We start from the raw sequence: 1,115,000 nt of genomic DNA on the forward strand, positions 1-1,115,000 counted from the left end.
TTTTTTGTAGGCACAGTCCTTAAAGATCCTGGTTGTGTGGTCCACCAGTCAGTCTGCCCTTTGGGACCTTCTGAAGAAGGTTGGCGCTGTCATGATTACTGATGCGAGGCACCTGAGTCTGCTCCTTTGGCGCCAACTGCCTCGGACGCTGATTGGCTGCTTATCTCTTTTTAAACCCCCGTCTTCCTGTCAGCCATGGTCAGTCCATTTGCGAACCTCAGCTCACGCTAGGCAAGCCCTTTCGACCCTGACTCTATTCTGTCCCGATTTCTGTTCGATTTCCGTCTCCGACCCCTTTTCTGAACTCGATTACGTTTTTGCTCCCCCGTCCCGGCCATCAATCTGCTTTCCCCCGCTTTCAACACTGTTTTCGCTCGCCACGGAAGTGCCACTTCCCCGTTCCGAGCGATCTGCTACCCGTGACCGACGATCATCGGATCAAGCCTTTGCAAGCCTTTTCCTCCTTCTCAATAAAACTCGAACGCAAGTGGGTCCTGTCTCCATTTTTGGTCCTTGTCACGGTTGCCATGGCGCCCAATTGGTCCAAGTTTTGTGGCACCAGGTTCTGTCACGGTTGCCACAGCACCCAATTGGCCCCGCCCATCAACACCGGCTGAGAAGCGTTGACAGATTGATCCTTGGGAGTACTTAAACGCGATCCTTTGAGCCGTTAGTTGTCAGTGCGTCTGCAAGACTCCTGTTAAACCCTGTGTAAAATGCCTAATTCTGTGAATTTGCCTGTGGTTGATCCTGTTTTATTTTCGGCCTGATCTGTTCGATTTTGACAACTCTTTTGTTCGGATTTCAATCCACGTCCGCGACCATCGATCTAAAGGAAAATCAAAATACAAGCATTACAGGAAATCAAAATATAAGCATAGAGTGTTTGGTTAGATGATGCTGCTTATTGCATGAAAGTGTGAAGATATCTGCATGAGCGCGTGACAGGGGGAACAGGATGTGAGGTGTGAAAAAGTGCAAGAATGGAATGTTCTAGAACAGACGTTAACTACCACTAACAGGGTGATGACTCAGAGGCAGTTGATAAAAAACTGCCAGGAAAACCACTACCAGGAGGGGCCAACACGTTATCCTGCAAGGGAGGAAAGACCAATCAGAGCGAGCTAAGGATAACTGCAATATACACATAGCCAATACAATTATGCTAGGATGTTTTTTTTTTGGTGTTCCATTTGCATATGGTATAGTATAAATTTATGCTGGGCTACTCGGATGAGATTCGCTGCTGGTGGGAACAGAGACGCACAAAATTGTATTGAGAGGGACCCGAGACCCAGTTGCTTGTATTACATTTGTGTGTTAGGAATAAATCCACTCGTATGTGAAATGCCGTCTTTCTGATACCTTTCTATTGCAGAACGAGCGCGCGTATTGTTGGATGAGTGGCGTTTGGGGAAGTTCAGAAATTGGAGTCAGATTACTAAGTGTGTATTGATAAAGTAATAATTCCAACAGATCCCCGGATCGAGTGTGCGCGCATTCCTCCTCTCCCTAATGAACTGTGGGTACGTTACGCGATTGGGTTCTCCATTCCTGTTTCCTGTCCTGGTTCGTGACAGTCCTGACAGGCGCGCTGATTCATTTTTGGCTCCAACCCATTTTTCTCTTTTTCGGGTGAGTTGTTAAAATCATGAAGTTATGTTGATTGTCCAGCTCGGTGGCCTTGGGGGTATGGCGCCCGCCCCGAGACTGGGAGGTTGTGGTTCAAGCCTCGGCCGAGTCATACCTAAGACTTAAACATTGGTACCCGTTGCCTCCCTGCTTGGCGTTCAGCATTAGGGGTTGGAATTGGGGGTTTGGTCACCTAATGACTCCCAACACCTCAGTTGGGTTGAGCGAGGGGGCTGGGAATCCCCTCCTCTAAATCAATCTCCCAAAAAGAGTCAGAAATGACTCTAGCCACCTCCCACTAGGGGGATATGGCTGTAGTATATATATATATATATATATATATATATATATATATATATATATGTTGATTGCAACCTGCCTGAAAAGGAAAGAATAAATGTGATAAAAAAAGAAAAAATCTGTAGGTTTTCATATTTTCTAGAGCCGATTCTATTGTCAGATCCCTGTATTTCATTTCCAGTACGATGTACACGATGGACGCTCGCCTGGGCGTGAACAGACTCCCGAAACCCGGGAGCTCTTAGCGTCCTCGGATTTTCCCACAGCTTGGCGTTTAGAAAGAGCCTGTAAAGCTCCGCTGATCAAGCTTGCCAATAGATGGTAATCAATCCGTGACAAGCAGCCCTATTACTCGTTCAAGCCCCGTCGCCGGGAGGATTTTTTTATACTGTTCTGTCAGACGGGGATTGTGTTCGTAGGGGGAGGCTTGCAGCTTGTCAGCCGCTTTCCCTTTCTCAGAAGTGTAACCAGAAATGCATTGAGCTCACTCGCTTTCTCAAAATTATGATTCATAAAACTGTATGCACAGCAGCAGATAGGAAAACGCTCCAGAGGGTCATCAAAACAGCCCAGAAAATCGTCGGTTGCTCTCTGCCCAGTCTGGAGGACATAGCCTGCTCTCGCTAGCTCAGCAGAGCAGAAAACATCATCAAGGACTTTTCTCACCTCTTCGACCTGCTGCCTTCCGGCAAGCGCTACAGGTCACACAAAACAAAAACAAACAGACTCAGAGACAGTTTCTTCCCCAGAGCCATTACCGCCCTAAACACACACCGCACAAACAACTGAAAACTCTCGCAAACACACTACCTCATACGAACGTAAAATGGTACTCATGTCTATGTTTCTTGCACAATGTTGACTGCTCACTTTGCACAATGTTGACTATTTTTGCACCAAAGGCATATTGCACTAACCCTTACGATACTAACTGTATGTAACATCCTACATGCCGTCATTTCTTTGTGTAAATATTGTGTAAATTATAACTATAACCTTATCCCCCTGGTTTTATAACCTTATCTTCTCTGTTCCTTATCTTCTTGGTTTCTTTATCTCACTGTTAATGTGTGAAACTGGAGTGTCATGCCCAATTTCGTTGTCACAATATGTTAATCCATTTTGTAACAATGACAACAAAGGTATATTCTATTCTGTTCTTTTCTATTCTAAGACTCTTTTTTTGTTGTTGAAAAACCTTGAGGTACATCATCCAAAATAAAAACTAATTTACCTGAATATCCTGCTAACATCTTGCCCCATCTCTTACTCCTAGACTCCCTCCTTGCTGAAGACCAAGTGTCTCCATCCCCACACTCGCCCCACCTTTACCAACTCCTTCATCAGATCCCAGAAGACTTCTCTCGGACGCTGGTTTCCCCATCCACGCTTACACCTGGTATCATCCATCCATTCGTCCATTATCTGCACCCATCCCTGGTGTCCTCAGGCAGTGGGCAGGGGACACCCTGAACTGGGTGCACACAGGGACAGACATCTCACCCGCTCATTCACACCTAGGGACAATTCGGACCAGCCAATTTGCCTGACATGTATGTATTTGAAATATGGGAGGAAACCGGAGTGCCCGGAGGAAACCCACGCAAGCACGAGGAGACCATGCAAACTCCGCACAGGAAGGCTAGTAGCTGGATTTGATCCCAGGACCTCCTGTCCTGTGACGTACTGGTCTGAGTGCGTTTCTTGGCTACTTCTACTATTCTAAACATAACATGTGGCACGGCATTGCCGGGCATTCTACTTGGATGTGTACGTTACAATAGGCCATTGCACTGAGCCGGTGCCTAAATAGGCGTTTCACATTGGTATAGCTGGTGACGCTGGGTGTCTTTTTTTCATAGTGTCACGGACCAGAAACAGACACAGGACCCAATCGCGCTCGTTTACTCAGTTTCATTAATAAAGAGGGAGAGTAGGGCTTGCTTCCACGATCCGATGGTTGACGGACAAGGGTAGCAGGTGGCTGGAGACGTGGCACTTCCGTGTCGAGCAAGGATGGTCGTAGATTTGCAGGAATTCTAGTCGTTAGCCGGGACGGGAGAGCAAGGGCGCTATAGAGTTCGAAAACAAAGGTCGGCAACAGGTGTCAGGCAGGTAGCGGGGCAAAACAGGTCGGATGTCCGGATGGCAAAACAGGGCAGAATCAGGTCCGGAAACAGGTCGGCAACGGGTATCAGGCAGAGAAAAACAGGGCAGGAAAAGTGTCTGAAAGTGAGAGCTTGCCGAGCTGGGAGCATCGGTTCGCAACAATCTGACAGGGTTCTCTTGAAAGCCTGGGGTTTAAAAAGAGTCTATTAGCCAATCAGCTCTCAGGGCTGTTGGCACCAATTGGGCAGTCACAGGTGCCCTGAATCAGCAATCATGACACATAGCCATTTGCTACGGGCAGCTCTTCTTTTGAACAGCGGAATAGAAAGCTGTATTTCTGCTATAGAGGTAAGATCGGGCCCAAAACATTCCAGCCCAACCCGGCCCGCGGGTATAAAAGCCTGAACCAGCCAGAGCCCGACTGATCTGCATGATTTGAGAGACAGTGCCTTAAATAACACCAAATTTTTACATTTTATTTGTGAGGAGGAAGAATGATTTTGTCCGTCTCTGAAAAAAACTCCCCCACCCTATCATCGCCACGCATCTGCCTTCTGTGTTCGACATTGTCGCCAAACAGCTTATGCGCCAAATTTTGCCCGGAATTTCCACAAATAAAAAGAAACATAGAACAAACGAAGAGTGGATGATTAAAAAAAAAATTGCAAAATAGAGGCCCAGACTGGCCTGACTTAATGATTTACATTTCATGCCAAAACCCAAGATCCTCTACTACCGCTACTCTGCAAGCTGTTCCTGGGCGGCAGAGGGATATGAGTGTCAGGCTGGAGGGATTCTTTGGGTAGTTGCACCGGGTTCTTTTCGAACGAGCCATAAGTAATGGGAATTCCAGCTCTTTTTCAAGAAGCGACACTTTTGGCTCAGCTCACCAACAACCCCAACAACCTCGCCCAAGGAGAATACCCAGCAACGCTGCTGATCAGGGAAAAGAGTTGTTTGCTGTGATCTTCTTTTTCCCCTCACGCATTCAGGAATACCCGTTTATACCCTGTTACCTCAAGCTATGTATATACATTTTTTTAGTCATGAGAATATCCATCCATCTATTATCTGCACCGCTTATCCTCAGCAGGGTCGCGGGGGTGCTGGAGCCCATCCCAGCTGTCTTCAGGCAGTGGCTAGGGGACATAGAGACGGACAACTCACTCGCTCAATCACACATAGGGACATGAAATGCATATTTTTGGAGGGAGTTCCCAGAGGAAACCCCACAAGCACAGGGATAACATGCAAACTCCGCACAGGGAAGGCTGGTAACTGGATTTTATCCCATATGCAGGGTTGGGTAGGGTTACTTTAACTGGATTACTTTCAATTACTTTTTGATGACTCCAATACCAAATATGCTAATAAAAGACAAAAGAAACTAAATATGAATAAAAAGATGACTCACAACACGTGGTAAGCTTTCTCTCCTGACTTTGATCTCTTTGATCTCCGGCAAAACGAACATAAAATGCGACAGAAACAAAATGAAAATAAATCCAAAAAGCTTGCCAACATCATTTTTGCCGTTCCATGTATTCCGTTACTCCCCAAGCCCGCACAAAATGTTGTCATTTTATTCATATTTAGTTTCTTTTGTATTTTATTAGCATATTTGGTATTGGAGTAATCCAAAAGTAATTGAAAGTAATCCAGTTAAAGTAACCCTACCCAAGCCTACCCATATGTATTATAAAAAGTAAAATGATTTTTACCCTGGGGCAGCACGGCGGCGCAGTGGTCAGCGCATGTGCGGCACAGTTCATGTCTTGGGAACCTCCTGCGTGGGTTCAAATCCAGCTACAGACTTCCTGTGCGGAGTTTGTATGTTCTCCCCGTGCTTGCGTGGGTTTCTTCTGGGAACTCCGGTTTCCTCCCACGTTCCAAAAACATGCATTTCAGGTGAATTGGCCGGTCCAAATTGTCCCTAGGTGTGAATGAGCGAGTGAGTTGTCTGTCCCCGTGTGCCCTGCGATTGACTGGCAACCAGTTCAGGGTGTCCCCCGCCCAATGCCCGATGATTGCTGGGATGGGCTCCAGCACCCCCGCGACCCTACTGAGGATAAGCGGTGTGGCTAATAAGATGAGATTTTTATCCTAGTATAAGGAGAAGAATGTGTTCAAATTGGACCAATTCCTGCAGCACTAAATCTTGAGGCACACTGGATACTAGTTGAGAACGAAGTACTTTTTCTAAAAATATCAGTACTTTGTATACATTTTCATATTTTCCATTCAGCAAAGGGACATTGCTGTTTTGGATTCTTGCCTCCCGCGTTTGATTGGAAACGTCGTGACAGCTCGCTTTATAGCGAGCGGTAAACAGGAACGTTTGATTCACACTAACGAGCCGAAGCTCATCGGATTCGCAACGTTTTCTGTCTCTGCGTTTCAGGTAATTAGCCCTCTCTTCCCCGTATAACCAGGAGTTGCCAACGGCTCTGAGGGACCGTACGATGTTATATTGCCGTGAGGGGGGGTGCGGAGTTTGAAGTGTTTTCATAGCCGAAGTTAAGCATGTAATTGGTCTATCGAGGCAAAAATCTAAACATAGAAAACATAGTTGGGTACATTTATTAAAGGCGGATTTAGGCATATTGTAATCCTTCGCTACTCTGTGCTTTGTACTTCGCAGCTTCAGTGCACCGCGTGTTGAATTATACTCGGCGATCCATTATCTCCGATCGCATATTGCACGAATGCGGGCTGGCAGAGCGCATTTTTGTCAAGCCTTTATGTTCTCATCTCATCTCATCTCATTAGCTGCACCGTTTATCCTCGGTAGGGTCGCGGGGTGCTGGAGCCCATCCCAGCAATCATCGGGCAGTGGGCAGGGGACACCCTGAACTGGTTGCCAGACAATCGCAGGGCACACAGGGACAGACAACTCGCTCGCTCGTTCACACCTAGGGAGAATTTGGACCGGCCAATCCACCTGAAATGCATGTCTTTGGAATGTGGGAGGAAACCGGAGTGCCCGGAGGAAACCCACGCAAGCACGGGGAGAACATACAAACTCCGCACAGTTAGGCCGGGAGCTGGATTTGAACCCACGCAGGAGGTTCCCACGACCTCAGAACTGTGCCGCACACGCGCTAACCACTGCGCCGCCGTGCTGCCCGCCTTTACGTTCCGCCCGGTAAAAATTGATTTGCACTCATGCGGCTGAGATCTGTTATCCCTTAATTGTCACGGTTGCCATGGCGCCCAATTGGCCCCCGCCCATGGGCGCCAGCTGGAGCTTGTTGACGGACTGGCTCCCTGTCAGTATTTAAATTCTGTCCAGTCAGCCCCCTTTTGTCGGTCCGTCTGCGAATCTCCGTTTTTACACAGGAAGCCCTTTTTTTCGCCTGTCCTGTGTTTTTGCTCTTGTTTTTCTCCCGCTACGATCCGTTTAATCTCGACCACGGCTACTCTCCTCTCCTGGTTTTCAACTTTTTTCCGTTCCCGACACCGCCATCGCTCGCCTGAGCAACCTACTCCCCGCGACCAACGATCTCCGGATCGAGTGTGCTCTCCTTTCCTTTCTCCGCAATAAAACTGTGAGTAACGTTACGCGAGTGGGTCCTGTTTCCTGTTCTGGTGCTGACACTAACGTATATTGCTGCGAGCGGGTAAAGACAGAGCGTAATTTGTTAGGCCAGGCTTTTCTTCTTTGCCAGTACTGGATTACCAGCAGAAAAATAACTGCGCAAGTGCAGGCGAGATCCATTATCCCGAGTTATTTATTGCTGCGAGCGGGATCTTGCAGACTATATCTTTGTCTGGCCTAGTGGCTCATCTTTGCTGTGAGTGAATTCCTGATGAAAATGAACCACACACGTGCAGCCGAGATCTGTTATCCTCGATCGTATCTTTTGGCGAGTGGGAAACGGCAGAGTGCACTTTTGTCAGGCCCAGTGGCTCATTTTTGGCTGTTACTGTGTTTCCACCTAAAATGAACTGCACTCGTGCAGTCGGCATCCATTATCCCTTATTGCCTATTACTGTGAGTGGGAACCAGTAGGAGGCAAGTTGTTCTGGCCTGCCTGAAATAAAAATGCATAGTGGTGGCTGTGATCCGTTATCCCTGGTCAACTATCGCTGAAACCAGGGGGATGCAGAGTGCATTTATTTTCAGTTTGGGACACTGAGGCCCGCTTAAGTTCAACTGCGCTGTTTGGTGGCCATAATCTTTTCTCCACTTTTATGCGAATGTACACTGCGGCTGCGATCCATTATCTCTGGTCAGGGGCCAGTAGAGGGCATGCTCAAAAACATTTGTTTATTGTCTTTTACAAAGGAAAAAATGCCAAGCACCCCCAAAAATTATAGGGTTTTAAAAGCCTCATTTAAAAAAATAAAGGAGAGGATAAGCTTAAATATGATGAAAAACGCTAGATTAAGAATAAACACAGGAAAACAAAACAAAAATCTGAACAATGCAGCGTTGGAAATACTCCACTGCCTTGAAAGGTTTCAGTCCATTTGATTCCTAGCACCCTCTTTCGCTCGGCTAGTGTCACTTGCGGCACAGTGGCAGAGTCTGTGGAGGCTTTGCTGTACTACGGTGAGAGTATGTTATATCATTTTAAATGAAATGAACAAAATAAATACCGCAAATTCCGGACTATAAGCCGCTACTTTTTTCCCAAATGTTCAGCCCTGCGGCTTATTCAGTGAAGCGGCCAATTTATGGAATTTTTCTAACGGCCACCAGCGGCGCTGGAGTATAAAAGGTAAGATTAAGACTCAGTGTACCGTCTTTCTTCGTAAATATGTGTAACAATGTATAATATGTATTTGCAACTGTATATTTTTGTAATCTATTTATTTTAGAGATTTATTCTGTTATGTGTTCTACGGACGAATCAAAAAGAAGGGGCGGAGCAAACGCGGGCTGATGGGAAGTGGGGTAAAGCTGAGTTACCGGTAGATCTGTCTGTTGTCGCAGCGGACAATAGTGGATATATATTTTTCCCACCCTTAACTTTGGAAATATACATTTTGTTTCCTTGGATTACTTTCAACGGGACCCGGACTTTACAAGTCTGCATCATACGTTTATTACGGGTATCATTTTCCATTTATGATGCCAACTGTGGTTCTAGGATTGTGTACTATCTATGTAGTTACGGTCGTGGAACTTACAACCTGGTCTGGGTCAAATTTGAAGATAGTGTCAAAAGTTTTAATGCGGGCGCACGCGGCTTATACATGGGTGCGGCTTGTGTAAGTACAAAAGTGGCAAATCACCTAAAAAGTGGTGGGTGCGGCTTATTATCAGGTGCGCTCTATAGTTCGGAATTTACGGTAACCAGCCAGACACCTTGGGTGCTCCGAACCTAAAATCTCTCCTGATCCCAAATGACTATTTATGACTTTTACTGTGGCAAAAAAAAATCTGAGAAGACGTTTCGGGTCTGTCGAGAACAGATTCAGACCCATCCTCCAAGAGGCGAATCGCATCACGAACGAGTATCGATCCAAGATCCTAAGTGTTTGCAGAGAAAAGATAGAGTAGAGAAGTAATGAGTTTTTAAAAGGACGGACCACCGCGTGGAAACGATGAACAAAGACCATCCGACGGAATTTCCGAAACGAACCCCTCTAGAAAAAATGGATTCCTTCCCCAACGATCCGCCGTTACATGAAGCGATTCATAACTCCGACACATTAAACAACAGCGATCATTTTTACCGTCCTATATAATTTTCCCGGCTCGTAGGCCAATGGCGCTCGAGTTAATTTCTCCCAGGGATCAACCGCGATTACAAGTCCAGCGGTGCGAGGCGCCGCCGCGAGATGGCCGAGCGAAAGATCGATTTCTCTTTTAAGCAACTTCATTTAATGCCGCCTATTTAAACTGGCAGGGCAGGGAGAAATTAGATTGTATTTGCTGCCTATAGATTTTCACCCTGGCGGAGTGAAAGCGAGGGGGGGAGGCGAACGGGGCGGGAAACCAGGCCTTTTTCACCCTTTTGGATCCGCGACACACGTACCTGAGTTGTAACAAAAGAGCCGGTGGCCCGAGTCTCCCTACCATCCCTCGATTAATCGTTCGATACATTTCGGATAAGGAATTCTCTAGAGATCGCTCGCAAATTCCGGACTGTAGAGGCACTTGACATTTTAAGAGGAAAACCGATTTTGTACATACACAAGCCGCACCTGTATATAAGCCGCATGCGCCTACATTTAAACATGTAACACAAACACAAAATTAACCCAAAACCGACTTCAAGTCCCGCGATTGAAACTAAATGTCCTTCATTAAAGTCCAGAGTCCAAAAATCACAGCCGGCAAAATGAACGGAAAATGATACCGGTACTTAAGGTTTGATGCAGACCTGCAGAGTCCAGGTCCCGTTGAAAGTAATCCAAGGAAAAAAGTGTATATTTCCAAAGGTAAGGGTGGGAAAAATACATCAGATGAACACATTTACTCATGAAACTCCTTTTTCTTTAACCAACTTTTTACCCCCTATTCTTTCCTTGTCTGTCCCTCACCTTTAAGGGTCCCCACTTAAACTCGACACCCCGCGTTTGTTCCGCCCCTCATTTTTCGTTCACACGTGCAAAACATATCAGAATAAGTGTCTAAAATAAATACAAATAAATACATTACAAAAACATACAGTTGCAAATACATATTATACATGGTTACACATATTTACAAAGAAAGACGGTACACCGAGAGAGTTTTCAAAGCTTTAATAATAGTATAACAGCTTTGACAGGGCAGTTAATGGTAGCAACACTCGAGCGCCGCTAGCGGCCGTTAGAAAAAAAACATAAATGGGCCGCATCACTGAATAAGCCGCAGGGTTGAAAGTTAGGGAATATCACAAATTTCTATTATCTGTAAATTAAAAAGAAACGATGATCTTCGAGTTGAATAAACATATCACATGTTGGTAAAAATTTACAAGATATTGGTCCCTCAAGTTGCATTTTAGATTTCCTCTAGAGCAGAGGTGTCAAACTCATTTTAACTCGGGGGCCACACGATAGAAACAAAGAAAGTGAAAGAGAGGGAGTGGGAGAAAAGGGGTGCAAAAGGAAGAGCGAGAGAGAGAGAGAGAGAGAGAGAGAGAGAGAGAGAGAGAGAGAAAGAAATACAAGTACAGTGTCTTTGTAAGAGGCACCTGGCTTTTGCAACATCAAGTTTACATATTTCAACCTGCAGCTTGTTTTTCTCTTGCGCTTCTCTGAGTTGTCTCACGGGCCGGATTCAATCCCTTAGCGGGCCTGATCCGGCCTGCGGGCCGCCTGTTTGGCACCTGTGCTCTAGAGTAACATTGAACCAAAGAAATCATTGGCATTTTTGTTAATGACAATAAAGACAATCTTGAATCCCAAATATTGAATCTGTGAAGTAAACCTGGCGTTGAGGAGAAGGTTCCTCAGCCGCTTCTGGTCACTTTCCTGGTGCAGAGAAGAATGTCCCTTTCTAGGCAAAGAGTAGAAGGTCCCTTGGCCACTTCTGTCCCCTGTTCTGGTGGGGAAGTATGAGGACCCTCAGCCACCCCTGTCCCGTTTCACCGGCAAGTGACAGTCTGTTGGGAAGGATACTATCCCTCAGCTGCTTATGTTTTGTTTGAAACGGCGAGGAGAAGGTCCCTCGGCCACATATGGTCACATATGGTCTCTTTCCTGGTGGCTTGGAGAATGTCCCTTTCTAGACAAAGAAGAGAGGGTCCCTTGGCCACTTCAGTCCCCGGTTCCGGCAGGGAATGACAAGGACCCTCGCCCACCTCCGTCCCCTGTTTTGCCATCAAGTGACAGTCTGTTGCGTCTGTTACCTGTTGCGATACAAAGGAGACTAACCCTCAACTGCTTATGGTCTGTTTCAAGCGGCGAGGAGAAGGTCCCTCGGCCAATTATGGTCTTTTTCCTAGTGCAGAGGAGAATGTCCCTTTTTAGGCAAATAAGAGAAGGTCCCCCGGCCACCTCTGTCCCCTGTTTCACCGGCAAGTGACAGTCTGTCGCGTCTATTACCTGTTGCGATAGGAAGGAGACGGTGCCTCAGCCGCTTATGGTCCATATCCAGGGGCGTGGTTCAGGTCCCTCGGCCACCTCTGGCCACTTTCCTGGTGCCGATGAGAATGTCCCTTTCTACACAAAGAGAAGAAGGTCCCTTGGCCACTTTTGTCCCCTGTTCCGGCAGGGAAGGACGAAGACCCTCGGCCATTCCTTGTCCCCTGTTTTGCCAGCAAATGACGCTTCTGCTACCTGTTGCGATGGGAAGGAGACGATCCCTCAGCCGCTTATGGTCTGTTTCCGGCGTTGAAAAGAAGGTCCCTCGGCCACTTCTGGACACTGTTCTGGCGAGGAAGGACAAGGACCCTTAGCTGGTCTTTCTTTCTATTCTAGTGGAGAAGATTTCCTACCACAAACCTCTTTTTTTTTGTTTTTGGGCTGTCTGGCATCCTTGAAGAATGGGGGGATAATGTCAAGATCTGGCACTCCAACATCCTCAAATATTGCACATGCCCCTATCAAGAGGATCATTGTATTAATATTTATTTAATTTAATTGTTCTTTTCCGGCCCACGTACTTGTTTCTTATTACCGCACCTAGCTGTAATCACAATACTAGTATCTAAGGACTGTGCCTACAGCAGAGGGATTTGTATTCCATTGTTTCCATTGTTTTGTGACCCTTTGTTTCTTTGTTTCAGATTCTTTTTAATTCAATACAGTACCTTTGGGAGCACACCTGCCTCTGTTCCTATCTCCCTGCACTTGGATCCACCCGCAAAACGTAACATCAATTTACTTTTATAACTGCATTCTGTAGCCAATACCTTCAAAAATACATTTTTTTAACAATTCATAGACACATAGTGGAGACATTGTTATGCAAAAGAATCTACTTACACTACTTAGTACTGAAAACAAACCTAAATAAATTTGTCCTATAAACCTTTGGATGGAACGTGAATATACAGAGTTTTTTTTTTCTTTGACATTTTTTTTTTTTTTAATAATTTTTGTTGCGGAGTACCACTGCTAATCTTCAGGCAGTAGGCAGGGGACACAGGGACAGACAACTCACTCGATCATTCACACATAGGGACATGAAATGCATATTTTTGGAGGGAGGAAACTGGAGTGCCCAGAGGAAACCCACACAAGCACAGGGAGAACATGCAAACTCCGCACAGGGAAAACTGGTAACTGGATTTAATCCCATATGCAGGGTTGGGTAGGGTTACTTTAACTGGATTACTTTCAATTGCTTTTGGATTCCTCCAATGCCAAATATGCTAATAAAAGACAAAATAAACTAAATATGAATAAAATGATGACTCACAACACGTGATAAGCTTTCTCTCCTGGCTTTGATCTCTTTGATCTCCGGCAAAACGAACATCAAACGCGACAGAAACAAAATGAAAATAAATCCAAACTGCTTGCCAACATCATTTTTGCCGTTCCATGTATTACGTTATTCCCCAAGCCTGCAAAAAATGTAGTCATTTTATTCATATTTAGTTTCTTTTGTCTTTTATTAGCATCTTTGGTATTGGAGTAATCCAAAAGTAATCCAGTTAAAGTAACCCTACCCAACCCTGCTCGTAACTAACCTTCACGACGTAGTTATCAATGACAATAAAGACAATTCTAATTCTAATAAAATGTAGTGGGTTTCCAATTAACACCAGGAAGAAAATAGCAAAAGGGTTAAGGCTCAAGGGGAAGTAATGAGATTGCGACTCAGTTTACCATCTTATATTTTTCCACCTTTTTCCGGCGAATGAAAAACGGTGAGTTATTGTCAATTAAAAAGGATCTAATGGCGAAGAGCCCGACAGAATATTCGCTTAGAGACTATTACCCCCCAAAACAAACCGAGGCTGCTATTATAAACACTCACTTTCATTTAGCGGCTGGCACCTCTCCAATTTTTAAATTTGCTCTCTTCTTCGAAGAAATTTGCCTTTATTTGATAAGCTCACACTACGTTTTTATCGAGGAACTATCGACGGCGTGTCAGTTTTCAGGAAGGTAGCGTTTAGAAGACTGAAACAAAAACAAAACATAACCCCAAGGGGATCGAGAATGTAATTTAGTTGTTCTCCCATTTCCTCTCCTGGTTACGAGCTGGGAGAGATGACAAGCTTATTAGCAGTTAGCAGTGATTACCGTATTTTCCGCACTATAGGGCGCACCGGGTTATAGGGCGCACCCCCAAAGAATAGTTTTTGGTCCTATATCTTCCATACATAAGGCGCACCGGATTATAAGGCGCTACAATAGGAACGTTGACAAAACAGTCAGATTGTTCAGTCCAACTTATTACCCCCTTAACATTCCCAAAGCTTGCAAAGAAGCAAATACGTGTCGTAGACACGTGCGGATGCGGTGTCCGTACGATGTCACTCAAATGCATCATTTCAAATATCATTCGGAAGGTAAAGTCTTGGGATTCAAGAAATGCCAACCATTCCTTAGTTTCTATTTTCTTTTTCGCTCGCTACTTTACTGTGCATATGACAATAAACACTTGGAATTGAGTTAAATTAACTCAACTCATCACAGCAACATTAAAATCGTTCTAAAACAAGATACCGGAAAAATATAAAGCCTCACCTAAGTTCTCACGTTCAATAATGATACGCAATCATGGTCTTCTTACAACCGTGAGTGTAGTAAATCCAGGAGAGTAAAATATTTACAAATACAGGCTATTGAAACATGTTTCTTTATGGCGTACTTTAGCAAGCTTGCTATTCAGTCATCTTTTTCGGCCAATTGCAGGGTTTGTTTTGGCCCTCTAGCCTATCCGAGGCTCCGAATAACTTCAGCCAATAGCGATCGATTTAACGGATGATTGACACATCTTTTTCTGCCAATTGTAGGGTTTGTTTCGGCCCTCTAGCCTATCCGAGGCTCCGAATAACTTCAGCCAATAGCGATCGATTCAAATGATGATTGACACATTGGTTAGCCAATGAAACGCCGGTATATAAATCCCAGCATACACCGCGGACTACTCCACGTTCGGGGGAAAATCGAGTCGGCGGCTGTTGTGTAAGTTAGAGACCTTGCGATTTAATATTGATCCATATATAAGGCGCACTGTATTATAAGGCGCATGGTCAGCTTTTGAAAAAAAATAAGACTTTTAGGTGCGCCTTATAGTGCGGAAAATATGGTAGTTAAAATATGGATTGTTGAAAGGTTATCTGTTTAAAGATGGGTTGTCGTTTTCTGCCACTGGACGGCATTAGCCTGTCATGATGGACATAGGCGCAGCTTAATACAAGTTGGTTGATTATGAACTGAAATAATTCAAATGTGGATCATGGGAAGGTTGTGAAATCGCCCCGCTTGGAATCCTCCATCTGAATTTTGAAGTACCGTATTTTCCGCACTATAAGGCGCACCTAAAAGTCTTAATTTTTTAACAAAGCCTGCGATTGGCTGAAAAAGATGAAAGAATAGCAAGTTTGGTTGTCTACGGCATAGAGGAAACATGTTTTACCATTATGTATTTGTAAATATTTTACTCTCCTGGATTTACTACACTCATGGATATAAGAGGACAATGGTTGCACATTATTATTGAACGCAACGACTTCGGTGAGCTACTCCGGCTATATATTTTCCCAGTATCTTGTTTCAGAGTTATCTAGATGTTTCTGTAATGGGTCTTTTTTTTAAATTAAACTCAATTCCAAGTGTTTATTGTCATATGCACAGTAAAGTTGCGAGCGAAAAAGAAAACACAAACTAAGGAATGGTTGGCATTTCTTGAATCTCAAGACTTGAACCTTCCGAATAATATTTGGAACGATGCATTTGAGTGACATCGTACGGACACCGCATCCGCACGTATCTACGACACGTATTTGCTTCTTTGCAAGCTTTCGGAATGTTAAGGGGGTAATAACTGAACTTTCTGACTGTTTTGTCGACGTTCCCATTGTAGCGCCTCATAATCCGGTGCGCCTTATGTATGGAAGATATAGGACCAAAAACTATTTTTTGGGGGTGCGCCCTATAACCCGGTGCGCCCTATAGTGCGGAAAATACGGTAAATATAAAATTGGAAAAAAAGTTGTGTGGTGCTACATTTGATTGGTTAAACATGGTAGAGCCTGCCGGGGATCTGCATCCAAATAAATGCGCCTTAGCGGAGACAGACAGACGCGTACTGACACGGAGGGGATTTTTTTTTAACGAGTTCAATGTAGCCTAATGTAGCAGACTGAAAATACTGTTTCTTTCTACACACATTTACTCAAGTAAAAGTATAAGGTTTAAAAATACTTCATAGAGTACAACATTTCCCAAAATGTACTCAAATCAATTCAAATGATAGTGGCGACGCCCACAATTTAAATTTTCGCGGCGAATCCCACGCTGCTGTCCTCTGTCACGCCCGTGTGATAGGGCGCAGCTCACATTTTGAATGAGAGCGGAGACTTTTCTGTCTGATACCTTGCTACAACCTCCGGTATTGGGTATCGTTCCCGTCTATCTCGTCCTGTTTGATATCGGACTCCAGTCTCCTGTATCTGATATCGATCCTGTCTGTGCCTTCATGTCCGGTATCGATCCCGTCTGTCCGGTACCTGCTCGTGTATCTGGTATCGATCCTGTTGGTTCCGTCCTGTCCGGTATCGACCCTGTCTGTCCGGTACCTGCTCGTGTATCTGGTATCGATCCTGTTGGTTCCGTCCTGTCCGGTATCGACCCTGTCTGTCCGGTATCTGCTCGTGTATCTGGTATCGATCACATCGGCCTCCGGCTTCCTGTTGTTCCACGCCGGACTTCTGCCTTACTTCTTTCGCCCAGCGATCGCCGTGTTATCCCATAAAATAAAGCTTGTGTGAGAACCGTTACGCATCTGGGTCCTCCTCCTGTTCTGGTTCTGACAGTTTTAGGTTTTTTTTTCTGGAGTTCGCAACCACAGACTTGTTATTTGGCTCTGGAAGGGTTTGGATAATCTCTGTGCAGGACAATGAGAGCTTGTAGCTTGGCACTACCAATCCCGTTTCTGTGCATCATAGCCCAGACACCTCCTCCATTCAGTTTATCAGTCTGTCCATTTTCATCATTATCTTCATTTTCTGTTTTAATATACAGTCACTGTAGCAGTTTATAGAAGATGACAGATGACCGACTGGACTTTTTTTGTTTTTTTTTGTTTTTACCGGCTTTGATTGAATAGCAGCGTCTTGTTTCCAGTAGAACAAATGAGTTTCAGTAGCCACCACCATCGGGTTCGCCCTGAAATGAGCTTCTTTTATTAGCTGTCTCTCCGGGGAGTAAATACAACTTTGGCGAGCGAGAAACTGCGCGTGGAAGAATTGTAGCCATCTCTCGGATGGAGGGATGCTTTTTCGAGGTTGAGCGAAGGAAGGAAGAAAATAAGAGGCGGTGTTGATAAAAATATTCTTAGTAGATGGTATCGATGCATTGTTGCTGTCATGTGAAAGAAGAAAGGTTCCTTTAAAGACTTTTCAGGTCTTTACTTGGTAGCTAGCTAGCGACATGCATTATTTCTACCCACTATTTAGGATGAAGAACTTTAATAAAATTATATCTTGGGGTACTGTTGGCACACTATCAAAAAGAGCCATTTCTAAATGGTTATGTGTTATCAGTCCGTTCCTTAAAGTGACAGTGTGTAAGAATTCACTAATGGAGGTTGTATTCGCTTTGAACGGAACTTAAGCGTGTGTATTCGAAAAATAGACACTACGGAAGCCAAAAGGATATCCTTTATCTGCACCGCTTATCCTCAGTAGGGTCACGGGGGTGCAGGAGCCCATTCCAGATATCTTCAGGCAGTGGGCAGGGGACCCCCTGAACTGGTTGCCGGCCAGTTGCAGGGCACACAGGGACAGACATCACACTAGCTCATTCTCACCTAGGGACAATTCTGGACTGGAAATGTGGAAGGAAACCAGTGTGCCCGGAGGAAACCCACACAGGCACGGGGAAAACATGCAAACTCCACACAGGGAGGCTCAATAGCTGGAATTGAACCCTGAACCTCTGCACCCCAGCCGCCTTGCCGCCTCGCCCAAAGGATATGCCCCAGCAAAAATCTGAAACCCACTTTCATATTTTCTTGCATAAGCAAGGACAAATTTCAGCTAGCAACAGAACAAGAAAGCTAATGCTAATCACAGCGAACAAAACCAAAAGGCAGAGCGAGCTGGATGCACCCGTACCGGCTGAAAAGAGTGAATGGATGGAGTTGGTCGGAGCTGGTGTAAGCGGATATCTTAAGCGGCTAGCCGGAGAAGCCAATAACAAAGCAAGCTTAATTCACACCGAGCATCTAAAAATAAAATATAGCAGTCATGATCCATAGCTTGCAGCCAAGTGGCTAAAACACGTGTTATTTCGCTGTTTTTGTGATTTATTGTTTTTATTGTCTGCTTCTACCTTCGGTGTTTTTCGTCCAGTTTGACAACTAAACTTTGGATTACTCTCTATCCTATCGTTATGGGTTTTAACGCACAAAAATGCGTTTACTCGAGGAATAGACTCCTTGCCCTGAAGAATTCTCGTCCCGGCAGTATGAAGGGCCCCTATCGTGGCTGCAGAGCCGGAGCTAAGATGAAGGCTAAGCGGCTAGCGGCGATGTAAGCCTTCGGTATCGTCCGTAATCATTGTAAATGTGAACTCTCTACCAAATAAGACCGACAAACTGGCTATGCTGGTGAAAAACATCAAAGCGTACAGGGAGTGCAGTTTGCTGTGTTTTACGGAAACGTGGCTCACGTCTAGCATCCCTGACGCTAACGTGGAGCTACCCGGCTTCAGCGCTGTTGGGGCAGACAGAGACACAAAAGCCTGCGGGAAGCAGAGAGGAGACGAACTCGCTATCTACGTGAACACGAGGTGGTGTAACCCTGGGCACAAAGATTTCCATGCTGCAGGGTTGTCGAACTTTTGGCCTAGCGTGTGATGTCATCCACTCCGCTGTTGCTAAACTACAACACAGCACCCCGAGGCCATCCTGTTAATCTGTTAATAATCAACACAAGGATACTGCTGGAAGTGTGAATTTCCCTACGGCGATGAATAAAGTATCTATCTATCTATCTATCTATCTATCTATCTATCTATCTATCTATCTATCTATCTATCTATCTATCTATCTATCTATCTATCTATCTATCTATCTATCTATCTATCTACGGTTTTATCTATCTATCTATCTATCTATCTATCTATCTATCTATCTATCTATCTATCTATCTATCTATCTATCTATCTATCTATCTATCTATCTATCTATCTATCTATCTATCTACGGTTTTATCTATCTATCTATCTATCTATCTATCTATCTATCTATCTATCTATCTATCTATCTATCTATCTATCTATCTATCTATCTATCTATCTATCTATCTATCTATCTATCTATCTATCTATCTATCTATCTATCTATCTATCTATCTATCCATCTATGTATCTAGCTATCTAGCTCTATGGTTTTATCTCTCTATCCATCTATTTCTATGGTTTTATCTCTCTCTCTCTCTCTCTCTCTCTCTCTCTCTCTCTCTCTCTCTCTCTCTCTCTCTCTCTCTCTCTCTCTCTCTATCTATCTATCTATTTATCTATCTATCAATCTATCTATCTATCTACATGCAGGTGTATGTGAAGAGTAAGTTGTGGAACTCTAAAAGTACCACTGGGACAAGTTACCTTCACATAATGATCATCCGGGCTTCCGTAGAAGTAAGATGGCCGCCAAACATGTCAGCTTCTTCAAGTCGTGTGATATAATACCACATCTCTAAACTTACAACCTCGATGTGTTTTCTATTTGTGCTTCATTTAAACGAATGCAGCGTGTTTACACCACTAGGGGTCGCTATATAATACACAATGGGGCTTTATATAACCAAATATCTACTTTGAGATTCAGGTTAAGATATTTTAATCATTACTGTTTCACAGAAGAGACCGAAAATATGTCTCAGATGCACATTTATTTATAGAACGTGCCCGGCTTCCATAAGAATCGACTAAAGAAAAGAAAAATGGAGGAGAAGCAATAAATAAAGCCCAGGGAATTAAAAAGAAGAGTGCGACAGAAAGAGGGATGAAGGTATCAGCAAAGCACTTTAAACAGCTCTCAGCTATTTCCCATTTTCACTAATAATAAATGGGGGCTTCATTATTTACTTGCAACCTTCTTACCTACTTATCAAAATTCTGTTTTTTTTCAATTACTAATCCCGAAACGAGAAGAGAGACCATTTGATGATATTCCGAGTTAAAAAAATATATAGTACGCTGGCTTTGCCAAGGGAGATGATTATCTATTTACAGATGCCACCCACGAAATCCCGAGACCCTTGAGTGTGGGGGCTGGACACGCTGGATCAGCCAGCCAAAAAGAAAAATACGTCAGTATTATTTTATTTTGAAGGGTCGATTTGATCTTTTCTTTTTTTGTTGATGTTTGCGTTTTGAAAATGAAGTTTTTAGCATCACCTGGCGCTAAAAATCCGGGCCGTCGTGCGAAAAACGAAACAAAAACCCATTATCAACAAAAACAAAAATAGTTTTTTTATAGCATGAAAAAAATAAAATAAATATGAAATAATTATTTTTTTATTCAATCTGAAAAACAACAAAAGACATTGGCCCAAAAACTTTTATCAGCATGAAAACAAAATGTAATTAATTCTAAAAATATGACACAATTTCGCATGGAAACAACACAAACATTTAATTCCTTTGGTAATGAAAAAATAAATAAATGTTTAGATTTTTACAGATTTTTTTCATGTGAAAAAAACAAAACAAAAGTAAATGAATGAAAAAACGTATTTTCTCAGCGTGAATAAAAATTGAGAATTAGATATTGTCAAGAACCAAAACAGGATCAGGACCCAATCGCGTGACGTTCTCAAGCAAAGCCTTTTATTTTACGGGAAATGGGGAGTCATGGACGTTAGGCAGCCGGTCTGCCGTGGAAAGAGAGGAAGCCAGAGATCGACGAGATGGATTCCAATTGCCCGAGTTGATATTGGACGGATGGGGTCAATACAGGACAGGACGGGACAGACAGGATATATAACGAATCGGGATATTGAAAATAAACAGGAGAAACTAGACGGGAACAAAAACTGGAGAAAATAATAAACGGGACAAAAATAGACGGAAACAAAATTGGAAACCGAAATTAAACAGGAACAATACCGGGCAAGAAAATACCAAAATTTTATCAGCAGAAGTATGGTTTCACTGCACTTCTGCTTATAAAATCCAATGTCCCAAACACATCCTGCTATCTTCAATGATTAATTTTCTCGTTAAGTTTCCTGAAGATAGCAAAACAGCATCCGGCCATCTGCGCTTTAGTTTAAATGAGCTGAGTTGTTCTCAAACAGATAAATCCTGATGAAATTGTCTGAGAGAAGCTGGTTTCCTTTCAAGTCATATACTGTTTCGCATGCTGTGTAAATGTTACAATTGTTCATTGTGTTTAAACTCAATATCCATCTGTCTTGAATGATTGATTTTCTAGTCATATACTGCTCCGCACTCTCACGACTGGAACTGCATAAAAAGGCGGAACAAACGGTGACTAACACACATTCGGCCGGTGTCCTTCTTGCAAGAAGCAAAATAAGTTTCACTCCGATCCCAACTCAGACTTCTGTCTTTTTATTTCCCATGTGGAAGGACTGAACCAAAGTAATAGAGGTTTAGATCCCACAGGATTGTTGTCCAAGAGCACTTGAGATTGAGGGCACAAACTAAAGTCATTTTCAGGATTTTCTGGCAAACACCAGAATTCATTATTCTTTGAACCACAGCAGGTTGTCTTGGCCCCGAGGCAGCAAAGCATCCCAAGACCATCACACTGCCCAAAAAGGCAAATGCCACCCAATTATAATTCTATGTCTCAATAGGGTGGTGCTCTAGTGGTGCAAAACCATTCTAGTATATCTTAGTTTTTATTATTTAAATACTTTTTGCAGCCCTGTGTCTGGCTGTGTCTGTCCCCTGCTCACTACCTGAAGATAGCTGGGATGTGCTCCAGCACCCCTGGGGCCCTACTGAGGGTAAGCGGTGCAGATAATGGATGGATGGATGAATAAATACTTTTTGCATGGGTCGGAGTAGTTTGCTCAGTCAGCCCACACTGAAACCATCCTACCTCCTGTATTGCTCAGCAGCCTTCTCCTCCCCCAACCTCCTCTACTGTACGCCCCTCTACCATCCTCCCTCCTTCTCTCGCTCTACCTCGTTTAGAGCGGAGGTTCTGCAGAACGGCGGTGCACGGCGTGCGGTAAGCCGCGATCCTCCTCAACCCCAACGGGAAAAGGAACCACGACATCGTCCAAAACCGGAACAGAAACCGGAGCGGACTGGGAGGAAGACAGACTACTAACGCTGTGAGTACTTGATACTTCATCTTCAGTGGTGCTGTTTTCCAAGTACCTTGCATTGTACTTGGGATTAAGTTTCTTCTTGTCAAGAAGTATTTTTTTTTTCTAGTTTTATTTGAAAACAGTTCTTGCATGGGTCAGACTATTGACACCAATAAATACTGTGTAACTTTACTCAGGTACAGTAAAATGAAAATTTCACGTTCGTAGTCATGGAAGTAGTGTATCAGTTCGATTTTGACATCCGTAGATGGGAATGGCACTGAGTGAAGAATTTTCTTTTCTTTTATCATTTGTTTAAGTATTTAAGACGTTTCTATGGATCAGAAAATCTAAAATAACTCTGTAGTGAAAAACTATCGAATAATATAGATTCCACTTTTATAGTATAGTAGTATATCAGTGAGATTTTGACGTCTGTAGCCATCAATGGCACAGAATGAAGTATTCCTTAGATTTGATTATTTTCTTTTTTTTTCAACACTTCTGGCTTGACAACAGATTCAATACTGATAAAAATGAACTTAGTTACAGTAAATCTTGAAGAGAAGTAGTGTATTAGTGGGATTGGGACGTCCGTAGCTGTCAATGGCACTGAATGACATTTTCCTTCGACTTTTTTTTCCCTTTTTTTTCAATTCTTGCATGGACCAGAAATTCCAAAATGATTCTATAATGAATATTATATAATCAGTCTGAGTAAAATGAAATTTTGACGTTAATAGGAGTGATTGGACTAATGGATTAGTGAGATTTTGACATCCATAGCCATCAATGGCACTGAATGAAGTCTGTTTTCTATTTGTAATTGTTTATTTATTTTTTATTTTTTGGGACAATTATTGCATGGGTCAAACAATCAAAACTGATTCAATAATGGATAACTGTCAGTTATACTTAAATGAAAATTTGACGTTTATAGTTGTGAATGGCAGGAATGCATGAGTGGGAATTTGACGTTTGTATCAGTTAATGGCACTGAACGTGATGCATGTATATATTTTCTTAATGATTTTTCCATTTTTTTCAACATTTTCCCGTGGGTTAGAGAAATCAAAAATATACTGAATAATTTATCTCAGTTAAAGTTACTATCACCGTTGCCATGGCGCCCAAATGGCCCCGCCCGTGTGGCGCCAGCTGCGGCTTATTGACAGATTGGCTTTCTGTCTATTTGAACTCAGTGCTCTCATTTTGCTTTTGTCAGTCCGTCAACAAACCTGACAAGACTTGGGTTTTGACTCGGTCCCATTCCTGTTGGTATTGTCCTGCCCAGTATTGTTCCCGTTTATTTTATCCTGTTTAATTTCAGTTTCCAGTTTTGTTTCTGTCAAGTTTTGTCCTGTTTATTATTTTCTCTAGTTTTCGTTCCCGTCTAGTTTTTCCTCTTTATTTTTGTTATCCTGGGTCATTATCTATCCTGTCTGTCCTGTCCTGTCCTGTCCTGTCTGGTATTGAGTTCTTCTGTCCGATATCAACTCGGGCAAATTTCCACGCCAGACCGCTGCCTAACGTGCATGACTTCCCATTTCCCGTAAAATAAAAGGCTTGTGTGAGAACTTCACGCGTTTGTGTCCTGATCCGGTTCTGGTTCTTGACAGTTACAAAATTAAAATGTAAAATTTGACGTTTACAACTGTCAACGGCAGTAAAGTATTAATGGGATTTTGACGCCCGTAGTCGTCAATGGCTCTGAGGTGTATTTTTTTATTATTTTCGCATGAGTCAGACAATTAAAACTACCGGTAATTCAATATAAATAACTCAATTGACCGTAAAATTAAAGTTTGACGTTTATTGTCTTGAAAGGGAGCCGGATATTTAAAAGAGCCATTTTTGAAATTATTTTCGGGTTTTATCAACGAAGTGGCAGGTAGAAATCCATATTTTTGTTGTTGCCTTAAGCAATGGTTCTCAACTGGTCTGACTTCAGCACCCCCTATGACATGTTGCGACCCAAACCAAGAAAAAAAATGTTCACAATCGAAAGGATTAAGCAATTTGGAGAGATCGCAGAATATATTCACATTTTCTCCAAAAAACGAGCAAAAGTAAACAGCAAAACTAAAAACTCTTGAAATACCATTGATACTCACATATAAGCCTACATGGCATATAAGTTGTAAGGGAAATTATGGTTTGAATGTGCCTTTTATACGCCTGTGTTTTTATATACTCTTATACTTTTATATCTTTATTTTTATAAGATACTCAATAAGTGTGTAGTTACATTTTCAAGTAGTTTTCAGCGCCTTCAGGGTCAGAAGAATGGGTTCTCAGGCCAAAAACGTGCCTCTTATAAACTTGAAGGCCACTGGCAAGCTTCTTAGGAGACTCCTATCTATTATCAAACAATGAACTACGATGGTGTCCAGAACTTTTTTGATTCGATCGTTGTTGTGAGTGTTTTCCTCTTTTTCCTACTCTTACCACTTTTTTGGGACCCGTTACTAGGGGCAGAAAAAGGGAATAAAACCAACAAAATCGCAATAAAATGAGATGCAGTCCCTCTTAAACCCAGCAATTGACTGAACGGGCAGAATAGATCAAGTAGGGCATTATTGCTAAATACTGTTAAGGGGTGTAATTGACACTCTGTTTTTTTCTTCTTCTTAGCATTATTTTATATCTTTGAAATGAAATGAAATGATCTTGAAATGATTTGCATTTATATGACTTCCCAAAGCGCTTTACAATGTGCTCCACATTTCCCAATAGCGGCCTTGTATTGCAGCCATGTAAGACGCTAACCTGCTTATTGGGGGTGTTAGGGGTTCAGTGTCTTACCCAAGGACACTTCGACGAGCCGGGATTCGAACTGGGATCCCTTGATCCCAAGACGAGCGCTCTACCTCCTGAGCTACTGGGTTATGAGGAGGATTACTTGTAATCTATTTGGTTCAGTCGGTTTTTCGTGAATGCCAGGACATTTAGAACCTTTTTTTTTATAGAATTACAATTGATTGATTTAACTCACTCAGTGCCCTAGACATGTTTTTACGTGATATACATTTTCTTTCTGCCAATACTCAAATATTTGTTTTAATACCAGAATGGAAATATTTGCCTACTTTAAAGTAAAATGTAGTTAAAAATACAAGTAAAATATTTAAAATGAGAAATGCATACTTGAAACGATGAGAAATCTTACTGTTTTTTTCTTTATGTCCCAAATGTATTTCTATTCTTGAAGGTTTATTAAATTTGTGTAGCTCTTTGATTCATCCTATCAAAACTTTTGCTTTATTTTTATAAGATACTCAATAAGTGTGTAGTTACATTTTCAAGCTGTTTTTTTTAGGGGCGAGCGCCTTCAGGGTCAGAAGAATTGGTTCTCGGGCCAAAAATGTGCCTCTTTATCATAAAGGTACAACTTAAAAGGTCACTGGCAAGCTTCTCAGGCGACTCCTATCTGTTATCAAACAATGAACTACTATGGTGTCCAAACCTCCTGTGATTCGATCGTTGTTTTCTCACCCTTATCACTAAGATTTTTGGGAGCCGTTCCTATGGACGGAAAAAGGGAATAAAACCAACAAAATCGCAATAAAATGAGATGCCGTCCCTCTCAAACCCAGCAATTGACTGAACGGGCACAGGAGATCAAGCAGGGCATTATCGCCATCTTCTGTTAAGGGGTGTAATTAACACTCCGTTTTTTTCTTCTTCTTAGCATTATTTTGCGAGGTAAAGGGACAGATCCATTACCAAACCTTTGAGAAACAGTGGCTATAAGGACTAATTGGCATTTTTTGTTTTGGTTTTCGTGAGAGAATACAATAGATGGAATCGTTTTATGACTTGGACAGAAGTTCAGCTCGCGATTCATCAACATGCACCTGACGCAAGCGCTTATGAAATATTTCATTCTCCAGAGAAAAAACAAATTGAGGCGTTTAGGCGGACGGCGCCGATCCAAAAATCCAGCGCTCCAAAATGTCATCTAAATGCAGATGTTTTTTGGATATTAATCCGGGGGCCACCAGAGACAATACAGCCCCTTGAAATCGGAGCGCTCCAGTTCTACAAATGTATGTTTGCCCAAAATAAGGGGTGGGGGGTTTCTCTTGGGTTGGGGGTTTCCCCCCAAGGAATGGTCGAAATGATGTTTTCCTGGCACGTGTGCTTTTGTCGGTACATCAAAAGAGAATTTCTCAGCGCCGCGAGTGACATTTTTTTTTTCCGGGGCAACGTGCAAGAAAAGTTGTTTTTTTCCAGGGTCAAGGAAAAGTCTGCTTCGGTTTTGCCTCCGATCGCTAACACATGAAAAAAGATTGAAACTGTGATAAAGGAGACGTTTTTTTGCTAATTATTTGGAGCTAATTTTGGATGATTTTATTCTAAACTTATAAATAAGAAAGAAAGAATCAATGTATTTAGCTTTATTTATCTGAGCTAGATAGAAATAGGTCGATAAATAAGAAAGAAATACATCGTATTAAATTGTCTTCTGATCCTAAATGAGAAAAAATGGATTTATCAATTTTTATTTACTTTTTGTTTTATCATAAATAAATAAATCCATCCATATATACTGGTACATAAATAAAGTTCATACAGTACACACATACAGTACATACAGCACACACATACCTACATACATATATACATACATACATACAGTACATCCATCGATCCATACAGTACATACATACATACATACAGTACATACAGTACATATATACATATAGTAGATACATACAGTACATACAGTACGTACATACATACATTCACACATTCATACATACAGTACATACATTCATACATACAGTACATACAGTACATATATACATACAGTACATTCATGCAGTCATACATTCATACATGCATTTATACATTCATACATACAGTACATACATTCTTACATACAGTACATACCTACATTCATACAGTACATAAATACATGCATACATACAGTACATACAGTACATATATACATAAAGTAGATACACACAGTACATACAGTACATATATACATACAGTACATTCATGCAGTCATACATTCATACATGCATTTATACATTCATACATACAGTACATACATTCTTACATACAGTACATACCTACATTCATACAGTACATAAATACATGCATACATACAGTACATACAGTACATATATACATAAAGTAGATACACACAGTACATACAGTACATACATTCATACATACAGTACATACATTACATACAGTACATACAGTACATACAGTACATATATATATACATACACTACATACATACATACATACATACATACAGTACATACATACATACATACAGTACATACATTCATACATACAGTACATACATTACATATATACATACAGTACATACATGCAGTCATACATTCATACATGCATTTATACATTCATACATACAGTACATACATTCATACATACAGTACATACATTCTTACATACAGTACATACCTACATACATACAGTACATACATACATTCATACAGGACATACATACATTCATACATACAGTTCATATTTAAATACAGTACATACATACATTCCTACATACAGTACATACATTCTTATATACATGCATACACAGAGTCATACATACATAAAGAAATGAATGCATAGGAAAAAAAAATATATATATATATATTTTTCAACCCTTGAACTGGTTGCCAGCCGTTCTGCGATTGGCTGGCAACCAGTTCAGGGTGTCCCCTGCCCACTGCCCGATGATTGCTGGGATGGGCTCCAGCACCCCTGCGACCCTACTGAGGATAAGCGGTGAAGCTAATGAGATGAGATATTTTTACATTTACAGTATCTACTAGTTTATTCAACAAAAAAATCATAAATATATAGACACATAAGAAAAACAAGTTTTTAATTTTATTTTATGTATTTATTTATTTATCATTAATAAATATACAAGAAAGAACATTATTTTATTAATTTAATTGTTCCATTATTCATTTATCATAAATAAACAATTATTTAGATAAAATATAAAAACAAAATGAATTTAAATATTTCATTTATTTTTATGTGTTTATGTACCAAAATCAATTAATATATGAATAAACTAGAAAAAGCAGACATTCATTTGTTTGTTGATTTTTTTTTTAATCTACTTGTTTATTTATCTTAAATAGACAATTATATACATACATAAATAAGGACACCTTTTTATGGGATCTCAATTTGGCCCCAAAAAAGTGAATTTTGCCATTATATTTTTAGTGTGACAATATATTCTCATTATACTTTTGCCAGTTTTGTTTGGCAGGCTGTAATCAAAAATAATTAAAGATTGATTCTGAACGTCTCAAACCGATCCATTCTACATTTGATGATATTTTGTTGCCATTATGTGGACATTTTTGGCAAAACAAAAATAATAGCGTGAAAATACTTTTACCTTCCTGTATTGTATTGAGAGGTCCATGTTTGTTGGCTATAGAAAGTATCTTTTTATTCCTTTTAGTGCTTTTGTGGGTCCAGAGCGTTTCGTTGACATTATGGCTTTTAGAAAAACTCGACATGAAAAACCATTTTGAACTTAGCGGTTATTCGTCCGTGTACAACTTTTTGACGCACAGGCAGACACAGGCAGAAAGGGTGCTGCGCGACTGTTTAGCCAGATTGCTAAACAACGCGCAATGAACATTTTCAAACAGTATCGAAACCGCAAAAAGTAAACTGCGATACAGCCAGGGATCACTAACACCAATGTTCCCTGTAATTTTCCACGGGTCTGAATGTTCACTCAAAGTCGGTGAGCAACGCTTGAAACAACGGTGAGCAACAGCAATCCCTAGTGTGGCAACTAAGTCATTATCAAACATGCCCAAAACTTGACTTGAATGAATTGACTAATGTATTATTGCATAGGTTATACGGCCTACAAACGTCATTTGTTTTTACAACAATTCTTTCATAAGATTCCTTTTTTTTCCTGGTATCTTTTGTCGCAAAATACTAACATTTTTGGGGGCTTATTTAGTCAGTTGCACGATACACAACTGTATTTAATCACATTTTTTAGTGGAAGTAGAATGTTGGCAACAAGATTGACTCGATATAATTGGAAATTATTTAAATGCAACACAAACTTTTTCTTCTTTTTTCCGTGTTTTTTTCTACTTTTTTTTAAATTGTGTTTATTTTTTCCGAGCTGTTACTTTTTTCTTTTTGTTCTCTATTTAATTTTTTTCCTTTGTTTCTTTCTTTTCATTTTTTTTTCTGGCTTTTTTCTGAAATTTTCCTTCTTTTTTTCTCTTCTATTGTTTCTTTTTTTTCCTCAGCTTTTCACTACTTTTTCATTTTGGTATTTTTTTTCTTTTTTGTTCTATTCCCCCTTCCTTTAAGTCATTTTGTGCACAATTTTACATAATATTTGGTCGTGTAGGGATTAGAGAAGAAAAAACAACCTGAAGATCCGTTTGGGACCCGAAAGAGCCGGTTCTTTTTAGTGAGCCGAGCCGAAGAAGCCAATTCTCGAAAAACTCCACTGACTTTACTCAACTTCGTTCTACTTCGACAATGACTTCCAAATACAGCATTTAGAACACAATGTCGTGTATTTTTACCTTCATGCACTGTAACTTTGACTTAATTCGCTTCTTAATCAGCAATTTCGAGCCCTGATTTTTGTGAGCTGGCTAGATTTTCTTGTGCACAGAAAAGCTCTGGGTAGTGCGTGATTGCGCATACACGCAGCTTAGAGGGAACATTGAAATGAAATGAAATGAAATGATCTGCATTTATATAGCGCTTTTCAAGTCAATGACTTCCCAAAAGCGCTTTACAATGTGCTCCACATTTCCCAATCGCGGCCTTGCAGCCATGTAAGGCGCCAACCTGCTTATTGTGGGTATTAGGGGTTCAGTGTCTCACCCAAGGACACTTCGACATGTAACACGGACGAGCCGGGATTCGAACTGGGATCCCTTGATCCCAAGACGAGCGCTCTACCTCCTGAGCTACTGCCGCCACATTGACTAACACTAACCCTTGTATCATTTTTGGATTTTTTCCAACACCTGTAACTTATTGTTTTCAACATCCTAACTCGACTTTTAGCAAAAATGACCAAATTGACCAACTCCTTCCCATACTTTCCCACCTACCCGCCGCCCGTTTAGAGGGCAGATTTACTCACAATCCCCGACACAAAAAAAGAAGTCATTTGCCGGAGCCAAGGGAAATTCATGGAGTCTCTTCAGACCCCAGCCGACTCTTAACCCCTCCCAAACTCTCGGCGTGTATCGACAAAGAGGCCTAAATGATGCGGGTGTCCGGTGGCAGGCTTTTTTTTCTCCTCTCAGCTTTATTTATTTGGGCAGACGGCAGCCGAGACACACCGTTATAAATCCGGTTCTGCTGCAGAAACACCCCCCTGCTGCCCCCACGTGGCCCCACGCGCCCCCACCCAAATCCGTTTAAAGTTATCTCCCTTTTTATTGACTGTTCCAAAGCTCCCTATAGGGCGACAAAAAGTACTTTGGGGTCGCCACTTGTACATATACGCTCACTTACGCTAGCTTAAATATTTATGTTCGTACTTGGCGAACAGTTCTTCCCGAAAAAGAAGGTGTGTGAAAAACGGCAGCTTAGGGAAATCAATCTGAAAGTAGTAGACGGGAAAAACAACTTTTTTTCCTTTTTTTTTTTTTGCATTTCGAAACTGCTGCCAAGTTGTAACTTGCCGACATATAAAGTTTGGACCATCTGTCAATTCGAAAGGTTTAAAGGTATAATATTATGGAAATGTTCCCGTTTTAATTACGTGGATGGGGATACTGTCTGCTAGCTTACTGCGCTCATATACTTATTTCGGTTTTTAAGTGAAATACATGAAGAAGAGTTTGCCTTTTTTTATTTCTTATTCATTTTGAGACTCATTTTTATTTATCCGGCACTTAAAGCCTAAAAAATGTGTTTGAATACACATGTGGTGTTCCTCAGGGTTCAATGTCAGGACCCCAACAGTTTCGATTTATTTCCATGTTCCTTATTCCTAAAGGTAACCTGTATTTCAATTTGTAATTTGCCGACACATAATATGGAATGTTTAAAGGTGTGATATTCTGGAAATGTTCCCGTTTTAATTACATGGATGGGGATACTATCTGCTAGCTTACTGCGCTCACATACTTATTTCCATTTTTAAGTGAAATACACAAAGAAGAGTTTGCCTTTTTTATTTCTTATTCATTTTGAGAATCATTTTTATTTATACGGCACTTAAAGCCTACAAAATGCTTTAAAACACATGTGGTGTTCCACAGGGTTCAATGTCGGGACCCCCACAGTTTAGATTTTTTCCATGTTCCTCATTCTTAAAGGTAACCTGTATTTCAATTTGTAATTTGCCGACACATAATATGGAATGTTTAAAGGTGTGATATTATGAACATGTTCCCTTTTTAATTACGTGGATGGGGGTACTATCTGCTAGCTTACTGCGCTCACATACTTATTTTGGTTTTTAGGTGAAATACATGAAGAAAAGTTTTTTTTCATTTCTTATTCATTTTGAGACTCATTTTTATTCATACGGCACTTAAAGCCTACAAAATGCTTTAAAACACATGTGGTGTTCCACAGGGTTCAATGTCGGGACCCCCACAGTTTTGATTTTTTTACATGTTCTTTATTCTTAAAGGTAACCTGTATTTCAAGTTGCAATTTGCTGACACATACGATGGAATGTTTGAAAGGTGTAATATAATGGAAATGTTCTCATTTCAACTGCATGCATAGGGATACTACCTGCTAGCTTACCGCGCTCACATACGTATTTCCATTTTTAAGTGAAATACACGAAGAAGAGTTTGCCTTATTTGTTTATTTCGTATTTGTTTTGAGGTCCATTTTTATTTATACGGCACTTAAAGCCTAGAAAAATGTGTTTGAATACATATGTGGTGTTCCACTGGGTTCAATGTCGGGACCCCCACGAGTTTTGATTTTTTCCATGTTCCTCATTCTTAATGGTAACCTGTATTTCAAGTTGCAACACATAATATGGAATGTTTAAAGGTGTAATATTATGGAAGTTTTCTGTTTTTAATTACATGCATAGGGATCTGCTAGCTTACTGCTCTCGTGTTCTTATTTCGAATTTTAAGTGAAATATAAATGAAGTAGAGTTTTTTGTCCATTTTTTGTTTATTTGAACAGCTCTTGAATTGTATTGAAATATACATGTAGTGTTCCACAGGGTTCATAGTCGAGACCCCCGTAGTTTTAATTATTTTTCGGTTTTGTATGTCCCTTATTCTTATGGGTAATCTGCATCGCCAACACATAAAATCGAAGTTTTTAAAAGTTTAATATTATGGAAATGTTTTAATTGCCTGCATTGGGATACTATCGGCTAGCTTACTGCCCTTGTCTTTTTAATTTCAACTTTTAAGTGAAATATATGAAGGAGAGTTTATTTTTTTTGTTTATTTGTATTCATTTTGAGGTTCGGTTTTATTCAATAAGCCCTTGAAGACTAAACCTTTTTTTGAAAAACGCATGTGGTGTTCCACAGGGTTCAATTTTGGGGCCCCCTGCAGTCTTTTGTCATTTTTTTAAGCTGCATTTAATTTTGCCGACTCATAAATTTGGAGTGTGTAGAGATGTAATATTATGATGCTATGATGAATGGTCCTGGATTAGATACATATATATATAATTAGATACATTATATAACACATTTTTTAACGTCCTTCTACTTCTTGGCCCGTTTTAGCATAACTCCTCTTTCATGTCGTATCCTATAATTCCTCCCACTCCATCCATTTCGTCCCCCCGTCCCGGTTCTGGACCGATTTGCCTCGCTCGATGACGGGACATTTGACAAGCCTGCTTCCGGAAGATAGCGGCGAGTCCTTGGGGTGGGAGGATGAGGGTTAAAAAAAGAGAAAAAGAAAAAAAAATGTGTGACTAGTGAGGAGGGGATGGCACTGAAAATCCCTAAAATGCCATTGGGATATTCTGGTTAATGATTGGCCTCTATGCCTGTCAATCATCTTAGCGACAAAAAGTCTTCCCCTTAAATGGTTTCAGTTAAAGCAGACACTGTTTTATTAGCCACAACACATTACATTTGATGGTTCCGTTACTTGTTCCTCCCCTTTCTGTCATGTTTTGCATGCTATCCTCATGAAAAACATTGAAACTTAGTATAAACACGTAGGTGGTGTCAGTTAAAGCAGACACTGTTTTAGAGTTCAAAAAATATTATATTTAATGGTCCTGTTACTTATTCCTCCCCTTTATGTCATGTTTTGGATGCTTTCCTCATGAAAAACATTGACACCTAGTATAAACGTTTAGGGTGGTTTCAGTTAAAGCAGAACCTGTTTTAGGGTTCAAAAAAATTACATTTGATGGTCCCGTTACCTATTCCTCCCCTTTCTGTCATGTTTTGATTTCTATCCTCATGAAAAACATTGATACCTAGTATAAACATTTAGGGTGGTTTTAGTTAAAACAGACACTGTTTTAGGGGCCACCAAATAGTACAGTTGATGGTTCTATTACTTATTCCTCCCCTTTCTATCATGTTTTACATGCTATCCTCATGAAAAACATCCAAACCTAGTATAAACATTTAGGTGGTGTCAGTTAAATCAGACACTGTTTTAGGGTTCAAAAAATATCATATTTGACGGTCTGTTACTTATTCCTCCCCCTTAGGTCATGTTTTGCATGCTTTCCTCATGAAAAACATTGACACCTAGTATAAACGATTAGGATGGTTTCAGTTAGAGCAGACAGTGTTTTAGGGTTCAAAAAATTATATTCGATGGTCACGTTAGTCATTCCTCCCCTTTCTGTCATGTTTTGATTGCTATCCTCATGAAAAATATTGAAACTTTGTATAAACGTTTAGGGTGGTTTTAATTAATACAGACACAAAATAGTCCACTTGATGGTTCTGTTACTTATTCATCGCCTTTCTGTCATGTTTCAATTACTATCCTCATGAAAAAAATCGAAACCTAGTATAAACATTTGGGTGGTTTCGGTTGAAGCAGAAACTGTGTTAGGGTTGAAAAATAATATATTTGATGGTCCCGTAACTTATACCTCCACTTTCTGTCATGTTTTCTATGCTATTCTTATGAAAATCATCAAAACCTAGGATAACATTCTAGTTGGTTTCAGTTAAAACAGACACTGTTTTAGCTGCAACAAAGTATTACATTTGATGGTTCCGTTACTTATTCCTCCCCCATCTGTCATGTTTTGCATGCTATCCTCCTTAAATCATGGAAACTTATTAACATTTGGGCAGACCCCATTTCTCATCCATGTGATTTTATTCCTCCCCTATTCGGTCATTGTTTGCATGCTAATCTTATTTGAATATGTCAAGTCATATCAAGTCATGTTTATTTTTCTAGCTCTTAATCACAAAAAGTCTCAAAGTGCTTCACAGACCACCATTACACCATTCCCTGATCGGAAACCTACATGAGGGCTTATGTTTGGGTGGTTTTAGACATAGTTTTTCATCTGTTGGATTTTGGATTGCCCCATTACTTATTCATCTCCTTCTGTCATTGTTTGCACACTATCCTCATCAAAATACAAAAACCGAGTTTGGGTGCTTTTAGTTAAAGGAGACACTCTTTTTTATCCGTGTGATTTGGAACAGTACAGTTACTTATTACTTGCCCTCTTATCATTAAAAAAACGATAAAAGCTTGGGCGGTTTTACTCCAAGCGGACGCACTTTTTCATTTGTGTGATTTTTGAGGGTTACATTGCTTATTTCCTCCCTTCTGTCATTATTGATGCCTTCCTCATTAAAATATTGAAACCTATGGATGTTTGGGTGGTTTTAGCTGAAGGAGACAGTTCAGTTACTTTTTCCTCGACTTACTATAAATGTTAGAGTGATATCCTCATTAAAATATGGAAAACTGGTTTTGATTAAAGCAGATGGTCTTTTTTAATCCGTGCGATAATGTTGACCGTTCAGTTATTTATTCCTCTCCCTTCTGTCATAGTTTGAATGTTATCCTCATTTAAATAGGGAAACGCATACACTTCGGGTGTTTTTTTCATTTGGTTACTTATTCCTCGCCCCACTATCAATATTCGAACGTTATCCTCATTAAAATATGGAAAACTGCTTTTGGTTAAAGCAGTTGCTCATCTTTATCGGTGCAATAATGTTGACCGTTCAGTTAGTTATTTCTCTCCCTTCTGTCATTGTTTGCATGCTATCCTAATTTAAATAGGGAAACACATACACTTCGGGTGTTTTTTTCATTTGGTTACTTATTCCTCGCCCCACTATAAATGTTTGAATGATATCCTCATTAAAATATGGAAAACTGTTTTTGATTAAAGCAGTTGCTCATTTTTATCTGTGAGATAATGTTGACCTTTAAGTTACTTATTCCTCTCCTTTCTGTCATTGTTTGCATGCTATCCTAATTTAAATACGGAAACCGATAAATGTTTGGGTATTGTTAGGAAAAGTAGAATTTTTTTTTCATTCAGTTACTTGTCCATCACCTTACTGTCAATGTTTGAAGGCTATCCTCATTAAAATATGGAAAACTGGTTTTGATTAAAACAAATGCTTTTTTAAATCCGTGCGATAATGTTGACTGTTTAGTTACTTATTCCTCTCCCTTTTGTTCTTGTTTGCATGCTATCTTCATTTAAATACAGAAACCTATAAACATTTGGGTGGTTTTAGTTGAGGCAGACACTCTTTTTCATTTAGTTACTTATTCCTCGCCCCACTATCAATATTCGAATGCTATCCTCATTGAAATATGGAAAACTGTTTTTGATTAAAGCGGATGCTTTTTTTATCTGTGAGATAATGTTGACCTTACAGTTACTTATTCCTCTCCTTTCTGTCATTGTTTGCATGCTATCCTAATTTAAATACGGAAACCGATAAATATTTGGGTATTGTTAGGAAAAGTAGAAATTCTTTTTCATTCAGTTACTTGTCCATCACCCCACTGTCAATGTTTGAATGCTATCCTCATTAAAATATGGAAAACTGTTTTTGATTAAAGCAAATGCTCTTTTATATCTGTGCAATAATGTCGACAGTTTAGTTACTTATTCCTCTCTCGTCTGTCATTGTCTGCTTGCTATCCTCATTTAAATACGGAAACCTATAAACGTGTGGGTGTTTTTTGCCGAGGCAGACACTTTTTAATTCGGTTACTTATTCCTCGCCCCACTATCAATGTTCGAATGTTATCCTCATTAAAATATGGAAAACTGTTTTTGATTAAAGCAGATGCTCTTTTTTATCTGTGCGATAATGTCGACTGTTCAGTTATTTATTCCTCTCCCTTCTGTCATTGTTTGCATGCTATCCTCATTTAAATAGGGAAACGCATACACTTAGCGTGTTTTTTTCATTCGGTTACTTATTCCCCGCCCCACTATCAATATTCGAATGCTATCCTCATTAAAATATGGAAAACTGGTTTTGATCAAAGCAGATGCTCTCTTTTATCTGTGCGATAATGTCGACTGTTTAGTTACTTATTCCTCTCCCTTTTGTTGTTGTTTGCATGCTATCTTCATTTAAATACAGACACCTATAAACATTTGGGTGGTTTTAGTTGAGGCAGACACTCTTTTTCATTTAGTTACTTATTCCTCGCCCCACTATCAATATTCAAATGCTATCCTCATTGAAATATGGAAAACTGTTTTTGATTAAAGCAGATGCTCTTTTTTATCTGTGCGAGTTTGTCGACTGTTTAGTTACTTATTCCTCTCCCTTTTGTTGTTGTTTGCATGCTATCTTTATTCAAATATAGAAACCTATAAACATTTGGGTGGATTTAGCTGAGGCAGACACTCTTTTTCATTCAGTTACTTATTCCTCGCCCTACTTTCAATGTCCGAATGCTATCCCTATTAAAATATGGAAAACTGTTTTTGATTAAAGCAGTTGCTCTTTTTTATATGTGCGATACTGTTGACCGTTCAGTTACTTATTCCTCTCCCTTCTGTCATTGTTTGCATGCTATCCTCATTTAAATAGGGAAACGCATACACTTCGGGTTGTTTTTGCCGAGGCAGACACTCTCTTTCATTTGGTTACTTATTCCTCACCCCACTATCAATATTCGAATGCTATCCTCATTAAAATATGGAAAACTGTTTGATTGAAGCAGATGCTCTTTTCTATCCGTGCGATTTTGTCAACCGTTCAGTTACTTATTCCTCTCCCTTCAGTCATTGTTTGTTTGCTATCCTCATTTGAATATGGAAACCTATAAACGGGTGTTTTTAGTAAAAGCAGACACCGTTTTATTCTCTGCTGTATTTTGACAAAGATTTGATCACATGTGATGGGGTTTTTATGCAAAAATGTAAAAAAATGCTGATACACTTTATACCATTATTGATGAGAAGTGTTTCTCTCTCTCATCCACTACGCCCCTTTACTATATTCTCCTTTGACTTTTTTGCCCCCCGCCCACCCCATCCATCAGTTCACCTCCGATCATCCCTGATGCACCTGACAGCCAAGCAGGAGGGAGGAAGTGAGTGTAAAGGAGAGGGGTCTTCATACTCTTGTAAAGGGTCTGGACGTTGACAGCTATGGGAAAAGACAGCTGACCCTTTTGATGGCAAGACAGAGGGAAGGCGAAGGCCTTGACGGAGCTGGAGGGAAGAAAGACAAAGAGGAGGAAATGTGGTGGGGTTAGCATGATGAACGAATTGATTTAATCCAATCATTTTACAATCGAGTATTTAGAGAATAGATAAAGGTTGCTTTGCCGTGTTTGCTTTGAGCTCTGAGCTATAAAATGATACAGTATGATGAAATCAGTAAAACCTAAGGTGGGTAAAAACAATGAAAATATGTACTCTCAGCCCCTGCTTTCAACAATAGTAGACTGGGAATAGTGGATCACGGCCAAAACAGTGGTGTTCATTTTAGTCGGGCCACGGTGGCACATTTCAGAGGCCCGAACTGAAAAAAACAAGCATTCTGCTCGGGACAAGGCATAATGGATCGCGGCTACAAAAGTGAAATTTAGTGTAGATGGGGTAAAACAACACATCTCTAAACTGGAGTGCCTTCTGATGGTTACATCTCGCTGCAGAATGGGATTGGGGATAATGGATATCGCCTGCACAAGTGCAATCCACTTTTTTTGTGGACAGATTACCAAAAAAGAGATACGAGGCTCAGCAGGAATGTGCTCTGCCAGACCAGCTTACATCAATAAGGGGGTTGGGGATAATGGATCACAGCTGCATGAGTGAAGCTCATTATTGACAGAAACTGCTGCAAGACAAAGATCTGCTAGGCTCATCAAAGGTGTGTGTTGCCGGTCCTCGCTCACAGTAAAATGCGATCAGGGATAATGGATCACTGCTGCATAAGAGGCAGTTCTCTTTTGGGTGGGCAGAATGGCAAAAGCAAGTTGCTAGGCCTGGCAAATATGTGCTCTGCCAGACCCGCTTGCATCAATAAGGGGGTTGGGGATAATGGATCACAGCTGCATGAGTGAAGCTCATTAGTCACAGAAACTGCAAAAAACAAAGATCTGCTAGGCTTATCAAAGGTGTGTGTTGCCGGTCCTCGCTCACAGTAAAATGCGATCAATGATAATGGATCACTGCTGCATGCAGGCAGTTCTCTTTTGGGTGGTCAGAATGGCAAAAACAAGCTGCCAGGCCTGACAAAAATGTTCTGCCAACCCCTGCTTGCAGCAATACGTGATCTGGGATAATGGATTGTGCCTGCACAAATTCAAGTTCACTTTTTGTTGGACAGAATACAAATAAAAAGGCTGCCGGTTCCGACAAGAATGTGACCTGCCAATCCCCACTTGCAGCAATATGGTATTGGGGATAATGGATTACAGCTTTATGGGTGAAGTTCATTGCTGAAAGAAACTGCAAAAACAAAGATTTGCCAGGCCTATCAAAGATGTGTGTTGCTGGTCCCCGCTCACAGTAATATGCAATAAGTGATAATGGATCGCTGCTGCATGAAGGCAGTTCTCCTTTTGGTGGGCAGAATTGCAAAAACGAGCTGTCAGGCCTGACAAAAATGTGCTGTGCCGATCCCTGCTTGCAATCCGGGACAAGTGCTGTTCACTTTTTGGTGGATAGAATTCAAAAAAAGAGCTGGGCCTGACAAGACTGTGCTCTGCCAGCCCCCGCTTGCAGCAATATAGTATTGCGGATAACGGATAGCTGCCTCACAAGTGCAGTTCACTTTTTAGTGGACAAAATGGTGAAAAAGAGGATTGGGCATAACAGGTTGCGACAGTATGAGTGCAGGACATCCTTCCATCCATTATCTGCACCGCTTATCCTCAGTAGGGTCGCGGGGATGCTGGAGCCCATCCCCGCCATCTTCAGGCAGTGGGTAGGGGACACTCTGAACTGATTGCCAGCCAGTTGCAGGGCACACAGAGACAGCTGACTCACTCGCTCATTCCCACCCAAGGACAATTTGGACCGGCCAATTAACCTGACATGGCTGGAGGAAACCCATGCAGGCACGGGGAGAACATGCAAACTCCATGGGGAGGCTGCGATAGCTGGACTCCGAGTGTAGGTCATTTGAGACAGAAATACATAAACGGTTATAAAAGAGCTATTAGGCCCGACAATAGTGCACCCAGCTAGTCCCCACTTGCAGGAATGTAGGATCGGGGATAATAGATCGCTATCTCACAAGTGCAGTTTTTCCACTTTTTAACGGCCAAAATTGCAAAAAAGAGCAGTTCAACTCAAGAATAATGTTCTCTGACGGCCCACGCTCACAGTAATTCGTAATCAGGGATAATGAACCAAGGATCAGGCCAAGCAGCTAGTGATTATAGTATTCGGAAGTAGCGCCATCTAGTGGAGCGGAGTCAGATTACACAAACTCAGCGTAACGCGTCAGAAATGTTTCTTTTAGTGACTGCTTTTTGCTTTAACTTTTAACCTAACAGTGAATAGTCGACATTTTGTGTAAAAAGTCCAAAAAATAAAAGTAAAAAAAGAAAAGTTTTCCTGTTGAAGGAGTTTGACCCTGTCGGGGCAAGGTTGTTTTTAACAATTCTTTCCACAAACAAGGAAGATAGAGTAGATGCGAGACAAGCTCTGTCAGCCCGGAGAAAAAAATAGAAAGAAATTCTACGTATGATTTTGTTCTCGGAAAACGCTCACGCAAGATTATTCGAGCTGTGGTAGGTTCATTTGAAGGTTATGGCCGCGTTGCCTAGCAACCTTCGGGACGGAGAACGTCGGAATGAGGTGAGGAGCTCTACCGTCCGATGGTGAAACTTTATGACGGTTTTGAACCCCCTTTTTGATTTCCTGTTTAGAACAAAGTTTTACTTTGAAGGGAGGCAGAAAAAGGAAGAGTGAATTAATAAACAGTCGCTAGCGGTTGGTAATCTTCGTAAATGACCAATCGGCAACCGGCGTGAAAAAGGGGGCGGGGCATTGTTGAAAACTTTGCTCTAGTTATGCCAATTCTATGAGTAAACAGGCGAGAGAGAATCAGTTATTGATCACAGTTAGCAGTTTGGGGTTCATAATTGATTCAGTTCGAAATAACTACCGTAAATTCCGGACTATAGAGCGCACCTGATTATAAGCCGCACCCACCACATTTTAAGAGGAAAATTTGTATATACACAAGCCGCACCTGTATATAAGCCGCATGCGCTCACATTAAAAAAAATGTAACACAAAATCAACCCAAACCTGACTTCAAGTCCCGCGATTGAAACTAAATGTCCTTCATTAAAGTCCACAGTCCAAAAATCACAGTCGGCAAAATGAACGGAAAATGATACCGGTACTTAAGGTTTGATGCAGACCTGCAGAGTCCAGGTGCCGTTGAAAGTAATCCAAGGAAAAAAGTGTATATTTCCAAAGGTAAGGGTGGGGAAAAATATATATCAGATGAAGACATTTACTCACGCAATTCCTTTTTCTTTAACCAACTTTTTACCCCCTCTTCTCTCCTTGTCTGTCCCTCACCTTTAGCGGTCCCCACTTAAACTCGGCACTCCGCGTTTGTTCCGCCCCTCATTTTTCATTCATCCGTGCAAAACATATCAGAATAAGTGTCTAAAATAAATTCAAATAAATACATTACAAAAAAATACAGTTGCAAATACATATTATACATGGTTACACATATTTACAAAGAAAGACGGTACACCGAGAGAGTTTTCAAAGCTTTAATAATAATAATATAGCTTTGACAGGGCAGTTAATGGTAACAACACTCGAGCGCCGCTGGCGGCCGTTAGAAAAATGACATAAATTGGCCGCATCACTGAATAAGCCGCAGGGTTGAAAGTTTGGGAAAAAAGTAGTGGCTTATAGTCCGGAATTCACGGTAGTTCAGATTGCTAATGATTAGGAAAATGATTCAGGGCATGAACGTGCTTGTCTTTCCCATCTGATGATGATTTGGTTAGATTTGGTCAGTCATCATGTTTAAGTTCATAATTGATCGGTATTGGTCGCTTCCCAGAGTGACGGAAATGGTTAAGACCAGATCGCTAACAATTCGTATGATGATCGGGAGCACCTGGACTGGGGAGTGTCATGATTACTGATTTTGGGCACCTGCGGCTGCCTCGTTGGCGCCAACAGCCCTGGTCGCTGATTGGCTCCCTGACACTTTTTAAACCCCCCAGCTCCCTGTTACCAGCATCAGACCGTTTGCGAACCTATGCTCCCAGCTAGGCAAGCTCCATACCTTCTGACATTATCCTGCCCTGTTTTCTCCTGCCTGATACCTGTTGCCAACCTGTTTCTGGACCCGTTTCTGCCCTGCTCTTCTATCCCGACCATCGACCTGTTTTGCCCTGTTTCCTGCCTGATACCTGTTGCCGACCTCTTTTCTGGACTCGATACTGCCCTTGCTCTCCTGTTTTGGCTACCGACTAGCTTTCCTGCTACCCACGACCATCTCCGCTCGACACGGAAGTGCCACTTCCTGCCTTCAGCTACCCGTGTCTGACGATCATCGGATCGTGGAAGCAAGCACTGCTCTCTTTTTCAATAAAATTTAGTCAAACGAATGCTTTTGGGTACTGTCTCCATTTCTGTGGCCCGCCTAAAATGAACACCACTGTTTTGGCCGTGATCCATTATTCCCAGTCAACTATTGCTGAAAGCAGGGGCTGAGAGTGCATATTTTCATTGTTTTTACCCGCCTTGGTTTTTACTGATTTCATCATACTGTATCTTTTTATAGCGCAGAGCTCAAACCATTTCTGGCTTGTGACAGGCAGTGTGACAGGGAGTGGAGAGGGAGACTAGGGCAATGCTTCCATCTCTGGGAGAATAAGAGGGATTGCAGGCACCGAACCATGACACGATCAAGTAAAAAAATAAAAATTCAGGGAGTAAACGTAGTCAACCAAGTACAGATCACAAATGATTACCTAAGTAAACAATTCAGGGAGTAAAAATAATTGCCCTTTTAGGTTCACAATTGAATCACAGAGTGAAGAAAGTGACTTGTCCAGATTACGGTTCAGTAAAAAATATTCAGGGAGTGAACGTACTTTCAGGTTCTCAATTTATTTAGTTAGTGAACGGTTCAGGGATAAAATGTCCTCGCATTTTCTGGTTTAGATTAATTCAGTGTGTGAAAGAAAATAATGAGTCCAGATTGCTAACAGACCAGTACAAACATGAGAAGGTTCTCGATTAGTTTGATTAGTAAACAATTCATGGTGTGAATGTGCTCACCGTTTCCAGTTTGGACTGATTCAGTTCGTGAACGATTCACAGCGTGAAGAAAATCACTTGTCCAGATTGAAAGAAAATAATTCAGGGAGAGAATGTGCTTTGAGGTTCTCATTTGATTCAGTTCGAATACAATTTAGGGAGTGAATCCTCTTGTAGTTTCTGGTTTGGATTGATTCAAGGAGTGAACGATTCAGGGAGTGAATGTTCTTGCAGTTCCTGGTTCAGATTGACTCAGTGAGTGATCAATTCAGGAAGTGAATTTTCTTGCAGTTTCATATTTGGATTGATTCAGTAAAGTGAACAATTAAGGGAATGATGTTCTTGCAGTTTCTGGTTTGGATTGATTCATTTAGTGAACGATTCAGGGAGTGAACGTTCTTGCAGTTTCTGGTTTGGATTGATTCATTCAGCGAACGATTCAGGGAGTGAACGTTATTGCAGTTTCTGGTTTGGATTGATTCATTTAGTGAACGATTCAGAGAGTGAATATTCTTACAGTTCCTGGTTCGGATTGATTCAGTGAGTGAAAGATTCAGGAAGTTAATGTTCTTGCAGTTTCTGCTTTGGATAGATTCAGTAAGTGAACGATTCAGGAAGTGAATGTTCTTTCAGTTCCTGGTTTGGATTGATTCAGTAAGTGAATGATTCACGGGGGCAATGTTCTTGCAGTTTCTGGTTTGGATTGATTCATTCAGTGAACGATTCAGGGAGTGAACGTTATTGCAGTTTCTGGTTTGGATTGATTCATTTAGTGAACGATTCAGAGAGTGAATATTCTTACAGTTAATGGTTCGGATTGATTCAGTGAGTGAAAGATTCAGGAAGTTAATGTTCTTGCAGTTTCTGCTTTGGATAGATTCAGTAAGTGAACGATTCAGGAAGTGAATGTTCTTTCAGTTCCTGGTTCGGATTGATTCAGTAAGTGAATGATTCACGGGGTGAATGTTCTTGCAGTTTCTGGTATGGATTGATTCAGTAAGAGAATGATTCAGGAAGTGAATGTTCTTTCAGTTTCTGGTTTGGATTGATTCAGTGAGTGGACGATTCAGGGAATGGATGTTCTTACAGTTCCTGGTTCGGATTGATTCAGGAAGTGAATGATTCAGGGAATGATGTTCTTGCAGTTTCTGGTTTGGATTGATTCAGTGAGTGAACGATTTAGGGAGTGAACATTCCGGCAGTTTCTAGTTTGGATTGATTCATTTAGTGAACGATTCAGAGAGTGAATATTCTTGCAGTTCCTGGTTCGGATTGATTCAGGAAGTGAATGATTCAGGGAGTGAATGTTCTTGCAGTTTCTGGTTTGGATTGATTCAGTAAGTGAACAGTTGAGGGAGTGAATGTTCTTGCAGTTTCTAGTTTGGATTGATTCATTTAATGAACGATTCAGAGAGTGAATATTCTTGCAGTTTCTGGTTTGGATTCATTCATTTCGCGGACAATTCAGAGAGTGAATATTCCTACAGTTCCTGGTTCGGATCGATTCAGTAAGTGAATGATTCAGGCGGTGGATATTCTTGCAGTTTCTGGTTTGGATTGATTCAGTGTGTGAACGATTCAGGGAGTGAATGTTCTTGGAGTTTCTGGTTTGGATTGATTCAGTAAGTGAACAATCCACAGGGCGAGCAAGGCGTCATTTCCAGTTCATGTATGAGTCAAAGAGTGCTGATGTTTCCATTTTTCCAATCCATCCATCAATTCTAATATTTTTCTTACCTCCAGGAAGAACTCCTGACACATTTTGATGAGGTTTTGAATCCCCCCCCACACGATAATCAATCTTTCCTTGTCTTCCTCTCTCATCCTCGTCTAATGCGCCATTAGCCACCGTGGCGCAAGAGATCCATCAAAGCAGCGACGAGAATTCCACTAATCTATCGTTTATTAAATCAATGAAATTCCGGCAACATTTTCTTTCCTCACACAGAGAAAAAAATGTAACAGCAACTTTGAAATCTTAGGCATCCTTTCGGGCCGTTCGGCGTTTCAGGGTTTAGCTGCGAGCGACTGTGACGATGATTTGATACAAAAGGATGCGCGCATTTGTTTTGCATGTTGTAAATCCCGGCAGATTAGTTCAGGGGATTAAGAAACTAAAAAGATGCCTTCAAGCAATCTGGTCCGCCTTCTTTACCACGTTCTTGCGCACACAACGTGTGTGCGTCTGTTATTTATTATTTTATATTATCTTTCGTCTTTTTTTTTACATTATAATTTATTATTTTTCCTTCTTTTTTCATTTTTAATCTGGATTCCGGATTTTGGTTTTAGTTTTCTTAGTATTATTGTACCCTTTTTATTTTTGGATGTGTATTTTTCAAGATTTTTTTGTAGTTTTTTAAAAAAATATTTTTATTTTGAAATGTATCTTAATTTGTTGATTTTTTTCATTTGTTATTTTTTGTTGAGTTTTTTGTTTTACAGTTTTTGTATATTCTTATCTTTATTTTCAGTTGTTTTACTATAGAAAAATAATAAAATTTAGATTTAAAAATTCTTCGCCTGTAATTAATATCAGACATCTAAATTTCTGATCACAAAATTATTTATTAAATATCTAAATTCTTTTTAATAATATAATTTTTTCAATTTAATTTGATTTTATTTGAGTTTACTTTACTTTATTCAGTTACATTTTCATTTCATCTTTGTTTTATTTATTTATTTATTCAGATTTTAATATCAGTATTTATTTTAACTATTTTTCCATTTTGTTATTGTAGTAGTAGTAGTAGTAGTAGTAGTAGTAGTAGTAGTAGTGGTTATAGAAAAAATGAAAATAAAAATGCATTTCCTATAATTCAATGATAGGCTGTAATTATGAAATTATATATTATTTCAAGTACCGGAGTGAATGCCTTTAAATCAGAAATCTTATTTAAAACTATTATTTAGATATGTATTGTTTTATTTATTTTAATAAATCTATATCCATTTATTTTGTATTTATTTGTCCATTCATCAATTCATATATTTATTTATATGAATAAATAAACATCTATTTTAGTTAATTACTGTTTTTTTAATTTATATTCATTTTTTTGTATGGGTTTTTTTGGTCTAAACAAATACCCATCTATTCTTTTAACAATTTTTATATAGAGATATGCGTATATCAAAACATCTAAAATAGAAGAAAATTGTGCAAAATTTACGTAAGAACATAAAAAACTGTGTAAAAAAGTCAAAACTATCAGATGATGAAATATTTTTCAAATGTATCATTCAAAATCATGAAATTAGCATGTAAAAACGAGGCCGAGGCCGAGGTCAAGGTGCCACTGGGGGCCACCTGGGGGACAGGCAGGAAGGGGGGGGTCTTTGAAGGTCAAGCGTTCCCAGATGGGTCCTTTTGCATTATGCAAACGGCTGCATATTTTATGCATATTTGATATGCTGCCGAATCATGTTTTTGTTTTGGGATTGTTGTTCGCGCTCTGTCACTTTTTCTGGTTCAATAACCATGGGCCCGGTACCCTGCACACCTAAGGCCGTTTTTAATTTGTCTAGTTCACATGTTTTCGGATCACGTGACCGCTCAAGATGGCGACTACCACAAAGTCGACGAGCACGTATTTACTACTGCGCCGAAGACGAATGAGGGCTATGTCTTGGTAAAATTTGGCCCCTATTTTTTGCATTCTTTAGTCATCATTTCTTGAAGATAAAATGGAACTCCAGAGCCTGGACAATGGCTCCGATGATACAGAAAGGGACTGTAATGTGTTGGATAGAAAAGGAAATGTATTGAAAATATTGGAAATACTGAATAAAGTACCGTCAATAATTTTAGTTTCAAATATGTACTTATTTTTCTGCCCAGAAGTGTGGTAAAAATGATCAGCTTTTCTTTATATATTTACAGTGAACAATTCTCTAAGCACTACATAATGAACATATATAATTTTTTCTGCCTTTTATCCTGAAAGTCTTTTATATTTTATTCTCTTTAAAGTCTTCATTGCATATTTACCTTGGTGTGCCATTTCTCATCTTGTTGCGTACAATGTTTTAATTCTTCAGGGGTATCCAACATGGTGCCTACGGGCACCAGGGTGCCCCCTGAAGACCTGTTCTGAAAATAGCTCATGGGTTATTGTGATTTTCTAGTAGATTATTTGTTGTTATTGTTGACTGGTTCTATTTAACCCTATTTCCACTAATTAATATGGTAATAACATGGTAACAATGTAGTAATAACTTAAAGAGTTGTTATATTAGAAATGTATATCAAACTGGGTGCCAAATGCTAACAAAAAGTAGCCTAGAACTACATTTTGTACCACATTGTTATGAATGACAATAAAGACAATTCAATTCAATTCTGTAGCTCTTTATACTCAAAGTTTTATTACAGAATATTCCAGGCACAAACGGGCTACATGACAACGGCTGTAAGATTCAATCCAGTGCGTTGTAGAAATGGCTGATCATTACTTCTATATTGGAAGTATGGTGCATTAATAAAAACGAAACTAAGAGATTGAAAATTACCGTCAATTTTCATGATTCGCTCCTATTGTGTTTTTGAATAACGTTGGCAAAAGATACCCTAATTATTTATCCACTCAGAGAGTCTGAATCAGGAATGTCTCTTCCTCTTCCACATTTTTGTTTTGTATCCGAGTTGTGAGACAGACAAGAAAAAACCTGAACAGAGCAGTTTTGTCAAACTTTTATTACAGAATATTCCGGGCACAAATGACCTACAAGAATATGGCCGTAGGTCAAAATAGCTGACCCTTACTTTTATACTAGAAGGGCGCTTCCTGAGTAAAGACTAAACTAAAAGTGGAAAATGGTTCAAACCTATTCTTACAGTCAGTAATATGACAAACCCAAGCCTTCGATTGCTATTGAATAAACTAAGCCAAATAATAATAACTGAATTAATAAAGACTGATAAAGAGGTTATAAATGAAGAAATCATACATACAAGAAAATGTTAATGTCACGGTTGCCCATTGCCCTCACTTGGGCCCGCTCGTTTGGCGCCAGCTGCTGCTCGTTGCCTGATTGGCTTCCCTCCTATTTACTGCTCTCATTCACTCCTTGTCAGTCCGTCAACGAAGCTCTGCACTTGCAAAACTTTTACTCTGTCTGGATTCCTGCTTGTGTATCCAGTATCCGGTATCGATCCCATTTGTTCCATCCCGTCTGGTATCTTGCTCCAGTATCCAGTATTCGGTATTGATCCCGTCTGTCCTGTCCGTTATCTTGCTCCAGTATCCGGTATCCAGTATTGATCACGTCCTGTCCGGTATCTTGTTCCAGTATCCAGTATCCGGTATCGATCTTGTCTTGTCCGGTATCTTGCTCCAGTGACCAGTATCCAGTATTGATCACGTCTGTCCCGTCCTGTCCGGTATGCTGCTCCTGTATCCACTAACCAGTATTCGGTCTCAATCGCATCTGTTCCGTCCTCTCTGGTATCTTGCTCCTGTATCCAGTATCCAGTATCCGGTATCGATCCCGTCTGTCCCGTCCTGTCCGGTATCTTACTCCAGTATTCAGAATCAATCCAGTCTGTCCCGTCCTGTCCGGTATCTTGCTCCAGTATCCAGTATCCGGTATTGGCCCCATCCTGTCCTGTATCTTGCTCCATTATCCAGTATCCGTTATCAATCCTGTCTGTCCTGTCCGGTATCCTGATCCTGTATCCAGTATCCAGTATCCAGCATCTGGTATAGATCCCGTATCTCCCGTCTTATCTGGTATCTTGCTCCAGTATCCAGTATCCGGTAACGATCCCGTCTTGTCCGGTATCTTGCTCCAGTATCCAGTATCCGCTATCGATCCCGTCTGTCCCGTCCTGTCCGGTATGCTGCTCCTGTATCCAGAAACCAGTATTCGGTATCAATCCCATCTGCTCCGTCCTCTCTGGTTATGTTGCTCCTGTATCCAGTATCCAGTATCCGGTATCGATCCCGTCTGTCCCGTTCTGTCTGGTATCTTGCTCCAGTATCCAGTATTCAGTATCAATCCCATCTGTCCCGTCCTGTCTGGTATCTTGCTCCAGTATCCAGTATCCGGTATTGACCCCATCCTGTCCGGTATCTTGCTCCAGTATCCAGTATCCTGTATCAATCCTGTCTGTCCTGTCCGGTATCTTGCTCCTGTTTCCTGTATCCAGTATCCAGCATCTGGTATAGATCCCGTCTCTCCCGTCCTATCTGGTATCTTGCTCCAGTATCCAGTATCCGGTAACGATCCCGTCTTGTCTGCTATCTTGCTCCAGTATCCAGTATCCGCTATCAATTCCGTCTGTCCCGTCCTGTCTGGTATGCTGCTCCTGTATCCAGAAACCAGTATTCGGTATCAATCCCATCTGCTCCGTCCTCTCTGGTATCTTGCTCCTGTATCCAGTATCCAGTATCCGGTATCGATCCCGTCTGTCCCGGTCTGTCTAGTATCTTGTTCCAGTATCCAGTATTCAGTATCAATCCCATCTGTCCCGTCCTGTCCGGTATCTTGCTCCAGTATCCAGTATCCGGTATTGACCCCATCCTGTCCGGTATCTTGCTCCAGTATCTAGTATCCTGTATCAATCCTGTCTGTCCGGTCCGGTATCTTGCTCCTGTATCCTGTATCCTGTATCCAGTATCCAGTATCCGGTATCGATCCCGTCTCTCCTGTCCTGTCTGGTATCTTGCTCCTGTATCCAGTAATCAGTATCCGGTATCGATCACGTCTGTCCCGTCCTGTCCGGTATCTTGCTCACCGGAGCATCCGGTATCCGGTATCAATCCCGTCTGTCCTGTCCTGTCCGGTATCTGCTCGTGTATCCCGTTTCTGGTATCGATCCCTTCTGTCCTATCCGGTTTCAATCTTGTCTGCCTCTGACTTCCTGTTCATTACTGCCATCTTGCTGCATCACTACAATGCACCCCCTTAGAACTACCCTCAAACATATCGTAATCATAGTGTATTTGTACCACGTTTCCTTTTAATACTACCCCCAGCTAAAAAAGAGCCACAAAAACAAGTAAAAATCAATATCCTTATTGTCTTTGTTTCCTGTATTCCCGCTCGATGAGTGAAACATCAGAAATTATTATTATTATTAGCAAACCTCCGCTGTCTTATCTTGGATCCGTACACCGATTCCTTGCAAGGAGATGACAAGGAGGAATGAAAGTATAAGCAAGAGACCTGGTTTTATGCCCCCCCCCTCCTTTTTTTTAAAGTCCCAACTTTGTCCCCCTATCACCTTTCTGGAGGGCGCCTCATGTCTGACTTTCCCTTCTCTGCTTTTTAAGTACAAAGCTTCAAATTTGGAACGCACCGAGAGAAAACAACCAAACCAATTTTTTTTTTGTCCTCCTTCTCAGACGGACCCTTTTGCATCATTACCGCCATGCAAATGTGCAGACCTAAGGCATTGTTTTACGCGTTATCCCTCTTGCAATTTATTGCACGTTGAATATTAAATATGAGTGCCTCTAAAAAACGAGTGGGGGGGACTATGAAGAAATACTCGTGCAACGGTTCTTTCTCACCTGCGGGAACATGAAAATTGGGAATACTGTCCAACCCCCAGTAAATGACAATGATCCTTTATGTGTTGGGTATCAAAAAGTGCTGTGTAGCGGCGGGGGGATGGAAAGTTGCGGTAATGTGCTACTGGGTTCCGAAGCCCTGGTATGCCGGATAAAAATATGGAAAGAACAAAATGTTACATAGTACTACTTACGTGTAATATATGTGCATATAAGCAATTATTCTTAATGACTATTCATGTCAAGGAAAAATTCAATTTTGTCTATCTTTGGTGTGACATGCCTTGGGCTGGTACGTAGGTGTAGCGGTTGGATGCAGAGCGGGGGAAGGAGAAGGTTTTCAATCTGACTATTTTGGTTTATCTGCTTAATTGTGTTACCGAATTAAAGATAATGTGATTTGATTAGTAACACAGAGACAATACTTTCCCTTGGGTTGTTCAGTGTGTTATTCATTTATCATAACTTTAATGGGTCCATCGCATAACCTGATTTGATTTGTGCCAATTGAATTGGCTATAATTGTAACCCACACAATGAGCCAGTTTCTTGTTTCTTTTGTGGGTTTTTCATTCAACCGTATTTTCTTTTTTCAAAAACATGAGCTCATTGCATTTGGTCAAAATGTTTTGATGCCCGGAATCAACCCAATACATTGGGTTGTTTTGTCGGTTGTTGATTTGACCATAACTTCAAGGCTGATTGCAGTAGCTGATTAATTTGGTGTGTGAACAAGCTAATAATCCCAGAGCATCCCTTTTTTTTTTAAATCGTTTTGTGGGTTACTCATTTGACCTGTTGGGTTAATGGAATTGGGTCACACTACAATGATAACCCACACCATGAACCAGTTTCTTAATTCTTTTTGTGATTTTTTTTTTCATTAAAGCTTTACTTTTGTTGTTTAATTGCATAATGTGATTGCATTTGGTCAAATTATTTGATTGCCCCCAACTAACCCAAATCATTGGGTTGTTTTGTTGGTTTGCATGAACCAATTTAATTGGTGTGAGAACTAACTAATAATCCAATTTTCTGGGATTGTTTTGTGGGTTGTTCATTTGACCTATAGGGTAAATTGCATAACCAAATTAAATTGGATTCGATTAAATCAGGGATAGTAACTTTATTTTTTGAGTTTGTTTCTGGAGCCAATTTTTTGGGGAAAATTGCACAACCAAATTGAGTCAAAAACAAAAAAAAAATTCTCCAGTCGTTCATATGGTTTCTTATTTAAACCAACTATTTGGGTTAAGTCAATAACCCAAGTGAAGTACATTTTGAGTTATGCCACCCAAAACGTTGGGTTACAACCCCACACTTTTTTTGGGTTGTGTCAGGATCTGGTATGCCACTTTTCACCAGGGGGCACCAACCGGGTTGGGAACTTGGCACAGGTGTGTCCAATGGCCACATCACTGTCCCTTATTATCCGGACCCTTTATCATGACATTTGCATAGTTCGGTCATTTCATTTCCACTGCCACACCATGTTTATTCTCTTGTGTTTTTGGTTTCTTGTTTGGACATTTTGTTCGCAGTTTAATTCCCAATTGTTAGTTTGATACTTTGTTTTTTGCAATTTCCATTATTGGTTTTGGTCTTTGTATCTGGTTTGGACTTTGTCAGGTTTGATTTCGTACGTTTGTATGCATGTATAGACGTTCCTTATGTTTTGTGCCCCCTTGGTCGTTTATTACTTTGTTCCTGATTTTGTTTAATGCCCAATTGTTAGTTTGATACTTTGTTTTTTTTGCAATTTCCATTACCGGTTTTGGTCTTTGTATCTTGTTTGGACTTAGTCAGGTTTGATTTCGTTCGTTTGTATGTATATATATATAGACGTTCTGTATGTTTTGTGCCCCCTTGGTCGTTTATTACTTTGTTCCTGATTTTTTTTAATGCCCAATTGTTAGTTTGATACTTTGTTTTTTTGCAATTTCCATTACCGGTTTTGGTCTTTGTATCTTGTTTGGACTTAGTCAGGTTTGATTTCGTTCGTTTGTATGTATATATATAGACGTTCTGTATGTTTTGTGCCCCCTTGGTCGTTTATTACTTTGTTCCTGATTTTGTTTAATGCCCAATTGTTAGTTTGATACTTTGTTTTTGGTAATTTCCATTACCGGTTTTGGTCTTTGCATCTGGTTTGGACTTTGTCAGGTTTGATTTTGTACGTTTGTATGTATGTATAGACGTTCTGTATGTTTTGTGCCCCCTTGTTCATTTATTACTTTGTTCCTGATTTTGTTTAATGCCCAATTGTTAGTTTGATACTTTGTTTTTTGCAATTTCCATTACCGGTTTTTGTCTTTGTATCTGGTTTGGACTTTGTCAGGTTTGATTTTGTACGTTTGTATGTATGTATAGACGTTCTGTATGTTTTGTGCCCCCGTGTTCATTTATTACTTTGTTCCTGATTTTGTTTAATGCCCAATTGTTAGTTTGATACTTTGTTTTTTGCAATTTCCATTACCGGTTTTTGTCTTTGTATCTGGTTTGGACTTTGTCAGGTTTGATTTTGTACATTTGTATGTATGTATAGACGTTCTATATGTTTTGTGCCCCCTTGGCCGTTTATTACTTTGTTCCTGATTTTGTTTAATGCCCAATTGTTAGTTTGATACTTTGTTTTTTGCAATTTCCATTACCAATTTTGGTCTTAGTATCTGGTTTGGACTTTGTCAGGTTTGATTTCGTATGTTTGTATGTATGGATAGACGTTCTATGTTTTGTGCCCCTTGGTCGTTTATGACTTTGTTCCTCAATTTGTTAATAAATGTCATCCTTATTTTGAGCACCCCTGCTTCAGTTCCTGCTTCACTCTGCTCCACTTGCAAAATTAACAGATATAACTTTTTGGAATGATTGAAAAATATAAAAGTCTGTACGCCATTTGGGTTGCGGCTAACCCAACTTTATTTTGTTTTGGCCATAATCCCAATCACGACCGCGTGTCCTTTGATGTCCGACATTTGTCTCGAGCTCCCGGCGAGCCCAAAGTGTGTCCACCAGGCAGATCAAGTAACGGTGTCCACCAATCAGCAGGAGGCTGCGGGCGGGTCCCGAGATAATTGAAGTTATTAGCTTGCTACCTCCTAGCCGCCATTGAGCTCAAGGGTGCACGGTGAGCTTTCAACCTTGCCGCTAACAACCGCGCAAGGTTAGCTCGTCTTCTGGCGGGCTCGTATGCACCAAAAAAAAAAAGAAAAACAATTATAGGTGCGATAAATATTTCAAGGGCTTTATCATGCTGCTCCGTGATGGCTCCAGAAACATCACTCATCGGGCGCTATGTGATTAACTGAAACAGCCGGTTAGATGGTGCTAAAAAACGCTGAGAGATTTCACATTCTTTTGTTTTCGTATTTCTATTATTTAGCGATAAATGTCTGCTGATCCGTTGTAAAGCGCATGGGGACGTGCTTAATGAGTTCAAAATGACAACGCGAGGGTTTCGACGGCGACGCAGCTCCTACTAAAAGATACTGTGCAAAACTTGCTTGGAGGAACCAGGCCAAATAAAAGCTTTGCAAAGATTTGTCAGTACTGAATTTTTCCATTTCTAATTTTTTTAATTCATGTATAAATATAATATTATAAGAGAAGCAACAAAGCGGCCCATGATTACATTGGATGACCTGCAGGCATGCACAGCTCAGGTGGGACAACCTGTGTTTAGGACAACTATTCATTCTTTGCAACTCTGCATAAATCTGCCCTTTATGGAAGAGTGGCCCCTTTGGAATTTGCAAGAAACCACATGGTAATCACAAATTGCATGTGGAACAAAGTGCTGTGGTCAGATGAGACCAAAATTGAACGTTAACGTTGTCAAACATGGCTGTGGAAGCATCATGCTCTGGGGTTACTTTTCTTCAGCAGGGACTGGCGAGATTGTTACAGATAACATGTGAAACTAGGTGCTGTGCTCAGATGAGACCAAAATAGATTTTTTGGGGGCAGAAACAAAGTGTTGTACTTGGCGTAAGAGTAACATTGCGCATCACCCTGAAAACACCATCCTCACTGTCGAACATGGTGGTGGCAGCATCATGCTCTGGGGTTGATTTTCTTTCGCAGTACTTGGACAATCGTTACAATTGATGGGAAGATGGATGGAGACAAAACAAGGGGCACGTTCCCCTTCCAACAAGACAACGTCCGCTAAACATAAAGCAAAATCTACAATAGAATAGATCAAAATTAATTAAATTAAGGTGTTAGAAGGGCCGAGCCAAAGTCTAGACCACAATCCTGTAGAGCATTTGTGAAAGATCTGAAAAATGCTTTGCACAAAAAAGCACCATCAAACCTTAAGGAACTTGAGCTATTTTGTAAGGAAACATGGGAAAATATTCCTATTTCAAGATATACAAAACATATCGAGATATACCCAAAAATACTTGTGGCTGTGATCGCAGCGAAAGATTTTACAAAGTATAAATTCAGAGGGCCAATATTTTTGCCATTTACTATTTGTTAGCACATTATAAAATGCGGAATAAATTTGGTTTCTTTGCATGATTGACTCTCATGTTGTGTATTCTTAGATTATATTATGATTTTTTTTTTTAATATATATTTTTGAGGCTGCACGGCGGCGCAGTGGTTAACGCATGTGCGGCACAGTTCATGTCTTGGGAACCTCCTGCGTGGGTTCAAATCCAGCTCCAGACTTCCTGTGCGGAGTTTGTATGTTCTCCCCGTGCTTGCGTGGGTTTCCTCCCACATTCCAAAAACATGCATTTCAGGTGAATTGGCCGGTCCAAATTGTCCCTAGGTGCGAATGAGCGAGTGAGTTGTCTGTCCCCGTGTGCCCTGCGATTGGCTGGCAACCAGTTCAGGATGTCTCTTGCCCACTGCCTGATGATTGCTGGGATGGGCTCCAGCACCCCCGCGACCCTACTGAGGATAAGCGGTTGCAGCTAATGAGATATATTTTTGAAGCCTGAAGTATGTGTGTGGGGGGGGATACTATTGCAAGGTACTATCCATACACACACAGTAGACCCCAATATACAACATTTATCTATTCTGAGGTAGTAATCGCAAAATGATCGCAGAGATTAGTGAGGGAACCAATGGTAATTAGCAAATACCTTCCAGATAAAATCATTAAAATAACAAAATAGTATAAACAAAGTACTGTAATACCTTTGTGTCTTATATATGCATAGTATTAAAAACATTTTATACAAATATACATGCCAGGCCCCCACAATGTCATTTTCTAAGACACTAGGTGCGGTGTATTGTGCTTAATTTTGATCTTGCTCTCTTGCCGTAGCCGAAATAGGCTGTTTTTCATACAGGAGGAAACATGTCAAACAACTTCCACAGCAAGCTTAATTTCAACTTTGAAGACTTGGAAGATCAAAATCTGTAAGTTTATTTCCATAAAACAGACCTAAGAATACTTGTTTATGGTTTAAGACCGCTTTAGTAAGATACTTGTGCTTATTGTTTGAAGCTAATTAGTGATGGTGCTTTAATTGTGATGCTAAACAGGTCACATGGTAGACTTCGAGATTTATTTATATAGCTAAGTACAAATTTGTGTTGTATGTAGATTTATGTGTTTGTCGAGGTATTTATGTTCAGTTTTACAAAGTAAGATTGAGCTTTCTTTACAAAGAAAACCCAAATGATAATCCGGGTTTTTTTTAAAGGGACAGTGTGTAATATTTGGTGCCTCCTAGTGGTGCAAAACACAGTAAAAAATACCCCTTTATTTAAATACTTGACGAAATACATGAACTATCATACCAAGTTTGAGTAATTCTTATTTCTTTTAAAAAGTGGAATCCCTACCTTGAAGATTGCCGCCATATTTGTCTGGTATCATGCAGCTACGCTGTGCTCTTGGCACTGTTTTTTGTTTGCATTGCACAATACATTGCAACTGTAGTGGAAATGTTTAAATCTAGGCTTAAATCAAATTGATATTCTATAGCTAATGTATGACCCAAGTTTGGCCCCTTCTCAAGGTTTCTTCTTCTTCTTCTTTCTTCTTTTCCTCATGCAGAGGAATTTGAGTTTTTCCTTGCCCTCATGTAGGTTTTAGATCAGGGGATGGTGTCATAATAGTTTGTAGTGGTCTGTGCAGCCATTTGAGACTCATTTTGATTAAATAAACAAATAAACATGATTTAACATTGCCATCTAGTGGTCAAATATTACACACTGGTGCCCTAAATGTTCTTATTTTATGGATTATATCATGTTAGTTATCACCTAAGGTAAGAAGAAGAAAGCAAGCAGAACAATACATGTAAAGGAGAAATTAAACTGTATATATCTTAATTGGTCTCTTGAGCTGGTTGAGGGGAGTATCGGGTGGATACAGAGGCCCTCAGAAGATTTTTTTACTTTAATTGTCCTTCGTCTTTCTTGATAATCGCAGACTCTTTCCACGCTTATAATGCTTTTGCTTTTGCCTTTAGCATCATTGCAAGCCTCAGACACATAGTGAGTCAATACAGTTTCTGTCAATTGGTTACAGTTATTCTACTTGAAGAGGGTAGCCGTTCATGTGCCTTCTTCATATACCTTGATAATTGCAAGCTTTGTTTCCATGGTTATCATGTTTGTGATTCAACCGTTAGCATCACTGCAGGTCTTGGGGACACATAGCAAATGAATACTCTACGAAAAATACAGTTTTGTATCGCTAACTTGTTAAGTCTTGATGAAGACGGTTTACCCATGCACACGAGATTCTAAATTTAATCTAGGAAGATAAATGCATTGTGGGAGGGACGCCTACAGCAACTTCAACTTTGAAGACTTGGAAGGTCAAAATTTGTAAGTTTATTTGCATGAAACAGACCTAAGAATACCCTGTTTATGTGCATCATGCACCTGTTCTCTTGGGCGATGATTTTTCGTAGGACAATGCCATACAAACTAACACCAGCTGCCGTAAATCATGAGGGAAAAATAAATGAATGTGCCTTCATGATATAACTTAATAATTGCAAGCTTTGTTTCCATGGCAATCATATTTGTGATTCTACCATTAGCATTACAGTAGGCCCTGGGACAAATACCGTAAATTCCGGACTATAGAGCGCACCTGATTATAAGCCGCACCCATCACATTTTAAGGGGAAACCCGATTTTGTCCATACACAAGCCGCACCTGTATATACAGGGATCAGAATTTTCCGCGGATCCGCGGATTTCCGCTGTTTTTGAACCCCAAAGGCATTCCGACTTTTTCACTTTTTCTCTTGCGTAGCAAACAAATTCAAAATCTGACCGTCTCACTCTTTCCTTTATTGCTCTGGCGCACCCTGGCAGCCGTTAGAAAAATTGGCCGCATTGTCGCACAAGCTGCAGGGACTGAACTGCATTTGAACTTATCTTGCAGTATTTACAAAAAAATCAGTTATGTGGGCAAATTATTTTAATCTTCTAAAAATGTTACTTAAATGATAAATATAAGCATGGTTTTGGACAAGTAAATTGCCTAAAACCCAGGTTTGGGGGGGGGTGGGGGGTGGGGGGGGGTGTTCCGCCCTGGTTTATTCCTGGACGCTGGCTATTTTAGCTGAAAATGAAAATCTCCATTCTGATCCCTGTATATAAGCCGCATGCACCCACATCAAATAATCACGAAATTAATCCAAGCCAAACTTCAAGTCCTGCGATTGAAACTAAATGTCCTTCATTGAAGCACACAGTCCAAAAATCACAGCCGCCAAAATGAACGTAGAATGATATAGGTACTTAAAATTTGTTGCAGACCTGCAGATTTTGGGTGCCCGTTGATAGTAATCCAAGGAAAAAAAGTGTATATTTCCAAAGGTAAGGGTGGGAAAAATATATATCCATTATTGTCCGCCGTGTCCACAAAAACTCACCTTTACCGGTCCCCACTTTCCCATCAGCCCGCGTTTCTCTGCCCTTTTTTTTTATTTGCTCGTGCAGAATAAGTGTCTCAAATGAATACATTACAAAAATATACAGTTGCAAATACATATTACACATATTAACAAAGAAAGACGGTACATCGAGAGAGTTTTCAAAGCTTTAATAATAATAATAATATAACTTTTATCCTAAACTGTGCCTTTGGGAGGTAGCCTCACGCTACTAACAAGACGCTCGCGTACCTGCAAATTATTCTGTCAAGGAAATTAATGCCGTAATCGTTACAATCACGGCAGACCATCCGCTTCTTCTTCCTTAGTAATGACATCTAAGTTGTTTTCTCAATGTCGGATAGAAACCTTATCATGACGACGTCGTCGTTTCACGCTCCCTTTCTTCAATACTCTCCAGCAATACGCCCGTTGGCATTTGTCATGGAAGCTACGTCACGAGCCTTATTTTGTGCAATTTGCACGATGAGGGTATGTTTACGCTCATAAGATGTGATCTTCCTCGGCGCATGTATTCCACCGGTCTAAATCTTACCGCTCATACTCGAGCGCCGCTGGTGGCCGTTAAAAAAATTACATACATTGGCCGCATCTCTGAATAAGCCGCAGGGTTGAAAATTTGGGAAAAAAGTAGCGGCTTATAGTCCGGAATTTACGGTAGATACTCTGCAAAAAATAAAATTCCGGATCGCTGACTTGCTAAGTCTTGATGAAGCACACAAAATTCAAAATTTAATCCAGGAAGAGAAATGCATTAGGGGACGGAATGGTGAAATGTCGTAAGGCAGGGTCGCCATATCCGAGGGGTTTACTGTATTTTAATGTACAGTGAAGAAAATAAATGTTTGAACACCCTGCTATTTTGCCATTTCTCCCACTTAGAAATCATGGAAGGGTCTTAAATTTTCATCGTAGTTGCATGTCCACTGTGAGAGAGATAAACTAAAAAAAAAAAATCCAGAAATCACATTGCGTGATTTTCTAACAATTTATTTGTGTGATACAGCTGCAAATAAGTATTTGAAGACCTGTGTATCATCTAGAATTCCGACCCAGAAAGACCTGTTAGTCCACCCATTAGAAATCCACCTTCACTCCATGTATCATCCTGACTCAGATGCACCTATTTGAGGTGGTTAGCTGCATCAAAACGCCTGTCCACCCCATACAATCAGTGAGACTTGTAACATGGCGAAGACCAAAGAGCTGTCCAAAGACACCAGAGACAAAATTGTACCCCTCCACAAGGCTGGAAAGGGCTACGGAGCAATTGCCAGGCAGCTTGGTGAAAAAAGGTCCACTCTTGGAGCAATCATTAGTAAATGGACAGTCAATCTCAATCGGAGTGGAGCTCCGTGCAAGATATCACCTTGTGGGGTCTCGATGAATCTAAGGCAGGTGAGGAATCAGCCCGGAACTACACGACTACAATGACCTGAAAAGAGCTGGGACCACCATTTCCAAGGTAGGTAATACACTAAGACGTCATGATTTGAAATCATGCATGGCACGAAAGGTTCCCCTGCCTAAACCAGCACATGTCAAGTCCGATCTTAAGTTTGCATATGACCATTTGGATGATCCAGAGGAGTCATGGGAGAAAGTTTTGTGGTCAGACGAAACCAAAATAAGACTGTGAGTTCTGGATTTTTCTTTTTAGTTTATCTCTCACAGTGGACATGCACCTCCGATGGAAATTTCAGACCCCTGCATGATTTCTAAGTGGGAGAAATAGCAACATTTTACAGGGTTATATGTATATATATATATATAATATATATATTTGTTGGACTGCAAATACTTCACAGAGCTTAATTTTCTCATTCAAACGAGTTTCAGTCCTTGGACAAATTAATAATAAACCGGGCCGGGCGGGAATATATATAACAGAGGACGTGTCACAACGCCACCAATAAACAGAAAATGTTTATTAAACAAGTAAACTCGCTGCCGGTGATATTAAACCAATTACGTCTCCGATGAGAATTGAAAAATCAACACAATACAACAAAGAGAGTTTTGCATACACGTGGGGGCGACACGCTTTCGTTTCATGTGGCTTTTGCTATCTTTGTAAATAGAGAGGAGGGGGGGGGGCGTGGGGGGGTTTCAAGGGGGGGCGTTCCGCAAACTCTTTTGCAAAATGCGTGTTTTGTAAAAGACTTAATGTAGTGTGAAATGAAAGCGGCCCTTAAAAGGCGCCGACTGCCGCGGCCCAACGGCACGCGAACCTCTCGAAAAGCCCAAAACCAAAGCGTCCGTTTAGTGATTGATAACATTTGCATTTTGAAGAGAAAAACGCTTCTATTCTCCCTCGGCGTGGAGCGCGGATTCGTCACAAATACGTTTCTGTTTGATGATGCGAGGTTAGCGCTGAGGGGAGAAAGGCCTGACTTTTGCTTCTGTGTCGGAAAAAGTTGCCATCTCAAACGCGTTAGATTTTTTTTTCAGGGAAAAATATTCGACGTCCATAGCCGCTGATAACAGCGAACAGAATTTTGTTTTCTCTGCCCTCATCTCCAAATAATCATTCCTAAGAAAACCTTTTTGTTCCATCCATCCATCCATTATCTGCACCGCTTATCCTCTGTAGGGTCGCGGGGGTGCTGAAGCCCATCCCAGCTATCTTCGGGCAGTGAGCAGGGGACACCCTGAACTGGTTGCAAGCCAGTCAGAGACGGACAACTCACTCACTCATTCACAGCTAGGGACAATTTGGACCGGCCGATTAACATGCATGTTTTTGGGAATGTGGGAGGAAACCGGAGTGCCCGGAGGAAACCCATGCAAGCACGGGGAGAACATGCAAACTCCACACAGGAAGTTTCGATCTCATGACCTAAGAACTGTGCCGCACACGCGCTAACCACTGCGCCGCCATGCTGCCCACCTTTTTGTTCCCTAAATTTTAAATTATTTTACATTTTTCTATTATGAAATAATAAATATGTTGCTAACTTGAGCTGCCCGCCGACTTGAGGGCATTGTGGTTCAGCGCATGGTGGACACCAGGCAGGAAGAACCCCACAGTACAGGAGACCTCTCTCCATCTGCCGCACCCGTCAACCACATAGTCCCCTGTCACACAACCCTGGATTAGGAGGAAGAATTTAGCTGGGGACCAGGAGAAGAAGGGTAGTGACTGACCATCACTGCCGGCCAACTTGAGGGCATTGTGGTTCAGGGTTGAAACGCAGAGTGACAGTTGGACACCACCTGATGACATCTTCTCCTGGTTGAAAGCTACAGTCACTTTTTGAGTGACTGGGAAAGGTAGCGCTAATTTGTGCATGTTATAACTTGGACAAGTCTGTGTCAACAGTGACTTCCAAGATAGGCTGGATGTCAACCAAGGAAGATTGGTGACTCTGGAAAAACAGATGACCTCCAGGAAAGTGGCATGGGTGTGTGAGGCTAGCAACCCCACCCACAGCACTCGCAAGAGGGCACCAACCATTGCTACAGAACAGAACAACAAGCAATACCCCCAGAGTCTCCCGAGAGGGGGGAGGATGAGAGACTCAGGAGGACGGATTCAATGGCAAAGGCTATGCCATGAATACAGATGATGAGACGGCTTACCCAAACCACACTACCGGGGGATGTGTTAGAAGGAAAGTGCCACTGTGGGAAAATCTGCAAAAACGTAAGGGGTCTCAAGATACATGGATCCAGGACCATCAGTGGGAAAGGGGGAAACAGATGCAGCGCATGGTGGAAACACTCATTGAGACGAAGGAGGACACCAGTCAGGAAGCACCCCACAATACAGGAGACCTCTCCGGATCTGCCGCACCCCTCGACCACAGAGTCCCCTTTCACACAACCCGGGTGGGGGGAGCCGGCTCTGGATTAGGAGGGAGAAGTTTAGCTGAGGACCAGGAGAAGATGGGCAGTGACTGGCCATTTGTATATGTTATGACTTACGCTTTCAGTTGCAGGAAGTTCTTTCCGTTACAATTTATCCCTGAAAAGCCCAGCTTTAATCTTTGGCATTGTCCGTCATAAATGTCCATAATTAATACTTAATCATGGCACCAATACACTAGTACCCTGTTTAGGTTTAGCATACACCTGTCGTCTGGGGCACCACCTGTAGGGGGCGATGATGCTTCTGTAGCTTACGCTTTCAGTTGCAGGAAGTTCTTCCCATTACAATTTATCACTGTAAAGCCCTGCTTTAATATTTTGCATGGTTTATAATAAATGTCCATAATTAATACTTAATCATGGTACTAATACACTAGTACCCTGTTTAGGTGTAGCATACACCTGTCCTCTTGGGCACCACCTGTTGGGGGTGATAATGCGTCATAGGACAATGCCATACAAACTAACACCGGCAATGCAACTTAGCAAAGGTAGCTATTTATATACCTTGCTTGTATTTCTTGGTGATTGAAAACTTTGTTTTCATGGTTATCATGTATTTGCTTCTCCCTTTACCATAACTACAAGCCTTAGACCAGTAAAAAAATAAATAAAATACATAACATTTAGTATTTTATCACCGATTTGCAATCTGTATATAGTACACGAGATCGTAAACGGAATAAGAAGACAGAGAGGCATTGTGGGAGGTAGTTGTGCCAATAGCATACAAGCATTTTTATGATGCTGTGACGCAAACTAATAGAGACCAGCATGTTATATGATGTTAAGTGATAGCAAACAGGCATCTTTCATTCGCACTAACGCATCAAAGTTTGAAATACAGAGGTTTTTGTGCATGCAAAATAAGTTGTTGTTGATATCGTATGGTCGGGAAAGTGCTGTAACGAGGGCTAAAAAAACATTATATTCTACATCATATTCTACATCATATTCTACATCGTAACGTAAAAGCATCAAGTTCTACATGTTTTTGAGCATGCAAAATATTTGTTGTTGATGTCGTTAAGTGGAGAAACCCTCACTCCTTTCGGGTTTGTCCAAGCGTACCTCAGGGTTCAGACAGGTGCTTGAAATCCTCGAAAATGCTTGGATTTCAATGTCCGGTTTTATTAAGGAATGAGAACTGCTTGAATTTTGGGTGAAGCGCTTGTAAAAGATAGAAATTGTTAACAAGTTTCCCATTATGCCTGCTTAAAAATGATGCCGACACTGCTCTCTGGGGGCTCTGCTTTGCCATTGCATTTCTTCTTACCTCGTGATTAACGGCTGGGGGTATTAGTTTGGATGGCATGTCCAATTAAGCGTCATCGCCCCCTACGGGTCGTTCCCAAGAGGACAAGGCACTATGAAATCTGTATTAGTACAAATAATACGTATCAATTATGGACATTTATTTAGGGCCATGCAAAAAAAAAGGTAGTTTCCTAGTGGTGGATTGTAATGGGAGGAACTTCCTGCAACTGAAAATGTAATATTACCCAACACCTTCATGGGGAGAAATTTGTCCCAAAAACAATAATATGCACAGGCAAGATTAAGAATAGCCATGTAAATTGCTGAATAATTTTTGGTCCTGCAAAATACTTAATTGACACCAGAATTTTTTTTTATGGTACTGGGAAATTGGAAAATTGGCTTAAAAAAATGTGAAAAAGTGAAATATGAAATGAAATATGAAATGATCTGCATTTATATAGCGCTTTTCAAGTCAAGACTTCCCAAAGCGCTTTACAGTGTGCTTCACATTTCCCAATAGCGGCCGTGCAGCCATGTAAAGCGCTAACCTGCATATTGGGGGTATTAGGGGTTCAGTGTCTTACCCAAGGATACTTCGGCATGTAACACGGAGGAGATTCGAACTGCGATCTCTGATCCCAAGACAAGCGCTCTACCTCCTGAGCCACTGTGTACAAACCCTTGGTGCCTTCTTGTTTTTGGTTCCTGCAGGTTGCAAAATTGCACAACCCCCTCTTGCGGGGTCAAAAAGACGACTGTCGAGATGTATTGTAACCTCTTGGCTCATCAGCCTCTCCTCCGCTCAATCTTTAGAGTGCCCCGTCGCTCTCATGCGGTGCAATCCCTCTCTCAATCGGAGCCTGGAAATCCCCCTCGCTGTTTCTGACAGCGAACGCGTCGTGAGGGTTCATGTTATGCTGTCAAGTGTGGTTCTGTGTGTGCGTGTTCACACTCGGTTGGGTCAATATATCATTTGGCTAGTTGTAGTGAACCACTCCTTCTGTCACTCACCAGTGGAGATAAATAAGTGGGGTCCGATTGGGCCCCGTGTGTGGAGGTCGGGGCCCGGGAAGAGCTCAGCTCGGCCTTGCGTTCACGCGACTTAAGTGCGGCAGTGCGGAAATGTCTGACAGATCCACTGCGCTGTCTGTTTGCTGACAATGGACACAATTTATCAAAGGTTGTTTGTTTTTTATTGTTACTATACTGTCAGGGTTGGGTAGGGTTACTTTAACTGGATTACTTTCAATTACTTTTGGATGACTCCAATACCAAATATGCTAATAAAAGACCAAATAAACTAAATATGAATAAAATGATGACTCACAACACGTGGTAAGCTTTCTCTCCTGGCTTTGATCTCTTTGATCTCCGGCAAAACTAACATAAAATACGACAGAAACAAAATGAAAATAAATCCAAACAGCTTGCCAACATCATTTTTGCCGTTCCATGTATTCCGTTACTCCCCAAGCCCGCACAAAATTTAGTCATTTTATTCATATTTAGTTTCTTTTGTCTTTTATTAGCATATTTGGTATTGGAGTAATCCAAAAGTCATTGAAAGTAATCCAGTTAAAGTAACCCTACGCAACCCTGTGTACTATGCTATACTGTACTCTGCTATGCTATGCTAAATAGCGGTACCTCTACCTTTTTTTTCATCCATGATTATTTTAATTTTAAAAATTTTGGACTATTCGGTCTATATTATTTTTCCTTTCATTTCCTTTATAGTTTTTGTATGCTATTGTTTTTATTTTTGAATATACTTAAGATAAGATAATCCTTTATTCGTCCCACAATGGGGAAATTCTTTTTGTCACAGCAGTAAGACAATGAATAATGAATAACAGCTAAGACTATGAATAGTATAAACAAGTATTTAGAAATATTAAAAATGAAAAATAAAAAAAACTGAAAAAAAACATTTTTGTTATTTTTAATTTGTTAATGTATTTCTTTTTCTTTTCAAAATAATTGTATATGTTTTTATTTAACCTATTAATTTTGTGTGATGTCGTTTCTATGTCAGAATTTGGTCACATTTTTGTTTTTATTTACTTTTTATATATTTATACATGTTTTTCTTTGTTCTTATATTTAAAATTTTCATGTTTTTTTTTACTTTTCATTTGAGTTTTTATGAGGCCTTTACATTTTTTTTAGTTTGTATACATTTTAAAGATTATTTATGGAATCATAGTATATCCATCTTTATTTTACTTTTTTCTGTTCGTGTTTTTAGAGTTTGTTGTTTTTTATTGTTAATTTCAGATTTTTTTCCATTTAATTTTCCTAAAAATTTTAAAATTTCTAGCCCATTATTTAATATCTTTGTTTTTAGAGGATTTTATTTATACATTCTTACATTTGTTTTTTTTCTATTATTAATTCATGTTTTTTATTTTTCAATTTATTTTTATTTCTAATATTTTTAAAGCTATTTACTTTCCGTTTTGATTTGACCTTTTGTGTTAGTTTTCTTGAAGTTGTTTTTTTTCATAAGAGTAATTTTTTTTCCTTATTATTTTTAATATTTGTTCATACCATTTAGGCTATATCTTATTTAGTTTTTATTTTGGAAATTATTTTACATTTTGATTCTCTTCGACATCATTTTACTTCCATTTTATTTGACCTTATCTGTTCTTTTTTGATAGATTGTTAGATATAAATGTAGAATGATTTACAATTATTCATTAAACATTAAAATTTGAAAATAATCAAAAAACAAAATTTAATAAAATGTTTGAAAAAAATTTGAAATTGTAAGATTTTGAATAAAAGGGGTCAATAAATAAAAATATAAATATAGATTTAAAAAAAAAATACAACGATGAATAAAACACTGAAAATAAAAAATAATAATTGGAAAATAAATTTCTGTTTTAAATTGGCTTTTTGTGTTTTATGTGTTTAGATTGTTCGATGTAAATTGAAAATTAAGAATCAGGGATTAAAAATCAAAAATAGAGAATTGAAAAACAAACAAAAACGTAAAAAAAAACCCAACTCTTTTTTTTAACAAGGTTCGACTTAACATCTAGCCCCTTTAAAAATTATGTGGTGGGCCAATTCAGGCCCCCCTGCCTTGACTTTGACACCAATGATTGAAGCCATCAATCCATTCATGCATTATGTGTACCGCTTATCCTCAGTAGGGTCGCGGGGGTGCTGGAGCCCATCCCAGCCATCTCTGGGCAGTGGGCAGGGGACACCCTGAACTGCTTGCCAGCTAGTCGCAGGGCACACAGGGACAGACAATTCGCTCGCTCATTCACACCTAGGGACAATTTGGACATGCATGTTTTTGGAATGTGGGAGGAAACCGGAGTGCCCGGAGGAAACCCACGCAAGCACGGGGAGAACATGCAAACTCCGCACAGGAAGGTTGGTAGCTGGATTTGAACCCATTACCTCAGAACTGTGCCTCACACGCGCTAACCACCGCGCCGCCGTGGTGCCCTTGATTTCAGCCATTCACTTCTTATTCTTACATGTCAACTTTACTTCCAATCACTGAAACTTTATAGTCGAGTCGAGTTTCAGCATATTCACCCCAAAATATTTGCATGTAAAAAATAACATAACTGAATAAAATGGAAAAACATTGGCACCATTTAGCTAATTACGTTTTGAACATATGCCATCCCAACCGCTAATAGCCGCCGTCTGTTTGAAATTTTCTCCCCACAACTCGTGCTTTTAATTTCACACGGCTAGAAATATATTCGCGTCCAAATCCAGACAGTTTGGGAATGGCCCTCATTTCCTCGCAAGAAAATAAAAGCTTCTGGTCCAAATATTTTGTTTCCCGGCTGGCTGCAGGAAGCTCCGTCTTTTTGAAATCGCGAGCGTCGTGACGATAGCCCCAAAAAAATCGGGCGCTTTCTATTTATCCCCTTGCTAATTACCTGCCGAGCTGCCGTATGCTCGATTTAAAAAAAAAAAAAAAAAAACAATTCTTAGAAGTGTATCGAAAAGCCACTAAAAATAAACCCCTGCAAAAATAAGCTTCTTTTGAATCTATCTATCTATTGGATAAAGGACTAAGTCAATTTGGATTTTAGTATAAATTTCATTAAATGATTACCGTATTTTCCCGACTAAAAGGGGCACCTAAAAGCCTTCCGTTTTTTCAAAAGTTCACTGTGCGCCTTATATAAGGATCAAAATTGAATCGCACTCATCTCACAACTACGGTAAGGAGCCGCCGACTTGATTTCCACTCCGTAGAAGTAGTGCCCGATGCATGCTGGGATAAATATACCGGCGTTTTATGTCCTAACCAACGTGTCAATCAGCATCTGAATTGGTCACTTTTGGCTAAAGTTATTGGAGGTGGGTCCTTTTTAGTATTTACAGGCTCTTATAGGCTTAAGCGGGGTAAAAAAACAACAACCTTGAAATCGTCCGAAAAAGATGTAAATCACAAGTTGGGTTGGTCTAAGGCCGAGAGAAAATAATTTTCCTAGTTTGTTAATTTGTAACCGGGTATTATGGGGCTAAACAGACAGTTAGCAATGAGCAACCTCCATTGATGCAGGGATGCTTTTGGGCAGATTTTCTTTTTTAATTTGTCGGCATTCTCGTGTGTTTTGGAGTATGTCAATATTATCCACGGTTGGATTCGCTACACTCACGGATGTAAGAAAAACATGGTTGTTTATTATCATTGAATGTGATGGCGGCATGACAACCTCTTAGTTTAGCTATCCAGGCTTTAGAGTTTTCAGGTATCTTGTTTCAGACTGATGGTGATGTTTCTGTGATGAGTATATTTTGAAATGGTCAGCATATCTTGAATCCCAAGAGTTTTCCAATGATATGTAGCAGAACGGATTTCCGTGACTGGTGACATCGTACGTGTCTGAGACACGTATTTGCTTCTCAGCAGTTGTTAAGGGGTTAATAACGTTTGACTGACCTATCTGACTGTTTTGTTGACGTTCCCACAGTAGCGCCTTATAGTCTGGTGCGCCTTATGTATGGAAAATATATGACAAAAGACTATTGTTGGGGTTGCACCTTATATTCCGGTGCGCCATATAGTGCAGAGAAAAACGGTAAGTTAAAATTGTATTTTTAATTTTTTCGAGTATGTTTTATTTATTTTAATTGATTATTAATTTAAGTCAAGTCAAGTCATGTTTATTTGTTTAGCCCTTATCACAAAGAGTCTCAAAGGGCTGCACAGATCACAGATTATTTTAAACCACAGACTATCATTATACCATCGCCTGATCTAAAACCTACATGAGGGCAAGGGAAAACTCTTATTCTTGTTACTTAAAACATTATTAGTATAATTAGTATGTAACATATTACTGGGCTGAGCAGATGCAAAGTGAGGCACGCAAATGTCTTGCCTCACGACAGAGGGCGATAGCGAGACCAATGATTCAGATTTTCAGCCTCAAACAACAAAATTACGCACTAGAATAGAATATTTCTTTTTTCATCTTTTTGGGGGTTTGGCGTTTTGGACTAGAAGCAGGCCTTTTTTGCTTTCAAATATTTTACAGGACAATAATTGTGCTGACGTTAATTTACCACAATCAGCCTGGTCATCCTGGAGGGGGATCACCTTCATTTTCCTCATGTTGAGGTTTTTGAGTTTTTCCTTGCCCTCCTGTAGGTTTTAGGTCAGGGCATGGTGTCATAATAGTCTGTAGTTTGTAAATAATCTGTAATAGTCCTTGCAGCCCTCTGAGAATCCTTGTGATGAAGGGCGTCACAAATAAACATGACTTGACGTGACTTTTTTAATTTCTGAACAAAGATAGAGTTCTGATTACCAATCATTGATAATTATGGAATAATTAAATAGAAAACAACATGAAAACAAAAATGAAAACATTAAATAATATATCGATAAATTAAGAATTTGAAATTAAGAAGAATAAACATTAAAAATCAAAAACTAACATTGAATTTAAAAAAACACCTACTTCGGGGCTCGTAATAATATGGGTTAAAAAAACAACAACAATTAAAGTTCCAAAATCAGCAAAATGTTTGATGTGCATTTTAAACCCAAATAATCATCTAACACGATTTAAAGAAGGCAAATATTTTCTGTTAAGAAAATCAATCATGTACAAAAATCGCTGCCGAGTTTAGTAAAATCAAATCCCTGACAATTTTTTGTGGTATTGAAGGAAAACCAGGCATGTATTTATTCACAATTCCTCCCTAGAATCATTTGTTCTTCACAGGACGGATAAAAAGGTCAAAAGACTTTTAACAGGAATCCCCGTCATTCTCCGTGAAGGCCGCGCATTAAACCCCGTGACAAGATTTATTTATCCGAATGAAAAAACGTCTCCCCGGACAAACCTCCGACCTCACACTCACTGGTAGTATTGTCAAAATGACGTCTATACCCGTCCGTGGCACTCACCGACATCGCGTTACGGATTTCTGAATGTTTTCCTCGATTTATTTGTTCCCGTATTGGAGTACGGAGCAGAACCAGCTCGTCTATTTGCCGCTAAGGATGAGAGACGTTGCCCGCCCCCTGTACCATCATCCCCCCGCCTGGGGAATTAATTACGCTAGATTGCCTTATCTTATCTTCTCCTAATTGTCTCTTCGGAGTTTCGGGCTTCGCGGGGACCGATCGATGCGATTGGAGCCGCAGATGAGAAGAAAAACTGGTTGAGGGACTTATACAGAAATTATAAAACTGGGACAGGTCCAAAGTACATGTCTGAAGTATTTTATTATGTGTTTTCTTGTAGCTATTCTTGCCAATTCTTTACCGTATAATAGCTTACCATAGTATACCATAGCATACCATAAATGTAAATGGTCTGCATTTATAAAGCGTTTTTCAAGTCAATGAAGACCTCCCAAAGCGCTTTGGGGCGGCAGTAGCTCAGGAGGTAGAGCGCTCGAATTCGAATCCCGGCTCGTCTGTGTTACATGTCGAAGTGTCCTTGGGTAAGACACTGAACCCCTAATACCCTTAATAAGCAGGTAAGCGTCTTACTTGGCTGCAATACAAGGCCGCTATTGGGAAAGTACATTGGAGTACATTGTAAAGCTCTTTGGGAAGTCATTGACTTGAAAAGCGCTATATAAATGCAGATCATTTCATTTCATTTCATTTACAATGTGCTTCACACTAACCCATTCACACACAAATCGATAGCAGCATCAGACATGCAGGTAACCACTTGTTTATCGGGGGCATTAGGGATTCAGTGTCTTGCCCAAGGACACTTCGACATAGAAGCCGGGAATTGAACCTGCGACCTCTTGATCCCATGACAATTGCTTTACCCCCTAAGCTACTGTTGCCTATTTAGCAAAATAGCATAGCATAGCATAGCATAGCATAGCATAGCTTAGCATACCATAAAACAGTGCCGTGAAAAATGATTTGCTCCTTTGCTGATTTCTGTGTTTTTTGCATATTTATCACTCACAAAAGTTTCAGATTATAAAACACACTCAGAGGTGACGCAAAGAAACACAAAATGCAGTTTTGAAACGTTGATTCCATTTATTAAGGCACAAAAAACAAATCAAAACCTAACAGGCCCTATTTGAAATAGTAATTGCCCCCAGAACCCAATAGCGAGTTGGGCCACCTTTGGCAGCGATTACAGGAATCAAACAAACACCTCAAAAAAGTTCAATTTTTGACTCATGAGTCCACTGAATGTTTTTCCGAATGTTTTTGAGGATAATCAAGATGCTTTTGAGACTTATTTGTGTTCTTTTGTGATGGCAGTAGTTTTCGCCTGCGAACTCCACCATGGACGCCATTTTTGGCCAGTCTCTTTCTTATAGTGGAGTCATGAATAACATTTTATACTATACAATACAATACAGTGCTATACTATAGTATACTATGTTGTACTATGCTATGCGATGTTATACTATATTAATCTTTACTATAGTATACACAAGTATACTATCTTACACTATTTTATCCTTACCTATAATACTCCATTGTACTTTAGTATATCTATATGCTATACCATACTATGCAATACTATGCTTACCTATACAGTACTATATTCAGCTTGAGTCACATTTATTTGTTTAGCCCTTAATCACAAAATGTATCAAAGGACTGCACAAGTTACAATTACACCATCCCCCGATCTTACACCAACATGCGGGCAAGGAAAAACTCAAAACCCCAGCACTACTATAGTATACAATAGATGCAAAGTAGCGAGGGGTCTCCGTATGTCCCATTTTTATATTTTGATCTTTTTTGCATCACGGACAGGACTGAGAACCTCCCTCAGGGAATCTTGGCATCCATTGACAGTCGACAGTACCAAGCGTTCACCGGCACAACCCAAAAAATAGACGCAGATAAAAATAGCGCAATTAGCTCCTTTTTTTTTGGTGACCAAACACAAAGGGATTGTGTTTCATCATTTGCTTTTCTTCTCCTTCCCGGCTGGTTTTTAGATTCGGGGTTGCCTCTCCTACCATCCCCCCCCATTCCCCTGTTTATCTATTTTTGTTTTTGCCGCCAGTTCCAAAATTCGCTCCCGTAATTGCCGCTTTTCAGGCTGTCCTCTTTCAAATAAAAGAGGCTTAAGACAACAAAGGAAAAACACCAAAGCCAGGAAAACTCGGCTGCCAAAACGGACTCGGACAAACTCGCTGAGATGGATAGGAAAACTTTTGCAACATGAAATCACCTGCATTTATTTTTATTTGGATATTGTAGTATTCGGTTTTCATTAGGACAAATCGTATAACTAGCTTGGCTAATTTGGGCGCAAAATAATACAATGGAGTAAAGCCGGCATTGGTTTTCGTGCTCCGCTGCACTGGGGATCGGTGGGGAGCTGCACTGGCACTCTGCAACACACCTCCGTGACCGAGATTATTTACTACAAACTACGTACAGATTACACAGTTTGGACGACTAAAATTTATTTGGAGCCATCCGATGTTTTGTGGCAAAATAAAGGAAGCCATGTTTTATGAACAGCAGTAAAGTACAGTGGAACCTCGGTTTTCGAACGCCTCTCAGTTTGAACAAATCGGTGTTCGACCAAAAATTTCGAGAAATTCTTGCTTCGCTGTTCGGTCAAAAAAATCGGAGTTCGAACGCCGGTACGCTAGGGTGCGATGCTGAGCGGCGTACGGGTGTTTTAGCCCCTAATTATGCCTCCGAAGAAGGTCGGTGCACGCAGGACAGGTGAAAAAAAAACCAAGTTGTTCGTCCAACTATTGCCTTTAAGAAAGACATAATAGCTAAATATGAACGAATTTCCGATCTTGCTAGTGAATACAGCATGGCTAAATCTACGATCAGTACGATAGTAAAGAATAAGGAGGCTGTGAAAATCGAGTGATGCGGCTAAGGAAGTTAGCGCTATAAGCAAGCAACTGCCGCAAGTTTTGGAAGAGGTTGAAAAACTTTTGATGATTTTTCTCTCCCCACCGTCCACCACAAAGGGAAGAAATCCTATTCATAATCTTTTTTTTATTTTTACACGTTTATGTTAGCGTAATCTTTCGTATGGAAGATTACGATAACGCAGATGCACGATTAGCCTGGGTTAGCTTTGTTTACGTAAAACATTCAGGGTGTTGGAATGTTCCAATGAAGCGCTAGCCACTTGTTGTGGAGACCCGGGTGCTAAATGACGTGTAAACGACCTGATTTTTTTATTTTTACACGTTCATGTTAGCGTAATATTTCGTAAGGAAGATTACGCTGACGCGAATGTACGATTAGCCTGGGTTAGCTTCATGTTTACGGTCATGGTAAACATTCAAGGGTGTTGGAACGGATTAAAACAATTTTACATTACTTTTAATGGGAAAAACGATTTTCGGTGATCGACCAAATCGGTTTTCGAACAGGGTTCTGGAACGGATTATGGTCGAGAACCGAAGTTCCACTGTACTTGACAATGCACTCATGTCAAAGTCAAAACCGGGCGGCCAAGTCTGCCGAGAAGGTTTTCTTTCGCCCAAAGTAGCACAATTGCGCCATTTTTCTGCCTAGCTTTTCAACATTTTTTTTTTTTTTGGGGGGTACTATTCTCAACAAGATGGCAGACAATATGTTAGGCTTCCTCATGTTACAAATATTTTGAGAAAAAAACACATTTATATGTTTAGTATATGTATTCATCATGTGATTTTGCTTGTTGTTAAAATCATGTATTTTTTTCTTACTATTAAAATCAATTTCATCATGTTGAGATTTTTGAGTTCTTCCTTGCCCTCATGTAGGTTTTAGATCGGGGGACGGTGTATTTGTAGTCTGTAGCTTGTACAACCGTTTGAGACTTCTTGTGATCAAAAGCTATACAAATACATAATTTTGACTTGACTTGACTTAAGAACATCTGTCGGCCATTCAGGAAACTCCCAAGATTACTAATGGCCACCCTTGATTATGGTCAGCAGTTTTTGTCCTCTATCAACATTATTAGTTATTAGTTAATTATTCCTGGTTCACAGTTCCCTTAACCGCCACGGTCATCAGGGCACCGCTTCCTGCGGTGTGTCTTGGGCAAGTACAGCCTAGTGGTACCAGTCCCTCTCCAGGCTAGTTTTTTGGTGTAGGGGTTAGCTCTCCCACATAAAACAGATAGTACAGGTTTCTGTGGTCAGCAGTAACAGTGCCCTGATCTGAGCTAGAAACGGCACCTTCATCATCTGGCTGCCGTTGTTTTTCGGTGTAAAGCGTCATCCCGCTCTGCAGAGATGAGCTGGACCTCAGCTTTGACAGGCAGACAGACGTGTGGCAATACTGATACTAGATCCTAAATCACTGGGGAAAAACGATTTTGTTCCGAAATTTTGAGTATCACATCGTACAATTCACATCACTTGTGAGGACCATATTTTGGTTGGAAAACAAAATTTGTGGTGAGGACGTCACGTCTTTTAGTGAGACTCCAAGGATCTTTGTCTGATAATGGACTTTGTGTTTCTTATATTTTTTGTATCTCTATTTGAATTATGTATGTATTCAAATAAAAAAAAAAAACTACATGGATAAAAAATGGTTAAATTAAAAATACATGAATAAATATCTAAATAAATCGATTTAAAATAGACTACATCACTAATGTATTTTTTAATAAGTTAACGCGTGTGATACGCTTCAACTCCAAATCCTTGCTGGAAATAAATGCTGTCTGGTCAAATAAATAAATTAAGAAAATAAAGAAAAAACACGAAAAGAAACAGTACGAAAATAAAAAGACGATCTTAGCCTGATGGTTGGTTGGTTAGTTGATCCCTTAACCACTAGGGTTGTAGGGGCACCATTTCCTGTGGTGTGTCTTAGGCAATTCCAGCCTGGTGGCGCCAATTACTCTCCATACCGACAAATGTTTCCACCCAATCTCGAACCCGGGACCTTTCGCGCGTTAGGCGAATGTGCTAATACTAGATCCTAAACCACTAGGGAAACCGATTTTGTTCTTAAATTTGGAGCTTCAACTAATGACTCTGTTATCAGGGATGCTCACTCAGGCCACGCCCCCTACATAATTCAAAATGATTTCCGATACAAATTGTTGGGAATTAAATATCAAAATGTACCGTTTACCAAATTTTTCGAATGAGTTATATGACTCCATTAACCTAACACAACCTACATTCACCCAACAATTTATGCACGCTCGTTTCTTGAGGGAAAATATAATTAAGAAAGCCGACATTTTCAAACGGGGGCAGATTTAATATCATAATTTAACTAAGTGTACTCCATCGAAAACGGCCGAATTTGCGACGTTGGAGTCTCTGGGAAGCCTTTTTCTCAAGTCCTTTAGCTTGCTCCTATTGGCCATCTTCTCCCCGCATAATGGAACGCCGACTCCTCCCATGGGCGTGCCAAGGAAGCCCCCCCTGGGCTTCACCATCTCGTCGAAGAGTGTCGCAATGTCTGGAATGTTCAAAACAACGTCCCGTTAGCGCCGCTCCTGTAAACAACATTTTCCACCAGGGTGCCCTGACATCGCACCACAGCGCAGCCAGTGAATATCTTTTGCATTAAATGTAATTTGTATTCGATCATATAAAATCCTTTATGGTCAAATGTATAAAATCCTTCAATATATATAATGATAAATGTTGTCATTTTTCAGCAAGAATGGCCTTGAAGTACAAGTGTGGAGTAATATTAGAATTTAAGCCAATCACATAAATATGTTATCTGACTGATATTGCTAGAATGTGAGGTTGGGAAGGGGTGGCGTTAGCTGCATTTGCGCATCAAAGGTTGCCGTAACAACTCCACCACAGGGGGTCTGCCCCTCCGCCCCTATTTTGCTGTATTAAACTTGTTTTTCAGTAAAATATGAAAAGTAAAATGTTAATAATATTGGCTGACATGGCAGATAAATATTTTCGATATTAGTAAAAAAAAAAAAAAAGGCTTTTATAGTTTATTCTTTTTAAAACTCGTCTCGCCTTTTTGGAGCACCACATACGTTTTTAGATCATGGAAAACAGATAAAAAAAACCTTATTTAGTTAGTTTGAAGGGTGGCTACACACACTTAAACTGAATTCTTTTTGCCGTTCAATATAATTTAATCTACTCTTGGATTTATGGACTTTTCTTTTACTAATAATCTATTAAATGAGCTTGAATAGAACACAAAACAATCATAAGAAAACAAAACAAAACTAGAAGTTTAGAACTTAAACTGGCACCATTTGGATAGACAAAAACCTCCGCTTCATTATTACGTTATTGTATTTTGATCGAGTTCCCCCTTTTACATCACATCAATACCAATACCTAGCAACAACGAGATGTTCTGCAATGTTCTACATTAGTAAAGATGACGGCCCAGTCTTTAGGTCATCGGCTGTAGAGCGATGAGAAATCCTGGTAGGCTCAAGAGACGGTTGGGATGAGGACCACAGGATGCAGGGTTTTGAAGCAAAGGTTGACTGCTGGTGGCTTGAGGTGTCCCTGAGGTTCTGGCTTTGTCCCACTGGTTTGGCCGCTAGCTTGATCAATCTTGGCTGCTGACTTGGCAAGGCTCTCTGAGACGTGTACCAGGTCTGGGTTCCGGTCTCCTGGGAGGGGCGGACCCCCTGTGGTGGAGTTGTTACAGCAACCTTTGATGCGCAAATGCAGCTAACGCCACCCCTTCCCAACCCCACATTCCAGCAATATCAGTCAGATAACATATTTATGTGATTGGCTTAAAACACTGTATTTACTTCACATGATTTGACATTGTTTGATCATTTTCTGACATCGCAAAACAGAATTCTGACTCTTTACAGTTAAAAGGAAAAACATGATTTTTTTCGGGGGTTAATAACAACTTGAAGACCTCGGATCATTTTGCTTGTTAGTCATTGATGAGTTTAATCCTTTATTTGTTTATTGATTTATTTATCCATATATTTCTTTACCCATTAAACTAAAATGCATGTTTAAAGGATTCATTAATTCCTTTGAAGAGTTATCTTAATAGTTAAAAAAAATTTCAACATAAGAAATATATTTAAAATAAGCAATTAAAATAATTAAGACTCATTTTGTATAAGTAAAAAAAATACAAAAACTTAGACAAATTATCTGAAAATATCTACTAATATTTATATAAAATATGATGTATCATTTTTTTCACCCCCCCCCACCCAAATAAATACATATTTGAATGAATATAAAATATCATACCTTTTTCCCTTTCTTTTGTCTATTTTCCCCTTTTTGTAAATAATCAAAAAGTAAGCAAAAATATCTGAAATGGTCTGAGATTTTTTATATAAAATTCGATTTAAGTGACCACAATTACTTTATGTAACTGTCATAGTTTGTTTAAGAAGTAAAACATGAATACGCGCAGTGAATTTATTTATTTATATACTGTAGACATATTTTTATTCAGATTATTGTCATAAAAGGAAACTCTGAGACCAAAGCAATGGATGCTAACCGCCGTTAAAACCTGAAGAAGAAGAGTTTAGATGACGGTGACCTTACCCGAAGCAAAAAAAAAGTCAAGAGATAAGGTTGATGGGGTCATATTTTGCACCCATCCTTTTTTTTTTTCCTTCTCCTTCCTCGTTCACCGGGAAAATCAAAGCGTGGACAGCTTTATTTGTTTGGGGTAGATTTATGACACCGCGCGCTTGTTTTTTAAAAGGACAGGCGCACAATCACTCTCTTAGATCGTCGCATTGTTGTTCATAGCTCACCCTTTCTTTATTCACTAATCCCGCCCTCCCATTCTTTATTTTTGACGATATTTCTTGAAAAGGTGCATAGGATGCATGAATCGTTTTTGTTTTAATAGACTTGTGAAGTTGAGCACGCACTTTGTCAAAATTTAAGGGCGTAATTGCAAACTATAATCAACAGCGATGGTTTTGATATTTTATATTTAAGGGCCTAATGTAGTGTTCGGCCAACAAGACGAACAAGCTTTTAGTCTCATCTCATCTCATTAGCTACACCGCTTATCCTCAGTAGGGTCGCGGGGGTGCTGGAGCCCATCCCAGCAATCATCGGGCAGTGGGCAGGGGACACCCTGAACTGGTTGCCAGCCAATCGCAGGGCACACGGGGACAGACAACTCACTGGCTCATTCACACCTAGGGACAATTTGGACCGGCCAATTCACCTGAAATGCATGTCTTTGGAATGTGGGAGGAAACCGGAGTGCCCGGAGGAAACCCACGCAAGCACGGCGAGAACATACAAACTCCGCACAGGAAGTCTGGAGCTGGATTTGAACCCACGCAGGAGGTTCCCAAGACATGAACTGTGCCGCACATGCGCTAACCACTGCCCCGCCGTGCTGCCAGCTTTTAGTCTATTGTGTTAAAATAAATTTGTAGTTTTATATTCACATTTAGGCAGCACGGCGGCGCAGTGGTTAGCGCTGGTGCGGCACAGTTCATGTCATGGGAACCTGTCGTGGGTTCAAATCCAGCTCCAGACTTCCTGTGCGGAGTTTGTATGTTCTCCCCATGCTTGCGTGGGTTTCCTCCGGGCACTCCGGTTTCCTCCCACGTTCCAAAAACATGCATTTCAGGTGAATTGGCCGGTCCAAATTGTCCCTAGGTATGAATGAGCGAATGAGTTGTCTGTCCCTGTGTGCCCTGCGATTGGCTGGCAACCAGTTCAGGGTGTCCCCTGCCCACTGCCCGGAGATGGCTGGGATGGGCTCCAGCCCCCCCGCGACCCTATTGAGGATAAGCGGTACGGCTAATGAGATGAGATGAGATATTCATATTTAACAAAAGGTATTATTTAAAATCGGTGTTCTCGTTTTGATTTTGAGTATACAGTTGTGGTCAAAAGTTGACATACACTTGTTAGCAGGGTTGGGTAGGGTTACTTTAACTGGATTACTTTCAATGACTTTTGGATTACTCCAATACCAAATATGCTAATAAAAGACAAAAGAAACTAAATATGACTACAATTATGACTCACAACACGTGGTAAGCTTTCTCTCCTGGTTTTGATCTCTTTGATCTCCGGCAAAACGAACATAAAATGCGACAGAAACAAAATGAAAATAAATCCAAACAGCTTGCCAACATCATTTTTGCCGTTCCATGTATTCCGTTACTCCCCAAGCCTGCACAAAATGTAGTCATTTTATTCATATTTGGTTTCTTTTGTCTTTTATTAGCATACTTGGTATTGGAGTAATCCAAAAGTCATTGAAAGGAATCAAGTTAAAGTAACCCTACCCAAGCCTGCTTGTTAAGAACATAATGTCATGGCTCTCATGAGTTTCCAGGTATTTCTACAACTCTGTTTTTTCTCTGATAGGGTGATTGGAACAGAGTTCTTTGTCACCAAAAACATTCATGAGGTTTGGTTCTTTTATGACTTCATTATGGGTTAACAGTAAAAGTGATCAAATCTGCTGGGTCAAAAATATACATACAGCAACACGAATTAGCAGTTTTGGTGATTTAGAAAGTTGTGTCTGTGAAATGAGCTTCATAGCATGGCCTCTTGTGAGTGATTATGAGTGACTACGGCTGGTGACTCCTCTAAATTGGGCTCATTGGATGCAAATGCCCACAAACGAAACAATGGGAAAGTCAAAGGAGCTCAGCATGGATCTGAAAAAGCAAATCATTGACTTGAACAAGTTAGGAAAGTCACTTACAGCCAGAAAAAGTGATCAAATATGCTGGGTCAAAAATATACATACAGCAGCGCTAATATTTGGTAACATGTCCCTTGGCCATTTTCTCTTCAATTAGAATAGAATAGAAGAATAGAATATACCTTTATTGTCATTGTTACAAATGGGCTAACATATTGTGACAACGAAATTGGGCATGACACTCCAGTTTTACACATTCATAGTGAGGTATGAGCAAGAAGATAAAGGAACAGAGAAGATAATGTTATAAGACAAGGGGGATAAGGCTATAGTTATAATTTACATGGTATTTACACAAGAAATGTCGGCATGTGGGATGTTACATACAGGGTTGTCGTGATAACGTTGGTATCGTAACGGTTGTGCAATATTGCATTTGGTGCAAAGTCATCATAGTGCAAAAATAGTCAGCATATGCATTGGTGCAAACATAGACATCATAGTGCAAGAAACAGGAAATGGTCAGACATTGTGCAATTTGAGCATTAAACGTAGTGCAGTCGGCATGTGCAAGAACAAGACATGAGTAACATTATATTCGTATGAGGTAGTGTTGGCACGAGTTTTCAGTTTTTTTTTTGTGCGGTGTCTGTTTGAGCAGTGAACAAACATAGTGCAGACAGCATGTACGTGAGTACCATTTTACATACGTGTGAGGTAGTTTTTTTGCAACAGTTTTCAATTTTTTGTGCGGTGTCTGTTTAGGGTGGTAATGGCTGTGGGGAAGAAACTGTCTCTGAGTCTGTTCGTTTTTGCTTTGTGTGACCTGTAGCGCTTGCCGGAAGGCAGCAGGTCGAAGAGATGGTGGCCGGGGTGAGAAAAGTCCTTGATGATGTTTTCTGCTCTGCTGAGGTAGCGAGAGCAGGCAATGTCCTCCAGACTGGGCAGAGAGCAGCCGACGATTCTCTGGGCTGTTTTGATAATCCTCTGGAGCTTTTTCCTGTCTGCTGCTGTGCACCCAGCATACCACACCGTGATGCAGTATGTTAGGATGCTCTCCACTGTGGCTTTGTAGAAGGACACCTGCAGCTGCTGTTTTAGGTTATTTTTCCTGAGCAATCTCAGGAAGTGCAGTCGCTGCTGGGCCTTCCCTACCACCGCTCTGGTGTTTGCAGACCAGGAGAGGTCGTCGGAGATGTGCACACCCAGGAATTTGAACGAGTGGACTCTCTCTACACAGTCTCCCTTTATGATGAGTGGTGCTGGATTCCTGCCATTCCTTCTGAAATCCAGAATCAGTTCTTTTGTTTTTGTGGTGTTCAATATGAGGTGGTTTTCCGAACACCACGTTGAAAGTGACTCAACCTCATCCCTGTATGCCGCCTCGTCCCCTTCAGAGATGAGGCCGATCAAGGTGGTATCGTCAGCGAACTTAATGATAGTGTTTGTGGGGTGGGTCGGTGAGCAGTCGGAGCTGTAGAGGGTGAAAAGCAGGGGGCTCAGTGCACAACCTTGGGGGGAGCCAGTGTTCAGTGTTAGGGTGGGAGAGACGTGGGTACCGAGTTTCACCGACTGTGGGCGGTTGGAGAGGAAGTCCATTATCCAGTGGCAGATGGAGGGAGAGAGTCCTAGGTGTGCAAGTTTCTCCACCAGGATCTCCGGGATAATGGTGTTGAAGGCTGAGCTGAAGTCCAGGAAGAGCATTCTGGCGTAGCTCCCCCGGTGCTAGGCGCTTTTGGAAGACATCCACAAGCTTCTGGTTGAATCTTTGACCACTCCTCTTGACAGAATTGGTACAGTTCAGTTAAATTTGATAGCTTTCTGACATGGACTTGTTTCTTCAGCATTGTCCACAAGTTCTCAATGGGGTTTAAGTCAGGACCTTGGGAAGGGCATTCTAAAACCTTAATTCTAGCCTGGTTTAGCTATTTCATTACCGCTTTTGATTGTTTGGGATCATTGTCCTGTTGCAACACCCAACTGCGCCCAAGACCCTATCATTGGGCGTAGTTGGGTATCTATTCCAATCACTCTATGAGAGAAAAATCAGGGATGTAGAAATAACTGGAAACTTAAGAGAGCCATGACACTGTGTTCTTCACAAGTGTATGTAAACTTTTGACTACAACTGTATCTTCCCTACAATGAAAATGAACAAAATGCTCGGCAGTTTCCCCCCAAGAACTTTTTGACATATTGCCACATATCAGGCTTCAAACTTAAAGCTAAATTATCAACAACATGTGACACACAATAGTGAAGTGGAACCAAAAATATTTCAACATTTTACAAAAAAACGAAACCCAAAAACAGGTAATTTAATAATGAATGCCCCCCTGTTTTCTCAACTTAACCAACTGACTCCAGATGTTCCCTGATGACTTCTGAATGATCCGATGTCGACCTAAATGACTAACAATGACATTGTGAACATGTGTGTAATTTAGTCTCTGTTAAATGCACCTGAACAAACATTATTATGAAGCATTATGAAGACCAAAGAACACACCAGGCAGGTCCAGGATAAAGTTGTGGAAACGTTCAAAGCAGGATGGGATGCAAGAACATTTCGCAACATTTATACATCACCTAGAGCACTGTTACATTACATCAAAATAGAGAGAACAGAAACAACTGTCCCTCTAAACCTTCGGCCCAAACAAGGAAAAAACTAATCAGAGCAGCAACCAAGAGGTCCTTGATCACATTGGATGCAATGACAATAAAGGTATATTCTATTCTATTCTATTCTATGACCTGCAGGCATACATGGCTGAGGTCGGACAATTTGTGCAAGAGACAAATATTAGGAATACTGTAAATAATTCTTACTTTTATGGGAGAGTGGCAAGAGGAAAGCCCTTTCTGAAAGATTACCAAAAAAAACATGTTTGGCATTTGCAAGAAGCCACATGAGAGACACAAATAATAAGCGAAAAAGGTGCTGTGGTCAGATGAGAACCAAACTTGATTATTTTGGGGCTGAATGCAAAGTTTTATGTTTGGCATAAGAGTAACATTCCACATCACCTGGAAAACCCCATCCCCACTGTCAAACATGGTGGTGGAAGCATCACGCACCGGGGTTGATTTTCTTAAGCAGTACTTGGACAATTGCTAGAATTGATTGGAAGATGGATGGAGCCAAATACAGGGCAACTCTTTTCCAAGGCACTGTAAAAAAAGTTTTAGCTTCAGGCTACTCCCTTTAGGCACATGTCTATGTATTATATTTTCAACACCTGTTTTTTCCCCTGCGCAAATATTTTATTTTGTTATTTCATTTAATTAGTAGTTGGTTATGTTTTTTATTGTGTGCTGTGTCTAAATAAAAAGCCACAAATAAACAAGATCATTTATATTTAATAATTCATTCAATTCAATTAGAAATATCATTTTGAAACTATATTAAAACAAATACAATGAAATAAATGGATATAATAAAAATAACATTAAATGAAAGAAAATTATAAAAATGAGACCATAACTCAATAGAAAATAATTAAGACATCTGATGATTCTAAACCAGGAAATAAATATGATGAAAATGAAAAAAAAAAAATATATTTTTAATACACAAAATACACAAATAATATTCGGAATAATTAATGAAAAATAATTGTGATAAATAATAAGAACAAAAAATATTATTTCATATATCTTGGTATTACATTTATATTCATTTATTTCTATTTTCAATTTTTATTATTTTTGTTTTGATTTAATGTATATAAAATATACTTTCAGGCTTGATTTTTTAAAATCTTAAATAATTAAATAATACACAATTTACCAGGTTACAAATAATAATTTTAGAATACAAATAGATTTAGAAATAAAACTCAAAAAATGTATGTCGTTTCAGTGCTATGACGATCCATATGTGGCGTTCAAAGACGTGTTAACGCGAGGCGTTCAAAGACCCTTTGTAGTATATTGACAAAGACGTGACATTGCGTGAATGTTTCATGATTTTGCGATCGCTCGTGCTGTCAAAGGTTCACCTGACAGGACATGGATGAAAGGAGGAGGTAGAACACTGCTCAAAGACATGTTGCTCAAAGGCGGAAAGCTCAAAGGCGCTCGGCAGAGGGCGGGGCGCGGTGACGAATTTCAAGATGGAGAAACTAAGACTACTCGAATACAGGAAACTGAGCTCTAGAATAAAAATGACAATTCACAGTTTGTGTCATGCGGAGTCTAACTTTCATGTTTTGTTCAGTCAGAGCCAGTTAGATTTCAACACTGGTGAAGTCACGTTGGCTTTCCCGTTATTGTTCTATCCATTTGTGATTGCATATACCGTTGTCCTCTTTTCATGTTTTGTTAAGTTCGATCAATTGTTCCAACATATCATGTATTGTCTTTCTTTCTTGTTTTAGTTCCGTTAGAATTCATTAGTGTGCATGTAGCGTATTTCTTGGTCTCGCCGGCACCCTGGTCGGTCTTTTCATTTGTGTGTATGTTACTTGATAAACCTTCCTATTCATGTTTTGTTCTGTTAGAGCTAGTCGGTGTTGGAACAATATGCAGTTGTTTTATCTTTGTGTGATTATGTTTCTTGTGTCCTCCCACTTTTTTGTTTTGTTTAGTTAGAACTAATTGGTATTCACAATATACTACGGCTTCTTAATTTTATGTTTGGTTCTGTTAGAACTGGTTTATCCATTGTTTATCATGCTCCCTGTGCCTCTTTGTGTTTTGTTCAGTTAGAAATAGTGTTCCCTCGTATTCAGCATTGTTTAGGTTTCATGTTTCTGTTACTGCATTTAATTTATTAGTCTTGTCGTCAACGCACTCTGGTTGGTTTCGGTCTATATGTGATTAAAGCTGATAGGTTTGGAAAATTATGTACTTGTGGTCAGTGTTCCTTCTAAGCTGTGCGTGTGCGCAATCGCGCACTGCCTGCACATTCTCAGCGCACAAGAAAATCTAGCCAGCGCAATGTTCCCTCTAAAATGCGTGTGTGAGTTTTTCGAGAACCGGCTTCTTCGGCTCGGCTCGCTAAAAGGAACCGGCTCTTTCGGGTCTTAAACAGCTCTTCAGGTTGTTTTTGCTTCTTTCATCCCTATAAGACCAAATATTATGTAAAATTATGCACAAAATGACTTAAAGGAAAAGGAATAGAACAAAAAAGAAAAAAATACCAAAATGTAGTGAAAGTAGTGAAAAGCTGAGAAAAAAAGAAACAAAAGAAAGAGAAAAAAGAAGGAAAATTTCAGAAAAAAGAAAAGAAAGAAACAAAGGAAAAAAAGTAAATAGAGAACAAAAAGAAAAAAGTAACAGCTAGGAAAAAATAAACACAATGAGATTTGTTTTAAAGGAATTAAAAAAAAACAGGGAAAAAGAAGAAAAAGTTTGTGTTGCATTCAAATAATTTCCAATTATACCAAGTCAATTTTGTTACCAACATTGTACTTCCACTAAAAAAATGTGATTAAATACAGTTCTGTATCGTGCAACCGACTAAATAAGCCCCCCAAAAATGTTAGTATTATGCGACAAAATATACCAGGAAAAAAAATAAATGAAAAGAATTGTTGTAAAAACAAATGACGTTTGTAGGCCGTACAACCTTTGCAATAGTATTTTAGTCAATTCATTCAAAAGTGAAAAATAATTTTGCATTGCCGGAAACTCAGCAAAATGTAACGTGATGTCAAGTTTTGGACATGTTTGATAATGACTTAGTTGCCACACTTGGGATTGCCGTTGCTCACTGTTGTTTCAAGCGTTTCTCACCGGCTTTGTGTGAACGCTCAGACCCGTGGAAAATTACAGGGAACATTGCTTGTGATTAAGCTCCCTGCGTCCGTTCTTTTGTGTTTTGTTCAGTTAAAACTAGTTGGTTATCCTCCACATCCAATTTTTCTAGGTTCCTTGTTTTGTTCAGTTAGATCTAGTTATAATTTCCTATGTAGCAGGGACTGTATTGGTCGGTTCAATGCCTTTGAATTCTGAATTTTCTTGTAAACTAACATCATGCATAGTCCACCTTTGATGTTTTGTTCTGTAAGAGTGTGTGTACCTTCCCTAACTCCTCATTCTTTCATGCTTTGTTTCATGAGAAGTACTTGGTATTTCACCATGAATGTGTCTCGTTTCACGTTTTGTCCATTTCGACTTCGTGTTCCACTGCATCCTGCATCGTCCTACTTTCATGTTTTGTTCTGTTAGAACTTGCTGGTCTCGGTATAATCTTGAGTTATTGTATCCACGTGTGATTATGTTCCCTGTGTCCTCTCTTCATCTTTTTTTTCATGTTTTGTTGATTTTAGGTTAGTGATCCACCATACATTGTGTCGTTGAGACATCCCTTAGTTTTGTTGGGACATCCTTTAGTGGGATGTTTTTCCTCCTCTTTCATATTTTATTCAGTTAGAACTACATCCGCTTCTCAGGCCAAGTCGGATCGTGACCTATATTCACAGGACAAAATTCACTTTTGGAAAATTTTAACCATTTTATGACAGTCGATACGCACACACAAGGAGAAGTTAGTACATCTCACGCATAATGGAAGCCCAACAGTGCCAAAATGAAACAATAAAATACTCGTTCTGTTTTGCGTTGCCCCCCAAAAAAACAATACTGGTAATAAATAGTTCACATTATAGAGAACCCACCGACCTATTTTTTAGAAACTCATTTTCATCACGAAATTCAAAGTCATCATCAGGCCAAGCAACGTACTTCGTTTTTTCCTTCAGGAAGCGAGCGAACGGCAGGCTAATTAGCTGTCGAGAGTTTTTTTCCTTAGGCTCCGCCTCTTGTTTTCGTCTCCAGCTAACGAGACAGATGAACCCTATGTATTTTATGAGGCAGGGATGTTTATTCCATTTAAAAATGCCGTCGCTTGATTTTTTTTTTTCCAAATGTCGCTCGATCGATAGCCTTATCCGGCATTTCTAAACTGGTGGGTCTGGACCCAAAAGTGGCTCACGGGCCTAGGTTCAGTGGGTCGCAGCAAAAAATTTGCGAAGAAAACAATAACAACTGAAGGTCAATTACACTCCTTAACTATAGATTGTGATCCAATACACTCATTTTTACAGTATAGTAAATACAGTATAATAAAATAATATGATCTGCCTTTGGAACTTTATTAATATATTTTTTTCCAGTGTTGTATGTTCCTTAAGTGTATATTTCAAAATGAAATTGTTGAAAAATGTGGATTGGAAATCATCATGATAAAGAAAAAAACGATTGATATTGATACTATTGATATATCGAAATCCAAATAGTGTAATCTGCAGTCAATGGGGACCAAAACTCCCTGTGATGTCTAAGAAAGTAGCCAGGCCTAGATCCCCCAACACACAATGGTTAAAATACAATAAAATCAAAATAAGAAGTGATTGAGATAGAATATCATATGATTATGGCAAGGCACAGACTAACCATGTGAGGAAAGGGACCTGAGGGAGGCTTATCCACGCTGATCGGAATGGCAGCCAATGGCCTCTGGATTTACAGCCATTGTGCTACCCCCAGTTGAGAAAACACTGAAACATAAAATTACAAATGAAAAATAAAATCAACTGCAGAACAAGACATAAAAGTATGGAATAAAAGAAAAGTATTATAAACTAAAAGATTAGAAGTTTATCAGATAAAAGGGAGAAATAAAAATGTTTGATTAAAAGCCATATTAAAAAAGTGGGTCTTGAGCAGTGTTCCCTCTAAGCTAAAATCTAGCCAGCGCACAAAAATGAGGGCTCAAAATTACTAGTTAAGAAGCGATTTAAGTCAAAGTTACAGTGCATGAAGGTAAAAATACACGGGTTCCCCTGACGTTGTGTCCTAAATGCGGTATTTTGAAGTCGAGTCGAAGGAGAACGAAGTTGAGTAAAGTTAGTAGAGTTTGTCGGGGAACCGACTTCTTCGGCTCGGCTCACTAAAAGGGAACCGGCTTTTTCGGGTCCTAAACGGCTCTTCGGGTTGTTTTTGCTTCTTTAATCCCTACATAACCAAATATTATGTAAAATTATGCACGAAATGACTTAAAAGAAGGGGGGAATAGAACAAAAAAGAACAAAATGTCAAAATGAAAAAGTAGTGAAAAGCTGAGGAGAAAAAGAAACAATAGGAAGAGAAAAAGAAGAACAATTTAGAAAAAAGCCAGAAAAAAAGAAAAGAAAGAAATGTAGGAAAAAAGTAAATAGAGAACAAAACGAAAAAAGTAACAGCTCGGAAAAAATAAACACAATGAGATTTTTTTTAAAAGAATAAAAAAAAAAAGTAGAAAAAAAAACACGGAAAAAAGAAGAAAAAGTTTGTGTTGCGTTAAAATAATTTCCAATTATATCAAGTGAATCTTGTTGCCAACATTGTACTTCCACTAAAAAATGTGATTAAGTACAGTCCTGTATCTTACAACCGACTAAATAAGCCCCCCAAAATGTTAGTATTATGCGACAAAACTATATCAGGAAATAAAAAGAAATGGATATCTTGTGAAAGAATTGTAAAAAGAAACGAGGTTTGTAGGCCGTACAACCTTTGCAATAGTACATGAGTCAATTCATTCAAAAGAGAAAAATAATTTTCCATTGCGGGAAACTCAGCAAAATGTAACATGATGTCAAGTTTTGGACATGTTTGATAATGATTTAGTTGCCACACTTGGAGTTGCTGTTGCTCACTGTTGTTTCAAGCGTTGCCCACCGACTTTGTGTGAACGCTCAGGCCCGTGGAAAATTAGAGGGAACATTGGTCTTGAGCCTCCTCTTAAAAATATAAAGGGTCCCTGCAGACCTAATGTCCTTCAGCAGACTGTTCCATGGATGAGGACCAAAGTGGCTGAATGCTGCCTGACCGTAGGTTATGCTCCTCACCTTGGGAACTGTATTCGACTGGTGATGAATCACGGCGGCATGGGTGCTGGTCATTTTAGGCGAAAGAACGAAAAAAAATAGCTGCCACGCATGACACAAATTTGCTCTCAGCAATATGCGATCGTGGAAAATGGATCGCGGCCGCACAAGTCCAGCTCACTTCTTCGGTAGTCAGCAGAACAGCCACTAGGCCCCCCGTAATTGCACTTTTTAAACGAGCATTGACGGGAGTATATATACTTTAAGTTGTTTTGGTTGCTGGTCATTTCGTATTTTAAAAATGCTAAAAAATTGTACTATATCTGGTTCAAACTGCCTTTCCTTCAATACATTTCAGAAGATGAGATTTTTTCTTATTTTGGTTTACAGCCAGGGATAGTCCGATTTAAGTCAATACAGCTTAGTATCAATCAATTAATCAATACACATCCAATACAGATAACATTTCTCAGAAATGTATTGATCAGTAAATAACAGAACCCTTCTAACTTGAACCAGTTTATAATTATGATAAAAACAGCACAAATATTTTAGGCACTAAAATGTTCTTTTTTTAAATTAAATAACTACAATGAAAACATAAACACAATTAACAAACAACTATTAACGTTTTCAGTACATAGGTCAATTGAGTCAAACCAAAATTAAACAGCAATGCGATGTAGGGATTTTTCTAGCTTTAATTTTGACAATTGTTTTAATTATTCTTTACTGCTATCAGTTAACAAATTTGCCTTTATGTATTGCTTGTGCGCCACCATAAATATTTTTTTCTCTGAAGGATGCTAGAATTTCCTACACTGATAAGGATTAAATTGTTATTACTTGAGTTCTGATATGAATTCAAATCCCAAGGAAATGGAATCAATGAACCAGGCCGATGGAAAAACACACACAATTTATTAACAAAGAGAATTAATGATAGGGAAGAAGAAAGGGACGCCGGGGGCGCCGTAGATTATGGGAGTTTTCGACCGTTTAAAGTTACTAACACGCATGCTTGCCGATTTGGGGAGATTCCATTGTACAGAAAAAAAACGCTCATTCCCAAGAACCAGCAAACATCGGGTTGATTCTGAAACCGTCCTCTTACTTGATGTTGCGGAAAGATTTAGTTTCGTGCTCCGGGTGGTCGCAACATATAGCCCACGTGCTAAACTCAAGGCCGCAGTGCAGGCATGCACGGCCACATCAAGCAGTGGACAAGAGAGCGAACTATCGGTCAGTTCCTCTTTTTATATGGACCAGGGAAGCTTGACCAGATCATGCCTCTATGGGCTTGGTCTTAGATATGTGATACACATAGTATCGGGTCATTAAAGTTGCTTTTTAGAAAGCGAAAGAAGCGAGACATTTGTGTAATGTTCTGTGCTTGAGAATGTCCTTCCAATCGACAAAAGTACGTACGGTAAGAACATTATTCAATCAATATATAGCCTGGGATGTTTTAATAATATTCAAAACTTCATGTTATAGGATTTCATTATGGTAAATGGTGAATGGGTACGTTCAGGAACTGTCCAAAGGGGGACGCCGTCGTTCCATCCATTCCAAAGTTCTGAGTTAACTTGAAAGTCAATTTTGAGCTGGGCTTATTTGCTATACAGTAAAAAAATACAAATATAAAAATAAGCACAATAATTTGAAAATGAAGTCAAAGTGCAATTAGTGTGAACAATACTATATAAAAACCTTTAACATCATAAACATAAAATACTACAACTTTTTCAGAACAAAAAGACAAACAAATAATGAGCAGTAATGTAACAAAATTATTCACCGCTCCTATCTATTAAAGGCGACATCTCTGTAAACAATAATCCCTTCCAATAACGATTTTCCATCCCGGCCTACAAACGTCAAACGAGTGTAAAGCCGCGACCCGATTGGTCTCCGTCTCCCGGGCAGGACATCCGTCCCGACCGGTACCGCTCGAAGCCGTCACTTTTGTCATCTTTGGTATTTATTTGCATCTCCTTCGGACTTTCCGTGTCAACTTGAGCTCCGGGATATAAATCATTTTTCTGCAGGGATGACATCGTGTCAACTTTATCTTTGAACTGGATAATGTCTCTAATGGATAAAGTGTCCACCAAAATAGAAACCTGCTGTCACATGAGGATGTCTGTTATTTTTTGTGGAAGCAAAAAATAAATCTCAAAAGTATATTTGTTCGAATGAACGAATGAATGGCTTTTACTGCCTTTGTACAAATACAGACGCTGCTCTACTTACGAACGAGATCGTTCATAAGGTAAATTTGTTGGTAAGTTGCTTCAGTGCTATATTTTGTATGTTTAAGGTTTATATAAGTAGGTTTGAGGCTTGTATAAGTAACCTGTATTGTTTTGTACTAAAATAAATATGCTCTATCAAGATAAATAAAGTGAAGTTTAACTTACTTTTGGAAGATGAGCTTCAAGATTTAGGCGACTTCCTCCTCCTTGGTAGAAAGCTTTCTTATTCCACTTTCATTTCAAAAGAAACAGCTCGCCTCTTCTTTACACTTTACACCAACTATATTGAATGGATGCACAAGATATTAAACAGTAAAAATGTCAAAGTTCTTAGCGCACTGGAGGTACAATATAGAATGTTGACACACAAACTCGGAAGAGGAAGCTGATTTCTTCTTCGGGGTGGATGTTGGCTGACCTCTCACAGCGCCATACGGCAGAAAGAAGCACTACAGCACGGTCCTTTCCTCGGATAAAGGTGCACACAATACAAAATCTAACTTACAGCTATGTCCAGATATTTTACGAAATCCAGAAAAAATGCTGGTATCGACTGTTTTTCGTAAGTTGAATGGTCCCTAGTAGGGGAGCGTCTGTATATGTATATATATATATATATATATATATATATAATATGTGTATAAGAAAAAAATAGATCAATTTATCGAAAATATTCTTTCGATTCATTACCAATCCGACCATTGTTCGACTATTGACCATTGGGCTGAAAAAGTAAGAGCAAGGTCAGCGCTCCGTTTTCAAAGAGCAGACTCAAAGAGATCAACAAAGCTTTGCTAGCTACAAAGAATTTTGACGTATCCGCTCATCGGACTCTCCGTGCAGTCTCATTAGCGCTGAAACACGACTGGCATGGGAAATGGATTCACATCATAATGCTCAGTTAGGAATGACATTGTGGGGCACCGTCCTTTTAAATTGCTTATCGTTTGGCCCTCGCTCATAAATCGTCAGGTATCAAATCCAAAGATCTTTTTATGAAGGAGGACAAACTTCAACGGTTGGAGTTACCAAGGACGTTAGCATCAGCACACGTTTTGGGAGGTGAGGCCTTTGGTTCTCAACTGGTCTGACTTGAGGACCCACTAACCCCCCCTCTGTTGCCACAAAGGATGGGTGAATCAATCCTAATATTAATATGATGGATATTGAGCTAGTACTTGGATACGATGGATACTTTTGCCTTGATTCCCGATACATCTATCAGTATGATAACTTTGTGTTTTAGTGTTTTGTACTGTTATGCATACCTTATAACTTTGAAATTTGACCCTATTTTGTTTATCTTCAAACTATTGTGCAATGGAAAGTATTCTAATTCTCTTGTTCCTTGCACAGTAGTGTGTTTGTTTGTCTTTTTGTTCTAAAATGATTTATATCCCGGAGCTCAAGTTGACACGGAAAGTCCGAAGGAGATGCAAATAAATACCAAAGATGACAAAAGTGACGGCTTCGAGCGGTACCGGTCGGGAGGGATGTCCGGCCCGGGAGACGGAGACCAATCGGGTCGCGGCTTTACACTCGTTTGACGTTTGTATGCCGGGATTGAAAATCGATATTGGACGGGATTATTGTTTACAGAGATGTCGCCTTTAATAGATAGGGGCGGTGTCCTTCATCTAGACCAGTGTTTCTCAACTGTTGGGAAAAAATGATCGTATCTACAGTTTTTCATGAGTCGAATGGTCGTAAGTAGGGGAGCGTCTGTATAATGAAATTGTAGGGCATCAGTAAAAACAAATGAAGAAGGTAATCATGTGCAAAAGGATAAAAAACGGAAAAAACACATGATAATGATACTGTTAAGTCCCTTGTATGTTTCTTTGATTTTGTGCCGCCGCTAAGTTCAAATTAAAGTAAAATTCTAATAATGCAATGAAAAAGAATAAAGTGCTACCTCTACTTACAACTTTAATCTGTTCTGAGTGTTGTTTTATAACCTGAGAAATTTGTAAGTAGAGACACCTTTTGAATGTGAATGTGCTGATCCGTTCCAAGCAAAAGTACAGTATAATATATTTTTAATAACTCATAAACGAGCATCAGAACATGAGACAAATGTATGTTAAAATTAGATTACTGCACAATAAACATAAAATGAGGGGCACATAATGTAAAGATAAAAAGAATAAAGGGAATAATCAAAATATTCACCTTTTTGCCTTGCGTTTTCTTGAAAAACTGATCCAATGACGTCTGTTTTCGCCAGCTTTTGCAATACATCGGAAATGAGGGAGGACGACATAGTGGGCGACAGCTCGACTTGACAACACTTTTTCCAGGTGATTCCTTCCCACAAATTCTGAGACCGAATGGAATTTAAGCAATAGCGTTTTTTTTTTTACGATCGGCAAACTGGGAGCGGCGAATAGCAGCGTGTACTGCTCTGCTTTTTTGACTTTGTATCCTGAAAAGCCTTAGTTACTAGAGTCAATATTTTCCTGTTTCCGGACAATCGTAAGTAGTGTATTGTTCTTCCTTATTCTGTTGGTTATTATGTAAACAGTCCCACGATAGTTTATTAGTTTTTTTTTCTGTTATTGTATTTTTATTACAATTTTTTTTCTTTTTTTTAATTTATTTCTACTGTGTCATTTTAAATTTTTCATCATTTTTCTTTTTATATATTTATTTAGTTTTATTAATGTATTTATTGATACATTACATTTATTATTCGAGTAATTGAATTTAATTTCCTTAACTTTATTTCAGTATTTTTTTAGTATAATTGTATTTAATTCAATTATTTTATTTTATTTTCTAAAGATAATATAATATTTAAAAACATTTTTTGAAATTGTAAATATTTAAATAAAAATGAATAAATATATTTTTTAAATATTTTAAAAATGCATTCCAAAAAATCATTTCATTCGAAAGAAACAAATATAATAAACTAAAAAATAAATTCGAATTCTAAACTATTTGTTAACTGTTATTATAAAGCTAGAAGTAATGAACTAAAAATAAATTAAATAAAAATAAGTAATTCATGTTTTGATAATGGATACACAAGTAATAAAATTGAAGCAAAACTTATAATAAACTAAACAAAATCATTCAAAAACGAACATATTTGTATTTGTTTTAAAAAAAAATACAGATAATGGAAATATATAAAAATTAATGGAATAGATTTAGAACAGACAAAGTATCATATATACATTTATGAAAAAATAATTACGACCCCCAAATTAAACAAATATATATAATAAAAATAACACCCATCCATAAAAAACATTAACAATTATGCAAATAAATGAATAAATACATAAATACAATAACTTAACAATCAAGGAATAAATAATATAGATAATAATTAAAAACAGATGCAGCACGGCGGCGCAGTGGTTAGCGCTTGTGCGGCACAGTTCATGTCATGGGAACCTGTCGTGGGTTCAAATCCAGCTCCAGACTTTCTGTGCGGAGTTTGTATGTTCTCCCCGTGCTTGCGTGGGTTTCTTCCGGGCACTCCGGTTTCCTCCCACATTCCAAAGACATGCATTTCAGGTGAAATGGCCGGTCCAAATTGTCCCTAGGTGTGAATGAGCGAATGAGTTGTCTGTCCCTGTGTGCCCTGCGATTGGCTGGCAACCAGTTCAGGGTGTCCCCTGCCCACTGCCCGATGATTGCTGGGATGGGCTCCAGCCCCCCCGTGACCCTACTGAGGATAAGCGGTACGGCTAATGAGATGAGATGAGATGAGATTTTTAATGTCTATGTCTATCTGAAAGTTAAAATGCGTAACTGTCCATCTAACTCAAGAACAATGGAGCATTATTAGTAGTATTATTAGTATTCTGTAAATACAGCACAGTATGAAAAAACACTTTTTAATCTAAAACAGAAGGTTCATATTTATTTTACAATAAAATCTATATTTTTCATTTCATTTCAAACAAAATCCCCAAGTATATTATTCTGATTGGAATAGTAGAAATATTTTTCATTTAAATGTGCAATTTTTGAGAGAAAAATGCTCCACAGTTCGACAAAACACGTTTCTTTCGGAAGAAAGTATTTCGTCAGTCAAGAGAAATCTCTTAATTCGGCTCCTGAAGGCATCACCCCTCCCTCAAAAGAACATCCCCCCTCTCAAAAATCTCTTTATTCCCTTTGAGCAGCACCGGAGCTGAAGGTAAAGATAAGGAAGCTTCATCCGTGAGTACGGTAGTTTTATTTTTTTTATTTTTTCCTGTCGTCCTCGCCCTGTTTTTGTGGCCCCCCGGGACCACGCCCAGGGCCGTCCGAGTCTAATTAATGGCGTCTGCAGTTATGTTTTACGATAGAACATAATCAGGCTCTAATTAGTTTGAGATTAGGCCCACAGGTCTGATTGATGACCGTTTGGGGTGACTCATTCCGTCGCCTGCTTTTTCATTTTCAAAAACGGATGAAGGATATCCTCCAGGTCCAGTATTGTACTTACTTCTTGATATAACCCGTACTTTTGGTAGTATTACTGTAGTGTTTTGGTGTAATTTTGTAGAGTTTTTGCCGGACTATTTTATTATATTTCCATAGGATTTGTGTCATCTTTTTGGAGTATTTCCATAGCAGAGTTTTTGGAGTATATCCGTAGTATCTCATCAGCTGCACCGCTTATCCTCATTAGGGTCGCGGGGGGGCTGGAGCCCATCCCAGCAATCATCGGGCAGTGGGCAGGGGACACCCTGGACTGGTTGCCAGCCAATCGCAGGGCACACGGGGACAGACAACTCACTTGCTCAGTCACACCTAGGGACAATTTGGACCAATTCACCTGAAATGTATGTTTTTGGAATGTGGGAGGGAACCGGAGTGCCCGGAGGAAACCCACACAAGCACGGGGAGAACATACAAACTCCGCACAGTAAGGCCGGGAGCTGGATTTGAACCCACTCGGGAGGTTCCCACGACCTCAGAACTATGCCGCACACGCGCTAACCACTGCGCCGCCGTGCTGCCCCTTTTTGTAGTATTTGAAACAAAATAAAAAAAAAACATTAAAATATCTTCACATTTTTATTTATTTATGTATTAGTTCATTTCTATTTCTTTATGATGATTATTATTTCAATTCTTCATTTTATTCTTTTTTGTATTTAAATAGTATTTGCCTCTTCAACCTAATAGCAAAATGGCCCACTTTTGGCAGGAAATCAAACATTTACGATAATTGGTAATGAGTCTTTGGAGGAATTTTGACCCACTCTTCTTTGCAAAATTGTTTCAAATCTGCCATGAAGGGGTTTCTAGCATGTACAGGCCATTTAAGGTTAAAATTTGATTTAAATCCAAATTTGACTTGGCCACCCCAGAACCTTCTTTTTTTTTTTTTTTTTAGCCATTCAGAGTTGGACTTGCTAGTGTGTTTCGGATAGTTGTCCTGCTGCATGATCCAAGAGCACTTAAGTTCAAGGGTACAAACTGATAGTTGGACGTTCTCCTTCAGGGTCTTCTGGTAAACAACATTATTTTTTTCAACCGCAGTGAGTTGCCCTGGTCCTGAGGCAGCAAAGCAACCCCCGACCATTTCCTGTTCACTGGCCAAAAATGGCTTCCATTGGATAGTTCCTAGGCAATGTTCCCTCTAAGCTGCACGCATGCGCAATCGCGCACTGCCTGCACATTCTCAGCGCACAAGAAAATCTAGCCAGCGCACAATAATCAGGGCTCGAAATTGCTAATTAAGAAGCGAATTAACTCAAAGTTGCAGTGCATGAAGGTAAAAATACACGGGTTTCTCTGACGCTGTTTTCTAAATGCGGTATTTTGAAGTCAATGTCGAATGAAGTTGAAAAGTAAAGTCAGTAGAGTTTTTTGAGAACCGGCTTCTTTGGCTCGGCTCACTAAAGAGAACCGGCTCTTTTGGGTCCCAAACGGCTCTTCAGGTTGTTTTTGCTTCTTTAATCCCTACACGACCAAATATTATGTAAAATTGTGCACAAAATGACTTAAAGGAAGGGGGGAAATAGAACAAAAAAGAAAAAAATACCAAAATGAAAAAGTAGTGAAAAGCTGAGAAAAAAGAAACAAAAGGAAGAGAAAAAAGAAGGAAAAACTCAGAAAAGAGCCAGAAAAAAAGAAAAGAAAGAAACAAAAGAAAAAAAGTAAATAGAGAACAAAAAGAAACAAGTAACAGCTAGGAAAAAATATACACAATGAGATTTTTTTAAAGGAATTTAAAAAAAAAAATCGAAAAAAAACAGGGAAAAAGAAGAAAAAGTTTGTGTTGCATTCAAATCATTTCCAAGTATACCAAGTCAATCTTCTTGCCAACATTGTATTTCCAATAAAAAAATGTGATTAAATACAGTTCTGTATCATGCAACCGATTAAATAAGCCCCCAAAAATGTTAGTATTACGCGTCAAAAGATACCAGGGAAAAAAAAATGAAAATCTTGTGAAAGAATTGTTGTAAAAACAAATGACGTTTGTAGGCCGTAAAACCTTTGCAATAATACATGAGTCAATTCATTCAAAAGTGAATTTTTTTTTTGCATTGCTGGAAACTCAGCAAAATGTAACTTGATGTCAAGTTTTGGACATGTTTGATAATGACTTAGTTGCCACACTTGGGATTGCCGTTGCTCACTGTTGTTTCAAGCGTTGCTCACCGACTTTGTGCGAACGCTCAGACCCGTGGAAAATTACAGGGAACATTGCTCCTAGGCAAAAAAGAACACACATTTGCTAAGAAGCATCTTGATTATCCTCAGGACTTTCCCGGAAACCTTATGTGTTCTGATGAGTTAAAATTTGAACTTTTTATAAACGATGAAAACTGAAACGATAATAACCAAGAATACCCCCAATATATCTATAAAATAAAACGAAACCCCTCCCCAAAAAGGGAAGCGAAACATAAAACAAATCATAACACTCCAGATAATAAATTCTAATGCTTCATGTTATGCAACAAGAAGTTTTATTTAAGCCTCCCGTCTCCTTTTTAATTGGCTGGGGAGATCACGGAGAGAGTTCTCGGTGTTCCAATAACGTAATTGAATGGAGATCTGTCACGGGAAGCCCCCGGCCCGCCGTTTACGATTAATTAACAAACGTCTCGCTTTCTCTAATTGCGTGTTCCCCGATAACCAGATTGGAGTTGAGACAATTATCTCTTTGCTCTTGAAATCCCGTTCCTCAGCAAAGGGGATTTTTAACAGCCGTCGCTGCTCTTGGAGGTCATCTTTGATTGGACGCTTTTCCTCAGCGACACGCTGGAAATGAAAAGTGGGCTTTTATTTTCCCGGGCGATCCGACATCCCTTTGCATTTGAGTCGGCCATATTTTTAATTGTGATGTTGCTTTCCTCGTTATCCTTGTTGCTCTTCGCTCCAGTTGATGAAATCTTTGTTTGTTTTCTTCCATAATTGGCCTGCGGTGGATTATTCTGTTGATTTGTGCTTCATGAAAATAAGTTGGTTTGTTTTCCCACTGAATGGTTGATTCACATCTCTATTATAGTTTTATAAAGCACCCAAATTGGTTTGGATTACTGTGAAGGCTTGCTATATTCACTCGTTTGCTACCAGATCAATTGAGAGATCATTTTTGTTGTTGTTGTTGGATTTATTCTTTTATTTTTGCATTTTTATTTACGTTTTTATGGAAATAAGTAAAATAGAAAGTATGAATACGTACAATAACAATAACTCAAAAATAACAAAAAGAGAATAACTGCCCAAAAAAGAGACAAAATACCTAAAAAATAAATAAATGGAAACAACAAAAAAGTAATGATAAAATGTATAAAAAAAAATAATTAAAACATAAATGAAAAAGTTATAACAAAATCAATTTAAAAAATAAAGAATTAAAATAGAAAACAGAGATCTTTATAATTTACATCCAAATATATTTTTGGATGGCAATGTCACGGATTGACGTGTTGGCGTGGAAGGTGACCGGACCAGAACGGAGGCAGGAGGCATGAAGGGAGAACTCAAATGCGTTGACGATCCATAGGTTTTATTTAATAAAATAAAAGTCGCCCAATACTCCGGGGCAAAACAGAACAATACAGAGTTCCTCCGGCACGAACTCAAAAGGACAAGGCATAACAGACTAAAACAGGACAAGGCATAACAGACCGGGATTGTGAATAATGAGTAATGAACCAGCACCCGCCAAACCCAAAATCCAGCCTTAAATTGCAGAACAGCAATCAGCTGATCTGCTTCAGCTTGAGTTCGGGGGCGTGGCATACTGGTCGTCATGGCGACCGTGACACGCACTCAGGTCAGGCCGATGCAGAAGAGTCGCACTCAGGGGGGGAACAGATTCAGAAGAGTCGCACTCAGGGGGGGGAACAGATTCAGAAGAGTCGCACTCAGGGGGGGGAACAGATTCAGAAGAGTCAGACTCAGGGGGGGGAACAGATTCAGAAGAGTCAGACTCAGGGGGGGGAACAGATTCAGAAGAGTCAGACTCAGGGGGGGGAACAGATTCAGAAGAGTCAGACTCAGGGGGGGGAACAGATTCAGAAGAGTCAGACTCAGGGGGGGGAACAGATTCAGAAGAGTCAGACTCTGGGGGGGAACAGATTCAGAAGAGTCAGACTCTGGGGGGGAACAGATTCAGAACAGACAAGACAGGACAGGAAAGACTGAACAAAATCAGTACAGGGAGACTCAAGGCAGGCATGGGAGTCGAACAGGCAGGCATGGGAGTCGAACAGGCAGGCATGGGAGTCGAACAGGCAGGCATGGGAGTCGAACAGGCAGGCATGGGAGTCGAACAGGCAGGCATGGGAGTCGAACAGGCAGGCATGGGAGTCGAACAGGCAGGCATGGGAGTCGAACAGGCAGGCATGAGAGTCGAACAGGCAGGCGTCAATTCCTCCCGTGAGTCGATTCGAGGCACAGCAAGGGCCACGACGGGCGGGGCCGTGGTTCGAACGAGCAGGGAAGGCCAACTCAGTAGGCGCCTGCCGAACTGCGCTCTCCAGCTCTCCCCAAGTCGCGCTGGGATCGTTCGCTGAGTTCTCTTTGTTGGCGGGTTCATTCTGTCACGAGTGCGTGGTGGCGTGGAAGGAGACCGGACCAGAACGTAGGCAGGAGGCATGAATGGAGAACTCAAATGCGTTGACGATCCATAAGTTTTATTTTTACAAAATAAAAGTCGCCCAATACTCCGGGGCAAAACAGAACAACACAGAGTTCCTCCGGCACGAACTCAACAGGACAAGGCATAACAGACTAAAACAGGACAAGCATAACAGACCGGGATTGTGTATAAGAGTAGTAAGTAGTAATGAACCCGCAACCGCAGAGCCCACCATGCAGCCTTAAATACAGACCCACCATTAGTGGAAATGCTTTCAGCTGTTGCCCAGGGGGCGGGGCAGACTGGTCACCAAGGCGACCGTGACAGGCAATATCTTTGTTTTTATTTTTTGCATTCATAACTATGTCGTAAAAATAAATAAAAGAATAAGAATGTAGATAATCAAATCATAAAAAATAAAACAAAAAGTGGGAAAAAATTAAAATACATACAAATAAAAAAAATATTCCAAAAATTAAAGAAATGAGAAAAAACATTTAAAAACAATGAAATGATTCAAAAACGAATTAAAAAAGATAAAAATACAAATGGAATGACAATCACAATAACCAAAGAAATAGAATGAGAAACTGAATAAAACAACAAAAAATAAGTCCCCAAAATAACCCTAAATAACCTAAAAATATATAATTATGAAAAACTAATAATTTAATAAAATCAACACAATAAAAAGTAAAAGAGATATTCGACCTGTGTGTCCGCCAAGGACAAGTAATGAATGATTAAATTTGACTGTCAAAATGCTTAATCAATGCAATCTAAAAAAAAATACTAAAAGTATATTAATAAGGATGTATAAAATACAAATAAAAATATCAATATCTATATGGAAATAAATGAATAAACATTACCCAAAAATTTACAAATATTTTCCTATGTAAGAAAATCATATTAACATAAGAATCAAAAAATAGAATGACAAATACATAATTTAAAAAAAAAAAAAGTAAAGAAGATCCATGATGTCTCTATCTATCAATGCCAGGGAATTATTTCATGCATTGTTAAATTGCGTCATTTCAATTCTTACTCAAGAACGTTTTTGATTTTTTTGCCCTACATAAATCGATGAATCCAATCTTATATTTCATAAAAATATCAATAGAATAAACCATATTAAGAAAGATAGAAAGAAATCAAATAGAATTAAATAAAAAACCAAAATATATAAAAAAAAATAAAAAAAATAAAAATCAAAATAAACCCATCATGAAAAATTAAAACAATAAAAAATAAATTTTAAAACTATTTACCAAAGAAAGAAATCATTGAAATCGATGTCTGTAAACAGCAGGAAACGGATTCATAGTGCTAAAATACGTCTATCTTAACTTAACTCAAATCCCCAAACAAACAATAAAGAGGCTTTATTGCATAACTAACAATTTGTCAATTTATTTTTCAACTTTAAAAAAATATATGTCATAAAAATCTAGGTGAACAACAATAGAGCAAACCCACTGAGTGAAAAACATATTTGGTTTGACATAACACTAAAAGAAAATTATATTTTCCCATGTGAGACAGGAGACAAGACATTTAAAGGGCTTGTTAGATCTTGAAAGCGGGGGATGCTGGGGAGCAGCCCCGGAGTTAACGAGAAGAAAAAAAAAAAACGAGAGAAAGCAACTCGAATGAAATAGAAGCAATTCCCGGGCTAATAGAAACCAAGTTCAAATCCATTAAACAGGTTAGATGTGTATTTTTGATTCTTTCTTTTTCACTGCAATGTCACCGAAGTCTTCAAATGGGCTTGTGGCATCCTCGTGTATACGTGGCCCGAGGCTGATGAAGCCATTAAGGTTGGATTTCCCGGCCAATCAATCACCGGGACAACTCAATAGCGCAGTTTGGATGGCTTTTCTTCAAAAAGTAGTCAGCTCACCAAAACTACCGAATAATCTGCCCCATCATTTAGTGAGCGGACCTGAACTTCCAATTTCCTGTTCATAAAATTCAACTCCGGGCGTAATGTTTGCTCTGCGGTGTGGTATTAATCTTTCCCGTGTGGCGCAAGAAACAGATTCCATAAATGTAAACACAAAATCAGATTTTTTTCTGAAAAAAGGATTTTATTTTCGGAATAGAAATCGGCAGTGTTCTCGTTTGCCCACGTCCCTACGTCCTAGACGCATCATTTTTGCTGGGGACGCATCAGGTCAAATCAACGTGCGTCCCCAGGACACAACGATTTTGACGCCAAATTGTCATTATTACCCGATTACCTTTTTTTTCTTTCTTAACAAAGATTTACCGCACTCCAAACTTTCCGTCAGGCATATCCGCCATTGTTGTTTTGGTCTCGCGCCGATCTCGGCAAATGAGATCTTGTTGCTTCGAGATAACGTCATTGTTGTGGCGGTTTTTGAGTGAAAGAGAAGTATGCCTCCGAAAAAATAATTGGTCTCATCTCATTAGCTACACCGCTTATCCTCAGTAGGGTCGCGGGGGTGCTGGAGCCCATCCCAGCAATCATCGGGCAGCGGGCAGGGTACACCCTGAACTGGTTGCCAGCCAATCGCAGGGCACACGGGGACAGACAAGTCACTCGCTCATTCGCACCTAGGGACAATTTGGACCGGCCAATCCACCTGAAATGCATGTTTTTGGAATGTGGGAGGAAACCGGAGTTCCCGGAGGAAACCCACGCAAGCACGGGGAGAACATACAAACTCCGCACAGGAAGTCAGGAGCTGGATTTGAACACACGCAGGAGGTTCCCAAGACATGAACTGTGCCGCACATGTGCTAACCACTGCCCCGCCGTGCTGCCAAAAATGAGATGAGAAAATAATTGGTATTAGGTGCAAATCAACAAAAAATTGGTAATTTCTTCAGTGTCGGTAATAAGTCGAAAAATAACACAGAAAGTGGTAACAACGGCAATAATTCCGACACGAAAAAACGGCGGAGAAATTCTTCGGAAGACCGCGAAGGCAAGGAAAACACGTGTTTTGAAGCGAACGATTCGGCGAAAGAAAATAAACACAAGAATACTAGCAAGAAAATGACTTTTCTGCAAAAATGGACAAAATTATATTCCTGGTTACGCTATGAGGAGGATGATAATGGATTGGACTTTGAGAAGGCATTACAAGGTTGCCGTCTTGGCTCCATTGCGAGCAAGACTTCATATCTTAGAGTTTTTACCCTTCCGCTATCCGTATGTTCAACAGGAATTGATTTAGGTTATTATGTATAATATTATTATGCCAACGGCGTTCCTCCGACCTATTCTACTCTAGTCTTGTTATTTACATATTATTTCTTTTTAAACTATTCTATATAATTACCTTGTATTATAGACTACAATATCTTTTTTTACTCTATTCTTTTAAATCTATTATTTTATCATTATTGAGTGTTCGTGTGTCAAATTATTTCTTGTATATATCATGTTTATGGTTTATACTGGCTGAATAAATAAATACAATACAAACTAAGGCGGGACAGCAAACCACGAAGAATATATGAACTGAAAAAATTGAAGAGATAACTGCTTTGTATTACCAATTAACTGTGATGATTAAAACTACATGAATATATAAATATTTCAGCAATATTATTTTGTATAGTGTACAATATTGTGAACTGAAAAGTCTGCAGTGATAACTGCTTTGTATTACCAACTAACTGTGATGATTAAAGCTGAATGGAAATATAGATTAATTTAATTATGTCAGCAATAATATTTTGTATAACGTACAATACTGTATTGTTGTGAACTGAAAAATCTTGAAGTGATAACTGATTTGTATTACCAATAAACTGTGATGATTAAAACTATATAGATTTATATTATATATTTGTCGCCGATTTACAATTTCAACCACGATAACACTCAATTTTGGGGACCCATAGATCTATCTTGGGACCCATAGATTTTTGAGCATGCGAGTCCCCGGGACCCATCACTTTTCACAGGTAAAATGAACACTGAATCAGTGTTAGATCGTGTAGAGAACCAGAACCATTAGTTTACCAGGATCTTCAGAAATCAAAGACAACAAAGGTACCAGTACGCTAGCACAGGCTCAGCTACACAGTCCTTGAAACGCTAATAGGATCTAAATGTACAAAACATGAAAGTAAGGAGATGTTGGGCCGGGGGTATCTCAGGAGTTAGGGCAAGACACTGAATCTCTAATGCCCCTGATGAGCAGGCAGGCGCCTTGCATGGCTGACGCTGCTATCGGTGTGTGAGTGTGTTTGTGAGTGGGTGAGTGTGAAGCACGTTGTAAAGTGCTTCAGGAGGTCTTCAGCGCTGTATAAATGCAGACCATTTAGTATTTAGGTCGGGTGTGTTGGAACTGCGTACAATGTTTTCACAATGTTTATCGATGACAATCAAGATAATTCAGTTCGACATAAACTCGAAAAGAAGATCCAGCGGGGTATGTTGGAACACCAACTACTAACTAAACATAACACGGAAGAAAGAGGGTGCAGGGAAACATACACACAACATTTGCATAACGTTCTCGCAACAACGAGCTCTAAGAGAACAAAACATGAAAGTGAGAGGATTCAGGACATGTTTCGGAACACTTCGGCCCAAAGAGGGATGGACGCCACCAGGCTGTACTCACCCAAGACACACCACAGGAATTGGTGCCCCTAGTGGTTAAGGGATGCAACCGAAATCAAATCAATTTCGCGATATGACGTGATTCAATAGTGTAACCACAAAACACTGTTTTTTTAAATGATTTATAGTTACAGTTTATTTTAGTGATGAAGTGTTTGGCCGACAAGAATTCTTACATTTCAGGGTTTAACAGCACCGGCCAATCAGAAGCAGGTTTTAATGGTACCAGCCAATTAAGGCGAGGAAAAGTTTGCAAGACGTGGGTGCTCATTTTTGATAGGCTAGTGTAAGATGCCAGTCAAGCAGCCAGGCGCACAACTGCCCACCAAAACAAACCCGGCAGCTAGTAACTTTAGCCTGCACAGGCCAATGACACCATCCCCTGATCTTAAACCAACATGCAGGCAAGGAAAAACTCAAAACATCAACGTGAAGAAAATAAGACACCATGAAAAGGGGCCTCACAAGGGGTAATATCCCTTCCAGGAGGACCAGAGTGCATTAGATTTAGCATTGGGTTACAATACATAAAACATAGTATACATCAATAAGAAAAACATAGGTAATATCAGTGTCTGAAACTCGTGACAAAAAGTTACAGGAAACCAGGGCAGACAACGTTGCAAAGTTGCCTGCCCAGCCATAAAGTTGCCTGCCCCATTTTTCACAACTTAAAACACAACAAGACAACTAATCGCAAAAAAAAAAACAAAAAAACATTGTGTCACGAAGCGGGTCGGGAAGAAGGAAGTTGGAAATCATTTGCGTAGACGCTCTGTCACTTTCATTGAGAAAGAAAAGTTGTCCAACACACAAACGGACCAAAAACAAAGCAGGCTCAAATGCAGGCAAAACTACAGACTAGGCATTTAACGGGATTAAACAGAACTTGCAGGAATCTCTCAGAATGTTACACCGAAGTGCAACAAAGTCCAACAAGCAAAACAAGAATAAACCGGTATCAAACAGGCATGAACAGCTTTTCAACAGGGGTAATCAACGATCTGGCAAAGGGCAGTTCCAAAATATGCGTTTAAGTACCCATAGGAAATGCAGGTCAGCCGGTGTCAAGGGGCGGGGCCAGCTGGGCGCCATGACAACCGTGCAGGACATGACACATTGTTGCAAAATATTAAGGATTGATAATCAGAATATATAACAGAACAACACTTTAAATTTAAGTTTATTATAAATCTACTTATAACACTCATTGCTTGTATATGACATCTCTGTTTTCCATCTGCCATCAGTATGTACCTGTGTTCACTCATCTTCATTCATGCAATGTTTGCGTTGCGTCGTCTGATACAAGCTACGTGAACTCCTCTTTCCTTGATGCTTTTAATGTACCGTATTTTCCGCACTATAAGGCACACCTAGAAGCCTTTATTTTTTTCAAAAGCTGACCATGCGCCTTATAATACAGTGCGCCTTATTTATGGATCAATATTAAGTTGCAAAGTCTTGCAACTAACTTGCAGCCGCCGACTAGATTTTCTCCCGAACGCCAAGTAGTCTGCGGTGTATGCTGGGATTTATTTACCGGCGTTTCATTGGCTAACCAATGTGTCAATCATCATTTGAATCGATCACTATTGGCTAAAGTTATTCGGAGGTAAAGGGGCGGATCCTTTTTATCATTTACAGGCTGGCATCGGCTTAAGTGGCAAAACAAAGCCTGCAATTGGCCGAAAAAGATGTGTCAATCATCAGTCGAATCGATCACTATTGGCTAAAGTTATTCGGAGGTAAAACGGCGGATCCTTTTTATCATTTACAGGCTGGCATAGGCTTAAGCGGCAAAACAAACCCTGCAATTGGCCGAAAAAGATGAACGTGAATAGCACTGTGGGTTGACGGCATAGAGAAAGCATTTTTTACTATTCTGTATTTGTAAATATTTTATTCTCCTGGATTTACTACACTCACGGATATAAGAGGACCATGGCTGCACATCATTATTGAACACAACGACTTCGGAGAGCTACTCCGGCTATATAATTTCCCTGTATCTTGTTTCAGACTGAACTCGATGTTTCTGTGATAAGCGATGCAGATTATGGATGAAATGGAGTGTCTATTTTTAAATTAAACTCAATTCCAAGTGTTTATTGTCATATGCACAGTAAAGTTGCGAGCGAAAAAGAAAATAGAAACTAAGGAATGGTTGGCATTTCTTGAATCCCAAGACTTTAGCCTTCCGAATGATGGAACGATGCATTTGAGTGACATCGTATGGACACCGCATCCGCACGTGTTCTCGACACGTATTTGCGTCTTTGCAAGCTTTCGGAATGTTAAGGGGTAATAAGTTTGACTGAACTATCTGACTGTTTTGTCGACGTTCCCATTGTAGTGCCTTATAATCCGGTGCGTCTTATGTATGTCAAATATAGGACTAAAAACTATTTTTTCGGGGTGCGCCCTATAACCCGATGCGCCTTATAGTGCGGAAAATACGATACCTATACGTTTTGTAGCGTCATCAATTTTGTTAGCTTCTTTTGAATACTTCTTCTGGGGCTAAGGTTTAGGCTTGATTCCTAACCACTTATCCTTCTTTCTTGTGTTCTCTGTGCGTCTACTTTGGAAACGGATATGCAAATGCACGACCTTATAACGCTCGGGAGAGCCCGGAAGCATTAAATTATTCGATGCAGGATTCTGATTGGCAGTTGCATACAACCGAACGAAGATTTCGAAATCGGAATAAAGCGAAGGAAATTTTGTTTTTTTCTGGAATACGTTGTCGGTCACCCAGGCGGAGGCGTTTTGTAAGTTGTACGCCCGACGTAAAAGATGCACAGGGCAGATGTTATTTCAGACACTGGTAATATGTAAAAAATATGTTAAAAAATTAAAACATGTAAAATAAGCTATTTTCTAGATGTATTTCAAAAGGGTAGCCCTTTGCAGCTATCAGTAACTAAATCAAGCTCTTTAAAAAGGTTAGTGACCCCAGTCTTTTAAATTTTTTTTTGCATGTGGGAACCTTCCCATATACATTCAGTTTCCTGACCAGTATATAATGCCACCTACACGCCCCGCTACTGATTAGTTTCATCTACTGAAAAAACAGGATAATAATCCCTTTTCTTCTTGTTGATTCGAGGATTAGCGAACACGGTGAGGGAAGCGTGTCGTTTGTCTCGTGTTAGCATGAAGTAGGCGTGTGCCGTGGAGGAGGCCGGCACTTGTGGGCAGCCACGAGTGCGGCGATATAAAAAATATTTAGTGGGAGGGATTCTATTGTTTGCACCGTCAAAACCGACAGTCGGAGGAGCAAACCGGCAGTTTGGTTGCTTTGGGAAGCTTCGTTTTCCACAGTGATACATAAATGAAGCCTCATGAACCACGTGCATTGTTTTTGAAGCCTCTAGATCAGGGGGTCTCCAAAGTGGTGCTCGCAGGTTCCAGGGTACCCCCGCCCCCCCAAGGACAGTTGAGTTGCCCGCAGACCTGTTCTGAAAATAGTTGATTGGTCCTGAGTCATTGTGATTTTCTAGGAAAATTATGAGGGCAAGGATAAACTCAAAAACCTCAGCATGAGGAAAATGAAGAAACCTTGAGTGTCATGATTACTGATGTGAGTCACCTGTGCCCGCTCTCTTGGCGCCAACTGCCTCGGACTCTGATTGGCTCCCTGTCCCTATTTAAACCCACTCCTTTCTGTCACCTGTGGTCAGACCGTCTGCAAACCTCAGTTTACTCGAGGCAAGCTTCTCAACCCTGACTCACTCCTATTTTTGCTCCCGTCTGTTTCCCGTTTTTGATCTTGACCTCGTTTACTCTCCTCTCCTGGCTTTTGACTCGTTGCTGATCCCAACAATGATTTTTTTGCTTTCCTGTCCCGGATACTGACCCGTTTTTTTCGTTCCCGACACCGCCATCGCTCGCCACGGAAGTGCCACTTCCGCGTTCAGAGCGACCTGCTTTCCGCGACCTGCGATTGTCGGTTCGTGTGTGCAATCCTTTCCTCCCAATAAAACTGAGAGAAACGTAACGCAAGTGGGTCCTGTCTCCGTTCTAGTCCTGACATTGAGGAGGGACCGCACATCAGGTAACCCCCCCCTTTCAGGATGACCAGTTTGCAATGGATATAGCATTAACAAACTATACACAGATATTGTCAACATTAAATATAAGCCATTCTCAAGCTATAGAATATAAGTGTTTTTTAATCCTAGGTTTGAACTGAGGTTGCAAGTTTTTGAGTTTTCCCTTTCCCTCATGTAGGTCTTGAATCAGGGGATGGTGTAATAAGTAATAGTGGTCTGTGCAGCCCTTTGAGACCCCTTGTGATTAAGGGCTATACCAATATACCTGACTTGACTAGTTGTTGGCTGAGTGCATTTAACGCTATTTTAGTAATGAACTTGGTAATAACATAGCAACAACATAGTTATTACACAATCAGTTATTTTCGAAATTCAAATAAATAGAGTCCAATTGATCGGCTTCATGGACAGAGAAAATGTAATCAAGTGTTGCTAATTATTTTTAAGCAATTCATTAAAAGAGGAGAATGGAAATTTGTGTATTATTCATATTTTTCTGGTTTCTTTTACAGGAAATTGAACGAACTAAATTCTAATTCATGGGTTTTATAAAGCAAATGAGCAACAAAATGCGCATTTTTTTGTTTAGCTAGCTATCTTGCTACCCTTTGTAGCTATTTAGCAAGGTATATAGCTAGCCTTTTACATTTTCTACATGCTATTTAGCTAACATTTGACCTTTTTTGCCAGTTTTTAAGCTCAATTTTGGCCTATTTTTTCGATAACTAGCTTTGTTTTTAGCTTTCTACATGGCTATTAAGATGTCTTTTTACTCCTTTAGCTAGCTATCTAGTTCCTGTTTTTTTTTTACCTGTTTACCTTTCTAGCTAACTATCAAGTTACTCTTTAGCTTCTTAGCAAGCCATCTAACTAAGTTGCTATTTTAGGAATGTGTATCAAACTCCGAGCTCTTTGTGCTAATTAGGAAGAAAATGTAGTTCTCGGTTTGAAAAAGGTTGGAGACCCCTGCTCTAGGGGGCGCTCTTGGTGTGAAGATGACAAGGAAATCCATTTAAAGGACTTGAAATATTGTGAATGCCTCGTGAAGCTTCATTTTTTTCTCATGAGGTTTTAGTGAAGGGGTGTCAAATACTGTCCATCCTGCCCGCGAGCCATAGTTTGCCCACCGACACCCCACGACTTCAGTTTTCTCTATGTATCGTGCTGTTTTTGCTGCCCCACTGAGAAACATTTTCCCCTTTGGGGACACGCGAACTGAAGTTGAAAGGATTGCAAATTTTTGGCCAGGGTTTGCTGGCAACGTATCATAGGTGGAAAGAATGATTTGAACTCCTGCTGGATTCAAACAATGACGCTTGCGGATTTATTGTGTTATGGTACTACATTATTTAATGTTTTAGTTCACTTTTGGAGGATTTCTGTAGAACTGGAATAAGAGCCATGTGTGATTGTGTTCCCTGTGTTCTTTATTCTCCAAGTTTTGTACAGTTCCAGCTAGTTGGTATTCCGATCAATCCTGCATTGTCTTGAATATTATCTCATCTCTCATCTCATTAGCTACACCGCTTATCCTCAGTAGGGTCACGGGGGTGCTGGAGCCCATCCCGGCAATCTTCGGGCAGTGGGCAGGGGACACCCTGAACTGGTTGCCAGCCAATCGCAGGGCACACGGGGACAGACAAGTCACACGCTCATTTACACCTAGGGACAATTTGGACCGGCCAATTCACCTGAAATGCATGTTTTTTAAATGAAGGAGGAAACCCACGCAAGCACGGGGAGAACATACAAACTCCGCACAGGAAGTCTAGAGCTGGATTTGAACCCACGACAGGTTCCCATGACATGAACTGTGCTGCACAAGCGCTAACCACTGCGCCGCCATGCTGCCCTTGTATATTCTATTTCCTAGTATTATCATCAGGGCACTCTTGTTGTTGATATGCCTATGTGGTGGGTGTGTTTGGTGTGCCGTATGACTTTCATGTTTTGTTCTGTTGGAGCCGGTTATTTTTGGAACTTTATGTGGTTCTTGTATTGTGTTACGATGGTCCCTGCGTCGTTTTAACTTTGTGTTTTGTTCGGTTACAGGTAGTTGGTAGTCCTAGATATTTTGCGTTGTTTCGGTTTCATGTTTTGTTCCGTTAGATCTGGTTTGTCTTGTAACATTATGTAGTTGTAACACGGTGTGATTGTGTTCTTTGCGTATTTTTAGTTTTGTGTTTTGTTCAATTAAAGCTAGTTGGTATTCCTACATACCGTGCGTGTGTTGTCTTAGTTTCATGTTTTGTTCATTTAGAGCTATTTTTTGATTGAATATATTCTGCATTTTCTTTAAGTTTTTTATTCTGTATGAGCTATTTTGTGTTTCAATATATTCTGCATTTCCTTTCATGTTTTGTTCTGTGAGGGCTTGTTGGTATTGGAACATGTAGTTGTTCTATCCACATGTGAATTAATTCACTAACTCTTTCATGTTTGTCCAGTTATATTTCTTATCCTGTGTTAACAAGGGTCATGTTTTGTTGAACTAGATATAAGTTGTTGTTCTAATATATCCTGCATTTGATTCCTTTCACGTTTTGTTCTGTTAGAGCTTGTTGGCAGTAGAACATGATCATGTTGTTCAATGCACGTGTGAATGTTTTCCCTGCGTCCGCTTACCTTTTGTTTTGTTAAGATAGAGATCTTTTTTTGTTCCAATATAACCTGCATTTTTCTCCTTTCATGTTTTGTTCTGTGAGGCCCGGTTGGTATTGGAACATGTCGTTGTTCTATCCACATATGAATAAATTTACTATCTCCTCCGTGTTTTGTCCAGTTTGATTTAGTTAGTATTCCTTCTTACCCTGTGTTGTCTAGGTTCATGTTTCGTTCAGTTAGATCCAGCATTTTCTCTTTTCATGTTTTGTTCTGTTAGAGCTTGTTGGCAGTAGAACATGATCCTTTTGTTCAATTCATGTGTGAATGTGTTCCCTCCGTCCACTTACCTTTGTGTTTTGATTTCGATAGAGCTATTTTCTGTTCCAATACAGCCTACATTTCTATCCTTTCATATTTTGTTCCGTGAGGGCTGGTTGGTATTGGTACATGTAGTTGTTTTATCCACATATGAATGCATTAACTACCCTTTCAAGTTTTGTCCAGTTAGATTTAGTTACTAATCCTTTGTACCCTGTTTTGTCTAGGTTTATGTTTTGTCCATTTATATATAATTTGTAATTTGTAGTTCTAATGTATCCTGCTTTTGATTCCTTTCATGTTTTGTTCTGTTGGAGCTGGTTGGCAGTAGAACATCATTCTCTAGTTCTACGCACGTGTGAATGTGTTTCCTGCATCCTTTTACCTTTGTGTTTCGTAAACATAGAGCTATTTTCGCCTCCAATAAAGCCTGCATTTTTTTCTTTTCAAGTTTTGTTCTGTTAGAGCTGGTTGGTTCTATCCACGTGTGATTAAATTCTCGGCCCCCTCTCTCATGGTTTGCGGAGTTGGATTTAGTCGGTATATCCTATCCTGTCTTGTCTAAGTTTAAAAAAAAAAATAGATCATTTGTGTTGTAAAAAATCCTGCATTTACTTATTTTCATGTTTTGTACATATACTGTATGTATACATATATTTTTCACCAGTTGTTCTTCTTCCTGGCCGTGCTTTATCTCTGCAATGTTAAAGCATAACCCCGTTTTCACATGTTACCGTCTCCCACTTTACAGCTGGGGAGAGGGGAAAAAAAGTACAATCTCCTTTTCTGTCTGGCTGTAATTTATGACAAACGTGTATTTTTACACCGCTCTCCCGCACAATCTTATCCCGGGACGCACTCCGTATCTCCTCTCGCCCATGCGGTGGAACTCCAAGAGGCTTCCCCTCTGTCTTGTTTATCGCTTTTCCATTTTTAACTTGCGGGAACGGCGGTGCGGTAAATCAGAGCGGGCCTCACCTTGTCATTCTGTGATTACCTGCGGAGGCAACTCGAATAAGGGCGGGAAAAGCCGTTCTGCAGAAAAGGTGAATGATGGCGGACGCCGTCGAGCCAAGAAGCGATTGTGTAAGTGCGCGCGGGGCCGAATTGATTTCTCTACGCACCTTGTAAGCAAATCTGTCCCACCTGCACAGATACTCCGATACTAATCGCGGCTAAACTCGGCTTCAGCAGCGTCGGTATCGGATGAACCTCTGTGTGTAATCCTTCAGACCCGAACTAGAGAAGTGATGTTTTGTTGCCGAGGCGACTGACTCACCCAGAGTAATCGGTTTCAATCTCAAAGTCTGATTTTGTTATATATTCAACATCTTCCTGGAGAGGATCATGTCTGAAGCTCTGGAGCCACATGAAGGTACATACACTATCCTGCATTTTACTGGCGATGTTGCCGGATTGGTAGGAGACAAACACATACCTGTCAAGCTCCAGGGCTCCATGCCCTGACAAAATGTTGTATTTTCCCTTACAAAATACAAAATCTTACACCATACTTTTTTTTCAAACGTGTTTATTTATGTACCGTAAATTCCGGACTATAAGCCGCAACTTTTTTCCCTAACTTTCAACCCTGCGGCTTATTCAGTGATGCGGCCAGTTTATGTAATTTTTCTAACGGCTGCTAGCGGCGCTCGAGTGTTGCTACCATTAACTGCCCTGTCAAAGCTATATTATTATCATTAAAGCTTTGAAAACTCTCTCGGTGTACCGTCTTTCTTTGTAAATATGTGTAACCCATGTATAATTTGTATTTGCAACTGTATATTTTTGTAATGTATTTATTTGTATTTATTTTAGACACTTATTCTGATATGTTTTGCACGGGTGAACGAAAAATGAGGGGCGGAACAAACGCGGGTGCCGAGTTTAAGTGGGGACCGCTAAAGGTGAGGAAAGAACAGGGGGTAAAAAGTTGGTTAAAGAAAAAGGAGTTGCGTGAGTAAATGTGTTCATCTTTATATTTTTCCCACCCTTACTTTTGGAAATATACACGTTTTTCCTTGGATTACTGTCAACTGGACCTGGACTCTGCAGGTCTGCATCAAACCTTAAGTAACGGTATCATTTTTTTGTTCATTTTGCCGGCTGTGAATATTGGACTGTGGACTTTAATGAAGGACATTTAGTTTCAATTGCCAGACTCGAAGTTTGGTTTGGGTTAATTTTGTGTTTGTGTTACATGCTTAAATGTGGGCGCATACGGCTCATATACAGGTGCGGCTTGTGTATGTACAAAATCGATTTTCCTCTTAAAATGTGGTGGGTGCGGCTTATAATCAGGTGCGCTCTATAGTCCGGAATTTACGGTAGTTCAGCATGTTATATTGTACATGTGTTTCGTTATAGCATATATATTGTTAATTAACATTTTGTTGTGAGATACTGAGTTGCTCGACATGAATGAGGTTTATTATAAAAAAGGTTCAAAAATGAAGTCGCTTGAACGTTCACTGTAGAAGGAAAAATACATGCAAATATAATTAAGTAGAATAATACATTTTCTTATTCAAATTATGAATTCATTTTCTGCATTAAATTATTGTTGGTAATATACTGATCAAAGGGATAACCACAAACCTGTCTTTTTTCATTTTCTCCTTTTTATACTTCCCTTCTTAACTTCTTTATACAACAATAATGATTTGTAATATAATGCATCAAAGCAAGTGAGCAGTTTGTGAGCCAGCTCTCTTTAATTGGTTGAGCCGAAAAAGTCGGTTCTCTAAAAAGAGACTGACTTCCTTTCACTACACAACTACCACATGAAATCCGATGTTTTTTAAGACCACATGTATTTCAAATTGACTAAATCAACCCCGCTTGTGGTTTTCAGATCCGAATGACTTACGGCGTTTTACTTCAGGTTCGGTCATTGCGAGAGAATACCGAAGCAGCTCATTTGTCTTGATTGATTTGCCATTTCGTGATAGTTTGTGTGTACCGGATGGTACTCATAATTGGCAAATTTGCGTTTTTCTGTGCAGATTTTCTTGTTCCTTGTACACGTCTTAAAATGCATAGTAAACGTACTTTGTACGGGAAAAACGTACAGTTTGACAGGTATGCGAACAGGAATGGTCAATCGCCTGGACCAAGCATCAATTGAAATGGAAATCAACACAGAAAAAACTAAAGTAATGACCAACAATCCCCATGGTATCACCACAAACATCACCATCAACCACAGAGAGCTAGAACCTGCCACCAAATGTACAAATCTTGGAGCTATCGTGTCAGAAGAGGGGTCAGAACCAGAAATTATGGCCGGGAAAGCTCAAACCACAGCCACACTTGCCAGATTTCAACCCATCTTGAGGGAGAAGAACATTGCAGTGAAATCAAAGATCAGACTCATGCAAGCGCTGGTTACTTCCATCTTCCTCGATGCTTGCGAGACATGGACTCTCACAGCAAAACTGGAAAAGAAAATCCAGGCCATAAAGATGCGATGCTACAGGTAACCTAGCCCATGTGACAAAGGAAACAGTGAGCAACACCATCAGAGGGCACATTGGACCCATGAAGAACTGTTGTCAATTGTGCACAGACGCAATCTTCAGTGGTATGGTCATGTTAGAAGATCATCAGGACTGACCAAGATAGTTTTCCAGAGCACAGTCCAAGGGGGCAGGAGAAGAGGAAGACCCAAAAAGAACTGGTCTAACAACATCTAGCAATGGACTGGTGCTAACTTTGCCATGACCCAAAAACAGTCCAGGAACCGTCAACAGTGGAGATGGCTGTCCACAGTTGCGTCCTCATTGGTGCCCTGACGACTCATGGGGTTAAGGGATCTGTGAACCATGAACCATGATGTGTATATGTATATATATTTTAATCCATTATTGCCACACACATAGTGCTGAGATTATGGACAGGCAGTGCACACTTCTGTCAGGCCTGGTGGCTCCAGTTTACCGTACTGTATTTCTGCCTACAACTAATTGCACTGGTGCGGCCGCGATCCATCATCACTGTTTGCGTATTGTTCCAAGCAGGGACTGGCAGTGTGGATTTTTATCCGGCCTGGCATCTCTTTTTTGCCATTCTGTCTAACAAAAAGTGATTTGCCACAATTTATTATCTCTGATCACGTAATGCTGCAAGCAGCGACTTGAAGTCCACACTTTTGCCAGGCCTGGTGGCTTCTTTTTGCCGTCACTGTTTTTCTGTTTAAAACATGCTTCAGAGGTGTGGCTGCGATACGTTATCCAGATTAACATATTGCTGTGAGCAGGGACTGTCAGTGCAGACTTTTGTCGTGACTCGCGGCTCCTTCTTGCCATCACAGTATTTTTGCCTAAAATGAACTGCACTGGTGCAGCCACGATCAACCATCCCCAATTCCGTACTGCTTCAATGCACTTTAGTCAGGAGGCGTGCAATCTGGCCTGAATACAATTTAATGTACGTGGCGGCTGCTATCCATTATCTTCGTTTGACTATTGCTGAAATCAGGGGCCAGCGGAGCACACTTTTTTACCCTTCTGTCTGCAGATGTGTGCCATAGTTTCCCGTAAAAAATGAACTGTACTTTTTTTTGCCGTAATCCATTATCCACAGTCTACTATTGTTGAGAGCAGGGGCTGTTGATGCAAATTTTTGCTGTGACCTGTGGCTCCTTTTTGCCCTCATTGTATTTCTGCCTAAAATAAACTACACTGGTGCAGCTACAATCAACATTTTCTAATTCCATATTCCTGCAAGGCACGTTAGTCGGAAGGCGTAGAATTTGGCTCGCATGCAATTTAATGTACCTGGTAGCTGCTATCCAATACCTTCGGTTAACCATTGCTGAAATCGGGATGAGCGGAGCGCATATTTTTACCCTTCTGGCCGCAGATGCGTGCCATTGTGGCCTACCCCAAATGAACTGTACTGTTTTTGCCGCAGTCCATTATCCACAGTCATCTATTGTTGAGAGTGAGGACTGAGAGAGCACATTTTGGTGATGCACGGCTGCTCTTTTTTACCCGTTCTTTCTGCTTGAGTATGAACGCGGCAATGATCCATTATTCCCGGTCGACTAGTGCTGCGACTGGGGATAATGGTTTTAAAAACTTGGGCATTTATGATGATTTTATCTGTTTATTAATATATCTTTTATTTTTACATGCTTGATAAAAGAGATTACAGTACTTCTAAAACTTCTACTGAAACTTAAATGACAATTCCAAATCGTGGTTTTGCACGCCATTACATGGTGCACTCTTTTCGTGTCGCGCTGCAACCGTTGCACTCGTTGCCCAAATGCGTTTCATGTCGAGGGAAATTGGAAACAAACGCAATGGCGTTTTGCCCCAGCTCTTTTTGAAATATTTATCACAAGAGAGTTCTCGGCGAGACGATTTTAATTAGGGCTTGCAGCTCATTGGTGGTGAAATCTCCATGACCTAAGAGCAGTGTTGTCATCTGCAAGGTCTATTATCTAAAAATCCTCTCAATTCAGTCCCAATTTTTTCCAACCCTACACCACTGCTGTTTATATAATCCGAAATAAATATATATTTGAAAATAAAAACAAAAATTAATAAAGTTAATAAATTAAAAGAATATTACAGTAGATCTATCTATGTCTCCCTAACCAATGGGGTCAAACTGGAACCACTTCCTGTGGTGTGTCCTGGGCAAGTACAGCCTGGTGGCGCCCATCCCTCTCCAGGTCAACAAATGCTCCCACCCTGGCTCAAACAATTCTTAACCTATTGAAAGAATATTTGGCTCATATGAAGGTAATTTCAAATTTGTTATTTAAAAAATAAATAACAATAAAAAAATCCTTAACAAAAGAAAAAATGTTTTATCCACAGTAGGGGGAATTTAATAATTTAGCCAATTTTTAGTTTCAAACTAATAATAAAAAATATATATAACAAAATATATATATATATATATATATAGAATGAGCAGACCACTCTACCAATCAGCTTGATAGGACAGTTTTACTTTATAATTACAAGTATATATTTTCCTATTTTCCCAGTAAAAATAACTACAAAAAATACACCATATTTTCTACTAAACGGGTCTAATTTTAGTTTTTCTGGTTTTGAGATTTTTATTTTATTTATTAAATAAAATACAAATACAATCTCTAAAACAAGCAAAAGTATTTATATACCAGACAGTAGATCATTCTATTTTTTTAAAGTAATATATTTAGATCATAATAAAATAAAAAGTCTTATTTAAGAATACAATTGCCTTTTTTCTAACGAGTTGAAAAGACTTAAAATGAGAGAATTTATAGACTAAGATTTCAATTTATTTTTGGTGGGTGTATAAATGGTTCGCCCCGCGACCCTAATGAGGATAAGCGGTACGGCTAATGAGATGAGAGATGAGATAAATGGTTCTATTTTTAAGAACAAAAAAAACCAAAGAAAAATACACCATAGGGGTAAGATTTTAGTTTTTCTTGTTTTGAGATTTTTATTTTATTTCTTAAATAAAATTAGACGGATAATCTCTAAAATAAGCCAAAGTATTTATCGACCAGACAGTAGATTATACAAATGTTTCATAGTAATATATCTGGATTAAAGTAAATACTTATAAAATGTTGCCAAATTATTTAAAGATTAAAATGGCCTTTTTTCAACTTGTAAAAAACAATAAAAAAATACTTTATGAAGTAAGATGTCATTTTATTTTTGGTGGGTGTAATAATGGTTTGATTTTTTTCTTGCTACGTACAATTGAAAGCAATTAAAATTTATTTACAGATAAGAAACTATGTTGATTCTTTCTAAAACTAGCATTGTTGATTTATATAAAATAAATGTAACTGACTTAAAGTAAATATACATATATAGATACTTTTAATACACGCCCCCGTTGTTAAAAGTGGACATTGAAAGAAAGCCTTTGGAAACCAACAGTTTGCCCCTTGCCTGCATGTGGCAATCCAATTTTCTCCAATCAATGAAATTGCCATTGAGCAGGGTAAATAAGGATGGATTGTTTGTCCGATACCAGGGCCGAAGCGCCTAAATGTAAAGTGACAGATACGCACACCCAACACACAAATGCACAAAAACAAACCTCAGCAACCTCTTCAAGTCAGCTTTTGTCCATGACCTCTTTCCCTTGAACTGTTTTTTGTTTTGGTTAAAAGGAGCGATTATGTTTGGATGCGACTCAGTCCTGGGTCAATACTGTATGGCGCCGTACAATGTTCCCTGTAATTTTTTACGGGTCTGAGCGTTCACACAAAGTCGGTGAGCAACGCTTGAAACAACAGGGAGCAACGGCAATCCCAAGTGTGGCAAGATAATTCATGATCAAACATGTCCAAAACTTGACATCACGTTACATTTTGCTGAGTTTCCGGCAATGCAAAATGATTTTTCTCTTTCGTGTACTATTGCAAAGGTTGTACGGTCTACAAACGTCGTTTGTTTTTACAATTCTTTCACAAGATTTCCATTTCTTTTTTTCCCTGGTATCTTTTGTCGCGTAATACTAACATTTTTGGGGGCTTATTTAGTCAGTTGCACGATACACAACTGTATTTATTTACTTTTTTTTTAGTGGAAGTACAATGTTGGCAACAAGATTCACTTGATATCATTGGAAATTATTTGAATGCAACACAAACTTTTTCTTCTTTTTTCTGTGTTTTTTTTCTATTTTTTCCTACATTTCTTTCTTTTCTTTTTTTTTGGCTTTTTTTTTTAATTTTTCCTAAAAAAAATTTCTCTTCCTTTTGTTTCCTTTTTTCTCAGCTTTTCACTACTTTTTCATTTTGTTATTTTTTCCTTTTTTGTTCTATTCCCCCCTTCCTTTAAGTCATTTTGTGCATAATTTTACATAATATTTGGTCATGATGGGATTAAAAAAGCAAAAACAACCCGAAGAGCCGTTTAGGACCCGAAAGAGCCGGTTCCTTTTAATGAGCCGAGCTGAAGAAGCCGGTTCCCGACAAACTCTACTAACTTTACTCAACTGCGTTCTACTTCGACTCGACTTCAAAATACCGCATTTAGGACACAACGTCAGGGGAACCCATGTAGTTTTACCTTCATGTACTGTAACTTTGACTTAAGTCGCTTCTTAATTAGTAATTTTGAGCCCTGATTTTTGTGCGCTGGCTAGATTTTCTTGTGCGCTGAGAAAGTGCGAGCAGTGCGCAATTGCGTACGCGCACAGCTTAGAGGGGACACTGGCGTGTTAAGTATGACGTGGTTTTCTTGCTATTTTACATATCCGGATGAAATTGTAAAAACTAATTCCTTCTTAATGCGGACTAGAACGCCTGCTGTATGTGAAAATCCGCAAAGTAGCCCTCACAATTTCGGAATGCACTCTGCTAGTCCCCACTCGCAGGAATACTTGGCAGGGGATAATGGATCACGGCTTCTGGGTGCTGTTTATTTTAAGCGAAAAAGAGACTTAATTCCCTACAAAACTGAGCATCGCCGGTCCCCGCTTGTAGTTGTATATGAGCGGGGATAATGGATCGCTGCCGCACCAGAGCAATTCGCTTTTTGGTGGAATTGCAAACAAGAGCTGCAAGGCCTGATAAAATCACGCTCTGATTGTCCCTGCTCGTACCGAACTACAATCAGAGGTAATGGACTGCAGCTGCTCGAGTAAAGTTTACTTTTTGGTGGACAGAACGGCAACAAAAAGCCGCCAGGTCGGACAAAAGTGCACTCTTCCAATCCCTGGTCATAGTTATATGAAATCTGACGAGCGCAGTACATAACGGATAGGAAAAGCCACCGGGCCCGACAAAATTGTGAACTGCTGGTGCCCCATTTGTAGTCCCAGTAGTGCGGTTTGATTTTTGGTGGACAGAACAGCAAAAAGTGACGCCAGGCCCTACAAAAGTACACTCTGACTGTTTCTGGATGTACTTATATGAGATCAAGGTAATGGATCGGGGCTCCACGAGTGCACTTCAATTTTTGGTAGACAGAACAGCAAAAACAAAGCAGCCAGTCCTGACAAAAGTGTGTACTGTTGATCCCCCATTTGTAGCTATATACGATCAGGGACAGGGACAATCTGAGGTAATGGATTGTGGCTGCACAAGTGCAGTTTGATTTTTTGTGGACAGAACAGCAATAGGTGCAGCCAGGCCCTACAAAAGTACACTCTGACTGTTCCTCGTTGTACTTATATAGGATCAGGGTAGTGGATCGGGGCTGCACATGTGCACTTCACTTTTTGGTAGACAGAACGGCAAAAACGAAGCAGCCAGTCCTGACAAAAGTGTGCACTGCTGGTCCTCTATTTGTAGCTATATACGATCAGGGACAGGGACCATCTGAGGTAATGGATTGCAGCCCCAGTAGTGCAGTTTGATTTTTGGTGGACAGAACAGCAAAATGTGACGCCAGGCCCTACAAAAGTACACTCTGACTGTTTCTGGATGTACTTATATAAGATCAAGGTAATGGATCGGGGCCCCACGTGTGCACTAAACTTTTTGGTAGACAGAATGGCAAAAACAAAGCAGCCAGTCTTGACAAAAGCGTGCACTATTGATCCCCCATCTGTAGCTATAAACGATCATGGACAGGCACAATCTGAGGAAATGGATCGCAGCCGCACAAGTGCAGTTTGATTTTTTTGTGGACATAACAGCAATAGGTGCAGCCAGGCCCTACAAAAGTACACTCTGACTGTTTCTGGATGTACTTATATAAGATCAAGGTAATGGATCGGGGCTGCACATGTGCACTTCACTTTTTGGTCGATAGAACAACAAAATATAGCCTGACGGTGAGCTCTGACGGTCCCCACTTGAATTGGTACTATCTAGGATAAATGGAGTGCTGAACAGTTTTACAAAGTAGCGAGGGATTACAATATTCTGTTATATTAGGGTTGTGCAATAGTCAAAAGCACAAGGGAGAATTGCGATTCTGGGTTTAAGGGACATTTTAAGATGTATACGGTTAAAAGTTCTGCATCGGTCAAAGCCCCAATGTGTACATTTTATTTTAAGGTATCGATAGCTGTCTTCGGCAGTGAATGAGTCAATGGAGAAAATATAAAGATTTCTCATAGGTCATCCTTTTCTCATCCAAGAAGAATTCTGAGTGATTATGACAGTTAATTTCGGACTTTGGAATTTCAACATAAAGGAGAGCGTTCCTCGGAAGAAGCCAGTCAGCCGTTGCCGTTTTCTGGTTCCGGTTCTTCGGATCCGATATCCCTTGGCAGTGGGAAGCGAGTCAGCAGATGGCGTGATTCTGACGATATCGTGTTCTGACGATTATCCTCGTGGAAGCGCGCACTCCTACTCGTTTTGCTTATTTACTAGTTTCAATACTGGCGTATTTCTCCTGATTATAAAATAACGTGTCGTTTGCCCTGCCAATCGAGTTTATGTGACCACAACAGATGCCGCGTTAGTTCATTTTTATAATTTTTTGTTTAAGAGGTGGTATGCAGGGCCGTAGCCCCGCGAACACACATAAGGGCAGGGGTGTCAAGCTCATTTTAACTCGGGGGCCACACGATAGAACAAACATTCTGTCTGGAGAAAACTCCTAGCAAGAAAAGGACTTTTCTGCCAAAATGGACTAAATTATCTTCCTGGTTACGCTATGAAGGGGATGATAATGGATTGGACCTTGAAAAGGCATTACAACTGTGGCAGGACAGCAACCCACGAAGAATATATGAACTGAAAAATCTGAAGTCATAACTGCTTTGTATTACCAATTAACTGTGATGATTAAAGCTGCATGACTATATAGACCAGGGGTGTTAAACTCATTTCAACTCGGGGGCCACACGATAGAACAAACATTCTGTCGGGGGCCGGACTAGTAGATTAAAGAGAAAAAAAAAGAGAGATAAAGAAATAAAAGGAGGAGGGAGGGTAAAGGATAGGGCGGGCCAAAGAAAGAAAAAGAGAGAGAGGGAGAGAGCGTGAGGAACAAAAGATAAAAAGTCGTGAGAGAGGGGGAAAAGAAAGGAAGAGGAAGAAAGAAATCCAAAGAGAAATAGAAAGACAGAAGGAGAGAAAAGAGAAAAGAAAGTGTGAAGGGTATGAAGAGAGAAACAGAAAAGAGATCAAAGGAAAAAAGGAAGGTTAAAAGACACAGAGAGAGAACGAGACAAAGAGCAACAAAAAGGAGAAAAAGAGAGACACAGAGAGTGAAAGAGACAGGGACAGAGTGGGAGAAAAGGGGTGGAAAAGAAAGAGAGAGAGAGAGAGAAAGAGAGGGAAAGAGAGAGACAGGGAGAGGGAGAGAGAGAAAGAGAGAAATAAATACAAGTACTGTGTCTTTGTGAGAGGCAACTGGCTTTGTCAACATCAAGTTGATATATTTCAACCTGCAGCTTGTTTTTCTCTTGCGCTTCTCTGAGGTGTCCGCCTGATTGACACCTGTGGCGTAGGGCATCAAGTGCCCAGGGAGGCACCAAAAGAAATCAGGGTTGTGAAAAAAAGTGTTAAGTGTTAATAATATTCGCTAATATGGTTAAACAATACAAAAGCAGCATAAACTAAATTTCCCCAGAAAGCGAGATGAATCTCAAGCGTTGCTTGCCGGGAGTCAATGTTAAAATAAAAAAAGCTTATTACTGTACCGTATTTCCACACCCATTTGGCGCACTGTTTTAAAGGGCGCACTCTCCTTGGTTCGAATTATTATTCGCTAATAAAAGACAAAAGAAACTAAATATGAATAAAATTACTAAATTTTGTGCAGGCTTGGGGAGTAACGGAATACATGGAAGGGCAAAAATGATGTTGGCAAGCTGTTTGGATTTCTTTTCATTTTGTTTCTGTCGCATTTTATGTTCGTTTTGCCGGAGATCATAGAGATCAACGCCAGGAGAGAAAGCTTACCACGTGTTGTGAGTCATCATGTTATTCATATTTAGTTTTTTTGTGTGTCTTTTATTAGCATATTTGGTATTGGAGTAATCCAAAAGTAATTGAAAGTAATCAAGTTAAAGTAACCCTACCCAACCCTGCTCATAGGGTGCACTGGCCTATTGGATGCTAGTCTCATGCGACTGCCTTTAACACCAAAACAAGTAAAAAAAAAAAAGTACTGAAACAAACCTGAGTTTGATTGTGGTTTGATCAAGTATTTGTGACAAAGTAAAACACCAGTATACAAAAACATTGTACAAAAAAAAAGAATAAAGACCAAACAGTTTGTGTTTAGGGCACCCAAATGGCTAGCGACGGCTCTGGTGGTATGGGTAGATGGTTTTGGTCACGGCTTAAAGTCCATGGGTCGATAATTTCCCTAATTTTAAGTATCTTTTCTCTTGTGCTCGTACATTTATTCGATGGATTTCACATATATATATACGTGGCATTCTTGCCATAACGACAGAAAATGAAACGAAATTGACTGATTAACCTACCGTAAATTCCGGACTATAGAGCGCACCTGATTATAAGCCGCACCCACCACATTTCGGGAGGAAAACCTAATTTGCACAGACACAAGCCGCACCTGTATATTAGCCGCAAGCGCCCACATCGAAAAAATGCAATACAAACACAAAATTAACCCATACCCGATACAGTTCAAAATACACAGCCGGCAAAATGAACGGAAAATGATACCGGTACTTAAGATTCAATGCAGACCTGCAGAGTCCGGGTGCCCGTTGAAAGTAATCCAAGGAAAAAAGTGTATATTTCCAAAGGTAAGGGTGGGAAAAGTATATATCCACTATTGTCGGCCGCGTCCACAAACACGTCTCACCTTTACTCCACTTCCCGTCAGCCCGCATTTGCCCCGCCCCTTCTTTGTCATTTGCCCGTACAAAACATAACAGAATAAGTTTCTAAAATAAATACATTACAAAAATATACAGTTGCAAATACATGGTTACACATATTTACAAAGAAAGATGGTACACCGAGAGAGTTTTCAAAGTTTTACTAATAATATTATAAATTTCATCCCAGACCGTGCCTGTGAAGGGTAGCAAAACGCTACTAGCAACACGCTTGCAACACAGTAAAGAGCTCTGTTAAGAAAACTCACCGTACTTCTAATAAGCAGTCCTCATCTTCTTTCTTATAACTGATGTCACCAAAGTCGTCTTCCTTCAATATGGGTAAGAGACTTTGCCATATAGACGTTGTCCCACGCTCCCTTATTCAAAAACACGCTAGCATTACGCTCGCCAATCAAGGTTTACGTGCAGTAGCTCTGTTTCCTTCTATATAGGACTGCTCAATTGCGTTTAGCTTGAAAGTTGCGTCATGTGCCTTTATCTTTTCCATTTGCATGATGAGGACATGTCTACGCTAATTTAATTTGTGCACAAGCTGAGAAGTTGCAGTCTAAATCTTACCTTTTGTACTCTAGCGCCACTGGCGGCCGTTAGAAAAATTATATAAATTTGCCGCATCACTGAACAAGCCGCAGGGTTGAAAGTTTGGGAAAAAAATAGCGGCTTATACTACGGAATTTACGGTATGTTAAACCTTTGTTTATCGAGATAGCCAAAGTTTGCCTCTATAATCCATAGTTGAGCTGTAGCACAAATTCATGGAGAGAGAAATAGGATTCACGGTTTTGGCCGAGATCCATTATCTCCGGCAAACTATTACTGCGAGCATTGGCCATTTGAACACATTTTTGGCAGCTCTATTTTATTATCCTGTTCTGTCCTCAGTAGAGTGAGCCACAATCACGTGGCTGCGTCCCATTATCCCTAAAAGAACAGCAATGAAAGAAAAAATAACCAAACAAGAAATCGAGTTTTGTGCGACAACACAAAATGAAAGCATGGACATGTAATAAACCTGTAAAAATCGTAACTCAAAATTCTTAATCCAGTCAATAAGAGGATATTTGGATTTACCTTACAAAACCTGAATATCTGCTATAATCCCATTTTAATCCGACTATTCCCTTCATATAAATGTACATGGAAGGAATGTTCCGATCTTCGTGCAACTACTCCCTCTATAAACATATTATGCAAAGAGTATTCCATTCTTAATTCCACTTCTCCCTCAATATAAATGTATAAACAAGGTATATTCCGATCTTAATCTGACTATTCCCTGCTATAAAAATATATGCAAGTAATATTTTTATCTTAATCTGACTCATCCTTTCACATATGCAAGGAAAATTCTGACATTATCCAAGTACCCCCTACATATGAACGTATATGCAAGTAATATTCCAATCCTAATCCAACAACTCCCTCCATTATTCCGATTTTAATGACTTTTCCTTTCATACAATCGCTTATGCAAGGAATATATATGCGAGGAATTTTCAGATTTGAATACATACTACATCAATAAAAACACATTTACAAGGAATATTCTGATTTTAATCCAACTACTCAGAGCATATGAACGTATATGCGAGAATTATTCCGATTTTAATCCGATTTCTGCGTCCATCTAAATGTATAGTAAAGGAACATTCTGCTCATAATCCGACTATTCCTTGCACATAGAAGTACATGCAAGAAATATTCAGATTTTACTCAGACTACTCCCTTCATATAAACGTATAAAATAGGAATATCCTGACCTTAATCTGACAACTCCTTTCATAAACACGTATATGCAAGTAATGTTCTGTTCTTGATCCGTAAACTCCCTCCATTTAAACGTGTACTCAAGGAATATGCCGGTCTTAATCTACTATTCCCTGCTTTAAACGATAATGCAAGGACTATTTCAATCTTAATCCAACCACTTGTTCCATAAAAACATATATACAAGGAATATTCTGATCTTAATCCAACAATTCATTCCATAATCACATATATGCAAGTAATATTCTGTTCTTAATCCGACAAATCCCTAACCTAGGAATATTCTGATCTTAATCCGACTATTGCCTGCTGTAAACGATTATGCAAGGAATATTTCAATCTTAATCCGACAACTCCTTCCATAAGAACATATATGCAGGGAATATTTTGATTTTAATCCGACAACTCCTTCCAAAAGAACATATATGCAAGTAATATTCTGTTCTCTCTCCATTTAAACGTGTACGCAAGAAATATTCAGATTTTAGTCCGGTTATTTCTTACATATAATCATATATGTGAGGATTATTCAAATCTTAACATGACTATTCCCTGCTGTAAATGATTATGCAAGGACTATTTCAATCTTAATCTGACTACTCCTTCCATAAAAACATATAGGCAAGGAATATTCTGATCTTAATCCGACAGTTCCTTCCATAATCACCTATATACAAGCGATATTCTGTTCTTAATCCGACAAATCCATTCATATAAACGTATAACCTAGGAATACTCTGTTCTTAATCCGACTATTTCCTGCTGTAAACGATTATGCAAGGAATATTTCAATCTTAATCCGACCACTCCTTCCATAAAAACATATATGCAGGGAATATTCTGATCTTAATCTGACAACTCTTTCCATAAAAACGTAAAAGCAAGTAATATTCTGTTCTTGATCCGGACACTTCCTCCAATTAAATGTGCGCACAAGGAATGTCCCTATCTTAATCCGACTATTCCCTGCTGTAAACGATTATGCAAGGACTATTTCAATCTTAATCTGACTACTCCTTCCATAAAAACATATATGCAAGGCATATTTTGATCTTAATCAGACAATTCCTTCCATAAAAAAACGTCTACGCAAGTAATTTTCTGTTCCCTCTCCATTTAAACATGTACGCAAGGAATATTCCGATCTTAATCCGATTATTTCCTGCATATAACCGCATATGTGAGGATTATTCGGATCTTAATCCGACTACTGCCTCCATATAAATGCATATGCGAGGACTATTCGGATCTTAATAGAATAGTTTATCCGTATAGCACACAGCAATTACTACAAATTAGTTCCTACGATATTCTCCACAATCTGTGAAAAAAACGTCGGATGACAGTTTATTGAATCTGTTTGTGATATCTGCCGCAAGCGAAAGGACGGGCATCACCCCCGCGGCGCCACCCGACCACCGCGGCGCCGTCGCCAGATCATAAACCTTTGAAGCGCCCTGCCCAGATTAGAAGACGGCCGCCGGGCGCCTAACTCCATTATTCATCGACCTGGTCGCGTTTTGTTTTGGTGCGAGGCGCACGCTGACTTCAAAGGTAGCACGGAACAAGGGGGACGCCAAAGGGAGGCGGGTTTAGCGGGGTGCGTGGCCCACTGCCTCCAAAAGGAAAGCCGTGTTGCATTTATGTATTTCATTATGTGGCCCGGTCGGCAGGGGGAAGCGTGAGAGTGATGGAGGGGAAGATGGCCAAGACTGGGCCTGATTGTGTTATCACAATGTTTACATTATAACCCCGACGGTGGCGGATTACAAGCACCTGGGGGGTGGCGAGGGGGGAGGGTCCGGGGAAGTGGTGGGGGGATATCCTTAGAACGTGGCGGGCGCATACATCTCAAGTTTAACCGCAATCTTGTTTATTATTCAAGCGCGAAAAGTACTCAAATAAAGAGCAGTAAGGAGCGATACCCCTCCGAACCATCGGGGGCATCGCTCGCTATTTCTCGTAATTCTTTTCTCTCTCTTGGTTTCCCTCCCTTTCTCTCCATTTGTTCCTATTTATTCCCACTCACACTCCCATTCTCTCTCCTATCCCCCATCTTGCTTCCGACCCTTCTCTCTTTTGCTCACTCTCGCTCTTTTCAATCCAAGCTCCATCTCTCGCGCTTTCTTTCTCTTTTCACCCTCCTACTTTTGCCTTCTTTTACTCTCACTCTTTCTATCCTCTCCCGCTCTCTCCCTGTCTTCTCTTCCTTTCTCTCTCTGACTTTCTCTGTCTCTGTCTCTCTCACTTACTATTTCTTCTTCTCTTGTTATTTCTCGCTATCTTTCTCTCTGTTTTTTTTCTCTCTTTCTCTCTCTATCTCTCTCTACTCTTTCTCTCTTGCCAATGCTCTCTTTGTCTTTCGCTCTCTACCTCTCTCTCTCTTTCTCTCTTCCACTATTGTTTTCTCTCTGTCTTTTTCTTTCTCTTCTCTCTCTTCCTCTTGCTTTGTTCTATACTTTTTTCATACTTTTTCTCACTGTTTCTCATTCTCTCTCTTTACCTCTCTTTCTCCATTTATTTCTCTTTCTTGCTTTGTCTATTTTGTTCTAATGCTCTCTCTCTTTTGTTTTCTCTCTCTTATTCTTTGTTATTCTCTTTATCCTTTTTCTTTGCTCTGCCTCTTTTGTTCCTTCTCTCTATTCCCTTTCTTTTTCTCTTTCTTTCTCTTTGTCCATTTCTTTATCTTTTTTTATTTTCATCTCTCTTGCCTTGTCTTTTTCTCTATCACTTTATTTCTTGCTTTCTTTCTTTTGCTCCCTTTGTCCCTCTCGTCTTTTTTTCCCTTTCTTTCTTTCTTTTTTTCTTTCCCCCTTTCTTTATCTTTTTTTATTTTCATCTCTCTTGCCTTGTCTTTTTCTCTATCACTTTATTTCTTGCTTTCTTTCTTTTGCTCCCTTTGTCCCTCTCGTCTTTTTTTCCCTTTCTTTCTTTCTTTTTTTCTTTCCCCATCTTTTATTTTTTTCTCTTTTATCACCCTCACTCTTTATTTGTCTCTATTTCTCTCCCCACTTCCTTTTTGTCTCTTTCTCCTTCCCTCCCCTTCTCTCTGTCTCACTCTCTCTATTTTTTTAATTCGCTAATTCTTCTTCTCTCTCTCTCTTTCTCTCTCCCTCTCTCTCTCGCTCTCTCTCTCACTTGTTTTTTTCTTTCTTTCTCTATTGTTTTTTTCTCTCTCTTTTATTCTTTTTCACCCTCTCTTAGAATTATGAAAGACTGTTCCCACCCCAGTCACCACCACTTTGACCTGATGCCCTCTGGTAGGCGCTATAGGTCCCTCAAACCTATATATATATATATATATATATATATATATATATATATATATATATATATTCTATTCTATTCTATTCTATGTTCTTTCTCTAATTGTCTTAAACCCACTATTTATTTCTGTCTCTCTCCCTACTTTTTCTTTCCTTCAATCTCTCCGTCACTCTCCTCTTTTTTTCTTACTGTCTTTTCACTTTTGTTCTCCCTAACCCTTTTGTTTCTCTCTCTCTCTCTCTCTCTCTCTCTCTTGCTCTCGCTCATTTTTCTGTCTATGTATTACTGTTTTATTTCCCTTTTTACTCTATTTCTTTCATTTTTCTCTTCTTCTTCTCTATATTCAGTTTATTATGTAATCATCACAACATTACTCCAATAATAACATTACTCATCTAGTTGTAATAAATGCACTTATGTTCATCCACCGGAGGTATTTACTTGCTGTATCCTTTCGTATCAGTACTTTCCCAGCAATGATTTTCCGATGAGTCGGACCTTATCTTATCATACAACCTTCAAAATACAGCTGCGACCAGTTTTAACAAAGGACTCTAGAATAAGATGTGAATTCCTTTCTTTGCCTGTTGAGGTTTTCTGTTCCATTTTGCAAATCCACACCCCTTTCCTTTAGACTGTGGTCAACAATTTTCGATGCCCTTTTGACTGTGAGAATAGTTTCCTGATCAGACCGTCCCTGAGTACTCCGTTTTATCTTTTTTTTTAAATTATATGATAAATGTCCGACTGCATAGCTTCTCTCCGGCTTTATATCTTCAAAGTCTGAATACTCTGGTCTGGTCCTAAACATCGCCTTCAGTATGAAGAGCAGTGTTTGCCCACGTCCCTGCGTCCTAGACGCATCATTTTTGCTGGGGACGCATAGTCTCAAATCAACGTGCGTCCCCGGGATGCAACTTTTTTGACACAAAATTGTCATAATTACCCGATTACTTTTTTTTTTTTTTACAAAGATTTACCGCACTCCAAACTTTTCGTCAGGCAGATCCGCCATTGTTGTTTTGGTCTCGCGGTTCGAGTTTTCGCCTGCACGCCGATCTCTGCAAACGAGATCTCGTTGCTTCGAGATTACATAATTGTTGTGATGGTTGTCGTCAATTTAAGGTGCAAATCAACAAAAAATTGGTCATTTCTTCAGTGTCGGTAATACGTCGAAACATAATACAGAAAGTGGTAACAACGGCAATAATTCCGGCAGGAAAAAACAGCAGAGAAATTCTTCGGAAGATCGCGGAGGCAAGGAAAACACGTGTGTTGAAGCAAACAATTCGACGAAAGATAAACAAAAGAATAGTCCTAGCAAGAAAAGGACTTTTCTGCCAAAATTGACTAAATTATATTCCTGGTTACGTTATGAGGGGGATGATAATGGATTGGACCTTGAGAAGGCATTACAATTGTGGCGGGACAGCAAACCACGAAGAATATATGAACTGAAAAATCTGAAGTGATAACTGCTTTGTATTACCAATTAACTGTGATGATTAAAACTGCATGACTATATAGACCAGGGGTGTCAAACTCATTTGAACTCGGGGGCCACACGATAGAACAAACATTCTGTCGGGGGCCGTACTAGTAGATTAAAGAGAAAGAAAAAGAGGGATAAAGAAATAAGAAAAATAGGGAGGGAAGGGGAGAGAGGGTGAGACAAAGAAAGAAAAAGAGAGAGCGTGAGAAACAAGAGATAAAAAGTTGTGAGAGAGGAGGGAAAAGAAATAGAAAGACAGAAGGAGAGAAAAGAAAAACGTTTTTTTTTTAGTTTTTCTTAAATTCCTTTAAAAAAAATCTCATTCTGTTTATTTTTTCCGAGCTGTTACTGTTTTCTTTTTGCTCTCTATTTACTTTTTTCCTACATTTCTTTCTTTTCTTTTTTTCTGTCTTTTTTTCTAAATTTTTCGTTCTTTTTTTCGTTTCTTTTTTTCTCAGCTTTTCACTACTTTTTCATTTTGGTATTTTTTTTTCTTTTTTGTTGTCTTCCCCCCTTCCTTTAAGTCATTTTGTGCATAATTTTACATAATATTTGGTCATGTTGGGATTAAAGAAGCAAAAACAACCCGAAGAGCCGTTTAGGACCCGAAAGAGCCGGTTCCTTTTAATGAGCCGAGCCGAAGAAGCCGGTTCTCTACTAACTTTACTCAACTTCGTTCTACTTCGACTCGACTTCAAAATACCGCATTTAGGACACAACGTCAGGGGAACCCGTGTATTTTTACCTTCATGCACTGTAACTTTGACTTAAGTCGCTTAAGGCGCCCGCTTTGAGACTGGGAGGTCGGTGGTTCGCGCCCCGGCCGAGTCATTCCTAAGACTTAAAAAGTGGTCGGCGGCGCCCTCTGTTGGCTGCGGCTGCATCGGCTCGCTACAACGGGTCAGGTGCAATCGACATTTCGTTCTGTGTACATTGTTACACAGAATGACAATACAAGGAAATTATTATTATTATTATTATTATTATTCTTAATTAGTAATTTTGAGCCCTCGTTTTTGTGCGCTGGCTAGTTTTTCTTGTGCGCTGAGATTGAGCAATTGAGGGAACGCTGGTTGGGACCCATAGATTTTTGAGCAGGCGAGTCCCCGGGACCCATCACTTTTCACAGGTAAAACGAACACTGTGAAGAGCAGCAAAGGTCTCCAGCAACGCCGAAGGGGAATGTCCGACACGGTGAAAACCCGCTCCCCTGCCGTTTACCGGTCAGGCCCGATTTTTTTTCTTTTTTTTCTCAGTGGGAAGGGTCCCAATAAAAGCAACATTATGCTTTCTATTGACATTCACGGAGAGACACCTTGAGGGACGAGACGACCTTGGAGAGGCCCCCCCGCCCCGCTTCATGAATACAGCAACGGGGACGCAATTGGGCTCTTATTTGCTTGTCCACAGTGGCTTTACCTGCGCTATCTCCTCGCCCACGGGAGGGATTTAAAACCCGGCGTGAGCTGAAGGCTGAAAATGCATTTTCAAATATAAATCAAATAGAAAGCGGCGCCGGGCTTTTTTTGTGTGTATAAACACGTTTTTGTTTTTTTTTAATCTTCCCTCTTGTGTCGTGAGAGGCAGACTACAATTTGGAATGGAAAGGGCCGCGGGAAACCTGTTACACGCTGTCGGTTCTGAAATTCCATTCCTCCTTCGCTGCCGCGGACGGGTAAAGCCGTCAGAAGAAAACAGAAACTATCGGAGTGTTTAGAATAGAATAGAATAGAACACAGGTGTCAAACAGGCGGCCCGCGGGCCAGATCAGGCCCACTAAGGCATTGAATCCGGCCCGCGAGACAACACTCAGAGAAGCGCAAGAGAAAAACAAGCTGCAGGTTGAAATATGTCCACTTGATGTTGCCAAAGCCAGGTGCCTCTCACAAAGACACTGTACTTGTATTTCTCTCTCTCTCTCTCTCTCTCTCTCTCTCTCTCTCTCTCTCTCTCTCTCTCTCTCTCTCTCTCTCTTCCACCCCTTTTCTCCCACTCTGTCTCTTTCACTCTCTGTGTCTTTTTTTCTCTTCCTTTATTGCTCTTTGTCTCTTTCTCTGTGTCTTTTTAACTTCTTTTGCTCAAACGTCGTTCCTTTTTTCCTTTTCTCTCGTTTCTCTTTCTCTCTTCCTACCCTTTGCGCTTTCTTTTCTCCCTTTTCTCTCCTTCTGTCTTTCTATTTCTCTTTGGATATCTTTCTTCCTCTCCCTTTCTTTTCCCCCTCTCTCACGACTTTTTATCTTTTGTTTCTCACGCTCTCTCCCTCTCTCTCTTTTTCTTTCTTTGTCCTGCCCTCTCTCCTTTTCCCTCCCTCTTTCTCTTATTTCTTTTCTTTTTCTTTCTCTTTAAATTACTAGTACGGCCCCCGACGGAATGTTTGTTTTATCGTGTGGCCCCCCAGTTAAAATGAGTTTGACACCCCTGGAATAGAATATACCTTTATTGTCATTGTTACAAAATGGGTTGAACATATTGTGACAATGAATTTGGACGTAGCATACAGTAAGGATAAAAGAAAACAAAGAAGATGTCTGTATTGTCCTTGTTGCTGGCTTTGTTTTTCTCCGGAGGAGGGTGTATGAGGGGGGTGAGGGACTGACAGAGATGGCCGGATCCTGTACGCATGTTTTGATGTCACTATAATATTTATTTATTATTATTCAGCCAGTATCAACCATCAACATGATATCTACCGGAAATCATTTTGTCACGCGAAGCTATCGACGTGACTCGTCGCATTCGATCGGCGCCGGGTTTTTAGACCCAACTGCTGTGTTGGGAGTCATTAGGTGACCAAACCCCCCAATTCCAACCCTTAATGCCGAGCGCCAAGCAGGGAGGCAATGGGTACCAATGTTGTAAGTCTTAGGTATGACTCGGCCGAGGCTTGAACCAGCGACCTCCCAGTCTCGGAGCGGGCGCCCTACCATCTAGGCTACCGAGCTGTACACACAGTCCAGTGTTTTTTCCCCCTGGTTGCTCAGTCAAATCAAGTCAAGTCACATTTATTTATGTAGCCCTTAATCACAAAAATGTCTCGAAGGACTGCACAGGATTACAATTACACAATTGCACAATTACCTGATCTTAAACCAGCATGCAGGCAAGGAACAACTCAAAAACCTCAGTGTGAGGAAAAAAGAAAAACTTTACGTATTGAATGAATTTGGGAAGTACAGTCCTTATGCATGCCTGATTAAAGCGGCGACAATAAAAGCTCCGTCGGGGTGTGCAAGCTGCTGTTTATTGATAGCAGCGGGCAGGAGATTTAGCGCTATGCTAACGTTAGCATCCGGTTGAACGTAAACAGCAATCACAATGACCAAAGTTAGCTCTCTCGGTAGATAGAACGGTCTACACGATACTGCTAGAAACTCTATATCGAGTGAGCAGTGTGTGTCAGTGATTCGTCTGTTATTGCAGCGCATAGTCCCCCACCCTTGTTTTTACCAGAGTCTCCGTCTTTGTCGTGCCAGTGTAGCGTGCGTCCTGCTCGTTGGACTGCGGCGTCGGGGAAGCCAAGACTCCGTGATGACAAAAATACCGCAATTTCGGACGAAGCTGTTGGTGGCGATCCGCAGCTCAAATTCACTCATTTTGTGGACGATGGATCTGGCATTGGTTAGGAACATGCTCGGAAGCGCTGGTCTGTTGTGGTAGCCTTCTTGGCCTGCTCCCTCCGCCGTCTCCGTCGTTGTCGGCAGGGAGATCCCGGTGGTCACTGTATATCCCTCGGGATGTTATTGTAGTTGTGAAAGGAGTCGAAGGGAAAATATGAGAGATAAAAGAACACTAAAAAGACGAACTGGAGAGCCTGAAGCCGCTGCACTTGCGCGCGCCGCCATCTTACTAAGCAACCTGGTATGGTTTTCCTCCCGTAATCATTTTGGGAACGCAAATGTCACCGTTTATTTAGAATGGGCGCTTTAGTCGTGATAATAACCCGCGCTAATATTATTTCCCAAGTTGTACATTTCAGCCACATTACTCTTCTCATTTTTCATATGGCTTCCTGTCCTGATTATTTTCTCAATAGACATATAAAGTGCCTTCTGGATGACTTTTGAGGATCACATGCAGTCAAAGAAGAAGTATATACAGTATATATGTATACTTATATGTATATAAGGTTAAAAAACTGATTCCATAGTGCTGCAAGGAAGACCGGGCAGAGCATTAGCTGATTTCAAACCTAAAAGGAAATGCACTTGTGCGGCCGCGATCCATTATGCCCAATATTATATTGTTACAAGTGGGGAACCGGCTGGCACTTGGGTCTTGAATCATGCCGTCCTGGGCTGCCTTAAATATATACAGTATATATTTATATATATATATGTTTATAAGGTGAAAAAACGTTCCACAATCCATTATCCCTTCTTCCATATTGCTGCATGGAAGACCGGGCAGAGCCCAATTATTTCAAGCCCGGTGGCTCTATTTTTCAAACCTAAAAGGAAATGCACTTGTGCGGCCGCGATCCATTATGCCCAATATTATATTGTTACAAGTGGGGAACGGGCTGGCATTTTGGTATTGAAACATGCCGTCCTGGGCTGCCTTAAGTATATACAGTATATATTTATACATATATGTATATAAGGTTAAAAAATGTTCACGATCCATTATCCCTGATTCTATATTCCTGCGAGGAAGACCGGGCAGAGCCCAATCATTTCAGGCCCGGTGGCTCTATTTTTGCCATTACCGGATTTCAAACCTAAAAGGAAATCCACTTGTGCAGCCACGATCCATTATGCCCAATACTATATTGTTGCAAGTGAGGAAGCAGCTGGCACTTTGGTCTTGAAGCATGCCGTCCTGGGCTGCCTAAGGTAAAATGCATGATTGTGGCCAAGTTCCATTATATCCGGTTACAATCCATTATCCCTGATTTCATATTTCTGCGAGGAAGACTGGGCAATTACCGGATTTCAAACCTAAAAGGAATTGCACTTGTGCGGCCGCCATCAATTATGCCCAATACTATATTGTTACCAGTGGGGAACCAGCTGAGACTTCGGTCTTAAAGCATGCCGTCCTGGGCTGCCTAGAATAAAAAGCACGATTGTGGCCAGGATTCATTATCTCCGGCTATCTATTACTGCAAGATATGGTCAGCAGAACGGATTTTCTGTCAGGCTTGGCAGCTCTTTTTCTTCCTGTTCTGTCCTCTGTAAAATAAACCGCACTGGTGTAGTTGCGTCCCATTATCCCCAATCCCATATTGCTGCGAGCAAGGACTGGCAGAAGGCTCTTTTGTCAGGAGGCGTGGCCTTCTAAAAGGAAATGCACTTGTGCAGCCGCAATCCATTATGCCCAATACTATATGGCTGCGAGCGGGGAACCAGCTGACGCCACTTTGGTTTTGAAGCACGCCATCCTGGCATGCCTAGAATAAAATGCATGATTGTGGCCTAGATCCATTATCTCCAGACAACTATTCCTGGGGCTAATGGGACGCGGCCACATGAGACTGCATTTTTGGCGGTTTTGGCAGCTCTTTTTTTTTCTGTTCTATCCTCAGTAGAGTGAACCACACTTGTGTAGCCGCGTCCCATTAGCCCCAATCCCATATTGCTGTGAGTGAGGACCGGTAGAAGGCTTTATTGTCACTCCTTGATTTCCCTGGCTTCGAGCTCCGGGTCGTTGTAGTGTTGGAAGACCCAGCCAGGACCCATCTTCAATGCTCTGACTAAAGGAGGTTGTTTCCCAAAAACTCACAATACACGGCCCCAGTCATCCTCTCTTTAATGCACTGCACTTGTCCTGTCCCATGTGTAGAAAAACACCCCCAAAGCATGACGCTATCACCCCCATGCTTCAGGGTTGGGATGGTGGATTGTATTTTTCATTCTTCTTACTTCAAATACGCTTAGCGGAATTATGACCTAAAAGTTCTATTTTGGTCTCATCTGACCACAAAACTTTCTCCCATGACTTCTCTGTATCAACCAAATGGACTTGCTGGTTTAAGCAGGGGAACCTATCGTGCCATGCATGATTTCAAATCATGACGTCTTAGTGTCTTACCTACAGTAGCCTTGGATAAGGTGGTCCCAGCTCTTTTCAGGTCATTTACCAACTCCTGTCATGTAGTTCCGGGCTGATTCATCACCTTTCGTAGAATCATCGAGACCCCACGAGGTGATATCTTGCATGGGGCTCCACTCCGATTGAGATTGACCGTCATGTTTAGCTTCTTCCATTTTCTAATGATTGCTGATCCAACAGTGGACCTTTTTTCACCAAGCTGCTTGGCCATTGCTCTATAGCCCTTTCCAGCCTTGTGGAGGTGTACAATTGTGTATCTGGTGTCTTTGGACAGCTCTTTGATCTTCGCCATGTTACAAGCTAAGGTCTCGGTGATTATATGGGGTGGACAGGGGTGTCTTTGTGAAGCTAATGTCCTTAAACAAGTGCATCTGATTCAGGACGATACATGGAGTGCAGGTGGACTTCTAATGGGTGGACTAACAGGTCTTTCAGTGTCAGAATTCTCCATGATACACTTATTTGCAGCTGTATCACACCGATAAATTGTTAAAAAAATCATGCATTGGGATTTCTGGATTTTTCTTTTTAGTTTATCTCTCTCACTGTGGACATGCACCTACGATGACAATTTCAGACCCCTCCATGATTTCTAAGTGGGAGAAATAGCGAAATAGCTTATTTTCTTCACTGTACACACTTAGAATCTCTACCTGGTATAGCGTGGCTTCACTTGACTCATTATTGGGTCTTTTTTTTAAATATTTGGCTGCTAAATGCGACGTCGCATTCGGCCATTTTTAGTTCTATTTTAGTATCAGCCCGATAATTATCGCGCCTCCGAGTTTAAAATGCAAAAGAGGCCGCGGAGAGATCCTTCTGATGTGTTTGGAAAAGGAAAGAAGAAAGCCGGCTTGTCTTGAGGCGGCAGACAGAAAGAGGACGGACGTAAATAACCGTCTTTTCGCGCTTTCTCTTCACGTCGGACGGCCCGGAAAAGAAAGTGCTTGCTCATCACTAAGCGGCTTGATTGTTTTTGCTTAGCACGAAAGCCTTCTCACGTCCTTCAATGTCCGCCTACCTTTCCTTCCTTCTCATTATTTTCCTTTTTTTCCCGTTTTTCATTTTAGTACCTGTCCGCCTCTGTCATGTCAGCCATGCAATTACTAGGGCCGGGTGGGCGGATCGATCCAAATATCGATATTATCGATACCGGGCAAGTACTGGAATCGATACTTCGCTGCTCCGAAAATGACTTCGGTCTTTAAGCGCTACCTTGAAACCGGACCTTATTTTCCTCTTCATCTTTGTTATGTGATTCTCCTGGAGTGCCACATCTAATCTCATCGTGAACAATCCTCCGTACGTTGGTCTCAATGACAATTCGGACATTACTTTTAAAATATTATAAAATGGGAGTGTCTACAACAAAAATAATACAACAGAATTAGTACAAAAATATCACAAAAATACTACAAGATTAAATATCAAATTGAGTGCTTAAAGCCCCAATGTTTGATGTTTGACCACTAGATGGCACTGTGTCACCCGGCAGCAGGTGAAAAAGAAATTTCCTAAAATATTTATTTTTTTCTAAAAATTAACATTTTAGGATAGTTCATGTACTTTTGCCTTGTATTCAACTTGTTTTTTTTTTTTTAACTTGATAAAAGTTTTTTGTACCACTAGGAGGCACCAAATATGACACACTGCCCCTTTAAAAGCAGGGACCTAGTTTATTATTTGCTTTCATTCTGAAAATACAAAACAGTATAGAAATACTACTTCACTAATCCTATAATACCAAATACAGAGATATAATAACAGAAAAACTACAAAAATACAACTACACTAATATTACAAAATACTAAAGTAATAAAAAAAAAGAATACTATGGAAACAACACAAAAATACTACTATAGAAATACTACAAAAATACGACCACAGTGATACTATGATAAAAATGCTAGTACAGCGATACGATAACAGAAAAACTACAAAAATAGAACGACAGTAATATTAAAAAATACTCAAGTAATAATAATAATAATAAAATACCATGGAAACACTACAAAAATACTACTATAGAAATACTACAAAAATACGACCACAGTGATACTATGATAAAAATGCTAGTACAAAGATACAATTGCAGAAAAACTACAAACATACAACTGCAGTAATATTACAAAATACTAAAGTAATAATAAAAAAAGAATACTATGGAAACACTACAAAAATACTACTATAGAAATACTACAAAAATACGACCACAGTGATACTATGATAAAAATGCTAGTACAAAGATACAATAGAAAAACTACATAAATGCGACTACAGTGATATTACAAAATACTAAAGAAATACAATAACAATACTACTATGGAAATAATACAAAAGTAATATAGAAATACTACAAAAATACGACCCACAGTGATACTATGATAAAAATGCTAGTACAAAGATACAATTGCAGAAAAACTACAAACATACAACTGCAGTAATATTACTAAATACTAAAGTAATAATAAAAAAAGAATACTATGGAAACAATACAAAAATACTACTATAGAAATACTACAAAAAGTGATACGATAATGAAAATGCTAGTACAGCGATACGATAACAGAAAAACTACAAAAATACAACGACAGTAATATTAAAAAATACTCAAGTAATGATAATAATAAAATACCATGGAAACACTACAAAAATACTACTATAGAAATACTACAAAAAGTGATACGATAATGAAAATGCTAGTACAGCGATACGATAACAGAAAAACTACAAAAATACAACGACAGTAATATTAAAAAATACTCAAGTAATGATAATAATAAAATACCATGGAAACACTACGAAAATACTACTATAGAAATACTACAAAAATACGACCACAGTGATACTATGATAAAAATGCTAGTACAAAGATACAATAGAAAAACTACATAAATGCGACTACAGTAATATTACAAAATACTCAAGAAATACAAAAACAATACTAGTATGGAAATAATACAAAAATACTAGAGAAATACTACAAAAATACGACCCACAGTGATACTATGATAAAAATGCTAGTACAAAGATACAATTATAGAAAAACTACAAACATACAACTGCAGTAATATTATCAAATTCTAAAGTAATAATAAAAAAAGAATACTATGGAAACAATACAAAAATACTACTATAGAAATACTACAAAAATAGGACCACAGTGATACGATAATGAAAATGCTAGTACAGCGATACGATAACAGAAAAACTACAAAAATACAACGACAGTAATATTAAAAAAATACTCACGTAATAATAATAATAAAATACCATGGAAACACTACAAAAATACTACTATAGAAATACTACAAAAATATGACCACAGTGATACTATGATAAAAATGCTGGTACAAAGATATAGCAATAGAAAAACTACAAGAATACAACGACAGTAATATTAAAAAAATACTCACATAATAATAATAATAAAATACCATGGAAACACTACAAATATACTACTATAGAAATACTACAAAAATACGACCACAGTGATACTATGATAAAAATGCTAGTACAAAGATACAATAGAAAAACTACATAAATGCGACTACAGTGATATTACAAAATACTAAAGAAATACAAAAACAATACTATTATGGAAATAATACAAAAATACAATAGAAATACTACAAAAATACTGTACACGACCAAAGTGATACCATAATAAAAATGCTAGTACAAAGATATAATAACATAAAAACTACAAACATACACCTGCAGTAATATTACAAAATACTAAAGAAATACAAAAGCAATACTACTATGGAAATAATACAAAAATACTATAGAAATACTACAAAAATACGACCAAAGTGATACTATGATAAAAATGCTAGCACAAAGATACAATTACAGAAAAACTACAAAAATACAACTGCAGTAATATTACAAAATACTAAAGTAATAATAAAAAAAAGAATACTATGGAACCAATACAAAAATACTACTAAAGAAATACTACAAAAATAGGACCACAGTGATACGATAATGAAAATGCTAGTACAGCGATATGATAACAGAAAAACTACAAAAATACAACGACAGTAATATTAATAAATACTCAATAATAAAAAAAGAATACTATGGAAACAACACAAAAATACTACTATAGAAATACTACAAAAATACGACCACAGTGATACTATGATAAAAATGCTAGTACAAAGATACAATAGAAAAACTACATAAATGCGACTACAGTAATATTACAAAATATTCAAGAAATACAAAAACAATACTAGTATGGAAATAATACAAAAATACTAGAGAAATACTACAAAAATACGACTAAAGTGATACCATAATAAAAATGCTAGTACAAAGATATAATAACAGAAAAACTACAAACATACAACTGCAGTGATATTACAAAATACTCAAGAAAGACAAAAACAATACTACTATGGAAATAATACAGAAATACTATAGAAATACTACAAAAATACGACCAAAATGATACCATAATAAAAATGCTAGTACAAAGATACAATAACATAAAAACTACAAACATACACCTGCAGTAATATTACAAAATACTAAAGAAATACTAAAGCAATACTACTATGGAAATAATACAAAAATACTATAGAAATACTACAAAAATACGACCAAAGTGATACTATGATAAAAATGCTAGTACAAAGCTACAATTACAGAAAAACTACAAAAATACAACTGCAGTAATATTACAAAATACTAAAGTAATAATAAAAAAAAGAATACTATGGAACCAATACAAAAATACTACTAAAGAAATACTACAAAAATAGGACCACAGTGATACGATAATGAAAATGCTAGTACAGCGATATGATAACAGAAAAACTACAAAAATACAACGACAGTAATATTAAAAAATACTCAATAATAAAAAAAGAATACTATGGAAACAACACAAAAATACTACTATAGAAATACTACAAAAATACGACCACAGTGATACTATGATAAAAATGCTAGTACAAAGATACAATAGAAAAACTACATAAATGCGACTACAGTAATATTACAAAATACTCAAGAAATACAAAAACAATACTAGTATGGAAATAATACAAAAATACTAGAGAAATACTACAAAAATACGACTAAAGTTATACCATAATAAAAATGCTAGTACAAAGATATAATAACAGAAAAACTACAAACATACAACTGCAGTGATATTACAAAATACTCAAGAAAGACAAAAACAATACTACTATGGAAATAATACAGAAATACTATAGAAATACTACAAAAATACGACCAAAGTGATACCATAATAAAAATGCTAGTACCAAGATACAAAAACAGAAAAACTACAAACATACAACTGCAGTAATATTACAAAATACTAAAGTAATAATAAAAAAAAGAATACTATGGAAACAATACAAAAATACTACTATAGAAATACTACAAAAATATGACCACAGTGATACTATGATGAAACACTTTTACAGAGATGTTACAACAGAAAAACTATAAAAATACAATTACAGTCGTATTACAAAATACTACATAGAAATTACAAAACTACTACTATGTAAATAATAGAAAAATAGCACTACAGTAATACTATTATAAAAATTACTACAAGAAAAATATCAAGACATAAATACTACAAAAAGACTGCTATAAAATATTACGACAGAAATACAAATCATACTACAAAAAATATTACAAAAATACTACAATAACAAAGAAAATTTCCAGAAATACTACAGAAAAGTAACAAAAAACTACCATGGAAATACCACAAAAATCATACTGTGCAAATACCACGAAAATACCACAAAACTACAGTAATACTAAAAAAAAATACAACAGAAATACTGCAAAAATCCCACTGCAGAATAACTACTAAAATACAACTACAGTAGTATCACAAAATACTACATAAAAATGACAAAACTAGTACTATGAAAATAATAGAAAACTGATAGTAATACTATCATAAACATTACTACTAGAGAAATATTATGACATAAAGACTACCAGTAACTATTATGACAGAAATACTTGTTATACTACAAAACAATACTACAATAACCAAACTATACATATATATATATATATATATATATATATATATATATATATATATATATAAAATTAGTTTGAAACGGCAGATTATTAAGAATGGTTTTAATCTCATTAATGTTGAGACCCTGCCATCTGCTGGTCACTTGTGCACACTGCATTTAGATCTAAAGTGCCTCGTCTCCCACTATAATAATAAAACTCATACTGAAAAATCAATCATGATATTAATAAATGCACTAATAATCTATATTATTATAAAAATATAGTTATTAAAATGATTCAAATGATAGATACAAATAATGAAAGAAAGAAATGAATCCATAGGACAGATACTTATATAAATATAGTCATTTTAAAAATCCAATAAATAAATTAAAGTCATGATAATAATATAACATTATCTTAAAAGAGCATACTGTAATTTGATTTGTGTCGAATTTATTTCAATACAAAATTATTTTATTCATACTCTACTTTTGGTCATTCATTTAGGAATTTTAATTATTACTATTAATAGTTTTTTATTCATTTTTTCATTTATTTATATTATTCTTTTTTTTACAAATAAAATTTTAACGCGTTTTAAGTCACATTCTCATTTCTTATTTATTTCTTTAAAGCGTTATTTATTTAAACTTTAATGCATCGAGTGATACATATTTTTAGGAATATTTTAACGTTTTTTCATCATGGTAATAAAACATTATAAAATAAAACAATATTATATGAACTCATGATAGCAATTTAAATAATTCATTTATTAGATATAAATGAATACAGATATTTCAATAAATAAGTAAAATATCTGTGTTCTTGACTCCCATTAGGGCAATATGGATCCGGTACATACATTTATACATATTCGAAAATAAATCAAATTTAATGTCTTCAATTCCAGTGATTACAATAATTTATATATAAAAAATATTCCTAGCTATTGAATTTCTTTTTAATTCATATTCAATTTATTTTTTACAATTGTTATATTTATTATTGTTCAGATTAAAATACTTGTATTTCAACTTTCTAACCAGTAAACCAAAACGTATTTCATTATTGTGAATAGTTTTAATTATTTTAATTGTTATATAGTTATTTTTGTCTTTATTGCTGTTATTAATAGTCGTATTATTTTTAGTACTACCAGTAGAAGTATAGTTTTATTTATCATTGCTTTATTAATTATTTCTATAAATATTATTTTAATAAAAATGTATATCAATACGATTAAAAGGCGTTTGCACGATAAAAGCTTGTCTCTTAGCAATTATGAAATTATTTTTTATTGTAAATTGACGATTTAACTCATATAAGGTGTCATGTTTCAACTCTGCCGACAGGTGGCAGTGTCAACCTTCAGTTGACTACGGTACATATACTGGCGGCTCACGAGGGCTTTGATTTATATTGTAATGCCAATTATTCTAATTTTTAATGTTTTTTTACATCAAAAAGGAAAATAATGAGTTATTAATAATAGTTTTGACCAGTGACGACTCAAAGAACTAGTGTTTTTTATTTATTTATAAATAAATGTTTGATTTTCGTTACTTATTTGTCCATGTGTTGAAACAGTGTGTAATATTTGATCGCTAGATGTCTCTGTATAGTTTTGCGCTACCGAAAACGAGTAATAGAAAGCATGAAGAAGAATACAATCTGATGAGATTTAACTGCATGAAATTACATCACTTTTTGGGGGAAGAATAAAGGAAAGGAAAGAAAAGGAAGAAGAAAAAAGGAAAAAAGAAAGGAAACTGTGGAAAGAATAAAAGACAAAAGGAAAAAAAGTAAATGAAAAAGGGTTAAGAAGAAAGGAAAACAAACAGGGAAGGAGAAAAAATAGAAACATGGGGGAAAGAAAGAAAGAAGGGGAAAGGAAATAAAATAAAGAAATATAAGGAAAAAATCAAAGGAAATGAGAAAAAAGACAGAAAAAAGGCAAAAAGAGAATTGAGAAATAGAGGAATAATTCTGAGGATAATACTTGAAAGAAGGAAAAAAGGGAAAAGAGAAAAATATGAAATGAATAAAAGACCAAAGGAAAAAGAAAGAAAGAAGGGGAAAGGAAATAAAATAAAGAAACATGAGTAAAAAGGAAAAGGAAAGGAGAAAAAAGCCAGAAAATATGAAAAAAAGGAGAAATCGGGGAATAATTTTGAGGACAATACTTGAAAAAAAAGCAAACAGAGGAAAAATATGAAAAGACAAAAGGATAAGAGAAAAAAGTAAATGCAAAAAAAGTTGAAGAAAAGAAAACATGAGAAAATAAACAGGAAAGGAGAAAAATAACAAAATGGGGAAAAAGAAAAGAGGAAAAAGAAAGAAAAACAGGGAAAGGAAATAGAAAAAGAAATATAAGTGAAAGGAAAAGAAAATGAGAAAAAAGCCAGAAAAAAGGATAAAAGAATTAAGAAATACAGTAAAAATTACGAGGATAATACTTGAAAGAAGAAAAAAAGAGAAACATATGAAAAGAATAACAGAAAAAAGAAAAAAGTAAAAGAAAAAAAACAAAAGGTGAAAAAATGGGGAAATAAACAGGAAAGGAGAAAAAACTGCAAAATGGGGGGAAAAAACACCAGAGGAAAAAGAAAGAAAAAGGGGGATAGGAAATAAAATAAAGACAAAAAAAAGGAAAGGAGAAAAAAACCCAGAAAAAGGGGAACAAAAGTGAAATAAAAGAAACATTTTTATTATGTTCTATTTTCCTCTCTCTTTTTGTTACAAAATAATTTATTGAATTGTGTGCAAAAATGAAAAAAAGAGGGTAGCCTTGGCAGCAAGATGGCAGCCAATTATGTCAACCGTTGATAGTTCATACATTTTTTATTTATCACTGTATTCCAATCTGTTTTTGTTTTTATACCACACTGTCCCTTTAATCAAATAATAAAACAAATTTTAGCCGCTAAAATGTTTGCGGTACGTTTATCGTAAATACAAACTAATTCAAATTCGAGGGTTTAATTTATCCAATGATCATTGCATTTCCGAGTAAAACGTATCCGTATCGATCGGTATCGATACTACCTTGTATTGACTTGGCCCGATACCGAAATTCCCAGTATCTCCCACCTTTCGCATCATGCTACATTTTCTATAACCCGGACGTCATTTTTTGACTCATATCAGAAAAAATAACCAGCGGGGGAGATTTTTGTTACTCCCCTAAACCTCTCAGGCCTAGCTTCCATTTGACACTTAATTAAAGCCTTCATGAGCTCCCTGGGAAGCGCAGATTGGCCCTCCATTGCTTATTAAACCTGCTCTCATTATGGGATATCGCCAAGGAGTCAAAAATCAGCCCTTTCTGTGTGTTGCTAGCTTGTTGCTAGCCACCATAGCGATAGCATAATCGGATTGCGCGATAGCTAGCCGTAAAGCTAGCTCTATAGCTCTCCGGCGCACTATATTGTCGACGGGCTAGCTTACGAGCTATGTGGACAGCTAGCACATTAGCTTCAGGATAGCTAGCTTGATAGCTCCCGGCTTGCTCGATGGATAGCTCGATCATCTAACCCGAGGACGTCAAAGTCATTTTAGCTCAGGGGCCGGAGGAGGAAATTAAAAAGAAAGAAAGAAAGAAAAAGAAGAGTAATGACGGATATAGAGAAAGGAGAAAGAGAAGAGGGAGAGAGAGGGAGAGGAAAAAAGAGGTACATTAAGAGAAAGAAATATAATAAGAGAGAGCAAGGGGGAGAGAGAGGAAGAGAGAAAAAAAGAGCAAAAAGAGAAGGGGAAAGGAGAGGGAGATGGATAAATAAAGACACAAAAAAGAAAAAAAGAAAAACAGAAACAAAACGGAGAGAAAGAGAATGAGTAAAGGAGAAAACAAGAGAAGGAAAGGGAGAGGAAAATAGATCAATAATGTTACAAAAAATAAAGAAAAAGAAAGAAACGGAAAAAGAAAGTTCAAAAATAGAGAGTGAGAAAAAGAGAGCAGAAAGAGGGATAAGGATAGAGAAAGAGAGAGGCAGGCAGGCAGAAATGGAAAGAAGAGAGTATAAAAGAGAGAAAGAATGCAAGAAGAAAGAGACTGAGGAAGAAAAAAGGGGAGAGAATTAAAAGGGAAAGAAAGAAATGGGAGAGAGAGAGAAGGAGAGCGAGAGGGGCAGAGAGACTAAGACAGAGGAACAGATAAATAGAGATAGAGAACAAAACAGTGAGAGAGAAAAAGAGAGAAAAACGGAAAACAAAAAAGAGAGGAAGAAATAGAGAGAGAAAGAAAGACAGCGAGACAAAAGAGAGACAGAGAAGTAATGAGAGAGGGAGAGAGAGAGAGAGAGAATGACAGACAGAAAGCAGAGAGGGGGTTAAGGAAAAAGAGAGAGAGCGAGAGACAGCCAGAAATGGAAAGAGTAAGAGAAAAGGACATATAGAGAGAAATGAGAGAAAGAGAGAGTAACAGAGAGAAAGAATAGGAGAAGAAAGAGAGAGAGAGAGAGAGAGAGAGAGAGAGAGAGAGAGAGAGAGAGAGAGAGAGAGAGAGAGAGAGAGAGAGAGAGAGAGAGAGAGAGAGAGAGAGAGAGAGAGAGAGAGAGAGAGAGAGAGAGAGAGAGAGAGAGAGAGAGAGAGAGAGAGAGAGAGAATATAGTATATATATGTAGAGAATATCAAGCTTAAGTTGCGTTGGGGGTGGCACCTGGCTTTGGTGACATTGAGTGGACATTTTAAACTGCAGTTTGTTTTCCTCTTGTGCTTCTCTCACTGTTGTCTCGCGGGCCAGATTCAATCTGTTGGCCGGCCTGATTCGGCCCGCGGAACACACGTTTAACACCCTTTTCTCATCATTATTACTTGCTTGATGGATTGCTTGATAATTCTCTGGCTAGCTCGATGGCTAGCTTGATTCTCTAATCATTATGGATTACTTAATAGCTAGCTTCAGAGCTAACTTGATAGCTCATTAGCTAGCAAGCTCACTATATCATTGGATGGCGAGCCTGCTTGCCTTATCTTTGTATCTAGTACACTGGCTTTATGGAGTGCTAGCTCATCAGCTAGCTAGCTGGCTTGACGCTAACTCAATTGCATGATAACTCGCATGATGGATAACTCGATAGCTTAACGGGTAGCTAGCTAGTTGTTCACTGCATCACTCAATGGATAGCACGATCGTATATTTACTGTTGATCACCAGCTAGCTCGACAGCTAACTCTATCGATCTTGCTCAATGGATCATTAGATGGCTAGCTTGCTAGTTCTGTGAATTGCTAACGCACTGGTTTGATGCTCGCTTGTTAGCCTGTTGGCTAACTCGATTGCTCACTAGCTCACTAGCTTGATGGCTTGTTGAGTAGCGCAATAGTGTATTCATTATGCATGAAACAATAGCTAGCTTGAAAGCTAATTCGATAGCTCTCTAACTCACTATATCATTCGATGGCTAGTTTGCTAGCTCTATTGACTTTAGCACATCTACTTGATGGATAAATATCTCAATATGTAGTTTGCTGGCTCACTCTATTACTCGGTAGGAGGCTTGATTGTTTAACTATTATGTATTGCTTGATAGCTGGCTTGATCGCTAGCACAGTAGCTCTCTAGTTATATGGCTCACTGTAGAATTGGATAGCTAGCTCGCTCATTTAATAGCCACAGATCTTGATGGACTGAATCCTCGATACCTCGATAGCTAACTCGATAGCTCAACCGCTAGCTATTTCATTACTTTATAGGCTGGCTAATTTTCTAACTCGATTCACAGCTCACACAACGGCATGATTGAGAGCTAGAATTTTAATACCTAGCTTGCTAGCTAACTCGATTGCTCATAGCTTAATAGCTATCGCAATCGATAGCGCAATCATTTAGTGGAATACTTGATAGATGAAAGTGTAACCAATATATATGGCTAGCTTGACAGCTAACACAACAGCATCCAATTTAGATAGCACACGGTAGCATCGAACGGCTAACTTGCTAACTTGATATCTCACTAGCTTACTCCTTGAGTAGCTTGATAGCTTTGTTATCTGCTAGCTTAATAGATTGCTAGCAAAATTGGCTTGATGGTTAGCTTGCTCAAAATCGGTCCAGCTAACTTAATGGCTAACTCGATTCACTGGTTAGCTAGCCCGCTATAATCATTGGGTAGAAACCGGATTTGTTTGGACAGTAGCAGTGAGGCACAGAGGAACGACGTAAGGAAAACCAGGCAAGGCTTTGCTGATGACACAAACAACACTTCTAAACAGCCCTTACATCATCATTAAGCCATTAAATATGCACGACTAGCCGAGTTAACATGATTATATCTGAAGTTGCGCGTGAATTATTCATCCGGTTGTGCTACGCTAGTTTTCCGGCAAATCGGGCTAAATTTATAGATTATTTATTACGCACAGCAGCTCAACGGCAACATCAGATGTTAGCTTTCTTCGTAGTTCTTTTGGTGCTAATCTTGGACGTCGTTTTTTAAAAAAGGAAACAAATTATGGATTCGTATTCGGTATTCTTTTTTAATAAATTAGCCGTCGATCGGCACCAGCTTGGAAGCTAGCTAACTGGCTTGATAGCTTGTTAGCTTGGTCACTGGCTCGATTGGTAGCTTGCTCCCTGGCGATAGCTCACCCGATGGCTTGCTAGCTTGCTATGTGCTAGCTTAGTCATTAGCTCGATTGGTAGATAGCTCCCTGGCTTGGATTGCTCGACAGCTAGCTTGTGTGCTATATCGATGGTTCTGGGTAAATTGCCATAATGCAGGATAGTGACTTTGCTAGCTCTATGGCTTGATTGATAGCTAAGTCCCTGGCTTGTTAGCTCACCCGATGCTTGCTAGCTTGCTAGCTTGGCTCAAAAGTCTGATCAATAAGATTGCTTGACAGCTAGCTTGAGTGATAACTCAATAGTTCTAGGTCACTCACTATAACGTATGATAGTGACTTTGCTAGCTCACTGGCTCAATTGGGAGCTAGCTTGCTGGCATGATAGCTCACCTGATAGCTTGCTCAGTGCTAGCTTGGTCACTGGCCCGATTGGTTGCTAGCTCCCTGGCTTAATGACTCACCTGATGACTTGCTAGCTTTCTTGGTGGATAGCTCAACAGTCTAATCAATAGGATTGCTTGACAGCTAGCTTGAGTGCTATCTAGTTAGTTCTAGGTAACTCACTATAACGAACAATAGCGATTTTGCTATCTCATTGGCTCGATTGGGAGCTAGCTCGCTGGCATGATAGCTCACCCGATAGCTTGTAGCTTGCTCAGTGCTAGCTTGGCGACTGGCTCGATTTGTAGCTAGCTCCCTAGCTTAATGACTCACCTGATGACTTGCTAGCTTACTTGGTAGATAGCTCAACAGTCTAATCAATAGGATTGCTCGACAGCTAGCTTGAGTGCTATCTCGTTAGTTCTAGGTAACTCACTATAACGCATAATAGTGATTTTGCTATCTCATTGGCTCGATTGGGAGCTAGCTCGCTGGCATGATAGCTCACCCGATAGCTTGCTAGCTTGCTCAGTGCTAGCTTGGCCACTGGCTCGATTTGTAGCTAGCTCCCTAGCTTAATGACTCACCTGATGACTTGCTAGCTTACTTGGTAGATAGCTCAACAGTTTAATCAATCGGATTGCTCGACAGCTAGCTTGAGTTCTAACGCGATAGTTCTAGATAACTCGCTGCAACATAGGATGGTGACTATGCTAGCTCACTGGCTCGATTGATTGCTAGCTCGCTGGGTTGATAGCTCACCTGGTGGCTTGCTAGCCCACTAGCTTTCTCAGTGCTAGCTTGGTCACTGGCTTGATTGGTAGCTAGCTCCCTGGCTTAATGACTCAACCGATGATAGCTCTACAGTCTAATCAATAGGATTGCTCGACAGCTAGCTTGAGTGCTAACTCGATAGTTTTAGATAAATCGCCATAACGCAGGATATTGACTTTGATTCGCTCTATGGCTTGATTGGTAGCTAAATCCCTGGCTTGTTAGCTCACCTGATGGCTTTCTAGCTTGCTCGGTGCTAGCTCGGTCACTGGCTTTATTGGTAGCTAGCTCCCTGACTCCTACCCAATGACTTGCTAGCTTACTTGGTGAATAGCTCAAAAGTCCAATCAATAGGATTGCTTGACAGCTAGCTTGAGTGCTAACTTGATAGTTTTAGATAACTCGCTACAACATTGGACAGTGGCTCATTGGCTTGATTGCTAGCTAGTTCGCTGGGTTGATAGCTCACCTGATTTCTTGCTAGTTTGCCTGGTGGATAGGCCAAAAGTCTAATTATTAGGATTGCTCGACAGCTAGCTGGAGTGCTAACTGAATAGTTCTAGCTAAGTCGCTCTAAAGTAGTGACTTTGCTAGCTCACTGGCTTGATTTGTAGCTAGCTCCCTGGATTAATGAGTCACCCAATGACTTGCTAGCTTATTGGTGGATAGCTCAACAGTCTAATCAATAAGCTAGCTTGACAGCTAGTTTGAGTGCTAACTTGATAGTTTTAGATAACTCACTACAACATAGTGACTATGCTACCTCATTGGCTTGATCGATAGCTAGCTCGCTGGCCTAATTGATAGCTAGCTCGCTGGGTTGTTAGCTCACCTGATGGTTTGCTAGCTTGCTCGGTGGATAGCTTAAAAGTCTAATCAATAGGATTGCTTGAAAGCTAGCTTGAGTGCTAAAATGATGGTCTAGCTAAGCGCTCTAACGTAGCATAGTGACTTTGCTAGCTCACTGGCTCCACTGGTAGCTAGCTCCCTGGCTCTATAGCTAACTTATTAGCTCTGTGGATAGCTTGATAGCTTGATGGGTGCAAATGTTTCGCTTTACCAAGATATTTTCTCTTTTCTCTGTTTTTAACATTATTATAAACTTCGTTTTTATATTTTATATTTATATTTTGTATACATATATTTGCATTTGGTCAATATTTAAAATGGAAACAAATGTTTAAAAAGGCTAAAGAGGACTTCTGCTCTGTGCTCTTATTTTGAAAATAAAAAAAATGTTGGGACATTAAATAGCAAGCCAAAACACTATACACCACAAAATAAAATCCCATCAACGTAATTTCTCAAATAACCGTATGACAAACAGCAGTGGCGGGCCGTGCAGTTGGCACCTAGGCCTTCAGCTTCAGTCTGAATTATTAATGTTTAATAAGCTAACGCACCGTCTCTATGAGCCAGCTCCTGTAAGTGAAATTCCCCGTTTTATTTTGTGAAGACTCCAGTGGTGTAGATATGATTTTTTTCGCGCCTGTCTCCCTGGGTCTTATGGTGCCAGACTCCACTGCCAAGTGATGGGGAGCTGGCAGTGCGGGGGGCGTGAAGAGATCACATGAAATGCACAATGTAAAGTCAGTCTATTGTAGTTAAATCTATGCTAAAGAAGACTGTATAAACATACTAAGAAGAACAATGAGAGGTGGACAATAATCCAAAAAAGTCAGATAGAGAACCTCGGCCTGACCTGAACGTAATGTTTGTCATTTTAGGCCTGACTGACCCAAAATTTGGAACAGCTCGGGCTCGGGCTTAAGATCTTACCTCTTTGCTGAAAGTGGTGTACAAAACTTTTTCCCGCTTGCAAAATGTTTGCTCGCTTCGGAGTTGTCTAACCTCTTGTTATCAAAACAATTCACCCATTTATTTCCTCGTGCGTCTCCTTTACTTCAAGTTTCTGAAACTGGCGCTGTTTCCCAACGCCTGCTAGCAGGTGCTCAGACTCCAACTCAGAATCCAATTGGCTATCTAAAAGCTTTCTCAAAGACTGATGTTCGGGTAGACAGCCTTCAGGATTTTTTGTGAAGGCCTCCTGCTCGATTTCTGACCCTAGCAACAATTGGCTGAAAGACGATTGGCTAAATCAGAGATGTCCAAACTTTTCAAAAAGCGGGCCGGATTTGGTAAGCTGAAGATGTGTGAGGGTCCGACTATTCCACTTGGCATTTTTTGAGCAGTCTTTAATAAATTCACCCTCTGTGAAAGGTTAGCGGTAATTAGTTTTCAGTGTCACGACTTTGTAGCTCACCTTTGCAGCATTTTCATTTGACAAGGTCTCGTGAAAAAGCGACGCTGTGCCGTTAAAACAGCTTCCAGTAGCTTCACCTTTTCAGAGCGTTCGTTTCCAGTTAACTTTTTGTAGTCAGCATGTTTTGTCTGGCAGTGCCATTTTATATTATAATCAAACAAACATGACTTGTCTTGAAAACAACCTAAGTCTCATGGAAAGTTAGGCAGATGCAGTTGTTTCGGATTTGGGGAAAAAATACTTCAGTTTCCACTTGTCCTGGAAGCGGCTGCCCTCACAGGCAACTTTCCTTTTTTTATTCACAGTTGCCAAGTCAGAAATGGGGTGGGCTAGAATTTTCACAGAAAGCCAAAGGCAAGATGGCCAAGAAGCTACTGTCAATACTTCAGTTTCCACTTGTCCTGGAAGCGGCGGCCCTCACAGTCAACTTTCCTTTTTTTATTTACAGTTGCCAAGTCAGAAATGGGGTGGGCTAGAATTTTCACAGAAAGCCAAGGGCAAGATGGCCAAGAAGCTACTGTCAATACTTCAGTTTCCACTTGTCCTGGAAGCGGCGACCCTCACAGTCAACTTTCCTTTTTTTATTTACAGTTGCCAATTCATAAATGGGGTGGGCTAGAATTTTCACAGAAAGCCAAGGGCAAGATGGCCAAGGAGCTACTGTCAATACTTAAGTTTCCACTTGTCCTGGAAGCGGCAACCCTCACAGTCAACTTTCCTTTTTTTATTTACAGTTGCCAAGTTAGAAATGGGGTGGGCTAGAATTTTTACAGAAAGCCAAGGGCAAGATGGCCAAGAAGCTACTGTCAACACTTCAGTTTCCACTTGTCCTGGAAGCGGCGGCCCTCACAGTCAACTTTCCTTTTTTTAATTTACAGTTGCCAAGTCAGAAAAGGGGTGGGCTAGAATTTTCACAGAAAGCCAAGGGCAAGATGGCCAAGAAGCTACTGTCAATACTTCAGTTTCCACTTGTCCTGGAAGCGGCGGCCCTCACAGTCAACTTTCCTTTTTTTATTTACAATTGCCAAGTCAGAAATGAGGTGGGCTAGAATTTTCACAGAAAGCCAAGGGCAAGATGGCCAAGGAGCTACTGTCAATACTTAAGTTTCCACTTGTCCTGGAAGCGGCAACCCTCACAGTCAACTTCCCTTTTTTATTTACAGTTTCCAAGTCAGAAATGGGGTGGGCTAGAATTTTCACAGAAAGCCAAGGGCAAGATGGCCAAGAAGCTACTGTCATCATCGAATCCAATGATTTTTTTTTTTATAGAGGCTGCGGGCCAATACAAATTTGATCACGGGCCGCAACAGGCCCCCGGGCCGGACTTTGGACACCCCTGGGCTAAATGCTTACATATGAAAGCACATATTCGGAAGAAGAGCAACAGTGGAGAGACAATAAAAGCGAACAAAGAGAAAATTTAATTTTTTAAAAAAAGTATTAATGGACAAAATACAATAAACCTCACATGAGGATGCAGAGAAGGCCTTGCAGGCCCTGATGACAAAACACATTGAATAACAAATGTTTAATGGAGGCTATTACGAGCAGAAAAGCAACATTTATCTTTCTCTAAGTGTACGAACTATAAATAAAAGATGTCTTCCCCCAGTTATCCGACAAAGGTGATCATCATCTTGTTAGAAAACAGAGAAACACGAGTGGGAAGCCATTTTCTCGTACGCATCCAACCCATCCCCGGAAAATTCCCCATTATTCCTGCACTTTTCCCTCCCCTCCTCCAGGGGGAACAATGGAGCGAGCTTCACCGACGCAAACTCTTAAATTAAAGCAAAGATGTATTTACGAGCGCCCGGCGCGACATTAACGTTTTGGGAGGGAAAATAATGGCGCCTTCGGCTTTGGGCTAAAGGGCCCGTAAATCTGCCGTCTTACACTTAGCGTGCTTTATTATGCCGCTTGTCGAGGCCCTCATCGCCGTCATTTTCCGCAAAGTGCACGAGAGCTCTTTCTCTTTTCGGGAAATCAATCAGAGTTAGCTATCGAGCTAGCCAAATCGAAGTTTATTATTGAGCTAGCCATAAGAGGCGTAAGATTTAAACGATATTCTTAGCCGGGTTTTCGATATTATAGGTAGCTATTGAGTTAGCTATCGAGCTAGCCGAATCTAAGTTTGCTATTGAGCTAGCCATAAAAGGCATATGGTTTAAAAGCTAACCCTTTCGATATTATAAGTAGCTATTGAGTTAGCTATCGAGCTAGCCAAATCGAAGTTTGCTATTGAGCTAGCCATAAAAGGCATATGGTTTAAAAGCTAATCCTTTCGATATTATAGTTAGCTATTGAGTTAGCTATCGAGCTAGCCAAATCGAAGTTTGCTATTGAGCTAGCCATAAAAGGCATATGGTTTAAAAGCTAATCCCTTCGATATTATAGTTAGTTATTGAGTTAGCTATCGAGTGAACCAACTTGGAGTTAGCTATTGAGCTAACAATAATAGGCGTGTGATTTAAACGATAATCTTAGCCAGCTTTTTGATATTATAGGTAGCTATCGAGTTAGCTATCAAGCTAGCCAACTCGGAGTTAGCTTTTGAGCTAGCCATAATAGGCGTATTATTTAAACGATAATCTAAGCTGGCTTTTTGATATTTTAGGTAGCTATTAAGATAGCTAACGAGCGAGCCAACTCTGAGTTTGCTAATGAGCTAGCCAGAATAGGCTTATGATTTAAACGAAAATCTTATCCGGCTTTTTGATATCATAGGTAGCTATTGATTTAGCTATTGAGCGAGCCAACTTGGAGTTAGCTATTGAGCTAACCATAATAGGCGTATGATTTAAAAGATAATCTTAGCCAGCTTTTTGATATTATAGGTAGCTATTGAGTTAGCTATCGAGTTAGCCAAATCAAAGTTTGCTATTGAGCTAGCCATCAGAGGCATATAATTTAAAAGATAATCTTAGCCAGCTTTTTGATATTATAGGTAGCTATTGAGTTAGCTATCAAGCTAGCCAACTCGGAGTTAGCTTTTGAGCTAGCCATAATAGGCGTATTATTTAAACGATAATCTAAGCTGGCTTTTTGATATTTTAGGTAGCTATTAAGATAGCTAACGAGCGAGCCAACTCTGAGTTTGCTAATGAGCTAGCCAGAATAGGCTTATGATTTAAACGAAAATCTTATCCGGCTTTTTGATATCATAGGTAGCTATTGATTTAGCTATTGAGCGAGCCAACTTGGAGTTAGCTATTGAGCTAACCATAATAGGCGTATGATTTAAAAGATAATCTTAGCCAGCTTTTTGATATTATAGGTAGCTATTGAGTTAGCTATCGAGTTAGCCAAATCAAAGTTTGCTATTGAGCTAGCCATCAGAGGCATATAATTTAAAAGATAATCTTAGCCGGCTTTTTGATATTATAGGTAGCTATTAAGGTAGCTATCGAGCTAGCCAACTCGGAGTTTGCTAATGAGCTAGCCAGAAGAGGCGTATGATTTAAACGCCTATTTTAGGCGGCCTTTTGATATTAGAGGTAGCTATTGAGTTAGCCATCGAGTTAGCCAAATCAAAGTTTGCTGTTGAGCTAGCCATAAGAGGCATATGATTTAAACGATAATCTTCGCCGGCTTTTTGATTTCATAGGTAGCTATTAAGATAGCTATCGAGCCAGCCAAATCAGAGTTTGCTATTGAGCTAGCCACAATAGGCGTATGATTTAGGCGATAATCTTAGGCGGCCTTTCCATATTATAGGTAGCTATTGAGTTAGCTATCAAGCTAGCCAACTCGGAGTTTGCTATTGAACTAGCCATAATAGGTGTATGATTTAAAAGATAATTTAAGGTGGCTTTTCGATATTATAGGTATCTATTAAGCTAGCTATCGAGCTAGCCAAATCAGAGTTAGCTATCGAGCTAGCCATAATAGGCGTATGATATAGACGATGATCTTAGGCAGCTTTTAAATATTATAGGTATCTACTGAGTTAGTTATGGAGCCAGCCAAAATAGGCGTACGACTTAATCAACAATATTTTGTGGCATCTCGATATCATAAATAGCTATTGAGCTAGCTAGTGAGTGATCCGCAATGCTATCACTAGCTATTGAGCAAGTTAGCCAGCCTTTGAGCCAGTGTTCTAGCTTTTTCGCAAACCAACTGGCTCTACGAAGTATCTCTTTAAAAAGAAATGTCGTATTTTATTTGTGAGGACTCGGTGGAGAAAAGGTGATTTTGGCCGACCCCATTCCTTGCCAGATTCTGGCGCGTAAAATTTGCAATGAAATATAAGTTTAAACAAGACTGTAAAAACAGACTGATAAGGACAATGACAGGTGGATAATAATTTTATAAAAGTCAGATAGAGAAGTTCAACCTGACCTTGACAATTTAGGCCTGATTGACCCAAAAGTGGGATCAGCTCGGGCTTGGACACTGACTTACTTAAAATCTTACCTCTAGGCTGAAAGTGGCGGACAAAACATTTTCCAACTTATGAAAGGTTCGCTTGCTATGGAGTTGTCCAAACTTTCACTATCAAATCGACACAAGAATATAGTTCCTCATGGATCTTGGTCCTTTCACATTTAACGGCGCGATTGCTTTTTTGGATTACCGCCCCCCAGCCAATCATAGTTTGTAAAGCTGGTGATGTTTCCCAATGCCTGCTAGCAGGCGCTTGAACGTCAACTCAGAATGGGATTGGCTACCATTCTCAATGATTGATGTTGGAGTAGACGGCTTTCAGTCCTACGGGTAGATTTCTTAGCCTAGCAACCACTAATGGCTGAAACGTGATTGGTTAATTTCTTAAAGGGACAGTATGTAATATTTAGTGCCTCCTTCAGGTACAAAAAATGTTCAGTAAAAATAAGTGTTTTTATTACTAGGCAAGAATACATGCATTTTAATGTAAGAATTTTTCACTACTTTAATATAGTAGTATGGCTGTTTAGAAGTTGCCGCCATGTTTGTCTGGCATCTTGCTGCTACGCTGTTTTCTTGGCACTGGTTTTTGTTAGAGAATACAGTGCCACCTCGTGGTCAAGTATGACGCACCCGGGGCTTGAAACTTTAGACAAGATTCAGGTCGGATATGGAAACAGATCCACAAAGCGCAACCCGGGGAGATGAGCACGCCATGTTTGTCTGGCATCTTGCTGCTACGCTGTTCTCTTGGCACTGGTTTTTCTTAGAGAATACAGTGCCACCCCGTGTTCCATTATGACACACCCGGGGCTTGAAACTTTAGACAAGATTCAGGTCGGATATGGAAACGGATCCACGAAGCGCAATCTGGGAGGTGAGCACGCCATGTTTGTCTGGCATCTTGCTGCTACGCTGTTCTCTTAGCACTGTTTTTTGTTAGAGAATACAGTGCCACCCCGTGGTCCAATATGACACACCCGGGGCTTGAAACTTTAGACAAGATTCGGGTCGGATACGGAAACGGATCCACGAAGCGCAATCTGGGAGGTGAGCACGCCATGTTTGTCTGGCATCTTGCTGCTACGCTGTGCTCTTGGCACTGGTTTTGTTAGAGAATACAGTGCCACCCTGTGGTCAAATATGACACACCCAGGGCTTGAAACTTTAGACAAGATTCAGGTCGGATATGGAAACGGATCCACAAAGCGCAACCCGGGGAGATGAGCACGCCATGTTTGTCTGGCATCTTGCTGCTACGCTGTTCTCTTGGCACTGGTTTTGTTAGAGAATACAGTGCCACCCTGTGGTCAAATATGACACACCCAGGGCTTGAAACTTTAGACAAGATTCAGGTCGGATATGGAAACGGATCCACAAAGCGCAACCCGGGGAGATGAGCACGCCATGTTTGTCTGGCATCTTGCTGCTACGCTGTTCTCTTGGCACTGGTTTTTGTTAGAGAATACAGTGCCACCCGTGGTCCAATATGACACACCCAGGCTTGAAACTTTAGACAAGATTCGGGTCGGATACGGAAACGGATCCACAAAGCGCAACCCGGGGAGGTGAGCACGCCATATTTGTCTGGCATCTTGCTGCTACGCTGTTCTCTTGGCACTGGTTTTTCTTAGAGAATACAGTGCCACCCCGTGTTCCATTATGACACACCCGGGGCTTGAAACTTTAGACAAGATTCAGGTCGGATACGGAAAGGGATCCACAAAGCGCAACCCGGGGAGGTGAGCACGCGCAAAATACCGGCGCTCAACACGGCAGGAGATTCATGGCTTTTATTAGCCGCTGACAATAACTGTCAGCCCGCATTTCATATTCAAAGTAATGTGTATAATTACACTTTTATGAGCGGCCTCGGAATACATTTAGACAGCGATTTTATTCCGATGCTTTTCCAAAGATTATCAATAGTTAATGTGCCGAGAATGATGGAGGGAGAAAACAGCCGCAGCCTAGCCGCCGATTCGCTATCTACTCTCGCCCGTTAGCTGGGAAAAAAAGGACCCAAGGAGGACTAGGACTGTTTATTTATACTGGTAATACTGGTTTGATAGCCCTTCCTTTGGCGTTGATTTGAGGCTTTCATGTCGATATCACCACCGGCCATTTTGTGTCGAAATATGTCACCGGAAAAATACGAGAGATGGTTAAATATTGAATGAATTGCCAGTTGGATGACTAGCTAGGTGGCTCGCTAACCAACTTGATCGCCTGCTAACCTGATGGATGGTTTGATAGTCTACTCATCGGGATTGTTTACTACTTTCATTAGATTGATAGTTAATTCATTAGCTCTGTTGCCAGATAGCTCACTGTATCGTTGGGTGGGTTGGTTGCTAGCTTACTGGATCGCTAGCAAATTGGTGCTATGGATAGATAACTCGCTGATTGGATTTCCTGAAAGCTCGATGGATACCGCCATATTGTAATCATTATGGATTGCTCTCTATCTCCGTCTCTCTCTCTGTCTCTCTCTGTTTCTCTCTGTCTCTATGTGTCTCTCAATTACTTTCTGACTCTCTCTCTATTTCTCTCTGTCTCTTTCTCTCTCTCCCTATTTCTCCCTGCCTCTGTCTCTCTCTCTGTCTCTATCTGTATCTCTCTGTCTATCTCTGTCTCTCTTTGTCTCTCTCTCTTACTCTCTCTCTCTCTCTATCTGTCTCTGTCTCTCTCTCCCTATTTCTCTATCTGTCTCTGTCTCTCTCTCCCTATTTCTCTCTGTCTCTCTCTCTCTCTTTTTGACTCTCTATCCCTCTATTTCTCTCTGTCTCTCTGTCTTTCTCTGTCTCTTTCTCTTTCTGACTATCTCTCTCTGTTTCTGTCTTTCCCTATTTCTCTCTGTCTCTGCCTATGTCTCCATCTCGCTCTCTCTGTCGCTGTCTCTTTTTCTGTCCCTCTCTGTCTCTGTCTCTCTCTGTTTCTCTCTCTTCATCTCTTTCTGTCTCTCTCTCTCTGCCTCGCTCTCTGCCTCGCTCTCTTTGTCTGTCTCTCTCGTCTCTCCGTCTCTCTCTCTCTCTCTCTCTCTCTCTCTCTCTCTCTCTCTCTCTCTCTCTCTCTCTCTCTATCTACAGTGGGACCTCGCTACTTCGCGGTTCCACGTTTGCGGGTTCAGAGCTTCGCGGGTCAAAAAAAAAATAAAATAAAATTAAAGATTTTTTTTAAGCATTTTTTTTTTTTAGTGTCGCTACTTCGCGGATTTTCACTTTTCGCTGGTGGTTTTGGTCCCCATTAACTGCGATAACCGAGGGATTACTGTACTTCCCTACCAACCTACCTACCCACCTACCCACCCATTTATCTTATCTATCAATCTTCATTTGTTGTAAACATGCTAACTGCTTCACAAAATGATATCTGGTATGGTTTTCCATGTGTGGGGTGTCAGAATACATATATATATTTCCTATTTCAGATGGCTTATAGTAACCAAAACCCACCAATAATAACAACACCAGTCACACTGGAGCAAATTGAAGGAGGACCTGCTGGTGTTTTTTTGGCTCGGTTTTCTCGACTCGAGCAACAATGCACATTACCGTGCACGCTGCCGTTTTAAGCGTAGTTTGGATAACGGGGAAAAAATCCTCCAGTTTCCACCAGTCCTGGAAGCGGCGGCCCTCACAGTCAACTTTCCTTTTTTTATTAACAGTCACCTGGTCCGAAATGGGGACAGTGGCCAAAGGGCTACTGCCACCATCTGGTAAAATGTGATATAGTTTTTTACGAATGTATTTTATGCTGCGGTCAACACTACTGGGGGGCCACATATGAAATTTATGACTGTAAAAATGAAATCACGGGCTGTATCTGTCCAGCGGGCCAGACTTTGGACAATGTCGAGCACATCTGGCGAACGGCTTCCCTTTCTACAGTTTCACGTTCGTTTCTCGTTCAAGCGCACGAGCCGTTCTTAAATTTGTATGTACAGTATCGTTCGTCTGGTGGCTGGCGGCCAGCGCGGGGAATAAAAGCCAGCTCGTCGGAGACGCGAAGAGCAGATAATTGAAAATCAAAAGAGGACTTTGTTAATTTGATTAGGCGCCCGCAAGATCGTTCCCATTCAAATGAGATTTCATTATGACACCCAATTAAATTGAACTCGCGCCGAACAAGGCTGAGGTTAAAGGCGCACGGCGGAGGAATATGAGGTGACCGGGAAATAGGGATGAATAGTAGTCGTGACATCCAAGAGATGGCGAGATAGTGGCTCGCTTTGGGATAATAATAACCGTGAAGGAGGTTATTACCATGAATTAAAACTAGAAATAATATAAGTATTTTATATTATTTAAATGTGTAAAATGTATATTTCAGATGTACATATATATATATATATATATATATATATATATATACATATAACCAACTCGTAATTTGCTTTTGAGTTAGCTAAAATAGGCGTATAATTTAAACGATAATCTTAGATGGCTTTACGATATTATAGGTATCTATTGAGTTAGCTATAGAGCTAGCCAACTCGGAGTTTGCTATTGAGCTAGCCATAAGAGAAGTATGATTTAAATGCTGATTTTAAGCGGCTTTTCTATATTATAGGTAGCTATTGAGTTAGCTATCGAGCTAGCCAAAATAGGCGCATGACTTAAACGACAATATTTGGCGGCATCTTGATATCATAGATAGCTATCGACCTAGCTATCTCTGTCTCTCTATCTGTCTATCTCTCTCCCTATTTCTCTCTGTCTCTCTCTCTCTCTCTCTCTCTGTCTCTCTTTCTCTCTCTCTCTCTCTTTTTGACTCTCTCCCTCTCTATTTCTCTATCCCTCTGTCTCTGTCTCTCTCTCCCTATTTCTCTCTGTCTCTTTTTCTCTGTCTCTCTGTCTCTCTCTCAGTCTCTCTCCCAGTCTCTCTTCCAGTCTCTCTTTCAGTCTTTCTCTGTCTCTCTCTCTCAGTCTCTCTCTCTCTGCCTCTGTCTCTCTCCCTCTCTGTTTCTCTCTCTATCTTTCTCTCTCTCTCTCTCTCTCTCTTCCTATGTCTCCATCTATATCTCTTTTGTCTCTCTGTCCCTGTCTCTCTCTCTGTCTCTCTGTCTTTCTCTATGGCGCTCTCTCTCTCTCTGTATCTCTCTCTCTCTCTCTCCCTCTGTTTATGTCTCTCTAATTCTCTCTCTCCATCTCTCGCTCTCTGTCTCTCGCGCTCTCTGTCTCTTTGTTTCTCTCTCTCTTTCTCTCTCTCTATCTCTGTCTCTCTCTGTCTCCCTTTGTCTCTCTCTCTTTCTCTCTCTCTCTTTCTGACTCTCTCTCTCTCTTTATTTCTCTATCTATCTATTTCTCTCTCTCTCTGTCTCTCTCTCCCTATTTCTCTCTGTCTCTCTCCGTCTCTCTCTCAGTCTCTCTTTCAGTCTCTCTCTCTGCCTCTGTCTCTCTCCCTCTCTGTTTCTCTGTCTCTCTTTCTGTCTCTCTCTCTCTCTCTCTCTCTCTCTCTCTTCTTATGTCTCCATCTATATCGCTTTGTCTCTCTCTCTCTCTCTCTCTTTCTCTCTGGCTCTGTCTCTCTCTGTATCTCTCTCTGTATCTCTCTCTGTATCTCTCTCTGTCTCTCTCTTTCCCTGTCTCTCTCTCTTTGTCTCTCTCGCTCTCCGTCTCTCGGTCTCTGTCTCTCGCTCTCTCTGTCTCTTTGTCTCTCTATCCATCTACTTACCTACCTACCTACCTACCTACCTACCTACCTACCTACCTACCTACCTACCTACCTACCTACCTACCTACCTACCTACCTACCTACCTACCTACTTACCCACATAATAGTCTTTTTGAATATTTTATTTAAAAAAAAAGTGTCCAAAAATAATTATTATTTTTGGGCTACAACAAATAATCGATAACATCAATTACAATGGATTAAAATGAGCAAATGTCATCATCAAGTTGTTTGATCCATCGATATGCACGATTCATGTGCCACTCAGCACAATAATTCAAGTGCATTGAATTACGTTGTGATTTTGGGAGGGTATACTTGTAGTAGAGCTTCGATCCAGCAGAGGGCGACATGAGACACTCAGATTCTTTGGTGTATTGTATTATATAATAGTCTGTCTGTATTTTTCTATTCAACCAAAACTTCAATATTTGAATAAAGAGGAGGAAAATCATAATGGGTTTTTAAAATCGACCGATTCATCGTTTATTCAATTAATTGATAGTTGATAGTCTAAGAAATGGTAGGATTTCTTATGCAATTATTTAACAAATGATTAAAACATAATGTCAGAACCAGAACAGATACAGGACCCAATCGCGTGACGTTCTCACACAAGCCTTTTATTTTATGGGAAATGGGGAGTCATGCACGTTAGGAAGCCGGTCTGGCGAGAAGGGACAAGAAGCCTGAGACCGACGCGACCGATTCCAATTGCCCGAGTTGATATCGGAAAGATGGGGTCGATACCGGACAGGAAGTGACAGACAGGATAGATAACGGATCAGGATATCGAAAATTAACAGGAGAAACTAGACGGGAAGGAAAACTGGAGAAAATAATAAACAGGACAAAAACAGACGGAAACTAAACTGGAACCCAAAATTAAACAGGACAAAAATAAACGGGAACAATACCGGACTGGGGATATCACAGGAAAACAGGACCGAGTCAGAACCCACGTTTTGTGGGGCAGAAGTTCGTTTGACGGGCTGACCAAACAGCAAGAGAGCGCTGAGCTTAATATAGAAAGAAATCCAATCTCTCAACGAGCCGCAGCTAGTGTCCCATGGGTGGGGTCAATTGGGCACCATGGAAACCATGACACACACGGGCGGGGCCAATTGGGCACCATGGCAACCATGACACACGCGGGCACGGCCAATTGGGCACCATGGCAACCATGACACACGCGGGCGTGGCCAATTGGGCACCATGGCAACCATGACACACGCGGGCGTGGCCAATTGGGCACCATGGCAACCATGACACACACGGGCACGGCCAATTGGGCGCCATGGCAACCATGACACATACTGTATTTTTAAAAGTTATTTGCCTCCAAAATATATCATAGAAAACCATTGATTTTTTTTTGATATTTTAAGAAAGATTAATTACAAAATCATAGGTAATCAAATTGAATCATGTGTCAGGACCAGAACAGGAGGAGGACCCAGATGCGTAACATTTACTCACAAGTTTATTGAGAAATAGAGGAAAACAAATGCCAGCGATCCGAGGGAAGCAAGACGCTCACGAGATCGGAGCGTGAACGGAATGCCGAAGTGGATCTCCCCGAGTGGGAGATCGTAGCGTGGTCAAACGGGCAAAACGTGTCGATAGCCGGAGCAAGGGAGCAGAAATAGTCAGTGGTCAAAAACTGGTCATTAGCCGGAGCAGGAGATCGGAGCATGATCGGTGGTCAAAAACTAGTCATTGCTGGAGCGGGAGATCAGAGCGTGGGCGGTGGTCAAAAACTGGTCGTTGCCGGAGCGGGAGATCAGAGCGTGGTCGGTGGTCAGAAACTTATCGTAGCCTGAGCGGGAAATCAGAGCGTGGTCGGTGGTCAAAAACTGGTCGTAGCCTGAGTGGGAGATCAGAGCGTGGTCAGTGGTCAAAAACTGGTCGTTGCTTGAGCGGGAGATCAGAGCGCGGTCTGTGGTCAGAAACTTATCGTAGCCTGAGCGGGAGATCAGAGCGTAGTCGGTGGTCAAAAACTGGTCGTAGCCTGAGCGGGAGATCAAAGAGTGGTCGGTGGTCAAAAACTGGTGGTAGCCGGAGCGGGAGATCAGAGCGTGGTCGGTGGTCAAAAACTGGTGGTAGCCGGAGCGGGAGATCAGAGTGTGGTCGGTGGTCAAAAACTGGTCGTAGCCTGAGTAGGAGATCAGAGCGTGGTCGGTGGTCAAAAACTGGTGGTAGCCGGAGCGGGAGATCAGAGCGTGGTCGGTGGTCAAAAACTGGTCGTAGCCTGAGCAGGAGATCAGAGCGTGGTCGGTGGTCAAAAACTGGTGGTAGCCTGAGCGGGAGATCAGAGCGTGGTCGGTGGTCAAAAACTGGTCGTAGCCTGAGTAGGAGATCAGAGCGTGGTCGGTGGTCAAAAACTGGTGGTAGCCTGAGCGGGAGATCAGAGCGTGGTCGGTGGTCAAAAACTGGTCGTAACCTAAGCGGGAGATCAGAGCGTGGTCGGTGGTCAAAAACTGGTCGTCGCCGGAGCGGGCGATCAGAGCGTGGTCAAAAGGACAGAACGGGTTGATGGCCGGAGACAAATGGGGAATCAGGAACAGACGAGTGGTATACGGATGAAAAACGGGACGGACGGGATCCAGAGTCAAAGTGCTTGCCTTGCGTATGCAGAGGTTTGCTGACGGACTGACAAGGAGTGACTAAGGTACTGGGTTTAAACAGGAGGGGAATCCATCAGGCAACTACGAGCGGGCACATAAGTAATCATGACATCACGGACATCTCTCATGCCAAAGAGGGAAAATGAATCAAGAAAAAATGAATTAATAAAATTCTCTGTGATGGTATGGAACATTTCAAAAAATTATCTTCTGTTTTTACCAACTTCGACAACGTGTCTTCAACTCCACAATTCGAAACGCCATTCGTAAAATATCCCGTTTCCCCCAAAGTGTGCGAAGACTGAGAAGAAAAGCAATTCTTTTGTTGCTCTCGCGTTCCTCATAATGGAAACAAATGAACAACAATTAAACTTTAAACCCGCAATCCTTTTAAATCTTCCCAAAGAACAAACGTGTTTTTAAGAGTGTTGGGCAGAAACATTAGGCAAATCATGACACAGTGTCGCCGCAGTTTGAGTAAGGCTGCCATTAATATTGCAGGGATTCCAGTCATGAATGTTAAAGTGACACTAACGCACTTTTTAAACCTGCTTGCTGACATGTTATTGCTCTTTTGATCGGGAGTTAACTCCCATTGATGTGAGTTACAGGGAAGATTATAAGTATTTGCTATTTCTCCCACTTAGAAATCATGGAGGGGTCTGAAATGGTCATTGTAGGTGCAGGTCCACTTTGAGAGAGATAAACTAAAAAGAAAAATTCAGAAATCACAATGCATGATTTTTTAATGATTTTTTTTGTGTGATATAGCTGCAAATAAGTATTTGAACACCCTGCTATTTTGCTATTTCTCCCACTTAGAAATCATGGAGGGCTCTGAAATGGTCATTGTAGGTGCAGGTCCACTTTGAGAGAGATAAACTATAAAAAAAAATTCAGAAATCAAGATGCATGATTTTTGAACGATTTTTTTGTGTGATATAGCTGCAAATAAGTATTTGAACACCCTGCTATTTTGCTATTTCTCCCACTGAGCAATCATGGAGGGCTCTGACATGGTCATTGTAGGTGCAGGTCCACTTTGAGAGAGATAAACTAAAAAGAAAAATTCAGAAATCACAATGCATGATTTTTTTTAACAATTTTTTTTGTGTGATATAGCTGCAAACAAGTATTTGAACACCCTGCTATTTTGCTATTTCTCCCACTTAGAAATCATGGAGGGGTCTGAAATTTTCATTGTAGGTGCAGGTCCACTTTGAGATAGATAAACTAAAAAGAAAAAATCAGAAATCACAATGCATGATTTTTTAATGATTTTTTTGTGTGATATAGCTGCAAATAAGTATTTGAACACCCTGCTATTTTGCTATTTCTCCCACTTAGAAATCATGGAGGGCTCTGAAATGGTCATTGTAGGTGCAGGTCCACTTTGAGAGAGATAAACTAAAAAGAAAAATTCAGAAATCACAATGCATGATTTTTTAATGATTTTTTTTGTGTGATATAGCTGCAAATAAGTATTTGAACACCCTGCTATTTTGCTATTTCTCCCACTTAGAAATCATGGAGGGCTCTGAAATGGTCATTGTAGGTGCAGGTCCACTTTGAGAGAGATAAACTATAAAAAAAAATTCAGAAATCAAGATGCATGATTTTTGAACGATTTTTTTGTGTGATATAGCTGCAAATAAGTATTTGAACACCCTGCTATTTTGCTATTTCTCCCACTGAGCAATCATGGAGGGCTCTGACATGGTCATTGTAGGTGCAGGTCCACTTTGAGAGAGATAAACTAAAAAGAAAAATTCAGAAATCACAATGCATGATTTTTTTTAACAATTTTTTTTGTGTGATATAGCTGCAAACAAGTATTTGAACACCCTGCTATTTTGCTATTTCTCCCACTTAGAAATCATGGAGGGGTCTGAAATTTTCATTGTAGGTGCAGGTCCACTTTGAGATAGATAAACTAAAAAGAAAAAAACAGAAATCACAATGCATGATTTTTTAATGATTTTTTTGTGTGATATAGCTGCAAATAAGTATTTGAACACCCTGCTACTTTGCTATTTCTCCCACTTAGAAATCATGGAGGGCTCTGAAATGGTCATTGTAGGTGCAGGTCCACTTTGAGAGAGATAAACTAAAAAGAAAAATTCAGAAATCACAATGCATGATTTTTTTTAACAATTTTTTTTGTGTGATATAGCTGCAAACAAGTATTTGAACACCCTGCTATTTTGCTATTTCTCCCACTTAGAAATCATGGAGGGGTCTGAAATTTTCATTGTAGGTGCAGGTCCACTTTGAGATAGATAAACTAAAAAGAAAAAAACAGAAATCACAATGCATGATTTTTTAATGATTTTTTTGTGTGATATAGCTGCAAATAAGTATTTGAACACCCTGCTACTTTGCTATTTCTCCCACTTAGAAATCATGGAGGGCTCTGAAATGGTCATTGTAGGTGCAGGTCCACTTTGAGAGAGATAAACTATAAAGAAAAATTCAGAAATCACGATGCATGATTTTTGAACGATTATTTTGTGTGATATAGCTGTAAATAAGTATTTGAACACCCTGCTATTTAGCTATTTCTCCCTTTTAGAAATCATGGAGGGGTCTGAAATTGTCATCATAGGTGCATGTCCACTGTGAGAGAGATAAACTAAAAAGAAAAATTCAGAAATCACAATGCATGATTTTTTTAACAATGTTTTGTGTGTGATATAGCTGCAAATAAGTATTTGAACACCCTGCTATTTTGCTATTCCCCCCACTTAGAAATCATGGAGGGGTCTGAAATTTTCATCATAGGTGCATGTCCACTGTGAGAGAGATAAACTAAAAAGAAAAATTCAGAAATCCCAATGCATGATTTTTTAACGATTTTTTTTTGAGTGATATAGCTGCAAATGAGTATTTGAACACCTGAGAAAATGAATAATATTTGGTAGAGTAGCATTTGTTTGCTATTACAGAGTTCAAACATTTCATGTAGTCTTTCACCAGGTCTGCACACACAGCAGGAGGGATCTTGGCCCACTCCTCCACACAGATATTCTCTAGATCAGTCAGGTTTCTGGGTTGTCGCTGAGAAACACGGAGTTTGAGCTCCATCCAAAGATTTTCGATTGGGAAGGAGGTTGTTCCCAAAAACTATCCCAATCCCAGTCATCCTCTCTTTTATGCACTGCACTCATCCTGTCCCATGTGCAGAAAAACGCCTCCAAAGCATGATGCTACCACCCCCTTGCCTCACAGTAGGGATGGTATTCTTCGGATTATACTCTTCATTCTTCTTACTCCGAACACACTTAGTGGCATTATGACCAAAAAGTTTTATTTGGATCACATCTGACCAAAAAACAGACATTGTGATATTCTGGATTTTTTTTTTTGTCTCATAATTCACTCAATTTTCGTGATTAGTTCAATCCATAACCATCAGTATTAACTGGAATACTTTGTTTATCTCTTTTAATAGGGAACAAATCCCTCCGCCATATGCAAAAATACACAAAGTAGCCCTAATTTTAACATGTGGTCTGCTTGCGCCGGCTCGCAGCAACCATCGACTGACTGGGGATAATAGATTGTGACAGAACAGGTGCTGTTCATTACAGGCTGAAAGAACTGAAAAGAAAGGTCCTCGAGCATCTCACTGATTTGCTCTCTTGGCCATTGCTCTCAGCAATAGTCAACCAGAGATAACTGATTGTTGCCTTATTGGTGCTTTTCATTTTAGGCGGAAAGAACAGCAAAAAAGAGGCCCCAAAATATCACACAAATGGACTTTCCCACACCCCGCTCTCAGCAATAGTCGACTAGGAAAAATGGATTGTGGCCAATATCGCGCAGTTCGTTTTAGGCGGGCCACATCGGTATGCACTGATAAAAATATGCGCTCTGTCAGCCTCTTAATAGTTAACCGGGGATCATGGATTGTGGAGCCACAACCTTTCATTTTGTCAAATGGGGATAATGGATTGCGTCTAATAAAGTGCAGTTCACAATGGCCCTGCCGGCAACTGCTCTCAACAGTAGTCGACTAGGGTTCAGGGATAGTGGCCTCATTTGAATGACAAATTGCCATCTGCCACTCCCTGATCACAGCAATATTGGATTGAGGATAATGGATAGCTTCTGCATGAGTGCATTTAATTTTGGGGGGAAATACAGTAATAGAAATCACTGCAGGCCTGCCAAGAGTGTTCTCTACTGGCCCCACTCGCATCACTATGTGGTCAGAAATAATCCATCATATCGGATGGAGCCAAATGCGGGGAAATTCAAATACAATGATAAAACTATTCAAAGAAGCAACCAAGAGACCCATAATCCCAATGGATGACCTGCAGGCTTACAGGCCTGAGCTGCTTTACACACTGAAGTGATATGTTTGCCGTGAAAGTAACACTGCACATCACCCTGAAAAACAACATCCCCACTGTCAAGCATGGTGGTGGCAGCATCATGCTCTGGGGTTGCTTTTCCAGCATGGACTTGGAGGGAGGATCTTTTGCAAGGCTAAATTCATCATTTTGGTTAAATAGGGGCAGAGACATCATTTTAGATAATAACTTCAGGAATGCGACACCATGCGTTTTTATTTGCGGATATTGATCGGAAAAAAAGGACCCACGAGTCGAGGGATTAGCGTATACATTTACGGCACAAAACCGGCCCAAAAAAAAAAAAAAAAAAAAAAGTTTAGCGATGTGACAGCGTTTTGTATGGATGCCCCGAGACCCAACTCATTATCCATTATCCCCGACGGCTCGCGTCTCCCACCAGCGCTCTGCCAGCTCTTCAATTGGGCCTCGGGAACCCGCCGCTAATTAATATAGCATGACATTAAAAGTTTCCAAACAATGAAAAGCGACTCCGAGGGGGACTCGGAGTGAGATAATTGGGGAAAAAAAGAAAAAGAAAGAAAACGCGTCTTTATATCGAAAAGTTGTTTAGCTTTATTTATTACGTATGAGACGAAAACAGGACTGGAAGGTAACAAATATGGGGAAAAAAAAACAATGTGGTCACCGCACGTTTTGTTATTGTGTAAAGCGCTAAGATTTATCACTATGCCGTGTCGGGCGAGCGAGGTTATATTTCATCAAGGCGTTCGCTAAAACAATGCTATTGTTCCGCCAGTGCGCTTTCTCCATAGAAACCTGATAATGCCGCCTTGTATTCCCTACAGGTTTTAGTTCGATGGGTTAGTACGGGTGCTTGAAATCCGGGAAAATGCTTGGATTTTGATCATGAGAAAGGAAGAAAGAAAGGGACAGGACAGACAAAAAGAGAAAGGGAGAAAGACTGGGAGAAAGAAGAAGATTTTGATCACGAGGTTAGGAAAACGCTTGAATTTCGGGGCGCTTGAAAATGCTTGAATTTGTTGCCGTGTTTCTCAGCAGTGTGATTCGACGGAAGTGTATTATAAGAAGAAGAAAAAAATTACGATTGAATGAAATGGGGTTTTCCAGTAAAATGACTTTTTGGATTAGTTGACTGAGTCAAATTAACCCCTCTGCCTACTTATATCTTTTCTTCTCTTTATTTCAGTTTCTCTCTCTCATTCTTTCTTTCTTCCTGTCATTGTCTTTTTCCTTGTCTTTCTTTCTCTCTATTTCTGTCTTTCTCCCTTTATATCTTTCTTTATCTTTTTCTCTTTCTTTCTCTGTCTCTCTTTTGTTTTGTTTCTTTCTTTATCTTACTTTTTAATCTTCCTGACTTTCCCTCTCTTTCCGACTCCTCCATTTCTATCTATTCCTCTCCTTTTTCCTCCCTTTCTCTTTAGCTTTATCTCCCTCTTCTCTCTCTCTTTCTCCCAGTCTTCCTCCCTTTCTCCTATTGTCTGTCTTGTCCCTTTTTTTCTTTTTTTCTTTCTTTCTTTCTTTCTTTCTTTCTTTCTTTCTTTCTTTCTTTCTTTTATTTTCCTCCCCTTTGCTCTCTTTCATCCCCTCTCTCTCTCTCTCTCCATCCATTCCATTCCCTCCTTTCCTCCTTTCTCCCTTTCTTTTTAGCTTTTCTCTCTCTCTCCTGCATTCGCTCCCTTTCTCTCGCTTTCTTTCTCTCTGTTTTTCTCCCTTTCTTTCTCTCTTTCCTTGCCCCTTTTACTTTCCTTTTCACCCTCTTTCTGTCTGAATATCTGTCTGTCTGATGTCTGGTTTTTCTTTCTTTTTATGTTCCTCTCTTTCCCCCTCTTTCTCTATTTCTTTTTTTCTCACACTTTCTGTCTCTCTTATTTTCTTTCTATCTCATTTTTATCCTCATCTCTTTCCCTCACTCTTTGTTCTCTCCTTCTCTTTCCCTTTTTCTTTCTTTCTCCCTTTTGTTTTTCTGCCTATCTCCCTCTTTCTGTCTCTCTTTTACTCTGACTTTCTCTCTCTCTCTCTCTTTGTTTTTCTCCCTTTCTTTCTTTCTTTCTTTCTTTCTTTCTTTCTTTCTTTCTTTCTTTCTTTCTTTCTTTCTTTCTTTCTTTCTTTCCTTGCCCCTTTTACTTTCCCTTTCACACTCTTTCTGTCTGAATATCTGTCTGTCTGCCTGATGTCTGTTTTTTTCTTTCTTTTTATCTTCCTCTCTTTCCCCCTCTTTCTCTATTTCTTTTTATCTCACACTTTCTGTCTCTCTTATTTTCTTACTATCTCATTTTTATCATCATCTCTTTCCCTCACTCTTTGTCCTATCCTTCTCTTTCTCTTTTTCTTTCTTTCTCCCTTTTGTTTTTCTGCCTATCTCCCTCATTCTTTCTCTCTTTTACTCTGACTTTCTTTCTCTCTCTCTCTCTCTCTCTCTCTCTCGCTCTGGTTTTCTCCCTTTCTTTCTCTCTTTCCTTGCCCCTTTTACTTTCCTTTTCGCCCTCTTTCTGTCTGAATATCTGTCTGTCTGCCTGATGTCTGTTTTTTTCTTTCTTTTTATGTTCCTCTCTTTCCCCCCTCTTTCTCTATTTCTTTTTCTCTCACACTTTCTGTCTCTCTTATTTTCTTTCTATCTCATTTTTATCCTCATCTCTTTCCCTCACTCTTTGTTCTCTCCTTCTCTTTCCCTTTTTCTTTCTTTCTCCCTTTTGTATTTCTGCCTATCTCCCTCTTTCTTTCTCTCTTTTACTCTTACTTTCTCTCTCTCTCTTTGCCATTCGCTCTTATTCTCTTTTTGATTCTCACTCTTGCAATAATGAACCCGGTAACAACATAGTAACTACATAGTACAAGATAAGTTCTTATTTTAGAAAGGTACATCAAAGTGGGTGCCCTTCGCACTAATAAGTAGCTCTCGGCCTAAAAACGGTCGGAGACCCCTGGTTTAAAACCACTGTTTTACCTGGTCAGGGTTTTTCTGTTCCTCATCGAGACCCTCACCACAGTCTCTCTTCTCACTCCTTCTTCTCCCTCTCCATCCGTTTAGCATTTGATTGCTCGCTCGGCCGGCGGAGAAGGCACTTATCTCTTATCCGCGGACCCGGTTTGTTTCCCCAAAGGGCCCGTTGTCAGACGGCCCCCGGGGGGGTCAATGGCCCCCGTCGACCGGCAGAAACAATCAGTGAGCGTTCGATACCTGACCCATTAAGATGTGGAGTGGCAATAACGGGGGGGCTGAATCCCATACTCGAGTACTCATCGAGGAGTAAGAAGTGGAGGACCTGTTAAAATAAAGAGATCAATGACCCTATTTGGTGTCTTGGAGTGTATAAGTGAGAAAACAGATACAATGGTGGTTCACTTCATGGAAATGTTCCCTATCGCCAGATTTGGAGACGAGCGGCACGGCGGATGAGTGGTTAGCCCGTCCGCGGTACAGTTCTGAGGTCATGGGATCGAATCCTCCTGTGCGGAGTTTGCATGTTCTCCCCGTGCTTGCGTGGGTTTGCTCCGGAAAGGTCAGGTTAATTGGCCGGTCCAAATTGTCCCTAGGTGTGAATGAGCGAGCGAGTTGTCTGTCTCTGTCCCTGTGAATGGTCCTGTTGGAGGATGGCTGGGGTGGGCTCCAGCACCCCCGCGACCCTACTGAGGATAAGCGGTGCAGATAATGGATGGATGGATGAATGGTTCTGCTTATAAATGATCAAACCAGGCAAATTTCTTTTGATCCTTATTTTCAAAAGTAAAAGCTGAAAAAATAATCTCAAATGATCGCTAAAGATCACATAATTGTTGAAAAATGACACTTTAGAATATATTTTTAAAATAAATGACATAAAATCGATTGTGACTTAATTGTTAGGGTCCAGCATGTCCTCCAGAGGGTGCCAACAGGCAGAAAACTGGAGGACCTCACACGTGATCCAGTATTTAAGGACTGTGCTGTCGGCAAAAGCTGTCGACCTCTGTTTTCCTTTGATGCACTTGACCTAGTGCTTCAACGTTCCATTTTTAAGGACTGTGCCTTCAGCATAAACTGCGAGATTGTGTTTACCTTTGATATACATCATCTCCTGCAAGAGTATACTCGTTATTGAACTATCCTGGACTTTCTGGACTGTGATGTGTGTGTTTTCCAGACAGTGTGTTTTTTAAGCCCCTATTCCACCCTCCTACCCCCTCTTATATGCGAAATGCTTTTTGTTATGTCCCCCCCCCCACTGTTGTCATTTAGCTCACGTGTTTGCGTTTGGGTCCGCTCCACCAAGATATAACAGGAACCCAGTATTTAAGGACTGTGCCGGTAGAAAAAGCTGATACTTGCTTTCTCCCTACCTCAGAGCGCCTTTTGAGAATTCAATTTGCCCCCAAACAATCTTTTGTGAGTCAACTCGCATGTTTGCGTTTGGATCCGGCCCAAGACATTATAACACAAACCCAGTATTTAAGGACTGTGCCGGTAGAAAAAGCTGTCAGATTGTTGTTTACCTTTAATGTATCTTACCACCTCCCTGAGTATACCTGTTGTCAATCTATTTTGGACTTTTCCGAATTGTTTTTTGTTACTCGTTTTCGCCCTACCTCAGAGCGCCTTTTCTTAATTCAATTTGCCCCCAAACAATCTCTTGTGAGTCAGCTCACGTGTTTGTATTTGGGTTCACGTCCAGAATATTTAACACAAACCCAGTATGTAAGGACTGTGCGGGTAGAAAAAGCTGCTACCTGCTTTCTTCCTACACCTGAGCGCCTTTTGTAACTCAATTTTCCTGCAAACAATCTCTTGTGAGTCAGCTCGCGTGTTTGCATTTGGGTCCGGCCCAACAAGCTATAACACAAACCCAGTATTTAAGGACTGTGTCTGTAGAAAAGGCTGTCGGATTGTTATTTACCTTTAATGTTTCTTACCACCTGCCTGAGTATACCTGTTGTTGACATATTTTGGACTTCCTGCTGTTTTCCAGAGTCTGTCTTTTGTTACTCGTTTTCTCCCGATCTCAGAGCGCCTTTTCTTGAATGAATGAATGAATGAATGAATGAATGAATGAAACTTTTATTTTGAATATAACATAACAAAGCAAAAACAAAACAACAAATAAGAAAAAGAAAATAAAGCACACAATGTTTGTTAATTCAATTTGCCTCCAAACGAGCTCTTTTCAGTCAACTTGTGTGTCTGCGCTTGGGTCCGCCTCACCAAAATATAATCATCAGCCTTTATTCATACCATTAGTATGTAAAATATTACTTTAATATTATTAATACACTTATCGGGTAATTACTAGTGAGGCATGCAATAGGCTTGCCTCATGGCAGAGGGCGATAGTGAGACCAATAATTCTGATTTGGCGTGATCCCCCTTTTTTCATACTCTATATGGGACACGAATTAGGAGTTAGGAGTGTTAGATTTTAATATTTTAAAAATTTACCGTTCACCAAATTGTTCGAATTAGTTATCTGACTCCATTAACCAAACACCACCTGTCAAGGTCGCCATGACGACCAGTATGCCACGCCCCCGAACTCAAGCTGAAGCTGATTGCTGGTCTGCTACTTAAGGCTGGGTTGTGGGTTTGGCGGGGGCTGGCTCATTATATATATCTACACATTCCTCGGTCTGTTATGCCTTGTCCTGTTTTAGTTTTAAACATTGTCCGTTCTGTTATGCCTTGTCCTGTTTAATTGAGTTGGAAGAAACAACTGTTTGTTTTGTCATGTCCCAGAGTTATGGACAACTTTTATTTTGTTAAAGAAAACTTATGGATCGTCACGCAATTGAGTTCTCCCTTCCTGCCTCCTGCCTCCGTTCTGGACCGGTCACCCCACTCCACTCCACCACGCCTCGTGACAGCCCCCTTCCCTTCGATTCCGTGACACACCTAACAATGCGCGCTCGTTTCTTGATGGGAAAAGATGGACAAGAATAGCCGACATTTTCACACAGGGGCAGATTTAATTTCTTAAAATATTTAACTAAGTGAACTCCATCGAATTAGCCGAATTAGTGTCGCTTGAATCTCCGTCAAGCTTCCTCTCTCGATCTCCCTCTCGATCTTCTTAAGTTCTTCTCTCGACCCACGTCTCCCCGCCAGCTGGTGTGCCGGCTCCTCCCATGGGCGTGCCACGAAAGCCCCCCACGTGGGGTCCACCCCCTCGCCTCGACGTCTGAAAAACTCAAAACAACACCGAGCGTTTATTAAAACAATACCTGACGTCCTTCGTCAGAGCTCTGCTATCAAAATTCCCCAGCCAAAATACTCCGCACTTGGATCAGCGTAACCTCTCATTGAACTTCAGCCTACCTGGTGAAAATTTCCATTGCACTCGACAAATGTAACTTGTATTTAATCATATAAAATCCTTTATAGTAAAATGTACAAAAGGCTTTTTGAACTCATTGTTAACTCATATTGCGCAAACCCTTACGATACCAAACTGTATGTAACATCCGACATGCCGACATTTTTTGTGCAAATTTTGTGTAAATTATAACTATAACCTTATCCTCCTTGTTTCATAGATAGATAGAGATACTTTATTCATCCCCGTAGGGAAATTCACACTTCCAGCAGTCTACCCCGTTGTTTATTAACAGATTAACATGATGCCCTTGGGGTGCTTGTAGCGGAGTGGATGACGTCACGCTAGTCCAAAAGTTCGACATCCCTGCGGCAGATGGAAATCTTTTCTTTGTGTCCAGGGATACACCACCTCGTGTTAGCGAGTCCGTCTCCTCTCCGATTCCCGTAGGCTTTCGTGTCTCTGTATAGCGACGCTGAAGCCGGATTGCTCCGGGTAACTCCGGGTGGCTACACGTTAGCGTCCGGAATGCTAAACGTGAGCCAAACACAGCAACTGCGCTCCCTGTGCGCTTCGATATTTTCCACCAGCACTCGTTGATCTCATTTGGAAGTAAGTTCGCATTTACCAAGATTGCGGATGGTACCGAAGACTTATAACGTCGCTAGCCGCTTAGCTAGCTCCGGTTCTTCCTCCACGATAGGCCCCTTCATCACGCCGGCACGAGAATTCTTCAGGGCAAGGAGTAGATTCCTTGAATAAACGCATTTTTGTGCGCTAAAACCCATGTCCATAGGATAGAAGTAATCCATAGTGTAGTTGTCAAAACGGGAAGAAAAACACAGAAGATAGAGGGAGACAATAAAACAAAATATCACAAAAAGTGAGTGATAACAGGGGAGCTGCTAGAAAAGGCAGCCGCTCATGGCAGCGCCGCTTTGATGCCACGAAAGCCCCCCACGTAGGGTCCACCCCCTCGTCTCGACGTCTGAAAAACTCAAAACAACACCGAGGGTTTATCCAAACAATACCTGACGTCCTTCGTCAGAGCCCTGCTATCGAAATTCCCCGGCCAAAATACTCCGCACCCTTATCTTCTCTGTCCCTTTATCTTCTTGTTTTTTTTACCTCACTGTGAAAGTGTGAACCTGGAGTGTCATGCCCAATTTCGTTGTCACAATATGTTAACCCATTTTGTAACAATGACAATAAAGGTATATTCTATTCTATTCGATTCTATACTTGATAGTGAAAATATTTCATTTTAAACGTTTTAAGGACACCTCAAACTACGCATCCTACCCTTAAAGTAAGACAACAATATGTTCTTTTTTCCTAAGCTACAGTTAATAATCAAATGAAGATGTAGGTTCATTTTTCCGTAAATCGGACTGTGCCTCAGCAGAGACCGACCTCCCCGGAAACAAAGCCAAACCTCGGCTTATTCAGCTGAGGGCGCCGCGGGCCTTGTTTTCCTCCGCCTCGGTAACCCAAAGGAGCCATTGGAGACCGCTCCTATAGGGCCCCTCCAGAACTCTTCAGCCGGGACCCCCCCCAGGCATTTAATACTGTCGCCTTTGCAGTGAGTAGCGGCTCAGAACGGCCGCGCTGGCAGAAAGCAATTCCCGTTGCAGCAATCTCATTCTTTCAGTCCTTCCCCACAGCGCCTGGCAAAAGGTGAGGAGCAAAGTTAGGAAACAGACCCCTCCTCCCCCAACCCACACTTCTTTTTCTTTCACAATAGTGATCACCGAAACCCTTTTGCCATTGTTTAGCATTTCTGTATGTGTAGCGTTTAAAATAATATAAAAAGTATATACTTAGAATACCTCATATATATTGTAGGATTAGATATAACAATAAAAATACATGTAAATTAAAAATAAAACGTAATTTGGTGTAACGTGACCTGAGCTGGTTGAATGGAGTAGCGGGTGGATGCCGTAGGGGGACTCTCTTAGAAGGCTTCGATACTTTAATCACCTGTTTAAGTTTAATAATAGTCCCGACGGTTGATTGGTTATGGCCATGCAACTGAGAGAGAGTAACGATTTCTGTGCCTTATTCATATTTCTTGATCATCTTAATCTTTGTTTCCACTCTTATCATAATTTTGCTTCTCCATTTACGTGTGTGCAATCCTTTACCTTCTTCCCAATAAAACTATGAGAAACATTACGCGAGTGGGTCCTTTCTCCATTCTGGTCCTGACACAATATATAACATCTACTGAATAGGAATACTTTTCTTGTTTTAGATAAAGATAATAGACACTTCCCTTTAAGACAGGGGTGTCAAACTCGTTTTAGCTGGGGGCCACAAATGCTATAAAAAAATCTCACGGGGGCCAGACTAGTAAGTTTAAGGGAAAGAGAGAGGGAGAAAAAAACAGAAAGAGAGGGAGGGAAAGAGAGAGTGATAAACAGATAGGGAGAACAAGGGAAACAGAGTAACAGTGAGAGAAAAAGAGGGAGCAGAATAGAGATATGAATGGAGAAGAAGGGGGGAATGAATGTAGAGAGAAAAAGAAAGTGAAAAAAGAGAAAGATAAAAAGAATAAGACAAGTGAAAAGACAGAAAAATAGACGGCAGGACAAAAAGAGATAGTGAGGTGAGAGAGAGAGAGGTCACAAAAGGGTGAGAAAGAAAGAGAATCAAAATGTAAATTAGAGAGAGAAAATAGAAAGAGAGCAAGACAGAGAAAAAGAAAGAGTCAGAGAGTGAGAGAGAAATAGAGAAATGAGAAAAAGAGAGAGTGAACAGGAGAAAGAAAAAGAGGGATGAATAAATAAAAAAGAAGTGAGTCAGAGAGAAATTGAGAATAACTACCACTATTGTTTTGCAAGTGTTAACTGGCTTTGGTGACATCCGGTACAGCTCATTTTCCTCTTGCACTTCTCTCACTGTTGTCTTGCGGGCCGGATTCAAACCATCGGTGGGCCTGATCTGGCCCGCGGGCCGCCTGTTTGACACCTGTGCTTTAAGAGAATTTGTCGGACCACTTAATCTCACTGTAAAACAAGTGCTAAAAGAAGAATACAAACTACGGAGACTCAAAGTGACCAAACTGTCTTCTATTGTTAAGTAAAATTAATGCAAATACATTAAAAATTTATGTTTATACTCCGTGTATTTTTGCTTATTGATGAAATATTGTTTTTTACCACTAGGAGGCGCTAGATTAAAAAAAAAACTGTCCTTCGAAACTGGGGCCGAAAGTACTATTTGCTCCTGGTAAATAAAACATAAAGCCCGGGTTCCCCCAGGAGAACTTCACATTACGATTTCTGCACAGGACAGCAACGTTTCACCGCCACCGTGGAGATATCTCTATCGCCACGCCGCCCCCTACTGGGATTCCGTCAAATTGCGGCCGAACGGAGCGCTAAAGTGACTCTTTCGTTAAAATAAACAAAGGAGTCGCCACTTGAAGGCAACCCCGGTTAATAAAGTCGAGTTATACTCGATGTGAAGAGGCGTTGCTCTTTGATCGTCTTATTTCTGGATGGTCTTTGTGAAGTTAGACCGGGGGGTTGTCAGACTCGTTTTATCTCCTGGGCCACACGGTAGAAAAAAACCTTCTCTCGGGGGCTGGACTAGTAGATGAGAGAAGAGAGGGAGGGGAGGGAGGTGAAAGAGAGTCGGGGGAAGAGAGAAAGAGAAAGAGAGTGAGAGAGAAAGAACAGAAACAAAAATGAGAAAGGAATAGAAAGAGTGAAAGAGGTAGAAAGTGAAACAGGGGAGCAAGATAGAGAAGAGAAGAGAAACTTTAAAAGAGGAGAGAGAAACAGAGATAGATTAAAGGAGAAAGAGAAAGGGGAGAGGGAGATAGATAGAAGGAAACGGTAGAAAAGAGAGAAAAAGGAGAGCGGTGAGAGAGAGTGAGGCAGAGAGGAGGAGAGAGAGAAACAATATAGAGGAAGAGAAAAGAGAGAAAAAAATAGAGCAAAATAAAGGAGAGCAAGAGGAGAGTTAATAGAGGGAGATAGAAAAGAGAGGAAGAGAGACATAAAGTAAAGAGAAAAAGAAAGTGAGAGAGATAGAAAGAAAGAGAGGGAAAGAGAGAGAGAGAAAGAAAAAAGGAAGAAAGACAAAGGGAAGGAGAAAGTGTGAGAGAGGTGAGTGCAAGAGAAAGAGAGAGAGAGATGTGGGAGAGGGAGAAAAGAGAGGGAGAGGGATACAAGAGAGGAAGAGGGAGAAGAGTAAGAGTCAGGGAGAGGGAGTAATGAGATAGAGAGAGTGAGAGAAAGAGAGGGGAAATCTACATAGAGGATTAAGCAAGAAAGCAAGGAATGAGTGGGAGAGAGAGAAATGAGCGTGGGAAGAAAAATAAAAAAGAGAGGGACAAAGAGACACAGACAAAGAGTAAAAAAGTGAGAAAGACAGTCAGAGAAGAAAAAATACAGAGAGAAAGAAAGAAATAAAGAAGAAAGAGTGTTAGAGAAAAACAAAGGGAAGGAGAAAGTGTGAGAGAGATGAGTGCGAGAGAAAGAGAGATGTGAAAGAGGGAGATTTCAGGAGGGGGTGTTACAGAGACAGAGAGGGAGAAAAGAGAGGGAGACAAGAGAGGAAGAGGGAGAAGAGTAAGAGTCAGGGAGAGTGCGTAATGAGAGAGAGAGCGGTAAAGCTACATAGAGGAATAAGCAAGAGAGCGATCAATGAGTGGGAGAGAGAGAAATGAGCACGGGAAGAACAATAAAAAAGAGAGAGACAAAGAGGAAAAGAAGTGAAAAAGACAGAGAGAGAGAGAGAGAGAGAGAGAGAGAGAGAGAGAGAGAGAGAGAAATAAAGAAGAAAGAGTGTTAGAGAAAAACAAAAGGAAGGAGAAAGTGTGCGAGAGTTTAGTGCGAGAGTAAGAGAGATGTGAAAGAGGGAGACGAGTAAGAGTAAGGGAGAGGGAGTAATTAGAGAGATAATGAGAGAGAGAGAGGTAAAGCTACATAGAGGAATAAGCAAGAGAGCGAGGAATAAGTGAGAGAGAGAGAAATGAGCGCGGGAAGAACAATAAAAAAAGAGAGGGACAAAGAGGAATAAAAGTGAAAAAGACAGAGAAGAAAAAATAAAGAAAAGGAGAAGAGGGAAGAAAAAAGACAGACAGAAAGAAACAAAGAGAGAAAAACAAAAAAGAGACCGAGAGAAACCTGCTGCTTATTTTTCTCTTGCGCTTCTCAGCATCAGCCGGATTCAATCTCTTGGCAGGCCTCACCCGGCCTGCGGGCCGCGTGTTTGACACCCTCGAGATATACGATCTCGACGGTGAAAATATGAGGCAAAGGCGGCCATTAGGACATTTGTGAGTTTCCCTATATTCAGATATTGAGGACGGAAAACAAAAGTGACTGAAGTCAAGCGAATAAAAAAAGGAAGGGGGAGATTGGGGGAGGGGACGCTTCTTAAACTAATGAGATATTGATTCAGGAGATACACACCTCCTCGGGGCTTCCGGCTGACACGCAGATAAATGGGCGGCCATTTATTACCATGAGAGAGAAAGGAATAACACGTATGTAAAGAGGTGTGAGTATGTCTGTGTGATCGCTTATTTCATATTTTTAAACGCGTACACTTTAAGATACCTGTCGGATTGAAAATTCTTCATAGATTCGGACATTCTGCTTATCTTCTGTGATAAAAGTGGATTATCTTGAAAGATGTCGCTGCTATTCTGTAAAACTGGTATAGTGTGGTTAGCGGGTGGATGCACAGGAGGAAGAGATGGTCAATAGGAGTAAGTGGGTGGATGCACATGGGATAGGATATTAAAATGAAAACGGAAAGGAATAACACGTATGTAAAGAGGTGTGAGTATGTCTGCGTGATCGCTTATTTCATATTTTTAAACGCGTACACTTTAAGATACCTGTCGGATTGAAAATTCTTCATAGATTCGGACATTCTGCTTATCTTCTGTGATAAAAGTGGATTAGCTTGAAAGATGTCGCTGCTATTCTGTAAAACTGGTATAGTGTGGTTAGCGGGTGGATGCACAGGAGGAAAAGATGGTCAATAGGAGTAAGTGGGTGGATGCATATGGATAGGATATTAAAATGAAAACAGATTTGAAAACTTCCATTTGTGAAGATTATCTTCTTTTACAACATTTTGTTTCCTTCTTATTCTTTGTAATTGTCCCTAGTCGATTGGTCACAGCTTTATTCCCTGTACGTTCTTTGTATTTTTGGTAATCGCAAGCTTCATTTCCATGGTTATCATGTTTGACTTCTCACTTTAGCATCACTGCAAGTCTCAGGACCCATAGCAAAGAAACACACCACAAAAACACAGTGTTGTATGGCAAACTCACAAACTCTTTATGAAGCGGACAAGATCTCGACTGAATGAAGAAAGAGGAAAGCATCGTGGGAGGGAATTCAGCCAGGCATTTTCATAAATGCCGTGACGGAAACCAATAGCAAACCAGCATCTTTGTATGACGTAGACCATTAAAAGACAGACATCTTCGAAACTTCCCTCGCACAGCCATACATACTAACATGGTTATCATGTTTTTCTTTAACCCTCAGCATCACTGCAAGTCCCAGGACCCATAGCAAAGACAGAGGAAGTCATTATGGGAGGGATTTCAGCCAGGCATGTAACTAAACATACAGTTCAGTGTCATTTTATAACATTTTTGGTTAGTGGTGTGCCGCAAAAATTTTCCATTGGAAAAAAACAAGCCCCGGCTCAAAAACGGTTGAAAAACACTGACGTAGACCATCAAAAGACAGAAATCTTAGAAACTTCCCTCCCACAATCCTACATACGAACACTGTTATCATGTTTTTCTTCTAACTTTAGCCTTGCAGCAATTCTTGGATCCATGGTTTATAATATTACTTTTCAACGCAAGATGAACTGAACAAAGGAGAGAAATGAAGCATCATGGGAAGGAGTTTAGCCAATAAAATATTTAGCATTTTTGCATATGCTGTGACGTAAACCCGGGGGTCTACGGTATGTGATATTGGTTATTGGCATTTGTGTGGAAAATCTGGACTTTATCAGTCAAAGCGGATCACAACGGTTTCATTTTATCAACAAAGGGGGGAAATGAGGCATCATGGGCAGGAGTTTAGCCAATTAAAAAAAATCAGCATTTTTGCATATGCTGTGACGTAAACCGCAAATAAACCAGCATTTTTTCTACATTGAACAATAGCAGACATGCATCTTGGAGACAAAATTTGTCATAGGGATGAACACGAAAAGGTATGACATTTTTTTGACCATGTGACGTCATACAGGTGGGTAAATGCTGTAACGAGGGGGCAAAAACTATCGTAGGTACGCCATAACCCGGGGGTCTACGGTATGTGATGTTGGTTATTGGCATTGGTGTGGAAAATCAGGACTTTATCAGTTAAAGCGCATCTCTAACGGTTTCATTTCATCAACAAAGGGAGGAAATGAGGCATCATGGGAAGGAGTTTGGTCAATAAAAAAAAAATCTGCATTTTTACATATGCTGTGATGTAAACCACTAATAAACCAGCATTTTTTCTACATTGACCAATAGCAGACATGCATCTTAGAGTTAAAAACGAAAAGGATTGACATTTTTTTGACCATGTGACGTCATACAGGTGGGTAAATGCTGTAACGAGGGGGCAAAAACTATCGTAGGTACGCCATAACCCGGGGATCTACGGTATGTGATGTTGGTTATTGGCATTGGTGTGGAAAATCAGGACTTTATCAGTCAAAGCGGATCACAACGGTTTCATTTTATCAACAAAGGGGGGAAATGAGGCATCATGGGCAGGAGTTTAGCCAATTAAAAAAAATCAGCATTTTTGCATATGCTGTGATGTAAACCACTAGTAAACCAGCATTTTTTCTACATTGAACAATAGCAGACATGCATCTTAGAGTTAAAAACGAAAAGGATTGACATTTTTTTTGACCATGTGACGTCATACAGGTGGGTAAATGCTGTAACGAGGGGGCAAAAACTATCGTAGGTACGCCATAACCCGGGGGTCTACGGTATGTGATGTTGGTTATTGGCATTGGTGTGGAAAATCAGGACTTTATCAGTTAAAGCGCATCTCTAACGGTTTCATTTCATCAACAAAGGGAGGAAATGAGGCATCATGGGAAGGAGTTTGGTCAATAAAAAAAAAATCTGCATTTTTACATATGCTGTGATGTAAACCACTAATAAACCAGCATTTTTTCTACATTGACCAATAGCAGACATGCATCTTAGAGTTAAAAACGAAAAGGATTGACATTTTTTTGACCATGTGACGTCATACAGGTGGGTAAATGCTGTAACGAGGGGGCAAAAACTATCGTAGGTACGCCATAACCCGGGGATCTACGGTATGTGATGTTGGTTATTGGCATTGGTGTGGAAAATCAGGACTTTATCAGTCAAAGCGGATCACAACGGTTTCATTTTATCAACAAAGGGGGGAAATGAGGCATCATGGGCAGGAGTTTAGCCAATTAAAAAAAATCAGCATTTTTGCATATGCTGTGACGTAAACCGCTAATAAACCAGCATTTTTTCTACATTGAACAATAGCAGACATGCATCTTAGAGTTAAAAACGAAAAGGATTGACATTTTTTTGACCATGTGACGTCATACAGGTGGGTAAATGCTGTAACGAGGGGGCAAAAACTATCGTAGGTACGCCATAACCCGGGGGTCTACGGTATGTGATGTTGGTTATTGGCATTGGTGTGGAAAATCAGGACTTTATCAGTTGAAGCGCATCTCTAACGGTTTCATTTCATCAACAAAGGGAGGAAATGAGGCATCATGGGAAGGAGTTTGGTCAATAAAAAAAAAATCTGCATTTTTACATATGCTGTGATGTAAACCACTAATAAACCAGCATTTTTTCTACATTGACCAATAGCAGACATGCATCTTAGAGTTAAAAACGAAAAGGATTGACATTTTTTTGACCATGTGACGTCATACAGGTGGGTAAATGCTGTAACGAGGGGGCAAAAACTATCGTAGGTACGCCATAACCCGGGGATCTACGGTATGTGATGTTGGTTATTGGCATTGGTGTGGAAAATCAGGACTTTATCAGTCAAAGCGGATCACAACGGTTTCATTTTATCAATAAAGGGGGAAATGAGGCATCATTGGAAGGAGTTTGGCCAAAAAAAAATCTCCATTCTTGCATATGCTGTGATGTAAACCACTAATAAACCAGCATTTTTTCTACATTGACCAATAGCAGACATGCATCTTAGAGTTAAAAATGAAAATGATTTAAATTTTTTTGACCATGTGACGTCATACAGGGGGGTAAATGCTGTAACGAGGGGGCAAAACTATCACAGGTATGCCATAACCCGGGGTCTACGGTATATGATATTGGTTATTGGCATTGGTGTGAAAAATCTGGACTTTATCAGTTAAAGCGGATCACAACGGTTTCATTTTATTAACAAAGGGGGGAAATGAGGCATCATGGGAAGGAGTTTGGCCAATAAAAAAATCTGCATTTTTGCATATGCTGTGATGTAAACCACTAGTAAACCAGCATTTTTTCTACATTGAACAATAGCAGACATGCATCTTAGAGTTAAAAACGAAAAGGATTGACATTTTTTTTGACCATGTGACGTCATACAGGTGGGTAAATGCTGTAACGAGGGGGCAAAAACTATCGTAGGTACGCCAAAACCTGGGGGTCTACGGTATGTGATATTGGTTATTGGCATTGGTGTGGAAAATCAGGACTTTATCAGTCAAAGCGGATCACAACGGTTTCATTTCATCAACAAAGGGGGGAAATGAGGCATCATGGGAAGGAGTTTGGCCGACAAAAAAAATCTGCATTTTTGCATATGCTGTGATGTAAACCACTAATAAACCAGCATTTTTTCTACATTGACCAATAGCAGACATGAATCTTAGGGTTAAAAACGAAAAGGGTTGACATTTAACCTGGGGTCTTTGGTATGTGATACTGGTTATTGGCATTGGTATGGAAAATCTGGACTTTATCCGTTAAAGCGGATTACGGTTTCATTTCATCACATCACTTGCTGGAACCAATGGTATTTGTAATTAAAGGTACCATTGTCATTTTTTAGGGTTATTTGGGAACAAAAAACCTGAAAGTCGGAACCGGTAGTGCTGTTGGGCAGGCGATTTAATGGAAGCGACAGGCCAGCCTAGTGGTCTGGGCAGATCCATGTCAGGGACTCTGGTGTCATTTAAGAATCGATAAAGGGGGGCGGGGAGGTCTAGGTGGAGTGTGTGTGAGGCCCATTTGCTTTCTCTTTTGCTATTGTCAGCAGGAGCGAGTGTTTCGTGTGAAAGCGCTCTCCGACACACTCTCAAGAACATCGATGTACTAAAACTTCACAAACACACGCAGGCGGGGACACACTAGGAGTCCTCCACGGGCCGTCTAATGGGTTATTTGTTCCCTCTCGTTTCGTGTCCATCTCGCTTGACGCCTTACAAACCCCGGACGCTCGCATTCTGCGCGGACGCAGCGATTTCAGAGTCTGACTTTTGAGCTTGAATCACACGTTTCACCACGGGAGGTTCGGGTAAGAAGATGTAAGGGTGCGCAGATTCTCATACTGATGATGATAACCGCTAACTTCAGCAGGGCACGGCTTCCTGTGGTGTTTCTTGGGCATGTAGAGTCAAGTCTTGTTTATTTGTGACACCCTTAATCACAAGGAGTCTTAAAGGGCTGCACAGACTATTGCAAACTACAGACTATTATGACACCATCCCCTGATCTAAAACCTACATGAGGGCAAGGAAACACTCAAAAACCCCAGGATGAGTCAAATTATGTTTATTTGTGACACCCTTAATCACAAAAAGTCTCAAAGAGCTGCACAGACCACAGATTATTGCAAATTTCAGACTTATGACATCATCCCCTGATCTAAAACCGACATGAGGGTAAGGAAAAACTCAAAAACTTCAGGATGAGTCAAGTCAATTCATGTATATTTGTGACACCCTTAATCACAAGGAGTCTCAAATGGCTGCACAGACCACAGACTATTGCAAACTACAGGCTATTATAACGCCATCCCCTGATCTAAAACCTACATGAGGGCAAGGAAAAACTCAAAAACCTGCGGATGAATCAAATCAAGTCATGTTTAATTGTATAACCCTTAATCACAAGGAGTCTCAAAGGGCTGCACAGACCACAGATTACTGCAAACTACAGACTATTATTACGTAACGTTTGGCCAATTAATAGCATCACAACAGAAGCAAATTTAAGGCGGAAATTATTTGCTAAAGGAGTTTATTGTTCATGGTTCCTGTGGTGTGTCTTGGGCGCCCATCCCGCTCCAGGACCTTATTTTGGTTTGGTTTTGCTTCCCCGCATGAAACCGATAATACTGGTTTTCATGAATACCAGGAGCAGGAGATGCTTCCTGATCTGACTCTGTTACAGCACCTTCGTCATTTGGTCACTGTGATTTTTGCGTCTACGGCGTCCATATTGGAGAAAAAAAACAGGGTTTGTACTTCACAAATTTCGCTGGATAATTTTTTAAATGTAACCCACCCGGGTTATTGTATCGTCCCTCGGTTCAACAATCAGAAAATAAAAAATAAACTAATATTATATTATCTATTCTTAAATACATTTTGAATTCATAGTATTTTGTTAGGACAGTAAAAGGAACAAGGAACAGTCAAGAGGGAACACAACCAAGTTGTTGTATTCCTCTTACAGAAAGAAATAAAATCACAATGGCCTGAACACATCCTGATCTATGCGATTAGTAATGGCCAGGCTCTACAGTGCCTTGCACACTTTATGAAAAAGTCAAGAGGGGACACAACCAAGTAATGGTACTACTCGTACAGAAATAAATACAATCACAATGGCCTGAACACATTACAGAGAGGTCTACAGGATAGCTGACCAAGTTGTGCTAATACTTGTATTGTATGAGGAATCATAATAGCCTGTACACATGCCTAACTGAATATAACTGAGCTCTCCAGTGCCTCGCGTACATTATAAAGAGGTCAAGAAGGGGACACAACTAAGCTGCGCTACTACTCGTCCAGAAAGAAACAAAATCACGATGGCCTGTACACATTATAGAGAGGTCAACAAGAAATCATAACAGCCTGTACACATGCCGCGCTATGCGAGTGATTATAGCCAAGCTCTCCAGTGCCTCAAACACATTATGGATAGGTCAAGAGGAGAAATGACCCAAGTTTTGCAGCTTTTTCTATGGAAAAAATGAATAAAACCACAACCGTCTTTACTCACTTTAAGCCATACAACTGATTATGACAGAGCTCTCAAGTGCCGTACACACATCTTGGAGATGTTGAGAGGAGACACAACCAAGCCTTTTCACATCCCTGACATTCAACCGGATACACCCGAGCTCTCCAGTGCCTTGAGTACATTGCGGAGATGTTGAGAGCCGACACGTCCAAGTTTATATTACTTAGATATGCAACCGAGCTCTCCAGTGCTGCACGCATGCTACAGAGAGTTCAAGAGGAGAAACAACCAAATTGTGATACTATTTTAATACAAAAAATCTGAATACATTTAATGAGAAACCCTAAATACCTGAAATCTTTCTAACAAGCAGTGTCGACTGATTGAATATTATAGCATGGCGTCAAGTGACTAATTCTTTGGTCGTTTCTTCGAAAAATCTGACGTTATTTTTTTTAACGTTATCACTACCGTCCGAATAATTATCATACAGAAAATCTGAATACATTTAATGAGAAACCCTAAATAACTGAAATCTTTCTAACAAGCAGTGTCGACTGATTGAACATTATAGCATGGCGTCAAGTGACTAATCCTTTGGTCGTTTCTTCGAAAAACCTGACGTTATTTTTTTACCGTTATCACTACCGTCCGAATAATTATCATACAGAAAATCCAAATACATTTTAATCAGAAACTATAAATGCCTGGAATCTTTCTAACAAGCAGCATCGACTGATTAAATATCATAGCATGGCGTCAAGTAACTAATCATTTGGTCGTTTCTTCGAAAAACCTGACGTTATTTTTTTACCGTTATCACTACCGTCCCAATAATTATCATACAAAAAATCTGAATACATTTTAATCAGAAACTATAAATGCCTGAAATCTTTCTAACAAGCAGCATCGACCGATTAAATATTATAGCATGGCGTCAAGTGACTAATCCTTTGGTCGTTTCTTCGAAAAACCTGACGTTATTTGTTTACCGTTATCACTACCGTCCGAATAATTATCATACAGAAAATCCGAATGCATTTTAGTCAGAAACTATAAATGCCTGGAATCTTTCTAACAAGCAGCATCGACTGATTAAATATTATAGCATGGCGTCAAGTCACTAATCCTTTGGTCGTTTCTTCGAAAAACCTGACGTTATTTTTTTACCGTTATCACTACCGTCTGAATAATTATCATACAGAAAATCCGAATACATTTTAATCAGAAACTATAAATACCTAAAATCTTTCTAACAAGCAGCATCGACTGATTACATTTTATAATATGGCGTCAAGTATCTAATCATTTGGTTGTTTCTTCGAAAAACCTGACGTTATTTTTTTACCGTTATCACTACCGTCCGAATAATTATCATACAGAAAATCCGAATACATTTTAATCAGAAACTATAAATACCTAAAATCTTTCTAACAAGCAGCATCGACTGATTACATTTTATAATATGGCGTCAAGTATCTAATCATTTGGTCGTTTCTTCAAAAAACCTGACGTTATTTTTTTACCGTTATCGATACCGTCCGAATAATTATCATACAGAAAATCCGAATACATTTTAATCAGAAACTATAAATGCCTGGAATCTTTCTAACAAGCAGCATCGACTGATTAAATATCATAGCATGGCGTCAAGTAACTAATCATTTGGTCGTTTCTTCGAAAAACCCGACGTTATTTTTTTACCGTTATCACTACCGTCCGAATAATTATCATACAGAAAATCTGAATACATTTTAATCAGAAACTATAAATGCCTGAAATCTTTCTAACAAGCAGCATCGACCGATTAAATATTATAGCATGGCGTCAAGTGACTAATCCTTTGGTCGTTTCTTCGAAAAACCTGACGTTATTTGTTTACCGTTATCACTACCGTCCGAATAATTATCATACAGAAAATCCGAATGCATTTTAGTCAGAAACTATAAATGCCTGGAATCTTTCTAACAAGCAGCATCGACTGATTAAATATTATAGCATGGCGTCAAGTCACTAATCCTTTGGTCGTTTCTTCGAAAAACCTGACGTTATTTTTTTACCGTTATCACTACCGTCTGAATAATTATCATACAGAAAATCCGAATACATTTTAATCAGAAACTATAAATACCTAAAATCTTTCTAACAAGCAGCATCGACTGATTACATTTTATAATATGGCGTCAAGTATCTAATCATTTGGTTGTTTCTTCGAAAAACCTGACGTTATTTTTTTACCGTTATCACTACCGTCCGAATAATTATCATACAGAAAATCCGAATACATTTTAATCAGAAACTATAAATACCTAAAATCTTTCTAACAAGCAGCATCGACTGATTACATTTTATAATATGGCGTCAAGTATCTAATCATTTGGTCGTTTCTTCAAAAAACCTGACGTTATTTTTTTACCGTTATCGATACCGTCCGAATAATTATCATACAGAAAATCCGAATACATTTTAATCAGAAACTATAAATGCCTGGAATCTTTCTAACAAGCAGCATCGACTGATTAAATATCATAGCATGGCGTCAAGTAACTAATCATTTGGTCGTTTCTTCGAAAAACCCGACGTTATTTTTTTACCGTTATCACTACCGTCCGAATAATTATCATACAGAAAATCTGAATACATTTTAATCAGAAACTATAAATGCCTGAAATCTTTCTAACAAGCAGCATCGACCGATTAAATATTATAGCATGGCGTCAAGTGACTAATCCTTTGGTCGTTTCTTCGAAAAACCTGACGTTATTTTTTTACCGTTATCACTACCGTCTGAATAATTATCATACAGAAAATCTGAATACATTTTAATCAGAAACTATAAATACCTAAAATCTTTCTAACAAGCAGCATCGACTGATTACATTTTATAATATGGCGTCAAGTATCTAATCATTTGGTCGTTTCTTCAAAAAACCTGACGTTATTTTTTTACCGTTATCGATACCGTCTGAATAATTATCATACAGAAAATCCGAATACATTTTAATCAGAAACTATAAATGCCTGGAATCTTTCTAACAAGCAGCATCGACTGATTAAATATCATAGCATGGCGTCAAGTAACTAATCATTTGGTCGTTTCTTCGAAAAACCTGACGTTATTTTTTACCGTTATCACTACCGTCCGAATAATTATCATACAGAAAATCCGAATACATTTTAATCAGAAACTATAAATACCTAAAATCTTTCTAACAAGCAGCATCGACTGATTACATTTTATAATACGGCGTCAAGTATCTAATCCTTTGGTCGTTTCTTCGAAAAACCTGACGTTATTTTTTTACCGTTATCACTACCGTCCGAATAATTATCATACAGAAAATCCGAATACATTTTAATCAGAAACTATAAATGCCTGGAACCATTCTAACAAGCAACATCGACTGATTAAATATTATAGCATGGCGTCAAGTCACTAATCCTTTGGTCGTTTCTTCGAAAAACCTGACGTTATTTTTTTACCGTTATCACTACCGTCCGAATAATTATCATACATCTGCGCTAAAAAGTAAAAAGCTGTGGTTTGAGGTTGACAACAAATGATGTTTAAAGCCTGCCGCATGCATCGTGTTAGCGATTTAGCCGAAGTTAGCATAAATGCATTATCCCAAAAAGATGAGAGCATTTTTCAAAAGCACATGCACGCACGCACACTTTTGGTAATCCACACACACAATAATACGCGCGCACGACCATTAATTCCCGCGTTTCGCCCATTAGTCTTGCATTGTTCCCCTCCAACACTGACGCAAGCTGATAATGCTAGCTTAGATTATTCCCAGATCAGCATTTTTGACATCGGCCGAGCTTCTATGGGTTGTTTGCTTAGAAGAATAGCCGTGTTCAATGCTAACTTTTGGGAGAGCGGGGAGACGGTCATTTTTCAACCCGTTGTTGAAGAAGGAACGCAACGGAGGCAAAAAAAGGAATGTACAACCTACATTAATTTGGACGAAAACAAATGCAAGATGCAAATGAAGTGAACCAAAAAATAAAAGTCAGGAAAAAAGTACTGGTACTCACACTTAAAATCGAAGCTGAGTTATGAGATAATGCTTTATACAGTGAAGAAAATACGTATTTGAACCCTATTTCTCCCACTTAGAAATCATAGAGTGGTCATAAATGTTCCTCGTAGGTGCATGTCGACTGTGAGAGAGCTAAACTAAAAAGAAAAATCCAGAAATCACATTTTTTAACAATTTATTTGTGTGATACAGCTGCAAATAAGTATTTGAACACCTGTGTATCATCTAGAATTCTGACCCTGAAAGACCTGTTAGTCCACCCATTAGATGTCCACCTGCATTCCATGTATCGTCCTGAATCAGATGCACCTGTTTGAGGTCCTTAGCTGCATGAAGACACCTGTCCACCCCATACCATCAGTAAGACGTTAATTTGTAACATGGCGAAGACCAAAGAGCGGTCCAAAGACACCAGAGACAAAATTGTACACATCCACAAGGCTGGAAAGGGCTACAGAGCATTTGCCAAGCAGCTTGGTGACAAAAGGTCCACTGTTGGAGCAATTATTAGAAAATGGAAGAAGCTAAATGTGACGATCCATCTCAATCTTAGTGGTGCCGCATGCAAGATATCACCTCGTGGGGTCTCAATGATACTAAGAAAGGTGATGAATCAGCCCGGAACTACACGACAGGAGTTGGTCAATGACATGAAAAGAGCTGGGACCACCGTTTCCAAGGTTACTGTAGGAAATACACTAAGACGTCATTGTTTGAAATCATGCATAGCACGAAAGGTTCCCCAGCACATGTCTTAAGTTTGCATAAGACCATTTGGATGATACAGAGGAGTCATGGGAGAAGGTTTTGTGGTCTGATGAGACCAAAATAGAACTTTTTGGTCTTAATACCACTCAGTGTGTTTGGAAGTATGAAGAGTACAATCCAAAGAACACCATCCCCACAGTGAAGCATGGGGGTGGTAGCATTATGCTTTGGGGTTTTTTTTCTGCACACGGGACAGGACGAGTGCACTGCATAGAAGAGAGGATGACTGTGGCTGTGTATTGTGAGATTTTGAGGAACAACCTCCTTCCCTCAGTCAGAAAATTGAAGATGGGTCGTGGCTGGGCCTTCCAACAAGACAACGACCCAAAGCACACAATCATTTTCTCAGGTGTTCAAATACTTATTTGAAGCCCTATCACACAAATAAATTGTTAAAAAAAAGCATGCATTGCGATTTCTGGATTTTTCTTTTTAGTTTATCTCTCTCACAGTGGACATGCACCCACGATGAAAATTTCAGACCCCTCCATGATTTCTAAAAGGGAGAAAAAGCAAAACAGCAGTATTCAATATTATAAAGTTACAGTAAACTACCTGTCTTGACAAGTAAAATGTGAAAAATACATTTTGTATAAAATATATATATATATATATTAAAAAACGTAAAAATGTACGAGTTTAAGAGTGTTTAATGTCAAAAAAGCAAAACTATAAAAATATGGAACCCACAATTCACGCAATGATATACTACTCTAAATCACAGGTGTCAAACACGCGGCCCGCGGACAACACTCAGAGAAGCGCAAGAGAAAAACAAGCTGCACGTTGAAATATGTCAACTTGATGTTGCCAAAGCCAGGTGCCTCTCAAAAAGACACTGTACTTGTATTTCTCTCTCTCTCTTTCTCTCTCTCTCTCTCTCTCTCTCTCTCTGTATCTCTCTCTCTCTCTCTCTCTACCTATCGCTATCTCTCTCTCTCTCTTTCTCATGTCCTTTCTTTCTCTCTCTCTGTCTCTCTCTCTCTTTCACATCTCCTTTCTCTTTCTCTTTCTCTCTCTCTCTCTCTCTCTACCTATCGCTCTCTCTCTCTCTCTCTCTCTTTCTCATCTCCTCTCTTTCTCTCTCTCTGTCTCTCTCTCTCTTTCACATCTCCTCTCTCTTTTTCTGTCTCTCTCTCTCTCTCTTTCATGTCTCCTATCTTTCTCTTTCTCTGTCTCTCTCTCCCTCTCTCTAGCTATCGCTATCTCTCTCTTTCTCGTCTCCTCTCTCTCTCTCCCTCTCTCTCTCTCTCTCTGTCTCTATCTATCTCTTTCACGTCTCCTCTCTCTCTTTCTTTTTCTCTGTCTCTCTCGTCTCCTCTCCCTCTCTCGCTCTCTCTCTCTCTTTCTCTCTCTCTCTCTCTATCTCTCTCTCGCTTTCACGTCTCCTCTCTCTCTTTCTCTTTCTCTGCCTCTCTCGTCTCCTCTCCCTCTCTTGCTCTCACTCTCTCTCTCTCTCTCCATCCTCTCTCTCTCTCTCTCTCTCTCTCTCTCTCTCTCTCTCTCTCTCTCTCTCTCTCTCTCTCTCTCTCTCTCTCTCTCTCTCTCTCTCTTAGTCCGGCCCCCGACAGAGTGTTTGTTCTATCGTGTGGCCCCCAAGTTAAAATGAGTTTGACACCCCTGCTCTAAATGATCTAGTTTCAGTATTGACATACTCATGCCAGCTATCATTTTATGACACAACTTGACAAGCTTACATATATGGGCGCCGGATTGCTGCTACTTGTCACAGGTTCGATTCCCCAGCCTCTCTGTTGGCGTATGATTGTTTGTGTGAACGGGCGAATGTGAAGCACATTGTAAAGCTCTTTGGGATTTCTTGACTATCGAAAGGAAAACGTGGCGTTAGCGTCGTAGATGTGTGACCTCCCCGTCTGCATTTTTAAAAAGCGGAAAACGTTCCGCGCTCGATCTTTACGACGCCGAGGGTCTCGGCACTCTTATTGTTGTCTGCGGCGCTAACCCGTGAAATGGAGTTCAGCCCTTAGCCGAGATGGCGGCTTTACCGCTAACCCGCTCTACCTTCGGGCATGCCGATGTTTACTAAGAGGAAAATCACTCAAGCTTTTCTTCTCTTCTATTTTTTTTCTCTCCACTGTTCCTGGTTTCTGACAAGTGGCCAGGTGGAGCACCTTTTTGCCTTTTTTTCTATTTCCTTTATTTAACACCTTATTTTTTAAAGGCATGCCGACCACCATACTGGCCTATATGGCCGCCATCAACGCCCCCCTGTTCAGGAGGTCCGGGGGCACCAAGCCCAGTCGAACACAAAATTAGATTTGTGTGGAAAACGACTTTAAGGCGCAACTAAAATCCCCAAATTAGTCCGAAATTTGAAAATACTATAATACAAAAATACTACCGTATAAATATTATGACAGAAATACTCTACAAAACACTACTGCAGAAACACTGCAAAAATAAAACTACAATAACACTAAAAAATACGACAATAATCCAAATGCAGAAATACTACAAAGTCACTCCAGAAAACAAGGATAATACTACAGAAATACTACAAAATAGTACTTTGGAAATACGAAATACTACTGCATAAGTATTATGACAGAGATACTACTAAGTCAATGCTACAAAATTATAACTGCAGAAACACTGCAAAAATAAAACAACGATAATACTAAAATACTACAATGCAACTGCAGAAATACTACAAAATCAGTACAGAAAACTGGGATAATACTACAAAATAGTACTTTGGGAATACAAAAATACCACAAAAGTAATACTATAATACGAAATACTACTGCATAAGTATTATGACAGAGATACTACTAAGGCAATGCTACAAAATTATAACTGCAGAAACACTGCAAAAATAAAATAACAATAATACTAAAATACTACAATGCATCTGCAGAAATACTACAAAATCACTACAGAAAACTAGATTAATACTACAGAAATACTACAAAATACTGCTTTGGAAATGTTTCAAAAATACATCAAGAGAAATACCACAAGAGTAATACTTTAATTGAAAATACTACTGCATAAATATTACGACAGACATACTGCGAAAAAATACTACAAGGGAAATACTACAAAATATTACTGCAGAAACACTGCAAAAATAAAACTACAATGATAATAAAAAATACAAGAATTTGACTGCAGAAATACTACAAAAACCCTACAGAAAACTACGATAATAAGACAGAAATACTACAAAATAGTAATTTGGATGTACAAAAATACCACAAACGTAATACTATAATACAAAAATACTACTGCATAAGTATTATTACAGATATACTACAAAGGGAAATGCTACAACATCACAACAGCAGAAACACTTAAAAAATAAAACTACAAAAATACTAAAATACTACAAGAATCTGACTGCAGAAAGACTACAAAAACAAGACTATGCTAATACTAAAGAACTACTACACAGTACTACTTTGAAAATATTTTAAAAATATGTCAAATGAAATACCACAAAAATACCATAAGAGTAATACTATAATACAAATATACTACTGTATAAATATAATGACAGACATACTGCAAACAATACTACTATGGAAATACTACAACCATACTTCTGCAGAAACACTGCAAAAATAAAACTACAATGATACGAAAAAATACTACAAGACTTCAAAAACACTACAGAAAACTACAATAATACTACAGAAATACTACAAAATACTACTTTGAAAATATTTTAAAAATATGTCAAATTAAATACCATTCAAATACCACAAGAGTAATAATATAATACAAAAATACTACTGTATAAATATTATGACAGATATACTGCAAAAACACTACTGCAGAAACACTGCAAAAATAAAACTACAATTATACTAAAAAAATACTACAATATCCAACTGCAGAAATACTACAAAAACACTACAGAAAACTAGGATAATACCATAGAAATACTACAAAATACTACTTGGGAAATGGTTCAAAAATACATGATGAAAAATATCACTTTAATACCACAAGAGTAATACTATAATAAATAAATACTACTGAATAAATATTATGACAGACATACTGCAAAAAATACTACAAAGAAATTACTACAAAAATACTACTGCCGAAACACTGCAAAACTAAAATAATACTAAAAAAAATACAACAATAATCTGACTATTGAAAAACTACAAAGTACATCGTAAAAAAACATAAATACTACAAAAAAATACTATGGAACTACTATCTAAAAAAATATATCAAAAGAAATATAACAAAAGTACCGCAAGATTAATAGTATAATACAAAAATCCTACTGTAAAAAATATGATGACAGACATACTGCAAAAATACTACTATGGAAATACTACTACTGCAAAAACAAACTACAATAATACTAAACAAATACTACAATAAACCAACTGCAGAAATACCACAAAAACACTGCAGAAAACTATGATAATACTACGGAACTACTCCTCAAAACTACTTCATAAATACTTTAAAAATCCGTCAAGAGAAATACCACAAAATGACCACAAGATAATTACTATAACACACAAAAAAGACTGCATACATTTAATGGCAGTGATATTTCAAAAATACCACAATGGAAATTCTACAAAAACACTACTGCAGAAACCCTGAAAAAATAAAACTACAGTAATACTATAAAATACTAACTACTGAAATACTACAAAATACATCAGGAATCAGGCAAACATACAAAAATCATACTAATGTTCTTTTTTATTGAAAAAAAAAAAGATTGAGAAGAGAGTATTTATGTATCTCTACCTAGTAGTTGCCACCATGTTTGTTTGGCATCTTGCTGCTATGCTGTACTCATTTGCATTCTACAATAACTTCCCATCTAGTGTTAAAATATGACACACCGGGGATTTAAATACATAATACATCATAAGCAAATAATTGTACATACTTAATTCTTGCGTCAACAATATTTGGTGTTCTCCAATTTGCTACTGCTGCCAAGCACCATTGATGTTTATGCTGAAATGTTGTATCTGACAGCAAGATTGCAATGTGTCCCAATGCACTCAATACTTTCCTGTGATCTACCAGTACTACCGTATTTTCCGCACTATAGGGCGCACCGGGTTATAGGGCGCACCCCCAAAAAATAGTTTTTGGTCCTATATTTGACATACATAAGGCGCACCGGATTATAAGGCGCTACAATAGGAACGTTGACAAAACAGTCAGATTGTTCAGTCCAACTTATTACCCCCTTAACATTCCCAAAGCTTGCAAAGAAGCAAATACGTGTCGTAGACACGTGCGGATGCGGTGTCCGTACGATGTCAATCAAATGCATCGTTCCAAATATCATTCGGAAGTTCAAGTCTTAGGATTCAAGACATGCCAACCATGCCTTAGTTTCTATTTTCTTTTTCGCTCGCAACTTTACTGTGCATATGACAAAAAACACTTGGAATTGAGTTGAATTTAAAAAAAGACCCGTCACAGAAACGTCGATATCACTCCGAAACAAGATACTGGGAAAATATATAGCCGGAGTAGCTCACTGAAGTCGTTGCGTTCAATAATAATGTGCAACCATGGTCCTCTTATATCCATGAGTGTAGTAAATCCAGGAGAGTAAAATATTTACAAATACATAATGGTAAAACATGTTTCCTCTATGCCGTAGACAACCAAACTTGCTATTCACATTCATCTTTTTCAGCCAATCGCAGGCTTTGTTTTGCCCCTTTAGCCTATGCTAGCCTGTAAATGATAAAAATGATCCGCCCTCTTTACCTCCGAATAACTTTAGCCAAAAGTGATCGATTCAATTGATGATTGACACACAGGTTAGCCAATGAAACGCCGGTATATAAATCCCGGCATACACCGCGGACTACTTGGCGTTCGGGGGAAAATCGAGTCGGCGGCTGCTTGCCTTAGTTGCAAGACTTTGCGACTTAATATTGATCCATATATAAGGCGCACTGTATTATAAGGCGCATGGCCAGCTTTTGGAAAAAAAAAAAAGACTTTTAGGTGCGCCTTATAGTGCGGAAAGTACGGTACCTGAGTGATCCACCAGTAGATCGCGATCTACCGGGGACTAAATAATAGGGGGTGGGGGGGGGGAGACCTAGCCAGGGAACCTCATCAGTGGCCGGCATTAGCCATCAACACGCAGATATGGGAAAAATAAAAAGGGCCATTAGTTGAAGTGAAGGAGTTTCCAATTAAATGAGACGAAATCTATGAGATTACTGCTGCTGGGGAAGCTGTGATCCCGGCATTAAACGCTGACATCCTCTGAGCTCCGCTCTCATCATTACCAGGGAAGAAAAAAAGAGAAAAAAAAAGAAAAAAAAAAAACCCGCTGCCTTGCTCCACTTTGTCAAGATAAAAGCCTTAAGGAACTGGCGCTATTCTTTATCTTCCTAATCACTAATCGAAAAGGAGTGCCGTGGCTCCGCCCCCTCGGCACATCTGGGCGGAGTCACTCAACTTCGCTCTATCTTAGTTCATTTTTTTCTATTTTTTTTTTTTAAAGATGGTTTTTATCTCTCTTTTTTTCTGTACATCATTCATTTTTGAGTGTTTTTTTTGGGGGGGGGTTATCTCTTAGATGTGTCAAAGCTCCACTATTACAGAAAGAGGAGCTGTCCGTATGGGAAAACCAAAACGATCCCTTAAAGGGACAGTGTGTATTGCTCAGTGCCTCCTTTTGGTAAAGAATATTCATTTAAAGTATTACAATATTGATTGGATTACACGCGAATTATTATATAATGTTGCATTCAATTTCTTTTTTTCCTCTCTTACTGTGTCTTTCCTTTCTTTCTCTCTCTCTTTCTCTCTCTGGTTGTCTTTCTTTCTCTATGGTTTTCTTCCTTTCTCTCTGGTTTTCTTCCTTCTCTTTGGTTTTCTTTCTTTGTTTCTTTGTTTTTTCTTTCTTTCTCTCGCTCTCTCTCTTTTTCTCTCTGGTTGTCTTTCTTTCTCTATGGTTTTCTTCCTTTCTCTCTGGTTTTCTTCCTTCTCTTTGGTTTTCTTTCTTTGTTTCTTTGTTTTTTCTTTCTTTCTCTCGCTCTCTCTCTTTTTCTCTCTGGTTGTCTTTCTTTCTCTATGGTTTTCTTCCTTTCTCTCTGGTTTTCTTCCTTCTCTTTGGTTTTCTTTCTTTGTTTCTTTGTTTTTTCTTTCTTTCTCTCGCTCTCTCTCTTTTTCTCTCTGGTTGTCTTTCTTTCTCTATGGTTTTCTTCCTTTCTCTCTGGTTCTCTTCCTTCTCTTTGGTTTTCTTTCTTTGTTTCTTTGTTTTTTCTTTCTTTGTTTTTTCTTTCTTTCTTTCTCTTTCTCTGGTTTTCTTTGTTTCTTTTTTCTCTTTTTTTCTTTCTTCCTCTCCATCCCTCTGTCTTTCGATATCTCTATACCTCTATTCCTCTGTCTCTCTAACTCTCTGTCTGTCTCTCTATCTGTCTTTCTATCCGTCTTACTTTCTCTCTACCTCTCCATCTCCCTATCTCTCTCTTTCTCTCTTTTTCTCTTGATCTCTTTCTCTTGATCTCTTGTTTTTTCTCTCCCTATTTTTTCATTCTTTTACCTTTTGTTCTTTATTTACCCTTTGTTGTTCCCTCTTTTCTTTTGTTCCTCCCCCTTTTTTCTTCCCACTTCCTTTTATTTATTGTTTTCTTCACGAAAGACTGGGCAAGAAAAATAAACAGGCAGAAAAATGGTGCAGTTCGACCAATTTGAATCCCCGTGGTTTATAATATTCCATGTGCTTTTGAGCCCCTGTTTTCAATGACATAACACAATACAGCGACATCTAGCGGTCAGATTTGACTATGTTTTTCCCTTTGAGTATATTTTTCACGCTAAAACTTTTTCTAAAGCTATGTTTTCCTTTTTTTTTTTTCAATTCAGCTTTTTTAACCTCACTGCTTCCCTTACTTGGACCGCGTCTCTCGTTTTCTCTATTGGACACGGGAGGCTCCCGGTCTGCATGTGGATTCGATCAAAACGGGTCAAATTAGCGTCCGCGTAATGGAATCGAGCCCCGGTCCCCTTTCGGGTGGCCCCCTAGACGAGTTCCACACAGACGTACCGATAACGCGACGCCAACTGGCAGCGGTTGCGATGAGGAATCGCGGTGACGTCATCTTACGCTAACTGCCCCCCACTGCCCATTTTTAATTCGATTTCCGAACTCGTTTTTGCCCCTCCTAATATTCATCGGGGAGGATTTTGAAGGCTGCTCGTGAACATTCGCCATTTATATAGCGGGTTACAGATGAGAGAGAGAAAGAGAGAGAGAAAGATAAAGAGAAAGAGAAAGGGAGGGAAAGAGAAAGAGAGGGAGAGAGAGAAAGACAGAAAGATAAATACAGAAATAGAAAGACAGAAAGAGAAAGAGAAAGACAGAAAGAGAAAGACAGAAAGGGAAAGAAAGAGAAATAGAGAGAGAGAAGACAGAAAGAGAGAGGGAGAGAGAGAGAGAGAGAGAGAGAGAGAAGCAATGGAAGAGAGAGAGGGACAGAGAGAAGCAATGGAAGAGAAAGAGGGACAGAGAGAAGCAATGGAAGCGAGAGAGGGACAGAGAGAAGCAATGGAAGAGAAAGAGGAACAGAGAAAAGCAATGAAAGAGAGAGAGGGACAGAGAAAAGCAATGAAAGAGAGAGAGGGACAGAGAGAAACAATGAAAGAAAGAGGGGGAGACAGAGAGAAACAATGAAAGACAGAGAGGGAGACAGGGAGAAACAATGAAAGAGAGAGAGGGACAGAGAGAAACAATGAAAGAGAGAAGAAGACAAAGAGAAACAATGAAAAAGAGAGAGTGAGAAAAGCAATTCAAGAGAGAGATAGAGAGAGAGAGAGAAGCAGCGAAAGAAAGAGAGAAGCAATGAAAAAGAGAGAGAAAAGCAATGACAAAGAGAGAGAAAAGCAATGACAAAGAAAGAGCGCGATAGAGAGAGAGATAAAAAGAGAGGGAGAGGGAGAGATAAAAACAATGAAATCAAGATAGAGAAAGAAGAAAAAAAAGAAAGTAAGATAAGAATGAAAGTAAGAAGAGAGAGAGCAAATCATAAACGAATAAAATGAGGGGAGAGAAAAAAGAAAGATAAAAAGAAAGAGGAAGAGATAGAAGATACCTGTAAAGCAGGCACGCCAACAACTGCACTTTAACTGGAAAAACATGATCATGAACAAAACAAGAAAGTTAGATGCATGATCCGTTGGATTTCCAACAGGTTCTAACGGAACAAAACATGAAATAAATAGGACCAAGGGAAACTCACACACGTGGATTGGATTTTGTCCCGTCAATTAGCGGCAGCAGAACAAAACATGAAATCTAACACCCTCTCTTTCTTTCCTTTGTCCCTTATTTCCTTCTTTCATTTTCTTTCTATCTTTCTTTTTTCTTTCATCCTTTCTTTCCATCTTCTCCCTTTATTTCTTTCCTCATATTTCCTTCTCCCTCTATATCTTTCTTCTTTTCTTCTCTCTCCCTCCCTCCCTTTCTTTCTTTCAGTCAGTAGGTTGGTCGGTCTCTCTGTCTCTCTCCCTCTTCCCCTCTCTCGCTTTCCTTCTCCCTCTATCTCTTTCTTCATTTCCTTCCCCCTCTATCTCTTTGTTATTTCCATCTTTCTCTTTCTTTCTTCCTGTCTCTCTTTCTTTATTTCTCTTTCTTTCATTCTCTCTTTCTTTCCCACCTTCCTACCTTACAGAAAAAAAAACATTGATTAAACGACAAGGTAAACCTTCCCGCACACGAGCAAAACTTTACTGTAACTGGGGAAAAAAAGGAACAAAACATGGAAGATCAGATGCACGATAGGGGCGGAAGACCAACTGGTTCTAACTGAACAAAACACGAAAGGAAGAAATTCACACACGCGGATAGAACAACTACACACCGCCGACATTAACAGAACAAAACATGAAAGTTTATGACCTCATTTTCTTAATTTGTCCTTTTTTTCCTTTTTTTTGCAGCTCTCTCGACCCGACAGGCAGTCCCGTACATGGAGACCCCCGGTTGGGCAGGTTAGTGTGCATTTTTTGTAAACGTCGTGTGTCTTTGTGTGTGTGTCTTTGAGTGGCGGCGGTGTGTGTGTGTGTGTACGGTCGGGGCCAGAATGTGCTGAGTGCGGCGTTGCGGGCACGCCCACTCCGGGCGGTCATAAATCGTAAGCGCCGCACTCTCACTGTGTCAGCAGTCCGGCCAATGAATGGATATTAAACGCCGTCGCAAAAAAGAAAAAAAAAAAATCTCTTTAATTCTGCCGGCGCCTGAGTCGCCCGGGCTCTCTTTCCTCGCTCGCTCTGTGAATTTCGACTTTCCGTCGTAAAAGAAAGGATGGCGTTTATGAATTTGTCTTTAGACGTTTGGCGGAGGGACGGAAATCCCATGCGGCGTACTGCTACGTTAGCTAAATCGAGCTAGCGTTAGCATAGGTGCTCTCCATTTTTCTTCTTCTATGTTTTCTTAAAGGATGACAGGAGTTGCATTCCACTCCGGGATGCTAAATTGCTAAAACGAAAAATTGAATTTTCTATGTTTTTTTTTTTGATGAAATATAATAATGTAAGGCTAATAAGCTGAGCCATTTTTCCTTATTTTTGTCCTTCTATCTTTCTTTCCTGCTTCTTTCTTTCTTTTTCTTTCTTTTTTTGTTTTTTCTTTTATCTTTCTCTCATTCTTTCTATTTTTTCTTCCTTTTTTCTCTTTTCTTCCCTGTCTCTCTTTCTTTCCTTCCATCTCTCTTTGTCTCGATCTCTATCTTTCCTTCATCTATTCCTTCCTTCTTCCCTCTCTTTCCCCCCTCTAGCTCCCTCTACATCCCCTTGTTCTATTTCTCTCTCTCTCTTTGTTTCCTGCTTTCTTTCCTTCCTTCTCTCCTCTTTTTCTCTCTTTTGTCCTTTGTTTCTTTTTTCTTTTCTTCCCCGTCTCTTTCTTTTCTTCACTCTATTCCTCTTCCTCTCTCTTTCTTTCCTTCATCCCTTCTTCTCCTCCCTCCCTCTCACTCCATCTCTCTCTCTTCTCCTCTTTATCTCGCTCTCCCTTCTTTGTTCTATCCCTTGCTCTCTCTGTCTCTCTTTGTGTCTCTCACTCCCTCTCTCTCTTTCTCCCTTTGTTTCTTTCTTTTTTTCGACGGTCGGTCGGTCTCTTTTTGTCTCTCTCTCTTACCCTCTCTTTCTTTCCTTTGTCCCTTCTTTCCTTCTCTTTCCATCTTTTTTTTCTTTTGTCCATTCTTTCCGTCTTCTTCCTTTATCTCTTACCTATTACCTCATTTCCTTCTCCCTCTATCTCTTTCTTCTTTTATTCTCTCTCTCTCTCCCCCTCTTTCTTTCTTTCTTTCCTTTGTAGGTTAGTCAGTCTCTCTTTCTTTCTTTCTCCTCCACTCTCTCTTTTTCTTTAATTTATCTGTTCTTTTCTTCTCCCTCTTTCACTTTATTCTTCCCTCCCCCTCTCGCTCTCTTTTGTCCTCTCTTTCTTTCATTCTCTGTCTTTTTTCCCACCTTCCAACTTTCCGTCCCTCATTCCCTCATCCTTTCTTGCTACCTTTGTTTCTGGCTCTCTCTTTTCCTCTCTCTTTCACTCTGTCGCTCTCATGCTCTCTTTCTCTATTTCTCTCTGTATTCCTCTTTCTCTTTTCCTTACTCTTACTAGAGCTGCATGTGTCTCTAGTTTCACTTAGTGATGCTAACTTGCTAATGCTAGGTAGCTCAGTAAACATTTGTTAGCTACTTTGTCAATGTTTACACATTCTGGATCGAGTCAAAGAGAGTAAACGATAAATAGTTCAACTTCAAAAGTCGGCAAATCGAACTTGAAGACGCCGAGTGACGGGAATTCATAGACAAACTTTGGCACGCACGCACGTGCTAGCGTCCCTCTCCATAATAGCAATTAGCCGCGGCTCTTTGAGGCGCCGTCCCCGTTAATCAAGGAGCCTCCGGGCCCATCAAAGCCCCGGCGCCCGATCACGCTGACACAAAACTAATTGAAAACTAGCGCTCGACTCCGAGGACCCGTCTCGGTTTTGAGGATCGCGAGCGCCTTTGAAGATCCCGGCTGAGATACGTTTCGCCATGGCGTGTCGCTAACGCCGGAGCGAGGTTTTCGCTCGATGATCTCAAAGAGTGACTCCTCGGGACGTCTTTGATTCACGTTTCTTTGTCTTTAGACAAAAAAGGGGACATTACTTAGTGCGGTGGTCTGACTGAGAGAGAGAGAAAAGAATGAAAGAAATGAAGATAAAGTATGAAAGAAAGGGAGAGAGAGAGAGAGAGAAAAAAAGAGAGACAAAGAAAAAAGAAAGCAAGAGAAAAAAGCTACAAAAGAAAGAAATAAAGAAAAAAGATGAAATGAAGAGAGAGAGAGAGAGAGAGAGAGAGAGAGAAGAAAAAAAGAGAGAAAAAAAGCTATGAAAGAAAGGGAGACAGAAAAAATAAAGAAAACAAGACAGAGGAAAAAGACAGACATAAAAAAGAGGAAGAGAGAGAGAGAGAAAGAAAGAAAGAAGAAAGAAAGAAAGAAAGAGCGTATAACAGCCTATCACAGTCTCGCACACGGACAATCACGCCCACCCAACACCTAACCTGCCCTCACTATAGCATTTGCTGTGAGAGCGAGAGCGAGAGAGAGAGAGAGAGAGAGAGAGAGAGAGAGAGAGAGAGAGAGAGAGAGAGAGAGAGAGAGAGAGAGAGAGAGAGAGAGAGAGAGAGAGATAGAGAATAATTAAATATAGAAAGAATAAAAGAAAGAAAGAGAGAAATGAATAAATAAATAAAGAAAAAAGAAAGAATAAGTGAGAAAAAAGAAAAAAAAAACGCTATGAAAGAAAGAAAGAAAGATGAAAAAGAGAGAAAGCAGAGAAAAAAGAAAGCAAGGAATGTAAAAGGAAAAGTTATAAAAGAAAGGGAGAAAAAAATGAAGAAATAAAAAAGTGAGAGAAAAAAGGAAGACAGAAAGAACGAGGAAGAGATAAAGATAGAAAAAAAAGAAAGAAAGCAAACATCAGTCTATCGCAGTTGCGCACACACAATCACGCCCACCCAAAACATAAAGCGATCCCTAATCTGCTTCCGCGATACCATTTGCTGTGTGTGTGTGAAAGAGAGAGGGAGAGAGAGAGAGAATAATAAAAGAGAAGCAATAAAAGAGTGAAAAATGAAAGGGTTCGATAAAAAGAATGAAAGAGGGAGAGAAAAAGAAAGAAATAAACTGAAAAATAAAGAAATGACAGAAAGAAAGAGAAGACAGAAAGAGATACAGAGAAATTAGTGAGAAAAAAAGACAAAAACACTATGACAAAAAGAAAGAATGATGAGAAAAACGAGGGACTGAGAAAATAGAAAGCAAGAGAAAGAGAAAGGTAAAAAAGCTATGAAATAACAAGAAAGAAAGAAAGGAAGAAAGGAAGAGAGAGAGAGAAAAAAAGAAAGGATAAGAGAGAAAAAAGAAAGACTGAATGCAAAAGAGAGAAAGAAAAATGAAAGAAAGATAGAAAGCATAAATCAAGCCTATGACAGCCACGCCCACCCAACACACAAAACCCTCCCTCACCTGCCCTCGCGATAGCGTCTGCTGCTCGCCGTCTGCTCAGAACACACTGCATCATCTGTTGATATCAATGACAATAAAGACGATAACCGAAGCACAACGGTGGGAGAGATTCCTGCACAATACCTTTAACTTTCCTATACCTCCCCTTAAAACATTACCCTGATAGTTTGTGACCTGAGAGGACGCCTTCAAGCAATCTCCGTCACTCAGGAGATTGCTCCTGCAGCATTTTTCCGATCTTTCGGGGTTACCGTTAGCATAACTCCCCACTTTGTCAATAACGCTAACATTTTTAGACAAAACTCAATACGGATGGTGTTAGCGCCCGCGGCAAAACCGGAAAACCTCAATTAGGGTTTGTGGCTCTTAAAAATGGATTTCTAAGTCTTTGTGATCGCCAGTAATATATAAATAAGCATAGTTTATACCACTGACTTCAGGACCCTCACCTCATATGATGGCAGTAGCCTATTGGCCACCTTGCCCTTGGCTTTCCGTGAGAATTTTACCAACAAAAAGGAAAGTTGACTGTGAGGGCTGCCGCTTCACCAGACCAAAACAACTGCATCTTCCTAATTTACCAAAACAGTGTGGCTGTTTATCTAAGCCAGGGGTGTCAAACTCATTTGAACTCGGGGGCCACACAACAGAACAAACATTCTTTCAGGGGCCGGACTAGTAGATTAAACCGAAAGAAAAAGAGATAAAGAAATAAGAGAAAGAGAGAGAAGGAAAAAAAAGAGAGGGAGACAGCGTGATAAATAAAAGCTAAAAAGTCGTGAGGGAGGGGGAAAAGAAAGGGAGAGGAAGAAAGAAATCCAAAGAGGAATAGAAAGACAGAAGGAGAGAAAAGAGAAAAGAAAGCGCGAAGGGTATGAAGAGAGAAAGAGAAAAGAGAGAAAAGGAAAAGAGGAAGTTAGAGCAAAAAAGGTTAAAAGACACAGAAAGAGAAAAAGACAAAGAGCAACAAAGGAAGAGAAAAAGAGAGACACAGAGAGTGAAAAAAACAGAGACAGAGTGGAAGAAAATTGGGGAGAAAGAGAGAGAGAGAGAGAGAGAGAGAGAGAGAGAGAGAGAGAGAGAGAGAGAGAGAGAGAGAGAGAGAGAGAGAGAGAGAGAGAGAGAGAGAGAGAGAGAGAGAGAGAGAGAGAGAGAGAGAGAGAGAGAAATAAATAAATACAAGTACAGTGTCTTTGTGAGAGGCACCTGGCTTTGACAACATCAAGTGGACATATTTCAACCTGCAGCTTGTCTTTCTCTTGCGCTTCTCTGAGTGTTGTCTCGCGGGCCGGATTCAATCCCTTAGCGGGCCGTCTGTTTGACACCTGTGATCTATGCTATCTAGAGCCACTGCCAGACGAAACATGCTCACTACAAAAATGTAACTGGAAAGAAACGCTGTGAAGAGGCGAAGCAACTGGAAGCTGTGTCAAATGAAAATGCTACAAAGGCTAGCTACGAGGTTGCGACGCCGATCGGCAAGCACTGCTAACCTTTCACGGAGGGTAAATTGATTAATAAATGCCAAGCTGAATATTTGGCCCTCAGACATCTTTAGCTTACTGAATCTGGTCGTTAATAGAGATTAATATACTGTACCTGTCACAGACCAGGACAGGAAACAGGGAGCAGAACCCACTCGCGTAACGTTACTCACAGTTTATTGGGAAGGAGAGGAACGAGCGCACACTCGATCCGGGGATCGTTGGTCGCGGAAGTAGATTGATCGGAACAAGGAATTGGTCAAAATCAAACAGATCGGGGCGAAAACAAAACAGGAACAAAACACAGGCAAAAACGAGGATTCAGAGGGCTTGACGTATCGAAACAGAGTTTAACAGGAGTTTCGCAGACTCTCCGACCCCAGGCGACTCACAAGACAGCGTTTAAGTCGTTAGGGAGCAATCTGTCAACCCGTACAGCTCGTGTCCATGGGCGGGGCCAGTTGGGCGCCGTGGCAACCATGACAGAACCTTCCTGCAGTGCTATAATGGCAAACACTCGTCCAACATTTTCATTTCCTTCTATTGACTCCATCGTTGTTGACACTGTTTTCCCACTTTTCTTTCCCTTTATCACCAACTTCATCGGGGTCCATTATTATGGGGTGAAAAAAGGAAATAAAACCAACAAAATCACAATAAAATGAGTTGTGGTCCCCTTTAAAAGCCCCGGTTGAGGGCATTATTGCTATTTCTACTGTTAAGGAGTGTAATAGAACCTCGATTATTTCTTCTTCTTAGTACAGACGCCCCCCCTAGTTCGTGTTGTTGGGAATTATTAAAATGTACCGTTTACCAAATTGTTCGAATTAGTTATCTTACTCCATTAACCAAACACATGGAAAAGATGGACAAGAGACCGGCATTTTCACACGGGGGCAGATTTAATTTCTTAAACAATTTAATTAAGTGAACTTCATCAAATATGGCCAAATTAGCCGAATTAGTGTCGCTCGAGTCTCTGTCCTCTCTCGTTTTCCACGCTTCTCTCGTCGGCCCACATTTTTCCGCAAGCTGGTGTGCCGGCTCCTCCCATGGGCGTGCCAGGGAAGCCCCCACGTGGGCTCCATCATCTCGGAGACGAGCGCCGCGATGTCTGGAATTAACCCAGGGATGTGATTTTTCCGACTATAGTCGGAATTCCGACTTTTTCACTTGCGTAGCAAACAAATCAGACCGTCTCACTCTTTCCTTTATTGCTCTGGCGCACCCTGGTGGCCGTTAGAAAAATTGCATAAATTGGCCACATCGTTGCACAAGCTGCAGGGTCTGAACTGCATTTGAACTGACCTTGCAGTATTTACAAAAAAAATCAGGTATGTGGGCAAATTATTTTGTTATTTAAATCTTCGAAAGATGTTAAATTATTAATTTAAGCATGGTTTTGGACAAGTAAATTGCTTAAAACCCAGGAGCTTTGGGGGGGGGCACCGCCCCCCCACTGGGCTCTGCCCTGGGCCCCCAAACCCCCGGCTAGGTTTCAGACTTTTTCTCCTCACCTCAATCACATCCCTGTTAACCTAAACAACTTCTCCAAACAATGCCTGCCGTCCTGCGTCAGAGTCCTGTTATCAACAGAACGAGACAAAACATTCCGCATTTGGATCAGCGTGACCTGTCATTGAACTTAAGCCCACTCGGTGAAAATCTTCATTGCACTCAATAAATGTAACTTGTATTCAATCGTATAAAATATTTTATAGTCAAATGTATAAAATCCTTCAACGTGTAAACATTCTATACTGTATCTCCAGTGCGCTAAGAAATTTGATATTTGTATTGTTTAATATATCTTGCATCCATTCAATATGGTTGGGGTAAAGGAGAGGTGAGCTGTTTCTTTTGAAATGAAAGTGGAATAAGAAAGGCTGATGCGATAGAGAAAATGGTTGGATCGCTTTTTCTCTGCAACTATTCACCAAGGAGCAGTACCTCTTGAAGCACATCTTCCAAAAGTAAGTTAAACTCAACTTTATTTATCTTTATAGTGCATATTATTTTATGAAATGTGTATTTTATAGTACAAAACAATACAGGTTACTTATATAAGCCTTAAACATACACAAAAATAGCACTGAAGCAACCTACAAACAAATTCAACTTACGAACAATCGTCCGGAACTGTTTGTAAGTAGGGCAGCGTCTGTATTAATTTGCCAAAGAATAGGCCTGCAACCCATTGAATACGGATCCTGATCTACTTTTGGGTCCGCACCCATCCGCTTGAGAAACATTAGTCCATGTAGACCAGGGGTTTACACTTTTTCTCAACCAGATAACTTTATAGGCTTCCAGTTTTCACGTATTTCTAAAATAACAATTTATCATGTTATTACTATGTCGTTACTATGTTATTACAGTTGGTGGTTGGCCAGCCATTGAATCACTCATTTTACTCGAAGATCACAAAATAGGTCCGCTGGCACTGATGTAGACTTACATATTTTGAACATGTTAGCACGTATATTCCGACAAATACAAATATTTTTATTCTTCCCTCCTGAAGAATTTCCTTTACCTCAGAAAGTCTTTTTAGCACTCGATTCGATATCAACGACTCGATCGGACGTCTATAAAAAGAGAAAGCCGCGGTTTTGGGCCGACCAACACTAAAACAAAACGAGCCGGAGAGCTTCATAAAGTTGGTCGCGCCAAAAAAACTTGAACCATAAAGTATTCGCTCGCCCAAAGGTTAATTGAGACCGACGTTGTTCCTCCGGCCAGAGAACTCATTTATCTTCTGCATCGATTTGTCTTTTTTTGTTTTTGTTTCATGTTTTCAGTCCGGAACAGTTTTTACGAATATACCGGGGATAATAGTTGAGTTTGCTGGTACGTTTTTCGCAGTGAATAGAAAAATCGGAAAGATTGTTATAGTCTCTACTCTGTCGGACTATGTTAAGAACAGAGTTGTTGGTTTTGGACTCATTTTGAATACCATAAATTCCGGACTCTAGAGGGCACCTGATTATAAGCCGCACCCACCACACCTAGGGAGGAAAACCGATTTTGTACATACACAAGCCGCACCTGTATATTAGCCGCATGGGCCCACATTGAAAAAATGCGACACAAACACAACATTTTTGGGGGTTTGAACAATTTTATTGACACTAGTAACAGCAAATAAACAATGTGAGGTTTGAACAGTTTTTCTCGACAATCTTAACAGCAATTAAGCATGTTCACAATTTCGTTATTCACAACTAATACCCGGCACAGTCCAAAAATCACAGCCGGGAAAATGAATGGAAAATGATACCGGTACTTAAGGTTTGATGCAGACCTGCAGAGTCCGGGTGCCCGTTGAAAGTAATCCAAGGAAAAAAGTGTATATTTCCAAAGGTAAGGGTGGGAAAAATTTATATCCACTATTGTCGGCCGCGTCTCACCTTTACTCCACTTTCCGTCAGCCCGGGTTTGCCCCGCCCCTTCTTTCTCATTTGCTCGTGCAAAACATATCAGAATAAGTTTCTAATATAAATACATTACAAAAATATACAGTTGCAAATACATATTATACATGGTTACACATATTTACAAAGAAAGACGGTACACAGAGAGAGTTTTCGAAGCTTTAATGGTGATATTATAACTTTCATCCCAAACCGTGCCTGTGAAGGGTAGCAAAACGCTACTAGCAACACGCTCGCAACACAGTAAACGAGTCTGTTAAAAAAAGATATCGTACATATAGAAATCACGGTAAACCGTCCTCGTTATCCGCCTTATAACTGACGTCATCAAAGTTGTCTTCCTTCAATATGGGAAAGAGACTTTGTCATATAGACGTCGTCCCACGCTCCCTTATTTAAAGACACGCTAGCAACACGCTCGCAAAGTAAAGTTTACGTGCAGTAGCGCTGTTTCCTTCTTTATTTTTCTTCAAGATAAAAGTATCTTAACCCTCTTAATCGAACTATTAGCCGAGTAAGATAATTTTACATGGCCGGTACATACGCGACAATCTGACTACTCGACAAGAAAAAACCCAAAGAACAACATATTCGGTGAAGCTTCTATAAGATGTTAGCCAGAGTTAATGTTTCGAAATTGTTTCTATTAAGAATAACTAAATACAAAATTGGATAACTGGAATGTTCTCTCCCAGTGTAAGAATGTTTTTGTGTTGTCTTACTTTCATGTTTTGTTCTGTTAGAGCTACTTTATGTTCCAGCATATCCTGCATTTTCTCTGTTCATGTTTTTTCAAGTTTTAGTTAAAGGTAGTATTTAGTTTTAACATATCCTGTGTATTCTAAATTGTGTTTATTGTGTTCCAGCAATATACTTGATTGTCTCAACATCAAAACTCTCATGTTTTGTTCGGTTATATTGCTCTGTCAACTTGTGGGAACATCTTTTGTGACTTCTACTTACATGTTTGGTCCAGTTAAAACTAGTTAGTGTTACACCGTTATTTGTTCTATACAAGTGCAATTGTATATCCTGCGTTTTATTACTTTCATATTTTGTTCATTCAGAGCGAGCTAGTGTTCTAGCATATCCTGTAGTGACTTACTTTCATGTTTTCTTATTCCACTTTCTTTTCAAAAGATACAGCTCGCCTCTTCTTTACACTTTACACCGGCCATATTGAATGGATGCATCATAAATTAAACAGTAAAAATGCCAAAGTTCTTAGCGTGCTGGAGATACAGTATAAAATATGTTTTGCAAAAAATAAACAGCAACCAGGCGGCCGCAATCCAGTATAATCCATCGGGTTTGTGCGGGTTCGGGTTTATATACTTGGGACTCGGGTCGGGTTGGGCTGAATTTTTGAGGCCTGATCTTACCTCTACCTGTCGCTCTGATACTCTGATTGCGCTCCAAACGCTGAAGTCGATCTTCCGTGGCGAGTGATGAGGGAAACAGGGACGGAAATAACGGGTCAGTCGCCGGGACAGGAGAGCAAAAACGTGGTCGGGGTCAGAAGCGAGTCGTAAGCCAGAATAGGAGAGAAGACGTAGTCAGGGACAAAAAGAGGTCAAAAGCCAGGATGGGAGAGTAGACGTGGTCAGGATAAAAAAATGGGTCAAAGCCGGGGAACAGATGGGAGCAAAAAAATGGACAGGTAGGAGTCAGGGTTGAAAAAAGACTTGCCTAATGTTAAAAACTTGACTTACTTTCATGTTTTGTTCAGCTACAGATATTTCGTCACAGAATTTTCCTTGTTGTTCTTTATGTGCCCGGGAAGTTTTCTTGTGTTGTCAAATTTCATGTTTTGTTCTGTTAGTACTAACGAGCGGGCCTGCATAGTCGGTGCCATTTTTGTTTTGTGATGGCTGACACTGCTATCGGTGTGAGTGTGTGTGTGAATGGTAAGTGTGAAGCACATTGTAAAGCGCTTTGGGAAGTCTTCATGGACTTGAAAAGCGCTATATACAGACGCTGCCCAACCTACGAAGGAGGTAACGGACGATTGTTCGTAAGTTGAAGTTGTTCGTAAGTTACTTTAGTGCTATATTTTGTATGTTTAAGGTTTGTATAAGGTTTTGTATTGATTTGTACTAGAAAAAAAAGATTTCATGAAATAGTATTCTTTATAAAGATAAATAAAGTTGAGTTTAACTTACTTTTGGAAGATGAGCTTCAAGAGTTAGGCAAATTCCTCCTGCGTGGTAAAAAGTGGCCGAAAAAAAGCGTTCCGACCATTTTCTCAACCGCCTTAAGCTTTCTTATTCCACTTTCTTTTCAAAAGATACAGCTCGCCTCTTTTTTACACTTTACACCAGCCATATTGAATGGATGCACAATATATTAAACAGTAAAAATGTCAAAGTTCTTAGCGCGCTGGAGATACAGTATAAAATATTTACACACGAACTAGGAAGTAAAAGCCAGATTTCTTCTTTGCGGTGGATGCTCACAGCGACACTCGTTGGTAGTGGCGAATAGAAGTACTACAGTACTGTCTTGTACTCGGAAAAGGTGCACACAATACAAAATCTAACTTACAGCAATGTCCGGATATTTTTCAACATCCCGAAGAAAATTTTTCAACCTACCGTGTTTCGTTAGTCAAATGGTCTTAAGTAGGGCGCGTCTTTACTAAGAGGAAGAGTAAACTGAGGTTCTATTACATTCCTTAACAGTAGAAAGCAATAATGCCCTCAACCGGCACTTTTAAGGGGGACCACAACTCATTTTATTGTGATTTTGTTGGTTTTATTTCCTTTTCACGCCCCATAATAATGGGCCCCAATGAAGTTGGCGATAAAGGGAAAGAAAAGTGGGAAAACAGTGACGATAGAGTCAAAAGAAGAAAAGGGAAATGGTAGACGAGTGTCCGCCATTGAAGCGCTGCTGGAGATACAGTATGTTTATGCACGAACTAAGAAGTGGAAGGGGATCTCTTCTTCTGTGGGTGACCTCTCACAGCGCCACATGCCAAGTGGCGGAAAGAAGCGCTACAGCACCGTCCTCTACTCGGAAAAAGGCGCACACAATACAAAATCTAACTTACAGCAATGTCCGGATATTTTTCGTCATCCCGAAATTTGTTTTCTTATCTACCGTCCTCAAAAAAAGAACAACAACCCTTTTACTGTGCAACTTCGGCGAGTAAATAATACCCGGTCGGCTTTAACAAAGATCGGACGAGGAATTTCCACTCTCAACACCGATAAATTATTCCGGGTCGGTTATTATCCAGCCGACACGTTCTGCGTGTTACTGCAGACACACAAATTCCCACTTCCGAACTTTCCGGTTGCCGTCGGCGCCGAGCCCTAATGGCAAAAGAGGGGGAATGTGGATTTTATTGCTTTTCGCAGCGAGCGCACAAGCGGCGAGTGTAAATGGCCTCCGCTCGTCTTTATATTTGCTCAAGTGATGCCCGGCGCCTGGGCGCCGCTTTCATCGTTTTCCGGAAAGGCCGTTACAATTAAAGGCGGCCCGAAGAGAGGGGGAAGAAGAGAGATGTCAGCACAAGCACTACGGGGATGCGTTTAGGTGTTTTTGTTGTGGGTTTTTTGCCATTTGACGCTAGCGTAAAACCTTAGCTTAAAGGCTTCTTGTCGGCCGCCGTGGATCACAATCAGCGGAGGGGTCCGGCCGGCGAAGATTCGTTTTCATTTGCCGCTGGCGAGGGAATGGCTTTTAAACACTCGCTGGAATTGTTTGTAGGACTGTTTGTTACCATTTTTCGTGATTTTCTAGCGTTATCCTCGAGTCTGGCCGGCGGGGGGTCAACTTTATGTCCTCTTGTTTCCAAGACTCGCTTCCCCTATAGAAGTGGTCAGCAACAGCAAATGAGATCTTCTGGCATTTCAGTACCATTTTCTAAGAGAAGGATAAAACAATGAAGTTCGTTTGTGGTTTTATTCAATGGACAAATCCATAACAATTATGAAATATCTACTCCATCGTAGTTTGTAATGGTTAATGGAGACCAGAACCCCCTGTGATATGCCAAAATCCGCAAAGTAGCTCCCCCATTTTGAACATGCGCTCTGCAGGCTCCTACTCGCAGCAATAGTCAGCCACCAATAATGGATCGCGGCGGCACGGGTGATGTTCAATTTAGGCAAAACAACTAAAAAAAAAACCACCATGCATGACACAAAGTGGCTCTCTCGACTGGTCTCTCTGCAGTAGTCAACTGGAGATAACGGATCACAGACAAAACAGTGGAGTTCATTTCAAGCGGGCCAGAATGGCATGCCTCCTATCAAAAGTGCCTTCTACCTGTTCCACCAAAAAAACGGGTCAGTAGCCGGGACAGGAGAGCAAAAACGTGGTTTGGGTCGTAAGCGAGTCGTGAGCCGGAATAGGAGAGAATAGGTGGTCGGGGACAAAAAGAGGTCGAAAGCCGGGACAGGAGAGTAGACATGGTCAGGATCAAAAAATGGGTCGAAGCCGGGAAACAGACGGGAGCTAAAAAACGGACAGGTAAGAGTCAGGGTCGAAAAAAGGCTTCGCAGACGGACTGACAAAAGGGGACAGACAGGAGTTGGTACACGTACTGATCGGGAGCCAATCAGAGTCCGAGGCAGTTGGCGCTAAAGGAGCGGGCACAGCTTAGTCACATCAGTAATCATGACACTACCATCAATACATAGTTACTATTTCAGCACTTTTATTTTGAAGGACTACACGCAACAAACTCTTGTCTTGTTCCAGGTCTTTTTCAAGGTTACATTATTCATTAATCTTAAACTTAATATATATATCCATCTACAGTGGAACCTCGGTTTTCGAACGCCTCTCAGTTCGAACAAATCGGAGTACGACCAAAAATTTCGAGAAATTCTTGCTTCGCTGTTCGGTCTAAAAAATCGGAGTTCGAACGCCGGTAATGCGTGAGTGCGTACGCTATAGGGTGCGATGCTCAGCGGCGTACGGGTGTAGATCGTGTAGATCGCCCCCACCCTTCGTGACCAACTGTTATCAAGTGCGCACTTGCTTCTTTTTGCTTTCGCTTTTAATATCGGTGAACGGAGTGTTTTAGCACCTAATTATGCCTCCGAAGAAGGTCGCGGTGCAAGCAGGACAGGTGAAAAAAGAAAAGTTGTTCGTACAACTATTGCCTTTGAGAAAGACATAATAGCTAAATATGAAAGAGGTGTGCGAGTTTCCGATCTTGCTAGGGAATACAGCATGGCTTCTGCTGACCACCACAAAGGTGAGAAATCCTATTCATAATTCTTTTCTTCATCCTTTTTTTTCTATTTTTACACGATCATGTTAGCGTAATCTTTCGTACGGAAGATTCATGGTAAACATTCCCTGAGCGTTGGAACGGATTAAAACGATTTACATTATTTTTAATGGGAAAAATTATTTCGGTGATTGAACAAATCGGTGTTGGAACAGGGTTCTGGAACGGATTATGGTCGAGAACCGAGGTTCCACTGTATCTATTTACCGTGGTCATATCCCTCAAGAGGGGTGACCGACAGCAAGACAAACACATACAATAACAAATAAAATAAAAGGGAAAAAAAAATAGCAACAAAACACACACAAAATCTTTTGGACCATGGCCAACCCAATTGCCCAAACACCCAAACAAGTTCACCACGGCACCTCAGTTGGTCATGCTTTCGTCCCTCCCGATGTAACGGGACACCAGAAAGCGGCCATGTCACTCGGGTCAGGGTGACACAACACACTCTTTTGTTCAACAGCAGGGCCCGACAGCTTTCACTGGTTTACCCCTGCTGCATCATACGGTTGCCCAGCCCATCCACAATCCTACTATCCTTTCAAATATATCCATACTGTGTTTATTTTGTCTCTTATTAGTATATATGTGATTGGAGTAATCCAAAAGTACATTACTATAATACCTAACTGATTACATTTTTCAACAGGTAACTTTAATGGATTACATTTTCAGAGAAACCTTCCGACACTGTGAACGATGAAAATGAGCAAATTAGCGAATATGCTAAAAAAAATACTGCAATACAGCGGGGGATTACTGTACTTGACCCATGTTAAATTCTGCACCCCCTCTCCCTGCCTCTCCCCCATTTAGATTTGCATAAATGAAGGCTTTTTCTTCGATTTCTAGCGTCCTGCCGAGAGTAGTTCTCATAGCAAGGTGTCATAACACCTGTACAAGCGCTAATGCTACAAAACGGGCTGTTTGCAACCCTAAGCGATGACACAAACACACAATTTCACCTTGTAAAACTATATGCAGGTGGAAATGCTCAACAGCTGCTGTCACATCCCCAGGTCAGAGAAGTCCACCGGTACCCCCTCCCCCCAAAAACCCATCCTCCGCAGCATCCTCCCCCATCCGCTCCCCTCTTCCTTTTTTTCCCCCTCTTTCGCTCGCTCTCCGCTTTCTTTTTATGTCTCTCTCTCACTTTTTATGCTCCCATTCATCATGTTGACAGCGGCACGGCTACTTTTGTGAAATGGAGAAAAATGTTTAAGTCAGCTTTTCTCGACTCCCCCCCCCCCCCCCAACCTCAACCAGCCCGTCCCCCATCTTGTCCAGATATATTCGTGCGCAGGCAGGAGACGGGAGTAATTCCTACTCAACGGAAAGCACTAGCCGTATGGTGCCAGGGTAGGGGATGTGCTGCAGATGCAGGCTTGAAATTTGCGAGTGCAATGATGCCAACCCCACCGCCCACCCCCCATTTGCGATTATAAACTTTGCTTGCTCGACTTTCACGTCGCGCAAACTGGAAGAAACTCAGATACACTGTGTAGAACTTGAAAAAATGACGGTGACGATGAGGAGGAGATGAGATAACTACCGTATTTTCCGCACTATAAGGCGCACCTAAAAGCCTTTATTTTTTTCAAAAGCTGACCATGCGCCTTATAATACAGTGCGCCTTATATATGGATCAATATTAAGTGGCAAAGTCTTGCAACTAAGGCAAGCAGCCGCCGACTCGATTTTCCCCCGAAGGCGAAGTAGTGCGCGGTGTATGTTGGGATATATATACACCAGCGTTTCATTTCCTAACCAATGTGTCAATCATCATTTGAATCAGTCACTATTGGCTAAAGTCATTCGGGTTTAAAGGAGGCTAAACCTTTTTATCATTTGCAGGCTCGCATAGGCTAAAGGGGCGAAACAAAGCCTGCAATTGGCTGAAAAAGATGAATGTGAATCACACGTTGGGTTGCACTACGGCATAGAGAAAACATTTTTTACTAGTCTGTATTTATTAATATTTTACACGGTTGGATTTACTACACTCACGGTTGTAAGAAGACCATGGTTGCGTATCATTATTGAACGTGATGGCTGCAAGAGAACTTAGGTGAGCTACGCGGCTTTATATTTTCCCGGTATCTTGTTTTAGAACCATCTTGATGTTTCTGTGATGAGTCTATTTTTAAACTAAATTCAATTCAAAGTGTTTATCGTCATATGCACAGTAAAGGACCCCGTTTCCCTGCACAATAAAATTCTTACTTTGCTGTGCACACAGTTACCAGCGCAAAATAAAATAGAAACTAAGAAACGGTTGGCATTTCATAAATCCCAAGACTTTAACCTTCCGAATGATATTTGGAACGATGCGTTTGAGTGATTGGTGACATCGTGCAGACACTGTTTCCACACATGTCTGAGACACGTATTTGCTTCTTTGCAAGCTTTGGGAATGTTAAGGGGGTAATAAGTTTGACTGAACTATCTGACTGTTTTGTCGACGTTCCCATTGTAGCGCCTTATAATCCGGTGCGCCTTATGTATGGAAAATATAGGACCAAAAACTATTTTTGGGGGGTGCACCCTATAACCCGGTGTGCCTTATAGTGCAGGAAATACGGTACTATGTTCCTTCTCATTCTCATCTCCCCATTGGTACTGCTGAATGATATAATGAGAAACGGGTCTCTCTAGATTCATTCTATACTTTGCACATTTTTCATCCAAAACCTATATATTTTATTATTTTATATGCATACCTTTTGTTTCTATTTCTTCTTCCTGCTACTTTTTCTTATTATTGTGCCTTATTTATTGCACGCCGGGAAGAGGGAGTCATATCATCTGTATTGAATAGTGTGCATATAGCATATTTTAAATTCTGTTGAAGGTGAAGTAAGAACTTTATATGTCAGGACCGGAATGGAGACAGGACCCACTTGCGTGGGTTTCTCTTAGTTTTATTGGGAAGAAGGGAAAGGAGAAAGAGAGAGAGAGAAGAAGAGAGAGAGAGAGAGAGATACAGAGAGAGATCAATGCAAGTACAGTGTCTTTGTTCGAGGCACCTGGCTTTGGCAACATCAAGTTGTCTTATTTCAACCTGCAGCTTGTTTTTCTCTTGCGCTTCTCTGAGTGTTGTCTCGTGGGCCGGATTCAATCCCTTAGCGGGCCTGATCTGGCCCGCGGGCCGCCTGTTTGACACCTGTGCTCTAAGGAGTCTTTCTTCATCCAGGGTTCCCACCAATGCTTGAAATCTTCCCAATATTTTTAAGTCTCTGTTTCTTTTAAAACCGTGATGTCGATTTGCTACCGTGAGTTGAGTGACTGGCACATCTCATTGGTCGAACTCCCTCCAGCGCCTCGGTCGTACTTCCTCTTGTTTTTTTTGCGCCACCACGAAAAAGTGCCGCCAGGGCGACCAGACGTTGAACCGGTGTCCGATATGACCTTTTTTCCAATCCCGTCTTCCAATAAATACTCATTTCCTGTTGATCTAATTATTGCCTACAGGAATTTGTCTTCATCTATTATTGAGTCCAAACAGGAGAAACAATACGGCTCGCCGATTTATTATGGTTGCCGGGGTGGGCGGGAAAAATGGCTGCTTATTATTTATTAAGCGGTTCTTTAATTGCGTGTAATCCCCCCGCCGACGTGTGCACGTTGTCACGGGCCGCGAAAACAACCTAGCAAAAGTATCAACCCCCCAAGAACCTTTTGCCAATCTTTAACTTAAAACCCAAAAAACTAAAACTATTTTTTCAGCGTAACCAATAACCAATAATTCATGTTATATTCAACAACAAAAAAACTGAAAAGTAAGTTTTATACCTCCCTGTTCTCTCTGCTCAGCCAACTAATGACTTCTGGACGATCCAATGTCAACCTAAATGACCAACAATGACAAAATGAGTGTGCCTGTGTTTGATTAGGTCTCTATTTTAATGCACTTGCTCTGTGATGGGCTCAGAGGTCTTGGAAAAGAGGCGTTGGAGAACTTTCGGCATTATTAAGACCACAGCGCACACCAGGCCGGTCCGGGATAAAGTTGTGATAAAATAATGCAGGAATGGGATACGAGAAGATTTTGCAGCATTTACAAATATCCAGGGACACTGTGCAAAAAAAAATATCAAAATGGAGAGGGCATAAATCTACTGCAAGACCTGGCTGTACCTCTAAACTTTTGGCCCGAACAAGGAGAAAACTAATCAGCGAAGCAACCAAAAGGTACATGTTCACATCAAATGACCTGCAGGCATACACTCAGGAGGTGGGGGAATCTCTGCATGACACGATTCTCAGTCATACTCTGCATACATCAGTATTTTATAGTAAAGTGGCGAGAAAAATAAAACATTTTCTGAAACAATACCATAACAAGTCCAGAAGCCACATGGGATACACAAACAACCTTTGGAAGAAAGCACTCCTGTCAGATTTGACCAAAATTGAACATTTGAATCCAAAGCGGTACCTGTAACACGACACATCACCCTGAAAACACAATCCCCACTGTCAAACATGGTGGTGGCAGCATCATGCTCTGGGGTTGTTTTTCTCAAGACTCTAACTGGGAAGTTTGTTAGAGTTGATGTGAAGATGGATGAAGCCCAACGGAAGAAAATTCCGGCAGAAAATCTGTTGGGGTCCGCAAGAGACCTGAGAATGAGGCGCAGGTTCACCTCCCAACAGGACAACAACCCTAATTATCATTTTTCAATGGAATGTAAGGTGTTAGAATGGCCATGCCAAAATCCAGACCTTAATCCTATCGAAGCATTTGTGGAAAGATCTAAAATAGGCTGTGCACAAACGATCACCATTACAACTTAAGGACTTTGAGCTGTTTTGTAAGGAAGAATGGGCAAATTTTCTGTTTCAAGATGTGCAAAACTTAAAGAGACATACCCCAAAAGACATATGGCTATGATCACTGCAAACGGAGGTTGTACAAAGTATTATTTCAACATTCTTACATATTATTGTTTTCTAGAAAATATGTTGACTTGTACCTCCAAGTTTGAAGCCTGGAATATAGCAATATATCTAAAGTTCCTGAGGGGGGGGCAATACTTTTGCAAGGCACAGTATTTTTGTTTCGATCACGCTAAAAAAAAAGTTTACGGGCCCTGACGACGCCGATCAATCGATATCTGCAATCAGCTAGAGTAAAAAATGTGGCCTCGCTAGGCACTTTGCTAGCGCCGGAGGAAAGGTGGGCGTCGCAGATAGGCGCTATCTCCCGTTTTTCCCGCCGCTAAGATTTTCCCCCTCTTTAATTTTTAATGGATATAAAGTCCAAACAGAGCTTTATCAAGGGGGACTCCAGAAAAGTGGCCCCTTTCTATCAAAGTTGGGTCTGAACCAGACGTGAGGGGGGAGGGAAGATTACAAGTACATCAACGTGTTATTCATACATGAAGCTTCATGAAGCACTTAAAGATACAGTGTGTAATATTTCACCACTAGATGTCTCTCAATGGTATTGTCATACCAAAAGTCAATGCTAGTTAGCACAAGGAAGAATACAAGCTACAGAGACTCAACCAAATTAATTTCCCTCACTTTTTTATCCCAAGCTCGTGAAGAAAGACAAAAGTAGAATAAGTAAATCAATAAATGAAAGAAAAGGAGGACAAGGTGAAAAAAGACAGAAATATATGAAAAAGGAAAATGGAGAAGAAACAGCAAAAAGGGTAAAGGAGAAAAAGAAAAAAAAGAGGGAGATCGAAATGCAAAAAATAAAAAAAGAGAAGAAGGCCCGAAAATGAGGAAAAAGCAAAAATTACAAACAACATACTCAAAATGTGCCCAAAATATCTTCTATTCATTTCTCTCTTCTTGTAAAATAAAATAAAAGAAAAAATATGTAATATAAATGTTTAAATACTTATTTGCAGAAAAGTCTCTGGATTTTTCTTTTTAGTTTATCTCTCTCACAGTGGACAGGCACCTACGATGAAAGTTCAGACCCCTCCATGATTTCTAAGTGCGAAAAACGGCAACATAGCAGGATGGTCAAATACAAAAAAATACTACAGAACTAGAAAAAAAAATCCGACTGCAGAAATACAACAAATACTTCTGCAGAAATACTACAAACATAAAACTACAGTAATGCTACAAAAATACCACAGAACTAGAACAAAAATCCGACTGCAGAAATACGACAAAAATACTACACAAATACTACTGCAGAAATACTACAAAATAAAACTACAGTAATGCTACAAAAAATACTACAGAACTACAAAAAAAATCCAACTGCAGAAATACAACAAAATTACAACACAAATACTACTGGAGAAATACTACAAAATTAAAACTACAGTAATGCTACAAAATACTGCAGAACTAGAACAAAAGTCCAACTGCAGAAATATAAAAAATACTACACCAATACTACTGCAGAAATACTACAAAAATAAAACTACAGTAATGCTACAAAAATACTGCAGAACTAGAACAAAAATCCAACAGCAGAAATACAGCAAAAATACTCCACAAATACTACTGCAGAAATACTACAAAATTAAAACTACTTAATGCTAGAAAATACTACAGAACTACAACAAAAATCCAACTGCAGACATATAACAAAAATACTACACAAATACTACTGCAGAAATACTACAAAATTAAAAGTACTTAATGCTACAAAATACTACAGAACTACAACAAATATCCAACTGCAGACATATAACAAAAATACTACACAAATACTACTGCAGAAATACTACTACAGTAATGCTAGAAAAATACTACAGAACTAGAACAAAAATCCAACTGTAGAAATACAGCACATACCACGCAAATACTACTGCAGAAATCCTACAAAAATACAACTACAGTAATGCTACAAAAATACTACAGAACTAGAACAAAAATCCGACTGCAGAAATACAACAAAATACCACACCAATACTACTGCAGAAATACTACAAGAATACAACTACAGTAATGCATCAAACCAGTTTAATGGCACTCATCTTTTTCAAAAGAAATATAACAATCCGATGTCTGCATGTACCCTAAATTCCGGACTATAGAGCACACCTAATTATAAGCCGCACCCACCACATTTTAAGAGGATAACCGCTTTTGTACTTACATAAGCCGCACCTGTACATAAGCCGCATGCGCCCACATTATAACCAGTAACACAATCACAAAATTAACCCAAACCCGACCCGCGATTGTAACTGAATATAAAGTACACGGTCCAACAACCACAGTCGACAAATTAAACGGAAATTGATACTGGTACTTAACGTTTGATGCAGACCTGCAGAGTCCAGGTCCCGTTGAAAATAATCAAAGGGAAAAAAAAAAAGTATATTTCCAAAGGTAAGGGTGGGAAAAATATATATCCACTGTTGTCCGCTGCGTCCACAAACACGTCTCACCTTTACTCCACTTCCCATCAGCCCCCGTTTTTGATTCGCCCGTGGAAAACATATCAGAGTAAGTCTCTAAAATAAATACATTACAAAAATATACAGTTGCAAATACATATTATACATGGTTACACATATTTACAAAGACGGTACACCGAGAGAGTTTTCAAAGCTTTAATAATAATATTATAACTTTCATCCCAAACCGTGCCTGTGAAGGGTAGCAAAACGCTACTAGCAACACGCTCGCAACACAGTAAACGGCTCTGTTTCCTTCTTTATCGGACTGCTCGATTGCGTTTAGCTTGAAAGCTGCGTCATGTGCCTTTCTTTTTGCAATTAACATGGTGAGGATATGTCTACGCTAATTTAAATTGTGCACAAGCCAAGAAGTTGCAGTCTTCCTCGGCGCATATATTCCAGCGGTCTAAATCTTACCTTTTGTACTCGAGCGCCGCTGGCGGCTGTTAGAAAAATGACATAAATTAGCCAGATCACTGAATACGCCGCAGGGTTGAACGTTTGGGGAAAAAAGTAGCGGCTTATAGTCCAGAATTTACGGTATATTTACTCACGAATTGGCCATATTTTTACCCCCATGTGGCCCTCATCTCCAAATAGTTGCCCCACCCCTCGAGCAAATGATGTAAAATCAAATTAAAGAAGAAAACATTCGAAACTATGACACCGGGGTTCGAAGGCGTTGTCACGGCAACCGTTTCCGGGTACGCCGAAGGGTTTCCTTCCATAAAGAATCTCGCCCGAGTGATGGAGCGAACATAAAAGGTGATGGAGCTCCGTGATAGGACGACAGAGGCCGATGACTGAAAAAGCCTTTGATGAGCTTATTATCCTATCTTTGATTTATGGTAATTGACCTCAAAGTGGAGACGCTCATAGATAATGCCGGGGAATCCATTCTCAGTTTTTGACCCATCCGTGGAGTTCTCGTTTGTTTTTTAAATGTCACTCCGTTTTTATCTACTATTTGAAGTAGTTATCGTTAGGGTTTTGAATAAAATGCGGTTATAATACTTAAGCTGAGTTTCTTTTACGTTCAGAAACAGTCAACGCATTTTTCAGACCCATTTATTTTGCCTTTTACTTAAACATTTGGCTTATCGATTGCTATTAAGCGATAATAAACCTTACAAACAGTGTTTCCTTTAAGCTGCGCACGTGCGCAATTGCGCACTGCTCATTCATTCTTAGCGCACAAGAAAATCTAGCCAGCGCACAAAAATCAGGGCTCAAAATTACTAATTAAGAAGCGACTTAAGTTAAAGTTACAGTGCATGAAGGTAAAAATGCACGGGTTCCCCTGACGTCGTGTCCTAAATGCGGTATTTTGAAGTCGAGTCGAAGTAGAACGAAGTTGAGTAAAGTTGGTAGAGTTTGTCGAGAACCGGCTTCTTCGGCTCGGCTCACTAAAAGGAACCGGCTCTTTCGGGTCCTCAACGGCTCTTTGGGTTGTTTTTGCTTCTTTAATCCCAACATGACCAAAGATTAGGTAAAAATTATGCACAACATGACTTAAAGGAAGGGGGGAATAGAACAAAAAAGAAAAAAAGAAAAAAACACCAAAATGAAAATGTAGTGAAAATCTGAGAAAAAAAGAAACAAAAGGAAGAGAAAAAAGAAGGAAAAATTTAGAAAAAAAGCCAGAAAAAAAGAAAAGAAAGAAATGTAGGAAAAAAGTAAATAGAGAACAAAAAGAAAAAAGGAACAGCTCGGAAAAAATAAACAGAATGAGATTTTTTTTAAAGGAATTTAAAGAAAAGTAGAAAAAAAAACACGGAAAAAAGAAGAAAAAGTTTGTGTTGCATTCAAATAATTTCCAATGACATCGAGTGAATCTTGTTGCCAACATTGTACTTCCACAAAAAAAATGGGATTAAGTACAGTTCTGTATCCTGCAACCGACTAAATAAGCCCCCAAAAATGTTAATATTATGCGACAAAATATATCAGGAAATAAAAAGAAATGGATATCTTGTGAAAGAATTGTAAGAACAAACGACGTTTGTAGACCGTACAACCTTTGCAATAGTACATGAAAGAGAAAAATCATTTTGCATTGCCGCAAACTCAGCAAAATGTAACTTGATGTCAAGTTTTGGACGTGTTTGATAATGAATTATCTTGCCACACTTGGGATTATGGTGGCTCACTATTGTTTCAAGCGTTGCTCACCGACTTTGTGTGAACGCTCAGACCCGTGGAAAATTACAGGGAACATTGCTTACAAACACAACAAAACACCTGTTTACTCGCTGCAAAACAGATTATGTATAACAGGGGTCGCAAACTTTATATTCTTGAGGGCAGCTGGACCTTGGGTCTAGGTGTTTTTGCCCCGCATCAGTTTTAGAAATATACCACTCTCGAGTACATTTCTGGGAAAAAAAATCCAACTCAAAAAGAAAAGAAACTGAAGTAGCAGTATAAAGCATTTAACAAGAAAATTAGAAAAAGCTTAAGGAGAAGCACAGGAGAAAGGGATCAAAGACCAATGCTCGGAGTTAGAAGAGTGCCTCAACAAGAACAATTCAAATAAAGCCTTCCAGATTGTTAGTGTCGCTCGAGTCTCCGTCCAGCCCCCTCTCTCGATCTTCTGCCTTTCTTCTCTCCGCCCACGTTTTTTTCCGCAACCTGGTCTGCCGGCTCCTCCCATGGGTGTGCCAGGAAAACCCCCACGTGGGGTCCACGGCTCCACCACCTCGCCTCGATGTCTGAAAAACTCACAGAGCGTTTCTACGTCATCAGGGCCTTGTTCTCCAAACATTGCCTGCCGTCCCCCGTCAGAGTCCCGTTATCAAAATTCCCCGGCCAAAACATTCCGCATTCGGATCCGCGTGACCTGTCATTGAACTTCAGCCTACCCGGTGAAAATCTTCATTGCACTCGATGAATGTAACGTGCATTTAATCGTATAAAATCCTTTATAGTAAAACGTATAAAATCCTTCTAAACCAAACAGGCAAAGGTCAGCCGTATTCAAGATGAGGCAGGGAATAAGCTAACTGAAGAATAGGAGATAATGGGGAATTAGTTTCCACCTGACAGAGGGAGACCCCTAGGTCCTTAAGAATTCCTATCCAGGGGAAAATGACGTGTGTCCTATTCTCTGTGAAGAAGCATTTAACTCACTGAAGGATGGAAAATCTCCGGGAATTGATAACATCCTGTCAAAACTCCTTCAAAATAATGGTTAACTAACTATGGAAGTCTTGTCCAATATTTTTACATAAGAAAACTTCGGACTATGCTCCAACTACAGAACCCCCAGTCTCATCAGCCATGTAAGTAAAGTTATGCTAAAGGTCGTATTGAACAGACTGAAACCACAGGCCAGCCAAAGAACGGGTCTCAGAGAGGTTAGCGTACTAGCCTGCTGGTTAAGACTGACGTAGCATTATCGACATTTGGGCTGCATTAGCTCAGATGCTAGCTGATAGAGATGTCACACCAACTGCTATTCTACCAGCCATGTGATGCTAGCAGTATAGCAATGCTTGACCTGCTGTTACATCCTGGTGCTTGTAGCTAGTTGTTACCAACAAGGCGCTAACTATGTTAAGTGTGCTGAAGCTATTGATATATGCTAGTGCTTGCCCCTATAGGGGAACACCTCAGCTTAACTTTTGAAAACTTTTTGCTAGCTGTTGGCATGATAGTCACAAAAGTAACACTATTAGCGATACTTGGGGTGCGTTAGCTTAAGCTGATGTCATATGGTGAGGCTACAATAGCAGCGTTGATAATCCTTGAGCTTTTTCACACTGATGTTAGCCACTAGTGACATCACGCTAACTGCTTTCGGATAAGCCGTGTGATGCTAGTAGTTTAGCGATGTTTCAGCTGCTCTGAAATTCTGGTGCTTACCGATTGCTAGGAGCCACACGGCGATACCTGAGTTAGCTTACTTAATCTATTGTTTAGTGGTGATGGTAGCTACTTGTGATGTGACTATTAACTTTAGCATTAGCTTGAGCTCTTTAACGCCTGCAACATGACGTGTAAAATTTAATTGCAAGACAATTCCTGTTCTTACAACGATATTATTTTTTTGTTGTTGTTTTTTTATTTTCGATATAAATGAAGGATATACACACCTGATACCTTTGTTTTCTTTTTGAATAATTTTGTTTTCTAATTTTCTTTGCTTGTTGCTAGCTCTGAAAAACTCAGTGCTAACGGACATGTCGTTATTTTGCTAGCTGTGTGATGCTAGCAGTATAAGAATGCTTCAGATGCTGTTGAATGAACCGTTAGCTGTTAGCGACACTGCGGTAACTGTACAAGATGTGGTTAAGCTATTGTTATATACTATGGCTTGTTGTTAGCTGTGAAAGACTCAGCGCTGATTGCTAAAGACATGTTACTAGCTGTTGTCTTGCTAGTCGTGACAGTTGCAGTTAGCAACAATCGAGGTGCATTAGCTTAAGCCGTTGTTATGTGGTGAAGCTGCAATAGCAGCGTTAATATAGCTTAAGCTTTTCAACACTGATGCTAGCTGCTAGATTGGTCAAGTTGACTGCTATGCTAATAGCCGTGAGATGCTAGCAGTATGGCCAATGCTGGGGATTGACGCTAGCTGTGAGACACACGGCGGTAACTGCGTTAGCTTACTTAATCGAATGGTTTGTGGTGATGCTAGCTACTAGCGATCTGACTCTTAACTTAAGCATTAGCTTTTTTAACCTCTGTAATTAAGGATTGGTGGTTTTCTTGAACTTCTAATCTAAATGACATACATACACCTGATACGTTGTTTTTTTTTCTGTTTTATGAGGTTTGTTTTTTTCCGGAGTCCCCTGCTGTTGCAAATACATTTCATCCATTATGTCCGCGGAATTTCCACGGCGCTCTTACCGACCCACGGCTTCTCGGCTGCAGACGTGGTCTTGTTCATCTTGCTCTTCTCGTCGTCCCCGAGAGGTGACAGCGTGACAGCTGGGCGCCTCTCCGTCCACACCTGAGCCTTTGATCACCCTCCTGGTGCACCATTCTGGCTAATGAGAGCAGGAGGGCTCCGGGCTCGTCTTTCTCCGGCGTTCCTCGCCTGTTCCCTCGCTCCGTTCTCTCCCTCGCCGGCTTCCTTTTATCCCGCTTGCCTGTCCTCTGCTTCTTCTCGGATGCTCGTCACCATAATTTGCCTAGTTGGGTTTAATTGGAAGGAATTCTTAAATTGAAATGGATTTGTGTTCCTAGCGTTCAAGAAGGACGAGGAGTAGCACGACATTGCCGTGTCCCCTATCCATATATATAAATATATGTATATACAGTGAAAAGAATCGTTAAAAAATCATGCATTGTGACTTCTGGATTTTTGTTTTTAGTTTATCTCTCTCACAGCGGACATGCATCTACAATGAAAATGTCAGACCCTCCATGATGTTTTTAAGTAGGAGAAATAGCAAAATAGCAGTGTGTTTAAAGACTTGTTTTGTCCACTGTATATATACAGAGAGAGAGAAACTGAAAAAAAAATCCAGAAATCACAATGCAACAATTTATTTGTGTGATATGGCTACAAATAAGTATTTATAAACCTGAGAAAATGAATGTTAATATTTGGTACAGTAGCCTGGGTGTGCTATTAAAGAGGTCAAATGTTTCCTGTAGTCTTTCACCAGGTTTGCAAACACTGCAGGAGAGATCTTGGCCCATTCCGCCACACAGATCTTCTCTAGATCAGTCATGTTTCTGGGCTGTCGCTAAGAAACACGGAGTTTGAGCTCCCTGTAAAGATTTTCGATTGGGTTCAGGTTTGGAGACTGGCTGGGCCATGCTAAAACCTTGATATGCTTCTTACGGAGCCACTCCTTGGTTTTCCTGGCTATGCGCTTCGGGTCGTCGTGTTGGAAGATCCAGCCACGACCCATTTTCAATGCTCTGACTGAGGGAAGAAGGTTGTTCCTCAAAATCTCACAATACACGGCCCCTGTCATCCTCTCTTTAATGCAGTGAACTTATCCTGTCCCATTTGCAGAAAAACACCCCCAAAGCATGATGCTACCACCCCCATGCTTCACTGTAGGGATGGTGTTCTTCGGATTGTACTCTTCTTCCTCTAAACACGGTTGGTGGAATTATGACCAAACGGTTCTATTCTGGTCTCACCAGACCACAAAACTTTCTCCCATGACCCTTCTGTATCATCCAAATGGTCATATGCAAACTTAAGACGGGCCTTGACATGTGCTGGTTTAAGCAGGGGAACCTTTCGTGCCGTACGTGATTCGAAACCATAACGTCTTAGTGTCTTACCCACAGTAACCTTGGAAACGGTGGTCCCAGCTCTTTTCAGGTCATTGACCAACTCCTGTCGTGTAGTTCCAGGCTGATTCCTTACCTTTCTTAGAATAATTATTTTCTGGATTTTTCTTTTTAGTTTATCACTCTCACAGTGGACACGCACCTGAGATGAAAATATATATATGAAGATACTTTGTCGATATAAAAAGTAATATAAACTTCAAAGCAACAATCATAAAGAATGTATTTCTCTCACCTGATATGAATTGTGTGCTGCAAACCCGAACCTTTTTGATGAGTGCCTCGGTCCAATCTTTAAGCCTTAATGCATTTAACCGAAACTCTTTTGTATTTCTTCGATCAGGAGTGTCCATAGGGATCCCGTAAAACTTCAATTTACAATCACTAACATTTTCCACCGATTCTGGCACCCAAACACACAACAAGACGACATTTTAACAAAAACGAAAGCTAGGTTTCTTCAGTGTGTTGATCGACGCAGTGTTGTTCTGCCTCCAGTTTCGACTGTGATGTCGCGTAAAATATGAAAGGGTCTGGTTAGGTTTTACATATTAGAATGTATCGTTTACCAAATTGTTCGAATTAGTTATCTGACTCCATTAACTAAATTCAACCTACATTCACCTAACAATGCGCGCTCCTTTCTTGGTGGAAAGTCGAACAAGAGACTGGTATTTCCACACGGGGGCGGATTTAATTTCTTAAAACAAATTGACTAAGTGGGCAGCTCGGCGGTGCAGTGGTTAGCGCGTGTGCGGCACAGTTCTGAGGTCGTGGGACCCTCCTGCGTGGGTTCAAATCCAGCTTACTGTGCAGAGTTTGTATGTTCTCCCCGGGCTTGTGTGCGTTTCCTCCGGGCACTCCGGTTTCCTCCCACATTCCAAAGACATGCATTTCAGGTGAATTGGCCGGTCCAAATTGTCCCTAGGTGTGAGTGAGTGACTTGTCTGTCCACGTGTGCCCTGCGTTTGGCTGGCAACCAGTTCAGGGTGTCCCCTGACCACTGCCCGTAGATGGCTGGGATGGGCTCCAGCCCCCCCGCGACCCTAATGAGGATAAGCGGTACAGCTAATGAGATGAGATGAAATTAACTAAGTGAACTCTATCGAATATGGCCGAATTAGTGTTGCTCGAGTCTCTGTCAAGCCTCCTCTACTTGCTTCTCTCCTGGGCCCACGTTTTTCCGCAAGTTTGTGTGCCGGCTCCTCCCATTGGCGTACCAGGGAAGCCTCCATGTGTAGAGCGTTTATCAAAACAATGCCTGCCGTCCTTCGTCAAAGTCTTCGTCAAAATTCCCCAGCCAAAACATTCCGCATTTGGAACAGCGTGACAGTGAAAATCTTCATTGCACTCAATAAATGTAACTTGTATTCAATCGTATAACATCTTTTATAGTCAAATGTATACAATCCTTCAGTCTATAGGTTGAGCTTGATACTCCTTGATACTGATGCTAACTGCTAGAGACATTTCGCTCACTGCTAACCTGCTTGAGCTGCATTAGCATCATCCTCACGGCTTCTTTTCCGGTCTCCGAACCGGAACGGCGATAGCACGGCACTCGCGCGACTTAACCTATAAACGGCATCAATCCGTTGATTCAGTTAGCGACGTTAGCTTCCGCATACGGAAACGATGGAAAGCGACATTTACCGACGGAGAGACTTTACGCTTTTCATATCCTATTATCCTTTCTTCCCATTCCGTTTCCTTGTGTGATTTTAGCTCATTCTTCTTTGTTTTTCATCCTGCCGGCGCCCATTAAAAAAAAAACGCTTCTCGTCCCTCCCGATATTTTTCTTTATTTTATTCCACGCTGTCGTCACAGGACCGTGGAAACGATTTCTGCAGCTGTTCAAATGCACGTATGGAAAACGGCGAGAATAGAGAAGGGAGAGCGAAAGAAAGACGGCGCTAATATTGATCTTGGTTAATTAGATTCCCATTGAAGTCCCAAGAGGGGATGGGGGGGGAAGGGTTTCCGTCACTGTGTTTGAGGAAAATCGATTCAGTTTCAAACGACCACTTGTTCGGACAAAACACAAAGAAATCGGGGTTCATTTTTAACTCCGATTTGACGTATTTTTTCCCACCGTCGTATCGCGGTCACGCTAGAACAGGGGTGTCAAACTCATTTTAACCCGGGGCTCACATGATAGAACAAACATTCTCTCGGTGGCCGGACTAGTATATTAGAGAGGAAGAAAAAGGGAAAAAAAAATAAGACAAAGCGAAGGAGAGAAAAAGAGAGAGGGTGGGACAAAGAGGGAGAGAGAGAGGGAGAGAGAGAGAGAGAGAGAGAGAGAGAGAGAGAGAGAGAGAGAGAGAGAGAGAGAGAGAGAGAGAGAGAGAGAGAGAGAGAGAGAGAGAGAGAGAGAGAGAGAGAGAGAGAGAGAGAGAGAGAGAGAGAGAGAGAGAGAGAGAGAGAGACAGACAGAGGCAGAACGTGAAATGTGAGAAACAAGAGCTAAAGACAATTAATGAGACAGGGAAAGAAAGAGAGAGAAAGAAAGATATCCAAAGAGAAATAGAGAGAAGGAGAGAAAACAAAAGAGAGAAAAAGAGAATGGGAGAAGGAGAGAATGGGAAATCTCGAGAGAGAGATAATGAGAGAAAAGAGAGAAAAGGAAGAGAGAGCAAAAGAAAGTAAAAAGACAAAGAGAGAGAAAGAGACAAAGAAAGAGAAAAAGAGAGACAGACATAGAAAGTGAAAGAGAGAGAGGCAGAGAGACAGAGAGAGAGAGAAGAGGGAGAACGTGAAATGTGAGAAACAAGAGCTAAAGACAATTAATGAGAGAGGGAAAGAAAGAGAAAGCAAGCAAGATATCCAAATAGAAATGGAGTGGAGAGAAAAAAAAAGGGAGAAACAGAGAATGGGAGAAGGAGAGAATGGGAAACCTAGAGAGAGAGATTATGAGAGAAAAGAGAGAAAAGGAAGAGAGAGCAAAAGAAAGTAAAAAGACAAAGAGAGAGAAAGAGACAAAGAGAAACAAAGAAAGAGAAAAAGAGAGACATACACAGAAAGTGAAAGAGAGAGAGGCAGAGAGAGAGAGAGAGAGAGATAGAGATAGAGAGAAAAAAGGGAGAACGTGAAATGTGAGAAACAAGGGCTAAAGACAATTAATGAGACAGGGAAAGAAAGAGAGAGAAAGAAAGATATCCAAATAGAAATAGAGAGAAGGAGAGAAACAGAGAATGGGAGAAGGAGAGAATGGGAAACCTAGAGAGAGAGAGATAAAGAGAGAAAAGGAAGAGAGAGCAAAAGAAAGTAAAAAGACAAAGAGAGAGAAAGAGACAAAGAGAAACAAAGAAAGAGAAAAAGAAAGACAGACACAGAAAGTGAAAGAGAGAGAGGCATTGAGAGAGAGAGAGGGAAAGAGAGAGAAAGAAATACAAGTACAGTGTCTTTGTGAGAGGCACCTGGCTTTGGCAACATCAAGTGGACCTATTTCCACCTGCAGCTCGTTTTTTCTCTTGCGCTTCTCTGAGCGTCGTCTCGCGGGCCGGATTCAATCCCTTAGCGGGCTTGATCCGGCCCCGGGCCGCAATTTTGACAACCCTGCGCTAGAACACGCCCGCCAACGTGTCCGATCATCCCGTAACACATGTAAGCCACGGGATGTGGATTTTTTTTTCGCCGACTCGGCGTTTGGAGCTTGATTTGCAGCCGGTGGCAGCCTAGCATCGCTCGGGTAGAATTAACTTCCTAATTAGAAATATGGCCGTCTGGCTGCCGGTCTGGGGATTTTGAAAGGGAAATTTATTCATTTATTTACTGCCATTGACGTCCACAGCTGTCTTTTCAAGGGACCAGGTAAATGCCAAACACGTCTATGGGTGTCCTTGGCAGTAAACGGGTTAGTGTCATTACCTTAGGATCGTGGATTCTGATCTTGTTCTTTGCTTGTCCGGGTGAAGAGAATGTTGGTAAATTAAGAGGCTTGAGATGAACTACTTCAAGACGTTTTTATTGGCGGATTATATTAAAAAGTGGTCGGCGGCGCCCTCTGTTGGCTGCGGCTGCATCGGCTCGCTACAACGGGTCAGGTGCAATCGACATTTCGTTCTGTGTACATTGTTACACAGAATGACAATACAAGGAAATTATTATTATTATTATTATTATATTCTGGAGACCACCGCTATACAAGTTTTCAATCAGACAATCTTAGCAATAGTCTCTCTGTGACATTTTGAAGCAAGATTTTTCTACCTTTTTTGTGGCGTTTTTTGGGGTCAACGGGAAACTGCAACTTCAGTTTTCTGCTTGCCATCATTCGCACATTTTTATCCTATCAGCCATACTCAAAGTTTCAGGTTTTTTTCTTTTTTGAGGCCTAGTGTAGGTCAACAGGAAACCACAACTTCAGTTTTCTGCCTGCCACCATTTGCATGTTTTTATGTTATCAGCCATACTCAAAGTTTCAGTTTTTTTTTTCTTTTTTGAGGCTTTGTATAGGTCAACAGGAAACCACAACTTCAGATTTCTGCCTGCCACCATTTGCATGTTTTTAAGTTATCAGCCATACTCAAAGTTTCAGTTTTTTTTTCTTTTTTGAGGCTTTGTATAGGTCAACAGGAAACCACAACTTCAGTTTTCTGCTTGCCATCATTCGCAGATGTTTATGTTACCGGCCAACCCTCAATTAATTTTTTTGAGGCACCGTATAGGTCAACAGGAAACCATGACTTCAGTTTTCTGCTTGTCATGGTTTGGACCTATATGTGTCATTAGCCAATTCTCAAAGTTTCAGTGTTTTTTTTTTTTTTTTTTGCACCCTGGTCCTGTAGCTTCTTGACATCAGACTGAATGTTTTTATGTTATCAGCCATACTCAAAGTTTCCTATTTTTTTCTTTTTTCAGGCTTTGTATAGGTCAACAGGAAACCGCAACTTCAGTTTTCTGCTTGCAATCATTTTTTTTTATTTTTTTTTTTGCACCTTGGCCTTGTGGTTTCTTGACAGCAGACTGAACATTGTTCCTTTGTTTAAAGTTCCTGACATTAGTTTTAACCTGTAGCCTGCATTTGAAATCTCCATTTACAATTAAAGCTGATATACTTCATGTACACTAGGTCGACAATCTGTATCTATTTATCTTATTATTTATGTATTCATCTTTTTGTCCCTTTCTTTTTTCCTCTTTTTTTTCTTTCTCCCTTCATCCCTTCCTCACTCCGTCACTTCCCCTCTTTCTCTCTTTGTCCTATTGTCCCTTCATCCTTTTCCACTCTTTGTCCCTTCCACCCTCCACGCTTCGTCTCTTCCTCCCATCTCTTTTTGTCTCTTCATCTTTTCTTCTCTTCCTCTCTTCATCTCTTCATCCCTTTGTTCCTTCCTCTCTTCCTTTCCTCGTCCCTTTGTCTCTTTGTCTTTTTGTCTATCTATTTATTTCTTTATCCATTTCCAAATTTACATTTTTATCAAAAGGTGGTGTCCGTTACTTCAAAATATTCTTACCTTCTGGCGCCATTTTCTGGCTAAAATCGTTTCTGCAGCTCTTTTTGTTGCGCCTGCAAGTGTGTGAAATTCTTAAACGTGTTTGTATCTTTTTTAGGGGTTTACGTTGGCATTTGGATTGTATTAGAAACAGTCCCTTTCTTACTTTCACCATTTTCATCCTGGAATAAAATACATCACTCTCCTCCCTTCTATCCCCATTGCCTCTTTCCCTTCAGCGTAATGTGCTTTGCGGCCGGAACACCGTTAATAAAAGTAAGATAAAAGCAGACTCTTTGAACTCAGTACAGTATGTTGAACACATACTTAAGAGAGAAATATGTACCGTATTTTCCGCACCATAAGGCGCACCTAAAAGCCTTTATTTTTTTCAAAAGCTGACCATGCGCCTTATAATACAGTGCGCCTTATATATGGATCAATATTAAGTCGCAAAGTCTTGCAACTAAGGCAAGCAGCCGCCGACTCGATTTTCCCCCGAAGGCGAAGTAGTCCGCGGTGTATGCTGGGATTTATATACCGGCGTTTCATTTCCTAACCAATGTGTCAATCATCTTTTGAATCAGTCACTATTGGCTAAAGTTATTCGGAGGTAAAGGGGTGGATCCTTTTTATCATTTACAGGCTCGCATAGGCTAAAGGGGCGAAACAAAGCCTGCAATTGGCCGAAAAAGATGAATGTGAATCACACGTTGGGTTGCACTACGGCATAGAGAAAACATTTTTTACTAGTCTGTATTTGTAAATATTTTACACGGTTGGATTTACTACACTCACGGTTGTAAGAAGACCATGGTTACGTATCATTATTGAACGTGATGGCTGCAAGAGAACTTAGGTGAGCTATGCGGATTTATATTTTCCCGGTATCTCGTTTTAGAACGATCTTGATGTTTCTGTGATGAGTCTATTTTTAAACTCAATTCAATTCAAAGTATTTATTGTCATATGCACAGTAAAGAACCCCGTTTCCCTGCACAATAAAATTCTTACTTTGCTGTCCACACAGTTGCCAGCAAAAAATAAAATGGAAACTAAGAAATGGTTGGCATTTCTTGAATCCCAAGACTTTAACCTTCCGAATGATATTTGGAACGATGCATTTCAGTGATTGGTGACATCGTACGGATACTGTTTCCGTACATGTCTGAGACACGTATTTGCTTCTTTGACTGAACAATCTGACTGTTTTGTCGACGTTCCCATTGTAGCGCCTTATAATCCGGTGCGCCTTGTGTATGGAAAATATAAGACCAAAAACAATTTTTGGGGGTGCGCCCTATAACCCGGTGCGCCTTATAGTGCGGAAAATTTGTAGTCGTGTAGTTGTGTAGTGTTGGCATTATTAGCTAGCAAAGATGATAATAGCGTCATAAAATTGTCATTAAAAACAAGTTGACCTCTACGGAAACGGTAAAACTTCATCAATGGGGCCGCTATTGATCTGCAAAGCTTCAACTTGAAGCATCTTTGATTCAGCACTTGAATGACGGCTCTTCCTTTCGTCCCGCTGTCCTGTCATTGTCCATTTCTTCCCTTTCGCTCCCCGAGACGGCGTCCGGATTTCCGCGCTTACTTGAAAGTTGCCCGTCCTTTCATTCGCCGTTCGCCGAGACCCCCCTCGGTTAATTGAATCCTTTAAATGTATTCCTCGGGGCATGTGGGAGAGTGTCAGCGTTTTCTGATTTCCAAACTTTGCACTTTTTTGTGTGTTGTACTCACCGTTCATATTTGATATTGAAATGTAAATGAAGCTTCATGAAGCTTCATGGGGATTTATGAAGTACTGTGCCATGATTCTGGACTCTGGCCTTCTGGGAAGTCGATCAATTAGCACTGAATCATCAAATGAAGAGCGTTATTTAGAAGAATTATGAAACACTGCGAGTGATTCACGAAGCTTCCATAACTGTCAGATTTGTAATCCATTTTTTTAAGGAATTTTATAAAATTGGTAAAAAAAGACACGAAGGCGAGTGCCTGGTTTGTTTTGTGAATACCGAAGAAACGGACTGATGCTCATTTTTGCGGATTTTCCTTTTTAGCGGGTGGTTTTGGTCCCCATTAACCGTGATAACCGAGGGATTACTGTATCTTTTTATGTATCATTACGTAATTTGATATCTCATCTCATCTCATCTCATCAGCTGTACCGCTTATCCTCATTAGGGTCACGGGGGTGCTGGAGCCCATCCTAGCCAGCTCCGGGCAGTGGGCAGGGGACACCCTGAACTGGTTGCCAGCCAATCGCAGGGCACACGGGGACAGACAACTCACTCGCTCATTCACACTTAGGGACAATTTGGACCGGCCACCTGAAATGCATGTCTTTGGAACGTGGGAGGAAACCGGAGTGCCCGGAGGAAACCCACGCAAGCACGGGGAGAACATACAAACTCCGCACAGGAAGTCTGGAGCTGGATTTGAACCCACGCAGGAGGTTCTTATTACATGAACTGTGCCGCACATGCATGATTTTATATATTATAACGTATATATTGTTTGTATTTCAGTCTTTTCCATTCTTTTTTTTTGTTAATTTTCTCTTTTGTCACCTCCAAAATTTGACCCCCCCACCCTTGATTACAATGGGGTTGATCCCCAAAAGTACCCGGAGTCACGTGCATGCGAAAAAACGTATTAAATCAGGTGGAACGCGTCTACCAGGAGCCCTCGTTTCCGTCTGAATTATGGAATATCGCTAGCGATTCGCGCTAAACGATGTTTTGATTTATGAGGCAAACTTTTGAGTTTATGAGTTTTCGTCTTTGAAGCACTTTGAGTTCAAAGTCGTCGCCTTTCTCTTCACGCTTTATTATGCAAGGCCGACAAATGCCTCTCATCGTTTCGTTCCGTTTCTTTTTTCTGCAATTTGTGTTACTGCCGGTACTGAACTGAACTTCCTCGTTTGAGTGAGCGCCCGAACAGACGGTGGACCCAGGCGCGTAACGTTTTCACACAAGCTTTATTCACGGGAATGGGGCAGTCATGCGTTTAAACACAAAAGCCGGTGATTTGGCGATCGCTGGGCGGAAGAAGTGAGACAGAGAAGTCAGGTGCGGGAATTCAGGAAGCCAAAGGTAGACGAGATCGAAACTGGAACGGACAGACGGGATCGATACCGGATACTGGATACACGAGCAAGATGCAGGACAGGACAGACGGGATCGATACCGGATACTGGATACATGAGCAAGATACCGGATAGGACAGGACAGGCGGGATCCATACCAGATATAGGATACAAGAGCAAGATACTGGACAGGATGGGACAGACGGGATCAATACCGGATACTGGATACACGAGCAGGATACCGGACAGGACAGGACAGACGGGATTGATACCTGATACTGGTTACATGAGCAAAATACCTGACAGGACAGGCGGGATCGATACCAGATATAGGATACACGAGCAAGATACTGGACAGGACGGGACAGACGGGATCCATACTGAATACTGGATTCACGAGCAGGATACCGGACAGGACAGGACAGAAAGGATCGATACCGGATACTGGTTACACGAGCAAGCTACAGGACAGGACGGGACAGACGGGATCAATACCAGATACTGGATACACGAGCAGGATACCGGACATGACAGGACAGACGGGATTGATACCTGATACTGGATACATGAGCAAGATACCGGCCAGGACAGGACAGGCGGGATCGATACCAGATATAGGATACACGAGCAAGATACTGGACAGGACGGGACGGAAGGGATCGATACCAGATACTGGATACACAAGCAGGATACCGGATAGGACAGAACAGACGGGATTGATACCTGATACTGGATACACAAGCAGGATACAGGACAGGACGGGACAGACGGGATCGTTACCAGATACTGGATACACGAGGAAGAAACTGGACAGGACAGGACAGACAGGATTGATACTGGATACTGGAGCAAGATACCAGACAGGACGGGACAGACGGGATCGATACCAGATACTGAATACTGGAGCAAGGTACAAGACGGGACAGACGGGTTCGATACCAGATACTGGATACTGGAGCAAGATACAGGACGGGACAGACGGGATCGATACCGGGTACTGAATACACAAGCAGGATACGGGACAGGTCCAAATACACCTCTTGCCAGTGCAGAGGTTCGTTGACTGACTGACAAGGAGTGAATGAGAGCACTGAGTTTAAATAGGAGGGAAGCCAATCAGGTAAAGAGCAGCAGGTGGTGCCAAATGAGCGGGCCCAGGTGAGGGCAATGGCCAACCGTGATAGTTTATCGCGGTTAGGAAGGAGCCGAAGCCCCCACGATATGGTCAAATCCCCAAAAAATCACTGTTTTTAACGTGCACTTTGCCGTAACCCACTCGCATCAATAGTTTAGCGGGGATAATAGATTGCATCCACACAATGAGGCAAAAAAAGAGCCTCGAAGCAAGACACACATTTGCTCTTTTGGCTCTTGCTCTTAACAATCGTCGACTGGGAATAATGGATCGTGGACAAAACAGTGGAGTTCCTTTTAGGCAGGCCACATTGGTAAGATCTGGCGGCCTGTACTGAAAAATATGCTCTTTGCCAAACCCTGATCTCAGCGATAGTCGTGCAGAGATAGAGGATCGCTGCCACATTCTTGCATTTCATTTTAAGCCGACCAGAGCAACATGCACATCTCCCCACAAAACAGTCTCTCCGGTCCCCACTTGCAGCAATATCAGATTGGGGATAAAGGATTACAGCCGAACAAGTGCATTTCAGTTTATGTTAAGTGGAAATTAGGGAAAAAAAAGAAGCGTGAGGCCTGACAAAAGTGTGTTCTGCTTGTCCCCACTAGTAGAAATATGGGATTGGGGATAATGAATCGCAGCTGCTTGAGTGCACTTCATTTTAGGCAGAAATAACATCCCCCAAAAAGCCAATAAATCCAACAAAAGTGCACTCTGCTGGTGAGCACATGGATCACTATACAAACAGGGATAAAGGATCATGGCCATAGGAGTGCACTTCACATTAGACTGATATAAAAACGAAGGAGCTGTCAGGCACGAAAAAAGTGTGTTCTGCTGGTCCACACTCGAATGGGATTGAGGAATACGAGGTAATTGATTGCGGCTGCGCAAGTGCACTTCATTTTAGGCAGACATTAAGGCGAAAAAGGCTAGGGCGGCAGTAGCTCAGGAGGAAGAGCGCTCGTCTTGGGATCGAGAGATCACAGTTCGAATCCCGGCTCCTCCGTGTTACATGTCGAAGTGTCCTTGGGTAAGACACTGAACCCCTAATGCCCCCAATAATCAGGTTTCCGCCTTACATGGCTGCATGGCCGCTATTGGGAAATGTGAAGCACACTGTAAAGCGCTTTGGGAAGTCATTGACTTCATTTCATCTCAAAAAGAGCCTTCAGGCCCGACAAGAGTGCGCTCTGGCGGGGTCCCCTCATAGCACTAAGCAAAGGGGGATAATGGATCACAGCCACACGGGTGCACTTCAAAATAGGCAGAAATAACAACAACAAAAATGACTCAGGGCATGACAAAAGTGTAATCTGCCGAGCTCTGCCTAGCAGCTGTATGCGATCGTGGATAATGGATCGCGGGATATTTTTTCTCCGCAAAGTCTAAGGTGCAAACATCTCTGGATTACTGTTTACATTGCAGTTGTTTGCTGGGCTTTGCAAGCTAGAATACCTTTTTACATCATACACTAGATATTTAAAAAATCTTGCCGATACCAAAAAAGCACAAAACAAACTACCGTACCTGCATATATATTCAACACGTTTTTAGCTAGCATGCGAAGGCGCGGACAAGAAGCCCCAGGGTAATTGCAGGGAAAGTGCCGAATTGACATTTTTTCGCCCGCTCCCAGGAGGAAAAGCTATTTTCGATGCTAAATAAACAAGGCTGTTATTGACCTCTACTGCTTTAGTGTATTTCTATAGTCAATTGCCTTAAATGGAGAGAAGGGAAAAGGTTACAAGCAGCTCCAAGTACACCACTTCTCGTGAAAAAGTTATTGCCTCCATTTTAATGTTAAAGGGATAATCGACTCAAGACTTTTAGGGAACACAAATCTGTTATCCTTTTCTTTAAGTCGTGTGTGTGTCATTTGTATATGTAACAATATTGCAGTTCCTTGCTATTTTGTGATTGAGCAAGGCGAAAGGAGCGTCTTTCTTTGGGTCTGGGATCCATTATCCCTGCTGCAAACGGAGACCATCAGACACTTCAGTCAAACCTGTCGGCACTTTTTTTACCAATACTGTGTTTCCGCTTAACTTGAACTGCAGTCCTGCGGCCGCGTCCCATCACCTCCAATTCTACATTGCTGTCAGTGGGGACACTTTTGTCAGAAGGCGAGCCATTCTAGCACTTACGGTTGTGGCCTGATCCATTATCCCCAATCTACTGAGTGCGGGGGGCGGTAGTGCGCAATATTTTCTGTTCGGGTTACTGAAGCATGCCATTGTTTGTGTGTCTAAAATGAAATGCACTGTGTTTGCTGTGATCTATTATCCTCAATACACTAATGCTGAGTGCAGGGCCTAAAAGAGTAAACATGTGTCATGTGCGGCTTTTTTAACCCATTCTTTTGCCTAAAATGAAGCTTATTGTCCACTATACATTATACCCGAACAACTATTGCTGGGAGCAGCTGCCGGCAAAACATTTTTTTTTTGTGCCACTGAAGTGTTGCCTTTGTGGCCCACCAATTGTTGACTTGATATTTTTGCTGCAAGCCATTATCCCCAGTCGACTCTTGCTGAGAGCAGGGGCCGAGAACGCAAATTTGTATCATGCATGGTCGCTGTTCTTTCCATTCTTCTCTCCTAAAAAGAAAATGACCTATGTGTCTGCAATCCGTTATCCCCAGGAAACTACTGATGAGAGCAGGGGCCAGCGGAGCGCACTTTGCTTTTTCGGCCCCCGCTCTTAAAATTAGTTGACTGGGGATGATGGATCGTAGACAAAACGGTGCAGTTCTTTTAGGTGGGTCACATTGGCAAGTTTCAGCGGCCCGTGCTGTAAAATATTCTCTGAGCGATATTCCACCAGAGATAAAGGATTGCTGCTACATCCGTGCATTCTATTTTAAGCGGGCCGGAGCAGTATGCACACGCCCCATTGTCGTCTGCCTTAAATGTATTGCATTGTTTTGGTCGTGATCAGTTATCCCCAGTTGACTATTGCTGGTGAGGCTGAGAGAGCACATTTGTGTTGTGCTTGGGGCTCTTTTTTTCTGTTCTTTCCTCCTAAAATGAAAACCACCCGCAGGGCCGCGATCCATTATCCCCGGTCGGTAAATGACCGTCAAAAATGTTTTTTTCCTATTTTCGAATAACTACGCCGATATGACAGCACTCGTAAAATGCACGAAACATGCTTGGGAGTTTATCGCGGGTAAAACGATGATTAAAGGGTCCTGCCCTTTAAATAGACAATCCTGTTGACCTAATTTAGAGCCTCGATCAATCCCGGGTTGGCCACATTCATTGAGACACCGAGTATTGATTTTCTCTCTCGAGCGGGATGAGCGAAGCTCGGCCACAAAAGCTGCAGTTATACACGGATTTTGACTGTTACGTAACCATTTTATTGTTTTATTTTTTTAAATGGCAACAACATCTCATCCTTTGTTTTTTTGACGTACTGTGCCTTTAAGAAAGGACTCGATGACACCCTTACTGCCCAGAACACATGCACACTACTGTTGAATAGTGATGATAATTGATGCTCGGGTAGCAGTTCGGATTTTCATTTTCACAGATCTCATTTTTTTGTGAGTACTGCAGCTTTAAGAAAAACAACTTGATGCACACCATTGTTGAAGAACTCAATTTTATCAAAGTAGATCGATTGGAAGCATTTGTCGGCCTGTAGAGGGATGGGCACCGCCAGGCTGTAATTGCCCAAGACACACCACAGGAAATGGTGCCGCTACAACCCTAGTGGTTAAGGGATCCATTACTTACTTGCGCACAAGCAACATAAATGTGTAAAACTGTCTATATGAACTTTAACCTTCCGCATCATTGATGTTATACATATATTTTATATATTTTTACATATTTCATTTCATATTGAGACTACTATGCCTTTAAGAAACGACTCCATGGCTTTACCACTGTCCAGAAGACACGCACAGTGCTGTTGAAAAGCTCAATTTGTAAAACTTCCCGTGTGAACTTTAACCCTGTGCATAACTGACACTATAAGTACACATTTTTACAGATTTATTATTCGTAAGGTGACGTACTGTGCCTTTAAGACATGACCTACTAATATTGCTACTGCCTAGAACACATGCACACTATAATCCAGGGGTGTCAAACTCATTCTAACTCAGGGGCCACACGATATAACATTCTGTCGGGGGCCGGACTAGTAGATTAAAAAGAAAGAAAAAGAGATAAGAGAAAGAGGGAGGGAAAAGGAGAGAGGGCGGGACAAATAAAGAAAAATAGAGAGAGGGAGAGGGAGAGAACGTGAGAGCAAAAGATAAAAAGTCGTGAGAGAGGGGGAAAAGAAAGGGAGAGGAAGAAAGAAATCCAGAGAAATAGAAAGACAGAAGGAGAGAAAAGAGAAAATAAAGTGTGAAGGGTATGAAGAGAGAAAGAGAGTAGAGGAAAAAAGGAAGTTAGAGCAAAAGAGGTTAAAAGACACAGAGAGAGAAAGAGACAAAGAACAACAAAGGAAGAGAAAAAGAGAGACACAGAGTGAAAGAGACAGAGACAGAGTGGGAGAAAAGGGGTGGAAAAGAAAGAGAGATAGGGAGAGAGAGAGAGAGAGAGAGAGAGAGAGAGAGAGAGAGATATAAATACAAGTATAGTGTCTTTGTGAGAGGCCCTTGGCTTTGGCAACATTAAGTTGACATATTTCAACCTGAAGCTTGTTTTTCTCTTGCGCTTCTCTGAGTGTTGTCTTGCGGGCCGGATGCAATCCCTTGGCGGGCCTGATCTGGCCCGTGGGCCGCCCGTTTTGACACCAGTGCTATCATTGAATAGCCCCATTAAACAGAAGTAGCAAGACAAACGGGTGAAATTCTCTGTGTGAACCTCATTTCTCATCTCATTTCATTAGCTGCACTGCTTATCCTCAGTAGGGTCGCGGGGGTGCTGGAGCCCATCCCAGCAATCATCGGGCAGTGGGCAGGGGACACCCTGAACTGGTTGCCAGCCAATCGCAGGGCACACAGGGACCGACAACTCGCTCGCTCATTCACACCTAGGGACAATTTGGACCGGCCAATCAACCTGAAATGCATGTTTTTGGAATGTGGGAGGAAACCGGAGTGCTCGAAGGAAACCCACACAAGCACGGGGAGAACATACAAACTCCGCACAGGAAGTCCGGTAGCTGGATTTGAACCCACACAGGAGGTTCCCAAGACCTTAGAACTGCGCTGCCATGCTGCCCTAACTTCTACATTTCATACATTAAAACCTGTCTTGAAAATTTGTATTAGGTCACCGTGCACCGAATTGAGACTTAGTAATGGTGGTTTGCCTTAAAGGAACGGTAGTGGATTTATTAAAACCGTTCCTAATAATTGTTCCCATGCGTCTTCATTCAGACGATATCTTTTATTTTTGAACTTGTAGACGATGTTCATTAAAAGCGCATTTCTTTCAGTTCCGTGTTTATCTTAGAAATCCGTTTATATCAGTGTAAATGGTGACTAATGTAACCCGGAGATTTACCATAAAAGCCACTTGTCTCGATAAATCTTAATAACCTGGAAAAAAGAGAACTGTAGTTCTTTATGTTGGCTACCTTATAAATAATTGTGCAAAGGAAATATCATAGGGTGGCACGGGGGGTTGGTGGTTAGCGCGAAGCCCCACGGTGCAGAGGTTTAGGGTTCAAGTCCAGCTACTGCAGGCTCCCCGTGTGGAGTTTGCATGTTCTCCTCTTGTAAAATATAGACTTGCATTTGTAGAATAGATTTGCATACATTTGTTCAGGAGACTTGCCGACATGTAGAAAGAATTGGGAGAAATGTTGCTTACATTTCGGGAAGGTCTCGGCGGACGAATTAGTATAAACAAACCTCCTTTATTCATATTTAGTTTCTTTTGTCTTTTATTAGCATATTTGGTATTGGAGTCATCCAAAAGTCATTGAAAGTAATCCAGTTAAAGTAACCCTACCCAACCCTGTCTGTTACATAACCAATTTTTCACTTTAAAGTGTCAAGAAAAGAACAATCTGTTTGAGATTATTATTATATATTTTAAATGAAGTACAAACGTCATTTTTTCCGCTTATTTTGTACTTTCCGCAGCTCGACGCTTCCCACCTACAATGTATTCATCACAAGTCCTTCCATTCATTACTCAATAGTCGAGATACTTGTAAATCTCGCCCCGAAAAAATAAAAATTACCCTCTCCACAAAATTTATGGGTAAGAAGCAAAAATGTCTCAAAGTCGGCAGCGTAATAATGCTTCATTGGCAAATTCCTCCACTCGTCCTGCTCATCATTTTTCCCACTTCCACTCCACTTTTTTATTTTTATTTTTTCTCCAAACTTTATTTGTTGCTCCTTGTGTCCTCATCCGTCTTTCGGAGATGGTTTGCATTAGTAGAGGCGACCGTCAGAGCGAAATGGGACAGCTTGCAATTAGTTTTGCGACTCCTTATCTCATTAAAGTAAATGAATTATTGATTTGGTGACACCGGCGCTTTTAGCGGCTAGCGAGCGCAATTATGACTCACGGTGTTGTTGGAATGGACGCCGTCCGTCTCCGGGCGGTAAAAACTTCTTTTCTGGTTGCCGCCGTCTGATTTGTCCAAGCTAGTTTTTCTTCGTCCCTGATAGGAAAGACAAAAAGACCCGATGAGTGATATATTTTACTTGGCTGAGGCGTGTGTGACTTGAAGTATTGAAGTATAATGTTTGAAAGTGGCGTATTTTCACTTAATGAACCGAATCGATCGTGTCTCGCTTGACACAACACTATTGTCTATTGGTTTTGAAATTCCAAGAAAATCACAATGAGCTACTTTTTAGGGATGTTCAACGATTATTGGGTCGATAACAGCCATATACGACTGATAAAATAGAAACAAAGGGACCCAATAATGATGATGTATTTATCTTGGCCAAGGCATTTGTGAGAGCAATACTATTGTCATTTTTTGGTTTTTAAATTTCCTAGAAAATCACAGTGAGCTATTTTTCAAAGAATGTTTAATCATTATTCAACTGCTCAATAGAATGATGCTGTTTTCTTGGCCAAGGCATGTGTGACAGCACCACTATTGTCAATATTTTGTTTTTGAATTTCCCAGAAAATCACAATGAACTACTTTTTAAGAATGCATGATAACAGCCAAATAAGACTAACATATAAGTGACTCAATAATACTGACATATTTTTCTTGGCCAAGGCATGTGTGACAGCAATACTAGTGCAATTTTCTTGCTTTTGAATTTCCTAGAAAATCACAATGAGCTTCTTTTTAGGGAGGTTTAATCATTATTGGGCCGATAACAGCAAATTAAGACTGACATACAACTGCTCAATAGAATGATGCTGTTTTCTTGGCCAAGGCATGTGTGACAGCACCACTATTGTCAATAATTTGGTTTGAATTTCCTAGAAAATCACAATGAACTACTTTTTAAGAATGCATGATTATTATTGGGTTGACATCTACAACTGATAATAGCCAAATAAGACAACATATAACGGCCCAACAGAAACAAAATGACTCAATAATACTGACGTATTTTTCTTGGCCAAGGCATGTGTGACAGCAATGCTACTGCAATTTTCTTGCTTTTAAATTTCCTAGAAAATCACAATGAGCTTCTTTTTAGGGATGTTTAATCATTATTGGGCCGATAACTGCAAATTAAGACTGACATACAAAGGTTCAATAGAATGATGCTTCTTTCTTGGCCAAGGCAAGTGTGACAGCAACACTATTGTCAATATTTGTACTTGAATTTCCTAGAAAATCACAATAAATGACTTTTTTTTAGGAATGTTTGGTCATTATTGGGTTGACAGTTATAACTGATAACAGCCAAATAAGACTAAGATATAACAGCCCAATAGAAACAAAGTGGCTCAATAATACTGATGTAGTTTTCTTAGACAAGGCATATGAATTTCCTAGGAAATCACAATAAGCTACTTATTAGGGATGTTCAATTATTATTGGGTCGCTCACAGACATATAACACTAACATATAACGGCTCATTAGAAACAAAAAAAACGCAATAATAATTACATATTTTTCTTGGCCAAGGCATATGTGACAGCAACAATATTGTCAATATTTTGTCTTTGAATTTCCCAGGAAATCACAATGAGCTACTTTCTAAAAATGCATGACCACTATTGGGTTGATAGTTACAACTGATAACAGCTCACTGCAAACAAAATGACCCAATAATAGAGTGACCTTTTTTTTTTTTAGGCCAGACATGTGTGACAGCATTACTAATGTTTATTGTCTGTTTTTGAATATCCCAGAAAATCACAATGAGCTACTTTTTAGGGACGCATGCTTATTATCAAGCTGATTGTTATGATATTGTTATAATAATGATAATAATAAATAATACTAGCATATAACAGCCTAACAAAAGTCCCAATAATAACAATTGTTATTGTTTTTTGTGGCCAAGGTGTGACAGCAGTGCTATTGTCTATTGTTCAGTTTAAAATTCCCTAGAAAATCACAATGAGTTACTTTTTAGGGATGGATGATCATTATCGGGGTGATAGTTACAACCAATAACAGCTTATACGTAATGAATACTGGCACAGAAAGGTTCTTTTATGTGTACGTTTTATGGTCCTTGTAGGGTGTCAAACTCATTCGAACTCGGGGGCCACACGATAGAACAAACATTCTGTCGGGGGCCGGACGAGTAGATTAAAGAGAAAGAAAAAGAGAGATAAAGAAATAAGAGAAAGAGGGAGGAAAAAAGGAGAGAGGGCGGGACAAAGAAAAAGAGAGAAAGAGAGCGTGAGAAACAAAAGATAAAAAGTTGTGAGAGAGGGGCAAAAAAAGGGAGAGGAAGAAAGAAATCCAAAGAGAAATAGAAAGACAGAAAGAGAGAAAAGAGAAAAGAAAGTGCCAAGGGTATGAAGAGAGAAAAAGAAAAGAGAGAAAAGGAAAAAAGAAAGTTAGAGCAAAAGAGGTTAAAAGACCCTGAGAGTGAAAGAGACAGAGACAGAGTGGGAGAAAAGGGGTGGAAAAGAAAGGGAGAGAGACAGAGACAGAGTGGGAGAAAAGGGGTGGAAAAGAAAGAGAGACAGAGAGAGAGAGAGATAGAGAGAGAGAGAGAGATAGAGAGAGAGAGAAGGAGAGAGAAGAGAGAGAGAGAGAGAGAAAAAAACAAAAGATAAAAAGTTGTGAGAGAGGGGCGAAAAAAAGGGAGAGGAAGAAAGAAATCCAAAGAGGAATAGAAAGACAGAAGGAGAGAAAAGAGAAAAGAAAGTGCAAAAGGTAGGAAAAGAGAATAATAAAAGAGATACAAGTAAACAAGGAAGTTAGAGCAAAAGAGGTTAAAAGACACAGAGAGAGAAAGAGACAAAAATCAACAAAGGAAGAGAAAAAGAGAGACCCAGAGAGTGAAAGTGACAGAGACAGAGTGGGAGAAATGGGTGGAAAAGAGAGAGAGAGAGAGAGAGAGAGAGAGAGAGAGAAAGAGAAAGAGAAAGAGAGAGAGAGAGAGAGAGAGAAACAAAAGATAAAAAGTCGTGAGAGGGGGGAAAAAAGGGAGAGGAAGAAAGAAATCCAAAGACAAATAGAAAGACAGAAAGAGATAAAAGAGAAAAGAAAGCGCCAAGGGAATGAAAAGAGAAAGAGAAAAGAGAGAAAAGGAAAAAAGGAAGTTAGAGCAAAAGAGGTTAAAAGACACAGAGAGAGAAAGAGACAAAAAGCAACAAAGAAAGAGAAAAAGAGACCCAGAGAGTGAAAGTGACAGAGACAGAGTGGGAGAAATGGGTGGAAAAGAGAGAGAGAGAGAGAGAGAGAGAGAGAGAGAGAGAGAGAGAGAGAGAGAGAGAGAGAGAGAGAGAGAGAGAGAGAGAGAGAGAGAGAGAGAAAAACAAAAGATAAAAAGTCGTGAGAGAGGGGGGAAAAAAGGGAGAGGAAGAAAGAAATCCAAAGACAAATAGAAAGACAGAAAGAGATAAAAGAGAAAAGAAAGCGCCAAGGGAATGAAAAGAGAAAGAGAAAAGAGAGAAAAGGAAAAAAGGAAGTTTGAGCAAAAGAGGTTAAAAGACACAGAGAGAGAAAGAGACAAAAAGCAACAAAGAAAGATAAAAAGAGAGACACAGAGAATGAAAGAGACAGAGTGGGAGAAAAGGGGTGGAAAGAGAGAGAGAGAGAGAGAGAGAGAGAGAGAGAGAGAGAGAGAGAGAGAGAGAGAGAGAGAGAGAGAGAGAGAGAGAGAGAGAGAGAGAGAGAGAGAGAGAGAGGGGAATACAAGTACAGTGTCTTTTTTGAGGCACCTGGCTTTGGCAACATCAAGTGGACATATTTCAACCTGCAGCTTGTTTTTCTCTTGCGCTTCTCTGAGTGTTGTCTTGCGGGCCTGATCTGGCCCACGGGCCACCTGTTTGACACCTGTGTTGTAGTGTTGTAGTACAACCTGGTGCCCCTGGGTACCCCTCCCCCCCTCCCCTATTCTAACCATTACCACTCTCTTCTCCATTCCACCGAAATTGCTTTCCAAGCATTTGCACGGGTGATAATTGTTTTTTCTCTTCTACGCATTGACTTTTGCAGGAGATGTGAGGGGTACGGATCAATCGACGGAGTCCGTGCCCCGCAGGCGGATCGTAGTCAGATGAAGGCGGGGCCCCCTCCTCCCTCCCGCTTAATCGCACTTCCAGGGTCCCCCGTCAAACGGAACCCTCGGGCGGCTCCACAACTCCCTCCATTCCGGTTCAGACATGAGAATACTCGATAAGCACTTTCTCATGACAGGGTAGAACCCTCCGAGGGGCTCTAGGAGCCCCCATGTAGGCATCAGGAATGGACCACGGGTATGCTTCGTACTCCACCTGTGAAGAACGAGCGTTCGCTATTAGCGAGCGTCAACGTTCCCTGTAATTTTCGCACAAAGTCTGTGAGCAACGCTTGAAACAACAGTGAGCAACGGCAATCCCATGTGTGGCAACTAAGTCAGTAGCAAACATGTCCAAAACTCAAGTTACATTTTCCTACATTTCTTTCTTTTCTTTTTTTCTGTTTTTTTTCTAAAATTTTCCTTCTTTTTTCCTCTTCCTTTTGTTTCTTTTTTTCCTCAGCTTTTCACTACTTTTTCATTTTGGTGTTTTTTTCTTTTTTGTTCCATTCCCCCCTTCCTTTAAGTCATTTTGTGCATAATTTTACATTATATTGGGCAGGGTTGGGGTAGGGTTACTTTAACTTGATTACTTTCAATGACTTTTGGATTACTCCAATACCAAATATGCTAATAAAAGACAAAAGAAACTAAATATGAATAAAATGACTAAATTTTGTGCAGGCTTGGAATACATGGAACGGCAAAAATGATGTTGGCAAGCTGTTTGGATTTATTTTCATTTTGTTTCTGTTGCATTTTATGTTCGTTTTGTCGGAGATCAAAGAGATCAAAGCCAGGAGAGAAAGCTTACCACGTGTTGTCAGTCATCATTTTATTCATATTTAGTTTCTTTTGTCTCTTATTAGCATATTTGGTATTGGAGTAATCCAAAAGTAATTAAAAGTAATCCAGTTAAAGTAACCCTACCCAACCTTGATATTTGGTCATGATGGGATAAAAGAAGCAGAAACAACCCGAAGAGCCGTTTAGGACCCGAAAGAGCCGGTTCCTTTTAGTGAGCCGAGCCGAAAAAGCCGGTTCTCGATAAACTCTACTAACTTTACTCAACTTCGTTCTACTTCGACTCGACTTCAAAAAACCGCATTTAAGACACAACGTCAGGGGAACCCGTGTATTTTGACCTTCATGCACTGTAACTTTGACTTAAGTCGCTTCTTAATTAGTCATTTTGAGCCCTCGTTTTTCTGGCTAGATTTCCTTGTGCGAGCAGTTTAGAGGGAACACGGGCGAGCATTGCCGGATGATGGCTAAAACGGGCCTGCCGTGAGCAATGTGTGCTCTTGGCCCTGCTGGCATTTTTTTTTTTTTTCAAGGCACCTCCTGAAAAAAAATTCAAGGCCTTGCAATTAACCTCCCCCACAGGCATGGCCGCACACAAGTCCACCAATGGTGATTAGCCGTTGCTAATGGTTCCCTGCCACTCGCTTAATACGCTCATAATTCATGAATGATTTTTACTGACTTACGCATTTGTTTATTAATGCGAGAACAAATCATTGCTAAGGTGCATTTAATCTTTCTAGCATGTGTGCTACACGACTCTCGACATGCGGGGTTGCATTGTAGAACCAGCTTTTTGGGCTGAGAAGATCGGGATATTTCTATGCCGCAAAGCGCTGTGGGTATTGTAATCCAGAAGCAATGTTCCACGTAAGGGCAAGCAACAATCCGACAGCTTTTGCTGTAGGCACAGTCTTTAAATACCAGGGGACCTGATAAAAGTCTGGTGTGGGTAGTGAGGATCACGTTTGGGTCCTTCAGTTTGTCTGCCCGTTGATGTCCTCTGGGGTACAGTGGCATTCTAGAATAACAACGATCCGATAACTTGTCGGCACAGTTCTTCAATACTGGGCGGCATTAGCTCAGGAGGTAGAGCGCTCGTCTTGGGATTAAGAGGTCGCGGGTTCGATTCCCGGCTCCTCCGTGTTATATGTTGAAGTTTCCGTGGGCAAGACACTGAACCCCTACTGCCCCCGATAGCAGATAGTTCCCTTGCATGGCTGACGCTGCTATCGGTTAGTTAGTGTGTAAAAGGGAAAAGTGTGAAGTACATTGTAAAGCGGTTTGGGAGGTGTTCATTGACTTGAAAAGCGCTATATGACTGCAGAACATTTACATTTAAATTTATAAGAGTCAGGTGCAGATGATGAGAGACAGGTATGGGTCTTTCAGTTTGTTTGCTTGTTGACGCCCTCTGGAGGTTGGAGGCATACTAGGATATTAAAGGCGAACACTGATACAACACTTAGTGTTGTCTGCTCAAAACCTTAAATTCAGTTCTGCTGATTAGAGTCAGGTGGGGGTGATGAAAACAAGGGTGGGGTACTCTGTTTGATCTGCCTGTGAGCGCCCTCTGGTGGACAGTGGCTTACTGGGAAATCAAAGGCAAACAGCAATCTGATAGCTTTTGCTTTTGGCACAGTCCTTAAACACAGAGCTCCTGAATAAAGTCAGGTGCTGGCGATGAGAACAGGTGTGGGGTCCTCCACTTCATCTTCCTGTTGGCGACCTCTGGAAGATGGTGGCTTACTGGGAAATCAAAGGCAAACAGCAATATCATAGCTTTTGCATTTGGCACAGTCCTTAAATACAGGGTTCCTGATTAGAGTCAGGTGCTGGTGATGAGAAACGCTGTGGGGTCCTCCACTTCCTCTTCATGTCAGCGCCCTCTGTAGAACGGTGGTTTGCTGGGATATCAAAGGTTAACAATAATCTGAAAGTTTGTGCTTTTGGCACAGTCCTTAAAGACTGGCTTCCCGATTGGAGTCAAGTGCGGGTAATGAGGAACAGTGACAGGGACTTTCAGGTTTTCTGTTGACGCCCTCTGGAGTACGGTGGCATGCTGGATCGTAACACTTTACGTATTTTGGTTGATTTTCTGGGACGTTTGAATTCCATTTTTTGCTACCACAGCAAAAATGCCGCAGTTGTATCCATTTATATATAGTTGAAGTCAATGCTACAGGCAGGCCACATACAAGCATAACTTGTAGACTGACGGGACAATTTTGGAGCACGGTGTCTCACTCATTTAAATTAGGGACTTGGCAAACAGCAATCTGATAGCTTTTGCTTTTGGCACAGTCCTTAAATACAGGGTTCCTGATTAAAGTCAGGTGCTGGTGATGAGAACCGGTGTGGGGTCCTCCACTTCTTCATGTCAGCGCCCCCTGACGGGACAATTTTGGAGCACGGTATTTCATTGATTTAAGTTAGGGACTTAAATCATTTATGGCGTCTTTTCTTCCTATTTCTGCCCCAAGAAAACAGCATCCATGCGGCCACAATCCATTATCTATTAATCAAACTATACAATGTATAATGTCAAAAGTTGAGTGCAGAATTGACACCTATTCCTCAGAAATGGCAGGGATAAGGGGTTACAACTTGCCATATATACGATTCTTTCAGATTTCTCAAATCAGCACCCAGGAAACAGAAGACAGTTCCCCGATTGGTTTGTGTGTAAAGTAATTCCGCAAATCCGCAAACTACAAATTTATCCGTGGAACCTACAAATGGAGAAGAAATTCTGATGTACGGCATTCAAAACAAAATTAATCGAAAGCGTTGTTGGTGGGCGGAGACGTACTGGGAGACAAATAGTCCGGCACGTGTCATTAGTGGGTTTCCATCAACTGCTGGTTACCCATGACTAGTCAAATCAATTAGTCATTAATTCTCACCTATGGAGAAAGGACTTCAAGGTTTGAAAACATGCTTTTTTATTCTTTTCCTTTCTATGAACTCAACAAAAATTCAATATACTGTAGATTAGTGATAGTAAAAAGGATAAGCATGAGGAGACTGGTTGATTCATTGTGGTGACCAGGAAAGACTGTTTTTTTTTTTTTTGGCAGAAAAACAAAATAATACTGTACAAGCTCTGATTGTATGACAGTTTCACAATTAGACAATCCAAAGTTCAAAAACCTTCAGTTATCCAAGTTTCTTCAGGGCAGATACACGACGCAACCTCCTTTCCCGACGTGTCCCTAAAAAGTTCACGCGGCATTGACTCCACAAGAAATGCTTCTTTAAAATAATTTAGTATCCGAGAGAAACTTTTAGATGCTCATTACTGGACAGCCACTGGAGACTGAAAAATAAGCCCTGCTCGACAGATTGTATAGGGAAAATAGTTGAGGATGAGGTCCTCAGTGGGTTTTTACGGTCAATATTTTTACCTGTTATCTCGAAAGAAAAAGTTACAAATAAAGGTTTATAGCACTCGAAAAACTTGATCAATATGTCAGCATGAACAGTTTTTAGTAGAACATGGAGGACAAACCAGAACTACTGATTCTCTCCCTTGATCTCCACGCAAGATCTTACCCTGTGGAGTTAAAATGATACAAAAATCAATTAGTGGGGATAGAGAACCATGGTATTAAGCGAATGGGTTCCATACCTCTGGTACCCTAGGTAAAAACATTGAGATGGCATATACATATGAAACACTAGTGACAAAAAGGTATACTGTTATTACAACTTACCGCAAATTCCGGACTACAGAGCGCACCTGATTATAAGCCCGCACTAACCACATTTTAGGAGGAAAACCGATTTTGTACATACACAAGCCGCACATGTATATAAGCCGCATACGCCCACATTTAAACATGTAACACAAACACAAAATTAACCCAAAACCGACTTCAAGTCCCGCAATTGATACTAAATGTCCTTCATTAAAGTCCACAGTCCAAAAATCAGAGCCGGCAGAATGAACGTAAAATGATACCGGTACTTAAGGTTTGATGCAGACCTGCAGAGTCCGGGTGCCCGTTGAAAGTAATCCAAGGAAAAAAGTGCATATTTCCAAAGGTAAGGGTGGGAAAAATATATCAGATGAACACATTTACTCATGCAACTCCTTTTTCTTTAACCAACTTTTTACCCCCTCTTCTTTCCTTGTCTGTCCCTCACCTTTAGCGATCCCCACTTAAACTCGGCACCCCGCGTTTGTTCCGCCCCTCATTTTTCGTTCACCCGTGCAAAACATATCAGAATAAGTTTCTAAAATAAATACAAATAAATACATTACAAAAATATACAGTTGCAAATACATATTATACATGGTTACACATATTTACAAAGAAAGACGGTACACCGAGAGAATTTTCAACGCTTTAATAATAATAATAATAATATAGCTTTGACAGGGCAGTTAATGGTAGCAACACTCGAGCGCCGCTAGCGGCCGTTAGAAAAATGACATAAATTGGCCGCATCACTGAATAAGCCGCAGGGTTGAAGGTTCGGGAAAAAAGTAGCGGCTTATAGTCCGGAATTTACGGTATATGTAATATACCTCCTGGAGGATCAATGACATTTATTATACCTTTGGGTTTACGTGACTTCCACTTTCATGGTGATCATATTTTTTCTTCTTCCTTTGGCATCACTGCAAGTGTTTGGACTATAGCTAATTCAATACAAAGAATATAGTACAAGATTCCCATCTGAACCAAGAGAAAAGAAAGAAAAGCATCGTGGGCGGGAGTTCAGCCTATTGACATCTTTTACATGACTCCAACCAATGACGGACAAGAACTGTAGAGACGTATAAAGCTCGATTGGCCCCGCCCGTGTGGCACCAGCTGCGGCTCATTAACAGATTGGCTTTCTGTATTTTTAAGCTCAGTGCACTCTCTCTTACTTTGTCGGTCCATCAACGAACCTCTGCCCCACAAGACGTGGGTTCTCACTTGGTCCTGTTGTTCCTGTTTATTGTTGTCCTGTTTAATATCGATTTCGAGTTTTGTTCCCGTCTATTTTTGTCCTGTTTATTATTCACTCCAGTTTTCGTTCCCGTCTTGTTTGTCCTGTTTATTTTCGATATCCTGTTTCATTATCAATCCTGTCAGTCCGTCCTGTCCGCTATCGACCCCATCTGTTTGATATCTACTCAGGAGGTTGGTATCGATCTCGTCGACCTCTGGCTTCCTATGATCTCACTCCAGACTGCTGCCTAACGTGCATGACTCTCCATTTCCCATAAAATGAAAGGCTTGTGTATGAACGTCACGCGTTTGGGTCCTTATCCTTCTCTGGCTCTTGACACTTTAGTTATAATTCCGTGCGCTTTATCGTCCAGTGCACCTTATACATTATTATCTGACTAAATACTATTTTTGTGGAGTGCGCATTATAATCCGGTGCACCTTATAGTCTGGAAAATACAGCATTTTACATAACATGAGGCTCACTTAGAGAGAGCTGAGATAATTGGCTGCCATCTTGCTGCTACAGGTTTCCCTGACAACCAAAAACCTTGAGAAAGCAAAGGCAAAAATACAAAGAAAATATGCTGTTGTTTGGTCACTCTTAGTCTCTTTGGTTTTTATTTTTCCCGGTGTTTTGTAGCACCCGATCAGTTGCACTACACAATAAGGCACATGTGGCAAAAAGGCGGTCCGTGGGCCAGATCAGGCCCGCTAAGGGATTGAATCCGGCCCGCGAGACAACACTCAGAGAAGTGCAAGAGAAAATAAGCTGCAGGTTGAAATATGTCAACTTGCCTCTCACAAAGACACTGTACTTGTATTTATTTTTCTCACTCTCTCTCTCTCTCTCTCTCTCTCTATCTCTTCCACACCTTTTCTCCTACTCTCTGTCTCTTTCACTCTGTGACTCTTTTTTTCCCTCCCTTTGTTGCTCTTTGTCTATTTCTCTCTCTGTGTCTTTTTAACTTATTTTGCTCTAACTTCATTTTTTCCTTTTCTCTCTTTTCTCTTTCTCTCTTCCTACCCTTCGTGCTTTCTTTTCTCTTTTCTCTCCCTCTGTCTTTTTATTTCTCTTTGGATTTCTTTCATCCGCTCCCTTTCTTTTCCCCCTCTCTCACGACTTCTCTTTTTATCTCTTTTTTTTCTCACGCTCTCTCCCTCTCTCTCTTTCTTTGTCACGCCCTCTCTCTTCTTTTCCATCCCTCTTTCTCTTATTTCTTTATCTCTCTTTTTCTTTCTCTTTAATCTAGTTGTCGGGCCCCCGACAGAATGTTTGTTCTATCGTGTGGCCACCGAGTTCAAATGAGTTTGACTCCCCTGCAATAGAGCGACATTTAGTGATCAAATATCACGCAGTGTCCCTTTAAGAATCAGTCAATGCGATTTTCTGGATAATTTTTCTCGTTCATTCATCTTTTTAAGTGGGGGAACTTGACTCATTTTATAAGCTATTGTGGACTAATTTCATCACCGGCGTGTAAGCGGACAGAGGCGTTTTAATAATGTTGTGTCGGCTAAGTGACTTTGGCGCCGGCCGTATGTACTCATTGTTACGGTATCGCTAGCCCGGGCGGCGTTTCTGCTCACTCATCACTACTTGGCTATGCAGGGGCCAAAGAAGCGGCGGGAGGAAGCCTTCATTAATTTATCTCTCTGTTCCGTATTTAACAAGCGCTACATGTGCTGAGGAGGCACGCGCCCAACACAAAGCTTTGGCACAGTCATTAAACCTGCGCAGGCATAGCCAGGCTAATCATTTGACCTTTGCGTTTTTTTTTCTCCTCGGTGGGAGTTTGCCAGCGATATCTACCGAGGATGAGTCCATTTGTTATTTGGCATGATTTATGACCGGAGCGCTAATGTGGAGAATGCTTACCCCGTCGGAGACGGTGCGGAGAGAATCGCTCCTAGCTTTGAGGGTTTAGTTTTACTGTAATCCCTCGCTTATGACTGTTAATAGGGAGTAGAACCTCCGCAATATATGAAAATCCGCGCAGTAGCCCCTATGTGAACCTGGAGTACCACGTCCAATTCGGTTGTCACAATATGTTCAACCCATTTTGTAACAATGACAATAAAACAGGGATCAGAATTTTCCGCGGATCCGCGGATTTCCGCTGTTTTTGAACCCCAAAGGCATTCCGACTTTTTCACTTTTTCTCTTGCGTAGCAAACAAATTCAAAATCCGACTGTCTCACTCTTTCCTTTATTGCTCTGGCGCACCCTGGCGGCCGTTAGAAAAATTGGCCGCATTGTTGCTCAAGCTGCAGGGACTGAACTGCATTTGAACTTATCTGCTTTATTCCTGGACCCTGGCTATTTCAGCTGAAAATGAAAATCTCCATTCTGATCCCTGATAAAAGTATATTCTATTCTATTCTATTATCTCATCTCATCTCATTAGCTGCACCGCTTATCCTCAGTAGGGTCGCGGGGGTGCTGGAGCCCATCCCAGCAAACATCGGGCAGTGGGCGGGGGACACCCTGAACTGGTTGCCAGCCAATCGCAGGACACAGGGACAGACAACTCGCTTGCTCATTCACACCTAGGGACAATTTGGACCGGCCAATCCACCTGAAATGCATGTTTTTGGAATGTGGGAGGAAACCGGAGTGCCCGGAGGAAACCCACGCAAGCACGGGGATAACATACAAACTCCGCACAGGAAGTCTGGAAGCTGGATTTGAACCCACACAGGAGGTTCCCAAGACTTTAGAACTGTGCCGCACAGGCGCTAACCACTGCGCCGCCGTGCCGCCCTTATTCTATTCTATTCTAATCCTATTTTGAACCTGTGTTCCCACACTCGCAGCAATAGTCAACCGGGGATAATGGATTGTGGCCGCATGGATGCTGTTTACTTGGGCCAGAAATAGGAAGAAAAGACGCCATAAATGAGATACATTTGTTCTTTTAGCTGTCCCCCTCAGCAACAGTCGCCTGGAGATAATGGATCGTGGCCAAAACAGTGCAATCAGTCTTAGGTGGGCCAAAATGTGGTCTCCATTAACAGATTACAGTACTGTATTTTATTATAAGTTTATACTTTGGGTTCTGCCGGAAGCGACTGGAACCATATCAGGGAAGGTTCAATTGCATCTCACATTAACTCTGTGTATTCAGTTATTCATCCATTATCTGCACTGCTTATCTTCAGTAGGGTCGCCGCGGTGCTGGAGCCCATACCAGCCATCGTTGGTTAGTGGGCAGGGGACACCCTGAACTGGTTGCCAGCCAGTCAGAGACGAACAACTCACTTGCTCATTCACACCTAGGGACAAATTGGACATATATGTATTTAGGGTGTGGGAGGAAACCGGAGTGCCCGGACGAAATACATGCAAGCACGGGGAGAACATGCAAACTCCACACAGGAGGGTTCGATCTCATGACCTCAGAACTCTACCGCGGACACGCTAACCACTCATCCACTGTGCTGCCCATGTATCTTCAGTTACAGTGGAACCTCGGTTTTCGAACGCCTCACAGTTCGAACAAATCGGAGTCCGACCAAAAATGACGCTACGCTGTTCGGTCAAAAAATCGGAGTTCGAACGCCGGTAATGCGTGAGTGCGTACGCCAGGGTGCGATGCTGAGCGGCGTACGGGTGTAGACCGCTCTTTTTGTGACCAACTGTTATCGCGTGCGGACGTGCTTTGTCTTGCTTTCGCTTTTATTATAGGTGTACCAAGTGTTTTAGCCCCTAATTATGCCTCCGAAGAAAGTCAGTGAAAGCAGCAGAGTTGCCACAGGTGAAAAAAGAAAAGTAGTGCGTACAACTATTGCATTTAAGAAAGAAATAATAGCAAAATACGAAGGAGGTGTGCGAGTGTCTGATCTTGCCTGCGCCTTCTGCTGACCACCACAAATGTAAGAAATCCTATTCATAATTATTTTTTTTATCCTTTTTTTTTTTACACGTTCATGTTAGCGTAACCTTTCGTACGGAAGATTACGATAACGCGAACGTACGATTAGCCTGGGTTAGGTTTAAGTTTACGTTAAACTTTCAAGGTAAACATTCAGGGTGTTGGAACGGAGCCCAACTTCCAGGGTGTTGGAACGGAGCCCCCTTTCCAATGAACCGCTCACCACTTGTTGTGGAGACCCCGGTGCTAAATGACGTGTAAAACGACCTGATTTTTTTATTTTTTCACATTCATGTTAGCGTAATCTTTCGTACGGAAGATTACGATAACGCGAACGTACGATTAACCTGGGTTAGCTTTATGTTTACGTTAAACATTCATGGTAAACATTCAGGGTGTTGGAACGGATTAAAACGATTTTCATTATTTTTAATGGGAAAAATGATTTCAGCGATCGAACAAATCAATTTTCGAACAGGGTTCTGGAACGGATTATGGTCGAGAACCGAGGTTCCAGTGTAGTTCATATTAATCTGTTATGGCGTAAATTGGGTTAAACCTTTAGCGTCACACTAGAAGAAACCAAAACTAAACTTTCAAACCTCCCTGTTTTCTAATTCGTATTCCCTTTTTTCGTATTCCTTTTCTCAATTTGTATCTTTCATAGATGTTACAGTATGCTGATCTCTACGACTCCTCTTTCTAGCGACTCGCCTTTCTGTGCACTCATGCAAAATCCGGCTATTTATCATGTTCCAGCTTCTGGGAGCCTATCTCCATATTTTCTATATTCATTGTCTTCGGGGACACGCAAAGGATATTGTCGAGATGCCGCTGATGACAAATTTTGCCGAGCGGGAGCACCGGTGAGGGAATACAACTAATCAGTCCAAATTTCGAGTGCCGTCCTCCTAACGAGCTACTTCGGGGTTCCACCCGACTCTGATTGTGGCATTATTGATATCAAATTGTCAAACTAGCGTCCATGTTAATATGTGAAGATATTGGTTTCTCTCAGAGCTCCGTTTATATATATGAAATATTGCCCCCTTTGAGTTAATACTTCCTACTATGTCTCTAAAAGTTTCGCCCTTTCTACCTTTCAAAATACGCTCATGTTCTTTCAAGTTGGATGGCATAGGTTTGTGGAGAGCAGGGTTGGGTAGGGTTACTTTAACTGGATTACTTTCAATTACTTTTGGATTACTCCAATACCAAATATGCTAATAAAAGACAAAAGAAACTAAATATGAGGGGGCAGCACGGTTAGCGCGTGTGCGGCACAGTCCTAAGGTCTTGGGAACGTCCTGTGTGGGTTCAAATCCAGCTACCAGACTTACTATGCGGAGTTTGTATGTTCTCCCCCGTGCTTGCGTGGGTTTCCCCCGGGGATTCCGGTTTCCTCCCACATTCCAAAGACATGCATTTCAGGTGGATTGGCCGCTCCAAATTGTCCCTAGGTGTGAATGAGCGAGCGAGTTGTCTGTCCCTGTGTGCCCTACGATTGGCTGGCAACCAGTTCAGGGTGTCCCCTGCCCACTGCCCGATGATTGCTGGGATGGGCTCCAGCACCCCCGCGACCCTACTGAGGAGAAGCGGTGCAGCTAATGAGATGAGATGAGATGAATAAAATGAATAATTTTGTGCAGGCTTGGGGAGTAACGGAACACATGGAACGGCAAAAATGATGTTGGCAAGCTGTTTGGATTTATTTTCATTTTGTTTCTGTCGCATTTGATGTTCGTTTTGCCGGAGATCAAAGAGATCAAAGCCTGGAGAGAAAGCTTACCACGTGTTGTGAGTCATCATTTTATTCCTATTTAGTTTATTTTGTCTTTTATTAGCATATTTGGTATTGGAGTTATCCAGAAGTAATCGAAAGTAATCAAGTTAAAGTAACCCTACCCAACCCTGTAAATAGAGAAAGAAAGAGAAAGATAGAGAAAGACAGAGTCAGAGGGAGATAAAAAAACACAGACAGAAAAAAAAACAGACAAAAAGAGAAACAAAGAGAGAGAAAAAGTGAGACAGAAAGAAAAAACGGGGATAAAGAGGTTAAAGTAAACCTTCCCAACCCTCGTGGAGAGCATTTTTCTGATCTTTTCTGATTGAGGTATGGACTTTGGCCTGGTAATTTAAACATCTTTATATTGTTACTTTTAAACATTAAATTGTAGATTTTGCTTTGCATTGTCCTTTTTGGAAGGTGAACCTGTGCCCAATTCTCAGGTCTCTTCAACAGATCTTCTGCCAGAATTGCCCTGTATTGGCTCCATGCATCTTATCTCTAATCAACTTCCGTGCCCCTGCTGAAGAAAAGCAACCCTAGAGCATGATGCTGCCACCTCCATGTTTGACAGTGGTGATGGTGTTTTCAGGCTGATGCGACGTGTTACTCTTACACCAAACGTAACTCTTTAAATTCAGCTCAAATAGTTCAATGTTGGTCTCTTCTGACCAGAGGACCTGTGGAAAACTGTTATTTGTGTCTTCCCTGAGGTGTCTTGCAAACGCCAAAAGAGCTTGTTTTTTGTATTCCTAATGCCACTGTTCAATAAAGGGTGTGACTTTAGTTGTCTCATACACAAATGGCCCCACCTCAGATGTGAATGCCTGCAGGTCATTTAACGTGACTATTGGCCTCTTGTTTGCTTTTCTGATTAGTTTTCTCCTTGTTTCAGACGGACATTTAGAAGGACGACCAGGTCTTGGCATGTTTTTAGTAGTTTTATGCTCTCTCTAATTTGAAATTATAGCATAGTAATCCGGGAGATGTTTAAATGGTTTGTAATCTTGTATGTCATTCTTGCTTTCAACTTTTGCAAAACTTTATCCCAGACCTACCTGGTGTGTTCTTTGGTCTTCATATTGCTTTTCTGTTCTCCAGTGTCTGCTTTGACAAACCTTTGAGCCAATTACAGAGCAGGGGTCCTCATACCTCAATTTAATGTAATCTGTTTGTCATCCTTAGTCATTTAGGTCGACATTGGATATTTCAGAAGTATTCAGGGAATTCTGGAGGGAAGTGGCTTGGATGAGAGAACAGGGGTCAACATTTTTGTCTACTTTTCAGTTTTTACCATGTAAATATTATATAAAATGTTCACATATGTTGGTTGCACTTCATCATTGTGTCTCACATGTGGTTAATTTTTACCAATTATTATTTTTTTATATATTTTTTTGCTTTCAGTTTGAAGCCTGAAATGTGGCAACATTACAAAAAGTTCTTGATGTAGGACAATCTTTTCGCTACATATAAATAAGAAAAAAATAAATGTATTTTTTAGTTACATAACATGTACCTAACCCAAAAGGTTCTGGCCGTACTGTCACAAGCCAGAAACGGAGACAGGACCCAATAGCGTTCGTTTAACTCAGTTTTATTGAAAAAGAGAGCAGCGCTTGCTTCCGCGATCCGATGATCGTCGGACACGGGTAGCTGATGGCAGGAACGTGGAAGTGGCACTTCCGTGTCGAGCGGGGATAGTCGTGGGTGGCAGGAAAGCTGGTCGATAGCCGGGACGAGGGAGCAAGGGCGGTAATCGAGTCCAGAAAAACCGTTGGCAACAAGTATCAGGCAGGAAACAGTGTCAAAACAGGTCGATGGCCGGGACGGAAGAGCAGGTCAGAAACGGGTCCAGAAACAGGTCGGCAACAGGTAACAGGCAGGCGAAAACAGAGCAGGAGATTGCGTAGGTTTGCAGGACGGTCTGACAGCTTCCTCTTGGAAGCCGGGGGTTTGAAAGGAGTCAGGGAACCAATCAGCGCTCAGGGCTGTTGGCGCCACCGGGGCAGCCGCAGGTGCCTCGAATCAGTAATCATGACACGTACGTATCTTGCAGTTTTACTACTGCCAGAATCTCAGTTGTTGCCGTCAACAACTTTCCAGTAAACAAACTTTGCGGCACTCAGGTTATAGCTTTGCCAAATTTGCCGTTTGCACCGTCAGCACTTAGCCAGGGCTCTCAACTCATGACAATAAAATAAGGTACTTTTATAACCCCGGCGTCCAACAGGACAAAAAGGAAAGTAAACTGCAGAAGGTGCGGCCGTGGTGATTGATTCAGTTTTTGTGTTTAACTCCTCTTTTATTTATTTATTTTTTGCATCTGCAACGTCTGGGTGGCCGTGCGTGCTGCAGACGGAAAGCTTGAGGCGCTTGTCGCAGCGGGGGATTCTCCATAATTGATTTCAAAGGATTCAATATGTCGAGCTCAAGGGATTGTCTTTTCTTATGCATAGAACCCCACCCCCACTTTTTTCCCAACGTCACTCATCGTTTCCATCAGAGTTGGCAGCGTTACTTTAAAATTGTTATCCGATACTGTTGCCTGTTGAAAAATGTAATCAGTAACGTAATCCGAATACCATAAGCTCAGTAGCCTAGATGGTTGTGTGCCCGCTTTGAGACTGGGAGGTCGCTGGTTCGCGCCTCGGCCGAGTCATACCTAATTGGTATAATGGCGGCGCCCTCTGTTGGCTGCGGCTGCATCGGCTCGCTACAACGGGTCAGGTGTATCGACATTTCGTTCTGTGTACATTGTTACAAAGAATGACAATACAAAGGAAATTATTATTATTATTATAATACTGCAGTATTGTTACTTGATTACTTTCGATTACTTTTGGATAAATCCAATACAAAAAATATTGATAAAAAACAATATAAATGTAATGAAAAAAAAAAACTTAATTGTGTATAAGTTACCGTATCTTTCGGACTATAAGCCGCAACTGTTTTCCCTGCGGCTAATGCAGTGATGCGGCTAATTCGTGCATGCTTTTCTAACGGCCACCCGGGGCGCCCAAGTTGAGAGTGAGGTAGGTGGAATATATGTGTAGAGGAAGACGCAGGTTTCATGTAATTTCTTGCTTTGAGCATGGATATATCTAGCATGAACAGACCCTCATCATGGAAATGGTGTCTATTGAAAGGGGAGCGCTAACTACCATATTGGGAAAAGTTTTAAGAGTGTGTTTAGATAGATAGATAGATAGATAGATAGATACTTCATCCCCGTAGGGAAACTCACACTTCCAGCAGTATCCTTGTGTTGAAAATAAAATAATAATAATGTTTATTTGTAAACAGAAATAATTTTGGCCAAACCAACAAATTACAAGAAGCACAGTCCAACAAAGCAGACATTTTTAAGGCAGATTCTTATTTATCTTTCGTCAAGAAATCGGGTGTTTTTGAATACATAATTTACACGTTTGGATTCTATGGATTGTCCGTGATGTTACAAAGTCATTTTTGCAGAGAAGTTAAAGACGGCCAGGGGACGTAATGGTGATTTAGCTCATCTTTATGGTTTTCGGGTATCTTGTTTCAGACTGGTCGCGATGTTTCTCCGATGGATATATTTTGAAATATTTAATCCCAAGAGTTTATGCTTTCCAATGATATGTAGCATGACATATATCAGTGACTGGTAATATCGTACAGACACGTATTTGTTCATCAAAAGTCGGAACGTTAAAGGGTTAAGGTACCGTATATTATGAAAACTCTTTCTCTGTACCGTCTTTCTCTGTGAATATCTCATTTTCCAATGTAGGCACATGCGTCTTATAGTTAGGCGCGGCTTATGTATGCACATAAAAATGTGCTTGGTGTGGTCTATAAACAGGTGTGCCGTATAGTCTGGATTCATGGTAAATACAACAATGTAACCTTGAAAAACAACCAAGATCAGGTAGTTGCTTATAGTTCTACAAAAAAGTGCTTACATTTTAACCACCTACTATAGTTGATTAAGCAAAAATGAAACTTTCTCTTTCACATGGCTGACAAGATACGCTCTGTTTTAGTTCACAGTAGGAGTACCTTGAGAACCAAAGATTGTTTTAAACCCAACAGATGTTCACTTTCTAAATGTCCAACAAACTTTGGGATGTCTTGTGTCCAAAATCAAGTTTTGCTTGTTTGAAATGGGAACAAGAAACCTCTATACCATATTCAGATTTACTAGGCTAACTAAAACATCCTCACACTATAACAATACAGTGATGGTATATTGATTTTAAACACTAATTACCGTATTTTCCGCACTATAAGGCGCACCTAAAAGTCTTAATTTTTTTCAAAAGCTGACCATGCGCCTTATAATACAGTGCGCCTTATATATATAAGCAAGGGGGGCGGTCTATGCATTTATACCAACAACAACTGGTGTAAAAATGCGAAGATAATCTCGAAACACTGCTCACGAGACATTGAACTTTTGACGGTGATCTGCAGACCCTTCTACCTACCGAGGGAGCCTACATCAGTAAATGCGCAGAAGACGTCAGCAATAACAAAACTATATGCACCCGTGCCAATCAGAAGCCGTGGATGACTGCTGAAATACGAAAACAACTAAAAGTACGGAACCTTGCCTTTAGATCTGGTGACAAGGAGGCGCTGTTATCAGCGAGGGCTAACCTGAACCGGGCTATCAGACTAGCAAAGCGAACGCACAGTCAAAAAATCCAGGAACGTTTCCTCAGCACTACCAACACCAGGGATATGTGGAAAGGCATTCAGGCCATCACCAGTTACAAGCCAACCACCGCCCCAGTGCAGAACACTAGCATGGACTTTCTGAATGACCTCAACAAATTCTTTGGAAGGTTCGAGGCACAAAACGGCACCCCTGCAGCGAAAGCGGTTCCAAATCAGGACGAAAGAGCACTCCACCTGGACTCATCTGACGTGAGGAAGACCCTGAGAAGGGTCAACACAAGGAAGGCTCCAGGCCCGGACAACATTCCGGGGCGGGTACTTAGGGAGTGCGCCGATCAGCTGGCTTGTGTACTAACAGACATTTTCAACACCTCGCTAGACCAAGCCAAAGTACCATCATGCTTCAAATTTGCCAACATCATCCCAGTGCCAAAGAAACCCCAGATCTTATCACTCAACGATTACCGGCCCGTTGCACTGACTCCTATCATAATGAAGTGCTTTGAGAGACTGGTTAAAGAGCACATCACCTCCAGTCTCCCCTCCTCATTCGACCCCTTTCAGTTTGCCTACAGGACAAACCGCTCCACCAGGGATGCCATCTCCTCTGCGCTTCACCTGAGCCTGACACATCTAGAGGAGAAGAACACCCATGTGCGGATGCTGTTCCTGGACTTCAGTTCAGCATTCAACACCATCATCCCACAACATCTGGTAGACAAAATGAGACTCCTGGGTTTCAACACCCCCCTGCGGAACTGGCTGCTGGACTTCCTCTGTGACAGACCCCAATCAGTGCGGATAGGTCAGAACAGTTCAGATGTCATCTACCTCAGCACGGGCTCCCCCCAAGGCTGCGTCCTAAGCCCCTTGCTGTTCACCTTGATGACACACGACTGCGTCCCTAGGTCCGCCACAAACCACATCGTGAAGTATGCTGACGACACAACAGTGGTGGGCCTCATCAGGGATGACAACGACCTGGCCTACAGAGAGGAGGTGGAGCAGTTGGTGGGCTGGTGCAGGGACAACAGCCTGGTCCTGAATGTCGACAAAACTAAAGAGATCATTGTCGACTTTAGGAAAAACCAGCCCAACCATGCCCCACTTTGCATCAACAACAAGGCTGTGGAGGTTGTCAGCAGTATCAAGTTCCTAGGGGTGCACATTACAAACAAACTCACCTGGTCCGTGAACACTGCATCACTGGTTAAGAGGGCACAGCAGCGCCTGTACTTCCTGCGGAGGATAAGGAGAGCCCACCTGCCCCCACCCTCCCTCATTACATTCTACAGGGGCACCATAGAGAGTATCCTGACCAGCTGTATCTCTGTGTGGTGTGGAGGCTGCAGCGCTACCGACTGGGGTAGTGTGAGGAGGGTAACGAGGACAGCAGAGAAAATAATCGGGACTACACTTCCCTCCATTCAGGACATTGGTCAGAAGCACTGCCTATCCCATGCTAAAAACATTACCGGGGACCCCTCTCACCCCCATCATGGACTGTTCACTCTGCTAGCCTCTGGGAAGAGGTACTGCAGTGTGCGGTGCAGGACCACCAGGCTCCGCAATAGTCTAGTCCCCCTGGCCATTAGACTGTTAAATGGTCAATCTAACATATAGTTAACTTAAATCTAAACGGCTGCTAATCTGACTTTTTGCACTACTGGCAGTTTTTTTTTTTTTTTATAGCTTGCCACTCCTTGCACATTGCTCTCTGCACTATTGTAATTACAGCGTTATTGTTACAGTGTTAATGTTACTGTGTACCTGACTGCCCATTTTGCACATCTGGTTAGCTACTCTTCTTGCACTATCGGCACTATGGTAAAATACTATACGTAGCCAAAATACAATACAACATTATTTATATCTGTACATTCAAGGAAACTGTGGGGGTCAGATGCATCGACATTTCGTTCTGTATACACGTGTACTAGAATGACAATAAAGTAGATCTGAATCTGAATCTGAATCTGAATATGGCTCAATGGTGTGTCGCAAAGTCTTGCAACTAATGCAACAGCCGCCCGGAACGTGAAGTAGTCCGCGGTGTATGATGGGATTTATATACCGGCGTTTCATTGGCTAACCAATGTGTCAATCATCAGTTGAATCGATGACTATTGGCTCAAGTTATTCGGAGGTAAAGGGGGCGGATCCTTTTTATCATTTACGGGCTTGCATAAGCTAAAGGGACAAAACAAAGCCTGCAATTGGCCGAAAAAGATGAATGTGAATAGCAAGTTTGGTTGGTTGTCTACGGCGTAGAGAAAGCATGTTTTACTATTCTGTATTTGTAAATATTTTATTCTCCTGGATTTACTACACTCACGGATATAAGAGGACCTTGGTTGCACATTATTATTGAACACAACGACTTCGGTGAGCTACTCCGGCTATATATTTTCCCAGTATCTTGTTTCAGAGTGATATCGATGTTTCTGCGACAGGTCTTTTTTTAAATTAAACTCAATTCCAAGTGTTTATTGTCATATGCACAGTAAAGTTGCGAGCGAAAAGGAAAATAGAAACTAAGGAATGGTTGGCATTTTTTGAATCCCAAGACTTTAACCTTCCGAATGATATTTCGAACGATGCATTTGAGTGACATCGTACGGACACCGCATCCGCACGTGTCTACGACACATATTTGCTTCTTTGCAAGCTTTGGGAATGTTAAGGGGGTAATAAGTTTGATTGAACTATCTGACTGTTTTGTCGACGTTCCCATTGTAGCGCCTTATAATCCGGTGCGCCTTATGTATGGAAGATATAGGACCAAAAACTATTTTTTGGGGGTGCGCTCTATAACCCGGTGCGCCCTATAGTGCGGACAATACGGTAACTGAAAAAATACAAGGAGAGGACAACCAATCATATTAACTAAATATCCCTGGAGGCATCAATCGTGTGCAACTGTGCCTCCCTCACAAAACTGCAGGCTCATGCCAATTCAACAAAATGAGTGATACATGGATTGAAGGAGAAATACCGTACAAACAAAAAGAGAACTGATTTTTACCTTCAACACAGTGTGATACACATGCAGTGGTGGATAAGTTGGCTGTCAGTACAATCTACTCAACAGATACGGACATTATTACGATGAGCGCACACGTTGTGTGTAAACTTCATCTCTCTTTGTCTCTTGAGGCTCAGCGATTGAAATTATGACAGACACATTGGCACACTATGTAAATAAAGTTTTGAATACAATTGTAATCCTGCAAAGTATTGATTTTAACCATATGTACATCAGTGTTCTCGTTTGCCCGCGTCCCTGCGTCCTAGACGCATCATTTTTGCTGGGGACGCATCGTGTCAAATCAACATGCGTCCCCGGGACGCAACTTCTTTGACACCAAATTGTCATTATTACCGATTACTTTTTTTTTTTTAACAACGATTTACCGCACTCCAAGCTTTTCGTCAGGCAAATCCGCCATTGTTGTTTTGGTCTCGCGCCGATCTCGGCAAACGAGATCTCGTTGCTCCGAGACGACGTTATCGTTTGGGTGGTGGTCGAGTGAAAGAGAAGTATGACTCCGTAAAAACAGTTGGTATTAGGTGCAAATCAACAAAAAAATTGTAATTTTTTTTCTGTGTCGGCAATGAGTCGAAACATAATACAGAAACGGCAATAATTCTTCAGAAGACCGCGAAGGCAAGGAAAACACGTGTTTTCAAGCGAACGATTCGACGAAAGATAAACAAAAGAATACTCCTAGCAAGAAAAGGACTTTTCTGCCAAAATTGACTAAATTATATTCCTGGTGACGCTATGAGGAGGATGATAATGGATGCTACATGTTTTGTGATGCCCGTACCCAGCGTGACAAAAAAACTGGATTGCATAAATCATTTCGCAATACGAACTTTCAGAAAAGCACATTGGATCGGCACAACGACAATGAAAACCACAAATTAGCTATGGAAATGCCGTTGCTGCAATTGGACCTTGAGAAGGCATTACAACTGTAGCGAGACAGCAAACCACAAAGAATATATGAACTGAAAAATCTGAAGTGATAACTACTTTGTATTACCAATTAAGTGTGATTATTAAAACTGCATGAATATATAGATTTATAGATGTATTCATATATTTGTCGCCGATTTACAATTTCAACCTCGATAACACTAAATTTTGGGGACCCATAGATCTCTGTTGGGACCCATAGATTTTTGAGCATGCGAGTCTCCGGGACCCATCACTTTTCACAGGTAAAATGAACACTGGTACATGTAACTGTAACTGTATGAGAATACAATTACCGTAAATTCCGGACTATAAGCCGCTACTTTTTTCCCAAACGCTCAACGCTGCGGCTTATTCGAACTCGAGTTCAAGGCACATGACGCAGCTTACAAGCTAAATGCAATCGAACAGTCCGATAAAGAAGGAAACAGAGCTACTGCACTCACTTTACCTTGCAAGCGTGTTGCTAGCGTGTTGTATGACAAAGTCTCTTTCCCACACTAAAAGAGGACAACTTTGATGACGACAGTTATAGGAAGGAAGATGAAAACGGTTCACCGTGATTTCTACATGTACGGTATGTTTTTTAACCGTATTGCAAGCGTGTTGTTAGTAGCGTTTTGCTACCCTTCACAGGCACGGTTTGGGATGAAAGTTATAATATTATTATTAAAGCTTTGAAAACTCTCTCGGTTTACCGTCTTTCTTTGTAAATATACAGTATGTAACCTTGTACAATATGTATTTGCAACTGTATAGTTTTGTAATGTATTTATTTGTATTTATTTTGGACACTTATTCTGATTTGTTTTGGACGGGCAAATTAAAAAGAAGGGGCGTAACAAACGCGGGCTGACGGGAAGTGGGGACCGGTAAAGGTGAGTGTTTGTGGACATGGCGGACAATAGTGGATATATATTTTTCCCACCCTTACCTTTGGATATATGCACTTTTTTCTTTGGATTACTTTCAACGGGACCTGGACTCTGCCGGTCTGCATTAAACCTTAAGAACCGGTAACATTTTCCGTTCATTTTGCCGGCTGGGATTTTTGGACTGTGTACTTTAATGAAGGACATACAGTTTCAATCGCGCGACTTAAAGTCGGGTCTGGGTTAATTTTGTGTTTGTGTTATATTTTTTTAATGTGGGCGCATGCGGCTTATATACAGGTGCGGCTTGTGTAAGTACAAAAGCGGTTATCCTCTTGAAATGCGGCGGGTGCGGCTTATAATCAGGTGCGCTCTATAGTCCGGAATTTACGGTACATTTTTTTGGGCTATCCGAATTGCGTAACGCTGTTCCATGTCTTCCGTTACCCCCCCCGACCATCTCCATCGTCTCTTCCACCGACCGCGATAATTACAAAGCCTACTTATGCCATAATAAATGACTAAGTCGCACAGCCTTTGTTTACTCATTTGTGACTGTCAGCCAGCTGTTGTCTTTTACAGTGCCCCCCTATTTCCTGTCCTCCCCCCACCCCCACCTGCGGCAGCCATTTTGGATGTCAATGGTACGACAAGCAAGAACAGCTGTTGCGGTTTATAACTGGGATTTCTTTTTTTTTTTTTTTGGTGCCGGCAGACATTTAGCAGTGACAAATGCACTGCTTTGTGCCACGTATTGTGCCCGAGATGAATGTTGTACGATTTTCGCACAATACTCGCCCACTATGAAGTAATTCATCAGGAGGGCGATTCGGGTTCGGTCGGGTGCCTTTATCTCGCCAGAGAGAGTGGGAGGGAGAAGAAAGAGAAAGGAAATCTTGTCTGCTGGTACACTGGCTCTCAACTGGACTGACTTCGGGACCTACCATTCCATCCTCATGACAAGACGGGACCCAAAATCAATAAAACGTTTAGACTTAAAACATTAATTCAACAAAAGGATTTTGCAGTTTAAAGCAAAGATAGTACTGTAAATTCTGGACTATAAGCCGCTACTTTTTTCCCAAACGTTCAACCCTCTGGCTTATTCAGTGATGGGGCCAATTTATGTAATTTTTCTAACAGCCACCAGCGGCGCTCGAGTGCAAAAGGTAAGATTTAGACCGGTGGAATATATGCGCCGAGGAAGACTGCAACTTTTTAGCCTGTGCACAAATTAAATTAGCGTAGAAATATCCTCACCATGCAAATTGCGACAAGAAAGGCACATGACACAGCTTTCAAGCTAAAAGCAATCAAGCAGTCCGATAAAGAAGGAGCGAGCGTGTTGCTAGCGTGTTTTTGAATGAGGGAGCGTGGGACGACGTCTATATGACATAGTCTTTTTCCCATACTGGGGAAGACAACTTTGATCACATCAGTTATAAGGAGGAATATGAGGACGGTTTACCGTGATTACTACAAGTACGGTATGTTTTTTTAACTGAGCCGTTTAATGCGTTGCGAGCGTGTTACTAGTAGCGTTTTGCTACCCTTCACAGGCACGGTTTGGGATGAAAGTTATAATATTATTATTAAAGCTTTGAAAACTCTCTCGGTGTACCGTCTTTCTTTGTAAATATGTGTAACCATGTATAATATGTATTTGCAACTGTATATTTTTGTAATGTATTTATTTTAGAGACTAGCGGGCCAGATCAGGCCCACCGATGGTTTAAAGCCCGCCCGCAAGACAACAGTGAGAGAAGCGCAAGAGGAAAATGAACTGTAGTTTTAAATATTTCCACCGGATGTCACCAAAGCCAGTTAACACTTGCAAAACGATTGTGGTAGTATTTCTCCATTTTTCTCTGACTCAATTATTTTTTATTTATTCCTCCATCTTTTTCATTCTCCTCTTCACCCTCTCTTCCACTCTCTTTTTCTCTTTTCTCTATTTCTCTCTCACTCTCTAACTCTTTCTTTTTCTCGGTCTTTTTCTCTTTTTCTCTCTCTAATTTACACTTTAATTCTCTTTCTTTCCCTTTTTCGACCTCTCTCTCTCTCTCTCTCTCTCTCTCTCCTCACCTCACTTTGTCTCTTTTTCTCCTGCTGACTCTTTTTCTGTTTCACTTCTCTTATTATTTTTATCTTTCTCTTTTTTCACTTTCTTTTTCTCTCTATATTCATTTCCCCTTCTTTTCCATTCATCTCTCTATTCTGCTCTCTCTTTTTCTCTCACTTTTACTCTGTCTCCCTTGTTGTGTTTATCGCTCTCTCTTTCCCTCCCTCTCTTTCTCTCTCTTTTTCTCCCTCTCTCTTTCTCTTACTAGTCCGGCCCCCGTGAGATTTTTTTTTAGCATTTTTGGCCCCCAGCTAAAACGAGTTTGATACCCCTGGTCTAAGTCGTATGGTACAAAACCTAGAAATAAGTAGCAGTTCCATTCATTTTCTAATTACACGTTTTAATAGGTTGGAATAATCTTATCTGTCAGGCATATTGGACGTAAAAAGAGAGCAGGAAAAATGGTTTTACCGCGTGGCGGAAAGGGCTCAAACACACGTAGGAAAGCATCAGTGTGGCAAAATCAGCATGGCGCCCGTCCGTTAATTGATGAAGTCAATTACAGCCCTTAACAGCTTTCCTTATTGGCGCGCAGGAGCTCGGCGGGACGTGGATCTGAGAGCCCGATGGGCAAATGGGAAGCTCCCAGCTGTGGGCGTAATAGGAAAACAGCAGTCGTCTGAAAGGGGAATTTTTCCTTATATGATCAGGCCTGGGAAGATAAATGCTTTATTCCTGGGCAAATGTCCGATTTTACCGGAAAAAAACGGAGGATTCCCTTATGACAAAAACCTCATACCTCATCAGCCACACTGCTTATCCTCAGTAGGGTTGCGGGGGTGCTGGATCCCATTTCAGCAAGCAGTGGGCAGGGGACACCCTGAACTGGTTGCCAGCCAATCACAGGGGACACGGGGACAGACAACTCACTCGCTCATTTACACCTAGGGACAATTTGGACCGGCCAATTCACCTGAAATGCATGTTTTTGGAACGTGGGAGGAAACCGGAGTGCCCGGAAAACCCACGCAAGCACGGGGAGAACATACAAACTCCGCACAGGAAGTCTGGAGCTGGATTTGAACCCACGACAGGTTCCCATGACATGAACTGTGCCGCACAAGCGCTAACCACTGCGCTGCCGTGCTGCCCCTATGACAAAAACATAAAATTAAAAAAAAAAGCCATTGATAGTAAATTTCAGGCATCAGGGCGGTGGTTAGCTCTTGGGAACCTCCTGTGTGGGTTCAAATCCAGCTACCGGACTTACTGTGCGGAGTTTGTATGTTCTCCCCGTGCTTGCGTGCGTTTCCTCCGGGCACTCCGGTTTCCTCCAACATTCCAAAGACATGCATTTCAGGTGGATTGGCCGCTCCAAATTGTCCCTAGGTGTGAGCGAGCGAGTTGTCTGTCCCTGTGTGCCCTGCGATTGGCTGGCAACCAGTTCAGAGTGTCCCCTGCCCACTGCCAGATGGGCTCCAGCACCCCCACCACCCTACTGAGGATAAGCGGTGCAGCTAATGAGATGAGTAAATTTTATAATAATAATTAAATGCAGCACAGTGGAACCTCGGTTTTGGAACGCCTCTCGGTTCGAACAAATCGGAGTCCGACCAAAAATTTCGAGAAATTCTTGCTTCGCTGTTCGGTCAAAATGTCGGCGTTCGAACGCCGGTAATGCATGAGTGCGTACGTTCATGTTAGCGTAATCTTTCGTACGTAGATAATGCAAACGTACGATTAGCCTGGGTTAGTTTTATGTTTACAGTAAACATTCAGGGTGTTGGAACGGAGCCCAACATTCAGGGTGTTGGAACGGAGCCCCCTTTCCAATGAACCGCTCACCATTTGTTGTGGAGACCCGGGTGCTAAATGACTTGTAAACAATATAAGTGATATTTTGTACGGAAGATTACGATAACGCGGACGTACGATTAGCTTGGGTTAGCTTTATGTTTACGTTAAACATTCAGGGTGTTGGGACGCAGCCCCCATTCCAATGTACCGCTCTCCACTTCTTGACTTGTAAACAACCTGATTTTTTTATTTTTACACGTTCATGTTAGCGTAATCTTTCGTACGGCCACTGCAAAAATAAATAGCCAACCTTGGATAATGGATGGTTGCTGTTTGTTTTAAGCTGAAAGAAAGGAAAAAATAGGCGCGACGAGAAACACAAATTTGCACTCTCAGCTTCAGCAATCAGAAATCGTCAACTGGGGATGTTGGATCACGGCCAAACCAGTAGGTTTCTTTCACAATGGCACTTCGGCGTCCCAAACAAAAAAAGTGATCTGCTCTATAGACTATTGGGGATAATAGATCACAGCCACAACTGCAAATGTAGGCGGGCCAGAAGGACAGGTTTCTTGACAAAAGTGCCTTTTGCTGGTCCCCAATCTCAGTATGGGACTGGGGATAATAGAATGCGGCTGCACGGGTGCAGTTCATTTTAGGCGGAACTAACGTCCAAAAATGGGCTTTTATGCCTGACAAAAGCCCACAATGCCCATCACACTTCGCAACAATTTGTGATGGGGGATAATGGATCCCGGCCAATTGAGTCTAGTTCCCTTTTTATTGGTCCGAATGGCAAAAAAGCCGCCAGTTCTGACAAAAATGCCAGCGATGCATTGAGGGTGGACTTCTTTTTATCCAATTTTTAATGATACAAAAGAAGGAAGGTCAAACTGTCTTCTGGGAATTGTAGTTTTTTGTGATCTTTCCTGCACACGACGCTTGCTCTTGACAAGCATTCCCCCAAAAAGGACCCAAAAGCACAATTCAGAGGTAAGAACAATGACCATGGATTTATTGAAGTGTTTAGCGAGGATCATAAAACATCCCAAAAAAAGATATCGGAAGAAAAAGAGAAAAAAGGCAAAAAGTGGGTCGAAAGCTGTAAAACACAGGTGACAAAAAAATATGGTCTTTAAATATACGTATTTAAAAATATACATTTTTTTAATGAAACACGGAATAATATCAATAGTTCATTTCAGATTGTTTAAAGAGATATTTTGCGTTTCATAAAATCTGTCTTCTTTCTATTTCGTTTTCTTATTATCTTACCCGCCTCTCTCCAATTGTCTATGCTTGTTATTTCTCACTAGCCACCCCCTTTCTTTTTCTTTTTTCTTTTTTCTTTCTCTCTCTCTCTCACTCTCGGTGTCCCCTTCTCTGTGTCTTTATGCATGTTATTGATCATTTTTCATACTCTTTCCTCTTTCTCTCTATCTCTCTCTCTCATTCTCTCTTTCTCTTTCTTTCTCTGTTTGCTATGTATCACTTTATTCCCTTCGCTCTACTTCTTATTTTTTATTATCTATCTGTTTCTTTTTTCTCTCTCTCTTCCTCATTACCTTTTTCATCTCTCTCACCATAGTTTTGGTTTTCCCTCTCTCTGTCTCTGTGTCTGTCTCTCGGTCTCTCTGTCTTCCTGTGTCTCTATGTCGCTCTGTGTCTCTCTGTCTCTCTGTCTCTCTGTCTCTATCTGTATGTCTATCTGTATGTCTCTCTGTCTGGCTCTCTGTCTTTCTGTCTCTGTCTCTGTCTCTCTGTTTCTCTCTCTCTGTGTCTCTATATCTCTGTCTCTCTTGCTCTCTCTCTCTGCTTGTTATTTATCACTTTCTTTCCCTCCTTCTCCTTCATATTTTACAGTCTCTCTCTTTCTTTGTTCTTTCTCTCTTTCTCATTGGCTCTTTCATCCCTCACGATATTATTCGTATCCTGTCCCCCCAACTCTGTCTCTCTCTCTCTCTCTCTCTCTCTCTCTCTCTCTCTCTCTCTCTCTCTCTCTCTCTCTCTTTCCCTCCACTTGTTATTTATCACTTTCTTCCCCTCCGTCTACTTCCTATTTTTCAGTCCCTCTGTTTTGTTTCTCTCTTTATCTCTCTCTTTCTCATTGCCTTTTTCATCTCTCACCATATCATTTGTTTCCTTGTTCTTTCTTTCTTTCTTTCTTTCTTTCTTTCTTTCTTTCTTTCTTTCTCTTTCTTTGTTTCTTTCTTTCTTTCTTTCTTTCTTTCTTACTATCTATCTATCTATCTATCTATCTATCTATCTATCTATCTATCTATCTATCTATCTATCTATCTATCTATCTATCTATCTATCTATCTATCTATCTATCTATCTATCTATCTATCTATCTATCTATCTATCTATCTATCTATCTATCTATCTATCTATCTATCTATCTATCTATCTATCTATCTATCTATCTATCTATCTATCTATCTATCTATCTATCTATCTATTCTTGCTTGCTTGTTTTCTTTCTTTCTTTCTTTCTTGCTTTCTTTCTTTTTTGTCTTTCTTTCTTTCCTTTTTTCTGTTTTTCTTTCTTTCTTTCTTTTTTTCTTTTTTTTTCTTTTTCTCTTTCGTTCTTTCCTTTTTTCTTTCTTGCTTTCTTCCTTTCTTCCGTTCATAAACTCCAACCGCATGAAAATCACAGCTTACTGTTGAAAACGAAACAAGAGTTGACGATGCCACGTGAAACTCTATGAAGCGATGCAAGGCAGGTTGACTCTCTGCACACGGAGCGGATTAAACCCCCAATTTCGCCCTCCTTTCCCCTTTTCCCCCGTTTCTCTCGGAGATGAGAGAGAACGGCGACGGCATCTGCTCGGAGATGGAGACCGAGTTCCTAACCAGAGCAGTTATGAGGCAGTAAGTCCATTATCGATTTGCTGTCGGCATCGCCGCGCCGACTCCTTTGTTTTCTGGGGCGCTCGCGACGACGGGGCGCTCCAGTCAGGCCGACCTTTCCTCACCTTTCCCTCCAGCCTTTAAGATGCCATCATTCACTCGACCGTGTGAACTTGATTTTTTGATTTCCTTACAAGCTTATAAACTTTCATTGACATTTTAATCATATTTCCTCGATGATTTATGATTAAATACGACTGATACACCGGGGACACAAAATAGAACCTTCTGGGACACTGTATAACAGTTATAAATGGGTAATTATTAGTGCAATACCAGCAGTGGCCACCGGGTGCTGCAAACCAACTAAAGCAGGGGTGTCAAACTCACTGGATAGAACAAACATGCTCTCAGGGGCCGGACTAATGAGGTAGGAAGAATGAAAAGGAAAGAAAGAAAAGAGGAAGAATGAAAAGAAAAGATGGAGAGAAAGAAAGAAAGAAAAAAAAAGGAAGATTGAAAAAAAAATATGGAGAGAAAGAAAGACAGACAGAAACAAAGAAAAAAAGAAACAACGAAAGAAAGAAAAAGAGAAGGAAAGAAAAAAAAGACTAGTAGATTGAGGAGAAAGAAAAAGAGAGAAAGAAATAAGAGAAAGAGAGGGAGAGAACAAGAGGGAGGGTGGGACAAAGAAAGGGAGAAAGCGAGAGAGAGAGATAAAGGAGAGCGAGAGACAGAGAATGTTAAACAAAAGAGATAAAAAGAGAAATAGTGAAAGAGGGGGAAAGAAAGAGAGAGAAAAAGAAATCCAAACAGGAATAGAAAGAGAGAAGGAGAGAAAGAGAGAAGGGGAGAAAGTGGAGGTTGATGCAAGAGAGAGAGAGAAAAGACGGAGAAAATGAAAAAAAGGAAGGGAGAGCCAAAGAAGGTAAAAAGACATAGATAGAAAAAGAGAAGAAGAGGAACAAAGAAAGAAAAAGAGAGACAGAGCAAGTGAAAGAGAGAGATTGAAGGTGAGAGAAAAAGGGAGGACGAGAGAGAGAGAGTGGAAGAGAGAGAGAGAGAGAGAAAGAAAGAAATACAAGTCCAGCGTTTGTGAGAGGCGCCTGGCTTTGGCAAAATCAAGTTGACATATTTCAACCTGCAGCTTGTTTTTGTCTTGCACTTCTCTGAGTGTTGTCTCGCGGGCCGGATTCAATCCCTTAGCGGGCCTGATCTGGCCCACGGGCCGGCAGTTTGACACCTGTGAACTAAAGGAAGAAGCACACCTTTTATGGTTGTCTACATTCATTGATTCTATTGAGAATATTTTTTATATCATATTTAAATCAACTCTACATTATTTTTTGCATATATATATATTTTTTTTTTGAAATATTTTTCGTAATGCTACGTCTCAGTAAGACGCCGTGCAACCAATCACAACCAGTCACAATTCACCTGACTGTTTCTCAGCCAATCCAGACTCGGTATACATTTTCCATTTCCTTGTTTTTAATTGCAGTAAAATCACTATATTAAATATACTTTTACCTTGGTTTTACTACGTTAGAATTTAATTATCTGCACTCTATTTTTTTAAAATAAGGGTCTCCAATGTGTTGCAGCCACAGAACTATTCTGAAAATATCTCACCAGTGCTGGGTCATTGTGATTTTCGAGTAAAACAATCTTTTTAGCAGTTGCCTAAGTCTATTTGACCCTACTTTCAGTAACAAAGCTGGTAATAACATAGTTACGACATAGTAATAACATGATAAGTTGGTATTTCACAAATATGGGTTCCATCGCGAATTCCAGCTCTCCGTAGCGGTACCATACATTAGACTCTTTATAAAGCCGTAAAGGGACACGAAGAGCATGCTGGGACTCACGCTTACACATCCGGTTGCCAGGTAGAACTGTGAGTGGCGAATGGCTGCACATAATGTACTGTATTTTTAGATAGATAGATAGATAGATACTTTATTCATCCCCATAGGGAAATTCACACTTCCAGCAGTATCTTTGTGTTAAAAAAAATAAAATAAAAGATATAGAATACAAAAATACCCACTATAGCGTGTTAATAAAGAGCATTTAAATAGTGTTATAAATAATACACACTGTAATAAAATAGGGTAATATGCAAATCTGGGGTTGGGGTTTAATTAATGTGGGATTTTATGCCCCAGGGTGGAGTTAAAGAGCCGCATGGCATGAGGGAAAAATGATCTCCTCAGTCTCAGTCTCACTCCCAAAGTTTTGACTTTGTATCCTGAAACGCCTTCACAACTAGAGGCAAATATTTTCCCGTTCAGGAGCTTTGTAACCTAAAACATTCATATATAGGGACATAATTCAGTAGACGTACCAGTGTAGTCACTTTCCCTGGTAACAAGTTACTTTTACTATAGAGTAACTCAGTTACTAACTCGGTTACTTTTTGGAAAAAGTAGTGAATCACTATAACTACCGTATTTTCCGCACTATAAGGCGCACAGGGTTATAGGGCGCACCCCCAAAAAATAGTTTTTGGTCCTATATTTTCCATACATAAGGCGCACCGGATTATAAGGCGCTACAATGGGAACGTTGACAAAACAGTCCGATGATTCAGTCCAACTTATTATTCCTTTAACATTCCGAAAGCTTGCAAAGAAGCAAATACGTGTCTTAGACATGTACGGAAACAGTGTCTGTACGATGTCACCAATCACTCAAATGCATCGTTCCAAATACCATTCGGAAGGTTAAAGTCTTGGGATTCAAGAAATGCCAACCATTCTTTAGTTTCTATTTTCTTTTTCGCTCGCAACTTTACTGTGCATATGACAATAAACACTTGGAATTGAGTTTAATTTAAAAATAGACTCATCACAGAAACATCAAGATCATTCTAAAACAAGATACCGGGAAAATATAAATCCGCATAGCTCACCTAAGTTCTCTTGCAGCCATCACATTCAATAATGATACGTAACCATGGTCTTCTTACAACCGTGAGTGTAGTAAATCCAGGAGAGCAAAATATTTACAAATACAGAATAGTAAAAAAAATGTTTTCTCTATGCCGTAGTGCAACCCAACATGTGATTTACATTCATCTTTTTCGGCCAATTGCAGGCTTTGTTTCGCCCCTTTAGCCTATGCGAGCCTGTAAATGATAAAAAGGATCCGCCCCTTTTACCTCCGAATAACCTTAGCCAATAGTGACTGATTCAAATGATGATTGACGCATTGGTTAGGAAATGAAACGCCGGTATATAAATCCCAGCATACACCGCGGACTACTTCGCCTTCGGGGGAAAATCTAGTCGGCGGCTGCTTGCCTTAGTTGCAAGACTTTGCCACTTAATATTGATCCATATATAAGGCGCACTGTATTATAAGGCGCATGGTCAGCTTTTGAAAAAAATAAAGGCTTTTAGGTGCGCCTTATAGTGCGGAAAATACGGTAATATCTTTTTTTTAATGTAACATGCCCAACACTGGCTGTGTATAGCAGCCTAGCTCGAATGGATTTTTGACATGTATAGTGTATAGTAGATCTTTGATGTTTATAGCCGTCTTGATAACAAGAACATCGATAAAGAAGTGTGTACCGATCCTTTTTGTCCATACTATTTATGAAAAATAACACAACAAAACAAGAAAATGTATTTTTGTTATGCAGAGGAAGGGCTTAACGGCGACTGGCTCAAAAGGAAAGTGCAGGGATTAGGACGCGGAGACATTTGAACGCGGCTAAAGCGACTCGGAAAGGCCAGACTGCAAAACTCGCCTTTGATGAGAGCCGCGGAAAAACAAAGTAGACAGCAGCACGACCCGACAAAAGGTTTAAAAGCCGGACAAAAAACAATCCCGAATAAAAATAAAGCTTCCAACACTGACTTTTATTTGCTGCAAATGCCAAGCTTTTATTTTTTGGTTCGGTTTTTCGCAGGCTTGATTTTTTTGTTTTTGTCCCTCCTCTTGTTTTTCTCTTTATTGCGCCCTAAAGTGTTAGCGAGTGTTGTGCTTTCCTCCAAAGTGTCTGTGTCGATTTTGCTTTTACCCCCCAAAAATTGACGTTTTAGGAAATATATTTACTTTTTAAACAATGACTCCTTTTTTAAAAAAAAATCAAAATTAGCTTGATTAAATATTAATCCAAAGGCACAATTGTAAACAGCTAGCTGTCAGGACCAGAACGGAAACAGGACCCACTTGCGTGACGTTTACCACATTTTTGTCATGGTCGCCGTGGCGACCGGTCTGCCCCGCCCCCTGGGCACCAGCTGAGGCAGATCAGCTAATTGCGTGGCTGCTACTTAAGGTTGGGTTGTGGGTATTGCGGGTGTTGGCTCATTACACCTTTTCCGTTCTGTTATGCCCTGTCTTGTTTAGTTTGAGTCGGAGGAAACCTGTACCTGACCATTCTGAGTGTAAGAATGTTTTTGTTCTGTTTTGTCCCGGAGTTTTTGGACGACTTTTATTTTGGTAAATAAAAGTTTTGATCGTCACGCAATTGAGTTCTCCCTTCCTGCCTCCTGCCTCCGTTCTGGTCCGGTCCCACCTCGTGACAGAATGAGCCAACCCCCGCAATACCCACAACCCAACCTTAAGTAGAAGCCACGCAATTAGCTGATCTGCTTCAGCTGGTGCCCAGGGGGCGGGGCAGAACGGTCGCCACGGCGACCATGACAGTTTTATTGAAAGAGAGAGGAAGGGCTGTGCCCACGATCCGGTGTTCGCTGGACGCGGGAACCAGGTCACTCTCGTACTCGGATTATGATCCGAACGCGGAAGTGGATCTGCTGTAGCGAGCGATGGCGGTGTCATGGGGCGGGAAACGGGTCGGTAGCCGGGACTGGGAGAACAAGACGTGGTCGGGGTCGGTAACGAGTTGTAAGCCGGGACGGGAGAGCAGACGTGATCGGGATCAAAAAAGGGTCGTAAGTCGCAACGGGAGAGCAGAAGTGGTCGGGATCAAAACAGGTCGTAGCGGGAGACCAACAGGAGCAAAAAACGGGACAGGCATCAGGGTCCAAAAAGGCTTGCCTAGTATACATGGAGATTGCAGATGGACTGACCACAGGGGATTGACAGGACTGGGTTCAAATAGTGACAGGGAGCCAATCAGAACCCTCTGTGGTTGGCTCCAAATGAGCGAGCACAGGTGATTCACATCGATAATCAAGACACTAGCAACCAAACTGCTAGCATTTGTGATTCCTTCAAATCACAAACGCTGAGACCCATCCATGTTGATACTTCTCTTCATAAAAATGATCAAATATAGAACATTTTAGAATAAGTAATTGCTTTAGGAACGGGTTTAATTTATCTTTAGTACGTTTTTATCAGAATTAGCTTGATTAAACATTATACAAAGACACTAGCATTAGCCGCTAGATGCCACGATGCCAGCATTAGAAGTTAGCGTTTGTAAACTCTAGCTTTAACTGGAAAAAATCGTTAGCATAAACTGCTAAACAGATGCTAGCAGCTATAGCAAAGCTACGATCAAAACAATGCTAACTGCTTTTTTTTGAATTGTTACCATACTATATTTTTTCAGCAGAATGAAAAAAAAACAGTATTATTTCATCCAAAAGTACATTTAAACAATTATAGACAAACACACAAAAAAATGGGGGGTACATTATTTCACCTGACTGTGATAAAACAACGAACTCAATCAAAAATGGAACACAAAAATAAAATAGTACACATTTGTTTCTATTCCTTCTTCGGAATTTGAACAATTATTAAAAAAATAAATACTGTATTTCTGATGATGTAACAAATAGGCTTAGTTATTCAAATGGATTAGGTTAACTGTGCTAACAAGAGGCTAATTTCTGCAGTTTTTCATCTTATATGGTCACACAATGCAAATAGAAGACCTTTTCATGTCTTTTTTCGGTTATTATACAGAATTTAGCTCTAGCAAAAAGGCCGAAACTCCCTTTTGTCAGCCATCTTGTCCAGCTCATACGACCAGATCCCCAAGCCACTGTCACGATTACCGATTTGGATCACCTGTGCCCGCTCATTTGGCGCCAGCTGCTGCGGGCTATCTCATTGGCTCCCTGTCCCTTTTTAAGCCCAGTCCTGTCACTCTCCTTTTGTCAGTCTGTCTGCGAACCTCTGTTGTTACAAGGCTAGCCGTTTAGACCCTGACCCCCGCCTGTCCCGTTTTTCCCACCTGCCTGTTCTGATCTCCCTGTTTGTCCCCGGTTACGACCCGTTTTTTATCCGAACCACTTCTGCTCTCTCGTCCCGGCTACGACCCGTTTTCTATTCCGACCACGTCTGCTCTCTTGTCCCGGCTACGACCCGTTTTTGATCCTGACCACGTTTTTGCTCTACTGTTCCGGCTATCGACCTGTTTTTCGGTCCCTAACTGCGCCTTCTTCCGCTACGTAAGATCCCCTTCAGTATTCGGATCAAGATCAGATTCTGTGAGCGGCTTGCTTCCCGCGCCCAGCTAACACCTGATCGCGGCCGCTGCCTTTCCTCTTTAAATCAATAACATTTGTGGTTAATGTTACGCAATTGGGTCCTGATTCCATTCTGGTCGTGACAGCCGCCTCACCTGGGTCTTCTCAGAACATCCATAACATGAATTTCTGGTATTTCATTGTATTGTACCGTGGTCTTTTTTTCTGACACTAGGTGATACGAGAGCTTCATGTTAGCATTACAAATATCATTCATTCATCTATTTTCCAGTTGTATATTCTTACGGGGGTTAAATAGGGTTTCACAGTTAGGGTAGACAAGTGGGAGTCTCGATGCTGGAGGCATCTGGCTCAAGGTCTCAAGGACTCTTAGCAATGGGTGGTTCTGCTGCTAGCAGCAGGTTTCGAAGATTTGTATGATGGACAACACACACCGCAAAACAGTTAGTTGCCACCATGCGCACCGATAAGAATTACCGTTATTATAATTGATACTCTAATAGTATGCTGAAAATGTATGGAGACAGACATGGTGATAATGGCGGTGAAACGGCGATGGTGATGATACTGATGATGATTATGAAATGACTGCATCCACAGAAACGATATAAATGTGTATATTCGTGAAGTGTTTGGTAGCTCAGTCATGTTCGGAATAAAGTTTAATTTATAAATCATTTAGCAGTAACAAACAAAGGATGCATGAGTATTTAAGGTGGGGTCTGGGGCGCCTCCTTCCACCAGAGTGTCATGATGACCGATGAGAATCACCTGTGCCCGCCCCTTTGGCGTCAGTACGTCTGCAAACCTCAGTTAACACTAGGCAAGCCTTTTTAGACCTTGACTCCCACCTGTTTTTGCTCCCCCAGCTTCAACCCGTTTTTGATCCTGACCATGTCTACTGTCCTTTCCGGGCTCACGACTTGCTTCCGATCCCGACCATGTTATTGCTCTCTCCTGTCCCGGCTATCGACCTGTTTTTCCGTCCTTGACACCGCCATCGCTCGCTACGGAAGATCCACTTCCGTGTTCGAATTACAATCAGAGTACGAGAGCGACTTGCCTCCGAACACCGGATTGTGGGCGCAGCCCTTCCTCTTTCCTTTATTAAAAAGGAGAAATGGAACGCAATTGGGTCCTGTTTCCGTTCTGGTCCTGACAAAGAGGGCGCCTGCCTTATGGCATTGTAAATGGGACAGGTATGTCCAATCATTAAAAACCTGTCCCTAATTATCCTGACACTTCATAAGGACATTTTGGACAGCACACCTCGTTGGGTTATATTTTTATTTCACTGTCACACCCGGTCTGTTTTATTTGTCTCTTGATTCCTTTTTGGACATGTTTTAGTGGTTTAGTGCCCACTTGTTAGTTGACTTTATTCCTTTCATTTTTTGTCTCTTGTTTGGACTTTTTCTGTCAGGACCAGAATGGAGGCAGGACCCACTAGCGGTACGTTTCTCTCTGTTTTATTGGAAAAAAAAGGAAATGGTTACACCCACGATCCGGTGAACGCTGGGCGCAGGAAGCAGGTCGCTCTGAACGCGGAAGTGGGACTTCCGTGGCAAGCGATGGCGGTGTCGGGAACGGAAAAAACGGGTCAGTAGCCAGGACAGGACAGCAAAAACGTGGTCGGGGTCGGAAACGAGTCGAAAGCCAGGAGAGGAGAGTAGACGTGGTCATGATCAAAAAAAGGGTTGAAGCCAGTTAACGGACTAGAGCAAAAACAGGTCGGAGTGAGGGTTGAAAAAATGCTTTCCTAGAGTAAACTGAGGTTCGCAGACGGACTGACAACAGGTGACAGAAAGGAGTTGGTTAAAATCTGGACAGGGAGCCAATCAGAATCCGAGGCAGTTGGCGCCAAAGGAGCGGGCACAGGTGATTCACATCGGTAATCATGATATTTTCAGGTTTGCGTTTTATTTTGAAATATCGCTGTTTAGTGAACACTTGTTTGCTCGTCACTGTGTCTCTACTTTTGTAATCAAACAGTCTTTTGGAGCTCCCCAGTGTCCGTAGGCTTCCCTTCACAAGGGTCTTTCACCTCCAAAATTTAACAGAATGACCTGACCACCAAAGGACTCAGGGGGAGGCTTCAGTATCCCTGTCCTGGGGGCAGCTTTCGGTTTGCTTTTGAGAAAAAGGCCCCTCGGCCGCGCCTGGTTTCCTGTCCTGGCAACGAGGAGAAGACTCCTGGGCTGCGCCTGGTTTTCTGTCCAGGCGGCAAGGAGAAGGCCCCTTGGCCATGCCTGATTTCTTGTCCTTGTGGCTCGGAGAAGGCCCCTTGGCCCAACCTGTTGTCCTTGCCAGACGGCAAGAAGACATCTGTGCTTGCGGTTAGATGGAGACCCCTTGGTCGCATCTGGTTTCCTGTCCTTGCTGCGAGGATAAATACCCCAACTGCGTCTGGTTCCCTGTGTTGAGAAAAACTCTTGGTGGCGAGAAGCAAGGACCTTCAGCCGTCCTGTTGGTTCAGCTTCGTAATTTTTTTTTCTTTTGGGCTGTCTTGTATCTGGCCTCTAGAGGTAGGTTATGTTGGGGTCTGGTGCACCTCCTTTCACCAGAGGGAACCTAAGGATTTGGAATTGGGACATACAGTGGAACCTCTGTTCTCGACCATAATCCGTTCCAGAACCCTGTTCGAAAATGTATTTGTTTGATCACCGAAATCATTTTTCCCATTAAAAATAATGTAAATCGTTTTAATCCGTTCCAACACCCTGAATGTTTACCTTGAATGGTTAACGTAAAGCTAACCCAGGCTAATCGTACGTCCGCGTTATCGTAATCTTCCGTACGAAACATTACGCTAACATGAACGTGTAAAAATAAAAAAAAAGGATAAAGAAAATAATTATGAATAGGATTTCTTACCTTTGTGGTGGTCAGCAGAAGGCACAGGTGGACGGTGGGGAGAGGAAAATCATCAAAAGTTTTTCAACCTCTTCCAAAACTTGCGGCCGTTGCTTGCTTATAGCACTCACTCCCTTAGCCACATCACTCGATTTCACAGCCTCCTATTTCTTTACTATCGTACTGATCGTAGATTTAGCCATGCTGTATTCCCTAGCAAGATCAGGCACTCTGTACGAGTGTCTGATCTTCCTCCTTCATATTTTGCTATTATTTCTTTCTTAAATGCAATAGTTGTACGCACTACTTTTCTTTTTTCACCTGTAGAAACATTGCTGCTTGCACTGACTTTCTTCGAAGCACAGCAAAGCAAGAATTTCTCGAAATTTTTGGTCGGACTCCGATTTGTTCGAACTGAGAAAACCGAGGTTCCACTGTATATGGCCAATCCCTAATCATCCTTCGCCTTCATAAGGATATTTTGGACAGCTGATGTTGTTGGGTTGTTTCCTTGTTACTTTGGTCCCAGCTTTGTTAATAAATACCATCCTTGTTTTGAGCACCCATGCTTCAGGGGCGGCATTAGCTCAGGATGTTAACCCACTCCATTCTGTCACCTGTTGTCAGTCCGTCTGTGAACCTCAGTTTACTCTAGGCAAGCATTTTTTCGAACCTGACTCCGACCTGTTTTTGCTCTAGTCCGTTCCCTGGCTTCGACCCTTTTTTGATCATGACCACGTCTACTCTCCTCTCCTGGCTTTCGACTCGTTTCCGACCCCGACCACGTTTTTGCTCTGTCCTGGCTACTGACCCGTTTTTTCCGTTCCCGCCACCGCTTGCCACGGAAGTCCCACTTCCGCGTTCAGAGCGACCTGCTTTCCGCGCCCAGCGTTCACCGGATCGTAGAGCGCTCGTCTTGGGATCAAGGGATCCTAGTTCGAATCCCGGCTCGTCCATGTTACATCTCGAAGTGTCCTTGGGTAAGACACTGAACCCCTAATACCCCCAATAAGCAGGTTAGCGCCTTGCATGGCTGCAAGGCCGCTATTGGGAAACGTGGAGCACATTGTAAAGCGCTTTGGGAAGTCATTGAGTCAAAGCGCTATATGAATGCAGATCATTCAGTTCCCGCCTCCTCCACATGGGTCCAATCCTCCAAAAGCCATATCATTTTATCTCAAAAAACAAGAGTAAAACGGAGACAGAGAAAACGGTCCTTGGCATTCATCAACTATAGATTTGTTTTCTTTTCATTTAGCGCAGTATAACAACAATAATCAATGGTGTGTTGTGTGAATGGCAGCCAGAAGCTAATTAGCGCTAATTACCAGATGCTGCCATGTGCGATATGATGTCTTCTGTCTGCGAGCCATTTCGGTAATTACACATAGATCACGTCGGCCCGGCCGCTAAATCATGATTGCGGAAAAAAGATGCCCTCGTGGCTCTTTTGCGAGCCGACGCCGGGAAAAGAATGGGCTGACTCCACCTGCTGCGCCGAGCCCGGGCCAGGTTTGGACACCCCTGATTATTTTCAAGTTTTCCTTTATAAAGTATTTTTTTTCTTATCCAAACCAGCAATTTCAGTTGACTATATCATGTAGCAAACACAATAATATTTGAATTGAATTGTCTTTATTGTCATTGATATCAACATAGTGTAACGTTGTACCAACGAGATTAGACATGGCACTAGACATGTAATGATTACTTTAAAGAGAAAGAGAAGATAAAAGACTACCAGGTTAAAAGACATTAAAAATATTTACCATGTAGTATCTAGGGGAGATACCATGATCAAGATTGGTTCTGGATTTGTGTACTATCCAGAAGTGGTTCTGGATTTGTATGCTATCTATGAAGTTCCAGTTGATTTTTGCAATTAGGAGATGGAATAAGAGCTCGGAATTGCAGTACCTCCAGAAATGGTGCATTTGCACTGATCGCTGCTTAGCCCTGTGGCTAGGACCTTGACTCGGCCTCTTGGCTGGGAGCAAGTGTCTCGGCCTCTTGGCTTTGTAGTGTATTATGACTTGACCGATAATTGATAAAGAATGTAGAACAAAAACCTCTACAACAACCACCCCCCCCACCAAAGGACTGGTATAAATTATAATAATAGGGCAATGTTCATGAATGAAAAAGAATAATGCATTTTGACCTTAGTGTCAAGACCAGAATACAATAGAATAGAATAGAATATACCTTTATTGTCATTGTTCCAAAATGGGTTGAACATATTGTGACAACAAAATTGGACAAGGCACTCCAGGTTCACATTTTACAGTGAGGATAAAAGAAAACAAAGAAGCTAAAGGAACAAAGAGGATGTTTGTATTGAGAACCCAGATGCATAACGTTACTGACAAGTTTATTGGAAAGGCGGTCCAGTGCTCGCTGGATGCGGGAAGCAAGCCGCTCACGGGATCAGAGCGTGTTCTGAAATACGGAAGTGGATCTTCCGAAGCGGGAGATCGTAGCGTAGTTCGACGGAAAAACAGGTCGTCACCTGGGATGGGAGATGCTGGGAAGGGAGATCAGAAAGTAGTCAAGGTTAAAAAAACGGGTCGTTAGCCTGGACGGGAGATCAGAACATAGTCGGGGTCAAAAAACGGGTCGTAGCAGGAGGCAAATGGGGAAATCAGGAACGGGCGGGTGGAAAACGGGTAACGAAACGGGACAGACGGGAGTCAGAGTCAAAAATACTTGCCTTGTGAAAACAGGTTCACTGACGGACTGACAACAGGCGAGTGAAATGACTGAGCTTAAATAGGACAGGTAACCGGCAGCAGCTGGCGCCAAACGAGCAGGCACAGGTGAGTGTAATGAGTAATCATGACACAGTGTAATGAAAAGAAGTGCAAACACGTTTAGCAGCAACACTAAACCATAACTAGCTCAGAAGGTATGCATTTTTACAGTATCATGCAATAATATTTAGCTGCAACAAAAATATGAAAAGAAAAAAAAAGAAAAATAAGTCACAAGATATGTTTTCACAGTTTTGTGCACTTGTTTAGGGTGGTGATGGCCCCGGGGAAAGAGCTGCCTCTGAGTTTGGCCTAGGTTTGAGGGAGCTGTATCAAGGGGGAAAAGGTCAAAGCAGTTGTGGCTGGTGTGGGAAGTGTCTTTTATAATGTTGATGAGTCTCCTGCGGTATCGCAAGCCGGCAATGTCCTCTAGACTGGGCAGAGAGCAGCCAATGAACTTTTAGGTTGTGTTGATTACTCTCTGTGTTTTTCTGTATGCTGCCGTGCTCCCAGCAAACCACAAGGTGATGCCGTATGCAAGAATAATTTGAGAAGTGACGTGAAGTTTATAAGATTTACTGGAGGTGTGCTAAAATTTGGCAGGGGCATACATTTGGGGTTTTGTTGTTTTCCTTCGTTTGATTTTCATTTTAGGTTTGTTTTTGGTCATTTTTCAGTCACTTAGTTCACACTGTTAGAAATATAGTGAAGAAACGGAACCTTTAGGCTCAGTTCTATTTAAATGCACAGTTAATACAAGCAGAGAAACACATAAAACAATTTCAAACCATTTACTGTACTTATGAGCAGCGGTTTAAAAGCAGAAACTTGTACATCATTCTTGCATGTCATAATAATTTGCTTCTTCTGTCACCACCAGAACAGAATTAGGACCCAGATGCGTAGCGTTAACCACAAGTTTATTGAGAAAAAGAGGAAGGGCAGCGGCCGCGATCCGGTGCTCACCGGAAGAGGGAAGCAAGCCGCTCACAGAATCCGATCGTCTTCCGAATGCGGAAGTGGTGTCGAGGACGGAAAAAAACTGGTCGATAATCGGGACAGGAGAGCAAAACGTGGTCGAAATCAGAAATGGGTCGTAAGCTGGGACGGGAAAACAAAACGTGGTCGGGAACAAAAACAGGTCGTAAGCCGGGACGGGAGTGCAAAACGTGGTCGGGGTCAAAAAACAGGTCGTAGTCGGAGACAAACTGGGAACTCAAGAACGGACGGGTAATCGGTCATCATGACATCTGCAACCTGATCCTTGTTATCACTGTTTCTTTTTTTTCTTCCCTTTACCACAAACATTCTCTTGGTTCCTTATTATCAGCGAAAAACTGCAATAAAACACAATAAACCATGATCAATTCTTAAGACGTGATGTTGGATTGACGATCCCTCACAAAATGATGACACCCTACCGAGCAAGAGTAGCCAAGATGGCCGCTCATCTAACTCGGCTGTGTTCAGGTTTGTTTGAGTTTCGATTTTTCGTTTGAACAATAAGGCAAAGTTGCTCTCATTTTTAGGTCGAACTCCGATTTGTTCGAATATAATCATTGGAATACTGCTGTATCACTGTTTATTTAACTAGCTAGCTAGTTACTCGCCAATCTAGCTGTATAGCTAACCAGCTAGCTATCTAGGCATTTATCTATCTCGATAGGTATCTCTCTATCCAGCTTTCCAGCCACATGTATATACTATATATATATATATATATATATATATATATATACATACACACACATTCTGGGGCAGCACGGCGGCGCAGTGATTAGCATAGTTCATGTCATGGGAACCTGTCGTGGGTTCAAATCCAGCTCCAGACTTCCTGTGCGGAGTTTGTATGTTCTCCCCCCGCTTGCGTGGGTTTCCTCCAAAAACATGCATTTCAGGTGAATTGGCCGGTCCGAAATGTCCCTAGGTGTGAATGATCGAATGAGTTGTCTATCCCTGTGTGCCCTGCGATTGGCTGGCAACCAGTTCAGGGTGTCCCTTATTATCCAGCCCCCCGGCGACCCTAATGAGGATAAGCGGTATGGCTAATGAGATGAGATGAGATATATACATTCTTTACTCATTCCTTTTTTTTCCTATGACAGTAAAACCCCTAAACGCTGTACCAGGTTTTCCAGGATGCCTTACAACCCACTTCAGAAGTGTACACTTTTTTTAGAGTTATACGGATCGTACCTGATGTGAAAAAAAAAAAAAAATCTTCACTCTTCAAGATTGAAGTTAAAGTGGATGTTTGTGATGGAAATATTCAGCGGCGGGTCTTGAAGACGGAAATGTCATCCGTCGCCGTGACTTTTTGGAGGCGGTCGAGTAGCTCCTCCTCGCCAGCTAATCTATTTTATGATTGTTTTTTTTCGCTCTCTAAACAAAAGTGGGGTTGAGGCTGGCGGAATGAGTCGTGCGAGGCGGCGTTTGCACGCTTTTGTAGGTTGCAGCCGAACATTGATCTAAAATATTTTAAATATGCTTTGTGTGGATGTTGAAAAAAAAAACTGTATATAATATATTTATATATATCTCATCTCATCTCATCTCATTAGCTGCACCGCTTCTCCTCAGTAGGGTCGTGGGGGTGCTGGAGCCTATCCCAGCAATCATCGGGCAGTGGGCAGGGGACACCCTGAACTGGTTGCCAGCCAATCGCAGGGCACACAGGGACAGACAACTCGCTCGTTCATTCACACCTAGGGACAATTTGGACCAGCCAATCCACCTGAAATGCATGTCTTTGGAATGTGGGAGGAAACCCACGCAAGCACGGGGAGAACATACAAACTCCGCACAGTAAGTCCGGTAGCTGGATTTGAACCCACACAGGAGGTTTCCAAGACCTTAGAACTGTGCCGCACACGTGCTAACCACTGCGCCGCCGTGCTGCAGTATATATATATATATATATATATATATATATATATATATAAAAAAAATGGGCAGCACGGCAGCGCAGTGTTTATCGCGTGTGCGGCACAGGTCTGAGGTCATGAGATAGAACCTTCCTGTGTGGGGTTTGCATGTTCTCCCTGTGCTTGCTTGGGTTTCCTCCAGGCACTCCGGTTTCCTCCCACATTCCAAAAACATGCATGTCAGGTTAATTGGCTAATATATATATATATATATATATATATATATATATTTATAAGGCTGCAGCTATATACACTATGCATGCAGTACAGTAAAAAAAACACAACCAACTCTGCTTAAAATTGTTACCTGGTGGTTGTTTATGTCACTCGTTAAAAAAAACAAAAAACAGAAACGTGACGGATGTGGCGGAGGTTTCTTATTTTGCGGGAATTTAAGTAACGGGAACAATGAAGCCCAATTTATCAGAGTAAGAGTACAGCGCAGTTTCTTCCTCACATATCTACTCTAGTGAAATGTATCGTGATTTAAAAATACTCTTCGAAATACAAAATGTCCCAAAAAGTATTGTCACAAGCCAGAAACAGGAGACAGGACCCAATAGCGTTCGTCTACTCAGTTTAATTGATAAAGAGAGAGAGCAGTGCTTTCTTCCACGATCCGATGATCGACGGACACGGGAAGCAGATGGCAGGAACGCGGTAGTGGCACTTCCGTGTCGAGCGAGGATAGTCGTAGGCAGCAGGTATACTGGACGGGAGAGCAAGGGCGGTAATGAGTCCAGAAACAGGTCGGCAACAGGTATCAGGCAGGAAACAGGGCAAAACAGGTCAATGGTCGAGACGGAAGAGCAGGGCAAAAACGGGTCCAGAAACAGGTCGGCAACAGGTATCAGGCAGGAGAAAACAGGGCAGGAAAATGTTGGAAGGTAGGAGCTTGCCTAGCTGGGAGCATAGGTTCGCAGATCTATGTATCTATCTATCTATCTATCTATCTATCTATCTATCTATCTATCTATCTATCCAAGCAACCCCAGCTCTGGCCATCCCCTAAAAAATTCCTGACCCTCCCCATAATCCCACTCCCCATTACCATAGGATTCCTAATCACCAGGAGGGAAGCCTCCCTCCCCAAAGGGAGAAAATGTTTACACGAATGAAGCGAAGAGATTTTATTCGCGGAAGCGAGCCGGCTCCTTCTTTAGCGGCGGAAAGTCAAATGAAGCCCATTTGTAATACACGAGTGGACCGCATCCTTCCAAGGTTGATTTTCTCTCTCTTTAAGAGCAACGAGACGAGCACACCATGCATGAAATGACTCGTCTTGGCCTCTCGCTCCCTCGCCGCCATACGTTGAAGGCGAGCTGGCTCGGCGATACGCGACACATACTTCCCGGCGTTATGGATTTAATGATTTCCCTGGAGTGAGCATTAGAAGAAGCGCGCGTATGCCGATTCCCCCGACCTTGCGCCTTTATTGCCCTCGTCGGTGGCGTAAACTTGAGCGGTGTTTGCCGCAATTCGGATACTGAATTACGCCTTCCGTATCGATTCTGGTGTGCCGGCGCGCTTCGGATGTGTAAACAAAGCGCGGTTGACACTATCGAGGCCAGACAACGGATTGGCCGAAGCTTTTAACGAAAAAAAAAACCCTGAAATATTAAAGAACACGTATCGCGGTTCACGGATCCCTTAACGAAATGGGTTGTTGGGGCACCAATGAGGACCTAACTCTGGACAGCCTTCTCCGCTGTTGACGGTTCCTGGACTGTTTTTGGGTCATGGCAAAGTTGGCACCAGTCCATTGCTTGATGTTGTTGGACCAGTTCTTTTGGGGTCTTCCTCTCCTCCTGACCCCCTGGACACTGCCCTGGAGCATTATCTTGGTCAGTCCTGATGATCTTGTGACCATACCACTGAAGTTTCCGTCCGCGCACAGTTGACAAGCGTTCTTCGTAGGGTCATTTGTCACATGGGCTAAGTAGCTGATGCTTAGAGGTTTCCTGTAGCATCGCATCTCCAAGGCCTGGATTGTCTTCTCCACTTTTGCCGTACGAGTCCATGTCTCGCAAGCGTAGAGGAAGATCGAAGTCACCAACGCTATCTAAGACCAATGATCGGAGTTAGAAGAGTGCCTCAACACAAATTCAAAGAGAGCCTTCCAGATTGTAAAATACCTCACACAAACAAAACGGTTAAAAGTCAGTAGCATTCAGAATAAGGCAGGAATTAAGACAACTGAAGAAAAAGAGATCTGGAATAGATGGACAGAATACTCCTTAAACCCTACAACCACCCAACTCAAGAAGACCGTGAGGTCCTTAAGAATTCCAGCCCAGGGGACAGTGACAACATCCCTATCCTCAGAGAAGAGGTAGAGGCAGCAATTGACTCACTGACGCATACATTACTATCCCTTTCATATTTTGTTCTGTTAGAGCTAGTTGGGGTCGTTCTCTCCACAAGGGACCATGTTCCCCACGTCCCATATCTTGCGTGTTTTGTTCAGTTAGAACCAGTTGATATTCCACTAGATCACAGGTGTCAAACAGGCGGCCCGCGGGCCAGATCAGGCCCGCTAAGGGATTGAATCCGGCCCGCGAGACAACATTCAGAGAAGCGCAAGAGAAAAACAAGCTTCAGGTTGAAATATGTCAACTTGATGTTGCCAAAGCCAGGTGCCTCGTACAAAGACACTGTACTTGTATTTATTTCTCTCTCTCTCTCTCTCTCTCTCTCTCTCTCTCTCTTTCTCTTTTTTTCCCACCCCTTTTCTCCCACTCTGTCGCTTTCACTCTCTGTGTCTCTCTTTTTCTCTTCCTTTGTTGCTTTGTCTCTTTCTCTCTCTTTGTCTTAACCTCTTTTGCTCTAAAGTCCTTTTTTCCTTTTCTCTTTCTCTGTTCATACCCTTTGCACTTTCCTTTCTCTTCTCTCTCCTTCTGTCTTTCTATTTCTCTTTGGATTTCTTTTTTCCTCTCCCTTTTCTTTCCCCTCACTCAAGACATTTTTTGGGGGGTTTTCTCTCCCTATCTCTCTTTTTCTTTCTTTGTCCCACCCTCTCTCCTTTTCCCTCCCTCTTTCTCTTATTTCTTCATCCCTTTTTCTTTCTCTTTAATCTACTAGTCCGGCCCCTGACATAGTTTTTGTTCTATCATGTGGCCCCCGAGTTAAAATGAGTTTGACACCCCTGCACTAGATTGTCTGTCTTCTGGCTTCCATGTTTTGTTCACAGAGATGTAGTTTGTGTTCCAACAATATGTAGCAGGGGCGCGTCGTCGAGCCTGTGTTCAAGTAACTTTATTTTGATTTCAGTTTAATTTATTGGTGCCCTTGGGGAAATTCACTGACTGTACTGTGGGAAAACAACCAGAATTATAATACAACAACAAACAGTTAAAAGGAGTTATTATGCCTACATTATATTTTCTGGTCTCGTAGTACTGTCCATGTGTGGGGAATGTTTCTTCTATCGCTTCTTACATGTATTGTTCTGTTAGAGCTGCTTTCTTCTGGTACATTATGTAATTGTTCCATCAACTCACGATTATGTTCTCTGTCCTCCTGTTCAGTTTTCTTCAGCTGCAACTATTCGGTATTCCGTTGTCTATCTTTCATGTTTTGTTGGGTTAAAGTTAGTTCATGTTCTACCATGTCATGCTTCTTCTTTGTATGTTTCGTTCAGTTAGATCTACTGTTTCGACATACCGTAAATTTCGGACTATAGAGCGCACCTGATTATAAGCCGCACCCACCACATTTTAAGAGGAAAACAGATTTTGTACTTACACAAGCCGCACCTGTACATAAGCCGCATGCGCCCACATTGAAAAAATGTAACACAAACACAAAATTAACCCAAACCCAACTTGAAGTCCCGCGATTGTAACTGAATATCCTTCATTATATTACACAGTCCAACAATCACAGCCGGCAAAATGAACGGAAAATGATACCGGTACTTAAGGTTTGATGCAGACCTGCAGAGTCCGGGTCCCATTGAAAGTAATCCAAGGAAAAAAGTGTATATTTCCAAAGGTAAGGGTGGGAAAAATATATAACCACTATTGTCTGCCATGTCCACAAACACTCACCTGTACCGGTCACCACTTCCCATCAGCCTGCGTTTGTTACGCCCCTTCTTTTTAATTCGCATGTCCAAAACATATCAGAATAAGTGTCCAAAATAAATACAAATAAATACATTACAAAAATATACAGTTACAAACACATATTATACATGGTTGCACATATTTACAAAGAAAGAGGGTACACCGAGAGAGTTTTCAAAGCTTTGATAATAATAATATAGCTTTCATCCGGGCAGTTAATGGTAGAAACACGCTAGCAACACGCTCGCAACACAGTAAACGGGTCTGTTCAAAAAACATACCGTACTTGTGAAAATCACGGTAAACCGTCCTCATCTTCCTCCTTAGAACTGAAGCCATCAAAGTCGTCTTCCTCAGTGTCGGAAAGAAGCTTTGTCATATAGACGTTGTCTCACTGTCGCTTGAACTCGAATCCACTCCTGATTCTGTGCCCTCCTCTCCGTCACGCAGCAGACCGGCTTTTCGGAACCCGTCGTTGATGGTGGATTTTTTTATGCTGCCCCACGCTGTCAGGATCCACTGGCAGACTTGCGAAAAAGTTTCCGTTCGCATGTGGGCAGTTTTAGTGAAAGATTTCTCGCCGCTAATCAAGCTAAGAAGTTGCAGTCTTCCTCGGCGCATATATTCCACCGGTCTAAATCTTACCTTTTGTACTCGAGCGCCGCTGGCAGCCGTTAGAAAGATGACATGAATTGGCCGCATCACTGAATAAGCCGCAGGGTTGAAAGTTTGGGGGAAAAGTAGCGGCTTATAGTCCGGAATTTATGGTAATTTACCAGGTATGCATAGTCAAACCTCCGTTAGAGTACCTTTTATGTCTTTCTGAAGTTCCTAGTACATTGTGTTGTTCGTTTTCTGTACAATATAGATTCCTTTTTATGCTCAGGACATTTTCTGGGCCGAGAAAAAAAAAATGATTTGGAAATCGTGGCACTTTATTATTTAGAAACATGTTTCATTTCATTCATTGTCAGACTTGATAAACTGTATCTCTGACATCTGTGGTCGTGCACGGCAGCCTAGCTAGATTGAGTCTAAGACGTCTGGAGAAGTTTATGGCATCAAATGAGTTCAAACAAATCCTAAATCGCTGTCTTTCGCTGTTTTAAGACAAACCGTGAGTTGCTTTGTGTTCATCCTTTCGCTTTCCTACACCAGCTTGTCAATACGGTAACTAAATCAATGCTCAACACCCTGGTGGATTAGCCTGAAATCATAAAAGGGCCTTGACAAGCTGCGTGGATGAAGTAATATGATTCAATTACACTCCCCAAGTTTCCCTCCGGTACAGGCATGCACACTAGCACACGCCTACACAGGGCGCCGCCAACAACAGCCTAATAAAACAGCTCTTAATTGGCAGACGCGCTAGTGGCACACTCCTTGCAGAATCTTTATTTAATATGCGCCAAACTAATTGAAAAGAGCCCAAAAGGAATTGGTTATTGAAGAATGTGAGTTCATGGACAGGTACAGGAAGTCGTCAGTTTACCATAATATAGATGATAGTTTACAGCGCATTTCAAGTATTTTAACAAAAGGCAAAAACGATTTGTACCCGTATTTTCCGCACTATAAGGCGCACCGGGTTATAGGGCGCACCCCGAAAAAATCGTTTTTGGTCCTATTTTTGACATACATAAGACGCACCGGATTATAAGGCGCTACAATAGGAACATCGACAAAACAGTCAGATAGTTCAGTCCAACTGATTACCCCCTTAACATTCCCAAAGCTTGCAAAGACGCAAATACGTGTCGAGAACACGTGCGGATGCGGTGTCCGTACGATGTCACTCAAATGCATCGTTCCATCATTCAGAAGGTTAAAGTCTTGGGATTCAAGAAATGCCACACATTCCTTAGTTTCTATTTTCTTTTTCGCTCGCAACTTTACTGTGCATATGACAATAAACACTTGGAATTGAGTTGAATTTAAAAAAAGACACTCCATTCCATCCATTATCTGCACCGCTTATCACAGAAACATCGAGTTCAGTCTGAAACAAGATACAGGGACAATATAAAACCCGGAGTAGCTCACCGAAGTCGTTGTGTTCATAATAATGTGCAGCCAATGTCCTCTTATATCCGTGAGTGCAGTAAATCCAGGAGAATATTTACAAATACAGAATAGAAAAAAATGCTTTCTGTGTTCCGTCAGCCACGTGCTATACACATTCATCTTTTTCGGCCAATTGCAGCCTTTGTTTCGCTGTTTAAGCCAATGCCAGCCTGTAAATGATAAAAAGGATCCGCCCCTTGACCTCCGAATAACTTTAGCCAATAGTGATCGATTCAAATGATGATTGACACATTGGTTAGCCAATGAAACGCCGGTAAATAAATCCCAGCATACACCGCGTACTACTTGGGGTTCGGGTGAAAATCTAGTCGGCGGCTGCAAGTTAGTTGGAAAACTTAATGTTGATCCATAAATAAGGCGCACTGTATTATAAGGCGCATGATCAGCTTTTGAAAAAAATAAAGGCTTTTAGGTGCGCCTTATAGTGCGGAAAATACGGTACTTATCTTTATACGTTCATCATTCTACATAGAAGAACTTGCATAGTGCATATTTTATTTTGAAAGACTGGCATCGAAATATACAGTGGTCCAAAAATCAAGCCAGTTTGTAAGGTTTTATAAAAACAGAAGATAGCTCGGATGGGCTCCAATCCCCCCGCGACCCTACTGAGGATAAGCGGTTCAGATAATGGATAGATGGATGGATGGAGGTTTGAAATGCAAGTAGGGATGCTGCCCTACTTATGAACCAGATTCCGGATCCTTCTTGAGTTGAATTTGTTCGTAAGTTGCTTCAGTGCTATATTTTGAATGGAATTTATTGTTAAGGTTTGTATAAGTATGTTTAAGGCTTCTAAAAGTAACCTGTATTGTTTTGTACTAAAAAAATAACATTTAATAAATAATATGCACTATAAAGATAAATCAAGTTAAGTTTAACTTACTTTTGGAAGATGAGCTTAAACAGACCGGCGACTTCCACCTCCGTGGTAAAAAGTGTCCGAAAAAAAGCGTTCTGACCATTTTCTCAACCGCATCAAGCTTTCTTATTCCACTTTCGTTTCAAATGAAACGGCTCGCCTCTTCTTTACACTTTACACCAACCATATTGAAGAGATGCACGAGATATTAAACAATAAAAATGTCAACGTTCTTAGCGCGCTGGAGATACAGTATAGAATATTTACACACGAACTAGGAAGAGGAAGCAGATTCCTTCTTCCGAGTGGATGCTGGATGACCACTCACAGTGCCACAACACGCCGATAGCGGCGGAAAGAAGCACTACAGTAATGTCGTTTACTCGGAAAAAGGTGCACACAATTCAAAATCTAACTTACAGCAATGTCCGGATATTTTTCGACATCCTGAAAAAAATGTTGGTATCTACCGGTTTTCGTCGAATGGTCGTAAGTAGGGAGTGTCTGTAATGTAGTGAAGTTCAAACGTCTAAAAGTATTTTTAAAATATTACATGTAGGCAATTCATCAAATGATTTCAATTCACTCAACATTTCCAAAAATAACATTTTTGATTAAAATAAAACAAAATGTAAGAATCTACCACATTGGATTTCATTTACTCAAACCAAACTAGTCCTTAAAGGGACAATGTCTATTATTTAGCGCCTTATTTCTTAATTCATTTAGAAAACATCAATTCAAAAAATGAGCAAAAATACATGAAGAATGACATAAGCTTGCATTTTTTTTTTTTTAAATACTCGTTGGTCGAGAAATTTGCATCCTTTGTACTGAACATGAGCTGCACCTAAAGGGAGCTGGCATAATGGTCGGCCATCTTGTTGTTATGGGTACCCAAAATTCTAGCAAAAGCCTGAGCAAAAAATGTGCAGTTTGGTCACCATGAGTCTACGTAGTTTGTGTTCTTCCATGAGAAATGTAACACTCATTTTTGGTTTCTCTCTCTCTCCCCCTCTCTCTCTCTCTCTCTCTCTCTCTCTCCCTCTCCCTCTCTCGCCTCTTTTTCTCTCACTGTCTATCTCTTTTTTTTGTCTCTTTTTCTCTTTCTTCGTTCCTCCTTGTCTCTTTATCTCACTCTCTATCTCTTTTTTGTCTCTTTTTCTCTTTCTTTGTTCTTCTTTGTCTCTTTCTCTCACTTACCTTCTTTTGCTCTCTCTTCATTTTTTCCTTTACTCTCTTTCTTTCTATCTCTTGATTTCACCTTCTCTCTTTCTATCATATTTTCTCTCCTTCTCTCTTTTTATTTCTCTCTCTTGCTTTCCCCCCTCTCTGACTATTTCTCTTTTCATTTTTTTGTTTCTCCCATTCTTTCTTTCTTTCTCCCTCTCTCTCTCTCTCTCTCTCTCTCTTTTCTCTCTTTTGTTTCCCTTTCACTCTTTCTTTGTCCTACCCTCTCTCTTTTTTCTCTCTGAATCTTATTTATTTCTCTTTCTTTTTCTTTCTCTTTAATCTACTAGTCCGGCCCCAGAGAGCATGTTTGTTCTATCGTGTGGCCCCCGAGTTAAAATGAGCTTGACACCCCTGGTCTAGAGGCTTGCTGGTTTGGTATTGTTGGTAAAAAGTTAGGAAAATTAAGAGGGTAAGAAGAAAAAAGGAACCCCAGTAACTGTAAAATGATCTTGATTTAAACCATTGCTGAAAAGAAAAAAATATGAAAGAAAAAACATCTGGAATAATGTCAAAGTTTCTTACTCGTCCTGTCTTGGCCTTTTCCTATCACTCCAAATATCAGGTGCATTACGATGTCTTAAAAGACAGAAAACGTGGAGGGACTGGGCATGGGTTTTCACTGGGTGTCGTTGGGGACTCAAGGCTTGCTGGTTTGATGATATCATGATCCAGTTTCATACACTTTTATGTAAAAATGGCTATTCGACCCAGGTTTTATGAATTTTATTGCTAGAGAGTAAGAGGGAAAAGGATGAGGTCGAAAGAAGGTATAAAAAAAGTGGACCTCTCATTGGTGTCAGGACCAGAACGGAAACAGGACCCACTTGCGTTGCGTTTCTCACAAGTTTTATAAAGAGAAAGGGTTGCGCCCACGATCCGGGGATTGCTGGACGCGGGAAGCAGGTCGCTCTGATCGCGGAAGTTAATCTTCCGTGGCGAGCGATAGCGGTGTCAGGACCGGAAAACGGGTCAGTAGCCAGGACAGAAGAAATAAAACGTGGTCGGGGTCGTAAGCGAGTCGTAAGCCAGGAAAGGAAAGTAGGCGTGGTCGGGGACGAAAAGTGTTCGAAATCCGGAATGGGAGAGTAGACGTGGTCAGGATCAAAAACGGGTCGAAGCCGGGGGACAGACAGGAGCAAAAACAGGTGGAAGTCAGGGTCGAAAAAGGCTTGCCTAGTGTTAACTGAGGTTCGCAGATGGACTGACAATGGGGACAGATAGGAGAGTGTATAAATAGGGACAGGGAGCCAATCAGAGTCCGGGGCAGATAGCGCCAAAGGAGCGGGCACAGGTGATTCATATCGGTAATCATGACAATTGGGTCTTGTTGGGCCTTTGTGGCTCGCTTTATCACCAATCCAATTTCATACATTTTCTTGTAAAAATGACGCTTTTGTCATGATTGTTGATTCAAGGAACCTGTGACTGCCCAATTGGCGCCAACAGCCCTGAAAGCTGATTGGTTCAGAGACTCCTTTTGAACCCCCGGCTTTCAAGAGGAAGCCGTCAGATTGTTGCAAACCGATGCCCCCAGCTAGGCAAGCTCATACCTTCAGACATTTTTCCTGCTATGTTTTCTCCTACTGATACCCGTTGCCGACCTGTTTCTGGACCCGTCTCTGCCCTGTTCTGCCATCCCGACATCCAACCTGTTTTTCCCCGCTATCTGCTTGACACCCGTTGCCGACCTCGTTTCTGAACTAGATACCGCCCTTCATCTCCCGTCCCGGCTAATGACCAGTATCCCTGCAGTCTACGATTATCCTTGCTCGACACGGAAGTGCCACTTCCGCGTTCCTGCCACCTGCTACCCGTGTCCTTCGATCATCGGATCGTGGAAGCAAGCACTGCTCTCTCTCTTTATCAATAAAACTGAGTAAACGAACGCATCTGGCATCCTGTCTCGGTTACTGGTACATGACAGCTTTGTCCCTGGTTCTATGGAATGTACAATTGGTAGAGAGTTAGAATGAGTAAGATGGCAATCACAAAAAAGAACCTCAGCAACAGTAAATGATCTCGATTCAAATCATTGCTGAAAAGAAAAATATAAAAGAAAAGACATCTGGAATCATATCAAAGTTTAGTCATCCTCTCTTGGCCCACTCCTTCCACTCGAAATACAAAGTCCAAAATATGACAATGGAGGCAAAAAATGCTAGGGAAAATAAGTCGTTTTTTTTCGGTTATCACACGGCTGGTTCAATCTCGAGTTTGACTACGCCGGAGAACGACCTTCACCGTCCCGAGGCCATTGATACGACGTTATACGGGACATGGGCTACAGAAGAACAAACGAGCAGAATTACTCCAATCCGCCGACCTTGTTTCACTTTGCCACAGTTTAGCTGCGGGCCTCCAACTCACCTGGATCTTCGCGATTAAACTTTTGCTTCCTCCCTTGACACTCTCCCGCTTGATTTTTTTTCTAGGACTTTTCGAGCTGGGCGTCGGATCCCTCCTCGGTTTATCGTTTCAATTCTTCTACCGTCTCCTCCTTTTATCCATTCCGCTTTTATGGTATTTTCTCTTCAATTCATTGTCTTTCTTGTGCTCTCTCTTGTCATGACTCGGGTCGCTCCTTATTTTCCATTTTTGATCCATATTTGATACGATTATGCCCTTGATCTTCCCTGCTCATTTTTTCTGCTAGTGTCCTTGTCTTTCATCTGCTCAAACTTCTATCTGTATCCATCCTTGGGCAGCTAGTTTTTGGACTTGAGATTGTTGTGCTCCTGGAGGATTTTCGGATTCCAAGTAGGAAGTTGATTAGAGAAAACATGTCCTTCTGCCCTTCAAATTATTCATTCATTCATTTTTCAACCTCTTATATACACAAGGGTTGGGTGGGTGCTGAGGCCTCTCCCAGCTGACTTCAGACAGTGAGCAGGAGATACCCTGGAATGGTGGCCAGTCAATCACAGGAAACCCAGATAGACAAGAATTTAATCTTATTCAAATTTATGACCAAATTTAAAAACTTTGTCAGGTCTATTATCTAACCTCTAGATTCTAGATGCAGGGGTGGCCAACCTTGTCCTCAAGAGCCGCATGTCCTGCATGTTTTTGGAGTTTCTCTACTGAAGGATTTTATACATTTTACCATAAAGGATTTTATACGATTAAATACAAGTTACATCTATTGAGTGCAATGAAGATTTTCACAGAGTAGGCTTAAGTTCAATGACAGGTCACGCCAATCCGAATGCGGAATGTTTTGTGTAGTTCTGTTGATAACAGGACTCAGACGGCACACCAGCTTGCGGAAAAACTTGGGCCGAGGAGAGACGCGGGGAAGAACGAGAGAGGAGGCTTGATAGAGACTCGAGCGACACTAATTCGGCTAATTCGGCCATATTCGATGGAGTTCACTTAGTTAAATTGTTTAAGAAATTATATCTGACCCGCGTGGAAATGCCGGTCTCTTGGTCATCTTTTCCATGTGTTTGGTTAATGGAGTCAGATAACTAATTCGAACTATTTGGTAAACGGTACATTTTAATATTTAATTCCTAACACTACTCGAATACAGGTGAGTCCAATCACCTGGGTCATTATCAAGCTCCCACACAGCTTGCTACCAAGACTAATTTGCATCAACTGAGTTGGAGAAGAGAAACCTCCAAAATATGCAGGACATGTGGCTCTTGAGGACCAGATCTTATCTGGAATAAAACACACGATAAGAGACAAGAGACATCAATTTTAACTCATGGGGAGATACAAACAGGTCCATCCCTCAACCCCATCTGTCTCTGCTGATCTGCACCCTCACTTTTTTAATAAAAAAATGGATGCAGAGCTTTAGGGAAAGGGTGTAAACAGGCTCGGTCCTGAATGTAAGTGTGGGGGAAGAAGATCACAGGAAGCAACAAGCAAACTCCAACTCTTGACAACAATGAGAGACAAGACTTTGATTTGATCTCATAAGGATATGTGATCATCTCAATCCCTGAACCCCATTTGATTCAGTCGGTCTGCACCCCCACTTTTGTTGAAAGGAATTCAGATACAGAGCTTTAGGGAAGGGATGCAAACTGGCACATTGTTGAATGCCGGCAGAGGGGTAGAAGATCACAGCAAGCAAACTCCAACTCTTATTAGAATAGACTCTACGATCATATACTGTTTAGAACAGGATTCGAGATGACACTCCAGGGTAAACATGTAATAAAGACTTGAAAGAGAAAGATAAGATAAAAGGAATGTCAGGAGAAGAAGGTAAACAAATGTACAAGGGAGTGCTTGGAGACCGGCCTTAATTGTAAGTGTATTGTAACAATAGTGCAATGGAAAATTGTGCATTGGAATAATATCCCAAAATATCCCCAAAAACCCAATACAATTGCTGCAGTGTGTCATGATTGCAGGTTCAGAACACCTGCGACTGCTTAATTGGCGCCAACAGCCCGGACAACTGATTGGCTGATGTACCCCTTTTAAACCCCCGACTTCCAAGAGATCCCTGTCAGATCGTTATGCGAACTGTTGCTTCCAGCTCAGTAAGCTCTCAAGTCAGACTCTGTTCCTGCCCTGCTTTTCTCTGCCTGATCCTCATTGCCAAACTGTTTCCGGACCTGACTCTGCCCCGTTCTGCCTGCCTGTTACCCGATTCGTTTTGCCCCGTTACCTGCCTGCCTCCTGTTGCCGACCTCGTTTCCGAACTTGACACCGCCTTTGTTCTCCAGTCCCGGCTAGCAACTTGTAATTCTCGCCTGTCTTCGACCCTCCCTGCTAGACACAGAAGTGCCACTTCCGCATCTCCTGTACGTCAGCCATCGGATCGTGGAAGCAAGCCCTGCTCTCCCTCTTTATTAATAAAAACTGAGAAAACGAGTGCTATTGGGTCCTGTGTCCGTTTCTGGTCTGTGACACAGTGAGCAAGTAGAACAAAACTCCTCTTCCAAGGGTGACAAGGCCATCTGGAGCAAGGACAATGTTCTATTTAACTGTAAACAATGTTAAATGTTACAAATCCATAATGAATTTGCAAATCTTGACAAAAGGGAGACTGGTTGGTGGAATTGAACCCGGGACCTCTAAGCTGTTAGGAAGAACTGTTTTACTTGTCAGCCTCCGGGCTGCATCCCTTTGGTGGAATCAATTTTATCGATTTCATTATGCGAACGCTTTCGAGCTTCGCCCAAAGTTCTGAACCAGAATTGTTTAAGTTTTCTCGAGTTTTTTCTCAGACAATTGAGTCTGTTCATTCCAGGTAGTCCAACCAGCTGGGCTGGCCAGCCGTCATGGCTTTGATCCACCACCAGCCGGTGCCTCAGGCTCCGCTACGGCCCTTGAGCGCTCAACCTCCTTCCACTGTGGCTCCTTGCCGAGGGGCAGCGTGAGACTCTGTATAATATATTAGCCTTTGCCAAAGTCCAATGAAGAAAAGAGGATTGGCCGGTGGGTTGGACCTACTGGGTTGCAGATCCAGCACATTTAGAAAACAAATAGGTGAGCGACAGGAAGCCAAATGTAAAACAGGTTGAGGCTTGATTGGACATGAATATGCGTACACATGTGATGAGGAAATTGAACAAAAGACTCTCCAACCAGCAACACCATCGATCTCACAATGGTCATAGCGTGAGTTACTTTGTTAGAGTTATCTTAATGTCCCTCATATACCTATCGTATTTTCCGCACTATAAGGCGCACCTAAAAGCCTTATTTTTTTTCAAAAGCTGACCATGCGCCTTATAATACAGTGCGCCTTATTTGTGGAACAAAATTAATTCGCAAAGTCTTGCAACTAACTTGCAGACGCCGACTAGATTTTCCCCCGAACGCCAAGTAGTCCGCGGTGTATGCTGGGATTTATTTACCGGCGTTTCATTGGCTAACCAATGTGTCAATCATCATTTGAATGGATCACTATTGGCTAAAGTTATTCGGAGGTCAAGGGGAGGATCCTTTTTATCATTTACATGCTGGCATTGGCTTAAACGACAAAACAAAGCCTGCAATTGGCCAAAAAAGACGTGTCAATCATCAGTTCAATCGATCACTATTGGCTAAAGTTATTCGGAGGTCAAGGGGTGGATCCTTTTTATCATTTACAGGCTGGCATTGGCTTAAACGGCAAAACGAAGCCTGCAATTGGCCGAAAAAGATGAATGCGTATAGCACGTGGCTGATGGCATACAGAAAGCATTTTTTTACTATTTTGTATTTGTAAATATTTGACTCTCCTGGATTTACTACACTCACGGATATAAGAGGACCACGGCTGCACATTATTATGAACACAACGACTTCGGTGAGCTACTCTGGCTATATATATTATCCCTGTATCTTGTTTCAGACTGAACTCGGTGTTTCTGTGATAAGCGGTGCAGATAATGGATGGAATGGAGTGTCCATTTTTAAATTAAACTCAATTCCAAGTGTTTATTGTCATATATACAGTAAAGTTGCGAGCGAAAAAGAAAATAGAAACTAAGGAATGGTTGGCATTTCTTGAATCCCAAGACTTTAACCTTCCGAATGATGGAACGATGCATTTGAGTGACATCCTACGGACACCGCATCTGCACGTGTTCTCGACACGTATTGCGGCTTTCGGAATGTTAAGGGGGTAATAAGTTTGACTGAACTATCCGACTGTTTTGTCGACGTTCCCATTGTAGCGCCTTATAATCCGGTGCGTCTTATGTATGTCAAAAATAGGACCAAAAACTATTTTTTCGGGGTGCGCCCTATAACCCGGTGCGCCTTATAGTGCGGAAAATACGGTAATGTCTTATTGTTAAGGCAAGGAGAGTAGCCGATGACTGTACAAAAACCTAAGATGTACAATATCCAGCCTAATGTAAAGCTCCCCCACAAGCTCTTTATCTGTATTAAGAATCTCTTAGGTTACAAAGTAAACCAACTGTAAAAGGTGTAGGTTACCAAGGTAACCAGCTCGGTGGCCTTGGGGGTATAGCACCCGCCCCGATACTGGGAGGTTGTGGTTCAAGCCTCGGCCGAGTCATACTTAAGACTTAAACATTGATACCCGTTGCCTCCCTGCTTGGCGTTCAGCATTAGGGGTTGGAATTGGGGGGGGTCGGTCACCTAATGACTGAGCGAGGGGGGCTGGGAATCCCTTCCTCTGAATCAATCTCCCAAAAAGAGTCAGAAATGACTCTAGCCACCTCCCACTAGGGGGATATGGCTCCGGTATATAATAATAACAAAGTAAACCAAGTGTAAAGGGTGTGGTAATCAAGGAACAAGAACATAGTCACCTTCCCTGCATGATCATGGGTGGTGACCAACCACAGTGGCATTACAGGCATCCTTCTTTGCAATATCAAAATTGAACAAGTGAAGCAATAGCACTTATATATAATCATCATCGAGTGATCATCCAATCAACGTATCCGTGTGTTAGAATTTTTTATAGCCACTGATTGGCAAGTAAACATTTCCTTAAGGGTAGTCTGTGAAAGGATAGTGGGATTGTGGACACGTTCTTAAGGATGGGCTGGGCACCCGTATGATGTGGCAGGGGTAAACCAGTGAAAGCTGTCGGGCCCTGCTCTTGAACAAAAGAGTGTGCTGTGTTACCCTGACCCAAGTGACATGGCCGCTTTCTGGTGTCCCGTTTCATCTGGAGGGACGAAAGCATGACCTACTTGGGTGTTTCTTGTTTGGGTGTTTGGGTAATTGGGTTGGCCATGGTCCAAAAATGTTTGTGTGTTTTTTTATGCTATCTATTTCCCTTTTATTTTCTTTGTTATTGTATGTGTGTGTCTTGCTGTCGGTCACCCCTCTTGAGGGATATGACCAAATTATAGATAGATAGTCTTATACTTAAAGTATCACAGTGCCCATTGCCCCCAATTGGCCCTACCCGGTTTGCGCCAGCTGCGGCTCGTTGACTGATTGCCTTCCCTCCTATTTAAGCTCAGTGCACTCACTCACCCTTTGTCAGTCAGTCAACAAACCTCTGCACCCGCAAGACGTGTGTTTTGACTCTGTCCGGTATCCTGCTTGTGTATCCTGTCCCGTATCTATCCCGTTTATCTGGCCCTGTTTGATATCTGACTCCAGTCTCCAGTGTTTGGTATAGATCCAGTCTGTCTCGTCCTGTCTGATACCTTGCCACAATCTCCAGTATCAGGTATTGTTCCCGTCTATCTCGTCCTGTTTGATATCGGTCTCCAGTCTCCAGTGTCTGGTATCGTTCCTGTCTATCGCGTTCTGTTGGATATCGGAATCCAGTGTCCACTGTCTGGTATTGATCCGATCTGTCTCACCCTGTCTAATACCTTGCTACAATTTCCAGTATTGGGTATCGTCCCCGTCTATCTCGTCCTGTCTGATATCTGTCTCCAATCTCCTGTATCTGATATCAATCCTATCTGTCCTGTCCTGTCCGGTATCGACCCCATTTGTCAGTTATCTGCTCATGTAACTGGTATCGATTTGGTCAGCCTATGGCTTCCTGTTCTTCCACGCCAGACTTCTTTCTGCCTTACCTCTTCCGCCCAGCGATCACCGAATCACCGGCGTTTGTTTTAACGTGCATGACTGTCCCTTTCCTGTAAAATAAAGCTTGTGTGAGAAACGTTACACATCTGGGTCCTCCTCCTCTTCTGGTTCTGACATAAAGCCCAATTTGCGGCAGGTTTTCATTTTCTGGACCCTGGATTTTCCACCTTGCCAGAACTTTCTGGCAAAAATCACTAAAGTCTCTATTTGAGAGTGCAGGTGGGCATCCTCCAGCCACTCCCCCCAGGGTGGCGCCCTCTCTGGGGGTAACAGTGTGCCAGAAGGAGCCTAATGGAATTCATGGTGTGCAAAAATACTAATATTAGTAAAGTAATAGTTATTGGGGTAGATGAGGAAAACTGAGGTGCCCAAGACAGAACCATTTGGTTCACATCAGGCTGATTTGTTTAAATACAAAATGCATGAGTGTGTGCTCTTCAATTTATATCTTAATATAACTTTGGCCATTCTCATGCATTTTTACTCCTAGCTGACTCAAGTTGTCAGAAAATTACAAGAGGTAAAAAGCAATTGTATCTCTCTGATATATCACTTGATCATAAAGCGTTCTGGGAATACGGTTGAATTGTTTTGTGCTCCTTCAAAATAAAACACACAAAGGTTTTTCATTTGGAACCGTATAATTTTCAAAACAATTCCACAGAGGGAAAAAATAAATAGGGATTGCAACGGATTGTTTTCATACTAAATACTGTCGCGTGACCACCACGGAAACAAAGAACATTTTAATTAAGAATTGGCTTGGGGCAATCCCGTTATTGCCTTCGGTCTAAAGTAGAGACATTGCTTTAATCTGCCGGTTTTGTGGCCGGAATTTAAATCGCCAAAACAATCCACTTTTTGGTGTTTTCAGGGTCTCTCGTGCAGGTTTTTTCTTGTTTTGCCTGTTTGTTCCAACCACTAAGCCCTACAAAGCCCGCTAACTGTAAAACAATTAGATTAGCATAAATATGCTTAATTATACATGCAGATTTAAGGCCCCGCGCTCTGCAACTGGGAGAATGCTTCTGAATAATTCAGAACATACAAATATTGGCAAAGTCAGATTGTAACGATTCAAAGCAAGAAAGGAAGTGATTACAGTATGGCGGCCATATGTTTCTGTCAACACCGGTTAAACTTTAGTAAAGGGTTTACGCCACATCGGGCACAAAAAACGAAAGAAAAACAGGGGCGGGCAATGTTTCATAGTCAAAGGTTGTCGGCTTGATTATACATGAAATCAAACGTTTCAGGATGAAAACAATCAAGTTGCTGTTTATTTTGGAATTGCTATTTGAAAAATAATTGAGCAATACCACATAAGAATATTGGTTTGGTAATTGCTCTTTTAAAGATATAATTTTTAATTTTGATCAGAAGCTAAAGATTATTAGTACTGTCTACAATAATATTTACTTTTGAGGGGTTGATTTGGACCATCAGAGTTATTCATAGGCTTTGAACAATTACTCTATAAGTTAAATAGTTTCAGGTCAAGTCAAGACAGGTTTATTTGTATAGCCCTTAATCACAAGAAGTCTCATAGGGCTGCACATTCCACATACTATTACACCCTATTATTACAGCATTCCCTGGTCTAAAACCTACATGAGGGCAAGGAAAAACTCAAAACCTCAAAACGAGATAAATGAAGAAACCTTGAGGTAATACCCCTTCAAGGATGACCAGGCTGCAATGGATGTCGCAATACGCAGGAATCATCAACATGAAACATAGGTCATTCATAAGATATAGAATAGAAGTGTGTTTTAAGCCTAGATATAAGCAGTTCCACTGAGGTTAAAAAGAGATGGTAAGGAAGGAATTCTCTTCTCAAAAGTTAATCTGCGCATCAAATTTCCTAGAGGACAGTTGTGTAATTTTAAATCATATTGCTAACGGCTATTACATAACCTTGTTCCCCCAGAAAGACACAGAGACAGAGAGACAGATATACAAAGAGACGAAGAGATTAAGAGAGACAAGAGACGAAGAGTTTGAGAGACGGAGAGACAAGAAGACAAAGAGACAAAAAAAGAGTTTGAAAGACAGAGAGACAGAGCGACAAAGAGACAAAGGGACAAGGGGACAAAAGGAGAAAATAACAAAATGACAAAGAGACCAAGAAACCAAAAGACCAAAATACCAAGGGACCAAAGGACTAAGGGACAAAAGGTCAAAGGGACAAAAGGAACAAAAGGAAAGCGAGACAGAGAGACGGATAGACAGAGAGACAAAGAGTTTGAGAGACGAAGAGACAAAGAGACAAAGTTACGAAAGGAGAAAAAAAACAAAATGACAAAGAGACCAATCGACCAAGAGACCAAGATACCAAGAGACCAAGATACCAAGAGACCAGGAAACCAGGAGACCAAGAGACCAAGAGACCAAGAGACCAAGAGACCAAAAGACCGAGGGACCAAAGGACCAAGGGACCAAGGGACAAAGGGACAAAAGGAAAGAGAGACAGAGAGACAGAGAGACAAAGAGTTTGAGAGACAGAGAGACAAATGGATAAAGGGATAATAGGACGAATGGACAGATAGACAAGGAGACAAATAGTTTGAGGGACAGAGAAGCAAATAGACAAAGGGACAAAAGGAGAAAATAACAAAATGATAAAGAGACCAAGAAACCAAGAGACCAAAAGACATAAAGACCAAGGGACCAAGGGACAACAGGACAAACAGCCAAAGGGGCAAAGGGACAAAGGGGCAGATAGATGGAAAGACAGAGAGAGAGAGAGAAATTGAATGTATATAATTTAAAACAGGACAGAACAAAACATGAAAAGAAGAGTAGAAGAGAAACCAGAGTGCCATGGTGACGGGACCTTAAAATGTAATGCTGGAAGATTAGCTTTCACTGAAAAAAACAAGTAGACAATGCAGGACACATATTCACCTGTGGATAGAACAAGACCAGCACATATAATGTAAGAACATTAAATAACTGAACAAAACATGCAAGGAAGACACCACAGGGTATGAACAAAACATGAAAGAAAGTCAACACATGGTATGTACTCAAATTCAGATTATAATGTGAATAATGTGAGGTCTATGACCACGAAACCATGGACACGAACTGGCTTTAACTGAACAAAACATGAAACCAAGATGACACAGGAGATATACCCACACACGGGTACAACAATAGCAAATAACGATGGCGATCTAACGTTATAAAACCCAAATAAATACCTGAAGGTTGGGCTTTCCGCGGACATGCTTTGTAAATTCCGTCGGCGCTGAGCTAAGATGCTGTCCTAGTCATATTTGTTTCTAGATGACTGGCCGGTAATGGAGAAGCAGGGCAGCTCATCCGTAGGCTTTTATTGACCTTTATGATTTTCATCAGCAGTTATTAGCAACTCTGCTGACAAATCCACTGCTCGACTTGATGGACTGTGAAGCCTTTATTGAGATTTTGGATTTTTTTTTTTTTTTGATGAGGAGATTAAATTTGCTTTTCAACACTGTTTCTGCAACGACAAGCATAAAGTGTAAAGGTTGTAAATGGCTGCCTTTGTAAAAGCAGATTGTTTGATGGAGATCCTTTTTTGGGTCAGGTAATGAAGCTTCGTTAGGGAGTTGCGTTACTTTTGGACTCCCCTAGGTGACAGTATTGGGTTGAAGGAGTTAAAACATATTCGAAATGACATTTACTTTATTTAATTATTTACTACTTCATACTTCGAATCCTCAGTCCATTCCAGATTGAAAATAATTCTGAGATCTATTATCCCCAACGCACGATGCTTTGAGAAAAGGCCAGGAGTGTGGAATTTTTGGCCCGTCTGACAGCTCTTTTATGACATTCTATCCGCTAAAAAAGTAAACTGCACTTGTGTGGCCATGATCCATTATCCCCGATCACATAATGCTGTGAGAATGGACTGGCAGAGTGCACTTTTGTCAGGTCTGGCGTCTCTTTTTTTGCCGTTACTCTATGTCCGCTTAACATGAACTGCATTTGAGCCTCCATCCAGTATCCCCGATCACATAATGCTGTGAGAATGGACTGGGAGAGTGCACTTTTGTCAGGCCTGGTGTCTCTTTTTTTGCCGTTACTCTATTTCCGCCTAACATGAACTTCAATTGACCCAATAACCATTATCCCTGATCACATAATGCTGTGAGAATAGACTGGCAGAGCACACTTTTGTCAGGCCTGGCGTCTCTTTTTTTGTCGTCACTCTATTTCCGCCTAACATGAACTGCACTTGAGCCACGATCCATTATCTCAGATCACGTAATGCTGTGCGAAGAGACTGGACGAGTGCACATTTGTCAGGCCTGACATCTCTTTTTCTGCCGTTACTCTATTTCCGCCTATCATGAACTGCATTTGACCCAAGATCCATTCTCCCCGATCACATAATGCCGTGAGAATAGACTGGCAGAGCACACTTGTGTCAGGCCTGGCGTCTCTTTTTTTGCCGTTACTCTATTTCCATCTAACATGAACTGCATTTGACCCACGATCCATTATCCCTGATCACATACTGCTGTAAAAAGGGTATGGAAGAGCTCACTCATGCCAGTCCTGGCATCTCTTTTTTTCCCGTTACTGTCTTTCTGCCAATTTGTAATTTTTTATCCCCAAATCCATCTTGCTGTGAGCATGGACTGTCAGAAGGTGCATTTGTCGTAAGGCAAACCTGCCTAAAATGAAATGCCCGGTTGTGGCAGTGGTACGTTATCCTGTTTCATCAAAGATCACTTTGAGAAAAAAACACTGGCAGGAAACATAAAAATAGCAAGCAACAACAGCTTCTGCTAGTGGCACAGTTCTTAAATATTACTCTGATTATAGTCCGGTACTGGTAATGATCATCAAGTGTGAGGTGGTTGCTTCGTAGTCGAGTGGTTGGCTCATATTTTAGAAGTTGAATGGAATTAATTGTCATTTATTGTCATTGATATCAACATTGTAAACACTGTATGCAATGAGATCAGAAATGTCACTCCAGGGTAGCCATTGAAACACAACTCTCACTAGGAAGCAACTATAGTCTATGTTGCCGAGCCAATTGCCACAGAACTCAGGGATTCAAGAAGACATAAATTTAGCAGTAGTTAGGAGATTGGGGAGTAAAAGAAATCCAGACTATGAAATTATTCACTAATCGAGTCAGTAGTTCATCAGCAAGCTGCTAAATGACACCGATGATTTTCAACAAAGGCGCATAAATGTTCATGTTGACACACGGCAAACACAATTAACCTTGGCCGGCCGGACTTGGGATTTTGGCTGTCAAGTCCCCTGGCTGTGTTCGTTCGGTTTTTGGGAATATTATATATTAATGGGGTCACTCTTTCAAAAATCAATAATCTAATTATGTAATTGTCTTAAATGGCGGTGAAAGGACTTGAGAGACCCAACCTTATGTGCATACAAATTACAGTGATAGGCTACATTGGTACTCGACCAGAATCCTTGTGAAATCGTTATTCGACCACCAAGTTGTTGGAGTAACAAATATCTGTTCTTGTACTATGTAATGGTACATATTTTTCTACAATTCTACACATTATAACACCCAACATGTTCATAAAATATGTACCTAAGGATACACAACAGGATACAGAAAGCTAGCATAGACATTTCATCTGTCAGTTTCCTCCGTGAGAAACAAGGTGAGAAAATGGACATACGCTATAAATATTAAAGAATAATTATTAACCCTTGAAAGCATTGCGATGGCAGAAACTCGCACACATTCTCGTATTTCGCAATCATTTCCTTCTTCAATACGATCATTGTTCCCACTGTTTTCGCCTTGTTTTTCCCATTATCGCTAACTTTCATGCGACCAGTGTTGGGCATGTTACATTAAAATAGTAATTAGTAACATTTACTTACTACTTATTCCAAAAGGTAACTGTGTTAGTAACTTAGTTGCTCTATAGTAAAAGTAACTAGTCTTCAGGGAGATGAACTATTTCCGTTACTTTAAAAATAATCTGTCATTTGCAAACAATTTGGATTTTTCTAAGCAATATTTTAGTCAGTTGAATAGAGAAGAACAGACAGATAGTTGTGTTATAGACCCTATTGTTTAACCTTATATATATATATATCTCATCTCATCTCATCAGCTGCACCGCTTATCCTCAGTAGGGTCGCGGGGGTGCTGGAGCCCATCCCAGCAATCATCGGGCAGTGGGCAGGGGACACCCTGAACTGGTTGCCGGCCATAAGCCCTGTGACTATATATAACCTCAGCCCCAGAATAAATATTCAAAAGAAGCTAACAAAATTTATGGCGCTACGAAACGTAAACGTACATTAAAAGCATCGTGGAAAGAGGAGTTCACGTGGCTTGTAGCAGACGACGCAACGCAGACATTGCATGAATGAAGATGAGTCAATACTGGTACATACTGATGGCAGATGGAAAACAGCGATGTCATAAACATGCAATGAATGTTATAAGTAGATTTATAATACACTTAATTTTAAGTGTTGTTCTGTTATATATTCTGATTATCAATCCTAAATACTTTGCAACAATAGGTTTTTTTTTTTGCGATGAGGCATCATATTATGTTTCAAGTTGTGAAAAATGGGGCAAGCAACTTTAGGGCTGGGCAGGCAACTTTTCAGAGTTGTCTGCCCTGGTGTCCACTTACCTTTTCTCATGAGTTTCAGACACTGATAGGGGTCACATTTCTTTGCGACTCAGACCTCGATCGCCTTTTCTTTCGTCCCTATAGCAAATACCATATTAGTAATCGGCATATAACTGTATGATTGCCGCTGATTTCCGAAAAGATGTGACGTAAACAGCTCCGAGGAGAGCCAAAAACGACGCTGCAGAAAACTGTCAGGTTTGGGGGTGCACGCCGCCATTGATGTTCCGCAGCCAAAGCCACGCACCACTTATGACCATGAGTCACGGTTTGGGCATTGTAACGGCGAACGAAATATCAAAAATCAGTTTGATTACCCTATTACTGAAAAAATAACTCAGTTATGTAACGCGTTATCCCTAACTCTTACTATCGGCAAAAATAGGCAATAATATGTGCTGAATCCTTATCAATTCTCAACAAGGGTCGGATTGACAATCTCTGAAAAAACATGCTAGCTGAGTAGCCAAGATGGCTGCACTTCTCACTCAATTCGTTTTTTTTTTTTTTTTTTGAGTTCTTATTGTTCGTTTGATTACCGGAGCAAAAAGCACTCAATGTTTTGATTTGATACCAATGAGTTTGAGTACATAGGTAGCAGAGGTGGGTATAAACGTAGTATATTTACTCCGTTACATTTATTTGAGTAGGTTTTGGGAAATTTGGGGAGTATTTTGAAATCCCTATAGTATAGTATAAACTTCAGTATACCTTTACTTCTACTTGAGTACATTTGCGAAGAAAAAACAGTACTTCTACACCGCTACTTTAGGCAACATTGAAGTCGTTACTTCGTTACTTAATAAATCCCCTCCTCGTAAGTACGCGTCTGTTTTTTTATTATGACGGAGCTCTCCGGCATGCTCGACCATGTTCAACCAATCAAACGTAGCAGCCTCGTCACGTGACCCTATTCAACTTCAGCTGGGAGGAAATTAATTACGGATGAAAAAGATCGAAAATGTCGCTTAGCAATACAAACTTTGGAAACAAAGAAGAGGATGAGCTCCCCTGGCCTCACATCGAAGGCGTGTCCCCCTTAAAAGCGTGCCAAACACCCGCTACCATGTGCAATGTCACCTTTTGTTTGCCTAAACAAACGGAGATGTCTGCATTCAAGAATTCAACCTCGAACTTGAGAAAACATGTGGCGGTCAGTTTCCTAAATTCTAATTTTAACTTCACTTTGGTTTTATTTTGTATTTATTACTCGCTTGTTTTTTGTTTTTGTTTTATTGTTGTATTATATTCTGATTACAGTGAACTTGGGTGCAATAAAAGCTGCTTTAAAGTAAAATGTATTTTCTGTATATATATATATATATATATATATATATATATATATATATATGCTACTATTTGGTTCTAGATGTGCTTAATTTATTCATTTGATTAATAGTATTTTTATTTTATTTTTATCAAAGCACTTGAATTTACAATGATTATTTTAATCTACTTTTAATTTAAATTTATTTTTTGTTGATTAGACGGACTTTGATAATGTGATGATCTGATTGGTTGTTTAAAAAATCAATAACCACAACATTGCTACAGTTACTCAGTACTTGAGTAACTGTTTCACTAAGTTCTGTTTTTACTCTTACTCGAGTAAGTATTTGGATGACTACTTTTACTTCTACTTGAGTTAAATATTCTGAAGTACAGTAATTTTACTTGAGTAACATTTTTGGGTACTATGACCTCTGATAGGTATCTAGTATCACTGTAAGAAGCATCTTGAAAATCTTGTTTTTCTTTGTCACCATTATTAACCCAAAATAACTGATTTTATTTCTCCTGATGTTTTGCTGTCGTTGCAGGAAGTAAACCAGGAAGCAGTCCGTGCAAAGCGGGAACCATCACTTTATTCGGGAACGTGGTTTACGGGGGACTCTTCAACGACCACTTCTGGCATTTCGGGGTTCCCTTCGCCACCAGACTGGTTGGTGTTCATTTTCTTTCTCCTTTATGGAATTAATCGGCAACTGCTTGGTTTTTGGGCGGTATTGGTGTGTGTCTTTGTGTTTTACTGGGGTTTTTTTTTTGATTGCCAGTCTCGAGTTTGGCCTTCAAAACTGTACTTGTGTTTTCTTGGAATGATCGACAATGTCCCCACAAGGCAATATTAGCAGTGTTTCAATTAAATTTGGATTAGATGGTAATCTCTTGTGTGTCTCTCGCTGATTACAAGGCTCTGTTTTATTGAACTGCTGATAAATGTTGGAGTTGATTGATTCGGAGGTTGTCTTACCGTACGGCGGAAAACATACGTCAGCTTGTTTGTTTGAATTACCGCGCCAGCCGTCCGAGATATCGCTTATTATTTCCTCCTGATATTCATCTGATGGATGTTTATGAGGAGGGGGAGGGAGACACATGATTGTTTTTGTCATTTTCTACAGTTTTACCGCGTACGTACCGGATTGATCGTTGAGGACTTTGAGATTTTTCGATGCTGATTTTTGCATGACTGAAAGGAAATGTGATTTATTAAAATGATAAATATTTACACAGGCCATATTTTATTTAAAGCTCTCTTTGGTACATCCCAGATTGCTGATGTAGAGTTGCATCTTCAAAGTTTGTCTTGGTTGCAAAGATTTGGGTTATATTACGCCAACACGGGGAGCAAGGTCATAATCGGCTTGCGTCAGCTCTTTAATGGTAATTTTTGCTTCAAGACCGCTGTTATTGCTGATGATGATGATCATCATTACCATTATGAGCGGTCGGCTATTTGCTGCTTGGCTGTTTACACCTCGGAAAAAGCAAGATCTCACTAGGGCATAATCCAGAGTGATGACCGTTGTACAATCATGGAAAATGTAACATTTAAGTACGGTATTCCCTTGCTATTTAACATTGACCATGGATAACCAAAATCAGAGTAGTGGGACTGAAATGATTGTTGCTGGTGTTAAACTCAAATAATGCAACAGGAATCATCATCATTTAAATTGGGTTATACGGTAGTGTATCGCTGACTCACAAAATATTGACGAAGCATACAATCTTTTAAGAAGGAGAAAGACATTGTGGGATGTATTCAGTTCAAAGTGTTTTTTGTCATATACACAGTAAAGAACCACAATTCCCCGCACAATGAAATTCTTACTTTGCTGTCCACACAGTTGCCAGCGTAATAAAACTAATAAACTATATTCATGTATACATAAAATAATATTATGAATATTAAAAATATAAAAATACAAGATTAACTCAAGATGAGTTAAGACAATAAGATAAAAACACACTGTAGTGCTAGAATAGTCCAAATGTGGTCCAGTTTAAAGTGTCTGCAGTGTGCTGAAAGTGTCCGTGGTGTATTGTTCGATCAGCAGCGGTTTAAGAGTCTGATTGGAGATGGGTAAAAAGAGTTCTTTAGACGGGTTGTCCTGTATATCACACTCCTGTACCTCCCCACTGAGGGCAGAAGTGTAAACAGTCCATGTTGTGGGTGGGTGGGGTTCTTACTGATGGAAGCAACCCTCCTGAGGACTCTACGCTGGTATATGCTCTGCAGAGAGGGCAGTGGAGTTCTGGTGATCATCTGAGCAATCTTGACCACTCTCTGCAGGCGTTTGCGGTCCATGGCTGTGATACTGCCGTACCAAACAGTGATTCAGCAGGTCAGGATGCTCTTCATGATGCAGCTGTAGAAGTTGCTGAGGATCTTGTTTGACATTCCAAACTTCCTCAGCCTCCTCAGGAAGTACAGTCGCTGTTGAGCTTTCCTGACCAGCTGTGTGGTGTTGAAGGTCCGTGTGAGGTCCTCAGTGATGTGCACGTCGAGATACTTAAAACTGCTCTCCGTCTCTTCCTCATGTCCACCATCATCGCCTTTGTCTTGTTTGTATTTAGGGTGAAGCTGTCCTTGCACCATGTCACCAGACTCGCTGCTTTGTCCACCGCAGTGATGCGTCCAGTAATGTAATACAGTCAATGGCATTTTGGAAATTTTATGATGGCCTGACAAGAATCAAAAGCAGACTGGCATTTTAGATGAAGTCGACCAATAGCAGATAGTCATATAAGAAAGTCCACAAATTCTCTGTTTTTGTGCATGTTTCCTACTTCACCGAAAATTCACTTAACACTGGCGGTTGATAAAAGGTTAACGGTTAAAATTGAGGGAATACTGTATGAGACAACATTTTTAGGGTGAAAGGTTCGTTTTTAGAATGGAAATTTTTCGCGGTTCTGAATTGAAAATTCAAACCCTTGTTGACTACTTAAGAGCCCGGATTAAGTGGTGTTCTTTTGAAGAGACGTTTCCGTTAAGTGCTTATATATCACCTACGCTCCGTTGAGGTAAGACAAATCCAATCAGGATGGAAACTGACAGATTGGGGGGAAATAGTTGAAAGGAGTTGGAGAACAACTTTGGAGATATTAAATTTTCATTTGAAATCAATCTGATTACGACTCCTCACTCCCTTCCCCGGGAATCCTTTTTTTCCCGACAGACACAATCTGGAACGTCAAATTTGCTAATGATCAAAGGATCAGGTCCAATAACCCGCAGTCATTTGCAAAAAACGAAGATGAGCCATCAAGAGATCGTGCAGACGGACTGCTGACTCGATTCGCTTACTGCAGCAACTCGGCTTTCCCATCCAGCCCTTGTCTGCACAGTCGTGCCGATGTCAGCACCTTTTTTTGGCGACGGTGTAACAGAGAAGTGAATGAACGTTTTTAAATGTTTATTTATACGCCGTACATGAAAAGACGCTCAGGTCGTTTATATTGTCGCATGAATCAGCGATGTTTCATTAATGTTGGGCCATGGTGAATATTCTAGCTGGTTATTTACTTTTAAAATAAAACTGATGGGATACATACGGTTTATTGAAACCAAGTTTGACTCCATGGAAGCACACAGGCTGTGTTTGTAGACTTGCCATGTAGCAACTTACTATGTATATGAATCAGGGTGAAACATGTCTGGGGCCATTTCTTCGGTTGTCAATTGCATATGACAATATTTTAAAAGAAAGATATTACAACATGTCATATTTGTCATTGTAAGATTGTAATCCCGAAAACATAACTAGTATTTAAATAATGAACTAGAGCAGGGGTGGCGAACACGTTTGACATGTGTACAATAATGCTAATTGTAATTCACCCTGGTCAATCCTGGAAGGGGGATTACCACATGTGAGGTCCTTTCTCAAGGTTTCTCTTTTCTCCTCACACTGAGGTTTTTGAGTTTTTCCTTGCCCGCATGCTGGTTTAAGATCAGGTAATTGTGTAGTTTTGTAACTGTAATCCTGTGCAGTCCTTTGAGACATTTTTGTGATTAAGGGCTGTATAAAAAAATTTGACTTGACACAAAGAGCCGAAATTTTTAACTGAGAATCAAAGAGCCACACCACGCACTGACTTGCCATGACAGACACACACACACACACACACACACACACACAAACACAAACACACACAATTAAAAACATTATTTCCCATAACACACTCCTTACAATACAACAAGTATTGTTCTTGTGTTGATTTCAAGGAAAGTATCCACCCTCAATATACACATAAAAAAAACTAAACATGAAACAAGGCAAAGAGCCACAGTACCTGTATATAGAAAATATGATGAGGCAAAGAGCTGCATTCTTATTATTCTAGAGCCACGTGTTCGCCACCCCTGAACTAGAAGTAAGATGGGGCAAAAAAAATCAGCCCAACCTGACCCGAGTCGCTGTTATAATAACCAGAACCCGCCCGAACCCGAGACATTAACTTGATTTGAACGAGCCCGAAATAAACCCGAAGCTTAAATTTGCCGGCAAAGTAAACATGAAGGTTTTACTTCAGAAATACGACCAAAATTGTACAAAAGTAAAACTACAGTAACACTACTAAAAAAACTACAGAACTTCAATAAAAGGCTGACTTCAGAAATACTAAAAAAAAAAAAAAAAAGTAAAAGACCTTAGTTATACTTCAAAACTAAATGATGAAATGCTAAAAAAAAGTTTTCTCTAATTGTCTCCGTTTCAAAACCAATTTGATGAAACTAATCCATTTCAAAAGAATATAACATGTCAAACATGTCACATGCAGCCCCCCGACTCTGAATAGTTGCCCACCCCTGGAGTAGAACATGGAATGAGTTTGAGTAGGTGTAGATCTGATCAAGTAATAGGGGGCGCCAAATCTTATTTTGCTCAGGGCCCCACGAAGGCTTGGGCTGGTCATGTAACAAGAGGTATGTAGTAAGCCATTCCTGTGCGCCATTGCCACCCCAAAAGCCAAATAAGAGATCTCTCATCACTGGGGGTTAAACAGTTAAAATTTGAAATAATATTTTTGTCTTCTTTAAATGTGTATGACTGAAAGGGATTGATTGTTTCCGAATAGAAAACTCTGGTAAATTATTTGTTCATTTTTTTCCAGTTCTCTCTACTACACAGGCTAGTATTTGCGACTGTTCACAATTTCCCTTTATAGGCATCGAAGCAGTTGATGTGGCAGCTTATCTGAGCGACGGTATCGACCGCAGCAGCGATGTGGGGGCTGGCGCTCGCTGTTTAAGGGCCAAAGTTGCTGAACAAGGCTCATATTCAACCCTCTCCCTTTTGCTCGCCCACCCCGTCTTGTCTCTGAGCTTTACCGCAAACGTCCCGACAAATGAGAGACGCCCGTGACTGAATATCAACACAGAGATGAATTCGGTGAATTCAGTGTAGTATTCAAGCTATAAGACATTTTTTAGTAAGTTAAGAGCGTCATTTCCAAAATTAAGCACAAGCGGGTTTTTCGGCAACTTGCAGTCAGATTGTTTGAACTGAGCATGCCCTGTTTAGTCACCATTTGTTCATATCTGGTGTGGTCCAATTCCTGGCTCTCCGGATCCTCGCTAACTGCCCCCTGGGAGCACCAAAGAAAGACATGTCCCATACATAAAACACTCCCACTCAGCTCGAGTTGCTATGAATGATAATCGGAACCAGCAGGGTTGGGTAGGGTTACTTTAACTGGATTACTTTCAATTACTTTTGGATTACTCCTATACCAAATATGTTAATAAAAGACAAAATAAACTAAATATCAATAACATTACTGAATTTTTTGCAGGCTTGGGGAGTAACGGAATACATGGGAAGGCAAAAATGATGTTGGCAAGCTGTTTGGATTTATTTTCATTTTGTTTCTGTCGCATTTTATGTGAGTTTTGCCGGAGATCAAAGAGATCAAAGCCAGGAGAGAAAGCTTACCACGTGTTGTGAGTCATCATTTTATTCCTATTTAGTTTCTTTTGTCTTTTATTAGCATATTTGGTATTGGAGTAATCCAAAAGTAATTGAAAGTAATCAAGTTAAAGTAACCCTACCCAACCCTGGGAACCAGGAGGGTTGAATTTGGTGTCATTTATGTATTTGACCACAAATGGATCTTCAGTTTTTAATAAGTTCTGTGCAACATTCACCTCCCTTTGGTTATCATTTTTTTGTCTCTGATGTGGTCTGATTCCTTGCTTTCTGGATCCTTCTCCCTGGCGCCTGAAAAAGTCAGGAGTAATTTCTGCTTTCAAGCACAAGTGGGTCTTCTTTCGCTAATATTCAAAAAAATATGTAACTAAACACCCCCACCCCCCATTGTCCACCATTTGGTCGTTGCTGGTATGGTACAATTCCTGGCTCTCCGGATCCCCTCTACCTGGCACCTGGGAACCCTGACGGAAAAGGGTCTTTCTAAGCTCGAACTGCCATGGGTGATGATCGCAAACATGAGTTTTGAATTCGGTGCCATTTACAGTATGTATTCAAGCACAAGTGGGTCTTTTTTCAGAAAGTTTTCAATAAATTCTGTTGTATGTTCTTCTTTGGTGTGGTCCAATCCCTTGCTTTACGGATCCGCTACACGGCACCTGGGTACCCCAGGTGCAATTTAAACATTCATACACAATTTACAATAAATTTTGTTAAAAAGTACCCCTACATCGTCTACCGTTTGTTCCTCCCTTGTGTGCTCCAATTCCTGGCTTTCTGGATCCCTGCTTCCTGGCCCCCTGGGAATGCCGAACAAAGAAAAGTCCCACTTGTAAAACACCGTCGCTAAGCCCGAGCCGCACTGGATGATAATCATAAGCAAGATGGGAGGAGGCGGTTAAAAAAATCCGCAAAGTTGTGATCAAGCAAAACAGTAAGACAGTAGCAACGCCTCAGATCCTTTTCCCCTCTCCCCATATTGTTTCTTCTGTCCTTCCCCCCTTTCGGCAAGGAAGAGTTTTTGAGTGGAGAGCAAGTACCGGAGCTTTTCTGCGGCAACTCCGAGAGGCAGTCGGCGGAGAAAAAAACCAGAGAGCGGCCGTCTTCGGGGGCGGAGGGACACATAAAAGGGACTTTAGAACTTGGCTAGCAAAAACACGGGGGCAATTAACCGTTTGTCAGCAGACGGAGCTGCCAGAAATTACAGGGGGGAAAAAAAACGGACGCAGGAAGTGAGCTGGATAGTCAAAGTTTGATCAAGACTTCCTGAGACTCTGAGAGAGGTCGTCCTTCGGTCTTCCGTCCTCTCTCGGTTGATATGATGATGTATTTCTGGGTGAGTACGGAGGCCTTGCGGGGTCACATACTTGAAATACGTGACGATGTCTTTGATTGGGTTCTAATTAAGGTCCTTTGTGCCCGCTTGATCAAAAATGCCGCTCTCTCATTGATCTTCCGCTCTCTCATTAAGAGTCGGCGCATTCAGACAAGGTTGAGACTCAAACAGATTTTGCCTTGTGGGTAAAAGAAGAATTTGAACAAATCGAGCCTATTTTCCTGTTTTAGATTGTGTACCATTTAAACTGGATATTTTTTCAATTTTAGAGTTGCATGTTTTTCAAGAAGCAGCACGGCCGCGCAGTGGTTAGCGCGTGTGCGGCACAGTTCTGAGGTTATGAGATCGAACCTCATGTGTGGAGTTTGCATGTTCTCCCGTGCTTGCGTGGGTTTCCTCTTGGCACTCCGGATTCCTCCAAAAACATACATTTCAGGTTAATTGGCCGATTCAAATTGTCCCGAGGTGTGAATGAGCGAGTTGTCTGTCTCTATGTGCCCTGCGACTGGCTGGCAACCAGTTCAGGGTGTCCCCTGCCCACTGCCCGAAGATAGCTGGGATGGGCTCCAGCTCCCCCGCGACCCTACTGAGGATAAGCGGTGCAGATAATTGATGGATGTTTATCAAGATTATTTGTGCTGAATCACTTTTTTTTTTTTCAACTTTTATAGTATATTGAACTCTTTCCTCAATTTTGAGAGTAAGGTAGTATTTCTAGGAAAGTAATTGCACATTTGCAGTATTGACAGGATCAGTCACAGCAAAAGGAAAACATTTACACCATTGGAAATGTTTTAGCTCATTTGAGGTATGGTTTTAAGATATATGATCATACTTGATGGTCTAAAATGAAATAATAAAAAAACGAAATCATCTTATTTTGCAGATGATCAATAGTAAATAAAACATTCAACTTTATTTTAAGAAAGGTCATACTTAAAATGGCCGCCCAAAAATAGCCACGGTTTTGCACAAATTAGGGTGATAGATTACTGTAAAACCTCGTGTAAACACGTACCCATAATTTATTTAGGTAAAAACAACAAAATTATTTATTTATGATTTTAAATTTTGTATGATTACACGTTATCTTACAAGAACAATTAAAATTATGGCAAGACAAAAACAAAACACTTAAAAGGAGCAAAATTATTATTATTTTTGGGGACTACTGTACACCCACCGTATTACAGGGCCTTCAAACCTTAAGGTAATAAACTAAATATATGTTCTAAGAACTAACATGTAAGACAGAATCGTAAATAGAAGCAAATCATTTTAACATTTTATTTTATATTAACAACGTAAAAACTGTGTAAAAATTGTTGCAAAAATATTGCCTCCCTGTTCTCTCAGCTTGGCCAACTGACTCCAGAAGCTCCTAGATGACATCTGAATGATCCAATGTTGACCTAAATGACTAACAATGACAAAGTGCACCTGTGTGTCATTAAGTGCCAGTTTAAATGCAACTGCTCTGTGATGGGCTCAGAGGTCTGTCAAAGAAGAAACTGGAGAACAGGATTTTAAACACCAAAGAACCCACAATGTAGGTCCTGGATAAACATGTGAAAAAGGTCGAAGCATGGATACAAAAAATATTATGTACCATTTACACATATATCAAAATGGATAGAAGATAGAACCACTACAAAACAACCAAGACCTGACTGTCCCTCTAAAAATTCGACCCAAATAAGGAGGAAAGTAATTAGAGGAGAAAACAAAATCCATGGTCACACTGGATAACTTGCGGGCATTGGAAATCCAAGGTTCGACAATTTTTGTGTAAGACAACTATTTGTCGTACTCTGCATAAATATGCCCTTTATGGAAGAGTGGGAAGTAGAAAGCCCTTTCTGAAAGAATGCCATATAAATACCCGATTAGTGTTTGCAAGAACCCACATGGGAGACACAAATAATACCTGGAACAAGGTTCTCTGGTCAAGTTCAAGATTGAACTGGGCTGAAAGTGTTTGGTTTGGTGTAAGAGTAACACCTTGCACTTCACAGTGGAAACACCGTCCCTACTGTCAAACATGGTGGTGGCAGCATCATGCTCTGGGGTTGCTTTTTCTCAGCTGTAACCTGGAGATCATTAAAGTTGATGGGAAGATGGATGGACCCTAAATATAATGCAAAACATAAAACGGAATGGTTTAAAAGTAAAAATATAAAGGTCTTCGAATGGCCAAACCACAGTCCAGAAATGCATTTGTGGAAAGATCTGAAAAATGCTGTGCACAGACGATAACCATCAAACCTTTAAGGAACTTGTGTTTTTTTTGTAATGAAGAATGGGTAAATATATTTTTTAAGCCAAAAGTCTTGTGGCTGTGACCACAACAAAATGAGGTTTTCCAAAGTATTAACTCAGAAGGGACCAATATTTTTGCAACTTCTACCGTTTTTTCTTTCTTTTTTTTCTTTTGGGCTGGCACCAAAATTTTGAATACATTTGTTTTTGTTTCACGATTGTTTTTCACATGTTTTTGATTCTTAGAAACAATTTTTAAGGTTGTTTGAAGCCTGAAAATGGCAATATGTCGAAAAGTTCTTGAGAGGGCAATACTTTTGCAAGGCTCTGTATATAAATGACCTCCCAATCCAGACGGCTTTTTTTTTTTTTTTTGTAACCTCAAAAGCTGAAGCGTTAAAAATCAATACGCAAGTTCATGCTAACCCGAGTGGCGACCTCGGTTTGGAGGCGGAGCTTGTGTCCAATGTGATGCCCCGAGAAAGCTCACGAGTCGAGTTTTGACGTTTGCGCTTGTTTGCTGATGCAAACCTACAGGCTTTTTCAGCTTATTGACCCAAGGCCGACTCGTCTTTGTGATTTCCCCGAGCTGCTTCCTTGCTTTCCACCTGCCTTGAAAACATCGTCAAATGTCAAACGTATCATCAGATCAATACATGCTAGATACTGGTTCTTTTCAATATGGCCGATTTCAATTTCGGAGGGTTTATGATTCGTGTGCCGGGTTTAACAAAACAGAACATCTGTTATGTGGTAAATTGTGGGAAGTTTTCACGCGGAACATCTGCTCCTAACTCAACAGTTTTTTTTCCTCAAAGGTATTTTTTTGTGACTAAAAGCACAGACGTATAAATATGTCTCCAAGCTGTTACAAAACTGGGGAAATATAAGGATAAACTGATAAATGAATATCTTACAATATCATATGTACCTGATGACTGGCCTTTTTATGAATAATCAAATCTCCTTCCATCTTATGAGAGCTGAGCCGCAAAGCCTTCTTTCACCTCCAGCAAGCGTGTCCGATTTCCATTCTGAAGCCACCCTACCCTACACACACTGTTTAATCTAAGAGCAACCTTTATAATTTGGTTGTATCTTTAAGTTTCATAAACATTCCCAACGTCCAACTTTGTAATCTACTTACGCACGTCATAATTATCAGTTTTCTTTTTACACTATTCCATTCCACTTATCTGTATTTCGACAGCACTTCCTGTTCCCTTAAACTTGATGGCGTTGTATTGTTGTTTGTCTGTTTCATGCCAAATTTGTTTGGAATGATGAAATGTTCAATGAAAAGGGTTAAAAACCATAGTTTAAGCTAATGCTAATACCTCTCGTGCTGAGATTATATGAACTCGTGGCTAATTGTGTCTCCATTTTTTTTTTTATTTTTATTTTTTCTATGTTTGGCATTATTTACATTGTAAACCATTTCATGATTGATAGGTACAAGCTAGAAGCTTGGTCATATAAATAGTTTAAGAGGTGAGCTAACACTCAACTGGGATAATGCAAAAATAAACCCATAATGTGTTGTTGACGGGTAAAATGCTGCATCCCATCGGTTTACGCGGTGTGATCGCACATGGCTTGCCAGAAACATGGACTTACAGTATATATGGATGCATGCAACTCTTGTCACAGTTGCCATGGCGCCCAATTGGCACCGCTCGTGTGGCGCCAGCTGCGGCTCATTGACAGATTGACTTTCCGTCTATTTAAGCTCAGTGCTCTCATTCTTCCTTTGTCAGTCCGTCAACAGACCTCTGCCCCGCAAGACGTGGGTTTTGACTCAGTCCTGTTTCCTGTTGGTATTTCCTGTCTGGTATTGTTCCAGTTTATTTTTGTCCTGTTTAATATCGGTTTCCAGTTTCGTTCCTGTCTAGTTTGTCCTGTTTATTTTCGATATCCTGTTTCATTATCAATCTTGTCCGTCCCTTCCTGTCCGGTATCAATCTCATCTGTCCGATATCTACTCGGGCAATTGGTATCGATCTCGTCAGCCTCTGGCTTCCTATTTTTTCATGCCAGACTGGTGCCTAACGCGCACGACTCCCCATTTCCCGTAAAATAAAAGGCTTGTGTGAATAACGTCACGCGTTTGGGTCCTTGATCCTGTTCTGGTTCATGGCATTTTCGCCATGGTTATTTGAAAATTAAACAATATATATCAACCAATACTTATAAGGCTTTTTTAGCAGGTGAGCCTGAGTTTGCGTGCATCATCCTTCTTTCTACTGCAAGACCAACAGTGCTTGGGGCGGAAAAATTACTTGGATGAGGAAAACTGATGTTCAATTTGGGTGGATATGGAATGTATTAGCTGCAAAAATGGAGGGAATAGTGTACTTGCAATACTTTGTTCAGAGGAAAGGATTTCAGTTCCACGGCTAATTCGCAACAAAATGACGGCGCTTAGTAATCGTTTTGTACATATTTACAATAAGCGGGCTGATTTGCATCCGTCGACCGTACGCATAGAGTATACGTTGGATCTGTGTTTATTTGTCGCTCGTGCCTGAAGCGAGAGGCGGGGAGGGGTTGGGGGAAGTCAATAAGGAGTAGTGATGAAGAAGAATTGCTAATGTCAACGGCATTCGCTTGCCGGCTCCGTATCAAAGGCCCGCTTCATATCTGCAGCAGACTCCCCATCATTAAGCAGCACGGCAGGCCAAGGGAGATCTAGTGCAGAGAAGATAGAGGGAAAAAGGGATTGGACGGATAAAGGTGCTGAAAAAAGTATAAGAATAGAGAGGGGTAGAATGTTTTGTGATTGTTTGTGGTTATTTGGCGCTTTACTGTTGTAAAAATTCATCAAAAACAACTCGAATATAAGCACAAATACATGATTTATCCTATAAAAAGTGCATTTTTTAAAAAATACTTGAACGTCGGGAAATTTGTATTCATCACAGTGTTTCTCAACTAGTTTGACTTTAGGACCCATTATATCACTCTAATTACACGTCTCAACTCTATCAAATGCATACACGATTTCTTAAGAACTTATTAGCCAGCAAAACCAATTTGACTCTAAGAAGAAATACTGCCTTTAAATTGATTGTGTGTAATATTTATTGACTCCTATTGATATAAACAAATCTTTATCACTTAAAAATAAAATACGGCATTGACATAAATAATAAGCAAAAAAAATCATAGAAACATACAAACGTGCATAAAACAACTCTCATTTGCAGGGCATCTACTCATAAACATGTAATTGACCCTTTATTTTTTGGTATTAGTATTTTTTGCTAAGGCAAAACATCCCAAAATGGGCTGCAACAACCAAACGATAAAAATAATTAATGGTTTTTTAAATGTTGGCAACAAATTTCATCATAAATTTGTTGTCTACATGCAGTACTCACATTTTCCTCCAATGTTGATTCTCTTTCTTTGCCTTTAAAAAAAGAACTTACATATTAAAGTCTACATGTCTGTATATATACTTTTATTTAATTTATTTGACATAATTGGATTTATTTTTGTTTTACATCATTATGTTGTTCTTTTTTTTCTATCCGTCCGAAACTGCTAAAACACACAAGGAAACATACAAACGACTACCAAACCGTACTTTTGTTATTTTAATTATTTTGCCTTCGACAGTTTATTTTTGTCTTTTTTAATGAAAATTTGTCACAGCAAGATGGCAACAAAATGATTTCAGATACCTCAAGGTGATGCTTGAGTTATGTTAAATACATTTATTGACTAGTTTATACTAGTTTATTTATCTTTGCTTAAATTTTAAAATCAAAAATGTTATTATTATTTTGTTTTTTTATTAAGAGAGTACTCGGTTGGTTTGGACACATGGACAGGATGGATGAGGAGTGAATGTTGAAGAGGATCTACAGAGCAGAAGTCAATGGAAGGAGACCAAGAGGAAGGCCGCGATTGACGTGGATGGATGGTGTTATGAGTGCACTGCAGGAAAGAGGTCTAAATATAATCGAAGCTAGAGCTCTTGTTGGTGATAGAAAGGAGTGAAGAGGTGTTGTGAAAGGATAGTGGTATTGTGTATGCGTTCTTAAGGATCGGCTGGGCACCCGTATGATGCGGCAGGGGTAAACCAGTGAAAGCTCTCGGGCCCTGCTGTTGAACAAAAGAGTGTGTTGTGTCACCCTGACCCGAGTGACATGGCCGCTTTCTGGTGTCCCATTTCATCTGGAGGGACGAAAGCATGACCAACTTAGGTGCCGAGGTGCCTAACTTGTTTGGGTGTTTGGGCAAATCGGGTGGGCCATGATCCAAAAAATTTTGTGTGTGTTTTTTTTGCTATTTTTTTCCCTTTTATTCTCTTTGTTATTGTATGTGTTTGTCTTGCTGTCGGTCACCCGTCTTGAGGGATATGACCAGGGTAGGTAGATAGATAGATTTCTTATTATTGAATGCATTTTTACCACTAAAACGTTCATATTGGGGCAGGGTCCTCAAATTTTTAGGCCCCTGCTTTAACTAATGTAGAAAGGCAAATGCGGGGACGACATCCATTTGTGAAACGACAAACCTTTTCGTTTTAGAAACAGCAAAACCAGACTTTAAGTACCATATATATTTACATATAAGCCCAAATTCCCGCTAAAATTTATTTAAAAAGCCACCTACTTAAAGAAGTTTGTACCCCAAATAAGAACAAAAATGTGAACTTTAATAACTTAATCATTTAGATAATAAATATATACCAGTAAAAAGGCAAGTAAATATCACCTTTTCAAACCATTTACTGTACTTTCCAGCTGTGCTTCAATGGCAGACACTCTTCAGATTCAGATTCAGATCTACTTTATTGTCATTCTAGTACACGTGTATACAGAACGAAATGTCGATACATCTGACCCGCACAGTTTCCTCGAATGTACAGATATAAGTAAAAGTTGTATTGTATTATGGCTGCGTATAGTATTTTACCATAGTGCCGATAGTGCAAGAGGAGTAGCTAACCAGATGTGCAAAATGGGCATTCAGGTTAACAAGTCAGGTAAACAGTAACATTAACACTGTAACAATAACGCTGTAAGTACAATAGTGCAGAGAGCAAATGTGCAAGGAGTGGCAAGCTATAAAGAACTGCCAGTAGTGCAAAAAGTCAGATTAGCAGCCGTTTAGGTTAACTATATGTTAGATTGACCATTTAACAGTCTAATGGCCAGGGGGACTAGACTACTGCGGAACCTGGTGGTCCTGCACCGCACACTGCAGTACCTCTTCCCAGAGGCTAGCAGAGTGAACAGTCCATGATGGGGGTGAGAGGGGTCCCCGATAATGTTCTTAGCATGGGATAGGCAGCGCTTCTGGCCAATGTCCTGAATGGAGGGAAGTGTAGTCCCGATTATTTTCTCTGCTGTCCTCGTTACCCTCCACACACTACAATATTTTCTGATTTTGCAATCATTTCTCTCTTCCACTAGATCACTGTTGTTACCGTTTTCGATTGTTCCTTCCCTTTTATCACCAACTTTCTTGGGACCCATTGTTATGGTCGCAAAATGGAAATAAAACAAACAAAATCACAATAAAATTAGATGTTGTCCATCTCAAACGCAATTGGGATGGCATCCAATGACTGAACAGGGAGAAGGGATTGAGCAGGGCGTTTTTGTATCTAGTTTGTAATTGACCCTCTGTTTTTTTTTTTTTTTTTTTTCTTAGCATTATGTTGCCACGGTAAAGGCCCGGAACCCACTGGGTCAGAGATTCACTTTTGGGACCCTATCCGGTTAGAACGATTGACATAAATGATTGAGTTGAATTGCTCCAATCAGTGACCAGTAATAGTCAAGTCAAGTAATGTTTATTTCTGACACCCTTAATCACAAGGAGTCTCAAAGTGCTGCACAGACCATGACAGACTATTATGACACTATCCCCTGATCTAAAACCTACATGAGGGAAAGGAAAAACTCAAAAACCCCAGGATGAGTCAATTCATGTTTATTTGTCACACCCTTAATCACAAGGAGTCTCAAAGGGCTGCACAGACCAGATTATTGCAAACTACAGACTATTATTACCCTGTCCCCTGATCTAAAACCTACATGAGGGCAAGGGAAAACTTAAAAACCCCAGGATAAGTCAAGTCAAGTCATGTTTATTTGTGACACCCTTAATCACAAGGAGACTCAAAGGGCTGCACAGACCACAAATTATTGCAAATTACAGACTATTATTACAACGTCCCCTGATCTAAAACCTACATGAGGGCAAGGAAAACCTAAAATATCCCAGGATGAGTCAAGTCAAGTCATGTTTATTTGCGACCCCCGTAATCACAAGGAGCCTCAAAGGGCTGCACAGACCAGATTATTGCAAACTACAGTCTATTATTACACCGTCCCATGATCTAAAACCTACATGAGGGAAAGGAAAAACTCAAAAACCTCAACATGATGAAAATGAAGAAACCTTGAAGTTGTAATAGCAATTAATACACATACGCATAATTCTGCAGAAGTACTTATTAGCAAAAAATCCGAAATGCACCAAGGACACCGACTTCCAGAGGCTCCCAAAAGTATCAGAAATCCGGTCCGAAGGAATAAGGGCGATAATAGGAAACGGAAGAAAAGAAACACAGCGAGTGGCCGGAACTAATGAAGAGGTACATCAAAAGAGGATGTGGAGTCTAGTCCCCCTGGCCATTAGACTGTTAAATGGTCAATCTAACATATAGTTAACTTAAATCCAAACGGCTGCTAATTTGACTTTTGCACTAGTGGCAGTTTTTTTATAGCTTGCCACTCCTTGCACATTTGATCTCTGCACTATTGTTACTTACAGTGTTATTACTTACAGTGTTATTGTTTACAATATAATGGTACTGTGTACCTGACTTGTTAACCTGACTGCCCATCTTGCACATCTGGTTAGCGTCTCTTCTTGCACTATCGGCACTATGGTAAATAACACAATACAGCTTTATTTATATCTGTACACTGAAGGACACTGAGGGAAACTGTGGGAGTCAGATCCATCGACATTTCGTTCTGTATACACGTGTACTAGAATGACAATAAAGTAGATCTGAATCTCTGAATCTGAATCTGAGACATGAAACAAGGTGTAAGAAAGAGAGCTTCTGGAAGGCAGATTGAGATTGTGGGTGCTTACCAGGGACGCCCCCAAAAAGGGGATGACCAGGATGTTTTCCTTGGCCTCGCTTGTACCCGCGAGGTCATTAGTGTAAATAATTCATGCCCGACACGGAGGGATGGCCGCTGCTCCAGAGGAGGGCGAAGTAAAATAAAAGAGCGTAGGAGAAAACTGCAGATGCTTCTCCTCTCAGCTCTCCTCCCCTGTTTTTTTTTTTGCCCACGAGCTGATAAATAATTGAGTGTGCTGAGCAGGGGACTGCATGGATTAGAGGAGCGCAGGGAGCGGCGAGGCCTGTTGGAGCCCTCGACGCTGAAATGAGCGCCTGCTCTTGAATAGAGATTACCTCCTTTCAACTCTTGTTCTCCTTGTAAGGATTCTTGACCCTCCTTCAGCGGTACCACCTGCAGGATCGAGGTAGGGCTCGGCAGATCTCTGGGTGCCTCCGATGAAACTACAATCTGTAAATGTTACGCCACTTGACTTGAGCATCTGGAAAGAAGGCAGTCCTGCCGGTTTCCTTAGTCCCCCTCAATGAATAGAATAGAATGGGATAGAAGAGAGGTGCAATTGTGGAAACTGGTAAGGCGCAGGTGAGCGCTCTCCAACCACTCCACCCAAATTGGCACCCTTTAGGTTTTGGCAAATATCAGGGTGAATTGGATAAAAAACACATTCTGTTGCTGTTACCCCCGTTTGACTTGACCTTCTCGAAAGAAGGTAGCCCTGCCAGTTGTCTTCTTCACCTTAGAATAGAATAGAACAGAGGTGCAGGTGTGGAGACTGGTAAGGTGCAGGTGGGCACTGTCCAGCCACTCCCTCCAACTAGCCTCTCGGGCAGGGGTGTCAAACTCATATTAACTTGGGGGACACACGATAGAACAAACATTCTCTCGGGGACCGGACTAGTAGATTAATGAGAAAGAAAAAGAGGGATAAAGAAATAAGAGAAAGAGGGAGGGAAAAGGAGAGAGGGCGGGACAAAGAAAGAAAAAAGGGAGAGAGGGAGAGAGCGTGAGAAACAAAAGAGATAAAAAGTCGTGAGAGAGGGGGGGGGGGGGGAAAGGAGAGGAAGAAAGAAATCCTAAGAGAAATAGAAAGATAGAAGGAGAGAAAAGAGGTTTAACACCCCTGCTTTATGGCTTTAGTGGCAAATTCATATTAGCTCAGGGCCCACATGGTAGAAAAAAATATCCTCATGGGGGCCGGACTATCAAATTAATGGTAGGTATTGGGACACCGTTTTTTCCGGAGGCTCACAATTAACTTTAAAATTTGGGGATTTAACATTTTATTTTATCAAACGATTCCTTCACTAAAATTGAATCGGTTGTCGTGTTCGTCAACTGTTCATTGTAAAAAATTAAAACATGAATAAGATGCGTTTCCACTACATTTTATGTAACTAGAAAAAACTGGAAAGTGACAAAAATACAAACACACTCAATTATATGATTGACTTAATGGTTTAGTGGTTTCGTTTACCTGAATATGGGAAATTCACTGTTACCGTATTTTCCGCACTATAAGGCGCACCTAAAAGCCTTTATTTTTTTTCAAAAGCTGACTATGCGCCTTATAATACAGTGCGCCTTATTTATGGATCAATTTTAAAATTGCAAAGTTTTCCAACTAACTTGCAGCCCCCGACTAGATTTTCCCCCGAACGCCAAGTAGTACGCGGTGTATGCTGGGATTTATTTACCGGCGTTTCATTGGCTAACCAATGTGTCAATCATCATTTGAATCGATCACTATTGGCTAAAGTTATTTGGAGGTCAAGGGGCAGATCCTTTTTATCATTTACAGGCTGGCATTGGCTTAAACGGCAAACAAAGCCTGCAATTGGCCGAAAAAGATGTGTCAATCATCAGTTGAATCGATCACTATTGGCTAAAGTTATTCAGAGGTCAAGGGGCGGATCCTTTTTATCATTTACAGGCTGCCATTGGCTTAAACGGCGAAACAAAGCCTGCAATTGGCCGAAAAAGATGAATGCGTATAGCATGTGGCTGACGGCATAGAGAAAGCATTTTTTTCTATTCTGTATTTGTAAATATTGTATTCTCCTGGATTTACTACCCTCACGGATATAAGAGGACATTACCTGCACATTATTATGAACACAACGACTTCGGTGAGCTAATGGATGGAATGGAGTGTCTATTTTTAAATTAAACTCAATTCCAAGTGTTTATTGTCATGCACAGTAAAGTTGCGAGCGAAAAAGAAAATAGATACTAATAATTATAATTTATAATTAAATTAATAAAAATAATTTCCTTTGTATTGTCATTCTTTGTAACAATGTACACAGAACGAAATGTCGATACACCTGACCCGTTGTAGCGAGTCGATGCAGCCGCAGCCAGAGGGCGCCGCCATTATACCAATTAGGTATGTCTCGGCCAAGGCGCGAACCAGCGACCTCCCAGTCTCAAAGCGGGCACACTACCATCTAGGCTCCTGAGCTGGTAATACACATACAAACTCCGCACAGGAAGTCTGGAGCTGGATTTGAACCCACGACAGGTTCCCATGACATGAACTGTGCCGCACAAGCGCTAACCACTGCGTCGCCGTGCTGCCCAAAGAAATGGTTAGCATTTCTTGAATCCCAAGACTTTAACCTTCCGAATGATGGAACGATGCATTTGAGTGACATCTTACGGACACCGCATCCGCACGTGTTCTCAACACGTATTTGCGTCTTTGCAAGCTTTCGGAATGTTAAGGGGGTAATAAGTTGGACTGATCTATCTGACTGTTTTGTCCACGTTCCCATTGTAGCGCCTTATAATCCGGTGCGTCTTATGTATGTCAAAAATAGGACCAAAAACTATTTTTTCGGGGTGCGCCCTATAACCCGGTGCGCCTTATAGTGCGGAAAATACGGTATATTACATATTAATTACCAAACTGGACTAAAGATTCTTTGAACTTCTGTAAAAAAAATCAGTCACTTTTTAATTATTGATTGTTCATATTGCCTTAAACAACACATTGTTGACTTATTTTTAGTAAAACAACAGAAAGGGCGGGTTTCCTCAATGTTCTGTGGTTGTTTCATGGTAGTCAGCAAATACAGGCACAATGGGTGCTTTGCAAGTGGCACCTGGCCTTGGCATCATTCAGTCGACATATTTAATACTGCAAGTCATTGATGCAAGCTAATCTTTGTCTTGTGCTTCTCTTAGCATTGGCTCGCAGGCTGTATACAATAATGTGCTACAGGGGTTTAAATGGTGTAACATATTGTGATATTTGGGTTAATTCGTTATGAATACTGCCCACATTTTATAGGTATGTGCTTAAAAAATCATTTGGAATGATATTTTAAGCAACAAAGTTGTGTGTGTAAGCATAATTCCATTTTCCAAACTTTGAATGAATCCCAATTTAAACAGCTGTTTCATTTGTTTTCCAAGTTTCTCAGACGCATCTCCTCGAGTTGAGCCGTCCACCTATTTGTTTCTCAGACCACAACTGTTGACATTGACAACTGATCAAATGAACAACACAATTACAGAAATTGACCCAGTTTGGGCTGGAAATGGAGCCACTTTTCAATCCGGAACCTTGGAAGTGCTTTACCAATAGTCCATTTTACCCGTACTCGTTTCCCTTCCCCTTGGGGCGGTTTGTTTGGTCAGGTGTGGACGCTGGAATTGAAGTCAATTATGGACCAAATGAGAGCTCATCTTCTTGATCACAGGTGTGTAACGCCACGCTCTGCCGGCCACTGCGATTTTATTTTTTTTCTCAAGCCACTAAAGCAAATAAAGTATGTCGTCTTGTTTCTGGCTAAATAGATTTTGGGGAAATGAGAAGGTTAATTTACATTTCTATGGATTTTCTTTGAAATATTTGGTTGCCTGGTCACGTTTTTGTCTAATTGCAATTGATCACAAAATCTTGGGAAAGACTTTGAGAAAATGAACTTTTAACTTCTGATACTATACAGAGTCAAGAGTATGGTCCGGTACCGACTTTATCTGATCCGATAATACAGAACTTTATCGTGTTGGCACGTAATATCTTCTACCAACACACATGAGTCTTTTTCAGTCACCACCAAGCACCTTGGACTGACTAACCCTAAGGAATCTTATCAGGTTTTGCCGTTTTATAACATAATACCGATAGATGGACAGATAACATAATTTAAACTTAGATGGTTCCAGTTGGACTGGCTGGCAACCAGTTGTGGGCTTCCCCTTCCCACTGCCTGAAGATAGCTGGTTGGTCTCCAGCACACCCCCGCGACCCTACTGAGGATAAGCGGTGCAGCTAATGGATGGATGGTTCCAGTTGCTAACTTTAAAATACTGTAACCCACTTCAGGGTATGTACACCTCTTGGTTCTTCAAGGAGCTTGGAGATACAAATGACCAAACAACAAAATTGAAAAATGGAACTTTGAACCTTTGAACATTTACATCTGCACACAGTATTTATAGAATATTGTGTCAGATTAAAATTTAAAAAATGGGTGATCCTTTCAGTAGTTTCTCTCAAAGGGAAAAATTATGTCAGGGTTTAGTCAGAGTTAAAGGATTTCCAGAATTCCAGTAAGGTCAATAATGACAACAGGATCTCTGGTGGTGAATGGTGGTAGGGTTCTATCCTCCAAGTGGGTAGCTCGCCATCAATGTTGACTTCAATGGTTCCAGGGAAGTTGACTGGAGCTCCTAGGTCTACCTTGTAGAACTGGGGCTGCTCAGTTTTAGGAGGGTTCAACAAACCTGACCAAGCTATGGGATCTTTCCTGATTGGAAATTGCATCATACGGTTTCCCAGGGGCTCAGTAGACTTCTTTCTTCTTGTTTTTAATATCTCACGAAGATTTGAGGAGTGTGATTACAATATCCCCCTTTGTGGTGTTAAGTGCAAGTACTTACCAGCAAGCACAATTTCTGATCTCCAAAATAAAACTTCTGGATTCCAAAATGAAATGATATTTCACTAAAATGCAAAATACTAATAAAAAGGTAATACATATGAATTAAACACTTTTTTTACCCAATTTTTTCAGTTGGGTTACATTACCATAACATATCAACCATGATATCAGTTGTCCATGGTCAACATGAACAGGCAGAGTCTATACTTAGCCAATTTTATAGAGTTAGGAGTGGTTTCCGATACCGATTTTATCCGATCTAATATGGCAAAAGAAAATGCATGCTGTTGTTTATAATGTTAGCATGTAAAATCTTCCAACACACTTGAGTCTTTTTCCATCCAAAACCTGAATGTCAAACTGACTAACTGTAATCAATCCGACCATATTTTTCCATTTCTTGAATGCTCATTTTAATTGGCATCATCCTTGTTTCGAGATTTGGTTAAGCTTAACTTCATCAACCCTAAGTTCAGTCATGCTACTTTCAGTTTTTGTTATCCAGTCAACACAAAAAGTTTTAGATGAGGAGTTGTTTGGGTCATGTAGTTTCTGCATTGTACCTCCATTTTTAAGGAGGGAAGACATCAATGGAATTTGAGCTTGAAAGGAGAACAGGAGAGGACTGTACCCCAAATATGTAAAATTCCAAATGAGTTCAAAAAGCCCTTCCCTGAGCCCTTTGATTCAATTTCCTAGGTTACAAAAAGCAGATCCGCAACAACGCACGCATTTATTGAAGAACAGCAACATTATTGGATGCTAGTAAAAATGATGAATACGCATAGTAATCAAAATAATGAACGGTGAGAAACAATAGTCACAATACCTAACTGGCATCTTATGAAATCTCCGTTTTGGTGTCCACTATTTAAAGCAGAATGAACTCATCACTAATTCTGATATGTTTTTCATTCAAGTGTATACCTTGAATAACCTCGGAGTAAAGTTCAGACTTTGAATTAGTCAAAAATGCTCCTATTTTGTTTACATGCAATTTAAACACACTTTCTGTTTTCGGGCGATTGCGCAAGAGCTCCCAGCGTTGTCGGTTTCAGAGATAAAACAAATCACAGGCGCCAGGTGGGGTCGCAATTGTCTCCAGTCCAGCAGGTTTACTGCCAACATGAGCTACTGTAGAATAACCGTGAAGGGACCAAGAAAAAAAAAGAAGAGGCAATCAGAAATACAAGAAAGCTCGTTGGTAAATATTTCAACAGCGTAGCCTGAACGCAGACGGTCGGAAAGGGAACACCGCGAGGTTCCCCAGACTGGGAGTTAGCGAATCGATAAATGCGCTAGCCAATAACTTTTTGTGCATTCAGAGTTTGTGTTGCAGAACTGACTGACAGAAGTCTTTTTTCACATCCTACCTCAGGGCTTGTTGACACGCTTTGATTTTAATAGCAGGGCGGAGTTACTTCATTTCGATGCTGAGGGCGAGGTCTGGCTCGGTTAACAGTTGGAAGGATTTCATTTATTTTAACTCATTCGATGCCACTGACGGCTGTTGACGTACTTGGCATGAAGTCATTGGGTATGTTTACACGCGGGCAATAATCTGAACGGACAGGGAATATTTTAATCCGTAGCAATCAGAATGAATCGTTTACAGGCCTCAAGACCAACCAATACCTCATATAAAGGGCGTTGGAGAGTATTCTGATTACAACGGTGAAGCAGAATCGAGGTTATTATGCAAATAGACGTTTGGCAGGAAAAAAGGATGCTTTTGTTCATGTCACTCACTAAATTTAACAAAGTACCGTGCATTTTTGCTTCAAAAAAGATATATCTTGCTGTATTCCGCCTGTTTGCCTACAGAGCTTGCCAAAAACAGACTTACACTATATATGGACGGATACAACAGTGACATCGATTAGAATTTTGCCAGGGGGGGCGGAAAATGGCACGAAGAACGTAACCGATACTTGTTAGTTTTGTTGTCAGCAAGCAGGAGTTAGCTACTATCATTGGTATCTGTACCCAAAATCCCACAGTGCTTTGCGGCATAAAAATACTCAGATCATTCATTTGTGTAGACATGCATGAGCAATAAAAAATGAAACAGCTTACCCCACCGTTGCAAACATAATACTCACAGTCAGACTAAGACCTAGTTTGGAATATTGTATTTTTATAAAATTGGAATCACTGTTATCCCTCGCTTCTTCGTGCTATGTACTTCCCAGCCTCAGTGTATCGCAAGTTGATAAATTATCCGTTATCGCTGATGGCATATTGCTGCAATGTTGTGTGTGGCAGCTCTTTTTCACAATCGGTTGCATCAAAAAGTGAACTGCACTCATTCGGCTGCAATCCATTATCCCCGAATTGCTTAGTGTTGCAAGCAAGTTAGGCAAAGCACTCTTTTGTAGTGCTCGGCAGCCTTTTCCCGTTTACTGTGAACTGCACACATGTGGCCACGATCGGTTATTGTGGATCACACATTGCTGTGAGCAGGGACAGGCAGAAGGAACTTTTAGCAGAAGACTTACTGTTCTCGCCTGCCTAAGATTAAATGTACGGTTGTGGCTGTGATCCATCATCCCCGATCGGCTATTGCTGAGAGCGGGAGCCGAGAGAGAACATTTGTGAAAATTCCCCATTTTTCTGCTCTTCCCACTGAAAATGAACTGTATCTCTGAGACCGCAACCCAATATGTCTGATTGCATACTACTGGGAGTGGGGACCGGCAGAAAGCACTTTTGTATGTAGACGTTCCGTTATTGCATGCCCAAAATGAAATGCCCAGGTTTGACCGCAAATCTATTGACCTCGGTGGACTATGCTGAAAATGGGGCCTGATAGAGGAAATTTGTGTCCGGCTCTTTTTTTAATGTTCTTTCCACCTAAAATGAACATCACCCGTGCAGCTGCGATCCATTATCCCTGTTTGCATATTGCTGCGAACATGGATCATCAGAAAGCTCTTTTGGCAAGAGACAAACGTTTTAGCTCCCCCTAAGATGAAATGCACAGTTATGGTCTTCATCCATTATCCCCTGTCGACTATTGCTGTTGATGGATTTTCACATGACACAGGGGATTCTGGTCTCCATTAACAGCGATAAACAAGGTATTACATTACTGGCAATATAGGAGTATGAGTCAAATGACTATTGTTACTCAGTTAAACTTGTTGACCGCACGAGGTGTCGGCAGCCATCTTTGTCCCTCCCCACTGGTAATCCTCTGTCCCGCTCCATCACACAGCAGCACATTCTTCTATTTGCCGTCTTGTAATCTTCGGGCCGATAAGGAGATTAAACGGCGAGCAGGAGAGGGGATTTCAAGGATTTCTCCTCGGAGTACAAAGGGATATCAGCGGGAGAGAAGGGGTATTAGACGGGGTTTTAACACCGTGAGCGAGGGGGCGGGGACTAATGGAGTGATAGTCGAAAAGTGATGCTAGAAGCGTTTACGGAGGTGCCACAGGGAAAAGGTTAGGGTGTAAACGCACTTTGATTGGATTTAATTTTATTTACAAGTTTAACAAATGATAAACTGCCTCAGGCTCAGGGGTCCAGGTAAAGGGTATGGCTGGCAAAGCCCTTTTGTCTGGTGGTTAATGAAGGGGTTTAGCCAAGTTGCAGCCCCTTTTACTGCCCTGACTCACACCTGGAGGCAGCGTTCTCCAGACTGAAGGACCTGTTCACCACGACTCCGGTGCTCACCAACCAGGATTCTTCTTAGCAGTTCATTGTCAAAGTGGATGCCTCAGATACCGGCATCAGATCTCTCTTTCCTCAGTGGTCAAAGGACCAGAAGATCCACCCGTGGGCCTATTTCTCCCCACACCTGAGCGCTGCAGAGAAGAACTATGTTGCAGGAACAAAGATCTTCTGGCAGTCCACAAGGTCCTACAGGAGTGGAGACATTGGCTTTCTGAGTTTAGGAAATCACAATGGTCAAGGTCCTGCGTGGTTGCTTGTCTCTATCAGCTTTTAAAGGTCGCCATATTGATTGAAGGCAGCTGCCGCTGGGTTCATCCTCCTTACCTGTGCTGGTCAAATTAGAAGACTGGCTTAGGAGTGAGGAGGAGGAACCAGGATCCTGGCAGGGGATTTTAGCCATAGTGAATTCATACTGTACAAGAAACACAGTATTGTATTGCCGACACGCTCAATATTTACAAAGTACACAAGTAATGAACCAATAACAGAGAGAGAGAGATGCATTGTGGGAGGTAGTTCAGCCAATAGCATATCAGCATTTTCATGATGTTGTGACACAAACAGACCAGCATTTTATATGACAATGACCGGTATCAGACATAACTTTGACAAGTCACCAACACCACCGATATTAAATTTTGTTTGTGATAAGTTGATGTTTTGTAGTGTAGAATTCCGTAAAAGTGGTCCGAAACCCATTTTATTCCACACCATAAAGTGAAAAATTCATAAGGCGGGGACTCCGCATAGAAGCCCTTGACCTAATTATGTCATATGTTGGAAGATCTGATGAATGCTATCATGATATTTGCTTTCTAAGTGATCTTAAGGCGAGCATAGAAACCTGTCCCACTTGACCAACGGGAGAACGGGTAGAGGTCAGGATAGGCTTTGTTCCGGGTTTCATGACTTCATGCATCATCACCGCAGGAACAAATGAAGAATGTGAACTTCTTTCCTTCCAAGGACATTTTTTTTTTTCTTTTGCCGCATTTTGTGACTGTACAATTGTTAATAGGTAGCATTCCTGCAGGCTTGTATCTCATTTTTCTTCGCTCCCCATTTGCATTTTTGGGGAGCGGTGCTTTTTAAATTCAGGTTTACCCCGAGGGCCCGGAGGAGAATGGAGCTTTTTAGGGGGTTTCTGTGGTAAATAATTTAAAAACATTTATATGTAATAGACGCACAGGGGTTGTTTTTTTTTTCTTCTCACTCATCCCTTGGTTAGCAGTGTTGTGCGAACGAAACGGCTAAATCAGCCGGCTCTTTGGAGTGTACGACAGGAGACGGCTACCCACCAATCAGGAGCTGGAGACTCATTTTTTTCCTCTTGTGATTGGACAATACAGTGTTCCTGTGTTGTTGACATTAGATCTGTTGATTAAATGAAAAATAATATTGGTTTGTATTTTCTAATTTGATTTTGTAGATCTGTTAATATTTTAATTTATATTCCCTGTGTTTGTCAGGAATCCCGAGTTTCATGATTAGCTTTTTTAATGTATCAATTTAAAGTTCATTCTTGACTTTGCACTGAAAGGTAAATATTCTGCATTTTGTTGTGTGATGTGTTTTTGTTTTGCTTGACTTTAAAGTTATGAAAAAGAAGAAATTAGTTAAAAGATGAATGTTATTATAATTTAGTAGTACACTCGATTTTCTTATTTTATTATCAACCCGTTTTGCGCACAATGCAATGCTAGATCATAATGGGTAATAATAATTTAGCAACTAAAAAAAATGTTGAAAAGTAGTTTTAGAGTCGAACGAGCCGTACCCTTTTAGTGAGCCGAGCCAAAGGAGCCACATCTCTTAAAAGAGCCAGAATTCTTATTGCTAATTGTGAAGATTGTATATTAAATTCAAATGAATATTTTAATTGATTTTGTGCATAATGTTAAAAAACAACTGGTCATATATATATATATATATATATATATATATATATATATATATATATATATATATTAAAGCAAAAACAACAAAAATGAAGAGCTGTTTTGGAGATGAAGGAGCTTTTTAAGGAGCCGAGTGGAAAGGGTCAGTTCTCTAAAGCAGTGTTTTTCAACCTTTGTTGAGCCAGGACATGTTTTTACATTGGAAAAATTTTGTGACACACCACTAACCAAAAATGTTATAAACTGACACTAAACAGTATGTTTAATGACAATATAATTAATAATATCCCCAGTTTTTACAGCACAGACACTTAAAAATGACATATTTGCAGAAAATGATTCATAAATGTTTTATTAAATTTTAAAAAGTGACATTGGATAATTTCTCACGGCACACCTGACGATCTCTCACGGCACACTGATTAAAAATCAGTGCTCTAAAGAGCCCTTATTCCAATTATAATTAGTTTTGTTTATTTATTTTTAATTTATTTTTTTTAAGTATCCCAGATACAATATGTGTTCTGGGCAAATATACATTTACCTGAAAAAATAATTCCCCTCCGCCCAAATAACTTATCATATCGCCATATTTCAGGCTTCAAACCTAAAGCTGACAAATTTAAAATATGGAATACAATGGGATTCAATAAGATTTTGCAACATTTACACATCTCCCAAAGCACTGTTCAGGTAATTGAGAGAGCATAAAACCACTGCAAACTTACCGTCCCTCTAAACATTCGGCCCAAACTAGGAGAAAACTAATCAGAGAAGCAACCAAGAGACCCTTTATCACATTGGATGACATGCAAGCAGACACAGCTGATGAGGGACAATCTGCATAAGACAACTACGAGTTGTATTCTCCATAAAAAATAACCTTTTAGGGAACAGTGGCAAAAAGAAAAGCCAACAATCCATACGTGTGTCAAATATATGACATTTATTTCCCGTAAACTCTGTGGGCTGAGTCATAACCGTTTTATGTTTTTTTTTTACAGACGACGTGATTGGCCGCGCATTAATAGGGTCTGATTTGATTGGACTCGATAGGAAACTTGCAGACGAAATGACTCGCGGTCGATCTACTTCTCTCTAATGAAGAGATCATTTTTAATGTTTGACTCAGAATGATCATGTCCATTAAAAACTTTATCGCTTGTAGCTGTGTGACCTTAGATCACTCTTTTTTCAAAAGAAAGTTGAAAAAGGCACATTTTCAAGTATTTTCTATTTTACTTGTTGAACTAATTGTTGGGAGCAAAGTAGGGCATGGTGTTTATCATTAAGTTGAAATATTAGTTTTTCCAAAACGGTAGCAATGTATTGCAATTATCGATGAATTATTAATTATAATTACGTTTAAATATTTTCAAAAACCATATAGGTGCAGAACATATACATGGATTCTAGAATAGGTTGGTTAATTTTTAAGCAAAATATTTATATTTTTCTATTTTTTTTTCTGTATTTTTATTTTTGTATTTTCAAAATGTTTTAATTATTTTCAATTTTTTCTTTCATTTTAATGTTCTTGTCTATTTTTTTATTTTTACAATTATAAGATAAATTATTGGTTAAATATGAACTTGGAAATTAGTTTTAGTATTTTGTTATTAAACATATTATTTGATAATGTTATTATTCATTAGTTATTATTTTGTTAAATCAAATTATCGGTAAAGAGCTAATACATGACTCATTCCTTTGATATAAATCATATTCATTTTTATTATTTTTGTGTTTTTTTATTTGTTGTTATTTTTTCTGTTTTATTTTTTTTTGCTTTTTCTATTTTCTTGTTTTATTTATAAGTTATATATTAATTAATTTATTTTTATATGCGTTTATTATTTTTCTTTGTATTGTTTATATTATTAGAATTTTTATACATGCATCCCGCGACCCTACTTAAGGATAAGCGCTGCAGATAATGGATTATACATGCACATTTTTTTTAAAAATGTTTTGTTCTTAATTGATTTATTTTAAAGTAGATTTTTTTTTAAATTAGTTTTGTTTTTATTTTTCTGTCTTTTTTTTCATTTTTCTATTTTTCATTTTATTTCTCTTGGTATTAATTGTTTTTTTTGATATTTTTGTGGTATATTTATCAATGCCTTTTTATTATTATAATTATTACTGCCATTTTATTATTATTACTTTAACATTTATTTTATTTTTTTCTCAGTAAAGTGACACCACATAATTAATTCTTGAGATCCTTACTAATTCATTTGTCCACATAGAAGAAACAAAATACGATGAAAATGTTTGAAAAGCATATTACTAGAGATTATAAATCAGAAAAATGTTCTACCGGTTTTTGTCAAGTCACGTTTATTTGTATAGCCCTTAATCACGGAAGTTTCGAAGGGCTGTACAGGTTACAGACCACCATTACACCATCCCCTCTCGAACCTGCGGATTTCTTCTTGTCTCTTGGGATCACTAGTACACGTGCAACCCTGAAATAAGATAACAATATTGTTCCCTACTCAAATCTTCAAAAGCCAAACTGCTATTTTTTTGTTTTCAAGCACTTTATGGAACAGCAATTGACACATGTAGGAGTGAGAGCCACATTTTCCATTTCCCCACATATTGGATCAATGGCAAAACCTCATTATAAAGCCGATTTGCGCCCAATTGCTCGGGCACATGTAAGGGAAGCTCAGTAAATACAATAACGACCCCAAGACTGAAATGTTAAAGGCCGTTTTAAAGCATTTTTCGAAAGCGAGTCTCGTCACAGAAAACACTTTTCGGAAACACAAACGTTTGCAACGCTTACCTGCACCTGTCCGATGCACTAACTGCACCGTTGCTCACATAAATTACATTTTTTTTTAAACACAACCCCGCTTGCTTTTTCTTCTTTTTTAATGTTCTCTGTGTAGAGCAAGCCTTCTCAATCACAGTCAGGATTCATATTTTTCACCATTGGTTTGATAGCGCCCTCTATGTGCTAAATCAGGGTGTCAAAGTCAGAAGGATTGAAGTGGCAAATCAAAAATTTGACTAGGAGCCAAAGGCTGGGCCGATAGAATGTTAATATGTTTTCAACTGCTGCATAAAAGAGTGTGCGGATGGTTCCAAATATCAAGTACTTGAATCGGATCGATACTATTTTACTGGGGTTGAAACTTTGCTCCCCCACCAATTTCCTCAAAGCGATACCTCACTATGTAAATAGTGCAACCCTAGGCAAACAGAAGTGTGCTGTATGATAGCTCTGCCCACCCATACCGCTCAACCAATCAAATTGCTCTCTATTTTTGCCGCCGTCTCTTGGTGATTACATTTTGTTCCGTGGGTTTTTACCATAAAGTGTCTCAACAGTGAACATAAATTGTTTAAAGGATTCCTTAACGACGTACAGCCTAACCGGGTCTGTTGGTGTGACACTGTAAACTGTTGTGGGGAGTATGCTATTTATATATTGGACTGAACTAATTTTCCTTTGCACTAAGACAGTGAGTGTGTAACTGACTGGCACAATTTTACCACCTCTCCCTACCTGGCCTTCTACTGAATCTTACATGCGAGGCAGATGAGAGGGCAAAATATACTTGCCATCCCTTACTAGAAGCTAATATGACCCAGGCAAATATGGAGAGCAGAGTGTTATCGACTACATAAAAGGACAATGCCATGTGTCATTAGTGTGGTAATATGTTTTGCTTCTGTGGCAACACCACAAATGTACTTCCGGCGCCGTCACGAATGGCAGCCACTCCAGCAGCTCCCGTGTTATTTTCGCTACTTTTGTGATTTATTTATTTATTTTTGCTTACTTTATCAGTGCCTTGCAACACTTGGATTACTTTCTATCCTATGGATATGGGTTTCAACTCGCAAAAATACGTATATTCAAGAAACCTACTCCTCGACCTGAAGAAATCTCGAGCCGGCACGGTCCCCCTTTTACCTAACGAGGTGAGGCGACCCTACCGGGGTTGCAGAGCTGGTGCTAAGGTAAAGGCTAAGCGGCTAGCGGCGAATTGGCGATATAAGCCCACTGTACCGTCCATAATCATGGGGAATGTCAACTCCCTACCGAATAAGATCGACGAACTGGCTGTGCTTGTGAAAGACATCAAAGCATACAGGGAGTGCAGCTTGCTTTGCTTTACGGAAACGTGGCTTACGTCTAGCATCACGGACGCTAACATCGCGCTAAACGGCTTCTGCGCTGTTCGGGCTGACAGAGGGACAAAAGTCAGTGGGAAGCGCAAAGGAGGGGGACTGGCTATCTACGTGAACACGAGGTGGTGTAACCCCGGGCATGTAAAAACAAAGCTTTCTATCTGCTGCCGTGATGTCGAACTTTTGGCTGTAAGTCTTCGTCCCTATTACATGCCCAGAGAGTTCAGACACGCCATTGCTGTCATTGTTTACATCCCACCGCGCGCTGATGCGGAAGTAGCGTGTGACGTCATCCACTCCGCGGTGGCAAAACTTCAAACACAACACCCAGAGGCTGCAATGTTAATCTCTGGGGACTTCAACCACGTGACTCTTGATAAGACACTGCCCTCTTTCGTCCAGTATGTGAACTGCAAGACCAGGGGAAATAGGACTATTGACCTTCTGTATGCGAATATCAAAAATGCATACAGTGCTAAACCACTGCCTGCCCTTGGAAAAGGAGACCACAACCTCATTCTGCTTAAACCACAGTACAAACCAAAAGTGAGGAGGCTACCAACAACCACACGCTCTTTTAGAAAATGGTCCACCGAGGCAGAGCAGGCTCTGAGAGACTGCTTTGGATGTACGGACTGGGATGTCCTGCTAGGGTCAAGCAGTGGGGACATTGAGGAGATGGCAAACTGCACTACTGACTACATTAAGTTCTGCATGGACAATGTTGTTCCTATAAAGATTGTACGCTGCTATGCCAACAACAAGCCCTGGATCACGAGCGACATCAAGTGCCTTCTGAACCAAAAGAAGAGGGCCTTTAAAAATGGTGATCATCAGGAGCTAAAACGAGTACAGAAGGAGCTCAAAGTCCAGCTCCGGAAAGGGAAGGAGCAGTACAGGAGGAAGTTGGAGAAAAAGCTGCAGAACAACAACATGAAGGAGGTGTGGGAAGGGATGAAAACAATTACTGGCTGCAGAACCAAGCAGGGTGTGGCTGTGGATATAGATGTGGGGCGAGTCAACCAGTTGAACAACTTTTTCAACAGGTTTGACCACTCCGCCTCATCCTCACCCCTGAGTAATGCAGCTGTCCTTCCCCCTCCCCCTCTGGACACTAGCATGGAAGACATCCCCCCACTAAAAATAACTTCAGCCCAGGTGTGTGGAGAGCTGAGAAGGCTACGAATCAGCAAGGCAGCTGGTCCGGATGGAGTATCCCCCCGACTGCTGAAAGCCTGTGCGTCTGAGCTGGGAGACCCTCTACAGCGCATCTTCAACCTGAGCCTTGAACAGGGGAGGGTCCCTCAGCTGTGGAAAACATCCTGCATCATCCCAGTCCCAAAGAAATCAAGACCTGAGGAACTCAACGACTTCAGGCCGGTCGCCCTGACATCACATGTGATGAAGACCATGGAGCGGCTGCTGCTGCACCACCTGAGGCTACAGGTCCGTCACGCCATCGACCCACTGCAATTTGCTTACCAGGAGAAGGTGGGAGTGGAGGATGCTATAGTATACATGTTACACCGATCCCTCTCTCACCTGGATAGGGCGAAGGGGACTGTGAGGATTACATTTTTGGACTTCTCCAGTGCCTTCAATACCATACAGCCTCTGCTACTGAGTAGGAAACTGACAGAGATGGGAGTTAGCTCACACCTTGTAGAATGGATTACTGACTACCTGACAGGCAGACCCCAGTATGTGAAACAGGGGGGCTGTACATCGGACACTGTGGTTAGCAGCACAGGATCTCCGCAGGGGACCGTTCTCTCTCCGTTCCTATTCACTCTATATACATCAGACTTAAAGTACAACTCTGAGTCCTGCCATGTGCAAAAGTTTGCCGACGACACTGCGATCGTGGGATGTATCAGAAACGGGCAGGAGGAGGAGTACAGGAAATTGATTCAGGACTTTGTCCGATGGAGCGACGCAAACCACCTGCACCTAAACACCACCAAGACCAGAGAGATGGTGGTGGACTTCAGGAGAACCAGAACTCACCCGGTTCCTGTAACCATCAAGGGAGAATGTGTAGAATTTGTCCAGACCTACAAATACCTGGGTGTGCAGCTGGACAACAAACTGGACTGGACTGCCAACACAGAAGCTCTATGTAGGAAAGGGCAAAGCCGACTTTACTTCCTCAGAAGGCTGGCCTCCTTCAACATCTGCAAAAAGCTCCTGAAAATATTCTATGAGACAGTAGTGGCAAGCGCCCTCTTCTATGCGGCAGCGTGTTGGGGAGGCAGCGTCAAGAAGAAGGATGCCTCTCGTCTCAATAAACTGGCTAGGAAAGCGAGCTCTGTTGTGGGCAAAGAGCTGGACAGCCTAACAACAGTAGCTGAGAGACGAGCACTGAAAAAGCTGAGGTCAATCATGGACAATCCACCGCATCCACTACACAGCATTATCTCCAGACAGAAGAGCAGTTTCAGCGACAGACTGCTGTCACTGTCTTGTACTACGGACAGACTGAAGAGATCTTTTCTTCCTCATGCCATGAGGCTCTTTAACTCCACCCGGCAGAGTAAAGGCCCACATTAAACCACACCACCTACATTGGATATTACCAAATCTTACTGCAATATGTATTCTGTGAAGCACTATTTAGTTACTCTATATAACACGCTACAGTGGGCATTTGCACGTCACACTGGGTATTTGTATATTGTATTCTTTTGGCTTTATTATTGTACTGTTCTCAGCTCAGGGATGCTGCTGGAAATGTGAATTTCCCTTCGGGGATGAATAAAGTATCTATCTATCTAAACACAGAAACACAGTTCAGATGTCATCTACCTCAGCACAGGCTCCCCCCAAGGCTGCGTCCTAAGCCCCTTGCTGTTCACCTTGATGACACACGACTGCGTCCCTAGGTCCGCCACAAACCACATCGTGAAGTATGCTGACGACACAACAGTGGTGGGCCTCATCAGGGATGACAACGACCTAGCCTACAGAGAGGAGGTGGAGCAGTTGGTGGGCTGGTGCAGGGACAACAGCCTGGTCCTGAATGTTGACAAAACTAAAGAGATCATTGTCGACTTTAGGAAAAACCAGCCCAACCATGCCCCACTTTGCATCAACAACAAGGCTGTGGAGGTTGTCAGCAGTATCAAGTTCCTAGGGGTGCACATTACAAACAAACTCACCTGGTCCGTGAACACTGCATCACTGGTTAAAAGGGCACAGCAGCGCCTGTACTTCCTGCGGAGGATAAGGAGAGCCCACCTGCCCCCACCCTCCCTCATCACATTCTACAGGGGCACCATAGAGAGTATCCTGACCAGCTGTATCTCTGTGTGGTGTGGAGGCTGCAGCGCTACCGACTGGGGTAGTGTGAGGAGGGTAACGAGGACAGCAGAGAAAATAATCGGGACTACACTTCCCTCCATTCAGGACATTGGCCAGAAGCGCTGCCTATCCCATGCTAAGAACATTACCGGGGACCCCTCTCACCCCCATCATGGACTGTTCACTCTGCTAGCCTCTGGGAAGAGGTTCTGCAGTGTGCGGTGCAGGACCACCAGGCTCCGCAATAGTCTAGTCCCCCTGGCCATTAGACGGTTAAATGGTCAATCTAACATATAGTTAACTTAAATCTAAACGGCTGCTAAATCTGACTTTTTGCACTACTGGCAGTTTTTTATAGCTTGCCACTCATTGCACATTGCTCTCTGCACTATGGTAATTACAGCGTTATTGTTACAGTGTTAATGTTACTGTGTACCTGACTTGTTAACCTGACTGCCCATTTTGCACATCTGGTTAGCTACTCTTCTTGCACTATCGGCACTATGGTAAAATACTATACGTAGCCAATTACAATACAACTTTATTTATATCTGTACATTCAAGGAAACTGTGGGGGTCAGATGCATCGACATTTCGTTCTGTATACACGTGTACTAGAATGACAATAAAGTAGATCTGAATCTGAATCTGAAAAAGAAAGCAATGAACTGCAATAGAAAATTTAAACATGTTACTCTTCCTGAACAAAATCAGATTTGGAAGGATACAATTTTCACTCTGAGCCACCTTAAAAGAGTGATATGTGGCTTGCGGGCCATGGGAGCCCGACCCCTGCTAATGATTCTATGTTAGAGAAAGTGGGGTAAATTGACTTCTATGAAAATAATAATAATAGATGGATTGAAATACATTGAAGTGCAAAATCACTTTCTTCATGTAGTGGTATCATCCAGTAAAAACAGACTCAACAATATTATATTTGAGTCAATACAAATACTTCTTTTGCAAATAACAAAAATATATTTGACGTCTATAACGGTCAATGGCAGTGAACAAATTGATAGTGTGGTCATATTGTGTATGGCCTTCGAGAGATCACTAAGCAGAAAATATTTCGTCATTCTCTAAATATCGTCGTAGATAGTGATGATTTATTTTCTAATTATCGGAAAAAAATACAACATGTACTGTATATATTTTCAAGTGACTCATGTCATGGTTATTTGGATAGCCCTTAATCACAAGAAGTCTCAAAGGGCTGCTCAGACCACAGACTATTACAGACTACAGACTATTGATACACAATCCCCTGATCTAAAACCTACATGAGTGCAAGGAAAAACTCAAAAACATGTCAAATCAAGTAAAGTCATTATTTTTTGTTTGGCCGTTAATCACAAGGAGTCTCAAAGGGCTGTACAGATCACAGACTATGGCAAACTACAGACTATTATGACACCATCCCCTGATCTAAAACCTACATAAGGGCAGGGAAAAACCCCAAAACCTCAACACAGGGAAGATGAAGAAACCCTGAGAAAGTTCAAACACAGTCCAAATGCCAACCCGGGCGTAACAAAGAGAGACACGTAAGTGCATGAGCCATCTGTTAGCTATTTCTGTTCTTGCTAACAAGTAAACAAACGCCAAACAAACCCTAATAGAGTAAAAAAAGAACCGAATCTAGACATTTCATCGAAGCCAATCATGGATCGATTTATCTCCTATGGCTTCCAAACCAGTTTAGTTATTCTTTTTTGGAAGGTCGTACCTTCAGGCAAGAGGGCAAGAAGAGAGTTTCACACCATAGCCGTTCCATCAAACACCTGAACACCACACATCCTGAGTGCTCGAAAAAAAGACGAGTTACACCAAAAAAGCTGTCGGCGCCTCTCGTCCTCTGTCAAAAGAGTTATACCAACAGTTTTTGCACAACATGCATCAGGTAAAGAGCTTATCTGCATCCTTTTTTAATTCTCAGTAAGGGTTTTAAAACGATCATCAATATTTCTGCTTAATTATGCAAAACCGATCAGCGAGTCAATGAATATTCAAGTCTTAACTCTTGATTAAACAAGAAGGTGGGGATTTGTCGTCTTATATTCCACACTGAAAACACGATATACATATTATTTTTGTACCAAAATATATTGAAGCATTTTCCAATAAGTTAGCAGCATCAATACATTAGCAGAGAAACATGCGACTAATACACCAGTGCGACATGAGCACTGCCTGCACATTCTCAGCACACAAGAAAATCTATCCAGCGCAATGTTCCCTCTAAGCTGCGTGTGTGAGTTTTTAGAGTTTTTCGAGAACCGGCTTCTTCAGCTCGGCTCCATTTGGACCTTGATGAAGTCCGTGTAGACATTGCTGGAACCCGAGGTCATCTTGAGGTGGTCCTTGGATAGCATGTTATACTGCTCAATCTTCAGCCTGATTTCCTGGTGGCTGAACTCAGTGCGCAGCTTGGTCTCCTTGTCCACATCCTTGCTCTACGAGACTTTGCCCAAAGGTTTGTTGAAAAAAGAAGTCCTGGCCGTGACAAATTATTCCTCGGAGTCGTCCTCCAAGCTGCTGTAGCCACTGCTCATGGTGCTATTCCACAGCATTGGTGAGGATAAACTTCTCGTCTCCAACTCGCCCTAATGAAAATACGGGCTGGGAAAAATAAGTCGCGGTTCAATTTAAAAAACGAACCACAAAATAAATAAAGCGAAAACAAAAAGAGAACAAAAAAACAGCTAGGAAAAATAAACACAATGAGATTTTTTTAAAAGGGATTTAAAAAAAATAGAAAAAAAACAGGGAAAAAGAGGAAAAAGTTTGTGTTGCATTCAAATAATTTCCAATTGTACCAAGTCAATCTTGTTGCCAACATTGTACTTCCACTCAAAAATGTGATTAAATGCAGTTGTGTATCGTGCAACCGACTAAATAATCCCCCAAAAATGTTAGTATTATGCGACAAAAGATACCAGGAAAAAAAAGAAATAGAAATCTTGTGAAAGAATTGTTGTAAAAACAAATGACGTTTGTAGGCCGTTCAACCTTTGCAATAATACATTAGTCAATTCATTTAAAAGTGCCGGAAACACTTGGGATTGCTGTTGCTCACTGTTGTTTCAAGCGTTGCTCACCAACTTTGTGTGAACGCTCAGACCCGTGGAAAATTAGAGGGAACATTGGACATGAGTATTGTTTTTCTACCTAATGAGATATATATATATTTTTTTTTTTATTCAAGCCTGATCCGGCCCTCGGGCCGCCTGCTTGACACCCCTGCTCTACGCAATTCGCCATTTTTTTCAATTACTCTTTGCTTTTCTCATTTCAGACGCTAATCAATCGTTTCCTGGGCAATATACATTAGTAAAAGCATTAAAACTAAAAACCGCAACTTGCTAAGCTACAAAGGTACAAATATGAACATCTGAAAACAAAAATAAATACTATTAGAAGTAATAAGCGTCGTTTCGGGTATCATTACAAATCAGTACATGCTAACTGAAAACACATGGATAACATGAATACCAATCTTAGCTAGCATTGACCTTTTTATATGAAACTCTGTCCTTTTAGCCGTTAGTATGTGTTTCCGTAGTGTAGTGTTTAACGCATTTGCCTAGCATGCGAAAAGTCCTCAGTTTGAGACCGGGTGGAAACGTGATCACTTAGAAAGGGATGGGTGCCATCAGGCCGTACTTGCCCAAGACTCACCACAGGAAATGATGCCCCGTGTGGTCAAGGGATCCTACCAAACCCCCTATAGTAGTAAGGGAAGTATTTTCCATTAAGTTAGCCAGATCTTTACGCAATCTGAAACAAATACGACTAATACTCCAGAGTGACCAATGTGATTCATTTTCTAAATAATTTTCCGTTATAAGATTCATACGCAACTACTTGATGTTTTTTTTCTCATTTTAGATGCTAATCAAACGTTTCCTAAACGTATAAATGGTAATATGGTCCAGACCGGCATAACTTATTCAAATTAGAGTATTAGAACTGATATACGAAATGGGAGGTTTTTAAAAAATATTTTCAAAAACGTATGAATTAGAAATTTTAGTTAATATGAGCATCGATGTATTTACTTTTAGATTATAGTAGTATCGATCACCACTAGATGGCAGACATTTTTGACTTTAGCATTATTGCACTTACAATTTAAGTTGTATACAGTTTTATTTTTTTCATATAGATTTTTAACCATTAAATAAAAAATGATCAGCTATGTTTTGGAAATGTTAGCTTACATGGCAATGTATGTGTGCTTAATTTTAAGTTGTAATATTACCAATCACCACTAGATGACAGACTTTTTGGACTTTAGCATTAATAAACTTGACATTTTAGTTGTATACTGTTTCATACCGTATTTTTTCCTGAAGATTTATAACCATGGAATTATAAATGATTAGCCATGTATTGTTAGCGCTTAATTTTAAGTTGTAATATTACCAATCACCACTAGATGGGAGACTTTTTGGACTTAAGCATTAATAAACTTAAAATTTGAGTTGTATATTGTTTTATACCGTATGTTTTCCTGAATATTTATAACCATGACATTGTAAATGATTAGCTATGTATTGTTGGCTTACATGACAATCTATTTGTGCTTAATTATTAAGTTGTAATAATACCAATCACGACTAAATGGTAGTATTTGTTCATGTTAGAATTACTGTGCCTACATTTATATTTGAAGGTATGTATTAATCTGTATTTTTGATTTAGATTTATAACCCCCCCAAAAAAACGAAAAGGAAATTTACCAAGAGCATATATTTTAAATTCATTTTCGTATCTTGTTCTCAATGCTATAATGCATAAAATATATATATTTCCAACAAGGTTAGGAACTCGAAGTTCTGATGAGGCTTTGTAGGAGACTTGTGAGAGATAAAGAAAAGAAAAAGGGAAAAAAAAGAAAAAGTTTCCTTCTTCTACCATCGCTTACGTGATATAAGGAAAGGAAGTCTGAGTTTCACGCTTCAGACACATCAGTTCGGTGATCCAATTCTCATCTCGAGTTGCTTTTCTTTCCTTCATTTTCTCCCGTTTTCATCTCGATACCTTCCTCTGAGACCTCGGAGTTGTTTAACTCCAAAATACTTCCTTTCTGCTCGCTATCACGTAGAGAAAAACTAGATCCCGTGAACTACATCCAGCATGAAACACTAATGGTACTTTTCCACAAAGTGCCATATTTCAGGCTTCAAACTTATAGGTGTGGGGATTTTTTGAGCTTTAATTTGGATAATTGTTAGGATTGAAACAAATTATTCTGTACTGCAATCAGTTAACGAATTTGCCTCCATGTGTTGCTTGTGCTCCACCACAAATTTTCTCTGAAGGATGCTAGAATTTCCCACACTGGTAAAAAAATAAATTACGTTATTACTTTGAGTTCTTTGTGTTCTGATATTAATTACTAATCCCAAGAAAATTGATTCAATGAACCAGGCCGATTGAAATGGAACACACAATTTATTAAGACAGGGTATTAATGATGGGGGAAAAAAAGGGTAGGGGAAGGCACCAGGGATTATGGGAGTTTTCGACCGCTGAAAGTTACTGGTACAAAAATAAAGTTTCCCGCTTTAATGCTCGTCGACTTAGGAGGATTCCCTTGTACAGAAAAAAACGTTCATTCCCAAGACCCAGCAAACTTGGTGTTAAATCTGAAACCGTCCTCTTACTTGTTGCGGAAATTTTTGGTCTCGTGCTCCAGATGGTGGCAATGTGTGGCCCACGTGCTGAACTATAGGCCGCAGTGCAGGCCCACGTGGCCGCGCCATGAAGCCGATGTACGATGAGTCTGTCAGGCAGGACCAAAAGAGGCCGAGCTCTCGATCAGCTCCTCTTTTTGCGTTGACTAGGAACACTTGACCGGAGCATGCCTCTTTGGGCGTGGTTTCAGATATCTGAGCCAAAAAAGTGAGAATTTTGCGTAATGTTCTGTACTGGAGAATGCCCCTCCAACTGCATAATCACGTACGGTGAGAACATTATTATTTTAATTCATTGCCTTGAATGTTTTAATTACATTCAAAACTTCATGTTATCACATTTCATTATGGTACATGGTGAATTGGTATCCGAGAACTGTCCAAAAGGGGACACAGTTTTTCCATCCATTCCAAAGGTCTGAGTTACTTTTATTTTTGTGCTGGGCCTATTTGCTCTGCATTGGTAAAGACTCAAAATAGTTTGCATTAATCAGTAACATGTGAGACTCAATCGTGAAAAGAATTGCCTTCGGCATTTTTTATTTTGGTAAAGAAAAAAAAAAAACTAATGAAAAATAGGAGTTGCAAAACTATTGGCCCCTTTGATTTAATACTTTGTACAACTTCCTTTTACTGTGATCACAGCCACAAGTCTTTTGGGTATGTCTCTCTAAGTTTGCACATCTTGAAACACAAATTTTTGCCCATTCTTCCTTACAAAACAGTTCAAATTCCTTGGGGTTCCATGGTTATTGTTCGTGCACCAATTTTGTTTAATAACTTTTTACAAACGCTCAATAGCAGATGTCTCCAACCTTTTTTGAGTTGAGTGCTACTTTTTGTTACCAATAAGCCACTTTGATTACTTTTTTCAGTAGCAATTTAGCTAGTTGGCTTGCTAATTAGCTAAAAAGTAGCTTGATTGCTAACTACAAAAATTAACAGGTAAAAAGCTAAAAGAAGCTAAATTACTAGCTAAACGAGTAAAGTGCCAACAGAACAGCCAGATAAAAAGCTAAAAAAAGTTTGGTAGTGTTGGGAATAAAATATCAAAATGTACCGTTTACCAAATTGTTCGAATTGGTCATCTGACTCCATTAACCAAACACAACCTACATTCACCCAACAATTTATGCACGCTCTTTTCTTGACGGAAAAGATGAACAGGAAAGCCAACATTTCCACACGGGGGGCAGATTTTATTTCCTTAACTATTTAAGTAGAAGTAGAAGTGTACTCCATGGAAAACTGCCGAATTAGCGTAGTTGGCGTCTCTGGGAAGCCCTCTTCTGAAGTCCTTTAGCTTTTTTTTTCTTGGCCCACGTCTCCCCGCAAGATGGTGTGCCGGCTCCTCTCATGGGCGTGCCAAGGAAGCCCAACGTGGGGCTTCTCAAAACGCCGAGTGTTTTTCATAACAACACCTCTGCCGTCTTCCGTCAGAGTCCTGTTATCAACAGAACTGGACAAAATATTTTGCTTTTGGAACAGCCTGACCTGTCACTGAACTAAAGCCTACTCAGTGAAAATCTTCATTGCATTATGAGTCAATCGTGTAAAATCCTTTATAGTCAAATGTATAAATTCCTTCAGTAGCTTGCTGGAAAGGAGGTCAACATTGAGCTTGATTACTAGCAAAAAAGGTGTTAGCTCGATAGCATGCAAAAAAAAAAAAAAAGGAAAAAGCTAGCTAGATATCTTGCCGAATGTTGCCCGCGGGCATTGGGTTTGACACATATGCTCTATAGCAGGGGTGTCAAACTCATTTTAACTCGGGGGGCCACACGATAGAACAAACATTCTGTCGGGGGCCGGACAAGTAGATTAAAGAGGAAGAAAAAGAGAGATAAATAAAAGAGAAAGAGGGAGGGAAAAGGAAAGAGGGCGGGACAAAGAAAGAAAAAGAGAGAGAGAGGGAGAGAGCGTGAGAAACAAGAGATAAAAAGTCGTGAGAGAGGGGGAAAAGAAAGGGAGAGGAAGAAATCCAAAGAGAACTAGAAAGACAGGGGAGAGAGAGAAGAGAGCGCGAATGGTCAGAAGAGAGAAAGAGAAAAGAGAGAAAAGGAAGAGAAAAAGAGAGACACAGAGAGTGAAAGAGAAAAGGGGTGGAAAAGAGAGGGAGAGAGAGAGAGAGAGAGACGGAGACAGAGTGGAAGAAAAGGGGTGGAAAAGAAAGAGAGAGAAATAAATACAAGTACAGCGTCTTTGTGAGAGGAACCTGGCTTTGGCAGCATCAAGTGGACATATTGCAGCTTGTTTTTCTCTTGCGCTTCTCTGAGTGTTGTCTCGCGGGCCGGATTCAATCCCTTAGCGGGCCTGATCTGGCCCGCAGGCCGCCTGTTTGACACCTGTGCTCTATAGGAATGAGTTCAGCTACAAGGAAATCAGGCTTGGCTATTTGAACATGTTAAGATTCTTAGATATGTTCACTAAGCACTGTGGGTAATTCTGCCCCCCCGTTGATTGATTCACAACGATGTTGTTTTGTTATTAGCTAATCTCTACCTGGATAATGTAATCAGGATCCAAGACCCCTACTGGTTCACTTTGCATCAATTTATACTCGTATGATATTTGTCCAATAATTGATTCTTAGTCATATCAATGACCCAATTAAGCCTGGTTGGAAATGAGAAAAGACCCTTTACTTTTTAGCTCATATATAATAACAGAGGGAATAAAAACCGCTACAGTAATCACATTTTTCGGATGAAAACACCAAAGGGAAACTGGAGATTCATGTACCACATGCTGAGTAAAGACGGAGTGAACTGAAACTTAAACGTAGCGAACAGTTCCATACTGTTTCAATTCAGTAGTTTTATTATAGTGATTATAGAGTATAGTTACATGGTTTAGCTTGTGTTTACTTTTATTTTTTTTTCCCAGTTACTGCAAATCCAGCAGGGGTCGGTAAACTACGGCCACATGCCAAAATACTACAGAAATACTACAAACATACTAAAATGGAAATAATATAAAAAATACTAAAGAAATAATACAAGCGTCCTACCGTCAAAATTGTTCAAAATATCATACAGAATTACTATAAAAATACCACGACACTAATACAATTCTATAAGAATACTACTACAGAAATACTACAAAAAATATGACTACAGTGGGTGTGGTTGGTTGGCTGGATCCCTTAACCACTATAGTCATATGGGGACCATTTCCTGTGGTGTGTCTTGGGCAAGTACACCCTGGTGGCGCCCATCCCTCTCTGGGCCATCAAATATTTCCGCCCAGTCTTGAAACGATTACAGTAAAACTAATTATATTAGAGCTAAATCACAAAAATCCACTGTGGAAATAATACAAATATACTACAGAACTACAACATGATTACCAATTATAGTAATGCTGCACTCCAAAAACGATTCCACAAAAATACTTCAAATACCTCTACAATGATAACACAATACAAAAGTACCACTACAAACATATTACAAAATACTGGAAAAACACTACTATAGAAATGTTATGACAGTGATACAGTGATACTACGAAAAATACAACTACAGATATAGTACAAAATACTAGAGCTACAGTGCGGAAAAAATGGATATTGAAATACTACAAAAACTACAGAAATACTATAAAAGAAAAACAATAAATAGTAATACTGCAAAAATACTACTGCATACATACTACAAAAATACCCTAAAACTACTGTTAGACCACAAAAAACACTACAGATATCCTATAAACATTTGAGTGCAGATATACTTCAAACATACAAAAAAATACAACTACAGTCATACTAGAAAACTAGAAATGAAATTAAGTACCAGATTTTTCGCACTATAAGGCACACCTAAAATTCTTTGTTTCTAAAGTTCACCATGCACCTTCTAAATTAATCAATATAAAGTCGCAACCGATCTTGCTACTACGGTAAGCAGCCACCGATTCGATTTCCCCCCATAGAAGAAGTACTGCGCTGTGCATGCTGGGATATATATACCAGTGTTTTATTCCCTAACCAATGTGTCAATCCTCACTTAATTGGTCACTATTGGCTAAAGGTAAAGGAGGCGGGTCGTTTTTAGTATTTACAGGCTCGCATAGGCTAAAGTGGGGTAAAACAAAGCCTGCAATTGGCCGAAAAAGATGTGAATCACAAGTTAGGTTGGGCTACGGTGTTTTACTAGTCTGTTTATTTGTAAATGGGAGTTATGGGGCTAAACAGACAGACAGCAACAAGCAATATCCATTGATGCAGAGATGCTTTTAGGCTGATTTTTTTTTATCTATTTGATGGCATTATAGCGTATTTTAGAATATGTAAATATTTTACACGGTTGGATTCACTACACTCACGAATTTAAGGGCATTGTTGCGTATTATCATCGAACGTGATAGCTTCAAGACAACGTCTTTGGTGATCTACTACTTTATATTTTTTGGGTATCTCGTTTCAGACAGATCGTGGTGTTTCTGTGAGTAGTATATTTTTAAATGGAATTAAATCCCAAGAGTTAAAGCTTTCCAATGTATGTAGCATGATATTTCAGTGACTGGTGACATGGTACATACACCGTGTCTACATGTCTGAGATACGTATTTGTTTCTTAACATTAAGAGGGTTAATAAAGTTTGACTGACCTATCTGTTTTGTTGACGTTCTTAATGTAGCTCCCGATTGTCCCATGCGCCTTGTGTATTGAAAATATATAACAAAACACTATTTTTTTGGGGGTGCGCCTTATAATCCAATGTGCCTTATAGTGCAGAATATACGATACTTTAAAATGAGATTAATGTATTATTTTGCTTAAATTGTGACAGTTTAAAAAACAACTTGATGAAGCTAAAACACATAATAATAATATAAAGAAATGTTAGATGTAGATATCTGCATGTATATTGATTCATGAATGAAACATTTGGATATGTCTCCAGGATTGGCCCCCCCAATGTGGCACCCCCACTGCAAATACACTACACTACAGTAATAAAATTTTAAGAAAGTAATCAGAAGACGAAAAGGGCGCTTCAAGTACCACACGCTGAGTAAAAAGGAAGTGATCCTTATGATTTATTTACGGAGGAACTGAAACTCAAACGTAGCGGCCGATTACATACTCTTTGATTCTTGTAGTTTTATATGTTTCAGATCACAGTCACAGTGTTTAGCTTGTGTTTGTTCTTTGATTTTTTATCTCCGAATGTTTGCATCAGCGATCGTTAAAAAAAAAATGCAGTTTGAAAATCAAAGACGAAAATAAACGAAGGGGCACAGTGTGAGCGGGGAATGGATCGTGTTCGCTGTTATCCCTTAATCCGCAGGAATTAGCCGTTTAATAGCGTCTCACCATTTGTAGTTCTCGGACCCTGGGGATTTAGCATGCGCTAGGCATCAAAGCGTCATTTTTTTCGACGACAAGGGGATCGAATATGTGTTATCCCTACACGGTGACAGCTTGCACTATCCCGGCCGACGATAAGACCTTCGCTAAGAAACGTCAATGTGTGTTTTATTGGTATCTTTTCTTCAATATACCTAAGACACACCATAGGAAATGGTGCCCCTTGTGGTTAAGGGAAGATTGTTCTATCTCTGTTATACTTACTGCTGGTACAGACAATTTTGGGAAACGAAAGGAAAAAATATTAAAAAAATAATGGGGTAGGCAGCTCAGGGATAATGATCCTATATATCAGGGGTCTCAAACTCGTGGCTCGGGGGGGCAATTAGGGCCCCCAGGGTGATAGTTTGATCCCACGCCTCAATATGAAACTTAACCAGGAAAAGTCTGGAAGTCACATCTTCACAAAAGACCTTTTGTTAAGACTGGATCTAACTCGATTTAGCATGTTGTATGATGAGATCATGGCAGACTTAAGACTTATCCGAACACCACTCAGACGCAATGCTGGCAAAGTACTGAATGAAAGGATACATTGAAATAAAAAGTGAATTCAATATGTGAATACTTCATTCTGACATGTGGATAAAGAAAGTGCATTTAAAGCAGTTGAATGGATAATGAAATCATCAAATTACAATAAAACTTAAATAACTCCAAATTGCATGCAATAGTGACAACCTTCAGGAACACATTTTAATAATCTAACAATAGATTTCTGTTTAGAAGAATATGGTGCTAGCTTGCTGCACAGAAGACAAGAACAAGTTTTTACATAAAATAATTAGCGTTCAGTGTAAATTAATATATATACTTGCCATGCAGAAGACAACAGCAACTGTTTTTCGTTGTTGTTATTGTTTTATGTTTAAAACATAGCTAGTGTAATCGTCGGGGTCGACAAATGTTGGCATTGACAATTCATGTAAACGTCCGGGATTCGGACCAAGCATTTGGACAAAGACACAAGAGATGCCTCAGTTCTGTTTAGGAGTTTGGTTACAAAGTAAAAAAAAAAACAGAATATTCTGGGCTTGTGATCAGGACAAAATCCTAACTAGAATAAGAATTGACAAAATATCTCACCACTGTTTTAGAAGAAAGGGGCGTGGATTGATAAAATTGAAATTTAGCTGCAAAATAGCTAACTAGACAAAGTATGGAAGTACCATCTTCACAAGAGACCTTTTGTTAAGACTGGATCTAACTCGATTTTGCATGTTGTATGATGAGATAATGGCAGACTTAAGACTTGTCCGAACACCACTTGGAAACATTGCTGAATGAAACGATACAGTGAAACATCAAGTGAATACAAGATGTAAATACTTCATTTAGATATGTGATTCAACAAAGTGCATTTATAACAACTGAATGAATAATGATCAAAGTACAATAACTCGAAAACACATGCAATAGTGACAACATATTCAGTCATAATAATCCAAGACTAGATTTCTGTTGAGAAGAATACGTTGCTAGTTTTCCCCGCAGAAGAACAACGGCACTTCATAACATGAAAGACAAAATACGTAGTAGCATAAAAATAACACTCTTTGCTTTTCAAGATTTTTAGGTGAGGCTACCGTGCAAATAGTTGCCAGGCTTGTATTTTTCTATTTTTCTCTAGCCAATACATTACTCACGCTCATTTCACAGGGTCAGGCAGAGGGGAATCCGAGACGAGGCCAGGTCAGTTTGGCTTTTGCTATTTGCGCTACATGCACCTTTTTCCAATGTGCTACTCGTATGTTTTGGGTTTGGAGGTCCAAAAGGGTCAGGTCCGGGATTGTAGGTCAGCCTTCCTGCCTGACTTCTACGTACTCCAGCCCTTCCATGGATTTATTACAGCACACTAACCTTACATGGACCTAAGACACTTACAAGGTGACGGGATAATGATAGCCATTGTTGCTAAAAAAAAAAATCAGGGCTACTTCCTATGAATTTTTTACTGAATAAAAACTGCCAAAAAAGTTATCAGACCCACCTGCAGTCCATTTATACTGCTAGTATTTGACCTGCTTAAGATACTCGCGATATGTGCTATTGTTCTTTAATACTAAATGTAATAGTCTTAAACAGCATATGCATGAACAAAAGCTATCTTATTCTACGCTACCGTTTTCTTTCATTAATTGGCGCCAACAGCCTGGACAGCTGATTGGCTGATGCACTCTTTTTAAACCCAAGAGGAAGCCATCAGATCGTTAAGAGAACTGTTGCCACCAGCTCAGTAAGCCCTTACGTCCTACTCTGTTCCTGCCCTGCTTTTCTCGTCCTGCCCTTTGTTGCCAACCTGTTTCCGACCTGACTTTGCCCCGTTACCTGCCTGCCTCCTGTTGCCGACCTCGATTCCGAAATTGACACCGCCTTTGCTCTCCAGTCCCAGCCAGCGACTTGTAATTCCCACATCTCCTGCTCCCCTTGGTCTCTCGATCCTCAGATCGTGAAAGCAAGCCCTTTTCTTCTTATCAATAAAACCGAGTAAACGAACGCTACTGGGTCCTGTCTCCGTTCCTGGGTCGTGACAATCTAAGCTAAAACACAGAACCTCGGAAAAATATAAATTCTAATGTGTCAAACAAACAAAAATATCATTTTTTTCCTGAGTATCAGCATTTAGAGACACTTTGCTTCAGAGGCATTCATATGAATAAAATTAGTCCAAATTTGTTTTTTTTTCCTGCTTAGACTTATTTTTTCCTCTTCATGTTTAACATATTATACATGTGTCGCATTTTTTTTTCAAATGCAACCGTATGTTTTTGTGACCTGAATAATTAATACTATCATAGTTATTTTTCATGGAGTCGTTACATTTATTTTACATTACATTACATTACATTAGAGTTAGATTTACAGCTTACTTTAGTGAAAATGAGATTGACACTCCTGCGGCTGACAAGATCTTGCTTCTCTTGAAAGGTCTTGAAAATGGCTTTGCAAATATATCTGTGACCAAATCTTTCCTGTCTTGTCTTTCGGCCATATTGGGTTAGCATTTTTAACCTCATTTTTAACTTTAAAAAAAGCGCTGATGTACCTTGGTTGATCTGCATATCACTGCCTTCACTTTACTCAAATGATTATCCAATCACAAGATATGTACACGTGACGTTCAATATGAGGCCTTCTAGCTGGCCTTACTGTTGTCATATTGGGAACTATTTGGCTCTTGCAACTATCCATCAGCTAGATATGTCAGTATTGTTGATTCTGAAGGCCTTGGAAGAATTGTATCCAAATTGATCAAATATATCATTAATTGTAAAAAAAATAGATTAACAACTAATAATAATACATTTAAAAATGTATAGACTTTGGACAATACATTTAAGATAAAATACTTTTTTAAACAATTATAATGATAGGGGCGGCTGGGTGGTTAGCGCGCAGCCCCACGGTGCGAAGGTTCAAGTCCAGCTACTGCAGCCTACCCATGAGGAGTTTGCATGTTCTCCCCGTGCCTGCGCGGGTTTACTCCCGGCACTCCAGTTTTCTCCCATATTCCCAAAAACATGCATGTCAAGTTAACTGTCTGTTCCAAATTGTCCCTAGGTGTAAATGAGTGAGTTCATGGTTGTCTGTCTCTATGTGCCCCGCAACCGGTTCAGGGTGTCCCCCTGGGATGGGCTCCAGCACCCCCGTGACCCTACTGAGTTTAAGCGGTGCAGATAATAGATGGATGGATGGATGATAATGATGTTTGGTCATGTTACGCCAGCAGAAAAGGCCTTGCTGGCCCTGACGGCTCACCACGGTGAGATACTTATAATAAGGATTTCATCTTACCAAAAATCCCATCAGATAGAACAGAGTTCTACGTTCTTTTTAACGTTTGACGTCTTTGCCGGGTGATGGAGTAGCTCCTAAGAAGGATAGTTCCAATTTGTGTTGAGTTAACGCGCAACCGTGTCGAGTAAGAGAACACGCTCGTCATTTTCTGCGAGCTACGGGGGCAGTGAGACCTCCCTAAGGTGACATAGACATGATGTACACAACCATAATCTTTTGTAATAATAGTCCGCGTGTTGCTGCGCTTGTTTTTTTTTTTTTGGGCCACCGAGCACCCGAGGCGATCGCCGGAGCCGAGAGTCCTCGGAATCTTGTTAAGCGATGTTTAAAAATGCCTTTCGAGAAAATGTCTATTTTTTCCCTTATTAATTCAAAGCTGTTGGAGCTTGGTGTGTCTTAGTCTTAATGGTACCAGGGTTTTCAAAATAAAATAGGCATTTGGAAAACAGTTTTTTTCATGTTTAATTTCCCAAAGGCTCTGCCTCTGTGCCGGTCAATGGACGGTAGTGGACGGTAGTGGACAGTAGCAGAGGCTGAGAGTGGTTTAATAATTCGAGCATCGGCGCGGGCAGAGTGTGCCCCATGCGGCGTGCGGTTCTTGTGCAGGTCGGCTATAAAGCGGGTAAGACAGCTTCAGCTCCCAGGTGGAAGCTAAACCTTGATGGCGCATGCATTTCAGTGTAAATCCTGTCACATAAAACCAACATGATGCAATTTGAATTGATTGGATGTTTGAGGAGGGCCACAACCGACCCTTATGTATCTTCATCTGTTTTCCATCCAAGCATTGAAGCCAAGGCCTCGCCATCCCCAGCCACTTCGTCCAACTCATCTGGCGGATCCCGTTGCATTGATTTGTAGTTTGGGGGGAGCACAACGGACTCTCCTCTCCCTTATCCTGTTTTCCATCCACAAGCCTGACCATCCTGTCCCCAGCCACTTCATCCTACTCATTCTACAGGATACCGCTGAATGTATTTGGAGTTTCAGGAGAACCACAACCAATTCTTAATCCTTTATCCTCTTTTTCAGTCATTCATACAAGTCCAGAATTATATATACCCAGCCATTTCGTCCAATTCATCTGACAGGATCCCATTGAATTCATTTAAAATATGAGGAAGAACTCTACCAATCCTGAACTCACTCATCCTGTGTTACATCCCTCCTTCCATCCAAGCCCAAACTTTCCTCTTTCCAACCTCTTCATCCAACTCATCCAACAGGATTAAATTACATTGCTTCGGAGTTCGAGTAGGACCACAATCAACCCTAACCTCACTGATACTATTTTACATCCTTCCTACCATCCAAACCCAGACTTCCCTTTCCCCAGCCACTTCATCCAACTCATTATAATTAATTGGTTTTGAAGAGGGACCGCAACCCACCCTCATCCCCATCACCCTGTTTTCCATCCATTGTCCGTCCAAAGCCCAGACCTCACTATCCCCAGGCACTTCGTCCAAAATCAAATAGCGTTTGGCACCTCAGTACATGAATAGCAGTAGTGAGTTTGTCATTTCTGTGAACGTTGCTAACACATTTCATATTACCATTTGGAAAATGTCAAATTGTTATTTAAATATCAACTTAAAATGATCCTTATTGGCCGTAATACTTGGCGGTGGATAATGGATCATGGCTACACAAGTGCTGTTCATTTTACTTGAAAGAATGGGGGAAAAAAGAGCAGCTATGCATGACATGTATTTGCTCTCCTGAATCCTGCTCTCAACAATAGTCGCCTAGGTATAATAGATCGCGGCCACAACCTTGCAATTAATTTTAGCCTGGCCATAACAGCAGGCCTCGCGACAAAAGTGTCCACTGCCGGTCGCCACTCGCTATATAGGATTGGGGATAATGGACCGTGGCAGCACAAGTGCAGTTTAATTTACTCAAAAAAATTGGGAAAAAAGATCAGCATGACATATATTTGCTCTCCCGGAACCTGCTTTCAGCAGCGCTTGGGTATAATGGATTGCAGCCACACCTATACATTTCATTTTGGGCCAGCCAGAATAGCAGGCGTCACGCCAAAAGTGTCCACTGCCGGTCCCGACTCGCAATACAGGAATGGGGATAATGGACCGTGCCCGCACAAGTGCAGTTCATTTTATTTAAAAGAATGGGGAGGAAAGAACAGCATGACATATATTTGCTCTCCCGTACCTTGCTCTCAGCAATAGCTGACTGGGTATAATGGATCACGACTACAACCGTGTAGTTCATTTTAGGCTCGCCAGAACAGCAACCCTCGCGACAAAAGTGTCTCCTGCCGGTCCGCACTCGCGATATAGGATTGGGGATAATAGACCGTGCCCGCACAAGTGCAGTTCATTTTACTTAAAAGAATGGGGGGGACAGAGCAGCATGACATATATTTGCTCTCCCGTACCCTGCTCACAGCAATAGCTGACCGGGTATAATGGATCACGACTACAACCGTGTAGTTCATTTTAGGCTTGCCAGAATAGCAACCCTCGCGACAAAAGTGTCTCCTGCCGGTCCCCACTCGCAATATAGGATTGGGGATAATAGACCGTGGCCGCACAAGTGCAGTTAATTTTAATCAGGAATACAGCGAAAGACAATAGGAACAGCCGCCAGGCCCATCAAAAGTGCACTTTACTGGTCCCCACTCGCAGCAATATTCGATCCGGGATAAAGTTCCGCAGCTACAAGAGTGCAGTTTGCTTTTTGGCGAACAAAACATCAAAAAACAGTCGCAGGACTATATTCTTGGAGTAGGTGCATTTAAAGGACGATTCAGATTTTTAGTGGAGGGGATGATGGTGAGAGAATAAAAGGGTCTCGACACGTGTAGATAAATCATCACAAAGTACCCAGGAAATGCACAAATCACTCTTCATAGCTAATACAGAGCAACTCCGCGTGGATCGACGCCCCTCCCTCTCGCCCCCTTTGCGTTTTCTTCTGGTGTCCACTAATTTGGTTGTGTGCCCTCTGCATTCTCACTTTTTTTTCCTCTTACTTCCTTTGGTAAATCCATCTGTTGGGTAATTTCCTCGCTAGAATTGCTTTGTTCCCCAAATCACCCTGCGCTCTTATTTACTCAGCGCAGATCGGGAATGGTGGAGGTAATGATAGCATGACAAAAAAGCTTTCTTGTTTTTCAGCTCTCCACTCGGGATCATCTCCCATTTGGCTCCTTTTCATGCCTCGGTTTTTCTCATTATTTCCCACTCGCACATCCTAGTTTTTAAATGTTAATGACCTTTCCTCCTTTAATGAAAATAAGAAATATATAAATAGTAAAACCCCGGGATACTACATTAATTGATTGTGAAGTGAGATTGTTGTAAGGAGGAGAATAGAAACTATTAGCTAAATTAGCCAATGGGAACTTCCGGTAACCCAGATAAAAACATTGTAATAAGAAAATATACACTAAGTACTCATTTTGTGTAATACAGGAAAAGGAAAAAAATGAAATTTTACTCACCTTAGGTGAGCTGTGACTAGAGCTGGCACATTGGAGTTAGTGGGAGGATGCAGAGGAAGTAAGACATGGCGGATCAAAATTGTAACTGATTTTAAAATCGCCTATATATATAAATCTATGTTGTGTTATTTAACTCCTTGTTCTTAATAATTGTCCCGATCGTCGATTGGTTACAGACATATTTCTTAGCGAGGGTGTGCTTAGTTACACACTTACTTACCTACTTACTTGCATACTTACACACTTACCATGTAAATTATAACTATAGCCTTATTCCCCTTGTTTTATAACATTATCTTCTCTGTTCCTTTATCTTCTTGCTCATACCCTCACTATGTGTAAAACTGGAGTGTCATGCCCAATTTCGTTGTCACAATATGTTAGCCCATTTGTAACAATGACAATAAAGGTATATTCTATTCTATTCTATTCTATTCTACTTACCTACTTACCCACTTACTTACTTATGTATCCAATTTTTTTACCTACTTACTTACTTACCTACATACTTACCTACATACTTACCTATGTACACACTTACCTTTTAATCCAATTATTTACCAAATTATTTACTTACTTGCTTACCTACTTACCCTCCTTAATAACCTTCCTACATACTCACTCACCTACATACTTATCTACTAACTTACCTACTTACTTACCTGCTTGCCAACCTACCTACTTACCTGCTTGCTTACTGACCTACCGACTTACTTACCAACCGACTTACTTACCTACGCACCTACCTACTTACTAACCTACCTACCTACCTACTTACTAACCTACCTACTCACTCACCTATCTACCTTCTCACTCACCTTTCTACCCATCTACTTACTATCCTACTTACCTAGTTATACACTTACGCACCTACTTACGTACCTACTTACCCACCTACCTACGTATTTACTTACTTAACTATTTTTTACTTACTTGCTTACCTACCTAATGCCCCCAATAAGCAGGTCGGTGCCTTGCATGGTTGCATGGCCGCTATTGGTGTGTGAGTGTGTGTGTGAATGGGTAAGTGTGAAGCACAATGTAAAGCGCTTTGGGAGGTCTTCAGTGACTTGAAAAGCGCTATACAAATGCAGACCATTTACCATTTGCTGTCTTTCTATTCCTTGCTAATCACAAGCTTCGTTTCCATGGTGATCATGTTTTCATTCCTTTTAGTATCACTACAGTTCCTAAACCTGAAATTCAGTGAAATTCTAAACTGAACAAGGAGAGAAAGGCACTGTGGGAGGGAGTTAAACCAATACCAGACAGACACCTTAAGAGATTTTTGAGGCGCTCAATTAATATAGTTATGGTTTTTAATCTTTTGGCCATGCAACAGAATTTGATGTTGACATCTCTTGGTGGGGAAAATGATGACGGGCTGAAAAAACATCCATATTGGTAGGTGAAAACTGTCATGACCGGAACAAACAGCAGACCCAAATATGTAACGTTTCACTCAATACTTTATTAAAGGATTGGGGGGATCAGGGAGAGAGGGAAAAAAAAGCAATCTGGTACTTGCTGGGCAGGTGGAACAGGAAGCCCCCGTGGCCGTTGGTGAGGCGGACAGCCGGGGGTGGAGAGCAGGGCGTGATCGTGGATCAGAGAAAGTTGGCTAGCCGGGACAGGAGAACGAAGCGTGGTCAGGGTTTGGAAGCAAGTCAGGGAACCGGAGACTATCGGAAAGCCAGGGGCAGGGGACCGATAGCAGGAATCAGGGGAAGAAATCAGGCAGGAAGACGAGGTGTGGGCAGGCAGGTCGCGGAATGGGAATCAAACCCGGAGCCAGAATCAAAAGTACTTGCCTTGCATTAGCTGAAGTACGCTGATGGACTGACCAAGACCCACCTAAATGCAAGACCTTTCTATGTTGGTATCTGTCAGATAACAGCCCAAAACCAGGATTGGATTTCATAATATTTAATGTCCACTATTAATTATTTAAAAATACTGAATACAGAATAGAAATGTAATGCTCTTAAAAATATATATTTTTTTCAAATGGGCGCAAATTATTTAATAAACCCCCTACACCCCTATCTTATTTGTTAATAGTGGCCCTCTCCCTTATTAAATCATGGAAACTTTGTTTTTTTCTAAAATTTACAGTTTTTTGAAACACAAATTCACAGTATTACAATGTTAACGTTCACATTGCTGTGTGACCAGTTCAAAAATCCTGAAACAAATGGAAAACTATCATATCAGATTGGATAATATAGCGTATGGAAAATTAATCTGGGATAAATATTGGTATCTGATTGTTGACGACAGTAAACAATTAATTTCAGTGAGAATACGATCCAATTAAAAAACAAAGTGCGGTTCTGTTTCTTTGGGTATAAATCAACCAAAATTTCGGATCAGGACTGCTAAGAGATTGAATCCTGCCTGCAGGACAAAGCTCAGAGAAGCGCACGAGAAAAACGAGCTGCAGGTTGAAATATGTCCACTTGATGTAGCCAAAGACGGGTGCCTCTCACAAAGACGCTGTACTTGTATTTCTCTTTCTATCTCTCTCTTTCTCCTTTTTTCTCCTTTCTTTTTTGTCTTTCTCTCTTTCTCTCTTCCTCTCTTTTTGTCTTTTTATCTCTCTCTTTCTTTCTCTTCCTCTCTCTTTCTCTCTCTTTCTCTCTCTTCCTCTCTCTTTCTCTCTCTCTTCCTCTTTCTCTCTCTCTCAAGGGATCCATGAACCGTGGTTAAAGATACTAAACTATAATAAACTCAGTATCGTATATATGCTAAAATATTTCATACCAATTAATGGGGATCTGTGTTTCCTGTTTTACTCGGTTGATCCAATGCAACCACATGTTTTTATTCCAACATAAAAACTATCATAAGAAATATTGTGTTTCCAACTCTATTAATCTTTTCCCCCTCTTTGTTCATAAATATATCAGTACTACAAAACACCCTGGAGAACCTCGCTGCTGACATGACCAAAAGGCTTACATGCCTCTGGGAAATGTAGTTTCCATCCACCTACCTCATTTCCCAAGATGGTTCTTCCCTGAAGTTCCATAAATCAGAAAGGCCAGCTCTTAATTTAATATCAAAAATGGAAAAATACCCTGTGCTGAATGATTTTATCGGATTGGTGGAAACATACCAATTCAAGGATAGGCTGAACGATTAATTTCAGTTTGACCTAGTGGGACTACGATTCCATTACAGTACATATGGGTTATGGTTCTTGTTATTAGGATCTAAATGTGTAAATTGCACAAATTTGAATACTTTGATAAATCGGGATTCGATACGATGAACAGTATTTTTAGTTTGATCTGGTTCAATTCGAAGTATCCACATGTGTATTGTGGGAATATTATTCAATTTAATGCGGATAATGGTTTACAAACTGGTTGATATTATAAATACCCAAAGATATATCGCTGATTTCGAAGTTTCTAGATTTTTATTCCAATTTTGAGGCCATTCAGGTAAATATGGAGTGCAGTTCATCCTAATAGGGTATAAAAAGAGGAATTGTTGCTGCTTATTTTACAAACTTGTCAAAATTATACCACTCTGATAAAGATTCGATACAAAATATTTTTAGTTCAGTTCAAAGCTTCTGCATTTACATTCAAACCGTAATAGATTCAATGAAATACCCTGTGCGGTTCTGTTTATTGAAGTATACATAAAATAATTTTTGTGCTTATTTTACCAACTTGTCGATATTTCAAAATGTTTGAAAGATTTACCGCTCCAATAAATTACGATATCATTCCAGTTTGGGTCGGTTGGATTCAAAGCTTCTGAATTTTGATTTCAGTGGTAATTGTCAAGGTTAAAACGAGATTGTATTAAAAATTAAGACAATCTTTCAGGTAAAGAAAGAAACACACTCTGAGTCGGAGATTGAGTTGAGTAGCCCTTTCATCGGAGGCGCATCCCACCTGAGCTGTCCCTTTGATCTGGTTTGAAGATCCGTTCAGAGAGGAGTCACCAACATCCGATAACTTTCCCATTTATTTAAACTACATCCACAAAACAAAAAATCTGATTGGCTTACACAAGATCACATGATTACATGAAACGATATAATGCTGGTCGCTAGGTGTCACTCTATCATTCTAAATGATTATAAAGTATCCGGCCAGCTGCCCAACTGACCTTAAAAGATAAAGATTAGCCCTCCTGTTGAAGGAGGAGCTAATTATTTACAGTAAGCTTAACTACACAATGATGCAGTGTATTTCTAGGGAAGCATAGATAGGAAGGAGAGCCACATTTTAGAGATGTGAGACAGCCAGGCGCCATCTCTGAAGGACTTCTTCAAATTAGAGAACGTGAGGCGTCATCTCCGCATCTGAAGGGGAAAATAAACTACCTAAGCTGATACAATTGTAACAAAAGACGAACAGCACTGTAATGTTCTCACAGTAATATGATTACATTAAATGCCGGGTGTGGTTCTGTTTCTTAGGGTATAAGTAAAGTAAACTTTACTTCGGATTTGAGAATGTAAATGTTCGGAGATATACCGTTCTGATAAATGATATTTTAATATGATAGATTTTTAAGTGGAACAGTTTCAATTCATCCTCAATTTTCATCCAGAATAAAAACGATTTATGATGATAACCATAGGAAAAGTCTTGTTTTTTAGTCTATTAATCATATCAGTGCTACAAAACACTCCTGAGAAACTCACTGCCGACATGACCAAAAAAGCTCCTGTGCCTCTGGGAAACGTAGTTCCCATCCACCCGCCTCATTTCCCAGGATGCTTCTGGCCTCAGATCCTATAAATCAGAAAGGGCCCGCTCCATAGAAATGCAAATGCAGGCGACGGGGCACTTACATTCCCGACGAGATATATCGCCAGCTCTTGTTTGCTCGTCGCTGTGTGAGCAGATTGCAAAGCAGTCCCGAGGTCCAAGCTTTTTCGATTCAACGTCGCATTATAAATGCCTTTTTCAGGTGACCACGTAGGCTGAAATCAGGGCCAATCGTAAATTCGCCCGACAAAGTTATGAACAGTCGGACGAGCTGGGATGACGGATGTCGGTCGGAGGGAGTGAGCGAAAACGAAAGTTTGGCTGCAAGACGGTCGCCGACGGGACCTTCTGTGCCCCACGGCTCCCCTCCGTGGAGCGCAGGTGTTCCGGCAAGTGCCGGATGAAATACTGGCGCGTCAGCGATACTATTATGCCTTAGCGGAGAGGAAAACAGAAACACAAACTGACAAATGAGGTAAATGTATACGGTATTAAAAAGTGCGCTTATTTTAAGCATTGTATTCTGGACTATAAGGTGCACCTAAAACCCCCAAATTGGCCAGCAATTCCAAAGTGCTCTTTATGAACTGCATCCTTTGAAACGCATATAGCTTTTAGGATAGAATAGAATAGGCAGCATGGCGGTGCGGTGGTTAGCGCGTGAGCGGCACAGTTCTGAGGTCATGGGTTCAAATCCAGCTACCAACCTTCCTGTGTGAAGTTTGCATGTTCGCCCCGTGCTTGCGTGGGTTTGCACTCCGGTTTCCTCCCACATACTAAAAACATGCATGTCAGGTTAATTGGCCGGTCCAAATTGTCCCTAGGTGTGAATGAGCGAGCGAATTGTCTGTCCCTTTGCGTCCTGCGTCTGGCTGGCAACCAGTTCAGGGTGTCACCCGGCCCACTGCCCGAAGATGGCTGGGATGGGCTCCAGCACCCCCGCGTCCCTACTGAGGATAAGCGGTGCAGATAATGGATGGATGGCTAGATAGAATAGAATATACCTTTATTGTCATTGTTACAAAATGGGTTGAACATATTGTGACTAAGAAATTGGACGTGGCACTCCAGTCTCACATTTTACAGTGAGAATAGAAGAGAACAAAGAAGATAAAGGAACAAAGAAGATGTTTGAATTGTCCTTGTTGCAGGCTATGAACAAAATTTGTACAAAAATATACATACACATATCACCATTTCACCAGATGGTGGCAGTATCCTTGGGGCCACCTTGTCTTTGGGTTTCTGTGAGAATTTTAGCTCAATCCGTTTCCGACATTGAAACTGTAAATAAAAAAAGGAAAGTTGACTGTGAGTGACGTTGCTTCCAGGACAAGTGAAGTATGTGTGAAGAAAAAACTGAAAAAGCTTACTGGAAATAAACGCTGTGAAAAAGTGAAGCAATTGAAGCATTTTTAACGGCACATCAGCCAAAAGGAAAAAAATAAAATAGAATGCATTCCTAACATTTGTAGAATTTTCAATGTCAGATCATTTTGTTCATTTTAAAATTAGTTGTTCATGATTTTACTAAATAAACCAAATAATTTTACCCTATTTGTTGGAAAAATGCATATTTGAAATAGTTTCATATTTTACAATATTGTTTTTTTTTCTGGTAACAAAGTGGGGAAACATATTAAAATGAGTTAAATTGTCAATTGTCAGATAATTTTAAGATTAAGAGTCTAATATAAAACATTATACTTCAGTTCATTTATCTAGTAGTTTGTTTTTTACTTCAATATATTAATATTTGTTTACTGATAATAATACATAAATAATAAAAACACTACGTGATGGACAACAACAACTCATTCTTGATAGAGGCTCGGTCGACTCCTGAGTCTAAAAGGAAGCGCACCTTCTGTTATCTACAAGGTCGGAGGTGATAAGTGTGTGACTGGTCGGAAGACATCGAGATTGCGTGGTAGGAACACCTTTACCACCGCCACGTGCGACATCCGCACCTTGAACCAACTACGAAAGTTAGAAGAACTCATCTATGAGATGGAGGGATACTCTTGGGATCTTTGGGGTCTAAGTGAGACCAGATGAAAATCTCAATTGATGAAGGCCATGTTTTCTACTATAGTGGAGAAGCTAACAAGGGCATATATGGTGTGGGATTATTGGTTGGGAAGTGATCACTATCTGGTCATAATGAACTTCCATGTTCGCCTCCAGACGGTCAAGAAGTCCAAAACTGAAATAATCACAGAAAGCACTACTAACAAATAATCTGAGTTGTAACACATAGAAATAGAAGGTTTTTATTCACCCCAGATTTTTTTAGCAATTAAATGCTTGCATATGAGGGTAGCATGAGCATCTTCGCTGGAAAACAGGTGAGACATTAACTTGAAGCCTTACCTGGTACATTGTCAAATTTGATCGCAATCTGAAAAATTTAGCATTGTATTTTACACATTTTTCTAAGGTAGTTTTAGGCGTTTTAAAAAGTGGCCATTTGGAGACGACCACTTTACTACACGAAAACGTTTGCAATATTCTATTTTACTATGGTCAATTGGGGCAGCACAGGGGAACAGTGGTTAGCGCGTGTGCGGCACAGTTCTGAGGTGATGAGATTGAACCTTCCTGTGTGGAGCTTGCATGTTCTCCCCGTGCTTGCGTGGGTTTCCTCCGGGTACTCCAGTTTCCTCTCACATTCCAAAAACATGCGTGTCAGGTGAATTGGCCGCTCCACATTGCCTCAAGGTGTGGATGAGCGTGTGTCTCTGTGTGCCCTGCAACTGGCTGGCAACCAGCAGCGTGTCCCCTGCCCACTGCCGGAAGACTGCTGGGATGGGCTCCAGCACCCCCGCGACCCTACTCAGGATGAGCAGTGCAGATATTGGATGGATGGATGGATGACCAATCCTTTAGACATTGTGAAAGAGTTGTAAATGTTTGACTTGTCTTTACAAAAAATGAATCAATGATTGTGCACACTTGCACATAATGATGATTGGTAATTTTGGCTTTGATTTGAATGCACCCCTGGAAAATACCATGAATTTATGTTGCAAATTGAATTGGCTAACCATTGTGTCAATCATCATTCGATAATGGAGGCAATATCCATATAGGCTAATGCGGGCTTTGGACTGTGAAAGGTTGTCAATGGAAAGGGGAGGGGTAACTGCCATATTTGGAAGAATTTTACGAGCCTGTTAATTTACAAGTGGGGGTTTTGGAAACAAACGGATTTCAAGAAGCAACGTCCAACAAACCAGGCAAGGTTTTAGGCGGAGTTCCATGTATCTGTCGGCATTATTGTGTATTTTGGAGTAAATACTTTACACAGTTGGTTTCTATGGATTGTCCTTGATGTAACAAAGCCATTTTCGTGGACATTCAAAGATATAGACGGCCAGGGGACAGAATGGTGAGTTACCCAAAAACTATAAAGCCAAGGTATCTTGTTTCAGACTGATAATGATATTTCTGTGATGAGTATATTTTGAATCGGTATATATCGAATCCCAAGAGGCTTTCCAATGATATGTGGCATGATGTATTTCAGTTACTGGTGATATTGTACAGTATTAACAAATATTTATTTTATGATGTAATTTCTGACATAAACAATTGTGATGGAAGTTATTTCTGATGATTCTATTGATGTTGTACAATTTAGTTTAGAAATACATTTAAAATAGGAATATATTTGTTCATTCAAATAATTAAAAAATATGCCAGTACGTACCACATTTTCTGGGCTATAAGGCTCACTGGACTATAAGGCGCACATTCAAAATTAGTCTTTTGGAAAATATTTTTCATATATAAGGCACACTCAACTATAAGGCATGCCCTGCGATTGGCTGGCAACCAGTTCAGGGTGTACCCTGCCCACTGCCCGAAGATGACTGGGATGGGCTCCAGCACCCCTGCGACCCTACTGAGGATAATCAGTGCAGATAATGGATGGATGGACTATAAGGCACATTAAAGTACAACTACTATAAGAACTTGGGTTGCATTCAAAAATATGGGGAAAAAAAAAAAACTTTCTACAAGGGGTACCTAAATATAAGACATACGTTTTAATTTAGGCTTTTAAGGTGTGCCCTAAAGTCCGAAATATATAATAATTTTTAAAAAATCAAATGAATTAACATATTAAAAAAAGAAAATCACGTAGTATTCTGCTTTATAGCAGTATGATGTGAAATGGTGGAGAACACAGGACATGGTGTCCAATGGCAACATGAGTAGCATGCACCAGCTAAGGTCAATTGCGAAGTTCTAGGAAATTCACAATACGAAATGATATAAAGTCCGCAAGCGGGGGACAGCTCGGCATATAAGTCATATTTCTCGCCGGACCCCGGCTCTGCATGTGGCTAGCAAAGCGGACGAGATGGCGCATTCCTTCCGTGTCGCTAAACCAAATTGAGTTTGACCCCTTGCTGGGCCCGACTGCATTAGCGCATGACTCAAACATATGATTAGCTCGCTCCAGTCAGGTTATTAGGGAATAATAGTAAATCTAATTGGAAGGTAATTAGCGTAGGATTGCTCACAGTGCAGCGCTACGCGTATTCGTTAGCCGTCTTGTGTGTGTGTGTGTGGCCGTGGCCGGCGCTGATTAGAAAAGGTAGAAGAGATTTCCTCGTAAAAGTGACTCATTATGATCGTTTGGATGGCACGTGCTAATTCAAGCTTGAATGGAAAGCTAGCACCAAGACTAAGCCAAAAGGGTCTCAGGATTATTGGTAAAATAATGGCCGGGGGCACAGTTTTTAGGTGACTATAACCGAGAACTGTAATTCTTAGCTACTTTGCACTTTGTAATTCCTAGTCTCAGTGTATCAGTTGAAAATTGTATTATGAAATATTAAACAGAAATTCACGCCTTTGATCGCAGAGCGAACTGCACTGTGTGGGCGTGATCCGATTTCCCCAGTTGACTTTTGCTGAGAGCGTTGGCTGGCAGAACACATTTTTGTTGGGCCTGTCGGCATTTTTTTTTGCTGCCTGTCCACCAAAAAGTATACAGCTCTTGTGCGGTCATGTTCCATTATCCCGATCAACTATTGCTGAGAACCTTGGCTGACAAAATGCACTTTTGTCCGGCCTTTTGACATTTTTTTGCGTTCTGTCCTCCAAAAAGTGAACTGCTGTCATGAAACCCTTTTCCATTATCCTTTATAGCATATTGCTGTGAGTGGGGGCCCACAGAGTGCATTTTACTCAGGTCTAATGGCATTTTATTGCTGTCCTGTCCACCAATAAGTGAACTGGACTCCAAAGTGTCCACGTTTTCGCTAGCCAAGGCTAGCAGAGAATATTTTTGTCGGGCTTGTCTGCATATTCTTGTTGTCTCAATAACACTTTGTTGCTGTCCTGTCCACCCAAAAGTGTACTGCACTCTTAACTGTACACTTTTCTGCTAGCCAAGGCAAGCAGAGCGTATTTTTGTCAGGCCTGTTTCCATCTTTCTGAGGTTCTATCCACATAAAGTGAGCTGGTCTTTTGCGGCTGCACTTTATTACCCCTGATCTGTGAGGGGGAACCAACAGAGGGAACTATTGTCGGGTCTGGTGGCTTTACTTTCTATTACTGTATATCCGCCTGGAATGGACTGCACTTATGCGGCCTTGATCCACTATCCCAAATCTCATATAACTACAAACAGGGACCGGCAGAATGCACTTTTGTCTTGAGGTTTACCCTTCTAGCCCACCTAAATTTACAGAAGAGGATGCAATCACTTATACCTGGTGGACTATTGCTGAGAGTTGGGTGCAGTGCACTTTTTGGGGAGGGTTTGGGCTGCTGAAGCGTGCCGTTGTGGCCCACCTAAAATAAACTGCACTGTGTGGCCGCGACACATGATCTCCAGGCAACTATTGCTGACAGTGGGGGCTGATTGTGTCATGTTTGGCCCCTCTTTTTTCTGTTCGTTCGCTTAAAATGAACAGCACCTAATGTGGCCACAACACATTATTGCTAGGTGACTACTTCTGAGCGCAAAGGCCTAGGGAGAATATTTGGGTCATGCATTTCCATTCAGTTCACCTAAAATTAAAAGAACACTTTGTCGCTGCGATTCATTATCATCAGGAGACTCTTGCTGCGAGCTTATAGAAAAAAGGGGGGAGGGTTTTTTTCGTGGATTTTGCTTATCACCTGGGGTTCTGGTTTTCAGTAACTGTGATAAACGAGGGATTGCACTACTAAGCTTGTAACAGGACTACTGCAAAAGCTGAATATTAACCAATTGACTGATTTTTTTTTCTTGTTCTAAGGATTGTATTTTATTGTATTAGTCTATATTATATATGGTGGGGTTCGTTGTTTGAAGTCTCCATAAAAAGTTGAAAGAATTTTTTTTTACATCCATAAAGTGTTTGTTAACAACGCCCAACTGAGTTCAAAGAGTCCTTATACTATTTTTTCCAACGCGCGCTTGTGCTGGTATCTTACTTTTAACAAAGCTCTGGGGGTAGTGACTTCATGCTCTTCACCACAGTTTTTGTTTGTGAAGCATTAAATGCTGAAAGTAAGAAAAGACCTGTTTGGAATACAGTCCAAACCCTAATCCAAACCCCATAAAAAAGAATAATTTGTTTGAGTGTGTACTTGCATGCACAACATAAGGACGTTGACAGAGGCTACAAGCCAGTGAGTAGAAAAGTTCTAAATTCTGTACACCTTCAACTCATTTTTTGTGTAAAGTAATATCTCAAAAAATAATAATACTGAAGTATTAAAAATGCATTTTGTTCATGAGAGATAATATGGATATTTTCAATGTTTTTGTTTTTTTCTTAAAAGAAAAATAAAGCAAAATTTACGGTTTATTGTTAAAAAAAAAGGCTGCAATGCTGTAATTCTTAGAGAGAACGACACAAGCGGTCGGTGGGCCGAGCGGCACCGATACCCGGGTCGGGCTGCTGATGCTGGCAAATAGCTGAGAGCGGAGAAGGGAGCCCAGCTGCTTTCCGGCCCGATGGGCAAGCACTCAAGCAGGGTGTGGATGTCTGAGCTGGGGAGGGACTCCCCGGAGGGAACCGCGTTTAGCAGCAGATGCTGTTTTGCAAGTCGGGGGCGGAGGCAAGAGATTCTGCAGACATTGGAAAGAGCCAATCAATTCACAGTGTACTTCGTTGCTGTGTTTTGTACATTTATAAGTTTTGCTCGTGTGCTTCTCGACAGAATCGTCGATTTACCCAAGATATGTATACAGGAAACCTCCAGCATACGACGTTGATCTAGAGGCGAATAGAAACTTATACTAATTAGCCAACCAAACCCCCGGTACCCAAGATAAAAACATTACATTTGTATGCACTGCATATCAGTACTGTGTCTTCACACGTACACCACTGCCTGTCAAAGCCAAGATCGGCTAATCTCTGAAGAGCGGGGATGACGCTTTACAATGAAAAACAGACACCAGCTGATGAAGGTGCCGTATCAGAGTCAGATCAGGAAGCTTCTCCTACTACTGGTTTCCATGGAAACCAGTACTGTCTGTTTCATGTTTGGGAGCAATCCCCTACCCAAAGAAACGACCTGGAGAGGGATGGGCACCCCCAGTCTGTACTTGCACAAGACACACCATAGGAAACGGTGCTGGGTACCACTTATATGAATATGAAAACATTAGGAATACTGGTTTAAGATCAGGTAATTGTGTAATTTTGTAATTGTAATCCTGTGCAGTCCTTTGAGACATTTTTTGTGATTAAGGGCTATATAAATAAATTTGACTTGATTTGACTTACACATGTAAAGGAAAAAGGAAATTGTACTTAAGTTTGGGGTGATCTGATTTAGGATATGTTGCTTTAATTGCCAGCTTATTCTTAACAAGCAGATGGCCTGGCCGATAGAAGATTGGATTCGGTTGCTTGGAGTGTTATGTTGTCCAAGTTGGCCGCCAGAGGGCTTTAGAGACCCCACAAAGGCAGACTACACAAAATAAGATGTTCATCGTTTTTGTTGGTATTTATTGGGGGTGCCTTGACACGAAACCTAGGTAAAGACACTGGCTGAGGCCTAAAGTTCCGAAAAATGATTTCAACCTTAAGTCACATACAAACACAAACCGAAATCATGATTTATAAAGTAGTTGGTGGATTAGTTTTGGCTATATTCCTTAGCAAGTGTAATGATTTGTGTACCCTTTTTCATAATTCTTGATGACTGCAAGCTTCGTTTCCAGGATTTATCATATTTTTGCTTTTCCCTTTAGCATCACTGCAGGTCTTGGGACCTTAGAATATTTGAATAGAGTAACAAAATCCTTATTTTTGTCATCCAGTTAAAAACACAGAAATGTCAAAGATTAAGGATTCATTATCAATCAACAATCAGACTATTACTAGTCTTATAGTTTTGACATTGCGGATTATGGAGAAAATTCAAATATCCCGTCTCAAAATAGTATACCATTAAAACGTATAATAGTCTATTTGACTAACCAGCAATATTATAATATGTATATATATATATATATATATATATATATATATATGAAAAGTGCGCCTAATATAAACAGTATCAGAAAGTAATACTGGAGCCAAAATCGTATTAAAACGGGTGTCCTTTGAATGGATAATTGTACTATGTTGCATATACAGTATCAAAATAAGACTGATTAGCCAATCATGAAAACAAATAAATAGAATTCATCACTATAGTCAAACCTAACACCCAAACTAGCACATAACCAAGAATGGTATAACGGATAGGGTTTGATTAATATCTGTTATATGTTGTTGTTGATGTTTTGTTTTTTTTTCCCGTTTTTTTTTTTACGTTACGTCATACAAGGCTGCTAAATACTATGAGTCGTCATTTTATAGCATATACTAATTTTCTATGAAACTTTGAAATTTAAGAAAAATCAAGAAACCCTAATTTTTGCATTGTCAATGTTGATTGTTCCTTGATTATTTATGGTACTTTAGTGCCATCTGCTGGACCCTAGCAGTAACAGCAGTTTTTTGTGTTTTTTTCTTTTGTCTGAGAAACACTTTCCGCTTGATAGCCTTCTTAAATGATATCACGAAAAATGTGGAAAAAAAATCTGTTTAATTCTCTATTAATTTTCAAATATGATTTTCAATGTCTGGTTGTATTATTATGCAAAACAAAGCACGTTAGTAAAAGTGAAAGGACATTCCTATGTCTTGCCGCATAGTTTTTTTCCGGGACCAGACAGAGTATTCAGACTACTGAGAAATAGAGGCGGAGAGAAGAAATGCAGTCGAGAACATTTATTCCAAAGTTTCAAAATAAAGTTAAAACTGAGTACTTTGGGCCGGTCTGATTCGGAGACAGTACGCACAGTCAAAATGGCATCAAAAACTGTTGACCACAGTTTTTATAGGGACGGGGTGTGGATTTGCAAAATGGAACATGAAAGGAATTGACATCTTATTCAAGAGCCCTTTGTTGAAAAACTGTTCGCAGCTGTATTTTGAAGGTTTTATGATAAGAGCAGGAGACCATTGCTGGGAAGGTACTGATATGAAAGGATACAGCAAGTAAATACCAAATATGGATGAACATAAGTGCATTCAAAACAACTAAATGAGTAATTTTATTATTAAAGTAATGCTGCGATGATCAAATAATACACTCAATAGCTGGAAAACTCGTGTTATAGTGACATCATACTCAAAGGCCTATTTTAACAACCGGACAACCTTGTCATTTTAATAAGAGCAAAAACTAAAACAATTGTTTCTTTTGTTTTTTTCCATCGGAGGGTTGCATACGTTACATCGATTTGACAGTAGCACATTTTTTACATGGACATTTTCTCCGGCGCAGATTTAATGCACGTTTGACTTTCTGTCCGCCGCTTGTTCAATAAACTGCCATCAATTACTTTGTAACCTCGAATGCGTTTTATCGCTATTAATGCAATATGTCATATCAGATGTCAGCCGGCGGCATGCTGATGAGCTTCCCCTTGTAAAAACACGCCGTTGAACGTCACTCCTTTATGGAAAATTATGCAAACCTCGTTCTCGACACGTGATATAATATCCGACTTTCTCGGAGGAGACACTTAAAAATAAATCGGGCTTAGCAGCGGGCACCTGTGTATCTATTTTTTAATGGACGCGTGTTTTCCGACGGTATTACCCGATTCCGGTGCGGACGTGAAAGGCCGGCGACATTGAGGCTTCAAAGTCGCCATCAAAGTCACACCGAGGGTGTTGAAATATTTGGTGTTTTTCATCGTTCAGAAGATAGGGGGCGACTTGTTTATGGAAGTGCAAAATGAGGTCGGACATCACGGGGCATGGGTCCTTGCACGGATTCTCGGGAGTTCAGCATTTGCAACCGATGTGAAAAGGTCGGAAACAGGTGCTCTGTACCGGTGGTTTTAAGTTGGGTTTACTTCAGGATCCTGCACCCAACCCTAATTACAAGCCTCGACCTAAATAAAGATTTAAAAAAAAAAAATCAAATTTAAAAATGTGTTGTTTAAAAAGATGACATTTTTAAGGATCTTGATGCTTTGGGTGCACAAAATCCTGTCCTTTTTTCTTGTTTCTCGCTTTTTTTTCTATTTTTTGAAATATTTTTCCCTTTGTTTTTTCCTTTGCTGTTTCCTTTCTATTTTTACTTTCCTCCCCTCTTCATTTTATTTTTCTATTTTATTCTTTGTTTTATTTATTATTTTCTTTTCAATCCGTTATACATTTTACAATACATACATGTAAATATGTAATTTCATTTAAACTCTTAATCATTAAATACTTATTAAATCCAATGTAAAATAATAAATACAATTCTAAAAACATTTATAACTGTAATATATTACACCTTTAATTGACAAAATTAGGAGTTCTCCAATTTGTTACTGCAGCACGAGCAACATTGACATTTGTGCTCGCAGGCTGCATTCGACGACTAGACAAATACTATGCACTGAATATACTTCCTCGTGAACCACTAGTAGACCGTGATCTACTCAATGAGAACCTTTGCATTGCATTATACAAACATTAAATACATATACAGAATATTTATTACATACGTTTTGTGAATACATTAGTAGAACCTTGTTTAAACTTTATGGTCATTGACTTGGAGTGGGATGGGCTGCACCATGCTGTAATTGCCCAAGACACACCACAGAAAATTGTGCCCCTACCACCCTAGTGGTCAAGGGATTCAACCAATCAACACACCAACTGACCAATCAACCAACACACTCACCAACCGACCAACCAACACACCCACCAACCTCCGAACCGACCGACCGACCGACCAAACAACACACCCAACACTCCAACTGACCAACACAATAACACACCAACCAACTAACACACCAACCAACACACCGAACACACTCACACATTAACCACCCAACAAACCCACTAACCAACATACCGACCGACCAACATACCGGCCAACCAACCAACCAACATACCAACACACCTACCAACTGACCAACACACCAACTATCCCTCCAACCAACCAACATACCAACACACCGACCAACTAACCGACCGACCGACCAACATTTACACCAAAACAGCAACTGACCGACCGACCGACCGACCAACCATTACACCAAGCAACCAACCACCAGACGTCAAGTCAAGTCATGTTTATTTGTGACGTCCTTTATCACAAGGAGTCTCAGAGGGCTGCACAGACCACATATTATTGCAAACTACAGACTATCATTACACCATTCCCTTACATGAGGGCAAGGAAAAACTCAAAAACCTCACCATGACCAGGCTGCAATGGATGTTGTTGTCAACATGAAATACTGTATAGGTGATTCATAAGCCATAGAATAAGTGTGTTTTCAGCCTAGATTTAAACAGTTCCGCTGAGCTTACGGATCAAAACTCAGGGGGCAGAGCATTCCACGGCACCGGGGCCCGAATGGAGAACACTCTTGAACCTGCTGATCTCTTCTGGGCTCTTGGGATCACTAGTAGAACACACCAACCAACCAACACACTATCCAACCGACACACCGACCGACCGACCGACTGACTGACTAACCACCACACCAACCAACTAACCTTCTGGTGTTCGCTCTTTTTAAGTTCTATTTCAAAGCGTCTTGAAACATTGGTACTCTTTTGCCGCAAAACAGGCTTGCATATTAAAGACGACACCTACTCTTGATGTCAAGGATTTCTTGCTCTACTTTACACACTGGAGACGCGATGCTTGTCGCTAATCTGCTAATGATTCACGTCGGCGTTTTTTTTTATGTCTGCAAATGTTGAGTGCGGGACGTGCCCCTCATACGGATGTGATATTAACTACTTATTTGTCATTTGTAGCTATAGATCCATTATCAATTACAATTTTCAGTGCAGAAAGAATTGAACCAGTTAAAAAGAGTAGACCAAATAAATCATCCCTCCAAGTAAACTTATCTGTTTGTCTCTATTGGACGAGTGGCAACGACACAACAGTTTGTTGTTTTGACATCATTTTCGCTATCAGCCAATGATGTTGCTGTTCTTTGATACCGCACCCTTTAGTGGTGACCTATTCTTTTTAACCTTGAAATTTAAATGAAACGAGCAGGGGGCTTTAGTAAGGGGTGCAGTTGTCTTATATGAGAACCCTTTTCCGATCTCCTTTCAAGGTCAAGATCTATCAATGTATTCTCGTTTAATTTGATTATCTACAAAAGAATAAACTTATTCCTACTAAAACTTAATATAAACAATATTTAGTATATATTTTTAGTATATATTCTTAATAATATATATATATATATATATAAATACATAAATAAAATTATTTTTTATTTTATTTTTTGGTGTATTTAGTTAGGAAATATTTAACTTAAGACACTTGTCTAACAATCATTATTAAAATGAATGATTTTTTTTAAACAATTTTTTGAGGTGAATTAAATTATTTTTTGTCAAACAATAAAATATAAACGGGAACATTGAACATCACCCACTTCAATTAATTCCTTATATTTATTTGCATGAAAAAGATAATTGAAATGAATAATTTGCCAACCATTTTTTGGGGTTGAGATAATAAAAATCGAATTTTAAAAAATTTAAACGCAATTAATACCCTTTCATTGTTTTTTTTTCTTTATAATTTTGCTTAAAAATATCCTGAGAAGAAATAATTGACTAACACATTTTTTTCAATCGAAAAATTTTCATTGGAAACTAATTTTAAACATTTGAGAGACTTAACATATCGCATTTTATGAAATCTATTGTATGAAAGAAAGAACATTTTTGGGGTAAATCATTTTTTTAATAAAAATGAAATAGAAATTGAAAACATTTTAACCCAAAACAGATTAACGGATACATATTTTTTCTTTTCTTGAAATGTATCCTAAATGCATTATTCACTATATAAACATATTTTGGTAAATTAAGTGAATTAAAATTAAAGGAAAATTCAAAAGAAAATATGCGAAAATTGAACGTAAAATATTTTATCAAGATTTTTTTTTTTTTTTGTCTTATTTGGCTTACTTATTAGAAAAGTAAAAACATTTGCTAACCAATCATTTTTGGCTAATTAAGGCAATCAAAATTTTAACGAACTTTTTTTTTTTAATGCAGAAAAAATACATTTTTTTTTTCTTATTTTGCTAAAAAATATCTTTTATTTTAATAATTCTATAAAATATTTTTGGTGTTTTAAGTTAATCAAAATATAATAAAATATACAAAAACTGGAAAACTGAAAAATGTCTTATGTTGCTGAAAATGATCCTTGAAATGATTAACTCACTAACGAACTAATATTAAGTTAGTTCAAATTTAAAAAAAAATATGAAATAAAAAATGTTAAAAATTGAACATAACGTATTTTACTTAATAAATATCGCGGTATGGCTGATGAGATGAGATGAGATGAAATATCGTATTTGTATATAAGTAAATACGTATAATTTATACACCTATTTTTGAGCATACTTTCCAGATCATATGTGCATCTCGACGCATCCCTTTTTATTTTTTTAAGTCTACAGAAGCACGACTTTTTAGGAACCCCCCTTCAAAAAAGTAATTTTTCAAAATAAATTAACAATTTCAGCCTGCAGCCTTACACCAGGCAAACATGCAAATCTAACGCGAATGTTCTTTCGATGCTGAGATGACAATTTTAGGCAGGCCTGTTTTAGACATTTATTTGAGTTTTTTACTGACTTAATTTTCCCAACGGATGTCAGTTATCATTTGTGAATCCATAACACAAAATAAAAAACATGTTTCTTTTTCACAATAAAGGTCGGCCATCTGAACCGTGCATATAGTCCCTTCAAGATATGATGCACAATATTGCCTCCGTCCTACGCGTTTTATGCTGATACTTAACTACGACGTGATTAAAAATATAACACACAGCATCGTTTCGAGGATCTTTGGTGTGTGGTCTCTATGAATATGATCGCACTATACCGGGAGACAGATGCTTCCTAACAAAAAACAGAACATAGTTAGAAACACCCCATAAAACCTCGACGTCCGATACATTACTCTTTTTATGAATTGAGTAAATAACACGTGGGCGTAGCATCATGGGTGCGGTTTTATATGCTGCCCAGTTTGTTTTTACTGTTGTGTTTGTGTGCATTGTGTGTTGATTACATACACGTACTATATTGTTTGTTACGGGAAAGTCGGTAAAAAGGAACTGCCGGGAAAAAGCGTTGACATCTATAGCTGTCCATGGTCCTGAATGAGTTGGTTGTCGTTAGTTTTTGACTGACCTTCCCTGAACGAGATTTTCAGTTCGCTCGGTTAACCACGAACATACCAAGCACATTTTTCTTTTTCGTGAGTCAAACAATTGCTTTTTCAGACATTTCGATGTTCTTTCGGTAATTACGTACCACTACATTTTTTTTTCACATATTTATTGTTTATTACAGAAGATTTCAAAGAAAGACAAAGCCAGTAGAATTTAGACATCTATAGCTGTAATTGACACTGTGCTATAATGTACATAATACGTTTTCAGAAGTATTGTCCCTGAATGCCAAAACGTAAAAAATACATTTACGTTGTTATGTTTAAAAAAAACGTATTATTGTCAGGAAACGGACCGAGAAGCAGGAAGTCGGAACTTATATGCGTAGACGATCTGTCACTTTAATTAGGAAATAAAAGTTGTCCAACACACAAACAAACCAAAGACAAAGCAAAACAGGTTTAAAGGCAATCAAAATTACAAACTAGGCATTACTCAGATCAAACAGGCTTGAACAGGTCCGCAACAAGGTAAAGCAATGGTCTGGCAACGGGCTATCCCAAAAGGAGAGTTTAAGTACTCCACAAGCACAGGTGAGGACCTTTAAAAAAAGTACTGGGGGCGGCGGTAGCTCAGGAGGGGGAGCGCTCGTCTTGGGATCAAGGGATCCCAGTTCGAATCCCGGCTCGTCCGTGTTACATGTAGAAGTGTCCTCGGATAAGACACTGAACCACTAATACCCCCAATAAGCAGGTTAGCGCCTTACATGGCTGCAAGGCCGCTATTGGGAAATGTGGAGCACATTGTAAAGTGCTTTGGGAAGTCATTGACTTGAAAAGCGCTATATAAATGCAGATCATTTCATTTCATTTCACAAGCAATCAGTTCAATGCGTCTCAGCCAATGTCAAGGGGCGGGGCCAGCTGGGCGCCATGACAACCGTGCAGGACATGACAATTATAAAGGGTTTGGCGAAGCTCAGAAGTAAGTATCAAGCCTTTGGGGATGATTTCAATATAAAAATCGTGAATTTTATTCTGGAAGGACTGACACTCTTAGACAACTCCAACTGTTCTGCAGTCGGGTTTTTGTTTTTGCAATTACTTTTTCCTATAGGGCCGGATAAATTTTAATTTTTTTGTGCTTTAATAAATAAAATCAACATTTCAAAATTGCATTCTGTATTTCTTCGGGTTGTCACAGTGTGATATTAACATTGGTTTGATGATCTGAAACCTTTGTGAGTGATAAATATGCAAAAAACACAGAAATCAGGAAGGAAGCAAATACCATTTCACGGCACTGTATATACGACTGCTCATTTCCCTACCAGTCCCACCAGTTCAACCAGTCCCCTCTCTGGTTGTAATGTGCCATGATTGCAAGTAGGGGACCTGTTCTCCATCTGGCGACGATCACCAAATTGCCGCTCGCCGGCAGTTGAGCTACCACGGTCGAGCTCCGTTACGGCTTCGTCTTGTCAGGTCGGGGATTTCTCGGCCTCGGGTGTGGGGAGAGGGACGCATTTTGTGTGTTTGGTGGTCTTTCTTCTAGTCAGGTCGGGGATTTCTCGGCCTCGAGGGGAGGAGGAGCGTAATGCGTCTGTTTGGTGGTCTCCATTCCCACCCAAGGGATCCCCCAACATGGCTATCAAGCCAAATTTAGCAAAACAGATGGCTAGAAAAGATGATCCCAAATGATTTTTTTTCTTTTTTTTTTTTTATGGAGTATGCAATATTGTGCAGTGTAAAAAGAAAACTGCGCATTAAATGTGGAATTAAATCCAAACTGCTTAATCAGGTCAATTATAATATGTTTCTTCACCACTAACACTTAAATTTCTACTTATCAATATTATAACCATTATTGTTACAACTATTCATTGTAGTTTTTGTGTATTGTTTTTATGATTAGCATTAATGTATTTTTTGTATTATTATTAATTTGTTTCTATTGTTTTTTATTATTTTATTTTTTTATTATCAATATGATAATTGTTATTATCAATTATGTATGTAGTCAAGTCATGTTTTTTTGTGACGCCCTTAATCACAAGGAGTCAAAAAGGCTGCACAGTCCAGATTATTGCAAACCACAGACTATTATGACACCATCCCCTGATCTAAAACCTACATGAGGGCAATGAAAAACTCAAAAACCCCAGCATGAGGGAAATGTAGAAACTTTGAGAAGGGACTGAAGTAATTCCCCTTCCAGAATGACCAGGCTGCAATGGATGTTGCAATGACAAATATTACACTGATATCATCAACAGGAAGTATAGGTCATTCATAAGCTATAGAATAGAAGTGTGTTTTAAGCCTAGAATTAAACAGCTTCACTGAGGTTGCAGATCGAATTTTAGGGGGAAGAGCATTCCTCAACACTGGGGCCCGAAGGGAAAACGCTCTCGAACCTGCAGATTTCTTCTTGGCTCTTGGGATCACTAGTAGACCAATAATTTCCAAGTGAAGGCCCTAAGCCGTAATATTTGTGAAGATTAATTCTGAAAGATGTGAATGAGCAGGTCCATGCTTGATTTTGTATACTACCAACAGAACCTTAAAATCACATTTTACGCTGACAGGGAGCCAACGCAGGTTAGCTAAAATCGGGGTAATAAGATCAAACTTTCTTGTCTTAGTTATAAGCCTCGCTGCAGCATTTTCTACCAGCTGGAGGCTCTTGATTTTAGACTTTGGGAGACCTGAGAGTAGCACATCACAGTAATTAAGACGGGAGGTAACAAACTCATGAATTACAGTATGATCTCACCTAAAAATATAACCTATTGGAAGCATGTAAATGCTGAAAAGAAGGGGGCCAAGTACTGAACCCTGTGGAACACCACAAGTAAGACTAAAGGGCTACCGATGTCATTTCACCATATTTAACACAATGCTTCCTAGCTGAGAGGTGGGATCTGAACCATAAATGGACAGTTACCTTAACATAGATTCAAAAATGTTATTCTTTGATATAAAATCATTCAGCTGCTGTGCCACAACCTTTTCAACTACTTTGGACACAGGTCTGTAATTACATAAGCTTTCTGGATCAATGTTGGGTCATTAAAGTGTAGTTTGTTAAATGCATTATTTCAAATGTCTTGTTCTACTGTCCCCCAAAAAGTTTTTTTTTTTTCCTGTAGTCTTTTTTTTTACCGAATTGCAAACTGTGAGCTCATCCAGACAGCCCGGCAACTCTTTTGATAGGGCGGGCATCTTGACGGAGAGACGGACTTCTCAATTCGGTCATCAATTATTACTCGGAGCTTCGCCTCCGGGGCCCCACTGACAGGAATGTGAAGCGAAAGCCGTTCGATAGCATCGCCGGTTTACACGATCCGATCGACATCGCTCGCTATAAAGTCATCCAGATCGCTACGTCGGAGGCTGAATGATTCAAAACAAACACAGATGTTTGTTTTTTTGTTTTCAAAACAAACGCACATTCAAGAGAAATATAGTAATCCATCGGTTACTGTGGTAAATGTGGACCAGGACCTTCTTGCGAAGAAGGAACATCTGCGTAGTAGCGTTGCACCTTTATAAAAGCCCCCAAGGGTTAAATTTACCTCGAGATGACGTTTTTTACCGACTGAGAGTATACGACAACTATAGATCTACTAATACAAACACAGAACATAGAATTGCAGTTGAATGAATGTTCTTTTTTTAGTCATTATGCAAAAGTAATCTTACATTTCAGTGATAGAACGTGGATGGGAAGCAGTATGGTAGTATCAGGTAACCTCGATTCGAGCCAGGTCTCTGTGATGATGAATTATGAATGTAGTGGTTTCCCATGAGTTGTAGCTCCAAGACATACGTTTTATGGGTAATGGATCTGCCGTTGGTGAGATACATGCACGGCAGGGGTAGCTTAAGAGAGTTGCTGGCCTAGTCGTAGCAGTAGGCCGGACATGCGGCCTCGGTATTGCCATCTTCCCCGACCCTGATTCAGTCGTTTCCCGTTTTCGATTATCTCTTTACGATCAATGCAAGTCTTGGGAGTCATAGCTAAACGATTGAAAGTTTGTTGTGTGACGTTCCGAAGCCTCTTGTGCAGAGTTTTCATGTTCACCCCGTGCTTGCATGGGTTTCTTCCGGGCACTCTGTTTTTTTCTCCCACATTCCAGCCGATTTAAATTGTCCCTAGGTGTGAATGAACCAGTGAGTTGTCTGTCCCTGTGTGCCCTGCAACTGGCTGGCAACCAGTTCAGGGTGTCCCCTGCCCACTGCCTGAAGATAGCTAGGATGAGCTCCAGCAACCCCGCGACCCTATGGACGATAAGTGGTGCAGATAATGGATGAATGGATGTGTGACTTTCTAAATTTAACATAGAGAGAGAAAGACATTGTGGGAGGTAATACATTTTCAAGATGTTTATTTGCTATAATTCGGCATTATTTGATGTGCTTTTCTGCTATTGGTTACTATCATGGCCTCATGAAGATGCTGTTTTGCTTTTTTTGCTGTAGTCCTTCCCATGATCACCATTTCTATGTGCTCTTCTGACTTTCCTAAAAATCTAATTTCATTAATGTCATTATTTTCAATGTACGAGCCGCTAAAGCTAGCGATATTGCCATGCTTCCCAGTTTGTTTTGATCCCCGCCACGATGTTTGACTGACAGGCTGGTTTTGGCTACTAGTCACGCCCACCCAACACACAAACCTTTCCCTAACCTGCGTCTGTGAAAGCATTTCCTGTGTGCTGTCCGCTCCCAACACAATGCACAATCCGTTGATATCAATGACAATAAAGACAATCCAAGTGAACCAAGTAGAGGGGGGGTCTCTGTAATATCAACTCCCCCTGCCCACAAACAAGAAAAATACAATTGCAATTCATGTTTCTAATTCACAATAATTAAACCCGAGCGTATACAAGTAAAAGGTTGCGATCTGTGATTCAAAGGCGCCAGTAATGACTATTAAAGGGGAAAATGCACTTTTTCAGCAAATCATAAAAGTGGGCCACGCCACATTAATTATTAAAGCATATTAAAACCTTTGTGGATCCTTTAGGAGCGCGCATACTCAACTCTTTATTTTTCCCGTTTTCCAGGTCACTAAGCCGTAGATTCACCTGGCGGGACGTATTTGTGTTGGATGCGACTCTTGCCGCTCGCCGGCAGACGGTTATACTCCAATCGGGAAGGTTTCGTTCCACGCTAATAAAAACTGCGTAGGGGAAGGTAGCGAGTACCCTGATGCAAATTTTTGCTTGCAAGTACCTCATATTTCCGCTGAATGGTTTTCGGGTACAGTAAAACCCCGGTTAAAACCGGTCTTCCAGGTGTGGAATACGCTGTTTTTGAGGCCCCCTGCTACGACATCGACATCTTTTGTTTGAATGAATGTCCGAATAAACAATGATAGTCATTAAGGGGAGGCAGGGAAGGTAGTGCCTCACCTGTCATCAAGAAGATCATGGCTTATGGCTCCCTTAAAACTTCCTATGGTGTGTCTTGGGCAAGTACAGTCTGACGGCAGACACCCCTTTCCACCCTGTTTTTTTTTGGGTAGGGGTTTGCTCCCCCACATGGAACTAGTTACCAGTACCAAGAGAAGACTCCTGATCGGACTCGGATACAGCACTTTTATCATCTGGTCAACGTTATTTTTCGGTGTACAGCGTCATCCCGCTCTTCAGAGATGAGCCAGACCTCGGAGTTTGTAACAGTACTGATGCTAGATCCTAAATCACTGGGAAAAACAGAAAATTCAAAATAGATTGTATTTATTTTATATTTGTTTAGGTTCCTTCTAATTTGACTTCTCAATTTTGGGGTTTTTTGAAAAAAGAAATCGGAATTTTCACATTATACTAGGGAATTAAATCACTTAAATATTGTAACAGGCCAGAAACGGAGATAGGACCCAGTAGCGTTTGATTACTCAGTTTTATTGATAAAGAGGAAGAACAGGGGTTGCTTCCACGATCCGATGGGGCGGGAATGCGGAAGTGGCACTTCCATGTCAAGGGAGGATAATCGTAGACTGCAGGGATACTGGTCACTAGCCGGGACGGGAGAGCAAGGGTGGTATCGAGTTCAGAAACGAGGTCGGCAACGGGTGTCAGGCAGGAAGCGGGGGCAGAACAGGTTGGATGTCGGTATGGCAGAACAGGGCAGAAACGGGTCCAGAAACAGGTCGGCAACAGGTATCAGGTAGGAGAAAACAGGGGAGGAAAAATGTCTGAAGGTATGAGCTTGCCTAGCTGGGAGCATAGGTTCGCAACGATCTGACGGCTTCCTCTTGGAAGCCGGGGGTTTAAAAAGAGTCTATGAACCAATCAGCGCTCAGGTTTGTTGGCGCCAATTGGGCAGTCACAGGTGCCCTGAATCAGCAATCATGACAAATATAAATAATTAAAAAATGAATTAAATAACAATGATAATAATAACGATAACATAATGAATAAAAACAAATATGTATAAAAAGGCTGAGAAAAGATATGTCCATATATCAAGATTGTCTTGCTTCTCCCTTTATCATCACAGTAAACCAATAGCAAACCAGAGTGTTACATAGCGTCAACCAATTACAAACACATCTCTTGGATAGTTTTTAGGGCGTGCGAAAAAAAACCTGTCGTTGATGTTGTATGTCGGGGAAAATGCTGTAAACTAAACCTAAGCCCACCCGTAGCGACACCGTAACCCCAGGGTCTACTGTCTATATCGCAATTGTAATATTTAACTGCCTCTTTTGTGGCTTTAAACCAGAACGTGACAAATTCTGTATCTGCATTGCTCTTATTTTTCCCTTCCATCATTTCATCCTTAATGCCCCCCTCGCCTACTCCCCTTGCCTGCCTCCTTAACGTGGAGGGGGGGTGGGGTAAGTAGGTAATGGGCGCACCCGTGTCGTAATGCGCCAATCAAAACGCACCGCATCAAATTAGAGGTAAACTATTGTTCGCTCTTGCACGGGTCCCACAGGTGGAGGGGGAGGATGTGTATCCTAGCACAATATATCTCATTATTCAGCCATTAGCTCTCCTCTTTCTGGGGAAATGCATCGCTTAAAGGAAAATATCCTCCACACCAGCGAGCTATAAATTCAATTAAGCCCTCGCATTAGCGCCGCAAAGTGCGTGTTGTTCTCCTTCATAATTATTTCAGAGATGCCTTTATTTTCCAGAAATGGCCGTTATGCCACTTTGCGAGACATTCTTTGAGCTCGGAAAAAAAAGCGGGATTCTTTTGTTTTTGATTAAACAAAGCCCATAAGCAGCTGGTTGCAAAGTAGCATTGAGACCGCGTTAATCCGCTTGTAACTTAATTGATTTACAGGCCCGGTCGTCTATTTACGATTTAGCGTTTTTTCGGAGATGGTTTGTTCGGCCATATTCCAATGCGTACTACGGCTTCTATTTTGAAGGTTGTTTTTTACTATTTCATTCAGATATTAATTAAAATAGGATGTTTGTATCTTTTCACCCATGAACATAAACTTTTTTAACAAATAAAAAACGAAAAAGTGGGTGTGCAAAATTATTCAGCCCCTTTTCTTTTAGTGCAGCAAACTCTGTCCAGAGGTTCAGTGAGGATCTCTGAATGATTCAATGTTGATCTAAATAACTAACGATGATAAATGGAATCCACTTGTGTGTAATCAAGTCTCTGTATAAATGCACTTGCACTGTGATAGTCTCAGAGTTCTGATTTGAGCATTATGAAGAACGAGGAACACACCAGGCAGGTCCGAGATACTGTTGTGGAGAAGTTTAAAGCTGGATTTGCATACAAAAAAAAATTCCCAAGCTCTAAACATCCCAAGGAGCACCGTGCAAGTAATAATAATGCAATGGGAGGAGTATCAGACCACTGCAAATCACCACAACAGTATCTCGGACCTGCCTGGTGTGTTTCTCGTTCTTCATGATGCCCTCTGCGCTTTAAACAGACCTCTGAGACTATCACAGTGCAGATGCATTACACACAGGTGGATTCCATTTATCATCATTAGTCATTTAGATCAACATTGAATCATTCAGAGATCCTTACGGAACTTCTGGACAGTTTGCTGCACTAAAAGTAAAGGGGTTGAATAATTTTGCTCACCCACTTATTTGCTTTTTTATTTGTTAAAACAGTTTAAAATATCCAATAAAGTGTGTGCCAATTCATGATTGTGTCCCACTTCTTGGTGATGCTTCACAAGAAATTACAGTTTTATATCTTGATGTTTGAAGTCTGAAATGTGGCAAAAGGTCACAAAGTTTAAGGGGGCCAAATCGTTACGCAAGCCACTGTATAATATTCATCACAGGTATTCCATTTTACACGTTTTTTTTTCACACTAAACCGCAAGAGGGCGCTCTTGTGTTGACAATTTCAACCTTGCTGTGCCGAAAAATATCCGCCCACAGGAAATGGACCCCCCTAGCATGTGTCACTAGCGCAAATGTCACTAAAATGACTCCGTATCTCATTTTTCGGGGAAATTTAATAGAACAGTAAAGGACAGAGTATTTACATCTTGTGCAGAAATCACTTTCAAGCAAGTTGAAAATATTTACTGTGGCAAAATGATGCCACCTTTTCTGAATGTTCAGAAGGTAAGGTGTCATTTCGCCAAAGTAAATATTTCCAACTTACTCATTATCGATTTTTATTCAAGGTGAAAATGTTCTGTCTTTTACTGTTCTAATACATTCTCCAAAAATGAGAAGTCGTTTTATTGTCGTGACGTATGCTAGGGGGGGAGATTTAATTTTTTTTTTTTCAATATTTCAAATTGGCTTTCAAGATGACATGTGTGTTTTTGGTGTTGAATTTTATCAACAAGGTACCCCTCAAAAATGTGACTTATACTCCATGTGCGACTTATATATGTGTTTTTCCTTATTTATGCATTTTTGGGCTGGTGCCACTTATACTTCTGAACGATTTATAGTCTGGAAAATATGGTGGGTGGGGTTTGAGGGACAATGGACAGGGCTTACATTGTTTTATTCCCACTCATCTCTTAACTCACTACATACAACACAATTGATAAAATATTTGACACAAAGGCGTTTTCACATGTAAATTTATCAAATCATGATAAAAATGAAGAAGCTAACCACGAGGGCACAGTGAGACCCAGTGAGAGCATGCCCCCAAACCCCTTTGTTTTCTTTCTTCACTTCATCCTTCTTCTCTTTACTCTCTAGCAACAATATAGTCCATAAAACCTGCTACAAAAATACATTTCCACACCTAAATTTATAAAATAGGATCATGATACAACCGACAGAGGTAGCCACGGACCAACATGACCCAATGAGAGCCAGTAAAAAGACCCTCTGGCTCTCTGTTCTTGAGCTGTCCGGATCAGTAAAAGAGTCATTATCAGTTTCATTTTGTTTATCCTTCTGCCTACTTTACTAAACTACCCTATATGTTGCAATCAGGGATGACAACAATAACACATTTGTTCTCAAACAAAGGTAAAACAATGATTTTCATGTTTAGCATTGAATGTGCTAACTGGTTTATTTTAACAGTTATATGAATGCAGTTTTACACCTGAACCAACTCGGCACGCTATACAAACTAGTGTGAGCTATGAAATCATCATTTTTTTTTTCTTTCATTGTCGTAATGGTTTGAAAAAAAGAAAGAAAATTAAAATAAAGAGGCTGGGTCTGCTGGGTGGGGAAATGGTATGCACATCGGGACAGCAGTCGCCTCACACTTGTGTGGTCGGGGTTTGACAGGGTCTTGGGGCATCGTGTACTATTGAAGCACGGTGTTTCTGGCTTTGTGACAGACCGACACTCGTTCTCTCGCAGGTCGCCTCGGGTCGGCCCGTCTCTTCCTTGAGCCCGATGGCAACTATGTCCCACCTTAGTAGTGCTAAGGTCTTAGGCCCAAGTCCGGCCTGAAATGTCAATCATTGCGTTCGGATTTGGGCCAGGTAGAGATTATTTCATGCTGACTTTTTTTAAATTATCCACCCGTCCTTCCTCTTTGTTTTATTTTATTTGTGGACGATGGGTTCCCCTAGATCAGGGGTGGCCAAGCTGATCCTGGAGAGCCGCATGTCCTGCATGTTTTGGAGGTTTCTCTGCTCCAAGGCAGGTGATGCCAATTTTCACCTTGTAAGCAAGCTTTGTGAGAGCTTGACAATGATCCAGGTGATCGGAATCACCTGTTTTGGAACTTCAAACACAAGCAGGAGATGCAGCTCTAAAAGGGCCAGGTTGGCCAACCCTGCCCAAGACACACCACCGACAGCGGTGCCCCTACAACCCTGGTGGTCAAGGGATCAGTGAGCCTTGACACAAAATCTAGCTAAAGACACTTGTTGAGGCTTAAAGTACGACTGAGTGCATTTTCTTTAAAATCTGTTGAGCTGTTTTGGAGCCTATACGTCACATACAAACACACAGACATGAAATGAAATGATCTGCATTTATATAGCGCTTTTCAAGTCAATGACTTCCCAAAGCGCTTTACAATGTGCTCCACATTTCCCAATAGTGGCCTTGCAGCCATGTAAGGCGCTAACCTGCTTATTGGGGGTATTAGGGGTTCAGTGTCTTACCCAAGGGCACTTCGACATGTAACACGGACGAGCCGGGATTTGAACTGGGATCCCCTGATCCCAAGACGAGCGCTCAACCTCCTGAGCTACTCCCGCCCCATGCACTCACACAAACCGGGAGTATTTTAGATTAAACGTCTTATTACTGCATTTTTTAATGTTCAATTACTATCTAAAGGTGTTTTATTGATCAGTAAGATGTGTTTTATAGCTATTTAGGATTGACTTGGATGCTTTCAGGTGGATGAATTTTAAATTATTTCATATCGAGGAATTTCAGCTGCGGGCGTGATACTGGAACAAATAAAGCTCGTGTGAAGAGGTACCACTGTATATCAAGTGTATATCTACACACACCCCTCCCGAGCCGTTATCTCTTCTCCAATCTCCCTCCCTTAAGGTCCTCCCAAGCCTGCTTTGGCCCCTCCCCCCTTAACTCCCCCGTCTCCGCCTCCCTCCATCCCTCCTCCATTTACATGGCCCGACTCCTCTGCCTCTTTCCCTTCAAAGTAAACAGAAGCGAGAAGAATAGGAGCGGAGCAGCATCACTTTTTTTTTTTTTGCTTCCCACGACTCCCCCCTCGATCCCCCCTCCCTCCCTGCTAACGCAGACTTTTTCACGTGCATCCCGTTTTCTCTCGGACTTTTCGCCCGCTCGCCTCCGCTGAAGAAACGCTCCGAGGGAGGGGACCACAAGTGTGGAGAGCTTGAGAGGATAGGACCCCCACCCCCTTAACCCCCTGCCCTTCGGTCCTTATGAGTAAGGGGTCTCGTCTGCACATGCTGTGCTCTATGGCAAACTCTGGCTGCCTTCTGCTGTCCGGAACCGGGATGTTACCCCACTCTCTGCAGTGCCCCCCTGCTTTCCTCTATCTGCCCCAGGTAAGCCCCGGACTGCTCGCTCCCACAACGGGGCAGGCGTCCCTTTCGGGACACTTCAACTTTTAGTTCGAGCGTGCTTGTCCTATTATAAGAAACTTTTCGTGCGTTCGAGCTGTAATTACCACCAGGGGGACTTATCTGAATCATTTTTTAGTGCTCTCGGATACTAGTACCAAGTCCCGATACCGTTTGTACTGTTGGTTAGTGAAAATCCGTTATTTACCACTAAATATAATCAAATTGTTTATTTGAGAATGCTACCAGAAAGGTTTTTTGTGTTTCTTAGCTGTAATAATTGCAAGATCAATTCTTCAGCGCTCACTGATACAGATACCAAGTGATGATACTGTTCTTACTGCCAATGGGAAAGAAAAAACACATTTTCTTAATGTGTAACTAATGACCCTTTTAGGTTTTTATTTTTTTTAATTTTTTGTTATTCACTGCTAAATATAAACTAGTAACCTTGCTCACAGTTGAGTTATTTGTGTTGTTTACCAGGTTTGAACTTAATGTAGTAAAATATTTATGTCACTTTATTATTTAGTTCTAAACAATAACAATAATAACAAAAATAATTCCATTATTGTACACAACGATACATTGTTTTGGGAAAAAAAAACTACTAAGGAAATTTTTATTTTAGTTAAAAATATCTCTGATTAGAAAAATAGGGAAATCTGATAGTTTTGCTTTTTCTAGGGAAAATAAGTACTAAAACATGTATTTTCTTAAATAGAATATTAAAATGACTTTAAAAAAAATCCAGTAAAATCTGATTATTTTGATCATTTTGTATGATTTAAAAAAAACTACTAAGACATTTTCTTAAAGTAAAAAGAAAATTGTAAAGGTAAAACGTATTAAATCAGATCAATTTGCTTATTTTTAGGATTATAAAGATGACTGAAAATTGTGTTTAAAAAATAATTGACAGGATTGAAAAAGTACTTTTCTTGTCGTAGAAAAGTATAAAAATGATTAAATAATAATCTATGCTCATTTTAGGAATAGAAAAAATATATATTTTTTAATTATTTTTAGTAAAAAACTATTAAACTGATTAATTGATACAATTAAATCAGATTATTTTGCCTTTTTATATGATTAACAAATAATACTTAAAACATCCTATTTCAGTTAAAAAAATCTCAAAATGATCAAAATAAAATCAGATGATTTGGCTCGTTCTCATCATTATATACTGGAAATATTGTTGTAAAGTATCTTAAAATTAGAAAATAATTACCTAAAACTACTTAAAAACTAGCTAAATCATATACAAAAAAAGGGAAAAAATACATATCAGATGAACAATATTATCTTTAAAGAATATGAGTTGAAAATATACTACAATAGAAATAAGCAAAATTAGGTTTCAGTGACCTGCTGATTTTCCCGATTTTAAGACTGCAAGCCCGAAACTGCACACCAATATTAATACCTGTTCTTTATTGCAGATATCTAAAAACAATATATATATACACATTTGTATTTATCTATATGTGATTTGATAGAATCCTGCCCTGGGAAAAATACATATATATAAATATATTTGTGGTCAGTGGGCGGTGGGACAGTCACAGATGTTGTCCGGGAAGCGAATGAGACAAAAGAAGCAAACGGCTGCTAGCGCACTTGTGGGTGCGCACGTTTTTCCATTAACTGCGCCTCATTTCCTCACTTCTCACTTTCCTTGCGCTCTGAAGTCTTCCATTGACTCCGTGTTGCTCAATTACTGCTACGCGTTACAAGGGAACGAGTATTAACGCAATTTTGTAACTGTCGCTACTACGCGGTGCATTACTGTTATTCCACCACTCATTAGATGCAGAACTGTTATCTCCTCTGTTATATCCAACCCTCAATTTGCCAGCAACAGATGATCAAGAGTGGGTGTGCTTTATATGTACCTATAAAGTACAACTAAATACAGGAATGGTGGCGCTCTTAGAGTATGAGGTTCCTGAATTTATCCTCATGGAGATATTCCCCCTAACGTATATAATCACATCCACTCCGATTATACAACTCTTGAAGAGGATACTAAATCAGGCGATCAGCTTACATGCACCTATTTGGTTGTGTGTCACAAGTAGTGAATGGAAAGGGGTGTGGCCTATACAGGAACAAAAACGGGAAATTCATGGGACAAACGTGAGCACAGGCTCAAACCTTAAATTGATGCAAGATTTTGGTCTTTTTTTTTCTGTAAATAAAAACAAATCTTAATACTTGAGGGGAAAAAAAAACGTTTTGGACGGTCGCTACAAATGTAGAAGCAGATCTCGGAGTGTTTTGAAGCTCTCAAGGTTGCACAAGACAAAATATGTTCCTACAGCTTAGTGCACTCGTTTTCTTTTATCTCTTTTCTTTTGTGTCTATTTTGAAGCAGTTTTAGGGAGTTTGCTTCTTTGTTATTGTATGCCGTCATTTGTCATATGTTGACAGTTACTTTCGGAGTAACACATTACTTTTTGGTGTCCGTTACTTTTTAAATGAAGTAACCAATAACTGTAACTCGTGAGTATTTTTCTCAGAAAACCCGCCCAGCAATGACTGCTATTGCAGGCGTGTGACGCTAGTTATTTTTTTGAATCTGTACAGCCTGAGAAACTCCATATCCATTTTGTCTATGCTCTTAAAACCACTTGAATACTTCTTTCTACATGGTCCACGACATTTTCTTTTTTATCTGCGCTTTGTTAAAATCATTTTACAAATAAAACGACCAAAATTCATCGCACTTTGACTGTTTACCCCATTGATTGAGTCGGTTTGTTGTTCCTGTAGAAGCCACGCCCCCTCCCGACACGCTGCTTATAATTTGCTACTAGAGACACACAACCAAATATGTTCATTTAAACTGAGTATTTTGTTTTATTGTTGTTCATACAGTTTGGATGCGAGTACAGTAATCCCTCGGTTATTGCGGTTAATGGGGACCAGAATCCCCTGCGAAAAATTAAAATCCGTGATGTAGGGTCACACCTTCACAAAAGCACCCAACGGTCAAACGTACCTCGAGATGACATCCTTACTGACTGAGAGTATATGACTTGTAAAATAACAACTATAGATTTACAAATAAAAACAAAATACAGAATTGCAGTTGATTTTTCTTTCTTTCTATAAAAATACAACAATATTGGAGGGACTCTTTCTCTAAAGCGCACGCGTGCATCGTGTAACCTCGAAATGAGCCAGGACTTGGTGATGATTAAAATAAAACGGACCTGGATGTATCCATTTCCCACGAGTTGTAGCTCCAGGTCATCCATTCCACGGGTAACGAATCTGCAGTTGGTGAAATACCGGCTGGGTAGGCGCAAGTAGCCGTAGCTGTAGACTGGACCTGCAGTCTCATTCTTGCCTTCTCTCTCGTTGCTGCCTCTGACGCTACCCAAACCCGATAATAAACCTAGGATTACCCGCTTGTGATCACCATTTCTTTGTCCGCTTCTGACTTTCCTCAAAGTTCAATTTAATTGATGAATTTCGTTTCAATACAACGAGCGGGGGCAGCACGGCGGCGCAGTGGTTAGCGCGTGTGCGGCACAGTTCTGAGGTTATGAGCTCCTGTGTGGAGTTTGCATGTTCTCCCCGTGCTTGCGTGGGTTTCTTCCGGGCACTCTGGTTTCCTCCACACATTCCAAAAACAATGTATGTCAGGTTAATTGGCCGGTTCAATTTGTCCCTAGGTGTGAATGAGCGAGCAAATTGTCTGTCTCTGTGTGCCCGCCGACTGGCTGGCAATCAGTTCAGGGTGTCCCCTGCCCACTGCCCGAAGGCAGCTAAAATGGGCTCCAGCACCCCCACGACCCTAGTGAGGACAAGCGGAGCAGATAATGGATGGATGGATGGATAACGAGCAACTAGAGGCTATCTGGCACCATGCTCTGCAGTTTGTCTTGGTAGCTGCTTTTGTCCCCGCCCTGACAGCATACACAAGCCTATCACAATAGCGCAGACAATCATGCCCACCCAACACACAAAGCCCTCCCTAACCTACCTTCACGATAGCATTTGCTGTGTTCAGTCTGCTCAGAAGACAATGCATCATATGTTATATCCATCCGTGAATAACCAAAGCGTGAAGTAGTGAGGGGTTTCTGTATATAGCTTTAGGAGAGTATCTCCATGACAACAATTTTAGTGTTCTCATATACTGTGCTTGAGACAGTGCCACTATAAATATATTAATGTGTATTTTGAAGGTATGTATAAAATCGCTGGTTATGACTAATGCGTAGTTACGAAGGAGTGACAGTTAGCGATAAGGACGTTGTAACTAGTGATCTTGATCTGACAATTTCGCACTGGCAGTTGAGTTAAATTATATTACAGGTAACGCGTTACTGAGTAAACCAATTACGTTCCCGTTCGTCCTATTGGTAGGCGCGCCCACCCTCCCTCGACTTCTTCTCCCCTCACTTTGTTATTGCAGGCGTATAAAATATGATAAAGCTGGAGAGAGGCGGCGTGTAAAATAGGAGCGGGCCGCAGTGAGCTAAGCTGCTACGTCCAAGCCCCCGAATGGCCGCCACTCATCACCTTTACGGGCCGGCCCGGGACCGCCATCTTGCCTGCTGCTGGGGCCAAAAAACAAAGCTAGCGTGCGGGTATAACTCAGACGCCGTGCACCAGCTGGGACGCGTGCACGCGGAAAAAGCTAGCTTCGCACACGCAAAACGAGTCCGAGGGGAGGCCGTTTGTTCGTTCCTCGCACCGTGCGATTCTTTGTGCGCTTTCAGTTTGTTGGTTCTTTTTTACATATATCTATACACCAGGGGTGTCGAACTCGTTTGAGCTCGGGGGCCACAAAGCACTGTTGGAGGGGCCAGACTAGTAGATTAGAGAGAAAGAGGGAGAAAGAAAGAGATGTAGAAAGAGAGAAAGAGGTTGAGAAAGAAAGAAAAACGAGACTGGGGAGAAAGAAAAAGACGGAGACAGAGAGTGAATAGAAATTGAAAAAAGTGGAAAAACAGAGAGAAAGAGGGGAGGAAAGTAAAGAAAGAGACGGAGCGTTTGAGAGTGAATAAGAAATAGACAAAGTGAATAATAAATAGAGAGAGTGAATAAGAAATAAAGAAAGTGGAAGAGAGAGAGAGAAAAAGAAGGGAGGAAAGAGAGGGAGAGCTAGAGTGAATAAGCAATAAAGAGAGAGAGAAGGAAAGAGGGAGAATTAGAGAGAGAGAAAGAGAGAGAGGAAGAAAGGGAAAGAAAAAGACAGAGACCGAGCTAGAGAGTGAATAAGAAATAAAGAAAGTGGAAGAGAGAGAAAGAGGGGAGGAAATGAAAGAGAGATAGAGTGACAAAGCAATGAATAAAGAGCGAGAGAGATAATGTGTGAGAGAGAGAGAAAGGGGGATAGAGGGGGAGGAAGGGAAAGAAAAAGACAGAAAGAGACAGCTAGAGAGTGAATAAGAAATAAAAAAGTGGAAGAGAGAGAGAGAAAGAGGGGAGGAAAAAAAAGTAAGAGACAGAGAGCTAGATAGTGAATAAGAAATAAAGATCAGGAAAGAGAGTGAGAGAGAAAGAGAGAGAGGGAGGGAAAGAAAAAGACAGAAAGAGACAGCTAGAGAGTGAATAAAAAATAAAGACATTGGAAGAGAGAGAAAGAGGGGAGGAACGTAAAGAAAGACAGAGAGCTAGAGAGTGAATAAGAAATAAACAGAGCAAGAGAGAGTGATGGAGGGAGATAGAGAGAGACCGAGCGAGGAAGAGTACTCGATTTGTAAGAGTAGCATGAAAATGGTGAAAGTAAGAAAATGTTTGCCTTAAGTAGAGTCCAAATACCAACCTAAACCGCAAGAAAAATGAAGAGTTTATCCGAGCGCCTCTAAGGATGTTACATACTTGTACGTGCATCATGAATGAGCTGTCTAAAACTGCTAAGATTACACAGGACAAGAGTTGCAAGCAGAGAGTTGCAATGTTCCAAATTCTTTTAGTGATGGTTTTGCAGTTTAAGGATTTTTTTTTTTGCTTTATTATTTAAAATAATTTTTTCACTTGCTATATTTTAGAGCAACTAGTTGTTTCGCATAAGTGGGTCGCCTGGGCAAAAAAATGCTAAAATAAGGAGAAAAAAAAATGCCCTGCTTGATCATGGAGAAAAGATCAATCAGTTGACGCATTTGAGAGGGACCACATCTCATTTTATGGGGATAATATTGGTTTTGTTTCCTTTTTCTGGCCAGAATAACGGGCCCCAAGGGAGTTGGTGAAAAGGGGGAGGAAAAGTGGAAAACTGTAGCCGCAACGATCGAGGTGAAGAAGGAAATGTGAAAAAAGTTAGATATATTCTATTATCTCTGCTTTAAACTTTTACTGGATACATTTGATATGTGGAATTTTTTTCTTGATTTGGGTCGGCGGTTGCAATTAGGGTGGAATGGTGGTTCCTGAAGTCAGACCAGTTGAGTACCAGTGGTTTAGAAGAGTCGAAACCCATCACAAGTGCTTCGTGAGGCTTCATTTCTCACATTTATTTTTCATTAAATCATATTGCAATGGTACAAACCGCACCAATGGCGCTTATTGGCTTCTCAACACTTTCCGGCTCCTATTTGCAGACAACGCGGATCACACGAGCTCTAAAACATTCATCTCCTTGCCGTCTCTGTATTGAATTTCCATTCGGGCGCTCTCTCATTTTTGCACGGTACTCTCTCTCTCTTTTCCCAAGGCGACATCTTGGAAAGGGGTAAAAGAGAAGAAAAAAAAAGTCCTCGTAAGTCAATACCACACGCTAATTCTGCTTGTGCAAGCTTTCTCGGTGTCTCCAGGGAGAAGGGAAGGAGATGTCGAATGGAGGAATCTTTACCTGAACGTTGAATGCTTCCTTTTTGGCCGAGAGCTAGTATTTTCGGGGAAATCATTGTCATTTAGTTCCTGATTTCCACTTTTTTTTTTCTATTCAGTTGTTGGAGAGGGAAGGAATTCAGTGTCGCGCCTTACCTTGTAAATAACCATTGGCATTATGGAATATGTCGTTAAATGAGGAGGGTCGAAATACAGCCAGTGTTATGGCAAGATCGTTTATGAGGCATAAAACAGAAAGAGTCTGGACAGTTCTGAAGGGAAGACAGCAGTGTTTAAGTTTTTGGGAAGTTTATCAGCTATGTTACCAAAAAAAAAAAAAAAATGCTTTGGATTTGGATTTTTATTTTTATTTAATTTCTAATGTATTTTATTTATTTATTTGTTATGTTTTTGCATTCTATTTTATTTCAGTATATTTTCTTTTTTGCTTCATTAAATGGCAATTGATTTGTATTTATTTATAAAGCATTTCAAATATATGTATTTATTATATTATTTTATTATATTCATTTTTATTGTATTTTATTATTTTTTTAATTGTTTTTTATTAAATAGCAATGGAAATTTTATTTTGTTTTATAGTATTTTGTTCCAATTATTATATGTATTATTTTTATAATATAATATTATCATAATTATTATTTCTATTATATTTGGGTTTCTTTAATCAAATTTTACTTTATTTTATGTTTGCTTTTCACTTAATTTTGTTTCAATGTACTTAATAATTTATCATATTAGATTTTTTCCATTTCTTTATTTTTTTAATGTTTTATTTATTTTTAATTCATTTTTTTGAATATTTTATTTTGTATTTTTTTATTATTCATTTATTGCTTTTTATCATTTGTATTGTATTGTATCATCTTATCTCATTAGCCGTACCGCTTATCTTCATTAGGGTCGCGGGGGGGCTGGAGCCCATCCCAGCCATCTCCGGGCAGTGGGCAGGGGACACCCTGAACTGGTTGCCAGCCAATCGCAGGGCACACAGGGACAGAGAATTCGCTCGCTCATTCACTCCTAGGGACAATTCGGTTAGGCCAATCAACCTGACATGCACGTTTTTGGAATGTGGGAGGAAACCGGAGTGCCCGGAGGAAACCCACGCAACCACGGGGAGAACATACAAATTCCGCACAGTTCTGGAGCTGGATTTGAACCCACGACAGGTTCCCATGACATGAACTGTGCCGCACAAGCGCTAACCACTGCGCCGCCGTGCTGCCCGTATTGTATTCACTTGTTTTTAGTTCTTTTTTTGGAATTTCAAAATGTGCCTGAATATGTGATTTTTGACCTCGATTTAAGACCTATAACCATTCGATGTTGGGAGTTGGCCTTGGCGGAGGCCTTTTAATACGTATATTTCTTCATAAGGTGCAAGCGTAAGACCGTATCGAGGGTATAAACGGCGCCCCTCCTCCAATTCCGTCCTTTTCCTTCTCGTTCTCTAAGCCTTGATAAGCTCACCTTCTCCGGGGCCAAGTTCATCCATCTCTCAAAGTTACCGCTGAATCCTTAATGTCATTTTTTTCCATCTTTTTTTCGCGGTACATCCCCAACAGACAGCGGGTGCTGCCTCTCATTAGCCGTTCTCGCCCGTGTGCCAATTTATATAACGCCGAGGATGTAATTGGCCTCAGCAGAGGTCTTTGTTATTCTTTGCTCTCCAATCCGTCTTCTTGACTTTCTTTGCGTAGTTGGTCTTCATTTCCACGCTGTCTTTTTTTTCCCATTTTCTTTATTTTCACCTTTTGTCTTTCAATTATATGGAACAGAAGATCTACGTTTGACCCGGAAGTGCCTCAGATATAAGTACAACGTGAGTAATTCGCGCTCTGAAGAGAAATACGGTCGTATAAATGCAGACAACCGTTCGACTTACGTAAAACGATAGATAGGAACATTTTCTTCGGGATGTCGAAAAGTATCCGGACATTGCTGTACGTTAGATTTTGTATTGTGTGCACCTTTTTCCGAGTACAGGACAGCACTGTAGTGCTTCTTTCCGCCACGACTGGCGTGTGGCGCTGTGAGGGGTCACCTAGCATCCACCCCGAAGAAGAAATCCGCTTCCTCTTCCTAGTTCTTTGTGTAAACATTCTTTATTCTTTATTTTTCTGAAAGAGGGATTACCTCATTCCCTTCTCAAAGTTTCTTCATTTTCCTCATGTTGAGGTTTTTGAGTTTTTCCTTGCCCTCATGTAGGTTTTAGATCAGGGGATGGTGTCATAATAGTCTGCAGTTTGCAAATATCTGTATGTGAAGCCCTTTGAGTCTCCTTGTGATTAAGGGCTATACAAATGAACATGACTTGACTTGACTTGATATTTGATATTGGTCCAGAGTCTGCTCCAAAAGCAATATCGGAATTCCTCCAATATATTCAAGTAATATTCCTGCTCATATTGGATCAATTGATATCAGCATTGGAAAATACTTTCAGTTGCAATAGAGATTTCTAAAAAAAGATTCAGTATATCATCAAAAACAGCTTGTGTAATTCCTGCTGATATCAAATCAATCGGTGTCAGAAGATATTCTGGTCTGCAATATTGGTATTAAATCTGAAGTGCAATCGTTGTGTCAGAACATACTTTACAGACAATTCAGACAAATATAATTATAGCTGCCCTACTTACAAACGAGAGGTTCCAGACGATTGTTATTGAATTTGTTCGTAAGTTGCTTCAGTCCTATATTTTGTATGTTTAAGGTTTCTATAAGTAACCTGTATTGTTTTGTTCTAAAAAAAAATAAGCATTTCACGAAATAATATGCTCTATAAAGATAAATGAAGTGAATTTTAACTTACTTGTGGAAGATGAGCTTCAAGAATTAGGCGACTTCGTCCTGCGTGGTAAAAAGTCCAACCATTTTCTCAACCGCATCGAGCTTTCTTACTCCACTTTCATTTCAACAGAACAAGCTCTCCTCTTCTTTACACTTTACACCAACCATATTGAATCATGCACGAGATATTCAACAATGAAAATGAAAGTTCTTAGCGTGCTGGAGATACAGTATGTTTACACACGAACTAGGAAGAGGAAGCGGATTTCTTCTTCGGGTTGGATGCTGGGTGATCTCTCACAGCGCCACCACACGCCGGTAGTGGCGGAAAGGAGCACCTGTACTCTGAAAAAGGTGCACACAATACAAAATCTAACTTACAGCAATGTCCGGACATTTTTTCACATCCCGAAAAAAATGTTCCTATACCGTTTTTTGTAAGTCAAATGGTCGTAAGTAGGGGAGCGTCTGTAGTTAGTCATAACCTCCCGAGTGAAAAAAGTCGCGTATACAACTACAGAGTTCATGTAAATACACCAGTACACAATTCACTGTACTTTCCCCAAAACACATCCTGGTGTTAGCAAAAGTTGAACCCCCTCAAAACTTCCCGACAGCGCCTCTTGAGTTACAGTGACAGCCTCCTTGAGATGATGGGCTCCAACTGGAATATTTGTGTCTCATAAATCCGTCGCCATTCCATTGGTATTTACGGCCGTTCCGTCAGTTCCTAGCGAAAAAAAAGAGAGAAAAAGAAAAAACGTCAGCCAAGACAAAGCTGGGCCAGCCTCAACCCCCACATTCAGCATCCTGTCAGCATCCCGAACCATCTGTTACATTCACCGGCCCAGCAAGGAAATTTACCTTTACTGCCGTCAATGCTTGGAACGCGTTCACCTGCCGTGACCTCACTAGCTTCCGTTTTTAAAAAGAAATGATCATTCAATGTAGCCATATTTTATATCTGTTTTTCACTCTGGCTGTCTATCCGTATGTACAAAAGTCAATTCCATTGAAGTTGGGAAAAAGTTTAAAATGTCAGTAAAATTAGAATAGAATGACTTGCAAACCTTTTCTAACCCATATTTAAATGAATACACCACAAAGACAAGATTATCCATGTTCAAACTCATAAACTTTATTTCCATAAGCAAATAATGATAAACTTAGAATTTTATAATTGCAACAAGTGCCAAAGTAGTTGGGAAAGGGGCTTCTTCACCATTGTGTTACATCACCTTTCCTTTTAATAACACTCAATAAACGTTTAGGAAGTGAGGAGACTAGTTGTTGAATCGTTGATAGTGGAATCCTTTCCCATTCTTGCTTTATGTACAGCTTCAGCTGTTCAACAGTCCGGGGTCTCCTTTGTCTTATTCTGCGCTTTATAATGCGCCACACATTTTCAATGGGAGACAGGTCAGGACTGCAGGCAGGCCAGTCAAGCACCCGCACCCTCTTACTACGAAGCCACGCTGTCGTGAGACGTGCAGTGTGTGGCTTGGCATTATCCTGCTGGAAGAAGCAAGGGCGCCCATGGTAAAGATTCTGTTTGGATGGCAACATACTTTGTTCCAAAACCTGAATGTACTTTTCTGCATTAATGGTGCCTTCACAGATGTGCAGGTTACCCATTCCTTGGCCACTCATGCACCCCCATACCATCACAGATGCTGGCTTTTGCACTTTGCGTGCATAACAGTCTGGGTGGTTCTGTTCTTCTTTGGACCGGAGGACACGACGTCCACAATTTCCAAACACAATTTGGAAAACTGACTCATCAGACCACAGAACACTTTTCCACTTTGTATCAGTCCATTTTAGATGGGCTCGGGCCCAGAGAACCCTGCGGCGTTTCTGGATGTTGTTGATGAATGGCTTACGCTTTGCAACATAAAGTTTTAACCCACACTTACGGATATAGCGTCGAACTGTATTGACTGACAGTGGTTTTCCAAAGTGTTCCTGAGCCCATGTGGTGATGTCCTTTACACATTGATGTCGGTTCTTAATGCAGTACCGCTTGAGGGCTCGGAGGTCACGGGCATTCAATAATGGTTTACGGCCATGCCGTTTACGCACAGTGATTTCTCCAGATTCCCTGAACCTTTTCACAATATTATGGACTGTAGATGATGATATCCCTAAATTCCTTGCAATTGTACTTTGAGGAATGTTGTTTTTAAACTGTTCAACAATTTGCTCACGCAGTTGTTCACAAAGAGGTGAACCTCGCCCCATCCTTGCATGTGAATGACTTAGCTTGTTCGGGTCTCCCTTTTTTATACCCAGTAACAACTCTCACCTGTTGCTAATTCATCTGTTCACCTGCAAATAGTTGGTTGATTTCCATTCATCCACTTTCTGAGTAGTTATTGACACCTGTCCCAACTATTTTGGCACGTGTTGCTGTCATCAAATTACAGAGTTGATGATTTTCTCCCAAAACAATAAAGTTTATGAGTGAAGACAATAAATATGTTGTCTTTGCTGTGCATTCATTTAAATATGGGTTGAAAAGAATTTGCAATTTACTTGGATCAATTTTTATTTGCAATTAACACACTTTCCCAACTTCATTGGAATTGAGTTTTGTATGTCTGCATGTCCATCTGTCCATCCATTCATCTGTCAAGTTACCATTTTGTTATCCATTTCTCACTACCTGTCCATTTCTTCGTTTGTCCTCGTCCGTCTATCGGTCTGTCTATACATTATGTCTGTCTGTCCATTGACCTTTTTGTTTTGATTGTCTTTTTGTCCATCTATCGTTTTAACATTCTATCGTTTTACTGATCGTCGTTTTATCCGTCAGTCTATCTATCTATTGTTTTATCTATCTATCGTTCCATCTATTTATCTATTGTTTTATCCGTCTGTCTATCTATCTGTCTCTATTTATCCAGCTATCTCTATCTATATATCTATCTCCACAGTATCCATCTATCTATCTCCACAGTATCCATCTATCTATATCTACAGTATCTATCTATCCATTTATCTATCTCTATCTATCTATCTATCTCTACAGTATCCATCTATGTCTCTATCTATCTATCTATCTCTACAATATCCATCTATGTCTCTATCTATATCTGTATCTATGTCTCTCTCTCTATAAATCTCTATCTATCTATATCTATCTCTTGTTTTAGCCATTGTTCTATCTATCTATCTCTATCTCTCGTTTTATCTATTGTTGTGAATTTCCCTGCAGGGATGAATAAAGTATCTCTATCTATCTATCTCTATCTATTTAACATCTGTCTGTCTTCCTGTATCTCCGTCCGTCCCTCCCTGTTCATCTCTGTGCATCCATCTCTAACCATTCGTCCTTCTCTCCTGATGTTTATCTTTCCATTTTTCTGTCCATCCATCCAAATACAGTATCTGTCCACTTTCTGTTTAAATTATTTTTCTTTTTTTGGGTGTTTTTTTTAATTGTGTTACACAATTGGTTGCTCAGATTGTACCTGAGGTTAACTAGGATCTACAGGCTACATTCTTTACTATGATTTATTTTACTTTGAAAATCAACTACAGACAGTTATTAGATACTACCGGTACACTAATAAGAGTGTTAAAACTTCATGTATATATTTTTTTATATTAGTGTTTATGAAAACATTTTTTTCTCGTTGGGCATTTTACAAGTAAAAAAACATGTTTGGCACTCGAGAAAGATGGTTTCAAGCTTGAACAGTATTGTTTTAGTAATTCTCAGTTTTGTTTCTTCTTTGTTACCTAATCTACCACTTGTTTTGTACCTGGGGATATCTAGGACCTGCTACCTTCATCGTTTCTTTGTTATTTATCCTCTCACCACACTAAACTGTCCGACTGATAATCAGCCTATTGTGGTTGGCTGACCGCAACCGATACATTTAACGGGTGTGTCATCATACCTGAAATACTTTAATCTCAAGCCACACGTTGACCAACGATACTCACTCTATCGGAATTAGTGAAATGAAAAAAAACGCGAAGACAAGGTCACCGTTTAAGGCACCGGAACTTTACGCTACCATCTGAGATAAAGGTCTCCGAATAGGTGGCTAGCTTTGCCGTTAAAGGTTATCCAGACAAGCTATCTTGTTAGCGCCACATCAAGATGACAGAATAAGGGTCAGGAGGTCAGGGGTCACGCATCTAGACACGTCTGCTGATGACCCCACTGTCATTTGGTTAAGGTTACACTTGTCTATGGGTGTCAGGTTTTTTGTTTTGTTTTTCTTTAGGGGTGCTACGTCATTACCTCTAGTGTTTATTTCAGGTATAATTCTGCTAACTGACAAGTTTAAAAAAAAAAAAGGAAAAAAAATATGAGGGAAGGGGGAAGCGACATTGGGGACAAGAATGACATCAAAACATCGTGTGTTTTTTGTAGTGTTTCCATAGTGCAGATTTGCCTAGCATGCGTAACATCTTCGGTTCAAGACCGGGTGGAAATATATGTTGGCCTGGAGAGGGATGGGCACTGCTAGGCTGTATTTACCCAAAACACACCACGGTATATGGTGCCCCAATGACCCCAGTGGTTTAAGAGATCCAACCAACCAAGTACTTCCTTTAACTTTTTGTTCAGCAGGCAGGATTAAAGGCCGCCTGCAGGCTATACCCCCACCCATATGAAAAATATATTTTGATGATGGAAGGGGGCCACATAGAAACATTGAGGGCAAGGCTTGTAACAACCCATCATTTTTTTAATTGTAGTATTTCTCTTAAACGTTTTGTTAAATGAGGTAATTAAAAAAAACGTTATGTGTCTTATGTAGCCGACAGGGTGCGGTTTAGCTAACCTTGCTATGAGAAATATGTTAATGGAGGAGGGGGCTGAGAGGGACACTGGGGACAAAAATGGCACTCAAACAACATGTCCTTATATATCTGTATTACTTTTCTTTAATGTTTTGTTCAGTGGTCCAGATTATTGACTATGATGGGCCACAGACTGTAGTTTGCCCAGCCTTGCTATTAATAATATACTATTTTAAAGGATGTGGCCACTGGGGACAAAAAAGGCACTCCCAAAACATTTTTTTTAATTTTTATATTTAGTACCTTTTGTTAATTCTTTGTACAGTGAGATGGATTAGACATCCAGAAGCCGTATGTGACCTGCGAGCTGTATTTTGGCAACCCCTGCTATGAAAAACATATTTTTATGGAAGAGGAAGGCTCATTGATATACCTGGGGACAACATTTTTTAAAATTTGTATAACAATAACTATTGTTCAGCGGACTTATATGGCTTACGGGCTGTAGTTTGCCCACCCCTGCTATGTCAAATATATATATTTTTTATGGATGAGTGGGGGACACAGGGACACTGGGGATGACAGTATTTCGAGTACAGGACAGTACTGTAGTGCTTCTTTCGCCGCTATTGGCGTGTGGCGCTGTGAGAGAAATCCGCTTCCTCCTCCTAGTTCGTGTGTAAACATACTGTATCTCCAGCGCGCTAAGAACTGACATAGACACTATTTTTAAGAATCTGTACTACTTATTTTCTAACTTTTTGCACAGTGGGCCAGATCCAAAAGCCTTATGTGGCCCAGGAGTCGTAGTTTTTTTTTGTAGTTGTTTCGAAAATGTATTTGTTTATAGCAGAGGGGTTTACAAAGGGACACTGGTAACAGAATTGGCATCAAATCAAAATGATTTTTATTTATTTGTGGAAACGAAAACAGAATAAATGTTCAGAATTAATTGCAATTAATCCCTGAGTTAATTACAATCTTTCATTCCCTTTCTTTCCCAATCTTTACTTGTTCCTCGCCCCTTTTTGCGCATGACAGATTTATTCCCGTTGAAGCCTAATCAAGCATGTCTTTTTGCCTGCCCCCTCGCTTAATGATGGCTAATTGCGGCCATTAACGTGGAACTCGGAAGGTAAATTGAACAGCGAGTGCGAGACAAATATTGATGTGAATCGACAGAAAGGTTTGAAAGGGGCGTCGTCCAATGAATGACTCTAACAAGTCGCTGTTAACCCTTATTTGCATACGGTCCAAACCTTTCAAAATCCAAACGTTTTTCTCTTTTGTTTTTGTACGTTTGTCAGATCTGACTTGAAATTCTCACAACAGTTTGTCATTTCTCAAAACACATCAAACAAGTAGCATAACACAATGGATTACCTGAAAAGCATACTTTTTTCGCAAAAAAAATCTTAGTCTATCACTTCAAATTATTTTTTTGTCAATAAGGTCAGCATTACAAGTTCTTGTTTCATTGTGTGCTGACAAGATAGTCAAATTGTTTAATCGTGATCTCCATGTAACTGTTACAATGGTGGAAAGACTAAATCCTTATCTATCATTCTATCGCCCTATCGTTCCATCCATCTATCTATCGTTCTATCATTCTGTCGTTCTATTGTTCTACCGATCTATTGATCTGTCCATCAGTCCATTGTTCTTTCATTCTATTCATCTATCGTTACATCTATCGTTACATCGATCTGTTCCTCTACCTATCCATTTATCTTTCTATTGTTCTACCTATCGTACTATTAATCTATCGTTCTGTCGTTCTATCCATCGGTCGTTCTGTTGTTCTTTCGTTCTATCATTCTATCCATCTATTGTTCTATCTATCGTTCTATTGTCCTATCTATCTATCCATCTATCGTTCTATCTACCGTCTATCGTTATAACGTTCTATCGTTCTATCCGTCCATCTATTCTCCTATCCTTCGTTCTACCGTTCTATCATTCTATCTATCCATCTATCAGTCGTTCTGTTGTTCTATTGTTCTATATATCCATCTATTCTATCTATCCATCTATCATTCTATCTACCATCTATTGTTCTGTCGTTCTATCATTCTATCTGTATCAATCTATCCATCGTTCTATCATTCTATCATTCTATCTATTCATCTACCGGTCGTTCTATTGTTCTATCGGTCGTTCTATCCATCTATCAATCTGTCTATCATTCGATCATTCTACCTATTCATCCATCGTTCAATATGATGTTCTGTCTGTCGTTCGGTCGTTCTATCTATATTAAGATGGTTTAGATAAGTTTTAATGACAATTGTATATAACGCCTTTTTTGAGACTGGACAAGACTCAGTTTACACTTACACTTTTATACTGTTTATTGACAGACCATGTAATTGCAATACATACATCGAAATACAGAACAGAATATGAAAAAGAAAATAGACAAATTGGCACAACTAAACTTGGATTGATCACAGTAGAATGTTGATAAAAATGGGCTCAGAGAAACCATGTGAGGACAAAAACTTCCAAGAAGGCCTGCCAGTCACCACCCGTGGTTTTCAAACCTGAACAAGTCCAGAATACTAAATAATAAATAAAAAAATTTGCCCCCCAAAAATGTAACTTATAATTCGACATATGTCTTTTTTTTCTATTTTTGGTCTCACTATGTTTAATAATTTTATTTATTCTAAAATAAAAATGTATTGTTATATATATAAAGTATGGAAGTTTAAAATCAGGCTCAGGGCAGTCTTAGAAAATGAAATAAATGTGTGATTTTTATTTTATTCATAACCATTATGTATTAATTACATTAAATATGCCACAATCCAGACCTGCTGTTTCCAAGTCTATAATCAGACTCAGAAAATAAAGAAGTATGGGATTTCTACTGAAGCACAATTATTTATAATTATTATATATCAATTATTTTAAAACTGTTTCCTTAAAATATGCTTAATTCATAAAATACATGAACATTCCCGTCATTGATTCACTGACCATGAAATTGTGCTCTAAAACCTGTGCTACAATAATATAGATATGGGGCGGCAGTGGCTCAGGAGGTAGAGCGCTCGTCTTGGGATCAAGAGATCGCAGTTCGAATCCCGGCTCCTCCGTGTTACATGTCGAAGTGTCCTTGGGTAAGACACTGAATCCCTAATACCCCCAATAAGCAGGTTAGCGTGAAATGTGAAGCACACTGTAAAGCGCTTTGGGAAGTCTTTACTTGAAAAGCGCTATATAAATGCAGATCATTTCATTTCATAATATATAGATAATATAGACCCGCATTGTTAGACAAGATCATAAAGAAGTGCTTGACCTTTCTATTAATTCTTTAGAAAATATATTTTTTTTTGTATTTTTTCATGTGTTTATTGATAATGCTTTATCATTCACCACATTTGTGTTATAAATCCTGCGCCACTATTTAAGCCGGCTTTTTTCAAGTCTCGAATTAGACACAGGCTAATATTAGACAAGAAAATATAGAAGAGTGTTATTTTTACGGCAGTTCTGCTCAGATTACGTCGCGGCCGCTTACAATCCAAACTTCAAATCGAATGTGACTTTCCCGGCGTTATTTTTTCCCATCCGTGCTCCGCTGAACCGTTTTTCCGGGCCTATATTTCAGCGCAGTCCGGGAATTTTTCCGGCATCCAGTAGAAATGATGCATGGACCTAATACCGCTTGACTAATGTTGTATGGGTAGACGGCAGACGCAGACAACGGTGCCTGTCCTGGGGGTTACCCACAATCCCTTGCGTCTGCTCACTAGCCGCGGAGATTGATGGGGAGGCATTCTACTGAATCATATTTCTACCGAGTTGACGCTCGAGGGGGGGAGAGCTTCGTCGAAATCGGAGATCCGGATGCGGATGATGGCGTACAAGAAACTCACCCAGGGACAAAAACAAACCCCGGAAATCACCGGCATGCCCAAAAACGGACGTATAACTAACCAAGAGCGGGTTGAAGTATTTCACCGCGTCCTGCTGCTTTTTATTTTTATGACGCATAAAGCTTGATACGGGAATTTATGTGCTTTGTAAAGCAATCCCTCTTTTTATGACTTTCACAGCGGCATAAAATGTCAGACTACCCCTGGCAGTGAAAGCCTACGAGCGCACGGAGGTACGAAGGTACAAAAGGTTGATAATAATTGCAAATCTGAAGGAAACTTGCAGGCGGGGAACGTTCCGGGGCGTGACTGTTCTTTTAATACTTCTTAATCAGTCCTTTAAAAAAAAGAATCGTTCACGGGATCCTCGATGTACCTGTTACGGGGTTATAAAAAAACTGAAAGACTATATGGATGTCTACATATAGAACCATCAAAAAACTGTAAGGTCATTGATCCATGTTGACTTTTAGCTACCATAACCGGTAAGCTAGTCTGTCCCTGATGTAGGCAGAGGTCCCAGGGCGAATCTTGAATCACTCATGGTAATTACCTTCTATAGGTCTTGTCGATAACTAATGGCAGTAAAAATACAGACGCTCCCCTACTTACGACCATTCGACTTACGAAAAACGGTAGGGACGAACATTTTTTGGGGATGCCGAAAAATATCCGGACATTGCTGTAAGTTAAATTTTGTATTGTGTGTGCCTTTTTCCGAGTAGAGGACAGTACTGTAGTGCTTGTTTCCGCCATGTGACGCTCTAAGACACAGGTGTCAAACAGGCGGCCCGCGGGCTGGATCAGGCCCGCTAAGGGATTGAATCTGGCCCGCGAGACATCACTCAGAGAAGCGCAAGAGAAAAACAACCTGCGGGTTGAAATATGTCAACTTGATTTTGCCAAAGCCAGGTGCCTCTCACAAAGACACTGTACTTGTATTTATTTCTCTCTCTCTCTCTCCCCCTCTCTCCCACACCTTTTCTCCCACTCTCTGTCTCTTTCACTCTGTGACTCTTTTTTTTCTCTTCCTTTGTTGCTCTTTTTCTCTTTCTCTCTCTTTCTTTTCAACTCATTTTGCTCTAACTTCATTTTTTCCTTTTCTCTCTTTTCTTTTTCTCTCTTCCTACCCTTCACGCTTTCTTTTCTCTCTTTCTGTCTTTCTATTTCTCATTGGAATTATTTTTTCCTCTCCCTTTCTTTCCCCCTCTCTCACGACTTCTCTTTTTATCTCTTTTGTTTCTCACGCTCTCTCCCTCTCTCTTTCTTTGTCCCACCCTCTCTCTTCTTTTCCATCCCTCTTTCTCTTGTTTCTTTATCTATTTTTCTTTCTCTTTAATCTACTAGTCCGGCCCCCGACAGAATGTTTGTTCTATCGTGTGGCCCCCGTGTTAAAATGAGTTTGACACCCCTGCTCTAAGAGGTCACACAGCATCCACCGTGAAGAAGAAATCCGGCTTCTACTTCCTATTTTTTGTGTAAACATTGTATGCTGTATCTCCAGCGCGCAAAAAACATTTTCATTGTTTAATATTTCATGCATCCATTGAATATGGTTGCTGTAAAGTGTCAAGAAGAGGCGAGCTGTTTTGTTTGAAATGAAAGTGGAATAAGAAAGCTTGATGCGGTTGAGAAAATGATTGGAACGTCTTTTTTCGGCCAATTTTTTACCACGGAGGAGCAAGTCGCCTAACTCTTGAAGCGCATCTTCTGGAAGTATGTTAAACTTAACTTGATTTAGCTTTATAGAGCATACTATTTTATTAAATGTTAATTTCTAGTAGAAAACAATACAGGTTACTTATACAAGCCTTAAATATATATGGGGGGAATGTGTTTGATAAAATCCAACACCAAAAAAGTACAAATCATCTTGAAAGGGAGTTTGAAATAAAATAAAATAGAGAACACAGTATGGTAATGTTACACATATCTTAGACATGCTCCTCAGTAACAACTAACAGTTATCCAAATAACGCTAGCATAAAGCGCATTATTACCTATAAGCTTCACTCCAAATCACTCAATCCAATAAGATATTTATCCTCAGCGTCACTTTTACCAATAAACAAGTCGTTCAAGATAATAAGCTGCTTCGCTTCCTCTTTCTGCTTCGGAAAACATCCACCTAAAACAGGGCATGATTGAAATGATCAACACAGGCTTAGAGCCCCCTCTTGCAGTTTATTGTGATATAACATGTGAAATGATATACCGGTTCTAACAATTTAAAACTCAATGATATAATAATCCGTTACTAATTTTCTTACAGGTCTCACAGGAGTATACTTTACACCAAACTACTAAAACATCGACAATTTATAGTCTGGAAAATACAGTATATATTTATTCATAAATATGAAAAATTGGATAGGTCTCCATTAGTGGCCCTTTAAACAAATGTTTTAACCCAATGGAACTCAAAAAAGTTTGCCCACTCCTTGTCTAAAGTTCAGAAAAAACGTTTTCAGAAGTCCTTCGGTTATCACAATTATTAAGGACCATAACAAATCCCGAAAAGCGAATACTCGCAAAGTAGTGTCACTACTTCATAAAAGCACCCAACGGTCAAACTTACCGACTGAGAGTATACGACTGTAACAAATGAACGACTATAGATCCACAACAAATAACACAAAACACGTAATGGCAGTTGAAAAATTGGTTTTATTGTCATTATTCAAAACTACAACCAAATTGGAGGGTTTCTCCCTTCCGTGTTAGAAAGCGATGTAGAGAGCAACTGGCTAGCTGCGTGCTAGCATCGGAGGTCCCCAAGTTGAGCCAGGGGTCTGCGATGATTATATCCAAGAGTCTAAAATGTATCGGTTTCTCGGGATTTGTAGCTCCAGGTCATTCATTTTATGGGTAATGAATCTGGCGTTGGTGAGAGTAGGCTCAGCGAGGGTGGTGTAAGAGAGTTGTTAGCCTAGCTGTACCAGTACCGTAGTTGTAGGCCGGTTATTGCCCGACGCCACCTCAGTCGCTTCCCAAACTTGATAATAATCCACGGAGCACCCTGCTGGTAATCACTCTTTCTTTGCACTCTTCTGACTTTCATCACAGTACGATTTAATTGATGAATTTATTTTTAATGCAATTATCAACTGGCACCACCATGCTCCACAGTTTGTTTTGGTGGTGACTTGTGCGCCCGCCCTGCTGTTTGACTGACAGCATACCCTAGCCAATCACACACAGTCAACCTGCCCCACGTGATACCATTTGCGGTGTGCTGTCTGCTCAGAAAACAATGCACGATACGTTGATATCAATATCAAAAAAGACAATTCAACTCAAAATCCTCGAAGCAGTGAACCAGCGATAACCGAAGTGCGAAGAAGCGAGGGGTCTCCGTACATTGGCTACTGTTCTGAACATTGACAAATGTAATATCACCCAGAGTGACTCAGTCAAAAATGTAGATGTCATATTTGACCCTAATCTGTCCTTGACACACATTAGGCATATTACTAGAACAGCTTTTTTTCATCTTCGCAACATTGCTAAAATTCGCCCTATGCTGTCTCAGTCCGATGCGGGGATTAGAATTCATGCTCCCGTCTCGATGACTGTAATGCACTACTCTCCGGTCTCCCGAAGTCCAAAATCAAGAGCCTTCAGCTGGTACAAAATGCTGCAGCGAGGCTTTTAACTAAGACAAGAAAGTTTGATCACCTGACCCCCATTTTAGCTAACCTGCATTGGCTCCCTGTTAGCTTAAGATGTGATTTTAAGGTTCTGCTGGTAGTATACAAATTCATGCATGGACTTGCTCCCTCATATCTTTCAGATTTAATTTCGCCCTATGTTCCGGTCCGGAGCCTTCGCTCTGAAAATGCTGGTCTACGAGTGATCCCAAGAGCCAAAAGAGATCCGCAGGTTCGAGAGTGTTCTTCATTCGGGCCCCAGTGCTGTGAAATGCTCTTCCCCTGAGATTCGATCTGTAACCTCAGTGGAAATGTTTACATTTAGGCTTACAACACACTTCTATTCTATAGCATATGAATAACCTATATTTTATGTTGACAATATCTGTGTATTATTTGTTATTGCAACATCCATTGCAGCTTGGTCATCCTGGAAGGGCGATCCCTTCTCAAGGTGTCTTCATTTTCCTCATGTTGAGGTTTTTGAGTTTTTCCTTGCCCTCATGTAGGTTTTAGATCAGGGGATGGTGTCATAATAGTATGTGGTTTGCAATAGTCTATGGTCTGTCCAGCACTTTGAGACTTTATGTGATTAAGGGCTATACAAATAAGCATGACTTGACTTACATTACCAACGCGTATGCGACTTTTTCCTATGGAAAAAAAAAACGATTTCTGCAATGGATAGCATAAAATCAAACACCCGACTCGGCAGCATGACAATCTCATTAAAAGTAAGCGAAAGGAGCGTCTTCTCCGGCGATTCGATTGTCGTCGAGCCTAATAGCGGCGTTTATGTTGATGCAACTAATATAGCCGAAGTGCTCTCATACGTAGAAGCACTCGGAGCGAGCGCCAAAGCCAGTCTCCGACTCCCGGCGACGTGCGTATGCAAGAGCAAAGGAGATCAATGGCGAAGATCCGCCGTAGTTGAAAGAGCATGTCTCCGTAATTCACATGTATAATTTATCGAGCGCAACATGCAAAAAAAAAATAGAAATGACTTCAGAGGGGAAGATAACGTGGCGTTCTTTCTGGCGCCGAGGTAAAAAGAGGTGACAAAGCCCCGGGCGGGGAATCGCGCGAGAGATTTCGACGGCCTACAAAGAATGTCTGAAGACAAAAAGGAAGAAGAAAAGTGGAAGTCGTCTTCTTTTTATAAGCAATCTGGAAAATTGTGGAGCGTACTTTGAATTTGGGGCTGAAAGAGAAGCTGTCCAAAATGAAGACGTTTAGTCAGAGATATAATGGCAGATTGAGGTTGAAGGTTTCCCATATTTTGACAGAAAAAGAGAGTTTAAATCCCTAGTGTGTGTGTTATAGCGACCCCTAGTGCTATTGAAATACTTCATTCAATTCTATAGGACACCTACAGTGGCTTGCGAAACGATTTGGCTCCCTCGAACTTTGTGACCTTTTGCCACATTTCAGATTTCAGACATAAAGATATAAAACTGTATTTTTTGTGAAACATCAACAATAAGTGGGACACTTTTTTTAACAAATAAACAAAGAAAAAGTGGGTGTGCAAAATTATCCAGCCCCCTTACTTTTAGTGCAGCAAACTCAGTCCAGAAGTTCAGTGAAGATCTCTGACTGATTCAATGTTGATCAAAATGACTAACGATGATAAATGTAATCCACCTGTGTGTAATTATGTCTCTGTATAAATGCACCTGCACTGTGATAGTCTCGGAGGTCTGTTTCAAGCGCAGAGAGCATCATGAAGAACGAGGAACACACTAGGCAGGTCCGAGATACTGTTGTGGAGAAAAATATCAGTTTCTCGATGTGCAAAACTGAGACACATACCCCAAGCGACTTGCAGCTGTAATCGCAGCAAAAGGTGGCGCTACAAAGTATTAACTCAATGGGGTTGAATCATTTTGCACACCCACTGTTACGTTTTTTTTATTTGTTAAAAAAGTTTAAAATATCCAATGAAGTGCGTTCCGCTTCATGATTGTGTCCCACTTATTGTTGATGGTTCACAAGAAATTACAGTTTTATATCTTTATGTTTGACGTCTGGTTTTAAGGTTACAAAGTTCAAGGGGGCCAAAAAGTTTCACAAGCCACTGAGGACTTGACTATCCCATAAACATGACTCCTAGGTAAGAGTGGCCAGATCGATCTAAATATCGATAGTATCAATACTGAGCGAGTACCTGGATTGGATCCATACGATGGTCTTGGGACTGCTTCAGTCAAAATCAATCCAATTGTGTTTATATCTGAGGTTGATGGTTTCCGATATTATGACAGAAAAAGAGGGTTTGAATCCCTAGTGTGTATTTTATAGCGACCCCTACTGGTGTTGAATTACTTCATTCATTTATATAGGACACTGTATTTAAATTAGTAAGCCAAAACACATGGACTTGAGTATCCCATAACCATGACTCGTAGGTCAGAGTGGCCAGGATGATCCAAATATCGATAGTATCAATACTGAGTACCTGGATCGGAACCGTACTCTATACAATTGTGTTTATAAAACAAGGAATCTGGGAAATTGTGGAGCATACTTTGAATTTCGGGCTGAAAGAGAAGCTTTTTCCAACTGCATTAAAAAAATCCTCAGTGTATATTTTATAGCGACCCCTAGTGGTGTCAATACACTTCCTAATTGAGACACTATCAACTCAGATTAATGATCCAAAAAAAAGAAAAATATAGCATCTAGCATCTTTAAAGAAAAATAAGGAGTAAATCTGCCTTGAAATGGTTCAGTCCATTTCATTCCTAGCACTGCTCTCGCCCCCCTCCCTGCTACCATTTCCCATGGCTAGTATGACTTGCAGCAGAGCGGCAGAGTCTGTAGAGGCTCGGGTGTATTACGGTGAGAGTATGTCATACAGTTGTTATATTAAACAATATTTTACCACCTAATACTATGACTTTGCTATCATCAACGGTTATCAGTCCTCGTTTTAGCTGCATAGACTCAGATGCAAAAATGATAGCCTAGCTTAATTGTCGTTATGTGTGTGGTCATCTTCCAGCACAAGCATAGACATTCACAGATTTTTCCTGAATAACAAACACGACGATCAGGTGAGAGTCTATTATTCTCCGTTACTAGTGCAAAGAAATACACAAAAGGTCCTCCTAATTTATTTGTGTATGGTTGTCTGCGCCTAACCAAAAACAGCTATAACCCTAACCCCCTAAACTCGCTCCTGGCAAAAACACATACACTTTACCATCCCATAAACATGACTAGTAGGTAAGGTTGGGCGGATTGATCCAAGTACTTGAATCGTAACGATACTATGTTCTTAGGATTGCTACTGTCTTCCTGTTACGACTGGCACTATAATACTTTCTGAGGGTCGTAAGATTGTACATACGATAATACTTTCAAAATTGGTCCAATTGTGTTTATAAAACAAGCAATCTGGGAAATTGTGTAGCGGCCTCTGAATTTTGGGATATATATATATATATATATAGATATATATATAGATAACCGTTACGATTGAAACGAATCGTTAGCCACTTGGCTGCAAGCTATGATTTGATGCTAGCTGCTGTTATTGTTTGCTTGTATGTGCAAATTAAACTTAATATGGTTACCCACTTACACCCATTAAGGCATCGTCATCTTTTTTCCTCAGTTTTTTTCTCTAGCCACTCCTGTTCGCCACTTGGATGGAGGTTATGGTTCCCCGCTCTCTGTTATAGTTATTGTAAGATGCCCTGTCTAAAATGACGTTTGCTAGAGTTAGCGACTTACACCCATTCAGGTATCTTTTTTTTCCTCCGTTTTTTTCTCTAGCCACTCCTGTTAGCCACTTGGATGGAGGCTATGGTTCCCTGCTATCTGCTGGAGTTGTTGTAAGCTGCTCTGTCTGAATTAGGCTTGCTAGAGTTAGCCACTTGCACCTATTCGGGTATCTTCCTCTTTTTTCCTCAGTTTTTTCCTCTAGCCACTTACATCAGCCATTTGGTTGCAAAGTTTTTTTCACATTATAGCAACCATTTGTTTCCCAATTTATTGTAAGTTGACTGCCGATGGCGGATATAGTAGTCAGAAATGTATTTAAAAAAATACATACTTTCACTTATATGCCCTTAATTGCTATCGGTAATTCTTGGGAATAATACTTAATATACAAACAGGACTACCGATGGTACTTTCTAAGTACTCGAATATTTCTACCGGTCTAAAGAAAATTGGATAGTCTGCTTAAAAAGTACTTATTTTAATATTTGATAGAGACATTTTGTATTATTTAAACACTAGATGTATTGTGTGGTTCAACCAAAAACAAGTGCTAAAAAACACAATACGAACTATTGCAACTCAAATGAACCAAAACACACAATTGTTCTACTTTGGCCCAGCCTTTTTTGAGGTTTCAGGCTTCCCGTAGCAGCAAGATAAGTCCTTTTATGGAAAATAAATGCATGTACCCCAACCTACAAGTATTTTTAAAATGCACTTTTATATGATAGTTAACATACTCCTATATAGATCATTTTTTTCGCAATTCAAGAAAGCTAATACACACTGCCACTTTAACATTATCCGCTACTGCAAAAAAACCCACATTTTTGTGTTCTTATCGCTTTGTGTTAAGTTTGATCCGTACGTGCTGCGGAGAAACTCCAAAGAAAAACAACTTGGAACCCGCCGTGTGAGGGATTCTAATCGTGTTTCGGGATACGAGCGCGGGGAAATTCTTTTGATTTTTGGCGGCGGCGGCGGTCCGCCGTGTAGCGATTTGCTCGGCTAAACTCCGACAAGATCTTAAAGAAAAACTCATCAATTATGAATGTCCATGCGCCTTCAACTGTTGGCTTTCATGTTTGTTTTTGCCTTTTTATATATATATATTTTTTTTTCATATTTTGGGGTCTCTGTATAACGGCTCTGGGGTTTTCATTTGCCAGGTTGCAAGTTTGATTCCCACGGTGGAAGTATTCTTAAGCAAAGTCTGTGCAGAGTGGAATATACGGAGAATATGGCTACCGACTGTGTTTTTTTTTTTTACGTTTTTGGAGATCGGAGCATCAAAGACGGCACATAACCAATTCCCGTTCGTTGTATCGGAAAAATGAAGCAATAAAGTTTTGTGAATTTAAAAGTGAACCAGTGCTTTTTCGGTTAATTCAACATCAGATATTCAACAGAAGAAGAAAGAAGAATTTTAGTGTGTTTCTTTTTTACTTTAAAAAGATCGTATTAAGTTGAAGTTGTTTGTAAGTTGCTTTAGTGCTATATTTTGGATGTTTAAGGCTTGTATAAGTATCCTGTATTGTTATGTACTAGAAAAATCAACATTTCGTAAAATAACATGCTCTAGAAAGATAAATAAAGTTGAGTTTAACTTACTTTTGGAAGATGCGCTTCAAGAGGTCCTCCTCCTATTAAAAAGTGGCAAAAACAAAAGCGTTCCGACCTTTTTTCAACCACATCAAGCTTTTTTATTCCACTTTTGTTTCAAAGGAAGCGGCTCGCCTCCTATTTACACTTAACACCAACCATATTGAATGGATGTGTGCTGGAGATACAGTATGTTTACACACAAACTTGGAAGAGGGAGCAGATTTCTTCTTTGGGGTGGATGGTGGGTGACCTCTCACAGCGCCACAACGCACACAATACAAAATCTGACTTACAGCAATGTTTGAATATTTTTCGACATCCCCCCCCAAAAAAAATGTTCATATCTACCGTATTTCGTAAGTCGAATCGTCAAAAGTAGGGGAGCGTCTATAAAATGGTTATAAAAACTACATTCTTGTGACTTTTTCTCTAGCCACTCCTGTTAAAATTACGAAAATATTAAAGTAAATGAAAAGAAATGGTTACATTTATATTTGTGTTTATTTTATTTTTTTATTACCTAAAAAAAGAAAAATGATTCAATTATATGCCCAGCCTTTCTTATTTGAATTGTAAGTTTAATTTACAAGAAAAGTAAGTTGGAAAATTTAAAATATAGATAAAAAAAATCTTTATTTTTTTAACGTAAAAAAGGGAAAATATATGCTGGGCAATAATTCTCAATTTAAAGTTTATTTTATAAGGAAACTAATTTTAGAGATTGTAAAATAGTGGGGAAAATGAGCTTGTGTTGTTGTAAATGCCAATGTTGCATTTTTTTAAATATATTTTTGTATTTTTTTCTGTTTGGAGGGCATTTTGCGAATGTAAGGTTTATTTATATGTATATTTTGTAAATATTTTATTTATGTTAAATGTATATTTATAATTTATTGCTAAAAATGACCTATTCTGCTCGGGGATAATTCATATATGGTATTTTCTTTGTATATTTTTGTATTCATGTATGTACTCAATCATTCGCATATTGATTTATTCATGCATTTATTCCTTGTTAGCGTTTGGAGACGAGAGCTCCGATCGGCGCCATCAAAGTGGGCATATAACCGATTCCCATTCTCCGTATGATTAGAACGGGTAAGAAGGAAGCAATATCTGCAGGCTGTCGTAATTAGGCCCGATTCAATTGGACTCGGATACTTCATTATACAGCTGCCAACAACCGCCACGATTAATAGCCATATTTGCCCCCCTTCTCCGTTTGCTTTTTTGCACTCATTAATGGCGTGGAATTAATGAGAAGGGCTGAGAGCGGCCTCATTTACTGCTAGCGGCTAACATTAGCGCCGCCTGGTCCGGAAGAGTGTGCACGCGTGTTGCAGCTTCGCTTTGCTGAGCCATCGCCCGAAGCAACTCTATCATTTTTTTTTTTATAATATCGAAGGTCTCTCCACGTATTAAACGTGCTGCGTGTCAGCATGCACAGGGAAATATTCAAATGCGGAGCCGTTAAACTCATCGGCACGAGATAAGAAACGTAGATGTGTCTGTTTTTTCAGCTTTTGAATGACTGAATTCACAATGTGTCATCTTTTTGTGTCAAAGGCATGCCCCGCAGGCCACATTCGGTCCCCGAGAAGGTTTTCTTTGGCCTCTGAGATGAATTAGATTCATTGTAGTATCATTAACCAGAGATTGTTGAGTATTTGTGGTCTTCCTACCAGGGGCGATTTTAGGCTCAGAGCTTTTGAGGAGTGTCGAGCACCCAGAGTGTCATCTCTCTCCTTTTCCACCATTAAAACTATCAATTCAGTCATTTAAATAAGTAATACTAATGCTGCCCTACTTACGAATGAGATCAGTAAAGAGATTAGTAATTTGACTGTAGATAAACATTGCCGTCTTCATCAAAAGAGATACAATTCCAGATTGGGTTTAGCAGCTTGCCGACCGCACAGGAATGAATCACGGTATTAAAAAGGTGGTTATATTCTTCTGTCGTGGTTTTTGGTACTGACGCTACTTACGAACGAGATAGGTTCCGGACGATCATTCGTAAGTTGAATTTGTTCATAAGTTGCTTCAGTGCTATATTTTGTATGTATACGGTGTATGTAAGTATGTTTAAGGCTTGTATAAGTAACCTGTATTGTTTTGTACTAAATAAATCCATTTCATAAAGTAATAGGTTATATAAATAAATAAAGTTGAGTTCAACTTACTTTTGGAAGATGGGCTTCAAGAGTTGGGCGACTTCCTCCTCCATGGTAAAAAAGTGGCCGTAAAAAGCAACCTACCATTTTCTCAACCGCATCAAGCTTTCTTATTCCACTATCATTTAAAAAAAACGCCTCGCCTCTTCTTTACACCAACTATATTGAATAGAAGCACGAGATATTAAACAACTAAAAGGTCAAAGTTCTTAGCGTGCTAAAGATACAGTACACGTATGTTTAAACATGAACTAGGAAGAGGAAGGGGATTTGTTCTTAGGGGTGGATGCTGGGTGAGCTCTCACAGCACCACTCGTCGGTAGTGGCGGAAAGAAGCACTACAGCACCGTCGTCTACTCGGAAAAAGGTGCACACAATACAAAGTCTAACTTACAGCAATGTCCGGATATTTTTCAACATCCCGAACAAAATGTTCGTATATACCGTTTGTCGAATGGTCGTGAGTAGGGGAGCGTCTGTACATGATTAAATAATTCATAAATAATCTACCTCTGGGGCAACAGAGCGGCCGAGTGGTTAGCAGGTCCGCAGCCCAGTTCTGAGGTCATCTCAATTTTGCTGTATACGGGAATGTTGGGTGTTTTACCCCCGACACAAAAAACATTATCAACAACTTCCTCTCCACGTTCTCAATAATGATTGTTGAACCTCGGAAAATTCTCCTAAGTTTGGGGGTAGTAAAAATATGCTCACATTCTTCCAGTTGAATTCCCTCAGATCCCTGGAGCTTGTGGATGCGGACAGTGTTTCACAAATATTCCACCACTTATCTTCTGTTATTTTTTAACATATAACCTTCTGCCATTGTCGATGGTGCTTTTTGCAGAAAATAAACTGCTCTACTCGTGCTAGGAGGATGACCACACACATTGCTTAAACAGACGCAACAATTTAGCTAAACTGTTTCTGTTGCATTCGATTAAATGCAGCTAAAATGAGGAGTGATATCTGTTGATAATAACGAAGTCATGATATTGGGTGGTAACAGTTGTTCAACATAACCACTGTATAACATAGTCTCACTGTAATAAGCCAGAGGGGGGGGGTGATATCAGTGATAAAAATCATATGGACTGAGCCATTTCAAGGCAGTGGAGTATTTCGGATGCTGCATTGTTCACATTTTTGTGTAGTTCTACTTTCTTTTTTTAAATGTAGTATTTTTTTATCATATTTAAGCCTATCATTCCATTCAATCAGGAAAAAAGTGTTTGAAAATTCTATTATTTTTTTGGGAGGTGCTTGTTACGCCCATGCTCCCCACTTATTAGTATTTGGCATTGCAGTCGTTCTTTCTAAACAAATGAGTAGATAAATGTTTATACAATATTTGTTAAACTAATGCTTGTAAAAAAGGTTTGTTCTTTGGGTTCAGTGTATAACCCTGAATGTTTATGGTTCATGGATCCCTTAACCACCTGGGTTGTCAAGGTGCCTCTTGTGGTGTGGCATGGGCAAGTACAGCCTTCAGTACCCATCCCTCTCCAAGCTGTATTTTTGGGTAGGGGTCATGAAACAGATAGTACCGGTTTCCATGGTTACCAGTAGCAGGAAAACCCTCCTAATCTGACTAAGCTACAGCACCTTTATCACCTGGTCGCTGTTGTTTTTCAGTGTAAAGTGCCATCCTGCTTTTCAGAGATGAGATATTAGATCTTAAATCACTTTGTACAATAAAACATAATACAATACACATTGCATCACTTGAGGCTTTCATATTTTTGTTAAGAAACCAACTTTTTGGGGTTTGGCGTTACATCCTTTGCTTTAGTGACCAATATAACTTAGATATAAATAAATTTGTATAGTTATGACATAGTAAAGCACCGTGGCGCAGTGGTTAGCGCGTGTGCGGCACAGTTCTAAGGTCTTGGGAACCTTCTGTGTGGGTTCAAATCCAGCTACCGGACTTCCTGTGCGGAGTTTGTATGTTCTCCCCGTGCTTGCGTGGGTTTCCTCCGGGCACTCCGGTTTCCTCCCACATTCCAAAGACATGCATTTCAGGTGGATTGGCCGGTCCAAATTGTCCCTAGTTGTGAATGAGCAAGCGAGTTGTCTGTCCCTGTGTGCCCTGCGATTGGCTGGCAACCAGTTCAGGGTGTCTACTGCCACTGGGATGGGCTCCAGCACCCCCGCGACCCTACTGAGGATAAGCGGTGCAGCTGATGAGATGCCATAATAATATTATAAATTGTAATAAAAAAAAATAACAAACTAGGTGCTAATAATTAACAAAAAAGTAGTTCTCAGCTTAAAAAAAAGATTAGAAACCCTTGCTCTACGTGATAAAGAGAATAATTCCTCCAAAGAAAAACGCCAAAGGTACAACAGGAAAGAGAAACCGCTGATATCCGAGTAAGGTCCAGCGGCTCACCGCCTCTCAATGTCGGCGTGCTGCTCCCTGTGGCCCAGCGCTGACATGGCATTTAATAGACTCCATGCAGCCAAACAAACTACCACAATTAATTCTTGCGACTGGACTTCCCCTCGGGTACGCGGCAGCCATGTGATTTAAACCGTCTCGCCTTGCGTCCTTTTGTCTCCCCGAAGGCCGGCGTTAAGGAAGGGCCATTCCCGTCACCCACCTCCTGATCTACTCATATTTGTTTTCCCGTCCGTTTCTTTTATTGAGGGTCTTCTCAGCGCCGATACGGGAAGTATCTTCCGGTGGCCGCCGCTGCAGTGTTGTTTCATTACTGAGAATTATGGGAGTAATTGCTTCTCGGTCTCAGGGTCCGATAGATAGCCGAGAGGAGGAAGGGACAACTTCCAGTTGTTACGAGCCGGGCTCGTATAACACAAGACCAGAACCTCGAATCCCCAATAAGGATTGGGAACTTAAAAAAAATAAATAAATAAATATATATATATATATATATATATATATATATATATATATATATATATGTATTTATGTCTTTATTTTACATTGCAAATTTAAAATAATATACAAAATATATAAAAAATTGAATCAAATAAAATACGCTGTCAAATCTGAATACAGAAACACTCCATAAAGTATGCAAGTTGCTTGTTTGATTTGTGAATAATTGATAAAAAGAGAAAAAAAAAATGCAAGATGAGCTTTATGAACTTCCCCCCAGAGCCGCGGAGAACTTTACGTAACCTTTCTAGCGGCACACTACTAATCAACGTGACACTCCAATGTAAGAAATGATAATACACGTTCATGCCTTTAATTGAATTAAAAGGGAAAAAAAAACGTTTTTCTTGATGAAAAATTCTGACAGAGCTGAGATACTTGCCTCGCATTTCTTTGGATTTCTTTTAAATTCCAATGAAAGGAGAAAAACTTCACAGTGATCAGAATTTGTAACCCGTCAGGAATGCAAAATTTGATCATCATTTCCACTGGATTAATTTTCTGCTTTTAGACCGCAATAATAGAGTTCCTGTTCTGGCTCATTCTTAATAATAAGAAATACATGACTGTGTTTTCATCATGTGAAAAAACATACATGTGCACCAATACAAACATGTGTCACACATGTCTTGGCTAAGTAAATGTTGGCGGCTCTTTTTCGTACATTCTGTCCAAAGCACTTGTGCGGCTGTGATCCATTATTCCCGATTGCAAGGAAAGTGGCTCTGCCAGGTGGTATGCTGCTCTCGCCCGCCTAGAATAACAAGTTTGGTTGTGGCTTTGATCCATTATCACCAGTTGATAATGCCAAGAGCAGGGATTTGCCAGCACGATTGTTTTCCGGTTGGGCTTCTAAAGCATGCCATTGTTGCATGCCTTAAACAAACTACAGACGCTGTCCTACTTCTGGACGATCGTTTGTGAGTTGATTTTGTTTGTAAGTTGCTACAGTGCTTTATTCTTATTTATAAAAAAAAAAAATCATGAAATAGTATGCTATTTAAAGATAGATAAAGTTGAGTTTAACTTATATTTGGAAGATGAGCTTTAAGAGTTAGGCGACTTCCTCCTCCATGGTAAAAAGTGGCTTTAAAAAAGCATTCCAACCATTTTCTCCACCGCATCAAACTTTTATTTCAAAAGAAATGGCTCGCCTCTTCATTACACTTTACACCAACCATATTGAATAGATGCACGAGGTATTAAACAATAAAAAGGTCAAAATTCTGACACACGAAACAGGATGTAGAAACGGGATTTCTTCTTCAAGGTGGATGCTGGGTGACCTCTTACAGCGCCACCTAACGCCAATAGCGGCGGAAAGAAGCACGACAGTACTCTCCTGTACTTGGAAAAAGGTGCACTCTATACAAAATTTAACTTACAGCAATGTCTGGGTATTTTTCGACATCCTGAACAAAATGTTCGAATCTACCGTTTTATGTAAGTCGATTGGTAGTAAGTCGGGGAGCGTCTGTACACTGCCTTGGCTGTGACCTTTTATCCCCAGTTGACGAATCATGAAAGCGGGGGCAGAGAAAGCAAATTTATGTGATGTGTGGCAACACTTTTTTCCATTCTTTTTCTGCTTAAAATACATAAATACACTTGTTGTCACTAGTAATAGTCATTTTCCATGCTGCTACCCTTCAAAGCCGAGGTCCGGCTCATCTCTGAAGAGCTGGATGATGCTCTACCCCAAAAAACAATGGTAACCACATGATGAAGGTTCTGAGTTAGATCAGGGAACCATGGAAACCCGTAATCTGTTTCATGTGGGGATGGAAACCCCTACAAGAAAAAACCTATAGAGGGTTAGGTGCCACCAGGTTAAACGTTCCCAAGGCAGAAAATGGTGCCCCGACGACCCGTTTGGTTACAGAATCGGTGAACGGGAATTTCCGTGGCATTGTGACACTGTATTGGCAGATAAAGTTAGTACGATCAATCCAACATTCTTTCTTTCTGTCCAGGCCTCTCAGCCCAATTTCTTAACCCAATGGGCATGTTGCAAAATAGAGCTGAGGTTAAAGAGTAGCACGTAGAAACGCAGCCTACAAAAAAAAAGACAGCTGTCTCAAATAAATTGCTCGTCTCGCTCCTCGACTGTCTTTCTCCTCCACTTGAAGTCAAGTGGCATTTCCATTTTCAAATTGCTTCCCAGCCCATTGTGAATAGAATCGAATTACGCTGAAAAGCGCTGATTGATTCTCTGGGAACACAATGGCTTTTATGGCCAAGCCCCCTGCTGGCCTCTCTTCTCTCCGCTGCCTCTCCGATTCGCTCGCCGGCTACGTTGCGCCTCTTACACGCAGGTGTAAATACATGTAGACGGAACAACCTTTTTTTTTTTCCTAGCGTCCCATCCTGATAAGTGTCCGTTGGTATCGTCTTTGTGATTCGTCCTACTTTGCTTCGCATTTTCATAGCGCAATAAATCAACTTCAGCTTCCAAACGCACCGTGTCCTGGAATTTAGCGGAAGCGTAGTGCAGCCGCAGGAGAAAAACTGAAAAGGAATGTCAGGTTTTTACATTTTAATTGTTATATTTGAGCATTATAAATCAGAGCATATTTCTGATTATATCAAACAAGTGTAATTATTTTAAACCAGACATTTTTCTTGTTCAACTGTGAAACTGAGATTTTCAGTTTACTTTCGTGATTACTACAGCTTTATTTTTTTATCCTGTGAGAAAGATCAGGATGATTGCGCTCCTTAATGAAAAAGAGGAAAAGGAAGAAAAAAAAGAATAAAAACGTAAAAAAGGGAACATATATATATATATATATATATATATATATATATATATATATATATACACACTTATGACTATTCGACTTACGAAACACGGTATATACGAACATTTTTTTCAGCATGTTGAAAATATTTTGATATCGGTGTAAGTTACATTTTGTATTCTGACAATCTTATTCCGTGTGCAAGACAGCAATGTAGTGCTCCTTTCCGCCGTGTGGCGCTGTGGAGGTCACCAAGCATCCACCCCGAAGAAGAAATCTGGCTTTCTGTTCCTAGTTCGTTGTAAACATACTATGTGTGCTGTATCTCTAGCGCACTAAAAACTTTGACATTTTTATTGTTTAACATCTTGTGCATCCATTCAATATGGTTGCTGCAAAGTGTAAAGAAGAGGCGAGCCGTTCCTTTTGAAACGAAAGTGGAAAAAGAAAGCTTGATGTGGTTGAGAAAATGGTTGGATTGCTTTTTTTTTTTTTTGTCACTTTTTACCACGGAGGAGGAAGTCGCTGTCAGAGATTATTTGGTGGCTGTATTTACATAGATAAAATAGATATATTGTTAAAAACTACATCGTGATAGCAGCTGGCAAGGTACTCACACGAGGCTCCTTGTTGGTTGGAAAAAAAAAAGAGAGAGAGCCCAAAGGGCGGGCGTGGTTTATTATGCGTCAGTGAAAACAGTACACACATGAGCACGACTTCACAATAAAAGAATATAAGATTGATAAACGTACAAGAGATATAATTAGACTGATTATTGAAACGTTGTTTTATGTGTGTGTGTGTGTGTGTGAGAAAGATTGTTTTTGTATTTAGGAATATAAAAACAAGTTATTTTCACGAGACTGAATTTCTGAGAGATTTACATCCAAAACGGCCACCTTGACAGTCGCCTAACTCCTGAAGCCCATCTTCCAAAAGTAGGTTAAACTTGACTTTATTAACTTTATAGAGCATATCATTTTATAAATTGTTTATTTTTTAGTTCAAAACAATACAGCATGCTTATACAAGTCTTAAACATACTTATGTAAACTTTAAACATACAAAATATAGCACTGAAGAAACTTAGGAACAAATTCAACTTGGGTTCGTTCATATATATATATATGTATATATATATATATAATACTTTTTCTGACACGTCAGCAATACACTTTTCTAATTTGAAACCGTGTTTATATCTTATTTGATTTGATTAATCTAGCAATTTCAAGTCATAAAAAAAAGCCAGATTTTGGTCTGTGCGTTCAGCACCAAGGCCAGCGCCGTCCGCTGTCCCCGCCTCCCTTGTTAAACTGTTAAAAAGCTGCCCTAAAAGCAAACTTGGCTTGATGAGATGAGTTCCTTTAAGAGGCGGCTGGCCCGCACCAAATCCACTCGGGATAATGAATCTTTGATTTGTGACACCGCCGTCATGCCACTTACAAATGCAAGAGTGTTTTACTCTTTAAACACACTCATTTGCTCATTTATAGAACCAACGAGAAAAAGGAAAAAAAAAAACAATCTAACCCTGGAAGTCAGTCATTTAACCTTTCACCCTTGTAGTTCATTATTAGAATATTTGTATGTATTTTTTTTTTTTAAACAGTAGAACAATGTATACAACATTAATTAGTTCTAAGGTGTGGCTCTTAAGGTGAAATTGCTGTATGGCAGGGGATAACACTTATGGTACTAAGGTAATGTTTTCCTAAACCCCAGCAACTGAGGTAACAAACATTGTACATATTAAATAAACATTGTTAACGGCATAGTATACAGCAACTATTTTTTTTCCCCGATATAAGTATATATGGTTAAATAGCTATAGAAATAAATATACAAATCAAGAAAAACTTTTTTTTAATTGTTTTTACTATATCACTTGAGCTGGTAAAATGAGTTGGTGGGTGGATGCAGGGAGAGGAGGAAATTATGAAGGGTCCACCTGCAAGGATTGCCATGCCCTTAGATGACTTTGTTGATTAAATCACCTCGTTATTTTGATTTACTGTCCAGATTATCATTAGTTAGCAACAATGTGTGTGCTTGGATGTATTTCTTTATTATATCGAGCTTCATTCTCATGCTAATCATAATTTTGCTTCTTCCTTTAGCGTCTTTGGAACCCATAGTAAACAAATACAGTACTATAAATTCAGAATTGTTTCACACTAAATTATAAAGTATTTGCGAAGCACACCAGATTAAGAAATGAACAAAGAGTGAGAAAGGAATCAAGGGGAGGGAGTTTAGCCAATAGCATCTCAAATCGTCATGATAACTTGACACAAATCGATAGCAGACCAGCATTATAAATGATGTCATCCAATATTTCTTGTTAACCGCAAGCTACGGTTCCTTTGTTTGGTTGTTGTCTTCTTGATTCTATCTTTAGCATCGCTGTAAGTCCTTGGACCCACAGCTAAACACATTTTTTTTCACACAAGATTCTGAATTGAATAAATAAAGAGGAAAGGCATTGTGGGAGGGAGTTCAGCCAAAAGCATATCAGTATCTTCAATGACTCAAACCAATAGCAGAGCAGCATCCTATGTAACGTCAACCAATAGAACACAAGCATCTTGTGATGCACGAAAGTTAGAATTTTGTCTGTTTTGGGGCACAAGATATCATTTGTAACATTGTAACGTAGAAATATCGTAAGGTAGGAGTGCGGTAACCCAGGTTTTATTGTAAACATCCATCCATTATCTGCACCGCTTATCCTCAGTAGGGTCGCGGGGGTGCTGGAGCCCATCCCAGCTATCTTTGGGTAGTGGGTAAGGGACACCCTGAACTGGTTGCCAGCCAATCGCAGGGCACACAGGGACAGACAACTCATTCGCTCATTCACTCCCAGGGACAATTTGGACCGGCCAATTAACCTGACAAGCATGTTTTTTTTGGATACCGGAGTTCCCGGAGGAAACCCACACAAGCACGGGGAGAACATGCAAACTCCACACGGGGGGTTTGATCTCATGATCTCAGAACTGTGCCGCACACGCGCTAACCACTGCGCCGCCGTGCTGCCTTTTATCGCAAACATCAGAGGCGAATTTGAATCCAATATAAGCAGTATTTTTTTTCATTATTATTCTCACCACAAAGGTTTCATTTTTTTGTCATCTATAGGTTTGAAACATGTTCCTCTGCACGTGTGCATTTGTGGCACGCGTGTCAAGACACGAAAGCAAAAAGGCATTGCTGTTTACCGCTATTGCCCGAGTCCCCGTAGATTAGTTTTGCTGTGGGCGACTTTCTCGCAGCACGCCATTAATTCTCTCCATCCTTCAACCTCGTGGCCTTCTCGGCCACACAACACGGGTTAATGGTGTGAGGCCTGAAGTCTTTTAATTTGGCCTGCCGTCCAAATAAAGTCCATTTTCCACATCATGGACTTTACAGGCTGGGGGTTTTTTTCACCCTTAGATGGAGTGACAGCAAAAACTAACCAGGGTGGACCTTTCCGATGTGTGTGGAGAAGGTTTTTGAGTGTGTGTCGTAGGCGTGTTGTTGTCCTTGTATGTGTGTTAGAGGTAAGATCTTTAGCCCGAGCCTAACCAAAAATACAGGTCTAAATTGTCGTATATTACGTTCAGGTTCGGGCCGGGCATCTCTCTCTCTTTCTTTCCCCCCCCCAATTTTCCACCCCTCATCGTTCTTTGTTTCTTTTTCTTTCAGTCAATTTATAGCGGGGCACTTGGGTGATAAGCATTGTTACTCTTACGCTTTGCATTCACCCCAAGAAGTTGAATTTTGGTCTCAATCGACCAGAGGACCTTTTTCTATGTGTTATTTGGTTCACCCATGTTATTTCCTGTAAACAAGCTTTTTGTGGTCTTTTTTTTTTTAAAGGGCTTTCTTTTTGCTACTTCTCCATAAAGGGCATATGTATGCAAAGTTTGACTAGTTTGTCTTATGCACGGATTGTCCCACCAAGGTTGTGTATGCCTGCAGGCCTACAATTTGTTTATAGGCTTCTTGGTTGCTACTGTCATTAGTTTTTTCCTTGTCTGGGCCGAAAGTTTAGAGGGATGGCCAAGTCTTGGTGGATCCGCATCCTTTTTAGGCTCTCTCTATTTTTATATTGTTGATCACACAGTGCTGCGGAAGATGTGTTAATGTTGCAAAATCCTCTTTTACCCAATTTCTGCTTTGTACTTTTCCAAATCTTTATCCCGGACTTACCTGGTTTGTTCCTTTTTTTTACAATGCTGTCATTCTGTTACATAATACCGTCTGTTCTGGGGATTTCAGACTGTGACTTAATGACACACCGTACACTCTGTTTGTCCTGCTAGTCATTAAGGTCAACATTGGATCATTCTGAAGTTATCAGGGAACCTCTGGAGTCAGTTGGTCAAGCTGAGAGAACACCTGCTTTTCAGTATTTCTGTTCTAAATATAATATAAAATGTTGAACATGATGTTGATTTCTTGGAAAATATTTTCATTTTGTTTAGCTTTATGTTTGAAGCGTGAAATGGTGATTATATGACACAAAGTTCTTGGAGGGGCACTAATTTTGCCAGACTTTATACACTCTTAGAGTGACCTGGTGATGAATTGGACATGAAGTCATGTGGTAGATGACATTTTTGTTAAGTAATAAATGAAAAATGAATGAATGAATAATGAATTGCCCCTGAGCCCCGTCTTTTTCTCTCATCCTCCACCAAACTCATTCTGTCATTTACGCTCACACTCATTGATAAAGTGTCCCGTTTCCTCTCGGCGGCGAAGGAAAATCCCTCCCATCGTCCATCTCTGCCCACGTTTACTCACATGATCGGGCCCAGTGAAGCTCATTAAGTTTTAAGGGGGAAGTAGTGAAGAAGAAACGGAGCTTCCGCGTAGAAACGAGAGCTCTGTACTTTCTGATGTGGGTTGAAGACTTCACCGTTTTTCATTTTTCTGTGATCCTGTTTGGACGAGCGCGTTGCTGCATGTTCTCATCAAAGCTCGTCAAACGGGCTTAAGTGTTTCTCTCGTCTCTGTTTTATTCATGGCGTCTTCCCACAACATGTCTCCTAAGTGCACAAAGACTTCCTCTGCAGCCAACTGCTGCTTTTGCTGCCCGATTTCAACAATTCGGCAGTATGCATTTCCTGTTGTGCACGCTGGAGTTTGAAGCTGCTGGCGTAGCATGGTTTGCTTCGTTGCCATGTGTGAAAAATGATTTAATAAAAATAATTCAATTTGTTTGGTTCCTCTGGGGAAATTCATTTTCAACGGCTGTCCCTGGGGTAACAGTCAGTGCTGTCGCAGCAGAGCGCTCACCAAATATTTTTTTCTGTATTATACTGTAAAGCCCTGTTAATAGTAAGGCGAATTTTGTTATAGGCTAAATCTTTTCTGTAATTGATATTTGTATTGTGCTGTATGTTTTTAGATGAATATATATATAGGGCGCAGATATAGTATTTAGGGAAAAGCCTGATCCCCTTTGCCATGAGGTCATGGCAAAAGAGCTTTTCCCTAAATCCTGTATTCTAATGGTAGCTTGATGAAGTATAAGTGTAGTTATTAGCACACCTGCTTTTTAATAGATTTGACAGACCAAAACTAGCTAGCTTGCTGCTTATTGAATGCATTACAACCCCCATCCCCTCGCCCCTTTATGTAAATAGTGTCTCGTTTTCCTCGACAAAGGCTCTTTTGGTGTACTTTTAATCAAATTGTCTTTCATTTGCAGCAGGTGTCATGTCGTTTCACAGCCCGGCGCTTTTATTTAATCTGCTATTCATGACGGTCATGTTCGCTAGCGACGCTCGACGGGTCCTCACCGTCGCTGTCAATTTGCCGCAACGGGCACGTATATACACTAGATGATGAACGGCAAAAAAGGGGGGGGTAGGGGGTTTAGCTACCGCCTCTCGCTTGCCGTCACGCTGTACGTTTTTTGTTTGTACGTACTATTATTAATGACACCAACTTTTTGCACGGACGCTAATGCTAAAATTGTGAAAAATGTTTTCGGACTATTGGACTAGAATTAAACTCTGCTAAGAAAATCTCTCTCGCTCTCCCTGTCTCTCTCTCTCTCTTTCTCTCTTACATATAATATATATATATATATATATATATATATATATAGAGGGGGGGGGTAGACTTAAGGATGCTTAGTTGGTGTGTGTTTTAGGATTGAAAGAATGGAAAAAAACTCTGGATTGATCTCACTCCAATTTTGATCTTAATGTAGCTTAATCAAGTTGAAAACACGGCCCCGGCTCTCAGTAGCAGTTTACTAGGGATAGTGGATCATGTCTGTATGGGTGCTGCTCATTTTCGGCGGAAAGAATGGACAAAAAAATGCCACCATGGGTGACATAAATCTGCTCTCCCGGCCCCTCGCGCCCAGCAATATTTGAGCAGGAATAATGGTTTAGCGGGATTCCCGACAAACCTGCCCTCTTGCAAATCTGCGTTTAGGGATAATGGATAACATGCATACAAGTGCAGTCAACTTTTTTGTGCAGACAACGGCAAAAAAGAGGGCTGACAAAAATGTACTCTCCCCCGCTCACGCATTAATGGATGTTGGTTTAAGATCAGGTAATTCTAATTGTAATTGTGTAATTGTAATCCTGTGCAGTCCTTTAAAACATTTTTGTGATTAAGGGCTATATAAATAAATGTGACTTGACTTGAATCGCCAAATATTTTTATCCTGCCAGGCACTAAAGCCACGAAGCACAGAGTAGGTTACAGTATATTAGGAGTCAAACTCATTTTAGCTTGGCGGCCAACTTAGTGGAAAAATGGGGGGAAGACTAATATATAAAAGAGAAGGAAGGAAAGAAAGAACAAAAAAAGAACAAAATAAAGAGAGAAATAACGTAAGAAAAAAAGAGAGAGAACAAAAGAAAGATGAGAAAGAATGAAAGGAAGAAAGAAAAAGAGGAGATACAAAAAGAGTGAAAGAGAGAGAATGAGACAAAGAGCAAAAAACATGAAGAAAAGGTGAAAAGGAAAGGAAAGAGAAGAGAAGAGACAGAGATTAAATGAGAGAGGAAGAAATGTAGAGAGAAAAGAGAAAGCCAATGATAGAAAATAGAAAGAAAGACAAAGAGAGAAAGATAGAAAGGGAGGGCGAAAGAGAAATATGGTAGGTAGAGAAAGAGAGCGAAAACAAGAAAAAAGGGAGAAATAAAACAAGAGAAGAAAAAGCTAGCGAGAGAGAGAAAGAAAGAAGAGAGAAATAGAGAAATCGAAAAAAAGAGACAAATCCCACCCCCCTCGCGGGCCCGATCCGGCACCCGGGCCCTACACTTGAAAGCCGTGGTACAGACGATCCTATCTGTGTGGTAAAGTATATACGGGGCCAAAGAAAAGAAGGAAAAATCTCCTTTGAAAGCAGCATCTGCAGTCGCATGTCGCGGGTCAGCGGGAGCAGATTGCCGTACTGCGTTGTGGCCCTTGTTGACCCTGCCAGCGGGCACTCCAGCCCCCGCGATAAACGGGCTCAAACGGCAATCGCACTCACTTCAATTCGCTCCTCCGTTCATTTTTCTTCCGGGGCCAACGTCGATTGGATTGACACTTTCCACTTTTGGCTCACTCATTCCAAATATTTTATTTCTATTTGCTCCAAACACAACATCTGCTCTTTTACTGCAAATACAAGCCCTTTTCTTTGGGAGCGTGTGCCTACTCGGGTTATTGTGGTTATCAGTCATTCTCGGTAACGGGAGTCGGGCCCCTCGCTAAGGTTAGCGGCGAGCTACGATGGGGTGGAGTTTAACAAAGCATACTTTCCTTTTTCACGACTAGCGTTGACCTTTAAGGATATTAACATCTGACATGATGTATTGCATGACGGTAGAGGAAGCGAGGGATGTATGGTTGGGTTCTTATTAGAAAAGTGGAATTTACCTAGTCTGAAACGGCTCAATTCCTCTCATACCTTCTCCGTGTATTATAGTACTCTCAAATATTTTATGTAGTGATCATTTATTTACTCATTTATTACTTCAATATCTTTTTTAAAGACTACTTTCAGGGCCTTGACTTGTTTGTTCTTCAAATATCGTCAACTATTTTGTATAGTTATATGAAGTTTATACTATAGTAGACATTTGAAATAAGGAGAGAAGACATCAATATATTTTGAACTTGAAAGGAGAACAGGAAAGAGACCAGACAAGAAATTCCAACCAGTATTATAAGCCCTCCCATGAGGCCTGTCTTTTTTATTATCTAGGTTACAAAAGCAGATCCGTACTAAAGGGTGTGGATATCAAAGAACTGCAGAATGATTGGCCGATAGTGAAATGATGTGCACAGTGCATACTTGGCAAAACAACAAAAAACAGTGAGGTATGATAGGGAAAGTAACAGACTGGAATCCTATGTGACCTCCTTTGCAGATCTAGATTAAAGTTATAAGGTTATCATTCATTTAATCAGTTATCAGTTTTACTGTGGTATATTTTCCTGCTGGCTATTTCTAGGGGCTTCATCCTGTAAGGCCCTTTGCTGTTTCTGATATAATTGTCAAAAATTGTATATATTTGTTGTATATTTATTCATTTATCAATGTTACTGTAGGACTCTTGCCTGCTGACTACTCTGAGGGGCCTCATCCTGTTTGTCCTTTTCATGTTTTTCGCAAATATTGATGATATTTCTGTATTTATCATACACTTACTAATATATTAGTTTTACTGTTGGATATTTTCCTGCTGACTACATTGAGGGGCCTCATCCTGTTAAACATTTTACTGTTTTTGCAACTCTTGTTCAAAAATTGATATTGTCCTCATACATTTGCTCATTTAGTCTTTTACCTGATGACCACTTCAAGGGGCTTCATTCTGCTTTACCTTTTCCTGTTTTAAATAAAAAAAGCAAAATCCAATTTAACATGTAGGCAGGGGACACTACAGTGTGTTCAGCATTTTTGTGGTTTCCCATATTGTCTGAAAACAACCTGTGAATATCTGCAAGTTTCATCCATTGAACATATAGATGTGATCGCATAAAATGCCGGTATAGCTGCTAAATAGATGAGAGAGTCTTCTGTCTTCATTGTTCTGGATTGAACGTGGCCCAGGTATATGCTCCGGTTGTCTGTCTTTCTCCACACTTCTCCCCAACCAATATCGTCTATTATTGTCTGATGTGTCCATTCGGACCTAAAAAATCCACTAAAGAAGGCGCCACTAATCCCATTTGCTCCCAAGCAGTCAGTGCTTAGGTGGATCTCCGTAATTCTGTCCGCGGAATTGACAGCAAAATGCCTGGAAAGCAGGAGAAAAGCTAGCTACACCCGACTTAATCCCCTTTATAAGAAATGACTGGGTGTTCTGGAGTACAGAGGTAGAAAAAATATTTTTAATTTAAAAGAAATTGAGGTAGTTTAATCCAGATTTTATATGTTTAGATAAATAGACACATCCTCAGTCTCTGGTCTTGTTCGGCGCCAGGTCTGATAAGTGTCTCTGGAGATCCCAAAGGCTGGAGAGGACAGAGGAGAGATTTTAAGTAGCGTTGGGAGACTAATCTCGCCTCTGTGGGTGGGGAGCTCACAGATAAGGCCAGCTGGACTATTACAGAGCCGCACTCGCAAGGCTAAAGCAAAATACAGAAGGCTGACAAAGTAGGAGGGCGCTTGAATGCGAAACATTAACAACTGACAATCAAATACCGGGTCATTTTAGGCTGTTTTTTTTTTTTAAACTGCAGGAAAAACTGATAAGAAACTTTGATGCATTTACGGTCTGATGAGAAAACCTCAAACAGATTGTGAAAGGCCTGTCTGATGGGGAACTGTAGTTTATATTTGATAGTCCTGGACTAGCACATGGTCTAGGTATCTAATCATTTTCCAGAATAAGCTCCAGGTCCACGAGATTCTAAGTCAGATATGTGAACTAGAAGACGGATAAATGACTGCCTGAGCAAGATTTGAAAGCTGTGATAACACATCACTGACTGCCATGTTTATATCGTGCAGTCTAATTCGTAGATTCATATTGGTCTCTGCCATTTGTTGGGTCTAAAGATATGTCTGAGTCTATTACAGTAAAGAAGGAAACGATGTACTGGTGAAGTTTGTGCACTCCCTATGGTCAAAGTACTGGACAGAAAGGATAAGTCATCTGACACAAACCAGTCTACCCTTTGAATAGAGGGCTTGAACCTTGGTCATCCAAGAGGGTCTTGTGTGCCCCTTAAGCTGAGATGGTTTGGGTGTCTCATTTGCAGGGATGTCCTTCTTATGACAAGGCAATTGTCGATCGGATGGATTGGAAATACCTTGGGATTCGTAAAGCTACTGTATTGAAGGGAGCAAGCTGAAGTGGCTGGGGTCTCTAGTTTCTGAGGATGTACCTCCAGCGGGAAGTCCCAGAATTGACCAGGACATGGAGAGACTGTCTTTTGAGGTATATAGCTTCTGCTTCAAAACGAGGAAGCCGAGGCGGCTAGGGTAGTTTCAGGGTATGTACCTCCAGTCGCAAGTCCTGGATATTTAAGTCAAGTCACATTTGTGTGTATAGCCCTTAAAATATCTCAAAATACTGCACAGGTTGCAATGACACGATCCCCTGATCTTAAACCAACACGAGGGCAAGGAAAAACTCAAAAATCTCAGCATGAGGAAATTAAAAAATCTTGAGTAGGGGCCTCACCAGACCAAAACTAGCTAGTTAGGATGACCAGGGTGCAATAGATTTAGCATTGGGTAACAATACACCAACATCAGTAAAAAAAAACACATACGTAATATGTAAAAACATGTCCAGAAAGTGCAAGTAAAGAAAGTAAAGAAAAGTATGAGGTTGGCATCAATCATAAGCTATTGAGTAGAAATGGGTCTTTCGTCTAGATTTTAAAACTTCCATTCAGGTTGCAGATCATATCTCCGGAGGCAGAGCATCCCACAGCACGAGGGCCCAGATCGAGAATGCTCTCCAGCCTGCAGATTTCTTCTTGGCTCTTGGAGTCACAAGCAGACTGGTATTTTCCGAGTAGAGACTCTGTGTAGGAACTTAAAGGGAAATCAAATCAGAGAGATAATAGGGGGCAAGTCCATGCAAACCTGTGTATGTTAGTAAGAGAACCTAAAAGTCACATTTTAAGCGGACTGGGAGCCAGTGCAAGTTAGCCAATATAGGAGTGATATGGTTTAAACTTTTTTTTCTTAGTCAAAGGTATCGCTGCAGCATTTTTAACCAGCTGCACTCTTGTGATGCTAGACCCGTGAAGTAACTAACGCATGAATTCTAATCTCAGCATCTGATTGAGACAGCATGACCACGGGGTGGAGAGTCTTTTGAGTAGACCTAAAATACCTTGATCAGTCAATCTACTGTATTGAAGGGAGCAAGCCAAAGTCGGTATTTAGTTTTCCTGAAGACCTATTAAGGAATGTCCTCCCCCTGTAAATGACCCAGGACAGTAGTGGGCTGGATATATCTTGAGACTACGTGGTTTAGGTACAGGCTAAAGTCGTTGACAACCTGAACTTGACCCTGGTATATCATAGATCACAGGTGCCAAACAGGCGGCCCGCGGGCCGGATCAGGCCCGCTAAGGGATTGAATCCGGCCCGCGAGACAACAGAGAAGCGCAAGAGAAAAACAAACTGCAGGTTGAAATATGTCAACTTAATGTTGCCAAAGCCAGGTGCCTCTCACAAAGACACTGTACTTGTATTTATTTCTCAATCTCTCTCTCTCTTTCTTTTCCACCCCTTTTCTCCCACTCTGTCTCTTTCACTCTCTGTGTCTCTCTTTTTCGCTTCCTTTGTTGCTCTTTGTCTCTTTCTTTCTATGTGTCTTTTAACCTCTTTTGCTCTAACTTCCTCTTTTCCTTTACTCTTGTCTCTTTCTCTCTTCCTACCCTTCGCACTTTCTTTTCTCTCCTTCTCTCTTTCTATTTCTCTTTGGATTTCTTTCTTCCTCTCCCTTTCTTTTCCCCCTCTCACAACTTTTGTTTCTCACGCTCTCTCCCTTTCTCTCTTTTTCTTTTTTTGTTCCACCCTCTCTCCTTTTCCTTCCCTCTTTTTCTTATTTCTTTATCTCTTTTTCTTCCTCTTTAATCTACTAATCCGGCCCCCAACAGAATGTTTGTTCTATCGCGTGGCCCCCGAGTTCAAATGAGTTTGACACCCTTGCCGTAGATGGACTGAGGGTTTGTTCTCGACTATAAATCCAAATACTTTGAACTCTCAAAGACCAAGAGCACATTCTTTCGCACTCAAAGATGTATTTGGATCGCCCAACCCACTTCTAACATGATCTTCAGATAAACGGACGTGAAGCGTCTGAGGGCCTCTCGTCAGGGACTCTAACCCTGCCTTGAATAGTACATGGCCACTTAACTGCGTAACCCTGAAATCTGCCTTTTTGGGACCGGGAAACAAGCTGTACTCGGCACCTTCTGGCTCCAAGCGTTCCATTATTCAACACTGAACATTATGCAAGATGTTTAGCAGGTGGGGACACCAACCTGAGAACTCTGCCGTGGGGAAATCCGGAATCTTCAGAATTCAAATTTGTAAGACAACCCCGGGGCACTTAAGGGCACTCGGTATCCCATTAGTCAGGGCAGGCGGACAGGGACATGTCAGCTAAAGAGGTTCTCAAACAAAACGACAGAAATAGAAGAAGAACCGAGATGGGTGGGGGCCAAAAATAGGTCCCTCGTCATGAAGTTTTTATTTATGTGTTCCAAAACGAAAATGCAGTGATCCCAAACCAAAACATTGGATTTTTCTACACTGCTGCCTGTCAGTCTAGTAGTATTTTCACTTTTGACCACTAGATGGTGGTACATCATTCAATTTGAATATGTATATCGGGGTACTCACACTTTTTGAGCAAGCTAGCTTATTCCAAAATAAGCAAGTCAAACAGATCATCAAAGAACAGAAAACTTTATCGATTTTCAAATGTTTTGAGGATTCTTAGTACATTATTTAATTACACTTAAAAAAAAAACTATAACAAATATATATTCAAGGTCAGTATAGGAATCCAAATTTCGTAATTCCCGTAAGTGAATGCTAAAACGATTTCTTGCTAAATGAAAATAACTTCCAAGTGTCACCTTTAATTAAATTCAGTCTTCTTTTAATGGCCAATGTTTTTGTCCACTGACACGATTGCAAATAATAAGTAACACCTCTGTAGTGTTGTAGCTACTGTATTTGACCACTAGATGGCATTATGTTCCACTAAATACAAGCACTGAAACCTTTTTCCTGATCTACTAGTATTGCATCTGCAATCTACCAGTAGATCACGATCAACACGGTGAGCATCTTTAAAACTTATATATCCATTTATTATTGGGCACAGCATGTAGTCAAGAAAAAAGGATAAATAATTATCAGGATAAAGGGAAATAACGGGCCCAAATTATAAATAATAGTGAAAAATGATATATCATCATAACAATATTTTTTATTGTGTTTTTATTTTATTTATTTTTTTTTAATTTGTTTTCTTCATTCTGAGGTTTTGAGTTTATCCTTGCCCTCGTGTAGGTTTTAGATCAGGGGATGGTGTAATAATAGTCTGTGGTGTTTGCAGTACCAAAAAAACAAAATTTGTTTGCACAGTTCTGTGCGCTCTTTTAGGGTGGTGATGGCCCTGGGAAAGAAGCTGTCTATGAGACTAGGCAGAGACCTGCCAATGATCTTCTTGGTTGTGTGGATAACTCTCTGTTTTTTTTTTAATATATAAAGAATACTGTGAATTTTGTACTTGACGGGTTTAGACTACTATAGGAACTTTTTAGAAGCAACCCCTAAAACGAGTGATTACTGTATTAATCATTTAAGTTTTCATGTCAGTGCGAGGGAAGACCGACATGAGGCGATCTTGTCAGGAGGTGTGGCGTTTCTGGCCCTCCGAAAATTAAATGGACAGTTGTGGCCATTATCCACAATGAACGATTTCTTAGAGCGCATTTTTCTTTCCTGTTCGGGGTGCTGAAGCATGCCATTGTTGGCCCCCTTAAATTAAATGCACTGTTTTGGCTGTGATCCTTTATCTCCAATTGACTATTCCTGATCCATGATCCATGATCCCATATTACTGCGAGCAGGGACGGGCAGAAGGCACATTTCTAGGGAGATATGCTTTTCTGGCCCGCCGAAAATAAAATGTACACTCGTAGCCGCAATCCATTCTCCTTGTTCGACTTCTGCTCTGAGCAGGGGCAGGAAGAGCAAATTAATACTCTGCGTGGTGGCTTTTTTCTACATTATTTTCACAGAAAATTGAACGCACATGGCCGTGATCCATTATCCCAAATGAAAGTTGAAACCAGCAGAACACACTTTTGTCAATGGATATGACTTTCTGGGCCGCCTTAAATGAAATGCAAGTTTATGGCCATTATCCATTATCCCCAATCGACTATTGCAGAGAGCAAGTGCCAGCACAGGTCTTTTTTTTTTTTTTGCTTTTTCTTTTTTATTTCCGGCCCACTAAAGTGCGGGAGTGTGGCCCACCAAAATTGACTTATGTGACCTTTTTGAGTTTTTCTTAGCCCTCATGTAGGTTTTAGATCAGGGGGATAGTGTAATAATAATATGTGGTCTGTAATAGTCTGTGGTCTGTGCAGGCCTTTGAGACTTTGCGGGTTTTGGCTATCCTAGGACCTTTTTGAAAGCAACCCCTAAAACGAGGGATTACTGTATCAAAGTATCAATAAATCAATTAAGTTTTCATGTCAGTGTGAGGGGGAACCAACTGAAGGCAATTTTGTATGGATATGTGCTTTTCTGACCCGCCTAAAATGAAATGTACAGTTGTGGGCAGGAATCCATTATCCCTGGTCGACTATTACTCCGGAAGAGCAAATTAATGTTATGCGCGGTGGCTTTTTTATCTCTATTATTTTCACCTAAAATTAAACGTGTATGGCCGCAATCCATTATCCCCAAAGAAAGTTGGAACCAGCAAAAGTCACTTTTGTCAGTAGATATGACTTTCTGGGCTGCCTTAAATGAAATGCACATTTGTGGCTGTGATCCATTATCCCCGGTCAACTATTGAAGGGAGCAAGTGCCAGCACAGATCTTTTTTTTTTTAATTTCCGGGTTACTAAAGTGCTCGAGTGTGGCCCACCAAAATTAACTTATGTGACTTTTTTTTTAGTTTTTCTTGCCCTCATGTAGGTTTTAGATCAAGGGATAGTGTCATAATAGTGTGCAGGCCTTTGAGACTTTGCGGGTTTTGACTATCGTAGGACATTTTTGGAAGCAACTCCTAAAAACGAGGGATTACTAAATCATTTAAGTTTTCCTGTCAATGTCCCATACCCAAGACACAAATAATATAACCGTGTGAAAATTGAATCGTGAAACAAGTGACGAGCGGTTATATGGGAGCGACGCACGCCTGCACGTATTTACGAATGTTTCAAATAATTACGGGCACTTGACTGGCCGCTGAACAGAATGGAAGTGTCACTTTGGAAAATTGTGTTTTTATTTATTGAGACGGGACGCCGGACGTATTTTCCATTATCTTTTGAAGTGTGGCGAGCGCGTGTCTGTATTTTCATATTACCTATGTAGAATAGGTATCTTGTTTACATACTAAAAAACATTATTTATAAGATTAATATTCATGTCATATGTCATTAAAAAAACACCTATTTCACTTAATACTATAGCGTGGAAACAAAAATGACATAGTCGAAGCAACATGGTGTAAACGGAAACCGTCCAGGAAGCAAACACATTTCAACCGAAAATCGAATAAAGGACATCGTGAGGCCCCAGAAAATGAAAACGTGAATCAAGGAAGCGGAACGTATTGGAGGGCGAGATGGAAGCTCATAAAAGCTCGGGAACTTTAACTCCGGCGCATCAAAATAAAACCAGAGCTACTGTCTTCAATTTTAACGGCAACGTATATAAGAGCCACCCTTGAAATCGGGGGTTTCCAAACAATCGTAAGAGGGCAATTTGTAGCCCGACATATGTTCTCAGTGGAGCGTGACTAGAGGTGGTCAGGGTTCCTATAATTGAGTGTATCGCTGTTAATTAACTATTTCCATCCATCTATTATCCGCACTGCTTATCCACAGTAGGGTCGCGGGGGCGCTGGAGCCCATCCCAGCCATCTCCGGGCAGGGGACACCCTGAACCGGTTGCCAGCCAGTCTTAGGGCACACAGAGACAGACAACTCACTGACTCTTTCACAATTTGAACCGGCCAATTAACCTGAAACGCATGTTTTTGGAATGTGGGAGGAAACACGGGGAGAACATGCAAACTCCACACAGGAAAGTTTGATCTTACGACCTCAGAACTGTGCCGCACACACGCTAACCACAGTGCCTCCGTGCTGCCCTAATGAACTGTTTATCAGAATCATCATTATATATTGGAGAGCAGTGTTTCTCAACTGGTGGGTCAGGACTCAGAGTGGGTAGCTGACCTGTTTTCAATGGGTCACGGTGGGTCTTTGCGTTGGTGAAATGATGTCAAGAAGTAGAAAAAAAAGGGTCGATTACACTCCTTAACAGTAGATGGCGATAATGCACCGGCTGAACTCTTCTTTGATAGGTACTAGATCTCATTTTGTTGTGCTTTTGTTGGTTTTGTTGACTCGTTCTGCCCATATTAATGGGTCAGAAGACAGTGAGTGATAAGGGAAATGAAAAGTGGAAAACAGTGACGAGAATGATCGGGACAAAGAAGGAAACAATTGCAAAATGTATTACTATTTATTTTACTATGTCTGTTTTAAACTGGATATATTTGAGATGTGGAATTGCTTTCTTGATTTGGGTTGTGGCTTGCAATTAGGGTGGAATGGTGGGTCCCGAAGTCTGACCAGTTTAGAACCATTGGGTTAGAGGAGTCAATTGTTATTGTACGATGTCTGAATTGACCTGCACTTTTTTGGCTGCGGTCCATTATCTCCAAATGATTATTGCTGGAAGCGGGGCTGAGAGAGGACATTTGTACCAAAAAAACTGCACTTGTGCATCCATGATCCATGATCCCCTATCCCGTATTGCTGCGATCAGGGACCGGTAGAAGACACATTTGTAGGGACATGTGCTTTGCTGGCATAAATTGCGAAAAATGAAATGTACAGTTGTAGCTGCAATCCATTCTCTCTCCCTGACTACTGCTCAGAGCAGGGGCAGGACGAGCAAATTTATGTTATGTGTGGCGGCTTTTTTTTTTTTTACATTATTTTCCCCTCAAATATAATGGACAAGGCCGCGATCCAATATCCCCAATGAAAGCTGGAACCGGAAGAAGGCATTTGTAGATATGTTTTTGGGGTGCCTCATGTTGAAAAACACGTTTGTGACCGCAATCCATTATCCCCTGTCGAGTAATGCAGAGAGCAGGTGCCAGGACGAACCTTTTTTTTGTCATTTCAGGGCCACTAAAGTGTGCACACAAAAAGTTGTCTCATGTGAATTTGTTGAGTTGTGAGTTTTCCGTTGCCCTCATGTAGGTTTTAGATCAGGGGATGGTGTAATAATAGTCTGCAGTGGTCTGTGCAGGCCTTTGAGACTTCCTGTAATTAAGAGCTGTACAAATAAACATGACTTGACTTAACCTATATCCTGCAATCCATTATCCCCAGTTGCCTATTATTGAGCTATTGCTAAGCGCACAGGCCAAGAGAACAAATATGAGTCTTTTTATCGATTTTCCTGCCTAAAATGAACAGCAAGGGGTCCAGGCTTGATCCATTATCCCTAGTCGGCTATTCCTGCAATCAGGGACTGACCCTTGTTAGAACTGGGGGAGGAGGGTTGTTGTACTTTACTGACATTCGCATATCGCGGGTCCCAATTAACCATGATAAACGAGATATATATGTGTGTGCCATATTCATAAATGTATATTTATATATAGGCCATGTATAAACGCTCTCATGCATTTAAAGACAATCCAACCTACCGCTCTGATGCGTGGCCTCAGGTAATGGCAAAAAACAAAAACAAATGAAACACTTTATAAATTGATCCGTTCATTAATCCCTCGTTCCGGTCCATCCGCGGTTGCTCACAAATTGATAATTGATCAGCGCATCCAATTGGCCTCGCTGACCACGGCTCGTTAAGCAAAATGGAGATTATCATTCATAACTGCTTGCACGTGTTTGTTTTTGATTATTGTGATTATCACCGGCAATGTTGTTATTATAGTTCTGGGATTTGTGCATGGATGTTTAAATGGGGCTTTCGAATCGTATCTATGGGTTAATAGTAAACATGGTCGTTCCGGTTGAAAATAACATTTCGAATTGCCTATCTAACTCTTGTCCAATTTCTGACAGTGTTTTCCGCTATAGTCGTCATCCAAATGGCTGGGAAAAAAAACCCTGACAGTCCTTATTTGGTCTTTCGACCTCCCTGTGTGATTGTGATGCCTTTGGATCCGTACACCGATTCTTCATTTGGTCCAAGAAGTAAAAAGTAGTCAGTGTCAATTTAGAAGCTCTTTGTCTCTCTGGCAGCTCTGGAACTCTCCGTCATGTCTCGTCTTCTCCGGTGTCTCCCGTCTTCTCTTTTGTCTCGATCCGGCTCCGCCCCAGAGTGCGGCGATACCGAGGCGCTGATGAATTATGCAATGTTGTTATCACTCTGCTCTGGTTCCTTTTACAATAAAACAGTCTTAAAGCATCAAACATTCAACGGGGCTTCGCTCCCCATTAAAGGGGAAGCGCCGCTAAGTGGGAAGTTTACGAGCCGCTTCACGTTCTTGTTGTCATAATTACAAACAAAACTAGGATTGAGATGTTATACAGGTATGATATATCACGAAGAAATGCCCTGATACTTAGTCACTTGAAGTCTATGTAAGTGGTAGCAAAACTTGGTTTTGTTGTCTCCCTAACTCTTCATAAAAAAGTTATTGGTATCATTTTCCAGAAACAGAACATCATTGTTTATCGGTATTGGTAGATTATCATCACTGTATTCAAATTGCTGGGTTGAAAAGGGAATCGGTAATTACAGATTAACCACATTGGAATGTATAGAACACATTGGGTGCCTAAAATTCTTTTCATCAGGCTTTTATCGGCTGAAGCTTCAAATGTTTCAACATGTTAACAAAACAAAAAAAACAAAATATGTATGTCTGACCCACAGAGACTCCTCATTCGTCAATGATTTCATTCATAAGGGAAATCCTCATTTGAAATGCACATAAAAAGTCTGAAGACCCGAAAGAAAAGTTTTGTTGCGTTCTTTTAAGTTCATTACTGAATCGAATTTGTACAGGTTTAGTCAAAATATACTTCAAGGGCACACTTCTGCCAAAAACAGTTCATGCATTCCTAAAAAAAACAATTGTGGAAAGCCTATACATTGAATTATTAAATGATTGCAAAGCTCTATTTTTAGTTACTTAATGCATGCAATGAAGAATGCTTCTATGTTTTGGTTAATAAATGTTTGTGTTAATATGCACCTGCAATGAAGAATGCTTTTATTGCTTGAAATGTGTTGATTTTATTTGTTAAACGCTTTTTGTTTAGTGTGCCTGCAATAATGAATGCTTCTATTTTGTAATGATTAAAAATTTGCAATGCTCTTTTAGTTATTATGTTCTTGCATTCAAGAATACTTTTATTTTTAGCCATCAAATGCTTGCATTACTGTGGTTTGGTCAATTAATGAAATGAAATGAAATGATCTGCTATTTTAGTTTTTTTTAACACTAACAATGAAGAATTACTAATTTTGCAATGAGGAATGCTCGTTAAAAGTTATTTTTGGAGAGGACGTCGTTGGGTGTCACCCCAAAATATACGCAGAGAGGAGATATGGCAAAAAGGGAACGCTATTTATTACATTCGAGACACGTTCATGATTTCCCATTCGTTCAAGAAACGTTCAACGTCCTTCTCACATTGGCCTTTTCTACTGTGCTCAAAACAATTCGTGATGGTCGACCGCCCCGGCCCACTCAGCATAACAGCTTGGGACTTCCTGCATCAACATCCTCCCATGACTTCTGCCAGATGTCTACACACAATACACAATTATTAACAATTTGATACTGTTGTTCATAAATTTGGTAAAGTCGCTGAAACATTTAATCTTAAGACTTGTTGTACACATGCATGTACATCACATTTTCGTTTAACAAGAGCCCGGGCCCCACAAGGTAATATTATTACCTTGCAGCGAAGAATGCTTCTATTTTTGCTTATCAAATGCTTGCAATTCTCTATTTTCAATTCTTAAACTCTTGCAATGAAGAATGCTTACACATGCAATGAGTAATGCTTATAAGAAGTGATTGCGTTGAAAAACTATGTCTATTAGTTCGGTTATTAAATGCTAGCAATGATTCCTTTGTTTTTGCGAAAAAATGGGGGAATTAGTGTCGCATTCCTTTTTATTCAGTTTGCTTGGAATGAAGAATGTGGTTCTATTTTGAGTGACTATTAAACAATACACTTTTCATTTTTCAGTGCAACGTTTGTGTTTTCGCGTGATAATTAGCAATATCCATTCCGTACTGATTGCGTTTGGAGCAAAGTGAGATGCTAACGCGACACGGCAGATGGCTAGCATTTACGAAACCATCTGGAATGGTTTGGAACTTTAAAAAGGAACTTGGAAAGTCGTCAGATGGACATTTGTCCGTCACATCCATTACAAGCCAATCGAAGCAACATCATCGAAAGTGGCACTAAAATAAATTGAATGGCGCTGGCCTGACGAGGCGCCAGCGTTAGGCACCAATGGCGGTAAAAATGTTGCTATGCTATGGACGCTATAAACTTAGCCCGCATCTCCTTTCTCTCTGTACTTTTCTACCCTAAAAAAAATGTTCATCAAAATGACAAGTGCTTTCCATCAAAACTTCCAAATTTAGAGAGCAAAAATCCGACACGGCAAATTTAGCAGTGGCAGTTTCAAGTCCCACGTATCGCCGCTCGCGTATTAAAGAAAATGACTTATTAGGCGCTCTACCTCCTGAGGCTGCTTCGATTTCAGAAGGCTGGATTTCCCCCGTTTGCTGCCTTTTACGAAGGTATTGGCGCTTGTTCAATTTCAATACAAGCCCCCAGGTATGAGCCTGTGATTTACATCCAGTTTAGCTGATATAGTATACCCTACCGTTCAATAGGTCACTGAGACAATAGTGTGTTTTCCATGAAAATGCATGGTTCACGGATCCCTGCACTGCTAGGGTGGTAGGGACACCATTTTCTGTGGTGTGTTATGGGCATGCACAGTCTAGCAGCGGCCATTGGTCTCCAGTACGTTTTTTGGGGGATGGGAAACATACAGTGCATCCGGAAAGTATTCACAGCGCTTCACTTTTTCCACATTTTGTTATGTTACAGCCTCATTCCAAATTGTATTAATTTAATCTCTTGTTTCAAAATTCTACACAAAATACTCCATTATGACACTGTGAAAAAGTTTATTTTTTTACTTTTTGGAATTTATTAAAAATAGAAAACTAAGAACTCACATTTACATAAGTATTCACAGCCTTTGCCATGAAGCTCAAAATTGAGCTCAGGTGCATCTTTTTTCCACTGATCATCCTTGAGATCTTTCTACAGCTTAATTGGAGTCCACCTGCAGTAAATCCAGTTGATTGGATATGATTTGGAAAGGCACACACCTGTCTATATAAGGTCCCACAGTTGAGTGTGCATGTCAGAGCACAAACACCAAGCATGAAGTCAAACGAACTGTCTGTAGACCTGAGAGACAGGATTGTCTTGAGGCACAAATCTGGGGAAGGAGACAGAAACATTTCTGCTGCTTTGAAGGTCCCAATGAGCACAGTGGCCTCCATTATTTGTAAATGGAAGACATTTGGAACCACCAGGACTCTTCCTAGAGCTGGCCGGCCTTCTAAACTGAGCGATCGGGGAAGAAGGGCCTTAGTCAGGGAGGTGACCAAGAACCCGATGGTCACTCTGTCAGAGCTCCAGCGTTCCTCTGTGGAGAGAGGAGAGCCTTCCAGAAGGACAACCATCTCTGCAGCAATCCACCAATCAGGCCTGTATGGTAGAGTGGCCAGATGAAAGCCACTCCTTAGTAAAAGGAACATGGAACCCCGTCTGGAATTTGCCAAAAAGCACCTGAATGACTCTCAGACCATAAGAAACAAATGTCTCTGGTCTAATGAGACAGAGATTGAACTCTTTGGTGTGAATGCCAGGTGCCATGTTTGGAGGAAACCAGGCACCGCTCATCACCAGGCCAATACCATCACTACAGTGAAGCATGACGGTGGCAGCATCATGCTGTGGGGATGTTTTTCAGCGGCAGGAACTGGCAGACGAGTCAGGATAGAAGGAAAAATGAATGCAGCAATATATAGAGATATCCTGGATGAAAACCTGCTCTAGAGCGCTCTTGACCTCAGGCTGGGGCGAAGGTTCATTTTTCAGCAGGACAACGACCCAAAGCACACAGCCAAGATCTCAAAAGATTGGCTTCAGAACCACTCCGTGAATGTCCTGGAGTGGCACAGCCATAGTCCAGACTTGAATCCGATCGAACATCTATGAAGAGATCTGAAAATGGCTGTGCACAAACGTCTCCCACCCAACCTGATTGAGCTTGAGACTTATTGCAAAGAAGAATGGGCAAAACTGCCTAAAGATAGGTGTGCTAAACTTGTGGGATCATATTCAAAAAGACTTGAGGCTGTATTTGCTGCCAAAGGTAGATCAACAAAGTATTAAGCAAAGGCTGTGAATACTTATGTAAATGTGATTTCTTAGTTTTCTATTTTTAATAAATTCAAAAAAAGTAAAAGAAAAAAACGTTATCACATTGTCATAATGGAGTATTTTGTGTAGAATTTTGAGACAAGAGATTAAATTAATACAATTTGGAATGAGGCTGTAACATAACAAAATGTGGAAAAAGTGAAGAGCTGTGAATACTTTTCGGATGCACTGTATACTACTGGTTTATATTACCAGTAGCAGGAATAGCCTCCTGATCTGACTCAAATACAGCACCTTCATCATCTGTCCGGTATTGTTTTATGGATGTAAAGCATATATATATAATATAGGCACAAACGGCGGTAAACATATTGCTATGCTATGGACTCTATAAACTTAGCCTGCATATCCTTTAAATAAAGCCTGCTTTATCTACTGGCTTTTCTGCCCTAAAAATGTTAATCTAAATTGGAAGTACTTTACATCAAAACGTCAAAATCTATACAGCAGTCTCAAGTCACCAACGTGATGTATAAATGTATAAAATCAGAAACATCTTAATGAGCATTGCATTGCTACGACAAAATTAAAGCAGTCCAGTTGGCTAAATATAACATTTAATAAATAGAAAGTATTCACCTCTAATATAAAGTACTCACGTCGAAAATAAAACTATAGTGTAAAGTTGACTGTTTTTGGATGTGTATTTCTTAGACTTCCATGCTATGAAATTAACCTGTTTTTATATTTAGGAATATAAAAACCATCATCACACACATACACATGCTCACGTTTCAAAGATCAGTCTAATTCAATTTTCTTTGTAAATACCTTTCTCAATTTTATTTCATTTTCTTGTCAAGTCGCGCTTATGTGTGACTTCATTTCCTGTTTATGTGTCAAGAAAATAAACCGCGCCTACTGACCGATTTGGGGGAGTTCGGCCGGGGATTCTGGGAAGATGGCTGCTCGGTCCTTCTCGTTCCGTTCGCGAGGGAGGTTAAAACCTAAATGAGTGTTTTCATCTGAGTAATTCTGCCAACAGAGAGTTTATACCTTGTATATCTCTCACACTAGACAACTGGGATATTGCACGTTAAAAGTGTTCTAAAACTGTGGTTTAGTGTGTTGCTAGCTCTGAGGAAGAAGCTTGTTCGAGCCTTGTGTGTTCTGAAGTGTCGGCTCAATGGTAATAGTATGAAAAAGGAGTTTTTCAGTGTATGTATAGCTCTGCTGAGGTAGCAAGAGCTGGCAATGTCCTCTAGACTGGGCAGGGGGAAGCCGGTGATCATTTGGGCTGTGTTTGTTATCATATGGAAGGCTTTCCTGTCCACTGCAAAGCATCTTGTGGACTACACCATGATCCAGTACGTTTGGATGTTCTCTATGGTGGTGATGTAGAATTTTACCAGCAGCTTGTTTCTCCTTAGCACTTTCAGGAAGTGGAGTTGCTGCTTGGCCTTATCTATTACCTATATTCGTATATTATATTGGTGCCGAATAATGATTAAAATGTGACCACACCCTATTTATAAACCATACCAGCGAGGATTAGCGAATACGGCATCGAAAAGGCCAAAAGGGGAAACGACGGCCTGCAGGAACATGAATTCCCCACCGTTCCTCCACTCTTTCACAAACACGCTTCCCGTCTGGCCCATTCACTCTTTTACGTTCTCTCTTCTTGTTCCGAAGCCCTCGCGACACACAACCGCAGACACACAAAAAGGTAGGCCGGCTTGTGGAGTGTCCCCGCTTGGCCGGCGAGGGAGCGGGAGTGTCGTCCAATCTCTGTTCAGTGGACTGTTAAATTAGATTTCGTTGCCTCTCTGTCGGAGTTGTGCGGGAGACACCCCGGTACACAACTCACTCATTCACGTACCGGCCCAATCCACGTCCATGAATCCATGCGGGCGCTGATTAGGATTTCTGTGATTATCGCTGAGGAAGAATTGGTTGTGGTGTTTATAAAATAGTAACAACCGTTTTTTTTGGGTTTGTTTGTTTTTGCATTCAATAACGTATTAATAGTCTTCAGGTACATTGAAAAGTGCTAACAGTGTATTGATAAAGTTTGAAAATGTCTGTAGAGTGATATAAATATACCAATCCATCCATTATCTGCACCGCTTATCCTCAGTAGGGTCGCGGGGGTGATGGAGCCCATCCCAGCTATCTTCGGGCAGTGGGCAGGGGACACTCTGAACTGGTTGCCAGCCAATCACAGAGCAGAGATGGACAACTCATTCGCTCATTCCCACCTAGGGACATTTTGGACAGGCCAAATAACCTGAAATGCATGTTTTTGGAATGTGAGAGGAACGGGAGGCACGGGGAGAAAATGCAAACTCCACACGGGGAGGTTGCGGTAACTGGACTTGAACCCTAAACCTCTGCACCGTGGGGCTGTGCGCTAACCACCCATTCGCCACGCCGCCTTTACCAATAAAGTTGCTGTAATATTTGGTTAAGTCAGAAACAGTTTTTGGTAAAGTGTTTAAATGTTGTATAAGTCCTGAAACATTCTGTTGTTTGGAAATATTGGTAAACTTTTCATAGACTTATTTTAAGGACCAGAAAGGAAACAGTACCCAATTGCGTTATGTTACTCACAAGTTTTGATGCAGGAAAGAGAAAGGACTGCGCCCACGATCTGGTGTTCGCTGGAATCGGGAAGCAAGTCGCTCTTGTACTCGGATGGTGCTCCGAACGCGGGAGTGGATCTTCCGTAGCGAGCGATGGCGGTGTCAGGGACAGAAAAAAACAGGTCGGTAGCCGGGACTGGGAGAGCAAGGCGTGGTCGGGGTCGGAAGAGAGTCGTAAGCCAGAACGGGAGAGTAGCCGTAGTCGGGGACAAAAAGAGGTCGTAAGCCGGGACGGGAGAGCAGATGTGGTCTGGATCAAAACGGGTCGAAGTCAGAGACAGACAGGTGCGAAAAACGGGACATTTGGGAGTCAGGGTCGAAAAAGGCTTGCCTTGTGTTCACTGAGGTTCGCAGACGGACTTACAAAAGGGGACAAACAGGACTGGGTTCAAATACTGACAGGGAGCCAATCGGAACCCGCGGCAGTTGGCGCCAAATGAGCAGGCACAGCTGAGTCAGATCAGTAATCATGACACTTATAGGTTAAATAGTTCATACGAACATACATTTGGTGAAGTCATAAAAAAAAATTGGGAAAGTTGTTCTTAAATGTGGTAAAGTTTTCAGAAGATTTTGTGAAAAGTTATGGAAACGTTTTTCTATGGTTGTCCATAAGTGTCAGTGAAGTCATTGAATTTAATTTTTTTGTTTATTTTATTGAATATGTCACAGTTCACAGATCTCTTAACCGCCAAATTCATTGAGGCGCCGCTTCCTGTGGTGTGTCTTGAGCAAGTACAGCTTAGGAGCGCCCATCCCCCCTTTTGATTTGCTCCCCTATATGAAAAAGATACAGTACTGCTTTCCATGATTACCGGAACAGGGGAAGCTTCCTGATCTGACTCCGATACAGCACCTTTTTTAGCTGGTTGCCGTTGTTTTTAGGTGTAAAGCAGCCACTCGGTCTTCAGTAATGAGCCGGCAGCAGCGTGCTAAAATCGTTATACTAGATGTAACGTCATTCTGGAAGGGGGGGGATACATCTTGTTTGGCCCCCTTCTCAAGGTTTTTTATATTCCTCATGTTGAGGTTTTTGAGTTTTTCCTTGCCTGCATTCCAGTTTCAGATGAAGGGAGGTTGTAATTGTGGCTTGTGCCGTCATTTGAGACAGTTTGTGATTAAGGGCTATACAAATAAATGTGACTTGACTTTAAGGCTCAAAGGCTCTCTGTCCGGTAAAGGACTTTGTGGTAAAGTTCCCTGTAATTTTCCACGGGTCTGAGCGTTCACACAGTGCTTGAATCAACAGTGAGCAACAGCAATCCCAAGTGTGGCAACTATGTCATTATCAAATATGTCCAAAATTTGACATCACGTTACATTTTGCTGAGTTTTTGGCAATGCAAGATTATTTTTCACTTTTGAATGAATTGACTCATGTACTATTGCAAAGGTTGTACGGCCTACAAACGTCATTTTTTTTTTTACAATTCTTTCACAAGGTTTCCATTTCTTTTTTTCCTGGTATCTTTTGTCGCATAATACTAACATTTGTGGGGCTTATTTAGTCGGTTGCACGATATAGAACTGTATTTAATTGCATTTTTTAGTGAAAGTACAATGTTGGCAACAAGATTGACTCGGTATAATTGGAAATTATTTGAATGCAACACAAAGTTTTTTTCTTTTTCCTTGTTTTTTTCTATTTTTGTAATTCCTTTAAAAAAATCTCATTGGGTTTATTTTTATCCTAGTAGTTACTTTTTTCTTTTTGTTCTTTATTTACTTTTTTTCCTTTGTTTCGTTCTTTTCTTTTTTTCTGGCTTTTTTCTGAATCTTTCTTTTTTCTCTTTCTTTTGTTTTTTTTCTCAGCTTTTCTTTACTTTTTCATTTTGGTATTTTTTTCTTTTTTGTTCTATTCCCCCTTCCTTTAAGTCATTTTGTGCATAATTTTACATGATATTTGGTCATATAGGGATGAAAGAAGCAAAAACAACCTGAAGAGCCGTTGAGGACCCGAAAGAGCCGGTTCCTTTTAGTGAGCCAAGCCGAAGAAGCCGGTTCTCGAAAAACTCTACTGATTTTACTCAACTTCGTTCTACTTCGACCTTGACTTCAAAATACCGCATTTAGAACACAGCGTCAGGGTAACCCGTGTATTTTTACCTTCATGCACCGTAACTTTGACTTAATTCGCTTCTTAATTAGCAATTTGGAGCCCTGATTTTTGTGAGCTGGCTAGATTTTCTTGTGCGCGGAAAAGCTCTGGGTAGTGCGCAATTGCGCACACACGCAGCTTAGAGGGAACATTGCGCTGGATAGATTTTCTTGTGCACTGAGAATGTGCGGGCAGTGCGCGATTGTGCACGCGCGCAGCTTAGAGGGACCATTGGTTGTCTGTAAATTCAGCAAAGTGATATACGCATTTGGTGAAATTTAAAAATGGTAAAGTAGCATAAACCTTGACAAATTTGTTTTTGAAATGGTTTGGACTTATTGACCATTATCGACACATATGTTCGAACTTTTTTTATGAGATCCGTTCAAGTGTTTCAGTAAATGTGTTGAACTGTACAGACGCTCCCCTACTTAAGACCAATTGACTTATGCAATACGGTAGATACGAACATTTTCTTCGGGATGTCGAAAAATATCTAGACATTGCTGTAAGTTAGATTTTGTATTGTGTGCACCTCATGTTGAGTACAGGACAGTACCGTAGTGCTTTTTTTCCGCCGCTACCGGCGTGTGGTGGTTCTGTGAGGTCACTCAGCATCCACCCCGAAGAAGGAATCCCTTTCCTCTTTCTAATTGGTGTGTAAACATTCCATACTGTATCTCCAGCGCTTTTTATTGACGTTTTTATTGTTAAATATCTCGTGCATCCGTTCAATATGATTGGCGTAAAGTGTAAAGAGGCGAGCCATTTCTTTTGAAATGAAGTGGAATAAGAAAGCTTGATGTGGTTGAGATAATGGTCGGAATGCTTTTTCTTTGGCCACTTTTTACCACAGAGGACCTCTTGAAGCGCATTTTCCAAAAGTAAGTTAAACTCAACTTTATTTATCTTTATAAAGCATATTATTTTATGATTTTTTTTCTGAGTACAAAAACAATACAACTTACTTATACAAGCCTTAAACATACTTATATAAACCTTAAATATACAAAATATAGCACTGAAGCAACTTACCAACAAATCCAACTGACTGAATGATCGTCCAGAATCTCATTCGTAAGTAGGGTAGTGTACTGAAATTCTTGGTAAAACGTTATGCATTTTAAAGAGATAAACGCAGTATATGGAAATATTGATTGACTTATTCTCAAATGTGTGCGCTAGCAATTCAACGATAAAAACAAAACAAATGTTGTTTTAACTCCCCCAATTTTCAATAAACACTGTTGAAAGACCGATGTAGCAGCTTGTTTTATAATCATTCTCCAGACTTCAATTTCATCTTGATATATGTCTCGAGTGATATTTCTTCACAGGAAAATACTATCGGGATATTAAAAAAAAAAAAAAAATACAGCCGTATTGTGAAACATTTATTAAACAAAGCACAAAAGGCTTGTAAATACAATCATGCTGTTCGGGGGAGGTCCACCGAGAGCTCATAAAATTCTAATATTGGCCCAAAACGTCCTCACTGTCATTGGCCGAGTCTTGTTTTGCATGCTAAATGCTCGTTGAAGTTTATAAAGAAGTGGGAGGTGGCACTGTTTACGAGTACATTACAGCGTACAACATTTAATTTCAAAACGCATTAAGACGGAAACTGGCTGGAGACTGACAAAACATTTCGACAATTAACATCGACAATGTCATAGACTACGTTTACATGCAAGGAATAGTCCGACTGAGATCAGAATTCGGATATTGGGATAATGCCTAGAATAAACGAAAGATCTTGTATAAATGGTATTTGCGTGTATTCCGATTAAAAGAGCGAAAATGGAGCGATGCCATAACGTAAATAGACGTTCTTCCTGCATTTAACTTTTCCTTCCTGTTCCTCACTGAAATCTACAAAGTACCTTGCTTGTATGTGTGTGTACTCCCTTGCTACGTCTTGTGTGTAGTCATGCCAAAGCATGGACTCACACTATATATGTATGGATACAACTGTAGTATTTTCACCGTCGGTGCGGAAAATACAATGGAAATGTCCTGAAGAAATCAAACGATACACATGAGGTTTTTTAGCGAGGGAGCAGGACTTTGCAGTTGCATGTAGCATTCCTCTCTGTACTAAAAGTACCACAGTGCTTTGCGGTTTAAGTATATCCCGCATTAGATAGATAGATAGATAGGGAAATTCACACTTCCGACAGTATCCTTTTGTTGTTTATTAACAGATTAACAGGATGGCCTCGGGGTGCTGTGTTGTAGTTTAGCAACAGCGGAGTGGCTGACGTCACACGCTAGGCCAAAAGTTCGACGTCCCTGCAGCAGATGGAAATCTTTGTGCCCAGGGTTACACCACCTCGTGTTCACGTAGATAGCGAGTCCACCTCCTCGCGGCTTCCCGCAGGCTTTTGTGTCTCTGTCTGTCCTAACAGCGCTGAAGCCGGGTAGCTCCACGTTAGCGTCCGGGATGTGAGCCACGTTTCTGTAAAATACAGTAAACTCAGCAAAATCATTCCGGGAACTGCCCCTGTGTAGTAATGCACACAAATAAACATCTTATTCCAATAGGTATAGTTGCTTGAGGACTAACCCAACGATTTTAATCTCAATATTTACTATGGGAATAAAACCTTAATTGCGTTTGTATTTGAGATACCATGGCTTTACATACGGTAATTGGAAAACTGGCAATCAGAATACCAGTAGGAATACTGGCAAGACTCAAACTACTGGAAAGAATGGAAGGAGTAGACGCAGGGTTATTGTCAGTAGTCCGATTTTAATTGTAGTAAAGGTCACTAAAGACGAACTTAACTTTTTTTATTTCTCATTTATGACCATCTATTACATCTCCAGGACTAATTAATTTCAATTCTAATTGCTTGCCTCAGGGCGATACAAAATATTTTGTTCTCCCTCATGCATAGAGCAAATTCAACCTGACTTAAATTGAGTGCATACGAATTTCCCATCGAAAAGAACAAAACAGAATTTGTACACGGTACGAGCTCAGGATAGAAAACTGAAAAAGTAATTGCTTACGCTGAAGAATTGACTCATCAACCCTGGATGGATTCACATTCCGCCTCATTAAATCCAAAATAAACACGAGACGGAATCGAGAAACAGGAAAAGAAATTGTCCCCGCTTTCGAATCCGAAGACGATGTTAAGTGTCGGCCCTTGATCATCTTTCGGGGCCACCTGGATTACTTTTTTGTTCGCTGACAAAATGTCGACGGTTTTTGGACGTTACATCCTCTGTATCTTTATCACCCGCACATCCTCTTTTTGCTTTTCTATTTTTTCTCCCTTTTTTGCCTCAGTCGTTTTTTCGGGCTCTCTGCAGTGCGCATCAATATTAATCAACCCCTAAAGCAGCAAGTTTCTCTGCCTGCGCACAGCAAAATACTGCAGTATCTATTACTGCAAATACATATATATATAAAGAAAAAAAAACCTTTTCACTGGCTGAATAAGAATAAAAGTACTGTTAAACTTTTTTTTCCAAATAACCACCGTACTTTCAAATAATGCTGTCCAGTAATCCCTTGCTGATATGGGTATTTGGGACCAGAACCACCTGAGATATGCCAAAATCTGCCATGTTGCTCTTTCCATTTTTAATATTTGCTCTGCCAATCGTAGCAATTGCTGACCGTGGCATAATGGATCACAGCCGCTCTGGTGCTGTTCATTTTAAGCAGAAAGAGCAGGAAAAAAGGCCGCCACACATCATGTAGATTTGCTCTTTTGACCCCCTACTCTCAGGAGTAGTTAACTGGGGGATAATGATATGCGGCCAAAAGGGTCAGTTCATTTTCAGTGGGCTTCACCTGCCCAAAGCGAAAAAAAATGTGCTCTGCTGGCAAGCTACTTTCAGCACATGTCAACCAGAGATAATGGATTGTGGTCACAATAATGCATTTCATTTTAAGCGGTCCAGAACAGCACACAAACCAACAAAAGTGACTTTCAACGTGCCACACTTGCAGAATTAAGAGTTCAGGGATAATGGGTTGCGGCCAAAAGGGTCAGTTCATTTTCAGTGGGCCGCTTTGGCGCGCTTCACCTGCCCAAAGCGAAAAAAATGTGCTCTGCTGGCAAGCTACTCTCAGCACATGTCAACCAGAGATAATGGATTGTGGTCACAATAATGCATTTCATTTTAAGCGGTCCAGAACAGCACACAAACCAACAAAAGTGACTTTCAACGTGCCACACTTGCAGAATTAAGAGTTCAGGGATAATGGGTTGCGGCCAAAAGGGTCAGTTCATTTTCAGTGGGCCGCTTTGGCGCGCTTCACCTGCCCAAAGCGAAAAAAATGTGCTCTGCTGGCAAGCTACTCTCAGCACATGTCAACCAGAGATAATGGATTGTGGTCACAATAATGCATTTCATTTTAAGCAGTCCAGAACAGCACACCTACCAACAAAATTGACCTTTAACGTGCCACACTTGCAGAATTAAGAGTTCAGGGATAATGGACGGCAGCCAAATGAGTGCAGTTTGTTTTAGGCGGAAATACAATAACTGCAAAAAAAGGGCTGTCAGGCCGGACAAAAGCGCTCTCTCCTGGGCCCTGCTCGCAGCAATATGTGATCGGGGATAACGAATTCACAAGTGCAGTTCACTTTTTGTTGGACAGAAAGAGCAAAAAGGAGCTGCTAGCCCACACAAAAAGCACCCTTTGAGATCCAGTAGCTACACACACATATATATTAAAGAAGGAGGGTGCTGGGTTTGTATTTTGATGATTTTATTTCTTTATATATATATTTTTTTTTTAACAACATCTCATCTCAGCGGTGCGCCTGTTAATGGTTAGCAAGGGTGTAGACAAGCCCCAGGCTAAGAAAAAAAAAAGCAACAGTTGAAGTCAAAACAATCAATATCAGACCAACCGCTCGCCCCCTGCTGGCTGTCAACTGTTTATTTGCCCTGCCTTTAATCAACGTTTTGTTATCGCTCTCTTCCTCATCCAATTAAATAAAAATCGAGCTCGAAATGTAAATGTAATGTTCCCCGTGTATGGAAATTCTCGTGAAAAATGGCGCAAATGACCGGTATGTACTGAAACATGCTTAGAAGCAAAATCCTTTATCGGGCACTCAATGAAGAATAACGATTGGAGTAACGTACGGTCATCTATTATGCATTTCAATACGATGAATAAAAAATACATGATTAGAGCATCCATCATGTGGCACCTTAATGTCTTTACTTTCACGAGCCGTCTTCAATCAGCTTTCAAAGGATTTTCTTTTACATTTCATGAGGAATTCATCTGTTGGCTTCCACTGATGACTAATTACTGTAATCCCTCGTTTATCACGGTTAACGGGGACCAGAATCCCCGCGATATGCGAAAATCCACAAAGTAGCCCCTAACCCATTTTTACCGTGGGCTTGCAGGAAAGGGATAACAGATTTAAGCCACACGGGTGCTGTTCGTCTTAGGTGACAAGAACGGGTTAAAAAGAGCTGGCACGCACGACATAAATTTGCTCTCTAGGCCAGGGGTGTCAAACTAAATTTAACTCGGGGGGCCACACGATAGAACAAACATTCTGTCGGGGGCCGGACTAGTAGATTAAAGAGAAAGAAAAAGAGAGATAAAGAAATAAGAGAAAGAGGGAGGGAAAAGGACAGAGGGCGGGACAAAGAAAGAAAAAGAGAGAGAGGGAGAGAGCGTGAGAAACAAAAGATAAACAGTTGTGAGAGAGGGGGAAAAGAAAGGGAGAGGAAGAAAGCATTCCAAAAAGAAATAGAAAGACAGAAGGAGAGAAGAGGGGAAAGAAAACGCGAAGGGTAGAAAGAGAAAAGAGAGAAAAGGAAAAAAGGAAGTTAGAGCAAAAGAAGTGAAAAAGACACAGAGAGAGAAAGAGACAAAGACAGAGAGTGGGAGAAAAGGGGTGGGAGAGAAAGAGAGACAGAGAGACATTGAGAGAGAAAGAAATACAAGTACAGTGTCTTTGTTCAAGGCACCTTTCTTTGGCAACATCAAGTTGACATATTTCAACCTGCAGCTTGTTTTTCTCTTGCGCTTCTCTGAGTGTTGTCTCGCGGGCCGGATTTAATCCCTTAGTGGGCCGGATCCGGCCCGCGGGACGCCTGTTTGACACCTGTGCTCTAGGCTAACATTCTCAGCAAAAGTCAATGAGGAATAATGTATCGCGGGCAAAACACTGCAGTTCGTTTTAGGAAGGGCACAATGACACACGTCGACAGCCCGAATCTAAAGTGAAAGCTCTCTGCTCGCCCTGCTCCCAGCAATAGTTGACCAGGGATAATGGATCGTGGGCACAGCTGTAAACTTCATTTTAGGTGGGCCAAAACGGCCTCCCGACAAAAGTGCCTTGTGCCAGTCCCCACTTGCAGAAATATGGGATTGAGGATAATGGATTGTAAAAGCACGAGTGCAGTTCGTTTAATGTGAAAATAAAAGCAATAAAAAACAGCCGCCAAGACTGGCAAATGTGTTTTCTGTCATGTCCCGCTTGCAGCCAAATGCGATTGGGAATAATGGAGATGCGGCCGCACGAGTGGCGTGCGCCCCGCGCTCAGTAAAAGTCGACCGGGGAAACTGGATCTCTGCCACAATTGTGCATTTTATTTTAGGGTGGCCAGAATACTATGCCTACCATTGAAAGTGGCTCTGCCGCTCTCTGCTCGCAGCAATATGTGATCGGGGATATTGGGTTAAGTGCACTTCACCTTTCGGTGGACAAAACAGCAAAAAAAAGCCACCAGGCCCCACAGGATTGCTTTAATTAATAGTTCACCAGGGATAATGGATCTCAGCCACAACCATGCATTTCATTTTAGGCAGGCCAGAACCGATTAAAGTGGCTCTGCTGGTCTCCACTCAATATGTGATCTGGGATAAGGGATTGCGACCTGACGAGTGTAGTTGCCCTTTTCGGTGGACACACTCGCAAAAAAAAGCACCTAGCCTGCCAAAAATGTTGATAGTTGACAAGGGATAATGGACCTCAGCTACAACTGTGAATTTCATTTTAGGTACGCCAGAACGGCACAACGCCCAATTAAAGTGGCTTTGCCAGTGTCCACTCTCAGCAATACGCGATCGGGGATATTGGATTGCGACCAGACAAGTGCAGTTCACTTTTTACTGGACAAAACAACAGAAAAAATGACTAGACCCCACAAATATGCACTCTGCAGCCTACGTTATTCTGCGTTGTCTTCTAAATTGGCGGCGCAAACATTTCTTTTGACTTCCGAGGGAATTTTTCCTCCGTCGTATCGATGAAGATTAACGAGCCTGTTTCCGAAGAAGCCATGCAAGCCCGAGTCTTGACATTACCTTCACTATGTTTCACAGATTAGCCTTTCCATCACTTTGCTAAAGGTTAATCTTTGCCTCATCAGACCATAAAACTCGCCTCCGTGTCTTTTTTGGGGGGTCTTCCTGATGAGTGTTTTTTGCTTTTTTTCAAGTGCGACATACGGTGTTGGTGACCTTCAAATTAGTCCCTTGAAGGTTGTTGTCGATGCCAGCACTAACAATTGTTTCGGGGACTGATAGGTCAGTTGTCTATGAATGTCGCATTATATTTAATAACATAGAAAATTAAGGATGCACAATGAATGCTTTTTCCTACCGATACTGAGAACAGATACCAAATACTATGGGTTTTTATACAGCATATTTTAAATGTTTTTCCCGGGTCCAAGTATATATTTTTATATAAATGTTGTAATTTATGGTATCATTTTCATGACATTAAGTAAAAAATATATCATTGAAAATAATTTGCTATGTGAGATTATTTTGCTAATTTTAAGTATTATTTTCTCATTTTACTACATAAAATATTTAAAAATGTAGTAAGATAAGAAAAATACCAATTATGAAAATATTTGTTAAAAAATACTATATATTTAATGGTCGTATTTTATATTTTTTTCAAGTCACATGATTTGAAATGGGGCAGCACGGCGGCGCAGTGGTTAGCGCTTGTGCGGCACAGTTCATGTCATGGGAACCTGTCGTGGGTTCAAATCCAGCTCCAGACTTCCTGTGCGGAGTTTGTATGTTCTCCCCGTGCTTGCGTGGGTTTCCTCCGGGCACTCCGGTTTCCTCCCACGTTCCAAAAACATGCATTTCAGGTGGATTGGCCGGTCCAAATTGTCCCTAGGTGTGAATGAGCGAATGAGTTGTCTGTCCCTGTGTGCCCTGCGATTGGATGGCAACCAGTTCAGGGTGTCCCCTGCCCACTGCCCGGAGATGGCTGGGATGGGCTCCAGCCCCCCCCCCCCCCCCCCCCCCCCCCCCCCGCGACCCTAATGAGGATAAGCGGTACGGCTAATGAGATGAGATGAGATGATTTGAAATGAGCAAAAAATATTTGAAAATTTGCAAATTCTAGCTTGTTTTTATTTTTTGTTGTTGTAAAAGAATAAATGGTAACTAAAACGGGAGGAAAAGAAACTACTACTTGAGATTAACTTGCTCGTTTTAAGGATTATTTTCCTCATTTACTAAAAATTTGAAAAGTAATGATACTAAAAAATAATAGTTATAATAAATAAAAGGTAAAAGACGAAAGGAAAGAGTAGAAAGAAGAAAATGGGAAACAGAAAGAAAACTTTTAAAAAGGGAGAGAAAAAGGAGAAACAATGAAAAGAAAAAGGGAAAAATAATACTTGAAATGAGCAAGAATTATTTAGAGTGGACCGTTTTTACTATGTTCGATTTTTTTCTGTTGTGCAAAGAAAGAAAAACACCAGAAGGTGCCAGATGATACACACTGTCCCTTCAAAAATACCAAGCCTGGTCCATTTTCCCTTTGAAATTCAGCCCCATTTTAAAACTATTAGCTCACCGAAAATATCGCTTTCTTGTAATCCGCGCTTGACCTGGCACGTCTGTAAAAAAAATCGTGGCTTGTCTCTAATGTGGCGTTCGAGTCCTTCGGACGTTCCGCTACGCACTATGCTGAGCTGAGGCCGAATTAAGTCGATGTGGGGAAGGAAAAAAAAATGAGGGAGCCATGGAGGGAACGAGGGAGGAGGCGGGTTAGCATGATGGAGCTGATAGCGCAAATCATTTAGCGGCGCAATTTGTTGACAAGGATCTGAGAACGTCTCAATGTGTCGCTTTCCCCGTCATTTTGATGGATGACGGAAATCGGGCGACTCCGACGCCGTCCATCTGTCAAACCGCGTCCGATTCCAACGATTGCTGAGCAAAGCGCTAGCTGTTAGCGCTACGTCTGCTACAACCGGCTAATGCAATTTGTACATATGTGTATATAGCCTCATTTACAGCAACCCGCACTCCAGTGATCTATTAGCACATTTTGTTTGCTAGTTGCGTTCGAAGGCAGATGGAAAAAAAACCCTCGTGCAATGATTGGTTAGAGAAGCTATAAAACTGGCTTTCCTTTGAGCTAGGCGAGTATTTGTTGGTGGGATTATACTTTCAGAATGGGCAGAAAAATAGAACTTTCAAGTGTAACCAGGCAGTCTATTCTTGTTCTAAACATGAAGGCTATTCCATGCAAGAAAATGCCAAGAAACCGAAGATCTCCAACAAGGGTGTGTACTACTCCCTTTAGAGAGAAACACAAAGAGGCTCTAACCAGAGTAGAAGGGCCTCCTGCACCGCTTAGAAAGAGGACAAGTACATTAGTCTCTAGTTTGAGAAATAGACTCACCCATTATCTGCCTGAGATTGGTGCTCAAACAAGGAATTGCTTGAGAACAGATTTTTTTTTCCAAGTAAAGTAATGGTATTTTTTTTCTTATTTTCTTACGCATTCCAAAATACCCCAAATTATTAATAAAACAACACCTTCACACCATTCTCGTATTTCAATATGAAGAGCCACCCCACATGATACAAATTTGCTCTTTCTGCTCCTGATTTTAGCAATTGTTGACTAGGGATAATGGGTCTTGGCAAAAACAGTGCAGTTCAATTCAGGCAAGCCGCAATGGTACGCATCAGCGGCCTAAATTGTAGAAAAAAACACTCTGCCAGCCCTGCTCTCAGCAATAGTTGACCAGGGATAACGGATCGCGACCATAACTGTAGATTCCGTTTTTGGTGGGCCACAATAGCATGTATTATCGGCGTGGACCAAAAAGAAAATTGCACTCGGTCAGCCCTGCTCTCAGCAAGAGTCAAACAAGGATAATGGATCGCGACCACAACTGTAAAAAAAGTGTCTTCTGGTACCTTCTTACAGCAATATGGGATTGGGGATAATGGATTGCGGTAGCTCCTTTTAAGCGTAAAGTACAGAAAAAAGATGGCCACTCGTCTCAATTTTGTTATGTATGGAAATGTTCAATGTTTTACCCCAACAAAAAGTAAAATTCAAGTTTACGTAGTTTACATATTTTATTTTGAAGAAGGTTCTCAAAGAGGAAGTGATGTCAAATCGGGAGCCATATTGGTTCAGTCTATTATAAGTGTTCTCATTGAGACATGGGACCATCATTATCAACAGCCATCTGCTTCCGTTCCCTGACCCCAATTGTCTGTAAAATTCTAAAGCTACTGTTGAATAATTGTGGCACAGCAGATAAGTGGTTAGCACGTCAGTCATGGGTTCTAATCCAGCCTCCAGACTCCCTGTGCAGAGTTTGCATGTTCTCCCTGTCCTTTTGTGGGTTTCCTCCGGGCCCTCCGGTTCCTCTTAAATTCCAAAAACATGCTTGTCAGGTTAATTGGCCGGTCCAAATTGTCCCTAGGTGTTAACGAATGAGTGATTTGTCCGTCATTGTGTGCCAGGAACCTGGCTGGCAACCAGTTCAGGTTGTTCCCGGCCCACTGCCCGAAGATAGCTCGGACGGGCTCCAGCACCCCTGTGACCCTAGTGTGAATAAGCTGCAGAGGATGATCAATGGATGGTGTTACTGTTGAAGTAGGCTTCTCAGATATATAGAAGACTTGGCTGACCCTCGAAGTTGCTGTTACCGTCCCTGCTTTGGCGTATTCCTATCTACAAGCACTATTGCACACATTATCCAGTTTGAACAGGTTAAGACCATTGAGTCTCATATAGTCACAAGAGGCTGTCTCATATTTACTCTAATTGTTATCGTATGATTCAGTTTTACTCTGTTCTGGATTAAAGTGGAGCCTAGACGCTAATCTTGATTTAGCACGTTTTCCGAAGAGGAGACTTTTTGTTCGAATACCACAGCAAAAAAAAATCACGGATTTTTTTCGAGGATAAACACATATTATAATAACCGTAGCGATTCATTTTGCCTCTGTCGGGGTTTGCAAAAACACAGAGCAATTTTTTTTTTGGTGTCCAACGGCGATGAAGAGAACGTCTAATTTAGCTGCAGGTCGGAAGACACGGGCAAAGAAAGCGTATTGACGAGCTTCCTTGTTTGACTTAAGCCGACTTGCCTCAGGCCACAAAGTCCAACCGGGTATCGACTGCATCAAGATGAGCGCAGAAGGCAAAATCCAAGCGATGGCTAACAAAAGGGAACAAAATTGAGAAGTTGTTTATTATTAATTGAGCTTGATTTGAGGGGCATCATATAGATTTATTTTTTTATCAATATACAGTACAGTTCGTAATATCTAAATTTATTTTTGAGCACTTTTGACACAATAAATGCAACTTATGGTACAAAAATCTTGACATAAATTAAAATATATCCATCACTCCCCACAACCGCCATCCCAGGATATCCTATACACAAGGATTGTGTGAGAAAGATGAGAAAGGTGAGAGATACAACTGCGTATTCATCGCCAACTAATATATTTAATCAATTGAGTCGAATAAAATCAAAACTACCGTCGATAAAATATTTATAGTAAAATTGATATGATTGGAATATTATATTACCATTATTTCAAAGATATTTCCATCAAATAAAATCTGAATTGATGTAAACAGTTATTTATAATAAAATAGTTGTTTATTTGAAATATCATTTTGTAATGTTATATTTCTAGTAAATTATTAAAATACTGCAGTCAATTATCATTGTAAAAATATTCAGTCAAACTAAATCCGAATTAATGTAAAAATATTTCAAACACAATTTTATTCATACAATTAAAATATATATTTTTTTAATTTCAAAAGTTATGTTGTAATTTGTTTTGTTTACTATTATTAGATTATTAAGGTATATAAGTATTTAAAAAAAATGCAGTCATATAAAATCATAATATGAAAATATTCAAAGTAAAATAATCATTTATTTTAAACATAATTGTATAATTTAATGTTATTATATTAAAATGATAGTCCATTACTATCATTTTAAATGTATTTAGTAAAATAAAATCCTAATTATTAAACAAATATTTATAGTTAAATTTATTTTAAAAATAGAAAACTATTGAGTGCTTTATGGTAATAAGAAGGTTAAAGGGTGCGGGTATCAAAGAACAGCAACATGATTGAACTGGTGTTATTTGCCATTAAAAAAATGCAAACTGTCAATTATTATTGTAAAACTATTCAGTTGAACCAAATCCAGATTAATGTAAACATATTTCAAACACAATTTTATTCATACAATTGAAATATGTTTTTTATTTCAAAGGTTATGTTGTAATTTGTTTTGTTTACTATTATTAGATTATTAAGGTATATAAGTATTTTAAAAAATGCAGTCATGTAAAATCATAATATGAAAATATTCAAAGTAAAATAATCATTTATTTTAAATATAATTGTATAATTTAATGTTAGTATATTACTATGATAGTCCATTACTATCATTTCAAATGTATTTAGTAAAATAAAATCCCAATTATTAAACTAATATTTATAGTTAAATTTAATTTTAAAAATAGAAAACTATTGAGTGCTTTATGGTAATAAGAAGGTTAAAGGGTGCGGGTATCAAAGAGCAGCAACATGATTGAACTGGTGTTATTTGCCATTAAAAAAATGCAAACTGTCAATTATTATTGTAAAACTATTCAGTTGAACCAAATCCAGATTAATGTAAACATATTTCAAACACAATTTTATTCATACAATTGAAATGTTTTTTATTTCAAAGGTTATGTTGTAATTTGTTTTGTTTACTATTATTAGATTTGTAAGGTATATAAGTATTTTAAAAAATGCAGTCATGTAAAATCATAATATGAAAATATTCAAAGTAAAATAATCATTTACTTTAAATATAATTGTATAATCTAATGTTAGTATATTACTATGATAGTCCATTACTATCATTTCAAATGTATTTAGTAAAATAAAATCCCAATTATTAAACTAATATTTATAGTTAAATTTAATTTTAAAAATAGAAAACTATTGAGTGCTTTATGGTAATAAGAAGGTTAAAGGATGCGGGTATCAAAGAGCAGCAACATGATTGAACTGGTGTTATTTGCCATTGAAATAATGCAAACTGGCCTACAGGCTTCCAATGTGGTCCTTTGGGGTTATCTGGCCCCCGCGGGCGCCACTTTGGTGACCACGAGTAGAAAAAAAAAATAGTCGGAGAACCGTCTAAGAAGCCGCGGTAGTGGGCGAGCCGTCGGCAAACTACTTTGTTATGCTAGGCGCCATCAATCTCTATGCATAAGAATGGCCAACTTCAATACTGCCATCGATCGCAGGAAAACCTTTGAAAAGGGTTGAGGTCAAAGTCTCATCCTTCCTCAAAAAGTTGCCCGCATTGATTATTACAGTTTTTAAGAGCTATATTCCATTACGGTTTAAAGCGCTAAGGAAGGACTGCGGCTGGATTGTAGTGACGACATCGGGAGTCGTTGGAAATTTCTGCGCGGACGACAATTCTCGTACGATGATTTAGGGGCGGGGTAAACCTGAATGCTGAAATGAAATCTGCATCTATATCAATGAAGACTTCCCAAAGCGCTTTCCAATGTGCTTCACATTTCTCAATAGCAGCCCTGCAGCCATGAAAGGCGCTAACCTGCTTATTGGGCGCATTAGGGGTTCAGTGTCTTACCCAAGGACACTTTGACATGTAACACAGAGGGGCCGGGATTCGAACTGCGATCTCTTGATCACAAGACGAGCGCTCTACCTCCTGAGCCACTGCCGCAAACGCATACATGCAAACCTTCTGATACCTGAGTGTCAAAACGTAAATATAAGTTGTTTTTTTAATATATTTTTTTGTTTTTAAAAAGTATTGAAAAGGGTTTGTCACTGTGTATCAGCCTGCATCAAGCCCCTGGGAATGAGGTCAGTCTTATAAGTCATCATCAGATGGCTGGAGTAGGTTTGATCAGTTATTCGTCCAGTTATTTGTCGAGGAAGCTCCACTTCCTAGTGTTGCTTCCTGTACTCAGCGATTGACAGTGTGCAATGTAAATGGTCTGCATTTCTATAGCGCTTTTCAAGTCAATGAAGACCTCCCAAAGCACTCTACACTGTGCTTCATACTTACCCATTCACACACACACACACTCACACACCAATAGGGAGACAGCCATGCAAGGCGCCTACCTGCTTATTGGGGGCATTAGGGATTCAGTGTCTTGCCCAAGGACACTTGGACCTACAACACGGAGGATCCAAGAAGCGAACCTGCGACCTCTTGATCCCAAGACAAGTGCTTTACCTCCTGAGCGACTGCCTGTTAACCCGTTAACAGATTTTTTTATTTCTAAAAAAGGATTACAAAGAAGTAAGTGCAGAGAGGGATGACGTTTCGTGCACGTCCGCGATCACTATGGTGACCGAAATCGTGTGATGAGGTCACTGGAAATATCGGACGCTGAAACGTTCTTGCAATAAATTGTTATTTTGGAAGCATGGTCGCCTTGTGTTAATGGGAAGCATTGTTTAGATATTGGAGGTACTACAAATGACAAAAGCAAATCACCAAATGGTGTCAAAATGGAAAAATGACTGTCATTGGCTCTTTCCATTTGAGAGAAACATCTGGCATTAAAAGGCTAAAAAGAAGTAGGTGTTACCAACATGCTATTTTTATGCGCAGAACACAATCTGTCTCCAGAAAATTCCGAAAAAACAAAAACAAATGTTTTTTTAAAACCGCAAGAGTCAAACTTTACCGCAACTGAAATCGGATGCCATCATCGGACCAGTTTATCCACGCATGAAGCACCCGTTAACTAGCTCAGGAGGTAGTGCCCCCGTCTTGGGATCAAGAGACCGCAGGTTCGATTCCCGGCTCCTCCGTGTTATATGTCGAAGTGTCCTTGGGCAAGACACTGCATCCCTGTATAATGCCTTGCATGGCTGCATGGCCGCTATTGGTGTGTGAGTGTGTGTGTGAATGGGTAAGTGTGAAGCACATTGTAAAGCGCTTTGGGAGGTCTTCATTGACTTGAAAAGCACTATAGAAATGCAGACCAGTTACCATTTGGGTCAAGAATATTTGTTGTTGTTAGAATTTGAAAAAATAGTAGATATTAAAAAACAATTGTTAAAAGGTTTAAAGGGGAGAAAAGTGATAGTCCAACACATAAAACAGGGGTAGCTTAAGAGAGTTGCCCGGCTAGTTGCGTTTTAGGTTCTCCCTTTACTATCAATGCAAGTCTTGGCAACCAGTTCAAGGTGTCCCCTGCCCACTGCCCGATGATTGCTGGGATGGGCTCCAGCACCCCCGCGACCCTACTGAGGATAAGCGGTGCAGCTAATGAGATGAGATTTATAATGTAATCCAAACTTTTTGTTTCAATGACCATTCTTCTTTTCCTCCTGGCAGGGTAACCAAGAGGCCCCGGCTCCCCCCGAAGCGATGGCCCAGCCGTTCCCGCCGGCCCAGTACCCTCCGCCACCGCAAAACGGAATGGCCCCTGAGTACGCGGGGCCCCACGCTCACCCGCCCGCCGACTTTTCGGGCCCCAACGCGGTGGCCGAACACGCCCTGACGCTTTACACGCCGGCGCACACACAGGCCGAGCAGCCCCACAACGACAGCAACGTCCCCCCACTCACAGGCAACACGGTCGCGGTGAGGAAATCATGCTAAATGCTAAGCTAACCACTCATTGACAACACTGTTGCGATGATGAATTATGCAAAATGCTAAGCTAACATACAGTCTGGAATAGTTAGCATATCATAACCAATTTGACCAAATATCAGGCAACGGATTGGTTTAGATCTGGGGTTAAATAGCTACTTATTTTTACTGATAAGCCGATTTTACAAAAATATAACTCGTTATTAGTATGTAGTTACTATGTAATTACAAGTCATATACAAATCAAAATGTATTCGTATAAAACTTTTCAGTCACCAAAATGCAACTCATAGTGCTGTATAAAAACATTAAAGCCCAAGTGTGTAATATCTGACCACTAGATGGCACTGTACTGTCTAATGTGAATTAAAACCAGTGCCAAGGGCATAGCAGCAAGATGCCAGACAACCATGGCAGCGACTTTTATCTTCATTATCTAAAATAAATACACATTTCTTGACCAGTGATTTTTCTGGTCACTGGAAATCAATGTTGTTGTTTTTTACTGAACCATGGTTTTATTACACCACTAGGAAGCACTAAATTTTACACACTGTCCCTTAAATGTACAATGAAATCATCACTCTCCACCCATCAAATACACTGACGCCAAATACACACACAAAATAAATATAATTAGACCCAGCGTGGTAAAATGACAACATATTTAATGTTCCATATAATTCATGTGGCATAAAATTAAATATCTTGCCTAGTTACATCAATCAAGAAACCAAATATTTTGTGATTTATGACCTATTACATACACTTCTGATGTATTTATGTCTAACACTGGAAAATATAGTAAAACAGAGGTCAGTTGTTTCTAAAAAAAAAAAAAAAAAATCTGCATCAAATATCTAGCCTAGCTAGGAGCTCACATCAATCAAGAAACTAAATGTTTTGTGATTTATGACTATTTACATACACTTCTGACGTATTTATGTCTAACACTGGAAAATATAGTAAAACAGAGGTCAGTTGTTTCTAAAAAAAATTCAGCCTCAAATATCTTGCCTAGTAAGGAGCTTACTTCAATAAAGAAACCAAATATTTTGTGATTTATGACATTTTATATTCAATTCTGACGTGCGTCTGTGTAACACTGTAAAATATAGTAAAACAGAGGTCAGTTGTTTCTAAAAAAAATTCAGCCTCAAATATCTTGCCTAGTAAGGAGCTTACATCAATAAAGAAACCAAATATTTTGTGATTTATGACATTTTATATTCAATTCTGACGTCCGTCTGTGTAACACTGTAAAATATAGTAAAACAGAGGTCATTTGTTTCTAAAAAAAAATTCAGCCTCAAATATCTTGCCTAGTAAGGAGCTTACATCAATAAAGAAACCAAATATTTTGTGATTTATGACATTTTATATTCAATTCTGACGTGCGTCTGTGTAACACTGTAAAATATAGTAAAACAGAGGTCATTTGTTTCTAAAAAAAAATTCAGCCTCAAATATCTTGCCTAGTAAGGAGCTTACATCAATAAAGAAACCAAATATTTTGTGATTTATGACATTTTATATTCAATTCTGACGTGCGTCTGTGTAACACTGTAAAATATAGTAAAACAGAGGTCATTTGTTTCTAAAAAAAAAATCAGCCTCAAATATCTTGCCTAGTAAGGAGCTTACATCAATAAAGAAACCAAATATTTTGTGATTTATGACATTTTATATTCAATTCTGACGTGCGTCTGTGTAACACTGTAAAATATAGTAAAACAGAGGTCAGTTGTTTCTAAAAAATTGCTGCATCAAATATCTTGCATAGTTAGGATCTTACATCAATCAAGAAACCAAATATTTTGTGATTTATGACCTTTGACATACACTTCTGGCGTATTCATGTGTAACACTTTAAAATATAGTCAGAGGTCAGTTGTTTCTAAAAAAAATTGCTGCATCAAATATCTTGCCTAGGTAGGAGCTTAAAACAATCAAGAAACCAAATATTGTGTGATTTATGACATTTTATATACACTTCATACGTGCGTATGTGTAAAACTGTAAAATATAGTAAAACTGAGGTCAGTTGTTTCTAAAAAAAAATTGCTGCATTAAATATATTGCCTAGTTAGGAGCTCACAACAATCAATAAACCAAATATTGTGTGATTTATGACCTTTTGCATACATTTCAGACCTATGTATGCGTGACACTGTAAAATTTCATAAAACAGAGGTCAGTTGTTTTTTTTTTTTTTTTTTATGTTTTGCTGCATCAAATATATTGCCTATTTAGGATCTCACACCAATCAAGAGACCAAATATTTTGTGATTTATGACCTAATACATACACTTCTGACGTATGTATGTATGTCTAACACTATCAATTTAGTAAAACAGAGGTTACTTGTTTTTTTGCGTCCCAAAAAAATCATATTATCGAATATCTTACCCAGCTCAGCACCGATCCAAACCTAGGTGAGTATCGAAACCGGATATCTGCTGATTTATGACCTTTTGCACTCACTTCTGATGCATTTTATTGTCTTGCGTAACTAAATTGCTCGAGTCGATCGCTTTGTATTTCGACTAATTCAAACGGACAATTTCTTTGAGTGCTAGCATCCACTTAGCCGTCCTAAATAGAACTGCAGGGGAGCAGATCAGCAAGTTTGGAGCTGAAGTCTGGAGTGAAAACATCCGTTCCATCAAGCTTTGGCAGTTTTTTTTTTCTTTCTTTTCTCCCCGATAAATAAAATATGTTGCCGGGGTGGTATAGAACCCGTCTATGAGCGCTGACGTCTTGCGGGGCCAAGCTTGTTTACAGGAATCGCAACGTCGCTCCAGGCCCCACCTGTTCTTTTCCGGTTCCCTCCAAGAAAACCGACGGGTCAGTCCGAAGATTCGTGACTCGAATAGTCAGCTTTTCTTTCTTTTTTTTTTAATGTGCTTTTTGTGATATGTGCAATGTCAGCAAGCAATCCTTGACCCCAAATGGTTTGTTTTTCTTTCAGTTTTGCTTGCTTAAAGATGCTTTCTCAGGGGAAGCCGTGTGGAGAGAATGTTCTCCTCACCACACTTACAAGGTAGACGACTGCTTGATCTGAATGCAAGTTTTTTTTGTTTTGTTTTTTTTCTTAAAATCAAAAGATTCATTCATACGCGGCACTCACCTTTGAAGCCGGTCGGGTTTTAGGATAATTGAGCCGAAATGCTTTTGTAGTGGTGGGTGGTACACGGCCGAGCCTGCGGGGAGTCGACGGAGGCTTTCTTGTTGACTCTACTGCCGCCTTTTCGAAAGTCTCTCTCAACTGCAACTTAAAAAGTCAAAAGTATTCCGTCCTGAGGGATCCTGGGGTAACGTAAGGAAGTCGATGAAAGGCAGTAAATAAGCCTGAGAATGACATCTCATTTAGTATTTTCGATTTTTTCTTTAATTAAATCGAGCCCTTAAATACTTTCGAAGTCACCTCATGTTTATGTGTATAGCCCTCAATCACAAGAAGTCTCATAGGACTCTACAAACTACAGTCTACTATTACTCCATCCCCTGATCTGGAACATACATGAGGGAAAGGAAAAACTCAAAAACATCAGGTCATGTTTTTCTGTGGCGCCCTTAATCACAAGGAGTCTCAAAGGGCTGTACAGACCACAGACTATTGCAAACTACAGACTATTATGACACCATCCCCTGATCTAAAACCTACATGAGGGCAGGAAAAACCCCAAAAACCTCAATATGAACAAAATGAAGAAACACCCGTCCAACTCGAAGTCACCTCATGTTTATGTGTATAGCCCTCAATCACAAGAAGTCTCATAGGACTCTACAACCTATAGTCTACTATTACTCCATCCCCTGATCTGGAACATACATGAGGGAAAGGAACAACTCAAAAACATCAGGTCATGTTTTTCTGTGACGCCCTTAATAACAAGGAGTCTCAAAGGGCTGTACAGACCACAGACTATTGCAAACTACAGACTAATATGATCTAAAACCTACATGAGGGCAGGAAAAACCCCAAAAACCTCAATTTGAACAAAATGAAGAAACACCGTCTAACTACAAAACTCTAAAACCTCAGCATGAGGAGAACGAACAGACAGTACAAAGACATCATCCACATGAATGAATGAATGAAGACTTTATTTATTTATTTTATAAAATAAAAACAAAAATAATGTTGACATACCATGTTCGAAAAGGGGTAGTAAGAAGGAGATGCTTATTTTCCCTACCCCTTCATCTCCCTTATTAATTACATTTTACAGATAGTTCCTATTTTGTGTCTAAATATAACAAAACTTCACGGATATAAGTACATATTACATAGGTCGGATATCAATGATTATAATAACAATAGTCACATATTTTAAATACTAATCATCGTAGTACCCATCTATTCACGTTATAATGTTACTAGTCACTAAATATTAATGATAATAACAATAGCAATAATAAAAGTTATGATATAAAAATAGTAACAAAAAAAACATCAATTTGCTATGCAATATTTTCAATCTCTAGTATCACGCGTACCCCATTTTCTTAATCTCTGTATCTGCCAGTAATGCTTTTTGTATTTAAATTTGAACACGTGAATATTTGGACATTGTTTGATCTCGTCTTGTAAATTGTTCCAAAGTTTGACTCCACACACAGACACACACATACTTTTCCTGGTGGTTCTCACTTTTGGGATTTTGAATTTACTACATCGCCTTAAGTTATAACTTCCCTCTTTCCGAGTGAATAAGTTTTGGATGTTTTCTGGCACTATGTTTTTGTTGACCTTAAATAGCAGCTGTGAACTGAAAAATTTTATTAAATCATCCAATTTTAATAATTTGGAATAAAATATTAGTATGATCCAGATATCCTACCCTGTGTATGGTTCTAATTGCACGTTTTTGGAGTGAACTTTTGTAATTATTGCCCCAGACTTCTGAATAGAAGAATAGAATAGAATAGAATTTACTTTTATTGTCATTCTTTGTAACCATGCACACAGAACGAAATGTTCTGCACAATATGTTAAGTATGGCAGAACTAGAAAACAATATCATAAATACAACGCATTATAGTTTAAAAGGAATTTGGCTTTATTCATTATTGAAATGCTTTTAGATACCTTAGTTTGTATGTGTCTGGTGTGTGTTTTCCAGCTTCATTTACTCTCTATTATGAAATATAGGTAATAACATATTTTCCGGTTGACAGGTTCCTGAGGTCTTGTTATTCAAAAGTTATAGAATGGAAGGTGTTTTAAGCCTAGATTTAAACATTTTTACTGAGGTTGCAGTTTGAATTTCAGACGGCAGAGCATGGAAAACGCGCTCGAACCTGCGGATTTCTTCTTGGTTCTTGGGATCACTAATAGACTAGCATTTTCTAAGCGAAACAATTGTCTAAATTATAAAAAAAAGATGTACTGTTTCTGTCCCCGAAATCCAGCATGAAACACTAATGCCATCAAGTGTCATAAAGAGACAAATTTATGACTCAATGTCCAAGTGTTAAGTATTTATTTTTAAACAAAATAACTTTATAAATTACAATTAAAAGACATGTAATACTTAGCAAAAACGCCGAATAAAATGGATGATTCATTGTGAAACATATTTATCATGAACCATTTTATAAATTTGACAAGATCTGATACCATAATTATTTGATTGGCGTATTTGTCAACTTTCACTTTTAGCTATATTTACAGCACATATAATAGTTAATTAATTTGACAAACTAGCGTTATGGTAACAGCTTATCACTCCATCTTCCACGTCAGCTTGCTTTTTATGCTCTATGTCAATCACAAATACACGGTTGATTGATAGACGAACTAATGTTATGATAAGAGCTAATATATCACTCAGCACTCAAAATGCTTCCCGAGAAAGAGTCAATTACACTTTTGAAAATCTCAATATTATCAGCAGCTTGATTCTGGGCTGCAGAGTGTGGATTTTGGAAAGCTTTTAGTTCAGTGGCTCCGCCCCTGGTTGCTTCTCCGATTGGGCGGTGCGAAGGTCTTTGGGTGTTGGGGGGTTGGACTAAGTGAGAGAATAACTCTGCTTTAAAGCAAAGCTCTCTTACCCAGTTTTAAGTATATTTAATGGGCTACTTCTTAATCACACAGGTGTTTTTCTACCGCGGACGTTTTAAAATATCGATGGTATCAGCTGTTTTCGTTCACAGGCATGTCGAGACACAGAAGTTAGCAGAGCTGCCGCTCTTTACGCTGCTCTAACCTTCTTCTTGGTTCTGGGGCTCTGCACTTGGTCGCTTATCCAATCAAGGTGCGGGGTAGGTAGGGTTTGAGGAGATGGAGAAGAGCAGGAGAGAGGGAAAGCAAGGCTTGGCTGCATCTGAGCCTAAATATTTAATAGACCTGAGGAATCAATCAAAATGCCGATACCGATGTCCATCAAGTACCCAAATTTTTTTGCTGGCGGCCCGATGATCGGTCGACCTCTCATCCGTGTACTTTGCAGACGAGTGGAATTTGTAACCCACTCTTTCTTTGTTTCCACCCCGTTGTGCCGAATCGACGTGCCACAGTTAGGCGCACATTCCCGCTGAGCTAGGATCCGCTATCACCTGTTCATCGAAAACATTGTAAATACACAGCTGGGATGTAATTGGCTTTGCGGGCAGGTGGAGTTGTTTAGGGCCACTTTGGGAACCGGAGGGGATTAAGGGTGTGCATGCGTGGAATTCTAAGGCTTAAATTGATAGAAGAAAAGCTTGTGTCTTATGTATCCCACACACACTCCCTTCCTAAATGCAATATCGGATTCGGTGGCACCGTTTCCCCGGTGACAGCCAAGCAAGTTTGGTCTGCTCGCCTACGATAATGTTAATGTAATTATTGCCTCACGCCGGCTGGCTGCTCACACCGTCGGGATGGCTGAGGCGACTCGCGCAACTTTTCAGCAACAAGACAAGAAAAAAAAACTTACCGTAGTTTCTGGACTATAGGTCGCTCAGGAGTATAAGTCACACCAGCCAATAATTGCATAAATAAGAAGGAAAATGTCACAGACCAGAAACGGACACAGGACCCAATAGCGCTTGTTTTCTCAGTTTTTATTAATAAAGAGGGCGAGCAGGGCTTGCTTCCACGATCCGATGGTTGACGGACAAGAGGAGCAGGAGATGCGGAAGTGGCACTTCCGTGTCTAGCGAGGAGGGTCAATGACAGGCGAAAATTACAAGTTTCTAGCCGGGACTGGAGAGCAAGGGCGGTGTCAAGTTCGGAAACGAGGTCGGCAACAGGAGGCAGGCAGGTAACAGGGCAAAACAGATCGCATAACAGGCAGGCAGAACGCGGCAGAGTCCGGTTCGGAAATAGGTTGGCAACGAGGATCAGGCAGAGAAAACCAGGGCAGGAACAGAGTCTGACGTAAGAGTTTACCGAGCCGGGGGCAACGGTTCGCATAACGATCTGACAGGGATCTCTTGGAAGTTGGGGGTTTAAAAGGAGTACATCAGCCAATCAGCTGTCCGAGCTGTTGGCGCCAATTAAGAGGTCGCAGGTCCTCTGAATCGGCAATCATGACCAAAAAAGTATACCAGTCTGGAGTATAAGTCACAGGGGTATTTAGTAATAATATCAAACAGCAAACACATGCATGACATCTTGGAATCCAATTCAAAAGAAGAATAAAGAAAATATATGTTCTAAATGTTTGTCTCCCGATTGAAAATGTGGTGTTAGTTCGTCAAGTAAATATTTTCAACTTGCTTAAAAGTGATTTTGATACAGGGTGGAAATGCTCTTTCCTTTTCTGTTCGATTGCATTTCCCCAAAAATGAGATACAAAATAAATGTAGGGACGTTTGCATGAGTGACTAGGGGGGCATTTAACGCGTTGTCATTTTTTTGGCACAACACAGTAAGGTTGAAAGTATTAAGAATAGAATAGAATATACCTTTATTGTCATTGTTACAAAATGGGTTGAACATATTGTGACAACGAAATTGGACGTGGCACTCCAGGTTCACATTTAACAGTAAGAATAAAAGAAAACAAAGAAGATAACGGAACAAAAAAGCTAAATGTTATAATTATAATTAAATCAGGCCTAGAGCGCCCTCTTGCAATCTAAAATTAATCACAGGTGGAAACAATTTCAAACTCAATGATATAATCATGTGTTAATAATTTCACCAGAGTATAAGTCTCACTCCGACCTTGGGAAAAAAAACGTGACTTTCACTCCAAAATATATGGTAGAATGAAGTTGTAGGATGGCGTTCGAGTGCAGTAAAAACTTCGTCTGGTCTGCTGAAAGATAGATACTTTATTCATCCCCGTAGGGAAATTCACACTTCCAGCAGTATCCTTTTGTTGTTTAGTAACCGATTAACAGGATGGCCTCGGGGTGCTGTGTTGTAGTTTAACAACAGCGGAGTGGATGACGTCACACGCTAGGCCAAAAGTTTGACGTCCCTGCAGCAGATGGAAATCTTTGTGCCCAGGGATACACCAACTCGTGTTCACGTAGATAGCTAGTCCACCTCTTTTCTGCTTCTTGTGTCTGCCTGGCTTAACAGCGCTGAAGCCGTGTAGCTCTGGGTAGCTCCACGTTAGCGTCCGGGATGCTAGACATTAGCCACGTTTCCTTAAAACATAGCAAACTGCACTCCCTGTACGCTTTGATGTTTTTCACCAGCACAGCCAGTTCGTGGTAGAGAGTTCACATTTACAATGATTGCGGACGGTACCGAAGACTTATAACGCCGCTAGCCGCTTAGCTAGCTCAGACTCTGTATCCACGATAGGGCCCCTTCATCACGCCGGGACGAGAATTCTTCAGGGCAAGGAGTTGATTCCTCAAATAAACATTTTTGTGCGTTAAAACCCATAACGATAGGATAGAAAGTAATCCAAAGTGTAGTTATCAAACGGGACAAAAAACACCGAAGATAGAAGCAGACACTTAAAACAATAAATCACCAAAAGAGCAAAATAACACAGAGCTGCTGGAAAGGCTGCCGCTCGCGGTGGCGCCTTTGATGATATAGAGAAAATTTAGCTTTTTTTACTTGGGTTTATTAAAGTTTGCGTGCGTCGTTTGAACTGTCTTAAAAAATTGAAGGTTAAGTATTTTCTCTGTTAAGTTTGTGTTACCAATGCCCAACTGAGTTCAAAAAGCCATGATCCTTTATTTTCCATTGCACCTATCTGCTTTTATCTTACTTTTATCTGTTGGGGTTGGAACAAACCCCCCAATGATATAAAAAAAGAAGAGTTTCTTTGAGCGCGTCGGAGGAATGCAAGCATATCATGTGTTACTAAAAGCACAATTAAGTCCGCCATCTGGTGGTAGTTGCTTATATTACTACCAAAAATTCTGGTTATTGTGCACCTTCGTGGTCCAACATGAAACAATAATGACCTCCTGTGTCTGACTATATGTTTTATATTTCTTTCTTTTATATATTCTGGTAGTGTTATAAAGTACTATAAAATCAAAGATAGAATTACATTAACTTAAGATCCATTTAGGTCCATTTCTTTTTGTTTCTTTGCTCCGTTAGTGTCAATTTTTTCGTCCAGTCGGCACTTTAAAACTCCTGACTGCACTCCCCTCGTGTTAAATGTCCGAAAGCGTCAGAAATGTGCCCACAAAGTCGGCAGGCAGGATGAAACCCAGACAGCTGATTGCGGCATTAGCTCGCCTAGCTATTCAGCTTTTTTGTGTCTACGTGCGAGAACGAGTGATGTAATGCCATTATCCCGACTTCCTCGCTTTTCCATTTTTACCGTTCCCACCGCAGTCAGCACTTAGCTCGCGTCTTGCATTTCTGAACACTTCCTCCTCTACAGGCCAATCACGCTCGCGCTAATTCCCCCTCCTCATTCGGGTTTTTTTTTTTCCTCTGGACCACTCTCCGGTTTGTCCGTCTATCGCTAGCAATGCTGCTACCTTCAGCACTTCTCGCTCATTGATCAGCGGCCGAATAAGCTGACATCGTCTTTCTGTATCAGGCTTTTGCCTGTCTTCTTTCTTTTTCCACTGTCATCCAAAATGATGGTTAGTTTTGTGAAATTTGTTTAGAAATAAACAACAAAAACTGGTCAAAGATACTTTTTGATTATTTGAAACCGCTTTAAGCCATTATTTTAATCGAGGAGAATGTACAAGAAAAAAACAAATAACAGCATTGAAGATAGAGTAATGGGGGGACTCCGTGAGTTTATGATCAACAACGGTTCAACATTGTCAGCTGACGGGGCTAAGCCAAAATCTAGTTTTTAAATTATCCTTCATTTGTTTTCGGAAAAAAAAATTGTTTTGCAAATCAAAAATAACTGGACACAAGATGGAGCCTTGGGGGACTCCGTGAGTTTATGATCAACAACAGGTCAACATTGTCAGCTGACGGGGCTAAGCCAAAATATAATTTTTAAATTGTTCTTCATTTTTTTCCGTAAACTATTTTAGTTTTGCAAATCAAAAATAAACAGGACCCAAGATGGAGGCTTGGGGGACTCCGTGAGTTTATGATCAACAACAGCTCAACATTGTCAGCTGACCTTTTTAGTTTTGCAAATCAAAAATAACAGGACCCAAGATGGAGCCTTGGGGGACTCCGTGAGTTCATGATCAACAACGGGTCAACATTGTCAGCTAATCGGGCTAAGCCAAAATATAGTTTTTTAATTATTCTTCATATTTTTTCGTAAAATATTTTAGTTTTGCAAATCAAAAATAACAGGACCCAAGATGGAACCTTGGGGGACTCCGGGAGTATATTATGAACAATGTGTTTTTAGCTGACTGAGCTAATTTAATACGAAATATTTCAAATTATGACTTTGTTTTGGGTGATTTATTTCAGTTTTGCTCTTTTAGTACTTCGGCCAAGCATTTTTGTTTTTTGGGGGGGATTTTGTACCCCAAAATGTTCATGAATAAAAGAACATATGCATTATGTAATTCATATATTCTTATATTTTCACATTTTAGAACAGACAAATGTATTACTTACACCAATAGGAAGGTCTTTTTTAATAATACTAGCAAAGAAATGACAATAAACTTGATTTTACGATATATATTTTGCTGATGTTTTTGTTCATTCATTCATGTAAATTCTTTATTTATATATTGAACCATTTATATATCTATGTATTTAATAAACTATTTATTTATTCATCCATTCCATGTATATATTTTTTTGTTTGTTTGTTTATGTATCCATTCATGTATTTACCGTGAATGATTTCTTTATTTATGTCTATTTATTCATATATTTATTTACTTATATATTGGACTATTTATTTATTGAGCTATTCATTATCATTTCTTTATTTGTATTCACATATTCATTTGTTTTTTTATTCATTTAATTGTTTTGTTTTTTTTAACTTTTTACATATTTTTAACTATTTTTTTGTATTTGTTTCTTAATTTTATGAAGGTCGATATCTACATATTATTATCATTAGTATTGTTATTATTATTTTTATTATCATTATTATTATTATTATTATTATTAATATAATATTGTGTTTTTATGAGATGAGGAAAGAAATGTTTTTCGAGTTTTGTACAATCAATCCGACAACATTTTTTTAAGGGCTGGAACATTTTTTTAAGGGCTGTATCCCACCTGCAAAACAAAACCGACTCAAATCCTTTGGTACACCCTATGAAGTTAGGATCTTGTTATTTTCTCCAAATTTGAAGGAAAAAACAAATGTTTTTTTAAACCACAACTTGGGCAACGATTCACAGCGGACTGAATGCATTGCATGTTCTCACCTCGATGCCTTGCATTGTGAAATGATGATTGTTGAGCCACAAAGAGATGACTTGTTTGCAGTAAATCACTGGAATAGTTGCACCAGTGCATGATGATCCACACTACAACGTGAGACTTGCCTTTTCTTGCATCCGAGAAGACTTACCCCAACAATTTTTGACTTTCGGCTTTTTGTGTTGTTTTTCGGCAGCAGGTGGACGACGTGGCACAGACGGAAGCTTCTCAGCATCTTCACCTGCAGGCCGGCGACTCTTCGGAGAAACAACAGCCCAAAAGATTACACGTCTCCAACATACCTTTTCGTTTCCGAGATCCCGACCTGCGGCAAATGTTTGGGGTAAGATGCACAATTGTATAATGGCTTATGACATAAATCTGTTCTGAGGTGGGGATCGCCAGGTGAAATTGCTGTATGGTGGGGATAGATACTCCTAAAGCGTTTCGAACAACGGTTCAGCAGAAAAAGAACATTAAAATGATCAAATAGCCGAGCAGTTACAACAAATATGTAATATACGTGTAATATACGTGTAATGGATGGATGAAGGTCTTTAAAAGTCTTAAATCTGGCTTGTTGGAACCTGCAGATTAATTGAAAACCGCCTAGTAGAAAAAAGCAAACTTGTGTAAGTACAGTGGAAGCTCGGTTCTCGACCATAATCCGTTCCAGAACCCTGTTCGAAAACCGATTTGTTCAATCACCGAAATCATTTTTCCCATTAAAAATAATGTAAATCGTTTTAATCCGTTCCAACACCCTGAATGTTTAACGTAAACATAAAGCTAACCTAGGCTAATCGAACGTTCGCGTTATCATAATCTTCCGTAGGAAAGATTACGCCAACATGAACGTGTAAAAATAAAAAAATCAGGTCGTTTACAAGTCATTTAGCCCCCGGGTCTCCACAACAAGTGGTGAGGGGTTCATTGGAAAGGGGGCTCCGTTCCAACACCCTGAATGTTGGGCTCCGTTCCAACACCCTGAATGTTTACCTTTAATGTTTAACGTGAACATAAAGCTAACACAGGCTAATCGTACGTTTGCGTTATCGTAATCTTCCGTACGAAAGATTATGCTAACATGAACGTGTAAAAAAAAAAAGGATAAAGAATAAAATTATGAATAGGATTTCTTACCTTTGTGGTGGTCAGCAGAAGGCGCAGGCAAGATCAGACACTCGCACACCTCCTTCATATTTTGCTATTATTTCTTTCTTAAATGCAATAGTTGTACGCACTACTTTTCATTTTTCACCTGTACCAACTTTGCTGCTTTCACTGACTTTCTTCGGAGGCCTACTTAGGGGCTAAAACACTTGGTACACCTATATCAAAAGCAAAACGAAGCACGTCCGCACGCGATAACAGTTGGTCAGGAAAAGAGCCATCTACACCCGTACGCCGCTCAGCATCGCATCCTAGCGTATGCACTCACGCCATACCGGCGTTCGAACTCCGATTTTTTTGACTGAACAGCGAAGCAAGAATTTCTCAAAATTTTTGGTCGGACTCTGATTTGTTCGAACTGAGAGGCGTTCGAAAACCGAGGTTTCACTGTATAGGATTTAATGACATTATTGAAAAAATGAAATTGTATCTACTTTTGGTATGATATGACTGGTACAGTGGAGTTAGTGGGTGGATGCAGAGGGAGGGAGATGGTGGAAGAAAGGTAAAACCGATTTTAGATATCCTGCTTGCAAGGATTGTCACCACCTTAGATAATTTCCATCCATCCATCCATTATCTGACCGCTTAACCTCAGTAAGGTCGCGGGGGTGCTGGAGCACATCCCAGCTATCTTCGGGCGGTGGGCAGGGGACACCCTGAACTGGTTGCCAGAGACAGACAACTCACTTGCTCATTCACACCTAGGGACAATTTGGACCGGCCAATTAACCTGAAATGCATGTTTTTAGAATGTTTGGGGAAACTATAGTGCACAGAGGAAAACCACGGAAGCACGGGGAGAACATGAAAATTCCACACAGGAAGGTTCGATCTCATGACATCAGAACTGTGCCGCTCACACGCTAACCACTACGCTGCCGTGCTGTCCCCTTAGATAACTCTTTAATTGCCTTTTCATTTTCAATAATTGACCCGATCAACGATTGGTTACAATTTGTGTGGCTTCTTCATATTTATTTTCAAATTGCAAGCTTCCTTTCCATGGTTATCATGTTTTCATGTCTCCATTTTGCATCATTGCATTGTAAGGTGAAAACAGCATAGGACAGAAATGCAGTAACCTAGGTCCTATTGCGCTTGCATGGATTTTAATAGTAGTAGTTTGTGTGACTAAGCTCATAACTCAATTTACAAATCCAGTGCTTCTAGACCTTTTTGAATCAAGGTGTCTTTTCAAAATAATTCACAAGACACACCACCTGTATGAAATATTTAAAAAGCTTTATTTTGATATGGTTATCTTTTTTATACAGAATATTGTTCCCCCCATTGAAAGAATATTACTTTTGGCAAAGGTGATTCCGATAAATAGTTCTGTCACTAATTTTATTGCCATTTTTTAATTTCATTTTTATTAGTTTGCGCTTTAGTTTTACTACATTTTCACCTTGTTTTTTTTTATTATGAAATAAAAAAGAACTGATTTGCAATAGTGTGCCACGTTTTTATTCAAAGTAATCTTTCTAGTAAAATATGGAAAATAACGATTCCATCAAACACGAACGTTGATTATAAAGCAGTCCCCGTAATCGACTCATAAGTGAATTACAAAAGCCGACATATGTCCTTTGAGCTAGTTTGCAAGCTTCCAGTCATCAAGCTAAATAATTCACGCCCTTACCTTTGCATGCCCCTTAACCCAAATTAGGCTGGCCTTATGAATCTTTTATCTCGCATGTCTGTCCTTAAGTGGTCCTCTGAAAGTCAAAGCGGGAGGTAGCGAATCTATCGTATGCTCTACTTGTCTTCACACGTGCGAATGAAACATTTTTAGGGTAGTATTTGGAGGAGGGCAAAACGTTCCTATGTTGGTACCCTCACTTATAGTCACGATCTGTGGATTGGGACCAAAAGAACAAGATCTTTTAGCGATTAAGTGAGAAGTTGGGTTATCTGCGAGGGACTCAGAATAGAACCTGTGCCCCTTCGCGTTAAGAGGAGTCGGATGGGGTAGCTCCAGCGTCTGTTCCAAAGGCCTCCAAGACGCTGTCCTGGGGAGGTATTCTGAGAATGTCCCATGGCAAGAGGACAAACCAGGACATGGTGCAGAGACTATGTCTCTAGGATGGCCCGGGAAAACAGGACTACTCCTTGGAGAGGTGTTCCAGGCATGCACACTGGCAAGAGGACTACCCAGGACAGGCAGACTATAGTCCCGTTTCCACCAAGTAGCCCATTCCTGGCATACCAAGTACTCCTTAACCAGAAACTTGAAGTTCCATGCAAGTGCCATATGTGCATGTCCACTGCGTCCTCTGGTCCTAAATAAGCCATTCAAAATAGTCGAATGACGTCGAAAAACGAGATGTTGTCTTCCTAATGTCCAGTTTGTGGCAGTAACAAAATAAAAGCAAAACGAGGGATGGGGTCTTTCTTGCGATAGGCTTTGCCACGATGCAAGTAGTGAGAAGCCCAACAATGAAATCAACCAATCAGTTTTCCGCCACTGAACTCATCAGGTTTCTCAACTGAAGAATCGAGTGGCTAGGTGGTACTCCATAGGCACTTGGGTGAATCTTTCCAAGGAACAGAATTGTTTGATGGAAAACACACCCAAAATAGTATAATACATGTAAAACTCCTCCAAAAGTTCCTGCGGTGGGTGAAAATGGGTCTTGTATTCCAAGGCTGGCCTGGGAACACCTCGAGATCCAGATGTATGAGCATGAAAAAGTCTCTGGGATATGGAGGTCTTGACTTCTTTGCTGAGGCTGGGAACGACTGGATGGACGGTATCAAGTGGTGAAACTTTCGATTCAACTTAAGATTTTGACGCTGTACATAGTGGTTACAAGCAGCCAAAAATGAGTTTCCTCTGCTCGGTTTCTGGCTTCTCCCTTGGAGATAGAGTGAGAAGCTGTTCCTCTGGGTGCAAAGGAACTACCGTTCCGGACTATAGAGCTCACCTGATTATAAGCCGCACCCACGACATTTTAAGAGGAAAACCGATTTTGTACCTACACAAGCTGCACCGGTATATAAGCCGCATGCGCCCAAGAATGTAACACAAACACAAAATTAACCCAGACACGACATTAAGTCCCGCGATTGAAACTGAATGTCCTTCATTGAAGTACACAGTCCAAAAATCACAGCCGGCAAAATGAACGGAAAATTATACCGGTACTTAAGGTTTTATGCAGACCTGCAGAGTCCGGGTCCCGTTGAAAGTAATCCAAGGAAAAAAGTGTATATTTTCAAAAGTAAGGGTGGGAAAAATATATATCCACTATTGTCCGCCGTGTCCACAAACACTCACCTTTACCGGTCCCCACATCCCGTCAGCCCGCGTTTGTTACGCCCCTTCTTTTTAATTCGTCCGTCCAAAACATATCAGAATAAGTATCCAAAATAAATACAAGTAAATACATTACAAAAATATACAGTTGCAAATACATATTATACATGGTTACACATATTTACAAAGAAAGACTGTACACCGAGAGAGTTTTCAAAGCTTTAATAATAATACTATAACTTTCATCCCAAACGGTGCCTGTGACAGGTAGCAACACGCTAGCAACACGCTCGCAACACAGTAAACGGGTCTGTTAAAAAAACATACCGTACTTGTAAAAATCACGGTAAACCGTCCTCATCTTCCTCCTTAGAACTGAAGCCATCAGTCTTCCTCAGTGTCAGAAAAAACCTTGTCATATAGACGTCGTCCCACGCTCCCATCCACTCCTGATTCTGTGCCTTCCTCTCCGTCACGCAGCAGACCGGCTTTTCGGAACCCGTTGGTGATGGTGGATTTTTTGATGCTGCCCCACGCTGTCAGGATCCCCTGGCAGACTTGCGAAAAAGTTGCCTTTTGCATGCGGCCAGTTTTAGTGAAGTTGCAGTCTTCCTCGGCGCATATATTCCACCGGTCTAAATCTTACCTTTTGTACTCGAGCGCCGCTGGCGGCCGTTGGAAAAATTACATAAATTGGCCGCATCACTGAATAAGCCGCAGGGTTGAAAGTTTGGGGAAAAAGTAGCGGCTTATAGTCCGGAATTTACGGTAGATGATGTTGATTGGGTAACTTGTCTGGATGCTCTCTGACACCTTCCCGGAGAAGTCTCCCAGACACGTCACACCGGCAAGAGGACTACCTAGGACTACTGCTGGCATGAGAATACCTCTGGATCATGTCGAAATAGCCTGACAAAGCGACCGGGGACAGGAAGGTCTGGTTTTCCCTGCTGAGATTGAAATGCTTAGATGGATAGTTTCCAAAACCACTCAGGACACGCAACCTTTGACCGATGTTTTCCGCATCCGTATAACACAAACCCGCATATTATTACAGCAACCAAACCCGGCACGATTATGAATCATTAATGAGAGGTCGGCATTTCGCATCTCTGACTCCCACGCCCACCTTCCTCTCTCGAAAACATCTGCTCCTGTGGATTCTACCGCCGCTTCCCGAGCCGTGCAGTTCTTGATGTCAGGAGGAGGCACGGCAACGGAAGGCCCCGTCAGTAGAGACGCAATTAATGGGATTCTTCAGCGAGGTTAAAAGGGAGTTTATCCTCATTAGGTGTATACGGGGTGACAGCAGCATTGAGGGGTGCCGGAGTGTGTGTGTTTGGATTTGTGTATTCTCCAGCAGCGCCGGTTCTCCGTATTTCCTCCCGGCAGTCTCCAGTCACTTAACCAATTCTCCCAGGCACTGAACACTAGACCACAATTAACCAATGATGGCATCAGACTGTTTGAAAGGAACTGTAGACTGGTGAAGGAGAATGGGGAGAGACAGTCCCGTTGAGTAGAAAGTCACAAACAGTTACGAAAGGAAAGGATAGGAATTACCTGTAAAATCGGTGCCACGGAACGGTACACAAATCCTATTCAACGGGAAAGTAGGAAGTTCTTTGTACAGATTGTTATTATATTTATTTTATTTTTTGGGATTCCATCCTGACAATCCAGCAGACCACTATAATCAGTATCTCACTGTGGCAAGAAGTGGTACTCTTCCATAGGAATTTGTAATACTTACCGACAATATACGGAATTCCTTCCCACAATGCCTTTCATTCTTTTTGTTCAGTTGAGAATCTTGTATGCCTTGTGAAGACCTTTAGAGTGCAATAACATACTATATTTATTAGCTATGAGTCCTAAGACTTGCAGGAATGCCAAAGAGAGAAGCAATTATTGATTCTTCCCATTGTTTAATAAAATACCAGGTTACATTGAATTCAGAATCAACATGTATATTCAACAATTGAGAAAAAAGGAAGAAACCTATGATGATCCTGTTGCCTTGACAGTCTAAACACATTTCAAAATAATTCCTTCAGCCTATTTATTATTTGCAAATTAGTATATATTCCATCAATTGTACTGAACAACAATAACAGTGCTAACCATGCAAACAAAGCTCGCAGATGTCAAGAAATATGAAGAAAACACCTGCATCGTACCCAATCAACTACCTGGATTCTTATTTAGGGTAAAGAGACTACTAAAGCAAAGATGTTTTCTAAGGGCATAGCAATCTTCATAAGTGGAAGTTTTAAAATCAATTTCAACTTAAATCCACCACCTTCTCTCCCCATTGCATCCAACCGCAAACTCCCCTTTACCAGCTCAATTCCTGTCACACCAAAGAAAGATCAAATTTCATTTTTCCTCTACATGTATATTAATTTGTAATGTTAGATGTGCATATAAAATCAATGTACATATAAGTTGTTCTTAATATATACTATTTTGCTACTAATGTTTAACAGTTTTTCCATGAACGCATGAGCTGGTAAGTTTCTATCCTCCACCATTCGACAATTAATGTTGTATCCCAAGGGTCTACTGTATAACGTAACTAGGGCCATCAATATTTGTCATTTCTTAATAAACTGGAAGTTATACGTATGTTGGAAATATAGACAAGAACAGTCAGTCCTGCTGAGTGGTTGCTTAGCTGCAGAATTTTTCCCCGAGCTGGCAAAGGTGGTTACCGTAAAATATGTCTGGGTGTACCCCCTCACTTTCATAGATTTCAAGTCAAGTCATGTTTATTTATGACGCCCTTAATCACAAGGAGTCTCAAAGGGCGCCACAGACCACAGATTATTTATTACAAACTACAGACTATTATGACACCATCCCCTGATCTAAAACTTACACGAGGGCAAGGAAAAACTCAAAAACCTTAACATAAGTAAAATGAAGAAACTTGGAGAAGGGACCAAATATGAGGTAATCCCTTTTCCAGGATGACCAGGCTGCAACGGATGTTGCAATAACAAATAATACACAAAAATTGGCAACATAAAATATGAGTCATTCAAAAACTATAGAATAGAAGTGTATTTCAAGCCTAGATTTAAACAGTTCCACTGAGGTTGCAGATCCAATCTCAGGCAATGATCCAATTGTAAACAGAAACATCTTAGTCCAACTTTCCGAATGCATTGGTTAGGTAAGCTCTCTTATTTTCAGATCACTAGTGCATGTATATGCTTTTGAGTAATCAAATTACTTGTGTTCATGCAGTTTCCCTAATCTGGGACATTTTTATGCAAAGAATTGTGGGACTTGTAGTCTAGAGATGAATGGAACACTCAAACTCTGGCTGACTCGCTAGAAAAGCCTCTCGTGAATTGGTTGATATTTCTGCAATATTTCCGTTTTATTTCCTGCCCCTACAGTGAAAATCGCCATGGAGTCTTTTCTACATAGTGGATAAAACAGTTGCATGCATCCATATATAGTGTAAGCGTTGGATTTTGCAAATCTTGTAGACACGTGAAACACAGCAATGGAGCTCCCATTTGGAGAATACGTTGCAGGAAATGATGTCACTATGGTCACAGTGAGGTGTCACGGCGGGTGGGTGGTTATCGCAGAGGGTCAGGGTTCAAGTCCAGCTACCGCAGCCTCCCCGTGTGGAGTTTGCATGTTCTCCCCGTCCTGTTTCCTCCCACATTCCAAAAACCTGCATTTGGCCAGTCCAAATTGTCCCTCGTTGTGTATGAGCAAGTCAGTTGTTTAGCTGGCAACCAGCTCAGGGTGTCCCCTGCCCACTGCCCGAGTATAGATGAGATGGGCTCCAGCACCCCCGCGACCCTACTGAGGATAAGCGGTGCAGAAAATGAATGGATGGATAGTCACAGTGATTGTTATTCGTCTCCAAAATATATATCAAATGCATTTTTTCTTTTATTAAAAAAAGTTAACATTAGAGATTTCAGGAAAAAACTGAAGAACTCCCATTCACCTAAATTGCGATGTGTGAGCAAGCAGACACAAATCTATTACAGTTCCACTCCAGGAGCGCCGCGATGCAAACAAAGGCAATAAGCGCGGCATTACGGCAAATGGAATTCTGACTCATCACGGCCAAAGTTGTAATAGAAAAGCATTATGAGAGCATTAAACTGAGCCGCATAAAGCGGTTCAATCAAAGGCGAGTCCCCGGACTTGTTTGTGATGTTATAAAGTAAACATAACATCCAAATGCAAAATATAACGTCGTGATTTTCAATCGAACATCATCATTAAGAAAGCATGAGATGCATTTGTAATCACGTGAAAACATTTGGGAGGATATCATCGGGTCAGGGAAGCTGATTTTTTCATTGAAATGGTCACTGCACATATACTGTACAGTCATGGTTTAAAGAATTATTTACAACCTCTTTATTAATTCAGTCATTTATAACTTTTTCAATCATATACAGTATATTGTCATAATTAAGTTCTTGATTTATTCATTTATTGCATCGTAATTATTTGACTTCTTGATTTATTACTCCATCCAGTCGACATTATCCAGCTTCCTCCATTGTTGCAGTTGTGTTTTATTCTGTAGTCAGAAAATGACTTTGAAAGTTATCAGTTCTTGTTAAAACAAATCTAAAAATTGGGGGGCAGTTTTGCAGTGGAAAATTTCCCCGACCACTCGTTTATGTTCCGTTTTCCTTAAAGTTTAGGTTTTGTTTTGACCCATGGACCACCCTCTCAGAATTAAAGGGATTGTCAGTCTTTTTTACTTAGCGCTTTTGAATTTTATGGCTGTTTTAATGTCTTCAGTAACGTAATCCGAATACTATAATATTACATTAATAACGTAACTTGATTACTTTCAATTGCGTTTAGGGTTACTCCAATACCAAATATGCTCATAATAAAAATAATCTAAATGTGAAAAATATGACAACATTTTGCTTAACATAAATGAAAAATGTAACTGTGGGGGGGACCTGAGAGTAAGCACACTGACTCGTCTGTGTGGAATGAATGAGACGGCTGAGAGAGAGGTACAAACATACATGGAGAAAGCAAACAAAACTAATGCGAACAAGAATAAGTCTAAAAGTGGTAAAACCAACGCACACTGGACTTTCAAATTGTCCCTAAGTGTGCAATAAAAATATCTCATCTCATTGGCTACACCGCTTATCCTCAGTAGGGTCGCGGGGGTGCTGGAGCCCATCCCAGCAATCATCGGGCAGTGGGCAGGGGACACCCCGAACCGATTGCCAGCCAATCGCAGGGCACATGGGGACAGACAACTCACTCACTCATTCACACCTAGGGACAATTTGGACGCAATAAAAATATAATTTTCATAAAATTGTACTCCTGGAAATGAATCTCTTTCAAAATATTACTGTAATTGAATTACTTTTTTCTCTTACTGTAATAGAATACAAGTTTCCCCCCAATTACATTACGTCGTTACATTTATTCCATTACTCCCCAAGCCTGTACATAAGTAATGAATTTGTGATCATACCGATCAATAACTAATGTTTTTTCCTGATAAATATATCACTTGTACAAGGAAAAGATCGTTAAATAGTTAAATGATTTAAAACTAGATTAAATATATCATAAGGGTCACAAAACTGTCCATTTTGGGTACGATTGAGCAGTGACGTGCGGCCATGGGAATAAATTATTAGTGTTAAATGGTTATACAGATTCTGTGTTAAATTCTTTCTTTTTTAACATAACAATTTTTGTTTTTGTTTAAAATTGCCGAATTTTCACATAATACAAATATCATCAATAAAATGATTATGTAGCATTTATTCAGATCAGGGGTCAGTCTGTAGTTTGCACTAGTCAGTGCAACCCTTTAAGACTCCTTGTGATTAAGGGCTATACGAATACACATGACTTGACTTGACTACCTCATTTGTGCCTGGAATATTCTGTAATAAAAACCTCAACCGAACTGCTCTTGATTTGCCCAGTCTTTCATCCTATAACCCGGATTTAAACAAATGAAATGAAATGATCTGCATTTATATAGCGCTCTTCAAGTCAATGACTTCCCAAAGCGCTTTACATTGTGCTTCACATTTCCCAATAGCGGCCGTGCTGCCATGTAAGGCGCTAACCTGCTTATCAGGGTATTGGGGGTTCAGTGTCTTACCCAAGGACACTTTGACATGTAACACGGACAATACGAAGAAAACGCATTTCCCCTCAACAGCAGGAGTCTTGGACGAAAAAAAAGGCTGCCATGCATTTCCTTGAAACCTTACGAGTTGAGATGCAGGACTACCGTCCCTTGAGAATTGGCCGTGTTTAATTAATAAACAGGCACTTAGTGAGGCGACCGCAAGAGGGTCCTTACTGTCGCCATCCCAGAGGTAGAGACCGTAAATGAGTCATTAGATACTCAACACACATTTACAGCATGTGAGTGTGGATTTGTGGTAATAGCGTTTTAATGACACCTACACCTGCCTAATCACCTGTTCAGGAGCCTTCCGGCATTCCAGGTAACCCAGCAATCTCAGCACGGGAATTCTTTTAAATGCCTTCTGTCCAAAACCCCCTTCTCATTTTCCTTGCCAATTATCCCACAAGGCTCCATTCTCAGCTTTCTCGACATCCGCCGAAATCGCCTAATTTACGCTAGCATATCATCGGAGTTGCCCGAAATGGGTTTTGCAATTATTGAATACGGTCTGTTGAGGAGGTTCAGAAGTATTGTCTGGTTGGAGAGGAACATGTACGTGTCCGGTTAGGCAGTCTGAGATGCTTGGTGATGGAAAGACCCTGGAAGGTTTTATTTTTTTGTCAAAAATGGTGCCGATGTCAATGCTGATGTTGTCGCTCAAGGAAATGGCAACAATTTCGTAGGGTTTAAAAAGCTTTTAGCTCGCCCCCCTTTTTAGGAAGTGGTGAGGGTCCAGGATCTGATGGTTGAAGGATTTTATACATTTGACTATAAGGGATTTTATACGATTGAATACAAATTACATTTATTGAGTACAATGAAGATTTTCAATGACAGGTCATGCCGCTCCAAATGCAGAATATTTTGATACTATGACGGAGGACGGCAGGCTATGTTTTGAGAACAAGGCCCTGATGACATAGAACCGCTCGGCGTTGTTATGAGTTTTTCCAGACATCGAGGCGAGGTGGTGGAGGCGTGCAGCCCACGTGGGGGCTTCCCTGGTACGCCCATGGGAGGAGCCGGCACACCAGCTTGCGGAAAAACGTGGGCCGAGAGAAGAAAGCAGGAGAACGAGAGAGAAAAAGGCTTCCCAGAGACTCCGACACTAATTCCACTAATTCGGCCATATTCAATGGAGTTTACTTAGTTAAATTGTTTAAGGAAATTAAATCTGCCCCTGTGTGGAAATGCTGGTCCCTTGTCCATCTTTTCCATCAAGAAACGAGCGCACATTGTTAGGTGAATGTAGGTTGTGTTTGATTAATGGAGTCAAATAACTAATTCGAACAATTTGGTAAACGGTACATTTTAATATTTATTTCTTAACATGGTCTAAATGGAACATGTCTGGGTTCTGATCACGTTTCTGAGACCTCACCATGATTTGTTGCCTCTGTCAATTACCAAATAGGTCAATACTAAAGGAAGAACTTTGAGTCTTAAGATTATTTTTGGTGGTTCCATGACTCTGAAAAACTAAAAGCAGAGATGAGGGACATGTTGGGGATTAGAAGTGAGTGCAGTGTGAAAAGGGGTAAAGGTTTGATGTTCTACTTTAAATTTCAGCCAGCGGTTTTGGGTGTCAGAAACCCGTGACAATCGTTCCAAGACTTTAATGTCAGCCTTCCGGGGTGGCAAGTTACAACGGTGTTTTCCGACCGATGCTTGCGGTTGGCAATCAATTCCAAGGTAGCTCTTTATTGTTCTCCTCAAATTGATGTACAACAATTCACTATAGCTCCGTCAAAAGAGACCGGCGGCCTGATGCCACTGTCAAACCTTAGTACTGGTTATAGTGGCCGAGAGCTTGACCGTTTTCTTTTTTTTCGGACTGTAAAGATTTTCTTCAGAAACTTTGCAAAGTATTGCCAAGCTTGGAGGTCCTGGTTTTACTTAACCTCTGATATAAGTAGCGGTGTGACACTGATTTTGCATCATCTTTCAGTTCTTGGTTATTTTTGACCTGTCTTAAAAGCTTGGAACCACGTCCCTTGGAGCGCGTTACTCTGCGCTGGTCCTGAAATGGATAAAAAGAACATGTTGGAGTCATCGTCTGTAAGAAGTATTTGGAGTTGAGAAAGATGACGTCATTAGGGAAATTGAAATAGTGCCAAAAGCAGGACTGGTTAGAGAAGGCTAATCCAAAAAAGACGTTGTGTCAAGGTCCAGCACGCTACCGTCCTCCAAAGGACATCAACAAGCAGAATAGAACTGTAGGACCCCAGAACAGTTCCTCATCACCTGCACCTGACTCTAATCAGAACCCAGGTTTAAAGAATTTTTCAGATTGTTGTTTGCCTTTGATGTTCCGGATACCTGGGTATACCTGTTCTCCATTCTTTCTGGACTTCCTGGACTTTGCAAACCGTTTTTTCCATCCGATTTTCTCTCCCTTCTACGTTTTGTTGATTCACTGTTACCCAAAATAAACTAATTTAGTTAGTGTGTCTGCACTTGGGTTTGCCTCAACAGAATACAAAACCTTTGTTAGCATATGATAGCGCTTTAAAATGAGTCTTTAAAGAAACTATCCTATAATTTTAAGCCCTTTAAAACGAAAGTATTTGCATTGTAGTTGATACATGCCCAGTGGTTTTCACAAGGTGGTAAGAGTCAAACAAGTGTGCTTGGATCATCACATATAGGACATTGGTGTGGACCCTATCGCAGACACACATGCTTTTTGAGAAAAAGTTAACCGGAGCAAATTTAATTAACAGAACCTTTTCCTCATTTAGGAGGAACGGAGAAAATGATAAACAAAACATAGTCCAGAAAAAAATCAATGGATCCATCAACGGGTATTGAAGGGTCACATAAGCAAGCAGGAATATCAAAAAGGCAAGCTACAATCTGACAGCTTCTGCTGTCGGCACAGTCCTTAGATACCCCTGCCTTGATTAGAATCAGGTGCATGTAATGATGATCCGGGTTTAGGCTCCTCCAGTCTGGCTGTATGTTGGGACCCTCTGGAGGAAGGTGGTGTGTTGGATCCTCACACAATATGTCCAAATAAAAGTGGATTAACCTGATTAACTTTTCTTTAAATTGCATTCCCGCCCACTGCCCGAAGATAGCTGTGATGGGCTCCAGCACCCCCGGGACCCTACTGAGGATAAGCGGTGCAGATAATGGATGGATGAAGGTCTTTAAAAGTCTTAAATCTGGCTTGTTGGAACCTGAAGAATAATTTAAAACCGCCTAGTAGAAAAAAGCAAACTTGTGTAAGTACAGTGGAACCTCGGTTCTCGACCATAATCCGTTCCAGAACCCTGTTCGAAAACGGATTTGTTCGATCACCGAAATCATTTTTCCCATTAAAAATAATGTAAATTGTTTTAATCCGTGCCAACACCCTGAATGTTTACCTTGAATGTTTAACGTAAACTGAAGCTAACCCAGGCTAATCGTATGTCCGCGTTATCGTAATCTTCCGTACGAAAGATTAAGCTAACGTGAAAGTTTAAAAATAAAAAATCAGGTCGTATACAAGTCATTTAGCACCCGGGTCTCCACAACAAGTGATGAGCGGTTCATTGGAAAGGGGGCTCCGTTCCAACACCCTGAATGTTGGGCTCCGTTCCAACACCCTGAATTTACCTTGAATGTTTAACGTAAACTTAAAGCTATCCCAGGCTAATCGTACGTTCGCGTTATCCAAATCTTCCGTACGAAAGATTACGCTAACATGAACGTGTAAAAATAAAAAAAAGGATAAAGAAAATAATTATGGATAGGATTTCTTACCTTTGTGGTGGTCAGCAGAAGGCGCAGGCAAGATCAGACACTCGCACACCTCCTTCATATTTTGCTATTATTTCTTTCTTAAATGCAATAGTTGTACGCACTACTTTTCTTTTTTCACCCGTAGCAACTTTGCTGCTTGCACCGACTTTCTTCAGAGGCATAATAAGAGGCTAAAACACCCGTAAGCCGCTAAGCATCGCACCCTAGCGTACGCACTCACTCATTACCGGCGTTCGAACTCTGATTTTTTTGACCGAACAGCAAAGCAAGAATTTCTCGAAATTTTTGGTCGGACTCCGATTTGTTAGAACTGAGAGGCGTTCGAAAAGCGAGGTTCCTCTGTAGTGTCTTAAAGGATTTTATTACAAAAATTGCCAAGAAGGTTGAGAAGACCAAAGTATGAGATCCAACCTCAAAAAATCTAGAAACCCCTTTACTGGATGCAGAAAATCTTCGACCAGGGTTTGACAAACTCCCATTAGCCGTATTCTCAGATGGTCCATCTGTCGTCATTCTGACCTTTCAAAAAACAATAACAATGACAAAAACGCACCTGAGGTAAATAAAATGCCCATTTTCAAATGTCGTCCTCAAAACAAAAGAAGAAGGCTTGGAGATCCAGATAAATGCCTCGTAATTGCGTAGTAGCGCTCCGCTGACTCCATCTGGCGAGCTCGTCCAAGCAACGCTAACTTGAAGACATTGATGGAGAAGCGTTGCTCAACAGCGCAGCACTGCACTTGAATGTGGATGGCACGTATATAAATTACGACAGGGAAACCTGCTGTTCGGATTGAAAACTCGGCAGCGTGTTCACTCGAGTGTCATACGCCCCGTTCGGATTATTTGTCAGCATTCCTTTGGCCAAATCGACTAACTTTTATAAAACGCTACGTTATACATAGCCTGTCAAAACAAAAGAATAGACTTTCATCCTCCTTGTTTTATAACCCTATCTTCTCTGTTCCTTATCTTCTTGGTTTCTTTACCTCACTGTGAATGTGTGAAACTGGAGTGTCATGCCCAATTTCGTTGTCACAATAGGTTAACCCATTTTGTAACTATGACAATAAAGGTATATTCTATTCTACTCTATTCTATTCTCATTTCATATTGAGTCCAAGGCTAAGTAGCTTGGTGCTACCTACGCTTACAAGCTAGCAACATTTTTCTTCTCAGTTTTTTGTTGGTCCTAAAGGTAGTTTCAAATTATCATACCTGTCAACCTCCAGGGCTCCATGCCCTTACAAACTGTCGTATTTTCCCTTACAAAATACAAAATAATCTTACACCATATTTTTTTTCAAATGTGTTTATGTAGTTTAACATGTTATATTGTGTTTCGTTATATCATATATATTGTTAAATAACATTTTGTTGTGAGATACTGAGTTGCTCGACATTATCTCATCTCATTAGCCGTACCGCTTATCCTCATTAGGGTCGCGGGGGGGCTGGAGCCCATCCCAGCTATATCCAGGCAGTGGGCAGGGGACACCCTCAACTGGTTGCCAGCCAATCGCAGGGCACACAGGGACAGACAACTCATTCGCTCATCCACACCTAGGGACAATTTGGACCGGCCAATTCACCTGAAATGCATGTTTTTGGAATGTGGGAGGAAACCGTAGTGCCCGGAGGAAACCCACGCGAGCATGGGGACCACATACAAACTCCGCACAGGAAGTCTGGAGCTGGATTTTTTGAACCCACGCAGGAGGTTCCCAAGACATGAACTGTGCCGCACAAGCGCTAACCACTGCGCCGCCGTGGTTTATTATTAAAAAAAGTTCAAAGATGAAGTAGCTTGGACATTCACTGTGGATGGAAAAATGCATGCAAATATGATTAAGTAGAATAATACATTTTCTTATTCAAATTATGAATTTATTTTCTGCATTAAATTATTGTTGGTAATATACTGATTAAAGGGATAACTGCAAACCTGTCTTTTTTCATTTTCTCCTTTTATACTTCCTTTTTTTTATTAACCTCTATATACAGCATCATAATTCGTAATATAATGCATCAAAGCAAGTGAGCCGTTTGAGAGCCGGCTCTTTAATGAGTTGAGCCGAAAAAGCCGGGTCTCTAAAAAGAGACGGACTTCCTTTCACTACACAACTACCACGGAATGATGCATGATGGAAAATCCCCAGGCAACAGACACATATGCACAGTAGCATCAAACCGCTCGTTTCGTTTGCAACGGAAAAAAAAGATACCGAGATAGAGGCTACCGCGGTGAACTCGTTTACTGTTTACCGTAAATTCCGGACTATAGAGCGCACCTGATTATAAGCCGCACCCACCACATTTTGAGAGGAAAACCGATTTTGTACATACACAACCCGCTACCGTATATAAGCCGCATGCTCCCACATTTAAACATGTAACACAAACACAAAATTAACCCAAACCCGACTTCAAGTACCGCGATTGAAACTAAATGTCCTTCATCAAAGTCCACAGTCCAAAAATCACAGCCGGCAAAATGAACGGAAAATGATACTTAAGGTTTGATGCAGACCTGCAGAGTCCGGGTCCCGTTGAAAGTAATCCAAGGAAAAAAGTGTATATTTCCAAAGGTAATGGTGGGAAAAATATATCAGATGAACACATTTACTCACGCAACTCCTTTTTCTTTAACCAACTTTTTACCCCCTCTTCTTTCCTTGTCTGTCCCTCACCTTTAGGGGTCCCCACTTAGACTCGGCACCCCGCGTTTGTTCCGCCCCTCATTTTTCCTTCATCCATGCAAAACATATCAGAATAAGTGTCTAAAATAAATACATTACAAAAAAATACAGTTGCAAGTACATATTATACATGGTTACACATATTTACAAAGAAAGACGGTACACCGAGAGAGTTTTCAAAGCTTTAATAATAATAATATAGCTTTGACAGGGCAGTTAATGGTAGCAACACTCGAGCGCCGCTGGCGGCCGTTAGAAAAATGACATAAATTGGCCGCATCACTGAATAGGCCGCAGGGTTGAAAGTTAGGGGAAAAAAGTAGCGGCTTATAGTCCGGAATTTACGGTATTTTAACATTTTGTTTTTTTGTAGCAAAACTTCTCAACATAACTTCTCTCTTCAGCTCTTATTTCTTGGTCCAGAAACGGACGGTGTTCGCAATTTTTACGAGGGGGACATTTTAATTGCAACTTTCTCACTTCTTCTCATTCATTTCCAAACTGTCGGTATGTGGCAGTTCCCATTTGACACAAAACGAAGCCATGTCCAAGGTTGTCGGTGTTGTTGATCTTCCGCTGGGAACTAGCAAAGAAAACGGCTGGACAAAATTGCTTTTTCGGTTTTCCGCAACTAGTTTTTTTGCCGGGGCGAGTCCGAGACACAGAACAACAACGTTGCCATCCGAAAGGATTTCTAAGAAACCCTAATTTCCGGAGGTGGAGCCGTGACCTTGCCTTAGCGCTGTTGTTCGGACCATCTTTATGTATTTATTGAAATCAACTCTGATTCAAGGTCTATTTATGCACAACGCAAGGCTGAGGATTACCATACCGGCCTGCAAGGTCGGCGATCAAAGAGAACTCGAGACGACACATTTTTGCTCCGATACGCTCGTAATGTGAGCAGGATCATTTAAAAAAAATTAGGCTTTTAACCGAATCAGATAAAAAAAAATATAAACATTTCAGGCCATGAATTGACTCTCAATGTGCTGTTTAAAATACTTAATGTACTATAATCCTAAAACATCAAAAACTGACACGCACAACGATTTAATTGAAATATAAACAATATGATGATATGGCAAGACACAGATTAACCATGTGAGGAAAGAGACCTGAGGTAGGCTCATGCACACTGATGACAGTGGCAACCGATAGCAATTTCTGTAGGTTGTCTTTGCAACCTTGTGAATCTAAATGGCAAATGGTCTGCATTTCTATAGCGCTTTTCAAGTCAATGAAGACCTCCCAAAGAGCTTTACAATGTGCTTCAACAATTCAAACAAGAGTACGTCATTATACTAAGCAAAAATCATCATTCAAGTAATCACAGTATATTTTTTTTTAAGTACTGTAAATTCCGGACTATAAGCTGCTACTTTTTTCCCAAATGTTCAGCCCTGCGGCTTATTCAGTGAAGCGGCTAATTTATGAAATTTTTCTAACGGCCACCAGCGGCGCAGGAGATTAAAAGGTAAGATTAAGACCAGTAGAATATGTGCGCCAAGAAAGACTGCCACCTCTAAATTTTAGCATATATTTTCTGTAAAGTTATGGTACGTTCCATTAATGAGAAAGATGCCCTTAATAGCGACAGTTATGAGGAGGAAAATGGGGACGATCTCCCGCCAATTTCACATATTCGAAATGCTTTTTATTAACAGGCACGTTTGATACATTGCGAGCGTGATCCTACTAGCGTGTTGGTACCTTTCACAGGCACGGTTTGGGATGAAAGTTATATTATTATTATTAAAGCTTTGAAAACTCTCTCGGTGTACCGTCTTTCTTCGTAAATATGTGTAACCATGTATAATATGTATTTGCAACTGTATATTTTTGTAATGTATTCATTTTAGAGATTTATTCTGTTGTGTTCTATGGATGAATCAAAAATAAGGGGCGGAGCAAACGCGGGCTGATGGGAAATGTGGTAAAGCTGAGTTACCAGTAGATCTGTCTGTTGTCGTAGCGGACAATAGTGAATATATATTGTTCCCACCCTTAACTTTGGAAATATACATTTTGTTTCCTTGGATTACTTTCAACGGGACCCCGACTGTACAAGTCTGCATCATACCTTAATTACGGGTATCATTTTCCATTTGTGATGTCAACTGCAGTTTTAGATTCGTGAACCATCTATGAAGTCGCGGAGTGGCATCCAGGCGTATGATCGCAACAAGGCTTTAGGGCTAGGACCTTAGCTTAGCCTTTTGGCTGAGAGTAAGTGTCCCGGCTCCTAGGCTTTGTAGCATATAATGAACTGACCGATAACGGATAATGGATAATGAATAACGAAGATAGATCAATAACCCATAAAAACCCCAAAACCCCCACAAATGAGGAACAAGCTTTACTTCTGGTGCCCGCGGCTTATACATGGGTGCGGCGTGTATAAGTACAAAAGTGTCAGATCACTCAAAAAGTGGTGGGCGCGGTTTATAATCAGGAGCGCTCTAGAGTCTGGAATTTACGGTAATGTCAAAAGAGGATTTGTTAGGAGCGTTCAGGTTGGTGTAGTTAACATGTTAACCTTAAGAGGGCACTCAAATACCACTCTGTTTCTCAAAAGCAGAAAAGTTACCGTATGTAATATCATTTGATTTTAACTATGCCTTTCCAATCTTATCAACCTTATTTTCCAATCTACAAGCTGCACTTTCTAAATTTTTGACCAATTTAGGGTTTTTCGGTGAAGGTTATGAGAAATCCTCCATTTTTCATTTAAGTGTGCTGGCAGGGAATGAGTTAATTCCGTTCCCCCATTTCTTTGTGTAAGCATATACATATAGCCCGATTCCGACCAAAACGGTTTTCTTCTCTAAGTGAACATTTGAGACACTTGTATCGTAATTGTGTTTTAAGATGATGGGCATCATTAAGATCAGTGGTGTGTGCCAATGCATCGCACAGCTATAGCATCTGCCTGGCTAATGTTCATTAACAGCATATAGCCTGTCGCATACGCCCGATTCCATTTTTATAGCTACCGTAGCGCTAACACGGCATTAAAAGGCATCCGGCTCAAATGGCTGTTTTAATAATCCAATTGTCAGGTCAGGCGGAGTTTGATCATTTAGAAAATGGAATTCCCAAAGGTTTTAGAACAGGGGTCTCAAACTTGCAACCCCGGAGGCAATTGCGGCACTCTGATATGAAAGGAAGAGTGTCTGATGTGACTGCAAGATGTCGTTGTACTCTGTTGTGGAACCAAAAAGAAGTGCTAAAAAGCACAAGGTATAATGCAAACTACGTGGACTCAAAGTGACCAAACAACACCGTATTACTATAAAAATGAAGAGAAATAAGAAGACAAAAAGGGTGAAAAAGGACCTTTAAAGAAAATACAAGGGGTAAAATGAATAGAGAAAAGGGGAAATATGGAAGAAAAAACAGACCAAAAGGATAAAACAAGAAAAAGTGAAAGGGATAAATAAAAAAAGAAGAGAAATAACAAGATTAAAAAGAAAAAAAATAAGAAATATGATAACAAAGACTGTCTTTTGTAAAGTTAAACAAGACTTTATAAATATTAATCGTTTATTGTCTATTTCTGTGTCAGCAAGCATTACATTAACGGATAATTTTCCATCATTGAGGTTTTTATTTGTTTTTGTTTTTTTGGACGGAAACATTTTAAGGCTGGAAAATGGGCCATAAACATCAGCAGAACTACTACCTTTGGGAGAGGGAGAGAGGGAGAGGGAGAAAGAGGGAGGGAGAGAGAGAGAGAGATACAAAGAAGAACAATGACAGGTGGATAATAGAAAAAAATAAAAGTAAGTGAGAGAGAGAAGCCCTACCCGAACGTAATGATTGACACTTTAAGCTGGACCTGGCCCAAAATAAGAAGAAAAAAAGATAAGAAATATGATAACAAAGACTCTCTTTTGTAATGAAATATAAGTTCAACAAGACTGTATAAATATTTATATCTTTTATATTTCTCTGTCTGCAAGGTTTACATTCACTGATAATTTTCCATCATTGACGGGTGTTTTTTTTTTTTTTTAAAAGGTTGACCAAAACATTTTAAGGCTGCAAACTGGACTATAAACATCAGCAGAAGTACTGCCTTTAAGTGTGTGTGAGAGAGAGAGAGAGAGAGAGAGAGACACAAAGAAGAGCAATGACTGGTGTATAATAAAAATACAAAAGTCAGCGAGGGAGAGAAAAGCCCAGCCCTACCCGAACTTAATGATTGACATTTCAGGCCGGACCTGGCCCAAAATAAGAAATATGATAGCAAAGACTGTCTTTTGGAGTAAAAAAAAAAGTTGACTGTTTAAATATTTACATCGTTTGTATTTCTCTGTCTGCAAGGGTTAACTGATAATTTTCCATCATTGACGGATTTTTTTTTTTTTTTGTTGACCGAAACAATTTAAGGAATGGAAAATGGGCCATAAACATCAGCAGAAGTACTGCCTTTAAGTGTGAGAGAGAGAGAGACACACAAAGAACAACAATGGCGGGTGTATAATAAAAATATAAAAGTCAGCAAGGGAGCGAGAAGCCCAACCCCACCCGAACATAATGATTGACGTTTCAGGCCTGACCTGGCCCAAATTCTCGGCCAGGCTCTGGCTTAAGATCTTACCTCTAATAGCTACGCATGCTTTTGCGGGCTTTAAATGTCTGTGTTTTAATGTCTCCTGTCTTGTCTTCAACAGCAATTTGGCAAGATTCTGGACGTGGAGATCATTTTTAACGAGCGAGGCTCCAAGGTATGCACATTTTCCTTTCCTTTTTCTGTTCTTCTCTCTCTTTGGGTAATTACATACTTATCAGATGCGATGGCCTTGGGGCAGCTTCAGCACCGCCCGCCATGTTAGAGACCCGCGCTCGACCGTCCGGTCTTATCTCGGCGCTAACGTCGGCCTTGTGCAAACACCCGCTTGTCTTGCCTAGTTAGCTCCCCGACCTATAGCAGCGGGAGATAACCGCAAATTGCGGGTCGGAAGCGTAAAGACTGAGCACGTCGAGTAAACAATTTCAGCCTCGCCGACTGCCAAGCTCGGAGAGCATTTGGGAGTTTGACAACCGTATTAGTACAATACGCTAGCGGAAAATACTGAAAGAAAGTATGTTTATGTTTATTCATGTTTTAGATACAAAAATAGATATAGATAAATAGGGGTTGGAATTGGGGGATTTTGGTCTCCTAATGACTATCGTTGACAGTCAAGTCTAGTTACTACTATGAAACTATATGTCAAATTTAGTGCTAAAAAGGACCTCAAACACCAATATTTTGCTTTTATTCTGAAAAGAAGAAATACTGCAAACTCCGTACAAAAATAATACCAAAAACAAAAAAATACTACTACTGAAATACATACATCTACAGGAACACTACAAAAATACTTATATAAATATACTACTACAGTGATTTGATACAAAAATACTACCACAGAAATAGAGATCATATAAAATTTGGACTCATTTTACAGGACAAGAATGATGAAAATGCCATACATCTTTTTCTATGTACAGCAAAACTTTTCATTCACAAAATCTTAAATGCACTCATGTGAAATGTAACAGAAAGACAGAAAAGAACAGAAAAACGCACACCATTTAAGTCCCAGAGCACTAAAACTTAAAGTAGATATTAAGAAAAGCCAAGCCAAATCAGATATGGACTATATTTGTAATAAAAACATAAAAAATGTTGTTTTATTAGAACTATAATTTATGTGACATGGCCGCTGATGGCTTGAGATCCTCATAAAGCAGTGGAGTTAATAAATTGTACAACATGATTGCTATTTAAGACTGTTTTTAAAAAGTAATCACCAGTCTATTTTCTAAGTCTTGTTTTCCAATTTCCAACGTTTATGATTTATTTTGCACTCTGCAAATATATTTAAAAAAGTGAAAATATTGAACAAAATGAAAGCAGAAATGAAGCAATCCTGCACTTAATTAAGCAGCATTTCCTTTAAATCAAAATGAAAAAGAATTAACAAAGGTGAAAAGGTTCCGGTCAGAATTTTGACGCAGAAATGAAAAAAAAAAATCTCACAGCTGTATTTGAATATATTATGGGTGGTCAACTCTACACGAGTGAGCAGGACACATCCGGAAAGGAGGTTATGGTACAAAACTTTCCGAAGGAAACTATAAATATATGGACACTCAAATTGTCCAAATTTGGTGATGTTGACGAGATTGGTGTTGCTGATATTGACATCGATCTGAGAAAAGACACTTAGTGTTGGTGGAACTCCTGCTCCTCAGCACTTTCCAAAAGTTCAGTTTCGATCTTCCAGTTGATTTAGTGTCCTTTACTAAATGTCTTTTCGATAAACCAAAATGAATAAAATCCAACAGCTGTAATTCGTATTAGAGTGGGAAAAACAGGGTCAACTCTGAACAAACCTACCAGGACACACCTCAAAAGGATTTTGTCATTTAATTAACTTTTTTTTAAAAAAAACTTGGGTTTGGACTTTTGATTTGTCCAAATTTGGTGTTGTTGGCGAGATTACTGTTCCTGATGTCCAAATCATTATATAAGCGCTATGTAATTGATGAGTTTTTTAAACGAAATAAACGCCTGGGCCCCGCTCAGTCTTCTAGCTAGCAGTTTTAAACCAAAAATTACAGTGTCGTGCTGGGAAAGACACTTGATGGTGCTAAAGCCCTCGCCCCTCTTTTTAAAAGTTTGGTGTTTACATGTTTTCTCTTTCAGTGTTATTTTTCACGAAGCTGATTTAATGAACGTGTTCAATCAACTAAAATAAAAAATGGAAAGGATGTTGTGTTACACAACACAAAAATGTTGCAGTCAAATTGTCCAAATTTGGTGTTGTTGGTGAGATTGGTGTTCTGAGGTCGATATAATGACACAAGTGTCGGATAACAAAAAAATATCTATTTTTTTTTTTTAAATAAATGCTGAATAAACTTTGGAGCTTCAGCTGGTATTCTTTCTGGCTAGTATTTTTAAAGCAACAATTACAGTGTCATGCCGAGAAAGACGCCCTTTAATGCCATAGTTCCTGCCCCTCACCACTTTCAGAAAGTATTATCTTCATGTTTTATCTGTTTCAATTTTACAAAACTAATTTGAAGAACTTGTTTTCTATTAAATGTATTTAATCAACTAAAATAAATTAATAATAAAAAAGGATGCTATGTTATATAATTGTCCTGAGGACACTTAATTGACTACTAAGTTTGGACACTAATTGTTCAAATTTGGTGTTGTTGACCAGATTGGTGTCCCTGATGTCGAAATAATGATATAAACATTATGGAAAACCAAAGTTTATTAACGAGTGCTGAATAAAAGTTGAGCTCCTCTTTGTTCGAGACAGCATTTCTAAACCAACAATTATAGTGTTGTGCTGAGAAAGACACTAGGTGGTGATAGAGCTCATACTACTCAGGATTTTCACAAAGTACACTGTGTTTTCATTTTTACGGTTTAATAAACTTTTTTTTTTAATACATGTATTTTCTCTTGTTCTACAATGTTTTTATTATTATTGTCCAAGAACAGTGGGGAATTAAAAACACATCTGATTATGAAAACTTGTTTATTTTCCTGCAAGTTTATTTTCCCGGACGCCCCTGAGTCGTGTTTCCTTCCCCGCGGGCCTCTCATCTCTTCTTTGTCTTTTTTTCCCCTCCCCTCTCTTCTTTTTTCTCTCGTTCTCACGCCCGTCTTCCATCTTGTTTTTGAACCCGGCGGCTGCAGGGCTTCGGGTTTGTAACGTTCGAAACGACCGCAGACGCGGACCGCGCACGGGAGAAACTAAATGGTACAATCGTAGAGGGACGCAAAATAGAGGTGCCCGTCCTCTTTTACGTTGTTTTTTTTTTTAAATCGCCCTCTCCAAACCCTTCCCCCTTTCCTCTTCCTCCTTGACTTTTCTATCTTTCCTTTTTCCTTCTGCCTGAAGTTTCCTGCAACACCTCCCCCCTCTCGCATTCATCTCGTGTCTCCCACCTGCCTGCTGCACCTTGAACGCTGCATGCTGAAGCCTGATCTGATCTGTAAGTGTTTGTGACAAAGACAGAGATGGAGCGGATCGACGCCGTTTGGACTGTTTTTCCCGTGTTTTGACACAAACAATGAATTACTACTTTGCCTCGTGCGGATTGTGGCATGTGTGTCTGTTTGGGCATGCGCACGAAAGAAAGTCGGTTTCTTTGCGGGCGGGAGTTTGAAAGTAAGATATTGAAGTTGAAATCAGTGTCAAGTCAAGTCCTGTTTATTTGTATAGCCCTTTATCACAAGTAGCCTCAAAGGGCTGCACAGACCACAGATGATTGCAAACCACAGACTTTTATTACACCATCCCCTGATCTAAAACCTATATGAGGGCAAGGAAAAACTCAAAAACCTCAGGATGAATCAAGTCATGTATATTTGTTGCGCCCTTAATCACAAGGAGTCTCAAACGGCTGCACAAACCACTGATTATTGCAAACTACAGACTATTATGACACCATCCCCTGATCTAAAACCTACATGAGGGCAGGAAAAACCCCAAATACCTCAACATGAACAAAATGAAGAAACACCCGTCCAACTACTTGTTAACACTTAATTTCTAAACAGCCAATCACATGGCGGCAACCTTTAGACATATAGACATGGTCAAGACAATCTCCTGCAGTTCAATCCGAGTATCAGTATGGGGAAGAAATGTGATTTGAATGACTTTGAACGTGGCATAGTTGATGGTGCCAGAAGAGCTGGTCTGAGTACCTCAGTAACTACTGATCTACTGGGATTTTCCCGCACAACCATCTCTAGGGTTTATGGAGAATGGAGAAAAAGAAAACACACCCAGTGAGAGGCAGTTTGGTGGGCAGAAATGCCTTGTTGATGCTACAGGTCAGAGGAGAATGGCCTGACTGGTTCGAGCTAAGAGAAAGACAACAGTGACTCAAATAATCACATGTTACAATCTAGATAGGCAGAAGAGCATCTATGTCAAGCTTTGAGACAGATGGTCTACAGCAGCAGAAGACCATGCCGGGTGCCATTCCTTTCAGCTAAGAACAGGAAACTGAGGCTACAATTTGCACAAGCTCATCGAAATTTGACAGAAGATTGTAAAAACGTTGCCAGGTCGTATGAGTCTCGATTTCTGCTGCGACATTCGGATGGTAGGGTGAGAATTTCGCGTCAAGAACATGAACGCAAGGATCCATCCTGCCTTGTATCAACGGTTCAGGCTGGTGGTGGTGGTGTAGTGGTGTGGGGAATATTTTCTTGGCACTCTTTGGGCCCCTTGGTACCAATTAAACATCGTTGAAACGGCACAGCCTACCTGAGTATTGTTGCTGACCATGCCCATCCCTTTATGACCACAATGTACCCAACTTCTGATGACTGATACTTTCAGCAGGATAATGGACCATGTCATAAAGCTGGAATCATCTCAGACTGGTTTCTGGACTGAAATGGTCTCCACAGTCACCAGATCTCAATCCAATAGAGCATCTTTGGGGTGTGGTGGATCAGGAGATTCGCATCATGGACGTGCAGCCGACACATCTGCGCCAACTGTGTGATGCCATTATGTCACTATGGGCCAAACTCTTTGAGGAATACTTATAGCACCTTGTTGAATCTATGCCACAAAGATTTGAGGGAGTTTTGAAGGCAAAAGGGGCGTCTAACCCGTTACTAGCATGGTATACCTAATAGTGGCAGGTGAGTGTAGATTGTTGACGTCCATTGCCATTAGAGGCAATAAATGTGTCAGAATTCCTTTACATCTATGGCTGTCAATTGGATATTTGATGTTCAAAGATGTAAATGACAGGAGAAAATGCAAAAAAAAAAGGGATTTTTTTTTGTGGAATTGATTGAAGTTAATTTAAATGGATTTCTGAGTACTATGGATGTCAGTCTCACTGAATGTGTCAAATTGCTCTGATGACAAAGAGGAAAAAACTACTTTTGTAGAACTTATTGATGTTAGTTAACTGGATTTCCGAAGTCTATACCCATCAGTAACACTAATTGTTTCGAAAAAATTTCAATGGCCGTCAATGGGATTGAAAGGGATTGTTGCTCATGAAAGCCTTGAATGACCTCAGATAAAGCAAGACATTCTGATTGGTCTGATTGAGGGTGAGTCAAATTGATCTGTTTTACGTCTATACCCGTCTGTGGCACTCCGTGTCTTAAAATACCTTGACGTCAATGGCCGGTAATGGGACTGAATGGCATCATTGATGTTCAGAGCTGTGAATGGCATCCGTTAGAACAAGAAATTTGAATTGTTGTTTAATGGATTGAGGGTAAATCAAACGGATGTTTGACGTCTATAGCCGTCAGTGGCACTTGGTCAAAATGATTGATGCCTATGCCCAACAATAATATATTTTAAACCATTTAAACCTGGGAATGACATCAGCTAAAGCTAGAAACTTTAGGTTGTTGTTTTTTGTCAGTGTTGAAAATCGCAAAAATTAAGACGAAGCGATCTGTTTTTGTTATAATTTATGTCCTGTATAATTTTCAGTCCCGTTGTAGCATATATCCTTTGTTATACTTATGTAAATTGTTTTTCTAGTAAAATAAAATATTGTACTTCAGACAACAAAATGCAAGTCAAGGTGCCGTATGAAAACAATCATACAACACAGGATTGTTGGAGAGTTCGGAGAGCAGGGAATTACAATAATGTAAATGAGAAGAGATTGTATTGTTTTTTTGTATTTTTTTCTCCGGTAACATAAAAATAAAGCTTAAAAAATATATATTTTTTAAATTATTATTTACTTATGTTCTAAAATTATTTTTTCATGAAAAAATGTTTTCCTATAATTTAGCAATTTATTGTATACTATTGTATAATTATTAAAGACAAAAATAAATCTTAGTGAGAAAACGATTTGCTGATTTGAAAGATTTCTTGTCTTTGTATTTCAATATATATTTTGACTTATTTTCCTTGTAAAATAAGACGAAGAATACATTACCATATCTCGTTATTACATCAAAAAATAAGAAATAAGAAAAAGCATGAAATGACCCTTTTTTATTAACGTTTTTTATTTCAACATAAAAATCAGATCTCTCGGGAAAATATGCTGATTTTAATGTTTTTTTCTTCTTCATTTATTTGCTAGAAAAAAGGCAAAAAGTGCTTAAAATGACAGACATGTTCTGCAAATGGGGACAAAAAGGAAAAAATATGCAGCAGTTTTTGTACTGATTGAGGATTGATTGTGAAAAGAGCGCGCGATGACCTTTTCTTCGGAAATTTCGCAAAGATGTAACGAGCGATCTTGGCCCAAGAATATTTTCTCTACCGTCATCTTTGTTTTTGCTTTGTTTTGATGCCTTGATTATTTACGTGCATCCGTTCTTTTGTTTATGTTTTTTGTTTGTTTCTTTGAGAGAATGTAAACGAAATGTAATCATTGACTGCATGTAGCCTGACTTTGACAGAAAACGGGGGGTAAAAGCATGGTGGTTACACCCGTGGTTACGAGAACGGACGTGTCGGTTTTGCTAACCTTTCCCTGACGCCGACAGGTTAACAACGCCACGGCGAGAGTCATGACCAACAAAAAAGTGGCCAACCCTTACGCCAATGGTAAGACTTTCCGTTGTAGCAACACAACGATAATAAAGGTGATTCTGAATTGTATTGTCAAATATGCTATGTGCACAACATACTACACCAGGGGTCTCCAACGGTGTGCCTGCGGACACCAGGTTGCACCCAAGGGACAGTTGTGGGCCTGTTCCAAAAATAGCTCTCCAGCAATGTTCCCTGTAATTTTCCACGGGTTTGAGCGTTCACACAAAGTCGGTGAGCCACGCTTGAAACAACAGTGAGCAACGGCAATACCAAATGTGGCAGCTAAATCATGATCAAACATGTCCAAAACTTGACATCATGTTACATTTTGCTGAGTTTCCGGCAATGCAAAAAACATTTTCACTTTTGAATGAATTGACTAATGTACTATTGCAAAGGTTGTACGGCCTACAAACGTCATTTGTTTTTACAACAATTCTTTCACAAGATTTCCATTTCTTTTTTATCCTGGTATGTTTTGTCACATAACACTAACATTTTCGGGGGCTTATTTAGTCGGTTGCACGATACACAACTGTATTTAATCACATTTTTTAGTGGAAGTACAATGTTGGCAACAAGGTTGACTTGGTATAATTGGAAATTATTTGAATGCAACACAAACTTTTTCTTCTTTTTCCCTGTTTTTTTCTATTTATTTTTTAATCCCTTTTTAAAAAATCTCATTGTGTTTATTATTTCCCAGCTGTTACTTTTTTCTTTTTGTTCGCTTTACTTTTTTTCCTTTGTTTATTTATTTTCTTTTTTCTGTTTTTTTTTTTTTTTTTTCAGAATTTGTCCTTCTTTTTTTTCTTCTTTTTGTTCATTTTTTTCTCAGCTTTTCACTACTTTTTAATTTTGGTATTTTTTTTCTTTTTTGTTCTATTCCCCTTTCCTTTAAGTCATTTTGTGCATAATTGTACATACTATTTGGTCATATAGGGATGAAAGAAGCAAAAACAATCTGAAGAGCCGTTTAGGACCCGAAAGAGCCGGTTCCTTTTAGTGAGCCGAGCCGAAGAAGCCGGTTCTCGAAAAACTCTAAAAACTCACACACACGCAGCTTAGAGGGAACATTGCGCTGGATAGATTTTCTTGTGCACTGAGAATGTGCGGGCAGTGCGTGTTTGCGCACGGGCAGCTTAGGGGTTGTTTTATAGGTTGACTGAGTCTCTTCAACCCAATTTTTAGTAATTAACATGGTAATAACACAGTAACAACATAGTTATAACATGATAAGTGGTTATTTTAGAATTTCAAATATTTTAATTCCAGTTCATGGGCTTCATGGACGAAAACATGTATTCAAGCGTGGATAATTATTTTCAAGCCATACATTCAAGGAATCAAATGAGTATATATTCATGTATTGAACAAATGTATCCTTTCGTCTCTTTATCGATTTCTTTTACAGGAAATACAACAAATTAAATTCCAATTAATTGGTTTAATAAAAGCGAATGAGCAAAAAATGTGCAGGTTTTTGTTTTTGCTATCTGGGCAACTTTTTAGTTGTGTAGCTAGGAATCTTCTTGGCTTTTTAGCTATCTTGCTAGTTTTATACGTTTTTGCATGCTATCTAGCTTACATTTTTACTTATTTTGCTAGTTAGCAAGCTAAATTTTGGCCTTTCCCCACGGGCAAAAATGCAAAGAATAAGTCTTGTATTACAATTTTTTTCAGTGGATTGTTTGGGATTTAAAGTTTAAATAGAGCAGTTTTGCATTAATTTGGCAGATGGGTAGGATAGGGTAGGGCAGGGAGAGTCCTGACAGCCTAATGAAAGAATCTGTCCTTGAGCCTGCTGGTTCTGGCTCTGAGACTCTTCAGTCGTTTCACAGACAGCAACTGGTTGAAGAGGCCTGCAATCCTGGTAGCTTTGTGGGTGAGGCAGGAGTTGTAGCTGTTGTTCATTGCACGATTTATCGCCAGTTTGTATTTTTATAATTAACTAACATGACTTTTGGATATTCATCAAAAGGAAAGAGGCCTAGTTTCTGTTTCCGTCACCTCCATGTCCCCCTTCCCTACTGAGTCCATTTTATTTTGTAATAATGTAATACTGAAATGTGTCACGGCCTATATATAGTCATGATTGTATGATTTCTTCATTTACAGCCTCTTCATTATTTCAGTCATTTATAACGTCTTCAATTATTTAGTCGCAATTCCTTATTCATTTATTCAGTCATTATTATTCAGCCTTCTCCATTATTTCAATTGCGTTTTACTTTGTAGCCATAAGCGACATCGAACAATATATCAGACTTGTTAGAACCACTTTAAACAAAGGGTCATTTTGCAGTGGAAATGTCAACCACTACTGTACTTAAAGTTGGGTTTTGTTTTCGTTTTATAAGTTTGGATTTGGTTTAAGCTTATGGAGCACCCTTTTTATTTGAAAGTGATCGGCCATTGCAAATTTGCACTGGTGAATTTCGACAATCGTTCTGCAGCTCATTTGCGCCCAGAATATTCTGTAGTAAAAACGTCCAGCCTTTATTTCGATATCTCACAACCCAGAGGAATACGAAAATGGCTTTTTTCTTTCATAGAAAGGAAACCGACGGCAAACACGCATCGTCCTTTTACTACAGTCGAAGGAATTGTATATTTGTCATGGGGGGGTGCAAAATCCTTATTTTTCAGAGAGAACGTTGTTTGAAATATCACACAAATAGTAAAGTGCAGGCGGAAGTCAAGGAAAAGCGCAGAGAAACAAAACGAATCTGGGGGAGCAAATGTTGGTGTAGGTATTAATTTCCTGAAGAGATTTGCTTTCGATTCACACAATTAAATATGTTTTTTAAATAGATCTGTATACTATATATTGTATTAGATTGTGGGTTAGGTTTAGTGGTTAGAGTTAAATGGTTATGGTGTATTAGAAAATATAATTATATTTTTTGTTAGTACATGTTTTTTTTTTTATCAATCTTCAAAAGTTACTTCATCATTTTCTAAACGTGTAAAACATTGCTCTCATGAAAAAAAATGAGTTTTCCCACGAGATTAGTAGTGTTTTTTTCCAGTATTGGAATCCAGTAAAATTATTAAATAAAGGAAAAACAAAATCTTGAGTTCAAAAGGGTTTTAAAATGACACTTTTTGTCACAAATGTATTGGGAAAAATCACAATAAAGAGACAAAAAATGAAAAGAAAATGACCGGATTAAATATTTTGAATCTCTTAAAAAAAAAAAAAAAATCCATTCCTGTGTTTTGCCATGCAAATCTTGAAAGTATAATATCTAATATATATATATATATATATATATATATATATATATATATATTACAATGTTCTATTTTATCATTTATAAAAATAGCATAATTTAAAATTGAAATAGTTTTAATTTAAAAAGACTATATTATTAGTTTAACATAATAATAATAATAATAATTTCCTTGTATTGTCATTCTGTGTAACAATGTACACAGAACGAAATGTCGATTACACCTGACCCGTTGTAGCGAGCCGATGCAGCCGCAGCCAACAGAGGGCGCCGCCGACCACTTTTTAAGTCTTAGGAATGACTCGGCCGAGGCGCGAACCACCGACCTCCCATGCCTGTGAAATTAAAAAAAAATAAAAAGCATACCAAATTAATAACTATATATATTGATATAGGATTATTTCCCCCCCCAAAAAATATATATATATAATTAAATTACTGTTAAGTATAAACTTAAGTAGACACTCAAAATAAGGAGAGAATACATCAATGGATTTCAAAGACAGGGGAAAAGAAAGATTTATTTGTATTAAATCTTCAAGGTTAGCAGATCAACCATAATGGGTGTGAAAAAGAACAGTGACATCATTAGCCAATAGAGACAATTGTGTAACTAGCGCATTATAATCAAAACAACGAACCATAGTGCAAAAAAATGTGCACAATAATAATAGATAAAATAAGAAGTACCCCTGGAATCTTCAGCAAACTTCTTTGCAGGTGTCTGATAATAAACAGAAAACATTTACTTATATCACAGCACAGAAACAAAGAAAATAAAACAATCAGCTCATTACTGTAATATACGATAAATGGTAAATGGACTGATTTATATAGTGCATTTCAAGTCACACTTTACAATGTATTTCACACTTACCCATTCACACACACTCATACACCAGCACCTATAAATAACATATCAATAAAATGTATCCATCCATCCATTGTCTTCACCGCTTATCCTCAGTAGGGTCGCGGGGGTGCTGGAGCCCATCCCAGCTGTCTTCGGGCAGTGGGCAGGGGACACCCTGAACTGGTTGCCAGCCAATCACAGATCGTAGACAGACAGCTCAGTCGCTCATTCCCACCTAGGGACAATTTGGACCGGCCAATTAACCTGAAATGCATGTTTTTGGAATGTGGGAGGCACGGGGAGAACATGCAAACTCCACAATGGGAGGTTGCGGTAGCTGGACTTGAACCCGAAACCTCTGCACCGTGGGGCTGTGCGCTAACCACCCATAAAGCGTCCCGCCCCTATAGAATTTAAGTGAAACCAAAATAAAATATTTTTTAATAAATCATGACTATTGGAATATTTACAAGATTTATGGTCTTTTCATTATCAGGTTGGAAGCTGAATCCTGTCGTCGGGGCAGTTTACAGTCCTGAATTTTACGCAGGTAAGAAAAGTCACTTTTTTAAAATAGTCGATTTATTTTTGATTGTTTTTCCTGCACGAGGAACTCGTGTGACTGTACTGGACTGACTTGCAGATGACGGAATCCCGTTTCAGTGAATGTGTGGCTGCATTTTTTTCTGCCGATTTTTGCTCTTTTGTCCCCCTCCATTCCCTTCGGCTTTCACGACGGCCCTTAAATAACCGTTGTGACAGAGTGAGGCCCCATCATTTTTTTTTACCCATCCCCCCCTTTCCATTTCAGACCCGGCAAGCCTCATATGCCAATACAGTGGAACCTCGGTTCTCAACCATAATCCGTTCCAGAACCCTGTCCGAAAAACCGATTTGTTTCATCACCGAAATCCTTTTTCCCATTACAAATAATGTAAATCGTTTTAATCCGTTCCAACACCCTGAATGTTTACCTTTAAGACACACATAACATAAATGTAACCCAGGCTAATCGTACGTTCGCGTTAGCGTAATCTTCCGTACGAAAGATTACGCTAACATGAACGTGTAAAAATAAAATAAAGGATAAAGGAAAGAATTATGAATAGGATTTTTTACCTTTGTGGTGGTCAGCAGAAGGCGCCGATGGATGGTGAGAGGGACGGAGGAGGAAGGAAAATGATTGTTTGGAAGGAGAGTCCCCTTCCATAAAAATTTCGGGGAGCTCCTCTGTCTGAGGGGTTCTCACACGTTCAAATCTCTTTGCTACGGATGACTCGGCTACAGGATGGTCTTTTCTCTCAAAATATCTATCCAATGACACTTGCTTCTGCCTTCTTTTTAGCACTTTTCGGAAGTGGTTCATGACAGTGTCGTTAAAGTCATGATGACTCTGGTGGCTGCAGCTTCATCGGTGTGGTGAAATTCTGTAACTCGGCCCATTTGCTACACATTTGTTTAATCTCGGACGTCCCCTAGTGTATTGGAGGTGCAATTGCACCTGAGAAAATTAAAAGGAGTAGAAAAATGTGATGTGAAACATCCATCCCGGCGTTCGAACCCCGATTTTTGTTCGAACAACGAAGCAACTCCGATTTGTTCCAACTGAGAGTCGTTCGAAAACCGAGGTTCCACTGTATTATCGGCCTTTCCGGTTTTACTACAGAGGGATTTGTATCTATATTTACAACTACCGATAAACAACAATTAAAAACTAAGATGAATTATTCGAGCTGAGTCAATGAGTTTCCTAAATTTATATGGCTGATATCGATATCGAAAATATCAATGCCTTACAAAAAGATTAGACCTCGCCTCCTATGAACCATTCTGGTGTCTCCTCTCAGTAGTTAGCAGTTATTGGTATCGGCCAATAGATGCTGGATTATTTTCAGTTGTCGGTATCGGTTAAAAAAGCAGTTCTAATATATATAAAAGTATGTATAAAAGTTAGCACAACTTGGTCGTGTCTGCTTTCTACCTATCAGTAATGGAATGTAGTCAAAAAAAGAAGCTGGAGCTGGATTATTTTCAATTATCTGAAAAAAAGCAGTTATAATATTGTGAGTAGCAAAACTTGGTCGTTTCTCCTCTCTATTTCTCAGTAATGTGCCTGTAGTCAAGAGAAGCAAAATAAGTTGGCAGTTATTGGTATCAGCCACTAGGAGCTGGATTATTTTTAGGTATTGGTAAGAAAACGAGGTTATAATCTTTTGTGGTCGTGTTTCCTCTCTACTTCTTCGTAATGTGCCTGTAATCAAGAGAAGCAAAAAAGTTAGCATTTATTAAAATCACCTACGAGAAACTGGATTATATTCAGTTATCGGCATTGGTAAGAAAGAGTAGTTATAATATTTTGTGCTGTGCGATTTGGTCGTGTCTCCTCTCTACCTCTTTGTGATGTGCCCATTGTCAAAAAAAGGGGGGAAAATGTGCAGTCATTGGTATCATCCACTAGAAGCTGGATTATTTTCAGTTACCGGTAAGAAAAAATAATTATAATATTGAGAGTAGCACGACTTGGTCGTGTGTCCTCCCTAATTCTCCATAATGTGCCTGCCGCCAAAAGAAGCAATAAAAGTTAGCAGTCAATGGTATCAGCCATTAGGACCTGGATTATTTTTAGGTATCGGTTGGAAAAAGAGGTTATAACATTTTGTGCAGCACGACTTGGTTGTGTCTCCTCTATACTTCTCCATAATGTGCCTGTAGTCAAGAGAAGCAAAATCATTTTGCGGTTATTGTTATCATCCAATAGGTGCTGGATTTTTTTCAGGTATCAATAAGAAAAAGCAGTTATATTATTTTGTGCAGCATGACTTGGTCGTGTCTCCTCTCTACTTTCCGTAATGTGCCTGTAGTCAAGAGAACCAAAAAAAGTTTGCAGTTATTAATAACGGCCACGAGAAGCTGGATTATATTCAGTTATTGGCATCGGTAGGAAAGAGTAGTTATAGTATTTTGTGTTGCACAATTTGGTTGTGTCTCCTCTCAACCTCTTTGTAATGTGCCCGTTGTCAAAAAAGGGGGGAAAGAATTGCTGTTATTGGTATCAGCCACTTGAAGCTGGATTATTTTCAGTTATCGGTAAGAAAAAGCAATTGTAATATTGTGAAGTAGCACGACTTGGTTGTGTCTTCTCTCTACCTATAGGAGTAAATAAATTATATATATATATATATATATATATATATATATATATATATACCTTAGGGGTGTCAAACTCATTTTAACTCGGGGGGCCTCACGATAGAACAAACATTCTGTCGGGGGCCGGATTAGTAGATTAAAGAGAAGGAAAAAGAGAGATAAAGAAATAAGAGAAAGAGGGAGGGAAAAAGAGAGAGCAGGACAAAGAAAGAGAAAAAGAAAGAGGGAGAGAGCGCGAGAAACAAAAGAGATAAAAAGAGAAGTCGTGAAAGACAGAAGGAGAGAAAAGAGAAAAGAAAGTGCAAAGGGTAGGAAGAGCGAAAGAGAAAAGAAAAAAAGGAAATTAGAGCAAAATAAGGGAAAAAAAGAGACACAGAGAGCGAGAGCGAAATAAATACTAGTACAGTGTCTTTGTGAGTGGCACCTGGCTTTGGCAACATCAAGTGGACATATTTCAACCTGCAGCTTGTTTTTCTCTTGCGCTTCTCCGGTTGTTGTCTCGCGGGCCGGATTCAATACAGTTATACTAACACTGTGATGCTAGAAGTCAGAAAATTGCACATTTGATAAACTTTTCGAGACCGCAATAGAATCACATTGGTATCGTTCGATATCATTGTCAGATTTGGGAGAACTGGTATCGAGCCGTACCTAAAAACTAGGTACTAATCGTAAAATGAAAAATACTGATGCGGAGTGTCATTGTGAGTGAAGCTAGTTTAATATTGGGCCAAAGTTGACCCAATATCAATATCCTGTGTCAACAACTTCAAGGTCTGACTGACTAACTGGTGTGAAAGAACCTGACTTTTCTGTACAGAACCTTGACTTCAGGCTATTTAGACTGTATGGCTCAAAAAAAAATAAAAATAATCAAAAACACGCTTCAGAATCTGGTAAAATCATTGGTTTATTTCCAGAGGTAACCCATTTGGAAGCAAGTTCGCTTTTGACCTTGGGCTATTTCGACTGCAAGACTCCCCCACAAAAATAAATTTGAAAATCTAAGACACATTTCAAAATATGACACCTGTTCTGAACACCCCCCCCCTTTTTTTTTTTTCTTTTTTTTTTAAAGCCAAACGATTTCGACTGATCGTAAAAGTGCTTTAAGCAAATTCACTTTTTTTTTACCCCTGGCTATCAAACCGAAAGACTCACCCCGAACCTCACAAAAAAAAAAAAATCAAAGACACGCTACGAGATAAGGTCAAATCAAAACAAGGGAAAATTGCTTATGATAGTGCATTATACTATTTTACTTTTTGAAATTCAGCTAATTAGACTGCAAGACTCCCAAAGAAAGAACCTAATCAAAGACACGCTTAAATGGTGGTAAAATTATTGTTTTCTCCAAAGCTAACCCATTTAGATTGCAAGAATTAAGAAAAAAAAAAGACACGCTATAAAATGTGGTAAAATTATACTATGTTCTCAAACCCGACCCATTCCGATTGCTAGTAGAAGAAGTATTAGCTAAATGTACATTCAGCATGTTCACTTTTTACTCATGGCTGCCACCTCTGGCCAAAATCAGAATTGCAGCATCGGTGTCATTGATTTATTTACATCACATAAAATCTCTCAGCTTATTGTTCCATAAATAAAACTCAAATATGTTTGAGATTTTTTTTTTTAATCCAGGAAGTTTAAACGAAAAATGGACTTTTATTGTCAGGTGTGTCAGAATTAAATGGACTGAAGGCCGAATAAGAAATTTGGGCCGAACTGATCGTATGTAAACAATGAAAGAAGCTGCTAATGGTAGGTGCTATTTAGAATGATAATTGTATTGTATTGTCATTAATATCAACTATCAGCTAACAATTATACTAATAATCGATTCATCTAACGATTGTTTTTTTTTTTAATTATTTATTGAATTATTTCATCTGATTTTTAAAAAAACACTTTAATTTTACTCTTCTTTATTCAAATATTAAAATGTTGTGGACGTATAAGAAAATAGTGCACAAAATAAGAAAATAGTGCACAAAACACAATAGTCTAAAATATAAAACAATTAAAAAAAATTCTGTTTTTCAAATCACAAACACAATACAAACAAATGTATGCTATACACCTGCAAAAGTGCAAAAACAACATCTTTGATGAGTAAGGGACTTGAGCTTTTGGAACAAGAATTTAATGGAGATCTGGAAACCAAGTAACATGATTTTCAACATTAACAAGCAAAAAGTAACCACTATCCCCTTTGCTCACTAAGTCACTCACTCTTTGAGAACTTTACATTGCCATGCAATAATAAATACTCCATTTTCTTCCATTCACTCAACTAAAATATATATTTTTTAATATGATTGGATTCAAATACCGAGCAAATATCTCCAGAGACCCTTCGGTTATCACGATGAATGGGAACCAGAACCAGGGTGGTGCCGCGCCTTCATAAAAGACCCTATGGGTAAAAATTACCTCGACATAATGTCATTCTGACTGAGAGTATACGAATGTAACAAAATAACAACTATAGATCTACAAATAATTTTTGTAATTATTCGAAAGTAAGACAAAATTGGAGGGCTTCTCCTTTCAGAGTTAGAAAGCGATTTAGAGAGCAGCTGGCTAGCTGCACGCTGGCATCGGATATCCACAAGTTAAGCCAGGTCTTTATGATGATTAAAATGCCACTGTCCTGAATGTAGGGGTTTCAGATAAGTTTTAGCTTCGGGTCATCCGTTTCATGGGTAATGGATCTGCCGTTGGTGAGATAAAGGTTCGGCATGGGTGGCTTGAATGACTGAATGCTCATTATTGTAATTATACTAAAATAAGACAAAATTGGAGGGCTTCCCTTTTCAGATTAAAAAGCTGATTCAGAGAGCAGCTGGCTAGCTGCACGCTAGCATCAGATATCCTCAGGTTAGGCCTGGTCTTCACGATGATTAAAATACAACTGTCCTCAATGTAGTGGTTTCACATAAGTTTTAGCTTTAGGTCATCCGTTTTATGGGTAATGGATCTGGCGTTGACGAGATACAGGCTCGGCAGGGGTGGCTTAAATGAATGAATGCTCATTATTGTAATTATACTAAAGTAAGACAAAATTGGAGGGCTTTTCTTTTTAAGAAAGTGATTTAAATAGCGGCTGGCTAGCTGCACGCTAGCATTGGAAATATTCAGGTTAAGCCAGGTAGGTCTTCATGATGATTAAAATACAACTGTCCTGAACTTAGTGGTTTCACATAAGTTTTAGCTTCAGGTCATCTGTTTCATGGGTAATGGATCTGGCATTGGTGAGATACATGCTCGTAATGGGTGAGTTGTTATTTCAGCCGCAGTAGGAGTCTGGACCTGCAGCCTCGCTATTGGCTTCTTTCCCGATGATGCCTCAGTTGCTTCCCGATAATAATCCACTGAGCACTTGATAGTGATTTCTTTGCCTCAGTGTCTGATTTAATTTATGATTTTTTTTTAAAATGATACCAACCACTCAAAGTTATCTTGTGCCATGCTCTGCTGATTGTTTTGGTGGCCACTTGTCCGCCTGACAACGGCCTATCACAGTCGTGCACACACACCGAAACAACTACTATGTGTATGATCCAAATAATGTCTCGAGACCATCTCAGGGGCTGTAGTAAGAACTTTCAGACTAGACGTGGCACCACACCTTTGACATATGTGTTTGGAATGATCGTCATAGAAGCAAAAGTAGGTGATATCAGGGCGTCTGTTGGAATAACTGTTGGGCAGCAAAGCAGGATGTAAAGCGAGGCCGTGCGGGCGATTAATCAGCCTTTATCAGACGGCTTTTCCCAGCACCCATCAGCTGAATCGGCCCCCATAAATCCTGGCCGCCTGACAGTGTACTCCATCTCCATTCCTGGGCTCGGCTACAGCTTTATTGTGCGCAAATCCCATTCGCCCCAATGACAGATGACCTCCGCCTGCGTGCGCGCTAGCGTTAGCACCTAAAAGTTTTACGCGTATAATCCGAAACATCAATGGTGTCCGTTACCGTCTAATTGCTGAATATTGAAAGTTGGAAACGAAGCTAATCAGCAACAAGGCTAGTTAGGAACCTCATACCTGGCACCGATACTCTCTCATCCCTTTGCATGAATCTGGCTTCGGTCACTGCTGGTTCACTGCTTCGTGGATTTCGAATTAAATTCTTTTTATAGTAATTAATATCAACGTATTGTGCTCTGAGTAGACAGCACACAACAAATGGTATCACTGGACAGGTTAGAGAGGGCTTTGTTTAAGATGAGAGCAAGGAGAGTGCGTAGAGATGTTAATCACCAAAGGGTGCTCTATGGATTGTTATGGCGTTGGGAGAGAATGTCGGGAAAGAATGTAATGGCAAGGCTGCTGGTTATGCTTACTGCTAATGCTAGGCTAACAATTTGTTAAGCCACCTCTCTGGAGCCTTTATCTCACCAACGCCAGATCCATTACCCATGAAACAGAAGACCTGGAGCTAAAACTAATGTCAAGTTTATTTGTATAGACCTTAATCACAAAAATGCACAGGATTATATTGACACCTTAGCCTGGTCTTAAGCCAACATGCAGGCAAGGAAAACCTCAGCGTGAGGAAAAAAGAAACCTTGAGAAGGGGCCTCACAAGTGGTCATCCCCCTTCCAGGATGACCAGGGTGGAATCGATTTAGCATTGTGTCACAGTTCACAAACATAGTAAACATCAATAAAAGAGAACACTAGGTAACATGTTAAAAACAATAGTATTTTAAGACCTGGCTTAACCTGAGGATTTCCGATGCTAGCGTGCAGCTAGCATGCAGCAGATGCAATAGCACAGGAAGCTTCTAGGCATCAGCCATTTAGCACATGTGACAAACGAAACAACGCGCAACATCATCAGAGGGCACAGTAGACCATGAAACTGATGACCTGGAGCTACAACTCGAGGGAAACCCCTACATTTTAATCACGGTGGAGAATCAGCTCCCCGATGCTAGCCTGCAACTAGCCAGCTGCTCTCTAAATCACTTTCTTACTCTGAAAGAGGAAGCCCTCTAATTTTGGTGTACATGCTATGAATAACCATTTTGGTGACCGAATTTTTCTTTGTTTTTTTTTCAGTGGCGGGGTTCCCGTACGCCAGCACAGGAGCGGCGGTGGCCTACCGAGGGGCCCATTTGCGAGGGAGGGGCCGAGCCGTGTACAACACGTTCCGCGCTGCACCCCCGCCACCCCCCATCCCGGCCTACGGAGCGTGAGTACGAGCAAAGTATTCAAACGCCGGAGATGGCTGAGTGGAAAACAAAAAGGCCACTTTCTAATAGAGCGGAAAATTGCTCTTTGATTCCGCAACGGACAAATTTCTCTCTTTTTTTCCAAACGTGTCACTCTTTATTCGGCTGTGAATGAACTGCCATGACCTGCCCGGCACACTTCATCGGGTCCACTTCGCAAAAAGATCCTGCCTTTGTGCTCGTGTGGGTGTTTTTGAGGAGTGGGGGTCTTTGCAGAAATTTGACTCTACTGTGAATTCAGAACTACAGAGCACACCTGATTAGAATAGAATAGAATATACCTTTATTGTCATTGTTACAAAATGGGTTAACATATTGTGACAACGAAATTGGGCATGACACTCTAGTTTCACACATTCACAGTGAGGTAAAAAAACAAGAAAATAAAGGAACAGAGAAGATAAGGTTATAAAACAAGGAGGATAAGGTTATAGTTATAATTAACACAAAATGTACACGAGAAATGTCGGCACGTAGGATGTTACATACAGTTTGGTATCGTAAGGGTTTGTGCAATATGCATTTGGTGCAAAAATAGTCATCATAGTGCAAAAAAAAGATGGTCAACATTTGCAAGGTGGGGTGGGGTGTGCGTAGATCAAGGTGTCTTTGAAAAAATTCAAATTGAATATGTATGTATGTGTTAACAATACCCAACTGGATTCAAAGAGCCTTTATGTAACCGCGGTGTACTTGTCCCACCAAAGATCCACATTCACGCTGGACTGAATGATGAGGTTTTTATTACAGTTTCTGCAAATGAAATGAGTCACAACACGTGATTAGCTTCTCTGCTGGCTTTGATCTCTTTGATCTCGTTGGCAGCTCGCTCTGTAGACGGCCCAAAGAATATCAAAGAGCTTTCTTTTCAATTTACATAAAATACATTTTAGAATATCACAATACATTTTACATCCATTTTTAACAAGATACTTTTAACAAGAGATCGTATAGTGTTTTTTTTTAATGTTTACAATGAATTCAACATATTTTTCTTTAGTCTGAATTTTAACCAACATCATCCTTTTTATATATATGAGAAAATAGAAATAAGAACAATAATGAGTATAAAAACGGGTTCAATTGACCTGCAAATGAAATGAGTCACAACACGTGATTAGCATCTCTGCTGGCTTTGATCTCTTTGATCTCTACAAGGGGAATTAACATTTTAGCACAACAGAAACAAAACGAAAATAAATCCAAACAGCCTGACAACATCAATCACATTACTCTGCATGTTGAGGGATTTGTCAGCTGTGGTTATAATGTTTAAAATTCACTTTTTTGTGGAGCACCAAAAGATGTGTCTTACCGTTGGCAGCTCGCTCTGTAGACTGCCAACAAAACCCCGCCTTCCGGTCACATGTCAAAAGCCAAAACAAACCCTACCCCATACCAGCAGGTGGCACTGTTGGACCCATCATTGCAGGACACTTACCAAAAACAATACACATATTTCAGCAGGAATCTCAATAAAACAAAAGTTATTATTACACCCATTTCATTTATACACAGTATATTTTCCACCGTGCCTATGAGCTTTTATCATTTACCCTCGGTGTTCCAGCCACAGAGGAAAGGAGGTTTTCTTCTATTCTAAGATGAAAATAGTGAAAGTAAGAAAAGGACTGTTTCAAATACATTCCAAATGCTAAAACAAACCCCCCAAAAAGGAAAAGTTTATTCGAGCGCATCAAATAATTTCACATATATGCAAAGGCCATACAAGCAGTTTGACAGAGGCTGCAATGATGATTTCAGCCAGAAGATGGCGGCAGACAATTAGAATGTTTTGAGCTCATGTGCGCCATCTTTAAATTTGACCAACCGGATGTCACTGTGTTGTGAAAAGCACAAGGAAGAATACAAACTATGGAGACCTCAAAGTGACCAAAATGCACTGTATTTCCTTGTTATTTCTTCACCTTGCCTTTGTAAATGAAAAAAAGAAAAAAAGCAAGGAAAAGGAAAAAAACATGTAAGCTTTAGAGAAAAAGAAGAATGAGTTGCGACCATACGAAGTACGAGACCAAATCTCTGCGTAACAACAAGTAAGAGGACGGTTTCAGATTTAAGACCATCCTTGTTGGTTCTTGGAAATGAGCGGGGGGTTTTTTTGTACGAGGGAATCTCTCCAAATCAATTATCATTAGAGCGGGAAACTTTTTTTTTGTGCTTGTCGAAAACTCCCATCATTTGCGGCACCTTCCCCTCCCCTGGTTTTTCCTATCATTAATTATCTGTGTTAATAAATTGTGTGTGCTATTTCAATCAGCCTGGTTCATTGAATCCATTTTCTTGGAATTAGTAATTCACATCAGAACTCAAAGAACTCAAAGTAATAATCTATTTTTTTAAGTGCAGGAAATTCTAGCATCTTTTAGAGAAAAAAAGGTGGCAATTTTTTTCTTTACTGATTGCAGTAAAAGAATAATTGGTTAAAATCCCAACAATTTTCAAAAATTAAAGCTAGAAAAATCCCGACATGATATTTTGAAATCAAAAGACAAGTCATTTTTGCATTGTTTTTTTTTCAACAGTGTGGTCTACCAGGATGGATTTTATGGAGCAGAAATATACGTAAGTGTCTTTATTTATAAGCATAGATTTATTTTTCTTTTTTTTTTTTTAAATCCATAACTTGTCTTTGTGCAGGGTGGATATGCAGCTTACAGATATGCTCAGCCAGCTGCTACTGCTGCAGCTGCGTATAGTGACAGGTATGTCTCGTTTTTGACATGTTTACAATTGTATTTATAATTATGCTTCTAATTAAGGGACGCGCAATAACTGTTTTTTTTCCCCTTACCGATAAATAAACCAATAAATCCTACTTCAGGAGATTGATACAGATAATTGCTTACCTGTTTTTAACTGCACGCTACAGAATAAAATTGGATTCAACAGAGAAAGTGAGTGATATTAAAAAAAAATTAACTCATTGCAGCTATATAATAATCAACCAAAAAAAATCCAATTATTTTCATGTGTATCTATATTTTGGTGCAGCGTGCAAGTGCTCCAATACTTAAAGTCACATACAGGGTTGGGTAGGGTTACTTTAACTGGATTACTTTCAGTTACTTTTGGATTACTCCAATACCAAATATGCTAATAGAAGACAAAATAAACTAAATATGAATAAAATTACAAAATTTTGTGCAGGCTTGGGGAGTAACAATACATGGAACGGCAAAAATGATGTTGGCAAGCTGTTTGGATTTATTTTGTTTCTGTCGCATGTTATTAAGTTTTGCCGGGGATCAAAGTGATCAAAGCCAGGAGAGAAAGCTTACCACATGTTGTGAGTCATCATTTTATTCATATTTAGTTTATTTGGTCTTTTATTGCATATTTGGTATTGGAGTAATCCAAAATTAATTGAAAGTAATCAAGTTCAAGTAACCCTACCCAACCCTGGTGAAATATGCCTTTGCTAAGAAAAAATATGAAAAAAAAATATTATTTTAGCGGTACACTTTCTGTACCCGGTCCAAACGCGGGGTTCGGCACTTGTAGAGATGGTGCCCTGTTCTGCAGACGTGGGCAGTGGACGTGGATTGCGGACAAAATGCCTGTCTTTCCTATAAAGTGCAGAAATCAACAGGGTGCTTTTTGAAGTGGGTGTGCGTAATGGAGGCTGATAAAGACACAGTGAAACACAGATTAACAGTTGTAGTGGAGGACAAAGAACAACCTTCCCGTTCGACGACGGCCGTGGTCAATGTGGCTGTAGCGGATAGTTTTCCTCTGGTGTTGTCCGAGTTGAGCAATTTTGAAAAGGAATACAACGATAAGACGTTTTTTTTTTTATTTAGTTTTGACACTGGATGTGGTTTCTTTCCTTTTTATCAAGTCGAGTCATGTTTATTTGTGACACCCTTAATCACAAGGAGTCTCAAAGGGCTGCACAGACCACAGATTATTGCAAACTACAGACTATTATCACACCAACCTACATGAGGGCAAGGAAAATCTCAAAACCTTAACATAGGGTAAATGAAAAAACCTTGAGAAGGGACCGCACACGAGGTAATCCCCCTTCCAGGACGACCAGGCTTCAATAGATGTTGCAATAACAAATAATACACAGATATTGTTTCCATGAAATATCGGTTATTCATAAACTAGAGAATAGAAGTGTTTTTTAAGCCTAGATTTTAATAGTTCCACTGAGGTTGCGGATCGAATCTCAGTGGGTAGAGCATTCCACAGCACGCTCTTAAACCTGCAGTTTTCTTCTTGGCTCTTGGGATCACTAGTAGACTAGCATTTTGAGAGCAAAGGCCCCATTAAATCTGATTATTCGACTAATCACTTCAAAAGTTGTTGACTAGTCTCCTTGGTGCTTATAATATCAGTTACAGTGTACATGTGTCGTCAGGAGCGCCTTTTAATCAAATCAGGCGGCACACTTCTGGTTATACCTTAATATCCGCCCCTGTATGCCTACGTGGACGGTTCTGGTACGCTTAAGCATGCATTTGGCTTTGAGGTATGCGGAACTATCGGGAAAAGCGACTTGATGTTTTCACGTCAAAATACTCCGAATGGAGTTTGTGACAGAACTTGATTCAGACGAAAAGAAAATGCACAAACTTTGGTGGTTGAGGAGAGATTTTGATTACTTTTTTTTGTCTTTGTCTTTTTAAAATCCATTTTGACAGTGGTGACAGCCACAGCGTGATCGTAGATACGGTGTTAGCTTAAGTAGCATTAGCATCTCCATTTCCACACAAACTCAATGCAATAGTGTTCTTTACCTCATAGCAGCTAAATATAGTATCAATCTTATTTATTATAATGTATTTACTTTTACCTTTCATCAAATGTCCTAATTTTGCATTTACTACTCGTTTGACATGGATATATTTAAACAGCAGGGGTAAATGGTAGTATTTCAGGGAACATTATTTTTTTCTTGAACATTTTATCTGAATCTCAAATTTTAAATCCAACATTTTTAAGTTTTTCATGAATATTCTGTAAAACTAAATCCAATTTTGGGAGTTAGATTTTTTTTCTTGAATACGCTTTTCAAGGTTTCTTCATTTTCCTCATGCTGAGGTTTTTTGAGTTTTCCCTTGCCCTCATGTAGGTTTTAGATCAGGGGATGTTGTTATAATAGTCCGGAGACTGTAATGGTCTACGCAACCTTTGAGACTCCTTGTGTTTAATGGCTTCACAAATAAACATGACTTGACTTGACTAGATCTTAATTGAGCAGTTTTTTCATCATTTTTAAGATTTTGTCTTGATAGACTACAAAAATGTTCCTAATTTTTGTCATTGTACATTTCTCCTTGATGTAAAGTTTTGAAGAGATTCGGTCAAGTCAATCTAAAAAAATATGAATTAAAAATAAGCTTTGACGGAATTCTCCTCAATTGCCCATTAAGAAAAAATGAAAGAGACAAAAACGTATGTTTTTCCAACATAAGTTTTGCAAGAAGACCTAAAACACTTCCCACCCATTTTTCCCTTTTTCATTATATAACTTAAATAGCCTTCAGAATAAACACATACCAGCTCATAGCCTAGATGGTAAGGCGCCCGCTTTGAGACTGGGAGGTCGGTGGTTCGCGCCCCGGCCGAGTCATTCCTAAGACTTAAAAAGTGGTCGGCGGCGCCCTCTGTTGGCTGCGGCTGCATCGGCTCGCTACAACGGGTCAGGTGCAATCGACATTTCGTTCTGTGTACATTGTTACACAGAATGACAATACAAGGAAATTATTATTATTATTATTATTATAAATATAGAAAAATTTCAAGAAGCACGAAAGAAAGAAAGAAAGAAAATTGAAACAGTCAAAAAATAGGTTTACGAAATAAAGAAAATTAAGAATACTTCTGGCAAAAGATTCTGCTCATTTTAGGCTTAAGCGTCATTATTTGTATGATATTTTATCCTGTTTCTTAAATAAGATAGGAAGTCTTTATATATGGAACATATTTTCTACCGATATAATAAAAAGAAAATGAGAACAAGATAAAGGTATGGTTGAATCGAATGTCTTTGCAAATGGTAGCCAAAACATTCCTAAATCAAATTCAACCAATAAAATTCACCACCAGAGTGGGTTTGAACTCCACAAATGAAGTGCTGGCCATTTTGATATCCCAATACCACAGAATTGTCGTTCTCTCGATTCAACTTAAGAGTAATTATTCAGTTGAAGTTTATAACCACTTTTGTAACTTGTAGCCAAAACCGTCCCAAATAAAATTCAATTGCAGTAATAAAACTGACCCCAATAAGGCGGTTGATTTGCACAAATGGATTAGAAACCATTCTTATAACCCGCTATCACAAAATGGTCCTTCTCTTGATTCAACTTGAGAGAATTTTATCCTTTTGGGGGTTATAGATCAGTTTGTAATTTGTAGCCAAAACATTCTCGGGTGAAATTAATAGCACTAATAAAACTGACCACTAGAGGGGTTGATTTTCACAAAAACAAGGTGATATCAGGTGAGTTTTTATATCCCAGAGTTCTTTTCTGTTAGAGGTTATAAACCTTTTGGTAACCTTTTGTCAAAACATTCCCGATTAAAATTAAATAGCACTCATAAAACAGACCACCAGAGCAGTTTGAACTGCACAACTAGCATACACGCCAGTTTTATATCCCAATACTACAATATTGCCATTCTCTTGATTCAAATTAAGAGTGATTATTCTGTTGGCTGATATAGACATGTATCAAACTCATAGCCTGTGGGCAAAATATGGACCGCCACGTCAACCAACCATACACATTTATAAGTGACATGAGGCCCTTCAAGGACGCTGATGTGGCCCTTGATGAAAATGAGTTTGACACCCCTGTTATAGACCATTTGGAAAGGAGAGGGGATGGGCACCACCAGGTTGTACTTTACCAAGACACACCACAGGAAATGCTGCCCATACAACCCTAGTGATTAAGGGATCCAACCAACCATACACATTTATAAGTGACATGAGGCCCTTCAAGGACGCTGATGTGGCCCTTGATGAAAATGAGTTTGACACCCCTGTTATAGACCATTTGGAAAGGAGAGGGGATGGGCACCACCAGGCTGTACTTTCCAAAGACACACCACAGGAAATGCTGCCCATCCAACCCTAGTGGTTAAGGGATCCAACCAACCATACACATTTATAAGTGGCATGAGGCCCTTCAAGGACGCTGATGTGGCCCTTGATGAAAATGAGTTTGACGCCCCTGTTATAGACTATTTGGACTGGAGAGGGATGGGCGCCACCAGGCTGTACTTGCTCAAGACACACCACAGGAAATAGTGCTTATACAACCCTAGTGGTTAAGGAATCCAACCAACCATATACATACACATTTATAAGTGACATCAGGCCCTTCAAAGACAGCCATTACACTGATGTGGCCTTTGATGAAAATGTGTTTCATTTTAATATACTGTAGACCATTTTGCCAGGAGAGGGATGTGCACCACCAGGGTGAACTTGCCCAAGACACACCCTATGAAATAGTGCCCCCATGACCCTTGCGGTTAAGGGATCCTACCAACCACATACAAAATACACATTTATAAGTGACCTGAGGCCCTTCAAGGACGCTGATGAGTTTGACACCACCGTTATTCACAATTTGGCCTGGAGGGAGATGGGCGCCACCAGGCTGTACTTGCCCATGACACAATACAGGAAATAGTGCCCCTACAATCCTTGTGGTTAAGGGATCCAACAAACCATATAAGTGACATGAGGCCCTTCAAAGACGCTGATGTGGCCCTTGATGTAAATGAGTTTGACACCACCGTTATTCACAATTTGGCCTGGAGGGGGATAGGCGCCACCAGGCTGTACTTGCCCAAGACACAATACAGGAAATAGTGCCCCTGCGACCCTTGTGGTTAAGGGATCCAACCAACCATATAAGTGACATGAGGCCCTTCAAGAACGCTGATGTGGCCCTTGATGAAAATGAGTTTGACAGCCCTGTTATAGCCATCTGGCCTGGAAAGGAATGGGCGCCACCACGCTGTATTTGCCCAAGACACACCACAGGAAATGGTGCCCATACAACCCTCGTGGTTAAGGGGTCCAAAAAAACACATTTGTAAGTGACATTAGGCCCTTTAAAGACAGCCATTACACAAATATGGCCCTCGATGAAAATGGGCTTCATTTTAATATAGACCATTTGGCCTGGGGATGGATAGGAACCACTAGGCTGTACTTGCCCAAGACACACCACATGAAAATGGTGCCTATACAACCCTAGTGGTTAAGGGGTCCAACCAACCACAATTATAAGTGACATCAGGCCCTTCAAAGACAGCCATTACGCTGATGTGGCCTTAGATGAAAATGAGTTTGACACCCGTTACAGACCATTTGGCCTGTAGAGGGATGAGCGCCACCAGGCTGTATTTGCCCAAGACACACCACAGGAAATGGTGCCCATACAACCCTAGAGGTTAAAGGGTCCAACATCAGGCCCTTTAAAGACAGCCACTACACAGATATGGCCTTCGATGAAAATGTGCTTCATTATATGATGGACCATTTGGCCTGGAGAGGGATGGGCACCACCAGGCTGTACTTGCCCAAGACACACCACATGAAAATGGTGCCTATACAACCCTAGTGGTTAAGGGGTCCAACCAACCACAATTATAAGTGAAAGGGGGCCCTTCAAGGATGCTGATGTGGCCCTTGATGAAAATCAGTTTGACACCCCTGTTACAGACCATTTGGCCTGGAGCGGGATAGGCGTTACCAGGCTGTAATTGCCCAAGACACACCACAGGAAAGGGTTCCTCTACGACCCGTGTGGTTAAGGGACAACGCCCACCCACTCACCAGCTAAATACAACAATTTTGCCATTCTTTTAATTCAATTCTGTTGGAGGTTGAAAACCATTTTCTAACCTGTAGCTAAAACCTTCTCAAGTAAAATTGGATTGCAGTCACAAAAGTGACCACCAGAGGGTGTTCAAACTGCCTTTTCGAAATCCCGTCGTTCTCTTAAGAGTAATTCCACCGCGGGAGGTCATAAACCACTCTGAAATCGCGCCGATCGAGTCGTCCCCTTCGCCGTCGGCGGCGCTCTCCCAACCTCCCTTCGAAGATAGAGCATGTCAGGCGCCGATAAGGAATGTTCACAGCGGGAGGCTGCAGACCCCTGATAATGCGACGGAGGTGAGAAGTGAGTCTCTAAAGACGGATAGTGGAGAGCCCCCCTTCCTCCGCCACCCCTGGGCTTTCCTTTCATGCTCTGGGCTTACATATTTCCCGGTTGTCATCGGCGGCTTGTTTATTCGGCGTGACGCGAGCGTTCGTGTATTCTATTTCCACGCGCGCTTGATTTAGAGCCAAGTCTGAGCAGCGAGGTGGAATTGAGAGGAGACGGGTCAGAGGGTGGGAGGCGCTTTTATTTATTGTCAGATAAGAGCGCTCTTAAATAGAGCAGATGGCCTGAGACTTTCTTTGGACTTTCCGTGTCTGGAAAAAGAAGCTAAGCGCAATGGAGTCGTGATAAAGGCAGAAAACCCACGTATGCGACCCTGTTACCTCGTTTTGATTCCATAACTACGGTGGCCTAGAAGTGCAAAACACTTTAACATTTTAGAAAACAGTTTGTTATTGGGGCGGCACGGCGGATGAGTGGTTAGCGCGTCCGCAGCACAGTTCTGAGGTCATGAGATCAAACATTCCTGTGCAGAGTTTGCATGGTCTCCCCATGCTTGTCTGGGTTTCCTCCTGGCACTCAGGTTTCCACCCACATTCTGAAAACATGCATTTCAGGTTAATTGGCTGGTCCAAATTGTCTCCAAGTGTGGATTAGCGAGTGAATGGTTGTGTGTCTCAGTGTGCCCTGAGACTGGCTGGCAACCGGTTCTGGGTGTCCCCTGCCCACTGCTCTATGACAGCTGAGATGGGCTCAGGCACCTCCGCGACCCTACTGAGGATAAGCGGTGCGGATAATGGATGAATTTCTTATTGTGTACATTTTAGATAAGACCTTTTCAGACGCTCCCCTACTTACGACCATTCGACTTACGAAAAACAGTACGATGATTTTTTTGGGGACGTCGAAAAATATCCGCTGTGAGTTGGATTTTGTATTGTGTGCACCTTATCCGTGTACAGGACAGTACTGTAGTACTTCTTTCTGCCGCTACCGGCGTGTGGTGGCGCTGTGAGAGGTCACCCAGCATCCACACCAACGAAGAAATACGCTTCCTCCTAGTTCGTGTGTAAACATTCTCTACGGTATCTCCGTAGAATTTTGACCTTTTTATTGTTTAAAATCTCATCCATCCATTCGACATGGTTGGTGTAAAGTGTAAAGAGACGAGCTGTTTCTTTTAAAATGAAAGTCGAATAAGAAAGATTGATACGGTTGAGAAATTGGGTGGATTGCTTTTTTTTCGGCCACTTTCTACAACAGAGGAGGAAGTCGCCTAACTCTTGATGCTCATCTTCCAAAAGTAAATTAAACTTCACTTTATTTATCTTTATATGTGTATATTATGAAATGTTTATTTTTTAGTATAAAATGATACAGGTTACTTATAAAAGCCTTAAACATACTTATATAAACCTTAAACATACAAAATATAGAACTTAAGCAACTTTCGCACAAATTCAACTGACGAACGATCGTCCAGAACTCGTTCGTAAGTGGGGCAGTGTTTGTATATTTTTAGGAACCCTTTTAAATTTTAGAAAACACTTTTACATTCCAGGAAACACTTTTACATATCATAAAACCAAATTACATGTTTTGAAACAAATGTTACACAATGTAAAATTGTTTTGCACCTCTCATCCACCGGTAAATACATTTTCAGAAGTGTAGTCCCTGAGGGCCAAAACGTAAAAATACTTTTTTTGTTATATATTATCTTTGAAAACTATTATTAAGGGTTCGATGCAGCTTATCAGTAAGTATCTGTTCTCTGGGAATGATTTCAGTAGGAAAAATTACTGTCTTTTGTTGTGTTGTGTTGAGGTTCAAATCGGCTTAGCAAAGAAATAGCTTTATATCTTATTAGTTTAGATCTATTAAAATGTCCTATCTTATTAGATGATTACAATTATTTACATCATCCATATTTTACTCATTCAGAGCCTTTAGGTTATAGACTTTTTAATTGGGAAGTCGGTTAACAAGTTAATGTGTATAAACATTGAAGTTTATTTCGCGATCTACGCTGCGGGCCACTGAAAAATGGCCGGTGGACCATTGTTTGGTCACTGCATTGAATGGAGAAATATCACTGACTTTTTTTTATCTCAAATTTAATATCTAAAACAGCATTAAATAACAGATGAGATTTTTGGCACGTGTTTTTAAAGCAGCAGTGCCCCTAGTGGTTAAAAAAAACGTATATATTTTAATCTAAATTTGCATTTTTTTAAATAATAATAATAATAATAATAATAATAATTTCCTTTGTATTGTCATTCTTTGTAAGAACGAAATGTCAATACACCTGACCAGTTGTAGCGAGCCGATGCAGCCGCAGCCAACAGAGGGCGCCGCCATTTTACCAATGTTATAAGTCTTAGGTATGACTCGGCTGTAGGTCAAGAAATTTGTGTTTATTTTACATAACATGGGGCTCACCTACTGGTGTCAGACAACTTGCTGCTACGGGTGCTCCCAAATACCAAAAATCTCCCAAAATGTTGACCAAAAAAATATAAAGAACTCGTTTTGAGTACCACTTTTTGTATATTTCCTTGTGCTTTAAGTGCTCGTTTTTAGTTGCAAGACCCAATACAGAAACATCTAATCAAAAAATACAAACTGTCCCTCCAAATTATGTTTTGAATCAAGGCATTGATATTAAAAATGAAAACCTGATTCTGAGAATAATTTTGAAGCGTTAATGCATTTTTTCAGCTCTAGCTCATATAAATATAAATCTCACATGACGAGTGAAAAGGCCGCCTCCGCTTCCTTTGATTTATGACCGTATTCATTGACATCACATATTTGCCGACATTAGCGTATTTCATCAGACCGTGCAAAATATCGATCCCGACCTTTGAGTTATGGCCGCCGCCAAAACCCGTTCACAAACGACGCTTTAAAGCATTTTCCACAATGTTTCCAAAGATTCGCTTCAATTCTTTATTGATTCATGTAGCCGCCATTCTCAAGCGCTCCCTTCCTTTCACTTTTGTCTTTAGTAAAGTTCGTACAGGTGCTTAAAACCCTTAAAGATTGAATTTTAATCTTTTATTTTCAAGGTTTGATATCCGGTTGCGTTTTGAGTGAAGTGCTTGTAAATGTTTGACATTTTTACCCCATTTCCGAACAAGTCTGCTTAAAAATGACGCCAACACTGCTCTCTGGTGGCCTCTTTGCCGTTGCATTTCTTCTTCCCTCGTGATTAAAGCCAGCTTGAATTAGTTTGTATGGCATTGTCATACGGCGGCGCAGTGGTTAGCGCGTGCGCGGCACAGTTTTGAGGTCATGAGATTGAACCTCCTGTGTTGCGTTTGCATGTTCTCCCCGTGCTTGCGTGGGTTTCCTCCCACATTCCAAAAACATGCATTTCAGGTTAATTGGCCGGTCCAAATTGTCCCTAGGTGTGAATGAGCGAGTGAATTGTCTGTCCCTGCGTGCCCTGCAACTGGCTGCGAACCAGTTCAGGGTGTCCCCCGCCCACTGCCAGAAGATAACTGGGATGGGCTCCAGCACCCCCGCGACCCTACTGAGGATAAGCGGTGCAGATAATGGATGGATGGCATTGTCCAATGAAGCGTCATCGCCCCCTGGGGATCAGGTGCGACATTATGGACATTTAGAATGGACCATGCATAAATTAAGGTCATATTTCCCAGTTGTAAATTAAAATGGGAAGAACTTCCTGCAACTGAAAATGTAAGCTACAAATCTCTTACCTGACGCCTGTATGGGAATAGATTTGTCTCCAAAAATATTTTTACATGTGTTGACAAACACATGCAGCACGGCGGCGCAGTGGTTAGCGCTTGTGCGGCACAGTTCATGTCATGGGAACCTGTCGTGGGTTCAAATCCAGCTCCAGACTTCCTGTGCGGAGTTTGTATGTTCTTTCCGTGCTTGCGTGGGTTTCCTCCGGGCACTCCGGTTTCCTCCCACGTTCCAAAAACATGCATTTCAGGTGAATTGGCCGGTCCAAATTGTCCCTAGGTGTGAATGAGCGAATGAGTTGTCTGTCCCTGTGTGCCCTGCGATTGGCTGGCAACCAGTTCAGGGTGTCCCCTGCCCACTGCCCGGAGATGGCTGGAATGGGCTCCAGCCCCCCCGCGACCCTAATGAGGATAAGCGGTACGGCTAATGAGATGAGATGAGATGACAAACACATTTGCCATTTACTCAAGATCTAAAAAAAAAAATCATGTCTTTCTTTCAACGGTACAGGAGAAATTGGAATACTGGCTTTGAAAACCTTTAAAAAGTGTTTGAATTTGGCCAAGAAGAAGAAATACAAACCCTGCTTTAGGTTTCTCCCTTAAAAAAACAAAGTTCAGGAAAACCTAATTCACCCACGCAGGCTCTTATCTTTGTCCTGCAGTCGTATTCTTTGCATTGGTTTTAAACGAAGCAAACAAACGAGAGAGGTGAATCCGTATAAAGTAGTCGAGTCGCGTCGGAGGAAAAACTAAGAGAAGAGGAGCGATGGGCTTTCGGGCTGGGGGGGATTAGTTCCGAGCCAGTGCCGGTGAATAGACTGGAAATAAATCTCGGCGCACAGACGGAAGACGAGTCTTCGGGGTTTGCGAGTCCGAAAGGAGGTGAAGACAATGAGAGTAAGGGGATTGGACTCCCGACTTGTGTCTTTTATCGTTGCGCTGGGCCGAGAGGAGTCTCCGCGATACCGGTCGCGATATTGTCGGGCTGGGATTAAGACGTTTGGGAGGGGTCAAATTGAACACTCGAGAGGAGATTAGAACCCGGGATACGACATTTTTCTGTTGTGAGCAATGTTCCCTGTAATTTTCCGCGGGTCTGAGCGTTCACACAAAGTCGGTGAGCAACGCTTGAAACAACAGTGAGCAACGGCAATCCCAAGTGTGGCAACTAGGTCATTATCAAACATGTCCAAAACTTGACATCAAGTTACATTTTGCTGAGTTTCCGGCAATGCAAAATGATTTTTCTCTTTTGAATGAATTGCCTCATTTACTATTGCAAAGGTTGTACGGCCTACAAACGTCGTTTGTTCTTACAATTCTTTCACAAGATATCCATTTCTTTTTATTTCCTGATATATTTTGTCGCATAATATTAACATTTTTGGGGGCTTATTTAGTCGGTTGTAAGATACAGAACTGTACTTAATCACATTTTTTAGTGGAAGTACAATGTTGGCAACAAGATTCACTTGATATAATTGGAAATTATTTGAATTTTTTGTTACTTTTTTTCTTTTTATTCTCTATTTACTTTTTTCCTACATTTTTCTTTTCTTGTTTTCTGGCCTTTTTTCTAAATGTTTCCTTCTTTTTTTCTCTTCCTTTTGTTTCTTTTTTTCCTCAGCTTTTCACTACTTTTTCATTTTGGAATTTTTTTCTTTTTTGTTCTATTCCCCCCTTCCATTAAGTCATGTTGTGCAAAATTTTACATAATATTTGGTCATGTTGGGATTAAAGAAGCAAAGGGCCGTTTAGGACCCGAAAGAGCCGGTTCCTTTTCGTGAGCCGAGCCAAAGAAGCCGGTTCGCTACTAACTTAATTCAACTTCGTTCTACTTCGACTCGACTTCAAAATACCGCATTTAGGACACAACGTCAGGGGAACCCGTGTATTTTTACCTTCATGCACTGTAACTTTGACTTAAGTCGCTTCTTAATTAGTAATTTTGAGCCCTCATTTTTGTGCGCTGGCTAGATTTCCTTGTGCGCTGAGAATGTGCGAGCAGTGCGCAATTGCGCACGCGTGCAGCTTAGAGGAAACACTGGTTGTGAGGTTGGGATCATCCATCTATCCATTATCCGCACCGCTTATCCTCAGTAGGGTCACGGGGGTGCTGGAGCCCATCCCAGGGAAAGCACCAGGGCCTGGATGGGGAAAACGCTCTCAAGTCTGCAGATTTCTTCTTGGCTCTTGGAGTCACAAGTAGACCGGCATTTTCAGAACAGAGACTCCTTGCAGGAACATAGGGGGAAATCTAACTGGAGAGATAAGAGGGGGCAAGTCCATGCAAACATTTGTATCTTAGAGTGTTTTCATTTACTGACAATTGAACACTGTGTTTGGGTTTAAATTGTCTCTTTTTTGTTCTGGTCAAAATAAGAAGCAAAGAACTAAAGCAAAAACATATTAAAGGCAGGGATGCATCGTTTGAGACGTCTTTAAAAAGTGAAAAGTGAAATATTTTCTCTGTTAACAATGCCCAAACTGAGTTCAATGAGCCTTTGGTAAGTTTCTTTCCACCACACCTAACTGCTTTCGTCTTCTAGCACTCCTCCCGGACCTGGAACGTATTAAGAAGCAGGAAAGGTGGTGTGGGGCAAGAGTGGTAATGAGTGATTGCACGCTCATTCTCAGATTTTTTTTTTGTTAGTGTAGCCTGAAAATGGTAAAAGTAAGAAAAGGCCTATTTCAACTATAGGATGATCGCCAACCCAAACCCCCAAATGACATGAAAAAAAAAGAGTTTATTAGTACAATATGCACGATAGGGCGCAACGTGTGAAAGGGAGGAGTCTGGTTCTATTTCTGTATTTAACACTACACAGGGCGCATCCCTCGATAGGGTGCGGGAGCCCTCTGCAAACATTTTTATGTTAGTAAGAGAAAAAGGCAGATAAAAAGTCTTTTAAAATCTTGAATTGAACTTGCCTTAAGCTGTAGGAACCACGGTACAGTATCTTGAAGCTACGGACACCATCTTTAAAATTCTTCGGCGTATTATCGATATCTCTCTGCGGATAATCTCCGTCTCCGTCTATTTCCAACCCCTGGGCCATTCCTCAGCGCGTTATAAACGGTTATAGATCTCCCCTTTGCGCCACCGTTAAAATCGACGAGCCATAATGCCGCACATCCCTCGCTTATTGTCATTAGCAGGCGCCCGCTATCCATTATCCCGCTCCACCTCATCAAAGCCAACATCCGCAAGTTCTCCCTTTGCGCTCAAGAAGAAACAATTAACGTTCTCCCGGCTGATAAAATCGCCCCGCTTTGATTTGCGGCGGTCCAAAAGATCCCATCCGCTTTTATGTCAGGCTAGCAAGTCATAATGTCGGAATGTACGGCCTGGTTAGCAAGACGCTCCATCAAGCTATTAGTTTCCCGCCGGGAGTATGTTCGCAGTATGGCCGCTCTAAATCTGAAAGCAATAGCTTTCCAAATGTTTATACGTTGTGTTAAGACTCATTTAGATAGAAAAAGCAGCCTAGCCGCTGTAGTTGGTTGTAAACTTTTCGGGTTCCAGATTTCTAGAACTTTTCAGGTAATTGTTAGTAATTAAAATGACTTTTTACCTTGTATCACGACCCAAATATAATTATTAGTTGGATATTTGGGTTATGGATGCCCTGGGAAGGAATATACAGAGAGCATTTGGTTATCGCTGGTTCCCTGCAGACTTTGATATTGAATATATTGAGTGTCATTAATATCAACATATGCATTGTCTTCTGAGCAGACCGAACACAGCAAATGCCATCCTGGGGGCAGGTTAGGGAGGCCTTGGTGTGTTGGTGGGCGTCACTGTCTGATTGTGTTACTGTGATACTCTGGCGAGCTTGGGAAGTGACTGAGGTGATCCGGTAGAGGAGGCTGCAAGTTTGGTTTACTGCTACGGCTAGGCTAACAACTCTCTTAAGCCAGCCTTTATCTCACAAACGCCAGATCCATTACCAATGAAACGGTTTTCCTGAAGGTTTAGCTCGTGGAAAACTGCTACATTTGGGACGGTTGTATTGTAATTACCGCAAAGACCTGGCTCGACTCGATACCGGATGCTAGCGTGTAGCTAGCCAGCCACTTTCTAAATCGCTTTCTTGCACTGAAAGGAGAAGCCCTCCAATTTTGTTGGACTTTTCTATAATTAAGACAAAGACCATGTATTCAACTACAATTCTGTATTTTTTTTAGTAGATGTATAGTTGTTATTTGATTACAGTCGTATACTGTCAGTCGGTAAGGTTGTCATCTTGGGGTAAATTTGCCCACCAGGGGCTTCAATGAAGGTGCGTTGCTACTTTGTGGATTTTCACTTTCCATGGGGGTTTTTTGTCTGGTCCTCATTACTTTATCATGATATTGATTAAACATTTTACCCAAAATGTTTGATGTCATACAGAGACTTCTCAAAAGTTTGTATTCCAATTTTGTAGTTCAAGCGCCCTCTGGTGGTCAGATATTGGAGTGCAATTTAATTGTTTTGACCAAAAACGTAAACATTATCTGAAGCCTTCTAATCCTATATATCGCTGTTTTACGAACAAAAAATTTGTATAGATATACATAAAATCTATTGTACAGAGTGAGGTATTAGGACCTGGGGGAAGACCCGTCATGCTAGCTAAAAACTGCTAAATTGATATTTTCATTTACTTAAAATTGACCACTGTGTTTGAATTTAAATTCTGTACATCTATATTTTACTAACAATGCTCAACTGAGTTCAACGAGCCTTTGTAATGTTTCTATCTGCTATCATTCTTACTTTTGGCACTGCTGTTCCGGGACCTGCAATAAATTAGAAAGCAGGAAAGGGGTTTGTGGGGGGAAGAAGGGTAAGGAGTGATTGTACACTCCTCTTTTTTTTGTTAGTGTAGCCTGAAATGGTAAAAGTAAGAAAAGGCCTGTTTTAACTAAAGTATAATTGCCAACCCAAACCCCAAAAAATGAAAAAAAAAGAAGAGTTTATTATATTTTTACGACCATACTACACAGGGCGCACCCCTCGATAGGGGTCGGGGGCCCTCTACTTTCGGCAGCTTTCCAAAAGCTCGAACGACAGTCCCACCAAAGCATTGTTTTGTCTTCATGTCAGCTGTTTTTGTTGAATAAATAGGTTACTGTCTTCAAGTTGAAAAATATAGTGAAATAAGAGTACTTCCGGGTTTCCTGCGTCACTCCCTGCTCTTTGATGTAGTTGTCGACAGTAGTTACACATAGGCTGAGAGGACAAGGGCCAGATCCGGCCCGCGGGCCGCCTTCTTGACACCTATGGTAGAGACAAACTCATTATGTGGTATTGATACTAATTGATTCAATAAATGCAACTATTAATTTCAAAATGTGACTGTTTTTCAATTATTGTCAGGGATGCCATTTTCCCAGTTTTATATCAAGTAAATTCAAACTCAATAGACCTTAAAGGGACAGTGTGTAATATTTAGTGCCCTCAAGTGGTACAAAATGTTTTCATTCAGTAAAAAAAAACATTGATTTGAATACTGGACAAGAATACATGGCCTATCACACCAATGTTGATTTGTATGTTACGAAAATATTATGGGTCGAAAAATTTTATTTATTTTACATATTGGAACCCTTACAGAGTAGTCAAGTGTTTGTTTGGCATCTTGCTGCTATGCTGTACCCTTGGCACTGTTTTTTTGTCCGCATGAGACAATGCAACGCCATCTAGTGGTTAAATATTACACACTGGGGCTTTAAAAAAAGACAACTACGATTTTTTTTTTGTAATCCATTTTTAGATGGAAACACTAAATTAGATAGCATAGCATCAGATGCTAAACACTATATATACTATTCCTGACACTTTGCGTTTTCTGGTCTCCAGTTACGGCAGAGTCTATGCAACAGCAGACCCGTATCACCATACGATCGGTCCTGCAGCCACATACACCGTGGGAACTATGGTGAGTCTACTTCCTGCCGATTGAAAAACGAAGCTTCATGAAGCTCCATGAAGCATTTGAAGGATTTGTGATGACTCTAAAGCAGGCGTGGGCAAATTTTGACTGATTCTTATTATTTGAATCTGGCGATACGGTCTCAAATCTGATACTTCGGCGATACGTGAGAAAACGAAATAATCGAAACCTATCCAAAGTATTCTCATTTGCATTTCTGAATAAATACCGTACGTGTACGTTAGATTTCATTTTATATTTGTTTATAAATAATTCTAATGTCATCCAATTGGTTTTAAAACACTCTGAATTCAATGAAAATATTTTGTACGTTTGTAGTTTTACAGTCACCTCAATTAAGAAGAAAATACGATGAATTTTGAACATGCAAGGAGAACAAGGGAGGTCTGTACAAACCTTCATAATGCACAAAATCCTGTTCTAAAAGTCTCCCCTGAGCCTTCTTTGTTAAGAACATCCTAGGTTCCATAAAGTAGACCAACCCTAACCAATCCGATTGGCCTCACTGCAATCATGGGTGAAGACCAATCACAAATGGAACAACCCTGGCAACATAAGCATTCGTCATTGCAAGGGTTTGACACTTAAATCGACAAATATATTTGAAAAAAAACACAAATTGATGATCTTATCAATAATCCATTAGTTAATGTAAATTATCTATTTTTAGTTTTTTGTGTGAAAGTCAATAAAGTACAAGAAAAGCAACAGAGCTAGCTTTTTAAATGCTAGCCCTAAGGGCAGCACACAATAACATTTCCTAAAAAAAATATTAAAAAATATATTGAAATAGCAAAAGAAGGTAAAAAGACACAGAGAGAAAGAGACAAAGAGAGACGGAGAGAGTGGAAAAGAGAGAGTGAGAGAAAAGGGAGCAAGAGAGAGAGAGAGAGAGAGAGATAGCGTGAGAAAAAAAAGATAAAAAGAGAAATAGTAAGAGAGAGGGAAAGAAAGAGTAAGAACAAAATACAAAGAGAAATGGAAAGAGAGGAGAGAAAAGAGGGAAAGGGAAGAGGGAGCAAAAGGAAGGTAAAAAGACAGAGAGAGACAAAGAGGAACAAAGAGAGACAGAGCGTGGGAGAGAGAGAGTTGGAGAGAGAGAAAAAGATAAAAAGAGAAATAGTAAGAGAGGGGGAAAGAAAGAGAAAGAACAAAATCCAAAGAGAAATGGAAAGAGAGAAGGAGAGAAAAGAGAGGGAAAAGGAAGAGGGAGCAAAAGAAGGTAAAAAAGACCAAGACAAAGAGGAACAAAGAGAGACAGAGAGACAGAGAGAGAGAGAGAGAGAGAGAGAGACAGAGAGAGAGAGAGAGAGAGAGAGAGAGAGAGAGAGAGACCAACCTTTTTGAATGTTAGCGTTGAGGTCATTACACATTAATACTTCAAGAAAAACATATTGTTATGGGGTGGGGGGACACTAAGGGACACTGGGGACAAGACAACATTTTTTCATTCAGTCATATTTTATTTAAAGCAATAAAGATGCAATAGGGCTAGCTTGTATAGCTTTTCTTTTTTTCTCGCGTGGAATTCAATGAATACAGACACATAAAGACACAAAAACACTGGGGACAAGACATTTATTTACCATTTTATAATTTTTCCTAATATTTATACCATGTTTGTTTGGCGACCCGGATCAAAAACCTCACCGGCCGTAGTTTGACCACCCCTGCTCTAGATGGTGCTCTTTGTTCAATATTGTGAAAATGGATTCAATTTCCGTTTCACGATACGTTTGGTGATACCTTGCATGAAGCTTCACGAAGCCCCGTTTTAACACTTAAATGATTCTATTGGGTTTTATGTTGAAATCCTTCCCTTTTAAATGAAGAGCCCCACGTTGAAGAGTTAGAAAACACCATAAGTGCTTCATGAAGCTTCATTTGACTCATTCCTCCGATTGTTTCGAAGTCAAACAACACCGCGAGTGCGTCGAATGGGAAGTATTTGAATACACCGGTACTCTGTTGCTTGATTAAGCGTCGAGAAAAGCCCTTGAGTGGCTGCTAACTTGTCACCGCCGTGAAATGTGTTTTCGCCGGCCGTGACCGAATTTTAATGTCCGATGTGAATCATTGCCACTTCAGTAAATGAAAAAGGGAAGCTGTTGTATACCCCGACTCCCCGGTCGCATAAATTGGCCTCCAGCTTATTTTTTTTTTTGGACTGAAATTTAGCTGAGACTGGGAATTTCTCCACACGTCATTCGTTTCCTGCTAAGGGGAGTCAAACGTTAATGATTGTTTTTAGCTAGCTTTGCAGCTAACATCAAAGATGAAAATGATTTTGGTATCGATCTTAGAGGAAACCGCAACTACTGGTTTATAATTGTTACTTTTTTGGACACGGGCCTTGCTGGAGGGTGTCATTGTTTCAGATTTATATGCCGGATTTTCTGGATTGTTTTGGAGAATTAGTCACACCAGCCAAGCGTAATATAGATTAAGAAAATTTAATTTGTAATGCAAAAAAAAAATGTCTCTCAAAGTGCTGTATAAAAACATTCAGCATACAACAATAAAATCCCCGCTCCCCTCCCCCAACCCGAAACACATCATACACAGACACACGCAATGGTTAAAATACATTAAAAACAAAATAAATAATAATAGGAATAAAATATGATTATTGCAAGGCACAGACTAACCATGTGAGGAAAGGTGCCCGAGGGAGGCTTATCCAGACTTATAGTGATGGCAGCTGATGGCCTCTGGATTTTCAGCCATTGAACCACACCCGACAAGAGTAGTACCCCCAAATGAGGGAACACTGCAATCTAAAAATAGAAATTAAAGCAACTGAAGGACAAAACATAAAAGTCAAGTCATGTTTATTTATATAGCCCTTTATTACAAAGAGTCTCAAAGGGCTGCACAGATAGGGAGACCAGAGAGTAGTGCATTACAGTAATCGAGACGGGAAGAAACAAACGCGTAAATTATAATCTCCGCATCTGAGACAGCATAGGAGGGATTTTAGCAATGTTGCGAAGATGGAAGAAAGCTGTTCTAGTAAAGTATGAAATAAAAGTATTATACAGTAAAAGATAAGAAGTTAAACTGATCTAAAAGTAAAAGCCGTATAAGTCACAATTGGGGTGGATATATGTTTGATAAAATCTAAAACCAAAAACAGATATATATATACCCATCTGATAATTGAAACAGGTGGATCCGCCTTTATTTGTTCCGAGTCGACTGTATTCCCGCCCATAACAGTTTAACCTTGCTGTATAAACTACCAAAACAAACTTTTTATAAAGGTGGGTGGAGCCTCTTCATCTAGTTTGGAGTAGGCCGTATTCCCTCCACTAATAGTTTACAAAATGCAAAGCAAAATACAAGGAGAAATACCTCGAAAATGGTTGATATAAATGGGGGAGCCTCTTCAACTGATTTAGAGTTGTCTGCATTCCCTCAAAGAACATTGCACAAAAGTACACAAAATTGTATTCAGTTTAGAGTGGTAAACCGGAAATAAACAGATACTCGAAATGTTTTTATAAAAATGGGTGGAGCCTCTTTGACTGGTTTGGATTCCCTCAAATGACTTTGCACAAAAATGCAAGTCAGTGTAATCTTGCCGAGCAAACTACCAAAACCAATTAAAAAGACTGTTATAGAGGTTGGTGGAGCCGCTTCGACTAGTTTACAGTAGGCTGCATTCCTTACAATAAAAGTGCACAAAACATAAAGCCAGTTTACCCTTTCAAAGCAATATGACAACACAAACACCAAAGATTTTTGTTAAAGTGGGTGGAGCCTCTTCGCCCGGTTCGGAGTCGACTGCATTCTCTCCAATGGCAGTCCACAAAAGCACAGAAAGATCAAGTCATTTTTATCTTGCAGAGATAAAAACCAATACAAACTCCAAATAATACTTTAGGAACAGGTGGAGCCTCTTCAATTGGTTCGGAGTCGGCTGCATTCCCTCCAATAACAGTGCACTAAAATAGTAAAGCTCAGGTCAGTTTTATCTTGCAGAGATAGATACCAATATAAACTCCAAATATTACGATAGGAACAGGTGGAGCCTCTTCAATTGGTTCGGAGTCGGCTGCATTCCCTCCAATAACTGCACAAAAGCACAGAAAGATCCAGTCATTTTTATCTTGCAGAGATAAAAAAACAACACAAACTCCAAATATTACTATAGGAACAGGTGGAGCCTCTTCAATTGGTTCAGAGTCGGCCGCATTCCCTCCAATAACAGTGCACAAAAACAGGAAAAAGTTAAGTCAGTTTTATCTAGCAGAGATAAATACCAATATAAACTCCCACTAAATACCAATATAAACTCCAAGTATTACAATAGGAACAGGTGGAGCCTCTTCAATTGGTTCAGAGTCGGCTGCATTCCCTCCAATAACTGCACAAAACACAGAAAATCAAGCCATTTTAATCAGGACCTATAGTCTAGAAAATATATTAATATTTGATTAAATATAAATCAACCACAAATCAACACAATCCATTTAACTATAATTGAATAATTTTACGACATAAACATATTCATATACTAAATTATAATATATTTCATTTTGTATGAGTAAATCCTGCTTCTTGAAATAAAAATAAATACATTTGGTGATTGGCTGGAAGAAATCACAGAGCATCCGCATTTGCGCTCAAGCGACCAAATTTGGGTTAGGCTTTTTGGTACCCTGAAAGACAAACCGAAAATAAATAAATAAATAAAATGCGGCAACGCTGACATGTGCCCGTCCCACCTCCCCCCAATGCGTCCCCCAAACTACCTCCCCTACCTCCCTCCCCTATAGTGCAGCTGCTAGCTAAAAGCCTTCATTAATTACAACCATTATTTCCTCTTCATTTACTTAATTAAAACAGTGGCCTGTGTTTTCCTCCTTATTACTTTAAACTTTCTTCCTTTTTTTTTTTTTTTGCCTTCAAATCCCTCCTCCCTTTTGCCCCGATTTCAAGCGGCCAACGATCCCATCTTCAAAATTAACGGAGCCCGTAAAAGTCAAGATCGAATTTGAATAAATATACGATGGAAAGTCGTAATGCGATATCAAAAATTGATTGTGGAAACGGATTATTCGTAGATAGGAAAGGAGACAGAACAGAATAAAATAGAGCCAAACGTTATTGATTTTTTTTTGTCCAAAATTAAATTAAATTTTTACATGTTTTGTAGATTTATTTTCCCCCTTTTTATATAGATTTTATTAAGCTCAGTAACTAAAATAATACAGTCGGGAAAATAAGTATTTGAACACCCTGCTATTTTGCTATTGCTCCCACTTAGAAATCATAGAGGGGTCTGAAATTGTCATCGTAGGTGCATGTCCACTGTGAGAGAGATAAACTAAAAAGAAAAATCCAGAAATCACAATGCAGGACTTTTTAACAATTTATGTGTGTGATACAGCTGCCAATAAGTATTTGAACACCTGAGTATCGTCTAGAATTCTAAGTCCGCTCTTTAGAAGTCCCCCTGCACTCCATGTATTATCCTGAATCAGATGTACCTGTTTGAGGTGGTTAGCTGCACAAAGACACCTGTCCACCCCATACCATCAGTAACACGTTAATTGGGAACATGGCGAAGACCAAAGAGCTGTCCAAAGACACCAGAGACAAAATTGTACACCTCCACAAGGCTGGAAAGGGCTACAGAGCAATTGCCAAGCAGCTTGGTGATAAAAGGTCCACTGTTGGAGCAATCATTTGAAAATGGAAGAAGCTAAACATGACGGTCAATCTCAATCGAAGTGGAGCCCCATGCAAGATAACACCTCGTGGGGTCTCGATGCATGGCACAAAAGGTTCCCCTGCACATGTCAAGGCCCGTTTTAAGTTTGCATATGACCATTTGGATGATACAGAGGAGTCATGAGAGAATATTTTTTTGTGATCAGACAAGACAGAAATAGAACTTTTTGGTCATAATTCCATGAAGCGTGTTTGGAGGAAGAAGAATGAAGAGTACAATTCGAAGAACACCATCCCTACTGTAAGTATGGGGGTGGTAGCATCATGCTTTGGTGGTTTACTGCACATGGGACAGGACGAGCGCACTGCATTAAATAGAAGATGACAGCAGCTGTGTATTGTGAGATTTTGGGGAACAACCTCCTTCTTTTAGTCGGGGCATTGAAGATGGGTCGTGGCTGGGTCTTCCAACACGACAACAACCAGAAGCACACAGCCAGGAAAACCAAGGAGTGGCTCCGTAGCATGGCCCAGCTAGTCTCCAGACCTGAACCCAATCGAAAATCTTTGGAGGGAGCTCAAACTCCGTGTTTTTCAGCGACAGCCCAGAAACCTGACTGATCTAGAGTAGATCTTTGTGGAGCAGTGGACCAATATCCTTCCTGCAGTGTGTGCAAACCTGGTGAAAAACTTACAAAGGCTACTGTACCAAATATTAACGTTCATTTTCTCAGGTGTGCAAATACTTATTTGCAGCTATATAACACAAATTGTTAAAAAATTGTGCATTGTGATTTCTGGGTTTTTCTTTTTAGTTTATCTCTCTCACAGTGGACATGCACCTATGATGAAAATTTCAGACCCCTCCATGATTTCTAAGTGGGAGGAATAGCAAAATAGCAGGGTGTTCAAATACTTATTTTCTTCACTGTATGTTTTTTTCGTTAGCTGAGTAATTGAGTTATGTCATTGCAAACTTTTTTCAGACATTTTCTGATTTTTACCCAATTTCTGACCAGCTCATTTAGATATACCACCAATTTATTTATACATGTGTATTTTTTGGGATTAATTTATTTTATTTTGGATATTTTTATCATATTAATTTAGATTGTTATAGTGCACAAATATCAATCTTATTTTTGACAATATTTAGCAAGTTTACAAGAAATAAATTATAATTGAATGATTTTTCATTTATGAAATGAGTTTTAATCAAACTTACGATTATTTTGAAACATTTGAATGTTTTTATTGAATATAATTCAATGCATTTGCATGAATTCAATCAGTTCAAATAATAAAATAAGTGTTTTTATCATTTGCAATCCTTTAATTTTAAAATCCATTCAATGTGTTTTTACTCATTTTGATTCATATCACTTCTAAAATTGATTATTTTAAAAATAAATTAAAAAAAGATAAATATTTTTTAAATAAATACAACTTTTAAATATTCAAAGAGAAATCCTATACAAGGGATTTAAATACTATAAGCACAATTTTTTTAGGGAGGCAACACAGGAAGGAAAAGGGGAAGATGGATTTGAATAATTCATAAAACGATTATGTTCCGTTTAAAAACTATAAAATACTGATTGGAGCTTTTGTTTTCATCTTTGATGTTGCAGGCTAGCCTTTACAGAGGAGGGTGCAGTCGCTTCACTCCCTACTAGGAAGGGGGGCACGGCCCCCTTTCCCCTTCCCCTGCAAAAACATATATTTCGGGAAAAAACTGCAAAAAAAAATCAGCATTCTTTTCATATGCAAATGTGTAGAAAAAATGGGAATGAACTGTTGTAGTTGTTGTAGAGATTTAGTGGTTTTGATTCGGGGAGGGGTCTTTTCTTGTTTGAGGGTGGAGCCTTGGGGGAACTTTTTGTCATTTTTTTCTTCACCATGCCCATATAAGGTGAAACCGGGGAAACAATGTTTGTCCTCGAGTATTATAAGACAGGGGTCTCAAACTCGATTTACTTGGGGACTGATGGAGCTTGGGTCTGGGGGAGGTTGGGCCAAATTGGGTTTTCCACAAGTAAGTTCTGTTAAGAATATTCCGCTGTTCTCAAATATCAGCTTTTTTCCATTTTCTACACGAAATAAGATTCAAAAAATAAATAAAAACATTAAGAAATCATGTGAAAATCGATCAATCAGTAATAAATTAATCCATGATCCGTATGGGCTGAACTTAAAGGGACAGTGTATTATTTAGCGCCTCCTAGTGGTAAAAAACAATTCACTGCTTAAAAAAATACAACAGTATGGATATAAATCAGAGGTGTCGAACGGATGATAGCACGAGGGGAACAGAGTTGTAGATTATAGAGAAAGAGAAGGAAAAAGGAAAAGAGAGAAGATGGGAGAGGGGAGATCAGATGAAAGAAAGAGATTAAGAAAAAGACAGAAAAACAAGTAAGAAAAAATGGAGAAAGGGAGAGAGAGAGAGAGAGAGAGAGAGAGAGAGAAATAAAGAGAGAGAAATAGAAAGTGTGATCAAGAAGGAGAGAATAGAGAACGGCACAACGAAAGAGAAAAAAGAGAGAGAGAAATAGAAAGCAAGAGATGTACAGAAAAGGAAGAAGAAAGAGAGAAAGAAAGGGCGAGAGAACTAGAGAGTGAGAGAAAGAAAGCAAAAGGGAAAAGAGAAAGACAAAAAGAAAGAGTCAAAGATAGAGAGGGGTAAAGAAAGAGAAAGGGACAAGAGAAAATGAGACACACAGAGAAATAGAAAGAGAGAAAAAAAAGAGGATAGAGAAAGACAGAGTGAAAAAAAGAGCAAGACGAAGAGACAAAGAGAGAAAGAATAAAAAGAGAGAAAGCGGGAGGTAAAGAAAGAGAGGATAAAAATAGAGATAGTGATAGAGTAGGTGAGAAAGAATCAAAAAAGAAAGAAAGAGGGAAAGAAAGGGAGAATAGAAATAAAGGAAGGGCGGGGTAGTAGAGAGAGAAAAAGAAGGAACAGATAGAAAGAGAGAGATAAAGAATATGAGAGACAGAGAAGTGAAAGTGAGAATAGTGATAAACAGGGAGCAGGAGTGAGAGAGAGTGTTTTCAGTCTGTCACTTTCAGTCTCCTTAGCTTATATTCTTCCGCTTACTTCGTAGCACTCATACAGCCACGTCTAGTGGTCAAATAATACACGATCTCCCTTTTACCTTCCCAGCAAGACGGGGGCCTCGAACTATAACCCCGGGGGCCGCAAGTTTGTGCCCCCTAGCGTAAGAGAAGAGCGAATCGAAAGCAGCAGGAAGTGATGTATGGCCTGTGGGGGTGTAACTGGAGGGGGGGGTCTTTGATGACATTGATCGTCGGCCTGCCTCCACGGGCAGGAGGGTTCCCATTACTTTGGAATTGCTTTACAGGCGCAAAGACATTTTTTTTTTCCACTGGGTGAACCCCCCCACCGCCCCCCCTCCCCGTCGTTTCCCATCATGCACGTGTTAAACCACGATGAAAAATATTCCTCCCGCGTAATGAACGAACGGAAGAGTGTTTTCTTAATGTTAATGGCGCATCAATCACCCGCCAGGCTTTCCTTTCGGTCTGCACGAATCGCGGATTGAAATGCGTGCGGCATTTTTAATCGGAGAGGATTTTGAGTGAGGGGCCGCCTGATCAATGTCTACTCATCCCTGACCTATTATTTAGGACCGGAGGGCCCCGGGGAAGACTCGGCGGGGCCCGATTGGCTGACGTTTTCGATTGACTTCGGACCGCTCCCTGCATTAATGAATGCATAGGAACTGATAATGGGATGGGCGTAGTGACTTTCCAAAATAAGGGCTATAAATACATTACTCATAGTAACCACATAGGGACTTCAAACAGACCTAGTGACTGCCTTGCAACTACAAAATGACAGTTTTAAAATATGTGTGATAAATACATTATCAGGTGCATAGTGAGTACATAAGAACTTCAAATGTCTTCAAATTGGACATAACGACTGTCTAGCGAAAGGGACTTGGTAGCGACTCCAAAGTAACTGCAAAGGGGCTTGAAATATTTTCAAAAGGAACATAGCTACTGCCTTTGGACTACAAAATGATTCCCCTTTTGAAATGAGGGCAATAATAAAAACATTATCAGCGGCATAGTAACCACATAGGAACTTCGAATAACTTTAAAAGGGACATAGTGACTGCCTTTGAGCGACAAAATGATTCTCCTCCGAATTAAGGGCAATAAATACATCATCAGGGGAATAGTAACCAATTAGGAACTTCAAATAACTTTAAAAGGGACATAGCGACTGCCAAGCGACTCCAAAATAACTGCACAGGAACTTTAAATATTTTCAAAAGGAACATAGCGAATGCCTTTGGACTACAAAATGATTCCCCTCCGAAATTTGGGCAATAAGTACATCTGGGGCATAGTCACCATGTATAAAGTTCCAAAACCTTTAAAAGGGACATAGCGACTGCCTTTGGACTAAATGATTTTCCTCCATAATAAGGACAATAAATACATTATCAGGGGCATAGTAACCACATAGGAACTTCGAATAACTTTAAAAGGGACATAGTGACTGCCTTTGGACTACAAAATGATTCCCCTCCGAAATTAGGGCAATAAATACATTATCAGGGGCATAGTAACCACATAGGAACTTCAAATAACTTCATAAAAGGGACACAGTGAATGCATTCGGGCTACAAAATGATTTTCCTTTGAAATAAGAAAAATAAAGACATCAAAGGCATATTAACCACATATAAACTTCAGATAACTTTAAAATGGACATAGTGACTGCCTTTGGACTACATAATGATTCCCCTCTGAAATTGGGGCAATAAATACATTATCAGGGGCATAGTAACCACATAGGAACTTCAAATAACTTTATAAAAGGGACACAGTGACTGCATTCGGGCTACAAAATGATTTTCCTTCGAAATAAGGAAAATAAAGATATCAAAGGCATAGTAACCACATAGAAACTTCAAATAACTCTAAAGGGGACATAGCGACTGCCTTTGGTCTATGAAATGATGATCCCCTTCAAAAATAAGGCCAATATATGAACTTCATCATCATCATGGTAGGACAGCAAAGAGCTTAGAAGCTGAACAGCAAATTAAAACATTGAAATATGAAGCATAGCGACTGCATTATGAAAATTAAATCAATGACTACATAAATGAAGGGTGAAAACATCAGTCACATCGTAACTATATAGAAACAAAGTCATAATCACTAGAGAAATTACATTGTCCATAAAAATAAATAAAAAAAATATCTACAAAGCACCATATTCAACATAACAACGACTAACGAGCTACTATTTGTATTATCATAAGGGGCATCTCAACTGCATAGTAACTGTAAGTCAAGTCATGTCAAGTTATGTTTATTTATATAGCCCTTAATCACAAGTTTGGAGGCTGAGCATTCCACAACACCGGGGTCAGAATGGAGAACGCTCTCAAACCTGCGGTTTTCTTCTTGGCTCTTGGGATCACTAATATAAGGGAAATCTAACTTCAAAAGGTATCAAATCTTATTATAAATAACATCACAAAGACATAGTTGGTGCATAGCAACTGATAAAAATGTCATCCTGTGTCGTAGCAAAGTTGACCGTGCAAAATAAACCTGACAAATATAGCATCACAAATGTAAAAGTAAGTCCATAAAAACTACATATAACACATACATATATGGAAGTAGCAACCAACATTATCACAAGGAGCATGAACCGAGTTTGTGTTATTTACAAAAGTAACATAGTAACTTCATAGCTAATTGAAATTCCTCATTACAATAATAAAATTATCATAATCAAAATAGAATCATGAAATACGCTAGTAGAGCATAGGGTGGAAAGTTATACAAATATATTGAATTTGATTCTGGCAATGACCTAAAAATGTAACATAGTAACTGTAGATCTGATGACGAAATCAGCATTACAAAACTATAAAAGAGTCACAATCAAAACACAATCATGAAACACGCAACTGCAGCATCAGGTGGAAACAAAGTATGAATATATGTAATATGTTTATGACCACCCCAAAAATCTCTGAGGATAAGCCGAGCAGAAAATGGATGGACGGATGACCCAAAATATATACCATAATAACTGCATAGCTAATCACAAAATCAGCTTTACAAAACTATAAAAGGATCAAAATTAAAACGCAATCATGAAACACACACCTGGAGCATGAGGTGTAAACGCAAATGACTATATGAACCCGAAAGTGTAACATAGTAACTGCACGGTTGACGACAAAATCTTCATTACAACTAACTAATACACAGTCATAACAATTTTCTCTTGGAATTCTGTACAAGGAAAACACCATCAGGTGGAAACATAGTATGAATTTATGAAATATGTTTATGACCACCCCAAAAATCTCTGAGGATAAGGCGAGCAGAAAATGGATGGACGGATGACCCAAAATATATGCCATAATAACTGCATAGCTAATCACAAAATCAGCATTACAAAACTATAGAAGGATCAAAATTAAAACACAATCATGAAGGGGGGTACCACATATGCGGTCCCGTCTCAAGGTTTCTTCATTTTCCTCATGTTGAGGTTTTTGAGTTTTTCCTTGCCCTCGTGTTGTTTCCAGATCAGGGGGTGGTGTAATAATAGTCTGAAATAATAGTAACCTGTGGAGCCCTTTGAGACTCTTTGTGATTAAGGGCTATACAAATAAAAATGACTTGACTTGACATACCTGGAGCATGAGGTGTAAACGCAAATGGCTAAATGAACCTGAAAGTGTAACATAGTAACTGCACGGCTGACGACAAAATCTTCATTACAACTAACTAACACACAGTCATAACACTTTTTCTCATGGAATTTTGTACAAGGAAAACACCATTAGGGGGAAACTTACACGAAGAACACATTAAATTTGTTTACGGCAGCGACCCAAAAATGGTACATAGTAACTGCATAGCTAATTTAAAATCCTCATTACAATAATAAAACTATCATAATTAAAATCCAATCATAAAATACGCTGCTAGAGCATAAGGTGGAAAGTTATATGAATATAATAAATTCATTTCTGGCAATGTCCTAAAAGTGTAACATAGTAACTGTTGATCTAATGACAAAATCAGCATTACAAAACTATAAAAGGGTCTAAATTAAAACACAATCATGAAACACACACCTGGAGCATGAGGTGTAAACGCAAATGACTATATGAACCCGAAAGTGTAACATATTACGGCAGCGACCCAAAAATGAAACATAGTAACTGCATAGCTCATTTAAATTCCTCATTACAATAATACAATTATCATAATCAAAATACAAACATGAAATACGCTGCTAGAGCATGAGGTGGAAAGTTATATGAATATAACAAATTCATTTCTGGCAATGTCCTAAAAGTGTAACATAGTAACTGTTGATCTAATGACAAAATCAGCATTACAAAACTATAAAAGGGTCTAAATTAAAACACAATCATGAAACACACACCTGGAGCATGAGGTGTAAACGCAAATGACTATATGAACCCGAAAGTGTAACATATTACGGCAGCGACCCAAAAATGAAACATAGTAACTGCATCGCTAATTTAAATTCCTCATTACAATAATACAATTATCATAATCAAAATACAAACATGAACTACGCTGCTAGAGCATGAGGTGGAAAGTTATATGAATATAATAAATTCATTTCTGGCAATGTCCTAAAAGTGTAACATAGTAACTGTTGATCTAATGACAAAATCAGCATTACAAAACTATAAAAGGGTCTAAATTAAAACACAATCATGAAACACACACCTGGAGCATGAGGTGTAAACGCAAATGACTATATGAACCCGAAAGTGTAACATATTACGGCAGCGACCCAAAAATGAAACATAGTAACTGCATCGCTCATTTAAATTCCTCATTACAATAATACAATTATCATAATCAAAATACAAACATGAAATACGCTGCTAGAGCATGAGGTGGAAAGTTGTATGAATATAATAAATTCATTTCTGGCAATGTCCTAAAAGTGTAACATAGTAACTGTTGATCTAATGACAAAATCAGCATTACAAAACTATAAAAGGGTCTAAATTAAAACACAATCATGAAACACACACCTGGAGCATGAGGTGTAAACGCAAATGACTATATGAACCCGAAAGTGTAACATATTACGGCAGCGACCCAAAAATGAAACATAGTAACTGCATCGCTAATTTAAATTCCTCATTACAATAATACAATTATCATAATCAAAATACAAACATGAAATACGCTGCTAGAGCATGAGGTGGAAAGTTATATGAATATAATAAATTCATTTCTGGCAATGACCTAAAAGTGTAACATAGTAACTGTTGATCTAATGATAAAATCAGCATTACAAAACTAATCATGAAACACACACCTGGAGCATGAGGTGTAAACGCAAATGACTATATGAACCCGAAAGTGTAACATATTACGGCAGCGACCCAAAAATGAAACATAGTAACTGCATCGCTAATTTAAATTCCTCATTACAATAATACAATTATCATAATCAAAATACAAACATGAAATACGCTGCTAGAGCATGAGGTGGAAAGTTATATGAATATAATAAATTCATTTCTGGCAATGACCTAAAAGTGTAACATAGTAACTGTTGATCTAATGACGAAATCAGCATTACAAATCTATAAAAGAGTCAAAATTAAAACACAATCATGAAACACACACCTGGAGCTTGAGATGTAAACGCAAATGACTATATGAACCCGAAAGTGTAACATAGTAACTGCACGGCTGATGACAAAATCTTCATTATAACTAACTAACACACAGTCATAACAATTTTCTCTTGGAATTTTGTACAAGGAAAACACCATCTGGTGGAAACATAGTATGAATACATGAAATATGTTTATGACCACTTATCTGCGAGGATAAGCCGAGCAGAAAATGGATGGATGACCCAAAATATATAGCATAATAACTGCATAGCAAATCACAAAATCAGCATTACAAAACTATAGAAGGATCAAAATTAAAACACAATCATGAAACACACACCTGGAGCATGAGGTGTAAACGCAAATGACTATATGAACCCAAAAGTGTAACATATTACGGCAGCGACCCAAAAATGAAACATAGTAACTGCATAGCTCATTTAAATTCCTCATTACAATAATACAATTATCATAATCAAAATACAAACATGAAATACGCTGATGAAAGTTATATGAATATAATAAATTCATTTCTGGCAATGTCCTAAAAGTGTAACATAGTAACTGTCGATCTAATGACAAAATCAGCATTACAAAACTATAAAAGGGTCAAAATCAAAACACAACCTTGAAACACTTAACTGCAGCATGTGGTGGAAACATAGTATGAATAAGAGACCACCCCAAAAATCTCTGCGAGGATAAGCCGAGCACAAAATGGATGGATGGATATATATACCATAATAACTGCATAGCAAATCACAAAATCCACCTTAAAAAACTATAGAAGGATCAAAATTAAAACACAATCATGAAACACACACACACATATGACACACACACTGGAGCATGAGGTGTAAACGCAAATGACTACATGAACCCGAAAGTGTAACATAGTAACTGCACGGCTGACGACAAAATCTTCATTCCAACTAACTAACACACAGTCATAACACTTTTTCTCATGGAACTTTGTACAAGGAAAACACCATCAGGTGGAAACTTACCCGAAAAACACATTAAATTCGGCAGCGAGACAAAAATGTAACATAGTAACTGCGTAGCAAACGCCTAGCGTAAAGCATAGCAAATACGCTTGTTTAATCGGACGCGACAAGCAGAAATGTGCACACGGGCACATTTTCAGGCTGGATAAGACCCCCGTGTAGAAGTCCCCCGCCCCCCCCCATGCAGTAAAACATCTGCGCCGTGCCGGCCTCGTCTGATGAGATCGTAAAGACGCGAGTCGCTAGCGCAGGAAGCGGCTAACAATATACGCCGCAGATTACAGATAAGAGAGTTCACTCAATAGGCACTGATCTCATTTCAAGATAGAGCAGACGGACTCGCCGGCCCGCAATTCCCACTCGCTCGCCTCGCTCGTCTTTTTTGCTGACTCTCCTGCTGTTCCCCCGGAATCGAACCGCCACAAAAATCCCTTGAGTTCAGCTTTATTGAATTTTAAAGGGACAGTGTGCGATATTGGACCACTGGATGTCACTGTGTAGTGCAACTGTAGACAAGTGTGACAGAGCACAAGGATGAATACAAACTACGGTTGGAAATTGGCCAGAAGAAGGGGGGAAAAAGAAAGAAAACGCAAGAAAATAGGGAAAAGAAAGAAAAATGAGACAACAGGAAAAAGAAAAACAAAAAAGTATACTCTATGTACTCTATATACTATATATATATATATATATATATATATATGTATGTGCATATATACTCTATGTACTATATATGTGTATATATACTCTATGTACTATGTATGTGTATATATACACTATGTACTATGTATGTGTATATATACACTATGTACTATGTATGTGTATATATACTCTATGTACTTATGTATGTGTATATATACCCTATGTACTATGTATGTGTATATATACCCTATGTACTATGTATGCATATATATACCCTATGTACTATGTATGCGTATATATAATCTATGTACTATATATATATATATATATATATATATATATATATATATGTAGAATACATTTAAATGAGGGCAACACGGCGGCGCAGTGGTTAGCGCTTGTGCTGCACAGTTCATGTCATGGGAACCTGTCGTGGGTTCAAATCCAGCTCCAGACTTTCTGTGCGGAGTTTGTATGTTCTCCCCGTGCTTGCGTGGGTTTCCTCCGGGCACTCCGGTTTCCTCCCACATTCCAAAAACATGCATTTCAGGTGAATTGGCCGCTCCAAATTGTCCCTAGGTGTGAATGAGCGAATGAGTTGTCTGTCCCTGTGTGCCCTGCGATTGGCTGGCAACCAGTTCAGGGTGTCCCCTGCCCACTGCCCGATGATTGCTGGGATGGGCTCCAGCCCCCCGCGACCCTACTGAGGATAAGCGGTACGGCTAATGAGATGAGATGAGATATATATGTAGAATACATTTAAATGAAGGTAGCAGATATTTCTTGCTCATTTTAACTATATATATTTGTTTTAATGTATTATTTTAATAATCAATAATATAGTAAATGAAAAGTATAAAAACTATATTATTTATCCAATAATAAAGTAACATAAAAATAAGAAAATGTAAATACTCACAAAAACGCCCAAATCATACATCTATATATAAAACATTAATATGAGGTACTTTACTGAATAATAGAGTATGAAAATATAGTAGATTTAAAAAGTATTTTGAAAATCTAAATAATGAGCCACTGTAATTAAACTGAGGAAAAAATACAAAAAATAAACGAGAGAGAGAGAGAGAGAGAGAGAGAGAGAGAGAGAGAGAGAGAGAGAGAGAGAGAGAGAGAGAGAGAGAGAGAGAGAGAGAGAGCTTTTTGAATGTTAGCCTTGAGAACAATGACGGTTGTATAATAAAAAAATAAAAGTCAGCGAGAGAGAGAAAAACACCCAGCCCCACCCAAACGTAATGATTGACATTTCAGGCCAGACCTGGCCTCAGAGAGAGAGAGAGAGAGAGATAAATTACATTTTGGCAGTGTAAATATTAAAATAATGGTGTTGTTTTTTTTGTTCCAAATATTCATAAACTATATCTTTGACCATTCATTGAATAATATAAATATGTTTTTCTGCACATACTGCGTCAAAGGTGCTTTTTTTTTTAACTCCGATAACCTAAAAACAGTTTGATATCATGAAAACTATCGGTAATAGTGATAAAACGTGTTATTCACTCAAATGTACTCGAGAAAATCAAGTGTAGTTACGCGTCTCTCGGATATCGATGTTTTTTGATACCATTTTGGTGTACTATTGTCTAAAATGTGACTATTTGTGTTGATGTACGAGCGTAGTTTAATGTATTTCCCCCCAAAATATCTTGTAAAACTGAATTTATCGATTTCTGTATATTGTGTTTTTTTTCAAGTATGTTCAATTGTATTCCATTACTGTACTCCACTTGTGTTATTTACTTTTGATAAGAGAATAAATATGTGTTTTTTAAGGTACTTATCGCTCCCTATTATTTTTTTATGTTGAAATATTAATCAATTCAATTTTATGATTTTCGAAAAAAATATATGTATTTTTGGGGAAATTTAAAATGTATCATTTTATTAATGTTTTTGTTGTTGTGTTTTTATTAGTAAAACTTTCAGTTTGGTTTTAACCAAATGCTAAAACTGGGGTTTTGGTTCTTGTTTTTGTTACCATTTGTTTTAGGGTTCCTGTTTTGATTTTTGTGTTAGTTTTGGTTCTTGTTTTAATCACTGTTTAGCTCCTGTTTTTTGTTTTGTGCAGTCATTATGTCCCTTTTGTTTTTTTAGGTTTTGGTTTTGATCCTATTTGTTGTTGTTTTGGGGGGGGGGGGGGTTCTAACTCTTTATGTTCCTGTTTCTGTTTTGGTTCTTGACTTGATTTCTGTTTTAGTTCTTGTTCTTTTTGCTGTTTTAGTTCCTGTTTTGGTTCTTGTTTTGGTTGTTGTTGGGCTCCTGTTATTGGTCCTGTTTTAGTTCGATTCAGTTTAGTTCAGCATGTTTCTGTTTTTGTTTCGGTTCTTGTTTCGGTTCTTGTCTTGATTTCCTTTGTGTTTTTCTTTTCTTTCTTTTTTTCTGTTCTAGTTCCCGTTTTAGTTCCTGTTTTGGTTCTTGTTTTGGTTGTTGTCGGGCTCTTGTTTTTGATCCTGTTTTAGTTCAGCTTATTTCAGTTTAGTTCAGCATGTTCCTGTTTTTGTTTTGGTTCTGGTATTGATTTCTCTTTTAGTTTTAGTTCTTGATTTTTTGTTTCCTTTTTTAATTCCTGTTTTTGTTCCTGTATTGGTTTAGGTTCTTGTATTGGTTGTTGTTGGGCTCCCGTTTTAGTTCGGTTTAGTTCAATTTAGTTCAGCATGTTTGTGTTTTTGTTTCGGTTCTTTCGTGATTTCTCTTTCAGTTTTATTTCCTGTTATTTTTCCTGTTTTGGTTCTGGTTCTTGTTGGGCTCCTGATTTTGGTCCTGTTTCAGTTCCTGTTTTGGTTCCTGTGTTGGTTTTGGTTATTGTTTTTGTTCTTGTCTTGATTTCACTTTCAGTTTTACTTCGTGATCTTTTTTTTCTGTTCTAGTTCCTGTGTTAATTTTGTTTCTTGTTTTGGTTGTTGTTGGGCTCCTGTTTTTGGTCCTGTTTTAGTTCGCTTTAGTTCAGTTTAGTTCAGCATGTTCCTGTTTTGGTTCTTCTTCTTATTTGTCTTTCAGTTTTAGTTCTTGATATTTTCCTTTTTTTAATTCCTGTTTTTGTTCCTTTGTTGGTTTAGGTTCTTGTTTTGGTTCTTGTCGGGCTCTTGTTTTTGGTCCGGTTTTGGTTCTTGTCGGGCTCCTGTTTTTGCTCCTGATTATGTTCAGTTTAGTTCAGCATGACAACAATAAAGGTATCATTATTCTTTTTGGGATACTTGTTTTGGTTCCTGGGTTGAGTTTTGGTTTGGTTTTAGTTCTTGTTTAATTTCCTGTTTTACTTCCTGCTTTTGTTTTGGTCCTTGTTTTGGTTCCTGTTTTGGTTCTGATCTTAGTTCTTGGTTTTTATGTGTTTATGTTCCTGTTTTGGTTCTTGTTGGGATTCCTTTTTAGTTCTGTTTAATTCAGCATAATAACAATAAAACTATCATTATTCTTTCCGGGGTTCCTGTTTTTGTTTTTATCTCAGTTCCTATCCGTTTATGCTCCTGTTTCTGGTTTAGTTCTTGCTTGGGTTCTTGTTTTTGTTCCTGTTTTAGTTCGGACTAGTTCTACATGTCAACAATAAAATTATCAAAACCATACACGATTATAACAATTTTTCTTTTGAAATATATTTACATTAAAAAAAACATTCTATTGTATTTATATTCGTCCTATAAACAACAAAACGAAAATAGTTGACTCTAAATCGACTTTTGTACGAAGAGCTAGCGATTTCCTCCTGACATTGCGAATTGAGTTATAGCACAGTAATAGGAAATCGCTCGATATGACTAACTTGACAATAATTGGCATGAATAATAAAAGAAGCAAAAGCAATAGATAATGTCTTTCTGTGGCCATTTAACCGACTTCAGGTCCTGACATTGCCCCCAGCCCAACCTCAATTTCTATGTGATGAATAAAATCTATTCCAGATTTTTTTAATAAATGTAATCCAAACTGTTCAAGCCACATTTGAACATGATTCTTGTCTGGAAATAGTTTTTACATTTTTGCTAAAGTGAAATTGGGTTGAAGGAAAACGTGATGGTTTTGAGTTAAGAAGTAGACTTAGCTTAGTTTTTGTTTTGGTTACTGTTTTTGATTTGGTTTTTGTTTTGGTTCCTGTTTTTGTTGTTGTTTTTGTCCTAGTTTTACCTCCTGTTTTGTGTTCCCTTTTGTACCAGTTTTTCTTTTGATTTGGGGTTAGGTTATTGTTTGGGTTTCTGTTTATGTTTTTGTTCTTGTTTCAGTCCCTGTTTTATGTTCCATTTTGTACCTGTTTTTCTTTTAATTTTGTGTTAGGTTATTGTTTGAGTTTCTGTTTTTTTTACTTGTTTAATTTTGGTTCTTGTTTTACCTCTTATTTTGTGTTCCCTTTTGTACCTGTTTTTCTTTTGATTTTGGGTTAGGTTATTGTTTGGGTTTCTGTTTCTGTTGTTGTTTTTGTTCTTGTTTCAGTCCCTGTTTTATGTTCCATTTTGTAACTGTTTTTCTTTTAATTTTGTGTTAAGTTATTGTTTGGGTTTCTGTTTTTTTTTTTTACTTGTTTAATTTTGGTTCTTGTTTTACCTCCTGTTTTGTGTTCCCTCTTGGACCAGTTTTTCTTTTGATTTTGGGTTAGGTTATTGTTTGGGTTCTGTTTTTGTTGTTGTTTTTGTTGTTGTTTTACCTCCTGTTCTGTGTTCCCTTTTGTACCAGTTTTCCCTTTGATTTTGGATTAGGTTATTGTTTGGGTTTCTGATTTTTTTTTTTGATTTTTTTTTTTTTTGATTTTTTTTTTTGATTTTTTTTTTTTTTTTTACTGGTTTAATTTCATGTTTTGGCTCCTGTTTTATTTAGCCTTCTCTGTTTTTCTTTTGATTTGGGGTTGGGTTATTCTGTGGGTTTCTGTTTGTTTTTGTTTTTTTTTTTTTTACTGTTTTAATTTTGGTTCTTGTTTTAGCTCCTTTTTTGTGTTCCCTTTTGTACCAGTTTCTCTTTTGATTTTGGGTTAGGTTATATTTTTTTTTTTTTTTTTTTTTTTTTACTGGTTTTATTATGGTTCTTGTTTTGGCTCATGTTCTATGTTCCCTTTCGTACCTGTCTTTCTTTTAATTTGGGGTTAGGCTATTGTTTGGGTTTGTTGTTTTTGTTTTTTTTTACTGGTTTTATTTCGGTTCTGGGTTTTTTGTTTTTGTTGTTTGTTTGGTTTGGTTTTAGTTTTGGTTAGTTTTCTATTTTTCCATTGTTTATCTCTCGCTTCTCAAATACTTTGTAATCGGAAACCATAGTGTTACAATCCTCCAAATTTAGTGTTCCATGACCTATAGTCTTTCTTGTGTTGCCGAGACATGAAAACCGTATCCAATGCTGGAACTTCACACTTGTTTGGAGTGAGGCAATCCATTCCGATGTCCTTTTGGAATAATTGCATTCCTTTAAAGTGATGGGATACAAATGCATTTGAAAAAAGGTCACCAACACTACATCTTAAAGTTCTTTTGCCACTTTGACCTTTTAGCTCAAATATATCCAATCAAAACAACTCCTATGTTTGCTTAAGGGTATGAATGTTTTGTGGGGGTTTTTGTTCACGTTATTTTATTTTTTTTGTAGGTGTTTGTGTAAAAAACAGTGTATTTACAGATTTCTTTTGTCAACTTTGTTCAATATTGAATTGTATTGAGAGTCAAAGTAGCCATGCCATGATTACATGACATTGAACGTGTTCATGTTTGGGAAAAGCAGAAAGAACCCTGACTTGAATCCTTTGGAACTTCTACTTGTATCATGTCTGTGACCTCAGTAAACGGCTTCTGGCTCGAAGGACCAAGATTTTCCTTAATGGTGACATTTACAGATGTGGAACACTTGCAGACTTCATGTCTAAATATTTCCCACTTGTGTTCCTTTTTTTTTTAATCAGCATTTAGCGATTTCCTCTGTCTCTTTTGATCAATATCTAATCATTTTGGGAAGCAAAATGGCCTCCTCATTATTAGACCTCAATTGTGTTTTTCTTCTGTGTGAAAATTTAAAAGTCCCGGTGTATTGGGCAACTTATGTTTCGGACAAGCTGACAATAGAACATCTACAACGAAGGGGACCTTGGTCAACGTCTTCTGGCTCAAAGGACCAAGATTTTCATGGAAATGCCTAATTTACACATGGAGAACATCTACATACCCTAATGTCTAAACAAGGGGGTGGGCAACTATTTCGAATCGGGTTCAAAAATGGGTCGATCCAGGAGACCTATCCATTTTTTTTTTTTATTAATAATCATCCAGACAGCTACATGTTTTATTTCTTTATATTTGGTTTTAAGTAGATTGGTTTCATCAAATTGGTTTTGAAACTCTCACAATGAAAGCAAAATATTATATTAGGTCCCTGTTTCAAGCACTATTTGATCTTGCGTTGTAGTATTACTCTAGTTGCATTTGCATTTTTTTCTCTAGTATTTTTGTATTATTATGTAGTTTTATATATGCGGTATTTTTGTACTATTTCAGCAGTATTATTTTTGTAGTATTTTTATAGTAGTACTTTTGTAGTATTTCCGTAGCATTGTTGTAGTACTTCCATTGTGTATTTTTTGTAGTATGTCCATAGTATTTTTGCAGTATTACTGTGGTTGTATATAGTAATCTTTCTGTAGTAGTATTTTGTAGTACTTGTGTTGTAAAATTTCTGTAGTGTTTTTTTTTTTTTTTCATTATTGGATTTGTATCTTGGAAGTATGTCTCTTGAGGAGTATTTTTGTACTATTTCTTTACTAATTCTCTCATATTTATTTAGTATATCCATAGTAATATATTTGTGGTATATCTTAAGCGTTTTTGTAATATTACTGTAGCATTTTTTTTGTAGTATTTCTTTTGTAATATTTCTGTAATAGTATTTTTGTATTACAGTGATACTGTTGTAGTATTTTTATAGTATTTCTATAGTATATTTTATTTTCATAATCAAAACAAAATATTATGCCAGGTCCCTGTTTTCAAACTCTATATTTTAAATTTAGTTTTGTAGTCATTTTGTAGTTTTTTTTTGTAGTATTATTGCTGACACACAATTAGACAGCGGGGATGAAGTTGGCACTCATTTTGTTTTTATTAGTAATACTTTATTCACTGTCATATATATTGTCATGACATTTTCTCCATTTTTGTTTGACAGGTCGTAGTTTGCCTGGTCTAACGGATTTACAACGTATCTTATTTATGCTATTAACTCTTCTTCATTTTCTCCTCCTCTAGTAAATAAAACTCGAGTGATGGATTCTGACGGACACCAAAACTCCAAAGCCTTGCAGCAGACAGACATCGGGAAAGACCACCCCTAAAAAAAAGAGCTTTCTTACAGAGAGGAAAAAAACAAACCCCCGAAATGAAGCGCAGGAGCAGATTGATGTCCTCTTCTGTTACCGAGGCCTGAACCGTTGAGCCTATTCAGTCTATTATGGATACGAGCGGGGAGCTGCTCGCTATGACCCCTGGGAAAAGAAAAAAAGAAAAGCCTTGCCGAGCGGAGGGAGACCAGTCAACAGGTCACCGTAAAACATTTTATTTTTGTACATTTTTTTATGTTTGATTTACAAAAGAAACTAAGACTTGTGTATGTATTATGAATATGTACGTGTTTAATCTATAGTGTGTTTGGGTGAATATAGATGTATATATGTAGATATGTTTATACATGTACACATACATATACCTAGAATGTGCGTATATATATATATATATATATATATATATATATATATATATATATATATATATATATATAAACATGTCTGAGGCGTGTTGCAGCTGGTCGAGCAGACATGTTCCGAAATTCCGAAAGGAAAAAAAACTACACGTCTTCTTGCCACGGTAGCTTTTTCCGGCATGTTTTGTCCCCCAAAAAATGTACAAAGAAAAAAAAATGAATTGGTGCTATCGCACTAATCTGTATAAATGAACATATAAACACAAAATCGGAGAGTGGGTTGAGGCATCAACGTGTTGCTGTGGTGTAGTGGTGGTGTCGTTTTTGTACATTGTTCCCGGCGGAGTGTAATTTCGTCATTGGTAAGGAGGGCGACTTGGAAAAAATGAAAAGGCCGAACCGATTAGGTACGATACAACAAATGAGTTCCAAATATGTAATTAGTCATAGTGGTATTGCAAAAAATATGGTATGAAGAATTCACCGTGAAGGAATTATACCAGATGACATAATTGTAAAAACACAACAGAGATCTCAAATTCAAATCGTTTTTGTCTATTTTCAAAACTACCGTTAAAAACATTGTTCACAGTTTTACAGGTATTAGTAAAATATTTATATTTTTCTTCCAAACAGTTCCTGTAACGCGGCAGCAACACAGCAGTTATATTATGTAGTTAGAACACCCTAGGGTGGTGATGGCATACCATTTATGACAGGCATGTTTTCGGCCACCTATTAATGAGCAGACGAAAATGTTCATCACCTGCTCCAAATCTCCTATGAAATGGTATTTCATTTTGGGTGTTGGAATAAGCACATACGTGCCTACTTTGTTGTATTACTAAAAATGATAAATCTTTTTATTTTGTTTTGTTAATTTTGCTATCTATACAAATGTTCTATTTCTAGGGTGACCAAACCTTTGGCTTTGAAACGCTCTGAATTCATGCAAAGTACTATATCAGGCCCCTTTTTAGGCATTAAACTTGACTATATACATTAAAGAAACTCAAAATGTTATTTATAGATGTATGGATAGATAGAGTAGATAGATGGATGGATAGATAAAGTAGATGGATGGATGGAAGGATGGATGGATGGATGAAAAGAGTAGATGGATGGATAGATGTAATAAATGGATATATGGATAAATAAAGTAGATGGATAGATAGAGTAGATGGATGGATAGATAGAGTTGATAGAGCAGATAGATTAGATAGGTAGATAGAGTAGATGGATGGATGGCTACATAAAGTAGATGGATGGTTGGAAGGATGGATGGATGGATGGATGGATGAAAAGAGTAGAGGGATGGATAGATGGAATAAATTGATATATGGATAAATAAAGTAGATGGATAGATAAAGTAGATGGATGGATAGAGTAGATAGATAGATGGATAGGTAGAGTAGATGGATAGGTAGAGTAGATGGATAGATTGGTAGAGTAGATGGATAGATCAATAGAGTAGATAGAGTAGATGGATGGATGGAAAGAGTAGATGGATGGATGGATGGAGTAGATGGATGGATGGAGTAAATGGAGTAGATGGATGGATGGAGCAAATGGAGTAGATGGATGGATAGAGTAGATGGATAGATAGATGGATGGATAGAGTAGATAGATAGATAGATGGATAGATAGAGTAGATGTGTAGATGATAGATAGAGTGGATGGATAGAGTAGAGTAGATGGATGGATGGAAAGAGTAGATGGATGGATGGATGGAGTAGATGGAGTAGATGGATAGATGTATAAATAGAGTAGATGGATAGATAGAGTAAATGGATGGATAGAGTAGATAGATAGATAGATGGATAGATAGAGTAGATGGGCAGATGATAGAGTGGATGGATAGAGTAGATGGAGTAGATGGATAGAGTAGATGGTTTAGATGGATAGACATAGTAGATAGAGAAGATGGATAGACATAGTAGATAGAGTAGATGGATTGACTATACATACACATTAAAGAACTCAAAATGTTATAGATGTATGGATTGAGTAGATAGAGTAGATAGATTAGATAGATAGAGTAGATGGATGGATAGTAAGAGTAGATGGATGGAGTAGATTAATAGATAGAGTAGATGGATATATAGAGTAGATGGTTTAGATGGATAGACATAGTAGATAGAGTAGATGGATAGATAGAGTAGAGTAGATGGATAGATAGAAAGATAGATACAAGGAAAGATGTACAGTAGATGGATAGATAAACAGAGTATCATAATATAAGGTGCACTAGAATGTAAGGCACACTTTGGAATTTCTGTCTGTTGAGTTTTGGGTGCGCCTTATAGTCCAGAAAACGCGGTAAGCATTAATGCTTTATGAAAAGGTATATTTTTATGAAGTGGGGCCACGGAAAGGGACACAGGGGACAAAAAGGCACCAGAACAACATATTTTAGATCTGAAGTCCTTTTTCAAATTTTGTATCCAGATGTAAAAAAAGACAGGCCACTTGTGGCCCAAGGTCTGTAGTTTGACACCCTCCTCCTCCCCCGTCTTACTCGGTCCATGAATTAACCGCATCATTGTATAAGTCGCACGGTTTGAAATCTATCAAAAAGGTTTACTGGTTCAAAATCGGTTTATAATCCGTTTTTTTTCCGGAATTTTCATTTAAAATCTGCAAAATCGGTACCAAGATGAGAAAGAGGACGGAGAAAGAACCCGAGTCAACCGTAGCTGTTTACTAATGTCGTATTTATCGTATTACCGGTAGGGAGACGAAAAACATTTATACACAAATATAAATATATCTATTTGTGATCTGCAGCTATTGAGAATAATCTTGCCTTTTGGTTTTTCCAACTTTGCCGCGAAAATTGAATGCACCGTCAACGTACGATAAGGTTTCTACTTGTGTGATGTTTTATTTTTATTTTTTTGGCCTTTTCGGTTCAGCTACTGAATGTAATTCAAAAACTCTTGGGACTTTTTAGATAGGTGTTATCATTTTATATATACATTATATATGAAAAAAAAAACTTCAGTGAGATGTAAATTATATAAATGTGTAAATGATATAGCAAAATGTTTTTCTGATAATATGCTGGACTCCTACTGACCCGGACTGACTTTATTCCCACGGCCGGTTCGAAGAAAGAAGGGAAAAAAATGGAAAATCGGAGGACGGGGGACGTGCCGAAGGACCACCGGCACCCCCGCCGCCAGCCGAGGAGACGGAAATCTTTAATCATGGCGGGATCAGTTAGAATTTTTCCCTGCCCTGCTTTTTAAATTTGATGAGAACAAGGAAATCGGGAGCAGACGGTCCCAGGCGAATAATAAGGAGGGGCGAGATGAAGAGGATTTTTTTTGGGGGTGGATGGTGGGATCCATATTTTCGGATCCAACTTCCTTGAATCGGAGTGTTATTAAGGTGCTACGGTTAAGCGTGCGCGCCAGAAGAAAGTTCAAAGTTTCTGAAGACGAGGGGGTGGACAAAATAATTCATGCCTTTTTATATTACAGCAGACTTATATAAATAATTGGTAGCCAATGTCAGTTTTAGGAGTGTGGCGCGGCCCGATTCTAGTCATGGGTGGGTCTCGATGCCACAGGTTGAAGACCACCACCGGTATTTTTTTTTTTTTTTTTGAGGCTCGAAGGTCCAGAATTGGAACCTTAACATTGCTAACTACGGTGGTCTCACGTTTGCTTGCCTTTATGTTTTATGTGAAATATTTTCAAGTAATTCCTAGTTTTTCGCGGGGTTGCGTATTAAAAATATACTTCAAGGATCAAAACCAAGCCTTTATCTATTTAATGTGTATGTATTACTAAAGAACAAACCCAGTTTACAGGCTTAAGTATTTATTTAACAATTAAAAGTACTGTACATGATAAACCTTTTTTTTTTTTTTTACAAATAACTTCTGCACTGTGAAATTATAACTTTGAAATAATCCTGCCATTTTATTCCCTAGCTGTATGGATTTAGAACACGAGCCTGCATTTTTAAATGCATTTACCTTCCGGTTCTGTCCGACAGAAACCATATATTTTTCCATTATCAAACATTTTTTTTAAAGTACCAGGGATCCATTAGGGAGCGCCAAAGTCCTGTATGTGGCTTCACAGCAATTTTAGTGAGTCCCTAAATCCAAAATATTATAAATTGGATAGACCAGGCGTGTGCAAACTACGGCCCGTCAAATGAAAATGGACAAAATATAATGGCAATATATATATATATATATATATATATATATATATATATATAAAATAATAGTAAAAAGAGTACGACTAATGCAAAAAAAAGAATGTTAACTTAAATAAAACATACGATATCAATACTATAAAATACTACTACAGTACTATAAAAATACTAAAACTGAAAAATAAGAAAACTACTACAAAAATTCTTAAGATACACCACAAATATACTACTATGGAAATACTACAAAAATACGAGAGAATTAGTACAGAAATAGTACAGAAATACTACGATGGAAATACTTCAAACATACTTCAAGAGACATACATCCAAAATACCACTCAAATTATGAAAAAAATACCACTACAGAAATATTACAACACAAGTACTATAAGAATCTTACTACAGAAATATAAGAAAAATACTACAGAAATACTTCAGATACACCACAAATATACTACTATGGAAATACTACAAAAATACGAGAGAATTAGTACAGAAATAGTACAGAAATACTATGATGAAAATACTTCAAACATACTTCAAGAGACATACTTCCAAAATACCGCTCAAATAATGAAAAAAATACCACTACAGAAATATTACAACACAAGTACTACAAAAATACTACTACAGAAATATAAGAAAAATATTACAAAAATTCTTAAGATACACCACAAATATACTACTATGGAAATACTACAAAATACGAGAGAATTAGTACAGAAATAGTACAGAAATACTACGATGGAAATAATTCAAACATACTTCAAGAGACATTATTCCAAAATACCACTCAAATTATGAAAAAAATACCACTACAGAAATATTACAACACAAGTACTATAAAAATACTACAACAGAAATATAAGAAAGATACTACAGAAATACTTCAGATACACTCCAAATATACTACTATGGAAATACTATGGAAATACTACAAAAATACGAGAGAATTAGTACAGAAATAGTACAGAAATACTACGATGCAAATACTTTGAACATACTTCAAGAGACATACTTCCAAAATACCACTCAAATAATGAAAAAATACCACAACAAAAATATGACAACACAAGTACTGTAAAAACACTACTACAGAAATATAAGAAAAATACTTCAGATACACCACAAATATACTACTAAGGAATTACTACAAAAATATGAGAGAATTAGTACAGAAAAAGTACAGAAATACTACGATGGAAATACTTCAAACATACTTCAAGAGACATACTTCCAAAATACCACTCAAATAATGAAAAAAATACCACTACATAAATATTACGACACAAGTATTATAAAAATACTACTACAGAAATATAAGAAAAATACTACAGAAATAGTTCAGATACACCACAAATATACTACTATGGAAATACTACAAAAATACAAGAGAATTACTACACAAATAGTACAGAAATACTACGATGGAAATACTTCAAACATACTTACCAAAAAACCACTCAAATAATGAAAAAAATACCACTACAGAAATATTACAACACGAGTACTATAAAAACACTACATAAATACTTCAGATACACCACGAATAAACTAGTATGGAAATACTACAAAAATACGAGAGAATTAGTACAGAAATAGTACAGAAATACTACGATGGAAATACTTCAAACATACTTCAAGAGACATACTTCCAAAATACCACTCAAATAATGAAAAAAATACCACTACAGAAATATTACAACACAAGTACTACAAAAATACTACTACAGAAATATAAGAAAAATATTACAAAAATTCTTAAGATACACCACAAATATACTACTATGGAAATACTACAAAATACGAGAGAATTAGTACAGAAATAGTACAGAAATACTACGATGGAAATAATTCAAACATACTTCAAGAGACATTATTCCAAAATACCACTCAAATTATGAAAAAAATACCACTACAGAAATATTACAACACAAGTACTATAAAAATACTACAACAGAAATATAAGAAAGATACTACAGAAATACTTCAGATACACTCCAAATATACTACTATGGAAATACTATGGAAATACTACAAAAATACGAGAGAATTAGTACAGAAATAGTACAGAAATACTACGATGCAAATACTTTGAACATACTTCAAGAGACATACTTCCAAAATACCACTCAAATAATGAAAAAATACCACAACAAAAATATGACAACACAAGTACTGTAAAAACACTACTACAGAAATATAAGAAAAATACTTCAGATACACCACAAATATACTACTAAGGAATTACTACAAAAATATGAGAGAATTAGTACAGAAAAAGTACAGAAATACTACGATGGAAATACTTCAAACATACTTCAAGAGACATACTTCCAAAATACCACTCAAATAATGAAAAAAATACCACTACATAAATATTACGACACAAGTATTATAAAAATACTACTACAGAAATATAAGAAAAATACTACAGAAATAGTTCAGATACACCACAAATATACTACTATGGAAATACTAAAAAAATACAAGAGAATTACTACACAAATAGTACAGAAATACTACGATGGAAATACTTCAAACATACTTACCAAAAAACCACTCAAATAATGAAAAAAATACCACTACAGAAATATTACAACACGAGTACTATAAAAACACTACATAAATACTTCAGATACACCACGAATAAACTAGTATGGAAATACTACAAAAATACGAGAGAATTAGTACAGAAATAGTACAGAAATACTACGATGGAAATACTTCAAACATACTTCAAGAGACATACTTCCAAAATACCACTCAAATAATGAAAAAAATACCACTACAGAAATATTACGACACAAGTACTATAAAAATACTACTACAGAAATATAAGAAAAATACTTCAGATACACCACAAATATACTACTATGGAAATACTACAAAATACAAGAGAATTAGTACAGAAATAGTACAGAAATACTACGATGGAAATACTTCAAACATACTTACCAAAAAAACGCTCAAATAATGAAAAAAATACCACTACAGAAATATTACAACACAAGTACTATAAAAATACGACTACAGCAATATTACGACAGAAACATTACAACATACAACCACAGTAACACTGCAAAAATACTAAAGAAATACTACAGATACACCACAAATAAACTACTATGGAAATGCTACAAAAATACGAGAGAATTAGTACAGAAATAGTACAGAAATACTACGATGGAAATACTTCAAACATACTTCAAGAGACATACTTCCAAAATACCACTCAAATAATGAAAAAAATACCACTACAGAAATATTACGACACAAGTACTATAAAAATACTACTACAGAAATATAAGAAAAAGACTACAGAAATACTTCAGATACACCACAAATATACTACTATGGAAATACTACAAAAATACAAGAGAATTAGTACAGAAATACTACGATGGAAATACTTCAAACATACTTCAAGAGACATACTTCCAAAATACCACTCAAATAATGAAAAAAATACCACTACAGAAATACTACAACACAAGTACTATAAAAATATGACTACAGCAATATTACGACAGAAACATTACAACATACAACTACAGTAACACTGCAAAAATACTATGGAAATACTTCAGATACACCACAAATATACTACTATGGAAATACTACAAGAATACGAGAGAATTAGTACAGAAATAGTACAGAAATACTACGATGGAAATACTTCAAACAAACTTCAAGAGACATACTTCCAAAATACCACTCAAATAATAAAAAAATTCCACTACAGAAATATTACGACACAAGTACTATTAAAATACTACTACAGAAATATAAGAAAAATACTTCAGATACACCACAAATATACTACTATGGAAATACCACAAAAATACAAGAGAATTAGTACACAAATAGTACAGAAATACTACGATGGAAATACTTCAAACATACTTACCAAAAAACCACTCAAATAATGAAAAAAATACCACTACAGAAATATTACAACACAAGTACTATAAAAATACGACTACAGCAATATTACGACAGAAACATTACAACATACAACTACAGTAACACTGCAAAAATACTATGGAAATACTATAAATATCTTTCTCCGTTTAGTCAATCAGAATGCAGAACACAATAAAAAATCCAGAAAGTAGCGAAACCGCGTTAAGTCAGATTTAGTGGTGTTGTTTTTTTGTCCACCTTCGTCGCAGTGATGAATGTAGCAGCCTCGGGGTGCTCTGGCTTTTTTCGATGGACTTTCAGGAAACTGATGGATTGAGAAAATTCTCCCTGCAAAGGCTCCGCCTCCTCTTCGTTTTTATGGTTCTCTGCCACCCAAACAACCAACGAGGACTCTGCAATCCCCTCAACTGGATTTGGACCTTCTTTGAGACAAATCAAGAAACCGATCGCTGCTGCCAAGCGGACTTTCTTCCCGGTTCGGCCGAGATCCGCCGCCAGGCACTATCACCGGAAGAACTTGCCGATAAAACGGAGACTGGACGCGAAAGAAGAAAACCGGACGAAGGACCGAACTCGAAAAAAAAAACCCTGAAAGCAACTAACGATGTCAATCTCAGCAAGTTCGGTTTACGCCTCCGATCTTTGCTTTTTTGTTCCCGTTTTTTTCCGTTATGGGTTGAAATGTTTGTCCTGTTTACGCGTGCTCAGTGTTTGAAAAGGGAAAAAGACAAAAAAACCTAAGCGGCTTCCATTCAAGCAAAATCATTTTGAAGATTTCCTGAAACAAACAGCGGATGAAAAAAATCCTTGAGCTTCCTGTTTTAACTTTGGCGGAAGGTGTTATCAGCGTAACACGTATAAGTAATGAGTGCAAGATGTTCCCCGTGTTGTTTCTTGGTGTAAAGCTCACATGTCCAGGCAACCAGACCTTGCTCGTACCCCAGCCACTTCAACCCATATGCCGAAACCACACCTACCTCCCCTGGTTAACCCGCTGACCTCTACATCTAAGACCACAGTATACTTTTAGGCTATTATCCCAAAACCATGATATAAGTTCCACAAAACAATGGAAATCATCCAAATTTCATAGAATTTAGGTACCACATCCCAATCCCAAAATTAGGTCAAAATGGACTCACCCAATACTTGAGTAAATTGATATCTTGTGTTGTTTTGTACAACAAAAAACCCATAGAAATTCTGTAAAGTTTTAGTTTATTTGCATCAGATAATTCAGCAAAAAAAAAAATATATATATGTGTATTTTTGTTTAAAATAACACCACCCAAAATTGTTTTTTTTTTATAAAAAAAACACTCTGGGCCACTTTGTCTAGACCAGGGGTGTCAAACTCAATTATACAGAGGGCCAGAATTCAAACCACACCTTTGGCCGCAGGCCGAACAGGATAAATATTTATTGAATACACTTTCCTTTTTTAAAAAAGTAAATACCGTATTTTCCGCACTATAAGGCGCACCTAAAAGTCTTAATTTTTTCCAAAAGCTGACCATGCGCCTTATAATACAGTGCGCCTTATATATGGCTCAATATTAAATCGCAAGGTCTAGCAACTTACGCAACAGCCGCCGACTCGATTTTCCCCCAAACGTGGAGTAGTCCGCGGTGTATGCTGGGATTTATATACTGGCGTTTCATTGGCTAACCAATGTGTCAATCATCATTTGAATCGATCGCTATTGGCTAAAGTTATTCGGAGCCTCGGATAGGCTAGAGGGCCAAAACAAGCCCTGCAATTGGCCGAAAAAGATGACTGAATAGCAAGCTTGCTAAACTACGCCATAAAGAAACATGTTTCATTAGTCTGTAAATATTTTACTCTCCTGGATTTACTACACTCACGGTTGTAAGAAGACCATGGTTGCGTATCATTATTGAACTTGAGAACTTAGGTGAGCTATGCGGCTTTATATTTTCCCGGTATCTTGTTTTAGAACGATCTTGATGTTGCTGTGATGAGTTGAGTGAATTAAACTCAATTCCAAGTGTTTATTGTCATATGCACAGTAAAGTTGCGAGCGTAAAAGAAAATAGAAACTAAGGAATGGTTGGCATTTCTTGAATCCCAAGACTTTAACCTTCCGAATGATGGAACGATGCATTTAAGTGACATCGTACGGACACCGCATCCGCACGTGTCTACGACACGTATTTGCTTCTTTGCAAGCTTTGGGAATGTTAAGGGCGTAATAAGTTGGACTGAATCATCTGACTGTTTTGTCTATGTTCCCATTGTAGCGCCTTATAATCCGGTGCGCCTTATCTATGGAAGATATAGGACCAAAAACTATTTTATAGTGCGGAAAATACGGTAAATAAATATGAATTTAGAACAGTCAGGAATATTATTCCAGAATAAACAAACTTAAACATTAAATGAATTAAAAACCGTTGCTCTCCATAAAAAATATCTCCTGTCAAAACTATAAAAATAAAAATATGAAAAAAACGGAAAATATAAATAAAATTTGTGCTTTTAACTTTGTGAATTTGCTCTAGTGAAAAACATCTTCGTATTCTTCTTTAATTCTTTAACTTTCTGTATCTTTTCTCTGGATTCAAGGTTTTTCAGCTTACTCTGAAGTTTTTTCTTGTAGTGCAGTTTTACATTAAATTCCTTAATTACGGCCACAAAATCTCCACAAATAAGACACACGGGTTTACCGGCAATGTCAGTTAACATAATTTTCTCGGCCCTTGTTGTTTTTAGTATCCGAGTATAATTTGAAAGTTATCAGGGTTTCATGGACCCGGGCCATTATAGTAGATGTATATAAAAGGATTTTGCGGGCCGGATATAATTGTACGCTGGGCCGGATGTGGCCCGCGGGCCGTGAGTTTGACACCTGTGGTCTAGACCATCAGAGCAAACCGCTATAAAATGTGTGTAAGGTTTTAATTTCTTGAGTACAAAAAAAATCTGTAAAAATAAATTATTTTTGTTTTAAATAACACCTCCAAACATTGGTTTATTTTATTCAAAAACGTATGTTCAGGATGACCTAAAGTTTTGCAAAATTTTGTGTAAAATGACATTAAAAAATTGGTCAAAAATGGACCAACCCAAATTGGGTTGATTTGACCCAACTTCTTTTGGGGTTTTTTTAGAAGCGACACCCGCACATTTTGTTTTCATTTCTTTAGTACAAAATAATTTTGGAAAAAAAAATGTTTTAAATAGAATTTATTTTTCAAATAACACCCCCCAAATTGGGTTATTTTCATACAGAAACGTCTGTGTCATTTTTGTTTGGAATAACCCCAAATTTTGGGTAGAACGACCTTTGAATAATGGGTAAAAAAAATTACCCAATTTGGGTTCATTTGACCCAATGTCTTGTGTTGTTTTTTCAGAAACAACACCCACAGAATTTATATTGTGTTTTAGAATATTTTGTACAAAAGAATTCTGGGGAAAAAAATTGCATTTTGGTTTAAAATAACAAGTCCCAAAATGGTTTCATTAATACAAAGAAGTATGTGTGATTTGGTTTAGAATAACCCAAATGATTGCAAAATTTGGTGTAGAACGACCCTCAAATAATGGGTCAATTTCTCGCCTGCAATGGATCAACACAATTTGGGTTTGTTTGACCCAACCACTTGTGTTGTTTTCCAGAAACAACACCCGTGAAATGTTTTCGAATATTTTGGACAAGAGAATTCTAGAAAAAAACAGCATTTTGGTTTCAAATAACATATCCCAAAAACAATTTTATCTATACAAAGAAATCTGTGTAATTTTGTTAAGAATAACCCAAATTATTGCAAAATTTGGTGTAGAATAACCCTCGAATGATGGGTCAATTTCACGCCTGCAATGGATCAACCCAATTTGGGTTTGTTTGACCCAACCTCTCTGGTTGTTTTCCAGAAATGACACCCCCGAAATTTGTATCATGTTTTCGAAAATTTTGAACAAGAGAATTCTGGAAATTAAATAGCATTTTGGTTCATTTCAGACCGAAATATCTGTGTCATTTTCTTTAGAATAACCCAAATGATTGCAAAATTTTGTGTAAAAAGTGTCCATGATTGCTTAACCCAAATTGGGTTGATACAAACTGGTGCGTTGTGTGGTTTTGCAAAGCCCACAAAAAATATTTGAGTTTATTTGGTCCTAGATAAGTCTGCAAAAAAAAAGATGATGACAAAACTCCCCAAAATGTGTTTTTCATAAGACAAACCGATTATTTGTGTTGGGTAAATTTGTGAAAACCGACCCTAGAAAAATGGGTTCAATTGACCCAAGTATTGGGTTGGTCCCTATTTTGTTTCCGAATCAGTATATCCATTGTGTTATTACTCTTACTGTTTTCCTATTTTCTCCCCTTATGATTAACTTTTTGGGGGGGGTGATAAAATGGACTGAATCACAATCAAATGCTGCGTTTGAGTTCCAATTTTTGGTCCAAAAATTAAAGCTAAACATTTTTTCTGGAAATATCAGTTTCTTCAAATACAGTCATTCATGTACCGAGGTATCACTCTACACAAATTATAGGCTAATTTTAAAAAGAATATCGAAAATATTTAAACACATTGATGTGTCATTGATTTATCATCCCGATTAAAATCAAATTTCCTAGAAAATTACAATAACTGGTGCGCTAAATTCAGAGGCGTTCTAACGGGGCTACCTAGGGCCTTCGGGTCACACTTTGGTGACCACTATTAATTTGGATTTTTTTGCGTTTTATTTACTGACCACTAGAGGGAGCAAGACTTAGTATACTGTGGTCTTTCCACCTCCAACAGCCCAACAGCCGCCCTGTCCTATGCAGATCCCCAAAGCACAAAGGTTCGAATGGTCGAAAGAGAAAATAATAAGTTCTTTCCATTTTTATGTATTTCTTTTCAATGTATTGAGGCTTCTGTGTGCTTTTGTATTCTTCTGTGCAGTTTTCTGGGGTTTTTCTTCCTTCGTATTACTGTATACTAGAAATCACTCCTATCACTCGATTTTTTTTTTTCCCCCCCCACTGTAACGAAGTGCAAAACTGTCGATTTACTCGATTACGAATTCCGGAAATGGTTCCAAAAAAAATGTCAGTTTGTGTTGTTTTTATGGTAGTTTGAATGTCTATAAGTAGTCATCCATGAAACTTTTCTATATTTTTATACTGGTAAAGAAAATTCCTTTAAAAGAGAGCTTGGACGCTAAGAGTTCAAATAAAGGTACTTTACAAATTCGCGATAAAGTCGATCAAACTTAAAGCTTCAATGAAATAATCGAGCATATCGAATATGCGGTAATGAAGAATGATTGAAGTCGGAGACTAAGAAGTCTTCATTGCAGTATTGAGTGTGTGTACAGTTGCTCCATAAGTTTTGGGACGCTTCAGTTGTGAATAGTGATAATAATGAAGTGATTTTAATGAAATTAAGTTCTGACAATCTTCACTGAGATATTAAAAAAATAACAGAAATTGTGTCCCAATACTTATGAATGTAGTGTTTGTTTTTTTTTCGTTTTTGTAGAATCCCAATGTGCTCCAAATTGATAATACTATTTATTATGATATTGGTGCATTATTATCACAATGATTATTACAGTTATTCCAACCATAATTATTATTAATAAACATTTCTTTACTCAATAGATGGATGTTTTTTGTCGATTTCCTTTCATTCATTGACTGTTTTTTTTTATATATCAATTTAGTTTGGACGTCTATCACCATACAGCTGCCCCCAAGGTTGGTCAGTTCACCTCAAGGGTCCATCTCGCTCAAGAAGTACCTCAAATTTGTCAAGACCAGAATGGAGATAGGACCCACTTGCGTTGTGTTTCTCACAATTTTTATTGCAAGGAAGAGAAAGGGTTGCGCCCACAATCCGGTGATTGCTGGACACAGGAAGCAGGTCGCTCTGAACGTGGAAGTGGATCTTCTGTGGCGAACGATGGCGGTGTCGGGAACGGAAAACGGGTCAGTAACCGGAACAGGAGAGCAAAAACGTGGTCAGGGTCGGAAGCCAGGAAAGGAGAGTAGACATGGTCGGGGACAAAAAGAGGTCAAAAGCTGGGATGGGAGAGTAGACGTGGTCAGGATCAAAAACAGGTCGAAGCCGAGGGACAGAGGGGATCAAAAAACGGGACGGGTGGGTCGAATAAGGCTTGCCGAGTGTTAACTGAGGTTCACAGATGGTCTGATAACAGGGGATTGACAGGGCTGGGTTTAAATAGGGACAGGGAGCCAATCAGAGCCCGCAGCGGTTAGTGCCAAAAGAGCGGGCACAGATGATTCACATCAGTAATCATGACAAAATTCAGGGGTGTTCATTGTCGTGATCTACTGGTGGCTCGCCGAGGTAGTACTTGTAGATCACGGGAAAGTATATTCAGTGCGTTATATCTGTCAAGGTTAAAACTTGAGATTGTAGTAGAAAGAAGATAAGAACACACTCTGAGTCGTAAACTTCGGTTTTTGATAGCCCCTTTCATCGGCGGTACGTGCTTCCAGAATCGGCACAAGGAAGAACACACTCCTGCTTTTTCAGAATGCTCATTTATTGAAATGTATTGAAATTAAAAAGTGAGTTGCACTTGTGAGGCCACGATCCATTTTCCCAGACTATTATTTCTGAGAGCATGGACCAGTAAAGCGCCCTTTTGTTGGTCCTGAGGGGTCTCTTTTTTTCCACTTTTTCCACCTAAAATGAAGTGCACTTGTGCTGCCGTGATCCATTATCCCCATATTGCTGAGAGCGGAGACTGCAGAAGACACTTTTGTTGGGAACAGTGTCGTTCCAACCCACCTAAAATGAAATACACTGTGGTTGCTGTGATCCATTTTTCCCAGTTGATTATTTTTTTAGGGATTAGGACCACTGAAACCTCCTTTTGTCATCCACCTAAAATGAACTGTATCATTTTAGCTGCAATCCATTAAATGAACTGCATTGTTTTGGCCATGATCCATTATCTGCTGTTGGGTATTGCCGAAAGTGGGGAACAAGAGTGCAAATCTTTGTCATGCATGGGGGCTTTTTTTTTTTTTTTTGCATTCTTTCTGCCTAAAATGAACTGCACCTGTGTGGCTATGACGCATTATCCGTGGCGGATAATTGCTGAGAGCAGTGGCCAGCATTTTTTGGGGGTTTGGGACGCTAAAGTGCCAATTTGGCTTGCGTAAAATTAACTGCACTGTTTTTGCCATGATCCATTAGCCTCAGTCGACTATTGCTGAGAACTGGGGCAGAGAGAGAGAATGATATATATATATAATATTATGTTAGCTTGATAACATAATAAATTCAAATTTGGAATATTCTTTTTAATGATTTTTGGGGAAAAAAACACTAAAAATGAGATTTATACTGCAGTGCGACTGTTTTTTCCCCTCTGATCATGCAATTTTAGATTAACGTATCTTGTAGTCAGAGCAACTTATAGTTTTTAAAATATTGAGTACAGCAAATAGGTTTGGAACAAACCCAATGGCAATAATTAGAAGGGGAAATAGACTTAAGAGCCACACGGTGTCCGTTGTGAATTATATGTTTAGTAAACACTGCTCACCCGAGGGGGTCAAAAAGCATTGACACCAGATTTAGAACCACGCCGCATTCTTTATGAAGGTTTTTCTCTCAACGTCGAGTTATCCCGCCTGCCCGATATAAATTTTATCACAGCGAGCCAGCCCAATTCCGCTAACTGTAAATATCCTGCAGCGGGACGCGCCATATATCGTGCTAAATTGGTCTAGCCCACACTGTGACCTCCCTTGTCTTATAAATTGACTGCGACTCGAGTCCGTAATGGTCTGCTCGGAGCCGGACTTTAAAAGTTTCACGCCTGCAAAGTCGGACCGTGTTGAAGTTGTGAGAAAAGTGCCTGAGGAATTCAGAAGACATTTTCCTCATGTGGAAAGTAAGGACCGTATTTTTGTCTGTCCGATAGCATCGCGTCACAATTGAAGGCTGAGACAAGCCTGGATTGGTGGAAACCCTTTATAAAGGTCTATCTTTTGAGCAATACATGCTTCTGTATGGTTTTTAACCGAAAACCAGTGCCTCCGGACTAGGACTACTTGCTGTGATTGACGGAATAATGAATTCTGGTGCTTACCTGAAGATCCGAAGCGCTCTTGGATCGTGCAGCAGGAAGCATGTCCACTTCCAAATGGCCCAGGTCAAAGTCCAGATTCAAACCAATTGAGATTATGTGGTGTGACCTTAACAAGAGGTTCATGCTAGAAAACTCCCTAATATGGGGGATCGGAAATACTTTTGTAAAGAAGAGTGGGCCAAATTTTAAAAGGCTCACTACCAAGTCTAGTCAAGTCATGTTTATTTGTGATGCCCTTAATCACAAGGAGGCTCAAAAACCTCCACAGACTATCGCAAACTACTGACTATTATTTCACCATCCCCTGATCTAAAACCTACATGAGGGCAAGGAAAAACTCAAAAACCTCAAAATGAGGAAAATGAAGAAACCTTGAGAAGGGGCCGCGCATGAGGTAATCCCCCTTTCAGGATGACTCGGCTGCAATGGATATTGCAATAACAAACAATAAATTTAAAATATAGAATAGATCGTTAAAGCATGATATAAAAAGAATGACCAGGTTGCAAAGGATGTGGTATTAACAAACAATACATAGATATTGTCAACATGAAATATAGATACTGAAATTCATAAGCTATCAAATATAAGTGTGTTTTAAGCCTAGATTCAAACAGTTCCACTGAGGTTGCAGATCAAATCTCAAAGGGCATAGCATTCCACAACACCAAGGCCTAAATAGAGAACATTGTGGATTTCTTCTTGGCTCTTGGGATCACTAGTAGACCAGCATTTTCAGAGCGAAGGCTCCGGACCGGAACATACCAATAATCCTAAACGTCTGATTTCGGTTATTGCTGCCAAAATGTAGCCCAACTTGCATTTAGACACATAGACATAGAGCCAGATATTTTTACCAGAAAAAAATTGTGACTTAATAAACAGAATCAACATTTTAAAACTTAATTTGTAATTCCTTGGTTTGTCTCTGTGTGATACTAAAATTGGTTTGATGATCGGAAACCTTTGAGAGTGATAGGTACACAGAAACAGGGAAGGGGCAAATAATTTTCACAGCACTGTAGAAAAGTAGCAAAAACACACCCAAAGTTTTTTGGGGACCATGGCCAACCCAAATGCCCAAACACCGAAACAAGTTAAGCACCTCGACACCTATGTCGGTAATTATTTCGTCCCTCCAGATGAAACAGGACACAAGAAAGTGGCTATGTCATTCGGGTCAGGGTGACACAACACACTCTTCTGTCCAACAGCAGGCCCCGACAGCATTCACTGGTTTACCCCTGCCGTATTATAGAACGCATCCAAACATCCCATTATCCTTTCACAACACCTCTCCACTCATTCCTGTCACCAACAAGAACTCTCGCTTCCACTACATTTAGACCTCTTTCCTGCAGTGCACTGTATATACAGTGGAACCTCGGTTTTCTAACGCCTTTCAGTTCGAACAAATCGAAATCCGACCAAAAATTTTGAGAAATTCTTGTTTCGTTGTCGGATTTCAACTGCCGGTAATGCGTGAGTGCGTACGCTAGGGTGCGATGCTGAGCGGCGTACGGGTGTAGATCGCTCTTTTCGTGACAAACTGTTATCGCGTGCGGACGTGCTTCGTTTTGCTTTCGCTTTTAATATAGGTGTACCAAGTGTATTAGCCCCTAATTATGCCTCCGAAGAAAGTCGGTGCAAGCAACAAAGTTGCTCCAGGTGTAAAAAGAAAAGTAGTGCGTACAACTATTGCATTTAAGAAAGAAATAATAGCAAAATATGAAGGAGAGTGTCTGATCTTCTCCCCACCGTCCACCTGCGCCTTCTGCTGACCACCACAAAGGTAAGAAATCCTATGCATAATTCTTTTCTTTATCCTTTTTTTTATTTTTACACGTTCATGTTAGCGTAATCTTTCGTACAGAAGGTTACGATAACGCGAACGTACGATTAGCCTGGGTTAGCTTCATGTTTGCGTTAAACATTCAAGGTAAACACTCAGGGTGTTGGAACGGAGCCCAACATTCAGGGTGTTGGAACGCAGCCCCCTTTCCAATGAACCGCTCACCACTTGTTGTGGAGACCCGGGTGCTAAATGACTTGTAAACGACCTGATTTTTTTATTTTTACACGTTCATGTTAGCGTAATCTTTCGTACGGAAGATTACGATAACGCGAACGTACGATTAGCCTCGGTTAGCTTTATGTTTACGTAAACATTCAGAGTGTTGGAACGGATTAAAACGATTTACATTATTTTTAATGGGAAAAATGATTTCGGTGATCGAACAAATCGGTTTTCGAACAGGGTTCTGGAACGGATTATGGTCGAGAACCGAGGTTCCACTGTATACAGTTCTGTATCTATCAATGCTAATAACGATACAAACGCTTCCCAAAGCTTCATGTTTCCATCAACGAAAAACGTGACTTTCCTTTAGGATTGTATTTCCACGTTGTCGTTCCCCGTTGTTGTGTGATAAGTTAATACAGCTCGTACATTAAAGAACTTTGTGCTCGGAAAGCACGGTCTAAAAGTATCTCACGGAAGCGCTGACACATTTAATCACGATTTCATGTTCGCCGCAAAGACCGTGACTCCGTGTCGACACGGAAACGCGCTACCATAAAAAAAAAAACGGGAAAAAAAGAGTCGCCTTGATTGAAGTTATCATGAGCGCGTTGCGAAAACGCACACAATAGCTATCGGAGTGGTAACGGAAATAAGCCCCGCCCCCTTCCAGTTCTCATACAATGTTGTGTTTCCGATGATTAGGCAGGAAGACCCCGTGTTCGTTTGTCGTGTCAAAGATGAAGACACCAAGGAGAAAAAAAAAACGGAAAAGACGACGAGGTGAGGCGGGCCAAAGCTTTCATACTACCCACTGGTGCGATAAATTAATTTTGGATTGCTTCTCCGGCTTTGGACAAAATTGTTGTGTTGAGAGAATAAAAGAGATTAAGGCTTTTAATTAATTATCCCCGGTAATTTATTCATGCTTTTTTTTTTCAAGCCCATCCTAACCAGTTTGTTTTGGGGGTTTTTCAGTATGTTGCCAGTTTATTATATTCATTTCGGTTTAAATATTAAATAACAAACAAAAAAATATAATAAATAAGTCCATATAATAAATAAAAGAAATGGATTATAACATTAGATCACAGGGGGAATAAAATAAGACAAATGTATAGTATCAATTGATTTGTCTTCTCAGATACTTTTGCTCATTTTAAGTACATTTTTTTATGTTGTTATACTATTCTAAAAGTGAAATAATATATACAATATACATACATACAGTAATATATATATATATATATATATATATATATATATACTTAATAGATAATATATTTAATAGGAGAAAAATATTTTCAAATTATTTTAATAATTTTTTCAGACATTTTTGCTCATTTTAACGTTTTTTTCTATTTCATTATTTTAATCATAAATAATATAGTAAATAATTATATTAAAACTATATTATTTATACAGTAATAAAGTGGAAAAAAAAGAAAATTTAAATATTTGCAAAAACATCCAAATCATATAGAAAATACTTATAAGTAGAGAAAATATTTTCTATTAATTTATAATCAATTTTGGGTTTTTTTCTGATATTTTTGCTCATTTCAACGTTTTTTTTTTCTACTTGATTATTTTATTAATATAGTAAATAAAAATATAAAAACTATAACATTAATACAATAATAAAGTAACATAAACATAAGATAATTTAAATATTTACAAAGACATCCAAATAATATATATAATAACATTAAATTTAGGTAAAACTAAAATACATTAGACCTAATAATGCAGTACACAAATATAGTGAATAAAAACGTATTTTAAAAATCAAAATAATGAGCTTGTATAATTAAACTGATGAAAAAGAAACCAAATATTTTCAATTGATTTTAATCAGATAGTATTGTACTTTCTATGTTTTTCAGTCATTATATTATTTAGCAAAACAATTCAGTAAATTGAAAAAAAACAGTAAATAAAAAATACTCAAAAAAGCCTAAATATAGATAATAATATTAAATTGAGAAAAATATATTTTTTTTTAATTGATTTTTTTCTGACATTTTTAGTCATTCTAGTCAATTGTATAAGAAAATTCAAACTAACTCAAATAAAAATAAAGGAAAAATAAAAGAAAATACAGGAAACAACAATAATTTCAATCTAGTTTTCTGATATATTTGCTCATTCTGATAAATTATATGAAAAATAAACCAAATATAAATTTTAAAAAAGATAAAATGAAAGGAAACAAATCATGATTTCAAGTTCAATTTATTTTTCTATATTTTTATATTTTCAACCATATATTTTTATGTTACTATATTATTTCAATCACATATTTGTAACAAGGCAGCATGGCGGCGCAGTGGTTAGCGCGTGTACGGCACAGTTCTATGGTCTTGGGAACCTCCTGTGTGGGTTCAAATCCAGCTATCGGACTTCCTGTGCGGAGTTTGTATGTTCTCCCCGTGCTTGCGTGGGTTTGCATTTCAGGTGGATTGGACGGTCCAAATTGTCCCAAGGTGTGAATGAGCGAGTTGTCTGTCCCTGTGTGCCCTGCGATTGGCTGGCAACCAGTTCAGGGTGTCCCCTGCCAACTGCCCGATGATGGCTCCAGCACCCCCGCGACCCTACTGAGGATAAGCGGTGCAGCCAATGAGATGAGATGAGATATTTCTACCAAATAAGAACACCCCGAACTTGAATTGTTTTAAACCCCATCATTCAGTCATCCTATCAAAGCACGAGTCGACGGTACCATTGTTTTGATATTTTTTCCTCTCTGGGACAGCATCTTTTTCTAATTTGCATTCCTTAAGTCAGCAACGGTTGAGCTTGAGCTGCAGTTAATTGCTTGTGTGTGTTCCGCTCTATACTTCCCGGCTTTCAATATAGGAAAGGACCCGTCGCCGATTCCGTCTTTGTGTGGAGTTAATGGCTCGGAGTGTGCTGGGAAATCCGGGCGCCCTTGACGCGTGTTTGACAAGAGCTCAATGTGTAAATCAGTTCATTAGCCAACTCGCTTCTTTCGGAGTTTGGGACCTCGGCGTCGCTAAAAGTGTCCTGAGTACGATTGTGTTTACACGAGGAGTTTTGGGTTGATGACCAGCCCAAGTGAGAGCTCGAAAATGAGAGTTTGTTTGTTTTTGCAGCAAGTTAACGCATTCTCACAGTTCGGGGATGTGAGTGATCGGTCTCCTCGGAGGGAAGAACTAGGTTCCTCTAAATTACACCTTATTGGTCTGGGCCCTCCTGGTACAGAGGTGCATACGTGCACTTTTATTAGATTATACATCTCACCGGCTGTCATGCCAGAGACATATTTTCCCCCTACATGGAGTAGGGCTGCACGATGAACCGAAAACGAATCGATATTGCGGTGTGACGTGGTGCGATTGCGTCATCGCAAGGCACTGCAGTTTTTAGTAGCAGGTTTGTGTCTTTTTCCCCTTTGTTATTTGAGTGATGGAGTATTTGGCCAATCAAATGGGGTGGCAGTAGCTCAGGAGGTAGAGCGCTCGTCTTGGGATCAAGAGATCGCAGTTCGAATCTCGGCTCCTCCGTGTTACATGTCGAAGTGTCCTTGGGTAAGACACTGAACCCCTAATACCCCCAATAAGCAGGTTAGCGCCTTACATGGCTGCACGGCCGCTATTGGGAAATGTGAAGCACATTGTAAAGCGCTTTGGGAAGTCATTGACTTGAAAAGCGCTATATAAATGCAGATCATTTCATTTCATTTCAAAATTGTCACTGTTAAGCTTTTAGCAACGTCGGCCAGTCGGAGACGAATTTTGACAGCACTAGCCAATAAAGGCGAGGCAAAATTTGCTATGCCCCACACCCAATATTCCCTTTAAGCTGCATGTGTGCGCAATTGCGCACTACCCAGAGCTTTTCCGCACACAAGAAAATCTAGCCAGCTCACAAAAATCAGGGCTCCAAATTGCTAATTAAAAAGGGAATTAAGTCAAAGTTACAGTGCATGAAGGTAAAAGTACACAGGTTCCCCTGACGCTGTGTTATATGGCGGTATTTTGATGTCAATGTCGAAGTAGAACGAAGTTGAGTAAAGTCAGTAGAGTTTTTCGAGAACCGGCTTCTTCGGCTCGGCTCACTAAAAGGAACCGGCTCTTTTGGGTTGCAAACGGCTTTTCAGGTTGTTTTTGCTTCTTTAATCCATACACGACCAAATATTATGTAAAATTGTGCACAAAATGACTTAAAGGAAGGGGGGGAAATAGAACAAAAAAGAAAAAAAACACCAAAATGAAAAAGTTGCGAAAAGCTGAGAAAAAAACGAGACAGACGGAGAGAAAAAAAAAACGGAAAAAATCATAAAAATAGCCATAAGAAAAGAAAGAAGCAAATAAAGGAAAAAAAAGGTAATAGAGAACAAAAAAAGCTAGGAAAAAATAAACACACTGAGATTTTTTTGAAAAGGAATTTTTAAAAAAGGGAAAAAGAGGAAAAAGTTTGTGTTGCATTCAAATAATTTCCAATTATATCAAGTGAATCTTGTTGCCAACATTGTACTTCCACTAAAAAATGCAATTAAATACAGTTCTGTATTGTGCAACCGACTAAATAAGCCCCCAAAAATGTTAGTATTATGCGGCAAAAGTTACCAGGAATAAAAGAAATGGAAATCTTGTGAAAGAATTGTAAAAACAAATGACGTTTGTAGGCCCTGCAACCTTGGCAATCGTACATGAGTCAATTCATTCAAAAGTGAAAAATAATTTTGCATTGCCGGAAACTCAGCAAAATGTAACGTGATGTCAAGTTTTGGACATGTTTGATAATGAATTAGTTGCCACACTTGGGATTGCTGTTGCTCACTGTTGTTTCAAGCGTTGCTCACCGACTTTGTGTGAGCGCTCAAACCCGTGGAAAATTACAGGGAACATTGCTCACACCCTGATCAGACAGCAACCTTAACAAAGCCCCAGAAGAGGGAGCTGTTTTCTTAAGGTTAAGACATGTCACTAGAAAAAAGCAATCGCAAAAAAACAAAACTAGCACAGAAAATCGCACCAAGATTGCAATACCGCTCTGAAAAATCACAATTATTCAGTTATTTATTCATTCCAAAATTGTCTATCCTAATATGTAGCTAATTCGTATCCCACACAATCAAAGGATACCAATACTAACAGACACATGAAGCCTCATGAAGCACTTGCTATGTTTTAACCTCTCCTTGTTAATTGAATTAAATCAAATCTGCTATTTCTGTTCCATTGCTAAACCAAAAGCATCATCTAAAGCAGTGATTTTCAACTGATCTTCAGGATCCACCATAATTAAATGTCACGATTGCCCTCACCTGGGCCCGCTCGTTTGGCGCCACCTGCTGCTCGTTACCTGATTGGCTCCCCTCCTATTAAACTCAGTGCTCCCATTCACTCCTTGTCAGTCCGTCAACGAACCTCTGCACTTGCAAGACTTGCAATTTGACTCTGTCCGGTATCCTGCTCGTGTATCCGGTATCGATCCCGTCTGTCCCGAACTATTCGGTATCTTGCTCCAGTATCCAGTATCGATCCCGTCTGTCCCGTCTTGTCCGGTATCCTGCTCGTGTATCCAGTATCCGGTATCGATCCCATCTGTTTTGTCCTGTTCGGTATCTTGCTCCAGGATCCGGTATCGATCCCGTCTGTCCCGTCCTGTCCGGTATCCTGCTCGTGCATCCAGTATACGGTATCGATCCCATCCGTCCTGTCCTGTCCGGTATCCTGCTGGTGTATCCAGTATCCGGCATTGATCCCGTCCTGTCCGGTATCTTGCTTGTGCATCCTGTATCAGGTATCGATCCCGTCTGTCCCGTCCTGTCCGGTATCTGCTCGTGTATCCTGTATCTGGTATCGATCCCATCTGTCCTGTCCGGTTTCGATCTCGTCCGCCCCTGGCTTCCTATTTTCCTGCGCCTGACTTTTCTGTCTCACTTCTTCTGCCCAGTGATCGCCGAATCGCTGGCATTTGTGTTCCCGCGCATGACAAGCATTTTTGACCCTGACACCCGCCTGTCCAGTTCTTGCACCCATTTTTCCACCTGCTTGTTCCTGATCTCCTCGAACCAAGGTTCCACTGTACAGTACAGTACAGTGGAACCTCGGTTCTCAACCATAATCCGTTCCAGAACCCTGTTCGAAAATCGATTTGTTCGATCACCGAAATCCTTTTTCCCATTAAAACTAATGTAAATCGTTTTAATCCATTCCAACACCCTGAATGTTTACCTTGAATGTTTAACGTAAACATAAAGCTAACCCAGGCTAATCGTATGTCCGCGTTATCGTAATCTTCCGTACGAAAGATTACGCTAACATGAACGTGTAAAAATAAAAAAAGAAGGATAAAGAAAATAATTATGAATAGGATTTCTTACCCTTGTGGTGGTCAGCAGAAGGCGCAGGTGGACGGTGGGGAGAGGGATGGAGTGGAAGGAAAATGATTGTTTGGAAGGATGTTCTTTTCTCTTAAAATATCGATAATTAGGGGCTAAAACACTTCGTACACCTATATTAAAAGCGAAAGCAAAACGAAGCACGTCCGCACGCGATAACAGTTGGTCACGAAAAGAGCGATCTACACCCGTAGGCCGCTCAGCATTGCACCCTAGCGTACGCACTCACGCATTACCGGCGTTCAAACTCCGATTTTTTTGACCAAACAGCGAAGCAAGAATTTCGCGAAATTTTGGGTCGGACTCCGATTTGTTCGAACTGAGAGGCGATCCAAAACCGAGGTTCCACTGTACAGTGTCTTTGTTCGAGGCACCTGGCTTTGGCCACATCAAGTTGACATATTTCAACCTGCAGCTTGTTTTTCTCTTGCGCTTCTCTGAGTGTTGTCTGGCGGGCTGGATTCAATCTCTTACCGGGCCTGGTCTGGCTCCGCGGGCTGCCTGTCTGACACCTGTGGATTAACCGCTTTCCGTATTTTCCGCACTATAAGGCGCACCTTCAATGAATGATATATTTTAAAACTGTTTCCATACATAAGGCGCACCGCATTATAAGGCACTATAAGTGCATGCTGGTTTAAGATCAGGTAATTGTGCAATTTTGTAATTGTTATCATGTGCAGTCCTTTGAGACATTTTTGTGATTAAGGGCTATATAAATGAATGTGACTTGACTTGACTTGGCTACAGTAGAGGATGTAGTTACGTTATGCAACCATTAGATTGTGCCACGCTAAAGGGAATGTCAACAAAACAGATAGGTCAGTCAAACTTTATTAATAGATAACAAACAAGCTTTCCACAACTCCATTCACTCCCAAAATGAATAAACAGCCGTTTTATTATTTTTTCTGAGGTAAAGCATTTTCGTGACACATCTTTAACATCTTTGAACAACAGCAAAGCATAACATTTTACTTTTCCTCCATTTAGTCAACACGCAAAAAAACGTCTGAAACTGTTATGGTAAATGAAACGTTAGTGCAATCGCAATATAGTGACACTCGTAATGTGCAAAACAATAACAATAAAGCAATAACATAATAACTGTAAAACGTAAAACGTAAACACGCACCAAGTAGGACCACCTCTGAATTCTTAAATGTTAAGTTCCTGTGCCAGCGCTGTTGCCTTCATTCGAATAGTTATTGTACTGACACTTCTACTTGCTGCTCTTTGTTCAACAACCCACTGTTCAAGTGTGTCCTCTAACTGTGGCCATCTCACTTTTATTGCCACGGAAACTTTGTTTGGTCTTCTTTACCTGGCGCAGCTTATCCTCATGCTTCCTCCACTTCCGCACCATCGATTCATTCATGTTGAACTCTCTCACTGCTGCTCTATTTCCGTGTTCTACTGCGTGACTGATCGCCTTGAGTTTAAACTCTGCGTTGTAAGCGTGTCTCTTAAAAGGAGCCATTTCAGGGTCTTTATACAAACGCACAAATAAAAGAGAATCGTTGTTTAATATTTCCTAGTATGCACAGCGGACTTCTTCTACGGGAAAAAATGGAGTCGGTGGTTGCTTCTCTTAGTTGGGAGACCTTGCAATTCAATATTGATCCATATATAAGGCGCACCGGATTATAAGGCGCATAGTCAGCTTTTTAAAAAAAAAATCAGATTTAATGTGCGCCTTATAGTGCGGAAAATACGGTAATTTGTATAGCACATCAAATAATGTGATGCTGTATCGTAGGCTGAAACACTGAAGCATTTCCTCTCCCGCGCTGCTGTTAGAGCGCTAATAAACCCGTTTTCCGTCGGGGGTGGAAAACGCAAAATAACCGCGCGCTGGGGGTGCGTAACGGAGTGTGGACAGCTCAGCCTTTTCCGCGTGTTTAGACAAGAAAACCTTCTTTTATTTTGGGCGGCAGCCAGATGTTGATGTCCCGGCTTTCCGCCACCGCTTGTATACTCCATTAATTAAAAACAATCATTTTTCTCCTCCGCGGCCCGTCCCCCCCCGCTGTCCCCGTTAGTAATTAAATGTTCAGAAATACTAGCCGTGCGCCACGTGCATAAAAGCAAAAAAGGGGGAGAGACCTGCTGCGTACGGTTTCATTATGCGGCAGACGCCGAGGCCGCAAACTCGAATTTAATGAGAAAATAATGAGCGGAGTTGAAATTCCTTAACCGTGGGGGGAAATTGGGTAAAATGAACCTAAAAAAATCGGAGGGTGCTGGGTAAATATTCTCACAGGTGCTCTGGGTTTCATTATTTTAAAAAACAAAAAAATCAATGTTTTTCTTTTCTTAGAACTATAAAAAGCCCAAGGTCACAATCCATTATAAAATCATTTGGATTTGTTACCGCTGGTAACCGCTCCGCTTTTTGAAACTTCGAACCATAAAGTATACTTACTCTTAATGTTGAGGATAAGTCACGGACATAAAAATGGATTCCTGAAGGTATCTTTGATCCGGTGGTATCTTGCATCGCTTCTTTAACATTCAAAGAACAGAGTTGCCCTCTAACTAAATACATTCATCCAATATCTGCACCGCTTATCCACAGTAGGGTCTCGGGGGGTGCTGGAGCCCATCCCAGCTATCTTATGGGGCGGCTGTAGCTCAGGATGTAGAGCGCTTGTCTTGGGATCAAGAGATTGCAGTTCGAATCCCGGCTCCTCCGTGTTACATGTCGAAGTGTCCTTGGGTAAGACACTGAACCCCTAATACCCCCAATAAGCAGGTTGGCGCCTTGCATGGCTGCATGGCCGCTATTGGTGTGTAAGTGTGTGTGAATGGGTAAATGTGAAGCACATTGTAAAGCGCTTTGGGAAGTCTTCATTGACTTGAAAAGCGCTATATAAATGCAGATCATTTCATTTCATTTCATTGAAGCAGTGGACAGGGGACACCCTGAACTGGTTTTCCAGCCAGTCGCAGGTAAATTAACAGTGCCTTGCAAAAGTATTCCCTCCCAAGAACTTTTTAACATGTTTCCATATTTCGGGCTTCAAACTTAGATTAAAAACTAAAAAATATTTTCTAAAGACACAATCATACAAAGAAACCAAATTTATTCAACATTTTATATTGTATTGCTATTTGTACAATATATACCCACAAAACCTATATACCTATAGACCCATTTATACCCTGTGTGTCAGAGTTGCCATGGCGCCCAATTGCCCCGCCCGTGTGGCGCCAGCTGCAGCTCATTGACAGATTGGCTTTCCTTCTATTCAAGCTCAGTGCTCTCACTCACCCTTTTTCAGTCCGTCAACGAACCTCTGCCCCGCAAGATGTGGGTTTTGACTCGGTCCTGTTTCCAGTTGGTATTGCCTGTCCGGTATTGTTCCTGTTTATTTTGTACTGTTTAATATCGGTTTCCAGTTTCGTTCCTGTCTAGTTTGTCCTGTTTAATTTTAAATATCCTGTTTTGATATCAATCCTGTCCGTCTCGTCCTGTCCGGTATCAACCCCATTTCAACCTGCAGCTTGTTTTTCTCTTGCGCTTCTCTGAATGTTGTCTCGCCGCCTAAACTAAATATGAATAAAATGACTAAATTTTGTGCAGGCTTGGGGAGTAACAGAATACATGGAACGGCAAAAATTATGTTGGCAAGCTGTTTGGATTTACTTTCATTTTGTTTCTGTCGCATTTTATGTTAGTTTTGCCGGAGATCAAAGCGATCAAAGCCAGGAGAGAAAGCTTACCATGTGAGTCATAATTTTATTCATATTTAGTTTCTTTTGTCTTTTATTGGCATATTTGGTATTGGAGTAATCCAAAAGTAATTGAAATTAATCAAGTTAAAGTAACCCTACCCAAACCCTGAACGCCTCATAGTACATAATACCACAATCTTCATTAAGTGTACTGTTTATTGATTTTATTTTATTTCCACAATGAACTGTTCTTTTCCTGTCAATCTTTGGGTTTGTGGAAAAATTATTATAAAAAAAAAATAAATAAAAGGACACAATGTTGATTTTTGTTTTACTAGAACTGAAATATTTTAAACCCTTGTGTTTTAAAAGCATACCACATATCGAAAATACAAACCCAAATATGTTTTAATCAATTGAAGAATGTAGCCAGAGTCTCCCCATTTCTTTCTCAGGCAAGCCCGGAGTAGCTGACGCATACTTTTATCTCTAGTTTCAATTATTATAATTCCCTGCTTTCTGGACTCCCCCAAATGAATATTACACATCAACTCCTGACAGGAGCTCTTCTCAGTGACAGCAGCTGTCCCCGAAGGCAATTACTCTTGACCGACTCCTTGATATGATACACCTAAAAAGGTGAAATAAAAATCCAAAAAAAAAACAAAGAAATGACAACATGAAATAATCATCAAGTCCCCTTTTTTAACAGCGTCGGGGTTGTATGAAACATTAATCCATTCCGGAGTTTTTCACCCCGTCTCATCTCTGACTCCATCTTGCAGGGAAATAAATAATGGGCTGCCCAAAAATGCAGACATGATGAAAAGTTGAGGAAGGGCGTGGCGAGAAATCCAGACGCGAGAATGACAGCCGGCGCTTGTTAATATTCTAGCAGTCGGCCGAGCCGGGCCACCTCATTTCTGTCTGCAAATATTTAGACTGGATCGCTCTGTATCTATGTTTTCTTTTATGCTGACACACACATACGGGTTTTATAGCAACACGGGCACCGGGAGCGACCTGGCGACTTTACGGCAGACGATAATTTTCCCTTGTTTCCCGAAAAACTCGAGTAAAGAATTGAGACATGCTGGATATAATGAGCCCCAATTGAGTGCATAACTTAAAATATATTGCAAAATTGTATTGGGGTTGTTTTGCAGATTTTTTAGGGAATTGCTGATCCGATTACAGGATTGGAAATCAAGCCCCATCGTTGGATCATTTGATAGATAGTTAGATACCGTAAATTCCGGACTATAAGCCGCTACTTTTTTCCCTAATGTTCAACCCTGCGGCTTATTCAGTGATGCGGCCAATTTATGTATTTTTTCTAACAGCCACCAGCGGCGCTCGAGTACAAAAGGTAAGATTTAGACCGGTGGAATATATGCGAGTGTGTAGCTGGCGTGTTTTTGAACAAAGGAGCGTAGGACGCGGCTATATGACAAAGTCTCTTTCCCATATTGGGGTAGACGGTTTTAATGACGTCAGTTATAAGGAGGAAGATGAGCACGGTTTACCATGATTTTTACAAGTACCGTATTTTTTTTCAACGTTTAACGATACGTTTCCCTGTGTTGCCAGCGTGTTCCTAGTAGCGTTTTGCTACCCTTCACAGACACGGTTTGGGATGAAAGTTATAATATTATTATTAAAGCTTTGAAAACTCTCTCGGTGTACCGTCTTTCTTTGTAAATATGTGTAACCATGTATAATATGTATTAACTGTATATTTTTCTAATGTATTTTTTTAGAGACTTATTCAGATATGTTTTCCACAGGCGAATCAAAAAGAAGGGGCGAATACAACGGGGGCTGATGGGAAGTGGAGTAAAGGTGAGACGTGTTTGTGGACGCAGCCGACAATAGTGGATATGTATTTTTTTCCTACCCTTACCTTTGGAAATCTACATTTTTTTCCCTTGGATTATTTTCAACGGGACCCTGACTCTGCAGGTCTGCGTTATATTTTAAGTACCGGTATCATTTTCCGTTACATTTGCCAGCTGTTGTTTTTGGACTGTTTACTTCATATTCAGTCTCGTTAAACTGAGTACTGCGGGAACGGTGCATTCACACTGATTGCTGCTTGGCCCTGTGGCTAGGACCTTGACTCAGCCTCTTGGCTGGGAGCAAGTGTCTCGGCCTCTTGGCTTTGTAGTGTATTATGATTTGACCGATAACGGATAATTGATAAAGAATATAGAACAATAAACCTATTTCGCCAACTCCCGTGATAAAGCTTTAACCTAATCAAAACATTAAACCTTAACTTTTTCCCAAAAATAAAATACTGTATTTAAAAATAGAATTATATCTGTGTAACTGTCCATGTACCATATCCTATGTTTGTTTCTTTAACTCCTTATTTAAGGTTTAACTCAAGCATGAAAGCTTTTATGTTTCAAATATACATATATACCGTCAATTCCGGACTATAGAGCGCACCTGATTATAAGCCGCACCCTCCACATTTTAAGAGGATAGTCGCTTTTATACTTACACAAGCCGTACCTGTATATAAGCCGCATGCGCCCAAATTAAATGTATGTAACGTAACCATAAAATTAACCCAAACCCAACTTTGAGTCCCGCGATTTTTACTGAACACGAAGTTCACAGTTCAATAACCACAGCCGGCAAAATAACGGAAACCGATACCGGTAGTTAACATTGGTTGCAGACCTGCAGAGTCCGGGTCATATTATACATGGTTACACATATTTACAAAGAAAGACGGTACACCAAAAGAGTTTTCAAAGATTTAATAATAATATTATAACTTTTATCCCTCACCGTGCCTGTGAAGGGTAGCAAAACGCTACTAGCAACACGCTCGCAACACATTATATGGGTCTGTTAAAAAAAATAATCGGTACTTTTAGAAATCAAGGTAAACCCTCCTCACCTTCTTCCTTATAATTGACGTCATCAAAGTTGTCTTCCCCGCTATGGGTAAGAGACTTTGTCATATAGACAACGTTCCACGCTCCCTTAATCAAAAACACGCTAGCAACACGCTCGCAAGGTCAAGTCTGCGTGCAGTAGCTGTTTCCTTCTTTATCGGACTGCTCGATTGCGTTTAGCTTGTAAGCTGCGTCATGTGCCTTGAATTCGAGCGCCGCCTACCTGAATAAGCCACAGGGTGGAAAGTTTGGGAAAAAAGTAGTATAGTACAGTATAGTATAGTATAGTCCGGAATTTACGGTATACATATAATATAAATCCATAAATTTATGAATTTGAAGTCAACGAAAGCTTGAACATTTCCCGGAATATTTCGATGCGTAGAAGCAAACCCTGGGATTGTGGCAAGCTTTGCTGACACGGCCACCACGGCGTCGGCAGCGTAATCGATCGACGCGAGCAGAGGATCGCAAAACGCTCTTAAACTGCTGAAGCAGGGCACACACTCCATGAGTCGCATCTGCGGAGGCCGTCATCTTTGATGCATCGTCCGTGTCCGCCAAGTGTGTTCCTCACCAACCCGAGTCCAAATAAACTGTGTTGTAATCTATGTACGTATATACATAATTGGATTTTTGAGTAATGAAGTTGATTACTATGAGAGGCACAACTATGTTCTAATACAGACACAGTCCTACCCATACTACTATACTCTCTTATCCATACTACTACACTATCATACACACTATACTCTATCAAACATACTACTATACTACATACACTACTATACACCCTTACACAATTTACTGCACTCTCTTGCACATACCACTATACTCTCTCACACACACACTACCATACTTTCTCACACATAATACCATACCCTTAGACACACACTACTACAGTCTCTCAATCTTGTTAATATATCTTCATACACCTGTCACCTCTGTATCAGCTTTGTCAGAAAAGAAGATCTTTAGAACACATCGTCAGCTGTTTCCCAAAGACCTTGGGAGATGTCAGGTACAGGTGGCGCCACAACCAGGTCCTGTGGGCAATAGCAGACACAATCAGCTCTGGCAACAACACCAGCAAGCAGAAACATCCAACAAGGAACACAATTTGCTTTTTTCGAGCAGGAGCGAAACCTCAACCCTCCAAGAAGACTCAGGGGATGTCTGCTCACTACAGCAAGAGAGTTGCATCTCCTGGTGGACATAGGGAAGGAGTTGTGATTCCCAGACATGATCGTAGCTACAACACTCCTGTCAGACATGGTGCTGATGTCTAGAGAGAGCAAGGAGGTGGTGCTTACGGTCTCCTGGGAGGGAGGGATGCATCAAGCTCAGGAGAGTAAGAGGGGAATGTACGCCGATCTTGTGGCTGAATGCCGGTGGAATGGGTGGAGGCTATCAAGGTGGGCTGCAGGGGCTTTGCAGGCAGGTCTTTACACTGTGTCCTGGGACTCCTTGGGATTTGTGGACTGCGCAGGCGAGGAGCCATCAATCAACTCCTGGGAGCAGCTGAAAAGGCTTCACCCTGGCTCTGGTTGAGGAGAGGGGAGGTGTGGCATAGTGCCCTACCTGGACACAAGTCGGGGGATAAATCACCTTTCGCTGGGTTGCCTAGGTGAAGGGTGTCTGACTAAGACTAAAAACCCCCAATGACCCTGGGGAGTCACTGATGATGTGCCCAGGTTCCAGCATAAGGTGTATTGAGTAACACACACACTACTATACTCTCTCATCCATACTACTATGCTCTCATACTCTCGCACACATATTACTATACTCTCATACTCTCGCACACATACTACTATAGTTGCATAATCACACTACTATACAAACACAGTCAGACCCATTCCACAAACAGTACTGTACTCTCTCACACATACTACTACATTTCTATACAGAATCTACTATAATCTTTCACACATACAACTATCCTCTCATAGACACATTACTAATATTTATCACAGTCATTACTTTATTCTGATGAACACACTACTATAGTCTCTCAGGCATGTAATATATCTTCGTACACACTATAGTCTCTTGTACACACTACTAGATACGTGCCAAATAGAATATGATTTTTTTTAAGGGTGTGAGAAAGAATAATAGTGTCTGTGAGAGAGTATAAAACTGTGTCTGAGAGTCTATAGTAGAGTTTGTATGGGAGCATAGTCGTATGTATCTGAAAGCAAAGTAGTGTGTGTATGAGAGCATAGTAGTAGTGTGACAAAGTATTGTAGTGTGTGTTTGAGAGTATTACAGTATGTGTAAGAGAGAATAGTAGCGTATAGTGAGAGTATACAAGTATGTGTATGAAGGCATATTAGTGTGTTTATGAGAGCATAATAGTAGTGTGACAAAAGTATATTAATGCGTGTATGTGAGTATAAGAGTATAGTAGTGTTTGTGCATGGTTATGGGTATACTTGTTTGAGAGTATTATGTTTTATGTGAAAGCAGGTATAATGTACTTCTCAAACACAGCTATCTTACCCTTTAGAGAAAGAAAAATAAGATATTTTAATACTCGTTGTGTAATTTTTATTGATCCACTTGGTACAAGCAGCAATTATAGGCTCCAGCGTATACATAACTTGATCGGTGGCCGGACTGGATGACAAATAATTTATATTTGTGTTTGAAGTTCTCGCCCGTAATTGATTGTTTTATTCAGATTGAGTATACATAATTGAACATGCACATGAATTTAAAGTTTTGCTGATGCAGTATGGCTGCCGAGTTCAGATTTGTTCAGTATTTGAAATGTAGCTGTTTGCCCGGTCTGTAATTTCTTTAAACATTTATAACTTTGTCACATAATCATTTTGGTATGTCGAAATGATGGTTGTCACGACTCTGAGAGAGGTAAGTAGTAAGTGTAACTAATTATCGGTACTTTTATAATATCGGTCCATTTTGTACCTGGAGGATACGTATTTATGATGTATTTGTTATTTAAATAATACAATGCTGGTGAAACGAAGAGGAGGATAGTAGTATTTTTGTATTATTTTTCTCGTGTTATTTCTGTAGTAGTATTTTTGTCTTATAGTATTACTGAAGTGGTATTGTATCTGTAGTATTTCTCTAGAAGTATTTTTGTCATGAACCAGAACAGGATCAGGACCCAAACGCGTGACGTTACTCCACAAGCCTTTTGTGTTACGGGAAACGGGGAATCATGCACGTTAGGCAGCAGTCTGGCGTGAAATGATAGGAAGCCAGAGGCTGACGAGATCGATACCAATTGAATTGATATCGGACGGATGGGGTCGATAACGGACAGGACGGGACAGACAGGATAGATAATGAAACAGGATACCGAAAATAAACAGGACAAACTAGACGGGAACGAAAACTGGAGAAAATAATAAATAGGACAAAAATAGACTGAAACAAAACTGGAAACCGAAATTAAACAGGACAAAATAAACGGTAACAATACCGGACAGGAAACACCAACAGGAACAGGACCGAATCGAAACCCACGTCTTGCGGGGCAGAAGTTCGTTGACGGACTGACAAAGGAAAAATGAGAGCACTGGGCTAAAATAGACAGAAAGCCAATCTGTCAATGAGCCGCAGCTGGTGCTACACGGGCGGGGTCAATTGGGCGCCATGGTAACCGTGACAATTTTGAAGTATGGCCATAGTTGTATTGTTGTAGTATTTCCATAGTACTGTAGTATCTTTATAGTTTTTTTAATAGTATTTTTGTAATATTACCGTAGTTGTATTTTGTTGTATATTATTGCAATATTATCCAGTCGTAATTTCGTATAATAGTATTACTGTATTAGTATTTTTGTAGTATTTCTAATGTATTTTCTTTTCAGAATGAATGGGAATTAATACATTAGATCCTAGTTTTATGCACTATATTTGATATTTACTTTTGTATTCATTTCGTAGTATTTATGTTGTACTATTTTGTTGTAGACAACCAAAGGGACAATGGAGATGATTAAATTGTAACACAAAAAACATTTTGTATTAGTATTACAGTACTTTATATAAAGGTACATTGAGCAAATATTTGACCACTGGGGGGGACACTGTGTTGTCTAGTGCAGACAAACACCAGGGCCACATTAGCACAGCATAGCAGCAAGATGGCGGCAACTACTAGGTATGGTTTCTGCTATGTAAAAGAAGTACACATTTCTTAACCTATGAATATTTACAGAAAAAATCACATATTTTTTACCTATTATTCAAAACAATGTTTTGAATATGTAGGCACTAAATATTACACATTGTCCCTTTAATATTATTTATAGGGTCATCATATTATGCCAATTTTCGATATCCGGCCCGGATTGAAAAGCCTTGTGGGCCGCATACGACCCGAGTGCTGTAGTCTGCCCACCACTGCATTAACCTTAACAAAACATGAAAGAAAGACAATGTAAGATATTTCGTAACACTCGCTAGCTATAGTGGAACAAAACCCGAAAGAACATGACTGTCACGTCCAGAACAAAGGGTAGACCCAATTGCGTTACGTTTCTCACAAGTTTTATAGAAGGAAAGCGGAAGGGCTGCGCCCAAGATCCGGTGTTCGCAGGAGGCAGGAAGCAAATCGCTCTCGTACTCGGATTGTGATCCGAACGCGGAAGTGGATCTTACGTAGCGAGCGATGGCGTAGTCAGGGACGGGGAAAAACGGTCGATTGCCAGGACAGGTCGGTGACAGAAACGGGTCGTAATCCAGAATGGGAGAGCAGACGTGGTCGGGATCAAAAAAGGTCATAGTGGGAGACAAACAGGAGCAAAAACGGGACAGGCGGGAGTCAGGGTCGAAAAAAGGCTTGCCTTGTATACACGGAGATACGCAGACGGACTGACCAAAGGAGAGTGAGAGGTTTAAATAGCAGGTGAAGGATTATCTACATTTGACTATAAAGGATTTAATACGATCGAATAAAAATTGGTGGTGCGATGTCAGGGCACCCTGGTGGAAAATGTTGTTTACAGGAACGGCAGGAACAGGACGTAAGGCTGATAAGATAATCAGCACATCCAGAAAGGCCCTGATGACGTAGAAACGCTCGGTGTTATTTTGAGTATTCCAAAAATCGCCACGCTCTTCGACGAGATGGTGAAGCCCAGGGGGGGCTTCCTTGGCACGCCCATGGGAGGAGTGGGCATGCCATTATGCGGGGAGAAGATGGCCAATAGGAGAGAGCTAAAGGACTTAAGAAAAAGGCTTCACACAGACGCCAACGACACTAATTCGGCCGTTTTTGATGGAGTACACTTAGTTAAATTGTTATTGAAATTAAATCTGCCCCTGTGTGAAAATGTCGGCCTTCTTGTTCATCTTTTCCCTCAAGAAACGAGCGCGCATAGATTGTTGGGTGAATGTAGGTTGTGTTTGGTTAATGGAGTCGGATAACTAATATGAACAATTTGGTAAACGGTACTTTTTGATGATTTAAATCCCAACACAGGGAAGCTAATCTGTCAACAAGCCGCAGCTGGCGCCACACGGGCGGGGCCAATTGGGCGCCATGGCAACCGACGCAAAGAGCAAAGTTCCACTGAGAACGCCATAACACAGAACACGAACCTCAGAAACGTCCCAAGTGCTTCACGAAGCCTCATTTTGCCTTCATTGCGAGAACGGAGTAAAAAATGCTAGACATGCTGTAAATTCGAGATACGCAAGCAGGGCGTTATCAATAATTCAGGGTTTATAGACATAACCATGTTTGCATGTACTCTGTTCAAAAAGATTAGTATTATTCCTCACTATCAGTTCCTAATATTGCAGTTTGGCCGGACACCGGGACGGGAATTCCGACTTTTTATCAAAAATCCGAAGGTAGAAATAGGTAGAATTGCGCCTTTAATACCTAATAAAGTATCATGAACCGAGACTATTTATGTTTCTATACTGCAAGGTACACAACGCGCTATGAAATATTAATGCGCTTGCCGCCGGTGTCCCCCGTATAGGCGTATTATTTAGAGAAGGGGCCTCCCATCGGCATATGCTAATAAATAGACAACGGCGGCGGGCCTGTCGAGGGCCCCTTCCACGTGCGGGGCCAATTAAAAATTGATGCCGCCCGTGGCCCCCGAGTATAGGCGACGCTTTTACGAGTAGCCTCTCGGGACCGCTCGGGTGAGGGCAGTGATCGCCGTGGAGGGGCGGGGCTTAGGGGTGAATGTTTTATATATTCGTTTGATTTTATTGTACGGGGATTATTTATTTAGATCAACTGGTGGTCTGGGGGCCAAAAGTGGGTCGGGTACGCATACCTGTCAACCTCCACGGCTCCATGCCCTTACAAAATACAATATAATCTTACACCCAATTTTTTTTTAAACGTGTTTATTTATGTAGTTTAACATGTTATATTGTACATGTGTTTCGTTATATCATATATATTGTTAATTAACATTTTGTTGTGAGGTACTGAATTACTCGACATGAATGAGGTTTATTATTTTAAAAAGTTCAAAAATGAAGTAATTGGACGTTCACTGTAGAAGGAAAAAATACATGCATATATAATGAAGTAGAATAATATATTTTCTTATTCAAATTATCAATTCATTTTCTGCATTAAATTATTGTTGGTAATATACTAATTAAAGGGATAACAGCAAACCTGTCTTTTTTCATTTTCTCCTTTTATACTTCCTTTTTTTCTTAACGTCTTTATACAGCATAATAATTCGTACTATAATGCATCAAAGCAAGTGAGCCGTTTGAGAGTCGGCTCTCTTGAATGAGTTGAGCCGAAAAATCCGGTTCTCTAAAAAGAGACGGACTTCCTTTCACTACATAACTACCACATGAAATCCGAGGCTACAGACGCATGCGCACAGTAGGATCAAACCGCTCGTTTCGTTTGCAACGGAAAAAAACGATACCGAGATAGAGGCTACCGCGGCGTACTTGTTCGAATTGATTGATTTGCTGTTTAGTGATAGTCGGTGTATACCACATGGTACCCATAATTGAAAAATTTGCGTTTTTCCATACAGATTTTCTTATATGTCGTACACGTCTTAAAATGCATAGTAAACGTACTTTGTACGGCAAAAACGTTCAGGTTGACAGGTATGCATACGTGTTTTCAGTGGGTCGCGCTACTTTCCTTTGATAGAGTAATGGTAAGAAAAGAAAGAGATAACTGAGGGTCTTATTAGAATTCTTAAAAGTGGGGTGCCGGGTTTGAGGTGTCTTTAAAAAGTTGAAAAATAATATTTTCTCTATTTAGTAAGTGTTAACAATGCCCAACTGAGTTCAAAGAGCCTTTATAATGTTCCTTTCTCCATGCCTATCTGCTTTTATCATACTTATAGCACAGCTGTTTCGGGACTCGTAACACATTGGGGGGTAGGTAGGGGGAGGGGTGGAGAGTGATTTCATGCTCGTTCCCTTTTTTTGTTCGTGTAGCCTAAAATGGTAGAAGTAAAAAGAAGAAAAAAAAGGAAGATAAGGCCTGTTTCAAATACAGTCAAAACGCCAACCGAAGCCCTCAAAAAGATGAAAAAAAAGTACATCAGTACTTGAGGAATGAGCCAGGAGATGGCGGTAGAGTGCAGTAACGTTTCAAGTTGTGGACACCAACTTTAATAGTAGATTGATTTTATTATATTGAAAATAAAACTACTGAAGTGAAGCATTTTGGAACTTGTAATGACACTTCATAGTGGTAAAGGCGCCTCATATTGGTAAAAAATAGACTATATTGATTTAAATTATTTAAATAATACATCAACTATCATTCAAACTTCCATTTTTTTTAATACTTATAGGTCAAGCGATTTCTATGTAATTGATATAACATGAGCTTTACCAACTGGGACCGTATATGATAGTCCACCATCTTGCTGCTAACGGTATCCTCAAAATCCAAAAAATCTTGTGATAGGCGCAAAAAATTAAGCAGAAAAATTGCGCCGTTATGTCACTTTAAGTCTTTGTATTTGGTATTCGTCCTTGTGCTTTGGAGCACTCGTTTTTGGAGCTATATCTGGTAGTTGAATATTACACACTGTCCCTTTAAGAATGCAGCCATTAATGAAAATATTATAAACTGGAAAGTATTTTGGTTTATTTTGTGTTTTTAAAAATGTGAATACATTCTACTAGTTCATGTTTGAACTACCTAATCCTCGTTATTTGATAAATTTGAAAAAAAGGAATTATGTTTCTTGATTTTGGCCGCGGCTTGAGTGAGATTGTAGGACCGGAACCACCCATTTAGTTTACCGTAATTTACGGATTATGAGGAGCATCTAAAAACTCGAATGTATTATCAGGTGCGCCTTATGGATGCAAATACGGTAAATACAATTGAAAATGCAGATTTACAATGAAATACTTCCATAAGTTGTCATTATTTATGAATGAATCAATTCATTTTCCTAATATTTAGTGTCTTTTTTATGGAATCCATGGTCTTACGGTAGTTTAATGGCATGCAGCCTGTAGTCCGGGGGGAAATGCAAACAGCAATGTGGTTGCTATGGCAACAGATACATCTTTAAAATGGTTTTATGTATACAGTTAAAATTGTGCCTCCGTCTCATGAAGGAGTCAAGTCTGCCACCATGCGGTAAAAAGAGGCATTGCTTCAGATGATATGAGAAATACAAGTACTGTAAGAATGTTTGTTGTATATCCGTAATATTTTTGTCGTAAAGTGTAACTGTAGTTTTATTTTTGTAGTATTTCTGAAGTAATTTTTATGTATTTCCATGGTAGCATTTTTTTTAGTATTTTTGTCTTACTTTTGTTGTATTTCAAAAGTGGATTTTTTGTTGTTGTATATCTGTAGTATTTTCGTATTATCACAGTAGCTTTATTATTATAGTATTTTTGTAGTGTTACTGAAGTATTATTTTTTTATATCTTTGTACTATCACTGCTGTATTTTGGAGTATTTCCATATAAGAATGTTTTTTTATATCTGTAGTATTTCTGTAGTATTTTTGTAGTACAATGTTACTGTAGTTTTATTTTTGTAGTATTTTCGTAGTATTTTTGAAGTGATTTTTATGTAATATTTCCATAGTAGTAGTTTTTTAGTATTTATGTAGTACTTTTGTAGTACTTTTGTTGTCAATTTTTTTGTATATCTGTAGTATTTCGTAGTATTTTTGTATTATTGCAGTAGTTTTATTATTATAGTATTTTTGTAGTATTACTGAAGTATCATTATGTTTAGTATTTTTGCACTATCTCTGTCGTATTTTGTAGTATTTCTATATAAGAATGTTTGTTGTATATTTGTAGTATTTCTGTAGTATTTTTGTACTACAGTGTTACTGTAGTTTTATTTTTGTAGTATTTTTATGATATTTCCATAGGAGAATTTTTGTAGTATCGCTATAGGTGTAATTTGCAGTATTTCTGTTGTAAATCTCTTATGGTGGTATTTTTGTAGTAAAATTTCACTAGTAGTTTTTGAGATGATGGTATTATGTATTTATATTTCTTTAATATCGCAGTATAATTATAATTGATGAATTTCAAAGCGGTATTTTAGTAGTATTTTTGTCGATTTTTTGTAGTATTTACATAGTAGTATGTTTGTCACATTTCTTTAGTATTTTTGTAATATTATCGGAGTTGTCTTTTGTAGTATTTTTTGAGTAAGTAATTCTGTAGGAGTATTTTGAATATATTGTTGCTGTAGTAGTATTGTTGCAGTAATTCTATACCATTTTTCATTTTCAGAATGAGAGCAAAATAACATATGAGGTCCCTTTTTTCAAGCACTATATTTGATATTTAGTTTTGTAGTTGTGTAGTGTTTTTGTTGTATTTCTGTCGAAGTATTTGAGTGGATACACAAAACGTTAACCGATCTTGGGAGCCCCCTAGTGGTTGTGTGGCGCTAAGCAGCCGCTCAGCACGCTAATGCCTACTTCATTCCTTTTTATGTAACAACATTGGATTTGCTATTTATTTTCTAAAAGACTTACGAACAAAATTATGAATAGTTTTATTTTTATAATTTAAATGATTTATTATTACTTATTTTCAACAAGATTGGATTAACTTGTATTGCCTCACATATATACTGTAAATATAGAGATTAGCTTCTTTACATTAAGGCAGTGATACAATTATTAACCTATTTACTCTTTAAATAATTCTTTATTAACCATCGACAGAAAACCTTCCTTTCTTTAACATGATAGCGACGATATAATACAAAAAAACACAAAATAAAATGCTTTAAAAAAAAAACTTCCTATTATGTGGGGCTAAGCATGGTGAAAAATAGTATGAAGTATATTGTGATTACTACAATACACATTTCGGTTTGTGGTTATATTTTTAAAAAACATACATTGTCTTGTTTAACTACAATAAATATTTTTGTTTATGGTAATGTTTTGACATAATTATGTAATCTTGTTTGAATTGTTGTTAAATTATACCGCATATGGTAACTGTTCTGCCTTTGAGAAACATAGAGAGTGGCTTTGAGTGCCCTCTTGTGGTTAACATGTTAATTGTTTCTTAAAGTAAATGTTTCGACAAAAATAGGTAATCTTGTTGAACTTCTGTAAGTACTTTTGATTATGGTAATGTTTTGACATAATTACATAATTTTGTTTGAATTGTTGTTAGATTATACTACATAGGGTAATTGTTCTGCCTTTGAGAAACATAGAGAGTGTTTTTTGTGTGCCCTCTTGTGGTTAACATGTTGATTGTTTGCTGCTAAAATTAATTCTAGTGGTGAAACCAGAAGTCATCATGTTCATTTAGGTCAGGGGTGTCAAACTCATTTTAATGAGGGGGCCACACAATAGAACAAATGTTCTCTCAAGGGCCGGACTAGTAGATTAGAGGGAAAGAAAAAGAGAGAGAAATAAATAAGAGAAAGAGAGGGAGGGTAAAAAGAGAGGGTGGAACAAAAGAAGAGAGAACGGGATCAAGTGAGGGAGAGAGAGACAAAAGAGAGCGAGAGAGAGAATGTGAGACACAAAAGAGATAAAATGAGAAATAGTGAAGGAGGGGTAAAGAGAGAGAGAGAGAGAGGAAAAGGGGATAAGGGGAAGGGCAAAGCAAGAGAGAGGGAGAAAAGAGAGAGTAAGGGGAAAAGGAAGGAAGAGCAAAAGAAGGTAAAGAGACACAGCGAAAGAAAAAGACAAAAAGAAAGAGAAAAAGTGAGACAGAGTGGAAGAGAGAGATAAAGAGTGAGAGAAAAAAGGAGGAACAGAGAGAGTGAGAGAGAGTGAGCGAGAGAGAGAGAGACAGAATGACAGAGCGAGAGAGAATGTGAGAAACAAAAGAGACAAAAAGTGAAATAGTGAGAGACGGGGAAAGAAAGAAAGAGAGAGAAAGAAAGTGATCCAAAGAGAAATAGAAAGAGAGAAGATGGAAAGAGAGAAAAGAGAAGGATAGAAAGAGAAAAGGGGGAGAGAGGGGCAAAGATAGGGTGAGAGAGAGAGAGAGAGAGAGAGAGAGAGAGAGAGAGAGAGAGAGAGAGAGAGAGAGAGAGAGAGAGAGAGAGAGAGAGAGAGAGAGAGAGAGAGAGAAAAGAGAGAGAAAAGAGAGAAAGAGACAAAGAGGAACAAAGAAAGAGAAAAAAATGGGAGAGAGAGAGAAAGAGAGACATAGTGGACATATTTCAACCTGCAGCTCGGTTTTCTCTTGTGCTCAGCAGATTCAATCCCTTAGCGGGCCTAATCCGGCCAGCGCGCCGCCTGGTTGACACCCCTGATTTAGGTTCTATGAAATAAATTATTTTAATTAAAATATATTTATTTTAATGCAACCCTAGCTCTTACTGTAGTTTTAATTCCATGTATTTTACAGTCCAGTGCGCTTTATATATAAAAAATATATAATTCTTTGTAAGGGTGCGCCTTATAAACCAGTGCGCTTTATAGTACAGAAATTACGGTAATATTTTCAATCATGCCAGTCCCCAGCAGAGTCTACAGCTGATCTTTGTGTTTAATAAGATGTCCGTTAAATATAATGTAGGTGTCGAACTCGTCGCTGAAGATGGCATTTTCGCGTTCCCCTTTGTAGAGCCGGACCCAGACTTGGTCTCCGGTCTCCAGCTCCAGCATCAGACTTTGGCTTTGCATGATGGAGCGGTCGCTCGGCTGAGCGTACAGGACCACCACTTCTTTTTCATTGTGCATCACGTGAAGATAGGTCTCTTTTTGGTTCCACGTGTGCACGTTGAGGTTGAAGTAGTAGATGCCCGGGAGATAACAATAGAACTTTCCCGAGAACATGTTGAAGTGGCCGTAGAGGTTGACCATCTCCGTATCGAAGGTCAACGTCTGGTAGTAGTGGTCCGAGTGGAGGCCTTTCTTTCGGGCTACGGAGAAGGCGGAGAAGTAGGATTTGCAGGGCTCGCCCGGGATACCCGGGCTGCCGTGGTTTCCTTTGGCGCCGCTAGATCCGGGTGGGCCTGTTTGGCCCGCCCTGCCCGGTTTCCCGTAAGCCCCCCTCACACCGGATTCGCCTTTCTCACCTACAGAGATATGAAAAAAGTCATGAACCTTTTAGAATTTCTCATTGTTAACTTACAATTTCTGCACAGAGTGTCATCTGATCTTTGTCAAAAGCACCTGTTTTAAATAAAACCACCCAAATCCATCTATATTTTGAAAAGGATAGCATGCAAACAATGACAGAGGGAGAGGAATAAGTAACTGAACAGTCCAAAAACAGACAGATGAAGAACTGTGTCTGCTTTAACAAAAAACATCCCCCAAATTATATTTTCCATAGTTTAATGAGGACAGCATGCAAACAATGTCAGAAGAGGGAGGAATAAGCAACTGAACCGTTCAAAATCACACAGATGAAAAACAGTGTCTGCTTTAACTAAAGACCACTGCCAAAAAATGAGTTTCCATATTTTGATGAGGACAACATTCAAACAATGATAATAAGGAGAGGGAATAAGTAAATATAAATCCAAAATCACATAGATGAAAAACTGCATCTGATTTAACTTAAAAACATCCCCGAAATATATTTTCCATAGTTTAATGAGGACAGCATGCAAACAATGTCAGAAGGGGGAGGAATAAGTAACTGAACCATCCAAAATCACACGGATGAAAAACAATGTCTACTTTACCTTAAAAACACCCCAAAACATGTTTACACAATGTAATTCAACGAGGACAGCATGCAAACAATGTTAGAAGGGGGAGGAATAAGGAATTAAAACATCCAAAATCACATAGATGGAAAAACTTTCTGCTTTAACTTTAAAATCATCCCCCAAAATATATTTTCCATAGTTTAATGAGGACAGCATGCAAACAATGTCAGAACAGGGAGGAATAAGCAACTGAACCATTCAAAATCACACAGATGAAAAACAGTATCTGCTTTAACTAAAAAACACCCCGAAACATATTTCTGCATAGTTCAACGAGGACAGCATGCAAACAATCTAAGAAGGGGGATGAATAAGTAATTACAAAATCCAAAATCACCTATATGGAAGAACTGTGTCTGCTTTAACTTAAAAACATCCCCCAAAATATATTTTCCATAGTTTAATGAGGACAGCATGCAAACAATGTCTGAAGGGGAAGGAATAAGTAACTGAACCATTCAAAATCACACAGATGAAAAACAGTGTCTGCTTCAACTAAAAAACACCCCAAAACATGTGGTTACATAATTCAATGAGGACAGCATGCAAACAATCTTAAAAGTGGGGGAATAAGTAAATATAACATAGATGAAAAACTGCGTCTACTTTGACTTAAAAACATCCCCAAAAATATATTCTCCATATTTTAATGAGGACAGGAGTCGAACAATGATCGAAGGGGGAGGAATAAGTAACTATACCACCCAAAATCACACAGATGAAAAACAGTGTCTGCTTTAACTAAAAAACACCCTGAAACATATGTTTAATCACTGTAATTCAACGAGGAGAGCATGCAAACAATCTTAGAAGGCAGAGGAATAAGTTAATGATAACATAGATGGAAAAACTGTGTCTGTTTTAACTTAAAAACATCCCCCAAAATGAAATTTCCATCGTTTAATGAGGACAGCAGGCAAACGATGTCAGAAGGGGGAGGAACAAGTAAATGAACCATCCAAAATCGCACAGATGAAAAACAGGTTCTGCTTTAACTAAAAAAAACACCCCAAAATATATTTTTACATACTGTAATTCAATGAGGAGAGCATGCAGACAATCTTAAAAGTGGAGGAATAAGTAAATATAACATCCAAAATCACATACTGTAGATGAAAAACTGTGTCGGCTTTAACTTAAAAACATCCCCAAAAATAAATTCTCCATATTTTAATGAGGACAGCAGTCAAACAATGATGGAAGGAAGAGGGATAAGTAACTGAACCATCCAAAATCACACAGATGAAAAACAATGTTTGCTTTAACTAAAAAAACATCCCAAAACACATGTTTACATACTGTAATTCAACGAGGAGAGCGTGCAAACAATGTTAGAAGGGGAAGGAATAAGTATTTATAACATCCGAAATTTACACCCGCCAAAATCACACAGATGAAAAACAGTGTCTGCTTTTACTAAAAACACCCCAAAACATATGTTTAAATATTTTAATTAGGACAGCATGCAAACAATGTTAGAAGGGGGAGGAATAAGGAACTATACCACCCAAAATCACTCAGATGAAAAACTGTCAGCTTTAACTAAACAACACCCCCAAAAAATAAGTTTCCATATTTTGATGAGGACAACATTCAGACAATTATAACAGGGGGAGGAATAAGTAACTGAACTGTGAAATAACACAGGTGAAAACGGGTGTCTGCTTGAACTAACACCAACCAAACGTTTATAGGTTTCCATGTTTTAATTAGGATATAATGCATACATTGGCAGAAGGGGGAGGAATAAGTAACTGAACCAACTGCCTAAAGAGATCAAACAAACTAATGAAACCAAGTTTAACCAATAAACCAGGACTATATAACGACTATATTGTGATTGTAATAAGTAATATGTAGTAAACGTGTACAAGCAAATCTTAAATAGACTTGAGAAAATTTTTTGATGGCCCAATTGTTTTACAATCATTTTATTTTTAAAAAGAAGTACTTAAAAGATATAAAGTTTGTCGAGAAAATATAAAACTTTTTCTTGATTACTGTATATATGTTTTTGGAGAACCAGTTCAGGATGTCCCCTGCTCACTGCCGGAAGACGACCAGGATGGGCTCTAGAACCCCTGCGACCCTATTGTAGATAAGCGGTGCAGAAAATGAATGGATAGATTTTGATAGATTTTGTTATGGTCTAGTGCACCTCTTTCCACAAGGGGGTGCCAAACAGGTTTGAAACCGGGCACGGGTGTGCCCAATGGCCGCACACCTGTCCCAAAGTCTCTTCACCCTTTATAAGGATATTTGTGAGAGCCCATGTTGTTGGGTCATTGTCCTTCCACTCCCACACCAGGTCTGTTTTCTTTTGTTTCTGGTTTGTTCAGACATTGTGTAAGTGGTTTAGTGGCCACTTGTTCGTTTGTTACTTTGTACTTGCCATTTCTAGTTCCAGTTTCGGTCTTTGTTTCTGGTTTGGATGTTGTCAGGTTTGATTTTGTTTGGACGTATGCTATTTGTGTTGTGCCCCCTTGTTCGTTTGTTACTTTGTACTTGCCATTTCCAGTTCCGGTTTCGGTCTTTGTTTCTCATTCGGACTTTGTCAGGTTTGATTTTGTTTGGACTTATGCTATTTGTTTTGTGCTCCCTTGTTCGTTTGTTACTTGGTACTTGCCATTTCCAGTTCTGGTTTCGGTCTTTGTTTGTGGTTCGGACGTTGTCAGGTTTGATTTTATTTGGACTTATGCTATTTGTGTTGTGCCCCCTTGTTCGTTTGTTACTTTGTACTTGCCATTTCCAGTTCCAGTTTCGGTCTTTGTTTCTGGTTTGGACGTTGTCAGGTTTGCTTTTGTTTGGACTTATGCTATTTGTTTTTGTGCCCCTTTGTCGTTTGTTACTTTGTGCTTGCCATTTACAGTTCCGGTTTCGGTCTTTGTTTGTGGTTCGGACGTTGTCAGGTTTGATTTTATTTGGACTTATGCTATTTGTGTTGTGCCCCCTTGTTCGTTTGTTACTTTGTACTTGCCATTTCCAGTTCCAGTTTCGGTCTTTGTTTCTGGTACGGACGTTGTCAGGTTTGCTTTTGTTTGGACTTAAGCTATTTGTTTTGTGCCCCCTTGTTTGTTTTTTACTTTGTTCCTGGTTTCGGTAATAAACGCCATCCCTCTTCCGGCCTACAGTTCCTGCTCCCCCCCACATGGATCCATCCATCAAGCTAAATATTTAACATTGGTTTACTTTATAATTCTACTGGTATTTGACAAAATATATTAGTATTTGATACAGTGAAATTTGTAAATTGTAGTTTTACCTTTCAATATGGTCATATTAATGTGGGGTAGAAATTGGTAGTGAGGGTACTGCTGTCCGGCTTCTTCTCCTGGGTCACAGCAGCGACGACACTCACTGCCCCTTTAAGATAAGAGACTGGTTAACTCCTACATCGTAGGAGACGGGCATTGAAGTCTGAGTTGCCCACCCGGTATCACCACGGAGACGCTGCTCCGGGAAGTCTCCTCCGGTTTCTGGATTTTTTTTCCCATTTGGGGTGGCCTTGCAGCTGACGCCAGTACCCAGCCAGACTGGCATCAAGGTCCAGAATAATAAAAGCGTCATCTGCAAGAAAAGTAGATTCGAGAGGGCGCAGCGGTGAGAAATACTTTATATAGTAAATGTATAAATGTAGAAGTTAACAAATAATAATGAATTAATGTAACCATGTCATAGATTTGTTATACCCGATTGGGAATTCTTGTGATTTTTTTTTACTTTTTAAAGGTTTTTTTGTAGGTGTTTTATTTGATTTGATTTCAATGAATATGATGTTTTTGTTTTTGTTGTTCTACTTCTTTTTCATTTTCTTTTCTTCTTCTTTTTCTTTTTCTTCTTCTTTGTCGTCTTTCTTAGTCTTCTTCTTCATCTTGAACATCGTCCTCATCGTTGTCTTATTCTTTGCCTTCTTCTTCTTCTTGTTTTTGTTCTTGTTGTTGTCGTACTTGTCGTTCTTGTGTTTGTCGTTCTTATACTTGTCTTTCTTCTTGATCTTCTTGTTCTTCTTGTTTTTCTTGTTTTTCTTGTACTTGTCATTCTTGTACTTGTCCTTCTTGTTCTTTTTGTTGTTTTTATTGTTCTTGTTCTTCTTCTTCTTGTTGTTCTTGTTCTTCTTCTTCTTCTTCTTCTTCTTCTTCTTCTTCTTGTACTTGTCATTCTTGTACTTGTCCTCCTGTTCTTTTTGTTTTTCTTGTTGTTGTTCTTGTTCTTGTCCTTGTCCTTGTACTTGTTCTTCTTGTTTCCTTGTTCTTCTTGTTTTCTTGTTCTTTTTGTTTTTCTTTTTGTTTTTCTTGTTACTTGTTCTTCTCGTTCTTCTTGTTCTTCTTGTTCTTTTTGCTTTTTTTATTTTTTGTTTTTCTTGTTTTTCTTGTTCTTGTTGTTTTTCTTGTTCTTGTTCCTCTCCTTCTTGTTCTTGTTCTTCTTGTTGTTCTTGTTCTTGTCCTTCTTGTACTTTTTCTTCTTGTTCTTCTTGTCTTGTTGTTGTTCTTGTTCTTGTTCTTTTTCTTGTTCTTTTTCTTCTTGTTCTTCTTGTTTTTCTTGTCGTTTAATGTGTGTGAGTATACGATGTGAAACTCATTCTTTCAAAACAAAATATTTTTCCCCACAGTATTATCACAGGCCTCTGCCCGTCAATGCTGAGATCCGACTCATCTTTGAAGAGCAGGATTACACTTCATTGTATTTTAATTGAATCAATTGTATTTTATTTTAATTAAACTAAATTCAACTGTCCTTTAATTTAACATCAAACACATAAAAATAATTACAGTAAATAATGTAAGGAGAATTATATTTTAAATAATAGAGAATGATAACATTTTGTAAATAAACTAATTATTTGACCGTGATGGAATTACATGTCAAAAATGAATTTTACCTGGAGCTGGATTATTTTATTTTAGTTTATCATTTACTTTTTAATAAATTAATTTATTTTGTACCCTTATTTTAGATTGAATACAGGGAATGTCGAAGTGAAATTCTCGTATGTTACATGTAGTTTGGATTTTTAGATTTCTCATAAAGAACTGAGAGAATGAGGTCAGTGGACAAAGATTTACATCTAATATGATGCATATTTGAAAGATGGATTCCCGAATGCACGCTCAGACACGTCATTCCTTTTGTCTGGCACGGACGAGAAAACCGAGAAGACAAATTCTTGCGGTGTGGCGGAGCGTTCGAGGTCACAGAAGATTTTCTGTAGTTTTTGCACAAACACACAACCTCTCTTTCTTCCCTCACACTCTTGATGAAGTTATCAAGGAACAGATAAATATATTTGGAAAAATCCTTACTTTTGTTGCCATCACCTGCAAAAGACAGAACCCCATAACATTGATTTCCCCTTTTGGTCCTTGTCCCACTCAGCTTCCTTTCTTATTTTCGATTTCGGTGTGTTCCCCCTTAAATCTTATCTTCGAGTGCAATGAGGACGAGGTCTGCCCCTGCAAAACAAGTGGAGGAGACGGGGGAGGAAAAACGAGGGAGGGGGACTTTGCAAGTGCGTGAGAGAACAGCAGAGGACAAGCTGGTAAGCAGAAGGGGGAGGAACGAGTAAAGAACTTGGAAGATGTTTTGTGTGCAACAACAGGATTGTGCGCATCTGCTTCTCCTGGGATTTGATTCAAAGGGGCAATGTGTACGGGTGCTTGAAAAACTTGGAAATGCTTGGAGTTTAGAGTATGTTCATGGGTTGAAAAGTGCTTGAAATATGGGTGAAGTGCTTGTAAATGCTTGAAACTGTGGTCATTGTTAGGAATTAGATATTAAAATGTACCGTTTACCAAATTGTTCAAATTAGTTATCTGACTCAATTAACCAAACACAACCTACATTCACCTAACAATGCGCGCTCGTTTCTTGATGGAAAAGATGGACAAGAAACCGGCATTTCCACGCGGGGAATTTAATTTAATTGTTTAATTTCTTAAACAATTTAACTAAGTGAACTCCATCGAATATGGCCGAATTAGTGTCGCTCGAGTCTCTGTCAAGCCTCCTCTCTCGATCTCCCGCTTCCTTCTCTCGGCCCACGTTTTTTCCGCAAGCTGGTGTGCCGGCTCCTCCCATGGGCGTGCCAGGAAAGCCCCCACGTGGGCTCCACAGCTCCACCACCTCGCCTCGATGTCTGGAAAAACTCAAAACAACACCGACCGTTTCTACGTCATCAGGGCCTTGTTCTCCAAACATCGCCTGCCGTCCCCCGTCAGTTATGTTGTCAACAGAACTAGACAAAACATTCCTCATTCGGATCAGCGTGACCTGTCATTGAACTTCAGCCTACTCGGTGAAAATCTTTGCACTCAATAAATGTAACTTGTATTCAATCGTGTAAAATCTTTTATAGTCAAATGTATAAGATCCTTCCCCATGTTCACAACAAGTCTGCCCAGAAATGACGCTGATACTGCTTCGCTTTGCTATTGCACTTCATCTTGCCTCTTAGTTAACGGCAGTGTGCATTAGTTTGTATGGCAATATTCCATAAGGGTTGCGCCCAAGAGAACAGATGCATGCTACACCTAAACAGGGTGCTTTTTCACTACACCGTTCCAACTTGCCTCGCCTCGTATTTTTTTGTTTTACATTATGAAAAAGTACCTGGTTCTTGGTACCTGGTACCATTCTTTTTCATATCACCTCTGTCGAGGTTCCAAAACACGGTCCTGGGACTAAAACCTGACGTCAGTCCCTGCCGATCACTGATTAGTACAAGGACTATGAATCAATTATGGATAGATGCGTATGTGGATCCTTTAACCACTAGGGTCTCATAGGCATCACTTCCTGTGGTGTGTCTTGGGAAAGTACAGCCTGGTGGCGCCCATCCCTCTCCGGCAATTGGCATTTTTAGCCAATATGGGTTAAATATTCGTCTCAAAACAAATCTATTTATGATTTACCCGAGATCTGAAAGTCATATGTCTCGATAAATGCACACGCGAGATTAAAAATCGCATCGATAAACCACAATTATTGTTTTGTTTTTTTTGTGGGTCTCTGCAAAATAATTGATTCACATCGGATTTCTTCTTTTAATGGTACTGGAGAAATTGGAAAACTAGCTTTTAATGTCTTTATTTAATAAGTGCTTGAATTTGGCCGTGAAACAGAAGTACAAACCTTGTGTATTGGCGCCTCCTATTGGTACAAACAAAGAAAACAATATTGTTTTTTATATCATATAAACAGGGTTGGGTAGGGTTACTTTAACTTGATTACTTTCAATTACTTTTGGATTTCTCCAATACCAAATATGCTAATAAAAGACAAAAGAAACTAAATATGAATAAAATGATGACTCACAACACGTGGTAAGCTTTCTCTCCTGGCTTTGATCTCCGGCAAAACGAACATAAAATGCGACAGAAACAAAATGAAAATAAATCCAAACAGCTTGCCAACATCATTTTTGCCGTTCCATGTATTCTTTTACTCCCCAAGCTTGCACAAAATGTAGTATTTGTATTTATATTTATATTTAGTTTCTTTTGTCTTTTATTAACATATTTGGTATTGGAGTAATCCAAAAGTAATTGAAAGTAATCCAGTTAAAGTAACCCTACCCAACCCTGCATAAAAATGTGCTTTTTTAAAGATACTAAAGGGTGGAGAAGTTTGTTTTTTTCTTATTAAAGAAGATCAGAATGTCATGAGTGAGTAGAACCATCTGGGATAATCTGTTCCCTTGTTAGTAATGTGACAGTGTCGAAGAAGACTTAGGGGTTATTTTTTTGTGCAGCAATTACCTTGAGAAAGAAGCTGTTTTAGCAAAGGAAAGGGCTGGTTTATACTATTGCAAGCATACTACAGCAAGCAGCTCTGATCTAGGAATTTTCTTTTTGATTTGTTTATAATATTCTAGACCACCGGCCGTTCACAATATAACATTTAGTTTTCAGATTCAGATTCAGATATACTCTATTGTCATTCTTGTACACGTGTATACAGAACGAAATGTCGATACATCTGACCCGCACAGTTTCCTTAAATGTACAGATATAAATAAAATGTTGTATTGATTTGGAGTATTGAAGTACTAATAATATACTAAATAATTATAGCTATGTATACTATTTTATATTAGTGCAAGAGGAGCAGCTAACCAGATGTGCAAAATGGGCAGTCAGGTAAACAAGTCACTATACAAGGTAAAAGTCTTGTTTTTTATCTGTATCTTTTTCTCATTCCATTGTTTAACATTATTGATTTCTCTTTTAAGGTTAAATCAGCCCAAGACACACCACAGGAAATGGTGCCCCGAAGACCTCAGTGGTTAAGGGAAACCCGGACCCGAATCCCCGGGACAATGTAAACCAAAATATGTACCAATTCGTAAAATGCAGCAATATGCCAGAACACCACTAGATGGCAATATAAATTTATAAAAGGACATGTTCTTTTTTTCTTATCTTTGTTCTTTCTTTCGTTCGTTACTCATTATTCATTCCGATTCATTTGTTATCCACTTACTTATTAAATGTTTTTTATTATTGCTTCAGTAATATTTATTCTACAATTATTTCTAAATAATGTATAAAATATAGAGTTTAAAATTATAATTACTGATTTATTATGACCATGGAAACTGCATAAAAATAAGTCTTGAAACCTACTTCTTACACAAGTCATAGCCATTTTTAGTGAGAATGAAAGTCAGATCTAAATAAATGCGTTCAATATGTTTATTTTCCGAGTATTTTAGTTTCTGGGTTTCAATAAAAAAAGAAAATAAGATTTTTTTTTTTTTGCTCGACGTGTGCAGCAGCATTTATTGCAACCCAGTTTTGTCTTCAATTTTGGCATGGAAATCTGCTTTATTACAAAAGCAAATATTTATACGCTGCTGTTTTAAGACTGGTGCATTATTTAAAGTATGGGGATGGACAATGTTTTTCCTGTCTGTATTTCACTTTAGGACTTAGTGTGAATAGAATAGAATAGAATACGTCTTTATCATCAGCAGAGGCGTAACCAGGGGGAAAAGGGTGGGCAATGCCCACATTTGGACCCGATCTGACCACCCAAAGAAAACTGAATAAAGTGATGAGAGCGGCAAAAGGATCAAAAAACAAACAAAAGAAAGAAAAAAACGTCAAAAAATAAATTAACTTTAAAAATGGAGGGGGAGAAAAAAAATAAAGCAAGAAAAAAGGAAAAAGCTGGGGAAAGGAAACAAATGATAGAATAAAAAGGAAAATCAAAATGAGGAAGAAAAAAGGACAGAAACATAAGAAATAGAAAAGGCAAGAAAAAATATAAATCTCGGAAGAAAGAAACAAAAGAAGTAAAAAAACCTAAAAGGAGGAAAAATAATGAAGCAAGAAAAAGAAGTAAAAAGCTGGGTAAAAGGAAACAAATAATAAAATAGAAAAGGAAAAAGAACAAAGGGAGAAAAAGACAGAAAAATAAGAATAAAGAAAAAGCAAAGAAAAAAGAGAATTGTGGGAAGAAAAAAACAAAAGAAGAAAAATACTAAACATAAAAGGAAAAAAGGAGAGAGAGAAAAGGGAAAAATAACAAAGCAAGAAAAAGAAGTAAACAGCTGGGGGAAAGGAAACCAATAATAAAATAAAAAAATAAAGAAGAAGAAAAAAGTCGGAAAACTAAGAAAAATGGGAAAAAAGGGCAAGAAAAGAAGTAATTGAGAAGAAGAAGAAAAGAATACAAAACAAAAGGAAAAAAGTGTAAATATAATAAAGCAAGAAAAAAGAAGTAAAAAGCTAGGGAAAAACGAAACAAAAGGAAAAAGAAAAAAAGGAAAACGAGAGATACTAAGAATACATCAAGCGAGAAATAAACAAAAAGAGGAAAAGGGAATAAAAAATAATTAAAAACCTAGAAAAAAATAACCCAAACAAAGAAAAAAAATCGAAGATCGGGGAAAAAAAAAAAAAGAAGAAAAACTGTTAAATAGATAAACTACAAAATACAAGAATGAACCATACATCAAAAGAAAAGCTCATGGCGAAACAGATCCCTGGAAAATACTGTAAACTGTACTATGCAAAAATAATCGGTAATAACACTTATTATTCTAAGATTAACCCTGTCGAATCCCATTAATCCTACGGGATATGAACGCAGCATGTTTACAGATTTGCAGAACCATGATTGTACTTTGAGTACAATAAAATTTGACGCGGCACTCCAGGGTAAAAACTTCTTATATTTAAAAAGCACACGCACATAAAAGAAAATAACGTGTTTTTAATTGATGTATTTTTCATCCTGGTGAATTATTCCTAGATTAACACTATTAAACCCCGTTAATCCCACAGGAAGTGAAGGCAGCACGCACACAAGACGAGCAGAACGTTGGAGTACACGTGCCAGCCGGTTACCCAATGTGTGCAACAACAACTCAGCCATGTGAGAGGACTCTATCTTTTTTTCTGATTGGCTCTCATGCGACCAATGAGAAAAAATTGCCAGCAGCTGACGCCCTGTCCGCCAATCAGAAAATATCAAGTTGATTCTGCGGCTACAAATTTGGTTAAGAGCATCATGGGCAATTATCATAGGCGATTACAGTATTTAGCCATACGTTTCTTAACAAGGCTTCGATTTTTTTTAATACATTTATTTTTTGGGGTGAAAAACAGTGAGCATTCTATTTTTTGTTTTTACATGAATGAAATTACACACTTAACTATGAGAAATATATATTTTTCAATGAGATTAGACGAAGAAGTCCAGGATAAACGTTGCATAAAAGGGAAAATAAGATAACTAAACATAATTATAGGAGGAATAGGTTCATATTTACATCTAGTGCTTGTAGAAATGCCTAAATTTTAAGTGTCAGAAGTAATAATACAACGAAACATGGTGCAATGACTTTAGCAGAAAAAAGATTAGATTTTGTTTTGTTCTATTTTATTCTATTTTATCCAATATATTCTATTATATCTTACCAACTTACCGTTCACCGTTTTGTGCTTTTAATTTAAATGATCAAAATACGGACTAAACAGAACCTGATAACTGTTAATTGTATTTTATGGTATCAGTGAATGTCAAATAAACAAATAATTAGTTAATTAATTTTCAAACTTTGCAACAATTCATGTATTAATTGTGTGTTTATTTGTTTATTGTTATTATTCTAATCTATTTGTATATTTATTTATTCGTACTGTATAAGTTTAGTCCAATTCAGTGTATTTGGCGTCCTGGGTTGTTGTTATTTTCTCAATGTACATTCAATATTTTTATCTTACATTTGGAGTTATAATTCGTTGACTGAAAATTGCAGCACGAAATAAAATTTGATTCGGTTTTACATATATTTGGATCATTTCCATATCTGCCGGGAGTTGCTACGGGAAATGACGTCATCGACCAACCCCCTTTCCTGACAACGGAAAAAAAATCAGCTTTACGAATAGGGGCGACCGGACGAGCGCTCGTAAAATATTGAAATCCATCCCAATCCTCTCGTTTTGGGGTTAAAATGATTCATCAAAAGTAGAGAACATTAACTACGTTTTCTACGCTATCGATACATACCAAAATTATTAGTCTTTTGTTTTTTGGTAAGGAGATAAGGGATGGTGAATTTTGCGTTGTACAGGAAAAACCGATTCCGGGTGGAGTAGCATTGAGTATTTTATTTTGTATTTTTGCTAATGTTTCAATAACTCCTCCGTTTATATAATCAAAAGGAGGAACATTGAAATAGTTTAAAGGGAGAAATTGTTGAATCCTGACAAAATGGAACTTCGAGTGGGGAATCGATACAGACTCGGGAGAAAAATCGGAAGTGGATCCTTTGGGGACATCTATTTGGGTAAGTAAAACATCGACTTCAAAGTTTGTTTGCTTAACTAGCTGGTTATGGTTAGTTATGTCCGTGGTAATCACGCGTCACTGGTAGTAGGTTTGACGAGCTGTCGTCACAGTCTTTGTGTCAAGACTGTGGAAGCTAGCATCCGATATTTCATCTCAATGTTGGTGATGGGGAAAACAAGACTTGTATTTGTTGATAGAACTCTAGATTAAAACCAAGATGGTCATCTCGTTAGATTGGTATAGGTGACGTCAAATGTAGCAGTTTAGTGCTTGACAAAGACCCACCCAGAAGTTCCTGTTGTTTACCCGTTGCTACAAGCTTCTCGTTTTCGATCGGGAAGCAGTTGGCCCTAGTTACACAATACAGCAACCCCCACCAGGCTGAAGGCCACGGTCTCATCTTTCCTGCTGCTAATAGAAACGATCGCGTCCTAATTCGACCAATTTCCACTGATTGCAGATCATCATTCTGACCTAACTCATAGTATACATTACATTGTACAGTAGTGCATTCAACAATGACCTCTCACTTAAATTTGACAAGAGGTATTTGTTCTTGGCATGCATGCACCGGATTTTCCTGATCAAATCTATCCAATCATCTAAATGATTGCCATGTATAAGCAACTGTATATCAATCATGTTCTACTTTAATCCTCGGGATGTTTGGGTAGAGCACTGGCTTGAAATGCCTTATCAGGGGTCACCAATGTGGGGCTGGTGGGCACCAGGTAGGAAAATAGTGATGGTTCACTGTGGTTTTCTAACTAATTTGTTGTCCATCTACCACGAGTAATCATTGGCTTGTTTATTGTGTTCTAACATGTTACTAAGATTGGCCCATAATTTATATATTTAAATCACTCAGTTCCCTTATTCAAGGCCGATATTTTAGGGGTTGACCAAGCCCCCTTTATCCATACTTCGAAAACTACTACCTGGTAATAACATGTATACAACAGTTAATAGAGCCGACAACATTATAAAGGACTTTCTTAACCCAGCCACCAACTGTTTGACCTGCAGTCCTTCGGCACTCACTACAGGTCACTTAAAACAAGGTCAAATGGGCTCAGGCAGTTTCTTCCCTCACTCAAGACAGTGAAAAATATATTTCTCTTGACTATAATAATAATAATAATAATAATAATTTCCTTTGTATTGTCATTCTTTGTAACAGTGTACACAGAACGAAATGTCGATACACCTGACCCGTTGTAGCGAGTCGATGCAGCCGCAGCCAACAGAGGGCGCCGCCATTATACATTCATCCTAACATTCTTTTTTTTTAAATTTACTTTTCTTCTAAGTCTTACCTGTTCATCCTGGAGTTCCGCATCTAATCCTGTTATAAACGATGTTCACTGCATTGTTTCAATGATAAAATAGACAATTCCCAATCTCACTTGTAATCCAACATGGCAGCCGCTTACAAAGTCACGTAGACCCCCAGAAGTTTCTATATTATAAAGATATTGATTTGTTCTCATTTAAAGTTACTATTATTATTAGCTGCAAAGGCATAGTAGTAACAGTTTCAATGACATCTTGGATTGCTTTGTCACATTTCAAATGATTAAAATCTGTGCAGAATAATCAACCTCTCACTCGTTATATTTGCTCTTGGGGTGTTACTTTTAGTTTATAACGATTGAAAAGGTGATATGCCATTAAACTGCCCCCAAATAATACATTCAGAATCTTATCCTAAAAGGAGGCCATTGGAACATTTACGATATCTGTGCCAATGTAATTTTTTTTTTGTTAAACTTGTCATTATATAAGGTTTATTGTAGTATTAGCTTATACATAATTGGAAAAAAAACAATTATTCTCTAATCATCAATATACCTTTAAAAAGAGATCAGTTATTTAGTTTTAGAAACTTTAATTAAGATGTGAGATGCTTTTCATTCACAAAGTGTATATTTCTCCATTTTAGGCACAGATATTTCTGTGGGTGAAGAGGTTGCAATTAAGTTGGAATGCGTAAAGACCAAGCACCCCCAGCTCCACATCGAAAGCAAGATCTACAAAATGATGCAAGGGGGAGGTAAATATGTGAAATTGTCTTTCCTGCTTAAACAGAAAACCATAGCCTTTTTTGCAGTAAAGTGTTCACGAATTCTCTATTGTTTGTGTAAACTGTAGAATTATTTTTCCCTTTTTTGTCAATATGCCACATCATAGTGCCAGAACACATCTTAAAAGAAAAAAATGCTTTAGTAAATCTCTGGGGTTTTTTCTTCCAATATATGGATTTTAATTTTTTGTTGTTGTTCTTTTAGTTGGTATTCCAACTATAAAGTGGTGTGGAGCAGAAGGCGACTACAATGTGATGGTGATGGAGCTACTGGGACCCAGCTTAGAAGACCTCTTTAACTTTTGTTCCCGCAAGTTTAGCCTCAAAACAGTCCTCCTCCTGGCCGATCAGATGGTGAGATGGCTTTCTCCGTACCATTTGCTCCTCTTTATCTGCCTTTTGTCTTGGCAGCATTAGTATATACAACATTCTAATTTTGTTTCGTAGGAAAGAAGGAGAAAAGATTGACTAATTTTATTCATATAAAAAATGTGTTGAACTGGAAATGAGGGCAACTATCTTGCTCATATATCAACCATGATCAAAACCTTATTAAAAGACGATGTGCGTGACAATGCTAGTTAAATTGTTGGTTGTGCACATTCTCTTTCTATGAGAATCCTGGCTTCAGCCCTCAATCTTATGTAGGTGTGCCTGCGAAAACAGTTAATTCTTTCGAGGATATGTTCAAACATGTTGAGGTTGCCGTGCTAGTTATTGCATAATCAATCCCACTGGGTAGTTGTAAACAATAACTATAAAAGGGTAGGGATGGGTTGTCTTTGATGTCCAGTCGACTCAAGTTTTCACAGGGTAATCAAGAACAAAAATTCCAACTGATTGCCTACAGTTTAACTAAGTTTTCTTTATGCACCTTTTTTATATGTTCTCCACAGATAAGTCGCATCGAGTACATTCACTCCAAGAACTTCATTCACAGAGACGTGAAGCCCGACAACTTCTTGATGGGGCTGGGGAAAAAAGGCAACTTGGTCTATATCATCGACTTTGGCCTTGCGAAAAAATATCGCGACGCACGCACTCACCAGCATATCCCCTACCGCGAGAACAAGAATTTGACCGGGACTGCCAGATACGCTTCCATCAACACCCATCTGGGGATTGGTACATGCTTAAGCCGATAGAATAGGCTGCCGATCATGCTAGTACATGTCTGAAAATGAATTGGAAGGTGAACACCCATTTGTTTTGTTTTCTGCAGAGCAATCAAGGCGTGACGACTTGGAGTCCTTGGGCTATGTTCTTATGTATTTCAATTTGGGTTCCCTGCCTTGGCAAGGCCTCAAGGCTGCCACCAAGAGGCAAAAGTATGAACGGATTAGTGAGAAGAAAATGTCGACCCCGATTGAGATTCTTTGCAAGGGATACCCATGTGAGTCTCATTTGAAATGCTTTCAGTTCACATTTGTTTTTCTGTTTTGTTTATGTTAAATAAATTCACACCATTTCAGCTTTTAAAAGTTTGTTGTCTCTGTCACAGCTGAATTCACATCCTACCTGAATTTTTGCCGTTCTCTCCGCTTCGATGACAAGCCGGACTACTCATACTTGCGCCAGCTATTCAGGAATCTTTTTCACAGACAGGGATTCTCCTATGACTACGTGTTTGACTGGAACATGCTAAAGTTTGTAAGTACTATTCCGCAACGTCAAGGCATTGTTTTGGATGAAAAATATGGATTTGCGGCTATGACGATCTAGTGCTTAGCTTTTGTGATCAAGTTCTATAACATTTCAACTAGGGAGCGAACCGTGCGGCCGAAGAGGCAGAGAGAGAGCGCCGTGACCGGGAGGACAGGCTGAGACACGGCAGGAACCCGGCAGCTAGGGGTGTACCCGCTGCATCAGGACGACCTCGGGGAGCTCAAGATGGAGCCCCTCCGACACCACTGACGCCAACTTCGCATACAGGTTTGTACCACTCAAGTTCCATGAGTTGTCTCATGTGTGGGTGGAGAAAGGAAAAACACTTTGTTCAATCTAGGACTTCAAGGCTGATGTATCATCCATAATGCTTTTTATGTACCCTGAAGTCTTCTAAATCCCGTGTCCTGAAATTCGCAGCTTCCCCACGTCAAGCATCCGGCATGGAGCGTGAGCGCAAAGTCAGCATGCGGCTCCATCGCGGCGCCCCCGTCAACGTCTCCTCGTCGGATCTCACCGGACGGCAAGACACATCACGCATGTCCACCTCACAGGTACAAGCCGTTTGAGTTTATTTCTTATTATTCAAGTTTATTCATGGAACCCCAATTTAACACTAGGAAAAGGACAATATGTTTGCACAAGAACTAACCATAGATACAACGATGGTGCCTGGTTGCTGTAAATCGTGGCACGAGTAGCTGTTGATGATCACCGTTGATCTCTTCTGGGGGGAAATGTTAAAAAGCATGTAATGAGTGAACTACTCGTCTCTAAAATTTGTCTGCTGCTGTAATAGAGTTGGTATTGTCATCGCCCAATGCTAATCAATGGCTATTTTCGAAATCATGGTAGCTCCTAAATTAGTCCACTCCACTTATTTTGCAGCCTATTGACCTCAACTTAGAGTGCTGCTCTTTTAGTCTGTTTAACCCTTAGTGCGCTCACCACAGTGCAAGGTTTCTGATTTGACGTGTTGGACCTTCTCTCCCTCCCCCAACCTCAGAATAGCATTCCTTACGAACACCACGCCAAGTAGACGTTCGCCACGAACTTAAGTGATCGTGGCAAAACTGGGTGAGTTGCGAACCCATGTAAGCACTAGGAATGCATTGCTCCAATTTCCAGTTGTACACTGCACTGCCTTTGAATTTTGCTGCGTTTTTATTTTGTCGCCCAAATCTAAATTCCTATTCTTTCATTAGTCTTGAGGGGATTTTATTGCATCACACCTTTCTTTCTGTGTCAATGAGTCAGCCAGTAAATTGGTGTCTCACAGGCCTGATGCAGCTTGAGTTGGAAGTTGCAGTATTGAGAACTGGTCTGGACAATGCATTGCAGTGTGCACCATAGTCCAAGAATGTAAACCCCCCCACTCCCCACTATTTGCCTACTCAAACCTGAAAAGAAACCTTTACAAGTTTTGTCTCTGTGGCTTGCTGCTTGCGCCATTGGTTTGCAAATTGCACACCAATGGCACGCAAATAACTCACGGGCCCAAAATGGACTGCTTCCACCTTTATCCGCCCCCTACCCTTTAGTGTGGCTTGATGCTGTTGTGGGTTTCTGATGTTCTGTTTAACCGGCAAAAGCTGCGTCCCTGCATTTTCTCTGTGACTCTCACCCATAACACTTGCACGGAATGAGGCTACTTTTTTTGCATCTTGCGCTTCAAGCATTCCCGCGGCTCCGGCTCAATCTCCGCCATCCAGTTGTTCAGACACTGAGTGCTCTGTGCTTGCAAGGAAAAGGGATTTTAGATTGTCTCGGTCTGTAATGAGAATCTTAATAGCCCATTCTCATACTGTGTTGAGTAATGACTGGATGGCTGCAATTATCTCTCTTGGCTGTGAGCGAATTTGTTTCATGTGCATTGTGTGAAAATATCATTTTTTTTGTACTTTCCTTAAATCATTGTAAGCTACAGAAAAAGATAACACAACCTGATTCTCGGTTTATTACGAATGTTGACGTAAAAGATGTTCTTACTGCTTTTACAAATATCCAAAAATGATTGCCCTTTTTATTGTGACGCGCAAATCCAAAATCAAAACCTTTATTTTGAAATAGAATCATCTTTATTGATAATAATTACAACACAGCACACATTGTATACATTGAGACTAGACATGGCACTCCAAGATAAACATTTCATAAAAATGAAGAAAGAATATTAGGATAGGCAATATTCACCAGGTAGTACAATGACATTTGGCAGCAACATTATCTAGAAATAATATAGGAATATATATATGATGTAAATATCGGCGAGATTTATTTTTGTTATTCCATATGTGTTTACGTGACCGGGTAATGTTATCACAAACTCTAAGATCATATTCGTTCTTATGAATGCGTTTACATGCGCCACAGTTTTTTGCCTGCATTTAAATGCAGTCATTGTGAACTACATAGACCATGAAGCTTTGGGCCGCTGAGCTTATAGCAGAAGTAACATAAAATAACGTCCCATGCTTCTTCTCTTATTGTCAATGTTTTGTTTTTTGCTTTATTTTCTTCTTCAAAATTTGTTCTTGTTTTGTAAAAGTGCATAATCGCCTCAAAATATTGAACGAAAATGGCACCGTAAACACATTTCTGATGTTATTTTAACGTTCCTTTTGTTGCGTTTGTTCACTGTAGATGGTGTCAAGCGGCCTGCCCGCCGGCCTCCATTCTCTGGCTCCTCGATGAGTCCAAGTTGTCGCCCCTTAAGAAACAGTCAAGACAGACATTAATAGTATTCTCGCCTCTCTGAATTACTACTGCAAAAGCTAGCACGGGAAGCCACTTCACTTCAACCAGCCCACTGGAAGTGCTCTCTTACCGTGCTATCACTTGTTAACGTTTCCTGTTCGTAGCCACCCCGAGCCACATCACCTTTTTTGTCGTCGTCTCAAGTTCAAGTTTTGGACGCCGGGACTGTTTTTCTGTCCACTTTTGCAAGACGATATCTGGACAAAGCTGCACCTTCCCCCTCTCCTCACAAAAAAAAAAATCAGGTCACACTTTTTTTTTGTAAGCATGTCTAAAAACAATGATTGTGTCCAGGACTCAAGTCCTACGACAAGACTGTCTTGATTACGTTGAAAAATGTCTCGTTTTTTTGGTAGTTAAAGGATGTGTATTAAAAAATACACACGCGCACACACAGCCAGTGAATGTACCAAACACGTTTTTGGTATTTTTCCCGCATTTGTAGTCCACAGTGCAGCGTGTCCCTTTTTGTAGTGTCGTCGGGGAGGGGGAAGCCACGTTTGAGGGCGGCGAACACTCGGTTTGACGCATTTGACCAGATTTCTATCCACTGTGTACAGATCAAGCATTTTGCCGCCGTCTCGTTTGTATGGTTTCGAAGCTGTGAAATTCCCGCCGTGTAGATGTGTAAATAAATATCTTCTTGTCTTTAATTTCCTTACCCTAGTCGGAAGGAGCGTTGTTTTGAAGCTTGGGTTTAGGAGGCCCGCTGCGGTGAGCTCAGGCTGCCGTCGATGTGTAGAGTCCAATCGTATGTGTGTCCTGTCGAACCCCACCCTCTTTTTCTTTTCTTTTATCACTGAACCGAACGTGGCCGACTCTTATTTTATTTTTTATTTTTTGAACAATTTCAGGGGTACTGTTTTTATTTTTTCCTTTCTTCCCAATCGATGAAATCTGCTATAAAATCTCAACCATTTCAAATGACTTTTTGCAAAGGGTAAAGTTTTGGGTTTTTTTTGTTTGTTTGTTTGTTTGTTTTGAATCTTCTCTGCAATTAGGCTTAAACGACGTCTTTTGGCGTCTAGCTGGGATTGGCTGTTCTTCCTGCTGTCCAGACAGTCGTTTTTGATTTTCTTTGGGCAGTCACTTGAAGAAAAAAAAAGTAAGTAGGCCCGGCTACATTTGTTCTCACATTTATACTTGCCATTGTATTTGTGTACTTAAAAGTGTAAATAAATTACCTCCTTGTATATTGTGGGCGCTTTGATTGTCTAGAATGAATCTTGGGGTTCTGTTAAAACTTTTTTTTTTTTACGGTTATCAAGATTTTTTTTTTTTTTTTTTTAATTGTCATGCTAGGATTTGCAGATATTTATAATGTCATGTTTATTTGTATAGTCCTTAATCACAGAGTCTTAAAGGGTTGCACCGACCACAGATTATTGCAAACCAAAGACTCTTATTACACCATCCCCTGATCTAAAACCGACATGAGGGCAAGGAAAAACTCAAAAACCTCAACATGAGGAAACTTGAAGACACCTTTGGAAGGGGCCGCACATGAGGTAATTCCCCAGGATGTTGCAATAACATATATTGTCAACAAAAAATATAGGTTATTCGTATGCTATAGAATAGAAGTGTGTTTAAGCCTAGATTCAAACAGTTCCACTGAGGTTGCAGATCCAATCTCAGGAGGAAGAGTATTCCACAGCACCGGGGCCAAAATGGAGAACGCTTTCGAACCTGCGGATCTCTTCTTGGCTCCTGGTATCACTAGTTGACCACCATTTTCAGAGCGAAGGCTCCGATCCTGACCCTTTTTAAAGTTGACTCCAAGTACTATAGTAGACCCCCCGGATACAACATTATTCTGTTCTGAGGTGGACATGAAAAAGTAAAATTGCTGTATCGCAGGGCATAGAAATGTATGGCATTTGGCTCTCCAGAAAAAGTTTAGTTTCCATGTTATCATCTTTTTGCTTCTCCCTTTGTCATCACTGGATGCCCTTGGAACCCTTAGCAAATACAGTACAGATATTGATACAGAATTCTATCTCTAACTTACAAAGTCTTAACAAAGCATACAATATTTAAAGTTGAATGCAGAGGAACACATTGTGGGAAGTAGTTTGTTCAATAGTGTATCAGCACTTTCTTGATTCGTGATGCAGACCAGCATTTTATGATCGATCAGTACTCGTCATATGCACCATAATCATGCAAAATAATCTGTAGTTGTCATCTTCAGGGTTCCGTGGAGTCATAAAACTTGTTGAATTCTTTTTTATATAAATAAGTTTTCATTGGCATGAAAGTGTCTTAAACCCAATTTTCTAAAGTAATAATAATGTGTACACACGAATAACATTTATATTTGTTTGAACTTAAAAGATTAAGTAACATATATCAATTGTTATTTAATAATACTGTACACCGATTTACTTTCGTGGTAACACGGTGTGACCGAAATTGGGGCAGAGGCATATCTTTGGTCTACGTACACCGTTTCTTGTGGTGTGTCTTGGTCATGTACAACCTGGTGGCACCCATCCTTCTTCAAGCCATTTACTTGTGCTGATATCAGTTTGAAAAAACGACACCCCTCTTTCAAACCTAATGAAAACTCACTCGCACACCTAGATCATTTATTTTCCAATAGAATACAGTGATAAAAACAGGTCACATTGCAATAGCCAAAATAGAGTTAATTGAATGTGCTGTGTTAGATTCACAATATAATTTTTTTAATAGAAAGCCAACATCACAACATCGACCCCACAAAACGTGTCACCACTCCCAATTGTGCAGAATATAGGAGAAAGAAAACACTTAACATTGCTAAAATGTATTTCTCTTTTAAAGCTAATAAAAAGTTGCAGCATAGGCAATACAGAGCTTTGCTTGAGGAATGTTGATTGAAATGCTAATTGCAGTGACTTTTTAAAAAGTTTGATTTCAAAATAAAAGCAAATGTCTGTACAGGCTAATAGTCTAGACCTGGGGTCACCATTGTGATGCTTGCAGGTAACCCCTTAAGAAGACTCGAGTAGACTGCAAACTGGTTCTGAAATAGCTCACTAGTGTTGGGTTATTGTGATTTTCTAGGAAGGTCATTTGCATGAGATATCCTTGATCGGTGTCTTTAAATGCATGATCAAAATTAGCCTCTAGTTTATATCGGTATATCACTGTGCCATTAAAGGCTGACGGTTTAGTGCTTCTTATAATAACGTAGTAACGACATAGTAATAACATATTAGGTTTATTGATCAACAAAATGTAGCTCTCAGCTTCAAATAGTTTGGTGACTCCAAGTCTAGATCTATGTACAGGGCATAATTTCTTTTGGGGGTGTGTGGTAATACTGCAAGATAAGAACACTACATTTGACTTGCAAAGAAACAGTGTATTATTTGACCACTAGATGTCACTGTATTGTGCCATACAATTGAACAAGTGCTAAAAAGCACGACAAAGAAGACAAACTTCGGAGATTCAAAGTGAACAAACCACACTATTTTACTTATTTTGGTTTTGCCTCGCCTATTGCAAGTTTTTGGGTTTTAAGATGGCTGACAATGATGTCATCCACTCAGGGTTGGGTAGGGTTACTTTAACTGGATTACTTTCAATTACTTTTGGATTACTCCAATACCAAATATGCTGATAAAAGACAAAAGAAACTAAATATGAATAAAATTATGACTCGCAACACATGGTAAGCTTTCTCTTTCAATAGGCGTATTTTGAATCTGTATGATTTGTTTGGTTCATGTGTTTTTTAACCAAGTGGCGCTAAGTAATGCACACTTTCCTTTTCATTAAGAAAAGCAACTCCCATATTTAAGTTACAATTGATATTTTTCCCAGTATATTGACCCGCTCTTAATTATGTGCCTACATGGCCCTGTCCTCTCATTTGTTTTCTTTCAAGTAATGTCTCCTAAAAAACTTCCATGTACTGTACACTTACACACCAAAGGCTTGCTGGCTTCTGAATTAAAATGGGACAATCCTTCAAAAGTGCAATGCAGTGCGGTCGTGCACGATTATAAAACTAGAACTTATTAAAATCTGTGAACTATTACTTCTGTAGAGAGCACATGAAAGGTGGCAAGCATCGCAAAAGCAAATTGGATAGTTTCACAAGTGACAATTACGTTACAAAATTGAAGTTATCGTGATCTACTATCCTACTATGTTCTTTCTCGATAAATTGCAGCACCACCTCCTGCTCAAATGTCATTTTGATCTTTGGATCCTATTGTCTTTCTTTACACCGATGCTTCCTTCTGCACAATGTCCCCCCCGAGTTGCAATTCGTCAGTGGTCCCATTGTCCTTGCCCTTCCGGGGGCATTCCCGCTTGTCCTCCGGGGCGTCCGTTTCGTCGCGAAGGCGTTCCTTCTCGGCCGCCGTCGCGGCCATTTCTAACTTGGCCTCGGGCTCTTCGGTTTTCTTGCGGAGGCAGAAGAAGTTTCCCAGGGCAATCACCAAGGCCGACAATGTGACTTCGCAGCCGGCCAGCAGGAAAACGTACATGTATTTGTGGGTTTTGTCCAGAAGGCGACCTGAGGAAGGGGCATGGGGGAAACGTCATTTCGGGAACTGACAAAATATGTGTCCTGAATTTCATTTCTCGTAGAAATACTTTTTCATCTTTCAGGGTTCGCGCAGGTGCTGTAAATCCATAAATGCTTGTATTTGGGGTAAAATGCTTAAAATTGTTCCTGTGTTTCACAACCAGTCTGCTGAGAAATGACACTGCTCTCTGGTGGCTTTCTTTGCAATTGCATTTCTTCTTCCATTGTTATTAACGGCAGCAGGCATTGGTTTGTATGGCATTGTCCTGTGAAGCATCATTGCCTCCTGCATGTCATGCCCAAGAGGATAAATGCATGCTACACTTGAACAGATAGATACTTTATTCTTTCCCGCAGGGAAATTCACATTTGTAGCAGTATCCTTGTGTTGAAATATAACATAATAATAAAATTAAATAAATAGAATATAGAAATACCCAACATAACGTGTTGATATACAGTATTTAAATAGTGGTACATAAAATACACACTGTAATAAAATAGGGTAATATGCAAAAGTGTGGGGGTGGGGTTTAATGTGGGCTTTTACTCCCTCGGGTGGAGTTAAAGAGCCTCATGGCATGAGGAAGAAATTATCTGTCTGTCCGTGGAACAAGACTGCAAGACAGGGCAATATGTGATACGTATCAGTGCAAGGATTAGTATCAATAATGGACAATTTATTATAGGCCATGCAAAAATTAAGACGGCGCTTCAAATAAGTGAATTGTAGAGGGGAGAACTTGAACTCTACTGTCATTGTACACACCGCCCATATGGGGAGGGATTTGTCTCAAAAATATTTACTCGTTCAGATATAAAAATATATTTGCAATTTCCTCAAAATCTAAAAATCGCGTCTCGATAAATGCACAAGCAAGATGAATCGTTTAAAATTCAGTTTTGCATCTCGAGTGCACATTGACACCGAAAGGTGTGTCAGAGTTTCAATACTGTGTTTTTTTTTCACTGTATTGATGCTAAAGGGGAAAGCAAAACCATGGAAATGAAGCTTGTGATCATCAATAAATACGAAGAAGGCACATGAATCGCTTACCTGCGCCAAGGTGCTATGACCTTAACCAACTTACTATTGGGACTAATAAAAAACAAGGAGGCGTTTAAAGTAAGGAAACCGGGCCTGGCACGCCTCTCAAGTGGAAGTTATGAAATCTGTGCCTTTACCTTCTTCTCTGACCCTTTGCATCCGCCTGCTAACTCCACTGCACCAGCTCAAGTCACGTCACACCACAAGTGAATACAATTGAATTTTTCCTTTACATGTCTATTAATTTCACCAATGCACTCATTAGTTTATTAATGGTAATAAATACACACATATATTACACATAAGGAGTACTTACTATATACTACTTTGTTAGTGTATAGTAATTACTACCATTCCCCTCTAGATGCCTCAGAAGGGATTTATGTGATACCTGCGGTATACCTAATTTATTTTAAAGGGGATATAGTGTAGAATGACAGGAATTTTTATTCTAGGGAGACAAAGCTTTTTTTTCGAGATCTAAATGTTCTCTTACCTGCACCTGGAGGACCTACTAAAACTGCAATGGCTTCCATTAGCAGTACCAGGCCGATAGCGCTAGAAAACTTTTCCGTCCCCACGATAGCCATAAGGACCTCGAACTGAAGGGCCCCCACCATGCCATAGGACATGCCAAAGAAAACGCAGAAGCCAACCAGACCTCCGTAGTCGTGGGCCTGAAACCAGAGAAGACATTCAAAGACAGCGGACAAATCTATGTCTGAAGATAAAGGACTAACTGTACCTGCGACCCAATGAGATCGGTGATTCCATTGAAGAGCATGGAAAAACTGAAGAGGTAGACACACCTGGGACGGACCCATTTCAAGCCGGCGATGACCCCGCACAAGGGTCTGGCGAACATATCGACAAATCCCAAGATGGTGAGCAACAGCGCCGACGTGGTGTCCTCATAACCCAGCCCTTTGGCGTAGTTGACTACGAAGACGGGCGGTACGAACAGACCCAGCACCATGATCGAGGCCGCCAGTGTGTAGATCAGGAACCCTCGGTCTTTGAACACGCTGAAGTCCAGCAGCTTCTTCTTGGGCTTCTTCTCCTCCGCGGCTTTCAGGGAAACATCAAGGTGTTTCTTGGGCGGGGTGAGGGGTCTCATGAGAGCACCGCAGGCGCAGCAGTTGAGCAGCATCCCCCCCAGGATGAGGAAGCCGCCCCGCCAGCCGTACTTGTACTGAAGAACTTGGCCCAAAGGAGATAAGCAGCATAGGGCTACTGGGCTGCCGGCGGCCGCCAAGCCGTTGGCCAGTGGTCGCTTCTCGCTGAAGTAGCGGTTGAGCATGATCAGGGAAGGCTGGAAATTCAACGCCAGGCCCAGGCCTGCCCAAATGAGAAGAGAAATTGAGGTACTTGAGACTTTTTGTGTAATTATTGCAACTTAAGGCATGAGGCGAAGGTATAAGCTGTGATTGCTGGGACAATAAGCATTGTCTAAAACTCATGCCAAAAAGTTGCCTGCCCCATTTTTCACAACTTGAAACACAATAAGACGACTAATCGCAAAAAAAAAGCCACGTGAACTCCTCTTTCCACGATGCTTTTAATGTACATTAACGTTTTGTAGCGTCATCAATTTTGTTAGCTTCTTTTGAATACTACTTCTGGGGCTGAGGTTTTGGCTTGATTCCTGGTAAGGATATGTCAGAGTGTGCAGTTTTCTCATGCCTGAGAAGATAAGCAGGGCATTGTGGTTCAGCCTTTGAGCATATTTATTCCTCAACAGCAAGCAAACAAGAACACTGCTCCATTCAATACAACATGGCAATAAACAATTAGCAAAACGAAAAATGGTGCGTGCGTCATGACGTCACACAATGGAAAAGGTCTTACCGCAATACCACGAGTAAGAGCGCTATTAAACTGACAAATCTTAACAGTTCCTAACCACTTATCCATTTTTCTTGTGTTGTCTGTGCGTCTACTTTGGAAAATGATATGCAAATGCACGACCTTATAAGGCTCGGGAGAGTCCCAAAGCGCGAAGTCATTCGATGCAGGCTTCTGATTGGCTGCCGAGTATGCAAATTGCCAAACTAACCGAAATTCCGAAATTTCCAAAACGAACGAAGAATTCGAAATTGGAATAAAACGTTTTATTTGTAAAAAAAAAAAAAACGAAAGATTTATTTATTCATTTTTATTTTTTCTTGAAAAAGTTGTCGGCCACCCGGGAAGAGACGTTTTGTAAGTTGTACGCCCGACGTAAAAGATGCATGCCCCGGTCGTCAGGGCAGACGTAATTTCAGACACTGCAATAAACACAATAGGCTCTATTTTACTTCAGTAGGTTGTGCATTTACCCCTGGTTTTCGCGTGATGTCACTCTTATCCCTGGATGTAAACAGTCGGCCATGATGGATGCGTCTACCAGACACTGTTTGATGGTGTCACTGGTCTACACTTTTTTTTGTTAAATGCAAGAGGAATGTCTGAGGCGTTTAACGTTTATTAATGAGCAGGGTTGGGTAGGGTTACTTTAACTTGATTACTTTCAATGACTTTTGGATGACTCCAATACCAAATATGCTAATAAAAGACAAAATAAACTAAATATGAATCAAATGATGACTCACAACACGTGGTAAGCTTTCTCTCCTGGCTTTGATCTCCGGCAAAACGAACATAAAATGCGACAGAAACAAAATGAAAATAAATCCAAACAGCTTGCCAACATCATTTTTGCCGTTCCATGTATTCCGTTACTCCCCAAGCCTGCACAAAATTTAGTCATTTTATTCATGGTGGGCGTGCAGCAAAAACCCTGGGAAATAAGACTCAAAGAAATCCCAGAGTGTCCTTGAAATCCTGGCTAAAAACAGTGCACCCTTATCGAGTGTAGTGCAGAGATAGGCTCCGAATTGGGGAAATTTGACCCCTGGGGATGGCCCGGGCCCGCTAAAGTGCCTTGCCAACTGAAACGAGTCCCATTGATTGCCTTATTGAACCCTAACCCCTACGCCACACTATTGCCCCCAGCGTGTACAGGTTTCGTCTTTACAACAGTGAACATTAGCCCTGAATGTTTAACAACAGCCAAACTGGAGCGTTGATTTGCATATTTTGAATGTCAATCAAAATAATATTGAGGTAAAAACTTGCACCCATCCAGCATGGCCGCCACTACTCTGGTTGCCTGGATGTTGTTCACGTGATTAGGATCTATCTATGGAGGTGAGAGAAAAGCACACATCTGTGTATCTATTGAGCTGCTGTCAAGCGGCCATGTTAGCATGGAATAAAGCTTAGTTTATATGCGCATATTTCGTTGTGTATCCCCAGCAGAGGTGGGTAGTAACGAGTTACATTTACTTGAGTAAGTTTTTGGACATTCTGTACTTCTAGAAGTATTTTTAAATCGCTAGACTTTTCACATTTCCTTGAGTAGATATGAGAGGAATGATTTGTACTTTTACTCCACTCACTACATTACGCTACATTGAATCCGTTACTTAATTACCCTCCACGTAAGTAAGGGTCTGTCAGCCTCTGCTAAAGCACCTAGCACATTTATTTTGTCAGAGACCTCGTTTCTTTTTAGATCGGACCAGTGACCCCAGCAACCACCAGGTGTCACTTGTGAGCGGGGTTAGGAAAGTTTTTTTGACTGTACTGTATGCCCAGTGTATATAACTGTAGCCTAACATACACACACACACACACACACACACACATGTATGTATATAAAATCCACAGAGGGTTCACCCAAGCAAAACGAGTACACAGATTCACAATAACACAGACTTGTAATTTATTGTTGATTTGGATGGACTTTAATGTCTTGATGATCTGATTGAATTGTTATTTCATGAGTAGTTTTTTTACCATGTATTTTTTTTACCTAAGTAATTATTTAAATGACTACTTTTTACCTCTACCTGTGTCATGTTATCCTGAAGTGACAGTTATTTTACTTGAGTGAAAATTTCCTACCATTCGCTACTGGTACCCACCCCTGGGCACCAGTAGCGAATGGTAGGAAACACATGGAGAGGGGACGTGGCCTATAATTGAAGAACGAAATCTAGGTAGCTAACATGAGCACAGATTTTACCGTAAAAGTGTGCTGTATTTTGGTCTAAAATTAATTTTGCAATACACCATGCCTGGAGAAAACAACTTAGACAGTACCTATGAGTGGAAAAAGAGATAGTCGAGTGGATTAAAGCCCATAGACAAAATGGATATGGAGTGTCTCGGCTAGAAGGTGTTCGTTTGCAAACTCTCAAGATTGCACAAGCCAATAAATATTAAGGGTTCACCGCTTCCACAGATCGGTGTACACGTTTTCTTCTATTTCTTTAACTAGAAGCCATTTCAAAGTTTTAGAATTTTAAACCAGTTTTAGATGGTCGGCTATAATGCGAGTATATACGGTAACTGGATAATTACTTTCAGAGTAACACACTGCTTTTGGGTGTGATTCATCTGGGTGGGTAACAGATTTACCGTTTAAATGAGGCAATTGTAACTAATCACTGTTTTTCATTAATCTGCCCAAAACTGGTAATAAGGTCATGGGAAACAAAATGTTGTGTGTGTACCTGTAATGACACCGATGCAAAGGTAAATGTGCATGATGCTGGTGGCAAAGGAAGCCAGAACCATCCCCAGTGAGGCGAAAAGTCCTCCCACCATCATCACCGGCCGACAGCCGAACCTGTTCACCAGCACGCTGCACAAAGGACCTGAAAACCCCCATCAGACGTTAAACTTATTTTTAAATTTTCCACCTAACGGGCGCTCTTACCTGTGCCGTAGAGCATGGCCAGCAAAATGGACGAAATCCAAGCAGTGTCACTGTAGCCCACACCAAACTCTCTGATGAGCTCCTTGAAGAAGACGCTGACGGCCTTCGGGAAGGCATAGGAGAAGCCGGTGATGACGAAGCAGCCCACTAACACGGCCCAGCCCCAGCCGCCATCAGGGGCCTTCACCCCGGTCGGGCCCTCGTCCACCACTGCGCCCCCCATTTTCTTCTTGGATGGATGCTTTTGTCCAGAGGCTGCAAGAGGAAAAACAATCTTCTGAAATGGCTGCAGTGAAGCATCATCCTGGGATGCTGGTAGGATTATTCCATTTTTATTATGCAAGGGAGGGTTCATAGGATGCCTGTTCCTTATTTTTATGTTCCGTTGTTTTTAAATTGTCATCATGGGCCTATCATGTTGCTGCTTTTTTTATATTTACACCCCTGACGGCTGATCTTTTTTTTGTAATTCTTGAACTTTTAATAAAAAGACTGGGCTCGGGTTTCAGACCAGGGGAATGGAATTCTCATGTGAAGGCCTCTCACCCTGTTTCTCCTTGCAAATTAAAAGTCCATTGTCTTTGTCAAGGATAAAACTTGAGGATAAAGAAAATAACACACTCTGAGTCGGAAATTAGGTCTTCGATAGCCGTTCCACCAGAGGTTTTAAGATCGACTCAGGAAGGAACCACGCTTCCCCAATGGCTAGAGACTCATTTATTTGGAAACAACAGCCGGGGCGGCAGTGGCTCAGGAGGTAGAGCGCTCGTCTTGGGATCAAGAGATCACAGTTCGAATCCCGGCTCCTCCGTGTTACATGTCGAAGTGTCCTTGGGTAAGACACTGAACCCCTAATTCCCCCAATAAGCAGGTTAGCGCCTTACATGGCTGCATGACCACTATTGGGAAATGTGAAGCACACTGTAAAGCGCTTTGGGAAGTCTCGACTTGAAAAGCTCTATATAAATGCAGATCATTTCATAAAACAACAAATCTGATTGGCGTAAGTGAAATCACGCGAATCTGATTGGGTTACACAGAAAACACATGTTTAAATAAAGTAATTAATGCTGGTCGCTAGATGGCATGTGAACATAAGAAATGAGCAGTAAGGAAAGTAAAACTTTGTAACACAAAGGGTACAATGTGTCATAGTAAAGTCAAGGAATGTGGAAAGGGAGTAGCTCAGGAGGTAGAGCGCTCGTCTTGAGATCAAGGGATCCCAGTTCGAATCCCGGCTTGTCCGAGTTACATGTCGAAGTGTCCTTGGGTAAGACACTGAACCCCCAATACCCCCAATATGCAGGTTAGCACCTTACATGGCTGCACGGACGCTATTGGGAAATGTGAAGCACAATGTAAAGCGCTTTGGGAAGTCATTGACTTGAAAAGCGCTATATAAATGCAGATCATTTCATTTCATTTCATTACAAGCTCTTGAGCAGGCTTCCCGGCACTAAAGTGAAGGCCATCTTTATTAATACAGTGTCTCAAAAAATGTACCCACTCTTTTATGTGTTTTGCGACGTTTGCGCGTTATCAGCGTTGTCTGGACAATAATGGTCCTCACTCATTTGTCTCATGTATTCGATGCTATTTCACTTCACTCTATGTTCATAAATAAAGGTTTTCTCGTCATTCTAAGAGTGAGTACATTTTTTTTGAGACACCCTGTAGTTAGTGGGCCCCAAGAGGATACATTTGTTGCAAGAATACAAACAGCACCTGGATCTAATCTCTGGCTGTGTTAAGGTACTTTTGAAGATAAAATCATACAAAGGCACATTCAAACTATAATCAAACTATAATTTCCCTTAGTCTTCTCTCCTTAATTTAATTGTCTACTAAAGTTCTAAAGTTTAAACTCAATCGATGCTTTGTTACCAGGTTGTGATTTTAAGTAAAGAAAGGACCATGGAAGTGTATGTGCTTTTATTTCTTTTTCGTGTTTTGGTTGATAACCTACGAGAAAAATACAATTTGTCACTCAAATATGTGAATTTCTTAATAATGTCAGAAGGTTCTTATTATTATTGTTTCTTCTGGCACTATTGCCTCGTTCTCTTGAAATCGATCTAGACCTGGAGTCACCAGCCTTTTCGAAGGGGAAAGATTTTTTTTCTCTTTAACTTGTTAGCTTGCAAGGCTACCAGTTCAATATGCATTTCTAAAATAAGTCTGTTTTATTACTATGTTGTTACACTGTTATTACCAAGTTTTAATTATTAAAAGTGGGGTTAACATAGGCACAATCCACACAAAAGTCTGCCTTGTATGAAGGCACTGAGTTATTTACACAAATTGATTATAGGCTAATTTTCAAACACATTTTGGAAGAATCAATCATGTATTTGAAGTCACTGAACCAGGTCAATGATTTCTCATGATAGATAGATATAAAATTACCTTGAAAATCACATTGACCCTTCGCTGTAGAGCTATATTCAGAACTGCTCCACGAGCTATTTAAGTAATTTGGGTGGTGGATACCTTTTTTACATTTGTTTAAGTATGGTTATAATGCAACCCAAATAGACCACATTAATTTACATTATTTTTATTATTTTACCATAATTTGCTTGTTTGAAATTGTGTGCAAAAAAATAGGCACTGAGAGATAATTTTGCCTATTTTTTGTAAGTATTTTTTTCAATTACTCTAAAAATAACAAATACCGGTAGTAAAATTCTAAACAATACGCAAATTATTTACCCAGTACAACGGTACATCATGGGCCACATATGGCACAAAATATTCCTATTTAAGACACTCTGATTAGAAATACTTAATATTTTCTAGCTAATTGATGTATTTAAATCATTTAGTGTCTAGATAGATAGATAGATAGATAGATACTTTATTCATCCCCGAAGGGAAATTCACTTTTCCAGCAGCATCCCTAAGCTGAGAACAATCGAAAATAACTGAGAACAATCGAAAATAACACGGGCAGACGTCTTAGTGGTTGACTGAGCCTATTATAACCATACGTCCAATAATTCCAATCTGGTAATAACATAATAATAACACAAGTATTTATTATAGAAAGGCTTATTCCACCTTTCTTCTACTGAACTATGCCTCTCTGCTTAGAAGCAGTTTGTGTTCCGAGATGTTTTGGGTCTTGCGTTGATACCTAATAAGTAAACATGTACTTTCCTGTATTTCTCTTTGTGATTAAGGGCTATACAAGTAAACATGACTTAACAACAAACACAAAAATAAACCACGCCAATGGACAAATCAGGTTTGTTTTACTGACAGAATTTCTATTAGAGTGTGAGCTCAGTGTTGCGTACACAGTACAGTCGAACTGTACAGCAAATCAAAATACCAACGAAGAAAAAGATAAAAAACTGTCAAATAAAACAGCCAGGGGAAACAGGAAGTTTACATAAAAATGACAAAATAATTGCGAATAGTATTAGTTTTAATGGCCTTCTAGTTCTGGGAAAGCTTTATAGATATCATGTAATGTTTCACTTCACATCGGAAGGCAATGAAATACATTTTTCTCATGAATTTGCATTTGTGAATGTAGAATTTCGCTATGATGATGATAAGATTGACAATAAAGGTTTCCTTAGATCTCCCCGAGTCATATATGTCAAGTGTCCAAAACAATCAGATGACTCCTATGTGTGAAGTTCCTTCCTCGTAATACTTAATCTGTAAGAAAATAAAGTGACATTATTTCTAGAGGTTAAGTCCGACAACGGGCTATTCAGTCAAATTGTGAAATATTTTGCTGGCTGCTTTGTCACTGTGTTGGGAAATTACTTAGGCAATTTTTGATTGTGACTCAAAACTTGTTGGAAAATCTCAGGACTGGGAGTTTATATAGAATTGAATTCTCTTCCTGTCATGATTACTCATTGCCCTCACCTGTGCCCGCTCGTTTGGCGCCCGCTGCTGCTCGTTGCCTGATTGATTTCACTCATATTTGAACTCAGAACACCAGTCACTCCTGGTCAGTCCGTCAGCAAACCTCTGCATACGCAAGGCAAGCACTATTTCGACTCTGGCTCCCGTCTGTCCCGTCCTCACCTGTATCCTGCTCCTCTGTCCCTGACTTCCCGATCGTCTCCGGCTACTTGACCCGTTTTGGCACATCGACCACGCTCTGATCTCCCGCTCCGGTTACTTGACCCGTTTTGGCACATCGACCACGCTGCGATCGCCCGTCCCGGCAACTCATCTCGTTTCCGCATTCCGACCACGCTTCGATCCCGTGAGCTCCTTGCTCCTCCTGCCCAACAAGCACCGGAGCACTACCCTTTATTTCCCTGCACCTGACTTCCTCGATTCTACAATAAAGCTATGTGTGAAACCTTACGCGTTTGGGTCTACCATCTGTTCTGGTTCTGACACTTCCTTGTCATTGATATCAACGTTGTGAAACATTGTATGCCATGGGATTAAACATGGCATTCCAGGGTGAACATGTAATAAAGACTTTGAAAAGAATAAAAGATAAGAGACTATCAGAATTAATACAACCCCAGTAAAAAGTATGGAATCGCCAGTCTTGGGCAAGCCCTGACTCAGACATCTTATTCTGTGGAACAAACTCAGATCACAAACATGAAAAATGGATAACGTTTTTCGAAAGTGCAACTCCAGGGCATTCTGAAACATGAAAATAAATTAAAAGAACCATTGCAATGGTCAGTAAAGGTTACTTTTATAGAGCAAGCGAAGGGAAATCAATATGGAATCATGAAAAAAGGACAAAGAAATAGCACCATCTTTGGCTTTTATGACAGCCTACGGTCTCTGAGGCATGGACTTTGAGTGTCAAACGGTATTTTTCATCAATCTGGTGCCAACTCTCTTTGATTGCAGTTGCCAGATCATCTTTGAAGGTCGGGGCCTTACTGTGCAGAATTATTTTCAATTTCCACCACAAGTTTTCAATTGGGTTGAGATCTGGGCTATTTGAAGGCCATGACATTGACTGGATGTGTCTTTCACAGTTTTTGCTCTGTGACATGATGTATTGTCATCATGGGAAATGAGTTCTTCATCCTCAAACACTTTTCAATTGAAGGAATAAGAAAGCTGTCCAAAATGTCAAAGTAAACTTGGGCGTTTATTGCAGATTTGACGCAGTGCCTTCCCCTGACATGCAGCCCCATATCATTAAGGACTGTGGGAATTTTTACGTTTTATTTAGACAGTTCTCTTTGTAAATCTCACCCGAACTGCACCAAACAAAAGTTCCAGCATTTCGACTTGTCCAATGCAGATTCAAGACTCATCACTGATGATAACCTTCATCCAGTTCCAAAGTCCATGGTATCCTCTCCTTAGCCCATTGCAGTATTGTTCTTTTGTGTATAAGCGTCGACGATGGTTTCCTTTTGGCTTTACTATATGAAAATCCCATTTCCTTTAGGCGATTTTGCACAGTTCTGTCTCATACATTGACTCCAACTTTCTCTCATTCCCGCTTGACTTGTTGATCATGTTCTGTTTTCAAGACATATGGCCTCTAGTTGTTTGTCTTGAAGCCTACATATCTTCCTTGGCCTACCACTACGATTGACTTTAACAACCTTCCTGTGCTGTTTGTACTTGGTTCAAATCTTTGATACAGCTGACCGCGAACAGCCCACATCTTTGGCAACTATACGAGTAGAGTTACCTTCTTTAAGAAGTTCGACGATCCTGTCTTTGGTCTCAAGGGACATATCTTTTGTTGGAGCCATGATTCTTGCCATTCCACCTAGTCCAGAAGCCCTTCAAGGTGTGATAACTGCACAGTTTTTGACTGCTGACTAACGAGTAGACTTAATCTAACCTAGGTGCCCAACTAAGGAAAGAAAATTGACTGGGTGTGTCCTTATTTTTTACTCAAAATGCACCGATTCCATATTTTTTTTCCTCAGAATTGAGCGATTTCATATTTATTTTCATGAACCTTCTTATAAAAGTAACATTTATTGACCTTTGCAAAGTTTTTTCTTAATTTCTTTTCGTGTTTCTGAATGCCAATATGTTGCACTTTGGAATGACCTTATGATGGTTTCATGTTTGTGACCTGAGTTTTTTCTACAAAATAAAATGCCTGAGTGAGGGCTTGCCCAAGACCGGTCACTCCATACTTTATGCTAGGGGTCTTTGGAAAAACAAATATTTACAATGTAGTGCCTGTAAACTGGGCTAATTTATCATAATAATGCAATGAAGAAGAATAGCGCATCATAACAATAGTGCAAAGAAAAGAAGTGCAATTACCATTTAGCAGCAACAAAAAAACTATAAGTCACAAAGAAAATATTTTCAGTTTTTAACAGCGGCAAAAAATAAAAAGCCTAAAATAAGGTGCAAGATATGTTATCAGAGTTTTGTGTGCCTGTTTAGGGAGGTGATGGCCCTGTGGAAGAAGCTGTCTCTAAGCTTCTTTGTCGTAGTTTTTATATACGGGTATTTGTTTCAAAACTGTTGCTTGTAAAAACAAAAGAAGTAGAAAATGTTGAATATAAATATTCTTTCATCCATCTACCTCCCCCGTCATATCCCTTTGAGAGCGGTGACCGACAGCAAGACAAACACAAAAACAAAGAAAAGAAAAAAAGGAAAAAGTAGCAAAAAAACACAAGAAAAATTGACCGTTGCCAACTCATACACCAAAACAAAAGTTAAGCACCTCGGCACCCAAGCTGGTCATGCTTTTCGTTCCTCCAGATAAAACGGTACCTAAGAAAGCGGCCACTCAGGTCAGGGTGACAACAACACACTCTTCTGTTCAATAGCAGGGCCCGACAGCTTTCACTGGTTTACCCCTGCCGCATCATTGAATGTCATAGCGTCCAAACATCCTATTATCCTTTCATGACACCCTTCCACTCATTCCTATCACCAAACAAGAGCTCTAGCTTCCACTATACAGATTCAGATTCAGATCTACTTTATTGTCATTCTAGTACACGTGTATACAGAACGAAATGTCGATACATCTGACCAAATATTGAGAAATATATTCATGTAAGGGCGGCGCGGTGGTTAGCGCGTGTGCGGCACAGTTCTAAGGTCTTGGGAACCTCCTGTGTGGGTTCTAATCCAGCTACCGGACTTCCTGTGCGGAGTTTGTATGTTCTCCACATGCTTGCGTGGGTTTCCTCCGGGCACTCCGGTTTCTTCCCACATTCCAAAGACATGCATTTCAGGTGGATTGGCCGATCCAAATTGTCCCTAGGAGTGAATGAGCGAGCGAGTTGTCTGTCCCTGTGTGCCCTGCAATTGGCTGGCAACCAGTTCAGGGTGTCCCCTGCCCACTGCCCGATGATTGCTGGGATGGGCTCCAGCACCCCCGTGACCCTACTGAGGATAAGCAGTGCAGCTAACAAGATGAGATATTTATGTAATATGGGAAACACTCATACATATTGTCAGTTTAACAGAAAGAAAGCTCATTGGGTTTTTTTGTTTTTTTTGACCATTCTTGCTCTCAAACTAGCAGCGTCTTTGACCCCAGTATGACTCTTTGGTTCCGTCCAAAGAAACATCAGCACCGCAACTAATTTAAGACCCTCTGCGATCCGCTGGACTCACTCGTGAGGGAAGTGGGGGGGGGGGGGCTATCAAATGGAACATTTCTCATCTCTAACAGTCAGTTGAAAGGACTTTACATGCTACGCATGCCGTGTCATACACCAACAGTGTCAAAAAATTGAATTTGAATAAGAATTGTCTTTGATTGTCATTGATAATGTTGTAATATTATAAAGAGTCACGACATAAATAGTCATGATTGTATGAGGGCTTCATTAATAACCTTTTTATGACTTCAGTCATTTATAATTAATTTATTTATTTAGTCGTTATTAACGCACTTGCTGATTATTCATATGATTGAGTGTAATTACTACTTGACTTCTTGGTATATCTATGACCTCAGTTTGTCAGGGCCAGAACGGAAACAGGACCCAATTGCGTTACGTTTCTCACAAGTTTTATTGGAGGAAAGAGAAAGGGCTGCGCCCACGATTTGGTGTTCGCTGGACGCGGGAAGCAAGTCGCTCTTGTACTCGGATGGGGCTCCGAACGTGGGAGTGGATCTTCCGTAGCGAGCAATGGCGATGTCAGGGACGGAAAAAAACAGGTCGGTAGCCGGAACTGGGAGAGCAAGGCGTGGTCGGGGTTGGAAGCGAGTGGTAAGCCAGAACAGGAGAGTAGACGTAGTCGGGGACAAAAAGAGGTCGTAAGCCAGGACGGGAAACCAGACGTGATCAGGATTAATAACGGGTCGAAGCTGGAGACAGACGGGAGCAAAAAAACGGGACAGGTGGGAGTCAGGGTCGAAAAAGGCTTGCCTAGTGTTCACTGAGGTTTACAGACGGACTGACCAAAAGGGGACAGACAGGACTGGGTTCAAATACTGACAGGGAGCCAATCAGAACCCGCGGCAGTTGGCGCCAAATGAGCGGGCACAGCTGAGTCACATCAGTAAGCATGACACAGTTGTTATTCAGTCTCTCCATTGTTTCTAGTAGTTTTTTTAATTTGTAGTTAGGAGAAGCACTTGAGTTTTAGACCCGGTCTAGACAAAGAACGTACCTAGAATTAAAGTTATTCTCAGCCACAGAGCCTTGTTCTGTACCTCAATTTACCCAGAATATTATGTAATAAAACCCTCAATGGAACTGCTAATGGAGAGTGTGTATTGTGCATTAAAAGAAAACATTCATTAAAAATGTTGATTTAAATAATCTAAAATACATTAACCACCATAAAACCATGCACTTTTTTTATAATGCTCACAAGAGTTTCACCCAATAAGAGTTGACATAAAATCCCACCATCTTGCTGCTATGGGGACGCCCCAAAACTCAAAAAGGCTGAGCAAAAAAAGAGAAGTAAAATGGTGCATTTTGCTAATTGTGACAGTGGGCAGTTTAATTCTTCCTTGTGCTTTTTAGCACTCTTTTTCGGTTGCACTACAGCATACAGCACCATGCAGTGATCAAACAATACACACCGCCCCTTTAAACGAACGCACGGAAGAAAAAAATACATCCTCTTGAATAACAATGCTGTGAACATACTACAAAAAAATTACAAAAATACTACTAAAATACTGCTTTGGAAATACATCAGTTATACTTCTACTGAGATACTAAAAAAATATAAATACATAATACTATAATATAAAAAAGTACTAGAGAAATATTACAAAACGAGATACTCCTACAAGAGGTTTACAACAGAAATACTGCAAATTACACTTAAAGGGATACTACAAAAGTATAACTACAGTTATACAAAAAAAACTACACTATAGAAATACTACGTTAAAATGACTTCAGAAATACAACAAAAATACGACAAAAATAAAACTACAGTCACACACAAAAATACTACAGAAATACTACAGTAATACTACAAAAATAGTGTAATCATAAAACTACTGTAATCATTAAAAAATACTACAAAAATACGACAGATATACAACAGTAAATTCTACATTCGAAACACATCAAAAGTACTGCAGAAATACTAAAAAACTACTACTATGGAAATATTACATAAAAATTACTTCAAAAATACTACAAAAATAAAACTACAGTCACACTGTCCTACAAAGATACTACAGAAATAGTACAGTAATACTACAAAAATACTGTAAACATAAAACTACTGTAATCATACAAAAATACTACAGATATACAACAATAAAATCTACTTCTGGAATACTACAAAAGTACGACAGAAATACTAAAAAACTGCTACTATGGAAATGCTACATAAAAATGTCTTCATAAATACTATGAAAATACTACAAAAATAAAACTACAGTCACACTGTCCTACAGAAATACTACAGAAATACTACAAAAATACTGTAATCATAAAACTACTGTAATAATACAAAAATACTAACAAAATACTACAGATATACAACAGTAAAATCCACTTTCGAATTACATCAAAAGTACTACAAAAATACTAAAAAAAATACTACTATGGAAATATTCCATAAAAATGACTTTTGAAATACTACAAAAATTGTACAAAACTAAAACTAAAGTAACACGACAAAAAATTACAGAACTTCAATAAAAATCTGACCTCAGAAATACTAAAACACCCTAAAAAACTACACTAATACTTTTAAACTAAATAACAAATGGAGTGATTAAAACAGAGACCAAATATACTATTTGGGGTGGCTTCAAAACCAATTTGTTGAAAGTAATCGATTTTAAAAGAAGTATAACATGATTTCAAATAGTTGCCCACCCCTGGAGTAGAACATGGAATGAGTTCTACTAGTTATAGAAATCATCAAGTAATAAGGGGGCCCAAATCTACTTTTACCTAGGGCCCCATGAAAGCTTGGGACGGTCCTGTTGATACATAATAACCACCTAAGTGCATATTATTACCATGATTTATGCTATAATGTATCAATAACTCACACATTTAAAACAAAACGAGTAGTTTGTTGTCCACGCATGCGCAGTCAAAAACACGCGGCGCAGTCAGGTAACAGCGACAGTATTTCATCGCAGATTTATTTCAAATACAAAAAGACCACGAGGCGTTTTTTCCATCTTTTCAAGTGCTCGTTTCTATTCTGAGAGCCACTGCGTGTTTACGCGTCTGGGATGTGACGTCACGCGGATGCTGCTCCTGCAAAAGCCGGCTGGCGTACGTGAGGAGTGCGGCGTCCCTTCTCAATGGTCGTTTCTTATTTTTAAAATCCTTCATTAGCGCGTATCAAGGATTGCAAAGGATTACAAATGTGATCCGATCACGGGGGTCAACCCTTCGGACACGATTTTATTCTGTTTATTATTCGAGAACGCGTTGAGATGGCGTAAAGGTAATTGATTCAAATGATGCTATGAACTCTTATATATTTGATTTTTCTAAACACGTTTTCTAATTTTTAATCACCTTATTTGAAAACGTCTGGTTTTGCCGAACCTGTTGCTCTTTCCCCGAAACCATCATGATAAAGCAACCGAGAGGTGTTAGAAATATTAAACCTGGAAAGAAAATACACGAAAAATGTCATTTTACCTGGAGATAGAGATGCTCCGAACCGGAGAGGCGCTCCAAGCAAACCACGCTTACGTGCTGTCGTCACGCCTTTTATAAACACCGAAGGGACCCCCCCACTCGTGTCACGCTTACATCACTCCAAAATGTTCCACGAAGGTTAACTCTCATTGCTTGGATTGCACACAAATATTATTTGGAGGATATTTATTTCTCCTTTCCTTGTTTATTGTTGTTGGTAATACTACGTGCATTATTACTCGTTCACAATAAAGTGCTTCAAAATGGATGGTTGTTTAAGTGTTCATTGCAAAAATATGTTTAAGGATTGTTATATTTTCACACACACTAAACGGGAGTCGTGTGTTTCACTGAATAACTGATACAGTATTAGCATATTAGTCGTTGGGGAAGATTTGACCAGATTCCTGGTTGCTACGGAAACTTACTGTCATGATAACCGATGTGAATCATCACATTTGGCGCCAACCGCTGCGGGTTCTGATTGGCTCCCTGCCCCTATTTAAACCCCTGTCCTGTCAATCCCCTGTTGTCAGTCCGTCAACAAACCTCTGCCCCGCAAGACGTGGGTTTTGACTTGGTCCTGTTTCCTGTTGGTATTTCCTGTCCGGTATTGTTCCCGTTTATTTTTGTCCTGTTTGAAATCAGTTTCCAGTTTCATTCCAGTCTATTTTTGTCCTGTTTATTATTCTCTCCTGTTTTCGTTCCCGTCTAGTTTGTCCTGTTTAATTTTGATATCCTGTTTCATTATCAATCCTGTCTGTCCAGTCCTGTCCGGTATCGACCCCATCTGTCCGATATCTACTCGGGCAATTGGTATAGATCTCGTTGGCCTCTGGCTTCCTATCATTCCACGCCAGACTGCTGCCTAACGTGTATGACTCACCATTTCCTATATAATAAAAGGCTTGTGTGAGAAACGTCACGGATTTGGGTCCTGATCCTGTTCTTGATACTTACACCCGCTCGAGTGAACTGACGCCTGGGATAGAATAGAACAGAACAGTGTTGATGTTAAGTTTAAACTTCAATAGACACTCTAAATAAAGAGAGAAGACATCAATGGAGTTTGGAGTTGCAAGGAGGGCTCGGAGAGGACCCCTCAGATAAGATGATTCCATCCCATTCTTAAACCCTACTACAAGCCCCATTTTTTTAATTAAATCTTCAAGGTTACAAAAAAAGGATCAGCCCTTAGGGGTGTGGAAATCCAAGAACAGCGACTTGATTGGCTGATAGCAACATTGATGTAACAACAGTGCGCCTTAATAGTCAAAATAAGGAACTCACATCCTATGAAATCTCCTTTGCATTTGCCGATTATTAAAAACAGGATAATCTTGTCAGTTGGGAAATTGCTTTGAGCAATTTATTTGATAGTTACTCTGTTTAAATGATGTTTTTTGTTTCAAAATGGCCGCTTGAACTCAACAAAATCAATACAAGGATGATAAAATCCAAATTTGTTTGGCGGTCTAATTCGAATCTTTTACGAGATGTCGACGGAAAACCATGACCAATCATGGTTGGTTGTACCCCTTTACCACTGGGGTTGTAGGGGTGCCATTTCCTGTGGTGTGTCTTGGGCAAGTACAGCCTGGTGGCACCCATTACTCTACAGGCACAAATATGTTTCTGAAGTAGAACTGTGATGTCATTTTTAATTGACAGTCATCGGCAAAATGGCTGCCAGGTTGGCCTGATAGAATAGAATGGAATGGAATAGCATAGAATAGAATAGAAAAGAATCATTTTTATGGTCATTGATAACAATGCAGTGAACATTGTTTACAAGATTGGACGTGTCATGCCAGGATAAACATGTAATGAACTACTTCAAAGAAGAAAAATAATACAAAAACAATATTGAAGAAAAGGATAGATATCTAAGCCCTCTAGTGTTACCTTTGGTGTTCCGCAGGGTTCAGTACTTGGCCCCCTTCTTTTCGGCATTTCCATGCTTCTATTGGGTGATATTATCCGAAAGTATAATATCAGTTTCCATTGCTACGCATATGACTCTCAACTATATGTTCCGATGGAGGAATCTGCCACACTAAACTGTGGAAATTTGGAGGCCTGCCTCACTGAGATAAAAGAAAGGATGTCACTCAACTTCTTGCGCCTTAACTCTATAAACCGAACTGTTTGTTTTTGGTCCATCTGAATGCCTTGACTTTGTAGTCTGTGGTTTGCAATAATCTGGCGGCTGTGCAGACTCCTTGTGATTAAGGGCTATACAAATAAATATGACTTGACTCAATATTTACTAGGTAGTGCTAGTCAACTGGCCTAAGTTGAGCATGCATCACGGAAAAAGTGCAATAAAAACAGTGCAGGGAAATATTTCCAAAATAGGAGAAGAAAAATAACCACATCTTTCATCCACGAAGCAAACTTTTCATTGTTTGTATACACCTCTCTTTTTTATCCATAATAGCCACTTATCTGTAAATTATAACTATGCTTAGGGCGAATTATAACCTGTCATGACGTTATTAGTTAATTGCCCTTAGGGCTGAAAGATTGAAATAAAATAATGCACAAGCAGAATTTATTCGAGACATAAATAACACACAGGGGGAAAAAAGTGCACCAGCTTGTAGGAACCAATTCGCGGTGTGTTTGTGTAACTAGGAAGATTTAGCGTAGCGCTGTCGCCATGGAAACCACTCGACCTCCCCTTTAAGGAGCTACACCTGCTAACTCGCGATATTAAATATTCACTTTTGTTAAGTAGTTTGAGTACTTTTGTGTTATTGACATTCTAGGACAGCTACCCAGACAATAGCCACGTGTGGAAAGCGCAAATGTTTCCGGCAGGACGGTTTAATCGACGACCGCCGAGGAAAGGCACTGGCAGCTTCGTGGTGGGGCTACTCAGAATGTTTTATTCTTAGTAATTTACGATCTTTGTTTTGTTTGGTTATTATTATTATTTTGTTTTGTGACTATACATTTCAAGGATATTATAATACTTTAAAAGTGCAGTCAGTGTAGTATGATTTTTTTAGAATATTAATTAAGCCACCAAAAATCACCTTATTTTGGTTAATTATAGGGGGCGGCCAGTATGTAAAGTTTGCTGGCGACTGAATTTCACGTCATGCTCTGAAAAGGACCAATCACATGCTAGCTTGCAAATGTCACGTGACTAAACTCGACACCAGGTAAGATTGCCAAGCAAACTCAATTGGCGTACCCAAGTTAAAATTAATTATTAATTATTATTATTATTATTATCAAAATATGTGTCACAAAAGCATAAAAGAATGTGTAGAGCATATGTTATTGGTTCTCACTCTTGCACAATATTGCCGCAAACTCGTATGACAATTATTTGATGTACATACAATTTAAGCCAGTTTATAACCACTACGTTGTAAATATTACCCTAAGGTTTTGTCCTGGTGCTTGAAATCCTCGGAAATGCTTGAATTTTAATGTTGCGTTTTGAGCGCTCGTCTTGGGATCAAGAGATCGCAGGTTCGATTCCCGGCTCCTCCGTGTTTTATGTCGAAGTGTCCTTGGGCAAGACACTGAATCCCTAATGCTCCCAAAGAGCAGGTCGGCGCCTTGCATGGCTGCATGGCCGCTATTGGTGTGTGAGTGTGTGTGTGAATGGGTAAGTGTGAAGCACATTATAAAGCGCTTTGGGAGGTCTTCATTGACTTGAAAAGCGCTATATAAATGCAGACCATTTACCATTTTTCAATGTTTGAAAAGGGATTGAATTTCAGATAACGCGCTTGTAAATGCTTGAAGTTGTTGCGATGTTTCTTAGGTGTTGGGCTAGGGTTAGGATCTAGGGTTTGGGCTTCAAATTAGGATGGTTCCAAAATAGTATTGGGGATAGGGTTAGAAACTTAGGTCAGACCAGGGGTCAGGAACCCTTCTAAGCCAGTGATTGGCTGTAATCCTAACCCTGGGAACTTTGATGTCATTTTCTGTCGACTTCCAGTAAACCAAAAAAAAGAGAATCAAACCGTTAAAATGATTTGTATTTTAAATTATTACAATTACTTTTTGATTCAATTTCCTCAAGTGGCCATTTTGAAACAAATACCAGTATTTAAACTGAGTTACTATCAAAATATTGCTCTAAGCAATTTCTCTTCTATTAAATTCTAATTTCAAATTTGCATTTCCTATCGCAATGCAACGTGAAGTGTAATGGTCAGTGTCGTCTTGTTGCTAGCTCCAGAATGCATGCCAATGGAGAAAGCCAGGACGTTGGAATGGACAACCTGGAGACCCTGACAGCCAATAAAGAGAGAGAGTGGAAAGAGCTTCATGCAAGGAGGATCCATCTCTTGGAAGATTCTCTTCAAAAGGCTAAGGAAGAGTGTGCTTCTCTTCGGTAATAATATCAAATATATAAAATACACTACTATTGTCTTTATTGTCAGTGATTACAACAAAGTGCACATTGTTTACACTGATATTTAAAATGGTACTCCGAGATGACCATGTAATAGACTATAATAAAATAAGGATAAAAAATGAAATATTAATATACAATTTCGATACGTAGGCGAGATATTTTTTTCTCAGTCTTGTGTGCTTCTTTAGGACAGTAATGGCTCTGTGGAAGAAACTGTTCCTGAGCCTGTTAGACCTGTAGCAGCTGCCAAGGGGCAACCGGCCATAAAGCAGCACGAGCGGGCAATGTCCTCCAGACTTGGCAAAGAGCAGCCTATGATTTTTTTAGGCTGTGTTGATAACTGCAAGGTTCTCCAATCTGGTGCTGTGTGCCTAACATCATATGTAATCTTTTTTTGATGGAAATAACAGAAACGGCTCCCTTTTTTTTCCCTTATTAGTAAACATTATGTTTCCTAGCAACACGAGCTGCGGTCAAAAGTTTTGAGTAATTTATGTTTGTGTATTTTGTTATGCATGAAACAAAATAAAACATTTTCAATTCAGATGGTTTCGGTTGTGTTGTGATTGGAGTGCAAAATGTGGATTGGCATACATAGAAGTTGAGCAGCAGTTTGAACATTTGAACTTCCACAGTGTTATTTGCATATTTCCCCACCGATCTGTTACTTTACTGTGCCTAACACACTGCCATTATTTGCAATGGTTTTGAAATGTGTCTCCAGTATATCTGCCTCCTATGCCATACAATGGTAGCTTGTAGATTATCAACAGTAACCAGGACATTCTGTGTGGAAAGACACAACTCTGTTCAAAATTCAATTTTCCCCTATTATGCAACTGCCAATATGCCCGTTTTGTATGTAAGATGATGGCATTGTAATTTGTTATGTTTTTTTCCTTAAGAAATCAAAACCAAAAGCTGAAAGAAGATTTCCAATACAATCTCTCCGTCCTGGACGAACAAGCAAAAGAGCTTGAGCGGTATGATGTCGTCACGACCAAAGCTGTGAATGCAGAGGAAAGCAGGTAGAAGAATCGCTCTGTACAACGTTTACAATACACATAGGCAGCTGATGCTGGATCACAACTTTTTTCACATATTATTACTTTTTTAATCCACTGTAGTTGTTTGGAAAATCGTTTGTAGATGTGTACTGTGGGAAAGAAACAAGCAGAAAATCAATAACAATCTGTCGTCATTTACAGGCAGGAGGAGCTGAGTTGTCTGCGTCTCCAGGTTGCCGTGCTGGAGGAGAAGCGGGCCAAAGATGCTGAGGCCAGACAGGAGGAGCTGCGGATCAGCCAGAACAAAGCCGCTCAACAAATGCTGGAGCTGGACCGACTCAGACAGTGAGTCTGGACGGATGAGGGAGGGGGCAAGTAAACGTCAAGAATTAAGCTTTTAGCAGAATGCGAGGTGACATCGGAACACGTTTTTTTACATTCTAAAATATTTATCACTTTGGCTGGGGGTGGTGGTTACAATAATACCACACAAATTCTTATCAGAAAAATGACAAAAAATGATATATTAGGTATGAATACAATGGGGATAAATTCCCCACACTCAAAGGGACAAAACACTGCAATTAATGACTTGCAACCCATTTGATGCATTTTTGTTATAAAAATCAACTCCCTCAAACTTTTCTTGAGGTAGTTTTAATTTTACATGCCGTCTTAAATCCACCCCCATAATTTTAGGCCTACTCAATGTTGGCTCAATACCTTTACTCCCCATTCCCCTCCTCTAGGAAAAAGGCATTTATAAGGAGTCTATGACTGTGCCATTCCTCTGCAAACCGTAGGCGAAGGGAAGAGAGTAAGGCACAAAAGCCTCCTTTCAGGAAGTTAGATCGGGGCCGCCCTAGCGTCTTGTTTTTCAACCTCCCTTGGCATTACTGACAAGCTGAAAGGGAATGAACTAATTATAAGTTTATATTGTGTTTTGTTATGGAATTTAAATTCTCACATAGGGTGCTGTAAGACATCAAATAGCCTAGAGATATGTGAGAGGTTGTTAGGGTGAAGACAAGGAAGAATTAGGAGTGGAGCGCAGTAATCGTCTGGCGGCATTCTTATTTATTTTGAAAGTTAAACACTATAGTTACTTATAACCAATTCCAATGTTACTGTTTTGAGGGGAGGGACATTTAATCAAAAAGTAAGCAGTAAGAAAGTTCCCCATTCCTTGAGTAACCAAAGAAGTGTAAGGGTGAGGAGAAAGATAAACAAGACGAAGGGGAAGAAATGGGACTGTGACTCGATTAACTTCTGAACATTCCCAGTTTAACATTGTATGGATTTACATATTTACAGAAACAGAAATGTTGAAACAATATTAGGTTGGACACTTTGTACGCCAAAAGTGGGTAATGGTCCAATTTGGGTGGACCCCGACTTTGTCAGGAAGCGTTGCGTCTTGCAGCCCCGTGTAGCGAGTCATCGTGGCGTCCAACCACGTCCACAAGACCACATCAATGCAGGCGTGACCCGCAGGTGGCCAAAGTCATTGTTTTTCGAGCTCTTGATGAGCTTGTTCAATCTGCTTTGTGGTACAAAAGCCCCCCCGGCGGGCTTTTGTGCTGCTTTTCTATTTCATTCCTAATGACTTATTGTTCTTTCTGAAAACGTGAGCGCCGTGGGGGATCGTGGAGGTCTTGTTTAAAGGTAGATGAAAGATTTCCGTGGCTCTTTTGTCTTCCTGCTGAGTTTAGGGAACTCGTTTAACCTCAATTTAAGAGTCCTTCTAAATGAGTAGGACCATCACCTTAATAAGAAGATTGTGTCCTGTTAGCAAACATATAAGATTAGCGATGCGCAACAAATACTTGTAATCGGTAAAATGTATGCTATATTTAGAAAAAAATATAAACACACACAAAGCCCAATTATTTTATGCGAGTTACTACAAGATAAGGGCAGCACGGCGGCGCAGTGGTTAGCGCGTGTGCGGCACAGTTCTGAGGTCGTGGGAACCTCCTGCGTGGGTTCAAATCCAGCTCCCGGCCTTACTGTGCGGAGTTTGTATGTTCTCCCCGTGCTTGCGTGGGTTTCCTTCGGGCACTCCGGTTTCCTCCCACATTCCAAAGACATGCATTTCAGGTGAATTGGCCGGTCCAAATTGTCCCTAGGTGTGACTGAGCGAGTGAGTTGTCTGTCCCCGTGTGCCCTGCGATTTGCTGGCAACCAGTTCAGGGTGTCCCCTGCCCACTGCCCGATGATTGCTGGGATGGGCTCCAGCACCCCCGCGACCCTACTGAGGATGAGCGGTGCAGCTGATGAGATGAGACTACAAGATAAAACAGTTTTAGTAAACGTGTCTGTTGGAGACACTAGAGCTTGTCTTAATAGTTTGATTTTGTCAGTCATAACTATCTATGCAAAACATTGTTTCGAGCACCGTAACACTGATATATCACAGGTTACGGATTTCTTAAACACCTGGGTCATCGTGGCACCAACGAGAACACAACTCTGGATAGTTTTCTCCACTGTTTAGAGTTCCTGGCCCCATTTGGGTAGTGGCAAAGTTTGCACCAGTTCATTCCTTGATGTTGTCGGCCTAGTTCTTTTTCTGTTTTCATCTCTCATCTAGAGAGTGATAGAACACTAATACAGGCTATAGATTTTGCAAAAAGTGCATACAATTTGAGGTGTGTTCATTATTTGAAGATACATCATTTCTAAATATTATTCATGCCTTAGCTAAAAATGTTTATCACTAATTAACAAGGGGCATCATCTTAGTTCTTCGATGCATTACGAACATTATGAAGGGGTAGATATATATACAAACGCTGCCCTACTTACTGACGATCGTTCGTATGTTGAATTTGTGGGTTGCTACAGTGCTATATTTTGTATGAAATGTATGTTTAGGTTCATATAAGTAGGTTTAAGGCTTGTTCAAGTAACCTGTATTGTTCTGAAAATGAAATATAAACGTTTAATAAAATAATATGCTCTATAACGTTGCAAAGCAGGCTGAACGATAAAGCATAGCCCTGAAAAACAAAGCTACACATTAGGCATTAACATTCTGTGGTCTGTGAAGCCCTTTGAGACTCCTTGTGATTAAGGGTTATACAAATAAACATGACTTGACTATAAAGTTAAATGTAACTTACTTTTGGAAGATAAGCATCATGAGGTCCTCCGTCTTAGAGAGTGGCCGAAAAAAGTAATCTAACCATTTTATCAACTGCATCATGCTTTCATATTCCACTTTCGTTTCAAAAGAAACGGTTTGCCTCTTATTTACACTTGACACCAACCATATTGTATGGATGCACGAGATATTAAACAATAAAAATGTCAAATTTCTGAGCTCGCTAGAGATACAGTGCAATGTGTTTACGCACGAACTAGGAAGTAGAAGCCGGATTTCTTCTTCGGGTTGAATGCTGGGTGAGCTCCCACAGTGCCGGTTGCGGCGGAAAAAAGCACTACAGTACTGTCCTCTACTCAGAAAAAGGTGCACACAATACAAACTCTAACTTACAGCAATGTCCCTATATTTTTGATATCCTTAAAAAAATGTTTGTATCTACCGTTTTGCGTAAGTCGAATGGTCATAAGTGGGGGAGCGTCTGTAAAATGAAAATCTGTTAAAATAAGGAAAATACATTCTTACAATCTATCCAACAAGTAGTGTCAGCTGATTTAATAAAATAGCACGGAGTCAAGTGACTAATCATTGGGTATGTTTTCCCCGTATGGGTCGATAACTGCAATGTTATATTTAGCTGCAATCAGCTGAATTATTATTCTGCATTATCAAAATCGAGGATTTCCAATTTAATAAACACCCTTCTGTGTCTTTTGTCTGTGTTCTGACGTAAGGTCAATGGCAGCAACACTCCAAGAGAAGGAGGAGCACGAGCGAACAAAATCTGAGGCGCAGCAGCGATTGCACGAGATGGAAGGAAAGCTCACTCGAGAGAGACAGGTGAGATAAGAAAAAAGTTTTCCTTCACAAGCGCTGTCTTTCTTTAACATTTTCTCTACTAAGTCTGTCCGCAGACCTCAATTCATACAATGCAGAGACAACGCTTCCTCTTGTTACAGCCACAATATGCAAATCCTAAATAACTACCCAACCTTTTCAATGAGCACTGAGTGGCACACAGAATCGAGTGGGTTCTGTAGAAAGATCAGACTTAATCCTAGTGTGAGTTTTTCTGAATCTTACATGCTCACATTGGCACTTGAGTAAGTCAAAAGAATCTTGTGTTAAACCGACACTCATCCAAGTGTGATTTGCACTTGTCATCATGTCGTAAAACAGGGGTCACCCGCTGTTTTAAAACTGAAGTCCGATTTTTGTTACTGATTAGGATGACCAGTTTGATATGTATTTATTGAATAACTATTATATTTATGTTATTACTGTGATATTATTACCATGTTGTAATTATTAGAAGTAGGGTTAAAATAGGCTCAGTCAACCACTAAAACATGCCAGTTAAGAATAAAATTTCCTGGAGAATCACAATTACCCATTACTGCTGACCTATTTTCAGAACCACTCTGCAGCTACTCAGGTGTCTAGAGGGCTAACTTCTGCTCAAGAAGAAAAAGAAGAAGTGTTAGGAAAACTTGACTGCAATAGATGTTAAAAAGAGAATAAGACTCACAAGTGGGTGCGTAGTTTGAGGTGTTGTGAAAAAGTTTCAAATTAAATATTTTCTCTATTAAGTATGTATTAACAATGTCCAACTCTGTTCGAAGAGCCTTTATCTTTTCTCTGTACCTCTCTAATTTTATCTTACTTTTATTATCGGTGTTCCGGCCACAAAGCACGTTACGCTGAAGGGAAGGCGGCGGGGTTAGGTGTTTTGGGGGGGCAGAGTGCTATCACGTCTGGTCATTTTTTTTAATTGTTAAAGCAAGAAAATGACTGTTTCAAATACAGTCAAAATGCCAACGCAAACCCCCAAAAAGATGAAAAATTAAGAGGTTATTCAAGGGCATCTGAGATTTTCACATACTTGCACGTGCATCAAAAGGACCCTTCAATGATGATTAATAATTTAATTTTGAAGTTGCACACAGCACTTAAGAATACTATTTATGGTAAAGAAATACAAATTATGTATATTTTTATCAAAATGATTTGTTTTGCCTCATAAGGTCAATTAAAAACCTTGTAACAACCAATCGCTCTGTTTGCACACTGCAAAAATAAATCCTTGCCCCTTTGGCATCAAATTTGACCTATATTAAGTATAAATATTTTTCTATTTTACAACATTTTTGTAGTTATATAAGAATATGTCAAATTCAAATTAAATTGTGTTGTCTTGCAAACAATGGATTATTTTGCTTATTTGAGTGTTTTTCTCATCCTTCCATCCATTATCTGCACCACTTATCCTCAGTAGAGTCGCGGGGGTGCTGGAGCCCATACCAGCTATCTTCGGGCAGTGGGCAGGGGACACCCTGAACTGGTTGCCAGCAAATCGCAGGGCACACGGGGACAGACAACTCACTCGCTCAGTCACACCTAGGGACAATTTGGACCGGCCAATTAACCTGACATGCATGTTTTTGGAATGTGCGAGGAAACCGGAGTGCTCGGAGCAAACCAGCGCAAGCGCGGGGAGAACATGCAAACTCCACACAGGAGGTTCGATCTCATGACGTCTGAACTGTGCCACACACGTGCTAACCACTGCGCCGCCGTGCTGCCCCTGTTTTCCTCATGTTGTTAGAAAATATTTCTTAAGGAGGAATTTTCTTATTAACCAAAATATATGTTAAAAAATAGAAAAAAAATACCTTAGAATGAGCAATGTTTTCTGTCTGAATGTCACAGGGCTACAATTCTATCTTACATTTGATTACCTTAAATCATAATTGAAAAGGTAGAAGAGTGTGATTGGATGTTGTTACCAAAAATAAATTTGGATGAGCAAAAATCAAGCCGGGCAGGTCCGACTTTATAAAAATTAGGATCAGTGACTGGTTAAGAAGTTGTCATTGCTGCACCTCTACATCGAACCAATTGTAGAGCAAATTGCACTTAATAACCTTCTCTTGTTTATATTTCCCCTAAAAAATCAACAGGGGAACCTGTTTTATTGAAGTGTGACTAATTATTATGATTAACCTGTGCTAACCCTTAACCCCTAACCCTACTCCATAACCATAACACTTTCTATATTTAAAGTTCTGTTACGATTAAAATTAGAATGTGAATATAAATCTCTTCACATCAGGAGATGATTGCAACCCTCGATGAGGAGCTCAGACGACAAGCGCACCACTTTAATTGCAAGCTTGAGGAGATGCACGCGGCTCTGCTGGCCAGCGACCTCAAGGAAAGTAGGAACATGTCTCAATTTGTTATCTTGCCACTACTGTTTGACATCTCTCGTATTTAAATATTGTTTTTCTGCAGATGAAACAACTCTCCAAAGAGTGTGACTTTCAGAAACAATCCGGATTGCAAGCAAGGCAGGCGCTTCAAACGTCTCAAGAACTCTGCGAGCGACTGGAAAGCAAACTGCAAACCCAGGCCAATTTGAATCAGGAAGCCATGGCTGTCAAGGAGCACAAGTATGGCGTGATGGAATATTAACACAATACCACAGCGGCCGTTTGAAAATTATTATTTGGAAAGCGTTTTTTTCTTTTTATATGAGTTCGCTTCTCTTTCAGGATTAATAAAATGGAGGACAAACTCAAGAAGCAAAAGGAAGACCACATTACAAAGTGAGTACACACCTTCACCAAAACAGGATTCCCTCAATTTGCGCGATTAATCCATTTAATTACCACCTGTATAAGGTAAATTTCCGCAAAGTCGGTATTCATCCCCGGAATCCATTAACTCATTCACTACCATAATACGTTTTCATATGCATTGTCCCAGAGTTCTAAAACGTAAGTATACATTTTTGGGGGTTTTATTTAAAAGAATGAAATAAAATAATAAACTTTTATAAAGGGTTTGGCACAGCTTATCAGTGAGTATCAAGCCTCTGGGAATGACGTTTAAAAATCACCATTAAATGGCAGGAGTGGCTTTGATAAGATATTTGTCCACACCCCAAGAAAGCCCCCACTTCCTAGTTATGCTTCCTGTATCCAGTGATTGAGAATGCATCCTTTTGCAAAAAAATGTTTTTCTAGGACGTTTTCAATGTTGAACTGTTGTTTGTCAAACAATGATAAAAGCTAGGAATATACTTTTTTTCTTATGAAAGTTCAAGTTTTCTTATGATGTTTCCTATTCCTCTACAGCGACAGAATTACATGCTATTAAATGGCAGAAATTGAAAGAAACGTCTGGCATTGAATGAGTTAATAGAAAAACATCAAGGACGCGAAGGTCAAACCGCGAAACTGTGAGGGAATACTGTATATAGACTTTAATATCAACAAAAATGGTAATGAAAGCCTAAAACCATTGTCACATTGTATGAGGGAATACTGTATATAGACTTTAATATCAACAAAAATGGTAATAAAAGCCTAAAACCATTGTCACATTGTATGTCATTGTCGGTGCCTGTCAAGGATAGATTATGTGTCCCGGGCTTTGAAAGAGAAGGACCAGCAGCTAGAGGCCCAACGCCAGGCCCACAAAGAAGAGATAAAGAGGACCAGGAATAACGTCGCCAAACTGCAGAACGACATGGACGTGCAATCGGCCAAAGCTTCCTTGGCACAAAAAGAAATGCTGCTGGCCTTAGAGAAGAAGGATGAGACAATAGAAAGGTGAGACATATTACAGGCAGGATCGTGAGGTTTATCGTCAAAAGACTCAATGAATAGTTTTGAGGATACTGTATTTTAGCCAAAAATCACATGTGGCCATTAGCATTCTAAAGTTTGGGGTCGCTTAGAAATGTCTATTTTTGACAAAAGTAAAGTTTACAGAAGAAAATATTTCTTCAAATAAAAAGCATTATTTCTAACTTCCAGATTATACTTTCTATTTATATTACAACTCATTTATTTTTCAAAGAAGTGTAACTTTTTATGGAAAACTCAAAATTGTCTGAGTGACCCTAAACCTTGGAACGGTAATGTACATTATTTGAATATATATATATATATATATATACACATACATAAAACACTGGATTATTAAAGAATAGGATGCAAAGCATGCGAGATGTAGAAAATGTTTGCTATATAATTTTGCACCTTTCATGATAATTTTTTTTTCCATTTCTTGTTTTAATAAAAAACATGTTTTTTTGTGTAAAATAATTGAAAATAAAAATTACAACATGTTTTTATTTTATACATGTTTTTGACTGCTCATCGCAAAAATTGCCCTTTTAATTATAATACCATCTAAAATAATCGACTAATTATGCTCATTTTTAAAAAATGTTTTTTTATTCTTGTGCTATGAAAACAGCTATATTAAGATAAACAAAACATTCTTTTTAGTTAAATAAAAAAGATATATGTAGATTTAGAATTACGGTTAATTTTAAATATATGTTTTTATTGTACAATTTATTATAAGAATTACTTTTCATTAAAATACAAAAAACTACTCAAAATAATCTCATAATTTTGTATTTATTATTTTTTATTCTTGTCAGCTCAGTAAATTAGAAAATTTAAAGACTTATAAAAACGCAAAATAGTGAAAGTATTATTTAATATTATACTTCAAACACCTTTTCTGTGATTTACATTTTTTGTAATTATATTTTTGTTATAAAACAAAATAATACCACCAATAATAATATAATAATTTTCCTTTTTCTTTCTTTTTGTGCTTAAAAACCCCCCAGCTATATTAAGATAAAATAACTGAATTAAAATTAGCTGTCATGAACCAGAACAGGATCAGGACCCAAACGGGTGACGTTCTCACACAAGCCTTTTATTTTACGGGAAATGGGGAGTCATGCACGTTAGACAGCGGTCTGGCGTGGAAAGACAGGAAGCGAGATCGATTCCAATTGCCCGAGTTGATATCGGACAGATGGGGTCGATACCGGACAGGACGGGACAGACAGACAGGATAGATAATGATACAGGATATCGAAAATAAACAGGACAAACAAGACTGGAACGAAAACTGGACAGAATAATAAACAGGACAAAAATAGACGGGAACGAAACTGGAAACCGATATTAAACAGGACAAAAATAAACGGAAACAATACCGGACTGGAAATACCAACAGGAAAACAGGATCGAGTCAGAACCTACGTCTTGTGGGGCAGAGGTTCGTTGACGGACTGACAAAGTAAGAGAGAGCGCACTGAGCTTAAAAAGACGGAAAACCAATCTGTTAATGAGCCACAGCCGGCATCACACGGGCAGGGCCAATTGGGCGCCATGGTAACCGTGACATTAGCTAAACCCAACTGCCAAAAAAATCTGATTTATTTCTTTTTTGGTTTGTTTTCGTCACCAGCAATACAAAAAATATACCAAAACACTTGTGTATACTTTCCTCTGTTTGTCAGGCTCCGCAACGAATTGACATCAGCCAAGACGGTCTTGGAGAGGCAGGCGATTCGGACTTCTGACACAATGGTGGCCAAGAACACAGAGCTGATAACCATACAGGACAATAACAAAATACTGAGAGCCCAGTTAGAGAGGAGCAGGGAAGAAATTAATAGGTAAGATGATGAACAGTTCTTAACTCATTCAGGCTTTCATATGGGTAGAGCCGGTGCCAAGAAATTCTTGCCTTTTTTAAAGAAAATGTAGTTCTCTAGCTATATAGGCATAGGACATATCAAAAGAAAGATTCAACTCTTAAAAATACTTCTGTCTTTTACCATTGTTTAGTAAACGACAGTTTCTTGAAAATTCTCAATTCCAAGAAAACTTCTAAGAAAAACACTTTTTCAAGCAGAACTTTCACTTGGGTGCTATTTTTTTCTTTGCATTTATGATACCTCCTATATCTAAACAATGCTTTTCATAAACAAGGGCAGTTTTCTTGCAAAATAACATTTCATTGCAAGAACACTAAACTTATGCTTGAGCGTTGCATGAACTTTGCAAGAACTATTTAGCGCCCGATGTTTCCGGTGATATGGTCACTTGATTTCGGTCACCGTGGCGATTGCGTTACTGCGGATGTCATCCCCTTCTGCCCAGACGATGACGAAGGGACAAAAAGCTTTTCATATCTTCGTTACTCTCGCCATGCTGCTTTTTTACACCTACTCGCCTACACACTCAATCGGTGGATACAGGAAGCAACACTAGGAAGTGGGGCTTCGTTGTATATGGACAAAGATACTTGTGCCATCTCATGGTATTTTATCATACTGAAATAATTCCCAGAGCCTTGATGCTCACTGATTAGCAATGCCAAAATCTTAATGATAGTTTTTATTTTCAAATAAAACAAGAAAACATATTTTTACGTTTTGCCACTTAGGGAAAATGCTTCTGAAAACGTTTTGATACGTAATTGCATTGAATGAGTTAAAAGGTTTGCAATCGTTCTCAACCTTTTGTTCGGTCAGGTACAGGCAAGACGTGAGTGCCGGGCTAAAAAGAGAGGCGGCCCTGGAGCAGGCCCGAGTACAGTCGGACCTGGAGTGGCAGAAGCGCTGCGACGCCGTTCAGGCTCAACACTATTTGGAAAACGAGCAGCTCGTAAGAGATTTGACCCTTGCCAGGGACCAGGTTAGCATTTCAACATCAAATAGGTTTTCTTTGCTTTCAATCAATTTTGGATTGAAAGTACGGTATTGTGTATTGTGTCGCTATTTTGGGTCCTCAATGTATTGTGGATTTGTTTCCCCATTCATAAATTCCACATATTAATACTCTACCTATGTTGTGGAACTACAGTCTCACTTTGCAAGCACCTTTACATCCAAACTAATTGGAGGACGGTTTTCTGTTTCCAGGGCCCTAAATGGAGCAATGCAAATTCATCGTTAAGACGATTGACGAACAAGTAACCCCGTATACCTGCCACTAGCAAGCAATCCAATCAGGGGGGCAAGCACAAATAGACGCAATTTTTTGCGATTCACTTTTGAGATGATATAAACAGTGTTCGTCCTTGATGTTGTGTTTTCAAGGTTTCAAAAGTGCTTGAATAGTGCTTGTAAATGCTTGAAATTGTTGCCATATTTTTCGGCAGTCTGACTTGATTCACCACACATTAAATTAAGAAAAATTAATTAACTCAATGTTAAAAATGACGCCTAAATTGCTGTATGCTGGCTTCGCTCTTCCATTGCATTTCTTCTTCCCTCGTAAATAATTGCAGCATTTATTAGTTTGTATGGCATTGCCAAATGAACCATTATCGCCCCCTACAGGTAGCGGCTAAGAAACAGGTGCTAAGCAGGGCCCTATGAGACATGTATTAGTACAAGGATTACGCATCAATTATGGGCCATGCAAAAAAGGGAGGTAGCGTTCCCCATTGGTAAATTGTAATCATTTCCTGCAACTAAAAATGTTATCTGCATATTACTGTCATTGAGATCTGTCTCCAAATTATTTACACACATATTGTTCAGATCCACAAATTTATTTGCGATTTACTCATATGTCTTGATAGATGCACACCCTTGATTATAAACTACATATTTAAAACAGTTGCTCTGCAAAATACAAGACTCCCAGGATTTCTTCTTTGAATGGTAATGGAGAAATAGGAAAATGTGAAAGTCCTTTTAAAAGTGCTCGAATTTGAAAAAGATGTACGGACCCTGTATAAAGCAGAGGTGTCAAATTCTGTTTCACAGAGGACAGCATTAGCGTAATGGCTATTCTCTTAGGGCCTAATGTAACGTAACTGTAATTATATGGTATGCAAAATAAATGTTATTACTCCTTCATGTTAAATACGTCTAAATTCAGTAAATATTCAAGTCACAAATATTACTTTTGCATTGAAAAAAATGTCACTACACATATTCTGTAATATTATAAACTACATATGTAAAACAGTTGCATTTGTAGCTCTGCAAAATACAAGACTCCCAGGATTTCTTCTTTGAATGGTAATGGAGAAATAGGAAAATGTGAAAGTCCTTTTAAAAGTGCTCGAATTTGAAAAAGATGTACGGACCCTGTATAAAGCAGAGGTGTCAAATTCTGTTTCACAGAGGACAGCATTAGCGTAATGGCTATTCTCTTAGGGCCTAATGTAACGTAACTGTAATTATATGGTATGCAAAATAAATGTTATTACTCCTTCATGTTAAATACGTCTAAATTCAGTAATTATTCAAGTCACAAATATTACTTTTGCATTGAAAAAAATGTCACTACACATATTCTGTAATGTTATGAACTAAATATATGAAACAGAAAATTATGCTTGGACATCTTTAAGATAATATATTTTTCTATTCCACTCATTGGCATTGATATGAGAACACTGTCGTTTTATGGCGGTAAGTTGTCACTTAGTTGGTATTGTAGTTGGCAATAATAATAAATTGTTTTAAGTCAATACACTCCATGTCCCATTTATTTTTAAACACACGGACATTTTAAGCTCTCGCGGGGCACATAAAGCGATACAGCAGGCCAAATGAACCTTGAGTTTGACACATGTGAAAAAGGATGATTTCATTTATGTCAACCTAATATCCTGCGTGTTTGCTCCAAATGTTTGTTCCATTGTGTCAATGTACAAGCTGTGCTTGAATGTGGCTTTCTAAAAACATAGACTTACACTATATATAGATGGATACAACTGCGGCATCCACATATAAAGATGGATACAAATGGCATTGTTGGCTCGGAGGAAAAAAATAAAACGGAAATGTCAACCAATACACTTAAGACTTTTTATCAAGTATGCTGGCGTTTTGGTGGCTGAATTGTCTCTGTAGTACAAACCCCACAAGGAAAACGGATTGTGTTTTGCCATTTTATATATTGTTCCTTCTTCGCAGAAATTTAAAGGGTGATAAATAAGTGTAATTCATGTGAAAATCGAGGGAATACTGTACAAACGAAAATCCTAGAACTTTGTTTCTTGTCTCCATTAGGTAAAGGCAGAGCTTATTGAAAAAGAAAAAGAATTGCATCGCTTGCTCCCATTGGCTCAAAAGAAGGGTGACAAAGCAGTGGAGGTGAGCACACATGTACGTTTTTTTCCCTTTCATAAGTCAAGTCAAGTCAAGTCATTTTTATTTGTATAGCCCTAAATCACGAAGAGTCTCAAAGGGCTTCACAGATTGTTACACTATATTACACAAACTATTTTCAACCGACAAGAGGAGTAGGTTATTCGTATGCAATGGAGTAGAAGTGAGTTTTAAGTTTAGATTTAAACATTTCCACTGAGGTTGCAGATCGAATCTCAGGGGGAAGAGCATTCCATTGTACTCATTTTTATTTCTTTTCCTCGAGCTTTGAGACGCTCGATCTCAACATTGTATTTTTTGGGCAGCTGATGCCCTTCCGTTTTTGTTCTGTCAACGCGTGCAGTTTTTGGCAATGGCCTTTTCCTCGAGCACCCCTCGTGAGGTCGAATGGCCTTTCTGCTTGACTCCATGCTTCTCTGAACTGGGCAGCTGCTACGCACTGTTGACACCCCTGGGATAACAACACCTTATCAAATGACACTTAAAGGCTACATGGCTGCTGCTCATGGTTCTTTTTTTTAACTCATTCACTGCTAACTCAGTAAAAATGTGACACATATTGCAACATCTACAGAAAAATGACTTTAAACCGGAGCAAATATTTGATAGGACTCATTTTTCTTTCACTGTAAAACAACAATGACCAGATGATGAAGGTGCTGTGTCTGAGTCAGATAAGGAGGCTTCTCCTGCTACTGGTATCCATGGAAACCAGTACGCTCTGTATCACGTGGGGGAGCAAACCCCTACTCTACAAAAAAAATGATTAATAGGCGCTGCTAGGCTGTACTGCCCCAGAACACACCACAGGAAGTGGTTAAGGGATCCGTGAGCTGTGATATAATAAATATAAAATCAACAATTAGTTATTCAAATGCGATTTTTTTTTTATATGACTCAAAACATTTAATTTGCTCATTTAGAATATTGTTTTTTTTAATGATTTTTGTAAGACATCTTTCGTAAACTGAAAAATATATACATATAACAAATATAAAATAAGAAAATTAATACTTAAAATGCCATGTGTCATGCTGAATAATTTCAAATACATTCATTTTTATGATAAATATTTCCTAAAATGTGGAATAATTAAAAATATTTTGGGGGGTCTTTTAGACATATATTAACTATATGCCAATCAAAATGTTTATTTTCTTATCCGACAAACAAAATCTTAAAACTAATTAAAAATAAAGAAAACTATTTGTATTTACATTTTATTTTTATACTCATTTTGCCACATTTTACTCACTGGAATTATTTTTCAGGGTGACCAATGATGGATATTTACCCCAAGCATAAATCTCAAATTGATCCAGTGCAGCATTCGTTTTTCTTCAACATTTACATTTTGGGATGATGGTGACTGGGATCATTTAGATCAATGGTTCCCAAACTTTTGCAGGCTGGTGCCCCCTTGGCTCCCCAGTGTATTCCTAGCTCGCCCCCACCCCACCTCCTTAAAAGGGTAACCGTTGCACACTAAAAATAATCCACATACTTGTAAGGCTGTAAACATGAAATTTGTGTAATATAAAATTTACCATGTGCTACTGCAGCATGTTCATCAGTGCACGAAATGTATTCAAGTATTAATTTTATACCCACCATTCTTGCTAACTTATTAACACTACTGCTACCACTATTTATTACTCTTATTATTACATTTCACTTATTAATTTGCATAAATAAAGAGTGTTAACTCTAATCGATAATGCAGTTTGGGGGTTGGACGATATTAGACATTTTTAGCTCGAGTCACAGCATTTGTTATTTCTTTGTGCCTTTGCGAACTTTTTTCGTACGGCGTGAAGGGCGCAAATGGCGCTTTCATGGAGGTTTGTTTACCTCTCAGTCCAATTGTAGATGCACCTTCTTCGTCCTTTTCACATGCCGTGATGATTTTTAAGGTGCTGGAACAAATTACTTGTGTTTCCTCTGGAACTAGCGAGTACGCGAAAGTAAATTTTGCAACAGGCGTTTTCTTCTTCAAGTGATGTAATGCCCTTCTTCGGTGCAAGCTTCCTTTCATTCTCGTTTGTTGACTCTGGGACTATGTTTACGGAGTCCGCCATGACACTCAATGAGCTCACACGGTGGGTGTGGCATAGTGTGGTGCTAGCAAACGTTGAATCGCGTTTATTGGCTTGTGCTATTATCAAAACTTGCCTCTGATTGGTCGGCACTTTTAAAACTCGAACAGTAACAATTGTGATTGGCCAAAACGCCATCACTCACTATAAAACCTTAAAAAAATTGCCGTGCTTTGCGGTTTCGCAACCACACTAGGTTAAAACTTCTGACTTTGACTGCGGACTGCCGGCCCCCTACCGCCCCATTCTTCCTCATTGCCCCAGAGGGGGGTGGTACCGCCCGCTTTGGGAACCACTGATTTCGACTTTTAAAAAGTATTTGGTGCTAGCAATTGGAAAGACCCTTTTTTTCCCTTGAAATTTGAATATTGAGTAGAGTTCAAATTTGATCCCCTAAATGTCTATAGTTTTTTTTCTTTTTGGGTATAATATGCTCCATTGTCTTTATCTATGAGCGGTATATTATGTTGTTGATGTCTATGTATTGTCTGTACAGCCCATTGAGACTTCTCGTGATTAAGGGCTATGCAAATAAACATGACTTGGCTATTATTAACAGGGTGTCATCATGCAACCAAATGAGCCAAGTTCCCTGGTTGAGCAGAACAGCTTTTTGCGAGCTGTGGTGTCACAGATGAGAAAAGACATGGAGGATCTCAATCGTCAGAAAAGCCAAGAAGCGGCTGCAGCTACCTGCTCAACGGAAACCCTCGCCAAGAATCCCGCCAGCTCTGCCAACACTGTGCCGGCATTTGTGTCAGGTCTCTTTCACGGAAACACAATTGACGGCCTGGAATAGTCTGTTACAACGTTGGAGTACGCAAATGTTAAACACACCATGAACCCTTTGGCTGTTTTTGTTCCAGATGACACACAAGCCTTAAAGCGGGAGGTGGCCCTGCTCAACGCTCGATGTCGACACCTGGAGGAGCAACTCTCAAGTGAGACCAAAAAAGAGTACCCGGCTCACACGGCTATCCACAAAACTCTGATAAATGCCCGGGATTCTAAAGAAGGTAGATAACCAATCTTCCCTGTAATTTTCCACGGGTCTGAGCGTTCACACAGTCAGCGAGCAACGCTTGAAACAACAGTAAGCAACAGCAATCCCAAGTGTGGCAACTAAGTCATTATCAAACATGTCCAAAACTTGACATCACGTTACATTTTGCTGAGTTTCCGGCAATGCAAAAACATTTTTCACTTTTGAATGAATTGACTAATGTATTATTGCAAAGGTTGTACGACCCACAAACGTCATTGGTTTTTACAACAATCCTTTCACAAGATTTCCATTCCTTTTTTTTCCTGGTATATTTTGTCGCATAATACTAACATTTTGGGGGGCTTATTTAGTCGGTTGCACGATACACAACTGTATTTAATCACATTTTTTAGTGGAAGTACAATGTTGGCAACAAGATTGACTTAGTATAATTGGAATTTATTTGAATGTAACACAAGCTTTTTCTTCTTTTTCCCTGTTTTTTTTCTATTTTTTTTTAAATTCCTTTAAAAAAAATCTCATTGTGTTTATTTTTTCCTAGCTGTTACTTTTTTCTTTTTGTTCTCTATTTACTTTTTTTCCTTTGTTTCTTTCTTTTCTTTTGGCTTTTTTTCTGAATTTTTCCTTCTTTTTTCTCTGATTTTGTTGCTTTTTTTTCTCAGCTTTTCACTACTTTTTCATCTTGGTATTTTTTTCTTTTTTGTTCTATTCCCCCTTCCTTTAATCATTTTGTCACATATGAATGAAAGAAGCAAAAACAACCTGAAGAGCCGTTTAGGACCCGAAAGAGCCGGTTCCTTTTAGTGAGTCGAGCCGAAGAAGCCGGTTCTCGAAAAACTCTACTGACTTTACTCAACTGCGTTCTACTTCGACCATGACTTCAAAATACTGCATTTAGAACACAACGTCAGGGATCCATTGTATTTTTACCTTCATGCACTGCAACTTTGACTTAATTCACTTTGTAATTACAAATTTCGAGCCCTAATTTTTGTGAGCTGGCTAGATCTTCTTCTGCGCGGAAAAGTGCAATTGCGCACACACGCAGTGTAGAGGGAACATTGTTGATAACTGTATTTTAATGGACAAGAAACAGGACCTGTATCCAAAATGCATCCACTCATTTTATGTAAACAAGCTGCTATAAGAGCAGGCGTGTGCAACTATTTGTTGTTGAAAGCCACATTGGGTTACATTTTTTTTTTTCTGTAATGGTTTGGATCATTTGTTTTGTGTCCAGAGAAGAATGCCAACACAGTTTTTATGAGGCGCCAAGCGGGGGCAGTGTCAAATGTACAGGTACAGGAGGGATTCACTATCATTCTACATTTCATGAAATAACGAGTTTGCATTCATGCAATTAACATCCAAGTGATTATTCTTCTATTTCAGAGTGTTGCAGTGCAACAAATCCCAGACGAGAGCATGAAGCAAATGAACCGGGCTCTGTTGACTGCTGTTGCGTCCGGTAACCTTCAGGGTGGCGAAACCAATGTTGCCTTGGCGCATGCCAGGCTGAGGCAAGCGGCATCCTACATAGCTCGTCTGAGCAAGGAGAAGCAACAACTTATACAGATGGCTAACAGCCTTCGTGCTTGCGTCACTAACTCTGGATTGCAAGGTACTACTGAGCTTGTAGTTAACTCTATATGGAATTATATCCTTTAAAGGATACTCTTTTAAGTCTGAGTTAATTAGATAACTTGGAACTTTTTTACTTGCTGATGTCATCTTCTAGCTTGTGTCATCATTGCAGCTTCTGTCAAGCCACCTTTATCGCGTGTACAAGTACATGCTTTCTCTGGACGTGCTCGAATACACTCTTTTTAATCTTTTTGGGGATGTGAGTGTGGGTTTGAACTGTACTTGAAGCAGGCTTTTTCTTACTTTCATCATTTTCAGGCTACATTAATACAAAACTGCGGTGACAAGCGATCAGCCTCCCTGCCTCCTTTCCTCCTACCTAACGTGTCCCTCGGCCTGAAAAGTTATGCTAAAAGTAAGATAAAACCAGATAGGCGCGGTAGAAAAAAGGGCTTTTTGAATTTAGTTGGGCATTGTTAACGTATACTTAAAAATGAACATTTTATTCTTTCAACTTATTTAAAACACCTCAAATGACCTTTGAATATCTTAACTAGGGGTTAAAATAACTAGGGAGGAAACATGAAAATATGTATCAAAATATCCAATGTTGGAAAGTGTTTTTTTTTTTAGAAAATTTTATGAATATATTTTTGATTACCCAACAAGGTAAATTTTAAAAAATGAAGGTAGTGTTAGACGGATGGGCGCCACCAGGCTGTACTTGCCCAAGACACACCTAGGAAATGGCAGAGCAGCCGGGCCTCGGGGAAAACAAGGATTGATTTGTTTGACTTATTGTTACCTTGGCAATACACAATATGTATTTATGAATAAATATATATGCAGACAATGGTATGTACATGCCATACTTCATTTTATATATTTTCATTCATAGACTATTTAATTAAATTGTTTTTTAAACAGTCTCAATGAAATCAGTAGTACAGTATAGTATGCTTCTTTTTTGAGCACATTTGATCATATGCATTTAAAAATGTGTTTTCTTTTTTATGACATTAAAAAATATTTGAATAAATGAAATACATGGGAAAAAAACGCAAATATACAAAAATTCACAATTAAAGAAATTCTAGACAAAATGACATTTACATTATTTGAACGTACAAAGTGCAATTCATAATCATTTATGAAGGAAAATATTTTAAAGGAGGAGCCTGCACAAAGGGACAAGAGTGGGAACCAAAACAACAACATATATTCATCTGTATTCTCTCTTTTTTTTATTTATCTATATATTTTTTTCCTTTTATTCAGCGGGCCAGATTAAAAAGCCCACAAACTGTCATTTGCCCATTTATGCCGAGGATGTGAAATGGGATACAAATTTGAAAAAATGTTGTGTGCTTTACAGTGTCAGTTGAACCGGAGAGAGATTCTTCTCCATTGGATGAAGGAACACATCAGGATTGTCTTTCTGCTCTAGAACAGCTACAGTACAAACTCACCACTCAGGTATTCAAACACATTTTTTAAGTGTTCAGTGATTTCAAAGCAAATTCAGTTTGTGCAAGTTAGACAATGAAAAAGTCGAATTGGAGGCTTGGTAAGAAGTTTTCTTTTCTTCATTTGCTTAGATTTGGGTAGGAGTAATAGAAGAGGTGCTGTGTTTTGTATTTCTACCACTAGATGGAGTAACGAGTAAACTAATTCTTGATGTGTTCATAGGAGCTTCAGTATGCTGTGAGACAAACAGCTTGCAATGTTGCTGAACCTTCTGCTTCGGCAGACAGCAGAGGTCCCCACTCAGAGGAGGCAGGCAAACTTTGCTCTACAGAGCAGAAAACTACGCAGGAATCTGGGGTAATTGTTTCACAAAATGTCAAGTCAGTATTTCAATTCCACTGAGAATTTGGACTGAAAGTTAAAAAAATGCAATATTCATACTCAAGGTTGGAAGGGTTACTTTAAATATATAATCTGATACAGTTGCTACCACACGAATCGTAGGGGCACCATTTACAATGGTGTGTCTTGGGCAAGTACAGCCGGGTGGCGCCCATCCATCTCTAGGCCAAAACATGTTTCCACCTGGTCTCAAATGTAACTTAATTACTTTTGATTAGTTTTGGCTTACCAAGCATGCTAATAAAAGAAAATATCTAAATATAAATCTATCTATATCTATATACCAAAGTCATATTCCCCTAATGGCATGGGGCTAGAGTCAAGAACATGCTCACATTCACAAAACATGAATTCCCCTCCACTCTTCTCAACCTGACACCGAATATTAACCCTGCAGCACAAGAAGGGGTGATTTTCTGTGCCGTGAAACCTTTCAACAGCAAAAAGGCCTTTCAGCTTACACTGGTTAACCTCCTCCGCATCATATGCGTCGATATCATTCATCCTTAACTACCCTTCGCCATTCACATCCATTCCTAGCACACACTCTTGCATCCATTGAATTAACCAACTTCACATCCAAAGCAGATCCAAATATAAATGAAATAAACAATGTAACCTTGAATAAACATGGAGGAAAGCAAGATCAGGTAGTTGCTTGTAGTTCAACATAAAAAAATGCTCACATTTTAACACTGTAGTATAGTGTACTGAGCAAAATCAAAACGTTTTATTTCACATGGCGGATCAGATGTGCTCTTAATGTGAACTTAACGAAAACACATCAAGAACCTAATATTGTTTTAAATACACAAAATATTTACTTTCTAAATTTCCAACACACTCTGGTGCTTGTCAACTCTCTCTGACTCTTAAGTGTCAGTAATTAAAATTCTCATACACATTAGTCATCTATGCATTATGTAACTGTAAGACACATGTAAATGAGTGCATGAAGTGAATGGATGGATGCTTTAAAGGATTCCGTGGAAGAGGGCACATGCTACCAGGCATTAAATATCATTCATCATTTCATTTAATGTTATTTTATTGTTTATACTCGTTTAGTGATGTTCTCTCGTTAGTTGTACTTTAACTACATGGCACTTTTCAGTGTTTTAACGACATTTTCGGAGTCAGGAACCTTGGGCAGCTCTGTGGGTGGAGTTGTGCTGAGGGTTTTCCTGAGAGTGTGGCTGTGGAACTAATGAGACTGCAGAAAGAAAAAGGCGCAAATGGACATGGCGAATGTAAACAAAGCTATAAGGAAAACAAAAAAAAGAGTTAAAACTAATGCACACCAGACTATATTATTGTCCACTCTAGTGTGCAACATAAAATGCTTTTAAAAAATTATAATCCTGCAAAGTAATCCTTATTTTGACAGACTATACCCGTAATCTGTTTTTCTGTAACTAACTATTTTTTGTAACCTGATTATGTAATGCCATTACATGTATTCCGTTACTCCCCGTGCATGCTCCAACTTTAGATAGATAGATAGATACTTTATTCATCCCTGTAGGGAAATTCACACTTCCAGCAGTATCCTTGTGTTGAAAATAAAACAATAATAAAGTAAAATGAATATAATACATAAATACCCAATGTATTTAAAGAGCTGGTATGGAATTTGGAACTATTTTACTCGCCGTCGCCATCTCCTGACTTATGTTATTATTGCAGTCTCTGTCAAGCTTCTTATGTTGTGCGTGCATTTCTTAGACATGATTGGGTAAACTTATCTATTTTCATCTTTCTTTGTATTTGGGTTGGCGTTTTGACTGTACTTAAAAATGGCCTTTTTTTACTTTCAAGATTTTCATGCTACATTAACAAATATTAAGAAACTAAAACGTGGGTTCGAACATGACATGACTCTCCAGCACTCCCTACCACCGCCCATTCCACCTACCTAATGTGTGTCGCCCCAAACAGCTTTAGGCAAAGTTAACATATACTTCCGACAAAAAAATATCTCCTCTCTACATTCTAAGAACACGACAAACGACACACCCAATTTTTCAAGTAATTTAGATAAGTACTGTACACTTCTACTTTATATATACATATGAAGAACAACCTCCAGGATACTAATTATGTAAACACTGTTGTCAGGAACAATGTACTAATCAAATATCCGAAATAAAAATTCTACTTTTTTTATTTCATTCATATTTTTTTCTCAGACTTTGAACATGTCCGAGCAAACTACGCTCAGTCTGCAACACAACTCGTTGGAGATGAAAACACAGCCTGACTCGGAAGAATCATTGAAAGACATTTGGGAACTACTTGATTATGGACTTAGTTCATCCGTTCACTCAGAAGGTAAAACCCGCAGTCAAAAATAATAATGTTTTTGACAGATATTTGTTCTTAATTCAGCTACCGTGTTATTTTTCCGATATATATCTACCTATATTTTTTTTTAATTTGAAATTGGATTTTTAATCATGTGGAGCTGCAAGTATTATGGAAAAAATATATAGTGATATACAGAATAAAAGCAGTGTCTGAAATAAGGGTCTGCCCGGATGCCCGGGGCGTGCATCTTTTACGTCGGGCGTACAACTTAAGGAAAAAAAAATCTTTTTAGACAGGATGAAATGGTAGCCTGTTACAAGAGTTTGCTTTATTCCGATTTCGAAATGTTTGTTCGGTTTGGAAATTTCGGTTCGTTTGGCAATTTGCATACTCGGCAGCCAATGAGAGGCCTGCATAGAATAACTTTGTGCTTCCGGTCTCTCCCCAGCCTTATAAAGTCGTACATTTGCATATAATTTTCCAAAGTAGACGCACAGAGAACACAAGAAATGGTAAAGTTGTTAAGAATCGAGCCAAAACCTCAGCCCCAGAAGAGAGATTCAAAAGAAGCTAACAAAATTGATGACGCTACAAAACGTAAACGTACATTAAAAACATTGTGGAAAGATGAGTTGACGTGGCTTGTAGCAGACGACACAACGCAAACATCGCATAAATGAAAACGAGTTAATACAGGTACATACTGATGGCAGATGGAAAAGAGCAATGTCATATACATGCAATGAATGTTTTAAGTAGATTTATAATAAACTTAATTTTAAAGTGTTGTTCTGTTATATATTCTGATCAGCAATCCTTCATACTTTGCAACAATGGGTTTGTTTTTGTGAGTAGTCATCTTATTGTGTTTCAAGTTGGGAAAAAGAGGGCAGGCAACTATATGGCTGGGCAGGCAACTTTTTGTCGTGAGTTTCAGACACAGATTAAATAAACTTTAAATGAGGAAAAAATGAATCACCAAAAGAGCATAAAAAATACTTGCAAAATATTTCTTATATTTATTTATCTATTTTCAAACTAGAGTTTTTCTCAGTGTTGAGCTGCACATACCGAGGAAAAATAGGAGGTGGGCATATTTAAAATTAGTAAAAATATCTGCCTACCAAAAGGGACCAATATACACCTCAAAAGATTTAAAGTCATAGCTTGAAAATGTACTCAAATTTTTCACTTTATTTTCTACCTTTTTTTTGCCTGGATTTTTTGCTGTGTTGAAATTTAAGCAATGTATATTTAAAAACAAATAAAACAACATTTCTATTGAAAATATCCTTTTCAAATTATTTTACTATACTCTTTTTACTTAGGGTTTTGATTAGTATTTGATTCCTCCCACACTGCATAAAATAAACATTGCACAAATAAAACTGCTTTGACAGCAGGATTGCATTTTCCTATTTTGTGAAACTTGTGTTCGCTATTAAGTGGCGGGAAAAATCGTAGCAGAGTGGAGCAAGCAACTGTGACCAGGTAAAATGTTTATCTCCGGTCACTGTGCCCTGCTACTCATCAAACTTGAAACACATTTTGATAAAGCCGTGAGAGATAAGAGGGACATGACATGTTGTAATTGTCACAACCATTTTACTAATACCATATTTATTAAGTGTGGTTGTTCTTTTCAGAGTTGTCAACTTCTATTTCTTTATTTTCAGATTTATTATATTTTAAATTTAAATACAAACTCTGCTTTGTTTTGTTTGGAAAAAAAAACAAGCTTCATCAAATATGCAGTAAATATAAAATATTTATATTTCCAATAAACCATGCTGGTCTGTTAACACCAGAGCTGTGGTAAGGAAGAACGTAAGCTGCAGCCTCTCCTGAGCCACAGTGGAGAGCAAATAGGCAACCCAAAATGTTGAAAGAGCCATACGAGACCAAAAAAACAAAATACAAGTTTGTCTAGAGCTGCGGAAAATTACATTTCTTATGTAAATAATGAATGCAACATATGCCATACGTACAGTGGCTTGCAAAACTATTTGGCTCCCTTGAACGTTGTGACCTCTTGCCTTAGATTTCAAACATAAAGATATAAAACTGTAATTTCTTGTGAAGCATCAACAATAAGTGGGTCACAATCATGAAGTGGAACACACTTTATTGGATATTTTAAACTTTTTTTTAACAAATAAAAAACAAAAAGTGGGAGTGCAAAATTATTCTGCCCCATTGAGTTAATACTTTGTAGCGCCACCTTTTGCTGCGATTGCAGCTGCAAGTCCACATCGAGAAACTGATACTCCTTCCTTTTCAATATTATTGCTTGAACAGTGCTCCTTGGGATGTTTAAAGCTTGGGAAATCTATTTGTATCCAAATCCAGCTTTAAACTTCTCCACAACAGTATCTCGGACCTGCCTGGTGTGTTCCTCGTTCTTCATGACGCTCTCTGCGCTTTAAACAGACCTCCGAGACTATCACAGTCCAGGTGCATGTATACAGACACTTGATTACACACAGGTGGATTTCATTTATCATCGTTAGTGATTTAGATCAACATTGAATCATTCAGAGATCCTCACTGAACTTCTGGACCGAGTTCCCTGCACTGAAAGTAAAGGGGCTGAATAATTCTGCACACCCACTTTTTCATTTTTTATTTGTTAAACAAGTTTAAAATATTCAATAAAGTGTGTCCCACTTATTGCTGATGCTTCACAAGAAATGACAGTTTTATATCTTTATGTTTGAAGTCTAAAATGTGGCAAAAGGTCACAAAGTTCAAGGGGGCCAAATAGTTTCGCAATCCACTGTATCTATTTTAAGTATCCTAGCCTACTATCAAAATTGACTATTGTATTTTTACAACCATAGTACCGTGTCTGTCGCTTCTTTTTCTGTGCTATGCGTGACAATTTACAATATTAATAAATTACAGTAAGCTTCATTGCTTTAAACAAAATACATTTTAAGGATTCGAATAAACAACAAATTGGAATGTGTACGCCGTTCCCCTTATTTGGGCAACAGAAAGAGAGCATTAAAACACAGCATGCGTTTATAGATTTTAAAAATAATTGGGTCTTTAAAAAGGTAAAGTAAATACTATCAAATTCATACAGTTTTAGTTTGATTTCTGTGCAAATGTCAAACAAGTCAGTACATGGGTAAACACAGCAGAATCCTCTTCTTTCTCTCTTTTGATACCAAATAATATCCCTAAGTGTCATTCCAAATATATACTGACTAAAACATCAGAAATTGCTTCGTAAGAACAGCTACGTTGTTACTTAAAAAGTGCCGATGACAGAATTGCATTCTTCCTTGTTTAATGTGACTTCTGTGTTGCAATAAGGAGTGTAGGGTTCCATTATTACACTGCTCGGCTCTAACACAGGAAGCACAGGAGAAAAAGGAAAGCAAGCAGAGGAGAGTTGACTATTTGTTCTACACATGTTTATAGCATTAAAAAATATTTAAAGTGTCTGTGTCGTGTTTCTCCTGCAACAGAAACCATACTAAAAGGAAAATATATTTCCCACCCCAACTTTTTTAATTTGTAAACATTTTTTGAAAAGCGCCAGGGAGCATTCTCCTGATTCGCCAGTTGGCTAACCCCAGTCATATTGCATCACGGTGTGGTATGCTGGGTACACAGCAGCAGACAGGAAAACCTTACAGTGAGTCATCAACACAACACAGAAAATCATCAGCTTCTCTCTGCCAAGTCTGGAGGACATTGCTGGCTTTCGCTATCACAAAACTATTTTATGATGTATTTACAACTTAGGCCTGTCTATAAGAACTACCTAGTCATGTTTATTTGTGTAGCCTTTAATCACAAAAAGTCTCAAAGGGCAGCACAGACTACCATTATAACATCCCCTGAACTGAAACTTACATGACAACAAGGAAAAACTCAAAAACCCCAAGAAGAGGAGAATGAAGAAAACTTGAAAAGAGGTTGCATATGAGGTAATTCCCCTTCCAGGATGAGCAGGCTACAATGGATGTTGCATGCATCCTGGCCCAAAATGTTGACCGATGTAACAGGTTCTGGATGATGGCGTACATGAAGTCTTAGTGCCGGTACGATGGCTCGAAATACATGCACAATGCAAGAGCTAGGCTCATCCTTCTCTGTCAAGGACAAGAAGAAAAGAGGATGAAGTCAACATTACTCATAGGCTATTGAATATAAGTGTGTCTTAATCTCAGTGCATTCCACAGCACCGGGACCCGAATGGAGAACGCTCTCAAACCTGCTTATTTCTTCTTGGCTCTTGGAATCACTCGTTGATCAGCATTTTCCAAGCAAATGCTCCCATCAGGATCATAGGGGGCAATTAAATCACACATTTTGTATGTTACCAACAGAAGGAATGCCTATCTATCCTAGTATTATATTTTATCTTATTTTTGTTCTTTGTTACAAGTTTATCCTGGAGTGCCATGTCTAATCTCGCTGTAAAAAATGTACACTACGTTGTTTTTAATGAAAATGAGGAAAATACTAATTGCCATTTCTGCATCAAGGTGAAAGTGAGCTGATAAGAAGCATGGCGGACAAATGTTGCGGAGTGATGGTGACCGGTACCAGCTTTCCTATCCATACCCGTTCCCCATCTGAAAAACCTTCGAGAGGACCACCAAACCCACCCAAGAACTGCCACAATGGAGATTTAGGCAAAATCAGCAAGATCAGGAATTATAATACAAAAGACTGATGTATACTGTCATTTTTAACTATGTTTTCTACGTCTTCTATTCAACAAAATGTATCATAAATGCTCAAAGACGCTTGTCCGTTTTTCCTGTGTTATCATAGTAGGTCAGTAGGAGTTTCCCCCTGAAAAATCATGCGAGGTGAATTCATGAACCACAGTAACCCCGAGAAATCACACCAGCCGTGCTCTTACGTCATCATCAGGCGCCACCTTTTAATCACGCTATCGCCCTTCCTCTTGCTTATGATTGGACAAACCTCCAACACCCTCGACACTCCATTGGCTAGCATATGTGTCAAATCAATGCGTGCGTGTTCTCCACGTGTGCCGTTGCTTGCTTTTGAGATGAATTCTAGCGATGGGAATTCCAGCACTTGTTGGAGAACCGGCTTTTTTGGCTCGGCGCGCTGAAAAGAGTTGTTTTTTCGGCTCCTATAGCGTTCTTCAGATTGGGTTTGTTTTTAATGATATATTATCAATAATAATGAAGCTTTATGAGTCAAATGAAATTATTTAAAAATTTATTGTGGTACTATATCACAATAGCCTTTATTGTTTCTATATACAGCGAACCTTTATCTAATGTAAACTTTCAAATTGCTTATACTAAGTGAACAACACAGATGACGCCACTCTTATTGTATAGTCAGGATCACCTTCGAGAGAGAGAGAGAGAGAGTATGAGAAAAGGGAAAGAAAGAGAGTGAAAGCAGGAGAAAGAAAGGAAAATGAAGAGAAATAGAGGGAGAAAGTGAAAGATTACAGACAGAGAGAAAACAGGAGAGAGAGAAATAAGAATAGATAAAGAGAGAAAGAAAGAATGAACTGAAATATATATAGAGAAAAGGGTAAGAAGAAGGGGAGAGAAAGAAGTCAGGAAGAGAAAAAGGGAGAAATCAAAAGATAAAGAAAGGAAGAAATAAAGAAGAGGGACTAAAGAGACAAAAAGATAAATAAAGAGAAAGAGAGTGACAGAAAGGGAGAAAGAAAAAGGGAAAACACATTTTAAAGGGAGTTGACTCTCGTCTTTCAGTTCAAAAATCCGACTAGCGAAGCCGTCTTGTTCGCAAACGACCCATCACTAGTAAGTTCAAGTTCAATGTCGATTTACGTAATATACTAACATGGTTTTGTTGACAGCGGCCAGGTCTGAACGTGACCGGTTATGGTAGACTGCTACTAGAGGGCAAAAATGAAAGGCTGTTGCACTTGGCCGTCCATTCGTGGTGGAAATTTGCCATACAAAATATTTAAACTCGAGCTGTGCGACAAAGCATAAAGGACGAACATAATCATCGTACACGTGTATTTACTGTTGTTGAGAGAAGGATACATATGCTAATGTATCGACATAGCAAAAGAACAAAGCACAGCGGCCGACTTTCAAGGACAAAGAGTTTTATACTTCTATTTGATCTTAAAAGTTGAAAGACATCATTGCGAATGTAAAAAATCCCACAGACTTGAACTCAACTAAACCTCCTTATTTATTCCTCTTCCGACTACAAGGGGGCGTTGAAAGACTCCCTCGCGGCTGGCTGGATCCACGAACCTGGTCTGTCTTCTCATTGGACCGCCCGCCCAGACCGAACCCTCAGCCCATGTGGCGTGGCCGGACATTAAAATTCAAGGGAGGAAAATAAGAAGCTAAAGCGAGTTGAGTACGGATGCTGCTTTTGACCTCGTTGGCAGCCGCCCGCCCGCTGTGGACCACCTGACGACATAAACGAGGAGACCCATGCCTCAGTAGTGCCTTTGCATCCCATCCGAGCGCAAGACGAAGCAACACGACAGGTAAACTCGCTAACTGCGTCAAAGTAGCAGATTAAACATTCATTACAATATAAATTGCGTTAAATTAAACTATCGATAAGCTTATTTTACGTTTAAAATATCATTTGTGTATTTGACTTTTGCCAATAATTCCTAAACTAACCGCGTGATGTGAAATGCCGAGTGACGTCATTTGAATTAAGCATCAAAAATAAATTGTGACATTCAGTCTGTTACGTAATAAATTCGCCAAATTCCACTTCGTTTTTCCTATCCTGGTTTAATTTGCTAATCAGTTCCTTTTAACTGGAGTTTTTTTGTTGCAGGGTGAGACGAACCAAGTGAAGTGACACAAGAAGCTCTAGATCTAAATTAATAACTATAAACATAATTGCATTCAAAAATCAAATTACCCGAAAACACTAAAACGTATTTTATCTTGATTTTCTTTGTCAGTCAATTCCTTTTGATTTGAAATCATGGCTGTAAAGGGAACCTAAATAAGTGAAGTAACACACGAGTGTCAAAAGCTTTCCCAAGCAGGTCGAGGAATTAATTATATGTGTGCCAAAAGTAGAAGCCTGGCTATGAAAAGATCCATTCGGCCTCCTTGAGCTTTGCATTTTTGAAAGCCTTCAAAGTCAAGCAAACAGGATGACACATTTATGGAGAAGGGTTTACTTGAAATCCAGTGAAAATGTTTGCTTTAGTTGAAAGTACTTTCATCTGTGGAGGAAAATTTGAAGTGAATGATGTTCAAAGGCACTATTTCGAAACAAGCCATCGGGTATGCAAGGCAGAGATGCCCCGTGAGCTTATGTAGTTCACGGTTAATGTGGTTCTGTGCATTTATAATTATAATTTTATTTTACTGTAAGAAACTAGCCTGGAGCAGTCTGGGATCCAGCCAACCTGGCACGGATGTGACACAGCGCTCTCTGGAAAAAAATCCTGATACAAAATCTGGCGCAGCCTTCTTCTAAAGCCACTTTTCCCTTTTAAATTATTATTACATGAAGAAGTCAATGTTCTCGTGTGAAATCCATTCCAGAGGCACCCGGAGGAATGACAATTTGAGCGTTTCCTCATAACATCTTGTATGACAAGAGCAAACTTGTTCTTCTGCTCGGTGATGTCACTGCCCGAATTTCATCAATGGGCTCTTTGCAGAACTCACCTGAGTCATCGGTGTGATGTATTCAATGTGACATGGATCGCAATTTCAAATTGACATCTGAAATTGTGTGGATTTATATATTGTCACACTCTTTTTCTGCATCTATTTAAGTTTTAAGTTCGCTAAATGGGCCAGTGAGTGTTTTTGTGTGTATACAACTGGTACTCTCCAGTGGTCAGTTTATAACTGCAGTTTAATCTTTATTGAAGATTTCTTTTGGCATGCAAGAAGTATAGAATCAGGTTTTATTGTCATTTATTGATACATTGGTTTCAACAAGCTTAAATGAGGCACTCTAGGATACGCATGTGGTAGAAGACTTTCAACATATATATATATATATATATATATATATATATATATATATATATATATATATATATATATAAAGGTAGTGCTCGTAGACTGGCCTGAATTGTAAGTACATTAGTCATAATAGTTCTTTACAGTTTTGTGTGCTTCTATTCTATTCTATTATAGGTTGTTGATGTGATGTGTAAGGACTTGTGTTAGTTCTTGCTAGTCTGAGTTTTTTTGAGATTTTCCTGCCCTCATCATGAAAACGCAGATATGCTATTGGCGGAACTACTTCCAACAATGCTTCATTTCTATCCCTTACAATACTGTCGATTTTGTTCTGTATTAATCGGCCATGGGTCCCTAAATCTGCAGTGATGCTAAAGGTAGAAGCGAAAAGGTGATAACCATAGAAATAAAGCTTGTGATTATTAACAAATACATAAAATGGCACATGTATTACTACCGTTGCATGGCCGTAACCAATCCTCTATGGAGACTATTGTTAAAAATATGGAGGTGATTAAAGGCCTTGCATGGCTGACGCCGCTATCTGCGTGTGAATGCGTAAATGTGAAGCACATTTTGTGAGCTTTTGTGATTAAGGGCCACACAAATAAACTTGACTAGGCATATTTAAGTCGTTATTTGCAACAAAAAAGGAAAGACTAGCGTTTCAATATCAACCATTTCATTTTCGGAAGTCGTTTTTATCACTTTTGTTTGAAAAGTGACTCCTGTTTGCCTAGCGTTAAACTTTGCACGAATCCTTTGTTCACAAAGGGATAAAAGAGCCATGATAATGAAAAGTGTTGAATTCCTCTAATAGAATGTCCTTATTTGTGGCTTTAATCAAAATAGGCACTTTTTCAAAGATGATAGAACACTTCCAAGATGAAAGATGTGAGGTTTTTGCTACGTGACTGCCGGTGTGAGCCAGGTCACGCACGGTAAAGCTAAGTTTACTTGTAATCCACAAATGGAAGATACTGTAAATCCCTTTAAGGGAGTTAAAGGACAAGTCTTCTTTTCAAGAAACTGTTTATTTTGGGATTATACTAACACATATATGTATAGTTTCGATATTTAAGATTCCCTCTGGCACATACATAAAGGGAGAACAAAGAGATGGCTCACACACGCAACATGACGGATGTGTAGACTAGACGAAGCCAATCTACATTGTCTGGTGAAAATTGCTCTCTCATGCGTCCTCGGTAAGAGTCCTCATTCCCAAAGCTGCCAGTCAAAGATGGGTGAATTTATATACAGTATGCTTGCTTTCGGTCTTGTATTAAAAACAAATCCCAAATAACCCACTATGCAATTAATTTCTTTAATAAAATGCTACGAGTATTATTTTTGTGATTCGGGGCTATACAAATAAATATGACTTGATCTGACTTGGACAGCACTATGTGTAATAGGTCTGTGTGATATATTGAAAACATTTCAGTCATTTTATTATACTTGAATTGTTCAATACCACGTCTGTTTCCTGTTTTCCTCATGAAACAAGCTAAATTTTGCAGTTGTGCATGACCCAACTAATCTCAAATTATGGACTGGAAACAATGCAATGGTACCAAATTAAGAAGAGCAATGGATTTGTGCAAATAAGGAAACTTATTTAGGAAATCTGTTGCTGCTAATTTCATTGCACTATTTGTTGCTGTACTATTATACCACTTGGGTCAATCTACCAACACAACCTTTAATTCTAAGTCCCTAGACGCTTATGCTCGCATCTACAGTGGCTTGCAAAACTATTTGGCCCCCTTGAACTTTGTGACCTTTTGCCACATTTCAGACTTCAAACATCAAGATCTAAAACTGTAATTTCTTTTGAAGCATCAACAATAAGTGGGACACAATCATTAAGTGGAACACACTTCATTGGATATTCTAAACTTGTTTAACAAATACAAATATATAAAAAGTATAAATGCACCTGCACTGTGATAGTCTCAGAGGTCTGTTCAAATCACAGAGAGCATCATGACGAACGAGGAACACACCAGGCAGGTCCGAGATACTGTTGTGGAGAAGTTTAAAGCTGGATTTGGATACAAAAAGATTTCCAAAGCTTTGAACATCCCAAGGAGCACTGTTCAAGCAATAATATTGAAATGGAAGGAGAATCAGTTTCTCGATGTGGACTTGCAGCTGTAATCGCAGCAAAAGGTGGCGCTACAAAGTGTTAACTCAATTGGGCTGAATAATTTTGCACACCCACTTTTTCGTTTTTTATTCGTTAAAAACGTATAAAATATCCAATAAATTTTTAGAATAGAATATACCTTTATTGTCATTGTTACAAATGGGCTAACGTATTGTGACAACGAAATTGTGCTCCACTTCATGATTGTGTCCCACTTACTGTTGATGCTTCACAAGAAATTACAGTTTTAGTCTGAAATGTGGCAAAAGGTCACAAAGTTCAAGGGGGCCAAGTAGTTTCGCAAGGCACTGTAGATGCTAGCATAAGTGTCTAGGGAATTAGAATTAAATGTGGTGTTGGTAGATTGACCCAGGTTCTAAGTGCTATAATAGTGCATCAACAAATAGTGCAACAGATTTCCTAAATAAGAGTAAAGGAATAAAATATGAATATGCATTTATCTATACATAAACCGTCTTCTGTGCTTGTTTAGGGTGGTGATGGCCCTGAGGAAGAACTTGTTTCTGAGCCTATTTGTCTTTGTTTTAGTGGATCTGTGGTGTCAAATAGGTGGTGGCCAGGGTGAGAGGACTCCTTTATAATGTTGTCGGCTCTGTTGCTGAATTGCGACCTGGCAATGGCCTTGATGGCTGGCAGAGAGCAGCTGATGATTTTCTGCGTTGTGTTGCTCCTAGCATCACGAAAGACGGGAAACAAATGAGTAGTACTCAATTAAGGAAAGTAATAGATTTGTGCAAAAGAGGAGGCTAGCATGGCCCATGTAGATGTTAGCCTTGGTGGTTAGTCAGTCAGTTTGAGCAATCATGAAAGAGAGGAAACCAAAAGGTTGGTATAAAGGACAAAAATGTTTCTTTAAAAGAGTCAATTTTAAGAGGTAAGATCGGGCATAAAAAAATTCAGGCCTGTGGGTATCAAAGCCCGCCCAAGCCTGACCAACTCACTTGATTTGAGGAACAAGGCTTAAAGCAATGGTTTTTATATTTAATGTTATTAAATTATTCTGCTTAATTGCTTTTTGGAAATGTAATCCTGCCTGACTGATTTTTGTTTTTTATCCTCAGGTAAAAAGCATGGAGGACGTGGTCATTGCAGGGATATCGGGCCGGTTGCCCGAGTCCAACAACCTGGAAGAATTTTGGGAGAATCTCATCAATGGAGTGGACATGGTGACGGAGGATGATCGCAGGTGGACCGCAGGTGAGTTCATTTGACATATATTTTTTTAAACAGTTTTGAGCAAAACAGGTGAATGGAAACTTTGAAAATATTGTATTTTAATGAATTAAAACAAGGATATACTTAATTTACCTGACTAGATCCTGTGTATGGTGCTTTTTACTGACCCAGACAAGCACTAGTGCCACGATTACAGTGTCACAACACACATTCTTATTTATTTTAAATATTGACTTTTTCAAGGGATGCAAAATAACTGTTTTTACCGATACCCGTTATAATCCAACTTCAGGAGATCAGTAACTAAAACCTCATAGAAACACACAAAATCACATTTCTTTCTGTGGGTCTTTGAGTTACAATTAAAAAAACAGTTTACAGCTTCAGTAAACATGTCTCCAAATAGTGGATAATACTACAGCTTGAGTTAATCAATCGATCAATACTTACCTTGTTTGTCAGTAATAACTATGGTTTCTCAGTAATAACTATGACGATATTTCTATGAGCAACAAAAACATTCAGATATTTCATGATTTGTGGGTGTGTTCATTATGTGAAAATATGTAACTTTTCTACATTATACAAGTGCCTTGATAATTTGTTTCACATGCCTCGGCTAAAAATATATCACTTGTTCTTATCAAGTGGTGTTATCTTAGCTCCAAACGTACATACAGACGCTTCCCTACTTACCAACGAGATGGGTTCCGGGCGATTGTTTGTAAGTTGAATTTGTTCGTAAGTTGCTTCAGTGCTATATTTTGTATGTTTAAGGTTCATATAAGTATGTTTAAGGCTTGTATAAGTAACTTGTATTGTTTTGTACTAAAAAATAAACATTTAAAAAAATAATATGCTCTATAAAGATAAACAAAGTTGAGCTTCAAAAGTTAGATGACTTCTTCAGCCATGCTAGAAAGTGCCCGGATAAAAGATATCCGACCATTTTCTCAACCGCATCAAGCTTTCATATTCCACTTTCGTTTCAAAAGAAACGTCTGGCCTATTCTTTACAACACCCTTATTAAATGGATGCACGTGATATTTAACAATAAAAATGTCAAAGTTCATAGCGCGCTGGAGATACAGTATAGTATGTTTACACACAAACTATGAAGAGAAGAGATTTCTTCTTCAGGGTGGATTCTGGGTGAGCTCTTACAGCGCCATACGCCGGTAGTGGTGGAAACATGTTTATTTATGTAGTTTAACATGTTATATTGAACATGTGTTTCCTCATAACATATATATTGTTAATGAACATTTTGTTGTGAGACACTGAGTTGCTCGACATGAATGAGGTTTATTATAAAAAAAAGTAAAAAATGAAGTAGCTCGGACATTCACTGTAGATGAAAAAAATACATGTAAATATAATTAAGTAGAATAATACATTTTCTTATTCAAATTATTAATTCATTTTCTGCATTAAATTATTGTTGGTAATATATTGATTAAAAAGGATCACCACAAACCTGTCTTTTTTTTCATTTTCTCCTTTTATACTTCCTTTTTTTCTTAACTTCTTTATACAACATGATCATTCGTAATATAATGCATCAAAGCAAGTGAGCCGTTTGAGAGCCGGCTCTTGGGCCGAAAAAGCCGGTTCTCTGAAAAGATACGGACTTTCACTACACAACTCGAACTGGAGATCGGCGTGCAGACGAAAACTTGAACTGCGAGACCAAAACAACAATGGCGAATCTGCCTCACGAAAAGTTTGGAGTGCGGTAAATCTTTGTTAAAAAATGATAATGACAATTTTGTTTTAAAAAAGGTTGTGTCCCGGGGATGCACGTTGATTTGACACGATGCTTCCCCAGCAAAAATAATGCGTCTAGGACGCGGGGACGCGGGCAAACGAGAACACTGATATTATAAATGCTTCGAATCTGCTGGCTGATTGAATGTTATAGCGTGGCGTCAATTGACTATTCTAGTCTTTTTTTTGCTACCGGGTTGATAATAGTGATGTCATATTTGGCTATTATCGGTCTCTACATTTTTAAGTGATTGACTTAGAAAAGATCAAATTTCTTCCCTAAAAGGATATAATTTTTCTAATTTTCCATCATAAGTCAGCACACTGAATCTTCTCATCCATGTTTTTTTCCCTTGTGTTTGATTTTCAGGCCTGTACGGTCTTCCGAAGAGGAACGGTAAACTCAAAGACATCAGCCATTTTGACGCGGCATTTTTCGGAGTCCACGCCAAACAAGCAAACAACATGGACCCTCAGCTACGTCTCATGATGGAGGTGGCCTACGAGGCCGTCGTGGACGGAGGTGAGGAGAAACTCTTCTAAACGTTCGCGGAAACAATTGACGTGACAAAAACTCTTCAGGACTCAACCCGACCACCCTACGCGGCAGTAAAACGGGCGTGTACATCGGAGTAAGTGGCTCGGAAGCGGGGGAGGCCTTGAGCAGGGATCCCGAAGAATTGCTGGGCTATAGCATGACGGGGTGCCAGCGGGCCATGATGGCTAACAGGCTGTCCTACTTTTTTGACTTTAAAGGTACGCGACCTGAAATCCTGGCGTTTTTTTTTTTAAGTTTTACAGTGGCCTTGATTCTTTTATTTTTTTATTTTGTCTCGCAGGACCCAGCACATCCATAGACACGGCTTGCTCGTCCAGCTTGCTGGCTTTAGAGAATGCCTTCCAAGCCATCCGATTGGGCCATTGCGATGCTGCCTTGGTGGGGGGAGTAAACTTGCTTCTCAAGCCCACCACTTCTGTGCAGTTCATGAAACTTGGCATGCTCAGCCCAGACGGGGCTTGCAAGTCTTTTGATTCCTCAGGTAAAAACAAAAGAAATTATCTTGTTTTAAAGAACGGTGCATTCTATATATAACTGTACTTGCATTTATATACAAGGGTCATCCAATAGAAAATGATGAATTGTTTGGTTGAAGGTCTTCACATAGAGAAAAAAAAAGTCTCTGCTGTAGTGTCCCCCTCTTTGTTAATCCCCAGAAATCAAAAATTCGGTTTTTTTTCGCCATGTTAGAAGTTCTAATACTGAAAAAGTCACCAAATGATTGAAAAAAAACCCTTGTATGTTCTCAAAAAGCCGCAACAATTTTTCTTTAATATATTGATTATTCAGGTGTTTAATAAACTTTAATTTCAATTACCAAATAATAGCTGAAGGAATATGTATGATTGAGAATTTAGTTCACAATTTGTCTCACCTTAGGTCGTAATATCATCAAAAATGTGTGTTCTTTTCCAATATAAAGCACATCAATGACATCAGGTTGAAGAATAATTTTCGTGAAACCCTCAAAACATTCAGTTCATTTTTAGTAACTTTGTTTAGTAAATTTCTATTTTAAACAAAATACGAGAATTGTGACCTCATAATAAATAAGGTTTCGACTATATACCTGTCAACCTTCTCGGCTCCATGCCCTTACAAACTGTCGTATTTTCCCTTACAAAATACAAAATAATCTCACACCATATTTTTTTTTTCAAACGTGTTTATGTAGTTTAACGTGTTATATTGTACATGTGTTTGGTTACATCATATATATTGTTAATTAACATTTTGTTGTGAGATCCTGAGTTGCTCGACATGAATGAGGTTTATTTTTTTTAAAAAAAGTTCAAAAATCAAGTAGCTTGGACGTTCACTATAGAAGGAAAAAATACATGCAAATATAATTAAGTAGAATAATACATTTTCTTATTCAAATGATGAACTCATTTTCTGCATTAAATTATTGGTGGTAATATACTGATTAAAAGGATAACCATAGACTTGTCTTTTTTTATTTTCTTGTTTGCATTTCCTTTTTTTCCTAACTTCTTTATACTACATAATGATTCGTAATGTAATGCATCAAAGCGAGTGAGCCGTTTGAGAGCCGGCTCTCTTTAATGAGTTGAGCCGAAAAATCCGGTTCTTTAAAAAGAGACGGACTTCCTTTCACTACACAAATCAATTTTGTTTGACTTGAGTGATTTGCTATTTCGTGATAGTCGGTGTATACCGGATGGTACCCATAATTGACAAATTTGCGTTTTTCCGTACAGATTTTCTTGTACGTCGTACACGTCTTAAAAATGCATGATAAAAAACTTTGTACGGCAAAAACGTACAGGTTGACAGGTATGCGACTAAGCGAGTGCTGATACCAGCCTTATTTTAAGAGATGTATTTGTCACACGGGCCGATGCCAGCATTGGGCTCCCTCTAGTGGCCATTTGACAGTCAGCGTTATTAATAACAATGGCCATTTACTGGAATTTAAAGATATATAAAAGGATTTTAAAGATAACTTATCGAAAAGTATTAAACATCTTACTGCAGACATCATCAGTTTTTTTCAGTCAGTCATTAAAGAATAGAATGGTGAATATTTACTATTACAGCTACAATTAATTGATTGCTTCTAACAGTTCTCAATCTGATTTGTCCCGTACTCAATTCTTATTGTGTCCTCAAGGTGACGGGTACGTTCGTTCGGAGGCGGCAGTGGCGGTCTTTCTGACCAAGCGCTCTGCAGCCAGGAGAGTTTACGCCACCGTTCTGAATGCCGGGAACAACACCGATGGATACAAAGAACAGGGTTAGTAGGGCCGATTGAATCATTTCATTAAGTTCGCACAAAGGATGAAATGTGAGGAATTGGGTCAGCGCCCGTGAGATTATTTTGGACTCATATAATTGTCTGGGTACAGTGGAAGAGCTATCTGGGTTCAAATCCTGTTACTTTTAGAAATTTCTACGCAATAAGCATGCAAATTGGCTGTGTTAAAACCCCAGTTTGTATTATATTGATAACATATTTCATTCATTGGCGCCAGGGGTCTACTTTTTGTGAGTACAAAGTACTTGATATGCATTTTAGGGCTGCAACAATTAATCTATAAAGCGTTGGCAACTAATTGGATAATCGATTCGTTGTATCACGTGATTTATGAGCTACTAAGTGTGTTAAATCAATGCGAATACGAGTGCACACAATATTATCGTGACGCTGAAATTTGTAGTACCACTTTAGTCCTGAAGTGGACGCCAAGACCGGTTTCATAAGTTATCTTTTATTTTTTTAATCCTTTTTTTATTTGACATTACATCATAACAGAAAAAATGGCAAGAAAGTTTCAACTTTTTAGTGTTTGTTTCATCATGAGTTAAGTTTTCAGGAGAACAGAAGTACAGAGAAAAAAATATCTGAAAATAGTTCAATGAAATAAATTAAAAAGGGAAATTATTCATATTAATGTTGCCATGTATACCTCTAGATAAGGAGCAGATTATCAAGCATTATTATTAAGATTATTATTAATATATATCATTTTCATATGAGAAACGTTCATCATATTTAAAGATTTAACCTAAAAACAAATTGTTGACAACATTTTAAGGTGGGTTTACATTTTTGATATTTTTTGTGGATAAAAAATTTGCTACATGTAAAATGAAAACAAATAATGACCTTTGGATAAGATTTTAGGAAAATATTATCTCACATATTTGCATTTATTAGTACTGTGCATATTTTTGTCTGTCAAGTTAATTGACAAACACCTGGATTTTGCGATAGTTTTATATATCAGCAGATTGTTTTTGTGCACTATTTTTCTATCTGTCCAAATCTTAATCATTTGAATAAAAAAGAGGAAAATATTTTTATTTTTTTAAGATACCCCAAAAAATCGATTCAGGAAGAAAAAAAAAATCGATTGTAACACTTATTGTTAGTTTCAGCCCTAATAATTTCTAAAATAACAGCTTGTCTTGCTATTACTATGTTTTTACATTGTTATTACCAGATTGATTATCGGAAGTAATATTATTAAAAAATGGATCTAAAATAGGTGTGAATCGGTCAAGATTTTGGAACACGAGTTCATTTTATATTTTATCTTACAAAGCTTAGGCCTCAATTTGAAGAGGATGACATTTTTGGGCTGGCGTTTTACCACCGTGAATACCCGAATGAGGATTTTACAAAAGTCCCGGTTGTGCTTTTAGCTCTTAACAACAACTTACCTTCTAAAGCTGAGCCCTGCATGTGATAGTCGCGGAGTCCCGTAATTCTTTCATCTTTTTTTCAGCTGTTTCTTTATCTAGCCACCCATGTGAGTCACTTCGCTGCAGGCTTTGGCTCACAGCTACCCACTATTGTTATTGTTAGCTGCTCTGTGTAAATAAGGTTGCTTTGTCCTTAGCTTCTCTTGATAGCTTCTAAAGTAGTTACTCACCTACACCGCCTCTGATCAACTCCAGCCATTGGCTCTTTCCAGTCGCTTCGGGTGTATCCGGTTCATTTTTGTTGTTGTTTGTCACATTTCATTTACTGTCGCCGGCTGATATTCAAGAAAACATGTAGTTAAGCTTCGATGCTGTGTCTTTTTGAAATGCATATGCTTCAGCTTGATTGAGTGGTGATCACACACTCCCCCTTTAATAGTTAAAAAAGGGCAAGCATGTGAGAGCTGTTTGATGTATTTTGGTTTGACTTTGCAGGAGTGACATTTCCTTCAGGCGACATGCAGGCCCAACTTGTTCGTTCTCTTTATCAAGAGGCAAACATCACACCCGACCAGGTGGAGTACATCGAAGCCCACGGCACTGGAACAAAGGTCAGCAGCGCCACCTTTTGTCTTTTATGAAATTTGCAAGTAAAATGTCCATCGTGGCTTTAAAATGGGATGTATGTTGTGGTGTCAATTGGCAGGTTGGTGACCCACAGGAAGTGAACGGTATCGTCAGCGTGTTCTGCGAGTCCAGGCGGGAGCCGTTGCTCATCGGTTCCACCAAATCCAACATGGGCCATCCGGAACCGGCTTCTGGTCTAGCGGCCATGGCCAAGGTAAACAGGATGCTGGTTTTTTTGTTGGTGTGTAAAATGAATAGAGTACAGTAATCCCTCGTTTTCTGCAAATGTTGTGTTTTGAGAAAGTCCCGTGTTAGTCAAAACAGAAGTAGAAATCTTTTTTTTTTCTCTTTCTTTCTATGTTGGTATTGAGTTTTTCCTTGCCGTCTTGTAGGTTTTAGATCAGGGGATGGTGTAATAATAGTCTGTGTTCTGTGTGGCCCTTTGAGACTTCTTATGTAACGAGTAAGCATGACTTGACTTGACTCATTCTCTCCCCTTTTCTGTTTTTCTTTCTGTATCTTTTTCTGTTCCCTCTTTCTGTTTTGTTTTCTCCTCTCTCTTTGTCTCTTGTATTTTTCCTTTCTCACACTTTCTTTTTGTCTCTCCCCTTTACTCATTGTCTTTTTCTTTTTGTATCTTTCTTTTCCCTCAGTTTCTTTTTTCTCTCTATTTCTTTCTCTCTTTTTTAGTCTCTTTCGCTCTCTTTCCCTTACATACATACATACAACAAAAGAACGAACCGAAATTACTGGCTTGAGTATTTAACAAATAAAAGCAATGCACTTAATATACAGTAGGTGTTTTGGGGGGTTTTCTTTTTGCAGATAAAATCAGGAGGGTCAAATTATAATTTTCCCGCAATAGTGCACAACTGTTTAGTACACAATCCACTTTACTTCACATGATACTTCGGTCGCCATCATGTGGACGTTATGGAAAACTGCATTTACTTTCTGGTTGGCAAAAAAAAAAGGGAAATCCCTCTTGAATTAAAATCTGACTATTCCCAGGTGCTGCTGTCTCTGGAAAAAGGAATGTGGGCTCCCAACCTCCACTTCAGCAGTCCCAATGCCGACATCCCCGCCCTGAGTGACGGCCGTATCCGAGTGGTGGACCGCCCGCTTCCCGTCCACGGTGGCATCGTGGGCGTCAACTCTTTTGGTTTCGGGGGTTCGAACGTGCACGTAATCCTCCGTCCCCACGGGAGGAGCGCTCCGATACGGGGCGACACCGGAACGCCGGCTGAGACGCTCCCCAGGCTGCTTCAAGCCAGCGGCCGAACGGAGGCCGCAGTGAGCTCGCTGTTGCAAAATGCTGAAGAAAGCGCCGCGGACGAAAACTTCCTTTCTTTGCTGAACGAAGTATCCGGAAGCCCCGCCTCTGCCATGCCCTATCGAGGCTACGCACTGGTTGGAGCTCAATCCCCTGCTGGAGAAATACAGCAGGTGCAGGCTGCTCCCAGGCCGCTATGGTACATCTGCTCAGGTGAGACTACGAGAGCAGGGGTGGGCTAATTCTTTGAGTTGCAGGCTGCTATGGGGGTTAAAACATTTGGCAAAGGAGTCTTATCCAAATTTTTCATTTATGAATAAATATGCATGCAGACATGTAAATGGTCTGCATTTGTATAGCGCTTTTCAAGTCACTGAAGACTTCCCAAAGCGCTTTACAATGTGCTTCACACTTACCCATTCACACACACACACTCACACAACGATAGCGGCATTAGCCATGCAAGACAACTACCTGCTATCGGGGGCATTATGGATTCATTGTCTTGCCCAAGGACACCTTGACATATAACACGGAGGAGCCGGGAATCGAACCTGCGACCTCTTGATCCCACGACGAGTGCTTTACTTCCCGAGTTTAAATTTCTTATAAGTTGTTCGCTAATTTTGATCTCCAGTTTAGCTTTGTAGTATAACTGTAGTTGTATTTTTGGAGTATTACTATAGTATTTTTGTAGCAATGTATGTATACTGGACTGTCTCAGAAAATTAGAATATTGTGATAAAGTTCTTTATTTTCTGTAATGCAATTAAAAAAACAAAAATGTCATACATTCTGGATTCATTACACATCAACTGAACTATTTCAAGCCTTTTATTATTTTAATATTGCTGAATTTGGCTTACAGCTTAAGAAAACTCAAAAATCCTATCTCAAAATATTAGAATATCATGAAAAAGTATACAAGTAGGCTATTCAACTAATCACCTGAATCATCTAATTAACTCGAAACACCTTGCGAGGGTTTCCTGAGCCTTAAAAACACTCAGCTTTGTTCAGTAAACTAAATCACTGCTGATCTGACTGCTGTCCAGAGGACCATCATTGATACCCTCCATCAGGAGGGTAAGACACAAAAAGAAATTTCTCAAAGAGCAGGCTGTTCAGAGTGCAGTTTCAAAGCATATCCACAAAAAGTCTGTTGGAAGGGAAAAATGTGGCCGGAAACACTGCACAACCAAGAGAGATGACCGCAGCCTTAACAAAATTGTGAAGAAGAGCCGCTTCCAGAATTTGAGGGAGCTTCAAAGACAGTGGGCTGAAGCTGGAGTCCAGGTATCAAAAGCCACAGTTCACAGGCGTGTCCGGGAAATGGGCTACAATAGCCGTATTCCCATGGTCAAGCCACTTCTGAACTCAAGACAACGGAAGAAGCGTCTGACTTGGGCTATGGAGAAGAAGCACTGGACAGTTGCAGAGTGGTCCAAAGTTCTCTTTTCAGACGAAAGCAAGTTTTGCATTTCATTTGGAAGTCAAGGCGCCAGAGTCTGGAGAAAGGCTGGAGAAGAGCAAAATCCAAGTTGCTTGAAATCCAGTGTGAAGTTCCCACAGTCGGCAATGGTTTGGGGAGCCATGTCAGCTGCTGGTGTTGGTCCACTGTGTTTCATCAAGTCCAGAGTAAATGCAACTGTGTACCAAGAGATTTTAGAGCACTACATGCTTCCATCTGCTGAAAAGCTCTATGGAGATGAGGATTTCATTTTCCAGCATGATCTGGCACCTGCCCACAGTGCCAAAACCACCAGTAACTGGTGCACTGACCATGGCATCACTGTCCTTGATTGGCCTGCTAATTCCCCTGACCTGAACCCCATCGAGAATTTGTGGGGTGTAGTTAAGAAGAAGATGAAAGACACCAGACCTACAAATGCAAATGAGCTGAAGGCCGCTATCGAAGCATCCTGGGCATCAATAACACCTCAGCAATGCCACAGGCTGATTGCCTCCATGCCACGCCGGATTGATGCAGTGATCCGTGCAAGAGGATTCCCAACCAAGTACTGAGTGCATCAATGGACATTTTCAAATGTTTGATTTAGTTTTGCTAAAAATTATTATAAAATTATTTTTTTACTTGGTCTGAGGAAGTATTCTAATATTTTGAGATAGGATTTTTGAGTTTTTTTCAGCTGTAAGCCAAAATCAGCAATATTCAAATAATAAAAGGCTTGAAATAGTTCAGTTGATGTGTAATGAATCCAGAATGTATGACATTTTTGTTTTTTTAATTGCATTACAGAAAATAAAGAACTTTATCACAATATTCTAATTTTCTGAGACAGTCCAGTATATATATATATATATATATATATATATATATATATATATATATATTAGAGATAGATAGATAGTATATCTTATAGCATATTACTGTAGTCATATTTTAGGAGTATTGCTATAGTTTTATTTTTTGAAGAATTCTCTAGTATTTTAGTAGTAAGTTTTGTCATATTTTTGCAGTACTTTCATAGAAGAATTTTTGGATTGTATCTGGAGTACTTTTCTAGTATGTCTGTGAGAGTATTCATTTTTAAAAAACATTTCCATGATAGTAATTCTGCAGTATTTATTTATTATTTTTGTGAAATTGCTACGTGGTGTTTTCTCTGTGGTGTGTCTGGAGTAGAGGTAAGATCGGGCCCAAAAAAAGCACCCGAGCCCGACGCAGGCCCGAGGGGTATTAAACCCGACCCGGACCGAGCCCGACTAATTAACTGGATTTGCTGGCCCGGCCCGAGGGGGCCCGAAATTACATATTTTATTTATAAGGAGGGGTGATTTATGATAACAAATTAAACTCTGCCTTTTGTTACAACATCTAGGCCTAAGTTAAATAAAACTGTATAAACATTTACATCTTTTATATTTCTGTGTCTGCACTGCAGATGTTACATTAAGCGACAATCTGTCATTGACGGGTTTTTTTTTTTTGAGGTAGCGAAAACATTTAAGGGCGTCCGTCATTTTGACGACTTGATCATTGGGCCATAATCCACAGCAGCAGTAGTAGTACGTCCTTAAGATTTTAGCGCGGCACTATCATTGAGGGGGTGTTGACGTGTTGTGCCCTTTTCCGACTCCTATGCAAATCCCCCCCCCCCCTGATCGTATTCTATATAAAACGCTTATTAAAACAATAAAGCGAGCTAATTATAATAATTGGGAGATCCTAGTCTATATCCTTAAGATTTTAGCGCGGCACTATCATTGAGGGGGTGTTGACGTGTTGTGCCCTTTTCCGACTCCTATGTAAATCCCCCCCCCCCCCCGATCGTATTCTATATAAAACGCTTATTAAAACAATAAAGCGAGCTAATTATAATAATTGGGAGATCCTAGTCTATATAACGCGTTTATTTAAACAATAAAGCGTGATTTTATTCTGCAAATTGCGTTTTTTAACGCGGATGAAAATGTCACCAACGTCAATGTACACTTCCGACAAAAGCGATCGTATTCTATATAAAACGCTTATTAAAACTCTTACCAGAGTGCGTTTTCCTCGTCAGTTCTCCTCTCTTGAGTTTATCCTTAACTTCTTGTTGGTCCGACTCCATATCGGGGATACCAGGCCAAAATCACGCGAATTTGCGGAGGGGAAGATTATTAAGAGGACAGCATTCACGTCACGTCACGTGCACAGAGCATGCTCTGGCTCCGTTAAAAGCAATTACAGCTCCTTCTCCGTTTTATCCAAATTATTTATTTTATAACAAGTATTCCTTGGTCTAGTATCCATACATAGTTTAAGTATATATTTTTAATGAACATATATTTATAATTATTAATTAATTAAAAAAAAAAAGCAGGACCGAACCCGACCCGACCCGACCGTATGACTGACATTTCAGGCCCGACCCGGCCCGAAATTGCCTCGGGTTCGGGTTCGGGCTCGGGCCATGAATCTTAGCTCTAGTCTGGAGTAGTAGTTTTTTTTAGTGTTTCTGTGGAATTGTTTTAAGTATTTCCACAGTAGTATTTTTGAAGTATTTAATATATTTGTAAAATTACTGCAGTGGTGTTTTCTCTGTAGTATATGTGTTTATGTAGCAGTATTTTTGTAGTGTTTCTGTCATAACATTTCTGTAGTTTTTATCATATTTTAGGGATTTTTGGTAGTTTTTCTGCAGTAGTATTTTTGTAGTATCTTTGGAGTATTTTCATTTTATAATTATTGTATTATATCTGTAGTAATTTTAGGGTACTGTATCACTGAAGTTGTATTATTGTAGTATTTATTTATTTTTATAATATTGCAACTTTTTTTCTCTGTAGTATTTCTGTTGTAGTGTTTCCGTAATAGTATTTTTGTAGTATTTCTGTAGTAGTATTTCTGTAGTGGTGTGAGTGAAGTACTTCTTTCGAAGTATTTTTAGGTATTTCCTTAGTAGTATTTTTTGTTGTATTTCTTTAGTATTTGGGAATATCAGTGTATTTGTATTCCTGTAGTACTATTAAGTATTTCTATAGTGTTTTTTTATTTTAAGAATGAAAACAATAAATTGGGTCTCCATTTTGAGGCCCTAATTTCAATTCTTAGTTTTGTAGTAAATTTGTAGTATTTTTATAGTAATATTTTTGGAGTATTTCCATACTATAATTTTTTTAATTATATCTGTAGTAACTTTGGAGTACTGGATCACCGAAGTTGTATTTTTGTAGTATTTATTTAGTATTTTTGTAGTATTGCAATGTTTTTTTACTCTGTAAAATTTTTGTAGTAGTATTTTATATTAAATTGTTAATGTAGCGGTGGGATTGAAGTACTTCTTTAGAAGTATTTTTAGATATTTTCTTAGTATTTTTGTAGTATTTCTTTAGTATTTGGGAATATCAGTGTATTTGTATTTTTGTAGTATTTATGTAGTTATATTTTTTTGCATTATAGTATTACTGGAGTACTTTAAAGTATTTCTATAGTGTTTTTTTATTTTCAGAACGAAAACAAAATCATAAATTGGGTCTCTATTTTCAAGCCCTAATTTCAATACTTAGTTTTGTAGTAAATGTAGTAGTTTTGTCGTATTTTGTAGTATTTTTGTTGTAGTCACACAAAGGGACAATTAGATCAGTACCTGGTTCATCTTATAGTTTTAAAGTTACTCTCCCAACCCTGCTAATTTTATTAGTTTGCCGGTCCGTGGTAGAGAAATGGTGGCTGGCTACTGTTCTCGTCTAGTGATTAAACAGGGGATTTGGGATTTTTAATTATGATTATTGTTATTACTAATGTTATTGAGCCAGACTGCGAGGATATAGTTAGACGATAAATCGATCAACTGTACCACCACTGATCTAATGTGCATGGTGTGGCGTCACAGGCATGGGGACGCAATGGGCTGGCATGGGTCGAAGCCTCATGCAGCTGGCGGACTTCCGGGAATCCATCATCCGGTCCGACTCGGCCCTCAAGGAAACGGGACTGGTGGTTTCGCGCCTTCTCATGGAAGCTGACGAGGCCACTTTCGAAGACACCGTTCACGCCTTTGTCGGTCTCGCCGCCATACAGGTTAGAGAGTCTTTAATTGGTTCGAACCCCGGGTTCATTCGTCCAGTCGTCCAGTCAAATACCTCGGACTAGAAGTAAGGAAGGGGCTAAAATATCCAGCCCGATCCGACTCGCTGATACTAAATTCCGAACCTGTCAAAGTCCGACCAATTAACTGGATATAAAGGACCGAGCCTAGAGCAAACCCAAATATTCACATTTTATTTTGATTTTTTTATTTTCTATTTGAGGTGAAGAGGAGAGCTTCTCTTTTACTTATCCAGCCGTCATTGTTCTTACTTAGTTCATTTTTCCTTGTAGAGGGTCTGCACGCGCGATGGATTTCGTTCCGCTTTCGCACAACGCAGACTTCGTACGTGGATCCTCCGCAAAGAAAAATAAACTAAGAACAATGACTGCTGCATAGCTTAAAGTCAAAGTTCAGATTCATTTTTGACATATACACCTGTCTATGGCACAGAATTTTGTTTAATCGTTTGATTAAATAAACCTTGGTACTGTGCTATAACTTTTTGAATATATATATATAGTTTTTTAAATGATAATAAAAAAAAGGGGGTAGCACAGCGGAGCAGTGGTTAGCGTGTGTGCGGCACAGTTCTGAGGTCATGAGATTGAACCTCCTGTGTGGAGTTTGCATGTTCTCCCTTTGCTTGCGTGGGTTTCCTCCGGGCACTCCGATTTCCTCCCACATGGCAACCCTTTCAGGGTGTCCCTTGCCCACTGCCTGAAAATAGCTGGGTCCAAGTCCAGCTACCGCAGCCTCACCGTGTGGAGTTTGCATGTTCTCCCTGTGCCTGCATGGGTTTCCTTTGGGCACTCCGGTTTCCTCCCGAATTCCAAAAACATGCATGTCAGGTTAATTGGCCGGTCCAAACTGTCCCTAGGTGTGAATAAGCAAGCGAATTGTCTGTCCCCCTGTGTGCCCTGCAACTGGCTGGCAACCAGTCCAGGGTGTCCCCTACCCATTGCCCGAGGATGGGTAGGATGGGCTTCAGCACCCCCGTGACCCCGCTGAGGATAACCGGTGCAGATAATGGATGGATGGAAAAAAAAAAGGATTTATAAAACACCTTTTCATAAAGAAAAAAAATCACAATTTTGAGTCCCCCTTGGAGCCCAAATTAAAGGAAAATAAAAATAGTTGCGAATGGTTAATTTTACATTAATTTTTCAGATGATTGAGAGGTCATGTTGGGTTGTATCACAGAGTGGGGTGAACCATTTTCGATGAGCAGACTTTGAGTTTTGTGGACAAGGAAATTGAATAGACTAAGGGGTATAAATTTAATTTAATAAACTTTTTTTACTGAAACGAAGACCGTATTTTCGCACATAAAACCCCCAAATTGGCCAGAAATTTAAATTTGCGCCTTAAGACACACCAGAATACGGATAAGATTGGAGCTGTATACAGCAGAGGTGGGTAGAGTAGCCAAAGATGTTACTCAAGTAAAAGTACTGTTACTTTAAAATACTATTACTCAAGTAGAAGTACAAGTAGTCATTCAAATAATTGAGTAAAAGTAAAAAGGTACTTGGTGAAAAAAAATACTCCAGTCCTGAATAACTGTAGCAACGTCATAGTTATTGATTTTAATGAAACAACCAATCAGATCATCATATTATCAAAGTCCATCCAATCAACAAAAAAAATGCATTTAATTTAAAAATAGATTAAAACAATTAGCATGAATTAGTGTTTTAAGAAACTCTAACATGAAAATAGTATAAATCAAATAAATAAATGAAGCACATTTAAAGCCCTAATACTTAACAGGCTTTGCAGGCAGAACCACAAGCTAGCCCATACATTTGAACAAAGGAGACATTGCGTATTGGAGCTGGTGTTTGGCACCCTTTTTAAGGGGAACACGCTTCTTCTGTGTTTTCATACTCTGTATTGCTAAGTGACATTTTCGATCTGTATTACCTGTAACCAACTTTCCCCCGCTGAAGTTGAATATGGTCACGTGACGGGGCTGCTACGTTTGATTGGTTAATTATAATAGAGCCTGGAGTAGTTCTGGGTCCGAATAAATGTGCCTTAGCGGAGACAGACAGACGCGTACTTACGTGGAGGGAATTTTTTAAGTAACGACTTCAATGTTGCCTAATATAGAGAAGTAAAAGTACCGTTTTTTTTCTTCACAAGTTTACTCAAGTAAAAGTAGAGGAATTTAAAAATGATCCTAGAAGTACAAAACTTACTCAAGTAAATGTAACAGAGTAAATATACTTCGTTACTACCCACCTCTGGCACACAGTATAAATAGGTGTGCATAACTACAGTTTTTTGGGTATGCTACCGTATTTGAGCAATGATTTTTCATTCGATAATCGGGCCCAACTTGCAGTATATTATATACAGGGGAATTTGAACTCAGATCGTGGGGGTGAGGGGGGGGGGGGGGGGTGTAAGGTTTATTCTTCTATATTCTTTATCCATTATCGGTCAATTCATAATACGCTACAAAGTCAAGGGGCCGAGACAATTGTTCTCAGCCAAGAGGCCGAGTCAAGGTCCTAGCCACAGAGCCATGCAGCGATCAGTGCGAATGCACCGTTCCCGGAGGTACTGCAATACCGGGCCGATGCGTGGAGTGGACAGAGCAAGCTCTTGTTCCATTTCCGGATTGCAAAATTCAAACTTACAGCATTGTTGTATACATGCCGACACATCTAGAATTAAGAGGCAGAGTCAAGGTCCTCAATTGACCTCATCAATACATGTCGACACTTTTAGAATCTTACGGTCCTGACCTGACCGTCTTATGCCGACACTTTTAGATTCTCAGGCTGATATTTTACCACTTATCCACCGTTCGAAGAGATGACATATGGAAAGTCATTCAAGCTTATCTCATTACCACACTATCTTTACTCACGGTATGAGAATTACTGATTTGCATAGTTTTTTCTGGAGAATATGGTATTTTCTTTTTCTAATACGTTTTTTATTTTTTATTTTAAGCCTAACCCAGGAGGGCCTTTATACACTCAAATTTGAGAAACACTGTTTCTACTCATCTGCTTTTAAAATAGGGAAAAAAATCGAATTACTGCTAACATATTTTGATGCCAACTTAAATGATTCATTTATTAATTTGATGGAAAGAACGTTTCAACAGTTTTGTGTTTGGTGCTTCACTTGAAATCAGATAGCACAGATAGACCTTCTCATGAAGATGGGCCTCCAGCCCGACGGCATAGTGGGCCACTCTGTGGGAGAGCTAGCTTGCGGCTACGCAGATGGCTCTCTCAGCCACGAAGAGGCTATCCTGGCGGCGTACTGGAGAGGACGTTGCATCAAAGAAGCCGACCTACCCCTTGGGGCCATGGCTGCAGTCGGTAAGAGGAACCCACAGAAGAACACCTAAACAGATACAAGAGAACATCGAGAATTCATTTGTTGTTTGGTGTCTCAGGATTGACCTGGAAGGAGTGCATGGCTCAGTGTCCCAAAGGTGTTGTTCCAGCCTGCCATAATTCTGAGGACACAGTCACCATCTCGGGTCCTCAGGTAGATGCTGAACATCAACTCTGATTGTTTACATTTCGCTGATTTTTTTTTTAATGTTTTGTAGGAGGAAGTAAGGAAGTTTGTGGCTGAGCTCAAAGAGCAAGGAGTGTTTGCTAAGGAGGTCCGCAGCGCTGGTGTGGCTTTCCACTCGTACTACATGGCCTCCATCGGGCCGACCCTTTTAGGTGCCCTAAAGAAGGTATCCACCTATCTGTTTCACACCCATTGCAATAATTACATATACATTAAACCCCTAGGATAGACAGTCCCCTCCCTACGACATTTCTTTGGCCCCTCTTTATGGGGTTTTTCTCACAATACAACATCAACTCCAAATTATTTAGCACGTGCAAAAACTATAAAAATCCAAACTTGGTGCTGGCGTATGTAGATTTTCATCACCAAGATGCCCTTTGGCTATTTGTCAATGTCATATGAACGCTGGTTTTCCATTGGTTTGTGTCGCAGCATCATAAAAATCACGATATTCCAGTAGCTGTTATATCTATCTCACAAAATGACTTTGTTTTATCCAGTTTGGAATGTTGAGTGCTTTGTAAAGACTTGCAGTAATTATTTAAGGGAGAAGCAAAAACATGATAACCGCAGAAATGCAGCTCACAATTATCAAGAAAGGTTAGAATGCTCACGGATCGCTACTCTAACTAAGTTGCATAGCCATAACCAATCAACTATAGGATCTATTAGTAAAAGTAAGGATGCGATTTAAGCAAATCTTCTAAAGGGATGACTATTCTCGCAAGCGGAGGTTTCAAAATCTGTTTTAATTGTATTCCACCATACCTGCCCCTCTATTCATCCACCTTCTAACTCCAGTGTACCAGCTCAAGTCAATTCACACCAAAGGTAAATGCAGTCTAATTTTTACTTTACATGTATAAATAGATAGATGTATATTTATACATAATGTTAATTTAAAAAAGTACACATATATTCCACATAAATATTACTTACTATATAGTTATTTCAATGTTTTTATCTCTGGAACCAGGAGTGCGGAATTCATTAGGTAATCACCATAGATATTTATCCCCGCTATACAGCAATTTGTTATTGTGATCCCCACCTCAGATTGGGTTAAACTCAGATCCCGTGGGTCAACTGCCAGATAAATACATGTATGACACCTATCCCTGCGAATGGCACTGAACTTCTGGATATTTGAGGTCCATAGCATTCTACAGAAGCAAACGCAATAAACGTCAATAATTGACGTGGGTGCAGGTTATCAAGAACCCCAAGCCGCGTTCCTCTCGCTGGGTGAGCACCAGCATCCCTCAGTCGGAATGGGGCAGTCCTCTGGCTCTCACCAGCTCGGCCGACTACCACGTTAACAACCTGGTGAGCCCAGTTCTGTTCCAAGAGGGCCTCTGCATGGTTCCCGACAACGCCGTGCTTCTGGAGATTGCGCCTCATGCTCTTCTGCAGGTTAGTTTTGATGTTTGATATCAGTAAAATCTAGATCCACATTGGATATTATTTCATAACAAAAAAGAAAAACAATCTTCTCCTAGGCCATCGTGAAACGAAGCCTGAAACAAACATGTACTTCCCTTCCCCTCATGAAGAGAGGTCACCCCAATAACTTGGAATTTTTCCTCTCCAACATCGGCAAACTTTACATGAATGGGTAAGTGAAAATCCGTCTCACTTTGCTCTCTCTGTTGTTCTTCCTCATCTCCTGCACATGTGTCCTCCTTAGCATCAACGTTGATAGCAATGCTCTGTATTCGAGAGTGAAATATCCAGTCCCCGTTGGCACGCCCATGATATCACCTTTGCTACATTGGGACCATTCTCAGACCTGGGATGTCCCCAAGGCAGAAGATTTTTCCTCTGGCTCTGGATCAAACTCAGCCATGGTCTACAATATCAGTACGTCCCATAAATTTTGCCCCTGGAAACGTGTTTTCCCAATCGGTTTTCTAACTCACTGACAGACATGGATCCAGACTCCCCGGATTATTACCTGATCGGACACTGCATCGATGGGCGTGTCCTTTACCCAGCCACGGGCTACCTGGTGCTGGCCTGGCGTACCTTAATAAAGAGTCAGGGACTCGTCATGGATGCCACTCCTGTAACATTAGATGATGTCACCATCCACAGGGCCACCATCTTGCCGAAGACTGGTGAGCATTCAAAACGGAGCCATTTTTTTTTTACCCCCATGTATCATACGTGCCGCACGAACCAGATTTAGCTACAACAATCCCCAAGTTCTTAGGAAGAAATCCACATACAAACATCAGCTAAGAAATTTAGATATACAACATTCTAATCGGATTATTTTTAACAAACATTTTACTACCTTCCCATTTTTGATGAATGTCTAAAAGACTCGTCGCCAGTTATTTGTGTTTTTTTTTTCTTGTTTTGCACCTGTTTACTATGAAAAAATGGTAACAATATATACTTTATAATCTAAAAAATACATTTCATCCAAATATTTTTCTTTGTTTTAATTAAAACATTCATGGACTTGTTTGACCTGGATAAATAGTAGTTTTTTTTGTTGGTTTTTTTTGCGAGACAGGTAGTAGGAACTTGCATATAATAAGTATAACATCTCAAAAAAAGATGGTGGACGAATGCAAATTCTCTATGTGGATACGAAAAAAAAAAAATACTCTTTCTTCTGAGGCTTCCTACATTTTTTTGAAGGATACAGGAGCCATTATCTTTTAGGATTTCTTTTCCCACCTTTTAAAAAAATTAATTCTGTAGCGTTAAGTGAATTTTGGATCCTATTTCCATCCTAAACATATACTTGAATTGGTATTTAAGTGACAGTCTTGTAAACGTCTTTTGTTTTCAACTACAGGTGTTGTCCAGTTGGAAGTTCGTTTCATGCCTGCCACAAACAAGTTTGAAATTTCCGAGAATGGAAACCTGACTGTCAGTGGTATGTCCTTTTCATACTAAATTACATGTTAGAATGATGCCAACACAACACAACAGCCTTCTTTTTTTAATTTGCTAAAAATAAATCAACATTAAGGCGTTCTACCCGACGATTTTTTTTTAAATCCCCACTGTGTATTGTATAGCAGCCCCTAATGGTGTATACATGCTTTATTTGTTGAAAACAAATCACTATTGATTTGAATAATCAGAAAAAAACATGTACTATTCTCAACACACTAATTGGTTTGGAAATTCATAATTAAACAACTGTAAGCATCTCTTACAGACTTCGGAAGCTCGATTGACTATTTTGCGAAATTATCTTTTCCCCGGTGGTGCCTACCACAGCTGAGCCCTGTATGTGATAATCTCCGAGTTACGTCATTCATGCATCTTTGACTTTTTCTCCACAGTTTCTTCCTCGAGCCACTCACAATAGCCTCTTGGCTGCAGGAAATGGCCCGCTTCTAGGATCTCTTGTTATTGTTAACTGGTCCGTGTAAATAAAGTTTACGTCTTCGTTCAGTGTGACCCGCCTTTTAGTAGATTTCATTTTTAGTGGCGTCTCCCGGTAGCTGCTAATATTAGCCATTTACCCCAGCTCCGACCAACTGCAGTTACTCGCTCTTTTTAGCCAATCCGGGTGTATCCAGCTTGCACGGTCTTTTGTTGTCACTCGCATGGTTTAACACAAGCTTTCATGATCTGGCGCTGTAGGAAACTGCTCATTGCTAATGCGAGAGAAAGCTGTATCCCTTTGGCTTCCTCATTGTCTTCGAACAATCATGTTTCAGCTCCATTTTAATCTATAACGGTGAATCTATAATGGTGAATCATTCAGGGTTTTTATGGGTGTTTCAAATCCTTAAACGCTTGAATTTCAATGTTGTGTTTTCAAGGTTTAAAAGGTGTATGAATTTTGAGTGAAATGCTTGTAAATACTTGAAATTGCTGCAATGTTTCTCGCCACGGTGACATTTTAAACAAGTCTGCTTAAAATGAGGCTGGCACTGCTCTCTGGTGGCTTCGCTTTGCCATTGCATTTCGTCTTCCGTCGTCATGTGAAGCGTCAAATACCTATCAATTATGGGCCATGTATAAAATTATGTAGCATTTCCTGGAAGTAGATTGTAATGGGATTAACTTTCAGCAACTGAAAATGCAAGCTACATATTACCGTAATTTTTATGCAACACCTATAAACTCCTTTCTGTGTTTTTTAAACAAATGTGATGTAGCCTAACAGTGCAGGCATTGTTATGGCTAAGCAGCAGAATTCATGTCAGTTTACACAGAAGTTTGACAGAAAAAGATCATATACTGTAGTTAGCAAATACTTTGTGCTTTTTTGAGCATTTTATTTTATTTTAGTGATCAAAGTCAACAACAAAAAACCTTTCTTTTGATTAACGCTACACATAGATTGTGCTTGCCAGTCCGTGGAGCTTTTGTGTATTGCTCATTCGCTTCAAATACAATACCAGTTTATATCGGGCAAGTAATGAGTAAGATGCTTTTTTATACCAGCAAGTCAAATGGACAAAAATAGTGGCTCAGCTGACCAGTTCACATGTCCATTAGGTTAGTTCACACATAAGTTTAACTTTAGAAGAATTGACTTTCCTTGCACCCACTTTAAATACTTTGTTGCTGGGATAAATAACAATTTTCCGTACTATATGTCGCTCTAGAGTATAAGTCGCCCCAGCCAGAACATGCCCAATTAAGAAGGAAAAACGGATATAAATTGCAACTGTAGTATACGTTATAGTTTTGGGGAAAATTTATTTGATTTAATCCAACGCCAAAAACATACAATTGAAAGGCAATTTAAAATAATAAAGTACAGAGCAGCAGGCGTGTAATAAGTGTACTGTATACTAACTTTACATGATTGACATGCCTTGTAATGTCAGTAACAACGGAATGTTATTATTCAGATAACTCTAACATAAAGAACATTCTTAGCAACTTATCAGTTTCACTCTAAATCCTTAAATCCAACGAAATTTTCATCCTTTGTGTAACTTTTACCGGTTAACAACTCCCCCGAGTTGGTAGGTAGACCATAAGTCGCTTCCTCCTTCTGCTTCTACGTCGCTTATGTTAGAGTCTTCAGCACCGCTGCTTCTTGCTAAATCCACATTCTTTTGCTGTTTGATCACTGTTTTTGGCTTCATATTTCACTATTCGGAGCTATTAATCTGCAGAATATGATTTTCTTTTCTGTGTCATTTTTGTTCAGGTCTTCTGTTATTTTTTTTAATTTTTTTTTTTATAAATTAAAAAATCTTTCCCCCCCACACCATGAAAAGGTTGAAATGATCAACACAGGCCTAGATTGCCCTTTTGTGGTTTAGGGTGAAAATAACATGTGAAATTATATCCCGGTAATAAAACTTTAACACTCAATGATATAAGAATGTGTTCATAATTTCTCATAAAGTCTCACTCCCTGCAAAACTATGAAAAAAAATATGACTTGTACTTGGAAAAATACAGTAATAATATTCAATTAATCAATAACGTTTATTTATTTTTAACAATATCAAAGTTTATGATTTATTGTTTTAATTGTGTTGTGGAGATTGGAAAGTTTGCTTTAAAGGCCGGTTAAAAGTGCTTAAATTTGGCTAGGATGATGTTTAAAATCTCTAATTATTACACACTATCACTTAAAGGAAAAGTCAGTGTTCTGGAAGATGCTGCCCTTGATTCGTTCCACAAGCAGTTGAAGCAGGAAACTCCGGCAGACAACTCTGAGCCCAACATGAAACTAATGTCCCACGACGTTTACAAAGAGCTGCGTCTGCGTGGCTATGATTACGGCAAGACCTTCCGAGGCATCTTGGAATCTAATAACGCTGGTGAGTTAACTGTCATGGATGCCGGAATGCTTATATTGCATTCACCGAAAACTGAGCTTATGTGATCCTGCAGGTGACGAGGGGAAGTTACAATGGACAGGAAACTGGGTGGTCTTTCTGGATACAATGCTGCAGATGATTGTCGGCGGGATCGCCGGTCGTAGTCTTCGCGTGCCTACGAGGATCCGTTCTGTGTGTATTGATCCCGCTGCACATCTGGAGAAAGTCTTTGAGGATGCTGATGGTAAACTAGGTAAGACAAGGTAGCCTCACTAGTTAAACCCCTTGTTTTATCCGTGTGATAGCTTTATGAAACCAGATTATTATAGGTGCTTGTGCATGAATCTGATACAAGTGGTTAATATCTGAGTCATTTTCTTCAAGTGGCTGCCAATTTAGACAAAATAAAAGACCCCAAGATATGTTTCATAGATCCCTTACACCCAAAAAATATTACACAGAAAAACTGTTTACATTTAGGCTTAAAACACACTTCTATTAAAGAGCATATAAATAACCTATATTTAATATAGACAATATCTGTGTATTATTTATTATTGCAACATCCACTGCAGCCTGGTCATCCTGGAAGGGGGATTACCTTATGTGCGGTCTCTTCTCAAGGTTTCTTCATTTTCTTCATGTTGAGGTTTTTGAGTTTTTCCTTACCCTCATGTTGGTTTTAGATCAGGGGATGGTGTAATATAATCTGTGGCGTGTGCAGCCCTTTGAGACTCTTTGTGAATAAGGGCTATACAAATAGACATGATTTGACTTGAAATGAGAAAATAATACAACTTATCTTGGATCAGGAATAGTACCATGAAAATATTAAAGTAAAAAAACCTTGATGACATGAAAACCCTACCCATTTATAAATCGAGTTTTACCAATAAAAAAAAACACCCTCTGCAAAAATTTCAAACCAGAATAACTAATTTTAGAGCAAACTTAACACTCAAATTTAATGCAAAAATAAGTATTTATAGCTTGCTTGAATGTCCCAATTCACTGATAAGTAACTTGTTTTAATCCCTTCATCGCCAACTATATTTATACGACATGTACGAAAGTAGATTTTTGACCCATTTTCCAAGACCCACAAATACCCTCTATCATTACCTGCATTTAAAATAAAGAACACCAAAAATGTTTTTTGTTCTGCCACAAAAAAGAATAAACATTAAAAAAAAAGAACGTAAAATGCCTTTAACACTGATTGAATTAACAATTAATAATCAGCTTTGAATCAAATGAAACTTTTTACATTTCAGCTAAAACTCATTAAATCAATTTGATTAATTGCTCAGCCTAACTTGAAATGGATTTTTGGCACTGATTAAGTTAATAATCAACATTAAACAATTTAATTAGAATTCCCCAGCTTGACTTGAAGAGAACAGTTATACAACACACATAAAATATTGCATCCTTAAAGGAGCTTCTACGGTATTTGGAACATTTGTCGTCGCCATCTTCTGGCTTGTTTCATCATTGCAGCCTCTGTCTGCTAGTTCATGTTGGCCGTGCAAGCACTCATATAAACTCTTCTTTTTTTCTTCTTTTGTGGGGTTTGGGTTGGCGCTTGGTCTGTATTTGAAGCAGGCCTCTTTTTTTCTTTCACCATTTTCATTTCTCACTAACAATCGAAAGACAATAGAGTGGAAAGAGAAGGCGAGCATGACATCTCTATAGAACTCCCTCCTATCCTCCCTTCCTCCTACCTATGTGTTCTGCCCCAAACAGCTATGTTTAAAGGAGATAGGCGCGGTGGGAACTCAGTTAGGCATTGTTAACACATACTCAATAGAGAAAATGTTTTAATCTTTACTTTTTTATTCTGCCTTAAACAACGCACCCCACTCTCTCTGAAAAAAAATCAAGACAAGACCTCAATCAAACTTTTGTATCAAAAATATTCCCATAGCTGCGACCGTCCACGTCGACCATTGCCTTGATAAAATCACCGCCGGAGGAGTTCAGATCAGCGGCCTCCACGCCACGGTGGCGCCTCGCCGGCAGCAGCAGCACAACCCGCCCACTTTAGAGAGGTTCCTTTTCGTTCCCTATGTGGAGACGGAGTGCCTTGCATACGAGGGGAAGTTTGTCGAGCAGCTCAAGCTTTGCAAAGGTATGTGAAGTGATGCATTCATGTCATGTTTAATCCCAGTTATATACAGTTATATCTCTTTATACAAGCACTACTAAACACAATAATTTTGATATACAAGCTTTATTTGGAAAACAAATCTTACCCTATGTGTGATGGTAAATCCAAGCTAAAAGCAGTCCCAGAGGCTACCACTAGGGATCGCCCACCGTCATTATCAGAGTTCCAGTTTGGGCATGCAAAATACTACAGGCAAAAAAAAACTGCTGTAATTTTTTGGGTGTGCACGTTCATTTAAAGTTATAGTAATTTTGATTTTTAATTGTACAGTAAGTGCTTGGGTATCATTAAGTCTCTCATACCTGTCTACATCAGCCATTTTCTCCCTGCATTAATGTTTGACTTGACTTGAAAGGAACACATCTTCTGGATGCAACTGGGACGCATCATCAGTGATGTATCCTGGGTTCATTGAGTGTTTCGTGTCTCACAACATCAAACACTCTCGCCGAGGTTGATCACGCCTCAACTTGCGTCCCAGTAGCAGCCCACGGATCTGCCCCTTTGAGCTAAAGCCACCGAGGGGCTTTTTCTGCAGCTTCACTGGCAGAAAAAGCCCCTCGGCTTCACTAGCAGATTTATTGGCTTTTTTCTTGGCTGCCCCTGTCACACCGAACCATCCTAAGACTTTACAGTATGATCGTCCAGCAAAACCTTTGCTGCAGACCTTTATTGGCTGCTTAAAGAAAATTTCCCAGCCCCTGCACTTCTCCACCACTTTCATTGGCTTCCTCAAAGCGCTCTACCAGCATGATCAGGTGTTTTAAGGCCTCAGAGGTGATTATCATGTCCGGTCGGAGCAATGTTGCTGATATGTGCTGGGGGAACCTTAGTTGTTTCCCAAGTTTGACGTGTAACTGCCAATCAGAGGCAATGTGGAGGAGTCCTGTTGTTGTCTGTGCACAATCCCTGGGTTTCTCTCCTGCCTTGATGAATTTGACTGCCTTGCTCGGGGCTTGATGGTATTTGCCCGTGTTGATTGCTAAGGCGATGCTTTTAGCATTTCCATTTATTAAGCAACAATAAACCTTACAAACCCAACTTGGCACCTATTTACTCACTACAAGACAGACTATGTAGAATACCGCGACGATATTAGCTATTTACGAAGCAATGTCATCTGTTATTAGTGACCAAGATGATCTGCGTTAGAGCTGGAACCTGGAAAACGAGATTGTTATGTCGTACACAATTTGAAATGATCAAAATGAACAAAAAAAACATATAAAATACAGAGAAAATATATAAGTTGCCCGGTATGAATGTTCTATCACTCCTCCTTGCAATACCCCTCTTTCTCCGCACCACACACATAGCGTCTTTACAGCGTGAGTAAGTGCTAGAAATAAACTAATTTCATTTATTTCATATAATTTTATTTCTCATTAATTACTGTATTTTATATTTATCTTCAATTACTATTTCAACGTGTTTTAAATGATCAATAAAATCTGCTTTATAGCTATGTAGGGTTCACTTGGATGCTTTCAAAAGTACAGGAACAGAATAGTTTTTAATTAAAATTGGTTTATTACACGAGCAATTCGAGCTACTAACACAATCCTGGAACAAATTAAGACTGTATAAAGAGATATTGCTGCATTTAGTTAACATTGTACAAAATTCAACAACGAAATAAAAGCATCTCATGGTTTCCATCTAGGACTACTTCTCAAACTGCAGCAAAAATTGACCGCCCACGGTATGAAGCTCTGCATGCCAGGCCTGCAAGGAGCATCTGCAAGCTCCCTCCCCAGCTCCGAAATCTCCGAGCCTGGCTTGATCCGACTGGTGGCCAGTCTGTGTGAGCTGGAACTGAACGGGAACCTCAGGTCAGAGCTGGAACAAACCGTGGAAAAAGAACGAGAGTGCCTGTTGCAAGACTGTCTAGTGCGGGGTCTCCTGGATGGCCCCGCCCTCAGGGACTGTGTAGACACAGCTATGGAAAACGGAGTCCCTGGCAAGATCAAAGTCTTGGAGGTAAGAAATTGAATAAATGGGTTGGGATCTTGACTCATACCCTGCCAATGCATTAAGCATTTAAAGGCAGTGAATGGTTCAATGCCACTAATTTCTAAAAAAATTAATGGTAATGAATGAGCAAATGAACATGTTTTTCTACACCTGGGTAGGGTCAGAAAGAGGGAGGGACGAGAGGTGTAGAGGGGCTTGGCTGCATCTTAGCCTAAATTATCGGCCCGTCAAATAAATAAGTGCCATTACCGTGTCTGTCAAACTCCCAAATATTGGTGCCAATAATCTGTCGTACTTTAACGCATACTAAAGTTTTTATTTAACCATAGCATATTTTTTGCAGATATCAAATTTGTGTCACCATTTATATGAAATTGGAACATTTCATCTGGTATGCTATTGTAGTCAACTGGGGGGAAAAAAAGTCCCTTTGTATCTCTTTCCAGGCATTTTCCAGCGACGGTAGGCTCTTCTCCTGTGTGCTGTCTCTCCTCAACATCCAACCCATGCTGCGTGTAGACTACGTAGCCACAGCAACCAGCAAGGATCTTCTGGTAGCCCACCAAAGTCTCCTGGAGGAGCTGGCGGTCACCACAGCTGAGTGGGACCCCACGTCGGTACCGGCACCTGGCGGATCTGTTGGAGGGGCTGACTTGGTGCTGTGCAATCACGCCTGGGGCCCGCCGAGAGTTGATCCACGTCTGCTGGTGACGCATTTAGCTTCAGGGGCCAAGAAAGGGGGATTTGTTATACTCCACACGTTGCTGAAGGGGGAGACCCTCGGCGAAGCGGTCAGTTTTCTCTCTGCCATCAACGGAAACAACACTCAAGGATTTCTTACTCAGGTCAGAAAAGAGAATCTTCAAGAATGTACTTCCATGTGTTGACTAGAGCGAAAACCAACAACTAGAAGTTCTAGTCACTATACACTATAGAAGCTCGAATTGGCAAAATTTGGATGCCCTTTGAGACTTCTTGTGATTAAGGGCATCGCAAATAAACATGACTTGTTGTTTTTAACGTTTTAACAACTGATGTTTGTTCTTCAGACAGTATGCACTTAATTTCCAATACTTTTGTCAGACCGAGTCTGGCAAAACGCTCAGGCTTTCTTTTGTCGCCAAATATACGCATATAAAATGTAAAATGAATGTAATCAAACCGTATTGGCCTTAATGTTACTTAAATCTTACTGTCCGACGTGCTTTCTTTTTAAATGTTCCTGCATTACAGGGATAGTACCATGATACACAAGGTCTATTTTGCAAATGTCGCAAGTAGTCTTTTTGATTGGTCGTGTCAGGGATAAAATGCTGACTAACTTCAGAGGTTTTGGTACTCGCACTTATGTTGACAACGTCATATTTGTATTGTGCGTGAGCAACTCTTAGCAGAGATAGTACAGACGCTGCCCTACTTATGAACGAGAGTTTCGGACAATGGTTCGTTAAGTTGAATTTGTTCGTAAGTTGCTTCAGTGCCATGTTTTGTATGGATTGTATGTTTCAGGTTTATAGAAGTATGTTTTAAGGCTTGTATAAGTAACCTGTATCGTTTTGTACTAAATAATAAACATTTTATAAAATAATGTGCTCTATAAAGATAAATAAAGTGAAGTTTAACTTACTTTTGGGAGATGAGCTTCAAGAGTTACCCGAGCGTCTGTAATCTTGTAAAATTTCTCACTCTGCAGCAATAGTCGAGGATTCTATTAAACTCCATTTCTGTTATTGTTTTTTTGTCGACAACGTTGCAGCCCCAGTGTCTTGACAATAACGTGTTATCTCCAGGATGAATGGGAACAAGTGTTTTCTGAGGCCTCCCTCAGCCTGGTGGCCGTCAAGAAGTCCTTTTACGGATCAGTGCTCTTTCTCTGTCGATCTCTGGCTCCTGAAAAACAACCGGTCGTCCTCCCTGTCGACGACACAGACTACAAATGGGTGGAGACGCTCAAGGTGTGTTAAGCAGGTCATGCCTGGGTTTTTCAAATATTCAATTCATCCTTTTATTTTGTGTGTTTAAAAGATGAGGCTTCAATTACTGTTTGACACTGGTAATCAATGATCAAGTCTTTAGGAGAATGGGGCATCTCTGCATTACAGTCACATTAACCCTGTAAAATGTATGTGTGTGTTTTATTTTAAAAAAAAAATATCTACGAGCCAAATACCCCATAAGCAGCGCAAACAATTTTTTGGTAGCATAACCATTTATTATTTATATTATCCTGTTATAAAATATAAAAGATATAACAATAAAGATTATTTTAAATCAGACATAATTTGTATAGTGGTAGAAAATGTCATTGTGCCTTTTTTTTTTCAAATAAATGAAAATGCATTGAAATACATTTTTAAAAATTAACGGTTCCGTTTTATTTTTCTAGGAAACTTTTGGCTTTATTTGCATTTGTATGGTGATAGAAAATATCTTTAGGCTTTGTTTTCGTGTTCTTTTTTTAGGCAAAATACACCCAAGCAACATAAAGGTAATAATAATAATAAATGATAATACTTTTACAAAAATAAAACAATACATTCAAGAATTTAAGAATAATTTCAGATTGCCCGAAAAGCAAAATGGATAAATCCTTAAATATGAATACATGTTTTCATTAGGATAATAAAAATAATATATTATAATGCTATTATAACATAAAAATACATATAAAAATATATTAAAGTAATTTTAAAATGCTGAAAAAATAGTTTAAAAAAATTAGGATAATATTAATAAATTATGATATTGTAAAATTCAAAGAACTCATCATTTTAGATTAAAATAAATAAAACTGATTTAAATGGAAGGATATAGAGTAAATGAAAAACAAATATAGACATTTTGTATAATTAAACTTTTTGTTTAATTAGTATAGACATCTTTACTATTTTAAGACTAGTTTATGATTAAGGGCTATTCTAAAATATATGACTACACACAGAGATACAGACCTCCCTATTTTTTGTACCATTTGTTTATTATTCAGGAAAGGTTGGTCATTGTTTTTAAATAAAAAAAAATATAAAAATGTTTTTAAAATGAACCAAAATAAATATAATTTAATGTCCTCAGTGATCTCATTTTATCTTGCATTATTCTCACTGCCAGAATCTCTTAATTGAAAGTCACAAATACTTTTTGAACAGGCCACGCTTGCAGAGCCCTCCGATCGTCCAGTGTGGTTGACTGCTTCTAAGGCTCACTGCGGCGTTGTGGGAATGGTCAACTGTCTGCGGCAAGAACCAGGAGGCTTGCGCTTACGGTAAAGAAGTTGCATGATTTGATGGAAATATTTTAGAAAATGATTAAGGTTTTATTATTTAATTGTCCTAGTGCTGAGATTTTTTGGGATTTCCTTGCCCTCCTGTGTGTTTCAGAATAGGGGATGTTGTAATGGTAGTCTGTGCAGCCTTTTGAGACTTTTTATGATTAAGGGCTATACAAAAATGTGATTTTATTTTGCATCACAATAACCGGACTTTGGATAAAGGTGTTGATTTATAAATTGTTGGTGTGTCCCAGGTGTGCCTTCGTGTCCAACCTGAACGGCTCACCGGAAGCAGCTTCCATCCGGTTTGACCAGCCAAGCATGCAGCCGGTGCTCAAAAACGACCTCGTCATGAACGTGTTCCGAGACGGGCGCTGGGGCGTCTTTCGACACCGACTTATAAGTCTTGGTATGAGATGATTACTGATTTGATTTATTTCTTAGGTCGGCTTGTGGAATATGCAGTTCTGACTTTAAACTATCGTAAATTCCGGACTTCAGAGCGCACCAAAATGAAAGCTGCTTGTACAAACTTAAGGAAAAAACTTGAGATTTTAGATATAATTTATTGGTCCATTTAGGTGAATTCACTCCCACCGACGGTACAGGCATACGATTACAAAAACAGCAGAATGACAAACATATGAGGGCAGCTTGATCGGATGGGTCAGCAGGGCCTGTTTAAAGGGATAATGGCAGATGGGATCAGGCTTTTCTCGAGGCAGTTCCTCCTAAGTCTTATTTTCTTGTACCTGCACCCAACTTTGTTTTTGTAGGTGCCACATTGGATTTTAAGCAGCAGGCTTGAACATCCATAAAAATGAGGTCATTCATATCCATCCATCCATTATCTGCACCGCTTATCCTCAGTAGGGTCGCGGGGGTGCTGGAGCCCATCCCAGCTATCTTCGGGCAGTGAGCAGGGGACACCCTGAACTGGGCACACAGAGACAGACAACTTACTCACTCATTCACACCTCAGGACAATTTGGACCGGCCAATTAACCTGACATGCATGTTTTTGGAATGTGGGAGGAATGGACTGAGGAATCCCACGCAAGCACGGGGGGAACATGCAAACTCCACACAGGAGGTTTGATCTCATGACACCAGAACTGTGGCGCACACGTGCTAACCACTGCGCTGCCGTCATTCATATACATTTCCTAAAATAGAAAGTCAAGGGGAAATGTGTCCCTGACACGACCAATCAAAAAAAAGACTCATTGCAACACATCCATGTGCTGTATCGACTAAAATTCAGAATCAACAGCCTGTACTCACGCAGAGCCACGCGACTGATCTTTAGACATCTCATCTTTTGAGTACATGACAAAGCAACAGAGGACACAAAGTGTTACTACTACTACTACTTAAAAAAACAAACTCATTCTGCATGCCAACGCTAGTTACTAACGAAAGAGGGGTACACCATTATTATAAGGCTGACTGTTATCGGACTGATCCCAGCCTAAGTAGACGTCAAAGTTTATGGCCCAATAGGAAAAACATACCTGATAGTCACCTGCACTCTGAAATATTCAATCAGCGGACACTACCTTTTAGAAATATTCCAAGCATTTATGTATGATGAATTTTGTCACACTCCTTTGTAAATGTTGTTGCAAATGTATTTAATATTGACTGCTGTACTAGTTGATTGAGATATCTTAATCGCGGCACAATGTGTTACTTTTGTTTACTAGACATCTCCCGGCTGTTTTAATTTTAATTTTATTTTTTACGTAAAAAATGGACGTTCATTTTTGTGGCTGTTTAAGCCTGTGGCCTTAAATCTGGTGCAGCTCGTATGAAAACAAAGTTTTCTTTCTTAAATTTGCTCACGCGGCTCTTGAACAGGTGCGTTTTGTCGTCCAGGGTTTATAGTAGTTCCTAAACTATTTTTCATTTTTGTAGATCAAAACGAGGAGTTGACAGAGCACGCCTATGTCAACGTATTGACCCGGGGAGACCTTTCTTCGTTGAGCTGGATCGCTTCGCCGCTCCGCCATTTTGTACCCGGTCAGCCTAACGTGCGGCTGTGTCGCGTTTATTACAGCTCGCTTAACTTCCGAGACATTATGCTCGCCACGGGAAAGCTGCCGCCGGATGCCATCCCAGGTAAGTCTTTGTTACGAAGTCAGAATCAATGCCCCCAGATTTAAGTAATATGAACACAGAGTTGACTGTGTGCCATGTAGGGGACCTGGCCTTGCAGCAGTGCATGCTGGGAATGGAGTTTTCCGGTCGCGATCCCGAGGGTCGGCGCGTGATGGGACTTTTGCCTGCTAAGGGATTGGCCACGTCCGTGGACGCCGATAAAAGATTTCTCTGGGATGTCCCCTCCAGCTGGTTTGTGTCACATTTTATGTTTGTGTTTCTGCAACAGAGACTGATAATTGTCGAATTGTATCTTGATGACTTTTCAGTAGTCCATACTTTTTAGTGCTTTACATTCATTGATTTTTTTATTTCCTTTCAGAAGTATTTTCTATTATTTTGCAGTGCTTTACTACTGTTTTTCAGTAATATGGATACTAGTCATTTCCAGTAGTATTACAGTACTCATTTGTGTTAGTTTATTTGCAATTTTTAGTACTTGTATACTACCCCTTAGTACTACATTACTTTGTGTACTTGTACTGTTGCTTTGCAGCTATTTTACAGTAATATTTTTTTTGTTAAAAGTATTTGTTATTTCTTTTATTACTTAATTCCTTTCATGTTTTTTTTAGGAATTTTAAGCACTTTTAAATATTTTTATAGTACTTCCCAGTATTTTTGGGTGCTTTTTTTGTACTTTTAATTCATTCAACAGTACCGCTTTTTATTGAAGTATTTTTTGTAAAGTTTAACTATTTGTTAACGTATTTGACTTGGTTTTTAGTTGTTTTGTCGGACTTTTTAGTACTGCAGATTTTTTTTTACATTTTTTGCAACCATGTCCACAATTTTGGGGTAATTCCGGGCTTTATGACTAATTAATTTACAGTGATAAAATAACTTAAATGCATTCCCCAAGACTGCTACAAGTACTTGACTTTTTAGTGCCACGGCATAGCAATAGTATCCAATGGTATCATCACTTTTAATGCATGGAATTTTGCCTCTAAAACAATGCTATATAATTTTAAATTTCACAATTGTGGTTTTATTTTTTATACTTTGAGTTTGTAAATGACCACAAAAGTGTGGCTGACACTAGTTTCAGTACCTGTGTGCTGATAACTGGTATCAAGACTCTCCTATCACTAATGAATATTGTGCAAAGTTGTACTCTTTTTCTAGTGAGTTTTAAATTCAGACTGTTTTTACCTGCAGGACTCTGGAGCAGGCGGCTTCAGTGCCAGTGGTGTATACCACAGCCTACTACTCCCTGGTGGTTCGCGGCAGGCTGCGCCCTGGAGAGAGCATCCTGATCCATTCGGGATCCGGAGGTGTCGGGCAGGCTGCCATCGCCATTGCCCTCAGCAAGAACTGCAAAGTTTTTACAACAGTTGGTAGGTTTCTTATTGGAGTATGGACGCTGCTGTATATAGACCCTGCCTTACTTTTGACTTCTCAAAACGTCTCAAAACTCATTAACGTTTGACTTCTCTTTCCAGAAGTCAATCGCTGATTGTGCACACTCGCGCGTTATAATTGCGCATTAAAACTGATCCCAAGTTGCATTACGCATGTTTATTTTTGGCTCTGATTTGAATACACCCTGTTGATATTGGGAATTTCATTGGCCGACCAATGTGTCAATTCCCATTTGAATTGGTCACTACTGGCTGATGATAAAGAGAGCTAAATTTATACGTGTCAGTTTTTAAATACAAACCCATACAGGCTAATGCGGGCTGTGGCCCGTGAAAAAAAAGGCTGCCATTGGTAGAGAGTGCTACTAATCAAAAGCTCAGAGGCTAACTGCCATGTTGGAAATTATCCCTCGGGTGTGTTTACATTTAAAAATAAATTATAGGGCGAAGCAGATGAGCATCGTCAAACTATGCAGGAATGCTTTTAGGCAGATTTTTTTTCTAATCTGTCGGCATAATCGTGTTTTTGGAGTATTTTACACTGTTTGATACACTAGACTGCTGCTAGTGTAACAAGACCATAATTGAGGAGAATCGTCAGGGGGACAGTATTGGTGAGCTATGATGAATAGTTTTCGGGTGTCTTGTTTCAGACTGGTCGTCATGGTTTGTGATGAGTACATTTTGAAATAGTTTAAGCTTTCCTATGGGATGTGGCATGAAGACACACATTTGCTTCTAAAAATTGTCACTTTAAAATAAGATAACTGTCAGCTTTGTTTTTTAGGCTCTGCAGAGAAGCGTGCCTACCTGCAGGAAAGATTCCCTCAGCTTTCGGCAGACTCCTTTGCAAATTCCCGAGATGCGTCCTTTGAGCAGCACGTCCTTCTACACACTCAGGGGAAAGGTTTGTGTCAACCGTATTTCATAATAATTCTATTTGTCGGTGCAAAACAAGCTACTCTTGCTATTATTTTCTTCCCCCCCATGTTCACATTTTTTCAGGGGTGAACGTGGTGCTGAACTCACTCGCTGAGGAGAAGCTACAAGCTAGCATTCGCTGCCTCGCACGACACGGACGATTCTTGGAGATAGGGAAATACGACTTGTCCAATAACTCTCCTCTCGGTCAGTGAGACTCCAGATGAATACATGGAAATGCTGGTTTAAGATCAGGCGATAGTGTAATCGTAATCCTGTGCAGTCCTTTGAGGCATCTTGTGATTAAGGGCTATACAAATAAATGTGACTTGACTTGATTTAGAAATAGAGAATACTACATCAAAATGAATGGTTTTCTATTTATTATTCTATTTACTTTTGGATAAGTTTTATTGCTAGTAGAATTAGTATCTATTTTATTACAAATATATATTTTATAAAAATCATCAAAACTAAATAGTAGTATTTAACAATTGAAGAATACATTTATATAATTTAAAAAATCCTATCTGTGATAAGTAATATTAAAAAGTTATTTATATTTTCGAATACTTTAATCTTGCAAGTAAAATTAAATATATATAATTAACTTTCATGTATTGTTGCATCCTGTTAGTAGTTAATAATATACTAATAATGTGCAAATATTCTTCTAATAACTGATCATAACTAACTAAATAGAAATGTTACTTTTTTGTTAAATGTAATTACCTGTTTAATGTAATAAAACATTATTGCTAAATAATATATTAATTTGTAACTACTTTATAAGACTTGATGATGGTATCTAACTAAATGCAAGGTCAATCCGTTTTAGTTGCTATTTATTACTTTTATTCATCATTTCATATACCATTATCAGTAGTGATTAATTATGTTGATTATGTAATGTATCCTAATAATTTCATTAAACTCTATCAAATAATTAAGTCATGACAGTGTTTTCATACATTTTATAACTTTTTTGGGGTCAATTATACAGAAAAATTGTTATATCCTTTGAATATTCATGACTATTATAATAAATATATGTATTTAAAGGTACTAACTCAAGAGCAGTTATTTTTTATGTAAAAAAGAAAAAAGGCAATAATCGTCTAGAGATATGCTTCTGCGTGCAGTGCAGGGGCTAAATCACATATTTGGCGTATGTCATGCTTAAGGCGGTGCACATATTGAACAATTGCTAATTCATTCATCTAATCCACATGCTTTTGACTTTCTCATTCAGATTTGGAAAAATAAATCTTCGGACCTTTAACATTAATACCTTTTATTTTCATTTTCTTTAATCATGTACCTCCTGTGGTATTTACATTGCAAAGGATACAACGATTTCTAAAACACCATGTACATTTTTGATATATATTGCTTAATTTACTGAATAATTAAAATGACACCAAATACAAAAGGTTTGGTTCCAAAAAGTCAAAGGAAACGTTCCTGTCTCCAGGCATGGCCGTGTTCTTGAAGAATGTGGCGTTCCACGGCATCCTGCTGGATGCTCTCTTCGAGGAAGGCAACCGCGAGTGGGAGGAAGTGTCTCAGCTGCTTCGAGAAGGCATTGCGGCTGGGGTCGTGCAGCCCCTCAAGACCACAAAGTTCCCCAGGGTCCAAGTGGAAGACGCATTCCGATACATGGCGCAGGGGAAACATATCGGCAAAGTCCTTCTACAGGTCAGCCATACTTGAGATTGTCAAACAAGGCCTTCTGTCCCCCCAAAATATTCAATCTGAAGCAGGTGTTGAGAAGGAGTGGCTCGCAAGCCAGATATGGTTTTTTTAATGAGTACATCTGGCTTGGAGATTCTTGAACAGCCTTGTTAATATTCTCCAAATCGTTTCATTTTAAGTACAAGCGAAGTCTAAGCAACGCTTTGAACTCTAGGTTCAGTCCAGAATATACAAAGCAAAGTTCCAACTACGGTTTACAGTCACGGTGTTAAACAAACAGACCCAGTTTTGGCAGTAATTCTCTATGGAATCCAGTATATGGAAGCTTATTAAACAATGCATGTTCACTGTTGAGACTCTATAAGATGAAAAGCCATAGAACACACTGTAAACACCAGCCAAGCACCCAGAGCACTTAAATTGTGTGGGCAGATCTCTGCACACTCCTCTGTCTCTCGCTCCCCAAGCGCGCTCTGTGCCAGGTATTGCTCATGAGTACATCTAGTTTGGAGATAAAAATCTACTATTTTAATGCATTTAGCCTGGGCGTGGAACATCTTGTTTTTTACCACAGGAGTCCTTTAGCTCTTTTCTCCCTTTTAAATGCTGTTAAGATGTCATTAAGATTTTCTTGTGTCTCATAACCAATGAGATGCATAAAAACATTCATGTGACTGTGCATCTACCTTCTACCATTTCCTGGATATTTTTTCAAGTGGAGTTTGCGCAGGTAATGAAAAAATGACGTATTGTAAACGACACACTTTGAGTACCTATTTAAAAGGAATGTTTGTAGATTCCAAAGATGTCAAAAATGTGCAACCATTAAATGGAAAGGAGATCGAATAATGACCACTCAGTTCCCAAGCTTACAAAGGTGACCATGTTACATAGCCGAAGGCAAATGCATCATCATCCTTCTTGTTTGCAGTATTTTGTGACACTTTTACAAAAGAACTCACACCTGGTCAATATTTACGACAAAATTGACGGTCAAAATGAGATGATTTTAAGTTATTGCGGGACGGAGACAAATCTTAAGCGTTATATTTGGTAAGATGGGACACAGTCTCTAGCATTATTATTATTATTATCTCATGGATTTTATTAAATTCATTAAAACATCACACTGTGAACTAAAATGAGCAAAAGAATTAGAAAGTGGATTTGGCAGTTTGGTTGAATTTTGGCTTAAAATATGTGATGTGGTTCTCATAAATAAATAAATAAATCTAAATGGCACCCTGAACCTTGTTCTAATGGTTTATCATTGACTGGCTGCACACAACAGGTCTGTGATGAACAGACAGTCCCTACTGAATCGCCTTTAAGGATCCCGGCACTCCGCCGCACGTACTGCTCGCCCTCCCACTCCTACATCATCACGGGTGGCCTTGGGGGCTTCGGCCTGGAGCTGGCTCAATGGCTGACTGAGAAAGGAGCCCGCAAACTGGTGCTTACTTCCAGATCGGGGATCAGGAACGGTAAGACAAACCAAAAACTGGTTGGAAAAAGAGTGCTTTTCCATTCCGATGCGTTTTTAGGTTACCAGGCTAAGCGTGTGAGCGAATGGCGAGGGCGCCATGTGGAGGTGTTGGTGTCGACATGTGATGTCAGCACGCTGGAGGGAGCAGAGAAGCTTGTGGCCGAGGCCTGCAGGCTGGGTCCGGTCGGCGGGCTCTTCCACCTTGCCATGGTAACGTACAGTACTATTGAGTCCGGGTTTAGAATACAGACTGACAATGGCATGATTACTTGTAGGGCTTTGGATATAAAGATTTTACCCCTTCAGAAAAAAGGTTTTATATCCAAGATCCCCACAGATCCTTAAAGCCTTAAAAGGCATTTAATTCATTATTCTAAAAATGAAGCCTTAATAGGCATTAAATTCTCTTGAATACCAGTCCAATTTTGTAGGCAATTGAGAGCATCCTCTTCTGCCTTTTGGTGCTCTTTGTCAGTCCTGAGATCCTTATTGACATGATGGCTTTTCGAGAAACTTAAAAATGAAAAAGATTTGCCCATTACGTAATGTACTTCATCAAGTTCTTTTACGTACACACATTTACAACTCGGACTACAACATTATTTACACACGGGCAGACTCGTGCAGAAAATGGATGGGGTGACTGTTTAGCCAATCAGAATGCAGAACACAAGGTACGATAAAAATCCGGGAAGTAGCGGAACCTCCAACTAAACCGCGATACAGTGAGGACTTATTCTATTAATCTGGGTGTTAGTCTAAAAATAATTTATATATATATATATATATATATATATATATATATATATATATAATACCGTAAATTCCGGACTATAAGCCGCTACTTTTTTCCCAAACCTTCAACCCTACGGTTATTCAGTGATGCGGCCAATTTATGTAATTTTTCTAAGAGTACCAAAGGTAAGATTTAGACCGGTGGATTATATGCGCAGAGGAAGACTGCAACTTCTTGGCTTGAGCACAAAATTAAATTAGCGTAGACATATCCTCATCATGCAAATTGCAAAAAGAAAGGCACATGACGTAGCTTTCAAGCTTAAAGCAAACTAGCAGTCCGATAAAAAAGGATACAGAGCTACTGCACGTAAACTTTAATTTGCGAGCGTGGTGCTAGCGTGGGACGACGTCTATATGACAAAGTCTCTTTCCCATACTGGGAAAAAGAATTTGATGACGTCAGTTATAAGGAGGAAGATGAGGACGATTTACCTTGGTTTCTGCCAGTACGGTATGTTTTTTTTTTAACAGACCTGTTAACTGTGTTGCGAGTGTGTTGCTAGTAGCGTTTTGATACCCTTCACAGGCACGGTTTGGGATGAAAGTTATAATATTATAATTAAAGCTTTGAAAACTCTCTCGGTGTACCGTCTTTCTTTGTAAATATGTGTAACCGATGTATAATATGTATTTGCACCTGTATGTTTTTGTAATGTATTTATTTGAGACACTTATTCTGATATGTTTTGCGAATTAAAAAAGAGGTGGCGGACCAAACGCGGGCTGACGGGAAGTGGGGTAAAGGTGAGTGAGACCAGTTGTCGCGGCAGACAATAGTGGATATATATTTTTCCCACCCTTACCTTGGATTAGTTTCAACGGGTAGCTGGACTCTGCATGTCTGCATCAAACTTTAAGTACTGGTATAATTTTCTGTTAATTTTGCCGGCTGTGGTTTTTGGACTGTGTACTTTATATTCAGTTACAATCGCGGGACTCAAAGCCGGAATTGGGCTAGTTTTGTGATTGTGTTACATGTTTTAATGTGGGCGCATGCGGCTTATATACAGGTGCGGCTTGTGTAAGTACAAAATCGGTTAGCCTCCTAAAATGTGGTGGGTGCGGCTTATAATCAGGTGCGCTCTATAGTGCGGATTTTACAGTATATATAATATGTGTGTGTGTGTACGTTTTATCATATTTGTTGAGGCTCTCTTGATGTTATGTCGTGTGCAGGTTTTGAAAGATGCTATGTTGGAAAATCTGACACCCCAGCAGTTCCTCGATGTCAACAAACCCAAATACGATGGCATACTGAACCTAGACAAGTAAGACAAACTTATTGAGCTGTAAATAACGACAAAGTGCTGATGGAGGCTCTTGCCTGCCTCTCTAGGGTAACAAGAAAATCCTGCCCAGAACTGGCCCACTTTGTAGCATTCTCCTCCATCAGCTGCGGCCGGGGCAACGCCGGACAGAGCAATTATGGCTACGCTAACTCGGCCATGGAGCGTGTTTGCGAGCAACGCCGGCACCAAGGCCTACCCGGGCTGGCCGTACAATGGGGGGCCATCGGGGACGTGGGAGTGGTGCAGGAGACCATGGGAGGCAACGAGGCGGTGATCTGTGGGACCCTACCCCAAAGGATCGCCTCCTGCCTTGATGTACTCGACCAATTTCTGTGCCAAAACGCCCCCGTTGTGTCCAGCTCCGTGCTAGCCGAGCGCTCAGCCGCCAAAGGCGAGGCGGGGGGACAAAAGGACTTGGTGGAGGCCGTGGCTCACATTCTGGGTATGATTTGTACAATTTCTATTTTGGAGTTTTAATGTGTCCCTCACGACCGCAAGAGGCAGTGCTTCAAAGTACTGAATGTTCCCTTCGCGCATAGGGAGTTAGAGAAATGTTTACCAAGTCCTTTGTGACACTTCAGGTTTCTTACGGAATCTTCTCGCATTAACACAAGGATTCCGAATGACATGATGCTCATAGAATCGTAATTACATATAGGTCAATCATAAATTATAGAATAGAAGTGTGTTTTAAGCCTGGATTTAAACAGTTCCACTGAGGTTGCAGGTCGAATCTGAGGGGGAAGAGCATTCCACAGCACCGGGGCCCGAATGGAGAATGCTCTCGAACGTGGGGATTTCTTCTTGGCTCTTGGGATCACTAGTAAACCAGCATTTTCAGAGCGAACATAGGGGGAAATTAAATCTGAAAGAGATGAGGGGGCAAGTCCATACATGATTTTGTATACTACCAACAGAACCTTAAAATCACATCTTAAGCTAACAGGGAGCCAATGCAGGTTAGCTGAAATCGGGGTAATGTAATCAAACTTTCTTGTCTTAGTTAAAAGCCTCGCTGCAGCATTTTGTACCAGCTGAAGGCTCTTGATTTTGGACTTCAGGAGACTGGAGAGTAGTGCATTACAGTAATCAAGACATCAGTAGCCTAGATGGTAGTGTGCCCGCTTTGAGACTGGGAGGTCGCTGGTTCGCGCCTCGGCCGAGACATACCTAATTGGTATAATGGCGGCGCCCTCTGTTGGCTGCGGCTGCATCGACTCGCTACAACGGGTCAGGTGTATCGACATTTCGTTCTGTGTACATTGTTACAAAGAATGACAATACAAAGGAAATTATTATTATTATTATTATTAGGTAACAAACACGTGTATTATAATCTCCGCATCAGACAGCGTAGGACAAATTTTAGCAATGTTGCCAAGATGGAAAAAAGCTGTTCTAGTAATATTCTTAACGTGTATTTGTAAGAACAGATTTTGGTGTCATATAGTTTGGCATATTGTTGGTGTATGCATTACAAAAAGTTCTTGTGGGAGTGGAATATAATTTTGCATAACGAGAAAGCATTTTCCTTTTAACCTTTCTTTGTTTGTTTTTAATTGTAAAATATATTTTTCTTACAATATTCGTAACAATTCGATTTTTTTGGGTTGCCTGGATTTTTAATTACATCTTATATATATTTAAAATATTTTTGGGGGGGTGGGGAAATATTATTTTTTGAACGTATATTTTTGAATTACTTTATTTTACTAATTGTAGAAATTCATACTTACATTTTTTTGCCGGAATTTCTTATAAATAGGTGTATTTTTGTTTCTCCTAAATATGTGTATACATATTTTTCTGTCATATTATTGATATTTCAAAATTGAAATTAAATGTAGAATACATTTAAATCCAAATTAAAGAGAAGAAAACAAAAAGATCCCTAAAATTAAATAAAAACATGCTAGACGACTTTAAGTGTTGTTTTTTGGACTCAAAGAAAAAATTACAATTTTACTACTGTTGTGGTAAATACACTTGCATTTGTAGAATAGATTTGCATACATGTAGAAATTTAGAAAGACTTGCTTACAGTTGTGGGAAAAGGTCGGGTAGACATCCTTGAAGATACTCTTGGCAGACGATTAAGTTTCCTTGAAGATAGCGTGCAAGGGACGGGACGCTCTGTACTTGATACGTGATACAGGACCGCCTTTTGGGGTGTAATCGAAGCTTAATCGTCGCTACCAGCTTTAAAAACACTGTCATGTTCCCAGCTCTCCGAGAAACTTCATTGACGCATCAATAAAGTTGTATCTCCCTCCGACGAGGCTAGCTCCTGTCCATTTTCCTTATCCACATATGAGAAGACTTTTCTCTCGATTATCGAACCTGCAATTTCTCCAACACTACATATGTAGATATTTTTAGAGTAAATATAAATAAAAAATATTAACTTTTCAAATATTCAAAATCGAATTACACATTTTATGGTAAATTGATATTCACCAGCAGAAAGATGTATTATTTTAAATCATGAATGATAATGAAATAATAATCTATACAAATAAACATGACTTGACTTGATCTTAAAAATGAGTACATTTAATTTGTAGCACACTGCTACATCATTAATTTCTTTATGTAGTTAAAGAAAATGGTATCCTTATTTTTTTTTAATTTTTATACTGTGATGGGAGCAAACAAAAAGAAACGATTTATTCTATGCTTTGCTTGAAAAATATTGACACATCTTTTTCCTTGCAAAATATGCTTAAGAATTGTTTTACTGCAAAATAGAGTAGTAATATAGTAGTAGTATACTAGAAATGTATACAAATATCATTGGTAATGATCCTAAAACGAATGCAAATTTCTCCTGGTGAATATTATTCATTTATAACGACTTATTTATTTCTCTCTCCATTAGGTGTGCGGGACGTCAGCAGCCTGAACGCAGACGCCTCATTGGCCGACTTGGGCCTGGACTCGCTGATGGGCGTGGAGGTCCGCCAGACTCTGGAGCGCGATTACGACCTGGTCATGACCATGAGGGACATCCGGCAACTTACCATCAACAAGCTGCGCGAACTGTCCGATAAGAAACCCGAAGGATCCGTCGGTAAGATTACTAAAAGTGTTCTTTTGTTGAGCGGTAGAAAAACGTTACTTTCCGACAGCGAGAGCAGACGTCATTCGGACATTGTCAGAGTCCGATTTGAGCGAACTTCTCGTGGACCCGGACAGCGCTACGGTGATGCCGCTCAATGACGTGCAGAACCAAGAGAGACCACTTTTCCTGGTTAGCCCCATCGAGGGCTCCATCGTGGCCTTCAAGACACTGGCTTCCAAGCTCAACGTGCCTTGCTTTGGATTGCAGTGCACAAAAGGTACCTTGAGTAATACAAACAGGTAGAAAATGTACTGCAAATTCCGGACGATCACGCTCACCCAAGAACTCAAAACTGGGCAGAAATGCTAACGTACGCCTTGTAAACCGGTGCACTATCAGTGTTCATTTTACCTCTGAAAAGTGATGAGTCCCGGGGACTCGCATGCTCAAAAATCTATGGGTCCCAACAGGGATCTATGGGTCCCCAAAATTTAGTGTTATCGAGGTTGAAATTGTAAATCGGTGACAAATATATAATAAAAATCTATATATTCATTCAGTTTTAATCATCAAATTATTAATTCAATTTATTGTTGGTAATATACCGGTTAAAGGGATAACCACAAACCTGTCTTTTTTCATGTTCTCCTTTTATACTTCTTTATACAACATAATAATTCGTAATATAATGCATCAAAGCAATTGAGCCGTTTGAGAGTCTTGAATGAGTTGAGCCCAAAAAGCCGGTTCTCTAAAAAGAGACTGACTTTTCACCACACAACTCGAGATCGGCGTGCAGACGAAAACTCGAACCGCGAGACCAAAACAACATCTGCCGGATCTGCCTGATGAAAAGTTTGGAGTGCGGTAAATCTTTGTTTAAAAAAAAAAATGTAATCAGGTAATAATGACAATTTTGTGTCAAAAAAGTTGCGTCCCCAGCAAAAATGATGCGTCTAGGACGCAGGGACGCGGGCAAACGAAAACACTGCACTATTTATACAGACATAATTGGAATAGCGTTACCATATTAGTGCAACTATTTATCAGTCAATACATAGTACCACTGACCACAACTCTATAACACAGCTGGCACCTGGAATCGGACCGGACATGAACCTGGACGCTAGGGACATGGATGGTTGAACAGAATTATGACACTGAATGCAACAGGAAACAAACCCGGATCGCGGCAGGGAGGGGGCCAGATCCTATTGACTCAACTACTTGGGATACTGACAACACATGAAAAGGCATTATCTAAGTCACAGTACGAGATATGTTAGAGAAGTCAGAAAACGGAAAGAGATTAAAAATGGGTATGTTAATATTCTCAGCTCAAACTAAGCATTTCAGGTGACAGATCTTTTGAAAACCTGCGGCCAAGCGTTTGTTTTAGGGCGCCCAAATTACTTCCCACAATGCCTTCCTCTTGTCAAGTCATATTTATTTGTATAGGCCTTAATCACAAAAATCCCTTAAAGGACTGCACAGTATTACAATTACACCATAGCCTAATCTTAAACCAACATGCGGCCAAGGAAAAACTTAAAATCTCAGCGTGAGGAAAAAAGAAACCTTGAAGGGGCCTCACAAGTGGTAATCCCCTTCCAGGATGACCAGGGTGGAATTGATTTAAAAACAAAATACATTTTCAAATTTTCATTCAATTCAGAACAACTGAATTACTTCCTACAGTGTATTTCTCTACATTCAGTTCAGAATCTAAAGACCTTGTGAGTCGGCAATACAATACTGTTTTTCAGTGGTCCCTGACCTTTTCTATGCCATGGAGGGGTTTAATGTCTGACAATATCCTCGCGACCTGGCCAAATAATATAATTAACGTGGTACCCTGAGTAAAAATGGTGTGTAGATGAGATAAAGCCTAATGCCTTTTCATGTGTCGAGCATATCCCTAATGGTCTAGTGACCAGCAACAAGTGGTTCTTAAGTGCTCCCTAGTGGCTGTCTGGAATTTTTACAAAATATTTGACATTGGAAAATTCTAGTTTCTGTAGTAGGACAAACTTGATACAAAAATAGATGTATACACTATATAATTAAAGTATGTGTTTCCTTCCTGAATAAGCTTAAATATAGCTTTTGATTTTTTGCAGCTCGAAACGTTTTTTTTTCCTGATAAGGCTCTTTTCACATTTTTGGATTCCAACCCCTGGTCTAGGGGATAGGATCCTGCGCACTACCCACTGGGTTCAATTCCCATTGCATCCAATTTCATGCAATTGTGATTAGTGATATATTCCAAGTGATCAATGATTGCACAAATATGGTACTTAACTTTTGCCGCTTACCACAAGTTGAAATGTAGTATTTTTGATTTGGTGCGCCATTTAAAAAAGTCCATTTTTGGGGGTGCGTTTTATAATCCAGTGCATCATGTAGTGCAAAAAATACAGTACTTGTTATTTTTCTTATTCTCCAGCCGCTCCGCTGGACAGCATTGAGTGCCTGGCGGCGTACTACGTGGACTGCATCAGACGGGTTCAGCCAGAGGGGCTTTACCGGATCGCCGGCTATTCATTCGGTGCCTGTGTGGCTTTTGAAATGTGCACCCAACTGCAGGAGCAGAAACGGCCCGTGGAAAATCTGTTTCTCTTCGATGGGTCGCACTCGTACGTGGCGGCCTATACGCAGGTTAGAGAAGCAAACTCCATCATGATATTATAATAATAATAAGTCAAGGTCAATTCTGTGCCTGCCTCTAAACCAGTCTGCTGTATTTGATCTGGTGTTGATTGGGAAACCTGTTCATCATAGAAAGAGGTCAACACACTATTATTCCTAACATGAGATTTGTTTTCCTGATTTTTATATTATAAGATTTGGTCATCAATCCAGGGAAATTCCATTCATCCATCCATTATCTGCACTGCTTATCAGTAGGGTCGCGGGGGTGCTGGAGCCCATCCCATCTACAACTCACTCGCTCATTCGCACCTAGTGACAATTTGGACCGGCTAATTAACCCTGACATGCATGTTTTTTTAACTTGAGAGGAAATGGGTGGCCGGAGGAAACCCACGCAAGCACGGGCAGAACATGCAAACTCTGCATAGGAGGATTTCATCTTATGACCTCAGAACTGTGCCACAGACGTGCTAACCACTCATCTGGCGTGCCGCTCTCCAGGGAAATTATTTATTCAAAAACGATAATAAAATAAACCCATATGAAATGGAATAACAGTGATCATTTTAAAAATGGTCATGTTAGGGAAAATAGCAAATTGTGTGTTTTTTATGTACATATTTCAAGAGTTTGCCATATCATCTCAGGGAATATTTTTCTTTAGATAATATACTGACATAGAAAATTGTAAAAATGAACCAAAGAGCAAACAAATGAGATTCAAATTTCACAATCATGTTTGAAATATATGTATTTTTTTGTTTATTTCCTTATTTAATTACTGGTACCTTAATTTCTAAACTATATAGCTTAGTTCATTTTTTTTCATTTCAGTCATGATCAATTTCTTAAAATACAGAAAAAAAAACTTATTGCTCATTCGAAATATTTATATTTTACGAGAAAAATAAAGGAGCTTTTGTAGAGTAAATCTTTACCACGGGCAAAATATTACTGCCATATCGGCTCATTTTAAGAACATTTTTTTGTTTTACTAAAATACTAGTAATTCAAATTATTTATTTCAGTTAATCATATTCGAATGAATAATACTCCTGAAAGTGATTCAATTTTTTCTGCTGGTGAATTTTATTTTTATAAATTCTAATTTTAATCATATTTTCTTTTTCAAATATTACATATCAAATATCAAACAAGATTTTTAAATTAGGAAAAAAAATTTTTTAAAACTGCTAGATAACAAAAAACGTATCCGATACGTTCACGGCAGATACCTAGTAGTCTTTTTTTAGGGTTTTAATGAGTGATTGAAAACTTTAAAAATGCTTGAAATTTAATATTGTGTCCTCAAGGATTAAAAAGTGCTTGAATTTGGAGAACGCGCTTGTAAATGCCTGAAATTGTTGCCATGTTTTTCAACAAGTGTGCTTAAAAAATAACACCGACACGGCTCTCTGGTGGCTTCGCTTTGACGTTGCGTTTCAGCTTCCTTCTTGATGAACGGTAGCTGGCATTAGTTTGTATGGCATGTCCTATGAAGCGTCATCGCCCCCAGCGTTTCAGGACAGGTGCATGCTACATCTTAACAGGGCACTATGAAATGCAAATTATTGCCAGGATTATGTATCAGATTTTGATGTTCATTATGGGCTATGTAAAAAAATAGGGTAGCGTTTCCCAGGAAGAATTTCCTGCAACTGAAAATGCAAGCCAAATATACTACATGGGGAGGGCTTTGTCTCAAAAATATTTACATATACATTGTTCAGAACTATGAATATATTCACAATTTACTCTAGATCTAAAAATCGGTCTTGATAAATGCACACGCAGGATTAAAAATCGCATAGGTAGATATTTATGAGTTTGCATAATATGATTCACATCAGATTTCTTCTTTAATTGGTACAGAGGAAATTGAAATATTGTCTTTGAAAGTCCTTAAAGTGCTTGAATTTGGCCTTGAAAAAGTGTGCAACTGTTTGTTGATCTTATGAGTAAGAAAGTATTGTTTCCAGAGCTACAGGGCCAAGCTGACACCAGATAAAGAATCAGAGGCTGAAACTGAATCATTGTGTGCCTTCATCCAGCAATTTACAGACACTGAGTATAGCAAGGTACGGGAATAAAAATCAGTGATTTAAAGATAATAATAATAAAATACGCACCACCATTTGTCATCCGTTTCTTCCTCACCAGCTTGTGGAGACTCTGCTCCCGCTCCCGGACTTGGAGTCTCGCGTCAAGACGGCCGTGGACCTCATCACGTCCACTCACAAGAACCTGAGCCGGGATTCGCTCAGTTTTGCCGCTTCCGCCTTCTACCACAAGTTGAAAGCAGGCGACTCTTATGTCCCCGCGACCAAATATCAGGGCAACGTTCTGCTGCTGCGCGCCAAAGCCAGCAGCCAATACGGGGAAAGCCTGGGAGATGACTACAAGCTTGAAGAGGTAAATGGCAGCACGTTATTACACCTAGAGTAATGATGAGACGTCGTTGCCGAGATTTTTTTTTGTTGATTTGCGCCAATTGAAGAAGGCACAGTAGATGAGCCATTTGGGGACATGACCATTAGAGAAAGCAATTATAATTTATGTCAACTCAACTCCAACTTTATTGTCAAATATGCTATATGCACAACTATATTGTGTTCCTGGTTGTTGGTTATGTACCGATTTGGTTGAGTACCGAATTTTTTTTCTTATAAGAAACAATGGTAATACGTTCCACCCATAAAATAAATGCCTAAAATATTAAGAAAATGTGCATCGAAACAACTTTAAATACCATAAATGTGTACGTAATATATAATAAACATTAAAAAGAAGAAATATAAACTATTTTGTATCCGTTACATACCGTTGAACAGTGGTGTGATGGCATACAGGAATGGGTGTGGAAAGGTTACTGCATTTTCATACTTGGCGATTATTTCCATTTTCAGTCCAATAGTTTGGCTCACTGTTTTTCTCTTATTCTTCCCTTTATCGCTGTTGTTCTTGGGACCTATGTTCAAAAGCAACGCAAAATTACAAAGGGAAAAGGGAAAAAATAACTTCAAAAATAACATACCCCTTCACTCATTGACGGTCCAGATAGAAGTGGCGCTAAAGCTAGGCTAACTCTCGCCACCGAGTGCATCCCGGCTTCACTCGGTTCCACTCGTATGCGCCAAATCTCATTCAATTAAACTATTTTCTGCTATTTTGACTCGCCTATTTTCGATCGAGCATCGAAACATTTTTTTATCACATTTTTTGGTCGAACACGATTGGGTTGAGCATTGAGGCGGTTGAGGACCGGGATAGCACTGTATATGTTTAGAATAAAAAATGTGTTAAGTACAGAGATAGCTCAGTTATCATGGTTAATGGTGACCAAAACCACCTGCAATAAGTGAAAATCCGCAAGGTAGTGTGACACCTTCATAGAAGCTTCCAAGGGTCAAACTTAGCTGGAGATGACGTCATTACCGACTGAGTAGACGACTGTGGATCTACAAATAAAAACACAGACTTGCAGTTGAAGTAATATTATTTATTATACAACATCCATCCATTGTCTCCCGCCTATCTGGGGTCGGGTCACGGGGGCAGAAGCCTTTAAAGGGAAGCCCAGACGTCCCTATCCCCAGCCACCTCCACCAGCTCATCAGACGGGATCCCGAGGCGTTCCCAGGCCAGCCTAGAGACATATTCGCTCCAGCGTGTCCTGGGTTGCCCCCGGGGCTTCCTGCCGGTGGGACATACCCAGAACACCTCCCATTGAGGCATCCAGGAGGCATCCTTATCAGATGCCTGAGCCACCTCAACTGGCTCCTCCCAATGCAGAGGAGCAGTGGCTTTACACAGAGTCTCTCCTGGATGACTGAGCTTCTCACCTTATCTCTAAGGGAGAACCCAGACACCCTGCAGAGGAAACTCATATCAGCCACTTTTATCCGGGCAGTTCATGACCATAGGTGAGGGTAGGAACGTAGATCGACCGGTAGATTGAGAGCTTTGCCTTTCAGCTCAGCTCCATCTTCACCACGACGAACCGGTACAGGGTCCGAATGACGACAGACGCTGCTCCGACTCGTCTGTCGATCTCCCGTTTTTTATACAACAGTAAAACTAAATTGGAGGGCTTCTTTCAGTGTTTGAAAGCGATGAAGAAAGCAGTCTGCATCTTAGAATGAGCCAGGTCTCCCCATTGATTAAGATACAAGAGTCACGAATGTAGCCGTTTCCCATAAGTTGAAGCTCCAATTCATCTATTATATGGGTACTGGATCTGGCATTGGTGAGATACAAGCACTGCAGAGGGAAGCCAGACCTGTGACTTCACTTTAGCTTCGTTTCCCAAAGCCACCTCAGTCTCTTACCGGAGGCGGTATCAATCCATGGAGTACCCAGAGGTGATCAGCATTTATTTGCACTCTTTTGACTTTCCTCATATTACTATTTAATAATATTTTTTTTCAATGAAACAAGCTTCTAAAATACTCGCAGTCTCCCTACTTTGCACTTTATTTTTGGTGAACACATTGACTTGTGTGCCCGGCTGGCTGTTTGACAGCATACACCAGCCTAACACAGTCACACACACTTTATATACACACACACAGCCCGTCGCACGCTGCACGCGCGATAGCATTTGCTGTGTGTTTTCTGCTGCAGAACAAAATGCACGGTGAAAATCTGTGATACAGCAAGGGAATACTGTATTTAACACACTACTGTTTCCATTGGTATCATCAGAGTCATTGTCCAGTTGCCAAAGTCCAGATTATTCCTCGAAGAACAATGACAATTAAAAAACACAACTTTTTACATCTTTGTTGCAATCTGGCCCTATTCTCCTCAATATGGTTCATCATGTGATGTCGAAAAGAGGACTTTACAGTAGGTAGAGCGCTCGTCTTGGGATCAAGAGGTCGCAGGTTCAATTCCTGGCTCCTCTGTGTTGTATGTCGAAGTGTCCTTGGGCAAGACATTGAATCCCTAATGCCCCCAATAAGCAGGTCGACGCCTTGCATGGCTGACTTCCTATTGGTGTATGTGTGTGTGTGTGTGAATGGGTATGTGTGAAGCACATTGTAAAGCGCTTTAGGAGGTCTTCATTGACTTGAAAAGCGCTATATAAATATAAACCATTTACACCATGTTGTATGTGACGCAACCCTCCTTCATGTTTCCTTTGGTGCAGTAGTAAATATGTGCTCGTCTTTGTTAACACTATCAGACTTTACATTAGTCGCTATCTTGAATGGTCACATAAGCTGAAATATATGACCTAGACGACTTGAAGTAAAACTGAAAACGGGGCTCTTCATATTTCCTCTTATACGGCTTTTATTCCAGGTTTGTGATGGGAAAGTCTCGGTCCACGTCATCGAAGGAGACCACCACACCTTTCTGCAAGGCGAGGGAGCCGATTCCATCAGCGCCATCATCCACAACTCACTGGCTGAGCCAAGAGTCACAGCAAGGGAGGGGTGAAATAGAAAAAAAATGTTTAAAAAGAAAAAAAAGCCATATAGTTCCACTTCATTCCTCACCCATAATAGCTCAGTTAGGATAAGATAGGTTTGTAAATTTTGCGAGCGTTTACATTTTGTGCCATTTTGCAATATCGACCCTTACTTTACAGTTTCCGTATATTTTTTAAAAATATCCTCAAACTGAAAAAAAATCCACGGTCTCGCGTTTTGGGAAATACCGTAAATTAGAGTCTAACACTGTGATGCACCCTTTTTTCCTACTTAGGGCAAAGGATAATTAAGATGCCAGATTAGGACTACAAAAAAATGCACTTAATTTGCACCGTCACTGTCAGTATTGTTTAAAAACTGGAAGGTTTGTTTTTTTTTTTGTTTTGTTTAGTGTTCTGTTTGACCCCAACTCATAATGAAATAAAGCCTAATGTGGGATAAAAACGTGAAAAGGGGTATACATCATGTGAATTTTCATTCCCGGCACAAATTGAATACACAAAGTTACTGGTATAATTTTGGATGAGTTCTGTGTTACTAACGCATGTCATATGCTAACCTTTATGATGAGTTTAAGGACCTATAAGGATCCTTTGTAGTCCTGGTGTAAGTTTCTAACCTCAGGTATGTCATGCAAGCAGATGTCAACAGAGACTCTGAGACTTGTGATCTGGTCAATGAAGGGTTTGGTTTCAGAAGAGACCGATTTTAAAAAAAAAATATATTCTGGTACTATGCATTGCTGAGATTGTGTTGTTGTGACTAATAAAAGCCTCTCACGAAATATTTGTGAATGTTTGGGTTTTTGGAAGTCTGATCTGCAGATTATTTTACTGATAAACATCGGGAGAACAGTATTACTGTGGATAAAAGGAAACACATTTTTGATCATCCATCCATTATCTGCACTTCTTATCCTCAGTAGGGTCGCGGGGCTGCTAGAGCACATCCCAGCTGTCCGCGGGTAATGGGCAGGGAACACACTGAACCAGTGGCCAGTCAGTCGAAGGGCACACAGGGACTGACCATCCACTCACTCATTCACATGCATGTTTTTGGAATGTGGGAGGAAACCGGATTGCCCGGAGGAAACTCACGCAGGCACGGGGAGAACATGCAAACTCCGCACAGGAGGATTCGATCGCATGACCTCAGAACTGTGCTGCGAACGTGCTAACCACTCATCCGCCGTGCCGCCCATTTTTAATCATATTAAGAAATGATATAATTCTAAATCGTTGATGACTAACAGTGATCAATGTTGCTAAAAATAATTGTTAAACCGTAATAATAATAAAACTACATCAATTATTATTTGTATTATTAAAAAAAAAATTAAAGAATAAAGAACATATTTATTTTCAGATTTTTTTTATACTGATTGTCTCCCCACAATAAGCAACATTTTTTTTTTTTGGTTTGAACAAATTTATTGACACTAATATTAAAATAAAACAATCATGACAATCACAACAGCAATCAAGCACATTCATAATATTATGTTCCAATATGATGTTATTACCAGCAAACACATAGTGAGGATTTGAACAACCCTTCTCGAAAATCCTATTAGCAATCAAACATATTCACAATTTCATTAAATGACATCTTTGTTAGTGTCAATAGATCACCAACAACAGAAAACAATTATGACCAACACAACAGCAATCAAGCATATTCACAATATTATATTCCAATATGACGATTTTAACAACAAACACAATGTGAGGTTTGAACAACCTTTCTCGAAAAAACTCAATAGCAATCAAGCATATTCACAATTTCATTATATAACATCTTTGTTAGTGTCAATAGATCCGTCCAGGCCAAAGTTGATTGTCCTTGGTCTGAAAAAATCCACCGACACCAACAGCAGCAAAAACAAAACCGACATCAATTAAACAATTTCAGAGTTATTTTCTTTCAACAGTAGTTAACCAGCGTGTAAAAGGCAATACTATTGTGCAAGGGCGTAGCTCTGCCATCCCACCCTCCCAAGCAGCACTCTTACAGTCCTCTGTGTGGGTCTTCTCCAGGCCGTTGCTGCCGGGACTCCCACAGTGTAGCTTCCGCTGCTGTCGGGACTCCCACAGTGGGTCCTCTCAGGCCGTTGCTGCCGGGACTTCCATAGTATATCTCCCGTTGCTGCCGGGACTCCCACAGTGTAGTTCCGGTTCCCATCTCTGGGTGGGTGCAGACGAGTCTTCTTTATGGCTGCGTCCTAGCCCCGCCGCTTGCAGATTGTATGGTATCCGCAGCCATTTGTAGCACAGCCACAGGGGGGATCTGCCTGCACCTCCATACCAACAGGTTTCTGGAGGTCCAGATGGCGTCCTTGATGGCTGCGAGAGTGAGCCAGTCCCTGGCAAAGTCGTTCTGAGACCTCATCGACCGACTCACCCCGTAAAGCACGTACTGTGCATCAGGGACCTCCCCTGCTGGCAAGTCCGGGAACTTTCCTAGTTGGTCGGCCATTGTCCACAAGACCTCGGCAGCGCTGCACTCACAAAAAAGGTGCCTCACCGATTCCTGGGCGCCACAGCCAGGTCGAGGGCACGTCGAAGTCGCCGACATACCTCGGTGGTGCATTACGGCTCTGACTGGGAGAACTTCATGAGCCACCATCCATGACAAGTCTCTTAGTCTGTTTGGGAGGGCAGGATGATTAACGTTTCTCCAAACCGTTGTAGGTTCGCCAAACGCAAGCCCCCGCACAGGGCTTACTGTTGCTCGCTCTTGCACAATAGCAATAAGGGCCCTGTGGTTTTGTAAATTGTGACATTCTTGTTTTTCCAAATCAAACTTCTTTAAAAAATCCCTAATAAAGAGATGTGTTGGTGGCAAGTTAAATGAAACTGGAATCAAACGATTGTTTGGTACAAGCTTTAGCTTCCGCAAATATGAGCCCATCCAAAACCGGGTCATTGCTTGACTTTTCGGGTTGTTGGGTGGGCCCACAGCGTTTTGGAAGTGGAGAGAGACATATTTGCTTCCCAGGAAAAGCTGGAGGTCAGGTACTCCTTTTCCCCCTTTTTCCTTTTTCTTTTTCATTGTATCTCTTTTTATCCTTTCCCACTTTGATCCCCAGACAAAGCGAAAGATGGCTCGGTCCAGTTGTAATAGCACGTTTCTTTTGGGCATAAAAACTAAACTGATTGACAAAAGCATTGGTAGGATGATCGCTTTGATGATGAGGACCTTTCCCTCTATTGTCAGTTTTCTCAGTGACCAAAAAACAAGTCTTTGCTTAACTTTCCTTGTCATGTCATCCCAGTTGGTCTCGCCTCCTCCATCCGCATTGAATTTTATCCCTAGGATTTTCTGGTCTGTCTTTAATACCGTCAGCGGGAGTCCTGCCTTTTCTGTCTCTTTCCACATTCCATAAAACTTTACTTGTGATTTTTCTCTATTTAGCCTTGACCCAGACGCCCTTCCAAACAGGTCAGTCAAGTCAAAGGCTCTTCCAACAGATGCGCGGTCAGTACATAAAATATTAAAATCATCCATGTACAAAACACACTTGATAATTTGTCCCCCACTTCCTGGGATATTGATCCCTTCGACAAATCTATCTTTTCTTAACATTTGTGCCAAAGGTTCAATGCAAAGAACATAGAGAAGCGGAGACATAGGGCAACCTTGACGTACACCGCAGTTGACCTCGATTGCTTCCGATAAATTCCCGTTAATCATGAATTTGCTGAAGATGTCTCGGTATAGCAGTCCTACCCACTTGATGTATTTTTGGGGAAAACCACATTTTTGCAATACCCTGAAGAGGTATTGGTGCGAGACTCGATCAAAGGCTTTTTCAAAGTCTAGGTTTAGGACCGCTAGTCGCATGTTTCTGTCTCTCGCATAACAAATGGTGTCACGGATCAGCATGAGACTGTCGTTGATCTTCCTTCCCACAATGGCACAGGTTTGGTCTGGATCAACCAAGTCTCCCAAGACTACAGACATTCGTGTCGCTAGAAGCTTGCTGAAAATTTTACAGTCCACATTTAAAAGTGTTATAGGTCGCCAGTTTTTTAAGTCAATTTTGTCTCCTTTTTTGTGCAATAGAGTAACTATCCCTATTCTGAAACTGTCTGGCATATTGTCTCGACTGGAAAATTCGTTAAAAACCGTAATCAGATCTGGTGCTAAAATATCCCAAAAAGTCCGGTAAAATTCGAGGTTGAGTCCGTCCTCCCCAGGTGATTTGCCTTTTTTCATAGCTTTTATGCAATCATTCAGTTGTTCTTGGGTAAAGTCTGACGTTAAAAAGGGGTCTTGACGCACTGATCTTGAAATATGATCCAATACATGCCCCATTTCATTCTCATGTGTTTCTTTCTTTTCAAATAATTTTTTGTAGTAGTCTTCGACCAATCTGGTTATTTCACTACTTTCCTTTGTTATTTGCCCGTTTTCGTTTTGAAGTTTAAAAAGCCCCTCATTTTTGCTCATAATTTTTTTTAAAAAGTAGCGTGTACATTTTTCCCCTTCTTCTATTTCTCTTTCTCTGCTTCTTATTATGATGCCTTTACTCTTTATTTCCGCCAAAGCGTTTAGTTCTTGTTTGGTCTCTTTGATTTCATCATTAAAGTCCATCCCCTTTTCTGTTAGGATGAAATAGCGTTGGAGTCTTCTTTGTAGACCCGACATGCGTTTCATCTCTTTAAGTTTCTTGTTTTTCCCTGCATTTTTAAAAAAGGTCTGTGTTCGTTTCTTTGTCACTTCCCACCATTCTGCTCGTGAATCATACGAGTCTTGAAGGGTCTGCCAGTCTTTGTAAAGCTCTCTGTATTGTGTGACTATAGCCTCATCCTCCAGCAAAGAGCAGTTTAACTTCCACAAACCCTTCCCAACAGTCATACCTGAAGAGAATGAGAGAGAGCAGGACAATAGCAAGTGATCCGAATAACATGCATTTTATTTTATTTTTTTTTATAAAATGGTTTTGAAGAATTTCCTGTGGTGAGGGGCCCTCTTCCTCTGGGAGGTGGATGACACACGTCTTAAATGCATGATAAACGTACTTTGTACGGCAAAACCGTATTTTTTTTTGTGACACTTTTACTAAATACATTTTCTCGCATCTGGGTTTTGTAAAAAAAGGACAAAAATGACAGTGTAGACTGTAGAGGCTCAGTTTGACTAAGTAACTGCGGCATGGAGACATATTTTAAGTGATATATTTAATTTAACATTATTAGATCATAGATATTATCAAACATCACACAAATAAATAAAATGTGTTTTTTTCTGGAAAGCCGATTTAGCAGTTTTGTTGAATTTTGTCTTCAAACACAGGGTCAAAAAGAAAAATCTAAATAGTTTTGATATATGTGGCTCTCCGATTCCTCGTGTAGACTCAAACTAGGGAGAGGCGGACATATTTTTTGGTAACACCGGAAGTGCAAAAAAAACCTCCGAATACCGGAAGTAATCGTGTTTTCCTTCTGGGCATGGACGTCACTAAACAAACTTAAAGATTTTATTTGTTTTTTAATTACTTATAAACGTATTTTTTAAATTCACCACACCCACCTAGTGTGTTTACTCTCCAGCTTTTGAAGCCCGACGTGTTGTTTTCCTATTGGTTCCCGTCATCCTTTTTATTGAGCTTTTTCAACATGTCGCCGCAGTCTCCGGCGGAGTGAGTCGCCTTCTTCGGGTCAGCTTTTGCAGTCTTGTCCGATTCCTCATCGACTTTTTGTCCGTTATGTGTCATGTGCAGCTGCGGACGTTGATATTTGTGGCCTGGGTGCTGTTTTATGTGCTTTTCCTGCGCTCGGCGAGGATGATATGGACGGCTAAGTACGCGCGGGGTCCGTTGGCACGCTCGCTTTTGGGCAACATGCAAAACGAAGGGGATGGTGCTTTGATGGAGACGCATGAGGTAAGAGTAGCGACATTGAGTACGTTTACATGCAGGCAATATTCGGATTAGATTGGAGTTCTGGGGCAATCCTCATGAATCGTCTACGTGCCTTTAGATGAAACAATAATCGATTAGGCCAAGGATGTCCAGCGTTATTCCATACCTGTCAACCTCCACGGCTCCATGCCCCTTGTATTTTCCCATACAAAAAAACCTTACACCATATTTTTTTTTCAAACCTGTTCATTTATGTAGTTTATTGTGCATTTGTTTCGCTATATCATTCTGTACATATTCTTAATATTAAAATAAAATAAAAAATCAGGAACAATTGTTATCATCTCATCAGCTGTACCGCTTTTCCTTATTAGGGTCGCGGGAGGGCTGGAGCCCATCCCAGCCATCTCCGGGCAGTGGGCAGGGGACACCCTGAACTGGTTGCCTGCCAATCGCAGCGCACACAGGGACAGACAACTCACTCGCTTATTCACACCTAGGGACAATTTGGACTGGCCAATTCACCTGAAATGCATGTCTTTGGAATGTTGGAGGAAACCGGAGTGCCCGGAGGAAACCCACGCAAGCACGGGGAGAACATACAAACTCCGCACAGTAAGGCCGGTAGCTGGATTTGATTTTGAACCCACTCAGGAGGTTCCCACGACCTCAGAACTGTGCTGCACACGCGCTAACCACTGTGCTGCCCCAATTGTTATCAACATAACTTAAAATATCCATTAATAACACTTTAAATTTGTAAATAAAGATTTTTTTGGAGGAAAAAAATAGTTGGCATTTCTATTTTGTAAACCAAACCACAATATCAACCATTGATGCTTGTATTTTAAATTGCAAACAGACTATTTAACAGGGACAGAAAAGTATTAAAGCCTTATGAAGTGAATCGGCAACTGTTGTAGGTATGTTGTGCTCTGCGATGAAATGGCAAACATCACTTCTGCAGCTGTTGAGGAGTCTTCCGGTGTAGTGCCTAATTTCGACTCCCCTGCAAAATCCTCCCCCCTCGTGTAAACGCGCATTCTGCTGCGCTTCCGACAATATCTTTATTGTTTTAATAACTTTATTATATAGAATACCATTGTCGGAAGCGCAGCAGAATGCACGTTCACGCGAGGGGGCGATTTTGCTGGGGAGTCGAAATTAGGCACTACAACGGCAGACGCATGCGCACAGTAGCATCAAACCGCTCGCTTCGTTTGCAACAAAAAAAATGATACCGAGGATAGAGGATACCGCGGCGAACTGACTTGATTGATTTGTCGTTTCGTGATAGTCGGTGTATACCGAATGGTAACCATAATTGATAAATTTGCATTTTTCCGTACAGATTTTCTCATACGTCGTACACGTCTTAAAATGCATAATAAACATACTTTGTACTGCAAAAATGTACAGGTTATGCCTTCTTGCTGGTCAAATTGAGACTGCCTTTGCAAGGTGATACATGTACCAGCTCTCTGTTCCGGTCTCCTGTGAGGGGCGGACCCCCTGTGTTGGAGTTGTCACGGCAACCTTGGATGCGCAAATGCAAGTTAACGCCCCCTCCCCCACCTCACATTTCACCAGTATTAGTCAGAAAACATATCTATGTGATTGACACAGTATTCATTCCACATGTCTTGACAATGATTATTTTCTCACATTGCGAAACAGAATTCTGACCAAACGTTAAACTCTACACTACTCTCTTAAGGAGTGTCAAGCCAATCAGAATGCAACACACAATATTAATGCAAGACTGTGAAAGGTGAAGTACGTTAAAGCGATGGATTTCCGTACTCTCGGTCGGACTAGGAGGATATTAACCGGATATCTGTTCGCATTTATATGGCTTTACATAACCGGAATACTGGCAATAGTCCATTTCCAATTGGATTATCGCCTGCATGTAAACATACCCACTGGCTCCGCCTGTTTTTAAACATTATACATGTTACTCTTTTATATTTGTGTCCCAGTGGTATAAATGCAGCCCAGATCTGCTGGGAGAATCCCTGCGTCCTTTGTTTGTTCAGAGTCACTTGGATTCAGGCACCAAAGCCTTCCTCAAGCAAAGCGTCGAGAAGTCCAACTGGTTGTTCACACAACTTTATCACTCCTTTGTATCGAGTGTCTTAACTCCTCTGGTCTCACGTACTTCCATCAATGGGTCAGAACCATTTAAATAGCACACGTTTCCATGAATCAAGTTTTGTTTTCAAACCATCTGTCCCCGGGTTAGGTTTTTGGGCCGTGGATCTATGTTTGTTTTTTCCGTGGAGCAGTTTCAGAAACTCCTCAAGGTGGGGCCGGACTGGAGAGCGGAGAAACTCCTGGACCTGGGAGCCGGCGACGGGGCTGTGACCGAAATGATGAGGGGACATTTTCAGGAGATTTACGCTACCGAGGTTTCGGCGCCGATGAGGTGGCATCTCCAAAGGAGGAATTTCAAGTAAGGATTTTAACTATTGATTTTTTTTCCCATGGTCCTCCACCCTTTATTTGTATCTGCTGTAAACAATAAATAGGCTGAAGACGATGTATCTTAGAAATGATCAAGTACTATAATTTTTATGTAGGAGGCAGTAATGCCCACAATTCTTTAGATTTCTTTTTACCAGATTCATTTTAAGTGAAAGTTATTCTCTATTAAGGTGTTTTTAAAATGATCAAGTACTATGCATTTTTTCCTGTAGGTGGCAGTAATGCTCGACATCCTCTTTTGAATGTCTTTTAAACTGCAAGGAAGTTATCAAAGCCTCCTTAATTCCTGTTTAAAGGCAGAATGGCAGAATCAGATTTTTTTCAAAGATTAATTTTTACAAATATTTTAATCAAAAGAAGTTATTCCCTAAATTAGTGTGTTGAAATGATTTAATTGCTGTCATTATTGACCTGTAGATGGCAGTAATTCTCACAATTATCTGTTGAAGGCCTTTTAAAATCTTTTAATATGCATGTTTTAAAGTAATGGATAAACACATTTTAAATAAAGATCATTTTTTACCATTTTAATAATCAGATGAAGTTATGCCAAACAAAGTATCTAAAAAAAGGTTACACTATTGTCCTGTAGGGCAGTGATTTTCATCCACTGTACACTAGTGTGCCATGAGAGATTGTCAAGTGTGCCTTGAGAAATAATCCAATGTCACTTTTTTTTTAAAATTTTATAAAACATTTATGAATCATTTTTTGCAAATATGTCATTGTCAAGTGTCTGTGCTGTAAAATCTGGGGTATTATAAATTATATTGTAATTAATCATACTGTTCAGTGTCATTTTTATAACATTTTTGGTTAGTGGTGTGCCGCAAAATTTTTCCAATGTAAAAAAACGTGCCCTGGCTCAGAAAAGGTTGAAAAACACTGCTGTAGGGTGTTAGTTATACTCACCATCCTCTATTAAAATCTTTTTTTTTTTACTACAAGAAAGTATAGCCTGTTACATCTGGCGTAAAAATGGTACAATATTTTTAGAAAAAGAACATGATTCCTACAGTAAAGCATGGTGGTGGCAGGGTGATGGTATGGGGCTGCTTTGCTGCCTCAGGACCAGGACCACTTGCTGTGGTTGAAGTACCAGAAGATCCAGAAGGAGAAAGTACAGTCATTAGTTCGTGCCCTCAAATTCAAGTGCTTTTGGCTCATAAAGCAGGACAAAACACACCAGCAAATCTAAAGAAAAACCCAATATGGCAGATTTGAAACAATTTTGCGAAGACTATTGCGCCAAAATTCCTCCACAGTATTGCAAAAGATGCGTTAATTATCGTAAAGGTTTGATTTATGTCATTGCTGCCAAAGGTGCCCCAACTATTAGGTTCAGGGGCAATTACTTTTTCACATAGGACCAGATGTATAGTTTTTATTTTTTTATATTTTGCATTTTAGAACAAACAGACAGGCTCAGATATGTAAAGAACGGAAAAAAAAACAGCTGCTCCATACTATAGTGCTCTCATGAAATGCCATACAGGCTAAAATAGGGGCGGGCGTACATTCATTTGTCCAGTCCACCTTAGCTTTGTCCAGGTAGGTGACAAATGGCTCCCGGATTGTCTAAAATTTTCTGGCTGAGCCGGTTATCAGAAATCTCAGTCTTTCTATATGAATGACTGACAGGTAGTCCGCCACCCACCTCTGAAACAAAGGGGAAATGGGTGGCTTCCACTCTGTCAAGATCAATCTTTTGGCAACAGGAGCACCAGATGTTTTTTTTGTGCCTTAAAATGAAATCAACATTTCCAAACTGCATTTTGTAGTTCCTTGGTTTTTCTCTGTGTTATATTAAAATTGGTTTGAAACCTTTGTTAGTGATACGTATGCAAAAAACACAGAAATCAGGACCATTAAGAAGGTCGGATGATCAATACAAATTTTTGATTGTAAAATGAAAACTCAGTTGATAATACTAAGTACTGATACCAGTGATATTATGATACCGAATATCCAGACCGACGAATTAATTGCATTTCTTTGTGGAAAAAAAAAAAAAAAAAGAAATATCAAAATACGGACGTTTCATACAACTTTGACACCAAAATGAGGATTCTTTAGATACTGATACCGAGTCCCAATACCAATGATACTTTTGATAGTTGAAATTAAAGTTCAACAAATACATTGTTTATTTGTGAAATCAAATATAAAAAAAAATATTAAGATGCATACAGATGCTCGATACTATTTTTCAAATGAATTGCATTATTTTGTGTTTTCAAGGTCAGGAAAATGCTTGAAATCTGGATGAAGTGCTTGAAAATCCTTGAAATGATTTCCCATGTCGTGTTTCCCGACAGTCTGACTCGACAGACCAAGCTTTTAAAAAGGAAAAATGTAAAAAGTGCGTAAAAATGTCGCCAATGGTGGCCCCAGTCCTCGAGTTTTCATGTGAAGCGTTACTGCCACGTATTGTTGCATCCAAGAGGACAGTTTTATCGGACTAGTGGCTCGGAGATAAAGAGGTCGCAGGTTCAATTCCCAGCTCCTCCGTTTTGAATTTCGAAGTGTCATTGGGCAAAACAATGAATCCCTGATGCCCCCAAAGAGCCTTGGTGTGTGAGTGTGCGTGTGAATGGGTAAGTGTGAAGCACATTGTAAAGTGCTTTGGGAGGTCTTCATTGACTTGAAAAGAGCTATAAAAATGCAGACCATTCCATTCCATTACTTTTTCACGCTACTGTAAAAAATATATGGAGGTAGGTGTCTGTTTTCAAGTGTATCCTTCGGGCTTTCATAATCGGACTTCTTCTAGTTTACAAGTTTGTGGTTATTTATTCCGCCCAGTTGTATTTGACACTTTGGCAAATATACAAACGCGGAACTTCAAAGCCCGCCTTTGCCCTTTAGGTTGATAGGCATCGAGGAATGGCAGCGTAGCGGTCTCCAGTACGACGTGATCAGCTGTCTCAACCTGCTGGACCGGTGCGAAGACCCCTTGCGCCTCCTGGAGGACATCAGGCTCTCCCTCGTCCCCCACACCGGGCGTCTCGTCCTGGCTGCCGTTCTCCCGTTTCAGCCTTACGTGGAAGTGGGTCAGTATTGGATTGTTACAATAGAACCCGAGAACTTGATATTTATCTGTTCTAATGTGGTGATTGCCAAGGGAAATTGCTGTTTAGTGATGGATGGAAATAAGCCAATGTCTTCCAAACCTCCAGTACTCCAGATAAAAACATCCAAATATCTAGTTACTACATAGTGCGTGGAATTTGAATAAATATAGAAGTAAAGAAGAAAAATGAGATATTATCTACTTTCTGTGTGACATAACTTAAGCTGGTCCAGTGGAGTAGCTGATGGATGGCAAGTGGGGGAGGAGAAGGCGACTGATTTTAAAACTTGTCGTGCTTTAATCGCATCCATATTTTAATAATTGTCCCGATTATTGATTGGTCACCGACATGTAGCTTAGCAAGGTGCTTTCGTTTGTATTTTTTTATAAGCTAAGCTTTGTTTTCATGGTTATCATGTTTTTGCTTCTCCTGTTAGCATCACTGCTATTCTTGGGACTCAATGTAGTAAATAAATTCAGTGCAAAAAACTGTATATTTATCGATCTAAGTCACAAAATCTTTACGTAGCACACGGGATTCTGAACTCAATGAAGAGAAGGAAAGGAATTGTTGGAGGTAGTTCAGCCAGACTTAGTTTTAATAAAGGTCCTGATTTTAGATTGGTCACACACATGCATTTTAGCAGGCATAGTGTATTATTTTGCCTTCTTTAGATTTCTTGATAATAGCAAGGTATATTTCCGTGTTTTTTTGTTCTTACTTATCCCTTCAGCATCACTTCAAGCCTTAACCTGAGGCTAATAAATAATTTGTTTCGCTGAGTCACTATTGGTTTACGGAGCACACAGGATTATGAGCTGCATGAAGAGAGAAAGGAAATTGTCAAAGAAATTGTGGGAAGTTGTTAAGCCAATAGACTATCAGCAATTTTTAATGCTGTGAATCAAACCAGCAGAGCAGCATTGTTTCTAATGTATTGATAATTGCGAGCTTTATTTCCATGGTTTTCATGATTTTACTTCTCCATTTGGTATCCACACTGGTTCTGGGATCCTTAGCTAATAAAATACAGTACAAAAAAAATACAAGTATCTCTGACACACAAAGATATTACAAAGCATGCAAGATTCTGAACTGAATGAAAAGACAGAAAGTCATTGTGGGAGGTAGTTTGGCAAACCTGCATTTTAGATTATGTCTACTTACAGCAGACAGTTTTTGGGCTCATAAAATATTTTGTTGTTGATGTTGTATCATGGAGAAAATGCCATAAAAAAGGGACCAAAATAATATTGTTCCACATCATTAAGAAAGAAAAGTCTTAAGGATCTATCGCACTTTCTGGTGCTGCTTCACAATTTTATCACACGTTTTTTAGTTATAACCAATTCCTTGTGCACATTTCATTTCTGGTTTAGGCGGGCGATGGCAGCGTCCACAAGAATACTTGAAAATCAATGGGAAGACGTGGGAGGAGCAAGTCACGAATTTATCACGCGAAGTCTTCCAAAAGTCGGGCTTCCGGGTGGAAAGCGTAACCCGTTTGCCGTACCTCTGCGAAGGGGACATGTACAATGATTATTACGTCCTGGACGACGCCGTTTTCGTCCTCAAGCCGTCCCTTCTCGTCGGGGAGTTTGCTCAACTATAAGCCAAAATGAACTTTCTGGTAGTTTGCTGAAGGATGGGTGTATGTTTGACAAACTCGTTTCATAAGATGCTTTGTTTCCCTGGTTATCATGTTTTTACTTCTCCCTTTGTCATCACTGCAAGTCTCGGGACCCGGATAAATACCTTGCTTTAAAAAAAAAAAGAAGAGCCTTAGCCATCTTGTGGAGAAACTCTTACATTGTTTCTTTTTCCAGGTCAATGTGAAGAAATATTTTTATGATTGAAATGACTGAATAAGTGATTTTTTTTTAATTGATATCCGTAATGCTAGTGTAGATTAAGGATTCCTCAAATGAAATGTTTTTAATGCTAAATTAAAAAGCACAAGGAGCGTATTTTAACTGTGTAGTAGTAAACTTCAGTGACTTATTTTGTATGGAAGCATAAACCTTTAATTGTGCCATCATTTTATTGATTAAAAAAAAAACATTTCATATGTCATGTTGTTCCGCGAAATAATCCAATGCAATCTTGTACTGGAAATACGGTCACTTTTTTATTGTTTCACAGCACATACAGGATTAATTATCGTTACGTTTACGAAAGGGTTTGACAATTTTAATGGAATCCTACTTTAAAATTATTGTTTGATTTTTTTTAGTACAATCTAATGTTATTCCACAAAATACGTAGGTACAAGGTTATACTGTCAATATGATTTTTCATATTTTAAAAATTGATTCAATCGTTTATTACCATTTGTTTTCTTTGTGTACGATGCAAAAAAAAAAAACACCCCAGGGAGGTGCCTTCAATTGCAGTATTATCTTAACACACAATTTAAGTAGAGAGTTGTTTAAAATGAAAACATTTTATTCGAATTAAAGGGCTGGCAGATAACAATGAAATGCCACCTGAACCCTACAAGTTCCGACTTTAATCGTTGGATAGAGAAATCCCCCAGGTTCCCTAAACACAACGCAAGTCTGCATTCATTGTCATCGTCAAGATTGTTACAGTAATACACGAAGATGGTTGTTTCAAATTGTTTTTTAACTTTTCATACTTACTGCCGCCTTGTGGTTGAAAAAAAACTCAATTTAGAAACTAACATGTACTTGAATATTAGGCAAAAATGCACGAACCAGCCTATTTTTTTATTAAGAATCATAGGTGGAGAAATGTTTACTTCTGATACATAATGTAATCCCTACCTATACTCCCTGCCTAGGTTGTTCGGCAACTTTTTGCTTAATTGTGCTTATGAACCGGCTTTCCTTTGCATTAGTCCCATCTAGTGGTGAAATATTACACATTGTGGCTTTTGGACGTTTCCGTTTCCTTTCAAGCTCTCGATAAAGAAATCCCGCATGTTACCTAAACGCAACACAACTGAGCATACATTACCATCGAGACAACTTTAAAAATAAAAAACACAATCTGAATTGTTTGTTTTTACTGTTCATAAAATGTGTTGTTAAACATATTTTATCTATATTGTGCTGCTGGCAAATAATAATACAAGACACTATCTTAGCAGGTTTCCGCCTTTCCCAAGCGTCAGCGCCGGATAAAGAAATTCCAAAAGTTCACTAAACGCATCCCAACTGAGTATACAATATCATAATCAACACAGCTCTATTTTCTGATTGGTCGAGCCCAAAACCGGATGCGATGTCTTATTGGCTGTTGCGGGATACGGTCACGTCCCCAGCCACGTCGCGCTTTCCTCGCCATTTTCCCGATCTAAGCGAACTCCGATCACTTTCTCCTCGTTTATTTTCCTCCCCGAGGGCGTCGAAGCGATTTTATTTTCGTCATTAGAAAGTCCTTCATCTTATTGCTAAGTTTTCTTTCTCTTGACGTTTGCTGGGGTGCAGAGAAACATGAATGTCTTCAGGCTAACCGGTGATCTGTCCCACCTAGCAGCCATCATCATTTTGCTGCTCAAAATATGGAAAACGCGCTCCTGTGCCGGTAAATCGATAAACAATCTTCGCTAGTAACCTCTCTACTTGATTAACTAGCTATAACTTTGTGTCATGTGAATTTAGGTCATTTAGTTGTGCGCTTGTTAGCTAGTTGTAGCTAGACTAATAATGTCTGTCGCAGGTGCCTTCTAACGTACTTTATCGCGATAGAAGATAACTATTTGATTATCGCTTAATTTACGACAGTTTAATTTGGAATACGATAGAGTGAAATATAGGTTGTGTCAATAATTCACGTTTTTGTGTAGCCAAATTGATATTAAAACATTGAGTGACGTGGCAGCAAACGTCATTAAATGTGATTGTTGTTTTTAGAAGTTTGTTTCCACGATTTATAAATGGGGTTTGAGTGGTCCATAAAAAGAAATGAAAGTTATTTTCTGCATTAAATATAGTGTTAGTATGGGTTCTTGAAATCCTTAAACGCTTGAATCTTAAAGTTTGTTTTTTAGTGATTGAAAAGTGCTTACATTTTAGGTGAATTACTTTGAATGCTTGCCATGTTTTTCAACAAGTCTGCTTAAAATGACAGGCGACACTGTTCTCTGTTTACTTGGCTTTGTAATTGCATTTCTTCTTCCCTCGTGATTAAAGGCAGCTGGCATTAGTTTGTATGGCATTGTTGCATGAAGCGTCATTACCACCCCCAACAAGGACAGATGCATGCAACACCTAAACAGGGCGCTATGATGTGTATTAGTGCAAGGGGTGTGTTTTAATTATGGGCTACTAAAAAAAGATAGCATTACCCTGTTATTTTAAAGGGAAGAACGACCTGCAACTGAAAATCTTCATACTATTGTCATTTTAGTCAACGGCTTTACTGAAGAGATTTTTTTTCTTAGATACATATATGATTAACTCAACCACTACATTTCATATGTACTGATAAATGCACACGCAAGATTGAAAATCGCATATGTTAATATGAGACATTAATGGCTCTGCAAAATACATGATTCACACTGTCCGAAAGTGTTAGATGCATTGGAAAATTGGCTTTGAAAAATATTTTAAAATGTGTAAGAACCCTGTAAATATATGTTAACAATGGCCAACTCAGTTGAGAGAGCCCTTATGCTTGATTTTCCATCGCGCTTATCTGCCTTTACCAAACTCTGCAAGGCTGTTCGGGGCGGAACACATTAGGTAGGCGGAATGTGGGGTTTGGGAGGAGTTTCCTAGAATGACGTTATGCTTGTCCTCTGGGGTTTTTTGTGTGTTTATTTGTTCGTACATGACAACGGTGAAAATAAAGAGGCCTACAATTGCAGTCCAAACACCAACCCAAACCTCCAAAAAGAGTTATTCAAGCGCGTCTAAGAAATACACGTATTTGTACGTGCATCATGAACGAGCTGTTGCGTCTCCAATGATCACACAAGCCAGGAGATGGAATCAGCGAGTGAATGAGCTCCTTTTAGTATTATTTGCTATATCTTGGGGGGGTTCCATCTAATAATGGATGGTTTACGTGTCCACAGATATAAGTTGCAGGTGCCTAGACCTACCAGCAACTTGCATGGAAACTTTATTTCTTTCAGGATACCAAAAATTTGGAATTTTTTGCCTGACCGGGTTGTTAGTGCAAATTCGGTCCAAACTTTTAAGCAAAGGTCGGCAGAGATAGATTTGTCAAATTTTCTTAGGGGAGGGGGGCGTAAGGTGACCAAATTTGGCCATGCTCACTCTCAGCATTAGTTTTGTGTCATGTTTTGATTAATGTATCTAACAATACTTTCAATAAACATTACTTACTAAAGTCATTTTATGGCAAACAGAAAATCTTTTTTTTTTTGATACGAGCTTTGTTACAGCTCCAAACAAGCACAACATACTCTTAAAATCATATATCTTGCGATTTATTTAGCGGTTGTTGTATCTGCTAAATGTTATTGCAATATTATTAAAATTTACGCCAGTCTCTAAGCACTATGTTGGACATGTTTTTTTCTCCATTTTATCTTGATAGATTTTTTATTTTGATTTTTTTTCTCTGTAAAGTTTGTATTACATGTTTACCCTGAAGTGCCATGTCTAATCTCGTAGCATACAATGTTTACAAAGTTATCAAGGACAATAAAGACAATTCAATTCAGTGTTTTATAATAGGTTTTAAAACGAGAACTGCATCATGTTTTATTTAATCACTCAAAAGGGTTTTTGGTATCGATTTTTCCCAGGAATTTCCGGAAAGAGTCAGGTCCTGTTCGCTTTGGTTTTCACCACTCGCTACTTGGACCTGCTCACGGCCTTCATCTCCCTTTACAACACAACCATGAAGGTGAGACACTTGTGTGAAGCCAAGTCCTCAAACGAAGGGGACGTGAACGGCCGACTTGTTTGGCAATTTTCAGGTCATCTACATCGCGTGCGCGTACGCCACCGTATACCTGATCTACATGAAGTTCAAAGCCACGTACGACGGAAACCACGACACCTTCCGAGTGGAGTTCCTCATCGTTCCTGTCGGCGGCCTCTCGTTTCTGGTCAATCACGACTTCTCTCCGTTGGAGGTCAGCTGTTTTTTTTATGGGGAAAGAAAATGTTCTTGTATGGCAGGGGTCCCTAAGTTACTTTTTTGTTATTGATTTGCACAAAAAGTCTCCAGTGTAATGTTCATTTATAAAATGACGGTTATTACTAGGCGGCACGGCGGAGGGGTGGTTAGAGCGCAGCACCACAGTGCAGAGGTTCAGGGTTCAAGTCCAGCTAACCGCAGCCTCCCCGTGTGGAGTTTGCATGTTCTCCCCATGCCTGCATGGGTTTCTTCGAATCCATCCATTATCTGCACCTCTTATCCTTAGAAGAGTCACGGGGGTGCTGGAGCACATCCCAGCCGTCTTCGGGCAGTGGCTAAGGGGGACACCCTGAACCGGTTGCCCGTCAGTCGCAGGTTTCTTCCCAAATTCCAAAAACATGCATGTCAGACTAATTGGCCGGTCCAAATTGTCCCTAGGTGTGAGTTGTCTTGTCTCTGTGTGCCCTGTGACTGGCTAGCAACCAGTTCAGGGTGTCCCCTGCCCACTGCACGAAGACAGCCGCGTCCCTACTGAGGATAAGCAGTGCAGATAATGGATGGATGGATGGTTTTACTATCTTCTACAAGTTTAACGGCAGTTGGCACCTTTGTTTTGGTGGGTTACTGCCGCCTATCATCACAGATCCTCTTCACCGTTTTCAGATAAGATATTCCTTTCCAACCCACAAAAAGCATTGGTTGTACATTCATTATTTATGGGAGGTTAATTTTTAGAATGGAATTAAAGTCCAAAGTACTGCAATTTTTCATTGTAGCTAATACTTCAGCAGTTTCATTTTAAAGCTTTGTTTCCATGGTTATATTTTTTCTTCTCCCTTTGGGATACATGCAAGCTAATAGAGGAAAATAAAATACAGTATTATATCACACTAACTTGCAAATTCTTTATAAAGCACATACGATTTTGAACTGAGTCAAAGAGAAAGGCATTGTGGGAGGTAGTTCAGCCAAGAGTAAATGGCATTTTTTTATGTCATGATGCAAACCAATTGCAGACCAGTGTTTTAATTCACATCAACTAATAGCAGACAGGCATCTTATAGATGTCATACTGCAGAGTTTGTATTGTTAAGAACGCAAAATAATTTGTTGCTGTCGTAGTAGTGGTTAAATAAATGAACAATTTCCCATCTTCCGTCATAGATCCTGTGGACATTCTCTATTTATTTGGAGTCTGTGGCCATCCTGCCGCAGCTCTTTATGATCAGCAAGACGGGAGAGGCGGAGACCATCACCACCCACTACTTGTTCTTCTTGGGGCTCTACCGCGCCCTTTACCTCATCAACTGGATCTGGAGGTTCTACTTTGAGGGCTTCTTCGATATGATCGCCATCGTGGCAGGGGTGGTGCAGACCATCCTCTATTGCGACTTTTTCTACTTGTATGTCACGAAAGGTGAGTCCTGCTGGCGTTTGGCATTTGTGGTTTGCACGTGCTTGCACTGGGGGTCTCTCACTGTTTCTCTTTGTTTTTAGTTCTGAAAGGAAAGAAGCTGAGCTTGCCCGCCTAAATGCTAAAATAAAGGACAAAACGGGCAGACTGAAGCTGAGGGAATCGGCCCCCTGCTCGCCAAAGTAAGATGCCTGAGACAAAGACCGTCCGTCTGCATCCTCTCCAGACCAGCATCGGAACATCTGCAAAAGCTAGACGAAGAATCTGTTCTAGGCATCTTGCATTTACTGTTTTGTTTTTTTACCTTCTACATAAAAAAGGACAATGAAGTGGGAATATTTTCTATATAAAAAAAGAACTTATCGAAAGTTGTGTTTTAGATTTTGTTGCTTTAACAGTTTGATTTGGCCTTGTATACATTTTGAAACAATTATGTTGGCATACTCTTTTGAATGTGTACTTTTTTGGCAGTGGAAAACATTGCATTTTCGGAATATTATGAAAACAATGGCATCAGTTTCAGCAGAAAATACGTCTTTGAAACACTATTTTGTTTGTATATTTACAGAACTAGCCCGAGTACATGATTATTTAATTGTCTCCTCTGAAAATTGTTTAATTTCTGATTTAATACAATTTCTATAGTGCAGTGTTTAGCACATTCATCTGACCCGTGAAATATCCCAGTTTCAAGACTGGGTGGAAAAATTTGCTGGCCTGGAGAGGGATGGGTGCCAACAGGCTGTACTTGCCCAAAGCACACCACAGGAAATGGTGTCCCTCCGACCCTAGTGGTTAAGGGATCCTACCAACGTGACATATCAAAGTAATCACTGCGTAAAGCATTCCCCAATTCAATGGAGAGGGTGTATGAATGCTAAATATGTCCATTAACTGTTGAATAAATAAAAGTAAATGAGCTTTTTCTGACATTTTTTATGGTTCAATTTCACAATCGTTTCACTGTTGTTTATAATTACAAATACAAGATCGCCTCCTTTCAGCACTATTTAAAATTTCTTTTTAATGATTAGTTTTTTGACTATGTTGCCAAATCCGTTACAAATAAACATGACAGAATCGATTGTTTCGTGTGTTTTTTACAAAAACATGCGCGCTCATCTACAAATTAAGGCTGTGTGCTTGTTTTACATTCGCACATGCGCAGTAGGGGGGGCTCTGATACGCCCGTTTTCCTTTTTCTCGTGGTTTTGTCGGTTTTTACCATATCAAAATGGACCAAAAGACTCGTTATATATATACAGTAATGATTTTAAGTGTTTATAGAGCAATATTAAGGGTTTTTAAATTTATGTGTTTGCTCATGACGTTCAATGGCAGGAAGTGGGCCTATTTTATATCTACACACGCGCAGTGAAACATTTTAGTGCGTTCGTTTTACTTCCGCTGGTCTTTTCGTTGGTTCCTACCACGTCAAAAATAATCATAGAATTCACTATAAAATACAATGATTATTCAAAATGTTTGTAGTTAACTCTTATAGTTTACCAAATATATTTTGCCTTTGATATTTAGGCAATTGGGTTTGCAAGTAAAGAAAGAGGAGAGCAAGTCGGATAAAAAACATCGACGGACCAAGAGTGTGCGATTCGACCGTTGGCTATTTTCAAATTTAGCTAACAGCGTTTTGTGCTTTCGACATATCTACTCGTAAATTATCTTACGAAATCATTGTATTCCGTTGGTAAAGTCGCAATAATTTTCAACAGTAAGCTGGTGTGCCGAAGCTGGGAAAGTGGCGGTATTTTATTAGAGACGAACAATGAATGCAGGTACACAGTTATATTTTTGAACATCTCTCGAATCGTTAACCTAAACTCTTATGTTTCGTTTAGACGTACAACTTCCGATCTCTTCTCTTCGCCTCTTCGTATCACCAATCAAGCTGGTTTCTGCAGCAATTTGGCAGATTATCGAAAAACGATCCGTGGCTGATTATGGCATGCTCGAGGATTTTATTTACATGGTTACGAACGCCGTGCCTGAACTGCTCACCAGCAGTCAGAGAACCCAACTCGTCTTGGGGCTTCGAACACAGGTTAGTTTGTCCGATTGCAAGCAGGCCACAATGTTGTGCTAGTAGAAATAATATATTTTAATGTATTTCCCCCCCTTTTTGTTTTAGTTGGTTCTTCAGTTATGCAACTTGGAAGACAAGGCTCATTTGAGTGATATAGAGGAACACTTGGACAGGATGAACTCACTTATTGAGGTCAGATCATCTGAACACACATGAAACTCTCACCCTTTCGGCCAATGTTGCCTTTTTGAAGTCATAAATAGTGACCTACATGAATTGTGTAGATCTAAGGAGAAAATGTTTAGAGGGGGTGGGGGTATTGCATACCTGTCAACCTCCACGGCTCCATGCCCGTACAAACTGTTGTATTTTCCCTTGCAAAATGCGAAATATTCTTTTTTCGGAATTATGCATGATGGGAAATCCCCAGGCGGCAGACGCATGTGCACAGTAGCATCAAACCACTCGCTTCGTTTGCAACAAAAAAAAACGATACAGAGATGGAGGCTACCGCGGCGAACTCGTTAGAATTGATTGATTTGCCGTTTCATGATAGTCGGTGTTTACCGGATGGTGCCCATAATTGACAAATTTGTGTTTTTTCGTACAGATGTTCTTGTACGTCGTACACGTCTTAAAATGCATTATAAACGTACTTTTTACTTTGACAGGTATGGTATCGTGAAAATTGTCCAAGTGAATCAGGCGTTTGAGACGATTCATTTGATTTCAAATCTATGTAGTTCGCCTGAGTGGGAGTACTGCATTTATAACTGAATAATACACATTGTTTTATCCCAAAGTTTTGAATGCCTGTAATACGACGTTAAATTACTGTATTTGTGAAATGGTTGATTCATCGAAAACTATCAGTGACCACTATCGCGAAACATTGGATGCAACGGGGATTAGATGACATGTTAAAACTCATTTGCATTAATCTCATGATTGCACTATTCTTATTCATGGTCCCAGAAACGAATGGAGAGAATGCAGAAGTCGTTCTGAATGATGTAAACACAAAGTATAATGAGGGAAACAACTCTATCTGAGTGGTGTTGTGTTCATAGTTTACATCGTCAATAAATTATTTGAATCATGGCTGCATATTTTCAACAACTTTTGATACTTACCATGCTTAGTTTGAGCTGAAAAAAAGTGAGTTTGAGTTGTGTGTTTTACACAAATATGGTATTGTATCCACACTCCTCATTTTTACCCCCGGCCCGTTTTTGTGCCTGTTTGAAAATCATAAACAAGTAAAAGGACTTCATGTTCTAAAACTTCACAATGTTCTGCAGACCTGTGCAGCGAACGACGCCATCGTTCCGTACTCCAGTTTTGTGGATTTTATGAAACGCTTGCTGGAAAATCCTGCAGAGAAGCAACACTTTTTTACAGTAATGCAAAATTCTCCACACAATGCCATACAGAGAGTGTTCATGGTATCTTTTGTTTTGTTTGTTGCCTTTTCAGGAGGTTTTCCCCAAGGAGTTTGGGCCATCCTATGACAAAGCTCTTAAGTCTCTTTGGGAGCTCTTCCTATCCCGACTTGAGATGTTTCTTCCTGAGCTAACATTCCAACAGGTTCATCTCGTGCAATTAAAACAAACAAGAAAGACGAAAGACATACTTAGAAGCGTGTTTCTTGTATGCAGGTTTCCTCCATGTGTGAAGAGGTGTCGTCTGTTTTGGGCGACTGCTTGGAAAAGATGCGTAGCTGTGAAGCTCTTCAAACTCTATTTCAGTATCACAAAAACCGGAGCCCACTGGAACACGATGGCAAGTCTTCTTCTGTTCTTTGAATCGATATGTTTTTACAATTAAGACTATTCTGCTATTACTTTAACTCCAAATGTTGCTGCTTGATATCAAATATATTTTTGGAAAACATCTTTCCTACAAATAAATGCTAAATGTTGTATAAAAACATCAATTTTGCAAGACAACAAAGCACAGACCAACCATGCTAGAAGTATTTAGCAGTGTCCGAAACTCGTGACAAAAAGTTACCGGACACTAGGGCAAAAACTCTGAAAAGTGGCCATCCTTGCCAACTAATCGCAAAAAAAAAATGTTGCCAAGTATTAGGGTTGATAATAAGAATACATAACATAACAACACTTTATAATTAAGTTTATCATAAATCTACTTATAACATTCATTGCATGTACATGAGATCGCTGTTTTCTATCTGCCATCATTATGTAGCTGTACTTACTCATCTTCATTCATGTAATGTTTGCGTTGCGTTGTCTGCTACAAGCCACGTGAACTCCTCTTTCCACGATGCTTTTAATGTACGTTTACGTTTGGTAGCGTCATCAATTTTGTTAGCTTCTTTTGAAAATTTCTTCTGGGTCTGAGGTTTTGGCTTCTGTTTGGCTGCCGACTATGCAAATTACCAAACGAACCGAAATCGAAATTCCGAAACCGAACCAATATTTCGAAATCGGAATAAAGCAAACGTTTGATTTAAAAAAAAAAATAATATATATATATATATATATATATATATATATAATGAATAAAAACTAACCCTAACCTTTTTTTTTTTTTTTAAATTGTGTCAGCCACCCGGGCGGAGACGTTGTGTAAGTTGTACGCCCGTCGTAAGAGATGCAAGCCCCGGGTGTCCGGGCAGATGTTATTTCAGACACTGAAACTAGAAATAGAAATTTGATTCCTTAAAACACTTCCAAATTACATGCATTTCAGGGCCTTTTTGAGATACTTATGTTTACCAACTTTAAGGGTTATAAAAACAAAAAGCAAATACAAAATAATTCTGAAATATAAATCTGGTGTTTTTTATTGTCTTTTCATGTTCCTAGTCCACTTAGGATATAATTGATATGATTGTAGTTTTTATTTATTCTATTATATTGAAATATGTATTATTTTACTTGTATAAATATATATATCAGTACCTCTTGTCCGTTCATTAGCTAGCCTTGCATCTATCTAGTTGGCCAGCTATGCGTCTATCTAGTTAGCTATGCATCTACTGTATCTTTTGAGGTAGCTGGCTATGCGTCTAGCTCCCATCGATCGTTTTGATGAATTAATTTGACATATTTTTTGCTTTTAAATGTTTTTAAACTTCTGTTTAATTATGGGTGAAAATTAACCTTTTACAATATGTCTTTTTTTAAACCATGTTTCATGCGTTTAGTTTAACTGCATTGTTTCTCTTTAAACACACTAACCAATCATTCTAAATAAGCCTGTGTAGAATAGGTTAAAAGAAAACATGGAATGCTACAGTATGAAGGATTGCTGATTTGCTAATTCAATCACCGAATTGTTATTTTATTTATACATTTATTGAGGCCAATTTATAACCACTACCATGAAAATATTACATTTTCTAATATTCTTTTTTTAATCCTATTTTTATTACCTGTTTTCTCTGGAATGCCACGTGAAATATCCTTGTAAATAATGTACACTACGTTCTAATCAATGACAGTAATGATAATTTGATTGTATTCTATTATTGTTTCTCTACAGAAAATTACTCAGATGGTGCAGAAATCACGTCTGCCCTCAACTCAGCTTCAATCAAAGATCTTTTCTCACAGCGGCAACAATCAAAGGGAACCACAAATAATGCCCCCAGGATAAAATCTGATAAAGAAATTCCAAACACTGAGCAAAAGGTCCTATCTCGTCCAGCTCGCGCTAACCGCGGACAAAAAATGAAAGTGATTTTGTCAAGAGAACTTGAGGAGGATGACCCAGCCAGCGAGAGTGCTCCCTCTCCAGATATATCGGAGCTTGAAGAAAACGTAGACGAAGAGCACTCTTCCTGGTCTTACTATTCAGACGCGGAATCCAACGGCGGTATAAGTCTCTGGTCTGAATTCTCTGGCGACGAATGGCCTGACGCCAAAGACCTCAGCCCTTTGCCCAAACCAGAAAAAGCGAGCCGAGGAAAACCGTCGAGCAAACCCCCTGCCAAAAAGTCCCGTCAGGTCAAGTGCTTCATCTGCAACCAGCAGGTGAGCACAAATCTGAAAACGCACCTGACGACAGCGCATTTCCCCCAAGGCGAGTACGCTTGCCCGCACTGCGACGGCAAGTTCAAGCTCCTCTCGTCCTTGAAAAGGCATCTGGTCAAAAAATGCTTCGAACACGCCCAGCAGCAGGTGGAAGGCGACGCGGCCGGCGACTGCGAGCTTTTCAAGTGCGACCGCTGCGACAACGCCTTCATTTACAAACGCTCCCTGGAAGCCCACAAGAAGACCCACCACGAGCTCTACTGCAACGTCTGCCGGAAGATCTTGAAGGACCAGTCGGTGTTGGAGCGCCACAAAGCCTCGCACACGCCCTTCTCTTGCACGCGCTGCCAGGTAGGCCAGAATTTCTTTCATTGATAGGTGGGCAAATTATAGCCAGCAAATAAAATTGATTACGATTAGCCTGAATTCATTGTGTTATTACAAGACCTTTCGGGATCTGGATGCCACAGGAAAAGGCATGATAGTTTATCTCATGGTCTTACATTGTACCATGGTGTCTCGCTGTGTTTTATCATAAGAGACACCCGATTGGCCAATCGTTGTGCAATGTTGTTTTGGCTTAACTCATTACCATTATGCTCCATTACAGTGCCACGTTGTAATGCAGACCACTATACAGTAATCGAGTATTTTTTGCAAAGGTTGTGTTGCAAAAGAGTTCCGCAATAGTAAAAAACCTGCAAAGTAGAAACCTTTTTAGGAAGACAGAAAAAGAACCTGGCCGAAAACATTAAGGAATGAACTGGTGCCAGCTTTTTTAAGAACCCAAAATGGGGAGAAAGGTGTCCAGAGTTGTGTCCTTATTGGTGCAATCACGACCCGTGTGGTCAAGGGATCCGTGAACTTTATTATACATTGAAACCAAAGAACAAACTCATTTTACAGGTTCAAACATTTCTTTAAGAAATAAAAGTAATGGGTTAAAGTTTTTTTGTTTTGGCAAAAAACTTTGCACTTTTCAATTATTACTTTAAAAAAAATGTGCATGCTGCATGTATTGCACTAAAGGGCGGAAATGATTTCAGGAAAATACATTTTTACCCCACATGATACTTTGTCACTATCATATGGATGTTTTGAAAAACTGCAGGGGTCGGCGACACAAAATGTTGAAACAGCCTTATTGGACCAAAAACAAAACAAAAAATATGTTTGGCGCCTCAAAAATTAAACTTCTTTTCTTAAGCCTTATAAGGAAATATGCTGTATCTATCTCTATTTGTTGTGAAATGTTTAAAATGTGTCCTTACAGAAACCCTATACAGTATTTTTCCATTAACAGTATGAGGAAAAACCCAGGGAGCCACTAAGGAGCGCCAAAGAGCTGCAGGCGGCTCCAGAGCAAGTTTAGTTTTTGTTTTGGCCTCAGCCGTTGGTGCTTTTGTCTATCCAGGGAAACAAGTTGACGCAATTTCTTATAGAGACACTTGAAATGGAAAAATATTTGCGCGTACGTAATGTAGGTTCATCAAGCTGTTTTATGTACGTGTACCATTTTAGACAACAATGTTGATGGCACACAGGCAGAAAAAGGGGCGGGATGACGTTTTATCCAATCAGAATGCATGATCGAAAATCAGCAAAGCAGCGAAAACCCTATAAGTAAACCATGATACCAATTACTGTACACAATGAAAATCCACAAAAGTGAGACAAGTAAACTGCGATACAGCGAGAGCATGCTGTATCACTGTGACACGGTAGTATTTTTGAAGACCATTGAAATCTCATTTTGTCTCCTATCCATTATCAGGAGACCTTTACGCTTTTCAAGCGCCTGCGACGACATTTCGAGCAAGTCCACAACATCAGCAAGCCCTTCCGCTGCACCTGCTGCTCCAAAACCTTCTCCAGGCTGGAGTATTTAATCCGCCACGAGTGGCGTGGCGCGGGACACCTGCCGGTGAAGTGCAACATCTGCAACATGGGATTCCGAAGCGATTACGATCTGCTCACCCATCAGAGGGTGCACACCCAGGAGAAACCGTACCTGTGCGGGGAGTGCGGGAAAACCTTCGGCCAGAAGGCCAACCTCCTGCGCCACATCCGCTTCATCCACACGGAGCAGAGAAACGAGCAGAAGTACTCGTGCCCCGACTGTAGCGTCCGCTTCAAGGAGAAAGGCGCCCTGATCAAGCACCAGAAGCGTAAGCACCAAAACCAGATCCCCCGCCGACAACTGTGCCCGTATTGCGGGAAGTCTTTCTCCACGTCCTCCATCGCCCGCCACAAGATGACCCACACGGGGGAGAGGCCCTTCGCCTGCGCCGCCCCCGATTGCGGAAAGTCCTTCTTCACCGCCACCGAGCAGAAGAAGCATTTTCTCATGCATCACTCCACCGAGCGGCCGTTCAAGTGCGGCATTTGCGGCAAGGGATTCGTCACCCTCGGCATACGCAACGAGCACCTCAAGATCCATTCGGGCAGGAAGCCGTACAGCTGCGATCTTTGCGTCAAGGGCTTCGCCAGGCGGCACGTCCTGGACAGGCACAAGAGGCTTGTGCACAAAATCCAGTTTTAGGAAGGCGTGGTGGTCCGAGTTAGTTGAAAAAATGCATAATTGCTAGAAAATGGATTCTTTTATTTTACTTTGTGTAAATTAGGACAAATTGTACTCAAATAACAAAATAGGCTTCCATACATGGAGTGCAAAAGGCAGGGAGAAAAAGTGACTTACACGCATGCTGCCGTTTTTCTGTTGTCTTTTTTTTATTCTAGAGTGAAAATGGTGAAAGTAAGAAAGAAGGACTGTTTCAAACACAGTCCAAATGCCACCCCAAAAAGATGAAGAGTTTATCCGACCACGTCGTACATTTCACATACTCACGCTCAACAAAAGGAACTTGAGAAAAGCTGCAATGATGATTTGAGCCAGAAGATGATGTCGACATCTGGAATGTTTTCAAGTTACGGACACCACCTTTAAAATAGAGAAGAATAATTGAAATAACAAAATCGGCAAAAAACTAATTTTTTTTTCACTTTTCACCCTAAAATAAAAATACTGTAAACAGCAAAATCGACAAAAAATATATTTTTTACTTTTTTGCATCTAAAAAAGGGGTGCGCCTTTTGAGGTGTCGTTGAAGAAATAATACAGAATTTGGAACTTTTTTACTTGCTGCGACCATCTCCCGGCTTGTGTCATCGTTGCAGCCTCTGTCGTAGACATTCTCGAATAAACACTTAATTAAAAAAAAAAAAATCTGAATCTTTCTGGGATTTTGGACTGGCATTTGGACAGTACTTGAAACAGGTCTTTTAATTATTTTCACCTTTTTCGTGCTACACTAACAAATATAAACATAAAAAACCCACAGGGCTCAGCGTGACGTCACTTTAAAGCCCTTCCCAATTTTTCCAACCGAATGTGTTACGCCCCAGCAACTTAAAATAAAGCACATGGACTCTTTGAACACTTACTTAAAAGAGAAAATCCTTAACTTTGAACTTACTTAAGGACACCCAAAAAATTAGGCGCACCACCTTTTAAATTTTATAATAAACCTCAAAATAACACAATTGGCAGAATATTTAATATTCTATTTTTTTAATAGATGAAAAAGGGCAAAAATGTGTAAATTTATGTGCATATTTTTTAATAGTTTTTCCTTTTAAAAAAGAAATAAATACTCAATAAAATAAAATTGGCAGAAAATGCATTATTATTATAATTATTAACATTATTGTTTTCCCCTTAAAATAGAAAACACTCAAAAAAAACATTGGCTCGAAATGTATTATTTCTTTTCTTTTTTATCTTAAAATATTTCTACCTTTTCCTCTTTAAATAGAAAATGATTCTAAAAATATTTAAAACATTTTTTTACTGGTATTTCCTCTTAAAATAGAAATGAATACTCAAAATAACAGAAACAATGTATTTTTACTCGTTTTTCCTCTTAAAGAAAAAAAAAATAATTAACAAATATAGCAGAACTGCTTTCATTTCTATGTTCACATTTTCTCTGAAATAGGGAGTAAATACTCAAAATAACGATTTGGGAGAAAATTATCTTTTTTTTACTTTAATTTGTCTTAAAAAAATTTAGAATATAGCAAAAGTGGCAATAAATATTTTTCTTAACTGTATTTCCTCTTAAATTAAAAAAAGAATCCTCAAAATTGGCAGAAAATGTTTATGTTGAAAAAATAAAGTTAAATTTTTTTTTTAAACAAAACAGAATTGTCTGCCTGATTGCTCACAACTGCTCATTTTAATTGTTCTCGGTAAAAATGATGTGTAATCAGTAATTCTTAAAATGAGCGAATGATCTGATTCATTTGATATTTTCCCAAAGTAAATACCTGCAAAAAATAATAATTTTGGGAAAAAAATACTCAACAAAAAAATTCTAAAATGGCATATTGCAGATAATATTTTTCATTTAAAATGTTTTTCTATATATCATTAACAGTAATTCTTAAAATAAGAACTCATCTTCCATTTGGCATTTCATTTTAAAGTATTTTTTTCTAAATAAAAAATGATTTGGGAATTTAATCTGTGACAGGTAAAGTGTTAGCTACAAAATCTAGATTTTGCCCGTTAGTAACCTTAATTTTAGTTGAGTTTACGTAAAATATAGTTTTGTCTACTTAAAAACTAGCAGGATAGTCCCACATTGGCAATCCTTTGGTTATTCTGTCGACAATGCATTATTTGTGCTTATATTGCTAGAATGTAGGCATTGTTTTGTTTACAGACAATAATACGTGTTCCAGCGTCTTACAAGGTTGAATTTACTACTTGCTGAATCTTAAAAAAAGGTATATTTTTGTCACCATTTAAAGGTACCAGTTTTGTTGATGTCCTTCTCATGTTACTTGTCTTTGTAAGTCTTCACATTTTACATTGAATGTTGAATAAACTCTTGATTTTTCAAGTATGTCGAATCGTGCTGTGACTGGTAAGCAAACTATATATTCCATCCTTCCATTATCTGCACCACTTATCCTCAGTAGGGTCGCGGGGGGTGCTGGAGCCCATCCCAGCTATCTTCGGGCAGTGGGCAGGGGACACCCTGAACTGGTTGCCAGCCAGTTGAAGGGACACAGGGACAGACAACTCATTCACACATAGGGGCATGACGTGCATGTTTTTGGGGGGAGGAAACCGGAGTGCTCGGAGGAAACCTACGCAAGCACTGGGAGAACATGCAAACTCCAAACAGGAGGTTTGATCTCAGAACTGTGCCACACACGCGCTAACCACTGCGCTGCCGTGCTGCCCACTATATGTTCCCTTTTTATTATTTTGAGGAATCAAATTGGAAACAAAAATATACAAAGTTTTTGGGGAAAAATGCTAGGGATTTAGTAATTTACATAAATATAACCAAATTGTCACAAATCTATTGTTTTGACACCAGTTTTCGGAAAACACGTTTTAAATAATTGTTTGAGATAGTTATATTCTCAATAATGAATTTGATCTTTGAACAGTTGTAAACAAGTCTATCTTATTAACCAAATAAAATTAACAATTCTTACAGTATGTTATTGAGTTATTTACCCACTTGCAATAAATTTGCTGTTGTTCATTATGCGTAGCAATGTATTAAAAAAAATCCCGTAGAAAAATAATACAGTGTACAGAATTTAAAATGATCAAAAAGGGTTTTAAATAAGGGGAAAACATGTAACTTGACTGGCATATTATTACTATTATTGTGAACATGGTCACCATTATTCTTATTTTAGTGATTATGATACTTAATATTATCATCTTTATAATAAGTAGTATTGTTATTACGTTATTGTCCAAAAACTTAGGTAGGAACTAAAGAAGCGGAACCAGTCTCCCACCCGAGATCCGTCGGAATGTTGATCCTGGCGTAACGCTAAGCCACCGTTGACGCACAAAGCTCCGTTTCCTGTGGTGTTTTGTTACGCTTGTTGTTTAAAATTCACCCCGAAAGAATAGCACTGACTCGAAAAAGATAAGTTATATTCCGATTGTGGTGTAATGTGAAGCTCTTAGGATGGACGAAGTTCCCCCCGAGCAGGCCGGTAAGTCCGTACCGGGTGAGTCCAGCTAGGCCGCAGCGGGGCGCGCGGGAATAGCATTGCTAGCTTATGTCGGATTTCAACTAGTGGTTCAAACTCTTAATACGCGTGGTAGCCGCGTGGAATACTAATTTATTTAACACTTTTTAGTTGCTTTTACTTTTGGGCGAGTTTTCTTGAAAGGGTCTTGTAAGTGTCATATTGAGTGGCTGCTGCTTTATTAGGCACATGCTAAGATTAGCACATAAAGCTGACTCCTTCCAAGTACGTAAGTCGTCTTCGAGATCATATTTATTGCTCCCATTAATGTAAATATAAGATTCAAAATGGATTTATTATCAATTAAATTGTTTTGTGGTTGTGCTGTGTATGTTAGGCGTGGGGCGGCTAGTTCACATTTCTCTCAGTTTGTCATGATACGATAAACTTGTACTGCATACAGTATTGAGTAGGGGTTACCAATGTGTGGCCCGCGGGCACCAGGAAGCCCCCTAAGAACATTTTAGTAGGCCGTGGATTAGTATCTCTCCAGAGCTGGATCATTGTGATTTTCTTGGAAACTTCCATGGGTAATCATTGCAATGTAATGATCAGTGTGTTTTAACACATACGAAGCAGATGTTTTCGCTTGACCTTACTCTAGAGTTAATGCTGAGTAAAAATCAAAGAAGCTTCAACTTACTACAGTGTTAATGCTTGTTACAATTAGTTCAGCTTCAACTCAATCCAGAGTTAAAGCTGGTTGAACTGAAAATAGCTTTAATTCACTCTGGAGGTAATGCTGAGTTAACTCAAAGTAGCTTTTACCCAATCCAGAGTTAATTTTTGTAAAACCAAAACGGCTTCGAGTCACTCTGGGGGTAATGTTTGTAATATTTATAAGCAGCTTTAACTTACTCGAGTTAATCCTGGGTCAATTTCTTATTCCCTTTAATTCACTTAGATTTTAATGCTTAGCTCTTTGGGAGGTCTTCATTGACTGAAAAGCGCTATATAAACCATATATAGCCATTTACCATGGTTTACCGGGGGTTTCTTAACCCTACCTTTATTAATTACAACCTGTTAATAATACAAAAACAACATGCTAGCAACAGAGGACTAACATAAGCTGTTATATTTTATATCAAACATCTAGCCCTTTGCACTAATCAGTAACAAACAGCTTTATCAACGATGACCCTATATTTAATCATTTATTAAGTCAGATAACAACTCAGTGTTTAGTATTATGTAAACGAGTAAGGTGTTATTCGATATTTTATTATTTTACTTTTATGTTTGTTGGTGATGCTCAGTAATGGAAATTTGAGGCCTTAACTGAGAAAGTAAAATGTTTGGCTCAAAATTGAAAATAAAACAGAAACACCCTATTTTGCAATTACTTGACAAACAAATTGTACGATGAGAAATACCTGGCAGGTATATTACTAGTCTCTAATCTTAATGTTTTATAAAATTATCTTAAAACAGACAAAACTAAGCTTTCAAGTAATTAAAAAAACAGTTGGACAACAAAGAGATGCACAAGAAAGAATGGGGGAGATAAAAGGCAGATAATAATACAAGCAAGTTTTCAGTATTTTGATTGGAGCGGCTGCTTATATTGAAAAATAAATCTCTCGTAAGTGTTACATTGGACAATCTTTTCCTTCCTATTTTAATTACAGTATTTAAATTTAAAAAATTTTTGTCATGTATTTTCCATACATAAGGCGCACCGGACTACAAGGTGCTCAACAGTGGGAACACCAACAAAACAGTCAGATAGTTCTTATTAACCCCTTAACGTTCCGACGGCTCCGAAGAAGCAAATTTGTGTTTCAGGCACGTACGGACACAGTGTCTATACGAATTCACCACCATTAAGAAGGTTAAACTCTTGGGATTCAAGAAATGCCTACAATTTCTTAATTTTTATTTTCTTTTTCGCTGAAGACTGTGTGGGCAGCAATGTAAGAATTTAACTGTGCAGGGAAACATGGTTCTTTACTGTGCATATGACAATAAACAATTTGAATTGGAAAAATAGATTCATAACAGAAACATCAAGATCAGTCTGAAACAAGATACTGGGAGAATATAAAGCTGGGGTAGCTCACCAAAGTCATCTTGCAGCCATCACGTTCAATAATAATACGCAACCATGGTCCTCTTACATCCGTGAGTGTAGTAAACCCAACTGTCAAAAAATGTACACACTCCAAAACACGCAATAATGGCGACAAATAAAAGAAAAAAATCCGCAGAGAAGCATCTGCATTGATGGACATTGCTTGTTGCTAGCGGTCTGTTTAGCCCCATAATTCCTGTTTACGAATACAGACTAGTAAAAAATATTTTCTCCATGCCGTAGAGCAACCTAACTGTGATTCACATTCATCTTTTTCAGCCAATAGCAGGCTTTGTTTTTTTCCCGCCTATGCAAGCTTGTTAATGCTAAAAAGGACCCGCCTCCTTTACCTCTGAATAACTTTAGCCAATAGTGACCGATTGACACACTGTATAGGAATTGAAACGCCGGTGTATATACTGGACTGTCTCAGAAAATTAGAATATTGTGATAAAGTTCTTTATTTTCTGTAATGCAATTAAAAAAACAAAAATGTCATACATTCTGGATTCATTACACATCAACTGAACTATTTCAAGCCTTTTATTATTTTAATATTGCTGAATTTGGCTTACAGCTTAAGAAAACTCAAAAATCCTATCTCAAAATATTAGAATACTTCCTCAGACCAAGTAAAAAAAATAATTTTATAACAGCAAAACTAAATCAAACATTTGAAAATGTCCATTGATGCACTCAGTACTTGGTTGGGAATCCTTTTGCACGGATTACTGCATCAATCCGGCGTGGCATGGAGGCAATCAGCCTGTGGCATTGCTGAGGTGTTATTGATGCCCAGGATGCTTCGATAGCGGCCTTCAGCTCATTTGCATTTGTAGGTCTGGTGTCTTTCATCTTCTTCTTAACTATACCCCACAAATTCTCGATGGGGTTCAGGTCAGGGGAATTAGCAGGCCAATCAAGGACAGTGATGCCATGGTCAGTGCACCAGTTACTGGTGGTTTTGGCACTGTGGGCGGGTGCCAGATCATGCTGGAAAATGAAATCCTCATCTCCATAGAGCTTTTCAGCAAATGGAAGCATGTAGTGCTCTAAAATCTCTTGGTACACAGTTGCATTTACTCTGGACTTGATGAAACACAGTGGACCGACACCAGCAGCTAACATGGCTCCCCAAACCATTGCTGACTGTGCGAACTTCACACTGGATTTCAAGCAACTTGGATTTTGCTCCTCTCCAGCCTTTCTCCAGACTCTGGCGCCTTGACTTCCAAATGAAATGCAAAACTTGCTTTCGTCTGAAAAGAGGACTTTGGACCACTCTGCAACTGTCCAGTGCTTCTTCTCCATAGCCCAAGTCAGACGCTTCTTCCGTTGTCTTGAGTTCAGAAGTGGCTTGACCATGGGAATACGGCTATTGTAGCCCATTTCCCGGACACGTCTGTGAACTGGGGCTTTTGATACCTGGACTCCAGCTTCAGCCCACTGTCTTTGAAACTCCCCCAAATTCTGGAAGCGGCTCTTCTTCACAATTTTGTTAAGGCTGCGGTCATCTCTCTTGGTTCTGCAGTGTTTCCGGCCACATTTTTCCCTTCCGACAGACTTTTTGTGGATATGCTTTGAAACTGCACTCTGTGAACAGCCTGCTCTTTGAGAAATTTCTTTTTGTGTCTTACCCTCCTGATGGAGGGTATCAATGATGGTCCTCTGGACAGCAGTCAGATCAGCAGTGATTTAGTTTACTGAACCAAGCTGAGTGTTTTTAAGGCTCAGGAAACCCTCGCAAGGTGTTTCGAGTTAATTAGATGATTCAGGTGATTAGTTGAATAGCCTACTTGTATACTTTTTCATGATATTCTAATATTTTGAGATAGGATTTTTGAGTTTTCTTAAGCTGTAAGCCAAATTCAGCAATATTAAAATAATAAAAGGCTTGAAATAGTTCAGTTGATGTGTAATGAATCCAGAATTTATGACATTTTTGTTTTTTTAATTGCATTACAGAAAATAAAGAACTTTATCACAATATTCTAATTTTCTGAGACAGTCCAGTATATATATATATATATATATCCCAGCATACATTGCAGACCACTTCGCTTACGGGGGACAATCGAGTCGGCGGTGCTTGCCTTAGTTGAGAGACCTTTGCGACTCAATATTGATCCATATTATAAGACTCACTGTATTACAAGGTGCATGGTCAGCTTTTGAAAAAAATTGAGGCTTTGAGGTGCGCCTTGTTGACGTGAAAATACGGTATATATTTGTTTGAGCATTTTAGCTTTTAATGGACAGGAGAATACATAGTGACACAAAAACAAGAGTAGGAGGGAGTCGATGATGAGTATTTGCCCCAATGGCACAAACAAGTCACACTTGCATATGTGTAAAGTACAATAATACAAGAGCTCCCGCTGATCCTCGAAAGGTCTTAAAAGGCATTGAATTCTTTATTCCAAAAAATGAGGCTTTAATTGGCAATCCAATGTTCAAAGGGTTTACAAATGGGAACAAATTACCAAGATTTATATTTGTTTGAACTAAAAACATTTAGTCACAATTGTCTTTTACTGAGGATCCATGAAGTACTGTTCACTTTTTCATTGTTTTTCCGTGTCTATGTGCCATGGTTTTCAGAGAGAACGTTTTCAACTGGGCCAAAATGTGTTTTGAAAGTATTGACTCGGGGACAAATAGATTGAAGGTTACACCCAAATTAAGTGTTAATGGATCAAAACAGCTCGGTTCTAATGAGTATGATTTTTTAGTGTTTACATGTAAACATTAGATTTTTTCAGAAAGTTGTGCCGGATTTCAATGTATCCCTACTTAAACTCTAAATATGAAAACAATATTTTGTATTGTTATGCTTATTCCTTCACACAAAACCTTTGAAATGAACCATAAATCGATTGACGTCCTAAGACAATTATTTTTGTTGGTGCATTTCCCTGCAGGTTCATCTCTGCCGTTCCCTCCTCTGCGCCTGCTGGTTCCATCAATTCGTTTGATTTCTGCAGCTATATGGCAGACGATAGAGCACAAGACCGTATCCGATTACGGATTGCTAGAGGAGTTTGTGATAATGGTCACTGAGATCGTTCCTCAACTCCTCTCCACCAGGCAACGCGCGGAACTTATTTTGGGCCTGAGAGCACGGGTAAGAAAAGGACCCTGCCGTAGATGCTGCAAATTGCTCCGGAACTTATTAAAATGAGCGGGATCGTTATCTGGCTCCTGTTGAGTTTGCAAATGAGCTGATCATTTATAATCATGCTGTGTTGAAAAAGACATGAAAAATTGCAGGAACACTCATTTTAAATGACCAAGATTAAAATGAAACAACAGAAATAATCCAAATTGAGAGATTTGATCTATGTGTTTATTTTTTAACTCTAAGATGGCCTCCTGATTTTGTACATTTGATACTTTAAAAAAATCTGCTCATATGGAAATTGAGGGGAGTAAAATGTACTTGCATACATTTAACTACATATACACTTTGAACACTTGAATAAGATTCATTCATTCATTATCTGCACCGCTTATCCTCAGTAGGGTCGCGGGGGTGCTGGAGCCCATCCCAGCTGTCTTCAGGCAGTAGGCAGGGGACACCCTTAACTGGTTGCCAGCCATTCGCAGGGCACACAGAGACAGACAACTCACTTGCTCATTCACATCTAGGGACAATTTGGACCGGGCAATTAACCTGACATGCATGTTTTTGGAATGTGGGAGGAAACCAGAGTGCCCGGAGGAAACCCACACAAGCACAGGGAGAACATGCAAACTCCACACGGGAAGGTTCGATCTCATGACCTCAGAACTGTGCCGCACACGCGCTGCTTGAATAAGATTCATTTTATTATTTTGCCAAAGAGCGCACCTTATGATTTAAAATAATGTAATTTGTTGTGTGGTGGATCGTTTGCTTCCATACATGTTGCTGGTGTTCTTAATCCATCGACCAACTAGCCAGTCGGGATGCAGAACACATTGCTTGATGCAAACCTGTGAAGTTGCAAGACAGTTAAAAGTAAACCACATCATTGCAAGGGTTCAATGTATTCTATTATTTCTTCTGTGATTGTAGCTGATCCTTGAGCTGTGTCGCTCGGAGGAGACTGCAAACATCGAGACTATTCAGCCTCACCTCGATCGAATGCAACATTTTCAATCACTGTGGAAAGTCAAGGTGAGTGGCAACGTTGACGTCAACTATTAGTGGTGGCACATGTTTTGTCTATGTGCACAGCTACTTATTAGTCTTATCATATTTATGTTTTTCCTCTGACCTTCGTCCCTTGATTGATTTTGTGCAGACCGAACATGCAACAAAAGACATTTCGGACTCTCGTTTTATGAGCCTCGTGCAAAACTTGTTGAGGAATTCGCAAGAGAGGGACAACTTTTTTCAGGTGAGTGAGTGATATTAATTGAAAAACGGTTGTTCCCTTACAGTGAAAATCAATGGAATATTTAACAGACATTTATTAGATATTTTAATGTAACTATGACGTTCGTGTTAATTGAGCAGTCCAAATTGTCCCTAGGTGTTAATGAGCGAGTGCGTTGTCTGTCTCTGTGTGCCCTGTGACTGGCTGGCAACCAGTTCAGGGTGTCCCCTGCCCACTGCCCGAAAATAACTGGGATGGTCTCCAGCACCCCTGCGACCTACTGAGAATAAGTGGTGCAGATAATGGATGAATATGTCTGTCATTTGTTTGACTTTATTTAGCATTTTTGTAAACTGATTTGACTTGTCTGTGTGCAGGATGTTTTCCCTGAAGACTTTGGTCCCACCTATGACAAAGCAATCCAGACATTGATGTGGTTGTTTCTGTCCAGGCTCGAAAAGCTTATTCCAAGTCAGTCCCTCCAGCAGGTAGGTCAAGTTAATTGTATTGTAATGCCATGATATAATTTTTTTACATAAAATAATGATCAGCCTAGAAAAAATGCACGATTATCTGCCTGATTGTTTATTTAATTAAGTAGCAAAAGTGTACCGTTTCCACCCATAAATTGACTGCTCTACTTTTGGGTCTTTTGAAATCCTGCATTTGGTCGGTTAACAAAATTATCACTTTTAAAATGCAAACACACGAGTGAATGTTTTTTCTTCCTCATTTTTGGTCAGATCGCGTCGTTGCTCAGTGATTCCTCTTCTGTGCTGAGGGAGTGCATGGAATCTCCCACCACGCCGCAAGAGCTCAAGAGCGTATTGGACACTCACAAAGACCTCAGCCAGTTGGAGGATGTTGGTAAGTATTCAGCATTATGTTCAAATATTTTTGCTAGTGATTTGTGAAAGGTTAAAATGATATTATACATGTGACTATTTCCAAATGTTTCTTGGATGCGTCTTAATTTTATGATCCTCCTATTTCCAGAATCCTGTGATGTGGATAGCGGCATCTTGTCCGCTCTGTGTCTCCCCCCTGCGGAGAGGGATGCAGTCATGAGTCAGCGAGCGGGAACGGATCCAGAGAACAGCGAAGCTTTTACGGACTGCCCGGAGATGGAAGTCGAAGATGACAACAAAATGCTGTTTTCAGCAGATGGCGAGCAAAAGCCGTGGTTGGGAATTGGTCAGGAAGAGAAACCGGAAACGGAACCTGCTCAAAAAGCGAACGGTGGAAATGATGGCAAGACTGAAGACCATCACCACCACAATTTATCTGAAACACTAATCATTGGCGAGGACGGCAAGGTCACAGTGCTTGACAGTGTACCCAAGACGCCCAACAGGCGCGGGAGGAAAAAGAAGCGCCTCGACCATCAAAATTTCCAAAAACCAGCCGTGGCGGAGGATCCCAATTTGGACTTGCTAAAGAGGCCGGTGCGAAAGAATCGCGGGCTCAAAATGAAGCGTCTCCTGTCGCAATGGAGAAAGTCGGGCCGGACTACAAACAGCGACGCTAGTGACGACAAGTATTCCGACTCTCTCAAAGGCGACGACTTGGACGACCGCACGTGCAACGTTTGCGGCAAAGTGGTGACCCAGGCCAAATTCTTGGAGCGCCACATGAGTCAGCACGCAGACCAGTTGACATACTCTTGCACCGTGTGCCAGAGAAGTTTCAAGCATTTTCGCTTCTTGCAGCAACACAAATGCCAAAGCGACGCCACCGAGAAAGAGAACGCGGAGGGGGTGCGGGAAAATGACGACAAGAGCTCTGCCCTCATTTGCGAGCCGGGAAGCGATGCGCTGCCTGTCGACAGCACCGGGGATGACCCCGACTACTTGCCCGGCGGGGAGAGGAGATCTTCCAAAGAGTCCGGCCAGAGAAGCCCCGACGACACCAAAAGTCTCCTGGACGGCCCCTTTTATTGTCCCCACTGCAGCGTGGAGTTCAAGTGCAAGCAGACGTTCCGCTTCCACCTGAGGAACATCTGCTACAACGAGCAGCAGGTGGACCCCGACCGGCCCGAGGACGTCCGACACTGTTTTCGCTGCAACGAATGCGACAAGGCCTTCAAGTACAAGTCCACTTTGGACTCTCATAAGCAGACGCACAATCCGCTCTACTGCGAGGTGTGCATGAAACTGGTTCGCGACCCAGAGGCGCTGGCCATGCACAAGGAGTCGCACACGCCCTTCCAATGCAACCAGTGTGAGGACAACTTCCCCGTCTTCAAGGCCTTGCACAAGCACTACATCGACGTGCACAACCCCAGCGAGCCTTTCACGTGCACGCACTGCCAGACCACCTTCGCCAGCCTCAAACGCTTCATCCGACACGAGTGGAAGCACACGGGCTACCAACCCTTCCAGTGCGCCCACTGCGCCAAGCGCTTCCGCTCCTACTCTGACCTGGTGGAGCACCAGAAGAAGCACACCAAAGCGTACCCGTTCCTCTGTTGGGAGTGCGGGAAAAAGTTCCGGCACGGTGTCACCCTCACTCGACACGTGGAACGCGTGCACCACTCGGGGGAGATCCTCAGCGACAAGGCCCTGCCCACCTACGACTGCGACAAGTGCAGCAAGAGCTTCACCTCCAGGCGCTGTCTCCTCAAGCACGACAACTTCCACCACAAAGGCATGCGTTTCCCCTGCGAGCATTGCGGCAAGGGCTTCTTCGGCAAGGACGCTCTGGTCAGGCACACGCTGATCCACACGGGCGAGCGACCTTTCAAATGCGACGACTGCGACAAGTCCTTCCGCTCGTCGGCCGAGCTGAAGATCCACCGGCGCTACCACACGGGAGAGCGGCCCTTCAAGTGCAGCATTTGCGAGAAGGGCTTCGTCCAGTCCTGCTTCCTCACGCTGCACATGCGAACACACACCGGAGAGAGGCCGTACGTCTGCAGCATCTGCAGCAAAGCCTTCTCCAGTTTACACGGCCTCAAGCGACATCGCAGGCTCGTCCACGCGTAGCTTGAGCAAACGTGGACTCAAAAAAAAAAAGCATGACTTTGCGAGCCTGTGGCTTTAATTGTTTATTGGTTAAGGGCGGAGAGGTTTAACTCACTTGGTGAGCTGTAAACAAGGTGTATAATGCGTACATAACGTAACTGTAATTTTTACAGACATGTTTGCTGTAGGTTAGTTTGTGCAAATAATAAAACTATAACTTTGGCAATAAATTCGTTTTTCTTCAAACAAATTTACTGTTATTTCTGTTTATTATAAGGTTGGTGTGTGAAACATTGTTGGGAAAAAGCGTTGTTCGGCCGCCTATTGATTTCGATTTTTTTTTTGTGTAAACAAGATTGACTTAACAGTATGCGCAGTACCTTTTGACGTATATCGGTGAACTTGTAGCTACCGGCGTCAATTTCTGGTTTGATTTAGTCTAATTTGTTAGGACATTTTCGAGTGGAGTTAATCTTGTGCGCTATGTTGTACAATTTCACATTTATTATGGTTCCTGTGCCCTTAAGAACAGATTTGCATTTTTCCTTCAGACTGATATAAAATCGTTTGCTTTAAAAAAAAAAACTGCCCAGTTGGCTTACTTTTACTTTATTTTGGTTTAATTCAATGGACGAGTAAATGTTTCAACTCATATTCACAATATGTCATGAAAATAACATTTAAGTTATGAAAGCTAAAACAAGTATAACTTTTCTAATATTTGATAACATTTGAATGACAAGCCATTAATAAAACAATACAGTCAATTTTACAATGTAGTTTTAACCGTTGCGAATCTATTTTAAACGTAAGTATAAGACGCACGGAGAATTAATCATTTGATGAGCTCACACACCGTGCTCTAAAGTTAGCAACCGGAAGTTAGATTCCTCCCATTTGTAAATACAGACGCGACATCTCTTATTTTGGTAACGTCGAAAAATTACAGGAAGTAGCTTTCCGTCAACTCGAAACAGGATCCAGCCTCGGTCGGCGTCGCCTCCTTCATGCAAACCGGAGCGACGATGACGTTAGCCGGCTAGCTAAGTAGCTAGCTACGCGTTTTGTTTTCATTTTTGAGCAGACAACATATTTTTAAAATTGTCTCACCCGCTGTGACACGATGAACTCACTTTTGTCCAACCCTCAAGGGAACGGGCTCCTTTACGCCGGATTTAACCAGGACCACGGTGAGGAAGGGAGCTTTTTTTCCGTTAACATCCGGGTAACATCTCCTATGCTAAGCTAACACTGCTAACGTTGTGATTTTCTTCTACAATTAACGACATTTACTATATTTTACCCACCTTCTATACTTTCTAAGATAACTATCGTGCTCGCTTAACTATTTTGAATCTTAAAACGACAAACACTCAGCGTTTCTCTTGTTAGCCATGGTAGCCCGGGCTTGCAACTGCTGTCGTTTACGAGCTCGACGGCTAATATTATAGTTTGTTTTCTTTGAGGTTGATGCACGGAAATAAATTGTTGGAAGCATTGCATTCGGATTTACAATTATTTTATTATGTATTATTTATTGTTTTTAATTGTCTCAATTCCTGCCAATTATATTCTATTTTTCTATCATTACAAATATTCTAGCGACCCCAGTAATTGATACTACTAATATTGTCCTTCTCAGGGTGTTTTGCCTGTGGAATGGAGAATGGATTTCGGGTTTACAACACAGATCCCCTCAAAGAGAAGGAGAAACAAGGTAAAAACAAAGAAATGCCTGAATAAAAGTTCTTAGTTTCAACAAATCTCAACAGTCACATAAAGATGAGGTGTGTGTGTGTTACTCATCAAGCCCACATGGGAAAAAATTACCAATTTAGAATTAACTTGTTAAGTGTATGCAACGTGTGGTAAAAACAGCAGCCTCTATGGACAATATTCACAGAAATCATGATAATAAGAGTTAAAGTTGTCATTGTTGAAAACAATTAGTGTTATTCTAAAACCCTCTTCACTTTTTGTAGATACATTTTAGTGTTTGTGTCCAAAAATTCTCCGTTTCGCATTGTCATTAAGCATAAGTCGAACTTAATTTATATTGCACTATAAATATGCAGCTAAAAGTGCTGTGGAAATAAAACATACATAGTAGTATAGCTCCTAACTTCCTCACAAACACACTCAACAACAACAGAACCATGTTAAATGTCATGGTTGGGCCCAGAGAACTTGTGAGGAAAATTTATTTAAGAGATGAAACGTTCTTGCTCAGAAATGAGAAAAATGTTAACTGGATTGCAATTTTGCAGAGAAAAGTTAGATAATTCTGAAAAATAATTCAGGTTAAATGCAGTAACATCAGAATGATACAAGATAACTCAACAATTGTAGTGCAAAAATGAGAATTAGGTCTTGCTAGTGACTTTTTATTTTCCAAATGACATTTGAAGGAAAAAAAATTAGATTGCATTGTTGAAAAAAAGGGTGATTTCAAAACGATTTGAGCCCCAATGTATAATATTTGATCCTGAGGTGGCACTGTGTTGTTTGGTATGAGCGAGATCCAGTGATGCACGACACAGCATGGCGGAAGGATGCCTGACAAACATGGCGCCGATCTAAGGGATTCCATGGTGTAAAAGAAAGACAAATGTAATAATATTGGTATGATAGTTCATGTAATTGTGCCAAGTATTCATATCAATGTTTTTTTTTTTTGGGCTGGATGAGTTATTTATACTACTCGGAAGTGCTAAATATTACACACTATCCCTTTAAATAAGTGAAATTAGCCCAAATGTATGACTTCTACTTTCTAGACAGGATCTAGTTTGTTTTTTTTAAATCACATTTTGCATTGCTTAACATTATGCATCAATGAGATGACACGAGCATTAGCGGCTAGCGTTCGTGCCCACTACAGACGCTGCCCGACTTAGGAACGAGTTCCGGACGATCGTTTGTAAGTTGAATTTGTTCGTAAGTTGCTTCTGTGCTATATTTTGTATGTTTAAGGTTTATACAAGTATGTTTAAGGCTTCTAGAAGTAACCTGTATTGTTTTGTATTAAAAAATAAACATTTCATAAGATAATATGCTCTATAAAGATTGATCAAGTTGTGTTTAACTTACTTTTGGAAGATGTACTTCAAGAGGTCCTCCTCCATGGTAGAGCGTGGACAAAAAAAAAGCAATCCAACCATTTTTTCTACCGCATTAAGCTTCCTTATTCCACTTTCATTTCAAAAGAAATGCTCGCCACTTTACACCAACCATATTAAATGGATGCACGATACAGTAAACAATAAAAATGTCAAAGTTCTTAGCACACTGGAGATACAGTATAGAATGCTTACACACGAAATAGGAAGAGGAAGCTGGATTTCTTCTTTGGGGTGGATGCTGGCTGAGCTCTCACAGCGCCACTCGCAGTAGTGGCGGAAAGGACCACTTCAGTAATGTCCTATGCTCAGAAAAAGGTGCACACTATACAAAATCTAACTTACAGCGATGTCCGGATATTTTTCGACATCCCCCAAAAATGTTCGTATCTACTGTATTTTTTAAGTCGAATGGTCGTAAGTAGGGGAGCGTCTGTATACAAACATCAAGATTCATAGTTAAAGTCCATTAAAATATAATTAGCTGCAAAATTATTCAGCATTAATTTTTAAATTGAAGTTAGCCAACAAAGTGATGCTTTCGGCTAATGCGGTTACGTTAGTGAAACTTGGCGAATCTTTTCCTCACGTGGTTAGTATGTGCCTTGCCATTGTTTTTCTTTTTTAATATGTCATTTAGAATAAATTCTCCGTAACTGTACATGTGTTTTAAATTTAACTTTCAGAAGTTTCAGTGTGTAATGCCCTGACTAAGCTAGTAGTCACTCGGCCGAAAAAGCAGAATTGTCCCCTAAAATGCTGACTCTGTTTGATCCATTTCAGAGTTCCTTGTTCCTTACGCCAGTTTTGCTAGTTGAGAGGCACATAATAGTTATATTTTTTCATTTTATTTTGGAAAAAAGGGAAAATGTGATGATTTATTTTGACAGTTTTTTTTTGTAGCAGTGGTGTTAACATGGAAGCATTCTGTCCATTTTTAGAATTCATGGAGGGCGGAGTAGGCCACGTGGAGATGCTTTTCCGATGCAACTATCTGGCTCTCGTGGGGGGAGGAAAGAAGCCCAAGTACCCAACCAATAAAGGTGCCATTTTCTTGAGAGAAAAACTCAACACGACATTTTACTGACCTTGTTAACTGAAATATTGATGATTTCCTCCCTAGTCATGATCTGGGACGACCTCAAGAAGAAGACAGTCATTGAGATCGAGTTTTCCACAGAAGTCAAAGCGGTGAAGCTTCGTCGAGACAGGTGCCATCCTTCAAACACTACTCAGTATAATAGTGCAAAGACGTTTAAAGGGATTGATATTTTTGTACTCAGGATTGTGGTGGTCCTGGACTCCATGATCAAAGTGTTCACCTTCACCCACAACCCCCATCAATTACACGTCTTTGAGACCTGCTTCAACCCCAAAGGTCCGCCCCCGCCCGTTCATTCCGGGTTCTGTCTCTTTGATTTGAACCCTTTCTGTTTTTTCTTCAGGTCTGTGCGTGCTGTGCCCCAATAGCAACAATTCCCTGCTGGCCTTTCCCGGGCTGCATTCGGGTCACGTTCAGATCGTGGACCTGGCCAACACAGAGAAGCCCCCGGTAGACATTCCGGCCCATGAGGGGGCGCTGTGTTGCATCGCACTCAACTTGCAAGGGACCCGGATAGCCACAGCGTCGGAGAAAGTAGGTGGTTGGGCTAAATCTGTGGTTCTCAACTGAATCGACCCCAGGACCCACCGCGATTACAAGCCACAATCTGAGTCAAGTAAAAAAAAAAAAAAAAATCCACCTATTAAATTAATTAAATGAAAGGATTTGCGTTATTTATATCTTTCAGGAATACCTTCTTTTCTCCATTCTCTAAAATTTGTTTCTGAGCAAGTGTAGTAATGAGGTACACAAAGTATATTACTCGTGATTCCATATGTGAGCTCTTACAGCAATTTTAGTGCCTTATAGTCCGTTGCGCCTCATATTTAAAAAAAAATGCATGAAAAAAAAAAACTATTTTTTTTGGGTGTTGCGGAAAATACGGTACGGTCACATAAAAAAGGATTAGTAAAACCAAAACGAAATCAGGTCATATTATTACCATTTAAAGCTTGATGAGCTGCCGTTTTAATGAAATCAAAAGGGTTCACTTCAGTGGCTTTGTATTCAAGATAATAAAAACCATAGCTCTCATATTCTCCGCTGCTGTATCTGAGCTTAGCCATGCTCAACATGTGTAAACAAATGGCATCGGTCTTTTTCTGTTGAGTACAATAGCGGGTGTCGACTTGCAATTGTAGGGAATTGTCTATATCTACCATTTAATTGTATTACCATCAGTTGGTTTTTCAATTTTCTTAGCATGATTTTGCCGGGGCAAACACCCGCGACCCTCTGAAAACATTTCCGCAACACACTTTTGAGTCCTGGCCCACTTGTTGAGAAACACTGGGCTAAATGACCATGTCAACTCATTCACAGACGTTTGACGCTTTTAGGAGATACAAATAAGAGTAATGCTATAAAAATGTCATCACAGAAATATTGTGATAATAGTCAAACATCATGATATTGTCAATATTACAATCTGAACCATAGGCTAGGACTAAGCTAGTGATTTAAACTCATTCACTGCCATTGATAAATATGGACGTCATATGCAGTACATTAGTATTAATACATGAAAATGATAAATTATGAATTCCAGGTAAATTCAATTAAAACTGTTGTAAATCTACTGCATTTTAACGACCATTTTGGTTGTATTTCTGCTTCTATCAAAAAATATTGCGCACCGGCTCACTAGGCGCGAGTGCCAAATAACCGCCTAACAACCTCACAGACAAGCATACAAGTGTGCATATTAGGAAAATGCAGCGTGAGCAAAACTGAATTTTGCTGTGATTTATTTAAGAATTGATTCCAAAGTAAAACACTTGGATAAAAACTTGTCGGAGCTGGTTCTTCAGCTGTCTCCACAGGCAAACCTTCGATTTATCAATCACCAAACCTCTTGCGACTTCACGTAGCATAATGATCAACACACGAAGGCAGACAAAAACACGGAGAGCATTTAATGGAAGGAAAGTGAGGTTTTGGATTTAATTCATATTTGGAGGGGACAACTCTCTCCAGCCTCCAGGAGCACAATAACTTTCAAAATGCTAGATACGCTACGGTGTTAGCATCCATGAGCACTTCCGCGAACAATGTATTGTGTGCGATGTGATGTCATGCATTCTCCTCTGGCGATCAAATGGAAGAAGCTTAAAAGTCATAGGAAAGACACAGAAGTGGCATTTAGTTGGAAATGTGAACAATCTCTCAAAAATATCCGATTTCCCCTAAAATGATGGCAGTATCGACTCAACCAAGGCTCAGACCGGTGACCTCCCAGTCAAGTACTTCCCTCCATTCAGGACATTGGCCAGAAGCGCTGCCTATCCCATGCTAAGAACATTATCGGGGACCCCTCTCACCCCCATCATGGACTGTTCACTCTGCTAGCCTCTGGGAAGAGGTACTGCAGTGTGCGGTGCAGGACCACCAGGTTCCGCAGTAGTCTAGTCCCCCTGGCCATTAGACTGTTAAATGGTCAATCTAACATATACTGGTAGTTAACCTAAATCTAAACGGCTGCTAATTTGACTTTTTGCACTACTGGCAGTTCTTTATAGCTTGCCACTCCTTGCACAATTGCTCTCTGCACTATTGTACTTACAGCGTTATTGTTACAGTGTTAATGTTACTGTTTACCTGACTTGTTAACCTGACTGCCCATTTTGCACATCTGGTTAGCTACTCCTCTTGCACTATCGGCACTATGGTAAAATACTTATACGTAGCCATAATACAATACAACTTTTACTTATATCTGTACATTCAAGGAAACTGGGCGGGTCAGATGTATCGACATTTCGTTCTGTATACACGTGTACTAGAATGACAATAAAGTAGATCTGAATCTGAATCTTTATAGTAGCTGCTTGCTCGTATGCCGCCGTTGTTGTTTGTCGCATTGCATTCTGGGTGGTGACATTCAAAGTTGGCAATGGTCACTTTAGCACAGAACCATTAAATTGAAAAGAAAACTATACTGTATATTAACAAACCTTTGGGTTTTGCTCCAAAGGGGACTCTGATCCGAATTTTTGACACGTCGGCCGGTCAGCTCGTCCAAGAGCTCCGACGAGGATCTCAAACGGCCAACATTTACTGGTGAGATTGTCAAAAAGTTCCGACTTGGAGTTTTTTTTAATCCCATCTTTTGGATTTGCCAGCATCAATTTTAACCAGGACGCGTCGCTCATCTGCGTCTCCAGCGATCACGGCACCGTGCATATCTTCTCAGCCGAAGATCCCAAAAGGAATCGACAGTCCAGGTTGGTTTGCTGCCTTCCGCTGTTTTCTGAATTGTACCAGATGATAGTAGATCATTTTATCTTTGCCTGAATTTTCAGGGTTTTTATAAATGCTCGAAATCCTTGAAAATGCTTTAATTTTGATGTTGTGTTTTCAAGGGTTGAAAATTGCTTAACAAGAATTAAAATGATTACTATTGTTGCCATGTTTCTCAAAAAGTCTGCTTAAATATGATGCAGACCCTGCCTTGTGAGTTAGCTTTGCCATTTCTATTTTTCTTTATTAACTGCAGCTGGCATTAGTTTGTACGGCATTGTCCTATGAAGCGTCCTTACGGTACGGGTGCATGCTACAACCTAACAAGGCACTATGTAATGTGTATTTGTGAAAGGATTACATATCAATTATGGACATTTATTATGGGCCATGCAAACAATGAGGTGGCGCTTCCAAGTGGTAAATTGTCATGGAAAGACCTTCCTGCAACTGAAAATATAAGCTACATATTACCGTCATTTTTGCCAGGGAGATTTGTCTGAAGAATATTCACACTCGTATTATATAGATCTACAGATATATTCCCGATTTGCTAAAAATAATCATGTCTTGCCATATCACACGCAAGACTAAAAATTGCATGTGAATCACGTACGTATTTGTGACTCTGCAAAATCCATAATTTACACCTGTTCCTTTAATGATACTAGAAAAAAAAACGAACATTTGCTTTGAAAGTCTTTAAAATGTTTGAATTTGAGCATGGAAAAGGTGTACAAACACTGCACAAAGCTCGCTTCACAGGACAGGTCTTGGAGTTGTCGGCCATCTTGTAAGGTAACACTGTGTTTCCTTCCGTCCCCAGCTTGGCCTCGGCCAGCTTCCTCCCCAAGTATTTCAGCTCCATGTGGAGCTTCTCCAGATTCCAGCTTCCTTCCAGCTCGCCGTGTTTGTGTGCCTTCGGAACTGAGCCCAATGCCGTCATTGGTGAGTCAAAAGTCATCCGTTGCTAGAAAACTTGTGTTGACCAGGGTTGCAACGATGTTGACTAATTTATTAATATTATTGTTATTTTCGATCCGTCCAAAATTTTAATATTTGAATAGAGGAAGAAAAAATCCAATTCATCAGTTTATCAGAAAAATAATCAACATATTCATTGATTATATATTTTTTTAAACTTAGTTGCAGCTGTATATGTATACCTTGGTAAAGCACGGACATTTAAAGAGAATTGAACAGAACTTGCCCCGGTAAAATTCAAGTAGCTTTTAAGCCAATAGGGTTCTGATGACAGGCATTGTAAATTTCATACGCACATCAGAGATAAGATCAGGCCTAAAAAAATCCAGCCCGACTAGACCCGTGATTATTAAAGCCCAACCCAGCTTAACCCTGACCAATTAACTTGATTTGAGGGCTGACACTGAAGCAAACCATATTTTCATATTTTATTTGTGATTACTTGGGGGAGGGTGATTTTGCCTAAATCTGCCCGTCCTAGTGCTGCCGAGCATGCATATTGGAAAAAGAAACAATGAAAGATGACAGGTGGATAATTAAAAAAAAAAAAAAAAACATGAGAGAGAGAACTTCAGCGCTAACTCGAAAATAATGATTGATGTTTTAGGCCCTAATTTTGAGCTGGGCTCTGGCCGAAGTGCTTACCTCTAACGCATATATTTCACTATTAAAGAGAGCAGGCGCGTTAATTATGTCAGCCTGCAGAACAAACAGTTGTTAAACCTGTTTGATTTCAAACTGTTGAGAATCAATGTAAATTTAGTGCACAAAATTAGTTTTACTTATTGTTGGATTATTTGATTAATTTCAATAGTCCTTGACGAGTCGACTATTAAAATGGTCTTTAGTTGCAGCCCTAGTCAAAAGTCGTCCTTCAATTAACTCATTTAGTGCCACATCTTATAAATATGTTTTCTGAAGCATTGTCCGAGTGCCAAAACATAGAAAATATGTTTGTCTAATTTCTAAAAATCATTTTAAAGCCTTTGGGGCCACGAATCGATGACTATCAAGCCTCTAGGAATGATTTCAGTTTGAAAAATCACCATTAGATGGAAGGAGTGGCGTTGATCAGATTTTCGTCCACACATCAAGGAGTCATCACTGCCTAGTTTTGCTTCATGTAGTCAGCGTATGAGTGTGTGTGGGCAGCCCATATGGCAAGTACTGTATTTTTCCGACTAGAAGTCAGTTTTTTTTTAATAGTATGGCCTGGTGTGTGCTTTATACTCTGATGAGACTTATCTGTGAAATTATAAACACATACTATTTTTTATTTTATTTTTAATTGGTTTTAAAGATGACATGCATGTTTTTGGTTGTGGAATTTTATGAAATACATTCCCTCCAAAACTGCGACTCATACATGTTTTTCTTCCCTTCTTAATGATGCATTTTTTTAGCCAGTGCGACATATACTCCAGAGAGACTTGTAGTCTGGAAGATATAAGTACAAATAGTCAATCTTTTAAAGGTTTATTCTTTCGGGTAAAGAGGGATGAGGTTTTCGAGCGCGTCTTCGACCGTTATGGTGACCGAAATCATGTCACTTCCCCCGAATAATCTGAAAGGTACATGCACCGTCCATGCTGAAGTTCAGTGTTCTTCCAATCAAATGTCATTTTGCAAGAAATGTGTCCTTGTGTTTATGTAAAGAATTGTTTAGTTATCGGAGGTGTCACAAATGAAAAAAGTGAAAGTTGTGCTTAAAATGCATCCTTTCAAGATGTTTTTCCCTCAGAAGTATTTTTAGAGACAGGTATTTTCAAGAGACTTTGCAATCTTGTAGAAAGATAGAGAACAACATTTTCTGTCGGCTCTTCAAAAATGGCTCAAAATTGGCGGGTTCTTCCTATTTCAGAGAAACATCTAAAAGCAAAATTTGTATAGAAAAACTTTGCATTGTTTTGACAGCTTTTCCTGTTTTTGTGTCCAAAAAGCCATTTGCGCCGACGGAAGCTACTACAAATTCCTGTACAATCAAAAAGGAGATTGCTCTCGAGATGTTTACGCGCAGTTCCTGGAGATGACAGACGACAAAATTTGACCCCGGACTGCCGCCGTAGTTGAATCCCCTACACCCATATCCGATTGGGGTCGGAGAAATCTCTAGCACTACTCTGGAGGACGAGTGCACAGAAGGACTACAGTTCCAATGGGTGCTTACTTTTGGAACCAGACAGGCAAGGATATATTTTGACATTCTTCCTTTTCAAAACGTCTTCCGATGACTTTGCGGGAATGGCTGATTTTTTTTTTCTTTTAATTTGTATCGCCAAGTCTGATTCTGCGTTCACAAAAACTGAATATTCCTTATTTGTGTGCAGGATGAAGTCATAATTGCTTCTTTTTCATACGTTGTGCAATATGTTTTTTGCTATTTGAGTTTTGCTAAAGCCAGGTTATCACCGGGATAACGGATTTTTGTTTCAATCGTAGCACGGATCATTAAAAAAAAATAAGACGCTACTGCAAACAAATGTTATTTGTTGTAAAAATATGTCATTCTTAGTTGTGTAATTCAGTACACAATGCTACTTGCCTCACTTTGTAAGAAATACAATTAAGGGGAGATGCCATGAAAACCTCAAATCTGTTTTCGCCAGAGTTCACTTCACATTTCACACTCGTTTCACCGAATAGCGAAAAGTCATCAAGCAAATGATAAGTCGAAGATTGTAAATCGCGATATTTCAAATTGCGTTCGGGAAATAAAGTGCAGTTTTTACACTTACACATTTGGCCTTTTTGATGTAATGTACTAGCCTCGCCTAATACACATAATTTTATGAGAACTTGGTTGGTGGACAGTCCAGGAGGGGTGCTAAATGTTCTTTTCTGCTTGCCGTGAATTGATAAATGCTCAACTCGGGGAAAACTTGACGCCCGTCAATGTCCCATTTTACTTGGACATCTAATCACAGTGCAGGGGGGGCGGGGACAAACACACCTTGGCATTTGCGATCGTTTATATATAGAGGAATTAAAAGTTAATTTGGTTAACTTTGCATTTATAGAGATTTAAAATTGTTTTTTTTTTTTGATGATACAAGTTCATGAGACTCTGGTGGGACCAATGAAATCTTGGAAACCCGCCAGTGTACCTATGGCATTGGAAACGGCATACTAGATATAATTACTGCTAGTGTTATGAGTATGGGATTCCGTAGGATGATAAATGCTCTGGCTTTACATTTGTACAGTGTAGATTTTTTATCTTTTCCAACAATTTTGTGATCCAAAAACATAGACTTAAACACCTCAGAGTTTGAATTTTATGATGAGTGCAGTATCCTTATTCCTGTCTGCTATTGGTTGAATATGTTGATACACTAGGGGCTGAACTTCCTCCCATAATGCTTTTCCCTCCATTTAATATATTGTAAGCATCGTAATGATTTAGCGACTTACGGAAGTGTACTGCACAATTTATTGTCTAAACGGGAAGTAATGCCAAAGGGAGAAGCAAAAATATAACCATGGAAACAAAGTTGTGATGATCTAGAAATACAAAGGGGGCATCCATATTGCAACGCTCATTGACAATTTGGGCTATAATTGACTCATTAACTATCGGCTTTGAATTTGTGCCATCTACGGATTTATACATCGAGCCTTTATTTCTACTTAAGTAGACTGGCAATGGATTAAATAGTGTATTAGTGAATTGGTTAAATGCCATAGTGAACTAGTTTGCTTGTAACTAACTTGGTAAATACTAATACACTTTCACCATCAGTGACAGTTACAAACTTTAAAGATCCATTTTAAATTCAGCACCAATGCCAGACTTCAAACCTCCATTTCTCATCTTAAGTAGTTAACTGGGCTGACAGTCAATCTGTTAAATAAGGATGCGATAAAGCAAGAGAAATATTCAAAGAGCATGACAATTCTTGCAAGTAAAAAGTTTACTATCAGATCGATTTTGATTCCGCCTTCCACCCGCTACTCTGTTGTACCACCTCAAACGATCTCACACTAAAGGTAAATTTACCCTGCCATACAACAGTTTTACTTTACAATCCCCACCAAATGAATGTTATATGCTGAGGGCCTTTGTTTCTTTAACCACGGAAAAAAAGGTGACATACTGTCTACAGAATAACCAAACTAAAGAGGCAGTGTTTTAAATAAATTTCTTTTGCGTGTGTATTTACTTATGTATAAAATAAGCATTTAAATCACTGGAGCAGGACAAACACTTCACTTGTGTAACAGAATACAATATATTAACAAATGAACAGTAGCATGAATACAAACTGAGGGCTACGTACGAAAAAAAATACACAGAAGAGGGTTTAAGTGCAGATTTCAGTTTCTTCAGTTCCATATTCAGTATACATCTCTCTAACATGCAAGCGGAATGAAGCATAGGCTCGACGACGCACGGAATATATCTGTTTAGTGTTAAAACATATGCGTGTTTTGTTTTTTCTTACAAAAGAAACAGAGATCACATTCATTTCACAGAAGAGTTTGTATACAAAAAAGATCATATTTTAAACGTCCGTTTAATTTTCTTCCAATTGAACGCATCGCTGGTCCGTGAAGAACTGAGGCGATTCACACTGAGGTTTTGGGGCTAGCTGCCGAGGTTTCCGTCCTCCTCTTGGGAACGTGAGGATCGGATTGGACGAGAATCATTTTTCTTAATAATGGTTGTTTCTCTTTTTGGCACGAGTTAGTCAAAGTGCGGACGGAGCGAAACAAAGTGGGCGGGGCTCTGGGATGCGAATAGCGGAGAGGGGCGGGGTTATGGGTTTCCCAGCGCTTCACTGACCTCCGTTTCGGCCGCCGTGGTCCCGTTGCCGGCCGTCGACTCGACTCCGTCCGCTTCCGTCTCGGCCCCGCCCTCATCCGCCACCTTGGCCCGCTTGCTCGCCGGCACTTCCTGGAGCTCGCCATTTTGCCGCTTGGTGGGCAAGGACGCCGAGGCCGAAGCGTGGGCTGCCAGAAGGTGCAGGGGGTTCGCCAGAGCTGCTCGCCAGAGACATGGTGAGAATGAGATATGTGTTTACTCGGTACGGAGTTAATGTGAGTTAAACTAAAAGCCGCTTGACCTTACTCTGGAGTTAATGCTTAGTGAAAAATTAAAGACGCTTCAACTTACTAGAGTGTTAATGCTTGTTAAAATGAATTCAGCTTCAACTCAATCTGGAGTAAATGCTGGTTGAACTGAAAATAGCTGTAACTCATTCTCGAGTTCATTCTTGTTGAATTCAAAACAGCTTTAACTCACTCTGGAAAGATGTGATGGTTGGAGCAATTAAAAGTAGCTTTAACTCAATCTGGAGTTGATTTTCGTAAAAAAACAAAACGGCTTCGAGTTACTCTGGGGGTAATGTTTGTTATACTTAGAAGCAGCTTTAACTTACACCAGTTAATGCTGGGTAAATTTTGGAAACGGTTTAATACACTTCGGGTTTAATGCTTATCCAAGCAGCTTTAACTTATTCTGGAGTTAAAGTAAATTATAGTGGCAAACTATTCGTGTTACCTTTTATGGAGTGTATGAAATAGTGCTTCTAAACATTTAACTTGAGTTGAAACTCTAGTATAACTCCTTTAAAAGTTGAATATTTAGTTAAAGCTTTAATAGGAGTTAGAGCAACTTTATCTCATGAAGTAAAGATCGTTTAACTCCTCAGTTATAAAGTCATTTTAACTTCTGAGAATGTAAAAACGGCATTAATTCCAATATCAAAGCTGCTTTGATTAAATTTAAAACCGATCTAACTGGAGTTAAACCATCTTACATCCTGGAGGTAATGCTGTTCGAGAGTTTAGGCTGCTTTATAATCCAGATTTCAAGCAGCTTTAACTCATTAAGCAGTGAGTTTAAACTGCTCAGATTTGAATGCAGATTTAACTCCAGTTAACTGGAGTTAACCTGATGCTTTAGAATAGCTATGCCCCGAGTTAAACCTTTAGTGCTTTAGACTGATGTCAGTTTTTGTTAGTGTACCAAGCATAAGGTGAAAGGAAAGGACTGAAAGCCGACCCAAACCCTAAGGGAGAGTATTTGAGCGCTTCTAAGAAATGCAAGTACTTTCGTGTGCATGATGAACGCGTTGACCGAGGCTGCAATGCTGACGCCAGCCTGGAGATGGCGGCAGCAGGTAAGAATTCAAAATTCTGTACAGATTGTACGAATTTGTAACTGTTAATCTCACCCGTGGCGGTCGAGGTGATGGGGACCAGGTGAGTTCCGTTCTGCGTTACGGCCTTGACGGGAAGCTGATGCTGGCCGAGCGGGGCCGCCTGCACCAAGGTGACAGTCGTCAGGGGCGCCCCCACTGAATTCTGGGTAATGCGAACCACTCCGCTCATCGATGAGCTCGTCACCACTTAGAGAAAAAAACCGAGACGTCATCATCGTCTCGCGACGCAAACCAGCCGGACTAACCTTTGATTCCTTGGTGCTCTCCCCCGCCGTTCTCTTGGGGCTTGGAGACGGTCGTCATGGTGACGGCGGGGATCTGGCCAACCACGTGCACCGTTTGCATGACGGGGGTGGGGCCGACCGCCGCGGTGACCGTGGTAGGCGCCGCCACGGCGTACGTGGCCGGCTTTGCTGTGGTCTGGTGAAGCTGCCGTTGCACCGCAATCAGAACCGGCTGGTTGCCGAGTGGCGATCCTGTCGGGAAGTTATGTCCTTTATCTCTTGAGTCAGGTAAGATCTTAAGCCCGAGCAGGTTTTTGGGCTGGGTCAAACCTAAAATACCAATCATTACATTCAAAGTGGGCTGGAATTCTCTCATTTGTAATTAAAAAAATATATATTATCCCCCCATCATTGTTCTTTGTCTCTTTACCTGTCCCTCTATTTTAAAGGTTAGATGCATAGTTTGAAGTTTCCCTTAAAAAGATTTAAATTTTTTATACATCGATTATGTTTTAACAATGCACAACTACGGTAAGTTCAATGAGCCTTTATATTTTTTACCCCACTACTCCTGTCTGCTTTTATCTTACTTTTACACTCTGTGCTATGACCATGGAGGAAAGAAAGCAGAGTGATGGGGGGAGGAGAGTGATTTCACACGCATGCTTGGTTTTTTGGTGAAAGTATGAAAAGAACTGTTTCAAACACAGTTTAAGTTCCATGTACATGCAACAAAAGGAGCTTGACAGAGGCTGCAATGATGATTTCAGCAAAAAGATGGCGTCAGTATGTAGAATATTTTCAAGTTACGGACACTACCTTTAAGGACTTACTGCTACTATGGTTTAGGAACCAATTTTTGACTCTGTCAAAATGAAGGACGGGCTTAAAATGTTCCCATCAGCTCTTTTGCTAGTTTCTGTCGCCATCTCCTGGCTTAAAAGGATGATTGCAGTCTCAGTCCGCTCATTCCTCAAGTACTGATTAAAAAAAACCTATTTGAAAAGGGCCTTTTCTTGAGTTTCTTATTTTCAGGTAACACTAACAAAAATACCCAGGAACAAGCATGAAATCCCTCTCCACTCCCCCTCCCTCTCTTTCACAATGTGTTGTGACTCTTTGAACAGCGGTGCTAAAAATATATAAAAGCAGACAGGCCTGTTGGGGAAAAAATAAAAAGGCTTTTTGAACTCAGTTGGGCATTGTTAACACATAATAGATATATTATTTACTTTAAACTTTTTTAAAGACACCTCAAGCAACGCGCCCCACCTTTAATGTAACCTCTGTAAATGTTGAGAACCTGCATTACATATTGCAACGGGATTCAAACCTGGATCGTAGCGGTGAAAGCACTGACACAGTAGATCACTAGTGGTACAGATGACATAGGAAATAAATCCTATTTTAACTCACGGTGTCAGAAATACTGATTTTCCCAGAAACGAATGTTAAAGAATGGAGAAAAACAAACTATTTCCAAAAAATACTAAACCAGCTCTTTTACATCTATATACATTTCAAACATAATAGACTCCCAGCTGAAGTCGAGAGACTGTTTAACCTATCAGAATGTTATGTGGTAATCAGTGTTTGGCACTGTAAGTCAAAATCGTGTGAGATCGGCCCTAATGGTATGTCATCTGTATCACTGATGGTCTAGGGCAGGGATGTCAAACTCATTTTAACTCGGGGGCCACGTGATAGAACAAACATTCTCTTGGGGGCGCGACTAGTAGATTAGAGAGAAAGAAAGAGAAGGGGAAAGCGAGAGTGAGAGAGAAAAAAGGGGAGAGTAAGAGAAAAGCGAAAGGTGAGAGAGTGAAAACAGAGTGGAAAAGAAAGTGAAAAGCAAGCAAGAGAGAGACAAAGCGGAAAGCGAGAGAAAGGAGGGAACGCGAGAGCAAGAGGGGGAACAGAGTGAAAAGCATGAGAGCAAAAAGCGAGCGAGAGAAAAAGAAAGGGAAAGTGAGAGAGAGAGAGAAAGTGAGAGAGCAAAAAGTGAGAGAGCAAGAGAGAAAGACTTGAGAGAGGGAGAGCGAAAAACACGAGAGAGAGAGAGAAAAGCATGAGAGAGACAGAGCGAGAGAGCAAAAAGTGAGAGTGAGAGAGATGATCCTGAAAGCAAGGGTGAGAAGGCAAGAGAGAGAAAGAAAAGGGTAAAGCGAGAGAGAGAGAGCGAAAAGTGAGAGAGAAAAGCTAGAGCAAGAAAGAGAAAGACAGTGAAAAGCAAGAGAGAGAAAGATAGTAGAAGCATGAGAGAGAGGGAGAGCAAGAGAGAGAGAGAGAGATAAAGCAAGGAGAGAGAGAAGAGAGAGATGCACCTTATGTATGCATAATATTTTGGGGGATCCACCTTATTATCGAGTGTGCTTTGTCGTGTGGCAAATGTGGTATTTTCAATGAAAAAAAAACTACTGGAAAAGGCTATTGTCTACAAAATGGTCAATAATATATAAAAGTTTATGTAAAAAGTGTGAGATTCATTGATGTAATAAATAAGTGGAAAGCAATTTCTTTTTACCAGCGGCGTTCTGTGCAAAGCGAGCCTCTTGGATGACGGCGAGTTTGGGCAGAGCGCTTGCAGAGGTTGCGGGCGGGCTCGCCTCTTGTTCCATGGGGACCGGGGAGCCTTCCCTGGAGAGGCTATCGGGGGTCTGCACGCCACTGGAGTGAGCCGACAGCGCCCCCGTGTGGTGCGGGGAAGCGGGTGCGCTCCTGGAGAAGGCCAAACGGGAATCAGGATGCGCTGAGGCAAAGAGGCACAAAGCGGGAGGCTTCACCTGGAAGAGAGGGGTCCCACGGGGGTCCTGAAGCACGGAACGCCCCGCGGTCTTCGTTTACGGAAGGCCTGGTCGATCAGTCGGCCTTCGGACGCGGGGTCGATCCTCCAGAAGGAGCCTTTGCCGGGCTCCTCCTGGGAACGGGCTACTTTGATGAAGTAGCGGTTCAGGGACAGATTGTGGCGGATGGAGTTCTGAAAAACACAAACTTGTGCGTTTGAACATCACAAGGCTTTATTAAAGTGGAAAGTGAATGTGATCTTTTACTTTACTAAACACAAACATACAAGGTCATAGAAACGAAAATGCAAGAAATTACTGGTAAATGAAGCGTAACCATTGTTTACTTGTTGAAAGGGACGAGGAAGAAATACAAAAAAACTAATCATACCCCTATGGATCATATTAAATTCAAACATTCATCAACTGTGTTTTATCTTATTGCCTTGACTCATCTTGAGTTAATCTTGTATTTTCTTATTTTCATTATTCTTTATATTATTTTATGTATCCATGTATATAGTTACTTAGTTCTATCACACAGGTAAACTGTGTGGACAGCAAAGTAAGAATTTCATTGTGCAGGGAATCGTGGTTCTTTACTGTGCATATGACAATAAACACTTTGAATTGAATTAAAATAAATGTAAGTGAGTGACACAGATGCAGTAAGAGAGAGACTAAGTCAAAGAAGGCAAAGTGTGAGACAAATAATTCAGAGACAGAACTACAGAGGCAATACAGAGAGACAGGCTTAGAGAGAGAGTCAGATGGAAGAAAGAGAGAGAGAGAGACAAAGAGGAAGAGAAAGTCAGGAGTGCAAAAAGAGACGGATGAGGAGCAAGAGACAGGGACACAGAGCAAAAGAGACGGGCACAGAAAAAAAGTCAAAGTGGCTGTAACAGTCAGAGAAAGACAAAATCACAGAGTCAAAGGCAGAGAAAGTCAGAGAGAGAAGCAAAGAAAGAGTAAAGCAGGGAAGAGAGAGAGACAGAATGACAGAGAAAGGCATAGAACGTCAGAGAAAGAAGCTAAGAAAGAGAGAGGGGCACAAAGAAAAAGTCAAAGAGAAAAGCAGCTGTCGGAGAAAGACAGAATCACAGAGAGACGAAGAGACAGAGAGAGTCAGAAACAGAGAGAGACAGAGCAAGAGAGATAGAATCGCAGAGGGGGGCACAGAGAAAGAAAGAGTCAGAGAAAAGCAGCTGTAACAGAGTCAGAGAAAGACAAAATCACAGCAACAGACCAAGAGGCAGAGAATGTCAGAGACACAGAAAGAGACAGATGCAAAGCGAGAGTCTGAGATGCAGAGCGAGATAGAATTGCAGAGAGAAAGGCACAGGAAAGACAGAGTCAAAGAGAAAGTGTATCATGTAATTGTGTCAGAGAAAGACAGAATCACAGAGAGATACAGAGACAGATGCAGTTTAAGAGACAAAGACACAGAGTGCGAGGAGAGACGCAGCGAGAGAGAGACAGAATAACAGAGAGAAAGGCAGAGTCAAAGAGAAAGTGTGTTACAAAGTCAGAGAAAGACGGAATCACAGGGAAAGACAGACGCAGAGCGAGAGAGATAGAGAGAGACAGAATCACAAAGAAAGTTTCTGTAACAGAGTCAGAGAAAGATAGAATCATAGAGAGACAAAGAGGCAGAGACAGAGAGAGACAGACGCAGAGCGAGAGACAAAGACACAGAGTGAGAGAGAGAGAGAAAATTACAGAGAGAAAGGCAAAGAGAAAGTGTCTGTAACAGAGCCAGAGAAAGACAATCAAAGAGAGGGAGAGGCACAGAGACAGACAGAGAGAGAGAGAGAGAGACAATGTGACACTGACCTGCCAGCCTTTATCAGCCGTCCGGTAATACGGGTAATTTTTGGTGATGTGCGTGTAGATCCCATTCAACGTCAACTGCTTATCCGGTGCCATGGTGATGGCTTGGACGATGAGTTGCGCGTACGAATACGCCGGTTTGGAGTCGTCCTGCCGACAAACAAGGCGGGGACAAGAATGACGAGACCAGGAAACGCAACGCGCAAGTTCAATCGGAATTGGGCCATTTTTAGATTACAAAGGAGGGCACGTCCATGGAGTTGACACTTATCGTACAGGGTTGTGGTGTTCCCGCCTCACCATATTTTCAACTTACGATGTGGAATAAGAATATTTCTTGGTACTATACAACATGGACGTCAAATTATTTTAGGTGCTTAGGATCTTATAAAAGTCAAACCTCGCGGTGCTAGGGCGTATGTCTACCGTAAATTCCGGACTATAAGCCGCTACTTTTTTCCCCAAACGTTCAACCCTGCGGCTTATTCAGTGACGCGGCCAATTTATGTCATTTTTCTAACGGCCGCCAGCGGCGCTGGAGTACAAAAGGTAAGATTTAGACCGGTGGAATATATGCGCCGAAGAAGACTGCAACTTCTTGGCTTGTACACAAATTAAATTAGCGTTAACATACCCTCATAATGCAAAATGCAAAAAGAAAGGCACATGACGCAGCTTTCAAGCTAAAAGCAATCGAGCAGTCCGATAAAGAAGGAGCAAGGGTGTTGCTAGCGTGTTTTGGAATAAGGGAGCGTGGGACGACGTCTATATGACAAAGTTTCTTTCCGACACTGAGGAAGACGACTTTGATGGCTTCAGTTCTAGGGAGGAAGATGAGGACGGTTTACCGTGATTTTTACAAGTACGGTATGTTTTTTTTAACAGACCTGTTTACTGTGTTGCGAGCGTGTTGCTACCATTAACTGCCCTGTCACAGGCAGCGTTTGGGATGAAAGTATTATTATTAAAGCTTTGAAAACTCTTGGTGTACCATCTTTCTTTGTAAATATGTGTAACCATGTAAAATATGTAATAGCAACTGTATATTTTTGTAATGTATTTATTTTAGAGACTTATTCTGATATGTTTTGCACGGACAAATAAAAAAGAAGGAGCGGAACAAAAACGGGGTGACGGGAAGTGGGGTAAAGGTGAGACCTGTTTGTGGACGGACAATAGTGGATATATATTTTTCCCACCCTTAGCTTTGGAAAATATACACTTTTTTCCTTGGATTACTTTCAACTGGACCCGGACTCTGCAGGTCTGCATCAAACCTTAAGTACCGGTATTATTTTCTGTTCATTTTGCCGGCTGTGATTTTTGGACTGTGTACTTTAATGAAGGACATTCAGTTTCAATCGCGGGACTTAAAGTCGGGTTTGGGTTAATTTTGTGTTTGTGTTACATTTTATTAATGTGGGCGCATGCGGCTTATATGCAGGTGCGGCTTGTGTAAGTACAAAATCGGTTTTCCTCTTAAAATGTGGTGGGTGCGCTACAATTGGTCAGCATCATCTAAGAAAAGGAAACTCCAAGCCACCTTAGGACTGTCCTCCCCAGAAGCCTCCTTGTCATTATCCGCCATCAGTTCCGAAGTCAGGACACGGCCGCTTCTGTAGCTGGACAGCCCGGCCCCCCTGGGACTCGACGGGCAGGAGTTTGCGGCACTGGAAAACAGGACCGGAAACGGTGAACTCGTCGTTCCTTCCAGGCGGCGGCGCTCGGACTGACCTGATGGTGCCCGTGGGCGAAGGCAGCGGGCTCATGAGGTGGGCGATGTTGTCAGGAATGTTGATGGTGAGCGGCGAGATTTGGGGCTTGACGGGAGATTGGGGACGGTTCTTGGGCTCCTTCTTGGTGCTTAGAAGCGAAGTGAAGGTGATTTTGATGTTGGTGCTGGGGAAGCGGAAGCAGCATCTGCATGCGGACAAAAGGCGGGGATTTGCTTATACAGTGGAACCTCGGTTTTCGAACGCCTCTCAGTTCAAACACAGCGGAGTCCGACCAAAAATTTAGAGAAATTCTTGCTTCGCTGTTCGGTCAAAAAATCGGAGTTCGAACGCCGGTAATGCTTGAGTGCGTACGCCAAGGTGCGATGCTGAGCAGCGTACGGGTGTTTTAGCCCCTTATTATGCCTCCGAAGAAAGTCAGTGCAAGTAGCAAAGTTGCTACAGGTGAAAAAAGAAAAGTAGTGCGTACAACTATTGCATTTAAGAAAGAAATAATAGCAAAATATGAAGGTGTGCGAGTGTCTGATCTTAACTGCGCCTTCTGCTGACCACCACAAAGGTAAGAAATCCTATTCATAATTATTTTCTTTATCTTTTTTTTTTATTTTTACACGTTCATGTCACCGTAAGCTTTCGTACGGAAGATTATGATAATGCGGACGTACGATTAGCCTGGGTTAGCTTCATGTTTACGTTAAACATTCAAGGTGTTGGAACGGATTAAAACAATTTACATTATTTTTAATGGGAAAAATGATTTCCGTGATCGAACAAATCTGTTTTCGAACAGGGTTCTGGAACGGATTATGGTCGAGAACCGAGGTTCCACTGTACTGGAAAGCTTCATTCTGCTGGTTGTATGAGGAGAATAGTCTTTATTCTCATTGATAACATTTTCAAAGAGATTAGACGTGTCATAGAAGTTTCCGAAGAAGAAAATCGGATAAAAACGAATGTTAGGATAAATAGGTCATGCTTACAGCTTGTTGACTGGCCTAAGTGGGTGTAATCAGCCTCAAGCACCCCAAAATTAAACCCAAGCACCCTTAAAAATTATAGCATTTTTTAAAACTCCCTAATAAAGAACAGGATAGGCTTAAATATGATCAAAGCAAAATGTGATCAACACGGCATTGAAACACTCCAAAGAATGACACGAAATATTCCTTTTGCCCTTGGGCGTAGCCAACCCATTTTTGGGGATGCTCAAGCTCCCCCTGAATTCAACCCAAGCCCCACCCCAAAAAAAATATATATAGCGTAATTATTTTCTTTAATAGAGGACAGGATAGGCTTAAATCTGATTCAAACAATTATAGATAACACTTATTAAAAGAAAAAAAACTAAGGAAAACAAAAATGTGATCAACACAGATGATAATAGATGGTCTGCATTTCAATAGCGTTCTTTAAGTCACTGAAGACCTCCCAAAACGCTTTACAATGTGCTTCACACAGCGTTATAAATACTCCAAAGAATGACACAAAATATACCTTTGGCCCATGGGCGTAACCAAGCCGTTTTCGGGGATGCTCAAGCACACCCAACCCCCCCACTAAAACTATAGCATAACTATTTTCACAAATATAGGTTTAAATGTGATGAAAAATGCTAAATAACTTTCTTTTTTTTTAGTACAACAAACAATAATTTGAACAACTCGGCGTGGGAAATATTACACTGCCTTGAAATGGTTCATTCCATTTGATTCCTAGTTCTCACCCCCCTCCCTGCTCCTCTTTTGCTCGGCTCGTGTCACTTGCAGTATAGCGGCAGAGTCTGTGGAGGCTCCAGTGTATTTCGGTGATAGTATGTCATGTCGTGGTTAAATTGAGCAACTATCTTACCATTCAATACCATTACTTTGTTAACAGTGCTAGGTATTAGTAATCATTTAAACTGCATTGAATCGAATGCAACAACACCACAATTGAATCCGTAAAGTGTAGGGTGGAATAGAATGCATCGTTGTCTAATAAGTTCCATGCTTCTACTTCTTCCGTATGCACTCTATTAGAAATAAATGAGTAAAAACTGTGCAGATGGTAGTAGTAGTCATGTTTATTTGTGACGCCCTTAACCACAAGGAGTCTGCACAGACCACAGATTACTGCAAACCACAGACTATTACCACACCAACCCCTGATCTGAAACCTACAAGGGGGCAAGGAAAAACTCGAAAACCTCAGTAATGTTTATTTGTGACACCCTTAACCACAAAGAGTCTCAAAGGGCTGCACAGACCACAAAGTATTGCAAACTATAGACTATTATGACACCATCCCCCAATCTTAAAACCTACATGAGGGCAAGGGAAAACTCAAAAACCTCAACATGAGGAAAATGGAAAAACCTTAAGACATGAGGTCATCTCCAGAGATTGTGTCTCTCGCTCACTCTCTATATCTTTTTTCTTTTTCTTTCTTTTCTCTCTCGCTCTCTTCCTTGCTCTTTCTTTTCCTTTTTTCTCTTTATCTGTGTCCTTCTCTCTCTCTTTAGCTTTCTACCTTTCCCTTTACTTTCTGTCCCTCATCTTGTCTTTCTTTCTCGCCTTGTCAATTTTTCCTCTTTCCTTCTCTCAGTCTCCTCTTTTTTCTCTTTGTTCCGATTCTCTAACTTTCTTTCTCTTCCCTTCTCTCTCACTTTTTATCTCTCGCTCTCTATTGTTTATATGTTGCTCTCAATCACAAGGAGCCTCAAAGGGCTTCACAGACCACAGATTATTGCAAACCACAGACTATTATGACACCATCCCCTGATCTAAAACCAACATGGGGGCAAGGAAAAACTCAAAAACCTCAACATGAGGAAAATGAAGAAACCTTGAGAAGGGACCGCACATTTTCTCTCTCTTTATTTCACTATTTATTTTGTGTCTGTTTTTATTACTCTGTTTTTCTCCTTTTTGCTCCCTCATCCTTTTTCTCTCTATCTATCTTATATATATATATATGTGAAGCCCTTAATCACAAGGAGTCTCAAAGGGCTCCAGACCACAGATTATTGCAAACCACAGACTATTATGACACCATCCCCTGATCTAAAACCAACATGGGGGCAAGGAAAAACTCCAAAACCTCAACATGAGGAAAACGAAGAAACCTTGAGAAGGGACCGCACATTTTCTCTCTCTTTATTTCACCATTTATTTTGTGTCTGTTTTTATTTCTGTTTCTTAATTTTTTCTGTTTTTCTCCTTTTTGCCTCTCTTTTGCTCCCTCATCCTTTTCTTCTCTCTCAATTCATGTTTATATGTGAAGCCCTTAATCACAAGGAGTCTCAAAGGGTTGTACAGACCACATATTATTGCAAACCACAGACTATTATGACACCATCCCCTGATCTAAAACCAACATGGGGGCAAGGAAAAACTCCAAAACCTCAACATGAGGAAAACGAAGACACCTTGAGAAGGGACCGCACATTTTCTCTTTATTTCACTATGTTTTGTCTGTCTCTATTTCTTTTAAATTTCTCAGTTTTTTCTCCCTCACTCTTTTCTCTACCTCCCTTCGTATTAGTGTCCCCTCTTCTGATGGATTTTAAAATACAGTAATCCATTGTTTATGACCTGTTTTAACCATCTAGACACCCTGGGTGCCCTGCACCCCCAAACCTAAAATCCACCCCTTGGTTTGTTATTTCTTTAGAAAATAGCGCAATGAAAAAAAAATCGCAGAGACATAAGCATCAGGAGTGTGCAAAACAGTTTTTTTTCGAGGTGTTTTCGTGAAACGTGTTCACTGTTTCGACAAGTTAGTGATTGTTTTGTGCTGGGACGCAAAACGGGCGTGGAAATAAACACGCAGGGAAAAACCACGAGGCAAAGTTCAACACATGACGGCAACAAATACAGTTTTATCGCAGTTTAACCAGGGATGTGATTTGACCAAAGTGAAATTATCTGAAAATTAGCGGGGGGGGGGGGGGGGGGGGTGATTGCTAGCTGGGGGGGGGGGGGGGGGGGAAACCAGGTAGGACCTCATTTGAGTTTGTGTCAATGATTAACCATGTTATTAATATTAAGTAAATTATGTACCATAATAATATCGTGGCCATTAAGAAAATCAATGGTAGAATATCATACAAGTACTTAATTTAAAAAATATAAATACTGACAATAGTTTTGATTACTATTAGGCTTAATAATATTTTTAAATTTCCTAAATCATATTTTAAATGTAATAATTTATTTCTTTAATAGCAGCGTATCCAAGTATTTGATAAATGAAAGTACAATAAGTATAGGCCCTACAGTAAAGTGTTGGTGTAATGTACACATGAAAATCTATTATTGTAATTGTTAAATATTTATGGCCATTTTTATTACGTTATAATATTTTCGAAAAAAATGGGAAAACTGTCAAATAAATTTGAAAAGTTTACCACCTACCTCAAAATTCACGACTCTATCAGCAACTGGTACAGGTTGTTGGGGTGGATCACGTCTCTTTATTACCGCTTCCGATTGTGATGTCAATAAGGGATGGAGGCCGTAAAGTTTTGGAGTTTTCGTTTGGGCACCGAAACTTCCAGCGATGGAATAATTTGTCGTTCTTGACTGGAGTTCTTTCACGTGTTTTTTGCTCTTTGCGTGACTTTCAAGAGCTTTGAAACCTCTCCCACCATAGTCGATGGTATCATGACACCAAATGCAAAGTGCTTTCCCGGCACGATCGATCTTCCGAATAAAGTCATTGAACAAATTCGTCACAGTCTTCTTTCCAACATTCGTAGATAATTCCTTCTCCAACCAGTCCCATCGAAACTTGTTTTTTACAATCTTATCAATTTCTTTAGCTCGCGGAGCATCTTTGCGTTCGATCACGGACATCTTTCTTTAAACACCCGGCAAAAACGTGTGGGAAATGAACAATGGCACACTCCTATAACAAGCGCGTTTATTGGTCAACACGAGACTTCAACCAATCGCAAGTACGTTTCATTTCAGTTACGGAAACACTCAAATGGCATGCTGTCGAGACGAAATCGTTTTTTTTTACCAATTAAAACACCGGAAATTTTAAAATTTTATTTTTGGAGATAAAAAAAGCGGAATTCCGCGAATTAGCGGAAAAATCACATCCCTGTTTAACACGCTCGCCTGGCAGTTTTAACGATATTCAAGATGTGTTACACACATAAAGAGGTAGAAGAAATAAATAGGGAAAGTGAATCTCCATCTTGTAAGTTTACACACTGTTGCCGTCCGTCAATGTTTTGGCAACACGCGATTAGCATGCTAGCTAAAATGACACCCTGTGAAAATGTAAATTATTAAAAAAAATGTCACAAAATTATTTTAATGCGTGATATAACAGCATACTATCGCATTTGGTGTAATAATAAGTACGTTAAAGGAAATATAAAATAATAATACATTTTAACCAAACGAGGGGAGTGTAAAGCAACGCATGCTCGTTCGGAGGTAAAAAAAATGTTTGAAGGCGAAAAGAAGCAAAATAAAAGAAAATGGAGGGTGAATGTGTAAATAATGATATAAAAATGCTGTTGGGGAGATAATTGTAATTGTGTCATGCTGCTTGGTCAGCGTGGCGATAGCGTCACGCCGAATTCCATGACAGTAACGATAACAGTTAATATGTAACATTTTATCGCAATTGAGCACGCTCATCGGGCATATTTAACACATTTAAAATATGTTACAAATAAAAAAAGAGTGAGAAGAAATAAATAAGGAAAATGAATCGCCATTTTGTAAGTTTACGAACTATTGCCATTCGTCAATGTTTTGGCAACACGCGATTAGCATGCTAGCTAAAACGACACCCAAAACAATGTCACAAACTATATTTTGCAAATGCGTGATAGTAAAACTTACTCTTGAATTTGGTGTTATAAATTGGTAAGTTGAATGGGAAATGTATACATTTAAAGAAAAAAAATGCATTTAAAGAGGACGATGTAGGAGTAAACGAACGCGCATGCGTAGTCGTTCGGGGGGTAAAAGCCTTCATTTTGGGGTTAAAAATACGCACACCGAATAAAGACAAAATTGGAAATTAGTTTAAAAAGGGGATGTAAAAGGGAAGAAATTTGAACCCTATGGAATTCGGCGTGATCGCCACATTGACCCGGCACGGTCCTTGACACAACACGTGCAACAACAACCTCCGCCCGACAACAAAACAATAACAAACACGCGGCGGAAGCCGGCGATGGTCTCACATGAGCGGCAGTTGCAATGGAGGAGCCCCCCTTCTCTGGAAAACCCCGTCCACGAACACTCCGTTTTTGCCCAGGCATCGAAGGTAGAATTCCCCCGTGCCGGTTCCGGTGCCGTCCTCGCTGGCCGCAAAGATCTCAAGGTGGCGCCGGGAAATGAAGCTGGAGTGGCCCATGCTGACATCCACGGAGCCTTGCGACGAGTTCCTACCGATAGTCAGCGACTTTTTCTTCATCACGTATTCGAATTCTCGGCCCTCCAACCGGGCCAGTGCCGAACCCGACATGCCGCTCGTAACCGCCATCTTCCTGAGCTGGATCAAATTGGAACTGTGTTTGTTTCACACGCTGAAAAAAAACAGTCCCTCTCAGTAGGATACGGTTTGCTTAGGTTTAAAAATGTATATATATTATTTTAGGGGAGAATGGGGGGCCTAATTTGACAAGGTTCTCATTTGCTAGGAACCGGGGTTACGGCGGCTTCCACCCGCCGCCGCAAAGGAGGTTGAGATTAAAAAAAAAAGTCCAACAACCAATCAGAAGCGGACAAACGGGCGGAAGTGTAGTGATTGACGTAAAATACAGCCAATGACAAACAAATTTATATTGAGCACTGTTTTAGTAGGTTGTCATGCAAAATGACAAGCATTCTTGTTTTTTTTCGATTTGAACACAATGGTACTTTCTTCTAAAAAATGTTTTATTTTTTCCTCATTGTTTCCATTACATGGCTTAAATTGTTTTACGAATGGGTCCGGTTTTCCTCTCAAATCCTACCGGAATTCTTATCAAGTTTGGTTGATGTTTTGTAGTCCATTTATGTTTTGGAAGCACCGCCGCAGCAAATATATATTTGTATACAACACGTAATTCCATTTGTTACAAATATAGTATCAATAACCAATCAGAAGCCGACAAATGGGCGGAAGTGTGGTGATTGACGTAAAATAAAGCCAATGACGAACAATCTTGTGTCGAGAAACGCTTTCAGTAGGTTATCATTCAAAATGAAACGCATTCTTGTTTTTTTTTTAATTTAAACACAATTTTACTTTCGTCTAAAAACGTTTAATTTTTATCCTCCTTGTTTCCATTACATGGCTTGAATTGTTTTACGAATGGGTCCGGCTTTCCTCTCAAATCCTACCGGGATTTTTAGCAAGTTTAGTTTTGTAGTCCATGAATGTTTTGGACGCACCGCCGCAGCAAATATATAAATGTCTACAACTCGCAATTCCACTTGTTACAACAACAGTATCAACTATGATATACAAACGTTCATTTTATAATCTTAAATAAATTGTTGCAGACAATCAGCGAAAATAAAGAGTAGTAGCACTACTTTCCCCTGCTTGTATCAAACAGTAATTCAACTTTTGGTAATTCCTTCACGTATTTGTTTTATGATGATCTGTTTTCTCTTCATTTTGAAACAACACAAATAAATGCAAAAATATTTCCATGTTACGGTTTTTGCATCGCGAGGGCAAGTTGGGCAACACAGTATAGCTTTGCTAATAGCGTCCTCTTCCGTCAAAAAGCAGAACTGCACTGGCTTTACATTGGAAGACTCGACAAACGTATTAAAAATGGAAAATAATCATTAAGAATAAGGGGACAACTTGTAAGAGTGTGAAAATGAGATTGTTGAATTTATGTAAGATAGAAAACTAGCATTGAAAAAAACAACAACTATGTGTTAAACGCTTAAGATGAAAATATATTTTTAGGTGCGCTTGTTTTTCCTTCGGTAAACCGTATACAAGATTATTTATGTAGACAAGGTAAATTTAGGAGCAAAACAACATATTTCTTTAGGTTTTCTAGTTTTTGCTAAGGGTGAGGCGCAAATAGACCATACGAGGAAAACACTCAAGGGAAAGAAAAAGTGCACAGTAAATATTAAAACAAATGTTTCTGTATTAAGAACGCACTGTATTGATCCGGCCGATAGTAAGCAAATTGGTGTCCAGTTATTTGCCTGATAGAAAAAAAAAACCCGATAATTTGTCATTTGACTCCAAGCTATCCCCAAGCTATTGTTGTAAATATTCTAAGCATTCTTTCCCCGTTATATTTTGTTTTTCTTCAGAAATATTACCACATCTTGGTTGTGTCCCCTCACTACCTCTTCATTATGTGTCAGGCATCAAAGTACAGCTAACATAATAAGACTGAATATTGGAGAACTTGTGCATTTATTAGTTACGTATTTTCACATAATCACAACAATTATTTGAAATATGTCAGTGTTACGTTGATCATACACAACATCTTATAAATTTGGCTGTCAAAGTATTGATCGACTCATGTTTACTGGACCTGTATACCGTTATTGGGATTGTCCGCTTAACCACATGAGTTGGAGGGACACCAATTCATGGGGTGTGTCTTGGGCAAGTACAGCCTGGTGGTGCTCATCCCTCTCCAGGCCAACACATGTCAACAAAGAGACAAACATCAAGATAATTCGATTTTAACTGGGGTCTTATTTTCTTAATCTATAGGTAGTGTGGATCAAAAAATGGAAAAGGGGTTGTTGGTTAGGGGCATCGGCCTCAGGAAGCAGGATTACCCTTATAGGTAGGAAAAAATATTATGCATATAATATTATACATTTTTTTAACGTGGCAAATGACTATTTACTGGTTAAGATAGGATTTTAAGGTTCTGTTGGTATTAGGAAAAAAATCATGCATGGACTTGTTCCCTCATATTTTTCAGATTTAATTTCACCTTATGTTCCGGTCTGTAGCTTTCGCTCTGAAAATGCTGATTTACTCGGGATCCCAAGAGCCAAGAAGAAATCTGCAGGTTCGAGAGTGTTCTCCATTCGGGCCCCGGTGCTGTGGAATTCTCTTCATTTTCCTCATGTTGAGGGTTTTGAGTTTTTCCTTGCCTTCACGTAGGTCTTAGATCAGGTGATGGTGCCATAATAGTTTGTAGTTTGCAATAATCTGTGATCTGTGCAGCCCTTTGAGACTACTTGTGATTAAGCGCGTCACAGAAAAACATGACTTGACGTTTTTGTGTTTTTCCTTGCCCTCATGTTGGTTTTAGATCAGGGTATGGTGTAATAATAGTCCGTAGTTTGCAATAATCTGTAGTCTGTGCAGCCCTTTGACACTCTTTGTGATTAAGGGAGTCACAAATAAACATGACTTGACTTACATGGAAGTATAGAGGCATATTTTCAGCAACCGGCACTCCAGTGTTCTAATAGTTCATAGCCTTCTAATACAATTAGCAGAGACAAACAGAGGATTAGAATACCCATGTGCAATGATCTTTAGCAGGTTGCAGAAGCTACTTAACTGACCTGCCTTTGAGCGAGTCAAATTTCTAGGGTATCACATTTCCCGATGTGATAAAACATTCAGAAAGGCCAGAAAAAGACATTTTTTGTGGGAATCTCGACAGTCTTTTTCTATTATTATAGAAATGAAGGCTGTTCCATGCTAGAAATTTCCAAGAAACTGAAGATCTCCTTCAATGATGTGTACTACTCCCTTCAGGGAACAGCAACAACAGTCAACAAGATCAGAAAGGGAAGTGGCAAGATGACAAGTAGATTACAGTCTCTAGTTTGAGAAATACAGTGCATCCGGAAAGTATTCACAGCGCTTCACTTTTTCCACATTTTGTTATGTTACAGCCTCATTCCAAATTGTATTAATTTAATCTCTTATCTCAAAATTCTACACAAAATACTCCATTATAACAATGTGAAAACGTTTTTTTTTTTTACTTTTTTTGAATTTATTAAAAATAGAAAACTAAGAAATCACATTTACATAAGTATTCACAGCCTTTGCCATGAAGCTCAAAATTGAGCTCAGGTGCATCTTTTTTCCACTTATCATTTTTGAGATCTTTCTCCAGCTTAATTGGAGTCCACCTGCAGTAAATTCAGTTGATTGGACATGATTTGAAAAGGCACACACTTTATATTAGGTCCCACAGTTGAGTGTGCATGTCAGAGCACAAACACCAAGCATTAAGTCAAAAGAACTGTGTGTAGACCTGCGAGACAGGATTGTCTTGAGGCACAAATCTGGGGAAGGATACAGAAAAATTTCTGCTGCTTTGAAGGTCCCAATGAGCACAGTGGCCTCCATTATTCGTAAATGGAAGACATTTGGAACCACCAGGACTCTACCTAGAGCTGGCCGGCCTTCTAAACTGAGCGATCGGGGAAGAAGGGCCTTAGTCAGGGAGGTGACCAAGAACCTGATGGTCACTCTGTCAGAGCGCCAGCGTTCCTCTGTGGAGAGAGGAGAGTCTTCCAGAAGGACAACCATCTCTGCAGCAATCCACCAATAAGGCCTGTATGGTAGAGTGGCCAGACGAAAGCCACTCCTTAGTAAAAGGAACATGGAATCCCGTCTGGAATTTGCCAAAAAGCACCTGAATGACTCTCAGACCATGAGAAAAAAAATTCTCTGGTCTGATGAGACAAAGATTGAACTCTTTGGTGTGAATGCCAGGCGCCATGTTTGGAGGAAACCAGGCACTGCTCATCACCAGGCCAATACCATCACTACAGTGAAGCATGGCGGTGGCAGCATCATGCTGTGGGGATGTTTTTCAGCGGCAGGAACTGGCAGACTAGTTAGGATGGAAGAAAAAATGAATGCAGCAATATATAGAGATATCCTGGATGAAAACCTGCTCCAGAGCGCTCTTGACCTCAGGCTGGGGCGAAGGTTCATTTTTCAGCAGGACAACGACCCCAAGCACACAGCCAAGATCTCAAAAGATTGGCTTCGGAACCACTCCGTGAATGTCCTGGAGTGGCCCAGCCAGAGTCCAGACTTGAATCCGATCGAATATCTCTGGAGAGATCTGAAAATGGCTGTGCACAAACGTCTCCCATCCAACCTGATTGAGCTTGAGACTTATTGCAAAGAAGAATGGGCAAAACTGCCTAAAGATAGGTGTGCTAAACTTGTGGGATCATATTCAAAAAGACTTGAGGCTGTATTTGCTGCCAAAGGTGGATCAACAAAGTATTAAGCAAAGGCTGTGAATACTTATGTAAATGTGATTTCTTAGTTTTCTATTTTTAATAAATTCAAAAAAAGTAAAAAAAAAAAAAACTTTTTCACATTGTCATAATGGAGTATTTTGTGTAGAATTTTGAGATAAGAGATTAAATTAATACAATTTGGAATGAGGCTGTAATATAAAAAAATGTCGAAAAAGTGAAGCGCTGTGAATACTTTCCGGATGCACTGTAGATGCCTTACGGACCCTCAACTGAATAGCTCGGTTAGGTACTACGTACAAAACACCAGGGACAACATCTACAGTGAAGAGGCGACTGAGAAGCTGGACATATCTGAGATTGGCCAACAAAGGAAGAAATTAATATGGGCAAAAGAACATAAACAATAGACAACTTATCTAAATAAGAGTGACATTTTCATGGAAAACACAAAATTGTCTGTGTGACTGCAAACTTTTGAACGCTAGTCTGTGCTTTCTGGAATCCGATCTGTGTTTTCATTGTCACCACGGTGTCACATTGTGTGTTTTTGCATGTCTGGAATGACACATGAGGTGTGGGGAGGGAATCGGACGCCGCCGTGGCAAGTCCGGGACACCTCGGACATGCACCTTATGAATTAATAACGCTAAGCCGGGGCTTCTTCACCTTGCTGCAGCTACCGAAACCACAAGTGCATTAAGCAGACCCTACTTTGGGGTAAAGCAGGGGTCTCCAACGCGGAACCCCTACGGGCAGTTGAGGCCTGTTCTGAAAATAGCTCAATAAAGCTGGGTCATTGTGATTTTCTAGTTAAATTGTTATTTTATTGTTTGGCTGAGTCTATTAAACCCTGTATTGAATAACTAACCTGGTAATAACATAGTAAAAACATAGGAATAACATGATACGTTGTTTTATAAATTCAAATGAATAAATATCAATCTATTTAACCCTATTTTGAATGACTAACCTGGTAATAACATAGTAATAACATAGTAATAACATAGCAATAACATGATACGTTGTTTTAGAAATAGATAAATATCAATCTATTTAACCCCATTTTGAATGACTTACCTTTTAATAACATTGTAAGAACATAGTAGTAACATGATACGTTGTTTTAGAAAATCAAATAAAAATCAATCTATATAACCCTATTTTGAATAACTAACCTGGTATTAACATTGTAAGAACATAGTAGTAACATGATACGTTGTTTTAGAAAATCAAATAAATAAATATCTATTTAACCCTATTTTGAATAACTAACCTGGTATTAACATTGTAAGAACATAGTAGTAACATGATACGTTGTTTTAGAAAATCAAATAAATAAATATCTATTCAACCCTATTTTGAACAACTAACCTGTTAATAACATTGTAAGAACATAGCAGTAACATGATACGTTGTTTTAGAAAATCAAATAAATATCAATCTATTTAACCCTATTTTGAATAACTAACCTGGTAATAACATAGTAAAAACATAGTAATAACATGATGCGTTGTTTTAGAAATTCAAATCAATATATATTCATCTAGGGCAGCACGGCGGCGCAGTGGTTAGCGCGTGTTCTAAGGTCTTGGGAACCTCTTGTGTGGGTTCAAATCCAGCTACCGGACTTCCTGTGCGGAGTTTGTATGTTTTCCCCGTGCTTGCGTGGGTTTCCTCCGGGCACTCCGGTTTCCTCTCACATTCCAAAGACATGCATTTCAGGTGGATTGGCCGGTCCAAATTGTCCCTAGGTGTGAACGAGCGAGCGAGTTGTCTGTCCCTGTGTGCCCTGCGATTGGCTGGCAACCAGTTCAGGGTGTCCCCTGCCCACTGCCCGATGATTGCTGGGATGGGCTCCAGCACCCCCGCGACCCTACTGAGGATAAGCGGTGCAGCTAATGAGATGAGATATATTCATCTATTTAACCCTATTTTGAATAACTAACCTGGTAATAACATAGTAATAACATGTCACGTTGTTTTAGAAATTCAAACAAATAAATATCAATCTATTTAATCCTATTTTGAATAACTAACCTGGTAATAAAATAGTGAGAACACAGTAGCAACATGACACGTTGTTTTAGAAAATCAAATAAATAGATATCCATTTATTTAACCCTATTTTGAATAACTAAACTGGTAATAACATAGTAAGAACATCACAATAACATGATGCGTTGTTTTAGAAATTCAAATAAATATCAATCTATTAAACCCTATTTTGAATAACTAACCTGGTAATAACATAGTAATAACATAGTAGTAACATGATAAGTTATTTTAGAAAATCAAATAAATATCAATCTATTTAACCCTATTTTGAATAACTAACCTGGTAATAACATAGTAGTAACATGATACGTTATTTTAGAAAATCAAATAAATAAATATCAATCTATTTAACCCTATTTTGAATAACTAACCTGGTAATAACATAGTAGTAACATGATACGTTATTTTAGAAAATCAAATAAATAAATATCAATCTATTTAACCCTATTTTGAATAACTAACCTGGTAATAACATAGTAGTAACATGATACGTTATTTTAGAAAATCAAATAAATAAATATCAATCTATTTAACCCTATTTTGAATAACTAACCTGGTAATAACATAGTAGTAACATGATACGTTATTTTAGAAAATCAAATAAATAAATATCAATCTATTTAACCCTATTTTGAATAACTAACCTGGTAATAACATAGTAGTAACATGATACGTTATTTTAGAAAATCAAATAAATATCAATCTATTTAACCCCATTTTGAATAACTAACCTGGTAATACCATAGTAAGAACATATGTATTTATATCGATTTGAATAGAATGGTCTTTATTGTCATCGATTTTCCTCATGCTAATGTTTTCGATTTTACCCTTGCCCTCATGTAGGTATTAGATCAGGGGATGGTGTTATGGTAGTCTGCACAGCTCTTTGTGACTTCTTGTGATTAAGGCCCGAACAAATAATCATTTTTCAGCTTTTGCTAATGTTTGCCAAGAATGGACCGATTCCGGCGCGTTATTGAGTGCGAAACTGAAACGATTTTTTTCCTGTTCAAATATAAGCCAAACTGTCAACAAGGAGCGGCCCCTTTACAATGGAAAGCGTCGGCCTATTCGACATCGAGAGCGGAGCGTAAAACATAAAAATCGACTTTGGACTTTGCATTGTACGTCCACGATTGCGTCCGTCTCCTTCCAGACGTCAGTTCTCGTAAAAAGGAGAGCACGCCTTGCCCCAGTAACCGATGAACCCAGTTGGACCAGTTCAGACCATTGAATGGGCCGAGCTGGCCACCGTTACTCGGATTTCACTCGAGAAACGCTTTGTTTGTGTCGTCCGGTTGACAAGTTGCTTAAGCGCTCGTTTTGGGATCAAGAGGTCGCGGGTTCGATTCCTGGCTCCTCAGTGTTGTGTCCTGGGGCAAGACACTGAATTCCCAATGTTAGTTGTTAGTGATACATATGCAAAAAACACAGAAATCAGGAAGGGGGCCATTCAGAAGGTCGGATGATCAATACAAATTTTTGAATGAAATGAAAACTCTCAGTTGATGATACCAAGTATCGATACCAGTGATATTATGATACTGAAAATCCAGACTGACGAATTAATTGCATTCCTTTGGGACTAAAAATAAATAAAAATATCAAAATACGGACGTTTGATACGACTTTTGACACCATAATGAGGATTCTTTAGTTACTGATACCAAGTCCCGATACCAATGATACTTTTGATAGTTGAAATTAAAGTTCAACAAATAAATTATTTATTTGTGAAAATAAAAAATAAAAAAAAATATTAAGATGTATACGGATGTTCGATACTATTTTTCAAATGAATTGTATTAAGTTGAGTTTTCAAGCAATGTTCCCTGTAATTTTCCTGAGCGTTCACACAAAGTCGGCGAGCAACGCTTGAAACAACAGTGAGCAACAGCAATCCCAAGTGTGGCAACTAAGTCATTATCAAACATGTCCAAAACTTGACATCAAGTTACATTTTGCTGAGTTTCCGGCAATGCAAAATTATTTTTCACTTTTGAATGAATTGACTAATGTATTATTGCAAAGGTTGTACAGCCTACAAACTAAAGTCTTATTTAGTCAGTTGCACGATACACAACTGTATTTAATTGCATTTTTTTAGTGGAAGTTCAATGTTGGCAACAAGATTGACTTGGTATACTTGGAAATTATTTAAATGCAACACAAACCTTTTCTTCTTTTTCCCTGTTTTTTTTTCTACATCTTTTAAAATTCCTTTTAAAAAAAAATCTTATTGTATTATTTTTTTCCCAGCTGTTACCTTTTTCTTGCTTTTTTGTTCTCTATTTCCTTTTTCCTTTTATTTGTTTCTTTTTATTTGTTTCTGGCTTTTTTTCTGGATTTTTCCTGCTCTTTTTTTCTCTTTTTCTCTCCTTTTGTTTCTTTTTTTCCCCGGCTCTTCACTACTTTTTCATTTTGGTATTTTTTATTTTTTGTTCTATTTCCTAACCAATGTGTCAATCATCATTTGAATCAGTCACTATTGGCTAAAGTTATTCGGAGGTAAAGGGGACGGATCCTTTTTATCATTTACAGGCTCGCTTAGGCTAAAGGGGCGAAACAAAGCCTGCAATTGGCCGAAAAAGATGAATGTGAATCACACGTTGGGTTGCACTACGACATATAGAAAACATTTTTTTACTAGTCTGTAGTTGTAAATATTTTACACGGTTGGATTTACTACACTCACGGTTGTAAGAGGACCATGGTTACGTATCATTATTGAACGTGATGGCTGCAAGAGAACTTAGGTGAGCTATGCGGCTTTAGATTTTCCCGGTATCTTGTTTTAGAACCATCTTGATGTTTCTGTGATGAGTCTATTTTTAAACTAAATTCAAATCAAAGTGTTTATCGTCATATGCACAATAAAGAACCCCGTTTCCCTGCACAATAAAATTCTTACTTTGCTGTCCACACAGTTGCCGGCAAAAAATCAAATGGAAACTAAGAAATGTTTGGCATTTCTTGAATCCCAAGACTTGAACCTTCCGAATGATATTTGGAACGATGCATTTGAGTCATTGGTGACATCGTACAGACACTGTTTCCGTACATGTCTGAGACACGTATTTGCTTCTTTGCAAGCTTTGGGAATGTTAAGGGGGTAATAAGTTTGACTGAACTATCTGACTGTTTTGTCGACGTTCCCATTGTAGCGCCTTATAATCCAGTGCGCCTTGTGTATGGAAAATATGAGACCAAAAACTATTTTTTGGGTGTGCGCCCTATAACCCGGTGCGCCTTATAGTGCGGGAAATACGGTAATCAATTAAATGAGTAACACATAGAATTTTGATCATTTTGTATTATTGAGAGAATTTCCCATAAAAACCTTAATGCAATATTTGGGTTATGGAAACAGCGATTTATTCCATACTTAATTTGTTTTTGATTAATCATTAATTAATTATTCCAAACAAGTTTGCTTATTCTAAGGGATCTTTTTCGAATTACTCTCTATTTTATTTTATTCTTTATTTTCCTGCAGAACTGTCTCTGTATTTGCAGTTGACATGCGGCAATTTTGATGAAAGGGAGGATTTCCCTTCAAAAATGTATTAAATTAATACTCGTTTTATGAAAAGAGTCAAGGTTTGATATTATAATTATTAGTTTGTGATTAACCCTTGGCTAATGAAATGTCAAAAATCGAATCAATGATTCATTCAAATCACGTGGATAACTTCACAATGATATATTAAACCATTTTTTTTTTAATGAAAACAGTAATTAGTAATTAATTTGTTATTGATTCATCTTTGTTTAATCAATTAAATGCGTAACACAAAGAATGTTGCTGTTTTTTTATGATTAAGAGAATTTCCTGTTAAAAAACATTAGAGCAATAATCTGTTAAAGGAAACCGCGATTCATTTGATCAATTAATTTGTTTTGGATTAATCATGAATTAATCCATTCATTAATTAATGCACTATATTTGCGGTTGACAAGGGGCAATTTTGGTGAAGGGGAGGATTTCCCATCAAAAATATATTAAAAAAGTTAGTGATTGATTTGATAGTTAATTAGTTGGTGATTAACCCTTGGCTAATGAAATGTCAAAAATCGAATAAATGATTAATTCAACAGTAGGCGATTTAGTAATTAATTAGTTTTCGATTAATTAATTGTTTTGTTTAATCAATTAATTGCTTAACACAAAGAATGTTGCTATTTTTTTATGATTAAGAGAATGCCCCATAAAACACATAGTAAAATAATAATCTGTTTATGGCACAGGTGTCAAAGAGGCGGCCCGCGGGCCAGTTCAGGCCCGCTAAGGGATTGAATCCGGCCTGCTAGACAACACTCAGAGAAGCGCAAGAGAAAAACAAGCTGCAGGTTGAAATAGGTCAACTTGATGTTGCCAAAGAAAGGTGCCTCCAACAAAGACGCTGTATCTCTCTCTCTCTCTCTCTCTCTCTCTCTCTCTCTCTCTCTCTCTCTCTCTCTCTCTCTCTCTCTCTCTCTCTCTCTCTCTCTCTCTCTCTCTCTCTCTCTCTCTCTCTCTCTCTCTCTCTCTCTCTCTCCATTTGCTCTAACTTCCTTTTTTCCTGTTCTCTCTTTTCTCTTTCTCTCTTCCTACCCTTGGCGCTTTCTTTTCTCTTTTCTCTCCTTCTGTCTTTCTATTTCTGTTTTGATTTCTTTCTTCCTTTTCCTTTCTTTTCCCCCTCTCTCATGACTTTTTATCTTTTGTTTCTCACGCTCTCTCTCTCCCTCTCTCTCTTTTTCCTTTCTTTGTCCCACCCTCTCTCCTTTTCCCATCCCTCTTTCTCTTTTTTCTTTATCTCTTTTTCTTTCTCTTGAATCTACTAGTCCGGCCCCCGACAGAACGTTTTTTCTATGGTGTGGCCCCCGAGTTCAAATGACTTTGACACCCCTGGTTTATGGGAACAGCGATTGATTCTGCTAATTAATTTGTTCTGGATTAATCCAAAAATAATTAATTCAATAATTAATTAATTGATTAATGCACTATATTTGCAGTTGACAAGCGTCAACTTTGATAAAAGGGAGAATCTCCGATAAAGAATGTATTATATCGATACTGGTTTTATGAAAAAAGTTAGCGTTTGATTTTAGAATTAATTAGTTTGTGATTAACTTTTAGCTCATGATATTTTAAATATCCTATAACTGGTGATGTGGATGTGGATAATTTCACATAAATACAAGTTGAATGTATTTGTTTTTTTTTTAAATGAAAACAGTAGGCGATTGATTAGTAATTAATTAGTTTTTGATTAATCTTTGTTTAGGCAGCACAGCGGCGCACGTGGTTAGCGCACGTGCGGCACAGTTCATGTCATGGGAACCTGTCGTGGGCTCAAATCCAGCTCCAGACTTCCTGTGCGGAGTTTGTATGTTCTCCCCGTGCTTGCGTGGGTTTCCTCCGGGCACTCCGGTTTCCTCCCACGTTCCAAAAACATGCATTTCAGGTGAATTGGCCGGTCCAAATTGTCCCTAGGTGTGAATGAGCGAATGAGTTGTCTGTCCCCGTGTGCCCTGCGATTGGCTGGCAACCAGTTCAGGGTGTCCCCTGCCCACTGCCCGGAGATGGCTGGGATGGGCTCCAGTCCCCCCGCGACCCTGATGAGGATAAGCGGTACGGCTAATGAGATGAGATGAGATAATCTTTGTTTAACCAATTAAATGCGTAACACAAAGAATGTTGCTATTTTTTTATGATTAAGAGAATTTCCCGTTAAAAAAAAATTCGAGCAATAATCTGTTAAAGGAAACAGCGATTGATTTGATTGTTTTGGATTAATCATGAATTAATCCATTAATTAATTAATGCTCTATATTTGCGGTTAATAAGAGCAATTTTGATGAAAGAGAGAATCTCCGATAAAGAATGTATTAAAAAGATATTCGTTTTATGGAAAAAGTTAGTGTTTGATTTTAAAATTAAATAGTTTGTGATTAACCTTGAGCTAATGACATTTTAAATATCAAATAACTGATTAATGTAAATCATTCTATTCAATTTGGTGACGTGGATAATTTCACATAAATATATTAAACCAACAATATTTTTATGAAAACTGTAGATGAATTAGTTCTTGATTAATCTTATAAGTAGTTGATGCAAATAATTTTCATACTTTTAAGTATTCTTTCTCCAATTTTAAGACATTTTCCACGAGATTTTATAATAAAAAAAAACTTAAAATGAGCAAAATTATGTAAATAATCTGCCTATAAATTTGCTTATTTAAATATTCTTTTTTTCACTAAAGAAAATATTACCTAAGAGAAAAAATAGCTATATCTTTTCTCTTTGTTGATTAATATTTGATTAATCAATTGATTGATTAATGCAAATAATGTCACCCATTTTAAATATTATTTTCACATTTAACTATATTTTAAATGTAATTTCTTTTAATGAATTAACCCATAAATTTACGTTTTTTTTTTTTTTTAACAATGATTAATACTACATAAATTGAGAAAAAATATGTGCCATATCATCTAATTTTCCCCGAGGGAAAAAAAAAACTAAGAATATAGTGGAGTATTATGTGAAATAGAATGTCACAAGGAAGTGGGTAATTTTTTTCTAAATCCAGGAAAAAAAAGACAGTGGACAAGATAAGACGCTAATCACGTCTAAAGAACCTTTTGGACTCAAAATCGTTTCCTGGAAAGGACTTCAGTTCCATCTTCACACTGCTCCTTAAAGGGACAGTGTGTCTTATTTTGCGCCTTCTTCATCATAAAAAAACAGTTATTATGTAGAAAAATACATGATCATAGAAGCGCTCATTAAAATAGATGCCATTAGTTGGAGGTATTAGCATTTTTTTTATTACTTAAGACGAAGCTCACTTAGAGAGATTGGATCGTCAGCCATCTTGCTGCTACGGGGACTTAAATCCCGACAAAAGGCTAAGCAAAAAAGAAAAATAAGAAATAAAACTCTATTTTGTCTCCGTAGTTTGTATCCTTCCTTGTGCGTTGTAACACTCCTTTTCAGTTGCACTAACAGGGTTGGGTAGGGTTACTTTAACTGGATAACTTTCAATTACTTTTGGATTACTCCAATACCCAATATGCTAATAAAAGACAAAAGAAACTAAATATGAATAAAATGACTTAATTTGGTGCAGGCTTGGGGAGTAACGGAATACACGGAACGGCAAAAATGATGTTGGCAAGCTGTTCGGATTTATTTTCATTTTGTTTCTGTGGCATTTTATGTTCGTTTTGCCGGAGATCAGAGAGATCAAAGCCAGGAGAGAAAGCTTACCACGTGTTGTGAGTCATCATTTTATTCCTATACAGTTTCTTTTGTCTTATTAGCATATTTGGTATTGGAGTAATCCAAAAGTCATTGAAAGTAATCCAGTTAAAGTAACCCTACCCAACCCTGTGCACTAACCATATAATGACATCTAGTGGTCAAATCATACACACTGTCCCTTTAAAAACTCAAGTATCAGCTTTGAAATATTCTCAAAAAGCAGCAGTCTTACCTACAGGTAAACTTTATTCCTCGAAAAGTACTCCTCCTCCTTTTTTCACGGCATATAAAAAAATAAGAACATTTCTATTTACACGCGGGAAATGTCTCTTTCGAGTGGATTTTGTCAGAAATCTTTTGAAAAAATATTTGTTAAAAAGTGACGTCAGTGTTTCTCTCCCTTAGCTCGAGGTTTTCAGCCGGAAGCGTTTCTGAAAAGCAGCATCCATCCGTCCTTCACGAGAATCCGACCTGTGAAGAAAGAGAAGAAGAAATGGATTTCAGATCACATGTTTTTGTGCTCATCTGACCGCGCCGGATGGGGTATTGAAATTTACTAAGTGGAACGAGAACGAATGGGCACGAAGGCGTATTTAAAAGAGAGGAGACCTTATGTGCCTTCTTCTCCCGGGTGCTGTTCGTCTCTGTGCGAGGATCAATAAAACGCGCTTAGCTCCATTAAAATGCAATTGTACCTTTTGGGGATGGGGGGGGGGTTCCTTTTGATTACAAGCGGAGTTAGATATATAATATATGGTGGGGCAAATAAGTATTAAGTCTACCACTAACTATTATATGTTGACAAATATTAATTGTCAACATGGGTAAACCTCAACCACGGGAGACAAAATGTGGAAAAAAAAAAAACACAAAATCACATTGTTTTGTGAAAGAAAATCCTTAAAAATCAAACATGGTGGACAATAAGTATTTGTCCAATACCAAAAGTTCATCAATACTTTGTTATCCACTCAAACGTTTTCTGTAACTCTTCACATGACTTTCACAAACGGTTGTCGGTAATTTGGCCCATTCCTCCTTGCAGATCTCTAGAGCTGTGATGTTTTGGGGCTGTTGTTGGGCAACATGGACTTTCAACTCCCTCCACAGATTTTCTATTGTTCTAATCTGGAGACTGGCCATTCCAGGAACTTGTTCCCTTAACCACCAGGATCATAGGGGCACCATTTCCTGTGGTGTGTTTTGGGGCAAGTATCCCTCTCCAGGCCAGAAAATATTTTTGGGGGAAAATTCTACAAAAAAACAACAACCCAAAAAACTATTTTAATAATAAATTAAATAATAAATAGTTCAATTAAAAATATATACGAGTAATAACATTTTTTATTCTAAAATTTTCTAAACAAAGCGCTTTATTTTTTTTTTTCAACAAATTATTATTTTTGGATTTATGTAATTATAAAGGATTTTATTTTCTATTATATTTATATACAATATACACAAATACATGCGTTTGAATTTATGTTTTCGGTTCTGCTTACCAGTTTTCCAATTTAATAAAAATAATATAAACGTATATTTAATGTAAATTATTAAAAACGTTATTTCTACTAATTATATATTTACTGTATGGATATTAAAATATATGTCTATATATGTTTTATGCAATTTCATATAGTTAGAATTATTTTATATATTTTCATTCATGATAACCATACAAACAATTGTATTTATCACACAAGGCTTTAAAGAAAAACCCTATTAGTTATTATCTCCACACATTTTTAAATCAAATTATTTTAATTAGCACTAGGCTAAAAACTTTGAATATTTTTTATGACATTAACCATCAATATGTTATTGATAAATGTGAATACACAACACAGTATAATTCAATAAAGTTACATTGAACACATCCACATACTTCATTGTTTACACATGCGGATATCGTGTGGGATGGTAGGCAAGAACCGATACCAGCTATCAGTATCAGTCCAATAAGTGGCCATATTGAATGGGTACTTAGTGTGTGTTTCAGCATTATGAAAAATATAAGCCCTGGAAAAATATCAGTGGTATCCTTTCAGTCTTTATCCTGCGTTACAAACACAGCCAATACAACAAATCAGGGGTGTCTTTCTTTTCTTTCTGTCTGTCTTTCTTTTTATCCCTCTCATTTTCTCTCTGTCTCTTTACTCTATTTTCACTCTTGTTTTCTTTTCTCACTTTTGATCTCTAGCTTATATAACTCGCTTTTTTTCTCTTTCTATTTCTTCTCTCATTTTCATCTCTTTACCTCTTTTAGTGCCTCTCACCGTCTCTGCTTCTCTCTTTCCCTCACTTTCTGTCTCTTTTGCTCTCTCTCTTCCCCTCTTATTCTCCCCTCTTATATCACTCTCCCCCCTCCTCTTTCTCTCTCTCTCTTTGGGGACTTCTTGTGATTGAGGGGTATACAAATAAACGTGATTTGACCTGCTCTCGCTGTCTATCTTTCTCTACATTTCTCTCTTCTTTTTTTCCATAGCTCTGTCTTTCTGTCTCTTTTTCTCTCATCTCTCTCTCATTTTTTCTCGCTTATATAGTTTTCTCTCTATTTTTTTCTCTCTCTTATACTTTTCTCTCTATTTCTTCTCTCTCATTTCTCTTTTTACCTCTCATTCTCTCTCCCCGTCTCTGCTTTTCTCTTTTTCTCTGTATCAGTCTTCTTCCCCCTCCTGACTCCCCCCTCTCTGACTTCTTGTGATTGGAGCTATACAAATAAACACGACTTGACCTCCTCTCGCTGTCTTTCTCTATGTTTCTCTCTTCCTTCTCTAGGTAGCTGTCTTTCTCTATCTGTCTCTTTATCTCTCTTCTTTCTTTCTCATTTTCTGTCTCAATCTCATATTCCCTTGAATAGCTCTCGTTTTCTTCCCTCTATTTCTTCTCTCTAATTTCTCCTTTTATCTCTCTTATTCTCTTTTCCCTATCTCTGCTTTTCTCTTATATTTTTCCATATAACTCTTCTTCCCCCTACTCTCTTTCTCCCCCTCTTTTCCTCTCTCTTGGTCTCTCTCTCTGGGACTTCTTGTGATTGAGGGCTATACAACTAAACATGACTTGACTCTCTCTCGCTGGCTGTCTATTTTTTTTCTCTTCTTTCAGTATCTCCCTTTCTCCTTTATAATAATAATAATAATAATAATTTCCTTTGTATTGTCATTCTTTGTAACAATGTACACAGAACGAAATGTCGATACACCTGACCCGTTGTAGCGAGCCGATGCAGCCGCAGCCAACAGAGGGCGCCGCCATTTTACCAATGTTATAAGTCTTAGGTATCTTTCTAACCTTTACATCTTACTATCTCTTTCTCCACCTCGTTGTCTCTTTTTGTCTCTCTAATCTACTAGTCTGGCCTCCATATGAGAAAGTTGTTTTTTTTCTAGCATCTGGCCCCCGAGCTAAAATGAGTTCCCTGCTATAAATGCAAATGCTCCAAGGGCCCATCGTAGGTTAACTAACGTGTGCATTTTCGACTGTGCGTGCCATTTAATTTAATTGAGCGAGCCAGAAGTTGTGATGATGAAAGGCTTCAATCGGCGGCAGGCGGACCAAGATGACCAAATGGGGGAAGTAGGCCAGCCAGCAAGATTTAGGACCTACAATTGTACTTACTTGTTTTGGTCCCAGAGTGCAACCCCAACTCAGAGTCAGACATGGTTGTGTGATTTAGATGTAAGCCAGAAGGTGCATTTTGATACCACCTTATTCTCCGGACTTTAAACCGCACTGAAAAACCCCGATATTTGGCCAGAAATTTGAAAGTGCAACTTAAAAGCCAAAGGGTTCTACAACATTTTCATGGACATAACTTGAGGGGATGTAGTAACTTTAAGATACAACCGGTGAGAACCACCAGGAAAAGTATGTGCGTGTCTGTATGTGGAGTTACACTTTGGAACAAATTACAGGATGAGCTCAAACAATGTCCAATTATTTACTTGTTCAAATCCACATACAAAAAAAAAACAATATTTGCAAAATACAGAGAGGAAGAAAATGGCGTCTGAATGGTGTACAGTGACTTGCAAAACTATTTGGCCCCCTTGAACTTTGTTACCTGTTGCCACATTTCAGACTTCAAAACAAAGATATAAAACTGTAATTTATTGTGAAGCATCAACAATAAGTGGGACACAATCATGAAGTGGAACACAGTTTATTGGATATTTTAAACTTTTTTAACAAATAAAAAGTGGGTGTGGTAAATTATTCATAACCCAAAAAAACACCAAATTGTTATTTATGTAAAAAACAAATCCCCCAAAACGGGGCATTTTGTTTGAAAATATCCCTAAAAAAATTGGTAGTTTTATTTTACCATAGCCAAAACCTATTAACAGTGCCAAAAATAAATTACAAATAAATGAAAATACATAAATAATGGTTAGGGGCAGCACGGCGGCGCAGTGGCTAGCGTGTGTGCGGAATGGGTTCAAATCCAGCTACCAACCTTCCTGTGCGGAGTTTGCATGTTCTCCCCGTGCACTCCGGTTTCCCACCACATTCCAAAAACATGCATGTCAGGTTAATTGGCCGGTCCAAATTGTCCCTAGGTGTGAATGATCAAGCGAATTGTCTGTCCCTGTGTGCTCTGTGACTAGCTGCCAACCAGTTCAGGGTGTCCCCTGCCCACTGCCCGAAGATGGCTGGGATGGGCTCCAGCACCCCAGCGACCCTACTGAGGATAAGCGGTGCAGATAATGGATGGATGGAAATAATGGTAAATTTCGTCAATAATCCTCAAAAACAGGATCACTGATACTAAACAACCAAAACAGTCCCATTCTTATGAATTTAGAAAACAAAAAAAGAATCCAAAACAAAAACTGGGTCATGTTTTTAAAACACATTCCAACAAGTGGTAGTATTCGCTCTTTTTGTGATTTATTGTTTTGCCATGTCATGCCATGGGGCTCTTTAACTCCACCCGGGGGAGTAAAAGCCCACATTAAACCCCACCCCCACATTTGCATATTACCCTATTTTTATAACAGTGTGTATTTTACGTAGCACTATTTAAATACTCTATATCAACACGTTATATTGAGTATTTCTGTGTTCTATTTCTTTTATCTTATTATTTTGTTTTTCAAGACAAGGTTACTGTTGGAAGTGGGAATTTCCCAATATATCTATCTATTGGTACCCCTTTTTAACAACCGAATCGTTTTTAGTAAAATAAACTTTTATCTAATCCACCCTCAAAAACTGAAATTTTAGTGAATAAATTAATCGTGTCGTATAGCCTTAAATTGATATTGTTATAAAATCAAACAAAGCAAAAACTAAATCACCCACGCTCTAAAAAAAACAGCAATTCTCACGAATGAAACGATTTTTGTGGAGATAAAATTCAAAATGTGCACAGACCTTCTCCAGATGGATCGATTTCTCCGATTTATGGTCCATGGCGTGTAGATCCATATCAGAGTACTTCAAAACCCCTAACTCCATGTTTTTCTCATTCGGGTTCCACTCAGTCCCCCCATCGAACCCCTTGTTGTCGAACCCTCGAGGTTCTTCAGTTCCGTTCCACCCTTTACCCCCTTTGTTCTTCTCCACGGATTTCACGGTGCTTCTGGAGAACCTCTCGGACAGCTTCCCAGCCCAGTGAGATAGAGACAAATCCAGGGATCCGGTACTGGTCCCGGTGTCCGGGCGTGGGCGCACGTTTCCCGTGTACCACAGGACCCACCAGACCAGGCTGAGGAAAATGACGAGGGAGCCCGTGTAGATGAGGAAATCTCCGTAGGAGCGATCGTCCACTTTCAGGCGGCCGAAAATGCCCACCAGAAGAACCGCCAGGCCGGCCGCGTCGAAGAAGAGCGCCAGGTAGAAGATAGGCGCGCATTTGCCCACGCAACTGCCGCCCATCGCGGTCCAGATTCATTCCGTGGAAAAGGGCCCACGGAACGGCTCAACAAGTCTTCCAGTCGCTTAGCGGAGAGCGCATGTTGCGCTTCTCACACCTGCGTGGTGTGGTTTGGAGCACCTGCGAGTAAGCCCCGCCCCCTTTTCGACGTCACTACGAGCAGAAGAAGGCCCCGCCCCCCTGGACTGCGTTCACGGACATAACGTGAAAAAACGAACAAAACACGACCCCTAGGGGTTCCTTCATCATGAGTGCACACTTCACAAAAAGCGTAGGAAATCAGTGGGGACATAACACATTTTCTTAAAGGGACAGTGTGTAGTATTTGACCACTGGATGTTGCTGTATTGGACAGTGAAGCCAAAAACTAGTCCCAAAAATCATGAGGAAAGATACAAACTCAAAGTGTCGAAAGTGCACCCTTTTTTTAAATGTCATGCCCAACCTTTTGTGAATTAAAGAGCAAAATGAAAAAGAAAGATTAAAAACAGAAAAGAAAAAACAGGGAAAAGGAGAAAAAAGAAGAGAAAAAAGGAGGAAAAGGGAGAAAAACGGAAAACACATAGAAAAAGATGTAAGACAGAAAGAAAAAAAGAAAGAAAAAAAGAAAAGAAAGATAAAAACTAGAAAGAAAGAAAACAAACAAGAAAGGACAAAGAAGGGCTAAAAGAATAGAAAGATAAACAATGGGAAAAAAATGTCAGGAAAAAAGGAAAATAAAAGAAAACATAAGAAAAACTGTAAGAAAAAAGCAAACAACGTAAAACAGAATTTAAAAAACCCTATTATTTTATTTTTTGTCAGGTACCCTTAGCAGCAAGATGCCCAACAAATAAGTCAGCTCCCTGTAGGTGATCCTCATCATATGTCAAATAAGTCTCAAAATCTTCACCACAAGTATTAAAAAATATACATTTCCATGATAGTTTATGTATTTTTGCTCATGATTCAAATCAATATTGTTTTCTATTAAATGGACACACATAAAACACACTGTCCCTTTAAAGTGATCACATAATATTGCATACATGCCAACCTTTTGATATTAAAAAGCAGTAGATATTATCGCATACACAGGAAAATCTGTTTCCAAAATATATATATAAAAAAAATAAAAAATAAATAATAAAACATTTACTTGTTTAAAACCAGAAGTGGAAAACTTTACCAAAACAGAAATCTATTATCATTGTTTCAGCTGTTTATTCTTCTCTGTCTCACCGCCGCCCTACTACTTCTACTGCATCCTGCCTGGCTGACAGAAGAAAGGGACAAAATTATTCCACACCACTAACAAAAATTAAAAATGACAGAAGTAAACAGGAAGCGAATGACACTTTTTGCAATTACAGAAAAGGACAATGCCAGGTGTAATTTGTTTAGTAAAGTGTTTTGATACTGTGGCTACACCACAAACTTACATGAACACATGAAGAAAGTTCACTTTGCGGAGAGCAGCAAACTGCAACCAAAAACATAAACATGTTACTGGTCCTTTACAAAACTGGTATATCCGTTGTCACTATGGCAACAGAGGCAATGACAGACAATTGATAGTATTCATATTTTTTCGCATTGCTTTTAATTTAGTCTCTTGACTTTTGTTTTGAAACAGTTGGAAGATGAATATATGTATATATATTTTTTTGTTCTGTTAAAGTTTATTTTGTATTATTTTATATAAAACATTTTTAGTCCCCAAAATAGTTGCGTTTTGTTTAAAGTAATTGTAATATGTATTATTAAAAAATCAGTAAGTAAAACATATTGGTATCGGATCGGTATCAATCGATACTACTGCGTATTAAATTGGATCAGATCAATACCAAAGTTCTAAGTATCGCCCACTTTTTTTTTCACACCTGTGAGGTGTGGTTTGGGGGTACCCGCGAGTAAGCCCCGCCCCTTATCCATACGTCACACCGAGCAGCGTAAACCCGTTTGACTGTGCTGCGTTCAGGGAAATAACGTGAAATACATACACGTGCATAAATCATGGGCATTTTTTAGCTGCTTTATCTTTACTAAAATTTAGAAATTGTATTCATATTTAGTTTCTTTTGTCTTTTATTAGCATATTTGGTATTGGAGTAATCCAAAAGTAATTGAAAGTAATCAGGTTAAAGTAACCCTACCCAACCCTGTTTACTACATACTTTCCAAAGATAGGAAATAAACAAGTGCAGCGTAAAATAAAATTAAATAGATACAATACAATCAGTCGTTTTTCAACGTGTATACATGTTTTCATGTGAAATCTAACAACGTAAATAGTTATTTTTATTAAGCTGCGTTCAGGGACATAATGTGAAAAACAAACCCATGCATAACTCATGGGCGGGGTGCGTCCTTAAAAAGTTGAAAGAAGAATATTTGCACTATTCCAGGTGGTGTCCGTAAGTTCAGAATATTCTACTTGCCGACGCCATCTTCTAGCTGAAATCATTATTGCAGCCTCTGTCAAGCTCCTTTTGTTGCGCATGCAAGTACATGTAATTTTTAGACGTACTTAAATAAACCCTTCCTTTGGGTTGTGTTTTTTTCTTATTTTTACAAATTTCGTGCCAGAGTAAATAAAAACCATGAGAACACGCATGAAATCACTCTAGACTCCTAACGCCCCCCTTTCTCCTACCCACCTGTGCATCCACCCGCTACACCACTTGACCATAAAATTTACTGTATTTACAAATAGGGATGCAACAAAGAATTGATAAAATGGTTTCTCAATTTCGTTGGCAACTAATCCATCGATTCATCGTTTTGCGCGATTTATGAGCTATAAACGTTAAATCAATGCAAATAAGTCCGATGAATCTAGTCAGAAATTTCAGTACTACTTTAGTCCCGCAGAGGGCGCCTTTGGAACGTTTTTAATAATAAAAACAGTAGCTTACATTTAACCTTCGTATTATAATGAACATTGCATATTAACAAATAAAATTGACTCAAAAAAGTCAAACACTATAAAGTTAACAATTTTCAAGGGAACAGAAAGTGCTGCAGAAATACAGGGGGGGGGGGGGAACGAAAATAAATTCATAAAATTAAAAAATTAAAAAGTAGGAAGTAAATAAGTAAATAAGCACGAAAAGAGTATCTTACACATTTACATGTGTATATGGATACATATGTATTTTTGTTTATTGTTATTTGACCAACACTTGCATTTTTTACTATTTTATATTACAGAATATTCTGTGTGTTTTATTTTTCTATCCATCTAAAACTTGATTATTAAATTAAGATGCGGAAATTAAAAATGTTTTTTTTAAATTAGAAGTATGATTCATTAATTATTTGAAAAAAATCAAATGACTGATGAATCGATTATTAAAATAATACATCAATTCAGCCCTGTTTACAATACTTCCCAAACATTTTTTTAATTTCGCATGAAAAAAGAAGTATTCAGTATCCTTCTCTTGTAAATAGTTCTCATTTATGTGACTCCCTAATTGTGGGGTGTGTAATTTGATGTGTATTTGAAATTTTTAAAATAAATATTTTCTTGATGCCCAACTGAGTTCAAAGAGTCTTTATACATATTTTTTGGGGGGTGCATATCTAATTTTATCTTACTTTAATCATCGGTGTTCCTGCCACGGAGCACATTTGGGTGGGGGAAAGGGGGTGATGGGGATGGGGAGTGATTTCACGCACACGCTCGAAGTTTTCTTTTATTCTAGGATGAAAATGGTGAAAGTAAGAAAAGGGCCGCTTCAAATACAGTCCAAATGCCAACCCAAACCCCCAAAAAGATAAAAAATGAAAAGTTTCTAAGATAGACACGTACGTGCACGCACCTCAGAAGCAGCTTGACAGGGGCTGCAATGATTATATCAGCCAGAAGATGGCGTCAGCGAGTAAAAAATCTCGAAGTTACGGACTTTTAAAACAACTCTAAAGGAATTTTCGAACATAAAGGTTGTCTTCTCCCTAAAAAACGTTTGGACGTGTCTTGACGTGACCTTTAATCCACCTTTAAAGGAAATGCAATTCGTATTAATCCTTCGTTCCTGCTTTCTATCTATCTACGAAAAGCAGTACTTTTTTTTTTTTTTTTTTTTTTTTTTAAACGACGCTGACGTTAAAAAAGGAAGTGCCTCCTCAACTCGTCTTGACCTGCTGACATTTTATGCAAAGGCCAGGGAAAGGTGCCGGAAAGGTTGCAGGATTGGACTTTGTGATGAGGTCTTATGTTTGGAAATGCCTCCTGATTTCCCCACTCCCCTGCTTGAAAGACTTGACCTCGGATGAATGACAAATTTCAGAAAATGTTTAATAATATATTTACACTTTACCTTTCAATTTTAGTGCAGTATTCCCCTTGATATTCACTGTGAATTTCTGTGAAGTAAGAAAGAACAGATGTATAAAGCAACTGTGACTAACCACAGATTTGGGAAAGCCGAGTTCGATTCCAAAGGCCACACTCTAAATTTATGCCTTTGAATCAAGAAATTATTTGAATTGAACACACAAATGACATGCTACGATCCAAAGAAATTCCAGAAGAAATTAGACAAAAGTGATAAAATTGATCAGTCTGGAAAAGGTCACAAATTACATTTCGAGGCGAACCACTGTCAGAGCCATTATCCACTGTTGTGGAATGTGGATAATAACTAATTGGGCGGCAGTAGCTCAGGAGGTAGAGCGATCGTTTTAGGATTAAGGGATCCCAGTTCGAATCCCGACTTGTCCGTGTTACATGCCGAAGTGTCCTTGGGTAAGACACTGAACCCCCAATACCCCAAATAAGCAGGTTAGCGCCTTACATGGCTGCACAGATCACGGCCGCTATTGGAAAATGTGAAGCACATTGTAAAGCGCTTTGGGAAGTCATTGACTTGAAAAGCGCTATAAAAATGCAGATCATTTCATTTCATTTCAATGATAAGTATGTAGGTATCTGGTGAAGGTCGTGGGATTACAGAAAACTGGGAACAGTTACAAACAATTTCAGGAGTAGTAGACCGACTAAGATTACTCCACGAGTGCGATGACGACTCATCCATGAGGTTAAAAAGAAAAAAACCTCCAAAACATCCAAGGAACTGCAGGCCTCGCTGGCCTCGGTTAAGGTCAGTCTTCATGACTCCACTATAATATAATAATAATAATAATAATTTCCTTGTATTGTCATTCTGTGTAACAATGTACACAGAACGAAATGTCGATTGCACCTGACCCGTTGTAGCGAGCCGATGCAGCCAACAGAGGGCGCCGCCGACCACTTTTTAAGTCTTAGGAATGACTCGGCCGGGGCGCGAACCACCGACCTCCCAGTCTCAAAGCAGGCGCCTTACCATCTAGGCTACTGAGCTGGTAAGAAAGGCAATGGCCAAAATTGGCACCACTGCTGTCACAAAAGAACACAAAGAGTCGACTCACATTTGCAAAAAAAGCATCTTGATTATCCTCAAAATTTTTAGTAACATTCTGTTAAAAAAAATTAAGCTTTTTGGAAGGTGTGCAGGCGTAAAAATGGCACAAAAAATAGACAAAAGGAACATGATTTCCAACAGTGAAGCATGGTAGTGGCAGTGTGATGCTCTGGGGCCGCTTTGCTACCCCAGAACTAGGATAACTTACTGTGGCTGACGGAACAATGAATTATTTTGTTTACTAAGTGTAACATCCGGCCATTAATAGTTCCCTCAAACTCCAGTGCAACAAAAAAATGATCAGGAACCCACCAGCAAGTCCACCTCTGAAGTTGGAAAATGGCAAATACTTTTTCACGGCACTATATGTATGATAAGGTAGCACATGGAATCTCTTATGTCCCAAAGCATTATGGAACTTGTAGTCCAGGGATACATAGAATACGCAAAGTCTGGCGAACTCACTAAAAAAGCCTCAAATTTATTGATCTTTCTTGACATTTGCATATTTTTCTCTGCCCCCACAGCAAAAATGTCACAATTGTATCGATCCTGTTAGGGAAAGAATTATATTACAAATGTCGTGTTTACCAAATTGTTTGAATTAGTGATCTGACTCCATTGACCAAACACAAACTTAATCATCCTAACAATGCATGCTCGTTTCTTAATTTGAGGGAAAAATATTGACAAGAGACAGGCTTTTCCACACGGGGGCAGATTTATTTTCTTAAAGAATTTAGCTAAGTGAATTCCATCGCATTTTGCCGAATTATTGTCGAATTAGTCTACTTAGTCTTCGTCGAGCATCCCATCTCTAGTCTCTCTCCTTCTGTCTTCCGTCTTTTTTCACACGTCACGGCGTCAGCTCCTCCCCCATTGGCGGGCCAGGAACTCCCCACATCGCCTGACCGGTGCGGGTCAGGTGCCAGCTTCACCTCCTCCTCTGGCAGTCTCCTCACGTGGCCTCCACCTAGTCGCCACCTCCTCACCGAAAGGCGCCACCATGTCTAAAGGACTCACAACAAGAAAGCTTATCAGAACCCTTGTCTCCTTTTCCCGGTCTTGTTGATTTTCTGTAAACATTATTCTTGTCTAGGCCACACTGACCCCAAGCCTTCCCCACTGCATTCAGCAAATGTAATTTGTATTATATTAAATCCCTTATAGTCAAATAAATAAAATAAAAAACATCCTTCAATCCATATATAATGTTAAGCCCATGCGACTGGCAGGCCAGATAGTAGCATAGCATGTAAATAAATGTGGGATTTGATTGATTTCTTTGGGACATTTACTTTTTATTCACACCACAGAGGATGCAACAATTAAATGCATTCATACATAGTGTACTTGCCCCCACCCTTTTTCAAACTGAACTTTGCAGGTTGATTTTGTGTTTTGTATGTAATGTTTATTTCTTTTATCATGGATGTTTTACATTATGTGTACAGCGACTTTGAGTGTCCTGAAAGGTACTCTGAAATAATATTTATTATTATGATTATTATACGTGTACGCTTGTGGCGACAGATGGGTATGTTGTTTTTAAGTTAGCGCCAAAAATGAAAACCAACTTTATTTAAAACAAAGAGCTCGATAAATCAGAGGCTATATAACAGTGATCTCCACTGATATTTCAAGTCCATTTCGTGTAGCACAAAAAGCTCCGGATGATTGCTTTCTATAAATATCCCTAAGTGGCCATTTTGCTTGTTCAGTTCTTTGTTATTCATCAAGCTAGCCAAAACTCAACACACCCACGGTTACCCCCAAGTATCAAGTACCCTTAAACCAGATAGGAAAAACACTGTCTTGAATGACCTGTTTTTCAGGACATTTAAATCACTACTTAAAATGTTTGGAACTAATTAGATGAGTTGGTTAAAATCTGCTGTATTAAAGCATCTAAAACAGGTTAGTTACTGATGAGCTACCAGGCTACCAGTTTGATATGCATTTCTAAAATAACACCTATATTATTACTATGTAATTACTCTGTTATTACTATTGTATTACTATGTTATTATTAGCTTGTTATTGTTACCAACGAAACATCTGATTTTTTAAAAGGGCAGTAGGTGATTTACATTTATAAGTCACAGCAGGGGTAGACACACTACGGCCCGCGGGTCCCACGAAAGTTGTACTACATATATACTCGAAAAATACAAATTTAGTCCTTAAAAACAGGGAGCAAATGTATTATTTTGCCTTAATTCTTGAAAGAAAAAATATTGAAATACGACAAAGATACTACAACAGTAACACTACAATATACAAATTCTATTACAGAACTATTACAACAGATATACTACAAAAATAAAACAATAGTAATATTACAAAAACAACTTATATACTACAAAATTACTACTCTGAAAATACTACCAAAAAAACTACACAGAAATACTAAAAAAATACCACTACTGTAGTACTACAATCCAAAAATACTACAGAAACACTACGATAGAAATACTGCAAAAATACGTCTACAGAAATACTATGATGAAGATACGACACAGTAATAGTGCAAAAATACTACAGATATACTTCAAAAAAAAAGAAAAAAAACTACAAAAACACTAAAAAAAGTACTACTATGGAAATACTACTCCAGAAATACTACAAAAATACAACTATAGAAATGCTACCAAATATTGCTGATATTTTGCACAAAAAAATCTACTTTGGAAATACAGTACTATCAATACATTACAAAGTACTACTATAGAAAAACTACAAAAATACTACTTAAGAAATATCCCCCCAGAACTATGTGAAGACTACAAAAATACTACAAAACTCCCAACTGCAGAAATTCTACAAAAATACAAAAAAAAAAAAAAAAAAAAAAAACAACAAAATGATAATACTCACGGTTCATGGATCCCTTACCCACTTGGGCAAGTACAGCCTGGCGGTGCCCATCCCTCTTCGGGCTGTTTTTTGAAGTAGGGGTTTGCTCCCTCACATGCAACAGATAATACTGGTTAAACTAAATTCAGTGCTTGAAACAGGGAACTAATTATATTATTTTGTTTTAGTTCCGAGTGTTTCAGAACCAATTTGATGAGACTAATCTATTCAAAAACAAATATACAGAAGTAGAAGAAGTAGATTTCTGCATGTACCAGTATATTTAGTCATAAACGAGAAAATTCAATAGGTCTCCAGGATTGGCCCTATGGCCACATTTTTTAAACCCAATGAAATATAACACGGCGGCGCAGTGGTTAGCGCTTGTGCGGCACAGTTCATGTCATGGGAACCTGTCGTGGGTTCAAATCCAGCTCCAGACTTTCTGTGCGGAGTTTGTATGTTCTCCCTGTGCTTGCGTGGGTTTCCTCCGGGCACTCCGGTTTCCTCCCACATTCCAAAGACATGCATTTCAGGTGAATTGGCCGGTCCAAATTGTCCCTAGGTGTGAATGAGCGAATGAGTTGTCTGTCCCTGTGTGCCCTGCGATTGGCTGGCAACCAGTTCAGGGTGTCCCCTGCCCACTGCCCGATGATTGCTGGGATGGGCTCCAGCCCCCCCGCGACCCTACTGAGGATAAGCGGTACGGCTAATGAGATGAGATGAGATGAGATATGCCTCTCCAAATATTGTCTCTTTCCTGAGTTATAGGCTAATTAAAAAAATTTTTGGGAAAAATTGATCATGTATTTAAAGCACGCCATGGTGGTGATCCCTCATCAAAAAAGATGAGTAAAAAACAAACCTTACAGCAGTGTTTTTCAACTAGTGTGCCGCTGGAATTTACCCAATTTTATCTTTCCAAAAAATCAGGCCATCATTCAGTATTTTTGCTATCTTCAGACGAGGAACTGTAATAGTCATCCATATCAGTAGGTGGCAGTAAATTTGTATATACTTTTTATATAGTATCTGCTCATGAGGTAGCACAGTATATTTAATAACTTAATTTGCTCAACAACGCGGTTTAAGATTGCACTGTAAAAATAAAAACAAAGCAGATCATTCTTTTCTATTTTAAGTATTAATTTCTTATTTTTATTTACAAATTACCATCTTATGAGGTAGTACAGTGAAATATTTGAAATAACTTCATTTTGAAATATTTTTGACGGACGGTGTGCCTCGGAACTTTTTATAAATAAAACTGTACCTTGGTTCAACAAGGGTTGAAAAACACTTCCTTACAGCAGTATATTGTACACTTGTTTTCATGCATTCTTACATTTACCGCCAGAGGTCGCTGGTCATCTTTAAAAAAAAGACCGGTACATACTGCAACCCATATATATTCAGGGTTGGGTAGGGTTACTTTAACTGGATTACTTTCAATTACTTTTGGATGACTCCAATACCAAATATGCTAATAAAAGACTAAAGAAACTAAATATAAATAAAATGATGACTCACAACACGTGGTAAGCTTTCTCTCCTGGCTTTGATCTCTTTGATCTCCGGCAAAACGAACATAAAATGCGACAGAAACAAAATCAAAATAAATCCAAACAGCTTGCCAACATCATTTTTGCCGTTCCGTGTATTCTGTTACTCCCCAAGCCTGCACAAAATTGAGTCATTTTATTCATATTTAGTTTCTTTTGAGTTTTATTAGCATATATGGTATTGGAGTAATCCAAAAGTAATTGAAAGTAATCCAGTTAAAGTAACCCTACCCAACCCTGGATATAATTAAAAAGAATCTTTAGGCTATATATTATTATGGTAATACTAATGATAATAATAATGATAATAAACGTTGTCCAAGAATCCTCACAATAAACAAACAAAACACAATGGACATCCAAGGTTTAGCGAGAAAGAAGAAGAAAAATGATGATAGATTGCAGTAACTGATGTTCTAATTCAGCAATAACAACCTGCAAAGCGCAGATTTTTATCGGAACGACCTTCGGCAGACGGTGGACCGTGAAAAACATAATTTGCCGCTTGCCCAAAGAGATAGTTGAAGGAAACTTTTGGGCTACTCTGAAATCGCATGGGTCTGGTATCCTATCTTGCGTTTTTCAGTTAGAGTTGGGTCGTCTTACTTTCATGTTTTGTTCTGTTGTAGCTAGTTAGTGGGCCTGTTTTTATAGTTATTGGTCGCATGGCCATGGTATCCTCGTTGTTGTTCTGTCCTTATGGGGGGTTGTTTGTGTCCCCTACTTTCATGTTTTGTTATGTTATAGCTGCTTGCTGTTGGACCATGATGTAGTTGTTAAAACCAGTTTTTATTCCTGTGTCTTCTCTCTTCTATACTTTTTTACACTAGATCCAGATAAACAGAACATGAAAGAAGACACATACGTTAGAACACAAAAGAATCTCTAACTTAACAAAACCTGAAAAGAAGACCAACATAGGTTATGTTGGAGTACACACTACTTTAAACAGAACAAAACATGAAAGGGAGATACCACAATAGCATTCCCACGTGTAAATCTGGTATATCATGGCACTCAATGGCTTTGGGATTATGTCCTGTGTTGTCCTGGTTTCATGTTTTGTATGGTTAGAGCACAATTAGGGTTTCATGGCTGTAGTTCTATCCATGTGTACGTACACGCACTGTTCTAAACCTATTTTTCAATCAGTATTTCGATATCATACTTCATAGTCCTGTAATTTTGGCACTCTCATTGTTCTATACACATGTGAATACGTATCTTTCATCGACTTTCTTTCATGTTTTGTTCAGTTAGAACAAGTTAGTGTTTGAGCATTATTTTTCTTGGTCCTTTTGTTAAAACACTAGTTGTGCTTCGGTCCACGTGTGGAAATGGTTATTGGGTTATCCTCTTTTATGTTTTGTTCTGTTGTAACCAGGGTTAGGTAGGGTTACTTTAACTTGATTACTTTCAATTACTTTTGGATTACTCCAATACCAAATATGCTAATAAAAGACAAACGAAACTAAATATGAATACGATCATGACTCACAACACGTGGTAAGCTTTCTCTCCTGGCTTTGATCGCTTTGATCCCCGGCAAAACTAACATAAAATGCGACAGAAACAAAATGAAAGTAAATCCAAACAGCTTGCCAACATCATTTTTGCCGTTCCATGTATTCTGTTACTCCCCAAGCCTGCACAAAATTTAGTAATTTTATTCATATTTAGTTTCTTTTGTCTTTTATTAGCATATTTGGTATTGGAGTAATCCAGAAGTAATTGAAAGTAATTAAGTTAAAGCAACCCTACCCAACCTTGGTTGTGACTATCCGGTATTCCAAAAAAATCATGTGTAGGTTATTTTTAATATTTTTCAGTTAGAGGTAGTGTACTAGAAATATATTTCTTGGTTCGGTCTTCATAGCACTCTAGTTGTTCTTCTGTCCACATGTGGGAATGTTTATGTGGTATCTTCCTTTCATGTTTTGTTCTTTTTAAACTAGTGTGTACTCCAACGCATCCTATGTTGATCTTCTTTTCAGGTTTGGTTAAGTTAGAGATTTTTATGTGTTCTAACATATCCTGTGTCTTATTTCATGTTCTGTTCATTTTGATCTGGAGAGAGTTTCAACATATTATAGCAGGAATGCAAGTCGAGTCTGTCTCAGAGTAGCTTTGAAGTCTTGGAGTTTTGGAGATCCTTGTAAACTTCGCTGTTATGTTTCTGTAACCTGTATGATACTGGTTCCGCTTCTGTGAATAAATCCTTTTCTAAAATTTTGTTCTTTGTCTACATTTAAGGGATACACTTTAACGGCTATGCCGGAAACTAAAACAAAGCAATGCTAACTCATAGAAGCAAGTTAGCCCTTAAGTGTAGTCTAAAAATATGACCACTAGGAGGATGTTTTTGTGCCGGACAATTTTGTGGAAGACTCAGTCTAATTGGCTATTCCCGCCCAGTCATAAATCCATTTGATTTCTAAAGCACTTTTTAGGCATAAAAATTGACACTCAAAGTGCTGTATAAAAACAGTTAGCATACAACCAGAGAGCAAAATCCCCAATAATATAGCGATGTTTTGTCCTGGTTGAGGTGTTGTAGTCTGCCATCCATGACTTAATATCTGAAATGCAATTTAAAAAGGTATCTATAGAACTCACGTCATTGGGGTAATGTAGAGCTGGGTGTCTTCAGCGTAACTATGGAAGTTGACTCCGTGTCTCCTGATGACGTCCCCAGAGGAAAGCATATACAGATTAAAAAGTACTGGGCCTAATATTGAACCTTGGGGAACCCCACATGTAATTTCATGGGTTTCATGAGAAACATGCATCTATGCCTACAAAGAAATGTCGGTCTGCGAGATAGGAACAAAAACAGTTTAAAACAGTACCAGAGATGCCCACCAGGTTTTTAAATCCATGGAGTAATAGAACAGCCATGACCACGAATAAGCTCTTCACATTAAAGAGGTTGCAAAAGAGGTTTTAAGGTGTTTGTAGGGAAACCACGGAGCACTCCAGATTGAGCGATATGCTAGCGATATCAATAATGGATGTCAATAAAGTCACGCGATGATGAAACGCTTTCCTTTTCTCGGCTGTCGGGCCCTCATAGCGGATCTAGCTCACATCAATTCTGTCCTTTTTGCTTTTTATGAGGATGCCATTAATATTGTGATTCAATTGCGATTTTCTGTCACATAAAATCCCGTGGTAAAGAAGACTTGTCTCCTGTAGGTTTGATATTAAAAAACACAGCGTGACTATTTCTGCAGGTGTCAGGAAATGTAATGGAATGCGTTTCATGTTGTTTTTATTACAACTGAATTTGTTTTATGCTCATGTCACACTGTGTCTACACAAATACACGATGCACTCGATTACAATTCTAAATCCTAATTGCATGAATTACACTTTCAATCCTTTCTTTTGTCTCTTATATGTTTATCCTGGAGTCTCACATCTGACGTCTCTGTTAACAATGTACACTATGCTGTTATCATTGATAATAATGCAATTTATATTCCACTCTATTATTTGTCCCTTAATTTCAAGTAGTAGTCCCAAATTGTGGAGCAAGTCATGTCATGTTTATTTGTATAGCCCTTGATCACAAAGAGTCTCAAAGGGCTGCACAGACCACAGATTATTGCAAACTATTATTACAGACTATTATGACACCATCCCCTGATCTAAAACGTACATGAGGGCAAATAATACGCAGATATTGTCAACATAAAATATAGGTTATTCATATGCTATAGAATAGAAGTGTGTTTTAAGCTTCGATTTAAACATTTTCACTGAGGTTGCAGTTTGAATCTCAGGGCATTCCACAGCACCGGGGCCCGAATGGAGAACACTCTCGAACCTGCGGATCTCTTCTTGGCTCTTGGGATCACTAGTAGACCAGCATTTTCAGAGCGAACGCTCTGGACCGGAACATAGGGGGAAATTTTAGACTTCGGGACACCGGACAGTAGTGCATTACAGTCATCGAGACGGGAGGTAACAAACGCATAAATTATAATCGCCGCATCGGACTGAGACAGCATAGGGCGAATTTTAGCGATGTTACGAAGATGGACAAAAGCTGTTCTAGTAATATTCTTAATGTGAAAGGACAGATCAGGTCAAATATTACACCTATATTTTTGACTGAGTTACTCTGGGTGAGATTACATTTGTCAATGTTCAGAGCCGTTTTTGAGAACAAGTCACGGCATTTAGATGGACCAATAACTAACATTTCGGTCTTTTGAGGGTTAAGGCGCAAGAAGTTGAGTGACATCCATTCTTTTATCTCAGTGAGGCAGGCCTCCAAATTTCCACAGTTTAGTGTGGCAGATTCCTCCATCGGAAGATTTAGTTGAGTGTCATCTGCGTGGCAATGGAAACTGATATTATACTTGCGAATAATATCACCTAATGGAAGCATGTAAATGCTGAAAAGAAGGGGGCCAAGTACTGAACCCTGCGGAACACCACAGGTAACACTAAAGGGCTTTATTCATGGTCATGAAGAAACATAAAAAAGAACAAGTACATTAAAAATGCTGCAAACGGATGCAGTCATTATATATCTAAATCATACAGTGCCATCACGTATCACTCTGTTTTCATACCACAGGTAACACTAGAGGGCTTTATTCATGGTCATGAAGAAACATAAAAGAGAACAAGTACATTAAAATGCTGCAAACTGGCGCAGTCATTATATATCTAATTCATACAGTGCCATCACGTATCACTCTGTTTTCAGAAGCATTGTCCAAGTGCCCAAATCTAAAAAATATATATTTTTTTGTTTTACTTCAAAAACTAATATGAAGGGTTTGGCGCAGCTCATCAGTAAGTATCAAGAATCTGAGAATGATCTCAGTATGACATATCACCACTAGATGGCAGGAGTGGCTTTGATCAGATATTTGTCCATACATTGAGGGAGCCCCCATTTTGTAGTCATGCTTCCCGTATTCAGCGATTGAAGTGCGTAATCGGCCCCGTATGGCGAGTATAGGCATTGTGAAGCCATGTGGTCGACGTCGTGAATATATGCAAAAAAGCCGTTTTCCTCAGAGGGTTTCTTGGAAACAAGGATTTTCAAGAAACTTAGCTGTCATGATTACCGATGTGAATCACCTGTGCCCGCTCATTTGGCGCCAGCCGCTGTTAGCTCTGATTGGCTCCCTGTCCCTTTTTAAACCCCAGTCCTGTTACTCTCCAGTGGTCAGTCCGTCTGCAAACCTCTGTTGATACAAGGAAAGCCTTTTTGACCCTGACTCTCTCCTGTCCCTTTTTTTGCTCCTGTTTTTCCACCTGCCCGTTCCTGATCTCTCCGTTTGTCTCCGGCTACGACCTGTTTTTGATCCCGACCACGTCTGCTCTCCCGTCCCGGCTTACGAACCGTTTTTGATCCCGACCACGTTTTTGCTCTCCTGTCCCGGCTATCGACCTGTTTTTCCGTCCCTGACACTGCCATCGCCCGCTACGGAAGATCCACTTCCGTATTCGGATCATAATCCGATTGCGAGAGGGACTTGCTTCCTGCGTCCAGCGAGCATCGGATTGTGTGCGCTGCCCTTCCTCTTCCTATGTCTCACTTAATTTGTGAGAAACGTTGCGCGAATGGGTCTAACCTGTGTGCTGGTCGTGACATTCGCGAATGAAAGATGAGGGTTGAAGCTTTCTTATGATTTGTCCTACGCCTATATGAGTCGCTACATGACTTTTCTGTAGGCCTTCATAAAGGATTCAATATGTAAAACATTGGCCGGCATCAGTTCTTCGAGTTTGAGAAAGGTCTGGCATTGAATAAGTGAAAAGTAGTTTGGAAAAAAATAAAACAAAAACAAAGTTGGAATGGATTTGTGTTGCTATTTATTGCCAGTAGGAGGCATTAATGTCTCATGTTGGATATTGATAACGGAAAAATATTATTTTTCCTGTTATTCAGTGCAATTATAGACTTGAACTCAAGGGCATTTTAGATAATGGAGAAAGAAACTGCCACCAGAGTCCCCCCACCCACACATGTGACAGTCATTTCACATTTAAATTATTGTAATTCTGTTTTTACATCCATTTCATTACGATATTAGAATGGTTCTCAATGCTGTGTAAGACCCTGATTTACAAAAATCCCTTTAATTGCCTTTAATGCTTTCAATGGCTGGTGGAAATCCTGAAAAGCACAGCGGTATTTGGTCAGGAAATGACACGCTGGTCTCTGGGGAATCGCATAAAGGTGCAGAATCAATCCGCAAGCGCCTCTGCAACACTCTGTCTCTGCCAGAAAGCGACACGACCGGCGAGTCGAACGGTTCCTGCGAGTGCATACTGTAAAATAATTGAGAGCTGCGAGGTAATTGAGGACGTCGATCAATACGATCTCGGGGCTTGTTCTCATTACCGAGACACTTCCTAAAGTTATTGCTCCGCCGCCAGGAATCGGAAGAGAAAAGCAGCCAGGAGGAGAAAGGGAGCAACGAGATCGAACTATTTGACAAACGAGAAACCCTTTTACCCGACTCCCACTCTCCGTCTCGCTCATCTCAAACTCATATCAGGTGGTCCGCATTCGGAAAAATGTCAGATCGCTTCGCTTGAGAATGGGTTGGATCTTCTCGGGCGTCTGATTTCCCCGAGGATGGGTATTCTCGACATGCATCGGTGTCCGGGAGTGTTTAAAAAGAGAACCCCCCCCAACCCCCATCGCACATCCGCCCTAGCAAAACGGCAGCCGTCTCCCTATTAGCTACTCTTCCCATCCTCCCACGCTTCATTTCCGTTCCCATCGCCTGTTAGTGATGTCGGAAGGCGCCGGCGCAACTTCCAAAAGTCTTTAAAGGAGAACTTGTCGGATAAGTCGTTTCATTAAATGTTTACCTGGTCAATGAAAGCAGGGTTTCAATTTTGAGACGCCACCCGGGGGCTGCAGTTGCTCTGATTGCATTTTGGAAGGGAACAGGTTCTTGTCCGTGTTTTCTTTCTCCGGGCTTTGAAAAAGCAAAGGAAAAACCTTGATTTTCTAAGGTGTTTTGATGTCCTTAAACTTGGATTTTCCTCCCATTCTATCAGACAATGGAAAGTGAATCTTCAGAAAAGATCGTTTGATAAGGTTTTTTGTATTCATAGCCGAAGCATGGTTCGATCTTAAAGAAAAAATACTTACCGTATTTTCCGCACTATAAGGCGCACCTAAAAGCCTTTATTTTTTTCAAAAGCTGACCATGCGCCTTATAATACAGTGCGCCTTATATATGGATCAATATTAAGTCGCAAAGTCTTGCAACTAAGGCAAGCAGCCGCCGACTAGATTTTCCCCCGAAGGCGAAGTAGTCCGCGGTGTATGCTGGGATTTATATACTGGCGTTTCATTTCCTAACCAATGTGTCAATCATCATTTGAATCAGTCACAATTGGCTAAAGTTATTCAGAGGTAAAGGGGGCGGATCCTTTTTATCATTTACAGGCTCGCATAGGCTAAAGGGGCGAAACAAAGCCTGCAATTGGCCGAAAAAGATGAATGTGAATCACACGTTGGGTTGCACTACGGCATAGAGAAAACATTTTTTACTATTCTGTATTTGTAAATATTTTACACGGTTGGATTTACTACACTCACGGTTGTAAGAAGACCATGGTTACGTATCATTATTGAACGTGATGGCTGCAAGAGAACTTAGGTGAGCTATGCGGCTTTATATTTTCCCGGTATCTTGTTTTAGAACGATCTTGATGTTTCTGTGATGGGTCTATTTTTAAACTGAATTAAATTCAAAGTGTTTATTGTCATATGCACAGTAAAGAACCCCGTTTCCCTGCACAATAAAATTCTTACTTTGCTGTCCACACAGTGTCCAGCAAATGGAAACCAAGAAATGTTTGGCATTTCTTGAATCCCAAGACTTTAACCTTCCGAATGATATTTGGAACGATGCATTTGAGCTATTGGTGACATCGTACAGACACTGTTTCCGTACATGTCTGAGACACGTATTTGCTTCTTTGCAAGCTTTGGGAATGTTAAGGGGGTAATAAGTTTGACTGAACTATCTGACTGTTTTGTCGACGTTCCCATTGTAGCGCCTTATAATCCGGTGCGCCTTATGTATGGAAAATATAGGACCAAAAACAATTTTTTTGGGGTGCGCCCTATAACCCGGTGCGGAAAATACGGTAATTCCGTAGAATCACTTGGATGAGAATTTACCATGATGTTCCAATATATCTCTCTTCTATGAAATAGTCAGAGATTTTGTACAGCTATCATCTATTTACTCATTTAGTATTTATATGAACTGTTTCAAGAAGACGTTCATTCATTTTGGGTTCCTCGTGGTGTCACAAGACTTGCAGGTTGTGTGATGGTTGTATACATATCAACCCATTTACCTGTATTACTATGAACTATACTTTGGACGCGTTCTAAGGGATGGGCAGGGCACCTGTATGATGCGGCAGGGGTAAACCAGTGAAAGCTGTCGGGCCCTGTTGTTGAACAGAAGAGTGTGTTGTGTCACCCGGACTTGAGTGACATGGCCGCTTTCTTGTGTCCCGTTTCATCTGGGGGGACGAAAGCATGACCAACTTAGGTGCGGAGGTGCCTAACTTGTTTGGGTATTCGGGTTGGCCATGGTCCAAAGAATTTTGTGTGTGTTATTGCTATTTTTTCCCTTTTTTATTTTCTTTGTTATTGTATGTGTTTGTCTTGCTGTCAGTCACTCCTCTTGAGGGATGACCAAGAGAGATAGCTAGATAGCTAGATAACTAGGAGCTTAATTCTTTTTGGCCTTCTCTGGGTGTCACAAGACTTGCAGAGTGTGTGATACAGCTTGGGAAATTCCCTTTTAAAGGGTCACCATAAGATTATGTTGATATGATTCAAACTTTGTCGAGAAAGGCAGAGAGAGACGAGAAAATCCGAGCGAGAGTGTAAGTGCGTGAGGCCACTTCTCACGAATGCGTAAATCAAGCTTGAGTGTGTGTTGTCATTGTTGTTCTGGATTGAACAATGCCCAAGGAAAAGGGCCCGGCAGCTTGCATTTCTGTGGGATTGCTCTGTTTCAACCCATATTCGTGCGTCAATTCTGACATATAGCTGTATTATATAATCTGTTTTCCAGTAAAGATGATTGTGTTACAATACTGGTGCTGATATTTGCTCTAGGCGGTCCTCTTCTGGTGGTTTTATGTTCAGGAACAAGACGGTCAAAGGTCCTAAGAAAAGAAAACTGTCATCAGAGGAAAAACTTCACAGAAATATCTGCAAACATTTCAAGAGAAGTTATCCATTTCAAACCCTCTGACCCCGAAAAATTGTCTGCTGAAAATATTATTTGTGTTTTTAAAAAAAGCAAATATGAAACACGCTGGGGCAGCACGGCAGCATAGGGGTCAGCACGTGTGCGGCACAGTTCTGAGGTCATGGGATCAAACCTTCCTGTGTGGAGTTTGCATGTTCTCCCCGTGCTTGCGTGGGTTTCCTCCGGGCACTCCGGTTTCCTCCCACATTCCAAAAACATGCAGGTTAATTGGCCAGTCCAAATCGTCCCTAGGTGTGAATGAGCGAGAGAGAGTAGAAAGATACCAGTTCAAGATTTCCCCTGGCCACTGCCCGAAGATAGTCGGGGTGAGCTCCAGCACCCCCGCGACCCTACTGGGCATAAGCGGTGCAGATAATGGATGGATGGAATGGATACCTGGTATTATATACTGATACCTGGTGGCAACTCGTACAAACTGGAAGAATACAATTTCAATAGGTTATGCTCTTACGCAGGTAGTACATTGGATTATATTGGTAAAGTATATGTTTATGTCAGAATGTTTTGTATAAAATAATATCATAGGTACAAAAATGAATAAATCAGCCTTTTTTGCAGTTTAAACATGTTTCCATATTATCGATAAAGACGAGGGCACGTTTTAACACTTGTTTTTATAGTATAAACGACATAATTGTTTGACAGTTTCAAAGCATTGCATAGGACACAGACCAACACAAATGTTTTTTCACTAGCCTCATACAAGAAGAAATACATAAGAGCTTTCACGTTGCAAGCGACCGATTTGTTCAACCAGGAATGAAATTGGGCTGCTACACGAATAGTCTGCAAAGAGAGTCATGAAAAAAAAAACAGTGTTTTTCGTTTGAACATATTTCGAAAAGAAAGGGTTTAAATGCTTTGATTTTCAACAATGAAATTGAATAATTGCCCTTAGTTTCAGTCCAAAAATAATAATGAGTTTAGTTACTTTTAAGTTTGATAACACAGTAAATAAATAACCTTTAAAAAAATGCTCTTTTGATGTATGATACAGAAAAATCAGCCAAGTGTACTGACCATTTATATAAATGAATATAATTTGTAAGGTGAAGGAAAAACATCACATGCAGTTGCCGAACCCCTTAAAGCTGCTTGTAAAAATTCAATAGGGACTCTCATCTCCCGTGAAAAGGCTGCAGCAAAAATAAACAGAATATATATATGCGGCCACGGTTCTGCTGTGTTATCAGAAGGGAGGCTCACATTCCTCATACTGTTTGCTGATTGCTCTTTCCGAGAGGTTGGAAAAATCTCACACAATCATAGCAGACCGGAGATGCTCCAGGTCGCTGGAATCAAAGGGCAGGCTGGTACGATTATTATGGAGTTTATTTTTCTAAGGAGGAAAAGAACATTTGAGGGCAAGAGAATATTTTAGGTTCTTCGTTTTGCAGAAGAAGGCAAGCATTAGTGACTAATAGATGAATTGAGTGGGGGGGGGGAAATCGATGCAGAAAACGAAATGGGTGGGAAAATAACTGATTCTGTGATATCGTTAACTGCAGTTACTATCTCTCATGTTTTAACGAGGTCATCGAAGACTCGTTCATGGAGAGAAAATTGCTTTAAATTATATATATTTGGTTCCGAATCTAATTCCGCAATTACTGATTCAGCCAGCAGGTGGTGCTCACGGATTACCACACAAATTAATTCCCGAAATAGCCTCCTATGGTCTCTAGTATGATTTATCAAGAAAGAAGCAATACTCTAAACATTATTGAACTTCAGCTTTAAATTATAGATTTTGTTCATCGATAAAAATAATGATTCAGTAGTCCAAAACGAAAAAAGTATAAATACGCAAAACTTGCACGTGGTTTGATTCTGACAAAATACGATTTGTTTACATGTTTACAAAATTGAATCAAAAGGGAAAATAAGGAACATTGTTGACACAAGTACTCGTAATGTTAGCAAGGGGGAGAAGGAGGAAATTCTGTAACAGGTTAACAATACTGATAAATAAGCCCGGGTTTAAGATAATCAACTCGATTGAATAATCAGGAGTTATTTCATAACATGTCCGAATGATTTTTATACCAGGCGACGAAAAGTTTGTTGTGTTATCTTTTCTTGCATACGAGTCAGACAAAGCATCATTGAAGATAAATAGTGCCAGGGGTGGCCGCAAGGCGCACATCAGGGAAGGCCGCATTGTCCATAGAGAAGGCCGAAACTTTCCCCCCCCCTTTTTTAGGAGACTGATCCTGCATACATCATTGCGGCTTAACAGGATGAAACTGATTCACAAGCCAATCAGGTCTCCTGAGGGAGTAAATCAGGCCCCTCCCTTTGGGACCCCTATTCAGAAAAAAAGCGCATGTAGAAATAAAGAGGAAAGCTTTTCGCGCTTCCTCTTTTAAAGTGATGAAGTCACGGTCATCGAAGAGGGTCTTGTGTCCGGTGGGAGTTCATGTTGTTGCTTTTCAAAATAAATTTCTCCAATTGGTTGATTATAATAGTTGATAGAAGGCGATATTTCATTCGGATACACAGTGAAATAAATCTTTTGGCATGAAAAACGACACATAAAAATCATTATTCTTTTGATTACAAATAAACAGTTTGGCAGAGTTGATTGTTGGAAAAGAATAGGGGAAATGCCTTGGTAGGAGGGCAGTACCCAACAGTCGTTTTAGTAATTTTTTTTTTTTAGGTGATTGACCTTTCTGTTGAAATCACGATTTACTCGAGTTGTCAAAGTCCTCTTACGTTTTACCTCAAGTGTAATTTTTCCTTGTCTTATAAAGGCCCCGTTTTCCAGACAATTTCCAACATACAAAAGATAGAGCTTGAAAGGCTTAATGTGATTAAGAAACGATCATGGCCGTCAATGGCGGCTGCACGGTGCGCTCGATTGGATTACTGATGGGGAACGCAAATGAATAAGCCGAGGTAGACTCGGAGGAGGCCGGATTCATATTCCGATGCAGTGGGAAAATCAAACGAGTCATTGTCCCGTATGCAAAAAGCCATTTTGATTTTCTAAAGAGCATATCGAAAAAAAAAAAACAAGAGCACGTACACGATTGTCTCATTTGTTTCGGGAAATCGATTAATCCTCGAGGGACAAAAAAATCGCATAACAAGTATTGTTTTTATGTGCTTGCTATTCATATTGAGGTAATGTATTTCTCTGTGGTGGATTACAGTATTTTGATTTCAATGAACTTCGATGTAACTTTAAATCTGAAATTTCAGGTCATTCAGAGTGGTAGTTTTGGCTCTAAAGTAAAGGTGACCAGATGTTGAAGGTGCTGAATTGGAGTCAGATCAGGAGGCTTCTCCTGTGACTGGTAACCATGTAAATCAGTACTATACATGTCATGTTGGGGAGCAAGCCCCTAACCGAAAAGAACAGCTTGGAAAGGGATGGGAACTGCAGGCTGTACTTGCCCAACACACACCGCAAAAAGTGGTTCCCCTACGACCCAAGCAGTTAAGAGAGCTGTGAACTGTGAACAATACTATTAAGGCTAAACCCTAGTTGAAATCCTAGCCAGAAACCCTAAAGAAGGCTGGACAACCATACTATCAAGCTCAAACCCCAGTTTTAAACCCCACCTAGAAACCCTAAAAATACTTCAAAATTTTCCTATCAAGCCAAAACCCTAGTTTGACACCCCAGCCAGAAACTCTAAATGGCTTTAAAACCCTTATATAAAGCCATAACCCTAGTTCTAAACCCTAAGCAGAAATCTCAATTTAAAACCCTATTATCAAGTACAACCATAGTTTGAAACCAAAGCTAGACAACCAAAAACTTTATAACCTTACTATCAAGCCTAAAACCTAGTTTGAAAGCCTAGCCGAATTCCCTAAAAAGGCTTTCAAACACTCACACATCAGGAAGACATTTTTTGTAAAAGCAAAACTACAACATAATCTTCATTAATTGCTTGCTGGAGACGTGCCTAAAGGGAATTTTTGACTAGCCAACAAGAGTTGACACCTTCAGTTGCCAGATCTTCCGATAGAATCCTCCCCAGGAAAATCACAAAGCCCCCAGTCCCTGGGAGGGCCTTGTCATTAATTTATTTCCCAATAGGCCGATTGTGCAAGGACATGTTTTAGTAGTATAATTTAGTTTATTTGGAATGCAATGTTCATCATTTTTATGGCTGGGAATTGAAAAGTGCCTCTTATTGGTTTGATGAAGGGAATTTGCTTTCCTATAAACTAGTTCTGCAGACTTTTGGCAACATTGCAGAGTTCCTGCATTACGTTAACAGCGCCAGGACAATCGGACCAATAGAAGAACTGCTTTCTGTTTCCTGATTGAAGCAACCCGACTGAATCGTTTGGATGACTAATTAAAATCGACAAACCCCCTACAAATAGCCAGCAATCCAATCGCGGGAGCGAGCACGTGCGACTCAAACGTTTTTATATTCATCTTTTGACATTTAATAAAGGAGGATTTTATTCATGCCAATCACCAAAGTTAACAAAGTATCGTGCTTGTGTGCTCTCGCTCCAAATAGTTCAATATACTTTTTTCAGGACACACACACACTTGGATTTATGGACTTTTCTTTTACTAATCATCTAGTGAAGAAGCTTGAATAGAACAAAAAACAATAAGAAAATAAAACAAAACGAGGAGTTGAGAACTTAAACTGGCACCATTTGGATAGACAACAACGTTGGCTTGATTTTTACATTATTGTACTTTGATAGAATTCCCCATTTTACGTCACACCAATGGTCAAGTCAAGTCATTTTTATCTGTATAGCCCTTAATCACAAAGAGTCTCAAAGGGCTTCACAGGTTATTTCACAGACTATTTTTATCAGACTATTATTACACCATCCTCTGATCTGGAACCAACATGAGGGCAAGGAAAAACTCAAAAACCTCAACATGGGGAAAATGAAGAAATCTTGAGAAGGGACCGCACATGTGGCATGCCCCTTTCAGGATTACCAGACAGCAAAGGATGTTGCTATTACAAATAATACAGAGATATTGTCCACGAAAAGTATAGGTTATTCATATGCTATAGAGTAGAAGTGTGTTTTAAGCTTAGATTTAAACATTTCCACTGTGGTTGCAGATTGGATCTCAGGGGGAAGAGCATTCCACTGCACCGGTGCCCGGATGGAGAATGCTCTCGAACCAGCGGAACACTTCTTGGCGCTTGGGATCACCAGAAGACCGGCTCTCTCAGAACGAAGGCTTGGGTCTGGAACATAGGGGGAAATCAGATCTGAAAGATATGAGGGAGCAAGTCCAAGTATGATTTTGTATAATACTAAGACAACCTTGAAATCACATCTTAGGCTGACAGGGAGCCAATGCAGGTTAGCCAAAATCGGCGTGATGTGATCGGACTTTTTTGTCCTAGTTAAAAGCCTCGCTGCAGCATTTTGTACCAACAACGAGATGTTCTACGAAGTTCTGCGTCAATGAAGATGACGGCACAGTCTTTATGCCCTCGGCTGTAGAGCGATAAGGAATCCTGGTAGGCTTGAGAGCCGGTTTGGACGAGGACCACAGGATGCAGAGTGTTGAAGGAGAGGTTGACTGCTGGTGGCTTGAGGCTTCTCTGAGGTCGCTGGCTTTGTCCCACTGGTTTGGGCTGTTAGCTTGATCAAGCTTGGCTGCCGACTTGGCAAGGCTATCCGGCTGCCCGTTGAACTGATGCAGGGCCAGGACCGGACAGGGCCTTTGGTCCAGCTCCTCCTGTCAGGACATGCCCTTCTACCCTTGGGCTGGCCAAATTCAGACTGCCCTAGCGAGGCGAGACGTGTACCAGCTCTGGGGTAGTTTTTGGTTTAAGTGAAAGACTAGCAATGTTAGTTGTGTTGTACTGCAATGTTTCAGAAAGCTATCAAATGGTAAATGGTCTGCATTTATATAGCGCTTTTCAAGTCAATGAAGACCTCCCAAAGCGCTTTACAGTGTGCTTCACACTTACCCATTCACACACGAACCAATAGCGGCCATGCAGCCATGCAAGGCGCCGACCTGCTTATTGGGGGCATTAGGGATTTAGTGTCTTGTTCAAGGACATTTAACGACATATAACACTGAGGAGCCGGGAATCGAACCTGCGATCTCTTGATCTCAAGACGAGCGCTCTACCTCCTGAGCTAAAGTTTTACGTAAATTTGAAACAAACATTTTGTTTTTTTTGCAGTATTGAAAATTCCTTAGGCCAATTTTTAGGCTTTTACAGCAAATGAACATCAGTTCCAAATATCAGTTATCGGCATCCTCTTAATACTAATAATCGGCACAGCTCAGAAAAACCCGTCTCGGTTCATTCTTTCGTTGCTGCATTAAAAAATATTCTGGATGAGGAAAACTGCACATTATTTACCGAATAAGGGTATTTATGGAAGATGATAATTGCGCAAATCAAGGGAATGGTGTAGTAATTCTTTTGTAGACTTAATGAAAGGACATAATGCATACGTGCAATAAAGGAATTAAAAAAAAAAATCTACATATGAACACAGCATTCTACGGAAGTTAGCTTAAAATGGCATTTGTAATACTTTCTATTTAACACTTTGGAAATAAAAGCACTGACTTCTTTGGGTATCTTGCCTTGTCCATGTCACATACACATGGACAAGGTCCTTATCTTATACCACCTTCAAAATACAGCTGCGACCACTTTTAACAAAAAGCTTTTGTCTGTTGAAGTTTCATGTTCCATTTTGCAAATCCACACCCCTTTCCTATACAAACTGTGGTCAACAATTTCCTTTTGCCTGTAAGAACTGTCTCCTGATCAGACCGGCCCAGAGTATCGTAAATTCCAGACTATAAGCCGCTACTTTTTTCCCAAACGTTCAACCCTGCGGCTTATTCAGTGACGCGGCCAATTTATGTAATTTTTTTAACAGCCGCCAGCGGCTCTCGAGTTCGAGGCACATGACGCAGCTTACAAGCTAAACGCAATCGAGCAGTCCGATAAAGAAGGAAACAGTGCTACTGCACGCAAACGTTACCTTGCTAGCGTGTTTTTGAGTGAGGGAGCGTAGGACGACGTCTATATGACAAAGTCTCTTTCCCATACTAAAGGAGGACAACTTTGATGACGACAGTTATAGGGAGGAAGATGCGAACGGTTTACCGTGATTTCTACATGTACGGTATGTTCTCTTTAGCAGACCCGTTAGCTGTTGTTAGTAGCGTTTTGCTACCCTTCACAGGCACGGTTTGGGATGGAAGTTATAATATTATTATTAAAGCTTCGAAAACTCTCTCGGTGTACCGTCTTTCTTTGTAAATATGTGTAACCATGTATAATATGTATTTGCAACCGTATATTTTTGTAATGTATTTATTTTGGACACTTATTCTGATAAGTCTTGCACTGACCAATTAAAAAGAAGGGGCGTAACAGACGCGGGGGATGACGGGAAGTGGGGACCGGTAAAGGTGAGTGTTTGTGGACACGGCAGACAATAGTGGATATATATTTTTCCCACCCTTACCTTTGGAAATATACTTTTTTTCCTTGGATTACTTTTAAAGGGACCCGGACTCTGCAGGTCTGCATCAAATCTTAACTACCGGTATCATTTTCCGTTCATTTTGTCAGCTGTGGTTTTTGAACTGTGTACTTTATGTTCAGTTAAAATCGCGGGACTCAAAGTAGGGTTTGGGTTAATTTTGTGATTGTGTTACATGTTTTAATGTGGGCTCATGCGGCTTATATATAGGTGCGGCTTGTGTAAGTACAAAAGTGGTTATCCTCTTAAAATATGGTGGGTGCGGCTTATAATCAGGTGCGCTCTATAGTCCGGAATTTATGGTACTCCGTTTTATCTTCATTTTAAAACTTTGTAATGTCCTCAACTGCATTGCTTCTCTCCAGCTCTATTTTCCCGGAAAAGAACACACAGCGAGACATCGGAATCTGCTTTCGTCTTCAACACTTACAGTGTCAAGCAGATGCTTTCTGTCGATTGATTTTCCAAGGCGGAAGAAGATCAAAACGTTTATAGGAAGAACCCATAGAAAAACTCACACGCCCACACGTCGGATTCTGTACTCGTTGTCCTTTGAGATCTGCAAAGATAAGGACACAGTTAGGAACATTTTGTGAAGGGTCCAACGAGACCGGAATGTAGAAGCACTAGCTACAGTCACTCGTATCCCACAATCCTCTTCTCACAAACAAACGAAATAACCGTAACGACCTTGCAGAGGACAGTCGGGCCATCAGGCGCCGTTCTCTCCCCTCGCAGTTTAATCCCTCCCCTTCATACAGGCTGGGATTTTAATGAGCGGCGTGAAGACAATATCCACTCTGCGAGGAAAATGGCATTTGAAGGGGTGGGTGGGGGATTATTGTCATGCACTCAGACATCGTGACTCTCATAGATAACGGCCACCGCTGTAATTGGACGTCGGAGAATTTGCCACATCAAAGAGGGAAAAGTCCGCATGCTAACATATAAATTGCTGCAATCAGGTAGGGAAGAGCTGAACGTCAACTCATTCAATGCCTTTGACGTCAAAGATGGTTTTTCACCGGCTCTATGAGAAAACCTATTCATTGAAAATCGATCGCTTGACTGAAAAATGACAATGCCTCCCGACAGGTGAGCTATTTACTGAGAGTCTACTTACAGGGCACACTTGGAATCCTATTGGGCGAGCCGGCGCTGTTGACCTTTCGGTAAAAAGGTCGTTTACGGAAGAAAAACGCAGCATAACTGTAAGACTAAAAAAAGGAAGTAATCGTAAATAAATGAATACACAGTGAAAGAGAAGGGAAAGAAAGCACAAGATAGAAAGAAAGAGACAGAGAATGAGACACAAAAAGATTGAAAATAGAAAGATTCAGAAAAAGAAAATTCATAAAGAGAGAAGGAAAGAAAGAGACTGAGAAACAGTGGTAAAGGAAGACCAAGTAAAAGATTGAAAGATGAAGAGAGACAGATAAAGAGTAATAGACAGAAGAAAAAAAAGGGAGAGAGGAACATAAAGAAATACAGAAATAGACCAGAAAAAACGAGAACGTGAGGGAAAGAAACTAGAAAAAAAGGAAACAAAGACAAAAAGAAATATGGAAAGAAAAAAAATTGGGAAGGAAATAAAAGGAAAGAAAGACACAAAAAGAAAGGGAAAGGAAACCCAAGAAAAAGATAACAAAATGAAGAGAAAAGAAAGAAATACAGAGATAGAGAAAAAAGAGACCCAAAGAAAGTAGAAAAGAGCGATAGAACAATATTGAATGATAAAGAGAAAATGATTAATCGAAGAAAGAAAAATGTGAGATAAAGAGACAAAGATAAATAAATACACAGAAAGACCGGTAAAATGAGGAAGATAGGGAAATAAACTAGAGGGAAAAATGAAAAAGAACGATAAAGAGAAGCATTGGAGGAAAAAAAATGGGAAAGGAAATAGAAGGAAAAAGTAAAAGAACGACAAATAGAAAGAGGGAAAGAAAGAATGAGAAAAAGATGCAAGGGGAAAAAAAGAGTCAAAAGGAGAAAAAAAAAAAAACTAGAGAAAGATTTGAGAAAGAAAGGAAAAGAAAGACAGAAAAAAGGACACAAAGTGAGATAAAAATACAAGATTAAAGAAAACAAAGACAAAAAGACAGAAAAAAGAAAAGGAAAAAAGGAAAAAGAAAGAGAAAACAAGAGAAAGAGAGAATGAAAGAAAAGAACAAAGTTAGATCAAAATAGATAGATAGATACTTTATTCATCCCCGCAGGGAAATTCACAATGTACGTGTACATACACAAAATGTACATGTAGATAAATACTGAATATATGAAATAAATGCAACTTGCTACTAAGTGAAAGAAAGCAGACCAAAAAGGAAAGAAAGAAAGTAAGAGGGAAATTAGATAAACTGTGAAAGAAGTAGGTAAGTAAGTAAATAAATAAGTAAGTAGAAAAATAGAACTAGCTAAACTAGTCGCCTTAACATAGTAAGGTAATTTATCCATCTATCTACCCTGGTCATATCCCTCGACAGGGGGGTGAGCAAGACAAACACATCCAAAAACAAAGAAAATAAAAAAGGGAAAAAGTAGCAAAAAACACACACAAATTTTTTTGGACCATGGCCAACCCAAATGCCCAAACAAATGCCATGTCACTCGGGTCAGGGCAACCCAACAGCTTTCACTGGTTTACCCCTGCTGCATCATACAGGTGCCCTGTCCATCCCTTAGAACGCGTCCCACTATCCTTTCACAACACCTCTCCACTCATTCCAATCACCAACAGGGTAATTTAAGCTAAACAATAGCATAGCATTACATAGCTATCTTAGCTTGTTTCACATAGGCTGACAAACCATTACAGGCAAAAAACAACTCTTTTTTCCTCTATTCCCTTTGGAATTAATTGTCAATTTACCTATCTGGTTTCCCTCCATATTAGCGGACAAGCGTCAAAACAAAACTGCTGGCTAGCTAGCTAGCTTACTAGCAGAGTTGCATTTACAGCCTTTAACACTGTAGGAATTTCTACTATCTTGCAAATCAAACTTTTTTTTGCATCTTTTGAACGCAATTTAACACAGGCCTGACCACTCATGTGACCTACAGACCTCTAATAGACCCACTTTGACCGCTTTCTCCATCATTCCTCCACAATATATCAAGCTTCGTTTTATGTTATATCTCCACTTATTCATACCCGCAGGCACTCATAACGCCGCAACATGTTTTGTGGACTCAAGCCCCGCCTCCTCCGCGCCCGCACTTCAACACAAGCCGCATCATTATCTTTGCGAGCACCGCACACACAAAAAAAAGGAAAAAAAGAAAAGAAAAAAGAAAAGCAATCTTCTGTCAGTCCGTTACATCAGACGCGGCCACTCCAAGTCGACGCATAATCGCGAGAAACAACCTCTTCACTCGGGATTGCTTTGCCCAGTCGTGCTCGGGCTGTCTGAGGCGTGAGCCAAATAGGAACAAGCTTCTGCAGGAAATACACAGCAAAAAATATTTTCCCAGAAAAACACTTGATTTTTGACGCCTTGTCATTGGCAACTGTTTGGCTCTCGTGTCAAACTGCGGCCCGCTTACAACACTATACGGTGCGATGAAACGAAAAGGAATACACTGAAGGTGAAATCGTTGCATGGAGGGCAGGGTTGGGTAGGGTTACTTTAACTGGATTACTTTCAATTACTTTTGGATTATTCCAAAACCAAATATGCTAATAAAAGACAAAAGAAACTAAATATGAATAAAATGATGACTCACAACACGTGGTAAGCTTTCTCTCCTGGCTTTGATCTCTTTGATATCCGGCAAAACGAACATCAAATGCGACAGAAACAAAATGAAAATAAATCCAAACAGCTTGCCAACATAATTTTTGCCGTTCCATGTATTCCGTTACTCCCCAAGCCTGCACAAAATGTAGTCATTTTATTCATATTTAGTTTCTTTTGTCTTTTATTAGCATATTTGGTATTGGAGTAATCCAAAAGTAATTGAAAGTAATCAAGTTAAAGTAACCCTACCCAACCCTGATGGAGGGCGATAGAAACCTATGGCGAGGAGCTAATGTGTTCCGAACCTCTGGTACCCCAGGTAAAAACATCAAAATTGAATGTACTATACCTGTTGTTGGGAATTAAATATTAGAATTTACCGTTTAGATAGATAGATAGAGATAGATAGATAGATACTTTATTCATCCCCGTAGGGAAATTCACACTTCCAGCAGTCTACCCCGTTGTTTATTAACAGATTAACATGATGCCCTAGGGGTGCTTGTAGCGGAGTGGATGACGTCACGCCAGTCCAAAAGTTCGACATCCCTGCGGCAGATGGAAAACTTTTCTTTGTGAAAATCCAGGGATACACCACCTCGTGTTAGCAAGTCCGTCTCCTCTCCGATTCCCCCCGGCTTTCGTGTCTCTGTTTAGCGGCGTTGAAGCCGGATAGCTCCGAGGAGCTCCGGGTGGCTACACGTTAGCGTCCGGAATGCTAAACGTGAGTTACGTTTCCGCAAAACACAGCAACTGCGCTCCCTGTGCGCTCCCTGTGCGCTCCGTGTTTACCAAATTGTTCGAATTAGTTATCTGACTCCATTAACCAAACACAACCTACATTCACGCCACAATTTATAAACACTCGTTTCTTGATGGAAACAAACAAAAAAGCCGATATTTTCACACGGGGGCAGATTTAATTTAATTCCGATTCAGATTCAGATATACTTTATCGTCATTCTTGTACGCATGTATGCAGAACGAAATGTCGATACATCCGACCCGCACAGTTTCCTTGAATATACAGATATAAATAAAATGTTGTATTGAGTTGGAGTATTGAAATACTAATAATATACTAAATAATTATAGCTATGAGTATTATTCAGTAGTGCAAGAGTGCAAATGGAGTAGCTAAACAGATGTGCGAAATGGGCAGTCAGGTAAACAAGTCGCTATACAATAACAATAACAATGGAGTACGGTAGTGCAGAGGAGAACAGATGTGTAAAACTCTTGCATTAAGTTGCTTCGGCTTTGTATGGACCAAAATCGGGATGAAATCCCTTGACTTTGGAACACCACAGAGAGATGTGTAATAGTTATATTTTATTTTGGAGCCATATGTACTCATAAAAAGAGCCATATGTGGCTCCCGAGCCATAGGTTCCCTACCCCTGTTATAGGGGCGTACTTTTAAATTTCTAGCTAATTTGGGGTTTTAAGGTGCGCCGTCTAGCCCCAAAAATATGGTAATTGGAAAAAGTATAAAGAATGTTTATAATGTGGGGCAGCATTAACTCAGGAGGTAAAGCGCTCGTCTTGGGATCAAGAGGTCGCATGTTCGATTCCCGGCTCCTCCGTGTTTTATGTCCAAGACACTGACTCCCTAATGCCCTCGATAGCAGGTAGTTGGCTAACGCTGCTATCGGTGAGTTAGTTTGTAAAAGGGAAAAGTGTGAAGCATATTGTAAAGCGCTCTGGGAGGTCTTCATTGACTTGAAAAGCGCTACATAAATGCAGTCCATTCCATACGGGACGTTTACAAATGGGTTATCGACATCAACCGAGAAGCAATAACCGGAGTGGCACATAGTAGTGGGATTCTGATGCCTGTCTATGCGTGCACATGATAGGTGAACTGACACGGGTCATGCCGAGAGCCCATTACTGTACACTCTTCCTCCATCGGGGGGTAAGACCCTCGGCTCGTCGCAATGTCCTTGACACCGCCTGTGACTGCCCAACGCACGTCGTGATTTTGTGGGAAATTGTGCAATAAATTAATCGATAAGACAGGGGTGGAGGTTGGGCTCGCTGGGGATGAAGGGGGGGCAAAGTGACATATATCTAGCTGTCCAACTCCGATCCCAGTTGGGCTCGCCACGGAGCAAACGGTCACGTTGATGTGTTGGTGTTATTGTTGCTTCAAATCAAACTGGTTTTTTTTTTCGGGGTCATCGATTGCTTTGCGGAAAAGGATATTGTCTGACGACATCATGGATGTTTTTTTAAAAAGTTAAAGGTGGACGTAGAAGTCATACAGGTAATGTATGGTATGCAGTGTTCATTTTACCTCTGAAAAGTGATGGGTCCCGGGTACTCGCATGCTCAAAAATCTATGGGCTCCAACTGATATCTATGGGTCCCCAAAATTTAGTGTTATCGAGGTTGAAAATTGTAACTCGGCGACAAATATATAAATAAATCTATACATCTTTATATTCATTCAGTTTTAATAATCACACTTAATTGTTAATACAAAGCAGTTATCACTTCAGATTGTTCAGTTCACAAAAATACTGTACATCATACAAAATAATATTGCTGAAATATTAGTCTATATATTTACGCAGCTTTAATCACTTCAGATTTTTCAGTTCATATATTCTTCGTGGTTTGCCGTCCCGCCGCAGTTGTAATGCCTTCTTAAGGTCCAATTGCAGCAACGGCATTTCCATAGCTAATTTGTCGTTTTCATTGTCGTTGTGCCGATCTAATGTGCTTTTCTGAAAGTTCGTATTGCGAAATGATTTATGCAATCCAGTTTTTTAGTCACGCTGGGTGCACGCATCACAGAACATGTAGCCTCCATTATAGTCCTCCTCATAGCGTAACCAGGAATATAATTGTGTCCATTTTGGCAGGGAAGTCCTTTTCTTTCTAGAAGTATTCTTTTTTCGAATCGTTCGCTTAAAAACACGTGTTTTCCTTGCCTTCGCGGTCTTCTGAAGAATTCCTCTGCCGTTTTTTCGTGCCGGAATTATTGCCGTTGTTAACACTTTCTGTATTATGTTTCGACTTATTACCGACAGTGAATAAATTACCAATTTTTTGTTGATTTGCACCAAATACCAACTGTTTTTACGGAGGCATACTTCTCTTTCACTCGACAACCACCAAAACAATGACGTCATCCCGGGGACGCTTATTGATTTGACATAATGCTCTTTTAAATTCTTTATCTCAAACTTTTCTTCCTCAAACTCTTACTCTCCCCCTCCTACTTCTCCTCCAACTCATACACCTCCTCCAACTCCTCCTAATTTTCCTCTCCTCCCCCTAGGTTTAAACCCTTGAGACCGTGGGTTGTACAAATAAATATGACTTGATTTCTCTACATCCTCTTCCTCCTTTTCAAACTGCTCCTCTAACAACTCAACCACTTACTTCTTAACTTTTCCCCCAACTCCTTCGACACCTCTTACTCCGACAACTCATCCTCCTTATTGCAACTCCTCCTCAAACTCTTGCTCATACTCATCCACTAATAACAAGTTGTCCTCCTCATCCCACCACTCTTACTCCTCCAGCTCTGCCTCTTCCGTATACTTAACTCCTCTCTATTCTCTTCCAATTCCTCAATTTTCTCCTTCTATTCTTCCTCATCCAAAAACACATGCAACTTTTCTTCCAAGTCCTCCATCTCAAACTTCCCCCTATCCTCCTCGAACTCTTCCTTCAACTCCACCAACTCCTTCTCCAACCACTACTCCTCCACAAACAACTCTCCTGTTCCACCTCCTCCACCTCCCTTATGGTTTTCTTCCTATTCTTGTTCATCTTCTCATATATTATTTCTGTTACTATCTGTGGAAGAAGAAACACGTTTACATAGCAAATAATCAATTCATGTTCCAGATTATTTCGCCCTATAATATTTTTTTTATATCAAACGTCCATCCATGTCCTGCGTCGCTTATCCTCACTATGTTCGCAAAGGTGCTGGAGCACATCCCAGCTATCTTCCGGGAGTGGTCAGGAGACACCCTAAACTGGTTGCCAGCCAATCGCAGGGCACACAGAGACATACAACTCACTCGCTCATTCACACCGAGGGACACAATTCCACCGGTCAATTATCCATGCTTTTGGAATATGGGGAGGAAACTGGAGTGCTCGGAGGACCCACGCAGGCACGGGGAGAACATGCAAACTGCACATAGGGAGGCTGCAGTAGCTGGGATTAAACCATGGATCTCTGCATCGTGGGAACCACCCAGCTGACGTTCCACCCTTATATTAAAAATTGTTTTAATCAGAATAAGGAGCAAAATGATCTAATGTTGTAGAGTTACATCATTTTGCTAATTCTTTAATAAACTAAGGTGAACATAATATTGTGCCAGTCAAAGATCATTTTGATTAGTTTATGTCACGGTTGCCCCTGGCGCCCAATTGGACCCGCCTGTTTGGCGCCAGCTGCGGCTCATTTACAGATTTACTTCCCTCCTATTTAAGCTCAGTGCTCTTACTCACCCTTTGTCAGTCCGTCAACGAACCTCTGCACCCGCAAGACATGGGTTTTGACTCTGTCCGGTTTCCTGCCCGGTATCGTTCTCGTCTATCTTGTCTTGTTTAAAATCGATTTCCAGTTTCGTTCCCGTTTTTTTTTGTTCTGTTTGATATCGATCTCCAGTGTCTGGTATCATTTCCGTCTGTTTCGTCCTGCTTGTTATTGGACTCCAGTCTCCAGTGCCTGATATCAATTCTGTCTGTCCCGTTCTGTCCGGTATCGTCCCCATCTGTCTGATATCTGCTCGTGCAATTGGTATCGATCTTGTCAGCCTCTGGCTTCCTGTCACTCCATGCCAGACTGCTGTCTTACGTCTTCCGCCCTACGAACGCCGAATCACTGGTGTTTGGGTTAACAGGCATGACTGCCCCATTTCCTGCAAAATAAAGCTTGTGTGAGAAACGTCACGCATCTGGGTCCACCTCCTGTTCCGGTTCCTGACAGTTTGCTTGTTTTTAATGTATTTGTCCAAAACTAAAAACCTTTTTTGGAATACATTTTTAAGAACCTCATGCATGACCTCCCCATAACAAGGCAGACCACAAAAATGGTTGGGTAGGGTTACTTTAACTTGATTACTTTCAATTACTTTTGGATTACTCCAATACCAAATATGCTAATAAAAGACAAAAGAAACTAAATATGAATAAAATTACTACATTTTGTGCAGGTTTGGGGAGTAACGGATTACATGGAACGGCAAAAATGATGTTGGCAAGCTGTTTGGATTTATTTTCATTTTGTTTCCGTCGCATTTTATGTTAGTTTTGCCAGAGATCAAAGAGATCAAGGCCAGGAGAGAAAGCTTACCACGTGTTGTGAGTCATCATTTTATTCATATTTAGTTTCTTTTGTCTTTTATTAGCATATTTGGTTTTGGAGTAATCCAAAAGTGATTGAAAGTAATCAAGTTAAAGTAACCCTACCCAACCCTGCAAATTAAATAATAGTTTCTTTTAACAATATGAATCCGAATGGTTTTTGATGGCAGTCGAGAGCATCTTTTCACCAACACACTTCCAACGTATGATTGGTAACCTTTTCATAAATAAAGCGCAAATCGTGAGTGTGTCAAGAACGTGCGTTGAGAAAGAAGAAGGGGAGCAACAGCGTCGGGCAAGGCAAGGAAACAAGCCAATTACCAGCCCTGATTTACTTGCAGGCTGCTTTATAGGCGGCTTGGCTTGCTGGTCAGGTTCCAGGTAATTCCGAGGATTGCATCCGCCACCGCACACTCCAGTTATCGCCGCAATCCCATCTCCCACCCCTGCGGCGAGAGACGAATATTAAGAAGCAGCGGCAACGCTCAAAGTCATGGCCCGTCGGATCCGACATGATCCGTGGTGACATCACCCGACTCCACGTGTCCCATTCCGCCGCAGAGTGCGGCAAGTCGGAGACAAAGACTCCCCACAGCGTGTTCCTTTTTGGATCTTTGGTCTCAGATGTTTTGTGGATAAAATGCTTTGAGACATACAGTAGCACAATTCAGCTCAGTGCGCTTGTGATTAACGTGCCGTGCAAGGCAATCGTTCATGTGAAACCGACGTTTGGTTGTCGGATTTTTGAGGGGGGCTCGCCAAGTCATGTTTGACTTCGCTTCTGTTCTTTGCTTTCAAAATATGAGCCTGGGTTGTGTCAGCGTTTCCTTCTAAAATGTTAAACGGATCGTTATCAGAAGTTTTTCGAGTCGTTTCTCAATTTATTTGCGCTCAAACATTTGTGATCAGTCAATCCACTGGCGGCGTTGGACGGGTCCTCCGTCCATCCATTATCTGCACCGCTTATCCTCGGTAGGGCAGCGGGTGGGCTGGAGCCCATCCCAGCCATCTTCGGGTAGTGGGCCGGGGACACCCTGAACTGGTTGTCAGCCAGTCTCAGGACACACAGAGACAGACAGTTCGCCCGCTCATTCACACCTTGGGACAATTTGGACCGACCAATTAACCCAACACGCATGTTTTTGGAATGTGGGAGGAAACCGGAGTGCCTGGAAGAAACTCACGCAAGCGCGGGGAGAACATGCAAACTCCACACAGGAGGTTCAATCTCATGACCTCAGAACTGTGCTGCACATGTGCTAACCACTGCTTCGCGGTGCTGCCATTGACGGGTCCTACATCTACGAAAAAAGATGCAGTCTCCGGTTCTTGCACGATGAGTTCACAGCTAAACCACAAATGATCAAATACAACAATTTATAAAGTGAATGTTAAAGTTAAACATTATAAAAACTCTTTGGTGGCTATATTTCCCAAGTAAAAACAGATATTAAGTTATAAAACTACTTTGTGGTAGCTGCTGCGCCATGCTCATGCTCACCCGGCTGTGTCTCTCGGCAAACAGAACTACCACTCCGTAGGCGTGGTTTATTATTCGTCAGCAGAAAACAGGAAAAGGAACACACATGAGCACAACTTCACAATAAAATAATATAAGATTGATAAACGTATAAAAGATGTAATTAGACTGATGATTGAAACGTTACTGTCAGGCAGGATGTAATGAAAACTGAGATCACTTGCACTCGTTTCTTGGTTTTTATTGGAAGGAAGGAATGACAAGACGTGAATCTTCGATCCGTTGTTTGACGGATTGTCGAGACTTGACAGGCGGGTGAAGGCTTGGCGGGAATGGTTGCGGACAGGCGTAGTCGTCGTGTTGTTGGTTGGGGCTGGACAAGAAGGGCGTCGTTGTGTTCGGAAGAGAGATCAGGAGTCAGGCGGGCAGGGCAGGTCGTAGGCAGATTCGGAAACGGGTCGGCAACGGAGATCAGGTAGAACAACAGGAGGTACGGGCTTTCTGAGCAAATGGCAACAGATCGCATAGTACAATCGAACAAATTATTACCGGAAGCTCGGGATTTAAATATACAGGGTGCGCCAATCAGCTGTCCTGGCTGATGGCGCCAAATCCTGAACACAGGTGTTCCCGATCCGGGTGATTGTGACAGTTACTTTATGTGTGTGTGTGTGTGTGAGAAAGATTGTTTTTATATTTAGGAATATAAAAAGTTATTTTCATTGCATTGAATTCTGAGAAATGCACATATCCAAAACGGCCAACTTTACAGTGAAGAAAGAAAAGGATTCTGTTAATCGATGACGACAAACATGATTTAATAGGTGAATAATGAACACGTAAGGGATTCGCTGAGTGAATAACAAAAGAAAGAACGACTAGTGAGATAACGATTGAACAATTCAGTGAATAAACCAATATAGAGCAAACAACCAGAGTGTGAATAATTACTAAGTCAACAGGTTGGTAAATGAACAACAAAATAGCAAATCATTCATGACATGAAAACCAGACGAATCACCAAATACATAACCAAAGCATTAACGATTCAGTACCTAATGACCACAATGCAAACGATTCAGTGAATGATTAACTAGAGTGATGGATTTAGTAAGTGGATAACGAAAACATAAATGATTCACTGAGTGAACAGCCAATCAAAACACGACTAGTGAGTGAACGATTCAGCGAATGACCAAATACAAAGCAAACAACCAGAAAGTGAACATGAGTAAACAAGTCAGTAAATTGTAATATTAGTCTGTAATTTGCAATAATCTGTGGTCTGTGCAGCCCCTTCAGACTCCTTGTGACTAAGGGCGTCACAAATAAACATGACTTGACTTAAATGAACAACAAAATAGCAAATGATTCATGACATGAAAACCAGACGAATCACCAAATACATAACCAAAGCATTAACGATTCAGTACCTAATGACCACAATGCAAACGATTCAGTGAATGAATAACTAGAGTGATGGCTTAAGTAAGTGGATAATGAAAACGTAAATGATTCGCTGAGTGAACAACCAATCAAAACACGACTAGTGAGTGAACGATTCAGCGAATGACCAAATACAAAGCAAACAACCAGAAAGTGAACATATACTGGCTAAACAAGTCAGTAAATTGTAATAATAGTCTGTAGTTTGCAATAATCTGTGGTCTGTGCAGCCCCTTTCAGACTCCTTGTGATAACAAATAACATGACTTCACTTAAATGGACAACAAAATAGCAAATGATTCTTTACATTTAAACCCAAAGAGAAGAAGAATCATTAGATGCATAAGTAACCAACCCTAACCCTAATGTTTCAGAACGTTGCAGATCTCAACGCAAACGATTCAGTTAATGAATGACTAAAGTGATGGATATAGTGAGCAAATAACAAAAACGATAATTCATTGAGTAAACGACCAGAGAAAGAAGACTAGTGAGTGAACGAGTCAGGGAGTAAACAAATACAGAGTAAACGATGAGATGAATGAATGACTATAGTAATTGAAAAACCAAAACGTGAATGATTCATTCAGTGAAAAACCCAAGCTGGAACAACTAGTGAATGATTTAGGGAATTAACACATATAGACCAAACGATTCAGGAGTGAATGACCTAAGAACAGATAATTCAGTGAGTAAATAACTCGAGTGATTGATTTAGTTAGTAAACGACAGGTTCTAACTACACAGTGAGTAAAAAGACCGGTGAGTGAACGACTAGTGAGCTAATAATTCAGTAAATGAACAACTAGAGGTACAGTGGAATCTCGCTACTTCGCGGTTCCACTTTCGCGGGTTCAGAGCTTCGCAGGTCTAAAAAATAATGATAATAAAATAAAATAATACAAATTAAAAATATCAAAAAATATTAAAAAATGAATAATAATGAAAAATATTAAATAAAAATTAGAAATCACATTATTTTATAAAATTTAAAAACTAAATATTCAATTAGAATTAGTAATTGCATCATTTTACAGAATTTAAAAACACAAAGAAATGCACGTATACGCTAAGCATCACGGGCATAGACGCAAGCTGATTGGCCAGCACTCGCTGAATACTCGACTCCCCATTGGCCCATACACTACAGTAGCCCACGCTCATCTCGTATACAGTACAGTACTGTACGCTTCTTGCCATAGCTCGCAGTTAGTTAGCCTTTGTCTCGCGGTGATTTTTTAAGTCTAAAAGTTTTTTGAAGCCCTTCGTGACGCCTCCCAAACGCTCTTTATCCCTTGGTGCATCTAGTGAACCGAATAAAAAGCGAAAGATGTTAACGATTAACGAAAAAGTGAGTTTATTGGACAAGTTGAAAGCAGGAAATAGCTACGCGAGCGTAGCCCGACAATATGGCCTGAATGAATTCACGGTACGGTACATAAAGAAGGAAGAGAAGAACATGGATGTGTTTCCGAAAATAATAGAAAAAAATGGCTATGTCCTGGAGCAAGTCTTTAATATGGATGAAACAGGCCTTTTCTGGAAGAGGACGCCGTCCCGAACATTTCTTTTCAAGGGCGAACTTCAAAAGACAGGTTTCAAAGCTCACAAAGATCGAGTGACTCGGCTCATGTGTGGCAATGCTGCACAGGTCTTTTCATCAACTACGCTTAGAATAACTTATCGTAAGAGGTAAGTTAAATGTTGTTTTATTGTTTGATTGTTTAACACGAATCTCTCTCTCTCTCTCTCTACCTGTATTCTATATGATGTACTGTATACATGGGGGGGGGGGTATACTGTATACCTGTATACGTTTTTTTAAGCATTTTTGAAGGGGCGCCGCTACTTCGCGGATTTTCAGTTTTCGCGGGTGGTCTTGGTCCCCATTAACCGCTATAACCGAGGGATTACTGTAAATGAATTGAATACATACCCAGAGAGAGAGAGCGAATCAATGGGTTAAAGGCATGACTGATTCAGTCAGTGACTGACTAGAGAACAAACGAGTCATTGAACAATGACTCCCTGACGAGAATGTTTTAGCTAATGTACAGTTTGGGAACAAATGATTCACTTAAGAAAAGACTCGAGGGAAGACTTTCCGTGAGTGAATAACCAGAATGTGAAGGATTCAGAGAGTAAATGACGAGTCAGTGAATCACTAAGCAGGTGATCGGAGAGATTGATAACAATTCAGCAAACGAACCCTCGGAGAGGAATGATTCAGAAAATGACCGAGTCACTGATTCACTCCACTTAGAAAAACTGCCATGTTTGTTGCTACGGTAATCATTGTGAAACAAGATGCTTCCCATGTAGCAAAGTCCAACCCACCCAAGCTCCGAGTAATTTAAAACAACGTTGTTCGCCTTTCCCTCCCCTGACTTTTCAATCTCAAGCGTTTGTGATACGAAAGCACGAAGCTAATTTGATCAAAGCTATCATTCAGGAGGCGGTTCCGTGTTATCAGCGTTGCCGGCGAGGCGTTTTGATGTATTGCCTCCTCGCCTCCTACCCACGTGAACAAAAATTCAAGTCATCCGCACAGGTAATCCCATTTGCTCCTTATTTATCACTTTGTCACAATACGACCAGAACGTTCCCCCTCACTAAGTGTGTTAACACTTAAATATTTACAGCAGTAATTGGTTTGTAAAATGTTTATAATAAAGGAGACCCCTGGGATACGCCGTCCTCGCATTACCCTGTCTTTGCTTTATGATGTGGAACCAGATGTTTATTCGGACTCTCTTTCTGACATTTTCCCCACGACACTGTTAGGAATTAAATATTAAAATGTACCGTTTACCAAATTGTTCGAATTAGTTATCCGACTCCATTAACCAAACACAACCTACATTCAAATAACAATGCGTGCTCGTTTCTTGATGGAATAGATGACCAAGAGACCGGCATTTCCACACGGGGGGCATATTTAATTTCTTAAATAATTTAACTAAGTGAACTTCATCGAATATGGCCGAATTAGCCGAATTCGTGTCGCTCGAGTCTCTGTCAAGCCTCCTCTTTCGATCTTCTGCCTTTCTTCTCTCGGCCCACGTTTTTCCCGCAAGCTGGTGTGCCGGGTCCTCCCATGGGCGTACCAGGAAAGCCCCCACGTGGCCCCACCATCTCGGAGAAGAGCGTCCCGATGTCTGAAAAACTCATAACAGCAGAGCGCTTATCAAAACAACTTCTCCAAACAATGCCTGCCGTCCTGCGTCAGAGTTCTGTTATCAACAGAACTAAACAAAACATTCCGCATTCGGATCAGCGTGACCTGTAGCCCACTCAGTGAAAATCTTCATTGCATTCAATAAATGTAGGAAAGTCCCCACGTGGGGTCCACCCCCTCGTCTCAATGTCTGGAAAAACTCAAAACAGCAGATCAAAATTCCCAAGCCAAAACATTCCGCATTTGGAACAGCGTGACCTGAAGCCCACTCAGTGAAAATCTTCATTGCACTCAATAAATGTAACTTGTATTCAATCGTATAAAATATTTTATAGTCAAATGTATAAAATCCTTCAACACCAACAACACATTTTGCCCAAAAAAATTGCAGTATTTATGCATATGACTGTCTGCTGTTTGTCGACGTGATATCAAATCCCTGTCAAGACATCCTGAAAACGCTAATACACTGTTGGTTGAAGTACCCCCCACAATGCCTCTCTCTCTTCATTCAGTTCAAAATATCGTGTGCTTCGTAAATAATTGGTGATACAATACTGTATTTACTGTATTAGCGTAAAGGTAGAAGCAAAACCATGACAACCATGAAATTAAAGATAGGATTATCAAAAAACAAAACAAAGAAGGTACACAAATATCTACGCTTGCTAATTTGCATGGCCGTAACAAATCGACCATTAGGACTATTGTTAAAGGCAATCTGCCGTCGCTATCCCTCCATGCATCCACCCGCTAGACTACTCAACCAGGTTAAATCAGTTTACACTAAACTGTAGTGACTAAAGGCACCAGTAAAGCAAAATTTCCAAGAAGTTCTTTGAAGCATCTGCGTTTTCCCCACGATTTTCACATTTTCCAAAGATCGCAGGTGCTGAGAGTCTGAAACAAGTTCCATAAGAATCCAGATCGCGAATGTTAGCGCATGAATTGCCCTCAGCCAACGGGAAAAGTCTGCCCACAACAAATAAATAAACGAAATATAATTGTTTCCTGGGGTCAGTCCTGAAGGATTTCATACATTTGACTATAAAAGATTTTAAACGATTGAATACCAATTACATTTATTGAGTGCAATGAAGATTTTCACTGAGTAGGCTGAAGTTCAATGACAGGTCACGCTGATCCGAATACAGAATGTTTTGTCCAGTTCTGTTGATAACAGGACTCTGACGCAGGACGGCAGGCATTGTTTGGAGAAGTTGTTTTCTTTGGTCCAGACAGCGGGACGCTCTTCTCCGACATGGTGGGACCCACGTGGGGGCTTCCCTGCACGCCCATGGGAGGAGCCGGCACACCAGCTTGCGGAAAAAACGTGGGCCGAGAGAAGGAAGCGGAAGATCGAGAGAGGAGGCTTGACAGAGACTCGAGCGACACTAATTTGGCTAATTCGGCTATGTATTCGATGGAGTTCAATACCTTAAGAAATTAAATATGCCCCCGTGTGGAAATGCCGGTCTCTTGTCCATCTTTTCCATCAAGAAACGAGCATGCATTGTTATTGTAATAATTCAATTTTAACAATCCTCATGAAATAATTTCACCTGCTGTTTTGCTATTAGAATGGACAACGGGTAGAACTGGTAAGCAGTTAGCACACCGCATCTTCTTACACTGATTTAAGACAATTTTTGCATTTTTCCTTACCATACTTCTATACCAAACCATACAGATGTGAAAATACCCTTATCACTTGTCTCATCTCATCTCATCAGCCATACCGCTTATCCTCATTAGGGTCGCGGGGGCGCTGGAGCCCATCCCAGCCATCTCCGGGCAGTGGGCAGGGGACACCCTGAACTGGTTGCCAGCCAATCGCAGGGCACACAGGGACAGACAACTCATTCGCTCATTCACACCTAGGGACAATTTGGACCGGCCAATTCACCTGAATTGCATGTTTTTGGAACGTGGGAGGAAACCGGAGTGCCCGGAGGAAACCCACGCAAGCACGGGGAGAACATACAAACTCCGCACAGGAAGTCTGGAGCTGGATTTGAACCCACGACAGGGTCCCATGACATGAACTGTGCCGCACAAGCGCTAACCACTGCTCCGCCTTATCACTTGTGTTTTTGCATATTGCACTAATACGACCCCAAAACTGTATGTAACATCCTACATGCCCACACTACTTGTTTTCTTCTATCCTCACTGTAAAATGTGAAACTGGAGTGCCACGCTGTCACAATATGTTCAACCCATTTTGTAACAATGACAATAAAGGTATATTCTATTCTATACTATTCTATCATTTCCATTTGCAGAGTTCCCAATAAACCTTTGTCACTCAGCTCATGTGTCAGCGCTTGGGTCCGCCTCCCCAAAATGTCAAACATCTTAAAAATAAACTTGCAGATTTTTGATATTTTTACGCGTTCAATTCGCAATGGAAAAAACAAAAATGTAACAACCTCTGCAGCACTTTTCGCTTGGACTAGGCAGAAAATTAAGATTACCGACTCCACCCTACACTGTTTGAATATCAGGAAAACATTTAATTACATTCTGTTTTCGACCCTGGAACAAAAGCAATTTGTAAAGAGAAAAAGGAGTGGAAATGATAACAAATTGGAGGTGGGCAAGTGTCCGCCAATGTCCAACCTGGGAGGTTCGGACGCATTATCAAGGTTCACAGCACTCTTCTTTGGGCTTGGAGGAATAATAATAACGGTGCACGCTGAGCGCGTGTGAGTTTTAACAACTGCTTGTTTTCTTCAACCCTAATTACATTGTCACTCTTCTTTCTTGCTCGCCCTTTTTTCTTCTCTGTTCTTCATTTTATTATCCCGCCTCTGTTTTCTGACTGTCGCCTCAAGCAGCAAAACAACTCGTATAGGGAAAATATATATGTATTATTTTGACAGAGCTGAGAAGCTGTATTGAGAATGTAAATGATATATGGCCTGGGCATATTTTATTGCCAATCACTATGAAAATGCTTATCAAATAGCAATAAAGCTAATAGAATAATTTTGTAAATGCTTGAGATATTTTTTCTTCAACTTTGTTTTACATCGAGAGTTTATTTTTATTAGTTTATTTATTCATATAGTAGCAAATTTGAAAAGTGGCTTCTGTTAAATTTGCAGATTGAACGTGAACCAAAATTGCAAATCTGCAAGTTTATTTCTAGGACATTTTTTTTAATCGTAGGGAGGCGGACCCAAGCGCTGACACATGAGCTGAGAAGGGATTAAAGGGAGAAAATGATAAAAAATAAAACACTCCCAAAAAACAGGAAGTCCTGGGTCATGAAATGAAATGAAATGATCTGAAATGATCTGCATTTATATAGCGCTTTTCAAGTCAATGACTTCCCAAAGCGCTTTACATTGTGCTTCACATTTCCCAATAGCGGCCGTGATCTGTGCAGCCATGTAAGGCGCTAACCTGCTTATTGGGGGTATTGGGGGTTCAGTGTCTGACCCAAGGACACTTCGACATGTAACACGGACAAGCCGGGATTCGAACTGGGATCCCTTAATCCTAAAACGATCGCTTTACCTCCTGAGCTACTGCCGGTCGATCAAAGACAGGTAACAATGGATCAAGGAAGACATGCAGGTGTCTGGAACCAGGACTGGATCAGGACCCAATCGTGTGACGTTCTCACACAAGCCTTTATTTTATGGGAAAAAGGGAGTCATGCACGTTAGGCAGCCGGTCTGCCGTGGAAAGACAGGACCGACAAGATCGATTCCAATTGCCCGAGTTGATACCGGACAGATGGGGTCGATTCCGGACAGGACGGGACAGACAAGATATATAACAAATCATGATATCAAAAATAAACAGGAGAAACTAGACGGGAACAAAAACTGGAGAAAATTACAAACAGGACAAAAAGACAAAAAAAAATGGAACCTGAAATTACACAGGACAAAGATAAACGGGAACAATACCGGGCTGGAAATACCAACAGGAAAACAGGACCAAGTCAGAACCTTCGTCTTGTGGGGCAGAAGTTCATTTGACGGGCTGACAAAAGAAGCAAGAGAGCGCTGAGCTTAATATAGACAGAAAGCAAGTCTCTCAACGAGCGGCAGCTGGCGCCACACGGGCGGGGACTATTGGGCACCATGGCAACCGTGACACACACGGGCGCGGCCAATTGGGCGCCATGGCAACCATGACGGCAGGTAGTAACATCAAAAAGGTTAGCAGCAATCCAACAGCTTCTGATTTCCACACAGTCCTTAAATACCCTCTGCAGGCAATGATCAACAGGTGTAGGGGCCCTGAAGGGCCGTGACATCCCCCCATTAAAAATTCGCTACTGCATAATGTCATGAACATGAGATTTTATTTGAAATACATTTGTGAGTTTGTCACTGTGCAATATCAACATTTTGCATTTTTTTCTATATATTTCTTTGATTTTTTATGGGATAAATTCGCTCAGTAAAGTTTTACAAATTTGTGAATCTCTGTCATTTTTCTTAAAGGGATATGACCAAGGTAGATAGATAGATAGATAGATAGATAGATAGATTCTTACTTTGGGAGCTCAGTGTATCTGATCCAAGATAATTTTGCCATTGCATGTTTTGTCACGACCAGCAAAACGGGTAGACCCAATCGCGTAAAGTTTCTCACAAGTTTTATTGAAAGAAAGAGGAAGAGATGTGCCCATGATACGATGCTCGCTGGGCGCAGGAAGCAAGTTGCTCTCGCAATCGGATTGCAACCCGAATACGGAAGTGGATCATCTGTAGTGGGTGATGGCGGTGTCAGGAACGGAAAAACAGATCAATAGCCGGAACAGAAGAGCAAAAACGTAGTCGGGGTCAGAAACCGGTCGTAAGCCAGGACGGGAGAGCAGACGTGGTCGGGATCAAAAACGGGTCGTAAGCCGGGACGGGAGAGCAGACGTGGTCGGGATCAAAACCGGGTCGTAAGCCAGGACAGGAGAGCAGACGTGGTTGGGATCAAAACAGGACATAGTCGGAGACAAACGGGGAGATCAGGGACGAGTAAGTGGAAAAACAGGTGCAAAAACCGGACAGGCGGAAGTCAGGGTCAAAAAGGCTTGCGTTGTATCAAAAGGGGACGGACAGGAATCAGTAATTATGACACATTTATCCTTTTTTTTGGTGCTATGTTGCTACTTTAGAAAGAGTGTTTGTATGTAATGCAATATATATATATATATATATATATATATATATATATATATATATATATATATATATACAGACACACACACATTTCTGTTTGTGTGTAGAACTGTATTTTCACTCTATTCCCTTAAGACGTGAAACCGACACATCTATCCCAGGATTACACCAATCCTTGTTACTCACTGGTGACCGTAGCAAGAGGCACACATGTTTGTGTGACTTGTTTTCCCAGCAGTAGGATAACAGATTCATGAAAATAGATTCAAGGGATTTATCCAGTTATCAAGCCACTGCAGACAATCTCTTTTAAAGGATAGCGGCAAACGTTGCGCCAGGCCCACCCTTCTCGATCTAGTGAGTGAGCCTCTACTGGGGCTCAACAACTCTAACTATAGATTCAATTAAAGCCCCCCAAAAAGAGGATTACTGGTCAAATTCTGCAGTTTAGCGTCCCCTCGCCGACCCTGTTTTCACTTCCGGCGATAGTGCGGGGATTCTCTGTCGACACAATGCAATTTCTGCTCGACAGGACTTGAGCGATGGCAACACAGCCGACCGATCGCCATTTGACAGCGGATTCTTGTTCGAGCAGTGCTCGGCGCATCCATATCATGCGGTGCGGGCTTTCATGTCACAGTCCGGGGATTATGTCACCATGTCAACTGGGAAATTACTTTGATTACATCCATGAGCAAAGAGCAGTTACTATTCTTCTGAAGAAGGGGTCGGGAACCGTTTGGACTAGAAGAGCCATTCACGTAAAACATTTTTATGATATGTATTTTTTGGAAGAGCCACACCATATCATTCAACAAAAAAATCGACAAAACAACCATAAAGAACAAATTCGTCCGAACATCTTATTTCACTGTGTAACAGTTGATGATTTCAGTAAACATATCTATCTACCTCTTATGCTCTGTAGGGTCGCGGGGGCGCCGGAGCCCATCCCATTCATGTTCGGGCAGTGGACACCCTGAACTGGTTACCAGCCAGTTGCAGGGCACACAGACAACTCATTCGCTCATTCAAACCGGTCAATTAACCTCACATGCATGTTTTAGGAATGTGGGAGGATGCATGAGGTGCATGGAAGTAACCCATGCAAGCACGGGGAGAACATGGAAACACCGCACAAGAAAGCCCATAGACGGATTTGAACCCATGACCTCAGAACTGTGCTGCAGATGCGCTAACCACTCAGCCGCCGTAAAACCTTCATTAAATTAATGAAATAATAATAGTGTCAGATGCCGTGTCCCATATCAACAAATAGACCACTTAAAATTTGTCTCTTTGTCTTAAATTACAGTTTCAAAACAAGGTGCTAGCAGAGTTCTTCCATAGAAATATCACTAAATACTGCAAACAAGAAGGTTATGGATGTATTTACCTTCAGCCAAGTGACATGTTCGCAGTTCTAACCTTGGGAATAAAGTGTTCATTGTCCATCCTCTGCTCCGTTTTATAGATCCGAATTTAACATTTTTTTGAAATCCAAAAGCACTCGTCTTAAGTCTTCAAGTGTGTCGTTTGTTATTCATCTTTGTCATATCTTGCGCAAACTACGCTGGAAAAAATATCAAGTAATGTGTATTTTGATGCATCTTACCCCAGAAGAGGTTTTGTTGTATCTCGCATGGTTGGTTGGTTGGTTGGGTAGCTTAACCATTAAGTTCGTAGGGGCAGCATTTCCCGCGGTGTGTCTTGGGCAAGTTCAGCCTAGTGGCGCCCATCCTTCTCCATGCCAACTTATGTTTACATCCAGTCTCGAACCAGTGACCTTTCGCACATCAGGCACATGTGCTAACCACTGCACTACAGGAACACCAGAATTAAAATTAAGGAGTAAATGCGCTTTCGCCACTACTGGTAGGAATATAGTATTGCACTCCCGGCCTAAATGCATTAAAAAAGTGAATTTTATCTCCAAGCCAGATGCACTTATGAACTGAACAACACCTGGCTCTCGAATCATGATGATTTCACATTATAATGTCTTATTGTTACAGCATTTCCCTACTGAATGATTTCCACAAATCCATTCACCTGTTCAAAAACCTCTCGGTGTTATCACCGGCCTCATAGGTCTCTAAGATGCCTCTTTGCTATTGGTCTAAATATATGAGATACCGGTCTGCTATTGGTTTGTGTGACAGCTTCATGAATATGCCGTTATGCTATTGGCTGAACTCCGTTCACTTTGTCTCACTTCATTCGGTTCAGAATACATGTACTTTAACAAACTTTTAGAAGCATGAAGATGATAACAATGGAAATGAAGCTTGAGATGATAAAGAAATATGAAGAAGACGAGCAAATAAATTCATCAATAATTGGAATAATTAAGAAAAGGAGGTGATTAAAGCAACTACGATGTCAATGGGCATGAAAATCCTTGCAAGTGCAAGTTTTATGTTTTTATTGTAGTCTGCCTCCAAACTGTGCATCTACCCACGACTCCTCCATACCAGCTTGAGTCACGTGACAACAAAAGTTAATCAAATTTCATTTTTCCTTTAGATGTATATCATTTTACAATGTTATTTAATCATAACAAGTATATTGTATATAAGTTGTTCTTACTTTATACTATTTTGTTCTACTTTTTGATTCGATTATATACAATTTGAATGTGTTTACCTTGGGTGCCAGGGGTTTACAGGGCATTAGCCAATTACTGTCATGATGACTCATAACATTCACCTGCGCCCGCTCGTTTAGCGCCAGCTGCTGCTGGCTACCCGATTGTTTCCCCGTCCTACTTAAGCTCCGTCCTTTCACCCGCCTGTTGTCAGTCCGTCAGCGAATTTTTGTTTCTACAAGGCAAGCATTTTTACTCTGACTCCCATTGGTCACACTTTTTGCACTGGTTTTCCACGCATCCTGATTTCCCTAGTCTCTGGCTACGACCTGTTTTTTTTTTTTTTACCCTGACCACGTTTTGCTCTCCCGTCCCGGCTTACGACCCGTTTTTGATCCCGACCACGTTTCGTCGTCCTCAACACCACGATCTCCTGCTCCGGAAGATCCACTTCTGCATTCGGAACACGTTCCGATTCTGTGAGCGGCTTGCTTCCCGCGTCCAGCGAGCCCCGGATCGCGGGTGCTGCCTTTCCTCTTTATCTCAATAAACTCGTGAGAAACGTTACGCGATTGGGTCTACCCTTTGTTCTGATCGTGACAATTAGAGATCAAGATCATACGACAATCCCAACTTCAGAACAGATTAATGTCGTATCCGGGTTGGTGGAGTGGGGCGATTCTGTTTAATCGTTCCCCCAGATACAACGAATGTAATATCAAACAAACAACAAAGTCAATTGATTTAAGGATATATGCAAAGAGAAATTGAATGTATGTTTAGTAAAATATGGATGGACAGATAGATAGATAGATACTTTATTCATCCCCGAGGGAAATTCACATTTCCAGCAGCATCCACGAGAACAATACAATAATAAAGCAAAAAGAATACAATATACAAATACCCAATGTGACGTGCTAATACCCACTGTAGCATGTTATATAGAGTATCTAGATAGTGCTACACAGAATACATATTGCAATAACATTCGGTAATATGCAATGTAGGGGGTGTGATTTAATGTGGGCCTTTACCTCGCCGGATGGAGTTAAAGAGCCTCATGGCATGATGAAGAAAAGATCTCTTCAGTCTGTCCGTGGTACAAGACAGTGACAGCAGTCTGTCGCTGAAGCTGCTCCTCTGTCTGGATATAATGCTGTGTAGTGGATGTGATGAAATGTCCATGATTGACCGCAGCTTTTTCAGTGCCCGTCTCTCAGCTACTGTTGTCAGGCTGTCCAGCTCTGTCCCCACAACAGAGCTCGCTTTCCTCGCCAGTTTATTGAGACGAGAGGCAAATATGAACATTTTCAATTTTTTTCCTCACAATTTTGGGGTTTCACAAAAAACACTTAAGATGTTCAAAATCGGTGTGTATCGGCTTAAGTGCACTGTCAGTCTTTCCGTTTGCTGGTTGTAGCCTCCGGGCTCTTTTTTTCTTCTTCACTTTTTTACTGGGTAGCAATACACTAGATGGCTTTTGACATTGTCTGAGAACAAAAGTATATTTCTCGGGGACAACTATCGCATGCGATGCGCTTTTCTGTAAGCTTTGCTCGGGGTTACAATGACTCAAAAACAAGAACGCCCGCCCTGGAGACACACTTAAATGGACGAGAGGCTGTTTTGTTGTTTTTCCACTCTGATAAAGCTGTTAAAGGAGTTTGTGTGAGTCATCTCAACACTTGTATTTATCACTCCTGCAAAATAAAAAGAGAAAATCCCTCAGGTAGGAACGAGAAAGTTGTGACTTTGTTGAGCAGCAAACGGTTTCTAATTTCAGTGTTTAACTGTTATTCGAGAATGGAAGCGGTTGGCGCAATTTGATCATTCCTGATTAATGATAGAATAGAATAGAATAGAATAGAATATACCTTTATTGTCATTGTTACAAAATGGGTTAACATATTGTGACAACGAAATTGGGCATGACACTCCAGTTTCACACATTCACAGTGAGTTAAAAAACCCAAGAAGATAAAGGAACAGAGAAGATAAGGTTATGAAACAAGGAGGATAGGTTATAGTTATAATTTACACAAAATTTACACAAGAAATGTCGGCATGTAGGATGTTACATACAGTATGGTATCGTAAGGGTTTGTGCAATATGCAATTGGTGCAAAAATAGTCATAGTGCAAGAGATAGTGAACATATGCATTTGGTGCAAAAATAGTCATCATAGTGCAAAAAAAGATAGTCAACATTGTGCAAGGTGAACAGTAAACATAGTGCAGTCAACACTGTGCAAGAAACATAGACATGAGTACTATTTTACGTTCGTATGAGGTAGTGTTTTTGCAAGAGTATTTCAGTTTTTTCTGCGGTGTGTGTTTAGGGCGGTAATGGCTCAGGGGAAGAAACTGTCTCTGAGTCTGTTTGTTTTTGTTTCGTGCGACCTGTAGCGCTTGCCGGAAGGCAGCAGGTCGAAGAGGTGGTGGCCGGGGTGAGAAAAGTCCTTGATGGTGTTTTCTGCTCTGCTGAGGTAGCGAGAGACTGGGCAAAGAGCAACCGACGATTTTCTGGGCTGTTTTGATGACCCTCTGGAGCGTTTTCCTGTCTGCTGCTGTGCACCCAGCATACCACACCGTAATGCAGTACGTCAGAATGCTCTCCACTGTGGCTTTGTAAAAGGACACCTGCAGCTGCTGTTTTTGATGGTTTTTCCTGAGCACTCTCAGGAAATGCATTCACTGCTGGGCCTTCCCTACCACCGCTCTGGTGTTTTACGACCAGGAGAGGTCGTCGGAGATGTGCACACCCAGAAATTTGAAGGAGTGGACTCTCTCTACACAGTCTCCTTTTATGATGAGTGGTGCCTGATTCCTGCCATTCCTTCTGAAGTTCAGTATCAGTTTTTTTTTTTTTTTTATCATAAGAGTAAAGAAAGCAAATGGAATGCAACTTGTTTTTTTCTCTCAAACCGTCTGCTTTCTTTCTGGGTATAATTCAATACTCATTTTCATATGCTGTGGGTGTTTTGTCGCCCTGAATAGCAATGAGGGTTTTCAAACCAACCTCTCCTTTTCATTTTCAAATTTGAGTCCTGGGCTTTTCTGAGAAGTCCGAAATTAATCACTCGCTCAGGGCGAAAGGCAGGCTAGGCTGCTTTCCAGTCAATCAAACGGCGCATACTGTAGATGCAGGCCAGCACTTACTTGCAGTCTGAGTGGGAGCAGCCGGGCCGGGATGAGGATATTATCATATATACGTAAGATAAATGGAAATCGGGAGTCATATCATTTGGGATGCGATTGCAAAAGTTGAATATTTTTAGGAGTTGAGATTCTGCTGATGTTTTTCATTCAAAACAAATTACAACAGAACAGGACACGACATCAAATCGTCCTGAGATGGGGGATAGAAGCCTATGGTAAATAGTTCTTCAGTGTCCACTTTTTGGTGAGGCTGTGGACCAAGGTCTAGACCACATGTGTCAAACAGGCGGCCCGCGGGCCAGATCAGGCCCGCTAAGGGATTGAATCCGGCCCGCGAGACAACACTCAGAGAAGCGCAAGAGAAAAACAAGCTGCAGGTTGAAATATGTCGACTTGATGTTGCCAAAGAAAGGTGCCTCGAACAAAGACACTGTACTTGTATTTCTTTTTTTCTCTCTCTCCCTCTTTTCCACCCCTTTTCTCCCTCTCTCTGTCTCTTTCACTCTCTGTGTCTTTCTTTTTCTCTTCCTTTGTTGCTCTTTGTCTTTTTCTCTCTCTGTGTCTTTTTAACTTCTTTTGCTCTAACTTCCTTTTTTTCCTTTTCTTTCTTCCTACCCTTCGCGCTTTCTTTTCTCTCCTCCTGTCTTTCTATTTGTCTTTGGATTTTTTTCTTCTGCTCCCTTTCTTTCCCCCCTCTCTCACAACTTCTCTTTTGTTTCTCACGCTCTCTCCCTCTCTCTCTTTCTTTCTTTGTCCCACCCTCTCTCCTTTTCCCTCCCTCTTTCTCTTATTTCTTTATCTTTCTTTTTCTTCCTCTTTAATCTACTAGTCCGCCCCCCGACAGAATGTTTTTTCTATCGTGTGGCCCCCGAGTTAAGATGAGTTTGACACCCCTGGTCTATACCAAGGTGGATATCTGTATTCTGGGTCTTCTTGGGAGGCCAGTTCAAATGGGCTAAGCACAGAAATCCACACACAGTATCATTCTGATATCACCACGAAAGCGGGGCAGAAAATGGATGGATGGATCAATTTCATTCCAACATCACACTCGTTTGTTGATTATGCATTTACATCAATTCGATTAAATAACCCATTCTCAATAGTTATACCGATCATTGATTAATTACCGTCATATTCTGGAACAATTGGTTACAGAGGTTCCTTTTTCTCTGTAATATTCTCTCTCACGCCGATCTCTCTTGACCTTACTTGTTTTAGCCACTCACTCCCGGGTTCAATTTTCCTGCCCACTGCTTTGGTAACGTGTCTTGGTTTCCCCACAGTTTCTCCTCATATCACAATTCGACCACTTCTCTTTATTATTACTCCGTCCCCATGGTTTCTTGCTAGTTCGTTGTCTTGCCTATCAGCTTCTTGTTCTTTCAGTGTACTCAATCGCTGTCTGATTTTCTGGATTTTATGAGTGCCGCCTGAATTACTCTTCACTGTTTAGGTTTACTGGAACACTGACCCTTGCCTGCAGTTTGGATCACAATGTAGGCCTTTGATGTTCTGGATACGGTTACCTTACTAGGTGATTTTCCGTGTGCCAAACCTTGCCCAAATAAAATACCATTGTTTACTGTAATAATCTATGTTTCTGTACTGTGCTTCCACACCACCCTGAGTGGGTTCTTGACGTACTCTTTAGCGAGGTTAATACTCTGTGTGCCATCTTTGTTATTCTTTATTTTCCCATATTTTTTCCCACATTGTTATCTTTATCTTGCTTCTTGCTTTAGCATCACTGCAAGTTTTGGGACCCATAGCTAAATAAAGGAAAGTCGGTTACACAAGATCCTGAACCTAACAACAAGAGACAATCGGATCTAAATAATATATCGTATCTAAGTAATTTGGCAGTTCATTTTGGCGTAATGAACTTCATGGTATAGCACATAACAGTTTTCAATAAATGTGATATTCAGAAGATTACTGCATTGAATCCTTGGTCAATCACAATAAAAGCAGCAAATTTACGTTGGAAGAAATGGCAACAGTAAGCTTCTTCTGTTGGTAGTTAGCACTTGCTCACTTATAATACTAGGTGACGTAACTCCTACCTCCTTAACATTAAATTGCTCTGAAATATATCAAACTTACTTTGTAAAAAATGTTTGCTGCAAATCCTGGAATACTTAAGGGCTGCCAGTTCCAGTCCCTCCGTTTGATTGCATATAAACATTGCTGTCTTCTGTCTTCATCAAGAGGGATACAATTCCAAATTGGGCTTAGAAACTTGTCCACCGCACAGGAATATTTGTTAATGTAGCATATTAACTACCGTAAATTCCGGACTATAGAGCGCACCGGATTATAAGCCGCACCCACCACATTTCGGGAGGAAAGATGATTTTGTACATACACAAGCCGCACCTGAATATTAGCCGCATGCGCCCACATTGAAAAACCGCAATACAAACACGAAATTAACCCATACCCGATACAGTCCAAAAAACACAGCCGGCAGACTGAACGGAAAATGATACCGGTACTTAAGATTCAATGCAGACCTGCAGAGTCCGGGTTGAAAGTAATCCAAGGAAAAAAGTGTATATTTCCAAAGGTAAGGGTGGGAAAAATATATATCCACTATTGTTGGCCGCGTCCACAAACACGTTTTACCTTTACTCCACTTCCCATCAGCCCGCGTTCGCCCCGCCCCTTCTTTCTCATTTGCTCGTACAAAACATATCAGAACAAGTTTCTAAAATAAATACATTACAAAAATACACAGTTGCAAATACATGTTATACATGGTTACACATATTTACAAAGAAAGACGGTACACCGAGAGAGATTTCAAAGCTTTAATAATATCATAACTTTCATCCCAAACCGTGCCTGTGAAGGGTAGCAAAACGCTACTAGCAACACGCTCGCAACACAGTAAACAGCTCTGTTAAGAAAACATACCGTACTTGTAGTAAGCACGGTTAACCGTCCTCATCTTCCTCCTTATAACTGACGCCATTAAAGTCGTCTTCCTTCATTATGGGAAAGAGACTTTGCCATTTAGACGTCGTCCCAAGCTCCCTCATCCGAAATAACGCTAGCAACACGCACTCAAAGGAAAGTTTATGTGCGGTAGCTCTGTTCCTTCTATATCGGACTGTTCGATTGCGTATAGCCTGACAGTTGCGTCATGTGCCTTTCTCTTTGCAATTTGCATGATGAGGATATGTCTACGCTAAATTAATTTGTGCACAAACTAAGAAGTTGAAGTCTAAATCTTACCTTTTGAACTTGAGCGCCGCTTGCGGCCGTTAGAAAAATTACATAAATTGGCCGCATCACTGAATAAGCCACAGGGTTTAAAGTATGGGAAAAAGAGTAGCGGCTTATAGTCCGGAATTTACGGTAATAGTTACCGTCACATTTTTGTTAAATGATGTGAATGACTTTTCAAACAATTCAGCAGAACAGCAGCAGATCGGCCTAATATTTTTTTGCGCAAACTACCATAGGAAAGCTCACTTGGATGCTCGCCATCCACACCGATGTCTCAATCTGACTGCATTCTGTCGCTGTGATCGTATCACGTGGGCAACCACTCTCCCGTCGGATTCACCTGGCACGTTAGATGACACGGATGACAAGTCGATCGCCTCTTCAAAATGAATATTGGTGCCCATGCGAGGCAAATAGCGCTCACATAATCGGAACATCTTTGAATGTTTTTTGACTGCGGTCAGCCTAGGGCACACATGGGCAATCTTCAAGACGTCTGATCAGCATCGCCGATGCATATGCGGTGCGTGCTAGCCGAATGTTTGTAAACCATTTTCCCGACTTGGAAGACAAATCGCCCCTAGCAGTGGCGGATCGCTGTTTCGGCATATTTGTGACACTGAATATATCACCGCTGACTGAAATCATGTCGACAAGATCAAGACACAGGAAGAATTTCCACTGCCCGCTGTTATTTGATTTGTTCAGCAGAGGTGTCATTTTAGATAAAAGTATGCAACGTATGATTTGCAACCCCCCCTAGGGCAAACGTCCCTTGGATGAACTGTTATCTATATTTCGCAGTGTATCAAGGTTCGTCAGCAACAACTTGCCTTGTCGGGCTGTTTTGTGATCTGGTAAACGGTGTTCTGGTGACAGCTTGTATGTACGGGCACACATGACCGCTAGCATCCACAAAGATATGCTTATACAGTGTTCTAGTTTGCCCGCGTCCCTGCGTCCTAGATGCATTATTTTTGCTGGGGACGCATCGTGTCAAATCAACGTGCGTCCCCGGGACGCAACTTTTTTGACACGAAATTGTCATTATCATTTTTTAACAAAGATTTACCGCACTCCAAACTTTTCGTGAGGCATTGTTGTTTTGGTCTCGCGGTTTGAGTTTTCGTCTGCACGCCGTTCTCCAGTTCGAGTTGTGTAGTGAAAGTCCGTTTCTTTTTAGAGAACCGGCTTTTTCGGCTCAACTCATTAAAGAGAGCCGGCTCTCAAACGGCTCACTTGCTTTGATGCATTGTATTACCAATGATGATGTTGTATAAAGAAGTTAAGAAAAAAAGGAAGTATAAAAGGAGAAAATGAAAAAAGACAGGTTTGTGGTGATCCCTTTTAATCAGTATATTACCAACAATAATTTAATGCAGAAAATGAATTAAAAATTTGAATAAGAAAATGTATTCTTTATCTCATCATCTTATCAGCTGCACCACTTATCCTCTGTAGGGTCGCGGGGGTGCTGGAGCCCATCCCAGCAATCATCGGGCAGTGGGCAGGGGATTTTTTGTATTTTGTAAGGGAAAATACGACAGTTTGTAAGGGCACAAAATTTTGGGGACCCATAGATCTCTGTTGGGACCCATAGATTTTTGAGCATGCGAGTCCCGGGACCCATCACTTTTCACAGGTAAAATGAACACTGCTTATAGCAAAGTGAGGTCAACATAAAGCTATGTTGACTACCAGAAGTGGATGAGGATGCACATTTTTGTCTGACCTTCCGATCCAACCCCCTGTTGCGTTCAGCCGCATGCTTGGGGGTTGGACTTTGCATTTGTTAGTTCCCTGCATGCATATTGATTCACAGGCTCCACAGTGGGGTGCAAAACGCACTAATGGATCCCAACAAAAGCACTTTCCAGAGCAGGCTTTCCAGCAATGTCACCTGACGAAGGGAATGGGATAGGGTAGAATACATTTGAATTATCTTTATTGTCATTAGTGACAACATCGTGTACATGGTTTTCAATTGGATATGAGGTACCACATACGTTTAATATGTAATTAAGAATTAAAAGATAAAGATAAAAGAATTGTATAGAGAGGTAATATAGGCAGTGGTTTTAGCCTGGTCTAATTTGTATGTACATCAGAAAATAGTGAAATTGTATTAGCTGCAAAATTGTGCAAAAACTAAGAGTAAAGAAATAGAATATGAATATACCTTTTGCTATACTCTATCAGCTTTTATGAACCATTTTTGAAACAGGGCATACAGTACTTTTCTCAAGGGGAATTTCCATTAAACATTTTAAAAAATTAGTTCTGAGCTACAGTTTTAATTTTTGTTTTTAAAATCCTGAATTACGATGTTGCATAAATTCACAATATATTTTTTTTTTTTTAATATTTTGTCATTTCTGTGGCTCGGAAGCTAATACAGTTTATTCATTTTGGTCAATAATTGTATCTGTCATTTTGGATTTAATTATATTCTTCGTCTGTTTTTCAAGTTTTACTATATTTTAATCTTGAATTTCAAGCAAAATAACATAAATAATAACACAAGTAAAACAATACTTAAAAAAAGCAAAAATTCTACCGGTAAAAAACCGGTAACATTTATAAAAACAAGAACATAATGAACAAAATAAAATGAGAAAAATTGTGTGCACATCTTAATTCATAAGACATTTTTTGCAGTGTAATCCTAAATGGCTGCATCAAACAAAGTATGTTTACTTGTACCACCTCATGAGCAGATAATTAGTTTATGAAATGAAAAAAGAAAGAATAATCTGCTGCCACCTACTGATGTGGATAAATATTACACTGTTATAGTGTTTACTATTCTTTATACAGTAATGCTAATCGTGATTCACCCTGGTCAATCCTGGAAGGGGGTTGCCACATGTGAGGTCCTTTCTCAAGGTTTCTCTTTTTTCCCTAAAACTGAGGTTTTTGAGATGTTCCTTGCCCGCATGCTGGTTTAAGATCAGGTAATTGTGCAATTGTGTCATTGTAATCCTGTGCAGTCCTTTGAGACATTTTTGTGATTAACGGCTATATGAATACATGTGACTTGACTTGACTACAGTTACTCGGCTGATCACTGTAAGAAAGCAAAGTTGCTGAAAAATGGCACGTTTTTTTGCAAAGGGCACATTAGACAAAATCTCCCGGCACACTAGTGTGCCCAGTTTCACTGGTCGAAAGAGCAGGCAATGTTCTCCAGACTGGGCAGAGATCATCCAATCATTTTCTGTGCTGTGTTGATGACTCTATCTGCAGATGAGTACCTACCACACCACACCACACCGTAATGTCGTATGCCAGAAATCATTTAACAGCCGTTAAAGCCTGTCAAAGTAATGTAGAACTAAAATACAGGAAACAAACACGAATAACATATTCAGGGATAATTTTGTGTCATGGGAAGTGCATTGTTTATGCGTCATCAGCGGCAAGGCTGACAAGGTATGAAGATTTTATCAAAGAACACTCGCAAATTGCATCTCATATGCTCAAAGCAACGTAACGCGGCGAAACTGAGGAAAATAAAAGGTGTTAAAGAGTAATTTTCTGCCCTGAGCACGTGAGGCGGTGGGCGTGAACATGTCTTGTTTATGCCTTTCACCCTCCCTGAGGTCTTAGCACAAAGCAACTCCGTGAGTAGGCCCCGTCGCTCGCTTTGATTTGGAACCAGGCTTTTGATTTCTGGGAGTATTTGGATCAGCGGCTTCACTTTTTTCTCGGTTTTTCTGTCTTCATCCTCTCGGGGTTATGCATTAAGTCAACTCCCACTAAAGTCCCTCATTATGTGGAGCTGTCTGCACCAGTACTGAGGGGCACCTGACCTTGCAGGTGAAGTCGTAGGAAGACAGAAGGTGTCATCAGACGAGAACATTAGTGAAGCGTTTCCAAGGGTTGTCTGGGAAAAAAAGGAATCATACAGAGAATGGCCAAATAGACTTAAGCGGAAGTGCGTAAAATCACCGAAGGCAAATCCTGTCAGGATCTGGTACTCCACTTCTTCTGCAGAGGGCACCATCTGGGGGGAGTGGCTGGAGTGTGCCCACTTGTGCCTAATCAGTGTCCACACCTGCACTTAATTATTCTAGCATTTTCTATTGACTGGCTTTAACAACATGTGTGGATTGCAGCTTCCATGCATAATGGGTGAACCCGCAGTTCATAACAAATAGCCCAGAAGCATCCACTGTCCAAATTGACTCCTGGCAAAAAGGTACAGACCTGAAAACATTAAAAATAAACTTTTAGTTGAACTACTTCCTGGTTGCTTTGTCAGTGCTACCAAATACTACAGATCTTCTATAGTTTACTAGGTCAAATACGCATTTTCTATGAAAACTACGGAAATGACAAAAAAAATAAAATAAAATCAAGCAATGCTAATTTTTGCATTGACGATATTGGTGGTTAATTATTTTAATGGTAAATTATGGCCATCTGATGGCTTCTTTGCAGTAACTGCAGGTTTGATTTGCAGTTTCTTTTTAAGTGAGACCATTGTCTAAGAACTAATTTGGCCTTAAAATTGTCACTCCTAAATGCTACAATGAAACCATTTTCAAAATTAAAAATTGCGGCCCATAAAATATTACTCAGTCTAGCCAGCCCTGCACCGATTCGTAAACAAAACATCCCAACCTCTTTTTTTCTGACTTGTTTTGTTCTTCACCACCACCTTACTTGAACTTAGACCTTCGTTCAAAGCCTCCTCCCTTTCCACAATCGGCTTTAGCGTCTTCATTCCAGCCACCTCACTCGCCCCGTCTCATTTACAATTATACAACATCATATCAGTTCTGGGTGCACAGCAGCAAACAAACACTTTACAGTTTTAAACATAGTCCCACAGTCCTGTAGTATGGTTTGATTTCCTCTTTCTCACTTGTCCTTACCTTATTTGGTTACTCTCCAATCCCACCTTGCTCTCTTAACTGTTTGAACCCTGTGTTTCCTTTGCTCGGTGCTAGTCCTTTGCTTCTCTTCCACGTTTTCTTCCCATGTACTGAACCCTTGTCTCCTTTCCTTACTACGAGTAACGCCTACCGACCATTTGGTTGCCTGTGCTGTAGTGAGTTTACCAGAACACTTTCCTACCTCTTGGACCACGACTGCTGCCTATGGTGATGTTTTCTCACTCATCGTGTACTGAACCCTGTCCGAATAAAGACATTGATTGCTGCACTGAATTTGTGTTTCTGCACTAAGCATCTACACCTCCCCGAGAGGGTCCATGACACATAGCCTAGAAAATCATCGACCTCTCTCTGCCCAGTCTAAAGGACATTTCCAGAGAGCAATCATAAAGATCAAAAATGAACCCACGCTTATTTGACGCCTGGACATCAAACCGGTCATCAAACCGAACAACAAAAGTAATTGTAGTGGTTTCAAAAATGATTTTCTATTCTTGCACACGGAACAACGTACCATGGTCCCAGGAGACCACTTCGACATGAGTAATCTCACACTCAAGATGGGATGCAATCTATCCTCTCGGAGGGCTCTTTGTCTAATACCTCTAATTGGAAAGAGACCGGAAGGGGAATTCTCTCCTACCAGCCTTGCGGTCTTTATCTGCCTCTTCACCGCCCTCGCTAGCTCGATATCAATGACGGGATTAGAAGACGCACAACACGGATAGTGTGGGAATCACTGCCACAACCATCACAACCAATTTTTACAAGATTGTAAAAACTGATGATACTTTTGAGACTTATTTAAAGCGGGAGTTCAAAGTCAACTCAGATGTTAACACTACATTAATTCAGATAGGACGTTGCTTCATCTTAGGAGTCAAAGCTTTGGCCCCAACAAACTTTGAAGGCATTGATTTCAGTTGATTGCAGTTGTTGGTTGATAAACAAGTTGAGCTACTGATGGCGAAACGAAGCTTCAAGAACTACTCATGGTATAGGGAGTTAGGGCATTCACAAGTCCAGATACCAATTTTTTTTCCCGAGGGATGTTTCTAAAGAGCTATTCAGTGCAGGGACTGGTTCAACAAGCAGAAACACAGAGGAACTCAAAAGTCAGGTCTTTCGATTAACATGGTCGGTTGGTTTTAGACATAGTCAACCTTTTTTCTGGGAAAGCTGTCGTCGATTATCTAGGAAGTGCCTTTATACGTATGTATTCCGTGGGCGGGGCAGATGTCAGTTAATCACCAATGTACTTCTTGTGGTGTATTTTGACCCTTATGGATTGATAAAGTCTGCTATAGAGATGGATTCAATTCCCATGGGTAAAGAATTATCACAAACTTGAAAGAACTTTCTGCAACAGTATTATTGGGTACATTTACGTGTAACCAATAATCTATGTTGGAGAGGTAGTATTGCCTGAAGCCATGAAAACTTCTCAGTACAACTGAGGATTCCGATTGCTGAGGTTGGGTTAGTCCTTTCATTTTCCGATTGCTAAGGGATTGGTTCAGGTTATTTTGAAGCCCGAAGCATTGTGGAACTTTTAGTTGGGAGACCAAAGATATTTACAATTTCCAAATAACTCTGTAAAAAAGCCCTCACGTGTATTGGTTGATTTTCCAAGAATTTTCCCGTTTTACTTTCTGCCCCCATGGTAAAAATGTTACAGTCCATATGCCATAGTTATAGCCTTCCATATACACTATCGTGTAAGCCTATGCTTTTGGCAAGTCATGTAAGAAGCACATATCTTGATAACACACAACAGCAATTGAGCTCACTTTTGGAGCATGTAGGAAATTTTGTTTCCTTGCATTTGGTGATTTAATATAAATTATATCATCTATCCATTCATCCATTATCTGCACCGCTTATCCTCAATAAGGTCGCGGGGGTGCTGGAGCCCATCCAGCTATCTTTGAGCAGTGGGCAGGGGACACACTGAACTGGTTGCCAGCCAATCACAGGGCACACAGGGACAGACAACTCACTCGCTCATCCACAATTAAGGACAATTTAGACCGGCCAATTCACCATGAATGTTTTTGGAAAGTGGGAGGAAACCGGAGTGCCCGGAGGAAACCCACACAAGCACAGGGAGAACATGCAAACTCCACATAGAAAGGTTCGATCTCATGACCTCATAACTGTGCCGCACACGCACTAACCACTGCGCCGCTGTGCTGCAAAATGATATCATGATTTATTTAATTTAAACAGGAAACACACATATATTTGCGTAATGATGTCGCACCCACAAGTAATCGGAATACTTGTTTGTCTCTAGGCATGTAAACGATTCATTCGTATTGCTCCATAAATCCAATATTCCATATTTAATCAGATCATTGCCTGCATGTAAATGTAGTCAATGACTAAAAAATATATTTTACCAGATATGTCCATGTCCTATTCAGTATATTCGATGCCGGAGGGTTATAAATTCAGAATAACGTCAGTTGTTTCATCATATATTCATAATTCAAAGCAACACTGAGTATTATTTACATATATGGTAGCCAGGCAGAAACCCCTTCCTTTTAAAAAACAAAATACAGTTCTCTTAATTGTGACTTTGTAGCCGATGCGGCTTTATCACCCGACACGAGCCAAGCCCCACAAACAGATGGTTCTTGCGTCAACATATATAAAACAAAAGAAACGGGCATTTCCCTTAAGAGAATGGTTTTACCAAGTAACAGTGCCAAACTCCTCCATCTGTTCTATTTTCAGGGGCGGAGAACATTGAGCACTTGAAGCAGTACTCGAATCAAATCGCAATCCATAAAAGCATTGTAGGTACAATAAGAAACATTTCCAACAGCAGAAAAAAATATTTTTGGGGGAATCCGGAAAGCAGGGAATTACAATAATTTAAAGGAAAGAAAGCATACATCAGCAACCCCATAAGAGAGAAAGAGGCGGAGTTGCACCTATCTCCAGATCAACTCAACGTCCTTGAAAGCTCACATTGCCAAGGTTCGAACTACGGTCTGGAGAGATGTTCCGATACGAGCCAGACAGGAGAAACCGCCGATAAACGTCAACAAATGTGCAAGGTGTGATAAATGCAAAACAGTGAAACACAAGCATCGCCGTCGCTGTCCAATAGAATCAATCAAAGAGGGCAAAGATAAAACCCCACAAAATCTTTCCAGCTAGCCGCCCGCTACTTAGATAAAATATCTTCATATCTGAACCTCGTTTAGAAGAACCAAGATTATTATTTCCCTCGGCACCGATCGGGATGACAAAAAAGACGGAACTTGCTTGAGAGAAAGGCAGAATTTCCCCTGAGGTTTGTGAGTAGTTATGCAAATGGTATAGAAGTCACGCCGGCCGGCCAAGGATGGCACCGAATCGAATCGAAAATCACGATGAATCGAGCTGCTTTTGAAGAGGGCAGACCTCCTCGTTAGGAAGACAGTCAAAATTGAGGAGATTCTGCGGCGCGAAGTATATACAAACAGAGTGATACCTCCTTACTTGAACAAGTCTGTATTCGAATAAATATGTAAATGACCTCAAAAATGTGAGTAATTTCTGCTGCGGTATTTGAATGAAAAATCAGAACACAGGCGAACGTGTGGTTAACGGCCATCTTGGCTACGCTAGCTTGGTTGGATAGCATCATTCCAAGATAGACGTACAAATAAATGAACACATAAATACATCAATTAAGACCCTCTGCAATTTGCTTACCAGGAGAAGGTGGGAGAGGAGGATGCTATAGTCTACATGCTACACCGATCCTTCTCTCACCTGGATAGGGCTAAAGGGGCCTGTGAGGATTACATTTTTGGACTTCTCCAGTGCCTTCAATACCATACAGCCTCTGTGAAAACCGAGTCCTGCCACGTGCAGAAGTTTGCTGATGACACTGCTATCGTGGGATGTATCAGAAGTGGGCAGGAGGAGGAGCACAGGAAATTGATTCAGGACTTTGTCCAATGGAGCGATGCAAACCACCTGCACCTGAACATGACCAAGACCAGGGATATGGTGGTGGACTTCAGGAGAACTAGAACTCACCCGGTTCCTGTAATCATCGAAGGAGAATGTGTAGAATTTGTCCAGACCTACAAATACCTGGGTGTGCAGCTGGACAATAAACTGGACTGGACTGCCAACACAGAAGCTCTATGTAGGAAAGGTCAAAGCAGACTTTACTTCCTCAGAAGGCTGGCGTCCTTCAACATCTGCAAAAAGCTCCTGAAAATATTCTACGATACTGTTGTGGCAAGCACCCTCTTCTATACGGCAGCGTGTTGGGGAGGCAGCGTCAAGAAGAAGGATGCCTCTCGTCTCAATAAACTGGTGAGGAAAGCGAGCTCTGTTGTGGGCACAGAGCTGGACAGCCTGACAACAGTAGCTGAGAGACGGGCACTGGAGAAGCTGCGGTCAATCATGGACAATTCATCGCATCCACTACACAGCATTATCTCCAGACAGAAGAGCAGCTTCAGCGACAGACTGCTGTCACAGTCTTGTACCACGAACAGACTGAGGAGATCTTTTCTTCCTCATGCCATGAGGCTCTTTAACTCCACCCGGCAGAGTAAAGGCCCACATTAAACCACACCCCCCGCATTGCATATTACCGTATTTTTATTGCAGTGTGTATTCTGTGTAGCACTATCTAGCTACTCTATATAACACGCTACATTGGGTATTAACACATCACAATGGGTATTTGTGTATTGTATTCTTTTTGCTTTATTATTGTTTTGTTCTCCAGCGCAGGGATGCTGCTGGAAGTGTGAATTTCTCTGCGGGGATAAATAAAGTATCTATCTATCTATCTATCTAAGTAAATGACATAAATGCAATGAGTTCACTTATTCGTGTATTTTGTCATGTATCTGGTATTTTTTCATTTATTTTGTCGTGTACACTATTCTGTCATAACAAATGCTTTTCAAATGAGGGGGCAGGTCAAAATGGTTTTTCACCCATTGGTTGATCTACTATTATCTGAGGTAGGAATGACGTTGATTGGTGCACCCGTCGGTCAACCAATAAGTGAAAAGCCCGCCCCTTCATTTGTGACGAAATATACGGCAAAATACTAGATAAAATACACGCCAAAACACACTACAAAACACATGGCCTGGAGAGACGCACGACAGGAAATGGTGCCCCTACAACCCAAGTGGTTAACAGATAACTTAAACCACAGGTGTCAAACAGGCGGCCCGCGGGCCAGATCAGGCCCTCAAGGGGATTGAATCCGGCCCGCGAGACAACACTCAGAGAAGCGCAAGAGAAAAACAAGCTGGAAGTTGAAATATGTCAACTTGATGTTGCCAAAGCCAGGTGCCTATCACAAAGACACTGTACTTGTATTTCTCACACACACACACACTCTCACACTCTCACACTCTCACACACTCACACACTCACTCACTCTGTGTCTTTGTCTCTCGCTCTGCGTCTGTATCTCTCTGTCTCTGTCCCTGTCTCTCTTTTTCCATTCCTTTATTGCTCTTTGTCTCTTTCTCTCTCTGTGTCTTTTAAACTTATTTTGCTTCCTTATTTCCTTTTCTCTCTTTTCTCTTTCTCTCGTCCTACCCTTCGTGCTCTCTTTTTTCTTTTCTCTCCTTCTGTCTTTTTTATTTCTCTCACGACTTTTTATCTTGTTATCTCTTGTTTCTCGCGCTCTCTCCCTCTCTCCTTTTTTTTCTTTCATTGTCCCGCCCTCTCTCCTTTTCCCTCCCTCTTTCTCTTATTTCTTTATCTCTCGTTTTCTTTCTCTTTAATCTACAAAACCGGCCCCCGACAGAATGTTTGTTCTATCGTGTGGCCCCCGAGTTCAAATGAGTTTGACACCCCTGACTTAAACCAAACCATACTGTAATTGTAGGTATATATTGATCGGTCCGCCACAGTTGCAAGCTCAAAATCTATTGCTGTCCTCTCTCCTTATTTTGAGTGTCTACTAAATTAGTATACACTTATCACCGCAAATAGTCAAACGCATCAACAAATAGACTGGTGCTACCACCAGAGAATCGGCGGTTAATTAAAATAATCGCATGCGTGACTAGCACGGTATCATGCAAACATGTTTACGTTTGAACGGTTGCACGCTAGCTAGCTAGCGAGATCCTCGCATGAAACCTTGTCTGTTTTCATTTGATGCGCCCGTGTTTATTTACGCCGCACGGTGCCGGCGGCGGGTTGTTAGCCGGGATTGTTGATTGCCTTGGGAGAACGGCTCGCACCATCGCATTTTCTTGCGAGCTCATCAAGCGCTGAGTGGCTTTGCATTAAATTCTTCTAAATGATGCCGACTTTCATGGCCTGGCACGGGAAGATCCCTGATGTTAAACGGATCCCGGGCTCAGCACAAGTTCCGACCTAAAGTCTATAAAATGGATTGTGATGCTCAGCGGAAAAATTCTACTCCACCAATCATTTTACATACAGTGGTCTTAACATGATATGGTAATCAGGGTTGGGTGGGGTTACTTTAACTTGATTACTTTTAATTACTTTTGGATTACTCCAAGACCAAATATGCTAATAAAAGACAAAAGAAACTAAATATGAATAAAATGACTAAATTTTGTGCAGGCTTGGGGAGTAACGGAATACATGGAAAGGCAAAAATGATGTTGAAATGAAATGAAATGAAATAAAAATGAAATGATCTGCATTTATATTGCGCTTTTCAAGTCAAGACTTCCCAAAGCGCTTTACAGTGTGCTTCACATTTCCCAATAGCGGCCGTGCAGCCATATAAGGCGCTAACCTGCATATTGGGGGTATTAGGGGTTCAGTGTCTTACCCAAGGACACTTCGACATGTAACACGGAGGAGCCGGGATTCGAACTGAGATCTCTTGATCCCAAGACGAGCACTCTACCTCCTGAGCCACTGCCGCCCCATGTTGGCAAGCTGTTTGGATTTATTTTCATTGTGTTTGTCGCATTTTATGTCCGTTTTGCCGGAGATCAAAGAGATCAAAGCCAGGAGAGAAAGTTTACCATGTGTTGCGAGTCAGCATTTTATTCGTATTTAGTTTCTTTTGTCTTTTATTTGCATATTTGGTGTTGGAGTACTCCAAAAGTAATTGAAAGTAATCAAGTTAAAGTATCCCTACCCAACCCTGCCACTTTGTGGATTTTCATTGTGTATTTTGTTCTACATTTGATTGGCTATAAAGAGGAAGATGCTTTCTATTGCCAACAAACCTGCACTCCTCACCCTGCTAAACTTTCTCTGGAGCCATAAGCGGGTCTGTGGCGCTCCCTAGTGGCTCCCTGGTGCTATCTCAAAAATGTTTGCTAATGGAAAAATCTATGGTTTTATGTAAGATAAAAAAAAAAGAGTTTTCTTTTTCAAAACGGACTAAAATCCAACTGGAAAAATAATCAATGCACGATGTTGTGGGTGAGAACACAGCTAAATTGATTTGCATCCAGTCAAACTGGATTCTCACATGTTCTATACTTTAAAGCAGCGGTGGGCAAACTTTTCAGGGAGTGGGCCGCATTGGGTTAAAAACATTTGGATTGTAGTTTGGATACAGTCTCAATTTCGATACTTTTGCAATGAATGAGGGGGAAAAAAGGACAGTAATACCTTGCTATATCACTGTTTACTTTTAAAATATTCGATACTTTCATCGTGCATGGTGTTCTGCATTCTGATTGGCTAAACAGAGATAGATGCTTTCTATAACCAACAAAGTTGGACTGCTAGACATACTAAACTTGCGCTGGAGCCACCTGTGGTTATTTGGTACCCTCCCTCACGCTTTTGCAAAAATGTATGATAATGGAAAAGTAAATGTGTAGGAGAGAACTCAAAGGTAAATGTAATTTTCCATAAAGTCCACATGAGGGTAGAAAAGCATCACGAAAAGTCAAATGGATCGCTTCCCTAGTCCATGGAGTTGTGCAATAAAACAAAAAATATATAATTTGACAGTAAAGACATTTGTAAAGTAAAATATTTTTATTTGTTGAACAAACACTTGAGCCTCTAAATTGAGTCTGTTCTTGAGAAATAGATAATAATTTGATTAATACATAAATAAAGGTTTCTACTTGACAGGTTTTGACTATCGGGGATGTTTTTTTAACACAACTTCTGCAAAAACGAGGGATTACTGAAATAGTATTTTAAATTTTTTCTTTCTTTTTTAGTTCAACCTTGTTTTTGTTGTGAAAAATGGCAAACATTATTAGTATTAAATGTTATATAAAATCTATTTTATGTTTTTATGTGTGTGTTTATTAAAAACAAATGTTTTCTAGTTGTATTAAAATTCTCATTTATTTTTTCAGTAAATTTAAAATATTTTCACTATATATTTTTAATATATTTTTCAATATAAATTACCAATTTATGTAGTAAAAAGAAGCATGAATAATTCTGTAATTAAAAAAGGAATAATACTAATCTTTTATATTTTTTTTAATCATATTTACTTTTTTTGTCATAGAAAAAAAGGGCCCCTTTTCTTCCAGTGCAATAACATTGCAGTTTAAATTGTACACGTACAAAAAACAGCTTGAGAAACCGACGCGAAAATGTTTCAATCTCCAGTCCCTCCAAAACACACCATGTCAACAAAACACCCTGGACCCACAAAGGCACCAACATTTAGAGAAAAAATGCTTTCCATCACCCAGAAAGTTGGACTTCTCAATGTGCTAAAGAAGGGTAAAAAACATTTTTACGTCATTTTTTTTGTTTTCCCAATAACATCCACTTGATGGCGACAAAACATCATCTAAAGTGGATAGTTTTAAAATGTTCACAATTAATATTTTATTTTTAATACGACCTGCCAAACAAAACTGGCAATAATCTAAAGATAATATCTTGTCACTCTTATAGATATAAAATACAAATATATATACAAATAGAAATGTACAAAATATACATACAAATAAACGAAAAAAGCATAAACCGCACGAAGTCCCTTTAAATAAAAAAAAAACACCTAAAAGTAGGTTAAAAGCAGATAAGCATGGTGAAAAATAAAACGTAAGGGCTCTTCGAACTCAGCTGGGCATTGTTAGCACAAACTCAAATAGTTAAAACAATTCTACTCTGTCAGGACCAGAACGGAAACAGGACCCACTTGCGTGACATTTACCACAAGTTTTATTGAAAGAGAGAGGGGCTGCGCCCACGATCCGGTGTTCGCTGGGCACGGGAAGCAAGTCGCTCTCGTACTCTGATTGTTATCCAAACTCGGAAGTGGATCTTCCGTAGCGAGGGGCGGAAAACTGGTCAGTAGCCGGGACTGGGGGAGCAAGACGTGGTCGGGGTCGGAAACCAGTTGTTGTCAGAGCTATATATTATATAAACTCTCTGTTGGCAGAATTACTCAGATGAAATCACTCATTAAGTTTTAAAATCTCCCTTGCGAAGGAGCCAGCACTGTCGGGAAGCCATCTCGCCAAAATCTCTCCGACAGTACTGACTCCGGTCAGGAGGTGTGGTTTATTTGACACATAAACAGGAAAAGGAACACACACGAGCACGACTTCACAATAAAAGGATATAAGATACAGAAAAGTACAAAAGATGAAATTAGACTGATGTTTGAAACGTGACTATATGTGTGTGTGTGAGAGAAATTGCTTTTACATTTAAGAATATAAAAACAGATCAATTTCATTGTATTGAATTCTGAGAAATGCACATATCTCAAAACAGACAACTTTACAGTTGTATGCTGGGACGGGAGAGCAGACGTAGTCGGGATCAAAAACGGTTTGTAAGTCAGGAGCAAAACAGGTCGTAGCGGGAGACAAACAGGAGCAAAAAACGGGACAGCGTGAGTCAGGGTCAAAAAAGGCTTGCCTAGTATACACGGAGATTCGCAGACGGACTGACAGCAGGGGATTGACAGGACAGGGTTCGAATAGTGACAGGGAGCCAATCAGAACCCGCGGCGGTTGGCGTCAAATAAGCAGGCACAGGTGAATCTCATCGGTAATCGTGACACGACTCGACTCAAACTTCGAATTAAAGCCGACTTTAAGGTTTTTTGTGTACACGCTCATCTTGTGATTTCAAGAATCGATTTTCTTTTATTTTCTTAAAATGTTGCCTGCGACCCCGAGTCCGATTCGCAACACGATACCATAACGATCGCTCATGTTGCCATCAGAGTGTATTTTACTGCCATTTTGTTGCACCTTTATGTGCAATCTACCTGTGTTGCTCTGACAACTGTCCACTTGAATGATGGCCCATCTCTCCTAATGTACTGTTAGAAGGGCGCGGGGGCAACAAAGCTGTATGTTTCCCACCTCCTCGGCTAAAAGATGTAACAATAAAGCCTGGAGTCCGAATGACGTCAAACATGAAATTGCCATTCTTTGAGCCCAGTCATTAAATAACACGCTTGTCAACGCCTCACACCGAAAATCCATTTTATTAAGATTCAATTGAATTTGGAAAAACGGATCACGACCCCGTTGCTCGTAAAAAGACGTCTCGGGAAGTGCCGACGTCTGGTTGTAGCCTCGGGTTGGAAATGCAGAAGTGAGTGACTCCCTCCCCTCGGTTTTCCTCCGTGTCCCTACTGACTCCCGTCTCCTTCTGGCGCACTCGCTTGGTTTTTATGCCCTGACTGCTGGAGGCAGAATTTTTTCTCTCTCTTTATGCCTTAATGACTGATTCATCTGGAACTCCGGTTTCAGTTCAGTAGCACGGAAAAGTGCTTACATCAATCAACAGTATTCAACAAGGTCTTTTCCGCCAAAATCTGATGTAAATTCCCGGCACATACTGTACGATATAGAATTTTTCCATTTCGAGTTTGTTCCTCTTTTAATTTGTCATCGGATTAGAAAAATCAGAAAAGAGAATCGTCACTGAACCATCTTGTCACCTATTTCGTGGAAAAAGTACAAGAATATCCATCCATCCATCCATTATTATGCACCGCTTATCCTCAATAGGGTCGCGGGGGTGCTGGAGCCTATCCCAGCTATCTTCGGGCAGTGGGCAGGGGACACCTTGAACTGGTTGCCAGCCAATCACAGGGCATACAGGGACAGACAACTCACTCGCTCATCCACGATTAGGGACAATTTGGACCGGCCAATTCACCAGGGACAGACAATTTGCTCGCTCATTCACACCTAGGGACAATTCGGACCGGCCAATTAACATGACACGCATGTTTTTGGAATATGGGAGGATACCGGAGTGCCCGGAGGAAACCCACACATGCACGGGGAGAACATGCAAACTCCACACAGGAGGTTCGATCTCATGACCTCAGAACTGTGCCGCACACGCGCTAACCACCGCCCCACCGTGCTGCCCGAGTACAAGAATAATTTATAATAAAAAAAAAAAATCAAAGACTTAACAATGGACATCTTATTAGCTGTTAGCCGCTAGCTTGAAAACTAAATGAAAGAACCCATGTTTTGGTAATTCACACTTCCTCGATGGAGAGTAAACGGTAAAACCAAGTTCTTCGAGTTTAACTGTTACTGAAGATTCTATGCCGAATTTCAAGGATAATGCAATGTGTACCAGCAGTTAGCTGCCCGGAGTAATGGATACAATCTAGAAGTAACTGTTTTGGTTGCTAACACTTTCTCGACTGCCCATTAAAAATCAGATGTAAATTCCCAGCATAAGCTGTACTATAAAATCATTTTTTTTTAACATTTAAGTTTATATGCTCTTTGGAATTTGCCGATTTGTGTTCAGATCCGAAAAATCACAAAAGAGAACGATCACAGAACCATCTTGTTACAGACGTAATGAATAACAAACAGAATAATATATAAAACAATAGAAGGACAGAACTATTAGTTGCTAGTATGGAGAAATGGATGAAATCCAAACAAAGGAAGCCATGTTTTGGTAACTAGCACTTACTTGATGGACTGTAAATAGTAAAAACCCCGCTCTTCAATTTGAACTCTTCCTGAAGACTATATGACAAATTTCAAGGACAGGGCAATTTTTACCACGATAGCAGTTAGCTGCTAGCTCGCAGTAATGGATACAATCTAATTGAAAGTAAATAGGTTTTAGTGACTAGAACTTCCTTGATTGACCATTAATGGTCAAACCAGGTTTTAATGATTGCATTTAGGATTATATAAAACCAAGGATATGACATTAGCTGTTAGCAGTAAGTTTGAAAGACTGGATTACATCTAAACAAAAGAAAACGTGTTTTGGTGAATAGCACTTCCTTGACTGACGTTGAATGGTAAGACCACGTTTTTTCTAAATGAACCATCACTGACGATTATACAACATATTTTTTTGAAGATAACAGCACTTTAGCCTTAAGCTGCTAGCTTGGATGCATGGATAAAATAAAAACGAAATAAACCGTGTTTTAGTGATTAGCACTTCCTTGACTGACCATGAACGGTAAGAACACTGTTTTTGGATTGAACTGTTACTGAAGATTATAAAAAAATTCATGGATACCACATTCGCTGTTAGGCGCCGTCTTTGAGAAATGGATAAAGTCTAAGATAAAAACGGTGTTTGGTGACTAAAACTTCCTCGATTGACCATGAATGGTAAAACAAGGGTTTTAAGATTGAACTGGAGATTATATAAAACCAAGGATACCACATTAGCTGTTAGCAGTTATCTTGGAAGACTAGATTACATCCAAACGAAAGAAAACGTGTTTTGGTGACTAGCTCTTCCTTTAACCGACCGTTAATGGGAAGACCGCAGTTTTCGGATTAAACTGTACTGAAGATTATATTAAACAATTCAGGGTAGGTACAATCGATACCACATTGCTGTTAGCAGTTAGCTTGAAAGAATGGATCACATCCAAACGAAAAAAACGTGTTTTGGTGACTAGCACTCGACTAGTGCAGAAAGAGAGACAATAACCAGACAAATTCTTTGCTAGCGCAAATAGCGTGTTGGTGAGTTAAATAATGTCCCTCACACTGTTACCCAGCGCTTGCTGATTGGTCTCTGAATTTAACAGCACCCAAAACCAGGAAGTGAGAAAACATTTCCCTATTTTTTCTCCAAAGAAATTGCCGAGTCTTGGAAAGCCGCCCCTGTCGAAAATCCACGGAGGGATTACGAAAGGCCTGCTTAATAAAGAACGCGGGTAATTAGTTTCAGCTTCAGCAATTGCCAATTGTTATTTATATAATTTCCAACAAGCATCATTAACAAATGCAAATTTCCCTATAATCCATATGTCGGCGGTGGAAGCCAATTTGTGAGCTCCTGCTGGCACTTTTTCGCTCCCGGTTTAATCAAAGAGGAGTCAAAGTTGTTGTCAGGTACCTTGGACGACGTCCGACCACCAAATAAACGTCACGTTCTCTGATGAATAACTCGTGTTTATGCCGACATCCCATCCTTTCCATCCGTCCCGTGTGTCTTTAAAGCGCATTCATCTTCTTACCGCTCTCATTTTCCTCGACTTTGAGTCGGCAAAGTTTATGACGCGTGGCTGAGAGACTTTTCCATTAGTTCACCTGCGTATAGATTTTTCCCACTCAGCAGCGACTGTTTGTGTTTGCGGACGACACGCACCGCGCTTCCCTTCCAAATTGCAGCTTGCCGACTGCGAGGTTATGATTTATGCGCTTTGCTTTATTTTTTTCCCTGTGGCAACAACGATTTGACGGAGGGACGAGAGTATCACTGTCAAACTTGTATCTATGGGGGGGAAATAAATGGTGAGTTGGGAAATTAGATTGCCTAACGATCCCTGGTGCATCCGATATATACGTGACCTGGAGCCGTCTTGGAGAGAGACTTGGGGCGGGGCTTAACTTCTCTAAGATATATGCGAAAATTGTACGGTTAAAGTCAAAATTGACTTCAAAATATTGGTTCAAAAAACAGACATACGTGAATTTGACAATAGACTAAGTAAAAAAAGTAAGTCATAGTCTGTCACAGACCAGAAACGGACACAGGACCCAATAGCGCTCGATTTCTCAGTTTTTATTAATAAAGAGGGAGAACAGGGCTTGCTTCCATGATCCGATGGCTGACGGACAAGGGGAGCGGGCGATGCGGAAGTGGCACTTCCGTGTCTAGCAAGAGGATCGGAGACAGGCGGGAATTACAAGTCGCTGGCCGGGACTGGAGAGCAAAGGCGGTGTCAAGTTCAGAAACGAGGTCGGCAACAGGAGGCAGGCAGGTAACGTGGCAAAACAGATCAGGTAACAGGCAGGCAGAACGGGGCAAAGTCAGGCCCGGAAACAGGTTGGAAACAAAGATCAGCAGGGCAGGAACAGAGTCGGACGTAAAGGCTTACTGAGCTGGTGGCAACAGTTCACATAACGATCTGACGGCTTCCTCTTGGAAGCCGGGGGTTTAAAAAGAGCGCATCAGCCAATCAGCTGTCCAGGCTGTTAGCGCCAATTAAGCAGTCGCAGGTGCTCTCAATCGGTAATCATGACATAATCTTGTAAAAACAGCTGTGTTTATTGTTTTAGGACCCTTTCATATTCATGCAAATTAGCCACCATTTTTATGTAGTGTATGATTGATGACTGGCAACAATACATTAGTTGCGCTCTTGAAATAATGAATTATGAAAGTTTCATGACTTTACCCTACGTATGAATCCAAATTAGTTATGATCATATGATTTATGACTGCGACTGCTATATTTTATTACTGGCATTCCTGAAATTCTTGAAAAATGTGATTGATTTATGACCCTTTGTGCACAATCCCGTAAGAGTTATCATAATATGATTTAATTCCAGAGCTATTACTTCATATGCATTCCTAACATTCCTTCATGGATTATTTATGACCCTATACCTCATATGTATGAAAAATAGTAATGAAAACCGATTTTGAGAGTAGTTATTACATTCTTGGCATTCCTGACATTGCTGAAATCTCGTTAGGAATCATGAGTGGTTTATGATTCTAATGCAAATTAGATATGAACATAGGATTTATGACCATGCGTCATTGTATTCTTTGCATTCTTGACACTCCGAGAATTACTTCTTATGTCACAACTCAAGAATGTCTCATTGACATTAATAAGATAGAAAAAATCTAACACAAACAGCTGATATTGACAAGTTTATGGCTGTTCTGACAGGCGGACCATTGTATTTTTTTTAGGGTACTGTAAAATAAAAAAAAACTAATAAAATAATAAATTAAACTGCAGTGTAAGTGGCAATTTCTGCAACTCACGCAGTTTGTATTTTATTTTTTTAGGAATAAAGTTTGAAAAGCAATTTTTTTCACACTTGCAAATGATTAGAACTAATTGTGGAGGTGGAAAGAGTAATGTGACAACTGCTTGGTGACATATTGGTGTACAGGCACCATAAAGTTTTGAATCGGATACATTTCAGGCTGACACAGCACATAATATTATTTAGTATTTTAAGATTAACCCATACTTTTATTAAAAAAACAACAAAAACCATCACTGAGTTTTCAACAAGCAGCAGAAATCATTTAAGCTACCCTGCACAATGCTGTCCACCAACATGTGAACTGCACTAATGCGGCTACAATCCATTACCCCCAAAAAAATGCTAAAACTTGCACCTCGTTCCCTCGCCACTTGAGGACTCACCCATCATATGACAAAATACACACACTTCACCCCCCCTGCTGGTCATTATTGTAACAAATGGGGCTCCTTGGCCCCAGCCGTAACCAAAACCAGCTTATTTCAGCAAGTCAAGAAATACAGCGTATAAAGGACGCCATTATTCTTGATCCTGCGGGTATTTTCAAAGCGTTCCGAGGAGACCTTAGCTACAGGAAAGCACCCGGGAATGATTTAAATTGGGCAAAAAAAGTAACTCCTTTCAGTAAAGATTTAGTTGTTGTGCGCTATCGGGGTTTTGTCATTTTGTACCTCACACGGGGCACCATTAAATCTTCCCAGATGCACGGCTACTGTCTCCACATTTTTTTCTTTACCCAAAAAACAATTTTGTCAAAAGGGAAAATGACCTCTGCCTGAATAGAACATGATATGATATTCCTTTTCCAGTAAGCCAATATCAACACTGCGCTCAGATCTGAGATCAAGTCATTAGTATGTAAGAAGGGGGCGCTGCACCCTCATCTCTGCGCACTTTGTAAGCCTCAAGGCATCGCCTTTGTCAAGGGGGATCAATGGAATGAAAAAAAAAAACTTCGTCAGAAACGGGAGGTTCCTCTCAATCATTCCACATCCTGCTGAGATATCTTCGAGGATTTGAATGCTTATTTCACAATGCCTTCAAATCTGTTTGAAACTAAACGCGATTGAATACACATACGTACTTTTATGTGGTCTGGTTTAGCTGGTCTGTGAGTCAATCTCATACCTGTCGGATTGTACATTTTTATTGTATTTTATATCATATTTTTAGGGCGTTTTTAAATAGGATTGTATTCAGAAATGCATTTTCAAAATGAAAATATCTTTAATTTAATCAATCGTCGTTTTCTTAGTTAAACATTTATAATTACTGTTATCCCTCAATACTTTGTGCTTTTCACTTCGTGGCCTCAGTGAGTAGTATTCCGTGATTCATTATCACAGATAGCATAAAGCTGCAAGCAAGGGCAGGCAGAGCGGATTTTGTCCGGCCACGCATCTTTTTTTTTGCTGGGTTGTCTACCAAAAAGTGAACTGTACTTGTGGGGCTGTGATTCTTTAGCCTTCTAACTTCAGACAGACACGTATTTACGTATTTATTATTATTCAGCCAGTATCAACCATCAACATGATATCTACCGGAAATCATTTTGTCACGCGAAGCTATCGACGTGACTCGTCGCCTTCGATCGGCGCCGGGTTTTTGGACCCAACTGCTGTGTTGGGAGTCATTAGGTGACCAAACCATCCAATTCCAACCCTTAATGCCGAGCGCCAAGCAGGGAGGCAATGGGTACCAATGTTGTAAGTCTTAGGTATGACTCGGTTGAGGCTTGAACCAGCGACCTCCCAGTCTCGGAGCGGGTGCCCTACCATCTAGGCTACCGAGCTTGATTGCATATTGCCACGGGCAAGGGCAGGCAATGCATATTTTTGTCTAACTCGGCGGCTTTCTTTGCTATGCTGTCCACCAAAAAGTCAACTGTACTTATGTGGCTGCGATCCATTATCCGGATCGTATATTGCTGATTGCAAAGACAGGCAGAGCATTTATTTGTGTAGCAGCTTTATTTTTTGCTCTCCACAAAAATGTGAACTGTCGTTGTGGGGCTGCGACCGAGGGCAGGCAGAGCACATTCTTGTCCAACCCAGTGGCTGTTTTTCTACCGTGCTGTCCACCGAAATGTGAACTGCACTTATGCGGCCAAAATCCATTACCCTGAATCGCATATTGCTGCGAGCGGTGGCAGGCAGAGCATTTATTCGTCTGGCCTAGCAGCTATTGTTTACGGTGCTCTCCACCAAAATGTGAACTGCATGCGGCTCCAATCCATTATCCCCGATCACATACTGCTGCAAACGGGGGCGGTGCTGTCCATTAAAGAGTGAACTGCACTAGTGCAGCATCAGTCCACCATCTCCAATCCCATAATGCTGCATGAAGGGACCGGCAGAATGAGAAATACTGTTCTGGCCCTCCTAAAATCAAATGCATGGTTGTTATCCCATTATCCCTGGTCAAATACTACGGAGAAGAGAGGCAAGAAATATTGGAAACGCCTGCTCTAGTCTCATCTCATCTCATCAGCTGCACCGCTTATCCTCAGTAGGGTGGCGGGGGTGCTGGAGCCCATCCCAGCAATCATCGGGCAGTGGGCAGGGGGACACCCTGAACTGGTTGCCAGCCAATCGCAGGGCACACTGGGACAGACAACTCACTCGCTCATTCACACCTAGGGACAATTTGGATCAGCCAATCCACCTGAAATGCATGTCTTTGGAATGTGGGAGGAAACCGGAGTGCCCTGAGGAAACCCACGCAAGCACGGGGAGAACATACAAACTCCGCACAGTAAGGCCGGGAGCTGGATTTGAACGCACGCAGGAGGTTCCCACAACCTCAGAACTGTGCCGCACACGCGCTAACCACTGCGCCGCCGTGCTGCCCCCGCCTGCTCTAGTGTTTATGTCAATATAATATTTTCTGAAAAACCACATTTTCAACAGAGATTTTCATACTTGTGTATAAGTCGGAATCCAAACTAGGTCAATTCAAGTTCAAGTCCTAAAATTGTCGACTGGGGTCAGTTTTAGCAAAAACTGCTCGTTTCCTACTGCCTTCTGTTGTCGACGTAGTTCTTAGCCCAGGTTTAAATTTGATGGTATCAAGGGCTGGAAATCGGTCAGTCAAATCTCTCGAGGATCATTACGTCGCCCATCACGGTAATAGACTAGACTGCCATGTTATCTGATCACGATATCCCGAGCTTGGACTCAGTCCCGGAGCAAAGTGATTGAAAGAATCAGGTACTGTGAGGGGGTGGCGTAATTGAGTTGGACCTGTAAGGCGACAGAAGCACCTGGCACGGCAGTCTCGGGAGATGGGATTCTTTATTGAGCGAAATAATGACGGCGGGAAGAACACGGCCGTGATTTACGATGATGGAAGGCGCTATTTGCGGAATGACAGTAACCGCCACGCGTCTTTCAATCCTAACCCGGGCGGCGTCAAACGGAGCACACTCCAACGACACGCCCGTGTAATATTTCATATCGCTCCCGAGCAAACTACCCCTTGTGAATATATTGCCGCGGCCTATAATAACCGGCGCTTTCAACACTGGTAGTAATAACAGCAAGCCTATGGACTGAGACAAGTAGACGTTTTATAATGAGGGATAGAGTCAGTCAGCTGTACGAGCGAGCGCCGGTACTGTTCGGATCCTTAAATTACGCGAGCAAACCATGCGTGCAGCACATTCTTCCCGCCCGTCGACGTTTTCGGAGTTGTACTTTACTCTTGGTCTAATATCGATCCGCCCGACTGAATCGGTGGGAAAGCAAAAACGACTTGCTCGGAACTGTATCAATGATCCATTCGCGAGCGTTCCATTATGATCGAGCCTACGGCGTCGAAACCTCGGTGAGTTTATGTGGGGTGTGAAAACTCACTTTGAAATATCACCCCACTCGTGCGATTTAAGGCTGCGACCGCGTGGAAAAAACGAGAAAGAAATGAAGACTTTCTGTTGCAAAGGCATTGTATGAGTTAAAATTGCTAGCTTCACCTTGAATGTCCGAGCGTAAGGTTCAGATTATGATATTGACGCAAAAGTGATGTTTGAATATTGTTCCATTACTTCCCTCCATGAAACTTTTATATCAATTCTTTGTCATGGTCCTGCAGTTAGGTTTGATATCCACTTGCTTTCCCTCTCACTCCCTCAGTGTTCTCGTTTGCCTGCGTCCCTGCGTCCTAGACGCATGATTTTTGCTGGGGACGCATTGTGTCAAATCAACATGCATCCCGGGACACAACTTTTTTTGACACCAAATTGTCATTATTACCCGATTACTTTTTTTTTTTAACAAAGATTTACCGCACTCCAAACTTTTCGTCAGGCAGATCCGCCATTGTTGTTTTGGTCTCGCGCGGATCTCTGCAAACGAGATCTCGTTGCTTCGAGATGACGTCATTGTTTTGGTGGTTGTCGAGTGAAAGAGAAGTATGCCTCCCTAAAAACAGTTGGTATTAGGTGCAAATCAACAAAAAATTGGTAATTTCTTCAGTGTCGATAATAAGTCGAAACATATTACAGAAAGTGGTAACAACGACAATAATTTCGGCACGAAAAAACGGCAGAGGAATTCTTCAGAAGACCGCGAAGGCAAGAAAAACACGTGTTTTCAAGCGAATGATTCGACGAAAGATAAACAAAAGAATACTCCTAGCAAGAAAAGGACTTTTCTGCCAAAATGGACTCAATTATATTTCTGGTTACGGTATGAGGAGGATGATAATGGAGGCTACATGTTCTGTGATGCGTGCACCCAGCGTGACAAAAAAACTGAATTGCAAAAATCATTTCGCAATGCGAACTTTTAGAAAAGCACATTGGATCGGCTTAACGAAAATCAGAACCACAAATTAGCTATGGAAATTCCGTTGCTGCAATTGGACCTTGAGAAGGCATTACAACTGTGGCGGGACAGCAAACCACAAAGAATATATGAACTGAAAAATCTGAAGTGATTAAAACTGCATGAATATATAGACTAATATTTCAGCAATATTATTTTGTATAATCTACAATATTTTTGTGAACTGAAAAATCTGAAGTGATAACTGCTTTGTATTACCAATTAAGTGTGATTATTAAAACTGAATGAATATATAGATTTGTATATTTATTTATATATTTGTCGCCGATTTACAATTTCAACCTCGAAAACACTAAATTTTGAGGACCCATCGATCTCTCTTGGGACCCATAGATTTTTGAACATGCGAGTCCCCATCACTCTTCAGAGGTAAAATGAACACTGCTCCCTTCATAGGTCTAGTTTCCAACCGACACCTGGTGTCACTTGTAATGGTTACTCTCCAATCTTACCTCTCTGTCTTCACTATTCAAACCATCTGTTTTCTTGGCTCGGTGCTAGTTCATTGCCTCTTTTATCACGTTCCAAGCCTTGTTTTCCAGTGTACTGAATCCTTGCCTACTTTCCTGTCCAAAAGTACTACCAGCCAAACATTTGGAATGTCACCTTTGCCAAAGTGAGTTCACTGGATCTCTGACCCCTTGCCTGCCTCTTGGACCACGACTGCTGCCTCAGGTGATCCGTATATCATTTATATACAGTGGAACCTCGATTTTCGAACGCCTCTCAGTTCGAACAAATCGGAGCCCGACCAAAAATTTCGAGAAATTCTTGTTTCGCTGTTCGGTCAAAAAATCGGAGTTCGAACGCCGGTAATGCGTGAGTGTGTGCGCTAGGGTGCGATGCTGAGCGGCGTACGGGTGTAGATGGCTCTTTTCGTGACCAACTGTTATTGCGTGCGGACGTGCTTCGTTTTGCTTTCGCTTTTAATATAGGTGTACTAAGTGTTCTAGCCCCTAATTATGCCTCAGAAGAAAGTCAAAGCAGCAAAGTTGCTACAGGTGAAAAAAGAAAAGTAGTGCGTACAACTATTGCATTTAAGAAAGAAATAATAGCAAAATATGAAGGAGGTGTGCGAGTGTCTGATCTTGCCTACGCCTTCTCCTGACCACCACAAAGGTAAGAAATCCTATTCATAATTCTTTTCTTTATCCTTTTTTTAAATTTTTACACGTTCATGTTAGCGTAATAGATTACGATAACGCGAACGTACGATTAGCCTGGGTTAGCTTTAAGTTTACGTTAAACATTCAAGGTAAACATTCAGGGTGTTGGAACGGAGCCCAACATCGAGGGTGTTGGAACGGAGCCCCCTTTCCAATGAACCGCTCACCACTTGTGGAGACCCGGGTGCTAAATGACTTGTAAACGAACTGATTTTTTAATTTTTACACGTTCATGTTAATGTAATCTTTTCGAAACGAATGTACGATTAGCCTGGGTTAGCTTTATGTTTACGTTAAACATTCAAGGTAAACATTCAGGGTGTTGGAACGGATTAAAACGATTTACATTATTTTTAATGGGAAAAATGATTTCAGTGATCAAACAAATCGGTTTTCGAACAGGGTTCTGGAACGGATTATGGTCGAGAACCGAGGTTCCACTGTATATACAAATCTATTTATTCAGCTTTAAGTTTGAAGCATAAAATGTGCAATACCACAAACGTTTCTTTAGGCACCACTACTTTCGCTAGGCACCGTAGGTGTCGATCAGTTAACAACACAAAGAAACAATCCAAGCGTGTAAAGACGTTGACTCAAATGTTTCTGAAACCTGAATTTTGACCATAATGTGAACACACCACGCATGAAAATGTAGTCAGTGACTCATCATGACACTAGTTACTGCGCAATAAGCTCAGGCAAAGACAGAGCAGGGATAAAGTAATTATCCACAGCTTTTCCTCTTGGCTTACCTATTTAGAGTATGATAAGTTTTTTTAATCAACTCTGGTGGCTTTGCAGAATTTACAGATTAATGGAATCATGAAAAAAAATGTAATAGAAATCCGCTTCCAGCAGAGCAAGGCCAAACTAAACTGCCAAAAATCGAGTTTAAAGAATAAGTGAAAACTCATTTGTTGGTCTTTTTGTCGCATGTAAAGTCAATGCCCTTCGACGAAAGCGTCTCATGAATTTAAAGTGGCTTCATGACGCAGAAAAAAACGTTATCGCCTTGGTTCACGCATTCATCTTTACCTCCATTTGTTAGGATTGAAAACCTTCCAGACACCTGCTCCTGCCTTGTGTATCTAAAAAGTCTTGGACTGGAATTAGCAAAAAAAAACGTCCTCGTTAAATACTTTTAAATACTATACTTTAAACTAGAAACAATAATAACAAATTGTGTTTTAGTTTGTACCCAAAAGTGGTTTTCAACAATGTCATATCAGACTTGCTAAAACCAGTTCAGAAAAAGGGTTTTGTGGAGTGGCAATTTCCACAACTTCTGTCATTTTGTTTTGGACTCATGGACCATCCTTCCAGTATAAAAGTGATTGTCAGCCATTTTAATCTTGGTACTTGTGAATTCCTAGAGCCATTGTTGTGTTGCTCAATTTTGCCCAGAATATTCTGTGATAGAAACTTCAGGGGAGCTGCTCATCTGTCAGCTTTTATTTTGAATGACCCATCGTCTGACAGACTGCATATTGAAGGATTTTATACATTTGACTATAAGGGATTTTGTACGTTCAAATACAAATTACATTTAATGCAAAAGATATTCACTGGCTGGGCTTTGGGGCAGGTCATTGCAACCTAGCGGAGGATGATGTTTACAGAAAACAGCAGGAACTGGGACGAAGGGCTAATATAATAATCAGCGCTTCCCGACGCAAGGGTGGCCTTTGTGACGCAGGAACGCTCAGGGTCCAGACATCGAGGTGAGGAGGTGGAGCCCACGTGGGGATTTTCTGGCATGCCCATGGGAGGAGCCGTCAGCTTGTGAAAAAAACGTGGGCCGGGAAAAGAACTTCAGAAGATCGAGAGGGAGAATCGAGAGAGAGAAGGTTTGACAGAGACTCGAGCAACCCTAATTCGGCTAATTCGATGGAGTTCACGTAGTTAAATCATTTAAGAAATTAAATCTGCCCCCGTGTGGAAATGCCGGTCTCTTGTCAGTCTTTTCACATCAAGAAACGAACGCGCATTGTCAGGAGAATGCAGGTTGTGTTTGGTTAATGGAGTCAGATAACTAATTCAAACAATTTGGTAAATGATACATTTTAATATTTAATTCATAACAATTTTTATGAACATGTGGAGAAAAGAGCCAACATTTATTTAGTTGTAACAACATTTTTTTGTCATTATTATTCAGATTCTCCATGATTGCTGTTGTTCCATTTTAAAGCCAGAAATGTCTTTGAACAATATTATAAGAGACATGTTAGAAGCAGTTTTAACTAAGGGTCATTTGTGCAGTGGAAAAATCCACCACCACTGTACTTTAAGTTTCAGTTTTATTTTTGGACCGGCTTTCCTGAATAAAAGTGATTGTCAGCCATATTAGTCTTAACACTTATGAAATCCCATAGCCTTTGTTTGGTAGCTTATTTGTGCCCATAATATTCTGCAATAAAAACTTCAAAGGAAACACATTTCTCTCAGGTTTTATTTTGACCAACCAATCATGTCCTTCTCTCTCTCTTTATATTTCAACTTTTTCATTTTTCTTTCTGTCTCTCATCAATCTTTCCTTCCCTCACCCTTATTTCTATGTTCTGATTCTCTCTCGTTCTTTCTCTTTCTTTCTTTCTTTCTTTCTTTCTGTCTCTCATCAATCTTTCCTTCCCTCACCCTTATTTCTATGTTCTGATTCTCTCTCTCTTTCTCTCTTTCTATGTGAAGCCCTTAATCACAAGGAGTCTCAAATGGCTGCACAGACTATTACAAACTGCAGACTATCATTACACCATCCCCTGATCTAAAACCTACATGGGGGCAAGGAAAAACTCAAAAGCCTCAGCATGAGGAAAATGAAGAAACCTTGAGAAGGGACCACACATGAGATTCCCCCTTCCAGGATGACCAAACAATACACAGACATTGTCAACATGAACTATAGTCATTCATAAGCTATGGAATATAAGTGTGTTTTAAGCTAAAATCTAAACACTTCCACTGAGGTTGCAGATCGAATTTCAGAGGGCATAGCATTCCATAATACCGGGGCCTGAATAGAGAACACTCTCCAACTTCCCCCCCCAAAAATCTTTTTAAACAGAAATAATGCAAGCTCAGCTGAGATGCGAGATCTCCAACCATTGTATTCTCTCAACTTATTGCAAGCAACTCCAATTATCTGCAAGTACTTTATTCGAGCGCTATCACTTTTTAATGAATGAGAATGACTAAACGCTTCCATAAAAGTCTCTTTTTATTACAGCTTGTTAGTAAATACCCTTAATCAGAGACTCTGTGATAGCACCTTCTGCAACTGCTAGCCCTTATCAAAAAATCTTTTTTTCTAACGTGCTGTCAGCGGTCACCATTAGCGGAACCAATTAGCGGGATTAAGTCTTCCTCTTAAATATGAGGCCTCCTCCTTGTCTTGTATATTGGAAAGCGTTGCGAGCAAGTGTCTCATTAACTCCATATGCAACCCAGGTTTCCTGCAGATTTTTTAAGTAACGCTGACTTTTGTCAAGTCAGGCTACGAACGGAAAGCAAAGCCTGACTTAGAGGAACATTTCGACCCATGGTCAGAACTTACAGGGGTGAAGAGAGACCTGGGTTTTTCTGGTCCACAAATTGTCCAAACTAATGTTACTAGCAGGGTTGGGTAGGGTTACTTTAACTTGATTACTTTCAATTACTTTTGGATTACTCCAATACCAAATATGCTATTAAAAGACAAAAGAATCTAAATATGAATGAAATTATGACTCACAACACGTGGTAAGCTTTCTCTCCTGGCTTTGATCTCCGGCAAAACTAACATAAATTGCGACAAAAACAAAATGAAAATAAATCCAAACAGCTTGCCAACATCATTTTTGCCGTTCCATGTATTCCGTTACTCCCCAAGCCTGCACAAAATTTAGTAATTTTATTCATATTTAATTTATTAAGTCTTTTATTAGCATATTTGGTATTGGAGTAATCCAAAAGTAATTGAAAGTAATCCAGTTAAAGTAACCCTACCCAACCCTGGTTACTAAAGTATAGAAGCAGTTCATAGAGCAAACTACAGCAGGTTATAAGAAAAGAGTAAAATTATAATGTTAAAAAAGTACTACTTAGATTTGTTTCCCCCTTGGAACGGATACTACCATCAAAGCTTCTATTTTTGTGTTATTTTTATTCGAGCCCTTCAATAAAAATAAGTGGAGAAAATAAAATAAAAAATGGAAAGTGCACTTACAAAAATGGAAAGGAGACAGCATGATTATCACAATGATTAGCATTTGTGAAACATGCAGCTTTAAAAATGTTTTAACCAAGTGCTTATTATCATCGAAGAATTAAAAAAGCTCATGAATAAGTTGTGCTTATTTGTTAATGAAAGAAGTCACGGCCATTTTAAGCTATTCTCGACATTGGTGTCACTATAATTCCCCTGTAAACTCCCCATTAAATTGAATTCTTTTTAAAGGATCTTTGTCACGGTTGCCAGGGCGCCCAATTGGCCCCGCCCGTGTAGCACCAGCTGTGGCTCATTGACAGATTGGCTTTCTGTCTATTTAAGCTCAGTGCCCTCATTTTTCCTTTGTCAGTCCGTCAACGAACTTCTGTCCCGCAAGGGACGTGGGTTTCGACCCGGCCCTGTTCCTGTTGGTATTACCTGTCCGGTATTGTTCCCGTTTATTTTGTCTTGTTTAATTTCAGTTTCCGGTTTTGTTTCCGTCTATTTTTGTCCTGTATATTATTTTCTCCAGTTTCCTTCCTGTCTAGTTTGTCCTGTTAATTTTTGATGTATCGTTTCATTATCTATCCTGTCTGTCCGGTATCGACCCCATTTGTCTGATATCAACTCCGGAAATTGGTATCGCTCTCCTCGGCCTCTGGCTTCCTATCTTTTCACGCCAGAATGCTGCCCAACGTTCATAACCCCCCATTTCCTGTAAAATAAAAGGCTTAGGTGAGTAATGTCACGCGCTTGGGTCCTGATCCTGTTCTGGTTCATGAAAAAAACATCTCGGTTGGGCTACATGTTTCTGTATTCTCACACTTCCTTTTCTTTTTAATGCTTAATAATGGTAACATAATAAATATTTTGTTTTAATTCTTACAGATTCAGAAAAAGCATAAATCAATCATTATTTTTTCCTCCTGGCCCTTCTGCAAAATTTTAAACCCAATGCAAGTCAAAATGTTTGCCCACCCTTATCGATCAGAATCGATACGATTGACGTGGCTCCACGTTGCTCTGAACTAGCCCCAAAAGAACCGTTTTTGGACATTAGTTTTAGGTTTATCCGGTGCTTTGACTGCCCAAAAGCTCAGTGATGCCCTTCCCCAGATTTGGAAGGACATCTCCCAGGAAACCACGTATTGCTAAGAGCATTCCCAGACACTCCCAGGCAGGAGTAAAAAATGAAGATCTCACCTTCCATGTTATTTATCAAGCAAGGGTACAAGGAACGCTGGTCAACATAGGTCGGGTGTTAGTTTTCTAGCTCATTAGCTGCAGTTCTTTCAGTCCACAACGCGTCTCGGGAGAGACTGGAGGAATCGCTTGTGTCGTATAAAAAAATCCATGCCATGAATTTAGCAACATTGTGGACATAGGGAAAACAAACCGAGGTTGATGCCTAGAGCCAAAACGCTGTGTGTTTTGGTTTGTGGGCTACTAATGAGTACTCCAGGCTCTCAATTTCTGCATGGTCCATATGCGCAGAGCCACGGGCTAATGCTAACTCTTTCTCTGCGGTTGTATTTCTCTCCGCGGATGGCTCGGTAAAGCTAATGCACCCGGGGTGCGCGCTGCATTTATGTCCGAGGTGATCCTGCAATTACATAGAATAAATAATATATACTCTGTATATAATACATCAAATAAGTTACGTTTCTCCAATTTGAGGTTCATTCAAGATTCACGATCTGAAGCAAATCATGTGATGTAGCAAGATTACTTTTTTTATAAGAGTTTGAAATTTCCATTTCAAGCTATATCATCAGGTTTTTGGCATAACTGTTAAAACGCACACAACAAATGATCGGAATCAGCCATTTTTGTCATTTGGGAAACTTTGAGGTGGCAAATGCTGTACTTTAATTCTGGTTCCTCTTTTTCCGATCAAAATGACTTTTTGGGTAGTTAGCTATGTGTATCTACCGTAAAATCCGGACTATAGAGCGCACCTGATTATAAGCTGCACGCACCACATTTTGCGGACATAATTAGTTTTGTCCTTACACAAGCCACACCTGTATATAAGCCGCATGCGCTAACATTTAAACATGTGACAGTCACAAGTTTAACCCAAACCTGACTTTAGGTGCTGGGATTGTAACTGCAGATATAGTACACAATCCATCCACCACAATCGGCAACATGAAAGGAAAATGATACCGGTAGTTAGAATTTAATGCAAACCTTTAAAGTCCAGGTCCCGTTCAAGGTATTCCAATGAAAAAAATGTATATTTCCAAAGTTAAGGGTGGGAAAAATATATATCCACTATTGTCCGCTGCAACAACAAAGAGATTTAACTCAGCTTTACCCCACTTCCCGTCAGCCCGCATTTGCTCCGCCCCTTCTTTTTGATTCGCTCGTAGAAAACATATCAGAATAAGTCTCTAAAATAAATACATTACAAAAATATACAGTTGCAAATACATATTATACATGGTTACACATATTTACAAAGAAAGACAGTACACCGAGAGAGTTTTTAAAGCTTTAATAATAATAATAAAACTTTCATCCCAAACCGTTCCTGTGAAAGGTACCACCACGCTACTCCTAACACGCTCGCAACGCATAAGCGCAGCCGTACCGCAATTGCGAAATTCACGTTAAACCGTCTTCAGCTTTTTCCTTATAACTGTCGCCATCAAGGGCGTTTTCCTCATAATTGGAACAAACCATTGTCATACGGACAATTCAAACGTAAACTAAGAGAATGCAGATGCAGTCTACCTCGGCGCACAATTCCACCGGTCTAAATCTTACCTTTTGTATTCGAGTGCCGCTGGTGGCCGTTAGAAAAATGACATAAATTGGCCGCTTCACTAAATAAGCCGCAAGGCTGAACATTTGGGAAAAAAGTAGCGGCTTGTAGTCCGGAATTTACGGTATCTATGTTCAATGCCAGTTGGAAATAAAACAATGATACACAAATTATACTATACAACACTAGGGAAGCTGTGGTTCAAGTTTGAGTAACAAGCATCTCTGGTGGATCGGTAAATTCCGATAAAGTGCTAGGTGAATACGATGAATCGAAAGAATGACATTATTTTACAGAGGCTATGTATAGTTTTATTGAAGAATTCATTCATTAGCTTTAACGGAACCTAATTTGAATGACTGTTTAGTATGAAGCCCCACCTCATGGGTTATATCCGACAAATGAGATACATTCGGATAGGACACGAGAGATGAAGGAAACAGCCAACCGTAAAGACATGCAAAACCAAACAAAATGCCTAAAACCAAATCAAAACCAAATTCAAAACCTTCCGGTCTGAACAGTTCTGATAATTTATACCTCCCTCTATTACAACCATCCCTAATTTAACTCGGTGAATACTGGTTGAAAAAACGTTGAAAAGTCAAAGGTTTTGTTGAAAAGTGGAAAAGTGATCAATTCTCTTTCTCAAGACTTAAAGACTTCTAGGGGAAACGTTTATACCACATCCAATGATGTTATACAAAATAACTATCTATTTAGGACTAAATTTTGTCCATATTTAAGGGCCCGAACACCACCAAATTTAGGACATCTCTTTCATGTCCAAAACTGTCCACATTTATCCGAAAATCCAATGTCAGACGTTTCATTAATGGCATGTGACCATTTTGTTAAGAGTTGTAGACCAGGCAATTAGTTATTTAGTGAAACAAGGACAACAAAAAGTGCCTCGCAATGGGAGAAGGGAAAAAACGATCCGCAAAAAACGGTCCAGAAAAGTCAAAGCTGGCAGAGTCCATCAAAACAAATGCTGGAACAGTTTGGAAGCACTCACTGCTGGCAAAGTCCAAAGGGTCAAAGGCCAGTCAAAGGTAGAAACTAGAGAGCGGAAAGTGGATGCTAAGAGAAAACCAGATAATGACAGTGCTCATTTTACCTGTGAAAAGTTATGGGTCCCGGGGACTCGCTTGCTCAAAGATCTATAGGTCCCACCAGAGATATATGGGTCCCCAAAATTCAGTGTTATCGAGGTTAAAATTGTAAATCGGTGACAAATAATATAATAAAATCTACATATTCATTCAGTTTTAATCATCAAATTATTAATTCATTTTCTGCATCAAATTATTGTTGGTAATATACTGATTAAAGGGATAACCACAAACCTGCCTTTTTTCCATTTTCTCCTTTTATACTTCCTTTTATTCTTAACTTCTTTATACAACATCATCATTCGTAATATAATGCATCAAAGCAAGTGAGTTCTTTGAGAGCCGGCTCTCATTAATGAGTTGAGCCGAAAAAGGGACGGACTTTTCACTACACAACTCGAGATCGGCGTGCGGACGAAAACTCGAACCGCGAGACCAAAACAACATCTGCCGGATCTGCCTGACGAAAAGTTTGGAGTGCGGTAAATCTTTGTTTAAAAAAAAAATGTAATCAGGTAATAATGACAATTTTGTGTCCAAAAAGTTGCGTCCTGGGGACGCACGTTGATTTGAGACTATGAGTCCCCAGCAAAAATGATGCGTTTAGAACGCGGGGACGCGGGCAAACAAGAACACTGTAATGATTATCCATTATGTTCAGGTGTATAGAATTAGATGCAGCTGTGCACCTTCCATTGTTATACTGTCAACGAGTGTATGTCAAATATGTCAACGAGTATGAATTTCACTCCTACAAACTTTTTGTTTTAATCATTATATCATTACTGTAATAACTACTTCCTTATATACTTGTTGTTTGATATAGGCTTGTTGTCATGATTTGTACATTCTTTCAGTCGTTATACAGTCTCGACATTGTTCTAAGTGGTGTTTTTTATTCACTTTACAGAGGAAGGCCTTTAGTATTGCCTCTTGTGAACTCCAGAAAGATCCAAAATGAACAGGACTGGGTTAAGCACACGATGTTGTGGATTTTTCAACCACTCCAGGCTTTGTTTTTTTCAAACAACACCCCTTTCCTATAGAGACAATGGTCGGACATTTGTCCATGCCCTTGTACTCACAGGCCCAGAATATATGGTGTTTTGTCTGTTTTGTTGTAATAAAAACAGCAACGGAAATGTTGTGTTATGGGCAATGTTCCCTCTAAGCTGCGCGCGTGCGCAATCGCACGCTGCCCGCACATTCTAAGCGCAAAAGAAAATCTATCCAGCGCAATGTTCCCTCTAAATTGCGTGTTTGCGCAATTGCACGCTACCAAGAGCTTTTCCGCGCACAAGAAGATCTAGCCAGCTCACAAAAATCAGGGCTCGAAATTGCTAATTAAGAAACGAATTAAGTCAAAGTTACAGTGCATGAAGGTAAAAATACACGGGTTTCCCTGACGCTGTTTTCTAAATGCGGTATTTTGTCGAAGTAGAATGAAGTTGAGTAAAGTCAGTAGAGTTTTTCGAGAACCGGCTTCTTCGGCTCGGCTCACTAAAAAGAACTGGCTCTTTCGGGTCCCAAACGGCTCTTCAGGTTGTTTTTGCTTCTTTAATCCCAACACGACCAAATATTATGTAAAATTGTGCACACCATGACTTAAAGGAAGGTGAGAACAAAAAAGAAAAAAATACCAAAATGAAAAAGTAGTGAAAAGCTGAGGAAAAAAATAAACAAAACGAAGAGAAAAAAGAAGGAAAAATTCAGAAAAAAGCCAAAAAAAAAGAAAAGAAACAAAGGAAAAAAAGTCAATAAAGAACAAAAAGAAAAAAAGTAACAGCTAAGAAAAAATAAACACAATGAGATTTTTTTAAATGAATTAAAAAAAAAAGAAAAAATAACAGGGAAAAAGAAGAAAAAGTTTGTGTTGCATTCAAATCATTTCCAATTATACCAAGTCAATCTTGTTGCCAACATTGTACTTCCGCTAAAAAATGTGATTAAATACAGTTGTGTATCGTGCAACCGACTAAATAAGCCCCCAAACATGTTAGTATTATGTGACAAAAGAAACCAGGAAAAAAAAGAAATGGAAGAATTGTTGTAAAAACAAATTACGTTAGTAGGCCGTACAACCTTTGCAATAATACATGAGTCAATTCATTCAAAAGTGAAAAGAATGTTTCCATTGCCGGAAACTACGCAAAATGTAACTTGATGTCAAGTTTTGGACATGTTTGATAATGACTTAGTTGCCACACTTGGGACTGCTGTTGCTCACTGTTGTTTCAAGCGTTGCTCACCGACTTTGTGTGAACGCTCAGACCCGTAAGGAAAATTACAGGGAACATTGGTTATGGGTATTGCGTTTTACGTCTAGACTCATGACCTGGATGTTGAATCGAACGAGCGGAGGAGTAAGATCCTCATCCAGCTACACCAGACACTCCCCCAAGGATGGCGCCCACTCGGGGGGGTTGGTATACCAGATCTTGGTATGACCCCCCCTCCTCAAGGGCAGCCTTCTGGCACCTGACTAGGCTTGTCAGACTAGGCACGGTAGAAGAACCGAACAAGGTGTTTGTCCAGGACGAAGGGATGGAGACTTCATTACCGTTCCTCTGAGCTGTACCTCGGTACTGAAACCCTCCGGAGGACTTCCAAGACCTCCCAAACTGTTTAAGTCGGGGCGTCATCCACAAACTGGACCGGGGTGGGCCGACAGTCTTGGATTTAGGTTGAATTGAATTCACTGTAACAGCCTCAACCAACTTTGGAGGTCAACCGCAGCCTTTCACAAACAAACTTTCGTGATTTATGATAAAGAGTGCCTTATGATTGTTTGCTCACTTTGGCTGTGAATCAAGTTTGGAGTGTTTACGCCCACAACAACGCAAAATAACTCTTAAGTCGTACCCGTTGTCCATCCTGTAGCCGTAACGGTGAACATTCGCTCAAATTAAAGGCACGGCCTGCAATAAAAACAATACATTGTTTTCCGTCGTGTCTTTGATGAATTATTTTTCATTGCTAAAACAGAAAATAAATTCGCCCCCTGTGACAAAGATAAGGTCGACGGGAACGTTCCTCATCTCGGCGAGACAGAATCGCTATTGCAAGTCCTGGAAAAATGGAATGAAGAAGAGGAGGACGAATCGCTATTTGGGAAAATATACGTCCCTTTTTTCTACTTCGCCTCCAAAGCGAGGCTTTGAGAAGAGTACTTTTCGATAGGCAGCTGTGACCCACTTCTCGGCATTCGTACTTGAGTCGAGCACATATGTCCGCACACCCACAACGCGGCGACGAGGAAAAAACAGCGGCATCTGGAAAAAATCGTCCTCTGGGAGGCTTTGACATGATTTTCAGGGGGGCGCTTTTTGTAACCCCCCCCCGGAGGTAGTACACCACTCGGTTTCGCGACGGTCCTCCGGTAACCGGGCTTGTAATCGGCATACTGCATGAACATACCTGAACGAGGTACTCGAGAAAGTACTTTACTGTAATGTAAGGAGACACGTGCGCAATTTATAAATGATTGCGCATGAATGTTTCACGAGGGTTGAAGTGTTTCCTCGGGACGACCCGGGGACGTTAATTCCAGCTCCGATGAAAACCAACGTGAAAATGTCATCCGAGAACGGCGTTTTCTTCCTCTGTGGAGCACAGAATCCTTATTTAAAGGTGTAATTATACTTCTAGTGATGCGGTTCAACGAGTAAAAGACACTAATAAATGCAAAGTAGTGGAATACGATTGATAACGCAAAATAGTTTTTCAAGGACGGTCGAGATTAACACAGAATTGAGTGAAAGGAGAGTTGCTCGGTTATATTGAGATGTAAAAATGAGGCCATCACTCTACGTAGGTTCTTTTTTCGGTTTCTATACTCAGTTCACTCACAATGACGAACCTAGACGTCTAATATATGCTACTACTTAGTGAGTTAGGTGTCTTAGTGTAGTTGCTAGGGGCGGTGGAAAGATCTAGGGGGCGATGAGGAGGAAGGGGGCAGTATGGGGGGCGGCTGTCCGAAGTCGAAGTTCTGAAGTTCAAAAGTTTGACGATTTGTAAGCAACACGTTAAGGATGCAAGATTAACCAAAATTTAATCGACATCCCGATGTGACGTAGTGTGGTTGTGAAACCGCAAAGCACTACGTTTTTTTCAAGTTTTTGTAGTGAGTGATGGAGTTTTGGCCAACCACAATTGTTACTGTTCGAGTTTTAAAAGCGCCGACCAATCAGAGGCAAGTTTTAATAATAGCACAGGCCAATAAACGCGATTCAAAGTTTGCAAGCACCACACTATGCCACGCCCACCATGTGAGCTCATTGAGTGTCATGGCGGACTCCGCAAACATAGTCCCAGAGTCAACAAACGAGAATGAAAGGACGCTCGCACCGAAGAAGGGCGGTACATCACTTGTTTGGACCTATTTTGGTTTTGACTAAACGTACGTGGAACAGAAGAAAAATCGATTGATCGATTTATAAAACAAATAATACGAAACGGATTTCAGAGATGTGGCTTTTTGAAATGACATTGTTTCTCCAAGCAGAAAAGAGCAAAGGAGCAAGCACCCCGTTGAGTGTCAAGTGGAAATGATGTTTCGATCTAGATGTACAAAAAAATTATACGGGATCTGTTTGATTTCTATATACATTTTAAGTTTGACTTGTAAAACACATTTTCTTTTACTACAAAGTATGATTTTCATGTTGTTTTATTCAAGAAAAAAACAATTTTAATTTAAACAATTTAATTTAGAAAATGTAAAAGTCAACAAAATTAAATGGCCATTAACAGGACTTTTCCCAAATTTAGATTTAAGTTTTGAATCGTAAGTACAATTGCCTTTCACCACAACATCAATTTTTATTTTTTTAACTTAAGAAAATAATACCTCCAAACAAATTTGTTCAAAAATGATAAACAAAATTAAAAAGCTACTCGGTTGACTTTTTTTGATTTATGTTTTAAATCGTAATTTTTTAATTTTGTTCATTTTAATTTTGAAAATACATATGAATTTAAACAGTTTAATTAAATTGCTTGGAAAGGCGAATATCCATTTTAGTGGCAACGCATCATGTGCACCCAAACAGTTATTTTAAACATATCCATACATTAATTCCCATTCGTATTATCATCACCTAGGGGAGCCTCTCACCTATATTTCCCAAGAAATATTCAAAATCAATCGAGGACAATTCGACATTGATCCTGAATTGTTGATTATTTTTGGAGAGTCGCTTTACGAGCATAACGAAAACAAGAGGATCGCTCCAAATGGACGCAAATCAGATTAGCTGTGTTTGTACCCACAACTGAGCTTCTTGTGGGTTTCTGTTTGAGTACATTTTACCCCCTCGAGCAGTGGTGGGCAAATTATGACCCCCGGACTACATGCAGCATGTGAGGCTTTTTTCAACTGGACTGTATTGCTGTATTGCATTTTGAGTTTTTCAATGCATATTCTTAAATTTTGCGACTAAAAAGGGACATCATTTATGAATTTGAGTCAACTCTGAGTGTTTCAAAACCAATTTGTTGAAAATAATGTATTTATAGACAAAAAAATTAATATAACATGTACTTGTAAATGTCTGCATGGTTGTTAAATGCATTTCGTCGCTGCTCTCAAAATATCTAAATTTTTGGGGTAATTTCTTTACTTTGCTTGATAAAACTTAAGTAAATGCATAACTATTTTAAAAAAAGGTACTAAAAGAGAATTTCAAATCAGTTTACAGTAATCCCTAATTTTTCACGAGGGTTGCGTTCCAAAAACGTCCCGCGCTAGTTAAAACCCGCTAAGTAGAAACCTTTATTTATTTATTTCATGTTCAAGAAAAAAATTACAGGCTCAAGTATTGGTTTATTGGATAAAAGTTACATACTTCGTGTTTTTTTTTTTTTTTACATTTCGCTGCTGTACTATCAAATTATATTTTAAAAAATAACCTTACTGTTTTATTGCACAAATGTATGAATAAAGGACACGATTCACTTTGCATGAAACTTCCTGCCATCATATGGATGTTATGAAAAACTGCATTTACCTTGCGGTTCTGTCCTACAGAAACCATATATTTTTCTATTATCAAACATTTATGACAAAGCTCCACGGAGCCAATAGGGAGCGCCAAAGACCTGAGTGTGGCTCCAGAGCAAGTATAGCGGGTCAAGAAATTCAACTTGTTGGCAATAGAGAGCATCATAATCAGAACGCAGAACACAATGCATTTTAAGAATCTTAGAAGTAACGAAACGCTGATACAGCAAGAGATTACTGTACTATATAATTTCCCCTCAGATTAGAAACTCAGTGGATACAAAAACCTTTTTCCTCTTGGGCCGTTCGCCAAATTTTTTAACCCAATGCGGCCGACGATATAAAAACTTTGCCCACCCCTGCTCTAGGGTAACAAATTGTCATGATTACCGATGTGAATCACCTGTGCCCGCTCTTTTGGCGCCAACTGCCACGGGTTCTGGTTGGCTCCCTGTCAGTATTTGAACCCAGTCCTGTCAATCCCCAGTTGTCAGTCCGTCTGCGAATCTCCGTGTGTACTAGGCAAGCCTTTTTTCACCCCAAATCACGGCTTTCCCGTATTTTCCTCCTGTTCATCTCCCGCTCCGACCTGTCTTGATCCCGACCACGTCTGCTCTCCCATCCCGACTTACGACCCGTTTCTATCCCGACTACATCTGCTCTCCCGTCCTGGCTTACAACTAGTTTCCGACCCCGACCACGTCTTGCTCTCCGAGTCCCAGCTACTGACCAGTTTTTCTGCCGCTGACACCGCCATCGCTCGCTACGAAAGATCCACTTCGGATCACAACCCGAATTGTGGGGGCAGCCCTCTCTTTTCTCCAATAAAACTTGTGAGAAACGTAACTCAAGTGGGTCCTGTCTCCTTCCTGATCTCTGACACAAATAGAGGATTTGGTTTGACTCGCTGCAAATCAATTCAGCACTGTTCGTCCCTACAATGGCACACATTGACTTTTTTTCCTGTCGGATTGTAACACGTTTTGACAATGAAGTGCCCTTTTTTCTGTCGACATAAGTAAGAATGTGAACGGTCGGTTAAACTTGGAGATACTCGTCAATTCAGTCACGTCCTTAAGATCAAAGTCTCTTGTTCCGAAGAAAAAGGTGATGATAAGCTCATTAGCTTCCCGCCGTCCACTCACATCGGCTCTCATCTTCATCCCGAACCTCTTAATGATGCTTTGGCATCAGACATGCAAAACCAACTATTCATATGGAAAGGAATTGCCGAGCGTGCTTCTTAAGAGGGATCACAATTCAAGAAGATGATGATGATGATCCGCCGACGATTGCACGGCGTTGCGAGGGGCCTTTCCATGTTGAGGAGCTCGTAACATCAGACTCTCACGGTAAAAAATCATTCCGTTCGACAAAGCGGCGGCCGGCGCACTACAGTAAGAATCATTCATAATCTGGAGCGTGCCACGCTCAGAATATATCACCTGATCAAAAGCCGAGCGGTATCTTCAAACGGTTTCGCGGCCAACTATATAGTCCTACGTGATCCGACCGGGCCTGAGAACGAAGCTTGTTGACATTTTCAATTACTCTCCTGGCGCTAGTGACAGGAAGATGAAGCCTCATGAAGCATCAGGAGTGTTCTTGACTCCGTTGGTTGGTGCTCTTGTCAGAAAGGTGGAACTTGATCGTGATCAGAAAATGAAGCGCTTCTTCAGAAGACGCTCTTGATTTAACCCTTGTGGCATATAGGTTCATATTAAGTTCATTTTCATATTTTTTTCTATTTCCAATCAAAGAGATTGCATTGAAAAGTAAACATTTGGGAGCTCAGATTTCCCCAGGGTTGTAAAAACATAAATATGTTTAAAAAGGCATTGTGCTGTTTACAGGGTATTGCATTTGGGAGCCGATCATATACTACACTCATCCATCCATGAATCATCTGCACTGCTTATCTTCATAAGGGTCCCGGGGGTGCTGGAGCCCATCCCAGCCATCTTCGGGGAGTGGGCAGGGGACACCCTGAACTGGTTGCCAGCCAGAAACTGACAACTCACTCACTCGCTCATTCACAATGTGGGAGGAAACCGGAGTGCCTGGAGGAAACCAACACAGGCACGGGGAGAACATGCAAAGTCCACATGGGGAGGTTGGACTTGAACCCTGAACCTCCACACCATGGTGCTGCGCACTAACCACCCTGCCGCTGTGTACTATACTCAAAACCACATTATTCGGACATTTAGACATCCATTATCATTAATAATCTTTGATATATCATAAACATGGTGTATTTCAATGCATTTCCCGGGATTTTGATATTTTTCTTTTTAGCGCTGTGTAGGCAAAGTAAAAAAAAACAAAAACGTCTTTACACCACCACACCAGTTGGTGGCCCCAAAGCCCAAATAATATTGGTTTTGTCTGCTTGTGTCAAAAATAAATGTACCAAAATATATTTTGTCCCCACTTTTTGACTAATTCAAAGCTTTAATAGGGCCATATGAAATATTCACTGAGAAATTTTATGTATATCCATAGAAAATTAGTTTTCTATTTAGTCACTTTTAGGAATTGTACTGTCCCAAGGGGATGGGGAACAAATACATTAGAAACTATATGGACAAACAAATATATGGATAGGTTTGATGCCACCAAACATGAGTTGTCATTGGGGAAAACTGCTAGTCAAGTCAAGGCATGTATTGAAAACAAATCGCCACCACTTTTTGACTAATTCAAAGCTCTAAATATGACTTTTGAAATATTCACCTAGAAAGTATCTACCTGGCAAAGAACGTCTTGGGATGAGGGGCTTGGCATTTTGGCAAGAGAATAATACTACGATGAATCACCAACATGGAGTGGGAGACCGGAGAAGGGTGGCTAATGACGAATGGGAGCACTTGAAGAGGAAGTAAAGAGGGAGACTGGAAAACGCGGAAATTCTGCCATGTTATTGCAAAGGGAAAGGCCTGCAGGTGCCGTACCATGACAGCTTAGTGTACCCCAAAAACAAGAATAATGGCAAAAAAATGAGATGAAAAATGAAGCGTTTTGGTCACTTTTAAGTTTGTCTTATTCCTCCTTGTGCTTCGTAGCACTCATTTTAGGCCGCACTACACAATACAGCGACATCTATTGGTCAAATTATACAAACTGTCACAATAAAATTGTGAATCAATTCAAGGCCAGGGTTGGGTAGGGTTGCTTTAACTTGATTACTTTTAATTACTTTTGGATTACTCCAAGACCAAATATGTTAATAAAAGACAAAATAAACTATCCATCCATCCTTTATCTGCACCGCTTATCCTCAGTAGGGTCGCGGGGGTGCTGGAGCCCATCCCAGCCATCTTCGGGGAGTGGGCAGGGGACACCCTGAACTGGTTGCCAGCCAGTCGCAGGGCACACATGGACAGACAATTCGCTCGCTCATTCACACCGAGGAAGAATTTGGACCGGAGATTTAACCTGAAATGCATGTTTTTGGAATGTGGGAGGAAACCGGAGTGCCCGGAGGAAACCCACGCAAGCACGGGGAGAACATGCAAACTCCGCACAGGAAGTGTGGTAGCTTGATTTGAACCCATGACCTCAGAACTGTGCCGCACACGCGCTAACCACTGTACCGCCATGCTGCCCCAAAATAAACTAAATATGAATAAAATAACTAAATTTTGTGCAGGCTAGGGGAGTAACGGACTATATGGAACAGCAAAAATGATGTTGGCGAGCTGTTTGGATTTATTTTCATTTTGTTTCTGTCGCATTTTATGTTAGTTTTGCCGGAGATACAAAGAGATCAAAGCCAGGAGAGAAAGTTTACCACGTGTTGCGAGTCATAGTTTTATTCATATTTAGTTTCTTTTGTCTTTTATTAGCATATTTGGTATTGGAGTAATCCAAATGTAATTGAAAGTAATCAAGTTAAAGTAACCCTACCCAACCCTGTTCAAGGCTTTATAATTGATACTACACGCCTTTAGGAATAATAAGCATAGCAATTATTCAAAGGATGGAGGACAACAAAAACAAAAACAAAAAACACTAAAAATTTAAATAAAATGAATACTATTTTTGGTCAATGATCAAATAGCATCACATCATCTCACCACTTTTCCAAACCAAGCATAGTTGCGTGTTATTTCTTTTCTCAGGGCCACGAACTCCAACTCGGATCCCCTATGGGCGAAACACAAAGCATTACCCAAAATTCTTGACAAAGCACTTTATGGAGAAGACTCAGCAGCACGCCCCGTTAACTCAAGGGGGCAGTTGGCGCTAAAAGCTCTTGTAGCAGTCAGGCTTCGTTCGGCAATTTGGGCAGCGCCGTTTTCAAAAGGAAATCGGGTCACGGTAATGCGGCGGATGAAAAGATCGGCCCCTTGAGGCAGATTGGGGCGGAGTCGAGCACAATGGCTCCCCGTATCACCTCAAGGGCGGCATTTGGCCGACTAAAGTCCTCATTTGCAAACGGCGCCCTGCAGGCCACCGTATCAAAATCGCATAATAACAGACTTGACGTTTTTTCCCGGGCTAATGATGATGAGCTCCGGCGCTCTTTTTACCCCCGCAAATAAAAAAGCAAAGACACGTCTCTGCAGCCTTTTTTCCCCGTGATTGCACTCTTGAAAGTGAGAAAAAAGAATCACCGACCCTTCCGAAATTTCGGTTCAAAGCATTTTACACAACTGGTCATCGTCAAGTTGCGCTAATAGCCCCCAAAAAGGTTCTTAAAGGGTCTTTGAACGCTCCTTCTCGATGATAAAGGGCTGCTTTGAAGAAAATGCACAGCCAGGACGAAATATAATTACGCTATCCATCCTGCCAATTTGCTAACGGTAAACAAATAGTTAATGATAACGCGCAATGTCAGCGGGGATTACGCGGGACAGATGCTAGGCGCAACCAAAGTCACGCGAGACAAATGGCGGCGTTGTCGTTGGTAAGGAGCTCGTAATTAAAAATAATAGCTGTGCTTGTGAAAGGAAAAATATGGACGACTCTGTGACTTGATTCATGAGACTAAAGCTTGTGGTAGTTTAAACGGAGAAAGTATGCCAAACTTTAAGCCTCAATGTGTAAAAATACTTCATTTACTTAAATAAAACGGTTCTCAGCCTCCCTGGTGAAGTTTATCCGGGGTACTAGAGACGAGGGTCCGTCAGGAAGTCGAAATTTGAATTCGGGAGAAGCAGTGTGGTTTTTGTCTTGGCTGTGGAACAGAGAACCAGCTTGACACACCCTGCATGGTCCTCAAGTGTGCACGAGAGTTTGTTCATCCGGTTTGCATGTGTTTTATGTACTTGGACAAAGGATTAGATGGTGTTCCTCAGGGAGCTGTCTGGGGTGCTTCAGGAGAATGGGGTACCGGTCAGGATTATCCAGGTTTTTTTGGTCTTTGTATGACCGGTACCAGATTTTGGTCCGCTTTGCTCCCAGTAGGTCACATTAGTTTCCAGTGGTGGTTGGACAAAGGAATGGCTACCCTTTGTCATGGATTCTGTTCATAATTTTTGTGGACAGAATTTTTTAGGAGTAGCCATGGCGTTGAAAGGGTCTGGTTTGCTGTCCCAGCATTGCATGTCTGCTGTTTGCAGATGATGTGGCAGTGTTGGCTACCTCAAGCCATGATCTACAGTTCTCACTGGAGCGGTTCACAGTAGAGTGTGAAGCGACCAGGATGAGGATCAGCACCTCCAAGTCCGAGACCATGGTTTCCAGCCAGAAAAGGGTGACATGCTCTTTCCAGTTTGGGGATCGGGATGCCTCAAGTGTAGAAGTTCATGGATCTCTGGGTCATGTTCATGAGCAAGGGTAAGATGGAACGGGAGATCGACAGACGTATCAGTGCAGCATCTACCATTATGTGGACCCCATCATGGTGAAGGAGGACCTTAGCAAAGCTTTCGATTTACCAGCCGATCACCTATGATCATGAACAGTGGGTCATGAGCAAAAGAAAAAAGATCCCAGATACATGCGGCTGAAATGGATTTCCTCCGCAGGGTGTCTAGGCTCTCCCTTAGAGATAAGCTGAGAAGCTTCGTCAACCGGGAGAGGCTCAGTGTCGGGCCGCTGTGCAACGAGAGGAGCAACCAGCGGTGGCAAGGGCATCTGATAAGGATGCCTCCTTGACACCTTCCTCGGGAGGTGTTCCAGACTTCAGAGACACTACAGAAGTACGTTCCTGACATTTTTTGTCTTAATGACAAATATTCCTCAAGAAATCAACACACTTAAAGGGAAAGCTTCTTTTTGCCATCCTAGAGAGTATACCGTGGTCTGGTTGTGCTTGGAAAGCCTCGGAAAACCAAAAAGAAAAGGTCAGAAGTCATAAGTACAATATAGCTCTCGGAAAGGGCATCTGACAGCGTGCCAGGCTGTGTTATTGTGTGATCTCATCTCAAGCAGCAGGGAAGTACAGTATGTTCAAATAGTCCGGGAAGTACACGAAGACAGGAAAGCAAAAGGCAACGTGTGGTGAAAAAAAGACTCAGAGGTTGAGAAGGGACCGGATCAAGGTTTGGCTCTTAGCCCTTCTTCATCGACTCGAGTGTTGCGTAGAGTGACAAATAGAGTCGGACGGGAGTCCTCGTGGACTCGGATGTTTGCGGATGAGCATGCGTGTGGGACAAGACCTGGAAATGTGCCGGGGAGGCGCGGAACAAAGGTCAGGCGCAGCTTGACAAGGAGATGAAGTACTAGGGATCAAGCGGTGGCCGCAACAAGCCAAGTGTCAGGTGTGATCTGTAATAAAAGAATAAAAGCTTAAGTGAAAGGGAAGATTTATGGGGCGCTGATGAGACCAGTCATGCGTCAGGAGACGGAGCTGAGGGCGGGGCTCTTGACGATACCGATTCTCGAGACAGGTGAGACCGGAGACGGCAAACGCTGCAACACTTGGCCAGGGACGTCGATGACAGATGTGTAAACGGGGGGCATCCGACATCCCGGTCAAAAAAGGCCAGAAACGTCGAGAGTGGAAGCACTCTTCCGCACCGATACGATCATCCAATAAATAAAACGTTGCCAACTTGCAAAACCTGCTCAGAAATAACAAGATGACAATGATAAAGTATGAAATACAGAAGACCCCATCAATCCGTTTTGAGGTGGGAATCACAAAGCAAATTTGCCATATAGCGGGGGATAGAAACAGAGCGAATTAGCTAGGAAACCCTGGTATCCCGTTTAAAACATTAAAAATAAAAAAATATATATATTAAGTACTATTTTGTGTAGTATACATGAATATGATTTTTGCTTCTCCCTTTAGCATCACGTCAAATTTAATTACATTTTTGATCTTTATTATAATAATAATATAATAATTTCCTTGTATTGTCATTCTGTGTAACAATGTACACAGAACGAAATGTCGATTGCACCTGACCCGTTGTAGCGAGCCGATGCAGCCGCAGCCAACAGAGGGCGCCGCCGACCACTTTTTAAGTCTTAGGAATGACTCGGCCGGGGCGCGAACCACCGACCTCCCAGTCTCAAAGCGGGCGCCTTACCATCTAGGCTACTGAGCTGGTTATTGTCAACGATGACAACGTAACATTGTATGCGACGAGATTAGACATTGCACGCCAAGGAAAACACACAATAAAGACTTTAAACAGAAGAGATAAAGGAGGCAAACATATTTAAAATGTAGCGCAATGAAAAACAAATGCATCATAACAATCGTGTAATGAAAAGCAGCGCAATAACATTTAGCAGCAACACAAAATCCCAAATAAGTCACAAGATATATGCTTTCACAGTTTTGTGCGTTGGTTCAGGGACCCATAGTGAATAAATATTTTACGAATAATACAGTACGGTATCGCCACATGATGCAAGCAATATTTTGTACGGAGCAGAGAAGCATAGTGGGAAATAGTTCTGCCAATAGTAAATTTATCAGGATGCAGTGACACATACAGATCAGCATTTTAGATGAGATGGTCCAGTAGCACACAGGCACCTTTGAGATGCAAATCGTCATACGTACAATCATTTTATACAGTTTGGGCATGCAGAATAATCAGTTGTTAATATCATGTAGTGGGGAAACTATTGTAAAGAGGGGCCCAAAAATCTTCCTAATCAGCAATATGAAGTGAACACATTGTAAGGCAGAGTCGTGGTAAACCGGGGGTTTACTGTATCAATGATACAAACTGTATGATGGCATATTGAGGTATTAAGGCAAGAAAGATAGCGATTGCTAATACAGATTAGTCTGCTTAATAGCAAAGTTTTGTTATACTGTGACCTCAATTATGATATAACTTTCGGGAGCCACCAAGCTACCATCCTCAGGAGGGCGCTAACACCTCCAGAGGGCGATGAACTGTTGGACCCCAGACATGTTCCTCATGACTCACTCATGACTAATCAGGAACCCAGTTTTAAGGGACTGTGCCAACAGCAAAAGCTGCAGGACGATTCTCCTGAATATTCCTGAACTCCTGCCTGAGCATACCCATCATCAATTCTGGAATTTCTGAATGTTGCCAGCCATGAGTTTCTTTCGGACTGTGTTTTTTGTTGCGGGACGGCAGCTCGGTGGTGAACGCATCCAAGGAAAAGTTCTGAGGTCATGAGTTCAAATTCAGCTCCCAGCCTTCCTGTACGGAGTTTGTATGTTCTCCCCGTGCTTGCGTGGGTTTCCTCCGGGCACTTCAGTTTCCTCCCACATTCCAAAATCATGCATATCAGGTTAATTGACCTGTCCAAATTGACCCTAGGTGTGAAAGAGCGAGTGAATTGTCTCTCTGTGTGCCCTGCGACTGGCTGGCAACCAGTTCAGGGTGTCCCCTGCCCACTGCCCGAGGATAGCTGAGATGGGCTCCAGCACCCCCGCGACCATACTGAGGATAAGCAGTGCAGATAATGGATGGATGGATGTTTTTGTTTTTTCTCCCATCTTCGGAGCGCCTTTTTTTAATTCCCGTTGCCGCCAAATAAACTCCTGTCGTCAGCTTGTGTTGAGCCATTTCCTCAGTTGCCTCGACAGTAGGCAGCTTTGCTGAGGACCACTCAAGTCAGGTCGGATGGTCCAATAAGCTCAATTGAGAGAATTTATTGATCTCTTAAAAGGATTTTCATCGATATTTTTACGCTCCCACAATTATTCTCGCAAATAGCGGTGGGACGAGTTAAAAGGAACCCAAAAGGAGAACGAAAAGAGCCAGAGAATTTGTTATTTTAACAGTGAATCATGTAGGTTGGAGCACAGATGTGGAAAATTCCGAGGACAAAAAATATATATAGTAATATAGATAAAGATAGAAATATAGATAAAAATACCCATCTGCCTTATCGTTCTGAGTGGTGTGTGCTCCTTTCCGTTGGAGCTAGTGAAACTCCCTCATAAATTCTTAAGAAATGACATCATTTACAATGTATTTTTTTCTGCAGGATGTGTGCCCCCCCTTCCTCCCCTTCAGGCCCTGATCTAGATGTCCCCAAGCACATCCATATCTCACGGTGGAATTCCCATCGAACACTTGGGCGGCTAGTTTCAATTTTTTATCGGCGGGGATGGGACGGAATCGTAAAAGGCCGTAACCAAGCAACTGCGACGGCTTTCCAATCGGTTCGAGCGCCGTACGTGACGTTTTGGTCCGAGTCAATGAATTCGAGATGCGTTTGATAGGCAGGGATGTGGGGACGTATCTTTCTGTGTTATCTCCGGTGCGACAAATCCATTTTCGAGGTCTGTCCGTCAACAATTTCAATTTTCTTTTTTTTAAAGAGATGTTGAACTTCTAAAGAAAACCCCAGACAATTGCAATCAAGCTAGGTAAGGAAAGATAAGTATGCTAAAAAAAAAAATCTTGATTGTTGACAATTTTTTCACTTTTGTCATGCAAACGCGACATACACCAACAAAAAAATAAAAACATTCCCCGTTTTCTAAAATAAACTCATTTTTAGTATCTTCCTCTTGAAGATAAGTACAATTGTCTTTTTTAGAAAGCAATAGATGCAGCATTTAAAATATAAATATATTTTCACCAATACGTGGTTTAAAATGTCCTTAAAAAGTTTAAAATCAAATACTTTTTTTAATTAAGTATGGGTTTAAATGAAATGATCTGCATTTATATAACGCTTTTCAAGTCAAGACTTCCCAAAGCGCTTTACAGTGTGCTTCACATTTCCCAATAGCGGCCGTGCAGCCATGTAAGGCGCTAACCTGCATATTGGGGGTATTAGGGGTTCAGTGTCTTAACCAAGGACACATCGACATATAACACGGAGGAGCCGGGATTCGAACTGCAATCTCTTGATCCCGAGACGAGCGCTCTACCTCCTGAGCCACTGCCGCCCCAATTAACAATGCCCAGCTGAGTTCAAAGAGTCTTTATCTATTTTGTTTCCCCGCACATATCTGCTTTGATTTTACTTTATCATCAGTGCTCCGGTTTGAGGAAAGGAGGCGGTTTCACGTGCGAAGTTGCAGTTTTTTTTTGTTCCAGAATGAAAATGGAATAAGGAAGAAATTGACTGTTCAAATACAGACCAAATGCCGACCCAAACCCCCAAAATGATGAAGAAAAACAAGTTTACTCGAGCGCATCTAAGATAGACACATACATGCATGCGCAACAAGAGGAGTTGGAAAAAGATGCAATTTCAGCCAGAAGATGGAGCCAGCAAATAGAACAATTTCAACTTATGGACAGTCACTTTAGAAAAAGAAATTGATAAAAACATCTTCCCTCTCCAATATAATTTGATCTATTTCTAATGAGAAAATTAAGTAAAAGACACACAAAATTAGCATTTCTTTTGCCAATGACGTTCGATTTGTATTTTTAGCATTTGTTGCTGTGGAAATAATAACCCTCGGAGAGATAGATACATAAAAATTATATCCATTTTCTTAAGGTTTCGGTTAAAAAAAAGTAATCCAAACCACAACTTTAGCTTTTATTTTTTTCTTGCTTGGATTTGATATTTTGAGAGGATTTCCTACCCAATGCTGAATCAAACCAAAAGGGTTTCAATGTGGATTTTTCTTTGAACATTACGGGTCCCTTTGTCAGGAAGCGGACCGGGAAGCAGGAAGTCGTATGCGTAGACGATCTGTCACTTTAATTAGGAAATAAAAGTTATCCAACACACAAACGGACCAAAGACAAAAAAAAACAGGTTCAAAGGCAATCAAAATGACAAACTAGGTATTACTCAGATCAAACAGGCATGAACAGGTCTTCAAAAAGGTAAAGCAATGGTCTGGCCACGGGCAGTTCCAAAAGGAGCGTTTAAGTACTCCACAAGCAATCAGTTCAATGCGTCTCAGCCGGTGTCAAGGGGCGGGGCCAGCTGACTGCCATGACAACCGTGCAGGACATGACACCCTTATTAAAAAAAAACTCAAAACACGACTTTAGCTTGATTATTATTATTATATTTGGCTTCCGATATTTCATTTTAATTTCAATTACTCTGCCTATAACACAAAAAAGTGTAGCCAGGGTCTGGAATTTTATGACAAAATTTAGATAGAACTTTAGAGTCGTAAAAAGCTGGTCTAAATCTTGGCACAGGCATTTTTACATACATTTGTGGATTTTGATCAGGATGGAGGCGGACAGATTTGGGGCTTTGCGAGTTCTTAATTGCTGAATTAAAATGATTTATTTTCAATTATTTACTCAGCTGTTTGTATTTATTATTAAGCAACTCTTGTTAGCATTACTCTGTTTTGACCTGATTTTTCAGACATATGCAGCACTTTGAAGGCAATGCAACTTGTTTTAAAAATCAGGTGGAGTTAAGTTCAACCTCAGCTACATGTAAACTATTTTTGGACTTTTTTCCAAAAGATAGCAGAATTTTCGGCAAAAGGTAGATATTTCCTCGACAACAGCACAGCCACAACAACGCCGATGCTTTTAGGCAATACTGACTCACTGGTCATGAGTCTAGACGGGTTGCCATGCACGTTACGTAATGGTGAAAGTGGGCAAAGTGCTCGGAGCAAGAAAACATATTTGCCGTTGAGCCGGCGTGCTCTTGTCGTGTCCTTCCACAATCTTTTTGGTTCGCTCGAATCCAGCCTTGCGGTTTTGTCCTCACTATTTTGAGAACAGACGTGTTTTTGGATTACAGACGCTGCCCTACTTACGAACAAGATCGTTCGTAAGTTTAATTTGTTTGTTAGTTGCTTCAGTGTTATATTTTGGATGTTTAAGGTTTATATAAGTATGTTAAAGGCTTGTATAAGTAACGTGTAGTGTTTTATACTAAAAATAAACATTTCATAAAATAATATGCTCTATAAAAATCAATAAAGTTATGTTTAACTTACTTTTGGAAGATGAGCTTCAAGAGTTTGGGCAACTTCCTCCTCCGTGGTAAAAAAATGGCCAAAAGAAGCGATCCAACCCTTTTCTCAACCGCATCAAGCTTTCTTATTCCACTTTCATTTCAAAAGAAATGGCTCGCCTCTTCTTTACACTTACACTAACCATATTGAACGGATGCACAAGATATTAAACTATATTTTAATCTTTTGGGGATTTTAATTAACATTGCCATTTGTTATCACTTTGAATTTTTTTCGGCATATCACACTTTTAAACAGTTTCATTTTTGGATTAAAAAAACTTTGTATAGCCCTTAATCACGACATGTCTCATAGGACTGCACAGGTAACAATGACGCCATTCCCTGATCTGAAACCCACATGTGGGCAAGGAAAAGCTCAAAAACCTCAGAACAAGGAAAATAAGAAACCTTGAAAAGGGGCCTCACAAGTAATCCAGGATCGACCTCAGTAAGGTATTCAACCTGTTTACACAGATGAAACCTTTTTTGAACCAATTTCGTCTTAACGAACACTTTGATATCCACTTTTTTTGGTTTCTATTGATTTTGATTTTTATTCTGGTCAAACCAGGGTCTCAATTAAACAAAACTAACTGTCACATCCAAAAAACACTATTCTAGTCCAGTCATATCTTGCAATATTATTTAAAAAAAATGTAAATTAAAAAACAAAACAAACAAAAAAAAAAACACTGCATCTCACAAAATTTAAAAAATTTATTTTTGGAGTTTATTGGGTATTTTGCGTTGAAAGGTTGTATAATGAAATGAAATGATCTGCATTTATATAGCGCTTTTCAACTCAATGACTTACCAAAGCGCTTTACAATGTGCTCCACATTTCCCAATATCGGCCTTGCAGCCATGTAAGGCGCTAACCTGCTTATTGGGGGTATTATGGGTTCAGTGTCTTACCCAAGGACACTTCGACATGTAACACGGACGAGCCGGGATTCGAACTGGGATCCCTTGATCCAAAGACGAGTGCTCTACCTCCTGAGCTACTGCCGCCCCAAAGTTGTATTGACTTTAAGCTTTTGGGCCCTGGCTATTAGAGGAAGTGCAGCCAACTTAAAATTGATCGCAAAGGCTCCACCCATTGCTATACAAATCTTTAGATTTTTTTTCTCTCTGTATTTTGCTTTTCAAGATTAAACTGACTTGATTTTCCTGCTTTTGTCTACTGTATTGAGGGGAAGCAGCTGCATCCAAATCAATCAAAGAGTCTCCATCCATTTCTATTAGAATAAGTGCTTTTTTTTACTTATTTTGGGGATTTTGTTTTGCTATGCCAAATTAAATCCACCTCAATTTCCATGATAGTGTGCCATGTTATTGGAGGGAATTGCAACAGATGATAAACCACTCAAAAAGAGGTTTCCCATTAATAATAAAATCAGTAATATCCATAATTATTTTTAGAATCTGTTTTGGAATTTTGCTTTTCATAATCAAACTTAATTGATTTTTTTCGTTTTTGTGCACCATTACTGGATGGAATGCAGCCCACTCCAAACCAAGGAAAGACAAGTAATTATGTTTTTTTGCTTTGAAAAATTAATATGACTTGACTTTTCGTACAGGGTTATTGGAGATAATGCAGCTGGCTCTGGCGCAACCAAAGAGGCAGTTTTCATTGAATCCAGAACTTAACATTAAAATTGGATGATTTAGTAAATTTCTTTCACTGCACAACTGCTATTTAAGGTCAACAAAAACATAGTGCCAGAAAACATTAAAAAATTATTCATTCGGAAAGAGGGCAATTATAATTTAAGGGGCTGTAGTAAATTCACAATCTTAAAGGTGAGAACAACCAGGAAAAGTATGTGTGTGTCTGTGTGTGGAGTCAAACTTTGGAACAATTTAAAAGACAAGATCAAACAATGTCCAATTATTCACTTGTTCAAATTTAAACACAAAAAAACCTTACTGGCGGAATACAGAGATGAAGGAAATGGGGTATGAGTGATAAGAGAGATTGGGAATAGTGCGTCTACAACTATGGTTAACTTTGTTGTTATTGTTGCCATTGTTATATCATAATTGTTATTTTTAATATCATTACTATTGCTTTTATTATCATCGGTGAATTTAATAGGGAAGATGAAGGGGTAGGGGAAATAAGCATCTGCTTCTTACTGCCCCTTTTTGAACAAGTTATGTAACATTATTTTGTTATTGAGTTATTGTTTTTGTTCTGTTTTAATGTAATGTTCGAGTTTTCATTCTTTCATTCATTCAACTTCTCTCTACCTTGTCTATTGGCTTTTAATAATTCTGAAACGGAACAGGTTTCTGACGACGATGAACTGGCTGACGAAGTGGAGGAAGAAGACACGGAGGAGAATCTGGGTGACGGGATTGTGCAAGATGATGTGGATGAAGACGTGAGTGGACAAAACATATGGCAATCCGATAATGAAAAAATCATGTGGTCTCCATCCCCTGAAGTGGCAGGCCACTTTTTGCCTCCGACGTTGCCTAACTCCGGGCCAATTTTGTATGCCGTTGCCCGCATCAGTAGCCCCGTCACTGCATTCAATTTATTTTTTACCGTGGAAGTTATTGACCACATAGTCGCAATGACTAATTTACAAGGGGAGAGAACAATAATGCACTGGACCACGATCACAGCACAGTAACGCTGTGCATACTAAGAGCTTCTCATTTTAGCTGGAATGTACAAGTCAGAAGAAGAGTCTACAAAGAGCCTGTTGGTAAAGGAACTGGGTTGTCCGCTGTTCGCTGCAATAATGTCTGTCTTCAAGTTTAGGGGGTGTATAAAAAAAATAACTGAACATTTACATATTTATAAATAGGTCTGATGCCACAGAACATTTTGAGTGGTTGGAAGTCAAAAAATATGGACGACTGAGTTATCACACTTCAAGGTCATGTCCAAATAATGTACACGAAGATGCATTGTGCGAAGTTTTTGGGGAAATAAATGAAAAACTAAGAGTGTGTAGTGTTCAGTGGCATCAGACCTTTGAAAGGTTAAGTTTATGTCCAAATAATTTACACTGACATACGTTGTGTACCAAAATAAATGCATGCCGTGAGGATTAAAATCATTGAGGCTCATTTTGAACTTCATTTATTCCCATAAATAATTGTTTCAAAACAAATTGCAAGCAGAGTTCTCTTGTTAAAATGTCACCAAAAACTGCAAACAAAACCTTTATGGATGTATTTTCCTTCAGCACAGTGGGTGTTTGTCTGAAGGCAGCGTGCTGTGTGTGCATAGCTCCGCCCACCACTACTGTTCTACCGATCAAACTCTTAGGTGTGCTTGGCTAGCGTTTTTGGGTAATTAAACATTGTTCTGTGTGTCTTTATCATAAAGTGTCCAATCGGTTAACATACATTATCAAATGCGCTTCTATATGAAGGATTCTTTAGCGATGTACGGACAAAATGGGGTCTTGCGGTGTGATAGCTTGATTGTAAATTGTAGGCAAGACCTTTTTATGCTGGACCGGACATCTCAGTGCTGCTCTTGCTATTCACGCACCTAACCAACGATTGATCGTAACTAAATTGGAAAGCTAAAGAGGATATTTGCTTGATTAGCATTTTATCTCCAAGCTATATGTACCAATGAAAAGAGCCATATATGGCTCGCAGGTCATAGGTTCATACTGTCGCGAGTCATAGGTTTATTTTTCTACTTCATGCCAGAGTAGACACAGAAAACTTAAGCAAGGCGTCAGCTACATTGTTGATATCGTCTTTTTTCCCAAAATAATTGAAAATATAGAATGAAATATTAACAATTCTCTGCAACCGCCAGACACATAAATACTATTATTTCGTCTTCAAAAAAGTTTGTTAGATTTTAAAACAGTTATCAATTTGCGATAAAAAGAAAGGGGGTGCCATGAGGTTCTATAATTGAACCATTTTGGTTCATAGATTCACAAATTTAAACAAGTGTCTTCCAAACCACAACCTCAGCTTCCTTGTTTTTCTTGGATTTGAGGTTTTTTGATGTCACTACCCAATTTCGGAGGACACCGAAGGCGGTTCAAGATGGATTCATTCTTGCAAAAAGCAGATCTAAATATACTGTGGTTTCTAGCCAGGTTTCTTTTTACACCAGAGCAGACACAGAAAAATCACACAAAAATTAGGGATTCATCCTTCAGGTAACGCGCAAGGGAGCTACCGCACTCATGATATTGTGTTTATTTCACCCCCCTGCCAAAAAAACGAAAACATAATGAAATATCCCCGTGCACATGCAGCAGCCAGCCACAATTTGGAAAAGCCAACGCAAATAAGCAGCCGGTTTGCTAGCTTTGTTGGGAGAGGTGGGAATGAGGCGCCAGCCTGCGCGCAATTTGCCGACACTTGGATGAGTTCTGACGCCAGCGCGGTGATGTAAGAGATGGGAGGGAAGCAGAGGACGAGAGAGGGAGGGAAATAGGCGAGAAAGACTCCGCAGCCTCTAACAGTCAGCTTTACTTTTGCGGACCCAGACAGCGGAGAAGGACTCGTATGCTGCGTGTTTTTTTGTATTCACAGATAGGCTGGCTTTGCCCATAGCGCAATTGTCATTTATTTGAGGGTGGGGGTGGTCAAAAAAAACCACCCCCTCCTCCCCACTGCAATTCCAGAAAGTGAGTGGGATGCAAAAAGCTTCAAATTGATGCGTGACGCACCCTTCATAGCAAATGAGCCCGACTTATGCCTCTTGTCTAACTTTGACTTGGGCGCAGAAGAAGCCTGAGAGCCAGTCAGCACCTTGGACAGCGACTCAGCACCGGACCCAGACGTGACTTCCCCCTAACCCGCCTCGCAATGGGCTGCGGCGGGCCAGAATTCACTTCGCGATCCGCCCGAGTTCCGATCCGTCATGAAAGCTGACGAGAACTGACGTAAAACGGGGAGCTTCTGAATACTTTTTTTTAATTTTTTAGTTTTTTTTTTGCGCTATCATGGGCACAAAACACCTCCTTCTCCTCCTTATATACCTGGACCCGCTAAGCGTCTTAGCAGCGGGTGGGAAAAAAGCCAAACCGGGCCCCAGGAAGGTCCCCAAAGCCACGCCGGGGGCTCCCACACAGCAACCCATGAAGGGGGGGACGCCTCCCCCGCCGCCCGCCCCGGCCAGCAACCACGACACCTGCCTGGGCTACTACGACGTCAGCGGCCAGTATGATAAAATGTTTGCGTGCAACAACACGAATCATCGGTACTGCTGCGGGACGTGCTACTTGCGCTTCTGCTGCGAGTACAAAAAAGACCGGCTGGACCAAAAAGCATGCAAGAACTACCAGACCCCCGTGTGGGTGCAGACTGCCGCCCCATCCCCGGTGCCCACGGGTGAGACGTTCGAGGGCATGGACCAGGCCAACACGGCCGTCTACATCACCTGCGGGATCATCGCCTTTATCATCGTCATGGGGGTGTCGGCCAAAGTGGCTTACGACAAAGCCACGGAGCCGCCGCAAGAGATGAACATACACAGGTGAGTGAGGAGGGGTCGTGGGGGATAACAGTCACACCTGAACCTGTCTAATATTCCAAAAAGTAAAAAAATGGAAAAAAAAAACCCTCAATATCCTGCTGTAGTTTATACATTAAACCCAATCAATGCATCTAATGTGTAATAACAGCACTGGAAATCACACTATCACGCCAGCTGCAAACCTCTATTCCTTTATCTTGACACCTGTACTTTTCTTTTCTTCCAAAAAGTCCAAATCAGACACAAGCCAGAGTTTCCTGATGTACTTTGCATATTAATACCAATCTTTGCATGTAATAAATGTGTAATAACAGCTATATATTCCATTCATCGCCACCTCGTACGGGAAAACGGGCACATCTGGTTTCGAACACTAACACCAACTGTAAACCTCTGTTCTTTTTTTAATACTTTCCCCAGAAAGTCCAAATGATACACATATCATAGTATACTACTGTACTCTGTACATTAAAACCAACAATGGCATGTAATAAAACTGTAATAACAGCTACTTATTTTACATTCATCACCACCTTCCGCATGAAAGTTTATATGTTCCCCAAAACATTTTTCCCCGGATTGGAAAGAAATGCAGTATATATATATATATATATATATATTCGAAAATTAATATCACCTATTATCTGTAATAAATATGTTATAACACTCTTTTTTTAACCGTTCATAGATTCCAGATTAGACTGCAGTAAACTACATGATTTTCTACCTCGTTACGTAAAAAAACATTCATTATATGTAGTAAAAGCCATTTTTAAGACGAGACGCAACCTGCGGCATCCATTTGTAATTTGAAACAACTCGTTACATGTGTTCTAACACTTATTTTTTGTTATCCTTGTTAAAAACCATATTACACAGCAGAATCCAGCAATACTTTGTACATTGAATACATTATATTTTTTTTCGAACATGAGCATTAGTTACCTAAAACCAATCAATGCATATATTCAAGGTATAATAGTAGCCAAATTTAACATGTGTCACCGCTTTTTGCTTCAGAGTTTGTGCCCCCCTTCGCAAAAAAACACTTATTACATGTAATACATGTGTTGTAACACTTTTTTATAATGCTTCCAGTTTCCTTGCAAATAGTCACATAAAAACAATCAATGCATGTCATATTTGTGTCATAACAGTTATTCTACCTTTAACCGAGATTAGACTTGTATCTTGGATTACTTTGTACATACATGAAAGCCTATTATTGCATGTAATACACGTCTAACAGCATTCCCCCCCACATTTATCACTGCCATAGATGTAATGAATTCTGGTTTGCGCTGAAACATTTTCACAGTCATAAGTTTGAAGAAATACAACACAGTAACCATATTTAATGATGAATTGGATCTACTTTTTTTGCAAAAACAAAAAGAATAGTCACATTTCATTTATATTACATGTAATACACGTGTAACACCTTTTCACTTATATTTCTAACATTGGAAATACAGCAATAGCCCCCAATTAGCAACAATTTCCATCATGCCAAAATACAAAATCAATTTATTAATCTTTATACACAAATCAATTCAACAATTAATGACTTGTCGCGAGATGACGCGCTCCTTTGACATCGGATTCTATTAGCAGGACAATCCCCCAACCCCCCGAAAAATGTCAGACTGCAAGCCTGAAATAATTACAGACTTGAAAGAAGCTCATTACTCTTGCAGCGCTATGCTTGTGCGCGCATGCGTGAGAGATTTTTGATCGTTGACACTGCAGTCGTGAAAAAAGGGAAGAAAAGAGGGAAAAAGGGACACAGGGACCCCTGCAAATGGTAGACCAGCTGTCAAAGCGCAAGTCAGGTGCGCAATAGAGATGGGACAAGATAGGAACCTCGTTTGCGCCCCTGCTGAAGACCCCCACCCTGCCTCCCCCAGCTATTTTATTTTGTATTTTCATTATACGCAAGAGGGCCACATCTGCAAACAAAAGGCTGACGCGCGTTATTTCCTTCGGATTGAACGCTCCGATGCATTATTCAACACTCCGGCCAGTCTTAAGACTGTGAATAATGGATATTCTGCATGTCGGGGTTGCGCCAAGGTCGGGTGACACGCACGCACTTTTACGCACGGAATCATCATCCACAACAGGAAGTCAAGGCGGGACATAATCGTCAAAAAGCGGAAGAAAAAAAAAAACCTTTGAGCATGTGCAGCCGAGCAAAAGTCGTTTGATTTCGCTCATTTAGAAGCCGAGGCAGGAAAACCAAACAAACATTTTTTTTCTGCCTGGGATTTTTCTCTCTTGGGGTTTTTGCGTGCACCTGGCGCGCAGAAATACATAAAAAAAATCATTCGAGTTCAACCTCATTAAATGAGAAGCTCACATGTGCCGTGTTGGTGGTACTCGACCGTGATTAGTCGAATACCGAATCATTTTCTCCCATACAAAATGACGGTATTTATTTTAATGCGTTCTTAGGCATTCCAAAAAACCCAGATTATAAATAAAACGTGTACCTAAACACCCATAATTTCCCCAAATATTGATGTATGCAACTGAAACAAGATATTTAAAAAGAGTGGTTCACATGTGTCAAACTCATGGCCCATGGGCCAAATGTGGCCCGCCATATCATTTTATGTGGCACACAAGAGAAAAATGTGTCAAACTATGACTTGCAGTTTCAAATATGTCCACTGGATGGCGGCAAAAGCAGGCACTACTCGCAAAGTACTCACTGTAGGTGTATTTGCTGACCACCAATAATCAACCAGAGAACATCGAGGGAACAAATCCAGATTTTTTTTTCTACTTTACAGGTGGGGTGTGTCATTTTAGGTGTCTTTTAAAACCTTATATTTAGCACCACTGTTCAGAGATTCACAACACATTTAGAGATGTTTTTTTGTTAGTGTAGCCTGACAATGGTAAATGTAAGTCAAGTCAAAACCTGTTTCAAATACAGTCCAAACGCGAACCCAAACCCCCAAAAAGATGAAAAAAGAAGAGTTCATTAGTGTTTGAAGAATACGGTGACTGATCGCAGCCTCAAACTATGACTTTAAGCCAGGAGATGGCAGCAGAGAGTAGGAAGACACAACCTTTAAATAGAGGGATATGCAGCAGGGTACTCTAGCTCCTTTGTATATTAGATATGAAATGGAACATAGGTGGTTCCTATATTTAGGTCAACGTTTTAAATAAACAAATAAAAAGTAAAACGTCTTTGCAATCATTCAAATTAGTGTTTGCTAAATGTTTGACAACCTTTGTATATATGACTAAAAGATTAAACAATATAAATCAATTCAAAACTATTTACTGTACCTTTGAGTAGCAGATCGATGGCAGTACTCGTTCACCATACTCGTGTTTCCGAAAGATTTCCTTCTTCATCTCGGAAGTGTTTTCAATTTGGTCTTTTTTTCTTTCCTTTTGTCGCCAACTTTCTTGGGATCCACTATTATCTGCAAAGATAGAATCCACAATATCACAATAAATGCTCAACACGTGGTTTGGATACCCCTCAAAATTTTGCAAACCAACAAGGCAAAGGTAACCAAGATGGCCACTCATGTCACTCTGCCACACTTTCGACAGTTAAGCAAAAATTTGAAACCTTAACTAACCCGATCATAACTTGAGTACTGAAAATTTTCTGGGGTCAAATATAGATTTGTGCGAATACAGAGTCACCAAGATGGCCTCAAACATCGTTCGGCCATGTATACGGCTGTTTTCAGATGTACTTAAGAATGTTTGGGTGTCCATATTTAAACACCGAAACAAAAATGACAAAAATATTTGGGTCAAATACTGATTTTTTGTGAATAAAGAGTCGCCAGGATGGCTGTTGATCTTACACTGCCATGTTTTTGGCTGTGTTCGGGTGTGTTTAAGTTCCAATTTTTTTCAGGGTTAATATGAATTTGCGGGGCAGCACGGCGGCGCAGTGGTTAGCGCTTGTGCGGTACAGTTCATGTCATGGGAACCTGTCGTGGGTTCAAATCCAGCTCCAGACTTCCTGTGCGGAGTTTGTATGATCTCCCCGTGCTTGCGTGGGTTTCCTCCGGGCACTCCGGTTTCCTCCCACGTTCCAAAAACACGCATTTTAGGTGAATTGGCCGGTCCAAATTGTCCCTAGGTGTGAATGAGCGAATGAGTAGTCTGTCCCTGTGTGCCCTGCGATTGGCTGGCAATCAGTTAAGGGTGTCCCCTGCCCACTGCCCGGAGATGGCTGGGATGGGCTCCAGCCCTCCCGCGACCCTAATGAGGATAAGCGGTACGGCTGATGAGATGAATATGAATTCCCCAAAAGGGGCCCCTCATCTCACTCAGCCCTGTGTTCCATTATGATCGGGTATGTTCGAGTTCTGTTTTTTTCGTTTGAATATTGAAGTAAAAAATGCTCAAATTTTTTAGTTGAAAACAGATTTGTGCGAACACAGTCACCAAAATGGCCATTTATTTCACTCGGCTACTAGTTCAGCAATGTTTGGCTATGTTCAAGTTCCGGTTTTTTTTTGAGCTCCGAACCAAAAATACCCAATGTCTTTGGTCCAATACCTATTCGTTCAAGTATTAAGGTATCACTGGAATGTCTTTCCAGGCTTAAAAAACACAAACACATTTATGCCATTTTGATGTCCATATCAATCATTGGGAGAGAACGACAGAAATCAACAGGCTTTGAGAATGACTCTGTATCCTCAGGGCCCTTGCCGACATCCTGAGGCAACAGGGGCCCATCCCTATTTCACAGTACGACTGCGAGAACTTTGCGGCCATGAACGGCTCGTCCAAAGACAACACACCGGTCAGAACCTCCTCCAAGAACCACTACACACCGGTCCACGCCTCCAAGTCCAACCACGGTAGGATTTCCCCTTTCCATTACATCAAGAAGCTACAATGAATCTGGCCCCTGATCAAACTTTGTGGGGCCCTGTATAAAAAGTTTAGATTTTAAGAAAAAAAAGACGAGACATAAATCATTCATAATCAAGGAATTTCAGAAATGGTCGGAATGTTAGGAATGCTAAGAATGTATAGTCAGGTCAAGTCATGTTTATTTGTATAGCCCTTAATCACAAAGAGTCTCAAAGGGCTGCACAGACCACAGATTATTGCAAACCACAGACTATTTTTCAACATCCCCAGATCTAAAACCTACATGAGGGCAAGGAAAAACTCAAAAAACCCAGGATGAGTCAAGTCATATTTATTTGTGACACCCTTAATCACAAAAAGTCTCAAAGAGCTGCACAGACCACAAATTATTGCAAACCACAGACTATTATGACACCATCACATGATCTAAAGCCTACATGAGGGCAAATGATAGACAGATATTGTCAACATAAAATATAGGTTATTCATATGCTATAGAATAGAAGTGTGTTTTAAGCTTCGATTTAAACATTTCCACTGAGGTTGCAGATCGGATCTCAGGGGGAAGAGCATTCCACAGCACCCGGGCCCAAATGGAGAACACTCTATATCACTGGTGTCAAACAGGCGGCCCGCGGGCCAGATCAGGCCCGCTAAGGGATTGAATCCGGCCCACGAGACAACACTCAGAGAAGCGAAAGAGAAAAACAAGCTGCAGGTTGAAATATGTCAACTTGATCGATATCTCTCTCTCTCTCTTGCTCTCTCTTGCTCTTTTCCACCCCTTTTCTCTCACTCTGTCTCTTTCACTCTGTCTCTTTTTCTCTTTCTTTGTTGCTCTTTGTCTCTTTCTCTCTCTGTCTTTTTAACTTCTTTTGCTCTAATTTCCTTTTCTCTCTTTTCTCTTTCTCTCTCCCTACCCTTTGCGCTTTCTTTTCTCTTTTCTCTCCTTTTGTCTTTCTATTTCTCTGTGGATTTCTAGCTTCCGCTCTCATTCTTTCCCCCTCTCTCACGACTTATCTTTTTATCTCTTTTGTTTCTCACACTCTCTCCCTCTCTCTCTTTTTCTTTCCTTGTCCCGCCCTCTCTCATTTTCCCTCCCTCTTTCTCTTATTTTTTTTATCTCTCTTTCGCTTTAATCTACTTGTCTGGCCAGAATGACCCCCGACAGAATGTTTGTTCTATCGTGTGGCCCCGGAGTTCAAATGAGTTTGACACCCCTGTTCTATATAATGTATATTAATCTTAAATTGTATTCTTCTTTTGGGAGTTTATGACAATCAGAGGGTTATAAACAACAAAAACTGTTAGGTTTATGACCCTTTTTGACAAAATCTGAATTGTTACTCTTTTTGATTTAGGACACACGAGTCTAAAATAGAGATCCATACATTGGTTTGTTTAATGGTCATTTTTCTGACAGTAGATGTTTGCGGATCACGCAATTTTAGGTTGTAATTTCCTTTTTCACCACTAGATGGAAGAGAAAGCTTAGTTTTTACAGTAGTTCCCTACCATCACCTAATTATCAGGACAAAAAAGTTTAAACCACTCAACGATTGAATTTTAGGACCACATTTTTCATTTTTTTCCCACTTTGTAAAATGTAGTGAACCGTAATTTCAAAAGTGACAACACATTCTAGTTATTAACCAGTCCTTTCAAATAATTGAGAATCGGCAACCACAATTTATCATGCAACCTAAACAAAAAGAATCATAATGCTACCAACTGAAACCTATTTTTTTTTTTTTTTTTTTTTTAGGTTTTTAGGAATTTTGGATTTTCTGTTATTTTATTTTTCTTGTTATTTTTTTCTAACATATTTTTCAAAACTATAGTTTCTGCCACTAAATGTCCTCTGTGGCTCAGGCACATTTTAAGTTTGTTGTTTCACTACTCACCACTAGATGTCAGACAAAGATGTTTTTCTCTCATTCTTAATCCCTTTAAAGTATTTTTGAGCTGCCCCTACTCAGGGCAAATTCACTTTTCAGTATGCAGGTCTATGACTATATTGTTTATTTAAAATACAAAAACAAATACATTCAAGTACTTTTTGGGGGAACTAAATTGCATTGCAATATCTCTGTATTATTTGTGATTGCAACATCCTTTGCTGTCTGGTAATCCTGAAAGGGGGATGCCACACATGTGGTCCCTTCTCAAGGTTTCTTCATTTTCCTCATGTTGAGGTTTTCCTTGCCCTCATGTTGGTTCCAGATCAGGGGATGGTGTCATAATAGTCTGAAAAAATAGTCTGTGTAATAACCTGTGAAGCCCTTTGAGACTCTTTGTGATTAAGGGCTATACAAATAAAAATGACTTGACTTTTTTGGTGGAGTTATTCATTTTTCCCAGCAGCCTTTGGGTTGTTTTCATTGTCACATAGCTCAACCTTCCAGCTATGTCACGTTAACATCTCATAATCTTCACATACGAGAAAGAAGTTGTGAGCCGCTGCTGATAATTGCAGTTTGGCGAGGTAACGCGGCCGTTCCGTGTCTGGCGACCTCACAGGAACGCCGAGGGGGAAGCAGCCGCTAACGTGTGATTTTGTTGGAGAGGGCGTAAAGTCGCAGGTAAAACAGGGGAGAATTTTCAAGCAGTGGTGACAAAAATGGTTGAGAGTTTAGCACAAAATGTGATTTTAGGGTAGCCACAGGAAGGTCAGGCCAGTCTTTATGTTTTTTAGGTTTTTGTGGGGCAATTTTGTGAATAGTTTTCTTATTTGTATTGTTTTTATTTATAGAAAATGGAGAGATATTTGAAAAAATTGGGGGAGGGGACATTTGGACATAATACTTTGTTTTGAGGAATGCATTTCATTTTTTGTTGCTTCTTATGTGGGGCGAGTTATGAATCAATGACTTAATTGAGGGTGACACAGTGGATGGGTGGTTAGCACAAAGTCCCACGGTGCAGAGGTTCAGGGTTTAAGTCCAGCTACCGCAACCTCCCCGTGTGGAGTTTGCATGCTCTTCCCATGCCTGCGTGGGTTTTCTCCGGGCGCACCATTTTCCTCCCACGTTCTAAAAACATGCATAATTGGCCAGTCTAAATTGTCCCTAAGTTTGAATAAGTTGTCTGTCTCTGTGTGCCCTGCGATTGGCTGGCAAGCAGTTGGGTGTCCCCTGCCCACTGCCTGAAGATAGCTGGGATGGGCTCCATCACTCCCGTGACCCAACTGAGAATAAGCGGTGCCGATAATGAATGGATGGTTGGACTTCATCGAGGAGCAAATTTAATTTTTGGTAGTTTTGTAAATAAAAAAACTTTATTCAAGAAGAAAATTACATACCTAACCAAAACCCTCTAATCCAGGGGTCCACAACAAGCCAGATATGTCTCTTTTTATGAGAACATCTGGCTCGGAATTGAAACAAAAAACATCGTAATCATCTCTGTGACTATCCAATTTTAGTAAACGCGAAGCCGAAGCAACATAGTGATCCAAAAGTATTGCCCAAAATATGTAGGGCAAAGATTCAACTCCCGGTGTTACACTAACATACCCTGTTTTGGCTGCACCTGTATAAGGAATATTTTATATGGTAGCTCAAACAATCTATGGTCACTGTTGGAACACTTTATAATGAAAACTCACAGAACCAACTGTAAACCCCCTAAAAAACAGCCAAGAACAACCAAGAGGAATTTGATTGGGTGAACGGCAGGGGTAAGGTGGATCTTCACACATGTAACACACTCCCCTAAATACATCCTTATACTTCTTGTTACAGTATTTTGTGACATTTCTACAAAATAACTTTGCTCCCACCTTGTTTTGAAACTATTTTTTTATGATAAAAATGACCTCAACAATCTTCATTAACTGGAGAAGAGAGACATTTTAAGTGGTTAGTATTTGTTGATAGCCCTGGCATTATTTATCAAGTTATGATCGTGACACAGTAAAATCCAATGTGCTGGAAAAAATGGCTTTTGTCTGGTGTTTTTGTTGAATTTTGGCTTAAAATATATAATGTGGCGCTCAAAAAAATAAAAACATTTTGCTTTCATGGCTCTGAGTCAAAAAGGGTCCTGACCGCAGCCCTTACCCCAACACTACCCCTTACAACAGTAGAGGTTTTAGTCTTAATGCCCACAATGGTAAAACAAAACCTTGTCATTTTCTATGAATTATAGCACGTAAGAAAATCAAAGCCTATGTAACAAAGTATGCAAATGAGGAGTTCCACAAGGCTCTATCCACCGTCCACTTGCTCACATCCCAGAACTCTTTCCATCCCGAAGCCCATGCTGACTTATTACACACGAAAGCTTCCATTTTTTTTCTTTTACGTCAGAGTGTAAACATGGCGCGCCCTGCAGCCACAACAAGTACTAGACCTTGAAAATGAGCAGCAGATACCCTAACAGGACTTTTGCCTTCAGTCAAAATAAACAATAATCGCTCCTCTGAGTAATGCAATTTGGCCGGCAGCTCCCTGAACTGAAGTTGATTTATTAAGCGCAGTCCACAGGCAATGATTTACCTCTTCAGCCCCTCTACCCTTGTTCTTTTCGATTTCTTTTCCTTTCAATGCAAACAGATGAAATGTATAGGCTGCCGGCACTTGAGGTGAAGTACTCTCATTTTACTAAGAACAAGTCTTGATTTTTCATTGTACCCTGCATGCATATATGGCACCAACTGCTGGATGTGGCAACGTGGGGTCAGAAATACTTTTTTTTTATTAAAAGATGGCCTTAAAATATGAAAATAACAAAAATATCAAAAACGAAAATTGTATTTGTGTGGAAAAAAACCCCATAATATTTTCCAGTATTTGTGCCATTCCCACTACCAAATAGTTGGTATGTTTTTGTTTTATTTAGGAAATACTTGAATACAAATACCTAAAGTCAGACAAATCTAATATGAAGTTCGCGTGTTGTACTTCCAAGAGTTTAATTAGTAATATAAAGTATATACATAAAGTTAACTGAAAATACAAAACTGTAATACGTTATCTATCGCGTTTGAAGGGGACCAGCCCCCCCGGCTATGAGTAAAAAGCCACAGAGTAGCCTGGGGATAATGGATCGTGGCCAAGACAGTGCAGTTTAAGACAGAAAGAGAAAGCATGCTTCAGCAGCCCAAAGTGAACAAAAAAGAAAGCAATCTGCCAGCGCTGCTCCCAGCAATAGTTGGCCAGGGATATTGGACCGTGGCCATTATTGTGCATTTTATTTTGGGTGGTCTGAAATGGCATGCCTCTCGACAAAAACTTTCAGCTCATACCTGCTGGACGCTTATGGGATTAGGGATAATGGATTGCAGCCGCATGCGGTTCACTATTTGGTGGACAGATTGATAAAAAAAAGAGCCGCTGGACCTGACAAACACATGCTTTGTCATCCACTGCTCACAGCAATGTGCGATTGGGGATAATGGGTCGCAGATTATTTTTCAGCCCATAATGGCGAAGTACGAAGCGCGAAATAACGAGGGATTACACTACACACAGTATTTCATTGAGTTCAGTGTTCATAAAGTAGTCATACAGCTCGTTGAAAATAAACCACAAGTATTTTCCAGTATTTGTGCCATTCTCATTTTAAAGGTCAGTATTTTGGAGACAATCAAGGATGGCGATAATAGCTTTACACCTTTGTTTGTTTGTTTTTTCTCCCCCCCCCTGCTGCGATGACCTTTAAGGCGACTCGAGTTTGTTGTTTTCTGTTGGGTGGAAGAAATAAAAAATAAATCATCTGCACTTTTCCCCAACTTTCAAAGTCATCCGGCTCCATTATCCCTCACGCCCGTTTAATTGCCGCTCTGTTTGTTGACCGATGCAGCCCTCATTAAACGATGACTGAGGATCCCAAACGAGGTTAATGCCAGTCGGTGCCCGGCCACCGTTTACATCCCGATAAACAAAAAAATGCTCCACTCGATCGGTCCGGGTCGGCATGAGCTGGATTCATTTGAATATTTTACAGCTTTTAATGGATCTGCCCTTGAGTTGCTAAGAAGCCGGCCCCTTGGCCCCCTTTGCAAAGTTTATGACAGTCGTGCCGAGAGAGACAAAACAAGAGGCGTGGGAGGGGGGCACTCACCCTTCTCACTCTCAGTTAATTATCATAACGCGCTCTTCAACACCCACCCTGGAATTAATAGCGTGTGCGGGTTCACCACTGACTCCCACTTGTCAATAGCGTCGGCGCTCGTTTTGTCTGATATCATTATTGGGTTTCGGAAAAAAGGTTCCACGTCAGCCTTGGTTTTTGTCCTCACAAACTACACCGCGGGGTAGTCGAACAGGCGGCCCTGGGATTGAATCCGGCCGGCGGGACGACACTCAGAGAAGCGCAAGAGAAAAACAAGCTGCAGGTTGAAATATGTCAACTTGATGTTGCCAAAGCCAGGTGCCTCTCACAAAGACACTGTACCTCTCTCTCTCTCTTTCTCTTTCTCTCTGTCTCCTTCACTCTCTTTTCCACCCCTTTTCTCCCACTGTCTCTTTTACTCTTTTCCACCCCTTTTCTCCCACTCTCTGTCTCTATCACTTTCTTTTCCACCCCTTACCTCCCACTCTCTGTCTCCTTCGCTCTCTTTTCCACCCCTATTCTCCCACTCTCTCTCTCTCACTCTCTTTTCCACCCCTTTTCTCCCACTCTCTGTCTCTTTCACTCTTTTCCACCCCTTTTCTCCCACTCTGTCTCTTTCACTCTCTTTTCCACCCCTTTTCTCCCACCCTCTGTCTCTATCACTCTCTTTTCCACCCCTTGCCTCCCACTCTCTGTCTCTTTCACTGTCTTTTCCACCCCTTTTCTCCCACTTTCTGTCTCTTTCACTCTCTTTTCCACCCCTTTTCTCCCACTCGCTGTCTCTTTCACTCTCTTTCCACCCCTTTTCTCCCTCTTGCTGTCTCTTTCACTCTCTTTTCCACCCCTTTTCTCCCACACTCTGTCTCTTTTGCTCTCTTTATCTCTTCCTTTGTTGCTCTCTCTCTCTCTCTCTCTCCCTCTCTCCCTCCCTCTCTCTATCTCTCTCTCTCCCACCCCTTTTTTCCCACTCTCTGTCTCTTTCACTCTCTGTGTCTCTCTTTTTCTCTTCCTTTGTTGATCTTTGTCTCTTTCTCTCTCTGTGCCTTTTATAACTTCTTTTGCTCCAACTTCTTTTTCCCTTTTCTCTATTCTTCTCTTTCTCTCTTCCTACCCTTTGCGCTTTCTTTTCTCTCCTTGTGTCTTTGGATTTCTTTCTTCCTCTCCCTTTCTTTCCCCCTCTCTCACGACTTCTCTGTTTATCTCTTTTCTTTCTCGCTCTCTCTTTGTCCCGCCCTCTCTCCGTTTCCCTCCCTCTTTCTCTTATTTCTTTATCTGTTTTTCTTTCTCTTTAATCTACTAGTCCGGCCCCCGACAGAATGTTTGTTCTATCGTGTGCCACCCCCCCGTCCAAACAGTATATTATAACTTTACGTCAGTCCCCACAAATATATTGGAAAACAACTACACTCAAAGGGAAAGTGTGTATTATTCGACCACTAGGTGTCACTGTTTTGTGTTTAGTGCAACCAAAAACAAGTGCTACAAAATACAAACTACAGAGACTGATTGTTACTAAACCACGACATTTTTCTTCATGTTTTTTGTCTAACCTTTTGTGAGACTATGTTTTTGGGCCCCGTAGCAGCAAAATGGCCGACAATTATGTTAGCTCCCTGTAGGTTGGCTCTCATTATGGAATATATGAAAAATGTTCAACCTATGAGTATTTTAGAAATGCCCATTTATTTGATAGATCATTAGAAAAACAACTAAGTTTTATTGAAACCACTAGGAGGCACTAAATACAGTCCCTTTCATTTGCTGAGCAAATTGAAAGGGCCTCCGAGCTAGAAATGATCGTTGGGCTAGAACTGGTCCTTGGGTTTCAAATTACGGTCTTGAAAAAGGGTTTTGGTTTCCAATTAAGATTCCATTTGGAAATATAGGTCTAAAATAAGGTTTGTAAATCAGTAATCCCCACCATGTATTTCCAGGTTTCTGTGTCTGAGCTAGAAACGACCTTGGAATCTGGCGTGCCTCCCCCTGGTCCTTGGGCTAGAAGTGCTCCTTGGATTTTAAACTAAGCTTTTGAAATAAGTGTTGGGTTTCGAATTAGGATTCCAAATTGATGATATAAGTCTTAAGTAGGGTTTTAAAAACAATAGTTCCCATCAAGTATTACCACATTACTGTATTCGAGCCTGACTCGACCTTGAAGTCAGGCCTGCCTCCCCCTGGTCTTTGGGCTGGAACTAGTCATTTGGCCATAAACTTCAGTTTAGGTTTCCAATTAGGATTCCAAATTGATTACATAGGCCCAAAGTAAGGTTTTAAAATCAGTAATCCCCATCGAATAACACCACATTACTGTGTCTGAGCCTTACTCGACCTTGGAGTCATGCCTGCCTCCCCCTGGTCCCCTGCTGCTTGGGCTCGAACTAGTCATTTGGCCATAAAAAATAGTTGGGCTTCAAACTACGGTTTGGGTTTCCAATTAGGATTCCAAATTGATTACCTAGGCCCAAAGTAGGGTTTTAAAATCAGTAATCCTCATCGAATATGACCACAGTACTGTGTCTGAGCCTGACTCGACCTTGGAGTCAGGCCTGCCTCCCCCTGGTCCTCCAGCTGGAACTGGTCGTTTGGCTATAAATGGTACTTGAGATTCAAACAAGACTTTTAAATAAGGGTTTGGGTTTCCAATTAAGATTCCAAACTAGTGATAAAGGTATAAAGTAGGGTTTTAAAAATAATAGTTCCCATTGAGTATTACCAAATCACTGTGTCTGAGCCTGACTCGACTTTGGAGTCAGGCCTTCCACCCCCTGGTCCTTGGGCTGGAACTAGTCATTTGGCCAGAAATGATAGTTGGGTTTCAAACTACAGTTTGGGTTACCAATTTGGTAATGTAGACCCTAAGTAGGGTTTTAAAATTTAGTAATCCCCATTGAGTACGACCACATTACTGTGTCTGAGCTTGAATCGACATTGGAATCAGGCCTGCTTCCCCCTGGTCTTTCATCTGGAACTGGTCGTTTAGTTTGAAAATCAAGTACCTTTTATAGCCAGAGTTTCAAATATGGTTTGGGTTTCCAATTAGGATTCCAAATTGGTGATAAAGGTCCAAAGTAGGGTTTTAAAATTAATAGTTATTATAGAGTATTACCACATTACCGTGTCTGAGCCGGACTCGACTTTGGAGTTAGGTCTGCCTACCCCTGCTACTTGGGCTAGAACTAGTCATTTGGCCATAAATGATAGTTGGGTTTCCAACTACAGTTTGGGTTTCCAATTTGGTAATATAGGCCGAAGTAGGGTTTTAATATCAGTAATCCCCATCGAGCATGACCACATTACTGTGTCTGAGCCTGAATCGACCTTGGATTTAGGCCTGCCTGCCTCCGCCTGGTCCTTGAGCTAGAACTGGTCATTTGGCTATTAACGGTACTTAAGTTTCAAACTACGGTTTTGAAAAAGGGTTTGAGATCATAATGATTCAAAATAAGTGATACCGGTCCAAATTAGGGTTCTAAAATCAGTAATCCCCACCGAGTATTTCCACATCACTGTGTCCGAATTTCAAATCGACCTTGGAGTCAGACCTGCCTCCCCCCGCTGACAAATCGTCAAGGTTCATAAAAAAAAGATCATTACTCCCATTTGCAACCTCTCAAAGGTATTAGAGGGCCTTGGGCGCCCTGTGCAGAATTCAGATGACGTCTTACAATACAAAAAGCACAAAGCGGCCATTTCATGCGCCACATGCGCAATTTTACGCCGTGGTCGGGGTGAAAAATCGTGATTTCCGCTGCAGCAAGGACGCGCAATTCACAGTTCCCAGGACTTTCTTTTATGCCGCAGAAGGGGAAGAGCATGCAGAGCATGACGAAGGGGCCCTTCTGTTCCAAAGGGGGTCTTTTTTATATTTAAGGGCCATCATGTTGAGGGGGTAGGGCCCACTGACATCCAGTCAGGGGGAGGCAGTGCCTCACCTGTCGTCATGTAAATGGACTATAATTATAAATTCCCATCTCATCTCATTAGCCGTACCGCTTACCCTCATTAGGGTCGCGGGGGGGCTGGAGCCCATCCCAGCCATCTCCGGGCAGTGGGCAGGGGACACCCTGAACTGGTTGCCAGCCAATCGCAGGGCACACAAGGACAGACAACTCATTCGCTCATTCACACCTAGGGACAATTTGGACCGGCCAATTCACCTGAAATGCATGTTTTTGGAACGTGGGAAGAAACCGGAGTGCCCGGAGGAAACCCACGCAAGCACGGGGAGAACATACAAACTCCGCACAGGAAGTCTGGAGCTGGATTTGAACCCACGACAGGTTCCCATGACATGAACTGTGCCACACAAGCGCTAACCACTGCGCCGCCATGCTGCCCATAATTATAAATTGAATTGCTAAATTCATTCAGTGTTATAATGCTTTCTCATTTAATTGCACATATTTGATTTCCATTTTAAAAATTGCTGATTTTTCAAATGATATTATGAATATTATTAATTCAGTAGTCTGCACTTGCTTCTTCCTGGTCAGTGAACAAATAGCAAACACGATTTAATTATTATATTATATATATACCACAGCCATATCCCCCTCGTGGGAGGTGGCTAGAGTCATTTCTGACTCTTTTTGGGAGATTGATTCAGAGGAGGGGATTCCCAGCCCCCTCGCTCAACCCAACTGTGGTGTTGGGAGTCATTAGGTGACCAAACCCCCCAATTGCAACCCCTAATGCTGAACGCCAAGCAGGGAGGCAACGGGTACCAATGTTCAGGGTTGGGTAGGGTTACTTTAACTTGATTACTTATTATATATATAACTCCATAAAAATATTTGTGCAACTTATAACAAGAAAGCTATGATGGTGAGATGAAACTTCATGGAGCACTATCATATATATATATATATATATATATATATATATATATACATATACAGAGGATAAGCGGTACAGCTAATGAGATGAGATGAGATATATATACAGGGTTGGGTAGGGTTACTTTAACTGGATTACTTTCAATTACTTTTGGATGACTCCAATTCCAAATATGCTAATAAAAGACAACAGAAACTAAATATGAACAGAATGATGACTCACGACACGTGGTAAGCTTTCTCTCCTGGCTTTGATCTCCGGCAAAACTAACACAAATTGCGACAGAAACAAAATGAAAATAAACCCAAACAGCTTGCCAACATCATTTTTGCCGTTCCATGTATTCCGTTACTCCCCGAGCCTGCACTAAATTAAGTAATTTTATTCATATTTAGTTTCTTTTGTCTTTTTAGCATATTTGGTATTGGAGTAATCCAAAAGTAATTGAAAGTAATCCAGTTAAAGTAACCCTACCCAACCCTGCCAATGTTGAAGTCTTAGGTATGACTCAGCCGAGGCTTGAACCACAAGTCTCAGGGCAGCTCATTTTCCTCTTGCGCTTCTCTCACTGTTGTCTTGCGGGCCAGATTTAAACCACTGGTGGGCCGAATCGGGCCTGCGGGCCACCTGTTTGACACCTGTGGTGTAAGAGTCTTATTGATGCTTTTATTCAAATAGGGCAGAACATAGACTTCGATTTGAAAATCAGGTAGGACAGTAAAACATTTATTTTCTATGCTACAGTTTGTATGTAGTAGCGCCACCTATCGATGATCCACGCAATGACACCCAAGAACGGGTTGCGGGTGTTTGTTTGTGGATTTAATGTCGTGTTGAAGGACTGTTGTGGGTGGTCGGCTCGTGCCAAAGTGTTTTTGCTGATCGGAAAACCCAAAAACTGGCGCACACACCGAAAATTGCCACCTTGACGTGTAGAACATTTCAAAATCAAGATCAACGGCGCAATGAAGAGATGTTGTTGTAATATTGAATGTGTTATAATGGTGTGAGTTTTCAATCAATTAATAACTTCATTGAATTATTCAAAGCACCCTTTGATTACTTATTTACCTCATCTCAATGTATTCTTTCATTTCGTTGTTAGACAGTTTCCACATCTGGGGTGTCGAACTCATTTTAACTCAGGGGCCACACAATAGAACAAACATTCTCTCCGGGGCTAGACTAGTCCATTGAGGAGAAAGAAAAAAAAAAAGAGGGAAAGAAATAAGATAAAGAGAGGGAGCAAAAAGGAGCGAGTGTTGGAAAAGGAAAGAGAGAAAGGGAGAAAGGGAGAAAGAGAAAGGAAGAGAGAAAGAGAAAGGGAGAGAGAAAGGGAGAAAGGGAGAGAGAAAGAGAAAGGAAGAGAGAAAGAGAAAGGGAGAAAGAGAAAGAGTGAAAGAGAGAGATAGAATGAAAAAAGATAAAAAGAGAAATAAAAGAAATAAAGAGAGAGAAAGAAAGAAATCCAGAGAGAAATAGAAAGAGAGAAGGAGAGAAACAAGGAGAGAAAGACAGAAGGGTAGAAAGAGAGAAGGGGAAAGTGAGAGAGAGAGCATGAGAATGAAAAAAGATAAAAAGAGAAATAAAAGAAATAGGGCGAAAGAAAGAAATGCAGAGGGAAATAGAAAGAGGAAAGAGAGAGATAGAATGAAAAAAGATAAAAAGAGAAATAAAAGAAATAAAGAGAGAGAAAGAAAGAAATCCAGAGAGAAATAGAAAGAGAGAAGGAGAGAAACAAGGAGAGAAAGACAGAAGGGTAGAAAGAGAGAAGGGGAAAGTGAGAGAGAGAGCATGAGAATGAAAAAAGATAAAAAGAGAAATAAAAGAAATAGGGCGAAAGAAAGAAATGCAGAGGGAAATAGAAAGAGGAAAGAGAGAGATAGAATGAAAAAAGATAAAAAGAGAAATAAAAGAAGTAAAGAGAGAGAAAGAAAGAAATCCAGAGAGAAATAGAAAGAGAGAAGGAGAGAAACAAGGAGAGAAAGACAGAAGGGTAGAAAGAGAGAAGGGGAAAGTGAGAGAGAGAGCATGAGAATGAAAAAAGATAAAAAGAGAAATAAAAGAAATAGGGAGAAAGAAAGAAATCCAGAGAGAAATAGAAAGAGAGCATGAGAATGAAAAAAGATAAAAAGATAAATAAAAGAAATAAAGAGAGAGAGAGGAAGAAATCCAGAGAGAAATAGAAAGGGAGAAGGAGAGAAACAAGGAGAGAAAGACAGAAGGGTGGAAAGAGAGAAGGGGAAAGTGAGAGAGAGCATGAGAATGAAAAAAGATAAAAAGAGAAATAAAAGAAATAGGGAGAAAGAAAGAAATCCAGAGAGAAATAGAAAGAGAGGAGAGAAACAAGGAGAGAAAGACAGAAGGGTAGAAAGAGAGAAGGGGAAAGCAAGAGAGAGAGAGAGAGAGAGAGAGAAATCAAAAAATAGAGAGAAAGAAAAATCCAGAGAGAAATAGAAAGAAGGAGAGAAACAAGAAGAGAAAGACAGAAGGGTAGAAAGAGAGAAAGAGAGAGAAAGAGAAAGAGAGAAAGAGAGAGAAAGAGAAAGAGAAAGAGAAAGAGGGAGAGAGAGAAGGAAAAAAGGAACAAAAAAAGAGAAAAAGCAACAGGGAGTGAAAGAGAGAAGAGTGAGAGAGTAAGAATGGAGGAATAAAGCGAGGGAGAGAGAGAGAAAGAAATACAAGTATAGCGTCTTTGTGAGAGGCACCTGGCTTTGGCAACATCAGGTTGCCATATTTAAACCTGCAGCTCATTTTTTTCTTGTGCTTCCCTCAGTGTTGTCTCACGGGCCGGATTCAACCCCTTAGTGGGCCTGATCCGGCTGCCTGTTTGACACTCCTGCTCTACATTGTTTTAAGTGGTGTTCCGATTTACTGTTGGGAGGGAGGCCATTAGTCATATCAAACCACCTGTATTCAGTCTGAACAAAGGACAGTTATAAAAAGCTGTGATTTGGGGAATTTTCCACTAACTTATGTTTCGTTTTCTCCGCCTCTTTTGGTTTACCCATTTTTAAAGTGCATTTGTGAAACTATTCCGGTCTTGTCCTGTACTCATAAGCTCAGCTAATTGTGTTATTTTTTGTAATAAAAAAACAAAAAGTTTTTGCTCGTCTTGTCTCGTGATCCTGATGTTGATTCATTCGGTGTCAAAACTAGTTGACAGGTAATTTGGGCCTTGAGACACAGCAAAATGAGCCAAATTATTACATATTCGGATTCTTTCATGTAAGTATAATTATTGGCAATTCTGAGAGTGGAGGCTGCACAGTAGTGGGAGTGGTTCACTTCAATATTGGCCGATTGGAGCAGTTCATTTTTCGTTTTACTTTTGTAAAAACAGTTATAGAATGTATAAAAATTTGGTTAAATAAGATAGAATGCATCTGACACAAATTGCCAAATATCTTTCAATTTTTGTCTCTGGAATTAGTATTTTTGTCGTCTTTTTCGCTCTTTCTCTATTAGTTGATCTCTCCCTCTCTTTCTATAGCCCTCTCTTTCTCCCTTTCATTCTTTTTTTCTTTGTCACCGTTTCTCTCCCTTTATTTCGCTTACTCGCTCTCTCCCTTTGTCTTTCTTTTATCTCCCTTTATTTCACTCTTTCATTCTTTTCTGTCCCTCTGTTTCTCTCTTTTTTCTCCATTTGCTTTCTGTCTTGCTCTTTTTCTCTCAATCTTTGTCTTCTTTCTCTCTTGCTTTTTCTTCTCTTTCACTCTTCTTTTTATTTTCTTTCTTGTTCTCTCTCTCCCTTTTTCACCTTTCCCCTCTTTCTAGTTCTCGCATTTTTTCTCTCTCTCTGGCTATTATTTTCTTTCTCTCTATCTCTTTGCTTTCCTTCATACACACCCTCTCCCTTTACCGTTTCCCTCTTTCTTTCACCACTTCTCTACATATTTCTCTCTTTTTACCCTCTCTGCATCTCTCTCTCTTTCTGACTTTTTCTTTCTTTCTTTCTTTGTAATATACTAGTCCGGCCCCTGTGGGAATGTTTTTTTTTTTACCATGAGGCCCCCAAGCTAAAATATTTTTGACAACCCCTGAAATAGGGGTGATGGCAAAACCATTCAGCATTAATTGACTTGAATATAATTGACAGTTAATTAGTAATCTGATTCAATGCATTGTTAAAAAAAGGGGAACCGAGAGGTTGCAGGTTCGATTCCTGACTCCTCAGAGTGAAAATGTCAAAGTGTCCTTGGGCAAGACACTAAATCCCTAAAGCCCCCAATAGGCAGGCCTTAAATGTCACCCCACCACCAGTGTCTGGAGTGTGTGTGAGTGGTTAAGAGTGAAGTATATTGTAAACCGCTTTGGGGGAGGGGTCTTCAGTGACTACAGCGCTATGTAAATGCAGTCCATCCACAGCAAATGAATTCATTTTTAGAAGTTTTACTACAATTTTATCCTTCAAGTCAAGTGGTTAGCGCTTGTGCGGCACAGTTCATGTCATGGGAACCTGTCGTGGGTTCAAATCCAGCTCCAGACTTCCTGTGCGGAGTTTGTATGTTCTCCCCGTGTTTGCGTGGGTTTCCTCCGGGCACTCTGGTTTCCTCCCACGTTCCAAAAACATGCATTTCAGGTGAATTGGCCGGTCCAAATTGTCCCTAGGTGTGAATGAGCGAATGAGTTGTCTGTCTTTGTGTGCCCTGTGCTTGGCTGGCAACCAGTTCAGGGTGTCCCCTGCCCACTGACCGGAGATGGCTGGGATGGGCTCCAGCCCCCCCCTGTGACCCTAATGAGGATAAGTGGTACGGCTAATGAGATGAGATGAGATTTTTGAAGGGGCGTCGCTAGAGAGCTACGCAGGTCTAAAGAATAATAATGATTGAATAAAATTATGAAATAATAATAATATATATATTTTTTTTTTTTTTAAATGTGCGCCGCTTCTTTGCGGATTTTCACTTATCGCGGGTGGGTTTGGTCCCCATTAACGGTGATAACCGAGGTCCCACTGTATTTCTCTCCAATCTCTCTTTCTCTCTCTCTCTCTCTTCCTCCATTGTCTCTCACTCTCTATCTTTTTCTCTTTCTTTGTTCCTTTTAGTCTTTCTCTCTATGTCTTTTTACCTTATTTTGCTCTCTTCATTTTTCCTGTTACTCTCTTTCTCTCTCCCCTTCTGTCTTTCCCTTTTCTCTCCTTCCATTTGTCTTTGGATTTCATTCTTTCTCTTTCTTTCCCCCTCTCTCACTATTTCTGTTTTTATCTTTTGTTTCTCACGCTCTCTCTCTGTCTCTCTTTCTCTTTTTTGTCCCACCCTCTCTCCCTATCTTTCTCTTCTTTCTTTCTTTCTCTCTTTTTCTTCTTTCTAATCTACTAAACCGGCCCCGAGAGAATGTTCAATTTTGTGGCCCCCGAGCTTAAATGAGTTTGATACCCCTGCTATAAACGCTTCCATGTGTGTCCAAACAGGTCACTACGGGAAGGAGAGCATTCGCAGCAGCACCGGAGCAGACCTTCACAATTTCATCTCGTCCGGCTTCGTCACGTTGGGGAGGGGTCCTCACAAAGGTAAAATGTTTTTTTTTCGTTTTTTGGAGGAACTGCAGTTCTCCTTGAGCTAACATACCAAAGAGCACGCAGCCATGTTGGCCATGCTCCGATTTCTCGAAACCTGTAAGAAGATGACTCCTGCTTTTTGTGGTATTACACGCCATATTACTTGCACTTCTTTTGTGTTTTCTATTACTTTCATGAAGTATTTAAGCACACAAAATAAATAATCTGATTACTTTTGGGGAATGGGCTATGTAATTCTGCAACGGTAACACTCCCACATTCCAAAAACATGCATTTCAGGTGAATTGGCCGGTCCAAATTGTCCCTAGGTGTGAATGAGCGAATGAGTTGTCTGTCCCTGCGTGCCCTGCGATTGGCTGGCAACCAGTTCAGGGTGTCCCCTGCCCACTGCCGGGAGATGGCTGGGATGGGCTCCAGCCCCCCCGCGACCCTAATGAGGATAAGCAGTACGGCTAATGAGATGAGATTTTCCTCAAAATGATGTGTCACGTTGCTAACACATAAGGTAGTAGGACTGGAAATAAAAATTAACTCAAGGGGGAAGCAATTTTGTTGTAAAAATGAATATTTGATGACAAAGAATAACTATGGGAGCTTCTATGGGTTTTTTTGGGTCTAGGCGTAACTTTTATAGCAAAGCCGGTTTATATTAATATTTAATAATTCAATTAATTATTTCATATATAAGAATTAGTCTTTAGTTTCATCGACGGAACCTTTCAATTAATGATCATTTTCACTTGTGATTGATTGAAGTACATTGAGTTTATTTTCTTTTCTTTTGTCAGATTTATGTGTACGTAATTAGCTTTAGATTGTGCTACAAACATTATTAATTGGTAGAATATTTTGTCAATTTATCTTTTTTTATTTAAAAAAAAATGATGAACTCGTGTGTCTAGAAGTTAATGATACGAAATATTTGTTTTGGGAAAAAACAAGTTGAAAAAGGCGGTTAAAATGAGTAAGTTCTGATATTGTAAACGATTAATTATCGGGCCTATATTAAAAAAAATTATGCTTCAGATATTAAAATTGATCTGCCATTCGTCATAAGAGACAAACCTGCTTATTTTAGGTAGTTCTTTTCTAAATATACTGTCAAGACCAGGACAGAATTAGGACCCAATTGCGTAACAAGTTTTATTGAAAGAAAGAGGAAAGGCTCTGCCCACTATCCGGTGCTCGCTGGACGCGGAAGCCAGTCGCTCTGGCAATCGGTTTGTGTTCCGAATACGGGAGTGGATCTTCCGTAAGGGCCGATGGCGGTGTCAGGGACGGAAAAACAGGTCGATAGCCGGGACAGGAGAGCAAAAACCTGGTCGGGGTCAGAAACGGGTGGTAAGCCAGGACGGGAGAGCAGACGTGGTCCGGTTCAAAATAGGTCATAGCCGGAGACAAAACGGGGAGATCAGGAACGGGCAGGCGGGAGTCAGGGTCAAAAAGGCTTGCCTTTTATCAACAGAGGTTCGCAGACGGACTGACAACAGGAGAGTGATAGGACAGGGTTTGAATAGGGACAGGGAGCCAATCATTGGCTGGGGCCAAATGAGCGGGTAGAGGTGATTCAAATCGGTAATCATGACATATACATGGAAAAAAAATAACTCAAACATTAATTAACATAGAACACACGCAATTTTCTGCCATCGAGTAAGATTTTTCGCAATACCTTTTAAAAGTAATCAACTTTAATTTTCGACTGATGTTTCTTCCCACCGTTAATCATGAGCATTTTATATTTTTCTGTATATATGTTAGCAAAGGGGCAGCACGGCGGCGCAGTGGTTGGCGCGTGTGCGTCACAGTTCTAAGGTCTTGGGAACCTCCTGTGTGGGTTCAAATCCAGACTTCCTGTGCGGAGTTTGTATGTTCTCCCCGTGCTTGCGTGGGTTTCCTCCGGGCACTCCGGTTTCCTCCCACATTCCAAAGACATGCATTTCAGGTGGATTGGCCGGTCCAAATTGTCCCTAGGTGGGAATCAGCGAGCGAGTTGTCTATCCCTGTGTACCCTGCGATTGGCTGGCAACCAGTTCAGGGTGTCCCCTGCCCACTGCCCGATGATTGCTGGGATGGGCTCCAGCACCCCCGCGACCCTACTGAGGATAAGCCGTGCAGATAATGAGATATGAGATGTTAGCAAAGACAGATTTAGCATTGAAAACGTAACGAGGTTAGCTGCATTATTTAGCGCAGTACCCGCTTGTTCACAAAAACTAAAAACAACAATGACTGATTATAAAACAATCGTTCGCCAAAGGAAAGCCATTCGACTAAAACACAACAAAAGCAGATTCAAATTCGATAGGAATCATCAGAGCTTTAACCCATTTTCAGATGAAATCAGCTGCTTATCGGATGCAGGCAATAACAGCAGGGAGAAAAAACAAAACAAAAACACAGTTGTTTTTCTCTGCCAGGTTTGAATAATAACCCCAAAACATGATTACGCCGCTTGAATCATGTTTGTTATGAACAAATTCCTCCCCTGGTACAGATAACACAAAAGCTCGACTCGGGCTGCTGTCAGCACAGGGCGCTTGTTAGCATTGAGCTTGCGCTATGCGAAATCAAATCCGCTAGAAGCCTTTGATTCTTCTTCATAATGGAAAAAAATGGTAATACAGTGGAACCTCGGTTCTCGACCATAATCCGTTCCATTTCTTTGTACGAAAACCGATTTGTACGATCACCGAAGTCGTTTTTTCCCATTAAAAGTAATGTAAAATTGTTTTAATCCGTTCCAACACCCTGAATGTTTACCACGAAAGTAAACATGAAGCTAACCCAGGCTAATCGTACGTTCGCGTTAGCGTAATCTTCCGTACGAAAGATTACGCTAACATGAACGTGTAAAAATAAAAAAATCAGGTCGTTTACACGTCATTTAGTCTCCACAACAAGTGGTGAGCGGTTAAAGGATAAAGAAAAGAATTATGAGTAGGATTTCTTACCTTGGCGGTTGTTTGCAGAAGCCATGCTGTATTCCTGAAAGAAGGGAAACTCGCACACCTTCATATTTTGCTATTATTTCTTTCTTAAATGCAATAGTTGTACGCACTACTCCTCTTTTTTCACCTGTAGCAACTTTGCTGCTTGCACCAACCTTCTTAGGGCTTAAAACACTCCGTTCACCGATATTAAAAACGAAAGCAAAAAGGAGTGCGCGTTGCCGTGACAACAGTTCTTCACGAGGGGTGGGGGCAATCTACACTCGTACGCCGCTCAGCATCGCCCCCAGCGTACCGGCGTTCGAACTCCGATTTTTTTAACGAAAAGCGAAGCAAGAATTTCTCTGAGAGGCGTTCGAAAACCGAGGTTCCACTGTATTTATTCCGGTGATGTCGAACATGAACTTTCAGGATAATATTCATTTTAGGATGAACAAGGACTGGATATAGGGGTTTGTGTCCGACGGGGATTATTTTGTGTATCTAACGCTGATCGGACCCCAAGTTTGAGTTGTGATATCTTGATATTCGGACGACGACATTCAAAAAAAAAAAAAAAAAAATCGATTTTGGACCCCAAAAAGAGTACAGTGGGACCTCGCTACTTCGCGCTTCGACGTTCGCGGATTCAGAGCTTCGCAGGCGTAAAAAAAATAATAATTCAATAAAATAATTAAAAAAAAAAAATCAATAAAAAAAAAAAAAATATATTTTTTTTAAGCATTTTTGAAGGGGCGTCGCTACTTCGTAGTTCCACGTTCGCGGGTTCAGAGCTTCGCAGGTCTAAAAAATACTAATAAAATAAAATGATTTAAAAAAAAAAAAAAATATGTATATATATATATTTTTTTTTTAAGCAATTTTGAAGGGGCGTCGCTACTTCGTGGTTCCACGTTCGCGGGTTCAGAGCTTCGCAGGTCTAAAAAAATAATGAAATAATATGATTAAAAAAAATAAAATAAAAACAAAAATATCTATTTTTTTAAGCATTATTGAAGGGGCATCGCTACTTTGTAGTTCCATGTTCGCGGGTTCAGAGCTTCGCAGGTCTAAAAAATAATAATAAAATAAAATGATTTTAAAAAAAAAAAAAAATAAAAAAAAATAAAAAAATGTATATATATATTTAAGCATTTTTGAAGGGGCGCCGCTACTTCGTGGTTCCACGTTCGCGGGTTCAGAGCTTCGCTGGTCCCCCAAAAAATAATAAAATAATTAAAAAAAAAAAAATAAAAAATAAAAAAAAATATGTATATATATATTTAAGCATTTTTGAAGGGGCGCCGCTACTTCGTGGTTCCACGTTCGCGGGTTCAGAGCTTCGCTGGTCCCCCAAAAAATAATAAAATAATAAAAAAAAATAAAAAAAAAATAAAAAAAAATATGTATATATATATTTAAGCATTTTTGAAGGGGCGCCGCTACTTCGTGGTTCCACGTTCGCGGGTTCAGATCTTCGCAGGTCTAAAAAAATAGTAATAAAATAAAATGATTAAAAAAATAAAATAAGTAAATACAAAAATATATATTTTTTTAAGCATTTTTGAAGCATTTTTTTTAAGCTACTTTGCGGATTTTCACTTAACACGGGTGGTTTTGGTCTCCATTAACTGCAATAACCGAGGTCCCACTGTAGTTTTATTGCGGTATTCATATGAAAATTGAAACTCGAACCAGAACAAATTTTAGCACCTATGCTAAACAGGGTGAAGAAAAGTTACTGGACTTGTCAAGAACCGGAACAGGATGAGGACCCAAATGCGTGACGGTACTCACACAAGCCTTTTATTTTACGGGATGGGGAGTCATGCACGTTAGGCGCCATACCTGTCAACCTCCAGGGCTCCATGCCCGTACAAACTGTTGTATTTTCCCGTACAAAACACAAAATAATCATACACCATATTTGTTTTTTCTTCGGAATGATGCATGATGGGAAATCCCCAGGTGCCAGACGCATGCGCACAGTAGCATCAAACCGCTCGCTTCGTTTGCAACGAAAAAAACGATACCGAGATAGAGGCTTCCGCGGCGAACTCCTTCGACTTGATTGATTTGCCGTTTCGTGATAGTCTGTATACCGGATGATACCCATCATTGACAAATTTGCGTTTTTCCGTACGGTTTTCCTTGTACGTCGTACCTGCTCAAAATGCATAAGAAAACGTACTTTGTACGGCAAAACCGTACAGGTTGACAGGTATGGGCAGCAGTCTGGCCTGGAATGACAGGAAGCCAGAGGCCGAAGAGATCGATACCAATTGCCCGAGCAGTTATCAGACAGATGGAGTCGATACCGGACAGGACGGGACGGACAAAATTGATATCAAAACAGGATATCGAAATTAAACAGGACAAACTAGACGGGAACGGAACTGGAAACTGATATTAAACAGGACAAACTAGACGGGAACAAAACTGGAAACTGATATTAAACAGGACAAAATAAACGGGAACAATACCGGACAGGAAATACCAACAGGAAACAGGACCGAGTCAAAACCCACGTCTTGCAAGGCAGAGGTTCGTTGACGGACCGACAACCGGAGACTGACAGGACTGGGTTTATAAACGGACAGGGAGCCAATCACAGCCCGCAGCAGCTGGTGCCAAATGAGTTGGCACAGGTGATTCAAATTGGTAATCATGACAGGACAAGTACTAAGTAACAGACTGAGAGACAGTTGTATATTTCATTGGCATTTAATGTTAATGACAATAAAAACAATCTTGAATCTTGGTTTGTTGAGTGGTAGAATGAATAGAGGAAACACCAAGGTCGAAATTAATCTCAACAAAAGCCAGCAATTCTAAAAAGAACCAATAGACACCTTTTGACATGAATTATATGAATTACTTATTTGGTATAGTGTAAGATGAGAAATCTTACCTTTGGTTAATCTTGGTTTACTAACACCGTTTTATTTCCACTTCATTTTAACGACTACTCGTTGACTATAGACGTGGCTGATATTCCTATGTTTAGTCGCCAAATGTGTTTTTATGCGCACCGATAGTATTTTAGAAGCAACCTAAATCGTTTTTTTAAAGTCACACGAGAATGAATGACAAGAAGGTTTGTCAAGAAAGCGAAAAAAACAAAAACAAAGCACAGTTTTGGTGTTCTCCAATTTAGGGGCTCCTAAATCCTTGGTTATGTGCTATAAGCACACACTAGCTTACAGTTTAGCAGTACAGAGTCAAGAATTAAGGAATAATCCAATTCCAATCACAACCTTGATGTGGAGTGCTATGATGAATGAGATCTTTATTGGATTTCTGATTTAAGGTAGCTCGCCACTTGGATAACCAACATTTCCAATCGACCAAGGAATCAAGGAATTTTCCCTCTAGGGTCTTTGATAAAGGCCAACAAAAGACATGTTTTCAGTCTTTTTTTTTAAAAAAACAAAAACACTTTGCCAAGGTAGAACCATCTGCAGTTACGTGCTTGATATTTCTGAGCTTTATTATATTTAATCTGTTTTATTTACACATTTGAATAATGATTATTATTTACATGTTTTATAATTATTTTGGATATTTTGGAATGTGTATGAATACAAAGATAAAAAACATTTCTTTGTAGGGGAAAAAGTGTTTCAGTACATGAATGACTCACTTTTACTTTAGAACTCAGACAAAAAAAATGGAATTCAAAACACACCCGGACACAGTTAAATGCAATTGAACACAGCCAAAATTGTGGTGGAGTGCGATGAGCGGCCATCTTTGCTACTCTTGCCCTGTCGGTTAGCAACATTTTGAGAGTGATTGTCTGTCCCACAACACGTGTTACGAAGTCTTTTAGCATTCTAATGGCTTTTTTTGTCCTCATGTTCCCTCTCTCGATCTCCTTTTCCTGTTTAGTCAATCAGCACTGTCCCACCTGTGTTTGAGCAGGACTGCATCTCACTTTATTTTGGTTTTGTATGTTTTATTGCCTTTTTTGGCTAATAATAATGGATACCAAGAAAGTTAGTGATAAGGCAAATAAAAGAGGAAATTAGTGAGAACAATGATCAAGTTTAAGAAGGAAGATATAACAAACAAGTTTTGCCATTGATGTGTTGCAAAAAGGTATGATAAATAGTTATAGTTCATTTTTTTTTCCATGCACACACTATCATTGTTCAGGTAAAGGTTTTATTCACATGTTTGGTATTTTGGAATAGGTAGAAAAGTATAAAAGTATATAAGATGAATTTGTATGGGTAAAAATGTTTCTGTACTTGAATTACTCCATATTTAAACACATCGGGATAAGATCCAAAAATGAGATTTTTTTTAAGAAAAGAGGAACTTGCACACAAGCGAACACAGTGACCGAGAGAAATGAGTGGCCATCTTTGTCACTCTAGCCTGTTTGGCTAGCATCATTTCAAGAGAGATCATTATCGGTTCTTGAAGGATCCCAAAAAGGGGAAGGAAAAGAGGAAAACAGTGTGAGCAATGATTGAGTTGAAGGAAATGATTGTTAATTATAAAAATTGTGTACCGTATTTTCCGCACTATAAGGCGCACTTAAAAGCCTTTATTTTTTTCAAAAGCTGACCATGCGCCTTGTAATACAGTGCGCCTTATATAAGGCAAGCAGCCGCCGACTAGATTTTCCCCCGAAGGCGAAGTCGTCCGCGGTGTATGCTGGGATTTATATACCGACGTTTCATTTCCTAAACAATGTGTCAATCATCATTTAAATCAGTCACTATTGGCTAAAGTTATTCGGAAGTAAAGGGGGCGGATCCTTTTTATCATTTACAGGCTCCCATAGGCTAAAGGGGCGAAACAAAGCCTGCAATTGGCCGAAAAAGATGAATGTGAATCACACGTTGGGTTGCACTACGGCATAGAGAAAACCTTTTTTACTAGTCTGTATTTGTAAATATTTTACTCTCCTGGATTTACTACACTCACGGTTGTAAGAAGACCATGGTTACGTATCATTATTGAACGTGATGGCTGCAAGAGAACTTAGGTGAGCTATTCGGCTTTATATTTTCCCGGTATCTTGTTTTAGAACGATCTTGACGTTTCTGTGACGAGTCTATTTTTAAACTAAATTCAATTCAAAGTGTTTATTGTCATATGCGCAGTAAAGAACCCCGTTTCCCTGCACAATAAAATTCTTACTTTGCTGTCCACACAGTTGCCAGCAAAAAATAAAATGGAAACTGAGAAATGTTTGGCATTTCTTGTTAAGGGGGTGATAAGTTTGACTGAACTATCTGTTTTTCGCCGTTCCCATTGTAGCGCCTTATAATCCGGTGCGCCTTATGTATGGAAAATATAGGACCAAAAACTATTCTTTGGGGGTGCGCCCTATAACCCGGTGTGCCTTATAGTGCGGAAAATACAGTAGATGTTTTATCAAAATTTTGATATTAATATTTTTGGAATAAATAGGAATACATATAAATAAGTACCACTACTTCTTATTGGAAACATTTTCCCATACTCAAACGAATTATGGTCAAGGTATCACCGTAGTTCGATACGTCTATCAGAATAATGTCATCTCGGCGATATATCTTAAAGTAGCCGTGGTTTACCCATTTATTCTCCCGGATTAGCTTGACGAATTCTGTCAACGGGCGCCGACATGGACCGGCATCCGGAAACGACGAGCGCCAAGCGAGCCGTCGGGTCGAATCGAAATCATGCCCCGGCTTCATTATTTTTTGAAGAGCTTTGCACAGCTTGTTTTTCCTGGCTGAGGGTAACAAAGCCGGAAAGGCGAAAAAGCCGAGCCACGGAATCGGAAAAACTTCCGTTGCCCCGTCCTATTTAGAACTTTATATTTACCGCACGTTACGGAATCAGGTTGCGCGCGTTTAAATTATACAATCCGATAGAGAATGTGTGTTTGCGGGTGTGCGCACGAGGACCGATCCCCCCGAGGGCAGACAGGTGAGGTCAACGGGTGCTCGGAAAGCAACGCGGCAGCTGGCATCTGCTAGCTCATACGCCAAAACAAACTGGAGCGGGATGCTGAAAAACAACATCAGCTGTCCTAAAAATGAAAAGTTATCGCCTGGCTAGCAGTGGGATGGATTTTGCTCGCCATTACAGCAGATTATTGAGATCATTTGGACCAATACCCATTTGGGCTCCGTCCCAGCACATTGATGGTGCTTTAAAGTGTTCTGGCGGGCTCGAACTCCAGACCTCGGGAATCCTTTTTTTCTTTTTGAATGGTTCATTGAAAAATTGGATGTTGAGATGAGGTCGGATCAAGAGTTTCTTGACTCACATTACAAATTCTAGATAATTATTTACCCCTTTAGAGCACTTTGTCATATTGCAACATTTTTGGTTTATCCATCCATCCATCCATTATTTGCACCGCTTATCAGTAGGGTCGCGGGGGTGCTGGAGCCCATCCCAGCCATCTCCGGGCAGTGGGCAGGGGACACCCTGAACTGGTTGCCAGCCAGTCGCAGGGCAAAAACAATAAACAATTAGTGCATTTTTTTCCCCCTTTGAGTCTCCATAATTCGGACTCTTAAGCACTCGTTTGTTTGTACTACACAATACAGCGACATCTAGTGGACAAAATGCACATTGTCCCTAAATTTCATTCTATATATATATATATATATATATATATATATATATATATATATATATATACCACAGCCATATCCCCCTAGTGGGAGGTGGCTAGAGTCATTTCTGACTCTTTTTGGGAGATTTAGAGGAGGGGATTCCCAGCCCCCTCGCTCAACCCAACTAAGGTGTTGGAAGTCATTAGGTGACCAAACCCCCAATTAGAACCCCTAATGCTGAACGCCAAGCAGGGAGGCAACGGGTACCAATGTTTAAGTCCTAGGTATGCCTCGGCCGAGGCTTGAACCACAACCTCCCAGTCTCGGGGAGGGCGCCATACCCCCAAGGCCACCGAGCTGGTTAATTTTAATGACATAAATAACCACCAATGATGCTTCTCAGATTGATATTTTCTTGGTTTTTAGGCGTTCCCCCTGGCGTTATTTACTCGGCAGGGGAAGGTATGCAAATGGCAGGCCAACAGCAGGAGAAAATTAATTGTTATTGTCACGGAGGAAGTGCGGTGTACTTTAGCATTCACTCACTGTCGGCTCGGCAAAGTCGGCACTGTACATCACTGTCACATTTGAGGGCCCGGCAAAGTGTTTAAAGAGAGCGACGCTCAACCCAGATGGATGCCCGACGGATTCTTATGACGGATGTCGTTGCTTTGCGGCTAGCGCCCTCGTTGATCAAAACCTTTCTACTTTGGACGCGGCCGGTGCCGAGGAATTCGACAGCCTTGAAATATTTAACAAAGCGCTTCCTTTTAATGATTCCGCTCATGTGTCATGCGGTTACTTCCCCAAAAACTCACTGCTCAAGTAGAGCGCCATCTGGAGGAGCCCAGTCATCAAAGGGATCACTTTTTCGAAGCTGATGTCAATTTTTTTGATACTGATTAGCTCAAAAGGGCTACCGGTTGTGTATGCATTTTCTAAATACACTGTTCATTTTACCTGTGAAAAGTGATGAGTCCCCCAACTCGCATGCTCCAAAATCTATTGGTCCCACCAGAGATCTATGGGTCCCCAAAATTTAGTATTATCGAGGTTGAAATTGTAAATCGGTGACAAATATATAATAAAAATCCATATATCCATTCAGTTTCAATCATCAAATTATTAATTCATTTTCTGCATCAAATTATTGTTGGTAATATACCAATTACTGTAAAATCTGGACTATAGAGCGCACCTGATTATAAGCCGCACGCACTACATTTTTCGGGCATTATTGGTTTTGTCCTTGCACAAGCCGCACCTGTATATAAGCCGCATGCGCCCACATTTAAACATGTAGCAAAGTCAAAAGCTTATCCCAAATTTGACTAGATGCCGCGATTGTATAACTAAAAATATAGTATACAATCCCAACACCACAATCGGCAGCATGAACGGGAAATGATACCTGTAATTAGAATTTAATGCAGACCTTTAAAGTCCGGGTCCCGTTGAAAGTAATCCAATGAAAAAAATGTATATTTCCAAAGTTAAGGGTGGGAAAAATATATACCGGTTTCCACTATTGTCCGCTGCAACAACAAACAGATTTGACTCAGCTTCCCCCACTTCCCGTCAGCCCGTGTTTGCTCTGCCCCTTCTTTTTGATTCGCTCGTAGAAAACATCACAATAAGTCTCTAAAATAAATACATTACAAAAATATACAGTTGCAAATACATATTATACATGGTTACACATATTTACGAAGAAAGACGGTACACCGAGAGAGTTTTCAAAGCTTTAATAATAACAATAATAATAATAATTTTCATCCCAAATTGTGCCTGTGAAAGGTACCAACGCGCTACTAATAACACGCTCGCAACGGCTTATGCGTATCTGTTAAAAAAAGCCATACCGCAATTGCGAAGTTCACGGTTAACCTTCCTCATCTCTCTCTCCTCATATCTGCCGCCATCAAGGGCGACTTCCTCATTATCGGAAAGAACCTTTGTCAGACTGACAATTCGTGCGCAAACTAACTTAGTTTGCCGTCTACCTCGGCGCACTTATTCCACCAGTCAAAATCTTACATTTTGTACTCGAGTGCAGCTGGTGGCAGTCAGAAAAATTACATACATTGGCCGCTTCACTGAATAAGCCGCAGGGCTGAACATTTGGGAAAAAAGTAGCGGCTTATAGTCCAGAATTTATGGTAAAGGGATAACCACAAACCTGTCTTTTTTTCATTTTCTCCTTTTATCCTACCTTTTTTTTCCTTAACTTCTCTATTCAACATAATAATTCGTAATATAATGCATCAAAGCAAGTGAGCCGTTTGAGAGCCGGCTCTCTTGAATGAGTTGAGCCGAAAAAGCCAGTTCTCTAAAAAGAGACTGACTTTTCACCACACAACTCGAGATCAGCGTGCAGACGAAAACTCGAACCGCGAGACCAAAACAACATCTGCCGGATCTGTCTGACGAAAAGTTTGGAGTGCGGTAAATCTTTGTTTTAAAAAAAATGTAATCGGGTAATAATGACAATTTTGTGTAAAAAAAGTTGCGTCCCGGGGACGCATGTTGATTTGAGACTATGCGTCCCCAGCAAAAATGATGCGTCTAGGATGCAGGGACGCGGGCAAACGAGAACACTGTAAATAGCTTATGTTACAACAGCCGTTGCAACCTGGTCCTCCTGGAAGGAGACTACCTCAGGTGCAGTTCCCTTCCCAAGGTTTCTTCATTTTCCTCATGCTGAGGTTTTAGTTTTTCCTTGCCCTCATGTAGGTTTTCAATCAGGAGATGGTGTAGTAATATTCTGTGCAGCCCTTCAACACTCGTAGTGATAAAGGGATATACAAATAAACAAAACTAATTTTATGTTATTCTCGGTTCCCTTAACAGCCTTGGTCATTGGAGCACCAACGAGGACGCAACTCTGAACAGTTTTCTACACTGTTGATGGTTCCTTGCCTGTTTTGGGGTCATGGCAGTGTTGGCATTCCTTACTGTTGTCAGCCCAGTTCTTTTTGGGTCTTCCTCTCCTGACCCCATGTACTGTGTCCTTGAGAATGATTTTTGGCCAGTCCTGATGCTATTCAGACGTGACCATACCGCTAACAGTTCTTCATAGGGCCCAATGGTGTCAAATTGGCTATTTAGCTAATTCCTACAAGTTTCCTATGTGAATCGGAATAAAATGATGACTCACAACACGTGGTAAGCTTTCTCTCCTGGCTTTGATCTCTTTGATCGCCGGCAAAACTAACATAAAATGCGACAGCAACAAAATGAAAAGAAATCCAAACAGCTTGCCAACATCATTTTTGCCGTTGCCATGTATTCCGGGGTAGGTTCCAGACAAACAAAGACCCCAGCGTGTCGGTACGCTGTGAGGTGGCAGCCCCACCAACCGACTATCCTGCGGAGGGCTAACAACTCACCCAGGAGAAACATACTTTGTTACGAAACTGACCAGAGAAAGAAGCCGGACTGACCAACACGGTAACGGACCCCAGCCTGCCCCCGACCAACGAGTACGGATCGATCTTCGTCATAAGACCCGTGTCGCCACCTGGAATGTCCAGACACTCCTTCGCCCCGGAGCTGCCACCCTGCTGTCCCGAGAGCTCTGTCGCTATAACATCACCATGGCAGGGCTCTGTGAAGTACGATGGCAAGGCAATGGTGAAACAACAGCTGGCAACCATTGCTATATCTGGAGTGGCCCCGAGAGTCGGACCGGCCTTTACGGTGTGGCTCTTGCCATTCCAAAATCCCTCCGGAGGTCCCTCATCAGCTGGACACCAATAAGCGACAGACTACTGTCTGCTCGATTCCTCCACCATCACGGCAAGATGACAGTGATCGTCGCCTACGCCCCCACCGATGTCGCTGATGAGGATGCGAAGGACGCGTTCTTTGACCAACTCCACCAGGCTGTCAACCAAGCCCCACCACACGACGTCACCATCATCCTCACTGATGCCAACGCCACTCTATCCAGCAATGATCGGTCCCCCGGCTCACCTGTTGGCACCACCTTCGTTGACAGCACAACAAACGACAATGGCAACCGCCTCCTCCTCCTCTGCCACCAAAACAACCTTTGTGTTGCTGACACCTGGTTTCCCCGGAAATGCATCCATCACTGGACGTGGTACAGCCCAGATGGCAGAACCAGGAAGGCATTGGACCACATCCTGATATCACGACGCTGGAAGTCGTTTGTAACCAACTGCCGGGTTTTCAGAGGAGCACAGCTTGGCAACACAGACCATCGTCTGCTGGTGGCCCAGCTCAAGCTAAAGCTCCGAGCCAACCAGCACAAGACTCTGCCTCGCCCCGACTCCTCCCGACTCAGCGACCCCAACATCGCCAGAGACTTCAGTTGCTCCATCCGCCGCTCTCTTGATACCCTGGCTCCTGACAAGCTGACAGACTGGGCGGCCTTCAAGGAAAGTGTCCTCCAGTCTGCTCACAATGTCCTCGGACGCCCGCGATCCTCCCCGAGAAAGCCCTGGATATCAGAGAGGACACTAAACATCATAGACCAGCGGCGTGAGGCCCGACTCCGAGGCGACCTCACAGAGTATCGAAGACTGAATCGCCTGCGCAATGTGGCCATTGCTGAAGATAGGGAGAGGTTTTGGCAGGCAGAAGCCCAACAGCTTGAGTCCGCGGCCAACAACAACAACATGAGCCGCGTATTCAGTCTACTACGCCAAGCCCGTAGCGGCCCACACATAAAGACAGCCCTGGTAAAGGATTCAGACGGCAACCTCATCATGACAGAAGCCAACTGCCTCGAGCGCTGGAAGGAACACTTTAGCCTCCTCTTGCAGCACAGCACCATCCCGGCTGATCCCACCCTCCTAGGGGCTGCGAGCACAGCACCTCCTAACGACACCTGCTGCACAGACCCTGTAACACCCGAGGAAGTGAGAGCTGCTCTGAAGAAGCTGAACACCAAGAAAGCCCCCGGCATCTGTGCCATTACCGGCGAGATGCTCAAGGCCGGCGGTGATGGCATGGTGGAGTGGCTAACCCGCCTATTCAACCAGGTGTGGGAATCGGAGCAGCTGCCCACCGACTGGACCAGAGGAGTCATCCTGCCCTTCTCGAAATGCAAGGGCGACAGGCTTGTCTGTGGAAACCACAGAGGCATAACCTTACTCTCCATCCCGGGCAAGGTCTTTACCAGGATCTTGCTCAGCCGTGCCCTTCCAGCAATCAGAAGCTGCCGCCGTCCCCAGCAGGCTGGCTTTATGCCCAACCGCTCCACAACAGACCACATCTCTGCCGTCCGTTTGCTGATAGAAAAGACCCGTGAATTCCGTAAAGATCGCCATCTATATATCGGATTCATTGATCTGAAGGCCGCCTTTGACACCGTCTGCCACTCTTCACTGTGGAACATCCTCCAAGCTCTCAGAGCACCACCCAAGATCACAGCCCTGTTCAAGCTGCTCTACAGCAACGCAGAGAGCTGTGTCCGTATCAACGGCATTGACTCCGACTGGTTTGCTATCTCCAGCGGCGTTCGCCAAGGCTGTGTGGCTGCTCCCGACCTTTTTAATTGCATCATCGACCATCTGATGTTCAGGGTTAGTGAGCGCATCCCCGGAGTGTCTTTCGGCAACTACCACCTGACTGACCTGGAGTATGCTGACGACACCATCATTCTCAGCACTTCCTTCAGCCAGCTGAGAGACGCTCTGGGCATTTACAGCGAAGAGGCAGCGCGGCTTGGCCTGCAAGTGAGTTGGACGAAAACCAAGTTCATGTATGTCGGTGATGGACCAGATCCACCTCCCATCCAAATTGGTAGCGACATCGTAGAGCCTGTCAAGAGCTTTGTATATCTGGGGTCCATGGTGACAGACAATGGGGACCTAAAACCAGAGATTCTCCGCAGAAGAGCCCTGGCAGCATCTGCTCTGCAGTCTCTCTGGAAACCACTCTGGCGGCACCAGACCATCGCACGCAAGACGAAGCTCCGCATCTACAACCTCGCCGTACTCCCTATCCTGCTTTATGGCTCAGAAACATGGCCCCTGAACGACACCCTGGCCACAAGAATCGATGGTTTTGATAGCAGGGCTCTCAGAACCATCGAGAACATCAGGTGGCCCCAGCGAGTCTCCAATAAAGAGCTCAGAGCCCGCACGTGCCAGCCCCAAGCATCTTCCTTGGTCGCACAACGCCGCACCCGCTGGTTTGGCCATGTCCTTCGTCTACCACCAGACCATCCGACACGAGCCATTCTCCAGTTTGACCCAAAGGCCGCAGGCTGGAGACGACCACGAGGGAAACCCCGCACTCGATGGCTCGACGTCGTTGCGGGCGACCTCCAACAACACGGAGTTGCCGTAGAGGATGCAGAACAGCTGGCACAAGACCGCCAGCATTGGAAAAACTTGGTTCATCTGGTCGGCTCAACGCACAGGGACGGGACCCCCCGACCTTCGCTGGAGCAATAAGTAAGTAGTATTCCGTTACTCCCCAAGCCTGCTCAAAATTTAGTCATTTTATTCATATTTAGTTTCTTTTGTCTTTTATTAGCATATTTGGTATTGGAGTCATCCAAAAGTAATTGAAAGTAATCCAGTTAAAGTAACCCTACCCAACCCTGTTTTACAGGAGATCCAACTGCCCCTACTGGTGGAGTTCCGTGGGATTCATTTAATTAATAAAACATACCTTGGCTCAAAAAAAGGTTGAAAAACACTGTCCTTTAGCATTGCATGTCCCTGGCCTGAATTTTCTTTTCCAGTTTTGTGTGGGAGTCTGTCTCGCAAGCGTAGAGGAAGATGGAAGTAACCAGAGCTTACATTAGTCTGACCTTTGATTTCACCGCTATGTTCTTGTTCTTCCAAATGGGTTAAAGTCTAGAAATTGGCGTTATGGATTACGCTCTCCTGGGCAGGACTTCTGGGTTTGACCCCTTTTAGGATGTGACAGCTTCAAGATATTTAAGTATGGTGACAGGATCAAGCTCTTGGTGGTTATGTTGTAATTATAATTATAATTATCATATTATGTTATTACCAGGTTATAATTATATGGAGTGGGGTTAATATAGCCTCAGACGCACTAAAACATCGAGCTTTAACGGTTGCAAGTATAAACTCTTGGCTATGTTCCAGTCTGGAGCATTCGCTCTGAAAATACTGGTCTACTAGTGATCCCAAGAGCCAAGAAGAAATCCGCTGTGAAATGCTTTTCCCCTGAGATTAAATCTGCAACCTCAGTGGAAATGTTTAAATATAAGCTTAAAACACACTTCAATTCTATAGCATATGAATAACCTATATTTTTTGTTGACAATATGAGGGGATGGTGTCATAATAGTCTGTCGTTTGCAATAGTCTTTGATTTGTGAGACTCTTTGTGATTAAGGGCTAAACAAATAAACATGACTTGACTAGCTTAAAAAAAAAGTTTAGAAAACTGATCAAATGATCAAAAACACATTCGCTCATGGAAGTTAGAAATGGTAAATGATCTGCATTTATATAGCGCTTTTCAAGTCAATGAAGACCTCCCAAAGCGCTTTACAATGTGCTTCATACATACCCATTCACACACACGCTCACACCAATAGCGGCCATGCAAGGCGCCGGACCTGCTTATTGGGGGGGGATTCAGTGTCTCGCCCAAGGGCACTTCGAAATATAACACGGAGGAGCCGGGAATCGAATCTGCGATCTCTTGATCCCAAGACAAGCGCTCTAACTCCTAAGCCAATGCGCCCAAAAATCAAACTTCCAAGAAAAATCACAATAGCATTGTCAAACTGGCTGCGTTTTTCACCTATTGGTTAATCGACAAGGGCGCTGATCGTTCATTACTAATAGGTCAATAAGTAAAATGCTCAGGGAATTGGGCTACATCCAAATTTGAATAACATTTTGTTGGGACAAAAGAAACAGCAAAATCCAGGACAAAATACATGACAGAGAGAAAAAAAAAAAAAAAAAAAAAAAAAAGGACAAAATACCGTAAATTCTGGACAACAAGCCGCTACTTTTTTCCCAAATGTTCAGCCCTGCGGCTTATTCAGTGAAGCGGCCAATTTATGGAATATTTCTATCGGCAACCAGTGGCGCTGTAGTATTAAAGGTAAGATTAAGACCAGTAAAATATGTGCGTCAAGAAAGACTGTACAGACAATGTATGCTTGAACTTAGAGGTTAAAGTTAAGGTACGTTCCGATAATGAGGAAGACGCCCTTGATGGCGATAGTTATGAGTAGGAAGTTGAGGACAATCTTCCTGGAATTCCACAATTACGAGATGCTCTTTTTTAACAGGCACACTTGATACATTGCGAGCGTAATCCTACTAGCGTGTCGGTACCTTTCAAAGGCACGGTTTGGGATGAAAGTTATATTATTATTATTAAAGCTTTGAAAACTCTCGGTGTACCGTCTTTCTTCGTAAATATGTGTAACCATGTATAATATGTATTTGCAACTGTATATTTTTGTAATGCATTTATTTTAGAGACTTATTGTGATGTTTTCTATGAGCGAATCAAAAAGAAGGGGCGGAGCAAACGCGGGCTGATGGGAATTGGGGTAAAGCTGAATTACCGGTAGATCTGTCTGTTGTCACAGCGGACAATAGTGGCTATATATTTTTCCCACCCTTAACTTTGGAAATATACATTTTGTTTCCTTGGATTACTTTCAACGGGACCCGGACTTTACAAGTCTGCATCATACGTTTATTACGGGTATCATTTTCCATTTGTAGTGCCAACTGTGTTTATAGAATTGTGTACTATCTATGTAGTTACAATGCAGTACCTCCGGGAATGGTGCATCCGCAATGATCGCAGCAAGGCTTTAAGGCTAGGACCTTAGCTTGGCCTTTTGGCTGAGAGTAAGAGTCCCAGCTCCTAGGCTTTGTAGCGGATTATGAACTGACCGATAACGAATAATGGATAATGAATAAAGAAGATAGAATAATAACCCTTAAACAATCCCCCCACCACCCCCCCCCCCCCCCTCCATCATTGAACTTACAGCCTGGTCTGTGTTAAATTTGTAATTGTGTCACAGTATTAATGAGGGCGCACGTGGCTTATGTAAGTACAAAAGTATCAAATCACCTAAAAAGTGGTGGGTGCGGCTTATAATCAGGTGCGCCCTATAGTCCGGAATTTACGGTACATGAAAAAATCCATAAAATACTCAAAATCCATGCCAAACGCCAAAATAACTGATAAAATCAATGAAAAAAAAAATAACAAAACGAACACACTATATTATATATTTAGGAATTATGTGAAATAACTTACTGTTTGTTTACCCATGTGGCATATATTTGTAAGTATAATTGTAGAAAGAGAGTACTGTGTACATATGACAGGATCAGTCTTCCATCATGAAGTTCCTGCAGAGAGCAAATCGGGGCTACGCCAATTATTAGCAAAACTCAGATCAAAGAGATTTCCCTTAAGTCGAATTTGAAGAGAAATGACAAGCTCCTCGGGTCCTAGCTTCTCTAAGGCTCCGGCTACTGAATACACCAGATAGATCAACAATTAGGATGAAGGTTAAGAGTACGGCAGATTTTTTTTCCATCCATCGACAAGCGGGAAACATAAAATGGTTTTATGTGGACTAAGTGGGTCTTAATAATCGCCCCAACAGAAACCCGCTTGACGTTTTTTCTCATCCGCACAGCTCATTAAGGAATCCTCCTCGTGTCCTTTCGTGGGTTTGACAACTTCCCCGCCATGCAAAATTAACGCGTAGGCCTCGCGGCGTCACCGACACGAGCCGACGGCGCACAAAACGGCGAGGTCGGCCAATGACGGGTAGAATTCGCAGAATTTGACGAGCCTCTCGGGGAACAACAGCACTTCCAGACACGATGCAGTCAATTACCGAGATGTCGGACAGCGAGGATGACAGTGGGTCTACGGCGCCAATGTCCTTTGAAAGAAGTCTTTTGTTGGCACGGTATCTGATGTCGGGGGGAAGCAGGTACACGGCAAGCCCCAAGGTTACAAATGTTCTGGAATATGCCCTCCAAATAATAAAAAAATCGTCTATATCACTAGTTCTCGACTGGTCTGACGTCAGGACCCACCGTTCTATGCAAATTATTAGCTGCAACCCAAAAAAAAAACGGAAAAACACTTCTGAGGACAGGATTGTGCAGTTTAGGCACAGATTGAAATATATTCTTCTAAGTACAAAATTACCATCAAAACCAAAACGACTCCAAGTAAAGTTTGTACTCGCATTTAAGACCACAACACATATGAGTGACCCCATAAAACTGCTTCAAAATATCCACATACTAGAGGAAGCTTAAGATACTACCGTAAATTCCGGACAATAGAGCGCACCTGATTATAAGCCGCACCCACCACATTTTAAGAGGATAACCGCCTTTGTGCTTACAAAAGTTTCACCTGTACATAAGCCGCATGCGCCCACATTAAAACATGTAACACAATCACAAATTTAACCCAAACCCGACTTTGAGTCCCACGACCGAAACTGAATATAAAGTACACAGTCCAAAAATCACAGCCGGCAAAATGAACGGAAAATGATACCGGTACTTAAGGTTTGATGCTGACCTGCAGAGTCCAGGTCCTGTTGAAAATAATCCAAGGAAAAAAACATGTATATTTCCAAAGGTAAGGGTGGGGAAAATATACATCCACTATTGTCCGCTGCGTCCACAAACACGTCTCACCTTTACTCCACTTCCCATCAGCCCCCGTTGTTTTCGGCCCTTTTTTTTGATTCGCCCGTGGAAAACATATCAGAATAAGTCTCAAATAAATACATTACAAAAATATACAGTTGCAAATACATATTATATATGGTTACACATATTTACAAAGAAAGACGGTACCTCGAGAGAGTTTAAGCTTTAATAATAATATTATAACTTTCATCCCAAACCGTGCCTGTGAAGGGTAGCAAAACGCTACTAGGAACACGCTCGCAGCACAGAAAACGGGTCTGTTAAAAAAAAATATACGGAACTTGTAGAAATCAAGGTAAACCGTCCTAATCTTATTCCTTATAACTGACATCATCAAAGTCGACTTTCCCAGTATGGGAGTGAGACTGTCATATAGGTGTTGTCCCACGCTCCCTTATTCAAAAACACGCTAGCAACACACTCGCAAAGTAAAATTTACGTGCAGTAGCTGTTTCCTTCTTTATCGGACTGCTTGAAAGCTGTGTCATGTGCCTTTCTTATTGTAATTTACATGGTGGGGATATGTCTCCGCTAATTTAAATTGTGCACAAGCTAAGAAGTTGCAGTCTTCCTCGGCGCATATATTCCACCAGTCTAAATCTTACCTTTGGCCGTTAGAAAACTTGCATAAATTGGCTGCATCACTGAATAAGCCGCAGGGTTGAACGTTTAGGAAAAAAGTAGCGGCTCGTAGTCCGGAATTTACGGTAATAAAGCCTGAACAATGATAATTATGTAGTTGACAAAGTTTTTATATACTGGTAAAAAGCTATAAATATTTTTAAACCATTTACTGTACTTTCTGGCAGCCCTTCAATGACAGATACTCGTACACCAGTTTTGTGCTTTGCAATCATTTACCCTTTCAAATCAATCATTGTAGTTACGGTAGTCAACATTTCCTTCCCCTTTTCGCAATTTTATAGGGAACCATTTTTAATGGGAAGAAAAAGGAAATAATACCAACAAAATCACGATAAAATGAGACGTGGTCCCTCTCCAAAGTGCCGATTGAACAGGAAGGAGAGACCGAGCAGGGCATCATCCCAATCTGCTGTTAAGGAGTAAAATTGACCCTTGGTTTTTCTTAGTCGTAGTATTTTTTGTCAAGGCAAAGGCCCAAAAACTACCAGTTGAGAACCACTGGTCCATATTATCAAACAAAACCAGAATATCAAGACTATACGTCTTAGATATCAACCCCAAAAACTACTATTAGATTCCATTGAATTGATCTGATATCAGTGTTCTTATAAAAGTAGTATCCTGGATTATTAATATATTCAATAACCATGTAATTATTAACCTATCAATAACAAACATACTTTAATATTATGGTTTTAATAAATTGGAGTTCTCAGAAATTCACAGTCAAATTCAGTATATTAAATTTAACAATAGAAATACTGTTTAAAGTGTGAATTATTTGCTCACTAGATGATACTTTACTGTATAATGTATAGTGCTACAAAGCAAAAGAAGAATGCAAACCACAGAGACTCAAAGTGACAAAAACACACCATCTTTCCACTTTTTCACCAGGTTTTTATACTTTTGGGTACCCATAGCAGCACGGTGGAGGACAATTATGTCAGCTTCCTCTAGGTGAGGCAAATTTTGTAAAATAAATGCAAATGTCTATCCCCTAAAAAACAAACAAACAGAAAAACAAATTTGCAAATATTTAGTACCTACAGATGCATATTAACATTTGTCACGTTTTGCGTCCGAATCCCAATGCGAGGAAGTAAGACCAGAGGCTTGGTAAAAATCACAATGTTTAATAACAAAATGATAAACGTGGTAACAAACATGTGGTCATGAATAAATTAACAATCCAAAACTGATAGTAGTGAAGCACAATGACCTTCCAGCCTCTGCTATAGGCACAGTCCTTAGATACAGACCTCTGGTGTGTGGACCACTCAGACTTTCTTTTGGCGCTTTCTAAAGGACGGTAGCATTCCAGATCGCGGCACATTTGGAGCCATTGGTGGGGAACAGTAATCCAAACTCCATTTAATACCTGGCTGGCAAACTTACACGCGAGTTAAAAAGGAGTTTTATGTAATGTGCCATGGACTTTGTAACTTCATTCAAATTTGAACCTTTAAAAGCGGTAATCAACTCATTTAAGTTAATTTTCAAACTTTAAAGGAGAAGTTTGTATTATACTGTATAGCCCCTCCTTGTGTTAAGTAACGTAATGCATTTAAAAAAGCAATAATGAATTAAATAAAATTGGCACAATACAAATAATAAATAGAGCAAACCTTGTATGTTTTTACATTTTTATATTCATACTTTTTGGAACACAAACGTATGTAAATTATAGCCGGAATCTAAATAGAACAATTTTGCATTGATTTGGTAGAAGGCAGAGGGATGGGAAGGGTTGGATTAGGAAGAGAGTTCAGAGTCCTGACAGCATGATGGAAGAAGCTGTCCATAAGCCTGCTGGTTCTGGCTCTGAGACTCTGCAGTGTTCTCCCTGACGGCAGCAGGTTGAAGGATAAGCAAACAATACACGCACTACCAAAATAATGCGCATTTTAAAAAATATCCATTGCTTAGGTTATTTGCTTTTATTTTACATAACATGATCCTGACAATTTTCCGCCATCTTGGTGATTCGGGTCGTTGAAAACCAAAAAGCTGATGAAAGGCTTGGTAACAAAAAACAAAATAAAATGTGTTCTTTTTAGCGAATGAGTCTCCGTAGTTTGTTTTCTTCCTTCGTTTTCAGTTGCACTTCAAAATACAGCAACATCTGGGGATGGATTTTACACACTGTCCCTTTAAAGCTAGGAATTGTGTATGTAGTATGCGTTTTCTGGTGTTCCTATTAACTCATACACTGCCTTCGACATCTACTGCAGTCAGGGTTGGGTAGGGTTACTTTAACTTGATTACTTTCAATTACTTTTGGATTACTCCAATACCAAATATGCTAATTATAGACGAAAGAAAATAAATATGAATAAAATTACAAAATTTTGTGCAGGCTTGGGGAGTAACTGAACACATGGAACGGCAAAAAAGATGTTGGCAAGCTGTTTGGATTTATTTTCATTTTGTTTCTGTCACATTTTATGTTAGTTTTGCCGGAGATCAAAGAGATCAAAGCCTGGAGAGAAAGCTTACCACGTGTTGTGAGTCATCATTTTATTCATATTTAGTTTCTTTTGTCTTTTATTAGCATATTTGGTATTGGAGTAATCCAAAAGTAATTGAAAGTAATCAAGTTAAAGTAACCCTAGCCAAACCTGACTGCAGTCAACGGCAGTGAATAAGTTAATACCCTAAAAAGTCTATGGCTGTCAATAGCAGTGAACGAGTTAAGTACTCGTTATTGTATTTGACGGGATTTCCCGCCCACTATGACCTTCAGCTAAGCATGTCGGCACTCAGAAATAGAAAAGTTTGGAGGCGGGAGGGAGGCAATTTCCAAGATGCAAAGGAGGAGGCAGCCGTCCCCTGGCACGCGTGACGGCGGGGACATTACTTTAAAAGGCTCCGGCGTGGCGTCGGGGGCCCGCCCAAGGTTCCTAATGCGGGGCATCAATCAAGCGGCTTCCCCGCCGCACAGCACGGCAACTTTTATCTTTGCTCATTAAAGTAAGTGCAGCTATTTTATGCAGGGGCTGAAATGCAGGGGACTCTCTCCATGCTAATTCCCTGCATTTAGATTTGCTATTAATCATCTTTGTTCGGCGAGGTTCTGTACACTAATAAATCGGAACGTCGGCTGACGACTGCTGGATTCGCTCCGCGCCCAGGTGCCGGGTTAGAAAATAAAGAATATGCCGGTTTGTTTAATGAAACTGAAACAAACATGCTACCTTTTGAAATTACCGTATTTTCTGCACTATAAGGCACACCGGGTTATAGGGCACACCCCCAAAAAATAGTTTTTGGTCCTATATTTTCCATACATAAGGCGCACCAAATTATAAGGCGCTACAATGGGAACGTCGACAAAACAGTCAGATAGTTCAGTCCAACTTATTACCCCCTTAACATTCCGAAAGCTTGCAAAGAAGCAAATATGTGTCTCAGACATGTACGGAAACAGTGTCTGTACGATGTCACCAATCACTCAAATGCATCGTTCCACATATCATTCGGAAGGTTAAAGTCTTGGGATTCAAGAAATGCCAAACATTTCTTAGTTTCCATTTGATTTTTTGCTGGCAACTGTGTGGACAGCAAAGTAAGAATTTTATTGTGCAGGGAAACGGGGTTCTTTACTGTGCATATGACGATAAACACTTTGAATTGAATTTAGTTTAAAAATAGACTCATCACAGAAACATCAAGATCGTTCTAAAACAAGATACCGGGAAAATGTAAAGCCGCGTAGCTCACCTAAGTTCTCTTGCAGCCATCACGTTCAATAATGATACGTAACCATGGTCTTCTTACAACCGTGAGTGTAGTAAATCCAGGAGAGTAAAATATTTACAAATACAGAATAGTAAAAAATGTTTTCTCTATGCCGTAGTGCAACCCAACTTGTGATTCACATTCATCTTTTTCGGCCAATTGCAGGCTTTGTTTCGCCCCTTTTGCATGTGCGAGCGTGTAAATGATAAAAAGGATCCGCCCCCTTTACCTCCGAAAAAATTTAGCCAATAGTGACTGATTCAAATGATGATTGACACATTGGTTAGGAAATGAAACGCCGGTATATAAATCCCACCATACACCGCGGACTACTTAGCCTTCGGGGGAAAATCGAGTCGGCGGCTGCTTGCCTTAGTTCCCAGACTTTGCGACTTAATATTGATCCATATTGTTAGAATATGATATAATGAAATTGTGAATGTGTTGATTGCTGTTAAAAGTGCCAATAAAATTGTTCAAACCATATATGGGATGACAACGACCTGGCCTACAGAGAGGAGGTGGAGCAGTTGGTGGGCTGGTGCAGGGACAACAGCCTGGTCCTGAATGTCGACAAAACTAAAGAGATCATTGTCGACTTTAGGAAAAACCAGCCCAACCATGCCCCACTTTGCATCAACAACAAGGCTGTGGAGGTTGTCAGCAGTATCAAGTTCCTAGGGGTGCACATTACAAACAAACTCACCTGGTCCGTGAACACTGCATCACTGGTTAAGAGGGCACAGCAGCGCCTGTACTTCCTGCGGAGGATGAGGAGAGCCCACCTGCCCCCACCCTCCCTCATTACATTCTACAGGGGCACCATAGAGAGTATCCTGACCAGCTGTATCTCTGTGTGGTGTGGAGGCTGCAGCGCTACCGACTGGGGTAGTGTGAGGAGGGTAACGAGGACAGCAGAGAAAATAATCGGGACTACACTTCCCTCCATTCAGGACATTGGCCAGAAGCACTGCCTATCCCATGCTAAAAATATTACCGGGGACCCCTCTCACCCCCATCATGGACTGTTCACTCTGCTAGCCTCTGGGAAGAGGTACTGCAGTGTGCGGTGCAGGACCACCAGGCTCCGCAATAGTCTAGTCCCCCTGGCCATTAGACTGTTAAATGGTCAATCTAACATATAGTTAACTTAAATCTAAACGGCTGCTAATCTGACTTTTTGCACTACTGGCAGTTTTTTTTATAGCTTGCCACTCCTTGCACATTGCTCTCTGCACTATTGTAATTACAGCGTTATTGTTACAGTGTTAATGTTACTGTGTACCTGACTTGTTAACCTGACTGCCCATTTTGCACATCTGGTTAGCTACTCTTCTTGCACTATCGGCACTATGGTAAAATACTATACGTAGCCAAAATACAATACAACATTATTTATATCTGTACATTCAAGGAAACTGTGGGGGTCAGATGCATCGACATTTCGTTCTGTATACACGTGTACTAGAATGACAATAAAAGTAGATCTGAATCTGATCTGAATCTGAATAAGGCGCACTGCATTATAAGGCGCATGGTCAGCTTTTGAAAAAAAAAAAAAAAGGCTTTTAGGTGCGCCTTACAGTGCGGAAAATATAGTAGCTTGGGTTACCCATGGCTAGCCAACTATTGTGATCATATGTTGAGGAAAATGTAGGCAAGGCAAGGGAGAGTTATTTGTATAGCACAATTCATACACAAGGCAATTCAAAGTGCTTTACAGAAATGGCAGACAGGTTAAAAACACACAATAAAATACATTGAAAATTTAAAATGTGGTTTTAAAATGCATTAAAACCACAGATAAAACATAATAAAATCAATGAATTAATAGGTTAAAGTGAAGAGTGCAGATAGAACCCTTTCAGTTGTATGCACAGTTGAACAGAGCTGTTTTCAGCCTGGACTTAAACACTGTCAGCGTAGACGCCTGTCTGACGTCATCAGGAAGACTATCCCAGAGTTTAGCTCCATGAAACTGAAACGCAGCTTCACCCTGTTTAGTCCTGGCTCTGAGCACCAGCAGAAGGCCTGTCCCTGAGATTCTCAGTGTCCGAGATGGTTCATATGGGACCAACATGTCACGGTTGTACTTTGGTGCTAGACCATGAAGAGACTTACACACCAGCAGAGCTGTTTTAAAGTCTATTCTCTGAGCGACAGGAAGCCAGTGCAGAGATCTGAGCACAGGACTAATATGGTCGTACTTCCTGGTTCTAGTCAGGACCCGAGCAGCAGCGTTCTGGATGTTCTGCAGCTGTATTACAGCTCGTTTAGAAAGTCCAGTCAGAAGGCCGTTACAGTAGTCTAACCTGCTAGAGATAAATGCATGGATAAGTTTCTCTAAGTCTGGTTTAGATAGTAAACCTTTGATTCTGGCAATGTTTTAGAGGTAAAAGGTTGATGTTATGGATTTAATGTGGCTGTTAAAGTTTAGGTCTGAATCCATTATTAGCCCGAGATTTCTAACCTGATTTTTAGCTTTTAATCTAAGTGATTCCAGATGACTGATGACACTTTCTCTGGGTTTTTGTGGGCCAATGACTTCAGTCTTGTCAGAGTTTAGTTGGAGAGAGTTGTTTTGCATCCACACAAAATGTAGTTGCTGTTTTTTTATCTACCCCCAATTGTGTTGGCTGGCTAGCGTTACAATATTACTATCCCTCTTTCAGTATCCATCACCATCACTAGCCCTCCATCCCTCTGTCCCTCCATCTATCCCCGTCTCTCGATCCATCTCTGTTACTACCAATAACACCATCACTATCACACTATTACTATCACTCCATCACTGTACATCCCTCTATTCCCCTAACTATCACCCCCTCTACAATAACCAGAAATTAAGTTTTTAGGGGTCATAATAGACAATAAATTAAGCTGGAAAACACACATCGGACACATACAAACTAAAGTATCTAAAAGCATTTAAATAATTAATAAAGCCAAATTCATTTTAAACTATAATGCATTGTATTTATGATATTGTTCTCTAGTTCTGCCATACTTAACATATTGTACAGAAGTCTGGGGCAATAATTACAAAAGTTCACTACAGCCCCCTTTTATCCTCCAAAAACGTGCAATTAGAACCATACACAGGGTAGGATATCAAGATCATACTAATATTTTGTTCCTGCAGTCCAAATTATTAAAATTAGATGATTTAGTAAAATTTTTCACTGCACAAATGCTGTTTAAGGTCAACAAAAACATAGTGCCAGTAAACATCCATAAATTATTCATTCGGAAAGAGAGAAATTATAACTTAAGGGGCTGTAGTGAATTCATGACCCCAAAGGTGAGAACCACCAGGAAAAGTATGTGTGTGTCCGTGTGTGGAGTCAAACTTTGGAACAATTTACATGACGAGATCAAACAATGTCCAACTATTCACTTGTTCAGGTTTAGATACAAAGGAACATTCCTGGCGGAGTACAGAGATGAGGAGGGTGAGGTATGAGTGGTGCGGGAGATTGGGAATAGTGCATCTAGTTAACTTTGTGTTATTGATGCTTTTCTTATATCATAACTTATTAATAACATTACAATTGTTGTATATCATTGGTATATTTGGTGGGGAAGATGAAGGGGTAGGCAGTATAAGCATTTGCTTTCTTACTACGCCTTTTCGAACATATTATGTAACGTTATTTTGTTGTTGAGTTATTGTTTTTGTTCTGTTTTTATTTTGATGTTCGAATAAAGTTTTCATTCATTCATTCATAATAACCATCACCCCTCAATAATAACCATCACCCCCTCAATCACTCCCTCATTTCAATTTTGAATCTCTCTATCACTATCTTTATCTCAACCTTTAGTATATCATCATTGCTAACTAAGAATATGAGAAATGTTGAGATAAATCTTGCATTGTACTTTAAAGCAGAATTTTTTCATCATATCAAAAAAGTAAGTCATTCAATGAGAGACGTTTCAAACAGGAAGAGCCAGCCAATTTTACACATTTTGAAGGCCTACAGAAAATCGAGTTCTGTAGTTATTAAGATGTGTTTGTAGTGCAGTAGTTTGCACATTCGCCTAATATGTGAAAAGTCCCAAGTTCAAGACATAAGTTGGCCTGGAGAGGGATGGGTGCCACCAGGTTGTACTTGCCCAAGACACACCACGCTTTTATGACCCTGGTGGTTAAGGGATCCAAACAAGCGACCAAGCTATTAGGACATCAAAAGAAAGCATCTCTCATTGGAAAAAAAAATGTTTATTGGTTTTACCATTGCTTAGTAAACAACAGTTCAACTTTCACCTTGGTGCCTTTTTTCGTTTTTGGGATACTTCCAATAACTAAATGTTTTTTAGAAACACAAAGGCGCTTTCTTCGAAATTATTGGAACAACACTGGACTTTGCAATGAACTTCTCAGCATCTGATGACACGGTTTTGGTCAACTTGGGCGACCCTATTCCTGTGGACGTGCACGAAATGTCATCCCTCTCTGACCAGGCGATAACTCATCTTTTTTTGAAAGCAATAGAATTTGAATAGAATAGAATTTACTTTTTATTGTCATTCTTCGTAACCATGCACACACGACGAAATGTCGATACACCTGACCCGTACAGTTAAACTGTAGCGAGCCGATGCAGCCGCAGCCAAACAGGGCGCCGCCATTTTAGACCCGACTGCTGTGTTGGGAGTCATTAGGTGACCAAACCCCCCAATTCTAACCCTTAATGCCGAGCGCCAAGCAGGGAGGCAATGAGTACCAATGTTGTAAGTCTTAGGTATGACTCGGCCGAGGCTTGAACCAGCGACCTCCCAGTCTCGGAGCGGGCGCCCTACCATCTAAGGGCGGCAGTAGCTCAGGAGGTAGAGCGATCATTTTAGGATTAAGGGATCCCAGTTCAAATCCCGGCTTGTCTGTGTTACATGCCGAAGTGTCCTTGGGTAAGACACCGAACCCCCAATACCCCCAATAAGCAGGTTAGCGCCTTACATGGCTGCACAGATCACGGCCGCTATTGGGAAATGTGAAGCACAATGTAAAGCGCTTTGGTAAGTCATTGACTTGAAAAGCGCTATATAAATGCAGATCATTTCATTTAGGCTACTGAGCTGGTTAGCTCTGTTCTAAAGCCACACGGCTTCACTATGCCTAAACACACTCAATCTCTGGAAAAAGGAAGCATCACTGAGAGGTGGGGGCTTCCTTGATGTGGGAACAGATCTGAAAAAGCCACTCCTGCCATCAAACTGATTTATCATACATAAATCATTCCCAGAGGCTTGATACTTACTGAGCTGTGTCAACACCTCTATAATATTTTTTGGGGAAAATAAATAAGAAAAATGTTTATGTTTTGGTACTCTGGAACAATGTTTCTGGAAACATTATTAGTTAGGGCTATGAATGAGTTAATTGTGATAATTGCCAAATTCTAAATAGAAAACCATCCGGGCTTTGAGGCGTTTTGGTGGGATGGATAAGAAACTGATTCGGAATTCTCGGCCCCGTCGCGTTATACTGGATCAGCTTTTCCCTCCACCTACCCTGCAAGGCAAACTGCCACTTCTCTCTCTAATCTATAATTCACAAGCAAGAAGCTCCCACAAAGACTGGCAAAGGCAGATAACTCGCTCACTTTTAGCCCCCCGCACCACCAAGACGTGAGACTACTATCCAGGGGCCATTGTGAGGGAAAACAAACAGGAAAATTGCCTCTGTGTTGGGTAGGAATTGTGTATTCCGCTCGTAGTTTCGATACTGGCCCATCACAATGCTTTTCCAAATGAAGAATGGGAGGGGGCAATTCTAATCAATCATTTGTCGATTGGGATTTATCTTTTAATTTAGTTTTAAAAATTAAGAGGGCTTCCTCCACCCGTTGGCACTGCTTTAAAGTGGCCGGGCGTGTCTTTTAAAAATGAGACGGATGTTTAATACTAGTTCCATTTGCAGTCAAGATCATTTTACGGGCTAGTGGCTGATAAACGACTCCCACTTTGGTGGTAATCTGCAATCGTTACCAATTTACAATGGGCTGTTGTTTTTCTAAGCACCCATTTATTTGCTAACATGATAAACTACCTTGCGAAACCTCGAGGCAAAACGATGTTTTGGATCGAACGGAGTATAAAACGAGGGGAACCTTTTTTTATTTTTCCACGATAGATCGGCATCGGCAGCCGTCGATAAAGCAGGTAGCCATTCCCCGGGCTTCTGTTTCACGACACCAACCGAGAGATCAACACCTTGTCAGACATACCATTAGGGTCCAATTTAGAAATTCCCACCGGATGTGAAAACTGGGAATTCGGCGGCAAATAGCTTCAGCGAGACTACTGAATCAACGGCGATGGACTTTATCGGTCAGCAATCGACAACGGCGGACCGCGAGGTATAATTGAATGCCTCGGAGATTGAGAAACCGGAGAGGCCATTAGGAGCATGTCGGGCGGTGGAAGGGATTCTTACGATGCCCCCCCATGCAGAGGAAGGCCTGCAGGGGCAATTTTACAGGTGTGAAAACGGGAGCCACAAAAATTGCTTCATTACAAATCAACTGGAACTGCTTCATGGGTCAGAAGCCTGTGATATTACACTGAAATGAAATGCTTTGAACTATAGCTATGGCCATTTCCTTTCTAGTGTCCAGGATAGACGGAAAACAAATAAAGCTAGAATCTCGGTCACTGATGTCAATCCTTCAGTGGCACTGGGCAACGTATAGATATGACATTTTTTCAGACTGGGTTTAAGGGGTTGTCCGTTGTTTTTGGTGTACAGTGGAACCTCTGTTTTCGAACAAATCTGTGTCCGACCAAAAATTGAGAAATTCTTGCTTCGCTGTTCGGTCGAAAAAAAACGGAGTTCGAACGCCAGTAATGCATGAGTGTGTACGCTAGGGTGCGATGCTGAGCGGCGTACGGGTGTTTTAGCCCCTAATTATGCCTCCGAAGAAAGTCAGTGCAAGCAGCAAAGTTGCTACAGGTGAAAAAAGAAAAGTAGTGCGTACAACTATTGCATTTAAGAAAGAAATAATAGCCAAATATGAAGGAGGTGTGCGAGCGCCTTCTGCTGACCACCACAAAGGTAAGAAATCCTATTCATAAGATTACGATAACGTGAACGTAGGATTAGCTTTTTGTGGGTGTTGGAACGGAGCCTAACTTTCAGGGTGTTGGAACTGAGCCCCCTTTCCAATGAACCGCTCACCACTTGTTGTGGAGACCCGGGTGCTAAATGACTCGTAAACGACCTGATTTCTTTATTTTTACACGTTCATGTTAGCGTAATTTTTCGTACGGAAGATTACGATAACGCGAACGTGCGATTAGCCTGGGTTAGCTTTATGTTTACGTTAAACGTTCATGGTAAACATTCAGGGTGTTGGAAGGGATTAAAACGATTTACATTATTTTAAATGGGAAAAATGATCTTGGTGATCGAACAAATTGGTTTTCGAACAGGGTTCTGGAACGGATTATGGTCGAGAACAAAGGTTCCACTGTAGTGAGAAAACTGCAAATATGTGGGGTGGGGGGGGGTGGGGGGGGGGTTGGGGTGGAAATCATTTCGATATATATACTGCCTGGTTAAAGTGTAGTGGTTGATAGCTGTGCCGGCTGGGTGTCAAATTGTCATATCTGTTGCCGGGCTGCTACATGGTGTGTGACAAGATATTGCATATGACAAAAAACAGGCTTCTTCTGGTAATTACAACTGGACCCAAGTCGAGCAGGTCATAAGCCAAATTAGATATTGTAAAAATACCCAATTATATAAAGCAATGTTTTATCATCTAAGTTTTGTTTTGTAATTTCAATGCATCTTATAATATATGCTACAAGAAACTATTTTGTGCCGTTTGGATAATATGTTCCCTATTTTACCTCAAAATCAACTAAACAAGATTGAAAAAAATAGAACTTGACACCTTAAATATGTCAGGAACAGGACCCAATTGCGTAGCGTTTACGACAAGTTTCATTGAAGGAAACAGGAAGGGCTGCGCCAACGATCCAGTGTTTGCTGGATGCGGGAAGCAAGTCATTATCGTACCGATTGGGATCCGAACACAAAAGTGGATCTTCCGTAGTGAGCGATGGCGGGACTGGGAGAGCAAGGCGGGGTCGGAAACCAGAAAGGGAGAGTAGACGTAGCCGGGGACAAAAAGATGGCGTAAGCCGGGACGGGAGAGCAGACGTGGTCAGGATCAACAGGTCGTAACCGGAGACAGACTGGAGCAAAAACAGGACAGGTGGGAGTCAGGGTTTAAAAAGGCTTGCCTATTATACACCGAGGTTCGCAGATGAACACTTAAAATACATTATCTCCTTATTTTACCCGAATAATATTTTACTGACAATTATAATAAATCATGGGATATCTGTTCTATCCTACAACTTTGCATATTTTAAAAACTTAACTTTCCTTATTTTACCTAGACAAATTGCATTATATTGACAATAAAAATCAAATATTTGCTTCACCATACAATTTTGCACATTCTACATATTATCTTTGTTTCAATAGTTTGTATTCTTATGCTTTGTGGCACCCATTTTCGGTTGCACCACACAATACAGCGACGTCTTGTGGTCGAATAATACACAGTCCCTTAATATTGAAAGTGATGAGTTTAGAAGACACATTTAAAAAAAGATGGAACACGTAATTTACGTTTGAACAGGAAATTGCTGGACAAAAAACCCTTATATTGCCAAATTTGGAATTCCCTCATACGAGCCCTTTATTTTTATTAAAACTGAGGTTATTTGAAGTAGATCCGCCCTAAAGAACAGCAAAATTATTGGCCAATAGTGACAATAATGTCACTAGTAAAAACATAAACTACCTAATCATCTAGCATCCTATGCAATCCCTCCAATACAAAAAACAGAATCAGCTTATCACTATCCAATACATAATCACGACCGGTACAAGCAGGGGACCCAAATGCGTAACGTTTCACACTATGCTTTACGAAGGGATCGGGGAAGTCAGGGCGAGAGGAAAAAGACAGCGATCTGGTGCTCGCTGGGCAGGAGGAGCGGGAAGACCTCGCGAACGAAGCGTGGTCGGAGATGGTAACAAGTCGGGCAGGCGGGACGGGAGAACGGGGCGTGGTCGGAGATCGGAAACAAGTCGGGTGACCGGGAAGCCAGGGACCGGAGATCGATACAGAAAACGGACTCCGATAGGATACGGGTAGCCGAGACAGGAAAATGGAGCTTGGATTAGGGATAGATGCAAAATTGGGCAGGATATGGGTAGCCGGGACAGGAGAACAGAGCTTGGATCAGGGATCAATACAGGAAACAGACCGGGATCAAAATGGGGGCCAGAGTCAAAAGTGCTTGCCTTGCAATGTGCTGAGGTTTGCTGACGGACTGACCTGGAGTGAACGAGAATGATGTGCTTAAATAAGAGGATGACTAATTAGGGAACGAGTGGCAGCAGGGGCTGAAAGTCAGCGCCGGTGAGGGCAATTGACTAATCATGACAAGATTTATAACATTTCCAAGAGGTCTCGCTTTGTAAAAAAAACAAAACTTTAATGAAAGTTCAAAATCTGTAATGTTTCAATGAGAGATATTTGACCGCTAGATGGCACTTTGCTGTCTGCTACGAACAAGTTCCAGTGATACACGGCACAGTGTGGAGGCAGGATGCCGGACAGACATGGTGCCGACCTTCCACTAACACAAATTTCTCGACCTTTTATCTAAAAAAAATAAAATAAAAATAAATAACAATGGTATGATAGCTGGGCGCAGTGCTTAGCGCGTGTGCGGCACAGTTCTAAGGTCTTGGGAACCTCCTGTGTGGGTTCAAATCCAGCTACCGGACTTCCTGTGCGGAGTTTGTATGTTCTCCCCGTGCTTGCAAGCGATTGCGAGCGAGTTGTCTGTCCCCATGTGCCCTGCAATTGGCTGGCAACTAGTTCAGGGTGTCCCCTGCCCACTGCCCGATAATTGCTGGGATGGGCTCCAGCACCCCCGCGACCCTACTGAGGATAAGCGGTGCAGCTAATGAGATGAGATGGGTATGATAGCTGAGGTATTTTGGCCTAGTGTTCAAATCAATGTTTTTACTCGAAGAATGTTTTTGGTACCACTAGGAGGCACTATTACACACTCTCCCTCTGAGGCTATTTTTTACAAATTGGAAAAGCCTCGTTCGACTGAGGAGCAGATTAATTTTTTTTTTTTTTTATCTATTCATTTTTTTTAAACAGTTTCACAAGTTACTATTAGCTGACAGGCGCAAAATAATTGTTGCATATTCGGGAAATCAGGCCAGATTGGCCAGTGACAGACAGGAGGCTTTTTATTGTTCCCCTAAGCTGAGCAGGAGGGTTTTCCGGTCTTAATTACCTCACTTTTGGCACAACTCAGCCACCGCAGGGAACCAAAGGAGGGTGGGTGAAAACCCGGACGGGAGACGAACATTCTAGATCCCTCAGTAGAAGAAAGAGCAAGATCAGTCTCCGAGAAATCCCGACGTGGCAGAATGCGGATTCAAAATGTCTCAGGCTTGCTATTTAAAGCTTTTGTTTACCTGTCTGATCCATTTGCTAGCACGTTTGTGGAAAGACCCCCTCCCCTCCGCCCATACCCGGGGAACAGAACTTTTAACAAGTGATACTGTAACGAAAAACAATGTCGCTGTCGCCAGTTCTATTGACACAATGAAATAAGTGCTTCAAAAAAATGTAGGCATGAATATTTTAGGAGCTGTACTCTTCCAAAAATGTTCCACTTTCCTACTCTGACGCTCTCACACAGTGAGGGGACTTCAACATTCATTCGATAGGAGAGTTTATACAATTCATTTTATTTTTGTACCACAGAAGTCGAAGTGATTCACGGCTCGAGTGTTAAGTTTGTGTTTGGTGTTAAACATGGGAAGAAAAACATTTTTTCAAGTGTTGTCTATAGCAGTAGGACAACAGAGAGCAATTTTGTCAGTGCTACCAGCACTTTTTTGCTGTTTTGTTCACAAAGAAGTGAACTGCACTCATGCGGCCGTGATCCGTTACCCCCTAATCGCAAATTGTTGAACGTGAGGACCGGAAGAGCGCATTTTTTACCTGGCTAGGTGTTTTTTTTTGTTTTTCTTGTTTTGTCCACAGAAAAGTGAACTGCACTTGTGTGGCCCTGATCCATTTTCCCCAATTGCATATTTTTGCAAGTTGGAGGTGCCAGGGCCTCATATTCTTTATTTTTAGCTGTTGTATTTCCCCTCTAAAATGAAGCGCACTCGTGAGGTTGCAATCCATTATCCCCAATCCTATATTGCCGTTAGCGGGGACCAGCCAAAGGCACTTTGTTGGAGGCAAGCTAAACTGCCTTGCCGAAAATGAAGCACACATTTGTGGCCAAATTCCAGTATCCCTGGTCAACTACTGGTGAGAGGAAAGCAAATTTGTGTCATGTGTGGTTGATTTTTTAAAATAATTTCTGATTAAAATGGAAAGCACCTGTGCGCTGTGATCCATTATCCTCTTTTGATCGTAGCTGTGAGTTGGGGTCGGCAGAGTGCACATTAGAAATGGGACAACGGGGTTAACTTTGCAGATTTTAGTATATCCGGTCAGGGAGAGGGCGCTTTCTTATCCCCATTAAACAAGATAAGGAAGACTACAGCAAGGGTCTCCAACACGGTGCCTGCCGGCACTAGGTAGTCTACCAAGAGTACCAGAATAACCTGCAGACTGTTCAGAACAAAGCTCACCGGTCATTGCCATTTTCTATTACATTTGATTTCTAAACGAAATTTAGTTTTAGTGATTGACGCAACTTTTTAATTACGACATGGTAATGACATAGTAACAACATAGTAATTACACAAGTTTTTTCCGAGATGTAAATCAAAATGGACAACAAACAAGTAGCTCTCTGCTAAAAAATGTTGGTCACCCTTGGACTACAGTATTTAATGCTGAAACGATAGTTTCCTGGTTGAAAATACACAAATAAAATGAGTTTGGAGTGGCTGTCATGATTAGCCAATTTGTTCCCGTCCCAGCTGCCCGACCACGCTCCGTTCTCCCGTCCCAGCTGCCCGACTTGTTTCAGATCTCCGACCACACTTTGTTCGTATAGGTTTACCGTTCCTCCTGCCCAGCGACCACGAGATTGCCGTCTTTTTCCTCTCACCACGACTTCCCCGATCCCTTAATAATGCATTGTGTGAAACGTTACGCATTTGGGTCCCCTTCCTGTACCGCTCATGACAGTGGAAAATAAGCCGAAAAACATTTTTCCCCGTCCATACGCTGCCAAATGCAAAGTGCAGCTTTTGTCATTTTCAAGAGCACGACGGGAATGCCAATGATCCAGTTGAGTCTTGTTCTTGCCATGCGCCATCGATCCGTCTGCTCGGGGGCAGTCTCTGCCAGCCCGGCCGGCGTCATCAATATTGCATCAGCTTCAGTCTAAACAGTGCCGAACTCTTTAGCAGTCCATCAAGGGAAGCGTAAAATGGAGGCTCGTCTTTATTTTCTCGGCAGGGAGCAATCCTCCGTTGCAGCCTATGGCGCTTATCCACACTGATAGGATCCCGATCGCCTCGTTTTATTTTCTAATGTTATCTACAAAGTTGAACCGTGCATTATTTGGGCAGGGGAATAAATGGTACGGTGGTACTTCTTTATACTCAACACAAGTTTTATTCGCAATAAAGGAAAACCCAGGTCACGAGCTGTCCCAGAGGCTACCACTAGAGGGTGCTTGAGACTGGTCACTGCTTGTGATCGCTTCCCACCAGCATCAGCTCATCCAGTTTGCGCAGGCGAAAAAATAAATATAATGCTGTCATTATTTTGTGTGTACACTCATTTAAAGTTAAAGTAACTAACTTTCAGTGTACTTTGTACTTACATATTAACAGTCTCGCGATCTTATACCAGTCAACCTCAGCCAATTACTCATCATAGAATAGTTGCAACTCCCTTTATTAAGAGATAATAAGACTTACAAACACAACTCGGCACCTATTTACTCACAGCGAGACAGACTATGTGGAATACCAAGACAATATTAGCAATCTACAAGGATGTTGTCTGCAGTGACAGACAATCCGGATTTGTCAGGACCAGAACGGATACAGGACCCACTTGCGTTGCATTTCTCACAAGTTTTTATTGGAAGGGAGAGAAAGTGTTGCGCCCACGATCCGGTGTTCGCTGGACGCGGGAAGCAAGTCTCTCGGATTTGGACTGGGATCCGAACACGGAAGTGGATATTCTGTAGCAAGCGATGGCGGTGTCAGGGACGGAAAAAGCGGGTCGGTAGCCAGGACAGGAAGCAAAAACGTGATCGGGGTCGGAAACGAGTCGTAAGCCAGAAAAGGAGAGAAGACGTAGTCGGGGACAAAAAGAGGTCGGAAGCCGGGACGGGAGAGCAGACGTGGTCAGGATCAAAAATGGGTCGAAGCCGGGGAGAGATGGGAGCAAAAAAAAAACGGGACAGGTGGGAGTCAGGGTCGAAAAAGGCTCGCCTTGTGTTCACTGAGGTTCGCATACAGACTGACAGAACTGGGTTCAAATACTTATCGGGAGCCAATCAGAACCTGCGGCAGTTGAAAAAAGTTAAAAAAACAAAATTTGAAATGACTAACATAAAAAACTGGGAAAACTTACAAGTTAACAGGCATGAGATCTCAGTGACTATCAACTTTAATCAAACATACAACACACATATATATTTTATATATTTTTCTTAAGAGTTCAACCATTCAGTGCCAGTGAAGCTGTCCGAGACTTGTAACGTTTTTACTCGCGTCTGCCATCTCCTGGCTTGTGTCATTATTGCAGAGTCATGTTACGCGAGCAAGTACGTGCATTTCTTAGTTGCACACAAATTAACTGTTTAACTTCCTAGGGGTTAGAACTCTACTTGACTTTTATCCTTTTAATGCGACACTAACAAATTGGAACAAAAGGAAACCCAGTGGGATGAGCATGACGTGAGTCTCCAGAACTCCCCCACGCCCGATTCCACGTACATAATGTGTTCCGCCCCGGACAGCTTCGCTACAAGTAAGATAAAAGCAGTGCTCTTTGAACACACACTTAATAAAACATTTAACATTCAGCTTTTTTAAGGACACTTCAAACGACGCACTCCATCTTAAAGAGCAAATATTTACGGATTTTAACTCAGTTTTTGGCACATTTGAAAAAACCATGTCGGCGGCAGATTTTTTTCAACCGAACTCAATCAGACTTGATGGTTCCCTCGCAGCTCTCCCTTCACGATGCCGCGGCATAAGCAGCAAATAAGAAGATATTAAATGAAACCAAAAGGAATTAGCTTTGCACTTTCGGCAGTGCCTCCGAGGAAATATAGCGGTAAATGGAACATGTTTCTAGAGGGGTTGTGTGTGAGTAAGGGGTGTAGAATGGGGGATATCTGCAGTGCTGGCAACTCATTGACTTCACACGGCCCCTTTAGCGCACTCATTAACCTTGTGCTCGACTTGTTTGCATATTTGCCAACCGAGCCCTCTAGATGCTTTGATTTCAAGTGAGAAGACAGGAGAGTCTCAGATAAATACTTTTGTGATTGTTGGTTCTTTTTAAACCAATCAAATATTTATTATTATCAATATTTTTTATACATTTTGTGTGACTAGTGACAAAGCTACTTGCTCTATCGTGCTGCCATTCTCAGCAATAGACGACTGGGGATAAGAGATCGCGGCTATAACAGTGCAGTTCCTTTTGGGAGGAACGCATAGAAAAACTGCTCACAGAAACTGTTACTGTGATCCATTATCCCTGGTAAGCCATTATGCATTTCAACTTAGGTTGACGGGTACGGCACACCCCCCTTCCAAGAAGTCCTTCTGCTGGTCACCCTGGTGCAATGTGAGCTTGGGGATAATGGAGCGTGGAGAACACTTCATTTTAGGCAGAAATACAGCTACAGCAAGAACAGAGTCGCCAGGCCCAACACAAGTGTTCTCTGCCTGTCCCCATAGCATCAATGGAGGATAATGAATTGCGGCCATTGGATTTTAGACAAGGAGTGCGAGACAAAACAATCAGAAAGAAGGGAGAGAAAAAAAAACTGGGAGAAAGAGCGAGAGCGCGAGAGCAAGAGAAAGAGCGAGAGCGAGAGAAAGAGCGAGAGCGAGAGCGAGAGAAAGAGCGAGAGCGCGAGAGAAAGAGCGAAGGTAGAAGAAAATACCAAGGAGAGAGAAAGAGGAAAGAAATAAACAGAGAAAGAAAAAAAGAGAAAGAGTGACAAAGGGAAAAAGAAATACATGCAGCTCTGGTTGCCTCGTGAGTGGGCCCAAGCTTTATCGAACACCGTTATGCTACAGAGCCTTCAGAGGTTGTTTCTGAAGGCCTCCGGGTAGATTTCTAAGACTGGCTTGAATGTGAAAGAACACATCTGGAAGCAACACAGCCAGGGGATAATCAATGCAAGGAAGCTGACGGACAAGTGAAAATATTTAACATGTATTGATGAAAAAATATAATTAACATCACATGCTTCAGATATTTTGAAGCCAGCAGAGAGGGCCTTTGCAAGCCCTCACAGCACACACCCAAGTAGGTGCATTAGAAAAATGTCTTTCCAACTATGTTTTGTTAGCTGCGAACCAATTGCTGATTGCAAGCAGACCAGGGAAACATAGCAGAATTGGTCAAGATAAAACCCAGTCTCTGCAAAAATTCTCCTCACACCCTCCCAGGGCCTTTTTATAAACACCCCCTAAAACCTTTTTACGGAGTCTTAATGTGAAAAGAGTGTGTGCACACCACGTAGGAATAGATTTTGCCTTTCAAAATGCTTATTCAAGCTTTAGTAGAGGCGACGTTATGAGAAATGGACTTTTTAAGTGCTGGCATACAAATGGCAGGCTCTCTGCAGCACCTGCCAGGCCATCAAGCGAGAAATCACACAAGCGTAGAAATCTTTTACTTTTTTTTCTTCCTCCGGCTGCCGTTCGCGAACAAGCCGTCCCGAATTTGACTGGATTGTGCCACGGTAGGGGGTTTCGCCACGCAGGGTTCCAGGAAGCCGTTTAAAAGGCAACAGAAGAGTACAAAGAAAATGGAAATACTGTAGGATCTACTGATGAATATTTAACGGTTTGCAATGTAATAACTAATTCACATGATACCCGATAGGGATGGATTCACCTCTGACCTCATGGGCCACATTGATTTATTTTATTAATCCTTTAATCTAAGGGGTCAAAGTCAAGTCTGTGAATTCCCATTTTTTTAACATCAATGGCTTAAATTGCTTGGCGGGGCAAAATAATGGAAGAGTCCGTAAATGAGAGGGCACCAAAACATGAAATAACGTTCATTTGCACAGACTTCATTTAAATAGCCCCGCAGGGAGGCAACATATTTTTCCTCCGGAAATAACACCGGCAAGACTTAACCCACATAAATGGAAAAATAAAGATGAAAAAGAGGGGAAGGAAATCCCATGATAGTGTAGGACAGGGGTGTCAAATTCATTTAAGATCGGGTGCCAAATTGTTAAAAAAAAACAAAACAACATCTAACAGGGGTCTGACTCCTGGATTAAATAGAGAGGGGAAAAGAAAGAGTGGGGTAAAGAGACAGAAAAAAAGGGGAGAAAAACAAGACAGAAAGAGAAATGGATGGAGAAAGAAAACCATATGAAAAGTGAAAGGAAAAAAGAGACTGAGACAAAGAATGAGAAATAGAAGGAAATAAATAAAAAAAGACAAAAGAGAAAAAGAGAATCAAAGAAAAAAAAGACAGAAAGCCCGTGAGAAAAACAGAAACAGGAAGGCAGAAAGAGTGCGAGAACTGGAGAGAAAACGAGAAAGCGATAAAGAAAAAAAGAGAAAGATCGAGATAAAAAAAGAAGGGAGAGAAAAAGAAAACAATCGAGAGAGAGAGAAGGGGAGAAGAAATCGACATTCAGAGAGCGAAAGAGACAAAAGAGGTAGAACAGAGAGAAAAAGAGACAGAAAGAATAAAAATAAAAATAAATACAGCTCTGGTTGCATTGTGAAAGGGATCTGGCTTTGGTGACATCCAGTGGACATATTTCAAACTGCAGCTTATTTCTCTCTTGTATTTCTACCAGTGCTGTTTCACAGGCTCGTTTCAAACCCTTATCAGGCCCATTGGCCACATGTTTGACACCTGTGGTCTAGGAAAAACTAAGGTTTTTAAAATAACATTTCGCTTTGCCCAAAACAAACTACAAGAAAAAAAATATTTGAGCGTTTATGACCACTGAGAGAACTTGCCCTTAAGACAATTATTGCTAAGGGGGAAATTACAGTAGACCGAGGCTTGTTACTTATGCATGGGCTGCTCCAAATCCCTTAATTTTTTTAAAAGCAAAAAAAGGAAAAAAAAAAAAAGAACCTAATTAATGAATATAATAAATCCCCACAAAAAACAAAATGTTAACATAATCGGTCCTTACTTCAAAGTTTTGGGCCCTTCACCCCAACACCCTTGAAGTGGACTTCCTGTCTCCATCCTAAACCGCTCAGAACCCAATGCAAAATCTCAGCCCATTGATCCGCTCTGATCTCTGGTTGCCGGGACCCGTTAAAGCGACCCCCTCCCACGCGGGGCCCGAGCGTAGGTGTCAGCCGCCGGCCTACTAATCACCCCCGTGCCGTGAGTAATGGCTACCGAAGCCGCGTCAGGGGGAATGCATCATCTCGGCGCAGCCGCCATTCATCAAACTACCCCTGCTTTCATTTGACTGAAAAGCATGCCAATTTTGAAATATGACACTTCGGTCCAATGTAATAATTAAACGGTGCCGTAAACATCGATTGTATTTCGTCCATCGACAACGCGATGCGTTACCTCGTTTCCCCCTACGGACGGACGTTTCAGTGGGGCTCCGGAGCATGATTACATAGAAAAAACATTCTTAGTCGTGTTACAAAACACTACAGGTTTTACATTTGACTCATGTTTCAAATCAGCTTCGCAAAACTGATTTATGGCCGGGGGTAATGGATTGCAGCCGCATGGGTGCTGTTCATTTAAGGTGGAAAGAATGAAAAGAAAAGAGTTACAAGAATGACAAAAATCTGATTTCTGCAATCCCCCGCGCTCAGCAATAGTTAACTGGGGATAATGGATAGTGACCAAAACAGCAGGCCAGGGGTCCGAACCAAAAAAAAAAGCACTTTGTTGGACTCAACGGTCAGGAATTGTCTTCAGGGGATGATAGTGATGTGTTTCTCAGGACCAATCCCTGTAGCGTGTGCCAAGTCATTTAGAGGAATGGTCCATGTGTGTGTTGATGACATACTTGGTGAAGTTTGAAGCCCCATGTGACTGATTTAGGAAATGATTCACAAGGTTTTGAGTGCAGTTCGAAAAAAGCGGAGAAATAATTGACAGTGATTTACGTTAACTTTGCCTGATTCCAAAATAATCAGAAATTAAATGAGTTGAATAAATACCTCCCCATTTTATATTTCCACTTGTTTCACAAGAACAAACAGACCAGCTTCATTTGTTCATCATTAGATAATGGATTGCGGTCACAACTGGTGGTCCAGAAAGCCACTCCACCTGAAAAAAGTCCCTTTTTTGCTGGTCTTCATAGCAATGTTTGATTGGGGATATTGGATTCCGGCCACATGAGTGCATTTCGTTATAGGTAAAAGTAACGGCAAGAAAAGAAAAAGCACATTATACATTTTTCTGGCCGCTTGATGGGGTACTCAAGAAAATGAATCATCAAAAAGCCCCTACGTGTGTGTGAAGCATTTCCCTGCAGTACTTCATCGTTTCACGGGGATTCATTTTTCCATCACTAGATAATGGGTTGCAGTTACAACTGGTGGGCCAGAAAGGCACCTTGCACGACAAAAATCCTGTTTTACTTGTCTTCATAGCAATGTGGGATTGATATTGGCTTGCGGCCACATTAGTGCACTTCATTATAGGTATAAGTAACAGCAAAAAAAAAAAAAAATGTACATTTTTCTTTCCACAAGATTGGCTAGTCAAGGAAATCAATCATCTGAAAGCCCCTACGTGTGTGTGAAGCATTTCCCTGCAGTACTTCATCGTTTCACGGGGATTCATTTTTCCATCACTAGATAATGGGTTGCAGTTACAACTGGTGGGCCAGAAAGGCACCTTGCACAACAAAAATCCTGTTTTACTTGTCTTCATAGCAATGTGGGATTGATATTGGCTTGCGGCCACATTAGTGCACTTCATTATAGGTATAAGTAACAGCAAAAAAAAAAAAAAAAATGTACATTTTTCTTTCCACAAGATTGGCTAGTCAAGGAAATCAATCATCTGAAAGCCCCTACGTGTGTGTGTGTGAAGCATTTCCCTGCACTGCATTACTGTTTCACGGGGCTTCATTTCTCCATCACTAGATAATGGATTGGGACCACAACTGGTTGTCCAGAACGGCACCCCACCTGACAAAAGTCCCTTTTTCTCTGCTCTTCATGGCAATGTGGGATTGGATATATTGTATTGAGTGCATTTCATTGTAGTAAGAAGTAACAGCAAAAAAAATAGAAAAAAAAAGCAAGCACTTTATACATTTTTCTGCCCACATGATTGGGTAGGCAAGGAAATTAATCTTCTTGAAGCTCCTACGTGTGTGTGTGTGTGTGAGAAGCTTTTCCCTGCGGGGCTTTACTGTTTCACGGGGCTTCATTTTTCCAACACTAAATAATGGATTGCGGTCAAAACTGGTGGTCCAGAAAAGCACCGTACCTGACAAAACTCCCTTTTTTTGCTGGTCTTCATAGCAATGTGGGATTGGGGATATTGGATTTTGGCCACATGAGTGCTTTTCGTTGTAGGTAGAAGTAAAAGAAAAAAAAACATGTTATAAATGTTTCTTTCCACATAATGGGCTAGTCAAGGAAATTAATCATCTTGAAGCCCCTACGTGTGTGTGTGTGTGTGTGTGTGTGTGTGAAGCATTTCATTGCAGGGATTAACCGTTTCACGGGGCTTCATTTTTCCATCACTAGATAATGGACTGCAGTCACAACTGGTGGACCAGAAAGGCACCTCACCTGAAAAAAAAGTCCCTTTTTTGCTGGTCTTCATAGCAATGTGGGATTGGGAATATTGGATTGCGGTCACATGAGTGCACTTCATTATGGGTAGCCCCAACAAAAGTGTGCTCTGACAGACTTCACTTGCAGCAGTATGCAATCAGAGATAATGGAGTGCGTCTGCATGAGTAGTTCAGTTTTTGGTCAACAGAATAGCAAAAAAACCCAGCATGAAAGTGTGCCCCCACTCGCAGTAATAAATAAAGGATAATGGATCGCATGCCAATTTTGAAATATAACACTCCGGAGGAGTCGCACGGCCAAAAGTAATAATTAAACGGAGCCGTAAACATCTATTGTATTTCATCTATCGACAACGCGACATGTCACGCCTTTCAAATCGTTTCCCCACACGGGAGAACGTTTTAAGCGGGGCTCCGGTGCATAATTACCAAAAAACACGCTTGGTTGCTTTCTACGGCATTACAATACACTACAGCGGTTATTTTCCACTTGACTCATCTTTCAATTTGTTGCCTGACACGATAGCAAGCGGTGACTCATTTACGCGGCGGCAAAAAAAAAAATCGGCTCAGGAAAACTTCGATTTGCACTTTTTGCTGCGTGGGAGTTCGTTTAGCCTCTTTTACAAGTGGAGCTAGGAGGGAAGTCCTGCTATTCTATGCAAATGTTGATGAATTCTGCTTATGCCGTTTCAAATCTTTGATGAATTTAATGTATTCACCGCTAGCCTACTTCGAGAGAAAACGGGAGTTTTGACTTCTTTAACTGTCAAAGGAGCTCAATGAGATTATGTTGGAGCTGTATTGTAAATTCCGGACTATAGAGCGCACCTGATTATAAGCCGCACCCACCACATTTTAAGAGGAAGACCGATTTTGTACATACACAAGCCGCACCTGTATATAAGCCGCATGCGCCCAAACATGTAACACAAACACGAAGTTAACCCAAAGCCGACTCTAAGTCCCGCGATTGAAACTAAATGTCTTTCATTAAAGTCCACAGTCCAAAAATCACAGCCGGCAAAATGAACGGAAAATGATACTTAAGGTTTGATGCAGACCTGCAGAGTCCGGATCCCATCGAAAGTAATCCAAGGAAAAAAGTGTATATTTCCAAAGGTAAGGGTGGGAAAAATACACATTTACTCACGCGGCTCCTTTTTCTTTTACCAACTTTCTACCCCCTCTTTCCTTGTTTGTCCCTCACCTCTAGCGGTCCCCACTTTAACTCGGCACCCCACGTTTGTTCCGCCCCTCATTTTTCGTTCACCCGTGCAAAACATATCAGAATAAGTGTCTATAATAAATACAAATAATTACAAAAATATACAGTTGCAAAAACATATTAAACATGGGTTACACAAATTTACAAAGAAAGACGGTATACCGAGACAGTTTTCAACAGCGCTCGAGTAGCAACACTCCCAAGTGCAGTTCATTATGCGAAGAAATAATGGCAAAAACAAGATCTGTCTGACCCAACAAAAGTGCACTGAGACGGTCCTTGTTTGCAACAATATGCTATTGAGGAAAATGGATCGCATCCGGAAGAGTGTAGTTCACCGTATCAGAGAGAGAACGGCAAATAGTATTATGCCAACGGCGTTCCTTTGACCTATTTTACTCTAGTCTTGTTATTTACATATTCTTTCTTTTTAACCATTCCATATAATAACCTTGTATTATACACTATAATATCTTTTTTACTCTATTCTTTTAAATCCATTATTGAGTGTTCGCTTGTCAAATGATTTCTTGTATATATCATGTTTATGGTTTATACTGGCTGAATAAATAAATACAATAAAATACAATACCAAAAAAATCCACCAAAATTGACAAAAGTTTGCCCTGCTGGCCCCCTGCTCTTAGCAATATACACTCATGGATAATGGATCGCAGACAATTTCAACCTTTGAGGCCGTACAAAGCGCGAAGTATCTTTTTTACTCTATTCTTTTTATTCTTTTAAATCTATTTTATCATTATTGAGCGTTCGCATGTCAAATGATTTGTTGTATATATCATGTTTATGGTTTATACTGCCCCCCCTGCTCTTAGCAATATACACTCATGGATAATGGATCACATTTTCAACCTTCGAGGCCGTACAAAGCGCAAAGTATCGATGGATCACAGTATATGCGAAAAAGTATTCCACAAAGAAACCTCATGAACTAAAAACCTTAATTTAGCATAAAAAAACCCGCTCACCTTTCTTAAACGCAGACTTAAGCTTCCCAGTAAGCTTTTGACATTTCCCCACTTTAAAATGGGGCCATTTCAACACGGATTAACCTTCCTGCGCCCGAATCCGAACCCGCTAGCGAAAAAAATGCCGACATCGGCAATAAACCAACCACATCTCTTACACCTCCACCAAACGCAAAACACATTACCTTTCGGTTATTCCGTTTTCATAGAAACGTCCGCATATGCCGGGACAAAGGTTCATCACGTTCTCCCCCCCGCCCTGAAGCCGGCCAGCGAAATTAATCACCACCGGTGGCGCTTTTGTGAAATGTTAATAAAGCCGCACTGAATAAGTCGCTAGCCTGTGGCTGCTCGCTAAATCTCGACGACTTCATTAGCTCATCACCGTGAGTCACGGCGTACGCTGCCGAAAGCAATTAAAATATAAGTACACGGAGGGCAGGGGGGGAGGTCCTCCTGATGCCGGCACGCTCGACTAGTTTCCTTATAATAACCGACGTATCAATAGGGGCGCCTGTGCGTGGAATCAATATGCAGATTTGTCTCTTACTGGTAACAATTAATTACCTGCCGAGGAGATCTCCGTCTATTCTCTGTGAAGGCCGTTCCAATGAAGTAATATCACGAGGATCGAGTAAATAGTCACCATTTACCGTGTGAGGTGCATGCAAAACCCCAAAAATTGCCTAAAATTTGAAGGTGCGTGTCATAATCCGGTGACCAGAAATACGGTGAATAAAATCGGAAATTCACAATAACAGTATGAGAGGTGCAACCAATGTTCCCTCTAAGCAATCGCGCACTGCCCACACATTATCAGTGCACAAAAATCAGGGCTCGAAATTTCTAATTAAGAAGCGAATTAAGTCAAAGTTACAGTGCATGAAGGTAAAAACACACGTGTTCCCTTGACGCTGTTTTCTAAATGCCATATTTTTAGGTCAATCTCGAAGTCGAGTAAAGTCGGTAGAGTTTTTCGAGAACCGGCTTCTTCGGCTCGGCTCACTAAAGGGTCCCAAACGACTCTTCAGGTTGTTTTTGCTTCTTTAATCCCTACACGACCAAATATTATGTAAAATTGTGCAAAAAATGACTTAAAGGAAGGGGGGGAAATAGAACAAAAAAGAAAAAATACCAAAATGAAAGAGTAGTGTAAAGCCTGTGCGTTGAATCAATATGCAGATTTGTCTCTTACTGGTTATAATTAATTACCTGCCGCGGAGCTCTCCGCCTATTCTCTGTAAAGGCCGTTCCAATTAAGTAGTAATATCACGAGGATCAAGTAAATAGTCACCATTTACCGTGTTAGGTGCATGCTGTTTATCTAAATGCGGTATTTTGAAGTCAATCTCGAAGTCGAACGAAGTTGAGTAAAGTCGGTAGAGTTTGAGAACCGGCTTCTTCGGCTCGGCTCACTAAAGAGAACTGGCTCTTTCGGGTCCCAAACGGCTCTTCGGGTTGTTTTTGCTTCTTTAATCCCTACACGACCAAATATTATGAAAAATTGTGCAAAAAATGACTTAAAAGAGGGGGGGAAATAGAACGAAAAATAAAAAAAATATCAAAATGAAAAAGTAGTGAAAAGCTGAGAAAAAATAAACAAAAGGAAGAGAAAAAAGAAAGAACATTTCAGAAAAACCAGAAGAAAAGAAACAAAGTAAAAAAAGTAAATAGAGAAGAAACAAGTAACAGTTAGGAAAAATAAACACAATGAGATTTTTTTAAAGGAATTAAAAAACAGGGAAAAAGAAGTAAAAGTTTGTGTTGCATTCAAATAATTTCCAATAATACCAAGTCAATCTTGTTGCCAACATTGTACTTCCACTAAAAAATGTGATTAATTACAGTTGTGTATCGTGCAACCGACTAAATAAGCCCCCAAAAATGTTAGTATTATACGACAAAAGATACCAGGAAAAAAAAGAAATTAAAATCTTGTGAAAGAATTGTAAAAACAAATGACGTTTGTAGGCCGTACAACCTTTGCAATAGTACGTTAGTCAATTCATTCAAAAGTGAACAATAATTTTGCATTGCCGGAAACTCAGCAAAATGTAACTTGATGTCAAGTTTTGGACATGTTTGATAATGACTTAGTTGCCACACTTGGGATTGCCGTTGCTCCCTGTTGTTTCAAGCGTTGCTCACCAACTTTGTGTGAACGCTCAGACCCGTGGAAAATTACAGGGAACATTGCGTGCAACCCCAATTTTCGATTACAAAGAAGTGACAAACAATGCTAAATACGTACAGCCATGATTAAAATCATTAATTGACTAACCTAAAATTGACAATGTATTTATTCAATGACCTACAAAGTCCGATTTCATCGTCAGAAGCACCAAGGAATTGCATCCCTCGTCATTTTTTGTTTATATCCATAGATTTCATGGACAGATTGTTTCCTCCATTCCCTAACATTAGTCTCTGGTAGTGTGACATAAAATAGAGTGATAATGAGAAAATCGAATGCTTTCTCATATCTTCTACTGTATGTCACTTGGGGTCTAGTGCATTGGATTCGGTGCTCTAACCACCGCAACCCGGGTTCCATTTCCATTGCATCCAATATTCTGATCTAGTGGTCAGTGATGTTTGACCGATCAATTATTGGATGAATTTTTTAGTTTCCAAAAAATTAACTGAAGAATAATGGGTAGATCAGGGATGTCAAACAGGCGGCCCGTGGGCCATATCAGGCCCTATAAGGGATGAATCCTGCCCGCGAGACAACGCTAAGGGAAGCGCAAGAGAAAAACGAGCTGCAGGTTGAATTATGTCCACTTGATGTTGCCAAAGCGAGGTGCCGCTCAGAAACACTGTCCTTGTATTTCTTTCTCTCTCTCCCTTTTCTTTTCCTCCCTTTTTCTCTCACTCTCTCTGTGCCTTTTTACCTTATTTTGCCCTTTTCACTTCTTTCTTTTTCTATTTGGATGTCCTTCTTTCTCTTTCTTTCCCCCTCCCTCTCCATTTCTATTTCTATCTCTTTTGTTTCCCACATTCTCTCCTGCTCTCGCTTCACTCTCTCTCCCTTTCTCTTTTTTCCTACCCTCTTATTTTTTTCTCTCTCTTTTTCTTTCTCTCTAATCCACCAGTCCGGCTCCCGAACGAATGTTTGTTCCATCGTGCCCCCCCGAGTTAATGAGTTTGACACCCCTTGGCTAGATAAAAGAAAAATTCAGTGAGAGAGGTTTGCTTCAGGCTTGGTTCCTCGAATCCTAAACTCGTTGGCACGAGAGGGGGACGTAATCCATTGCGCGGAACCCGCACAAAGAAAAAGAAACAAAGAACTATAACGGGTAGATCTTTAAAAAATATAAACCTTATCAGAGGGCAGCACGGCGGCGCAGTGGTTAGCGTGTGTGTGGCACAGTTCTAAGGTCTTGGGAACCTCCTGTGTGGGTTCAAATCCAGCTACCGGACTTCCTGTGCGGAGTTTGTATGTTCTCCCCGTGCTTGCGTGGGTTTCCTCCGGGCACTCCGGTTTCCTCCCACATTCCAAAGACATGCATTTCAGGTGGATCGGCCGGTCCAAATTGTCCCTAGGTGTGAATGAGCGAGCGAGTTGTCTGTCCCTGTGTGCCCTGCGATTGGCTGGCAACCAGTTCAGGGTGTCCCTTTCCCACTGCCCGATGATTGCTGGAATGGGCTCCAGCACCCCCGCGACCCTACTGAGGATAAGCGGTGCAGCTAATGAGATGAGATGAGAAACCTTATCAGGAGGGAAACCCAGCCCTACCCGAACGTAATGATTGACATTTAAGACCCTACACACCACGTATCTCTGGCTTTTAATGAATTATTTTTTGTTTTTACAACTCCTGTACTCGTTTACTTTGTTCCACTTCTATAAAATAGTCATTAAATCCCAAATGTGCTCCCCCTTCATGCATTTAAAGAAAGCTTTCTTTGTGCAAATGAGTGACAACCGATTGAAAACCTGCGTTTGCGTCCCTCGTTCCTGCATGAAGGCAGCCTGCCCACACGTTCTCCCTATTGTGGCGCCTTCATTATTAATGAGTTTTGAATTAACGGGCTGTGCAAAGTCTTTGCGCTGCAAGCCCCCGCGGAGTCGGATGGATTTAAATTAATTGGGAATAAAGAATTTAAAGTGGCAACAAGGACTGTTTGTGCTTTTTTATTGCAGTTATCGTAGTTTTAAAGTGTCATTTACTTTCAAGTCTCGCAAACTACATGAAATAACACGTCAGGAGGGTCAACAACTTTTTGGAAACCGATCGTCAATTCTAGGCTAAATGGGAGTAGCTATGAAGAGATGGTTAAAATAATCTAGGTGTCTCGGAGAGGGATTATGGTTGCTGTGGCAACAGCAGGAGCACTAAATCTCGCCTTACTGTGTGCTATAAACACTGTATAATCATCATAGAGCATTTTCATTATCCCCACATGATGTTTTTACTGTACCATGTAGGATATACTGTTTTTCTGCCACCTCTTTACGCATTTTTCCCCTATATACAACATCAGCATTAAATTATTTCACATTCGTACATATGATGAGCTATGTCTCCAAGATGCCCGTCTACTATTGGTCAAGGTCTGCTACTGGTTTGCATCGTGACATCCTGAAAATGCAGATACTCTATTGGCTGAACTCCCTCCCACAATGCCTTTCTCTCTCTTCACTCAGTTCAGAATATCGTGTGCTTAGTAATTGTGATACAATACTGTATTTGGTCACTAAAAATCCAGAGGCTTGCAGTGATGCTAAAAGCAAAGAGTTGATGACCATGGAAACAATGCTTGAGACTACAAATAACGAACTTCTACCCTCTCCAAGTTGCATGGCCGTAATCAAACAATCAGGACTATTTGTACAAACTAAAAGTAAAATCCGCTTTCGATGCACGCCATTTGCATCCACCTGCTACTTCACTCAACCAGCTCGAGTCATATCAAAAATTACAAATAAAACATCATATTTCCTTTACATGCATATTTATTCAGATGCACATCTAATACACAAATGTGCTAACTATATACTATTCTATTATATTAATCATTTTATCCAGGGTACCAGTGGTTCGAAAGGCTTTAGCTTATTACCATTGGCTTCTTTCCACCGCTGTATGGCAATTTCACTTTGCAATCCCCACCTCCGAATGTTGTATCGTGGGGGTCACCCCTATCATACTGTCTTTTTTTAGTGCGAATGCTTTTGCAGATGAGGCATTGTTTTTTTTTATTAAGTACAGGACGGAATATAGAGCAGGTGTCACAATATTGGTGCCATCGGGAACCTGAAAAGCACAGATTCAAACTTTCAGCATCATAAAATATTTATTTTACCTAGTGAACAAAGCTTTTTTTTTCTCAATTCTTATGAATGAAAAAGAATAATGAACTCGATGTTCAGCACCCTTAACTTTGATGATGTGTCCGCAAACATGTCGGGCGAGTTTACGGTTTCCCATAAAGACACACAGCTCCATTTCTGGGCACGTCCTGATGATTTTTAGTGTATTATTATTCTTATTATGGGTGACTAGAATCTCCAGAGTAGTCTGAACGGATATTTGGCAAGGGGATTTTCTCTTGCTCAGATTCGTGATTTTATGGCCTTCATTTGTCACTGGTAAAATGTTATTTGGGGTATATATATGTAATTTTTTGGGGGTATTTTTTTTGTTTTTATGCAGTAGTTCTATTTTATGTTCTGTTTGTGGTACTGCAATTTCAATTTGTCATGATTTGACATTTTTTGAGTTTCAAGGTTTCTATTGCACTTCGAATGAAAAATAAATTTTTGCCTGAGATTGGCTTTATGATACAATACATCACCGTTGGAACCCTTACAGAAATATTTTTGGGTTGTATCCACAAACAGCCCAAATACAGTAGACATGTATGGCTTTAAATTTTAGACATTTATCTAAGATTTTTGTATTTTAAATTAAAAAAAGAATACTTCTCAGAAATAAAGACTTGCAATATTATAAAAAAGAAATAAATATGCATAGTATTCTAAAACGAATCAGATCATAGCTCTCTTAAATTGACAGTAAACATTTTTCCACTACAGATGAGTTTGTATCAATAACTCGTTTAAAGTAATTTATTGTAGTTTTATTTCAAAATAAATGTGAATTATTGAGTCAGAAGTTACCTTGAGGTCATTTTTTCTGATACTTGATGTCAACAGTGTTTCATGCCGGACATTGGAGACGGAAACACAATTTGTTAGAATTTACATTCTTAAGCACTGAATCAGATAAAAAAAATCGTATGCATTTTCCGTAGTTTACAGGAAATCACAAAATACACATTTTCTATGAAAAGGAGGAACTTTGAGGAACATTTTCACTTTTGCTCATCTTACACAATTTTCAAGCATCTTTCAAATATCTTTCTATGATATATCCCCATCTATGTTTCTATCATAGATATCTATAGTTCTATCTCTATCATATCTATCCATCTATATCAGGGGTGTCAAGCTCATTTGAACTCGGGGGCCACACGATAGAACAAACATTCTGTCAGGGGCCGGACTAGTAGATCCAAGAGAAAGAAAGAGAGATAAAGAAATAAGAGAGAGGGAGGGAAAATGAGAGAGGGCGGGACAAAGAAAGAGAGAGGGAGAGAGCGTGAGAAACAGAAGATAAAAAGTCGTGAGAGGGGGAAAAGAAAGGGAGAGGAAGAAAGAAATCCAAAGAGAAATAGAAAGACAGAAGGAGAGAAAAGAGAAAAGAAAGCGCAAAGGGTAGGAAAAGAGAAAGAGAAAAGAGACAAAGAGCAACAAAGGAAGAGAAAAAGAGAGACAAAGAGACAAAATGAGAAAAGGAGAAGAGAAAAAGAGAAAAAGAAAAAGAGAAAACGAGAAAGAGAGAGAGAGAAATACATACAAGTAGAGTGTCTTTGTTCGAGGCACCTGGCTTTGGCAAAATCAAGTGGACCTATTTCAACCTGCAGCTTGTTTTTATCTTGCGCTTCTCTGAGCGTTGTCTCGCGGGCCGGACTCAATCCCTTAGCGGGCCTGATCTGGCCCCCGGGCCGCCTGTTTGACACCTGTGATCTATATCGAGCTATGTCTCTATCATATCCATCTATCTCTCCATCATATCTATCTATATCTCGCTATAACTATCATATCCATACATACACAATATATTCAAATTATCCAGCATCCCCGCGACTTTAAGTGCAGATAATGGATGGATTAATGACAACGTGCAACCCAAATCAAGAAAACAATTCCACTTCTCAAATGTATCTAACGAAAGGATTGTGCAGTTTAAAGCAGACATAGTCAAACATGTTCCACTTTCTTTCCCCAAAACAAAATTACCATATACACTCTCATATAGGCCTACGTCACATATTAGCGTCCTCCTAAAACTGCTTTAAAAGCAAAACTAACGAGGCGTGCACCTAAAATTTGAGTATTATTTAATTTTGTGGTTAAGATACATGTACTGATAAAAAGCTAAAAATATAACTTTTTAAAACCATTTATCGTAGTGCTTCAACGGCAAAACTCTTATTTTGCAATCGTTTCCTTCTTCGACTCAATCCTCATCTCCGTTTTCCACTTTTTCTTATTAACAAAGATTGTGGGCAGAAAAAGGAAATAAAACCATCAAAATCACAATAAAATGAGACGTGGTCCCTTTCACACACAGCAAGGATGGCACTGTGTGACTAAACAGGAGGAACTAGAGCAGGGAATTATTGCCTACTGCAACCGTTTCTCTTCTTAGCATCGATCCACTAAAACAGGTCTGCCTCCCACTTTTGGGTACCAACCAACTTGTTGAAACACTGGTATACAGTACATATTTATGTAGGAATACCAAATACTCAGAATCTTCTGTATTTTGTAGCAAATTAAATACGCTTTTTCTGTGTAAACAATTTTTTACTTCTACAGATGATATTTTGGTTTAAATACAAATCCTAGTTCAATACTTTTCCAGTGGAGCTTTAAACAAAGACTGCTATCCATTTGCATTGACTTTACAAAACATGAGGCTCAATTGCATAACAATACAGTGGTCAGATAATACCGTGTCCAATTAAGCTAAAAAAAAACAAACCTCAAAACTAGTGCAAAGTACGTATGATTTTTTTAATCAAAAAAGTGCGTCTTGACTCAAAAAAGCTTGAGAAACACGAATTAGATGACAATGTGGCTTTTTGACTAAATTGTAAGCAAAGCAGTGCGCTAATCTCGTATTGTTTAGCAGATGAAAGCTAATCGTGACACAATTGGAGGCTGGACTACAAAGTTGCCATTTTTTTCCCCTGCAAGAAAAAAAAAATCTTCATTAAAAAAAAACTTCATTAGTTCGCCATTGCAAAGTGCAACCCTCCGAGCACAGTGGGAGGAAGATTATAAGAACGAGTTCAAAGATTTGATAAAGAAAAGCGAGGTCCTTTTTTTAGCGTGCTGTAGTTTTGCCTGATCAAAGAGGAGAATGCTGTTTTAATTCCAAGAATCGTATCTCCGCTGTTATCGAGAATTGTGGTAAAGGACAGAAAAGAAAATCAGATCAGAGAGAACTGTAGTGTACACGGAGAAGCAAAACAGATTATTTTTTTTAGCTAGTATAAAAAATCCGACCATGTTGTGAGATATTTCCAGAACATATCCACAGGCTACTCCGGAGTAGCTACACGGGTACCACATTAATGATATTATTTTTATACAAATATGTAAGATTTATGCAATAATAAAGCATAATAAATGTGATTATTTTTAAACCGCATTGATGACCCCTGCTCTGTAGTATATGTGAAAAAAAATGGAATATATTTGCACTTAATATTTAAAGGGACAGTGTGTCATGATTACACTCACTTGTGCCCGCTCGATTGGCGCCAGCTACTGCTACTACCTTCTTGCTACTGCTGTTACTTGATTGGTTGGTTCCCCCTCCTACTTAAGCTCAGTGCTTTTACTCGCCTGTGGTCAGTCCGTCAGCGAACCTCTGTTTACACAAGGCAAGCATTTTGACTCCGACTCCCGTTGGTTCTGTTTTGTCACCCGTACCCCAATCGTCTGTTCCTGATTCCCTGTTTTTCTCCGGCTACGACCCGTTTTTGACCCCTGAAAACGTTTTGATCTCCCGTCCTGGCTAATGTTCCATTTTTCCCCGTTTGACCACGCTACAACCTCCCGCTTCGGAAGAGCCACTTCAGCATTCCAAACACGCGCCGATCCCGTGAGCGTCCGGCTTCCCTCGTCCAGATTGCTGGCACTGGTTTTCCTCTATGTCTCAATAAACTTGTGTGTAAATGTTACACCTCTGGGTCCTCCTCCTGTTCTGATCCTGAAAGTGCTACAAATTTACACACTATGAAGACTCAGTGCGGGACGTAAGAGGGCGACATAATCTGTCGTGGGGCTCCTTCACAAAGAAAAATATGCTACACAATAAATTGGGTGGATAATTAAAAAAAATAAGTCAGTGACGGAGATAGTCCCTTTTCCACCCAAGTTCTCACTCGTAAAATATGAAATTTCTGGTTTGCTTCGGGCTTGGTCCCTCAAATCCTGAGCTCGTTGGCACAAAAGGGGGTCGGAATCCTTAGCGTGAATCCTCCACAAAGAAAAACCAAAACAAAGAACAATGTCAGGTGGATAACTAAAAGTAATCAAGGGAAAACCCGGGCCTGCCTGAACCCGAATGTAATGATTGATATTTTGGACCTGACTCAACACCAATTTTAGGTTGTCTCGGGCTTTTAAAAGTAAAAAGATATATGTACAACTACTGTACTTAAGTACTTTGTTCCACTTTTATAAAATAGTAATTAAATCCCAAATGTGCTCCTTTTTTTGCATTTAATGAAAGCTTTCTTTCTGCAAATGAGTGACAACTGCAAATATTATAAAGTCAGACTTTGCTGGCAGTTAGAAAGTACTACATGTGGTTAAGAACTTACTGTTTGTGAAAAAAATCACTAGGTATAACTGCCAAATATTGAGTATGGTATTTCAGAATGGATAAAGAGATTTTTTGTAAACTTGGACGCCATTTTTAGGTTGAAAGTGGTTCTTAGACAATGTTATTCCTCAAAATAAACCTCAAATAACTGGACAAATGGACACTTTTTAATCTTGTTTTTCACTAAAAATAATATATCTATAATACTTAAAATGAGCAGGTTTGTAATACATTCTAATATTGTGTTTTGCGAAATAATATAATTAAAATTAGTAGTTTTTTTGCTGTGCTATCCTTAAAAGCTTCATGCAATTATTTGAATACAATCCGAAAATTAAATGTGTAAAGAATGATATCCAACAGTTTGACAGAGTTTGTTCAATTGTTTTGTGAATCAAGAAAAGAATGAATCGGCAATATTGCATGCAATATTTTTACTTATTTATCATTATTTTTATAGTGCAATTTTACATTTTTATCTCGTTTTTCCATAAAAATATCAAGAATAATTCTAAAAAATATATGCCAGTGGAACATTGAAAATGTTCTTTTTTTTTCTAGAAAACTAATGAAAAATGAAACAATTTTCTTGTTTACTTATTTATTAATAGCATTAAATCAATGTGCAATACATTTTTATTTTTAATTATTTCATATTTTTTTTTCAGTGAAATTAATAAATCTTCAGACAGAAATATTAGATTATTTCCCTGTATTACTTCATGAAGATATAACTATTACAATATTATATATAAATAGTAATCTGCTGCCACCTACTTGGTTGATCACCTAATATCTTTAAGCAAATATCAGCAATTGGGATTAAATGTTATTTTAGTTTTATTTAATGTATTTTAGTAAAATTTGAAAATTATGAGCTTATCAGGTGGTAAATTAAGAAAATAATGAATCAGCGGATTTTAATTTAGGATTTCTTGTGTTTTTTCAGTGCAATTCTACACGATAATAATTTATATTTTATACAAAAAAAGCCATCATTTTAGCGGGTTCCTACTGTTTTTTTATGTTTTATTTTCTGGTAAATGAGGATGAAACAGCAAAATTCCGTGCAATATTTTTATTTTGATTATCATTCTTCTAATTCTAAAATTCCCTAAAATTAAAATTGAATTTAATTTTTCCAGAATATAAACAAAACACTTTATATACATAAGCAAACATTTTCTGTGGCTGTATCATTTATTTTTAATAGTTTAATTTTTTTAGGAAAAAGTAATAATACAGTAATAAGATTATTAAAATCAGTCAAATTGTTTGTAATATTTTTTAGTTTATGAAGGATTTTCATTGCAGAGCCATCTTTAAACTCCTTATATATAAGTCCCTCAACGACTTTGTGGGCATATAATAATATATTAAAACTAATCATCTGCTTCCACATCCTTATTTTAATTTAACAAAAATGAGCAAAAATCATCTGCCATGGTAAGAATTTTTCCTCCTAGCATATTTTCTTTTAACTAATAATTTCCAGTGCAATCTTAGATATTAGCATGTGCATTTGTTACAACATTTTCTACCATTTTTATGGTACAATAAATACTTTATTTGATTTTATATAACAATTCATAGATTTTTGCCTAGTATTCAAAAAGACGTTTGTTTTACTGAGTGACATTTTTGGACCACTACGAGGCGCTAAATATTACACAATGTCCCTTTAAATATTGAGTTGTGAAAATGCTGTAATTTCTGGGGTGCTCGGGTTGGAAATGGGGGTAAACACCCCCCAAAATGGGCTGGTTACGACTAAAGTCTCTCCTCCCATCTAAATTGTGATTCATCATACTAAAATCATCCCCAGAGGCTTGATACTTTTATCATAGTTTATTCATTTTTTCAATAACTAATTTTTTTAATGTTCTGTCACTCAGGGACAATGCTTCTGAAAATGTATTTATACGTTATGGCAGCACGGTGGTGAGGTCATGAGATCAAACCTTCCTGTGTAGAGTTTGCATGTTCTCCCCATGCTTGTGTGGGTTTCCTCCGGGCACTCCGGTTTCCTCCCACATTCCAAAAACATGTCAGGTTAATTGGCCGGTTCAAATTGTCCCTAGGTGTGAATGAGCGAGTGAGTAGTTTCTCTCTGTGTGCCCTGAACTGGATGGCAACCAGTTCAGGGTGTCTCCTGCCCACTGCCGGAGTACAGCTGAGATGGGCTCCAGCAACCCCGTGACCCTACTGAGGATAATCGGTGCAGATAATGGATGGATGTTATGGCACTGAATGAGTTAAATACATCTGCTGCCACCTACTGATACGGATGAATGTACTCAGTTGATTGAAATAAAGCAAAAATACTGAACAATGGCATACTTTGGATTGTGGCACAGTAGACCAGGTTTTAACGGGACACTCGTGTGCCCTAGGACGCTGGTTGAAAAACACAGGTCTTATACTGAACCATACGTGGGCTGGTGTCGTTACATAAGCCACTTTCTCCGAGCTGATAGCGATCCAATAACGCCCGGCAGGGGAGTTAAATTGTGTGTGTGTGCGGGAAACAAATCACACATTTGAGTATTGCAGTATTTTTACCACAGGTACAGGATGATTCACCCGCTGACGCCAATTGAATCGCTAAAGATGCTAATGTGGTCGTGTTCAGACATGCTGGGCCTTCCGTCGCTCAGTCAGGTGTTGATTAAAAGACATTAAAACAAGATGGCTGAGCTTGAAATCGTTTTCCAGGGAATAAAAACTTCTGGTTATGGTTTGTGAAGACACACAAATTCAGATAAAATTCAAGTACCGCAGTTTTCAGATAATAATTTTTTTTTTTTTTTTTATAGTTTGGCCGGGTGTGTAACGTTTAACAAATTATTATATCATTTCACATGTTGTTTTCACTCGTAACCGCAAGAGAGCACTCTAGGTCCGTGTTGATAATTTCAACATTGCCAGTTTTGTGCCGAAAAATGTCCTTTTATTTTTACAAATAACATCTGTAATGCCAAATTATAATTTTAAAAACACTGTCCAGAGTAAGGGCCTGATCCACTGTACTTTACGTGATATTTTGCCGCTGTTATGGGAAACTATTTACATTCTGGTTCCGTTCGAAACTGTATATTTTTCCATTATCAAACATTTCTTAAAAAGTACTAGTGAGCCACTAGGAGCGTCAAAAGTCGGCATGTGGCTCCAGGGAAAGTTTAGTTGGTCGAGAACAAAAAAAAAAAGGAGAATTAATAACAAAATAAAATATAATATATGGAACAAGGAATAAAAACAGGTTTGGGGGGGTCCCTTAAATCAGTGCAGTATCAATAGTATGTAACATACACAAAATGAATTAATGATAAAAATATCTATTGCTCTTCTAAATGATTAGAGCATTTGATTTTAGGTTCCTCCGAATTAAATGTCGATGCGTCCTTGGGCAAGACACTGAACCCCTAATGCCCCCGCCTTGCGTGTCTGCCTCGGGCCATCGGTGTGTGTGAATGGGTAAGTGTGAAATACATTGGAAAGTGCTTCGGGAGGTCTTCAGTGACTTGAAAAGAACATTTGAATGCAGTCCATTTACCATTGAGAAGTCCACATTTGTTGGTGATAGAAAGTATCTCCCGCTGCTTTTTAGTGCTTTTGTGGCGTTTTGTCAAAAAAAAAAAAAAAAAAAAAAAAAAAAAAACTATCTGGACATGCATAATATTGGCTGCTATATTGTTTTATTGGCTCAGGACATTATCATTTTGTTTTACTACAGATAAAATGTTGTTGCTATCATGTATTGGAAAAACAAAATTGTGGCATAAAAATGCTTTAACCTTCCTTTGGCATGTGGAGGTGTTCAAACAGATTTGTGCATAAGTAATTGAGCTTCACCAAGCTGTTTCACGAACGAGTACAACTTAGACCACAACATTTTGCTGCATAGGCAGACACAGGCAAAAAAGGGGCGGGGTGACTATTTAGCCGAACTACAAACCACAATGCACTATTAAAATCGTAAAACTGCTAAAAGTAACCCTCAATACTACAGGATTAATGGACTCTTTATAAGAAGCAAACCAAATTTTCTCTTTTGTTGGGGGTGAGGGTCTGGTCCTTCTGTTGATGGAGGGTTGTTCTGGGATATTGTGAGGTTTTATTGATTAATTTATTCACTTTTCTTTTTAATGGAGATTAAGGGGGTTTGGTTGATATTTTGGAGAAGACGTGAGGTATAATTTTTTGTTTTTACTTTAAAAGAGCAATTTCTTGAGGCTTGGATTTGTTGGAATTAATATATTTTTGTGGGGTTGTTACCAAAGGTGAGGAGATGTTTGATCAGTGAGTTGAATTTATGTTTTGGTGGAGTGTGGGGATTTATGGTTCCGGACTTTTCATACTGAATGGTATGTTATATTTCTGGTGTTAGGGTTTTTATTGTAATACTTTCTGCGAAATAGGTGGTTTTGGGGATTGAGAATGATTTGATTATGTAGTTAATACGGATTAATATGATGGCAAAACGCTGAAAAATGACTTGAAACCATTAACTGTGCCTTCCAGCAGCACTTCAATGGCAGATACTTGTAAAATTTTCGTGATAGTTTTTCCTCTTTGACTCGCTTGTTGTTTTTAACCATTTTCTAGTTTTCCCTTACCCTTATCACCGACTTTTTTGGAATCCATTATTCTGGGCAGAAAAAGGAAATAAAACCGACAAAACCATGATAAAATGAGATGTGGTCCCTTTAAACTCTGGGATTAACTGAACAGGGAGAAAGGAAGATCAAACAAGCCATTATCAGCATCTAATGTGACTGGGGACTGTAATTGACCCTCCATTTTTTTCGTAGCATTATTTTGCTACCCACTGAAAACGGGTGGCAACCAGCTTTTCAACCATTTAGGAAACACTGCTCTAGGGCAGGGTTCTCCAACATGTTGCCCTTTAGGTAGCCCCTTAAACCACCTGAGTAGCCCGTGTAATGGTTACTGAAAATCTCATAGGTCATTGTAATTTTCTTGTAAATTATATTTCTAGCTGACATTATTAGTCGTTGACAGCCTTTTTTAAGCTCTAAAAATTAGAACATATGTTGGCCTGGAGAGGGATGGGCATCACCAGGCTGTACTTACCCAGGACACACAAAAAGGTCCCCCCTACGACCCTAGTGATTAAGGGATCTGACAGACCCACCACATACCAAAAACATACTGCATACCTGTCAACCTCCATGGCTCCATACCTGTACAAAATAATTGTACACTATTTTTTTTTTTTCCCGGAATGATGCATGATGGGAAATCCCCAGGCGGCAGACGCATGCGCACAGTAGCATCAAACCGCATGCTTCGTTTGCAATGAAAAAAACCGATACAGAGATAGAGGCTTCGACTTGATTGATTTGCCGTTTCGCGATCGTCGGTGTATACCGGATGGTACCCATCATCGACAAATTTGCGTTTTCCCGTACAGATTTCCTTGTATGTTGTACTCGTCTTAAAATGAATAAAAAAATGTACGTTGTATGGCTAAACCGTACAGGTTGACAGGTATGATACTGTAATATGCTTTTTTCTAAACGCATGTCAAACTGGTAGTATTTTCGTAATAAGCAGTAGCAAGAAGGTAGCTCGAAGCTTCGGAAAGCTTGGCAACCTCTGCTCCGGAGCATGTTTTACCATTATTTTTTTCCACATACTTAAGCTTCAGTAGTCCCTGGAGACAATGTCACATAATTCTCTTTGCATACGTCAACGGAGCACATCGCTGAGATGCTCTCTCCGGTTTCCCTGGGAGATGTTTATGAAAATGGACGTACGGATTTCCCGCTATTACAGCGAGGCATCCCTTGTTGTCTGCGGGCCCGTCTCCGCTCAAGCAAGAAGCCCCCGTCGCGAAAGGTGCCCGAGACATCAAAACTCCGCTCCAATTAAGCAGCACTAGCAGTCTTGTTTACAGCGCCGCCTCCAATCAAAGGTGCCGCTCGGGCCTCACCAGTCGGAATTGCGGGAATTTTCACCCGTCCGCGGTCGGACCCGGAATTATCCGGAGTCTCCGGCTTTCCGGGAAAACGACGTGTCGAAATAAACGAGGCCTGCGCCGCGGGGGTGGCGGGATTGTTTGTTTTCGAGTTATTAATGGAGAATACAGGATCTTCCTGCGGCGAGCCTCGATAACAAGGAAGAATTTTGCTCAGACGGCACCCGTGGCGGATCTATGGCACGATACTAAGATGATTCTTGAGGGTTTTTGAGTTTTTAGCTTGGATTTGTTATATGCTCATTAAGACATAGTAAATGCACTTTACGTAGAATTTATATATATATATATATATATATATATATATATATATATATACATACACCACAGCCATGTCCCCCCAGTGGGAGGTGGCTAGAGTCATTTCTGACTCTTTTTGGGAGATTGATTCAGAGGAGGGGATTCCCAGCCCCCTTGCTCAACCCAACTGAGGTATTGGGAGTCATTAGGTGACCAAACCCCCCCAATTCCAACCCCTAATGCTGAACGCCAAGCAGGGAGGCAATGAGTACCAATGTTGTAAGTCTTAGGTATGACTTGGCTGAGGCTTGAACCAACGACCTCCCAGTCTCGGAGCGGGCGCCCTACCATCTAGGCTACTACCGAGCTCTGTAGAATTTGATATATATATAAAGTGTAGGGCTCAATAAAATCATTTATTTGTGTTGCTCAATTCATGCAGCAATCAATATGTTCATTCTATGCAAATAAGACTGATTCCCATGATCTGGCAACGCACTTGCAGTAGTACTGTGGTCCAGCAGAGGGCGCTTCAAGACCATATTTTGCCGCAGAAGTTCATTTTGAGCGAAATACGCTTCTCAGACTCCGAAATCCTGAATGAAACCTCCCATATTCGATAAAAAACATCCAATGAAGTACTCCGAGGTTACCTCTTATTTTCGCCTTCCATATTTTCAGGTGTACATTTGTATCCATTTTCTGTTATTGTTAAGCTATTTGACAAACATTTGGATTTGTTTATTGTTTTATATTTTAGACTATTCCGTTTGGTGCACTATTTTCCTGTCTGTCCAAAACTTAAATATTTGAATAGAGGGAGAAATTTAAAATGTGTCATGTTAAAAGCAGATTAATTGAACAATCGAAAAAAAAATAATTGACTGATTCATCTATTAAGATAATTGTTAGTTGAAGCCCTAGTACGGTGCAGCAAAAGGGCCAATATCAAAGTAAATAAAACATGTAAGATGAAGTGGTCAAATAATGTTGGCATGGATTCATTGTTTTATACATTGAAATAATTTTAGGTGAAAAAATAATAATCGTGTTTTAATTAATCACCTTTTCATCTAGTAACTCGTTTTTATAAATAGCAAATAATATTATGTAAAAAAATAATAATCTTGTGATTGAATTACATTTTAATCTATTGACTTAAATCAAGGTGATTTTCTGGACACAGAAATTCCCAAGTAATTGTATTTAATTAGATGTAATTAAATAGTCTATGAATATTTAATGCAAAATACGCATTATTTAAAAAATTAAAGTGTGGTGTGTGCTGAATGTATTTCATCATCAATATTTAATGTGCAAACGCATGATTGCTGATTTGGAATATTTCATGAATAAAACATTTTATTAACTATTGTAACATTGATTTAATTGTGTATTTATGTAATTTTTGCCTATTCACAATTTCTGTTGAACGTTTGAAATGTATTTTGGAATGTTGACATTTTTAAAGGGATAGTGTGTATTTCCTCCATGGTAAAGAAACCTCATCAAAAACAATGTTTTGAATAATAGACAAAAAACAAATGAACAACCGTACAAACATACATTTTCTGAAAACTCGTAGGTTGATACATTTGCATATTATATAAGCCTCACTTAGAGGGAGCTGACATAATTGTCCACCATTTTGCTAAAGGTATTAGACAAAAAAATATGAATATCTTGACAAAAATTGTAAAGAAAAATGGTGCAGTTTCGCTATTTTACGTATGCATAATTTGTATTCTTACCGGTGCTTTTTAGCATTTGTGTTTATATACGCGACAATACAGCAGGCATGTCAAACATAAGGCCCGCGGGATAGATCCAGTGCTTTGGATAATTTAATCCGACCCGCCATCCATTTTTGAATATGTCAAAATAAGCAAGTCTCTAGGCTATTTCCGTCAAAACTAATGATTTGTTAAATAAATGCAGACCAAATGTTCTCTTGGGCCACCAGAGGAAAGGGTTGAGTTAGAAAAGCATGGCGAGTTGGTTCAGGTGTAAAAGTGCATTCACTTAAGTTAAAATAAAACAGTTAACCTATTCAATGCCAAACATAAAAATATGTTTTCCCCATTGTTTGTGAATAAAGTCATCTGTGATTATAATGCTTGGGTTACTAAAGCAAGCCCAATACTGAAAAACAAAGCTAAACATTTGGAGTTGGAATTATTTTACTGATGCGGCCCGCAAGAGAATAGTAAGCATGGATGCGACCCCAGAGCCATACAGAGTTTGACATCCCTGCAATACAGCATATCATACACACTGTCCCTTTAATTGTAAAGTGAATACAGGTACTATTCATAATGTTGTTACTAAGCCTTTCAACAGGAGTGAACGGGTGAAATGTATTGTATGTTGCGTTTTTCATTAACATGGCGGAGTAACAATCTAATAGATAACCGCTTGGTTCTGTTTTTTAGGAGAAAAACATTGGCCCGTCCGCTCCCAGAGTCACCATGGTAGGGTTGTTGGCTGTTCTTTGTCAAACGCTCAAAGTTGCCTCTAACCACCGAATGAGTTTTTCGACACCTGAATCAAACCTCAAACTGTCAAAATTGATTCGAAATCAGAACCTGAATTCCACATTCATGATTTTGAGTGTTTGGAGGCAGCTTATACATGCAGCGCCTTGCCGCGTACCTAGCTTAGCCTAGCCTCATTTTGTTGTATGTATGATGAAGATGAACTTGTGCGTACATTTTGTTATGTGTTCTTGTTCGGAGGGTGTAACCGTACATAGGTGAGGTTGAAAAGCATTGTAATTTAGTCCAATTTTGTAATGCCTTAAAAATTGACGTCTAGTCAAATCAAGTTTATTTGTTTGGCCCTTAATTACAAGGACTCTCAAAATGTTGCACAGGCCACAGATTATTGCAAACTACAGACTACCATTATGTCTAAAGTTGGATTATGTTCAGCCTATTAAATGTGGACTGTATTCACTATATGTCTTGACTAGAGTTTCATATTTATTCCCTCAAATACGCACACTTTAATGGTTTTCACTTTGAGACCTTTGAAATAGTTGTTGGAAGAAATATGGTATTATAGTTTTTAAGGAAAGCAATGGTAAACTAAGATATTCACATAAACATATCGTTTAACTTTGTATATTGATTTCATAATACATATGAATGCAAATGTAAAATGCAAATGCTTTGCATTTATGTAACGCTTTTCAAGTTAATGATCTCCAAAAGCGCTTTACAATGTGCTTCACACTTACACCGATGGCAACGTCAGTCATGCAAGGCATCTACCTGCTTATCAGGGGCATTAAGGATTCAGCGTCTTGCCCAAGGACATTTTGACGTTCAACACGGAAAAACTGGGAATCGAACCTGTGACCTCTTGATTCCAAAACGAGCTACGGCCGCCCCCAACCACGCAGAATAAAAATCTTTGCGACAGCCCTTGTGATTGAGGATTGAATAACGATAAGTTAAAATAAATACATGTAAATGGTCTGCATTCATGTAACACTTTAGGTCACTGAAGACATCCCAAAGCACTTAACAATTTGCTTTACACTAAATTGCCTAAATTAACCCATTAAATATATAAATACTGTAATCCCTCATTCATTGCAGTTATTGGGGAACAGAAATCCCTGCGATATGCAAAATTATAAGGTAGCCCTACCCATTTTTAACCTGCACTCTGCCATCCTTATTCGCAGCAATAGTCAAGCGGGAATAATGGACCGCAGTCCAAGGGGTGCTGTGCATTTCAGGGAGGAAAACATTGGTAAAAAAGCTGCCATGCATTGGCCCAAATTTGCTCTTAATGTCCCCTTAGCAACTGTCGACTGGGGATAATGAATACCTAAATACTGTAACCCCTGGTTTATCGCGGTTATTTGGGACCAGAAATCCCTGTGATTTGAGAAATTGACAAAAGCACCTCCTGCCGGTCCCCACTGGCAGCACTATGGGATTAGATAGATAGATAGATACTTTATTCATCCCCGTAGGGAAATTCACACTCCCAGCAGTCTACCCTGTTGTTTATTAACAGATGAACATGATGCCCTAGGGGTGCTTGTAGCGAAGTGGATGACGTCACGCCAGTCCAAAATTTCGACATCGCTGCGGCAGATGGAAAACTTTTCTTTGTGAAAATCCAGGGATACACCACCTCGTGTTAGCAAGTCCGCCTCCTCTCCGATTCTCCCCGGTTTTCGTGTCTCTGTTTAGCGGCGTTGAAGCCGGATTGCTCCGGGTAGCTCCGGGTGGCTACACGTTAGCGTCCGGAATGCTAAACGTGAGCCACGTTTCCGCAAAACACAGCAACTGCGCTCCCTGTGCGCTTCGATGTTTTCCACCAGCACTCGATGATCTTATTTGGTCGTGAGTTCGCATTTACCATGATTACGGATGGTACCGAAGACTTATAACGCCGCTAGCCGCTTCGCTAGCTCCGGCTTTTCCTCTACCATAGGCCCCTTCATCACGCCGGCACGAGAAATCTTCAGGGCAAGGAGTTGGAATTCCTTGAATAAACGCATTTCTTGTGCGTTAAAACCCATGTCCATAGGATAGAAGTAATCCATAGTGTAGTTGTCAAAACGGGAAGAAAAAACACAGAAGATAGGAGCAGACAATAAAACAACAGGGCAGCTGCTGGAAAAGGCAGCCGCTCGTGTCAGCGCCGATTAGTGATAATGGGTCAGGTGCAGTTCTTTTTAGGCGGACTAAAGACCTGACAAAATGCACTATGCTGTCCCCCGCTTGCTACGATATGCGACCAGGGAGAACCACAACCACAGCATTTTAGGTGCTCTGCCAGTTCCCCGCCCACAGCAATATGTGATCGGGGTAACAGATTATGGCTGCATTAGTGCAGTTCCCATTTTTAATGGAGAAAAGGCCAAACAAAGGATCCTAGGCCAGACAAAAATGCACTCAGTCTCTACTCATGGCAACATTTGATCAGGGGTAATGGATCACACAATATTCTCACCAGCACTGCACTGAAGCTGCAGAGCACAAATTGCAAAGTAGAAAGGGACTACAGTTCTCATATTTCAACGGTCAAATTTCATTGAAAATCAAAGCTCAATTGATGGATGAGGTATATTTTTAAATTGCCTGGCATCAAAGTATGTACTGTTACACCCCCCTGTTTCACTTCAGTGAGTTCCTGTTGAGGTCTTTGTGATCAATAGCACCACACTGCTTTGTGTCGCTTTCTGATTTCTGATTAGACAAGTGCTTAATGAGGAGTCTGGCAACACGCTGCTCTCTTAACATGCAAATAATGCATTGTGCCCTTAATGTTTGTTACAGCTGACCTACATTGTATTTTTTTTTCTTATGATCTTGCGCCGGGAAATGCAAGCGATCGCCTCTATACGACATGTATGCTTTTTGATCTGCTTGACTGGTCGGACAATTTCCGGTGCGGCGGACACGAAAGCAATGTCCTAACCGCGAGGCGACTGTGCTGCGGGGAGGAGGTCTGGTCTTTAAAGGCACGGATAAAGGCAGTTTTGATGATGTTACTTCTTGTTATTCGAAGAAGACATCAGATAAATCTGTGCTTATCCCTGCTCACGATATACGGACTGTTCGGCCTCGCCAGGGATGTCCATCGACTCTTGGAAGACATCACCGGATACTCGAATTATACGGCTATAATCTTATCGCCGTTTCAGTGATGTGCAGTGAGGCACGGTCAGTTTTACAAACAAATTAATCGAGATCAACAAAACAAAAAATTGAAATGTCCTATTGTCTCACCTTAACTTATAAAGTAAGTCGATGCATGCTTGTTTTGAACAAAAGCATCCATATATAACAAAACAGTGAAAATAGGAAATGTAATGAGAACAAAATTTGAATAAAAAAGAACATTTGTATGCAAAAATCTGCCGACCCTCACATGCTACAATATGGGGATAATAGCTTGTGGCCGCATGAGTGCAATTCACTTTTGGGTGGACAGAACAGCAAAAAATAGCCACCAGACTTGGGGGGGAAAAAAAGCACCGTGTCGTCCCAGGCCCGGAGCGATGTATATTTGGGGATATTGGACCGTAACCGCTTGAGTGCAGTTCACTTTTTTTGGTGAACTGAATCGATTGGATTGCTTTCACCTCACTAATACAAAAGCCCCTCTACAAAATAACTACTCTCGTTTACGAGAAATTCGATTTCTTTTGATTAAAATATTGCCTGACACGTGAAAGAAAATCCAGATGCTACCACTAGAGGGCTAATTGCTCGAGACTTGCTTTTTCACCTTAAAGTTCCATACCCTAGATGTGGTATCCATGGTCACTTGTGCTCCCTCACTCCTCCTGTACCCATCTCCCTCACTCCTTTAGTATCTGCTAACTTCCTGCATGGTAAGTGCTCATAATAAATATGCATTTTATTTTATTAATCTAGTCATTTATTTTGCTACTGTATTTTTATGTTCAATTACTATTACACTTTGTTTTTAGTGATCAGGAAGAGTTTTTTTTTAAATGGCTATTTAGGGTTAACTCGAATGTTATAGGGAGGAAGGGAACAGATTATTTTTTTTTCAGTTATTTTTGATAGGGAAAATGTGTTTGAGATATGAGAATTCTAGATAAGAGCTCAATACGGGATTAAATTGATCTCATGTGTAGAGGGGCCACTGTACTATCCCAGACTATCGTTTCGAACAAAGAAGTGTACCATATGTGAATCCTTGGTCTCTCTATCGTAGGGCAAGGGAATTGCGTGCTCAATAAATATAACCATTTGATAGTTTAATGTTGTATTTCTGTGTTGACTGATAAGGCATTGCTTCCCCTAACTGTAGGTCACTGAACCCTGTTTGATTTCTGCAAAATATTATCTATACCAGAAAAAATGACTGTCACATCATATAGCTCCATTGCAATAAAAATTGATCTCTTATTGGCTTGTAATGGGATTGTGAGAGGTGGGGTCACCAAAAATCACATTTCAAAATGAACTGGTATGAGGTCCACATAAACCCTTCCCCTTCCTTTGTCCCCACGGAGACTCAAGACGAGGCAATGTCAAGACAACACTTGGCCCGGAGTGTCTGATGGGGGGGATTGGAGGGGGAGTAATAAGCTAAAGGGCAATACTTAGTGGAAATGGGCAAAGAAACCCGCCAGTGTAGGATCAAATTGCACGCTAATGTCCTTCTCCCATCTCACAGTAGCAGCTGATTCGATGTTCACAGAGATTGCCAACAAAACACTGGAGTATGATGCGTTTCTTACCCTTGACGTAAAAAAGATTCATTCTTCGGAACGGAATGTTGACGGACGACACAATTATGCTAATCCGAGAAGAAGAGCCGCCGGGCTCATTTGGAATATCGCTCATCGCTAATTTTTTTTCATTAGGAGATATGAGACCGAGATAAACCTCGAAGCACAACCATCTGGAAATACTTCATATCCGCGGATGATCAGTGCGCTACGTTCAGGATATCAATCAAGGCGGCTTCTACCCCAGGCTTTGTTCCTCCCTCTTCAATATAGAGAGGCTATTACAGTGGTTAGCATTCTGGGGTAAAACGTAAAGGTCTTTGCCTGTCGTTAAATGTCAAGCCCTCGGTGGGTTCCCTTTCTGGGCTACCACTGGTGTCAACAGAACCAGTGGGACATTGGCAAACACGTTTTTAATTTTGAAACTTTGACAATAGGCCGTAAAAGCTCCACAAATATAACCGCAACATCTGACAAAGCTGATGGGTTGGCAGGAAAGCTCCTGAGGAGCCGAGTTCGTCTAACGAGTGACAAGGATTTGCGGACTGGCCCAAACTCGGACCAAGGTTCAGCTTTATTCTTGCACTTTGACAGCTTTTACCAAAATACAGATATGTATATGAAAATTGATTTACCATTGGCCAACATGAGCCTCAAATGGCTTCCAGTGGCAAAAAAAAAAAACACCAATAGCATACAGTCCATACAGTATACGTCCAAAGCTACACATTACAAATTATCTTCTGTAGTTTAATGCACCAGTTTAATTTAGAAATCTACGAAAACTAGGAAAAAACAAATCAAGCGATGTCAAAAACTACCATATTTGTTCCTATATGCCTGAACCTGCTTGGTTGGTTTAAGCCTAAAACTATATCCTTATTCTATGCTGAAAATTTGTGTTTTTATATGTCTTCTTTGATGCTAAAAGTTAGGGTTCTTGTCTTAGGCTGCAAAAGCTAGGGTTGTCGTCTTCTTCACCCAAAACATGGGTCTTTTGTGCCAAAAATTAGCATGGAGTCATCTTCTACACGAGAAACTAACAATGTTTAAATTAAAAGCTAAACATGTCTTAAAACTATACGCTAATTCAAAGAACATACTTAATGTAGCTAAAGGCTTACAGTTTGAGAGTTACTGAATACTATGAATGATCTTTAGTTTACTACGCCCGTGTATACAATATTACACAAAATGCTTTTACAATGATAACTACGAACATTGACAAAAAAAAAAGATGTTTTTACACCTCTAGATGGTCCTTTTGATTTAAATAGCTAGTTCAATACATTCCCAGTGCCTCTTTAGACAAAGACTGCCATGGGGTGCCGCCATTCTACCCTAATAACAGGTGCTTTATGAATATCCAAATGTCCATCACTATTTCAATCATTAACTCTTGATTGTTACACACATTCAAACAACATTCTTACTTCCGACTTGAATAAGCATTAAGCTAGCTGCTAAAGCAAATTATAGTATCAGAGCTACTAAATACTACGTCTTTCTATAAAAAACTACCCAAAATTGAAAGAAAAAAAATATCAAGTAATGTTCATTTTTACCCCGTTAGCTGGTGCGCTTGGTTTGAATACAAATGGTAGTTTCAATAGATTTCCAGTGCATCTTCAAACAAAGGCTAGCATCTAGGGGAATCCATCACTATTTTAAATACTTTACGAAATTCCCTTCGTCCAACCATCTAAATTTTAATTATTAAATCCGTTTATTGTAACAAATATTAAACAACAAGTTTGCTTCCGACTTGACTAAATTTGCTTTTAGCTCCAGTGGGCTAGCTAAAAGCTGACAGCTCAAAACTACAAACTATCTGTACTTGTCCATCAGCGTTTACATTTTTACTCTTCAAATCTGTTGATTGTTAAAAATTCTAAGCAGTTACCAGATTTGTGCAATAAAGTTAATGATTACGACCTTGTTTACAGTTTTTAAAGTGATAACGTTGTCTAAGAGCATTTTTCAACATAAAAATGGCGCTAGGAAGAAAACTTTACAAAATCATGTAATTGAAGCACCATTTTCAATATTCATCAGCTCTGTATATTCAAACAAATACTGTTACACGGTGTATATATATATTTTTAATCAGACAACAACATGGACCAAAGACCGTTTCTATGTTTTCTTGCAGCATTTTTTATATCCCTGGCACTTTCTCAGTCATTGTTAAAACATTTCGCGTTTTCAATCCCTCGCACCACATTCCACAGCATTGTTTAGATGAATGTATACAGCCTACGTCTTAGAAGAAGCAGAACCACTTCATGCATATTCAAATCTTGAAATAAAGCTCAAAGGACCGAGACGATATGAAATATTTAGAACACGTCCTGAGGTGTAAATAAAGTGGTACAGTTTGTTTCGGGGAGTTTATTTTATTATTTTTCCAGGGAGGGCGTGTAAGGTTTAAAGCTGGTCACCGGGTTCAACAATGATGAACCCGCCATTGACGGAAAACCACTACACGTTGCGCCTTGATAAAAATACCTTGAAAAGACTTCGCCCGGGAAAAAAAGGAACAGCCTGGCAGGCAACAACTCAACACAAATATTCCAACTGGCAGAAGGCGAAGATGAGAAAGCTCGGAAAAGGTTACAAATCAAATGCGATGGAAAGTACTGCATATGAAAGAGAAAGAAAACTGGAGTCAAGGGCAGTGCAAGGTTGGGGATTGATGCAGTGAAGTTGGAGGGGGCGGAGCTTAAAGCCGAGGGTCTGCAGTTGCATTGGATCATCGACATCAAAAGTTCCAAAATCCAACGATGAAACAAAGAAACCAAATAGGAATTGTGAAATTTCATGGCGAGTTTAGAAAAAAAATCGTACAAAATGCTGACACATAAAATCAACTTGTCCCAGGACCTTTAAAATCTTGTTCATGACAGCCCATGTTAAATATGGGTCAATGATAAATAATATTATAAAATTACAATATTAATGATAGTTTATTTTAATTTTAATTTGTTTTTCACATTTTAGCAAAAAAAAAATAGTCTCTCTATACTATTCTATTTATTTTTTTTATTTTTAGGGTTCTTTATTTTCATTTAATTTTGCATTTAAATAAAACAAATGTTTTATTTATTATTTCATTTTTCTTTAAACGTATGCATATTAAACTAAATAGTTTTTAATATAATCATTTATAGATTATGTTTTTTATTTAGTTTATTTTAATTAAGTTGAACGACAATATGTTTGGCATTTTAGTAAAAAATAGTTGCGTGTGTGTATATATATATATATATATTTTACATAGTTTTTTATTATGTATTTGATATTTTACAATTCAGTAAAAAATGTTTTTTTATTATTAAACGTTAATTGTATATTCGCATACATTCATTTTTTATATTCACTATTATACATTTCCATTATTTTGCTAGAAAAATATATTTAAAGCAGAATACAAATTATTGATAATTCCATCTATCACTAGTTTTCACATATTACACATAATTTCATTAGCCTTTCTTGATAATTGTGTTTATATCGAAGTATTTTTTCCTCATTTCTCTTTAAAATTTGGTATCACTAAGTAATTATTTTATACATTTCATGAAATCATTCACCAATAGTGGAAGCGCTTTTAAATGTGTACTTTAGAATATCATAACAGCAAAGCTAATATCAACTGGTCTGACTTAACCATTCCACCCTAATGACAAGCTGCGACCCAAATCAAGTGGAAAAAATCCACTAATAGTGGAATAATAATATTAATATAATAATAATAATAATATTATTATAATAATAACGTTTATACTCCCATAAAAGCCTTTATTGCGTATGCCGTATGAGGATGCCCAAAACTGTTCTAAAATAGACATATACTAAAATAAGTTTGTATCTAAAAGATACAAAAACTAAAATATTACCTATACATCAACTAATTGTGTAGAGAATAGACAGCAATGGATAATAAAAATATACAATTTTTAAACCATATTCTGCACCCTCAAGCAGCGCTTTAATGACGGCCACATACCATTTCCTCATTTGACCTGTCACCGTTTTCCACAAAATATAAAGGAAATACAAACAAAATCACAATAAAATGAGATGTGGTCCATCTCAAATGCACAGACAAACTGAGGAAAAACAAAAAAAAAAAAACGACCATTATCGGCATCAGCTGTTAAGGAGTGTAATCGACCCACCATTTTTTCTTCTTAGCATTATTTTGCCAAGGAAAGCTCTGGACCCACTGAAAATGGTGAGAACAAAACAAAAAACAAACTTTTTCTACCATGTAGTGGTAAACACTGAAATAAATTTAAAAACTGCATGAGCTGAAAAAGGACCACAAATCAGACCGATATTGAAAAAATATATATTTGACAAAAAAACTAAATACGTTTAAACACAATTATTCCAACAGGAAGAACCGATGGAGCAGGGCATTATCCTCATCTACTGTGTTATCAACCCTCCGTTATTTTCTTCTTGTGAGCATTATTTCGCCCGCGACCCACTTTTGGTTCCCGACCCCCAAGTTGAGAAACACAGAGCTAAGCTTCTCATGCCGTCCTTGGGTTTCCCCGTGAGCTCGATGTCTGTTCCCACTGCTCTTGCTGCATGCAAAGGCATCTCTTTCTATTGTTTTATTAAAAATCATGACTAGAGGACTTCCTTTCCATTATCCCCAAAAGAACAACACGTCCCGGCCGCCCACTCCCATATAACAAGCAGCCTCCAGGATACGGAGGCAAGCTGTTTGAATGCAAATGTTCCCGATCGATGTCCCTGTGCTTCACCGCCATAGCTCCTATCTTTCCGCTACGCCTTAATCGATTCGGCAAATGCTTAGTTAACCTTGGCGCTAGGCTAAAGGTGCTCGGCGGTAGGCCGGTCCCCCCCTGCTCACGTGCATCGTATATGCAAGCGACGCACAGAAGTGAGTAGAGTAGCCAAAAATTGGACTCAAGTAAAAGTACTGTTACTTCAGAATAATATTACTCAACTAGAAGTAAAAAGTAGTCATTGAAATGAACACCCACCCATTTTCTGCAACCGCTTATCCTCAGTAGGGTCACGGGGGTACTTGAGTCCACCCCAGCCATCTTGGGGCAGTGGGCAGGGGATACCCTAAACCGGTTGCCAGCCAATCGCAGGGCACTCAGACTACTCACTTGCTCATTCACACCTAGGGACTATTTGGAACGGCCAATTCACCTGACATGCATGTTTTTGAGGATGTGGGAGGAAACCGGGGAGAACATGCAAACTCTGTACAGGAAGGTAGCTAGATTTTAACTCATGACCTGAAAACTGCCGTGCACACGCTAATCGAAATAATAGAATAGAATATACTTTTATTGTCTTTGTTAAGTCATGGGTCGAGCATATTGTGACAACGAAATCGGACATGGCACTCCAGGTTCACATTTAACAATGAGAATAAAAGAAAAGGAAGACAAAGGTTATAATTTACACAAGAAATGTGGGCATGTAGGGTGTTACATAAAGTTTTGGGATCGTATTAGTGCAATATGCGGTAGTGCAAATAAACGATCAAGTTAAAAGATACTTGGTGAAAAAAATGTTCAAACTGTGAGGAACAGTAGCAACGATTAAGTGTTTTTTCTTCAACAACCATTCAGATAATCAAAAGACCTTAATTTCAGTTAGAGGGACTTGCCATTTAATTAAAAACCATAAAAATCATCAAATGTATAATCAAGTACTGTATTCTTGTCAAGTCATGTTTATTTGTGACACCCTTAATCACAAAGAGTCTCAAAGGGCTGCACAAACCACAGACTATTGCAAACTACAAACTATTATGACACCATCCCCTGATCTAAAACCTACATGAGGGCAAGGAAAAACTCAAAAAACTCAACATTAAAAAACATTGAGAAGGGACAGCCCTCTAGGATGACCATGCTGCAAAGGATTTTGCTTTAACAAACAGAAATAAACTACAAAATTATTAAAGTGTATTATAAAATAGAGCATTCCACAACAACGGGGTCCGAATGGAGAACCCTCTCTAACCTGCGGTTCCATTCTTGGCTCTTGGGATCACAAGTAGACCAGCAATTCAGAGCGAAGGCTCCGGACCGGAACATAGGGGAAAATTAAATCTGAAAGATACGATGGAGCAAGTCCTAGCATAATCTTGAGTAATACCAACAAAAGCTTAAAATCACATCTTAAGCTAACAGGGAGCTAATGCAAGTTAGCTAAAATCGTGGTAATTTGATCAAACTTTCTTATCTTAGTTACAAACCTCACTGCAGCTTTTATTACCAGCAGCAGTCTCTTGGTTTTGGACCAGGGAGTAGAAAGACATTATGCAGAATATTTTCCTCAAAGCCTTGAAATATGGTGCCTCAACCACCAAAAACTTGGTTGGTATAAGATAAAAAAAGTCAGCACTGGCTTGTCAATTGTTGGTTGTGTTACCCACCCTGGGGCAGCGATTCAAGCATTTTTATCGGACATCCCTTGAAAGAGGAGGGACTTATGTGGAACTCTTGTTAGTCTGTGTACTCAGAGCTTGTTTAGGTGAATTCAAAAGAAATATGCATACAGACATAAGGCCACAACTATATAAATTGCACAAAAAAAAAAAAAAGTTCCTAACCCTGCTCACAAGTGTCCCCTGGTGGTTCGGATCACTCATCTAAATAAAAAACATGAGATAGCGAAGGTCCGACAAAATAAATGCGCCTTAACACAGACAGATGCGTACTAAGGGGAAGGGGATTTAAGTAACAGCTTCAACGTAGCCTAATGTAGCAGAGTAAGATTACAGTTTCCTCTTCACAAATCTACTCCAAGTCTGTTTTATGTAAATGTACAGGAGATCTAGCTGTAAGAGTTATAGGATGTCGAAGGAGTAGGATTAAATTAGCATATGCTTCTTTAGTTTCCTTTTTAGACATGTTATTTAACATTGAACATGCAAAGACAAAATAAACAAAACAAAGTTTCCATTCATTGAAGTAAAAGAGTATAGTGATTTAAAATGCTCCTAGAAGAACATTATGTCCCAAAACCTACTCGAGTAAACGTAGCCCGTTACTTCCCACCTCTGCATATATGTTGTGAGCAACGTGCCACCAAACGGCACATAAAATGTCACCTCAGTGACTCACTAGAGTTCCATCTGGCCGCTGTTATGCAAACGAAAAAGAAGCCTGTTTTACCCAAAAGGAAAACGCCGTGAGTAACCACCGACGCTCGGTGGGTCGGCGCCGCCCTCACGCGTTTGCTCGGAAGCCGCGGCGCAGCTGTCGGTCGTGGTGATAGAAAACATCCATTTAGCGATTGAAATGGTTTAAGTTAGCAATCTGCAGCGCACATCAATCAGAATTAACGACATGGGCGGCCGGGGAACACCAGGCTTGATTTCCGTCACGCTGGAGACCGTGAAGGTCATTTTACTCATGCTGTGCTATGTTGTATCAATATGTTTTCAGAAGCATTGAACCAAAATGTAAAAACACTTCTTTTTTCTTAAAACTATCTGAAAGTCTTTCGTGCGGCTGATCAGTAGGTATTCAAGCCTCTGGGAATGATTTCAGTATGATTAATCAGCTCAAAATGACTGGAGTTGATCGGATCTTTGTCCACATATCAAGCAGCCCCCACTTGGTCATGTTGCTTTGCTTCCTTTATCCGGCAATTGAGAGTGTAGGGGCCCTTAAGTGACCAAAGTCATGTCACCAGAAACATCAAGCGCTAAAAATTTCTTGCAAATTTCATGTTTAAGCTCAGTGTTCTTGCAATGAAATGGTATTTTGCAAGCAAACTGCCGTTGTGTTTATGGAAAAGCATTGCTTAGATATTAGAGGTATCACAAATGCAAACAAAATAAGCACCAAAGTAAAAGTTCTGCTTAATATGCTTTCTTTCACAAAAAAAAACTTTTTTTTTTCAGAAGTTTTCTTGGAAAAGTATTTTCAAAAAACTCAATGTTAAACTGGTGTTTACTAAACAATGATAAAAACCCAAAAACTTTTTTTAACAAAAAAAAAAAAATATCTGGGTTCAAGTCTTCTGTCCATATAGCTACAGGGATGTCCAGCTAAACTAGCTTTAGCTTTGCAAAAATTAGTCTCCTATATGCCTGACACTGTTTTATCGTCTAAGACAAAGACCCTTCATCTATGCTGCAAACATCTCCTTGTCTTAAACATTAGGAAACAGCAGAGTTTAAATCGGGCCTAAAAATATAAATCCAGCCTGCGGGTATTCAAGCCTGACCCAACCTGAGCTGAGCCAATAAACTTGATTTAAGGGTCTGAGTGCAAAGCAAAAAAAAAAAATATATATATATGTGTGAGGACACGAGGAAGTAGGAGGAGTGACCAAAAAAAAACATTAAAAATGAATGGTAGATTTAAAAAAAAAAAAAGAAAAAGAAAAGAAAAATGTCTGGAGAAGACACCCGGCCCAGCCCAAACCTGAACACAATGATTGACATTTTATGCCTGACCGTTGGGCTTAAGATTTTACATCTACTTTATGCCTAAACTTCGTTCCCATTCACTCAGTCCCATCATTGCTTAAGCCAGTAAAAAAATAGTTAAGTCAAATTGATTTATATAGCCCTTTATCACAAAAATGTCTCAAAGGACTGCACAGGATTACAATGACACAATTACCTGATCTTAAACCAACATGCGGGCAAGGAACAGCTCAAAACGCTAGGTAACATGTTGAAAATGTGTCCAATAAGTGCATGACAGCAGCGACGCCCCCAGCCTGTAAATTAGTCCAGAAAGTCTATGACGGCCACGACGCAGCTTCCCATCTCTACCAGCTGGTCCATGCGGGCGTTCACATGCTTCAGGTCAAACGCTGGTCCGCTGACTCATCTCAAATCGTCCTTCTCCTTCATATCACCACCAGGCAGGCAGTCGGAAAAAGACAGGACAATACAGAATATGAGGTGGGCATCAATCATAACTTCTGATCTGGAAAATACAGATTCACATTCGTACAAATCGTACTAGAACAACCTTTTCTGCGCAAGATTCAAAAGGGAGAAGAAAAAGCAGCCAAGTTTCGAACACTCAACCCATCTATCTCCATCCAGGGAGCATATCGTGAAAGCCTGGCCCGTCCTCTGTCACTCCTTTGACAGATGTAAATGGATGTTTGGGCAGTTGGCTCTAATGTATTTTTAAACAGGCGCTGCGGCGGCTAGCAAATGAAGTGTCTGCGCCGCTCTCCGCAAGCTTCTCTTCGGTCTTCCCGCCTTACCGGCCCACAACGGCGGAGAAGACCGGCGAGAATAGCGCCCATTCATCACCTTTCGGGGAAGCGCCCGGCTCGCTAAAGGTCCCATCTTTCATCCTAAAGCACCCCCCGCCCACTAAGCCCCCGTGTCCCCGCTCTGCGGTGTCCGGCTCTCAGCCTGTCGAAAGTGGACCTGCTCGGACGATGGATGCTTCGGGGAAAAGCGTTGTTTACTCTCTAAGTGCAAAATGCGCCTCCCACGCAGCATCACGCTAGCAGACTGTTAGTGCTGATTAGCGCTGCCAGGTGTTCCGACAAGCTCCTTCAGGGGGGGGATTGAAGCCTCATTGCTTACAAAGTACTGTATTCCCTTAAAACATGCACCCCTAGTTTAAACTCATTCAGACCATAACCTAAAAATATGTTTTCAGTAGCACTGTTCTTGTCAAGTCAAGTCCAATTTCCAGGTTCACTTATTAAAGGTCTTTTTGGGGTCCTTGGACCTTCAGTTCTAAATATTATAAACATCACTCTCCTCAGGTGGAGTTCCAGCGGCTTTTAAGTCCGCCGTTATTAAACCTACACTGACACGACCCAACCTTGATCCAGAAAGCTTATGTAATTATAGACCTGTGTCAAACCTACCGTTTCTTTCTAAAGCGCTTGAAAAAGTAGTGGCACAGCAGCTGACTAATTTCATATCCGCGAACAATCTTTTTGAATCAATGCAATCCTGAATGACAATAATAATTGTTATTTAATGATATACATGTTATACAGGGTTTGGCGCAGCTTATTTAGTATGTGTCAAGCCTCTGGGAATGATTTAATAATGAAAAAATATCAGATGGGAGGCCTGGTTTTGATCAGGTCTCGGTCCACACATCTAAGGGGCCCCTACTTTCTAGTGTCGCATGCTGTATCCAGCAATTGAGAGTATAGTGTAGATGGCCTATATGGCTTGTAGGCGTAGTAAAGCGAACATATAGATACATAGTTGTTCAATTGAGACGGTTTTCTTTCTATAAAAAAAAGACTTGTGCACAGCCACTGGTACTTGATCGTCATGGTGATGGAAATCATGTGATCACTTACCTGAAACATCTGACGCTGAACATTTCTTACATAGTTCATGCATAAGGTCAATGTTCTTGGAATAAAATGTATGTATCAAGCCTCTGGGAATAATTCAATTATGAATAACTCAAAAATCATCATTAGATGGCAGAAGTGGCTTGGATCAGATCTCAGTCCACACATTTAAGGAGCCCCCACTTCCTCGTGTTGCTTTCTATATCCAGCACTTGAGAGTGTGGCAAGTAGGCATAGCAAAGGATTGTAGTGAGAAAATCGAAGATATGGATACAAAGTTTAGGCTTCAATGGAGATTTTCTTTCTATAAAAGGACTTGTGCACAGACACTGGTACTTGATCGTCATGGTGATGGAAATCATGTGATCACTTACCTGAAACATCTGACGCTGAACATTTCTTACATAGTTCATGCATAAGTTCAATGTTCTTGGAATAAAATGTTATTTTGCAAGAAAATGCTTTTTCATATGTCGTCGGCGGCGCCCTCTGTTGGCTGCGGCTGCATCGGCTCGCTACAACGGGTCAGGTGCAATCGACATTTCGTTCTGTGTACATTGTTACACAGAATGACAATACAAGGAAATTATTATTATTATTATTATTATTATCTATATCACTAATCACGTGGTTAGGGTTCAGTGCTCTCTCTCTCCCGCGACCCAGGTTTGATTCCTGTTGCATCGATCATGGCACAAATACAGTTAAAGCTTGTGTCTTTTTAGGGGGCAGGTTATACACGAATACGAACTTGCATTACTTAGTAAGCAAGCTCATTTGGTACTTGAATTGGAGCGTCAGGGTGTTTTATTATTTTTGTTTGGGATTTTCATGCACAACTATTAGTTGTTCAGTAGTAAAAATATTTAAAAGCGTAAATATTTCTTCCCATACAAGGCGCCATTGCAAATCCATCATTGCTCTGACAAACATAGCTTCTTATTGATGTTGTTATTATTTGTTTAAGTGTTCTAATTGAAACCAATAGCGATTTCTAAAAAAGGTAAATCGCACAAAGGGTTTTTGAAGGTATCAGTAAACACAAATAAATGCTTTATAATATGACGTAGTAATTGATTCTATATATATTTTGTATATCGGATTAATCACTTACACACAATCCACGCAAGTTTTTTTTTCCCCAGGCTATTATTAAAGTTGGAACAGCAATGCGTTTTATAGATTTTATAGATAATTAAAAGGGAGGTGTGTATTATTTGACCACTAGATGTCATTGTACTGTGTAGTACAACTGAAAGTGTGCTAAAAAGCAAAGAAATTCAAAGTAACCAAACCACACCATTTTTTTCCAACCCGTTTGCAGGTTTTTTTTTTTGGGGGGGGGGGGGGGGGGTTTACCGTAGCAGCAAGATGTCAGACAATTATGCCGGCACCCTACAGGATTAGGCTCTTAAAATATATATTTTTTGAGCTACAAGCGCCATTTAAAATGCAGGTTTTTATGATAATTTTAATAATTAAAAATATAAGAACTAATATTGTTGCCCTCTGTTAGGCGCTACAGGTCCCTCAAAACGAGGACAGGAGACTGCGTCTTCTACAGGGCCATATATATAATATACACTATGTATTAGGGTTTTAATAATTGCTGTTGACAAATGTTATTGCACTATTGTCTTTATTGAGATTTTCCTTGCCCTCATGTAGTATTTAGATCAGGGGATCGTGTAATAATAATAATAATAGTCTTTAGTCTGTGCAGCGCTTTGAGACTTCTTGTGATGAAGGGCTATACAAATAAATATGGACTTAATTTTTTTTACCACTAGAAGGCTAAATAACGTACTGTCCCATTAAATATATTAAAAAAAAAAAAAGTTTTGACGACTGAAACAATTGGTTGATTTTTTGCCACTAGATTGCAGTGTTAAATTGGGCAATGGTGGTTCAATGCATTGATAGGCAATATTATAAATTAATCTAATTTATATAACACTGTTAAACTTCTTTTACCTGAATCGTATTTATATTTTCTCACATTTGAATGCCGTTCATAGCTAATTATATTTCTTCACACCTATTGTTATTTTTCTCTCCTACCGACCTTCAAAAACCCTGTTATAATTGTGTACGCCGCCTGAATCTTCTGTTATAATATATACCAGACAGATGTTTGTATTTGCTGTGTATTTGCCTTTAAGATTGTAGAATGATTGCTTTTATTTGGATTTGATATTCACTGCCTCCACTCATTGTTCGTTTTCATGTGGCAAAACAGGAAACGACAATTCTTGCTTTTGTCCTCACAAATTGGTTTAATCACCCACTAATAAAACATTGCTCTAGCGTATTTTCTAAAACATCGGCGATGTCTACATGGATACAACCGAATGAGAATTTATCAGGAGAAAAATATTTCGCTGATGGAAAGGGTTTTGTGTATTCTAAACAGTGACACGTTATGGAAATAGGTAATGCGATGAGATAAAATAATGCATGGCTGGGATTGCTGTTAACTATCACCAATTCTATTGTTTGGGGCTTGGGTATGCACAAAACCAAAATCGTTAGTCTCACTATCGCCCTCTGGCTTGAGGCCAGGGAACTGTGTGCCTCACTATCTTTAGATGCTCGGAACAGTAATACGTTACATACTAAATGTACAATGTTAATAGTTGATGTGTTTAAAGTTTAGTAAACATCCAAAATGAAGAGAGAACACAATGGGTTTGAACATGCAAGATAACTGGGGATCCCAAACCTCAGATAAGAAACTTCGAGTTCCGAAAGCCTGAGGCTTTTCTATTTATTAAATCTTTAAGTTACAAAAACGAATCTGACCCAATGGGTGTGCAAATCAAAAAACAACAACCTGATTGGCCGATAGTAAGAACTATATAAATCCTTCATAAGTCAAAACTACAAACAACAGTGTGCAATAATAGTCAAAATAACAACATCCTATGCAATCTCTTTTCAGGTGCCCCATATGAAAATATAAACACAATAGTATTATAACATGTGGAAAATTCAGCCATTTTGAAAAAAAAAAAAAAAAAAAAAACAACAACCCAGAGTTGTGGTGTTAAATGAGAAGGAATTTAAAAATATATATATTTATGTCCATGATGACAGGTGAGGCACAGCTTCACCTGCCTCTCCTGATTTCACATCAGTGATTGTAAAACAATCAAGGAGATTCTAGTCAAGGTTATATTCAGAGATTTCCAACAATTGATACATTTTTTGGGGCAACACGCCCCAAAAAAAAAATCAGTTTTCTAATCCTGAAAGCTAATGCTAACTTTACATAACTTCTGGGAAAAATACTCGAAATGTCAATTGCTACCGACTACCGTGTTAACGTTGAAACTGCAAGATTTTTGTCATAATAAAGTAAATACTGTATTTTTTAATGAAAAATTTGTACAAAATTTAATTTCACTTTCTCAGGTCATGTTATAAATTGTACGCAACATTTTTGAATACGAGCAGCAATAATCAAAATAATTCATTCACGTCAGTGTATTGCTTTAGCATCCCTCAAAGTAGAAGTCATCATATGCACCAAAGAGTTGTTCCCCCTTGTTGATATTTTGCGTTTATTTATGTTGTCCAAGACGACTTTTAGCTTTCGCCCCTCTCTAACATTCATCACTGGTGCCAAGAATAAAAACAGTTATAATGAGAAGATCAAATTACTTTTAGCATATCTTTTAAATCACTTTTAGTTTAGTGGTTAGGATTTCTGCACTTTCACCACTGTGACCCGGTTTCGATTCCTGTTGCATCCAATGTTTCGCGATTGTGCTCAGCTCTACTTTTCGACTAATCAATCATTGCACAAATAACAAAACACCAACGCTTTTATTTAGGTAAAAACAATAAAATAAAAGCTCAAAATGCAAAAATAACTACGCTAGCTGTGGAAACAACTAATTTCAACTCCAAGACGATGGGATTCGAAAATTCTCATCCATCTAAACATCGTCGCAGCACTTTCCATTGCCATGGAAACGCATCAAGTTTCTTCGTACAAATATTAGAAAAATACGTGCTAAATATAACGTTTTTGATGCAAATACAAATAATCAAATAAGTCCTTTTGTGAGTCTACAAAAAAACAACAATGAAAATAAATATGAAAATTGGTGCTTAAAAACCAGAACTTCAAATATTGCGCTTTTATTCAGAAAAAAAAACCCACTACTACCAAAATACTGCAATGACAATACTTATGAAGTACTACAATACAAAATGTTCTACAGAAATACAACTGCACTAATATAAATAAAATACCAAACAAATAAAACAATACAATTGTAGTTTAAAATACTTGCAAAGAAACTACAAACACCAATACAGTAAGCTAGTACAAAAATACTTCTACAGACATATGATACTATGATGGAAATACAAAAATACTACATACATGTTAAAGAACAATACTCTAAAAACTAAAAATATGAATATACCATGGGAATAATTCAAAATATTATAATGAACTACAGTAATATGATAATACAATACAATAAAAGCTCATAATACAAGAATAATTACGCTAGCTGCGGAAACATCTATAATTGCAACCCCGAAACGATGGGATTCGAAAATTCTCATCCATGTAAACATCGTCGCAACACTTTCCATCGCCATGCTTTGAAAACTCTGTATTTTCGTGGAAGGATACAGAGCATTTTTCATGATTGCTTTTGTCATTGCAGGTACCCATCAGCACAACTATAACCATGTGGCTCTAGGTAGCCCCATACGCACACCTAAGAATGGTAAGGAAAGGGTGGGATCGGAACACTCGATTAAAGTGCCATTAAAAACTGATTTGATCACAGAGTCTGTAGGGGAAAAGAACATTTGAATTAGCTAAACGTGGAAATTGCCAAGTCCCCATTTGTGAACAAGAAGCATCCGCTGTCCATCTCGAGGAAAAATAATTGGCTGGAGGTCAGCCCATCTCTTAGCTGACATTCCCCCACTGTTGTCGGAAAACAAAAGTTACTGCCATCAAACTTTCGCGCTGTGTAGCATGTAGCTAAAATTGTTTCCTTTCACTCACATTCGAGTCTTAATTCGCTGCCATTCTCACTAATTGGACATCTTGCACAAGCACGCAGCAGAAAATCTCTACAAAGTCAGAAAAAATCCGTTTTATGTTCTCGTTGACGCATTGGCTTTTGCCCTTCTAAAACGTTCCAACATCTGACAAAAGTTGTCATAAGTATACAGCAAACAATTGATCGGGGGCGTCTACTTTTCCTTTAAAATCCAATGCAGAATACCCACTGATCTCTAATAAACCTTTAGTCAGTTAAAAAAATAAAATAAAAAATAAAAAATAATCCATTAAATACATCAGGAGGTTTTTGGGGCGGAATAGTAGATTTTAAGCAACATTTTCTAATCCTTTTTTTAAGTTAAACGATTATCGCCTAGTAATCAGTTGAACTGGTTTGGGACCAAGTGGAAAGATGTTTTTGTGCCTGGAGAAGGATGGGCATCACAAGGCTGTACTTGCCCAAGACATGCCACAGGAAATGGTGCCCCTAACAACCCTGGTGGTTAACGGATACAACCCACTGACCAAACCCATCAGTTGCATAATAGCAACCAATTAAAGAAACAAATATGTAAAAGAAATAATGCTAATGTTTTATACATGTAATGCTTTTTTAAAACATGCCTGCAGTTAAAATATATATTAAAAAAAATCATATTATTTTCTCAATTAACATGACATGTTTTTTTAAACATATCAAAACATAAAATATGATTCCAATGTATATTTCTGGTTTTGTTGGGGGGGTGGAGAGGGATATTCAACAACTTAACAAAAACAGTTAAAGCTTAAACGTGAAATACAAGTTTCTTCGTACAAATATTTGAAAAATACGTACTAAATGTAATGTTTTTGATGCAAATACAAATTAATCATAATAAGTCCTTTTGTGAGTCTACAATAAAACTACTATGAAAATGAATATAAAAATTGGTGCTTAAAAACCATGACTTCAAATATTGCGATTTTATTCTGAAAAACAAACAAAAAAACAAAACACTAGTAATACTACCAAAATACTACAATGGCAACACGTATCAAGTACTACAATATAATACAAACTGTTCTACAGAAATACAACTGCATTAATATTAATAAAATACTAAAAAAATAAAATACTACAATTGTAGTTTAAAAATACTTGCAAAGAAACTACAAACACCAATCCAGTAAAATAGTACAAACATACTTCTACAGACATATGATACTACGATGGAAATACAAAAATACTACATAAATGTTACAGAAGAACAACAATACTCTAAAAACTAAAAATATATATATATCATGGAAATACTTCAAAATATTATAATGAACTAGAGTAATATGATAATACAAACATACTACAGAAATATGACAAAAATACAACTACAGTAATACGGCATATATACACAACAACTATTCTATTGAAAACACTACCAAAGAAAAACTATACTCATACTACAAACATACCTGGTTGGTTTTGTTTGACTTTTTGCACTACTGGCAGTTCTTTATAGCTAGCCACTCCTTGCACATCTGTTTCTCTGCACTATTGTACTTACAGTGTTATTGTTACAGTGTTATTGTTACTGTTTACCTGACTGCCCATTTTGCACATCTGGTTAGCTGCTCCTCTTGCACTATTTGCGCTACTGTAAAATACTATACATAGACATAATTATTTAGTATATTATTAGTACTCAATACTCCAACTCAATACAACATTTTATTTATATCTGTACATTCAAGGAAACTGTGCGGGCCGGATGTATCGACATTTCTTTCTGTATACACGTGTACTAGAATGACAATAAAGTAGATCTGAATACCTGCAGAAGTACTACAAAAATAAACTACAGTCACACTACAAAACTAAATTTCAAATTTCTTGCTTCCAGCAGAGTCCTAATGTTTTATTTTGCTTTAACTGAGTGTTTTAAAACCAATTTGATGAAACTAATCCATTCCAAAATAAATATAAAATAATTATAACATGTAGATGTGCTTTATTTATGAATAAATATACGAGCAGACATCGGGTAGGTCTCCAGGATCGGCCCCTTGGCCACATTTTTTTCAACCCCAGGCAGACCGCTACTCCAAATAGTTGCCCACCCCTGCATGGGAATTTCCCTTGGCTATGTAAAACAGGAAAAGTCAATTCTGACAAGACATCGCATGCAAAAAGCAGGATGGAGGACACGCTTCAAATGGAAGAAGCACTTGAGTTTTTTTTCTCTCGGTAGATAAAGTCCACTGGCAAGAAACCCCCGAGTGGCTCACCACAAACACGCGGGAAATAGCCCTGAAAATGCACAACATTCGCACTTCCTTTATCACTAGCCCGAGGAGATAAAAAAAAAAAAAGTGATTAAATTCCTCTTTCAGGGGCGCGAGCTGTGCTGAATATGAAGTAGCTTCTGTTTATGTCACCGTCAACATGTCACTGAACTTTTTTTTTTCTACTTGGTTTGGTTAGCCCACCGATCACTGAGGCGTGGTGGTAAGTTCAATGTCTGTGTCCCCCGTGCCTCACCACATGTGTCCTGCCTCCCAATGAAAATGTATTTTTTTTTTCTCCATGGTTTGTTTGTGTCCGACCCAGGGAAGCGGATGAATAATGTAGGCTGGCGTGCACGTCGGCCAAAAAGCTTTTTGGGCCGGGGCAATTTGCAGATTGGTTAAAAAAAAACAAGCCCTTTGCTGTTTTTTTTTTCTATTTTTAAATGGTTTTAAAACTAAGAGTGCCAACTAGGAGTGTAAAAAAAATGAGGAAAAATAAGAAAAGTGCTCATACGTCATGAGGGTTGAACTTATTATTCAAGAGCGCCATCTGAAGCAGTCCAAAATATCACAAATGCTTCATGAGGCTTCATTTTCTTTCCATCCAAAAATGATTCCCACATACTACAGTAGACCCCTGAGATACGACATTCATTCGTTCTGAAATTTGGAACGCAAGGTGAAATTGTAATATCGCCCATCATAAATTCCTTAATATCTAAAAAAAAAAACGTTTTGATTTTTTTATACATTCAAATCAAATGCTCCTTCCCGTCGCTAAAAGGGTACTAAAGGTCAAGTCAGGTCACATTTGTCTAGCCCTTAATCACAAGATGTCTCAAAAGACTGCACAGGATTACAATTACACCATCCCCTGATCTTAAACCAACATGCTGGCAAGGAAAAACTCAAAACTTCAGTTTGAGGAAAATAAGAAACCTCAAGGAGGGGCCTCACAAGTGGTAATCCCCCTTCCAGGATGACCAGGGTGCAATAGATTTAGCATTGGGTAACAGTACACAAAACATATATAAAAGAAAATAGGCAATGTTGAAATTTGTCCAGAAAGTACGTGACAGCAAAAACGCCTCAAGCCTGTAAAATAGTCCAAAAAGTCCAACACAGCAACGATGTAGCCTTCCAGACAGAGGTTTGAAAGACGTTTTTGATGTTAAAGACAATATTGTGCAGCATTTCCCCACCATCAGTAAGCCCAGCCTGGTAGTTTTTTTTTTTAGAGCAGTATGACGATTGAGGAAAGCCTATTTTTATTGATAGCTTTGTTCATGTTTGTGATGTGTGTGGTAAGTTGGTTCAGATGTAAAGCCGCAATTTACTCAAGCGTTAAAATATGCTTATTTTTAACATGTTCAATGGAAAACAAAAATATATACGTTTCCATTGTTTAAGAATAAATTGGTTGTACTTGGAAAATATCCCTTTTCATGTGATTATACAGTTGTAAAGGCAGGTTAAGAATTTAGACCTAATGATAATGTATAGTACTGAAAAATAAGGCTAAATAGTTTCCATTGACGGCAGCACGGCGGCGCAGTGGTTAGCGCTTGTGCGGCACAGTTCATGTCATGGGAACCTGTCGTGGGTTCAAATCCAGCTCCAGACTTCCTGTGCGGAGTTTGTATGTTCTCCCCGTGCTTGCGTGGGTTTCCTCCGGGCACTCCGGTTTCCTCCCACGTTCCAAAAACATGCATTTCAGGTGAATTGGCCGGTCCAAAATTGTCCCTAGGTGTGAATGAGCGAATGAGTTGTCTGTCCCTGTGTGCCCTGCGATTGGCTGGCAACCAGTTCAGGGTGTCCCCTGCCCACTGCCCGGAGATGGCTGGGATGGGCTCCAGCCCCCCCGCGACCCTAATGAGGATAAGCGGTACGGCTAATGAGGGATGAGATAATGTATAGTACTGAAAAATAAGGCTAAATAGATTGCATTGACAGTTTTTTACTGATCCGATGCACCCGAGTTGATGTATTCTTAACCCATCCCAGTTAATACTGTCAAAAATCAAATTTTATAAAAATATGAAGTGATTACAAAATAGTACATAGGAGGCAATTGTGTATGATGCCTCCTTATTCTTAATTATTGTCACAAGGGTTGATTGGTTACGCGTATATTTCTTAGAAGGGTATTAGCGCTTCTGCGTTCTTCGCATGTCTCAATAATCCCAAACTTTGTCGCCATAGTTATCAACTTTTCTCTTGAAAAACAAACACGTAAAGAAAAACAAATTAATTACCTTTAGTCCGACGTGGCTTGAGCTGGTCAAGTGGAGTAGCAAGTGGATGCAGAAGGGAGGAGACATCCAAAATATTTGAAAAATGAAATGTTAAAACTTCCACTTGGGATTTTTAACAGTTGTCCCGATCGTCCATTAGTCACAGTCATATTCCTTAGTGAGGGAAACAATGAATGAGCCTTCTTTGCATTTCTTGATCACCACAAAGTTTGTTTCCATTGTTATTGTCAGGGTCCCACTGAGGGTGGCTAAAGAGATCAATGCAGAAGCACAGACTAGTGCGGTGGTCTTTATTTCAGGCAGAGTTTGGCAGGTATAGAGGCAACGATATCTAACACACCAGAGACAGCCATCGTGGTCCAAGAGGCAGACGATAGGTCCATGATCCAGCCGGCAGAAAAGGTGGCAGTTCAAAAATTTAGCAGGCACTAATTGTGATCTACAAGGTCAGGCGAGGTGGTCAATACACTGTATCGGGAAAAAAAACTTTGCCAACAAAGCTTAGAACATGACAAAACAGGTAACAAACTAACCCTCAGCCAAGGGAAAGAGAGTGTTCAAAAGTGAAGAGGGAATGCTGTGATTGGAGGGTAATCAAGAGAAGTGACACCAGGTGTGGGGAGGTAATTAGAGCCAGGAAGGGAGTGACCAAATAAGGTAAAGGCCAGCAGAAAGAAGAGAGAAAAAGAGGGGAAACTAACCCTAAATGCATGATTAGATAGATAGATAGAGATAGATAGATTCTTTGCGTATAATTTTGCGGTCTTTGTGTCTTTTGTAATTAATCCAATAGTCTTTTACCGATGCTTTCTTGAAAATTGTGGCCCCTGACTTGACCCCCAAACTCTAAAACATCAACCACACTCAAACGTTCCTCTCTTCACTTCGTTTTTTTCATTCTCTCATCAGTCTTCGGGTCTTTTATCCCCATTTGAAGCTTTGCGTATCTCCCCCGTTTCACCCTTTTGCTTCGTCCATCATGTGGCCGTGGTGTTTGTTATCCGTCTGTCGGGGGGCCCGTCGGGGGCCGAGCCCGCCGCTCCTCCTCAGATAGAGGCCGAGCCGTCCAGAAAATGAGAGCTTGGCCTTGTCAGCCGACTAGAAAGAATTAAAGGGCAAAAAGTGGGTGGCAGCATGGTCGGCAAGATAAAATTGACGGAGCGTGGAGGTCTGCAGCGGGTGCAGAAAAGGAGGGTGAGTAAAGAGGGGGTCTTGAAGGCAGACGTTTGTGGGAAGACGCGATAAAGGGAAAGATGAAAGTGGAAGAAAGCTCTCCCCGATGCTCTTGTTTGGCATCATATCGCACCGCACTGAGCCAGAGCGGCGCTAGCTGACTGCCTGGCAATTCCACTGATCACATCTCGCAGTAAACTTTTTGTTGTTGTTGTTGTTGTTGCCATTATTATTTGATTTTAGATTTGGTATTTATATTTAATTGAATATAATTTTTGTAATATTTTGCACATTTTATTTTTCTAGCTTTTATATTTTATTTTCATATTTTTTGGGGAAATTTATATTTTCATAGTATTTATATTTTTCATCATTTTAATTCATGAAATATGAAAAAAAGATTGATTTCACATATCTGAAAAAAATAGATTTCTTTCATTTTAAATTTGTAATTTATACGAATTATATTTTATAATGATGGTAGTAAATTATTTCAAATATAATTAATTATATTTGTTTGAATTATCAATTTTAATATTTTTATTTTATAACTTATTACATTTTTTTATTATTAAAACTAATAATTTGTACTTGTATATCCTTAAATCTATCTTTTGTAATACGTATAATGCTGTTTTGATAAATTATTATTTAAAGATTGTATTTAGTTTTTTTAAATAAATGTTTTAACTGTTTTTATTACAATAGAATAGAATAGAATATACCTTAATTGTCATTGTTATAAAATGGGTTGAACATGTTTTGACAACAAAATTGGACGTGTTACTCCAGTTTCACATTTAATAGTGAGGATAAAAGAAAACAAAGAAGAACAAAAAAGATAAGGTTATAATTTACACAATATATTAGTTATCCTTAAAAATAAGTATTTCACTATAGATTATCGGTCATGTATTTTATATTGGATTGAGATTATACTGTATTTATACAAGTTTAATTTTTATTTAATAATATTGATATTTTATAATAACATAATCTACTATTATGAATATTAATAAATGTACAAATTATTTAACTTAGTACTGTAATTGATTGCATACTATGTTTTTTTTATATTTATACAAATTTCAACTGTTCAATTTGATTTTCAATGTATATTTTATACATCTATACTTAAAAATCACGAGTTTTATATTTTAAAATAGTTATAATACATAATTTAAAAATGATGCAACAGTTTTTATACTGTATTCCATTTTTAATGTTTTTTTCCCTTTTTTCGGATTTTTTTTAAACAATGTATTTTATTTGTTATCAATAATAAATCTATTAACATATTGTGTATTTTTATAGACACGTTTTATTTAGTTATAGTATCAATTATGATTTACACTTTTTAATTTTATACATTTAAAGAGATATATATTTGTGTTTTTTTATTATATTTTATTTTGTATTATTTTTTATATGTAATACATACAAAGCACTGTGTGCAACAGTTATTCTTACACGTCTATGTTCTACCGTGGTCTGGATCCATTTTCCATTGTAGACGCTCGTTCAGAGTGACATCGCCCGAATCCTCCACTCCCATCTTACCCAATCGCCCCCATTGCTCGCCGCTCCCTCAACTTCACCCTCATTTAAGCTAGCTGGAGTTTTTCAACCGGCAGCCGTTCCTGCAGGCAGATTCACCCTTTTTTTCCATTTAATCTGAAACCGAGGCAAAGAAACAGCTTCCTTGAAGAAGTGACCGTGCCAGGCAGGTGTCAAGCTTAGATAGTACTGTCCCGTTGCCACTCTGGCCCCATCAAAGTCGTATTAGAGCCCCTTGAAAAATTGTCTCAAGGTTTTTGACAGTCTTGGGTCTGGTTGTATCCTAGCCGAGAAAGTATTAGTGCTCGTAGGGGATTTGCACAGTACCTTGCAAAAATATTGTCCTCCGAAGAAGTTTTCGGCCATATTTCAGGGAGAAAACTTAAAAAAAAAAAAAATTTTCCAAGAATCTAGAAAATGTGAGACACAATCGTGAAAATAAACCAATTGCATCCAACATTTAAAATGGGCTAACAAATGAAAATGAGGGAAAAATAAGTGTTCCAAAAATATTGAGTAAATACTTAATTCGACCTCCATTTGCTGCAATCACAGCCACAAGTCTTTTCTGATGGCTCTATAGGGTTTGCAAATCTTGGAAACAGAATTTTCGATGATTATTTCTTACAAAACAGCTCAATTTTTTAAGGTTTGACAGTGATTGTCTGTGCATAGCATTTTTCAGATCTTTCCACAAATTCTCTATAGGATTGAGGTCTGGACTTTTGCCATTCTAACACCTTTGCCAGTTTTAAACGATTCTATTGTAGATTTTTCTTTATGTTTAGTCGTTGTCCTCTTGGAAGGTTAACCCGCACCCCGTTATCAAATCTCTTACGGAATACTTCAGATTGTCTGCCAGAAGCGCCCGTATATGGTTCGATCCATTGTCAATGCCGACGTTCTTCCTAGTCCCTGCTGAAGAAAAGCAATCCCAGAGCATGATGCTACCATGGAGATGGTGTTTTCAGGGTGATTGCAGTGTTGGTCCTATGCTAAATGTAACACTTTGCATTCAGCCTAAACAGTTCAATTTTGGTCTCTTCTGACACCTTGTTATTTGCGGCTTCTTGCAAATGCCATACAGGCCTGTTGATGGTATTCATTCAGAAAGGGTCTTTCTTCTTGCCACTCTTCCATAAATGGCAGCCTTTGGAGCACATTAACTTTCAAATTCCTAAATACGCAATGGCGTTAGCTTCCATGAGTCCTTCCGCAAACATTGCATGTCATATGACGTGATGTAATGTGACGTCACGTGTCCTTTTCTACACACGGGAGTCACTTGCTGCATTCACACAGGAGACGTGTGGAAGTCACAGGAGATCACATATAAGTCGAATTTAATTGGAAATATGAACAATCTCACAAAAAAATATCCCCATAAATCGGAATTAGGCCTAACGCTCTGCAGTGTGAACCCAGCTTCAATGACACACAGATGGACTCTGTTTGTTATTCTTACCCATTTGGGTTGACATTGGATCATTCAGATGTTATCAGGAAACTTCAGTTGGCTGAGCTGAGAGAACAGGGAGCCAATGTTTTTGCAACACCTACTTTTCAATTTTTGTAGTCCATTTTATACAAAATGTTGTTGTTCTACTTCACAATTGTGTCTCACATTGTATTGATTCTTCTATGATTTTAATCAATATTTTTTTAAAGACTTAAGTTCACAGCTAGCTTATAACGGAAATCGATGTCAAATATAAATATAGTGGGCTATTTCTTTTTCTTTTTCAAATAGCCACAAAGGGGATATGTGAAAAAAGGGGGATTTTCGGCAACTTGGCCCACTTTCCCTAGGTTTGAACGACAAAAGCCGCCATGCAGCAAATGGTGTCATCAAGGGTGCATTAAAATACACGGGAAAAAAGAAAAAGGCAATAAAAGGAAACTGATAGTAAATTGGGAGTATTTACTCGGCTGAGGTTTAAGAGGTTGAAAAGGGAACAATCGAGCTGATTGGATGAGGCTCTTGGTTAAATTTCAACACGCCGTTAACTTGACGAGATAGTGAAGAAAAAAAAAAAGAAAAGGGTTTTTGGATAATGGCCAGCTTCGGTGAGTCGTCTAAGCTTTTGAATTCCAAACGGGAAACACTCATTTGACGTTTCTTTAGTTAATTGAACCATTTGATTCAGTTCTATAAAAGGAACCATTCCAAAGATTCGATTACTGGTTCATTCACTTTCTCAATCCAATTTTAACCACCAATAGCATGGTGGTATGCTAGGTCATTTCCTGCCTTGCTTTCACTTCGATACCTGATTGGTCGACACGCCCATTACTGACCTCAAAGGGTCAGAGAACTGAACAAATACTGAAGTTCACCAAAAAGATTCAATCATTTGAGTCCAACGTTCAAATTACATTGGGGCAGTAAGAAACAGGAATTTATCTTACTAAATAAACTAAAAACAGACGAAACAATCCAGGAAGTTCGCAATCCTTTTACGATTCATTTAAACATTCCAACACTGATTTATTTCGGGGCCCAAAAATTGCAAACCTGCCATCCAAGTTTCTGTTCAAGTTGGTAGAAAACTAAATGTACTATGGACATGTCCTCTAATTTCACACAAATTAGGAAACTAACTCATCTCCATTCTCTCAAGATTTGTTATTTTTAACCTTCCAAGGCTTCATTTCTGGCCCAAATAAAACCAAACACGTTTCCATAGGAGTTGATAGAAAGAAACTGTAACACGGACACATCTTTTAATTTCAAACAGACTAAGAAATGGTTTAAACACTCCGGGAATTGAGTCATCATCCCACGATAAATTCCTCAGAATTTTCTGTCAAACTGAACCATTTGCCCTGAATAAATGCATATGTATATGTTACTATACAAACAAAATGTACCACGGAAATGTCCTTTAATTTAAACAGACTAAGAAAAATCTCATGTTTTCATGTATTTTTCTTCTGTTGGACATTCACGTAATCTTTTCCGCCAACAATTAGCTTTTTCTTCAACATGCAAAACTAGATTCATCTTCTATGACAAAAAAAACTTAGATCGGACCTAAATAAATGCTGCCCTACTTACGAACAAAATAGGTTCGGGATGACCGTCTGTATCTTGAATTTGTTCGTAAAGTGCATGTTTAAGGCTTGTATAAGTAACCTGTGTTGTTTTCTACTAAAATAATAAACATTCAAAATAATAATGATGAGCTTCCTCCTCCGTGGTAGAAAATGGTCGAAAAAAAGCGATTCAACCATTTTCTCAACCGCATCAAGCTTTCTTATTCCACTTTCAGTTCAAATAAACGTCTCGCCTATTCTTTACACTTTACACCGACCATATTGAGTAGATGCACAAGATATTAAATCATAAAACATTCAAAGTTCTTAACACGCTGGAGATACAGTATATTATGTTTACACACGAACTAGGAAGAGGACGCCAGATTTTTTCTTCGGGGTGGATGTCGGGTGAGCTCTCACAGCGCCACACGCCTGTAGTGGGGGAAAGGAGCACTACAGAAATGTCCTGTACTCGGATAAAGGTGCACAATACAAAATCTAACTTACAGCAATGTCCGGATATTTTTCGACATACCTAAACAATATTTCATATTTACGGTTTTTTGTAACTCAAATGTTCCTAAGTAGGGGAGCGTCTGTACATGCAAACATACCATACAAGTTTCCATACGATTTGGTAGAAACCAAATGTACCACGGACATGTCCCATGATTTCAAACAGACTAAGAAACAGACTAAAGGCTCTGGTAATTGAGTCAATTCTTCTGAATGTTCTAACAACTGATTCCAAACAAAGAAACTCACTAAACACTACAATTTGTAATTTTGAACGCTCCAAGACTGAATCATTTTGGGCCCAAAAAGCAAACAAGCCATCCAACTTTCCGTTGGTAAAAACGAACTGTACCACGGACGCATCTTGTGAGTTGAAACAGACTAAGAAACAGACTAAACACTCCCGTATTTGAGGCATCTTCGATAAATAATTCTGAATCTTCTAGCAGATGAATAATTTTGGGCCTGAAAAAATGAAAACGTGCCGTACAAGATTCCATTAGAATTGGTAGAAACTAATTGTACTACCAACAGACCAGTCCTCTGGTTTTGAACGAAGAAACAGACTAAACACTCCAGGAAATGAGCCATTCTCTCATGTTTCTTTCTTTTGAATATTCCATACCCGAACTGTTTTGGGTCAATATAGAACCAATTGTACTATCTGAGTTTCCAACAAGGTCGGTAGAAAATGAATTGTCCCATCGACACGTCCTTTGGTTTCAAAGCAATTAAGAATCGGACTATATACTCGAGCCAACTTTTCACGATTCATTCAATTTTGGCCCAAATGAATGCAAAGATCCCATGAAAGTTTCCATTCAAGTTTGTATGAAGATAAACGTACCATATAAATGAAGTAAAAACAGGCTAAGCAAGACTGCTGATTTCAAACACTTAACTGTTTCAGGGCCAATTGGACGTAAACGTGCCATACGAGTTTCCATGGTACACCATTAAATGTACCGTATTTTCCGCACTATAAAGCGCACCGGGTTATAGGACGCACCCCCAAAAAATAGTTTTTGGTCCTATATTTTCCATACACAAGGCGCACCGGATTATAAGGCGCTACAATGGGAACGTCGACAAAACAGTAACATAGTTCAGTCAAACTTATTACCCCCTTAACATTCCGAAAGCTTGCAAAGAAGCAAATACGTGTCGAGAACATGTGCGGATGCGGTGTCCGTACGATGTCACTCAAATGCATCGTTCCATCATTCGGAAGGTTAAAGTCTTGGGATTCAAGAAATGCCAACCATTTCTTAGTTTCCATTTGATTTTTTGCTGGCAACTGTGTGGACAGCAAAGTAAGAATTTTATTGTGCAGGGAAATAAGGTTCTTTACTGCGCATATGACAATAAACACTTTGAATTGAATTGAGTATAAAAATAGACTCATCACAGAAACATCAAGATCGTTCTAAAACCAGATACCGGGAAAATATAAAGCCGCATAGCTCACCTAAGTTCTCTTGCAGCCATCACGTTCAATAATGATACGTAACCATGGTCTTCTTACAACCGTGAGTGTAGAAAATCCAGGAGAGTAAAATATTTACAAATACAGAATAGTAAAAAATGTTTTCTCTATGTCGTAGTGCAACCCAAGGTGTAATTCACATTCATCTTTTTCGGCCAATTGCAGGCTTTTTTCGCCCCTTTAGCCTATGCCAGGCTGTAAATGATAAAAAGGATCCGCCCCCTTTACCTCCGAATAACTTTAGCCAATAGTGACTGATTCAAATGATGATTGACACATTGGTTAGCCAATGAAACGCCGGTATATAAATCCCAGCATACACCGCGGACTACTTCGCCTTCGGGGGAAAATCGAGTCGGCGGCTACTTACCTTAGTTGCAAGACTTTGCGACTTAATATTGATCCATATATAAGGCGCACTGTACTATAAGGCGCATGGTCAGCTTTTGAAAAAAATATAGGCTTTTAGGTGCGCCATATAGTGCGGAAAATACGGTACTTTAGACACGTCCCAATTTCAGATGAATGAAAAATCGGACTAAACACTCGAGAGAGTGAGCCATCCTTTCACAATTCTTCTTTTCAATGTTCCAAGACTGAATTATTTTGGACCCATATAAATTCAAATGTTCATATGACTTTCCATAAGAGTTGATAGAAAATGAAGCTCCTGAGTTTTCTCTGTTCAGTGAGTGCTAAATATTCATCACCCCAAAATTGGTTTAGAGGAAATCTGCCTGCAGGAAATATTTGTAGGACTAAGAACTCCAGCTTCAATCGTTACTTTTATGGTCTCGCCGAGGAGTCGTCCGTATCGCTCACCCTCCTTGCCCATTTCTTTTGTTTCCCACTTTTCCATGTTTTTGTTTGGTTTGTTTTGTTTTGTTGTATATGTATGTACGTGTCTCTAGACACCAATCGGATAAGCGGCATCCTGACCTCGCAGACGGAGCCCTACGAGCTGTCTTTTTCACGCTCCTTCCAGAGTCTGTCCCACCTGCCTCCCACCTACGAGGCGGCCGTCAAAGCCGACCTCAGCCGATTCTCGTCCCTCAAGAAACTCAGTAGGTTCAAGTCCGAGGCCTTCGGCGCTGAAAAACAATGTCGTGCATGAGTTTGGTGCCTTGAGACGGGAGAACTTCAACAGATTTTTCAGTACGGTCCGTTACTGAAACACTGGGGATTTGGAAAACTGTGTTTTGGGTTTTATTAAATCCATAGTACTAATACCTGGGTCGACTGTGGACATAAAACCTCAAATCTTAGTATATTAAAATAGATCCCTCTACTTTAATCATACCTGTCAACTTGGTTTCCCCGTATTATATGTTTTTGGATCATTTCAAAGTGATTACGCTGTATAAGAGTTTTTGTAGAGAAAAATTACTTATTAAACAACTCATTTTTTGTTAGACCGATCTTGTCTTGAGCATTTCAGCACTAATTCGTCTCAGGCACTGGTAGAAGAGAACAACATCAGTGTAGACTGCTAATGTTGTTGGTTTTCTATATAGTCTGCTTGCTGTGAGTAAATATGTCCGGGGTTTTGTTTGTAAAGTTTATTATTGCTTAATAAGGGAATTGCAATCATCAACAAGGGAAGCAATTGGCTATGGTCGACATACATGTTCATTTGTATTTGAAAAAATGTCCGCTGCAAAAAAATATTTATACATCACCCTATAGGAAGAACAACAGCACAATTTACGTACAGTGGAACCTCGGTTCTCGGCCATAATCCGTTCCAGAACCCTGTTTGAAAATCGATTTGTTCGATCACCGAAATAATTTTTCCCATTAAAAATAATGTAAATCGTTTGAATCCGTTCCAACACCCTGAATGTTTACCTTGAATATTTAACGTAAACATAAAGCTAACCTAGGTTAATCGTACGTTCGTGTTATCGTAATCTTCCGTACGAAAGATTACGCTAACATGAACGTGTAAAAATAAAAAAATCAGGTCGTTTACAAGTCATTCAGCACCCGGGTCTCCACAACAAGTGGTGAGCGGTTCATTGGAAAGGGGGCTCCGTTCCAACACCCTTAATGTTGGGCTCCGTTCCAACACCCTGAAGGTTTAACGTAAACTTAAAGCTAACCCAGGCTAATCGTACGTTCGCGTTATCGTAATCTTATGAATAGGATTTCTTACCTCTGTGGTGTTTAGCAGAAGGCGCTCGCACACCTCCTTCATATTTGGCTATTATTTATTTCTTAAATGCAATAGTTGTACGCACTACTTTTCTTTCTTCACCTGTAGCAACTTTGCCGCTTGCACTGACACCCTCACGCTGCTCAGCATCGCACCCTAGCGTACGCACTCACGCATTACCGGCGTTCAAACTCCGATTTTTTTGACCGAACAGCGAAGCAAGAATTTCACGAAATTTTTGGTCGGACTCCGATTTGTTCGAACTGAGAGGCGTTCGAAAACCGAGGTTACACTGTATATTTTTTTTCAGTGATTTTAAACTGTTTTTTCAAATAAAATAGGAAAAAAGATATACCTTAAATAACCACATTTATCTTATCTCTCACGTGGTAGATCATTTGGCTCATTTTAAGATTTTTATTTTCTAATCGTGGTTAAAACTATGTATTAAAATGAGCAAAATATTCTGCCACTTGCTAAAAAGTACAATTTAGCTAATTTCTAGAACATATTTAAAAAAAATTTCAATAAGAAAAATGTACCTCAAATGACTGTTTCATTTTCTGCCAATCGGGTAAGAATTTCATTCTGGTTTTATTGAAATAAATACGTTTCGGTCCCCATCGCACATAGATCACTTTTGTTTCAAAAGATAGCATAAAATTTAACACTTAAGGATGAAATTAACTTTCAGAAATTGAATTAACGTTAATTTTTTTGTGATAGTTTGGTCTTCAAAACCCATTTCTGATCATTTTAAAGTCAAATGAAAATAAATGGAAAAAGGTACACTCCTACCTTATGTTAGCATCAACACATTAAGACAAAACACGTAGCTTTTAAAAGTTTTGGGGAGAAAGTCGTTTTTTAGCTACATTAGCATTCAGACATGAGTTAACACAAACCAAGTTTTATTTACCCAGTAAGGAAGGTTTGTTACCTAAATTAGCATCGACATCTCAGCCCAAAACAACTAGCTATTAAAAATTCAAGTCTAGTTAACACATTGGCATCAACACATTAGCATCAACACTTTAGCTTGGACGAAATAAGTAGCTTTTAAAAGCTCCCTTTTTTTGCTAATGGTTTGTTTTTAGCCACATTAGCATAAAACACAAAGCAATTAGTTTGCTTTTTTGGAGGAAACTTAACTATTCAAAAGATCACAAAATCAATATTGTACAGCTCTTAAACATCAAATAAAACCAGAAATTTAAAACGAATGCCGTTTTCATGGCTTGAAGCGTAAACACAAGAACAGTTGGCTGTGGAAATTGCTGGAGGCTTTCTTGCTCGCATCTCATGTGACCTAGCTAAGGCAGTCAACTGTTAGCAAAAGAAAACGTGAAAAATGAGTGGTAAAAACGTGTTCTAAAGATTAAAAATTCCAAATAAATTAAATTGATATATTAACAAATACTTATATTGATTATACACAGATTATTTTAAAATAATCTGTTTTTGTGGGTGTAACTGAGCCCTAGCAGCATTGCACATTTGAATAAAAGTCAATTCCTCTCCTGAAAAAACAAAAATTTAAATGTCTCTTCCCTTCTCAATCGAACACTGGGCGCTCTTAATCTTACGTTTAAGGCGCCGATTCAACAGCGTTTTAGAGGGATCTCGGTCCGGTCTTATGACATTCTCAAAGTGGAACACAAATATTCCTTAAGGCTTGTGTAATTTCATCATCCCTGCCTCGCTTAACTGCTGGCTCATCCTCAAAGCAAAGGGGAGAGCATCCCGTCCGGTTTCACTGAGTATGAGTTCAGCTGCCAGGCGCTGGGTGAGAAAGAACACGAGGCTAGCCAGATGCTCTACTTTTTTGTTTTTTTAAAGAACTTGTCTTAGTAGACCAAAAGAGATCATTTAAAACCTGAAAGCTGGTGATTGAGTTGTATATATGAATAAATTCAACCTGTTTTTTAACGCTATAATGAACCCTTTCTGAAACACGGTTCACTTTTCATGGTTTCGTTACTCCACTGATTTTAATTTTGGCTAAACTGTCTTCTATACCTGTACTTCAAAAATCTTATGGTTAAATACAAACATATATATATATATATATATATATATATATATATACCACAGCCATATCCCCCTAGTGGGAGGTGGCTAGAGTCATTTCCGACTCTTTTCGGGAGATTGTTTTAGAGGAGGGGATTCCCAGCCCCCTCGCTCAACCCAAGTAAGGTGTTGGGAGTCATCAGGTGACCAAACCCCCCAATTCCAACCCTTAAAGCCAAGCGCCAAGCAGGGAGGCAACGGGTACCAATGTTTAAGTCTTAGTTATGACTCGGCCGAGGCTTGAACCACAACCTCCCAGTCTCGGGGCGGGTGCCATAACCCCAAGTCCACCGAGCTGGTTAAATACATACATGTGCTTAAAACAGCGAGCCAAATTTACCAATGTGCAAACTCTTGCGGTTTCAAGTTTCTCTAAAACCCATAATATGTAAAAAACGTTCTGAACCAACACAAGTATTTCATTTTATAATACAGTACAGTGATACCTCAGTACTCAAAAAACCTTAAATTCAAACAAATTAGTGTTCAATCAAAATAATGTCAGCAATTTTTCTTGCAAGAATAATCGGAAGTCAAACACAGCCGAACGTCTGGCCAAGTGGGATGAGCAATCATCCTGGCGACTCTGTATTCGTAAAAATTAGTATTTAACCTGAATTTTGATTCGGTATTCAAATACAAATCTGGAACTTGAACACGGGCGAAACGTGTGGCAGAGTGAGATTAGCTGCTGTATTGATTACTCTAGTCCGGTCGGCTAGCATCATTTCGAGAGAGATTGTCAATCCAACAACACATTAAGAATGTATAGTGATTTAATGTGTTTTCTTGCCTTGTGGGCCCCAAGAAAATCAGTGATAAGAGTAACTAAAGGAATAAAAGTGCAAACTCCGATCAAGTTGAAAATTTTAACTATGGCAGAATAAGATAACCGTGTACAAGCGCCTAACGTCGAAATGCTCTCCAAAGGCACAGTGAATAGCGCCTGAGTTGTTAGTTCTGAAGTCATGGGTTCAAATCCAGCTGCCAGCCTTCCTGTGCGGACTTTGCAGGTTTTCCCCATGCCTGTGTAGGCACTCTGGTTTCCTCCCACATTCCAAAAAACATGTATGGCAGGTTAAATGGTGACTCCAAATTGTCCCCAGGTAGGGCTGGCATCCGGTTCAGGGTGTTCCCTGCCCACTGCCTGGAGGCAACTAGGATGTACTCCAGCACCCACTGCGACCTATTCATATTTGAGGTTTTCTGCCCAAATTCTTGCCAAATACAGGTATATGTTTATGGATGGATGGATGTTTAATCTCTAGTCAGACCGGATGTATAATAATTATCGTCATTTTGGTACACAGTTTACCAATATTTTCAGATATCTTGGAATGTACAGGAACAAATCCAAATAAAGTTTTTGGTGTTCTAAAACCGATACCAGCTCGGTGGCCTTGGGGGTATGGCGCCCGCCCCGAGACTGGGAGGTTGTGGTTCAAGCCTCGGCCGAGGCATACCTAAGACTTAAACATTGGTACCCGTTGCCTCTCTGCTTGGCGTTCAGCATTAGGGGTTGTAATTGGGGGGTTTGGTCACCTAATGACTCCCAACACCTCAGTTGGGTTGAGCGAGGGGGCTGGGAATCCCCTCCTCTGTATCAATCTCCCAAAAAGAGTCAGAAATGACTCTAGCCACCTCCCACTAGGGGGATATTACTGCGGTATATACATAAAACCGATCCCTACTGGATTACAGTCGGGTATTGAGGTATCACTGTAATTGTTCGTTCACTGTATTGTGCTAATAACGCTTTGAATTGAAGAAAGGGATAGGTCATTCCATATGGATTCACACAAAGTCGGAGTATATTTTCATTCTGTTTCAATGGTCATGAATACACTACCCAAATAGTTAAGTCTGTGTTTTGCTATGTGAGACAATACAAACATTTGTGAATGGAAAACCAATGCAATTATCGATACAAGAATGTTGTCATATATGATAACGGTTTCCATTTGTTTGCATGGTTTCGTGTAGCATGTGCTGCAGTTCTGGAATTTTCTTCTGCTCGGATCGCATGTTTTATTCATGTCCTACGTATCCATGAATGGAACCGTGGGTTCATATTTACGTCGAGGATTTCACATGTGTTCGTGGGGTGTTACCCAATGCTGTTTAGCATGTTCTGGATGCAGATTGTCCATGTGATGTTCGAATCTGTTTTTGTGTGACCTTTGAGGAATTCACCACTTTCCAGTTTATACACGTAAATATCACGTGCCCGGCATGTATCACTATCCGACTGCAGTTTTCTGTTTCTTCTATATCACCCTGATTCTGGGAAGATCCGTTGTAGTTGAATGCTACTTCTCCTCTCTTGCCTCTTAATGAAATGTTTTCTCATAATCTCCTCCCATTTATATCGCCTTTTATTTTTTCTGCAGCAGATAAAGAAGTGGAAGACTACTACAGCCGTAAACGACACCTGCCAGACCTGGCGGCGAGAGGCACTCTCCCTTTGCACGTTCTAAAAATCACTCAAGACCAGGTGGGTAAACAGGTGTTGCTTTTCATTCCATAAACCCACTCAGAGTATTTTTTAGTCCCTTGCCCCTAACATATTCCTTACAAAATGGCTCAGGTCGTCATAACACCGCATTGCAGTAACGATTGGTGTGAAGAAACCGCTGAGCATCCACCAAACAGGGCAGTTTGATCCACCAAATAGACGGTCCTGCTCACTCATGCAAAGTAGTTTCAGTAATCCTCACATGTGTCTTAAAAAAGTCTTGGACAGTAAAGCCAATTTGTCCTGATGCATTGCAGAGACAGAGGGAAAGTGCCCTTTTGAGAGTATCGATTTTCAACAAGCTGCGAATCACTAAACAAAAGTCCCTGCATATTACGTACACTTGGCAATTACAGAATGATTAGAACTGCCCCAGGACTGACATATTCCTTCTTCCTTTTTGGCAGCATCGGGAGCAACAGCAGCTTCAGAGTCAGGTTCCACAGTCTTCCATACTTCAGGCTACCCAATCGCAGTCCTCTCAACAGCAGAGCCAGCAAAGACAGAGACCCCGCCGGGTCCAGAGAGCCATGTCCCAAGACCGGGTCCTGTCCCCGCAGAGAGCCCCGCAACAGGATTACAACACGTCCTCCAATGTCACGTCCCCATATGGAGGCCGGATCCTTTCAGATGAACAGCTGCTGAACGCAGACCGGCTACGATCCCAAGAGCGCCTACTCCCTCAAGACCGCCACACCTCCCAAGACCGCCTGTACACCAAAGACCACATATACTCTAAGGACCGCCTCCTATCCCAGGATCACCTCTACTCAAAAGACCGCCACTACTCTCAAGAACGACTCTACTCACAAGATCGCCTGTACTCCCAAGACCGCCTTCTGTCCCAGGACCCATTGGTCTCGCCGGACAAGCTGATGATGTCACTCAAGCGCGGCATGGTCAGCAGCATCTCCGGCGGCTTCTACGGAAGCGACAAGTCCATGTCGCGGGCCATCTCGCATACGGACGTCTTCATGCCCACCACGCCCCTCATGGATCGCTACAAGATGACCAAAATGCACTCCCATCCCAGTGCGTCGAACAACGGAGGTGGCGTCGGGACTCCGGGACCTTCCGCCCCCCAGCACGCCAACACCATGAACCAGACTGTGTCCAAGCGACAGGCCTTCGCCGCCAGACGGACTCACACTGTGGAGCAGCTCCACTACGCCCCGCCGCATCACCAGCAACAGCAGCAGCAACAGCACTACCGCACAGGGAGCAAAACTGAGGTGACTGTGTAGCGGCAACCGAGGAGTGCCTGAACTTCACGGACAAAAACATTTTCAGAATCAGCTTCACTTTGACCCATGTCCCAGGACCAACAACATCCACTAGCTTAATGTGAGAGACCGGTATAACCAGCTACACTGTACACTACATTCACATCGTTTTCATTTGGGAGATGTAAAATTTTCACTTTTGTCTCCATTATTTTATCGTACGCCGACGTAAGTACCAGATCTACTCGGGGGACCAGATTGAAACAGGTTTGAAAGACATATAGACGACTGTTCCTTCACCTTTGTAAAAATGCTTTGTCTTAGTAGTTCAGTGGAGGACATTTGTGATTTTGTTTAATCAACAATTATAACTACTAGAGATGTATAACTGATTCTAAAACATGTATGGCCACGCGATTGTCCAATATTTCGAAGTAAAGTACTTGTTATTACTATACGGAGAAAAGTACATGAACGTGAAAAAACAAATTTTTCTACATTATAAGTCACTCCTGGTCAAAGATTGCAAGAGGTTATTTGTTTCACTTTTTTACACACAGAAGAAAACTATGCTAGTTTTTGGCTTAGAAGTAGTATATACTAATGCTATTTCACGGCATTAGAATTACGTTATTGCTAGTATATATGTCTTAAGCAATTTTTTCGTCATAGAAGAAGAAGCTAGTTTTGAGTATAGAAGAAACTGCAAATTTTTGTCGAAAAAAACACGTTTTTGGCGTAGAGGAAGCTAGTTTTCGACATATAACAATATGGCTCTTAGCGTCGTTTGAAAACAAAGCTAAGTTTTGTAGTGTTTACAACACAATGTAGTATTGCAAATACAAAATTAGCAATCATTTTGTGGTTCAAAACAACCATCCAATGACCTATGAGGGGGAAGACATAGTAAACACAGAAGTAGGAGGCGTCCTAAAAAAAATCGAAGTACATTTTTAATCAATTGTGGCAACTAAAAATGGCCGCCAAAGCCAAAAAAAACATGGTAGAACATGTATCATGGATCATTCTCGATTGGTGTTGCCGTGGATCTGATCGCCCGAGTTTGTCTGGTACTCGCTTCGAAGTATCTATGAACTTTTGTTCTAATTTTATATCTGATGCGCAACACAAATTATAAATATATATACATATATATAACTCCATAAAAATATTTGTGCATCTCATAATGAGAAAGCTATGATGGTGAAATGAAACTTCATGGAGCACTATCATTATATATATATATATATATATATATATATATATACACAGTGGAACCTCGGTTTTCGAACGCCTCTCAGTTCGAACAAATCAGTTTCCAGAAATTTTTCCTTCGCTGTTCGGTCAAAAAAATCTGAGTTCGAACGCCGGTAATGCGTGAGTGCGTACGCTAGGGTGCGATGCTAAACGGCGTACGGGTGTTTTAGCCCCTTATTATGCCTCCGAAGAAAGTCAGTACAAGCAGCAAAGTTGCTACAGGTGAAAAAGAAAAGTAGTGCGTACAACTATTGCATTTAAGAAATAATAGCCAAATATGAAGGAGGTGTGCAAGCGCCTTCTGCTGACCACCACAATGGTAAGAAATCCTATTCATAAGATTACGATAACGCGAACGTACTGGATTAGCTTTAAGTTTACGTTAAACATTCAGGGTGTTGGAACGGAGCCCAACATTGAGGGTGTTGGAACAGAAACCCCTTTCCAATGAACCGCTCACCACTTGTTGTGGAGACCCGGGTGCTGAATGACTTGTAAACGACCTGATTTTTTTATTTTTACACGTTCATGTTGGGGAATTTTTCGTATGGAAGATTACGATAACTCGGACGTGCGATTAGCCTGGGTTAGCTTTATGTTTACGTTTAACGTTCATGGTAAACATTCAGGGTGTTGGAACAGATTAAAACGATTTACATCATTTTTAATGGGAAAAATGATTTCGGCGATCGAACAAATCGGTTTTCGAACAGGGTTCTGGAACCGATCATGGTCGAGAACCGAGGTTCCACTGTATATATAAAACAAGGGAAAGGGCAATCTAGAAGAGTCAGACTCATCAGCGCTTCATGAAGCTTCATTTGTTAGTCACTACAAGAAGGCAGGAGGACATTTTTGGCACCCTTGGGTGTCCTTTATTTATGTATTTGTTTATTTATAACTTTTAGAAAATGTAAAGTTATGTGGGTATTAAAGCACAATTATGACCAGAAAAAAATTCAAATACTTTTCGGAGTACTTAGTGATGGCTAGCATTTTTTAAGGCAAACCACGACAATAATATTTCTTTCTTTTGCTCAGAGTAGATCAATGTAAATACGCTTTACTAGAAACACGAACTTCATCATAGGCTGTTTCCAGGTAAATAAATGATCACAGTTTTTTTAGGTGAGTTCGGACTAGAAACCCACGTAACTGAGTGTTTGACAGGAAAAACTATTATACTGTGTGTGTCTTTGCAAAACTGTTTGTAAGGAGAAAGCAATGACTGTATGATTAAAAAAAAAATGAGAAAATGAGAAAAAAAAAATCTAGCACTGTTCATACTTGGATGTTTACCGTGTTTCATTGACCTCACTGAAAAGTCGAGCGTGGCGGAAATGGATTATAAGGCTTGTAGGGACAAATAAACATTCATATTTTTCTAAACATTCAATATGGTACTTTTTTTGTGTTGTGTTTGTTTATTTGTGCGTTTAAAATCGATGTATTGTATGATTTAACCATTGTCCAGCATGAGGGACAAAAGACATCTAGTGGCAGAACAATGATCAATAGCATTTCTTTCTTTCTAAGTATTTATTATTTGTTTATTCATCACTAATTTATTTTGAAAACATTAAGCTAACTGCAAGGTGACAAAAGGTGAGGGATATCTATAAGACTTTAAACTATTATTTTGAATATCTAAGGCAGGGGTGTCAAACTCATTTTAACTTGGGGGCCACACGTTGGAACTAACATTGTCTCGGGGGCCGGAAGGGTAGATTAGAGAGAAAGAAGAAAAGAAAGAAATAAGAGAAAGAGAGGGAGAGAGAAGTATAGACGGTAGGACAAAGAAAGAGAGAAAAAAGCGGGAGAGGGAGAGAGAGAGAGAGAAAGCATTAAATACAAGAGATAAAAAGAGAAAAGGAAAGAGAAAGGAAAAAGGAGAAATAGAGCAAAAGAGAGAAGTACAGAAAAGAGAAGGAAAGAATGACAGAAGGAAAATGGAAGAGGGAGAGAGAGAAAAGGAAAAAAGGAAGAGAGCAAAAGAAGGTAAAAAGACAGAAAAAGACCAAGAGGAACAAAGAAAGAGAAAAAGAGAAAGTGAAAGAGAGAAAGAGTGAGAGAAAAAGGGAGGAAGAGGGAGAGAGAAAGAGAGAAATGAATAAATACAAGTACAGTGCCTTTGTTTGAGGCACTTGGCTTTGGCAACATCAAGTTGACAGCTCGTTTTTCTCTTGCACTTCTCTGAGTGTTGTCTCGCGGGCCGGATTCAATCCCTTAGCGGGCCTGATCTGGCCCGCGGGCCGCCTGTTTGACACCTGTGATCTAAGGCCTTATATAAGAAAACCCTAACTTTCTGGTTCTGACCTTTCTAAAAAGGGTCATTTTTTTCCCCTCGGATGGCTTTGTCGATTCAATTGTTTTAGTCGAGATGAAAAGCATAGTACGCATATAACTTGGTCACACTTCTCATTTGAAGTGTCAAATTTTGACTAATCATATAGTCAAGTAAAATTTGGTTGCCAATTGGGATAGTAGGTTGTGTTGCTGGGCGGATTAAAAAAATATAGAGGTAGGGCTGACCCTATGAGTATAATAAAATTAAAAAAAAATAAAAAGTAAGTATTTAAACATATATATTTTACAGACAAAGATAATCCTTATTTTACTCATTTCTTTTTAACTCATCAATTATCATTATTTGTATTGTTATTAGTACTAGTATTTTAACATAAAAAGCAAACACTTTCCTGGCAAATTCTGAATTAAATCACCAAAAAGTCACCATGGAGGTCGGTTTGCTTATAACTTTATATAAATGGGTAACAAAAAAGTGGGTTGGTAAAAACGTTTTATAAGATTTGGAAAATATACAAATTATGATAAAAATACATTATTCATGTCCAAGAAAAGAAAAAAAATGGAAAAAATCAAAAAAATATTCAAAATGAAATAAAAAAGAATAAATACAGAGGAAGAGAGAGGAAGAGAAAAACGGAAAGAGAAAGACAGAGAGAGAAAAATAAAGAGACTGATAATAAAGAGAGACAGAAAACCAAAAGGAGAAAGAGAAAGAGGAAGAAAGAGAAAAGTGAAAAAGATAGAGGGAGTGAAAAAGAGAAGGATAGAGCTGAATCGAGAAAAAGATGGACGGAGTAAAAAAAGAAAAATAGAGAGAAAAGGAGACAGAAAGACAGAGCAATTCAAGAGAGCAATACAGAGGAAGAGAGACAGATACATTATTATGAAAGAAGAGAAATATGGATTAAAAGAAAGAGGAGAGAAAGACAAAAACAGCTCCAGTTGTTTTGTGAGTTGTGCCTGGCTCTGGTGACATGACAGGGGACACTGCCGCTTGTTTTTCTCTTGCGCTTCTCTCAAAACCCAGATCTGGCCTGCAGACCGCATGTTGTCAACGCCTGATTTACTGAAACAGTTGAGGTCATGCATTCACAGGCTTGCTTTTTCAGCTCATTTGATATGTTTTCTTTTTGCCCATATTTAGCATGTAGCACATAGCCAAGGGGTAAGAACAATTTCATCCTGGAACATTTATTACTGCAACAGTTGCGTCCGTTTGCAGCTGTCGCAAAGGTTGCAGCTGTCGCAGAAGTGGCAGCCGCAAATGTGGGTTGCACTTTATAGTTTGCGTATTTGCCTCTATATCAGGGGTGGGCAATTATTTGGAATCAGGGGGCCACATCGAATTAAGAAATGAAGTTCTATCCCATTTTTTTTCCATCTATGAATAAATATACATGCAGACGTTTACATTTTAGTTTTCTTTTATTTCTATTTGATTTTGAAACCCTTACAATTAAAGCATATATATTTATAAAGGGGCAGCACAGTGACGCAGTGGTTAGCGCTTGTGCGGCACAGTTCATGTCATGGGAACCTGTCGTGGGTTCAAATCCAGCTCCAGACTTCCTGTGCGGAGTTTGTATGTTCTCCCCGTGCTTGCGTGGGTTTCCTCCGGGCACTCCAGTTTCCTCCCACGTTCCAAAAACATGCATTTCAGGTGAATTGGCCGGTCCAAATTGTCCCTAGGTGTGAATGAGCGAATGAGTTGTCTGTCCTTGTGTGCCCTGCGATTGGCTGGAAACCAGTTCAGGGTGTCCCCTGCCCACTGCCCGATGATTGCTGGGATGGGCTCCTGCCCCCCCCGACCCTAATGAGGATAAGCGGTACAGCTAATGAGATGAGATGAGATATTTATAAAGGCCCTGCAAAAAGCACAACATTTTATGTTTAATTGTTTAGTACCACTACAGTTGTATTTTTTTATTTTCGTAGTATTTTTGCAATTTGATTTTTGTAGGTGTCCCCTGCCCCCGAAGATGCCTGGGGAAGGCTCCAGCCCCCCCGCGACCCTAATGAGGATAAGCGGTACGGCTAATGAGATGAGAGATGAGATTTTTCTAATATTTTGTTGTAGTGCAGTCGTTTCATTTGTGTTTTAGTATTTCTACGGGATTATTTTTGTAGTATTTCCTGAGCAGTATTTTGTAGTATTTCTATAGATACTTTATTCATCCCCAGAGGGAAATTCACACTTCCAGCAGTATCCTTGCGTTGAAAATAAAACAATAATTAGCGAAAAGGAATATAATACATAAATACCCAATGTAATAATGTTGATATAGAATATTTAAATAGTGCTACATAAAATACACACTGTAATAAACATAGGGTAATATGCAAATGTGGAGGTGTGGTTTAATGTGGGCTTTTACTCTCCCGGGTGGAGTTAAAGAGCCTTCCTTTCACTACATAAATACCACGTGAAATCCGAGGTGGCAGATGCATGCGCACAGTAACATCAAACCGCTCGCTTAGTTTGCAACGGAAAAAAACGATACCGAGATAGAGGCTACCGCGGCAAACTCGTTTGACTTGACTGATTTTCCGTTTCGTGATAGTCGGTGTATACCACATCGTACCCATAATTGAAAAATGTTTTCCGTACAGATTTTCTTGTACATCGTACACGTCTTAAAATGCATAATACAGGTACTTTGTACGGCAAAAACAGACAGGTTGACCGTTATGAACAACGCTATTTGTTTTTTACTTTAGCAGGAACACAAAACCAATATACTTGCTTTTCTTGAGTTATTATTACAATATAACGACTGCAAGAATCCAAATTTTCCAGAAAGTCTTCAAAATACGCCGTTGTCTGGCGCTTTATCTCCTCTCGCGCAGAAACCCGACGCAACTCTTGCCGATAATGGGCTGATTGCAGGCCACCAGCAGACGTTTGTTCGCCGACAGATGCCAGATTGGGATAAACATTTCATTAGCGAGTCATCAGCTCTCTCCCGGCTAATTACCTCCGCCGCACGCCAGGAAGCGGCTCCTTGAGCCGGCGCCGCCGACTCGCCTGGCACGGCTCCACGGGCATTGTCCGCAAAAATGGAGGAGTAATCCGTGAATTTTGAGGCGGGCGGTTCTTCGAGTAAGCGTTCTGAGCCGAGGACACATTGTGCTATTCATCAACACTTTTTCATACGGTTTTACTTCTCAAAGTTTGGTGCATTAAAGGGACGGTGTGCAATATTTAATGCATCCTGATGGTATGGAAAACTGTATTTAGTTAGCAGGGTTGGGTAGGGTTACTTTAACTGGATTACTTTCAATTTCAATTAAAACAAAAGAAACAAAATATGAATAAAATGATGACTCACAACACGTGGTAAGCTTTCTCTCCTGGCTTTGATCTCTTTGATCTCCGGCAAAACTAACAAAAAATGAGACAGAAAGAAAATGAAAACAAATCCAAACAGCTTGCCAACACAGCACGGCGGCGCAGTGGTTAGGGCTTGTGCGGCACAGTTCATGTCATGGGAACCTCCTGCGTGGGTTCAAATCCAGCTCCAGACTTCCTGTGCGGAGTTTGTATGTTCTCCCCGTGCTTGCGTGGGTTTCCTTCGGGCACTCCGGTTTCCTCCCACGTTCCAAAAACATGCATTTCAGGTGAATTGGCCGGTCCAAATTGTCGCTAGGTGTGAATGAGCGAGTGAGTTGTCTGTCCCCGTGTGCCCTGCGATTGGCTGGCAACCAGTTCAGGGTGTCCCCTGCCCACTGTCCGGAGATGGATGGGATGGGCTCCAGCCCCCCCGCGAATGAGATGAGATGAGCTTGCCAACATCATTTTTGCCGTTACATGTATTCCGTTACTCCCCAAGCCTGCACAAAATGTAGTCATTTTATTCATATTTAGTTTCTTTTGTCTTTTATCAGCATATTTGGTATTGGAGTAATCCAAAAGTAATTGAAAGTAATCCAGTTAAAGTAACCCTACCCAACCCTGTTAGTTAGTCATGTTTGTCAAGTCATGTTTATTTGTGAAGCCCTTAATCACAAGGAGTCAAAAAGGACCACACAGACCACAGATTATTGCAAACTACAGACTATTGTTACACCATCCCCTGATCTAAACTGACATGAGGGCAAGGGAGAACTCAAAAACCTCAACATGAGGAGGCAATTTTTATAAATATTGATAGGTCGAGAAATGAGTAGTTTACATAGCAGAATCATTACATAGTTTGTTTGGCACCTTGTTGCTACGCTCTGCTCATTTAGCTGTTTTTCAGGTACATTAGACAGTACATTGCCATCTAGTGGTCAAATATGACTGGATATACCTGGATATCTCTCAATGACCGTACTTATTCGTTTGTAATGAAAGTGTGAATAACATGCTCTTCTGTTTTTTTATTAAAAAAATCAGTATGCAACTTCGATACACTATCCATTCATCCATTATCTGCACAGCTTATCCTCAGTAGGGTCGCGGGGGTGCTGGAGCCCATCCCAGGCATCTTCGGGCAGTGGGCAGGGGACACCCTGAACTGGTTGCCAGCCAGTCTCAGGGCACACAACTCATTCGCTTATTCACACCTAGGGACAATTTGGACCGGCCAACTAACCTGACATGCATGCTTTTGGAATGTGGGAGGAAACCCGAGTGCCCAAACGAAACCCTTGCAAGCACGAGGAGAACATGCAAACTCCACACCGGGAGGCTGTGGTGGCTTATCAGCAGCGCACTAACTGAGTGGTTAGCGTGTCCGTGGCACAGTTCTGAGGTCATGGGATCGGATCATCCTGTGCAGAGTTTGCATGTTCTCCCTGTGCTTGCGTGGGTTTCCTCCCACATTCCAAAAACATGCATGTCAGGTTAAATTGTCCCTAAGTGTGAATAAGCGAGTGCATTGTCTGTCCCTGTGTGCCCGGCGACTGGCTGACAACCAGTTCAGGGTGTCCCCTGCCCCCGAGGATGCCTGGGGAAGGCTCCAGCATTCCCGCGACCCTACTGAGGATAAACGGTGCAAATAATGGATGGGTGGATAACAAAGTAAATGAAAAAAAAAAATCCAGGCACACCATTTGCCAGAACAATTTACTAGTTAAGTACCAGCATCAGATTTTATGTTTTTTCCCCATTTTTAAGCTTATGCAGTATTATTATCTATACAGTTTTTCTCATCATGTGTTTTATTTTGATTATTTTGCGATTCTGAATTTTACTATATTTTAACCAGCTTTTTAAGTATTTCAATATATTTATTGTTTGTATAGTTCTCGTAAAATAATAATAATACTTAAAATGAGCAAATATTCATCTTATATGGGAGGATTTTTCTTCTATTTGTTTCCCTGAACACCTTTCACAAAAGCTAATCATGTTGACATTTAAGGCCAATCCCAATACTTACCCCTTTCCTCCTTCCCAATTTTTATTCAACTGTCTCCCGGGTCCTTTAATGTTTAATTTTGTAGCAAATGCAAGATAAACTTACAATAATCTGAACAAAATAATAAGCATTCCGCACTGGGTCAGGACACATGATCTTGTTTATTGTGTAGAAAATTGAACCATTTACGCTACCATTTAAAGGTTTAGGATCACCCTGACATATTTGTGTTTTCTATGAAAAAGTCTGGTTAAAACCGATTTGTGCTTTTCTCTTAAGGGAGTAGTACACATCATTGAAGGAGATCTTCAGTTTCTTGGCAATTTCTCACATGGAATAGCTTTCATATCTTAGAACAAGTATAGAATTGTCGAGTTTTACATAATATTCTCTTTTTCCGGCCATCACGAAAGTCGATCAGCCCTACTTTTATGATTTTCTTGATATTTGACTGGATCATAGGAAGGTCAGTTTATAGCTTTTCTGACCAGCATGATTGCACAAGGGTATTCTAATAATCCATTAGCCTTCTAATGCAATTAGCAAACATGATCTACTATTTGAACTCTGTAGTGCTTCTTGCTACTCCCTCTATACACCTGTGTAAATATTTTATTAAAATCAAGATATCTGGGGCGGAAAAAAAACAAAAAATGTTTGGGTGCATTTCTGATTAGCTTCATGTTATCTTCATTTAAAAAAATGCCTTTCCTTCAAATATGAGGACATTTTTAAGCAACCCCAGACTTTTGAATGGTAGTGGACTGTATATCCACAAGAATAGATAGGATATGCATTACTACACATCAAATCCCCTGACCAAATTTATTCAGAACCCGTGATTAAAGCCGAGCTTTCCCTCGGTACTGTTGCCGTGACGACAAAAGCTACCGGAATCCAGGCTAAACCTGCAGAAGCAAAGCCACTCCTGCCATGGTCCACTTGGAGGGCTTTTCTTTGGTCTTCAAGTGGAAGGTCCACACATAGGTGGGCCCCCTCTGCCGGGTCTTGTAAAGCGGACACGGGTACGAGTTCCCGGCTTCTCGCTTTTCGGCGGGTACGGCCTTCACCAAAACGACGGGCATGGCGGGCGTCAGCTCCTTCAGACGGGCATCCGTCATTTGCCCGGCCTGGCGGAGGAAAATCACAAGCCTGTCAACCAGTTCTGGGAGTAATGTGTTGCAAAGTAACGTTTTCCTGGAACAAGCACAGTAACTGGTCATTAATAAACATTTCAAGTCAAACGCCGTTACAACATGGTGCGTTACTCCGCTACTTATCCAAAACAGTTAACACTTTTCAACATCATCTAATCCATATCTGTTCTCCCCTTGTTCAGAGTGGATTAATGAACCATTAGTCTGCCAGCAACACACCGGTTATCACGGCATCAAAATGGAGTTTTTAAGTTTATACGGCTATAAAAAGTACAAATAAATACAGTTACGGCTGCACTGTCCCAAGCACAGAGTACAATAATTTCTCCATAGTGATATTCTCCCTACCATATATACTGGTTATACAACTACAAAATAAAATACTGAAAATACTGAAAGTTTGTTGGGTGTCACCAGTATTATATGGTAGGCAGCTCATGGGATGGAGGTGTGGCTTATACAGGAACAACAAACCAAAATCAATTAATCGGGCAAATGTAAGCAAATTATTTACAATAAATATGTTCTGAATTTGGGCAGCGCGGCGGCGCAGTGGTTAGCGCGTGTGTGGCACAGTTCTAAGGTCTTGGGAACCTCCTGTGTGGGTTAAAATCCAGCTACCGGACTTACTGTGCGGAGTTTGTATGTTCTCCCCGTGCTTGCGTGGGTTTCCTCCGGGCATTCCGGTTTCCTCCCACATTCCAAAGACATGCATTTAAGGTGGATTGGCCGGTCCAAATTGTCCCTAGGTGTGAATGAGCGAGCGAGTTGTCTGTCCCTCTGTGCCCTGCGATTGGCTGGCAACCAGTTCAGGGTGTCCCCTGCCCACTGCCCGATGATTGCTGGGATGGGCTCCAGCACCCCCGTGACCCTACTGAGGATAAGCGGTATGTTCTGAATTTTGGTGTTTTTATTTGTAAAAATTTTTGGGAAACACACCATGCCTGGAAAAAAAAGAAAACTTCTGGGACAAGTACTCAGCAATAAAGGAGTAAATCTTAGAGGTTTGAGTCCCATTTACAAAATGGATATGGAGTGTCTCGGCTAAGTGTTTGTTTGCATGCCTACACAAGAAACAGGAAGGCTTCACTTTTTCTACAGGTTGTTTTACACATCTTCTTTTATTATGTGGGTAGTTTTAAGATGTTTTCAGAGATCGGCATGCGAATATGTACAATCATTCATAACTGGTTTGTTACTTTCGGAGTAACGTGCTACTTTTGGGTGTCAGTAATCTGGGGGTAATGGATTGACCTACTCAATGTAGTAAATAGCAAATGTAACTACTTATGTCAGTAACGTGCCCAACACTGCCATCAACTACAGATGAAGAGTCCAGAATCCAGGCGTAAAGCTAGCAGCTTATGGCAACCCCTTTTTTCGAAAGTCAGCAGCAGTGGAGACAAAGTCAAAAAAACACTTGAGACGTAGAAGAGGGGGCTAATTAATCCTCCCACGTTTAGTGGCTGACGAACTGCACTCTCCACCAAGCGTGTATTTGTAAATCCTCACGACTTTGGCAAAGGCAGAGGACAAAAACAGTAGTCGGTGTGTTGAAAAACAATGTGAGATTCAAGGTTGTTGACGAGATTTTAGAAACTGAATGAAGAAAAAACATGGTTTAAAGAGCTGTCAAAGCTTTAAACTCAGAGTTAAAGCTTTAACTCTGAGTTAAAGGGGTCATAGAACTTTAATCTAGAGTTAAATCTGGTTCAAAGCCTGAACTCGTGGGTAAGCTTACATGACTCGTTTCAAGAGTTAAAGCAAGCTTAAACTTCAACTCTGGGTTGAAGAAGTTTTAAAGCTTTAACTCAGACTTAAAGCCGATTTAAGCTTTAACTCTGAGTAGAAGCAGGTTTAAACCACTGACTCTGAGTTAAGTTCCAATAACTGATTGGTTGCACTCGTTTCAAACCATTTTTGGTACTGAGTGATATAAGAAAAAAATCAAATCATCATTTAAAGTATTGTCAAAACTCAGAGTTAAAGGTTTAACTCTGAGTTGAAGCATATTTTAAGGTTTTAATGGAAGTAAACCAAATTTAAAGCTTTGACTCTGAGTCGAAGCAAGTTTGAAGATTTAAAAGCTAAACTTACATCAACATACGTTTTTATATAAAATACATCTCTAAGGTTTTGGGAATATATATATATATATATATATATATATATATATATATATATATATATACAATTTGGTCACCTAATGACTCCCAACACCTCAGTTGGGTTGAGCGAGGGGCTGGGAATCCCCTCCTCTGAATCAATCTCCCAAAAAGAGTCAGAAATGACTCTAGGGGGATATAGCTGTGGTATATATAATATATATACAATACACAGTATATATACAGTATGCAGTATATATGCTTTCAAAACTTCTAATCTACAAATTCAGAGTTGAACTGTTGTAACTCAGAGTTAAATATTTTTAAACCTTGACTTAGAAGTTAAGTTTTAACCTTAATGGTGGCTTGTTTTGTGTAAAACCAAGAATAAACCTTGGAAATTGGGCAATTTAACATATTTTGTTTACTATATTTTAACCCTGAAATAAAATATTTTGGTTTTAATTATTGTGAAAACATTGGTGACATTTTTCAGGCTTCTGGTGCTTTTTAATCCACGGTTTCCTTCTCTAGTCACTCACATCCTACATACGGCCGCAAGATGTGGTTTTTAACTAGCCTCTGTTGTTAGCTGCTTTGTGTAAAAAGAGCTTGCTTTGTCGTTAGCATTTCATGCGAGCTGCCAAAGTTCGCCACTTACAGCAGCTCCACTCCAGCAGCTCCCGTGTTATTTTCGATTGTTCTCTATTGTTCTCAGCTCAGGGATGCTGCTGGAAATGTGAATTTCCCTTCGGGGATGAACAAAGTATCTATCTATCTATCTAACTCTAGCTGTCTTTTTAGCCAATCCGTGTTTATAAAGCACAATATTTTTTGGTGATCTTTTGGACTAACATAGAATGTTTTCTCAGAATGCAAGCGTTTGGGCTCCATACTAAGCTACAATGACCGCTTGTGGAGAATTATTACACACTGTCACTTTAGTTTAAAAAAAACTTTAAAATAGGGTACAAGTTCTGTCAATATAGTACGATTTTTTTGAGATTTGTCCTTCGCATCCCTACTGAAAATACAACCTTGGGGTGCGCCCTCAAATTCCTTCCAAAAAATGAAGTGGGATATTTCATCCCTAGAGGACTTGCACATCACATTTTCTACTTTGCAGCCGTGGCATGACTCCTCTATGTTGGCTAACGCTAGCTCGCAATCCCAGAAGGCTTGTTAATTGGGGAATGTGCAGAGTGCGCAAACCTGCACTTAGATCTGACTTCAGTTGAGTGCTTTGCTCTTTTTCTTCGTTCAAGTAGCGCAAATCTAGTCTGATTTGGACTCTTGTCTCCTGACCCCCCAGGGGTATGTAGCTAACTTTAGCGGCTAGCCGGAAAAGCTATAATAAAGGCCAGTAAAAGATGGCTAGCGCAAACTCGTCGAGTCATGTTTATTTGTAGAGCCCTTAATCACAAGAAGTCTCAAAGAGCTGTGTAGACCACGGAATACTACTACACATCCCCTGATCTAAAACCCACATGAGGGTAAGGAAAAATTCAAAAACCTCAACATGAGGAAATGAGGAAAAGGGGTGCACATGAGGGAACCCCCTTCTCAAGAAGTAAACAATTTCTCACATGGTATTAAAAATAAAATCTTGTGCTTCAAGTACAAGTCAAACTAGAAGTTGTTTTATCAACACTTTGCTCTATAAAAATAGTTTGTTTATTTTGTGTGTTATGTTTCCTTGTTTAACTAGAAAAATCCGGTAAAATATCTTAAATAAAGGAAAACATCCTAAAATAATTGAAATTTTCAGGAAATGCAGAGTATTTCTATTTTGCGGTAGGTTAGTATTCGTGTTACTTTTTCCAATGCATGAATATTGTTGTCACGGTTGCCAATTGGCCCCGCCTGTTTGGCGCCAGCTGCGGCTCGTTGACTGATTGGCTTCCCTCCTGTTTAAGCTCAGTGTTCTCACTCACCCTTTGTCAGTCCGCCAAAGGAACCTCTGCACCCGCAAGACGTGTGTTTTGACTCTGTCTGGTTTCCTACTTGTGTTTCCTGTCCGGTATCGTTCTTGTCTATTTTGTCCTGTTTGATATCGATCTCCAGTGTCCGGTATCGTTGCCATCTATTTTTTCCTGTTTGATATCGATCTCCAGTGTCTGGTATCGTTCCCGTCTATCTCGTCCTGCTTGTTATCGGACTCCAGTCTCCAGTGTCTGATATTGATCCTGTCTGTCCCGTCCGGTATCGACCTCATCCGTCCGATATCTGCTCGTGTTAATGGTATCGATCTCGTCAGCATCTGTCTTCTAGTCATTCCACGCCAGGCAGCTGCCTTTTTTCTTCCGCCCAGCGATCGCCGAATCACTGGCGTTTGTGTTAACGTGCAAGACTGCCCCATTCCCGTAAAATAAAACTTGTGTGAGTAACGTTACGCATCTGGGTCCTACTCCTGTTTTGGTTCTGACAATTGTATTGATTAAAAAAACAATCAATACTTTGCACCTTAGCCCACAAGAATCAAGTCATTGACAAGTATACATGTCAAATATGGTTTGCCAGTGACTCAGTTTATTATTGATTAGAATAGACGAGTCTTTGGGGGAGAACGCCTAAAAATAGTCATTTTTATTCTAATTCTGAATACTGTTAAAAAATAAAAAGGCTGTGGTTACCTGTGTGTCCCAGCGGGCTCCCTCCATGTAAAGCCCCTGAAGGTACGCCCCTTCTCTAGGCGGACCTTTAAGGTCCTCCAGGTTCTTTTTGGTGACATCACACTGCAGAGTCATGCTGTCAAGAGGCCACTCGTTCCTGCCATCCAAACACCGAGACGGTAAAGAATAGAATCAGAATAAAATTGGGTGTGTTCCTACCTCCGAGCAGCAGCTTGCATGATGGCGGTGAGGAAAGACTGCGGGTTAAAGAAGCCGCTTAGCCACACGGCACTGGGTAAGACGAAATCAGCGGTCCATGTTTCCAGTTCTTTGGTGCGTGCCAGTAGATCGGCCAACCAGGCCGCCAGGCCGCAAGTGGACGGGTATGCCAGTCGGCTCCACGTCTCAGGCACGGCGTCCAGGAAGAGAGCGTTCTGGAGATGCTCCATGGCGCTGGTCATGGTAAGTTCTCCCTGAGAGTTGAATCATATACATTGTGATATCGATATTGGCAAGGGTGTAGTTTTTTCATGGACAGCGTGGACATGTTCCCATCAACAGGGTGGGGTAGGGTTACTTTAACTTGATTACTTTCAATTACTTTTGGATTACTCCAATTCCAAATATGCTAATAAAAGATAAAAGAAACTAAATATGAATAAAATGACAAAATTCTGTGCTGGCTTGGGGAGTAACGGAATACGTGGAACGGCAACAATGATGTTGGCAAGCTGTTTGGATTTATTTTCATTTTGTTTCTGTCGCATTTTATGTTAGTTTTGCCGGAAATCAAAGAGATCAAAGCCAGGAGAGAAAGCTTACCACGTGTTGTGAGTCATCATTTTATTCATATTTTGTTTCTTTTGTCTTTTATTAGCATATTTGGTATTGGAGTAATCCAAAAGTAATTGAAAGTAATCAAGTTAAAGTAACCCTACCCAACCTTGCCCATATGGCACACCAGACTTTCACAACCACAGGGCGCACCGTGTTAAAAGGCAGGTTTTACTTCTGTATTTAACACTACACAGGGCGCACTGCAGGATAAGGCGCTGGAGCCTTCCCTTGTGGCTGCTGCGGTTCTGCTTGGATCTGACTTCCCTTGGCTTGAAACTATGCTTTCTCGTGTGTTTCACGTTTGAATATGTCTTGCAACTGTATGCATGTATGATTCTAGCTGATATCGATATTTATATCAGATGTCAGTCTGATACCAGGATCAACTCCAGGAATAAGAATTGTCCACATTTCAAACAAAGCGATTTCTGATTGAAATTAGAAAAAAAAGAATAAAACAAACAGCTGTTTGTATATATGATACTTGCTGATATTGATATTGGATAAGACTTTGATGTCAAAATCAACTCCAGATATAAGAAAAGTTCCAATTCAGAATTAGTAAGAAAATAAACTTTATGTATTCCTGCAGATATCAGCATTGGTGTTAGTAGTGAAGCACCCAAATACACACGCCGGATAAACAGGCGGTTTAAAAAAACCGGGGCAGAAATGTGTCAATCAATGACTGGGATTCTTTTATTCAGACTTTTTAGGCTGTTTTGAAAAAAAATATTTAATTTCTGTTTTTTGTTTTTTTAAACGCAACCCACTTTCTTAATATATATTTTTTTTGCATAAATAATCTATTTTTGTGGGTTCCAAAAGCAACAATCCATATTTTTTTTTAAGTATGCATATCTGTCAACCTCCACGGCTCCATGCCCGTACAAACTGTCGTATTTTACCGTACAAAATAATCGTACATCATTTTTTTTTTCCGGAATGATGCATGATGGGAAATCCCCAGGCGGCAGACGCATGCGATTGACAAATTTGCGTTTTTCCGTACAGATTTCCCTGTACTGTCATGTCCTGCACGGTTGTCATGGCGCCCAGCTGGCCCCGCCCCTTGACACCGGCTGAGACGCATTGGACTGATTGCCTGTGGAGTACTTAAACGCTCATTTTGGGACTGCACGTAGCCAGACCATTGCTTTACCTTGTTGAAGACCTGTTCATGCCTGTTTGATCTGAGTTATGCTTAGTTTGTAATTTTGATTGCCTTTAAACCTGTTTTGTTTTGCCTTTCGTCCGTTTGTGTGTTGGACAACTTTTATTCCCTAATTAAAGTGACAGATCGTCTACGCATATGAGTTCCGACTTCCTGGTTCGTTTCCTGACATGTACATCGTACTCGTCTTAAAATGCATAAAAAAAAAACGTACATCGTACGGCAAAACCGTACAGGTTGACAGGCATGAATATGGATTTTTTTTGTAAATTCAACCCAATTTTTGGGTATTTGAAAAAAATGAATCAACCAGGTCGTTAGGTTAAATAACCAAAGCTATGAATCGGTGCACACTAAACCCAATTTTTTATTTATTTTTATATTTATTTTTTATTAAAACATGTACTAATTAAGTATTGTTTTTTTTTTTTTTTCATAAAAATTAAGTCCGTTGGGCTTAATTGACAAATAATGAATTGGTTCACATGAGCATAAATTGGGTTGTTTTTTTACCCAACTTTTTTCGAATTATAGGGACATTAGAGCCGAAAAAAGAAGATTCTTTTGGACCAAAATTCGACCAGTCCATTTTTGTTTTTCCATAAAACAAAATACGAGTCCATCGGTACAACCGACCTCCTGGCTTTTAAATCAGTGAGCCGATTTATTGGCACTAGCGACTTTGAGAGATCCTCGTAACTCCTGACGGAAGCTTTTATGGTTTTTGCCCTCTTGTTATCTCTTCTTACTTGACTCAATTATCTTTTCTTCGACAGGGCTCGTCTATTGTAATTTTTCTTAAATAAAATAATATGTTATTGCAAAAAAAGCAAAACCTCATCTTTGATTTTCTCGATGATGAGCATCGATAATGAACGGAACGGCCTTACCTTGAGACCAAGGCTGAGCCCGCGGAGGGAGCCTCGCATCTCCCGGGTGAGCTTATTCATGCGCTGGCACTCCTGCAGCGCCACCACTTGGTAAGGAGTCCTTTCTTCGGCTTTGGCCAGCAGCTCCGACATGTTGAACTCCTCAGGCAATTTCTCCAGGATCTCCTCCAGCGCTCCATGCACCTTTTCATGAACAAGACGAGACAATGGATGGTATTCAAATCGAGGTCACTGGGCCATTTGTGGCCCGGCTTATCAGCTAATTGAACGATTGGAAGATCAGTTTAGAGCGCAACTCCTTTGTTCCGTGTAAATAGTAAATAAAAGGACTTTGTTCTTATGCGTTCCAGGATCTCCAAAATGACAATTTTAATCAACCCATTTACTGCCATAAACATCAAAAATCCATTTTAGCTGGGCTGCCATAGATGTCTATAGACATCAATGATCCATAGACGGCTATCAACATCAATGATCCATTTTAGTTACTCATATACAGCAATAGAGGTGAAAGATTTATTTAGGCTTCATTAGACAGCTATAGACATCAAATATCTATTTGAGCTTTTACACTGTATAAGTCAAGTCAAGTCAAGTCAAATTTATTTATATAGCCCTTAATCACAAAAATGTCTCAAAGGACTGCACAGGATTACAGTTACAAAATTACACAATTACCTGATCTTAAACTAGCAAACCAGCATGCGGGCAAGGAAAAACTCAAAAACCTCAGTGTGAGGAGAAAAGAGAAACCTTGAGAAAGGACCTCACATGTGGTAATCCCCCTTCCAGGGTTGAACAGGGTGAATTACAATTAGCATTACTGTACACAGAATAGTAAACACTAGGTAAGATGTTGAAAATGTCCGGAAAGAGCATGACATCAACGACGACGCCAGCTGGTAAATGCAGGGGTTGACATGCTGCAGGTCAGACCCCGGTCCGCTGACCCATCCCAAATCATCCTTCTCCTTCGTATCAGCCAGGCAGGCCTCAGAAAAAGACAGGACAAAACAGAATACGAGGTGGGCATCAATCATATGCTTTGGAATAGAAGTGTGTCTTAAGCCTCAATTTAAAAACTTCCGTTGAGGTTGCAGATCTTATCTCCAGAGGCAGGGCATTCCACAACACCGGGGCCCGGATGGAGAACGCTCTCGAGCCCGCAGACTTCTTGGCTCTCGGAATCACAAGTAGACCGGCATTTTCCGAGCGCAGACTCCGTGCAGGAACATAGGGGGAAATCAAATCAGAGAGATAAGAGGGTGCAAGCCCATGCAAACATTTATATGTTAATAAGAGAACCTTAAAGTCACATCTTAAGTGGACTGGGAGCCAGTGCAAGTTGGCCAATACAGGTGTAATATGCTCAAACTTTTTAGTCTTAATCAAAAGTCTAGCTGCCGCATTCTGAACCAGCTGCAAACTTTTAATGCTAGACATCGGGAGACCAGAAAGCAATACATTACAGTAATCAAGCAGAGAAGTAATAAACGCATGAATTAATATCTCTGCATCTGATTGGGACAGCATTGAACGAATCTTCGTCAATATTAAGTCAAAGATCTATTTTAACTTGGCTGCTATAAATAACTATAGAGGTCAAAGATCCATTTTAGCTAGGCTGTCATAGATGTCTATAGACATCAATGATCCATAGAAGGCTATAGAGGTCAAAGATCCATGTGAGCTAGACTGTCACGGACAGCTGTATACGTCAAAGACCTATTTTAACTCGGCTGCTGTAGAGGGCTATATATGTCAAATATCCATTTTAGTCAGGCTGCCATAGACGGCTATAAACATCAAAAATCCACTTTAGCCGAGCTGCCGGGAATGGTTATTAATGTCAAAGTTGCCTTTGCTGGCTATAGACTTCAAAGATACATTTTAGCTTTGCTGCCATATACGACTTTAGACCTAGGCTGCCACAGACGTCTACAGAAATAAAAGATCCATTTTAGCTATGCTGTGTTATAAAGGTGAAAGATCCATTTAATTAGGCTTCAAAAGACAGCTATAGACATTAAATATCTATTTGAGCTCGACTGTCATTGACAGCTATATCAGTCAAATATCTATTTTAACTTGGCTGCTATAGATGGCTATATATGTCAAAGATACATTTTAGCCATGCTGCCATAGGCTTTAAACATCAAAGATCCAGTTTTGCCAAGCTGCCGGTAATGGTTATTGACGTAGAAGTTTCCGTAGTTGGCTATAGACATCAAAAATCCATTGTAGCTAGGCTGCCATAGATGTCTATAGACATCTATGATCCATAGACAGCTATAGACATCAAAGATCCATTTAATCTAGACTGTCATGGACAGCTGTAGAGATGAAATATCTATTTTAACTTGGCTGCTATAGATGGCTATAGATGTCAAAGATCCATTTTAGCCAGGCTGCCATAGTCAGGGGACTAATACCTTGATATACAAAAATATATCGCCCTGATAAGGTACTCACCAATCTTATTTGCAAAGGAATATATTTTTCTTGACTAATTATGTCTCAAAATCCCTATGAACATCAAAGATCCAGTTTAGCCAAGCTGCCAGGAATGGTTATTGACATCAAAGTTGCCGTGGTTGGCTATAGACGTCAAAGATCCATTTTAGTTAGGCTGCCATAGATGTATATATACATCAATGATCTATAGACATCAAAGATCCATTTGAGCTAGACTGTCATGGACAACTGTATAAGTGGAAGATCTATTTTAACTTGGCTGCTATTGATGGCTATAGCTCTCATAGATACATTTTAGCCAGGCTGCCATAGGCGGCTATGAACATCAAAGTTTCAAATTAGCCAAACTGCCGGGAATGGTTATTGACGTCAAAGTTCCCGTGGTTGGCTATAGACGTCAAAGATCCATTCTAGCTAGGCTGCCAAAGATGTCTATAGACATCAATGATCCATAGACATCAAAGATCCATTTGAGCTAGACTGTCATGGACAACTGTATAAGTGGAAGATCTATTTTAACTCGGCTGCTATAGATGGCTATAGATCTCATAGATACATTTTAGCCATAGACGGCTATAAACATCAAAGATCCAGTTTAGCCAAGCTGCCGGTAATGGTTATTGACGTCAAAGTTGCCGTTGTTGGCTATAGACGTCAAAAATCTATTTTAGCTAGGCTGCCATATATGTCTATAGACATCAATGATCCATAGACAGCTATAGACATCAAAGATCTATTTGAGCTAGACTGTCATGGACAACTGTATAAGTGGAAGATCTATTTTAACTCGGCTGCCATAGATGGCCATAGATCTCATAGATACATTTTAGCCATGCTGCCATAGGCGGCTATGAACATCAAAGTTTCAGTTTAGCCAAACTGCCGGGAATGGTTATTGACATCAAAGTTCCCGTGGTTGGCTATAGACGTCAAAGATCCATTCTAGCTAGGCTGCCAAAGATGTCTATAGACATCAATGATCCATAGACATCAAAGATCCATTTGAGCTAGACTGTCATGGACAACTGTATAAGTGGAAGATCTATTTTAACTCGGCTGCTATAGATGGCTATAGACCTCATAGATACATTTTAGCCAGGCTGCCATAGGCGGCTAGAAACATCAAAGATCCAGTTTAGCCAAACTGCCGCGAACGGTTATTGACGTCAAAGTTGCGATTGTTGGCTATAGATGTCAAAGATCCGTTTTAGCTTTACTGCCATAGACGGATTTAGACCCTAAATATCTATTTTAGCTCAGTAGGCTATAAACTTCAAGTATATGTTCGAGCTAGGCTGCCACAGACGGCTATAGACGTCCAAAATCCATCTTAGCTGGGCAGCCAAACCAAAAAACAAACAAAAACTGCAATTGCTTTAGTGATATTTTGTTGTGCTTCATGAATTAAAATTAATTTAAAAAGAGGGGCACTTACACGCTCCATCTATTTCATATGCGACCTCCATATTTTATCCATTGAAAAATACGTTACAGAAACATCACTATTAATATTTATGAACAAGACTTTTTTCTCCCATCAATACCAGCGTAATCCCCCCAGAAAATAATCAATCCCCGAGAGATAATTTGGTGAATACGTGATGCGAGCTAATGTCCGTGTCAACATTTTTTCAAGGCGACCGGCATGCTTAATTGGGTGGCGGATTAAGGTAGAGGTGCCGGACAAAGGAGATGAAGTCATCATATGCACAGTCTGTATTTTTTTCAAGAAATTATTATTTAAGACAGTCATGTCCAAAGTCCGGCCTGGGGGCCAATTGCGGCACATGATAATATTGTTTACTGGCCCGAAGCCTGTGTCATGGAATTAATAAGGTTACCTAAGTAAAAACTACATTTGTAAATAAATTAGACCAATTTCACCAGATGGTGGCAGTAGCTCTTTGGCCACCTTTCCCTGTGCTTTCTTTGAGAATTTTAGCCCAGCCCATTTCCAACATGGCGACTGTAGATAGTAAAAGGAAAGTTGACTGTGAGGGCCGCCACTTCCAGGACAAGGAGAATTTCTTCACCGGAATTGAAACATCTTCGTCTGCCTAGTTTGCCATGAGACTGTGGCTGTTTGCAAATCAAGTCAAGTCAAGTCACATTTATTTATATAGCCCTTAATCACAAAAATGTCTCAAAGGACTGCACAGGATTACAATTACAAAATTGCACAATTACCTGATCTTAAACTAGCATACTGGCAAGGAACAACTCAAAAACCTCAGTGTGAGGAGAAAAGAGAAACCTTGAGAAAGGACCTCACATGTGGTAATCCCCCTTCCAGGATTGACCAGGGTGTATCACAATTAGCATTACTATCACAATTAGCATTACTGGAAATAATATATCAAGAGGCGCTGCCGGACGAAACATGCTGACTACAAAAAGCTAACTAAAAACAAACACTGTGAAAAGGTGAAGCAACTGGAAGCTGTTTTAACGGCACAACAGCGCTTTTTCCAAAGACCCTGTGAGTCAAATGAAAATGCTACAAAGGCGAGCTAAGAGGTTGCGACACTTATCGCCAAGCACTGCAAACCTTTCACGGAGGGGGAATTTATTAAAGACTGTTCCAAGAATGCCAGGTTGAATAGTTGGCCCTCACACATCTTTAGATTACCAACTCTGGCCCGCTCTCTGGAAAATTTAGACACCCCTGATTTAAGAGAAGCTCACCCTTGTTTATATGCTAAGATGAGCTTTATTAGGTCAAAATATGTAATATCCGAGTGAACATATACACATATTTGACACCTATAACTGACATTAGGAGATTGAGAAGTCTTCCTATTAACTCATTCAGTGCCAAAGACACAAAACTTTTTCCACAGACACTACACAAAAATTAATGAAATGATAGAAGAGACAAGTGTGCCTTTTCAAGCTAATTGAATTCTAAATTGTCTTGCATAAAAAGTTTAGCGAGACCTTTGACCAAGACAAAAAAGTTTGAGCAAATCCTCCTATATTAGCTAACTTGCACTGGCTCCCATTCCACTTAAGATGTGACTTTAAGGTTCTCTTACTAACATACAAATGTTTGCATGGACTTGCGCTCTCTTATCTCTCATATTTGGTTCCCCCTCATGTTCCTGCACGGAGCCTCCGCTCGGTAAATGCCGGTCTACTTGTGACTCCAAGAGCCAAGAAGAACTCTGCAGGCTCGAGAGCTTTTTCCATCAGGCCCCAGTGCTGAGGAATGCTCTGCCTCCGGACATAAGATCAACAACCTCAGTTTAAGTTTTTGAATCTAGACTTAAGAACAACTTCTATTTAATTGCTTATGGTTGAAGCCCACCTCATACTTTTCTTTTTCTGTCTTTTTCTGACTGCGTGGCAGGTGGTGATACAAGGGAGAATGATTTGAGATAAGTCAACGGACCAGCATCTGGACCTGAAGCACGTCAACACCTGCATCGACCAGCCGGCAGAGATGGGAAGCTGCGTCGCTGCCATTATAAACTTTTTGGACTATTTTACAGGCTTGAGGCATCGTTGCTGTCACGCACTTTCAGGACAAATTTCAACATATTACCAATCGTTTTCTTTCATTCATGTTTACTATGTATTGTGTACTGTTACCCAATGCTACATTTATTGCACTCTGGTCATCCTGTAAGGGGGATTACTACTCGTGAGGGCCCTTCTCAAGGTTTATTTTTTTCCTCATGCTGAGGTTTTTTCTTGCCCGCATGTTGGTTTAAGATCAGGCGATGGTGTGATTGTAATCCTCTGCAGTCCTTTGAGACATCCTCTGATGAAGGGCTATACAAATAAATGTGACTTGACTTAAAATGAATTAAAATGATCTGAAAAAAATAATGAAATAACTTATGGTTCTTCTCTTCTGTCTGGAGATAATGCTGTGTATTTGATGCGATGGATTGTCAATGATTGACCGCAGCTTTTCCAGCGCCCGTCTCTCAGCTACTGTTGTCAGGCTGTCCAGCTCTGTGCCCACAACAGAGCTCGCTTTCCTCGCCAGTTTATTGAGACGAGAGGCATTCTTCTTCTTGACGCTGCCTCCCCAACACGCTGTCGCATAGAAGAGGGCGCTTGCCACAACTGTCTCATAGAATATTTTCAGGAGCTTTTTGCAGATTTTGAAGGAGGCCAGCCTTCTGAGGAAATAAAGTCGGCTTTGGCCTTTCCTACATAGAGCTTCTGTGTTTGCAGTCCAGTCCAGTTTGTTGTCCTGCTGCACACCCAGGTATTTGTAGGTCTTTGATGGTTACAGGAACCGGGTGAGTTCTAGTTCTCCTGAAGTCCACCACCATCTCCCTGATTTGTTGGTGTTCAGGTGCAGGTGGTTTGCGTCGCTCCATCGGATAAAGTCCTGAATCAATTTCCTGTACTCCTACTCCTGCCCATTTCTGATACATCCCACGATCGCAGTGTCATCGGCAAACTTTTGCACATGGCATATACATGTATATAGGAGAGAGCACGGTCCCCTGCGGAGATCCTGTGCTGCTAACCACAGTGTCCGATGTACAGCCTCCCTGTTTCACATACTGGGGTCTGCCTGTCAGGGAGTCCGTAATCCATTCCACAAGGTGTGAGCTAACTCCCATCTCTGTCAGTTTCCTACTCAGTAGCAGAGGCTGTATGGTATTGAAGGCACTGGAGAAGTCCAAAAATGTAATCCTCACAGGCCCCTTAGCCCTATCCAGGTGAGAGAGGGATCGGTGTAACATGTATACTATAGAATCCTCCACTCCCACCTTCTCCTGGTAAGCAAATTGCAGAGGGTCGATGGCGTGACGGACCTGTAGCCTCAGGTGGTGCAGCAGCAACCGCTCCATGGTTTTCATCACATGTGATGTCAGGGCGACCGGCCTGAAGCCGTTGAGTTCCTCATGTCTTGATTTCTTTGGGACTGGGATGATGCAGGATGTTTTCCACAGCTGAGGGACCCTATTAGGTTATTTTTAACCAGACTTTGTATTTTTGTTTTAAAAAATGAACCAGATTGGTTTGTGTTGTTTGTTTTTCGTAACTAGCCAGGGGCTGGGGTAAATTAACGTATGCAATGTTATGTATTGGTCCAACCTAAGTTACGTTATTTTTAACCAGACTTTTTCATAACAACTCCTGGGTTGTTAACCCAAGTTATGAACTGATCAACATTTAACATAAATTGCATTGTTTTAGACTCAACAATTTGTTGTTACTGTTTAAAAACAAACCAACTTTTTTTTAATTTCCCATAACAATTTAGGACGGCAATAAACGTGTTTGAGTTAAAGGGGTGATAAACGATTCTACATTCAAATTTATATGACTATAAAAGTTGATTCAAGTCAAGTCATGTTTATTTGTCTAGCCCTGAATCCCAAGAAGTCTGAAAAGGCTGTAGAAACTACCTTTATTCCTTCAAAAAAAAAAAAAAAATACAAGAAAACCTGAAGGTAGAGAAAGTGTCACCTGTTGTCATCCCGCATTGAAGGCCATGTGCGACTTGTGGCGCTAAATTCGCATTTGAGGCAGATTGCGCCTCCCGTGGGAGCACGAGGCGACAGCTTGACTCTTCTGATCACAATCACGACTTGGGTGTTTACGTGCTACGTTTTTATTGCCGTCTGGAGAAGTTCTTGTCCAGAGATTTTACCATTTTTTCAACAGAGTAGAAAAAAACGATATAAAACCCTCCCTGCGAAAAGGGAAAATCCGCAAACTCGCATCATCATTTCATTTAAGCCTCTAAGTATCAAACTAACCTTGAGACGACCTTCTTATCAACTAAAACTATACGACTATCACTCTCAAAACTATAGAATGAATGGTCTTTAGAGAGAGAGAGAGAGAGAGAGAGAGAGAGAGAGAGAGAGAGAGAGAGAGAGAGAGAGAGAGAGAGAGAGAGAGAGAGAGAGAGAGAGAGAGAGAGAGAGAGAGAGAGAGAGAGAGAGAGAGAGAGAGAGAGAGAGAGAGAGAGAGAGAGAGAGAGAGAGAGAGAGAGAGAGAGAGAGAGAGAGAGAGAGAGAGAGAGAGAGAGAGAGAGAGAGAGAGAGAGAGAGAGAGAGAGAGAGAGAGATAGATAGATAGATAGATAGATAGATAGATAGATAGATAGATAGATAGATAGATAGATAGATAGATAGATAGATAGATAGATAGATAGATAGATAGATAGATAGATAGATGGATAGATGGATGGATGGATGGATGGATGGATGGATGGATGGATGGATGGATGGATGGATTGGATGGTTGTTTATAGAATAGAATAGAATAGAATATACCTTTATTTGTTACAAAATGGGTTAACATATTGTGACAACGAAATTGGGCATGACACTCCAGTTTCACACATTCACAGTGAGGTAAAAAGCCAAGAAGATGAAGGAACAGAGAAGATAAGGTTATGAAACAAGGAGGATAAGGCTATAGTTATAATTTACATGATATTTACACAAGAAATGTCGGCATGTAGGATGTTACATACAGTTGGTATCGTAATACAGTTGGTATTATTAACAGATTAACAGGATGGCCTCGGGGTGCTGTGTTGTAGTTTAGCCACAGCGAAGTGGATGACGTCACACGCTAGCTAGTCCAAAAGTTCGACGTCCCTGCAGCAAATGGAAATCTTTGTGCCCAGGGATACACCGACTCATGTTAGCAAGTCCACCTCCTCTCCGCTTCCCGCAGGCTTTCATGTCTCTGTCTAACAGCCCTGAAGCCGGATAGTTCCGGGTAGCTCCGGGTAGCGCCACGTTTGCGTCCGGGATGTTAGACGTGAGCCACGTTTCCGTAAAACACAGCAAACTGCACTTCCTGTGCGCTTTGATGTTTTTCACCAGCACAGCCAGTTCGTCGGTCTTATTTGGTAGACAGTTCACATTTACCATGATTACGGACGGTACCGAAGACTTATAACGCCGCTAGCCGCTTAGCTAGCTCCGGCTCTGTATCCACGATAGGGCCCCCTAATCACGCCGGCACGAGAATTCTTCAGGGCAAGGAGTTGATTCCTCGAATAAACGCATTTTTGTGCGTTAAAACCCATAACGATAGAATAGAAAGAAATCCAAAGTGTAGTTGTCAAACGGGACGAAGAACACCGAAGATAGAAGCAGACACTTTAAACAATAATTCACAAAAAGTGCGAAATATAACGGAGCTGCTGGAAAGGCTGCCGCTTGCGGCGGCGCAGCTTTGATCTATCGTTATAGTTATTATACAAAAGAACAACAAAATTGGAGGCCTCCTCCTTTCAGAAAGTGATTTAGAGAGCGGCTGGCTAGCTGCACAATTGCATCAAGTATTGAGTAGAGCCAGGTCTTCGTGATCCATACAATACAAACGTCTCAAACGTAGAGGTTTGCGACAAGTCGTAGCTCCCGGTATTCCGTTTCACTGAAAATGGATCTGACACTGATGAGATACAGGGAGGGGTGGCTTAATAGAGTTGTTAGCTTAGTTGTAGCAGTAGGTTTGACCTGCAACATCGCAACTGGGTTCTCTCCTGACGCAACGTCAGTTGTTTCCCGAACCAGATAATAATCCACATAGCACTTGCTGGTGATCAGTATTTCTTTGCATTTCTCTGACTTTCCTCAGAGCCCGATTCAATTGATGAATCTCTTCTGAATGTAAATAGTCGCTAAAAAACTATTTGTCATTATTTTGGGGGGGTGGACCGACGCTTTGACTAGTGCGCCCATCCTGCTCAAAGCAAAGCATAGAGTCACACCCACCCAAGACACAAAACCCTCCCTAACCGACCCGGTGATGGCATTTGCTGTGTTATGTCTACTCAGAACACAATGCAGTACACCTTAATATCAATGACAATAAAGACAATTCAATTCAAAAGCTGCAAGGCAGTGAAGCAGAGCTAACCGAGGCGCCTCAGTGTTAGTAGTTAAGGTCCATGAAATTGGCATTAACATCAACTGCTAAGGTGGTGTACATATTTTAAATGGGGGCGACAGTAGCTCAGAAGGTAAAAGCGCTCGTCTTGAGATGAAGAGGTTGCAGGTTCGATTCCCGGCACCTCTGTGTTATATGTCAAAGTGTCCTAGGGCAAGACACTGAATCCCTAATGCCCCAGATAAGCAGGTAGTGACCTTCCATGGCTGACGCTGCTATCGGTGTGTGAGTGTGTGTGAATGGGTAAGTGTGAAGCACATTGTAAAGTGCATTGGTAGGACTTGAAAAGCCTTATATAAATGCAGCCCCTTTACATTTACATTATCCAAAATATTAATGAAATGTGTTCCGGAACAACGTTAAACACACAAAATACTGATACAATGTGAACCTAAACAATGATATTTTTTAGATGTGTAGATAATAAAGATCAAAGATAAGAAATATTTAAATATAAAACAATATAAAACACTTTACTGAGCAGTGGTTCAGACACTCGAACACTCTTCTCGGATTTCACAATCATTTCCTTCTTTGACTCGTTCTTCTCACAGTTTTTCTTTTCCTTTCTTGGGACTCATTATTAAGTGTAAAAAGAGCCAATACAATGCATTGAATCACAGTAAATTCTCAACGAGGGTTGTTGAACTGACGATCTAGCCAAAATGACTGCTTATTTTACTTGGCCATGAGTTCATTTGTAATGTTTTTGTTCAAATACTGATTTTTTTGAAAACAGTCAGTAAAATACTGAGGTAACACTGTATATGCTTTTACCATTGTCCAGCATGAGCAACAAATGCCATCCATTGGCAGCAAAATGAGTATAGAAGAGCATTTATATTATTAAAAAAAATAATTTCTCTTGCAATCAAATTTGACTGGATTCTACTGACCTTTTCCTCTGGTGTACTCGCTCTCCCCTCGGCCCCGCTGCCGTCTCTGGGCTGCATCTCCAGCAATGTGCGGAAAAGCGTCTCCGAGTTTTGGGTGAGGAAGCCGATCTCGGCGTTAGGGTGGAGGCCGTACAGGTATGGCGACTCGGCGGGGAGCATTTCGTCAATGTACTGTTAGAAAAAAATATATGTACGTAGAAATATATGATATACAGTATATCTATATATGAGTGGTAGGTTGATTGGTGACTCCACATCGTCCCTATGTATGGGCAAGGTTGGGTAGGGTTACTTTAACTTGATTACCGTATTTTCCGCACTATAAGGCACACCGGGTTATAGGGCGCACCCCGAAAAAATACTTTTTGGTCCTATTTTTGACATACATAAGACACACCGGATTATAAGGCGCTACAATGGGAATGTCGACAAAACAGTCAGATAGTTCAGTCCAACTTATTACCCCCTTAACATTCCCAAAGCTTGCAAAGACGCAAATACGTGTCGAGAACACGTGCGGATGCGGTGTCCGTACGATGTCACTCAAATGCATCGTTCCATCATTCGAAAAGTTAAAGTCTTGGGATTCAAGAAATGCCAACCATTCCTTAGAATCTATTTTCTTTTTCGCTCGCAACTTTACTGTGCATATGACGATAAACACTTGGAATTGAGTTTAATTTAAAAATAGACACTCCATTCCATCCATTATCTGCACCGTTTATCACAGAAACATTGAATTCCGTCTGAAACAAGATACAGGGACAATATAAAACCCGGAATAGCTCACCGAAGTCGTTGTGTTCATAATAATGTGCAGCCAATGTCTTCTTATATCCGTGAGGGTAGTAAATCCAGGAGAATAGAATATTTTCAAATACAGAATAGAAAAAAATGCTTTCTCTATGCCGTCAGCCAGGTGCCATAAACATTCATCTTTTTCGGCCAATTGCAGGCTTTGTGTTGCCGTTTAAGCCAATGCCAGCCTGTAAATGATAAAAATGATCCGCCCCTTGACCTCCAAATAACTTTAGCCAATAGTGATCGATTCAACTGATGATTCACACATCTTTTTTGGCCAATTGCAGGCTTTGTGTTGCCGTTTAAGCCAATGGCAGCCTGTAAATGATAAAAAGTATCCGCCCCTTGACCTCCGAATAACTTTAGCCAATAGTGATCGATTCAAATGATGATTGACACATTGGTTAGCCAATGAAACGCCGGTAAATAAATCCCAGCATACACCGCGTACTACTTGGCGTTCGGGGGAAAATCTAGTCGGCGGCTGCAAGTTAGTTGGAAATCTTTGCAATTTTAAAATTGATCCATAAATAAGGCGGACTGTATTATAAGGCGCAAGGTCAGCTTTTGAAAAAAATAAAGGCTTTTAGGTGCGCCTTATGGTGCGGAAAATACAGTACTTTCAATTACTTTTGGAATACTCCAATACCAAATATGCTAATAAAAGACAAAAGAAACTAAATATGAATAAAATTATGACTCACAACACGTGGTAAGCCTTCTCTCCTGGCTTTGATCTCTTTGATCTCCGGCAAAACTAACATAAAATGCGACAGAAACAAAATGAGAATAAATCCAAACAGCTTGCCAACATCATTTTTGCCGTTCCATGTATTCCCAAACCTGCACAAAATTTTGTAATTTTATTAATATTTAGTTTCTTTTGTCTTTTATTAGCATATTTGGTATTGGAGTAATCCAAAAGTAATTGAAAGTAATCCAGTTAAAGTAACCCTACCCAACCCTGTGTATGGGTGGATATGTAAATGGTCGTATGTCTAAGTGTACCATGTGGTTGGCTAGCAATAAGTCCAGGGTGTCTCCCATCCACTGATCGATATCATATGGGATTGGATCCATTACCCCCTAGTGGGGATAAGTGGTTTGGAAAATAAAGGTATGAATTTTAAACTAGGGTTGAGCATTTCCGTCGGGGTTATTCAACTATAGAGTGACTAACCTAAAAGAGAGTGGAATGTCTTTCAAGCAAAGTTGTTGATTCAGCAAAACTAACAATTCTGAGTCTTTGGGCAGTTTTCCCACCTGGGGTAACATACCCGACTGCCAGTAAAAGATGGTGTTGAATATTCAATATTGTTCTGCTCTGGGAAAGTGGAATGTCTTTTTGGGAAGAATGCTCATTGGACAGAACTGACAGGGCTGAGTCAGTGTTTTGGGCATTTTTCACATCTAGGGTAACCTACCAGAGTACTTGTGAAAGATGTTGGTTATATCTAAAGCCCTTCCCCTTTTCTTAGTAGGACAGATTCATCTCAAGTGAATACATTATCACCACCCTTGGTTTGCTCTCGGGTGAAAATGAATAAATGCTGTTTATCACCATTGATACGTTTATTCTATCTTTAAAATTGGACACCTGCAAAGGAGATTTCCAATTATTTTGCAATGTTGTTCACTGGTTTAAATATGATGCACTGTTTACATCATTGTCACTATCAGCCAATCATGTTGCTCTTCTTTTATTTCCACACAATGCAGTTTTAAGGTGCAACATCCCAGGTCTGTAGCTTTTTGAGAAATGAATACTTAATATTATTCTAATTACTATATTTTCAATTGTATATTTTGTTAGCTGGAGTACAACCCTAATTTTGATGTACCAACACAATGCCAATAAACCTGATTCTGATCATTGAATCATTGAGACCCCACGATATCTTGCATGGGGCTCCACTCCGATTGAGATTGACTGTCATAGTTAGCTTCTTCCATTTTCTAATGATTTCTCCAACAGTGGACCTTTTGTCACCAAGCTGCTTGGCAATTTTTCCGTAGCCCTTTACAGCCTTGTGGAGGTGCACAATTTTGTCTCTGGTGTCTTTGGAAAGCTCTTTGGTGTTTGCCATGTTACAAGTTCAAGTCTTGATTGTATGGGGTGGACAGGCGTCTTTATGCAGCTAACCACCTCAAACTGGTTTATCTGATTCAGAAGGATACATGGAGTGCAGGGGGACTTTTAAAGAGCGGACTCAGAATTCTAGATGATACTCAGGTGTTCAAATACTTATTTGCAGCTGTATCACACACATAAATCGTTAAAAAGTCCTGCATTGTGATTTCTGGATTTTTCTTTTTAGTTTATCTCTCTCACAGTGGACATCACCTACGATGACAATTTCAAACCCCTCCAGTATTTACAAGAGGGAGGATTATCAAACTAGCAGGGTGTACAAATATGTATTTTCTTCACTATATTTATACACCTTGAAATCATTATAATGGTTCACAAGAACCAAGTCCGCACACTTTTGATTTTTGAAGTGTTTTCTCTCAACTCATCACCGACAAAGGAAGAAAGCCGGTCGTAAATAAAATATGCTTGAGAATTCAATCACTTGATGAGCAGCTAATGAGCCGAGGATTAAAATAAACAAACAACATTTCCCATCTGCTTGTCGGCGATGATGATCAATATGTTTTTAGTCCGATACAACATGAAAAATACATCAAAAAATAAAATAAACTAATCTCCGAGTTGTCTGCTTTTAATCGTATTCCATTGAAATAGTTGTTAAACAAACAGGCACTTTGTTGTCCGATTGCTTTGCTGACAACTTTGTCGTGTTTTGCTGATTGCACATTTTTGTTGCGCATTGAAGGTAAAAATGCCGGGTGGCAATTTTTCTGTCCGGTGTCTCTTTCATTTTTTTTTTTTTATAAGTTTGTTCCAGATGGCAGCTTGGTGGCGGTCGACCCGTTAATAAATTTTATATTTTTATAGCGTCTTTACGGGCAACGGTTGACAAAATGACCCGGCTGTGGTCAGACGTGACCTTGTTGTTTGGGCGTGAGAAATAAACCATCAGAGTAGGATCTGATATTAAAGGGACAGGGTGTGTTACTGAGCACCCCCTAGTGGTAAAAAAAACTGTTAGCACAATTAATTAGAGGAGATAAGTAGTTTTAGGTGAGAAAAATGTAATATGGGGGCGGCAGAAGCTCAGGAGGTAGAGCGCTCGTCTTGGGATCAAGGGATCCCAGTTCGAATCCCGGCTCGTCCGTGTTACATATCGAAGTGTCCTTGGGTAAGACACTGAACCCCTAATAAGCAGGTTAACGCCTTACATGGCTGCAAGGCCGCTATTGGGAAATGTGGAGCACATTGTAAAGCGCTTTGGGATGTCATTGACTTGAAAAGCGCTATAGAAATGCAGATCATTTCATTTCATAATATAGTGTTTATTGCAGATTACATATTGACTAATGTATTTGTTTACTGCAACTTCGTTTTTTTATTTATTATTTTACTTTTTATATGTTTTTTTTTTATCTTTATTTGTTTCTTTCCCGCTTTTTTAATTGAATGTTTAAAAAGGAAAAAAACACAAAAAAATTTGGTTACATAAAAAAAGAAAATCATGAAAATAATAAACACAAATACAGTAACCATGATATAAATGCATTTTTTTTAAATTGTCAAGTCGTTAAATTTGCTTTTATTTAACAAAACACGGTCTTTGACCAGAGGGAGCTGACATTATTTTCTGACATCTTGCTGTTATGGGTACTGGAAGACCTCCAAAAAGCTGCACAAAAATAAACACATTTTAAAAAAAAAATCAAAATAATTTTTGGTTACTTTGAGTCTCCGTGATTCATATTCTTCTTTGTTCTTTCCGGACTTGTTTTCAGTTACATTACACAATACAGCAACCTCTAGTGGTCAAACACTGCACACTGACGCTTTAATAATTAAAAAAAAAAGGTTTTGTCTAATAAGCAGATTGATTCTTAGCAAGTCGAGTTAAAAACAATATTTGACGTCTATAGTAGGTAATGGTTAAAAATGAGTTTTGTTGCTGAAACATATGGCAAAAAAATTAAAACTCTCCCCGACATTTTTGCTTATATTTTTTTCAGCTTTCAATATTTCAAAATTCTATTATTTCAGGAAAAAAATGTTCAAATATTATTTTCTAGCAGTGAACAAGTTACTTAAATGGATTTTTATTTTAGGAATCAACCTGGTGATAATGTGACAGTGTGTAATAATTCCCCACCAGAGGTCATTATATCTTAGAATGGAGGTGAAAAATATATTTAAAAAAAATAAATAAATATGGATATTAGGATAGGCAATATTTAAAAATTAGTGGCCTATTTTCAGCTGTAAGCAAGGATTAATTTTAGCTGGCGACAACAGCAAGATACAGAGCGAACTGGATATTTCTGGAGCAGTTGAAAAGAGGAAATAACTGGAGTTGGTCATAGCTAGTGTAAGTAGCCAACTAGTGGCGAAAGCTCAGGACGAAGAAACTTTATTTACACGTGAAAGCAAAAAATAACAATAATGGCTGGTAGTGAGCCATAGGTCTCAGCCAAGTGGTTAACATGAGTGGATAGAGAAGGACACAGTAGAAAAAAGGCACTAAATCACAGTTTTGGTGACAATAACATTTAGGCCTCATTAAGTGCTTAAAGCAACACCGGCAGTGTTCCCTCTAAGGTGCGCACGCACAAAAATGTGGGCTCAAAATTACTATTTAGGAAGCGACTCGAGTCAAAGTTACAGCGCATGAAGGTAAAAATACACGGGTTCCCCTGACGTTGTGTCCTAAATGCGGTATTTTGAAGTCGAGTCGAAGGAGAACGAAGTTGAGTAGTTAGTAGAGTTTGTCGGGGAAGCGGCTTCTTCCGCTCGGCTCACTAAAAGGAACCGGCTCTTTCGGGTCCTAAACGGCTCTGCAGGTTGTTTTTACTTCTTTAATCCCAACATGGCCACATATTATGTAAAATTGTGCACAAAATGACTTAAAACAAGGGGGGATAGAACAAAATGGAAAAAAAATACCAAAATGAAAAATTAGTGAAAAGCTGAGAAAAAAGAAACAACATGAAGAGAAAAAAAGAGGGGAAAAATGAGAAAAAAGCCAGAAAAAAAGAAAAGAAAGAAACGTAGGAAAAGAGTAAATAGAGAACAAAAAGAAAAAAAGTAACAGCTCGGAAAAAATAAACACAATGAGACTTTTTTTAAAGGTTTTTTTTTAAAAAGTAGAAAAAAAAACACGGAAAAAAAGAAAAAGTTTGTGTTGCATTCAAATAATTTCCAATGATATCAAGTGAATCTTGTTGCCAACATTGTACTTCCACTAAAAAAATGTGATTAATTACAGTTCTGTATCTTGCAACCGACTAAATAAGCCCCCCCAAAAATGTTAATATTATGCGACGAAATATATCAGGAAAAAAAAAGAAATGGAAATCTAAGAACAAACAACGTTTGTAGGCCGTACAAGCTTTGCAATAGTACATGAGTCAATTCATTCAAAAGAGAAAAACAATTTTGCATTGCCGGAAACTCAACAAAATGTAACTTGATGTCAAGTTTTGGACATGTTTGATAATGAATTGTTTTGCCACACTTGGGATTATGGTTGCTCCCTGTTGTTTCAAGCGTTGCTCACCGACTTTGTGTGAACGCTCAGACCCGTGGAAAATTACAGGGAATATTGAACACCGGTACCAGATACCTTCATAAAACATTCAGGCTTCCGTAGTTGTAACATGGCCGCCAAAGGTATCGTGCGTCTTAAGTTTCTAAACTTACGACTTATATTTTTGAGATAATACATGTGTATGTGTTTATTATTTGAACGGATAGTGTTTTATTTAAACAAATTACCGTCTTTTCCGCACTATAAGGCGCACCGGGTTATAGGGCGCACCCCGAAAAAATAGTTTTTGGTCCTATTTTTGACATACATAAGACGCACCGGATTATAAGGCGCTACAATGGGAACGTGGACAAAACAGATAGTTCAGTCCAACTTATTACCCCCTTAACATTCCGAAAGCTTGCAAAGACGCAAATACGTGTCGAGAACACGTGCGGATGCGGTGTCCGTACGATGTCACTCAAATGCATCGTTCCATCATTCGGAAAGTTAAAGTCTTGGGATTCAAGAAATGCCAACCATTCCTTAGTATCTATTTTCTTTTTCGCTCGCAACTTTACCGTGCATATGACAATAAACACTTGGAATTGACTTTAATTTAAAAATAGATACTCCATTCCATCCATTATCTGCACCGCTTATCACAGAAACATCGAGTTCAGTCTGAAACAAGATACAGGGACAATATAAAACCCGGAGTAGCTCACCGAAGTCGTTGTGTTCATAATAATGTTCAGCCAATGTCCTCTTATATCCGTGAAGGTAGTAAATCCAGGAGAATACAATATTTACAAATACAGAATAGAAAAAAATGCTTTCTCTATGCCGTCAGCCACGTGCTATACACAGTCATCTTTTTTGGCCAATTGCAGGCTTTGTTTCGCCGTTTAAGCCAATGCCAACCTGTAAATGATAAAAAGGATCCGTCCCTTGACCTCAGAATAACTTTAGCCAATAGTGATCGATTCAACTGATGATTGACACATCTTTTTCGGCCAATTGCAGGCTTTGTTTTGCCGTTTAAGCCAATGCCAGCCTGTAAATGATAAAAAGGATCCGCCCCTTGACCTCCGAATAACTTTAGCCAATAGTGATCGATTCAAATGATGATTGACACATTGGTTAGCCAATGAAACGCCGGTAAATAAATCCCAGCATACACCGCGTACTACTTGGCCTTCGGGGGAAAATCTAGTCGGCGGCTGCAAGTTAGTTGGAAAACTTGGCAATTTTAAAATTGATCCATAAATAAGGCGCATGGTCAGCTTTTGAAAAAAATAAAGGCTTTTAGGTGCGCCTTATAGTGTGGAAAATACGGTAAGTATTTTCACACCACTGGGGATCGCTGTATAACACACACCAAGGCCTAACACTTATCAGTATCCAAGAAACTCGAAAAAGTTCTGTTCTCCCTTGTTTTAAAATATGCAAGCACACATTTTCGGATGACTTTGGAGTACTATCTGGGAAAAACGTTACAAAGAAGTCATTATGCAGTCATTCCAATGCAAAAGCTTATGAAAAAAAAATATTCTGAATTACTCAGATAGTAAAAAAAAAAGGTTGAGTGACACTTTGAGAATTCTTTTTTTTGCAGAACTGTTCTCTTTTATAGCCTTCGATATACGGAAAAAAGACCACATACAATAGGAAGAGACTTAATTAAAGTCCAACTATTGTCTTTTATGCCAGTGGTCCGCAATATTTTCTGGCTTT

The 1,115,000-nt window shown here is 39.9% G+C and overlaps 15 protein-coding genes, 3 long non-coding RNA genes and 1 pseudogene across 37 annotated transcripts in view; 12 read left to right on the forward strand and 7 right to left on the reverse strand.

Annotated features, from left to right (window-relative positions):
• The first annotated feature begins 22,279 nt into the window (after nucleotides 1-22,279).
• rbfox3a (RNA binding fox-1 homolog 3a) lies at nucleotides 22,280-559,565 on the forward strand. Of its 5 annotated transcripts, none has more exons than XM_088322988.1 (15): nucleotides 22,280-22,421; nucleotides 202,983-203,033; nucleotides 318,421-318,542; nucleotides 479,796-480,044; nucleotides 483,028-483,099; nucleotides 491,990-492,136; nucleotides 513,532-513,585; nucleotides 516,567-516,659; nucleotides 520,374-520,434; nucleotides 525,008-525,061; nucleotides 532,735-532,867; nucleotides 535,451-535,490; nucleotides 535,566-535,630; nucleotides 551,642-551,720; nucleotides 559,046-559,565. In XM_088322988.1, exons 2-15 carry the CDS (start codon nucleotides 203,012-203,014, stop codon nucleotides 559,088-559,090), a joined length of 1,236 nt encoding a protein of 411 aa, XP_088179114.1. In that variant the 5' UTR covers nucleotides 22,280-22,421; nucleotides 202,983-203,011; the 3' UTR covers nucleotides 559,091-559,565. The 5 variants fall into 5 exon arrangements, with proteins under 5 accessions (XP_088179114.1, XP_088179117.1, XP_088179118.1 ...); XM_088322989.1 differs by lacking the exon at nucleotides 22,280-22,421 and adding an exon at nucleotides 193,872-193,881; XM_088322991.1 differs by lacking the exons at nucleotides 22,280-22,421; nucleotides 516,567-516,659 and adding an exon at nucleotides 55,871-55,990.
• Nucleotides 559,566-618,139: 58,574 nt separating this feature from the next.
• c1qtnf1 (C1q and TNF related 1) lies at nucleotides 618,140-625,217 on the reverse strand. Of its 2 annotated transcripts, none has more exons than XM_088323874.1 (4): nucleotides 625,053-625,217; nucleotides 623,168-623,304; nucleotides 623,000-623,100; nucleotides 618,140-619,095 (listed from the first exon to the last, which is right to left on the reverse strand). In XM_088323874.1, the coding sequence occupies exons 1-4, from the start codon at nucleotides 625,071-625,073 to the stop codon at nucleotides 618,545-618,547; spliced, it is 810 nt and encodes a 269-aa protein (XP_088180000.1). In that variant the 5' UTR covers nucleotides 625,074-625,217; the 3' UTR covers nucleotides 618,140-618,544. The 2 variants fall into 2 exon arrangements, with proteins under 2 accessions (XP_088180000.1, XP_088179999.1); XM_088323873.1 differs by having other exon boundaries at nucleotides 625,038-625,215.
• On the forward strand, nucleotides 623,168-630,450 carry LOC148347528 (uncharacterized). 2 transcript variants are annotated; one of them, XR_015848061.1, is made up of 4 exons: nucleotides 623,168-623,337; nucleotides 627,830-627,893; nucleotides 627,965-628,053; nucleotides 630,024-630,450. It is a non-coding gene; the product is annotated as an uncharacterized LOC148347528 (long non-coding RNA). The 2 variants fall into 2 exon arrangements; XR_015848060.1 differs by lacking the exon at nucleotides 630,024-630,450 and having other exon boundaries at nucleotides 627,965-628,247.
• A 647-nt stretch (nucleotides 630,451-631,097) lies between these two features.
• Nucleotides 631,098-648,585, forward strand: csnk1db (casein kinase 1, delta b). Of its 3 annotated transcripts, XM_088324153.1 has the most exons (10): nucleotides 631,099-631,534; nucleotides 633,479-633,589; nucleotides 633,825-633,973; nucleotides 634,516-634,744; nucleotides 634,842-635,012; nucleotides 635,121-635,269; nucleotides 635,383-635,551; nucleotides 635,705-635,838; nucleotides 636,291-636,361; nucleotides 637,928-639,234. In XM_088324153.1, the coding sequence occupies exons 1-9, from the start codon at nucleotides 631,459-631,461 to the stop codon at nucleotides 636,321-636,323; spliced, it is 1,221 nt and encodes a 406-aa protein (XP_088180279.1). In that variant the 5' UTR covers nucleotides 631,099-631,458; the 3' UTR covers nucleotides 636,324-636,361; nucleotides 637,928-639,234. The 3 variants fall into 3 exon arrangements, with proteins under 3 accessions (XP_088180278.1, XP_088180279.1, XP_088180277.1); XM_088324152.1 differs by lacking the exons at nucleotides 636,291-636,361; nucleotides 637,928-639,234 and adding an exon at nucleotides 648,394-648,585 and having other exon boundaries at nucleotides 631,098-631,534; XM_088324151.1 differs by lacking the exon at nucleotides 636,291-636,361.
• slc16a3b (solute carrier family 16 member 3b) lies at nucleotides 640,619-659,489 on the reverse strand. Its single transcript, XM_088324150.1, has 6 exons — nucleotides 659,413-659,489; nucleotides 648,383-648,637; nucleotides 648,177-648,320; nucleotides 644,363-644,955; nucleotides 644,114-644,294; nucleotides 640,619-642,557 (listed from the first exon to the last, which is right to left on the reverse strand). The coding sequence occupies exons 2-6, from the start codon at nucleotides 648,603-648,605 to the stop codon at nucleotides 642,262-642,264; spliced, it is 1,437 nt and encodes a 478-aa protein (XP_088180276.1). The 5' UTR covers nucleotides 648,606-648,637; nucleotides 659,413-659,489; the 3' UTR covers nucleotides 640,619-642,261.
• A 2,587-nt stretch (nucleotides 659,490-662,076) lies between these two features.
• On the forward strand, nucleotides 662,077-691,492 carry ccdc57 (coiled-coil domain containing 57). 3 transcript variants are annotated; one of them, XM_088322985.1, is made up of 21 exons: nucleotides 662,077-662,282; nucleotides 662,474-662,582; nucleotides 663,611-663,772; nucleotides 664,702-664,824; nucleotides 665,005-665,148; nucleotides 668,644-668,749; nucleotides 671,022-671,121; nucleotides 671,202-671,361; nucleotides 671,464-671,517; nucleotides 672,325-672,525; nucleotides 674,247-674,405; nucleotides 675,267-675,429; nucleotides 677,766-677,861; nucleotides 680,520-680,721; nucleotides 680,827-680,976; nucleotides 682,207-682,265; nucleotides 682,359-682,587; nucleotides 683,926-684,026; nucleotides 684,240-684,374; nucleotides 686,609-686,750; nucleotides 691,229-691,492. In XM_088322985.1, exons 2-21 carry the CDS (start codon nucleotides 662,542-662,544, stop codon nucleotides 691,417-691,419), a joined length of 2,718 nt encoding a protein of 905 aa, XP_088179111.1. In that variant the 5' UTR covers nucleotides 662,077-662,282; nucleotides 662,474-662,541; the 3' UTR covers nucleotides 691,420-691,492. The 3 variants fall into 3 exon arrangements, with proteins under 3 accessions (XP_088179111.1, XP_088179112.1, XP_088179113.1); XM_088322986.1 differs by having other exon boundaries at nucleotides 677,766-677,849; XM_088322987.1 differs by lacking the exon at nucleotides 662,474-662,582.
• Nucleotides 691,493-692,986: 1,494 nt separating this feature from the next.
• fasn (fatty acid synthase) lies at nucleotides 692,987-749,830 on the forward strand. The gene is made up of 42 exons (XM_088324360.1): nucleotides 692,987-693,213; nucleotides 697,910-698,045; nucleotides 700,163-700,315; nucleotides 700,375-700,548; nucleotides 700,632-700,832; nucleotides 702,486-702,608; nucleotides 704,516-704,631; nucleotides 704,727-704,861; nucleotides 705,659-706,133; nucleotides 711,263-711,450; nucleotides 714,612-714,801; nucleotides 714,879-714,973; nucleotides 715,038-715,172; nucleotides 716,219-716,422; nucleotides 716,509-716,624; nucleotides 716,697-716,869; nucleotides 716,935-717,126; nucleotides 717,819-717,899; nucleotides 720,583-720,768; nucleotides 720,842-721,021; nucleotides 722,696-722,899; nucleotides 724,602-724,918; nucleotides 725,359-725,757; nucleotides 726,703-726,867; nucleotides 728,059-728,174; nucleotides 728,435-728,589; nucleotides 730,098-730,301; nucleotides 730,382-730,532; nucleotides 731,502-731,680; nucleotides 732,492-732,611; nucleotides 732,710-732,832; nucleotides 734,100-734,323; nucleotides 735,612-735,804; nucleotides 735,865-736,016; nucleotides 737,781-737,872; nucleotides 737,941-738,335; nucleotides 740,772-740,963; nucleotides 741,022-741,231; nucleotides 743,401-743,612; nucleotides 745,586-745,684; nucleotides 745,767-746,018; nucleotides 748,914-749,830. The coding sequence occupies exons 2-42, from the start codon at nucleotides 697,919-697,921 to the stop codon at nucleotides 749,049-749,051; spliced, it is 7,536 nt and encodes a 2,511-aa protein (XP_088180486.1). The 5' UTR covers nucleotides 692,987-693,213; nucleotides 697,910-697,918; the 3' UTR covers nucleotides 749,052-749,830.
• On the reverse strand, nucleotides 714,004-714,150 carry LOC148347533 (U2 spliceosomal RNA; annotated as a pseudogene).
• Nucleotides 749,831-754,474: 4,644 nt separating the features above from the next.
• On the forward strand, nucleotides 754,475-762,801 carry mettl9 (methyltransferase 9, His-X-His N1-histidine). 2 transcript variants are annotated; one of them, XM_088324136.1, is made up of 6 exons: nucleotides 754,475-754,688; nucleotides 754,770-754,931; nucleotides 756,893-757,083; nucleotides 757,156-757,365; nucleotides 760,266-760,450; nucleotides 761,851-762,801. In XM_088324136.1, the coding sequence occupies exons 2-6, from the start codon at nucleotides 754,833-754,835 to the stop codon at nucleotides 762,081-762,083; spliced, it is 918 nt and encodes a 305-aa protein (XP_088180262.1). In that variant the 5' UTR covers nucleotides 754,475-754,688; nucleotides 754,770-754,832; the 3' UTR covers nucleotides 762,084-762,801. The 2 variants fall into 2 exon arrangements, with proteins under 2 accessions (XP_088180262.1, XP_088180261.1); XM_088324135.1 differs by having other exon boundaries at nucleotides 754,475-754,931.
• Nucleotides 762,802-763,719: 918 nt separating this feature from the next.
• Nucleotides 763,720-768,899, forward strand: kdelr2b (KDEL endoplasmic reticulum protein retention receptor 2b). The gene is made up of 5 exons (XM_088323168.1): nucleotides 763,720-764,020; nucleotides 766,218-766,318; nucleotides 766,392-766,550; nucleotides 767,720-767,972; nucleotides 768,053-768,899. The coding sequence occupies exons 1-5, from the start codon at nucleotides 763,930-763,932 to the stop codon at nucleotides 768,085-768,087; spliced, it is 639 nt and encodes a 212-aa protein (XP_088179294.1). The 5' UTR covers nucleotides 763,720-763,929; the 3' UTR covers nucleotides 768,088-768,899.
• Nucleotides 768,900-769,376: 477 nt separating this feature from the next.
• LOC148347536 (uncharacterized) lies at nucleotides 769,377-778,924 on the forward strand. Its single transcript, XM_088324065.1, has 8 exons — nucleotides 769,377-769,762; nucleotides 769,826-770,028; nucleotides 770,116-770,202; nucleotides 771,312-771,410; nucleotides 771,487-771,597; nucleotides 771,669-771,792; nucleotides 773,524-774,365; nucleotides 775,789-778,924. The coding sequence occupies exons 1-8, from the start codon at nucleotides 769,753-769,755 to the stop codon at nucleotides 776,554-776,556; spliced, it is 2,244 nt and encodes a 747-aa protein (XP_088180191.1). The 5' UTR covers nucleotides 769,377-769,752; the 3' UTR covers nucleotides 776,557-778,924.
• A 908-nt stretch (nucleotides 778,925-779,832) lies between these two features.
• On the forward strand, nucleotides 779,833-789,731 carry LOC148347537 (uncharacterized). Of its 2 annotated transcripts, XM_088324057.1 has the most exons (8): nucleotides 779,833-780,047; nucleotides 785,079-785,170; nucleotides 785,245-785,281; nucleotides 786,215-786,316; nucleotides 786,444-786,539; nucleotides 786,896-787,006; nucleotides 787,262-787,385; nucleotides 787,515-789,731. In XM_088324057.1, exons 4-8 carry the CDS (start codon nucleotides 786,284-786,286, stop codon nucleotides 789,500-789,502), a joined length of 2,352 nt encoding a protein of 783 aa, XP_088180183.1. In that variant the 5' UTR covers nucleotides 779,833-780,047; nucleotides 785,079-785,170; nucleotides 785,245-785,281; nucleotides 786,215-786,283; the 3' UTR covers nucleotides 789,503-789,731. The 2 variants fall into 2 exon arrangements, with proteins under 2 accessions (XP_088180183.1, XP_088180182.1); XM_088324056.1 differs by having other exon boundaries at nucleotides 785,079-785,281.
• Nucleotides 789,732-790,421: 690 nt separating this feature from the next.
• Nucleotides 790,422-800,662, forward strand: wdr45b (WD repeat domain 45B). The gene is made up of 10 exons (XM_088322913.1): nucleotides 790,422-790,671; nucleotides 791,124-791,198; nucleotides 793,542-793,643; nucleotides 793,724-793,811; nucleotides 793,884-793,978; nucleotides 794,046-794,236; nucleotides 796,677-796,762; nucleotides 796,825-796,926; nucleotides 797,769-797,890; nucleotides 799,867-800,662. The coding sequence occupies exons 1-10, from the start codon at nucleotides 790,605-790,607 to the stop codon at nucleotides 799,971-799,973; spliced, it is 1,035 nt and encodes a 344-aa protein (XP_088179039.1). The 5' UTR covers nucleotides 790,422-790,604; the 3' UTR covers nucleotides 799,974-800,662.
• Nucleotides 800,663-802,048: 1,386 nt separating this feature from the next.
• foxk2a (forkhead box K2a) lies at nucleotides 802,049-817,361 on the reverse strand. Of its 2 annotated transcripts, none has more exons than XM_088322912.1 (9): nucleotides 816,851-817,361; nucleotides 810,662-810,847; nucleotides 810,471-810,597; nucleotides 808,931-809,077; nucleotides 807,098-807,291; nucleotides 806,839-807,032; nucleotides 804,336-804,566; nucleotides 804,103-804,276; nucleotides 802,049-802,906 (listed from the first exon to the last, which is right to left on the reverse strand). In XM_088322912.1, the coding sequence occupies exons 1-9, from the start codon at nucleotides 817,150-817,152 to the stop codon at nucleotides 802,683-802,685; spliced, it is 1,779 nt and encodes a 592-aa protein (XP_088179038.1). In that variant the 5' UTR covers nucleotides 817,153-817,361; the 3' UTR covers nucleotides 802,049-802,682. The 2 variants fall into 2 exon arrangements, with proteins under 2 accessions (XP_088179038.1, XP_088179037.1); XM_088322911.1 differs by having other exon boundaries at nucleotides 804,336-804,644.
• A 14,020-nt stretch (nucleotides 817,362-831,381) lies between these two features.
• LOC148347540 (transmembrane protein 238-like) lies at nucleotides 831,382-837,149 on the reverse strand. The gene is made up of 2 exons (XM_088323831.1): nucleotides 836,530-837,149; nucleotides 831,382-831,624 (listed from the first exon to the last, which is right to left on the reverse strand). Exons 1-2 carry the CDS (start codon nucleotides 837,031-837,033, stop codon nucleotides 831,610-831,612), a joined length of 519 nt encoding a protein of 172 aa, XP_088179957.1. The 5' UTR covers nucleotides 837,034-837,149; the 3' UTR covers nucleotides 831,382-831,609.
• A 74,604-nt stretch (nucleotides 837,150-911,753) lies between these two features.
• Nucleotides 911,754-1,062,338, reverse strand: LOC148347541 (uncharacterized). Its single transcript, XR_015848122.1, has 3 exons — nucleotides 1,062,172-1,062,338; nucleotides 954,155-954,294; nucleotides 911,754-911,896 (listed from the first exon to the last, which is right to left on the reverse strand). It is a non-coding gene; the product is annotated as an uncharacterized LOC148347541 (long non-coding RNA).
• Nucleotides 919,303-1,080,558, forward strand: LOC148347542 (uncharacterized). Its single transcript, XR_015848121.1, has 2 exons — nucleotides 919,303-919,428; nucleotides 1,079,932-1,080,558. It is a non-coding gene; the product is annotated as an uncharacterized LOC148347542 (long non-coding RNA).
• Nucleotides 949,852-1,080,558, forward strand: shisa6b (shisa family member 6b). Of its 7 annotated transcripts, XM_088324123.1 has the most exons (9): nucleotides 949,852-950,851; nucleotides 955,541-955,701; nucleotides 972,027-972,125; nucleotides 1,037,510-1,037,548; nucleotides 1,057,302-1,057,364; nucleotides 1,060,113-1,060,136; nucleotides 1,070,854-1,071,006; nucleotides 1,076,558-1,076,661; nucleotides 1,077,090-1,080,558. In XM_088324123.1, the coding sequence occupies exons 1-9, from the start codon at nucleotides 950,319-950,321 to the stop codon at nucleotides 1,077,924-1,077,926; spliced, it is 2,013 nt and encodes a 670-aa protein (XP_088180249.1). In that variant the 5' UTR covers nucleotides 949,852-950,318; the 3' UTR covers nucleotides 1,077,927-1,080,558. The 7 variants fall into 7 exon arrangements, with proteins under 7 accessions (XP_088180249.1, XP_088180252.1, XP_088180250.1 ...); XM_088324126.1 differs by lacking the exon at nucleotides 1,070,854-1,071,006; XM_088324124.1 differs by lacking the exon at nucleotides 1,037,510-1,037,548.
• A 6,489-nt stretch (nucleotides 1,080,559-1,087,047) lies between these two features.
• The window catches only part of dnah9 (dynein, axonemal, heavy chain 9), a 254,737-nt gene continuing 226,784 nt past the window's right edge, over nucleotides 1,087,048-1,115,000 (reverse strand). The window contains exons 74-78 of the mRNA XM_088323097.1: nucleotides 1,106,848-1,107,018; nucleotides 1,095,593-1,095,775; nucleotides 1,092,911-1,093,164; nucleotides 1,092,713-1,092,848; nucleotides 1,087,048-1,087,947 (exon numbers count right to left, since the gene is read on the reverse strand). Of these exons, the coding sequence (XP_088179223.1) occupies nucleotides 1,087,720-1,087,947; nucleotides 1,092,713-1,092,848; nucleotides 1,092,911-1,093,164; nucleotides 1,095,593-1,095,775; nucleotides 1,106,848-1,107,018 (972 nt within the window). The 3' untranslated portion in view covers nucleotides 1,087,048-1,087,719. The remainder of the gene's footprint in view (nucleotides 1,087,948-1,092,712; nucleotides 1,092,849-1,092,910; nucleotides 1,093,165-1,095,592; nucleotides 1,095,776-1,106,847; nucleotides 1,107,019-1,115,000) is intronic.

The sequence above is a fragment of the Urocampus carinirostris genome, chromosome 19, assembly GCF_059441175.1.
Source record: "Urocampus carinirostris isolate Australia breed hairy pipefish chromosome 19, RoL_Ucar_1.0, whole genome shotgun sequence".
NCBI classification, from domain to species: Eukaryota; Metazoa; Chordata; class Actinopteri; order Syngnathiformes; family Syngnathidae; genus Urocampus; species Urocampus carinirostris.

Coding starts and splice junctions, on each gene's coding strand:
- c1qtnf1 (XM_088323873.1), bottom strand. CDS start 625,073: ATGGGGTTCTGTCTTTTGCAGGTGATGGCAACAAAA. Junction 623,101..623,167: donor CGTCTCCGTGGTGATACCGG/GTGGGCAACTCA, acceptor CTTATCTTAAAG/GGGCAGTGAGTGTCGTCGCT. Junction 619,096..622,999: donor TAATATGACCATATTGAAAG/GTAAAACTACAA, acceptor ATATCTCTGTAG/GTGAGAAAGGCGAATCCGGT.
- rbfox3a (XM_088322988.1), top strand. CDS start 203,012: ATGGAGACCCCCGGTTGGGCAG. Junction 483,100..491,989: donor CTCCTCACCACACTTACAAG/GTAGACGACTGC, acceptor GTTTTTCGGCAG/CAGGTGGACGACGTGGCACA. Junction 535,491..535,565: donor TTTATGGAGCAGAAATATAC/GTAAGTGTCTTT, acceptor GTCTTTGTGCAG/GGTGGATATGCAGCTTACAG.
- fasn (XM_088324360.1), top strand. CDS start 697,919: ATGGAGGACGTGGTCATTGCAGGGATATCGGGCCGGTTGCCCGAGTCC. Junction 717,127..717,818: donor CACCATCTTGCCGAAGACTG/GTGAGCATTCAA, acceptor TTTCAACTACAG/GTGTTGTCCAGTTGGAAGTT. Junction 721,022..722,695: donor GGATGCTGATGGTAAACTAG/GTAAGACAAGGT, acceptor ATATTCCCATAG/CTGCGACCGTCCACGTCGAC.
- shisa6b (XM_088324123.1), top strand. CDS start 950,319: ATGGGCACAAAACACCTCCTTCTCCTCCTTATATACCTGGACCCGCTA. Junction 955,702..972,026: donor CGCCTCCAAGTCCAACCACG/GTAGGATTTCCC, acceptor GTGTCCAAACAG/GTCACTACGGGAAGGAGAGC. Junction 1,057,365..1,060,112: donor CATACGCACACCTAAGAATG/GTAAGGAAAGGG, acceptor TGGTTTGGTTAG/CCCACCGATCACTGAGGCGT.
- kdelr2b (XM_088323168.1), top strand. CDS start 763,930: ATGAATGTCTTCAGGCTAACCGGTGATCTGTCCCACCTAGCAGCCATC. Junction 764,021..766,217: donor GAAAACGCGCTCCTGTGCCG/GTAAATCGATAA, acceptor GATTTTTCCCAG/GAATTTCCGGAAAGAGTCAG. Junction 766,551..767,719: donor ACGACTTCTCTCCGTTGGAG/GTCAGCTGTTTT, acceptor CTTCCGTCATAG/ATCCTGTGGACATTCTCTAT.
- ccdc57 (XM_088322985.1), top strand. CDS start 662,542: ATGCTAGCTTGCAAATGTCACGTGACTAAACTCGACACCAG. Junction 677,862..680,519: donor CAGTGGAGGTGAGCACACAT/GTACGTTTTTTT, acceptor TATTATTAACAG/GGTGTCATCATGCAACCAAA. Junction 684,375..686,608: donor AAACTACGCAGGAATCTGGG/GTAATTGTTTCA, acceptor TTTTTTTCTCAG/ACTTTGAACATGTCCGAGCA.
- csnk1db (XM_088324151.1), top strand. CDS start 631,459: ATGGAACTTCGAGTGGGGAATCGATACAGACTCGGGAGAAAAATCGGA. Junction 633,974..634,515: donor TCCTCCTGGCCGATCAGATG/GTGAGATGGCTT, acceptor TGTTCTCCACAG/ATAAGTCGCATCGAGTACAT. Junction 635,839..637,927: donor CACGCATGTCCACCTCACAG/GTACAAGCCGTT, acceptor TGTTCACTGTAG/ATGGTGTCAAGCGGCCTGCC.
- LOC148347536 (XM_088324065.1), top strand. Junction 770,203..771,311: donor GGATGAACTCACTTATTGAG/GTCAGATCATCT, acceptor AATGTTCTGCAG/ACCTGTGCAGCGAACGACGC. Junction 774,366..775,788: donor TCTCTTGCACGCGCTGCCAG/GTAGGCCAGAAT, acceptor ATCCATTATCAG/GAGACCTTTACGCTTTTCAA.
- mettl9 (XM_088324135.1), top strand. CDS start 754,755: ATGTGTCATGTGCAGCTGCGGACGTTGATATTTGTGGCCTGGGTGCTG. Junction 757,084..757,155: donor TCACGTACTTCCATCAATGG/GTCAGAACCATT, acceptor TCCCCGGGTTAG/GTTTTTGGGCCGTGGATCTA. Junction 757,366..760,265: donor CTCCAAAGGAGGAATTTCAA/GTAAGGATTTTA, acceptor TTTGCCCTTTAG/GTTGATAGGCATCGAGGAAT.
- LOC148347540 (XM_088323831.1), bottom strand. CDS start 837,033: ATGGGCGGCAGTTGCGTGGGCAAATGCGCGCCTATCTTCTACCTGGCG.
- LOC148347537 (XM_088324056.1), top strand. CDS start 780,020: ATGGACGAAGTTCCCCCCGAGCAGGCCG. Junction 786,317..786,443: donor AATCACTGTGGAAAGTCAAG/GTGAGTGGCAAC, acceptor GATTTTGTGCAG/ACCGAACATGCAACAAAAGA. Junction 787,007..787,261: donor CAAGTCAGTCCCTCCAGCAG/GTAGGTCAAGTT, acceptor ATTTTTGGTCAG/ATCGCGTCGTTGCTCAGTGA.
- foxk2a (XM_088322911.1), bottom strand. CDS start 817,152: ATGGCGGTTACGAGCGGCATGTCGGGTTCGGCACTGGCCCGGTTGGAG. Junction 810,598..810,661: donor TCGCCCACGGGCACCATCAG/GTCAGTCCGAGC, acceptor CCTGTTTTCCAG/TGCCGCAAACTCCTGCCCGT. Junction 802,907..804,102: donor CATCACCTCGACCGCCACGG/GTGAGATTAACA, acceptor TCTGGCGAGCAG/CTCTGGCGAACCCCCTGCAC.
- wdr45b (XM_088322913.1), top strand. CDS start 790,605: ATGAACTCACTTTTGTCCAACCCTCAAGGGAACGGGCTCCTTTACGCC. Junction 790,672..791,123: donor CGGATTTAACCAGGACCACG/GTGAGGAAGGGA, acceptor TGTCCTTCTCAG/GGTGTTTTGCCTGTGGAATG. Junction 793,812..793,883: donor GTGAAGCTTCGTCGAGACAG/GTGCCATCCTTC, acceptor TTTTGTACTCAG/GATTGTGGTGGTCCTGGACT.
- slc16a3b (XM_088324150.1), bottom strand. CDS start 648,605: ATGGGGGGCGCAGTGGTGGACGAGGGCCCGACCGGGGTGAAGGCCCCT. Junction 648,321..648,382: donor GGCCATGCTCTACGGCACAG/GTAAGAGCGCCC, acceptor GGGGGTTTTCAG/GTCCTTTGTGCAGCGTGCTG. Junction 644,956..648,176: donor TTGCATCGGTGTCATTACAG/GTACACACACAA, acceptor TCATTTGGGCAG/GCCTGGGCCTGGCGTTGAAT.